This window comes from Chiloscyllium plagiosum, unplaced genomic scaffold, assembly GCF_037043375.1.
Source record: "Chiloscyllium plagiosum isolate Xiang-an unplaced genomic scaffold, Cpla_swu_hap1 HiC_scaffold_4, whole genome shotgun sequence".
In the NCBI taxonomy this organism is placed as follows: domain Eukaryota; kingdom Metazoa; phylum Chordata; class Chondrichthyes; order Orectolobiformes; family Hemiscylliidae; genus Chiloscyllium; species Chiloscyllium plagiosum.
Genome location: NW_028270142.1, coordinates 94,155,174 through 95,308,606, shown reverse-complemented (window position 1 = coordinate 95,308,606; position 1,153,433 = coordinate 94,155,174). Strand labels below are relative to the sequence as shown.

The following is a 1,153,433-nucleotide window of genomic DNA, read 5'->3' as shown; positions in this document are numbered from 1 at the left end:
CAGCTACAGATATCTGTAAGAGGCAGTCTGATAACAGAAGTCTGAGAACAGAAAGGCTAAAATTGTAATTTAGCAAGAATTAAAAGAAAAGTATGATCCCACAATAATAGAGACTCTTCAGGTAATTGAGTATTGAGAAATTTAGAAATGTAATCTACACCCAACTTTATGAGATTTTGTTGAATTCCTTTAAAGCAAGGGGCTAGAGATAGTGGAGACGAGACACCATCTCATTGGCAAGAGGGACTGAATGCCAGATGCGTTAACAGATGACCTCTAAAGGGGTTCAACTTAAATTCAAGAAGATAAACAGTGGCAGCTCCCCAACCTAAATAAGCAAATCAGATAATGAAGGAGACGGCTTGAATGAATTCTTAAGTCCATGGGTTGGGGGGGGGGGAGGAAAGAGACAAATAATCGGCCAAGCTTATCAAGCTGTGAAAGTGATGGAATTTCAGTCTAATTAACGGACTTTGAATAAATGTTTTCTTATTAATGGAAAATAGTTAATGTAGAAATATCAGAATGTGGACAGTAAATTGCATCCCAGAAGCAATCTCTTATTTAGAATACACTTACAGACAGTATGTGAATAGAAGGAGTCCTAATTGCAGCAACAAGATAGAGAGAGTTAATCTGATCTTCCAAGATGAGGTGGGACAGAGGTTGCTCAAAACCCGTTGGCTAAAGAATTCTAACATTAGGTGTAACCACATAACTTTATATATAACTAATTTAATATTAGAACTGGCATTATGATTTTTATAGCAATTAGTAGGAATTTGCATTAGAATTAGTGGGAATTGGCTGAATCTGGCTTTCATGTGGGGACCAAATGCCCTCTTAAATATGGTTCAGGTTGGAGGAGAGTTCAGTGATGCTCTGGCTTTTCCAGATGCATACAATATTCTAATATCCTTGGTGTTATAATAATTACATACAATATTGATTATATTGTTTTGCCACCCTAATCTATATATCCAAATCCTGTATCAATATTAGATTAATCAATCAATATTAGACGCCCTTATGGACAGCCCTAGGTTCTCCCATGATGTTTACCATATATCTTCATCACTAGCCCATAGGATCTTACAATGCATTCCTTTGATTTACATTCCAATCCTGGCATTTATATTCCTTATCGAATTCTGTTATTTGTTTTATATTCCCTACTGTCTTTATTACGGGAGATACAAAAAATATAGTGAAAGCACCCTCAAAAGTGTGAGCAACATTTCTTGCCTGTCACTTGTCCAGCTTTCTGAAATCCCATTGTCCTCTCACCTTGATTTCCATGCTAGATTTCATAAAGGCTGGGAAAGGCATCCATACAGTCAAAGTTCAACTCCTGAGTGAAACTAATTGTTAGTAGGCACTTTACATATTAAAATTGCTAATTCACCTCTCTGACGCAGGTTTCCTGCACACAACAGGTTACATTCAAATTGAAGGTGGAAGATAGCAGCGCAGTCTCAGCTCTTTAACCCCCTGCATGCTCACAAACCTCTTCACATTTTGTCACTAAAATTCCATCCACACAGCACTCCACCATTCCCCACCTCACTGCCTCTTCCCTCAGCTGAGGTGATGTCGCTGAATGGAACTTAAATCCACAATATTCTGGTAATGTTCCAAAAAGAAGTATTTCCTTTGAGGATCACAATGGTGCAGAAGTGGGTACAGACAGAAGAAATGCCACGGAGGGAGGAAGTAAAGCCTCAGGTAGTTATAACCTGTGTACCAGTGCTTGGCTAGGATAAAAAGTAATATGGTTCTACATAATACTGTGAGGTTGATAGTGACTGGAAGTGTAGTGCAAGAGCTTAAATACACTGGAACAACATTGCAATGATGTTATGGAGCTTGCACATGACTGAGTATAAATGGCTGAGTGGTTGGAATTAGACATCACTGGAAGAACAGCACCCAGCTACAATAATGTAGACTGGAAAAGTGATTGATCACATGAGCACAAACACACAAAGAAGATTGATTAGTTCTTATCTAATGTCGGAATATGATCTGTTTGCGACTACTGTGTGCAGCAGAAGTTAGCATTAATGTATACTAAATAGTATTACTTTGAAGTTTAAGTCTGAAAACTGTTCTTGGCTTTGCTTTTTCATTGACCAGGCTAATTCAAACCCAAGCTTATATCTTGGCATCCAACCACATGATAGAACAGGAAGGAAAAGATAGGGTTGATTTTTTTAATAGTCCTGTAGTCAGGGCTGGACAGAGCACAGGGTCAGAGAATCAGAGCTGATTAAAAAAAAACACTTCCCATTTGTGTCTGGAGAAAGTAAAATTAATTTTGAAAAGAGCTATATCAGCAACTGAGCAACTTTAGAGAGGAGCAAGGTTCCTAGCAAACAGGGAGAAGAAAATCAAAAAATGGTTGAATATTTTAAACAGCGAAAATTACTCAAAACAGATCTTGTGATGCAAAGCATGCTCTGATATTTTTAATGTAAGATCACAGATGTAATAACTTAACTCTATCCATCTCTCCACAGACACTGCCTGGCCTGAATATTTCCAGTATTCTTGTTTGTAAACAGTATTCTGCTTTGCTGACATTTGTGTATGTGCAGGAAGAGAATGGGGTTGGGAATGGGGTATGGAATGGGAATGGACGAATGTGGAATTGGAGAAATGAGAAATGTAGGTAATGCAAGGTTTGACTGAAATAAATATCAAGACCTCACTTTGTGGCAAAATAGTGGCTCAGTGATTAGCACTATTGCCTCACAGTTCTAGGGACTCTGGTTCGATTCCAGCCTCAGGCAGTTGTCTGTGTGGAGTTTGCATGTTCTCCCAGTGTCCCCTGGGTGCTCAGGTTTCCTCCCACAGTCCAAAGATGTGCAGGTTAGGTGGATTGGCAATATAAAATTGCCCATTGTGCCCAGGATGTGCAGGCTAAGTGGATCATTCATGGGGAATGCATGGTTCCAGGGATAAGGTGGAGGGGTGGGTGAAGGTAGGATGCTCTTTGGAAGGTTGGTGTGGGCTCAATGGACCAAATGGCTTGTTTCCACTGTAAGGTTTCTATGATTCAATGAAGAACAATCTCCATGTTCTGTTGAATAACCAGCAAGATTGAAAATCTGACTAACCTTCTGTCAAGAAGGCTAACGCTGATACACCGCAACCAAAGAGGAAAGTGAGGGAGAGATTATGAGTCTGAGGAGTTATTGGGTAAGGTCAGGGATGTTTGTGGGGGAAAACTCGGGGGTGACATTTTCTTTATTTATTCATGGGTTGTGGGTACTGCTAGCAAGCACAACATTCGTTGCCTGTCTCTAATTGCCCTTGAACTGAGTGACTTGTCAGACCATTTCAGAGGGCAGTTAAAAGATTATCATGCCACTGTTGGTTTGAAGTCACATGTAAAACAAACCAAATAAGGGTGACAAATTACCTTTATTCAAGGACATTAATAGACTAGATGGATTTTTACAACAATCATGATAGCTTCATGGTCCACATTAATGATATTAAATTAGAAATATAGGTTTTATTAATTGCATTTAAATCCACCAGATTCCAGGCTGGGATTTCAACCCATTTTCCCATATCATTAGCCTGGACCTCTGATTACTGGTACAGCAACATTTCTATTTCTACACTATATCCCTACAGGTAATTGAAGATGGAAGTCAGAAAAAAAATCATACTTGGAAGGCCATGGAGAATCATGGATAGATGTTTTATGTTTGTGGACACATGTTTTTGGGAGAAATCAATGATGGAAATTTGAAAATTATTATAATTGGATGGTTATGAGAATAATACTGTGGGTGGAAGATAGGGAGCGTCAGAGGTGAAAGGTTTTAAGGAGTTTGTGGATTTTGGGAGATGATTTGTGCAGGTATCATGGACCATGGTGGGCAGAAAGAGACCAATTATGGGACAGGAAACAGGTTTGCGTTAGGGACGCAGGGAGTCACCTTCTCTACCTGGCCAACAAACAAGACTGTACAGGCACTAACCCTGCTATATCTAGCCCATCTTCACTCATGTTGGGAGTGGAGGCAGAAAACGTTGGGGAGCCCAGTTCAGTAGCATCAGTTTATATGATTCTATGAGATATCCTTTTTAGCTTCCCAAGACCTTTTTTTTTGAGCTCCTTATTTCCAGATTTTTTAAAAAAACATCTTTACAGAAGGCACAGAGTACAGTATTTGTACAGTATTTTAGTTACTGATTAGGTGTTAACAGCTTACACCAACTGCCAAGAGAGGATGTCTAGCTGTCTTCCAGGCTTTGGTTACTTCACTACAGAGAGACAGAGAGAGACCTTTGCTTTTCTGCTCTCAGGAGACATCTCTCCTTGCGCCAAAAGAAAATATTGTTCACCTGCCTGAGAACCAGACGGCTGTCATCATGCTGCTAATTTCTGGGATCCACAACTGACCCCAGACCTCACAAACCAATCAGTAATCTGTCACTGGACGAAGATTGGTCTGAGCACACACCTCTGGTGTTTTGGTGTCTCATATACCTTTCCCCATTACATGAACAAAGCAACAATGTAACACAATTCAGAGTGGGTTCAGCAGTTTGTTCTTCAAATTGCCAAAACTCTTTCCTCAGCCCTTAACTTTAAGAAGTTCTTTTCCCATTTTGGTTCACTGTCCAAAATAAAGAAAAATACAAATATGTGGTCTGTACAATGTTCATATAATAACCATGACATGAAAATTGTGAGAGAAGAAAATAGTAAATGGAGACTGGGAGGGTGTATCATACAAAAAAAATGTTGATATATACAGACTTGACTGACTAACTCAATGTGGCTGCAATCTCTTGGTAGGTGACAAACCTGAGAATGAACCGCAGGAACAGGAGCTGTGGACTATCAGCAAGCAGCTGGTGGAAAAGGTCATTCTCCAAGCTGTGCAACAGTATTCCCAGGAGAGGAAACATAGAGAGAAGAAAACAGAAGCAAAAAGAGATTTGCGTCTGCAGGTATCAAACTGTTCTGAGCAACAGGAAAGGAAGAAATGAAAAGCAGAAAGCGCTCAAATATTCCCTGTGGCTAACAATGTGTTTCTGTATCAAGGTGTGAATAATAAACATCAGGATAACTACGCTCTTCAAGATAACAGATATATAGCTATTTTCAATATTGGACACCATTCTTTAATTTATATCAATGTTTTTTGAAGTAATTCAGAAAAAATGAATGATAATAGAAATGTTTTTATTTCCAAACTAATATGGAATTGTTACAGGCAAAACAATTATATGTAAATAGCCACAATATTTACAAATAAGGAAATCATTTGAATTGTGCTTTTCAACAATATAATTGTGTTGAATGCATACAAAACTATGTAAAATGGTTTAAGTAAAGCGGCTATTAGTGAATAAAGTTATTAAATTCTTGGTTAAAAGAACTAGATTACCTTACTGAGACCAATGTGAACTATCCCTTCAGTATTGGATTGCCTTTGCACTCTCTTTTAATGTCATTTTTATTTCTGTAAAAGTTCTTTTTCATTTATCTCCTGTAATTCACAATATGTAGTCATGCAAGAGTGGAGTTTCTAAGCTGAAATTTTATTCAAAAATTAAGAGGTCAACCACAATACAACAAATATTTTGGAGAGCTGGAAACTCACCATCTCCCATCTTCTCACTATCACAAAGTTATCAGGTTGCAATCTGTTCTCACCAACATTGCCCCCAAAAGGAGCCAGATTTGTGCTCAGACATAAGGAGTTGAACCGCCACTTTCAGTGATGAACTGCTCTCTGATTCAATCAAATCATTGTGAATTGAGTTCAGCAGCAAGTGGATGGTAAGTATTAAGTGCGTAAATATCACAACTGGGTTTCTTTCTTTAATTCGTCATGCAGACATCACCGGCTAGGCCAGCATTTATCGTCCTCCCCTAATTGCAGATGGTGGTGAGATATCCCCTTGAACTGCTGAAGTAGTTGGGGTGTAAGTAGACCAAATGCTGTCAGGAAGAAGCTCCAGGATTTTCATCCGATGAAAGTGAAAGTACAGCAATACATTTCAAAGTCAGGATGGTGTGCTGCTTGGTGGGTAACTAGAAGGTGGGCATTTTCCCATTCAGACATCTACCCTTGTCCATCTAGGTGTCAGTTATTATGAGTTTGGAAGAAGCTATTCTGGAACCATAGAATCCCTACTGTGCAGAAGCAGGCCATTCGACCCATTGAGTCCACACTGACCCTTCAAAGAATGTCTCAACCTTGCTACCTTATCCCTGTAACCCCTGTATTTTCTCTCAGCTATCCACCTAGTCTGCACATCTTGATCTCTATGGGCAATTTAGCATGACCAATCCACCTAACCTGCACATGGTTGTACTGAGGAAACGAAACTAGAGGACCCAGAGGAAACCCACACAGACATGGGGAGAATGTGTAAACTCCACACTGAAAGTCACCCGAGAGTTGAAGGAGCCTTTATAAGATACTACAGAGCATTTTGTAGTTGGTACACACTGCTACAACTGTGTAGATGTGGTAGAGGAAATAAATGCTGAAGGTGACAAATGGGGTGCCACTCAAGTGGGCTGCTTTGTCTTGGATGTCGGGCTTCTCGAATGTCTTTGGAGTCCCTTTGAAAATAAGTGGACAGGCTTTGTGCAGACAGAAAAAGAGTTATTTGCCACACTATTCCCTGTCTATGAACTGCTTTCATAGCCAGAGGATTTAATTCATGTGATGAGGGTATGCCTAGCTGGGCTGGTATTAATTGACCATTCCTAACTGAGGTTATGAGTCAACCACATTGCCGTGAGTCTGGAGTCACATGTCGGCCAGTTTTCTTTCACTAAAGGGCACTAGTGAAGTAGATGTGCTTTTCTGACAATCGACGATGGATTTGTGGTCATCATTAGATTCTTAATTGCAGATTTTTATTGAATTCCACCATATGCTGTGGTGGGATTCGAACCCAGGTCCCCAAAACATTAGCTCGGTTTCTGGATTAGCAATCCAGTGATAATACCACTGCTTTTACATTGCCCCACTTCTCCATTTCTCCCCAATTGTATGGTTGATGTAATCAGTTTCTGATTAATGATGATGCCACAATGTTGTAATTCAACAATGGTAATGCTGAAAAATATAAAGAAACAGTGGTTACATTCTTTCTTACTGGAGATGATCACTTGGGTGGCATGAACATTACTTGCTACTTATTAGGCTAAGCCTTGAAATTGTCCAGGTTCTGCCACAAATGGACATGGACTGCTTCAGAATCTGAGGAGTTGTGAATGGTGCTGAACATTACACATCAGTGAACACTCCCACTTTTGACCATATGACAGCGGGAATGTCATTGATAAAGAAGCAGAAGCTGGTTGTACCTAGGGCACCACCCTGAAGAACTCATATGGTGATATCCTGAGACTGAGAAATCTGACCTCCAATAATCATAAACGTTTTCTTTTGCACCATGTATGACTCCAACCAGGGGAGAGTGCTAGTACTAATTCACATTGATTCCAGTTTCGCTCGGGCCCCTGGATGTCATATTCACTTACATGATGCGCTTTGATGTCAAGGGCTCACCTCACCTCAGTTCTGCATTCTGCTGCTTTTGTCTAAATTTGGACCAAGGTTGCAATGAGGTCAGGAGCTGAGTGTTCCAGGTGAATTCCAAATTGAATGTCAATGAATAGGTTATTCGTATACAAGTGCTGTTCGATAACACTCTCAATGGCTTCTTCCATTGCTTTGTGATGATCAAGAGTAAACTGATACGGATGTGATGGTTGGATTTGTCAATCTTTTTGTGTATAGGACATACCTGAGAAATATTCCACATTGTGGGGAGATGTCAGTATTGTAACAACTAGACCAGACTTGCATGTTATGGAGCACAAGTCTTGTATAATATGTTGGAACATTGTCAGGCCCTAAAACCTTTCCAGCATTGTATTAAGGCAAGCGAACTGAGTTGGTTGAAAACTGGCTTCTGTGATGTTGGCTAATTCAGAAGGAGTTGAGATAGAGCAACTACCTTTAGCTAAAGATGGATGCAACTCCTTCACCCTTGTTTCTTTCACTGATGAACTGGGTTCACATGCAGGTGAAGATAAAGCTATAACATAGCTTTATTTTTAGCTATAACATAGCTATAACATTTGATTGCCAAACAGTGGAAGCAACTAGGAGAAAGTGAGGACTGCAGATGCTGGAGATCAGAGCTTAAAAATGTGTTGCTGGGACCTGCTGTGGTTTTCCAGCAACACATTTTTAAACAGTGGAAGCAGCATGCAATAACCATGGCTACGCAGTCCTGGAGCTAACAGATCAGATTTCAGCTCTGCAGTCCCACTACATCCAGATGCCAGAAAATAAATAACTAATAGGAGGAAGAAGCTTCATCAAATCAACACCTCAAATGGTGCCACTCCTTGCCAGCCATCTCTCACTCTATTTTGAAGTAGGTATTGCCCATTTTTGAGTTGGCAGATCAGGTTGAAGTCTGTTCTATTGAGCAGGGTGGAAATGCCATTGAACATAATGTAAGGCATCCTTCGTGGAAGATAAGACTAAGTCAACACAAGAACTATGCAATGATCACTTCTACCAATAATATCATGGAAGATCCTATTGTGACAGCTAAATTGGTTGAGTAAATTTTTCCTGTTTTTTGTTCTCTCACCGTGGGTCACAACCCAGTCTAGTTTCTGTGCTTGTTAAGATGTAACAAGCTCATTCAATTGTGGTACTACTGAACCGCTCTTGGTGGCAAACATTTCAATCTTTCACCCAGAGTATATTCTGTGCCCTTGCCAACCTCAGTACTTCCTCCAAGTAGTGTTCAGCATGGAGAAATACTGATTCATCAGCCTGGGGGGTGGGGTGGGGGGGCATGAAGAAAGGTTTCCTTCCCACATTTGACTTGAGACCTGAGATTTCATGTGGAATGAAAACAAATGTTGAGGACTCCCAGGACAATACCTTGCCAATTATAGACCACTGTACTGCTACATTTGGTGGATCTGCCTGTGAGTGGGACAGGACTTAACAATGGTTGATGTTGGTGGTATCTGGGCATTATCTCTAAGCAAGAATGACTATGTCAAGTTTCTAATGGCTGGTCTGTGGGGCAACCCTTCCAATTTTAGCAATTTACCAGGGTAACACTGTTGGGTTTGTTGATGTTATTTTGGTGCTTACATTGATGTCAAATGGTCTGCCTCGTTTAATTTTTTATTACTTTTCCTTAGCAGTTTGATACAATGGAGTGTCTTGCTTGACTATGTCAGAGGGCAGTTCAGAGTTTGTTATCTATATGACATCACAAATAGGCCTTACATGTTGACAGCAGATTTCCTTCCCTAAAGGAAGGATAGGCTTTTATGAGTATAATGGCTACCACATTTATTTCCAGTTTTATCTTCTCACCTGGTGGGATTTGAACACATACCCGCAGAACATTAAACCCATAGCCAAAACCATTACACCATTGCCTCTCCACAGAAGGAAACTTGAAACCATACTACTGCACTATTTGTGAGGCAATGATCACCATATCATTAGACTTAGGGTGGCTATGGAAAAGGATAAACCAGAGTAAGAATTATTATTTGGGGAAACTAACTTCAATGGGTTCAACATGGATTTGGGGAAAATAAATTTCAATCAAAGGTAGGAAAATCAGTCACTGGACAATGGGCTATCTGCAAGAAAAGTCAAGGTATAGGGCCTCTAAAGTTAATGGTGGGGTCAACATATCTAGAGCTCCATGGATGTCAAAGAAGGTACAAATTATAGCCAAGAAGAAAAGGAAGAAAGTGCAATTCAGAAATTCAGAAATTCAGGCTGAAAATAAACTTGGAGGGAAATTAAGAAAGCAAATAAAATAAACAAAGAGGGAATTTGAAAACAGACTGGCAGTCAACATAAAATTAGGCAGCCAAAGTTTTCGAACGACATTTAATAGTAGGAGGGTGATAAAAGGAGGAGTAGACCATCACTTCCACTTTGGGTCTTTTTGTTATTTCTCGGATGATTAACATTAAAATTTCACATGCCAGTGGGGAAAGTCTTTTCATTGGTGGGACTCACTGTCAGCTGACAATGCTGCATCTACCCATTGCCTGCTAATCAAGTTCTTGTTCAAATAGGGACACTGTGCATCACCACTAGGCCCCGTCACTGCTTCAAAGTTTGCACCTTTTCAACTATGTTGTATCTGATGTACATGAATAATAGTTAGGTATCTTCAAATATTCTAGGACCCTTATGACAAGGTGGTAGCACTGCTTTTTCTGACCAGAAGGTTTGGGTTCAAGTTCCATCTGATCTAGAGGTGCATCTTCACATAGCTGCACAGGTTGATTTAAAAAAAAACTTAAAACTTTAATTCTTGATTTAAACCTACCATTATAACTTCTTAACCATAAGGAGAACATTCCCAATTTTTTTAGTTTGTCTTTACTAATGGCATCCATCATCCTGGTACCATTTTGCAATGTGACATCCCAATCCAAATGAGGGAGTACAAGACAGGTGGACACTTCGAGGAGAGCAAAGTAGGCCCTTTATATGGGAAAATCCACAGTTCATCATCAGTGTTTGAAAATGAGAATATTGTTATTGGTTTCTTGTTGTACCAGTCAGGGGCAATTTTCGGAGTACTCTAATTGTCAAGTGAAACTCCACAAAATAGGAGTAGTATCTTATCCTAGCTTCAGTTCAGTGTGCTCTCTGAATCTACTCAACCCTTTAATGTTAAAACTATGAACACTTGTCACATCGATAAGCTCAATACTCAGTATGGTGTGAAATCAAATATTTCAGTTAGATTAATATGAACTGATTCTGAAAACCTAAAGAAAGTATATGAAGGGATCAAACTGATGAGACACACATTCATTCATAGTACAGTACTCAAAAGATTTGTTTTTGTTATTTATAATTTTCAAAGGAGGAATATTCAAATTTTCAACTTCCATATTTCAAATGTGAAATATTCCTTGAGTTGAGAGCCAGTAAATGTGAACCAAGACGGCTTTGGAAATGTAAACTGTAATGTGTAGTTACCATTTATTACCCTGTCTTTAGCATCAGAGAGCCAACAGCTTTTCAGGTAATTTCTCAGAACACCAGAGTGAGGATTGACATTAAGTTACAGCGAATTGCTGAATGTACTGAAAACAAAAATGCATGCAACAGCCAATTTATGTTATGCTCTAGAAACTCACAGAATTTCCACATGTTTGCGTATGTGTAGGCAAACCCCTATTTTAAATGGATATGAGCTCCTCTCAACAAAAACAATCACATGAATTTTCAAAATCAATAGACAGAAATGTCTGCTAAAGGTTACTCGGGAAGGTAATTTATATTCTCTGTGTTTTACTGACTGAAGTGACAGAAGAAATCAATGACGTGTGAACTGTATTTACATTTCCATGAATAGCTGGGATTGTTTGACTTTTCAGCGTGAATATCAGAGAAAATATAAAGAAAGCAACTTCGATTTAACTTGAGGAAACCTTTGATTCTGATAAGGAGTTCAGAGAGTCACTGAATTGTTAAAGCACAGATGGAGGCCATTCAACTTTCTGTCTGTGTGCTGGTTCACCACATAAGGAATTCACCTACTGCCATTCCCACTACTCATAGCAAGCTTCACTTTTACTGAGATTATTTGCAAAGACTGGTTGATCAACTATAAAGTTGAATGGAATTTCATTCTTACCAGATTACAAAGCAAGGTAGTGGTGTGTTACCTGTACGCCAGAGTGTGGTCCATTGAGAAGATGTGAGTACACCTTCTATCTTGACTTTGGCAGAATTTGAATTCAGTTTAAAAATACTTCAAATAAAAATGTAAACATATTTTTAAGAAGTCAGTGTTGTTTCCAAAAAGATATGCGAAGCATCCATCAGGTCAGCGAAACACAAATAAAAAAATAAAATTACAACAAAGGTGGCAGATTGCCCTAAAAAATCACTCACTAAGGTGCTTTTGACAGAACAGCCTGTGAAGTTAGTCTAATCCAGAACATTAAGAGGGCCCAATGGATACAAGCAGCCAATTTCTCACTGGACACCTTCTTTCCAGTGAAGTGTACAGACCAGTAGCTCAAACTCATTCCGGAATCTTTTTTCCTCATCACACTATTGGTTTCTCTTAGATTGAAATATTAAATCTTGTCAATATTTTCCAAGTCAATGGAAAAGGAATGTTGGTGCCAAGTTTTGCAATTTATCTAATCCACTGATGCACTTTCGTGCTGCTAATGTCTGGTATACAGGTGACTCAAGTTTCCCACCAACGTGGTTGACTCTTAACTTCCTTCTAGAGTGTCCCATTTGTTTGTACGAAAAGGAAACCCATCGGCACGTTTTCAGAAACGCCAAAGAGGACCAACAACTGCTCTTCTCACCGGCAATTCACAGAATGCATTTTTAAAAGTCAAAGTGCCAATTTTGATTGCTTTGTTCATCACCTCATTGACCTGTTGACAGCAACTAATGCTTCCAGTCATGAAACAATTTGTGTAAATGCAAAATATGGTGAATGCTGCAAAAGATGGCATTATAAAAGATGGCATTATAAAAGAAGAACTGTCCAAAAATCTGCTTGGCCACACAGACAATGGCACAAGGAACAGCCTGTCAATTTTCAATTCGATTTTTCACAACCTTCTGGACTGAACAATTTCAGATTGTTACCATCATTTCCCTGTTTTAAATAGCAGCTGTTTGGAATGGCCCTGTCTTGTCATTTATAACTCTTGTAGACCGATCCATTAATTCTTGCAATATCCTAGCACACTATCCTTTGCCTTACATTATCATTTTTCTGTTATTTAATTATTTCTGGCTTTTACTGTAACACAGACTCTCTTTTCTTTTTCTTCCAATTGCTCCCCTTTTTACAACAGCACTTGCTAAAACAAACTGTTTCGTCTCTGTTGTTTCCCAGTTGTGATGAACAATCCTTGAACTGAAATATCGGGCTCTGTTTTTCATCTGTTTCAGAGGCCCTGACGTTGGGTAAATTTCTAAGGCACAAACCCATGTCAAAACCACGAATCTGAAGCAATTTCTAATGAGCTGACCAATTGGTACCAAACTACCCTCTGCTGTCCTGTCCTTACCTTCAGCTCCCCTGTCCTCACCTTCAGCTCCCCTGTCCTTACCTTCGGCTCCTTTGTCCTCACCTTCGGCTCCTCTGTCCTTACCTTCAACTCCTCTGTCCTTACCTTCAGCTCCTCTGTCCTCACTTTCAGCTCCACTGTCCTTATTTTCGGCTCCTCTGTCCTCAACTTCAGCACCCCTGACCTTACGTTCGTATCCCCTGTCCTCACCTTTGGCTCCTCTGTCATTACCTTCGGCTCCCCTGTCCTCACCTTCAGCTCCTCTGTCCTCACCTTCAGCTCCTCTGTCCTTACCTTTGGCTCCTCTGTCATGACCTTCAGCTCCTCTGTCCTTACCTTCAGCTCCTCTGTCCTTACCTTCAACTCCTCTGTCCTCACCTTCAACTCCTCTGTCCTTACCTTCGGATCCACGGTCCTTACCTTCAGCTCCTCTGTCCTCACCTTCAGCTCGTCTGTCCTAACCTTCAGCACCCCTGTCCTTACCTTCGGATCCACGGTCCTTACCTTAGGCACCTCTGTCCTCACCTTCAGCTCCTCTGTCCTTACCTTCGGCTCCTCTGTCCTCACCTTCAGCTCCTCTGTCCTTACCTTCGGCTCCCCTGTCCTAACCTTCAACTCCCCTGTCCTTACCATTAGATCCTCTGTCCTCACCATCAGCTCCTCTGTCCTCACCTTCAGCTCCTCTGTCCTTACCTTCGGATCCTCTGTCCTCAACTTCAGCACCCCTGTCCTTACCTTCGTATCCCCTGTCCTCACCTTTGGCTCCTCTGTCATTACCTTCGGCTCCCCTGTCCTCACCTTCAGCTCCTCTGTCCTCACCTTCAGCTCCTCTGTCCTTACCTTTGGCTCCTCTGTCATGACCTTCAGCTCCTCTGTCCTTACCTTCAACTCCTCTGTCCTCACCTTCAACTCCTCTGTCCTTACCTTCGGATCCACGGTCCTTACCTTCAGCTCCTCTGTCCTCACCTTCAGCTCGTCTGTCCTAACCTTCAGCACCCCTGTCCTTACCTTCGGATCCACGGTCCTTACCTTAGGCACCTCTGTCCTCACCTTCAGCTCCTCTGTCCTTACCTTCGGCTCCTCTGTCCTCACCTTCAGCTCCTCTGTCCTTACCTTCGGCTCCCCTGTCCTAACCTTCAACTCCCCTGTCCTTACCTTTAGATCCTCTGTCCTCACCATCAGCTCCTCTGTCCTCACCTTCAGCTCCTCTGTCCTTACCTTCGGCTCCTCTGTCCTCACCTACAGCTCCTCCGTCCTCACCTTCAGCTCCTCAGTCCTTACCTTTGGATCCCCTGTCCTTACCTTCGGCTCCTCTGTCCTCACCTTCAGCTCCTCTGTCCTTACCTTTAGATCCTCTGTCCTCACCTTCAGCTCCTCTGTCCTCACCTACAGCTCCTCCGTCCTCACCTTCAGCACCCATGTCCTAACCTTCAACTCCTCTGTCCTCACCTTCGACTCCTCTGTCCTTACCTTCAGCTCCTCTGTCCTTACCTTCAGCTCCCCTGTGATTACCTTCAGCTCCTCTGTCCTCACCTTCGACTCCTCTGTCCTTACCTTCAGCTCCTCTGTCCTTACCTTCAGCTCCCCTGTCTTTACCTTCAGCTCCTCTGTCCTCACCTTTGGCTCCCCTGTCCTTACCTTCAGCTCCTCTGTCTTTACCTTCAGCTCCTCTGTCCTCACCATCAACTCGTCTGCACTCACCTTCGACTCCTCTGTCCTTACCTTCAGCTCCTCTGTCCTCACCTTCAGCTTCTCTGTCCTTACCTTCAACTCCTCTGTCCTTACCATCAGCTCCCCTGTGCTTACCTACAGCTCTTCTGTCCTCACCTTTGGCTCCTGTGTCCTCATCTTCATTTCCTCTGTCCTTACCTTCACTCCTCTGTCCTCAACTTCAGCTCCTCTGTCCTCACCTTCAACTCTTCTGTCCTCACCTTCAGCTCCTCTGTCCTTATCTTCAGCTCCTCTGTCCTTACCTTTATCTCTTCTGTCCTTACCTTCAGCTCCACTGTCCTTACCTTCGGCTCCTGTCCTCACCTTCAACTTCTCTGTCCTTACCTTCAGCTCCTCTGTCCTCCACGTCAGGTCCTCTGTCCTTACCTTCAGCTCCTGTGTCCTCAGCTCCAGCTCCTCTGTCCTTACCTTCGGCTCCTCTGTCCTCACATTCTACTCCCCTGTCCTTACCTTCGGCTCCTCTGTCCTCACCTTCATCTCCTCTGTCCTCACCTTCAGCTCCTTCGTCCTCACCTTCAGCTCCACCGTCCTTACCTTCAACTCCTCTGTCCTTACCTTCGGCTCCTCTGTCCTCACCTTCAGCTCCTCTGTCTTCACCTTCAGCTCCTCTGTCCTTACCTTCGGCTCTTCTGTCCTCACCTACAGCTCCTTCGTCCTCGCCTTCAGCTCCTCTGACCTTACCTTCAGCTCCTCTATTCTCAGCTTCAGCTCCTCTGTCCTTACCTTCACCTCCTCTGTCCTCACCTTTGGCTCCCCTGTTTTTATCTTCAGCTCCCCTGTCCTTACCTTCAGCTCCTCTGTGCTCACTTTCAGCTCCTCTGTCCTCACCTTCAACTCCTCTGTCCTCAATTCCAGCTCCTCTGTCCTTACAATCAACTCCTCTGTCCTCACCTTCAGCACCCCTGTTCTTACCTTCGGATTCTCTGTCCTTACCTTCGACTCCTCTGTCCTTACCTTAACTCCTCTGTCCTTACCTTTAGCTCCTCTGTGCTCACCTTCAGCTCCTCTGTCCTCACTTCCAGCTCCTCTGTCCTCACCTTCCGCTCCACTGTTCTCACTTTCAGCTCCTCTGTCCTCACCTTCGACTCCACTGTCCTTACCTTCAACTCCTCTGTCCTTACCTTTAGCTCCTCTGTCCTCACCTTCAGCGCCTCTGTCCTTACCTTCGGCTCCTCTGTCCTCAACTTCAGCTCCTCTGTCCTCACCTTCGGCTCCACTGTCCTTACCTTCAGCCTCTCTGTCCTCACATTCAGCTCCTCTGTCCTCACCTTCAGCTCCTCTGTCCTCACTTTCAGCTCCTCTGTTCTCACCTTCAGCTCGTCTGCCCTTACTTTCGGCTCCTCTGTCCTCAACTTCAGCTCCCATGTCCTCAACTTCGGCTCCTCTGTCCTTACCTTCAGCTCCTCTGTGCTCACCTTCAGCTCCTCTGTCCTCACCTTCGGCTCCTCTGTCGTCACTTTCAGCTCCTCTGTCCTCACCTTCGACTCCTCTGTCCTTACCTTCAACTCCTCTGTCCTTACATTTAGCTCCTCTGTCCTCACCTTCAGCTCCTCTGTCCTCACCTTCATCTCCCCTGTCCTCACTTTCAGCTCCTCTGTCCTCACCTTCGGCTCCTCTGTCCACACTATCAGCTCCTCTGACCTCACCTTCGGCACCTCTGTCCTTACCTTCAACTACTCTGTCCTCACCTTCAGCTCCCCTGTCCTCACTTTCAGCTCCTCTGTCCTCACCTTCGGCTCCTCTGTCCTCACCTTTGGCTCCCATGTCCTTACCTTCGGATCCTCTGTCCTTACCTTTAGCTCCTCTGTCCTTACCTTCGGATCCTCTGTCCTTAATTCGGCTCCTCTGTCCAAACCTTCAGCTCCTCTGTCCTTACCTTCGGCTCCTCTGTCGTTACCTTCAGCTCCTCTGTCCTTACCTTCGGCTCCTCTGTCGTTACCTTCAGCTCCTCTGTCCTTACCTTCGGCTCCTCTGTCCTTACCTTCAGCACCTCTGTCCTTACATTCAGCTCCTCTGTCCTCACCTTCAGCTCCCCTGTCCTTACCTTCAGCTCCTCCGTCCTTACCATCAGCTCCTCTGTCCTCACCTTCAGCTCCTCTGTCCTTACCTTAGGCTCCTCTGTCCTCACCTTCAGCTCCTCTGTCCTCACCTTCAGCTCCTCTGTCCTTACCTTCGGCTCCTCTGTCCTCAACTTCAGCTCCCATGTCCTCACCTTCGGCTCCTCTGTCCTTACCTTCAGCCTCTCTGTCCTTACCTTCAGCTCCTCTGTCCTCACTTTCAGCTCCTCTGTCCTCACCTTCAGCTCCTCTGTCCTCACTTTCAGCTCCTCTGTTCTCACCTTCAGCTCGTCTGTCCTTACTTTCGGCTCCTCTGTCCTCAACTTCAGCTCCCATTTCCTCACCTTCGGCTCCTCTGTCCTTACGTTCAGCTCCTCTGTGCTCACCTTCAGCTCCTCTGTCCTCACTTTCAGCTCCTCTGTCCTCACCTTCAGCTCCTCTGTCCTCACTTTCATCTCCTCTGTCCTCACCTTCAGCTCCTCTGTCCTTACTTTCGGCTCCTCTGTCCTCACCTTCAACTCCTCTGTGCTTACCTTCGGCTCCTCTGTCCTCATCTTCATCTCCTCTGTCCTTACCTTCACTCCTCTGTCCTCAACTTCAGCTCCTCTGTCCTCACCTTCAGCTCCTCTGTCCTTACCTTCAAATCTTCTGTCCTCACCTTCAGCTCCTCTGTCCTTTTCTTCAGCTCCTCTGTCCTTACCTTTATCTCTTCTGTCCTTACCTTCAGCTCCACTGTCCTTACCTTCGGCTCCTGTCCTCACCTTCAACTCCTCTGTTCTTACCTTCAGCTCCTCTGTCCTCCACTTCAGGTCCTCCGTCCTCACCTTCAGCTCCTCAGTCCTTACCTTTGTATCCCCTGTCCTTACCTTCGGCTCCTCTGTCCTCACCTTCAGCTCCTCTGTCCTTACCTTTAGATCCTCTGTCCTCACCTTCAGCTCCTCTGTCCTCACCTACAGCTCCTCCGTCCTCACCTTCAGCACCCATGTCCTAACCTTCAACTCCTCTGTCCTCACCTTCGACTCCTCTGTCCTTACCTTCAGCTCCTCTGTCCTTACCTTCAGCTCCCCTGTGATTACCTTCAGCTCCTCTGTCCTCACCTTCGACTCCTCTGTCCTTACCTTCAGCTCCTCTGTCCTTACCTTCAGCTCCCCTGTCTTTACCTTCAGCTCCTCTGTTCTCACCTTTGGCTCCCCTGTTCTTACCTTCAGCTCCTCTGTCTTTACCTTCAGCTCCTCTGTCCTCACCATCAACTCGTCTGCACTCACCTTCGGCTCCTCTGTCCTTACCTTCAGCCTCTCTGTCCTTACCTTCAGCTCCTCTGTCCTCACTTTCAGATCCTCTGTCCTCACCTTCAGCTCCTCTGTCCTCACTTTCAGCTCCTCTGTTCTCACCTTCAGCTCGTCTGTCCTTACTTTCGGCTCCTCTGTCCTCAACTTCAGCTCCCATTTCCTCACCTTCGGCTCCTCTGTCCTTACGTTCAGCTCCTCTGTGCTCACCTTCAGCTCCTCTGTCCTCACTTTCAGCTCCTCTGTCCTCACCTTCAGCTCCTCTGTCCTCACTTTCAGCTCCTCTGTCCTCACCTTCAGCTCCTCTGTCCTTACTTTCGGCTCCTCTGTCCTCACCTTCAACTCCTCTGTGCTTACCTTCGGCTCCTCTGTCCTCATCTTCATCTCCTCTGTCCTTACCTTCACTCCTCTGTCCTCAACTTCAGCTCCTCTGTCCTCACCTTCAGCTCCTCTGTCCTTACCTTCAAATCTTCTGTCCTCACCTTCAGCTCCTCTGTCCTTTTCTTCAGCTCCTCTGTCCTTACCTTTATCTCTTCTGTCCTTACCTTCAGCTCCACTGTCCTTACCTTCGGCTCCTGTCCTCACCTTCAACTCCTCTGTCCTTACCTTCAGCTCCTCTGTCCTCCACTTCAGGTCCTCCGTCCTCACCTTCAGCTCCTCAGTCCTTACCTTTGGATCCCCTGTCCTTACCTTCGGCTCCTCTGTCCTCACCTTCAGCTCCTCTGTCCTTACCTTTAGATCCTCTGTCCTCACCTTAAGCTCCTCTGTCCTCACCTACAGCTCCTCCGTCCTCACCTTCAGCTCCTCTGTCCTTACCTTCAGCTCCCCTGTGATTACCTTCAGCTCCTCTGTCCTCACCTTTGGCTCCCCTGTCCTTACCTTCAGCTCCTCTGTCTTTACCTTCAGCTCCTCTGTCTTTACCTTCAGCTCCTCTGTCCTCACCATCAACTCGTCTGCACTCACCTTCGACTCCTCTGTCATTACCTTCAGCTCCTCTGTCCTCACCTTCAGCTTCTCTGTCCTTACCTTCAACTCCTCTGTCCTTACCATCAGCTCCCCTGTGCTTACCTACAGCTCTTCTGTCCTCACCTTTGGCTCCTGTGTCCTCACCTTCAGCTCCCCTGTCCTTACCTTCAGCTCCGCTTTCCTCACCTTCGGCGCCCATGTCCTCACCTTCGGCACCTCTGTCCTGACCTTCAACTCCTCTGTCCTTACCTTCGACTCCTCTGTCCTGACCTTCAACTCCTCTGTCCTTACCTTTGGCTCCTCTGTCCTAACCTTCAGCTCCTCTGTCCTCACCTTCGACTCCTCTGTCCTTACCTTCAGCACCTCTGTCCTTACCTTCGACTCCTCTGTCCTGACCTTCAACTCCTCTGTCCTTACCTTTGGCTCCTCTGTCCTAACCTTCGACTCCTCTGTCCTGACCTTCAACTCCCCTGTCCTTACCTTCGGCTCCTCTGTCCTCACCTTCAACTCCTCTGTCCTTACCTTCACTCCTCTGTCCTCACCTTCAGGTCCTCTGTCCTAATCTTCAGCTCCTCTGTCCTCACCTTCAACTCCTCCGTCCTTACCTTCAGCTCCTCTGTCCTCACCTTCGGCTCCTCTGTCCTTACCTTCAGCTCCTCTGTCCTCACCTTCAGCTCCTCTGTTCTCACCTTCAGCTCCTCTGTCCTCACTTTCAGCTCCTCTGTCCTCACCTTTGACTCCTCTGTCCTTACCTTCAACTCCTCTGTCCTTACTTTCAGCTCCTCTGTCCTCACCTTCAGGTTCTCTGTCCTTACCTTCGGCTCCTCTGTCCTCAACTTCAGCTCCCATGTCCTCACCTTCAGCTCCACTGTCCTTACCTTCAGCCTCTCTGTCCTCACCTTCCGCTCCTCTGTCCTCACTTTCAGCTCCACTGTCCTCACCTTCAGCTCCTCTGTCCTCACTTTCAGCTCCTCTGTTCTCACCTTCAGCTCGTCTGCCCTTACTTTCGGCTCCTCTGTCCTCAACTTCAGCTCCCATGTCCTCACCTTCGGCTCCTCTGTCCTTACCTTCAAATCCTCTGTCCTTACGTTTAGCTCCTCTGTCCTCACCTTCAGCTCCTCTGTCCTCATCTTTAGCTCCCCTGTCCTCACAATCAACTCCTCTGTCTTCACCTTCCACTCCTCTGTCCTCACCTTCAGCTCCCCTGTCCTCGCCTTCGGCTCCCCTGTCCTCACTTTCAGCTCCTCTGTCCTTACCTTCAGCTCTTCTGTCTTCACCTTCAGCTCGCCTGTCCTTACCTTCAACTCCTCTGTCCGCACCTTCGGCTACTCTGTCCTCACCTTTGGCACCCCTGTCCTTACCTTCGGCTCCTCTGTTCTTACCTTTAGCTCCTCTGTCCTTACCTTCAGCTCCTCTGTCCTTAATTCGGCTCCTCTGTCCTTACCTTCAGCTCCTCTGTCCTCACCTTCAGCTTCCCTGTCCTTACCTTCAGCTCCTCCGTTCTTACCTTCAGTTCCTCTGACCTTACCTTCACCTCCTCTGTCCTCACCTTTGGATCCCCTGTTTTTATCTTCAGCTCCCCTGTCCTTACCTTCAACTCCTCTGTCCTCACTTTAGACTCCTCTGTCCTCACCTTTAACTCCTCTGTCCTCACTTTCAGCTCCTCTGTCCTCACCTTCGGCTCCTCCGTCCTCACTTTCAGCTCCTCTGTCCTCAACTTCAGCTCCTCCGTCCTCACTTTCAGCTCCTCTGTCCTCAACTTCAGCTCCTCTGTCCTCACCTTCAGCTCCTCTGTCCTTACCTTAGGCTCCTCTGTCCTCACCTTCAGCTCCTCTGTCCTTACCTTCGGCTCCTCTGTCCTCACTTTCAGCTCCTCTGTCCTCACCTTCGGCTCCTCTGTCCTCACTTTCAGCTCCTCTGTCCTTACCTTTGGCTCATCTGTCCTTACCTTTGGCTCCTCTGTCCTTACATTCAGCTCCTCTGTCCTTACCTTCAGCTCCTCCGTCCTTACCTTCAGCTCCTCTGTCCTCACCTTCAACTCCTCTGTCCTTACCTTAGGCTCCTCTGTCCTCACCTTCAGCTCCTCTGTCCTCACCTTCAGCTCCTCCGTCCTTACCTTTAGCTCCTCTGTCCTCACCTTCAGCTCCTCTGTCCTCACCTTCAGCTCCTCTGTTCTACACCTTTGGCTCCCCTTTCCTCACCTTCGGCTCCTCTGTCCTTACCTTTAGCTCTTCTGTCCTTACCTTGAGCTCCTCTGTCCTTAATTCGGCTCCTCTGTCCTTACCTTCAGCTCCTCTGTCCTCACCTTCAGCTCCCCTGTCCTTACCTTCGGCTCCTCTGTCCTTACCTTCTGCTCCTCTGTCCTTACCTTCGGCTCCTCTGTCCTTACCTTCAGCTCCTCTGTCCTTACCTTCGGCTCCTCTGTCCTTACCTTCAGCTCCTCTGTCCTTACCTTCGACTCCTCTGTCCTTACCCTCAGCTCCTCCGTCCTTACCTTCAGCTCCTCTGTCCTCACCTTCAGCTCCTCTGTCGTCATCTTCAGCTCCCCTGTCCTCACCTTGAGATCCTCTGTCCTCATCTTCAGCTCCCCTGTCCTTACCTTCAGCTCCTCTGTCCTTACCTTCTGCTCCTCTGTCCTTACCTTTGGCTCCTCTGACCTTACCTTCAGCTCCTCTGTCCTTACCTTCGGCTCCTCTGTCCTTACCTTCAGCTCCTCTGTCCTTACCTTCGACTCCTCTGTCCTTACCTTCAGCTCCTCCGTCCTTACCTTCAGCTCCTCTGTCCTCACCTTCAGCTCCACTGTCCTCACTTTCAGCTCCTCTGTCCTCACCTTCAGCTCCTCTGTCCTCACTTTCAGCTCCTCTGTCCTCACCTTCGGCTCCTCTGTCCTTACCTTCAGCTCCTCTGTCCTCACTTTCGACTCCTCTTCCTTACCTTCAACTTCTCTGTCCTTACCTTTAGCTCCTCTGTCCTCACCTTCAGCTCCTCTGTCCTCACTTTCAGCTCCTCTGTCCTCACCTTCAGCTCCTCTGTCCTTACTTTCGGCTCCTCTGTCTTCAACTTCTGCTCCCATGTCCTCACCTTCGGCTCCTTTGTCCTTACCTTCAGCTCCTCTGTCCTCACCTTCAACTCCTCTGTGCTTACCTTCGGCTCCTCTGTCCTCATCTTCATCTCCTCTGTCCTTACCTTCAATCCTCTGTCCTCACCTTCAGCTCCTCTGTCCTCACCTTCAACTCTTCTGTCCTCACCTTCAGCTCCTCTGTCCTTACCTTCAGCTCCTCTGTCCTTACCTTTATCTCTTCTGTCCTTACGTTCAGCTCCACTGTCCTTACCTTCGGCTCCTGTCCTCACCTTCAACTCCTCTGTCCTTACCTTCAGCTCCTCTGTCCTCCACTTCAGGTCCTCTGTCCTTACGTTTGGCTCCTGTTTCCTCACCTTCAGCTCCTCTGTCCTTACCTTCGGCTCCTCTGTCCTTACCTTAGGCTCCTCTGTCCTCACCTTCAGCTCCTCTGTCCTCACCTTCGGCTCCTCTGTCCTCACCTTCAGCTCCTCTGTCCTCACTTTCAGCTCCTCTGTCCTCGCCTTCAGCTCCTCTGTCCTCACCTTCGGCTCCTCTGTCCATACAGCCAGCTCCTCTGTCCTTACCTTCGACTCCTTTGTCCTCACCTTCAGCTTCTTCGTCCTCGCCTTCAGCTCCTCCGACCTTACCTTCAGCTCTTCTGTTCTCAGCTTTAGCTCCTCTGTCCTCACCTTCAACTCCTCTGTCCTCAATTCCAGCTCCTCTGTCCTCACCTTCAGCACCTCTGTCCTTACCTTCAGCTCCCCTGTCCTTACCTTCGGCTCCTCTGTCCTTACCTTCGGCTCCTCTGTCCTCACTTTCGGCTCCTCTGTCCTCACCTTTGGCTCCCCTGTCCTTACCTTCGGCTCCTCTGTCCTTACCTTCGGCTCCTCTGTCCTCACTTTCAGCTGCTCTGTCCTTACCTTCAGCTCCTCTGTCCTTACCTTCGGCTCCTCTGTCCTCACTTTCAGCTCCTCTGTCCTCACCTTTGGCTCCCCTGTCCTTACCTTCGGCTCCTCTGTCCTCACCTTCAGCAAATCTGTCCTCACCTTCAGCTCCTCTGTCCTCACTTTCAGCTCCTCTGTCCTCACCTTCGGCTCCTCTGTCCTTACCTTCAGCTCCTCTGTCCTCACTTTCGGCTCCTCTTCCTTACCTTCAACTTCTCTGTCCTTACCTTTAGCTCCTCTGTCCTCACCTTCAGCTCCTCTGTCCTCACTTTCAGCTCCTCTGTCCTCACCTTCAGCTCCTCTGTCCTTACTTTCGGCTCCTCTGTCTTCAACTTCTGCTCCCATGTCCTCACCTTCGGCTCCTTTGTCCTTACCTTCAGCTCCTCTGTCCTCACCTTCAACTCCTCTGTGCTTACCTTCGGCTCATCTGTCCTCATCTTCATCTCCTCTGTCCTTACCTTCAATCCTCTGTCCTCACCTTCAGCTCCTCTGTCCTCACCTTCAACTCTTCTGTCCTCACCTTCAGCTCCTCTGTCCTTACCTTCAGCTCCTCTGTCCTTACCTTTATCTCTTCTGTCCTTACGTTCAGCTCCACTGTCCTTACCTTCGGCTCCTGTCCTCACCTTCAACTCCTCTGTCCTTACCTTCAGCTCCTCTGTCCTCCACTTCAGGTCCTCTGTCCTTACCTTTGGCTCCTGTTTCCTCACCTTCAGCTCCTCTGTCCTTACCTTCGGCTCCTCTGTCCTTACCTTAGGCTCCTCTGTCCTCACCTTCAGCTCCTCTGTCCTCACCTTCGGCTCCTCTGTCCTCACCTTCAGCTCCTCTGTCCTCACTTTCAGCTCCTCTGTCCTCGCCTTCAGCTCCTCTGTCCTCACCTTCGGCTCCTCTGTCCATACCGCCAGCTCCTCTGTCCTTACCTTCGGCTCCTTTGTCCACACCTTCAGCTTCTTCGTCCTCGCCTTCAGCTCCTCCGACCTTACCTTCAGGTCTTCTGTTCTCAGCTTTAGCTCCTCTGTCCTCACCTTCAACTCCTCTGTCCTCAATTCCAGCTCCTCTGTCCTCACTTTCAGCACCTCTGTCCTTACCTTCGGCTCCCCTGTCCTTACCTTCGGCTCCTCTGTCGTTACCTTCGGCTCCTCTGTCCTCACTTTCGGCTCCTCTGTCCTCACCTTTGGGTCCCCTGTCCTTACCTTCGGCTCCTCTGTCCTTACCTTCGGCTCCTCTGTCCTCACTTTCAGCTGCTCTGTCCTTACCTTCAGCTCCTCTGTCCTTACCTTCGGCTCCTCTGTCCTCACTTTCAGCTCCTCTGTCCTCACCTTTGGCTCCCCTGTCCTTACCTTCGGCTCCTCTGTCCTCACCTTCAGCTCCTCTGTCCTCACTTTCAGCTCCTCTGTCCTTACCTTCAGCTCCTCTGTCCTTACCTTCGGCTCCTCTGTCCTTACCTTCGGCTCATCTGTCCTTACCTTTGGCTCCTCTGTCCTTACCTTCAGCTCCTCTGTCCTCACCTTCGGCTCCTCTGTCCATACCGCCAGCTCCTCTGTCCTTACCTTTGGCTCCTCTGTCCTCACCTTCAGCTTCTTCGTCCTCGCCTTCCGCTCCTCCGACTTACCTTCAGCTCTTCTGTTCTCAGCTTTAGCTCCTCTGTCCTTACCTTCACCTCCTCTGTCCTCACCGTTGGCTCCCCTGTTTTAATCTTCAGCTCCCCTGTCGTTACCTTCAGCTCCTCTGTCCTCACTTTCAGCTCCTCTGTCCTCACCTTCAACTCCTCTGTCCTCAATTCCAGCTCCTCTGTCCTTACAATCAACTCCTCTGTCCTCACCTTCAGCACCTCTGTCCTTACCTTCGGATCCTCTGTCCTTACCTTCAGCTCCTCTGTCCGTACTTTCGACTCCTCTGTCCTTACCTTTAGCTCCTCTGTCCTCACCTTCAGCTCCTCTGTCCTCACCTTCAGCTCCTCTGTCCTTACCTTCGGCTCCTCTGTCCTTACCTTCAGCTCCTCTGTCCTTACCTTCGGCTCCTCAGTCCTTACCTTCAGCTCCTCTGTCCTTACCTTCGGCTCATCTGTCCTTACCTTTGGCTCCTCTGTCCTTACATTCAGCTCCTCTGTCCTTACCTTCAGCTCCTCCGTCCTTACCTTCAGCTCCTCTGTCCTCACCTTCAACTCCTCTGTCCTTACCTTAGGCTCCTCTGTCCTCACCTTCAGCTCCTCTGTCCTCACCTTCAGCTCCTCCGTCCTTACCTTTAGCTCCTCTGTCCTCACCTTCAGCTCCTCTGTCCTCACATCCAGCTCCCCTGTCCTTACCTTCAGCTCCTCTGTCCTCACATTCGGCTCCCCTGTCCTTACCTTCAGCTCCTCTGTTCTCACCTTCAGATCCTCCGTCCTTACCTTCGGCTCCTCTGTCCTTAACTTCAGCTCCTCTGTCCGTACTTTCGACTCCTCTGTCCTTACCTTTGGCTCCCCTGTCCTTACCTTCGGCTCCACTGTCCTTACCTTCAGCTCCTCTGTCCTTACCTTCGGCTCCTCTGTCCTTAATTCGGCTCCTCTGTCCTTACCTTCAGCTCCTGTGTCCTTACCTTCGGCTCCTCTGTTCTTACCTTCAGCTCCTCTGTCCTTACCTTCGGCTCCTCTGTCCTTACCTTCGGCTCCTCTGTCCTCACCTTCATCTCCCCCGTCCTTACCTTCAGCTCCTCTGTCCTTACCTTCGACTCCTCTGTCCTTACCTTCGACTCCTCTGTCCTCACCTTCAGCACCCCTGTCCTCACCTTCAGCTCCCCTGTCGTCACCTTTAGCTCCTCTGTTCTCACCTTCAGATATTCCGTCCTTACTTTCGGCCCACCTGTCCTTACCTTCGGCTCCTCTGTCCTCACCTTTAGCTCCTCTGTCCTCACCTTTGGCTCCCCTGTCCTTACCTTCGGCTCCTCTGTCCTCACCTTCAGCTCCTCTGTCCTCACTTTCAGCTCCTCTGTCCTTACCTTCAGCTCCTCTGTCCTTACCTTCGGCTCCTCTGTCCTTACCTTCGGCTCCTCTGTCCTTACCTTCGGCTCATCTGTCCTTACGTTTGGCTCCTCTGTCCTTACCTTCAGCTCCTCTGTCCTCACCTTCGGCTCCTCTGTCCATACCGCCAGCTCCTCTGTCCTTACCTTCGGCTCCTCTGTCCTCACCTTCAGCTTCTTCGTCCTCGCCTTCCGCTCCTCCGACCTTACCTTCAGCTCTTCTGTTCTCAGCTTTAGCTCCTCTGTCCTTACCTTCACCTCTTCTGTCCTCCACTTTGGCTCCCCTGTTTTAATCTTCAGCTCCCCTGTCGTTACCTTCAGCTCCTCTGTCCTCACTTTCAGCTCCTCTGTCCTCACCTTCAACTCCTCTGTCCTCAATTCCAGCTCCTCTGTCCTTACAATCAACTCCTCTGTCCTCACCTTCAGCACCTCTGTCCTTACCTTCGGATCCTCTGTCCTTACCTTCAGCTCCTCTGTCCGTACTTTCGACTCCTCTGTCCTTACCTTTAGCTCCTCTGTCCTCACCTTCAGCTCCTCTGTCCTCACCTTCAGCTCCTCTGTCCTTACCTTCGGCTCCTCTGTCCTTACCTTCGGCTCCTCTGTCCTTACCTTCGGCTCATCTGTCCTTACCTTTGGCTCCTCTGTCCTTACATTCAGCTCCTCTGTCCTTACCTTCAGCTCCTCCGTCCCTACCTTCAGCTCCTCTGTCCTCACCTTCAACTCCTCTGTCCTTACCTTAGGCTCCTCTGTCCTCACCTTCAGCTCCTCTGTCCTCACCTTCAGCTCCTCCGTCCTTACCTTTAGCTCCTCTGTCCTCACCTTCAGCTCCTCTGTCCTCACATCCAGCTCCCCTGTCCTTACCTTCAGCTCCTCCGCCCTCACCTTCGGCTCCCCTGTCCTTACCTTTAGCTCCTCTGTTCTCACCTTCAGATCCTCCGTCCTTACCTTCGGCTCCTCTGTCCTTAACTTCAGCTCCTCTGTCCGTACTTTCGACTCCTCTGTCCTTACCTTTGGCTCCCCTGTCCTTACCTTCGGCTCCACTGTCCTTACCTTCAGCTCCTCTGTCCTTACCTTCGGCTCCTCTGTCCTTAATTCGGCTCCTCTGTCCTTACCTTCAGCTCCTCTGTCCTTACCTTCGGCTCCTCTGTTCTTACCTTCAGCTCCTCTGTCCTTACCTTCAGCTCCTCTGTCCTCACCTTCGGCTCCTCTGTCCATACCGCCAGCTGCTCTGTCCTTACCTTCGGCTCCTTTGTCCTCACCTTCAGCTTCTTCGTCCTCGCCTTCAGCTCCTCCGACCTTACCTTCAGCTCTTCTGTTCTCAGCTTTAGCTCCTCTGTCCTCACCTTCAACTCCTCTGTCCTCAATTCCAGCTCCTCTGTCCTCACCTTCAGCACCTCTGTCCTTACCTTCGGCTCCTCTGTCCTCACCTTTGGCTCCCCTGTCCTTACCTTCGGCTCCTCTGTCCTTACCTTCGGCTCCTCTGTCCTCACTTTCAGCTGCTCTGTCCTTACCTTCAGCTCCTCTGTCCTTACCTTCGGCTCCTCTGTCCTCACTTTCAGCTCCTCTGTCCTCACCTTTGGCTCCCCTGTCCTTACCTTCGGCTCCTCTGTCCTCACCTTCAGCTCCTCTGTCCTCACTTTCAGCTCCTCTGTCCTTACCTTCAGCTCCTCTGTCCTTACCTTCGGCTCCTCTGTCCTTACCTTCGGCTCCTCTGTCCTGACCTTCGGCTCATCTGTCCTTACCTTCAGCTCCTCTGTTCTTACCTTCGGCTCATCTGTCCTTACCTTTGGCTCCTCTGTCCTTACCTTCAGCTCCTCTGTCCTCACCTTCGGCTCCTCTGTCCATACCGCCAGCTCCTCTGTCCTTACCTTCGGCTCCTCTGTCCTCACCTTCAGCTTCTTCGTCCTCGCCTTCCGCTCCTCCGACCTTACCTTCAGCTCTTCTGTTCTCAGCTTTAGCTCCTCTGTCCTTACCTTCACCTCCTCTGTCCTCACCTTTGGCTCCCCTGTTTTAATCTTCAGCTCCCCTGTCGTTACCTTCAGCTCCTCTGTCCTCACTTTCAGCTCCTCTGTCCTCACCTTCAACTCCTCTGTCCTCAATTCCAGCTCCTCTGTCCTTACAATCAACTCCTCTGTCCTCACCTTCAGCACCTCTGTCCTTACCTTCGGATCCTCTGTCCTTACCTTCAGCTCCGCTGTCCGTACTTTCGACTCCTCTGTCCTTACCTTTAGCTCCTCTGTCCTCACCTTCAGCTCCTCTGTCCTCACCTTCAGCTCCTCTGTCCTTACCTTCGGCTCCTCTGTCCTTACCTTCAGCTCCTCTGTCCTTACCTTCGGCTCCTCAGTCCTTACCTTCAGCTACTCTGTCCTTACCTTTGGCTCATCTGTCCTTACCTTTGGCTCCTCTGTCCTTACATTCAGCTCCTCTGTCCTTACCTTCAGCTCCTCCGTCCTTACCTTCAGCTCCTCTGTCCTCACCTTCAACTCCTCTGTCCTTACCTTAGGCTCCTCTGTCCTCACCTTCAGCTCCTCTGTCCTCACCTTCAGCTCCTCCGTCCTTACCTTTAGCTCCTCTGTCCTCACCTTCAGCTCCTCTGTCCTCACATCCAGCTCCCCTGTCCTTACCTTCAGCTCCTCTGTCCTCACCTTCGGCTCCCCTGTCCTTACCTTTAGCTCCTCTGTTCTCACCTTCAGATCCTCCGTCCTTACCTTCGGCTCCTCTGTCCTTAACTTCAGCTCCTCTGTCCGTACTTTCGACTCCTCCGTCCTTACCTTCGGCTCCCCTGTCCTTACCTTCGGCTCCACTGTCCTTACCTTCAGCTCCTCTGTCCTTACCTTCGGCTCCTCTGTCCTTAATTCGGCTCCTCTGTCCTTACCTTCAGCTCCTCTGTCCTTACCTTCGGCTCCTCTGTTCTTACCTTCAGCTCCTCTGTCCTTACCTTCGGCTCCTCTGTCCTTACCTTCGGCTCCTCTGTCCTTACCTTCAGCTCCCCTGTCCTCACCTTCAGCTCCCCCGTCCTTACCTTCAGCTCCTCTGTCCTTACCTTCGACTCCTCTGTCCTTACCTTCGACTCCTCTGTCCTCACCTTCAGCACCCCTGTCCTCACCTTCAGCTCCCATGTCGTCACCTTTAGCTCCTCTGTTCTCACCTTCAGATATTCCGTCCTTACTTTCGGCCCACCTGTCCTTACCTTCGGTTCCTCTGTCCTCACCTTCAGCTCCTCTGTCCTCACTTTCAGCTCCTCTGTCCTTACCTTCGGCTCCTCTGTCCTTACCTTCGGCTCCTCTGTCCTTACCTTCGGCTCATCTGTCCTTACCTTTGGCTCCTCTGTCCTTACCTTCAGCTCCTCTGTCCTCACCTTCGGCTCCTCTGTCCATACCGCCAGCTCCTCTGTCCTTACCTTCGGCTCCTCTGTCCTCACCTTCAGCTTCTTCGTCCTCGCCTTCCGCTCCTCCGACCTTACCTTCAGCTCTTCTGTTCTCAGCTTTAGCTCCTCTGTCCTTACCTTCACCTCCTCTGTCCTCACCTTTGGCTCCCCTGTTTTAATCTTCAGCTCCCCTGTCGTTACCTTCAGCTCCTCTGTCCTCACTTTCAGCTCCTCTGTCCTCACCTTCAACTCCTCTGTCCTCAATTCCAGCTCCTCTGTCCTTACAATCAACTCCTCTGTCCTCACCTTCAGCACCTCTGTCCTTACCTTCGGATCCTCTGTCCTTACCTTCAGCTCCTCTGTCCGTACTTTCGACTCCTCTGTCCTTACCTTTAGCTCCTCTGTCCTCACCTTCAGCTCCTCTGTCCTCACCTTCAGCTCCTCTGTCCTTACCTTCGGCTCCTCTGTCCTTACCTTCAGCTCCTCTGTCCTTACCTTCGGCTCATCTGTCCTTACCTTTGGCTCCTCTGTCCTTACATTCAGCTCCTCTGTCCTTACCTTCAGCTCCTCCGTCCTTACCTTCAGCTCCTCTGTCCTCACCTTCAACTCCTCTGTCCTTACCTTAGGCTCCTCTGTCCTCACCTTCAGCTCCTCTGTCCTCACCTTCAGCTCCCCCGTCCTTACCTTCAGCTCCTCCGTCCTTACCTTTAGCTCCTCTGTCCTCACCTTCAGCTCCTCTGTCCTCACATCCAGCTCCCCTGTCCTTACCTTCAGCTCCTCTGTCCTCACCTTCGGCTCCCCTGTCCTTACCTTTAGCTCCTCTGTTCTCACCTTCAGATCCTCCGTCCTTACCTTCGGCTCCTCTGTCCTTAACTTCAGCTCCTCTGCCCGTACTTTCGACTCCTCTGTCCTTACCTTTGGCTCCCCTGTCCTTACCTTCGGCTCCACTGTCCTTACCTTCAGCTCCTCTGTCCTTACCTTCGGCTCCTCTGTCCTTACCTTCAGCTCCTCTGTCCTTACCTTCGGCTCCTCTGTCCTTACCTTCAGCTCCCCTGTCCTCACCTTCAGCTCCCCCGTCTTTACCTTCAGCTCCTCTGTCCTTACCTTCGACTCCTCTGTCCTTACCTTCGACTCCTCTGTCCTCACCTTCAGCACCCCTGTCCTCACCTTCAGCTCCCCTGTCGTCACCTTTAGCTCCTCTGTTCTCACCTTCAGATATTCCGTCCTTACTTTCGGCCCACCTGTCCTTACCTTCGGCTCCTCTGTCCTCACCTTTAGCTCCTCTGTCCTCACCTTTGGCTCCCCTGTCCTTACCTTCGGCTCCTCTGTCCTCACCTTCAGCTCCTCTGTCCTCACTTTCAGCTCCTCTGTCCTTACCTTCAGCACCTCTGTCCTTACCTTCGGATCCTCTGTCCTTACCTTCAGCTCCGCTGTCCGTACTTTCGACTCCTCTGTCCTTACCTTTAGCTCCTCTGTCCTCACCTTCAGCTCCTCTGTCCTCACCTTCAGCTCCTCTGTCCTTACCTTCGGCTCCTCTGTCCTTACCTTCAGCTCCTCTGTCCTTACCTTCGGCTCCTCAGTCCTTACCTTCAGCTACTCTGTCCTTACCTTCGGCTCATCTGTCCTTACCTTTGGCTCCTCTGTCCTTACATTCAGCTCCTCTGTCCTCACCTTCAGCTCCTCCGTCCTTACCTTCAGCTCCTCTGTCCTCACCTTCAACTCCTCTGTCCTTACCTTAGGCTCCTCTGTCCTCACCTTCAGCTCCTCTGTCCTCACCTTCAGCTCCTCCGTCCTTACCTTTAGCTCCTCTGTCCTCACCTTCAGCTCCTCTGTCCTCACATCCAGCTCCCCTGTCCTTACCTTCAGCTCCTCTGTCCTCACCTTCGGCTCCCCTGTCCTTACCTTTAGCTCCTCTGTTCTCACCTTCAGATCCTCCGTCCTTACCTTCGGCTCCTCTGTCCTTAACTTCAGCTCCTCTGTCCGTACTTTCGACTCCTCTGTCCTTACGTTTGGCTCCCCTGTCCTTACCTTCGGCTCCACTGTCCTTACCTTCAGCTCCTCTGTCCTTACCTTCGGCTCCTCTGTCCTTAATTCGGCTCCTCTGTCCTTACCTTCAGCTCCTCTGTCCTTACCTTCGGCTCCTCTGTTCTTACCTTCAGCTCCTCTGTCCTTACCTTCGGCTCCTCTGTCCTTACCTTCGGCTCCTCTGTCCTTACCTTCAGCTCCCCTGTCCTCACCTTCAGCTCCCCCGTCCTTACCTTCAGCTCCTCTGTCCTTACCTTCGACTCCTCTGTCCTTACCTTCGACTCCTCTGTCCTCACCTTCAGCACCCCTGTCCTCACCTTCAGCTCCCCTGTCGTCACCTTTAGCTCCTCTGTTCTCACCTTCAGATATTCCGTCCTTACTTTCGGCCCACCTGTCCTTACCTTTGGCTCCTCTGTCCTCACCTTTAGCTCCTCTGTCCTCACCTTTGGCTCCCCTGTCCTTACCTTCGGTTCCTCTGTCCTCACCTTCAGCTCCTCTGTCCTCACTTTCAGCTCCTCTGTCCTTACCTTCGGCTCCTCTGTCCTTACCTTCGGCTCCTCTGTCCTTACCTTCGGCTCTTCTGTCCTTACCTTTGGCTCCTCTGTCCTTACCTTCAGCTCCTCTGTCCTCACCTTCGGCTCCTCTGTCCATACCGCCAGCTCCTCTGTCCTTACCTTCGGCTCCTCTGTCCTCACCTTCAACTTCTTCGTCCTCGCCTTCCGCTCCTCCGACCTTACCTTCAGCTCTTCTGTTCTCAGCTTTAGCTCCTCTGTCCTTACCTTCACCTCCTCTGTCCTCACCTTTGGCTCCCCTGTTTTAATCTTCAGCTCCCCTGTCGTTACCTTCAGCTCCTCTGTCCTCACTTTCAGCTCCTCTGTCCTCACCTTCAACTCCTCTGTCCTCAATTCCAGCTCCTCTGTCCTTACAATCAACTCCTCTGTCCTCACCTTCAGCACCTCTGTCCTTACCTTCGGATCCTCTGTCCTTACCTTCAGCTCCTCTGTCCGTACTTTCGACTCCTCTGTCCTTACCTTTAGCTCCTCTGTCCTCACCTTCAGCTCCTCTGTCCTCACCTTCAGCTCCTCTGTCCTTACCTTCGGCTCCTCTGTCCTTACCTTCAGCTCCTCTGTCCTTACCTTCGGCTCCTCTGTCCTTACCTTTGGCTCCTCTGTCCTTACATTCAGCTCCTCTGTCCTTACCTTCAGCTCCTCCGTCCTTACCTTCAGCTCCTCTGTCCTCACCTTCAGCTCCCCCGTCCTTACCTTCAGCTCCTCCGTCCTTACCTTTAGCTCCTCTGTCCTCACCTTCAGCTCCTCTGTCCTCACATCCAGCTCCCCTGTCCTTACCTTCAGCTCCTCTGTCCTCACCTTCGGCTCCCCTGTCCTTACCTTTAGCTCCTCTGTTCTCACCTTCAGATCCTCCGTCCTTACCTTCGGCTCCTCTGTCCTTAACTTCAGCTCCTCTGTCCGTACTTTCGACTCCTCTGTCCTTACCTTTGGCTCCCCTGTCCTTACCTTCGGCTCCACTGTCCTTACCTTCAGCTCCTCTGTCCTTACCTTCGGCTCCTCTGTCCTTACCTTCAGCTCCTCTGTCCTTACCTTCGGCTCCTCTGTCCTTACCTTCAGCTCCCCTGTCCTCACCTTCAGCTCCCCCGTCTTTACCTTCAGCTCCTCTGTCCTTACCTTCGACTCCTCTGTCCTTACCTTCGACTCCTCTGTCCTCACCTTCAGCACCCCTGTCCTCACCTTCAGCTCCCCTGTCGTCACCTTTAGCTCCTCTGTTCTCACCTTCAGATATTCCGTCCTTACTTTCGGCCCACCTGTCCTTACCTTCGGCTCCTCTGTCCTCACATTTAGCTCCTCTGTCCTCACCTTTGGCTCCCCTGTCCTTACCTTCGGCTCCTCTGTCCTCACCTTCAGCTCCTCTGTCCTCACTTTCAGCTCCTCTGTCCTTACCTTCAGCACCTCTGTCCTTACCTTCGGCTCCTCTGTCCTTACCTTCGGCTCCTCTGTCCTTACCTTCGGCTCATCTGTCCTTACCTTCAGGTCCTCTGTCCTTACCTTCAGCTCCTCTGTCCTTACCTTCGGCTCATCTGTCCTTACCTTTGGCTCCTCTGTCCTTACCTTCAGCTCCTCTGTCCTCACCTTCGGCTCCTCTGTCCATACCGCCAGCTCCTCTGTCCTTACCTTCGGCTCCTCTGTCCTCACCTTCAGCTTCTTCGTCCTCGCCTTCCGCTCCTCCGACCTTACCTTCAGCTCTTCGGTTCTCAGCTTTAGCTCCTCTGTCCTTACCTTCACCTCCTCTGTCCTCACCTTTGGCTCCCCTGTTTTAATCTTCAGCTCCCCTGTCGTTACCTTCAGCTCCTCTGTCCTCACTTTCAGCTCCTCTGTCCTCACCTTCAACTCCTCTGTCCTCAATTCCAGCTCCTCTGTCCTTACAATCAACTCCTCTGTCCTCACCTTCAGCACCTCTGTCCTTACCTTCGGATCCTCTGTCCTTACCTTCAGCTCCTCTGTCCGTACTTTCGACTCCTCTGTCCTTACCTTTAGCTCCTCTGTCCTCACCTTCAGCTCCTCTGTCCTCACCTTCAGCTCCTCTGTCCTTACCTTCGGCTCCTCTGTCCTTACCTTCAGCTCCTCTGTCCTTACCTTCGGCTCCTCAGTCCTTACCTTCAGCTCCTCTGTCCTTACCTTCGGCTCATCTGTCCTTACCTTTGGCTCCTCTGTCCTTACATTCAGCTCCTCTGTCCTTACCTTCAGCTCCTCCGTCCTTACCTTCAGCTCCTCTGTCCTCACCTTCAACTCCTCTGTCCTTACCTTAGGCTCCTCTGTCCTCACCTTCAGCTCCTCTGTCCTCACATCCAGCTCCCCTGTCCTTACCTTCAGCTCCTTTGTCCTCACCTTCGGCTCCCCTGTCCTTACCTTTAGCTCCTCTGTTCTCACCTTCAGATCCTCCGTCCTTACCTTCAGCTCCTCCGTCCTTACCTTCAGCTCCTCTGTCCTCACCTTCAGCTCCTCCGTCCTTACCTTCAGCTCCTCTGTCCTCACCTTCAGCTCCTCTGTCCTCACATCCAGCTCCCCTGTCCTTACCTTCGGCTCCTCTGTCCTCACCTTCGGCTCCCCTGTCCTTACCTTTAGCTCCTCTGTTCTCACCTTCAGATCCTCCGTCCTTACCTTCAGCTCCTCGGTCCGTACTTTCGACTCCTCTGTCCTTACCTTTGGCTCCCCTGTCCTTACCTTCGGCTCCACTGTCCTTACCTTCAGCTCCTCTGTCCTTACCTTCGGCTCCTCTGTCCTTAATTCGGCTCCTCTGTCCTTACCTTCAGCTCCTCTGTCCTTACATTCAGCTCCTCTGTCCTTACCTTCGGCTCCTCTGTTCTTACCTTCAGCTCCTCTGTCCTTACCTTCAGCTCCTCTGTCCTCACCTTCGGCTCCTCTGTCCATACCGCCAGCTGCTCTGTCCTTACCTTCCGCTCCTTTGTCCTCACCTTCAGCTTCTTCGTCCTCGCCTTCAGCTCCTCCGAACTTACCTTCAGCTATTCTGTTCTCAGCTTTAGCTCCTCTGTCCTCACCTTCAACTCCTCTGTCCTCAATTCCAGCTCCTCTGTCCTCACCTTCAGCACCTCTGTCCTTACCTTCGGCTCCCCTGTCCTTACCTTCGGCTCCTCTGTCGTTACCTTCGGCTCCTCTGTCCTCACTTTCGGCTCCTCTGTCCTCACCTTTGGCTCCCCTGTCCTTACCTTCGGCTCCTCTGTCCTTACCTTCGGCTCCTCTGTCCTCACTTTCAGCTGCTCTGTCCTTACCTTCAGCTCCTCTGTCCTTACCTTCGGCTCCTCTGTCCTCACTTTCAGCTCCTCTGTCCTCACCTTTGGCTCCCCTGTCCTTACCTTCGGCTCCTCTGTCCTCACCTTCAGCTCCTCTGTCCTCACTTTCAGCTCCTCTGTCCTTACCTTCAGCTCCTCTGTCCTTACCTTCGGCTCCTCTGTCCTTACCTTCGGCTCCTCTGTCCTTACCTTCGGCTCATCTGTCCTTACCTTCAGCTCCCCTGTCGTCACCTTTAGCTCCTCTGTTCTCACCTTCAGATATTCCGTCCTTACTTTCGGCCCACCTGTCCTTACCTTTGCTCCTCTGTCCTCACCTTTAGCTCCTCTGTCCTCACCTTTGGCTCCCCTGTCCTTACCTTCAGCTCCTCTGTCCTTACCTTCGGCTCCTCTGTCCTTACCTTCGGCTCCTCTGTCCTTACCTTCAGCTCCCCTGTCCTCACCTTCAGCTCCCACGTCCTTACCTTCAGCTCCTCTGTCCTTACCTTCGACTCCTCTGTCCTTACCTTCGACTCCTCTGTCCTCACCTTCAGCACCCCTGTCCTCACCTTCAGCTCCCCTGTCGTCACCTTTAGCTCCTCTGTTCTCACCTTCAGATATTCCGTCCTTACTTTCGGCCCACCTGTCCTTACCTTCGGCTCCTCTGTCCTCACCTTTAGCTCCTCTGTCCTCACCTTCAGCTCCTCTGTCCTCACCTTCAGCTCCCCCGTCCTTACCTTCAGCTCCTCCGTCCTTACCTTTAGCTCCTCTGTCCTCACCTTCAGCTCCTCTGTCCTCACATCCAGCTCCCCTGTCCTTACCTTCAGCTCCTCTGTCCTCACCTTCGACTCCCCTGTCCTTACCTTTAGCTCCTCTGTTCTCACCTTCAGATCCTCCGTCCTTACCTTCGGCTCCTCTGTCCTTAACTTCAGCTCCTCTGTCCGTACTTTCGACTCCTCTGTCCTTTCCTTTGGCTCCCCTGTCCTTACCTTCGGCTCCACTGTCCTTACCTTCATCTCCTCTGTCCTTACCTTCGGCTCCTCTGTCCTTACCTTCAGCTCCTCTGTCCTTACCTTCGGCTCCTCTGTCCTTACCTTCGGCTCCTCTGTCGTTACCTTCGGCTCCTCTGTCCTTACCTTCGGCTCATCTGTCCTTACCTTCAGGTCCTCTGTCCTCACCTTCAGCTCCCCCGTCTTTACCTTCAGCTCCTCTGTCCTTACCTTCGACTCCTCTGTCCTTACCTTCGACTCCTCTGTCCTCACCTTCAGCACCCCTGTCCTCACCTTCAGCTCCCCTGTCGTCACATTTAGCTCCTCTGTTCTCACCTTCAGATATTCCGTCCTTACTTTCGGCCCACCTGTCCTTACCTTCGGCTCCTCTGTCCTCACCTTTAGCTCCTCTGTCCTCACCTTTGGCTCCCCTGTCCTTACCTTCGGCTCCTCTGTCCTCACCTTCAGCTCCTCTGTCCTCACTTTCAGCTCCTCTGTCCTTACCTTCAGCTCCTCTGTCCTTACCTTCGGCTCCTCTGTCGTTACCTTCGGCTCCTCTGTCCTTACCTTCGGCTCATCTGTCCTTACCTTCAGGTCCTCTGTCCTTACCTTCAGCTCCTCTGTCCTTACCTTCGGCTCATCTGTCCTTACCTCTGGCTCCTCTGTCCTTACCTTCAGCTCCTCTGTCCTCACCTTCGGCTCCTCTGTCCATACCGCCAGCTCCTCTGTCCTTACCTTCGGCTCCTCTGTCCTCACCTTCAGCTTCTTCGTCCTCGCCTTCCGCTCCTCCGACCTTACCTTCAGCTCTTCTGTTCTCAGCTTTAGCTCCTCTGTCCTTACCTTCACCTCCTCTGTCCTCACCTTTGGCTCCCCTGTTTTAATCTTCAGCTCCCCTGTCGTTACCTTCAGCTCCTCTGTCCTCACTTTCAGCTCCTCTGTCCTCACCTTCAACTCCTCTGTCCTCAATTCCAGCTCCTCTGTCCTTACAATCAACTCCTCTGTCCTCACCTTCAGCACCTCTGTCCTTACCTTCGGATCCTCTGTCCTTACCTTCAGCTCCTCTGTCCGTACTTTCGACTCCTCTGTCCTTACCTTTAGCTCCTCTGTCCTCACCTTCAGCTCCTCTGTCCTCACCTTCAGCTCCTTTGTCCTTACCTTCGGCTCCTCTGTCCTTACCTTCAGCTCCTCTGTCCTTACCTTCGGCTCCTCAGTCCTTACCTTCAGCTCCTCTGTCCTTACCTTCGGCTCATCTGTCCTTACCTTTGGCTCCTCTGTCCTTACATTCAGCTCCTCTGTCCTTACCTTCAGCTCCTCCGTCCTTACCTTCAGCTCCTCTGTCCTCACCTTCAACTCCTCTGTCCTTACCTTAGGCTCCTTTGTCCTCACCTTCAGCTCCTCTGTCCTCACATCCAGCTCCCCTGTCCTTACCTTCAGCTCCTCTGTCCTCACCTTCGGCTCCCCTGTCCTTACCTTTAGCTCCTCTGTTCTCACCTTCAGATCCTCCGTCCTTACCTTCAGCTCCTCCGTCCTTACCTTCAGCTCCTCTGTCCTCACCTTCAGCTCCTCCGTCCTTACCTTCAGCTCCTCTGTCCTCACCTTCAGCTCCTCTGTCCTCACATCCAGCTCCCCTGTCCTTACCTTCAGCTCCTCTGTCCTCACCTTCGGCTCCCCTGTCCTTACCTTTAGCTCCTCTGTTCTCACCTTCAGATCCTCTGTCCTTACCTTCGGCTCCTCTGTCCTTAATTCGGCTCCTCTGTCCTGACCTTCGGCTCCTCTGTCCTTACCTTCGGCTCCTCTGTTCTTACCTTCAGCTCCTCTGTCCTTACCTTCAGCTCCTCTGTCCTCACCTTCGGCTCCTCTGTCCATACCGCCAGCTGCTCTGTCCTTACCTTCGGCTCCTTTGTCCTCACCTTCAGCTTCTTCGTCCTCGCCTTCAGCTCCTCCGACCTTACCTTCAGCTCTTCTGTTCTCAGCTTTAGCTCCTCTGTCCTCACCTTCAACTCCTCTGTCCTCAATTCCAGCTCCTCTGTCCTCACCTTCAGCACCTCTGTCCTTACCTTCGGCTCCCCTGTCCTTACCTTCGGCTCCTCTGTCGTTACCTTCGGCTCCTCTGTCCTCACTTTCGGCTCCTCTGTCCTCACCTTTGGCTCCCCTGTCCTTACCTTCGGCTCCTCTGTCCTTACCTTCGGCTCCTCTGTCCTTACCTTCGGCTCATCTGTCCTCACTTTCAGCTGCTCTGTCCTTACCTTCAGCTCCTCTGTCCTTACCTTCGGCTCCTCTGTCCTCACTTTCAGCTCCTCTGTCCTCACCTTTGGCTCCCCTGTCCTTACCTTCGGCTCCTCTGTCCTCACCTTCAGCTCCTCTGTCCTCACTTTCAGCTCCTCTGTCCTTACCTTCAGCTCCTCTGTCCTTACCTTCGGCTCCTCTGTCCTTACCTTCGGCTCCTCTGTCCTTACCTTCGGCTCATCTGTCCTTACCTTCAGCTCCCCTGTCGTCACCTTTAGCTCCTCTGTTCTCACCTTCAGATATTCCGTCCTTACTTTCGGCCCACCTGTCCTTACCTTCGGCTCCTCTGTCCTTACCTTCGGCTCCTCTGTCCTTACCTTCGGCTCCTCTGTCCTCACTTTCAGCTGCTCTGTCCTTACCTTCAGCTCCTCTGTCCTTACCTTCGGCTCCTCTGTCCTCACTTTCAGCTCCTCTGTCCTCACCTTTGGCTCCCCTGTCCTTACCTTCGGCTCCTCTGTCCTCACCTTCAGCTCCTCTGTCCTCACTTTCAGCTCCTCTGTCCTTACCTTCAGCTCCTCTGTCCTTACCTTCGGCTCCTCTGTCCTTACCTTCGGCTCCTCTGTCCTTACCTTCGGCTCATCTGTCCTTACCTTCAGCTCCCCTGTCATCACCTTTAGCTCCTCTGTTCTCACCTTCAGATATTCCGTCCTTACGTTCGGCCCACCTGTCCTTACCTTCGGCTCCTCTGTCCTCACCTTTAGCTCCTCTGTCCTCACCTTTGGCTCCCCTGTCCTTACCTTCAGCTCCTCTGTCCTTACCTTCGGCTCCTCTGTCCTTACCTTCGGCTCCTCTGTCCTTACCTTCAGCTCCCCTGTCCTCACCTTCAGCTCCCCCGTCCTTACCTTCAGCTCCTCTGTCCTTACCTTCGACTCCTCTGTCCTTACCTTCGACTCCTCTGTCCTCACCTTCAGCACCCCTGTCCTCACCTTCAGCTCCCCTGTCGTCAACTTTAGCTCCTCTGTTCTCACCTTCAGATATTCCGTCCTTACTTTCGGCCCACCTGTCCTTACCTTCGGCTCCTCTGTCCTCACCTTTAGCTCCTCTGTCCTCACCTTTGGCTCCCCTGTCCTTACCTTCGGCTCCTCTGTCCTCACCTTCAGCTCCTCTGTCCTCACTTTCAGCTCCTCTGTCCTTACCTTCAGCTCCTCTGTCCTTACCTTCGGCTCCTCTGTCCTTACCTTCGGCTCCTCTGTCCTTACCTTCGGCTCATCTGTCCTTACCTTCAGCTCCTCTGTCCTTACCTTCGGCTCATCTGTCCTTACCTTTGGCTCCTCTGTCCTTACCTTCAGCTCCTCTGTCCTCACATTCGGCTCCTCTGTCCATACCGCCAGCTCCTCTGTCCTTACCTTCGGCTCCTCTGTCCTCACCTTCAGCTTCTTCGTCCTCGCCTTCCGCTCCTCCGACCTTACCTTCAGCTCTTCTGTTCTCAGCTTTAGCTCCTCTGTCCTTACCTTCACCTCCTCTGTCCTCACCTTTGGCTCCCCTGTTTTAATCTTCAGCTCCCCTGTCGTTACCTTCAGCTCCTCTGTCCTCACTTTCAGCTCCTCTGTCCTCACCTTCAACTCCTCTGTCCTCAATTCCAGCTCCTCTGTCCTTACAATCAACTCCTCTGTCCTCACCTTCAGCACCTCTGTCCTTACCTTCGGATCCTCTGTCCTTACCTTCAGCTCCTCTGTCCGTACTTTCGACTCCTCTGTCCTTACCTTTAGCTCCTCTGTCCTCACCTTCAGCTCCTCTGTCCTCACCTTCAGCTCCTCTGTCCTTACCTTCGGCTCCTCTGTCCTTACCTTCAGCTCCTCTGTCCTTACCTTCAGCTCCTCTGTCCTTACCTTCGGCTCATCTGTCCTTACCTTCGGCTCCTCTGTCCTTACATTCAGCTCCTCTGTCCTTACCTTCAGCTCCTCCGTCCTTACCTTCAGCTCCTCTGTCCTCACCTTCAACTCCTCTGTCCTTACCTTAGGCTCCTCTGTTCTCACCTTCAGCTCCTCTGTCCTCACCTTCAGCTCCCCCGTCCTTACCTTCAGCTCCTCCGTCCTTACCTTTAGCTCCTCTGTCCTCACCTTCAGCTCCTCTGTCCTCACATCCAGCTCCCCTGTCCTTACCTTCAGCTCCTCTGTCCTCACCTTCGGCTCCCCTGTCCTTACCTTTAGCTCCTCTGTTCTCACCTTCAGATCCTCCGTCCTTACCTTCGGCTCCTCTGTCCTTAACTTCAGCTCCTCTGTCCGTACTTTCGACTCCTCTGTCCTTACCTTTGGCTCCCCTGTCCTTACCTTCGGCTCCACTGTCCTTACCTTCAGCTCCTCTGTCCTTACCTTCAGCTCCTCTGTCCTTACCTTCGGCTCCTCTGTCCTTACCTTCAGCTCCCCTGTCCTCACCTTCAGCTCCCCCGTCTTTACCTTCAGCTCCTCTGTCCTTACCTGCGACTCCTCTGTCCTTACCTTCGACTCCTCTGTCCTCACCTTCAGCACCCCTGTCCTCACCTTCAGCTCCCCTGTCGTCACCTTTAGCTCCTCTGTTCTCACCTTCAGATATTCCGTCCTTACTTTCGGCATACCTGTCCTTACCTTCGGCTCCTCTGTCCTCACCTTTAGCTCCTCTGTCCTCACCTTTGGCTCCCCTGTCCTTACCTTCGGCTCCTCTGTCCTCACCTTCAGCTCCTCTGTCCTCACTTTCAGCTCCTCTGTCCTTACCTTCAGCTCCTCTGTCCTTACCTTCGGCTCCTCTGTCCTTACCTTCGGCTCATCTGTCCTTACCTTCAGCTCCTCTGTCCTTACCTTCAGCTCCTCTGTCCTTACCTTCGGCTCATCTGTCCTTACCTTTGGCTCCTCTGTCCTTACCTTCAGCTCCTCTGTCCTCACCTTCGGCTCCTCTGTCCATACCGCCAGCTCCTCTGTCCTTACCTTCGGCTCCTCTGTCCTCACCTTCAGCTTCTTCGTCCTCGCCTTCCGCTCCTCCGACCTTACCTTCAGCTCTTCTGTTCTCAGCTTTAGCTCCTCTGTCCTTACCTTCACCTCCTCTGTCCTCACCTTTGGCTCCCCTGTTTTAATCTTCAGCTCCCCTGTCGTTACCTTCAGCTCCTCTGTCCTCACTTTCAGCTCCTCTGTCCTCACCTTCAACTCCTCTGTCCTCAATTCCAGCTCCTCTGTCCTTACAATCAACTCCTCTGTCCTCACCTTCAGCACCTCTGTCCTTACCTTCGGATCCTCTGTCCTTACCTTCAGCTCCTCTGTCCATACTTTCGACTCCTCTGTCCTTACCTTTAGCTCCTCTGTCCTCACCTTCAGCTCCTCTGTCCTCACCTTCAGCTCCTCTGTCCTTACCTTCGGCTCCTCTGTCCTTACCTTCAGCTCCTCTGTCCTTACCTTCGGCTCCTCTGTCCTTACCTTCGGCTCATCTGTCCTTACCTTTGGCTCCCCTGTCCTTACCTTCGGCTCCTCTGTCCTCACTTTCAGCTCCTCTGTCCTTACCTTCAGCTCCTCTGTCCTTACCTTCGGCTCCTCTGTCCTTACCTTCGGCTCCTCTGTCCTTACCTTCGGCTCATCTGTCCTTACCTTCAGCTCCCCTGTCGTCACCTTTAGCTCCTCTGTTCTCACCTTCAGATATTCCGTCCTTACTTTCGGCCCACCTGTCCTTACCTTCGGCTCCTCTGTCCTCACCTTTAGCTCCTCTGTCCTCACCTTTGGCTCCCCTGTCCTTACCTTCAGCTCCTCTGTCCTTACCTTCGGCTCCTCTGTCCTTACCTTCGGCTCCTCTGTCCTTACCTTCAGCTCCCCTGTCCTCACCTTCAGCTCCCCCGTCCTTACCTTCAGCTCCTCTGTCCTTACCTTCGACTCCTCTGTCCTTACCTTCGACTCCTCTGTCCTCACCTTCAGCACCCCTGTCCTCACCTTCAGCTCACCTGTCGTCACCTTTAGCTCCTCTGTTCTCACCTTCAGATATTCCGTCCTTACTTTCGGCCCACCTGTCCTTACCTTCGGCTCCTCTGTCCTCACCTTTAGCTCCTCTGTCCTCACCTTTGGCTCCCCTGTCCTTACCTTCGGCTCCTCTGTCCTCACCTTCAGCTCCTCTGTCCTCACTTTCAGCTCCTCTGTCCTTACCTTCAGCTCCTCTGTCCTTACCTTCGGCTCCTCTGTCCTTACCTTCAGCTCCTCTGTCCTTACCTTCGGCTCATCTGTCCTTACCTTCAGCTCCTCTGTCCTTACCTTCGGCTCATCTGTCCTTACCTTTGGCTCCTCTGTCCTTACCTTCAGCTCCTCTGTCCTCACCTTCGGCTCCTCTGTCCATACCGCCAGCTCCTCTGTCCTTACCTTCGGCTCCTCTGTCCTCACCTTCAGCTTCTTCGTCCTCGCCTTCCGCTCCTCCGACCTTACCTTCAGCTCTTCTGTTCTCAGCTTTAGCTCCTCTGTCCTTACCTTCACCTCCTCTGTCCTCACCTTTGGCTCCCCTGTTTTAATCTTCAGCTCCCCTGTCGTTACCTTCAGCTCCTCTGTCCTCACTTTCAGCTCCTCTGTCCTCACCTTCAACTCCTCTGTCCTCAATTCCAGCTCCTCTGTCCTTACAATCAACTCCTCTGTCCTCACCTTCAGCACCTCTGTCCTTACCTTCGGATCCTCTGTCCTTACCTTCAGCTCCTCTGTCCGTACTTTCGACTCCTCTGTCCTTACCTTTAGCTCCTCTGTCCTCACCTTCAGCTCCTCTGTCCTCACCTTCAGCTCCTCTGTCCTTACCTTCGGCTCCTCTGTCCTTACCTTCAGCTCCTCTGTCCTTACCTTCAGCTCCTCTGTCCTTACCTTCGGCTCCTCTGTCCTTACCTTCGGCTCATCTGTCCTTACCTTTGGCTCCTCTGTCCTTACATTCAGCTCCTCTGTCCTTACCTTCAGCTCCTCCGTCCTTACCTTCAGCTCCTCTGTCCTCACCTTCAACTCCTCTGTCCTTACCTTAGGCTCCTCTGTCCTCACCTTCAGCTCCTCTGTCCTCACCTTCAGCTCCCCCGTCCTTACCTTCAGCTCCTCCGTCCTTACCTTTAGCTCCTCTGTCCTCACCTTCAGCTCCTCTGTCCTCACATCCAGCTCCCCTGTCCTTACCTTCAGCTCCTCTGTCCTCACCTTCGGCTCCCCTGTCCTTACCTTTAGCTCCTCTGTTCTCACCTTCAGATCCTCCGTCCTTACCTTCGGCTCCTCTGTCCTTAACTTCAGCTCCTCTGTCCGTACTTTCGACTCCTCTGTCCTTACCTTTGGCTCCCCTGTCCTTACCTTCGGCTCCACTGTCCTTACCTTCAGCTCCTCTGTCCTTACCTTCAGCTCCTCTGTCCTTACCTTCGGCTCCTCTGTCCTTACCTTCAGCTCCCCTGTCCTCACCTTCAGCTCCCCCGTCTTTACCTTCAGCTCCTCTGTCCTTACCTTCGACTCCTCTGTCCTTACCTTCGACTCCTCTGTCCTCACCTTCAGCACCCCTGTCCTCACCTTCAGCTCCCCTGTCGTCACCTTTAGCTCCTCTGTTCTCACCTTCAGATATTCCGTCCTTACTTTCGGCATTCCTGTCCTTACCTTCGGATCCTCTGTCCTCACCTTTAGCTCCTCTGTCCTCACCTTTGGCTCCCCTGTCCTTACCTTCGGCTCCTCTGTCCTCACCTTCAGCTCCTCTGTCCTCACTTTCAGCTCCTCTGTCCTTACCTTCAGCTCCTCTGTCCTTACCTTCGGCTCCTCTGTCCTTACCTTCGGCTCATCTGTCCTTACCTTCAGCTCCTCTGTCCTTACCTTCAGCTCCTCTGTCCTTACCTTCGGCTCATCTGTCCTTACCTTTGGCTCCTCTGTCCTTACCTTCAGCTCCTCTGTCCTCACCTTCGGCTCCTCTGTCCATACCGCCAGCTCCTCTGTCCTTACCTTCGGCTCCTCTGTCCTCACCTTCAGCTTCTTCGTCCTCGCCTTCCGCTCCTCCGACCTTACCTTCAGCTCTTCTGTTCTCAGCTTTAGCTCCTCTGTCCTTACCTTCACCTCCTCTGTCCTCACCTTTGGCTCCCCTGTTTTAATCTTCAGCTCCCCTGTCGTTACCTTCAGCTCCTCTGTCCTCACTTTCAGCTCCTCTGTCCTCACCTTCAACTCCTCTGTCCTCAATTCCAGCTCCTCTGTCCTTACAATCAACTCCTCTGTCCTCACCTTCAGCACCTCTGTCCTTACCTTCGGATCCTCTGTCCTTACCTTCAGCTCCTCTGTCCGTACTTTCGACTCCCCTGTCCTTACCTTCGGCTCCTCTGTCCTCACCTTCAGCTCCTCTGTCCTCACTTTCAGCTCCTCTGTCCTTACCTTCAGCTCCTCTGTCCTTACCTTCGGCTCCTCTGTCCTTACCTTCGGCTCATCTGTCCTTACCTTCAGCTCCTCTGTCCTTACCTTCAGCTCCTCTGTCCTTACCTTCGGCTCATCTGTCCTTACCTTTGGCTCCTCTGTCCTTACCTTCAGCTCCTCTGTCCTCACCTTCGGCTCCTCTGTCCATACCGCCAGCTCCTCTGTCCTTACCTTCGGCTCCTCTGTCCTCACCTTCAGCTTCTTCGTCCTCGCCTTCCGCTCCTCCGACCTTACCTTCAGCTCTTCTGTTCTCAGCTTTAGCTCCTCTGTCCTTACCTTCACCTCCTCTGTCCTCACCTTTGGCTCCCCTGTTTTAATCTTCAGCTCCCCTGTCGTTACCTTCAGCTCCTCTGTCCTCACTTTCAGCTCCTCTGTCCTCACCTTCAACTCCTCTGTCCTCAATTCCAGCTCCTCTGTCCTTACAATCAACTCCTCTGTCCTCACCTTCAGCACCTCTGTCCTTACCTTCGGATCCTCTGTCCTTACCTTCAGCTCCTCTGTCCGTACTTTCGACTCCTCTGTCCTTACCTTTAGCTCCTCTGTCCTCACCTTCAGCTCCTCTGTCCTCACCTTCAGCTCCTCTGTCCTTACCTTCGGCTCCTCTGTCCTTACCTTCAGCTCCTCTGTCCTTACCTTCAGCTCCTCTGTCCTTACCTTCGGCTCCTCTGTCCTTACCTTCGGCTCATCTGTCCTTACCTTTGGCTCCCCTGTCCTTACCTTCGGCTCCTCTGTCCTCACCTTCAGCTCCTCTGTCCTCACTTTCAGCTCCTCTGTCCTTACCTTCAGCTCCTCTGTCCTTACCTTCGGCTCCTCTGTCCTTACCTTCGGCTCATCTGTCCTTACCTTCAGCTCCCCTGTCGTCACCTTTAGCTCCTCTGTTCTCACCTTCAGATATTCCGTCCTTACTTTCGGCCCACCTGTCCTTACCTTCGGCTCCTCTGTCCTCACCTTTAGCTCCTCTGTCCTCACCTTTGGCTCCCCTGTCCTTACCTTCAGCTCCTCTGTCCTTACCTTCGGCTCCTCTGTCCTTACCTTCGGCTCCTCTGTCCTTACCTTCAGCTCCCCTGTCCTCACCTTCAGCTCCCCCGTCCTTACCTTCAGCTCCTCTGTCCTTACCTTCGACTCCTCTGTCCTTACCTTCGACTCCTCTGTCCTCACCTTCAGCACCCCTGTCCTCACCTTCAGCTCACCTGTCGTCACCTTTAGCTCCTCTGTTCTCACCTTCAGATATTCCGTCCTTACTTTCGGCCCACCTGTCCTTACCTTCGGCTCCTCTGTCCTCACCTTTAGCTCCTCTGTCCTCACCTTTGGCTCCCCTGTCCTTACCTTCGGCTCCTCTGTCCTCACCTTCAGCTCCTCTGTCCTCACTTTCAGCTCCTCTGTCCTTACCTTCAGCTCCTCTGTCCTTACCTTCGGCTCCTCTGTCCTTACCTTCAGCTCCTCTGTCCTTACCTTCGGCTCATCTGTCCTTACCTTCAGCTCCTCTGTCCTTACCTTCGGCTCATCTGTCCTTACCTTTGGCTCCTCTGTCCTTACCTTCAGCTCCTCTGTCCTCACCTTCGGCTCCTCTGTCCATACCGCCAGCTCCTCTGTCCTTACCTTCGGCTCCTCTGTCCTCACCTTCAGCTTCTTCGTCCTCGCCTTCCGCTCCTCCGACCTTACCTTCAGCTCTTCTGTTCTCAGCTTTAGCTCCTCTGTCCTTACCTTCACCTCCTCTGTCCTCACCTTTGGCTCCCCTGTTTTAATCTTCAGCTCCCCTGTCGTTACCTTCAGCTCCTCTGTCCTCACTTTCAGCTCCTCTGTCCTCACCTTCAACTCCTCTGTCCTCAATTCCAGCTCCTCTGTCCTTACAATCAACTCCTCTGTCCTCACCTTCAGCACCTCTGTCCTTACCTTCGGATCCTCTGTCCTTACCTTCAGCTCCTCTGTCCGTACTTTCGACTCCTCTGTCCTTACCTTTAGCTCCTCTGTCCTCACCTTCAGCTCCTCTGTCCTCACCTTCAGCTCCTCTGTCCTTACCTTCGGCTCCTCTGTCCTTACCTTCAGCTCCTCTGTCCTTACCTTCAGCTCCTCTGTCCTTACCTTCGGCTCCTCTGTCCTTACCTTCGGCTCCTCTGTCCTTACATTCAGCTCCTCTGTCCTTACCTTCAGCTCCTCCGTCCTTACCTTCAGCTCCTCTGTCCTCACCTTCAACTCCTCTGTCCTTACCTTAGGCTCCTCTGTCCTCACCTTCAGCTCCTCTGTCCTCACCTTCAGCTCCCCCGTCCTTACCTTCAGCTCCTCCGTCCTTACCTTCAGCTCCTCCGTCCTCACCTTCAGCTCCTCTGTCCTCACCTTCGGCTCCCCTGTCCTTACCTTTAGCTCCTCTGTTCTCACCTTCAGATCCTCCGTCCTTACCTTCGGCTCCTCTGTCCTTAACTTCAGCTCCTCTGTCCGTACTTTCGACTCCTCTGTCCTTACCTTTGGCTCCCCTGTCCTTACCTTCGGCTCCACTGTCCTTACCTTCAGCTCCTCTGTCCTTACCTTCAGCTCCTCTGTCCTTACCTTCGGCTCCTCTGTCCTTACCTTCAGCTCCCCTGTCCTCACCTTCAGCTCCCCCGTCTTTACCTTCAGCTCCTCTGTCCTTACCTTCGACTCCTCTGTCCTTACCTTCAGCTCCTCTGTCCTCACCTTCAGCACCCCTGTCCTCACCTTCAGCTCCCCTGTCGTCACCTTTAGCTCCTCTGTTCTCACCTTCAGATATTCCGTCCTTACTTTCGGCATACCTGTCCTTACCTTCGGCTCCTCTGTCCTCACCTTTAGCTCCTCTGTCCTCACCTTTGGCTCCCCTGTCCTTACCTTCGGCTCCTCTGTCCTCACCTTCAGCTCCTCTGTCCTCACTTTCAGCTCCTCTGTCCTTACCTTCAGCTCCTCTGTCCTTACCTTCGGCTCCTCTGTCCTTACCTTCGGCTCATCTGTCCTTACCTTCAGCTCCTCTGTCCTTACCTTCAGCTCCTCTGTCCTTACCTTCGGCTCATCTGTCCTTACCTTTGGCTCCTCTGTCCTTACCTTCAGCTCCTCTGTCCTCACCTTCGGCTCCTCTGTCCATACCGCCAGCTCCTCTGTCCTTACCTTCGGCTCCTCTGTCCTCACCTTCAGCTTCTTCGTCCTCGCCTTCCGCTCCTCCGACCTTACCTTCAGCTCTTCTGTTCTCAGCTTTAGCTCCTCTGTCCTTACCTTCACCTCCTCTGTCCTCACCTTTGGCTCCCCTGTTTTAATCTTCAGCTCCCCTGTCGTTACCTTCAGCTCCTCTGTCCTCACTTTCAGCTCCTCTGTCCTCACCTTCAACTCCTCTGTCCTCAATTCCAGCTCCTCTGTCCTTACAATCAACTCCTCTGTCCTCACCTTCAGCACCTCTGTCCTTACCTTCGGATCCTCTGTCCTTACCTTCAGCTCCTCTGTCCGTACTTTCGACTCCTCTGTCCTTACCTTTAGCTCCTCTGTCCTCACCTTCAGCTCCTCTGTCCTCACCTTCAGCTCCTCTGTCCTTACCTTCGGCTCCTCTGTCCTTACCTTCAGCTCCTCTGTCCTTACCTTCGGCTCCTCTGTCCTTACCTTCAGCTCCTCCGTCCTTACCTTCAGCTCCTCTGTCCTCACCTTCAACTCCTCTGTCCTTACCTTAGGCTCCTCTGTCCTCACCTTCAGCTCCTCTGTCCTCACATCCAGCTCCCCTGTCCTTACCTTCAGCTCCTCTGTCCTCACCTTCGGCTCCCCTGTCCTTACCTTTAGCTCCTCTGTTCTCACCTTCAGATCCTCCGTCCTTACCTTCAGCTCCTCCGTCCTTACCTTCAGCTCCTCTGTCCTCACCTTCAGCTCCTCCGTCCTTACCTTCAGCTCCTCTGTCCTCACCTTCAGCTCCTCTGTCCTCACATCCAGCTCCCCTGTCCTTACCTTCAGCTCCTCTGTCCTCACCTTCGGCTCCCCTGTCCTTACCTTTAGCTCCTCTGTTCTCACCTTCAGATCCTCCGTCCTTACCTTCAGCTCCTCTGTCCGTACTTTCGACTCCTCTGTCCTTACCTTTGGCTCCCCTGTCCTGACCTTCGGCTCCACTGTCCTTACCTTCAGCTCCTCTGTCCTTACCTTCGGCTCCTCTGTCCTTAATTCGGCTCCTCTGTCCTTACCTTCAGCTCCTCTGTCCTTACCTTCGGCTCCTCTGTTCTTACCTTCAGCTCCTCTGTCCTTACCTTCAGCTCCTCTGTCCTCACCTTCGGCTCCTCTGTCCATACCGCCAGCTGCTCTGTCCTTACCTTCGGCTCCTTTGTCCTCACCTTCAGCTTCTTCGTCCTCGCCTTCAGCTCCTCCGACCTTACCTTCAGCTCTTCTGTTCTCAGCTTTAGCTCCTCTGTCCTCACCTTCAACTCCTCTGTCCACAATTCCAGCTCCTCTGTCCTCACCTTCAGCACCTCTGTCCTTACCTTCAGCTCCCCTGTCCTTACCTTTGGCTCCTCTGTCCTTACCTTCGGCTCCTCTGTCCTCACTTTCGGCTCCTCTGTCCTCACCTTTGGCTCCCCTGTCCTTACCTTCGGCTCCTCTGTCCTTACCTTCGGCTCCTCTGTCCTCACTTTCAGCTGCACTGTCCTTACCTTCAGCTCCTCTGTCCTTACCTTCGGCTCCTCTGTCCTCACTTTCAGCTCCTCTGTCCTCACCTTTGGCTCCCCTGTCCTTACCTTCGGCTCCTCTGTCCTCACCTTCAGCTCCTCCGTCCTTACCTTTAGCTCCTCTGTCCTCACCTTCAGCTCCTCTGTCCTCACATCCTGCTCCCCTGTCCTTACCTTCAGCTCCTCTGTCCTCACCTTCGGCTCCCCTGTCCTTACCTTTAGCTCCTCTGTTCTCACCTTCAGATCCTCCCTCCTTACCTTCGGCTCCTCTGTCCTTAACTTCAGCTCCGCTGTCCGTACTTTCGACTCCTCTGTCCTTACCCTTGGCTCCTCTGTCCTTACCTTCGGCTCCTCTGTCCTTAATTCGGCTCCTCTGTCTTTACCTTCAGCTCCTCTGTCCTTACCTTCGGCTCCTCTGTCCTTACCTTCAGCTCCTCTGTCCTCACCTTCAGCACCCCTGTCCTCACCTTCAGCTCCCCTGTCATCACCTTTAGCTCCTCTGTTCTCACCTTCAGATATTCCGTCCTTACTTTCGGCCCACCTGTCCTTACCTTCGGCTCCTCTGTCCTCACCTTTAGCTCCTCTGTCCTCACCTTTGGCTCCCCTGTCCTTACCTTCGGCTCCTCTGTCCTCACCTTCAGCTCCTCTGTCCTCACTTTCAGCTCCTCTGTCCTTACCTTCAGCTCCTCTATCCTTACCTTCGGCTCCTCTGTCCTTACCTTCGGCTCCTCTGTCCTTACCTTCGGCTCATCTGTCCTTACCTTCAGCTCCTCTGTCCTTACCTTCGGCTCATCTGTCCTTACCTTTGGCTCCTCTGTCCTTACCTTCAGCTCCTCTGTCCTCACCTTCGGCTCCTCTGTCCATACCGCCAGCTCCTCTGTCCTTACCTTCGGCTCCTCTGTCCTCACCTTCAGCTTCTTCGTCCTCGCCTTCCGCTCCTCCGACCTTACCTTCAGCTCTTCTGTTCTCAGCTTTAGCTCCTCTGTCCTTACCTTCACCTCCTCTGTCCTCACCTTTGGCTCCCCTGTTTTAATCTTCAGCTCCCCTGTCGTTACCTTCAGCTCCTCTGTCCTCACTTTCAGCTCCTCTGTCCTCACCTTCAACTCCTCTGTCCTCAATTCCAGCTCCTCTGTCCTTACAATCAACTCCTCTGTCCTCACCTTCAGCACCTCTGTCCTTACCTTCGGATCCTCTGTCCTTACCTTCAGCTCCTCTGTCCGTACTTTCGACTCCTCTGTCCTTACCTTTAGCTCCTCTGTCCTCACCTTCAGCTCCTCTGTCCTCACCTTCAGCTCCTCTGTCCTTACCTTCGGCTCCTCTGTCCTTACCTTCAGCTCCTCTGTCCTTACCTTCAGCTCCTCTGTCCTTACCTTCGGCTCCTCAGTCCTTACCTTCAGCTCCTCTGTCCTTACCTTCGGCTCATCTGTCCTTACCTTTGGCTCCTCTGTCCTTACATTCAGCTCCTCTGTCCTTACCTTCAGCTCCTCCGTCCTTACCTTCAGCTCCTCTGTCCTCACCTTCAACTCCTCTGTCCTTACCTTAGGCTCCTCTGTCCTCACCTTCAGCTCCTCTGTCCTCACCTTCAGCTCCTCCGTCCTTACCTTTAGCTCCTCTGTCCTCACCTTCAGCTCCTCTGTCCTCACATCCAGCTCCCCTGTCCTTACCTTCAGCTCCTCTGTCCTCACCTTCGGCTCCCCTGTCCTTACCTTTAGCTCCTCTGTTCTCACCTTCAGATCCTCCGTCCTTACCTTCGGCTCCTCTGTCCTTAACTTCAGCTCCTCTGTCCGTACTTTCGACTCCTCTGTCCTTACCTTTGGCTCCCCTGTCCTTACCTTCGGCTCCACTGTCCTTACCTTCAGCTCCTCTGTCCTTACCTTCGGCTCCTCTGTCCTTAATTCGGCTCCTCTGTCCTTACCTTCAGCTCCTCTGTCCTTACCTTCGGCTCCTCTGTTCTTACCTTCAGCTCCTCTGTCCTTACCTTCAGCTCCTCTGTCCTCAGCTTCGGCTCCTCTGTCCATACCGCCAGCTGCTCTGTCCTTACCTTCGGCTCCTTTGTCCTCACCTTCAGCTTCTTCGTCCTCGCCTTCAGCTCCTCCGACCTTACCTTCAGCTCTTCTGTTCTCAGCTTTAGCTCCTCTGTCCTCACCTTCAACTCCTCTGTCCTCAATTCCAGCTCCTCTGTCCTCACCTTCAGCACCTCTGTCCTTACCTTCGGCTCCCCTGTCCTTACCTTCGGCTCCTCTGTCCTTACCTTCGGCTCCTCTGTCCTCACTTTCAGCTGCTCTGTCCTTACCTTCAGCTCCTCTGTCCTTACCTTCGGCTCCTCTGTCCTCACTTTCAGCTCCTCTGTCCTCACCTTTGGCTCCCCTGTCCTTACCTTCGGCTCCTCTGTCCTCACCTTCAGCTCCTCTGTCCTCACTTTCAGCTCCTCTGTCCTTACCTTCAGCTCCTCTGTCCTTACCATCGGCTCCTCTGTCCTTACCTTCGGCTCCTCTGTCCTTACCTTCGGCTCATCTGTCCTTACCTTCAGCTCCTCTGTCCTTACCTTCGGCTCATCTGTCCTTACCTTTGGCTCCTCTGTCCTTACCTTCAGCTCCTCTGTCCTCACCTTCGGCTCCTCTGTCCATACCGCCAGCTCCTCTGTCCTTACCTTCGGCTCCTCTGTCCTCAGCTTCAGCTTCTTCGTCCTCGCCTTCCGCTCCTCCGACCTTACCTTCAGCTCTTCTGTTCTCAGCTTTAGCTCCTCTGTCCTTACCTTCACCTCCTCTGTCCTCACCTTTGGCTCCCCTGTTTTAATCTTCAGCTCCCCTGTCGTTACCTTCAGCTCCTCTGTCCTCACTTTCAGCTCCTCTGTCCTCACCTTCAACTCCTCTGTCCTCAATTCCAGCTCCTCTGTCCTTACAATCAACTCCTCTGTCCTCACCTTCAGCACCTCTGTCCTTACCTTCGGATCCTCTGTCCTTACCTTCAGCTCCTCTGTCCGTACTTTCGACTCCTCTGTCCTTACCTTTCGCTCCTCTGTCCTCACCTTCAGCTCCTCTGTCCTCACCTTCGGCTCCTCTGTCCTTACCTTCGGCTCCTCTGTCCTTACCTTCAGCTCCTCTGTCCTTACCTTCGGCTCCTCAGTCCTTACCTTCAGCTCCTCTGTCCTTACCTTCGGCTCATCTGTCCTTACCTTTGGCTCCTCTGTCCTTACATTCAGCTCCTCTGTCCTTACCTTCAGCTCCTCCGTCCTTACCTTCAGCTCCTCTGTCCTCACCTTCAACTCCTCTGTCCTTACCTTAGGCTCCTCTGTCCTCACCTTCAGCTCCTCTGTCCTCACCTTCAGCTCCTCCGTCCTTACCTTTAGCTCCTCTGTCCTCACCTTCAGCTCCTCTGTCCTCACATCCAGCTCCCCTGTCCTTACCTTCAGCTCCTCTGTCCTCACCTTCGGCTCCCCTGTCCTTACCTTTAGCTCCTCTGTTCTCACCTTCAGATCCTCCGTCCTTACCTTCGGCTCCTCTGTCCTTAACTTCAGCTCCTCTGTCCGTACTTCCGACTCCTCTGTCCTTACCTTTGGCTCCCCTGTCCTTACCTTCGGCTCCACTGTCCTTACCTTCAGCTCCTCTGTCGTCACCTTTAGCTCCTCTGTTCTCACCTTCAGATATTCCGTCCTTACTTTCGGCATACCTGTCCTTACCTTCGGCTCCTCTGTCCTCAACTTTAGCTCCTCTGTCCTCACCTTTGGCTCCCCTGTCCTTACCTTCGGCTCCTCTGTCCTCACCTTCAGCTCCTCTGTCCTCACTTTCAGCTCCTCTGTCCTTACCTTCAGCTCCTCTGTCCTTACCTTCGGCTCCTCTGTCCTTACCTTCGGCTCATCTGTCCTTACCTTCAGCTCCTCTGTCCTTACCTTCAGCTCCTCTGTCCTTACCTTCGGCTCATCTGTCCTTACCTTTGGCTCCTCTGTCCTTACCTTCAGCTCCTCTGTCCTCACCTTCGGCTCCTCTGTCCATACCGCCAGCTCCTCTGTCCTTACCTTCGGCTCCTCTGTCCTCACCTTCAGCTTCTTCGTCCTCGCCTTCCGCTCCTCCGACCTTACCTTCAGCTCTTCTGTTCTCAGCTTTAGCTCCTCTGTCCTTACCTTCACCTCCTCTGTCCTCACCTTTGGCTCCCCTGTTTTAATCTTCAGCTCCCCTGTCGTTACCTTCAGCTCCTCTGTCCTCACTTTCAGCTCCTCTGTCCTCACCTTCAACTCCTCTGTCCTCAATTCCAGCTCCTCTGTCCTTACAATCAACTCCTCTGTCCTCACCTTCAGCACCTCTGTCCTTACCTTCGGATCCTCTGTCCTTACCTTCAGCTCCTCTGTCCGTACTTTCGACTCCTCTGTCCTTACCTTTAGCTCCTCTGTCCTCACCTTCAGCTCCTCTGTCCTCACCTTCAGCTCCTCTGTCCTTACCTTCGGCTCCTCTGTCCTTACCTTCAGCTCCTCTGTCCTTACCTTCGGCTCCTCTGTCCTTACCTTCAGCTCCTCCGTCCTTACCTTCAGCTCCTCTGTCCTCACCTTCAACTCCTCTGTCCTTACCTTTGGCTCCTCTGTCCTCACCTTCAGCTCCTCTGTCCTCACATCCAGCTCCCCTGTCCTTACCTTCAGGTCCTCTGTCCTCACCTTCGGCTCCCCTGTCCTTACCTTTAGCTCCTCTGTTCTCACCTTCAGATCCTCCGTCCTTACCTTCAGCTCCTCCGTCCTTACCTTCAGCTCCTCTGTCCTCACCTTCAGCTCCTCCGTCCTTACCTTCAGCTCCTCTGTCCTCACCTTCAGCTCCTCTGTCCTCACATCCAGCTCCCCTGTCCTTACCTTCAGCTCCTCTGTCCTCACCTTCGGCTCCCCTGTCCTTACCTTTAGCTCCTCTGTTCTCACCTTCAGATCCTCCGTCCTTACCTTCAGCTCCTCTGTCCGTACTTTCGACTCCTCTGTCCTTACCTTTGGCTCCCCTGTCCTTACCTTCAGCTCCACTGTCCTTCCCTTCAGCTCCTCTGTCCTTACCTTCGGCTCCTCTGTCCTTAATTCGGCTCCTCTGTCCTTACCTTCAGCTCCTCTGTCCTTACCTTCGGCTCCTCTGTTCTTACCTTCAGCTCCTCTGTCCTTACCTTCAGCTCCTCTGTCCTCACCTTCGGCTCCTCTGTCCATACCGCCAGCTGCTCTGTCCTTACCTTCGGCTCCTTTGTCCTCACCTTCAGCTTCTTCGTCCTCGCCTTCAGCTCCTCCGACCTTACCTTCAGCTCTTCTGTTCTCAGCTTTAGCTCCTCTGTCCTCACCTTCAACTCCTCTGTCCTCAATTCCAGCTCCTCTGTCCTCACCTTCAGCACCTCTGTCCTTACCTTCAGCTCCCCTGTCCTTACCTTTGGCTCCTCGGTCCTTACCTTCGGCTCCTCTGTCCTCACTTTCGGCTCCTCTGTCCTCACCTTTGGCTCCCCTGTCCTTACCTTCGGCTCCTCTGTCCTTACCTTCGGCTCCTCTGTCCTCACTTTCAGCTGCTCTGTCCTTACCTTCAGCTCCTCTGTCCTTACCTTCGGCTCCTCTGTCCTCACTTTCAGCTCCTCTGTCCTCACCTTTGGCTCCCCTGTCCTTACCTTCGGCTCCTCTGTCCTCACCTTCAGCTCCTCCGTCCTTACCTTTAGCTCCTCTGTCCTCACCTTCAGCTCCTCTGTCCTCACATCCTGCTCCCCTGTCCTTACCTTCAGCTCCTCTGTCCTCACCTTCGGCTCCCCTGTCCTTACCTTTAGCTCCTCTGTTCTCACCTTCAGATCCTCCGTCCTTACCTTCGGCTCCTCTGTCCTTAACTTCAGCTCCTCTGTCCGTACTTTCGACTCCTCTGTCCTTACCCTTGGCTCCTCTGTCCTTACCTTCGGCTCCTCTGTCCTTAATTCGGCTCCTCTGTCTTTACCTTCAGCTCCTCTGTCCTTACCTTCGGCTCCTCTGTTCTTACCTTCAGCTCCTCTGTCCTTACCTTCGGCTCCTCTGTCCTTACCTTCGGCTCCTCTGTCCTTACCTTCAGCTCCCCTGTCCTCACCTTCAGCTCCCCCGTCCTTACCTTCAGCTCCTCTGTCCTTACCTTCGACTCCTCTGTCCTTACCTTCAGCTCCTCTGTCCTCACCTTCAGCACCCCTATCCTCACCTTCAGCTCCCCTGTCGTCACCTTTAGCTCCTCTGTTCTCACCTTCAGATATTCCGTCCTTACTTTCGGCCCACCTGTCCTTACCTTCGGCTCCTCTGTCCTCACCTTTAGCTCCTCTGTCCTCACCTTTGGCTCCCCTGTCCTTACCTTCGGCTCCTCTGTCCTCACCTTCAGCTCCTCTGTCCTCACTTTCAGCTCCTCTGTCCTTACCTTCAGCTCCTCTATCCTTACCTTCGGCTCCTCTGTCCTTACCTTCGGCTCCTCTGTCCTTACCTTCGGCTCATCTGTCCTTACCTTCAGCTCCTCTGTCCTTACCTTCGGCTCATCTGTCCTTACCTTTGGCTCCTCTGTCCTTACCTTCAGCTCCTCTGTCCTCACCTTCGGCTCCTCTGTCCATACCGCCAGCTCCTCTGTCCTTACCTTCGGCTCCTCTGTCCTCACCTTCAGCTTCTTCGTCCTCGCCTTCCGCTCCTCCGACCTTACCTTCAGCTCTTCGGTTCTCAGCTTTAGCTCCTCTGTCCTTACCTTCACCTCCTCTGTCCTCACCTTTGGCTCCCCTGTTTTAATCTTCAGCTCCCCTGTCGTTACCTTCAGCTCCTCTGTCCTCACTTTCAGCTCCTCTGTCCTCACCTTCAACTCCTCTGTCCTCAATTCCAGCTCCTCTGTCCTTACAATCAACTCCTCTGTCCTCACCTTCAGCACCTCTGTCCTTACCTTCGGATCCTCTGTCCTTACCTTCAGCTCCTCTGTCCGTACTTTCGACTCCTCTGTCCTTACCTTTAGCTCCTCTGTCCTCACCTTCAGCTCCTCTGTCCTCACCTTCAGCTCCTCTGTCCTTACCTTCGGCTCCTCTGTCCTTACCTTCAGCTCCTCTGTCCTTACCTTCAGCTCCTCTGTCCTTACCTTCGGCTCCTCAGTCCTTACCTTCAGCTCCTCTGTCCTTACCTTCGGCTCATCTGTCCTTACCTTTGGCTCCTCTGTCCTTACATTCAGCTCCTCTGTCCTTACCTTCAGCTCCTCCGTCCTTACATTCAGCTCCTCTGTCCTCACCTTCAACTCCTCTGTCCTTACCTTAGGCTCCTCTGTCCTCACCTTCAGCTCCTCTGTCCTCACCTTCAGCTCCTCCGTCCTTACCTTTAGCTCCTCTGTCCTCACCTTCAGCTCCTCTGTCCTCACATCCAGCTCCCCTGTCCTTACCTTCAGCTCCTCTGTCCTCACCTTCGGCTCCCCTGTCCTTACCTTTAGCTCCTCTGTTCTCACCTTCAGATCCTCCGTCCTTACCTTCGGCTCCTCTGTCCTTAACTTCAGCTCCTCTGTCCGTACTTTCGACTCCTCTGTCCTTACCTTTGGCTCCCCTGTCCTTACCTTCGGCTCCACTGTCCTTACCTTCAGCTCCTCTGTCCTTACCTTCGGCTCCTCTGTCCTTAATTCGGCTCCTCTGTCCTTACCTTCAGCTCCTCTGTCCTTACCTTCGGCTCCTCTGTTCTTACCTTCAGCTCCTCTGTCCTTACCTTCAGCTCCTCTGTCCTCACCTTCGGCTCCTCTGTCCATACCGCCAGCTGCTCTGTCCTTACCTTCGGCTCCTTTGTCCTCACCTTCAGCTTCTTCGTCCTCGCCTTCAGCTCCTCCGACCTTACCTTCAGCTCTTCTGTTCTCAGCTTTAGCTCCTCTGTCCTCACCTTCAACTCCTCTGTCCTCAATTCCAGCTCCTCTGTCCTCACCTTCAGCACCTCTGTCCTTACCTTCGGCTCCCCTGTCCTTACCTTCGGCTCCTCTGTCCTTACCTTCGGCTCCTCTGTCCTCACTTTCAGCTGCTCTGTCCTTACCTTCAGCTCCTCTGTCCTTACCTTCGGCTCCTCTGTCCTCACTTTCAGCTCCTCTGTCCTCACCTTTGGCTCCCCTGTCCTTACCTTCGGCTCCTCTGTCCTCACCTTCAGCTCCTCTGTCCTCACTTTCAGCTCCTCTGTCCTTACCTTCAGCTCCTCTGTCCTTACCATCGGCTCCTCTGTCCTTACCTTCGGCTCCTCTGTCCTTACCTTCGGCTCATCTGTCCTTACCTTCAGCTCCTCTGTCCTTACCTTCGGCTCATCTGTCCTTACCTTTGGCTCCTCTGTCCTTACCTTCAGCTCCTCTGTCCTCACCTTCGGCTCCTCTGTCCATACCGCCAGCTCCTCTGTCCTTACCTTCGGCTCCTCTGTCCTCACCTTCAGCTCCTCTGTCCTCACATCCAGCTCCCCTGTCCTTACCTTCAGCTCCTCTGTCCTCACCTTCGGCTCCCCTGTCCTTACCTTTAGCTCCTCTGTTTTCACCTTCAGATCCTCCGTCCTTACCTTCGGCTCCTCTGTCCTTAACTTCAGCTCCTCTGTCCGTACTTTCGACTCTTCTGTCCTGACCTTTGGCTCCCCTGTCCTTACCTTCGGCTCCACTGTCCTTACCTTCAGCTCCTCTGTCCTTACCTTCAGCTCCTCTGTCCTTAATTCGGCTCCTCTGTCCTTACCTTCAGATCCTCTGTCCTTACCTTCGGCTCCTCTGTTCTTACCTTCAGCTCCTCTGTCCTTACCTTCAGCTCCTCCGTCCTTACCTTCAGCTCCTCTATCCTCACCTTCAACTCCTCTGTCCTTACCTCAGGCTCCTCTGTCCTCACCTTCAGCTCCTCTGTCCTCACATCCAGCTCCCCTGTCCTTACCTTCAGCTCCTCTGTCCTCACCTTCGGCTCCCCTGTCCTTACCTTTAGCTCCTCTGTTCTCACCTTCAGATCCTCCGTCCTTACCTTCAGCTCCTCCGTCCTTACCTTCAGCTCCTCTGTCCTCACCTTCAGCTCCTCCGTCCTTACCTTCAGCTCCTCTGTCCTCACCTTCAGCTCCTCTGTCCTCACATCCAGCTCCCCTGTCCTTACCTTCAGCTCCTCTGTCCTCACCTTCGGCTCCCCTGTCCTTACCTTTAGCTCCTCTGTTCTCACCTTCAGATCCTCCGTCCTTACCTTCAGCTCCTCTGTCCGTACGTTCGACTCCTCTGTCCTTACCTTTGGCTCCCCTGTCCTTACCTTCGGCTCCACTGTCCTTACCTTCAGCTCCTCTGTCCTTACCTTCGGCTCCTCTGTCCTTAATTCGGCTCCTCTGTCCTTACCTTCAGCGCCTCTGTCCTTACCTTCGGCTCCTCTGTTCTTACCTTCAGCTCCTCTGTCCTTACCTTCAGCTACTCTGTCATCACCTTCGGCTCCTCTGTCCATACCGCCAGCTGCTCTGTCCTTACCTTCGGCTCCTTTGTCCTCACCTTCAGCTTCTTCGTCCTCGCCTTCAGCTCCTCCGACCTTACCTTCAGCTCTTCTGTTCTCTGCTTTAGCTCCTCTGTCCTCACCTTCAACTCCTCTGTCCTCAATTCCAGCTCCTCTGTCCTCACCTTCAGCTCCTCTGTCCTTACCTTCAGCTCCCCTGTCCTTACCTTTGGCTCCTCTGTCCTTACCTTCGGCTCCTCTGTCCTCACTTTCGGCTCCTCTGTCCTCACCTTTGGCTCCCCTGTCCTTACCTTCGGCTCCTCTGTCCTTACCTTCGGCTCCTCTGTCCTCACTTTCAGCTGCTCTGTCCTTACCTTCAGCTCCTCTGTCCTTACCTTCGGCTCCTCTGTCCTCACTTTCAGCTCCTCTGTCCTCACCTTTGGCTCCCCTGTCCTTACCTTCGGCTCCTCTGTCCTCACCTTCAGCTCCTCCGTCCTTACCTTTAGCTCCTCTGTCCTCACCTTCAGCTCCTCTGTCCTCACATCCTGCTCCCCTGTCCTTACCTTCAGCTCCTCTGTCCTCACCTTCGGCTCCCCTGTCCTTACCTTTAGCTCCTCTGTTCTCACTTTCAGATCCTCCGTCCTTACCTTCGGCTCCTCTGTCCTTAACTTCAGCTCCTCTGTCCGTACTTTCGACTCCTCTGTCCTTACCCTTGGCTCCTCTGTCCTTACCTTCGGCTCCTCTGTCCTTAATTCGGCTCCTCTGTCTTTACCTTCAGCTCCTCTGTCCTTACCTTCGGCTCCTCTGTTCTTACCTTCAGCTCCTCTGTCCTTACCTTCGGCTCCTCTGTCCTTACCTTCGGCTCCTCTGTCCTTACCTTCAGCTCCCCTGTCCTCACCTTCAGCTCCCCTGTCCTTACCTTCAGCTCCTCTGTCCTTACCTTCGACTCCTCTGTCCTTACCTTCAGCTCCTCTGTCCTCACCTTCAGCACCCCTATCCTCACCTTCAGCTCCCCTGTCGTCACCTTTAGCTCCTCTGTTCTCACCTTCAGATATTCCGTCCTTACTTTCGGCCCACCTGTCCTTACCTTCGGCTCCTCTGTCCTCACCTTTAGCTCCTCTGTCCTCACCTTTGGCTCCCCTGTCCTTACCTTCGGCTCCTCTGTCCTCACTTTCGGCTCCTCTGTCCTCACCTTCAGCTTCTTCGTCCTCACTTTCAGCTCCTCTGTCCTTACCTTCAGCTCCTCTATCCTTACCTTCGGCTCCTCTGTCCTTACCTTCGGCTCCTCTGTCCTTACCTTCGGCTCATCTGTCCTTACCTTCAGCTCCTCTGTCCTTACCTTCGGCTCATCTGTCCTTACCTTTGGCTCCTCTGTCCTTACCTTCAGCTCCTCTGTCCTCACCTTCGGCTCCTCTGTCCATACCGCCAGCTCCTCTGTCCTTACCTTCGGCTCCTCTGTCCTCACCTTCAGCTTCTTCGTCCTCGCCTTCCGCTCCTCCGACCTTACCTTCAGCTCTTCTGTTCTCAGCTTTAGCTCCTCTGTCCTTACCTTCACCTCCTCTGTCCTCACCTTTGGCTCCCCTGTTTTAATCTTCAGCTCCCCTGTCGTTACCTTCAGCTCCTCTGTCCTCACTTTCAGCTCCTCTGTCCTCACCTTCAACTCCTCTGTCCTCAATTCCAGCTCCTCTGTCCTTACAATCAACTCCTCTGTCCTCACCTTCAGCACCTCTGTCCTTACCTTCGGATCCTCTGTCCTTACCTTCAGCTCCTCTGTCCGTACTTTCGACTCCTCTGTCCTTACCTTTAGCTCCTCTGTCCTCACCTTCAGCTCCTCTGTCCTCACCTTCAGCTCCTCTGTCCTTACCTTCGGCTCCTCTGTCCTTACCTTCAGCTCCTCTGTCCTTACCTTCGGCTCCTCAGTCCTTACCTTCAGCTCCTCTGTCCTTACCTTCGGCTCATCTGTCCTTACCTTTGGCTCCTCTGTCCTTACATTCAGCTCCTCTGTCCTTACCTTCAGCTCCTCCGTCCTTACCTTCAGCTCCTCTGTCCTCACCTTCAACTCCTCTGTCCTTACCTTAGGCTCCTCTGTCCTCACCTTCAGCTCCTCTGTCCTCACCTTCAGCTCCTCCGTCCTTACCTTTAGCTCCTCTGTCCTCACCTTCAGCTCCTCTGTCCTCACATCCAGCTCCCCTGTCCTTACCTTCAGCTCCTCTGTCCTCACCTTCGGCTCCCCTGTCCTTACCTTTAGCTCCTCTGTTCTCACCTCAGATCCTCCGTCCTTACCTTCGGCTCCTCTGTCCTTAACTTCAGCTCCTCTGTCCGTACTTTCGACTCCTCTGTCCTTACCTTTGGCTCCCCTGTCCTTACCTTCGGCTCCACTGTCCTTACCTTCAGCTCCTCTGTCCTTACCTTCGGCTCCTCTGTCCTTAATTCAGCTCCTCTGTCCTTACCTTCAGCTCCTCTGTCCTTACCTTCGGCTCCTCTGTTCTTACCTTCAGCTCCTCTGTCCTTACCTTCAGCTCCTCTGTCCTCACCTTCGGCTCCTCTGTCCATACCGCCAGCTGCTCTGTCCTTACGTTCGGCTCCTTTGTCCTCACCTTCAGCTTCTTCGTCCTCGCCTTCAGCTCCTCCGACCTTACCTTCAGCTCTTCTGTTCTCAGCTTTAGCTCCTCTGTCCTCACCTTCAACTCCTCTGTCCTCAATTCCAGCTCCTCTGTCCTCACCTTCAGCACCGCTGTCCTTACCTTCGGCTCCCCTGTCCTTACCTTCGGCTCCTCTGTCCTTACCTTTGGCTCCTCTGTCCTCACTTTCAGCTGCTCTGTCCTTACCTTCAGCTCCTCTGTCCTTACCTTCGGCTCCTCTGTCCTCACTTTCAGCTCCTCTGTCCTCACCTTTGGCTCCCCTGTCCTTACCTTCGGCTCCTCTGTCCTCACCTTCAGCTCCTCTGTCCTCACTTTCAGCTCCTCTGTCCTTACCTTCAGCTCCTCTGTCCTTACCATCGGCTCCTCTGTCCTTACCTTCGGCTCCTCTGTCCTTACCTTCGGCTCATCTGTCCTTACCTTCAACTCCTCTGTCCTTACCTTCGGCTCATCTGTCCTTACCTTTGGCTCCTCTGTCCTTACCTTCAGCTCCTCTGTCCTCACCTTCGGCTCCTCTGTCCATACCGCCAGCTCCTCTGTCCTTACCTTCGGCTCCTCTGTCCTCACCTTCAGCTTCTTCGTCCTCGCCTTCCGCTCCTCCGACCTTACCTTCAGCTCTTCTGTTCTCAGCTTTAGCTCCTCTGTCCTTACCTTCACCTCCTCTGTCCTCACCTTTGGCTCCCCTGTTTTAATCTTCAGCTCCCCTGTCGTTACCTTCAGCTCCTCTGTCCTCACTTTCAGCTCCTCTGTCCTCACCTTCAACTCCTCTGTCCTCAATTCCAGCTCCTCTGTCCTTACAATCAACTCCTCTGTCCTCACCTTCAGCTCCTCTGTCCTCACCTTCGGCTCCCCCGTCCTTACCTTTAGCTCCTCTGTTCTCACCTTCAGATCCTCCGTCCTTACCTTCGGCTCCTCTGTCCTTAACTTCAGCTCCTCTGTCCGTACTTTCGACTCCTCTGTTATTACCTTTGGCTCCTCTGTCCTTACCTTCGGCTCCACTGTCCTTACCTTCAGCTCCTCTGTCCTTACCTTCGGCTCCTCTGTCCTTAATTCGGCTCCTCTGTCCTTACCTTCAGCTCCTCTGTCCTTACCTTCAGCTCCTCTGTCCTTACCTTCGGCTCCTCTGTCCTTACCTTCAGCTCCCCTGTCCTCACCTTCAGCTCCCCCGTCCTTACCTTCAGCTCCTCTGTCCTTACCTTCGACTCCTCTGTCCTTACCTTCGACTCCTCTGTCCTCACCTTCAGCACCCCTGTCCTCACCTTCAGCTCCCCTGTCGTCACCTTTAGCTCCTCTGTTCTCACCTTCAGATATTCCGTCCTTACTTTCGGCCCACCTGTCCTTACCTTCGGCTCCTCTGTCCTCACCTTTAGCTCCTCTGTCCTCACCTTTGGCTCCCCTGTCCTTACCTTCGGCTCCTCTCTCCTCACCTTCAGCTCCTCTGTCCTCACTTTCAGCTCCTCTGTCCTTACCTTCAGCTCCTCTGTCCTTACCTTCGGCTCCTCTGTCCTTACCTTCGGCTCCTCTGTCCTTACCTTCGGCTCATCTGTCCTTACCTTCAGCTCCTCTGTCCTCACCTTCGGCACCTCTGTCCATACCGCCAGCTCCTCTGTCCTTACCTTCGGCTCCTCTGTCCTCACCTTCAGCTTCTTCGTCCTCGCCTTCCGCTCCTCCGACCTTACCTTCAGCTCTTCTGTTCTCAGCTTTAGCTCCTCTGTCCTTACCTTCACCTCCTCTGTCCTCACCTTTGGCTCCCCTGTCGTTACCTTCAGCTCCTCTGTCCTCACTTTCAGCTCCTCTGTCCTCACCTTCAACTCCTCTGTCCTCAATTCCAGCTCCTCTGTCCTTACAATCAACTCCTCTGTCCTCACCTTCAGCACCTCTGTCCTTACCTTCGGATCCTCTGTCCTTACCTTCAGCTCCTCTGTCCGTACTTTCGACTCCTCTGTCCTTACCTTTAGCTCCTCTGTCCTCACCTTCAGCTCCTCTGTCCTCACCTTCAGCTCCTCTGTCCTTACCTTCGGCTCCTCTGTCCTTCCCTTCAGCTCCTCTGTCCTTACCTTCGGCTCCTCAGTCCTTACCTTCAGCTCCTCTGTCCTTACCTTCGGCTCATCTGTCCTTACCTTTGGCTCCTCTGTCCTTACATTCAGCTCCTCTGTCCTTACCTTCAGCTCCTCCGTCCTTACCTTCTGCTCCTCTGTCCTCACCTTCAACTCCTCTGTCCTCACCTTCAGCTCCTCTGTCCTCACCTTCAGCTCCTCTGTCCTCACCTTCAGCTCCTCCGTCCTTACCTTTAGCTCCTCTGTCCTCACCTTCAGCTCCTCTGTCCTCACATCCAGCTCCCCTGTCCTTACCTTCAGCTCCTCTGTCCTCACCTTCGGCTCCCCTGTCCTTACCTTTAGCTCCTCTGTTCTCACCTTCAGATCCTCCGTCCTTACCTTCGGCTCCTCTGTCCTTAACTTCAGCTCCTCTGTCCGTACTTTCGACTCCTCTGTTAATACCTTTGGCTCCCCTGTCCTTACCTTCGGCTCCACTGTCCTTACCTTCAGCTCCTCTGTTCTTACCTTCAGCTCCTCTGTCCTTAATTCGGCTCCTCTGTCCTTACCTTCAGCTCCTCTGTCCTTACCTTCGGCTCCTCTGTTCTTACCTTCAGCTCCTCTGTCCTTACCTTCGGCTCCTCTGTCCTTACCTTCGGCTCCTCTGTCCTTACCTTCAGCTCCCCTGTCCTCACCTTCAGCTCCCCCGTCCTTACCTTCAGCTCCTCTGTCCTTACCTTCGACTCCTCTGTCCTTACCTTCGACTCCTCTGTCCTCACCTTCAGCACCCCTGTCCTCACCTTCAGCTCCCCTGTCGTCACCTTTAGCTCCTCTGTTCTCACCTTCAGATATTCCGTCCTTACTTTCGGCCCACCTGTCCTGACCTTCGGCTCCTCTGTCCTCACCTTTAGCTCCTCTGTCCTTTCCTTCGGCTCCTCTGTCCTCACTTTCAGCTCCCCTGTCCTCACAATCAACTCCTCTGTCCTCACCTTCGGCACCGCTGTCCTTACCTTCAGCTCCTCTGTCCTTACCTTCGGCTCATCTGTCCTCACCTTCAGCTCCTCTGTCCTCACCTTCAGCTCCTACGTCCTTACCTTCAGCTCCTCTGTCCTCACCTTCAGCTCCTCTGTCCTCACATCCAGCTCCCCTGTCCTTACCTTCAGCTCCTCTGTCCTCACCTTCGGCTCCCCTGTCCTTACCATCAGCTCCTCTGTCCTCACCTTCAGCTCCTCTGTCCTCACCTTTGGCACCCCTGTCCTTACCTTCAGCTCCTCTGTCCTTACCTTCGGCTCCTCTGTCCTTAATTCGGCTCCTCTGTCCTTACCTTCAGCTCCTCTGTCCTTACCTTCGGCTCCTCTGTCCTTACCTTCAGCTCCTCTGTCCTTACCTTAGGCTCCTCTGTCCTTACCTTCAGCTCCCCGGTCCTTACCTTCAGCTCCCCTGTCCTTACCTTCAGCTCCTCCGTCCTTACCTTCAGCTCCTCTGTCCTTACCTTCGAATCCTCTGTCCTTACCTTCAGGACCTCCGTCCTTACCTTCAGCTCCTCTGTCCTTACCTTTGAATCCTCTGTCCTTACCTTCAGGACCCCTGTCCTCACCTTCAGCTCCCCCGTCGTCACCTTTAGCTCCTCTGTTCTCACCTTCAGATCCTCTGTCCTCACATCCAGCTCCCCTGTCCTTACCTTCAGCTCCTCTGTCCTCACCTTCGGCTCCCCTGTCCTTACCTTTAGCTCCTCTGTTCTCACCTTCGACTCCTCTGTCCTCACATCCAGCTCCCCTGTCCTTACCTTCAGCTCCTCTGTCCTCACCTTCGGCTCCCCTGTCCTTACCTTTAGCTCCTCTGTCCTCACCTTCAGCTCCTCTGTCCTCACATCCAGCTCCCCTGTCCTTACCTTCAGCTCCTCTGTCCTCACCTTCGGGTCCCCGTCCTTACCTTTAGCTCCTCTGTTCTCACCTTCGGATCCTCCGTCCTTACCTTAGGCTCCTTGTCCTCACCTTCGGCTCCCCTGTCCTCACCTTCAGCTCCTCTGTCCTCATCTTCAGCTCCCCTGTCCTCACCTTGAGATCCTCTGTCCTCATCTTCAGCTCCCCTGTCCTTACCTTCAGCTCCTCTGTCCTTACCTTCTGCTCCTCTGTCCTTACCTTCGGCTCCTCTGACCTTACCTTCAGCTCCTCTGTCCTTACCTTCGGCTCCTCTGTCCTTACCTTCAGCTCCTCTGTCCTTACCTTCGACTCCTCTGTCCTTACCTTCAGCTCCTCCGTCCTTACCTTCAGCTCCTCTGTCCTCACCTTCAGCTCCACTGTCCTCACTTTCAGCTCCTCTGTCCTCACCTTCAGCTCCTCTGTCCTCACTTTCAGCTCCTCTGTCCTCACCTTCGGCTCCTCTGTCCTTACCTTCAGCTCCTCTGTCCTCACTTTCGACTCCTCTTCCTTACCTTCAACTTCTCTGTCCTTACCTTTAGCTCCTCTGTCCTCACCTTCAGCTCCTCTGTCCTCACTTTCAGCTCCTCTGTCCTCACCTTCAGCTCCTCTGTCCTTACTTTCGGCTCCTCTGTCTTCAACTTCTGCTCCCATGTCCTCACCTTCGGCTCCTTTGTCCTTACCTTCAGTTCCTCTGTCCTCACCTTCAACTCCTCTGTGCTTACATTCGGCTCCTCTGTCCTCTTCTTCATCTCCTCTGTCCTTACCTTCAATCCTCTCTCCTCACCTTCAGCTCCTCTGTCCTCACCTTCAACTCTTCTGTCCTCACCTTCAGCTCCTCTGTCCTTACCTTCAGCTCCTCTGTCCTTACCTTTATCTCTTCTGTCCTTACGTTCAGCTCCACTGTCCTAACCTTCGGCTCCTGTCCTCACCTTCAACTCCTCTGTCCTTACCTTCAGCTCCTCTGTCCTCCACTTCAGGTCCTCTGTCCTTACCTTTGGCTCCTGTTTCCTCACCTTCAGCTCCTCTGTCCTTACCTTCAGCTCCTCTGTCCTCACCTTCGGCTCCTCTGTCCATACCGCCAGCTCCTCTGTCCTTACCTTCGGCTCCTCTGTCCTCACCTTCAGCTTCTTCGTCCTCGCCTTCCGCTCCTCCGACCTTACCTTCAGCTCTTCTGTTCTCAGCTTTAGCTCCTCTGTCCTTACCTTCACCTCCTCTGTCCTCACCTTTGGCTCCCCTGTTTTAATCTTCAGCTCCCCTGTCGTTACCTTCAGCTCCTCTGTCCTCACTTTCAGCTCCTCTGTCCTCACCTTCAACTCCTCTGTCCTCAATTCCAGCTCCTCTGTCCTTACAATCAACTCCTCTGTCCTCACCTTCAGCACCTCTGTCCTTACCTTCGGATCCTCTGTCCTTACCTTCAGCTCCTCTGTCCGTACTTTCGACTCCTCTGTCCTTACCTTTAGCTCCTCTGTCCTCACCTTCAGCTCCTCTGTCCTCACCTTCAGCTCCTCTGTCCTTACCTTCGGCTCCTCTGTCCTTACCTTCAGCTCCTCTGTCCTTACCTTCGGCTCCTCAGTCCTTACCTTCAGCTCCTCTGTCCTTACCTTCGGCTCATCTGTCCTTACCTTTGGCTCCTCTGTCCTTACATTCAGCTCCTCTGTCCTTACCTTCAGCTCCTCCGTCCTTACCTTCAGCTCCTCTGTCCTCACCTTCAGCTCCTCTGTCCTCACCTTCAGCTCCTCTGTCCTTACCTTCGGCTCCTCTGTCCTTACCTTCAGCTCCTCTGTCCTTACCTTCAGCTCCTCTGTCCTTACCTTCGGCTCCTCAGTCCTTACCTTCAGCTCCTCTGTCCTTACCTTCGGCTCATCTGTCCTTACCTTTGGCTCCTCTGTCCTTACATTCAGCTCCTCTGTCCTTACCTTCAGCTCCTCCGTCCTTACCTTCAGCTCCTCTGTCCTCACCTTCAACTCCTCTGTCCTTACCTTAGGCTCCTCTGTCCTCACCTTAGGCTCCTCTGTCCTCACCTTCAGCTCCTCCGTCCTTACCTTCAGCTCCTCTGTCCTCACCTTCAGCTCCTCTGTCCTCACATCCAGCTCCCCTGTCCTTAACTTCAGCTCCTCTGTCCTCACCTTCGGCTCCCCTGTCCTTACCTTTAGCTCCTCTGTTCTCACCTTCGGATCCTCCGTCCTTACCTTCGGCTCCTCTGTCCTTAACTTCGGCTCCCCTGTCCTCACCTTCGGCTCCTCCGTCCTTACCTTCAGCTCCTCTGTCCTCACCTTCAGCTCCTCTGTCCTCATCTTCAGCTCCCCTGTCCTCACCTTGAGATCCTCTGTCCTCATCTTCAGCTCCCCTGTCCTTACCTTCATCTCCTCTGTCCTTACCTTCTGCTCCTCTGTCCTTACCTTCGGCTCCTCTGACCTTACCTTCAGCTCCTCTGTCCTTACCTTCGGCTCCTCTGTCCTTACCTTCAGCTCCTCTGTCCTTACCTTCGACTCCTCTGTCCTTACCTTCAGCTCCTCCGTCCTTACCTTCAGCTCCTCTGTCCTCACCTTCAGCTCCACTGTCCTCACTTTCAGCTCCTCTGTCCTCACCTTCAGCTCCTCTGTCCTCACTTTCAGCTCCTCTGTCCTCACCTTCGGCTCCTCTGTCCTTACCTTCAGCTCCTCTGTCCTCACTTTCGACTCCTCTTCCTTACCTTCAACTTCTCTGTCCTTACCTTTAGCTCCTCTGTCCTCACCTTCAGCTCCTCTGTCCTCACTTTCAGCTCCTCTGTCCTCACCTTCAGCTCCTCTGTCCTTACTTTCGGCTCCTCTGTCTTCAACTTCTGCTCCCATGTCCTCACCTTCGGCTCCTTTGTCCTTACCTTCAGCTCCTCTGTCCTCACCTTCAACTCCTCTGTGCTTACCTTCGGCTCCTCTGTCCTCTTCTTCATCTCCTCTGTCCTTACCTTCAATCCTCTCTCCTCACCTTCAGCTCCTATGTCCTCACCTTCAACTCTTCTGTCCTCACCTTCAGCTCCTCTGTCCTTACCTTCAGCTCCTCTGTCCTTACCTTTATCTCTTCTGTCCTTACGTTCAGCTCCACTGTCCTTACCTTCGGCTCCTGTCCTCACCTTCAACTCCTCTGTCCTTACCTTCAGCTCCTCTGTCCTCCACTTCAGGTCCTCTGTCCTTACCTTTGGCTCCTGTTTCCTCACCTTCAGCTCCTCTGTCCTTACCTTCGGCTCCTCTGTCCTTACCTAAGGCTCCTCAGTCCTCACCTTCAGCTCGTCTGTCCTCACCTTCGGCTCCTCTGTCCTCACCTTCAGCTCCTCTGTCCTCACTTTCAGCTCCTCTGTCCTCGCCTTCAGCTCCTCTGTCCTCACCTTCGGCTCCTCTGTCCATACCGCCAGCTCCTCTGTCCTTACCTTCGGCTCCTTTGTCCTCACCTTCAGCTTCTTCGTCCTCGCCTTCAGCTCCTCCGACCTTACCTTCAGCTCTTCTGTTCTCAGCTTTAGCTCCTCTGTCCTCACCTTCAACTCCTCTGTCCTCAATTCCAGCTCCTCTGTCCTCACCTTCAGCACCTCTGTCCTTACCTTCGGCTCCCCTGTCCTTACCTTCGGCTCCTCTGTCCTTACCTTCGGCTCCTCTGTCCTCACCTTCGGCTCCTCTGTCCTCACCTTTGGCTCCCCTGTCCTTACCTTCGGCTCCTCTGTCCTTACCTTCGGCTCCTCTGTCCTCACTTTCAGCTGCTCTGTCCTTACCTTCAGCTCCTTTGTCCTTACCTTCGGCTCCTCTGTCCTCACTTTCAGCTCCTCTGTCCTCACCTTTGGCTCCCCTGTCCTTACCTTCGGCTCCTCTGTCCTCACCTTCAGCTCCTCTGTCCTCACTTTCAGCTCCTCTGTCCTTACCTTCAGCTCCTCTGTCCTTACCTTCGGCTCCTCTGTCCTTACCTTCGGCTCCTCTGTCCTTACGTTCGGCTCATCTGTCCTTACCTTCAGCTCCTCTGTCCTTACCTTCGGCTCATCTGTCCTTACCTTTGGCTCCTCTGTCCTTAATTCAGCTCCTCTGTCCTCACCTTCGGCTCCTCTGTCCATACCGCCAGCTCCTCTGTCCTTACCTTCGGCTCCTCTGTCCTCACCTTCAGCTTCTTCGTCCTCGCCTTCCGCTCCTCCGACCTTACCTTCAGCTCTTCTGTTCTCAGCTTTAGCTCCTCTGTCCTTACCTTCATCTCCTCTGTCCTCACCTTTGGCTCCCCTGTTTTAATCTTCAGCTCCCCCCTGTCGTTACCTTCAGCTCCTCTGTCCTCACTTTCAGCTCCTCTGTCCTCACCTTCAACTCCTCTGTCCTCAATTCCAGCTCCTCTGTCCTTACAATCAACTCCTCTGTCCTCACCTTCAGCACCTCTGTCCTTACCTTCGGATCCTCTGTCCTTACCTTCAGCTCCTCTGTCCGTACTTTCGACTCCTCTGTCCTTACCTTTAGCTCCTCTGTCCTCACCTTCAGCTCCTCTGTCCTCACCTTCAGCTCCTCTGTCCTCACCTTCAGCTCCTCTGTCGTCACTTTCAGCTCCTCTGTCCTTACCTTCGGCTCCTCTGTCCTTACCTTCAGCTCCTCTGTCCTTTCCTTCAGCTCCTCTGTCCTTACCTTCGGCTCCTCAGTCCTTACCTTCAGCTCCTCTGTCCTTACCTTCGGCTCATCTGTCCTTACCTTTGGCTCCTCTGTCCTTACATTCAGCTCCTCTGTCCTTACCTTCAGCTCCTCCGTCCTTACCTTCAGCTCCTCTGTCCTCACCTTCAGCTCCTCTGTCCTTACCTTAGGCTCCTCTGTCCTCACCTTCAGCTCCTCTGTCCTCACCTTCAGCTCCTCCGTCCTTACCTTTAGCTCCTCTGTCCTCACCTTCAGCTCCTCTGTCCTCACATCCAGCTCCCCTGTCCTTACCTTCAGCTCCTCTGTCCTCACCTTCGGCTCCCCTGTCCTTACCTTTAGCTCCTCTGTTCTCACCTTCAGATCCTCCGTCCTTACCTTCGGCTCCTCTGTCCTTAACTTCAGCTCCTCTGTCCGTACTTTCGACTCCTCTGTCCTTACCTTCGGCTCCCCTGTCCTTACCTTCGGCTCCACTGTCCTTACCTTCAGCTCCTCTGTCCTTACCTTCGGCTCCTCTGTCCTTAATTCGGCTCCTCTGTCCTTACCTTCAGCTCCTCTGTCCTTACCTTCGGCTCCTCTGTTCTTACCTTCAGCTCCTCTGTCCTTACCTTCGGCTCCTCTGTCCTTACCTTCGGCTCCTCGGTCCTTACCTTCGGCTCCCCTGTCCTCACCTTCAGCTCCCCCGTCCTTACCTTCAGCTCCTCTGTCCTTACCTTCGACTCCTCTGTCCTTACCTTCGACTCCTCTGTCCTCACCTTCAGCACCCCTGTCCTCACCTTCAGCTCCCCTGTCGTCACCTTTAGCTCCTCTGTTCTCACCTTCAGATATTCCGTCCTTACTTTCGGCCCACCTGTCCTTACCTTCGGCTCCTCTGTCCTCACCTTTAGCTCCTCTGTCCTTTCCTTCGGCTCCTCTGTCGTCACTTTCAGCTCCCCTGTCCTCACAATCAACTCCTCTGTCCTCACCTTCGGCACCTCTGTCCTTACCTTCAGCTCCTCTGTCCTTACCTTCGGCTCATCTGTCCTCACCTTCAGCTCCTCTGACCTCACCTTCAGCTCCTACGTCCTTACCTTCAGCTCCTCTGTCCTCACCTTCAGCTCCTCTGTCCTCACATCCAGCTCCCCTGTCCTTACCTTCAGCTCCTCTGTCCTCACCTTCGGCTCCCCTGTCCTTACCATCAGCTCCTCTGTCCTCACCTTTGGCTCCCCTGTCCTTACCTTCAGCTCCTCTGTCCTTACCTTCGGCTCCTCTGTCCTTAATTCGGCTCCTCTGTCCTTACCTTCAGCTCCTCTGTCCTTACCTTCGGCTCCTCTGTCCTTACCTTCAGCTCCTCTGTCCTTACCTTAGGCTCCTCTGTCCTTACCTTCAGCTCCCCGGTCCTTACCTTCAGCTCCCCTGTCCTTACCTTCAGCTCCTCCGTCCTTACCTTCAGCTCCTCTGTCCTTACCTTCGAATCCTCTGTCCTTACCTTCAGGACCCCTGTCCTCACCTTCAGCTCCCCCGTCGTCACCTTTAGCTCCTCTGTTCTCACCTTCAGATCCTCTGTCCTCACATCCAGCTCCCCTGTCCTTACCTTCAGCTCCTCTGTCCTCTCCTTCGGCTCCCCTGTCCTTACCTTTAGCTCCTCTGTTCTCACCTTCGGCTCCTCTATCCTCACATCCAGCTCCCCTGTCCTTACCTTCAGCTCCTCTGTCCTCATCTTCGGCTCCCCTGTCCTTACCTTTAGCTCCTCTGTCCTCACCTTCAGCTCCTCTGTCCTCACATCCAGCTCCCCTATCCTTACCTTCAGCTCCTCTGTCCTCACCTTCGGCTCCCCGTCCTTACCTTTAGCTCCTCTGTTCTCACCTTCGGCTCCTCTGTCCTTACCTTAGGCTCCTTGTCCTCACCTTAGGCTCCTCTGTCCTCACCTTCAGCTCCTCCGTCCTTACCTTCAGCTCCTCTGTCCTCACCTTCAGCTCCTCTGTCCTCACCTTCGGCTCCCCTGTCCTTACCTTTAGCTCCTCTGTTCTCACCTTCGCATCCTCCGTCCTTACCTTCGGCTCCTCTGTCCTTACCTTCGGCTCCCCTGTCCTCACCTTCGGCTCCTCTGTCCTCACTATCAGCTCCTCTGACCTCACCTTCGGCACCTCTGTCCTTAGCTTCAACTACTCTGTCCTCACCTTCAGCTCCTCTGTCCTCACCTTCAGCTCCTCTGTTCTACACCTTTGGCTCCCCTTTCCTCACCTTCGGCTCCTCTGTCCTTACCTTTAGCTCCTCTGTCCTTACCTTGAGCTCCTCTGTCCTTAATTCGGCTCCTCTGTCCTTACCTTCAGCTCCTCTGTCCTCACCTTCAGCTCCCCTGTCCTTACCTTCGGCTCCTCTGTCCTTACCTTCTGCTCCTCTGTCCTTACCTTCAGCTCCTCTGTCCTTACCTTCAGCTCCTCTGTCCTTACCTTCAGCTCCTCTGTCCTTACCTTCGACTCCTCTGTCCTTACCCTCAGCTCTTCCGTCCTTACCTTCAGCTCCTCTGTCCTCACCTTCAGCTCCTCTGTCCTCATCTTCAGGTCCCCTGTCCTCACCTTGAGCTCCTCTGTCCTCATCTTCAGCTCCCCTGTCCTTACCTTCAGCTCCTCTGTCCTTACCTTCTGCTCCTCTGTCCTTACCTTCGGCTCCTCTGACCTTACCTTCAGCTCCTCTGTCCTTACCTTCGGCTCCTCTGTCCTTACCTTCAGCTCCTCTGTCCTTACCTTCGACTCCTCTGTCCTGACCTTCAGCTCCTCTGTCCTCACCTTCAGCACCCCTGTCCTCACCTTCAGCTCCCCTGTCGTCACCTTTAGCTCCTCTGTTCTCACCTTCAGATATTCCGTCCTTACTTTCGGCCCACCTGTCCTGACCTTCGGCTCCTCTGTCCTCACCTTTAGCTCCTCTGTCCTTTCCTTCGGCTCCTCTGTCCTCACTTTCAGCTCCCCTGTCCTCACAATCAACTCCTCTGTCCTCACCTTCGGCACCTCTGTCCTTACCTTCAGCTCCTCTGTCCTTACCTTCGGCTCATCTGTCCTCACCTTCAGCTCCTCTGTCCTCACCTTCAGCTCCTACGTCCTTACCTTCAGCTCCTCTGTCCTCAACTTCAGCTCGTCTGTCCTCACATCCAGCTCCCCTGTCCTTACCTTCAGCTCCTCTGTCCTCACCTTCGGCTCCCCTGTCCTTACCATCAGCTCCTCTGTCCTCACCTTCAGCTCCTCTGTCCTCACCTTTGGCTCCCCTGTCCTTACCTTCAGCTCCTCTGTCCTTACCTTCGGCTCCTCTGTCCTCACTTTCGGCTCCTCTGTCCTCACCTTTGGCTCCCCTGTCCTTACCTTCGGCTCCTCTGTCCTTACCTTCGGCTCCTCTGTCCTCACCTTCAGCTTCTTCGTCCTCGCCTTCCGCTCCTCCGACCTTACCTTCAGCTCTTCTGTTCTCAGCTTTAGCTCTTCTGTCCTTACCTTCACCTCCTCTGTCCTCACCTTTGGCTCCCCTGTTTTAATCTTCAGCTCCCCCCTGTCGTTACCTTCAGCTCCTCTGTCCTCACTTTCAGCTCCTCTGTCCTCACCTTCAACTCCTCTGTCCTCAATTCCAGCTCCTCTGTCCTTACAATCAACTCCTCTGTCCTCACCTTCAGCACCTCTGTCCTTACCTTCGGATCCTCTGTCCTTACCTTCAGCTCCTCTGTCCGTACTTTCGACTCCTCTGTCATAACCTTTAGCTCCTCTGTCCTCACCTTCAGCTCCTCTGTCCTCACCTTCAGCTCCTCTGTCCTCACCTTCAGCTCCTCTGTCGTCACTTTCAGCTCCTCTGTCCTTACCTTCGGCTCCTCTGTCCTTACCTTCAGCTCCTCTGTCCTTTCCTTCAGCTCCTCTGTCCTTACCTTCGGCTCCTCAGTCCTTACCTTCAGCTCCTCTGTCCTTACCTTCGGCTCATCTGTCCTTACCTTTGGCTCCTCTGTCCTTACATTCAGCTCCTCTGTCCTTACCTTCAGCTCCTCCGACCTTACCTTCAGCTCCTCTGTCCTCACCTTCAGCTCCTCTGTCCTTACCTTAGGCTCCTCTGTCCTCACCTTCAGCTCCTCTGTCCTCACCTTCAGCTCCTCCGTCCTTACCTTTAGCTCCTCTGTCCTCACCTTCAGCTCCTCTGTCCTCACATCCAGCTCCCCTGTCCTTACCTTCAGCTCCTCTGTCCTCACCTTCGGCTCCCCTGTCCTTACCTTTAGCTCCTCTGTTCTCACCTTCAGATCCTCCGTCCTTACCTTCGGCTCCTCTGTCCTTAACTTCAGCTCCTCTGTCCGTACTTTCGACTCCTCTGTCCTTACCTTCGGCTCCCCTGTCCTTACCTTCGGCTCCACTGTCCTTACCTTCAGCTCCTCTGTCCTTACCTTCGGCTCCTCTGTCCTTAATTCGGCTCCTCTGTCCTTACCTTCAGCTCCTCTGTCCTTACCTTCGGCTCCTCTGTTCTTACCTTCAGCTCCTCTGTCCTTACCTTCGGCTCCTCTGTCCTTACCTTCGGCTCCTCTGTCCTTACCTTCGGCTCCCCTGTCCTCACCTTCAGCTCCCCCGTCCTTACCTTCAGCTCCTCTGTCCTTACCTTCGACTCCTCTGTCCTTACCTTCGACTCCTCTGTCCTCACCTTCAGCACCCCTGTCCTCACCTTCAGCTCCCCTGTCGTCACCTTTAGCTCCTCTGTTCTCACCTTCAGATATTCCGTCCTTACTTTCGGCCCACCTGTCCTTACCTTCGGCTCCTCTGTCCTCACCTTTAGCTCCTCTGTCCTTTCCTTCGGCTCCTCTGTCGTCACTTTCAGCTCCCCTGTCCTCACAATCAACTCCTCTGTCCTCACCTTCGGCACCTCTGTCCTTACCTTCAGCTCCTCTGTCCTTACCTTCGGCTCATCTGTCCTCACCTTCAGCTCCTCTGTCCTCACCTTCAGCTCCTACGTCCTTACCTTCAGCTCCTCTGTCCTCACCTTCAGCTCCTCTGTCCTCACATCCAGCTCCCCTGTCCTTACCTTCAGCTCCTCTGTCCTCACCTTCGGCTCCCCTGTCCTTACCATCAGCTCCTCTGTCCTCACCTTCAGCTCCTCTGTCCTCACCTTTGGCTCCCCTGTCCTTACCTTCAGCTCCTCTGTCCTTACCTTCGGCTCCTCTGTCCTTAATTCGGCTCCTCTGTCCTTACCTTCAGCTCCTCTGTCCTTACCTTCGGCTCCTCTGTCCTTACCTTCAGCTCCTCTGTCCTTACCTTAGGCTCCGCTGTCCTTACCTTCAGCTCCCCGGTCCTTACCTTCAGCTCCCCTGTCCTTCCCTTCAGCTCCTCCGTCCTTACCTTCAGCTCCTCTGTCCTTACCTTCGAATCCTCTGTCCTTACCTTCAGGACCCCTGTCCTCACCTTCAGCTCCCCCGTCGTCACCTTTAGCTCCTCTGTTCTCACCTTCAGATCCTCTGTCCTCACATCCAGCTCCCCTGTCCTTACCTTCAGCTCCTCTGTCCTCACCTTCGGCTCCCCTGTCCTTACCTTTAGCTCCTCTGTTCTCACCTTCGGCTCCTCTATCCTCACATCCAGCTCCCCTGTCCTTACCTTCAGCTCCTCTGTCCTCACCTTCGGCTCCCCTGTCCTTACCTTTAGCTCCTCTGTCCTCACCTTCAGCTCCTCTGTCCTCACATCCAGCTCCCCTGTCCTTACCTTCAGCTCCTCTGTCCTCACCTTCGGCTCCCCGTCCTAACCTTTAGCTCCTCTGTTCTCACCTTCGGCTCCTCTGTCCTTACCTTAGGCTCCTTGTCCTCACCTTAGGCTCCTCTGTCCTCACCTTCAGCTCCTCCGTCCTTACCTTCAGCTCCTCTGTCCTCACCTTCAGCTCCTCTGTCCTCACATCCAGCTCCCCTGTCCTTACCTTCAGCTCCTCTGTCCTCACCTTCGGCTCCCCTGTCCTTACCTTTAGCTCCTCTGTTCTCACCTTCGCATCCTCCGTCCTTACCTTCGGCTCCTCTCTCCTTACCTTCGGCTCCCCTGTCCTCACCTTCGGCTCCTCTGTCCTCACTATCAGCTCCTCTGACCTCACCTTCGGCACCTCTGTCCTTAGCTTCAACTACTCTGTCCTCACCTTCAGCTCCTCTGTCCTCACCTTCAGCTCCTCTGTTCTACACCTTTGGCTCCCCTTTCCTCACCTTCGGCTCCTCTGTCCTTACCTTTAGCTCCTCTGTCCTTAATTCGGCTCCTCTGTCCTTACCTTCAGCTCCTCTGTCCTCACCTTCAGCTCCCCTGTCCTTACCTTCGGCTCCTCTGTCCTTACCTTCTGCTCCTCTGTCCTTACCTTCAGCTCCTCTGTCCTTACCTTCGGCTCCTCTGTCCTTACCTTCAGCTCCTCTGTCCTTACCTTCGACTCCTCTGTCCTTACCCTCAGCTCCTCCGTCCTTACCTTCAGCTCCTCTGTCCTCACCTTCAGCTCCTCTGTCCTCATCTTCAGGTCCCCTGTCCTCACCTTGAGCTCCTCTGTCCTCATCTTCAGCTCCCCTGTCCTTACCTTCAGCTCCTCTGTCCTTACCTTCTGCTCCTCTGTCCTTACCTTCGGCTCCTCTGACCTTACCTTCAGCTCCTCTGACCTTACCTTCGGCTCCTCTGTCCTTACCTTCAGCTCCTCTGTCCTTACCTTCGACTCCTCTGTCCTGACCTTCAGCTCCTCTGTCCTCACCTTCAGCACCCCTGTCGTCACCTTTAGCTCCTCTGTTCTCACCTTCAGATATTCCGTCCTTACTTTCGGCCCACCTGTCCTGACCTTCGGCTCCTCTGTCCTCACCTTTAGCTCCTCTGTCCTTTCCTTCGGCTCCTCTGTCCTCACTTTCAGCTCCCCTGTCCTCACAATCAACTCCTCTGTCCTCACCTTCGGCACCGCTGTCCTTACCTTCAGCTCCTCTGTCCTTACCTTCGGCTCATCTGTCCTCACCTTCAGCTCCTCTGTCCTCACCTTCAGCTCCTACGTCCTTACCTTCAGCTCCTCTGTCCTCACCTTCAGCTCCTCTGTCCTCACATCCAGCTCCCCTGTCCTTACCTTCAGCTCCTCTGTCCTCACCTTCGGCTCCCCTGTCCTTACCATCAGCTCCTCTGTCCTCACCTTCAGCTCCTCTGTCCTCACCTTTGGCACCCCTGTCCTTACCTTCAGCTCCTCTGTCCTTACCTTCGGCTCCTCTGTCCTTAATTCGGCTCCTCTGTCCTTACCTTCAGCTCCTCTGTCCTTACCTTCGGCTCCTCTGTCCTTACCTTCAGCTCCTCTGTCCTTACCTTAGGCTCCTCTGTCCTTACCTTCAGCTCCCCGGTCCTTACCTTCAGCTCCCCTGTCCTTACCTTCAGCTCCTCCGTCCTTACCTTCAGCTCCTCTGTCCTTACCTTCGAGTCCTCTGTCCTTACCTTCAGGACCTCCGTCCTTACCTTCAGCTCCTCTGTCCTTACCTTTGAATCCTCTGTCCTTACCTTCAGGACCCCTGTCCTCACCTTCAGCTCCCCCGTCGTCACCTTTAGCTCCTCTGTTCTCACCTTCAGATCCTCTGTCCTCACATCCAGCTCCCCTGTCCTTACCTTCAGCTCCTCTGTCCTCACCTTCGGCTCCCCTGTCCTTACCTTTAGCTCCTCTGTTCTCACCTTCGACTCCTCTGTCCTCACATCCAGCTCCCCTGTCCTTACCTTCAGCTCCTCTGTCCTCACCTTCGGCTCCCCTGTCCTTACCTTTAGCTCCTCTGTCCTCACCTTCAGCTCCTCTGTCCTCACATCCAGCTCCCCTGTCCTTACCTTCAGCTCCTCTGTCCTCACCTTCGGGTCCCCGTCCTTACCTTTAGCTCCTCTGTTCTCACCTTCGGCTCCTCTGTCCTTACCTTAGGCTCCTTGTCCTCACCTTAGGCTCCTCTGTCCTCACCTTCAGCTCCTCCGTCCTTACCTTCAGCTCCTCTGTCCTCACCTTCAGCTCCTCTGTCCTCACATCCAGCTCCCCTGTCCTTAACTTCAGCTCCTCTGTCCTCACCTTCGGCTCCCCTGTCCTTACCTTTAGCTCCTCTGTTCTCACCTTCGGATCCTCCGTCCTTACCTTCGGCTCCTCTGTCCTTACCTTCGGCTCCCCTGTCCTCACCTTCGGCTCCTCCGTCCTTACCTTCAGCTCCTCTGTCCTCACCTTCAGCTCCTCTGTCCTCATCTTCAGCTCCCCTGTCCTCACCTTGAGATCCTCTGTCCTCATCTTCAGCTCCCCTGTCCTTACCTTCAGCTCCTCTGTCCTTACCTTCTGCTCCTCTGTCCTTACCTTCGGCTCCTCTGACCTTACCTTCAGCTCCTCTGTCCTTACCTTCGGCTCCTCTGTCCTTACCTTCAGCTCCTCTGTCCTTACCTTCGACTCCTCTGTCCTTACCTTCAGCTCCTCCGTCCTTACCTTCAGCTCCTCTGTCCTCACCTTCAGCTCCACTGTCCTCACTTTCAGCTCCTCTGTCCTCACCTTCAGCTCCTCTGTCCTCACTTTCAGCTCCTCTGTCCTCACCTTCGGCTCCTCTGTCCTTACCTTCAGCTCCTCTGTCCTCACTTTCGACTCCTCTTCCTTACCTTCAACTTCTCTGTCCTTACCTTTAGCTCCTCTGTCCTCACCTTCAGCTCCTCTGTCCTCACTTTCAGCTCCTCTGTCCTCACCTTCAGCTCCTCTGTCCTTACTTTCGGCTCCTCTGTCTTCAACTTCTGCTCCTCTGTCCTCACCTTCAACTCCTCTGTGCTTACCTTCGGCTCCTCTGTCCTCTTCTTCATCTCCTCTGTCCTTACCTTCAATCCTCTCTCCTCACCTTCAGCTCCTCTGTCCTCACCTTCAACTCTTCTGTCCTCACCTTCAGCTCCTCTGTCCTTACCTTCAGCTCCTCTGTCCTTACCTTTATCTCTTCTGTCCTTACGTTCAGCTCCACTGTCCTTACCTTCGGCTCCTGTCCTCACCTTCAACTCTTCTGTCCTTACCTTCAGCTCCTCTGTCCTCCACTTCAGGTCCTCTGTCCTTACCTTTGGCTCCTGTTTCCTCACCTTCAGCTCCTCTGTCCTTACCTTCGGCTCCTCTGTCCTTACCTTAGGCTCCTCTGTCCTCACCTTCAGCTCCTCTGTCCTCACCTTCGGCTCCTCTGTCCTCACCTTCAGCTCCTCTGTCCTCACTTTCAGCTCCTCTGTCCTCGCCTTCAGCTCCTCTGTCCTCACCTTCGGCTCCTCTGTCCATACCGCCAGCTCCTCTGTCCTTACCTTCGGCTCCTTTGTCCTCACCTTCAGCTTCTTCGTCCTCGCCTTCAGCTCCTCCGACCTTACCTTCAGCTCTTCTGTTCTCAGCTTTAGCTCCTCTGTCCTCACCTTCAACTCCTCTGTCCTCAATTCCAGCTCCTCTGTCCTCACCTTCAGCACCTCTGTCCTTACCTTCGGCTCCCCTGTCCTTACCTTCGGCTCCTCTGTCCTTACCTTCGGCTCCTCTGTCCTCACTTTCGGCTCCTCTGTCCTCACCTTTGGCTCCCCTGTCCTTACCTTCGGCTCCTCTGTCCTTACCTTCGGCTCCTCTGTCCTCACTTTCAGCTGCTCTGTCCTTACCTTCAGCTCCTCTGTCCTTACCTTCGGCTCCTCTGTCCTCACTTTCAGCTCCTCTGTCCTCACCTTTGGCTCCCCTGTCCTTACCTTCGGCTCCTCTGTCCTCACCTTCAGCTCCTCTGTCCTCACTTTCAGCTCCTCTGTCCTTACCTTCAGCTCCTCTGTCCTTACCTTCGGCTCCTCTGTCCTTACCTTCGGCTCCTCTGTCCTTACCTTCGGCTCATCTGTCCTTACCTTCAGCTCCTCTGTCCTTACCTTCGGCTCATCTGTCCTTACCTTTGGCTCCTCTGTCCTTAATTCAGCTCCTCTGTCCTCACCTTCGGCTCCTCTGTCCATACCGCCAGCTCCTCTGTCCTTACCTTCGGCTCCTCTGTCCTCACCTTCAGCTTCTTCGTCCTCGCCTTCCGCTCCTCCGACCTTACCTTCAGCTCTTCTGTTCTCAGCTTTAGCTCCTCTGTCCTTACCTTCACCTCCTCTGTCCTCACCTTTGGCACCCCTGTTTTAATCTTCAGCTCCCCCCTGTCGTTACCTTCAGCTCCTCTGTCCTCACTTTCAGCTCCTCTGTCCTCACCTTCAACTCCTCTGTCCTCAATTCCAGCTCCTCTGTCCTTACAATCAACTCCTCTGTCCTCACCTTCAGCACCTCTGTCCTTACCTTCGGATCCTCTGTCCTTACCTTCAGCTCCTCTGTCCGTACTTTCGACTCCTCTGTCCTTACCTTTAGCTCCTCTGTCCTCACCTTCAGCTCCTCTGTCCTCACCTTCAGCTCCTCTGTCCTCACCTTCAGCTCCTCTGTCGTCACTTTCAGCTCCTCTGTCCTTACCTTCGGCTCCTCTGTCCTTACCTTCAGCTCCTCTGTCCTTTCCTTCAGCTCCTCTGTCCTTACCTTCGGCTCCTCAGTCCTTACCTTCAGCTCCTCTGTCCTTACCTTCGGCTCATCTGTCCTTACCTTTGGCTCCTCTGTCCTTACATTCAGCTCCTCTGTCCTTACCTTCAGCTCCTCCGTCCTTACCTTCAGCTCCTCTGTCCTCACCTTCAGCTCCTCTGTCCTTACCTTAGGCTCCTCTGTCCTCACCTTCAGCTCCTCTGTCCTCACCTTCAGCTCCTCCGTCCTTACCTTTAGCTCCTCTGTCCTCACCTTCAGCTCCTCTGTCCTCACATCCTGCTCCCCTGTCCTTACCTTCAGCTCCTCTGTCCTCACCTTCGGCTCCCCTGTCCTTACCTTTAGCTCCTCTGTTCTCACCTTCAGATCCTCCGTCCTTACCTTCGGCTCCTCTGTCCTTATCTTCAGCTCCTCTGTCCGTACTTTCGACTCCTCTGTCCTTACCTTCGGCTCCCCTGTCCTTACCTTCGGCTCCACTGTCCTTACCTTCAGCTCCTCTGTCCTTACCTTCGGCTCCTCTGTCCTTAATTCGGCTCCTCTGTCCTTACCTTCAGCTCCTCTGTCCTTACCTTCGGCTCCTCTGTTCTTACCTTCAGCTCCTCTGTCCTTACCTTCGGCTCCTCTGTCCTTACCTTCGGCTCCTCTGTCCTTACCTTCGGCTCCCCTGTCCTCACCTTCAGCTCCCCCGTCCTTACCTTCAGCTCCTCTGTCCTTACCTTCGACTCCTCTGTCCTTACCTTCGACTCCTCTGTCCTCACCTTCAGCACCCCTGTCCTCACCTTCAGCTCCCTGTCGTCACCTTTAGCTCCTCTGTTCTCACCTTCAGATATTCCGTCCTTACTTTCGGCCCACCTGTCCTTACCTTCGGCTCCTCTGTCCTCACCTTTAGCTCCTCTGTCCTTTCCTTCGGCTCCTCTGTCGTCACTTTCAGCTCCCCTGTCCTCACAATCAACTCCTCTGTCCTCACCTTCGGCACCTCTGTCCTTACCTTCAGCTCCTCTGTCCTTACCTTCGGCTCATCTGTCCTCACCTTCAGCTCCTCTGTCCTCACCTTCAGCTCCTACGTCCTTACCTTCAGCTCCTCTGTCCTCACCTTCAGCTCCTCTGTCCTCACATCCAGCTCCCCTGTCCTTACCTTCAGCTCCTCTGTCCTCACCTTCGGCTCCCCTGTCCTTACCATCAGCTCCTCTGTCCTCACCTTCAGCTCCTCTGTCCTCACCTTTGGCTCCCCTGTCCTTACCTTCAGCTCCTCTGTCCTTACCTTCGGCTCCTCTGTCCTGAATTCGGCTCCTCTGTCCTTACCTTCAGCTCCTCTGTCCTTACCTTCGGCTCCTCTGTCCTTACCTTCAGCTCCTCTGTCCTTACCTTAGGCTCCTCTGTCCTTACCTTCAGCTCCCCGGTCCTTACCTTCAGCTCCCCTGTCCTTACCTTCAGCTCCTCCGTCCTTACCTTCAGCTCCTCTGTCCTTACCTTCGAATCCTCTGTCCTTACCTTCAGGACCCCTGTCCTCACCTTCAGCTCCCCCGTCGTCACCTTTAGCTCCTCTGTTCTCACCTTCAGATCCTCTGTCCTCACATCCAGCTCCCCTGTCCTTACCTTCAGCTCCTCTGTCCTCACCTTCGGCTCCCCTGTCCTTACCTTTAGCTCCTCTGTTCTCACCTTCGGCTCCTCTATCCTCACATCCAGCTCCCCTGTCCTTACCTTCAGCTCCTCTGTCCTCACCTTCGGCTCCCCTGTCCTTACCTTTAGCTCCTCTGTCCTCACCTTCAGCTCCTCTGTCCTCACATCCAGCTCCCCTGTCCTTACCTTCAGCTCCTCTGTCCTCACCTTCGGCTCCCCGTCCTTACCTTTAGCTCCTCTGTTCTCACCTTCGGCTCCTCTGTCCTTACCTTAGGCTCCTTGTCCTCACCTTAGGCTCCTCTGTCCTCACCTTCAGCTCCTCCGTCCTTACCTTCAGCTCCTCTGTCCTCACCTTCAGCTCCTCTGTCCTCACATCCAGCTCCCCTGTCCTTACCTTCAGCTCCTCTGTCCTCACCTTCGGCTCCCCTGTCCTTACCTTTAGCTCCTCTGTTCTCACCTTCGCATCCTCCGTCCTTACCTTCGGCTCCTCTGTCCTTACCTTCGGCTCCCCTGTCCTCACCTTCGGCTCCTCTGTCCTCACTATCAGCTCCTCTGACCTCACCTTCGGCACCTCTGTCCTTAGCTTCAACTACTCTGTCCTCACCTTCAGCTCCTCTGTCCTCACCTTCAGCTCCTCTGTTCTACACCTTTGGCTCCCCTTTCCTCACCTTCGGCTCCTCTGTCCTTACCTTTAGCTCCTCTGTCCTTACCTTGAGCTCCTCTGTCCTTAATTCGGCTCCTCTGTCCTTACCTTCAGCTCCTCTGTCCTCACCTTCAGCTCCCCTGTCCTTACCTTCGGCTCCTCTGTCCTTACCTTCTGCTCCTCTGTCCTTACCTTCAGCTCCTCTGTCCTTACCTTCAGCTCCTCTGTCCTTACCTTCGGCTCCTCTGTCCTTACCTTCAGCTCCTCTGTCCTTACCTTCGACTCCTCTGTCCTTACCCTCAGCTCCTCCGTCCTTACCTTCAGCTCCTCTGTCCTCACCTTCAGCTCCTCTGTCCTCATCTTCAGGTCCCCTGTCCTCACCTTGAGCTCCTCTGTCCTCATCTTCAGCTCCCCTGTCCTTACCATCAGCTCCTCTGTCCTTACCTTCTGCTCCTCTGTCCTTACCTTCGGCTCCTCTGACCTTACCTTCAGCTCCTCTGTCCTTACCTTCGGCTCCTCTGTCCTTACCTTCAGCTCCTCTGTCCTTACCTTCGACTCCTCTGTCCTGACCTTCAGCTCCTCCGTCCTTACCTTCAGCTCCTCTGTCCTCACCTTCAGCTCCTCCGTCCTTACCTTCAGCTCCTCTGTCCTCACCTTCAGCTCCTCTGTCCTCATCTTCAGCTCCCCTGTCCTTACCTTCAGCTCCTCTGTCCTCACCTTCGGCTCCCCTCTCCTTACCTTTAGCTCCTCTGTTCTCACCTTCAGATCCTCCGGCCTTACCTTCGTCTCCTCTGTCCTTACCTGCGGCTCCTCCGTCCTTACCTTCAGCTCCTCTGTCCTTACCTTCGACTCCTCTGTCCTTACCTTCGGCTTCTCCGTCCTTCCCTTCAGCTCCTCTGTCCTTACCTTTGGCTCCTCTGTCCTCACCTTGAGCACCCCTGTCCTCACCTTGAGCTCTCCTGTCCTCACCTTTAGCTCCTCTGTTCTCACCTTCAGATATTCCGTCCTTACTTTCGGCTCCCCTGTCCTTACCTTCAGCTCCTCTGTCCTCACCTTCAGCTCCTCTGTCCTTTCCTTCGGCACCTCTGTCCTCACTTTCAGCTCCCCTGTCCTCACAATCAACTCCTCTGTCCTCACCTTCGGTTCCTCTGTCCTTACCTTCAGCTCCTCTGTCCTTACCTTCAGCTCCTCTGTCCTTAATTCTGCTCCTCTGTCTTTACCTTCGGCTCCTCTGTCCTTACCTTCAGCTCCCCTGTCCTTACCTTCAGCTCCTCTGTCCTTACCTTCAGCTCCTCTGTCCTCACCTTCAGCTCCTCTGTCCTTACCTTAGGCTCCTTGTCCTCACCTTAGGCTCCTCTGTCCTCACCTTCAGCTCCTCCGTCCTTACCTTCAGCTCCTCTGTCCTCACCTTCAGCTCCCCTGTCCTTACCTTCAGCTCCTCTGTCCTCACCTTCGGCTCCTCTGTCCTTACCTTCGGCTCCTCCGTCCTTACCTTCAGCTCCTCTGTCCTTACCTTCGACACTTCTGTCCTTACCTTCAGCTCCTCTGTCCTTACCTTCGGCTCCTCTGTCCTTACCTTTGGCTCCTCTGTCCTTAATTCGGCTCCTCTGTCCTTACCTTCGGCTCCTCTGTCCTTACCTTCAGCTCCTCTGTCCTTACCTTTGGCTCCTCTGTCCTTACCTATGGCTCCTCTGTCCTTACCTTCAGCTCCTCTGTCCTTACCTTCGGCTCCTCTGTCCTTACCTTCAGCTCCCCTGTCCTTACCTTCAGCTCCTCCGTCCTTACCTTCAGCTCCTCTGTCCTTACCTTCGAATCCTCTGTCCTTACCTTCAGGACCCCTGTCCTCACCCTCAGCTCCCCTGTCGTCACCTTTAGCTCCTCTGTTCTCACCTTCAGATCCTCCGTCCTTACTTTCGGCTCCCCTGTCCTTACCTTCGGCTCCTCTGTCCTCACCTTCAGCTCCTCTGTCCTTTCCTTCGGCTCCTCTGTCCTCACTTTCAGCTCCCCTGTCCTCACAATCAACTCCTCTGTCCTCACCTTCGGCACCTCTGTCCTTACCTTCAACTCCTCTGTCCTCACCTTCAGCTCCTCTGTCCTTACCTTCAGCTCCTCTGTCCTTACCTTCGGCTCCTCTGTCCTTACCTTCAGCTCCCCTGTCCTTACCATCAGCTCCTCCGTCCTTACCTTCAGCTCCTCTGTCCTTACCTTCAGCTCCTCTGTCCTTACCTTAGGCTCCTCTGTCCTCACCTTGAGCACCCCTGTCCTCACCTTGAGCTCCCCTGTCCTCACCTTTAGCTCCTCTGTTCTCACCTTCAGATATTCCGTCCTTACTTTCGGCTCCCCTGTCCTTACCTTCAGCTCCTCTGTCCTCACCTTCAGCTCCTCTGTCCTTTCCTTCGGCACCTCTGTCCTCACTTTCAGCTCCCCTGTCCTCACAGTCAACTCCTCTGTCCTCACCTTCGGCACCTCTGTCCTTACCTTCAACTCCTCTGTCCTCCCCTTCAACTCCTCTGTCCTCACTTTCAGCTCCTCTGTCCTCACCTTCGGCTCCCCTGTCCTTACCTTCGGTTCCTCTGTCCTTACGTTCAGCTCCTCTGTCCTTACCTTCAGCTCCTCTGTCCTTAATTCTGCTCCTCTGTCTTTACCTTCGGCTCCTCTGTCCTTACCTTCAGCTCCCCTGTCCTTACCTTCAGCTCCTCCGTCCTTACCTTCAGCTCCTCTGTCCTCACCTTCAGCTCCTCTGTCCTTACCTTGAGCACCCCTGTCCTCACCTTGAGCTCCCCTGTCCTCACCTTTAGCTCCTCTGTTCTCACCTTCAGATATTCCGTCCTTACTTTCGGCTCCCCTGTCCTTACCTTCAGCTCCTCTGTCCTCACCTTCAGCTCCTCTGTCCTTACCTTCAGCTCCTCCGTCCTTACCTTCAGCTCCTCTGTCCTTACCTTCGACTCTTCTGTCCTTACCTTTAGCTCCTCTGTCCTTACCTTCAGCTCCTCTGTCCTTACCTTCGGCTCCTCTGTCCTTAATTCGGCTCCTCTGTCCTTACCTTCGGCTCCTCTGTCCTTACCTTCAGCTCCTCTGTCCTTACCTTTGGCTCCTCTGTCCTTACCTTCGGCTCCTCCATCCTTACCTTCAGCTCCTCTGTCCTTACCTTCGACACTTCTGTCCTTACCTTCAGCTCCTCTGTCCTTACCTTCGGCTCCTCTGTCCTTACCTTTGGCTCCTCTGTCCTTAATTCGGCTCCTCTGTCCTTACCTTCGGCTCCTCTGTCCTTACCTTCAGCTCCTCTGTCCTTACCTTTGGCTCCTCTGTCCTTACCTATGGCTCCTCTGTCCTTACCTTCAGCTCCTCTGTCCTTACCTTCAGCTCCTCTGTCCTTACCTTCAGCTCCTCTGTCCTTACCTTAGGCTCCTCTGTCCTCACCTTGAGCACCCCTGTCCTCACCTTGAGCTCCCCTGTCCTCACCTTTAGCTCCTCTGTTCTCACCTTCAGATATTCCGTCCTTACTTTCGGCTCCCCTGTCCTTACCTTCAGTTCCTCTGACCTCACCTTCAGCTCCTCTGTCCTCACCTTCAGCTCCCCTGTCGTCACCTTTAGCTCCTCTGTTCTCACCTTCAGATCCTCCGTCCTTACTTTCGGCTCCCCTGTCGTTACCTTCAGCTCCTCTGTCCTCACTTTCTGCTCCCCTGTCCTCACAATCAACTCCTCTGTCCTCACCTTCGGCACCTCTGTTCTTACCTTCAACTCCTCTGTCCTCACCTTCGGCACCTCTGTCCTTACCTTCAACTCCTCTGTCCTCACTTTCAGCTCCCCTGTCCTCACCTTCGGCTCCCCTGTCCTCACTTTCAGCTCCTCTGTCCTTACCTTCAGCTCCTCTGTCCTTACCTTCGGCTCCTCTGTCCCCACAATCAACTCCTCTGTCCTCACCATCAGCTCCTCCGTCCTTACCTTCAGCTCCTCTGTCCTCACCTTCAGCTCCTCTGTCCTTACCTTAGGCTCCTCTGTCCTCACCTTCAGCTCCTCCGTCCTTACCTTCAGCTCCTCTGTCCTCACCTTCAGCTCCTCTGTCCTCACCTTCAGCTCCCCTGTCCTTACCTTCAGCTCCTCTGTTCTCACCTTCAGATCCTCCGTCCTTTCCTTCGGCTCCTCCGTCCTTACCTTCAGCTCCTCTGTCCTTACCTTCGACTCCTCTGTCCTTACCTTCGGCTCCTCCGTCCTTACCTTCAGCTCCTGTGTCCTTACCTTCAGCTCCTCTGTCCTCACCTTCAGCTCCCCTGTCCTCACCTTTAGCTCCTCTGTTCTCACCTTCAGATCCTCCATCCTTACTTTCGGCTCCCCTGTCCTTACCTTCGTTCCTCTGTCCTCACCTTCAGCTCCTCTGTCCTTTCCTTCGGCTCCTCTGTCCTCACCGTCAGCTCCCTTGTCCTCACCTTCAGCTCCCCTGTCCTCACCTTCAGCTCCTCGTCCTCACCTTCAGCTCCTCTGTCCTTTCCTTCGGCTCCTCTGTCCTCACCTTCAGCTCCCCTGTCCTCACCTTCAGCTCCCCTGTCCTCACCTTCAGCTCCTTTGTCCTCACCTTCAGCTCCTCTGTCCTCACCTTCAGCTCCCATGTCCTCACCTTCAGCTCCCCTGTCCTCACCTTCAGCTCCCCTGTCCTCACCTTCAGCTCCCCTGTCCTCACCTTCAGCACCCCTCTCCTCACCTTCAGCTCCCCTGTCGTCACCTTCGCTCCCCTGTCCTCACCTTCAGCACCCCTGTCCTCACCTTCAGCTCCCCTGTCCTCATCTTCAGCTCCCCTGTCGTCACTTTCTGCTCCCCTGTCCTCACAATCAACTCCTCTGTCCTCACCTTCGGCACCTCTGTTCTTACCTTCAACTCCTCTGTCCTCACCTTCGGCACCTCTGTCCTTACCTTCAACTCCTCTGTCCTCACTTTCAGCTCCCCTGTCCTCACCTTCGGCTCCCCTGTCCTCACTTTCAGCTCCTCTGTCCTTACCTTCAGCTCCTCTGTCCTTACCTTCGGCTCCTCTGTCCCCACAATCAACTCCTCTGTCCTCACCATCAGCTCCTCCGTCCTTACCTTCAGCTCCTCTGTCCTCACCTTCAGCTCCTCTGTCCTTACCTTAGGCTCCTCTGTCCTCACCTTCAGCTCCTCCGTCCTTACCTTCAGCTCCTCTGTCCTCACCTTCAGCTCCTCTGTCCTCACCTTCAGCTCCCCTGTCCTTACCTTCAGCTCCTCTGTTCTCACCTTCAGATCCTCCGTCCTTTCCTTCGGCTCCTCCGTCCTTACCTTCAGCTCCTCTGTCCTTACCTTCGACTCCTCTGTCCTTACCTTCGGCTCCTCCGTCCTTACCTTCAGCTCCTCTCTCCTTACCTTCGGCTCCTCCGTCCTTACCTTCAGCTCCTGTGTCCTTACCTTCAGCTCCTCTGTCCTCACCTTCAGCTCCCCTGTCCTCACCTTTAGCTCCTCTGTTCTCACCTTCAGATCCTCCATCCTTACTTTCGGCTCCCCTGTCCTTACCTTCGTTCCTCTGTCCTCACCTTCAGCTCCTCTGTCCTTTCCTTCGGCTCCTCTGTCCTCACCGTCAGCTCCCTTGTCCTCACCTTCAGCTCCCCTGTCCTCACCTTCAGCTCCTCGTCCTCACCTTCAGCTCCTCTGTCCTTTCCTTCGGCTCCTCTGTCCTTACCTTCAGCTCCCCTGTCCTCACCTTCAGCTCCCCTGTCCTTACCTTCAGCTCCTTTGTCCTCACCTTCAGCTCCTCTGTCCTCACCTTCAGCTCCCATGTCCTCACCTTCAGCTCCCCTGTCCTCACCTTCAGCTCCCCTGTTCTCACCTTCAGCACCCCTCTCCTCACCTTCAGCTCCCCTGTCGTCACCTTCGCTCCCCTGTCCTCACCTTCAGCACCCCTGTCCTCACCTTCAGCTCCCCTGTCCTCACCTTCAGCTCCCCTGTCGTCACCTTCGCTCCCCTGTCCTCACCTTCAGCTCCCCTGTCCTTACCTTTAGCTCTTCTGTTCTTCCCCTCAGGAGGTGAGGACTGCAGATGCTGTAGATCAGAGTCGAGAGTGTGGTGCTGGAATTGCACAGTAGTTCAGGCAGTATCCGAGGAGCAGGTGAATCGATGTTTTGGGCATAAGCCCTACATCAGAATTCCTGATGAAGGGCTTATGTCCGAAACGTCGATTCTCCTGCTCTTCGGATGCTGCCTGACTCGCTGTACTTTTCCAGCGCCACTCTCTTGACTCTGTTCTCCCCCTCAGTTTGGACTATTCTGATGGTCTCTCTCCCCCTTTCCACGCCAAAGGAAGGCAGCTGCGTAATGTCTAACTCCTCCTTCAAATGAGACCTTACCTGAATGCTACCATTTTTGAATGGTTGGGGATTCGACAGCCTGTGATTCCCCGTGTGCTGCATATTTAATTTGCAGGCTATGGTTATGTTCCTTTCAGGTGCCTGCAATAAAGTCACATGTATCACTTTAACAGCTGCATTGACTTCTTAGCACTTCCATGTAGCTTCCCTGCTCTCAGTATAGTGTAACCCAGAGTTCCCAGCATTGTGCTGATGACACAGCTCCCTTCACATGAACTTAATGCCTCTCTCCAATGACTGCTCATTCCATCTGCTTTTGCAAAGTTTCACCCATTCATTTACCTTTATCACAATGCTGTTTCTGGGAACTTGCTGTGCACATGTTGGTTGTTGTAGTTCCCAAATCGCAAATGATTATTCAAAATACTTCATTGGTTGTAAAGCACTTTGGGATGCCTTGGGGTCATGAAAGAAGCTTTATAAGTGTGAATTCTTCTTTTCAAATTCTTGTCATGTTTGCCCCTTTGGCACTGGGAGGCTGTGTGAGGGTAGACTTGCAAGTGTAGTTGTGATGTGTTTGGAATGATGGCCAATTGGATTTCGTTGACTATTGGGATTGGTAATTTGGGCCAATCTGAGAGCCCTGTCTGACAGATAAAAACAGGAATGTTCCACAGTTAAGGTAGTAGTGTGGTGGCAGAAGAAAGAAAAAAAAATATAAACAGGAGCGTCAGATGGTTTCCTTTGTCTAGGCACTGGCTCTGAGCTGGCTGGTCAGAGCCTATGGTCTGCGTACACGTAAATGAAGGGTGACTTGGTGACAGGATTTTTTTTTATTTCAAAAATATACTTTATTCATAAAATACTTTGATGATCTGTACAACTGGACATGCCATACATATGTAAACATTCCATTTGTTTGCATACCGAAAACAGAGTAATCATTCCTCTTTACAGGTCTGTACGATTACATTTTTAGCTGAGGCATCAGCAGAGCCCAAATGACTGCGTGGGCCCCCTGTTCTTCTTTAGGCAGGCAGACGTTACATGGTGGCCTTTCCCCACCGCGCCTTGGCGGCAGCTGCCCCAAGCTTCAGCGCGTCCCTCAACATGTAGTCCTGGACCTTGGAATGTGCCAGTCTGCAACACTCAGTCGGGGTCAACTCCTTCAGCTGGAAGATCAGCAGGTTTCGGACCGCCCAGAGAGCGTCCTTCACCGAGTTGATGATCCTCCAGGCACAGTTGATGTTCGTCTCGGTGTGCGTCCCAGGGAACAGACCGTAGAGCACGGAGTCCCACATCACGGCGCTGCTCGGGACGAACCTCGACAAACACCACTGCATTCCTCTCCAGACTTCCTCTGCATAGGCACATTCCAGAAGGAGGTGTGTGACAGTCTCGTCCCCCCCGCAGCCGCTTCGAGGGCAGCATGCGGTGCGGCTGAGAGTCCGGGCGTGCATAAAGGATCTCACAGGCAGAGCCATTCTCACCACCAGCCAAGCCATGTCTTGGTGCTTGTTGGAAAGTTCTGGCGATGAGGCATGACAGGATACCTGCCTCGTTGGAGTTACTTCAGTGGCGACGAGAGTGGGATAGTATGCTCTTGAAGGAAATTCACTCGCAACTATAGTCTTTGAGTTGAGGTAAGCATTTCTAGCATCATGCCATTATTTGGGAAGCTTGACTCGTCTGATCCTGCCATTGAAGACTGGCCCCAGGATATGGAAACAATGCACTATTTTTTCTGGGAAATTGACATTACAGCAGATCAAAAGCAATAAGTTATTCTTTGGATGCTAATCATTTTCGGTTATTAGGCCTAAATTTCCCTGTGTACCATCTACTAAAACAGTTCAAGAGTTGATGGATTTAGCTAAGGAATATTATAACCCCAAGATTCACTTAGTTCTGAGATGCTATCAGTTTTAGATTAGATTAGATTACAGTGTGGAAACAGGCCCTTCGGCCCAACAAGTCCACACCGACCCGCCAAAGCGCAACCCACCCATACCCCTACATTTACCCCTTAACTAACACTAGGGGCAATTTAGCATGGCCAATTCACCTGACCTGCACATCTTTGGAATGTGGGAGGAAACCGGAGCACCCGGAGGAAACCCACGCAGACACGGGGAGAATGTGCAAACTCCAGACAGTTAGTCGCCTGAGGCGGGAATTGAACCCGGGTCTCAGGCGCTGTGAGGCAGCAGTGCTAACCACTGTGCCACCGTGCCGCCCACAAAGCGGTTTTATTCAGTGTTCGAGAACCAGGGGAACCTGTGTCGGGATTTTTGACCAGGTTAAGAGGACAGGCAGAGGCATATGATTTTGGATTAATCTTCAATAAGTTGCGAGAGACTGTTTGTTTGGTATCTGAGATTAATGACTTAACCATGCAAAAGCGCCACATGACTAAAGGCCAACTGGACTTCGAACTGGCTTTGTCATTAGAAAATGGGACAAATGAAGCATGGGTGCTGCAAGGCATCCCCATGGAAGAGGCCACCCTCACCTGTCTGACCCAGCTTGGGGAGCACGACTTGAGTGCAGGCAATTGCGGAGCCTCGAGCAGGGCATATCCTGAGCAGTGCAACCCTAGGTCAGCCCTCAGCAAAACCCAAAACAAGGCCAAGCCTCAGTGAAGTGGCTAAAATGTTCTTCAGGATCTGGGCTGGCAAACCATTGTAGATGCTGCCAGTATGTGGACTCAAAACTGCAAAGGAGACTTATAAGGCCTGACTTGAATAAGAGAACTCTAGGCCAGTATCTAGGCGAATGCACACACTGGTTTGAAACAGTTACATTGCTTAGCAACATTCAAATCAGAACCAATCAAAATAAATGGTCACTCAGCTCTCAAGGAGGTCAATACCAGCACTAGCTGTGTTAGTGGTTGCAAACCAGTCTTTAACAAGAGTCGCTGTGGACTCCAAGTCTTAAGTTTGTGCAAGACCTCGGCTGGATTGAGAACCTATACTGGGAAGCCATTACAGAGTAAGGGTATGACCTTGTTTCCAGTGTCTTATGAGAAGTAGCAGGCTCCTTTCCCCCAATTGCACTAAAAGGCTTGGGCCCAAGCTTGGTCGGACAGAATTGGTTGAGAAAGAAATGTTGATTGGTTCAACATTTTTTGATTAGACGATGGCTGCCCGAGTTAAGTCCTAATTAAATACCTGGAAGTTTTTAGGGAAGATTTAGGGACTTATCAAAGGAGCGAAGGCCACCTTGCATGTTGACCAGGAAATACTTCCACGCTTCTGCAAGATCCGTCCAGTGGCATTTGCCTTACAGAAATTCGAAGGCTGGAAAGTGAAGGAACAATCAAACCAGTGTAGTTAATGGAATGGACAGCACTGGCAATCCCGATGGTGATGCCTGATGGCTCAGTTCACCTTTGTGGGAATTTTAAGCAAACATTAAACCGCTTCTTGCAGATGGGTAAATACCCAGTCCTTTACACAGAGGAATTTATATACAAAGCTGGTTTGGAGTTTGGGAGGCGAAGGGATGTTGACCTTCACTAAGTTGGATATGAGCCATGCATACCTGCTATTGCGACTGGATGAGAAGTCCCAGAAATACATCACAATTAACACCCGCAAAAGGTTCTACCAATATACAAGGCTGCCGCTTGGGACTACATCAACCTGGGCCTTTTCCAGCAGACCATGGAGAACATTTTACAAGGATTATTCCAGGTCACCATTTATCTGCATGATGTACTAATAACAGGGAAGACCAATAAACAGCACTTGGAGAACTTGGACATAGTGATTAAACATTTCTCCCAGATGGATATACACCTCAGAAGTGAACAATGTGAGTTCCTGACATCGCAAGTGACCTACTTGGGCTACGCAGTTGACAAGACCAGTTTACACCCTTTGGAAGATAAAGTGGGAGTGATCAAAGGTGCCCTGGCTCCCATGTCTGTACTGGAGCTTGAGATTTCCTTTGGTTAGTGAATTAGTACAGAAAAGTCATATGTAACTTGGCCTCCATCTTGATTTGGAGATGCCGATGTTGTACTGGGTTGGACAAAGTTAAAAATCACACGACGCCAGGTTATAGTCCAACAGGTTTATTTGGAAGCACTATCTTTTGGAGTGCTGCTCCTGATAACCACCTGATGAAGGAGCAGCGCTCCGAAAGCTAGTGCTTCCAAATAAACCTGTTGGACTCTAACCTGGTGTTGGGTGATTTTTGACTTTGGCCTCCATCTTGGCACCCTTACACCTGCTATTGAAAAAGGGTCAGCCTTGGAGATGGTCACGTAGCCAAGAAGTAGCCTTTAAGGAAGTGAAAAAGCAGCTACCGTCATCTAAGGAATTGGTCCACAACGATTCAAAGCAAGTGGTAGTGCTGACATGCGATGCCTCCCTGTACAGTATCAGGATAGCGTTGGCTCATCAGATGCCTAACATAGAGGGACGCACGATAGTATATGATCCCCAGACCTTGACTGATGAAGAATGAAAATACGTCCAGATAGAGAAGGAAGGTTTGGCGGTCATCTTTGGTCTGAGATAGATCCATCAATATCTTTACAGACATAAATTTATCATACTAACAGAACACAAATCCCTGCTAGGGCTACTTAAAGAAGGCCACGAAGAAGAGCTCATGCCCAAAACGTTGATTCTCCTGCTCCTTGGATGCTGCCTGACCTGCTGCGCTTTTCCAGCAACACGTTTTCAGCTCTGATCTCCAGCATCGGCAGTCCTCACTTCCACCGTCCAGGAGGCCAAGTGACAACTGTGGGTGCCTTGAGCCACCTCCCACTGGCAGATATAACACTTTTCTGGACAGCCATCTGGTGACCGCTGACCAGATCTGACTGTGGACACAAAAAGATCCCATCCCAGCAAAAGTAAAACAGCTGGTGGTGATGGGGGGATATTAAAGAGCCATCACCACCAGCACTGAAACTTTTCTGGATCCGGTGAGAGCAGATCACCATAGAGGACAGCATATTACTATGGGAAGCAAGAAATACTGGCAGCAGGAACCCCAACGCTGGGCATGTGCCTTCTCTTAATGAGAGAGACAGTTTGTTTCAGGGGACAAAGTTTGTTGTCAACACCATGGAAATGGCTCTGCATGGCCACGAGGTGAGGTCAACACGCGGTCAGGTCCTGACACTTACAAAGTTCGGGTAGGCGAGGAGGTCCTGAACAAACATGTGGATCGCCTGAAAGCTGTTGCCACACAAACGAGACAGGAGTAAAACATACCTGGACCCCAAAACAGCCAGAAAGCTGCCACAAACCGTGGGTTCTCCTCTCCATCTGACATCGAAGAAACCTTAGAGTCTGGGATGGATGCAGCCTCGGTACTGTTACTGCCTGAAGAAGAGGAGGAAACTCTCCCAAGCTGCTCCGAGTGCAAGAGACAGGCTACAGCCTGGTATGAGTCAGATTCAGAGGAACCAGACCAGGGGCAAAAACATCCCAGGAGAAACTATGAAAAAAAGAACAGGCCTACATCCCCAGCTGTGAGGCGAGGTGGGGGTGAGGGGGGTGGGGGGCAATGTATTGATTGTCACCAGGGCCACTTCAATCTCATTGACTATGCAATCCTTGATTGAGGTTGTTAACCTGGGCCAATCAGGGAGCCCTGGCTGACAGGTATAAAAAGGAGATTCACCTGCACACACACAACATGGGTGCTGCGGAAAAAATAAGCACTACCACAATTAGGCAGTATTGTGGGGGTAAGAAAAAAAAGAAAGAAAACAAAAAAAAATAAACAGGAGACCGGAACTTTGTGTCTCTCACTGTGTCTCCCACCTGCACACACACACACACCATGGGTGCTGGGGATAAAATAAGCACTACCGCATTTAGGTGGTAGTGTGGGGGTTAAAAAGAAAAAAGGGGAGTGTGGAGAAAAATAGAAAAAAAAAAAAAATAAAAAGGAGATTCACCTGCACACACACAACATGGGTGCTGCGGAAAAACTAAGCACTACCACAATTAGGCAGTATTGTGGGGGTAAGAAAAAAAAGAAAGAAAACAAAAAAAAATAAACAGGAGATTCAGAGAGTCTCCTTGTTTTAGGGACTGACTGTGGAGCTGGCTGGTCAGAGCCCATGTACTGTATATATGTAAATAAAGGGTGACTCGGTGACAGGATACCTGCCCCCTCGGAGTTATTTTAACGTGAATTGGAAGAAAGTATGAATCCTAAACTGCACATTTGTAAGGTCAAAATTAAACATATAACCTGCATATTTTCAAAAGTAGCTACATCGAATTAAGTAAGTTAATTCAACCAGGGCTTCAATGCGGAGGTTTTGTGGTGCAGTGCAGTGTCTCTGCTTCTAAGCCAAAAACTCTGGGCTCATGTCCCACGCTGTGATTTAATTGACAAGGAAGTTTTGTTCATAACATGGCCAAGCAGGTTGAGTATAAACTTGTAAATCCTTCCAACATATGCCAATAGAAAGTGCTATGAGTTGGAAAGGTTCCTGGTTAGCCTTGTGTTGGAAAGAAATTGGAACCTCTACTGTACTATTCATAGCTCCAGCTGCAACTTGCATCTAAAAGTGTTTGTTGTCTGAGCAGTTGAGACTTCTCAAAAGTCTGGTTGGAATAGTTGGCTCAACGTGCAAGAGATTGATATCAACAACATAGGGTTCAAGTCCTATTCTTGCTGGGGTGCACTCAGGACTGGCTCCTCTCCCTAATTATGTTAAGAGATTGTGGCACTGAGTCAGATGTGCGTTCAGGCAGGGGAAATCAAAGAAGAGCTTCAGGAAACCTTTTTCTTGATGAGAATTAAGCAAACCTTGTTTGTGAATCAGTCTATGAAAAAGTGGAATAACATAAAAATCATAAGCTGACTAGAAATAAAGTACTTTGACCTTCACGGTAAACCAAACGTAACAGCACAATGGGAGATTAAACTAAACCAAGGTCGTACAAAATATCTGATTCAGAGCATCAATAAAAACTCACTAATTAGTTTGCTTTTCTGTAAAATTGTATTGTACAAAAGAACATTAACCTGTGATTTACATGGATATGGTTCACCATCCTTGAGCTGTTCACATGTAAACCTGTCTGTTTAGGAAGTTGATGGAATACCGATTCATACCACAAGGTGCCAGCATTATGTTTCCAATAATTGAATTTCAGCCTTCTCAAGACTAAGGGAGGTTATTCTTTCACAACTCTTCTATTGATTTTTAATCAAAATTTATTATTTTTATTGTGATTTTTATATCATACATATTCCTCCCATGAGACACAAAGTGGTCATTAAACTTGTGCCTTTCCACCAACATTCACCTACCCCATCACCATAGCTATTACTCCACAATTAATCTGTCTGCACTGGGACAATGAAAATTGCTGATATCATAAGGAATCAATGAAAGGTTCCTACAGAATTACAAGACAAAATCTGATATCAGGAACATCTCAAATGAATCCTGCTGAGGTGGCCCATTGAGTAACTGCATTGATTTTAGTAAGCCAAAGTTTTCACATTTGATTCTATCATTACATTACATTACAGTGTGGAAACAGGCCCTTCGGCCCAACAAGTCCACACCGCCCCGCCGAAGCGTAACCCACCTATACCCTACATTTACCTCTTACCTAACACTATGGGCAATTTAGCATGGCCAATTCACCTGACCTGCACATCTTTGGACTGTGGGAGGAAACAGGAGCACCCGGAGGAAACCCACGCAGACACGGGGAGAACGTGCAAACTCCACACAGTCAGTCGCCTGAGGCAGGAATTGAACCCGGGTCTCTGGCGCTGCGAGGCAGCAGTGCTAACCACTGTGCCACCGTGCCGCCCTCCTTATCGAGTGAGTTGGTTTTAACTGGGAGAGTTGTGCCCTAAGTTTCTTCAGCCCAGCAAACAATCAGCTATGGTGCGTATTTCTCATTATTAGTTTGTGGCCAATGTTGTGAAGAACAGGTAAAAACAATGACTGCAGATGCAGGAAACCAGATTCAGGATTAGAGTGGTGCTGGAAAAGCACAGCAGTTCAGGCAGCATCCGAGGAGCAGGAAAATCGACATTTCAGGCAAAAGCCCTTCAACAGGAATAGAGGCCTCTAATCCTGATGAAGGGCTTTTACCCGAAACGTCAATTTTCCTGCTCCTTGGATGCTGCCTGAACTGCTGTGCTTTCCAGCATTGTGAAGAACAGGTGTAGACATTGGACATTGTATTAACTGTCAGTATTGACTGTTAAAGGGGTGGCATAACAAAAGACATGATTAGGAGTTAGGCCATCAACATGGGAGTAGACATATGGGAAAAATGGAATGAAATATGGCAATATCCTCAGCTTTTTAATGTTGAAGAACATTGTATCACTGGTATTATTTCTACATGAAGCATTCCTAATAAGAGACAAAGAAAAAAGAAAATTGTAGCACAGGAACAGGCCCTTTGGGTGTCCAAGCCTGCGCTGATCCAGATGCTCTATCTAAAAACCTGCCGCCTATTTTCTAAGGGTCTGTATCTACTCCCTGCCCATTCATGGATTTGTCTAGGTACATCTTAAATGACGCTATCGTGCCTGCCTCTACCACCTCCACTGGCAACGCATTCCAGGTACCCACCACCCTCTGCATAAAGAACTTTCCATGCATATCTCCCTTAAACCTTTCCACTCTCACTTTGAACTCATGACCCCTAGTAATTGAGTTCACCACTCTGGGGAAAAAGCTTCTTGTTATCCACCCTCTCTACCTCTCATGATTTTGTAGACCTCAATCAGGTTCCCCTCAACCTCCGTCTTTCTAATAGAGTCATAGAGTCATAGAGATGTACAGCATGGAAACAGACCCTTCGGTCCAACCCGTCCACGCTGACCAGATATCCCAACCCAATCTAGTCCCACCAGCCAACATCTGGCCCATATCCCTCCAAACCCTTCCTATTCATATATCCATCCAAATGCCTCTTAAATGTTACAATTGTACACCAGCCTCCACCACTTCCTCTGGCAGCTCATTCCATACACGTTTCACCCTCTGACCTCTCTTCATAGCTAGTGCCCTCCATACTTGGCAACATATCCTGGTGAACCTTCTGTGCAACCCCTCCAAAGCATCCACGTGACTCTCACAGGACAATGCAATGAGCTTGTGAGGAGCCCATTAGACTGATGCTGCTATCTCGAGATCAAAATGAAATATCCTCAGGATAGAAAAAAGTCAAGATGGCCACGAAGATGACTCAGAAATACTGCAGTAATAATGGCTGAAAATGGGACATCTGATCTGCCATCACCAATATCATCATATCTGGAATGCACAAGTCTTTGTTTTCTGCCTCATTATCCCATACAGTAAATAATAAAGGGAATCTTACATATTACATTCAAAATTAGGTTCCACAGCAAATTTTCTGACCTGCAGGTACAATAAATGTTCTATCTTCTGCTCACAACTTGTGTTTTATTTCATTACACCATGTTCCAATTTTGTGAAGAAATATTCTCAAGCTGAAATCTGTCAAACAAACAGAAAACAACTAAGAAGGAAACCAACAAAAGCTCTATTATTTTCATTTAGTGTCATCGAGCTTATTGTTAGGTACTTCAGATCCCTTGCTCCAAGTGTAGTTACACAGGTTTATTCCCTTTATAGATACTGCAAGTGCAATTATCCCTTTGAGCTACTATTGTGTCTGCAAGGTGCACTCTGTCATTATTAAACTTCAGGTCACCTCGAGGAGTTGAAGTTTTTTTTATTTCTTTGTACAGCAGGTTTTTATAATTTAGAATGTGCAGCCTGAAAGCACAGTTGAAAGTGAATTCAATAGCACCTCTTTTCTGTTCAGCTGTTAGTTAACTTGTTGTTAATTGGCATACTTTTATTTATTTTATTCATTCATGGGAGGTGGAACATTGCTGCTTATTCAGTTCAATTGCCCTTGAGCTGAAAGCTTGTTTGGCCATTTCAAAGGGCAGTTAAAAATCAACCACACTACTGTGGACCTGGAGACACATCTAGGTTAGACACTGTACGATTGGCAGCTCTTTACCTATCATAAACCAGATGGCCTTTTTATGACGATTGACAGTGATTAGGTGATCACCATCAGACCAGCTTTTCATTTGGCATCCTTTTGATTGAACTGAAATTTCACCATCTGTTGGAGTGGGATTCAAGCCCAGATTCCCAAAAAATTAACCTCGGGTTCTGGATTACTAGGCCAATGACATCACCACAACACTACCACCACCCTATTTCAGATTTACAGTGTTTGCAATGTTCAAATAAAGGCCATTCTTTGTGTGGGTGGTTTGGTTTGAAGTTAAATCAGAGGGATATATCCATCAAAATTTTGGACAACTCATATAGATCATTTCCCTGATGCTGTCACATCATGGAGCAGTTACTCTCTGCTTCAAAGAGGTTAGCATCCAAGACACAGTTACTGGCTATTTTACTGTGTCATGATCCTGGGCTGACCCTTCGCTGGTTGAGGGAGTCCATCAGCTAAGTGGAGGAAAGATTGGCCTCACTAACCCATTATGTTTCAAACTTATCTAGCCCAGTTCTTGAGGACTTCTGGATGCTTCAGCAGGGATGAATGTAGCACTAAGTGTATGGGTCTTCAGTGCCTTCAGTAATCCAATAGTGACAGCTGATGATTTCTAAGTAGATTCCCTGCCTCTCCATGAGATGCCATTTGTCATCTGTTGTGATTGACCTTGGAGAAAGAGAGTAGAGGAGCTGGATAGATGATGACGGGGCAATGACGTAGGTGCAGTGCTGAAAGCAATCCATGTCGTGACAGGACCTGGGGTGTGGAGATATGTAAAAGTCATGGAAGGAAGTGATCATGTTCTGAAATGATTAAACTCGATATTGCATCCTAAAGGCTAATGGAATGCAAAGTGCTGTTCGTCCAGTGTGAGTTGAGCCTTTGCTGGAGTACTGTTGCAGGCCTGAGATGGAAATGTTGACATGCCAATGCAATGGCATGTTAAAGTGGCAGATAACTGGAAATTTTAATGGTCAGACTGTAGGTGTTCTACAAAGCAGGTGCCCAGTCCTTGTTTTGGCTCCTTAATGAACAGGAGATCGCATTGTGAGCAGTGAATATAGTGAACTAGATTGAGTGAATTGCTGCTTCACCTGAAAAGTATGTCTGAGGTCTTGAATGCTAAGCAGGGAAGAGGTAAATGGGTAAGTCTTACACCTGTGTTTGCATAGAAAGGTACCAAGGGATGGGATGAGGGGAGGTGTTAGGAATGGAAGAGAAGTTCAAAGTTTGTGAGAAGATTTGTAGCTCGGGTACTCGTTGTTGTGGTTCTGTTCGCCGAGCTGGGAATTTGTGTTGCAGATGTTTCACCCCCTGTTTCAAAAGGGCCACAACACACTGCAGTACACCAGAAGTGCAAAAAGAGGAAGAAGGACACCTCTACAATGTATTCCCAAAAACGATACCCCCGCAATTTCATCAACAGTTGCCGAAGGGAAAGACAACAGAATGAGGACATGCCACAACCCAAAGGACTAGCTACGTTACCATACATCAAGAACATTTCTGAACTGACAGCCAGGCTACTACAACCACTAGGACTCACAACAGCACACAGACCAACAGCCACTCTCAGACAACAACTCACCAAAACAAAGGACCCGATACCCAACATGAGCAAAACCAACATAATATACAAAATCCCATGCAAGGACTGCACAAAACACTATATAGGGCAAACAGGAAGACAGCTAATGATCCGCATCCATGAACACCAACTAGCCATGAAACGACACGACCAGCTATCCTTAGTAGCCACACACGCAGATGATAAGCAACATGAATTCAAATGGGACAACACTACTATTATAGGACAAGCCAAACAGAGAACAGCCAGGGAATTCCTAGAGGCATGGCACTCATCCACAGATTCTATCAACAAACACATCGACCTGGACCCAATATACCGGCCACTGCAGCGGTCAGCTGGAACTGACAAACGGAAGCGGCAGAGACAAACCACTATAAATACTGGAGGAAACATCATAGAAGCGCTTCACAGGAGGCTCCCAAGCACTGAGGATGTCACCTAGACAGGGGACGAAATGTCTGCAACACAAATTCCCAACTCGGCGAACAGAACCACAACATTGAAGAGAAGTGGATAAAGATGCCACAGAGGGAACAGATCCTGATGAGAGAAGAAGGGAATACGTGTCTGGTCATGGTATCCTACTCGAAGTGATAGGAATGGTGATTTATGATCCTTTGGATGCAGAAGCTGGTGGATCATAAAATGTGGACCTGGAGGACCCTACTATTGTTGTGGGAGGAAGGAGAAGGTGTGAAGACAGACGTGTGGGAGATGAGGGTTAGATTCAGCTAAGGGCCCTGTCGATCATGGTAGTGGGGAATCCTCAGTTAAGGAAAGAAGTGGTCCTTTCTGAGCCTCCTCTGCAGAATGTGGAATCATCAGAATAGATGCAGCAGAGATGGAGAAGCTTGAACGATGGAATGGAATCCTTAAGGAAGTACAGGATGCAAGGATGTGTAGTCGAGTCTTAATGTTTTGAGTTCTGTGATCCTTCTTCAGATTAGAAGTCGTTCTGCAATTCTGAAGGAGAAACATAGGACTCAACACATTAGTGTGTTTTCCCCCACAGATGCTGTGCGATCTGCTGAATTTCCCCATCAATTTCTGTTTTTGCTTGTTTCAGATCTCCATCGTCTGTAGGTCTTTGTTTTATTTCAGTTATGCTGGAGTGGGGGACTATAAGTTTGCCTCTGGACCTCAGTATCTATCGCTGTTTTCCTGTCTTGGAGAATGAACACAGTTAAATGCTGAATTCACTATATTTTCTCTGTCAAGTTTTTTCCACTGTCTAGTTTTTTGATGGACACGAGGACATACAATGTTGAAATGTCAGGTGCGGATAATAATGAGGCACAAATGCATGAAAGTGAGCTTGTTGCTCCTCAAGGATGCGATTCCAAATTTGCCATTTAAGACTTGAGGGCTATTTCAGGTGTATTTCTCTTGATGTTAAGAATCTATTTATTTTTTCACTCTTGCCCATTTAATTACCTTACTCGCCATTATTATTGACACACTAGGGAGAGGAAAGATCCATAAATAGTTACTTTTCTTAGCTGCTTTCAGTCCGTGTAGCTGTTTCTTTTGAAACATCCTGCAAATGATGCTCAATCCAAGAATAATTAATTAGAGGGGCATGATTCTCATGAGAAATGTATGTAGCTAGAGTCTTTAATCATTGATAAATTCAAAGTGCAAATATATAAATAATGTAGAAATAAATCATTGCATTTCTTGTGCATTATTGCAAAAGAAAAAAAACAAACTTTTCTTCATCTAAACAAAATACTTTCTCACAAAGATTGCACTTTGAAACATCCCCATTCTGATGTGTAGAATAATACATTTGACCATCAATTTCAAAAACTACAGAAAGGTAATTTTTCTTCACTTTTTTACAGGAGTTGAGATCTTTGCAGGGAATGGCTTCCCTGGGCAGTGAGTGGTCATTAAAGAGTTGCATGCTGTATCGGTGGCTTATATTTGACCCAATGATCTCTTCTAACATGCAGCATTCGGCTAAGGATTTCTAGTTACATGTTGCAACCCTGAAAATACCCCCTTATACCAACTCTCTGTCTTCTATTAGTTAACCAATCTTTTACATGCTAATAAGCTAGCTCCAGTACCCTGGGCTCTTATTTGATGAAGTAGGCTGAGTATGATATATTGTCAAACACCTTGTTACAGACCGTGTCATTGAATCATACAGCGCAGGAGTCCTTCACCCAACCAAGTGGATGTCGATTTGTCTATCCTAAGTAAAAAAACCAAAAGAAACTGCAGAAACGAAAGCAGAAATTGCTGGAAAAACTTAGTAGGTCTGGCAGCATCTGTGGAGTGAAATCGAGTGAGAAAATTCTGGGGAAGGGTCACTCGACCCGAAATGCTCACTCTGATTCCTCTCCACAGGTACTGCCAGACTTGCTGAGCTTTCCCAGTAACCTCTGTCTTTGCATCTATATTAATCCCACCTTTCAACACTTGGTGCAAAGCCTTGAATAGTACGACATTCAAGTATCAAGAGTATTCAAGTATATACTCAATGAGATTTCCCACCTGCATTACTCTCCCAGGCAGTGCATTCCAGATTTCTTCCACCCTCTGGGTGAAAAGGAATTCCTCCAATCCCCTTTAAAATGCCTGTCCTTAAACCTAAAATTTCACCCTTCTTATTGACTGTTCAAAAAAGGGAAATAGCTGCTTCCTACACACCGGGTCCAGGCTCCTCTAGTACATACACCTCAATTAGTCCCTTTCCAGTTCTAAAAAGAACAACCCGTGCTTATGCAGCTGCTCTTCAAGGTAAAATGCTCCATCCCTGGCAACATAATGGTGAATCTCCTCTGAACCCACAGCAACCCTTCTTGTCATGACGTAACCAGAACTGCACGCATGTTCTGTTACTTCTTTCAAAGTGCATCATCTTACACTGTTCAGGGTTAAATTCCATCACCCATGGATCTGACCAACACATACATATTCTTCTAGAGTCATAGAATCCCTACAGTGTGGAAACAGATCCTTCAGCCCAACAAGTCCACTCCAACCCTCCAAAGAATATCCCACTCAAACCTATTCTCCATTACTCTACACTTACGCCTGACTAATGCATCTAACCTACACATCCCTGAACATTATAGGCAAGTTAGCATGGCCATTTCACCTAACTTGCACATCTTTGGATTGTGGGAAGAAAGCTGAAAATGTGTTGCTGGAAAAGCGCAGCAGGTCAGGCAGCATCCAAGGAACAGGAGAATTGAGGTTTCGGGCATAAGCCCGAAGAAGGGCTTATGCCCGAAACGTCAATTCTCCTGTTCCTTGGATGCTGCCTGACCTGCTGCGCTTTTCCAGCAACACATTTTCAGCTCTGATCTCCAGCATCTGCAGCCCTCACTTTCTCCATTGTGGGAAGAAACCAGAGCACCTGGAGGAAACCCATGCAAACACAGGGAGAATGTGCAAACTTCACAAGGACACTCACCCAAGGATGGAATTGAATCCGGGTCAATGGCGCTGTGAGGCAGCAGTGTTAACCACTGAGCCACTGTGCCAGCCCTTCTGGAACCTGCGACCTTCTTTCTCACTATTAACCACCCAGACAATCTTTGTGTCATCAGCAAATTTACTTGGCACCCTCTCCCACATTCTCATTTATATTGTTTATAGTCTGTGCAGAAAGCATTATTCCAGGAAGACCTATTTTCTATTTATTAGAAAAGAGCAAGAGACTAAAGCAAACAAAGTCCTCTATGGAAACGAAGCAACAAGTTTCTTTAAATGAGTCAAATGAACACATCTTTGGGAAGCTGTGCTATCAGTACTGGGGTGAATGGGGTACAGGAGTAAAGATGTCTCGCTACAATTATATATCACCTTGGTGAGACTATAGTTGAAGCACTTTATTCAATTTCTGTCTCATTGCTTGAGGAAAGATATAAATTCTGTTAGAAGAAGCTCAATTAAGGCCATCCAACTAATTTTTGGGATGGAGAGATTGTCCTCTGAGGAAAGATTAAATACACAGGACCTACATTCTTTGGAGTTTAAGAGAATAAGAAGTGAACTAATTCAAACACGCAAACTCCTAACAGGGATTGAGAGAGTAGATGCAAGAAGTGTGTTTCCTCTGATTGTTGAGGTGGTGATAGGTGGAAGGGGTGGTATTCGATAAGCAGTGGACATTGTCTCATAATAAGGGACAAGCTGTTAAGACAAAGATAAGAGAGAATTTCTTCACTCAGAGATAGTAAGTATTTGGAATTCATTGTTCCAGAGGGCTGTCGAGGCTCAGTCATTGACAATGTTCAAGAGTTATATCAATAGATTTTGACATGTTTAAAAACATATATGGAAGCGAGTATAATGCAGGAAAGTGGATGGTGAAGCAAAAGGTCAGCGATAGTTTCAATGAATTGCAGAACAGGTTTGAAGGGCTGATTGACCTACTTATGCTCCTATATCTTATGTGACCAGAGGGAGAAATGGTTCATCTAAGTATGCATTGCTGGGGATGATCTTATCTGGAAAAGTCAGATAGAATGGAATTGTTGGCAAAGACATTTGGAACATTTGACACAGTGTGGTCAGGGATAGTGGAACTGTACTGTGTATCACACTGGGCATTACCTACAAACCTGTCTGCAATGTGACTTATCTTGATGCCTTGCTTGTTCCAACAGTATTCACATATATGTTAAAGTGAAATGTAATTTTTCAGTTTGAAGTATCATTTGCCAGTGAATTAATGTTGGAATTATGCAGATTTTTCTTTGATTGTTTTCTTTTCCTTTCTTTCAAAAGGTTATCATTCTCTGCTGGATCATAACAAATGGTATAAAAGATATATATTATATTCACATGACTTGAATATCATTTCATAGCCTCTGTTCCATTTGATAAATAACTCTAACATTATGTAACAAATTATTCTTGGACTGAATTTATTTGCTCCCAAGAAATGACATAGTTAATTCATGCTTGCAGTACTTGTGAGTTTTGCATCTTGTAAAACTACTTCTATTTTCAGTGATATTGATTAGGCTTCACTCTACATGAGTATTAAAGTTATTTTCACTGCCCAATAGTTTGAAAGCCAGTGAAATGTTTTTGGATACAGTTCTGTAATATGCCATTTCTCCGAGGATTTTTACAGCTCTTCCGTCAAAATGAATGTTCCCAGGAAATATTCATGCTTTGGATTTTTTAATATCTTCAGTCTCAAATTTGAAAAAGAAAAATTGCGATACTGGAATCCCATGTGAAACCACTCAAACATAACTCTGTTGTCAAGTCAATTAAAAAGTCATTTTCTTTGATATCACAGGTTTTTTATGATGGCCATCTGTGATGATTGTAAGGAGGCTTTGAGAAGAAAAATGTTTGGAGAAAAGCGTACCTTTCAGATTATACTGGTGGAGGCTAAAGGTCCATTGCAGGCTGACTCTGGTAGGTACTGACACCCTGGGTCAGCATTTGTTCAGTAATGATAATCCTTTGAAGGGAGTATCTGAGCCCCAGGAATTGAAGTTGTGAGGGTGGGTCACAATGATGGCAGAGCACTGCGGGCAAAAGCAGCCATTGCTGCCACTGTAAGTGGCCTTTCATTGAGTCAATACCGCTGGCTTCTCATGGACTGAGAAAATTCAGCCCTGGATTTATTCTGATGTACCATTCCATGGAACAGGAACAATGCTACTACAGTAACCAGGCATTAGTCTGACAAGCTCTCATCTCAAGTAACAGTCCTGGGAACCCACTAGTGTTGGGAACAGGAATGAAAACAGCAATTGCTGGAGAAACTCAACAGGTCTGGCAGCATTTCTGGGGAGAAACATTTCAAGTCAGGTGACTCTTCATCTGATGCTGCCAGACCAGCAGAATTTCTCCAGCAATTTCTGTTTTTTGTTTCAGATCTCCAGCATCTGCAGTTCTTTTTTTGTTTTAATTCTTAAAATTGCTTATTCATGATGTGTAGACATTGCTGATAAGGCCAGAATTTATTGCCCATCCCTTACTGACCATGAGGAGGTGCTGAGTTACCTGCTGTTCACTTTGGGTAAGTACTCCGACAGTGCTGCTAGAACTTCCAGGATTTTGACTCAGCAACAATGAACAAGCAGTACTTGAGTTCCAAGTCAAGCTTGGATGGAAACTTTTAGCTGGAGATATTGAAACTTATCTGATGCCATTGTCTTTCTAGCTGTCAAGGATCTGCACAAAGTTGTTGAAGGGCCTTGGTAAATTGCTACCATGCAATTTGGAGATGGCACCCACTATCTGTCACCATGGTCTGTAATTGTGTTGTCAACTTTTACTTTCTGCAGGGTATTTGTACCTGATGAAGCAATATGTATGTTAGCTTTAATGTCATCATTGCTAGATGTGGGTAATATTGCACTGAAAGGTTTAACAGACGTTTATTACAACTCCCTGATTTAATCATACATTAAAATCACAGTCATTTTAGTATTAATAATAATCTATTCAATTACAAATAGTGGCATGTTTCCATCAGCATGTCACACTTCAAGTGGCCCCACTTAAGATAGAGAGTGAGACCTTTATACCCTTATGTTGCATGCCATGATATGGTGATGATGCCATGAGCATGTCTTGTAAAAATACACTGTGGACTAACTGTGAGATATACCGCAGCATCCCCATTTTCTTCAAAGGAAAGAGAAAACCCTTCCAGGTATGCATGGTTGTATATTGACAACAGGACCAAGTTGTCCATTTTACAGTTATGCAAACAGGTAACAAAGTGAACAATTCAAATTTCAATGGAATGTTTTGGAAGTCTGGCAACCCATCCTGACCGGATAACTGTTTACCCATCACCAACATGATAACTGTATATCCATCACCAACCAGGTAACTGTATACCCATCACCAACAAGATACCTACATACCCATCACCAACAAGGTAACTATATACCCATCACTAACAAGATAGCTGTTTCCCATCACCAGTCAGGTAATTTTACCCATCACCAACAAGGTAACTGTTTGCCCATCATCAAACAGGTAACTGTATACTTATCACCAACAAGTTAACTGCATTCCCATCACCAACAGGATAACTGTTTACCCATTACCAGCAAGATAACTGTTTACCCATCACCAACCAGGTAACTGTATACCTATCACCAACAAGATAACTGTTTACCCATTATCAACCAGGTAACTGTATACCTATCACCAACAAGATAACTGTTTACCCATCACAATAAGATAACTGCATACCCATCACCAACAAGATAACTGCATACTCATCACCAACAAGATAACTGTATACCTATCACCAACAAGATAACTACATACCCATCACCAACAAGATAACTGCATACCTATCACCAACAAGATAACTGTTTACCCATCACCAACAAGATAACTGCATACTCATCACCAACAAGATAACTACATACCCATCACCAACAAGATAACTGTATACCTATCACCAACAAGATAACTGTTTACCCATCACAATAAGATAACTGTTTACCCATCACCAACAAGATAACTGTGTACCCGTGTGCTCTTGTTGGGTGACAACTTGGCTGTATTGCTTGTCATCACTGTACAGTCATCATTAAAGTTTTCTTCCCCAATCTCTGTGTGCATGATTGGTATGCCATACATTGGCTGGAGCTGGATTTTGTTCATTTGCAAAGTAGCACCATGGTGAATAATGATTTTGTACGATCTGGGCTGCTTGCATATTTTAGAAATGTTGCTGGTACCCAGGTATTTGTATTCGGATTACTGACTCATACTTTCTGCTGGGTGCTTCATTATGGTAATCCTCTACCTGCTAGATGGTCATGTAAGTGTTTCTCTCTCCTTTGGCTGTGGAGGAGAATGTCCTGTGTCCCAGAAGGGTTACATAACCGATTATTAGCCAAAGCATTCACACTTGCCTTCCAAACATTAGTTGTGATGGCTATGAGAGTCTCTCCTCCATTGGTAAGGCACAAAATTCAGGAATGCAAGACAGAGATCTTGTTTCGTTGCTAGATAATTTACTGGCATAGATCAGATAGTGTGTACCATATATTCTGCTGGGCAGAATGAATGAGGATAGTCAGGTGACAATGTAAAATGGATTACTCCCTACCCTGTACAAACTCCTTAGAATAGTTGCTGGTGAATGTGATATGTTCTTAGATTGTATCAGTTTCAGCACACCAAATAAGCTGAAAATAATGGTCATCATGTACTTCATAGTTGTACTCATTGTGTTCTAAGTCACTGAACTATGGGAAATTTGGAAAAGTAATCTGTCAGATCTCATCTGATCTGTGTTGTGAATAAGACTGTTGTCATTTTCATCCAAGAATAGGTGACCCTTGCATGGATGTCAAGGCTCCCTCTGTTGTTGGAACTGTATGTTTGGCATTCTTCACATGTATTCATGAGTCATTGATTATCCTGACTCATCCCTAGCCAATGTATATGTTCATGTGCTAGCCTTACTATGCATTCGATACCCATGTGTTATCTGGAGTAATGAGGACATAATATCCTAATGCACTGCTGCCACTGTGTGTCGGTGCTATGATTAGGTGAGGAGGGATAAATCAGCTTACTCTTTTTAATAACTTCAGATACCCACAACAAGTACCTAGAACTCTGTTCCAATGTGAAACTATGCCTCTCTGAAGCAATGATAGTTGCAAAGTTCCCTTGAGTGAAAGAAAGAGCAATTTTATTTCTTGGTAATGCAGAAAGAAAAAAAAGCACAATGATCAAACACAACATGTACACACATTTAAGGGGAGATAGGAACCAGTACAAAAGAAATATTAAAAAACATATTTGAAAGTCTTTAGCATGTCCTTGAGGTAAAGTTTTAAGCTGAGATGATGGTTGGTTACTAGTTTCTCAGATCCACTACTCTGTGAATATTACAGAGATCTTTAATTTCTTAGTGTCAGGATGTTTTTCCCCAATTTGTGTTGTCACCAGTGCCTTGCCCTTTCAGAGGCAGAAAGAGTGTGCTTTCTGCAGTTGAACAATTATCAATCCATCTCCCTAGGATGCCAAAAACAGATCTTTGCATTACTTCAATAGTTTCTTGAAATGTAATCCATCTACAGTGGTTATAAGTGAGGCTTCATCTCCAATACATGAAAACGCATGCTAAAAACATAAATCAAAATGAGAGATAAGGGTCTGCTCAGGCCTGATTGGGCTGATTGGTTTCAATACCTTTCAATGAAATATTAATTATGGTTCAGTTTGTTTTTGTTCATTAATTTCATGACCTAGCAAACCTGTAGCCAGGTGACTTCTGTAGCCATTTTAAGTCAGTGCTTTTCTTTTTTAAAGAACTTCACTTCACAAAAGTCCTATGTATTAAAACAGCTGATGGAATTCAAAACCAATCATCTAAATGTTATCACAATTATACCGTTATGTCATAGACGGATTGTGTGTAATTAAGGTGGGGTTGTAGTTAAGAGATTTGCTTTGTCCTGTATGGTGACACATTCCTTGAATGTTGTTGGAGGAATATCCTTCAGGTGAATGGAAGGTACTCCATCGCACTTAACGTATCATCATCATTGGCGGTCCCTCGCAGATGAGGATAGCTCTCTTCCAGGTGGTCATTGGAAGGCCTGGGTGAGTGTTGGCATGGCAGTGTGCTCCTTGCGTTGTTTTCACCTGGCTTTCGCCTTTTCCCGACGGTAAGTCTCAAGGTGCTTGACACCATTCAGATGCACCTGCTCCACTTTGAACCATCTTGGGCCAGTGATTCCCAGGTGTCTATGGGAATGCCGCACTTTGCCAGTGAGGTTTTGAGGGTATCACCGAGGCTCTTCCTCTGTCCACCTGGGGCTTGCTTGCTGTTTCGGAGCTTGGAGTAGAACACGTGCTTGGGGAGTCTCATGTTGGTCATGTGGAGAATGTGCCCAGCCCATGACAGCTGGTCAAGAGTGATCAATGCCTCAATGTTGAGGATGTTGGCCTGGTCGAGGACTCTGCCCAGTGAATTCACATGATCTTACACAGGCATTGTTGGTGGTAATGCTCCAGCACCTTGATGTATACTTGTAGATGATGGACAGGCTTTGGGAAATCAGGAGGTGAGTTACTTGCAGCAGGGTTCCCAGCTTCTGGCTTGCTCTAGTAACCATAGTATTTATATGACTGGTCCAATTCAGTTTCTGGTCAATGACAACGCCCTGCTTGTTGATAGTGGGGGATCAGCATTGATATAGCCATTAAATGTCATGGAGAAATTCTTAGATTCATTTTTGTTGGAAACAACCATTGCCTGGAATTTGCATGATACTAATTATGAGACAACCCAAGATGTTATCCAAGTCTTGCTGCATTTCAACTCAGACTGCTACAATACCGGAATGGTACCTGAATGGTTTTGAATGTTGTGAAATTATCAGCAAATATCTGCACTTCTGACCTGGTGGATGGGAGGTCATTGATGAAGCAGCTAAATATAGTTAGGCCAAGGACATCACCCTGTGGAACTCTTCAAAGATGTCTCAAGCTGTGAAGTCTGATTATGACAAATGCTGCCATTAATAGATTCAAATAAGTCTTAAAGCCTTGCGTAATTGTGCTAGTAAGGGGAACTTTCATGCATTTATTGAAACTGATACTCCTGAAGATGCTCTGAAGAAGGATCATATTGGATTTGAAACATTAACTTTGCTTCTCTCTCCACAAGTGCTGCCAAGCCTACTGAGCTTATCCAGCACTTTATATTTTTATTCCTGATACCAGGATTGGTTTTTATTGCCTCCCTCCAGACTTTTGCTGCTGTACATTTTCCTGGGTTATCACACTTTAAAGGTTTTTCAGGGTGGACTGGTAACCCATTGGATTTCTTGCACAGTATTTGCAGCAGTGGGTGGCATAGTCCACCAACTTATCCATCATTTCCTCCATATATCTCTCCACAGAAATCATCTCCATGACCAGCGAAAAAAAAAAAGATGGATGCTCTATGGTTGAAAACAAAACAAATAAAATTTAAGGACAGTTGTTTGCACCTTCAGAAAAACACAGCTGACTTCTCCTACTTCCTTCTCAGCATGTCCTGCCCAATGCATCGCTTCATAAAACACTCTCCAATTTCATTTCATAGAATCTCTACAGTGCCATTTGGTCCATTGAGTCTACACCAAACCTCCAAAAAGCCTCCAACCCAGACCCACCCTATACCCGCAACCCTGCACTTACCCTGGCTAGCACATGCACATCTTAGGACTGAGGGAGGAAACTGAAGCTCCCAGCAGAAACCCACACAGACACAGGGAGAATGTGCAAACTCCACACAGGCAGTCACCCAAGGCTGACATTGAACCTGCGCTGTGAGGCAGGAGTACTAACCATAGAGCCACCTAATTCAATGCAGTTAATGGTGATAGAGTGGTAATGTCAATGGGCTAGTAATCCTGCAGTTAATACTCTGGGCTATGTTGACAAATTCCCTCCTGAGTGCTGGTGCAATTTAAGTTCAATTAATAAATGCTCAAATTAAAGCTGTGATTTGGAGGTGCCACTGTTGGACTATGGATGCACAAAGTTAAAACTCACACAACACCAGCTTATAGTCCAACAGGTTAATTTGGAAGCACTAGCTTTCAGAGCTGCTCCTTCATAAAGCTAGTCTACATAATGTTGAGCAGAAATCTGTTGTCAATTTTTAGTTAAAAAAACCTATCTGGTTCACTAATGTCCTTCAGGGTAGGAAATCTGCCATCCTTACCCGTTCTGGCCACATATGACTCTAGATCCACAGCAATGTGGTCAATTTTTAACTGCCCTCTGAAATGGTGCAGAATGCCATCTTGGTTGAGGGCAATTAGAGATGGGTGTAAAGGTTCATTTTATTTTTGATTGTGGAAAGGATTTTTTAAAAAGCAAGTTACCTGAGATCAAGTAATGAGGAAGAGGTTTAGTTGTAGTTAAGTAGGAGTGAAAGTGTATAAATGCAGATTCAGCCAGCAATAGGTAACTGATTAGTCTGAATATTGCTGGCTAGTTTTAATGACAATGCCTTTTGCTCTCTAACCATGATGTCATTGGCTCTCGGATATCTCAGCAGCTCATGGGTATGAATGTTTGGGTCAAAAGCCATTAGATATGGAAAGGAAGGAGCTTTCCTTCTCTCACCTCAAGCCTGAAGAAAGCTAGTTTATTTCTCCTCATTAGTTGCTGTGAGTTGTGTTCTGAGGATGTGGGTGTACTGTACCTTTAAAAGAGTTAAAAACTAGCAGAACCACCTGGCACAGCACCAAGTGCTCTGAAAAAGATATAATGTAACATTTGGTCGAACAACTTGATTAACTGGTTGCCTGGAGCCAACAAGACAATTTTGAATTAAGCCAATCAGTTTAAATTATACCCCAAAAAATACGAACTCCAATCAAGTATTAATTTAGTATATTGACAATCTTAAAAGCCAATGACATTCTGATGATTTGGGGATGTAAGACCAGGGAAAATTGAACAGTTAGGAAGAGAACTGCGAAGCCAGCAGCATCTGCAGACTGCCCAGAGAATAGCTCTCTTAAAGGTACCTTTATCGATCAGTAACTTGTGAAACAGAAATCCCTAAGTAGAAGAAAAGAAGACCAAGGAAGAAAGGATTTGACATCTGGCTGGTTTTTGAAAAGTTGAATTTTGGTAAATCTTAATAAGGGGGTTTTATCAGACTAATATTATAGAAAGGAAATTAAAAGATAGGTTAGAGAAATGAGTTATAAATAGTTGTTAGTTAATTATTCTCTGTTGTACTTTAAGAAATAAAGTTGTGAATTTTTACTTTACATAGTTCTTGACCTTTTGAATTTTCACAGATTACTGCATGGGATAAATCTTTTCTGTGTTGCTGGTGTAGATTACGCAGGAGGGTTTACCCTGTGTCATAACAGTTTGGGGGTTCATCATTGGGATTTGAACTGGGTTAGACACATTTGAACAGATTTGGGGTTACAAGAAATCCCAGCAGATTTAAACACTTGCAGGTTAGTGTCCTAGATCTTTAAGTGAAATGTAGGTGAGACAATTTGTTTATTCTGGTGACTTGTGGTTGATTAAATTAAAAGTGAGAGAAATGGCTTTTAAAATTGCTGAAGAGGTTCTGGGATTTGAAGATGATTCTCAAGTTTGCCAAGAAAGTTAGATGAAAAGAAAAAGACCATACTTTTAGTATTAGCAAAGAAATTAGATTTGGATTTAACCAAGGACAAAACTAAAGCTGTGTTGTGGGGAAAATCACCATCCTTGGAGTCAGTGTCAGAGTTCAACAAGACAGTTTATTGTACAAGAAAATGCTGGAGCTCCGGGGAGAGGAAAACACCAACAGCACAGTGGCCAGTTGTGATTCTTCTCTCAACCCGGAGCACATGTCAAGGTACTTTTATATATTTTGTGATACGATAGGTCAGTGATGAGGTTATTGTCTTTGGAACATGGTTTGTTTATTGTAAATATTGCAGAATTATTGATAGTTTCGGTGCAGCCATTGTCAGTTCCAGTGCAGCCTTTGTTAACTTCAGTGCTGTCATTGTCAGTTTCAGCACAGACATTGTCAATTTCAGTGTCTGCACGGAAGTCCATTACTGTAGTCATGGGTGCTAATCGCTCTTCCTGAGAAGGACAATTACTGCAGCTCTGGCTATTAGCACTTTGTATTGAGTCCGTATCAAACAGTTAGCATTTCTATCAAAGGTGTTGGCTGGACCCAGACACTTCGGTGGGCAGTAGACACTTCTCTACACATGTGTATTGTCTCCCCCATCTGCCTTAAATTAATCAACTAGGTTGCTGGCATTTTGGTGGTCCCGGGCAGTATCTGTGTTTGCTCTGCTGTCTCTTACCATATTGTGGTCTGGCGGCCATTGTGCGTGTCAAGTGGCCAACTTATGGCTCAGCGGCCATCTTGTGTGTCCATGTGTCTAGTGTCACCCTGCCCCGTGCCATCTCCCACTTCAGCTGAAATTGTAAGGGAATTACTCAAACACTTAAGTGTGTCAGAGAAACAAACAAATGCAGTAGAGGTAAGGAGAGCTTAAATTACAATTGAGGAAAATGGAGTTAGAAGATAAAGACAGAGAAAAAGGGGAAAGAGAAAGGGAGAAAGAAAGAGAAAGCAAGAGAAGAGAGGGAGAGAAAAAGAAGAAGAGAGAGAGGAAAAAGAGAGAGAGAGATGGTTTTTAGCTGAGCAAAGAGAGAGAGAAGAAAGAGGGGAAGAGAAAGAGAGAGAATTTGAACTTGAGAAATCTCGACTGAGTCAGCAAATTCAAGTTAACAGGATGGAGATTAAAAGAGAAGGTAACGATATATATATAAATGTGTCAAAACTCTGCCACATTTTGATGAGAAAGATGTTGAAGCCTTTTTTACTTCATTTGAAAAATTGGCTAGGCAGATGGAGTGGTCCGAGGGTTTATGGGTAATGCTAGTTCAGACTAAACTGGTAGGCAGAGTTAGTGAGGTATTTGCTGCGCTGTCAAAGGAGGGGTCAAGAAATTATGAGGTGGTTAAAAAGGCTATTTTAAATGTTTATGAATTGGTACCAGAAGCATATAGACAGCGGTTCAGAAACACAAAGAAGGAACCAGTCAGACTTATGTTGAGTTGGAAAGAATTAAACGTAGTCATTTTGATCAATGGGTGCATGCTTTGAAGACAGGCTCTAAGAGAAATTAATCTTCTGGAGGAATTTAAAAACTCAATTCCAGAGATGGTCAGAATTTACGTGGAGAAACAGTAACTTCAGGAAGTGAGAAGGGCAGCAGAATTCGCAGATGAGTACATGTTGGTGCATAAGACAAGCTTCTGGTCAGAATTTCATCCTGTGAGGAATAGAAATTGGGAGATCGTACATTACAAAACCAATAATAGAGAGCAGTGGTAAGAATTTGCCACATGATAAAAAAAAACCCAAGAGGGTGGAAAGCAGATGAAAGGCCTCAGGTGTTTACACTGTGGTAAAGTGGGACACATAAAGTCACAGTGCTGGTCGTTAAAGAAAGGCACTGAGGGAAAAGATGTGGTAGAAGACGCTAAGCCATGGCATTCGTGAACGTAGTAGAGGAGACCCCAAGAAGAGCTGAGGAGCTGCAGGAGAGTGCACAGCCTAGGCAGGGGCTGGGTATGGAATTAGTACCTGATGTCTATAAATAATTCACCTCTGTGGGTAAAGTTTACTCAGAAAGAACAGGGTGAGAAGGACAAGAAGTTATAATTTTGAGAGATACAGGATCTAACCAGTCACTGATAGTAAAGGATGAGCAAATATGCACTCTTTCTGATCTGTTACCTGTGAGTGTGGTTATTTGTGGGTTAGATAGGCAGAAAATTAGCATTCCCCTATGTAAGACCAGGTTGGAGTGTCAACTCAAGACTGGGAAAGTAACAATGGGAGTGATTGACAGAGAGTCAGTTCCAGGAATCCAGTTTGTTCTTGGGAATGATTTGGCAACATCAAAGGTAGGAGTGACACCCCTTGTTTTGGAGAAGCCCAAGGAAGACCAAGAAACTGAGGAGTTAAAACAGAAATATCCTGGTATTTTCGCAGACTGTATGGTAACCAGATCCCAGACTGTATGGGAACCAGATCCCACTATCATAAGTCACTGTACAAAGCAAAAAGTAATGAGAAAGATGAAAGAGTTGAGGTTCTGTTAGCAGACACCCTGTTTGACATAATGGTGCAGGAGAAACCTGAACAGGCAGAGGGTCAGACAGAAGTGTTTACTCCTGAACGACGAAGAGACTTGCAACAGTAAGACAAGACGATAAAAGATATATATGCGGATGCGTACTCCGAAAAAGAGGCAGAGAATATTCCAGAGGGTTATTATCTGAAAGACAGAATCCTTAGACGGAAATGGAGACCACAACAGGTTAGTGCACAGGAGAAATGGGACGAAGTGCACCAGATTGTTTTGCCAGTAACATACGGACGGGAAGTGTTATGGGTAGCACATGATCTACATGTAGGAGGTTACCTAGGGGTACGAAAGACTCAGGCTAAGGTACAAAAACATTTTTATTGGCCTGGAATGCACAAGGATGTGGTTAACTTTTGTCGTATATGTCATACATGCCAAATGATAGGTAAGCCACAGGCAGTAATAAAACCAGAACATTTGTTGCCAATTCCCACATTTGAAGAACCTTTCACGCGGGTTAAAATTGATTGTGCAGGTCACCTCCTGAGGACCAAAACTGGAACCAGTGCTTGTTAACTATAATGGATGTGTCTACCAGATCTCCAGAGGCAATTTCATTAAGGCGTATCAAGGTGAAAAAGGTAGTAGAGGAGTTAGTAGCTTTCTTCACACAGTATAGTCTACCCAGAGGGATTTAGTTGGACCACGAGTCACATTTTACTGCTAGACTGTTTAAGGAAGTTATGGATAGCTTAGGTATACAGCACCTTAAATCTAATGTGTATCATCCTGAATCCCAGGGAGCTATAGAAAAGTAGCATCAGACCTTGAAGACCATGTTGAGAGCATACTCTCAGGACTACCTGAATGATTGGGATAAAGGTATCCCATTCGTATTGTTTGCCATTAGAGATGCTGCAAATGAATCTACTCAGTTCACTCCCTTTGAGTTAATATTCAGTCATGAAATGAGAGGCCCTTTGAAATTAGTTAAAGAAACATTGATAGGACCAAAGTTGGAGATCTCACACATAAATTTTTTATCAGATATGAGGGAGAGACTAAATCGAGTAGGTGAGCTAGATAAACAGCATCTAAAGAGGGCACAGTATAGAATGAAACAGGTGGCAGATAAAAGCTCTGAGACTCCGATTTTTTCTTGAGGGGATGACGTGTTAGTACTATTACCAGTGATAGGAGATCCCTTCAAAGCCAGCTTTAGTGGTCCCTATCAAATTGAGGAAAAGTTAAGTCAGATGAACTATCTAGTATAGATGCTAGATAGATAAAAAAAGTATCGGGTATGTCATGTGAACATATTGAAACCGTATTATAGTAGAGAGAAAGAACTGGAGAAACAGGTGTTAGTTACTGCTCCGCAGAGTGAGGAATCAAATCCTGATGATGTGCCTCAAAATAGATTAAAAAATGAAAAGTCCTTGAGGAGTGGGATAGGTTAGTAAGCTATCTTTCTCAGGAGCATAAAACACAGTTGAAAGATTTGTTACTGCAGTGTAAGGACTAATGTAAGAATCAGGTGGGGAGACTAATGCTATTGTACATGAAGTAGACATAGGGAATACTGTTCCAATAAAACAACAGCTCATTGGCTTAATCAGTTCAAAGCCAGACGGATCCAGATGGAGGTGGAGCCATGCTCGATGAGGACATCATCGAACCAAGCCAGAGTGAGTGGAGTTCGCCGATCGTCTTAGTTCCCAAACCAGGCGTGACTCAACAATTTTGTATTGATTATCGGAACGTCAATGCCCATTACAAAATCGGACCCATATCCAATTCCTAGATTGCAGGACTGTATCGAGGCAGTCAGACAAGCCAGTTACATCACCAAGTCGGACTTAATGCGTGGTTACTGGCAGGTACCTTTATCAGAGATGGCGAAATAAATTTCTGTATTTGTAACCCCAAGTGGGCTATATCAGTTTAAAGTGATGCCCTTTAGAATGAAGAATGCACCCGGCATATTCCAAAGACTCATGACCAGGGTTGTGGCTGGGTTAACAAACTGTGTAGCCTATTTGGACGATATAGTGATCTTTTATAAGTCCTGGAAAGATAACATGGTACAGTTGGCAGAGTTCTTTGAACAACTACAAGAAGCAAAACTGGTGATAAACTTAAATAAAACATAATTCACAAAAGCAGAGGTGACTATCTTGGGACGTAACATCGGTCATGGAAGGTTCACCCCAAGGAATGCAAAGACGAAGGCCATCGAGGAATTTCCACAACCAACCTCGAAGAAAGAGATTGTGTACATGGATCACAATCCGCTTACATTCTTAGAATGCTTTAAAGACAAGAATATGAGACTGTTTAGTTGGAGTCTTATGTCACAGACTTTTAATTTAAAAATCATACATTTTGCGGGTCATAAGAATGTAATGGCAGATGCGTTCACAGATTTAACTGATAGAGTTTAGATGAGATTTGTATTTACTTAATGTTATATACATATATAGAGTTATATGGGAAGAAGTTAAGATTAGATTACCTACAGTGTGGAAACAGGCCCTTTGGCCCAACAAGTCTACACCGACCCTCCAAAGAGTAACCCACCCAGACCTGTTCCCTCTGACATATTGCACTATGGGCAATCTAGCTTGGCCAATTTATTTGACCTGCACATCTTTGGACTGTGAATGGAAACTGGAACACCTAGAGGAAACCCACGGGGAGAATGTGCAAACTCCACACAGACAGTCCCCCGAGGCTAGAATTGAACCTGGGACCCTGGTACTGTGAGGCAGCAGTGCTAACCATTGAGCCACTGTGCTGTCTCAGAAAGGTGAACTTAGATTAAAGTTATCTATATGTTAGGGTAATGTGCTTAAAAAATGGGAAAAAAAAAATGAAGTCATCTTTTCATTATGATAGTTCATTTTTTTCTTAAGGGGAAATCTGGACACCACCTCAGGAAGGATATATTGGCCTTGAAGGCAATATAAAGCAAGTTTACAAGAATGATACCTGGACTTCAGGGTTAAGTTATGAAGAGAAATTACACAAATTAGGCTCTATTTTCTCTATAATTTGGAAGGTTAAGGAGCAATCAGGTTAAAGTCTTCAAGGTATTAACAGCAAAACAAAGGTAGATAAAGATAAATTATTTTCGCTGATTAAAGATTCTCGAACTAGGTTTACAATTTAGGACCTGACTATTCAGAACAGATTTTAGGAAGCAGTTTGAAATGCAAAAGATAGTGAAGGTCTGTAATTCTCTTCAGAAACAGAATGGATGCTAGATCAAATGTTCATTTTGAACGTGAGATAGATTATTTTTGTTAAACAAAGGTAGTAATCGATAAGAGCCAAAGGTAGTTAGGCCACAGATCAGCAACAATCTCATTGATTGATGGAACAGGCTTGAGGGGCTTATTGGCCAACTGCTGGTCCTCTGTTTCTATAAAACCATTGCAGCAGACCTTGAGAACAGGGACCATTGAACTGCCTTCCCAATCTTTGTTCCACAATGCCCATGGTTTTGTTTGTATGTTTCTTGGTATCTGTATGTGTGCACAGAGTGAGTTTTAGATTGGATTACCTCCAGTGTGGAAACAGGATCTTCGGCCCAACAAGTCCACACAGACCTTCTGAAGAGTAACTCACCCAGACACATTTCACTCTGACTAACATTATGGGCAATTTAGCATGGCCAATTCACCTGACCTACACAGCTTTGGATTGTGGGAGGAAACCGGAACACCCGGAGGAAACCAATGCAGAAACAGGGAGAATGTGCAAACTCCACACAGACAGTTGCCCAAGGTTGAAATCGAACCAGGGTCCCTAGTGCTATGAGGCAGCAGTGCTAACCACTGAGCAACCATGTCACCCCATTTTTATATGGGGATTAGAGGCTTAATCAGCAGAGTTAAATGCTGACCGTTCATATCTGTTTATCTATAGCTAGACTCTAATTGCTTGTAATAAATAGTGATTTTTGTTAAGTAGAGAAACCTGGTCCATTCTTTTTGTCAACCTCGGTCCAAAAGGCAAGCAGATTGGATAATTTTGCAACCGTTTATAAAATATTAAACTTTTGTGATAATTCCAGGAATAGCTGGACTTGATTTCCAGAGTGACACCGCAGTGAAGTGGAGCATGAGTAACAAATGCTGACCTTGCCATTCATGCCCACATCCCAGGCAAGATTGGATCATCGAAAATCACTTCATTCAAAGTGGCAGTCTGTGGGCTGTGAAAATAAACTGTCATGATTGGATTGATGGACTGAACGCTAAGCTGCCAGAGTCATTTTGGGTTTGAGAAGCCACCTCCAGTGCCCAGATTTCTGCATTTCAAACCAGCGTGTCAGATTGTTTGCAAACTAAGTTAAGTTTTCAATAACCAGACGTCAACTGTTCAATTGGAGCTATACTTTCGACAGCTGTGGATTTCTTGAAAGTTGCTCATGAAACACAGCAGGAGGACAGCAGCAGGTGAAGGAACAAATCAATTTGAGGAAAAGAATCCCATTAAGTACTCAGTTCCCTCATTCAGTTTCTTACCTGCTTGGCTGGAAAGAGATTGCACACTGTACTTGTGAGGTCTACGTTTTGGAGGTTGTGGAATGACCAAATGAATCATTCAAACACCTGGGTGCATTTGGTTTTCAAGAGGGTTTCATTGTTTACACTAGTGCGATAAAACCCTCTGGAGGTCTAGAGGGTTATTCATTGAACAAAGGAAGTATATGAACTTTTCTCCATTTGTTTACAGCCCACCTTAGCATTTAGAAGACAGTTGTGGACCAATTGCAGTACTGATTGATTACGTACATAGCCAGTTTGATTAATCATGTGACTGCATGATCAGTTGATGGACAGTTCTAGATTTTCCCATAGTCTCGTGATGTTTATTACTTATCCCTTATCCTTGGGTTTTCCCAATACAACTTATTCAGCCAGATTCAGGGTTTCAGCTCATGTATCAGTATACTCCTGCTAATAGAACATGGATCTCTTCTTACTGTCTAAAACTGACTGTCTGCAAGAATTTAGTTAACCTCTTAAAGTCATTTACATTTTTATATATGTGTGCAGATGTATTTAATATGTAGCTACAATTTGAGCTAGTTTGCAAGAAAGTCCTAATTGTGTTTTCAAGGATGTTTCAAGACAGTCTCTGTTCTGCATTTTTGTTTCTCATTTGACAAGACCCCTTTGTACAATTCTTACAAAATCTTATCAATTTAATTAGGTTCTGTGGGAACACTAACTCTATGAAGGTTACAATTATTCTAGTTTCCAGTTTAACTTCACAAAATCAGATTGCATACACTGCTGGTATAGCCAAAAATCTCCCTCAGCCATTTTGCATTCACTAAAGATAATGGGCAGCCCTAACAGGGAAAATGTTTTACACTCTAGAAGTTTGTTCTATTTCATTCTGTCTTTGGGGTTTGACCAACTTTCATGTCCCAAGTACTGCTTCAAGGGACTTTCCTTATTTACAGGATGGTACATTTACAACATGCATTTTCTTAGGCTTCAGCCACCTTCCAGAGCTCTGCACAGTTATGTGGCACTGACATTGTTGTTGCACTGTTATACATCATCTTCATTATGAATACCTCAGTGCTGTAGACAGTGCTGAATCAAATCAGGATTTGTAGCACTTTTGCTAAATTAGGTTGGACCTCGTGTGAGGAACAAGATGATCAGCACCAGCAATAATAACAGCTCATTGCTGTTGACATACCTGTATTCACACAATGGGAAATGGAGCAACAGTAAGGGGAGCCGCAGAAAGAGAGAGGGAAGCAACAGAGAGAGGGAGAGAGAGAGAGAAGCAGCAAGAGAGTGGTGTAGCAGAGAAGGGTGCAGGAGAAATGAGATCAGCGGGGAGGAGACAGCAAAACAGAGAGGGCTGCAACAAAAATCAGGACAGCAGAGTACAGCAGCAGTGAGGAGCTCAGGAGAAACTAGATTACTAGAGAAGTACAGATCATCAGAGTTGCAATCAGAAAAATGGACTTGCAAGCACACTTTCATTTTTCCTTGACGTGTCTGAACACAGTATATCAGAAGACTCGAGATGTCAAGTCAATGGTGGCAAGCATTTGAAATATCTGAGGGGAATATTTACCATTTGCTGACCGGTGGGTCTGCATTATCAGTGGCTGTCAGTGCTCAACATTATTGTTCCTAGGTCTCTCCAGGCCTCTGTCACAGATATATCTAGATATGTCAGCCATCTTGCTTCAAAAATGTGACCTCGCTGATTGCTCAGGGTGGCAATTATTTAAACCTTGCCGTTTTGATGCTAGTCCAAATGAAAGGATGTATGACTCTCCAGCTATTACTACTCCCCCCCCCCCACCCCAGCGCAGTGCATCATCAACTGTGCGTACATGGGCATCTGGTCACCTCAAGAACAAACAGGAGTATTTGACTTCCACTCCATTAACATACAGATAATCTGCAATCGAAACAAAAGGATGTTGATACTGGCACATTGTAAGGTTCACAGGCAGCAGTCATACTGCTTTACACCTGTGGCATGCTTCATGCTTGATGTTCTCTTCAGACTTGGAAACAAACACAAGGGCTGGCAGGTGGGTGACAAAGAATACCTATTGCAAAGTCAGCTCGTGATGCTTGTCAGAAACCCTATACACTGAAAACTGACTGTGTTACATGGACTGTCACATTGCCAACAGGTACTTCAGGACTTGTCAGGCCTGTAAGAAGAATGTAAAAATGTTCTGATCTGTTTCTGATAATTAGGAGGATAAGGAAGAAGAGAAGGTTGATGAGTAGGGACGTGAGGCTGGTAATACCCCCAACTGTTAACCTTGCTGCCTGGTTTGCCATGGAGTCCTTTATAAAAGCACAGCTCAATCAGCTTGCAGTAGTGAACACATACCACCAGGAAATATAAAGGCCACTCTGCCTTTTCACTCCATTTTGCCAAAGCAACTCTCCAAGAAAACAACCTCCCGGTATACACCACTCTCTCTCCACTTGTGCCTCATTAATTTATGTGATTCCATTCATCATCAAAGGTTATTGCTCACTCAACACCCATGCATGGCAAGATCAAAGTGATCTAAACATTACATCTATGTGAACAAGATGGAGAGAAAAAATGACACAAGAGAACATTTTCTCAAACACCCAGGTGCATTCTGTTCTCCAAGTTCTCTGTGACTTCAGCAGATCTAATGATGCATTCCCTCGTCTGACAACTGAGATGCTCTTGGCCACTGACCTCTTGGTTTCGAAACTCATGAGGACCCTGGCAAACACTCTCCACCCGTACCCATGCAGCAACAAATTCAGCCATTGGGAGAGGAGGCAGCAACTAGGAGATATGCTTGGAAGATTCCTCTGAGTGAAAAAGGAAGCACTTTGAGTGCCACCTCCATTTCTTTATAGATAGATTCTCTACAGTATGGAAACAGGCCCTTTGGCCCAACGAATCCACACCAACCCTCCGAATAGTAAACCAAACAGACCCATTCCCCTACCCTATATTTACCCCTGACTAATGCACCTAATACTATGGGCAATTTAGCACGGCCAATTCACCTGAGCTGCACATCTTGGACTGTGGGAGGAAACTGGAGAACCGGGAGTAAACCCACGCAAACTCCACCATTTCATCTACATCTCTATTATATTTCATTTGAATTTTTCTACTATCACTCTTTTGAAGAACATTTTGGTTTACATTAGTGTCATTGTAAGGTCAAGGCTAGAATATCCGATGACTTATTTAACAGGGCAGACTGTTGGCAACCAGAGAATGCGCAGCAGTAGTTAAGTCCTGCATGAACTCATTTGATTGATCTGCATAATAGCTATGATTCTGGCCATTCTATACATGGAAGAAAGCTCCATCACAGTAGCCCTTTATGTAGAGATATACTTGTTAGAGCTCCCCGTGGTTCTTAGTTCACACAAACTAGCTGAAAGAAATACTCAGTTGGCTGTGGGAGATGTTGGCTAAAGCAGCTTGCAGTTAGCTCTTTCAAGTCAATGTATAAGCTTGTGTAATTAGATGCCTTTATAGAATGATTAAATCCAAGGTAACTAGATAAAAGTAACACACAAAGGGTGCTGTGAAATATATATATATTGGATGTGTTACACAGAAGCAGCTGCAGGTGCTGCTTGTAAAGAGACAATTTGATAAGGAACATCCTTGAGAAATGCCGATAGAAGCCTCCATATAAGCTAGTCCAATTTCTGGTATTGATTGTGGAATTGAAGGGGAAAAGCCTGACCCACATTAGGTGAGATCCTTTTGGTGACCACACATTAATCATCTTTATGGCATTTTAAAAATGTAACTGACATTAAGGGATTTAACTGAAATTCTGTAGAGAGTCAGCTTTGGACAGTAAGAAGAGGACTCCTTTTCCTACTACCGGGGGAGCATTGAACGAATGGTGCAGGAATAATGCATGGAATGAATATTGTGAAAGCCCAACGATAAGTGATAATGGTGTCTGGTAAACATCATGTGATCGTGAGAAAACTTAAAATTGACTGCCATGCCTTCTCCTGATTAATCTGATTGGATGTGTATGTAATAAATTAATAATACGATTGCTTTGCAATAACCAAAGGAAGGCGAAAAGAAAACGTATAAACTGCATATTTACCTTTGTTCAGTGAAGAAGCTTCTGGATATCAAGAGGTTTTCTTGCTACTGGTGTAAACAATAAAACCCCCTCGACAGCAAAGTGCAGTCAGGTGTTGATTCATTTCATCATTTTTCTCCAACATACTCCTATCACAATGAGTTTGTCAATGCACTTCATATTGTCCAACACTAAGAGGTCTTCCTGTTCATCAGTGGCCCCTGGGGTAGAGTATCTCTGGCCAGCGCTCAGCATCCTTAAGATCCTTTGAGAAGAGGAGAGGGTGAATTCTGTCAGGTTGTTCCCTGAGCAGACTGTCAAAGTCATTTGGCAGAATGCCTCATTGCCACAACTTTTCAAAAGCACCGAGACATTAGCGGTGAGAGGGGAAGTACCTATGAGATCCTTCATGTGTGCCCAGATTCTCTGCGCCACTGCACGCTGCCCTCAAAGTAGCTGCGGGTGGTATAGAGACTGTCACACATTCCTCTGGAATGTGCCTTTGCTAAGGAAATCTGGAGAAAGATGCAATGGCTTTTGTTGAAGTTCATCCCAAGCAGGACTCTGCACTCTCTGGCACTAAACCTGGGATGCACACCGGGATGCACACTGAGTAACTCACAAAGGGTCCTGGGAAATATATATATTGAGCTGTGGTACGCAGAAGCAGATGCAGGTGCTGCTTGTAAAGAGACAGCTTGACAAGGAACATCCCAGTGGCACAGTGGTTAGCACTGCTGCCTCACAGTGCCAGAGACCCGGGTTCATTTCCTGCCTCAGGCGACTGACTGTGTGGAATTTGCACATTCTCCCCGTGTCTGCGTGGGTTTCCTCCGGGTGCTCCGGTTTCCTCCCACAGTCCAAAAATGTGCAGGTTAGGTGAATTGGCCATGTTAAATTGCCCGTAGTGTTAGGGGTAGGGGTAAATGTAGGGGAATGGGTCTGGGTGGATTGCGCATTGGTGTGGACTTGTTGGGCTGAAGGGCCTGTTTCCACACTGTAAGTAATCTAAACTAATCTTTGAGAAATGCCGATAGAAGCCTCTATGTAAGCTCATCCAAATTCTGGTGCTGATCACAGGATTGAAGGGGAAAAGCCTGACTCATCTTCGGTAAGATCCTTTTGGTGACCACACATTAAACAACTTTATGTTTAAAGTTTTATTGACTGTGCCTTAGGATCATCAACTTGGTGAAAGATGTTCTTTGGTTTGCCCAAAACTTGTTGGTCTTCCAGAGCAAGGAGTTAACCTTGACTGAGTGTTGCAGACTGGCACATTCCAAGGTCCAGGACGATGTGCTGAGGGACACTCTAAAGCTTGAGGCAGCTGCCAGTATGACACAATGGGGAAAGACCACTGTCTGAGGTCTTTCTGTTAAAGTTAAATGCAGGTCCATTCAATTATCAGACCCTCCTGATGCCTCAAATACATGTAAATATAGTCTTAGACAAATAAGAAATACCTCCAATATTTGTTTCTTTCTTCATACGCTACTATACAGAACTGAACTGCTTCAGTGACGATGCATGGGTATAACGACTTTTTATGAATAAATAATATTGTTGGAATAAAATCAAATTGTGGAGCAGCTGAGTAGAAGTTGGAAAGTCCTGCAACCCAGCGATACACACTTAACCCCACTGCCCTTGCCCCCACTGCCTGCTTGTGCTCAATTCTGATGTGGGAGTCACCAGCTGACTGCTTTACGAGTGCGAGTATTGTCTAAATGCATTTTCTGTTCCTGCAAGACTGAAAGGACACAGCTTCACTGCTGACTTGTTTCCTGCTACAGCTGCCAACTCCTGCTGCCTGTGTGGAGGCTCTTGTGAGAGATGAATGAGCATTGTCAAGGTAAGAAGCTTGCAAGTTGTCATTATAGAAAAGGATCTTATTTCATCTGCTATTGAAGCAAAGTCAACATGACTCAAAGCTGCATGGTATGTGGCTGACTTTTATTTAATTAACTCTCCAAGTAGCTGTGAACTCCGCAGCTCTTCCAGCTCTTCTCCACTTTAGTTTTGGTATGTGAAGCATCATCTCTAGCTAGCTTCCACAGCCTAATGTTCTTTGCTTTCTGTAACAATAGAGAAAATAGATCAGTGTGCCACTACTTACAGCATGCTTTCATCCAGTCGGACTGCATTAGTAAGAATATCTACGAAGGAGATACATGACATTTCATAAGAATAGGGTGAATGGGATAAATAGATGGATAGAAAACAATATCAGGAAGTGCATGGAGAGAGAAGAGAAAAGAAGAGAAGAAAGTGTATCTGTAAGGTGGAATGGTAAGGAGGAGTCATATACTGGCATGTAGGCTTAACGAGGCAGAATGTTGGGGGTGAGCAGGGGTTAATGGTGGAGTCAGGAGCATAGCAGGATATAGGTAAAGGTACAACTATACTCACCTTTTCTGACCTGTTGGGATCATTAAACTGTTTTCTGCAGTGAGTTAAGGAGCATGCACCATACTCTAATTACAAATTAATGTACAAACTTTGCCCTCTCTGTTTTCCTGCCCATGGTCTCCTTCGACTCCCTTGCAAGCCAGGGAACCATCCACCTCAGCCTGAAAATTATTCAGCGATCCTGCCTTGAATTCTCTTTGGGAAGTCTCTTTGGAAGTCAATTCTGGTCTTCTTGCTGTAGGAATGATGTTGTGAAACTTGAAAGTGTTCAGAAAAGATTTACAAGGACGATGCCAGGGTAAGGGAGAGGCTGAATAGGGTGGGGCTGTTTTCCCTGGAGGGTTGGAGATGGAGGTGTGACTTCATAGAAGTTTGTAAAATAATGAGGGGCATGGATAGGCTGAATAACCAAGGCCTTTTCTCAGAGTAAGGGAGTTCAAAACAAGACAGCATAGGTTTAGGGTGAGAGGGGAAAGGTTTAAAAGGGATCTAAAGTGCAACATTTTCATGCAGAAAGTAGTGCATTTATGGAATGAGCTGCTAAAAGAGGTGATAGAGGCTGGTACAATTATAACATTTAAAAAGCATCAGGATAGGTATCTGAGTAGGAAGGGTTTAGAGTGATATGGGCCAAATGCTGGCAAATGGGACTAAATTAAAATTTCTCGTCATTATGGATGAGTTGGACTGAAGGATCTGTTTCCATGCTGGACAGCTCTATGACACCTCTGATTTGTGACTTGTAGATGATGGGCACGTTTTAGGGAGTTGAAAGGCGAGCTACTCGTCATACAGTCCCCAGCCTCTGACATCCCCTTGTAGCTATACCATTTATATGCTTGGTCCAGTTCAGTTTCTGCTCACTGATGTTGATAATGGATGATTCAGCAGTAGTAATGCCATTGAATTTCAAGGGGAGTTGCTTAGACTCTTCCCTTTTATAAATGATAGTTGCCTATGAGACACAAATGTTATTTAACATCAAATATGGATCTCATATTGATTGAGGGAAGGAGGTAACACTCACTATATCACAGGACTTGGTCATAGTAAAGAAGCAACTGGTTGAGTACAGACCTGAGAGTAGTGTCCTTGTTTTTAAAATATATTTTTATTGACAAAGCGATTTTTAAAATTACATTAGACCAGAAACAATACAAAAAGACCAGAAGTACACTCATACATATAAATAAATAAATAATACAGCTCAGTGTGACAAAACAATAACTCTCGATCATTGAGAGCGTTAAATTGCACATATGAATTTGTTTGTAATTAGATTAGATTCCCTACAGTGTGAAAACAGGCCCTTTAGCCAACAAGTCCACACCAATCCTCCGAAGAGTAACCCACCCAGACCCATTTCCCCTGACTAATGCACCTAACTCTATGGGCACTTTACCATGGCCAAGTCACCTGATCTGCACATCTTTGGACTGTGGGAGGAAACCGGAGCATCCGGAGGAAACTCAAGCAGACATGGGGAGAATGTGCAAACTCCACACAGACAGTTGCCCGTGGCTGGAATCAAACCCGGGTCCCTGGTGCTGTGAGGTAGCAATGCTAACCACTGAGCAAATGAGTCACCATGCCACCTCCACCTCCTCCCCCCACACCTCTCTTCCTCTCAGGGTGTTTGATTCTCTAACCACGATTATGGCTATATAAAAGCCATTATTATTGTGGTAGATGAGTCCATATCCAGGTAATCCAAAAAGTGCTGCCATGTCTTCTGAAAGTTCTCAGTTTTTTGGTGTACCATACTTGGAAGAAAATCCAGAGGAATATGCTCCATGGATAACTTATGCTAACCTGACAGACCTGGGGTGTTTTCAGACACCTAACATAGCAAAATGTTATTCTTTGTGCAGAAAGCAATGTTATCAAAATGTTTCTTTCCTGTGCGCGTCTAAAGGAAGTACACTGGGCAGGCCCAGAAGAGAGACCGAGTTCATCTCCAATTCTGTCACCAAGATCCAGTCTATTTCATCTAACACAGCACTCCAGTATGTCTAGAGTCTGTGGCAGGACCAAAAGCAATGAGTCAGAGTACCCGCAGTTGTTTTGCATTTGGGACATGTTGAGGATACTCCCACTTTGAATTTTGAAAGGTGATCTGGGGCCAGATGGATCCTGTGGAGAATCTTCAGCTGTAGGGCATTGGTCCTTTTGCAAATCAAGATCTTTTTTGTATTTTCCCAAATGTCTTCCCATGTCTCAGAAGAGATCTGGACTACCAGCTCTCGCTCCCAGACCTTACAAAGTTGCTTGGTCTGGTCCAAGGGGCCACCTCCCAACAGGTTATAAAGTATGCTGACAGAGAGTCTGTTCTTAGCGCTAAGCACCCTCTTCTCTGTATCAGATCTATAAGGGTTGATTAGAAGTGTAGTTCTTTTTTGGATGAAATTCCTGATTTGGAAAAAACGGAAGGGGTCACTGCTAGGTAGTTCGTACTTCTGAGTTAACTGATCAAAGGACATCATTATCTCCCCCTCAAATGAGTCACCCAGGGAAGACACACCTTAGCTGCCCAGAGTTTCAACCCGGAATCCATTATCCAAGGTTGGACGCCCAGTATGCCAGTTATAGAGGTAAGAAATGATGTATTGGTTATGATGCCCTCGCTCTGCTGCATTGCTCTCCACACTTTAACGGTGTTAATTATGGCAATATTGCTTAACTGCCCTCACTTTGTCCAGGAACAGCAGAGTGATGAGGAGACACTTTGCCTGAGAAGTTGCGATGCCCAACCATATTGAAGCAGAGTCCTCGTAAACCCAGTCACTCACATAAGAGAGGGCTTAACTGGTAGTTTTTAGTATCCGGGAAGTCCACTCCCCAAGTCTTGAGATGCTGAATTTGATGGATTTGACTGAGACATGTCAAATTCAGCACCGCCTCCCTAACCTGCAATCTTCTTCCCGACCTCTCCGCCCCCACCCCAATCTGTCCTATCACCCTCACCTTGACCTTTTTCCACCTATCACATTTCCGACGCCCCTCCCCCAAGTCCCTCCTCCCTATCTTTTATCTTAGCCTGCTGGACAAACTTTCCTCATTCCTGAAGAAGGGCTAATGCCCGAAACGTCGATTCTCCTGTTCCCTAGATGCTGCCTGACCTGCTGCGCTTCTCCAGCAACACATTTCCATCTCTGATCTCCAGCATCTGCAGACCTCATTTTCTCCCCAAGTCTTGAGGCAGTTGCAATTTGGTTAGTTTGATAAGGGGTCATTTACAGGGCCAGATGAAAGAGCTGGGGCAGCCATTCAGTCTCCTGAATGTTTGTCTAGTAAAGATTAAAGGAAGCATTGGCATTGGCACAATAGGCGAGGGGTAATATTCATCTTAATAAGGGCTATCCGGCCGAGCCGGGATATTGGAACCGCTTCCCATCTTCAGAGGTCTTGCTTGATTTTGTCAAATAAATGGATAAAGTTAGCTTTAAATAGGTGATCAAAGGTGAGAGTGATAATACACCTCGATAAAGGAAACCCCCCTGTGACTACTTAAAAGGAAATCGAGATCGTCCCTCGACGTCAGGTATTTTTCGGAGACCTCTCCATAGGAATAGCCTCTGATTTTGCAAAAATAATCTTGTAGCCTGAAAAGGCACCAAATGAATTGATACATTGTATCAGATAAGATACCGAAACTGCTGGGTTTGACAGAAAAGTAAGGACATCATCCGCATGCAATATAATCTTGTATGACTTTAATCCCACTTCTGGGGCAGATGTGTTGGGGTCCCTATGAATGGCCTCTGCCAGTGGCTCAAACACTAATGTAAAAAGCAATGGCGAGAGGGCACAGCTTTGTCAACTGCCCCCATGGATATTGAAATTACTTGGTCGAAAACCATTGGTGAGCACCGTGGCTAGAGGGTCACTTTCAACGACCTTTACCCACCTGATAAAGGTTTTGCCTAAGCCAAACCGGTCTAGAGTAGAGAAGAGGTACTCAAACCAATTGAATTTTTTCTCTGTATCTAGAGAGATTACTAATCCCTGTACAACTTGTTGTTGGCACGCTTGGATCATATTGAGCAATCTCCTAACATCGTTTGAAAATCTGTGGCCCTTTATAAAGGCCAGTTTGGTGCTCTTTGAGGGCAGCACAGCTTCCAGCCTTAGTGTGAGGGTCTTCGACGGTATTTTGAAATTGACATTTAAAAGTGAGATGGGCCTAGAGCAGACACAGTCCTCTGGGGTCTTCCCTTTCTCAAGAATAGGAGCGATGTTAGCCTATCTTAAGGATGATGGGAGGCGGTCACCACTGTACGAGTAATTGAACGTGTTGAGCATCGGCCCTGACAGTATGTTTATAAATTCTTTATAAAATTCAGTAGTATGTCCATCAGGATCAGGTGCCTTTCCACTCTGAAGCTGCTTCACAGCCTCCTGCACCTTCTGCACAGATAATGGGGTATTAAGGAGAAAGTCTTGCTCGGGAGTTACACCTGGAAGATCCAGATTCTTAAAAAAAGACTCCATTCTAATCCACCCATTCTCACCACATTCAGATTGTTAGAATTCAGTGTAAAATCTCCAAACTACTGTGTTAATCTTTTTAGAATTGCATGTAAGGGTTCGCGTCCCTTCCCTGATCTTGGGGGCACTTTTCTTTCCTGGCAAGATATGCTAAGTACTTGCTTGGCTTATTGACATGCTCAAACAATCTTTGTTTTGCAAAAGGGAGTTCCTTCTTGGCTGTCTGTGTGAGCACGGAGTTCAGTGTAGACCGAAGCATTGTGACCCTCTGTAGTTTAGCCACTGAGGGTCGATTAAAGTATGCCTTCTCGGCTGCCTTCAACCGCATTTCAAGCAAGCGTTGTTTCTTGTTCATCTGTAGCTTCTTATTGGCAGAGTAGGAAATAATTATTCCCAGCATAAGCTTTAGTTGTTTCCCAAAGCATGGAAGGGTGCTGGCCAAGTTGGAGTTAATGGCTAGGAAAGCTCTGAATTCATCGGAAGAATACCCAGTGAACTTATTATCCTTAAGTATGAAGGGACCCATTCGCCAGTGTCCCGAACCTGTTACATTACCCTTAATCTTAACCAATCAGTATACTGCTGCATGATCCTAGATGGTAATATTCCCAATTGTACAGGATGCCACCAAATCCAGGAGTGCTGCGGGGTTTAGAAAGAAATCAATCCTGGTGTGGCACCTGTGCATGTTGGAGAAGAATGTAAAGTCACTGCCTGTGGCATGGAGACACCTCCAAACATCCACCAGCCCTAGTTCTATACACAGATCCACTAATTGTTTAGATTGTAAAGAGGGTATTAGAGAGCCTTTGGGCATTCTGTCTACCATGGGATAAATAAGACAGTTAAACTCTCTGCTACCCCCACCCCCCACCTCCTATGGTAATGTAAGGTTAATGTAAGTTTAATGAGTTTGGAAAACACACTAACCAGGAATTTAAGGGGGTGGGCCAGGGTACAGTGAAATTTAAAAAAACATATTCTTCTCCATATATCGAGGCTTTGAGAAGTATGAACCTCCAGTACATGATTTTAATACAATCCAGTAACTTAAATGGGAGATTCTTCCGTGCAAGTATGGCCACTCCCCTACTCCTAGTGTCAAAATAAACCCAATCAAACCCACTCTGTTTAATTTCAAATGCTCCTTATCATCCAGGTGCATCTCCTGCAGTAAGGCAATATCCAACCTCTGCCTTTTAAGACTTGAAAAGTACTTTTTTCTTCTTGACTGGTGTGTGACTTCCCTTAATGTTCCAGGTACACTATTTAAGCATATCATCAGCCATAATACTCTGTAGTAACATTTGGACTCCAGAGAGGAAGAACTCAAATCGTAAATCACTGAGCCTCAAAGTAAATCCCCAGAACATAAAGATTACAAAGACTAAACCAATCACAATTACCAAACCTTCAAAGCTTACAAAAACCATATACAACAAAAAACAAAAAAAAACAAAGTGTGAATGGTGCTGAGATGGGGAGTTAACCCCCCCCCCCCACAAAGGGGGTACCTTTACATCCCAAAAACTTGTCTTCTGCCCCATTGCCGATATGGCAACCAGGGCAGTTGAATACAAAAACTGGGTGTGAACTACCCTTAGATTGGCATCTACCATTGTAAGCACCTTCCTAACTCCTTCTAGCTAGAGTCGCACCACAGACACAAGCAAAAAGAAACAAGATGGTAGAGTTAACAAAAGAGTTAAAAGTGAGTACTCTGCCCATCCCCAAGTATAATTTAATGCTGGTTATACACGGAGAATAGGAAAAAAAAAACAAACAAGACTTTCTTTAAAAAAGAACATTATTGTCAGTATCCATTAAATCGTCCAGTTTTTTTAACATGTCCACAAAACCTTTTGCTTTCTCTGGAGAGTTGAATGAATGTGTGAATCCATTCAAAGTAAACCGAAGCACCGCTGGGTACCTTGAAGAGTATCAGATCCCAAGTTCCCTTAATCTTCTCTTAATATCATCATAAGAGTTCCTTTTTCAGACCACCACCACTGAGAAGTCCTGAAAAACATTATCCTGGAGCTCTCATGAACTAAAGCCTTCAGATCTTTTCCCTGGGTTCGAGAGGCTTCCATGACTCTTTGTTTGTCCCTGTAGCTGAGAAATCGCACATAGACAGGACAAGGACGCTGGTCCGGACCTAACTTTTGCCATAACCTGGTGAGCTCTTTCAATTTCAATTTTCACCCATCCTGTTTCAGCTTCTAATTTGAGGAATTGCGGCAACCAGTCCTTGAAAAGTTTCGCTGGCTGACTGCTTTCCATCCCTTCCGGTAAAGTGTCAACACAAACATTTTTCCTCCTGCCCCTATTCTCGAGATTGTCACCTTGATCAGTTAAGTTACAGACCTGTTTGGATTCGATCCTTGGATTAGTTGATCGTGGTCTTTGCCATTGTTGTTCAGTGCTCAACACTATCCGCTCTGTTCTTGAGGTCTTCGAACTGCTGATTATGTTTTTGAATTATGGCAGAGAATGGGTCCAACTTACTGTTCAACCTTTCTTCAACCTGTTCATCCTGCCTTCAAGCTTTTCATGCATCTGTGTGAGCTCCATGGTAAGAGCCTGGTGAGTATTCAGGTCTATCGACCTGGTAGGGGGGTCCACGTCCGTGGGTGTGGATGAACTCAATACCTCCAGCGAATCCCCCATGTGTTAGGACTTACTTAATGTTTTTCCGTATTTTGTCATTTCCATTCAACAAAAAGGTGATTGATAAAGATTCTATGGCTATTTCCGCATTTACATTTAGTGAAATGGTTTGAGTGGGGTGAGTTAAAACACTGCTTTGCTTGTGCTGTGATGCAGAGTCCAGCAAAGCAGTCCATTCTGATCGTAATGAAGGTCATATTCAAGTAATCTACAGCTGCAGTAATCAAATAAATGTACACTCTTCTCACACACACACACACACACATAAATCTCAGACATATGCACAGACATAGACAGATACAGACAGACATATATGCACACACACACAACAACATAGACATATGAACACAGACAGACATAAATGCATAGATATACCTTGCCACTGATGTCAAGGTGTTACTGCAAAAAGCCTTGGGCTGCTTCAGTATCTGACGAGTCAGCAATGGTGCTAAACATTGAGCATTTATCAGTGAACCACCTCACCCCTTACCTTATGATGAAAGGAAGGTCATTGACAAAGCAGCTGAAGATAGTTGGTTCTAGGATGCAACTTGAGGAGCTCCCACAGAGATGTCATAGAACTGAAATAGCTCACCTCCAACAGCCACAACCATCCTCCTCTGTGTTATGTATGGCTTCAACCAACAGAAAGTTCTCCCACAATTTTAATTGAATCCAATCGCCTTGATTATTAAAGTGGTCATGTTCGTCTCCACCAATTGAGATCGGCTGCTTAGTCCATGTTTGGACCTAGACTGTGATGAGGGAGGCAGGCAGGATTTGAGTAGCTCTGGAAGTACTTAAACCTTGCATCAGTGAATAATGTATTACTGAGTAAATGCCACTTGATGACACTGTTTATGACCCCTGTTATTGAACAGCCAGATTGCTGTTAGGGCCAACAACCTTTCCAGTATCCACTGTCTTCAGCTATTTCCTAATGTCACTCAGGGTGATTTGGATTAGTTGAACACATTGTATCTGTAAAGATAGAGACCTCAGGAGGAGACTGAGATCCAACTTCTTCCAAAAGTTACATGTTCTTATATAACCAATGTCTGAACATCAAACATTTCCACTGTTGCTTCATATTACATAAAAAAGCTGGCTCTTACTGTGTAACACATTTTCTAGTTTAGGTTTCCAAATAAAATATGTACCATCGTAACATGGTTCATTACAACCCAAAATTGGATGTGACAGTACAAGAAAGCATAGATCTGATCTGTTGATTGTGAGATTTCTCCGGTCTGTCTATTGCATGCTGCTTCCACAGCTTGGCATTTGAGTAGTCCTGACTTAGTGATAATTATAGAGTGAGGAATATGTCAGGCCAGGAGATTACACATTGCAGTTGAATGTAATTCTGCTCTTACTGATGGCATATAGTATAGTGAAGAACCAGCTGGCTGGGTACAGACCTGAGGCTTGTGTGTTTTAAACAGATTTTGTGGTAATGTAGGTCATATTCATATAATCTATAGTTGCCATAATGCAATAAATTCCCTGTTAGGCACACACACACACACTTATCAATGTCCAGTTTTGAATTGCTAAATATGTTCCAACATTTCTCATTCAGTCAGAGCTTATATTATGTATGTTTGAGCTGATGTTGTAAGATTTCGTGTGATCTAGAATCAGTATTGACGACTCCCATGATAACTACCGCCCAACTGTATAGCACTGTGCAACCAAATCTGATGGGTCTGTCCTACCATTAGGATAGGATATACTCAGGGATGGTGATAGCAGTGTTTGGGACATTACCTGTAAGGAATGATTCCATATGTATGACTATGTCAGGCCGGTGCTTGAAGAATCTGTGGGACAAATCTCTCAATTTTTACTCAAGCCCCCAAATGTCAGTAAAGAGGATTGACAAGGTCAACAGAACTGTGCTTTTCATTCCCATTTCCAGTTGAGAGCTACAGATTTCCTTCCCATTATACATTAATGACCCAGAAATGTTTTACAAAGAATTATTGAAACTAGTTTTTAATTGCAGTTTTTTAAAAAAAAGTTAATTAAATGTAAATTCGACCAACTGCCATTATAGGATATGATTCCATAGATTTACAGCATTATCCTGGGTCTCTGCTACAATTCATTCACTATGCCACGACCATGGTATATGAGTGGGTAGTTACAACTACCCTGGTTTACTGCTGAAAAGACAAACATTTTGTTTCCAAATTTGAGTATTTGCAAGTGGCAACAATATCGGCTTTAAAACGTGGGTTCCTCATGTCCTTTTGGGGGGTTGATCTTGTATTCCTTGGTGCCTTCCCTAGAAATTGAAGATGAGACAGACTAGGAAAGGCTCCAGCGATTGAATTATTTTTGCTCTCTCTCCAGTAGTTTGCCAAGTCTGACAAAAACAGCTTAGGTCCCAGTGCCAAGAATTTCCCGGAACCCGCACTCTTCTCACAATGACATTTTCTCAATGCAGCCCTGGAAGCCAATCCAGTCACTTAAATCATATTGGAAACATTGAACTGTCAATTTTTCACCTCTTCACGCCAGTATGTCACCAATTCAAGCCATTTCAGTCTTCATCAAATAAAGTTTCATTGCTGGAACCTGTTCTCACCAGTTTGCAGCTGGTTAGCTTCAGAGAGCAATCAGCCAGTCACTCTCCTGAAATTCTCAGGAAACCAGAAGTTGAACTTCCTAAACTTCCTCATTACACCCAAATAATTACACACTTCCACTTTCACATTTGCCTGCCAGCCTCAGGGTAGTCATCATAACTGGGAATGGAGGCAGCAGTTCATCAGCGAGATACTTTTCTGCTGGCCAGCCTCCATCCCATCATGATTCAGGGTGGGAAAATCTGGCCCAAGGTTTTTATGATCCCACAAAGTTAAAAACAAATCACAGCATCAAAATATATTTGTATTCTCCATCAAGCTAAACAGATTTTGAATATGAAATGGATCATTAGAATTTCTTTCTGAATTTGTAGTTGCTTTTATTGTACAGATAATTACTGATTACAAATGAGCCACTATTGCTTCCATACATTTTCCACTGCATTTCCTAAATGCTGTGAAATTAAAAATGCACTGAGGAAGTCTTCATGTAAAGCTTATTAGACAAAGTAATTGATTATTGTCCATTAACTGGTAATTTAGTGTTAGTTTTGCATCAGCTGAATGATTTAACATCATATGAAGTAACATTTCGTGTAGTTTTAAGCATTTTTAAAAACTTGAATACTAATATATTGCATCTTTTTAAAGAATAGATTTCATTAATGTTCTCACATATATATATAACTTGAATTATTTACGTGAAAATTAACATTTTAATAGCAATTAGTTTCTGACTGAAGATATAGAATAAAAAACAAAATTTAGGAACATAATGGAATAATTTTATTTCTTGATTAAAATAACTCAATGTGGCTCACATCATCAGCTGACATAAACTAAAGTTAGTGCATCCTGTTTCTTATCATTTCTCAATTATTCTTATTAAAGATAAAACTGAGTTTTAAAAATCGATTAATCACTTTCTGATAATTTTCTCTCAAATATACAATTTACTCTGGAGTCCTGCAAGAATGACATTTAAAAATTGCTGCACACTTACAGCACCCTTGTTTTCTCCAAGGAGATGAAGAAATCATGACCCTTCTGCTAGAACAACCATTTGTAAAAAAAAATCTGGTTACTATGGTTACCACTGCACTGAGAAATATTTGTGGAAGTGACCATGTATACCAAAGGCAATTAAAACACAGGCCCTTATTTCCTTGTCTTAGATTTCAGAATTTAAAATGTGAGAATTATAATTATGGTTGAATGAGCAAGAAGGACCCACCCGTAATAATTAAATTCCACTCCTGTTCAATACATAATTTTGAAACAGAAATTTTTGGCTGTTGGCAGTGATGGTGAGCTACATTTGCCTTGAAAAGATCATGGGCTTCTTGAAGCACACATAGCGTCTTTATACAGGAAGTGCAAAGGAAGGAATTCTAGAGGACTGACCTAGCGATGATCAAAGAATGAAAACATTTTCCAGGGCATGAACTTGAAGAGGATGTGGGAATTGATGGCTTTCTTCTAACATTTCTGTTGTAATTTTTCCTGGTGTGTGGTCACAAAGTGTGGATTTTTAATCAATTAAAGCAATTCTAATGAGTAGCTGCAGTGTACTCAGGTGAGCAAATATACTGCAGCTATGGTGAGAGTGAATGGAGATTTGGTATTGTTCTCAAAGACAATGCACTCATAGATATTACAGACTAATTATGGCATAGCACCATAAAGGCTAGTTAAGTTTAAGAGAGGAGTGTCACCAGAATGTCCCAAATGTAAAATTAATATGGGTAGTCTCGCACATTATTATTGGTCATGTTGCAGGATCCAAAGATATTGGAGTACTGTAGTAAGGGAGTTAAAGGACATTCTGGGGACTGAAATTAACATGGATCCAGTAATTCTTCTTTTGGGCTGTCAAACTTGCCCTCTCTGGGGGAACATGGAAAGAAACTGTGTAATATCCTTGCCCATTGTGTGAGGAAGAACATTTTACTAAATTGGATGTCAGAAAAACCACCAGGTCTTATGGGATGGCGTAAGCTGGTGATGGAGCATCTCCCCCAAGATTACCTCACAAATACGGTGCACCACAAAATGAGACAGTTTTATGGGACTTGGCAGGCCTTTTTAAATTATATTGAAACTGACTTGTTGGCAATATTAATCAGGGCCGTATGAACCTTTATGGGTGTCAGTGGGGCCTGGGGAAGAGGAGACTGGAAGGAAAAGAATATGGGTACTGTAGGAGGGAGCCTCAGTGGAGGTGTGATGAGTAAGACAGAATAAAGTAGTCAGACACCATCTAATTTAAGTAACTTGAATGTAATTTAAGCTAGTATTTATTCAATATGTTTGTAGTTTAGTTTTAGTTAAGTAGATAAGTTTGTTTTGGTAGAATGGTGGGTTGCTTAGTAACAATGGTACTATGTTATGGCCTTGCTCTTTGTACTTTTTTCTGTTTTGATGGTTTTTGTTTCTTTATATGTACATGTTTTGTAAAATATTTTAAAAAGCTTTTCAATAAAAATATTTATATAAAAAAAAGAGGCTATTCAGGCCACTGAATCCATGCACTTGCTATTGGAATGAATTTTTTTTCTCTCAGGCTTATCAGATGGTCTGACCAACAATGCAGAACTGCACATAGCTTCATCATTTTAAAATGGACATTCCTGGTAAGGAAAGAAAACCTCGCTTAACTAAGTTAAGAATCACGCAACGCCAGGTCATAGTCCAACAGGTTTAATTGGAAGCATTAGCTTTCAGAGTACCACTCCATAACTCATAAGGTGGAGAGGGCAAAATGGACAAGTGAAGTTTTAAAAATCTTATCAGTACAACTAACCATCTGCTTGACATACAAAAGAGAATATCAGTGAGAGTAAGCTGTTTTTTTCAGCTTTGTATTCACAGAGCATCAACAAAACATAAAAACAAGTCTCAGACAAGGTCTGCATTGTGTTATTAATGCTAACAGTGTGTCTAAGGTATACATTTGTCTTGAGTGCCCCTTCACTTGTCTGTGACAAGCACCTTCAATGCAGATGACTGTAGACAAAATAAAGTACACAAAAGAGCATGATTTTAAAAATCAACAATCCCAGAGCCACTTCCTTGGTCTATTTAGGCCAATTATTAATACAAAATATCAGTAAGTTGTCATAGAATAGAATGCTTACAGTGTGGAAGCAGGTCATTCAGTCCCTCTGAAGAGCATCACATCCAGACCACCTTCCCATCCCTGCAATCCTGCATTTCCTGTGGCTAATTGACCTAGCCTGCACATCTTTTGAATGTGAGAGGAAACTATAATATCCAGATGAAACTCACACAGACACAGGGAGAATGTGTAAATTCCACACAGTTACCCAAGGCTGGAATTGAAGTTGGGTCCCTGGTGCTGTGAGGCAGCAGTGTTAACCACTGAGCCACCGTAGCACCGTTGTGCTACTTAGTCTTGCATTTAGTCAAAGCATGTCATTGTGAACAATAGAAAGAAGCAACTTTGTGAACAGTTGATCATTAACACTTTCTCTAATGGCTTTCAATCACCCTCCAAAGACACTACATCCTCAGAGTTGATCAGTGATTGGGTTGAAGAGAGAATGACTATGAGTGAAGCAGGTCAGGAACTCAGAGTGCAGGAGTGTCAGCCTTTGTAATTACCCAATACATTTGAGGTCACAGTCCATTTGAATAAGAGTGTGAGTTACAGGATGGACAAGTTAACAGACCATTGATAAAGAAGAGATTCAAGTGGGAAGAGCAACAAGGAATGTAGTGGTAGTAGGTGATAGTACAATGAGGGAGATTTGCACTGTTCTCTGCAGCAATGAGTGAGAGTTCATTTGGTTGTGTTGCCTGCCTGGTGGCAGGGGTTGGGCCATCTGCTCAAGGCTGGACAGGAATTTGGGAGAGGAGGGAGAGGATCCAGTGGTTGTGTACCATGTAGATAGCAACAACATAGGTAGAACTAGGAAATAGATTTCTACACAGAGGCTGTGAGGGACTAGACACTAAATTGAAAGACAGAACATTAAAGTCTATCTTCTCTGGATAATTATCTGAGACATGCAAATTGGCATAGCGTACTGAAAGTTAAAGAGATGAATACATGGATCAAAGATTGGTGTGGGAGAAGTGGGTTCTGATTCATGAGCCACTGACACCAGCAGTTGGGAAAGTGGAGCTGTACCATTGGGATAGACTATTGGCATACTGTACTTGCAAACTGCAAGTAGAGAGGAAAGCAGAGAGGGTTTTAAACAATCGGCTATGGGATTAAATGAACGATGTGGTGCTTCAAAGAATAGAGACAATGTAAGAGAGGTTGTAATATGAGGGTGCAGGGCCTGGAGTGTAGGGAGGTTAGGAACATGGCATCAATTTCCAAGGAGGGTGTCTGTAAACAGGAAAGTGGCTTGAAGTGTGTATACTTCAATGCAAGAAGTATACGAAATAAGGTAGGTGAACTTGCAGCGTGGGTTGGTACCTGGGACTTCGATGTTGTGGCTATTACGGAGACATGGCTAGAACAGGGACAGGATTGGCTGTTGCAGGTTCCAGGATTTAAATGTTTTAGTAGGGTCAGAGGTGGGGGTAAAAGAGGGGGAGGTGTGGCATTGCTTGTCAAAGATAGTATTACAGTGGTGGAAAGGACGATGGATGAGGACTTGCCATCTGAGGTAGTTTGGGCTGAGGTTCGGAATAGGAAAGGTGAGGTCACCCTGTTAGGAGTCTTTTACAGGCCTCCCAATAGTCCTAGAAATGTAGAAGAAAGGATAGGGAAGGTGATTCAGGAGATGAGTGATAGTAATAGGGTGGTGGTTATGGGGGACTTTAACTTTCCTGATATTGATTGGGAAAGCTATAGCTCAAGTTCGTTAGATGGGTCAGTGTTTGTTCAATGTGTGCAGGAGAGTTTCCTGACACAATATGTAGACAGGCCAACAAGAGGTGAGGCCATACTGGATTTGGTTCTGGGTAACGAACCAGGCCAGGTGTTAGAATTAGAGGTAGGTGAGCACTTTGGGGATAGTGACCACAATTCGGTGACTTTTACTCTAGTGATGGAGAGGGATAAGTGTGTACTATAAGGCAAGAGTTATAGCTGGAGTCAGGGAAATTATGATGCGGCGAGGCATGACTTAGGATGTGTGGCTTGGAAAAGTAGACTCCAAGGCAAGAGTGTAAATGATATGTGGAGCTTGTTCAAGGAGCAACTATTGAGTGTCCTTGATAATTATGTACCTGTCAGGCAGGGAGGAAAGGGTCGTGCGAGGGAGCCGTGGTTTAATAAGGAATTGGAATCCCTTGTAAAATGGAAGAGGGCGGCCTATCTCAAGATGAGACGTGAAGGTTCAATTGGGGCGATTGAGAGTTATAGGGTAGCCAGGAAGGACCTGAAGAGAGAGCTAAGAGCAGCAAGGAGGGGACATGAAAGGTCCTTAGTCGGTAGGATTAGGGAAAACCCTAAGGCTTTCTATAGGTATGTTAGGAATAAAAGAATGACTAGGGTAGGAATAGGTCCAGTCAAGGATAGTAGTGGGAAGTTGTGTGTGGAGGCGGAAGAGATTGGGGAGACACTGAATGAATACTTTTCTTCAGTATTTACTCAGGAACAGGGCATTGTCGTCGATGTGAATACTGAGTCACAAATAAGTAGAATGGATGGCTTTGAGGTATGTAGAGAAGAGGTGTTGGAAATCCTGGAAAAGGTGAAAATAGATAAGTCCCCTGGGCCTGATGGCATTTATCCTAGGATTCTCTGGGAAGCAAGGGAGGAGATTGCAGAGCCATTGGCCTTGATTTTTATGTCCTCTTTGTCTACAGGAGTAGTGCCAGAAGACTGGAGGATAGCAAATGTGGTTCCCTTGTTCAAAAAGGGGAGTAGGGATAACCCTAGTAACTATAGGCTGGTGAGTCTCACTTCTGTTGTGGGCAAAGTCTTAGAGAGAATTGTAAGGGATAGGATTTATGCACATCTGGATAGGAATAATGTGATCAAGGATAGTCAGCATGGTTTTGTGAAGGGCAGGTCGTGCCTCACAAACCTTATTGAATTCTTTGAAAAGGTGACGAAGGAGGTTGATGAGGGGAAAGCGGTAGATGTGGTATATATGGATTTTAGTAAGGCGTTTGATAAGGTTCCCCATGGTAGGCTACTGCAGAAAATACGGAGATATGGCATTGAGGGTGAGTTGGAGGTTTGGATTAGGAATTGGCTGGATGGAAGAAGACAGAGGGTAGTAGTTGATGGCAAAGTTTCTTCATGGAGTGCCGTCACTAGCGGTGTTCCGCAAGGATCTGTTTTGGGACCATTGCTGTTTGTCATTTTTATAAATGACCTGGAAGAGGGGTTAGAAGGTTGGGTGAGCAAGTTTGCGGATGATATGAAAGTCGGAGGAGTTGTTGACAGTGAGGAAGGATGTGGCAGGTTACAGCAGGATATAGAGAAGCTGCAGAGCTGGGCAGAAAGGTGGCAAATGGAATTCAATGTAGCTAAATGTGAGGTGATTCACTTTGGGAAGAATAACAAAAAGATGGGGTACTGGGCTAATGGTCGGATACTTGGTAGTGTGGATGAGCAGAGGGATCTTGGTGTCCATGTACACAGATCTCTGAAAGTTGCCACCCAGGTAAATAGTGCGGTGAGGAAGGCATATGGCGTACTGGCTTTTATTGGTAGAGGAATTGAGTTCCGGAGTCCTGAGGTCATGATGCAGTTGTATAAAACTCTGGTGCGGCCGCATCTGGAATATTGTGTGCAGTTTTGGTCGCCATACTATAGGAAGGATGTGGAGGCACTGGAACGGGTGCAGAGGAGGTTTACCAGGATGTTGCCTGGTATGGAAGGAAGATCGTATGAGGATAGACTGAGACACTTGGGGCTGTTTTCATTAGAGAAAAGAAGGTTTAGGGGTGACTTGATTGAGGTGTACAAGATGATTAGGGGGTTAGATAGGGTTGACAGTGTGAACCTTTTCCCGCGTATGGAGTCGGGTATTACAAGGGGGCATAGCTTTAAATTAAGGGGGGGTAGATATAGGACTGAAGTTAGGGGTAGGTTCTTCACTCAGCGAGTCGTAAGTTCATGGAATGCCCTGCCAGCAGCAGTGGTGGACTCTCCCTCTTTATGGGCATTTAAGCGGGCATTGGATAAGTATATGGAGGATAGTGGGTTAGTATAGGTTAGGTGGGCTTGGATCGGCGCAACATCGAGGGCCAAAGGGCCTGTACTGCGCTGTATTCTTCTATGTTCTATGTTCTATGAAAAATAAGGATAAGAAAATGGCAGGAAAGCACAGATACAGAAAACAGAGCTAAAACTGCATCAACATTTAACACTTACCAGAAATCAGTTGTGTTATTTTTGTTGTGATTCAGGGAAGATACATCTACATGAGAGCTATTAGCTATTCATCACCAGCATATTCGGGTCCAGCTTGTCCAATTTTAGCCCAATTCTCCACTTGTTGTATGTGGAAGTCCTCATCACTGTTGGTATATCCCAGAATTCCTGGCACCAGCACCATATTCGGTACCAGGTCTACTGCTGGCAGGCCAAAGCTGCCCTATATAGTTCATGGCATCCATCCTGGACATTGCAGAAATTAAGAAATTGATGACATGCTTTATGGACAGGGGGATAATGTAGTGCAGGATTGTGCCCTTCCCCAGGATTGGCAGAACAGGTCCTGCCAACCTGATTCAAAGTTGACACCTGGCTCAGGATGGTCCGCACAGTCAGGAGAAATGCCCAGTAATGCCACAAGGTCAATGACATTCTCGACTCTGCCTGAGTAACATTGACCATCTTCTGTTTGCAACTGCACCATCTTGCACTGAGACACGTGCTCTACCAGTCTGATTATTTCATTTAACATCATCCCTCACTTGCTCTCACTACACCAAGCCACCGTTCCTCTAACTTCACGTGGGCTCTGTGCTGCGTATTCACTCAATCAGGTCACTACAGCAGCTGTTTCCCAAACTGTAGCAGAAATAACAGTTGTGCCACCACTTTCACCTCTCTCAATCCCTTCCCTTTTTCTCATTCCAGGAGAAAATGACTCATATTCGGGCGAAAGAATCAGGACAGGTATTGGGATGCCAACATTTGCTTTCTCTATGAGGGAAGTATTCTTGGCTCTGGCCAGTAAGGACCAGAACTTTTTAAAAATTAATTTATGAGGTGAAGACATCACTGGGCAGTCCAGCATTCATTGCCCATCCATGATTGCTCAGGAACAGTTGAGAGTCAACCATTGCTGTGGGTCTGGAGCCACACGTATGCCAGACCAGATAATGATAACAGCTTCCTTTCCTAAAGGACATTTGTGAACCAGATGGGTTTTTTAAACAGCTGACAATGGATTCATGGCCATCATTAGTCATAGTCCACATTCTGGAGATGTTGAAACATCCACGTTTCAGCAGTCAAGCAGGAGCCATTGTCTATTGCAGTGCCACTATTCCATTACCCCTATTCTCAATGTATTAAGTACATGACATAACTTTGACCCGTTACTCATGACACAATCTGTTTTTTATCTCCGCTGCTACGTACAGCATTGCTCCAGTCTCCACGGTCAAGAGGGCAACACTGCTAGCTCTGTGGAAGGGAGCAAGGAATCCTCAAAGCTGGCCCTGAAACTGACACTGCATTGGTACGTTGCCTAGGTTAGAGTCAGGAGCACCCTGACAATGGGTACACCACACCCATGTCTCCACAGCCAGTCAAGGAAGAAATGCCTAGGTCTCTGGCACTTGGAGGAGTGCAAGAGAAGACGTAACGGCTCAGTCCGGGTTGTAGATGACCCCATGAGGTTAGAATTCATAACTGCATTGACATGTTTAAGCAGACACTGGGGAACTTTCAACAACATAGCACAAAGGTTTTAGGAGCAAAACCAGAAATGGCTTGACAAACTCAGCAGGTCTGGCAGCCTCTGTGGAGAGAGAAAAACACAGTTAACATTTCAACTCTGATATGACACTTCATGAACAGGAAACTGAGGCAAGATTAGGTAGTAACGAGGCTGTTAATGGAAGATAATCCATGCAAATTGGCCTCTCACTCCTCACTAGTGAACATCTTTTCTTGCTGTCCAACACTTCATTGGAAATAGGATGGTTTGTTGGTGATGTTTAGTACAATCTCACTGGACATCTCACCCAATTCTCTCAATATTTCCGTCATGTGGTTCTGGGGCTGAAAAGATTCCACCTGAGACACTAAAATGTGACAACAAAGGCTCTGTAGCTGAGTGCTTGTCGCATTCATAACAACGTAAACTAATTGACAGTGCACATTGAAAAAAATGAATATGATCTGGCAGTCATAGTGAAGACACAGCTGCAGAATGATAGGATTGGGTACTGACTGTTGAGTCATTCTAGAAGAATAGAAAGCTTGGTAAAAGTGAAGTGGTAAGACTGTTAACCAAGACTGTTATTTGTGCAATAGTTAGAGGTGACGATGATTCAGGAGAACTGAATGTAGCATCAGTTTTTGTGGAGATGAGGAATGGAAGAGGGCAGAAGATATTCATGGGAGAAATCACCAGGCTTCTGAAATGTATCCACAACATAGGACAAAGTATACAAGAAGAAATGTTGGATGTTTTTGATAAAGTAATAGACAGCACCTTCCAAAATCGGGGGCTAATTTGATCAAGAAGGATAGTTCATAGAATCCCTACAGTGTGGAAACATTAGACCCAACAAGTCTACACTGACCCTCCAAAGACCCTTACCCTACATTTCCCCTAACTAATGCACCTAACCTACACATCCCTGAACACTATGGGCAATTTAGCATGACCAATTCACCTAACCTGCAATTCTTTGGACTGTGGGAGGAAACCGGAGCACCCGGAGGAAACCCATGCAGACACAGGGAGAACATGCAAACTCCACGCAGACAGTTGCCTGAGGCTGGAATTAAACCTGGCTACCCTAGCGCTGTGAGACAGCAGTGCTAACCACTGAGCCACTGTGCCGCCCCAAGGGCAGCAGATACCTGGGAACATCATCGCTAAGTATTTCCCTTCCAAACCACTGACCGTGACTTGAAAATACATCACTGTCCCTTTTGTATCGCAAAGACAAAATCCTGGAACTTCCTCTCTAACAGCATAGTTAGCCAACCTACAGCATGTGAACTGCAGCAGTTTAAGAAGGCAGCTCACCACCACATTCACAATGGCAACTGGTAATAAATGCTGACCCGAAATGCAAAAGCCACATTCCATGAATTAATGAAAGAAAGTGACTTTAACCTACTTATAAAGTGAAAAGTCAGATTTACAATAATAGATTTTATAAGAAGCTTATTGAATGCTTTTAAGATAATTGCTTAGAGCAGCACAGTCTGGAACCAACTGGAGAGCAACCAAATTAGGCTTTGTATTGTGTAACCAAAAATGATTAATTAATAACCTCAGAGGTAAGGCAGCTCTAGATAGCAGCAACCATGACATGATTGAATTTTGCATCCAATTTGAAAGGGAGGATTGAGTCTAAGACTGGTATTTTAAACTTATATTAGGGCAGCCATGTGATCATGAATGCTGAACTGATCTGGTATACTGGGCTAGGGGATAGGGACACAGTGTCATACATTTAAGCGGATATTTCAGAATACTCAAAATAAGTATATTCCTACTATAAAGAAAAATCTAAAGGAAGGAATGGTTAACTAAAAATGCTAGGCAAAGCATCAAACTTATGCTAAAAGCATTTTAGTCAGCAAAAATGAGTGGCAGGTCCGATGTTGGTCAGAATATAAAGAATGGAAGAAATAGCAAAAACATTAATCAGGAGCAAGAAATTACACCTTGAGAGGATCAACTGTGTCAGGTATTTACAAAGGGAAAGGGTTAAGCTAAGTGAGTGAGAGTGAAAATAGAGAGTTAACAACAGATTAAAAAGATTCAGTGGATGAAATCAATATTTTACTTCTGTATTCATTACAGAGGATAAAAAAATTAAAACACAATAAAGATGCTGAAGCAAGTGATATGTTGTTGCTACAGTATGTGGAACTGATGGATGCCAGTGTTTTCTACAGCAAATAAGAGCAAATAAATTGTATGCAATAAGAGACTGCAGCTCAATGAACCTCTACTTGGATTTAATGAACAGGAGACTGAGCTACAGACACTGTGATACATCAGGGAGGAGTAAAACTGCTTGGGCACATTATTCCAGAGACAGTCATAATCACTAGCTGATGCTATCAGGTTTTGTCCATAGCCCAGGGTAAAATAAGGTGATTGTGCATGAAAGAGGTTTTCTTTTATTCATACAGTGAATGTGTGAGCAATTATTTATTACCCATCACAGCTGCCCTTAAAATGGAGATGGTGTGCTGCCTTGTTGGACCATGTGGTGTAGATAAACCCACAGTGCTGATATGAAGGGAGTTCAGTGACAGTGAAGAGGTGGTAACATGGTTCAAAGTCAGGGATTTGTTCTCATGAAGCAAAATTTCAGGCAGTGGTGTTTTCATGCATCTGCTACCCTTTCCTGACTAGTGGTAGACAGTGAGAGTTTCAAAGGAGCTGTCTTAGGACCATTGGTGAGCTACTGCAGTGCATCTTGTTGATGGCATATGTTGCTGCCACTGTGCACTCTTAGTGGGGAGAGTAAATGTCAAAGGTGTTAGATGGGTTGCCAATATAGGGCATGAGGGTCATGAAGGTGTTAGAATTTCAGCCTTTGATATTGTGATGGTGTTTGCCCTTGATATTTGACGAATGGAAGTAATTGACTGAAGCTGGCATCTAGGAGCCCTAGCAAAACTGAAGTCAATGGGAAGCAGAGAAAGCTCTCCAAAACTTGGAGTCATATTTGACACATGGGAAGATGTTTGTGGTTATTGGAAATCAGGAGAAAGTGAGGACTGCAGATGCTGGGGATCAGAGCTGAAAATGTGCTGCTGGAAAAGCGCAGCAGGTTGGGCAGCATCCAAGGAGCAGAAGAATCGACGTTTCGGGCATGAGCCCTTCTTCAGGTTGTTGGAAATCAGTCATCTCAGGTCTGGGATATCTCTGCAGGAGTTCCTCAGGGGAGTGTCCTAGGTCTAACCATCTTTAGCTGCTTCATCAATGACCTTCCCTTCATCATAAGATCAGAAATTGAAATGCTCACTGATGATGACATCATGTTCAACACCATACATGACACTTCATAAACTGAAGAAGTACATATCTGCCTCTCTGCTATAGGAAGGATGCTGTGAAACTTGAAAGGGTTCAGAAAAGATTTGCAAGGATGCTGCCAGGGTTGGAAGGTTTGAGCGAGAGGGAGTGGCTGAATCGGCTGGGGCTATTTTCCCTGGAGCATCAGACGCTGAGGGTGACCTTATAGAAGAGATTTATAAAATCATGAGGGGCATAGTTATGGTGAATGGCCAAGGTCTTTTCCTCAGGGTGGGGGAGTCCAAAACTAGAGGGCATAGGTTTAAGGTGAGAGGGAAATGATTTAAGAGACCTAAGGGTCAATATTTTCATGCAGAAGGTGGTGCGTATATGGAATGAGCTGCCAGAAGAAGTGGTGGAGTCTGGTACAATTGCAGCATTTCAAAGGCATTTGGATGGGCGAATGAATGGGAAGGTTTAAAGGAATATGTGCTAAGCGCTGGAAAATGGGGCTAGATTAATTTAAGATGTCTGTTTGGCAAGGATGAGTTGGGGGTCTGTTTCCATGCAGTACAGTTCTCTGACTCTATGGCTCTAAACACAACCAGACCTTAACAACATTCATGTAGAAAACTGAATTTGAGTCATACAACTGCCAGGCAATTATCATCTTCAACAAGACAGAATTGAATCATCAGCCCTTGATATTCAATGGTTTTATCATTATAGAATCCACCACGAATAATATCTTAGGGCTTAGAATTGATCTGGAACTGAATTAGACCATCTCATGAGGCTTCAAGAGCAGGGTCAAAGTCTTGAAATCCAGCAATGAATAACTCATCTTATGACTCTGCAAAGCTTGTCTATAAGGCAGAAGTCAGAAATGGGATAGGATACAGTTCTCAGTAACCAAGAATAAGTGTCCAGAATGTTGTGTGCCCTGTGTCAGGATTATCTCATAGAAACCAATGTATCAGTGTGATTCTGGTATGTATTACCATCTATATACTATTTAACATGGTGCTTTGTCTACAGTATATCAAGTGAATCAATTTAATCATAGTTCCTATTGCTCTTTTCCTTCACCAAACCACTCCGCATTCAATCTCCTATCCATATTCATGGTCAGCCCCGGAATTTGTAGCTTTCTATAGGTTCTTATATTCATTCTCAGAAAGGTGTTCACTGATTTCCATCCCCGTTGATCTACAAATATGGGCTCAATATTTGTTATTTTCAGCAAAAAAGATACAAGTGTGAAAGTGTGTTATGGTATTCAATTAGAAGAGCTAACCAATGCAGTATCTTGCTGCATCAAAACATAATTAGCCACTAGAGACCAAAGATAAACCAGCCTTACTTTCATCATTGTTATCTTGTTAAACGTATCTTCTTCGCACCTGGCATTCTCATTTCTAACCACAAGTGTTACAGCTTATCCAGGAGGAGTGCGCTAATAATTGAGCACCACTGTTCCACAAGCCATTACAACTATGTAAATGCCCAATTAAATCACCAAGATGATCTGCCAAGACTGACGGCTACTCAGTCAAAGCAATTTACACCATCTTTCATCAGTAACTCAATCTATTGCAGACATACTTATTCTTGAACAAATGACCAGTAAAGTGAAAAGATTACTAATCTACTTCTATGGAACTCAAATGATACCCCTTTAAAACCTCAAATACATGCCATATATGAGGAAGTCCTGGCGTAGTGGTACTGTATCTGGACTGGTAATCCAGAACCCATGCAAATGTTCTGGGGACATGAGGTGGATTCCTATGGCAGATGGTGAAATTTGAATGAATTAAAAATCTGGAATAGAGTAGAGTGCTAGTCTATGGGTGACCATGTAATCACTGTTAATTGTTGCAAAAACCCATTTGGTTCTCTAATGTCATTTAGGGAAGGAAATCTGCCATCCTTACCTGGTCTGGCCTACATGTGAAATGCAGTTAACATCTAACTACCTTCTGGGGCTTAGGGATTCACTTCCCGTTAACAAATAAAACAAAGGATAAACAGTTGGATGCAGATGTTATGAATGGAAACATATAGAAATGGGAAATAAACTTCTGAAGATCAAAATCCAGTTCACAATGTGGTCACTGAATTCTCACAGTTGTTTTTTTATTTCAGCAATGATGACACACCATCTGTTGAATGATGGTCATTCTTCCATTTGATTGTTGATCAGTTGGATCTAGGTCAGTTATTTTATGAAAATTATTTCTCTTAAACCTCTTGGTTATTTTGTATTTTTGTTCATAGAGAGTATGGAAAGAGATGCTTTCTGGTGGCGAGTTTCCAATGAATATCAACTCAAGGCATAAAAGGCAGAAAGAAAACTGACAACATTCTCAGGCAATGTCAAGCAGCTACTGTATGAAGTTGGTTCTGAAAGATGTAAAATGAAGTAACGTGCACAACCGAATAACTGTTTTCTCCTTTTGCCTTCTTCCAGCTTTCTTCTCTGTCCTGTTCCCTCTATGCTTAATCTAATCCCAGTCTTCCTTTCTTCAAATATCGACCCCTTAAAATGTGTCACTGGACCCAAAACACAAACTTTTTTCTCTCCATAGGTGTTGTCAGACCTGCTTAGGTTCTCCAGCAATTTCTGTTTTTGCTTTTTTCAGATCCACAAATCTATTAAAATCAACACATTGCAAGAAACAGTTTCAGGAACAGGGAATTTAATCAGTGTCTTCACTTTTGCTATCCTTAACTACACTTGCCCTTGCCCTAGGAGAAAGGCAGGACTGTAGATGCTGGAGATCAGAGTTGAAGAGTGTGGTGCTGGCAAAGCACAGTTGGTCAGGCAGCATCCGAGAGCAGGAGAATTGATCGTTTGGGCATAAGCCTTTCATCAGGAACATTTTACTGAGCTGGACCTCTTTTTTCAATTGCCTAGGCACAGACTTGTCAGCTGTATTGAGCAGGGCCTTTATACAGCCGTGAGAGCTGGGTTTGGCGGGCTAGGGGCCTTGGGGGGGAGGAAGCTTGAATTAATACGAGTATAATAACTGATGCTCTCATGGATGACATGGTAGCTGGGAATGCAATAGGTAGAGGAAGGTGGAGGGCTGATGGCGACAGGTTGGAGAGGAGGGTAGAGTGGAGAGGTGGGAAGGAAGATTGACAGATAGGACGGTTCAAGAGGGCAATGCCGAGTTGGAAGGTTGGATCTAGGATAAGGTGGGGGCAGGGGAAATGGAAACCGGTGAAATCCTCATTGATCCCATGTGGTTGGAGGGCCCCAAAGCAGAAGATGAGGCATTCTTCTTTCAGGCCCTTGCCCTACAATGCATGCTCACACATATTAAGCCGATTCACCAGAATTGCTTCAGGCAGTCATCCAATTGGTTTATATGTTATCCCAGGTGTTGCCACTCTGATTGTTAAGTCATAACAAGTCAAAAATCTTTTCAACTGGCACACTTGATAAACCAATCACTTTTGGAGTGCTGTGTACAGTTCTAGTCACCCTATATGGGAAGGATATTGTTAAATTGGTGAGAGTGCAGAAAAGATTTACAAGTGTGTTACCAGGAATGGAGGGTTTGAGTTAAAAGGAAAGCCTGCATAAATTGGGATGTTTTTCATCAGAACATAGGAGGTTGAGCAGTGACCTTATAGAGGTTTATAATTTCATGAGGGGCATCGATAAGGTGAATAGTAAAGGTATTTTCCCTCTGGTTGGGGAGTTTAAAACGAGAGGGCATAATTTTCAGGTGAGAGGAAAAAGATTTAAAAGGGACCCTGAAGGGCAACTTTTTCTCACAGAGTGTGGTTCATATCTGAAATGAACTGCCAGAGGAAGTGATAAACACAGGCACAGTTACAACATTGAAGAGACATTTAGATGGTTACATGAGTGGGAAAGGTTTGGAAGGATATGTGGGCCTAGTTCAGGCAAATGGGACTAATTTAGTTTGAGAAACTCAGTCAGCATGGTCAGATTGGACTGAAGGGTCTGTTTCCAAGCTTTATGACTCCATGACTTTATGACTCTATTGAACTGTGTAACCCCTGCCCTTATTCATTGCCCAAAATGCAATAGCTCGCATTTATCCAAATTAAACTCCAACTATCACTCCTTGGCCCATTGGCCCAATTGATCAAAATCCATTTGTAATCTTAGATAACCTTTCTCACTGTTTACCATCAATTTACCATCTGCAAACTTACTAACCATACTTCCTATATTCTCATCCAAATCATTTATATAAATTACAAACACCAGTGAAACCAGCACCAACTCCTGCTTTAGTTTTTTAATTAGGGTATTGAGCTTGAAGATTAGCCATGATCATAATAAATGGTAAAGCAATCTCGAGGTGTCAAATTGCCTACTCCTATCATTTAAGTTTCTATGTTTCAGTTTAAATGCAGAGAGGATGTTTCCTCATGTGAGCAATCTATAACACGCGATCATCGTTTTAGGATAAGAAGAAGCAGGCTTAAAACAGAGATGAGAAGAAATTACTTCCCTTAAAGGGTCATGACCCTGTTGAACCGACTACCCCAGGGTGTGGTAAACATCCGGAGGTTGAATAAATTTAAGGAGGATTTTTAGTAGTAATGGATTGAAGGATTGTGGACACTAGACAGAAAAGTGAAGTTGAGGCTGAGATAAGATCAGCAATGATCATATTGAATGGTGAAGCAAGTTTGTAGAATCATAGAATCCCTACGATGTGGAAACAGGCCATTTGGCCCAACAATTTCACACTGACCCTCCAAAGAGTATCCCACCAAGACCCATTCCCCGACCCTATTACCCTCCATTTCCCCTGACAAATGCATCTAACCTACACATCCCTGAACACTATGGGCAATTTAGCATGGCCAATTCACCTAACCTGCACATCTTTGGACTGTGGGAGGAACCGAAGGAAACCTGTGGAGACATGGGGAGAACGTGCAAACTGCACACAGACAGTCACCCGAGGCTGACTCGAACCCATACCTCTGGCACTGTGAGACAGCAGTGCTAACCAAGGGGCTAACCCAGTTCAAGAGGCTGAATAGTCTATTCTTGTTATTACGTTCTTATGCACATCCAGATCATAACAACTTCTGACATTAAGAAAATAAAAGCAAAGTTGAGTTGCTTCTCTCATCATCACCTTAGCTACAATTGTCCTTAGAAATGACTTCTGGAAATCAGGATGTCACATAACTAATTATAAGGATATGCTGATATCTAATAGTCCTAATCAAATCTTCTAAAACATGACTCAATGTTTCCTCAAAAACAGGTAGACGTATCAAATGTGCTGTTTCAATTATGTATTGAAGTTTTCCCACTACTGATGTATACTTCCTTGAATCCTTACGAAGCCTTAGCAAATAAACTGCCTATTTATTTATTTTTTGTGTTCTCACCTGTCCTTCCCTTGGAATTTCAACTGCTACTTCAATATCTCCATATGATATCTTGTCAGCACAACTATCTGATAAATAACTGTACATTCCTAGTCCACAGATATATAAGGATATCCCTACTTCCTCATCAAAACTCCTTTTCTAAAGCAATATAATCTGGAACTCCTTCAACCTCCGTTGTCTGTGTTTACTGGCTTAACTTCAGATTAATTTTCTGAGACTCAATTAATAAAGACATACTTAAAGCTTCTTTTGAATTGTCTACAACTTTAAAGAATATTTGTGCAACTGTAACAACCACTTATGACTTTGCGTTGACTTCTGGTGATGGATTTTGTTTAGCCATTGCTCTGGTTACCACACAATAGAAAAGTAACTGCATCTTGATCAATCTCTTTAATCTCACTTGGACTTTCCATTATAAGCAAAGCTCTCACTTTCACTGCAACTGAGTTAACTCCAGAGGACCAATTCACCTCCATTCATTGGTAATTTCCTAATAACTCCTACAACAACTATTCAAGAGAACAAGTTGCACTATTGAACTCTATACTTACCCAATTTACAAACATTTGATTTTCATTGCATTCTCTGGAGAAAACATTAAATCTTTGAATAACTTCTTGGTCTCTTTGTATATTTGTGGGTTTATGTGCATCATTCGAAGAAATAGGGTTTATCTTTCCCTTTTTATAAAAACCCTTCATATCTCTCATTGACCTGATTCATCTCTCTCATACTCACAACAACACTTACTTTCAAATTCCTGGCTGTAGTTAAAGCCTCAAAATGATCTGTGGCATTTTCCTCGTGAGTTCCTTTTTGAGGTTGTTCTTATGAATCACAATACGTCTCATGGGCTTCCCTCACAACTTTCACCACTCTGAAAGAAGCTATCACATTTTATTACAATGGAAACATTTAGGTTTTTGATCTTCAGCATTCTCCTTCCTGGACTGAGGAGGAGACCTTGTGCATTCCCAGCTCTCCTTGTTTTACCCTGGTTAGTTGCTTTCCTTTACACTTCCCTATTCTTCTCCAGTTTAGGGGTGAGTGATCTTAAGAAGGTTTATTTTTATGAATCAGCTCATAATCATCAATTATATTTGCTATCAGTCATACAGTTGTAATCCTCTGGTTTTCAGCTTAGGCTCTTTTTACTAAAGATAGCAAGCTTTCAAATTCTTATAAGATAATTTCATTGAGAGCTATATATGTTATATTTATTCCTGATGCCTGTATCTATCTGCCAAACTTATTTTAATCAATGTACAAGTCAGAGTCCACTTGTCAACCTAAAGTTAAATGTTGGGATTCTGATTGAATTGGTATTCTTGCAAAATGTCCTGATCAGTGCAAGAGGCAAAACCTCAACTAGATATGCCTTTTCCAGAAACACTCAAGCCCTCACAATACATTCGTGGAACCTGAAGAATTCTGATTAAAAAGTGAAATCATAAAAGAAATTGATTCGGTTCCAAAAGTCTGGAGGACTGGAAGAACTTTAAAAAACAGGTGATGACAAATAAACTGTTAATGATATCTTTCATTCAAACTAAGGAAGCAACAAAGCATTGAATGGTATCTTGCAACAGCTGGTAAGTCAAGTTAAAATTAATGAGGTAGTTTGGTTTTGTAACACCAGAAGTAAAGTATTTCATGGTTGAAGTGAGATGAAAGATGAAAGGAGTTATGCCAAAGAAACCTTCAGGCAGTAGAGACAGACTGTCTGCCCCCAATATATTACCAACAAACTTATCTATGCATTCTGAAGCAAGGAATCTGCCATTGATAAAAGAAAAGCTTCACAAATTGCAATCGTATAGACCTAATTTCAGATCATTTTCATATGTTGCAAGCTATTGGGAAAACACTGCTACTGCATCCAAAATAATTTCTCCTTCGATTAGGTTCTTTTGAAAAGATTTTGCCCCAATCTTATCTGTGGCATGGGGCAAGTAGACCAAGCAAAAAGCTTGCTTCTCTGTTTCACTGACATGAGACACAATCATTTTAGACCAAATAATGTTTTCTAGCCATTTTAAGTCGACTCAATAAAATGTTTTGGTTGCCTTTATATACTTTTCCAGCAGCACACTCTCGACTCTGATCTCCAGCATCAGCAGTCCTCACTTTCTCCTAGTTGATTCTAAACTTTTTGGTCAATTTTTATCAGCATCTTCCATATATGGTTCTATAACTGTGAGGGATAGTTGGCTGAAGTTTAACCTGTCAAAGTATGTGGGTTTTTGTGCAGGCAGCAGCTTAAGACATCAACAACAGGGCATGCCAGAGAAACAGCAGAATCTGACAATTTCCACACTAAAATGAGTCATGTGGAAAGCAGCTAAAACACATCAGGCACCCCACACATGACAGATTTCTATGACTTTAATTGCCATGTAGGGTTCTGATTTGACTACAGCAGAAACAATTCTGCCACATTACGAGCTCAACTGATCATCTTAAACTGGTTGTTAGCACAGGATTGTTCATCGAGTGTTGCCCAACTGTGGGATCATATCTAATAGTAGGTGTTTTGATTTCCAAGCACAAGCTGTTTGAGTATGGTCTCTACTTGATCATGATTAGTTGAAGGTGTGTGCTATTTGATTCAATCATCCAGTCACTGGTACATACACTGTATGCCTTCAACCAAACAATGGAAAATGTTATAAAAAGTGAAAGCTTGTTCACACTTTTTTCCACTGGATTTGTTCAGTAAATTTAACTCTTTAGCTCGTCAGCCTCCAGAGGATCATAACAGAATGGGAATGCTACACTCGCTCTACAAATCTCTGTATTATCATTACTATTCCCATAGACACCAGTATTTCCTAGCTTCCCATTTGCAGATTGCGACGCTTGCAGATGGCATTGGTCAAAGGAATTGTTTGGCTTATATGACCCCTTTAGAGTGTTGTTGCAAGGGTTGCAGATGGAGTTGGAGGCCACTAGCAGTATCCTGGAGGACAGATAGGTTGCAGTAGCAGGTCCTATGTCCTTGAGGAGCAGGCTGAATTTGTAGAAGGAGACTCAGGGAGAAATATGAATGAGCTAAAGATGTGGGGTGGAGATGGAGCCTCGGGGAGAAACTGAGAGACAACAACAATGTCGTTCTTCACAGCCTGGTGGTAAAGTGGGTAAATAGGGCAAAGACAAAAGCAAATTCCCACATGCAAGGTGTCAATTCTTGGTTTATGAGACCCTCTGGCACCTGAAATCAATAACCAATACCCACGGTTGATGCGTACTACAGTGGCCTTATTGCATCCTGATATCTCTGACTGAGAGGGGTGAGAGCACATAGCAAATGCTTCTAAGGACTTAAAAATATTGCACATTGCTCATTATCATATGCAACTTGAAGAGCTGGATTCTTTAATCAAAACCACCATTGCTGGTGATGGTGCTACTCTTCACATTCAGAAAATCTTGACTCAAACAAGATAAACAGCAGGTCAACTTGGGTCAGTTTGGATCAGCAGTAAGCTCCCTATAACTGCACTGCACTCTGAGTATCCAGCAATGGTCATCTATTGTAGAAAAACTAATTTTTTAAAAGATGAGTTTTCTCATGAATGTTCTCACAGGTTTGATGTCAATATAATAAAGGTTGACTTAGCTCTGTGTACTCTAATCCTGTATTCCAATAACAACAGCAAATATCTCTTAACATCAGATTTTGTATTTATAAGTGATCCAGCAAATCACTTTTGATTTGTTTGAGGAAGAAGGTTCCAAATTGCAGCACCCTTTGCACAAGGAGGTGTTTCCTAATTTCATTTCTGAAAGTTCTCGTGACAACATTCCACGTCACTACTGCATCCTTCCAAGACTTGTGCAAGAAGTGAGGTGTTCAACTTATTACCTAATCTCCTCAATATGCTCAATTCAATGGTCTTACAGTTCATACAGTAAAGTCCATGGTATAAAGTGACTAACCAAGATTTTAAGCTGGCTATGTTTAATCCTCAAGGCAATTGTTTACCTTCACTGATAACCCCGGTATTTAGACAGTTCTTCCCAACTAAACTCTCACCACCCAACATATTGTTGACAAGAATGGAGAGAACAACATGAGTGCATGGTCAATGAGCATGCAGACAGTTATCCCAACTTGAACCAGGACAAAGTTTGAGATCTCCATTCAAGGACCTGAATTTGTGGCAACATACGATATTGCTGTGCCCAGCACCTGTCATATCAGCAATGGTCAAATCCTACAAAGAAAAAGGCAACATATTCAAATTGCCCATAATTAACCACCTGTCACAAACCATACTGAAAATGTATGAAAGACAACAACCACATATTTACAACAAATCATACATATCCATCAGTGACCACAAGATAGCACACCGCAGAATGAAATACACAGCCGAGTTGTGAAATCCGTATGAGGACTAAATCTGGTCATACCATACAGCCACCAAAGCATTATCTAAAAGTGTAGAGGCAATGAATGAACATGCAACCTTATAAATTTATTGGAAAATATTTACTATTCTTTGAAGGGAAAATGTGAGGTGCTGTGGTATTGTGTAGATTATAAGCTATATTAGCAAGATACCTTGAAGACAGTGAATTGTGATGTTCTGGTATAAAGGTACCCAACTCGCATTCAGTCACCTTCTCAGTGTGATTTAGTCAGTGAAATATATTCAGTCAATTTAGCTATTTCTATGTAAAATAGAGTAACATCTGTAAGTGCAAAACTCAGACTCGTTATGAGCTTGTGAAATCACAGCAACATAAATAGTTAATGCTGAAAGTACATTCCAAGATATCTATCTCAAAAAGTATCTGATCTTTATGATATATGTTGCATGAGCTAGGACACTATGTCAGACACTTTTTGGACAAGATGATATTGCTGGTGGTCTTTGACTAAATAAAACACACCTCAGTGTGTTATGCAATTGTACTCTTAATGTACTGAAAGGATTTCCATACTTACGTGACCATTACCTCTGCTATAAATGCTGTTGTATGTCGTCCATTAAACACATCACTTGAAACAGACAGAATTGCCTGCTGTCGTTTACATTTTTGTCCACCTATGGGCTATCAATTCTCAGCTCTCTCAATAAAGGTTTATGAAGTTAATAAATGGGTTGGATCAGTCAAATAGTTTAATTCCAATGTTTTTCTCCTCCTTTGTATGCCTAGGAGAGTAATGATTGCTAGCTGGCCAGCATTTATTGCCCATCCCAGGTTGCCATTGAGAAGGTTATGGTGAGCTGCCTTCTTGAGCTGCTGCAGTCCACTTGATGTAGGTAGACCCACAATGCCATTAAGGATGCAATTCCAGCATTTTTCACCCAGCAATACTGAAGGAACAGTGATTTATCTCCAAGTCCGGATGATGAGTGATTTAGAACGAACTTGCAAGTGGTAGTGTTCCCATATATCTGCTGCCCTTGTCCCTCTGAGTGATAGCGTTGATGGGTTTGGAAGATGCTGTCCAAAGATTCTTGTTGAATTTCTACAATGCATCTTGCAGATGATATATGTACCTGCTACTGAGCATCAGTGGTACTAAAGGGAATGATTGTGGCCGTAGTACGAGTAAAATAGGCTGCTTTGACCTGAATGGTGTTACTGAATCTTTGTTCATTCATACAAATAGAGCATATTCCATTACACTCTTGGCTTGCACCTTGTAGATGGTGGATAGGCTTTGGGGAGTCAGGAAGTGAATTACTCACAGTAAAATTCTTAGAGTCTGACCTGTTCTTGTAGCTACAGTTAGTCCAGTTCAGTTTCGGTTTCTGATTATTGATAAAGAAAGATAACAACATTGGAATACAGTAAAAACTTGCACTCTGCATCTTAGAATATGTATCATATGTTGTTATAACATTGTTATTTACTATGTTCGACTTATCTGCTGCTGAAATCCTCAGCCATGCATCATTACCTGAAAACTTTGGTCTCTATGTAGACAAATAAACTAGATGAACCAAACTTCCCAGTAGGAATATCTGATGGACAGTGATTATTTTAACAATCAAACTAAATTCAATTCACCATTGATATAATAAGGACAGTGCTACCAATGCTGCTTTGCAAGAACCTGTGTGTTTGTTCATGATAGTATCAGTAGGAATGACAATTGCACAGTCCTTGTAGAGATGAAAGCTTGTTTTCATACTGAGGATACCTGAGGTGCTGTCAATGTGCAAAATGAGATGGATTTTGAAAAGACCTAACAACCTGAGACTAGGCATCCATGAGGGGCTGCAGACTATCAGCAGCAGCAAAATTATATTTTACCAAGGGATAAAAGATTATCAGGGATGTGCAAGAATATAGAGTTTAGGTTAAGATCAGATGAACCTTATTGAGTGGGGAGCAGATTCGAAGGGCAGAGTGGCTTGTTTTCATTCCTTGTTTGTATGTTATATCCAACCATACTCTGTAACCTCAGATTCAATGGAGAAGCTATTTCTGCAATGAGCTGTGCAGGAGGGCATGTCAGGAGTAGCACCAGGCATTCCTTAAAAGAGATGTCAACCTGGTGACGCTACAACACAGGATTACTGGGTGCTGAGCGACATAAATGGAAACTAACAAACAGACCTAAAAGGTAAGGCTGAACCAATAACAACAATCTTCAGACAGTGGATGATCCATCCTTACCTCCTCTGGGGATCCCCAGGTTCACAGATACTAGTCTTCAGCCGATTCGATTCACTCCACATGATATCCAGAAATGGTTGGGGGCATTGGATATTGCAAAGGTTATGGACCCTGACAATATTCAGTTAATAGCTCTGAACACCTCTGTTCCAGAACCTGGTGTGCCTTAGCCAAGCTGTTTCAGTACAACAGTGGCATTTATCTAACTATATGGACAATTTCCCAGTATGTTATGTAGACAATGAGCAGAAAAGAAACCAACCGGACTAAATACTGTCCCATTAATGTACTCTTAATCATCTGTAAAATGTTGCAAGGTGTCACCATCCATGCTATCAAGTATCACTTGTCTTGCAATAACCTTCACGCTGATGATCAGTTTGGCTTCCACAGGGCCACTCAGCTCCTGGACTTTATTATAGCCTTGATTCAAGCTATAGAACTGAGTATAGAGTGACTGTCCTTGACATTAAAGCCACATTTTACTGATTGTGATGTCAAAGAGCTCCAGTGAAACTAGAGTTAATGGGAATCAAGGAGAAAATTCTTCACTATTTGGAGTCATGCCTATTACAAGGTTGGTAATTGGGATTGTTGGAGGTCAGTCATCTCAGCTCCAGGACAGGATTCTGGATCAGTGGTGCTGGAAGAGCACAGCAATTCAGGCAGCATCCGAGGACAGGCAAAATCGACGTTTCGGGCAAAAGCCCTTCATCAGGAATAAAGGCAGAGAGCCTGAAGCGTGGAGAGATAAGCTAGAGGAGGGTGGGGGTGGGGAGAGAGTGGCATAGAGTACAATAGGTCAGTGGGGAAGGAGATGAAGGTGATAGGTCAGGGAGGAGAGGGTGGAGTGGATAGGTGGAAAAGGAGCTGGGCAGGTCGGACAAATCCGGACAGGTCAGGGGATCGAGTTGATGGAGGTTAGAAGCTAGGATGAGGTGGGGGAAGGGGAAATGAGGAAACTGTTGAAATCCACATTGATGCCCTGGGGTTGAAGTGTTCCGAGGCGGAAGATGAGGCGTTCTTCCTCCAGGCGTCTGGTGGTGAGGGAGCGGCGGTGGAGGAGGCCCAGCACCTCCATATCCTCGGCAGAGTGGGAGGGGGAGTTGAAATGTTGAGCCACTGGGCGATTTGGTTGATTGGTGCGGGTGTCTCGGAGATGTTCCCTAAAGCGCTCTGCTAGGAGGCGCCCAGTCTCCCCAATGTAGAGGAGACCGCATCGGGAGCAACGGATACAATAGATGATATTAGTGGATGTGCAGGTAAAACTTTGATGGATGTGGAAAGCTCCTTTGGGGCCTTGGATAGAGGTGAGGGAGGAGGTGTGGGCGCAGGTTTTACAGTTCCTGCGGTGGCAGGGGAAAGTGCCAGGATGGGAGGGTGGGTCGTAGGGGGGCGTGGACCTGACCAGGTAGTCACGGAAGGAACGGTCTTTGCAGAAGGCGGAGAGGGGTGGGGAGGGAAATATATCCCTGGTGGTGGGGTCTGTTTGGAGGTGGCAGAAATGTCGGCGGATGATTTGGTTTATGCGAAGGTTGGTAGGGTGGAAGGTGAGCACCAGGGGCGTTTTGTTCTTGTTGCGGTTGGAGGGGTTGGGTCTGAGGGCGGAGGTGCGGGATGTGGATGAGATGCGTTGGAGGGCATCTTTAACCACGTGGGAAGGGAAATTGCGGTCTCTAAAGAAGGAGGCCATCTGGTGTGTTCTATGGTGGAACCGCTCCTCCTGGGAGCAGATACGGCGGAGGCGGAGGAATTGGGAATACGGGATGGCATTTTTGCAAGAGGTAGGGTGGGAAGAGGTGTAATCCAGGTAGCTGTGGGAGTCGGTGGGTTTGTAGAAGATGTCAGTGTCAAGTCGGTCGTCACTGATGGAGATGGAGAGGTCCAGGAAGGGGAGGGAGGTGTCAGAGATGGTCCAGGTAAATTTAAGGTCAGGGTGGAATGTGTTGGTGAAGTTGATGAATTGCTCAACCTCCTCGCGGGAGCACGAGGTGGCGCCAATGCAGTCATCAATGTAGCGGAGGAAGAGGTGGGGAGTGGTGCCGGTGTAATTACGGAAGATCAACTGCTCTACGTAGCCAACAAAGAGACAGGCATAGCTGGGGCCCATACGTGTGCCCATGGCTACCCCTTTGGTCTGGAGGAAGTGGGAGGATTCAAAGGAGAAATTGTTAAGGGTGAGCTCCAGGACATCCCTGCAGGGGTTCTTTCAGGATAGTATCTTAGGTCCAAGCTCCTTCAACCAATTCATCAATGACCTTCCCTCCATTGTAAGGTCAAAGAGTCACTGGTGATTAGCAATGACTCCTCAGATACTGATTTAGCCCATGTACAAATGTGTCAGCTTAGGTTGACAAGTTATATGCTTCATTCATGCTACACAAGTGCCTGGCATTAACCATCTCCAAAAAGAGCGAATTTAGCCATCAACTCTTGACATTCAATTACATTACCATTAATGAATCTCCCACTATCAATATCCTTGAAGCTACCATTGACCAGAACTGAATTGGACAAGCAATATAAATACAAGACTAGGACAAAGGCTAGGAATCCTGCAGTGAGTAAGTCACTACCAGACACCCAAAATCTGTCCACCATCTACAAAGTATACATGTCGGACTGCTCTCCACTTGCCTAGATGAGTGTGTTTCCTACCACACTCAAGATGGTCATTTAGGACAAGTTAGCTTGCATTATTGGCTGAGATCTACAAGTGCTACTTAAATGTGTTGTGGCAACACTGTCTATCATCTATAAGATGTAGTGCAGAAATTCACCAAATCTCCTTAGCTGTACTTTTCAAACACATAACCAGTACCAGCTAAAACAGCAAGGGCAGCAAACACATGGAAATACAGCCACCTGCAAGTTCCATTCCAAACCACTCACCATCCTAAAATGGAAATATATCATCATTCCTTCAGTGTCACTGCGTCAAAATTCACAAAATCCATTGGCATTACGAGTGTACACCAAATACACTGCAGCAGTTCAAGAAGGCAGCTCACCATCTCCTTCTCAAGGAAATGGACTATAAGTGCTGGCAAAACCCAATATTGAATTCAAAGAACAATATTTATAGAATTACTAAAGTGTGGAAGCAGACCACTTGGGTCATCAAGTCCATATTGATACACTGAAAACCATCCCACCCAGACCCACACGAGCCCTGGAACTTTGCATTTCCCATAGTTAACCCACCTAGCCTGCACACTATACGTAATTTAGCATGACCAATTCACTTAACCTGCGCATAGAACATAGAACATTACAGGGCATTACAGGCCCTTCAGTCCTTAATGTTGCGCCGACCTGTGAAACCAATCTGAACCCATCCAACTTAAACTACTCCATTTTCATCCATATGGTTATCCAATGACCATTTAAATGTCCTTAAAGTTGGAGAGTCTCCTACCATTGCAGGCATTGGGTTACATGCCCCTACTACTCTCTGAGTTAAGGAACTTCCTATATCTATCATCCCTCAATTTAAAGCTATGTCCCCTCCTGCTAGCCATCTCAATCCAAGGAACAAAGCTCGCACTGTCCACCCTATGATTATCTTATATGTCTCAATTAAGTCACCGCTTGACTTTCTTCTCTCTAACGAAAACAACCTCAAGTCACTCAGTCTTTTCTCATAAGACCTTCCCTCCATAACAGGCAACAACCTAGTAAATCTCCTCTGGACCCTTTCCAAAGCTTCCATATCCTTCCTATAATGTGGTGACCAAAACTGCATGCAATACTCCAAATGTGGCCGCACCACAGTTTTGTACAGCTGTAACATGACCTCATGGCTCTGAAACTCAATCCCTCTACCAATAAAAGCCAATACACCATATACCTTCTTAACAACCTTATCAACCAGGGTGGCAAATTTTAGGGATCTATGTACATGGACACCAAGATCCCTCTGCTCATCTACAGTATCAAGAATCTTACCGTTAGCCCAGTTCTCTGTATTCATGTTGTTCCTTTCAAAGTGAATGACTTCGCATTTTTCTGCATTAAACTCATTTGCCACCTCTCAGCCCAGCTCTGCAGTTTATCCATGTCCCTCTGTAACCTGCTACATCCGTCAGCACTATCCACAACTCCACAGACTTTAGTGTCAGCCGCAAATTTACTAACCCATGCTTCTATGCCCACATCCTGGTCCCTTATAAAAATGACAAACAGCAGTGGCCCCAAAACAGATCCTTGTGGTACGCTAACTGACTCCAGGATGAACATTTCCCATCAACCACCACCATCTGTCTTCTTTTAGTTAGCCAATTTCTGATCCAAACCGTTAAATCACCCTCAATTCCATACCTCCGTATTTTGTGCATTAGCATACAATGCGGAACCTGATCAAACGCTTTACTGAAATCCATATGCATCATATCAACTGGTTTCCCCTCATCCACCTGTCTGATCATCTTCTCAAAGAAGTCAATAAGGTTTGTGAGGCAGGATCTACCCTTCACAAAACTGTGTTGACTATCCCTAATCAAATTATTCCTTTCTAGATCATTATAAATCCTATCTCTTATAATCCTTTCCAACACTTTACCCACAACCAAAGGAAGGCTCACTGGTCTATAATTACCAGGGTTGTCTCTACTCCACATCTTGAACTAGGGAACAATATTTGCTACCCTCCAGTCTTCTAGCACTATTCCTTTAGACATTGACAACACGAAGATCAAAGCCGAAGGCTCTGCAATCTCCTCCCTGGCTTCCCACAGAATCCTGGGATAAATCCCATCTGGCCAGGGGACTTACCTATTTTCACACTTTCCAGAATTGCTAACACCTCCTCTTTGTGAACCTCAGCACTGTCTAGTCGAAAAGCCTGTATCTCAGTATTCTTTTCAACAAAAATGTCTGTCTAGTGTGAATACTGACAAAAAAAATTCATTTAGTGTTTCTCCTATCTCCTCTGATTCCACACACAACTTCCTGCTACTGTCCTTGATTGGCCCTAATCTTTCTTTAGTCATTCTTTTATTCCTGACATACCTAGAGAAAGATTTTGGGTTTTCCTTGATCCTACCTGCCAACTACTTCTCATGTCCCCCACCTGACTCTTCTTAACTCTCTCTTTAGATCTCTCCTGGCTATCTTGTAACTCTCAAGTGCCCTGATTGAGCCTTCACATTTCATCCTTACATAAGCCTTCTTATTCCTCTTGACACGTGATTCAACTTCTTTAGTAAACCATGGCTTCTTTGCTCCAACACTTCCTCCCTGCCTGACAGGTGCATACTTATCAAGGACATGCAGTAGCTGTTCCTTGAATAAGCTCCACAGTTCAATTGTGCTCATCCCCTGCAGTTTCTTTCCCCATCTTAAAAATCTGAAATCTTGCCTAATTCATTGCTTTTCCTCCAGCTATAACTCTTGCCCTGTAGTATATACATATCCCTTTCCATTGTTAAAGTAAACAGAACCGAATCATGGTCATTATCACCAAAGTGCTCACCTATCTCCAAATCTAACTCCTGGCTGAGTTCATTACCCAGTACCGAATCCAATGTGGCCTCGTCTCTTGTTGGCCTGTCAACACACTGTGTCAGGAAACTCTCCTGCACATATTGGACCCATCTAAAGTACTCGAACAATAGCATTTCCAGTCAATATTTGGAAAGTTAAAGTCCTCCATAACAACTGCCCTGTTAATAACATGCCTGTCCAGAATTATCTTTGCTATCATTTCCTCTACTTCTCTGGAACTATTCGGTGGCCTACAAAAAACTCCCAACAGAGTGATCTCTCCTTTCCTGTTTCTACCCTCAGCCCATACTACCTCAGTAGATGTGTCCTCAAATGTTGGGTGGGAAACACTACTTTAGTAGTGTTTTGGGTAAAGCAACCACCCAAATATATTACTTTACATACCCAGTAGCTCTCTGATCCTCACTCCTGCTGTTAAAATGGAGGCCCCGACACAAGCTTTTAAGCAATTACTTTACTTATCCACATCTTTGGACTGTGGGAGTTAACCCATGCAGACACAGGGAGAATGTGCAAACTCCACAGTCACCCGAGGATAAAAAATTGAACCCAAGTTCCAGGTGCTTTGAGGCAGCAGTGCCAACCACTGAGCCACCTTGCTCTGGTTTTTTTTTATCTGGTAAAGTTCAACCCTTCTTTGTCTTGAGAACTCTCAACCATCAAGTCACACTAACAACAGCTTTACTTCAACAGTGTCCCATGAATACCATTATCATCAAAAGGGAGCACTTTTGCAGAACGTTCTTAGCTCAGCTCACAAGAAATAGATCGTTCAGCATAGATCCCCAGAGTTACATTCTTTCGAACACTCAGTCATACAAAGCATGGCTGACGCTTGTGAAAATAGAGTCAGCGATTGTAAGTGTATTTCTCTATCCTTGCTGTGAAATCCAGCCTTCAATTTTGACACTTGCATCATTGTCCCTCATGCACACACTCAGCCTGGTTGTACTGATTGACCTGAAAACTGAACGTTGGGAATATGGTTTATTTTTATTCCCAATCAGTTTCCTTTTTCCTAACAACTTAGGTCACAGATTGATTTTCCCTGTGTTCTAATATTACAGCCAGGAATCTTAGCTTACCACCTCTATGCTAGAAACCTGGCATTTTGATTTCTCATTCCAGTTAGAGACAGTTGCTAAAGGTATAAGCTTTGAACCAAGAACTCTTCCAGGCAATGACTCACACTGCAGATTTTATTGCATTATTCGAATGCACTCGTGGCTAGCCTCTTTAGTTCTACCCACTGCAATTGTTAGACCATTCAAAATCTGGTGCTGTATCCTCACTCACAAGCCCTGTTCACCTATATCTTCTGTGCTTGCTGACCTACTTTCTAACCTGGTTAGAAATATCTTGAGTTATCTTTTTTTTCAATCCTTATTTTCAAGCTTATCCCTTCCTTGGAGCAAATTACTGCAGATGCTGGAATCTGTACTGAAAACAAAAAATGCTGGCGAACACAGCGGGTCAGGCAGCATCCATGGAGAGAAAGAAAGCTAACGTTTCGAGTCAAGATGAAGAGTCATCAAAACATTTGAGCTTCCTTCCTAGCATCCCTTCCTAGCTCTCTGATCTCCTTTAGCTTTACAGTTTTCCATGATATTGTGCTCAGCAATTTCTGGCTTATTGAGAATTCCCCATTTTACTTGCTCCTCCATTGGCAACAGTGCTTTCATCTACCAGGGTCCTAATTTCTAGAAATGCCTCCCTAAATCTTTCTGCCTTTTTACCTCCTTTCTCCTTCAATACACCTCTTAAAATTTTCCTCTTGAACAACATTTCTGATCGCCTGTCCTGATATCATCCGATGTATCTTTATGTAAAATTCTGTTTGACACTGCTTATACAGTATCTTTAAACATTTTGTCTCATTAAAGAAACTTTTTAAAATGAAAATTGCTATAATTTTCCAGTTTGACTGTAAACTTTATCATTCCATAAATTACCTGCCATAAAACTAATTTCAAAATACCATTTTAAATAGTCTCAGTCTTTTCAATTATTTCCACTCATAAACCCTCAGGTTTACCACAAATTAACCTCAAATGGTAATTAATGCTTTTGATTCTCCATAGGAATATTTTAAAGTACTGTCATTAAAGATGTTGTATCATGGGTAATGAGCAACAATCCTTTTGAATGACTGCCTACAATTGGAGAGAAGGTGAAGAAAATTGATATTCAGAAAACTTTTGAGTCAAATTTCTCAGAGATCAGACTTTAATTTGACCTCCACATCTTGCCTGAAATCATTGCATAGCTTTACATAATAACCATTTATTTCTCATGCTATAATGTGACTTGCAAGGTGTCAGAAATTCTTGTGATAATTCATGCCTCTTAATTATATGGGAACACTTACTGCTGCACAAGTTACGAAATACTTATCACTTACTGATGTTAATTTATTGGCCCTGTTTAGAGTGTCAAGTTAAACTTGTACCCAACTTGATAATCATTATTGTGAATTGACCCTTTAAGATCCTTGAGAAAAGTTAACTTAATATAAAAGAAAAAGGAACTCTTAATTTAAAATTAATTTCTACTTCACCTTCATTTTTTTAAAGCATCCAAGAATTGTACCTATATTCCTCTTACTTTGATCACTAGATAACAAGGGAATTTGCAGCATCAGTTTTCAATTTTATTATCTTCCAGTTTTAATTACTGGCCCTTGTCTTATGCAATGGTTCAACTTGAAGTTTTGCAGGCACTGAATTTTTTAATTTGATCTTAAGTTTTCTTTGCGGTTGCAATGCTGTTTGAAGGAGGTACGTTTATTGATGAAGGGATAATGGATAACCAAGCAACTAAGCATGACAACAAATATTTTCTTTACAAAGCAGCTGTTGCAGCGCTATGTTGGAACTGAGTGGAACGATGAGGTAGAATATTTGATGCCTTCCCGGAGCATTTCAAAAGGCAGAAGGGAAGTTTAATTGGACAGAAGGCTAAAATTAACCTGATACCAGTTTAACGTTTTGCTCTTAAGTTCGCAGAAACGTTTAGGTTGGATAACCTTCCCAAAGATGATAGTTGGGAACCTCTTTTGCATTCATTAATGCACCAAACACACTCATTAATATCCCAGCATCTGTAATTACGTTCAAAGGCACCATCTTGTTGGCTAAAGTGAGAAAAATACGTTTGTACAATTGGTTGTGTACCTGGAGGGGTTAGACTTCTTCCTGCAAGTTTTGGTGAGAATACACTTCTTCATTTGCCTTGGTTCTTCAGAATGATATTGGAACCTAATGACTTAATGTTAGCCTCGACACAATGTGGCTGCAAATCTAATGTTTGTACCTATTAGTGAGCTTCTATAAACATTGCATTCTTCAAGTCCACATTATTCTTGTCCCAGATTCCATAAGTTATGAAGGACAACATTAAATATTACCACATCAGGTAAAATATCCAGGTGGAGGCAAAACGCACATCAAGAATAACTTTTTAAAAAATTTTGACGTTAATTCATCAAATATTTTTCCATGACTAGAAATTCTGTGTCCAGTTAAGGTTCTTTTACATAACAGCTCAGATTCAAGTGCAGTTGGCTGATGTTATAGAATTCCTTCAAAGTTAAAGGCACAGCAAGATGATTTTGGTGGATAGATTTGGTCTGCCTTTCAGGTGAATGTAATATTTCCTCCAGAACTCGGTTTCAAAGGAGGTTTAGACTCAAGAGAAGCTTGGCTTAAGCTGGTGCCTGGTTGTGGTGCCTTATCCAAATGTGATACTATCATAGACCATCGAATCATAGGTTCAATAAAATGGTTCACAAAATCTTGATTAACACATTTTTCAACAGGCTCTAGTCCTCAGCAGTTTCGACAGGCCCTGGTCCCCAGCAGTTTCAACAGGCTCTGGTCCCAGTAGTTTCTACAGGTCTTGGTCCCTGGCAGTTTTTGACAGGCTCCAGTTCCTGGCAGTTTCAATAGGCCATGGGCCCTGGCAGTTTCAACGGGCCATGGTCCCCGGCAGTTTCAACAGGCCATGGTCTCCGGCAGTTTCGACAGGACCCGGTCCCTGGCAGCTTTGATAGGCTCCAGTCCCTGGAATTTGGATAAGGCCTCAGTCTTCAGCAATCCATTAACTTTGCCTTTTTTAAAATGTGTAGTTTGTGGAATTAAATGGTGGGTTTTTTACAGCTGTTTGCACACATTTTACTGTATTTTCTTTCCTAAGAACTTTCTATCCTGTTTCATTTCATACTTAACAGTTAAATATAGATTTGAAGACTTTAAACCTATCCTCAAATTAGAGCAATTATTTCTCATTATCTCCCATGCTCTGGACTTCCTTCACTCTACATTGTTACTCTTATTGGATGTTCTTGCCTTATGTGAACCTGTATGAGAATCCTGAACTCGAACAAACTTGGTACAATTTCCATGGTCCTGCTCAGTTCGAATGCAGACATGATCCTGCAGGTAGAAGTTCATGTGACAAAGGCAAAGAAAAAGGTCAATGCTGAGTGCCGTAACATGTGTTCCTCTTGACTATTATCAGCAAGATTTCTTTACACAGGAGATTCACAGCTATGTTTAAACACAGCTATTGTTTGCATAGCACGTAGTTTGATTTCCTTAGCTTCTACATGATTATTTTTCTTCCTGTTGTTAGATTTGCCTGTACTTCCATCATTTTTGGGCGGTTGTGATATTTTCTTCCAGATCACTATCACTGTCACTCAGTGCAGTTACTGCACTTGAATAAAGTCATTCATTCATGTTATCAGGACAGCAAATCAGTCCAGATAACCTCAGAAAGACTGGGAGTTCATCTTGTACGAGAACTGTTAACCTCTCACGAGTCATGACCACGACAAGTTGTATTCAAAAAGCAATCTTAACATCATGGAAGGTTTTCAAGGCACTGTAAGATAAAATTTCATACCAGTGAGGGGCAATGCCAGATTGCCAATACTTGTCAGGGTGCACTGTATGGCAATTTATAGGTGACACAAGGGATGCTTGTCTTTGGGTGGATATCTGATAAGTGGTATCATGTTTGTGGTTCACTAGAACCAGAATTAGAACATGAAGTAGACGGAGGGTAAACCTGAACAGCAAATACTTTATTGTGCATCCTCTCAGCTCCACAGTCAGACTTAAACTGTCCCTCTAGATCTTGACTCCGGGTCACTTGACCCACTCTCTTCAAGGGAGAACACACACCTAACTCTGTGCAAAACAAGTGGCAGTTATGTGGGAACGTTAAAGTGGGAGAAGAAAACAGACTTGAGAAACACCAAAGGGTTAGGGTAGGTTATTAATGAGGCAAGTTTAATAAGATAAAATAATAACTAATGCTTGACCTCACTGCAACGTTAGCTCAGTGAGATAAACAAGTGTAGAAAAAAGAAAATAAATGAGGTCATTATATCTTAAGACACAAGGAGACAAAGGCGGAAAATTTCACTTTAGAATAAAGGTTTTGCAGTGTGCGGGCCTCTGTTATAGAGAAAACAGGTCAATGTCAGCAAAGGAGCTGTTGACATTCCAGATTCCATGGGAGTTTGGGCTTGTATGTCAGTAAGTACTCCAGAAACAGAAGACTGGGGAAGAGCCAAGTGTTTTAAAAAATTCTCAAGGTCAGGTTCGTAGGAGAGTAGTCTGACACAGAACAAACGACCAAGAGGCGAGTCTGCTAGAATATGAGCATTTTATTCCCCGCAGCGTCGCCACAACCAGGTCTCATACTTACAACGGGTCTGGCTTATACTCACTCTACATGTTACCGGAACTGGGAGCCGTCAGTTCTCGTAGAGCGGTTGCCAACAACCCACGCTCGGCGGTTAAACGTAACCCCGGAGCAGACTCCCCGGGTCTGGCTTATACTCACTCTACATGTTACCGGAACTGGGAGCCGTCAGTTCTCGTAGAGCGGTTGCCAACAACCCACGCTCGGCGGTTAAACGTAACCCCGGAGCAGACTCACCGAACTGGAGACTTTTCCAGCTGATATACTCTTTTCCAGATATAAACATTCATGTGAACAGCAGAGCAAGGCTAAAAAACACATTCCATTCTGGTTACATACAGATAAGAAGATTCACACGGGGAGGTGTGTAATAAGATTCACACGGGACTAAGCAACACCTCCATTCCGGTTAGATTCACACATGTATTGGGACATAATTTTTAACCGTTTCACCACATTCCACTGCTTGGCCCAATACATGTGTTACATTATGATTCACACATGTATTGGGACATAATTTTACACCACATTCCACTGCTTGGCCCAATACATGTGTTACATTATGCTTAATTCAGTTCAATTCGTTTCAGTTAATTTCAGTTCAGTCAATTCAGTGTAGTTCAATTCAGCTCAGTTCAGGTCTGTTCAGTTCAATTCAATTGTGTTCAATTCAGTTCCGTCCATTTCAATTCAATTTAGCTCAGTTCCATTTTGTTCCGTTCAATTTGATTCACTTCAGTTCCACTCAGTTCAGTTCAGTTCAATCCCATTCAATTCTGTTAACTCCGCTTCAGCTTTTTGGACATGCCCACATCCTCCGCTGTACCCCAGGCAAGGGGTTCTTCGGCAGGACTGGGATCCTCTCAAGGGTGGACAGCAGCGACCCTGGGGTTCCTCTGGTCGCCCCCCACCATTTCTCAAACAAACTGCCACGTACATGCCCACATCCATGCCATCCCGGGACGGTCGGGACCTCCACAGTTTGTTCTTCTGGTTTCTTAGTCTTTTTCCAAAACATTGTTCTGTATCAAAATCTCTCCTCAATTGCGATTGACCCTGCTCGCAGCGCCAAATGTTTTAAAAAATTCTCAAGGTCAGGTTCGTAGGAGAGTAGTCTGACACAGAACAAACGACCAAGAGGCGAGTCTGCTAGAATATGAGCATTTTATTCCCCGCAGCGTCGCCACAACCAGGTCTCATACTTACAATGGGTCTGGCTTATACTCACTCTACATGTTACCGGAACTGGGAGCCGTCAGTTCTCGTAGAGCGGTTGCCAACAACCCACGCTCGGCGGTTAAACGTAACCCCGGAGCAGACTCCCCGGGTCTGGCTTATACTCACTCTACATGTTACCGGAACTGGGAGCCGTCAGTTCTCGTAGAGCGGTTGCCAACAACCCACACTCGGCGGTTAAACGTAACCCCGGAGCAGACTCACCGAACTGGAGACTTTTCCAGCTGATATACTCTTTTCCAGATATAAACATTCATGTGAACAGCAGAGCAAGGCTAAAAAACACATTCCATTCTGGTTACATACAGATAAGAAGATTCACACGGGGAGGTGTGTAATAAGATTCACACGGGACTAAGCAACACCTCCATTCCGGTTAGATTCACACATGTATTGGGACATAATTTTTAACCGTTTCACCACATTCCACTGCTTGGCCCAATACATGTGTTACATTATGATTCACACATGTATTGGGACATAATTTTACACCACACCAAGTTGTAATAAGTACTGTATTGTGAAAGGCTCCAATAAGGGATTGAAATTTACATGGGGACAGTGAAGGATATCTGACAATAGCTCAAACATTTAGGACGAGTTTGTCTGCACATGGTTACCTCACCCCACAGCAATTTAAAGGCTGTTGGTCTTTGATTAATTGGAGAAAGGACTTCTAACAAAGTCAGTGAAAATCCAGCTCTGTTATGAAATAAGTGACCCATATTAGCAGTTTGTATAAGGGGCTTAAGAAGAGACATTACCTAAAGAAGCTAGCATCATTTGCATGCCAAAGTTAGCTGGAAAGTTTAAATGTTGATGGAGCTGACGAAGGAGACTTAAAGTGGAAACAGGGTGACAGTTTGCTGAGGTCTGAGTATCTGCTAGATTGCTGCTAAGGATAAAATATTTATCTTTTTATTTCTGATATTTGTAATAGGACTATTTGAATTTTCTTGTCTCGTGTTATAAGTGTTTTTATTTAACTTGTGTCAAATAAATTTTGATACTCTTTTTGGTAAAAGTACATTGATAGCCTCTTGTGAATACATACCACCATGTGTAACCAGATTGCAAAAATGAAACTTACAGTCCATCAAGCCAGGTTTCATTCCAGGATCTAATCTGTCCAATATTATCATCAGCTAGGATCATAACATTACTTAATCAGTTGCAAGGATCATTCTTGGAGTTTGGGGTCCTCTGATAGTAGGAGAAAGTGAGGTCTGCAGATGCTGGAGATCAAAGTTGAAACTTTATTGCTGGAACAGCACAGCAGGTCAGGCAGCATCCAGGGAACAGGAGATTCGACGTTTCGGGCACAGGCCATTCCTGAAGAAGGGCCTGTGCCCGAAACGTCGAATCTCCTGTTCCCTGGATGCTGCCTGACCTGCTGTGCTGTTCCAGCAATAAAGTGTCCTCTGATAGTAGCATTGCCCTTTAGACACTTGGTAGAATCTTCTGATCCCAGATGTGGCAAATTCAGAGGAAAGGGAAGGAAAAGCTTGTAATTTGGCCAGGTGGTGGTGTACCTATAATCTACCCACTTCCCACTTCCATCACAACTAAGTCCAGAACAGGACAGTTGACCATACTGCTCCACTGAATTTCTTAAGTAGCCATCCAATGACCAGTTAAGGATCTTAATCCATCATCACTAGAATTGATCCAGTTGTTTGTGGTTCATCACACGTGCTGTTCCTGATACCTGCTGCCCAGTGAGCAGCCTGTTACCTTGGAAATGGGGAAGTAATCCCTTGATCAAAGACAATGAGTTTGTGGACAAGGGACTAGGCATTGGTCAAGGGCAGGGGTGGGAGGATGGTTGGTGTCTGGTAGGTGCCAGCCATTGCCTTTGCTTCTGATCCCCGATGCTTCTATCTCCCATGTCTCCCAAGCTAAGAAAATATCCCTCCACATCACTTACTTGGTCCTGGCTCTCCAGTCATGGTGGGATACCACGGGATGATCAACCATCAACAGCCATATCCTTCAACGTGATGCTGCTCAGGATAAGAGCTTTTGGCTTCTGATTGGCAACATCTTTCTCTGGGCATACATCTGATCCAGGGTCTTGATTTCAGAAGATTAGCAGGTGGCCTCACCACTGCCTGATTAATAAATGATCCAATGAGCTTTTACTGAAAGAGGCAGCATGACTCTCTTGCTGGCCCCTTTCTGCCACTGACAGGACCCCAATACCTCAACAAGACTCACACCCATTGTGCATGGTATGAAAGGTTGGAGCTGAATCTGTTCTTGCAAATTAGTTTTCTGAGGGATGTTCTGGGGTTAAATGATGAAGATATTTTAATACATACATTTCTATTCCAAGGTATGTTAGTTCAACAAGTGCGTGCTTCCACTTTAAATTCTGCTGAGTCGCAACTTGTTTCCAAAAGTAGGAAAATTAGAACCTTTGTCTGTTTCTATTTTTGTTAGCATCAGTACATCATCAGTTAGAACATTTTATAAAGTGGAATTCTTAACTTGTGTGTGAATGTTAGTGCAAAATAACACATTTAATTTATCTACTATCTTACCTGAGGTATTACATAATTTAAAATGTGTATTGATCATTTTGTTAGAACAGAAGAAAAAGGAATTTAGTTGATAAATGCCAAAGACTTATACTGCTCAGAAGACAATGCAACACCAAATTGCATTCATTAGTGGAGAGAAACACCCCATGGTGATTTAGAGGTACTATGTGATATCAAAGACAAAATTTTCATATAAATTTTATATTTCAACCAATTTGTAGATAATAATCCATCAAGAACTCAACAACATATAGAATTAGAAATAGCCTGGTTTGCAATGAAGAAATTCCTTGAAACACATTTCCCTTTTTTTTTGTTGCTGAGAAAGCATAGGTTCGAATGGAATGAACATGTCTACTTCATCTCAGCTAAATCAAATACGAAATAAACCAGTCGTTCTTGCAGATTATTGAATGCAATGCCTCACAAGAGATTTAATATCTCAGTATAAGACATCAAAATATTCTCTCGTTTTGTAAAAGTGATATGATAAATGCTCAGAAGGATTGCATCAGTTAGATAGAGTCATAGAGTCATAGAAATATCCAGCACGAAAACAGACCCTTCGGTCCAACTAATCCATGCCACCCACGTATCCTAACCTAATCTACTGCAATTTGCCAGCATTTGGCCCATATCCCTCTAAACCCTTCCTATATGTATACCTATCCAGATGCCTTTTAACTGTTGTACCAGCCTCCACCACTTCCTCTGGCAGCTCATTCCATACACGTACCACCTTCTGCGTGAAAATGTTGTCCCTCAGGTTCTTTTTATACCTTTCCCCTCTCACCCTGAACCTATACCCTCTAGTTCTGTACTCCCCTCCACCCCCATCACCCCCACCACCAAAGAAAAGACCTTGTCTGTTTATCCTATCCATGTCTCCTTACTGAAGGAAGGATTGCCTTGCCATCAAGGAAGTACAAAGGTTCTGAGGAAGTGTTCCTGGACTGGTGAGACAAGCTTATAAAGAGACACTTGTCAAACTTGGCCTGTGCTCTGTAGTTTTGAAGAATGAGATGGAAACCTACATATTACTTAAAAGGGATAGATGTGGTAAAGCAGGTAAGACATTATCCTGTTGCAGAGTCTAGAACCACAAGGTACAAGTTAATATTAAGGACAATTCTATTTAAAATAAAGGTTGGGGTTTTTTTTACTCGGAGGAGTCTGATCTTTGGAATTCTCAAAGTTTGTAAGTTTGATTTATTGTTGTCACGTGTAGCGAGATGCATGAAAAGTGTTATTTTACAAGCTAATACAAGCAAATCGTACCATAAAAGGTGTTATGGTCCAGATTCTCTCAAAATAAAGTAAGGTAGCCTTGACCCTAACTTTTTCTTATTTCCAAGGTAATGTGTTCCAGGTGTAGTTTGATTGGTTGAACTACTCGACATTAAGCAAAACAAAATTTATTCAAATGCTATAGTTAAAATACAAAAAAAAGAGGAACTTGAAATAACTATCAGAAAACTTAACACAATAATAGATACAATAACTATTACCAATTAACTGCTCCAGTACAGTAACAACCTAGAAACACACCCTTGACAAAAGTGCCAATCCAAAAAACAGTTTGGACATCTGTATGATGAGACAATCCAGGAAGAAAGAACATCAAAAGACAAATTCCAAGAGAAAACTCAGAGGATAGCAGCCAGAAGAGATTTGCTGCTGAGACCCCAGGGACCACTGCTGAGAGCTAACTAAAACTCCTGGATCTGTGACAGCTTGACCACACCCACTCAGGCTGCTTCTATTAGAGCCATAGAGATACACAGCACAGAAACAGACCCTTAGATCCAACTTGTCCCAAATGAATCCAGCCCCACCTGCCAGCTTTTGAACCACATCCATCCAAACTCCTCCCATTCATATATCCATCCAGATGCCCTTCAAACACCACAATCGTAGCCTCTACCACCTCCTCCGGCAGCCCACTCCATACATGCACCACTCTCTACGTGAAAAAGTTGCCCCTCAAATCTCCCTTAAACATCTCCCCTTTCACCCCAAACATATGCCCTCCAGTCCCAGACTCTCCTACCCCAAGGAAAAGAGCTTGCCTAGTATTGTAGAACAGAGGGACCCAGGGATGCAGATATATACTTCTTTCAAGTTTGCGTCACATACAAACAGGGTGGTTAAAAAAAAGTGTTTGGCACAGTTGCCTTCATTGTTCAGTCCTTTGAATGTAGGAGGTGGGAAGTCATGTTGAGGGTGTACAGGACATTGGTGAGGCCTGTTCTGTTCTGGTCACCCAGTTATAGGAAGAATATTATTAAGCTGGTGAAGGTTCGGAAGAGATTTACCAGGATGAGTATGGGTATGCAAGTTTTGAGTTATAAAGAAAAGCTGGATCGACTGGGACTTGTTTTTCCACCGGAGCATAGGAACTAAGTTTGAGAGGCAACCTGACAGATGTTTATAAACTAATGAGGGATATATAAATAGTCATGGTTGTCTTTTCCTAGGGTGGGGGATTTCAAGACTAGGGGACACATTTTCAAGGTGAAGGAAGAGGGAGCCAATAAAGGCACGAGGAGCAATTCTTCCACACAGACTGGCTCATAGTGGAATGAACCTCCTGAGGAAATGGTGGACGTGGGCACAACTACAACTTTCAAAAGCCATCTGGATAAGTACATGAATCCAGAGGGACGTGGGCTAGTAACAATCAGGTGGAACTAATCTGGGATTATGTTTGGCATGGACTGATTGAACCAAAGGCTCTGCTTCTGTGCAGTATGGCTCCATGACTATGACTCTGACTCTGATTCTATCTATAGGAGTTGGTGAGGGTCCTTATGGACTTGCAGAGTTTCATAAGCCTCCAGAGGAAGAGCAGCATTGTTGTGCCTCTTTCAAGTTTACACCTGAGTAATTGGTCAACTTCATGATAGCAGTAATACAATTAAGGATGGATTATCTGTCGCCATTATATTTAGTCAGGTACAGATATTGGCATTCTTTTGCACATCAAAACAACAACTGCACATAAATTTTCTATATCTTATTAAACATATTAATCACAATAAAAAGCAAACTGAAGAGACATTCAATATAATTAGACTACTTAGCCAGACAACCCAATGTAAAGGTGATTCAAAGAGCTTGAAGTTGAAAAGACTGTTTATGCTGTCTCTTAGAAATTCACTTTTTAAACGCAGTTTGGGTAACTCCATCAGTTCAACTGTTCTCACATTTTTCTCCTAATCACAGCTAGATAGGATGAGAACAAAAATTTCCTTTGATGGTACCATGGCAGATTGATCACTTCCTCAGGGATGGTGCACAGTCTGTACAAACAAACATGTGACCACACATTATAAAGAAAACTGAGACCTTGTCCATACACACTTTACAAGTTTGTTCTTCCTGCAGTCTTCATGATTGTTCTTCCATATTGTTCCAACTTGAAAGAAAGCTCCAAGGTCTCACAAGTTGTTTATCTCAAAGACTGTTAATCACCTTTCCCCCAAGCTCTTGATAAGAAACCAGGGCAAAGCACACCTCTTGAAGCCACAATATCATGACAAGTGTATCAAGGTAGCAGAACAGACTACAGAATAGTGTTACATCCACAGAGAAGGTGCAGAAGGCATGATTGTACTGAATGGCGATGTACCTACTCTTATTTGTTTTCACCTTAGATAAGAATACCAAAACTGCTCAGTTTTCTAGGTGTGATTGCCCATTAAATAGCTGTGATTTTTCATATTCCTCTTTGTGAGTTTGGAGACGGACCTCTCCAATGCCAAATCAATGTCCCTCCTAAAGATTATATGGGATTGATATCGGGGAAACAGTCTGGTCTAAAAATGAATACCATTTTTTCATTTGTATTCATGTGATGTGGGCAACACTGCTAGACAAGTATTTATTATTTGTTCCTGGATGCCACAGGGAAGATGATGGTGAGATGCCTTCTTGTATTGCTGCAGTCTATTTGCTGTAGGTAGACCACAATGACGTTATTTAATGCAACAATATCAATCATCGATGGAAGAACACCTGTAAGGGAGCTCAGAATAAGTGGACTGGTTAATTCTGATGTACAATTTTAATATCTGAATCTGAATGTACAGAATGATATAAATAGACTTAAGGGACCCGCACCATTTGAGCGAATAATTGTGCAATTTGCAGGACTGATATCTTCATAGTATCTCAAAGTTGTGAGAAAATCTCTTAGACAGAACGGAGTCATTGTTTGATTTCTCACGTTATGGATTTGTGAATCATATGCTGTTCATATTCTACTGTGAAAACAAGTATGCTCACTCAGGACAATCAGATTTTGAGATTATAGATATGCAAAGAGGACTATTACTGTAATAATTAAAATAATATTTTCACCTCTTCTTATATTTAATCTGCACCATATAACTGTAAACTCTATTTCCAATATTCTATTCTTGGTTCACACTTTAGAAATTTCAATTTAACTGCTTAGGTCAATATGTGACTGCAGTGAATACCTTTCTGATTTGTTACTACTCTCTGAGCATTTAGAAAAGATCAATGAAATTTCTCACTTCCTCCAGGATTGATTGTCATTTCATTGTCACCCTGCCTCCATCTATAATGGGACAAGATCAGGATGAAAATAATGTTGGACGCAGAACTACTGATGCATTTTTAATCATCTGTCTGTTGAGATGGCTGAACTTGATTTCGCTGACCAAAGCTTCAGCAAGGAACAGGCAGAGATATTCATATATCTTTAAAAAGAACATACAAATAACTCTGCCCAATGTAAATGACTTTTAATGGAGCCTATTTCAAATTGATCATTGTTATGTTTACAATGAAATCCTGCCGGGCATGCAAGCCTTTATAATTTCACTGCAGTGTGAACTGCTGACTTAAGAAGAAATGAATGGTCTATAGCCTGTAGGGATTCACTGACTATGTCTTCATCAGCCACACATGCTTAACACCTAGGTCAAATATGTCTATATCTTATCCAACTTCATTATCACTCCTACAGAATCATCAAAATCCTAGCCTGTCATATAATCAAGTCATTCAATCTTACACTCTGGAGTCATTAATTTGCCACAAAAGTTCTTCTCTTACAGATCAATAATAAATGTAAGTCTAGGCTTGTAAAATGATTAAAGGATTTTCATTTTATTCCTGAATAAGGCATTTGAAGCCAGCCCAAATGGATAGAAAAGAATATAGATTCACCAATCCCATGCTCCTTGCAGAACAACGTGTTCAACAGACAAATTAATTGGAGACAGGATTCAATTCTCAGAACTGCATTTCCAGCCAGTATAGCTCTTTACAAAAGCAGTGGAATCTGTGAATGTACTCACACAAGTCTGCTTTCCAATGTACCTGTAAGTGAAATTAGTTTAGGCAGTACCTACAGTTTCTGGTGAGCAAAGATCCACAGTACAACACTACTCAGAACTCAGGATTATCAAGTTCCCTTCAAAACATTTCAATCAGTATTTATCACATCCCGTAATCCCAAAAGTCAACAATTTAAGAGTGAAGAAATGAATATCTTTACTTGTGGTTTCATTAACTGTTAATAATGATAAAACTGATCGGCTTTACATGAACGCATTTATATGTTCTTTCAAAATCCTATCGTTATGTCATATTTTAGCTAAGCAATGTCCTAAGGGTGATTTTTACCCAACATACCGAATGAGTAATTTAAGTTCCTGATCCACCTGGAGATTCTAGCTTGCCACAATTTCAGAACTTTTGCTGAGTATCCTCTTAACCTCCTCTGCTTTACAGAAGTTGTCACTAATTTTCAAACTTCCTGGGACAGCTAAAATATCCCTTCTCTGGCGTCACCCTGTAAAATAATCTCTCTTTGATTTTCGTATCCTTTCAAAAAGGGGACACTCATACTGCATACAATTCTCTAACTGTGGAATAACCAATACAACATACAAATTCATCATTATATCTTCACTGTATACTAGGGGACTATCCATAAACTCCAGAATGCTTCTAAGCCTTCTCATGGCACTATCTAAATAATCTTCAATTTACAGAAAATTGTTTGTTTAATTCCTTAGGTCTCTTTGCTGACCTACACTCATTGGGTAGAGATCCTGTATTGTTAGCTTGAAAGTACCTAACGTGCTTTTGAAAGTCTGATCAAAATGATTCCATTAATACAAGTGCGCTTTGATATAAGGCAAATTTATTAGCTTAATATAATTTAAATATATGCAAACAAATAAGTGAATCTATTAGCTTAGATGACTTTAGACATATTCAACAAGAGAGTCTCACTGCCTTTTGCTCAGCAGAGACTCCTGGGTGACTGTGGCACATGTAGCTCTATTCTAGTTTCTACTGTACCAGTCCACGAATCCCAGTCCAATAGTGAAGATCCATGTCCCTGGTCTGATGAGTAAAGTCCCAGTCTCATTAACCCCAGTCCAATGGAGAAAGTCCCACAAGTGGGACAAACTTCCTGATAATAATACTATTTTGGTTTTCTGCTGAATCACCATTTCATAGCCTTTTCAATACCTTTCTAGATATTCCCTCGTGCAGAAAATAAGCTGAAAACATCTCCAGATGGCTCCATGTTAACTATCTTAGAAAATGGTTCCCACAGTCGACCAATGTTATGCAGTTACCTCCCAGCCAAAACAAGCTTTTTTTAATACCTCGCCTACTTTCATGTATTTTTCCTCTTCACTTCAATTTGCTCATTACAATGTCCAATTAACCTTTTAACGATTAATCCTCAATGGTCTGGTTTGGAGATATCACATTACACCTATCGGAAAGATGTTGTGAAACTTGAAAAGGTTCAGAAAAGATTTACGAGGATGTTGCCAAGGTTGGAGGATTTGATCTATAGGGAGAGGCTGAACAGGCTGCGGTTGTTTTCCCTGGAGCGTCGGAAGTTGAGGGGTGACCTTATAGAGGTTTACAAAATCATGAGGGGCATGGATAGGATAAATAGGCAAAGTCTTTTCCCTGGGGTTGGGGAGTCCAGAACTAGAGGGCATAGGCTTAGGGTGAGAGGGGAAAGATATAAAAGAGACCTAAGGGGCAGAGGGTGGTACGGGTATGGAACGAGCTGCCAGAGGAAGTGGTGGAGGCTGGTACAATTGCAACATTTAAGAGGCATTTAGATGGGTGTATGAATAGGAAGGGTTTGGAGGGATATGGGCTGGGTACTGGCAGGTGGGACTAGATTGGGTTGGGATAACTAGTTGGCATGGACGGGTTGGACCGAAGGATCTGTTTCCATGCTGTACATTTCTATGACTCTATGTATTACCTCTAAATTATCCAATTTTATTTTCCTGCTGGCAGATATCCAGGTGATGAAGTTTCTAGGTAGCCATGGCAAATCTCCCTCAGGGATTATCCAAAAGAAAGATAGAGCACAGAGTCCAACCCTGTGTTGGAAGCAGAAGTTAGAAGCCTGAGATCAGAACAACTCTGTTGCAATACTCAGTTTGAACTTCCCAAGCCAAGGGACAGCATTACTCCAGCTGAAGGAAAACATAATGAAACCAACTCTACTGAAATACTCACCAGGAAGAATAACATGTGAAACAACGTGTTTAATTAAAAATGATACATTTCATGTCATAAAATGTGAAAATGGGCAAATTCTCCCCCTGTAACAGTCAGTGTGTCTGGACACCTGAGAGGTTCTCAAAAATAATCTTTTAACACCCGGTATCCAACTATCCTGAGATTAGAAGACCTGAATTAATATCCCTCACACCACCCTCATCCACAGTTATGTAACATTCTTAAATATTTCAATAAATTAGCTTGCCTGAAGTAAAACTTTTCTGAAGTAACACTAATCTTAACACAAATATTTTACAGAACTGAACAATTCAGAATTGGGTACAAATATTTGACTGCAATTTGCGGAGAGAAGTGCTGAATTTTACAGATTGTGTGGGTCGTAGAGTAAGCCTTTGACAAATACTCACTCTTGCCTTGCCCACATCTTTGCCATAGTTAATCGCCTTTTGGTAAATTTTGTCCAACCCCTAGGAGTACCAAAAAATTGCTGGTCTAAGGTGGAACATCCTGTGGACATTGGAACAGGTATTAGGGCTGAAAGGATCAAAGGGAATGTAGAGAAAGCAGGAATAGAGTGTTGAGTTCAATGATCAGCTATGATTCTATGTAACACAGAAGCAGGAGTAGGCTATTTAATCCTTTGAACTTCTATTGACATTCCAGATCATACCTCATGATGCTGTAGTGTGTGGTATGTCACTTATACATGTTTTACAACTTTTATATTGAAGTTTTGATTTTTGAATTTAAAGTTAGTAACATATGGATTCCTTTGTGTATCTGAGAAGTTAAGTGATAAACTTGTAAGTATTTTTATAGCCATGATTATTTCATTTAAAGCAGTTTGATACAGGAATAGGCTCCAGAACCAATTGTTTTTTATCTACATTACAAGAGTTCATGACCAAGCAAAGTAAATAATTATGCCTCATGATTTCAATTGGAAACTTCTGGACTTTGTTTTATTTTAAGCTTAAGTAAAACACCCATACATTGAAAGAAAAAAACGTTTTGTCTTTGTTTCAGTTTCGGGCAATTCTGCAAAAGGTATGGATGCAGATGGATGTGCAAAGCAATGTTCTTGAGAAATGGAAAAGATATAAAATTGATGACCTCAGAGAAAGGAATTTAGTAATTGTTCCAATCCAGGAATATTTTGATAAAACCCTGAAGAGTTAATTTGAAGCTGAGGACATTTAAGCTCAGATGCGTGAAAACTTCAGGAAGAGGCTATTAGATTTTCCAGACAAGGAGTTGACGCCTCTGTAAAATTAAACCTCTCACGATGCTAGAGAAAGAGATTTTTCTCGAATGTGAGTAATGTTTAGCTAGGGTATGGTAGGAAACCTGTGGAATTCTTTATTGTACAGGAGTATAAATGCTGGGTCATTAATTATATTCAAAATTGAGATAGACAGATAGTAAGAACACCAGCTAGAGACATTAAAAATTGGTGGAGTTTTTGAATTTGAGAGTGTGGTGCTGGAAAAGCACAGCAAGTCAGGCAGCATCCGAGGAGCAGGAGAATCGACATTTTGGGTTTATGTTGTGCTTTTCCAGCACCGCACTTTCAACTCTCATCTCCAGCATCTGCAGTCCTCACTTTCTATTAGGGATTTTTGAATTCACTGGATATAAGAGGAATTTGTACCTTTCTTATAAAAGTAAGGCAATGGCATGGTTCTGGGCATACAAGGACGTACTTTGTAAAGAACTTTGGGTGGGAATTTTAAGGTGGCTTTGACTGCTACTAAGATTTTCTGAAAGAGGTAGATATAACTTTGCATTACTTAACATCATCAACTAAAACCAAATGGATAGACTTAGCAGACAAACTGAAGATAGATGTAAAAGCAAGATCTCATAAAGATGAGATGTTCCAATTTTTTTTATTCACTCATAAGATGTAGGCAGCTCTGGCTAGGTCAGCATTCATTGTTTCCCCAGTTTCCCTTCTGAAGGTTGAACTGCCTTCTTGACAGTTGCAGTTCATGTGCCCTAGGTAGACCCATAATACCATTGGGGAGGGAGTTCGAGGATTTTGATTTAGTGATACCAAGGAACAGTTACATATTTCCAAGTTAGAATGTTGATTGGCTTGGAGGAGAACTTGCAGGTGGTGGCATTCCCATGTATTTGATGTCTTTGTCCTTCTAAATAATAATAATCGTGGGTTTGAAAGGTCCCATCTAAGGAGCCTTGATGAGTTGCTGCAGTGCATTTGTAGATGATACACATTGCTACTACTGGGTGTAAGTGGTACAGGGAGTAAATGTTTATCGATATTGTGCCAATCAAGTGGCTGTTTTGTCCTGGATGGTGTCGTTTCTTAAGTATTATTGAAGCTGCACTCATCCAGACAAGTTGGGAGTATTCTGTCACATTCCTGACTTACACCTTGCAGATGGTAGACAAACTTTCGGGAGTCAGGAGATAAGTAATTTGACGCAAGTTTCCAAATTTCCAATCAGATCTCTCTGTTCTTCAGAGTAATGTAAGTTTTTTACATTTAAATTGTTATGATTATTTCATTGCCAAGAGTCACTGATTCATTATGATTTTGGATGAGAGAGGGTTAGGGTTAGCCCAAATGGTCATGCTTCAGGGTAAGGATGGATGAACTGCCTCACCTTCTTAACTCTACTCCTCTCTTGGTTGGTTGCAACAAAGTCAACTTAATCAATGATCCTTTCCCTTATGGATACCTATCCTCAATTGAAATTGCCATTCTTTCAGTGCCACTGAGTTAAAATCCTGGCACTCCTTTCCAATCAGTCTTGTGGATCTCACTACAGCAAATGGACTGCAACAGATCAAGAGACCATCTCAGTACACTTTGTCAAGGGCAATAGGGATATGCAATAAAATAATGAGAGGTATAGATAGAGTTAATGGCAGTTGTCATTTCCTTAAGATGGGGAATTTCAAGACTAATAGGCACATTGTTAAGGTGAGAGGAGAGAGACTTAAAAAAGACGCAAGAGACAAATCTTTTACATACAGGGCGGTTTGCGTGTGGAATGAACTTCCTGAGAAAGTGGTGAATGCAGGTAAAATTACAATGTTTAAAAGACATTTGGACAGATGCATGAAAAGGAAATGTTTGGAGCTACACAGGCCAGGAGCAGGCAGGTGGGACTAGTTTAGTTTGGGGTTATGTTCAGCATGGACTGGTTGGACCGAAGGGTCTGTTTCCGTGCTGTATGACTCTATGACTCTATTTATCATAAATACAGGCCCAGCCAGCAATCTCCACATCCAATCAATGGCAAAGAGCATCTGAGTACCCTGGTACCTCAATCACAAAATAACAAAATGCAGGCACAGCAAATGAAGTGTTGTTGTTTATTGCAAGAGGAATGCAATATTGGTATGATCCCAGTTTTATTTTGCAATCTGGCTGCTGTGGTGCCCAGTCACTGAACCTATTCACAAGATGCTGCTAATGCCAATCTTTAAATAAAAAATAACAAAGATTATTACACAGGAGATAAACAAAGAAATTACAAAGAAGATAAACACAACCATTTGTACATTATACAAGAAATAATTGCAACAATCTTATTCCAAAAGCAAATTTCTTTTTAAATTTGTTTTGATTTATTCTTGTCATATGTACTGAGATACAGTGAAAAGTATTGTTTTGTGTGCTAACCAGACAAAGGATACCTTACATAATTCAATCCTTTGTTTCCCAAAGAAAAATGTAACACCTACTCAAATATCCATGAAGCTTCACCTGGTTTCCACCTTAATGTCACTTGTTCAGTGACATAGGAATGCATGCATTCACTCAATTTTAGCTTTCTTAGTTAATGTTTCTTCATAAACTGTTAACACAACTTACTTACTTATTAATATTAGCTCCTTAAATATTACTTCCATGGTTTTCTGTTTTTTTGGAGATTCTTTCTCCTTCACTCACTGTTCTGGAGTCTGCTAGACTACATTGTGTTTCCAAGCCTTCTCTGTCTGAAAATAAACCATAGAATCATAGAATATTTACAGATCGGCAGTCCACCCCAACCCTTCGAAGAGAATCCCATCCGGGCCCCACCACCCACCACCCAGCAATTCCTAAAGCTAATCCAACTAACCTGCACATCTCTGCTCATTATGGACAATTCAGCATGATCAATCCACCTAACCTTCACATTTTTGGAATATGGGAGGAAACCCAAGCAGACACAGGGAGAACATGCAGACTTCATACAGACAGTCACCCAGTCAGCATGCCACCCCACTTGACAATCACTTAACATCTAGATGTTAAGGGGTGTGAGGAGTGGTGGCTGGAATTGAATTGAATTGAATTTACTGCCACGTGTACCAAGGCACAATGAAAAGCTTTTGTCTTGCGAGTAATACAGACAGAAAGGCTGTTTAGTATTTTATTATTTCTAAAGAAGACTTCAGAACTGTGTAATCCAAGTATAATTTCTAAAGGAGTACAGCTGGAAATTAGTTTTGATTATAGTGTATATTGGGAATATTGGACATTGAGTATATTGAATTTGTATAAACTGGATATTAACCTTCCCTTTGAATTTGATGGAATCTTGTATGTAGTTGGACTTCAATGTTCACTGAAGAGGGTTAGCATCTTTGGGTTGGTTGAGAGGGGCCATGGAGGAATTGCAAGTGAGTGTTACAACACATACAGAACCAAGAGAGACTAATAGGCAGTGCTATATGACATGAGGTTTGGACTATCTATTCTTTAAAATGTGCTGACTTTTGTTGTGTTGTTATATACCTCTGCAACTTATGGCACATTGTTCACTCTGGTCATAACCTGCTGCAAACATAATGCATTGCTATGCTTTGGTAAGAGTGCCTTGAACTACCACTGAGTGAAACTCTCATAAATACTCAATTAATGTAGGAGCCAACAAAAAGAATGGAATGTTATAGTGTTTTTGTCTCCATATCAGATTTCCTTTCATTGCATTTTTCTGGCTGTTACTTCAACCCAGAAGTCTTCGAATTTTGATAATATAACGGCAACAGTGAAGTACCGTGAGTTAGAAGGGGGAAGTCTGAAGGTGAGTACGGTTGGGCCAGTCCATGGTAAGTAATTGATTTCTGTAGCCATGGTTCAGACCGCAGTGGACAAAGTTAAAAATCACACAACGCCAGGTTATAGTCCAACAGGTTAACTTAGAAACACTAGTTTTCAAGTCCCTTCCTCTTCATCAGGTGTTTGTACAACAGGATCATAAGACACAGAATTTATAGTAAAAGGGTTACAGCATCATGGAGCTGTAATGATATATTAAACAAATTTAGATTAAGTCTTCCATCTTTTAGAATGGGATATGCTAGTTTCAGTTCTTTAATATGTAAATCCCAGAACTCCTTTCAAGTTATATTCTCAAGGTAGCTTCAGCTTTTCTAACAATAGGTACCATCTCAGCTCAGACAATGCATTAAATGTGTGTGGTTAAAGTCTGTCTGTGTCCCAATGTTGAGAAAGACTGATTCTATTTCTAAAGTGGGACTTACAGAATCTTACATGGATTTATGCAGTTTTTGAGCAAAATAAAATGTAATTCTACAAATACAAATTCACTCCATAAACTTGTATGTGTGCGTATGCAGGAGAGACAGAGTGAGTGTGTGCATGTGAGTGCATGTGAAAGAGGATGTGTATGTGTGTGTGCAAACTTGGTCAAGTATGTGTATGAGGCTGATGGGATATAAGCCTGTGAGAGTGTGCGAGCATTGGTGTGAGTGCGGGGGAATGCATGTGTGTGCGTATGAGAGACAGCTTATGTATGAGAAAGGGTCTGCATGAGTGTGTAGTATGTCGGAGTGTGTGTCTGTGTGTGTGTGTGTGTAGTGCAGTGGGGTCATCTGTAGTGTGACATGAACCCAAGGTCCCGGTTGAGGTCATCACCATGGATATCAAACTTGGCTATCAGCCTCTACTCAGCCACTTTATGTTGTTGCTCTTTTCATTTGGAGAGCCTACCAATAAGGAATTGCAAACTGATTGATGAGGAACTGATGAGTTTTCATTTTGTCCTGAGATTAGGGAAAACTAACTTAAAATTTCCAGTAAGTTTAGCTAGTCATCTATGAAATGAAAACATAGCAGTGCACCTGAGACCCATCAAACAAACATGGTGTGTCATGCTGAAACTTCAATACATTTCTCATGATCCTGTCAATCACACTAACTGGAGACATTCAAACTCTAGTTTTCAGATCTGTGCAGTAAGTGGTGTCACTGATGTGTGTCTGCAAGGCTCAGAGCTATGATTCTGAAAGTGGTGACTCTGCAAATTAAGAATGTACCAACACAAAGAACAAGGCAAGTATTACAGTACGCCCCGATTGCATTTTGCCCATCAATCAGTTTTCTGATTTTGCTAGTGCTGTTCAGAGGGATTTAAACAATCTTGGCAGGGATGTGGGAACCAAGAGGAAAGGAGAATACCATGGTTCACAAAATACCCAGAGATAAAGCTAGAGAATAGCAAGTTAATAGTTAAAGTAAGGAAGAAGGAAATGAAATGCAAAACAAATAACACATGCACGTATATGAATACTTATAGTATGCTTAATTAAGGTTATGGGGTTACACAGACAGATCTGAAAATGTGTTGCTGGAAAAGCGCAGCAGGTCAGGCAGCATCCAGGGAACAGGAGAATCGATGTTTCGGGCATAAGCCCTTCTTCCTGAAGAACGGCTTATGCCTGAAACGTCGATTCTCCTGTTCCTTGGATGCTGCCTGACCTGCTGCGCTTTTCCAGCAACACATTTTCAGCTCTGATCTCCAGCATCTGCAGACCTCACTTTCTCCTACATAGACAGATTGCCATGTTGAAATATGAAATTGTGGTGATAACAGAGATCTGGCTCAAGGAAGGGCAAGACTGAGTGATAAGTGTTCCTTAGCATAAGCTGCTCAGGAAAGATAGAAAATAAAAGAAAGTTGAGGGGGGGAGGGGTGTCTGGGGGTGGGGAGATGGGATTCAGTATTGTTTAAGGAGGGCTTTGCAATGCTGGAGGAAGATGTCTCAGAGGGTTTAAGGACAGAGTCATATTGGCTACAGCTAAGGAATAAAAAGTGTGCACTTATATCACTTGGTGCAGTCTATAGACCAGCAATTAGTGGAAAGGCTGTATGGGAACAAATCTGCACTGAAGTTACAGAGAAATGTCAACATTGTAGTGTACATGTAATGGAAGGGACTTCAGTTACCCAAATATAGACTGGGATACTGGATGATTGGAGGGATAGCAATGGTTTACTAAAGAAGTTGAATCTCTTGTCAAGAGGAAGAAGGAGCCTTATATAAAGATGAGATGTGAAGGCTCAGTTAGAGCACTTGAGAGTTAACAGCTAGCTAGTAAGGACCTAAAGAGAGAGCTAAGAAGAGCCAGGAGGGGACATGAAAAGTCTTTGGCAGGTAGGATCAAGAAAAACCTTAAGTTTCCTATAGATATGTCAGGAATAAAACAATGACTAGATTAAGATTAGGGCCAGTCAAGGACAGTAGTGGGAAATTATGTGTGGAGCCTGAGGAGGTAGGGGAAGCACAAAATTAATATTTTTCATCAGTATTCACACTGGAAAAAGACAATGTTGTTGAGGAAAATACTAAGATACAGGCTATTGACTAGATGGGATTGAGGTTCATAAGGAGGGGGTGTTAGCAATTCTGGAAAGTGTGAAAATAGATTTCACTTGGGCCAGATGGGATTTATTTTAATATTCTCTGGGAAGCTAGGGAGGAGATTGCCAAGCCTTTGGCTTTAATCTTTATGTTGTCATTATCTATAGGAATAGTGTCAGAAGAATGGAGGATAGCAAATGCTCAAGAAGGAGAGTAGAGACAACCCTGGCAATTGTAGACCAGTGAATCTTATTTCAGTTGTGAGCAAAGTGTTGGAAAGGATTATAAAATATAGGATTGATAATCATCTAGAAAGAAATAATTTGATTAGGGATAGTCAACACGCTTTTGGGAAGGATAGGTCATGTCTTACAAACCTTATTGAGTTCTTTGAGAAGGTGACTAAACAGGTTGAGGGTAAACCAGTTGATGTGTTGTATATGGATTTCAGTAAAGCATTTAATAAGGTTCCCCACGATACGCTACTGCACAAAATACAGAGGTATGGGATTGAGGGTGATTTTGCAGTTTGGATCAGAAATTGGCTAGCTGAAAGAAGATAGAGGGTGGTGGTTGATGGGAAATGTTCATCCTGGAGTTCACTTACTAGTGGTGTACCACAAAGATTTGATTTGGGCCACTGCTGTTTGTCATTTTTATAAATGACCTGGATGAGGGCGGAGAAGGATGGGTTAGTAAATTTGTGAATGACACAAAGGTCGGTGGAGTTGTGAATAGTGCAGAAGGATGTTGCACGTTACAGAGGAACATGGATAAGCTGCAGAGCTGGGCTAAGAGATGACAAATGGAGTTTAATGCAGAAAAATGTGAAGTGATTCATTTTGAAAGGAGTAATAGGAATACAGAGTACTGGGCTAATGGGAAGATTCTTGGCAATGGATGAGCAGAAAGATCTCGGTGTTCATATGCATAGATCCCTAAAGTTTGCCACCCAGGTTGATAGGGTTGTTAGGACAGCATACAGTGTGTTAGCTTTTATTGGTAGAGGGATTGAGTTTCAGAGCCATGGGGTCATGTTGCAGCTGTGCAAAACTCTGGTGCGGCTACACTTAGAGTATTGCATACAGTTTTGGTTGCTGCATTATAGGAAGGATATAGAAGCATTGGAAAGGGTTCAGAAGAGATTTACTAGGATGTTGCCTGTTATGGAGCAATGGTTTTATGAGGAACAGTTGAGTGACTTGGGGCTCTTTTTGTTAGAGAGAAGGTTGAGAAGTGACTTAATAGAGACATGCAAGACGATTAGAGGATTAGATAGGGTGGACGGTGAGAGCCTTCTTCCTTGGAGGGTGAAAGCTAACATGAAGGGACATAGCTTTAAATTGAAGGGTGATAGATATAGGACAGATGTCAGAGGTAGGTTCTTTACTCAAAGAGTAGTAAGGGCATGGAATGTCCTGCTTGCAACAGTAGTAGGCTTGCAAACTTTACAGGCATTTAAGTGGTCATTGGATAGATATATGGATGATAATGGAATAGTGTAGATTAGATGAGCTTCAGATTGGTTTCACAGGTTGGTGCAACATTGAGGGCTTAAGGGCCTGTACTGCACTATAATAGTCTATGTTCTATGTTCTAAGTGCTCCTTGATTGTGGTCAGGAAAGTTTCCTACAGCAGTTTGCACCCAGGCAAAAGAGAAAGAATGCTCTATTGTACCTGAGGCTTGGAAATCAGGTTGGCCAAGTGGATTACAGGGAAAACAATTAGGACACAGTGATCATTGTATCGTAAGACTCAGGATGCTGGTGGAGAATGGAACAATCCAGAATGTGAAACTCAGTTGGCACAGAGTTAATTTCAAGGGAACAAGAATAGAACTGGGCAAGATTGACTAAAACAAGAATTTGGCTGGAAAATCAGGAACTGAACAATGGGCTAAATTCGAAAAGCAAGTGGTTTAGGTACTGTCCAGGTGATAGTATGAAATAGGAAATGTAGGACAAAAAGATCCAGAGCTTCCCAGATGGTAGAAGAGATACAAATTAGCATTAGAAAGAAAACATGTGCTCGTGATAGGCATAAAACAGAAAATACAACTGAGAGCCAAAAGGAATATTGAATGTTTAGAGGGGAGGGAGAAAGCAAATGAGACAGGCAATGTGGAGTTATGAGAAGAGACTAGCAACTAACATAAAGGGGAATCTCAAAGGCTTCCATGGGCATTTTAATAGTAAAAGAGTTATGAAAGAGAGAGCCATTTAGGGACAAATAAGGGATTAGCAAATGGAGGGAAAGGAGAGGGCTGAGACATTAAATAAATAGTTTGCTTCTGTCTTCCCAAAAGTGGAGGATACTGCCCAGGCCATGTGACAGTGGAGGAAACTATGGCACTAAAATGCTTCAAAGTTGATAAGAAAGAAGGGTGGGATAGACTGTTGGGACTAACATTTGAATGGACACCAAGACCAGGTGAGATACATCCAAAGAATTTGAAAGAAATGTGTGTAGAAATTGTACGGATACTGGCCATCATCTTTCAGTCTTCCCTGGACACAGGGAGGGGGTGGGGGGGGGGGGCGGGGGGGGTGGAGGTGAGTTGCCAGGCGACTGTAGAATTGCAAATATTGTGGTTTTGTACAAAAAAGGTTGTCCAGACAATCCCAGTAATAATTGACTGTCCAGTTTAACTTTGGTGATGGGGAAGCTTCTAGAAACAATTATTCAGGATAGGATTAGTTAGCACATGGAAAAATATGGATTGGTTATGAAGAGTTAGCATGAATTCCTCAAAGAACAAATTATGTTTAAGCATCTTGCTGGAATTTTTTGAAGAGGTACTGAAAATCTCCATGATGGTAAAATGGATTCCCAGAAAGCATATAGTACCAGTACGACACAACAGATGTTTGGGGAAAGTTATAGATCATGGCATAACAGGGACAGTAGTATCCTGGTTACAAAATTAGCTCAGCAATAGGAAACAGAAGTGATGGATGGTTCAATGGATATTTTTTCAGGCCTTTTGAAAACAGTGGAGATGTCCAGGCATCAGTATTGTGGCACGTATTTTTTTTTGATATATACTAATGATCTGAACCTTGATGTGCAGAGGACAGTTTCAAAATTTTCAGATGATACAAAATTTAGAAGAATTGTAAACTGCAAGGAGGACAGCCATTGACAAGTTGGTGAAGTGGGCAGATAAATGGCAGTTAAAGTTCAATGCAGAGAAATGTGAGGTTGTGCACTTTGGCAGAAAGAATATTAGAAAATAGCGGTATAGTTATAAAGGGGTGTTTTCTTAGCACTTCCTCACTTACTGGTTAATTGCATCATTGCTGTACTCCAGCCTCATCTGGTTTACTGTGTCGATTAGTACAATCACACACCTGATAACTTACCTTGTTGCTCAGCAGCCCTCAGTTAAAGGGGTATACATCTTGCTGTATGACAGCATGAAACATTAATCTCATACCTGCACCTTGTGACAGCAGCTTGCTTGGCAAACATACTCCATGAGAAGCAAACAGGTAATCACGTCTCAAAGTCTCTGAAGAGTTGTCCTCATTGAATACCAATCATCAGTCAGGGGACCCTGGCACAGTGATTCAAGGGTAGACACTGATACCAGTCCAATGGATTGGCCATGGTCAGGTGACCATTTGGAGTGATGTCAACCAAAGCTCTGTGCTTCTGTAGTGAGGGCAGTGGTTCCAAAACATTCAATGCACTTAGCACTTAGCCAAACACAGTGAGATTCAGTCAGTGTATTTTGTTAAAAAGTCCTATGTCTGTTTCCAGTCAATGAATTAAGATGCAATATCTGATGTGAGCCTATCTTTGAAACAGCAGAGTGAGTATAGAATTCTTAAAACAGTGTTTAAGGGTGACATTACAATTGACTAGAACACCATGTACACACACACAGAATTAGTGCATTGCAGGTTTACATCATTATAAAGCATCAGAATGGCATCTGCTTACAACAAGGATGATCCTGCCCATCAGTTTACAGGCAGAAGTCCAGAGCATGGCCAGCAATGATAAATATTCTGATCATGAAGGCTTAAATCATCTGGAATGTGAGATTAGAGCCTGGCAATCATCTCATAGCTGTTAGTATTATATCATTCGAAAACAAATGCCATTGTTTCAGAAATTACGTTTTGTAATCTGATTGCTGGAATTAGTCAATAACTCCACTATCACATCTTGCCACAACATACATGGTGGAGGGATGACTAAATTAAGCTCGTTTCTTTCTCAGCCAGCAATGTCTTTGTGCAATTCAGGTTGAACCAGAAATTAAAAGCCCTTCCTGTGAAGTAAGTTATTTCCAATTGAAAAGGGTATCAGTGGAAAACATTTGGTGGAAGTGATAATAATTCAATTAGATTTGGAATAGTTATAGAAATGGTCAAAGATTGACCAAGATTAATAGTTTTGCCAAATGTGCAAGGCTACATCTAGTTCCTTGAGTCAGTCTCAGTGGAAAGGGAGGTATTTAAGAATGAAGAAGAGTTCCATTATCAGAAAGTGTCAGATTCTGAAATCTAGATCTTCCTGAAGATTGCAGAATAAGCTGAATCAAGAAAGGAAATTTTATGCCAGATACTTAAAACTCAATCTGCAGAAAACCGAGAGGAGTATGAAAATTCCAGGACAAAATTAAAAATAAAATTAGGGAAACAAACAGAAGGTATGAAAAAAATATTGTTAACAGATATCAAGAAAAATTCTAATATGTTGTTAATGTTCCTAAAAAGGTGTAAGAGAATGACTAAGGAAACACTCAGACCCGTCAGATGTTGTATATGAGTCTAAAAGTGTTAGAGACATTGTTAATACTGAGAAGCGCCATAAGCAACATTTTCTATGATGATGTCGTATGAAATGTCAGCAGACCATCTTAGGATTACAGAGGAGTAAGACCTAACATTGACCTCCTTCTCATAGTCTCTGCAACGACATCTACCATATCAATGTAACCTGTAACTCGTGCTAACATGCAACACACTACTTTTTATTCACAGTAAGAATATCTTCAAGTTAGAACAGTCAATAGAGTAGTCCTGTATCAGATTAGAACAAGCAAGCCTTTGCGATCCTTACACATATGAGTGTACTTAATGAGGCAGCAAGGTACAGGGGCTTGGGGTGGAGTGTTGGGTGCAGGACGGCTGTTGGATTTGGTCAGGGAGCGGTAGTTGTCAGATCCTGCAGGTGGAGAGGGGTGCCAAGTTTGGTTTGTGAGGACTCGAGGGGATATAGTTGGAGGGAGAGTCACGTGTGAGTCGGAGGTTCAGCTTAATTGTTACCCAGGAGATAAGAGTTGAAAAATGTGGTGCTGGAAAAACACAGCAGGCCAGGCAGCATCTGAGGAGTATGTGAATCGATGTTTTGGACATAAGCCCTTCTTCAGCACCTACCCAGGAGATAAGCCAAGTTTTAATCCTTTAACTGTACGAAGTAACTATTAGTCCTTCAAACTCCTGATTTTAGGTGGCTTTCTAGGAATGCAATTGCCCATTGGAATCTTCAAATTCCCAGGCAATTCCCACAGAATATGCTGCTTTAGGATTTCTTCCAGGTCCTGATATGCAACATCAATCTACACTACTAAATAGCTATCTGACTATCACAATATCTGGACTGTTAAATAGTTATTTAAAAATGGAGCAAGGGGCAACTGAGTAATTACAGGGCGGTCAACCTAAGTGTAAGGAGAAAATTATAAGTAAAGTTCTGATGATTAGTTTATATCATAATTAGAAAGACACAAATGTATCAAAGACAATCAGAATGGAGTTGCTGAGGGATTGTCATGTCTGGCCAACTTATTTGATATTGTTTGAGGAAGTAACAAATCACGAGGTTATGCACTTAATGTAATCTATGTATCTTAGCGAAGCAAATGACAGGGTCTCCACATTATAAATTGATCAGAAAGGTAATTTACAAGTGAGCAAACTATTAACACAATTCCAAACAACACAGGAATCTTTGAAGATTTATTTAAAGAAGCTAATCTCACCAATTTCAATGCAGTTGAATCAATGACTTCACCCAAAGTTCAACGGTGAATCTGACATAAATAAATGGACTAACATTTGATTCTAGATTTTTAATTTACTTTCCAACAAGTTACAGCCTCACCAGTTATTATAAAATAGGTTGAAGTGGAAAGATAAAGAAAACAATAGATTCTGAAACTCTGACGAGAAAGTATGGTGACTGTGAAGATACTTACCCATCCTAATCAAAATGCTCATGGGAGATTTTCAAAATAAAATTCTTAACAAAGTTTGTTGAATGGTTCCTTGCTTATTGAGTATATCTTCTTAGGTATTTAACCAAAATTATCACCATTTCATATAAACTCATTTGTACACACTTTGGTACATGTACTTCACATAAACCGTACTGCTTTTAAGTGGAATGAGTGCGACTGAATGAGTAAAATTGCAGCCATTTTGTGCACAGCAAGCAGCGATAAATTGTGAGTGGTGTCATTCAAAGAATTGCAGCTCTGGCACTATTGTGCTGCAGTGTAGATTTATTTTAAGCTTAAATTCTTGATAAAGTCTCCAACCTGCAATCTCCTGTTGCTTGTAGGAGCTGAAGGGTGGTAACAGTCATGTCTCTGTGTCAGATCTTTATCTTGATATCTTGCAATGTCATGAACATACACACTTTTAGCAACCATACAGCTAATTATTTAAATAATGTATCTATTTTATATAAGTACACCTCATATTTTTATTGTTCCAATGTCAAACTAATATTAGTACATCATGCCATACTCCTAATCCTTGTCTGAACAAGATAGTATTGAAGTTGAGGTTAAATAATGCTCAATAACTTAATAAAGAAAATGAGCACAATTAATTAATATTATTCACTTAAACTAAACCAATATTATGCAATTAACCCGCTAATTGAATGGTGTAAAATAGCCACAAGCTATAGATAGAAGTGTCGTTCCAGTGCAATAATTCTTATTGATTCTCATTGTCAGTTATCAAGCCTCTCAAATAAATTCTGTTTTGTTATTCATCTTGTTTGCCTCTCTTAGCAGATTTGCAATTTTTAAAATTGCTATTTTATTGCGGGACCTCCGTGATCATAAACAAAATTATTCAAGTTAATGGACATAGTATTAATCTAAACTTGAACTGTTGGGAACTGAAGAGACCAAATACGCTCTCCTATTTTCTACATCACCCAATTTTACTTTCCACAATGCGATGCAAAGTATAACCAGATAGAGTACAAAACATGTCAGCAATCTGATTGTCAGTTTCCTCAAGTTGGCTGAAAGCATTCCCAATACTTTTTGTAGCATCAAAATAAATGTATTTACCTGAATGTTGAATTATGTATGTGATCATTGTTTCCTAATAAATTGAAAACGTATTACTCTTTAGGACTATGTTAGATATATGAAGGGAGTCACATTTTAGCAGTTGGTTTGTCGTTAAGAGGCAATCAACCTGAAATGACACAATGTGACCACAACTTTCCAACAAACTATTCAGAATGCTTCTTGAAAAATATTGCAGTGGGATATTTTTCCAAAATATCTGAAATTAATAACATCAAAAATAAGTTGTAAACAAAATAAAACAATCCAAAAAGTACTTATTTAAAAGAAAGCATGGTTAAATGTAACCACTAAAGTTACTTTAGAGTCCTTCAGTGCCTTTTTTGTTACTTCGAGACCTCAATCTCTCCAAAAACTTGAACATGACTTGAAGGGCATAGACATTTGTCTGGTCTCAACTTCATTCCCAGAATAGCTGCTGTGGAGGTGACGAGGTTCAGGATGAGAAGGCATTGGGTGTCATTAGTTTAATTTCAGTGCTGTTCCAAAGGTTTATCATTTTCCTGCAGGCAGTTCTTCTCATTTGCACTGAAATTTGTCCACTCCATTGTCACCAACAGTAACTGAGTGAAAAGGAAGCGATAGAGTTTTTAGAGCACTCCTATTCCTACCTTCCCATAACTTATGATTGATACAAAAATTGAATTTGTACCTCAATACTTATCATAGGGGCCCAAACACACAGAACAAGCTAGATACCAAGAATGCTGAAGCTGGAAGTCAGAGCTGGTACCTAGATAGCTGCTCACAGTTTCCAAGCTGCTCAGCAGTGAACAGCATTTCAGGACATGATCCATGGTCACCAGTCGCACCCACTTCTCATTCAAGAGAAGCACAGACTTGCATTTGTAAGGCGTTAACAGTGACTAGTATTGAAAATCTGCCTCAAGAACAGGACAGACGTCCAGTTCACACATTGGTGATGTTTAGCACTCAATTGCTTAAAACCCCATGGTATGTTTACCATGCCTTGCCTTGCCATACCATACCTGTCAGTACACTGGTGCTTCAGCCAGTGCCAAAAGCTTTCAGTACTGCTGTATTGATGTGCTCTTTAGTGCAGACACAGAGCCAGGCTGCTTGGAATTCTTATCATTAAGGATCAATTTGACTGGAGGGTGAACATCCTGCTTCATGGGGCATAAAGACATCAATAGCACATACACATTGCCTACACGGCAAGCACACTACATGCTGATTTACTCAAAAGGCCACATCAGAAAGTGGATAAGGGCTAGTTCTCATTAGGGTTGCTGTCAGTCAGAGTGTTCTGGTACTGTCAGTTCCGGGGCATGGCCACCGTCAGTCACCCATTCAAACACTCATGGTCAGAGTATGTGTCTGACTACAGTCCAGGGAATGGCCAATGTTTAGCTTTGTAGGACCAACTCTAGCATGAAGGGGGAGTCATCAGCCAAGGAGCTGCAAGTACAGGGGGTCTGCTCAATCATGTCTAGAGGCTGCTCATCAAAGATGGTCAGAAGTCTGGGCAAATATGGTCCTGGTTTCGCTCTGTTGATCATTCAGGTGGACGCAGGAGGGACCTGTCGGAGCAGTAGGTGGCTTCACAGCCAAAGGAGGGGTAGTCAAAGCTGGGTGAGAGAGGAATCTTCACAGTGGTGAGGGGAAGGACAGTAGGGGCAGGAGGGGATACAGAGGTATAAAGAGGGGTTCCCTTTTAATGAATTGTGTTGGTTACCCTGTTGGTGCACATGTTGGGTTTGAACTTAAATGAATGGTGGAGACTTGGCCCTCATTATCGGGGTACAGCATGTCTCACTGTGTGGAGGAGAGTGTGCAGCCTTCATCTGCAGGGTATGCCACCAGTGATGCATCTGAGACCTAACAACATCATTTGCTCATTGTGCTCCCAGTATAGGTAATTTAGCCTGTGGGTCTTGCACCTACTCCTATTGAGATTTTGTTCACTGTGGCTATCTTCCTAAGGACGTGTCGATAGATCAAAGAGGACTATGGCCATTAGCAAGCCCAAGATCATCAGTAGGCCAACATAATGGATGAGGAGCACCCAGGCCTGCAGAGGTCTTTGTCACAGGGTCCATAGGAGGCCCAAAGGTTTCTTGTGCTGACTCCACTTTCTGGGTTGGTGAGGTGCCGGCTCTATGAATCCGGAACACTATGACAGAATGGTACCTGCCGCTGGAGTGGGATTTGAGGCTTGCAGGAGTGGGAGGCTGTCTTTTCCTGGCGACTGTGAAGGTGACGTCTGCTTTTAAACTCCTATACGTCTGGCTCCTTCCAGGGAAAGACAAGTGATCTCAGACAGGCATCCATCAAGTCAGTGACCGATGCTGTCTGAGCAAGGTCACACCAGTACATTTCACTTTCTAATGACAAGGTCAGTGCTGCTGAGCATCATGGGCATCAGGTAGTCAGAATGTGCGATAGCCATTGATCGTGATGGTTTACATTGAGAGGGTGAACTGCAGCCTCCAATGGTTTTGCTTGTGTTTGTCCAATTGCTTGTCTAGAGGTGATGTTCCTCTACTGAATAATGACAATCTGCAGGTTTCTAGTGGGCACTGGGGACAGAGTAGCTGTGATGTACAGCAAGTATTTAGATGGAATGTAGCTAGGGATAGGTGGCTTGGTGATTATTTTAGAAACTGGATATTTTCATTTTTCTGTATTTTTGATCGTAGTCTGTATTTTCTGTTAGCTTGTTTCTAAAAGACAGACAAATTGGGAGTTTGTGTACTTCAACAAAATCTTTAACTTTGGTGATAACACTCCAGGAATGGTGGAGTTTGATTTCTAGCGTGGTATCCCAGTGAATTGTGACATTAAACTGCAATAAGGGTGAGAGAATTCAGTTTTATGTCTGAGGGAACACTGCCCATATTGATTATGTGCCATGTGCAGTGTAGCTTTGTGCCATTTTATTGCCAGTAAGAGGCAATGCCAGATTGCCAATACTTGGTCCAGATGCACATCAATCCTTTTGGCAGGAGTACAAGAGATGCTGGCATTTCAGCAGATGCCTGGTGAGAGGTAAGTTCTTTTGGGAATGGCCTATGGTAAGATGGGACTCGAATCGAATGAACGGAATGTCACTGGGGCAGAGCGGATAGCTAATGAGCCATATTTGATAAAATAAAAGGAGAAATCTCCCTAGACCTTGCAGCAAAAAGGATCAACAGAACTCACACTATACACAAAATAAAATAAGATTGCACTGATTGTGTGTAATGCAAATATAGTGTTATATGAACACAAAAGAACAGTTTTTCTTCATGAGTAATCATTTTATTATGGACTGTATGTGTGAAAGATATCATATTAATGTGTTTCTTTACATAAGGGGGAAATTTGGCTAAACACCTTTGTACACTGTTGCTTGTCTTGATAATGAGAATTCTCCTGTCATCATAGATTAATAAAAGTTTTAGGTTTGCAGCCATTTTACTTAACACATGGAGTTATTCCTCTCCAAAAATACTACTTTTGTCCGCATGGGTCACCCAGAAAATGGACGCAACAAGAATCAATATCCACCAAACTACTTTTGCTTAGATCTGTCAGTCTGAGTTCAATTTAGATTGGATAGTCTAAATATATCTATGCTGATGAGATTTATCTCCAAGTGGTTTCTTGATCAGTAGCTTTTATTTAAAGTAATTTTGGTGAAACATGAGGATAAAGTTCCAAGATGGCGGCAGAATCGGACGCTCTTGCTGGAGCTCCTCTGCTCCACCTGTATTTTTTTCTTTTATTTTTCCTTTTCTTCCTCTCTTCATTTCAACTTCCTTCCCTTTAGCATCGGAGGTGAATACTTGAGCAGTGTCAGGCTCCAACAGCAAATCCCCGGAGCAGTGAGCCCTGGAACAGCGCCGACTGCGAGTCCCAGAACAACGCTCATATAGCGCATCCCGGGCGGAGACCAGCATGGGGGAGGTGGTCCTGGCACTTACCTTGGAGCAGCTGAGTGGCACTTCAGAGTGGTCTGGGGCTTGGAGCAGAGTGGGGACAGCTGTTGAACTGGAGTCTGACACGGGCAGTCAGACCACGTACTGAGGGCCTGCACTGAGTTGCTACACTGTAATGTCTATTTGAAATTTGCAGTGTCAACCCTTTAACAATGTCCTATTATCAACTTATTTTCCAATTCTGTAAGTATTGCAATTACTTTTATTCCTCTGCTGTATCCCAAGAATGGTACCCGGTACTTGTACCTAGAATGTCACCATAAGAAGGCAGACATTGCAAAAGCTATTCATTGTACTCCGACAATGGAGTACACATGACAGTAAAAAAATATTCTATTCCCAAATTTCTAAAATTTTACTCTGGAAAAATCTGCATTGCATGGCTGTGTATGAGACTTCTAATTTTTCTATACATTTATATCTCTGCATTTCACCTTAACCAGAATTAGATTAGGTGTGCAAAATCTCAATGTAGAGATCATGGATATAGGGAAGGGGAGGCCATGAATTTGAAACAAGAATGAAAGTTTTAAACTGGAGGTTCTTTAACAGGGAGTCAATGCAAATCAATAAGTACAAAGATAAATGGCGAATGAGACTTTTTTCAAGTTAGGAGATGGTGAAGGGCAGTTTTGTGTGACCACTAGTTTATTGAGGCTGGGCTTTAGGACACTGGACAGGAGATTGTTGGAATGGTAAAGTCTGCAGGTATCAAAGAGATGACTGAGAGTTTCAGCATCAGATAAGCTGAAGCAGGATTGGAGTTCCAGATTTGGAAATTAGGAATTTTAGTGATGATGCTGGTATGTATGTTGACTGTGGGCTCTGATATAACATTCTAAAAAGTCAGATTAGGTGTCAGATGGTAGGCCTCAGATGGCTGCTAAAAAGAAGAATGGACTCGGTAGCTATAGAAATGATATTATGGAGCAAACTGAAGAAGGTAGGTTCGATCTTCTGAATATTCAGCAGGAAATGCAATCTATATCCCTTGTCTGGGTCTCCGGAATTCTGCTCTCCAAAGCTCAGACCAAACTACGCTTATGTTCTTTGCCTCAACCTCAGCAACACCCTTTCCCATTTCAGTTCCCAACTGATTCTGCAGTTCCCAATTGGCAGATATCTGGAAACCAACTCTTCTTCATCCTTGTTTCAATTCAAAATCTCACATCCTATCCATTCCCACCTCGACTCCCATTTAACTAAATTGTACTATTTCCTATTTCAACATCACATTCACCAACCTAAAACACTACTGCCTTGTCAGCATATCACTCCTAGTTTAATTACTTCATCACCTGATGTGTAATCGATAGTCAACAGCTTTGGAGGAGGCCTTCTAGTGTTTTGATATTATTCAGGCTCGATCTGCCAGGGCAGATTCAATGGTCAGAAGACCCTGCTTCTGTGCTGCACATTTCTCTGATTCAATTAAGTATGCATAAAATTATTCTGACAAATTGATTTTTAGAAAATGTGCATCATTTGTAAGCTACAGAGTGTTCAGAACATAGAGTGTGAAAGTACCTTACTGAGGAAAAAAATAAGTGAAATGATCCATACAGAACCAGTGTGAAATAAGGTGATTGATATACAACTATGTGCTTACTGTTGAATAGGCAACATTTGTCTTCAGCATAAATCTGATTATTTTATATGTATTTTGTTTATATGTATGTTTTTTACAGTAATTTTTTCACAATGCCCCTCATGGCAGATAAATAGCATCATAGATTTGTTTAAATAGTCTGGGCATAGTTCCAAATTTGAAGCAAACACTTGAATGAAATCAATATCCTTTAACAATTTATTGTGAAATTGTTAAACTTATTATGTTGAAACTGCTTTTCCACATTTGTATATTGTTTGACTCTTTATTCCAAGATTTGAAAATGCAGTTTTCCATTTGGATTTATCAGTGGGGAAGGGCATATTTTTCTCCAGATGCTGTTTCTGCTTATTTCTCAAATGCAAGCGTCTGCAGCAGTGTAAGATGTTTCTGCTAAGCCAAAATATTTTCAAGAAAAACTTGTGCAAAGCCCGTTCTTCAACGAGAAGAATGATGGCTGGAGGAAGAATGATGGAACTAAAGCAACACACAGCTCAGGGAAGGTTGTTTGCTCGATTGTGTCCAAGTGGATCTTTGTTTGTAGAATAGACGGCAAATTGCATATTATATTCCACCTTCCATTTTGTTGTCCACTCACTTAATCTGTCTTTATCTCTTTTCAGCCTCTGACAACTTACTTTCTGACCTATCTTTGTAACAACTATACACTTGGACATACAATTCTTGGTGTCTTTGTCTAAATCACTAATATTGTAAACAGCACTCGTCCTTGTGGATCTTCACTATTCAAAGTTTGCCAACCTTCCTTAACCTCTGCTAACCAACGCTCCATCATTGCTAATATATCATTCTTAATTCCATGAGTATATATATTTGCATATTAACCTTTTGTGTTGAAAGTTTCTGGAATTCTAACTATGCTAACCTATCAGTTTCATATTATTTACTATCAGCTGTACCCTCAAAAAAATGCTAATAAATTTGTCAAATAAGCTTGCACTTGCATCAAGTTATGTTAACTATTTTATCATACCATGATATTTCTTTAAAAGCACTCTGAAGCACTTAATTAAGTTCCTTCTGAAAATTAATGTATTCCCTACCTGCTGTATTCCCTGACCTAGCTAATGGAAGTTAGTTTTCAAAAATTATACTAATGTTGCCAAACACAGCTTTTCTTTAACAAAAAAGGTTGCCTCACACAGATGATGAGATAAATGTTCAGTGTCAGCACTCCACAAAATAAGCAATTTGGATTCTACTTTTCCAAGATTTTCCATTTATAAATTTCATTCCAGGCAGCATAACAATTGTGTGTTGCATATACAGCAGGGTGTTGTGTTCTAAACTGACCACACCTCAGTTGGCGAAGTCTGGCCATTAAAAGTAAAATACAATCCCAATGCACATGGTCCAAGTACTTAAGGACTACTGAGAAAATGTAAACATTTCTATCATTCCAAAGTTTATAGCCATATATGGGGAGCAAATTTTCTTCCAGCTTTTCCATCATTCAGTTAGATCATGGCTGATCTATATCTTAAACCCAAGCATTCCCTTGATTCCATATCCCTTAAATCCCTTTGCTAACAAAAATCTGACCATCTTTTTGACATTTAATTGACTAACCTCAGCAAGCTTTGTGTCCAAGCCAGCTCTCCAAGGATAGCCCAGCTAGTCTTACTCCTCTGTCCTTTCCCCATAGTCCAGATTTCTTTTTTCTTTTCAGATAACTATCCATTTCCTCATCGAAAGCTATGATTGAATCTACCTCCACCATGCTTTCAATGCATTCCAGATACTAACCACTTAAATACATTTTAAAAAAGAGGTTTTTCATCTTCTTTCTCTTGCCATTTATTTTAAATCACTAACCTTTTGTTCTCAATTGCGCTGTGAGCAGGAATGGTTTCTCCCATATTCTTTATTGGCAGCAAGGGAGCACATTGCCAGGACCACTGGGCGATGGTGATGGGCGGAGCAGAGACGGTGAAGTCTACAGAGAGGGAAAGTTGAACTTTTCAAGCTGTTTCAGTTTTAGTAATATCAACTTAATATTAATTTGCTCAGTATTTTGCCATTTATATACAAAATGAGAAATTATTAAATTCTGTCAAAATGGAGAATGCTATGAGTCCATAAAAATCCTTAAAAGCTCGAGAGTCAAAGATAGCCCAAGATTTGTGATGTTTTGAGCAAAGGTTTTAACTTTCTCGATCCCGGGGTCTTTCATTAGTTCATTGTTCTTTTCAAACCATTTTCCTCGGGATCCCATCACAAATCCATAAAAGGATATTCTTGTTCCTTTTGTGAGGACCATTATTTCCTTTTCTAGATGTTTATATTTTTCTTTCTTTTCTTCCCAAGCCTGTTCCAGTGAGTTAATTTGCATGTCCATTTTAATCGTTATGTCTACCATGATAACATGATTTTCCTTCTTAAAAATTAAATCCGGTATCCATAATTTCCCAGTATTATCTTTTATCTTTTATGTTCTACGTATGTTATCTATCCTTTTATCTTGAGAAACTTTATTAATTCTTCCATTATTCTATTGTGTCTCTTAATCCTCATTTTTTTTACGTAGGGACACCATCCTGAAATATGCGCAATCGTTTCTGAGTTATCATTGCATCGCCGACAATTCTTGATGTTAAATGGCCTTCCATAAGCTAGAAACGCCCTTGTAGGATATAAGTTCGTTCATAATAACATTGAATTTATTACTTTGGACGTCTTCATATATTGAATTTTTGTCAACCAATTGTTGGAGATATTATTGTTCTTGAAGTAATGGATGCCCGCCCTTTGACAGGGCAAGGCCATCCATTTCTGAAGTTCTATAGACCTCCAGTTGGTATAGTTCTTATTACTAAATTCCTCTAAACCATAATTCTCCTCATCAGTGATATCCATTTCTTCCAATTGTCAATTTATATTTGGATTCCAAATCTTCTCTAAAACTTTCAATTTACTAAGTTTTTTGCATTTTTGTAGCTATACTAACACCCTCAAATGAAAATAAGGCATGTAAAATTTCATCCTCAGATTTGTATAGCATTTCATATTTCCTTAAAATAGCTATTGGAATAAATGTAGACAGTTTATTCAACGCAAGGCCACCATCACAGGTCTTAGTATATAAAAACTCATCTGTGATGGATTGTGGGAGATTTCTTTTACTTTTATTTTAATTATATTATTTAGTTTATTAAGATAGTTTAATGATACTTCTGATAAAATCAAATAGTAATAAAGTCTAGGGATAAAATACACTTTTAAGAGTTCCAATTTCTGTACAGGTTTTAAAAGAGATCCTTTAAGATTACCTATCCAAATACCTAATTGGTCTTCCCAGTTCGATTGACTTACCCCAATCCATGGATCAATTTTTGCACCTAGGCATTTATCGGTGCTTTCTGGATCTATAAACTGTATATTTCCCTCATTAAATTTCCCATTAGCCCTATCATTATAAATAAAGGTTTTATTTTTATAAGCAAAGTAGAATCCTTTAGTTTTTCTTACATTAACCTCCATCCCAGTATTATTACAAAATGTTTCCATCAGTTTTAAATTATATGCCATTCCTTCATAGGATTGGCTGATCAAAGCTATATCATTGGCAAATGCTAAAGTTGCACAATGATAACTCGGTTTATCTTGACCCAAAAATATTCCTTTTTTCCTTTCTACAATAGTACTTATAAGGGGGTCCATAACTATATTAAAAAGAATCCAGTGATAAAGAATCACCTTGTTTAACTCCTCTTAAAATTTTGATCTTATTCGTTTTACAATTAAAACCTTCGATCCTAGTAAAATTATTATTGTATAAACACATAATTAATTTAATAAAAACTGGAGGGAGTTGAATTCTCTTAAGGGCATTTATTATCAATTTGTTCCCAACAGTATCAAAGGCTTTAGCCAGGTCCACGAATACCACAGCTAAGTCGATTTTCTTTTTCTTAGCTCCATTAATGATATTCTCCAACATTTTAATGTTCTCTTCACAACCTGCTATTCCTGCCATAAAATCTTTTTGCCGTTTATTTAAATTTATAACTTTACTTAACCTATTAGCTATAATTTTCATAAAAAGCCTAAGCAAAATTGGACCTATTGTGATGGGCCTCCAATTATTAATATCCTTTAACCCAACCTCCTCACTAACTTTGGGGATTAATACTGTTCTACTTATTTTTACTATATCAGGGATACTGCCTGTTTTCAACCAAATGGTGTAAATTCTGGGGATTATCATATTATCTTTACTAAATATTCTAATCACTTCTTTTAAGCATCATCTGATCCGGCCCCGCCGCTGTTTTAACGTCCATCGCCTTAACGGCCTGATTGACGTCCTCTACCGTTATAGGGCCGGTCAGCATGTCACACATTGATCCCTGAATTTGACCTTTATATTTAACAAAACCTCTCAAATTACTTTTATCATTAGGATTAGATAATCTATTTTTAAAATAATCCTCCAATTTCTCCTTGCTAAGCGGACATTTGCATTTAGCCGGAGCTCCCATCATAGTTCTAGCTAAATATTGTCTTTTATTCTTATATAAAACCTGTGTTTCTTTAAACTTTCCTTTTTTCCTACTATTTCTTCTTTTAGCATTATTTACTCTCGTCTTACCTTTTTGTCTACTATCCTTTTGCTTAGTAATTAATCCCTTTTTATATTTCAATTTCTTTGACCTATTGCTCTTATCATTGATCCCTAATTTACCAGTTATCATATCCATAATGCTGTCATTGTCATTTATAATACGTTTGCTTTTACTTATTTTGTCCTCCATTATCTCTACTAATTCTATTAATGATCCATCTTTTGTTGCTACATTCCCATTAATATTATTATTTCCTTGATGGTTACATTCATCTATTCCTCTCTCCTCTATAGAAGTATCTATAGGAGTATCTAAATCTACATCACTATTCTCTTCACTTCTATTATCATTAATGGGAACTACTTCCTGACTTGTGCCATGCAACTTTATCGCTAATCTTATTATGTTTAACTAACAATCTTCTTTTATCGGAAATTTGTTTTGACGTCTTAGTTTGCAATTTTTCAGCAATAAGTTTATTAATATTTTTACAACCTATAAATTCTTGTTCTAATTGTTGTAACATTTTTATATCAGAGTTGGACCACACTCCTCTTTTACCTTTCTCTGCTTTTTCCAAATTACCTTTTTTATCTTTATTTCTTTTAGCATTTCTCAAATTGGGATGCACGTGCCTCTCATGCTGTCCTAAACCTATAGCTGTTGGAAATCTAAGGGGGCAAATTTCGCATTGGAATGATTTACCTTCTTTCCTCTCTTTTATATTACTATTACATTTAGGGTAGTGACACCCGACTGAGTGGTAACTACCCTCCCAGCCGCATTTACTACATTTAACTCTCACAGCTTTAATCCCTTTACACAATTTTAAATGTTTTCTAAACATTCCCGTCGTATTATAAATGTTATTACAAAATTTACATATAGAATTATCTAATGGATATTCTATTATTATTTCTATTTTATTTTTCTCATTAACAACCGGATGAATAATCCTACTCTCACTTTTCTCTTTATTGCTCTCTGGTTCTCCAATTTGACGAAAATCAAAGGGCCCTTTAAAATTCGAATTAAAAATTGTCCAGCTATTAAAAGAACAAGATTCTAGAGGGGCCTTCTCTATGAATCCTTCAATTCGAACTTGATCCTGAGTCCTTTGGACTTTATTACCGGCTTCCTCATGCCTGTCAGAGGGCAGCCGTGCTGGAGTGACTATTATGGTCTCTTCCATTTGCGTAGAAACGGATAGTCTAATCCTTGTTTGGCTAACACATTTAGCACATGGTGTCGCCAATAACAACCGTGTGGGGCGGTTATTTTCCCAGTCTCCCACCCAACCGGAAATTTTGGAATTCGACATAAGCGCTGCTACCAAAAATAGGTTTCTAACATTGACCGATAGGTCACCAGCCATCTCGTATCTTTTCTCTGGTCATATTAGTCGACCTGAATAGAGTAATGCTCATGAAACAGAAAGAGAACATTAAAACTGTCAGTGGCTACACAGCACTGGATAAAACCAAAGGTAAAACCAATGATAAAATCAGTGATAAAACCAATGATAAATCCATGCCAATATAACCTCTTAAACAAGTTAAAATCACTCCTCTGTTATTGAGCTTCCTCTCACAGGTCGTTTCCAAGGGGAACCACGTGGACGTTCGACCAACTTTGCAACCGATAAAATACGTAGAAACGATTGCAAAGGTGACTACACAGGCACCGTTGGGAGACCAACCAACCAAATTAACTGTAGTCACATCCCCCCAAGAGTGTGCTACCAAGATACTATCAAGATGTCTCCATTCACACAGATACCCTGGGTCATTGCTACACAACCATCAAAGACACCTACTACTCCTCCCCACCCACCAGATTTTGGTAATCAGAACATAAGGCTATGCTTCTTCTCTCGGCTTCCAAGCAAAAACTGGAGCGTGAGGATCCAGTACAGAAAGTTGTACACTGCTGGTCTGAGTTAATGGAGATGGTGGACTGGTCCATGGTCAAGAACTCAACGACCAACCTAAATGGGTATCCCACTAACCTCACAGATTTCATCAGCAGTGTGGAGAGGACTGTGTGCCATAGAAGTGAATCAGAGTTTTCCCCAACCAGAAATTATTGATAAACTGGAAGATCCATTCCTTACTGAAGCCCAGGTCTGAGGTGTTCAGCTCAGGTGACCCTAACTCATGCAGGAAATCAAGGTATTATCAGGGATGCCAGGAGACAATACCAGATTTAACTAGAGTCCCAGACTAACCACACAAGTATTTGCCCGCTCAGCCAGCCTGTCAAAATCACCCTCTTAGCATCCTCCTCACAGCACTGCATCCTCCACACTCATATCCACTGTGGCAAGGCTTACATGATGTAATGGGCTACAAAAAAATGTTGAGTAAAATCACTGACAACAATGCATCCTCCCTGACGAGTTCAATGCATTTTGTGCTCATTTTGAGCAGAAGGTTAGTGAAATGATGTGACCTGCCCTGGCAGCCTCAGGTGCACCTGTACCCACGGTCACCGCTGCAGAAGTCCAATCGGGCCCTCTTGAGAGTGAACCTACAGAAAGCAACTGGCCCGGATAGAGTCCCCAGCTGGGCACTCAGATCCTACATGGACCAGCTGTCGGGGAGTATTCCTTGACATCTTGAACCTCTCCTTATTCTGATGTGAAGTTCCCACCTGCTTCAAGAAAACAAGTATCATTGTGGTGCCAAAGCATAATCAGGCATTGTGCCTTAGTCATAACCGCCTGGTGGTTCTGGCATCCTTCATTATAGAAACATAGTGCGGGTAGGCCATTTGGCCTTTCAAGTTTGCACCACCATTCAATACGATCATGGCTGATCTTGCAATCTCAGTATCCCATTCCCACCCTCTCCCCATACCTCTTGATCCCTTTAGCTGCAAGGGCCATGTCCAGCTCCCTCTTGAATATATCTAATGAACTGCCCCCAACAGCTTCCTCTGGGAGAGAATTCTACAGATTCATAACTCTCTGACTGAATAAATTCTTTCTCATCTCAGTCCTGAATGGCTTACCCCTTATTCTTAGACTGTGACCCTTTCTTCTGAACTTCCCTAACATTGGAACTTGCTTCCAACATCTAACCTATGCAGTCCCACCAAGATTTTGTATGTTACTATGAGATTCCCTCTCATTCATCTAAATTCGAGTGAATACAAGTCCAGTCGATCCAATTTTTCTTCGTACATCAGTCCTGCCATCCCGGGAATCAGTCTGGCGAACCTTCGCTGGACTCCCTCAATAGCAAGAATGTCCTTCCTCAGACCAAAACTGCACATAGTCTTCAAGGTGTGGCCTCACCATGGCCCTGTATAACTGCAAGGAGAAAGTGAGGACTGCAGATGCTGGAGATCAGAGCTGAAAATGTGTTGCTGGAAAAGCGCAGCAGGTCCTGAAGAAGGGCTCATGCCCGAAACGTCGATTCTCCTGCTCCTTGGATGCTGCCTGACCTGCTGCGCTTTTCCAGCAAAACATGTTCAGCCCTGTATAACTGCAGCAAGACATCATTACTCTGATACTCAAATCCTCTCACTATGAAGGCTAGCATGCCATTAGTTTCCTCATCACCTTCTGCACCAGAATGCCTGCTTTCAGTGAATGTTCCACCATGACACCGAGGTCTTGTTGTGCCTCATCTTTTCCCAAGCTGCCACCATTCTGATAATAATCTGCCTTCCTGTTTTTGTGACCAAAGTGGATAACCTCACATTTGTCCATATTATATTGCATTTCCCAAGTATTTGCCCAATCAGCCAGCCTGTCCAAATCACCCTGCAGCCTCTTAGCATCCTCCTCAAAGCACTACATCCTCCACACTGCCACCCAGCTTAGTGTCATTATCAAGTGGTTCAAGAGGTTAGTAATGGCACAAATCAACTCCAGCCTCCTAGATTGCCTTAATCCACCGCAATTTTCTCAGCGTTGCAATAGATCCACGGCAGACACCATCTCCCTGGCCCTATAACCATCCCTGGAATATCTGGATAACAGGACAGCTATGTCAGATTCCTATTTACTGACTTTAGCTCTGCCTCCAAAACCATAATTCCAACCAAACTGATCTCCAAACTCTGAGACATAGGACTCTGCTCCCCCATTTGCAACTGGATCCTTGACTTCCTGAGTGCAGTCCACAATCAGTAAAGATAGACAGCAACACCTCCTCCATAATAACCATCAACACCGATGTCCCACAAGGCTGCATACTCTGCCTCTTACTATATGTCTTATACACTCACAACCGTGTAGCCAACTTCAGCTCTAACTCCATTCCCAAATTTTCTGATGATACCACCATAGAGGGTCAGATCTCAAACAACGACAAGACCAAGTACAGGATAGAAATAGACAATTTAGTGGCATGATGTAAAAACAATAATCTCTCCCTCAAAATCAGCAAAACAAAGGGTTATTGACTTCAGAAACTGGAATCGAGGTCACACCCCTGTCAGTATCAGTGGTGCTGAGGTGGAAATGTTCTGGTTCATTCATATTGACGCTACGATCAGGAAAGCACACCAACGTCTTTACTTCCTCAGAATGTCCACAGTGGCTCTTATCAATTTTAATAGATCCACCATAGAAAGCATCCTATCCAAATGCATCTTAGCTTGGTATGGCAACTGCTCTGCCTAAGACCACAAGAAGTTATGAAGAGTTGTGTAAGCAGCCCAGTCCACCACAAAAACCAATCTTTCTACCATTAAATCCATCGACACTTCCCGCTGCCTCGGGAAAGCAATCAACACAATTTCGCCCCAGTTATACTGTCTTCCACGTTCTTCTATCAGGCAGAAGACACAAAAGTGACACAAACACTAACAGATTCAAGAGCAGTTTCTTCCCTGCTGTTATCAGTCTTATGAATGGTCCTCTCATATATTAGAGTTGATCTTCCTCTGCATCTTCTCTCATCAATTAGAGTTGATTTTTATCTGCATTCTGTTCTATTACCCAGACATAATTATGTAAGATATGATTTGTCTGGTTAGAATGCAAATTAAAACTTTTCACTGTATTTCGGTAGATATGATAATAATAAATACAATAAAATAAAATCATAGATGGCAGTTGGGGTGAAATCAAGTGGACTGATTTGTCTTGGATCATGTCAAGGTTCTTGAGCATTTTGGAGTTTACTCATCCAGGCAAGTGGGGAGTAGTCCATCACACTCCTAACTTGTACCTTGTAGATGGTGGACAGATTTTGGGAAGTCAGTGAGTTAATTGCTGCAGAATCCCAAGCCTCTGACCTGCTCTTATCATACTATTATATAGCTATTTCACGTAGTTTCTGGTCAATGGTAACCCAAAGGATGTTGATATTGGAGAATTCCAGTCATGCAAATGTCATTGAATGTCAAGGAGCGATGCTTAGGCTCTCTATTTTGTTTGAGATAGTCATTGACTGGCACTTGTGTGATGTGAATGTTACTTGCCACCTATTACCTGTAGAATGGATATTGTCCCGGTCTTGCTATATTCAGGTGCAAACGTCTTCAGTATATGAAGATTCCTTCATCATTGAAGCATGGAGAAGGTCAGGTTCAGGACAGTATCTTGAGGATCTAATGGGAAGTGCCATAAGTTGGCATTGCTAATATGAGAGGATCTTTGGGAGTGACTTGAGAACAACAATTACCATGGAAATTAGGTATAAATTAGAATGGGCAAGACATTTTGAATTTATCTTGAAAAAGCTTCCTTCATCCAGATTATGGTGCATGACATCTCTGAGGTACTGTGAACCACTACTTCTTGAAAAACTGCTCCATAAAAACTGTAAGATTTTGGGAAATGTCTGCCCCATTATGGACTCAGCCTGATCGAACGTTCAGGCAGTGAGCTCATGACTTGCACCAGCCCACAGCCTCATCCTATGCTGACAAAATTTGAGGGCTACAGGAATTGGCCAGAGCATCCCAGAAATATCTATTATCATTAAAGATCCGTGGAGGCTCCCAGCTTTCCAGCCAAGCCCTAAATTGAAGATCCTAATGCAAAATGTTGCAGAAGAACAAGAGAGTTGTCCGTGGTGTCCTGACCAATATTTATCCCTTAATAGACATCATAAAACCAGATATTTGTTTATTTTGTCCCATCACTGAAATTTTATTTTTCCTCTGGGGAATAATGGTGGCTTGTTGGAAGGAGAAAGAGGCTGATTACCAATCTGTTATACCAGGCATGAAAGTTCATTCAATAGTCAACAAATTCCAGAGCAGAGTTTCTATCCAGAGTTTCTGGCTTGGAGCTTTGAGCACAAAATGAGGATTGTTACCTATTGAGCCACAAGATATCCGAGCATAAAAATAGATTCCTAGTTATTATCACTTTGCAGTTTTTGAGAGCATGCTGAATTCAAATTAGCTGCTTTATTTCCTACATTAACAGAGGGTGTACAAGGGCTTCATTGCCAATAAAGAACTTTGGGTTGTCCAATGCTTTTGAGGGTGTTTATAAATACAAATCCTTTTTTTTTTCTGTTTTTACCAGATGTAATTGATCTTTCAATTCCAAATAACCATTAAGGTGAGACTGCAGCAGCCTGTTCCATAGATCAATGACTGGGATCAGCTCTTGGCCTTTATTAATGCGTAAAACAGAAAATGACCTGCAGTTTATCTTAAACCATCACTTACCTTCGCACAGTGAAAAAGAACTTCCCAAATTATTAAACAGGAAGTGTAATTCAGTATATACCTGGTATAAATACAGGTTTCTCTGGTCACTGTCAAAAAAGTCCCAGAAGTCCACAAGAAGCTTTCAAAGCTTGACTTTATCCCTATTTATTTCAGCTGTCAAGTTCTATGCTAAAGCATCGACTGAAACATTTTTCTGTTATTGCACGCAGTATGCAGCACACTACCACAAGTTTGAAAAGCTTCTCTGTGCCACACTATATGGGCCATTGAGCAGTAAAAACATTTGAAATATTGCCTTGAGCACCCTAAATGCCTGGACCATGATTCATATGGTGTGTCCATGGGTCTTCATGTAACTTTGTCCTACTTGAGATAGGGGTCACATCACACTGTGACAGAAATAATAACTGTCTCATTTCAACTATGAACAAATGACTATTATTTGTAACATTGTATGTATTAAATTGACTGATTGTCATGAAAATTCACTGACCCTAAAATCTGACTATCTCAGTGTGCAAAATCTGTGTCAAAGATTGAATTAAATCATTAAAATCTGTCCCTACAAATGCAAATTGTCTTCTGCTAATTGCTTTTCTTTTTTCTTTTTTCTGTCATTTCCTTCATTAGCAGGTGAAGAGTATGCTTCGATGTTAAAAATGAACATTGCTGGAAATATTTAGTTGTGTAGGAGCAAATTACTGCAGATGCTGAAATCTGTACTGAAAACAAAAAATTCTGGAAATCAGAGAGGATCAGGCAGCACTTATAGAGAAAGAGAGCAAGTTAACATTTTGAGTCTAGATGACTCCTCATCGGAGCAGTTGAGTGTATGTCACCGATAGTATGTAAGAGATACACTCATGATATCAGCACTACATATTTATATACCATAGTATGTGGCCTGAACTTGTAAAGGTCGTGGATTCAGTTCTAACTGGGGACAATTAAAGCATGACACATTGATGAAAATGGGGCTCTATTTGTAATTGAATAGCTTAGTATTAGCCCAGACAAAAAGTGTCTGTGACTGTAATATATACATGTATCAGGAGCTGTAATGTATATCTGTTGAATCTTACCTTACCTTTTTATCCTTGTCTGCTGCTTATGTTATGGGAGCTAACAGAAGAGTTGCCACATCAAGTACAAATGCCAAAAGGCAAAGCTAACACTCCAGGAAACATTGTCAGTCTTATAAGAATCAAGGTCATGTTGGAGAACATTTGGAATAACATTGAACATCATTGAGAGAACATATTGAGAAGAAGATACCAGAATGTGTGATTTGCATTGCCAAGTTAATGCTCATCAAATATTGAGGAACAAATCAAGATTTTCTCATAGGGTTTACACAAAATTGGAGCAATGCAATAGAGAAGGAATTACTTTTGCATACCTCTCCATACAAGTATACAATCATCAGATCAGAGCGAGTTGTCAAAATACCCAAGCATTATATTTACAGGGTGGCACGGTGGTTCAGTGGTTAGCACTGCTGCCTCACAGTGCCAGGGCAGCAGTTCGATTCCTGCCTCGGGCAACTGTCTGTGTGGAGTTTGCACATTCTTCCCGTGTCTGCGTGGGTTTTCTTCGGGTGCTCCGGTTTCCTCCCACAGTTCAAAAAATGTGCGGGTCAGGTGAGCTGACCATGCTAAATTGCCCATAGTGTTAGGTGGATTAGACAGGGGCAAATTTAGGGGAATGGGTCTGGGTGGGTTACTCTTCGGAGGGTCAGTGTAGACTTGTTGGGCCGAAGAGCCTGTTTCCACACTGTAGGTAATCTAATCTGATGTTTAAATTGATCTTTGTACAATGATTAAATTATGCTTAGGTACAACCATGTATATCTGTTGGGGTCTTTTTTTATCTTAGGAGAAAAGGAGGGGTGTTCTGATATGTCCCACAACAAGTATGCACTGTATCTTTACAAGACATGCTTGAGATATCATAAGGACATTAAATCAACTGAACTGAAAAATATAAAGGTCTCCATCTCCATCTAACTGGGTTCACTTGAAGCATGATGTGCTGTTGGGATCCACTGTCTGTAACTGAACAGCTTGATATTAGCCCAGAGAAGGAAGTCTGTGATTGCAACTCGTGGATATATCAGGGGCTGTCATAAACCTCTGTTGCACCTTCAGTAGCCTGCTATTCAGTAGCCTGCTCCACTGTGAATATAAATATTCACAGTGGAGCAGTAGACGTGATCGATATGGACTGCTGTAAGGCATTCGACAAGGTTCTTTGTGGGAGACTGGTTAGATCTCATGGAATACAGGGAGAACTAGCCATTTGGATACACAACTGGCTCGAAGGTAGAAGACAGTGTTTTTCAGACTGGAGGCCTGTGACCAGTGGTGTACCACAAGGATCAGTGCTGGGTGCATTGTTTTTTGTCATTTATATAAATAGAGTTACAGAGTCACAGAGATGCACAGCACAGAAACAGACCCTTTGGTCCAACTCACATTCTCCCTGTGTCTGCGTGGGTTTCCTCCGGGTGCTCCGGTTTCCTCCCACAATCCAAAGGTGTGCAGGTCAGGTGAATTGGCCATGCTAAATTTCCCATAGTGTTAGGTGCATTGGTCAGGGGGAAATGGTCTAGGCGGGTTGCTCTTCGGAGGGTCGGTGTGGACTGGTTGGGCCGAAGGGCCTGTTTCCACACTGTAGGTAACCTAATGTAGGTAATCTAATCATCCATGCCAACCAGATATCCCAACCCAATCTAGTCCGACCTGCCAGCACTCGGCACATACCTCTCCAAAACCTACCTATTCATATACCCATCCAGATGCCTTTTAAATGTTGCAATTATACCAGCCTCCACCAATTCCTCTGGCACCTCATTCCATACATGTACCACCCTCTGCATGAAAAAGTTGCCCCTTAAATCTCTTTTATATATTTCCCCTCTCACCCTAAACCTATGCCCTCTAGTTCTGGAATCTCCAGCCCCAGGGAAGTGACTTTGTCTATCCTATCCATGCCCCTCATAATTTTATAAACCTTGATAAGGTCACCCCTCAGCCTCGAAATTCCAGGGAAAACAGCTCCAGCTTATTCAACTTCTCCCTATAGCTCAAATCCTCCAACCCTGGCAACATCCTTGTCAATCTTTTCTGAACCCTTTCAAGTTTCACAACATCCTTTTGATAGAAAGGAGACCAGAATTGCAGGCAAAATTCCAACAGTAGCCTAATCATTGTCCTGTACAGCTGCAACATGACCACCCAACTCATGTACTCAATACACTAACCAATAAACAAAGGCATACCGAACGCCTTCTTCACTATCCTATCGACTTGCAACTTCACTTTCAAGGAACTGTGAACCTGCATTCTTTGTTCAGCAATACTTGCTAGGCCCTTATCATTAAGTGTATAAGTCCTGCTAAGATTTGCTTTCCCAAAATGCAGTGTCTCCCATTTATCTAAATTAAACTCCATCTGCCACTTCTCAGCCACTGGCTCATCTGATCAAGATCCCGTTGTAATCTGAGATAATCTCCTTTGCTGTCCACTATACCTCCAAATTTGTTGTCATCTGCAAACTTACTAACGATACCTCTTATGCTCGCATCCAAATCATTTATATAAATAACGAAATGTAGTGGACCCAGCAACGATCCTCGTGGCACTCCACTGGCCACAGGCCTCCAGTCTGAAAAACAACCCTCCACCACCACCTTTGAGCCAGTTCTGTATCCAAATGGCAAGTTCTCCCTGTATTCCATGAGATCTAACCTTGCTAACCAGTCTCCCATGGGGAACCTTGTCGATCGCCTTACTGAAGTCCATATAGATGACGTCCACTGCTCTGCCCTCATCAATCCTCTTTGTTACTTCTTCAAAAATCTCAATCAAGTTTGTGAGACATGATTTCCCACGCATAAAGCCATGTTAACTATCCCTGATCGGTCTTTCCCTTTCCAAATACATGTACATCCTGTCCCTCAGAATTCCCTCCAACAACTTGCCCACCACCGACATCAGGCTCACTAGTTTTTAGTTCCCTGGTTTGTCTTTACCACACTTCTTAAACAGTGGCAACATGTTAGCCAACCTCCAGTCTTCCCCCACCTCACCTGTGACTCAGCAAGGGGCACAGCAATCACTTCCCTAGCTTCCCACAGAGTTTTAGGGTACACCTGATCAGGTCCTGGGGATTTAACCACTTTTATGTGATTCAAGACATCCAGCACTTTCTCCTCTGTAATATGGACATTTTTCAAGGTGTCATCATCTATTTTTCTATATTCTATATCTTCCATGTTCTTCTCCACAGTAAACACTGATGCAAAATACTCGTTTAGTATCTTCCCCCATCTCCTGCAGCTCCACACAAAAGTCGCCTTGTTGATCTTTGAGGGGCCCTATTCTCTCCCTAGTTACCTTTTTGTCCTTAATGTAAAAACTCTTTGGATTCTCCTTAACTCTATTTGGCAAAGCTATCTCATGTCCCCTTTTTGCCCTCCTGATTTCTTCATAAGTATACTCCTACTGCCTTTATACTCTTCTAAGGATTCATTCGATCTATCTTGTCCATACCTGACATATGCTTCCTTCTTCTTCTTAACCAAACCCTCAATTTCTTTAGTCATCCAGCATTCCCTATACTTACAAGCCTTTGCTTTCACCCTAATATACTGTCTCTGGACTCTCATTATCTCATTTCTGAAGGCTTCCCATTTTCTAGCCGTCCCTTCACCTGCAAAAATCTGCCCCCAATCAGCTTTTGAAAGTTCTTGTCTCAAAAAGAAATACTGTCAAAATTAGCCTTCCTCCAAATTTAGAACTTCAACTTTTAGATCTGGTCTATCCTTTTCTATCACTGTTTTAAAACTAATAGAATTATTAGATTAGATTACATTACAGTGTGGAAACAGGCCCTTCGGCCCAACAAGTCCACACCGACCCGCCGAAGCGCAACCCACCCATACCCCTACATTTACCCCTTACCTAACACTATGGGCAATTTAGCATGGCCAATTCACCTGACCTGCACATCTTTGGACTGTGGGAGGAAACCGGAGCACCCGGAGGAGACCCACACAGACACGGGGAGAATGTGCAAACTCCACACAGTCAGTCGCCTGAGGCGGGAGTTGAGCCCGGGTCTCCGGCGCTGTGAGGCAGCAGTGCTAACCACTGTGCCACCGTGCCGCCCACATTATGGTTGCTGGTCCTAAAGTGCTCCCCCACTGGTACCTCAGTCATCTGCTCTGCATAATATCCCAAGAATAGGTCAAGTTTTGCATCTTCTTTAGTAGGTATATTCACAAATTGAATCAGAAAATTTTCTTGTCCACACTTAGCAAATTCCTCTCCATCTAAACCCTTAACACTGTGGCAGTCCCAGTCTATGTTTGGAAAATTAAAATCCCCTATCATAACCCACTCTCTTATTCTTACAGATAACTGAGATCTCTTTACAAATTTGTTTCTCAATTTCCCTCTGTCTATACGATTTGGATGTGAACATAAGAAATATAGTTAGTAAGTTTGCAGGTGACACCAAAATTGCAGGTGTAGCGGACAGCGAAGAAGGTTACCTGAGAGTACAATGGGATCTTGATCAGATGGGCCAATGGGCTGAGGAGTAGCAGATAGAGTTTAGTTTAGATAAATGTGAGGTGCTGCATTTTGGGAAAGCAAATCTTAGCAGGACTTATACACTTAATGATAAGGGCCTAGCAAGTATTGCTGAACAAAGAATGCAGGTTCACAGTTCCTTGAAAGTGAAGTTGCAAGTCGATAGGATAGTGAAGAAGGCGTTCGGTATGCCTTTGTTTATTGGTTAGTGTATTGAGTACATGAGTTGGGTGGTCATGTTGCAGCTGTACAGGACAATGATTAGGCTACTGTTGGAATGAGAAGGTCCTAAGGAATGTTGCTGAACAAAGAGACATTGGAGTGCAGGTTCATAGCTCCTTGAAAGTGGAGTCTCAGTTAGAAAGGATGGTGAAGAAGGCATTTGGTATGCTTTCGTTTACTGGTCAGATTATTGAGTATAGGGATTGGAAGGTCATGTTGCGGCTGTATAGGACATTAGTTAGGCTGCTTTTAGAATATTGTGATTAATTCTCGTCTTTCTCTTTCCTATTGGAAGGATGTTGTGAAACTTGAAAGAGTTCAGAAAAGATTGACAAGAATGTTGCCAGGTTTGGAGGATTTCAGCTATAGGGAGAGGCTGAATAGCTGAGGCTGCTTTCCCTGGAGCATTGGAGGTTTATAAAATCATTAGAGGCATGGATAGGATAAACAGACAAGGTCTTTTCCCTGGGGTGGGGTGTCCAGAACTAGAGGGCACAGGTTTAGGGTGAGAGGGGAAAGATTTAAAAGAGACTTAAGGGGCAACTTTTTTGTGCAGAGGGTGGTTCGTGTATGGAATGAGCTGTCAGAAGAAGTGGATGGAGGCTGGTATAATTGCAACATTTAATAGACATCTGGATGGGTATATGAATAGGGAGGGTTTAGAGGGATATGGGCTAAGTGCTGGCAAATGGGACTAGTTTGGGTAAGAGTATCTGGTTGGCATGGACAAGTTGGATCAAAGGGTTTGTTTCAGTGCTGTACATCTCTGTGACTATGACTCTGTGGTGAATCAGGCAGTATCTGTGGAGAAAAAAACTAGATTAACATTTCAGGTTATCAGAACTAGAAACAGTTAGAAATGTTAGAAAGGAAAGGGAGGGAGAGCAGAAAAGGAGAGAAAAATAAACATATTTTGTGATAGGTAAATGGTGGGATAGATTAGAACAAGAGGAAAGGGTGTAAGAATCAGACAAATAAAGAGTGGAAGACATTTCTCGAGGAGGTGCGAATGACAGAAAGATGAGCAGCTGCTGTCTGAAAACAGAAGCAAGGAAATAGCAAGATTAAGGATAAAAAGTGTGAAGAGAAAGGAAACAAAATGTGGGCAGATGTTACCATCTAAAACTGCTGAATTCAAGGCTGAGTCCGGAAGGCCGTAAAGTGTCTGATTGAAGAAAAAGCTGCTGATCCTGAAACTTATGCTGGACTTAATTGGAAAGTCAAGAACACAGAGATCAACTTGAGAGCAAGTTAGAGAATGAAAATATCAGATGGCTGGAAGCTAAGGGTCATACTTGTAACTGAATGAAGGTGTCCTGCAATGTAATCACTCAATCTGTATCTGGTCTCCCCATTGTACAGCAGATTGAGACCAATAAGAAAGCATTGAAAGAGTATATGTCAATCATTGCTTCATTCAGAAAGTGTGTTTGGCCATGACTGAAGGATTGAGCCTTCCTTTCCAAAGAGTGAAATCCTAACGCAGCCTGTCATTCCACTATTTTTTTTCTGCAACAATAGACCTTTGAATTTCTGACAGGAGATTCTGATCAAAGTTCCTTCAGAAATACAGAGTTGTATTTCCAATCTGATAGGCCCCTTATCCCTGAGAACAGTCGTAGGAAGGCAAACCACAAAGCATTTATTTGCAGCAGTCAGTTGCTATAATCTGTTTAAAGGTTCATAAATCACAGACAGACACTTTGACAACTGTTGTGAAATACTAAGTACAGAAGGTAAGTGTGAGACTGGGTTGCCAGGGATGTAGAGTATCAGGTAAGTATGCAGTTAAATGCCATAGGTAGGGTGTAGTTATGTAAGGTGTCAAGACATAACATAATAAATGCCCCAGATAATTGATGAAGTGTTTGGGCATGGTTTGGGAATGGTGGGTGATGGGAGGGGGTTAAGGTGGAGTGTTGGGAAGTGGTATTGGGTCCTGGGTAGGATAAAGGGGGAAAGGTGTAGGGGCTCAACAGGGAATTGGGTTCAGCAGCATGGCAGGAATGTATTCAGGTCTAACGGTATGACAGGGGTTTGGGTGGGGAATGGGAGATTACGTATAGCACTAAGGGAAGATTTGTTAGGTCCAAAGTAGGGAAGGGGTAGGTGCCGGGGCAGTGGGGGGAGGGGTATTAGAAATGAAGGAATGATTATATATTTCCAAGTCAGAATGGTGAGTTATTCTCTGCAATATTTCTAGCCTCCAACCTGCTCTTATAGTCATTGCAATTATATGGCTCATCCAATTCAGTTCCTAGTCAATAGCAAAGATTCAGATGTTAATTGTGGGTGATTCAGTGAAGGTATCACCATTGAATAGCAAGGGATAGTGGCTAGAATGTCTCTTATTAGAGGCATGGCCCGGAATTTGTGTAGCAGAAATATTACGACCACTTTTCAGCTTAAACCTGGATTGGTCCAAGTATTGTTCTCTTTGGACCATGGACTGCTTCATTTTTCTGATGAGTCATAAATGGTGCTGAATATCATGAAATCATCTGTGAACATCCCCATTTCTGACCTTATGATGGAGGGAAGGTCATTAATGAAGCAGCTGAAGGTGGTTGGCCTTGGACACTATCCGGAGGAGCGCTTACGGAGATGCCCTGGAGCTGAGATGACTGACTTCCAACAACCACAACCATCTTGCTATGTGCCAGGTATGACTCCAATCACCAGAGATTGATTCCCACATAGATTCTAGTTTTGCTAGGGCTCCTTGATGCCATACTTGGTCAAATGTAGCTTTGATGTCAATGGCTGTCACTCTCACCTCACCTTTGGAATTCAGCTCTTTTTTCTGTGTTTCAACCAAGGCTGTAATCAGGAGCTGAGCGGCCCCAGCAGAACCCAAACTGGGCATCAGTGAGCAGGTTATTGCTGAGCAGGTGCTGCTTGATAGCAATGTTGATGACATCTTCTAACACTTTACTGATGATTGAGAGGACACTGATAAGGCAGTAATTAGCCGTGTTGGATTTTTCCTGGTTTTTGAGTTGAGGACATACCTGGGCAAGTTTCCACATTTTCAGGTAGATGCCAATATTGTAGCTGTACTGGAACAGCTTGGCTACAAGAGCAGCAGCTTCTGGAGCACAAGTCTTCCAGTGTTGGGATGTTGTCAGGGCCTATAGCCTTTGCAGTATCCAGTACCTCCAACTGTTTCTTGATATCACGTGGAGTGAATCAGATTGGCTGGTATCTGTCATGCTGTGGACCACTGACACTTTTGGCTGAAGAGTTTTGTAAATGCTTCAGCCTTATCTTTTGCACTGATGCTCTGGCCTCCTCCATCATTGAAGATGCAGGTATTTTTGAGTTGTTTAATTGTCCACCACCATTCACAACAGGATGTGACAGAGCTTAGATCTGTTGGTTGTGGGATCACTTAGTTCTGTCCATCATTTACTGCTTATGCTGTGGCACACAAGTCCTGTTTGGTGGCCTCATCAGGTTGATTGCTCATTTTAAGGTCTGCCTGTTCTTGGTATGCCCTCCTGCACACTTGACTGAACTCTACTTGATCCCCAGGCTTAATGGTAATTGTTGAGTGATGGATATGCGGGGCCATGAGGTTGCAGATTGTGTTGGAGTATGACTCGGTTGCTGCTGATGGCCCACAGAATCTCACGCATGCCCAGTGTTCCATTACTAGTTCTGTTCAAAGTCTGTCTGGAAACTGAAAGTATAGGAGAAACTGAAATTTATATTTTGTGGTTGAACATAGTGGGCGGCACGGTGGTTAGCACTGCTGCCTCACAGCGCCAGAGACCCGGGTTCAATTCCCGCCTCAGGCGACTGACTGTGTGGAGTTTGCACGTTCTCCCCGTGTCTGCGTGGGTTTCCTCCGTGTGCTCCGGTTTCCTCCCACAGTCCAAAGATGTGCAGGTCAGGTGAATTGGCCATGCTAAATTGCCCGTAGTGTTAGGTAAGGGGTAAATGTAGGTGGGTTGCGCTTCAGCGGGGCAGTGTGGACTTGTTGGGCCGAAGGGCCTGTTTCCACACTGTAAAGTAATCTAATCTAAACATGGCATGGGGTTTATTGTTCATTGGAAAAGTTTTACGTGAAGTAACACAATGGCATTTTGAAACGTTTGGGTCAACCTCTTATAAACTGAGGCTTAAATCCTTTCCACTACCTACTTTTCTTCACTTGTCATCGACATTTGTACAGCGCATGTGATTTTATCTATTATTCATAAGTTTCTTAATTTAAGAAGATATTTCTGTATAGTGTGAGAGGAAATTAGCATTTGAATGATTTGGGTTATTAAATAGAACCACAATAAATGCTGCTTCTGTTTTCTTAAAGCATGGACCATATGAATATTGATGATCTATAGGAAATATGGAAGTTATGAATTAAAGACTTCATTCACATCCTGTGTCACAGCACTGATTCTACTTGGGCTGAAGGCATTGGTTTTCAAAGATTTAGCCTTAACCGTTGAGGGTAATTTATATCTACCAGGGCAAAGTGCTTGAGAGATGAGATATAGAGTCACAGAAATGTACAGTACGGAACAGACCCTTCAGTCCAACTTATCCATGCTGACCAGATATCCCAAGTTAATCTACTCCCATTTGCCAGTGCTTGGCCCATATCTCTCTAAACCTGTCCTATTCATATACCCATTTACATATGTTTTAAATGCTGTAATTGTACCAGCCTCCACCACTTCCTCTGGCAGCTCATTCCATACACGCACTACCCTCTGTGTGAAACATTTGCCCCTTAGGTCCCTTTTAAATTTTTCCTCCTCACCCTAAACCTATGCCTAGTTCTGGACTCCCCCACCCCAGGGAAAAGACCTTGTCTATTTACCCGATCCACCCCCCTCCTAACTTTATAAACCTCTATAAGGTCATGCCTCAGCCTCTGATGCTCTAGGGAAAAAAGCTCCAGCCTATTCAACCTCTCCGTATAGCTGAAATTCTCCAATGCTGGCAACATCCTTGTAAATCTTTTCTGAACCCTTTCCAGTTTCATAACATTCTTCCGATAGGAGGGAGACCAGAATTGCACGCAATATCCTAGAAGTTGTCAAAACAAATGTCCTGTATAGTTGCAACATGACTTCCCAACTCCTAAACTAATGCTGTCTTCACAATCCTATCTATCTGTGACTCCACTTCTAAGGAATTATGAACCTGCACTCTAAGGTCTCTTTGTTCAGCAACACTCCCCAGGACCTTACCATTAGATTCTCTGATACTCGGATGCTGCCTGACTGGTTGCATTTTTCCAACTCTTCGACTCTGATCTCCAGCAGTGCAGTCCTCACTTTCTCCTAATGTATAAGTACTGCCCTGATTTGCCTTTCCTAAATGCAGGATCTCACATTTATCTAAATTAAACTCCATCTGCCACTTCTTAGCCCATTGGCCCATCTGATCAAGACCCCATCATATTCTGAGGTAACCTTCATTGTCCACTACTCCTCCAATTTTGGTATCATCTGCAAGCTTACTAATTATACCTCCAAGGTTCACATCCAAATCATTTATATAAATGGCGAAAAGCAGTGGATCCAGCACTGATCCAGTGGCACGCCACTGATCACAGGCCTCCAGGCTGAAAGGCAATCCCCATCACCTTTACCTACTATCTTCGAACCAGTTCTGTATCCAAATGGCTAGTTCTCCCAAATAGCTAATCTCAGAATTGTTGTGGTTCTGAAGGTGGCTATTTAGCGCATTGTGCCTCAACGACTGTCTGAGTATTTTAACATATTGCCAACCTCTGCCCTTTGTCCTGTACCTTTGTATATTGTAACTATTTTGCCTATATTGCATATATTGGAACAGTTTGTGATTAGTGGTTAAATAATACATGATCTTACTAGGTATTTCAATAGAGTAAAGTTATGACAATTCTTTTTTTTCATATTATAACTGTATTGTAAGAATAAAGCCTACTGGTGAACCAACTGAATCATACCTTGAACATAGCAACATAGACTTACCTTTTAATAATTATATAAATTAGGGCCTAGGCTATCTCCTTACAATATTTGGGGGGAGGTGGGTCTGATGCCCAGGTCTGGTCCATAACACTAAAGAGAGCAGAGGGAGACCTGCCAGCCTCACCCAAGGAAGTGCGGCTGGAAGTTACAAAGGCTGTTAGCAGCAGAGGTATGCTGTCAAGGATCTGGATTTAGGGCTGGAAAAGACTTATGCTGTCATGAGGTTCAGGAAGATGAATGTCTGGCAACTCTCAGTTGACAGCCAAAGTCATCTGCCCTGCCTGGCAGCTTCCTGCAAATCATTTATCTGACTGAGATACCTTAAAATCCAATCTTCTCAGGGTTGCATGCCTTTCCTTTCAATTTGATTTCATCTTTAACTTTCTTAATTAGCCACAGATGGTTCATCCTTCTGGTAGAACCTTTCTCCTACCATGGAACAGATTTTGCTGAGAGTTATACAATGATAGAGTCATAGAGATATACAGCATGGACTGTATAGTATAAGCACCAATCGGGGAGAGAATGTAAAATTTCTAACTTTCTTTGAAAACATAGTGATAAAACAGATTTTCTCATTATGGTTAGTAAAATTAAAACTATGCACATGTAGAATTAATTGTCCTTAATAATGAGCTGAAAAGCTACAGGGTTTTTTTCTAGAGGGCAAAGTGGAGGAAAGCAGAAAGAAGACTTGGCATAGATCCAAAAACAGAGTCAGCAGGTCTGGCAGCATCTTTGGAGAGAAATCAGAGTTAACGTTTCGGGTCCAGTGACTCTTCTTCAGAACTGATGGTAGCTAGGAAATAGTTGGTTTTTGTGCAGAAGAGAGGGTCAGGATCGGCGGTAAGGAGTGAACAATAGTTGGAGATGGAGCCCGAAGGGATAGAAGAACAGTTGGACAGACAAAGGAGTAGGTAACGGTCAGCCTAGGAGAATGAATAGCTGCTAATGGGGACTATTAGTGGCTAACAATGGATTGTGTGTAATACCAGACCATGTGATAACAAAGCCTGGTGTGTGGGGTGGAGGGAAGTGTGGGGAAGGTGCTCAAGCCCTAAAATTGTTGATAATGAGTCCAAAAGGCTGTAAGATCCCCAAGCGGAAAATGAGGTGCTGCTCTTCCAGCTTGCACTGAGCTTCACTGGAGTAGAGCAGCAAGCCTGAGACAGAGATGCTGGCCAGGGAACAGGGTGATGTGTTGAAATGGCAGGCAACTGGATGCTCAGAGTCTTTTTTGCAGACAGATTGTAGATGTTCTGCAAAACAGTCATCCAGCCTGTGCTTCCTTTCCCGTGTGCAGAGGAGACTGCATTGTAAGTAGCGAATGCAGTAGACTAGATTGTGTGAAGTGCAGATAAAGCACTGCTTCACCTGGACTGTGTGTTTGGGCCTTTGGAGAGAATGTGCAAACAGGCGGTATTACACCTTCTGCAGTTCCAGAGGAAGGTGCTGTGGGGCAGTGGGGGGGTGTTGGGAGTGACAGAGGAATGGACAGGGTGTCCTGAAGTGAACAGTCCTTGACGAACACTGACAAGGGAGGGAGGGAGATATTTCTCTGGTATTGGCATCCCACTGGAGGTGGCAGAAATGGTGGCTAATGATCCTCTGGATGTGGATATTGATGTGATGTAGCTGAGGATAAGGGGGAGTCAACAGTGTAGTGCTGGAAAAGCACAGCAGGTCAGGCAGGAGTTCCTGATGAAGGGCTTTTGCCCGAAGCGTCGATTCGTCTGCTCCACGGATGCTTCCTGACCTGCTGTTCTTTTCCAGCACTACATTCTCGACTCTAATCTCCAGCGTCTGCAGTCCTCACTTTCGCCTAGAGGTTAAGGGGGAACCCTGTCGCTGTTGTGGGAGGGAGATGGGTTGGAAGCAGCTCAGGGCCCTGTTAACCATAATGGTGGAAATCCTTAGTTGAGGAAGAAGGTGGACATTTCGGAGGCCCTCTTGTAGATGCTGGCATAATCAGAAAGATGGAATTGGGGAGTAATAGAGTCATACAGCATGGAAACAGGCCCTTCAGCCTAACTCATGCGTGCCAACAAGGTTTCCTAAACAGAACCAGTCCTACTTGCCATATCTATTGTCAGTCCTATTTGGCCCATATCCCTCTAAACATTTCTTATCCTTTCCTATGTCTTTTAAGTGTTATAATTGTACCTGCCTCTACCACTTCCTCTGGCAGCTCATTCCATATACACACCACCCTCAGTGCCCCTCAGGGTCCCTTTTTCCAGCAGTTTCTGTTTTTGTTTCTGATTTCCAGCATCTGCACTTCTCTCAGCTTGACGTAGATGGAGCTTAAATGCGATTGTCACAGCATGGGTGTAATTAAGCTACACTAGATGATGTGAAGATGGCACAGGACAGCAGAGTGTGGTATACCATGACAGCAAACCCTCTCACAGCCACAAGCAACACTCACAGCAACAACCTGCTGATGATTGTCCTCTTGCAAACCATTTTTCTTTTGCTGAAGTAAAGAATAAAGACATTGGAGAATCACTGACTTTCTTTTATTACTCAAATGGACAATGCAAGTTTTATGCTAGTAATAAGGCATGAGTGCAGGGGAGAAGTGCTCCAGAAATAATCTATGTTGGGACTTCTGAACACAATTAAGGCTGACACTTGGGGCAGTGCATCCTTAGGTAGTCTGCAGGAATGCTTTTGCTCACTTTGACCAACAAATTAAAAAACCTGAAGTAATGTTTTTCATACGTAGTTGCTGGATATTGTCTCGCCCACAGTCTATATATAAGACTTTGTCATCAAGTTGTCTCTTCTGCCTGCTCAGGTTTCTGAATTAAATTGTGGAGCATGTGTTGACAACTGTATTGGAGCCAGTGTGTATGTGTAAGGATGAAGACTGCTCCTACAGTCAATGTCAGCTCCCTTCTTCAATAGGTCAAAGACAGCTGAATCAGAGAAAGTAAGTGACTGGCCTCATTTTAACTGATTTCTTCCCACTAATTTCTGCCTGATTGCAGCAGTTAAAACCAATTCTCGTAGAGCAATAACACATGGGCCCTTGTGGGACAGTGGTAATATCCTTATTTCTCAACCAGGATGCTTTGGTTCAAATTCTTCCTGCACTAAAGATCATAATAACTCTGAACAAGTTGATTAGAAAATGTTTGGAGCAATAACATGCAAAAAGAAGATTGGAGGCTCACCTTTTAATCATGAAAGGCATGGATCAATTCCAAAATAGCTCAGGTGAGCAGTGTATTTTGAAACTTTCAGTCAGAAGCTCATGTTACATTTGGTTGGAACTGCTGTTGCTAACTGGGCAAACATTGCTGTCTATTTATAACGTAGACTGTGCAACACCCCCTGACTCTTAGGGGGTATTAGGCAAGTCGTTAGATTGTGACAGCATCTGAACTCATATGGTAATTTGACAATTTGGCATTTTCACCATGTGCATCCAGTTAAAAGTAGCTCATAAACCTTCCCAACAAAACAAGAATCAAACTGCTTGAAGGCTACTGACCATCCAAACCTCTCATCCACCCCCCCCCCCCCAACAAATTCTATTTAAAGAAATAATTAATGTTTTTTTTGCAGTGCAGAGTTAGTCAAAATACTGGGCAGAGAAATATTAGAGATAGTTTACAAACAGTATGGATTTACATGCAAGTGGTACTGGACCCAAGGACAGAGATGTAGGATTTTTGGGTAGGACATACAGAGAATATGTGAGGAAGTGAGCAATTATATGCTGCAATGCAAAGGGATGAATTAATAATCTTGTTGTAAAAGAGATAATACTGAAGAATGACCATAAAACAATCGAATTTCACATTAAGTTTGAAAATGATGTCGTTCAATCCAAAACTAGGGTCTTAAATGTAAACAAAAGGAACTACAAAGACATGATGAACAAAATGGCTGTGCTAGATTGGGAAACTATAATAAAAGTTATGGCAATGGACAGACAAATGGATAGCTTTAAAGAATTAACATATGGTTCATAACAAACTTACATTCCTTTGAAACATAAAATTCCAGAAGGAAACATGATTCCACCATGGGAACAAGATAAAGTAAAAATTAATCTCCATAAAGGAGGGAGCTTAAGTAGTTGCAAAAAAATAATAAGCCTGAGTATTAAGAATGTTTTAGATTAAAAAAAAGGAATTATGGATGCTGGAGATGTAAAACACAGAAATTCTAAAGAAGGGTCACTGGACTTGAAACATTAACTCTGTTTCTCGCTCCACAGATTCTGCCAGACCTGCTGAGTTTCTCCAGTATTTTCTTAATTTGTTTGCTTTAGGTACATTTTAGGATTCAGCAAAGTAGAACCAACAGATAAAGAGAAAATAGAAAATCGAGGTAAACCAGTGAGAGATACAAAGCCTTCTGTAGGCAGACACAGAGAAACTTATAATGGGATGTAAGAAGGTGATAGAGAAACCTTCTCACTTTATTGGAGAGGATCTCTGACATAGCAAACATTTCAGAAGTCATTGGAAATTCTAACCCATCCCTTACTAGAGAATTTGCACTTATTTGGAAGTAGGAATGGAGCTGGTTTGGGCCTCACACATGTGTAGTTAACAGAAGCAGCTGACAATTTACATCATTAGCTGCCTCCACTCCTGAACGTAGTAAATGTTTTAATCTTGAAGCATTCAGAATAAACCAGGTAAGAGCAATTATAAATATTGTGTACTTATAGGATCATCAGGGCACCCTTGTTGACAGTCAATGTTACCCTTTGAATCTGGTCCCAGACTAACTTTGGGGTAAGCTGCCCTTTGGTGAAGGTTTGGCAGCATTTGGGAGAGAAAAGGCATTCTTTGGGAGAAGCTGAAAATGAGTTGCTGGAAAAGCGCGGCAGGTCAGGCAGCATCCAAGGAGCAGGAGAATCGACGTTTCGGGCATGAGCCCTTCTTCAGGAATGGGGAAAGCGTGCCAAGCAAGCTAAGATAAAAGGTAGGGAGGAGGGATTTGGGGGAGGGGTGTTGGAAATGCGATAGGTGGAAGGAGGTTAAGGTGAGGGTGATAAGATGAGGGTGATAGGCCAGAGTGGGGGTGGGGGAAGAGAGGTCAGGAAGAAGATTGCAAGTTAGGAAGGCGGTGCTGAGTTCGAGGGTTGGGACTGAAACAAGGTGAGGGGAGGGGAAATGAGGAAACTGGAGAAATCTGAGTTCATCCCTTGTGGTTGGAGGGTTCCTAGGCGGAAGATGAGACGCTCTTCCTCCAGCCATCGTGTTGCAATGGTCTGGCAATGGAGGAGTCCAAGGACCTGCATGTCCTTGGTGGAGTGGGAGGGGGAGTTGAAGTGTTGAGCCACAGGGTGGTTGGGTTGGTTGGTCCGGGTGTCCCAGAGGTGTTCTCTGAAACGTTCCGCAGGTAGGTGGCCTGTATCCCCAATATAGAGGAGGCCACATTGGGTGCAGCGGATGCAGTAAATGATGTGTGTGGAGGTGCAGGTGAATTTGTGGCGGATATGGAAGGATCCCTTGGGGCCTTGGAGGGAAGTAAGGGGGGAGGTGTGGGCGCAAATTTTGCATTTCTTGCGGTTGCAGAGGAAGGTGCCGGGGGTGGAGGTTGGGTTGGTGGGGCATGTGGACCTGATGAGGGAGTCACGGAGGGAGTGGTCTTTTCGGAACGCTGATAGGGGAGGGGAGGGAAATATATCCCTGGTGGTGGGGTCAGTTTGGAGGTGGCGGAAATGACGACGGATGATACGATGTATATGGAGGTTGGTGGGGTGGTAGGTGAGGACCAGTGGGGTTCTGACCTGGTGGTGGTTGGAGGGGCGGGGCTCAAGGGCAGGAGAAGTAAGGTAAAGTTTTGTTGTTGTTAAAAGTAAATTTATTTGCGTATAAAAAGCGCAGAAACTCTTTGGGACTGTCATGCCATCAAAGCTGCATTCAACACTTTGGCTGTTGACTCAAGCGCAAGGAGTTCCATGACTGGAATAATGCTGTATGATTGCTTTCACAAGGCTTCTTTATGGCAATGAGGAATCTTCCACTTTACGATTGGTTAAGAGCTACACGTGATTTTGGACTCTTTGATGTGGAACCATAGTTCCAATGCTTCTTGAATATGTATGAAATTTTGTGTTTATAAGGTTAAGTAAGGTAAAAGAATTTAAATGTCGTAATTGATTTTATGCGTGAGAATGTTTTTCTCCAATACGTGTCTTTATTTAATAAATTTTTGAATTCTCTATTGTGGTCTTAGTGGATATGGTACAGTAGAGAAAAGGGCAAAGAATAATAAGCGATGGACATTGGGTGGCATGAGTTGGAATGAAATTGACATGGCTTACATGGAGGATATGGTGATGACCACAGGGCAAGTACAGTGGCATAAAGTTACATGGTGTTACCAACAGCAGTTGCCATTCACCAGAGGGCATTCTAGGGTGTGGTTTGCTGTTTGAATTTAGTTACTGGTAAGGAAACCACTATACAGTTAGTTCTTTACTAAGACCAGAAGGTCTAAACATTCCTGTAGTTTAGGATTCGGGGACACTGTTCCCGAAAACCTAATTGTCTTTTTCAGTCTCTCAGCATCACTATGGATCATCCACCTGAAAGCCATTTTCCCATGCTAGCTGCATATTCCTTGATGTCCTGTGAGTTTGATAGATCTTTAGATATCATTTTGAACATACTTAATGACTGACCTTCCTACCTTTGAGGCAGAGAATTCCAAAGATTCATTAACTTTCAACTGAAGAAATTCCTCTTTGTCTCAGTCCTAAATGTCTTACCTTTTACGGTGAGTTAGAACCCAGAGCCAAGGGGAACATCCTTCCTGCATCTAAGCTGCCAAACCATTTAAGAATTTTATATGTCTCAGTGAGATCACATTTCTAAGCTTGAGAGAAAACCAAGCCATCTCCTCAATCTCTCCTCATCAAACAGTTGTACCATCCCAGGAAGTAGTCTACCGAACCTTTGCTGCTTTCCCTCAATGGAATATATGTTCTGCCTTAAATTACACACCATGTTCCAGTGAGGTCTCACCAAGGTTCTGTACAATTGAAGAAAAGCAGTTTTAAAATGCTAGGATCTCAGGTATTTACAATATTCATTAATCATTTAGATAAGGGAATTAAATACAGTATCACAACGTTTGATGATGATGATGATGATTTATTTATTGTCACTTGTAAATATGGTAAAAAGCCTCAACTGTCGCCATAATCTGGCATTGTTTGAATACTTCAACAATGAAAAGAATAAAAAGATAAAGCTGGGTCAATATTCGCTGTACTGGCTCCACCATGAGTCCCAAGCCCTGAGCCAGCCAATCAATGATACCCATGCTGCTGCCTGCATCAAACCATCCAACATCAAAGTTGCCACGCTTCAGGCACCATCACTTTGTCACTGGGTTTATCCCCCTGATGGGATGCTAATGCCATGTCCTGTTGTAGATCCACACTTACCCCAAAACCAGGAATCACCATTACCGCCTTCCAACAGCCAGGAGACTCCATCTCCAGTTCTGCCACAACCAGGAGCCACCATCTCGCTGATAACCAGGAGTCCCTGCTCCAGGCGTACCACAACCAGGAGCTGATGACCAAAATGACCAAAAGGGAAAGGACAATAAGGAAGGAGCAGTCACCTGGAGCGGACAGACCCAGAAGCCCAAATGCTGCAAGGTGGCGCCATCTTGGGTTTTTTCACATCAGCCCTGAACTAAATTTTTCATTATATGTTCCCTCGCTGGATTCACTTCATTGTATTCAATTGCTGTAAGTGAACATTTTTACCCTTCCATTCTCCAAGATGGGTAAAGACATTTGCAGGTGACACAAAGCTGTGTGGGAGGATGAACTGTATGGAGGAGTCAGAGATGCTTCTGTGTGATTTAGATAAGTTAAGTGGGCAGATGAAGTATACTGTAGATGAAGATAAGGTTGTCCCTTTCATAGCAAAAACAGGAGGGCAGATTGTTATTTGAATGGCATTGGATTGGGAACAGGAAAGATGCAATGAGATGTGGACATCCTTGTGCACCAATTGTTGTAAGTAAGCATGCAGGTTTAACAGGTGGTGAAGAAAGTAAATTGTATGTTGTCTTTCATAGTGAGAAGATTTGAGTACAGGTGTAGGGATGTCTTGCTGCAATTGTACAGGGCCTTAGTGAGACCATGCCTTGAGTATTTTGTGCACTTCTAGTCTCCTTATCTGAGGAAAGATGTTCTGGCTGTGGAGGGACTACAGCAAGGATTTACCAGACTGATACCTGGGATGGTAAAATTGACATATGAGGAAAAACCTGATCGGTTGATCATTGAATCCTTTAAAATTCTAACAGGACTAGGCAGGGTAAATGCAGGAAGAATGTTCCAAATAACCAGGGTATCCAGAACCAGGGTTCATGGATTAAGGATGTGGGGTAGACCATTTGGGATTGAGATGAGGAAAACTTTCTTCAGGCAAAGAGTCATAAGCCTGTGGTATTCTCTTCCCATAAAGCAGTTGAGGCTAAAACATTGAATGTTTTCCTGAAATAAATCAATATAGTTCTTAGGAATAAAGAGGTAAAGAATATGTGGTGAAAGTGGGAATAGAGGACTGAATGGCTGAGGAGCCTCGAAAATCCTATTTTCTATGTTTTCTAAAGTTGTTTACTTCTTATTCCAAACCTGCTGAAGAGATTCTGCTACAACAAAAGTAGTCACGGCAAGATGAAAGATTTCCTTGCAATGTAGGTGGCCAGATCACTACACAGATACAAGAACCTTCTGCTGGTTCCATTATCAATATTTCTACAGCCAGTAAATTGATTACAGTAACCGTATAACCAGAATTATGGAGTTTGGAAGAAATCATCAGAAAAAGGTCTCAGAGCTTCGATACAGACTTACAACCAGTAGCAAAGAATAGCAAGATACAAAAACAGAAATTGAGGAAAAGTGCAGCAGGTCTGGCAGCATCTGTTGAAGGAAATCAGAGTTAACATTTTGGGTTGAGTGACCCTTCCTCAGAACCCAGAAGATAAACTTGATGCAGTTTGAGAAATACTTCAGACTTTCAAAACAGCCCACCAAGAGATAGTTCAACAACTGCAAGCAGCTGTCTAGGAAATTGTCCAAATTGGATCAATCCAATAGCAACTGTTCAGTTAATGTTAATTTGTATGAGTCAGCTAAAGTCTACAAGTGAGTCTCATCAGCAAACCAAGGAGACACTCGAGAGGTCTTTCAGTACAGAAACAAAAGCCCAGCCTGTCGATTTTGTATTGCTATTGTTTAATACAGCAACAATGACCTTTGTTTAATTTTTCACAAAACTATCCTGGAACATCAAACCATCATTAATAAATGACATCAACAAGAGAAGATTTTGATTATTTGAAGAAGGAATTAGAAAATGACGTGGAGGAAGGTGTTGAATTTAAGCTCTCCACATCTGAATTGTCCAAACTCCTAATAAGATCAAGGATTGTGGGGAGGTGTGACTTTGTTATCCAATATTTCACCAATTGTGTAGATTGGGATATCATCTACAAATCCCACTCCTGATGGAATGCTCACTTTTGAGGTCTTCTCTTGAGTATGATGGTGAAAGCCCACTTTTCCCTGGATCCTAGGTACTAGATTTACTGAAAGGAACAGCCTCCAATTGCAGCATGTGTGACAGTCCCACTACTTAAAGAATTAACATCACAGAATCCTGTCATTCACTCTAGGCCAGCTTTCAATGTAAAATGCTGCATTTTGGAATGGCAAATCAGGGCATGACCTATATACTTAACATTAAGGTCCTGGGGAGTGTTGCTGAGCAAAGAGACCTTGGAGTGCAGATCCATTGTTCCTTGAAAGTGGAGTCACAGGTAGATAGGATAGTGAAGAAGGCATTTGGTATGCTTTCCTTTATTGGCCAGAGCATTGAGTACAGGAGTTGGGAGGTCGTGTTACAGCTGTACAGGGCATTGGTTAGGTCACTTTTGGAATGTTGCATGCAATTCTGGTCTTCCTCCTATGGAAGGATTTTGTGAAAGTTGAAAGGGTTCAGAAAAGATTTAAAAGAATGTTGCCAGGATTGGAGGATTTAGCTATAGGGAGAGGCTGAATAGACTGGAGCTATTTTTCCTGGAGAATTGGAGGCTGAGGTGTGACCTTATAGAAGTTTATAAAATCATGAGGAGCATTGCTAGGGTGAGTAGCTAAGATCTTTTCCCTGGGTGGGGGAATCCAGAAGAAGATAGCACAGGCTTAGGGTGAGAGGGGAAAGATTTAAAAGGGACCTAAAGGGCAAACTTTTCACACAGAGTGTGGTGCATTGTGGAATGAGCTGCCAGAGGAAGTCATTTAGAGGCATCTGGATGGGTGGGTAACTAGGTAGGGTTTAGAGGAATATGGGCCAAATGCTGGCAATGGGGCTAGATTACTTTAGGATATCTGGTCAGCATGGGTGAGTTGAACTGAAGGGTCTTGATTAGATTAGATTACTTACAGTGTGGAAACAGGCCCTTCGGCCCAACAAGTCCACCCCAACCCGCCGAAGTGCACCCGCCCAGACCCATTCCCCTACATTTACCCCTGCACCTAACACTACGGGCAATTTAGCATGGCCAATTCACCTAACCTACACATCTTTTGGACTGTGGGAGGAAACCGGAGCACCCGGAGGAAACCCAAGCAGACACAGGGAGAATGTGCAAACTCCACACAGTCAGTTGCCTGAGGCAGGAATTGAACCCGGGTCTCTGGCAGCAGTGCTAACCACTGTGCCACCATGCCGCCCACTCGTGCCGGGTCTGTTTCCATGTTGTATGACTCTAAATCCATGAGAATGGAGAAGCAGGACAAATTCCTTTTCCATTTAGTTTATTATCAGAGGCTGGAACTCGAAACTTCCATTTTTCCTTTTCAATAAAAACATCATAGAGTTAATCCAAAACACCCATCCTCAAAGGGGCTGCGAATATGGTCAGAAATTGAAAACAGGAAAAGACTCTGTTGTGTGGCAAATAGAAATAGAGGGTTAAGTAGTCATGTTAAATATTAATTGGGCTACTGTAAAATAACTTATGGAAAAGGCGGAGAAAATGGAATTATGCATGTCCATTTACATATCGAGTGTGCAAAAGAAGCTACATCACTTTGGTGCCAGACCATGTGTGACTAGATAGTACTAATCTGTACAGCTCCAGGTAAGATGTCCTCTCTTCTCATTCTCTTTACTACAGAGTTATGTTCAATAAAACCTGTTATTGTTCACTTACAAAAGATCTCACATGAGTACTCAGCACTGAGTAGGACTACCGGGACAGAGTAATGTACACAGACACAAGCACGAAGGCTGAATCATGTCCTCTTAGATGTATCACTTGAAGGGTTGCTGGATGCAGCTCTTGTGGAATGTTTTTATTATTGGGTCTTATTTCAGGATTTTAGTGAAGTTGACACTATGATGGACTGGAGGTTGGGTAATTGTAGACGTGGTGTAACGAGGAATCTGCATAGCTCTTATTGAAGTCTGACTGCCCTCACATGGTAGGAACGTGGAGGGGAATTAACAACTGTGTATAAAGTGGTACACAGTGTTTGCTGTGGTTTCCCCATCCCTTTCAGCAAGATGAATCACCTCCCTTATTAAATTCTATTTGTCACGCGTCTTCCATTCTGCTCAGCTGTCCATGTCCCTGCAGTTGATTGTTATCTTCCTCATTGCTTATTGCACCTTCATGCTTTGTATGGTCAGTAAATTGTGAAATTTTACACACTATTCCAATATCTGAATCATACATATTCTAAAGCCATGGTTCTAGCATCCTCCAAAGTGAACAAAGTTAACGCAACTTGCTGTTTTTCTGTCCTTATTTGTTTAAAAAATTGAAATTGATGTTAAACATGCTATTTGCTGAACCTTAATAGGGTCATAGAGCCATAGAAATATACAGCATAGAAACAGACCCTTCAGTCCAACTCGTCCATGCCGAACAAATATCATAATCTAATTTAGTCCCATTTACCAGCACTTGGTCCATATCCCTCCAAACCCTTCCTATTCATATATCAATCCAGATGCATTTTAAAAGTTGTAATTATACCAGCCTCCATCCACTTCTTCTGGCAGTTCATTCCATACACTTATCACCCTCAGCATGAAAATGTTGCTGCATATGTCCCTTTTTTCTCTTTTCCCTCTCACCCTAAACCTATGCCCTCTAGTTCTTGTCTCCCCCACCCCAGAGAAAAGATCTTGTCTATTTACCCTATCCATGCCCCTCATGCTTTTATAAACCTCTATAAGGTCACCCCTCAGCCTCCAACACTCAAGGGAAAACAGCCCCAGCCTATTCAGCCTCTCCCTATAGCTTAAATCCTCCAACCCTGGCAACATCCTTGTAAATCTTTTCTGAACACTCTCAAGTTTCGCAACATCCTTCTGATATGCCAGAGACCAGAAATGCACGTAATATTCCAACAGTGGCCTAACCAATGTCCTGTACAGCTGCAACATGTCCTCCCAACTCCTGTACTCAAAAGTCTGACGAATAAAGGAAAGCATACCAAACGCCTTCTTCACTATCCTATCTACTTGCGACTCCACTTTCAAGGAGCTATGAGTCTGCAATCCAAGGTCTCTTTGTTCAGCAACACTCCCTAGGACCTTACCATTACGTGTATAAGCCCTGCTAAGATTTGCTTTCCTAAAATGCAGCACCACGCATTTATCTGAATTAAACTCCATGTGCCACTTCTCAGCCCATTGGCCCAACTGGTCAAGGTCCTGTTGTAATTTGTGGTAACCGTCTTTGCTGTCCACTACACCTCCAATTTTGGTGTCATCTGTAAACTTACTAAGTGTACCTCTTATGCTCACATCCAATTTTGTATCAATCTTCTCTTCCTTAGGAAGCACAGGTAGAAAGTAATCTTCACATGCCTTGTACCTTTAATCATATATCACCCTCTTTGTTCCTAATAGGTAGAATTCTGCTTCTTATTCACTTAGTGATAGCTTAACTAATATGTAAATACAAAAATATTGCAATACCTTAATTTGAGAACAATTGTTTTAAAATTATATCCAGTCCACAAACCTGCATAAATCTTATGGTTTCTCACTTACTAAACTTTCCACATACAAGATTATACATGAATTGGTTGAATTCAATTTCATCCATAGAATTCAGGTCTTCTACCTTTACATAACAAAGAGAACAGTTCTGAGATTTATGTCTCAGGATGTTGTTTGGGTCGCAACCATTTCATCGATGTAAACAAACATGATGAGATTTTTAACAGGTTTCACGCCTTATGAGGTGAAGTGTTAAATGTTTAGACACTCATTGCTTTCTCCATAGAGTTCCGTCAATGGCTCAGCATGCAGGGAAATTAGAAATTAACACAATTGGCTGCTGCATTTGCCGACATAGCAACAGTGATTGCATCTTGAAAGTAGTTCATTGGATGTGAGAAGATTTACGTGTATTATAGAGTGCGGTATAAATTCCAGTCTTTATCTTCCAACTACAAATCACAGCCTTGGGAAATTATGATTATTGTTTAAAATAGTTGTTCTCCTTGTGCATTGCAATATTACATCATTAATATGATAACTGACTACATTTGCTGAGCAGTGGAATAATTGCTCGGTCAAGTTCTAACATCATAAAGTGATGAATATCTTAAGAACAAGAAGATGTTATGCAATGGTGGTAACATCATTGGCTCAATAATACAAACCCCAGGCTAATGTCCTGGGGACATGGGTTTGACTCCCACCATTCCAAGTGAATAAATATCTAGGATTCAAGCCTAATGTATTGATGGGCAGCAAGGTGGCTCAGTGGTTAGCACTGCTGCCTCATAGCATCAGGGTCCCAGGTTCAATTCCAGCCTCGGGTGACTGCCTGTGTGGAGTTTGCACACATTCTCCCTGGGTCTGTGTGGGTTTCCTCCCACAGTCCAAAGATGTGCCAGTCAGGTGCCATGCTAAATTGCCCATACTGTGAGGTGCATTAGTCAGAGGGAAATGGGTCTGGGTGGGTTACTCTTCAGAGGGTCAGTGTGGACTGGTTGGACTGAAGGGCCAGTTTCCATACTGTAAGGATTCTGATTGTGACAATGGGTTGAATTTTAAACAGATCTGAGTGATGTGGGCTATGAAGAGAGTTGTGGCAAAATAGGATGAGAAGCCCTGAGAGGCCTACCTCAACGCAGATACATCTCACTCAAACTTTGCTCTCTTAGTCAGAAATATCAGGCTTAAAGTAATTCTCCTTTGCCTTGCATTTAGCACAGATACAGGGCCAGTAAACTTGTCATTGCTGTCAGCAGGTCTCAGCCCTGTATGTCTCTCCATAGCCCACATTGACAATACAGTAAGAAAAAACCAATCTAACTAAGCTGTGGGAAGAAATTGGCACACCCAGAGGAAACCCACACAGACATAAAGAGACTATGTTTGTCCAGGTCCAGATAGCCTTTAAAAATGGTGTGATGTCAGGGATGCCAGTCTTTTGACAGAATAAACACTGAGGGATGAGTCATTTCTGGAATGGCGTGTGGTATGATGGGTTAAAACCAGACAGGGGGGATTATATAGAAGCAATTGGCTAAGACTGAAGCAGGGCATTCACAATGTTGGTGCTATATTTAACCTAGAGAGGAACTTCCAACCTCATATTCATGATGACCACCTATTACCACAACCTTGGTGTTTCTCCAGACACTTCTGATATGCTCATCTGTTGAAAAACTCTCAAACAAAATTAAGTAAGAAGAATTCAAAACAAGAACCCACTAATGCTGTTAAAACAAAGCATGGGTGCTCTTAAAACATGGATTACTTAGCCTCCTTGTAGATAGCTTTGCCAGCACATGTGTATGAGACTCCCTCTGCTGGCATATGTGCTTGTTAGCTTGAAATGAATACAAAATATAATTTTTGATATACTATAGCACTCCTCTAATTCTCATCTTAAGAATCCCCAATTTTATTCACATCATTCTCTGTATCTATGGTTTTAGCAGTCTGGGCCATTACTTCACAAGTCATTTTCCAGGTTTTCCTAGACTAAGAACTAAGCCAATAGCAGATTTCAGGATGAGGAGGGATCCAAACACTAATCCATGGGGAATTCCAATGTAAAGTCTCCTCCATTCTGAGAAGCAACAAGTACTCTATGTTTTCTGTCACTCCACCATTTTTTAAATCAAGGTTATCAATGAGCTTTAACCTTGTTCTTGTGTGGTATTTTATCAAATGCCTTTTGGGAATCCATTTCTAGAACATCAACCTGATCACCCTCATTGACTACCTCCATTAAATCATCAAAAACCTCCTTTTAGTTAATTAAACACGACTTGCCCTTAACCAATTTATGATGACTTCCCTTTTTAAATCATATTTGTTCAAGTAGCCATTAATTTTGTGCTGAGGTATTTTCTTTCAGATGCTTCCCTTCTATCAATGATTAGCTGACTGGCCTTTAACTTCTGCACTTATCTTTACATCTTGCTTTTGAAAGACAAGTGTAACATTTGTAATTATCCAATCCAGCGGCACTGCCTCTGAGACTAAGGAAGATTGAAAAATTACAGCCAGCGCTGTACATCCACAATTTCTTCTTTCGCTTCCCTTAGTATCCTGCATTGCATCTCATCCAGTCCTTGTCCCTTATCAAATTTAAATACAAACTGCCTATTCAATATATCCTGATCAATTACGAACTCTTTAAGTATCTGAGCTGTGATCTTTTTCACCATGAGTTGCACAGCATTTTCTTCCTCTGGAAACACAGATGCAAAGTATTTATAGAGTCATAGAGATGTACAGCATGGAAACAGACCCTTCGGTCCAACCAGTCCATGCCAACCAGATATCCCAACCCAATCTAGTCCCACCTGCCAGCACCCGGCCCATATCCCTCCAAACCCTTCCAATTCATATACCCATCTAAATGCCTCTTAAATGTTGCAATTGTACCAGCCTCCATCCACTTCCTCTAGCAGCTCATTCCATACACGTACCACCCTCTGCGTGATAAAGTTGCCCCATAGGTCATTTTATGTCTTTCCCCTCTCACCCTAAACCTATGACGTCTGATTCTGGACTCCCCAACCCCAGGGAAAATACTATGTCTATTTACCCTATCCATGCCCCTCATAATTTTATAAACCTCTAAAAGGTCACCTCTCAGCCTCCGATGCTCCAGGGAAAACAGCCCTGGCCTGTTCAGCCTCTCCCTATAGCTCAAATCCTCCAACCCTGGCAACATCCTTGTAAATCTTTTCTGAACCCTTTCAGGTTTCACAACATCTTTCTGATAGGAAGGAGACCAGAATTGCATGCAATATTCCAACAGTGGCCTAACCAATGTCCTATACAGCCACAACATGACCTCCCAACTCCTGTACTGAATACTCTAACCAATAAAGGAAAGCATACCAAACGCCTTCTTCACTATCCTATCTACCTCCTGCGACTCCACTTTCAAGGAGCTATGAACCTGCACTCCAAGGTCTCTTTGTTCAGCAACACTCCCTAGGACCTTACCATTTAGTGTATAAGTCCTGCTAAGACTTGCTCTCCAAAATTGTAGCACCTCACATTAAACTCCATCTGCCACTTCTCAGTCCATTGGCCCATTTGGTCAAAATCCTGTTTTAATCTGACGTAATCCTCTTCGCTGTCCACTACAACTCCAATTTTGGTGTCATCTGCAAACTTACTAACTGTACCTCTTATGCTCGCATCCAAATCATTTATGTAAATGATAAAAAGTAGAGGACCCAGCACCAATCCTTGTCACTCCACTGGTCACAGGCCTCCAGTCTGAAAAACAACCCTCCACCACCTTTGAGCCAGTTCTGTATCTAAATGGAGAAAGTGAGGACTGCAGATGCTGGAGATCAGAGCTGAAAATGTGTTGCTGGAAAAGCGCAGCAGGTCAGGCAGCATCCAAGGAACAGGAGAATCGACATTTCGGGCATAAGCCCTTCTTCAGGAATGAGGAAAGTGTGTCCAGCAGGCTAAGATAAAAGGTAGGGAGGAGGGACTTGGGGGAGGGGCGTTGGAAATGCGATAGGTGGGAGGAGGTCAAGGTGAGGGTGATCGGCCGGAGTGGGTTGGGGGCGGAGAGGTCGGGAAGAAGATTGCAGGTTAGGAAGGCGGTGCTGAGTTCAAGGGATTTGACTGAGACAAGGTAGGGGGAGGGGAAATGAGGAAACTGGAGAAATCTGAGTTCAACCCTTGTGGTTGGAGGGTTCCTAGGCGGAAGATGAGGCGCTCTTCCTCCAACCATCGTGTTGCTATGGTCTGGCGATGGAGGAGTCCAAGGACCTGCATGTCCTTGGTGGAGTGGGAGGGGGAGTTGAAGTGTTGAGCCACGGGGTGGTTGGGTTGGTTGGTCCGAGTGTCCCAGAAGTGTTCCCTGAAACGTTCTGCAAGTAGGCGGCCTGTCTCCCCAATATAGAGGAGGCTACATCGGGTGCAGCGGATGCAATAGATGCCTCAACCTCTCCACCCCTCTCACCCACTCCAACCTCTCACCCTCGGAACGTGCAGCCCTCCACTCCCTCCGTTCCAACCCCAACTTTACTATCAAACAGGCAGACAAGGGAGGCGCGGTAGTAGTTTGGCGCACCGACCTTTACACCGCTGAGGCTAAACGCCAGCTCGCGGACACCTCCTCCTACTGCCCCCGTGACTATGACCCCACCTCCCACCACCAAACCATCATCTCCCAGACCATCCAACGCCCCTCTGCCAAGTCTCTCCTCCCTATCGTTTATCTTAGCCTGCTGGAAACTCTTTCCTCATTCCTGAAGAAGGGCTTATGTCCGAAACATCGATTCTCCTGTTCTTTGGATGCTCCTGACCTGCTGCACTTTTCCAGCAACACATTTTCAGCTCTGTATCTAAATGGCTAGTTCTCCTGTATTCCATGAGACCAAACCTTGCTAATCAGTCTCCCATGGGGAACCTTGTCGAAACCTTACTGAAGTCTATATAGATCACGTCTACTGCTCTGCCCTCATCAATCTTCTTTGTAACTTCTTCAAAAAACTCAATCGTTTGTGAGACATGACTTCCCACGTGCAAAGCCATGTTGACTATCCCTAATCAGTCCTTGCCTTTCCAAATACATGTACATCCTATCCCTCAGGATTCCCTCCAACAACTTGCCCACCACTGAGGTCAGGCTCACTGGTCTATAGTTCCCTGGCTTGTCCTTACCACCCTTCTTAAACAGTGGCACCACGTTAGCCAACCTCCAGTCTTCCGGCACCTCACCTGTGATTATCGATGATACAAATACCTCAGCAAGAGGCCCAGTAATCACTTCTCTAGCTTCCCACGGAGTTCTAGGGTACACCTGATCAGTTCCATAAGACCATAAGACCATAAGACATAGGAGCGGAAGTAAGGCCATTCGGCCCATCGAGTCCACTCCGCCATTCAATCATGGCTGATGGGCATTTCAACTCCACTTACCCGCATTCTCCCCGTAGGTCCTGGGGATTTATCCACTTTTATGCATTTCAAGACATCCAGCACTTCCTCCTCTGTAATATGGACACTTTGCAAGATGTCACCATCTACTTCCCTACGTCTATATCTTCCATATCCTTCATCACAGTAAATACTCATGGAAAATACTCATTTAGTATCTCTCCCATTTTCTGCCTCTCCACACAAGGCCGCCTCTTTGATCTTTGAGGGGCCCTATTCTCTCCCTTGTTACCCTGTTGTCCTTAATGTGTTTGTAAAACTCTTTGGACTCTCCTTAATTCTATTTGCCAAGGCTATCTCATGTCCTCTTTTTGCCCTCCTGATTTCCCTCTTAAGTATGCTCCTATTTCCTTTATACTCTTCTAAGGATTCACTCGATCTATCCTGTCTATACCTGACATATGCTTCCTTCTTTTTCTTAATCAAACCCTCAATTACTTTAGTCATCCAGTATTCATTATACCTAATAGCCTTTCCTTTCACTCTGACAGGAATATACTTTCTCTGGATTCTTGTTATCTCATTTCTGAAGGCTTCCCATTTTCCAGACATCCCTTTACCTGCGAACATCTGCCCCCAATCAGCTTTTGAAAGTTCTTGCCTAATACCATCAAAATTGGTCTTTTTCCAATTTAGAACTTCAACTTTTAGATCTGGTCTATCCTTTTCCATCATTATTTTAAATCTAATAGAATTATGGTCGCTGGCCCCAAAGTGCTCCCCCTTCTGACACCTCAGTCACCTGCCCTGCCTTATTTCCCAAGAGTAGGTCAGGTTTTGCACCTTCTCTGGTAGGTACATCCACATACTGAATCAGAAAATTGTCTTGTACGCACTTAACAAATTCCTCTCCATCTAAACCCTTAACACTATGGCAGTCCCAGTCTCTGTTTGGAAAGTTAAAATCCCCTACCATAACCACCCTATTATTCTTACAGATAGCTGAGATCTCCTTACAAGTTTGTTTCTCAATTTCCCTCTGAATATTAGGGGGTCTATAATACAATCCCAATAAGGTTATCATCCCTTTCTTATTTCTCAGTTCCACCCAAATAACTTCCCTGGATGTATTTATTGAATTTCTCAGCAATGTCCTATACCTTAACACATAAATCTTTTTGTTCTCTTATCAACCCCACTCCCTTTACAATTAAATGCTCATAGAAGTCTTTGGGAATTTTTATTTAACTGACATTTTCTTCAAATTTTGCTTCTTTTACTTGCTATTTTAATTCCCCTTTCGACTTTCTACAGTCAGACTGCATCCTGGTTGTAATCTCCACCGAACATCTGTCATAAGTGTATTTTTTTTTCCTCTTCATCTTCTTCGAGGTAGTTCATTCTCTCATTGCGTTCTTGCTTGTCAAACTTTGATTTCAATCTCTCTGGGTCAGAAACGTTCTTATAGCATGGAATCTGGCTTTCTCCCAGTTAATTTTATTCTGAATTGTTCCTCATATTTTGCAATAGGCAGGCTAAACCTCGTGAGGCAATGAACACTCCCAAATGTTTCCCTACGGACATGGGATCTACTTGACCCACCTAATTCCCAAGAATCAGATTAGCTGTTTTTCTTTCATCATTGGACGAGAAACATATTGATGTAGAAAATTCTCCTAAACAGCCTCCAGGAACACTTGCCCCTGTCAACCTTTTACAAAACAGACTCTATTTAGATAATTAAGGTGTCCCATTGTAACAGTATAACTGATGCAGCTCTGCTTGTTTCCCTTTCAAATTTGTTCTTCTACATCTTTCCTGCTAGTTGGTAGCTTATGGACCACACCACACTATGTAGTTGGATTTAGATTCTTTTAAATTTAAATTGTTATTGTCATATATACTGAAATACAAAAGTACAGGAATATGGTGAAAAGTGCATAATATCACCACACAAGACGCCATCTTAGGTACAAGTACGGAATCATAAGAACAAGATGGAAAGAAAGAACAAACTTAAAAGTTAGACATGGCAATAAGTCTTAGTATTAAATAGAAAAATAAAGAAATAAAGCTAAAAGTCAAACATTACAGTCTTTTGTAAGTCCTAAAGAAGGGTTATACCCAAAACATTGACTTCTCTATCATCAGATGTTACCTGACTTGTTGTGTTCTTCCAGCCTCCTGTTTGTCTACTTTAGATTCCAGCATTTGCAGTATTTTTTGTCTCTTTTGATAATGCTGAGCCATGCTGGGACTGCAGTTCCTACAGGAGCTCAATCTCCTCCTCTTTGCCATGATTTCCCTAACCAGGAATCCCCACAATGGACTTACCAGGCTGCTGCCGAAGCAATGACTGCTCCTGTCGATCTATCCGGAGTATCAATTCAGGGCCTACCACAGCTGACTGACCGCAGAAGCCACCCTACTATTGAAAGCCGATGCCACTGCCATGCACAAAGTGCTGCACTGGGCCCACCAACATCGAAGATGCCTCACTTCAGTGCCAGCACTCACTGTGGGATCCACAATCCACTGTGCCATTGGCTGCTCCCTAAGGGCTTACCCTCTCGGTGCCAGGCTAGTTCGTTGTCCTCCTGCTGCCCACTGCCGCGTGTGCTCAATAGGCCGGGCCTACTCTTGCCCTGCTGAGGATGCTGAAAGGCCTCATCTTCAGCCACTGCCAAAGTAGCTATGAGGAATGGCCGGATCCAATCTGCTGTCTCCTGGAATCTCCTTCCTCACCCGAAGCTGGAAATAGGTGTTGTGCCAGCGCTTGGACCACCTCAACAGAAGCCATAAGGAACTGGAACCCAACACCACTGTCGCTGCAGCAAGTCCATGCTGCTGGGCCTACTCATCACCGCTGATGCCATCACCGTGACCATCATTATGACCATGCCGCCACCATGACTGTCACTGTGACCATGCCATTGCTATGACTGGCACTGTGGCCATGCCATCACTGTGACTGTCACTGTGTCTGTGCCATCACCATGACCATCACTGTGATCATGTCATCACCCTAACCATGCTGTCGTTGTGGCCATCACTGTAACCATGCCGTCACTGTGACCAACACCTTAACCATGCTGTCACCGTGACCATCACCATAACCATACCATTGCTGTGACCATCACTGTAACCATACCATCGCTGTGACCATCACTGTAACCAGACGGTCGCTGTGGCTATCACCGTAACCATACCGTCACTGTGACCATCACTGTAACCATACGGTCGCTGTGGCTATCACCGTAACCATACCGTCACTGTGACCATCACTGTAACCATACCATCACCGTGACCATCACCATAACCATGCCATCACTGTGACCATCACTGTAACCATACAGTCGCTGTGGCCATCACCGTAACCATACCATCACCGTGACCATCACTTTAACCATACCATCACTGTGACCATCACTGTAACCATTCCGTTACTGTGGCCATCACCGTAACCATACCATCACCGTGACCATCACCATAACCATGCCATTGCTGTGACCATCACTGTAACCATACCGTCGCTGTGGCCATGACTGTAACCATACTGTCAGTGTGGCTATCACTGTAACCATACCGTCACTGTGGCCATCACTGTAACCATACTGATGCTGTGGCCGTCACTGTGACCATCACAGTAACCATGAAATAGTCATGAATATCACTCCTAAAGATATTTCTCCTTGACCCTTCTGATACATCCTCATTCTCCAGCATTGCAATGCTCTCCTTAATAGGTTTGGCAACACTCTTGGCACTTGAGCAGCCAGAGGCAGAACAATTAATGGTTTGACTGCCTTTGATAGCCATCATAGTGTCACCGTGTTAAAGGTTGTCAGTTGATCAAATAACAATGAATTTCCCGATCTTCCTCTCCCTCTCTGGTGAAGTGAAGCTTCCAAGTGGAGTTCTGAAGAAGGGTCATTCGACTCAAAACGATAACTCTGCTTTCTCTTCACAGTTACTGACAGAACTGCTGAGTTTCTCCAGCCAATGTTTGCTTTAAATCTTCAACATTTGTAGTTCTTTGTTTTAACTTCAAGTGCAGTTTTTCTTTTGGATTTCCAAGTAACAATGGCCGTCTTTTTGATTAATGGTAAATATGGCTTCATTCGGTCAAGTGCAGGTGAATCTCAGTTGTAGCCAGATTGTTCACCATTTTCTTCAACCTCCCAAACACTCAAAGTGTGGAGAATTGAATTCAATGCCTAGCTTTTGGCAAGCGCCAAAAAGAAAACCCTCAAGAAGGCACATTTTGAAAGACCTTTTATTTTAGTTCCTACAGACAGCCAGAGCAGATTGCGTGATCCCTTTGTGAAAAAATAAGCTTTTGCGCAAAGATTGGTTGGAACGTCATTTACATGAAACTGATCATTTAAATTAAGCTCTTGCACAGAATATGTGGGAGGGCGTTGGCGGTATGGAAAATTATGTTCTGTACTCAATCAGTGATGAGTCAAAGCCTTTCACCAATGCACCATTTTCAAATACAAAAATGGGAGTAGCAGCTCTGGTTTGAAGTTAATGAATTCAGTATGAGCACAGAAAGGTAAATAATTCCCTTCAAAACGCAATGTAATAATTAAAATCTAATGCATTTGTAATGGATTAAAGTGATTGGATGTGCAAAGGGAGAAACATTTTTTGATACTTTATGTCAAGTTATAAAATGGGCCAATTAATAACTAATAGAACAGCATTTCTCTGTGTACATTAAAGCCACTGGAAAATTGGGCGGGGACCTTTTTATTTAAGCTTTTGCCTGAAGAAGGGCTTATGACCGAAACGTCGATTCTCCTGCTCCTTGGATGCTGCCTGGCCTGCTGTGTTTTTCCAGCACCACATTTTTCAACTCTGGTTTCCAGCATCTGCAGTCCTCACTTTCTCCTAGTTGATCTGAACCTACTGTGAATCCTCTTGCAAGGATGCCTACCTTGAAGAACTCTCCTCCTCCCTCTACAAGGATCTCAGTGAGTCCCTCGCTCACTGCAAAACAAAATTCCTGAAGAAGGGCTTATGCCCGAAACGTCGATTCTCCTGATCCTCGGGTGATGCCTGGCCTGCTGTGTTTTTCCAGCACCATATTTTTCAACTCTGGTCTCCAGCATCTGCAGTCCTCACTTTCACCTTTTTATTTAACCCAGCCCTGAAAATTGCCTAAATCAAGAATAGGCTTTACTTCAATATTAAAATGATTTGTTTTTATCTGTTTTCGGGTTTTATTTTTCCACATCTCCAATGCTATGACCAGCAATCTTTAAAGTGACTACAGGAAGATCTCAAAGAAATTGTAAGGTAAATTATTTACATTTCTTTAGGGACTCTGGCTATAGCCTCTTGGAACTGCTCGCACATTCTACCCAGTAATTAGGCTATTCATTCAGTCAGTTATTTATTGGAAAATGTAACAAATGAAAATTAAGTCTAGTTGTTAAGTTTGGCAAGAGCTGTGTGATTTAGCCTTGTGGAGTTCACCCATCATTAGCCATTTTCAGCTGGCCTCCCCATAAGTAGTGGACTGAAGTTCCAAAGACTCCTCCAAATAAAGCAGCAATTTAATTCTATTTCTTTTGACATACATTAGATTGTTGCTTACAGTGCCATCTGCCCTACAATGGGAAGAGCAAAGGAACATTGCTGATCACTTTACACGTGGCCTCCACAAGCATGACGCAGGCTTCTGTCATTTCCATTCTCCAAAATGCTTTCATGCAAATATCTATATCCTTTGCCTCCTGCAGTCTTCCACTGAAGTCCAATGCTAGCCTGAAGAACAGCATCTTACCTTCTGATTTGGTACTTCGGAATAACACGCTGAATTCAAATATTTTGGAACATAATAACTGAGCCCGTGCTTTTCTTTGCTGGTTCTGTTTGTACTGTCTTGTTCTTCTCTTTCTTTGTTATATGATTTGATTTGATTTATTTATTTGTTTTCACATGTATTTTGTTATAAAATGCAGTGAAAAGTGTAACTAAGTGTTGCCACTTTCGGGCACCATCATAAAAGACAGAAATGTAAACCAAAACGTTAATATAAAGGCACAAAGTAAAGAAAGAAGTGTTCGACTTTACAATCTTTCTTGTCAAGTGCTGCACCATGGGCCTAGTTGCTAGGCATGAACCCCTTCACTGTGCCGCAGCTGGAGTAAAAGTCGGCACTCTTGGGTGCCATCTTGCCTTCACTCACGCACTTGCTACTATGAGTCTGCCATGGGCCTCACTGATATAGCCAGGTACTGTACCAGCCTGAACGCGACTCCATGGTCACCATGAGCCTGCTTCTGGCCCTCTTCACTGATGCAGCCACTGCCGATGCTTCCAGGTCTCATACTGGACTCCAAGTTCCCTCTGTCACTGCCTTCATGAATCTGAGCTACACACAGACACCTCCTGGAACCCAAACTTGCCTCCACTGCAGTAGCCATATGTCAGTGTTAGGACCATCTTGTTGACGCAGAAGAAGCCAGGAACCCAAAACCGCCTCTGCCTTGACTCTGCACTGGACCCACTCGACTCCGCACTGAACTCACTCAATTCTGCGCTGGGACTTCTTGACTCCATTCTGGGCCAACTTGACTCCACACTAGGCCCACTTGAACCTGTGTTGGGCCCACTCAACTCCGCTCTGGGCCCACTCGACTCTGCACTGGGCCCACTCGACTCCGCACTGGGCCCATTCGACTCTTCGCTGGGCCCACTCGATTCCACGCTGGGCCCATTTGACTCTGCTCTGGGCCCACTTGACTCCGCACTGGGCCCATTCGACTTTGAGCTGGGCCCACTCGATTCTGCGCTGGGCCCATTCGACTCTGCACTGGGCCCACTCGACTCTGCACTGGGCCCAACTGACTCCGCACTGGGCCCACCTGATTCCGCACTGGGCCCACTCAACTCTGCACTGGGCCCACTCGATTCCGCTCTGGGCCCACCTGACTCCGCATTGGGCCCACTCGACTCCGCACTGGGCCCACTCGACTCCGCACTGGGCCCACTCGACTCCGCACTGGGCCCACCCACTCTGCGCTGAGCCCAATTGACTCTACTCTGGGCCCACTTGATTCCATTCTGGGCCCAACTGACTCCGCACTGGGCCCACTCGACTCCGTACTGGGCCCACTCAACTTCGCACTGGGCCCACTCGACTCTGCACTTGCCCACTCGACTCTGCACTGGGCCCACTCGATTCCGCTCTGGGCCCACTTGACTCCGCATTGGGCCCACTTGACTCTGCACTGGGCCCACTCGACTCTGCTCTGGGCCCACTTGACTCTGCACTGGGCCCACCCACTCCGCGCTGAGCCCAATTGACTCTACTCTGGGCCCACTCGATTTCATTCTGGGCCCACCTGACTCTGCACAGGGCCCACTCGACTCCGTACTGGGCCCACTCAACTTCGCACTGGGCCCACTCGACTCCGTACTGGGCCCACTCAACTTCGCACTGGGCCCACCCGACTCTGCACTGGGCCCACTCGACTCTGCACTGGGCCCACCCACTCCGCGCTGAGCCCAATTGACTCTACTCTGGGCCCACTCGATTCCATTCTGGGCCCACCTGACTCCGCACTGGGCCCACTCGACTCTGTTCTGGGCCCACTCAACTTTGCACTGGGCCCACTCGACTCTGCACTGGGCCCACGCAACTCCACACTGGACCCATTTGACTCTGAGCTGGGCTCACTCGATTCCACGCTGGGCCCATTTGACTCTGCTCTGGGCTCACTTGACTCCGCACTGGACCCACTCGACTTTGAGCTAGGCCCACTCGATTCTGCGCTGGGCCCATTCGACTCTGCACTGGGCCCACTCGATTCTGCACTGGGCCCAACTGACTCCGCACTGGGCCCACCTGATTCGCACTGAGCCCACTCGATTCCACTCTGGGCCCACTCAACTCTGCACTGGGCCCACTCGATTCCACTCTGGGCCCACTCGACTCCACACTGGGCCCACTCGATTCCACTCTGGGCCCACTCGACTCCACACTGGGCCCACTCGATTCCGCTCTGGGCCCACCTGACTCCGCACCGGGCCCACTTGACTCCGCACTGGGCCCACTCGATTCTGCTCTGGGCCTACCCACTCCGTGCTGAGCCCAATTGACTCTACTCTGGGCCCACTCGATTCCATTCTTGGCCCACCTGACTCCGCACTGGGCCCACTCGACTCCGTACTGGGCCCACTCAACTTCGCACTGGGCCCACTCGACTATGCACTGGGCCCACCCAACTTCGCACTGGGCCCAATTGACTCTGTTCTGGGCCTACATGACTTTGTGCTAGGCCCACTCAACTCTGCAATGGGCCCACTCGAGCCCGCACTGGGCTCATTTGCTGCCACCAATCTCATCTCTGTGACCCAAGAGTTCAGTAAACTAAGAGATAAAAGAGAAGGAAAAATGAAAAATGGGAGAAAAAACAAATAAAAGAAACAAGAAGAAACAGGGATGGAGCAGATGAGCCCCTGGCTCAAAAGCTCTATTCCACTGCCATTCAGCCATTAAAGCCTCCTCTAGTTACAATACATGGAATTTTCACCTCACTGGTGGAATGTCAGTCATGACAGGAGAGTTAGGAAAATGCAGTGAGAATAAAGAAAACAAGTCTTTTCCTGCTCTTCCCCTCAAGACTTAAATAACAACTTCAATCTTGCCTTTCATTGACCTTATTTTTAAGAACTTGCATCTTATTGAAGCTCCAACTCACCATGTTTCTATCGCACTTCCAGTTCTCTTCTCTTATTGCACAAACCCAGAAAGCACAAGCTTCTGACATCTAACTTTGAGGGGCCACAGGCAGCTGCAGCTCACCAAATGCTTGTATTTGCCCATCCTCCAGCTGTGTATGCAGCAAGGCATCTCTGGATGCTGCATGGCCACTATTCTGCTGGACCTTTGGCCTAATGTCAGCAAAGCTCCCGCCTCACCACACCATTGTGTATCTTCTCAGCCAAATCAGACACAATGTCAGTCCTTTAACACTTCACTTTGGAACTCGGTGACACTTATGACTTGAATGCTTCTGTGAAACAACAAACATGCGCCTTGTGCATCTACACAGGATGCATCTTATGCCTCATTATTAGTGCACTCTCACTTGGCACTCAGTTGGAGGCTTGCAGCTGCTGTATACTCCATATTGCTTTCTTAGTGCAGACTTATGGCCAGATTTTGAGGCTCTTTTTCTGATTCAAGGGAGGTGGACATTATTGCCCAGGCCATTATTTGTTGCCAATCCCTAGTTACCCGGGAGAAGGTGCCTTCTTGAACTGCTGCATCCTTGGACAGTAGGGATACCCACACTGAAGATTTTAGGGAAGGCACTCCAGGAATTTGAACCAGCAACAGTGAAGAATTGGAGAAATAGCTCCAAGCCAGGATGATGTGACTTGGAGGGTAACTTGATATTCCCCACGCATTTTTCCTTTTCTGTAGTCGACAGATCACAGGTTTGGAAGGTTCAGTCAAAGAGGCTCTGGTGTAGCTACTCACTGGACTGCTGCTTTCCACCCATTTCAGATCAGAGATCTCTCCATTCTCCAGGATCTGTTTTTAAACTGCAATATTCATCCTCAATTATTTTTCATTCACACACTTTGTTGAGTGTATGTTATCTCATAGTTACACACTAATCATGTAGCAATTAATGGGTATTTCTGCCAAATCCCAGAGGTTTACAAAATTATGAGGGGCATGGATAGGTTAAATAGACAAAGTCTTTTCCCTAGGATTGGGGAGTCCAAAACTAGAGGGCATTGGTATAGGGTGAGAGGGGAAAGATATAAAACAGACCTAAGGGACAACTTTTTCATGCAGAGGATGGTACGTGTATGGAATGAGCTGCCAGAGGAAGTGGTGGAGGCTGGTACAATTGCAGCATTTAAGAGGCATTTGGATGGGTATATGAATAGAAAGCATTTGGAGGGATATGGGCCGGGTGCTGGCAGGTGGGACTAGATTGGGTTGGGATATCTGGTCGGCATGGACAGGTTGGACCGAAGGGCCTGTTTCCATGCTGTACATCTTTATGACTCTATGACTCTATCTGCACTCAGAATATGCTTCATTTACTGGCTTACCAGACCTTAAGACAACACTTTCCCACAAGAAAATTTATAAAGTTTCCTATAATCAAGAACTCATCACAAGTTACATGTTCCCGGCATCTTCCTATACAAAAAATTCAAAATACCATCCTATGCTTTTAATGTTTTCGATATTTTTTGTTTGCCTGCATAATATCTTCCACCTTGGGGATTTTGATAATCATACTCAATACCTACCTGCCTTATTTAAGTGCCCAGCCAATTCAGCTGTTCATTCACAATTCCTCCATTTCCATTTTGGAATCCACTGTATCTTTTTATGAAATCCTACGCTGACTAATAGCCATTTAATCTTAATTTTGGCTAAAATCTTTGGTCACTAACCTGGTTTTATTCTTATAAATCCCATCATGGCCACTTTTTGGTACTTATCCATCTATTTAAAGGGGCTAGTTGTTCCTGATCTCCCACCTCTATGTACGTATCAAATCCTTTACAGCTTTGTCGTTTTCGTTGTTTAGCATCTTTTATTAAGAGTCTTCTACTTTCTTCATGGCCTGAGACTTCCTCATTGCATAGACATCTACCCCTGGTATTATTCTTGTTTTGACTTGCGGTTCTTGTCCTTGTTAATCTATGTCCACCATCTTGCCTTCTATCTCTTTATGAATTGCTACTGTTTGACCTCCTCCTCCTTTGAGTAGAATTTCTTCCAATGATTCGTGATCTCTTTCCAAGGAACGTTTTCTCCCAGAACCACAGTTTGAGCTTAATCCTGTACCTTTAGAATGTCTACCAAAAACTAACCGGTATGAACTGCATCCTTCTTCCATCCGCAGTAAATTCTTAGCATATGCTGTCCATGCTAATGCAGATGATAATTTGCAGTTTGAGCTGTGAAACTTTATGACATTTAATCAATTGCAGCATGGTTCCTTTCACACATTTCATTGCTAGATTTTGGATGACATAATGGATCAGTGGTTTACACTGCTCCCTCACCTCACCACGGACCTTTGATTTGATGCCAGCCTTAGGCAAGTGTCTGGGTGGATCTTGCATGGTTTCCCCATTGTTGTTCTTTTAGCTTCCCACACTCCAAAGATGTGGAGTTTAGGTGATTGGTTGTACTAAATTTTCCAGAAATGTTCAGGTTAGGTGAAATAGCCATAGGAAATGCAGGGGTAGGGAGATAGAGTGGTCAGTGTGAACTTGATGGGCCAAATTCCTATTCTTCTACACTGAAGAGATTCTATTATTCTAGAAGTGTTTTGTGCTATGGTATTTATAGTTATTATGATCATATTCCTGCACATAGTTCAGAATTCATCAATACAAACTCTCCCCCCACCCCAATTCTCAATGAGAAATTTTATTGGTGGTCCAAGTCCTGTCTCTATCTTCTTGTCCATTACTTTATTCATAATTATTTCCTTTACTATGTATTGTTGCTGACTGACAAAATCTGCTGGCTAAATCTATAAAGTCTAAAATAAAAATGCTTTTTTAAAAACTCATACTTTTAAACCAATGACCTCTTTGAAAGCCTCATTGAAACCTCTCATGAAAGCCAGATTTACTACAGGCCCCTGATAGTGTCCTTTTATATTGCTTATATAGTTCACATCAATCACTTATCTCTTCTATGAGATTATGCACTCTTCACTAAAAGTTTTAATCTTTTAGAAGAAAGACAAGCAAATTGCTTATGTAATGCTAACAAATTGACTTTTTTGTCTTCTAAAATTTTACACCCCTAATGTTAAGCAGTTCTTTAATTACTTTAGTTGAGATGTTGTTCCATTCAAAAACCACAGTAGTGTCCCAATTTTGCAAATTGCAAATTCACAGATTATCCAAATACAACAGCTTTGTCATTTTCTATATCCAGTTTCATTTGTGATTTCTTTATTGATGATCTACTTCATAACGTGGGCATTCTATGGACATTACATCCATATCAATAGGATTAAAGGTTGTGTAAAGATTTGTAGCTCGGGTGCCAGCTGCAGTCATAGTGGGTATGTTCGCTAAGCTGGGAAGTTGTTTTGCAGACATTTCATCCCCTTACTAGGTCCCATCCTCAGTGCTGTGGAGCCTCCTGTGAAACACTGCTGTACAGTGTCAGTTGGAGTTTATTTGGTTTCATTCCCGCTGCCTCCAGTTGCTGGGTCTGGTTGTTCGTTGCAGTGGTTGATATATTGGGTCGAGGGCAATGTATTTATTGATGGAGTCCGTAGATGAGTGCCATGCTTCCAGAAATTCTCTAGCTTTCCTCTGTTTGGCTTGTCCTATTATTGTTGTGGTGTCCCAGTCGAACCCGTGGTCCTTGTTGGTGTGTATGCCTACTAGGGACAACTGGAAGTGGCATTTAGTGGCTAGTTATGTTCATGGATCGCTAGGTGTCTGCCTGTTTGTCCTATATAGTGTTTCATGCAGTCTCTGCATGGAATCTTGTACACCATGCTATTCAGCCTGCACCAACCCTCTGAGATCCATCATCAACCATTTCACCCAGATCCAACATCCCTGAATCTATCCCTGTAACCCCACATTTCCCATGGCTAATCCACCTTGCCTGAACATCCCTGGCCACTAGAGGGAAATTTAGCATGGATTAGAATAGTGCTGGAAAAGCACAGCAGGTCAGGCAGTATCCGAGGAGCAGGAAAATCGACATTTCGGGCAAAAGCCCTTCATCAGGAACCTACTGTGCTTTTCCAACACCACTCTAATCTTGACTCTAATCTCCAGCATCCGCAGTACCCACTTTTGCCTAGGAAATTTAGCACGGACAATCCACCTAACTTGCACATCATTGGACTTGCATCAGAGGAAACCCATACAGACACGAGGGAAAATAAAAACTCTACACAGACATTACCCAAGGCTGGAATCAAACCCAGATCCTTGGTGCTGTGAGGCAGCAGTGTTAACCACTGTGCCATTCAATAATGACCAACATTCCCTTGGAAATACGTGGTTGCACACACACACACATAGCCACTCCAATGGTCTGCAAATGGTGATTAGCGTGTCGATACCATTTTTACATTGACATCCACTTCCAGAGATCACTGCTGTACTTGGACTTCAGAGGTCAGGGCAGAAGAAAAGAAGCAATATGCTGAATGTCTATCATGTCTATTAATGTGTGCATTAATTGTCTTCTTGTCATGTGAGGTAAGTAACTGTAATGAGAACAAGGCACTTAAAAGGTGGAATGTGAAGTTCACGACCACAATCCTTAGCTAGTGCTGGAAGTCAACATTTCCCAGCTGCCAGATTCACACTGTATGTATGCAAGGACATGATTTGTGATGGGTGAATATGCTCCCAAGTCTAATTGAGGTAGAAAAGCCACCAAGCTAATAGTCTCTGAGCTACTGGGTGTGGGGTGCAGTGGAAAGCCTTCCTAGTGCATTATCTGAAGCTTCATCAGCTTCCTCCTCTCAGGGGGAGATAGAGCTGAGCATCTCTGACACTGACCTCTTTATGGTAATTCACAAGGTGTCACTAAAAATTGCATGAGAGAAAAGAAGGAGTTGGTGTCTAAGAGGGATAACAGCATGTGCAATTTAAGAATAAATTAATGTTGATGGAAATGGGAACTCGGCACAACTTATCGAACTGGCTGTCCACTGAAACCTGTCTACTCTTTTCATCAGAAGATGCAAACAGAAAAGATCAAGCCCCTACTCCCACTATAGGACACTCCTGGGATGGGGATTGTACTGGATTAAGTAAAGAGTAAAGCTCCCTCTACTCTCTTAAAACAGAAAAATAAAACTTTCCCCAACTCTTGAACTGAAATAAAGTTATAATGACTGGAAAACATACAAATAAATAAATAAAAATGGCTTTCCTTGACTCTGTCCCCACTAACATGCTTGGGGTAGGTACGATAGGGGTTGAAATGTGAAATAAATGTTCATTTACTCTGTCAAACACAAAGGAAACTGAAAATCAAACCCCTTCAGCTCTAGCCCCATTAAACACTCCCGGGACAGGGACAACAATGGTCTAAAAGTCAGAGGGAACGTTTCCTCTACCCATTGCAAATGAAGATAAAGTTCCCCTTATCCCAGCTCATCGAGCACTCCTGAGGCAAAAAAAATCACAGGGTAAAAATAAAGGCCCCTTGGCTTTTCCAAAGTTGATAGGAAGGGAAAATAAAACAGCCCCCTTCCTCGTGTGTCAAAACTAAAACAAACCCGGAACCACATATTATGGAAGCAAATAAATTACTAAATCAGAATATTGTCATCTCGCCTGATAATGCACTCAAGCCCCCATGATGCCCATCGGTCTCAAAAGGCATCACCCATAATGGGAACAACTGAGACCCTCTCTATCTCCACATGAGCAGCTATTCTCTTCCCTGGCTAAATTGAAAATTCGCTCCTCAAAGGGAGTGAGGAAGTTGGTACCTCCCACCACCCCAGCCAGTCCTGGATCTCTTGGCATGTTCTGGGACAATTTTTCCATCAGTGAGACAAAGGGAAGGCTTGAGTGTGATGGAAGTGGATGGAACTTCTGTTAGTGTGCAGGAGAGAGCGTGATATGTCCATGAGGAGAAAGTGAGGTCTGCAGATGCTGGAGATCAGAGCTGAAAATGTGTTGCTGGAAAAGCGCAGCAGGTCAGGCAGCATCCAGGGAACAGGAGAATCGACGTTTCGGGCATAAGCCCTGCTGCGCTTTTCCAGCAACACATTTTCAGCCGTGATATGATTAGATTAGATTAGATTACTTTACAGTGTGGAAACAGGCCCTTCGGCCCAACAAGTCCACACCGACCCGCCGATGCGCAACCCACCCATACCCCTACATTTACCCCTTACCTAACACTACAGGCAATTTAGCATGGCCAATTCACCTGACCTGCACATCTTTGGACTGTGGGAGGAAACCGGAGCACCCGGAGGAAACCCACGCAGACACGGGGAGAACGTGCAAACTCCACACAGTCAGTTGCCTGAGGCGGGAATTGAACCCGGGTCTCCGGCATTGTGAGGCAGCAGTGCTAACCACTGTGCCACATGTGCCGCCCACATGTCCATGGTGAGTGAGCAGCAAGCGTAGAGGAGCGGAAGGGATGGTGGTTTGGAAGAATGCGGTGTTTGAGAGCTGTTGAGTGTAGATGATGCATACATTACTGAGAGTTGTAGTTCAAGAGCCATGGTGAGATGTGCATGCAGTAACAAAGGTAGGGTATTGGTGACTTTGTGCGTATGAGAGAACAGTAAAAATATATCTTTGCAGAATGTTTAACACCTTCTTCCTGCACTGCTGGGCAGCATGCTTCACTTAGGTCCCAGCACTGACCCAGGCTGCAATGTGTCGAGGCTGTCTGGGCCTCTAGAGTGGCCTCCTGTGAGGGACAATTGAAAAAAGGACTCACCCTCCTCTCCACTTGAGTATCCACCAAAACCACCAGACCCCAGACAGTGAGTGAGTTTTCGTTTAGGCAGAGCCAAGTCCTGAACTTTAAGGGTCAAACAGCAGTGAGGTGTTGTTATTAGCTTGCAGCATTTGAAGTAGTGTGCAGCTGGGTTTTTAAATATGGTGCCAGAAACATGAATGCCAGCATTAGAGAGCACAAACCAGCCACTGATTCCCTGAAAACGGAACTGAGAATCTGGGTTTTACAATTCATGACGTGAAGAGTGGAAGGTTGCTTGGGCAAAATTGCTCCAAATCATTCCGGACCAGTCACTATAGATCTCACTTGATTAAAAACTGTGAAAGGGAAAATTCAGCCCAATGTCTCCAGGACATAATGGTTTGCAATATACGATATGAAAGAAAGGTAGGTAAGGAAATTGTAGATATACTTGATCTTGCAAGAGCACTTTGGTTCAAAAATTGTTCCCTTCCATTGGGAAATAGCTAATGTCTCACCACTGATCTTGGTTGAAAGTTTTGAAAATTTTAATATTACTTTGTTGATATATTTGTTTCTGTGAAGGTATTCATTAATTTTCCACAAATGACCATTAAAAACAGGAAAAGGAGCAGGCTGCTCAGCCTCTCGGTCCATTCAATAGGATCACGGCTGGTCCATCACTCCTCATAGAGTCATAGAGTCCTTTGGCCCAAACTGGTCAATGCTGACCAAAATGTCCATCAATGCTAACCCCATTTCCCTGCATTTGGCCTGTATCCTTCTAAATCTTTCCTGTCTATGTTTTTGTCCAAATGCATTTTGAATGTTAATATATCCACCTCAACCACTTCCATATGTGTACCACTGTCTGTGTAAAAGAATTGCCCCTCAGGTTCCCTTTTATTCTTTCCCCTCTAACCTTAAACTGATGCCCTTCAGTCTGCAATTTCCCAACCCTGGGAAAATGATTGAGTACCTTCATCCTATTCATACCTCTCATGATCTTACACACTTCTATAAGATCCCCCCTCTGTCTCCTACATTCTAAAAGAAAGAGTCCCAGATTGTCCAATCTCTCCCTATAACTCAGTCCCTTGAGTACTGGCAACATCCTTGTAAATTTCTTCTGCAATCTTTCCAGTTTAATAACATCCTTCCTATAGCAAGATGGCCAAAACTGAACGCATACTCTAAGTACAGCCTCACCATCGTCCTATACAACTGAAACATAACTTCCCAACTTCTATACACAATACCCTGACTGATGAAGGCTAGTGTGCCTTAAGTCCTCTTCACTGCCCTGTCGACCTGTGACTCCACTTTCAGAGAACCATTCACCTGAACTCCAAGGTCCCTTTGTACCGCTGCACTCCAAAAGGCCCTCCCATTCACCATGAAACTCCTACCTTGATTTGACTTTCCAAAATGCAAGACCTCACACTTATCTATTTTAAATTCCCTTTGTCACTTCCCCAGCTGATCAAGGAGCTGCAGCAATTTCTGATAAACTTTCTTACTGTCCACAATACCTCCTATTTTAGTGTCATCTGCAAACTTACTAATCATGCCTAGTACATTCTCACCCAAATCATTGATATAGGGGCCCAGCACTGACCCCTGAGATACTTCACTATTCACAGGCCTCCAGTCTGACAAGCGTCCTTTCAGTATTACTCTCTGCTTCCTACCATAAAGCAAATTGCTTGTCCAATTTGCCAGATTCATCTCGATTCAATGCAATCTAAACTTCCAGAGTGGCTTCCCATGTCAAACCTCATCAAAGGCCTTACTGAAATCCATAATAGACTATGTCTACTGCCCTGCTCTCACCAACCTTCCTGGTCACATCATCAAAGAACTCTAACAAATTTGTGAGGCATGATCTTCTATGCACAAAGCAATGCTGACTATTCATAATCAAATCCTGTGTTTCCAAATGCATGCGTACTTTATCTCTCAGAATCTTCGCAAGTAATGTACCTATCACAGGTGTTAGGCTTACCGGTCTATAGTTGCCAGGTTTTTCTTGAATAAGGGCACAACATTCGCCACCCTCCAGTCTTCTGAGACCTCCTTGTCACTAACAGTGGTGCAAAAATATCAGCCTCATCTCCACTTTCCTGTCCTTTCCCTTGACTACCCTTTTGATCAAGAATCTATCTATCTCAGCCTTAAATATTCACAAGGATTGTGCCCCCACAGATTTCTGTGGCAAAGTGATTCAAAATTCACAACACACTGAGAGAAGAAATTCCTCCTTATCTCACATAAATTGGAGCCACTTTATGCTGTGATTAAGCCTACTAGTCCTAAACTCTCTCATGAGGGGAAATATCCTCTCAGCATTTACCCTGTCAAGCTCCATTAGAATACTACGTTCTAATGAGATCACTGCCCATTCTTCTACATTCCAGTGAGTAGAGTCCCAAACTGTTTAACGTTTTCTCATCAATCAATCTCACCATACCAGGAAACATCCTAGTCACCCTTCTGTGAATTGCCTCCAATGAAATAATATCTTCCCTCAAATAAAGAAACCAAAATTTCTCACAGTACTCCAGATGTAGTCTCACCAATGCCTTGTACAGTTGCAGTAACATTTCCCGACTCTTATAGAGTCATAGAGTCATAGAGATGTACAGCATGGAAACAGACCCTTCCGTCCAACCCGTCCATGCCGACCAGATATCCCAACCCAATCTAGTCCCACCTGCCAGCACCCGGCCCATATCTCTCCAAACCCTTCCTATTCATATACCCATCCAAATGCCTTTTAAATGTTGCAATTGTACCAGCCTCCACCACTTACTCTGGCAGCTCATTCCATACACGTACTACCCTCTGCGTGAAAATCAAATAAGAGTGAATATTTCATTCACCTTCCTGATTACCTGCTGTTAGCTTTCCGTGTTTTGTGCACAAATATCCCCAAGTCCCTTTTGTGTCGCTACTTTATGCAGTTTGCTTCAAAATTCCCAAATTATATATTAATTTGAACTGTGTCTCACTCGGATGTGATCACTCCTTCCTGACTGAATGAAGCTTATTGATGAGAGACTGTTAATAAAAAACAAAGATAGTTTAGGCCTTCCTACAAAAATAGATGGGGACCAGGTTAGGAGGTAAACGTTGGAGAGTCAAGATAAATGGGAATGTGCTCCAATTGCCTGGAGGTAACTTGAGGTGCTCCTAGACAATCTCAGATTTAAATTATACTTAAAAATTACTGAAGTAAATGTGAGAATTACATATTCAAGTTTGCTGATAATGCAAAGTTAGGTGGCATAATCAATTTGCAGATGCAAATGTAAAGTTGCAAAGAGAAATTGGTGGGCAAAGTGCAAATGAAATGTGGTGAAATATGAGGTCATCTATTTGGAAGCAAAATAAGTTAGATCAGACTATTTTCTAAATGGTGGAAAATTGGGAATTAATACAAGATTTAGGGATCCAAGTACAGCAATCATTAAGAAAGTCACTTTGAGTTTTAAAATGTCATGGTGGAGTTTCCCATATCGGCCATTGCTGTGTATTCCACTTCCTTATCTTTTTTTAACTATTAAATAAAGGCAAAATTGCCGTAGTCCAACCAGACTGTAGGCTAATCTCTCATTAGAGAGAAGGCTAGTGGTAGCCTTACCTGAGGATCACCATACCTGAATCATCGAATACAGCTCGGTGTAATGTCCTACCTTCCGGTGGTGGAGGTCCCCAGTCGAGAGCTCTCTGAAGTGTCTCGCTTTCCATCAAGGAGCCAAGGTGGAGAGTGTTACATGAAGCAAAATGTTAAATAGTTTCACTGAGTCCCAGGTCACATGTAGTTTCTGCAAACTGGAGTAAACAGTTTTTGATATTTAGATTAAATTCGATTAGATTGCCTACAGTGTGGAAACAGGCCCTTCGGCCCAACCAGTCCATACCGACTCTCCAAAGGGTAACCCACCCGTACCCATTTCCCTCTGACTAATGCACCTAACACTATGGGCAATTTAGCATGGCCAATTCACCTGACCTGCACATCTTTGGATTGTGGGAGAAAACCGGAGCACACAAGAAACCCACGGAAACACGGGGCGAATGTGCAAACTCCACACAGACAGTCACCCGAATACAGTACTTTCATTTGCAGCTCCATGTCAGTCACTTAAGGGGCCGATTTTAAATCATTGTTTGCACTTCACTCTCTCAGTCATAATCTATGGATGCCCTGTGAGGAGAGGGAAGGACAGATTGGAGGACTATCTTGTGGGTCTACACCTTGGTCTGACCAATGTATCCATAAATACGTGGGGCCGGCTCAAAGGGCCAGATGGCCTAATCCTGTTCCTAGTTCTTATATTCTATGCTCAACACGTCCAGGCAGCAAGCCTGGAGGCAATAAAAACAATCAACCATCTATTTTTCTTTATCTCAAGATGGGACATCACAATGGGGTTGAACATTGCATTATGGTTATAAGCCATTCGGGTCTGCCATCTCTTATTTGTTGGCAGGTCACCTCAAGGAGGATATATTGGCTTTAGGTGGGCTTGAGGTAAAAATAATTTGATTATGATTACTGATTTCAGAGCATAAGTTTGTATTCTCTTGAATAAAGAAATTGAAGATTGATTGAATTTAGGTGTTGAGGAAAGAATAGAGTAGATGGGAAAGAAAAATAATTTGCTCTGGATGGAGGGGGTTGGTGAGCACATAATCCTGAAGCTAGGCTGTTCTGTAGCCTTGTCAGGAAACAAAAATCATGAAAAAAAAAACTGAAGTTCTTACCTAAAGGCTAATGACACTGCGTAAGGTAAAGGTGTTAAAACTGCATCTGAGCGATCAATTCTTTTTAGGAAAGGTTATTAAGTGTATCGGAAATGGTAAGTGAAACCAAGATACAGATTTGCCATGATCTGTGTCCTCTTCTTCAGTTCTCTGTGAGAAGGTAGGTCTTACTTACCATGCCAAGATGCCCAACAGATAGTGTAAGCAGATATGTTCTGAATTAAACCTCATGCAGCTGGCACCAATCTGATGCACACTAGCCATTCTGCCAACTAAGCCAATCAACCCCCAAGGAGCCTGAGTAGCTGTGGCAACATACATAGCCTGGATAGTAAAGGTAGAGGCTCCAATTTCTTCTATCATGTGGCTGATCAGGAATCTCTCTTACTCTAACTGCCTTATTAGTGTATGTTGGAAGGATTTACAGGTTGAGCTCTCTGATTGAGAAGTATTGATTAGCAACAAACCTAGAAGAAGCCTACCTCACAGCCATAGCATGTGTATCTTCCACCTCTCAGTGGGAGAACATCCCACTGTTTGGAGCTGAGAGCCAAACTGGTTATCGAGCAGCTCCCATATGTCTATCACCACAAGGGCTCAGCAGCAGGTGTTGCAACGAACTGAGGATGGGGCCTGAGTGGCCGCAAATCTGTACAAGTGAAGGGTATCAAGGGATGAGAGGAAGTTCAAAAGTTTTGAAAAGAAGGTAGTTAGCGTGGTGTAAGGATTTAAAGTGCAGGCAAGTAGAAAAGAAGGAAGAGATATTACTTTCTGATGCATGAAGGGCACTCCACAAAGCTAGTGCCTTTCATTCCTGCCCTGCTAAAAAGTTTAAAATGAAGGCTGTCTATATTTTTGGGGTCAACTAAGCTTTCATGCATTTGAGTGGCATTCACTCACTCTGACTCCAAGGTAAAGATATTATCTATTGCAACACAAAACCATCTTGTGGAACGTAAGAATTGTCTCAATAAACTGAATGGTCACATTGTTACTATATCCATTCTTATGTTCCAGAGGCTAACAGATGACAATTCTTTCACTGCCTTCTTGTCGAACTGCAGCCTTCAAAAGCAGTTTTCTTCTGAAATGCAACGGAAATTGTGCCTCACTTTGTAGACACAGCTTCATTATGCAAGCAGTTTTGTCTAGCAGTCTATCATTCATACAGTTCTTCCTCATCTCTATCAACAACTTCCAAATAACAAAAATTTGAAGAAAGATGATTGTACTCTTTACTCTAAATTTAGTACTGAGCAAACTACATTTTGACAGACAAGACTTGCTGAAAAATCTCCAAGCATAGCAAGGCAAAATGAACGAAACATTACAAACTGTATAAATCTATAAATAAATTACCAAACAAGGAGCTGTTCAGGTATGTGGGGAATAATAGTGATGTGGATATAAAAGAGGTTCAGTGACAGGAAATAAAGGTGGTGGTGGATTGATGTTTCTTTGCTGGGAGGTGGTTTGAAATGGGAATCCCCAAGAGTCTATTTTAGGTCCATTAACCTTTGCACTTTTTACATGTGACCCAGACAGATTCAGGGAGCTATGTTATAAATATACAGTTGATATGAATGTTGGCAAATGGCAAAGTAGTTGGTAACGATGAGGATAGCTTCAGAATGATATAGACAGAGACATAGGCGGTGGAATGGAGATAACTGATGTGATACATTTTGGGAAGACTAATATGGAAAGAGTATAGGTGATAACTCATATAGTTCACAATAAAAACGGTAAACTGAGAGACTTGGGAGTGCATATGTATAAATCCTTAAATGTGGCTTTAAAAAAAAGCATCTGGGTAATTTCAACTTATAAGAGGAAGAATAGAATAGAAAAGCAAACAGATTGCACTGAACTTTATAAAGTACCATCTAAATTAGTTAGAGCATTGTGGAGAGTTAGAGAATCTACATTTCAGAAAAGATGCAAATTCCTTACAAACGTTATGGAGGAGGCTTACAAGGGAGTTATGAGGAGGGATTGTAAAAGTTGAAACTGTTTTCCTTGGAACAATGGTGTTAAGAAGAGACTTAGTAGAGATGCAGTGTTTCGATAGAGTAAATAATGAAATGTTATTCTCGCTGGTGCATGGGAAATTGATCAGCAGGCATATATTCGAAACGTTTAGGAGGATATCTGAAGGAGAGATAAGCAGGACGTGATGTTAGCCTTCGGTCAGAGGGTTGTCCAGTCCTAGAATGCTGTACTTGTCAAGGTGGTAGTAGGTAATTCCATAAATCATTATAAAAAGGAGTTGGACAGCTACCTGAAGATGAGGAAGTGAGAAGATTATGGACAAAATTTGGTTTTGCGATTCAGTCTGACTGCTCTTTCAAAATCAAAAAGTGTAATGCTGATAAAGCACAGCAAGTCAGGCAGCATCCGAGGAACAGGAAAGTTGATGTTTCAGGCATAAGCCGGGCTTATGCCCAAAATGTTGACTCTCCTGCTCCTTGGATGCTGCCTGACCTGCTGTGTTTTTTCAGCACCACTCTTTTTTGACTCTGATCTCCAGCATCTGCAGTCCTCACTTTGTCCTGCTCTTTCAAAAAGCAAGGAAGACAAAATAAGCTTAATGCATCCTTATAGAGTTATAGAATTCTGGACTGTAAATTTCTATGATGCTATAAATTCCATTTGAAGATTCTCCAGAGATTTCTGTAATGATGGGCCTAATTTTAACTGTTCAGACCAGCTGGAAAATGGCAGGAAGATTGATAGTTTTACACTTTGCCCCATTTTCCTCTCCGTTGACTTTGACTCCAGCTGTAAGATGGACAAGTGACTTGATGCCATTCATTATCAATCCTGCCGGAAGAATTAAAATGGCACTGCCAACTCTGTTTGCTCAGACACTTTTTTCCTGCCAACTTCCATCGTATATGGGCAAACTGGAGGCACAGTTGGAATCGCAGACAAATTGTGTTCAGACTCATAAGTTTCTGATTGAAATGCTTTCTAGAGTTACAATTTTACAAGAGCTTGCAAGGTCAAACAAAGCACATGATGAAAGCTTTATGCAATGTACAAGATGGGAAACGGCCTGTGAGACTGATCTCTACCCAAGTTGTTAATCCAACAGCATTAGTCCCACTTCAATAACACTAATTCTAATGGCAAGACAACATCCAAAGAGAAAATAAAAGCAAACGGACTTCATCGGGACACAAAGAACTGAGAGAAATAAGAACAGACATTACAAGGGGATCCAGCATTCACAGGAATTCTGGAATAAGAATGTATCTCAATGAAAACTGCAGAATTTCTTGCCAATCACAAGGCCTAGGAGGTTGCTTTCAATCACTATAACACTTTGAGATTGAACTGGTACAAAATTATTGAAGGGGGTATTTTTCCATACAAATGGTAAAAGTCCCTGTAAGGACCATGGATGGTGAGTTCATTGAAATATTCAAGGTTGGTTGGGAAGTATATCAAAGGATATGGAAGAAAGATGGGTAAGTGGAGGGAAGTACAGGTCAGCCATGGTCATATTAAATACAAAGTAGGCTAGTGGAATGAAATGGTGCCCTTTACATCAGATAGCAAGCAGCAAGTGAGAATCTGAATACAAGCTTAGTAATAGTTTATTGCATTAGATGAGGACTTCAACACCAACCTCATCACTGGACCGCAGACAGGGAAATCTTATACAACACTCCCAAAGTGTGGGAAAAGCCTGTAGCAGGGAATGTAGCAAGCTGAGAAAAATCAGTCCACCATAGTGAATAATAGACCACTGTAGATTAGAGGTCTCTACAGAGATGAAAACTGCAAGGGCACAGATAAAATCCAGCAGCAGAAAATACTGAGAGAAACAGGGTGCCGTTGGCATTATTAAAGGACCCCCTTTGTTGGAAGATTCTCCTTGACTAGTATTACAGAAGATCTTGATTTCCAGGAATGCAACCATTTCACAGCAGGATCAGTTGCCCAAATTAAAGACCGATAACAACATTCTGTAAGTGTTCAAGAACTGGAGGATGCTGAGGGACAGGATGAATTCTTGTGAAGATTCAACAGGCCGACTGCAAAATTTGAGCTTCCCTAATTAGACAGACCTATAAGACAAATTCTAGTGTGCAGATATTAAAGTTGATGGCAAAAAAAAACTACCACAGTTGAAACCAAGTTTTATCTGACAGCCTTCCATTCCTCTGCAGAATGCAGTAAAGATTAAAATCAAAGGCAAGAGATGATGCTAGGTATATTTTGTCATAATGTGAGACAGATGGATAGATCACTGATATTTGTATGCTATTCTTAACCACTGTTAAGTGGAGATGCTTGCATTGTGTTGAATCTTTCTTTGTTTAACAGTGCAGAAGACACCAGCTGACTCAATGCACCATGAATCAGCTTCTACTATAGAAACCCCATCCTTAGGATATTTCATTTCCCTTTAAAGGGATACTGCAAGAAGCTGGAAAAATAAAAGGATGAAGGTGACCAGCTGCAAGAGGACATTCTAGCTCTTAGCTTTCTCTTTCATGGAAGAGTGGCAGAGAATGAAGGTGCCCTGATGTTGTGAATTTAGAAACAGACATCCTGGACTTTCCTATACTCGAACTCAACTGAAAATTTTCATGAAGCCTCTGTTGTCTCTTTTGAACCGCATTACTCTTTTGCTGAAGAGCTGACAAAGCGGTATGCTCATCTGCTTATTTCACAAAAACACCAATGACATGTAACGACAGCAGCATCCACCGTTGATGCAGGTACAGTTACAACATTTAAAAGGCATTCGGATAGGTACATAAATAGGAAAGGTTTATGAGGGACGTGGGCCATATGTAGGTAGGTGGGACTAGTTTAGTTTGAGAAACTTGGTCAGCATGGACATGTTGGACTGAAAGGTCTATTTCCACGCTGTATGATTTGATGACTCTACTTGAACTATAGATTTTATCTTGCGATGAAAGTCGGAGCGATGAAGGAAGGGGGAAGACTCCAACATTTTAATGTTTCAGCTGCTGTCAGCCACACTTCAACACCCACTAGAAATGAACGGAACTGTGGTAAAGTTACCAAAAACTCCAATGAAGGCAAAGGACCTACCTTGCCATATTGCAGGCTAAGTTCAATGAACAAGAAAGACCATTAAGAGTCAGTTTATCAACTGTAAGCAGCTAGTGGAAAGCTATCTAGGGAAAAGATTCTCAATTCAAGCCAATATTGAATGCTCAGTGATTAGTATCCTGCATAAATATAAGTTAAATTCTAAATAGCAGTGCCAAGAGCAAGTCATTGTTATACTCAAGGTTGTTTGCAATGAGGAAGCAGATGCTCAACCAACAAAGCTTTTAGTGCTTTGACCATCAAAGGAATGGTGAATATATTACAATTGAGCAATAGCTGGCAAAGTGTAACAACGTTAAAGAGACTGTTCAATTAAAAATCTAGCAGTTATCATTTGCACAGTACCATCAAGCTTCAGAGAATGCAAATGATTACAGAAAATTTCCACAAGTCCTGCCCCGTTATTCCTGATAAATTGCTCTTGTGATGGAAAATGACTTGACTGAAATGAGCTTTAACACTGTCACTGCTGCTAGTGTTGTGGTGCTTTTAGTTAAAAATCACACAACACCAGGTTATAGTCCATCAGGTTTAATTGGAAGCACACTAGCTTTCGGAGCGCGCTCCTTCATAAGGTAGTTGTAGAGGACACAATTGTAAGGCACAGGATTTATAGCAAAAGTTTACAGTGTGATGTAACTGAAATTATATATTGAAAAATACCTTGATTGTCTGTTGAGTCTTTCATCTGTTCGAATACCATGATAATTTCACTTCTTTCATGTGTAAATCACAAAACCTTTTTTAAAAAGTTGCATTAACTGTAACAATTGGTGTTAGCTAGACAATATGTCGAAGGTGTTAGCTCCCATGTTCTCTGTCTGTGCCATGATGTTTAGATTGATTCTAATCTAAAAAGTGAGATAACAGAGTTTTCCATGAATTCACGCAGGTTTTGAGCAAAGTATAATGTAACTCTGCAAGTACAAATTCACCCCACGAACGTATATGTATATGTGTGCATGTGGGTCTTTGTGTGTGTGTGTGTGTGCGTGTGTGTGTCTGTCTGTCTGTCTGGGTTGAGGGATTGTGAGTGTGAGAGAGAGTGTATATGTTGTGTATGTGAATATAAAGTGTCTTAAGTCTGTGAGGGGGTGCATGTATGAGTGCAGGAGTGTGTGTGTGTCTGGGGTGGGGGGTTGTGAGTGTCTGTGAGAGAGAGTGTATATGTGTGTGCGTGAGTGCACAGTGGTCTAAGTCTCTGAGAGGATGCATGTGTGAGTGTGGGAGTGTGTGTGTCTGTAAGGCTGTGTGTGAGTGTCTGTGCGCGTGTCTGTGTATATGTGTGTCCGTGTGTATGTGTGTGTATAGGAGTGCCTCTGTGTGTGTGTGCATGTAGGAGTGTCTGTGTGTGTGTGTATAGTGCAATGGTGGTCACCTGTAGTGTGACATGAACCCAAGGTCCCAGATGAGGCCCTCCCTATGGGTATGGAGCTTAGCTATCAGCCTCTGCTCAGCCACTTTTCGCTGCTGCATGTACTGAAGTCTGCCTTTGGAGGATGATGCTTTTACCTGTGTTTTGTTCTGGGTCTGTCTTTGCCTTGGGATCTAGATTTCCTATGTCTGCATGCCCGTGGTGCCATAAACTTTATAGATATCCAAAAAAGCAAGTTTTTTTTTGTAATTACAGCAATTATGTCTGATTCAGATTTTGTTGTTTGAAGAACATTGCTTGTCAAAGCAAAAGTGTTGGCTGCATGTAAAATATGTAATTGTTGTTGGCCTGTCACTATGGGTTCCTACCTGTATCCATTCTCAAATAATCAGTCAGTGAGGGGGTAATTTTTTTTCCTTAAAAGATCTTTCCTGAAGCTATTAATTGGGATAAGATGTGATGACTAACTAATGATCCATCTTCAACAATTCATCTTCAAAAAAGTCTCGCATATACCCTTTACTGTAGCATCTTCTAACAAACTGCTAACATACTCCTGGGGTTATTGTCTGCATGACATGAGTTGGAGTGTATTGGTCTTCGAGAATGCTCCATATGTTTTCTAACTGTTTCTAATGGTCAATGCAAAGACTGGATATCTTCATTCATTTCTTGCTAATGGCTGGTGAGAATTTTAGAGCTCTTTTCTTGAGATAATCTATTATTTGACCTGTAAGATGGAACTTATGTTTTTTGAATTGCTCTAGCTGTGTAAGAGTGTCACTGAATCTTGTTCAATCCATAATGAAGTTTACAGTATTCATAATTTAGCCTTAAAAACTTCACATTTTAAACAGTGTGTCAGGCCAGTGGACAGCAATTTTGATTTATATTAAGTCCCTTTAAAGGTTGCTGACCTACTAGGCTTGATCCCTTTAAAACTGTTGTTTTAACATTGTTTTTACATGTTTCTATCTGCAGTTGGCATTTGTGCCAAAAAGGAGTGATTACTTTTTTTTTATTTTGACAATGAATTGGAGAAACCAAATGGTGGAACTGAATGAGAGCTGGACACAACTGAGCCTTCTTAATTTAGAAATCTGTTTTCTAAAACTGTGTTTCCTTTTAGGAACATTTTGATGACTGTACTGTCAGGAATACAACCGCCATATCTTACAACAAAATCAGAATTGCAGGGTCTGATATTTTTATAAAGAGAGGTAAGATACTCACGGTGGTTCTGTTCCTGTCCGCAGCTTTTGATTTTAGTTGTATTTGTAACTATAGACTTTTTATTTTTAAGTAAGGGAACTCTTAGTTAGTCTTCTGGCTGGTCAATTTCGATCTGTAGGTCCATGGGGCTATCTGTACACACAGAAACAGATGCTATTGATTGTCCAAGTTCTCTCATGTTTAAATTGGAGCTGAGTTCATAGTTTGACACATTTCAGTCCCTGAGATTTTTTTCTCATGAGCAATCATTGCTGCTAACATCAGCAGGATATTACACCTAGTGTGGCAGTTATGCCAACTGTGAGACATAAGGTAAGATGATGCATCATGACTGTTAGGTATGAGAACTGAGTAATAGAGATTGTTGGTGCGTGAGTGATGGGGGTGAGCAGTGTCTGACATTAGTGGGGCAGTTTTAAGTGTCTGTCACTCGAAGGATCATTCACTGACCTTTATAAGACAATAAGACCATAAGACATAGGAGTGGAAGTAAGGCCATTCGGCCCATCGAGTCCACTCCGCCATTTAATCATGGCTGATGGGCATTTCAACTCCACTTACCAGCATTCTCCCCGTAGCCCTTAATTCCTTGTGACATCAAGAATTTATCAATCTCTGCCTTGAAGACATTTAGCGTCCCGGCCTCCACTGCACTCTGCGGCAATGAATTCCACAGGCCCACCACTCTCTGGCTGAAGAAATATCTCCGCATTTCTGTTCTGAATTGACCCCCACTAATTTTAAGACTGTGCCCACGCGTCCTAGTCTCCCCGCCTAACGGAAACAATTTCTGGGCGTCCACCCTTTCCAAGCCATGTATTATCTTGTAAGTTTCTATTAGATCTCCCCTTAACCTTCTAAACTCCAATGAATACAATCCCAGGACCCTCAGCCGTTCCTCGTATGTTAGAGCTACCATTCCAGGGATCATCCGTGTGAATCTCCACTGGACACGCTCCAGTGCCAGTATGTCCTTCCTGAGGTGTGGGGACCAAAACTGGACACAGTACTCCAAATGGGGCCTAACCAGAGCTTGATAAAGTCTCAGTAGCACATCGCTGCTTTTATATTCCAACCCTCTTGAGATAAATGACAACATTGCATTCGCTTTCTTAATCACAGATTCAACCTTACCTTTAGAGAATTCTCGACTAGCATTCCCAGATCCCTTTGTACTTTGGCTTTATGAATTTTCTCACCGTTTAGAAAGTAGTCCATGCTTGTATTCTTTTTTCCAAAGTGTAAGACCTCGTAATTGCTCACGTTGAACTTCATCAGCCATTTCCTGGACAACTCTTCCAAACTGTCTAGATCCTTCTGCAGCCTCCCCACTTCCTCAGTACTACCTGCCTGTCCACCTATCTTCGTATCATCGGCAAACTTCGCTGAATGCCCCCAGTCCCTTCATCCAGATCATTAATATATAATGCGAACAGCTGCGGCCCCAACACTGAACCCTGTGGGACACCGCTTGTCACTGGCTGCCATTCCGAAAAAGAACCTCTTATCCCAACTCTCTGCCTTCTGTCAGACAGCCAATCCTCAATCCATGCCAGTAGCTCACCTCGAACACCATGGGCCCTCACCTTACTCAGCAGCCTCCCATGTAGCACATTATCAAAGGCCTTTTGGAAGTCTAGATAGACCACATCCACTGGGTTTCCCCGGTCTAATCTACTTGTCACCTCTTCAAAGAATTCTAACAGGTTTGTCAGGCACGACCTCCCCTTACTAAATCCATGTTGACTTGTTCTAATCCGACCCTGCTCTTCCAAGAATTTAGAAATCTCATCCTTAACGATGGATTCTAGAATTTTACCAACAACCGAGGTTAGGCTAATTGGCCTATAATTTTCCATCTTTTGTCTTGATCCTTTCTTGAATAATGGGATTACAACAGCGGTCTACCAATCATCCGGGACTTTCCCTGACTCCAGTGACTTTTGAAAGATCTCAACAAACGCCTCCGCTATTTCATCAGCCACCTCCCTCAGAACTCTAGGATGTAGCCCATCGGGGCCAGGAGATTTGTCAATTTTAAGACCTTTTAGCTTTTCTACACTATCTCTTTTGTAATGGCAACCATACTCAACCCCTGACTCCCTTTAGTTGTTGGGATATTACTCATGTCTTCCACTGTGAAGACTGATGCAAAGTACTTATTAAGTTCTCCAGCTATTTCCTTATCTCCTATCACTAGCCTTCCAGATCAGTTTGAAGTGGCCCAATGTCTACTTTTGCCTGTCGTTTGTTTCTTATGTATTGAAAGAAACTTTTACTATCATTTCTAATATTACTGGCTAGCCTACCTTCATATTTGACCCTCTCCTTGCTTATTTATCTCTTTGTTATCCTCTGTTTGTTTTTGTAGCCTTCCCAATCTTCTGATTTCCCAGTGCTCTTGGCCACTTTATAGGATCTCTCTTTTTCTTTGATACATTTCCTGACTTCCTTTGTCAGCCATGGCTGTCTAGTCCCTCCCTGGATAACCTTTCTTTTCTTGGGGATGAACCTCTGTACTGTGTCCTCAATTATACCCACAAACTCCTGCCATTTTTGCTCTACTGTGTTCCCTGCTAGTCTCTGCTTCCAGTCGATTTTCGTCAGTTTCTCATGCCCTCATAATTACCTTTGTTTAACTGTAACACCATTATATCCGATTTTGCCTTCTCTCTTTCAAACTGCAGACTGAACTCTACCATATTATGATCGCTGCTTCCTAAGTGTTCCCTTACTTTAAGATCTTTTATAAAGTCTGGTTCATTACATAGCACTAGGTCCAAAATAGCCTGCTCCCTTGTGGGCTCCATGACAAGCTGTTCCAAAAAGCCATCCTGTAAGCATTCCAAGAATTCCCTTTCTTTGGATCAACTGGCAACATTATTTACCCAGTCCACCTGCATATTGAAGTCCCCCATGATCACCGTGACCTTGCCTTTCTGACATGCCTTTTCTATTTCCCGGTACATGTTGCGCCTCTGGTCCTGACCACTGTTAGGAGGTCTGTACATAACTCCCATTATGGTTTTTTTGCCTTTGTGGTTCCTCAATTCCACCCACACAGACTCCACATCATCTGACCCTATGTCATTCAGTGCCATAGATTTAATTTTGTTCTTAACTAACAAGGCCACCCCGCCCCCTCTGCCCACCTCCCTGTCTTTTCGATAAGTTGTAAATCCTTGGATGTTTAACTGCCAGTCCTGAACCCCCTGCAACCATGTCTCTGTGATGCCTACCACATCATAATCATTCACGATGATCTGTGCCGTTAGTTCATCTACTTTGTTACGAATGCTACGAGCTTCAGGCAAAGTGCTTTAATGCGAACATTGTTATCATTAGAGATATTGGAAGTCATAAGATGTCCTAAGTTATCCTTCCTTTTTGTTGCATTCCTAATCTGCCTCAAGGTTAAATCCACCTGCACACATCCTATCCTCCTGCTTATCTTTCCATTTAACTCAATACTCCCTGTCACTTTCACTTTCCCTTCCCCCCAGCTCAGAAGTTTAAAGTCCTACTGACCACCCTATTATCCTCTTCGCTAGAACATTGGTACCAGATCGGTTCACGTGGAGACTGTCCCAGTGGTACAGATCCCCCCGGTTCCAAAACTGATGCCAACGCCCCATGAAATGGAATCCCTCTTTCCCACACCAATCCCTTAGCCACGTGTTTACTTCCCTAATTTTCTTATTCCTATGCCAATTGGCACGTGATCCGGTGATTATGACCCTTGAGGACCTGTACTTCAATTAGCTTCCTAGTGCTTGATAATCCCCAAACAAGCCCTCCACCCTAGCTTTGCCTATGTTGTTAGTCCCAACGTGGACCACAACAACTGGATCCTCCCCCTCCCGCTCCAATATCCTTTCAAGCCGGTTGGAGATGTCCCGCACCCTGGGGGATCACTCTGGTAAGATCAACATCAAACTCCAGAATTGTATCCAGGTCATTGGCTTTTGATTCCTGGCATTAACCTCCATACAATCTCACTGTCATTTGAGCATGTGTCTGAAGGGCTGCCTGACACCACTCCTAATTGTCACCTCTTCTGGTACAGCCTCCATTGCAGCATCCAGAAACCATGGAGTATACTCTATTCCATGTTGTGCCACAACATTTTTCCTCTCACCACAATGCTTTCAAAGACTACAAGTTAGCTGTAAGCATAACTTTAACTGCAACTTGCAAGCTATGGTACTGGACTCTGCTGCTGCATTTAATATAGAAACAGCTTGTTTTGTGCTGGTTTCATACAGCATTCAATCAAATGAATTAGCAGCAGGTATCTGCCTGTTTTTTTTATTGCTCAGTGCAGGTTAATTGTGCATCATGATCCTGCATCCGTGACTGTCAGAGACCATCAATTTAACCTTTCATCTTTCAAGTCAGAAAATGCAGATGTACGTAAATTACTTGTTGGCTGGTCTTGAACAAAATACTAACAGATTATGAGTCCACCATAATCTCTTCTCAGATTAAAAGGGTGAAGTCTGCCTATGAAAGCTATTATCAAAAGGTTAGGGCTGGAAGTAACAGAAGTGTGCAGCAAATACTATCACATGGTCAGTTAACTCATTACTGGAAGTAACAGAAAAGACTGCTCATCGCAACGTGTACCATTAACTCTTCACTTTCAACAAAAAATCTTTTGATCATTTTCAAGTACCAAAGATGCATTTCATTTCCTGATATTCCAAACAATAAAAGAATCATTTTAACATGCCATTGCCAGGTGAGAAGGGTGAATTAGATGCATGTGAGGTGCTGCATTTTGGTAAGGCAACTCAGGGTAAGACTTACACACTCATTGGTCAGGTCCTGGGGAGTGTTGCCGAACAAAGAGACTTTGGGGTGCAGGTTCATAGTTCATTGAAGGTGGAATTGCAGGTGGGCAGGATAGTGAAAAAGGCGTTTGATATGCTTGACCTTGATTTTACTGACCACGTGATAGTATTTGCTGCACAGGAGTTGGGAATTCATGTTGCAGCTGTGCAGGACAATGGTTAGGCTGCCTTTGGAATATTGTTTTCAAGTCTGGTTTCTGATATGGGAACACTGTTGTTAAACCTTGAAAGGGTTCAGAAAAGACTTACAAGATGGCTGCTAGAGTTGGAAGGCTTGAGCTACAGGGAGAGATTGAATAATCTGAGGTTATTTTGCCTGGAGCATCAGAGGCTGAGGGGTGACCTTTATAGAGGTTTATAAAATCATGAGAGGCATGAATGGGGTGAATAGCCAAGATATTTTTCACAGCGTAGGGGACATAAGTTTAAGTTGAGGAGGGAATGATTTGAAAAGGACCTAAAGAGCAACTTCTTCACGCAGAGGGTGGTGCGTGTATAAAATGAGGAAGTAATGGGGGCTGGTACAATTACAACATTTCAAAGGCATCTGGATGGATACATGAATAGAAAGTGTTTAGAGGTATATGGGCCAAATACTGGCAAATGGCACTATATCTGTTTAGGATATCTGGTTGGCATAACAAGTTGGACCAAAGTGTCTGTTTCTGTGCTGTACAGCTCTGTGACTCTATGACTCTACCTCCCCCCCCAAAAAAATGTTTGTCATTTTTAGCATAAGGATCCACAGTCACTAAGAAAAATACAGCTTTCTCATTCTGTTTTTTGAGCAAGGAGCCAATTATAAGGTTTTCTCAAGTGAAAGAAAGAGCAATGTAATTATCTGATAACCTGAGAAAATAATAAAGTCATGCAGCCATATGCAGAGGTACAAAGTTAAAAAAAGGATCACATCCAGTACAAAAAGAAGATGAAAGGAATATATAGTACAAAGTGCATAGGGTACCCTTGTGGTATTATGCTTTAACTTGAGTTAATAGCTGTTTAATTTGCGTCTTGAATAAACAGCAATAGCTGATTTATTTTCAATTTATTTTCAATTCACTTACAGGATATAGCTGATGCTTGCTGGCTAGCATATATTTCCCATTCCAAGCTGCCATTGAGAATGTGGAGGTGAGCTGCCTTCTTGAACAACTGCAGGTCATGTGCTATAGAAAAACCCACAATGCTGTTTGGGAGCAAATTCTAGGATTTTGACCTGTGACAGGGAAGGAATAGTGATATATTTCCAAGTCAGAATGGTGAGTGGCTTGGAGGGGTACCTGCTGTAGGTGATGTTTCCATATGCCTGCTGCCCTTGTCCTTCTAAATGGAAGTGCTTGTAGATTTGGAAGATGCAGTTTAAGGATCTTTGGTGAATTTCTGCAGTGCATTTTGTAGATAGTACACATTGCTGCTACTGAATGTTGGTGGTGAAGGGAGTGAAAACTTGTGGATGTAGTGCCAGTCAAGTGGGGTGCTTTGTCCTGGATAGTGTCAAACTTCTTGAGTGTTGTTCAAGCTGCGCCCATTTAGGCAAGTGGGGAATATTCCATCACATTCCTGACATTTGCCTTGTAGATGGTGGATAGGCTTTAGGAACTTAGAAGGTGAATTATCTGCTGTAAGATTCCAAGCTTGTGACCTGAGCTCATAGCCACTGCGTTTATGTGGTGAGTCCAGTGAAGTTTCTGGTCAATGGTAAGTCCCAGGATGTTGATAGTGAGTGATTCAGTGGTGGTAACCCATTGAATGTCAAGGATTGTTGGTCAGACTGTCTCTTACTGGGGATGGTCATTGTCTGGAATTTGTGTGGCACAAATGTTATTTGTGTAGTGTGAATACTTCAGTTCTCCTTTAAATGCTCAGTGTTTGATGTTTCTTTTTGATCAGTGCTATCACTGGACACTTCCCTTCTTGACATGTTGAGAGGCTCTTTTGCCAACTGTTTCCAACATATCATCAAACATCCATCCCCCTGGTTGGCAGAAAGCTGTATATTGAAGTACAAGGTGTTTTTTATTTATGTATTTATGTATATTCTCTGTCTGAATTCATTGTTACTAAGCTTAATAATTGCAGGTAATGTCTTTCATCTTAAACTTGCCATACAGTTCTAAATTTTAAAAAAGGAGTGGACATTCTTTTCATACCTGACTGGATAGATGAGATTTTGTGACTTTTTATAAAATGTTCGTTTCAGTTCAGACAATTTTATTTATTCCTTTAAACAAGAAAATCAATTTTAAAAAAAGTTCTGAAGAAGGGACGCTGGACTCAAGATGTTAAAACTCCTTCCCCTCCACTAATGCTGCCAGACCTGCTGGGTTTCTCCGGCAAATACTGGTCTTGTTTACTCCACATTGGTTTCAAGAATCTTGCCTTAACCTATGTGGTCAGGTGATTGCTGTGACAACTTTATGTCAGTGTTTTAATCCTCTTCTTAATAACATTTCGGTCCATGGATATTAAAAACAAATAACAAATTTCAAAAAGCAATGGTCAATATTTTATCTTCATCAAATATTACTTTCAACTTCATTCTTTCTATATATTTAGCAAGTCTTTTTTCTTGTTTGATATTGGCTGTGATGTAATTTTTTCCCAACTTAATAAATCATTAAAAAAAATCAGGAATGTGTGAATTTGAACTGCACAATTTCTGAGAATTATTTCATTCACAGTAACACAAAAATAGGAACCAATCACACTGTACCCATCATAATAATGCTGGTATAGCAGCCAACAAGCTGCTCCACCAGCAAACTTGTTAAAAAAATCTTAATCTAGCCTTAATTCATGTTGGAGGCAAATCACTGTCGGGCAAGTGAGTAAAAGCCAATTTAACAATAAGGTCTTACGATTTGTGATAAGTTCAGTAAGATGTAAGTCCCTTTATGATTGGGGAATAATAGACTCTAAACGTACCAAGTGGGTGAAAAGCATAACAGTGACGCCAAAGTAAACCTTTATTCAACAATTCAGTGGAAGTCTTTGAAGACTTGAAAGAAATTGCATGGCATAAAGAAAAGCACAAGGTTAAGCTGCTGATACTAATGCAAGATAAAAATATTAGGGAAAATAAAGAAGAGGGAACACCTTTCATAACGCTTATATACCCCAACAAAGTGCTAATGAAAAACCGAAAGAACTATGGATGCCGGAAATCAGAAATGAAAGCATAAATTGCTGGAAAAGCTCAGAAGGACTGGCAGCATCTGTGGAGAGAAATCAGCGTTAACATTTCAGATTCAGTGACCCTTCTTCAGAACTCTGAAGAAGGATCACTGGATCTGAAATGTTAACTCTAACTTCCCTCCACTGATGCTGCCAGACCTACTGAGGTTTTCCAGCAATTTCTCTTAAAGTACTTATGAAGTTTAATTACAGTTGTAGTATAAGAAGCTTGGCAACTAATTTGCACTTAGTCTACATCAGGAATGATACAAATGACCAGACATCTTGTTTTCTTGAGGTTTAACTCAATTCATTAAAGATTATATTTAGAGATGATGTGGTGTCATTGCAGGAAGAGGATGAATCTGAAGAAACATTGGATTGATTGGGTTGGATGAAGTAATTGCAGTTAAAATAGCAGAATGGTGAATGTACAAAGCAGAGTGAGGCCATAAAATTGAGGATAAAGATTCGGGTCAGGGAAGTTCTTGTAATGTTTCTCAGGACCGCACTACATTCATGCACTTGCCATTTTGCTGCTGTGATTAACCTAGCGTTTTCCTCATCCTTCACAAGTAGATTGTACCAGTAAGCTGATGTTCATTGTTCATCATGTTTGTTTTAAATACAATAGATCATTTATAAAGCAACCTGCACATTCAGAATGGTGAGGGAGAACTGTGGACGTGTTCTATGTTAGCTGTGGCTCTATTGCTGGCCTTTCAGTAAGACAATTGTGGGTTCATGCCCTGTTCCAGGGCCAATGTATAAAATAAACTGAAGGCTACCACTCCAGTATTGAAGTGTACTGCACTGCTGGAGGTGTCATCTTTCAGCTGCTTTGGTGGATGTCAAATATTCTGAAGCCCGACAGGGGAATTGTCCTCAGTTTCCTCCTGGCCAATATTTATCCCTGAATCAATATCACAAAAGTAGGTGATCTGGTTGTGGAAATTTCCAGTACTTCTCCATTTCCTACGTGATAAAAGTGACTACGCTTTAGAAGTACTTTACTAGGCTCTTTGAGACACTTAATGATCATGAAAGGTGCTACGTAAATGAAAGCCTTTCTTTCTACTGGAATCACCAGCATTCCCAGATCAGCACAATATTTTACACTTTCGTGCTAACTTCCCATCTGATTGACAGGCTGACTGGCTGCTTGTTATTTGAGAAAATGTTTGTGGCACCAAGATATAATTGTGGGCGGCACGGTGGCACAGTGGTTAGCACTGTTGCCTCACAGTGCCAGAGACCCAGGTTCAATTCCTGCCTCAGGCGACTGACTGTGTAGAGTTTGCACGTTCACCCCGTGTCTGCGTGGGTTTCCTCCAGTTGCTCCGGTTTCCTCCCACAGTCCAAAGGTGTGCAGGTCAGGTGAATTGGCCATGCTAAATTGCCTGTAGTGTTAGGTAAGGGGTAAATGTAGGGGTATGGGTGGGTTGCGCTTCGGCGGGGCGGTGTGGACTTGTTGGGCCGAAGGGCCTGTTTCCACACTGTAAGTAATCTAATCTAATCTAAAAAAGCAAATAGCGATAGAGAGGCAGCGCGAGATCCTAACTTTGGGCATCTTGCATAGTTAGAGAGGTCTACTGGTGTTTGGTGAAGCTGGCAAGATGGTGAACAGGGTTTTAGATAGGTTGGAATGATGGCCAGGGAGTGGGCTGATGATTGATTGTGGAACAAGGTCCTGTGAGCCAAGATAGTGATTGGAGTCCAGAGAGGCAGGACTGGTATTCTGAGGATGGAAATCACCAGGGGTGGAGTGATCAATCATGAAATTGGAAGTATTGTGTCACCATATTGTTACCAACCATAGAGCTGCTTTCTCATTAGAGAGAGGTGACTGGTGATGACTTAACCTGAGGTCCACCAGACCACAGGCAAGGGAAGAGGCATTGAGAAGGAGAGTCCTTCATATTAACCTCAAACTGGTGATGCAAATTGAACCCACACTGTTGGCATCACACTGCTCTGCAAACCAACAATCCAGCCAACTGAGTTGAACTGATTCCCGGAGTTGGAAGTAGACAAGCTACTTTAACTGGGAGAAAATGTTCTTATACTCTTGGCTCAGTGCTGTACTGTCTTGGCTCAGAGCTGTACTGTAAAGGTACAAACCTGGCAGATTTAGCCCATCTTGCACCAAGGACAAGAAAACCCAACCAAAACTGGTTAGAAATAAAAGCCCGTAAAATCAGAGCATACAATCCTCTAAAAATATATTAATGACAGACTAATCTACCTCTTGAGAGTCAATGGGTTACCAAATACCCCTCCCATATCTACTAAAACTGGGAATAGGTGGATTCAGGGTGGGTTAGGATCAGGCTTGAAAAATTGAAAACGTTAGGTTGCCACCCAATGTAAGCATAAATCACTCTGATTCACATTGTGCAGAATGAAATGCTAAATCACTAAGACCAAGCAACGATGACAGCTTTCCTTCTTTCCATGAAAGACATTAACTAATCAGTGAGAATTTTAGATCAGCATTCATGATCATATTTATTGATATTAGCTTACAGGTTTCTAGATTTAAAACAAAAATCCCAGTCGATAAGTTGCTGTATAAGATGTGGATTATGATTTGCTTTAATGCTTCTCAGTTCAGGGTGGCCCTGTCATAATGTTTCTTCCATTTGTCTATGTTAAAGCGTATTATGAAATGTAAAATTGAGATCTTTCTAGTTAAATTGATACAAATTAATGAGTTGATGTGTAGCTCAAGGCATTGTTGGAGCATGTATTGTCTTGAAAGTTAATCTGCTCAGCTGCCAAATTGATATGAATAATTTACTATACTTTCTGAAATAGCTTTGAAAAATTCAATAAATGTTACTTTAAAAAATATATTCACGTCAGTATACTCTTTGGATATATAAATGTTGTTATCATATTTGACCTGTTTAAAATTACTGTAGTTAAAAAGCACTTTGTTAGATCATATAACACTTTTATAGAAACTCAGTTTTAAAAGGGGCAATTTTAGTGTAACTTAGCTCAGTATCATTTAACTCCCAGATGTCAGTCAAAGACTGTCAACTGACTTTCAACTATTTTGAGGCTGGAAATTAAGAGGAGCACAAATTTACACAAAAAACACAGAATTCCATGGGATCAGTTGAAAGGGAGTACCACAGGGATCCTCAGGATAAAAGAAAGGTCTGAGATTTCCTTGTGAAACCTTCAGAAGCATCTATATTCCTTAAACTCCCTTGAGATAATGCTAATAATGTATGTTTTGTGGTCTCCTCTACTTTGATCTTGATCTGCATTGTGGTAGACCTAATGTTTCATTATTAGTAAACATTGCAGTTGGGTCTCTGGCATCCAAACAACATTGGGACCCAGCATTACATTTTTGGAATGTGGTTGTCTTGATCATGGTCACCATTTTTTTTGTCACCTCTAAGTAGCAATAGTAAGTATCAATAGACAATAGGTGCAGGAGTAGGCCATTCTGCCCTTCGAGCCAGCACCACCATTCATTATGATCATGGCTGATCACCCTCAATCAGTATCCTGTTCCTATCTTATCCCCATAACCCTTGATTCCACTATCCTTAAGAGCTCTATCCAACTCTTTCTTGAAAGTATCCAGAGACATGGCCTCCACAGCCTTCTGGGGCACAGCATTTCACACACCCACCACTCTCTGTTCTAAGTGGCCTACCCCTTATTTTTAAACTGTGTCCTCTGGTTCGGGACTCACCCATCAGCGGAAACGTGTCCAATCCTTTAATAATCTTATACGTCTCAATCAGATCCCCTCTCAGCCTTCTAAACTCAAGCGTATACAAGCCCAGTCACTCCAATCTTTCAGCTTAAGATAGTCCCGCCATTCCAGGAATTGACGTCATGAACCTACGCTGCACTCCCTCAATAGCCAGAATGTCTTTCCTCAAATTTGGAGACCAAAACTGCGCACAATGTTCCAGGTGCTATCTCACCAGAGCCCTGTGCAGCTGCGGAAGGACCTCTTTGCTTCTATACTCAGTTCCTCTTGTTATGAAGGGCCAGCATGCTATTAGCTTTCTTCACTGCCTGCTGTGCCTGCATGCTTGCTTTCATTGACTGATGTACAAGAACAGCTAGATCTTGTTGTACTGCCCCTTTACCTAACTTGATTCCATTTAGGTAGTAATCTGCCTGCCTGTTCTTACCACCAAAGTGGATAACCACACATTTTTCCACATTAAACATCTGCCATTCATCCGTCCACTCACCTAGCCTGTCCAGGTCACCCTGTATTCTCCTAACATCCTCCTCACATTTCACCCTGCCACCCAGCTTTGTGTCATCAGCAAATTTGCTAATATTACTTTTAATACCTTCATCTATATCATTAATGTACATTGTAAAAATCCGCGGTTCCAGCATTGATCCCTGCGGCACAATACTGGTCACTATCTACCATTCCAAAGGGAGCCGTTTATCACTACTCTTTGTTTCCTGACATCCAACCAATTTTCAATCCATGTCAGTATTTTGTCCCTAATACCATGTGCCCTAATTTTGCTCACTAACCTCCTTTATGGGACTTTATCAAAGGCTTTCTGAAAGTCCAGGTATACTACATCCACTGGATCTCCCTTGTCCATCTTCAGAGTTACATCCTCAAAACATTCCAGAAGATTAGTCAAGCATGATTTCCCCTTCATAAGTCCATGCTGACTCTGACCTATCCTGTTACTGCTATCCAGATGTGTCGTAATTTCATCCTTTATAATTGACTCCAGCATTTTTCCCACCACTGAGGTCAGACTAACTGGTCTATAGTTCTCTGTTTTCTCTCTCCTTCCTTTCTTAAAAAGTGAGACAACATTAGCCACTCTCCAAACTGCAGGAACTGATCCTGAATCTATAGAACATTGGAAAATGATCACCAATGCATCCACGATTTCTAGAGCCACCTCCTTCAGTACCCTGGGATGTAGACCATCAGGCCCCGGGACTTATCAGCCTTCAGACCTAACAGTCTCTCCAGCACCATTTCCTGCCTAATATAAATTCCCTTCAGTTCAGGTCCTTCAGCCACTATTACATCTGGGAGATTGCTCGTGTCTTCCCCAGTGAAGACAGATCGAAAGTACCAATTGAATTCTTCTGCCATTTCTTTGTTCCCCATAATAAATTCACCCGTTTCTGTCTTCAAGGGCCCAATTTTAGTCTTAACCATTTTTTTTCTTTTCACCTACCTAAAATAGCCTTTACTATCCTCCTTTATATTTTTGGCCAGTTTACCTTCGTATCTTATTTTTTCTTTGCTATTTCCTTTTTAGTTATCCTCTGTTATTCTTTAAAAGCTTCCCAGTCCTCCAATTTCCCACTCATCTTTGCTCTGTTATACTTTTTCCTATTTGTCTTTATATGGTCCTTAACTTTCCTCGTCAGCCACGGCCACCCTGCCTCCCCTTAGGATCTTTCTTCCTTTTTCGAATGGACTGATTCTGCATCTTCTGCATTATACCCAGAAATACCTGCCATTGTTTGTCCACTGCCTTCCCTGCTAGGGTATTGCACCATTGAACTTTGGCCAGCTCCTCCCTCATAGCTCCATAGTTCCCCTTATTCAACTGAAATATTGTCACTTCCGATTCTACTCTCTCACTTTCAAACTGCAGATTAAAGCTTATTGTATTGTGGTCACTACCTCCTAATGGCTCCTTTACTTCGAGGTCCCTGATCAAATCCGATTCGTCGCACAACACCAGATCCAGAGTTGCTTTCTCCCTGGTAGGCTCCAGCACAAGCTGTTCTAAGAATCTTGAACCATCAACAACAAAAACAAGTCTATAAATGCCAGAGCCATGATGGTGTGTGTTTGGGAAATTGGAGATGTTAGTCATTCCATTGAGGAAGTTAAAATGTCACAGAGGGGTCAGTTCCATGTTTTACTTCTCTTTCAGGGCACTTTGGATTAAAAATCCCACTACCAAAGGATTTACTGCAACAGCAACTGAAAGCCTGTACTCTTTCAATCCACGCATGTGGGTTCCCCCATTCCACGCAAGTAAGCCTAGACCTTTGTCTTTTCCAGATAGGACTAATAGCCCTGGCCCCAACCCAGTTAACTGCCTCCCTCTCCCATTGTCTTACTTCCCCTCCATATTAGCATAGTTTGTGAATCCCCATTCACTTCCCCTCCAATATTAACATAGGTATGTGAATCCCCCCCCATTTACCTCTCCTCCATATTAGCATAGGTATGTGAGTTCCCCATTTGTAGCAGGCAAAACCTTTCTGCCTTAATTTCTTTCCATTAACACATAATCACGGAGATATGATAATCGGTTTCCATAGTCCATTCAAACACTATTACAGGGCATCAACATTCATCGGAATTTTAAATTCATAATTACCTACTTTAAATTATGTGATGACAATCATCCATGTGACTGATAAGTCTTTGTTCAATTCCTATAAAATATACTGTCTCTGGGTGTAAGGCAGAGATTCATGAAGAAGAGTCACTACAAGTCAGCACTCCGCTACTTTAGAGAATCTCTTGCTGGCTGTCCGATAATAAAGTTACTGCTGTTGTATAGAAAACTTGTGCCATCCGGATTTGTGGAACAAAGCAAACAGCAACACCATGCTCATGCAGCCCTTTGTCTTTTCAGATGATGTAAGCCACAGGTTAGGTTGTGCTATTGAAGAACCCTTAGAAAGTTGCTGAATTGCATTTCATGGATGGCACACATTGCAGCCAGCAAGCTCCAGTGATTAAGGAAGTGATTGTTTAAAGTAATGGACATTCTGCCGGTCAAGCAGAATGCTTTATGTTGGATGATATCAGGCCTCTTGAATATAGACACAGCTGTATCTATCTGGGATTTTGCTTTGATCCTTAAGAGTGATGAGGCTTTATGAAGGAAGCTGACAGCCACTCATTATGGAATATCAAGGTTGTAAACTGATCTTAATGACAAGTTTATGCTAAAAGGAACCTACTTGTTTTGGGAAGCTGTTTATGGGTATAAATCCTAAAAGTCAATTATACCCAGTCCCAAGATGTCCCACTGTCCAGGAAGACTTGAATTTCCCACACATTCATCTTTGGATGAGCAGTTGGGGTTAACTTTGTTCCATATATACAGAGCACTTCTCTCAAATGAATGGTTATATTGTATTACTTCAGAATGAAAACCTACCATACTCTATGTTAACTTAGAATAATTGCTGTGCTTGGAGTTGCTTCCAATGATGAAGAACAATCCCTTTAGTTTGCTACAAATGGAAGATCAAGAATTCCAGAAAAATAAATTGTTAATTATAAAAGCTCAGCAGTATAGAACTGATTCAAACTAAATAATGTCATAAAAGCTTCTGTCATTTTGTGCTGTTCACACTGTGACAGAAACTTACTTTCTACAACCTGAGATGCTTTTGATTTAATGGCACTGTTCCAGAAATCAACTCAACAAATTCACAGCACAATGAGAGGACACTTGTTAGCAGACAAATACTGAAATGATGTTTGTATAATTTTTTATCCTGATAAAACACATCAAACTCAGGAACCATTTGAGATCTTTTCAAAGGCAGGGCACTTTAACACAATGCCAATCACAATGGGTTGCAGTCAGTATTGAGGTTTTCTTGTAATTTTTTTCTTTTAGTGTGGTGTGATTGCTAAAACATCAGTTAAAATGTATTTCATTCCCAGCTCCCTCTTATTTCTGTCCTGTTCTGAAGAAGTGTCATCATAGAATTATTCAGAAGAGTCTTTTTGGCCCATCAAGTCTCTAATGCCAAAGATATACTACTCCCTACAGTTTCTCATACTAGGCCCATCGCATTGAATATTATGCCACTTCACATGTTCATCCAATTTTTTTTTAATTTTCAGGTTTCCCACCTTAACTACCCACCCAGGCATGCATTCTGGGTATCCACTGCCCTTTGGTTGAAAATAATTTTTGTCAAAATCTCTCTAAACTGGTCTCAAATCAGACTCCATTCGGACTCAAATGCTTTCTCTGTTTCTCTGTTTACAGATGCTGCCAGACCTTCAGTACTTCTCCATCACTTTTTCCTTATTTACAGTTTCCAGCATTCCCAATAATTTGCTTTTATTCATTTTTTCATGCTTTGAATTCCCAATCCGAAACTGTGATTGAATAAGATGGTTGGAACTAGGATAAACATATTGTAAATAAAGAAATATGACACATTCTGAGCTCTTTATTTTCCTCAAAAGGCCTACAATAAATTCAAAGTGATACTAACTGTTCATTCATTCGATAGAAAATTGTTTTCAATATTCATACGGTAATGGATGTGGTATTTAATTTGTCTATGTTGAAATCATATTATATAATTTTTGTATTGTAGTTCATTTCTGATTCTAGAATTACAAAGGATTTACGCATATCAAGCAAGGATAACAAAAGTTAGAGTCAATATATTTATCTTTCAAACGTGTGACAATGACGTCCCTGTTTTACATACTTCCATGATTTGTTGCTGCACTTGATTGCATTGGATGATTCTGCATTCCTGACCTTGTCCTTCCGTTTGTCTTGCGTTTGTGAAATCACTTCAGGAAGCCATCTTAGCCAAAAAAAATATTTTCATTTAAATAACTGGAATGTGTCTACGATTTGAGAACTTCATGACCTACATTTGTTTCAGCAACATTCAGCTTGCAGTGGTGTGGTTGCATTCTTCATATTCGTTTCCAGTAAAGTACATTTATCCTATTATTCAGAACTGCAACATTCATGCTGAAATTTAGCAAGTGTTGTTCAAAAACAAATTGCTCAAAATGCTGTGGAAATTAAAATTGACATTGAGTATGTCCCAGTATTGGTTAAGCAGCTATGCTCAATTGATAGTTATCCTGCTTTTTAACTGGAAGTTAATTTCTAATACTTGCAAATGAAGAAATATACGATGCAAGTTTAATTCCCATCATACATCAAAAAGGAAAAACAAAACCTGCATTACCTGTGTCTCCATGCAATATGCCTTGTCCATGAGATCCAATCACCTCTTTTACATGGCTCAGTGGTTAGCACTGCTGCCTCACAGCACCAGGGTCCCAGGTTTGATTCCAGCCTCGGGTGACTGTCTGTGTGGAGTTTGCACATTCTCCCCGTGTCTGCGTGGGTTTCCTCCCACAGTCCAACGATGTGCAGGTCAGGTGAATTGGCCATGCTAAATTGCCCATTAGTCAGAGGGAAATGGGTCTGGGTGGGTTACTCTCCGGAGAGTCGGTGTGGACTGGTTGGGTTAAAGGGCCTCTTTTCACACTGTAGGGAATCGAATCTAATAACGGGTCAGGTTAAGAAAATCAGTCTCTCGAAACACTGTAATGTTCAAAGTTGGCATTTAGAATCTGTGAGTTGGCATTTAGGCATTTTGCACAATCCGAACGTAGATTCCATTCTTAGAACTAAAGTCCTAAAGGTTCCTTAAGTGATGCCTGGCATTGCTATGTTGATGATACATGGGAGAAGAAGGCATCTGTCATTTGATGAACTTGGCAAGAATTTCGTAGAAATTCCAATGGATGACTCTTAACTGCCTTTGAAAATGACCCAGCAAGTCATTCAGATACAACTATGCTAGAAAGTAAAAATTGAATGAAAGTGGACAGACCACCTTGCATCAGACTAGGCACAGGAACTAACAACAGCAAAAATAGCCCTGTCAACCCTGCAAAGCTCTGCTTACTTACATTTGGGGGCTAGTGTCAAAACCGGGAGAGCTGTCTCACAGACCAGTTAAGCAACAGCCTGACACTGTTATACTCATTGAATTATATCTTACAGATAATGTCCCAGATATCACTATCATCCTCCCTGGATATGTCCTGACCACCAAAAGGACAGATACAGCAGAGGTGACAGTACAATGTTACTGGGGAGGGAGGGAGTTGCCCTGAGAGCCCTAATCACAAAGTCTCATGGCATCAGGTCAAACACAGGCAAGTGAACTTCCAACTGATTACCATATATCATCCTCCCTTAGCTGTTGAATCAGTGTTCCTCAATGTTGAACAACCTTTGGAGGAAGCACCGAGCGTGATACGGATGCAAGATATATACTGGGTGAGAAATTTCAATCAAGAGTGGCTCAGAAACAGCACTATTGATTGAGCTGGACAGCTCCTAAAGGACAGAGTTGCTAGACTGGATCTATGCAGGTGATAAGGGAACCAAGAAGAGAGAAAAATAAACCTGGCCTCACACTCATCATTCTTCTTGCTGCAACTACATTTGTCCATGACAGTATCACTAAGAGTAACCACCCCACAGTTCTTGTGCAGGCAAAGTCCTGCTTTTACACTGATAACTCCTTCCATCATGTTGCGTGGCATTAACATTGTGCTAAATGGCATAGACTTTGAACACATCTCGCAGCTCAGGACTGGGCATCCATGAGGAGCTGTGGGCCATCAGCAGCAACAGAGTTATACTCCAACGCAACCTGCAACATTATGACCTGGCATCCTCCCCCACTCAACCACTCAACTATGACCATGAATCCAGAGGATCAACCCTGTAAAGTGCAGGAGGACATGCAAAATTAGCTATCAATTTGGTTACCAACTACCAACAAGACTACTTACATGCCAAAGTAACAAGAAAGTAGTGGATCCAATAGCTTCCACAACTATTGGATCAGATTTAAGCTCTGCAGTACTACCATATCCAGTTGTGAATAGTGGTGGACAATTAAACAACTCACTGGAGGAGAAGGCTTCACAAATATCTATCCTCAATGATGGGGGCAGCCCAGTAAATCAGTACAAAAGATAAGGCCAAAGCATTTACAAAAGTTGCCAGGTGGATGATCTGTCTCAACTTCCTCCAAAGGTCCACAGCATCACATGTAATAGCCTTCAGCAAATTCCATTTACTTTACATGAGACCAAGAAAAAGTGGAAGGCACTGAATAATACTAATGCTACACTCTGATGGTATTCTGACAATAGTATACTGAAGACTTGTGCTCCAGAACTTGCTCCCGTCAACCCCAGCACCAATCTGTTCCAATACAATTACAATACTGGCATTTACCTGACAATGTTGGAAAATAGCCAAGGTATAACCTGTACACAAAAAGCATAACAAATCCAACCCAGCCGATTACCATCCCATCAGTCCTCTCAATTAGCAGAAAAATGATGGAAGGTGTCATCAATATTGCTCTCAAGCAGCACCTGCTCAGCACCAATTCACTCTGTGATGACCAGTTTGTGTTCCACCAGGGCCACTCAGCTCCTGACCTCATTATAGTCTTGGTTTAAATCTTGACAAAAGAGCTGAATTCCAAAGGTGAGACAAGAGTTCTTCCGCTGACATCAAGGCTATATTTGACCAAAATGTGGCATCAAGGAGATCTTGCAAAACTAGAATCAAAGAGAATCAAGGGAAAACTGCATTCGTTGGAGTCAGAAATGGCACGTAGGAAGATGGTTGTGATTGTTGGAGGTCAGCTATCCCAGCTCCAGGACATTTCTGCAGGAGTTTCTCAGGATAGAGTCCTCAGTCCAACCATCAATGACTTTTCTTTATTATAACATCACAAATAGAGATGTTTGCAATGATTGCACAATATTCAATATCATTCATGCCTCCTGAGATACCGAAGCAGCCCATGTCCAGCAAGGCATGGACAATATCCACACCTGGCTGACAAATGGCAAGGAACCTTTGCACTACACAAGTGCTAGGCAATGACTATATCCAATAAGGTACAATCTAACCATTTCCCCTTAACCTTCAAAGGCAATACCCTGAATAATTCACTGCTATCAACATACGACAGATTACTATTGACCAGAAACTGAACTGGACTAGCCATATAAACACAATGTCTACAAGGGCAAGTGAAACACTAAGAATACTATAGCAAACTCTATTTTCCTCCTGGTGCTCTGGTTTCCTCCCACAGTCCAAAGATGTGCAGGTTAGGTGAATTGGTCATGCTAAATAGCCTATAGAGTTAGATGCATTAGTCGGGGGTCTGAGTGTTTCCACACTGTAGGGAATCTAATCTGAGATCTAATCTGAGTAACATATCTCCTGATATATCTAAGCCTGTCTAGTATTTATCCACCGGGTGGCACAGTGACTCAGTGGTTAGCACTGCTGCCTCACAGTGGCAGGGACTGTGCACAATTCCAGCTTCAGGCGACTGTCTATGTGGAGTTTGCACATTCTCCCCGTGTCTGCGTGGGTTTCCTCTGGACACTTCAGTTTTCTCCCACAGTCCAAAGATGTGCAGTATAGGTGCATTGACCATGCTGAATTGCACCATAATGTCCAGGGATGTGCAGCCTTGGTGAATTTGCCAGGGGAAATGCAGGGTTACAGGATTAGGGTAATGGGGGTGGGTCTGGATGGATTGCTCTTTTGAGTGTCAGTGTGACTCAATGGGCCAAATGGCTTGTTTCCACACTGTAGGGATTCTATGATTGTGTGATTCTGCGATGTACAAAAGAGCTTGACACCATCCAGGACAAAGCAGTCTGCTGTATTGGCAACACATCCTCAAACATCAACTCCCTCCATTGCCAATGCTCACTATCTGTAGTGTGTATCATCTACAAAATACTCGGCAGAAATTCAACAAAGATCGTTAGAAAAGGTACCTTCCACACCCATGAATGCTGCAATCTTGAAGGACAAGAACATCAGCACCTACAGGTTACCTTCTAAGCTGCTCATATTCCACCATTCTTTCAGTGTCAGTAGGTCAAAGGTCAAAATTTTGGAACATGAATAGTCAGGTTTGTTAAAAACACCATTAGCTTGAAATTACTCTGCAGCTTTACAGTGGTAGGTATTGGCATGCTCCAAATTGTACTGACATGTAAAACAGTACTGTAAAGGAATCAAGATGTGGCCTGATAGTACAATGAGGCTGATACCTGTCTGTTGCCAACTTCCATGGACAGGATGGGACAGGATGTGGTCACTGAAATGTTGGTAACTGCTGTCCAAGATGGAGGCTCACTAGTCTCACCATTCCAATCTAGGTTGGAGAATTGACTTCATTTTTCACAATTTCAGGAATCTCATTTCTGCTGAACTCATTATATTTTCCCAACTGGCTTACCAATGTCCACATCGCTCAGGAACTGGGAAGATTCCACCCATAGTGTTTTATATAGTGACCACTGGCATCTCAAGTGTTTTACGGGTAATGAAGTATTTGGGCTATGGAGATAGGGCTGGAGAGTGGAACTAATTCTTTTGGGGAGTTGGTACAGACATGAGGGGTCAAATGGCCTTGTTCTGTACTGTAAAATTCTATAAATCCTTGATTCTGAAGCATGGATACTGTTGGAATCCAAGAAACATACAGGAATCTCCACCAACCTGTAATGTAATATTGACCAAATAATCTATTTTTCCTTTTGGTGTGAATATGGGATAAATGTTAGCCAAGGTGCCTCAGATAATGCGGCTGTTCTTTCCAGGATAGTAATGGATTTTTATATCAACCCAAGCAACCAGCTGAGCCTGAATCTGATGGCATGATAGAAAGAGAGCATCTCCAATTGCATAGTGCTCCCACAGTACTGCATTGGAGTCTCTGCCTTAATTCAATAGTTCAAGTCAAGGAATGGTACTTGAACACAAATTCTTATGCTGAATTTGACAGTCTTGGAGAGGTTACTGCTTGCATTACCACTGGCCCATTATTAAAATCAGTTGAAAACTGAAGAACTTTAAGAGGTCTGCCTCACAGCATTGTTATGGTGCTGGTAACCTAGACAAACAGACAGTAGGATTTCCATGCTTCAATGGGAGAGAAGCCTCAACTTGGACAGCTGCTGGCCTATGTCATTGAGCAACATCTCTAACAGTTCAAACCAACATGCACTGCTGGGATTGCAAGGAGACCCTGGAACAAAGAGGCAATGGGAACCGGAGAGAAGCCATGGACCAGATATTTTGGATGAGGACGGAATCAGGAATCCTAGGGAGGGTTGTGGAAAAGGAAGGGGCGTGGGGGTGGGAAATGAGGTTGGAGGTCAGGTGGGGAGGCACAAAAAGGCAGATAGCATCTTGGAAAGTGGTGTCCCTAATGTGACCCCTTGCTTTGCACAGTTTCAACAAAGTTCTTTCAAAAAGCGGCCTGCCACACTCACCTACCTGCCCATATTGATTGGAATATGGCAGGGGCAGAGTAATTTCAAGCTAATGGTGTTTTTAACAAACCTGACTGTTATTCATGTTCTTTTTCAAAACAGTGAGTGGGCTGCCAATTTTACATCTGGGGCAAGAACATGTGGTGCTAATTCCCCAACATATTTTATGTACCTCTCCCACTACCTACCGCCCTACAGGAAACACACCCAGAAGGATCCATAAATCCAGCCCCTTGAGATTTGGAGATAACAGTCTTACTAACCGAGTGACAACTCTTACACAAACGTATTATTGCTGCAACAAGCCAATGGGCATGGAGAATTCTGCAGAACATCCAATTCATTTGAGAGCAGATTTGATTTTTTGAGGAAAGTTGGTTCACTTCAATTATGAACTCAAATTAAAACATTGGAGTATAACACATAGCACTGTAAAAGGGCTGGCTAATGTAGCTTGCTGCCCATCAGGGATGAGATGATGTGCAAATGAAAATTCTGGGCTGCTTGTGTCATGATGACATAAAAAGTAAAGTAGGATTAGGCTATTGAGTTGGACAATCAGCCATGATCATGATGAGCAGGCTCAAAGGAGCGTCCTCCTGCTCCTATCTTTTATATTTCTATTAATCTTTGCAATCTCATAAACTAATTTAAACATTGTGGACTGTGGAATTGAGAGAAAAAAACAGTTAAAAATGAGCTAGGACATTTTAAAACGGCTACCAAAACCACCTGACCTGACAGTAGCCAAACCTTCAGGAATCTACAAAGTAGTGTCCAAAGGTTGGGCCTGAGTACCACATCCAGAAAAGGCTAGTCAAGGGATTAAATATATTCAAATTCATCTTCTGGAATGTATAGCTCATAATGAGACATGCATCTGCCTTTGCATAGGGATAAGACTTCTTGACAACAGATACTACTGGAACAAAGACTTCTATCTAATACCTATTCAGCAAACGTTGGATTGAACATACCTTACATTCCCATCAATGCAAAGGAGAACTCTGAAAGTGGACCATTGAAATGTTATCTCCAGCTGGATTGTACTTTTTATGGACCAACGGCTAGGTTTTCATGCATCAAAACCATTGTTTTTACCTATGCATCAAAACCTGTCATGCTCAGGAAATCATTAACAAACATAATGTTCTGGACCTTGACACAATGGTTGTGTCATGACGAGAAGCTGCTGTCTCCATTTTCTCTCTTTCAAGAAGTTAACACTGGGTTCCCATAGAAACAGCAATGGAGAAAAATCATCAAGTAGCGAGACTTTTCGGTAATTGCAACATTTGCTTCAATCGACTGCATCTTAGAGCTGATCAACGTTAGCCACAGGTTAACCTTGCACCTCAAAGACAACCAAAGTAGCTTGATCTGTATATCCTTACATATTCCTTTGTATTGGTTACTATTCTCCTTTAACTTTGAACTTGGTGTAGGTATGTGCATGTGTTTCTAACGGGCCAGGTGACAGCACAAAGGCAGCATGCTTTGATGTCACCCTTTTTATGATTTGCCTCAGGTTTAACAGTTGACTCATGAAAACCTTGTTAATTGTCTCCTTGTTAGTCACAGCAAAAACAGTTAGCTATGCTTATGTCCAAAGATAACTTAAAGCTTTGTTGTGACTGACCGAGGAGTTTAACAGAGAGAAACCAGTTCATCCCATCTCATCTGGTCATAACAGTGGTGTGGATAATCAAGTCAGGCGAACCGGGATAAAGAAACCTTCTCTGGTGTCTAGAAAAATCACTGATCCCTCTCAATTACACAAAGGAATTTGTCATCTATCCTGTCAGTCTGAAACTTTACATGCTGCATGTTAGCACTGCCCTCTATAACTTTATAACAATGCTATAACTTATTCCTTCTGACAGAGTTGACCTGAAATAAAGAGGGAGCTTTTTTATTGTCTGCTTTGTCTTCTGAGGAATCTAAATTGAATAAATTACTGTCGTTTTATTTCCTTTCAAATTGTCTAGTGCATTGACTCTCCACGGTCTCCAGATTCTATAGCTGTCTCTGTCCCTGTCCAACTGCAACCTGTCTCTTCACCAATGATCTGCCCCATCCTGGATTTATTTCTTGCTACCCTCCTACCCATTCACCAAGTTCAAATTATTTTTAATATTTCTTACCTTGATGTTCTTTTCAGTTCTCTTAGCACCTAAACTAATTAGCAGCAATCTCTCCTCTCTGTCTCTTTTCGATCTAAAAGTGTTCCTAGTTATTTATAAAGCTAGCGCAGTTGCTTTCACATCACATTACCAATTACTTGTTAACAACTTCAACTACCAGTCAGGCACTTATTTCTATTTCCAAAACCAGATGCTTTGCAAAGTTTTGGATTTTTAGTTTCCTATATTATTGTATACCACTTTAAATCTCCAACCCATTTGCATTTCTTCTCTCCTTTCCTCAACATGAAATGCTCTGGCTCCAAGTTGACAGCTCATTATCTCTTAAGTACTGTTTTTACCACACGTATAATATTGATTTATCTTAACAAAGAATTCTCTATCAATATAAGATCATTATGATGAGTAAACTACTTTTTTAAGCCCTCAATTCTTCTAAACTCTTGGAATTGATTTCCTGCTTTGAAGTTTGAAATATTAAAAATAATTTGAACTTGGTGAAATTCAGATACCTTCAGCTGGCACTCATTTTGCTGTTGATGATATGCCTTCAGTTTTTTTTCCATCATGATTTTTGCAAATGTTTTACCCAGCCAAACTGAGCTGTTCATCCCAGCTTAGAATGCTTGCACCAAGCTGAAATATATTTAAGACAATAGCTCTTTTTCACCTAATGCACTTTTCAACAAGAATACAGTTATAGAATCATACTGCAAAGGAAATAGATCCTTCAATCCAGCAGTCTATGCCAACCATGTTGCCAAACAAAACTAATCCCACCTGCCTGCACTTGGCCCATATCCCTTCAAACTTTTCCTATTCATGAACTTACCCACATTTTTAAAATCATTGTAACTGTACCCACATCTACCACTTTCCCTGGAAGTTCATTCCACATGCAAAATACCCTCTGTGTAAAACAGTTCCCCTCATGTCCTTTTTAAACCTTTCTCCTCTTACTTTATAAATTTCCCCCTTAGTTTTGAATTACCCCACCTTGGGGAAAAGAGCCTTGTTGTTCCCCTTATCTATGACCCTCATGATTTTATGAACCTCAATACCTCATTAGAAAGTACTTTTCAAAGTCAGAATCTATATTTATCATCAATGTCTCACTGAACTTGAAGAATGCTGCTCACCTTCACAAAGTCTATGATCTTGTCCTTGCATAAAATGCACATTGATTGAACGCAGTAAATGTCACATAGACCTCCCATCTAACCCAGTAGCCACATCTCTTGGGCATGAAAACTGGCTCTCCGTTTTATTAGTGACAAGCATGATTTAGTGAAAAGGTGAAACTGAATGATTGATTTTGAGCATTATGAGTTTTGAAACCTGTTTGAACCTTATGTACAGCCTGTTTCATGACAGCCAAATATCTTGAAGCATTTTATAGTCAATGAAGTGATGTTAAAATCTAGTCATAATGTAATGCACAATTGCAGAAGCCAAGTTGGACACTCCCACAAACAGTAGCGTGATGATCACAAAATCATCTGTTTTTGAGCTGTTGATTGAGAGATAAACATTGTCTCGAACATCCAGGGTAATTACACTTTTTTTTAACAAGATAGGACTGTTGAAACTTTTAATTATATCTAAAGTCTTCAATTTAAGGTCTCTTAATTCTGAAAGGTAGCATTTACTCAATATTGCACTACTGAGTGTCTTTCTGTGCTCAAATCCTGAGCTAAGATTGGAATCCAGAACCTCACTATTCAAATGAGAGTGCCACCAAATGAACCATGTGGCCTGGTTCATGATATGAACTGATTAACTACATAATATTAGCAATGTTATCTTGGATATACATTATGCCTCATTTTTCAATTCATGCTCCTATTATTTTGTTTGTGCATACTTTATGAATGAAAGCATTTCCACAAACGTAACTTTGTGGAAATTTTTTTAAAATCAGATTCTCTTTTTAATTTTCTCTTATTACACATGCTTTTATCATGATCATGACTCCTGCTGAGTTGCAGCTTTACAGATACCCCGAGGTAATTTGACAACATGTCTTTTTTCCATTTATAAATCAAGATACGTGCTTTACGTTTAACAGCCATCATATTGAGAATGTGATTTTACAAGCTTTTGTTAACAGCAGAAGGCCTGTGGTTTTGCTCATGATGAGAGGGTTTACCACGAAGCAAAGTGCTGAAAGGGCATTTAAAACTGCAGATGAGTAAATAATAAACTGAAATAATGCATTGCAGATGCCAAAGGTGTGAAATACAAACCGAAATTGCTGGAGAAACTCAGCAGGTCTGGCAGCACCAGTGGAGAGAAAGCAGAGTTAATGTTCTGGGTCCATTGACCCTTCTTTAGAACTGATGGTAGTGAGGGCAAAGTGATATTTATGCTGATAACATGCAGTGGAGGGGAAGAAGAGTGAGCAGATATTTGGAGACGTAGCCAAGAGAAGTGAGAAATAAAGTTAGGCAGACAAAGGGATAGTTAATAGTAAGCCAGGGAAGAAGAAACGATGATAAAGGGGACTATGTGTAGATGAAAATGGATTGGCTGAGCTGAAAACAATCCATAACATGGCAGGCTTGGAGTGTGGGTGTGGGTGAAAGAGCTATGGAAGGAGGAGCGTTCAAGTTTTAAAATTATTGACCTCGATATTAAGTCCTGAAGGCTGTAAAGTTTCTAAGCAGAAAATGGAATGCTCTTCTTCCAGTTTGCACTGAGCTTCACCGGAGCATTGCAGCAAGCCTGGGCACAGAGATGTTGGCCAGGGAACAGGGTTCTGTGTCAAAGTGGCAGGCACCTGGAAGCTCAGGGTCTTTTTTACAGACAGGAGAAAATGTTTGATGGGTCAATTTGTACAGAAGAATACATTGGTACCAGAGGAAGTTAGCCGAAATGATAAAAACTGATAGATAGTTTAAAAAGATAAAAATTCACAAAGTAAGTGTTGGTCCTATAAAAAATGAATCTGGGTAATTACAATAGTCGTGGAAATAAAGAGATGGCAGACAAATTGAACAAATATTTTGCAACAGTCTTCACTAGGGAGGGTAAAAGTTTCATCCCAGAAATAGATGTAAATCAAGAATTGAAAGGGAGGGGAAATCTCAAAAAAATGCAATTACCGAAGAAGTAGTACTGAATAAGTTGTTGGAACTGTGAGTTGACAAGTCCTCGGAGCCTGATAGATTGCATCCTAGTGTCTTAAAAGTAGCAGCTAGTAGGCGAGCTGAAGCATTAGTTTTAATCTTCAAAACTCATTTGATTTGGGGAAGGTGAAGATTGTAAATCAGCTAATGTAACTCTATTCAAAAAGGGAGGCAGGCAGAAAGCAAGAAACTACGGATAGCTTAACATCTATCATAGGGAAAATGCTGGATACTATTGTTAAAGATGCTATGACAGACCACTTAGATAAGTTCAAGAAAATCAGGCGCAACAAACATGATTTTATCAAGAGGCAATACAGTACTGGTCACCCTACTTACAGAAACAAAAGGTTTGGCACTGGAAAAGCACAGCAGGTCGGGCAGCATCTGAAGAGCAGGAGAGTCAATGTTTCGGGTATAAGTCCTTCATCAGGAAGCATGCTAATATGTTGGAACCAGTTTCAGGAAGGTTTTCTACACCAATACCTGAAGTGAGTGGAAATCTTCATGAGGAAAGGCAAGATAGGCTAGGCCTGAGGCAGAGGTGAACTTAATTCAAACATGTAAGATCCTGGGGAGATTTGAAAGGGTGGATATATGAAGGATGCTTCCTGTTGTGGGGTAATCTAGAACCAGGGGTCAAAAATATATGGTTTAAAAATAAGGGAATTCCCATTTAAGGCAGAGATGAGGAAACTCGTTTTTCTCTCAGTGGGTTGTGAGTCTTTGGAATTCCTTTCCTTAAAATGGAGCAGATGCATAATCGTTAAATATTTTCATTGAAAAAAAATCAAAAGTATTGATTACTAAGGGGATGAAAGATCATTGGGGAAATGTAGGAATGTAGCATTAAGGTTAATATCAGATCAGCCATGATCTGATTGAATGGCAGAGCAGATCTTCATCCCTACCCCCATTCACCCATTGTATTCTTTGCTACTTTCCCCGACCTTTCTCTCTGACTTATCACCTCCATCCCCACCCCCACTCAGCTTTTGTACTCTATGCTACTTTCTCCCCGCCCCCACCCCTCTCATTTATCTCTCCACTCTGCTGGCACCTGCCTCTATTCCTGATGAAGGGCTTTTGCTCAAAACGTCAATTTTCCTGCTCCTTGGATGCTGCCTGACCTGCTGTGCTTTTCCAGCACCACTCTAATGCAGGGGCATGGGAACCCAGACTGTAGCTTTAGGGTGCAGGACCTGGAGTGTAGGGAGGTTAGGAGCATGGCATCAATTTCAAAGGATGGTGCCTGTAAACAGGAAAGTGGTTTGAAGTGTGTATACTTCAATGCAAGAAGTATATGAAATAAGGTAGGTGAACTTGCAGCGTGGGTTGGTACCTGGGACTTCGATGTTGTGGCTATTACGGAGACATGGGTAGAACAGGGACAGGATTGGCTGTTGCAGGTTCCAGGGTTTAAATGTTTTAGTAGGGTCAGAGGTGGGGGTAAAAGAGGGGGAGGTGTAGCATTGCTTGTCAAAGATAGTATTACAGCTGTGGAAAGGACGATGGATGAAGACTCGCCATCTGAGGTAGTTTGGGCTGAGGTTAGGAATAGGAAAGGTGAGCTCACCCTGTTAGGAGTTTTTTACAGGCCTCCTAATAGTCCTAGAAATGTAAAAGAAAGGATTGTGAGGATGATTCAAGAGAAGAGTGAAAGTAATAGGGTGGTTGTTATGGGGGACTTTAACTTTCCTGATATTGATTGGGAAAGCTATAGCTCAAGTTCGTTAGATGGGTCAGTGTTTGTCCAATGTGTGCAGGAGGGTTTCCTGACACAATATGTAGATAGGCCAACAAGAGGTGAGGCCATACTGGATTTGGTTCTGGGTAATGAACCAGGCCAGGTGTTAGAATTAGAGGTAGGTGAGCACTTTGGGGACAGTGACCACAATTTGGTGACTTTTACTCTAGTGATGGAGAGGGATAAGTGTGCACTACAGGGCAAGAGTTATAGCTGGGGGCAGGGAAATTATGATGCTGTGAGGCATGACTTAGGATGTGTGGCTTGGAAAAGTAAGCTTCAAGGCAAGGGTGTAATTGATATGTGGAGCTTGTTCAAGGAGCAACTATTGAGTGTCCTTGATAAGTATGTACCCGTCAGGCAGGGAGGAAAGGGTCGTGTGAGGGAGCTGTGGTTTAATAAGGAATTGGAATCCCTTGTTAAATGGAAGAGGGCGGCCTATGTAAAGATGAGGCGTGAAGGTTCAATTGGGGCGATTGAGAGTTATAAGGTAGCCAGGAAGGACCTGAAGAGAGAGCTAAGAGCAGCAAGGAGGGGACATGAAAGGTCCTTAGTTGGTAGGATTAGGGAAAACCCTAAGGCTTTCTATAGGTATGTCAGGAATAAAAGAATGACTAGGGTAGGAATAGGTCCAGTCAAGGATAGTAGTGGGAAATTGCGTGTGGAGGCTGAAGAGATTGGGGAGACACTGAATGAATACTTTTCGTCAGTATTCAATCAGGAACAGGACATTGTTGTCAATGTGAGTACTGAGTCGCAATTTAGTAGAATGGATGGCTTTGAGATATGTAGAGAAGAGGTGTTGGAAATTCTGGAAAGGGTGAAAATAGATAAGTCCCCTGGGCCTGATGGCATTTATCCTAGGATTTTCTGGGAAGCAAGGGAGGAGATTGCAGAGCCATTGGCCTTGATTTTTATGTCCTCGTTGTCTACAGGAGTAGTGCCAGAAAATTGGAGGCTAGCAAATGTGGTTCCCTTGTTCAAGAAGGGGAGTAGGGATAACCCTAGATAACTATAGGCCGGTGAGTCTCACTTCTGTTGTGGGCAAAATCTTAGAGAGAATTGTAAGGGATAGGATTTATGAACATCTGGATAGGAATAATGTGATCAAGGATAGTCAGCATGGTTTTGTGAAGGGCAGGTCGTGCCTCACAAACCTTATTGAATTCTTTGAGAAGGTGACTAAGGAGGTGGACATTGGGAATGCTGTAGATGTGGTGTATATGGATTTTAGTAAGGCGTTTGATAAGGTACCCCATGGTAGACTACTGCAAAAAATACAGAGGTATGGCATTGAGGGTGAGTTGGAGGTTTGGATTAGGAGTTGGCTGGCTGGAAGAAGATAGAGGGTAGTAGTTGATGGCAAAGGTTCATCTTGGAGTGCCGTCACTAGCGGTGTTCCGCAAGGATCTGTTTTGGGACCATTGCTGTTTGTCATTTTTATAAATGACCTGGAGGAGGGGTTAGAAGGTTGGGTGAGCAAGTTTGCGGATGATACGAAAGTCGGAGGAGTTGTAGACAGTGAGGAAGGATGTGGCAGGTTACAGTGGGATATCGATAAGCTGCAGAACTGGGCAGAAAGGTGGCAAATGGAGTTCAATGTAGCTAAGTGTGAGGTGATTCACTTTGGTAAGAGTAATAAAAAGATGGGGTAGTGGGCTAACGGTCGGATACTTGGTAGTGTGGATGAGCAGAGGGATCTTGGTGTCCATGTACACAAATCTTTGAAAGTTGCCACCCAGGTAAATAGTGCGGTGAAGAAGGCATATGGCGTACTGGCTTTTATTGGTAGAGGAATTGAGTTCCGGAGTACTGAGGTCATGTTGCAGTTGTATAAGACTCTGGTGCGGCCGCATCTGGAGTATTGTGTGGAGTTTTGGTCGCCATACTATACGAAGGATGTGGAGGCACTGGAACGGGTGCAGAGGAGGTTTACCAGGATGTTGCCTGGTATGGTAGAAAGATTGTATGAGGAAAAGCTGAGGCACTTGGGGTTGTTTTCATTGGAGAAAAGAAGGTTTAGGGGTGACTTGATAGAGGTGTACAAGATGATTAGGGGTTTAGATAGGGTCGACAGTGAGAATCTTTTTCCACGTATGGAGTCAGCTATTACAAGGGGGCATAGCTTTAAATTAAGGGGGGGTAGGTATAGGACAGATGTTAGGGGTAGGTTCTTTACTCAGCGAGTCGTGAGTTCATGGAATGCCCTGCCAGTAGCAGTGGTGGACTCTCCCTCATTATGGGCATTGGATAGGCATATGGAGGATAGTGGGCTAGTGTAGGTTAGGTGGGCTTGGATCGGCGCAACATCGAGGGCCGAAGGGCCTGTACAGCGCTGTATTCTTCTATGTTCTATGTTCTATGTTCTAATCTAGACTCTGGTTTCCAGCATCTGCTGTCTTTGTTTTTACCCAGGCTTGAAGGGCTGAATGTTGATATGTTGGTGTGTTTGTATAACATCATTCCTGCTCATTTCACTTTATCTGAGCACATCATTATTGGTTAACATTTTCCATGAAGCAATCAAGATATTCTCAGAGAGAGAAGCAAGTAGGAAGATAGTTTGTGGGGAATTTCAGTTCATTAAATGTTTTGTGAAGCAAACATCTCAGATGTGCAAAGGACACATCTCAAGTCATTTCCTGTTGTAAGTGATCATCAATGATGTTGCTGATGGATAGTCTGAGAATTGAAACATAGTCCTAATTAACCTAAATGTCCTTTTTAAAGTCAGTGTTCTGTTACTCCCTGTGGGCACAGATTCTAAGAATACACATGCTGAAGCCAAGTAGTCTAGGCAAACGATAATAAGGCAAACTATAGTAATGTAACAGCAATTTATAGACCTTTAAAGGGGTTTTACTAGTGCACCATTAGAATCCCTATCTCTGAGCTGGAAGGCCCAACTTCTCTAGAGGTGTGTCATAGCATATCTGATCAGGCTAGTTCAAAATTTCTATGCATCTCTGGCTCCAACTCTCAGAGATAGGTCAGATTTTATATTGCCCTGACAGCCTATCTTTTGGCCACTCATTATTCAGTTAAAATAATTCTTGCACACCTTTTGATTAATGCAGTGATTCTCTCATCTTCACTTTTTAATCCTTACCCACAGCAACTCATTATTAATTTTCATCTGCCCCCTAGGATGGTTCCCATCCTCCCTCTCCAAAGGGCTCATGGGTCTGTTATGGACCAGGCCAGATCCCCTCAAAACAATTCAAGAATGTAGCCCAGACCTTAACTTTTCTAGTTGTTTTGAGCATGTGTACAGTGAATATTCCATGTGTGATGTAGCTGGTCAAAACCCCTCGATTTTAAACAAAACAGGATTTATTTACAGAGTACCAAATGAAATGCAAACAAAAAAGCACAGAATGCAGAATAACGTAAGCAATCCGAAAACCCAACAGACTATCCCAACTTAATGATGCTGTTCCAAATGCCTGCAACAGTACCCATAATTAAAAAAACCCTTGGTAAAAAAGGTAAAATCAGGCACAGGTTCTTATAGAAGAGATGTCAAGGAGAGAAATGACAGAGAGATTTAGCATGGAAGCTCCTTTCACTGTAGCTGTTTCCTTGACCAGCAGCCTCTGAACAGCCAAACTGTTAAAACCAAACCAAACCAAACAAGACCAGAGAAAACTGAGCTGGGGGAGCTGGTCACTCACCTTTCATTGTACACATGTCTTTTTTTAAAACTTGAAAGCCTTTTGCCTGAGGCAATATCTGTTAGCTATAATCAAATTGTACCTAAAACCCATCCAAACCAGACACATTGGAACCTTTGTCTTCACAAACCCTCTGAAAAAAAACCAAGGACAACTTAACCTTGTTACAGCAGCATCTTCATCATTCCTTTCCCCTTAAAAAAAGATGAACCATCAATATCCAAACATGGCTTCATTTTAATCCCCTTAATCATGCACTGTTAGTACACTACAACACACATATATATTTCATTGACTATAAACATGTAAACATGCACACTAAATTCTATTACAGTCTGTTTTACTCCCATCATCGAACACCTCTTTTTCTCAGCTAAGTCTCGACAATGTATCACCAATCATATTTTCTTGTCCTGCCACATGCACAATTTTCAAATTTAATAGCTATAACAACAAGCTCCAAGTCTGGAAGTTTTGTCCTTAAATTTCTCTACAAACCTCAGTGGGTGATGATCAGTGTAGATGGTTGTCTCAGAGACATTACTGGTAACGCAAATGTTGAAATATTGTAATATCAGCACTAATCTCAAAGTCCCTTTCTCAACTGTCAAATATTTTTGCTGATGAATGTTCGATTTCCTGGAGAAATACCTGATAGGTCTTTCTCTTTTCTCATCATCCTCCTGTATAAGCACAGCACTGACACCCACATCACTTGCATCGATAGGCACCTTAAATGACTTTGCATAATTAGGTGTGGCTAACACTGGGATAGTGGTCAACACAGCTTTCAGACTGTCAAATGCCTTGTGACAGTCCACTGTCCACTGAAATTTCTTGCCGTTCTTTAGTTATTCAGTAAGTGGAGCATCTACACTGCTAAAATTTAGTACAAATTTTCGATAAAATCCACTCAATCCCAGGAATCGTATGTTGCTCTTTTTGTCGATGGTATGGAAAACCCCTCAATTATATTTGTTTTTGCATTCCATGGGGCCATTTTTCCAGTAACATGGCCGAGGATGTCTACTTGGGGTTTGGTAAATTCGCTTTTAGCCAGGTTTATCACCAAGCCTGCCTCTCGAAGTCTACCAAAACTTCTGATAAATGTTGCACATGTTCCTTCCATGTGTGACTAAAAAATCATGAGGTCATCTATATATATGACACGATTGGGTAATCCAGCAATTACCTATTGGTTAGCTTCTGAAATGTGGCTGGCACATTTTTCTAACCAAATACCATGACTTTAAATTGATATTGTCCATTTGGCACTGTGAAAACCTAAATTGTCTTCGCTCTTTCGGACAAAAGTACCTGCCAGTATCCTCTGAGCAAGACCAACTTAGAAATATAAGTTACTTGTCCCACCTTTTCAATACAATCTTCCAAGCATGGAATTGGATATGCATCAGTCTTTGTAACTGCACTGACTTTGCAATAGTCCACACATAATTGTTGGGTATCATTTGGTTTTGGCACTATTACTACAGGTGAGCTCCAGTCACTGTACCTCACTTCAATTATGTCGTCTTGGAGCATGCACTCAACCTCCTTTTGAACCTGTTCAAACTTTAGAGGCTTATGTCTATAAGGATGTTGCTAAATCAGAACAGCATCTCCTATAGCTACATTGTGCACAATTAGGTTAGTGCTTCTCAGCTTAGTTCCACATATCTCCCCATGTGACAGTAATGATCCTTTCAGGTCATCTCAATTTTCCTCTGGAAGATAACTCAATAACTTATCCCAATTTTTAACAACTTGCTCATTGTCCAATTTAATTTGAGGAATGTCCAATTTAGGATCCTCTGAACTTGGTTCTTCACTCTGTGTTTTAACCAATAACACATTTTTCTTTTGCTTTCCTTCCCTGTCAAAATATCTTTTGAGCATACTCACATGACACACTCTATGAGATTTCTTTCTGTCTGGAGCCCTTATCAAATAGTTCACCTCAGTCAATCTCCTTTTGATTTGATGAGGTTCACTAAACCTTGCTTTTAAATGTTCACCTACCACTGGAAGTAGCACTAACATCTTATCTCTGATAGCAAAATTGCAAGTTCTTGATTTCTCATCTGCTTCCTGTTTCAATGTATCCGTGATACTTTTAAATGCTGTCTAACCAACTTCTCCACTCTAATTAATCATTCCCCAAAACTTGATACATAACCTAAATATGTGCTCTCTGAATTCTGATTTACCAATTTCTCCTTGATCACTTTTAGCGGTCCTCTCACTTCATGCCCAAAAACTAATTCAAATAGACTGAATTTGGTTGATTCATTTGGTGCATCTCTGATCGCAAAAAGCACAAACAGAATTCCCTTATCCCAATCATCTGGATAGTTTTGACTATAAGCCCTCAACATGGTCTTTAATATCCGAGGCCACCTTTCTCATGTCCCTGTGATTCTAGATGGTACGCAGTAGATTTGAATTGTTTTATTCCTAAGGAGTCCATAACTTCCTTGAATAATTTCAATGTGATGTTTGAATCTTGATCTGATTGTATCTCTATGGTTAGTTTGTATCTTGCGAAAAATGTAAGTAACTTCTCTGCTATCATTATAGCTGTGATATTGCAAAATGGAATAGCCTCTGGAAATCCAATGGACGCGTCCATTATTGTTACCAAATATTGTTTCCCACTTTTTGTTTTAGGCAGAGGTCCTATGCAGTCAAGTAAGACTCTTGTAAAAGTTTCCTCAAATGCAGGAATAGGTTTAAAAGGTGCAGGTGTTATTACTGCCTGTGGTTTTCCAATTACCCAACATGCGTGACATGTCTGGCAAAATTCAGCTACATCCTTGTGCAGTCCAGGCCAGTAAAAATGTTTTTGTATTTAGCTTGAGTTTTTCTTAACGCTAGCTGAAAGTGTGTTGCTGGAAAAGCACAGCAGGTCAGGCAGCATCCAAGGAGCAGGAGAATTGACGTTTCGGGCATGAGCCCTTCTTCAGGAAAATTCTAGCGAAACGTCGGAAATGTCGATTCTCCTGCTACTTGGTTGCTGCCTGACCTGCTGCGCTTTTCCAGCAACACATTTTCAGCTCTGATCTCCAGCATCTGCAGTCCTCACTTTCTCCTAGAAGATTTTTCTTACCCCTAAATGATCCTCAAATGGTAGTTCATGTGCCACCCGGAACACCTCCTTTCTATAAGCCACTGGTGGTATGACTTGATGAATGTCTACCCATTTCTCATCTGCCTGAATATGTCAAGGTCTCCATTTCCTCATTAAAATTTCATTCTTAAGATAGTAGCATTCAGGGATACATCGAGATTCTTCTTCCATGTATACTTTTTGATATAATTAGTATAGTATCTACGGTAATTCAGTTACTCTCTGAGCTAACGATTTATACTTTGTCAGTCATTTGCTCCTGTTTTGTGTCAACCATTTGATCAAACAGAGTCTCTGATAATTCCATTCCAACCTTCTTATCTGTACTCTTTGATCTCTCCTGTTTCAACTGGTGACTTTGTGACCTCGTTACCACACAGTTGGGAAAAATCTGAGGATATGGGTCCTGCGATAGTTCAGTAGCCTGAACTGGCTTTTCAACCACAGTAGGCAGCACTCCTACCTGTGAAATAGCTATATTGTTAGCAAGGTAGACAGGCAGGAAGCTGGATGAACACAGCGAGCCAGACAGCATCAGGAGGTGGAGAAGTCAACATTTGAGTGTAACCCTTCTTCAGGACTAGGGGTGGGTGTGGGGGAGTTGCAGATAAAGGGGGTGGCGGGGACAAGGTGATGAAGTGGGGGTAAGTGAAGACAGGTAGAGGGTACAACCAGGTTGGTTAATGGGAGGAATGGATCCGGTAGGTGGCAGGGAGAAGTCGGAGGGGGGAGGGGCTGGGAAGGGAGTCAGGGGATGGGAAAGGAGGTTATTTAAAATTGGAGAACTTAATGTTGAATCCTCCAGGCTGTAGGCTGCCCAGGTGGAAAATGAGGTGTTGTTCCACCAATTTGTGGTTTGGTTCATTATGGCAATGGCGGAGGCCAAGGATGGTCATGTCAGAAAGGGAGTAAGAAGGGGAATTAAAATGGGCAGTGACTGGGAGGTCCAGCCAGTCCCTCTGGGCCTGGCTGGGATGCTTGGTGAACCGTTCCCTAAATTTACGTTTGGTCTCCCTGATGTACAGAAGACCACAGCGTGAGAACTTGATCCAACAAACTCGGTTGGAAGAGAGGGAGGTGAACCTCTGACTCACCTGGAAGGATTATTTGGGGCCCTGGATGGAGGTGAGGGGATGGTGTACTGGCAGGTTTTACATCTTGTCCAGTTGGAGGGGAAGGTACCTAGAGGTTCGGGGGGGAGTTGGTGGCGATAGTGGCACAAAATAAGGACTGTCACAGAGAAGGGTGAGAAGGGGAAGATGTTCTTGGTGGTAGGGTCTAGTAGGAGTTGGCAGAAGTGTTTAAGGATGATGCGTTGAATGCAGTGACTGGTGGGGTGGTAGGTGAGGACCAGGGGGACCCTGTCTTTATTGCGTGAGTGGCACTGGGTTTAGAGCAGTGGAGCAGGGAATGGTAGTGATACGCTGGAGGGCAGTCTGGATGACAGAGGGGGGAAGCACGTTGTTCGAAATAGGTGGACACCTGAGATGCTCGGGAGTGGAATGTCTCCTCGTCCGAGCAGATGTGGTGAGGCAGAGGAAATGGGTGAATGGGATGGAGTTCTTGCAGGATACTGGGTGGCGGTGGTAGTGCTGTCCCTCCCCTTTCTTGATCTCTCCATTTCTAGCCCCGGTGACAGTCTCCAGACAGGCATTTACTATAAACCCACAGACTCCCATAACTACCTGGACTACACCTCCTCCCACCCAGTATTCTGCAATGATTCGGAGAACTGCAAGAACTCAATCCCATTCTCCCAATTCCTCCACCTCGCTGCATCTGCTCAGACGATGAGCCATTCCACTTGCGAGCATCCCAGATCTCCACCTATTTAGAACAACGTGCTTCGCCCCCTTTGTCATCCATGCAAAACCTACCGGTACACCTCCATCCAGGGCCCCAAACAGTCCTTCCAGGTGAGACAGAGGTTCACCTGCCTCTCTTCCAACCTAGTTTACTGCATCAGGTACTCCTGCTGTCATTTTCTTTACATCAGGGAGACCAAACGTAAACTTGGGGGACAGTTCATTGAGCATCTCAGCCAGGCCCAGAGGGGCTGACTGGACCTCCCAGTCACAGCCCATTTTAATTCCCCTTCCCACTCCCTTTCTGACATGATCATCCTTGGCCCCCTCCATTGCCACAGGGAACCAAACCGCAACTTGGAGGAACAGCACCTCAGCCCGGAGGATTCAACATCTCCAATTTCAAATAACCTCTCTCCCCATCCCCTGACTCCCTTCCCAGCCCTTTCCCCACCCTCCCACTGCTCCCTGCCACCCACTGGATTCGATCCTCCCATTGACCAACCAGGTCATACCCTCTGCCTGTCTTCACCTATCTCCACTTCACCATTCTGCCCCCGCCACTCCCTTTATCTGCAGCTTCCCCCTACACCCACCTCCAGTCCTGAAGAAGGCTTACACCCGAAACATTGATTTCTCCACCTCCTGATGCTGCCTGCTTTGCTGTGTTCTTCCAGCCTCCTGTCTGTCTACTTTGGATTCCAGCACCTGCAACTTTTTTTGTCTCTAATATCATTAGCAGGACAAATTGTATTCCTGGAGCTGAAAATTTGTCCAGTACTCCTACCACAACTTCTCCACTCGTCACCGGACGCTCTAACCTCACTCTACATAATTTAGCGCTTCTTATCTCAGCGTGAATTCCCATTACTAGCACCTTTTCTGGTAATAGTCCTTCAGAAGTACGTATCTCCTCATCTTTCAACATCAAAGATTGACAGGATCATGTATGTCGTAATATTGTAACCTCTTTACCTGCTGCTTCTGGCCTATGCGAGTGAACTTTATCTTTGCAGGTATATGGTTTAAGAAGATCTGGCACTTCCTCCTTAACCAACCCCCAACCAGCTTGTACATTCTGGTGCAGCTTTCTAGCCTCCACTCTGCTTTCCATTACCACTCCAACAAAATTCACTGGCTTATCCTGTTTTCTGACATCTGGCTTCTCAGTGCTTTTCCTCAACCACCAACACTGTGATTTCATGTGGCCTATTTTATTGTAGTGAAAACACTGGAGAGTTTTAACTTTTCTTTCCCTTTCAAGGATTTCCTTTTTACCCTGTGGTAAATAATCCTTATGATCTTCACTGAGATCTACCTTTCCCTTTCCAAGTGAGGATTTATCTTTTCCCCAATTTCTATCCCTCACAGATTGAAATTGATTTTGGAAGCCAAACTTTGATTTAGGGGCCAACTGATAACCATCAGCCATTTCAGCTGCTGATCTTGCCATTTTAACTCTCTGTCCCTCCACCTGAGATCTCATTACTTTAGGAAGTGAATTTTTGAACTCCTCCAAAATAATCGTCTCTCTTACAGTATCATTGGCTTGCTTTATTTTTAATGCTTTATCCATCTGTCGAAATTACTTTGTTTGATCCTTTCAAACACAATGTAGATTTGATCACAGTCCCTCCTTAGATTCCTGAAACAATGTCTTCAGGCTTCTAGTACAAGGTCCTATGCTCTTAAGATGGCTTTCTTCATCTGCTCATACACCCCAGTTACCTCCTCTGATAGTGATGCAAATACCTCACTAGCTTTACCGCAAGTTTTGTTTGGATCAACAAAACCCACATGGTCACTGGCCACTGCATTTGTTTAGCCACCTTCTCAAATGAGATGAAAAATGCTTCCATATCTTTCTCATCAAATTGAGGAAATGTGTGAATATATTTAAAGAGATTCTCACCAGGCCGTTGGCTACCAGTGCTTTGCTCATTCTCACTCTCTTCCTCACTAGGCTTACCTTCAGCCTTCATCTCCATCCTTTTATGCTGATTTTTCTGTCTAAGTGCCAATTTCTGAATTTCAAACTCCCTCTCTTTCTTCTTTTCCCCTTTTTCTTCTTTTCTCCCTCTTCTCTCTCTCTCTGTCTTGCTTTCTTTTAGTTCTGCTAAACAATTTGTTCCTTTTCTCTTTCCTCTGCTTTTAATCGTAATTCAACAGTTTCATTTCTTTTGTCCTTTTCTTTTGCCTCTAACTTAAGCTGCTTCATTTTTTATTGAATTTTAGCCATCCCGAAAGATTCTGATGGTATTTCCACCAAATTTAAATGCTAAGCTACGACAGTAATTATCTCTCCATTCCTCACAGAATGAGGCAGCTCCAATTCCAGAATGTCTGCTAATTCCAGCGGCTTGGCCTTAATCACCTTTTATAAAAATCCCATGGTCACTTCTTCCACCTCCAGAAAACTCTTAGTGGCTGAAAGAGCCATTGCTAAACCAAGAACTGTCCAAACCAACCTAATTCAACTCTCAGAACAAAAACAACTAACACTTACCATTCGCTGCCTTCAAGTCCAGCAACCCTAATCCCAAATAGAAACTACAGAACAAATCCCACAAAGAGCCCCCAACCTGTTACGGACGAGGCCAGACCCCCTCAAAACATTTCAACACTAGGTAGCCCAGACCTTAACTTTTCTAGTTGTTTTGAGCAGTTGTACAGTGGATATTCTAAGAGTGATGCAGCTGGTCAAAACCCCTCGGTTTTAAACAAAACATAATTTGTTTACAGAGTACCAAATGAAACAGAAATAAAAAAGAACAGAATGCAGAATAACTTAACCTATCCAAAAGCCCAATAGACTATCCCAACATAATGATGCTGTTCCAAATGCCTGCAACAGTACCCATAAACACCCTCTTGGCTAAAAGGTAAAATCAGACACAGGTTCTTACAGGAGAGATGTCAAAGAGAGAGAGATGGCAGAGAGATTTAGTATGGAAGCTCCTTCCACTGTAGCTGTTTCCTTGACCAGCAGCCTCTGAACAGCCAGACTGCTAAAACCAAAACCAAACCAAACCAGACCAGAGAAAAACTGAACTGGGAGAACTGGTCACTCACCTTTTATTGTACACATGTTTTTTTTAAACTTGAAAGCCTTTTGCCTGAGGCAGTATCTGTCAGTTATAATCAAGTTAGTCCTAAAGCACATCCAAACAGGACACATTGGAACCTCTGTCTTTACGAACCCTCGGAAGAAAAACCAAGGACAACATAACCTTGTGAAAGGAGCAACATTTTTGGTTTGGGTTGTGGGCATGGAAGGTGCTGTTCAAAGAACATTGGTAAATTTCTGGTATCTTGTAGATGGTAGACAATGCTGTTACAATGCATTGGTGTAGGAGAGATTGAATGTCTGTGGATATGGTGCCACTCAAACGGGCAGTTTTATCCTGGGTGGTGTTGAACTACACTCATCTAGGTAAGTGGGAAAAAATTCATCACATTCCATATGTCTTGTAAATTGTGCTCAGAGTTTGGGTATTAGGAGTTGAGTTGTTGCAGAATTCCTAGCCCCTGACCTGCTCCTGTAGTCATAGTATTTATCTGGGTAGTTTAGTCCAGTTCTCAGTCAATAGTGAGGAATTCAGTGATGCCATTGAATGTAAATAGTTAGATCCTTCTTGTTAGAGACGAGATTGCTTGCACTTGTGTGTGTTTCTTGTCACTTGTGGATATTGTCCAGGTCTTGCTGCATTTTGACATATACTGCTTCAGTCTCTGAGGAATCATGAACAGTATTGAACATTGTGCTATCATCAGTGAACATCCCACTCTGACCTCATGATGATGGGAAGGCCATGGATAAAGCAGCTGAAGTCAGTTCAGTCTAGGACAATAACCTGAGAAACTAGAGCTCTTGTGCTGCAGTGATTGTGTCCTTACTTCTGAACCAGGAGGGCTATGTTCAAGTCCCACCTGTTCCAGAGATGTGTTGTTACATGTCTGAACAGGTTGATTAAAAATATCTTAGGTAAAGAACTACTGCAGAAATGTCCTGAACTTGAGATAACTGATAGAGTCATAGAGTCGTACAGCACAACCATCTTCCTTTGTGCTTGTCTGAGCTATGCCACCAGTGCTATGCCACCAGTGTCGGGATTTTCCCCAATTTCATTGATTCCAGATTTGCAAGTGTTCCCTGATGCCACAGTTGGTCAAATGCAGATTTGATGTCAAGCGTAATCACTCTCACCTCACTTCTGGAATTTAATATTTTGTTCATTTGTAAGCCATGACTATAATGAAGTTCGGAGCTGGGTGGCTCTAGTTGAACCCAAAGACAAGGTCTTTGAGCAGATTATTGTAAAGCAAGAGTTGCTTGGTAGCACTTTGTGTTGATGAGACTTTCCATAATGTTACTGATGATTGAGAGTAGACTTATTGGATGGGTTGGATTTGTCCTACGTTTTGTGTACAGGGCATACCTGGACAATTTTGCACATTGTTGTGTAGATGTTATTGCTGGAGCTGTACTGGAACAGCTTGGCTAAGGGCGCATCATGTTCTGGAGCACATGGCTTCAGTACTGTTGCTAGATTGTTGTCTGGGCCCATAGCTGTTGCAGTATCTAGTACTTCCACCCTTGATGTTACATAGAGTAAATTGTATGGACTGAAAACTGGTATCTGTGATCCTGCAAACTTCTGGAGTACGATGAGATGGATTCTCTGCTTGGCACTTCTGGCTGATAATGGTTACAAATGCATCAGTCTTATCTGAAGTATCTCTCCAAGGCTATTGTTAGTTGTGCCTTAATCCATTTTAAAGGAATTTCTTCTCAAACCTCTGTTTCCATCCTGTCTGTAAACATTTTCTTAAAATTCACCTCTTTTTCTAAGTTTATGTCATACATTTGAGATCTGTTAATTTTAAAAGCACCTCTGTTAACATCTCATGAACATTTTTTCTAGTTAATGTTGTTGCTTTAACAATGAAATTTAAAAAGAAATGAACACTTTGGTGGGATAGCTGAAAAGTGACTCGCTGTGTTTTTGAAACAAGTCTTAGTTAAGTGTACATGTTACTTTATTTATATTAAGGCACTGAATATACTTATTTCAGTCATTTCACGGTAGTGCACAAAAAGCAAAACAATTTTCAGTTACTTTTATTGAGAGCTGAGTAGAAATAATTGAATCTGAACGAGGGACTCTTCATTCTAGAGCCGTATAAATCTTTATTTACAATTCTCAGTGATACATCAGATCATGCAAATTTCTACAGTCGCGTTTAGGTCACAAGATGTCAGCAACTTCACAGCATAAACTAATATGAATGAAATCCTGTAACTGCCAACTCACAGGAAAGATTTACCATATATGGAACAAGTCTTACGTGACATCACTGAACTTGTCTCAAAAGAACAAATACTGAACATTAAACTTAGCAAGACAAATGTTGACTAAGCAAATCGACTGAATCCTTCATACTGAATGCACAATATTATTCTGATCGAGACATTATGTTTAAGTTTTAAAGAAACCTTTTTTTCAAGAGTTGAGGCAATGGACTGATCCAGAATCTCCCACGAGCTATTGTCCATTCCAGGTCTTTGTAGCAGCCTTTGTTCCTCCATCTATATATGTATAATTTTTTTTCTCTCTCTCGACATTTGGTGCTGCAGTGGCTATGAGCTGCAAGCTGTAGAGACTGCGAGAATGTGCTTCACCATTCCAGTTCACTAAGTGCTGTACAGTGAATGCATCAATCCGGCTGGACAACTGCTGTTTACTGGGCAGAACACCGTTCAGGATTAGGTGTATTCACTACACACGTGTTCTGAACAGAGAGTGATCCGTCAGAAGAGGTGAGTGCTTTTGTATATGTGTATATATAATAGCTGCTCAATTCAATTTTGACTGTCGCCATCCTCATCCTCAGTCTGGGTCAGGCTCAGTTCACCGTATTATATCTGCACAATATTTACAGATCCAAACCCGGCTGATTGGTAACAATGTAAACTCGCAGTAAGATTGTTTATGCTCTTAATGTTTTGCCCCACATACCAGCAATCATTGTAAGGTATAAAGAAACGACCCTAGTTGGTTGTGCCTCATACAGTAATACTGTATTTTGAAGGCATTTAGTGCATGACTTGGGTTGTTTAATATTATTTCCTTCACACAAAGTATTCATTCAAACCCATACTATTTACAACTGCTCCAGGGCTGGTTTTTTTTTTAGATCATTTAAAAGTGGTGTACATGCAGAATTGATTTGGAACAGCACTTATGTAAAGCGATGGATCTGATGATGCCATTTGAAATGAAACCAGTTTCAACAACGGAGGAACTGGTTCAGATCTGTGTTAATCCAGGTCCAGGATATTCACCATTCACGAGCATTTGTTTAAGGAAACCTTTTACAGCTTTGAAACAAATGCTTGATTTGTGAAGTGCGCCTGGAGTAGCCTTTGATCCTAACATCCAGCATGAGATCTGTAAAGTCATCTGCTGTAGCGAAGGCAAATCAAATTTGTATCCACAAGTGCAATAAAATAATTTGAAGAAACAAGCTTTTTCTTTATTGACATACGTGTTGGACGAATTGGGTACAGAATATGTGATGACAAATGGATTTCAATTTCTTTTGTGGCATGTACTTCTTGCACTCAGATATAAAATTTAAATCGTCATTGTCGTGCTTGCTGCACATCGGTGCCAATGCACTAATTAGTAGGATCTGTTAGTTTTTCATTCCATTGGCTTTCAATTAAAAATACTGACTACCTTAAGATTTATTGATTCAGTATGTTGGTCAGTCTTTACTTTATTGGATATGGCTGAGCATGTACAGGGTTGTTAAGCTATCCTTAAGACAATGAAGTCTGCGGAACGCTAACTGCTTTTGAAATGTTTCCAAATCATATCCCACATAGTTGATCAATGTAGCAAATGATCAGAGTAAACATGCTCCTCATTAGATTCTTGTGGATATATTGGGGAAGAACATTTTTAGGAGCTCAAAGTATTTCCCACAAAAAATTATAGTCATATGAGGAATTTCTAGGACACCCTTTATTTACTTATATTTTAAGGTTTGATGTAAGACAATACAAATGCAGAAACTTATAAGAGATTTAGCCAGGATATTAGATTGATTTAGATCCTGACAAACTGAAAACACTGTAGTAATTATATAAATGTTTTGACACCCCCACTTCCTTCCATCTCCTCAAAAAACTGGATTTTTTTTTCTTACTTGCCTTGCCCCAGTAATCTGATGAAAGCATTATCTGAAGGAAGTGTGCTGTGCAATGGTTACATTTTATGTTCATAATAGCATATACTGACAGGAGAATTAGGCTTTAACACTGACAAAAGATAATAGCCACAGTACTATCAGAACAGTTTTACCATAAAAGAGGTGAGAGCCCAGGGCAGTTGTACACGTGACTGGCGTTATCGTTTTCCTGAGCTGTGTTAATGCACTTTGCCAGCTCATGGTCTGCTATTTGTTGACTGTCAAACTATAGCATTTTATTGTTTGATGAGACTAGATGCAGAGCGATAGCTGGTTTGTGATGCACAGTCTTCAAGTCATCTGGCCTCATACATTCAAGACTAGTTCATACTGTTGAGTAATCCATGCTTCATCACTCAATACATTACACAATTTCATATATTGAGCTTGACTTCTCTTAATTTATCTTGTTTTCAAGAAAATGTGTCAACGTTTTGTCATTACACTTAGACTGCATGGAGAAACAGGTGGTTTGTGATAAGAATAGCAGATTCATAATGTCAGGAGTATATAATTGCAATGGAAATGTGATGTCAGAAGTGTTCAATTATAATGGCTGCACAGTTAGATTAATAGAATTACAAAATACATATAATAGAGATGTGAAATTAAAATGGTTGCCTGGTACAGTGAAACTGAAATCGATTGCAGTTTTTCACATTGGAAAACTAACATAATTTTATTCTCTTAAAATAGAATATGATCAAAAGGTACTAATTATCCACTAGCAATCTTTTTTAGAAGTATCAATGCAAAGATAATTTGTTTGAGGGAAAGTACTGAAGTTAAAGGAGCAGTATGAAAGTGGGAACAGTTGAAGTTGATGATCAGAAGCACGTTTGATTGGTTGGTCTTTCTGATTGTTCATGTTTCTATGTCCTATTGAATTGCATTCATTATCTATCTAGTATTACCATAGATCTTCTACTCATTAGGAGAACAGGGGCATGCTGGGGTATGGATACATCTGGAGTTATCACCAATTTCTTTTTGTGGTTGACTAGTAAAAGATGAGCTTGTATTTTCTCTAGTCTCTGCTCATTCTGACACCTATATTTATTCTACCATTTTTCTGTCTCCCTCCCTGCCCAACTGAGAACTGATTAAACTTACCTCAAATAGGAAAGCCACTTTGAATGGCAATTCATATTCAGGTTCGAACTTGTGATTTTCCAGTTGGAAGTTCAATTGCACAGCATAACACTGAATGAGTAAGCATGTGAAGGGTCATGACAATTGTATAGTGCAGTTGTTATTAGTGCTGCACTACCTCATATCAACATCAACTGTGCAAAAGTAATGGTGTTATAGGAGTGACCCATGTGTGTGACTTGAACCTGCATGAGTGTTGCATAGTATACTGTGCGACAATTTTCTGCTATTTGAAGTCTAAGTAGCCGTATTTATGTCTTGATTGTTGTAACATAAGGCAGTTTGTAGACGAGGTAGTTTATTTTACAGGTGCTGGACTTTGCTTGCATTATAATTGCTTCCCTTACAGCAGAATATTGCCTCAGTATATACTGCGTAGGACGTACTAATGAACATATATATGTGTCACTTTCTTAATCCATATTATTCCTCTCAAAAACAGGGAGATTCTAAGATTAAATATTACTCTCTCCCACAATTTAGTATAAATGGGTCGTACATGATGTGTGCTCACTTTGATGTGAAACCAAACAAAGACTTTACTCACATTTTGACTGATTAACTACTTTTGTTACATGATATGACCAATGATAGAATAAAACATTGACAAAAGAATGCAATAAATAGAAGCAGGAGTAGATTAAATTGATTAACTTATTGTTAAATACATCACTTATTTTGTTCCCATGCATTTCACAAAAAAGAACACGAAATATCAGCATTCCTCACAAAATAACTGCAATTGCTATTGTTAAGCGATACTGGGATGCTCCCATTCCATGGAGACTTTATGACCATTAAATGATACATTCATTTTCTATATCATGTTTCTCCTTCTGAGATTCTTACCTCTGATGTTTATAATAGGGTGAGTGCCAGATTGAGTATACTACAGTCGCAAGTTATGGTACAAACTGTGTTTCCATGAGAAGACAGTGTAACAATGTATAACTATTCTCAAGATTCTACATAGAAGTAGATATAAACAATTCCTTCCATGTCTATCATTGTTAGTATTAGAATAATTGATGCTATCAGACCATTGATCTATAAAGATTTATATCAATTTAAAATTAAAATACAAAATGCATAGTTTCATATACCTAAAAGGTTTAGCAGTTCTTAAGACCAAAGTCCTTGGTAAATCCAGAACACCACATAAACAATTACTTCAACCACTTTTGTCTAATTACTCTAAAACACAGCCAAATTACAGGATGAGAAATTAAGAACCAATGTCACTGTAAATTGCAGTATCCAGACCAAGGACCTGACATCAGTCTGAACTGAACAGAGAAATTGAGGATTCCATAACTTTCTTTAAAAAATATACATTTTTAAAGTACAAGTTTAGAATAGTGAATTGGCAAAATTACCTCACTAATTTTCCAGTATAATACAAATTTCTTGCTTTCTAAAAATATTTTCCATAAAATAAGAATAAGGAATGGGAATAGGCAATTTAAGCCCGCTCCACCATTTAACATGATCATGGCTGATCTTATCCCTTGTCTCAACGTCATTTGCGTGTCTGCTGCCCATAGCCCTCTATCCTGCTTTTCATCAGAAAAAATATCTATTTCTTTGTTGAATCTGTTGACTGATTCAGCCTCCACTGCTGTCTGGGCAGTGAGTTCCACAGATTCACAACCCTCTGAGAGAAGTAGTTTCTCCTCATCTTAGTTTTGAACCTACCTTCTCTCACTCTTTACCAATAACCTTTTGTTCGAGTCTGTCCCACAAGGGGGAGCATCTGTTCCACATCCACCTTATCAATCCCCTTTAACATCTTATGCACCTCAATCAGAACCCTCCTCATTCTTTTGAACTTCAGGGAGTACAAGCACAAGTTATTGAACATATGACAGCCCTTTCATCCCTGGAAAAATCTTGTGAACCCTCTCTGAACTGCATCCAGTGCCACCACATCCTTCTTCAATTAAGGAGACCAAAACTGGGCACAGTATTCCAGATGTGGTCTCACCAATGCCTTATATAGTTGTAACAACTCTTCTTTACTTTTATAGTTGAGTTCTTTTGAAATAAATGCCAGGATTTCATTTGCCTTTCTTATTATATGCTGCCCCTGCATACTCACTCCCTGATTCAGGCAAAAAATGCTTAGGTCCCTCTTCACTGACATACTTTGAATCTGCCTCCCATTTAAATAATAATTTGTCCTTTTATTTTTCTGGCCAAAATGGCCAACTTCACATTTATCCACATTAAACTCCATCTGCCAGCTTCTGGCCCATTCTCCTAAGCTGCCAATGTCCATCTGTAAACACTTTATCTCCTCATCACAGCTTGTTTTTCCACCTATTTTAGTATCATCCATAACTTTGCTCTGTTACACTCTGTCCCTATTTGCAGATCATTCACATAGGTTGTAAACAGTAGAAGACCAAGAACTGAACAATACGAAACTGCACCAGTTACAGTTTGCCATCCAGAGAAGGACCCATTTATCCTCACCCTCTGCTTTCCATCAGTCAGCCAATTCTCTATCCAAGCCAATATTCTACCCTTAACTCCTTGGGGTCTAACCTCTGGATCAGTCTTTTATGAGGCACCTTGTCGAATGCCTTCTGGAAGTCTAGATATACTACATCCTCCTGACCCCCATTATCTACCTTATTGGTTACATCCTTAAAGAACCACCAACAGGTTTTTCAAGCACGACTTGCCCTTCATGAAAATGTTGCTGACGCTGGTGAATTGAGATTTATCGTTCCAAGTGTTCAGTGATCTCTTCCTTTGTAATTGTCTCCAGCAACGTCCTCATTACAGAGGTCAGTAGTTTCTCCCTATTTGCCTATCATCTTTTCTGAATAAGGGTATCACATGAACGTGTTTCCAATCCACTGGCATCTTTCCAGAATTCAGGCAGTTTTGGAAAATCATTACTAATGCATCCACTATCTCTGCTGCCACCTCCTTTAACAATTTAGGGTGCAGGCCACTAGCCCCCGAGGACTTTAATCTCATCAGTTTACTTAATATATTCTCCCTAGCTGTTATAATTTCACCAAGTTACGCTATAGTAACTATAGTTTTAATGAAGAAATAATAACCTTCCACTGTGAAAACAGAGACAAAATATTGTTTAGTGCCTGTGCCATTTCTGGGTTTCCCATTATTATCTTGCCATTTTGTCCTCCAAAAGGCCAACATTTACTGTAGCTATTCTTTTCCTTTTTATATATTTATGGAAGCTATTAGCATCCTTGATTATGTTTTCTGCTGGTTTCTTTCATAATTCATCTTAGCTCTTTTGATTTTGCTTTTTGTAACCCTTTGCTGAGTTCTTCCAAGCCTCCAGAGTGCCACTAACTTTTGCAGGATGGTATGCACTAGTTTTTGCCTTTGCGTCATCCTTGACTTTCTTGTTAAGCCATGGATGATTTTTCTCCTTTTTAAAATTCCTCTTCCTCTCAGGAATATACTGTAATTAAGAGTAATTTTATTTAAATGCTCATTATCATTGTTGCTATGTGTTGCTATTAAGAAATAGATATTTTGCAGGCAGACTTTTCTGAGGGTCATCTCCTCCATCGGCCACATCTGCTCGTGCCTTGGTAGAGAGCCAACAGGTTATAAATGATATACAAATCTGGACTTGGATCCCTGAATTTGGCTCCAAAGCTGCATGACTTCTGCACTGGATAGCAGAATGAGTGATTGCAGCCATGATTGTCTACATGCTGAAGTCTTGACAGCTGTAGGCATTGAGGCCAGTTGTGGAATGAAGGACAGATGTGTTTCCACAAGGAGAAGTAAAGATAGTCCAAATGCTGCACACCACCTCGTGATAAAAGTAGCATGTTGTCATCCCAGTAGCAGAAATATGTAGAATGTATGGAGACATGTTAGAGATAATTTTATAAAAACTATTATCAATCTGACATTTCACTTATTTCTGTTTCCTGGTTGTCTCTATTTTCAGTTTCTGAGTGTACCATACAGATGCTTGAATATTCTCTGGTAGGGAAAACATTGAATAGCAAGAAATTCAGGGCTTTAGCTATATCCGCGGAGTTGGTTTCTGCGGTTTCAGTTACCCACGGTTTATCGTGGCCTGAACATATTACATAGAACATTCCAGAACCAGGGACCAGGGGCTTCCGGGGAGGTAACTTTCCAATTTAAATCAATGGGTTTGCTACTATCCGCAGTTTTGGGCTTCTGTGGTAGACCTTGGAATGTATCACCCACGGTTACTGGGGGCTACTGTATAGGGGTTCTTTTGTTTGTATGTTTGGATTGTACTTGTCCCAATTGATCAGATATAAATAAAAGACAGAAGACATGATTAAAGTGACAACAAAGGAAATTTACAGCCCAGGAACAGGACCCTTGGACCTCCAAGCCTGAGCTGATCCAAATCCACTGTCTAAACCTGTCGCCCAATTCCTAAGCATCTGTATCCCTCTGCTTCCCACCTACTTATGCATCTGCCCAGACTCATCTTAAATGAATCTACCGTGTCTGCGTCAACTACCTCTGCTGGCAACACATTCCAAACGGCCACCACCCTCTGTGTAAAGTACTTGCAGTGTGTATCCCCCTTAAACTTTTCACCTCTCACCTTGAAAGTGTGACTTCTTGTTATTGAATCCTTCACCCTGGGAAAAAGCTTATCTCTATCTGCCCTGACTATACCCTTCATGATTTTGTAAACCTCAATCAGGTCCCCCTCAATCTCCTTTTTTCTAATGAAAACAAACCTAACCTACTCAGCCTCTCTTCATAGCTAGCACCTTACATACCAGGCAACATCCCTGTGAACCTTCTCTGCACCCTCTCCAAACATCCACATCGTTTTGGTAATGTGGCTACCAGAACTGCACACAGTATTCTAAATGCAGCCGAACCCATGTCGTGTACAATTTTAACATTACCTGCCAGCTCTTATACTCAATACCCCGTCCAATGAAGGCAAGCATACCATATGCCTTCTTGACCACTCTATCCACCTATGCAGCAACCTTCAGGGTACAATGAACCTGCACTCCCAGATCTGTATGCTCATCAACTTTTCACAAGGCTCTTCCGTTTACTGTATAATCCACTCTAGAATTAGACTTCCCAAAATGCATCACCTCACATTTGCCTGGATTGAACTCCATCTGCCACTTCTCCACCCAACTCTCCAATCTATCTATATCCACCTTTATGAATAGATTCTATCCCTCAGTACCTTCTCCAGCAACTTTTCCACCACTGACATCAGGCTCACTGGTCTGTCGTTACCTGGAATAGCCCTACTGCCCTCCTTGTACAGGGGGACAACATGAGCAACCCTCCAGTCCTCCGGCACCTCACCTGTGTTTAAGGATGCCACAAAGATATCTGTCAGGGCCCCAGCTATTTCCTCTCTCGCCTCCCTCAGCAACCTGAGAGAGATTCCATCCCTGGGGATTTGTCCACCTTGATAACCTCTAGCCTACCCAACACATCTTCCCTACTTATGACAACATGATCCAGACTAATCAAACTTCTATCTCTAATCTCAACATTCGTCATGTCCCTTTCCTCAGTGAACACTGATGCAAAGTAATCATTCAGAATCTCACCCATTCTCTCAGGTTCAACACTCACCTTCCTTCCTTATCCTTTAGTGGACCAATCCTTTCTCTAGTTACCCACTTGCTTCTTTTATAAGAATAAAAGGCTTTGGGATTTTCCTTAATTCTGCTTGCTAGCACTATTTCATGATCCCTTTTAGCTCACTTGAGTCCTCATTTAAGACTGGTCCTACTCTTTATATTCTGGTCTTGGCTGCTTGGTCGTACGTTTTCTCCTGTCATCCACAATTCAAGAATTTTGCCTTTCCTATCCTTTGCCTTCAACGGGACATGCCTATCCTGCACTGCTGTTAACCTATCTTTGAAAGCCTCCCACATATCAAATGTGGACTTCCCTTCAAATAGCTGTGTCCAATCCACATTTCCCAGCTCTTGCCTATTTTTGATTTAATTGGCCTTGGCCCAGTTTAGTACTCTTCCCTTAGGACCACTCTCATCTTTGTCTATGAGTATTCTAAAACTTACAGAGTTGTGGTCACTGTTCCCAAAGAAAACCCCCACCATAACTTCTACCACTGGCCTAGCTCATTCCCTAACACCAGGTCCACTATGACCCCTTCCCTCGTCGGACTGTTGACATACTGCTCTAGAAAACTCTCCTGGACGCTTCTTACAAGTTCTGCCCTGGAAGAATGTAGGAAACTGTGGGGAGAGGAGGATGTATAAATTATAGAGCAAATGAAACTCTATGGGCCAGATTTTCAATAGTTTCTTCATTCGCAGGACTCACGTTGGTAAAAGGTACCCAGATATGCACAACGTCAAGCCCAGGGCAAGTATGGTAGCAAAGAGTCTGGCCTTGCTGATGCTGGGAGCAGAGCATGTGGCCATGGGATTAGAAAGCTTGCTGCAGTTTTCTCAGACTTTGTCCCAGTTGTTTTAGAAATTGTTAGGCTCTTCTTGGCCTCAGTCCTGCCACACCCTACCCCACCATAGCTCCATGCCAAGCTCCCCATCCAGTCTCCATTAGCCCTTATAGCCTCATGCTAAACTCGTAACAATCATCCATTATCCATGTGGAGGTAAAATGAATTAACAATTTAAAGCACACTTGATAATGAAGTCTCCTGATCATATGGTTCATTCAAGCTTTTAAATCTCCTCAGATGGTTAGTTTGAGATAAAAAAGATAAGCTTCTATTCATACCCCACCTAAGATACCTAATCTTTCCTTCGCACTTTAAGCTCTCAATCAGACTGTGAAACCATGACACTCAATCAAATAACTGTAGCTTTTGAAACTCGACCAGAATTTCATAATGATGCAATAATATCGCGTGGAAAATGTCACCAAACTAAATTTGTGACTATTGTGATTGCATGACCCCAATTTTAACTGCCGTCTGCACCAAATGACCTGCTAATCAAAGCAGTCCAACAGAGTTTATATTTTGAAACTCTCAGCAAAGAATTCAGCCTGTTTTATTTCAAATGCTTAAAGAGTGGAATATTTAATAAACTTATGATAATGGCACTTAAAGAACCCACATCCACATTTCAAGAATGTTTATATCTACTCCAGCAATTTGTGATTACTGCACTGTAGCTCTTGAAACAGCCAAAATGGTGGTCTGTCTCAATTCAGCACTAAGTTCAAATGCCTCTGCTGAATACGTGTTTCCCTCCTGAGTGAATCAAACCCTGCTCGCTTCTCCCTATCAGCAAAATCTGGACTTGTTGGAAAAGGGATGAGACTCTGTGAGTCTTCCTCAATGTGTAAAACTCTGACCTATTGATCTGATGAAGCAGTAAATGTTGGGAGACCACAAAGTACCAGAAAAGCGAAAGTTCTTTGTACAATGACACAAACAAAAATCTCAGTACAAATGCACACATAGATCATTAAAAGTAAGATTATAGGCATAACATACAATTTATAAGGCTAATGAAATTGTGACCTTAATCTGTAGTGGTACTGTCTGCAGAGGTTAGATGTTCAGAGTCTGCGAAAAGAGAACAAGTTAACTCTGTGATGTTCACGGAGAAGAAGTATTTGAAAATAAGAACCAGGAGCAGGAGTAGGCCATCTGGCCCTTCAAGCCTGCTCTACCATTCAATAAGATCATGGCTGATTTTTTCATGCACTCAGCTCCACTTACCCACACTCTCACCGTATCCCTTAATTCCTTTATTGTTCAAAAAATACCTATCTTAGCTTTAAAGATGTTTCAGAAATAGCGTTAACTACTTTCCTGAGTAAGGAATTCCATATATTTACAACACTCTGAGTGAAGAAATTCCGCCTCAATTCAGTCCTAAACCTGCTCCTTTTAACCTTGAAGCTATGCCCTCTTGTCCTATTTTCACTTGCCAGTGGAAACGTCCTCTCTACTCCTACCTTATCTATTCGCTTCATAATTTTGTATGTTTCTATCAGGCCCACCCCAATTAATATAATCCCAGTCTACTCATTCTCTCCTCATAAGCCAACCCTCTCAGCTGTGGAATCAACCTAGTGAACCTCCTCTGCACCCACTCCAGTGCACCTACATCCTTTCTTAAGTAAGGAGACCAAAACTGCATGCAGTACTCCAAGTGTGGCCTCATCAGCACCCTGAACAGTGGCAACATGATCTCCCTCCTTCTAAACTCAATCCCTTTAGCAATGAAGGACAAAGGACCAACGTTTACTTTAGCCACTCTTTTTCCTTATATATATTTATAGAAACTTGTGCTATCTGTCTTTATATTCTGTGCTAGTTTATTCTCATGTTCCACCTTACTTTTCTTTATAGCTCCATTTGTGGCTTTCTGTTGACCTTTAAAGTTTTTCCAATTTTCTAGTTTCCTGCTGTTCTTGGCCACTATGTATGGCTTCTCTTTTAATTTGATAGCCCCCCTTATTTTCTTAGACACTCATGGCAGATTACCTCTTTTCCTACAGTCCTTCCTTTTCACTGGAATATACTTTTGCTGAGCACTTTGAAAAATTGCCTTGTAAGTCCTCCACTCTTGTCAACTGTCCCACCATAAAAAATTTTTTTCCAGTCAACTTTGGGTAAGTGCTCCCTCATTCTACTGTCGTCTCCCTTGTTTAAACACAGGACTCTGCTATTGGATTTTATCTTCACACTCTCCATCTGAATTCTAAATTCAACCATATTTCGGAGCCATGGAACTTGTGCATGGAACATGTCGGAGTGAAATAAATCTCTTTGGCTGCGTGTATTTGAGAAAGTGTGGATCTAGTGGTCACATCATGAAAGTTGTGACAGGGCTTGAGTGGATAAATTGTGGAAGGTTGTTTAATTGGACAGTAACAATGGGGCGTAAAATTAACATTTGATATTAATTACTTAAATTAGGTCATTTACCTAATTGCAGAAAACTTGTACATAATAGCAAGTAGTTTGCAATCCTATAATGTGTAGGCATTACATTACTGTAAGTAACATGTGAAGCTGAGTCAGTCACAACTTTCAAGGGCTGATATGTAACCATTAAAGAAAGCTTTGAATTTTTGAAGTGCCTTTCACAACCTCAGAATCTGTGTAAGTGCATTACGCCTCATCTTTCGCCTTGGGACCTTCCAACCACACGTGATCAATGTGGATTTTACCAGTTTCCTCAATTCACCTCCCCCCACCTTATCCCAATGCAACCCCCAACTCGGCACTGCCCTCTTGACCTGTCCATTTTCCTTCTCACCTATCCGCTCCACCCTACTCTCCGACTTCTGACCTTTATCCCCACCTTCATCTACCTATCGCATTCCCAGCCAGCTTCCCCCAGCCCCACGCCACCCCCATTTATCTCTCAGCCTCCTTGGGCCACAATCCTCATTCCTGATGAAGGGCTTATGCCTGAAACGCCTATTCTCCTGCTCCTTGGATGCTGCATGACCTGCTGTGCTTTTCCAGCACCACTCTCTCAACTCTGAGCTCCAGCATCTGCAGTCCTCGCTTTCTCCTCGTAAGTGCATTACAGCCAATCAAGTACTCTTGAAAGTAATGGCGTTGTAGGAAATAAGGCAGTCAATTTATGGACTGCAAGTTCCCATGAATATTTGTAATGATTAGCTTTTTTCAAAAAAAAGTTGTTGATGATTGCAAGATAAGTATTAGGACACTGGACATAATTCCCCCACCTGATCATCTTTGAAACAGTATCATGGGGTCGTTTACGTCTGGCTGGGGAGTACATTGGAAACTTTTTGTTTCAATAAATCAAATCAAATCAACATTTAATATAAAATATGGTACCGACACCACTAAATCACTGCTATCGGTTTTGTACTGGAGTGTCATCCTAAACCGTGTACCAAAGTCTCTGGAATAGGGTTTAACTCCATAAACTTCTGATTCAGGAAAAGGAATACTGCCCATCAGGCCACTGCTAACACCACTTGCAACTCATCTCCAAGCCATGCACATTCCTAAGGTGAACTTTGCATGCAATTCTGGTCTCCTTCCTATTGGAAAGATTTTGTGAAACTTGAAAGGGTTCAGAAAAGATTTACAAGGCTGTTGCCAGGGTTGGAGGATTTCAGCTATGGGGAGAGGCTGAACAGGCTGGGGCTGTTTTCCCTGGAGCATTGGAGGCTGAGGGGTGACCTTACAGAGGTTTACAAAATTATGAGGGGCATTGATAGGATAAATAGACAAAGTCTTTTCCCTGGGGTCGGGGAGTCCAGAACTAGAGGGCATAGGTTTAGGGTGAGAGGGGAAAGATATAAAAAAGACCGAAGGGACAACTTTTTCACACAGAGGGTCGTATGAGAATGGAATGAGCTGCCAGAGGATGTGGTGGAGGCTGGTACAATTGCAACATTTGAGCGGCATTTGGATGGGCATATGTATTGCAAGGGTTCGGAAGGATATGGGTCGGGTGCTGGCAGGTGGGACTAGATTGGGTTGGGATACCTGGTCGGCGTGGACGGGTTGGACTGAAGGGTCTGTTTCCATCCTGTACATCTCTATGACTCTATAAAAGCCCTGGAGCTCCCTCTCTATTGACATTATAGGTGGCCCTGCAGCTCATGGACAGCAGCCATTTAAGAAGGCAGATCATCACCAACTTCTCGGCAATAATTAGAGATGAACAATAAATGCTGGCCTGGCTTGCATCTCCTGCATCCTGAATGAATGCATCAAAATACCTAAGTTCATGGAAATGGGATTTAGTAGTGCAGACTAAAGTGGGCCTGGCATCAACAAAGATTCTGCGGATCAATGGTCTTCTAATGGGCTAACGTTTCTGTGGAAAAGATGTTAAAGTTTTGTGCTTGTAACATCTGTTCATGAAATCAGAGGTGCTAAACCCATGGTTTTCTGTCTGTTGAATATAATTTCCTTTGGGAGTACTGAAGCAGAAAACCTCCCCAAATAATTCCAAGAATTTCTCGTTAAAATTTCTGGAACTTAAAAGACCAAATAGAAAATTGCAAACTTGGGGAAATCTCATAATTACGTAGAGTTCGCTTTCACAAATTGCAAAATCAAATCTTGAACTTGCACTTGTAAACAAATAATCAAGATATGCATATTCCAGATGGGTGTACGTACATAAAGCTCTATAGAAATGTGTGCGGACATTTTCTTTCATGAAAAAGCAGACCTTTATATATTAGAAAAATAAAAATATTTTCAACGTCAACAGGAGTGTAAGAAAAGCATAAACATATTTGGGAATTATTACTTTCCTAAGAATGAGAGGTATTTTTCCCTATTGAAAAAAGGATTTGTTAACCAACTCTCAACGCCAGTCGTTTGCGGTGACATTTAGATATGTATGTGCAAGAGCATGACGGTTGAAATTGCATCAGTTTCACACCCTAACGCGTAAGACTTGACAGGTCTGAAACATGCATCATCAATGGCTTTTGAATCTAGATGTTATCTCCCCATAAAGGAAAAAAGACATTTCAGCATATCTTTCAGTATGCAGTTTAACAATTTTGTGTTACGTGGTCCAGCATTCACTTTATTTTTCGCTGGTACATCTTTGCATTAATACAAACTGCAGGTATACCTGGAAGAACATGATTTGCTGCATGATTCAATGTTCATCTTTTGTTTCATTTAACCCTTTCTCCTCCTATCATCTGTTGCTGTTTGGCAACTTCTTTAATGTTTTTAACCTTTATTTAAGATTAAACTATGGGTTACAACTGATGGAATCAATGATGTAGTGATTGCCATATTTATCTAGCCTTTCATTCATGTAAATACTGCCTGCAGCACATCTGTTTTATCTTGCTTACTTTTAGATATTAAAATTGTATTAGTGTGCTTTTTTCCTGAGTCTCACATTTGCTGTGAATGCTGGAAATCTAAAAACAACACAGAGAATGATGGAGAAAATCAGCATCTGTGGAGAGAGAAGCAGAATTAAAATTTTGAGTCCAGTATGACTCTTCTTCCAGAAGTTCTGAAGAAGGGATCTATTGGACTTAGAGAGTTCCTCTCTTCAAAGACACTGGTGATCTACTGCGTAGATCCAGCATTCTCTGTGTTTATTTGAGAACATGTTACTTAGTTACTAGATTGCTTCCAGTGTGGAAACAGGCCCTTCGGCCCAACAAGTCCACACCAACCCGCCGAAGCGCACCCACCCAGATCCATTCCCCTACATTTACCCCTGCACCTAACACTATGGGCAATTTAGCATGGACCAATTCACCTAACCTGCGCATTTTTAGACTGTGGGAGGAAACCGGAGCACTTGGAGGAAACCCACGCAGACACGGGGAGAATGTGCAAACTCCACACAGTCAGTCGCCTGAGGTGGGAATTGAACCTGGGTCTCTGGCGCTGTGAGGCAGCAGTGCTAACCACTGTGCCACTGTGCCACCAGTTACTGTTCAAAACACCTTGGACAAAGTCCCACACACAAGAAAATGTTATTTGCCCTGAGAGTGATTATTATTCAAGAGAAATTTTAGAATTAAAAATGAAGTTAGCTGAAGAAACTTGCAGATGCTTCTTAGGGTGATGTTGGATGGAGCATAGTGATCACCAGTTGTCCCCCCCCACCCCGACAAGAATGGCCTCTACTCATGTTTGTAATTTTCTGCCATAGTGTATATTGAGCAGTCTGACCCACAGATGGTTGGGCACAGTGGACAGGCTGAATCATGCGGTAATGGGATTGGAATTGCACGATTTCCTTCCATCTCTGCTGCCACTCTGCCTTATTATTAAGATGTTGTGATTCACAGAATAATGTAGCATGATGGACAAGTTGGCGCTGTTTTGAATAATTAGCGGCAAACTCCTCCTAGTTGCTCAAATCAATGCTCTTGTACTTAAGGAGAGCTTCAGAGTATCTTTAAAGCACTTTCCTTTCCCTCCCTTGGAATATTTGAGAGATGGGAAAATAGGGACTTGCACAGGAGTTGCATTCTTACCATCTGGTGTTTAGAGCTGAAAATGTGTTGCTGGAAAAGCGCAGCAGGTCAGGCAGCATCCAAGGAGCAGGAGAATCGACGTTTCGGGCATGAGCCCTTCTTCAGATTTCCAGCAACACATTTTCAGCTTTGATCTCCAGCATCTGCAGTCCTCACTTTCTCCATCTGGTGTTTAGTCTACCATAGTCAATTTTGCAGAGATTTTGTCTGAATGTTTGTGGAGCAGGCTTCACGCTGGCACATGAACACTGGCAGTGGTTTAGTAGTCCTCCCACTGAATCCAGGTGATACAATGGAGGGATTACAGAAGGATGTTCTTTGGCACTCTTGTCTATTACTGATTTGTAGTACAGGACTTCATAAAAATACTCTTTTCATGGAATGTCCCTGGCTAAGCTAACATTGTTGCCCATGCAAAATGCCTTTGAGAAGGTGGAAGTTAGTAAAATTCTCTCTAAGTTGGAAAGCTCTGCCTATGTCAGTTGACTTATTAATGAATGACTTCCACTTCTGGAGGTCTGCACAGGAGCATGGAGTATTCCAACTGATGAATGGTCCGTGTGGTTAATGTACACCCACAGTGCTGATTGGAAGGGGTTCCAGCATTTTGACCTAACAACAGTGAAAGGGCAGTGAATTAGTTCCATGTCAGGGTGATGTGTGGCTTGGTGGAGATGGGCTTGGACCCTGTAGGTGATGGTGTCTCCATACATTTTGTGTCTTTGCTTTTCTGGTTAATACAGGACACTGGATTGAACGCAGCTGTCAAAGGGGCTCAGTTGAGATACTGCCGTTACATCTTAAGATAATACAGATTGCTCCAACTGTGCTTCAGTGGTGGCGAGAATAAATGTTTTAACTTCATGGATGATAGGAATGGTTTGGAGGGATATGGGTTGGGTGCTGGCGGATGGGACAAGATTGGGTTGGGATATCTGGTCGGCATGGACGGGTTGGACCGAAGGGTCTGTTTCCATACTGTACATCTCTATGACTCTATGACTCTGTGTTGCGAATCAAGAAGGCTGCTTTGTCCTGAATGGTGTTGAGGTCTTTGAGTGTTGTTGGAGCAGAACTCATCCAGACAAGTATATAATATTCCACCACACACCTGACTTGTGCCTTGAAGATGGCTTTGGGGTGACAGGGTGTGACTTACCCACATAGAATTCCTAACTTCCGAGCTGATCTTATCCCCACTGCATTTATATGGTTAGTCCAATTCAGTTTGTGGTTAGCAGTGATGTCTAGGATGATGTTAGTAGGGGATTCAGTGATGATAATGCTATTGAATGTCAAGGGGCAATGGTTAGATTCTCTTTGTTGGAGATGGTCATCGCCTAGCTTATCCAGTGTGTTTAATACTTGCCATTCATCAGCCTGAGCCTGGATATTGCCTGGGTCTTGCTGCGTTATGGTATGGCATACTTCACTATTCACCTTCTGCCCTGGAAGGAAGGTCATTGATGAAGTGGCCGAAGATGGTGGCCTAGGACACCACCCAGAGGAACTCCTGCAGAGATGTTGTGGGACCCAGATGATTGATCTTCAACAAAGCAATAATCTTCCTTTGTGCTATGTATGACTTCAAGATTCACATTCCTTAAGACCATAAGATGTAGGAGCAGAAGTAGGCCATTCAGCCCATCAAGTTTGCTCCGACATTCAACGAGATCATGGCTGATCTTGATATTGTCACCTCCATTTTCCTCCCTTTTCCCCATAACCTTTTGATTCTCTAATTGAATAGAAATGTGTCTGTCAACTCAACTCAACAACTCAACCCTGCAGTTAAGAATTCCATGGATTCATTATGAGGGAATTAATGTTTTCCTTATCTCTGTCTTAAATATGTGACTCCTGATTTGAGGCCATGCCCTTTGGACGTAGTCTTCCCACAGCTGGAAACAACCTTTCCTCACCTATCAACCCAAATTTCCTTCTCATTCTTCCAAAATCCAACCTGCTCAAACTCTCCTCATCAGAAAATCCCTCAATACCTGGGATCAACCCAATAACTTTCTCTGGATTGCCTCCAATGCCAGGATAGCTTCCCTTCGATCTAGTGGACCAGAACTGTTCAAAATATTCCAGCTGTGGTCTGACCAGCATCTTGTGTAGTTTTAGCAAGACTTCCTACTGTTCCTACTATTCTATTCCATGGCTTTTAATGCAACACTTGATCAAAATCTGCCTTATTGTCAAGGCCGATCATCCTCACTTCACTCAGCTCTATGGTTCATGTTTGGATCAAGGCACGTAATGAGGGTTGGAATTGAATGGCCCTGTTGAGACCACAATGAGCATTATTGAGCAGGTTATTGCTGTGCAAATGTGATTTGATAGCACCATTAGTGACATCCACCATAATCTTGCTGATGATCGAGATCAGATTGATGAAGCTTGTAATTGGATATGTTGGATCTTTGTTGATAGGCCAAATATCAATGATTTTACATTTTATACACTATTGGGTAAGTGACAGTATTATGGCTATGCTGAACCAGTCTAGCTAGCCATGTGGCTAGTTCTGTTGCTGCAACATTATCCAGGTATATATCCTTTGTTTCTTGCCATCATTTTCAGGGAATCAAATTGGCTGAAGACTGGTTACCTGTGATGCTGGGGACCTCAGACATTCCAAAGATGGATCACCAACGTGGCACATTGGACTAGAGATGGTTTGGGCGGCACGGTGGCTCAGTGGTTAGCACTGCTGCCTCACAGCACTAGGGTCCCAGGTTTGATTCCAGCCTTGGGCGACTGTCTGTGTGGAGTTTGCACATTCTCCCTGTGTCTGCATGGGTTTCCTCTAGGTACTCCGGTTTCCTCCCACACTCCAAAGATGTGCAGGTCAGGTGGATTGGCTATGCTAAATTGCCCATAGTGTTAGGTGCATTAATCTGAGGGAAATGGGTCTGAGTGGGTTACTCTTCGGAGGGTCGGTATGGACTGATTGGGCCAAAGGGCCTGTTTCCACACTGTAGAGAATCTAATCTAATCTAAACGCTTCATCCTTCTGCACTTCTTATTTACTGAACTTTTCTATTATTGAGCTGGGGATATTAGTGGAGTCCATGCTTCATGTTAGTTGTTCAATTAGCCACCGTCAAAAACATGGCTGGACAGGAGCACTTAGTTCTGATCCATTGGTTATGGGGTTAGTTAGCTCTAACTGTTGCATTCTGCTTCTGCTATTTGGCATGCAAACAGTGTTGCATTATAGCCAGGTTTATCCCTTAGTTTTAGGTATTTCTGGTGCTGTGCTTGGCATGTTTTCCTGTACTCTACATGGAATAGAACTGATTGCCCAATTTGATGGTACTGGCAGAGTAGGTGACATGCGTTGCCATGAGGTCACAGATTGTGGCTGAGTACAATTCTACCATTGTTGAGGCCCCACAGCATTGTCATGAATATTCAGTTTTGAATTGCATGGTGTGTTCTGAACTTATCTCCTTTATTGAACCTTCCGGTTGTTGTTCAACAAGAAGGTGTACTGATTCAGCAGCCTGGTGATAGTCAGTGTAATCAGCAGGGGGGCAGATTGCCTTGCTCATAATTGACCTGCTGCCATAAGATGTCATGGGGTCTAATTCAATATTAATGATTCTAAGGAAAATTCCCTACTAACTGTATCATGCTCTGATGTAAGACCAGTCATGCACATAACGTTGATGGAGCTGGCTATTCTGTTGTCATTCTTTGATAACTTGGTTGATGCAGGTCAACCATCAACTTTATTCCATTTTGACATTGTAGTGTGGAGCGATAACAACTGACCAGTATATTAATGTCTTGAATGATTTGAGCTAGCACAGTGATCTGGTGTTGGATTTCCTGTTTAATGATGACCTTTCGAATGCAGTACAAAGGTGTGAAGAGTTCTGAATACATTCCAGAACCGCCTCTTCAGGATATATGGGGTGTGAAAGTTTTGGCTGACCAGGTATGGGTTTATATGAGTTTTGTTTGGGCAATATTCACGTTCAATCGAAGTGTCCCATACGGAGTGTTGAGAACGTTGAGAGTGGCTTACAAATCTGGTGCATAGTGGTTAAGGACACTGCATTCACCTGCAAGCTAAAGATCATGCTGTCTGTGGTGGCTAATTTAGTTTGGCAGGGAGGTGATTGAAATTGAAATGGTTTTCCTCAAAACAGAACATCGTAGTGACACCGGTGGGCATTTGGCCTTTGAAGTTGAATAACTACTGTCAGGTTGACTGTAAACAGTGTGGGTTGTCATGCAGCACTGGTCAGGATTTTGAGGGCATACATTTCAATTCTCTCACTCAAGACATTTATAGCATGTCAAGTCATTTGGCAGAATGCCTCATCACCAGAACTTTCCAACAAGCACCAAGACATGGCTTGGCTGGTGGTAAGAAGGGCTCTGCCTGTGAGATCCTTTATGCACACCCGGACTCTCAGCCACACCGCACGCTGCCCTCGAAGTGGCTGCGGGGGGGACGAGATGTCACACACCTCCTTCCGGAATGTGCCTATGCAAAGGAAGTCTGGAGAGGAATGCAGTGGTGTTTGTCGAGGTTTGTCCTGAGCAGCGCCGTGAAGTGGGACTCCGTGCTCTACGGCCTGTTCCCCGGGACGCACACCGAGACGAACATCAACTGTGCCTGGAGGATCATCAACTCAGTGAAGGACGCTCTCTGGTCGGTCCAAAACCTGTTGATCTTCCAGCTGAAGGAGTTGACCCCGAATGAGTGTTGCAGACTGGCACATTCCAAGGTCCAGGACTACGTGTTGAGGGATGTGCTGAAGCTTGGGGCAGCTGCCGCCAAGATGCGGTGGGGAAAGACCACTGTGTAACATCTGCCTGTCTAAGAAGAACAGGGGGCCCACGCAGTCAGTTGGGCTCTGCTGACACCTCAGCTAAATATATGGATATGTGATTGATAAATGTACAGACTTGTATATACAAATGATAAATTCTGATCTCTATATGCAAAGAAATGGAATGTTTCTGTATTATGGCATGACCAACTGTACAGACCATCAAAATATTTTATGAATAAACTATATTTTTGAAATTAAAAAAATGTCAATATCCATATCTTATGATTTACAGTGATTTACAGTGCTTTGGTCAGATTGATTGAAGGAAACAAAGAGTTCCTGGTGTTGTTGTTTATATTTTCTTGAATTTATCTGGCAGCAAGAACCATGACAGAGGTTCCCCTGGAAACTATAGAGCTAATCTAGTGTTTCTGGGAAGATGTCCTCAGCCACAGGAAGCCTCAAGAAAATACATATCAGGATTTTACCTGATATGACGATGAGGAAAACACTTTGATGGTTTCCACAGTATGATTTATGTCCATTCTTGAAGATCGTTGTACTGGTGAAATCTTGAGTGTGGGGATAGAGAATTTTTTTTCTCTCAAAGAGTCTTGATGTGAATAAACATTGCCAGCTTTGAAAGCCTCAGCCCTAATTCCATCAAGGCCACAGGTTTTGTTGCTTTTCATTTACTTGATTGTGTGTTGCATCTCTCCTGTTGATGGTAGTTTACCCATGGACTCTACCACAGGCTGTTTGAGCATAGCCTGGAGAATATCAGCTGCCACTGTGATTACACAGTTAAGGAGTCATTGGCAGTGTTCTTCCCAGCATTGACAAATGGCATCGTCAATCTGACAAAGAGCGACACCATATAGTGAGCTGACAGGATTTTATCGATTTGATCTTGGTCTATGACCAAATCTTTGTGATTTTTGAAGTCACCCTTGTGATTTCACAAAGGACTTTGCATGATTATTTGCAACATGCTATTGGATCTCTCAGGCTTTCTCTTCTCACTTTTGCCATCTAGATTTATCTTTCATTGTCAACCTTGAGCTGTTGATGTGCTGCCTTTTTGACATACTACTTTGAGTTGTTCTGCCAGGCGATAAAGGCTTCATCGTTTTTGTTGAATCAGTCCTGGTGACAGTGATACTCTAACCCAAAGGTCTCGGCACTGGGATTGTGTACAGCTGACTTTATTCAATCTTGCTGTGCTGGAATTGAATTGGACGTGTGAAGATCTTCCAAACTGATCATGAGCTACAATTGGAATGATTCACTGCAGTGAAGCTGCTTGGGACTGAGACATTAGCCTTCTTCCTCCTCAACTTTTGGTTGTTGTGATGTCTTGGTGTTAGATGGATGTTCATCACCAGTCATATAGGTAGACAATTGTCCAATGTCTTCAGTATGGATTGAGCGATACAGACATCACTTTGATCTCTGGCTCAAACAGTGACATAATTATGGGAGCCGATGGGGTCCTGGTGTTATCACTAGACTGTTAATCCAGAGACCCAGATAATGTTCTGTTGACTCAGATTCAAATCCAACTATGGCAGATCGTGAAATTCGATTTCAATAGAAATCGTGAATCAAGAGTCTAACAGTGACCATGAAACCATTGTTGGAATGACCATTGGAAAAACCCATCTGGTTCACTAATGTTCTTGAGGGAAGGAAACTGCCATCCTTACCCGGTCTGGCCTACATGTGACTCCAGACCCACAGCAATGTAATGACTTTTAACTGCCCTCTGGGCAATTATGCATAGGCAATCCACTTAACCATCATCCTATGAACAAATAAAGAAAATCAGAGTGATACCGATGTATAGATCTAGGTTGACTCAATATTGTTTTGTGTTTGTTCTTCTGGTGGAAGCGAGTCATTTTCATAACAAAGCTGTACTGAGTGTACTTTGTTATCGAAAGACACTATCAGCATTGGCTGCTCCCATGTCACATTTCCCAATGCTTCCTTTCCAGACAGCTGAGTCCTGTCAACCCTAGCATTAAAATCCCTCGATCCTTTCCCATTTTTGAATGGCCGAACTTAATTAAAACTTTATCAAAGTCAGAATAAAACTTTTCCTTGAAATCTTTAATGGAATTAAGGTTTGGAGTGCAAATGCTGATGAAGATGGTATTATTAATTGTGGCTTAGCTGGAAGTTTTCTTATTCTTTCATGGTATGTCGGTGCTGCTTGTTCTTCCCTATTGTTGTACTTGAATAGGGTGGCATATCAGGCCATTGTAGGGGGCAGCTGAGAGCCCACCTCATTACTGTGTATCTGGAATTAGATATGGGCAAGACAAAATGAACCAAATGGGATTGAACGGCAATCAATGACAGTTTCACGATCATTCTTACCAAGACTAACTTTCACCTTCAGACTAAATGAGTTTAAATTACAACTGATGTCACGGTAGATTTGAATCATACCTCAGCAACTTGAGCTGTACCACCGGATTACTACTCCAGTAACACTGCCACTACTTACTATCTCCCATAAGAGGTGAAGTGCTGTGAGTCTTCCAGGTAATTAAATGAAGAGTTCTGGCAATGCATCCAAGATTATATTCCAGATGGCAAAACCAATTCTGTAGTCAGCCTTTCCTTCCCAGTAGAAGGGATATCCTGCTGCTTCAGCTGCTGCTTCCCATGAAAATGGATCTTAATAAAATGGATGGTAGTAAGGAGGTCCTGAATGATGCACAAATGAGATTGGTATTGGGAACTGTTCTATTACTCTTTTAATTGAATGATTTGGGTTCAGAAGCTCTGCAAAATTGCTAAAATTCATGCATGGTGCTTAACTGGAATAGGCACTTCCATTTGTAAAACAAGTTCATCAAATAAAATAGTAATCAATGCCAGTACGCCAGTACTCAGTGAAAGTGGGACAAAGAAAAGGGTAGAATGCAACACTTAGGAAGAAGCAATTAACAGTGAAGGTACTCTATAAAAGAGGTTTGACAGTGCTTTAGGTCCATCAGTAGACTGTCCATCAGCTGTGAAACTGTGTGAAGTTTGCAAAGTTTGTGGATGAGCAAATGTTGCCTCTCCCTATTCACCCAGAGAAGAAAGTGCTTGACTTTCTTGAAATGCTGCAGAACACGAGGTGATATTTTTTATGATTTGCAAGTCCACTTCAGGAGACAGCCAAGCGAAAACTAATTTGTGTCGCACTGGAGTCACGCACAATCAAGTGCTGGCAACAGGAGCAGTTTCGTTTCCCGAAAGGAGGTTAGTGGAACTGTTGGGTTATTTATGGGCAGTTTTCTTCATGTACGTTTTTTGTCATTTGCATATTCCTTTAAACTGAAATCAATTTTTAATCTGCCACGGTGGGCTAAAAATAGGTCTGTGCGATTTTTTGGAGGAGGCTGGGGGACAGAGGCCCACAGTTTGTGACCTGTGCATGTCTGTTGCCATGAAGTTAGGTAACAGGACAATTGACCTGACTGTAACAATGGTCCAAGTGAAGGCCCTGCTGCTTGCCACCTGAGCACACAGCAGGGGATGGAGCAGCATTCCTAGATGCTGAAGACTGCCTGCTCCTTTTACAAACATTGTCTCCTGCTGGTCAGAAAGCTGTCATGGGAGATTGTTGCTAATGCTGCTATTACAATGTTGAAAAGAACTACAGAATGATTCCTGTACAGAAGGAGGGAATTAAATCAATTGTGTATGTGCCTACACCCTTCAAAAACTGTATATTGCTGCCTGTTTAATGAATATATGTATAGGAGAGAGAGAGAGAGAGCAACAGTACAGTAGTTATGAAGAGGTCTTATTGCTTGATTTGACACTTGGAATCACCAGCTCAGGTACTTTTGAGATAAGTGCAGAGTTGGCTTCAGCATATGGTGGGTATGTAGGTGAAAGTGAGGACTGCAGAAGCTGGAGATTAGAGTCGAGAATGTGGTGCTGGAAAAGCTCAGCAGGTCAAGCAGCATCCAAGGAGTAGGCGAATCGATGTTTCAGGCAAAAGCCCTTCATTAGGAATGTAACAATATTTGTTTAGAAATATAGGTTTGATTGAGAAATAAGTGGATCACACATTTAAAAATATGTATGTGTGTAGAGCTTCTTCATATGGAAAGAGTTAACCATATAAAAACTCCATCTCAGCTAACAGGACAAGCCAGAAAGATTCACTTTGAAAACCCAGCGAAGTTCACTTTGAAATTAAGAAGGCCTGATACGAGAGTTGCACCATCACATTGAGGGTGAAAATAAGATACCAACCACAGGAGAAATACAGGAGCTATAAAACCTAAGGAAATCAATTGATAAGAGATAGCATTGAAAGTTTCTTATTGTATGATTATCTTGAGACATCAGAATCAAACAAAACTCATCTCAGAAATGGGTAGAAATGTGAGCTAAATAAAGGCAGAGAAATGAAATATCTTTTTTACTGATGTATCTTTTTAAGAAATAAAACTTTCAAGATTAAAATGGATGACAGCGATAAAAGAAATCTTCATATAATAGTTATAAATTATCACCAATGAATTGACTAGATAAATTTATAAAGGAATCTTTACTGAATAATTAAGGCATAATGAAGAGAAACATTCATGCACTGTGACAGAACACCAAAGTTTCACACAATTTTAAATAAATATTTAATCATGACAATACTTCTTGATTTCTTTGGTCTGGTATGGTGGGAGCAGCCTCTGTCCTGGTAAATCTAGGATAGCATAATATTGGAAGACGGCAGATTTTATTCCTTAAAAATAGTATTCGTGTAATGGTTGACCTCCTGTTTTTAGCTAAAAAAATTCATCTTTTAACATAAATATATACAGTGCCTCTATAATGAAGCTTTTATATGTCTCTATACTTCAAAGTCTGTACATGACTTAAGTGAGCTGACTAAGCAATTTAAGCCTAAACTCAGTTTATTTAAGTTGAATATCAATCTTTTTACTCTTCTCTGAAACTTTTTCAATAGTCTGAACGTAATCAGAGATGAACCAAATGTTTTAGTTATTGGAGTGCAGGGCATAATTTAAAATTTTGAAGGTGACATGAAACTTTGACGAATTGTGAACTTAAAAGAGGAGAGTGTGGAATTCCAAAAGGACATTGACAGGTTGGTAGAGTGAGCAGATAGGTGGAAGATGAGTTCAATGCAGAGAAGTGGGGTGAGAATAGTTGGTTATTTGATGACCAGTGTCGACACAATGGAATGAAGGATCTCTTTTCACACTGCAAAATCTCTATGGTTTTAAAGGTATTATTTAAAGAGCTGTTGTGTATTCTGTGTCCGCTGAGGTTATGTTTTCTGGCCTGATGACTGAAGGTAAGGTTCCAACTTCAACGTGGTGGCATTTTCAAAATGGTGTAAAAAAAATTGGAAATGAGGACCTTCTCATGCCTCTCATTTGAGCTGGTTTTCTTCTCTTGATATAATGTTAAGTTCAGCTCCAACTGCCTTTGGTTTAATTTAATTGGTTTCATGAAATTTGGAGGTGTGCAGATCAGGTGATGCCTTTGACTATTTTAAGTTCATGCTTTGCACCCTTTTTAAGACCATTTCAGTCCATGAACATCCCACTAAATTGGAAATCCCATTAAATTGGAAATGGGATTCAAACATCATTTCTTTTTTTGACATTTGTGATATTGCGCTGAATGCATACAGATATACAGAATTCAGGAAGAGACTATAATATTGTTAGATGTAGATTACAGATAACAGGGATAGTAATAGGGATTGGAGCTATCAATGATAAATTCCAAAAAGTTCAGTATGTATTTGATTTGACTTATTATTGTCACATGTACAGAGATACAGTGAAAAGTATTGCTTAGTGAGCTAAACAGGCAAATCGTACGTAGGTACATCAGGGTAATAGACTAGAATGTAGAATACAGTGTTACAGCTAAGAGAAGATGCAGCAAAAGATCAACTCTGCTATATGAGAGCTTCATTCATAAGTAGGATAACAGCAGGGAAGAAACTGTTCTTGAATCTGCTGATACGTGTTTTCAAACTTTTGTATCTTCTGCCCGACAGAAGAGGGTTAAAGAGAGTAACTGGGGTGGGAGGGGTCTTTGATTATGTTGGCTACTTTCCTGAGGCAGTGGGAAGTGTAGGCGGAGTCAATGGAAGAAAGGCTGGTTTTTGTCTGGACTGGACTGTGTTCACAACTCCCTGTAATTTCTTGCAGTGTTGGGCAGATCAGTGCCATACCAAGCTGTGATACGTTCGGATAGGATACTTTCTATGTTGCATCGATAAAAAAAGGTAAGAGTTGTTGTGGACATGCTAAATTTCCTTAGCCTTCCCAGGAAGTTGAAGCTGTTGACCACCTCCACCTCAGCACATTGTTACAGACAGGGGCATGTCCTCCACTCGGTTTCCTGAAGTCAATGACTAGCTCCTTTGTTTTGCTGACACTGAGGGAAAGATTGTTGTCTTTACACCATGCCACTAAATTCTTAATCTTTTTCCTGTACTCTGTCTCATTGTTGTTTATAATCTGACCCACTACAATGATGTCATAGCAAATTTGTAAACAGAAGTAGAACTGAATTTTGCCACACAGTCGTGAGTGAGTAAGGAGTATAGTAAGGGACTGAGTACACAACCTTGCATGGCATTGGTGTTGAGGATTATTGTGGAGGTGCTGTTGTCACCTATCTGTCCTGAGTACGGTCTTTGGATCAAGGATTTGAAGATCCAGTTGTAGAGAGGGGAGCAGAGACCTAGGTCTTGAAGTTTGATTAGATTAGATTAGATTAGATTACTTACAGTGTGGAAGCAGGCCCTTTGGCCCAACACCGACCCGCCGAAGCGCACCCACCCAGACCCATTCCCCTACATTTACCCCTGCACCTAACACTACGGGCAATTTAGCATGGCCAATTCACCTAACCTGTACATTTTTGGACTGGGAGGAAACTGGAGCACCCGGAGGAAACCCACGCAGACACGGGGAGAATGTGCAAGCTCCACACAGTCAGTCGCCTGAGGCTGAGATGAGTTTAGCTGGAATTATGGTGCGAAGGCTGAGCTAAAGTCTATAAATAGAAATCTGACATAGGTATTCTTATTATCCATATGTTGTAGAGATCAACCAGTATCTAGAGCATGCAGGTTTCTGGACTGTGATGCACGGACTGTTCAATATAGGAGAAGGATTAATAACAAGCTTCATTTTTTAGTGCTGTTCCTCAAGGAGAATTGCAACAATTCGAGGTTTTCTGGTCTAAGTACATTTAGTTTTGCTTTTGTACTGATCATATGGTTGATCATAGAGATGAAAACTGTGAACTGCAGGAAAATACTAATCATAGAATTATAGAAACCTACAGTGTGAAAGTATGCCATTTGGCCCATCAACCAACCACACCAACCCTCTGAAAGGCATTACACCCAGACCCACCCCCCTACCCCGTCCCTGTACCCCTGCATTTCCCATGACTAATCCACATAGCCAACACATCCCTGGACCCTCTGGGCAACTTGGCATGGTCAATCGACCTAGTTGGATGTTTGGACTATGGGAGAAAACTAGAGCATCCGGAGGAAACCAACACAAACAGGGGGAGAATGTAAAGACACACAGACAATCACTCAAGCATGAAATTGAACCCGGGTCCTTGCCGCTGTGAGGCAGCAGGCACCACTGAGCCACTGTGTCATTCTAATGGATGAGATGAGTGGACAGCAAAATGACAAATGGAGTTCAATCAACTGAAGTGTGAGGTAATGCATTTTGCGGAAGGCTCACCAGACAAGAAAATATACAGTCAATTGTAGGGCCCTGAGAATTGTAGAGGAACAGAGGGACTTTAGAGTCTGTATCCTTAGATCTGTGAAGTAGCTGGAAAGTTGGATAAGATGGTCAACCTGGCATATGAGATCATTTCCCTTTTTTAGCTGAAATTACAATATAAGTGCTGGGAGGGTAAACTGGAACTTTGTAAAGTATTAGTTAGTCCATTTCTGGAATATTGTGTGCAGCTCTGATCATTGTACTATAAAGAAGATGTGACCACATCAAAAAAAAGAACATAAGAGATTTGAAGAGGTAGCCTAATCTAGTAAATTATAGCTTTGAGAAAAAATTGGAAAAACTGGGATTGTTTCTTTGCAACAGAGGAGGCTAAAGACAAACTGAATGGATTCTGAGGGGTTGAAATAGAATGGATGGAAAGACCCCATCTGTAAGCAGGAGGCATAGATCTAGAATAAAAAGGTAGAACATTTAGAGGGCTATTGAAAATTTATTTCACCATAGGTGTCTACAACTTACCTCCTGAAATAGTGGGAGAGACAGAAATTCTCATTCCATGTGAAAAGTACTTTCCTGGAATTTCTGTAACCTGTAAAGTTATAGACCAAGAGATGAAAGTGGGATTCAGTTGGATGGTCACTTGTCAGCTGGTGCAGATCGCTTGGGTCAAAATTGCCTCCTTCTGTGCTGTAAATTATATGAATAATGAAATGAGAGGGTTTGTGGGTAGGCCAGCATTTATTATCCATCACTGATTGACCTTGGGAATGTGGTTCTGGACTGTCGTCTTGAATGATTGGAGTCCATTTGGGGTAAGTACACCCACTATAATGTTAGGAGGGAGTTCCAGGGTTTTGACCCAGGGACAGAGTGGGATGTTTTTAGTACTGATGATGTGTGACTTAGAGGAGAGCTTGGAGGTGGTTTTGTTCCCATGAGTCTGTTGCCCTGGTTTTTCCATATTGTAAGTTTGGAAGGTGCTGTTAAAGAAACCTTGTTAAGTTACTGTAACTTTATCTCATTTTTAGTTAAGACTGGTGCTATCACGTGCATGCTCTTTCTTTATTAAACCACGTTTAGTCTCATAACTTGACAGCTGAGTGAGGGCTATGACAGGCCATCAAGTGACAGATCTTAGTGAAATACAGTTCCTGATGTCTTACAGTGTCCAAGTTTGAGCTGCTTGATTTATCCTGAATCTATTCCATTTAATACGGTCATATGACATACTATATGACATGATGGAATGTGTCCTCAGTGTGAAGATGGGATGTGGTCGATTGGATTGATCCCTCTTGTTGGCTTTCTCAGCAGCACAGGTCCAATTGCTCAGACATATTCTTCAGGGTTTAGACAACCTGGTCAGCAGTGATCCTGGTAAGCCATCCTTGGTGATGGACAGTGGAGTCCTCTCTGCAGAATACATTAAATGTCCTTGCCACCCTCAATGCCATGAAACTAAAAAAAACAATTTAATGATGTGTGATTGGATTTGCTGGGGAGCTGTAGACTTGATTAAATCATTGGGCTATTATGAACTAAGGGCCACCATCTTAAATGAAGAATGAAGCGCATGAACTTGGATGTGTGGAAGTTTTTTTTTAACAGAGAGAAAAATAAAGATTTGGATGGCAATTACTGCTGGTATCTAACTGTTCTTCAAGAAAAAGTATCGGATCTATGTTAAGAAAATCTACAATCTCGTGACAGAGCAAAGGTAAGATTTTGTCTATTAATCAATCAATAGGAACTTGTCTCTTTGTTTTATTGCCTCTTACAAGTTGGGTTAATGTTGGGGAGGGTTTGTGGATCACTGGGTGGGAGCAGAAGGTAGTCTGAATGGGCCATATCGGAAAGTCTGAAAGGCCATTTGATATTTTCTTATTGCTTCTTTCTGACTTTTCAAATTTCATCATTAGAAATAGAAGGAAACTTCTGTTCTGGATACATTTTATTCTCGCATGATGATTGCAAAAGAAAGCACTACAGGCACATTTTGCATTTCAGTGACATTTCTGTTTATTGGAGAATGGTCATTTTTTTAAAAAATAGATATTTCAACCTCCAGTTACAAACTGAAAGAACACAAGACAGGATTTCACATTTTAAAATATTCACTGTAACAAGTTACTAAGAGAAAAACTACTTGATTAAATGCTACTTGCATTTTGTAGGCACCGAGACTTTAATTTACAGAAATGATGTTCCCCTCTGATGTTTGTCACCCATTTCACTCACCGAAGAATTACAGTCCTTTCAGCAAGTAGGCCATTTTTCTTTCCAATGAGTTCCTATATTTCCTGTTTTACTAATAGTGACCATCGCTGAAAAATGTGTTGCTGGAAAAGCGCAGTAGGTCAGGCAGCATCAAAGGAGCAGGAGAATCGACGTTTCGGGCATAAGCCCTTCTTCAGGAATGAGGAAGGTGTGCCAAGCAGGCTAAGATAAAAGATAGGGTGGAGGGACTTGGGGGAGGGGCGTTGGGAATGTGATAGGTGGAAGGGGGTTAAGGTGAGGGTGATAGGCCGGAGAGGCATTGGGGGCGGAGAGGTCGGGAAGAAGATTGCAGGTCAAGAAGGCGGTGCTGAGTCCGAGGGTTGGGACTGAGAAAAGGTGGGGGGAGGGGAAATGAGGAAGCTGGAGAAATCTGCCCCCAACCCCTCTCCGGTCCATCACCCTCACCTTAACCGCTTTCCACCTATCGCATTCCCAACCCCTCTCCCCCAAGTCCCTCCTCCCTACCTTTTATCTTAGCCTGTTTGGCACACCCTCCTCATTCCCGAAGAAGAGCTTATGCCCGAAACGTCGATTCTCCTGCTCCTTTGATGCTGCCTGACCTGCTGCGCTTTTCCAGCAACACATTTTTCAGCTCTGATCTCCAGCATCTGCAGTCCTAACTTTCTCCTAATAGTGACCATCTCCAGGCACTTTGCTCAGTCATCGGAAGTTTCTTCAATCTACCATCAGTAATAAAAACCTGTTCTGATCATTGTGCTTGCCCTTGGTGATGACAGAATATATCGTGCCGAATCTTTGCAAGAAGCACTTCACTGAGTAGAGACTGTCTCCTTCCTGCATCAAGCTGTATCACCTCTCAAGGTTAAACAGCCTCTTCTGTGTACTTCTATTTGTGATATTCATTGATTTGTTAGCCTGACCTCAAAAATATCATCCATTGCCCACTTTCCTCCTGGCAAAATAAGACTCATTGATGATGCATCCAAGTAATTGACTATCCTTGATACCCAACTCTCTTTTATTATCCAGTAAATGAGCAGTTCACGGATGGTTTTTTGGAGCTGTTTGTGGTAGAGCCGACGAGGGACAGGCAGGCCTGGATTTGCTGATATGTAATGAGGCAGGCTTAATTTGGGTGCTGAAGGTGAAAAAACTCATTGAGGGTACTGACCATAATATGATAGAATTTACTCTGCAGCTTGAGAGGGAGAAACTGAAATCAGATGTAACAATATTACATTTGGGTAAAGGCAACTACAAAGACATGAGGGAGGAGCTGGCTAGAGTTGATTGGAAGAGTAGCCTAGCAGGGAAGAGGGTGGAGCAGCAATGGGAATAATTTGGGAGGCACAACAGAAATTGATCCCAAGGAAGAAGGAACATACTAAGGGGAGGACGAGGCAGCCATGGCTGACAAGAGGAGTCAAAGACAGCATAAAAGCAAAGGAAAAAAACATACAACGTAGTGAAGCTTAGTGGGAAGCCATACAATTGAAAAGCCTTTAAAAACTAGCACAGGACAACTAAAAAAATCAATAAGTGAGGAGAAGAGAGTAAGGTAGCTGGTGATATGAAATAAGATTGCAAGATTTTATTTAGATATCTAAAACGTAAGAGAAAGGCAAGAGTGGACATTGGACTGCTAGTAAATGAAGCTGAAGAAGAAGTAACAGAGAGCAAAGAAATAGCCGAGGAACTGAATAAGTACTTTGCATCAGTTTTCACCAGCAGTATACCAGAATTTCAAAAAGATCATGGGACAGAGAGTGAGTGTAGTGGTCATCATAAAGGAAGAGGTGATGGGGAAGCTGCAAAATCTGAAGGTGGATAAATCACCTGGACCAGATGGATTACACCCCAGCGCTCTGAAGTAGATTGCTTTGGAGATTGTAAAGGCATACGTGGTGATCTTTCAGGAATCACTGGAGACAGGGAGGGTCCTAGAGGACTGGAAAATAGCTACTGGAACCCCCTTGTTTTAAGAAAGGAGGGAGGCAGAAAGCAGGAAACTGTAGGCCGGTTAGCCTGACCTCAGTTGTTGGTAAGATTTTAGAGTCCATTATTAAGAATGGAGTTGTGAAGTATTTGGAAGTACTTTGTAAAATAGGGCAGAATCAGCTTGGTTTCATCAAGGCAGGTCATGCCTGAAAAATCTGTTAGAATTCTTTGAGGAAGTAATGAGCAAGTTAGACAACGCAGAGCCAGTGGATGTGATCTGTTTGGATTTCCAGAAGGCCTTCGACAAGGTGCTGCACAAGGAGGCTGCTAAATAAGAAATGAGCCTATCATGTTAGGGCAAGGTACTGGCATAGGTTGAGGATGGACTGACTGTCAAAAGTTAGAGTGGGGATTAAGGGGTCTTTTTCAGGATGACGGCCAGTGGCTAGTAGAGTTCTGCAGGCGTCAGTGTTGGGACTACAACCATTCACATTATACATTAATGATCTGGACAAAGAAACTGAGGGCATTGTTGTTAAGTTTGCAAATAACAGAAAAAGTAGGTGGAGGGACAGGCTGTGTTGAGGAGGTGGGGTGGCTGCAGAAGGACTTGAACAGGCTTAGAGGGTGGAAAAAAGATATGGCAGACAGAATATACTATGGGAAAGTGTGAGGTTATGCACTTTAGTAGGGTGAATTGAAACATGGACTATTTTCTAGATGGGAAAAGCCTCAAAAATCTGAAGTACTAAGGGACTTAGGAGTCCTAATTCAGGATTCTCTTAAGGTTAACATGCAGGTTCAGTTGGCAGTTAGGAAGACAAATGTATGTTAGTATTCATTTCAAAAAGGCTCTAGTACAAAAGCAGAAATGTACTGCTGAGGATGTATAGTATAAGGCTCTGGTCAGACAGCATTTGGAATATTGTAAGCAGTTTTGGGCCCCGTACCATAGGAAGGGTGTGCTGGTGTGAGAGAGGGTCCACAGGGGGTTCACAACAATGATCCTGCGGATGGAGGCTTGTCATTAAGGAGAGGTTGAGGACTCTGGGCCTGTATTTGATGGAATTTAGAAGGATGATGGGTGGTCTGATTGAAAGTTACTGAATACTGAGAGGCCTGTTGAGAGTTGACGTGAGAAGATGTTTCCAGTTGTGGGAGAGGTTAGGACCCGAGTGCACAGCTCCAGAATGAAGGCATGACCCTTTAGAACTGAGATAAGGAGGAATTCCTTCAGCCAGTGGGTGGTTAATCTGTGGAACCCATTGCTTCAGAGCGCTGTGGAGGCTAAGCCATTGAGTATATTTAAGACAGAGATAGATTCTTCATTAGTAATAAGATCAAGGGTTATTTGGACAGCAAGGAAATGAAGTTGAGAAACATATCAGCCATGATCAAATGGTGGATCAGACCTGATGCACCAAATGGCCTAATTCTCTCTTATATCAAATGGTCTTATGGTCCCACAGCACAACTGTTTATGACATAATACTTCCAATAACTTTCTAGGAGTTTGGAAGACTCCAAGTGTACCCCTGGTGGGTTCAGAGACTGATCCTATTGTCTCCAAGGACAAATACCTTCCACCTTCTACCCTGTAAAACAATCTAAGTCTTTATTTATTCCCGAACAATCAAATCACCCAGCCTTATTGTCAAAGCATATTTTGGGACAGATCATATGGCTCCCCCTTTTTATTGTAAATTCAAAGATACAGTCCCAAAAGATGAACCTCATAATTATAACCATAGATTATTATTTCTCAAATTAAAAAGGTTTTCTGGGAGCTATGATAGTTTATATCAATGTTTAAAGCTTAAGGTTTATTTCCAAATGTCTGAACTATCCTGAGAATATGTAATTTCAGTAACAATGAGGACTTACATGTGAAGCAGGCAGTATCAAAATATAACTTTAAAAAGCATATTTAAAGATATGAATGGATTTGTTCTAAGCTTTATGTTTTGAGTTATTAACTGTGCAGTAACAGTTACAGCAGTATTTAGTCATTTTCTGATTAATTCAGGTTCCAGAGTGTACACTCACGTACACGGTTCTTGTGAATGGTGGCCTTTATTATAGTTTAAGTTAACTATTGTATCTCACCTTGAGCCGTCCTCTGCCTTTTAGTTTAAAAAAGGAGCAACCTCTTGATTGTGTTGTTTAATACTAGTGCAATCCCAAAGGATCGTGCCTCTTTGTATTTTTTTAAGCGCTGTCACAGAATTTTCTATGCCGAATTAGTCCGATTTCCTGGCTTTCAGTTAATTGAACTGCTGTATCTTCCAAAGCTCATTTGTTTCCTCTGGCAAACTAAACTCATTAGTTACTGACTTGTAGCTATTTGAACTTGCAATTATCTGAAATAATTTGTCGTCTATGGAGTAGTTCAAATAATAGGACTTTAAAGTGCAGTACTTATACTAGCCGAAAGATGCAATGTAAATGAAAAGCCTGATACATGCTGCCCCAGGATTGTGTCCTGGTTTGAGAGAATGTTGATGATCTATTTTTCTGGTTTTGTGCTACAACAGCTGTAGACTTGAGGTCAGAAGTATGGTCTGGAAAGGTTAAATGGTAATTGTGTCCAATATATGACGTTGTGGCTCTGTGTGAATGTCTGTTATCTGTAAAACTACGTAGGTCACAATAATTGAGCATCAAGTGTAAGAATGATCTAGCAGTATAACACTGAAGGGAAACACTTTCTGAATAGATCGAAAGGAGCCTTCCTGCATATTCTGGAGAGGTGGATGGCTGAGGGAATACAGGATTCAACTGAATATTACCAGCATTTTTCAAGGCTGGTCTTGAAAGTCCTCCATCTGTACATTGTTACCATAAGATTAGAATACTTCTCTACTGCAAACATTCCTGCAAAGCAGGGGGAAGCTGAGGCAAAATAATGAAGGAAATGTGAGAGTGTGTCAAGTCCTGTCTACTTAAACATGAAGGGATGAGCAAACTGAGGCAATGTGTTCTGCCTGCAACAGGAAGGAAGAATCATTTCTTGCAGCATGGATTTAATGGAAGGTTGCCTTGATATATTTTCCCTGAATCTATCTGAAAATAGCCTAAACATTTATGTTGACACCTTGCACCCTGGAATCCTATCCCCTATCCACCTGGCACCCTACTACCTGACTCCCTATAATTCTCACACCCAATTAACCTGCAACCCTAATCCCTATGTGACACCCTACCACTGGCATCCTACCTCACTCTAGTTGGCACTCCACTTACTTGACACTCTAACCAGCTAATATGCTGCTAACCTAGCACCATACCCATTATTCATTTTACAGCCTACTCCTGGCACCCTATTCCCTCCCTAACTGACACTATTCCCTGGCATCTGATGTACCTGACTCCCTGAAACTCTACCCACCTGGCATCTCGCTTACCTGGCACCTTAACTTCCCAGCAGCATAGCAACTCATTTACCTTATCTACACTGACTGTAGTGAAAAGGGGGTATGCTTTGTCTACATTTTTTTAGATTAGATTAGATTCCCTACAGTGTGGACACAGGCCCTTTGGCCCAACAAGTCCACACCGACCCTCCGAAGAGTATTCCACCCCCCACTCTGACTAATGCACCTAACAACTATGGACAATTTAGCATGACCTGACCTGCACGTCTTTGGAATGTGGGAGGAAACCGGAGCACTTGGAGGAAACCCACGCAGACACGGCTGGAATCGAACCTGGGACCCTGGCGCTGTGAGGCAGCGGTGCTAACCACTGAGCCACCGTGCCGCCCCAGAAAGTTACTGAAGGATTGAAGCGCCGGGCAGTGCCCATAGATAACTGGACGCGAACATGTTCTATGCTATGCAAGAACTGACAGAATGGAATTACAGCTGTGCATTTGAATGAATGAATGAATGAATGAATTATTTTTGAATGAATGAATGATTTTATTTTTGCATGTATTTTACAGTGAGAAGTACAATAAAATATAGAGAAAGGCTTTATTTTGTCACCATTTTGATAGTCTAACACTAAGGGATAAATGAAAAATGAATTTCTGAGGATGCCCTAAGCAGAGGCTCCTCTCGGATATACGGAGCTCTCTTCTTTCTCTAAAACAAAACAAGGCCTGGAGTGAAAAACTATGTGAGATCATCACTCCTTTGAAAGTAGGGACGAACTTCCCTAAATTTACCTCAGTTAACATGCACAGTTGAGCCTAAATATCTGAATTGATAACTGTCTCTCCACCAACATTAATTCTACTGTCATGCATTATTAAGCTTAACTATTCCAATAGAATTTTGACTTTTCTCCAAAGACCTACTTCACACCTCGAATGCACAGAGAAATTCTGTTTGTTTGCTCAATGTATATCATTTGATTACCCAACAATAAAAGAAAATCCAATAAATCAGCAGTTAATAAGATATGTAAAATGAAAGAATGTGTAAAACACAAAAGTGTTTATGTTGATGAGCAATTAAAATTCCCGGTGAAGTGAAACTGGTAAATGTTTCAGTTGGTAAAGCTATGTTTTAATTATAATTAATTAGATTCATGCAGGCAGCTGATCTAAAGAGCTTCTGTGCTGGTAATATAGCCAACAGTGAGGATAATTCATCAGTGAGGATTTAGACACTTCTCCTTTGAGTGGAACTTTCTCCAGACCATATAGAAGTCTACCACCTAAACTTCAGAATTTCACCAGTAGGAAATCCTTCTTCAAGGGATGAAGGTCTTATGAAGAAAGGTTTGGCGAATGGGTCATTTAGATGAATGAGAGGTGATCTTATTTAAGATCCTGAGGGAACTTGACTAGGTGGAATCTGAGAGGATATTTCCCCTTTGGGAGAGCTTAAGAATAAGAGGTCTCAAGACTGAGATGAGAGTTTTTTTGTTTTCTGAGGGCTATTAGTCTGGAGAATTCTATTCATCATCATAAAAATAAAGGGATGAAGTTTTTTTCAGCCCCCGCATGACAGGGGCATTGATGAGTCAATTACGAAAATATGCCAATATTGGAAAAATGAGTTAGAGATCCGTAGAGTTATACAGCATGGAAACAGACACTTTTGTCCAATTTGTCCATGGCGACCAGATATCCTAACCTAATCTAGTCCCCATTTACCAGCATTTGGCCCATATCCCTCTACACCCTTTCTATTCATGCCTTTTAACATGGAAAGATTCTGGGTAATCCAAGTTGGAGGACGGGAAAAGTTTCTGGCTGTAACAGCTGCTCCTTTTTTGTGGTATTTTAGGTGCTGGAGGTGATTTCCTCGAATTCTAGGAGCAGCAATTACTGTTTCATATGGTGTTGCATTGTTTTGGAACTTTGGAAAAAAACGTCAAAACAACAGCAGTTTTAAAAGGGAGAAAACAGACAAAGGAAGCACATGGTGAGGACAGTGCAGGAGAGAGAGAGAGAGAACCTGCACAGTTACTGCCTTTGCTGTTTGAATTCATGTATTGTTGGACATAATGAGCTGCCAGAGGAAGTGGTGGAGGCTGGTACAATTGCAACATTTAAGAGGCATTCGGATGGGTATACGAATAGGAAAGGTTTGGAGGGATATGGGCCAGGTGCTGGCAGGTGGGACTAGATTGGGTTGGGATATCTGGTCGGCATGGACGGATTGGACCAAAGGGTCTGTTTCCATGCTGTACATCGCTATGACTCTATAACTGTTGCAATTGTACCAGCTCTCATCCACCCTCTGGCATCTTGTTCCATACATGCACCACCCTCTGCATGAAAAAGTTGCCCCTTAGGTCCCTTTTAAATCTTTCCCCTCTCATTTTAAACCTATGGCCTCCAGTTTTAGACTCCCCTACCTTGGGAAAAAGACCTTGACTATTCATTCATGCCTCTCATGATTTTATATACATTCATTAAGGTCAATTCTCAGCTACCAATGCTCCAGGGAAAATAACCCCAGCCTATTTACTTTCTTCCTATAGCTCAAACCCTCCAACCCTGGCAACATCCTAGTAAATCTTCTCTGAACACTTTCAAGTTTAACAACATCCTTCCTATAGCAGGGAGAACAGAGTTCATCATAGAGGAATCATAGAATCTCTACAGTGCAGAAACAGACCATTCGGCCCAACAAGTCCATACTGACTCTCCGAAGAGTATCCCACCCAGACCCATTCCCCTACCCTATCAGTCTACATTTACCCCTGACTAATGCACCTAACTTATGAGCGATTTAGCATGGCCAGTTCACCTAACCTGCACATCTTTGGATTGTGGGAGGAAACCAGAGCACCTGGAGGAAACTCACAGGGAGAATGCGCAAGCTTCACACAGACAGTCGCCAGAGGCTGAAATCAAACCTGGATTCCTGGCACTGTGAGGCAGCAATGCTAACCATTGAGCCACCTTGCCACCCCTGGTGAATGCAGTTTTGTAGAAATGGCCTAACCAATGTCCTGTACAACCTCAACATGATGTCCCAACTTGTATACTCAGTGCACTGACCAATAAATGCAAGTATGCCAAACACCTTCTTCACCACCCTGTCTGCCTGCAACTCCACTTTCAAGGAACTATGCATCTGTACCCCTGGGTCTCTTTGTTCAGCAGCACTCCCCAGGCCCTACCATTAAGTGTATAAGTCCTTTCCTGGTTTGCCTTATGAAAATACAACACCTCACATTTGTCTAAACTCCATCTGCCACTCCTCAGCCCATTGACCCATCTGATTGAGGTCCCATTGTACTCTGAGATAACCTTCTTCACTGTCCACTACACCACCAATTTTGGTGTAATTTGCAAACTTATTAACTATACCTCCCATGTTCACATCCAAATCATTTATATAAATGACAACAACCAGTGAAACCAGCAGCGATCCTTGCGACACACTGTTAGTCACAAGCCTCCAGTCCGAAAAACAACTCTCTACCACCATCCTCTGTCTCCTACCTTCAAGCCAATTCTGTATCCAATTGGCTAGCTTCCCATGGATTCCATATGATCAAACCTTACTAACCAGCCTATCATGTGGAACATTGTCGAACCCCTTTCTGAAGTCCATATAGACAATGTCTACTATTTGCCTTCATCAATCTTCTTTGCCACCTCTTCAAAAAACTCAGTCAAGTTAGTGAGATATGATTTCCCACTCACAAAGCAATTCTGACTTGTCAATTCAGTCCTGCCTTTCCAAATGCATATAAATCCTGTCCCCCAGAATCCCTTCCAACAACATCTCGATGGGTATATGAATGGGAAGGGCTTAGAGAAATATGGACCAACTGTTGGCAAATGGGATTAGATTAATTTATCTGGTTGGCATGGACGAGTTGGACCGACGGGTCTGTCTCCATGCTGTACATTTCTATACCTCAACAACTCTATATTGTGTTGTACAGGGCGTTGCTGAGGAGAGGGCTCAGAAAAGATATGTCAGGATGTGGCCAGGAATGGAGGGTTTGAGATATAAAATTATACTGGAAATGTTGGTACGTTTTGTTTCATTGGAGCAAAGGAGGTTTAGGTGTAACCTTGTTGAGGTTTATAAAATCATGAGGGTCATAGATAAGGTGAATAGGTTCTTTTCCCTCAGGTGGGAGAGTTCATAACTAGGGGGTATATGTTTAAGGTATATTGGGTCCAGGTCAATGTGCTTATAGATTGAATCTGTGGATGAATGCCATGCCTCTAGGAATTCCCTGGCTGTTCTCTGTTTGGCTTGTCCTATAATAGTAGTGTTGTCCCAGTCGAACTCATGTTGCTTGTCATCTGCGTGTGTGGCTACTAAGGATAGCTGGTCGTGTCGTTTCATGGCTAGTTGGTGTTCATGGATGCGGATCATTAGCTGTCTTCCTGTTTGTCCTATGTAGTGTTTTTTGCAGTCCTTGCATGGGATTTTGTACACTACTCCTATGTAGTGTTTTGTGCAGTCCTTGCATGGGATTTTGTACACTACTCCTATGTAGTGTTTTGTCGGTGTTCAAGGAAATGAAATGAATTAGAACAAGAATTAGAACAAGCTCCACCAATCACTAAATTATACCTTGGTCTGCCCAGTTCTCTTCTCCTTTAAATAACTTGCCTCGCTTTATCCCACTTAGCTCTCATTTGAAATCCTTGTTTTTATAATGTATATCTTCACTGCTTTTCTTTCTCAGCTTCTGAGCTGAGCAATTTTTAATCCTCAGCAATATCAATTTCCTTTCAACTCTTCATGCTATCTTCACTCTCAATTCACTGCTTTTCCATCATTACGTTAATTCTCCCTCCATATCAAGTAAAGGCTCCTTCCATTACTTTGCCACTTAAAATGTTCTGATTCCTTTCCATGATATCAAGCACAGATAGATTTATCCAATCTCTCCTTTGTATCTCCAGTCTCCACTGACATTCCCCTTCACCCTCCCAATTCAACTAATCTCTGTGTTGGTTCTTAAAAAAATGTTCCAAATAGCTTGCGACTGTGTTCAAAATCCTAACTGTGATGACTTGGGCCTTCTATTTGCCAGGCTATGTTTTAGCTGCCAATCTGCTGTACAACATCCTCACTTCCAAGCTTTGCATTCCCTTTAAATCCCCCCTTGCCCCACCCTCTCTCACACTCACATTGCCAATATAAACAGTCCCTTCTTGACTTATCTGAAGTTTTCATTGTCGTTGACCACACTGTCCTCTTCAATGCTCCTCCTTGGCCATCCAGCTGAGTGTGACTGTATTCCTGTATCCAATTTTATCTGTCTTGTCATAGCAAAAAAAAAATCAATGGCTTTTGTTCCCTTACCATTATCATATACCATGTCCTTTAAGAATCAATTATTGCCGTCTCACCTAGTTAATATCTACGTGTTAACTTCATCCAACACTCTGCCTGCATTTTCCAAGCATCAAGTCCACTTCACACATCACTCTGTGCCCACAAATGTATATTGGTTGTTGATTGAACAACTTTAATATTCTGGTCTTTGTTTTCAGTATCCTATATGCCCTCACCTCTCCCTATCTCTGTAAGTGTCTCCAGCATTACACTCTCCAATGTACCTATGCTTTTCCAATTCTGTTTGCTTAGACATCCCTGACTTTAGTTGTCCCATGATTGCTGACAGTGGCTTCAGTTTGAGAGCCTTACTTGTAAAATTCCCTCCTTAAACCTTTCCATTTCTCAACCTCTCTACTTCTGTTTGCTCTTTTAAAGATTGTTCCTTAAGATAACTTTGTGGCTACGCTTTATGTCATCTGCCAGGATTATTACCCGTTCAAGTTTTGTGACAAACTTTATTTTATAATGAGCCTATGTAACACTTTTTTTACACTTCTACTTAACAAATGCAAGTTGTTGTTATGGCTTACTTCTCCATTTGCACATATATTTCTGTTGCCATATGTTTGCCTATGACAATCCTGACTGAGACATGAAGTGGGAAGCAGTTTTGCTTTAGATTATTTAAAGTTGAATCATGCAGATAAGGCTCAACCATGAAATTAGTTTGGGACTCCCACTGGTGCCACCATACAGGTGGGGCAGTCAACCTGTCCACCACCCACCTGATGTGCATCCAACCTCAAAATAGGCCTCAATATGTTTAAAATAGGCAGCTTACTGCCATATTAAGATATCCTGAAGAGGGATCTGATATCACAGTATTTCATGCGTATATGATAACATCATTGACAAATATTTTCAAACCATAGAAAGTAATTTTTAATGTTGTCTTACCAAACAAAGCTTCAGTGGGCTTTGAAGGCTAGAGATGCCTTCTGGTGGTTGAAGAGTGGAAGGAATGTTTTGCAATAAACCATAATAATCAAACATGCTGACGATGACTGTAATATACCAGCATGGCTTAGCCACATTTAATACCTTGCCTAATTAGGGTAATGGAGCAGACATTACAGTTGATAACAAATGATAGCTGCGGGGCTAGAGCTTGTTGGTATATCAGAGTGATTGACAAGCTCTCCCTGTAGTTACAAAACATTTTAAAAACTATTAGAGAAGTACAAGTAAATCTTAAGTAATTGACAATGATATATAAGAATGCCTACGAGCTACAGTGTTATAGCCCTAGGCTCTAATGTGGAAATAGTAGATTTAAATCTTGGCTCTGAGAAATAGACAAATCAGGTTTCCCCTGTGAATACCTTGGGGCAGTTCTCGCAGAACTGCTAGACAGATTTTACTGAAGCTTAAGTGTTCCATCAAAATGCCTTTGAGATGGAGATTAAATCAATGGACATCCGGCCTCTCATATCCAACATCATGTTTGCATCTTGTCTCTAGTCACAAGTAGGATATTGCTTGTTTGTGAGAAGGTAATAGCAACAAGGATAGAGAAAGGGAGAAAATGGGGGGGAGGCGAGGGCCCAGTGGTATTATCGCTGGACTGTTAATCCAGATAATGTTCTGGGGACATGGCTTCAAATCCTGCCAGTGCAGCTGGTGGAACTTGAATTCCATAAAACCTGGAATTAAGTGGTTACCTATGACCATGAATCAATCAGAAAAAAACAATCTGGTTCACTAATGCCGCGTGGGGAAGGAAACTGCTGTTCTTACTTGATTTGGCCTACATGTGACTCCAGACCAACAGCAATGTGGTTGCCCTCTAGGGATGGGCAATAAATGCTGCCTGGCCAGCGACGCATTTACCTTGTGAATGAATAAAGGGAAATAAATTGGGTACATGATCAGTAATAAGTGTAATAAATTTGAGTTTGAGGATTATTTAAGGGGAATAATATATCTCTTTTCATTTGTGAGAAATCTCAAGTATATTGAGGGTTAATCCAAGCCATTAAGATAAACTTTAGTGAGGTCAGACAGCAAAATATTAATTCCTACTCTGTGACTTCATCATATGTTTCAGCAAAAACAGAAGGACGGGTACAAAGAGAGTGGGACACAATGATGAATTACATGGCTCTCTCCACCATTTGCATTTTTCTTCCATATGCTTGTCATGACAATTCTGACTGAGGAGTGGAGCAAGCAGCAGCTTTCATTCTGAATATCAGCACAGTTATACTGATCTTCCAGATGGCATGGGATGTCAAGCATGATGTTCCATGTCTATTATCTGTACTGGGCTCATGCTGCATTTCTGATTTGCATTGAGGTTTCTCTGTTACCTCCTGAGTTTTTAGTTTATCAGTTGGAGTGAGTGTGGAGACAGGGTGTACATGGGCAGCCTTCAGACTGATAGTCAGACTGCATACAGACATGGCTATGTGTTAGGAGCTGGAATGACAATTTGACCCCTTGAGCAAACCCTGCCATTCAATAAGATCATGGTGGATCTGATTACTCCACATTCTCCCCAGTCACAATAAGCTTTAGAGCCCTTTTTTTTAAAATCAAGTATCTACCCAGGCCTGCCATGAAAATGTTCAAACTTTCTCCATCTACCATCTTTTGAGGAAGAGGGTTCTAAAGAAACTCACTCTCTGATGAAAAGAAAATTCTCCTTGTCCCCTCAATTGGGCAAATCTTTTCACATCTACCCTATCAAAACCCCTCAGGATCTTCTATGCTTCAATTAGTTTGCCTCTTACTCTTCCAAACTCTATTAGTGATAAGCACAGCCTGTTCAACCTTTCTAATAAGGCAACCACCAAACTAGTGAATGTTTTCATAAATACTTTCAAGTGATTCAATCTCTCCTTAAACAAGGAGACCAATACATGTACACAGTACTCTCGATGTTGTCTCACCAATGTTCTGCTTAACTGAAGCATAACTTCCTTGCCTTTGTATTCAGATCATACTCGGTAAACAATAATGTTCCTTTTACTTTCTTATTTACGTGACGTAACTGCACACTAACCTTATGTGATTCATACATTTGACTATCCAAATCTCTCTTCATCTTGCAGTTCTGCAATTTCTCAACCTTTCGATAATATACAACTTCTTGTTTTTCTTGCCAAAATGAACAATTTCATACTTTTGCATGTTATACTGCAGGCCCAATCTACTTAACCTATCTATATCCCTTTCTGCCCCCCTTGTATCTTCTTCACAATTTGATTCCCTACCTATCTTTGTTTCATAAGAAAATTTAGCAAATATACTTTTGGTCCTGTCATCAAAGTCATTCATATGAAGTGTAAAAAGTTGAGGCCCCAGCAATGACCAAAGTTGCACATCACTCATTACAACTTGCCAGCTAGAAAATAATCCATTTATGGCTACTTCCTTTTCCTGTTAGCAAGCCAACCTTCTATCCATTTCAATATGTTACCACCCACACCATATGCTTTTGTTTTCCACAATAACCTTTTTATGTGACACCTTATCAAAACCGTTGGTTCCCCTTTATCCATAGTACATGTTACTTCATCAAAAAACTCCAGTAAGTTGGTTAAACATAATTTGCCTTTCACAAAAGCATGTTGACTCTGCCTGATTACCTTGAATTTCTTTAAGTGTCCTGCTGTAACGTCGTTAATAATAGCTTCTAATATATTCCCAATCACAAGTATTAAGCTAACTGATATGTAGTTTCCTACTTCCAATCACCTTTACATTTGGAATAAAGAATTACTTTTGATATTTTTCACCTTCAAATTGAATCTTCCCTGAATATAGGGAATTTAATCAATCAAAACCAATGCATCAACTTCCCATCAGCCACCTTTTCTCAAGAGCCCAGGATGCAATCCATCAAGACCTGGGAACCTGTCAGCCTACAGGTCAAACAATTTCCTTGGTATTACTTCCCTAGTGATTGGAATATTCCTGAGTCCCTCTCTACCATTTCCTGATTTATAGCTAATTCTGGGATGTTATGTCTATCCTCTATCATAAACACTGATGCAAAATTATTAATTGTGTAACCTCACTTTCTCTAGTACCAATGCTCATTTTGTTAACTATTTTCCTTTTAAAATTATTTTTCACAAGCTTTTCTTTGAAACCTAGTTTTTCCCTCCTATTTAAGCTTTTTGTCATTCTTTGCTTTCATTATATTAGACCATAAGACATAGAAGCAGAAATTAGACCATTCAGCCCATCAAGTCTGCACCACCACTCAATCATGGCTAATAAGTTTCTCAACCCCATTCTCCCACTTTCTGTCTGTATGCTTTGATCCCTATATTCCTTGATCCCCTTGACAATCATGAACCTATCAATCTCCATCTTAAATATACTCAATGACCTGTCCTCCACAGCCTCCTGTGGTAGTGAATTCCATAGATTCACCACTCTCTGGCTTCAAAAGTTTCTTCTTATCTCTGTTCTAAAAAGTCATCGCCTTTCTCAAGGCTGTGCCCTCGAGTCCTAGTCTCGACCAATGGAAATATCTTCCCAACATCCACTCTGTCCAGGCCATTCAGTATCCTGTAAGTTTCAATTAGACCCCCCCCCCCCCCCCTCATCCTTCAAAACTCTGTCAAGTCAAGACCAAGAGTCCTGAAACATTCCTCATATGTTAAGCTTTTCATTCCTGGGATCATTTTCGTGAATCTCCTCAACACGCTGCAGGGCCAGTACATCCTTCCCCATAGATATGGGGTCCAAACCGATCACAATACTCCAAATATGGTCTAACTAGTGCCTTATAGAACTTCAGAAGTACATCCCTGCTTTTATATTCAAGCTCTCTCAAAATAAATGCCATCATTGCATTTGCCTTCCTAACTACTGACTCAACCTGTAAGTTAACTGTGAGAGGATCCTGGACTAGAACTCCCAAGTCTCTTTGCACTTCAGAGTTCTGAATTTTCTCCCCATACCTCTACCAAAGTGCATGACCTCACACTTTCCCACATTGTACTCCATCTGCCATTTCTTTGTTCGTATTCTGCCCAATTGGCTGACCTGCTGTGTAACCTTGCATAATTTATATGCTTTTTCTTTAAGTTTGATACTAACTTAAACTTTTCTGTTAACTACTTATCATGGATTCTCTTGTTGGAATGTATTTATTTTGTGTATTGTGAAATATCCCCTTATATGTCTGCCACCTGCAAGTTTGACTTATCCCTGAAATTAATTTGTTAATGTAATTTAACTAGCTTTGCCTTCATTACCTTATAATTGCCCTTATCTAAATTTGAAATATTAGCCTTGGATTCTTTTTATTCTCAAATGGAATGTAAAATGCAATCATAATATGGTCTCTGTTACCTTGTGGTGCCTTCACTATGAGGCCATTAATTAATCTCATCATGTTACATATTACCAGGTCAAAGAGAATCTGCTGTTTGGGTGACTCTAGAACATGGAAATGTGTTGCTGGAAAAGCGCAGCAGGTCAGGCAGCATCTAGGGAAGAGGAGAATCGACGTTTCGGGCATTAGCCCTTCTTCAGGAATAGAGCCCGAAACGTCGATTCTCCTCTTCCCTAGATGCTGCCTGACCTGCTGCGCTTTTCCAGCAACACATTTCCATCTCTGATCTCCAGCATCTGCAGACCTCACTTTCTCCTGACTCTAGAACATGCAGATCTAATAAATAATCTTGAAAACACTCTATGAATTTCTCATCTAGGTTACCTTCATCTATTTGTTTTTTTTTCAGTTTGGATGTAGATTAAATTCCCCCATGGTTCTTACTAAGCCTTCCTTAAAAGCTCCCTTTTATTTCTTTCTGCACACTCCATTCTGCTGTATGGTTACTGATGGTGAGCCAGTACACCTCTCTAATAAGTGGCTTCTTGCCTTTGTCGTTTTTGATCTCTACCCAAACTGCTTTTCGATAGTTGTTTTCTAAACTTGGGACATCCTGTTCTTGTGTGAAAATACTAACATTAATTAATAGAATCACTCATTCTCACCCTTTTCCCTAGCCTCCATTCCTTCCTAAATGTGATGTACTCTTAAATAATCAGGTCCCATCAATGTTGTCCTGCAACCTTGTCTATCAGATCATTATTTATTTTTATTTGCGCTATTTGTTTTGATTTGAAAGTTCTAAGTATTCTGATAGAACCTTTAGTTTTATTTTTCCTTTTCATTATTTTTATATCCTTTCATCTTATCTGTTGATTTACTTCGAGAGTGTACTCTCTATCCTTCCCTGTCATGGTCTGTTTATCATTTCTTATATTAGTACTTTTTTTAAGCCTTATCTGTCCTCTTTGATTTATCATATTTTCCCAAATTTGATTCCTCACCCCCAAACTTTAATTAGAAGCCCCTCCCTGCTTCCCTAGTTATTCAGCTTATTAGAACACAGACTCCTGCATGGTTCAGATGAAGTGAAGACTTCCCTTGATGAAGGAGCAGTGCTCTGTAGGCTTGTGATTTCAAATAAATCTGTTGTACTATAACCTGGTATCATGTGACTTCTGACTTTGTCCACCCAAATTCAATACCGGCACTTCCACACCATGTATATTTAAGGCTGAGATAGATAGATTGTTGATCAGCAAAGAAAGCAAGGGTTATGGGGAACATACAGGTCAAGTGGATGTGAACAATGTCAGACTAACCATGATCCTATTAAGTTACAAAGTAGGCTTGAGGGACCGAATGGCCTACTCCTATTCCTATCTCTTATGGACTTGCCAAATACTCACCAAACAACTTCTTCACCAACAAATCACTTCTGTGCTTTCTGATAACTTCACACTTGAATTTTCTCTCATGTTTGTGCCACTGGTTTGGATGGGATGGGAGGTAAGACAGGAGACAGGACTGGGGCCAGGAGTTTGGATAGGCCTGGTGATAAGGTAGGAGAGCCTCTCTAAATGGATGCATTTGCAATTTAACTTCAGAGAGACAGGAACATCATTGAGTAGGGAGAATGAAAGTTGATGGCTTCTCACCTCCCTATTCCTCCAGCTACCCTCAGCACTAGTAAAATTTGCAAAAAAAATTTAGCTAGGAAAGTGGAAGGTGCTGATTCATTTTTCAGCAGAGAATGTACGTGTTTTCAATTTCTAATCGTCCTACTAAATTCTATTTTTCATTGTTGTAGTGATTTTGTTTTGCTGTTGCCCATGTAATATTCATATGTTGTACAGAATATTTTTACATCTGTTTTCTTTTGTAGCATGTCTGGCTCCAGACTGTGAATATGTACACAATAGCTGATTGATGCCTGATAACTGTTACACAGTATCTACATTGATCTGACAACTGTACTTGGTCCATCAAGTTAGCCTATTCGCCAATGGTATAGATTTTGTGGTAAAACATGTGATTAAAGCCTTTCACTCATAATCTGACAAGAGTGCTCAGCTCTTCCTAATTAATTCACTATTGTACTTGAACTCAATCATTCCTTATCTGTGATGGCTACTGGTTGATAGAGCCAAAGCAATGGAACTTTAGATGCTCAATCCTCTGTAATAAGAAATGCCCAGTGTAATCCCTCAATTCTTGATGGATTACATTCCAAGTAGTTTTAGTGAATTATAGGGCCGCAAGCTCAATTGCACAAAGCCAGTGACAAAACGGACCCATAATATGGAATTAGACACTCTATCCTTGACACAAAGGAAAGATATTTCAGTACAGAGGAACAGAGGGCACAAATCTTGTCTCTGTGGAGATCTACACTGAATTATAATGCCCACTGCATGACTTCCTGAAAACATGCCAGCAGGAATTTTGACTTCCCATTATTCTGTTACATCTGTTTCTCCTGATGAAGCTACATGACAATAATTGCAGATTTGAAAACAGATAAAAAAGTGCAGAACTAAAAGAAAAAGTATCCAACAGAACTATACCAGTACTTTTAAAAGTCAGCTACAGTACAGCATTGCATTAAATAAAATAAAAAGAGTAATTAAATAAGTGAATATAATATAAAGTCGTATTGATACAGTGTGACAGCAAGACTGTATAAAGAGGCCCTTTTTTAAACTTTTATTTCAGAATGTCAGCAACATGCTACTGTATGCTAAAAAGGGGAATGGTTGAATACCAACATTTCTTTTTTGCATCAAAGAAAAGGCAAATTTAGCAACGAATCACATCTCATACGCAGTAGTAGAATTGTGTTATGCCTTGTGTTGATTACGTTAGTGTTCAGGCACCATTCCACCAGCTCAGTGAAGTGAAGTGATTTTTAAGCTTTTCATTTGTAAATAAAAACAGGAACTGACAGCATTTTGTTCATGCATGAATGGAATTTGTATGTACATATTTACATTTACTAGTATCAAATTGTCAATTCCTTTATATTTTATTTTACACACACAGGGTGGAAGAGGAAAACCATCCATCACAATTTATGGATATAGTTTGGTATGCTTACTATAATATGAATGATAACATACACATACACCATTTGACTTGTGTGTTTACCTCCATGAATAATACCACCTACTAATGTATTAAGGGAACATTGAATCAGAAGAAGTCACTTGAGCCCATCAAACTTGCTCTACAATTCATTTGATTTTTTATCTCAATGTCACTTTCCCACACCATTTCCATATTCTTTAACATCATCAATCTCCAGGGACCTATCAATTTGCGTTTTAGATGATTGAGCTTTCACAGTTCTCTGGGGTGGAAAATTCCAAGGATGCACCTCCTCGTGATATACAACCTGCAGCTTGACTTAGTGCCATTCTCCTGCCTTTTCCTAATACTCTTACATTTTGTTTCTAGTCAGTATAATCACCAAAATTGAACTTCCAGACAATGTGTTCCAGACCTGAATCACTTGTGTGGAAAGTATTTTCTTATATCACTTTTGCTGTGTTTACAACTGACTGCAAATCTGTTCTCTCTCAATTCTTTTATGAGTAGGAGCAATTTATCCTTATCTACTCTTTCAGATCTTTCATGATTTTGAAAACCCCTATTACATTTCCTTTTAGCCTTCTTCTGTCCAAGAGAACAGTCCCAACCTCTCCAAACTGTCCTCAAAAGTGTCTCATTCCAAAGCCATTTTTGTAAATTTCTTATGTAGTCTTTCTAATGCATTCACATCCTTTCTTTGGTGTGGTATCCAGAACTCAATACTCCGGCTGAGATCTGAAAAATATCTTGTATAAGTTCAGCATCACCTCCTTGATCTTGTATTTTGTGTCTCTGTTAATAAAGCTCAGGATACCATTTGCTTTATCATATCTACTTTATGGTATTCACTTTCTATGATCTGAATCACCCAGGTCTGTCTGTAAAATACTTAGTAAAGTATTGTGCCACCTATTTTATAACGTCCCTTCATGTTCTTTGTGTTAACGTGCGATACCTTATATGTCTCTGTGTTAAACTTCATCTGCCACCAGCCTGCCCACTGAACCAACATTCCTCTGTCCTTTTGGAGTTTTACACTATCCCCCTTTCAGTTTACAATGTTTCATATCATATGTGAACTTTTACATTATTTCCTTCAGGCCAAAATCTAAGTTATTGAGACATACGAGGAAAAGCAAACACCAAATCTGACTCATGGTGAACTCTGCTAACAAAACTTCCTACAATCCAAAAACTATCCGTTGACCTTTACTCTTATTTCCTGTCCCTCAGCTAATTTTGTATCCACCTTGTTACTCTCTCTTTTATTCCATCAGCTATAAGTTATCTCACAAACTCCTCAACTCAAGATGTTGTACGAAAAGCATGAAGAAAGGTGCCAGGTAAATATCAAGTATTGCCAATGTTGCAGAACTCTTTCGGAACCAAATTTAGCAAAAGTAGCAACTTGGGAAGGTGCCATACATGACTCTGTTGGAGATGTTATAGAAGCAGCAGGCAGTGCGAGAAAGGAGACTCACTGCAAGGGGGCACTAGATTAAAACTCATCCTACCTATCAGACCATTGATGGTAGAGATGTGTCAGTTTTCTGTGATCCACTCTGGAGGACCATGTGAAAGGCTGATGCAGCAAGAAGGAAAGGGCAAAAGAACTGTCTGGCTCAAGAATGGCAGCACCAATGAAACAATAAACAACATGCATCCCCACTGACAGTACAGTGATGACTGCCCTAAATGTCTAAGCAACTGACCTTTCCACCCACAGGAGAGGTCAACGAGGTCAGTGTGTAGTAATTAACAAAGAGTTTCTTTTGTTACACTGGGAAGTACACCCCTTTATGTTTAGACAGTAAGAATAACAACAAGAAGAAATTCCATGCTATGTGTAATTTATTCAGTAAAGGAGAACCACCAAGCATACTTTCAGAATGAGGCATCAGTGAAATTGCAACATAATTGCACAGTGCAAACAGAAACTGATAGGACATGGGCAGTGCTGAACACATTGAGAATGTCCTTCGATTTTTGGAAAAAGCTCAGCAGGTCTGGCAGCATCGTTGGAGAGACAGCATTAGCATTTCGAGCCCAATGCCTTCTTGGGAACTGAAGTGGGCTGGAGAATGAAGGTTCACATACAATTGATAATGGGAAAGGGGAAGTTTGATTTTTTCAAGATGCTTTAAGGTCATCCCCAAAGTCTTTCTTTTTTCCTGCCAGCAGTTTCCTGTCATGATTACATTCCAAGTAGAGCAGTTGCTTCTGGAATCTTGTGTCAAGATACGAATGAATATCCTTCTAGTGGAGTTGGTTTTGAGTGAATGGTGTTTTAATCATGACCAAGTTGATCTGGGAGGCGATACCAAGTTAATTAATTACGCTAAACCCCCTGAAGAATTAAGGTCCTCTTCGAATAGAACTCGTGCCACAATACCTTCCTCATTGACTAAAATTAATGGTGAGCTTCTGGAAAATTTACATCTTTTTCATGTATGGGGAGTCTTCACTTGATTAACCCTGACCTATACCATCAAATTCATCCTTACTTCCAATGTATCAGCTCAGTCTTGGACTGACTTAAGGGAAAACGTACTTGAGGACCAAGGTCTCAAGTTTACTGGTCAGCAGTGACCTCGGCACTTCTAAATGCTTTGGAGACCAAGACAACATACAGCAGGCACCTTGAAGCACTGTGAAGAATCACCAGTGCCTTTGAAATACCCTCCAAATCCAAGAGAGATGGTCCATCAGCTGCATCCTTTCCCATGTCAACTTTATGTGACTTAGGAAGTGGTTGAATTCATTTGACATAGCAGTGGCTTTGAACCCTGACAAAACTGAATCTCGACAATGCTAACTACCTTATAAAGTGAAAACAGCCATGTGCTTTCCACAGAACAAAAGGCAAATTTAACCCGGCAAGTTAGTTCTCACCTCACCAACATCTTAATGTCAATAAAATGATGCTAGGAGTCATCATTGATAGACGACATCATTGCAATGCTCGTTGGCTTCATCTTTACATGTTTGAAGTGTGGACTTTTCGATTCTCTGCAGTAATCAATGCACTTGTCAGAACATTGCACCTCTTTGCATTTCTTTTCCTTGTCTCTCAGGTACTAGTGTCTGTGTCCAGCTGAGGTTGGAAAAAGCAAATTAGTTTTGTCTGCAGCTAGAATTGCAACAACCATCTGATGTTGCTCAATTGTGAATTGTAAGTCACCACATGAAAACCCAAGCATCTGTCTACCTTATTGCACTCAAATGCAAGTTATAATATAAAACATAGAACAGTACAGTGCAGGAATGGGTCCTCCAGCCCACAATGTTGTGCCGAACATGATGCCAAATTAAACGAATCCCTTTACCCTGTCCTTGGTCCATATCCCTCCATTCTTTGCATATTCATGTGTTTATCTAAAAGTCCCTTAAAGAACCCTTTTGTATCTGCCTGCACCATTACCCTGGCAGCGTGTTCTAGACTCCTACCACTCTCTGTGTAAAAAAACCTGCCCCTCACATCTCTTTTGAACTTTCCCCCTTTTACCTAAAATGTATGTCCCCTAGTATTAGATTTTTCATCTCTTCAAAGTTTCAAAATAAATGCCTGGTAAGCATAACTGTTGTGATGCTGCACTCTGTTGTGATGTTGCCCTGAGAATTTGCCATCTCCAAGGTCTGTGGACTCTTGCTGCCTCTGTGCAGAAGGAAGGGTTGTGAATCAATACCCAGGAACTTGATCATATACTTGATCATATTTTACTTGTGCTTGAAGTCAATTTAATATAATTTTGAGTGTTGTGTGCCATAGAGGTTGATGGTGTTTCATTGTGTCAGCAGGTAGGTAGGAGGTCTTCATACCCGCTAACCAGGCACACTGAACAGCTACTTACCTCCAGCGCTCTCCCTTCTCCCATGCAACAGTGGAAAATAACAGAATTCTAAATGATTATAATGTGATGTGTTCACCCGATGGATGCAATTCATTGAAGAGTGGGATAATTAGGCAAGGTCTATGACATGCAACGATAATGATGAGTAACAGAAGTGCATAGATAGGTGAATCAGACCATCATAGAGAGACCTACAGCACAGAAAACAACCCCTTTGGCTGATCACATATGCACTGGTCAAAACAATTATTTAACTATTCTAATTCCATTTTCCAGCACTTGGCCCAAAGCCTTGAATGGCTTGACATTGCAAGCGCACATCTAAATATTTCTAAAATAATGTTCCACCCTTACAGGCAGTGAGTTCCAGATTCCCAGCACCCTCTGAATGTACAGTGTTTTCTCACACGTCCTCGAAACCCTCTGCCCCGGTCATTGATCCCTCCATTAAGAGGAAAAGTCTCTTCCTCTCTACCCTGGATATGCCATCCATAATTTCATACATCTCAATCATGTCCCCTCTTAATCTTCTCTCCTCTAAGGAGCACAGCCCCCATCTATCCAATCTCTCTTCATAATCGAAACTCTCCAGCCCAGGCAACATCCTGGTAAGTCTCCTCTGCACCCCCTCCAATGCAATCACATCATCACTCCTATAATGCAAATTTTAGAACTGCACACAGGACTATGGTCTAACCAACATTTTATACAGTTAAGATTGTAATAAGATCATAAGAAATAGGAACAGGACATTTGGCCCCTCCAGCCTGTTCTACCATTCAACAGTATCATGGCTGATCCAGCATTCCTCATGTCCGTTCCAGCAAAGCCTTCAGCTCTTAAACTCTAGGCTTTGGTGAATAAAGGCAAGTATATCATGTGTCTTCATAACCGCTGTATCCACCTATCCTGATAGCATGTGGCTTAGAAAGTGTGTAGAAAGAGAAAGATGTGTGCATTTTGCAAGCTCAGTGAGTATGATGGGTGCTGTGACAGACTAGGTTTAGGAAAGCTGGGTAAAGGGGTGTGGGGACTTGCATAGCAACCTGCAGACACATTTTCAACTCTGTTCATCTCTCTTGTCAGAGTTAGATTATTTAAATATTTCTTGAACTTAATTGTTATACAGCACCCTTACATCTGACCTCCTCATTCATTTCCAATCACTTCTTCTTTGTGACAACTGCAGATTGCTTCTTCCCATTGCTGGGACAACAGCATGAATAACATCTCTCTCTCTCTCTCTGGCTCATCAATAGAGCACTTACTAAAGCAGGAAACAGCTTTTGAATCCATCGCCCTATTTTGTTATTTCTTGCTTTTGACTCTCATCTTCTCCAAGTATGGTTTGGAGAAACCTCAGCTGGGGTTCAAACTGCATGATGGGCATTCTCATCACATCAATTGCAGTGTAAATAATGCCATACCCTTAAGTAAAATGCAAATAAGCTGGTAGTGATATAATGAGTCTAACCTGGCTGATTGACCCCAGTGAGGTACAATCCCATTACTTCCTCCATTATCACTGGTCCTGGATGTACTTCAGTACCAACACTACATCAACAGTGCACATCAACTCAGCCTCCCAGATTGCCCTTATCCACTAGAATTCACCTACTATCGCAATAAGTCCATGGCAAATACCATCTCCTTGGCCCAATATTCATCCTTGGAACATTTGGATAACACCTATATCAGATTCCTGTTTATTGACACCAAAACAGAAGTTGCTGGAAAAGCTCAGCAGATCTGGCAGCATCTGTGAAGATAAATCATGATTAATGTTTCTAGTCCAGTGATCCTCCCTCCGCACCCATTCAGAAAAGAGACAGTTTAGGGATATGGTGGAAAAACAATCTCTCCCTCAATGTCAGCAGAATGCAGGAACGTGTAGTTCCTCAGAAGGCTAAGGAAAATCTGTATGTTCACAATGACTCTAACCAATTTTTACAGATGCTCCATAGAAAGTATCCTACTTGGATGCATCACAGCTTGGTATGGCCACTGCTGTGCTCAAGACTGCAAGAAATGACAGAGAGTTGCGAATACAGCCCAGTTCATCACACAAACCAGCCTTCCTTCCATTGGCTCAGCGAACATAATCAAAGACCCCTCCTACCCCAGTAAATCTCATGTCCACCCTCTTCCATTGGGCAGAAGATATAAAAGTTTGAAAACTTGTACCAACAGATTGAAGAACAACTTCTTCCCTGCTGTCATCAGACTCATGAACGGACCTCTCATATATTGCAGCTGACCTTTCTCTGCACCTTCTCTGCAGAAGTAACACTGTATTCTGCATTCTGTTCTATTAGTCAGATGTACTTAAGTAAGTAAGGAATGATTTGTCTGGATAGCATGCGAGACAATATTTGTCGTTGTCTCTCGGTCCGTGTGACAACAATAAGTCGAATCTAATCAAATCAGTGCATTGCTAGGACTGAAGAGTTGCTGGCATCTAAGTTGCTGTCAAGTTCTTTGGATTGGGATATTCTGTTTCAGAGGGGCACAAACCACGTCTGCAAGCAACTAATTGCCTGAGCAATGTAAAATTAAGTAATGACCTCTAGGACCTGCAGAGGCGAGCATGGGTCTGCATAAGATTCTGGCCATGATCTTGACAGCAGAATAGCATTATATCAGACTGTGACATAAGCTTTGACTGCCAAACAAACTCATTAAACGCAACAAGCAAATAGTGGCAGAAGCACAGTACGTAGAGACACATTGTTTGTTGATTTTGTCTAGCTCTTTATGAAATCAAAAACATCAACTACACTTCGTGCATGGACGAAGACAAGGAAATGAATATAAGCAACGCAAAAGGAGATTATAAAGAGTAACCTGAAACTTTGGTGATAAAATGGATTTTGAGAAGTTTTCAGTTGTGGAACCAGAAGTGTTAGCGGTTACAGAGGTGCAGGGATTCATGGACAACCTTCTACAAAGCGGATTTTAGGTGGCTGAAGGTTCTGCTAATGATAAGGCAGCATATAAGGTTGTAGAAAAGCCATGAAGGAGTTTGAAGATGAGAATGAAGGTTTTAAATCAAGGAAGCAAGAAAATGCTGGCTGTCTCAAGAAGGGAAAATCAGGATATTCCAAGTAATGAGCTGTCAATTCTATATCATTCACTTTCCAACATTATGTAAAGATAAAGTTACCATGAGAGGTTTTTTTTTCTGTACCCCTCTTCTAGTGAGTGTAATCTGAAGCATGGATACTGTTTAAACACAGTATCCATGACTGATTCAGGATTGGTTTCACAGACTCTGAACGAAAGATGGATGATCCAAGAGGCTGCAAACAGTGTTAAGGTTGCTGACAGAGGTGACAAATGAGTGCTGGGAAAGGCAATGGAGAGGCCATGATAAACTGAGCTTACTCTGAGAGCTGGAAAACCTCACATGATGGCAAACATGCTGAGAGGTATATAAACTCCAAAACAGTCAGGGAAAGATTGGCCAACTGGGAATTATTTATGAACCAGCAAGAAAGTAGCGAGTCCTGAGGCATTAGGGTAAAGTAAAAGGTGATTGTTATGAAAGGTAGAGAAGAGAAGCTGAGGTCAGCAATGGATGTATGATTAAGTCTGCAGGAAGCTTTAAAAGAGTAAATATTTAAATTTGTTGAAAATGACTCAAAATAATATGAAGAAGCAATAGATTTCCTGGAATCAAAAAGCAAGTTGGTCACTGAAGTGGCAGAAAGTATTCTGAAATTGGATTCAAATTTGAAGGTGCAAATGTACAGAGTCATAGAATTTGTACAATAAGCAAAGAGGACCATTGGCCCATTGTGTCTAGGCTAGTCATCAGAAATCCATTTATTCTTATCCTATTTTCCAGAACTGGGCCTGCAGTCTTGTATGCTATGGCATTTTCAAGTGTTCATTTAAATTCTTCTTAAAAGATGAAGGTTCCTGCATCCACCACCCTTTTAGACAGTGCGCTGTAGACACCACAATCCTTTCATTGAGAAGATTTTCCCTCAAATCCCCAGCTCTTTACCTAAAATGTTGGTTACTGACCCTACTACTGTTTTTCCTGATCTACCCTATCTTTAACCTTCAGAACTAAGTACACCTCTATCAGATCCCCTTCAGCTTTCTCTGCTGTAAGGAAATCAACTTCAGCCAACCTTCTGCCTCTCCAAAGCTGAATTACTCCAGCCTGGGCAACATCCTGGTGAATCTCTTCTGCACCTTCTCTAGTGCAGTCATATTCTTCCTATAGTGTGGCAACCAGGATGGCACACAGTAGCTCAGTTGTGGTCTAATTAATATTGCACACAGCTCTCATTATAACCTCCTTGCTCTTGTATTCAATGCTTTGATTAATAAAGGTAGGAATCCCACCATTATCTACTTGTCTTAATGCCTTCAATTGACGAACTTGTAGAACATAATGCAGAAGCACCTCATGGTCAAATATGGAATTGTAATATTGACATGAAATTCATCTACTATTAGCTGAAATATTGATACAATGGGACAGATGTAACACAAATGCAGCATTGGTGCAGAAGTTTTCCATGACAGATTTTTAATCAACCTGTCACATTGCATCTCAGATGGGACTTAAACCCAGATGTTCTGGTGCAGATGTAGGGATACTATGGCCGTGCTACAAGAGCCCAGATCTGCTCTCCATTATCCACCGTGCCTGATGTTTAATTTCAATATGTGATGATATGATATTGCTTATTTGATCTACTATTCAAGATTAATTTTTATCGTAGTATTCCTAATATTGGAAGAATGGTAGAAAGAAATGCAACAGAAGTTAGCTTTTTGAAATTATTCTAGATAGTACAGCAGGTTAAGTCACCATGTGCCACACAATTAATACAGATTGGTTATAATTTTCCGAGAATGAACTTTACACTTTCTTGCTGTAACGTTGTACTAAAATTACAACTGTTAGTTCCTAAGCCATTATGCATTAGATATTTTGAGGAGTGGATTGTTATAACCCTTAGTTACAACATGGGGTGAGTCAAATCAAATAAGCTATCCCATTAAATTTTACTTGATTTCATAATTTTAGTTGATTTCATAAGTTATCTTTGCAATCATTTCTGAACTATAGTCTAATATCAGAGTTCAAATGGTAGTTATCGATCAGTTATGTTTGTTACTTGCAATTTACATTGTAATTTAAACCTCTTGATTTGATTACTGAATTGTACCCACATCTAGGTAACCATTAATCTTTCAGCAATTCAGTCAAATATAATAAACTGTCGATGTGAAGTTTAAGTGGATCTTGAGACTCAGAATAACCCCCCAATATTTAATTATATCTTTACCTCACTGTCAATTTATTCTTGTATGATACATATGCTAATATACTTTTCACTCTCCAAGATAAATGTTCCTTTATAGTTAATTAGTAGATTGCGGGAGCTCATTATCTTTCATGGTAGTATTGTGTATAAATTTGGATACCAAATTATTGTCAAATGTTACTAGTAGATGTAGCACTAGGATGGAACTCCCCAGGATACTACTACATAGGCTTAACCTCTGCCCTTAGCTCCTTTTCACTTTTCTCCTTTCCAACCATTTTGCAAGCCTTCTCCCGTTCTGCTGACCTCAATCTTGTTGAACTGTTTTGTCTATCTTGCCTAATCCAATGCTTTGTGAAAGTGTATGCACCTACAATCCATTGCATTTCCCCAACGATGCTATTTGGTGCCTCCTTGAAGAACTCTATGATGTATTTCACACATGACCCTTTCTGAAATCTGCTGATGCTTCTCAGCATTAGCACTTAATTTAGATAAGTAGATATTACATCAATTATTTATTTTAAAAATCAGAATTTTCCTTTTTTATGGAGTATTTATAAAGCAGACTAGCCATAATCAGTTGAGATAGCAGTTTCTCTTTTTTAAGAATTCCTATTACATTTTTCAAGCTGCAGTCCTCTACCCACATTCTAAACATTACCTCGACTTTTTGTCTTAACTCCCTCATCTTTCTCCAGATACTACAGAGTGAAGCTCAATCAGTCATGTTTGACTTCCTTTGGCTTAATTATTTTATCTAATGACTTGTATTTATTATATCTTTGTATTTCATGTTTAATAAATTTGCGAGTAGATATTTACCATTGATGGATCAGAAAATGGCCAGTTGCAGATTGGTCAGCCATTGTAGTTATGTTTATTTCTTTTTAAATCACCCTGTTCAGATATGTTATGACACACTCGATGTGAGTTCAGGACTCCTGGCCTAGAGATAGGGATGTTACTGCTGTGCCACAAGATCCCTAGCTAGCAGTGTATACTTAGCCCAAATTTTCTCACTTTTCTCAGGAAGGAAGACTGAGCTACATGTCTCATAGACCGTGTGAACTTCGGGCAGTAGGAGCCTATTTAGCTCCTTGAGCCTGTTCCCCCATTCAGTTAGATGATCTTCATCTGTGATCTAATGATACATATCCATCATGCCTCACATCCCTTAGATTTTTGTTAATAATTGATTGCCATTGTATAAGAGAGTTATCAACTTTAAATTCACCTCTTATAATCTCTCTTCACTTTCCCCATGCTACAAGATCCTAGATCTGCTCTCCATTATACACTGTGCCTGATGTTTATTTCCAATATATGGTTGATATGATGTCGCTTATTTGATCTACTATTCAAGATTAACTTTTAAAATAAAATTTCATGGGAAAGCTTGTTCGATTTGACTCACCTCATGCTGTAACTAAGGCTTATAATAAACCACCCCTCAAAATATCCAATGCAAATGGCTTAAGAACTAATAGTTGTAATCTTAATACAAGCTCACGGTGAAGAAACATTAAATTATTTTCAGGAAAGTGAAAACCAATCTGTATTAATTGTTTAGCTAATGGTGTCTAATCTACTGCACCATCTACAAAATTCTTCCCCATCTCACTCTTGATTTCTCTGTATTCTCTTTTTTTTCTAAAATCATTATTATTTGTATTTATAATCCCTGTCATCAGAGATAAATAGCCTATTGTGTGTGTGTGTGTGTGTGTGGGGGGGGGAATAAACCAAATCATCATATTTCTAGATTTACTTTTAGATAAGAGTTTTGCATTTATTGGAGACCATTTAATCTTAATGTTTTTGTTCTGTTAGTTTTAGTTTTAACAGCAGTTACCAGTGATTTGTCTTTGGTCAATAATAATTGAGCCAATTAAATGAAAATGTTGCACTTAGCATTGGTGATAATTTGAAGTATGATGTATTGAAGTGTGATATTTTAAGTGTCACATCTCCCACAGACTTTTAATTACAAAAATTAATTGAGAATAATTGCAGAATTGGTAAGAGCTTAATAAACTTCAGTGAAATCCTTCATTAGGGAATACAAACTCCCATGACAGACAGTGTAATGATACATATTTTTATTTTAAGTAGCGAATTCTGGGAAAACAAGCAACAACGAAAAGAAAACAACATTCAAAAATGATTAAAGCAGTCAGTTTTTAATTAATTATATATTTTCTTCATACAGGTTCAATTACAGCTTAATTTACAGGTACATAATCAGCAGATCCAAATAAAATACAAGTTTCCTGCCTTAACAATTTCACTTTTTAAATCACACAACATTCCAACAATATATCTATTCGTAAATCTATTGCTTTAACATGACATTTGTGTAAATAAATTAAAGATCTAAAGGAATCATTTAGAATAGGACTTCTTGTGCACATTGCCTTGACTCAAACTTTCTCTGTTCTCCCTCCTATGCTATTATTTTCAGCACTTTACTTTTGTTTAGCTAGAAAATATGAAAAAAAGTATTTAGAACAAAAACTCCTTTTATAATTATTGTTGTAAATTTTATTTCTTCTATCTCTAACCTTCCACTTGGAAAAAGGATGTAAATTCCACTGAGCTTTTGTCAACTAATCACTGGCCCTGATGGCTGTCTTGGATATGTCAGAGAACCTTTGATGTGTGAAACGTACCAACCCCAGAGAGGTGCTGCCAGATAAATACTCTGATCATTAACTCCCGAGGCCAGATTGTATTCAGTGTGACTTAGCTTATTTCTGGTGCAGCAGAGATTAAAACTGCATTTATTGTGTTGTGGTTAGGATATCAAAGTTTATTAAATGGCCAATGACTTCTTCGACAAGCCGTGCTTTCTCTAGAGATTGCACTTCTTTCAAGATATAAAAGCTTATTGTGGACACGTTTGTTGAATTGGCATGGTTTTAATGATTGTTTGAATTGTAGCTACAATACTAAACCTGACGTCAGTAATGTGTTTGACAGACTTATTAGCAATATGTAAATAGATGCTGGCCAAGGGGCATTATAATGTCTGTAATAGAATAACAATTATGTGAATGTAAATATACATTGGCAATAATGGGCTGATGCTATCTTTGAAATACTATCAGTACTTTCACCTAACATTTTATGTGACATCTCAATTTTATATGACATCTCAATTTTGCCTGAACTACAGTCTGCTTTAAATATCAATGATGTTAAATTTTAGTGTAAATTATTTTATTACTTCTTATGTTTGCAAATGTCTGCAAAAAGATTTCTTTGTGTCAACCAAATTATAATATACTAACTGACAAATTCATGGTCATTTAATGATATGGAGATGCCGGTGTTAGACTGGGGTGTATAAAAATCACACACCAGGTTACAGTCCAACAGGTTTAATTGGAAGCACTAGCTTTCGGAGTGCTGCTCCTTCATCGGGTGGTTGTGTCCTGCAATTTAAAAATTACAATATAATCAGTTAATGACCAAGACTAAATTACTGTAGAGATTCTGAGGTATGGTACTCAGTACACCTAGCAGACATAGGAGCTATTAAAATGCAAATAAAAGAAGAACTGGTACAATTTTTAGCAAGGTGGCATTTTTGGGGAGTTTCATGAAAGCTTTCCTACCTTGGCTAATGACCATGCTTCCCATTTCATCATCTGCTGCTTACCTAATTTTTTTCAAGATGGCGGCAGAGTAACAGTGCACCAGGTGGGCTCCTCAGCCCAGGAGCCCAGAGCTTGTCTACTCTGTCTCTACTTTTTTTTCTCTTTTCTATGCTATTTTTAAATGTTTCCATTTCTTATGGTATTTTACCATCTTTTCATAACTTCGACAGAAAGTGTCTTTATCTGGTGAAGGCCCAGCAATGTGGCCAAGGCTTGCAGAGGCCCAGGATTGTAGTATAGGCCTTGTGCCTGCTGGGAGGGGTGCAGTCATCCAGTGTGGCAGTATTGACCAGGAGAGGTGGTCTTGCCCTGGAGTAAGGCGTTGTCCCGGCATGGGAGTCATGTCCCATTGCGGAGGTCTTTGGCAGCTTTGGGGTATTCCAACAGCCCGATTGAATGTCTAATCCTGGCATGAAGGTCTCATCCTTGCTTTGGAAGAGGTTTCCAAGTCTTCCAATGGCAGTCTCATCTCGGCATGGCGTGGTGGTTTCAGCCCAGTTTTCTAGTGTACCCGAACCTAGGAGTCGTTATTTGAACTGTGATGGCCTTTAACTTTTTTTTCTTACCTGTTGTTGTTCTGTCATTAATTTAGGCACCATGGTATGGTGACTTACAAAACATTTCACTGTAATTGTTTTGTAAAAATACACATGGCAATAAACTGCTATTCTACAAATTGCTGTTCATTACTTTATGCATCTAGGTACTACAGTGCCCCTCATGTTCAATTGTGTGTTCACAGATGCAGAAGACAGGATCTTTTGATGTTCACCCCACAGGCCCCATATTTATATCCTATCTGCACAGTGCCTTGACTGCTATAAGCCAAGAAATGGCCTTTACACTGTGGTTCTAACCTGTTATTACTGAGACTGTGAAAGGGAACCCAGCTGAGAAAGGGACCTGGATGTCTTGATGGATGGTGTGGCACGAGGAGGGCCATCCTCGTTTCTTCTGACTGACAAAGAAGTCCATGGTACCAGATGCTATCTGTCTGGAAGCAGATAGCCACTTGAATCAGTGTTGTCTCCAGTATGAAAAGGAATGTCCAGCAATGTCAAATGGTCACTTATTTATTTCTTATGTCCTGTGCAAAACTAAATGCCAGCACTTTCTTTCTGCTACCTCGCACCCACTGTAACTCTGGCACTGCACACATCTCACACAAAGTTAATGGTCTGTCACTCTCACTGTTGCATGCAGTATCTCCACTCACTGGATTTCACCCACCTCATCCTCACAAACTACTAACCCTTCCTGACCATTGCATTTTAACCTACTCACTCACTGGGGACACCTCACTATCTTTCTTGCCCTGAACCACCACTAGTAGCTCTTCCATCCATTTGCATCTCACTCAATTCCTGGTTTTGTGTCATTGCAGGAGAAAATTCTTCAAAACAGGTTGGCCAACATTTATGTCCTTACCCATTATGTCTATCCTTGAACTGGCTGGAGATGGTCAAGACCATTCGTGGAGATGCCGAGACTTCCATACCGAGGCAACCGAGTAAGCTCCATTGTACCGTCATGTGCTGTTTTCCATTATCACTGCTGTGAATGCATTCTTAAGCTCCTCTAGCTTCCACCCTTACTGAGCACCTAATTGCTTTGCTTCTCTTTGTGGAAGCACTAGTGGCACCCAAACAGAAAGCGACCAACCTACCAACCTATCCGGTAAAGGTGGGTAAGTGGAGCTGAATCCCCGGAAAATCAGCCATGATTTTATTGGATGGCAGAGCAGGCTAGAAAGGCTGAATGGCCTAATCCTGCTCCTATTTTTTACATTATCAGCTTCCTCTCCACCACAGAGCAACAGGTGACAAGTCCCTCTAAGGATGCATCAACAAGGCTTTCTCCTGCACCTTCCGCCACACAGAGACTTTCACCTCAGTGTTTTCTTTTTCTGAATAAGATTTTGCAGCAGATTCTGGTGAGTACATTACTGCCACAGCTCAGCAGCTGGCCAAGGAAGAAATGTCCCAGGTTGCTGACACTCAGAGGACTCCTGGAGACCAGCTTCTGCTCCAATCCAGGCAGAGGATAGCCACCATGCTGTCGGGCATTAATGCCTTTGTACAAATCGACGAACAGAATTAAGAATTCCATCAGCAGCAGGATGTGCATTGTCTGCACTAAATGAGTTGAGTGTATAACTGGTTTTATCCTTCTATGATTAGAAATGGGAAACCACCAAGATTCCTCTGAATAAATGTGTCATTTGTAGCTCAGATGGTAACACTCCAGCAGGCTCTAGAACCTGAAATGTCTTGGCCTAAGACCCACTCCAGGTCTTGAGCAGAAAGCACAAAGACTGGCATTTCCAATGGTGCTGTACTGAAGGAGTGTTGTACCATTGGAAATGCTGGATTTCAGATGATATGTTAAACAGAGGGCTTTTTACGTTTCTTACAGGGGATGAATGGCATTATTCGGAAGATGAGTAGGCTATCTCTAGTATTGTGGCTGGAATTAGTTGTGGATCACTGGTGAGCATTTTTGCCTCTGAGTTACAAGGTTCCACTGTAGGCCTTGAGTACAAATATCAAGATGATACTTCAGTACAATACTGAGGAAGTTCTGCACTGTCCTAAAGTGTTGTCTTCCAGATGAGACGTTAGAACGTGACCCCATTTGTATCAAGAGACCACTGCATGATTTTGAAAATGAGCAAGGTATTTATCCCTGAAAATCTAGCTGACTTCAATCCCTCAATCAACATCACGAAAAGAGATTACATTGTTGCATGTGAAAGTACATGAATTGGCTGCTGTGCTTTCTAAGTAATTTGTTCGTTGTGGGGACGTGGGTGCTGCTGTCTGGGCCAGCATTTATTGCTCATCCCTAGGTGCCGTTGAGAAGGAGGGTGAACTGTGATTATGAACCATAGAACATAGAACAATACAGCACAGAACAGGCCCTTCGGCCCACGATGTTGTGCCGAACATTTGTCCTAGCTTAAGCACCTATCCATGTACCTATCCAATTGCCGCTTAAAGGTCACCAATGATTCTGACTCTGCCACTCCCACAGGCAGCGCATTCCATGCCCCCACCACTCTCTGGGTAAAGAACCTACCCCTGACATCCCCCCATACCTTCCACCCTTCACCTTAAATTTATGTCCCCTTGTAACACTCTGTTGTACCCGGGGAAAAAGTCCCTGACTGTCTATCTATTCCCCGATCATCTTATAAACCTCTATCAAGTCATCCCTCATCCTTCGCCGTTCCAATAAGAAAAGGCCTAGCACTCTCAACCTATCCTCGTATGACCTATTCTCCATGCCAGGCAACATCCTGGTGAATCTCCTCTGCACCCTCCCCAAAGCTTCCACATCTTTCCTAAAATGAGGTGACCAGAACTGCACACAGTACTCCAACTGTGGCCTTACCAAGGTCCTATACAGCTGCAACATCACCTCACAACTCTTGAATTCAGTCCCTCTGCTAATGAACGCTAATACACCATAGGCCTTCTTACAAGCTCTATCCATCTGAGTGGCAACTTTCAAAGACCTATGAACATAGACCCCAAGATCCCTCTGCTCCTCCACCTTACTAAGAACCCTACCGTTAACCCTGTATTCCACATTCTTATTTGTCCTCCTAAAATGGACAACCTCACACTTGGCAGGGTTGGACTCCATCTGCCACTCCTCAGCCCAGCTCTGCATCATATCTAAGTCCCTTTGCAGCCGACAACAGCCCTCCTCACTATCCACAACTCCACCAATCTTAGTATCGTCTGCAAATTTACTGACCCACCCTTCGACTCTCTCTTCCAAGTCATTAATAAAAATTACAAACAGCAGAGGACCCAGAACTGATCCCTGCGGAACTCCACTTGTGACTGGGCTCCAGGCTGAACCACTACATAACATTGCAGCAGGAATCAGCGCTTTGAAATATCCAGTGGTCTCGAAAAATACCATAGAAATGAAAGCCTTTTTATGTTCTTGAAGAATTAACAGAGCTGTGAACACCTGAGGCTATAAAGGGATTTGAAAACTTTTAAAGTAAAAATGTTGCTTGACTGAGAGCCACTTAGGTCAGTGAATATGGGTGACAGGGGAACAAAGTGTTGTTTTCAGGTTAGATCCCTCAAGCAACATCACAAAAACAGATTAACCCGTCATTATCACATTGCTGTCTTTGAAAGTTCTTTGGCTGTGAATTATAGAATCTCAGAATTGTACGGTACATAGTGAGTCCATTTGACCCATTGTGCCTGTACTGGCTCTAAAACCAGCTACCCAGCTAGCCCCATTCTCCAGCCCTATCTCTATAGCCCTCTAAATTCATCACCTTTAAATATATATCCAGCTCTCTTGAAACCTTGATTGGAATTTGCCTCTACTGGTTCCCAAGCAGCACTTTCCACATCCTAACAATGCTAAGTGATGAGGTTTATCCTCCCCTCATTTCGAGTCTCTTGCTGACAGTTTTGAAATTGTGACCCCTAGTTACTGACAGACCTACTTGTGGAAGCTAAATATCCTTCTTTACCCTGTTGAAATTGTTCAGAATTTTGAACACCTCTTCATCTGCTGCTAGGAGAATAAGCCCAATTTTGCAGTCTTTCCTTTTATCTAAAACCTCTTATTCCCAGTATCATTCTAATAAGTCTTCTTTCCAATTTCAGCAGGGCTTTAACATCCTTTCTTAAATAAGGTGCCCAGAACTGAACACAATAATCTAAATGTGGTCTGGCTCATGATTTGTAAAGGTGTTACTTCCTTGCATTTCCATGCTTTTATACTCTCTACTTCTATTTATAAACCCAAAAATCCTTATAAGCCTTTTTAATATCTGTTTAAACTTGCTGACCCAACCTCTGAGAATTATGCATGTGAACCCCGAGGTCCCTCTGCTCCCATATTATGAGCCTATATTATCTCTTCATGTTTCTTCTGCCAAAATGCATTACATCACATTTCTCTGTATTCTCTCCATGTTGACTGTCTAGTACTAACTTATATTTCTCTAAGTGTATAGTGACCTTATCCCATATTGTGGTGTCCATTTTGCTACTATTGATGTCAATCTGACAGGTTTGAAGTTTCCGGGATTATCCTTTTCCCTTCTCTTAAACAATGGCATCACATTTGCAATATTCCAGTCGCTAAATCCTGTGTTAAGAGACGCCTGGAAAATTGTTTGAGCATTTCTACACAGTGAGTTCTGTACCACAGTATAGTGGGAAGTGATGGCTAAATGGTAGTGTTAGCTGAACTAGTAATCCAGAAACCCTGATAATGCTGTAGGGATCATGACAGATGGTGAAAATAGAACTCAAATGCAAAGTCTGGAAAAGTAAAAGTCTAGTGGTATTCATGTAGCCAAAGTAGATTGTTGTAAAAACCTACCTGGTTCACAAATGTCTTTTAAGTCAGTTAGAATCCCTAATGGTGTGGAAACAGTCCCTTTGGCCCAACAAGTCCATACCGACCCTCCGAAGTATAACCCACCCAGACCCATTCCCCTTACCTTGTATTTACCCCTGACCTAACCCACAAATCTCTGAACACTGTGGGCAGTTTAGTTTACGCTATTCACCCAACCCTGCACATCGTTGGACTGTGGAAGGAAACCGGAGCACCTGGAGGAAACCCACGGAGACACGGGGAGAATGTACAAATGCCACACAGACAGCCGCCCTGGGCTGGAATCAAACCTGGGTCCCTGGCACTTTCAGGGAAGGAAACTTTACCTGACTCCAGACCCACAGCAATGTGGGTGTCTCTTAATTTCCCTCTAGCATAGAATAACAAGTCACTCAGTTGTACAAAACCACTAAAAGGTTTTTAAAAGCCAATGAAACTGGATGATCCATCTTGATTCAATGATGTGGACCATGATCCATGGCTGGCATGCCCTGACAATATTGTCTTGCAGCCATTCTGAAGGGAGACATCTCTGAAGGGAGCAATCATTCTGGAATCATGTTGATGGCCACAGAAAAACCTGTCTGTTTCCCTCATGAAAGAATCCCCTATCAGTGCTGCTCTTCTTTCTCCCATCCAATGTAGCTCAACCACTTATGATGCCATGGGCTCAGCTTTTGGTACACTCCTTCAAGGATCCATTGCCCTCACCAACATTCAGAACCAAAAGCCAGTTAGTGAGTGAGACCTTTCCAAAATATCTACCCATGAGGCAGAGGTCTATGTGGATGGCACATTCAGTGAGGTGGTCATGTTAGGGGCAGACAACAAATCGGTAATGGATGACTGTCAGGCAGTCCAAGAGAAACAAGCAAGTAATGTAGGAATCCCTAAAGATCCTGCTTTAGGGTTTGTGTATTAGGATGCGCAGAGAATTGATTAATAGAAGATAGGGTTGGAATCGGGAGCATTTTCAGGATGACAGCCTTTAACTAGTGGAGAGCTACATTGATCAGAGCAGGGGCCACAATTATTTACTGGAGATATTAATGACTTCGATGAGAAAATGAATGTACTACAGCAAGGTTTGTGGTTGACACAAAAATAGGTGGAAGCAAACTGGTGAGGATGATACAGACCGTTTGCAGCGGGATATAGACAGGTTAGCAAATTGACGAAAAATTTAACAGTTGGATTATAATGTGGGAAAATGTGACGTAACGCACTTTGGCAGGAAGAATTGTGGAGAGTGGAGAAAGACTGCAGGAAGCTATGGAATACTGAAACTTGAGAGTCATCATTCAGGAAGTTCGCATCTGAGTTCAACAGGTAATAGAGAAAACAAATGGAATGCTAGGCTTTATTTCAAAGGGGATGCATTATAAAAATTGGGAGGTTTTGCTAAACCTGTACAAGGCATTAGACAGACCACAGCTGGAATACTGTGAATAGTTTTAGTCTCTTATCTGAAGAAAGGTACAGTAGCATTGGAGACAGAGGAGGTTAACTTAGTTAATGCCAGGCATGGAAGGATTGTCTTAAGAGGAGAGGTTGAATAGGTTGAGCCTGTACTCATTGGAATTTAGACATGCAAGATTTGTAGGGGGCTCGAAGGGTTGTTGTGAAAAGATTGCTTTCCTTGGGGGAGAACCAAGTACCAGAGGACATAACCTCAGAATAAAGGATTGCACGTTTAAGACAGAGGAGGAATTTCTTTTCTCAAAGTGTAATGAATCTGTGAAATTCTTTACCGCAGAGAGGTGTTGAGGCTGGGTCATTAAGTATATTCAAGGTTGAGATAGACATAACTTTTATCAATAAGGGAATCAAAGGTTATGGGGAAAAGTTGAGGATTATAAGGTCAGTTGTTACCTCGTTGAACGGTGGAGCAGACATGATGGGCTGAATGGCCTATTTCTGCTCCTCAACCTTATGGTTGCCAGATGAAAGGATTGCACTGAGCCTGCAAATGGAGGCCTTACTACTCTTTTCTGAAGCAGCCCTATATTTCCTAGAGCATCTTGTAAAAGTGTGGAGGCATGTTTTAATGAGTTCCATTTCATCTTCCTGTTCAGAGAAAATAATCAAGGCTTTGGTGGGAAAAATTGATAACTGTTTAATACATTTTGAGGAATTTGGGAGATTTTGAGTACAACATTTGTCGACTACATCTTGATTACAGAAGCAACAAAGCTACTCTGGGTCGTGTTCCCTTCATCTAGAAATCTAATCCCAGATACATCACTTTAGCTTGATAATTCTGAGAACACAGGCCCACGGTTACAACCCATCTTGAGAAAGTGCACTGATTCACGATACTCCTGGATTGCCACAACTGTTAATGATTTAGTCAGAAAATGCAGTCTCCAGTTTAACTGTCTGATGGAATCAGACTAACAGGAACACTGACCAGATTCATATCCTTAACAAGGACGATTATGAAATCAGGATTGCTAAGTTTTAGCCATAAGTAAGCAGAACTTTGGAAAATCAAGATATATCTCTAAACCTCTTTCAAAACCCCTACACACACATGCGGACAGATACGCTCACATGCAGAGTGACAGAGTTAAACCCCAAGATATTGGTTTTGTGGTGTAAAAGAAAGTACTGGGGAAACATGGTTCAATAACGCTAGGTCACATGGTTTAATGAAACATTTCTTTTGTTATCCAAAACTTCTGTTCTCCAGTCTCTTTTCTGGATTCTTTCACTTTTTTGCAGGAGGTACAGGGTGACTGGTATCAAGAAAGAAAGACTCAACCATTGTACCTAGATCCTACAGTCTTAGAAGCCTAAGGAAGTAGTACCTAACATTACAGCATACACATTTAATCATGTAAAGTGAACAATTTCTACATTTAAATAATATCAGAGCAGATAAATCTGAGGCAATATTAAGGAATCTTGAGCTTCTGTTGTGATGGAAAATCGCATTATATTATTATCCTGCCTTTTCCGTAGTTTGATGTTGATCATCCTGTTGAGCATTTCAAATGCTTTTTGTTTTTAAAATCTGAAAAGATGAGGCTAACAATTGCTATTAACAGTAATAGCAATTAATGCACTAATTTTACATTCCTCTGCCCACTAACATAACAGAAACATTAATTCATCTTCAATAAGTGACATGACAGAGAAATGTTATAAGAATGTATGAGCTATTATAATGCTATTATCACCGATATTAATTTCTGTTTCATGTTCTTTTGCTACTGTCAAATATTTTTGCACCACAGTTGGAATCAATATACATTGCAATCGTTAAACAGACACAAAAATGTGTAAAAATGTTTGCAGAACAAGGAGCTGAATTTGGTACATCTAATGATCTCCAGTTGGGACTTCTGCAACTACTGTGACAATTAGTGTCATTCCTCATGTTTCCCTATCAATCTTAAATGCTCTGTTATAAATAGTGCGCAGTTTGCCTTGGGCTATCATAGTGTAGAAACACCAACTGCACCATAAGTGAATAAGCAAACTGAAGACGGCTTTCAAAGCCATGAAACACGATCATACTCAGGTACACAGCATAACAATTTGTTACACTAAACACATTAGGACAGTGTTGTGAAACTCTAAATGGAAGAGAAGCTTAGCATGAATATTGAAATAAATTAAAACATATTATTATTTTAGATCATTCTGTTTTATTTTGAAATCCACTTTGAGACTCCAGTCTTGCTTAAACTCTACAAGAAACTTGTTAGACCACATCTAAATATTGTGAACAGGTTTGGTCCCCTCAACTAAGGAATGATTTACTAGTGTTGGAGGTGGTCCAAAGAAGGTTCACTCGGTTCACTTGTTTACCCTGGGTTTTGAGTGCTTTTTATATAAGGGGATTTTGAATAGGTTGGCCGGTACTCATTGGAATTTTGAAGAATGAGAGGTGGCCTTATGGAAACTTAAAAGATTCTTAGAGGGCTTGACAGGGTAGATGTGAAGAGGTCTATTCTCCTTGTGGGAGAATCCAAGACCACAGAGCATAATCTCAGAACAAGAGGTTGCCCATTTAAGAGAGAGATGAGGAGGAATGTCTTCTCTCAGAAGGTTGTGAATCTGTGGACATTTCTTTTTAACCACATAGGGCTGTGGAGGCTAGGTCATCAAGTATAATCCAGCCTGAGAGAGTTTTCAATAGGTAAGAGAATAAAGGGTTATAGGGAAAAGGCAGGAAAGTGAAGTTGAAGATTATCAGATCAGCCCTGACTGGCAGACTTGATGGGATGAATGGCCTATATCTGCTCCACTGTCCTATGGTTTTATGTGCTTTCTTTAGCCAAGGATAAATAAATTTAGGGCAAATCTCGGGATTGGGGTGGAGTCCTGTATGGAAGACAACGTTGAAATATTCCTCTGAGGAAAACTGCAAGAAAAGGTAGGTCTTAATATCTTGTTTATATCTGTGTGCAACTCTTAGCAATCAGCCTGTGAAAAAAAAATCCAGAAAAAAATGAGCATAGCCAATGTTGAGAGAAGATGAAGTCAACTTTATCTTGAACAGAATTTAGTTTCTTTACACTCAAAATATCATTGGTTTGTACCACTAGTTCAAGAATGTGCTGATTTTTCTGTAGAAACACCGGTAGCTGAACTTAGATGCTGATTTAGTTTAAGATGTTAATGGTTGCTGTGTTTGGAAAGATACATTTCTTCATTTCTCCATCAACTGCAGCTAACACTAAAGTCTTGTCTTTCATCTGACTCATTCAATTTTAGAAATCTCTACGGATCAGATCTGTCTATTAGTTCAAAAATAGAAAGTGCATTGTTATGATCTGGCTAGGGACCATAAAAACCAAAAAAAAACCTGAAAACATGTTTTAACCAATAGAACTGTGCCACAAGATTGCACTTTTCCTTTTGGACAATGCACTAATTTTATTGTATAACCAACAAAGTAAATATGATGAAGAGAAAAGTGAAGTTTTTAGCACACATGCCAGGCCTTTAGGTTCACTTCATACATCCCACTGCCTCACAGCGCCAGAGACCCGGGTTCAATTCCCGCCTCAGGCGACTGACTGTGTGGAGTTTGCACGTTCTCACCGTGTCTGCGTGGGTTTCCTCCGGGTGCTCCGGTTTCCTCCCACAGTCCAAAGATGTGCAGGTCAGGTGAATTGGCCATGCTAAATTGCCCGTAGTGTTAGGTAAGGGGTAAATGTAGGGGTATGGGTGGGTTGCGCTTCGGCGAGGCGGTGTGGACTTGTTGGGCCAAAGGGCCTGTTTCCACACTGTAAGTAATCTAATGTAATCTAATCTAATCCCAAAATATGTATGAGATGAGATGAAGTTAGTTACTTCTTTAGCGAACAGCCATAAGTATTCCACAGTCTTCTGGAAGCTATAGTATTGTTTAATTCTCCACAGGACCAGCTATTCTCAGAAGTAAAACTTTAATTTGCTGTCTCTGACTGTTGATACCTCAGTCTTTTATTCTGGTTAGTTTAATAGATCCAAGCTAATCTTATGTGGGATTTATTTTTGCCACAAACCTGTATGTGAACCACTGTAGGTTCCTCCATCGTATCAAAATAGTCAATCTTTCAGTTTCTACTCCCTCACAATATTCAACCTGAGATTAAGCCTTGGTGCTGGAAAAGGAAGCCCTTCATCAGGAAGGACTTATGCCCGAAATGTCAATGCTCCTCCTCCTTGAATGCTGCCTGACCTGCTGTGTTTTCCCAGCGCCACACTTTGCAGCTCTGATCTCCAGCATCTGCAGTCCTCACTTTTCCTGAGATTAAACTTTGCCTACATTCAATACGATGAATGATGAAATTCATATTTTGTACAGCTTTTGGCACATGCCTAGCCAACTGTCATTTAAAAGACAATGACCAAAGAACAGTGCAGAACAAGAACAGATCCTCCAGCCAATCAGGATGCCTTTCTAAACTAAAAACCTGATGAAGGGCTTATGCCAAAAACATCAATTCTGTGCTCCTCGGATGCTGCCTGACCTGCTGTACTTTTCCAGCACCACACCCTTGACTCTGATCTCCAGCATCTGCAGTCCCCACTTTCTCCACATTCTCCATTGTGTCTGAGTGGGTTTCTGCCAGGGGCTGTGATTTCCTCCCAAGGTCCAAACATGTGCAAGTTAGATGGATTTGCCATGCTAAATTGCTCTGTACATTTGAGGGATGTGCAGGCTAGGTGGATTAGCCAGGGTAAATGCAGGGTTACAGGGATAGAATAGGGGGCCGAGACTGAGTGGGTAGATGCAGACTCGATGGACCAAAAGGCTTCTTTCTGCACTGGAGGGATTTTATGAAAAATCTTAATCCAAAATGTTAAATTGCCAGTCTTGTTCTTCTCTGAACCAAGTCTCTGTAATAACTCCAACATTGTTGTTATGTGTTCTAATCCAAGTGCCAGGTTCATCTACCTGACTTGTCATACTCCTCGCCTTCAGTTTGCCTGTCCGACTGTGATCAGTAACCTCTCCCTGTTTGCTCTTCCTCTTAGTCTCTAACTCCTCCTTGGTCATTTCACTTACTGACCTACTGCTCTGGTTCCAATCTCCATGCCACACTACTTTAAACCCTCATAAGTGACACAAGCAAACCTCCTTGCCAGGATGTTGGTGCCCCTGCAGTTTAGGTGCAATATATCCTTCTTATACAGGTCGCTGCTGCCCTGGGAGAGGTCCCAATGATCCACATATCTGAAGCCCTCCCTCCTACAGCATCTCTTTAGCCATACATTTAACTGCACCATCTTCTATTCTTAACTCTACTAGCATGTGACATGGAGTACTCCCAAGATTACAACCCTTCAGCTCCTGCTTTTCAACTTGCTACCTAACTCCTGAACTCCCTTCTCAGGACTTCATCACTTTACCTTCCTAATTCATTTGTACCAATGTGTACGACCTCTGGCTGCTTGCCCTCCCTTTAGAGAACGTCCCGTGCTTGCACAGAGATATTCTTGACCCTAGCACCGGTATGGCAACACATTCTCCTGGAGTTTCCTTTGTGGCCCTGTCTATGGAGACCCCTATTACTACTGCTCAACTGCACTTTGACCCTCCGTGCCTTACTACAGAGGTCCCACTGTGGTCCCATCACTCTGGCTGTTGCTGTCACCTGATAAGACATTCCCCAGCAGTATCCAAACAGTATACAGGTGAGACAGTGGGATAGCCACAGGGAACTCCCACCTTGTCTCCTTGCCTCTTCTAGCACTCACCCATCTATCTGCCTGAACCATGGGTGTGACCATGTCTCTAAAACTCCTGTCTATGATGCTTTCTGTTGCATGTTCCAGAGTATCTTTCGCCTTGGGACTCTTCAACCACACGGCATCAACATCGACTTCACTAGTTACCAAATCTCCCCTCCCGTCATCTCATCCCAGATCCAGCCCTTTAAATGGGTACTGCCCTCTTGAACTGTCTTATCTGTCGATCTTCCTTCCCACCTATCCGCTCCGTCCTTCCATCCTTCCCACTGACCTATCAGTATCAACCCCCACCTGCATCCACCTATCACATTCCCAGCTACTTCCCTCCCCATCCCCACCCCCCCACCCTCCTATTTATCTCTCAGACTCCCCCCCCACCCCCACCATTCCTGATGAAGGGCTTATGCCTGAAATGTTGACTCTCCTGCTCTTTGGATGATGCCTGACCTGTTGCGCTTCTCCAGCAGCACACTTTTCAACTCTGATCTCCAGCATCTGCAGTCCTCCCTTTCTCCTATTCCTAAGAATGGCAGCTGTCTTTCCAACTGATCTATGCAGTCTGACAGGAGCTGCAATTGGACACACTTGCTGCAGATGTAGTCGGCCGGGGCGTTCAAATTGTCTCTGATTTCGCACTTCCCATAGGAGAAGCATACTACCCTGCTGATTGCCATTTTTACTCTCCAGCAACTATTTAATTAAAAATAAACTTGTTTTAAATTAATTTACAGCTGACTAGATGGTCCCTAGTGTTAGATTCTCACTAAAAAGATTCTAAATATACTATTCTGTAAGCAACAGTCTAGGTACTGCACTAATTCCCAGCACTGTACTACTCTACCACTAGCCTATATCCCTTATGCGAACCCTTATGTGTGTGAAAAGGAGAATGGAAAATGAAAGTAAGAAAAATGAACAATCACTTGAGTTACCATGTCCAAAACGTCACTTGTGAACATGAGATGCGATGGAGTGCTGCTCCCATGACACTTACTGTTGAATGGATCAAGGTAAGGCTGCTAATCAAACTACTAGTCATGGCAACTGCACTGAGTTCTTCTCCCAGAATCCTCCTCGGTCAATTCTCCCCATGCCCTCAGTGATACCTTTGTACTTTACAGCCATACTCGATCCAAACTCCAACTAATGCATATGGATGGAATGCATTCCGTCAGATTTTTTTTTAATTTTCTCAGGACTTGATATTTCTTCTCCCTGTCAAGTGTATTTATTGGCAGGGTACCATCCAATGCCATTCGCAGCATTGAAGTCTGTTTTTGGAAGTCGATGTCACCATGTAGTCCTCGGAGGTCCATGGTATGTTAGCTGTCACAGCAGAGGGTGGTTCCTAAACCCAAGTGAGGGGTGGAAGTCCCACTATCCATGACTTTAGTGGGCTGGAAGCATGTTATGACTGCAGGATGAGTATCATCTGGGTCTGTCAGCTGGTTATCGACTTCTATTCCAAAGTTGGGATTAGCATCACATGTGACTTTCCACCTTGCTTGCAGATACTTGTGTAATGAAATCAATATAGCTTCTTCAATAAAACAGATGTATGGATGTACAGATTCTAAATTATGAGTGTAATTCTGTGATATTGCAGTCATCTAAATAATGTTGTGAATATACTTTCAGACATTCATCTCAACAACAACTCGAGTGTCTCTGGTAAGGCAGCGCAGTGGCTCAGTGGTCAGCATTGCTGCCTCACAGCACCAGGGTCCCAGGTTCAGGTGACTGTGTGGAGTTTGCACATTCTCCCCGTGTCTGCGCAGGTTTCCTCCCACGGTCCAAAGATGTGCAGGTCAGGTGAATTGGCCATGCTAAATTGTCCCGTAGTGTTAGGTGCATTAGTCAGAGGGAAATGGGTCTGGGTGGATTACTCTTCGGAGGGTTGGCGTGGACTTGTTGGGCCAAAGGGTCTGTTTCCACACTGTAGGGAATCTAATCTAATCTGTTCCTATGGAGTCACATCCAGAAAACTGCAAATCCTATCAGCATCTGTTTTCATTGAAGTCCTAAGTTTTTTTTTCACATCTGTTCTTTGATTGTTCCATGTCTTCTATTCTGACCTTTTAAGTAAAATAATTGCTCAGTTCATATTAATTGCATTCACTCTGTTTACATAGAATTCCCATAGTGTGGAAAGAGGCTGTTCTGCCCACTGAGTCTGCACCAACTCTCTGAAGAGCATCCTACCCTGACCAAACTCCCTATTTACTATGCTAATCCACCTAGTCCGCACATCCCTGGACAATCCAAAAAAGATTTAGCATGGCCAATCCACCTGATCTGTACATCCTTGGACTGTGGAAGGAAACCGGAGCACCTGAAGGGAACCAATGAGGAGAATATGTATACTCCACACAGACGGTCACCCAAGACTGGAACCAAACCCTGGTCCCCGTGTTTCTGCAAGTAAGACTTTAATTCTTAAAGCTGCAAGTTGTATTCTAAAACAAAAAGTATATATTCTAAATCACACGAACCATGAACTAGATTTTCACAACAATATCACAAATACTGAAATATTCTAGGCTCACCAAGGAAGATTTGTAATTTGGATAAGGCACTAGGGAACCTCTCTTGCCTGGGGAACTTGAGAAAGAAAAACTTCAAGCACTAAAATTGTAAGACAAAAGATATACTATAACCCAGTGAAACACCAAAGTTGGTACAAGGTGAGCATATTAGTTGAGGTTGATTGAGCAAGTTGAGTAAAATGAAAATTCCAAACTTTATAAGTGGCACAAAAAGTTCTTGTGAAGTAAACTGCAACGAAAATACCCCGGCGGTCAGCGAAGAAATACTGTTACGTGTGTCAGGTCGATTGTAGTGGATTTTTTTGTTGCAATCAAATTATCACAACTGGGACCAAAAGCACAAGGTCATCGCATTTTGGCCAACAGCAAATGTTGTGTTCTGTTACAGTCAGTATGTCAGTATCCCTTTAGCAGACGTTATCATCATTGTGCTATTGCACGTGACCAGACAGTATGAAGGTCTGAGTAATCATCTTGCCTCCAATCACTTGAATTGTGATACGTGACTTGAAGCATGTCTCACAATCCTGCTCTGTTGTAACCTAATATAATAACGTTTGCCTAGACAGTTTTGTGCCTGTGAATGTAATTTTACACATACTGCATAGCTGTAATAAATATCTCTTGGATTCTTCAGATATTCTTTCCTAGATTTTTATGTTATAGGCGAAAGGATTGCTCCTTCAGGTAAAACACCCTGCTGGAGGCAAACTCACAATAGCCAGACCCAGGAAGGTATATTCCTGATGATGTCCAATTAAGAGCCACTGCTGGGGCTGCCCTTGGTTTAAATCCATGCATTAAAATGAGAAGGATGTCAGTTCAGTGACCTCAGCAGAGCCATAGCCGGTAGTTGTGAGGAGAGGGTGGCTTAATGCCTTGGGCACTCTTGAAAAAGCCTTAGGGGGATGCCAGCCTCAGGAACACTGTGTGTACTGAGTGCGTGTATGGTGTTATGAACCTAAAAACCTCTTTGTAGTCTACGGTGTTTCCAAAAACAAGCTTACGTTCCCCCCTTCCCTCCCTAAGCGTGCTGAGAGACCACTAGGTTTCACAGGTTTGAATTGAATTGAATTGGGAAAATGTTCGCCATTTCCCTGATGCCTTCTCATGCCACGTTTTCACTTTTCACACCCACTCAATCTGTTGCCAAGGGGTTGCGAAAATTCCACCCATTAACTGTTTCTCTTTCTACACATGCTGCCTGACCTGCTAAGTATCTGTTTTTACATCATATTTGAGATTAGGTTAGGTTAGATTCCCTACAGTGTGGAAACAGGCCCTTCGGCCCAACAAGTCCACACCAACCCTCCGAAGAGTAACCCACCCAGACCCATTTCCCTCTGACTAATGCACCTAACGCTATGAGTAATTTAACATGGCCAATTCACCTGACCTGCACAGTTTGGATTGTGGGAGGAAACTGGTGGACCTGGAGGAAACCCACACAGACACGGGGAGAGTGTGCAAACTCCACACAGACAGTCACCTGAGGCTGGAATCAAACCCGGATCCCTGGTGTTGTGAGGCAGCACTGCTAACCACTGAGCCACCGTGCCACCCTTGACACTATCTACAACACCACCGACCTTTGTGTCATCAGCAAACTTACTAACCCACCCTTCCATTTCTTCATCCAAGTCATCTATAAAAACTACAAAAAGCAGAGGCCAGGAACAGATCCCTGTGGGACACCACTAGTTACCGACCTCCAGTTGGAATACTTTCCATCCACTATGACTTGCTGTCTTCTTTCAGCCAGCCAATTCTGTATCCACACACCAAATTTCCCTATATCCCTTACCTTCTAACTTTCTGAATGAGCCTACCATGGGGAACCTTATCAAATGCCTTACTGAAATCCATATACAGTACATCCACTGCTCGACCTGAGTCGACTTGTCTCCTCACTTCCTCAAATAACTCAATAAAGCTTATGAGACATGACCTGCCCCTCACAAAGCAATGCTGACTATCTTTAATAAAACTATGTTTCTCCAAATAGTCATAAATCCTATCACTCAGAATCCTTTCCAATACTTTGCTAACCACAGACGTAAGACTGACTGATCTATAATTCCCAGGGATTCCCCGATACCCTTTCTTGAACAGAGGAACGACATTCACCTCCCTCCAATCAGCTGGTACTACTCCAATGGAGAGTGAGGATGCAAAGATCATCGCTAGAGGTGCAGCAATCTCATTCCTCACTTTCTGTAGGAACCTTGGACATGTCTGGTCCTGCCCTGGAAACTTATCTATCTTGATGCTTCCCAGAATTTCCAGTACATGCACTTTCTTAATAACAATCTGCTCAAGCATATTAACCTGGTCCATGGTATTCTCACTATCAACAAGCTCCCTCTCTCGTGAATACCGAGACAAAAAACTCATTTAGGGCCTCCCCTACCTCTTCAGACTCCTGGCGCAAGTTCCCTCCACTACCTCTGATCGGCCGGACTCTCTCTCTGGTCATTCTCTTATTCCTCACATACATGTAGAATGCCTTTGGGTTTTCCCCAGTCCTTGCTGTCAAGGCTTTCTCGTGCCCCCTCCAAGCTCTCTTCAGAGGGCTTTTCCCCAGGGTGGGGGAGTCCAAAACCAGCAGGTTTAGTATTCACATTATTTTTGTCCAAGTGCAGGAAAGTATATATATTATAATATATATATATATATGCCTTTCTAAAACCTTGCTGTGTCAGTTTTAGTTTCTGTCTAGATACATGTTAGAAATTACAAAGACCGTTTGGCTTTATGGAAGATCCTATCACATAGATATTATTAGTGTACAGCAGTCACAACAGGATGCCAAGGAATTTTAAGAGTCTTCTGCTGAAGAAATCAATTGCAATTACTCTTTAAAGACTTGAGCATTTTCAGGTCCACACACATACTGGTGAAAGTGTAAGAAGAATGCTAAAAAAAGTTAAAGATTGGTCATTTTGCAGCTATTGGATGCTGGTGCGACAGTTATCTAAAATCTGTTCAGCTAGAGAATTAAGGGACAATGAAATACACTCAACTCTGCGTTAGAATTTAATGATTAGAAAAATAAAGTGAATTATTTGGAGATTGCTGTGTACTGTACACATTTCAATGGTGTAAATTGGCTGCTTAAGTGTTCAGTATAGTGAGTCTTGTTTGTACACGCACTGATGTCAGAAGTGTGGCATCTGCCACATTGAGCCTACATAGATGCTCATGATGTGTGCCTGAAACTGATGTTAGGCCCATTGGATATGGAAAATGTGGACTTAATGCCTGTTTTTGGCCCGTATGTCAAATTGGAATATAAATTACTGCAGTAGTTTCCAGGTCTGATGTGGTTTTCTTTCTGTCAGATGAAACGAGCACTGGAGATTGCCATTTGAAACATGTACTTTATGTTTATCATTCACCACATTCTCTTAGTTCTATGTAATGTTCAAAAGATCTTGCTGACCACAACGTTTCCTGTGCCCAATTGTTACCATTTCATAATCTCCCAAGATTTTCCAAAGTAATTTGAATATTCTAGATGTTGTTCCTTCTCCACCACCAATGTAATTGGACACTGCATGATGGCCACAGACCACCAGGAGGAACCTGGAATTAGGCTGCAATTCTGCAATATTGAAACCTCTATATCAATATATTGATACCAATCCAATGAAGTAGATGATTATTTTTAAAACTGCAGTATGAATACCTTACTAAAAGAAACTTTACTGAGTTATCTCATAAATCAGACAATACAGCATGGAAACAGACCCTTCAATCCAAGCAATCCATGCTGACCATAATCCCAAACTAAACCAGTCCCACTTGTCTGTCTTGTTTCATGTTCCTCCAAACACATCTTATTCATCTACTTATCTAAATGTCTTGTAAATGTTGTAACTGTACCTACATCTACCACTTCCTTTAGAAGTTCATTCCACACACGAACCACGCCTTGGAAGAAAAGTTCCCCCTCATGTCTTTATAAAATCTTTCTCCTCTCATCTTAAAAATATGCCCGCTGGCCTTGAAAGCCCCAACCATGGGGAAAAGACGTCTGCCATTCAACTTATATATATCCGTCAAGGTCTCTCCTCAACCTCCTACATTTCAGTGAAAGAAGTCTCAGCTTATCCAGCCTCTCCTTATAACAGCCCTTCCTCCAGCACAAGATATGCTGTGTTCCTGTGCTCTGCACCCAATCCCATTCTCCAACCCCAGCTTTTCTCTCAATCCAACTAATTAAATCTGAGCAACATATATAAAAAGATTTTGATCCCTTTCAGCCAACTTTGCATCAAATAATTCTCTCAACGTTAGCACACAAGAAGCCCTAACTGTTTTCTGTGGCTGAGCCCATTACTTATGCAGAGGTTATATAATGAATGAGTTTAATATGTAAGTGCCAGTTCTAAATAAACCTGGTTTGGTCTGAGTTAATTATTTCAGAAAGCTTCTAATGCAACTTTCCATTTGGGATTGGAGCCAAATTCTTGAAGCCTTTATTAACCTGTGAAATAAATCTACTTACATTTGTATTCTTATACAATAATGCACAACCAAAATTCCAGTTTACATTGTTTGTGTACTTTGGCAAGTCAGAGAGAATTTGTCTCAAGCAGCAATGTGTATTTAAAAAGTTAGATCTTAGTGGGCAAAAGAGGGAAATAGATTCAGGGTTATGTCAGTTATGTCACAACCTAATCAAATTTAGAACAGTTTGGATACTAAGGAAAATTACAGCCTGAATTAGGTACTTTTTTTAAGAAATAGGGAATATGCTATTGATTGTATTATTAATAGGGATTAGGAAGATGCATTAGTTGTGCAGCATCTTTGTCTGTTCAGGAGTATCCCTCAGTAACAGAAAGCAAATGTTGATAGGTGAATGGCAGGTGGCTTTTCCCTGGGGTTGGGGATTTCAAGACTAGGGGGCATATTTTTTAAGATGAGAGGAGAAAGATTTAAAAAGACATAAGGGGCAACTTTTTTACACAGTGTATAGTATTGATGGAATTTATTATCTGACTTGAGGAAAAATTAACTTTTAATTCTGTATTCACAATCCACATAAATGCAGCCTTAGAATTGAGAAGGTTTATTAAATTCCAAGGAGTTGACTAAGACTTGTATTCTTAATCCAATTTGACCAGCAGTGAATTGACAAATACATAACTAGCTTTCTTCTCTCCTTCCAAATACACAGAAATCACTTAAAACAAATAATAATGCTCGATTTCTTGGGAATTCAAATATATGTTTGCTAGAGAATTCAGACAGACATCAATTTTCAAGCTGTTATGAAAGTCAATCTATAGTTTAGTTTTAAACATATCCACCACTACAAAGAAATCATATGAAAGCATATCCAATACACTTGACCATGCGCTACGTAACTAGCTCCGGAAACTGATGTATAGTCAGTAGATGACATTGAATGAATCTCTTGTCATTTTTCTATTATAATCAACATAACTTAATGGATTTATTGGCAAAACAAAAGAAGAAAACCTATTTCATTCTGAAAGACAGTGGCTTGTAAGTTTTCACTTCTGTATAGACAAAATCTGACAGTGCTGCTAAACAAAGAAATGAAACACACAAAATGATATTGCCATTCAAATTGAGCATATTTTAAGCACATTTGTTAATCAAAGCACATGTCAATGCAACATTAAAGTTTGATTTTGCTTTACAATATATAAATGGCATTCATATTATTTCATATTTATCATAATAATTCAGGAATCCTGAACTAGGAACTTATTCCAAACATATGTGTTAGGATGATGAAATTCGAACAGGAAAATGTTGGAAATGTACAGCAGTTCAGTCAGCATCTGGAAGAGAAAGAAAAATGAACATTCATAATTTACCTGACTTAATGTTAGGCAACTTGCTGAGAAAATCCAAACGTCTCATATTGTCTTGGATTTCTAGAATTAAGATTTTTTTATTTTTTATTGTTATTAACACCTGCATGTGTTTTAAGGAGGTTTGTACAATTTGACATAAATGTTCAGACAAGATTTGGTAGAGGTGTTAAGAAACACATTCATCCAGATAATAGTCTAAACCCCTTTTGTGTGCCTCCATTGAACCTAACTCAGCCATAATCAAACAGTGCATTCCAGACCCTAATCACTTGCTGTGTAAATATGTTTTCCTTATGTCATTTCTGCTTTTTTAGTCAATTTCTCTAAATCTATGCCTTCTCATTCTTGGTATCTTCATGAGTTGGAACAGGTTGTCCCCACCTTTCTTATCAAGACCCCTCGTGATTTTTAATCGATATAGTCCATATTTAAAGTGCACTAACTATACAGTGGACAGTATACTGTTGTTTTGCTTAAACATTGGTTTATTATTAGGACTGCAAATCTCATTCAGCATCATAAGATTCATTGTAAAATGGTTTATGGCAGTCCATTACCTGACCTAATCAATGCCCTTTTGGTGTGATTACTTCCTCCCTCAGACTTAAAGGCTGCAACCAGTTTCCCTAAATTATTACCTCTCACCAACCCAACCCAAACCTTAAAGCTCCCTGACCATGAGCCCTACTCCACCCTAGGAGCCCCATAGATCTAGGCCACCATTGTTGGGAGTGAGTGGAAAGGATTGACCACTGTGTTCAGCCACAGCTGACTGCCCACCAGTCAGGAGGAGGGAGAAGAAGGCCCAGGCCCCATTGCCCAACTGGAGGAGTAGCTCCACTATAGATGGCAGCAGCCGATAGGAGGGGATGGTGAGGCCTACAAAAAGAGCCAGGATTCAATGAGGACCCTGGCAGGAAGCCAAATGGTAAAGGCTGTTAGCTGATCTGATAATCACCACCTCCATATTATGCCTTATGTGATCCTTACTGATTAAAGATCTGTTTTTCTCAAAGGACCAAGTCTCAACAGCCCTCAGTGTTAAAGAATTCCACAGATTAACTACCTTTTAAGAGCAGATTTCCCCCTCATCTCTGTATTAAATATGCAATTTCTTGTTCTGAGACCATGCTTCTGGTCCTCAACTCTCACACAAAGAAAACAATGCCTAAGGATCTTGTATTTATCAATAAGGTCGCCTATCAACCTTCCATATTCCAATGGGTACAGGACCATGTGACTTGACATCTCATGTAAGACAGTTCCACCATTCCTGATGTCAACCTGGTGAACGTGGACTGCCTCCAATGCTACAATGTCTTTCCTTAGATAAGAGACCCAAAACTGTTCATAGTATGCCAACTATGATCTGGCTAGTGCCCATGTATAGTTTTAGCAAAAGCTCCTTACTTCAATACTCCCTTTGAAATAAAGGTAACATTCCATTTGCCTTCATTATTATCTGCTGAACTTAGATGCTAGCTTTCTGTAATTCATGGACAAGCATTCCCACGTTTCTTTTTTTCCTTTCTGCAGTCTTCTCCATTTAATTAACATTGAACTCTGGCGATCTTCCTGTCAAAGTGTGCAACTCACATTATACTTCACCTGGCAAGTTTTTGTCCACCTACTTAACCATCACAGTCATTTTTTTCCCCCAAGGGAAACAGCGGCAACAACCTCTCTAATCCATCGATGTAAATGAAGATCTTCATCCCTGGAACCATTCTGATGAATCTTTTCTGCAATCTTTCAAATGCTTCCACAACTTTCCAAAAGTGTGGTGTTGAGATACTCCAGCTGAAACCTAGATAGTGTCTTATATGAGTTCCTGCAGCCCCTTTCAAGTTGTACCCTTTATTTCATATTGCCTTTCCACATTCTTTCCATCAAAATGAATCTTCATATTTCTCTGTATTGAACATCATTTGCCACTATAGAACATAGAACATAGAACATAGAAGAATACAGCGCAGTACAGGCCCTTGGGCCCTCGATGTTGCGCCGATCCAAGCCCACCTAAACTACACTAACCCACTATCCTCCATATACCTATCCAATGCCCTCTTAAATGCCCATAAAGAGGGAGAGTCCACCACTGTTACTGGCAGGGCATTCCATGAACTAACGACTCGCTGAGTGAAGAACCTACCCCTAACATCAGTCCTATATCTACCCCCCCTTAATTTAAAGCTATGCCCCCTTGTAATACCCGACTCAATACGCGGGAAAAGGTTCATACTGTCGACCCTATCTAACCCCCTAATCATCTTGTACACCTCAATCAAGTCACCCCTAAACCTTCTTTTCTCTAGTGAAAACAGCCCCAAGTGCCTCAGTCTTTCCTCATACGATTTTCCTTCCATACCAGGCAACATCCTGGTAAACCTCCTCTGCACCCGTTCCAATGCCTCCACATCCTTCCTATAGTATGGCGACCAAAACTGCACACAATATTCCAGATGCGGCCGTACCAGAGTCTTATACAACTGCATCATGACCTCAGGACTCCGGAACTCAATTCCTCTACCAATAAAAGCCAGTACGCCATATGCCTTCCTCACCGCACTATTTACCTGGGTGGCAACTTTCAGAGATCTGTGTACATGGACACCAAGATCCCTCTGCTCATCCACACTACCAAGTATCCGACCATTAGCCCAGTACCCCATCTTTTTGTTATTCTTCCCAAAGTGAATCACCTCGCACTTAGCTACATTGAATTCCATCTGCCACCTTTCTGCCCAGCTCTGCAGCTTCTCTATATCCTGCTGTAACCTGCCACATGCTTCCTCACTGTCAACAACTCCTCCGACTTTCGTGTCATCCGCAAACTTGCTCACCCAACCTTCTAACCCCTCTTCCAGGTCATTTATAAAAATGACAAACAGCAATGGTCCCAAAACAGATCCTTGCGGAACACCGCTAGTGACGGCACTCCATGAAGAAACTTTGCCATCAACTACTACCCTCTGTCTTCTTCCATCCAGCCAATTCCTAATCCAAACCTCCAACTCACCCTCAATGCCATATCTCCGTATTTTCTGCAGTAGCCTACCATGGGGAACCTTATCAAACGCCTTACTAAAATCCATATATACCACATCTACCGCTTTCCCCTCATCAACCTCCTTCGTCACCTTTTCAAAGAATTCAATAAGGTTTGTGAGGCACGACTTGCCCTTCACAAAACCATGCTGACTATCCTTGATCACATTATTCCTATCTAGATGTGCATAAATCCTATCCCTTACAATTCTCTCTAAGACTTTGCCCACAACAGAAGTGAGACTCACCGGCCTATAGTTACTAGGGCTATCCCTACTCCCCTTTTTGAACAAGGGAACCACATTTGCTATCCTCCAGTCTTCTGGGACTACTCCTGTAGACAAAGAGGACATAAAAATCAAGGCCAATGGCTCTGCAATCTCCTCCCTTGCTTCCCAGAGAATCCTAGGATAAATGCCATCAGGCCCAGGGGACTTATCTATTTTCACCTTTTCCAGGATTTCCAACACCTCTTCTCTACATACCTCAAAGCCATCCATTCTACTTATTTGTGCCTCAGTATTCTCATCGACAACAATGCCCTGTTCCTGAGTGAATACTGAAGAAAAGTATTCATTCAGTGTCTCCCCAATCTCTTCCGCCTCCACACGCAACTTCCCCCTACTATCCTTGACTGGACCTATTCCTACCCTAGTCATTCTTTTATTCCTAACATACCACTATCTATTCATTCTACCAAACTTGTCTAATTACTTTTGAAATTTTGCATTGTCCCTTTCACAGTAAACATAGGTTAGCAGCATTGTTACCCCTCTCTAATTGCCCTTGAACTGAGTGACTTGGAATTTCAGAGGGCAGGCAACAGTCAGCCACATTACTTTGGTCTGGAGTCACATGTTATAAGGATAGAGATTTCCCTTCCTCAAGTCAGATTTTTTTAATGCAAGTTGATGTAGTTTTATGGCACCATTACTGATCCCAGCTTTATATTCATTATCCAGATTCATTAATTGAATTTAAAGTCTAACAGCTCCTGTGGTGGGATTTAAACCCGTGTCCTCCTTCTAATCCAGAGACTGCTACAGTGTAACCCCCTCTCCTGTGTGATCCATTTTAAACTACTTTGTTCTGAAGGGTTGCCATGTGCCACACTTCCTTTATCCCAAACATTCTGACTTGAATCAGTCACTTTTCTCTTAGGATGGGGATTACATAGTCGATTGCTATCATGAATGACAGTTCATTGCCTGCCAGTTGGATGAACAAGGACTTAAACTAACCTTTCTCATGAAACACATTAATGCTTCGGATGGCAAAGAATCTCTCAAGCTGATTGTTTAGCAATCTAAGAACATTGAGAGTTTAACACAATGATTCAGAATCACAACCTCTTGGATTTAAAGTGCAGGTCAATGCTGATAGAGTAGCCTTCTAATTACAGGTTGATGCAATTTTTTTAGAGTTGGCATTGTAGAAGGTAGTGTTATCTGGCTCAAGGCTAATGCTACAGTGATTTTTACAGATTACCCACCATCATTTGGTCGAGGCACAACTGTGAAAAGAAGCATTGGAAAAGGAGTGAAATCCATATCACTTTTGACTTCCATTGTCACAATTGAAAAGGCAAGCACATGATATGTACAACACCAATTCAGTTTATCTTCATTGCATCTGGATCCTGAAACAGTGCCAGTCAGTTCTGAACATGGATTAAGGTTCAGATAAATCAGTTTAATAGAAATAACAAATTCCATTTAAAGAAACAAATTTATGATCTAATCTAGGTTGATTTTATTGTTTCAGATCCAGCTACAAGCTGAACAAATCTTTGAAATATCTTAAGAAAAAGACAATATTTATATTTAACATTACCACCCATCATCATTTCTTCAACAGTTTTGAATAACACGAATAGTAGTACAATCTTTAAGTGTTTAAGGATATTTTTGTCATTCATAAGCCAGAAGGTTGTTGTTATCTTGAGGATTAATGTCAGCAGTAGTTGTGTCATGAGGGATCAACTGTGTGGATTTACTTACTGTCCATTGCCTGGCACTAACAAAATTGCTGTTCATGAGAATGGGAAGTATAAGTGATAATGCTGGCATGTCAACTTACGACAGTTGATCATGCTGCAAAGATATAGGGCTTATCAATACAGGGCTTACCAAAGAACTAATTTGAGAGCTGAAATCTTTATCTGAAACTGAGCTAAGCCCTAAACAGCACACCAAGAACAGCCTCAAGGCTGAATCCATCTTTCTAGTGTATGTTGCTTTGAAGCCAAGCTAAATGTCTTTATTGCAGCAATATTAAATTGATTGCGATACCTTTCAAATTCTGCACTTGAATGGAGAAAATCATTTTGCAAGAGTGAGAATCACTTGTAATAGTTACTTTATTAAACTGAGGCCCTTAGATGATGAATAATCAAAGACCGGAGAGAATTATTTTGCAATGTATTCCTGTAATGTCTTCAGTCATACAGCATGGAAACAGACCCTTTGGTCCAATCAGTCCACGCTGACCATGTCCCCAAGCTAAACTAGTCCCAGTTGCCTGCGTTTCACCCTTATCTCTCCAAACCTTTGCTATTCTTGTACTTATCCAAATGTCTTTTTAAATGTTGTAACTGTACCTGCATCCACCACTTCCTCTGGCAGTTCTTTCCACATACCTTAAAAATATGCCCTCCAGTTTTGAACTACCTCACCTTAGGGAGAAGACCCTTTCTATTCACCTTACCTATGCCCCTCATGATTTTATAAAGCTCTATGAGATCACTCCTCAACCTCCTGTGCTCTCGTGAAAGGAGTCCTAGCCTATCACAACTACGTTTATAACTCAAACTCTCCATTCCTGGCAACATCCTGGTAAATGTTTCTGAACCCTTTCCAATTTAATAACATCCTTTCTGTTGCAGGACAACCAGAACTGTATAGAGTGCCCCTGAAGAGGCCTCACCAACATCCTGCGCAACCTCAACATGACATCCTAACTCCTATGCTCAAAGATCTGCGCAATGAAAGCAAGCGTGCTAAAAACCATCCTAACCACTCTATCTGTGATGCAAATTTCAAAGAATTATGTACCTGAACCCCTAGATCTCTCTGTTCTACAACACTACCCATCTTCCTTGATCCTAACTGTTGACTCTACGGTGCAGATTTAGCTACTGAGGTGAATAGCTTAAGTTGCCGATCCCACATTAGTAAAAGATGCTCAGATGGGTACTATTTTTGCGTGGTGAGATTTGAGTGCAAGGTTCTGGAATTTCACTCTCCAATTCCAGAAACAGACTTGGAAAGCTCCATGAGTCTCTTGGCTGAGAGTCTGGAACAACAGAAACAGTGGCTCAGCACAGTGTTCTATTTTGACAATTGAAGCCAATTGTTGACATTGCTTGATTGACAGATTTAGGTGGTTTATAATAAGATGATCTTACTGTGATCTCTTTTGTCATTGTTATTTGGATAACATTAGAATCATACAGTACAGAAGATTCCCTTTGGCTCATCAAGACTGCACTGTCAAAAAACTATTCTAAATCTACCCTAGTCCCACTTTTCAGAACTTGGTCCTTAGCCTTGAATGGTATGACATTTCAAGCGCTCATCCATGTACTTTTTAAAAATTGTGATGTTTTCCACCTCTATCACCCTCCAGGCAGTGTATTTGAGATTCCTACCACCTTTTGGGTGAAAAATGTTTCCTTAAATCATTTCTAAGCTCCCGAACCTTAACCTTAAGATCATGCCCCCTTGTTATTGACCCTCCAACCAAGATGTGAAATTTTTGAAACTTCCATCGACAGTTTATGGTTTGTCTGACTGATAGTTTTATAGGGTTGTAGGTAGCACAAACCTTTTTCAAAAACAGTTTTGTGAATAGATGAGATATTACTTTCTTCAGCAATTCCATAATGGCTACCTTTATTATAAATCTCCTTAATTATGGTGAATGGCATGGAAAGTGCATCAGTTTACACAGACAGGGTATGGAGGACCTTAAGCCTTTTGATCTTCCCATCAAATATTTCCTGACTCCAGACTATAGTCCATGAGAGATCGTGAACTGCAGGTTATTGATAAACTAGTCCAATTCCAAAAAAACAATTGTCAAGATGTCTTTGCCATAATGGAGCCAAACAGGTTCGGAGTGCAGGGTACAGGCTTATTACCCACCCTCTAATCCCTTAATTGCAAAAAATGGGGGCTCCAATTCTGATTCTGTGAAAATCCATGTCTATATGGAGACATGTCTTTTTTACACATGATAAATGTATATGTAATGGCAGGCAAATTAGGGGTGAACATTTGTACCTGGCTTGAGTTTAGATTTAGATTTCCAAGGTGAAAATTGGATTTCTGAAGTATGCCAGTGGCAGAACAATAGAGATAACACAAACCAATGGCTGAACTGATTTGTAGCCCAGGTGACACATTACTGAACTGCTACATTCAAATATGTTCCCTACTATCGTAAAAGTGAGGATTTGCTCAATTATTTTAAAGGTAAATGTAATTTCTGTATTAAACACTCATTTTTCGACAGTGCACCAGCTATATTCCAAATATTGTATGAGACACACATTACATATTACAATCCAGTGCTTTGTGCTAGGACTAATCAGAATTACCATCCTGTGAATTTCTGTTCTCAGCGCCTGTATTATTGTGCCAACAGCCTAATTAATCCATTTCATTTATTTTTTTTGTGTGGAATTTGGTAACACTTGTGAAGAAAGGGCAGATTTTCCAAATGATGTCAACATTGTAAAGGACAAACTAGAATTATCTTTCGAACAAAGGAATTCTCTGAGATACACAGCCAAAAACTTCCAGGTGTGAAGTATCCATTTCACAATCACAAGAAACAAGTCAATATATTTGACAACATTAATTGCATAAGTGTAGCAGTAACATAAAGGGAGTTAAATAAGTTTTTTGAATATTGGACAGTATCCAAAATAAACATGATATGTTCTCAGCTCATGCTATTTTGTAATAGCAAGTAGACAATGCACAACAACAAGTTGTAGAACCATCTTCTTTAAGAACAATACAATTCTTGAATTGTCAAGCAAACCCACTAAGTAAATTCCTGAGTGAGAGCTACTATCTTCCTATGCATAACACTCCAGGAACAAGAGGAAAAGAAATTGATGATCGAAACAAATTTGTGACTCCCCCACAATACACAAAATGAATGCTCATGGCCAGCATAAAAACACTGAAGCAACATAACATTAATGATCAAAAGCAGAAATTAGTGTAGTGAGGCATGTACTTCAATCCTAAGCCCTTTCTATTAGCTGAGAGCAGGGGTATAATTAGCAGTATGCCATCAACAAAAAGAGGTTGAGATGACAACTTTAAAAATGACCTTGGATGTAATTTATTTTTTGATTATTTATGATTTCTTAAAAGATTTTAAATAGCTAAGTCTGAGTACTTTACAATAACCATGACAACTACTTTTGACAGGCTTTAATTGATGCTCAGTAAAAATGATTAATTCAAAAAACTACAAGTGGAAGATTGTCCTAATAGGAACAAAGGGTACATTTACACTTAAACTGCAGCCTTGTACAAAGCAGCCTGTGTCTTGTTCATGACCAGACCTGACACCATAACACACCATAAGAACTCATAGAGGAGAAAATGTCTTTCTACTTCACGTAGGCCAGCTGGCCCACTGCACACCAATATGAAGCTTCTGATTTTGATTTGCCAATAATAGAAAAAACAATCCCAATGGGAAAGGCTTGGTGGTGTCTGCAGTGTAGAGTGGTTCCTGTCCTTAATTAGAATACAGTAAAATCTTCACTGTCACGTGTTATTAAGAATAAGAAAGTTCTCTGAAAGTCCAGATCAATATAAAAGTTTTACTGAGGACAGAAAAAAACCCAACTTTTCACAGTGGTACAGTAGACAGTTACAAATAGTTTTGAAGAGTTGCACACCTTTTCTGTGAGATGCACCAAATAATACTGACTCATTTTGATACAGGTTCAAACACACATAACATTGAGAGGTTGTGATGAATCCAGAGAATTTTCTAAATCCCTTGCACCTGACTTGCAATGAAAAATTATGGACAGAAGCAAGTTTAATGACTTAGATTTATATGATTCGTTTTATGACAAGATATCCCAATGAATTATTTTGTAAGTTTAGTCACATTTGTAACTCAGAAAGTGTATCAGCTATTTGCACACAGCAAGCTTCCATAAACAAAATAATATGATGATTGGATAGCCTCCCAGCTTTGAGGGATAAATATTGGCTGGGGCACTGAGGATAACTCTGTGGGATTGTTACAGGAGACACTTTATGTCTGTCTGAGAGCAGCAGGGCCACACTTTTATATCTTATTTGAAAGCTGCACCTTCAACAAAGTTCTACTTCCTCTGTGCTAAATTAGAATGTGATTTTTTGTCCTTAACTCCTAACAAGGAACTTGAACATTCATCCATCTCATTCAGAAGCAAGAGGGTACTAACTGAGCAACAGTTGACTGGTAAAAGGATATCATGAATCCAAAGTACTTGTTCACCATATGAGTAAGAGAATTGGAACCCTTGTGGACTGTCAATATCTTTTAACTAACATTCTTTTCAATTGTGAAGTGATATGGCAGACTTGGACATGTGGAGGTGGCAGATATGGAACACAAAACAAGTGCTTGGTTTGATAGCCCAGCGTCCTCCTCTGTTGTTAAGAGTCCCAATTTTTGCAATTGGTTCAGCAGTGTGGACACAGGACATTTACTGGCAGGTCCACGATACCAAACTGGTGAGGAAGGTCAGACTTTTGTTTCAGCGAAGCAGGGTTCACTGGGAGGCAAGAATGGTGCGCTTGGAATATTAACAGAATCTGATGACCACACCACTCCCAAATTTAACTCAGTGATAATTGTAAATGAAGTGTTCAGGGTCTGGATTTCTGATTGCAATAGAACCATGATTGTCCAAGCATCAATTATCCGAATTTCAGATTATTTAAAAAAGATCTCAAGGTCCCATAAAAACAGCATTAGGCAACTCAGCATTCAGTTATCAGTTAAACGGCATTATGACATAATTGCCAGATAACCAAGAAATGTTCAATAGCTGGCACTGAAATTACACAGGAACCTCGATTACCCGAAGGACACGGGTGGGGAGTATTTCATTCAGTTATTTGAATTCCAGAGAATTGAATGCCTGATAGCATAGTTTAGCCAAGCATCGGGACCTTGCGATCTTGCCAGATAATCTGATATTCTGATAATCAAATGCCAGATATTCAAGGTTCCTCTGTACCGCTTGTTTAAGATAGATCATTTATCGGTTAAACAGCATTATGGCATGCATTGCCGGATGACTGAGAAATGTTTGGATAGCCAGCATTCATAAATTACCGCTTGTTCATGATCAGATTGATTATCTGAATGATCACTTATCTGAACAATATATGGAGGAACCTCGAATTTCCGGCATTCGATTATCCAAATTTCGGATTATCAGAACAAGATCGCAACATCCCGATACTTGGCTAAACTGTGTTATCCGGCATTCAATTATCTGAACATTCAATTATCCAAACAAAATACTCCCCGCCCATGTAGTTTGCATAATCAAAGTTCCTCTGCACTCACCATCGTCTCGTTGGGATAATCAAGTTTCTACTGTATTGTCTTTTTGAAGAGGTATTTCTAAGTTGAGGAAGCAAAGTGGGTACAGCGTTTTGCTTTTGACCACTGTTCTGGTTTTCTACCTTCACTCCCACTGCTCACCACCCATCCAGCTATCCTCTATTGTTCTTTTTCCTTCCCAAACCCTGTTCATCACGGACTGCTGCTCACTGGAGGCATTCTTGGCTCATTCCTGAATTAACAGCATGAATGCACTGAATGACCTGTATGGCAGGTGATCATGAATTGAATGGACTTTCTTTGCATGTAAGCTAAAGCTCAAAAAGGTTGTTGCTTACCTGCTGTTGCAGGGTTAAATGAATTGGAATAAACATTTCCATACAAAATTATCTATTCATGCTGGCAACATAACATATAAATAAATTTCCCTGGAGGGAAATTGCAAACAAGACCATGAGCATAATTCTTTTCAATCCATGTCCACTGCTCCTGAGGTTCCCCACCCTTTACTTCAAATAATAGATATATTTTTTAAAGATGTCAAGATTTTTTAAAACATATCCATATGGAAAAATCAATGTTATGGAGTATGCTCTTTGAATAATTTAATAAAAAACTGAATTGATCATAGATACCTCTCAACATTTAGTCCGAGGTGCTCACCAAATAGTGGGCTGCAAATGGTCATCAATGTTTAATATTTTGGACCATTGTTTAAAATTGTCACAGAATTTTGCATCATTCATTTTCATATTTGTTAAGCATTCAGCAGTTACATTTTTAGTAAATATCATCTCTGGGGAAAACGTTCCATTGGTGTTTTTATTGAATACAGTTTAAGACGAATGGAGTTAAGACAGATATAATGTAATCCACATGAAAGTGCTGGCAGAGAAAGTAAAATACAGTAAATGGTGGGAAACCCTTTATTCTGTCAGCTTTAATTTCATGCTCTGTAAAAGAAGCCAGTTTTTTGATATTTGCTCAGATCCTGCTGCTTTTTGAATGAGAACCAATGGCAACTAGTTTAGATCAAGAAAGTTAGCAATTTGGGAACAAATGGAGCAGGTTTGGACGGCACGGTGGCTCAGTGGTTAGCACTGCTGCCTCATAGTGCCATGGACCTAGATTCGATTCCAGCCTCGGGCGACTGTCTATGTGGAGTTTGCACATTCTCCCCGTGTCTGCGTGGGTTTCCTCCGGGTGCTCCAGTTTCTTCCCACAGTCCAAAGATGTGCAGGTTAGGTGAATTGGCCATGCTAAATTGCCCGTAGTGTTAGGGATAAGTGTAGGGGAATCTGTCTGGGTGGGTTGCTTTTCGGAGGGTCAGTGTGTACTAATTGGGCTGAAGGGCCTGTTTCCATGCTGTATTGAAAATAATCAAAAGGTTACACTAGCTTACTGAACTTAAAAATCACACAACACCAGGTTATGGTCCAAAGGTTTATTTGGAAGCACTAGCTTTCGGATCCCTGCTCCTTCATCACATGTTCATCAACCTGTTGCACTATAACCTGGTGTTGTGTGATTTTTAACTTTGTCCACCCCAGTCCAACACCAGCACCTCCAAGTCATAGTCTACTGAAGTAACATTTTCTGGAATGTCTAATGCATTTGTATGAAGCTATCTTGTTCATAACTTTAACAGAGGTGCAGCCATTTTTTATAATCAGGTAAAGTAGTACGTGTATGTTTCTGACACCTAACCCCACCTCTTTTTACTGCTCAGCTGTTGCTAACTTGTACGACTGTTCAATTTACATCCACCAGTAAATGAACAGTTGTATTGTTTTTTCAGGAGTTTGTCACCATAAGGTCTAGTGAGTTCTCACACTCTATCTGACCAAACTCGCCTCGTTAATTACTTACCATGTTCCTGTGGCATCTCTGATGTCCAATTTCTGCTCCATCTTAATATGTGCAGTTCTAAGAATGATACCTGATTCAGGCAGATGTCCCAGAAATTATAGCATCTCTTGTTCCAGCAGCATTTTTAAAAGCAGGGCTACTAGGAGCATCTCGCCAGCCAAAAGCAAGTGGGCATTATGATAGCTAGCTCAGAGATGTAGCCAGATTCACACTCTGAGCTGAGTGCTTGTCCCTGAGCACACAGTGCCCTTGCTGATCATTGCTGGTGCAGCATTGAAATGGAGAAGTGTCTTGTAAGAGGATTGGAGATGGGCAATGAGTGTTCTTAGATGCTAGCACATGTTGGACCAAAGTCAATCGATGTGGGTTGCTTTGTGGCCAGTGCCCATAGAGTGTGCTCTGAGGCTTTGGCGACCTGTTTCTAACATGGAGGTCATTCGAGGAAATAGCTAGCTGAATCCACCATTTGTTCACTCTTGTTTCCTTATCAAGTTTTCTTGAAGTCTAGTTTGTTTGGTGAATTTGCTAAGGTGGGAGTCTGAATATTAGTGGAAGAAATTCTAGCATTAACAAGGCTTTTGATGATCAATAATGATCATCAGTTGGCATCTCGCCATTGCCCAACAAGGATCTTGCCACTCTGCTTGCAAAAAGTATAAAAGATGGAGTGAGATGATCTCAGTTCTGCCACATATCTCACCATAGCTCATGTCATTCAGAGCCCGATAAGATTCTGCCCATTGTCTTCAATTCCACTGAGAAATTCTGTTCCCCAGCTACTGACATCAGGTCTCTCCCTGTCTGAATTACTGTGAAGCTGAACTGTATGCTTGGTGACATGCTTGAACCTGGGATAAGCTTCTGTGCTGCACCATCGAGAAGGCCACCTCTTTCTACGTCTGTGAGTTTGCATGACTCTGTCCATGCCTCAGCTTATCTGATGCAGAAACCCCTCAATAATACTGTCCATATCATTGCTTTTTAAAAAACAAATGTTTGTGGGAGGTGACCAGAATTTATTGCCCATGCACAATTGTTTTTGAGACAGAGGGAAAAACTTGTATTCCTAGTCAAAGTGGGGGGGGGGGGGGGGGCAAGGTCCAAGCCATTTGACCCACAACATTATGAGATGTAAGAGTCTTTAACTCTTGGATCCTATCTTACATTGACTCCATCATCCTGCCAGTACTATTTAGTGGGAAGCAGGATTTTGAACAACAAATGGTTGCTTCTGGAGATCTGAAGTTTTAGCTGCAGCTCAGTGATCTGGAGGGATGTGGGAGGACATTATAATCTAGAGAATGGAAAGATGATCAAGATCAGGGAAGGCCCCAGCATTTCCTTCTGGCATTGGCAGGGGCAAACTTGTTCTATATAACCTCCAAGGTAATAGGACAAAATTAAAAACACAACTTCCTACACTTCCCTTTTGGCTTTGACTCCTGTTGCAGCCATTACGTTAAGGTTACTTCTGCACAATATCTGCAACCAACTCCTGAAAGGATAATGCTGACAGGTGCATGGGAACAACATCAAGTTATTCTCTGAGTAACAACCATCCCAAGTTGGACACATATTACCTTTATTTTGTGGTCACTCTCTCCCTTGCCACATGTGAGAGTGTTTTGGCTATATAGATGGACAGTTAGGAATGGAAAATAAATGCTGGTCTTCTCATCTGCACGTCAGTCCCAGGAATGAAAGTATATGTTGATTTGGCAGGCTAAGCCATAGTATCTTCCATGCGCAAGACTCCAATTAAAATTGTAATTGTGCCATGACCACCATCAAATTCCAATCTATATATTTAAAGATGACCCTGTCTGCCTTACATTAAATCTCTGAGGAGACTCTCTGCCTGATAAAAAGAACAGTTTAATATTGATCCTGGTGCCTTCTTACAGGTGGAGAAAGGAAGGATTAAAATTTACCTTTTTACTTTTAACTGGGTGCAGATGGAATCATTCTATATATTGAGTATTTTTGTTTCATGTTTCCACTGGTTCAACTTAAATCCTGGATACGGTTTTCGAGCGCAAATAATTATTAGTGTAGATATGTAAATTACTCTCTCTATTCAATTTGCTCTTTACACAATAAGACATAATTAACCAGATTATAAATGAACTTTGTCGTACTGCCATGTGACAAGCTCAGGACCTAAGGCATGGAGCCTGATACTTCTATGTTTGTTAATATCCTATACGATTGGCTGACAAAGCGAAAGTTAAAGGTTTGCCCTTTTAACTTGCCCATGTGCTGTCCTGCTGTTTGAAGGAAGTGGACTGCTATTTGCTCTACCAGTTACCACTTGTTAATCTGTACCTGCTTCCATCAGTAGGTGCTTTTTTTAAAACCATTTCCTTCGAAGAAAATTGACTCGTTGATGTCCAGATGCAGTCGTTTTCCAACAATGATATGGGTTATACACTCAGAAAAGTTACTATATAACAATCATACTGTTGCGTGAGTGGGAAATTCATTTCCCTAAATTGATAATAAATAGAACCATTGCAGACATGAGTGAGACATGGAACTGAATGGAGTACAATGGATAACTTGTGAATTAATTTCTAAAGTAATATGGAAGACCTGAATGGAAATGAAAGCTATTCATAGAGAAAAGAGATCTGATAAAATTACAATTCAATAAAAATAATCATTACAGTACATAAAACTTGAACTAGAATTAGTTTTTAATTAAAATTGTGATATCTCCGAGGTGAAATTTAATGTCAATGACCATGGTCCCAACTGTGGGTTAGAAAACTGATGGGATTCCAACTTTTGGGAGTCCTGATACAATTTGCAAGGTAAACAGGCATTTATCTGGTCACCGTCAGGCATCATGTTGGATTAAGTCCACAACAAATCAGGAAATCCTGTAGCTAAGAGTCCATTATTGGCTGTGCCATTGGGAACAGCATCCACTGACTGTGGCCTTCAATGAGGATGCTAACTGCAGACAGGTTTGCGGGATGGGATAGGGAGCATTAGGAGCAGTCATCAGCTCATTGTGGGGGAGAATGGTTAAGAGGTTGCTCTTGACTTCCCAATGCGAGGTTCTTACCTTGGACACTGTGTGCCTGCGAGTGGGGAATCGTCTGGTGGACCCTTGGTAAATCCACCAGTGTTTGCTGGCTGGCTTTCTCAAAGTGACCTCTTTTAGTGAGGTGTAATCTCCAGTCCTGCTATTACATCTCGATGGATTTGGGAAAAGTTGGTTTTAACTAGCTCATATTATCAAGCATAACATGTGGCCCAGTGGTTAGCACCCTGATTCCACTCTCAGGCGACTCTCTGTGTTGAGTTTAAACATTCTCCCCGTGTCAGTGTGGTTTTCCTCTGGGTGCTGTAGTTTCTGCCCACAGTCCAAAGATGGTTAGGTGGATTGGCCATGTTAAATTAACCCATTGTTGTCCAGGGATATGAAGGCTATGTGGATTAGCCATTGGAAATTAGTTATGGGGTGGGTCTGCGAGGGATATTCTTCAAAGGGTTGGCGTAGACTTGATGGATCTAATAGCCTGTAGGAATTTTATGATTAAATGCTTTCCTGCTAGTGGTGAGTTAGTTTCCCATCAGCAGCTAATTTCTCCCACTCCCTAAAAGTGAAACAACTTTTCTGTTGCTTGGAATGGACCATAGGCCTCCTAAATGATTATTCTGGTCTGACCACTATATTGCCGAATCTGCAAACTCCACTATACCTTGTCAATGACGTTAGAAAATTATTACAGTCCTTTCACATACCCTTTCCAGAACATTTTACAATCAGTATTATAATGTCTTAAGTTTATTTTGAGCATAAATGTTTTTGTTAGCCATCATTTCCTGTATAAGTGAAGGTATTGCGATAGGAGATGCACAAAAGACTGGAATATGAAGGAATGTAAGATTCGACTGCAGCAGTTCAAGAAGGATGTTCACCACTATCTTATCAAGGGCAATAAAGGATGGGCAAGAAATGCTGGCCTGGCCACTTGCCATTAATAAATGGGTAAAGATTGAATAACTGATGAAGGTAAACATTGTGAAGGGATTTTAGTATGAAGAGGATAATAATTGAGAGGGTGAAAATTCAACAGAAATTTTATATTTTGGCTGGACGCCGGGAGACCGAGAGAGCAATAAAACATTAATTATTTAATGGATGCCTGGTAGCTTTTAGAAAAGAAAACAAATTGGATTAAAGTAATTATTTCACTTTTCCAACATTTGCTGTATTATTGCTTTTAGGTTTACAATCTAATGCTGTACAATTTTCTTAAAATTTCTGGGCCAGATTGAAGGGAAACATTCTTACTAATAAACAGCAAGAGATTCAGCAAATGCCAGAGATGTTGAACTTCACAAAACATCTGTAAGGCTACTTGTATCATTTAATGTTTATTGGTCGCGTTACCTTGGCTTCACCCATTCTACAGATGTTACAGTCTGTGGGTGGAGTCAAAGTTCTACTGTAGCTTTTGGAGGGAGCAAATCTATCTGCACAGGCTCCACTCAGGCCCTTGTAATTGTGCATGACCAAATGTAGTTGCATTTATTGCTCGTGCAATAAGCCTTCTTGTTAGCTAAGAACAGTGCCTCTTCTGTTGATACTGTACAGTGATATATTGATGTAGTATCCCACTAATCACGAAATAGGTAGAAAGCAAAGCAAAGACAATGAAGGATTGATGACAGTGAACAACCTCAAATAACCCTTACCCAGCAGCACATACATGTGGAGGTAGTATATAGCGCAAGACACCAAGAGTCTGGGACCGTACCATATATTGGTCATAGGTAAACAGTGTGTTTTTTCACACTACACTTTCAGACATGTTGACTTCCATGTAGAATTGACTCTTGCAGCTGAGTTGTGATATATCGGCCCTACACTCAGCACATGGTATAATGTTTGTGATTCATGCAAATAGGGCAATGATCCAGATAATACATCTTTATATTGGTGAGTTGTTAAATGCAAGGTTGATTGCAAATATTGTAGCAGTTATTAGGGCTTTGGTGAGATCACATTTGTTTGCAGGATGTTCATAAATTGCAGATAGACAGTAAAGTTTCCTTAATTGCCTACTAGGATTGCCTGCATTGGGGGAAAGTTCTTTTAAATCACAAAATAGGGAAGGTAAATTTTATTCAAAGAATGAGGAAGACAGCAAGCAGGAAACTACAAGCCAGTTCAATTAACATCTATCATAATGATGATGTTTGAAGCTATTATTAAAGTTGTTACAGCAGGATGCTTAGCAGAATACAAGGTGATAAGGTAGTGTGACCACAGTTTTAAAAAGGGGAACTTATTGCATTTTATTGTAGTTCGCTGAAGAAATAGCACGTTCTGTGGATAAAGGGAACCAGTGGATGTGCTGTACTTAGATTGACAGAAAGTATTTGATAAGGGGGCGACATCAAGTATGTAGGAGAGAATGCATTCCGGTAAGGGAGTATGTGTGAGAGTGGGACTGCCGGTGGGGGAGTGCGTAGGAGTGTGAGTTCGACCGTGGGGGAGTGTGTAGAAGAGTGAGTGTAACATTTTGCTTGTTGTATTCTTTAGACCCATTTTTTTTTAAAAAAGGTTACTTTCAGAGGGATGGCAGTGAAGACAGTGCAATGTTCCTCTTGCAACATGTTTGAGGTGAGGGATGCCATTGACATCCCTGCTGATTACACTTGCAGGAAGTGCACCCATCTCCAGCTCCTCCAAGACCGTGTTAGGGAACTGGAGCTGGAGTTGGATGAACTAAGGATCATTCGGGAGGCAGAGGGGGTCATAGATCGGAGCTTTAGGGAAGTAGTAACTCCAAAGATTGCAGACAGATGGGTGACAGTGAGGGGGACTGGGAGGAAGCAGCCAGTGCAGGGACCCCCTGCGGCCGTTCCCCTCAAGAACAAGTATACCGTTTTGGATACTTGTGGGGGGGACGACTTACCAGGGGTCAGTAACGGGGCTCAGGCCTCTGGCACGGAGCCTGTCCCCGTTACTCAGAAGGGAAGGGTGGAGAAGAGCAGAGCAATAGTAATTGGGGACTCGATAGTTCGGAGCACAGATAGGCGGTTTTGTGGGAACGAAAGAGACTCACATTTGGTATGTTGCCTCCCAGGTGCAAAGGTACGTGATGTCTCTGATCGTGTTTTCCGGGTCCTTAAATGGGAGGGGGAGCAGCCCGAAGTCGTGGTCCACATTGGCACCAATGACATAGGTAGGAGGAGCGCTGAGGATGTTAGGCAGGCTTTCAGGGAGCTAGGTTGGAAGCTCAAAGTTATGTAAAGATGAGGCGTGAAGGTTCAATTGGGGCGATTGAGAGTTATAAGGTAGCCAGGAAGGACCTGAAGAGAGAGCTAAGAGCAGCAAGGAGGGGACATGAAAGGTCCTTAGTTGGTAGGATTAGGGAAAACCCTAAGGCTTTCTATAGGTATGTCAGGAATAAAAGAATGACTAGGGTAGGAATAGGTCCAGTCAAGGATAGTAGTGGGAAGTTGCGTGTGGAGGCTGAAGAGATTGGGGAGACACTGAATGAATACTTTTCGTCAGTATTCAAACAGGAAGAGGACATTGTTGTCAATGTGAATACTGAGTCACAATTAAGTAGAATGGATGGCTTTGAGGTATGTAGAGAAGAGGTGTTGGAAATTCTGGAAAGGGTGAAAATAGATAAGTCCCCTGGGCCTGATGGCATTTATCCTAGGATTCTCTGGGAAGCAAGGGAGGAGATTGCAGAGCCATTGGCCTTGATTTTTATGTCCTCGTTGTCTACAGGAGTAGTGCCAGAAGATTGGAGGCTAGCAAATGTGGTTCCCTTGTTCAAGAAGGGGAGTAGGGATAACCCTAGTAACTATAGGCCAGTGAGTCTCACTTCTGGGCAAAATCTTAGAGAGAATTATAAGGGATAGGATTTATGAACATCTGGATAGGAATAATGTGATCAAGGATAGTCAGCATGGTTTTGTGAAGGGCAGGTCGTGCCTCACAAACCTTATTGAATTCTTTGAGAAGGTGACTAAGGAGGTGGACGAGGGGAAAGCGGTAGGTGTGGTGTATATGGATTTTAGTAAGGCGTTTGATAAGGTACCCCATGGTAGACTACTGCAAAAAATACGGAGGTATGGCATTGAGGGTGAGTTGGAGGTTTGGATTAGGAGTTGGCTGGCTGGAAGAAGACAGAGGGTAGTAGTTGATGGCAAAGGTTCATCTTGGAGTGCCGTCACTAGCGGTGTTCCGCAAGGATCTGTTTTGGGACCATTGCTGTTTGTCATTTTTATAAATGACCTGGAGGAGGGGTTAGAAGGTTGGGTGAGCAAGTTTGCGGATGATATGAAAGTCGGAGGAGTTGTAGACAGTGAGGAAGGATGTGGCAGGTTACAGCGGGATATAGATAAGCTGCAGAACTGGGCAGAAAGGTGGCAAATGGAGTTCAATTTAGGTAAGTGTGAGGTGATTCACTTTGGTAAGAGTAACAAAAAAATGGGGTACTGGGCTAATGGTCGGATACTTGGTAGTGTGGATGAGCAGAGGGATCTTGGTGTCCATGTACACAGATCTTTGAAAGTTGCCACCCAGGTAAATAGTGCGGTGAAGAAGGCATATGGCGTACTGGCTTTTATTGGTAGAGGAATTGAGTTCCAGAGTACTGAGGTCATGTTGCAGTTGTATAAGACTCTGGTGCGGCCGCATCTGGAGTATTGTGTGCAGTTTTGGTCGCCATACTATAGGAAGGATGTGGAGGCACTGGAACGGGTGCAGAGGAGGTTTACCAGGATGTTGCCTGGTATGGTAGAAAGATCGTATGAGGAAAGGCTGAGGCACTTGGGGTTGTTTTCATTGGAGAAAAGAAGGTTTAGGGGTGACTTGATAGAGGTGTACAAGATGATTAGAGGTTTAGATAGGGTCGACAGTGAGAATCTTTTTCCACGTATGGAGTCAGCTATTACAAGGGGGCATAGCTTTAAATTAAGGGGGGGTAGGTATAGGAGAGATGTTAGGGGTAGGTTCTTTACTCAGCGAGTCGTGAGTTCATGGAATGCCCTGCCAGTAGCAGTGGTGGACTCTCCCTCATTATGGGCATTTAAGCGGGCATTGAATAGGCATATGGAGGATAGTGGGCTAGTGTAGGTTAGGTGGGCTTGGATCGGCGCAACATCGAGGGCCGAAGGGCCTGTACTGCGCTGTATTCTTCTATGTTCTATGTTACTGTGGAAAATAAAAACTCATGAAATGGGAGTAAAACGCTGGCATAGATTGACCATTGACTAACCAACAGGAAAGAGAGAGTAGTAAAAAGTGAGTAATTTCTGGTTGGCAAGGTATTAAAAAGTGGTGTGCTGCAAGGATCAATGCTGAGACCTCCATCTTTTACAATTTATGTAAAAGACTTAGATGAAGGATTTGAAAGTATAGTTGCTAAATTTGCTGACAATACAAGGATAAGTAAGAAAGTAAGTTGTGAACAGGATATAAGGAGGCTGAAAAGTGATATAGATAGGTTAAATGAGTGGTCAAATAGAATATTATATGGAAAAATGTGAACAGGTCACAGAAGAAGAATTTAAAAAAGCATATTATCAAAATGGTATGAGATTACACAGCTGTGAGATGCAAAAGTACCTGGGCATCCAAGTGAATGAGTCCCATCAGATTAATTGAATGAACAGCATATAATCAAGAAAACAAATAGAATGTTATTGTTTACTGTGTAGGGAATTGAATTCAAATGTGTGGAGGCTAATCTTCAATTATACAGGGTGCTGATGAGAGCACATCTGGAATACTGTACACAGTATTTGTCTCTTTTTTTAAGGAAGGATGTAAATAAGTTGGAATAAAGTCTGAGAAGGTTTACTAGATTAATGTCTGGAATGGGCAGGTTGTCTTGAAAGGCAAGACTGATCTTATATGTGTTGGAGTTTAGAAGCACAAGAGATAACTTAATTGAAAAATAGGTAATGCTGAGGGTTCTTGATAGGGAAGATGTGGAAATGATATTTCCTCTTTTGGGAGATTATATACATGGGAGCTTAAAACTACGGATCACTCATTTAAGACAAAAATGAGGAAGAATATTTTCTTGGAGAATTGTGAAAATATTTGGAATTCTTTTCCTCTAAAGGTGGTGGGAAGAGAATCTTTGAATACTTTTAAGACAGAGGTGGATTGTTGAATGGGTTGGACGCTAACTGTAGCTGGAGGGATTGTGAAGTACCTTGGATCAGGAATGGCTGAGCAGGCTTGAGATGTTGAGTAGCCTTCCTCTGCTCTTAATTTGTATGTTCATACTTCAATTTGTATGTATGTGTTAGGGCCCTTGTATGTGGATATATTCTGTAGAATGGTACTGCATTCTCTAGAGTGTAGAAAGATAAGTGGTGTTCTCATGCAATGTCTAAAATATTTAAAGGGTTTGTCAGATTAAATGTTAAGAGACAGATTGGAAAGTCTATAATTTGGGCCATAGTCTCTGAATAAGGCTCAGCCATTTAGGACTCAGATAAGTGTACATTCTTCATTAAGAGGATGTGAATCATTGGACTTCTCCATCCCAGAGAGTGCATTTATTCAGTACATTTGAGAATGAGGTTAACCCTGATTTTTGAATGCAAATGGAATCTGAAGATACGGGAATAGGGTCAGGAAAATAAGGTAAAAGATCAACCATGTTCTTCTGAATAGCAGGGCAGGTTTGATGCTTCTATTACATTCTTAAGTTCTTTGGGTCAGCTTGGTGGCTCAGTGGTTAGCACTGCTGCCTCAAAATGCAGGGACCTGGGTTCAATTCCCACCTTGGACAACTGTCTGTGTGGAGTTTGCGCGTTCTCCCAGTGTCTGTGTGTGTTTCCTCCGGTTTCCTCCCACAGTCCAAAGATGTGCAGGTCAGGTGAATTGGTCATGCTAAATTGCCCACAGTGTTAGGTGTATTATCCAGGGGTAAATATAGGGTAGGAGAATGAGTCTGTGTGAGTTATTCTTTGGAGGGCTGGTATGGACTTGTTGGGCCAAATGGCCTGTTTCCATGCTGTAGAGAATCCAATTTATCAGGAGGCGAAACATTAGTTTGAATAGAAGCCATGCACCTTAGCAAATATCAAGCTCATTGTTGAGTGGGGCTTGAATGGGGTTAGGCTGGGGGCAGTAGAGGTTTGGATAAGTTCAAGTTATAAGATATAGGAGATAGAAGGCTGGCCAGGAGAGTGTTGGAATAGTTTGAAGGTAAAATATGGATGAGTGTTTCAACAGCAGATAAACTGACTTCGGGTTTGTGAAAGGCAATATTACAGATCTGGTCTCAGTTGTTTATGATGGTTCGGTGGTCAATTTTATGACTGTCAGTTCTTTATGTTCATATGATTTGTTATTGGCTCTACAAGGTTGGCACTTACAAATAAAAAATAACTAGTAACCAGTAGTGTGCTTATGGTTGGACAGAATGCAGATGCAATAATGGACAATGATATTATGAACATGATACAATAATGGATAATGATTATACAATGATTATAGAGGAAGTTGCTACAGTCAGATCTCAAAAGGTTGTTTTTATTCACATTATTGCCTCACTGCAAAACATAATTCTATTAAAAAAAACTACTTATGAATATTTCAGAAACTTGCTAATGGGTCATTGGTTTGCACTTATGAGGAGAGTAAATGAAAGGGGGATATGGAAGAGACATGGGAAATATGAGGAGGCATGGAGGAGGCCTGGTAAATATTGAGGGAAAAGGAGGGAAGTTAGGGAAATGGGGCATGGGGGAGTAGAATAGAGTGTGATGGGAGTGGGATGCGAGTTTGATGGCCTGACTGCCATGGTTACTATTGAACTGATTTTCCAGTGAATAGTGATTTGCCTTCTAGTCTGTTAACCTCACCCTCTGCCTACACCTGTTGGTGTATTGGCCCTACCTCTGGAGGCAATGAGTCTGACTCCATTTTACCACCTGCTCTCCTGGGATGAAAGCATTGGGTTCAGGGGGAATATTCTTAATAACACTGCAGAGTTGAAAACTTTCCTAACTCATGTTTCTCATCTCCTTCACAAAAGCACAGCTCAAACTCTTCCAGGTTAGGTTATCTTAGTTGGTTATAGCTACATCGCCCTGTACTCTGCTCTAGAAATTTCAATGCTGATGAACATCAATATTGGTATCAGCACAATTGCTTTCTGTTTCACTTGCTGAGTGAACTTTGAGTGAGTCTGTCAACTCAGAACTCTTCTTAAATTGTGGGTGAATAAGTAATCTTAAAGGACCATAAACCTATTCTCTTGGGAGAGAGAGAGAGGACAGCAGTGAGCTTAACCTGAGATTCATCTGACCTGAGATGAAGGGTGAGGTCAATAAGGCAGGGCTTTCACAGTCACTGTTCGCATCGTGCAAAGAGATAGCTATCTCATGTTGAACCTTTCCTGAGAGAGATGAGACTGTCTTCCCATCAGTCTGATCTGGTCTCAAACCCAAACAGCAGAGGTAAAAATGCATTGTATATTCTTGTGTTTCATTTCAATCTCTCTGCAGGACAGAAGTGCTGAATGGAAGTAAGATATTATCTTGCACTCTTCAGACACAATTTCCTTGTGTTCAAGGCTTTCAGTGTTGCATTGGTTGCAGGGAAATAGTTGTAAGCCTACCTGTTATAATGTTGAGTTTAAATGAAATTTTCAATCATGGAAAGTGCCATTCCTAATTCAAATGTATGACGGAATGGATTGGATTCAGCTCATGGATTCAGCTCATTGTCAAATCTCTCCAGGGTATGGTAACACCTTTAGTTGCTTGCAGCCAAACCACTTGCTAGCAAAGCAGCACATCACCAAAAACTTATGTTGAAACAATTTTTTTGGCTTGAAATTGCATCTCAGACTAGAATAAATAATTTCTATTATATGCCTGTTGAGTGAGAAAGAGAGAACTTGAAATAGTATTTATACAATATACAATATAATAAAATACAGCACAGGAAGAGGCCTTTCTGCCCACCAAGCCTGTGCTGACTCCTCGTCCTTTATGAAGAACCTGCTACTTATTGCTCATATGCAGTTGCTCTCTCTCTCTGTTTACCTCTTGTTCATTTATCTATTAAGATACGCCTTAAGCATTGCTAATGTGCCTGCCTCCACCACCTCCACTTGCAGTGCATTCCAGGCAACCACCATCCTCTGTGTGAATCAAGATGTATGGTAACGTGGCCATACATTAAGAGCATTTCCGAACTGACAGCCAGACTACTGCGACCACTAGGACTCATAACAGCACACAAACCAACAGCCACTCTCAGACAACAACTCATCAGAACGAAGGATCCGATACCCAGCCTGAGCAAAACCAATGTAGTGTACAAAATCCCATGCAAGGACTGCACAAAACACAACATAGGACAAACAGGAAGACAGCTAGTGATCCGCATCCATGAACACCAACTAGCCATGAAACGACACGACCAGCTATCCTTAGTAGCCATACACGCAGATGATAAGCAACATGAATTCAAATGGGACAACGCTACTGAAGAAGGGCTTATGCCCGAAACGTCGATTCTCCTATTCCTTGGATGCTGCCTGACCTGCTGCGCTTTTCCAGCAACACATTTTCAGCTCTGATCTCCAGCATCTGCAGCCCTCACTTTCTCCTCCTATTATAGGACAAACCAAACAGAGAACAGCCAGGGAATTCCTAGAGGCATGACCCTCATCCACAGATTCAATCAATAAGCACATCGATCTGGACCCAATATACTGACCACTGCAACGGACAGCTCGAACTGACAACAGGAAGCGACAGATTCAAACCACTACAAATGCCGGAGGAAAGATCACAGAAGCGCTTCACAGGAGGCTGCCAAGCACTGAAGATGTCACCTAGACAGGGGATGAAACATCTGCAACACAAATTCCCAGCTCGGCGAACAGAACTACAACAACGAGCACCCGAGCTACAAATCTTCTCACAAACTTTGAACACCTTGGTTACTTTGTATGTTAAAGCTCATAAGGATTCTACCATTTACTGTATAATTTGCACCTGAATTTGATCTCCCAAAATGCATCAGCTGGCATTTGTCCGGATTAAACTCTATCTGCCATTTCGCTCCCAAATCTGCAAGCTCTCTGTATTCCCCCGTATCCTTTGACAATCCTGCTCACAACTCTGCCAATTTTGGTATCATCCACAAGCACACTAATAATACCACCTATATTTTCATCCATACCACTTATAAAAAACAAACAACAAAGGTTCCCAGCACTGATCCCTACAGAACACAACTAGTGGTATTCTGGATTTCCATTCTGAAAAGTACCCTTCCACCGCACTTTCTATCTTCTGTGAACAAGCCAGTTTTATGTCTATCTAGCTAGCTCACTCTAGATCTCATGCGACTCTACCTTTTGTACTAGCCTGCCATTAGATACTTTATCAAAAGACTTACTAAAGTCTAAGTAGACAACATCCACTGCTCTTTCGTCATCAATCATTCTTGTCGCCTCCTCAAAAAACTCAATTTAGTTGGTGAAACATGACTTTCTGTGCACAAACCCATGCTTTCTATCACTAACAAGTCCATTAGCTTCCAAATGTGAATACACCCCTTCTCTCAGTATCTTCTCCAACAGTTTTCCTATCACTGACATTAGCTGGGATTACCTTTATTTCCCTTCTAAAACAAAGGCATAACATTGGCTATTCTCCAATCCTCTGGAAAATTGCCTGAAGCCAAAGAAGATACAAAGGTATATGTTAAGGCCCCAGCTATTCCTCCCTTGCTTCCCACAGTATTTTGGCTAGATCCTATCTGGCCCTGGGGACTTGTCTACCTTCTTAAGACATTCAATAAATCATAGTTGGCCTTCTCCTCCATCTGAGTTCCATTCTTGCTTTTATCCATAAGTATCCAAAAACCTACGGACATATTGTCACTATTCCTAACATTCTCCCCCACTGAAACTATGATCACCTGCCCGGGCTTATTTCCCAAGACCAGGTCCAATGTGGCCCTGTCCCTCGTTGGAATGTCCACATGTTTCAAAAATCCCTTTTGGACACAACTAACAAATTGCTCCCCATCTAAAACCCCAGCACTAAGGGAATCCCAATCAATATGAGGGAAGTTAAAATTGCTCATCTCAACAACACTGCTATTTTCACATCTTTCCAGAATCTGACTACATATCTCTAGAGATTTTATTTTCATTGTATCTCAAACCTTGCCAGGATTTCCCATGCAAGTTATGTTTTTTGCCGTAGCTCATTAAGCAAGGGATTTAATGACTAGAACATTTTCATTCCTTTGCCAGCTCTGATTTAACATTAGTAGACCTACAGTTTTCTCTTTGGTTTTATGGCACCTTGAAAAGTCTGTTCATTTTGTCTTATCCTGTAATTATTTGGTTTCCTAAGTCCTTAGCCTTTGACCTTTATTGTGGATAAACTGGCAACCAACAATCATATTGTGTAAGTATCTTTTCAGTTCACTGAAAGCAATTTGAATTTTTTTGTAACTTTAAAACAATTTGCATTTATCTTGTTATCTCAGTCATTACCGCTTCCTGATGGTTTTGTTAATCAAAACTAAGTGAAGATCATTTTCTATGGCTAAATGAAAGAAATTATTGGACTGATTTCAACGTAAGATTAAAACTTTTCACTGGATTATTATCTGTTGCACACTTATGCTACTTCATTTCTATTTCAAATGGCAAACGCATTAAAGGGAATTTGTGAATTGTAAATAAAATGTTGCAGAAACACCTGATTACCTGAATTCTGCATGGGAGCGGTTAATTAAATAAAGCAAATATTGGTGATAACATATACAGAGCAACCTCGATTATCCGAATGACACGGGCGGGGAGCATTTTGTTCGGATAATCCGAAATTCAGATAATCGAATGCTGCATAATTGAGGTTCCTCTGTATGTCATCAGATTATTGGTTATATTTTTGTCTTAGGAGAAAGGTGTAAAAATTCAGATAAAAATAGGCCACATGATTCTAGCACCACAGAATGAAGTAAGCACCCTCTTCGCAAATATGATCAAAGTACCTTAAACAAAAGGAGAATGTTGCAAGCTTTAGGGAGATGTGCACAAAACTGCTGCACCATGGAATAACACTGCAATATAGAAGTTGCCGATGTTAATTAGTTATTTTTTACCTTTGATCACAATGCTGCTCACAGAAGTAGACCCGTCATGTCTGTCTTTCTGTGCATTTTCACTTCAGAAGCATCTGACAGAAACATTAGTCATTCTATACTGACTGTAATAAAACACATTCTCTGAACAGACAGCAAAGATACTCACCCATTTACATGCAGTGATTTATTTATTTAACTACCATTCTGCAGTGATAAGAAGCAAAAAAACACCTTGAGCACAAAATTCCAACCAGACAGGAATTGTACAACTCACAGTCAGGGACTTGAAAGCAATTGGGAACCTGGTGCCCTTGAAGGAGCAAGTGCCAACTTTCTGTCAAACCCGCCAGCTCATGACCACCATCCAGTACCCACCACCCACACTCTGCCACCCCACCATCCTTTGCCAGCACTAAACCCAAACACCCCCACTCCCTTCCGCTCCACTCACCATCCCAACCTTTCACCTTTTGTGTCATTGGTTCATTTGTGAATCTGTGAGAATTCACATGTCATGCTGGGTGTTCTGGACTTTTTGAAAATTCTTAACAATTTCTATATTTTACTGGGACCAATTATTGTATTCCAGAAAGTGAATGGTGATACTAGAGGTTTATACTCAATTTGACCTTTTTTTACAAAGTTAACAATTACACACTTATACTTCCTAATGCTGACATTGGATAGTTCCAAATACTCTATTTGCTATGTGTGCATGTGTAACCCCAATTAATGCGTATGAGATTGAAGATAAACATATTCAGAATACAGATCTCGGTGTACTTAAGGTTTGGTGTTTTTATGTGAGATTGATTTTCATAAATTAGTAATTCAGGCTAGGATTTAATTTTGCTTACAGTTAAAAAAAAAACTTCTGTGGAGGTGAGGTATCTTGTGTAGGGCCTTCCACACAGTGAAGCTGACCATGGGGAGGAAATCCCCTTTCTGGAAGTTGGTGAGGCTTCATTGCTAGTAATGTGTGACCCAGTCTCAGGAACTACATTGGATTTCTGGACACAAGTTAGGGGTGACAGGATGGAGGATGCAAAGGGAAGACTGCCAGATGTGGCGGGGGAGGGGAGGAGAAGTGAAGGGTTTGAAATTAAAGGGGGTGGCTTTCAGAATGCCTGTCAACAAGTGTTTCCCTTATGAGGTTGTTGTGAAACCCAACAGGTTTGCTAGCTGGCCATTAAGTGGTCTGAGGGAGCTATGCAATTCACTTCAAATCCCAGAGCTACTGCTGAATTCTTGTGGCTCAGGGATGACTGGTGTCAAGTAGCTCATTAATAAATCTGACTGATATCCTGCCATTCCTGTGTCAGGCCCTTCCCGATACCAACCTAATTGGGGAGAATTTCCCCAACTCCAGGAAGCTGATGGATACTGCTGACTAATTCTTCCAGCTCCCCTGCCTTGATAATGTCTGCAATGAGCTTAATTAAATTTCACCCATAGAGTCACTAATTTTCTGTCAATAATAATAACTAATACGTTCCAATATTTGGAAGCTTGACAGTAACTCTATTCTGTAACAATACATACCTTAACACTTAGTTCTCCCAACACTCTCACCCACATGCAACAGTTTTTAAAATCTTCACGATCAGTTATCTTTTAACATCTTTTTGATCTAATGACAATACAGTTGCTTGAAATTTATGTCCTATGACTGTGAACATGCCACCACTAAGCCTGAATTGAAGCTCCCCTTAGTTTTCTGTAAGACCTCTGCAGTTTAAAAAAATGGTATTTCATTGTCTTTGCTCTGTTCTTATTTATGTTCAACCATTGTAACTATTCCCACGGCTAGTGTGAAAATATCAGAATATTATTCTACCATGCAGAGAACTAGTTTAGTGAATGGCAAGTTTGCCATGTAACAGTTCATTATGTTTGTTTTCCTTTGGCTTTCGGGCCAGTTTCTCAGATTATTCTCCCTTTGCCTCTTTTGAAGATCAAATAATCTGTCTAAGGTAGGGCTTTATAGCAAGGCTGCCTACTGTTTAGAAGATGCATAGTTAAAGACTAGACCAGTTCCAATTGTTGTTTAGTATGACCAGTCTATTTTGATAGTAAATTATAAAGAAATTTTCTTGTTCACTTTTTGCTGATTACGGCACCTCTACTGGATGTGCCAAGACATTTATTTAGGGAAGATAAAACTAATATGATCTAACTAAGTTTTTAAAACATCTGCAGTTTGCAGAGATGAAATAATTCTCTTTGAGATCAGCCTATTCTTCAGAGACATGATATGTTGAAATGATACGCTAGAGAGTTTTGAAATGTTTTTCCTTTTTGATGTGCAAACATATGATGACATTCTGAGGTGTGTATTATCTTGGGAGTCATTAAGTAATAAGTAACCCGACCTCAGGAATTACATTATGACTATCATGTTTGATGCTATTTAAATGTTATTTTACAACAGTAAAATGTTTACAAGTTCTACCTTCTCATTGCAACACCAATGAACAATGATATTGTGGTGTAATTATGAACATAATTGGTTAGAAATAATTAGGAAATAAATTAAGATAATTATTTGCTTTATAGCAAAAGAAATGTGTTCTTCTAAATTAATCAGCTTTTCTTTATACAATGTATGAGGAACCAATTTTCAAACTAGTGCTCTTACTGCACTAGGACCAATCAATGGGTGGTAACTCTAGTGAGTTACTGCCAAATTTAAAATGGCATTTTCTAATGTCGATAGTGCAAATTATATCATCTGGTCATTCAAGTATACCTTGAAATGAGCCAGGTTGCAATGAAAGAATGCATGTGCTGTCTACACTGTTCCAAACGCATCTCCTACAGAAATTCAAAAGTGTTTGTTCAAGGGAAGAGTTATTCCTGTGTGCAGGAATGTTTTATTCTCCATGTATATTGTTTGATCCAATGTCTAGATGTACTGCAACAACTCAGCAAAGCTTCCAAACACATGTCCTCTAATGCTTAGGTGAACAAGAGTCATAGTTACATGTGTATACCACCATCTGAAAGTTTATCACAGCTCGTTCATCATCGCTAGGTAAAAATCCTGATATTTTTCCCATGATAGGAGTGTGAGTGTTTCCATCGCACAGAATGGAGTGGATCAAAATGCTGGCACACAGTCACTTTCTCAAGAGCCATTAGGAATGGGCAATAAAGTGAGCCTTACCAGTGATGGCTACATTCTATGAAGATATAATCCCCAACCCTAGTTTTTTTTTTTGTTGGGGGACCAAACCCAGCAGTTTCCAGCTGTAACCCACCACAAATTTTCTTATCTACAATTGGCCAGCCTCTTAATGTGGCTAGCTGCCAAAGGGGAAGCACATCATGAAGATCATAATTTGGTCCTCCCATTAAACTTGCAAGAAATTTTCTGGTGTTGACCAACATCACTGTTTTCCTCCTTGTCTCCCCATAAATACCAGAGACATCTTTCCAGACAATGGAAATATTGTCCAGAGAATAATGTTTCTCCCATGATTAAAGATCAAGATACTCTTAGGGAATAGCAGAACTCATGTTATTACGACATTCGTTTAAAAATATGGAGCTTCCATTTGAGACAGACTTAAGGCATTTATTTTCTCTCTCATAGAGTCTTTAATATAGATTACTTACAGTGTGGAAACAGGCCCTTCAGCCCAACAAGTCCACACCGACCCGCCAAGACCCATTCCCCTAGATATACTCCTTTACCTAACACTACGGGCAATTTAGCATGGCCAGTTCACATAACCTGCACATCTTTGGACTGTGGGAGGAAAACGGAGCACCTAGAGGAGCAGACACAGGGAGAATGTGCAAACTCCACACAGTCAGTTGCCTGAGGCGGGAATTGAACCCGGGTCTCTGGTGCTGTGAGACAGCAGTGCTAACCACTGTGCCACCGTGCCGCCCACTCTCTTTCTCAAAAGGTGATGGAAGCTGTTCCGTTAAATATTCTTAAGTCAGGCGTTGATAGTTCTTAATGACCAAGGGGGTGAGAAGTTATTAGTAGTAGGCAGGAATATGTAGTTACTATTATAATCAGTTCAACAATGAGCTTATTGAATGGCAGAGCAGGTTGGCCTTCTCCTGCTCCAAGTTTGTATGAATGTATGTGTACTTTGTAGATGGTAGAGATTGCAACCATGGAGGAGTGAGCGAAGGGTGGGGCAAGATGAGGTAACAATTAAGCTGCCTGCTTTATCTTGGATGGTAGTCCCTCTTAAGTGTTAAGGCATTCATTCAGGCAGGTGACTTATGCCTTTAAGATGAGAGTCCAGGCATTGGGAAGACAGGAAGTAAGTTAATTTTGACAGAATTCCTAGACACCAATTTATTCTTATAGCCAAGGTATTTTTGATGCTATCCCAGTCAAATTTCTGGTTAATGGTGGGGATTTGCCAATGGTAATATCATTGATTGTCAGGGGGAGATAGATAGATATATACAAATTTGAGGACAGACATGTCTAGGATTTGTGTGTCGCAAATGCTTCGGGTTTCCACATCCTGCTGCTTGGGTTTTAGCATACACAACTGAAAATACAGCAATAAGAGAACAGCCAAAGTAACCACTTTGAGCTAGGTTTTGAGCTGGTTGTAGCTTTCGGGGACTTAGAATAAATTTCTTAGATTAGATTAGATTACTTACAGTGTGGAAACAGGCCCTTCGGCCCAACAAGTCCACACCAACCTGCCACCCACCCAGACCCATTCCCCTACTTTTACTCCTTCCCCTAACACTACGGGCAATTTAGCTTGGCCAGTTCACCTAACCTGCACATTTTTGGACTGTGGGAGGAAATCGGAGCAACTAGAGGAAACCCACGCAGACACGGGGAGAATGTGCAAACTCCACACAGACAGTCGCCTGAGGCGGGAATTGAACCCAGGTCTCTGGCGCAGTAGGGCAGCAGTGCTAACCACAAAAACAATTTAAAATTTATATATTGTCTGTAACTATCTTGCTCCTTAATTACCATAACATTATGTAAAATTGAGCTCAAATGGTACAAAGGTTTTCCATGTAATGGGTTTTCACAATTTATGTTATTTCTAGATCATGATACAAAAATGCAGAAAAATTTGTTGCTATTTACTGTTACAATCAGGTTCCCCAACATGGAACAAGCTCGATGTGATCATCGTGAAGGCAATAGAACTCAATTAAATGTAATTGTGTCACTTTCTCCACAATGCATTTGATAATAAATGATTATGATTATCTTCTATATGCCATCATGATTAGCCGTTCTATTAATGGATAATGCAAAGACATTTTTTTGTGTGTTCAGTATCCTGATTGCACCTTTCTGTTCCAGTCTGTTCAAATATAAATGATGAATTAAACTTACAACATTTTATGGTTTACTTACTGTCGATACATATTTATTCCAATAATTGGATATAGTTCTAAAGACAGAAATTAATCTGCAAATTTTAGTGAGCATTAGGCCCCTAATTCAGATATTTAATAGTTCTCGTTTGTTTTACGTGACCTGCCAGGGTGCTTTCAAAAAAAGCACCCACAATTTGGCATTGGGAGTGATGCTTAGATAGATTCAACGATTAAATTGGACTCATTTTAGCCATATAAAATGGAAACAACGCATACCAGTTCACACTCTGCAATAATTCCTCTAATATTGATTGCTGTTGTGCGGAGGATTGGTTTAGTGTGCATAATTGAAATTCTACAGAAGTAAGCAATATCGAACACAAATAATTATCTTTGGAATACATTAGAACACATCTAGAGATATATTAAAACACCTTTTTTCTCCAGATACTGGATTTCTTGAGAGAGTTTGAGCAAATAATGTGGCTGTGTGAACTGGAGAGGTGGTGAGTTGGGAACAGAGTGGAAATTTTCTAATTAGAAATTCAGTAAGAGTGAGAATTAGATACTCAAGGAGAAACTGGCAGTAATTAACTGAAGGACAGAACCACTAAAGCAAGGGAGAAGGGGGAATTGAAAGTGTTAAAGTGCAAAATGTTTTATTTTATCCTATTTCTTCTTTTATGTTTCTTTTTAGTTCAAGGGTAACTAAACATTTAATTGCATAACCATGGCATACTTAGTGTTTTGCAGCAGTTGGGAAGTTGCCATTTGGGTCTGGGGTTCTAGAAAGTTTCACCTACAGCAATTGCATACACTTATATGATCAGTATTAAATAGGAACTGGATACATGTAGAAGGGTGTGGTGCGGTGCAGTTTGGTTCAGTTGTGTAGATGTGATAATCAAGAAGACCACAGTAGCTGCTGAATCAGAGAGAAGAACATGTTCTTTGATGAAGGAGTTAGAAAGGGGACCAGAAATTGTGGTCAGCTAGTACGATTGGATCTGTCATTCCTGATGGCTGCAACATTTTTTTCTTCTGGACAGAGATAATGTAGTGAATCATCCTGGAGATGATGTTGCTACGACAATCGAGATTACACTATTTGCGGAGACAATCCTGAAGACATTTTGGATAGATTCTGATATGGGATTTTTGAGTATCTAATTCACAGAGTTATGTCCACATATCTGAAGTGTCTCATTCCTGTCACCATTCTACTGATTCTCTTCTACACCCATTTTAAGGCCTTCATTTCTTTTCAGAATTGAACAGAGTATTCCAGCAGAGACCCAGTTAGTCTTTCACAAAGAATTCTAACAAATAAGCCATGAGACTGGAGGATCCTGCAGAGGCTGATGGATTTAACATCATTCACATGACAGGAATATGGTGGAATGAATCCAATCAATCATAGACCGTATTAGAAGAACACTGGTGGTGTGCCATTCATGTAAAGTTTGGTAGTGAAGCATGTGAGAGAGCATGTAAAAAAAGAAAAAGACAAACGCTGAATTTCTTCACATCAGATCAATAAAAGATAATATGAATAAATGATTAAAGAGGATATCCTGCACAGCCACAGGCTGGAGGGATCTGGAGAGAAGGGATGACATAAGGAAGATGACTAGCAAGGGTATAACACGAGTAATCGTGGATTTTAATTTGCCAGCAATTGATTAGTACAAAGATGTTAAATATTGAAGGGATTTGTGAAGTTTATGGAAGATTTTAAAGCTCATATTATAAAGAACCGAAAAGAAGAGGAAAGATCTTAAATTTAATTGGGAGTAATAAGAGTATTGAAATCTCCAACTCAAAGGTGTGTGAGGATTTCAATATCAATGATCATGAATACTGGTCAGCCAGCAATGCCCATGTCCCACTAGTGAGTAAAAAGATAATAAGACCACAGTTGATGCCAAAGATGACAAGATATTACTTCTGTCATAAAGTCTTGAATCTGGAATTCAGTACACCAGAGTGCAGTGGATGCCATGACATTGAATAAATTTGAGGAGGAGGTAGTCAAATTTTTAATTGGGAATGGATTGAAATACTATGGGGAGTAGGCAGGAAAATGGATTTGAGGCTGACATGGTCTTATCAAATGGCGGCGCAGTCTCAAAGTGTTGAATTGCCTGCTCCTGCTCCTAGTACTTACATTTTTATATTTATGCTCTTATAGCAATGTAAAAAAATGTGGTTATCATACAGGAAATAAGAAAATTGAGGACTGGATTAGATCATAAAGTAGGATTGGGTGAGAGCATGTCAATTACACCGTACTAAATAAAGGTTTTACTTCTGTGTTACAAAGGTGAAAACAGATGACCGATTTGATGTGGAAAGAAAGCTGGAGGGTGTTTCAGAAGTAAAATTGTGACACTTTACAGTTTTACTAACAGGGTTGTCAAGCAGTTGTATAAACTGAAGGTGAATCTGAAGGTCCTTGAAGGTGAACCATGAAACTGTAGGAACACTAGCAATAACCTTCCCAAAACCGTTGATTACTAGCAACGAACCTAGAGACGTAAGAAAGGTAGATGTAATACCTGATACCAGAAAAGCTAGAGAAAAAGTGACCTAGGAGACTCCAGAGAAATGAATTTATTGTGCATAGAGGGTAATGTTAAAGAAAACTTTAATAAAACTAAGGTGATGGAGGATCTGAATAAAAATGAAATGTTGAAAGGTAGCCGAGGTGCCTTCTTTAAGAGGAAGTCTTGCTGCCATAATTGACCATTTCCTTTGAGGATGTGACAAAGAAGTTTGACAGCAACTCATCAGTGAATTTGACCTGCTTGGATTTCATTATGGCCTTTAACATATTGTTGTGAAATGGCTGGGACTGAAGGTAAAGAAAGTGAGTGTCAATGGAAATGTTTTACAACAGTCAACGTTGGTTAATAAATGAAATAGAGATTAATGGCAAAGAATTGCCGTCCTGGAGGAATGTTAACAGCAAGGTTCCAATGATGTCTGCTTTGGGCTTCTTATTTATTGTGAGCTGGGAATCAAGAGCACTGTGGCTAAAGTTGCCAATGATGAAAGGTAATGGTAGTATATTGGAAAACTGAACAGAAAGCTGCAACATATATTGATTATACTTGAGAATCAGCAAACAGGAACAGTTTAAGTTCATTGTAGAGTCATAGAGCACAGAAACAGACCCTTTGGGCCAACTCATCCATGTTGATCAGGTATCCTAAACTGAACTAGTCCCATTTGCCTGCATTTGACCCATATCCCTCTAAACCTTTCCTAACCGTGCATCTGTCCAAATGTCTTTTAAATGTGGTCTTTTAAATGTGTACTTGCCTCTACCACTTCCGCTGACAGCTTGTTCCAGACACCATCAGCCTTAACGTGTAAAGGTTGCCCCTCAGGACACTTTTAAATATTTCCCCTCCCACCTTAAACCTATGCCTTTTAGTTTTGAACTCCTCTATCTTGGGAAAAAAACCTTGGCTATTCACCTTATCTATGCCCTCATGAGTTTATAAACCTCAATAAGGTCACCCCTTAGTCTCTTGCAACCCAGGGAATAACATTCCAGCCTATCCAGCTTCTCCTTATAATTCAAACCCTTCAGTCTCAGTAACATCCCTGTAAATCTGTTTTGCACCCTTTCCAGTTTAATAACATCTTTCTAAAAGCAGGGTAGCCAGAATTGAGAGCAGTACTCCAAATGAGGCCTGACCAATGTCTTGATGTCCCAACTCTTGTACTCAATGGTCTGATCAATAAAATCAAGTGTACCAAATGCCTTCTTCAGCAACCTGTCTTCCTGTGATAGCACTTTCAGGGAACTAAGTACCTGCAGGGATAGGTCTCTCTGTTCAATAACATTCTCCAGGGCTCTACCATTAACTGTGTAAGTTCTGCACAAGTTTGTCTTATCAAAATGCAACATCTTGCATTAATCTAAATTAAACTCCATCTACCACTCCTTAGCCAACTGGCTCAGTTGATCAAGATCTGTGTTATACTTGTCTTCACTGTCCACTCCACCACCAATTTTGGTGCCATCCGCAAACTTACTAACCATGCCTCCCATTTTTGCATTCAAATCCTTTATATAAATGATTTGGAGATGCCAGTGTTGGACTTTATAACCCTTCAAAAACTCAATCAAGTTGTGAGACGTGACTTCCCACACATAAAGCCATACTGACTATCTCTAGTCAATCCTCGTCTTTCCAAATGCATGTAAATCCTGTATCTCAGAGTCCCCTCCAACAACTTGACCACTACTGACACCTGGCTCACCGATCTGTAGTTCCCTAGCTTTTCCTTGCAGCCTTTCTGTAATAATTGCTCAATATTAGTTGTCTTCCAGTCCTCCAGCATCTCACTCCCGCAAATATCTCTGCTAGGGGCCCTGCAATTTCTTCCCTAGCTTCCCACAATGTCCTGGGATACATGTGATCAGGTCCTGGAGTTTTAACTACCTTTCTGCATTTTAAGATCTCCAGCACCTCCTCTTCTGTAATGTGGAATATTTTCAAGACTTCACTATTTGTTTCCCTGGGTTCCTTAGCTTCTATGTCTTTCTCCACAGTAAATATTGACGTGAAATATTAATTTAGGATTTCACTCATTTCCTGTAGTTTCACACACAGATGTTCTTGTTGATCTTTAAGGAACCCTAATCTCTCCCTAGTTACTCTTTTGCCCTAAATATACATGTAGAATCTCTTTGGATTCACCTTAACCTTATCTGCCAAAGCTATTTCATGTCCCATTTTTGCCCTCCTGATTTCCCTCTTAAGTGTACTCCATCACCCCCCTATACTCCTCAGGGGATTCACTTGATCTCACTGTCTATACCTGACATGCACCTCCTTCTTTTTCTTGACCAGAGCCTTAGTATCGCAACAGAAATTCAAAGACTTCACATCAGGACAAAAATCCAATAATGGACTATTATTGAAATAGAAAAGAAAATATGGAAAATGGAAGCAATTTGAGAATCCTGATTGAAAATAAATTGAAGCCATTACAAAAATGCTCAGTGGCAGTGAGTAAAGCAAATCAAATGCTGAGATAGATTAAAATATCAATATTGAGCTGAAATACTGAGCTAATTATTAGTTCAGCTACATTTAAAATACTTTATGCAGTTCTGATTCTGCAGTTATTGAGAGTAACCAGATGACCAAGAGCGTGAAAGGATTGGATAATGATGTAAATTGTTCACATTTCCCTGGAAGAGAAAGGATTGAGGAATGATATAATTGGTGTGACAGGAAATGATGTCCCTAGAGGGCAGACCATGTGGTAAATCTATGATTCAGGCTTCGTGGGGAGATAAGACCATAAGACAAAGCAGCAGAAGCCATTGAGCCCACAGAATCTGCTCTGCCATAATTCTGAACCCATTCTCCTGCCTTCACTCTGTAACCCTTGATCCCTTTACCAATCAAGAACCAATCCCTTTCTTTAATATACTCAATGGCTTGGCCTCCTCAGCTCTCTGCGGCAATGAGTTCCACAGCTTCATTTCCCTCTGGCTGAAGACAATTCCTCCTCATTTCAGTTGTAAAGGGTCATCTGTTCACTCTGAGGTTGTGTCCTCAGGTCCTAATCTCTCCTACTGGTGAAAACGTCTTCCCCATGTACACCATTTTCCGGCCCCTCAATATTCTGTCAATTCCAATCAGATTTCTCAGATCCTTCCAAACTCCATCGGTTTTCCAGTTCTGAGGAAGGGCCACTAGACCCGAAATGTTAACTCTGCTTTCTCCTCACAGATGCTGCCAGACCCTCTGAGCTTTTCCAGCAACTTCTGATTCACAGCATCCGCAGTTCTTTCGCTTTTTGTTTGGATAGAACCTAGTTCTATATAGCATACTTTATTAGTTCTTTGTATGGATGGTATGTCATAACCAGCAGTAGTTGTGGTAAATATCTCCATGCGTGATAAAACTGCAAGTTAGTTACCATAAACCTCATCTGGTTTATTTTAAAATCAAACGATTAGAGTTCTTTCATTTTTGTGTAAATCATTCAGAATTACAGAAACTATTTTCAGAAGTTTTATCCTCTCATTTTCTGATTATACTTTTCTGTGACAGCATGCGTAATGAATATTAAGTATAATTGTTTGAGAATGTTTCCTAGCCTAGGGATTGAGATTGGCACAAAAGACTTGAAAGGTTAGTAGATGTCATTAAAACATATATTAAATTACACTCGAGTCATTCATTCTTCACCATACCACTAAATGAATATTTCCCTTGGAGATTCTCTTGGTGAATTAACACTTACCTATTAGGGTTCATTCTGACACCATTTGGTGCCGATCTATTGGGAATGTCAGCACTTTAGTGGACTAAATTTTGTGAGGTGTTGTCATTGCCACTTTCCTGGCTAAAACATCAGGAGGGAGGAGACTATCAGCGATCTCAATGGCTGCTCCACAGCAGATCATCATTGCTTTAAAATGAGACTTTTGCTCCTTTCTTAGGAGGATATTATGCATCTGAAATCTATCCAGCTGTTGAATGGCTGGCACTCTATAGACTCAGCAGGACTGGCTATGAGATTCACTGGCCACTCCTGGGATGTCAGGCAGCCCGACCACACTGAGGAGCTCAGGTAAGTCCAGAGTTGGAAATTTCAGCTCGAGGAGTGGATATCTGAGTTAAGGCCAGGTCATAGGGTTCAGGGGGTGGTAGCTTTGTGGGAGCATGTCTCTAATGGCATATCAATACACTCATATGGTTGGAGAAAAGGTACTGTTTGGTTGTCTTGTTGATCGATTAAGATTGGCTGAGGCACTAACATGGAGGAAATAATGGGGATTATCAATTCTGCAAACTCGTGGGTAATTCATAAGAAACATAAAAGTCCACACAATGGTTTTTGGTCTATTACATCTCCTCTGCTGGTCTGGGACTGGAGACTCAAACTGCATTGATACTGTTGATCAGCGAGTTGGTGCTGGAAGTTAAAACTGTAGCCTGGATTTAACCTTTGGGGATTGGCATTAAACTGTGCCACGGAGCCTGGGGACCAGAATGTGAAACCTTTGAAATCTTCATGGAGACACTTCGAGGGCCAAAATCCAACATATGAGAACATACTATAATATGTTGTGTGCATGACTTGACATGAAACAAATGATCAAGAACACTTACCCACCGAGTAAGTGGAGGGACCTATCCTTTGTTTTGATAAAGTATCTCCTGTTCACACTAATTCTCTGTGACCATTCTGACAGGTTTTCCATTCCTGCTTTCTTTAACACATTCTATACTTTAACTGGATTGGCCAAATTTGATTTAGATCAGATCCTCAAGTTCAGACCAGAGTTCAAATTAAGAGTTTTCAATGACATTCTGCAAACCAGCAACTATCCTGATAATGAGTAAAATCAGCAAGCTGACTGAAAATTCAATTGATCAAAAGAAACCTTCAGGGTAGGTGTATTTCATACAGCAGTAAACAGACAATTAATGACACTTACAATAGGGCTGCATCAATATATCCAGCATTTCAACACCTAATTTTCACATTCGCTGAAACAGCAAAGAAAGAAAATAATGTTCCAGTATAGGAATGCAAAGAAGAATCCATTTCAAGATGTTTCTTTTCCCCCTTTAAACATTTTAAAAATATTCCAAAAGCAAAGAGTACATTGATGTGTTTTAATATACTAATTATGCTGCTGTCTCTGAGATGCTAATTTTAGTGAGATTTAATTCTCTTTATGACTAGGAGCATATTAGGGATTAAAGGCATTTGTTTCAATTATTGCTAAAAGATTGGAGTATACAAGTATAAAAATAGGAAAGTGTTGTTGCAATTGTAAAAGTCTGCGTTGGAATACTGTGGACAGTTTTAGTCCCCATACCTGAAGAAGAAAGAAATTGCATTGGAGGCAGTTAAGAGAAGATTCACTAGATATAGTTTCCATAGCTGAATGGTTTGATTTATGAGGACAGATTGAACAGATTAGGCATAATCTCACTGGAGTTTAAAAGGATGAGAGGAGATCTAATTGATGTACATAAAATGCCAAATGAAATGTTCAAAGTAGACATTGAGCAGATAACTCCCCTTGTGTGCCAATCTAGAATGAGAGGTCATAGTTTTAGGCTAAGGGATGGCAGATTCAAAGCAGAGATGAAGAGGAATTACTTCTCTCAAAGGGTCACAAATCTGTGGAATTCACTATCCCAGAGTTCAGAGGAGGCTGGGACATTGAATAAACTTGAGGCCGAGTTAGACAGATTTTTAATTAGTAATGGGGTTAAAGGGTCACAGAGAGCAGGCAGAAAAGTGGAATTGAGGCCGAGATGATATCAGCCATGCTCATATTCAATGGCAGACTAGGTTCGAGGGGCTGAATTGCATATTCCATAAGGCCATAAGATAGGAGCAGAAATTAGGCCATTCAGCCCATCAAGTCTGCTCCACCATTCAATCATGGCTGATAAGTTTCTCAACCCCATTCTCCCGCTTTCTCCCTGTAACTGTTGATCCCCTTGATACTCAAGAACATATCGATCTCCATCTTAAATGTATTCAATGAAGTGGCCTCCACAGCCTGCTGTGGCATAGATTCACCACAGTCTGGCTGAAGAGGTTTTCCTTATCTCCGTTTGAAAAGGTCTTTCCTTTACTCTAAGGTCAAGCTCTCGGGTCCTAGTCTCTCCTACAATGGAAACATTTCCCAACATTCACTCTGTCCAGGCTATTCCAGATTCTCTATGTTTCAATTAGATTCCCCCTCATCCTTTAAAACTCCATGGAGTGCAGACCCAGAATCCTCAAACATTTCTCATATCTTAAGCTTTTCATTCTGGGGACCATTCTTGTGAACCTTCTCTGAACACACTCCAGGGCCAGTCGATCCTTCCTGAGATTTGTGTTCCAAAACTGCACAATACTCCAAATATGCTCTGACTAGAGCCTTATAGAGCCTCAGAAGTACATCCCTGCTTTTATATTCAAGTCCTCTCAAAATAAATGTCATCATTGCATTTGCCTTCCCAACTACTGACTCAACCTGCAAGTTTACCTTGAGAGAATTCTGGACTAGAACTCCCGAATTTCTTTGGCCCTTCAGTCTTATGAATTTTCTCCCCAGATAGAAAATAGTCCACACCCCTAATCATCCGCCAAAATGCATGACCTCACACTTTCCGACATTGTACTCCATCTGCCACTTCTTCGCATACCCTCCTAACCTGTCCAAATCCTTCTCCAGCCTCCCCACCTCCTCAACGCTACCTGTCCATCTACCTATCTTCCTGCATCTAGTTCTCATGTTCTTAATATTTCTCCATGGTGGGATCCTAAATGAGAGAGCCCCAAACATTGGGGTATCTGAATAGGAAGAACTGAGAGGGATATGGGCCAAATGCTGGCTAATGGGACTAGGTCAGATTAGGATGTATAGAAGGCACAGATGAGTTGGACTGTAGGGTCTCTTTCCATGCTGTATAACTCTATGACTCTATATTAATGCTTGTTCAATGTGTGTCAATTCAGTCTGATGTGGGCAGCATGATAACTTAGTTCTGCCAGATGACTAACATGATTTCACCAGGCAACTGGTATTAAGTCCGCTTTTGAGTGGCTGCATGCCACAGTGGAAAGCATAAAATCATAAGAGGCTAGCACCACATAAAAGCCAGCCTGCATTTCTTGAAGCCATCTCATGCTCTTACCTAAGAAAGACACAACATGGCACAACATGGGAGAACAAGCCTCATGGCTTCCAGGAGATGCTCTAGATCCTCTGGTGGAGGAGCAGGAAAGAGAATCAATGTCCTGTCAACCACAAGATGTCAGGAGGTCCTCCAGCACATGCTTACAAGACAGTGAAAGCAAATAGCTATGGAGATCAGAGCCAGCACTTGGACCTTGAGGATCTGAGTGCAGTGTCACATGAAGTTCAGTGGCCAGAACACAGTAGTTGGCACTGACTGCATTTTCAAATGCCATAGCTTACTAATTGCATCAGGAAGCACATAGACTGTGAGAGTTCAAGAAGGCAATTCATCACGTGCCTTTAGGAATGAGCAATAAATGCTGACTTTGCCAGCTGTGATCACCTCAGAAGAATAAATTTAAGTTGCATAACATTTATTCAAATAAATATATTGGCATAAAGTAATATAAAATAATACATTTTCTATGCTTTCAACTCGCAAAGCACTGAACTGGAAGTGCAAGTTTTTAAATTTAGCCTTTTAATTAATAACATTTTCATTCAATTTTGGCGATCCTGCTCCATCAACTCCATATCCTCCTCCTGCTGCAGTGTAGGTGCAGTGTATTATTTTTGTTTTAACTAACTTGAGCTTCATGATTGCATATTTTTGGAATAATGGCTGAGCCTCCCAAGAGTCTCAATACAGCCGGGAAGTCAAACATCAGGCTGAGTGCTTGCTACCAATATGTGTTTAACCTCAAACAATTTAAGAAGATGTCATTAAAATTGAACAAAACAATGAAAGGAGCAATTTTCTTGTAACCTCCTTCCCTGGAGGGACATCAAAATAAAAAAAATTAGCTATTGTCTATCTTATTTGCCTTTTGTGATCTCCTCTCAAAATGTTTTCCCACCAAAATGCTCTGCATTGTCAGGAAATTTGGTTACAGTGCACAGTCCCTTCATCCAAGTCAACCATATAGATTGTGATAGTTGAGACCCAGCACTGATCACTCTGACACCTACTAATCACAGTTGGCCAATCTCAATTGACTTAGTTATCTATATGGTAAAAACAATGACTGCAGATGCTGGAAACCAGATTCTGGATCAGTGGTGCTGGAAGAGCACAGCAATTCAGGCAGCATCCGACGAGCAGCAAAATCGACGTTTCGGGCAAAAGCCCTTCATCAGGAATAATCTGGTACTATCAGAAAAAGTGATGTCCCTTTTTTGCAGACAGGCCAAGTACCTGAATGTCATCATACAACTAGGAGCCACAATCTTCTTGCATTTTAGCATCTAGACAAAGGATATGTCTAGTGATTGCTTTGTTACTGTTTTTAGCTGTAAATAAATCCGCTTGAGATCTTCAACAATCAAAATCCACATTTGTCATTTGTGTTACTTTTAGGAATGTTACTACAATCTAATCTCTGTATAATCTCATATGTCACCTCTAACATCAGGTGCTCTTATTTTTTGTGCATACTAACATTTAATGTGTTACCTCACTGAATACATTTTAGAAATCCAAATACATACCATCTACTAGTTCCCTTTCATCCACCTTGCCGGTTCGTATTCAAAGAACTCCAAAAAGGTTGATCATACACAATTTCCTTTTTAGAAAATTATTGTTGATTCTTTCTAATATATTGTGATTTTCATTATATCCTGCTACTTCCTTTAAAATAGATTTCAGCATTTTCCAAATAATAGATATTAGACTCACCCATCTATACTTTACTCCTTGCTGTCTTCCTCCTCTCCTGAATAGCAGTTTTCCAATGAACTGGGACCTTTCTAGTAGCGAGGGGCAATGTCACAGGATGGACAGCAACACTACCTGCAGTATGGAGCCAGTGGACATTGAGAAGGTCCTGGCAGTGTCAGCATCCTGTTTGCTGCAGCCATTCAGGAAGCTGTTGTTGAATTGAGCCTGCCTCTGGCATGATTGCTCAGAGGTGGAAACATATCTGAGCACTATCCTCGTGACTTCAGTAGGGCTAGAAAATTCCACCTATAACTTTGTTTCCCTCTCCACTGATGCCATTTACCCAGTCAGTATTTTTAACCTTTTCTGCTTTTACTTCAGAATTCCATCTTCAGTACTTTGCATTTGCCTCATAACTTAATAATTAAGTTCGTTATGTTAAGGAACTTAATTATTAAGCTGCATGGTGGCTCAGTGGTTAGCACTGTCTGTGTGGAGTTTGCATGTTCTCCTCATGTCTAGATGGGTTTCCTCTGGGTGCTCTGGTTTCCTCTCAGTCGAAAGATGTGCAAGTTAGATGGATTGGCCATCCTAATTTGCCCCATAGTGTCCAGTAGTGTGCAGACTAGGTGGATTAGCCATGGTAATTACCACATTATGGGGATAGGGTAGAGTGCTGGGTTTGGGTGGAATGCAGTTTGGAGGGCCAGTGCAATTTTGATTGGCTAAATGGCCTCTTTCCACACTTTACAGATTCTATGATTAAGCTATTCAATGGATCTTCAAGATTGCTATGTAATCTTGATAGTTCCTTTCATACAGAACTGGCTCAAAGGTAGAAGACAGAGGATGTTGGTGGAGGGTTGTTTTTCAGACTGGAAGTCTGTGACCGGTAGAGCGCCACAAGGATTGGTGCTGGGTCCTCGACTTTTTGTCATTTACATAAATGATTTGAATGTGAGCATAAGAGGTACAGTTAGTAAGTTTGCAGATGACACCAAAATTGGGGGTGTAGTGGACAGCAAAGAGGGTTACCTCAGATTACAACAGGATCTTGACCAGATGGGCCAATGGGCTGAGAAGTGGCAGATGGAGTTTAATTCAGAAAAATGCGAGGCGCTGAATTTGTGAAAGCAAATCTTAGCAGGACTTATATACTTAATGGTAAGGTCCTAGGGAATGTTGCTGAACAAAGAGACCTTGGAGTGCAGGTTCATAGCTCATTGAAAGTGGAGTCACAGGTCGATAGGATAGGGAAGGAGGCGTTTGGTATGCTTTCCTTTATTGGTCAGAGTATTGAGTACAGGAGTTGGGAGGTCATGTTGAGGCTGTACAGGACATTGATTAGGCCACTTTTGGAATATTGCGTGCAATTCTGGTCTCCTTCCTATTGGAGAGACGTTGTGAAACTTGAAAGGGTTCAGAAAAGATTTACAAGGATGTTGGCAGGGTTAGTGGATTTGAGCTATAGGGAGAGGCTGAACAGGATGTGGCAGTTTTCCCTGGAGTGTCGGAGGCTGAGGGGTGACCTTATAGAGGTTTACAAAATTATGAGGGGCAAGGATAGAATAAACAGACAACATCTTTTCCCTGGGGTCGGGGAGTCCAGAACAAGAGGGCATAGATTTAGGGTGAGAGGGGAAAGATATAAAAGAGACCTAAGGGACAACTTTTTCTCACAGAGGGTGGTACATGTATGGAATGAACTACCAGAGGAAGTGGTGGAGGCTGGTACAATTGCAACATTTAAAAGGCATTTGGATGGGTATATGAATAGGAAAGGTTTGGAGGGATATGGGCCGGGTGCTGGCAGGTGGGACTAGATTGGGTTGGGATATCTGGTCGGCATGGACGGGTTGGACTGGAAGGTCTGTTTCTATGCTGTACATCTCTATGACTCTTATTACTGTACTAACATTAAGATATTAATAATAAATTCATGATTTTATTGTTGTAGAAAAGATAATTGACCACTTGGAATACATCTTCTCTTGACTTGACACATGTTTTATCAAATATTTCAAATGCCACACAATCATTAATTAGCTCACTTGTATTTTTTAAATGGCTTTTGAGCTCTTTAGAGTCACTTTCATTTCAGTTTGCAGTTAAATATGTTCAGGAATTTCATTCCTTTTCATTCAGTGTAGTTTGCTTATGATAAATGTCAATGAGTTAAATTTAATTCATGAATGAATTCCAAATTAATAACAATGTAACTTTAGTAGCGGGAACATTTTACCTAATGTCTTCCTTCTGAACAACATGAGTCATTTCTGTGGTTTTTATATGGGACTGGTTTAGGCAAGACTGGGAGAATGGTCTTCACTTTTATGCCGTACTGTAAAATTAAACTTTCCCCAGTGGCAGAATCGCAGAATTCGGAAAAGTTTTGTCATCCTGTGGAATCACTTGAGTGAAGTGAAGCAGATATCGGGGAACTATTCACATCGATCCACAAAGTTCACTTCAAGTACATGTGTGCATACTGTGCAGCAATTGGGACTCTACCACACAATGAATGAACAGGCTGCATACAAGCAATGATCCCATAACATCCCATGTGCATGTTGTTACAACCAAGTGAGTTTGGGAGAATTAGGTCCCCTCTTTTGAACTCCCTCTGTTGGCCAGAATGGAGGTTTTTTTGCAATTAAATCTTAGCAAATAAAATTTAGAGTTAACGTTTTGGGTAAGGTGACCCTCCCTGAGAACTAATTCCTCAGAATCTCTGATTTCTTTCCACTGATGCTGTCAGACGTGCTGAACATTTCCACCAATTTCTGTTTCTGTTGCTGATTTACAGCCTCCACAGTTCTTTTGGTTTTTAAATAAAATTCAGAACTTGTCAGAACTCAGGAGCAAATTTGAAGGTTTCCTTGAGTGAAAGAAAGAGGAAATTTCTTACTTGATAACCCCAAGGGATAGAAACTAGATAGCAACATCAGGCATACACGTGAACAAGTAAATACAGTTTAAAAAGAGCATTTAGAATATAAGTAAGAGTGAGAATACAGTATGCTGCTGAAAAAGTCCTTCAAATCGTAATGTGTTAGGTTCAACCTGATACGTAATTGTTGACTTGTAATCTTCATCGTGGTGTAATTGTCAAGTATCTTTGGCTCCTTATTGTCTGGATATTTCTCCAATTTGCTTTATTACTGGGTGCTGTTTTTCAAGAGGCTAAGAGGGTCTGGAGGGATATGAGCCGGGTGCTGGCAGGTGGGACTAGATTGGGTTGGGATATCTGGTCGGCATGGACGGGTTGGACTGGAGGGTCTGTTTCTATGCTGTACATCTCTATGACTCTTATTACTGTACTAACATTAAGATATTAATAATAAATTCATGATTTTATTGTTGCAGAAAAGATAATTGACCACTTGGAATACATCTTCCCTTGACATGACTCATGTTTTATCAAATATTTCAAATGCCACACAATCATTAATTAGCTCACTTGTATTTTTTATACGGCTTTTGAGCTCTTTAGAGTCACTTTTATTTCAGTTTGCAGTTAAATACGTTCAGGAATTTGCAGTTAAATATGTTCTCTCTCCAGGTAAGGAGAGAGAAAACCTTCCTGTTCTGCTGTTACACATTTATCATTTTTTTTTAATGATACACGTATTTTCTGAGATACAGACCAAGTTACTCGTTTTAGTCATTTTGGTGGGATGTTAATTTGTGTCAGACTGGTGCTTCCTGGAATCATAGAATCCTTGCAATGTGGCAGCAGGCCATTTGGCCCATTGAGTCAGCACCGACCCTCCAAAGAGTATCCCACCCAGGCCCACCCATTTACCCTTACCCATCACCCCACTTTTGAAAAATTTTATTAGATTACCTACAGTGTGGAAACAGGCCCTTCGGCCCAACCAGTCCACACTGATCCTCCGAAGAGTAACCCACTCAGACCCATTTCCTTCTGACTAATGCACCTAACACTATGGGCAATTCGCCTGACTTGCACATCATTGGACTGCGGGAGGAAACCGGAGCAAATCCACACTGACACGGGGAGAATGTGCAAACTCCACACAAACAGTCGTCCTAGGCTGGAATTGAACCTGGGACCTTGGTGCTGTGAGGCAGCAGTGCTAACCACTGAGCCACCGTTTCCTACGGTCAATCGAGCCCAGGTCCCTGACACTGTGAGACAGCTGAGCCAACCACTGTGACACCATGCAGATAGTACAATCTGGTCAGGTGATCAATGCTGCCATCTTAAGTCAGTGGTTTTTGTTTTTGAACTATTTTAATCAAGAAAGGTTGTAATATTAAAATCACATAATGGAAGTCAAAAACTGATAGTCAATTTTTACCACTGTTATAATAAGGTGCAGCTGTACATTCATTGCAAATGAGCTACTAACTCCCTAGCAAGCGAGCTGCATTCAGAATTTGGAAAAATTAGAGAGTACATTGCTCATTCATTCATCCAACCCGGTAGTTTGCCATTTAATGATAATGGATGATACGTTATGTGGGTGTACATTCAGCTCTGTATCTAAATTCCTGAAATGTATTACTCCTCTATAAAACTTATGTGCTGAAAATGTCATTGGAAAGTCAGGAAGTGATATTGCAGCTTTATACAACTTTGGTTCGGCTGCATTTAGAGTATTGCATTCAATTGTGGTCACCACACTACAGGAAGGAGATGGAAGCGTTAGAGAGGGTGCATAAGAGGCTGCTGTCTGGATTAGAAGGTATAAACTATGAGGAGAGGCTGGATGATCTAGGGTTGTTTTCTCTGGAGCAGCAGAGGCTGAAGGGAGACCTGATAGAAGTTTATAAAATTATGAGAGGCATAGATAGGCTTAATAGTCAGAATCCTTTTCGAAAATTTGAAATGTATAACACGAGAGGGCATGCATTTAAGGTAAACGGTGGAAAGTTCAAAGAAGATGTCAAGGGCAAATGTTTTACTCAGAGAGTGATAGGTGTCTGAAATGCGCAGCCAGTTGTATTGGTGGAAGAAGATACGAAAGGGTTGTTTAAGAGGCTTCTGATTTTGTGCATGGAGATTATTCATCTGTGCCATACAATGATTGTGATTGGGTGTTAGTTGTCTAAGTTGCACATGGTACGGGAGATGATGAAGGGATGGAGGCTGGAGTGCCATAGATAGAGGGCTTGGAGGCTGGCTAAGGATGGCCAAGTTGTACAGGCCGTTCTCCTATAATGTGCTTTTATTAAACATGATTTGGCCATAACGCGATCAGTGAGTTGTGACCTTTTTTGTTATAAAACGAACCTCCATTCGCTGTTGTGCAGTTCCATCCCCAGCACTTACCTGAACAGCAAAATGCACCCACAGGATCCTCTGCCTGCAATATACGAATCCAGTGTGTTCAGCTAAAACAGGAATGCAGTCAGCTCTGCAAGCCTTGAAACTTAGCTTGAAACTGGGAATTGTAGTCTACATTTAGAAGGAACCAGGGTAGAATCCTGAGGAGGATTGAACTTCCGTGTCGGCTTCACATGGTCAGTCGGCTCGCAGTCTTTCTGGTGAAGAGCTTCGTGAATGGTATAGTGCTGGAGTCAGTGATTTTCGTGATAAAGTGTTAAATTTACTGTATTATTTCAATAAAATATATGATTAAAAGATTTACTTAGACTTTGCTGGCATTTCTGTTCTGTTCTATTTTTGTTTTGATTTTTACTGACATTTTTGGGGGTTAACCCTGTTTTTCCCTGTCGGCACCATTATTTATATTGTGCGAATTTCTATAACACAGTGTCGCACAGGAACACAACTGCCAGGTTAAAGGAGAACTCCTGTATTTGAATGTGAGTAGTGCAGCTACAGGTGGGAGGAGTTTCATTAGCAGGTATGCTGGTTTGTTTCTAAAGAGCGGGGTCAGTTAGTAACAATGCTAGGGTCCTGGGGATTAAATTGGGGGTATTGGGAAGTGGGGGGTCATGTCAGTGGCAGTGGGGGTGGAGTACGATAGGGTGGGATTTCCAGGGTCTAGAACGGTGAAGGAGTAGGTGGCTTCAGTAACAGAGAGTCAGGGTGGACATGAAGATGATAATGGATCTGGGCACAGGGGTGAGTGCAGGCACGTGGATGACTATTATAATGGGTGTCCAGTATAACAGGGTGAGGCTTAAGCATGACTGAGAGGGGCATGATCCTAACATGAGTCGAAGAGTGTGGTGCTGGAAAAGCACTGCCGGTCAGGCAGAATCCGAGAGGCAGGAGAGTCGACGTTTTGGGCATATGCTCATTGGCTGCTGCCTGACTGGCTGTGTTTTTCCAGCAACACACTCTTCAACTCTGTTCTCCAGCATCTGTGGTCCTCACTTTCTCCTAGTTGAACCTAACATGAGTATGGACAAGAATAATTGGAGAAAGTTGGTGGTTTGACGGGAAGGACAGAACGTGGCGGACTATCTTTTGAAAGTAGGGCCCGCCATTTTATCATGCCCTAACTCAGAACACCATGCTTCACTAATAGGGAACATACAGATTGAGGGGAGGGTCTTTGAGGGGGTAAGAGTTACTATATAATGCTCCATGAACTGACTAGTGACAAATCATGTGATAATGAGCTGACCGCATGAGACCAATCCTGAAGTGTGTTCTTCTCGCTATGGGGAAGATCACAAAACTCTATCGCTGGGAGGTGTCATGTCATTGAGATCCCGGCAGGGTTGAAAGTTGCAGTGACATTTGAGGTGCACTGTAGCCGTGGTAGTCTGAGACAGGGGTGGGGAGAGACCTGCAAAGAAAATGGTGAACTCTGTTATTTGTTTGCATCTGTCACCTTGTGTATATGGAACAGGAAAACCTCCACACTTTTCCTGGCACTGGTGCAGCTGGGCACCACTGCACTATGGGAGCACTTTCTATCATACTATGACATCTCCTGAGATTGGGTTAATATAGGCTGAACTGATACTCCTGCTCTGCCAGGAATATGCAGCTGTCTGGGTATCCTTCAAATATGGTACAAAGACTTTTGACCTTGAGAGATAATGGTGAGGGCATGGACTGGCAATCCTTTCTTGAGGGGGGATTAGGAAAGTCCCAGATTTGAGATTGCAAGTGATTACAAGTGTCTGAAGGGAGAATTATAACTCCAAATGTGAGAGCAGCACCCTTGCTCCCAAAGTTTTAATTTATTATTGCTAACTGCAGTCAATAGTTGGCAGCTGTAATTGCTTCTCCCAATTTTGTAAGGGAATGCTCCATCAAGCATTTCACTCCTTGGTATATTTGCAATTGTGAGGAAGCAAACAGTAACATTTTCGCTTTTACTTGGACATTACTGAGGTAGGAGGTGATTTAAATAATATCCAGGCCTGATCCATCATTCAACATGTAGTTGAAGAGGCCAGAACAGCACAGTGTGAGGAAGCACCTGAAAGTCACAGAGTAAACAAGTGACTGGGTTGGGTGACTGAGAATCAAGAAAGGATGACTGGGTAAGACAGAAGCAAAGACTTTGCACGCTCAGAACAATGTTCACTTTGATTTGCTTGTCTCACTGCCATTCTCATTGTAAGCAGCCTAGCAGAATCAGGAAGGTACACAATCAGTGTGAATGAAGACTTGATATGAGTAAGACAGAGCCCAAGTGATATACAGTGGAATCTCAATTATCCGGCATTCGATTATCTGAATTTCGAATTATCCAGCAAGATCACAAAGCCCCGATGCTTGGCTAAACTGTGTCATCTGGCATTCGGTTATCCGAACATTCGATTAACCGAATATTTGATTATCTGACAATATACTCCCTGCCCGTGTGGTCCGGATAATTGAGGTTCCTCTGTATCTGGAGATTTGGTTTAAAGTGTAATTTCAATGCAAAAGAGGTGCACTCAGTAAGGCTTATTGCAGAAAATAGAGTCTCCTGAGCAAGATGCAAGTGGGAGAGACTAGAAGGTATGGATCACGAGGCCACCTGCAGTGAGACTCGAGTGAGATCAAGAACCACAATGTGAGATAAAGGCAGGGAAAGCAGCTGATTGTTGAGTGGGATTTGTAAATTTTTAAAAAGTCTTTAAAGAAAAGTATGTGTTTAAACCTCTCATCTTAGTTTTCTTTTTCTTTTCTTGAAAAATATCTTAAGTATAAGATTGAAACTGGTAAAAACAATTACTCTGAAGTGTAAAGAGTTGGAATTTTAAAGTAATTATTTAATAAAATAGTGATGATGGGATGGGTGATGTATTCCTGCTGCAGTTTATGGGAACTGCTGGATACCAAGATGATCCAGGGCAAACACATCTATGTTAAGCTTTTGCTGCTTGAGAACCTTCAGATGTAACCTAGCATTTGTAAGAAATTTTTTTCCACACTACACCGAATTGAGGTAGTGCTTACTATTTTTTTTTCCCCCAGCACCCATGTGTGTGTGTGCAGGTGTGAGACACGAGGTGCACAAATCTTTATTCAAATTTCCACCACCAGGAAGAAAGGAAACACCCGAGTGGCCAGAGACAAGCAATGCCCTTCACATCAAAGGGCAATACTGTGTGATCAAACTGTGAGGGGGAGGGCAGAGATTAAATCAAAATAGAGTTGGAGGGGGAAATAATGCACTCCACTCCCTGCGGCGCCCACCTCTCCCTGAACAACTCCAGGGTGTTGATGGACACCCGGGCTCTAACGTAACCGCGGAAGAGGGGCAGGCAGTCGTCCCTAATGACCCCCTCTACGGCGCGCTGTTTATGGCCAGTTTGGCCAGGCCCAGGAGCAGACCCATGAGGAGGTCTTCAGACCTGCCCTCCCTCCTCTGTACTGGGTGCCCGAAGAGCAGGAGTGTGGGACTGAAGTGCAATCAAAAACAGAGAAGGAGGTTTTTGAGAAAATCAAAAAGGGAGAGCAAACACCCACACCCAATATATACATGGTCCACGGACTCCACAGCGCCACAGAACAAACAGTTGGGCTGGGAGGTCCGTGAACCACCGCAATCTGTGGTTGCAGGGGACCGCTGCGTGCAGCACCCTCCACCCCAGATCCCCGAAAGAAAGGGGGAGGACTCCCATGTAGAGAGCCCTCCACTGGGGATCCCCACCGCCCGGTGGCAAATGGGCACACCAAGGCGTGTCCGGACGGTGGATAAGGGAGAAGAGGTGGACAGTGTGCAGCAGCCCACCTTTTTGCGTCCTTATAAGGGACAAAAGTAAAATTCCGGACGCATCTCAGGTTGTGGGGCACAGGTTCCCGGGAGAAGTACCGGACCTTGGGGCCAATGTGATATTCCGTCCGGGCAGGGATCCCACCGCACACCTGAGCATCCTCCAATTGGTGCACTACGTCGGGTCCGAGCACCGCCGTTTTAAGTTGTCGGATGGCAGTGGCCACGTACCAGAGGTCTACCACTGCCCTGCTCGCTATGTCCTGTGGCAGCGTCCAGCCCAGGCCCCCACCACCCAGCACGTCCCCGACCCCTAGCATTTGTAAAAATAGATGGAATGAAGTAATCAAAGTTGACCAATCAATCTTGTTCTCCCCACAGAGGCTATAACTTGTCCAATCATCAACTCAGCTCAATCTATTCAGTGCTGAAGTCAGACAACTAATGAAATACACTTCCAATAACACTCCTGTGGAATTTTTGACTGGTTCTCAAGGATAGTTGAGCAAAATGTTAGAGTGTTAATTTAGTTTTAGTTTTGTACGCTGTCAGAGAAATTAGCCTAATAAAGCAGAGATCAGAAGACACAGATCGAAGTGAAATTAACAAACCGTTTATTAACACAGCGGTATCACGGAAGAGAAATTGACCCAGCTGAAACAGCACAGGCAGTCTGTCCAGGTATGCGAAACTCTCTTCCTGGAGCTGAGAATCAAACCAGTTTTTATAGGATTACAGTACAATGATGCAAATTCAAAATAGTGAAAATACAGTGGTCTTGATAGTCAAGTAATCAAGTTACGATGGTGATAATCGCAAAGCAGTTAACAGAGCAATGTCCTGAATGTAGATACAATGAAGCATCCTGGCAGCATTAATCAGTTCCTAATGGGACCAGGAGGTTCCAGCTCGCTTCGAGGGTAGGTGATAATGTCCCTTTTCTTGGCAGCAAGGTGTTTCTATTGTTGCTCTCCTGTGAGCATGGTATTCTGATGCCTCTCTATCTGACCTGTCCTTTGTGTGGCTTTGGTATCACTGGGATACGATACTGCCCTCAGGGCTTTGGGACAGCTGTGTTTATTGGGTCCAGGAAGGTTATTGTCAGTTTGTCTTGGGAAGTGTACTCCCTGGTCTGCGAGTGGCTGTGGTCATGTCTGGTTTCCCTTGTCAGCCTGCTTTGTGGGCTGCTAGAGCCAGTGTGTGTAGGCGGGCTCTTGGGCAAATGATGCAGCCATCAGGGTGTACAAGCAGCTGTAGGGAAGGTGACTGCGTGGCCTCAATGCAGGTCCTACTGTCCTTTTCTTGTGGTGGAGCAGCCTGTTGGGCAGCTTACACTTCCTCCATGGGAGAAAGTGAGGACTGCAAATGCTGGAGATGAGAGCTGAAAAATGTGTTGCTGGAAAAGCGCAGCAGGTCAGGCAGCATCAAGGGAACAGGAGAATCCTGAAGAAGGGCTTATGCATGAAACGTCGATTCTCCTGCTCCTTTGATGCTGCCTGACCTGCTGCGCTTTTCCAGCAACACATTTTTCAGCACTTCCTCCATGGGGTCAGGGAATACTGGAACCTTCGCCATTCTGGGGGTCTGCAGGACATAAGTAGTGGAGTGCAGTGCGACCTCCTGGGCTGCTGTGTCAGCTGAGGCATTCCCGACAGTGACAGGGTCAGTGGCAGGGGTATGGGCGGCACATTTGATAATCGCTAGGGTGGAGGGTAACAGGACTGCTTCCAAGAGGTTGGAGATTAGCACAGCGTGTTGCAGTGGCCTCCCTGCTGTATTGATGAACCCTCTCTGTTTCCAGAGTGAGCCAAAGTCGTGAACGACTCCAAAGGCATACCTGGAGTTAATGTAAATGTCGGCTGTGTGACCGTTTGCAATGATGCAAGCCCTACTGAGCGTGAACAGCTCTGCAGCCTGGGCGGATGTGCCATCTGATAGTGCAGCTGATTCTTGGATCAGCATACCCTGCCAGTGTGCAGTGGTCTGAGGGTCTGAAGGAGGACCCATCTGTGAAGAGTATGAGGTCAGGGTTGTCTATAGGTGTTTCAGAGAGGTCAGGGTGCGGGCTGATGACCTGCTCAACAAGGTCTAAACAGTCGTGGTTGTCCGTAATGGTGGTCTGAGTGAGTGGGAGCAGGGTGGCGGGGTTCAAGGCAGGGACACATTGTCGGGAAAGGTTGGCTTTGGACAGTAAAGCGACCTCATAGCCAGTTCTCTGGGTGGCAGTGAAAGGTTGGATTGCTGCTGAATTTAGCAACAGGGAGACCGAATGGGGAACCAAATGAGTGCATGGGTGATCCAGCAGGATGGGGGTGGCCTTCTTTGCTGCCACAGTTCTCAAACATGGCGGCATTCCCCTTACAACAGGCGGTAAGTGTACAGAGTGAAAAGCAACAGGGCGCCGGAGATCACTTTCTCATAGAGGTAGAGGGGCTGAGTGTTGACTGGGACCCCCAGGGCAGGGGCAGAGACTAGTCGCTGTTTTAATTCGGTGAATGCCTGTTCCATCTTTGGCGTTCACTGCACTTTGGCTGGCTGCTTTGGTGAGAATGCCTCCCGTAGGGGCTCGTCAGTGGCACAGTGGTCTGGGATCCAGTGCCTGCAATAATTCACCATTCCCAGGAAAGCCTGCAGCTGGGATCTTGTAGCTGCCGGGGGAAGCTGAGTGATGGCCGCAACTTATTCTTTGGATAGTGCCCTGAGGCTGTGTGAGAGTTTGTATCCCAAGTACTGTACTGTGTACTGGCAGAGTTGCATTTTTTCCATGGAGACCCTGTGTCCATCCTTTCGCCTGACAGCAGAACAATGCGACAGTGTCCTGCATACATGATTCAGCAGGGGTGTAGGCCAGTACCAAATCGTTCACATATTGGAGAAGGGTGCTATGGCACAGTAGGTGTAGGGTGGAGAGGCTGCGATGTACTGCAGTGGCATAGACATGTAGGGCTCTCCGTGTAACCCTGGGGAAGGCTGGCCCATGTGTACTGGCAGCCACCGTACGTAAAAGCGAAAAGGTACTGGCTCTCAGGGGACAATTTAATTGACAAAAAGGCTAAGCAGAGGTCGATCACAGAAAAAGGTGGTGGAAGCAGGGATGCTGGTGAGTATGACGTTATTGTCCGGGACCACTGGGGAGCCAGGAATCACAGTTGCATTGACAGTCCTCAAATCCTGGACAAAATGCCACTTGCCTGGCCTCCCGGGTTTTGAGATGGGTAGGATGGGTGTATTACAGGGACTGAACATAGGAACTAGGACACCCTGTTGTAAGAGGGAGTCAATCAGCGGCTTGATCTCTTCTAACGCTGCACGTGACAATGGGTATTGCTGTATAGATGGCAGGATGGCCCCCTGTTTGAGTGTCACTGTGTGTGGTGTGGCGGACATCACTTGGCCTGCATGGTTGGAGTGCTGTGCCCACAGTGATGCTGGAAGATCAGCGAGCAACAGGGGATTTTCGTAGGAGGGGGCCGCGCCTGGGGTTTGCATGGGAAAAGTGGCCTGGAGTGTTGCAGGAGCGCAGCGCACACAAAACTCATCCTGCCCAAGTTGGGCAACCTCTAACCAGGGGGCCTGACTGAGGGGTGTGAAGTGGAGGGATCACTATCATAACTGCATCATCATGAGGCCTAAATCCTTGCGGAGCCACGGGCTGTTGACAATGAAGGGAATATGTGGAACTGTTGCAGAACAGTGCAGCCCATTCTTTGTTGAGTTGCACTTTCTGCTCCAATCCCCTGTGGTCCCACAAAGTACAGGCCAACGAGTGCTAGTGGGGAGGGAGGTGCAGACGTGTGGGTGGCCCTAGAATCCACCAGAAGAGAAATGAGCTGCCTCCCCACCTCCACATCCTTCACTGGATTTTCGGACAGGGAGTTGGAGAGGCGTGTCAAGACCGCATGTAAAATCTCCCTCTCATAGCAGCCCTAGTTAATGCCTGGGACATGGGGGAAGGGATTGTTCATGGTGTAGGCAGTCTGCCCAGGCTGCCACTATGGGCTGGTGGGCTGCTGTCGTGCCTGTGGGGAGTAGGGGAGGGTTGAAGGGCCTGGGCGACCTTGCCTGGGCCCTAACCAGCACTGTCTAGCCCAATGTCCCAATTTCCCACAGTTCCTGCACTGTCCTTTTTGAATTCCCCTAGTTTGCTATACTGGTCTGGTGGTGTCCCTATACTGGTCTGGTTGCGTAATCCAGAGTAATGCCCCTGCCTGTTTTGGCTTGGTGAACAGCCCATTCCTGTCTAAAGTGTGGTTAAAGTGTTCCCCCCCCCCACCCCAGGTTGTCATTTGCCAAGTGAGATTGTGCAACTTGTAAATATGAGCATATGTAGGGAGCCTGCAGGTCACTAAGACCTGCACGGCAAGCTATTCATCCTGTGTAATGGAATACCTGCCAAGGTGTCCCAGACCTAAAGCGGGCAATGAAATGGGCAAGGGCTCGTCTGCTCTCTGCAGACACCAGGTAACAGCACCAAAATTGGCGTGCTGAATTGCACTGGTCTTTATTGCATCCTTTATGGTACCGTCCAGCCATTTTTCCCGGTCTGCAGCGGTGTCCCAGGGTTGGGTCAGGAAGTCAACAACAGGGCGAATGGTCGCCCAGTGGGTCCCATAAGTGAGTGTGCAATAGGGTCTGCACATCCTGAGGCAGACAGTTGTTGATAGAGGAAATTTGGAGTAGCCAATTGTAGAATAGGAGGAGTCGCTTCAATGGGTCCGGGGCATCTTGTAGCATGGCCTGGACCTCTACGAGGGTCCACGGCTTATCAAGGGGAAAGAGACCACTCATGATGTGGGGAAATTGGCAGTCGGGGCCCTGGTTTTTTAGAGCAGCAGTCGCGCTACGTGTGTGTCTGGAGTTATCATTTGTGGTGGGCAGCAGTGGTGATTTGGACTGCCAGGTGTATGCTGTCTCCTGCTGCGGGCTCCCTGTGGGCCGGGCGGTGACAACTGCAGCCACTTCATTCAGCAGTGGGTCCGGCTCTGGAGCCAGTAGGGGAAGTTTCAGGTATTGAGGGGAATAGGGCAGCGGGGCTCTCTGCCGTTGGGGGGTTATTGCGGCGGTCTTTCGCCTTAGGGGTCTGATGCTGCTTGGCAATGTCCCGAAACTTTGCAAGACACTGCAGCATGTAAGCAGTGTCCCAGGAGGGGTTCCCCTGCCCTCCTGTAATGGTTGTGGTCCAGTAATCAATCTTATCCAATTTAAAGGACTCCATATGGCCAATTTCCTTGGGACCAGGTGTAAAGGTCTCCAGTAAAGGGGATAACATAACGGCTGTCACCTGTCTCTTCTTAGCACTGTGTCTGCCGCTGACCCAGGTGTAACAAGAGCATCTCTTATCTTGGCCTTGAATGTCACGTATTTACCATGATTCTTCATGTGGTCTTATTCATCTTTGGCCCTAGGCGGTTCTCACCACGTGGTTGGGGTTGCCCAGCACCCACAGATGGCACTTCCTGGCAGAGGGTGGATTTTCATGCCTCCATGGCGTACTGGACGTCCTGGGTTGAGTGCTAAGTGCTGCACTTCAAGGAAAGACAGAGAGAGTGCTCACAGAAACACCCAGGCAGTAAGTTATTGACAGAACAAGCAATAAAAGGGCAATTGAACAAGTAATCGCTGACCGCAGTGTAAACAACCACTTATCCGCTGGATAAACACACTTAGAGAGATACCTGAAACTGATAAAATAAGCACTCAGTAACCGCAAGACAAACAGACACACCCAAAACAAGCACTCAAAAGCCAACTGACAGAAAACATTGGAGAGATGGGACCCCCGTCAATTACCTTTGAGCTGAAGATCTCTTAGGATTGAAGCGAAAAATTTAACTGGCAATCTCTCCTTCTTTCTTGCCAGGCTTCTGTTGCTCATCCGTCTTTCCCCTGGCTGGATCAGGATCGCGGCACAATCCCTGGCTCAAGATGGATCACATGTCACCCAAATTGGTTAAAATTTAGTTGATCAATTTAGGAGCTTAACCGTTTACCTTATCAGGCCGAGTGCGTGGTTGCTCGACACTGAATTGCCGTGGTAGTTAGATTAGAATTGTGGCTCCCCTCCTCAGCCATCCAGCTTTTTGCTCCAGGTCTGACCTGCTGGGGCAGGGCTAGCCACCAGGTCTGCATTGGGCTACATTTACATCCAATAAAGCAGAGATCACAAAACACAGATCGAAGTGAAATTAACAAACCGTTTATTAACACAGCGGTATCACGGAAGAGAAATTGACCCAGCTGAAACAGCACAGGCAGTCTGTCCAGGTAGGCAAAACTCTCTTCCCGGAGCTGAGAATCAAACCAGTTTTTAGAGGAATACAGTACAATGATGCTAATTAAAATAGTGAAAATACAGTGGTCTTGATAGTCAAGTAATCAAGTTACGATGGTGATAATCGCAAAGCAGTTAACAGAGCAATGTCCTGAATGTAGGTACAATGAAGCATTAATCAGTTCCCAATGGGACCAGGAGGTTCCAGCTCACTTTGAGGGTAGGTGATAATGTCCCTTTTCTTGGCAGCAAGGTGTTTCTATTGTTGCTCTCCTGTGAGCATGATATTCTGGTGCCTCTCTGTCTGACTTGTCCTTTGTGTGGCTTTGGTATCACTGGGATATGAGACTGCCCTCAGGGCTTTGGGACAGCTGTGTTTATTGGGTCCAGGAAGCTTATTGTCAGTTTGTCTTGGGAAGTGTATTCCCTGGTCTGCGAGTGGCTGTGGTCATGTCTGGTTTCCCTTGTCAGCCTGTCTGGTCAAGCTGAGGCATTCTGGGAGTTCCTTGTATGGTTTGGACAGGCTTAATTTTCTGTGTTCTGTGTGGCCATGCTGTGGTAGGCAGGGTGGCAGATCTTTTCCCACATACACACACTTACAATGTCTACCTGTTATTTGCTTTCGTATTGATCCATATTCTCAGTAGCAAAGGAACCACTGTACTGCTTTGCATGCTTCATCATGTAATATTCTTATTCTTATAATCTTCATTTTTTGTAGTTAATTATCCACCTTTTTTTTCAAATAAGGCAAGTTAATATTTCTGTAGGTGTTTTTACTGAGTGTCTCTGCCATGGGATATATTTTTAACTTGCTGCCTGGACCTGAAACAAAAGTTGCCGATCCCTTGTCCCTCACAGAGAATATCCAATTCCATTCTTCATACAACATACATCAGTGACCAGTGGGAAATCCATCCTCCTATCTTCACCATGTGGAAAAATGACCTTCTGATCTGCTCTGGTACTGCAATTACATTACAACATATATCGTTTTCTTACTTGAAATTATCCAGCCTGCACAAACAATTTAGATTAGATTCCCTACAGTGTGAAAACAGGCCCTTCGGCCCAACAAGTCCACACCGACCCTCTGAAGAGTAACCCACTAAGACCCATTTCCCTCTGACTAATGCACCTAACACTATGGGCAATTTACCATGGCCAATCCACCTGACCTGCACATCTTTGGACTGTGGGAGGAAGCCGGAACACTTGGAGGAAACCCACACAGACACAGGGAGAATGTGCAAACTCCACACAGACAGTCATCCAAGGCTGGAATCAAACCTGGGACCCTAGTGCTGTGAGGCAGCAGTGCTAACCACTGAGCCACTGTGCCACCCTTACAATGTGTGTTCAATCTTCTGCTTGACTTTCAGAACAATAGCCTGAAATTTTCCTTACTTTAAAACTAGAAGTGCACCTTCCATCTCATCTATGGTGAACACAAGTAGACTGTACTGACTTCATGGTACTCGTGGTTTTCAAATCTAGACATGCATTTTATTGGGGTAAGATATAAAGCCAATGTAATGTAGATTATTTTCCCCACCATCATAGATTATCTTCAAAAATGATTGGGGTGTTTTTCATGTAACCCCACAAATTGTGGTATTTTGTATAGACAGCAGTGAATTGCTAATTTACATAAAGAGGAGTATGCAGACCTGTGGAGTGCTTTGGAGTGGCAGTTTGTGAATTGCTCTCTGGGCAAGCTGACATGGACAATTCGGAGCCAAAGGTCTTCATCTAATTTGCAGTAATTCTAGTTGATTCATTGATACTTGCCTGAAGATTAATGCTTTCCTAAAGTCTCTACTCAAAGACAAACTTAGGTCACATAGTAAGCAAGCTTTGAGTCTAATATATGTGTTAAGGAAGACCACAATTATTCCTCCCTAAATAAGCCCTAACAATTTTCATGATCATGCTACCAAAGTGGTAGAGGAGTCGTTACAGCCTACAAGCTGTATGGTATTTTATAAAGAACTGAAGTGATAATTTAAACCATTTAAACTTAAATGCCTACAACAATCAGAATCCATTTGCCAACCAAGCAGGGCTCGCTTCTAATACATTATCAATGTTGTTTTCCCTTTACTTTAGTATTTCTTATGAACTGTGTTGATTATAACAATAAGATCAAGACAAGAAACTTTGTGAAAATGGCTTTTTTTCAGTAATAATCAAGTTTTATACTACGAAGTAAATAGTTATTCATTTTTTTTCTCATCTGTTAAAGTAGATAATCCAACAATTGTGTGTTGCTCAAGATCTGAAAAGAGTTCCACCATTTAAGAGCAGATAATTCTGTGGATCTTTGTTTGAAACTCTATTGACCTCAGCATTTTTGCTGAATGAATTTGCATGGTTTACTCATAATGATGCTTGGTAATTATTATTGATTGCATAGATATGTAGATGAGCAAATGATATTCTTAAAAAGTAGTTCTTTCTTAATGATGTACTAATGAGGTATCAGTAAATCCTTTAGTTGGTCATCTGTACTGATGAGAAGCCTTTTCTAAATGATAACTATGTAAATTCAGCATGGTATAAATAAATGAAAATGAAACTGTAATTATTAACCTTTATTAGATACCTTAAATATATACTTTCTGTAAACATTACACTGTAAGTGACAAGTAGGTTGCTCTTCAGCTGTTAATCATATGTAAATTACCTTCAAAATAAACTTGAAAATGATCCATGATTAGGAATGATACAGTAATTCTGGACAGGCAGGTAGTACTGAGGAAGTGGGGAGGCTGCAGAAGGATCTAGACAGTTTGGGAGAGTGGTCCAGGAAATGACTGATGAAGTTCAATGTGAGCAAATGCGAGGTCTTGCACTTTGGAAAAAAGAATACAAGCATGGACTACTTTCTAAATGGTGAGAAAATTCATAAAGCCAAAGTACAAAGGGATCTGGGAATGCTAGTCGAGGATTCTCTAAAGGTAAACATGCAGGTTGAATCCGTGATTAAGAAAGCAAATGCAATGTTGTCATTTATCTCAAGAAGGTTGGAATATAAAAGCAGCGATGTGCTACTGAGACTTTATAAAGCTCTGGTTAGGCCCCATTTGGAGTACTGTGTCCAGTTTTGGGCCCTACACCTCAGGAAGGACATACTGGCACTGGAGCGTGTCCAGCGGAGATTCATACGGATGATCCCCTGGAATGGTAGGTCTAACATACGAGGAACGGCTGAGGATCCTGGGATTGTACTCATTGGAGTTTAGAAGATTAAGGGGAGATCTAATAGAAACTTACAAGATAATACATGGCTTGGAAAGGGTGGACGCTAAGAAATTGTTTCCGTTAGGCGAGGAGACTAGGACCCGTGGGCACAGCCTTAGAATTAGAGGGGGTAAATTCAGAACAGAAATGCGGTGACATTTCTTCAGCCAGAGAGTGGTGGGCCTGTGGAATTCATTGCCACAGAGTGTCGTGGAGGCCGGGATGCTAAATGTCTTCAAGGCAGAGATTGATAAATTCTTGATGTCACAAGGAATTAAGGGCTACGGGGAGAATGCGGGTAAGTGGAGCTGAAATGCCCATTAGCCATGATTAGATAGTGGAGTGGACTCGATGGGCCGAATGGCCTTACTTCCACTCCTATATCTTATGGTCTTATGGTCTTATAATAATTCAGACTGTGTAACAGATATACATATAAAAATATCAATATATATTTTCTGACAGAATATTTTAAAATATTAATCAAGCAATAAAGGAGCTGAATACGTTTTTTATATTTTGGAACTGATTCTTGACACAATTTCACAGTATAGCTTTAAAATTCAGTACTGTGGAAATTATCCTACTTATATAGTGCAGCAGATTGCACAGTAGTTGCCAGAACACAGACTTTCATTGTGATGTTAACTTCCTCAGGGATGCAGAAGAACATTGAAGCTAAAAGCACTTTAATGTGCTATTCAGAAGATTGAGCTGTCAGAAGACTTGCCACCTTCAATTCTGGTGGCGGAAATGTTTATAAAGCTAACGGGAAGAGAAAGGCATATTGTTGGTGGAAGTGTCCACTGAAACGTAAAGGAAGACTTTGACTTGCCCTAGTCTGATTGGCAGCATCCACCCACATCGACAGCCTACAACTAGTCTCAGAGAATCCATTTCATGGGACACTGGTACCAATACTAAGACAGAAAGGAGCTGTACCACTGTACCATTTTGGGACTACAGTGTAGAGCAGCTAAATGGAGCTATCATTATCACTTTGAACTAGTAAAGAGGAGGCAAGGACTGCTGCAAAGAACATTAGTCTGAAGATAGAATACTAGAAGATTGGGAGAAATTAGGAAATTATAAATCAGTAAATTAAATGCCTAGGTAATAACTTAAGTAAAAATAAGCAGAGCAGTTCAGGGCAAATCGAGAATATACTAATGTTAGGACAGCATTAGTGACTAAAAAAGTGAAATTTAAATGCTCTCCATCTGAATATATGAAACATTCCAAAAGAGTAGATGAATTAATAGCATAAGTACAATTCTAGTGATTGAATAACCATTGCATACATGTGTTAGAATTGTTAACTGATTTAAATCACAGCACACAACATCAGCAGAGATTGAGAAAATATTTTTAAAAAACTTTTCTCAATGTGTTACGGCACTGTTTAAAGTTGGAAAAGTATTGAAATGCACCACACCAATTACATAATGCTGGTCAACATAAAGGCCAGCTTATCTTTGCAGAACAGACTCCTGTGATGAATCACTGCATTAAGGACACATCTGCATGACAATACAGAATTAAATTATGATATTTGAATGTATCAAAACATACCTTTCAGAATGTTCCTGTCTCCCCAGCAGGCTTTCCTTTGTGGCTATGAATTCTCCAAGGTTGTGTGGTTTTGTTGAGGTCTTCCAAAAAATGCACAAACAAATAAAAGTATGTAAGGAAGAAATTCAATTTTCCCTCATTCTTCACAACATGGACATGACCTCAGAAGGCTTTCCTGACTCAAAAGAAGGTCAAATCAAAATGACTTGGGGGTTGGGAGGGCAGACAAAAATCATTTATCCCAGCAAAGAGAAAAATGTAAATGATAATGTTTATAACAAAGGATCCCAGCTTGGCAACTCGATTAGTGGAAAATGATCAGATAGGAGGAATAGGCTGGGGCTACTTTCCATGGATTGTCAGAGCCTAAGGTCAACAAGCTAGCACCTGCAAGAGCCTACTGAGAATATTGTTCCCATGGGACTGAGAGAATCAAGCAAATATGGTTGGAAGTAGCTCAGGAGGTGCATGTGAAGTCCAAGAGAATAGAAACAATGCCAGAGGATGTTCAGTTGCCCCATCATGGCTAGTAAGGTGAGTGCCAGGCTATGTTCCATGTGTCAATACAGCACATTCATTTTGCACATCCCTACTGACAGAAGGTATCCCAGAATGTCCATTTTCAGCATCCCAAGGGTTTTTATCAATATCCACTCTGTTGTGCTCATGGCTTAAGCATTTTCTTGGTATCAGTGGTTAGACTCCTTACAGCTACCATCAGCCCATGCCCACAGAGGGTAGGCCTTGTCAACAAGGTACTATCTGATGACACAGCTTGGGGATATGAGTTTTCTGTGGAAAACCCATTTGGATTGAAGAAGTTTACTGGTTTATCTAGTTTTGTCTTTATTGCTGCATGTCTATAACTGTTAGTCACCATGGCAATCTAGCGAAAGCTGCAGATCTGAGGGCCCTCTCATTCTGCCAGACCTCATCACTTATAAACTGGTTGGTATTGAGTGACAGCCCTGACAAACATGACATCTGCTGCCTGGAAGGTACCCTTTTGTTAAAGCAGGATGTTAGGAGCTGGAGGCAAAGAAATTCAAAGATGTGTTAACCTTGACCACTATTGGCAGTGGATGCTAAACTAGTCTGCTCTCCAGCGAGTCTTCACCGGGATGCTGCAAATATCAACAGTGCCTCATCATGAAAATCTGAGATACTATTACTTGGTCATATCTGAAAAGTTAAACTACTGTGTACCCCTGCTGGAGGTATCATCTGCCTTAAGCTAATCTCAGTGTTCATCCCTTGTGGCCTGCAGAGTAACAAATGATTGCTTCTGATCTTCTTGCCTTACTGCTGATAGCATTGCTGGTCTGAGGCTGCAAGGAAAACTGAATTAGTGAATCCCCTGCTACTCTTTAACAGCTGGGAGCAGGAACTGCAAATCAAAGTTTTAAAAGATCTAAAGCAATAGACATTACCTCCAGAGTATTGGAAATCATCTCAGTACATAGAAAGCACTCTTTCAGAAGCAATTTTATGAACAAAGACCTTTGACCTTGGCAAAGAAGCAGTTGACATATCTCCTATTTTAAAATGTTCCGAGCCTATCAATTACTCAGCCTGCCAATCATTGATTTTCTTTCTTGCCTTTTACAACTGGGCAAGTTCCAGGAAGTTGGGGAACCCATCTTGCAATCAGTTACAGCCAAAATCCACTGTTAAAGATACACGCAATTTTACATCAGCAAATAGCAATCCTGTTGGTATGATAGTGATGTTGCACACACTTGTGAAGAGCTCCAGTTAAACATGGAAGTCAATCAGCTTCCCAACGCACTGACGTCTTTTAAAAAAAAATCAAAGAACTGTGGATGCTGGAAATCAGAAAGAGAAGCAGAATTTGCTGGGAAAACTCAGCAGATCTGGCAGCATCTTGGGAGGGGAAGAAGAGGTAACATTTTGGATCCAGTGACCCTTCTTCAGAAGCCCCAGAACACAAACATTTTTCCTGATTTTTAATGTCCCATATGTGACCAAGGAGTTTTTAATGCAGTGACTGTTAATGACTGGGAACTTGATACTCATGAAGATGGTGAAAGCAGAAGCAATCAGTGATTCCAAAAGGAAATTGGATGAGCTCCTTGAAGAAAATGAACTTGCAGTGTCGGGGGATCAAGCAAGGCAATGTCACTGACAGAATTGCATCATGGAGAGTCAGCATGGATTATATGGCCTCCTTTTGTGCTATAAAGGACTGTCTGGCATGTACCAATGCACCAATACCCATCTACTCTCAGAGATTAACGTTCCAAACATTGAGTTTGTCTTTGTGCTGGAAAACACACATGATCTGAAAAAAGTGGGGAACTGAGGATGTAATGAGAATGAGAAACCTAAAGAAACTAATGTGCATGCATCCAAAATACTTAATGAATCTAGTATAATGCAAATTAATAGTTACAGTGAAGGCATGCATGTGCCTATAAAACATTGAATTATGAATTGAAAATTAATATCTGCATTTATTACAATTTCATGCAAATAATGGTTTAATCTGACAAGATGATGAGAATAAATAGTGTACCCTTGATCTATATGACTTATCAAACAAGTAAATTTCCATACTGTGCCTGTAACATGTCAGCATTTATCAGGTAGCAGTGAAAAATCTTGCATAGTCAAACAGAAACCTCATGATTTGTTTAGAATGGCTTATGACCGTCACATTCAAACACTGTTTCATTTGCTTTGTTCAATAAAACCATAAAAATTCATTTATGCTGCTTGATGCCCATTAAAAAAAAAACTGTGCCATTTCATCCAGGCACGTCAAAAGAGGATACACAGCCAACTCTGACACTGGGAGTTCTGTCAAAGCAGTACAGTTAATCTTGGTACTTATGGCTGACTGAGAAATGTAAGACGTTGCAACTGAAAATGATTGTAGAATGGCTGTGAATCAAGTGCTAGTACTAGACTGGAGTGAATCATCCATTTGACGTCCAAGTTGCCAATATTGAGAGAAAGAAATTAGTCGCAAGGTAGAAATGTTTCATCTGGAAGAGAATTTAGACATTACAAACTTAGACATTATCCATCAAAATACTCAGACTTCAAGAACGTCTGACTCAAACATGCTTTGAAGGTAACCAAGATTGGATTTTGAAGGCAGATTAAGAGATAGAATTTCAACAAAATGAAAAAATATATATATTTAACTTCTGGGATGCAATGTAAATAAAAGTGTTAGAAGCCATCTAAAATTGTATAAGTATTACTGTTATCATCTAATACAGTCTGAAAGATTGCCTGAGGCCTAATGCAACAAGGGAACAGGATATATTAATTAAGGGATAATTTGTTTTATAAATGTGGAAGCCAGTGACCAGTGGGATGTGAGTTTTATGGAGTGCGGTTGATGAAATCAAACTGTAACTTAAAATGGGGACCTGAATTTTGTTAAAGAACAGTTACCTTCTAATGTATAACATTGGTAGCACATGATGTTTGAATCTAAATGTAAAGTTTCAGGATATGATTACCCACCCCTGATTTTTGAAAATGAGCCTTATCGCCAGTAGAAGAATGAAGGTACACTGTGAACCGGGGTGACCTCTTTACCAAAGACTTAGGATTTTCATTGCCATATTGAGGCAAGATAAGGAGCAAAGTTTTTGTCAGAATTGGAGCTTGATGATTGAAACATGGATGAAGATTTGGACAAATTGTTAACTTTTATAGATACAATTAATCAATAAGATGATTTATTGACTCCTTATGAGGCATGGTTAGATTTTGGCAAATTTGGCAAGGACATTACAATGGAAGAGTACATAGTAGAATTCAGTAGATTGTGTGCAAGACTGCAGACTTTTCCTGTAGAAACTCCCCAATCTGTGATGACATTTAAGTTATTCAACCCTATAAAAAATATAGTCGATTCGGCTATGACACAGTAGTTCAGTTCTCATACAATCCCGTGCTCTCAGAAAATCGTGTCATCCCAGCACCGTTTAAACTAATGGGGCTGGAATTGCATTTGCACCAATATGTGCTTTAAAAGTTCATGCTTTAGGGACAGTGTCCCCAGTTCTTTAATCGCGTTATCATGAATTCATATTAACAAAACATGCATTAAAGGAGAACGAACTGTATATCAAATGTGGACAGACTGCTAGTTTTGATGGAAGCCAAATTTGTGGACAAATGTGCACTGCTGGAGCAACTGTTAGAAATACTAAAATAATTCTTTGGAAAACATTATAATGAAATAATGAACTGTAGATGCTGGAGATTTGAAACAAAAGCCAAAACTGCTGGAGAAACTCAGCAGGTCTCGCAGCATCTGTGAGGAGAAAACAGAGTTAAGGTTTCAAGTTCACTGATGAAGGAACTGATGAAGAGTCATATTGGACTTGAAATGTTAGCTCTGTTTTCTCTCTATCGATGCTGCCAGATGTGCTGAGTTTCTCCAGCAATTTCTGTTTTTGACCTTTGAAACCATGCCTTTCCAGTAGCATTTGTAGTACAAAGTGGGCATTCAGGAATACAAGAGAAAATAAAGGAAATAATATTAACAAATTGGTGAGATGTCTCGATACAGATTGCAGGAGAACTATAATAGAAATGAGGACAGATATATCATCAATAATTTTGAGAAGCAAAGAGAATTTGGGATTTACAATAAGCAAATGAACCCTAGAAATGCTCAGGGTGTATTTGGTCAATGTTTCAATTCAAAGTACCACTACCCCATGAATTGTCCCAAATAATATAAAAAAGTACTCAAAACTAAATATGAAACAAGATTCAGAGGGTAGGAATATGGAGATGCAGATCAAAGACAGCTTTCAGCCAAATGATGAATGTCTTAGTGGCAGAACCTTTCAATTGTGCAGTCTATAACAGTGTGTATGTGTCTACAGTGCGTGGGATAGACTGGCTAAACTGCTAGCTAGACTCTGTGAGTAATATGACCTGGGACAAAGTTTCACCAGTTTTAGATTTGGGGATGACAACACACTAAAATCTTTTTTTAAATAGCGGGAATCAATGATTTTATTAGAATGGATGCAGTTTACAGTGAAAATACTCATTTTTCTTTTATTTGTTAATGGGATATTGACATTTGTGGTTTGGCCAGCATTTATTGTCCGGCCCTAATGACCCAAAGGGCAGTTGAGTCAGCTGCATTACTGAATTACCGTTGTGTCACATACAGGCCAAACCAGGTAAGGATGGCAGATTGTTTTCCGCTAAAGGACATCAGTGAATAAGCCAGGGTTTTGCAGCAATTGATACTGGTCACAAGATCACCATTTGGTTATCTTTTTAATTGAATTCAGGTTTCACCATAGTGGCATTTGAACCCCAGAACATTAACGTGGGCCTCTGGATTGCTAGCATTGCTAGGTTCCCTTAATTAAGTAGGCCATCAATGAAGGAAGCACAACTAAAACTGGATGTGGAAAATTACAAATCTATGTTATTTGGAAAATGTATGAATTTGCGATTCACACCATTGGGACACTATTGTATGGAACTTTAATGAAATACAACCTCTCCACCCAAGAAAGTAAAGAAATATTATTGCCATGAGAAGGTGGGAACTTAGAAGACACAAAGTCAATTGCGTTAAACTTACAAAGGCAATTTGCCCAACTGAGCTCTAAAAGGTTAAAAATTTTAACAAATGATGCAGGAATAAGGATTGAGGAATACAATAAGCTCATAGAAGAGCTAAGTGATAGATGTAAGATTTGTAAGGCCAAGGTTATGGACAAGGACAAGTTTATGGCCATGGATTTAAAGGTTTCGGATAAAGGAAAAAATACATTTTCAATTTACATCTTGTCCATTTGCCAACTAGATTATGTCAGTCAACAATGCGTTCTAAAGATAAGTTAAAAATTGTGGAGAACGTAATGGAAAAGTTTAAAGACCAGATTTGGCCTGCTGTCAGACTTTCTCACTGATAATGGGGGGAGGGGTTGAATTCAGAGATATATGAACGAATATGCACGTAATAGTTATGAATAGCCCTTTTAGCAATGGTGCATGTGAAAGGCTTGGGAACATGACTACAAAGATGGAAGGCAGATAAACAGTGTAAGTTCAAACAGTGGGTGAAGGAGTGAACATCCCTAAGAAAAGGATCAAACACCGCTATGACGATAATCAAAAATGGCCTTTAGTAACAGTCTTTACTGAGGAGAAGGATGTCTTAGTATTGAATCCTTAAGAAGTTGAGGACAAGTTAAGTACTTGTATTACAGAAGAAAAGGAAATTTTAATAAGTTCATTAGGTTAAAGGAATACAAAGCATTAAGATCGGACAAGATATCTCCAAGGATCCTAAGGGAGATAAGTAAACAAATTACCAAGGTCCCAGGTTTTCCCCTGTTTTGGAAAGATGGTCCTTCATTTTGATTTCCCAGTGCAAGCACGATTGGAAATTATTGCTGCTTATAAGTTCTGCTCTTTTAGTTTTAACAAGGACTACCAATTACTTTGACAATGATAAAAATGTTTCTTTCTTCACAATATCTCAATGTAATTAGTTGTGGATTACACTATTATGATCAGTTCTGAATTAATTTTGATTAATTTTCAATGTAAAAGTAACAGAATTTTGTACATTACTTATATAACACAATAGGATGTTGTGGAAAGATAATACAAATGTTAATCAGTGTCATTAGTGCCTCCAAGCATGTTCAAAAGGATATAGGATGAAAACTTCTGTCATGTAATTCTTCAGGCTTGAGGGATTTGCAACTTGCAACCTGCCCACATTGATTCCATTGGAAGCAGATAACATATACATTTTGTACTGCCTCCTTATTTGAATGATTATTGTGTGTATCCAAGCATGACCTGTGATGCTGGCTAGTTACACAGACAACAGATGGCCCAACAGCAAGCAAGGCTAACACATGTACCAACTAGTCTCCATCTTGTAAAGGCAGTTTTTTTTCACTGATAGATCACATTGTCGAACTGAAGTCTGCTAAAGTAAAACATGTTTGAAGTCTGAAAGTGAACAAAATTGTAGCATCATCTCAGGGAAAAGGATTCAAGATTTGTTGATACCGTACTGGAAACACAGAGGTTGACTCAAGGATAGAGATGATCTCAAGGATAGAGGTGATCTTTCCATGGGGTCCAGAATATCCTCATATCAGACATCTAACAAATGTTTTAAGCTCAGTGCCTGGCTTTGAGAACTGGCATCATACCTGTTGTCAAGGTCAATGCCACTTTCACATCAATTTTCATACCCAATGGACCACCAACCTTTCATGCTGCTCAATGCATCACCTTACGCTTCCCTTTCACTCACTCAACCTTACACCCTAACACCAAAGACTCATACCTAATATTCACATACTACTTCATACATAGGTAGACCTTGCATAGATGCGAGCCTTACACCTCCTTCTTTTTGCCTCTAAGCCAGCTATTCTGTTATGGCAGGAGCATTGGCCCAAATATAGTGCCATGCAATTATTGTCATTCTGCCCTGTCTCTTGAAAGCGAAGAACATACATATTAGGAGGGAGACCCACAGAGCTATGAGTATTTGTTACATCAGCATCTTCTCCGTTCATTAGAGATGATTGTGATGAGAATCACATGGCTGGCCATGACAGAGACTGTAGCATCCAGAATTTTTCAGACCATTGAGGATGACAGTAACTTATTGTTGCTTCTCAACTCCCTCCCCAGTCTCATCTTTAAATGTGACAGGAAGTGAAAGCTGCAGGTGATGTGATCACAGACCTCCTGTTTTCCTTCTAATTCCTTACTTAACTCTATTTGTCCCCCTACTCTCCTCTTCAGCTCTTGCACTTTCAGATGCCCAAGAGGTGTGCCTGACCACATGCAACACATACATAGAAGAGAAAGAGACGTGGCATCCTTTCACGAGATGTTACAGCAGAATTCTCTCTGCTGACCCATAGAAATGTAAAAGATTCACAGTAATACACTTAAACAGAGCTGGAGAGTTCTGCTTTGTAACTCATTTATTCAGAAAGAAGTGAGACAGAAAACAGGAGATTGTTAGCTGTGATGGGGAAGGTGTTAGAATTGATCAGTAAGGAGGTTATAATTGAGACTCTGAAAAACTCAAGACAATTGGGAAGAGTCAGCATGGTTTCAGGAAATAGAAATTGTGTTTAACCAAATTATAGGCATTATCAGGACATAGGAACAGGACTAGGCCATTGGCCTCTTGAGCCTGTTTTGTCATTCAATGAGTTAATGGCTAATCTGTAGCCGAATTCCATTTAATTACCTTTGGCTCATCACCCTTAATATCTTTGCTTAACAAAAAAAACTCACACTTAAAATGAAAAACTGATCTAGCATCAACTGCCATTTGTGGATGAGAGTTTGTGTGTAGAAGTGCTTCCACCTCTCTTTCATCGTCAGGCCTTAATTATTAGACTATGTCCTTAGTTCTAGAATCCCCAACCAATGGAAATAGGTTGTCTTTATCACCGTTGACCTTTCCTCTTCACAGTATATCTTAAAACTTTTGATCAGATCAACTCTTAGCCATCTAAATTCAAGATAGAACAAGCCAAATTTGTCTAATCTCTCCTCATACCTTAACCTTGACTTTTGGCTCTGATTCTCCAGCATCTACAGTCCTCATTTTCTCCTAGTTGCTTAACCTTGAAGTCCAGGTATCATTCTTGTAAACCTATGTTGTACTCCCTCCAACCCCAGTCTCTCCTTCCTAAGATGTAGTGCCCAGATCTGCTCACAGTACTCCACGTGGGGTCTAATAAACATTTTGTATAGCTACAGTATAACTTCTCCATCCTTATACTCCACCCTTCTAGATATTAAGGCCAGCATTCCATTAGCTTTCTTGATTATTTTCTGCACCTGTTTGTGGTATTTCAAAGATTTATGCACTTCAGCCGTCCCTTGGGCATCCACTTAATGCCATCTTGAAAGTACCCTGATCTATTTTTTGGAGGTCCAAAATGGATAACCTCACGCTTGCTTACATTGAAACTCATCTGCCACAGTTTTGCCTCCTAGTCTATCAATACCCTTTGTACTTTTATGCTATCTTCAATATTGTCTATAACGCCACCACAATCCTTTGGAAAAGTACTACGCACTGTGGAAAAGGGAGAGCCTGTTGATGCAGTACAGACAGATGTCACTCAGTGAATTGGATTTACTGTAAACACTGGAAAGTGATCAGAGCTGTAAAACATGTGAGGGCTGGTGATGTTGGAGTACCTGTTATCTTGCTGTTAACATGTCAGAAAGATGGGCGCCTCTCCCAGCCCAGGACCAATTGAATCACTGAAGTAGCTCTTGCCTTTTCTTGTTATTGCTGGCATTTTACTGCCAAAGGCAGCACCGTCCAGTATGTGGAGAGGTCACGACATAAACCTTCCTGTGGGTTTGGAGGGGGAGCAGGATCTAATATTTGGGTACTCAGTGGCTCAAAAGGAGTCACTCAATTCCCTATCACTTCACATTCAACAACACCAAACTGCCCTCCTTAGTAAACCTGCTTAGACTGGTCACAGTGTGCCAAGACTCGCTTGTCTGGTTAAAAGAGTTGCCCTGTTTGATGGATTGTTGTAGCTACACTCCCAGTGACACTGAACGACCGCTTAGATTCACAGATTCATACAGCACAGAAACAGACCCTTTGGCTCAACTCGTCTGTGCTGACCAGACATCCCAATCAGACCTAGTTCCATTTTGTCAGCATTTGGCCCAATTCCTCTAAACCCTTCCTATTCATATACCCATCCAGATGCCTTTTAAATATTGTGATTATACCAGCTTCCACCACTTCCTCTGGCAGTTCGTTCCATACACGCACCACCCTCCAGCCGTCTGATTGCTTGGTAGCTCTTGACGTCAAGACATCATTCTTTAAAGGGACGAGAACTTTGTCGGCAATCAATTAGTTGCCTGATTCCTGAAAAATGTGCCATGCCTTTCCTCCAAATGGCAGAAGCAGGATTGCGCCCAGCTTTCTGCCTCCTTGTCAGGACTCTGGCCATGCCAATAAGGTACAGTCCAGCTTCTTAGTGCTGCCCAGGAAGCTCAGACCAAAGTTCCATGATTCCTGCCTATTGCCAGGAAAGTCCAGCCTGCTGCTGTACAGGCACAGACTGCTGTCATCCTGACTGTGGTTCTCAATTCTCACAAGGGCATGAACGTAACAAGCTGTCTTCCATCAGATTGCCAGGAGAAATGGCAGATGCTCCCTAGAGCATAAACCTGCTATCCTTTCTCAGAATGGTAATAGTTAGCTCACCGGTGCCTGTGTTGTTTCCATATAGACAGGCAATACACACTGCTGCTACACTATCCAAGCTTGTGCAGTCTCACACTGGACTCTTAAGGTCAGAGCTACTCAAAGCAATCCTGCCAGCCATCTGTGGCATCCACCAGTGAAAGTCAGCGACTTTCACAGGAGGTGGCACTGGGTCAGAGCATGAAAATGTACGAAAGCATCCACAAAAGTGGCACCGTTGAAATGTACATGTATGAGTTGTTTCATCTTGTTTGTATGACTGGAACTGTTTGCAGTTCAAGCTGATCTACAGAGGTTTCTGTTAGTGAATTTTATTGTTGGAGGGTGGCTTAAGGGCACGGTGATGTGATGTAGAGGTGACAAATGCCGGATTGGTGTTGGAAGCTGCACCATTGAACTTTGGGCCTGATAGTCTGCTCTCTGACAACGTGCTCACCTGAATGCTGTCCATGATACCTCCTCCCTGCGTTCTCCTATCACTTCCACTGCAGACCTTTCCTCTCTACATTCTCTGCTCTAGTTTATGGTCATCTCAAAGACCAACGTGGTGAGAAAGATCTCCTTTCCAGCCTGGGGCCAATTTAGTAACTTAAGTGGCCAATAAAGATCCTTTTTCTGTCGTAGATGGTAATTTAGTGGCAACGGCTTGACCCTCCACTTTATTGAGGATGCCACCAGCTGAAACTTGGAGATCTTCTCCACCAGTCTGGGGGTAGCAAGAGTCTTCTGTTTGAGTACTCTGTGGCATGGGTGGAGCCCCCCAGTTCCTCCATCCTTCCTGATTGCCAGTACCAGATCTCAGAGGACAACTTTAAAAGCGTTCCAGAGCTCTTCCAGACTCACTACAATAGCAGGTCTTCTTCAAGTTCAGCTCAAATGGAAGTTGGATGTCCAATCTGTTTAAGAAATGTTAGTATTGGGCCTGTCTAACAGAAAATGTCTTAATTTTTGGTGACAGCGAATCGACTGAACGGATCTCTGAGATCCAAGTTAGGATGAAGCCACCTCAACAGTCAGCAAGGCTGGGGGATGTCAGCACAGTCCTGGTTTATGGTTTTCAACATTTGCAGGGAATGCCTGTGTGATCGGCCTTCTCAAGAGGCTGCAATACTTGGGTTGCATAACCTGGGAATAGCTGGAATATCGCGAAACCTCATGGAGAGTGATCTGCTCCAACAGCACCATTGATATGAAATATGTGTCGATATATCCTGGCTTTTTATTCATTTCATTTTGATTAGTATTGCCTTATATGTTGAACGTTCAATATAAACTGTTTTGGTGCATTAGCCAAGTCTCAGTTGGCAGTATCCTCAGCACTCAGTGTGGGTTCAAATCCTAGTCCAGTGATGTGACCAATGTACATTGGCAGTCCTGTGTAGCACTGTTGACTGTACTGTCCTTTCCTGAGATTTTAGAGCAAACTTCTACCTACTCGCTCAGGTAAGTTTCATCGTAACACAATGAAAATGAACAGGTGGGTTCTGCCTTGTGTTCTGACCATTATTTATCCACCAATCAACATTCTTCATACAGATTACTTAATAATTATCACATTGTTACTTGGGGAAGATTGCTGTACACAAATTAGCTGCTACATATCCTACATTGACTTACATTTACTGTGACAGTGACTGGGCATCAAAAAGTACACAGTTGGCCATAAAGCACTTTGGCCATCCTGACGTCATGAAAGGTGATATATAAACGTTTCATAGATAGTCAACCTTTCCAAAACAAATTCCAATCAACTCAGAACATTGTTTAGTAATCACAGCTATTATGTTAGCTTTGGGTAGATCCTGGTATTTTTAAAGTAAGTTTCAAAGTAATATTGAATGTCAGAATTAAATACTTTGTGGCAAATATGGAACTTTTGTAAATTTTTATTTGACATTCCTGGATATAAAACATGTGATTAAATCATGATGAAAACTTTATAGTGAGAATGTTTTAGATAACAAAATGAACCTATAAACTGGACATGTTGTGTCCATTTTCCAGGGCTATGCAACCTGCCAAGTCTCTGAAGGAGCAAACAGGAAGTGGAGACCTTCTTTTGGTCAAATGTGTGCCTTACTGGATCCGAATGTTACTTGATAATAGCTGCTGTTTATTCATACCTTATACATTCACAGAATGCTTAAGGTATGACCCATTGTGTCCAAGCCAGCTTCCTCTAAGAATAACTCAGATAATCCTATTCTCCTATTTCGCCTCATGCCCATTGAAATATTTTTCATGAAGACTTTGGCATTCAGTTCTCTTGAGAAAGCCTGAGTAGTATCAACCACCACCAAACTGACACGCACAATTTATTTTTAATATGATTGCATTTGAAATGCTACAAAATAAAATACTGGAAACCTTATAAACTGCATGTTAAGATTATGCCTAAATAAGGCTTTTGAAACTAAATTGGTTGTTGATGTTGAGCTTTTCCCCTTTTCTGCTGCCATTTTACTATCAGTAACATAGAAAAATACTGCTCGGAGGAACATTACTCCCTACTTCAGCTCAGTGGTAGAGTCTAACTGATTAGTCCCTCTTACCTAACCTTTTTCCATAGCTCTGCAGTTTGCATTCTTTCAAGCATTTATCCAATTATCTTTTGAAAGTTATGACTGAATTTGTTTGTAACACACTGATTCTAGATTTTAGTCGCCACATGAAAATAGGTTTTCTTAAGTCATCTCTGGTTCTTTGGCAAATCCGTGTCCACTGTTACTGACACTTCTGGCACTGAAAACAGATTCTCCTTATTTATCCCATTAAGCCCCTTCACGGTTTTTAACATCTCAGTCAAATCTCAGAGTCTCGCTATCAGAACTTCAGTGATGTGTGCCCTGTGCTGAGAAAGACAGGATGTGATGAACTGAAGGGATTCTAGTCTTAGCCACTGCAAGCCATAATTTCAGAGGATGGAGATGGCGATTCCATATTGAGTTTAAATCTTGTCTAGACTCTGCTGATGAAGAGCTCTATAACTGCAGAAATCGACTGTCACTTAGGGAAGGGATTTCAAATAGTTGGAAAACATCTCCTTCCTGTGGTCCTGCTGGTGTCACCCATCTTAGAGATAAAGGCTGCTGGCTATCGCACATTGCCCTGAAATGGTGTCTTCTCTCACATGCACGGCAGTCTGCATTTTTGGAAGGATGCACTTTGTGCAAGTGAGCTCTTTTAATACCTCATCTGGCAAAACAAGCTGACTGAGGTCATAGAGTCTTAGAGAAAGTGAGGACTGCAGATGCTGGAGATCAGAGTCGAAAATGTGGTGCTGGAAAAGCATAGCACATCAGGCAGTGTCCCAGGAGCAGGAAAATCGACGTTTCGAGCAGGGATGCCTGATGGAGGGTTTATGCCTGAAACATCAATTCTCCTACCTGGATGTTGCCTCACCTGCTGTGCTTTTCCAGCACCACACTCTCGGCATAGACTCTCAGCGTCATACAGCACAGAAACAGACCCTTTGGTCCAACTCGTACATGCCGACCAAGTTTCTTGGAACTAGTCCCACTTGCCTGCGTTTGACCCATATCCCTTGAAACCTTTCCTATTCATGTGTTTGTCTAAATGTCTTTTCAATGTTGTAACTGTAGCTACACTTCCTCTGGCAGTTCATTCTACGTAAAAACCACCCTCTGTGTGAAAAGGTTGCCCCTCACATCCCTTTTAAATCTTTCTCCTCTCACCTTAAAACTATGCCATCTAGTTTTGAATTGCCCTTATCTGTGCCCCTCATGATTTTATAAATCTCTATAAGGTCACCTCTCAACCTCCTATGCTGCAGTGAAAAATGTCCCAGCCTATCTAGCCTCTCCTTATAACTCAAACCTTCCAGTCTCGGCAACATCCTGGTAAATCCTTTCTGAGCCCTCTCCAATTTAGTTTTATTCTTCCTATAGCAGAGTAAATAGAAATGTACATAGTACTCCAAAAGTGGCCTCACTACCATTGTACAATCTCAACATAATGTCCCAACTCCTATGCTTAATGGTCTGAGCAATGAAGGCAAATGTGCTAAATGCCTTCTTAACCACCCAGTCTACCTGTGATGCAACTTTCAAAGAACCATGTACCTGAACCCCTAGGCTCTGCGTTCGACACACTACCCAGGGCCCTACCATTAACTGTAAATCCTGCCTTCAGCTTGCCACATCTTGCCTTCATAGCCCAGGCACACTCTTACCTCTTTTGTATTCAATTGGCAAGATCGCCCTGAATTCTATGGGATCTAACTTTAACTAATCAGAATACCATTAGGACCTTGTCAAAGGCTTTACGAACAGGACAATTTGGATGACATCTACAGCTCATCTTTTTGGTTATGTCATCAAAAAATTCAATCAAGTTTGTGAGCTACGATTTCCCAGGCACAAAGCCATGCAGACTATCCATAATCAGTCCTTGCCTCTCCAATTACATGTAAATCCTATCTTCCAGAATCCCTCCAACAACTTATTCGCCATTGATGTCAGACTCATTGGACTATAGTTCCCAGGCTTCTCCTTACAGACTTTCTCAGGTGCCAGAGAATTACTCACCTTTACGTTACCTTATGGAAATTGTCAAACTGGGAAGAGGTGACTGCCCCTTGGATACAGGAAGAGATGGCCTTTCAGGCATTGCCTACTAGGTCCATGACGGTAAAACCCTTGGAGGCCTCGGCCTGGTCAATGTGATCAGTCACTTCAAAGTGACTGCACATTCAAGCTCATGGGGTCAAGGTCAGAGCCATTACTAATCCCATCCCTGTGACACACACTTCCATGCCCACCGCTTCATTCACAATACAAGTCCAACACTGTCACCTTCCCTGTCCACCTCCATTACCATCTGCCTGCTGTGCCCCACCCCCCTCAGTGCCCCTTACCGGTTGCAGGCAGACATGGTCAGCGGTCTTGATGATGATAATGTCAGTACAGAAGTCACATCCTAAGAGTTTGAATCATGGAATTCCTACAGTGTGGAAGCAGGCCATTTCACCCTTCAAGTCCCCACCAACCCTCTGAAGATCATCTCACTATGACCCACCCACCTACTCTACTGTAACCCTGCATTTCCCATGATCGATCCACCTAGCCTGGACATCCCTGGCAGTTTAGCATGACCTATCCACTAACCTGCATACCTTTGGACTGTGGAGCACCTAGAAGAAACCCACACAGACACGGAGAGGATGTGAAAACTCCACACAGTCAGCTGGGGGTGGAATCAAACCTGGGTCCCTGGCACTGGGGAGGCAACAGTGCTAACCACTGAGCCACAGTGCCAGCCAAAGGAGCAGGTAGATGTTTTTCACCACAGTCAGATGTGTAGGCTTGCCCCCAGACAGATTGATCACCATGAAATCCTTCAGCTGTGACTGTGTTCATGAGCTTATTGAAGCGCCTTCAGCTGGTGAGCTACGCCATCTTCACAGACTGAAGCTTCATATGCCGAACTTGCTGCATTGATTTAGACTCCTTTCTGAACTATGGAAAGGTTGATAGGGTCTCATCACACGCTGTTTTGCAATTCTGCCTTCAACTCTGCCCTGAGGTTCGCTCTGACATCATTTCAATTGCAGCAGTATTTTCAGAGCAGTTTCCCTTTAAGAGATGCAGGTTGCCTTGAAGAAGAGTGGGTTGGCTTCACTACTTGTGGCCACCACAATGTGGCAATTTGCATGAAGGCCTCCAGCAATTTAAAGGAACAGCTAGCAATAGGGAAGAGGCTCAGCCCCCAGCTACAATTGGAATAATGAGTTAGGAGCATAAAATCTACATGAAAGCATGGCGGGTATGTTGCCCATTGAGTTCAACCTGATCAAAAAGTATGTGAATCAATTTTTAGCTCCTCTTACATACATAGAGTTAAACACCATTGAAGCAGACTCGTTGGTTAGTTCATCTATGCCAACCAGGTATCCTAAACTGATCTAGCCCCACTTGCCAGTATTTGGCCCATATCCCTCTAAACTTTGCTTATTCATGTTCCCATCCTGATGCCTTTTCAATATTATAATTGTACTCACCTTGACCACTTCTTCTGGCATGTTCCATAAACTAATAACAATGAATAAAATTATGATTAATGGGTGAAATTTCCTACATTAGCAAGCAGTTGTAGATTTTTGATTGCATTTTTCAGAGGAATTGATTTGAGGATTTTGCTTCAGCTCCATCCTTCAGCTGTAGCTCAAAAGTTTGACAGTATTGCTGCTGGGTCTGGTGACAGTGATTTTATTCATTTCGGGGATATGCTTGTGTCTGACTGTGCCAACAGTCTCTAATTACACTTCTCTAATTCCCCTTGAGAAGATGGTGGTGAGCTGCCTTCTCTGACGATACTATGGATTTAGTAGAAGTAGTTTGTTCTGGTTTTTTTGTGAAGGAAGGTTGAGATGGAGGGATCGAGCCGAGTGTGTTCCAGAGCCAGTGAAGTAAACAGCTTGTGGGGCCTTGGTGTTTTTTTTTGAAGGTGGGACAACAGAAGCAGCCTGAATGGGTGGGGTCAAGCTCTCACAAAACCAGGATTTTTTTTAGTTTTAGCCTTCAGTAGCAGTTGTTGGGGTCTTAAAGCAAGGATATGGAAGCTCTTCTTCTCTGTGTTACAGCAAAAAGCTTGAGTTCTCTTCTTGCTGGTAGAATTGCATGTGGGACAATTTAGTTACTGAATTTGCTTTAGTCAAGGGTGTGCTTATGTTACTAGATTGGATCAATTAATTAGTAGTAATTAATGTACATATATATAATTTTGTGAAGCATTTCAATAGATTTGCCGTGAAGTCAATCAATGCCTTACACTTATCTTTAAAATAAGAACAAGATAGGGTCTAGACTGTCTTCTTATTATATACAGTGGAACCTCGATTATCCGAACGTGATGGGCGGGCACTATTTCGTTTGGATAATCGATTATTTGGAAAATTGATTCAATGCGTTTCCTTTGGGGCTCAGAGTTTTAAAGTCTTCTCCCTATTCAGGAGACTGAAGCAGCAAACAGTGGGCGAGACCACACCCCCAACAACACCTCTCTCTCGTTTCCCCCCAGTCAACCCTGCCTCCCGATCCGGTCCATTACGGCTCCCTGCTCCCAACCCCGCCCCCAAACCTGGTCCAACCCCACCGACCCACCCCAACACAAAACGCGGGAGCCCCGCCCCCAAAACAGACCACCCTCCTCCGCTCCCCGGCATCCACCCCTGGCCCCTCTCTGGGGCAGCCAGACTACACATCAACAACAAGAGTGCTGCTGCTGCAGCTGCCTTTGTGGGGTAAGTCCCCAAATAGAGTGCGCGCGCATGCACGCACATACACACAAACTTTTTTACTGCAAATTTTTGACAGGTTCCATGTTTGCGCTGTACAGGACAATGTTGGAGAGATTATTCCTGGGAAGGAGGGGTTTAGGGTACACCCCTGTGTGGAACTCCAGGGAAAGTGTGGGGAGAGAGAGGGCGGGCAGTCAGGCATTTGGAGACAGTGCCTGTTTAATCACAATGATAAAAGACGTGATCACTGTTGGAAACATGTCTTTGATGTAATGTTTCTATTGGGACCTTGAGATCTCCTTTGGATAATCCGATTTTCGGATAATTGGTATTCGGATAATCGAGTTTCCTCTGTATTGGCATAGTTCACTTTACTGATATCCAAATTGGCTGCTGTTTTATAGCAGTGGTCAATTGCAAGGTAACAAAATTGATTTGGAATGTCCTGAAATCTTAAAAAGCACTCTAATGTAAATACTCCTCTTTCACTCAGTCACCTGGTTGCGTTTGCTCTAACAATTGCTTTGTAAATAAACATTTGACAAACATTCAGGATGACTAGAAATGAATGAAGATCTTTATGTAGACAGTTTACAGAAAACTTCTTTGTTTTCTTAGAAAAGTGAACTATTGTGGATGCTGGAAATGTGAAAGAAAGGTGGAAAATGCTGGAAATACTCAGCAGGTCTTGCGGTATCTGTGCAGAGAGAAGCAAAGTTAACATTCCAGGTTGGTGAGCCTTCAACAGAACTTTATTTTCTTATTGATGCTAATCATTTTTCCTTATAATGACAATTTACATAACAAATTGTATCCAATTCTAAACTGAGACATCAAAAATTGCTGTAAACATAGTTGGTAATTAACAAAACTTGTGAAGTAAATTAATGTGCTTAAAAATACAGTTTTGCTCAATATTGTTGTAAGGTAATGGTTCTGAAAATGTTAATGTTGAGCTTCATTGAGCTCAATCAAATCTGATGAAATCACAGAGTTTTTGGGTGGAGCTGAGGTCTCACAAAGTCTCGAGAGGCAGATTTGATATGCCTGGCATCTTAATGGTAATTAAACCTAATTAATTAATGTTAGTGGTACTATAGCTTGACAGAAGCCTCATATTTTTAAGACTGTAGGGTGGTCTATCCACTACCACTGACAGATAGGCCCTTAGACTCGGCATAGAAAGAAGAATTGGTAGCGGCATTTTGGATGCAGCTGATATTATTACTGGCCAAGTCAGATTCCAGACTTAACTTGATAGAGCATATTTTTATTTGCTTTGGTTTTAGCCAAGTGATCTCTCAATGAAACATGAGCTTGAATGCAGATTTTGTTTTAACAATGGAACAGAATTTTTTTAACAACATTAATTAAAATAAAATAGAATAAATCAAGCTACAATTATGGACCAGACCAACCCACCAATATAGTAACAAGAGCCTGGTCCCTATCTTTTATATTTATTTAACAGAAAGTGTGGGGCACTGTGTTCTAGATGTAATTTGATTAGTTCACCACTAGGCTTTAAGCAACACCACAGTTGAAATGCAAATGAAAAGAAGCACTGGCATAACTAACTCTATTGAAATTCTTAACAAGATAATGTATTCTTTAACCACTCATCATCAACTGCTCCAGTATAGGCAACATCCCATAAACACATGCTTGGCAAGGCAATTTAGCAAAACAGTTTTATTCTCACGTGCTGTCTTCTTCCAGTCCAGCTGCAAGAAAGACCGAAAAAAATGCCTGCTTTTTATTTTTAAGAAGATCTTTCTGTCTAAGTCTTCACACGCAGCAGAGAAAGAGAGTGATACGCCTATTAGGTCCAACACCCAGCTAACTCAAAATCAAACTGAAAGAAAAACCCAAAGTCCCTTGGTTCTGTATGAGCCTGACGCTGCCTGCAAATTGCTTCTTTTGTCTAATTTTTTAAAACCCAAAGCTTTTTAATCTGTTTGTCTGGAGCAGCCACCTTGGTACCAGGATGACAAGAGTTTCTGCAAGAGAAACAAGAGAGGACACATTTTTTTTAAAGGCACAGTATTATCATGCTATCTGGTGAGAATACAAATTCAAATATTGTTAAATACACAGGAAACGTATAATGCCTTTAATACCAAAACACTCCTTCATAAATTGAAAAGAAAAATAACAGTTTTTGTATGGTACCTAAAACACAACCTTGGAACAATACTCATAAGTTCACCTTGCATAGGACTCAAAAGCACCATTTGTACCATATTCACACCAGAGTCCCTGTCTCTAATACCTTGGTAGGTTTAAGTCACTTGTGACTTTAACAGGCAGACCAGAATTGCAGATAGCTTCTTTGTGGAACTATTTTGTACCTGACCTTAAGTATACACAGCTTTAAGTAACTGCTACACAGGGTTTTATCCCATTGTTTCTGGTCTAGGATTAACATTAACGCTTCACTCTAAGGTAACCTAGTTCATTATATCCTTCCCTTCTCAGGAACAGTGGTCTGTACAGCTGTCTTCATTCAAAGACTTCACAGGACTGCTCAAAATTCAATGCAAAACCAAAAATAAAATTGTTCTCTTAACGATGGGTCTTCCCCTGAACCTCTAAAAACCCTTGAGGCCCCATTATTTACCTCACTGGGTCAAAAATCAATCCCAAGATAAAATTAAAATCCATTCATAGTACAGAAAACCCATTAATTCTAAAGCTAGACCTCAAAAACTGTTTTAGAAGAAAACAAGAGGGCTACAGAAATAATTACAAATTAATTGACTTACACTGAAATGTTACAAACTCAAATCTGAAGATTTGGCACCAGATTTACAAAGTCGTGGAAGGAGGTGGACAGGGGTATGACGGGGAATGCAAAATTAAGAGGATTTTTATTGTAATGGTCATGAGAAAAATTACCTTAATGATTGCAGTATCAAGATTTTTATTTCATTGATGCTTACACTATCTGATCTTGGAAAGGCTGCTTATTCTCAATTATATCTGCTAACTGTTCATGTAATAAAATGCTATCCACCTTTCATTAAAGCTTTATGAAAATAAGACTTTTTTATTTGTTCTTTTCTTGAAGTTCCTATCCCTATCTCTATTTAAAGAACATTGCAAAATTTAAATTTGTCTCTGCCGGTGATGCACACCAGCCTATTTAGCACCTCATCATTTTTAATTTTTCTGCACCCATATTGCACTACTGTTCTGTGGCTTGTATGCTGTTCTACTTTTAAGGAGAAAGGTATATTTGAATCTTAGGTGATCTGAACAGGTCAAACTCAGACATTCTCTAAATAATAGAAGTAATGGAAGTTGCCTTGAATCAAAAATGACAATCCCATTAAGGAGGGGACGTGCAGCTATTTAGCTTCTTATCATGTCTCTTAGGCTACCCCAAAGTAGTTTTACATGCAATGCACTACTTTAACATGCAGACAGTGGATGACAGCAGAAAAGTTCAGGCTACTTCTATGCTTTTAAAGCTGTCTGCTCTAATGGAATTTAAAATGCTGTACAGCAGGCATTCCACGGCCTCCTAACATTCGCAAAAAGGTTTTGACGCTCTGCTTTTGACTCCCTGTCTCCTCCTTTCAGACAATTTGTAGTAAATCTAATGCCAATCCCCACAGGTTTAAACCAGCACAGTCTCACTGTAATCTCCAGATCTGTAATCTCCAGATCTAGCCCTATGCTGGACAAACAGAGACAGACATTATTGCTTGTTAAACAACTTGGGGTGGAACCTTATCGAGGTGTGACGGGTGTGGGCAAGATTTATGGAAGAATTGAATGAGAAGCTCAGCGATGCCCATCTCAACATCGGGAGCATCTCATGCCATCGTTTAAGCTTTTTGAAAGTGGTCTGTCAAGTTTCTTGCTAGGCAGCAGAGAGTTGCCAATTAACGGAGATTATTGCTTGTTCAATATCTTGTTGATGGAGCAATCCTCCTCATTATTATTAACCTTCCCATTTTCCCAAACTTGTCAAACAATTCAGTGATGCACCTGAGGCTTCACCAGCAACTATTATTGTAATGCTGCAGAAAGAACACTGTGTGCTGAGGGACACACACCCAGCTCATACACTGGTTAAGGCTGCATCTCCACGTTTTTTGCTCACGGTCAAAGTGCTCATTCATTTGCACCCTAGGGATGGATGTGTATAGTATCCCATACATCACCCCACTTTGACTTTTTGTGCCTTGCCCCTCAGCCAAATATACCAAGCACAGTGGCTCAGTGGCTAACACTGCTGCCTCACAGCACCAGGGACCTGGGTTCTAGTCCTAGCCCAGATGACTATCTGTCTGGACATTCTCCCCATGTCTGCGTGGATTTCCTCTGGGTGCTCCAGTTCCTCCCACAATCCAAAGATGTGCTGGTCAGGTGTATTGGCCATGCTAAATTGTCCACAGTGTTAGGTGCATTAGTCAGGGGTAAATATAGGGTGGGAGGATGGGTCTGGGTGGATTACTCTTCGGAGGGTCGGTGTGGACTTGTTGGACCAAAGGGCCTGTTTCCATACTGTAGGGAATCTGATCTGATATTACTTTCATCTTGCCTTGCCATTTAGCAGATACAAACAAAGGAAACTTGCCCTGGTTGTCAGCAGGCTTCAGTCAAGTCATTGGTCAGGGGTCCCAGCACAGTAAGTAAAGGACAGCCTCTGATATCAGTCCAGGGACTTGGAAAACTGAATCAGCTACTCAGGGCAGTCAGAAACAGGTGGCTCTTCCTGTAAGGGGTGGGGAACTGTATGCCAGGCAGCCATAATGATGATTTCTGCCCTGTTGAGAGCTGTTTTTCTCCCAAAATGCGAAAGAGGCGGGTATTAAGGAGGTGAAAGTGGGTGGCACGGCTGTCTCTTTTGGCATAGGTGGGGAGGTGTCCTGAGTTGGCAATGTAAAGGGCTTGCAGAATTCGTGTTATTGTGACCTAGGGTGGGTGACAGCACATAGGACAGATGTTACAGGCAATGGTGAGAGAGATAGCAAGAGTATTGGTGGACGGTGGGTAGATTAGTAGCAGAGATGGAGTGAGTGTGAGGTATCGGAGAGAAGTTGGTGGGCCTTCTGCTTGCATTGGCAGAATGAAGCTTCATTGACATTCTACCTACAATGTCAGGCATCCCTTAAGACTGCTTTAACCTGAATGGCAACTTTGGACCAGGCTGGCATGGTCTTGTGTTGTAGCCTCCTGTGCTGGGGCAGGAAGATGCCCTGTCTTTGCACCTTGTCACAGAGCACCAACATTTCCCCTGTCTGCCAACTCTGGGGTAAATAACAGGAAGCATGAAGGCGTGGCTCCAGATTGACAGAGCTTCTCTTGGTGAACAATAGGCTTTCAAAGATGACATGGGTGCAAGGGATGCTGGTAGATTCCAGGCTATCTATTGATGCTGGATGGTAAAATGGGGCCAGGATTGGATGTGAGCGTAAATGGTTAATGAGGTACGTTTGGTAAGCTATGGTGAGAAAACCCATGAGGCCTTGTGGCAAAAGTCCCTCCAAAATTCTCAATGCAACCTGGACTTAGCCAAAAAGGCATACGATTCAACCCAGGGGCCCAGAAGGTAATGGTTATCAGATTAGCAATATGTGGTCAAGGAAATAACGTGCCATTTCAGCAGTTCTGTTCAACTTGTTAATAATAGACAAGCAAAGAATTGAGGGTTGACATGGCCATCAACAACATTGGACTTATCAACATCCTAGCACCTTCAGCTACAGTCTAGCATAACATGGGAGCTGTGCACTGACCACATAGTGCTAATCTAACCTCAGAGTATCTGGCTCCAAATCATAGAGTGACAGTGTACTGACCACATTGTCACTATGTGGTCAGTACATTTTTGTTATGTACTGAGCACAGAATGGCAGTCTGCTAACCTTACAATGTTAGTCCATGTAAACCTTTCACTGCAGGGTGCTGTGAAACGTGAAAGGGTACAGAAAAGATTTACAAGGATGTTGCCAGGGTTGGAGGTTTTGAGCTATAGGGAAAGGCTGAACAGGCTGGGGCTGTTTTCCCTGGAGCATCGAAGGCTGAGGGGTGACCTTACAGAGGTTTATAAAATTATGAGGAGCATGGATAGGGTAAATAGACAAGGTCTTTTCCCTGGGGTGGGAGAATCAGAACTAGAGGGCAAGGTTTAAAAGGGATCTAAAGGGCAACCTTTTCACTCAGAGTGGAGTACATGTGTGGAATGAGCTGCCAGAAGAAGTGGTGGAGGCTGGTATGATTACAACAGTTAAAAGGCATCTGGATGGGTATATAAATAGAAAGGGTTTAGAGGGATATGGACCAAGTGCTGGCAAATGGATTAATTTAGGATTTCTGGTCAGCAGGGATGTGCTGGAGCGAAGGGTTTGTTTCGGTGCTGAACATCTCTATGACTCTGTGACTCATCTGAGTACATGTGACAATAAAGCTAATTTAGTTCAATACAGTGACAAACTACTGACCATTTAATGACAGAAATTTATACTCACCATTAAGAGTCCCCCAACCTCATGGTACAGTCTCCCAAACTTAGTTGATAACTTGCAACGCAGCAGTTCCACCTCAATCATACGTCCATATTTTTACAGAATTGTTGCTCAGAATCCATAACAAGTTCCACATTAAGAATAACAAAAACAAAAATACATGTTATTAGACTACATGGAATATTATATATATATATAACATGGGAAGACAGTTTCTCAGAAGCAAGATATTTGTAAACACGTGCTGTACAGAATGGAGACAGGTTGTTTTGGTTCATCTAGTACCTCAAAGTAAGGTCTAGCTTGATGACAGTGAAATACTCAGTTTATGTTAGGTAGAAAGTTTCAGTCAGTTGCTAAAACGAAGTTTGACCTAACTGCAATGATGCTTTCCCACTCCAGATTCTGAATCCACAAATGGAAAATGTTATTTGAGTTCTGTAACTTTGCATTGGGGAGAGGAATGACACATGCAGAACTGTCTTTAATGAGTAGCAAAGTACCATTTAATGTGTTAGCTATGTTTCTGAATCTCCTCTAACTTTTTCTGATATCATTGAAGTGAAAATGGTGGAGAGAGTGTAGTGTTAATGAGGGAGACTTGGTTTTCATGCCCCATCAGAAATTCAGTGGTAATGCTCTCAATGTCAACTTCTTACAGGTCATTTTGTTTTATACTTTCTGACATTCTTTGTTCAACAACACAAAAACATCACATCATTGTGCCACACGTTAATTGTTATCAACTGTCATATTTAGTTCAAAGTGTAGGTAAAATTCTAATTGATGATGACACCAGTTTTTTTTAGCACACTCTTACAGTTGATCTGACTCATTGATGTTGACATAAAAATAATCTATTTTACATGAACACTGACTGCCTGTCACCTTATACAATATCACATAGGAGATTCTAGGTTTACAAAATGTCAGAGTGCCCTCAAACCTTCAAAGTAGTGAATTGTTAAATTTTAAGAATATGTTTTTTTCTGGCATAATTGCTGCTGTAGAGAAGTATCGTTATAAAGTGTAATTGGCACAATATCTAGTCAAGAAAAATGATTTTAATAAAAGACGTAAAGTTAGCAAAAATCTCACATGGTTTGAGAGTTAGCTCTTTGTAAACCTCAAGAGGGTCCAGTATATGCGTCTCGAGTGGGCCCATTATACGAATCTCGAGTGGGCCCAGTGTAAGGGTCTCAAGTGGGCCCAGTGTACGGGTCTCGAGTGGGCCCAATGTGCAGATCTGGAGAGGGCCTACTGTGCGGTTCTCGAGAAGGTCCAGTGTGCAGATCTCGAGTGGGCCCAGTGTGTGGATCTCGAGTGGGCCCAGTGTGCGGATCTCAAGTGGGCCCAGTGTGCGGATCTCTAGAAGGTCCAGTATGCAGATCTCGAGTGGGCCCAGTGTGTGGATCTCGAGTGGGCCCAGTGTGCGGATCTTGAGTAGGCCCAGTGTGCGGATCTCTAGAAGGTCCAGTATGCAGATCTCGAGTGGGCCCAGTGTGTGGATCTCGAGTGGGCCCAGAGTGTGGATCTCGAGAGGGCCCAGTGTGCAGATCTCGAGTGGGCACAGTGTGCGGATCTCGAGAGGGCCCAGTGTGCGGATCTCGAGAGGGCCCAGTGTGTGGATCTCGAGTGGGCACAGTGTGTGGATCTCGAGTGGGCCCAGAGTGTGGATCTCGAGTGGGCCCAGAGTGCGGATCTCGAGTGGGCCCAGTGTGCGGATCTCGAGTGGGCCCAGTGTGCGGATCTCGAGAGGGCCCAGTGTGCGGATCTCGAGAGGGCCCAGTGTGCGGATCTCGAGAGGGCCCAGTGTGCGGATCTCGAGATGGCCCAGTGTGTGGATCTCAAGAGGGCTCAGTGTGCGGGTCTCGAGAGGGCACAGTGTGTGGATCTCGAGTGGGCCCAGAGTGTGGATCTCGAGTGGGCCCAGTGTGTGGATCTCGAGTGGGCACAGTGTGTGGATCTCGAGTGGGCCCAGAGTGTGGATCTCGAGTGGGCCCAGAGTGCGGATCTCGAGTGGGCCCAGTGTGCGGATCTCGAGTGGGCCCAGTGTGCGGATCTCGAGAGGGCCCAGTGTGCGGATCTCGAGAGGGCCCAGTGTGCGGATCTCGAGAGGGCCCAGTGTGCGGATCTCGAGATGGCCCAGTGTGTGGATCTCAAGAGGGCTCAGTGTGCGGGTCTCGAGAGGGCACAGTATGTGGGTCTTGAGTGGGCCGAGTATGTGGAACCTGAGTGGGCCCAGTGTGTGGGTCTTGAGTGGGCCCAGTGTATGGATCTCCAATGGGCCCAGTATGTAGAATCTGAGTGGGCCCAGTGTGTGGGTCTTGAGAAAACCCAGTGTTAAGGATCTCGAGTGGGCCCACTGCAGACCTCCAGCGGGCCCAGCATGCAGAACCTGAGGGGATACAGTGTGGACTGTGAGTGGGCCCAGCGTGTAGACCTCAAGTGGACTCAACATGCACTTTGACCTTCTGGCATGGACAATAAGAGCTGGTCTAGCCAGCAGCACTTCATCTCATCAACGAATTAAAAAAGAATGTTATGATCTGTCTAGGACCAGTAAACATATTTTCCAAAGTAGAAAAATATAGTAGAAAATATGTGAGCCCCAGGGAACATGCTAACAGAATAAAGCTACAAATTCCATGGTTTTGAACAAACAGCAATAAGATTTACTGTACAATATAACATATAATACATATACAATTTATTCCTAACATCTGAATTAACATGTAGTAAATGCGACCATTAGACTGTGGTCAGACACTGCACAGTGCATATCAAATTGAAAATGCAATCACGACAAATTCCTGACATTTTTCTTCAACTCCTTCAATATTAATTATGCAATGAGACATCCAATCTCAGTAAACTTCACATGGGATGCGAATGCTGATCTTGAACCTCCTCTCAAAACTGCTCAATCACATACTGACTCAACGACTGCTCTCTCTGGTTATTGACCTTCCTTCCCTGTGTTTGAGCTCTTCTGCACTCTGAAACAACACCTAAATGCTCATTCACAAATGCTAACTCCGGTCCTGACGGCTAGCTTCACTGACCCAGTCCTGCCCTTGAGTTTTGCCACCTAGCTCCAGTGTTACTAAGTTATATCAAGCAAATTCTATAGGTGACCTGCTTAACCTCCACTTTGTAGTTGAACTGAGACTTATGCTTGCAGGCTTCTTCCAAGACCCTCCTGGCTTCCTCAAACACTGAGCCAGTGACCTTCCCACACCCTCAGCTTTCTAGGACACTTAGCCCTTAGCTGCTGATTAATTGACAAAACTCTTCCTGATTTCTGACTTCACAAATAAACTTGACTCATCACTGAGTCCCCTACACACAACCTGTGAAGATAAGCTGCCTGCCCAGCAGTACAGCTAACAGCAATTTTCCTTTGTGCATTTGTTGCTCCTTTTCCAAATGACAATGTCTTTTGAACTGCCCTGAATGAGTGACTGAATATCTCACAATAAGCCCCTTCCCAGTTGCTGGACAGAATGTTGCTGACATTTTGTGATAGTCAAATGTCGCACCTTTGGGCTTGAGTGTACCCTGAAGAATGCTGGGAATTGTATTCATCCTGGGTGCGATATCTGCGATGAAAGATTATCATCCAAGCTGTGAAGGTGAAAATGGAATGCTCCAATCTTGATGTGTGCATGTTTTCTGAACAGTAGCTTCTGTACTTGCTATTGCGATCACTACGGGGGTCTGAGTTTCCAGTCGGGCATTGCTTTCTTGCCAGCATGTTCCTTACCCAGAATCCAGTCTGTTTGGTGGACTCCTTGTGGAATGAAGAAGATTTGAGCAGAGGATTAGAACAGGGATGGAGGGAAGCCTGATAATGGGGGTTGAAGCTTTAGGGTTGGGGTGTCCTTGGAGGGGAACTGAGGGGTGAGTTTCAATGATTTTGGAGACTGGCAATGGACGTCAGGAATCTGGGAGTGAGGTGCAAGGGATATTTATGACCATAGAGGGAAAGTAAATAGGATAGGCGTGTCCATGGTCATTTACTTCTATTCTTCCTGTCCACTTAACTATTGGATTTCTCGAGACCCAGGAAACCCAATTGGCTGGACCACCATTTTTGTCACAAAGGAGAACATTTCCATCATGGAGGAAATGTTGAGAGAAGCAGGGAATCCAAAGCCTTATCCCGGATTCTGGTAGTTCTCACACTGCAAGGACAGCTGACAAGTGAAATGACTAGCTTGCTTTCACTGAATTCGTACATTTGGCATCCCTAGGGTCTGGAAACCAGTATGGCGATTAGACAGTTAAGGATGGGTCTGTACTCTGTGCAGTTTCTTTGTATGGCCAGCATACCTACATGGAGACCTGAGATACCCCTGGAGACATGGTCGCAGGTTGGGGAGGGGTGGTTGAATCAGGATACTTGGGATGAAAGCATCTAATAGGATTTAGTAGGCAGCTAAATGCTGGAGTCGAGAGCCAAATTGGAACTGCTTACTGAGGAGAAGATTGTGCATAAAAGCTACATAAATTCCTTGGAACTATCCAAAACTATCCATTAACTGTGAAGTGTCAAAATGTCAAGATGTGTCATCAAGTGCTAACTTGCCAATAAGTGCGAAGACCTGACAACAACCTCCATTTATGAATGAGAGAGCTTTTCTCATCAAAGTGTGGTATATGATATACACATCTACTTAACAGACCTGTGGACTGAACTTTATTGAGGCCTGAACAATGTGGCCTCTGGTAAGAAATCTGGGAGAATTGCATCAGAAAGTTGAGCATGACCTTTCTCGACATTGGGAGCGATTCTGTGCATTTTCAACCAGAGTACTTGGTGTCAACTTGCAATTCTTGCCAGGGAGTGGGTGAGTTGGTGACGTGTGGGAAGATTGCTGGTTGTCAGTTTCATAAATTGCAAATATCCCCACATTAATATTTAGCTTCCTATCCTTATACTCTCTGTAAAGAAACTAAATGCCGAAAATTCCTGAAGTTGGTAACTTCAGTTTGCTGCTTGCTCCTTTGGTCTGCTATCTTGGACAATGGGCAGCAACATATCAAGGCATGCTCTATAGCACCTGGTGCGGCACCCATCCACTCCTCAGAGACTGGCATCTGATGCCTGCCAGCCTCTCAGAACTCCAATGGCTCCTCTTTGATACACTTATTTCTTTTTACGCACAAGATAACTTTTCACAATCCCAAAGGGTACCTTGCATCCATTGAATTATGCCTTACATCAACAAAAGGTGAGTCAGAACCAGATCCAAAGAGGCAATGTATATCGACAAAAGGGGAGAAACATCAACTATTCCACCACCTTGAAACGCGACACAGCCCTCACTTCCTTTCATTTGTGATAGTCAAATGTCGCACCTTTGGGCTTGAGTGTACCCTGAAGAATGCTGGGAATTGTATTCATCCTGGGTGCGATATCTGCGATGAAAGATTATCATCCAAGCTGTGAAGGTGAAAATGGAATGCTCCAATCTTGATGTGTGCATGTTTTCTGAACAGTAGCTTCTGTACTTGCTATTGCGATCACTACGGGGGTCTGAGTTTCCAGTCGGGCATTGCTTTCTTGCCAGCATGTTCCTTACCCAGAATCCAGTCTGTTTGGTGGACTCCTTGTGGAATGAAGAAGATTTGAGCAGAGGATTAGAACAGGGATGGAGGGAAGCCTGATAATGGGGGTTGAAGCTTTACACACTCACTATGTCCTAATCATGCAAACCCATGCAACCTAATGCCATCTACCCATCCCCATGGTATAGATATCCCTGTGTAAGGTTCATAAAATCATACATTACAGAAGAGGGCCTATGGTCTATCAAGTCTGTAACTCGAAAGTATAGTACTACCTACTCATGTTCCACTTTCTTGTCCATAGCCTTGAATGTTATGACACTTCGAGAGCTCATCCAAGTGCTATTTTAAAGGTTGTGAGTTTTGCTAGCTCAACTATCCTCAACAACCCTCCCTGGCAGTGCATTACAGTCCCTTGCCACCCTCTGGGTGAAAATACTTTTCCTAAAATCCCCTCTAAACCTCCTGCCTTTCACTTTAAAAGTGAAAAGATATGCCCACTTGTTATTGACCCTTTGACTAAGGGGAACAGCTGCTTTCAATTCACCGTGTCCATGCTCCTCATAATCTTGTACACCTCAAACAGATCTTCCCCTCACCCTTCTCTGCTCTGAAGAAAACAGTCTGAGTTTATCTAGGGTCTCTTCTCACTGAGTGACCACACTTCCTCCATTTTAAAGCTGCACCTGGGTACCACTGGTAACTGACATTGAAATGCTGCTGCTAGGACAGTTTGTTGATGATGAGTTGGCTTTGTAATTATGTTTCTCGCTGAGCTGACCTCCAAAGTTAGTGCATGGCAGTGGCTTCTGGAACATGCTGCTATGGAAAATTTTCCTGAACAAACTCAAAGAACACGTACCCTTCTCTGCCTGACAAATTTCTACGTTTGTATCCATTCAGATAATTAAAATCAGTTATTATAAGCACTCTATTATTTTTCCACCTTTGTGTACTGTTCATTTGCACCTGTTCCTCATGATTTCTCAATTTGGCCATTTCTGCAGGTTGAATGTCATGAGAATGAGAGACTTAGACTTTCAGTTCCATTTGATGTCAATTTTTCGCTTATAACATGTTTCATGGTCAACATTAAAGTGGGTGTGCTTAAAATACAATTGAAGAGGTCAGTTATGCAAGAGACATAGGTGACTAACACCACGAAACTAAGCTTTGCCAATAGACCTCCTGAATAACTGACAGATGTGTTACTGCCCTGTAAATTACGGATCATTTAACAAATTGATATCAGCAGGGAACTTCTTTTGTATATTTTAAGTATAGTACTTTGACGTCAGAAATTACACTTCTAAGCAAAATTGCCTTGTATTGAAGATAATAGTGCGAAAATATTGACCTGACCCAGGGTCTTGAGCGTAATTGATGATGTACTGAAGGCCTGCCAAGCACCATTTATTTGTAGTGCTATTGAAAGGCAAAGGAGCACATTTGGAGCGCAAAGGTGAGAATTGTTACCTCATTACCAGAATGTTTTAAAATAGTTTTTCCTTTTGCACATTGGCTGCAATCGTTTAAGAAGCAGTGTGTTAAAAACGATCTGAATACCTGTAGGATAGATACTATGGCCTGAGTTTTACCAGAAACCTGCTGCTTGTCTTTTTTTTGGTGAGCTCGTGATGGGTTTCTCTCCACAAGGCTTAGCAGATTTTCTCACACTATCTTCCCTAAATTGCCACGTTACCTAAGCATCCCACCCCTTATGGAGCCTGGACTCTCTCACTTGCCATAAGTGGAAGCATTGAGAGATCAGGGCTACCTTCTGGGCTCAGGGCCATTACGCAATCCTCTAAATAAGGTGGAGCATTGAAACAATGCATTCTCTGACCAGGGGTATGGTGGAGCAGGCCTGTTGGAGATGAGATGCCAATGCTCGGACTGGTCTGTGGTGAGGTGGAGAGTTGGCAATGGAGGGGGGTACCTTGCAGTACATTCCAGGCAGAAAGTTTAGCATCAGCCCATGCACAACCCGAGCAGATAAAGGGGGATGTAACGAAGACGGAAGAGCTGGGAGAGCAGCAGCAGTCTTCCAAGGAGGACAATGAGAACATTGAGCTGGAGGAACATCACCGTCTGCATGACAGAGCATAGCAGCCTCAAGCAGAACAAAATTTAATTGACACACGGTTCCAGATGAAAGCTGGCTGAAGTGATCACTCATTGACTGTAAAGTTGTTGATGCTTGAAAAGCAAGCAGGCTGTTTCTGTTTACAGAGATGAATACAGCTTCTGTCTTTGTTCTTTTTGTTTCTGCTGTTGCTGAATAAAAGTTAATGTTTTGAATCGAATGCGATGGTCCCTTATTGAACAATGATAAGGTGCATAAGGCTACAGTGATAAGGCTACAGTGTGCATTAAGAAAAGAATAACCCTCCTGTAGACAGGATTGTAAGCTGAAATGTGGCTGACTAGGCTGTTGAGTCTTTTCTGAAATAGCAATAAATACAAGAATAGGTACGTGTCTATGCAATGTTTTATACCGTCTATATGCCTTGGGAAACATTAGGTTGTGGTTGCTCTCCCATTATGGGCATGATGAAGGTTTGTTCCAAGCTGCCAGGTCTGGACAGGGTGTCTGGCTGGGCTTCAAAGATGGTGCCGGTGTGAGGCATCCCGGGATGTCCTGGCAATGGCAAGTACACCCATGGAGAAATGAAAGTGAAACAATGAGTCAGGACCAGAATCAACCTCCAATGGATGCTGAATAGCCTCAACATGAAAAGAAAATAGCTGAAGGCTACTCAGTATATGCACGAGATACAGGAGACTCAGGTCCTTGGTGCCATTTTCTGCAGCTGAGCATCATCCAGGCTGAAGTTGTTAACAGGATTCTTTTACAGATCTGTGCCAGGTGCTGGAACAGAATCTGTGACACGTCATCATAAAGCATCTGCCCCTTGTGACCCGGGAACATGAAAATGCTCAAGGATACAGGCATCATGGCAGCTGCCAGGGTACTGGGCACAGAGTTCTAGCAGTTGGTACCAATTGTTATGATGACTTGTACACTAATGGAATGAAATTCTTTTCGATTGATGAACTCAGCTGTATTTTGATATGGCCTTCCCAATGCAAGTTGCAGACAGGCTATCATGCTGTGTACCTGAGGGAAGCCAGCTGCATTGGCAAAGCCTACTATCTGGACTGTAGCACTGACGTTATAAGGGGGAAAGAAGATGAAGTGGTGTGATCTAGCACAAAATGCATTGATGACAGCCTTGATATTTTTGTGGGTTTAGGTTAGTGGGACCCCATGCAGATCCTCATTGAATCCTTGGAAGTGGCCAGTTGCATAAATGTTTAGTGCAGCTGTCATCCTGATATCCAGTATTGAGCTCCCTGACTTTGCTACCATATCAGTGATAACAATCCTTGGCTTACAAAGACTCCCAGCTGACCATACCCCACCGCCCCCTGACTGACTTCAATGTGACAGCCCAGACTGAAGAGTGACCATAGCACTGTCTATCTATGTGATGACCCATGTGCAGCTCCATGGCTGACTCAGCAGAAACCCTCTCTTTGTTTGCAATGTCCACGCAGAACTAACCATGACCGTGGTTGACCCTGGACTGCAGTGACACACGTGCCCTGTCTGTAACCAATCTCAACTGACCAGGCCCATGTCCCTGAATGGAGATCGGATGATGCATTTGATTTTCTGTACCTGGACCCCCGACTGAAGACAGTCCCACTTGTCTGAGAACTATTCCAATTAGACTGTGAGATATGAACAATTGTTTGATAAAATGCAGTGTGTTTGTTGCATATACTGCTGGCAAATTCTCCAGCATTATACTGTATAGAAACCTGGCTGGTCCCTTGACTGATGACTGCTGACAAACGTGACAAGCCATCTGGCTTGGTGTCCATGCTAAAAGGCGAAGCAAGACAGGGATGAAGTGAGTATCAAAGTGGGGACAAAATAAGTGCGTGCTAAGAGAACAAGCGAGGAGTCCTGATTCACTCTGTGGACTAATCTAATAAGATGCCTGACTGACCCTGTCTATGAACAGTCCTGGCAACAACAGAGCAGTTAAATGTGCCAGTGTGCTCCAAAGTGCAACATTGAAGTACAAAGTTGTATTGTAAATGGATCAGAGATAAGTCAGGATGATACATTGAAGTTAATAATTGGTGGATGCTCATATCCATGGAAGCGGGCGGGGGAGTGGAATGTATGAGGTCTCTGCCATTAGTGTGTAACCTTAGATGTTGGTTTTGGCTGTCCAAGATGGAGGTCCAAAGTAACTGGTTGCAAGATATAGTTGCCAACTATCCTCTCTGAATCTTTCTTCGGGAGTATTTGGTGTTTTGTGTCTATCCAGTGTAACAGTTCGGGAAACTGCATATCAACATGGTAACAATGCAATATTAATAAACACTGAAACATCTACATCGGCCTCTCATAGTTCACATGCAAGAATTGCATCCCACTGTTGGCCAGAAATTGGCACTTGTGCTCTTGGCATTCAGAAGTTCCTCATTGGCCCTCTCATCCAATTTTCCCAGCTTTCTCACCAATGCATATGTTATTCAGGAATTGGGAAGATTCTGCCTGTGGAGACATGGGGTACTGAATTTTCTCAAAGTTTAGTCAAGTGTTAATTTCGGAAAGTTTCCCTCTGTGAACTTTTATGATTTCTCTCAAGATGGGACTCCAAGCACTGATCCCCGTGCTATCTCATTTGTCACTTCCTTCCACTTGGAAATATTTCTATTTATTCCTACTCTTTGTTTCCTGTCAGCTAACCAATCTCAATCCATGCCAGTATATTACCACCAATCCCATGTGTTTTGATTTTGCATATTAACCTCTTACACAAAATTGCATCAAAACCCTTGTAAAAATCAAACTACAACACATCCACTGGTTCTACCTCATTTATATTACTAGTCATGTTTCCAAAAAGACAAAAGATATTTGTCAAACCTGATTTTCATTTCATGAATCTGTGTTGACTTTGTGTGATCCTGTTGGTATTTTCTAAAACTTCTGCCATTATATTCTTTATAATCAACTCCAGCATTTTTCCTAGGGCTGGTTTTTAAGCTGATATGTCTGTAATTCTCAGTTTGCTCCCTTTCTCCTGTATTAAATTTTGGGGTTATATTCTCTACCTCTCATCTGCTGGACTGTTCCAAAAGCTGCAGAATTTTGGAGGATGACAACCAATGCATCCATTATTTCCATGGCAGCCTTGTTTTGTACCCTGTGATGTAGACTTTCAGGGTCTGGGTATTTTTGAGCTGTTAATTTCATTAACTTTATTCATTCATTAACGCATGGGAGGTGGGTGTCATTGGCTTGGCCAAATTTATTGCACTACTCCAATTGCCCTTTATTAGTTGGTTGTGAACAGCCTTTTTGAACTACTTCATTTGGTGTACATACATCTGCAATTGTGTTCGGGGGGAGTTCCAGGCTTTTGACACACAGACCCTGAAGAAATGGAAATACATTTCCAAGTCAGGATAGTGAGTGTCTTGGAGAGAAACATGCAGGTGCTAGTATTCCATGTATCTGCTGCCCTGTCTTTCTAGATAATCATGGTTGTGGGTTTGAAAACTGTGGTCCAAGGATCTTTTGACGAATTTCTGCATTGCATCTTGTAGTTGGTTAACATTGCTGTTATTGAGCTTTGGCATTAGAGGGAGTGGATGATTGTGGCTGAGATGTCAATTAATTTGGATAATTTCACCTGGATGGTGTCAAGCTTCTTGACTGTTGTTGGAACTGGCCAGTGGAGAGAATTCCATCTTCCTCATGATTTTCACCTTGTAGATGGTGGGGACCCAGGAGGTGAGTTATTTGTTGCAAAATTTCTAGCCTCTTTCCTACTTTTGTAACCACAATACTTATATGGCTAGTCCAGTTAAGTTTCTGGTCAATGGTAACTCCCAGATTGTTGATAGTGGAGGATTCAGTGATCACAATGCCATTGAACAACAAGAGACAACGGTTAGATTGTCTCTTGCTGAAGATGGTCATCGTCTGGCACTTTCATTGCATGAATGTTACTTACCACTTTTAAGTCCAAGCCTGGATATTGTCCAGGTCTAGCTGCATTTCCACATAGACTGCTTCAGTATCTGAGGAGTCACAAATAGAGCTGTATGTTGTACAAACATTAGCAACATCCCCACTCCTGACATTAAAATGGAGGGAAGATCATTATTGATACTGTAGATTGTTGGGCCAAGGACACTGCCCTGATAAACTCCTGACGAGATGCCCTGGAGCTGAGATAATTGACTTTTATAAATTACAACCATCTTTCTTGCCAAATATGAATCCAATGAGTGGACAGTTTTCCCCCGATTCCCACTGACTCCATTTTTGCTAAGTTTTCTTGGTGCCACACTCAGTCAAATGCAACTTTGATGTCAAGGACAATGACTCTCACCTCACCTCTGGAATTCAGCTCTTTGACCATTGACCGAAGCTGTAATAAAGTCAGACACTGGTGAAACACAAACCATGATCAGTGAGCCTATTATTGCTAAGCAAATGTTGCTTAATAGCACTGTTGATGACACCTTCCATCTCTTTACTGATGATCGAGAGTAGGCTGTTGGGAGGGTAGTTGGGGATTTTATTTGTCTTGTGTTTTGTGTACAGGACATATCTGGCCAATTTTCTACATTGTTGGGTAAATGCCAATGCACTGAAACAGCTTGGCTAGGAGTGTGGTGTGCAAGTCTTCAATACTATTGCTGAAATGTTGTCAGGGCCCTTAGCCTTTGCAGTATAATGCCTTCAGCATTTTCTTGCTACCGTTTGAAGTGAATTGAATTGGGTGAAGACTGGCATTTGTGATACTGGGGACATCTCGAGGAGGCCAAGGTGGATCTTTCACTCAAGCAATTCTGGCTGAAGATTGTCATAAATTCTTCAGCTTTATCTTTTGCAGTGATATGTTTGACTTCCCTATCATTCAGGATTTCTATTTTCAAGAGTGCGGTGCTGGAAAAGCACAGCCGATCAGGCAGCATCTGAGGAGCAGGAGAATCGACATTTCGGGCATAAGCCCTTCATCACGAATTAGGTTTGTGGGCCGGGGCGGGGGGCGGGGGAGAGCTGAGAGATAAATGGGAAGGGGAGGTAGCTGAGAATGCAATAGGTAGATGAAGGTCAGGGAGTAGGTAATAGGTCGGAGAGGAGAGGATGGATGGGAAAGATGATAGACAGGTGAGGAGGACGGGGCCGAGTTGGAGGCTTGGGACTGGGATAATTTGGGGAAGGGGAAATTAGGAAACTGGTGAAATCCACATTGATCCCGTGTTGTTGCAGGGTCCCAAGGCAAAATAGGAGGCGTCCCTCCTCCAGGCGTTGAATGGTAATGGTTTGGCGATGGAGGAGGCCTAAGACGTACATGTCCTTGATGGAGTGGAGGGGGAGTTGAACTGTTCAGCCATGGGGTGGTTGGTGCCGGTGTCCCAGAGATGTTCTCTGAAATGATCTGCAAGTTGGCATCCTATCTCCCAGATGTAGAGGAAACCACATCGGCTGCAACGGTGTCGATGACATCGGTGGAGGTACAGGTAAATTTCTGTCATGTGTGGAAGGATCTTTTGGGGCCTTGGACGAAGATGAGGGGAGGGGTGTGGCGCAGAGTTTGCACTTCCTGTGGTGGCAGAGGAAGGTGCCGGGAGTGGGTTGTGGGCTGGTGTGGGGGCATGGAATCGTGGAGAGGATGGTCTCTCCAGAAAGCTGATAGGGGTGGGGAGAGAAATAGGTCTCTGGTGGTGGGGTCCATTTGTAGGTGGCAGAAGTGGTGGAGGATGATGTATACGAAGGTTAGTGGGGTGGAAGATGAGGACCAGGAGGGTTCTGTTCTTGTTGTGTTGGGAGGGGTGGGGTTCAAGGGTGGTGCTGCGGGAAGTAGAGGAGATACACTGGAGGACATCATTGACCATGTGGAAAGGAAATTACGATCTTGGAAGAAGGATGCCATCTGGGATTTTCTAAGGTGGAATTGGTCATCCTGGGAACAGATGTGACAAAAGGATTTTTATTTTTGTGGAGTCACCTCCTCTAACACCTCCACCACTGTTTTCACTAATACAAATCTTCTACGATATCTCTTCCTCAATAGTCCCTTGACTAGTTAGCTTTTGTGGAAAATTACTTGTGTCTTCTTCTGTGAAGCCAAAACTAAAGTTGTTGCTTAATAGCTCTGCTATTTTCCTGTTCTCCATTATCAATTCTCCTGTGTCAGACTGTGAGGGAGCTACATATATCTTCAACAACCTTTTTTTGCATACTTATTGAAGCCCTTACAGTCCATTTTGAAGATCCTTGCAAGTTTATGTTCATATATTGCTTTTCCCCTCTAATGAACCTCGAGGTCATCCATTTTTCTCCGGCCTTAGGCTTGTTTCTTTTTTAAAAGTCTTTATTTGCTTCCTCTTTAGATCTTAATTTCTCTTATTAAAAATGGTTAGCCCAATTTTCCTGTTATGTTCAAAATGGTCATCTTGATTAGGTTTGGGGATGGAATTTGCACAAATTGTCACTCATTGAAATTCAGGAGGATTTCATGACAAGCCATCAAATAACAGAACATAAAGGAAATTCAGAAAATAAATATTAAAATTCCTTAACTAGGATGTCATTCCTCACTGAAATAGAAATAGAACATGAACTTTTGAACCGCTTTTGTCACCTTTGCTGTGCTACCTAAATATTTAATCTCTATAGGAGCATAAATTGTGACTTGTAACAAATTAAGGAATTTGGATTCCGTCATCTAGCGATATCAAAAGTAGTTAAGCATGGAGACCAATATCGTACGGAGTATTTTCTTCTCATGTCCTGTCATTTTTAAGAACACTGCTTTTGCTTTTCTCATTTCCAGTTTTAGCTGCAGGATGTTTTATGTTAATGGGTGCTTCATGTAAGTTGCCAGTGTGGCACAATGGGTACTCATGTTTTTTCCACAGTCTGTTAATGAAACACTGGAAACTAATACTTTTGGTATTGAGATAGTTTGGCATTCTCAGAGCAACTTCTTCCACAATCACATTGATGATTCACATGTACACAGCCCCTGTTCTTTCAGCTTATTTGTAAAGACTTCAAAGGTCAGCCAATAAGTTATATAGTTCTCAGAAGAATATTAACTTTATGGGAATAAACGATCAAGTATTGCCACAGGAGACCCTTCTGTAGTTTAGATAATTGGAGAGTGACCATGGTGGACTCAAGGTTTGGTGGACTCAAGGTTTGATTTGGCCTACTGAAGTGCATAAGTACGTACTGCATTTATGGTGACGAGGTAATAGTTATGACAGGTTTTGAAAACCCATTCTGCTCCATATTTCTCAAAATCAGGGCAGTGGCTGGTATCTCTTCTCATGGAATGTTTGGTCCTCGGCATCTTCTTCAACATGAACTCAAACTTCTCATTCATGCACCAGTTTTGCCCTAACACCAAATTGCCTTGCTACAATATTGATCAGTGAGCAAATGGTATGAATTTCAGTTTTAAAGCAGCTTTGTCCTTCATTGTTCTTGCTCTGGAACCCTTTTTCATCATTTACCACATAATATGCTTTGCGTGGGTGTGTCTCTACAACACAAGCGATATCACCTGCTTAATTGCATACAAGTATAGGATAAGTACAATATATATTTCTGGGTGAAAAATTGAGGCCAACTACTAATGTGATTATAGACTTCTGTGGCTAAAATGAGGTGTTGGCTTATCCAACAAGCACATGTAAAATTCTCTCCCTCTCTCTATCCCTCTATCGCTGATAGAAAGAAATGACTATAATTCCTTTGATATATTCTTGATAGACAAGGAAGTCAAAGTGTGCAGAGGTAGACAGGAAGGTAGAGACTACAATCAGATCTGCCATGATCTTATCCATGATGGAGCAGGGTAAAGGGGCCCAATGACCTACTTCTGCTCTTCATATAGAGTCACGGATTCATAGAGATGCACAGTACGGAAACAGACCCTTCAGTCCACTTATCAGTACCAACTAGATATCATAAACTAATCTAGTCCCATTTGCCAGCACTTGGTCCATATCCCTCCAAGCTCTTCCTACTCTTATACACATCCAGATGCCTTTTAAATATTGTAATTGTACCAGCCTTCACCATTTCCTCTGGAAACTCATTCCATACATGCACCACCCTCTGTGTGAAAAAGTTGCCCCTTCGATCCATATTAATTTTTTTCCCTCTCACCCTAAACCTATGCCGTCTAGTTCTGGACCCAACTTCCCCAAGGAAAAGACCTTGTCTATTTACCCTATTCATGACCCCATGATTTTATAAACCTCTATAAGGTCACCCTCAACCTCCAATGCTCCAGGGAAAACAGCCCAGCCTATTCAGCCTCTCCCTACAACTCAACTCCTCCAACCTGGGCAACATCCTTGTAAATCTTTTCTGAACCCTTTCAATTTTCACAGCATCCTTCCAATAGGATGGAGACCAGAATTACACACAATATTCCAAAAGTGGCCTAACCAATGCCCTGTATAACCACAACATGACCTCCCAACTTCTATTTTCAATGCTCTGACCAATAAAGAAAAGCATACCAAATGCCTTCTTCACTATCCTATCTACCTGTGTCTCTACCTTCAAGGAGCTATGAACCTGCACTCTAAGGTCCCTTTTTTCAGCAACACTCTGTAGGACCATACCATTAAGTGCTTAAGTCCTGCCCTGATTTGCCTTTCCAAAATAAGGAACCTTACGTTTATCAAAATTAAACTCCATCTGTCACACCTCGGCCCGTTGGCCCATCTGATCAAGATCCTATTGTAATCTGAGGTAATCTTCTTCGCTGTTCACTACACCTCCAATTTTGGTGTCGTCTGCAAACTCATTAACTATACCGGCTATGTTTACATCCAAATCATTTATATAAATGACAAAAAGCTGTGGATCCAGCATAGATCCTTATGGCATACCTTTGGCACAGGCCTGCAGTCTGAAAAGCCGCCCTCCAACACCACCCTCTATTTTCTACCTTTGAGTCAGTTCTGTATCCAAATGGCTAGTTCTCCCTGTGTTCAATGAGATCTAACCTTGCTAACCAGTCTCCCATGGGGAACCTTGTTAAGCACCTTACTGAAGTCCATATAGATTATGTCGACTGCTCTGCACTCATCAATTGTCTTTGTTACTTCTTCAAAAAACTCAATCAAGTTCGTGAGACATGATTTCCCACGCACAAAGCCATGTTGACAATCCCTAATCAGTCCTTGCCTTTCCAAATACATTTAAATCCTGTTCCTGAGGATTGCCTCCAACAACTTGCCCACCACCGACGTCAGGCTCACTGGTCTATAGTCCCCTGGCTTTTCCTTGCAACCTTTCTTAAATAGTGGCACCATTTGGCCAACCTCCAGTCTTCCGGCACCTCATCTGTGACTATCAATGATACAAATATCTAAGCAAGGGGCCCAGCAATCACTCGCCTAGCTTCCCACAGAGGTCTCGCGTACACCTGATCAGATCCTGGGGACTTTTCCAGCTTTATGCATTTTAAGACAGCCCCTCCTCCTCTGTGATACAGATATTTTTCAAGATGTCACCATCTATTTTGCCACATTCTATATCTCCTATGTCCTTTTCCACTGACAACACTGATGGAAAATTACTTGTTCAGTATCTCCTCCATCTCCTGCGGCTCCACGTACAGGCTACCTTGCTGATCTTTGAGGGGCCCTATTCTCTCCCTAGTTACCCTTTTGTCCTCAATGTATTTATAAAACTCCTTTGGATACTTCTTAACTCTATTTGCCAAAGCTATCTTATGTCCTCCTGATTTCCCTCTTAAGTATACTCCCACTGCCTTTATACTCTTCTAGGGATTCACTCGATCTCTGCTGTCCAAAGATCTCTGCTTGACCAAAACCTCAATTTCTCTCGTCATCCAACATTCCCTACATCTACCAGCCTTCCCATTCACCCTAACAGAAACATACTGTTTCTGGACTCTCATTATCTCATTTTTGAAGGCTTCCCATTTTCCAGATGACCCTTTACCGGTGAAAACCCGCACACCCACACTCATCTTTTGAAAGTTCTTGTCTAATACTGTCACCATTGGCCTTACTTCAGTTTAGAACTTTAACTTTTAGATCCAGAGTTTCCATTTCCATCATTTATATGTTCACAAAAACATATTCATAAAAACATAGGGTCATCATATGTCTTGTGATACATGTTAGCAACATAAATCACAAGGTTATTTTAAAAATTGCTTTGTCTTAATTTGTTCCTGCAATCCCTGAATGCAAGTTAGAAGGTCGTTTAATAATTTGAAAACGTTTCCCCCTACTGTCATAAGAAAGATCTGACTAGTTTTGGATGAATTCTCGTAAGGTAGTTTGGAAATGCAGTCTGATGAAATGTTCCTGAAATGTGTACAATAGCAACAAAGGGCATTTATTTATCCCCTTTGGTACAGCACAATGTTGCTTCATAAGAGCACTGCAATCAAAATAGACTGGTTTAAATGGAAATTATTAAAAGCAGAAGGGCAATTGGAGGGCTTTGATTTTTAGATCATGGAGCCAAGGCTTCTGAAGGTGGTGTCACCAAGTGAAATTGGGGATGCTCAAGAGGGTCATGGAATGCAGAGATCTCAAGGGTTGTAAGACAAGAGGAGATTAAAGAGATAAGAAAAGGTGAGGCAATAGGGGGTTTGGAATGAGAATTCTAAAATTTGTGAGACTCACCAGTATGGGTCAGATGATTGGAGAATGGAACTTAATGCAGAGAAACTAAGCTTTGGCTGAGCATAGATTTATGATGTGGTTACCATTTTATTAAAATGCATAAAACCCTTCTCCAGTGTTTACTGCATCACCAACAGAGAAGCAAAGGAAATCATTCTCATTGTGGGTAATTTTAACATGGAAGTTATTTTAAACTAACTCACATTGTGCTCACACTTCCTGCTTAATGTCTAATTAAAATCATCCCAAATGTTTCCTTAGGGAAAGAAAAAGAGAAAGATAAGACAAATGGAAGCATGAGAGACTTGCATTCGAATTTTGCTGATTAGCTGGGGATTTAAAAAATGAAAGAAGTTAAAAGACTTTGTTTAATTAGAAGTATTGCTTAATCACATGGAGTCAGAAAATAGTAGGTCACATTTAAATATAGTACCTTTTTGTATGTTGAAAAGCACTGCTGTAGGTGTTGGAGTTAAGGCTTCTTGTGAAATGTAGCAGTTACTTTATATAAAGAAGAAGAAAAAAAGTTATATTTATATAGCACATTTCACAGCCAACATTTGAAGTGTAGTCACTGTTGTAAAGTTGAAAACATGACAAATTGCACATAGCAAGGTTCCAGAAAACAGGAATGAAATAAATAACCAAACCACCTGATTTAGGTGTTACTTGCGGGATAAATGCTGGGAGAATTTCCTTTTATTCTTCTTTGGAAAGTGTCACTGGACCTTTTACATCATCTGAGAGGGCTGTTAGTAACTAAACACTTTATCAAAACAGCATCACTGATAGTGTAGCTGCCCTTCAGGACTGCACTGCAGTGTCAACCGAGATTACATGGAGTGTGGCTTCAGCCATCAGAGGCAACAGTACTATCATCATGCCAAGTCTGATGCACATGCATTACTGGTATGTTGAGCATCCGGAGTCAGGCTGGACATTAATAAAAACAATTCATAGTGCCACAAAATGCCTTTGAAAAAATGTCAGTGCTTATATTTTATGAATTTAATGAAATAACAATGTGTACGGAGAAGTTATTTCACTGTTTGACCTTCAAGTCAAATTGTGCGATCATTAGTGTTTACAATTCTTTTATGATTTAATTGCTGCTGCAAAAGTAAAAGACTATTTTCTTTCCCGTTGGTGTGGCACAGTGGCTCAGTGGTTAGCACTGCTGCTTCACAGCACTAGGGACCCCGGTTTGATTCCGCCCTAGGGCGACTGTTTGTGTTGAGTTTGCATATTCTCCCTGTGTCTGCATGGATTTCTTCCTATAGTCCAAAGATTTGTAGGTTAGGTCATTTAGCCATGGGGAATGCAGGGTTACAGGAATAGGGTAGGGGGTGGGGTTGGGTGGGATGCTCTTTGGAAGGTCGGTGTGGACTCAATGGACTGAATGCCCTGCTTCCACCCTGTAGGGATTCTATGATCACAATTGTCCTTAAAAAATTGTAAAACAATGCATTAGTGTTTGTTTTCTAATCTTGGCACAATGTAAATTCAGAATCTTTTGCCAGGGTTGTATTGATGTGTACATTTTAAGTAGCTACCAACTCTTGATTATTTTAGTTGCCTCCAATTTAGAGATTCACTAATATGTAGAATTTTTCAAAGATATCATCACATCTGTTACTAGCTCCAGCTCACTGCCCAACCTGTCATAATACTGCATGATCACTGGTGTTCATACAAAAGCAAAGATGCTGGAAATCTGAAAGAAAAGCATAACATTCTAGAAATACTGAATCTCTGGAGGAAGAAACGGAATGAAGGGGCTGAATTTTCCAGCAGTTGTCTGAACCACATGCTAGTTAACAGGCTTCCGCTGGGATTGCTCTCCATTAGGGACAGTAAGCAGGTTGTGCATGCAGGAGATCTAATTCATGAGGCTATGGGTGGCCAGCAGTCACACAAGAGAGGTGAATGCTGCTGATGTAGGAAAATTCCCGTTGCATGGAGCTGGAAAATGTGACAAATATTACCTTAGATCTTGATTAAATGGGCTGAAGATTGGAAACGTAGTTTAATTTAGATAATGATGAGGTGTTGAATTTTGGAAAGACAAATCAGGGCAGGACTTATACATTTAATGGTAGGGGCCTGGGGAGTGTTGTCAAACAAAGAGTCCTATGGGTGCAGGTTCATAATTCCTCAGAAGTGGAGTTACAGGTAGATAGGATAGTGAAGAAAGTGTTTGGTTAGCCTGCCTTTATTCGTTAGGAGTTGGGATGTCATTTTGTCGCTGTGCAAAACATTGGTTAGGCCACCTTTGGATTAGTACATTCAATTCTGGTCTCCCAGATGTTGTTAAACTTGAAAGGGTTCAAAAAGATTTGTAAGGCTGTTGCTGGATTTAGAGGATTGAGCTATAGCAGGAGGTTGAATAGGCTTGGACTATTTTCCCTGGAGTGTTGCAGGCTGAGGAGTGACGTTATTGAGGTTAATACATCATTTGGGGCATGGATGGGGTGAACAGCCATGGTAGTTTCCCCAGCGTAGGGGAGTTCAAGACTAGAGGGCATAGGTTTAAGGTGAGAGGGGTAAGATTTAAAAGGGATTTAAATGGGCAATCTTTTCATGCAGGGGGTTGTGTGTGTATGGAATGAGCTGCCAGAAGAAGTGGTGGAAGCTGGTACAATTACAGCATATAAAAGGCATCTAGATGGATATATCAATAGGACGGGTTTAGAGAGATATGGGCCAAATGCTGGCAGGTGGAGCTCGATTATTTTGAGGACATCTGGTTAGCGTGGATGGGTTGGACCAAAGGGGCTGATTCTATGCTGTACAAGTCTAACTGCAAAAGGTTCGAGACAGAAGGTTTTAAACAGGTGCAGAAGTGATGGAATTATGTCAGGAAGAAAAATGAAAAAGGCCCGCTATCGGATGGAATGGAAAATAAATTAAATTACCAAAAAGATGATGGTGCAAGGCAAAAAAAGATGATAAAAAGACATATAAAGAAATAAAGCTCTGTCTAGAGAAAGTGTAAATGTGAATAACAGGCATGGTTCCCTTAGTTGCTGTCCAAACAAATGAAGTAAGGATTATGCTGAGAAATTGCTGTGAACACAATGGTGAGTCAAATAAGATGTAAGATAGATTAGAGTGGTGCTGGAAAAGCACAGCAGGTCAGGCAATATCCAAGGAGCAGGAGAATTGATGTTTCATGAAGGGCTTTTGCCTGAAACGTCGATTTTCCTGCTGCTCAGATGCTGCCTGATCTGCTGTGCTTTTCCAGCACCACTCTAATCTAGACTCTTATCTCCAGCATCTGCAGTCCTCACTTTGCTGCATCAAAAGATGAGATGCATTTGTAAAGCTTATGTTCATCTTTATTGAAACAGAGAAGCAGCATGGTGATAGATTTGGAGTGTGGTCGAAGTCTTGTCTTGCTGAAGCCCAGTGATCAATATTCTGACCAACATGCTTTATTATAAAGTCTTTCAAATACAGTCCCTGCATGTTTTATTTATCTGATTAAAGCCTATACATTTAACAGCAATATGTTAACTGTCCTATTACAACCTTTAGAAACATTTATGATTAATCACATAATTGAACAATTTAATAATGCCCATTTAGCAGTGACCTCTGGTTAAGTGGCTTCATTTGAAGCTTTACTGCCATATACTCTTAGTGATAGCCTTTGCATATTAAAGTGACTATTGCAGAAAAAAATGGAAAATCCATTATGAGATTGCGAGAAAGATAATTTCTGTCAAATTGTACATGACAGCAGAAATTAATGTTATTGTCATCCTATAAAACTACACACAATGTTGCATTTAAAATAATCAGTCTCTTGGTATGGCTGTATTATTTACAATGTAATTGATTATTTATCAATTTGATTTGATTCCCTGATGTCATATTTGGCAAATGCTCCCACCTTTGAGCATTTATTGCTAAGGAATCAGAAAGATGTGCATTTGAAGACCTAACACTGCGATAAAACGGATGATGTTCATTATCTGAAGCACTGACACTTCAGACAGCAAAAAATTTGTAAATGCATTTTCGTTGGACCTATAATTATTCCCCACTCTGTACTGTGGTACAGTTTATTTGCTAAATGTCATTGCAAAATAAATGCTGTGGAGCTCGCTTTCTATTCAAACCAGTACAGCAATATTTTAAATGAGTCTGTGAGATTTTTGAGATTTGCATTTTGAACTACTGATTTTGCTTTTATAAAACAAACTTTAGCCATTTGAGCCAGTACATTTATTTGGCAATGTGCTTTGCTCATTATCTTTATTTTGTTGTATCTTTCATGTATGCCTTCAAAAGCAATGTTCATTTGTGCTCATGATTCCTGGCACTTGAGGTATCCAAATCCCAAATTTAGCATTGTGATGCTGGGTGATGCAGTCCAAACTTTGTTAAAGGAGCATGTTACATGTTCCTACTGTCACTGTTTAGGATTTGGAAGAGGTGAACAGTGGATTACACCAAATATGGGAACACAAGTGCTACATCCAGCAGAGATTGACCTTCCAATTGTGATCTAAGTTGATATTTCCTCAAAACTTTATGCCACCAACTAATTTCAATTTACCCATGTTCAGTTTTTCCGGGTAAATTTGTGGCCTGTACAGCTTCAAATAGGTCATGGGAGGCAGGAATAACTCATTTGTCACTTTCCCAATAGAAAAGCAGAAATAACTGGAGCAGGTCCAACACTTCTACCTGCTTTCCTGGAATGCTTTCAAAGACTGACTGATAATCACATAAAGCCTTTGTCTTATTTCCTTTGCTAACAGACATTACTTTGGTTAAGCATATTTCACTGGTGTCAAGCAAGTACTTGTGAGGTGAGCGTATATTGTGTTTACATAAAATTGTTTTCATATAATTATCTCAGTTAAGAGAATGTACTGTCATGATAATGTGACTGACTTTGTATTCCAGAGACCTGATCAAATGCTCTGAAGGCAAGAGATCAAATCCCACTACTACAATTGGGAAAATTAAAATTTAACAAATTAATAAAAATTGATTATGAAGGCAGTCTCATTAATGATGATCATGAAGTTACAAAGGGAGCAATTCTGCCATCCCTATCTGGTTGAAGTTATATAACCGAGAAGGTGCCTCTGATGATAAACATGATGTGGGGAAGCCAGTGTTGTACTGGGGTGGACAAAGTTAAAAATCACACAACACCTGGTTATAGTCCAGCAGATCTATTTGGAAGCACTAGTTTTCAGAGCTCTCCTCCTTCATCAGGTGGTTGTAGAGTATAAGATCCACAAGACACAGAATTTGTAGCAAAAGATTAGTGTCATGCAACTGAAATGATATATTGGAAAACTTGAATTGTTGAGTCTTTCATCTTTTAGAATGGGTCGCAGGTTTTGCTTCATTAATATGTAAATCCCAGAACTTCTTTTAAGTCACCTTCTCGGGATAACTTAAGGTTTTCTAACAAAAGGTGACATCTCAGCTGAAGTAGTTTTGGGATTTACATATTAATGAACTGAAACCTGCAACCCATTCTAAAAGATGAAAGACTTGACAATCTAGGTTTGTTCAATATATCTTTTCAATTGCATGACACTGTAATCTTTTGCTATAAATTCTATGTCTTATGATCCTATACTCCACAACCACCTGATGGAGCAGTGCTCAGAAAGCTAGTGCTTCCAGATAAACCTGTTGGACTATAACCTGGTGTTGTGTGATTTTTAACTCTGATGGTATAATGATGCTTGATAAAGATGCAGTACTGATGCCTTGCCAAATCAGAGTGTTTTATCAGCCACTTCCAGGTTAGACACAGGAGATGCTAGACACTGCAAAACAATGTGAAATAACTACACAGAGGCTGGTATCCTGTCACTAAGTCACCCTTTATTTATGAGTGCACAATACCCTGGCTACGGCCAGCCAGTTTGGAGTCAGTCCTCAACTGAGGAGATTCTAATCCCCTGGTTATATTTTTTTTCTTTTTCCTGATTTAGAAAGGAAATGATTGCAATCAACGTAGTTTAAAGAAAATTCATTCAATTGATTCATGAGATGATGGGGTTTATCTTATGATGAAAGGTTGGGCTTGTACCCATTGGGTTTCAAAAGAATGAGATGTTGGAATAACTGCACTGATGCCAGTATCCCATCAGCAAGTCACCCTTTATTTACTACTGCACAGTACACTGATTGTGGCCAGCCAGCCAGATTCTAATCTCCTGGTTATAATATTTTATTAAACAAATTACAAAACACAGTTTATAAAAAAACAGTTAACATTTACAGCTGTATACAACAGCAATTTTACAAGGGAGAGGAGCAGCAAAGCTAGGCCCCAAACCCTACCGTTCAACCAGTTTACAGGGAGATGAGGACAAACCTCAAATCCCAGTTCCACATATAAAAGACAGCAACAATGACATTTGTACATTAGACAATACTGTTACATACAAAAGTGCAGCCAATACAGACTCAGCAAGCCCCTGTCCCTCCCACCTTCTGACCACTCTAAGGCAGCCCACCCCTACTCACCTTCCAGCTCTCGGTCCACCCCATGTCCCTTCCAGTTCTTGGTCTACCCCGACACACCTTTCGCCCACCTCTAGGATAGCCTGACCCGGTAAATCTCCTGGTTATAATATTTTATTAAACAAATTACAAAACAGTTTACAAAAAACAGTTAACATTTACAGCTGTATACAACAGCAATTTTACAAGGGAGAGGAGCAGCAAAGCTAGGCCCCAAACCCTACCGTTCAACCAGTTTACAGGGAAATGAGGACAAACCTCAAATCCCAGTTTCACATAAAAGACAGTGACAATAACATTTGTACATAAAAGGACAATCCAGTTACATAAACGGTGCATACAATACAGACCCGGCAAGCCCCCGTCCCTCCCACCTTCCGGCCACTCTAAGGCAGCCAGCCCCTATGCACCTTCTGGCTCTCTGTCCACCCCATGTCCCTTCCAGTTCTCGGTCCACCCTGACACACCTTTCGACCACCTCTAGGACAGCCCACCCTGGTAAATCTCCTGTTTTCTTTTCAGAGCCAGCTCTCAGAGTGGCCCGAACATCTGACACTCCTGTTTATATTTTTTTTCTTAAACCCCACACTACCGCCTAACTGCGGTAGTGCTTATTTTTTCCCCAGCACCCATGTTTGTGTGTGTGCAGGTGTGAGACACAAGGTGTACGAATCTTTATTCGATTTCCACCACCAGGAAGATAGGAAAACACCCAAGTGGCCAGTGACAAGCAGTGCCCTAAATCTCCTGGTTATTTTTTTTGTTTATTTTTTTCTTTTATTTTTTTTTGTTTTTTTATTTATTTTTTTTTTTTTTTTTTTATTTTTCTTTTTTTTTCTTATTTTCAAGGAGAGTCCTTGCACATACACTCACAATAGGCAAACACCAGGGTGGCCAGTGACAAACACTGCCCTTACACTCCTGTTTTTTTTTTGATTTTTTTTGGGTCCCTGTTTCTTTTTCCCAGCACCCATGGTGTGTGTGTGTGCAGGTGTGAGACACAGTGAAAGACACAAAGTGCACGAATCTTTATTCAAATTCCACCACCAGGAAGATAGGAAAACACCCAAGTGGCCAGTGACAAGCAGTGCCCTAAATCTCCTGGTTATTTTTTTTTATTTTATTAAACAAATTACAAAAACAGTTTACAACAAACAGTTACATTTACAGCTGCATACAAGAGACAGCAATTTTACAAGGGAGAGGAGCAGCAAAGCCAGGCCCCAAACCCTACCGTTCAAACAGTTTACAGGGACATGAGGACAAACCTCAAATCCCAGTTTCACATAAAGATATAAAGAGACAACAGCAATGACAGTTGTACATTACACAGTACTGTTACATACAAAAGTGCAGACAATACAGACTCAGCAAGCCCCCGCCCCTAATCTCCTGGTTATACTGGCCAGCTCAGATTCCTGATTGGCCCAGGTTAATAACCCCAATCAATGACCTCATAGTCAACAAGGTCAACCTGCTTCCAATCACTGCACAGTGTCTCTAAAATGAGATCCAGGCTTTGCAGATCCATGCGGAGACAATTCATCTGGTGTTCTCAGATCTTAAAGTCCAGCTTTATGTCATATTCAGAAACAGCATTAACCTTGAAGCTGATGATAATTGGACTGTTTATTTTCATGTTTCACTTGATTGAATGATTTAATGTCCATTTCAGATCGTGCTAGGAAACAGGTTTTCTTTTGCAAAAGAAATGAGTCATCATTTTGTTCATGATTTTTGGATGGAATTTTAAGGTTTTTGTCCTGCAGCTCCATTTATTTAAAGAAAATATTTAATGGTGACTTCAAAATCTTCCCCTTGAGTGGTGCGTATATTATTTTCATACATTTGCATCTCATTAAAACCCAACTTGCCTTATTTATATTCCGCATCCATTTTCCCTTTCTCCACCAGGAAACTGGATGACGCAAAATCTGAAAATGTCAATAAGCATGCGTACCTGGCGGCAGCAGCTTGCTAAATGCTTGTCCCAGACCTTGTGCAAACGTTTCTTCAGAACGATGTCCCTGTGCAGCCCATGACCAATATCCTGCTCCAGCTTTTGTCCTTATGAATAAAACATCGGCAAACCAACAGCCTCACTGTATTATTGTACCAGCTCTCAGACCAACTCAGAAACCACTTTGGCCCTTTAACAGGTTACTTTGGAGCTCAGGAGTACCTTTGACTTGCATATTTCTGCCAGGTCACTTTGCAAGCAAGGATACATGCTTTGCACAGGATGCACTTTCTGCCTCTTAGCTTGTCTTAGTAGTGTTCAATCGCTTTCCACTTACTGAAAGGCTATCAATTTAAAGTCATAGAGTCATACAGCACAGAAACAGACCCTTCAGTCCAACCTGTCTGCACTGATGAGATAACTCAGTTGCACTGCATCCCAGTTGCCAGCACTTGCTCCATGTCTCTCTAAATTCTTCCCATTCATATGATGAAGGGCTTTTGCCTGAAATGTCGATTTCGCTGCTCTTTGGATGCTGCCTGAACTGCTGTGTTCTTCCAGCACCACTAATCCAGAACCATTCATATATCTGTCCAGATGACTTGTAAATATTGTAATTGTACCTACCTCCACTACTTACTCTGGCAATCCATTCCATACATACACCACTCCTTCTATGAAAAGATTATCCCTCAGGTCTTTTATAAATCTTTTCCCTCTCACCTTAAACCTACACTCTCTAGTTTTGGACTTTGGCACACGAACAAAAAGATCTTGGCTAATCATCCTATCCATGCCCCTCATGATTTTATACATCGCCATAAAGCCCATTTAAGGAATATCTTCCATGATGAAAAGCCTCGACTAGTCAGCTGATCTTATGAAAGTTGTTCACATTGTTTTCTTAGTGCACACACTTACTGCAACACTGACTTACAGGCAACCAGTATCTATGTGGGCCATATTTCATTTTAATGCATTATGTCATCTGTTCTCAACTCCAGGCTGCTAGCCTCTGTGTGGATTGCATTGCTTTTGTAGGGTATGGGGGCTTCAGGGCTCAGTAATGGGCTTCTTGCCTCTGCAGTTGTATTGTTTTCTATTGCAGAAGGAGAAGCAGGCAGTTTGCTCTGATAGGGAGCAATGGGCAGTCAAAGGCATGGACATATCATTATGCAGCATCATGCATCATGTGCCAGCAGCTTTTTGCAGCAACTCCACTGCATGTGCATGTATTTGCAGCAAATAGCCATTTGTGAAAGTCAATGGGGACTTGTCCTTAGTGGGGTGAAAAGGGAGTACAGTCAATCATGGGATATGGCAATAGTAATTCAAGAGGCTTGGCTGTTTCCAGTCCAGGGGGTTGGCCTGTCAGGCACTTGATCCTACCTGAGTCTAGGGATCTGTACCCTGGCAGTCCAAAGATTAGGCCATAGTCAGTCCATAGGTCAAGTGCAACCAGTTCCAGGGATTACAGATTGTGTGAGTATTGTGGAGACTACAGTCCAGAAGATAGGCCAGTTAGTTCTGCAATGAGACAAAGGGAGGGATTGAGAATAATGGAAGTTGATGGAAGAAGACTTAGTGATACTGTAGTGGCAAAAGAGATGGTGGGGTCTCCCAGAGAGTAATTAACAATCAGCAAGGGCAGAAAGAGTTAGTAGTTTGGGAGGATGATGTGGATGAGAACAGAGCACTTAAGTGGACAAGCTGCATGCAATAGTGAGTAAGAGTTGAACTGTGATGAAATGTGTATGGTGGCTGAGTTTGAGAGAATGGTGGTCCTATGAATGGGAGGCAGCCCTAACTCTTGCAGTCTTCAGAAAGTCATTATCTACTTCTTGCACTGCCGAGTGACCCAATTCACTCAGGACACAGTACTGACTTGAGCTACTATCGAGGTCTGAACTGCCTAACTCTGACGGAGTGGAGTCCTATTCTAGTCAACTAGGATAATAACTATCCGCTTCTCCTTCACCTCATCCACTGTGCTTCCAGATCCCTGTTCACAAAACAGGGAGCAAGCTTTCCTTTCCTGTGGGTCATGTAGAGGCTTGGCAGCATGTTGTGAAGGGTCACTCCTGGCTTGCAGTGCCTGCAGTGGTGTGCAGCTGGGCTTTAAATATGGTGCCAGTGGCAAGAATGGGGGAAGGTCCAGGCAGTGGTGACCACTTCTGACTCTCCAGCTGAATGGTTCCCTGTGAAAAGTACCCAGGAGCCCAGATACCTAACTAACACAGAAGACTGTGTGAGAAAGTCACTTTGAGCCACCACAGACCAAACACCATGAATCTCAATCAGTAAGATATTTTAACTGAAAATAGGACAATTCTCTGTGATCTTAGATCCAATGTATGGCTGAATTTTAACATGCATCTGAAAAGATCTAGCTAGTCACTCAGTTGTATCAAGCTTTTACAAAAGCAGAGCACTATAAGTATGCCTGTGCAACATGACCCACAGTTCAAGACAGCGGCTGAACAATTCATAATCGCCATGAGGAATGAACCTGGTGCTGGCCTTACCAATAATGCCCATGATCTCATTAATGAATAAAAGCAATTTTTTTCTACATTATTGATCTATGTTATTTCTATTATTGCATTTACGCTATTACACCTAGCAAGTCTTGAATTTAAAATATGAATGCCAGCAGCATAATTAGATTATATTTTCACTGTTGTTTGCAGTGGTTTACATTTCTATTGCTTATTGCATAATCGTATAAATAGCAATCTAAAATTAATTTTCATGCAGTGAGTTGCATTTTAGTGACATATGGAAATATGTCACTTATGCGGAGGACTGGTGACCAAGACATCTGAATGTATGAATGTGTGAAACTGTTAGCTTGAAACAACTGTTCCACCAAGCCTACCCTGTCTATATTGCCTAATGTTACTCACAAGCTGATTAATCATCCCCTATCCAATAGCAGAGCACAATCATCTGTGGCAGGCATAAAAAAATATAAAAAGCAAATCAGTTATCTGTAAACAAATATGATAAAGTCCATGTCCATCCCTTAGGCTGTGAAATCTGATCAGGGGATTGCATTGATCATGTTTATATTACCTGGAATTTTGTACCGAGAGATGTCAACCGTTGATTGAAAGCAGGACAAAGGTCAGCACCAACTCTACAAAACAGCACATTATTCCAATGCTTTTGGGAAAATGGAACCGTCTAATATCTCATCTCACCCCACCTCTAGTTTTATATACATATATCATCTTGTCATTCCTAATCTATCCATCTGAAATAATCAGCATCAATAAGAACAGAATCTAGCCTTTGAGTTAATTTGTATACTATATATACTGAAGAAACGATAGGCCTTGCGTATCAATTGCCCCTGGAATTTTGGTAAAAAAATCAAAACTCTATTGCATTTCAAAGAGCCACAGAACTGTTACAGCACAGAAGAAGGATATTCTGGCAGTCATCTCTGCACTAACTACACAACAAACATTTTGATTTAATGCCATTCCCCTGTTCCATATGCTTGCACATCATTTACATTCAACTGATCACTGAAAGCTTTCTTAAATGCCTCAATTGACTGCACCTCCGCTGCACATCCAGGCAGTGTGTTTCAGACCCATTGTGTAAGAAAGATTTTTCTTCCATCACATTTGATAAAATTGTGAATTACTTTAAATCTGTGACTGTTCATTTTCATCCCTTTTATGAGCATGACCAGATTCATCCCATCAAGCCCTTTGATGGCTTTGAAAATTTCTTCCAAGTCTCTTTCTACTCTTCTTCGATTTAAGGAAAATAGTACCAATCTCTCCAATCTACGCTTGGGACTAAACCATTTTGCTCAATCTCTTCTGAAATCTCTCCAATGTTTGTTTTTCATCCTTCATGTGATGTGGCACCCAGAAATGTACACAGTACTCCAGCTTACCATTTGCCTGACACTAAAGGTAAACTCATCCTGATGTTAACCAACTCAGTCATATAACACATAACTGGCTTTTGTCTGTGCAAGTCAACATGTGCTGTCAAGGCTACTACCTCAATGGTATGCTGTATTCCTACCAATCCCACACTCTGAAATGACAACATGGAATCAAGAAGATACAGCAGATTCACAGCCTGTTTCAAGCTCTTGCAAATAAGTGAATACTATGAGACCAAGTGAGCAGCCTTGAAATGTTCTCTGGCCCAATCTGTGAGTTGGGTTCATTTCGCTGCACATAAAGTGTCCTCACGGCAGTTTTGCAATGAAAGGTGCAGTTGGGCTCCAAAGTGCAGCACTGAAGAGCAGAATTGTGCTGTCAGTCGATCAGAGATGTGACATGATGATGTGGTAAGGCTGACACGTACCTAATGTCATGAAATTGGGGTGTTCCCATGGAACGTACCCTGAGATGTTGGTGCCTGGTGTCCAAGGTGGAGGTCTAGAGAAGCCAGCAGCATGCTGGAATCACTGGGTAACTGCTTTGACTTTCATGTCGGCTATTTTCAGCATCTAGTTTCCATCCAGCAGGTGGGCGAATGGAACTCTACATAGAGATAAGCCAAGATTAGATAATAATTAGATGTTAATGTGTCAAAATCGACTTTTTATTGCTCACTAGTAATCTCATCTCACCATTCAACACCGGGTTGGAAAGTGGGACATTTTGCTCTTGATGTTGAGAAGCTCTTTGTTCGCCATCTCATGTGCTGACCTTATGTTTCTCACCATGGCTCACATCATTCAGGGCTTGGGAAGATTTCCCCTATTATGTCTGTATCATCAAGTGTTTGAGGGGGTCTAAAACTGGACAAAATATTATAAACATGCTCTAATCATGAACAGCATGGTGGGCAAAGTTTTGTATTTCATAGTTTTACTAGTACAGGTAGACAATCCTTTATCCAAAACCCTTAGGACCAGCTGTCTTTAGCATTTTGGAATGTTTTGGATAAAGGATTAAATGACATTTTCATAGTAAAATTTAAAAGAAGTTACCAAACACCAGACCCACTTATGATTACTATGAGCACTGAGACAGAATTGACACCTGCCAGTGCTGGACCACGTCGCTGTGTCACATCTGAGTGACATGGGTTGAGTGGGTGTAGAGTTGCATTAACTGCATTAACATGCCAAACAACCTTGTTAATGAGAAAAAAAATTCAGAGAAAGAATTTCGGATTTTGGAGCTTTTTGGATTTCAGAATTTCAGATAAAGGATTGCCTACCTGGATGACGTAACATTATATTGGTCTTCTCAAATTTAGCCGAGGAGTTTTAAAGACTTGTGAACTATAATGCAAAGATGCTTTTCACTCTTAGCCAAAATGCAAAAGAATACATTTATCCAAATTTTGAAGTCAGTTGTGGCTCAATTAGTAGCACTTTTGCTTTCAATCCGATTGTCTGTAAGCAAGGACTGTTGGTCTTTCGAAAGGGATGTGAGACTGTTTTCTGTATCTTCAGATGGAAATGAAAAGATCTCATAGCATTCTCTGAAGAACAGCAGGTAAATCTTCCCTAGTACCCAACATTTGTCCTTCAAAGGTACCACTAAAACAAGATCTGGTCAGCACTTATGTGATGGATGCAAATTAGCCACCCAGTTTCTACATTACAACAATACTTCAAAATGAAGTCTGCAAGGTGTTATGATATATTTTGAGAATGGGAAAGACACTACTTGAGAGTAAGTTTTTCTATTCTCTTTTTAAATATCATTTTCCAAAGTTTCATTCGTTCTCCACGTACCACAGAATGACCTTGCAAAAATCATTTCTCGTCCCTAGTCCTAATATTTGCACAGATTTATATCACGAAGAAAGTGAAAAGCTATAACTATCTGAAGCTTATTCATGAATTGATTCGATCAACATTCCACTGATTTTGCAAGCTTCTGACTTGGAGAGAAATATATTGTGAGGAGCTTTATCAAAGGCTTTCTGAAAATGCATATGGACCATGCCTATTGGGATATCTTCATCCACTAACCTAGTAAATCTTCAAAAAATTGTTAGTGCACTGCCTTCTTTTCCAGAGTGCCTCTGAGCATCCCTGGTGAATTCTATACATAGAAATCATAAACAGTCTATATTTCGATCTTTTTAAGTTTTTTTTAACCTATAACTGACATAGACTAATGGGCCTATGGTTCTTGAGTTTTGCTGAAAACACAAACCATCCCAGATTCTAATTAACTATTAAAGATACGAACAATGGTCTTCTCTTGATATCTCTATTTGGATCAGCTCCTCAATCTATCGGAATGGTAGAAAAATCGTGCATATCTTCATTTTCTACTTAAAACTAAGAAGGTCTGCAATATGTAACTTTTAACTTTATTTTGTATGTTTTACACTATACTATAATTACCGTGATGTTTAACTTTGTTCTTTCTTTCTTGTTGTTAAGATTCTGTACTGAGGTACCTAAGATGGTGTCTATGTGGCAACATTATACACTTTTCACTGTACTTCTTTACTTTTATACTTGAATATATTTGACTTTAAAATCAAAATCAAATACTACCTTAAATCTATGTCTCCTGTTAATTGACCTCTCTGCTAATGGCAATAGTCTTTCCTCTATCTGGGGCCCTCATTATCTTGTCCACCTCAAATAAGTCATTGTTCAGCCTCCCCTGTTTAAAGTAAAAAAAAACCCTCAGCCAGTCCAATCTTTCCACATAGCTGCAATTTTCAAACATTGGCATTATTTTTGTAAATCTCCTTTATATTTTTTCCAGAGCAATTATGCCCTTCCTGTAATGTGGTGATCAGAACTGCGCACAAAATTCCAACCATGGCCTAATGAACATTTTATATTGTGTGAGTGTAACATCCCTGTTTTTATATATAGATGTTGTTCATACCCCATTGTTTTATTCCATCTGAATTCATACGCTCAACTATTTTAATACGAACATAATAACTGGGAGTAGACTGTACTTGTCCTCAAGGCAGCTCTGCTACTTAGTGAGATAATGACTGATCCTCAACCTGAGCACCACTTTCCTATCTGTTTGTGACAGCTTTGAGTCAGTTAAAGTTCAAAAATGTATTGCTTTCATCACTGAATATACTCAGTGACTGAGCATTCACAATCCTCTTGAGCAGAGAAGTTAAAAGACTCATCAATTTTGAGTGGAGAAATTTCAGCTCATCTCAGTCTAAAATTGTCAACCCTTTATTCTAAGACTGTAACCATGATTTTTCAGACGGTGGAGTTTCCATCCTCACTTTCTTGAACATCAGCTAGGAATGCATTCCCCAACAATACTGTTCAATCTCTGGGGAGTTGGAACTTGTGGCGCTCAGGAGGAATTGCAACCTTGAAGGTATTCCAGAGTTGCTGTGTAGCCCAAGCAATGCCAGAAGTAGTAATGGGCCACTGCTGGCATAACAGCAGTCCTCTTTATCTCAGTTCTCAAGTTCTGCATCAGTTAAATTGGAGTTGGGGGAGGTGGAGGGATGGGGAGCTGAGGCACAAGAGGGGTTGCGGGTGATGAGGATGTTACAAGAGAGAGAAAGAGGAGAGGGAGTAGGAAGTAGGAGTGAGGGGAAGGTTGGGGATTTGGTGTGCACGGACTTGCAAAAGGATTCGATACAGTGCAACCCAACAGACTTGTGAGGAAAGTTATGAGTTACGGATAAAAGGGAAACTAGCAATGTGGATACAAATTTGCATGAGGGGTAGGAAATAAAGGATATTGATTAATTGGTATTATTGGGACTGGAGGAAGGTTTCTCATGGGGTCAGTTTTGGGACTGCTGCTTTTCCTTATATATAGACCTTGATGTGCGGGGGACAGTTTCAAACTTTGTGAATGACAGTAAACTTGGGAGAATTGTAAACTGTGAGAAGGATAGCATAGGACTTTAAAAAGCCATTAAATGTTGATGTGGTTGGTGCATAAGTGGCAGCAGCAGTTCAATATAGAGAAGTGTGTGGTAATGTAAGAACATTCAGGAGCTGAACAATCTGTGTTTATATGGATATAAATCATTAAAGGTGGCAAAACAGGTGGAGAGAGCAGTGAATAAAGCATATATTATTCCAAGGTCTATAAATTGGGGCATAGATACAAGAGCAAGAAGGTTATGATGAATTTTGTATGAGACACTGATTATATCTCAGCTGGGGTATTGTGCATCATTTTGGGGTTCACACTGTACAAAGGGTGTGAATGCATTGGAGAGGGAACAGAAGAGGTTTATGAGAATGGTTTCAGGGATGAGATACTTCAGTTATGACAGAAGATTGGAGAAGTTAGGACCATTCACTTGTAGAGAAAGAGGCTAAGAGGAGATCTGATAGAGGTTTTCAAAATTATGAAAGGTGCAGACAGAGTGGAAAGGGAGAAACTGATCCTACTCGAAAACAAATGGAGAATCAGAGGACTCTGATTTAAATCATTTTGTGAAAGAAATAAATGCAACTTGAGAAATAAAAACCTTGTTTACACAATGAGTGGTTTGGGTGTGGTAATATAGAGACAAATCTTGCTGAGGGATAGGAAACAGGAGAATGGTTACTGGGCATGTTACTTGGGTGTGTGGTGCAGGTAGTTTCATTTGAGTCATTGGAAAGATCGTTGGATGATTCTTTAAATAGAAGCTATGGGAAGGATTACAAGGAGAGGGCAGGAGATTGCCATTATGTGAATACTGAGAGCCAGGGCAGACATGATGGACTTAATAGCCTCCTTCTGAACTCTAACAATTTGACATGTTCAGCCAAGTACAAAGCCTGTTGACCTCTCTTTGTTTGCACCTGGGTAAATCAATATTATTATAGTGAAACATGCAGTAAGACATCATGCTCCAGGCTTGTTGATGGCTTCAGCTATTTCATTCTCTCTTAATCCGTCACATCAGTGCAGTTTTTCTGGTTCGGAGGTTTTGATGATTCAACCTTTACATATCACTGTGCATATCATCAGTACTTGATAACCATTTAAAATTAGCTGCGAATCTAATGATTCTAGTTCTGATGCTGTTGAGCAGACTGCTGTTATGTTTCTTTACAAGATAAATCGCAGAAATCATAATCCCAGATGAGATAGCAGTGTTTCATTATATTAAAAGTCTTGGCAAGCTGAAGGAACAACCAATGATTTGATAAATTGTTCTGATTCTAGCACTGCGCTATTTTACTTCATTCTCCACATTGCTATAAAGTGCCTATATCTCATTCTTTCCCAGCCAGTAAATTTAAGTTCACTTGCCTTGTCACTGTCAGCGTCAATCACATTGTCATTAATGTATGCCTAAAGAGCCATCTGGCCTCTCCAGAGTGAGTTCAGCAATTCAGTGAGCCTTTCTCTCCTGTATTGCTGATTCTAGAGTGTTTCAAGCTGCTCCTTTTTTGATTTGAATTGCCTGGTCCTCTGACTGTTTTAATTTATTCCTAACTCATGCTATGATCCTTTTTCCTTCACAGTAGCAGAGAACAGAAAGGTCCTGAGGTTGAATGAAATCATACCGCGCTTGGGTTTTAGAGCAGTCATCAACCTGTCAGTGCCTTCCTATAACCTAACCAAATACTGTAATTAAATCTTCATGCAGCAACTGTCCCAAAATACACTGTATTTGAACAATGTGATGAGACTAGGATTTCAGATATCTAAGAAATGTGTGATAAATTGAGTATCATTCTGGTAGTTGTTAAGCTAATAAAGAAAATTAAAGATCCTTCTCAGAAGACAGCAAACATATTTGTTAGCCTGAAATGACACGTTATTAAAGATAGAAAAAAAATCAATGATTAAGCATCTCTGATACAACTCTGTTTACCACAACATTTATTCTATAATTTGTCCCTGCTTGCAGATATTTTGGAGCTAAGTTATTTGATATTATTTCTGTAAAATTTACTTAATTTTTATGTTGTACATTAAGTACTGGAATTTCACCACCTCCATTGTTCTAAAGTCTTTACTACCTGAAATAGTCACCATGTTGCTAGTGAAATGCATTAGCCTGTGTATAATTACCATATAAGCACTTAATGCTCCCTGTTAAAAATAACCGAGAGGAATTTGATATAAGAATATTTATCTCTTGCACCATTCTTGTTTCCTGGTCCTCGGGTTTTTCAGAGGATAATCTGCAAAATATTCTGATGGCCTAGAAGGATCCTCAGAGTTCTCTTCAAGATGTTACAAAAACAATGTGCTTCGGAGATAATCAAGAAGTGCACATATTTTATTCACTAATCCATTGTCGTGAAGATACCATTTCCCTTTTTGATCTTCAGCAGGAGCTAAAGTGAAATATCCATTGCTACCCACACTGTTTGAATCTTCTTTTAAAACAAAATCTCTGTATTTATAGCTTCGCATGAGGATCAACAAAATAGTGTGTCCTTTTTATTGCATCTAAAGCTGAGTAAAAATAATCTCATCATCTTCCTGCAGTTAAAAAAAAAGTCTCGGAAATCAATAGACTGGGAAAATAATAAAATTCTAATCATTTTTATACAACAATCTGCAGCACAAAGTATTCAAACATATTTTCCGTGTGAGTGACCACTCTAGCATTGCATACATTAAAATTATGATATCACATTTTCTCCCTCTAAAATTGAATTTGATGTGAAAAAGTGGAGAAAACTTTACAAGTCTGTAAAATGAGTTGAAAGTAATTAGAAGTAGCTACAATAAACAAACTAAATCACATTCTTCTGCTATGTGTTCAGCCATGTGTTTAATCAGCAAAAACAAAATGCCTTGGGTGTTGCAGAGGGACAGAAACATGAGAGCCCAGAGACCAGGTGATTTGTTAATGTACCTTTTCTTGGATGAGCCTGTTGCAGTGTCAGGAGCATTGCGAATGAATGGTACAAACATACACTGTTGACTCATCTTTATCTTTTCAACCTACAAACATGGAATGCTGTATAGAAAGGGAGTAGTGGGAGAAAATGGAAAATGTTGATTGGTATCAGGCAGTGAAGGGCTACTTCCTGCCAATGGAGTGCTAACCCAGGACAAAGTTAAAAATCACAACACCACCAGGTTATAGTTCCAGAGGTTAATTTGGAAGTACTAGCCTTCAGAGCACTGCTCTGAAAGCCAATGCTTCCAAACAAGCCTGTTGGACTATAACTGGTGTTGTGTGATTTTTAACTTTGTCTACTCCGGTACAGCACTGGCTCCTCCACATTTGGGCAACCTAGGACCGGCAAAATGAATAAATAATGGTGGTGCCAGAACAGCTGAGGTTGAATTAGAAATGAGAGTGACCCTGCTAATAGATAAGGATCACCGAAGCTGATCATTTTAAAAAAATGAAGCCTCTGCATTGGCCTTGGTGGAAGTGGATGCTTAGTTCCCTCATCCCAGATGCATGTCGAAGAGGAGAGGATTTTATGTAAATATTTGAGTGAACCTATAAAGCCTCAAATACTGTTGTGAATAGACTCTCAGCAGCCTTCATATAGCTCGCCATGTTCAGGTTCACTGAGAACTGTGTGCATCAAACACTACAGGAGGCAGGCTTCTCGTGTTTCCAGGGCAAACTGGCACCACTTCAGTGCCTCTATGTTTACCATTGCATCATGAGCCTTATTTTCTATTCATTCATCGGATGTGAGAATTGCTAGTAAGGTCATCATTTATTGCTCATCCCTAATTTCACTTTCAGAATATGGTGGGCAGCTGCATTCTTGAAATGCAACCGTCTGTTAGGAATGGAATGTACCCATGGTGCTGATAGAGTGTTTGAAGAATGGGTCTCTGGGTATGGGTATGCCCACAGTATTGATAGAGAGTTTGACAAATTTACCCCAGTGACAATGAAGGTATTCCCCAATGTTGGAATAGCTCTATATCAGGATGACATAAGACTCTGAGGGGAACAAGGGGAAATGATGGTCTAGTGGTGTTATTGCCAGAATATTTATCCAAAGACCCAGGTAATATTTTGGGAAGTGAGGTTCAAATCCTGTCATGGCTGGTGATGGAATTTAAATTCAATAAAACCTGGAGTTAAGAACTCATTGTTGGGGAAGAAAACCTATCTAATTCACTAATGTCCTTTAGGGGATTAAACTGTATTCCTTACCTGGTCTGGCCTACACTTGACCCTAGACTCACAATAATGTGGTTGACTGTTAACTGCCTTCTAGGAAATTAGGGTTGGGAAATAAATGCTGGCTTTGTTAATGACACCCACACTCTATGAATGAATAAAGATAAACATTGTGGTGTTTCCAAGCAGTTGCTGCTTTTTTCCTTTTAGATTGTACTGGACCAAATGTTCAGAAACTATCTTGACAAGTGCTTACACTTCATCTTGTACATTGTACACACTGCACTACACAGTGGAGAGAGTAAATGCTGAAGGTAGTGGAAAGATGCTAATCAAGCAAAGTGCTTTGTCCTGGATGCTGTCAAGCTCCTTGAGTATCGGAACTACAATCATCTGGAGAAGTGGGGTATATTCAATCTTATTCCTGACTCATGTCTCGTCAATGGTTGACAGGCTTTGGGAATTAGGTGGTATTTTTTTTAATTCTCAGCCTCTAACCTGGTTCAATAGCAAAGCTATGTGTATGGTTTGGTCATGAGATGTTGATGGTGCAGAATTCAATGATGATAGCAATGCCATTGAATGTCAAGGAACGAATGGTTAGATTCTCCCTTGCTGGAGATGATCATTGTTTGGAACTGTGTAATTCAAATGTTACTTGCTACTTATTGTTCCAAGTCTGAATGTTGTCCAGATCTCACTGAATACAGACGTGGTCTTCCTCAGTATCTAAGGAGATACCAATGGAATTGAGCATTTTGCAATCATCATTGATTATCCCAATTTTCTTACCTTGTGATGGAGAGAAGGTAATTATCAAAGCAGCTAATCATGTTTGGTCCTGAGACACTACCTCAAAGAACTCCTGCAATGAAATCATGGATTGAGGTGATTACTCTTCAACAATCTTTAACAACCTCTTTAATCTTGATCTCTCTCTGCACCTCTTGGCAGCTGTAACATTTTATCGTGCACTCTGTTCTATTACTCTGATGTACTGATCTGCCTGGAAAGCATGTAAGACAATATTTTTCACTGCACCTCGGTACATGTGACAGTAAAAAAATCAAATAAAATCAAACCAAATCAAATCAAAATCACAGCCACATTCCTTCCTGTTAGCATTGACTTGAAACAATGGAGAGTTACCCTGATTCCCATGGAGATCAATTCTATCAGGACTCCTTAATGCTACAATTGGTCAATGCTGCCTTGGTGTCAAGATTGGTGACTCTAACCTCACTCGAGAGTTCAGCTCATTGAACATGTTGGAGCAAGGTTTTAGTGAGGACAGGAACAGAACTGTTCTGGTAGAACCCAAACTAAACATCAGTGAGCAAGTATTAGTGACTAAATGTTTCTTGATACTAATGTCAACTGCACCTCCTTTACGGGTAGAGAACAGGCTGATGGGGTTTGGCTGGGTTTGGTTTGTTCTGCTTTTGTGCGCAGGACATACCTGACTCATCTTCCATAATTCTGGAATAGTGGTGCTGGAAGAGCACAGCAGTTTGGCAGCATCCGAGGAGCAGTAAAATCAACGTTTCGGGCAAAAGCCCTTCATCTTCCATAATGCCAGGTATAGACCAGTGTTGTAGCTGCTTTGGCACAGCTTGGCTTGGGGTGGACCTAGTTCAAAAACATAATTTTTCAGTATTATTGTTTGGATATTGTCAGATACATAGCCTTTTTAATATCCAGTGCTTTCACCCCTTTCTTGGTATAACATGGAGTGACCAGAAGACTGGCGTCTGTGGTGCTGGGGACCCCAGGAAGAGGCTGAGATGGATCATCCACTAGGCACTTCCGTTTGAATTCTAAATGTTTTAGCCTTGTCATCTGTACTGATGTACTGGGCAATGATATGCTATCATTCCAAACAGAAATCTGTAAACGCACTTATTAACTTTCATACCTATGATAGATAACACTATCAGTTTGATGCATTACAATAATCTAATTAATTTAATAATATTGAATGCTGTTTGGATTTGAACTGGTACTTTTGTCTTCACTTTGTTTTCAACATTGATATAATTTTCTTTCTCGCGTCGGTTTTTTTTTTATTAGATTTAACTTCCATTAAAAAATGGAAGGATTCTAAAATAAAGTGTTGCGACAACATGACTCTTTGACAACTGATGAGTTTATGTTGAGAGGGACCCAATTCACTTTCAAAATGTGAATATGTTTGGATTTCATTCACTAAATTGTGGAATAAAAACATTCAACACAGTCCTGGTTCTAGACATTATTGTGCAACTGGCTTTAAGAAAAATCAAAATTCAAGTAACACTTTGCAAACAACTGCATTGCTTTAAAGAATATAATAGTGATTATTGGCATGCACATATTCTAATGCACAGAGCTTGATTTACTTATTTGACTGGGAATTACAAATCAGGACCTTTCCCAACATCACGTTTCTGATTTCTGAATGAACCCTACATACACTTCCTGTATTCTCCCTGGGGAATTGGGGTCTGGTTAGAGTATGGGGCTGCCATCTTCTAAAGCGGGCTCCTGTCAAGGAGACGGATGAATGTTGAGTTCAGTGAGTCAGAAGGGTCACCTTCATTTACTGATCTCTCCATGTCCTAGGATTAGGCTCCTAGTCCTCACACCTCATCCTACCTGTCCTACTGCCTACTCCCAACCTCTTTGCCATGCCCCATGCATCTCTATGTCCACCTAACCAGTATCCATGATGGGTATAATACATCAATCTGATAATAACCCCAGGAAGTCTATGAAATGCTCATGAAATAAATAAATGCACAGCTATGAAAACTCCATTAAAAAAAAATCTTATTTCTTTTAAGTGTTCCTAAATATTTCAAAATAATAAATAATTCAAACATTTCAAATATATTAACTGCTGTTGAAAATATCAATCGAATCAAATTAACAGACTGCTTCACAGCTGTCTTAAATGGCACCTGAGCTGATGGTAAAATTGGGATTTAGAACCCAACCAATTGTTCGTAATGATATTAAATTGCACAGCTGTATAAACATACCCTCCAGAGCTCAAATTAATGGATCCTTTGAAGTTGACCTCTCTTCTCAAAAGCATAACAGATGAACATTTAATCAAAGAAGTCAGACATCTGTTTACTTTTTTTTCCAGGTCTCAATAAATCTTTGGATTTTAAGTCAATCTTAAAATCAAAACACAGAATTCATACTACACACCATTATTTGATTCTTAATATTATAGATTGCATAAGAGCCATTTAACTACTGGAAAAAGTCTTCTAATGTATCTGAATACTTAGACAATGTGGATTAGTTTACTGATGACTAACCTTTTAGGAACAGAGATCTTATACCATTCATTGCTTGAAAACTGAATGAAACGTGTCATACATCATTTAATTGGAATTGGCATCATTTTCCAACTTAATTACTTGCCAAAGGTTTCCTGAATCTGCAGCATGATTCCCCTTCTGATTGACAGGAAAAGTTTCAGAAAAGTATCTGCCTTGTTGAATGTCTCAAACTCATGAAAGTTCAAAATTGAGGAAGACATTTAAAAGGCTGAACATAATGCTACTTTGAGTATGCAACAAATCACAACCTGCTACATTTCCCACCCCAGTCAAAATGGTGACCAGCAGGAATCAACTGGGATATTTACATTTATGGCCTCCCTACTTCCATTTTCCATTCTACAATGAGGATTTGACCATCATGGGGCAACTAAACCGAGCTCAATGAATACGTCTGTTACCGAGCCATCCAAAAAATAATCGAAAAAATAATGGATATTCAAGTAGTGTAGTTTACCAGTCATTGCCCATTACTAATTTCCATTATCTCCGTGCATTCAGTTCAATTCCCTCCTCCTTATTTTACTCTCTAAGGAGGTTAATGGCCAGCAAGTTGGTATTCCAGCCACACCTTTTAATTTCCTACCTAATTGTGCCCCCTGTAGTATTTCATGAATTGTTATCAAAACCATTGTAGCCACAGAGCTGAATTTATTGTAATTAATCATTTCAAACCTTAACCAATGAATTACATGTTAGATTACTACTTTCCATTGAACTTATGACATCAATAATGGAAAACAACATGACGTGGACAAATTAATACTGGTATTTGAAATCTACAATAAAAACAGAAAGTGCTGGAAAATCTCACCAAATCTGCCAGCATCTGTTGAGAGAGAAAGAGTTAACATTTCGAGTCCAATATAACTGATGGGGTTCTGAAGAGCAGTCATGTCATTTTCAAAACATTAAGGACCTGTTTGAAAATCCAATTTGCATAAAGCAAATCCTTTCGATTGTATTCAAAATAGGCAGAACATGGGAGGAAACAGTATGGTGCCACTTTTAAGTAACTGGTCCTCATCTCATCACGGTACAAGATGTTGTTAGCAATTAAAGAGGAGGGAATTGGACTGAATGCTCGGAGATAATGGAGATTAGTAATGGGCAATGACTGGTAAACTACACTACTTGAATATTCATAAAGCGCAATGAACAAATATGCTAGGCCCAAGAATACTTACACAAATTAACGTAGAAGGAGGGAGAGATCCGGGAAGTATTTCATCATAGTCAACTGGCACAGGAGTGACACTGGAAAATTGGAAAAAGATTAGCTATTCAGCAGTCTTTTGAAATAGTCAGAGCCTGATTTGCAGGAATTGCAGAGCTTATACTTTCACATCTGCTTTGATTGCAATAGATTCAATTATAAAGGAAACAATTCAAATCTACTTAACAAGAATAATTTCAGAAGGACAAATGCTGAATTTATTTTAAGGCACTTTCTCCATAATATATCAACAGTCTTGAATAGACTTCCTCTGTGTGTCACTGGACTGTTTGTTTTCACCTCTTTGTCATACTTTCTGAGTCAGATTTTCCATGCATCAATCCTCATTTAAGGCCTCACAAGGTTCCCATTGTTCTGTCAATTTTCTTACCAGGTAAAGTTCATCAAATATTAGTGCAGAAAATGACCAACAATCGTGCAGCAAGAACAGCTTGAGAGTCAAACTGTTGAAAAGAAGTCTAAAAGTTCTAATGTCATTTTAAAGCGATAGTATCTTATTTTAGTTAGCTGTAAATCACACAACACCAGGTTATATCCCAACAGGTTTAATTGGAAGCACTAGCTTTCAGAGCGCCGCTCCTTCATCAGGTGATTGACAACCACCTAATGGAGGAGTGGCGCTCCAAAAGCTAGTGCTTCCAATTAAACCTTGGATTATAACCTGGTGTTGTGTGATTTTTAATTTTGTACACCCCAGTCCAACATCGACATCTCCAAATCACTTTAGTTATGCAGTTAAGTAAATATTGTAGATGCCTACCTGTTCTGGTTCACAACTCAAACTTTGAGCTAACGATGCAAGGACACTTTGTGTATTACAAAGTGAGAGGCAGATTTTTTTAAAATTGCTGACAGACCGCATTTCTGTTTGTCCTGCTGAGACTGAGTAAAATTTATAAACAAGTGAAATAGCTTTGCTAAACATTTTTTATGAAGGCAGGAAGATAGTTTACCTGCAATACTTACATCATAAATTACAGATCTAGCATGCAGCTTAAAAGTTCACAACCAAATTTGTGGATATGACACAGGTCCATAACAGTTTACAGCAGAGTTATAATCAAGGAATAAACTGATGCCTCAAATTTAAGCAAGATTTTAGTGGGGACGGTGTGAGCACTATGCAACCATCAACCACAGTGTTGACCCCAGCAGTGTGAGGCCTGAGTTGCTCAGACCTATTGACTTTATCTGCCTTTTAGCCAGTTGTTTGCCAAAAGAAGCAGGAATCAGAGGAAACAAAAAAAAGCAAGAGCCTTCAAAGAGGGATTCAATGGCAAGAATGTAGGTTTCAAAGGAAAAGCTAGTATAGAACAGAAGAGGCCTCAAAGTACGTTGAGGAGTTGTGTTCCTCTTCCACCTAGACCTGTGAAGGAATTCAGGAAATGAGTTCCAATGGTCTCTTCTGGTCCTATGTCCTTCCCCAGTTAGCTGCAGCTGGTGGGAAAGCCAACATGGTTTACTTGCTCAGAACAACAACTACAATGGCAGTTAAGACCCATTGCACTCTGATCCACATATTTAAACAAAGGGAAAGATGTTACCATGCCCAACCCACCATTATTGGCTGGGAATCTAGTGAAATGAGGTACATGATCCATCTGAGGCCTACGTCCTCTCCCCCACCAACTCCCATTTTTCAAGCAATGGTGGAGATGTGTGGTGACCCCACTGAGACCATTAAGTCCCTATCTTGCTCCCACTTCAATATAACCCATACAAGGTGAGGCCAATACTAAATGGGCATGCCAGCAACCTTTCCTGCTTGTGTTGGGTAAGTTGAGGGTCCATTAGAGACATAATTCCACAAAGTTAGAAATGCCCTACAAACCTCCCAACCTTTCAAATCCAACCTCCTAACTCACTTGCTCAATTCTCTTTCGCCACTTTGCTTGGACCTGCCAGTCTAGCCTGATCAATACCCCAGAATTTTATAAGGTTCAGCATTCATCTTTTTCAGGACTGCCTGCAATCCTAGCTACTGTTGTCCTTGAGGAGAAAGTGAGGTCTGCAGATGCTGGAGATCAGAGATGGAAATGTGTTGCTGGAAAAGCGCAGCAGGTCAGGCTGTTGTCCTTGAACCTGGTGCTGCTGGGCCTACAGAGGTTCAGTCAATCAGTTTAACCGGCAGATCTCTGAGACTGGTCTTCCTCCCCAGATGGGATCAGGCACTGCGACCTTTGACACTTAAATGAAGTGCTCAGTGATTGCAGAGGGTATGTATTCCCTGTCAACAGTCTGAATGATGGGATGGAAAATCCCACCATCTGAAAAATCCTGTCCAAAGGGTTTGCCAGCTCTTGCTGCCTGTTCCAAAGTGTGGTTCAAAAATGGACAAGAATGGGATCCTTGCAAGATGCTAGTCTGTAAAACTTCCACCAGTTTATCTTCCTATTGGCTGTTGGGAGTTGTTTAAAACAAATGTTTAAATGTCAATGTTCTTCCAACAAAACTAAATTGCAGTCAGTCATGATTAATTGAATCTGTGGATGTATGAAAACTGGTTGAATTTTTAACTTGACTGACCTTTTTCAAGACACAAGTTATGACAGAGAATTGAAAATAATTTCATAGCATGCAGTCATCAGCACTTCTAAAATTATCTGCTCTTCAGACTGGCAATAAATGTAGTAGTGCAATTCATGCCAATGGCCATTGACCCTCCTGTAGTAATTACAGCATAGTTCAATGCCAAGGCTTATTATTGTATACAGTGCTGGACAAAAAGTAATGACTCTAATATACTGGAGGCTAAGCTTTGCATTCTAATATGCCAACAGTCTGCAGGCATCATCCAAGAAGATTGACAAATTGATGGTGTTGTGTTCACTGGCATCATCAAGTTGGTAAAATATTAATTTTGTGTAACATACTAACAAACTAAGAAAAGCCACTATACCTTTTTTATGCCAAAGAATCTGGGTGGGTATAAATTGTATCCTGTGAAATGGATTTTGCTCTCCTACACTGGACAAATCTCGATCAAGCAGCTGTAAATGGAAGTGGGGGACTGTATTTTTAAATTGTCCAGGCGATTTCGGCCAGTTGTCACATTGACTGGTGGGAAAAGACTGATGAATTGAGATATGCACCTAAAGTGATTATGGGTTTAGAATTTGAATGTGAATTTGAACCCAAGGCATGTCACTAATTGCAACACCAATCAGGTAGTCCACGTGAATGTCACACAAGTGATTGAGGCATTGGGTGTGAACATCTGCTGTGTCTAGTGGCAAGCTAGGAGGCCGGAAGCGCATGTAAACTCTGGGATGGTAGTGTACATGAACTTGGCCACACTTCTATCTCCAGCAAAAGGGAAGGGAGGGTCATGTTTGAACTTCCCCCCACTGCTGGACATCATTTGAGGCTCATAGTGATCATTACTAACCTCTTAAGGATCTTATCCTTACACCACTAGTACTTACACCATGAACAAAATAAATACTGCATGGTCAGCTTCTCATTTCTGGGGGATGGAGGGAAGTTAAAAGATGTGATAGGAAGGGAATTGAGGGGTGCTGACTATTCCATGCAGCCTACAGGTCATTTTGCTTTAACACAACAATTGTGTTCCTCTGCAACTTTGTGCTATAGAAAATCGTGCTATTGAAAACCGCTATAGAAGATTGCTAATAGAAAATCATTATGACCGTTCAGTAGAAAGTTCACGTTATCCAAACAATGTCCACAATTCGTCAACCGCATCACAACCAATTTATGCTGATGAAAGGCGCTTTATAGCAGAATGACCTGTCCTCCTGTTGTTTTAAGTACATACTTTGGGATCTCTTTGTGATCTAGTCCAGTCGAAATATATTACATCATTTTTTTTCAAACTATCTTGCTTTAAATATGGGTGTTGTCCATCTGTAATTGCCCTTCAACTAATTGATTTATTCAGCTATTTCAGAGGACAGTTAAGAGCCAGCCACATTGCTGTGGATCTGGAGTGACATGTAGGCCAGGCAACGTTTGGATGGCAGATTTCCTTCCCTGAAAGACATTAGCGAACCAGATGGGATTTTATGATAATCGACAATGGCTGCATGGTCACTATTACATTATCATTAAAATCTTCCTTCTAAACTTTATTGAAATCAAATTTCACCATCTGCCATGGTAGGGTTCAAATCCATGTTGTCAAGAACGTGAGCCTGGAGTTCTGGATTACGAGTCCTGTGACATTACCACTGTGCCATCACCTCCCCCATGTGTGCTGTAAATGTTACTCTTGACTCATCCTCCTGATTAATGCCAGGGAAGAGGAAGAGAATACTGAAGTTGCCTTTTATTGAACTGGCAGCCATCTTTGCAGAGCACTCCTTGCCTGATTTGAGCCTTTAGTGAGTAGAGTTTAGAAAAGACACCTTCACGCAACTGATAACTGTCATGACCATTCCAATGTATTGTAAAATTCTCATGTTGAAATATTAGAAACATTCTTTCTCCTGTGTATTTATGCATTCCTGCTCCTCAGATGAATTTTCTTCAATTGATTTTAGCGTTGTGAATCCCATTGGCAAAGACCAGCATTTATTGTCCATATCTATTTGCATTTGAGAATGTTTTGGTGAGTCAGTTACACCAAAGTGACTTACTAGTGCCATTTCAGAGGACAGTTCAGAGTCCCTCATATTGCCACGAGTCTGGATGTCAGATTTCCTCCAACAAACACAGGTGAACCAGATGGTGTTTTCCAACAATCTATTCATTTTCATAACCATTACTGATGAGACTAGCCATTTTTATTCCAAATCTATTGAATTTCAATATCCACAGCTGCCACTGTGGGATTTGAACTCATGATGCTGAGGCATGAGCCCAGATTATGTCTAATAACATTACCTCTTTGCATCTGCTGCATCACCCCTACCATTGAATCATGACCAAAATCTATATCACATATTTTTGCCAAGCTTATAAGTACTAATAATTATTTGATAAACAGAAATATTTGTGCTGTTTACTTGTCACCTTCCCTTCTCTCAGAATCTGAAACGATGAGCTCTTTCAAACCTAATTACCTGTTCCTTCTCGGCACTGGTTCACTGGTAGGGTTCTGAGGTTTGGCTGGTCTCTTCCAGCAGGAGCCATTGGAGCTTGAGGAATCTACTGCAAGGACAGTCTGACCCTGACTGCTTACAGTACTAACAGATGTGCAGGCACCAGAGGAGACTGCTGGAAGTGTGCACACATGGTGCTGTAGTGAGAGCCGTTTATGATTGTGCTCATCTGAAAGGTTGGTTCTGGCACTGCCTTATTCACAGTCTGGCGAATTGAATGGTACAAACCAAATGATTGAAGCCAGTCTCTCGTTGCCTGATGTCATGTCAGTTTGAGCTATCATGCTGACTGCCTTTAGATCCTCAGATTATTGACCTCATTTCAAATCGCAGAATCCCTACAGTGAATTCCATTTGGCCCATTGAAGCTTCACCAACTCTCCAAAGAGCATCCCACCCAGATCTACCCCATCCCTGTAACCCTCCATTTTCCATGGCAAATCCATTTAGAGTGCATATCCCTGAATGGCAATGTAGCATGACCAATGCACCCAACCTGTACATCTTTGGACTGTGGGAGGAAAGTAAAGCACTCAGAGCAAACCCATACAGACACAGGGAGAATGTGCAAACTCCACACAGTCACCCGAGGATGGGATCGAACCCCAAGTCCCTGTCACTGTGAGGCAGCAGTGCTAACCACTGAGCCACCATGCTGCCCCTGTAGATTATGCTACCCCTGTAGATCATTCTGCAGTTTACCATTTGTAATAAGTGACAGACCCCTGATATCTAATTCCAAGGCAATAGACAATAGACAATAGGTGCAGGAGTAGGCCATTCTGCCCTTCGAGCCTGCACCACCATTCAATATGATCATGGCTGATCATCCTTAATCAGTATCCTGTTCCTGCCTTACCTCCATAATCTTTGATTCCACCAACCTTGAGAGCTCTATCCAACTCTTTCTTAAATGAATCCAGAGACTGGGTCTCCACTGCCCTCTGGGGCACAGCATTCCACACAACCACCACTCTCTGGGTGAAGATGTTTCTCCTCATCTCTGTCCTAAATGGTCTACCCCGTACGTTTAAGCTGTGCCCTCTGGTTCGGCACTCACCCATCAGCGGAAACATGTTCCCTGCCTCCAGAGTGTCCAATCCTTTAATAATCTTATATGTCTCAATCAGATCCCCACTCAGTCTTCTAAACTCAAGGGTATACAAGCCCAGTTGCTCCATTCTTTCAGCGTAAGGTAGTCCCGCCATTCCAGGAATTGACCTCGTGAACCAACGCTGCACTCCCTCAATAGCCAGAATGTCTTTCCTCAAATTTGGAGACCAGAACTGCACACAATACTCCAGGTGTGGTCTCACCAGGGCCCTGTACAGCTGCAGAAGAACCTCTAAGCTTCTATACTCAATCCCTCTTGTTATGAAGGCCAGCATGCTATTAGCCTTCTTCACTATCTGCTGTACCTGCATGCTTACCTTCATTGACTGGTGTACAAGAACACCCAGATCTCTTTGTACTGCCCTTTTACCTAAATTGATTTCATTTAGGTAGTAATCTGCCTTCCTGTTCTTGCCACCAAAGTGGATAACCATACATTTATCCACATTAAACTGCATCTGCCATGCATCTGACTACTCACCTAACCTGTCCAGTTCACCCTGTAATCACCTAACATCCTCCTCACATTTCACCCTGCCACCCAGCTTCGTATCATCAGCAAATTTGCTAATGTTATGACTAATACCATCTTCTATATCATTAATATATATTGTAAAAAGCTGCGGTCCCAGCACTGATCCCTGCGGTACCCCACTGGTCACTGCCTGCCATTCCGAAATGGAGCCGTTTATCACTACTCTTTGTTTCCTGTCAGCCAACTAACTTTCAATCCAAGTTAGTACTTTGCCCCCAATACTATGCGCCCTAATTTTGCTCACTAACTGATATTTCTGATTCATTGGCAACAACAAATACAGCAACTTTTATTTGTGTAGCACTGTTTGGTGACACTGGAACTTGGAGGTGAATGTGTGTGTTCCTATGGTAATGCATGTGTACACAGTTCCAGGCCCTGTACGTTGTTGCATCGAATGTAAAAGTTTGCACTGCGTAAGTACATAGAAAAGACATGGTTTGAAATGCAAACCAAATAGGGTCAGAGCAGAGATAGAATGAATCTGCATCTCCCACCCCATCCATTCCCTCTACTCCAACCCATCCAATTCCTATTCCAAAACTACAAGACAGAAGATGGACAAGTCTGGGGAAACAGTGAACGTAAGGATTGCAGATGCTGGAGATTAGAGTCAAGATTAGAATGGTGCTGTAAAATAAACAGCAGGTTAGGCAGCATCCAAGGAGCAGGAACATCAACATCGATTTTCCTGCTCCTCGGATGCTGCCTGATTTGCTGTGCATTCTAAGCCTGGGGAACTGACTGATTCCGCGAGGGGTTGGGGAGAACAAGCCCCATTCAATATCAAGCTCCACTCCACTGATCTCTTCCTTGTCCAGCCAATCCTTAAAGATGAAAATCACTCAAACTATATACATAGGAGCTTGAGGGGTGACCTTATTAGTTTGTAAAATCATGAGAGGCATCAATAAGGTGAACGAATGAAAAAAGTATTTTCCTTAAGATGGGGGAGTTCAAAGCTAGGAGACAGCTCTTAAAGGTGAGAGGAGAAAGTTTTAAGAAGGACATAAAGGGAAACAATTTTTCCTCAGAGAATGGATTGTATGTGGAATGAAATTCCAGAGCAAATAGTGGATACAGGTACAGTTACAACATTTAAAAGACATTTGGATACGTACATGAATAGGAAAGGTTTGGAGAGATAAGGGTGAAACGCAGGCAAGCTTAGTTTGGGAATATTATTGATGTGGACTGGTTGGACCGAAGGATCTATTTCCTTGCTGTATGACTCCTTGACTCTATATACTCAGAAAAATATTCAAACAAAGAACTGAAGTCTGAATGTGGGTTCAAACCAAAAGCGGCAGTCATGCTTTTAAAGCTTACACTGCAATTGGTTCCAAATATATCAATATCCAAAGACAAGTAGCCAGCCAAAGTGCTAAAGGAGTTAAAGTGCTGAGCCACAGAAAGGATTTGTGGATTGAACCCTTTACATATTGACAGCCAGCCTTGATAAAGACACACAAGTGGATCTTGCAGTAAATCCCATTCACTAGTGCATACGCTAAGTGTCTCCCAAGAACATACTGTGCATACTCCCTCGTGTTCGCAAATGCAGCCATTTCTATATGCCTTTTATATAACAAAACATTGCAAAATATTTAATAGGTGCATTAAACACAATTGATACCAAATCAGGCCAGAGATAGTAAGGCAGATGACCAAAAATATAGTCGACATTTTAAGGAGTATTTTAAAGAAGAGGCAGAGAGATTTAAAAAGAGAATTCCAGCGCTTAGGGCCAAGGCAACTGAAGGTACAGTCACCAAGGATGGAGCGATTAAAATGAAGGCTGTTCAGAGAGTTAAAAACTCGAGGAGCTCAGGTATCTCAGAGAGTTATGGAGCTGGAGCAGATTACAGAGATAGCGAGGGCTTGACTCCATTAAAGGATGTGCAATCATGAATACGGGTGACTCTGAGCACGCCCACTTCCTCCTCATCATCATCTCCAGGTGTTGTCTCTTGGTATTTGTGTAGAAACGAGTTAATGTGAGCATAGCTGAAAAGACTGGCCCCGAATGAGACAGATAGATCCTAACACTCCTCATCCTCAGCTTATTGTGGCATAACACACAACGACAGACAAAGCGAAGAGGTAAGCAGAGGTAGGTAAGTTTTACAATAGCCATAAGTCTTTCAGCATGTTAATTATAGAATCCCTACAGTGTGGAAACAGGCCATTTGGCCCAACACGTCCACACCGATCCTCCGAAGAGTAACCCACTCAGGTTCATTCCCCTACCCTATTACTCTACATTCCCCCTGACTAATATACCTAACCCACATATCCCTGAATACTATGGGCAATTTAGCATGGCCAATTCACCTAACCTGCAATTCTTTGGATTGTGGGAGGAAACAGGAGCACCTGGAGGGGACCCACACAGACACAGGGAGAATGTGCAAACTCCACCTAGACAGTTGCCCAAGGCTGGAATCGAACCTGGGACCCTGGCACTGTGAGGCAGTAGTGCTAACCACTGAGCCACTATGCCGCCAGGCCACCCAAAGGGATTCACAATGCACCATGACGAAAGATGACTCCTGCCGTAAGAATGGAATCAACACAAGGTGATTAATCTCTGGGCTGTTTTGTGGCTGATATTTCTGCAGCTATTTCTCGTACAGATTTTCCTTTCTGCTTGGCAAAGGATTGCAGAGCTTCTTCCCACAATGGGCGGAAGATAGAAAACTGAATTTCCACCACTTATGAATGCTTTTGAGTTATTTGTTGCATGTGGAAGATAGCTAAAACGAAAGATCACTTGCTTGCCATTTTACAGATTGTAATGCAGGTATCAAAAAAGCATTCTTTAATGAGGCCATAGATAACAAGTGCTGGGAAAAAGTGACAACATTTCATTCAAATCTGTCACGTTCCCCCTTTGTGATGAGCTATGAGTGAATCCACTTAGAGGGAAAGAACATGTGAATTCCGCATGCAACATTTGTGGACATTTGCGATGAACATATCAGTTGGTGGCACAGTGGCTCAGTGGTTAGCACTACTCCCTCCAGTGCCAGGGACCTGGGTTCAATTCCAACCTCTGGCAACTATCTGTGTGGGATTTACACATTCTCCCCATGTCTGTGTGGGTGTGCTCTGGTTTCATCCCACAATCCAAAAATGTGCAGGTTAGGTGAATTGGCCATGCTAAATTGCCCATTGTGTTCAGGGATGTGCAGGTTGGGTGCCTTAGTCAGGGGTAAATGTAGGGTAAGGGTTCCTTTTTGGAGGGTCGATATGGACTTGTTGGACCAAATGGCCTGTTTTCAGACTGTAGGGTTTCTATGAAATTCCAGCTGTTGAATTTGAACAAAGCACAGGGTCAAAAACAAGTTTTTAATTTATTCTGTCACGGGATGTTGATGTTACTGGCAATGCCAGCATTTGTTGTCCATTTTTGCGGCAGGGATATGCAGATGTTTTAAAAGCCAGGGGCTGATAGGTTAACTTGGGTAGGCAGGAATGTGGAGTGATTAGTCATTCCTGAATGGTGGGTCAGGCTCAAGGGGCTAAATGACCTCTTCCCGTTCCTAATTCATATATTCATCTCAAATTGCCCTTGAACTCAGTGGCTATAGGCCGTTTCAGCTAAAAGTGAATCCCATGATTGCGGCTTTGGATTCAAATACAAACCGAGAAGGAGATTTCCTTCCCCATGTGTAATGTGCTGAACAGGTTGGTGTTTTTATGACAATCAGTGATAGTTTCACAGTCATTATTACTGAGACCAGCTTTCAATTCCATATTTTATCTGAGGTATGTTTATCGCAATAAGTTATTTTTTTCTCTTATTGGTAACCTGCTGATTCAAACTTCTTTCAGCAGCTTTATGGGGTTATTAGTTACAGCAGCCTTCTTGTATTAAGCCTGCAGCCTCTGATTAGATTACATTACAGTGTGGAAACAGGCCCTTCGGCCCAACAAGTCCACACCGACCCGAAACCCACCCATACCCCTACATTTACCCCTTACCTAACACTACGGGCAATTTAGTATGGCCAATTCACCTGACCCTGCACATCTTTGGATGGTGGGAGGAAACCGGAGCACCCGGAGGAAACCCACGCAGACACGGGGAGAATGTGCAAACTCCACACAGTCAGTCGCCTGAGGCGGGAATTGAACCCGGATCTCTGGCGCTGTGAAACAGCAGTGCTAACCACTGTGCCACCGTGCCGCCCACATTGTTTCTTTTCCTCCTTTATTCAAATACCTGCTTCATTCTGAGCAATAAAACATAGACAGGTAAATCAGAAAACATGGAGCCACTGAACCCTGCTGTAGTACTTCCATATGCATTGCCTTTGATCTCAATGATTTGAATTTTTGATACCAGGTAAATTGTTGCAGTCACTTGCGTGTTGTGCCAGCTGTGGATTTTCAAATGTCTCCTTCCAAACCCACTCCTTACCCCAGTAAAGATGATCATGCAAAAGAGAAGGACTTCCATTTATATAGCCCCTATCATGACCTCTGAATGTCTCAAAGCTTTCATGATGAATGAAATAATTTGGAAACATGGTCACTGCTGGAAAATAGGAATTGTGGAAGCCAGTTCACCCAGGCCAAGCTCCCACTTGCTACACATGTTAATGACTAGTTCTATTAAGGAATAAATAGACTGTTTGATCTTCTATGTTTACCTCAGAGGGCAGATGGGACATAGGTTTATTGTCTCACCCAAAGGATGACACTTCCAACTGCGTAATAATCCTTCAGGACTGCCTCGATTATGTGTTCAGTCCCTGGAGTGAGACTTGAACTTGTAACCTTCTGACTCAGAGCTGAGAGTGTGACCATTGAGTCATGTTGACAGGAGAGTGCACAAATAACATTGGTCAGGAAAATCAGCACTTAGAACTGATTCTCTCAGGCATACCAAAATACAATCCAAATGTACTTACAGATTATAAATGCAGCAGAAACAAAATCCAATCTCTTAATGTAAATGAAATACTCCAGGTTTTTAGAACAAATAATTCTCCTTCCCAGGTATATATGTCTTCATGTCTTTGGTAGTGCAAATCTTCAAATATCATTGTAATCATGGCATTGTAAATGTACCATAGTTCTTTTAAGAAAATAGCATTGATTGATGGTAATATGGTTGATGTAAATCTTCATGTCTTTAATGTATGTAAACTACTTATTAATAGCCAAATTTTATCTGAACAACTGTGACAAGTGAGTCCCAAGCTAACAGTGGGCTGGGTTTTACATCTCCCCAGCTGGAGGAGGGCTAGGTAAATTAGATAGCTCACCACTTTCCCATATAACTCTGAGCTCACTCCTATAATATGCAAAGTGGGTAGGTAGCAAATTTGGCAATCTACCCATAATACTTACATGAAAACTTAAAGGTAATTTATGCTTGTTAATAAGCTGCTTAACCCGGAAAATATGCTGCCATGTCCTAATACATGGAAATATAGAAGATAACGGCCATTCAACCCCTTGATTCTGCTCCTCCGTTCAATGTGATAATAGCTAATTATTGAGCTCAGTGCACACATCCCTCCCTCCCCCATATCCCTTTAGCCACAAGAACAATACCTACCTCCTTCTTGAAAACACATAATGTTTTGGCCTCAACCAATTTCTGTGGTACTGAATGCCACAGGCTCGACACTCTCTGGGTGAAGAAGATTGTCGTCTTCATTGTCCTAAAATGTCTGCCTCTTAACGTTAGACTATGATCCCTGGCTCTGGACACCCTCGCTATTGGGAACATCCTTCCTGCATCTAACCTGTCTGGAATTTTATAGGTTTCTATGATATTTCCCTCTCATTCTTCTAAACTCCAGTGAATTCTTTAGATTAGATGTCCTACAGTGTGGAAACAGGCCCTTTGGCCCAACAAGTCCACACCGACCCTCCGAAGAGTAACCCACCCAGACCCATTTCCCTCTGACTAATGCACCTAACAGTATGGGCAATTTAGCGTGACCAAATCACCTGACCTGCACATCTTTGGACTGTGCGAGGAAACTGGAGCACCCGGAAGAAACCCACGCAGACACAGGGAGAATGTGCAAACTCCACATACAGTCGCCCGAGGCTAGAATTGAACCTGGGAGCCTGGTGCTGTGAGGCAGAAGTGCTAACCACTGAGCCACTGTATGATTGGCATAGGCAATCTGGCTGGAGTGGGCGTGGCAGTTTTTAATGATCTACATGAAGAAAGGCAGGAATGAGGGGTCACTTTGTTTTGGGGCTGCTGTTCGTGTACTGGATAATCTCTTTCAAAGATGTCACTGTCTCCTCTTCTTGCCACGCAGTTGGATAAACCGCGATCCCTCCAATCATCTCTAACTGCTCCCTGGGTTTGAGAATCATTCTCCATTATAAAGGGCCAAGACCCTCTTCCAATGCAGCCTTCATCCTTCCTGGGTCATCTTTCTGCACTCCCAGAAGTGGAGCCTACAGACCTCTGGTGCTGCCAGGAATGATTTACCTGCCAGATAATCAGAGTAGACAGCACCTCCTGAAAGTGGGATACATGCCCACTGAGAGTGGAAGTCCACTGTTGAGCAATTTAACAACCCCACGAGATGTTCTGACCGCAGGGCAGGCTTTCCCAATTCAAGTCGGCCTCAGGGCCAAATTACCTTCTTGGAGCAAGGGTGATCTGTGAGCAGTCTCTGTCCAGAAAACGCAGCCCAGTATTTCTCATTTCCCTTTAGCAGGGAGGCATCAACCAGACATTGGTTGAGGGATAAATGTTGGCCATCCTATGCCTCTCTTCAAATACTGCTCTGAGATCTTTATGCCCATCTGAGGATGTTGGAAGTACTGTGTCTGCATTTGATGATATATATATAGGCAGTCCCCGCATTGCGAACAGGTTTCTTTCTCAAGTACGTCAGAATACAATGCAGGACAGTGTAAGGCAGCTGTTTCCTGGACAGGAAATATTTGCATATCAGGTCTTTAAAATTAAAAGTATGTTTAGGTTTGCATTTGTAAGTTGGATGTTTGTAAATTGGGCACACCCTGTAATAAGCTGCAGGGTAAAGCAGGAAACAATGGCAGCAATAAAGAAAATCAACTTTGAAGCTCCTTAAACTTTGACAGTTTGAGGGAATTGTCTGTCTCTATTTTTTTAGCATGCCAACTCTGACAATATGTGAGGGAATTTCCCTAATTTTATGTTATTCAATTGCCACGGAAGTAAGGGTACACAAAACAGTTAAGGCACAGTGAGTAATTCTACCAAAATCTGAATATGGAGACTGCATAGAAGTTTAAAGTGGCTGACAGAACCTGATTCTAAGATTTCCAGCCCCAATTCCTATTCCCCCAATTTTCGCCAACATGGAATAAGATGCAAATTGGTGGAGATCAGAACACTGCTCCGTATTCTCCAAAGTTGCCCACTCCCACTATGATTATTTTTCATGGACTCGGGCCAGGTTATTAAAGACTAGTTGTTTACTCCTTCAAGAGGTTTTCACAGATGCACTTTTATGATAGGGTTCATTGGTTCTATACAGAGTGCACACTAAATGCTATCAGTTGCCATGGAGGCTGTCACACCTATAAAGCTTGAATAGAGATTCCATTTAGAAAATTATACTTTCTTGTTCATTTTTTAAAAATGGACTGTTGCTGGATTAAAATGGCTGCCATCAACTACAGAAAAGGCCTATCGGTAGCTTTATGGAATTTTCATCCAGTCTAGCTATCTCATATCTTTGGAGTTTGCCACTCCCTATTGTTTAAACAATCTAATAAAACCTGCAAAGGAGCAGCAAACATTTCATCTCCATAGTTGGGTTTGGTTTTTAAAAAAAAGCTGAAACTCATTACACCTGAAGTGGTGCTAACAGTCTCACAGTTATCTCCTGCAACATACTGATATTGGACCAGAAATATCAAAACTATCTCAGTAGGTTGAATTGCTCTAACCAGGAACCCTGTCACAAAACTGAAACCTCTGGTTTTTGAACAGCTTTATTCTTACATCTCTGAATTTGTTTCTAAAATTTGCTTTTTAACATCAGAATTGATAACCATGAACAACTCTAGGCACAGGTAGACTCAGACTCTAATCTCAGAGTCTGTCTCAAAGCCTAATTTCTGGGAAGAATCTTTTATTTTGCACGAAAAGCAAACTAATCCCCAGTCTACAAGAATCATGTTCCTACACATTTGACTGCATCCTCATTATCCAAGCTGCTAAGAAAAGGGATTCCACCAGACCTGCTAACTTGCATTGGACACTGACTTACTGTACTCCGATTCACATGAATTAATGCTCATGTTCTTCAGTTCTTCATAATTGGCACTTTTTTCCTTCCTTTCTTTTCTTTTTGTCCTTATATCCTTGTGTATGTGCATCTGTGTCAAAAATTATCCTCCTAATTTTATTCCTTCAATAAATTATCTTTAATTTTAACCCTGAATGGAGTATGTTATGGATCATTTAAAAATTGAATTTTGTGAATAGAGTTTGAGGGGAACAGTCTACATCAAAAAGGAAAATTAAGTATTTCCTTTTAAATCTGTTTATGGACAGACAAGGAGAAAAAGAATTCAATTGATCTTCCCCTCTCATCTGTGACACAGGGTATGAAATTCCATTGGGATTGCGTGGAGGGGCATGAGCTGGCATGGAATGGGCATTAGAAGTGTGTAGGGGGACAGGAGCAAGTAAGAATTAGATGGTTCTTTTTTTCCATCTTCTGTGTGAACTTCTGAGGTCCATTTGTGACAGCAACATCTGTAACTTGAACTCAATGCTGAGAAAGGTGATGGTATGCTGATTGGTGTGTGTGGACCCTCAGAGCATCTAGCTTAGAGGAAAGTAGACAAACAGGAGGGTGGCAGACCACAGTCAGCCAGGCAGCATCAGGAGGTGGAGAAGTCAATGTTTAAGTATAATCCTTCTTTAGGGCTAGACAAATAACTCCTGCAGACTGCCTTGATGAGCCTGTCTTCTGTTAGTACCTGCTCCCCCAGAACACACATTCAACCTCTGCAAGCAATTCTTCAAGAGGTGGATACCCCGAATTGGGAAATTTCCTGACTTTCACTAACAGACTTTGAGTTGAATAATGAACCCTTTATGCTCAAACAACTTGTGACTTTACTACTAACGTCACATCTATCAATCTATTCATCAGACCACATTTCCAGAAATTGGTCAAACAGTCAAAGGCCAATTTGTTTTCAGTCAGTTGATCAGCAAAACAAAGAGGTTTAACCATCGCATTTTATATATTGACCCAGTTGAGCTTAGGTTCTTTTCTGGCCTGATATGATATTTAAATTGTGCTAAGTCTTTGACAATATTATTTAAGTGACCCACCAAGTTTATATTTATCCTGTCAGTGTCGTCCATACTGCTGCGTAGGTTAATATGAGATATGTTTAACAAGCACGCATTGCTCTAGCAATAACAAATATAGTTATAAAGTGAAGACAGTCCTAAATGTTTCAATGTTTGTGAATCAAAATTATACAGTAGATTCAGGTGGAAGGAAAATAAAAACAGTGCAGTGTTTTAATCAGTACTATTTAATGAAATAAAATCTGTTCTGATTGAGAAGGTAGGGGGCTAAGGAATGAGACATGATTTTATTATGAAGGAAATTAATATGGTTAACACAGAGAGCTGTGTAGTGCAGAATAAAGAAAGAAAACAAGTCGGAAGGAAGGAAAAGATCATGCAACAAGCCACCCCAGACAGTGTTTGAGTACTTTCCAGCAGCTGAGATCAAAAGAAACACAGGGATGATACTAAACTGAAGTGAAACCAGCATTTATGTGAGCAGCATGAAAGGATGTGATGTAAAAGGAGAGTTCAAATGGTAGGAATGCTTGAGTTCTAACCAGAGTCACAATATTGCCTATCACTCAAGCTCAGTCACATTGATTTATTAGGCTCCTGGCCAAGCCACTGGAGACAATACAATGTTAAGATGTAGTGATTCTATTTCAGTCAAAGAAAAACAAGAAGTTTCAAATTGATTGATCACAGAAAGCGAGTGAAATATTGAAAGAAGCTTGGAAGAATGTCACACTGAAAGGTCACTCCTAAAGAATGTACATTTAGCACTGTATCTCTTATCTGCACAGGTAGGCTTTTTTTCTGTCAGTGCCACTGCTCGTTCAAACATCAAGGAGGTATGGGAAGCCTGATGAGTGGCCCAGGCAGATATTTCAGACATAAACATGAACTCACACACAAGTGCTACTGAGTCAATGTGAAAAAGTCTGATTGTCAATATCAGTCAAGATTGAATCAAACATTTATGGATTTCAGTTGATGGCAAGGGGCTAATTTTCACATGGCTTTCTTGAGGAAACTGAACAGAGTAATGGTATGATCAAAGTGACTTTTTTCTTTCTAATCTCACTGGCTTCCTGGAATCATCTGCTCAATCAACTTGTCTGAGCAGGAAAATATGACCTTCACCTTTCATCAAACGAGAACCAGGTCCCTCACCAAGTATGGAGATGGGGTTCCAATTATTTCCTTGCAACCTAACTATAATTTTTCAAATAATGGCTGGAGAAGCCATCGCAGTTTCCCTGACAATAAGCAAAGCCAAAAAGAACAAGAAAGGTAAGATTTTTAAAAATCTCCTATAGACCAGTGGGACAAGGTCTCACACAGCAGACTAGTTAGCAAGCTAAGGGGCCATGGAATTCAGAGAAATTGGACAAACTGATCCAAAATTGATTTAGTGGCAGGAAACAGAGGATGATGAAGAGTGCTTTTGTGACTGGAAGCCTGTGTCCAGTGGCATACCACAGGGCTTGGTAATGAGTCCCTTGCTGCTTGCTGTGTACTTGATGATCCAGATGTGAATATAGGCATTAAGATCAGTCAGTTAGCAGATAGCATAAACATTAGTGGTATGGTAAATTAGCAAGGATTAAAACTTTAAGCTACAGGATGATTTAGACAGGTTGTTCAGATGGGCTGAACAGCGACCAATGGAATTTAATCCTGAAGCATGTGAGGTGATGTATATTGATAAGCAATGGAGTACAGAACGAATGGTAGGACCCTCAGATGAATATAGAAGAAAGAGGTATAAGAGATACGTGTTTTATTAGTCAACACATTGAATATAAGAGCAAGGAGTTTATGATTGAGCTGTATACAATGTTAGGCCACGGCTGGAGTACTATGTGCAGTTCTGGTTGTCTTGCTACATGAAGGAAAAGACTGAACTACATAGGGTGCAGGGGAGATTCACCAGGGTGTTGCCTTGGCTAGAGTGATTCAGCTATGGAGAGAGATTAAATAGGCTGGGTTGTTTTCCTTAGAGCAGATAAGGCTGAGAGGGAACAAGTAACTACAGGTACTGGAATCTGTACTGAAAACAGCAAATGCTGGCGATCACAGCGAGTCAGACAGCATCCATGGAGAGAGAGCAAGGTAATGTTTCGAGTCCAGATGACTGTTCATCAGAGCTGAAGTAAAGTGTGGAGGGAACAGCATATATGCTGGCGCCCTAAACCCACTACCCCCAGACAGCTCCCCCCCCCCCCCCCACCAAACTATAGCATAAATGCTATCTCCTCCACACTTTAGTACAGCTCTGATGAAGACTCATCTAGACCCGAAATGTTAGCTTGCTCTTGCTCATTGAATGCTGCCTGACCCACTGTGATCTCCAACATTTGCCGTTTTCAAGGCTGTGAGGGTCCTGATTGAGGTGTACCAAGTTCTGAGAGGCATTGAGAAAAACTCCCCATAGTCAATGGGCTAATAACCAGAGGAGAAAGTGAGGTCTGCAGATGCTGGAGATCAGAGCTGAAAATGTGTTGCTGGAAAAGCGCAGCAGGTCAGGCAGCATCCAGGGAACAGGAGAATCGACGTTTCGGGCATAAGAAGGGCTTATGCCCGAAACGTCGATTCTCCTGTTCCCTGGATGCTGCCTGACCTGCTGCGCTTTTCCAGTAACACATTTTCAGCTCTAATAACCAGAGGGCACAGTTTTAAAGTATAGAGCAGGAATTTTAGAGAGGATTTGGACAAAATGTTTTTCACCCAGAGGGCAGAACTCAGTGCCTAAAATAGTTGTGGAGACAAGAATCCTAAGAACATGTAAGAACTATTTAAATGGACATTTGAAATGCGATAGCATACAAGGCTAAGAGCTGCAAAATGAGATTAGAATAAGTAGATGCTTGGTGACTGGTGTCATCACAAAAGACCTTTCTCTGTGCTATAAGAACTCAATGACTCTAGAAGAGCTGCTTCAACAGTATGATTCCAAACAAACTAATCTCCAAATGCCACGACCTAGGTCTTGGCTCTGCCCTCTGAAACTGGATCCTCAACTTCCTGACCCACAGGTCGCAATCAGTGAAGATAGACAACAGCACCTCCTCCATGACAATCCTCAACACTGGCACCCCAAAAGGATGTGTACTCAGCCCCATACTGTACTCCCTGTACATTCATGATTGTGTGACCAAATTTCATCTGAGCTCTATCTACAAGTTCGCTGCTGACATCACCATTGTAGGCTGGATATCAAACAATGAGAGACAGAATAGAGGAAAGAGATAGAGTGCTTGGTGACGTGGGGTAAAGATGATCTCTCCTTCAATGTCAGCAAACTAAAGAGCTGATCATTGACTTCAGGAAGCAAAGAGGAGGGCACACCCTCTATCTACTTCAGTGGAGCTGAGGTGGAGATAGTTGAGAGCATCAAGTTCCTCTGAATGACAATCACCACAATCTGTCCTGGACCATTCACATTGATGCAATGGTGAGGAAGGCACAACAACACCTCTTCTTCATGAGGAACCTAAGGAAATTCAACATGTCCATAATAACCCACACCAACATTTACAGAAGCACCATAGAAAGCATTCTATCTGGATGGATCATGGCTTGGTATGGCAACTGTTCTGCCCAGGACTCATAGAAACTATAGAAAGTTGTGTACACAGCCCAGACCATCATACAAGCTAACCTTCCATCTATTGACTCCATCTACACTTCTCAATGTTGCAGAAAGGCAGAGACTCCTCCCACCCTGTTTATACCCTCTTCCTACCTCTTCTGTCTGGCAGATGATATAAAGGCTTAAGCACACATACCAACTCTTCTTCCACACTGTTATTAGACTTCTGAATGGATGCCTCAAATTTCAAATCTAATGTTGATCTTATTTTTGTACACCTTCTTTGCAGCCATAACTTTGTATTCCTCGCTGTTCGATCACCTTATCATTTTTGTATGTAATGAACTGCCTGTACTGCACGTAAAACAAAACTTTTCATTGTACTTAGGTACATCAATTTTTTAATATGGAGAAAGAAATGGAGAGAATGCAGAGAAATAAATTTTGATATTTTAAAAAACAGTTTACAATACAGAAGAGGGAGTTTGAGAGGTCTCAGAGAAAATAAAGGTGGATAAATCTCTGGGGCCTGATCTAATGTATCCTAGAGCATTGTGGGAAGTAAGGAAGGAAATTGCGAGATCCTTTGCAGAAATATTTTCATCATCTATAACTCTGGGTGGCGTGCCGGATGACTGGAGGGTGGCTAATGTTGGACCTTTGTTTAAGAAAGATTGTAAGGAGAAGCTGAGGTACTATAGGCCTGAGTCTGACTTTGATGGTGGTAAAATGCTGGAGGTGACTTTAAAAGAAAGGATTTATGGACATTAAGAGAGGCAAAAATTGAGGAGGGATAGTCAGCATGGTTTTGTGTGAGGTAAATTATGTCTCACAAACTTGGTGGAGTTTTTTGAGGAAGTTAACAAAAAGATTGATGGCAGAGCAGTGGCTGTTGTTTATTTGGATTTTAATAAAGCCTTTGACAAAGTTTTGCAGGTAGACTAATTAGTAAAGTTAGATCACATGGTATTCAGGGTGAGTTTGTCAAGGTTTTAATGATTAAAAAAAAGGCTGGATTGGCTGGGACATTTTTCATTGGAGTGTAGGACATTGAGAGGCGACCTGATATACGTTAATAAGATAATGAAAGGTACAGATAGAGTTAATGGTAGTTGTCTTTTCCCTAGAATGGTGGAATTTCAAGATTAGGGGGCATATTTTTAAGATGAGAGGAGAGAAATTTAAAAAAGGCATGAGGGGCAAATGTTTTAAATTGAGAATGGTTCATGTGTGGAATGAATTTCCTGAGGAAACAGTGGATGTGGGCACAATTACAACATTTAGAAGACATTTGGATAAGTACATGAAGAAGAAAGGCTTGGAGGAATATAAACCAGGAGCAGGCAGTTGGGAATAGTTTAGCTTGGGATTATATTGAGCATGGACTGGTTGGACCAAATGGTCTGTTCCCATGCTGTATGACTCTGTATGACAATTATAAGCCAATCAAGTCAAGTGAAAAAATCAAATCAAGCTCAGCGAGAAATCTGTAGAGCTCCGCATCTAAGGGTTCTCCAAACAAAAAGGCCTCCCTCCCCTCCCCAGTATAAACTGGATTGCTTGTATAATTTCTTCTGGTACTTGCTAATGGCCTAGCAACCATAGTTCCTGCCCAACTAGCTCATACTTCCTTCTAAATTTGGCATGCATGCAGATGAGGCCTGCAGTAGGCCAGATACCACAGATACTGTTCATAAGACTCTCATTAGGTACCAAACTTTGAATATTCTGCCTTCTTTAGTTAGTTTGTGGAGTTATTTTACAGTTGAGAAACTAAAATACTTGAATCTTGTCACCAGAATTCACCACTGTTACTTACTAACAAGTGAACAAGGAGAAGACGTAGGCCATTAAGCTCTGCAATCCTTTTCTTCCATTCTATAAGAGCACGATTTATCGGATTGTAACCTCAAAACCATATTCCTGCCTAACCCTGATGACGCTTCACTTCCTCACTTGCTAAAAATGACCTACTTTGCATTAATGACCAAGTCTCTGCTTCCACTGCCTTTTTTAGGAAAAGAGTCCCAAAGGTTCATTATCCTCGGTGATTAAAAAATTGACTTACCTCTGTTTTAAATGGGGGACACTTTATTATGAAATAGTGACCTGTAGTTCTATATTCTCCCATCAAAGGAAACATCCTGTTTACATTATAGTGGAACACAGGAAAATTTAGTTGGCCATTCAGTTAATGCATTGACTCTCAGGATGTCATATGTTTCAATCAAGTTAACTCTTACTCCGCAAAATGCCAGTGGATCCAAGCCTGGCCTAGCCTGTCCAACATTTCCTCATGAGACAACTCACTCATTCCAGGTATTAGTCTGAAATTGCATCCAATATAATGTATATCATTCTTTACCTAATGTGACCAGTCCTGTACACAGTACTCCACATATGGTTTCACCAATGCCCTGGATTAATAATGTATAAGATCCCGACTTTTATATTCAATTCCCCTCACAATAAATTATAACATTCTATTAACTTTCCTGACAATGTACTATACCTGCATCCTCGCCTTTAGCCAATTTATGGACCAGTACACCCAGATTCCTCAATATCTCAGGATGCTGCAATTTTTCATGGCTTCGATAATGTACATTTTTAAAATGCTACCGGCCAAAATAGACAATTTCAATTTCCACATCATACTGTATTTGTTAAATCTTTATCTACTTACATAAAATATTTATACCTTTTGTAGTATCCTTATGTCCTCTTCATAACTTTCTTTCCAACCTATCTTTGTGCCATCAGGATATTTGACAAACATACCTTCTGTTCATTCATTCAAATAATCTGTATAAATTGTTAACAGGTGAGGTCCCTGCACTGACCCCTGTGGCATACGATGTGTCACAATTTGCCAATCAGAAAATATCTCAGTTATGCCTTAGTGGGAGGTGGGCACAGTAGCAGAAATAAAATGAGTATGAGGTGGCAGAGTCAAGAGTATGGCACGTACTCTGGTGCCGTAAAGAAAGTTATTGACCTTCTTACAACATTGTTATCCATTCCTCTGCGTTGTTGAGATGGCACTCATCTGAGTGACAACCTCAGACCAGGCTGACAGGCTCTGATGGCAATGCTTCCATGTAACCATTATAGTGAAAGTCTATCTGCTTCATTAATGACTTGTCGGGAGGGAAAACCTCTGTCCTTACCTGGTCTGGCCTGCATGTGATTCTTAACTGCCATCAGCGATGCCCACATCCCAGTAAAGAATTAAGAAGAAAACAATGTCTCACTTAGAACATTTCTACGACTCTATGACTCATTAACACTCTAACCATTTAGATGCATAGACTCATAGAGGTGTACAGCACGGAAACAAACCCTTCAGTCCAACTCATTCATGCTGACCAGATATCCTAAATTAATCTAGTCTCATTTGCCAGCAGTTAGCCCATATCCCTCGAAACCCTTCCTATTCACATACCTATCCAGATGCCTTTTAAATGTTGTAATTGTACCAGCCTCCACCACTTCCTCTGACAGCTCATTCCATAAACGCACCATCTTCTGTATGAAAACCTTGCCCCTTAGGTCCCTTTTAAATCTTTTGCATCTCACCCTCAACCTATGCCCTCTAGTTCTGGACACCCTCATCCCTTACCCTATCAATACCCCTCATGATTTTATAAACCTCCATAAGGTCACCCCTCAGCCTCCAACATTCCAGGGAAAACAGCCCCAGCCTAATCAGTCTCTCCCTATAGTTCAAACCCTGCAACCCTGGCAACATCCTTGTAAATCTTTTCTTAACCTTTTCAAGTTTCACAACAGCCTTCTATTAGGTAGGAGACCAAAATTGCACCGGTACTCCAAAAGTGGCCCAATCAATGTCCTGTACAGCTGCAACATGACCTCCCAACTCCTGTACTCAATGCCTTGACCAATAAAGGAAAACATACCAAAGACCTTCTACACACTACCCTTTATGTATTTTGGAAGGTAAACAAATAATTTAGCATTTATTATTATGTTCTTTTATGGGACTACTGTGATCCCATAATTCAGCAATGCTAAGTCCATCTAATGAATTTGTAGGTTTCTCTTGGTACTAACAACAAACCTTCACTGAGACCCCTTTAGAAGAGAACTGCAATGACTTGACGAGACTAAATGAAAGTACCCTAGGTTGTATTTTATGGTCTTTTCATTCATTTTAATTGGAACTACTAATGATCTGTGGGTTCAACATAATTAAGCACCTCAGAAAAAAAGCACAAGCACCATGCTGAATGGCAACCTCTCAATAACAAAGAGCAAGTACACTTTACACATTTGTATCCAAAGCAATAGGACAGCCACTTAATTTTGCTTTTAAGTATTGTGAAATGCCTATTTTTAAACAATAACTTACAGTAAAGCTAAGATATGCACCGAAATAATTAACTTTTGATATTTAATTTAGAGAATTCAAAGTCTAACAATGCTACAGCTGCCGCCTTCACTGTTAAGAAATAAAGGGTTTTAATGAACAGGAAAATGATAGAGAGAAAGACTAGTATCTCAAAAGGGAATGGGTACTTTCACTCATTACGATTTCTGCAACAGTGGAAAATTAGATTAGGTTACTTACAGTGTGGAAACAGGCCCTTCGGCCCAACAAGTCCACACCGCCCCACCGAAGCGCAACCCACCCATACTCCTACATTTACCCCTTACTTAACACTATGGGCAATTTAGCATGGTCAATTCACCTGACCTGCACATCTTTGGACTGTGGGAGGAAACCGGAGCATCCGGAGGAAACCCACACAGACACAGGGAGAACGTGCAATCTCCACATAGTCAGTCGCCTGAGGCGGGAATTGAATCCGGGTCTCTGGCGCTGTGAGGCAGCAGTGCTAACCGCTATGCTACCATGCCGCCCACTAGTGAAGCTAAGATTTCAATGGGTGATAGCATCTATGCTTTAAATTCTAGAAATAATCTAACATGTGACCTTTGATCCTGACACCAATTCTACCCCAGTCAAAAAGTTCACACCCCCACCTCATGCTGTCTCAAGCAGAAATACATTGTTTTGCAACATGCTCACCTCCGAGCTCAGATTCAAAAGAGGGATACCTATTTCTCCTAAACAATCAGTGCTGTCATCCCTAACTCAGCTCAACTAAAGCTAAAACTTTCATTCATTTCTATGTTACCTCAAAATGTGATTGCTTCAGTTGGATCTCCTTTCCTCAATCTTTACAAACTTCAGTTGAGCTTGTTTGAGCCTCAAAACCAGACCGAGGTCACTATGGTTATTGCTGAATTGAATCTTCACATCTCTTGAGTCCCACTCTGAATTAATATCAGGAATTAACTATTCCCAGTCAATCTATATGATGTCTTTCAGATAATATTTGGCATACATTATCTGTATTCTGCTGCTTGATTTGAAATAATAATAAGGCTGGAGAACATTCATAGCGAGCAGCTGTGCGCCCCCTTGTTCCCATAATACACCTGAAGGCTGCTGCAAATTATGCTCAGCACCTATGGTGTTCTCATTCCCATTGAGCCCCCAGTCCACTCTTCCACTAGCACCGCTGTTGAGGCCTTCTCAGATGGAACTACCAATACAACAGTCTGCAGTGCAACATTAGCGGTGCAACATGTGCTAATAGCTCATTGTAATTATAAAAAGGAAGCAAATCTTTCTCTCCGGATCCCTCAGAGGATATTGCGGCCCCATGTGCCTAAAGATATTGCACATGTTGAAAATCAGCCTCTTCAATCAGATAGCAATCCACCACAGCAACGCATAATGCTGAGTAAATGGCATTCTTAAACCAAGGGACAGCCGTCATTGATGAATTATTGAAGTGATACCTCAGATCAAATTGCTAAGTTTACCTCAGCCTTGTGGCTGAGATATGTTTTGGAAGTCTGGCGTCAGTTACATGCTGAAAAATGGACCGGAACAAATTTGCGCCCTGCGTGTTGTACATTGGAAGGTGAATCACACATCACAGTGACACAGTGATTGCTCACAGCCAGTGCTTCAGAGCATGAAGTCCACAAATGGGTAGCAATCTTTACTAATATGTTTAAAGCCTTTCCAGTGAATGTACAATCTGTAATTCCAAGGAAAGCCCCAGAAAACACCAATGTCAAGCTGTGTGCTCTCACATCAAAGAGAATGTATTTGGACAAAATGTCCTGAAAAACAGTGATTGCTACAGCACAAACATGTTCATAATTCAGGAAATGGTGCAGGAGCAATCTCAGTAAACTGGTCTCAGTTGATTCAGGTGTTTACCCACCCAAAACTAACAGCACAAAGGAATAACAAAGCCCCATATGTTAAATTTCATGTATCTATTTGGATTTCTTTGTGAATAATTCAGTAACTTTGAGATTGGCACCTGACATGTCATCTGGTTGTGCCTATTGTTAGCAATGAAGATTAATTGATCTATTCCAGTCACTTTAATGGACAGGTTGACAGGGAAAATATGACAAATGCATTTGTTCCATTTTATTGCTATTGAAAAGTGACAGCTGCTCCATGCACAGGGAAAGGAGTATGTAGCGCTGCATATTGTAAGTTGAGGTGAGTTGCAGAATTTGTCCTATTTGGCAAAAGATGCTTATTTCCTCACTGGCAATCACATTTTAAAAACCGAACTGTCATGATGGTAGGAAAATGTTTAGCAAACCTGTCTACACATATGTGGAAACAAAAATAATAACTGATAGAAAGGCTCAGCAGGACTGGCAGCATCCGTAAGAGAAGTCAGAGTTAACATTTCGGAATCAGCGACCCCTCAGTGACAACTGATGGTAGCTAGGAAAAAAAGTTGTTTTATTATGCAGAGGTCTTCTGGGCTTAATATCGAGTTCAACAGTATTAGGACTTGAGGCATCTTCTCCCATGTCCTTAACCCAACCTTCATGCACCAGGCCTTGTTATCACATAGTCTGCTGTTACACACAACCCATTGTTAGCCACTAATTGTCCACTTGCAATCTCCCAAGCTGATTGCTCTCCACTTCATTGTCCATCCAACTGTTTTCTGTCTCTTTGGACTCTATCTTCACATCTTGTTTACTCCTTACCCCCTCCCCACCCTATTTTTTTTAGATTAGATTAGATTATATTACAGTGTGGAAACAGGCCCTTCAGCCCAACAAGTCCACACCGACCCGCCGAAGCGAAACCCACCCATACCCCTACATTTACCCCTTACCTAACACTACGGGCAATTTAGCATGGCCAATTCACCTGGCCCTGCACATCTTTGGACTGTGGGAGGAAACCGGAGAACCCGGAGGAAACCCACGCAGACACGGGGAGAACGTGCAAACTCCACACAGTTAGTCGCCTGAGGCGGGAAGTGAACCCGGGTCTCAGGCGCTGTAAGGCAGCAGTGCTAACCACTGTGCCACCGTGCCGCCCACTAAATTTCTGCATAAAAAAATTATTTCCTAGCTACCATCAGTTATGAGGGTCACTGAACTCACAATGTAAACTCTGATTTCTTTCCACAGATGCTGTCAGATCTACTGAGTCTTTTCAGCAATTTCTGTTTTTGTTTCTGATTTAAACATCTGCAGTTCTTTCAGTTTTTACAAGCATACTGGGTATTGATGAGAAGAATGCGGAGTTTGTAGTAAACTTCAAGTAAAGTAAAATCTTGTCTATTATTTTTATGCCACTTCCTATTTGCTCTTCATATTCCTCCTTAGAAAACCACAAGCACTATTTAATGCAGATGGTGAGACATAGCAACTCTGCTGAACCTTCGTATAGGAGCCCTGGCTTCATCAGGGTAATTTAAATATTGCAGTGACCTGTCTGGGGCACATATCCTGCTTCACGATATGTGGACAGTCAGACACCAGAAATCCCTAGTATTGACAATACTACCAAGAATGATCCCCTTTGCCATTTCTGTATGAGCCTACCTTGAGGACCATTGCTGATCTCGGATGTATACATCCCTGAATTTGACCTGAATGAAGGGGAGCATAGCCAAAAGCAGGGGCAGAAGAGTGGCATTCAGTGGGATACCTTCCCCTTTTAATCGTTTCAGATTTCTTTGATCAGGCACACCCAATAGAGTTGGGTTGAAGGTTTCCCCATGTGGCCAGTACCAACAGGATGAGATTGATGATGTATTTTGGTGTACAGTATGTGTGGTTCTGCTGCTTCATTTGAAATAATTCAGTAAGGCTGTAAAACATTCATAGGGAGCATGTGTACGCTAACAGGATGAGGTCCATGACTGGCCCTTAAATGACTAATTAAGGGTCTCTTTTGGTCACTAGGTATGGGCGCCATTCCCTACCTCTCATGCTCTGAGGTAGATCCAGGGGACTGAATGGAGGCCCAGGACACAGGGGAGAGCAAACGTGGATTGGGTTACTGTTTTGTAGAACAACACAGCTCTGTCCACAAGTATAGTCCTGAATTTCTGGTGACTTGTCATTTTACATTTCCACCTTGCCCCCCATGCTGATACCTCTGGGCTCATCTTACTGCAATGTTCCAGAGAAGCTCAATGTAAGCTTCAGGAACAGCCCCTTATCCTCCAACTTGAACATTTTACAGATTTCTGGACTCATCACAGAGTTCAGTAGTTTTAAACTATAAATATCTTCCCTCAGTTTGTTTCCTTTTCTTTCCTTGTTTAAGTTTTTCCCTTTCAGACAGCATAATGATTGGGGCTAATGCAACATGAACACAATGCAGTATACCTTCTCTAGATGCATCTTTTGCTTTTTTGTTACTTTACCTGCCCTATCACCATTCCACTTCAGCCCTAGACTAATGTTTCTGTTGTTCAATCTTTCCTGTTTTCTATGCTACCACAAGCCCTTCTTCTGTCCTTGACCCAAAAAAAACCGTTGCTCAAAGCCGATTACATCTCCAACTTCTTCTAGAAACAATAAAAGATCACAGATCTGAAAGGTTAACTCTGTTTCTTTCACTTCTCAGATGCAGAGCTTTTTTTCCACTGATTTTGTTTTCATTTCAGAGGTCCACTATATGCAGTATTCTGCTTTTCAATTACTAAATTCTGTGTCCTAGACCTGGAGAGTGGTTAGATACTGCCATTGTTGTATTAGGTGAAGGCTCTAAGAGGGTTAATGTTCATGTTGCATTAGCTCCACTCATTGTATGTTCTACACCAGTCTTGGAGGGAGCTGATATATCTGAAGTTGATCAAATGTAACTGCACTTAATGCTATCTATATTAAACATTGTTGTTATCTAAGAACAATACTTCTTCGGCAGATACTCTACAGTGGTATATCCTCTACTACTAATCAACATAGGCCCGATACAAAGGTGTCACTGAACTACCTCAAATAACCTTTACTGATTTTCATGCATTGGCAAACAGTACAAGACATCAGAAGTGGTCACCTGGGAAATACCATAACAATGTTCTTGACTGGAAAAAGAGCTTTACAGTGGAATAAACTGATGTTACTTTATGATTTGGAGATGCCGGTGTTGGACTGGGGTGTACAAAGTTAAAAATCACACAACACCAGGTTATAGTCCAACAGGTTTAATTGGAAGCACTAGCTTTTGGAGCTCTGCTCCTTCATCAGGTGGTTGTGGAGACACAATTGGAAGACACAGAATTTATAGCAAAAGTTTACAGTCTGATGTAACTGAAATTATACATTGAAAAATACCTTGATTGTTTGTTGTGTCTTTCATCTGTTCGAATACCATGATAGTTTTACTTTCTTCATGTGTAAATCACAAAACCTTTTTTTTAAAAGTTACATTTTCAGGTTAACTGTAACAATTGGTGTTAGCTAGACAATATGTTGAAGGTGTTAGCCCCCCGTGTTCTCTGTCTGTGCCATAATGTTTAGACTAATTCTAATCTAAAACACTCAACAAACAATCAAGGTATTTTTCAATGTATAATTTCAGTTACATCACACTGTAAATGTTGGCTATAAATTCTGTGTCTTACAATTGTGTCTCCACAACCACAATAGACAATAGACAATAGGTGCAGGAGTAGGCCATTCTGCCCTTCGAGCCTGCACCACCATTCAATATGATCATGGCTGATCATCCTTAATCAGTATCCTGTTCCTGCCTTATCTCCATAACCCTTGATTCCACTATCCTTGAGAGCTCTATCCAACTCTTTCTTAAATGAATCCAGAGACTGGGCCTCCACTGCCCTCTGGGGCAGAGCATTCCACACAGCCACCACTCTCTGGGTGAAGAAGTTTCTCCTCATCTCTGTCCTAAATGGTCTACCCCTTGTTTTTAAGCTGTGCCCTCTGGTTCGGCACTCACCCATCAGCGGAAACATGTTTCCTGCCTCCAGAGTGTCCAATCCTTTAATAATCTTATATGTCTCAATCAGATCCCCTCTCAGTCTTCTAAAATATGTAACTTTGTAAAGACTGTGATCTTTCTGGAAGAAGTCAAGTGAGGTGGATTAGACAGTGATTCTGATTAGGATAGGCAGAAGCAAATGAGCAATTCAGCAAACATGTTGAAAGAGGCAGATGGGGATGTTGGGTTTACCAATCTCAGGCAAGGCACTTGTTAACCACATCCAGCACCCATCTAACAATAAGCATGTTCAAATTTCTAGGCCCATATATTTAAGATCTCACATGACTTAGCAGAAGATAAGAAGCACCTTGGATCCAAAATTGACTCAGTGACAGAAAGGAATATGTGTAACAGGTACTTTTGTGACTGGAAGTTTGGGCTGAACTTAATGGCCAAAATGATGATCAAGCCTATGAGCCAGATACCCAGATGCAATGCTGACACAGCTATTTCCTGGCACAACGAAGGAATTAAATACAAATCAGGTACTGATCTACCTACCTCAGAGTTCCCAGACCTTTGGAGACGTGGATCCCCTCTTCAAGAGCTGCAAGCCATTCAGGCAACAACAACTCTTCAGTCTCAGCAGTGCCAACGGGAGTGGTGGCCATTTCTAAGACTGCCAGAAGGCTTTGGCACCAGGAGCAGCACTGGAGGTTTGAAGAAAAGCTTGTTGGGCTGGCCTTGCGAGGGGCAGTCAGGCAAGATCCAAAGAGGGGGATAAAGTTGGTGGGTCTTCCAGCGGGTTCTCGATCAGAAGGACAACCCCAAGCATGCAGTTCCTCTGTTGTCATTTGTCAAACCTCCCAGATATTGGCACAATACGAGTGCTGGTCAGATGAGACTCGGATGCCAGCATTAATTAACCATTTCACAGTCTCAACTGGCAGGACATGGTGAGCCTGGAAAGCAACAGACTTTCCACTTTCAGCCTTCCCTCGCAATAACATGACTTTTCCCCACCCCTAGCTATCTCTTCTGCAGCAGAAAATACTCCTTGCTATTTCCATTGGGCGTTTGAGGAGTTAATACAAGGTTCTTTATTGCCCACAGTACATACCAATAAAAGGCAAGTTTAAATAGTTTGCCACAGGGTTATGTTTGAATTGTATAAAACCCTACTTGGATCACTGCTAGGGTACTGCATACAGTTTGGGTGTTGGATTGCAGGAAGAATGTATCAACACTAACAGAGAAAGTACGAATAAAATTCCTGACAATGTATACCTGAAAGGGAGAATTTTAGCTGTGAGTAAAATATGGATAGGCTGTTATTTTTATCTTGGGAAACCAAAAGGCTAAGGAGAGACATTCTTAAGATCTATACATTTATGAACAGCCAAGATAGAAAACAATCTGCTTCCCATAGCATCACCTTGCAAACAAAGATTTAAATTAATTGTTAGAAAGATTAAAGGAGAGTTGACAAAGATGTTTCTTCACCAAAGGGTGTTTTGAAGCTGGAACTCATCCCTATAGATAGTTTATTTGTAATGCAATTTATTTATTTTTCATTTAAGCAAGAGCATCTGGATATTCATTTGAGAGCTGGATGGTAGCTAGTTATTTTTCATCGAGCACCAATATGAGGGCCAAATAGCCTCCTACTGTGTTAGAAACCATTTTATGGTTTTATGTTTGCCACTGAAACTGACATTCCAGAGAGAAAAGGCGAAAGATGATCAATAAATTGAAACTGACTCTCATGCAAATTTACTTATTCTTCTTCTGTGAATCTCCTTGTCACCGTCTCTTCCCATTTGACAATTTCAACTTTCATGCTTTCTTTTATTTCCTTTGTTTCTGGGAGCTGGATGCCAATGATAAATTTTGTTACACTTTTCTTCATTGTGTCCTTCTTATTATCATATTAAATATGTATTTACAGGAACGGTACTTATAATTTACCACTTGCCAGCCACTTTTTGTCATTATCAAAAGGATTCTGCCAAGCTAAGTGTTATCAGAAGGTAAGGCTCATTATTCAGTTTCCAAAATTTAAGCAAACTAAATGAATCCTTCAGTAGAAGAAAGAGAACCTCATTTGCATTTAGTTCCTGATAAGTGCCTTGGTTTTACATCTTCTTGGCAGGCAGCCCAATACAACTATTAGCAACTCAAAGTCTGTAAAAAACTAAACCAACATTGTTTAAAATCACACAACACGAGGTTATAGTCCAACAGTCATGAGCTGGTGTTGGACTGGGGTATGCAAAGTTAAAAAAACACAACACCAGGTTATAGTCCAACAGGTTTAATTGGAAGCACTAGCTTTCGGAGCGCTGCTCCTTCATCTAAACCCCAGGTCCTACAAAGTAGGGCCTCCCTCCCACCCTCCTCCTGTAACCTAAATTAAAAGTCCACAGACTTGCCCCAAAAAGAGGGTCCAAGGAAGTTCCTGTGGATTGAAGAGTGGGACTTTAGCTCAGGAGTCTTTGACAAGGAGGTTGAGTGAAGTGATTATGCCACAGTTGAAGAGGGTGAAGACATGACTGCCAAGCTGGTTCAGTGTGCTACGTGCTTGATGTGGGAGGTCAACGACTCTGGTGTGTCTGGCTCGTATAAGTGTGGAAAGTGTGTGCACGTTCAGCTACTGACAGAGCATATTGCAGCACTGATGAAAGAACTTGAGGACCTTAGGCTCATCCGAGAGAACGAGAGCTTTCTGGACAAGACTTTCAGCGAGGTTATTACACCGACCATACCAGAAGAGAGCAGAAGAGAGCAGACAATGAGGAAGGCAGAGAGGATTCAGGTGCAAGAGTCACCGGGGGAAGTACCTGTCAGGAACAAGTTGAATCTTTTGGGAACAGTAGAGACAGATGACACTGCCAGTCCGCGAGGGGGCCAGGTCTGTCAATCAAAAGTTGGCGTGGAGGCAAAGCAGAAGAGTCGGACATCGCACAGAGCCGTGGTAATAGGGGACTCCATAGTGAGAGGAACTGACCGGGGTTTTTGTGGCAGCAGGCGGGACTTAAGGGTGGTGTGTTGCCTTCCTGGTGCCAGGGTTAAAGACTTCACAGACAGAGTGCAGGACATCCTCAAGGACGAAGGTGAAGAGCCAGAGGTGGTGGTACATGTCGGCACAAATGATGTTCGGAAGAAGAGGAAGAACATACTACAGCGGGAGTTTGGAGAACTAGGAAGAAGGCTGAAAAGCAGGACGTCCAAGGTGGTTATCTCCGGTTTGCTTCCAGTTACTCGGGCTGGTGAGGCCAGAAACAGGGAGATAATGGACTTGAACGTGTGGCTGGGGAACTGGTGCAGGAAGCAAGGATTTAAATTCTTGGATCACTGGGGTATGTTTTGTGGGAAGCATAAATTATATAAGACAGACAGTTTGCACCTTAATAGGTTGGGGACCAACATTCTGGCAGGCAGGTTAGCTACTGCAACACAGCTACGTTTAAACTAAGTAGCGGGGGGGAGGGGACAAACTGGATGTTTAAGAAGGAAATTGAAGGGAAAGTTAGAACAAGAGAAGTCAAGAAAGACAACTGTATCAATGAGGCAGAAAACTCAAAAAGGGATCATGCTGGAAGGTTGAGTGAAATAGGAGTTGATGGAAAGGGTGAGGGCAGTGACAAATTAAAAATACTATACATGAATGCATGAAGCATTAGAAATAAGATGGATGAGCTTGAGGCTCTTTTGGAAATTGGCAGATACGATATTGTGGGGATAACTGAGACGTGGCTTCAAGTGGACAGGGTCTGGGAAATGAATATTCAAGGCTACTCGTGCTTTCGTAAGGACAGACCGACAGGCAGGGGGGGTGGGGTGGCCTTGTTGGTAAGGGATGATATTCAGTCCCTTGCGCGGGGGGACCTAGAATCAGGGGATGTAGAGTCAGTGTGGATTGAGCTGAGAAATTCTAAGGGTAAAAAGACCCTCTTGGGAGTTATCTATAGGCCCCCAAACAGTAGTCTGGATGTCGGATATAAGTTGAATCAGGAGCTAAAATTGGCCTGTCGCAAAGATGTTACTGCAGTTGTTATGGGGGATTTCAACATGCAGGTAGACTGGGGGAATCAGGATGGTATTTGACCTCAAGAAAGAGACTTTGTGGAGTGCCTCTGAGATGGATTCTTAGAACAGCTGGTGCTGGAGCCTACCAAGGAGAAGGCAATTTTGGATCTGGTATTGTGCAACGAACCAGAATTGATCAGGGACCTCGAAGTGAAGGAGCCATTGGGAAGTAGTGACCATAATACAATAAGCTTCAATCTGCAATTTGAGAGGGAGAGGGTACAATCGGAAGTGACAATATTTCTGTTGAATAAAGGGAACTATGGAGCTATGAGGGAGGAGATGGCCAAAGTTCAATGGTGCAATACCTTAGCAGGGATGACAGTGGAGGAACAATGGCGGATATTTCTGGGTATAATGCAGGAGATGCAGGATCAGTTCATTCCAAAAAGGAAGAAAGATCCTAGGAGGAGGCATGGGATGCCGTGGCTGATGAGGGAAGTTAAGAAAAATATAAAGTTAAAAGAGAAAAAGTATAACATAGCAAAAATAAGTGGGAAAACGGAGGACTGGGAAGCTTTTCGAGAACAACAGAGGATTACTAAGAAGGAAATACGCAGAGAAAAAATGAGGTACGAAGGTAAACTGGCCAAAAATATAAAGGAGGATAGTAAAAGCTTTTTTAGGTATGTGAAAGGCAAAAAAATAGTTAAGACTAAAATTGGGCCCCTGAAGACAGAAACAGGGGAATATATTATGGGGAACAAAGAAATGGCAGAAGAATTGAATTGGTACTTCAGATCTGTGTTCACTGGGGAAGACACAAGCAATCTCCCTGAAGTAACAGTGGCTGAAGGAGCTGAACTTAAGCGAATTTATATTTGCCAGGAATTGGTGTTGGAGAGACTGTTAGGTCTGAAGGTTGATAAGTCCCCGGGGCCTGATGGTCTACATTCCAGGGTACTGAAGGAGGTGGCTCGAGAAAACGTGGATGCGATGGTGATTATTTTCCAGAGTTCGATAGATTCGGGATCAGTTCCTGCGGATTGGAGGGTGGCTAATGTTGTACCACTTTTTAAGAAAGGTGGGAGAGAGAAAGCAGGAAATTATAGACCAGTTAGTCTGACCTCAGTGGTGGAAAAGATGCTGGAGTCTATTATAAAGGATGGAATTACGACACATCTGGATAGTAGCAACAGGACAGGTCAGAGTCAGCATGGATTTATGAAGGGGGAATCATGCTTGACTAATCTTCAGGAATTTTTTGAGGATGTAACTCTGAAGATGGACGAGGGAGATCCAGTAGATGTAGTGTACCTGGACTTTCAGAAAGCATTTGATAAAGTCCCACATAGGAGGTTAGTGAACAGAATTAGGGCGCATAGTATTGGGGGCAAAGTACTAACTTGGATTGAAAGTTGGTTGGCTGATAGGAAACAAAAAGTAGTGATAAACGGCTCCATTTCGGAATGGCAGGCAGTGACCAGTGGGGTACCGCAGGGATCAGTGCTGGGACCGCAGCTTTTTACAATATATATTAATGATATAGAAGATAGTATTAGTCATAACATTAGCAAATTTGCTGATGATACTAAGCTGTGTGGCAGGGTGAAATGTGAGGAGGATGTTAGGAGATTACAGGGTAGCCTGGACAGGTTAGGTGAGTGGTCACATGCATGGCAGATGCAGTTTAATGTGGATAAATGTATGGCTATCCACTTTGGTGGCAAGAACAGAAAGGCAGATTACTACCTAAATGAAATCAATTTAGGTAAAAGGGCAGTACAAAGAGATCTGGGTGTTCTTGTACACCAGTCAATGAAGGTAAGCATGCAGGTACAGCAGGTAGTGAAGAAGGCTAATAGCATGCTGGCCTTCATAACAAGAGGGATTGAGTATAGAAGCAAAGAGGTTCTTCTGCAGCTGTACAGGACCCTGGTGAGACCACACCTGGAGTATTGTGTGCAGTTCTGGTCTCCAAACTTGAGGAAAGACATTCTGGCTATTGAGGGAGTGCAGCGTAGGTTCACGAGGTCAATTCCTGGAATGGCGGGACTACCTTATGCTGAAAGAGTGGAGCGACTGGGCTTGTATACCCTTGAGTTTAGAATACTGAGAGGGGATCTGATTGAGACATATAAGATTATTAAAGGTTTGGACACTCTGGCGGCAGGAAACATGATTGGTGAGTGCCGAACCAGAGGACACAGCTTAAAAATACGGGGTAGACCATTTAGGACAGAGATGAGGAGAAACTTCTTCACCCAGAGAGTGGTGACTGTGTGGAATGCTCTGCCCCAGAGGGCAGTGGAGGCCCTGTCTCTGGATTCATTTAAGAAAGAGTTAGATAGAGCTCTCAAGGATAGTGGAATCAAGGGTTATGGAGATAAGGCAGGAACAGGATACTGATTAAGGATGATCAGCCATGATCATATTGAATGGTGGTGCAGGCTCGAAGGGCAGAATGGCCTACTCCTGCACCTATTGTCTATTTTCCTGCCAATTATTTGTGTGAGGACTTTGCCTTGATCTTTGTGGTTTGCATTGACAGCAATGTATTGATGTAATTAGTTTGCAGTGTTAATAATTTGACCCTAATCTAAGTCTCCCAAACTGGCTGTACATTCCAGCATTTGCCTTATTCTTGACAGTACAGTGGCCTCCATTGCTAAGCCACAGTTTGGCTTCACACTTGTCTCTCTTTCGAGCACTTCACCCTGTTCTACACCTCAAGCTACTCCTCAAACATGCTCCCGTTTAGGTGTTGCATGTTACCTTCCAGTATGAGTGATCCCCTCTCCCAAAGGACTGTCCACCTCCATTTCAAAGTCCTATCAACTTCCTCCAAAATGATAGCCCTAACTCCTTTGTTCAACTATATATCTACTGCTTTCATTATTTTTCTAAGATCCTTGGAAGTATTACCTTTCAGATTTCCATTCCTAGATCTCTTACAACCCTGTGAACTGGAGTAAAATCCAATTACATGTTTGAATCCATCCAGTCAAGTTTTTGCCATTCCTGTAGGGCCAGAAAGCCTGAGCCAAAGTGACAGAAATTCTCTGATGTCTTCTTTGTCGACCATTGCAATAAAACTAACCTTATCCTTCTCTCGCAGAATTTCTTTCTCAGTTATTTCACAGGAAATGCTTTTGCTAGGTTTCACTCTTAATTCATCAATTAGCACATCCCCAAGCAGTGGCGTCTTTGCCATTGCCACAATGTCAGCTCTAAAGATCAGCCACCATTTTTTCTTCACTGGCACACTCCTCCTCTTCACCTACCCATTCTTTCTTCATGATATTATCCACCAGAGTCCAGTATGCAGACACTGGCGAGCTCTGCTTCTCTACAATTCTTCAACACCTGTACTGCTTGTGTGCTTTCAAATGGCTTACTTCGGATGAGCCATAAATTTCTCCAATAAAATTGTAAGCAAGTTCAACGTTTGTGAGAAGATTTGTAGCTCAGCTGCTCGTTGTTGTGATTCTGTTCGCCGAGCTGGGAATTTGTGTTGCAGACTTTTCGTCCCCTGTCTAGGTGACATCCTCAGTGCTTGGGAGCCTCCTGTGAAGCGCTTCTGTGATGTTTCCTGCGGCATTTATAATGATTTGTCTCTGCCGCTTCCGGTAGTCAGTTCCAGCTGTCCATTGCAGTGGTCGGTATATTGGGTCCAGGTCGATGTGCTTAGTGATTGAATCTGTGGATGAGTGCCATGCCTCTAGGAATTCCCTGGCTGTTCTCTGTTTGGCTTGTCCTATAATAGTAGTGTTGTCCCAGTCGAACTCATGTTGCTTGTCATCTGCGTGTGTGGCTACTAAGGATAGCTGGTTGTCTCGTTTCATGGCTAGTTGGTGTTCATGGATGCGGATCGTTAGCTGTCTTCCTGTTTGTCCTAAGTAGTGTTTTGTGCAGTCCTTGCATGGGATTTTGTACACTACATTGGTTTTGCTCATGCTGGGTATCGGGTCCTTCGTCCTGGTGAGTTGTTGTCTGAGAGTGGCTGCTGGTTTGTGTGCTGTTATGAGTCCTCGTGGTCGCAGTAGTCAGGCTATCAGTTCGGAAATGCTCCTGATGTATGGTAGTGTGGCTAGTCCTTTGGATTGCGGCATGTCCTCGTTCCGATGTCTTTCCCTTCGGCATCTGTTGATGAAATTGCGCGGGTATCCGTTTTTGGCAAATACATTGTAGAGGTGTTCTTCTTCCTCTTTTTGCAGTTCTGGTGTACTGCAGTGTGTTGTGGCCCTTTTGAACAGTGCCTTGATGCAACTTCTTTTGTGTGTGTTGGGATGGTTGCTTTCGTAGTTCAGGACTTGGGCTGTGTGTGTGGCTTTCCTGTATACCTTTGTGGTGAATTCTCCGTTAGGTGTTCTCTGTACCATCACGTCTATGAGAATAAGTCCAAGAATAAGGACCTTTAGGAAAGGAAATAGTTCAGAGAAGCTAGGGCTGGTTTTCTTGGAGAAAGGAGGTTGAGAGAAGATGAGACAGATGTATTCAAAATCACAAGGCAGTAGTGCAGAGAAGGTAAATAAAATTGTGTCTTTTGTGAAAGGATTGAGAACCAGAGTACATAGATAGGAACAGGGAGGAGTACTGCTCAGTGACAGTCTGAAGTTGGCTGGGAATTGAAAGGTTACCTCTCAAAAGGTAGTAATGTCTAGATTATTGCCTGAGCCACGTGATAATTGGCATAAAAGCAGACAAATTGGGACTCGAAACATTAACTTTGTATCTCTCTCTTCAGGTGTGGCTAGATCTGCAGAGTTTCTCCAGCATTCTTCGTGTTTGTTTCCAGCATCTGCAGCATTTTACTTTTATTCAAATCAAGAGAACATGTGGCTTAAGTAATTGCATAGAAGAGAGGTGTTCCTTTGCTTGGCAATACTGTCATCAGTTCAGGCTTGGGAAAAATCCGTATTGGCATCAGCTAAAATGGGATGGGAACAAGGTACAAGTGGAAAAGGTAAAGAGGAGGAGGAAAGAGTTATAAACAAGCAGCAGAGGAGGGAATAGCTAAAAATGCCAGCAGCCTAAAAGGTAAGAACAATACAACACAAGAACAGGCCCGTTGGCCCTCCAATCCTGCACCGACACATTTTGCCCTTCCATACTAAAACTGTCTTCACTTACAGGGATCCATATCTCATAAGGCAAGGTGAAGTCTCCATAGTCTTACAAGAATTTGGAGTGCTATCTCATTGGAGAAAAACAGCTGGTAATGGTTTAACTTGAGGATCAGGCAAGGGGAGAGGTTGAGAGGGAGAATCCATCATGATAACCTCAGCTTTGTGTGAAATGAAAACTTTGGAATTAATAAATTAAGGAGTACATTTGTGAAAAAGTAACAAATGGGGTCAAAATGCTTTATTTTGGATAAAATGAGAGGAAATTCAATTAAAAAGGTGTTAAAATAACTGTACAGCAAAGCACATAGTGTACACAATACAACAGAGCAGCTGGAAACACTCATGCACTGGGGACAACCAGACATAGTAGGGATTAATGAGACGTAGCGGCAGAAATATCCGGACTGGGAATTAACACTGCAGCATTTCGAAAATGTAGGGAAATCTGGAAAGGGAGTAGTTATACTTCGATAGAGATAACATGTTAGTTGAAGCCAGGGATGCAATGATTGGCAAAACCAAAGAAGAATCCATATAGATAGAGATAGTAAAGGGTCAATCAAATACATGTCATTTACAGAGTGAAAACCCTTCTAGACTGGTCATGAGCTGCACTTTGATTTCTTCTGTTTATTCAGGCTGCTTGAAGGCTGAAACGTTGGCCTTCTTCCTCTTGAACCCACTTGCATTGTGATGTCTCAGTGCTAAGTAGCTGCTCATTGCCAATTGATCAAGTTGATACCTGTCCAGCAGGCAACAATCACCTCCACTAGATTGGTTGATACAAACATCACTTATATTTTTGACTTGAACAATGATTTAATGAGGAGGTGGCAATATTTTGCTCTCAGATGCCTTTATGTGGTTTTGTATTTGAATTAGTTATATTGAGGCAATGGAGAGCACCCTTAATTGTATGAGAAATGTTTTTGCAAATTGTCTAGTTTGATCTCAAACTGTTACCAGAGAGATGGACGGAGCTGGCACCTAGGGAACAGCGTTTGTGAAACATAGCAACAAAAACATTAGATGAGGAATAGGCCATTCAGCAATTCAAGCCTGCTCTTCCATTCCTTGTGAATGTGGCTGAAAGGGTAACAGAAACAAATTAAACAGTAACATTCAAAAGGGAATTGGATAAAGCTTGAAGATAAAAGTGTGGCAGTGCTGAGGGAATGAACAGGAGAGTGAGACTCATTGAATAATTCATTTCAAGAGGTGGTTTAGGCACAATAGATGAGACTGTTTCGTGCAATATCATTTGATGATTCTGTGAGACAGAACAAAGATAGGAAGTGAGTGTAAAGTTCACCAGGTTAGCTGAATTAATAACCTGATTAGAGAACAGCTAGGCTGATTCATGTGTTATTTAGGATAAGAAAGAACTTGGAATAAACTGATGGTCACCAGTTACAAAATAAAAGCAGGGCCATTTTGGATGGACAATTACAACAACCTCATTTTTATTTGACAAAATGATGGAACATTTTAAAAATGAAGTAAGTCAGGAAGTTAATAAAACTGTTTTTAATGAGGTTCTTGGGAAATAATGTACTGATAAAGTCAGTGAAGTTCGTGTTATTTGCATAAATTACCACTTACGTTTCACTTTTCAAATGGTGTGTGATAAATTTTCATATAAGAGGCTTGCAATAAAATTTGCACTCCTTAATAAGGTGAGCAGGGTGTGCTGACGATGAGGTGGGAGACCGGTGTTAACATGGATAGTCAATGAGATAAATTAGAGTTGTGGATACCAGTTTCTGTTTGACATATCTGTGACCTCCACGGGTCACTGTTTAGATCTTTAGTCATTTCTCTTACTCTGGATGGGGTCATCTGTTCTCACTAGTGGTGAATTAGAAAGTGGGAAGGACATTTCATAAAATAAAAGCAAGATATTGTGGATGCTGGAAATCTGAAGGAAACAGTAAGAACTCCAACGGTCTGGCAGCATCTGTTAAGAGAGGAACAGAGTTAATGTTTCAAATCTGGTATGACTCTACTTCAGTTCTGAAGGGAGAAAGATCCATGTTTTTGACTGTAACATTGAAGGAATGGTGATGCTATTTCACTGGGAGAACAACTTGAAGATGGTAGTGATCCCATTGCATCTGACTACCCAAGTAGGTATCCACTTAATCATAAAACAAATTCCTGTTTGCTAATGGAAGAAATTCCTAAAGTAACAGCATTAAATTCAAACTCCTAATGATCCCAGGCTGCTCTTCAAATCTGCACTTTCTTTGAAAAAAGAAATATGGCTACATGAAAACAATTAATGCACAACAAAGTGTAGATACCAAGAAGATAGGGAGTCAACCAGTGAAGTTGATCTAGATATGTTTTGAAAATCCTAAAACTTTAATGATCTAAAAAGTGCCAGAAATGAGGTTGAAAACTTAAGATTTATTCAAAGTGACGTGAAAACTAAAGCTTGTGTTTATATTAACATGTGTATCGTTAAAATATTTTTAATGCTTCCAGAACATTGTCCCTGCCTGAGAAATCTGAGGTTTTGCAGTCTGTCAGTTCAAAGGAAGTTATTATGTGCCAGAGTGGCTTCTTATACACAGCATATGAAGTACCTCCTCACCCACCAGAATTTTAAGATTCTTTACCATTTTGGTATGTCAAGGAAAAATGACTGAGGTTAAAGCTACTGTAGGCAACTCATTTTTTTTAAGTGCAGTGGAAATACTCATGACCTTTATTCAACCAAGTTAAAAATCACACAACACCAGGTTATAGTCCAACAGGTTTAATTGGAAGCACGCTAGCTTTCGGAGCGACGCTCCTTCATCAGGTGATTGTCTGATGAAGGAGCCTGATGAAGGAGCGTCACTCCGAAAGCTAGTCTGCTTCCAATTAAACCTGTTGGACTATAACCTGGTGTTGTGTGATTTTTAACTTTGTACACCCCAGTCCAACACCGGCATCTCCGAATCATTTATTCAACCATTTGTACAGAAAAATAGAACATGCTACGTGTGTAAAGAATGAATTGAATTGCCCATCTCTAGTTTCCCTTGCGGAGTTAGTGGTGAGCTGCCTTCTTGAATCATTGCAGTCCATATGCTGTAAGTTGACCTCCAGGGAGGAAATACTAAGATTTTGACCCAGTGACAGTGAAGGAATGGCAATATATTTCCAAATCAGAAGAATGAGTGATATGGAGTGGAGTTTGCAAGTGGTGTTGTTCCCATGAATCTGCTGCTCTTGTTCTTTGAGGTGGAAGTGATCATGGATTTGGAAGGTGCTGTCTGGAGACCTTTGGTGAATTTGTACAGTATATCTTGCAGATAGCACATACCAATGCTACTGAGCACCAGTGATGGAGAGAGTGGATGCTTGTGGATGTGGTGCCAATCAAGTGGGCTGCTTTGTCCTGCATGGTGTTAAACGTCTTGAGTGTTTTTGGAGCTTGACCCATCTGGCAAGAGGGGAGTATTCCATCATGGTCTTGTCTTCTGCCTTGAAGATGATGGAGAGACTTTGAGGAGTCAGGAAGTGAGTTTTTGAAAAAATTCAGTTGTGAAATGTGGACATCACTAGCTAGACGTCATAATTTATTGCTCATTCTTAATTGCCCAAAGGACAATTAAGAGTCCATCACATTGTTGTGGTCTGAAGTCATGTATGGGCCAGACGTGTTAAGGATGACAAATCTTCTTCCCTAAAAGACATTAGTGAACCAGATAGGTTTATACAACTATTGGCAATAGTTTGGTGGCGGTCATTCAGCTAGCTTTTAATTCCAGATTTCATTGAATACAAACTTCACCATCATCCATGTTCAAATTTGAGCTTCTGTCTCCAGAACATGAGCCTGACTTTATTAGTCCAGTCACAATAGCACCACACCCCCACCTCCCATAGATGAAAGAATAAAGTAATTTCTTAAAAAGGATACAAATTATTTACTACGTTGATGTTAAAAAATATAAAAACATAACAACAAAAGTCAAATAAAGTCATCATCAAATGGATAATAAAATTCTGAAATAAATAATCAGGAAAGAACATTGAATCAGAATATAGAAATGAGCTAAACATTTGTACAATGATGAGATTGAGGGATGGGTGAGCTTGATTTCTGAAAATTTGACCTGCATATTGGAATTAGGTTACTTACAGTGTGGAAACAGGCCCTTCGGCCCAACAAGTCCACACCGACCCTCCGAAGAGCAACCCACCCAGACCCATTCCCCTACATTTACCCCTTCACCTAACACTACCGGCAATTTAGCATGGCCAATTCACCTAACCGGCACATTTTTGGACTGTGGGAGGAAACCAGAGCAAACCCACGCAGACACGGGGAGAATGTGCAAACTCCACACAGACAGTTGCTAAGGTGGGAATTGAACCCAGGTCTTTGGTGCTGTGAGGCAGCAGTGCTAACCACTGTGCTGCCTGAATGCTCGTGGCCAAATCTGAGAAGAGTTTGGATTTTAAATTCCTAGTGTGTTCTCCTGTTGGAGTAGAAAAGAACATCTCCATGTGTATAAACTTTTGACCCCTTTGTAAATTCTGGTATCCAGTGAATTCATCTATTGGGTGGTGGGGGTGGGGGGGGGATTATTGCAGAGATGGGCAGGATGGGGTAGCAGGGGAGAGATAAACCCACTGATCCCATGAGGCAATTTTACTGTGCAAAATATGGTCTTGCAGTGATCTCCAAAAAAAATCAAATGCTAACTGACCCAAGTGATGCAGCAATGAAACAAGAATATTTGCACATCTGTGTCTTTCTGAGATGAACAAAATTTTCAGACCAGGTGTTTGCTTACAGTTGAATAAAAATGAGATGCTTTGGCTGAAATGATCTAGTTAATGTTTGTGTTGAATATAAAGTAAAGTGTGACTCAAATTGTTTTTGAGTTTCTCAATGTTTATTGATACTGGCATAAATTAAACGATTGATAACTCAACTTTTAAACTGAAGCTTCCCATTCAATAAACACCTGAGTAATATTCCAATGAATCAGTCGAACTGATTGCATTCAACAGCATTGTAGTATTTGTGCTGTCACTATAATATATCAAAAGTCTACAATGCTGAGACACAGAGAACAATAATTTATTTTCAAGGAAATATTGGGTTGTATTGAAACACAAACTACGTTTTCAATTAATTTTTGTTTCATCTGTAACCCTCCAGAGAAGGAAGTGCAAACATGTGATCAGGAAACATAAATTATCTGAAACAAATTTTATATGGTAGACATGTGACAGTATTGAAACTGATCCAGGGAGTTATGCAAATTAATAGACGTGAGTGCTTTTGGGTGGCGCAATAGGTCAGTGGTTAGCATGATGCCTCACAGCACCATGGACCAGGATTTGATTCCTGCCTTGGGTGACTCTCTGTGTGGGCTTCCTCCGGGTGCTCTGGTTTCCTTCCACAGTCCAAAGATGTGCTGGTTAGGTGAATTGGACAAACTAAATTGTCCCTTGTGTTAGGTGCATTAGTCAGGGTAAATGTAGGGAAATGAGTTTGTGTGGGTACTCTTCGGAGGTTCGGTGTGGACTTGTTGGGCTGAAGGGCCTGTTTCCACACTGTAGGGAATCTAGTCTAATCTAATATGAATTGTCTAGCTATGTGAATCTCTGTACAGTAATTCCACCAAGAGAAGAATACACAATATCCTTTAGGTAAAGACAGCACAGTAAAATGCCAGCATACATTTTAACTGAGAGAAAGTGAGGACTGCAGTTACTGGAGATCAGGGCTGAAAAATGTGTTGCTGGAAAAGTGCAGCAGGTCAGGCAGCATCCAAGGAGCAGGAGAATTGACATTTTGGGCATAAGCTCTTCTTCAGGAAGAAATGTCAATTCTCCTGCTCCTTGGATGCTGCCTGACCTGCTGCGCTTTTCCAGCTTCACATTTTTCATACATTTTAACTGTTCAACATTAAACAATTATAATCAAATAAGAAATCATAAAGATTACACATCCATCAAAAATCTGTAGCTAGGTGAAATTTCATGGTTAGATCTTCTTAAATTCATTTCTGATTGTGGGTAACACAAACAAAGTCACCCTTCATTACCTGTCCTAGATGTCTTAGAAAGTGATGATCTATCCTTTTGTTGAAGCTCTTCAGTTCATGTTGTACATTTCTGGGATTTAAACACTGAGGTAATGAAGGAACAGTCATGTATTTTTCTGATTGGGATAATTTATGACTTGGAAGAGGATTTGGAGCTGATAGTGTTTCCTTGCACAGGGAAATGTGCAAATAAATGGTGGAGGGTGCGGATTTGGTTGTGTTGCCATAGAATGTTTGATGAGTTCTCCCATCCTTCCTATACATGGCACACTCTGCTGTTCCAGTAGTGAAGGAAATGGATAGTTAAGCTAGTGGATGAGATGCTGACCAACTGGACTGCTTTGCACTGGATGAAGTTGACCCTCTTCAGCATTGCTTTTATCAAGGCATGCCATGAATACTTGATCACATGACTTGCCACAGAATGCCATTTTGTTCAGTATAAGATGTCGAATAGCTAAACTGTTGAATGACAATCAACTGCTTCTCATACAGAAACTAGTCTATTATAGCAAATAGTTCCTTAAAACAAGCTTTTAAATCATTTTTGGCAATCACCATGAGAGTTGTCTTCCTCAAAGTAACCCTTAGTTTAACTTCCCCTCAGCTGCTTCAACCAGGTATCCAACCCCCTTTCCCTCTGACTGGATATAAGTGTATTCGTAGTGGTGGCCATTGTTTTTGCCTGGCATTGCTGGGCCAACAGGCTGTTGTTCATCTGATTAGCCAGAGTCCCTCTAAGGTGGGACTTACTTCCAAGAAGGGGGCGAAAGGCTTGCCTTGAAGAAAATGTTACTTTGCTGCTAAGTAACTATTGGAATCGTTGAACTCTCCTTGACTTGTTAGCAGAGACAGCAATACTGTGACGCCCTGTAAAATCCAGCCTTTTGTTCCAGCAAATATTTGAAAACATAGAGGGGACCATTAATCTATATTGCTTCCCATCCCCATTCATAGTTGGCTGTTTGCCTTTCCTGGTTTAGAAGGATAAATTATTATTAACTGTGGAGAGATTGAAGCCTCATGTGTCAGTCCTACCTGACGACTCTGTTAAACAATATAGAACTGTAAAATTCTTCTAAGTGAATGGAAATATAATTTGGAAGTCACATGTGCTCCATTTTGAAATACACTGACTGACCTAAGAACAAATTGGTGTTTTTGTTTTTTTGAACAGTCTGGCAGAAACATTTAGTCATCGGACTACTGTAATGTGGTAAAGCAAGGACAGGTTTTTAAGGTTTTCAGGTAAACTATAACAGTAAGCCAGGCCTTTAGTTACATGGGCTATATATTTACATGACTGGACAGAAGCACACAATAATACCTCGTACAGATTTTGATCATTACGTTGTTCTTCTCTGTTTCTGACTCTTCCCCCATTCCTTGTCTTTGGCTTGTCTTTGTCTAGTTTTCCAGATTATTACCAAAAACAGATAAAATCAGAAACTCCTTTATCCAATCTCTTAGCCAATAAAGTCCTCTCTTAGCCCAATCCATTTCAGTAGTGTTTGATCATGCTTTCTGTGACCAAACAGGTATCTTTCATGTGACCATTCCATAATATTTTTCACAGCCATCTTTGTTTGACTATCTCCTATCTAAAATATCCAAGTTCTTATCTCATCGGGGAGCATAGATATTCCAATGTTGTGCTTTAAATGCATGCACAGTTTTTTTTTTATGTCTTGACATAGTTTTCCCATGATCCCTTAGCAAATTTCTAAACTTGTCCTGTTTTTATGTTTCCCACTTTACTACCAAGACAAGTTCTTTACCAAGTAAAATGTTAGTTTCTAACAGTATTGTTGAATGTATCAATTAGTATTCTGTTTAGCAATCAAATAATCTTAAATAATTTATTTTTGCTTCCACTTCTACTGACTATTTTTTGCTTTGCGCTGCCAGTCAATGTTTGAATACTATCTGGGTTTACTATTGTGTTTGTTGCCACTCTTTACAATTTTAACATTTTTTTAATGGAATTTCACTGATTATCAATATATTTGAAACAAACAAAGCCCTACATAACAACTAAGGCTGAAAATAATTCATAAAGGCCTGAAAAGTTTTCAGTTGACAGGTTGTCTACTGTTATTTTATCATTCCTAAATGCTTGACTTGCTTGTCAATTCAAAGAGTGTGTAGGTCTATCAAAAGTCTTACTGTCCATTCAGCAACTTGTTTCACTCATATTTTAAACAGCGAGGTAGGTTTGAACATAAATTATTATTCTTTCCTTTCCCCTAAACAGAACATAATTTTACCTTTTAACTTATTAGACGAGGATTCAGTTCCTTCATGATTAGTTTCCTCACATCAAAACTTTCATCCAAAAAGCTGAATGTATTTTCAAGCGTAAGTATGTTTTCTACATCCTACTACTTTCAATTTTGAGTTATAAATCATGACATCTGCGTAACATAATTTATTTCAACATATAATGTAATCTCCCTGAGTTCAGAAAAAATGAAATTATATTGATAGTTGCCATATGATTAGCAACATTATGTCTTACCCTGGTATTGGCAAACTGCTTCAAGTGTTGTAGAGTCATAGAGTCATATAGCATGGAAACAGGCCCTTTGGTTCAACCAGTCCATGTCGACCATAATCCCAGACTAAATTAATCCCGCCTGCCTGTGCTTGGCCCATATCCCTACAAACATTTCTTATGCATGTACTTATCCAAATGTCTTTTAAACATTGCATCTGTGCCTGGATTTATCACTTCCTTTGGAAGTTCATTCCACATATGAACCATGTTCTGTGTAAAAAAAAAAATTGCCCCCATGTCTTTTTAAAATCTTTCTCCTCTCACCTTAAAAATAAGATCCCTAGTCTTGAAATCCCCCTCCCTAGGGAAAAGACACCTGCCATTTAACTTACCTCTAGCCATCATTGTTTGTAAACCTGTGTACGGTCACCTCTCAACCTCATACATTCCAATGAAAAAAGCCGCAGCCTATCCAGTATCTCCTTATAACTCAAGCCCTCCAATCCCAGTAAAATCCTGATAAATCCCTTCTGAACCCACTCTAGCTTAATAATATTCTTCCTATAAAGTTAAATACTTTCTTGGAAAAATGAACTCTTCATTTGCCCATAGACTCAGGTTAAGTTCTATAATCAAAAAGTGAATGTGAGAGTTATTCATGTGAGAATGTGAGAAACTATACATTCTGGGTCATTCAACTCAATCAGTGAGCTCATAGCCCACTAATCTAATAAGCCTTTCATTGCAGGATCAGAATATCTTTAAAGTAAAAAAAAATAGTCACCATTTGTAGAAGCCATGATTTGTGCTTCGTGTAGCTGCTGTGCTGTGTCCCATTTTTTAGCTATTAATGCCATTCATTCCTAATATCAATGAGCAGATAATAGGAGCATTCTGGTGTTGAAATAGCTAAAGAGGAAGTTGAAAGAGATTTGGGAGTCTTAAGAGTTTCAACCCTGAATACATTCAGCCAATGCAAATTACCAGTCAATAAACTGACCTACATTGGCTGCTGGTCCTCAGAGTCTCCGTCTTAAAGTTCTCATCCTTGTTTTCAAACTTTTTGCTGGCCTCAACCTGCTATATTTGTACTGTCCTTCAACTCTCTGAGATCTCTGCACTACTTTGGCTTTCTGTGTGCTCCACCAACAACAGCCTTTCCTTCAGGTGCTTAGACTCTAATCTCTGGAAACCCCTGCTTAATCTCTCTGAGTGTCCCTGCTCCTATAAGGTATTTTTATTAAAAACATACCTATTTAACCAATTTTTGGGTCATCTTTTGTAATACTGCATTTAAGTCATATATCTAAATTTGCTGAAGACACAACATTAGGTGGCATCGTATATAGTTCAGATGGTAGAATAAAATTACAAGGGGATATTGATAGACTAGGCAAATGATTAAAACTGTGGCTAATGAAGTTCAATGTAAGCAAGTGTATGGTTATCCATTTTGGACCAAAAAAGGATATATCAGGTACTTTCTAAATGGTATGAAGTTAATTACAGTGATTGTCCAAAGAGACCTAGAGGTTCAGCTGCATATATCCTTAAAATGTCATGAACATACACAAAAAATAATCAAGAAGGCCTTAATATCTGGAGGACTGGAGTGCAAGGATGCAGAAGTTATGCTGCAGTTGGACAAAATCCTGGTTAGACCCTACTTGGAGGACTGTGAGCAAATCTGGGCACCACAGTTTAGGAGGGATATATTGGCCTTAAGGAAGTACAGTGAAGGTTTACAAGAAGGATACCTGGACTTTCTGGGCTTACATTATGAGGAGAGATTATGCAAATTTGGCCTGTTTTCTCTCGAATTTAGAAGTTTAGGGGTTGATCAGATCAAAGTCTTTCAGGTATTAACAGGAGAAGACAGGGGAAATAAAAATAAACTATTTCTACTGGTTGGGGATTCTAGAAATAGGTGGCATAGTCAGAGAATTAGGGCCAGACCATTCAGGGGAGATATTAGGAAGCACCTTCCCATATAAAGGGTGGGAGAGGTTTGAACTCTATTCCACAAATGGCAGATGATGCTAGATCAGTTGTTAGCTTTAAATCTGTGATGAAGAAATGTTTGCTAAGCACAAGTATTATTATGTATGTGCTAAAAATGGGTATATGGAGTTAGACCATAGATCAGCCATGATCTTAATGAATGGTGGAACAGGCTCGAGGTGCTGAACGGTGTCGTCTTGTTCCGATGTTCCCAAGTTCAGTTTAAAAAACTTAATTATACAATTACTTTTGTGAAGCATCTTGGGATATATTGCTATGTTAAAGATACTAAATAAAAGTGAATTGTTATTGAATTTTATGACCAAAACTGTAAAATACTAGTCAGAAGATGCTTGTGATCTAATTCTGTCCAGTTCCTGAAGCAAAGAACAAAGGTTAGTGACAGATTATTGAATTGCGAGGAAAGACTTGAAAAGAAGGATCAGAAAAGTATCCTTGCACAAGTATATTGTATATAAATGGTTATTCCAGAATATTGCACTAAATTAAACCATGTATGATAAAATGCAAACATAGAGAGGTGAAAACGCAGGATTTTTCTGTAGTTCGGCAACCATTTTTTTCTTAATTACTCTGTGTGAACCACCTTGACATATTACCCTACAGTAAAAGCACTATTTATAAGTGCAGGTGACATTTGGATGGCAGCATCTGGAGAGAGAAACAGAGATAACGTTTCAAGTAAGGCATGAATCTTCTTCAGAAGAATGTATATCAGGATAAGTCAACATTTCTTTGGAAGAGGAAGGTAAAACTGGGAATAATAGGGTAGTTAGTAATAGTATTCCATTAGAACTCTTGTACACAAAATGTGGTTATTTTCTGAATTCATTTTGGCATCAAAATACTAAAAATTGTGATAAGGAATATTACTTTCAAACCTGTGACATTACCTGATTGAATTGTTCAGATTATTACTCCAGGCAAAAAAAGAAAGCCTTTAATTCACTATTTATGTGCATGAATTGCGCACAGAACAGAAATTGTCCTCAGTGGCAGACAAATCAGAAAACTTATTTGTCTGCGAGTAAAAGTTATTTGTTTAAACCACCAACTGAGTTTCATTAATCAGTCAGATTATTTATCATTTCCTTATTTCCCTCTGTGTCTACTATCCAAATAGATTTGATGCATTATCACAGGATTTGCAGTAAAGTGAATATAAAAGATATGGTGGTTTAAATCCTTCCAGTTGAGAAAATATCTAAGTTGGCTGTAAAACTTCTGACCCATTCTTAATGCTAAAAGGATCAGCATCCAAAAATATCAAACTTTCAATTACTTTACTATTTATTGCAATCTCTGCAAATCTTGTAAAGTTGGTAGGATATGTGTCCTAATGAAATATTCCAACATATTTACCCTGAATTGTTCTGATGGCTGTAATGATGAGTGAAAGAAAACCAAATATGTAGCAAAGAAATATGTAATTGCTAAGATTTGGAGGTGTCAATGTTGGACTTGGGTGTACAAAGCTAAAAATCACACAACACCAGGTTATAGTCCAACATTTTTAATTGGAAGCACTAGCTTTCGGAGCGACGCTCCTTCATCAGGTGTTGTGATGAAACAGCAGCGCTCCAAAAGCTAGTGCTTCCAAATGAACCTGTTGGATTGTAACCTGGTGTTGTGTGAGTTTTAACTTTGTAATTGCTAATTAGGTATTGAGTCACCACATGTGCACATTGAAGATGAGATGTTAGCTACATCACTAATGCAGTCTTTGTTAGAAAGGTGAATTAGAATAAATTCTTAATGCCAAAAGTAAAAAGAGATTTTATCAAGGATTTAAATTTAGATAGATAGCATGCTATAACTGCTGCATGCTCGAGTCAGTACAGAGGAGTGTGTGCTCCCGGATAACTCTATCTGCAGAAAGAGTTCATGGTTTAAGCAACTTCAGCTCAGAATTGTTGAAGTGGAGGCTAACCTACAGGCATTGCAAGACATCAGGGATATGGAGAGTTACCTGATAATTTTGTTCCAGGAAGCAGGCACCCCCATGTAATTATGTGGGACATAGGTGGGGAAGGGAGAGTCAGGCATGTGGACTGATCTAGGATGCAGTGATGGAGTAGCCTTCGCCCTTGACCAACAAGTATTGTGTAGCTATCACCTGGACAATGGACAAGGACTGCAGGGTGAAAGGAAAACCTGAATATCACACCATGTAGAGGACAGGAAATGGGTATATGGTACGAGATAATGGACAAAATAGTGAAGAAATAATGTATTCTGTACCTGTGATCAGAAAAATCAAGAAGTAGAATCAATAAGAACAGATGTTGGGAATGGCAAGTTCCAGGAAATATTGGTGAAAGTTATTTTAAGGCTCCCTAACAATAGTTGTACTCTTGGACAGAACATTCAGCCAGAAATATTTGGAGCTTGTTACAAAGGTTAGTAACTATCACGGATGACTTTAATCATCATTTAGATTAGATAGTTAACCTCACAAAAGAATATCATCTGTAATATAGGTTTGTGGAAAGCCTTCAAACAGCATCTTAGATCAATACTAATTATAACTAATTGGAGGCAAAGCAATATCAGATCTAATGTGGTGTAACAATGTATGTGAGACATCAGAAATGGGTAGAGTTACCTGCTAATTTTGTTCCAGGTAGCAGACACTTTGATGAGATTATCCAGAACTTCAAAGTTAGCCAGTGGCCAGGAAAAGGAGGGTATGATTGTGAATCAGCCAAGTATAGCAATCTCGGATGCAGGGGTGGAGAAACCTTGGCCTTTGACATTGACCAGCAGATATTAGGTCTTTGTCATCTGTGTAGATGAGAAGAAGGACTGTAGGGTCAAAGGGTAAGGGTTAGGGATAAGGATAAGTAATAAGTGACGGGTAAAAGTATAAGTAGTCATAATAAAAGTTATCTAAGGAAAACTGATCATAATACAATTGAGTATCATATTAAGTTTGTTTCTACCACTTCTCAGTCAACGTATCAAGGTGGAACAGGTCAGGCTGTCTCCTGGAGCTATCTCCAGTACCAGCTGGCACATCAAACAAGAGACAACTTGGTCCTCAGGCTTTTGCGCACATTGCAATCAAGAAGCTGATTATAGCTGAATGGAAAACCTCAGCACAGATTGCAAAGGGTTGCTTATGACTTAGGCACATGGAAATCTGCAAGAGGTAAAGTGGGAGTGTTACTATATGAGCAGCATGGAGCTGTGAAAGCAGGAATCAGCTTGTGAAATTGCCTGAATTGCCTGGAACTGTGAAGAATCAATTACAGAACAGCAAAAGTTCAAATATATTATGCACTATTTATAAGTCCATTAATGTAACACTTGTGCCATCTTTGTGCCCTTGGTATGTTTACTTTTTCCTCCTCCTTTCACTATGTCTAAGTGCATTCCTGAATTCTGCATCTGATGTGGAAGGAGCCTGCTTTATCATTGGCCGTGGTTACTTGGAAGATTGGGCAGTGGCCCTCTGGTGCCTTTGGGCCCAGACAGCACAGGACTGCTGAGAGTCTCCTGCCCAGATCAACTCATCTTCCTCATCTCGTATTGCTGCAGGCCTTGGGATAGTAGGCAGGTTGGAGATGGAGTGGCCAGATATCCCTGCAATGTCCTGAGAAGAAGCTTCTGACATGCCCGTCCACCTCTCATCCTCCCAATATATGGAGGCTCCCCTTTAGAAGAATGGGCACCCAGACTGAGGTTAAGCTGACTCGGTTCCCTGTTGCCTTGCCATGGATCCTGAGGGGATGGAAGCCATAACCACTTTCTGCTGTGGAGCCTTGGGCCTGCAGTGAGTGCCAGGAATTCCCGGGCAGCCTTTAAATATGGCGCCAGTACCTTCAACTCTGGAAGATGCCAACAGAGGCAAGACTTCTGCCTCCCATCTATATGACCCATTATTTAAGTTGCAATGAAACTTGCTTCCACATGAACTGAGCAGAAAAGTGGATAATTGTATGAGAACCCTCACTTAGAACATCATTAATATGACGCCAAGCACGATACTTTAACTCCGAAATGAAATACCTGGCCAGAGTATGATCAAGGATGCTGCCTGACCTGCTGTGCTTTTCTAGCAACTCACTCTCAACTCTGATCTTGAGCATCTGCAGACCTCACTGTCTCCATGATGAAAGGGCAGTCAAGTTTTATAAATTTTTTTTTTGAGATGTAATGATAAAGTGAAGCCAGTCGTTGTAAGTGCCACCATCTTCTCACTTTCCAAAAGGGACTGCATGAACTTTAGTGCTCAAGATAGAGTCCATGGGTTTGCAACTAATATGTTAGCATGAATAGGGGACAATTAAACATTGACAGGGTTCAATGGACATTTTTGACTTGGCAGGCTGCAACAGGTGGCAGTCAGAGTCAAAAAGTGTGGTGCTGGAAAAGCACAGCAGGTCAGGCAGCATCTCAAGAGTAAGGCAATTGGTGTTTTGGGCATAAGCCCTTTATAAGGAATGGGAGTGGGGGGGGGGGAGAAAGGGAGGCGCGCGGTGCCCAAGGAGGCTGAAAGATAAATGGGAGGGAGGGTGGGGCTGAGGGAAGTTAGCTTGGAAGGCGATAGGTAGATGAAGATGGGGGGTGATGGTGATAGGTCGGAGCAGAGGGTGGAGCGGAGGGGTGGGAAGGAAGATGGACAGGTAGGACAGTTCAAGAGGGCTGTGCTGAGTTGGAGGGCTGGATCTGGGCAAGGAGAGATAAGGAAATTGGTGCAACTAGTGGCACATTACAATGACTAGTTTTGGGGCCCCAACTATTTACATTCTATATTAATGACCTTGACAAAAAGACCAATGGTAGAGGATCCAAGTTTGCTGACGATGGAGAAGTTGTGAGAATATTACCTGTAAAGAGGATACAAAGAGACATGCAAAGAGATATCAATACTTTGGACTGCACCAACATGGCAAATGGAGTACAATGTGCTTTATTGTGAGGTTATTCAATTTTGTACTAAGCGTACAGACACAGAATATGTTTAAAAGGCAGGAAGCCTTCATGTTGATAGGAACTTGAGTGTACATGTACAAGGTGCACAAAAAATTAACATGCTGGAATAACAAGTTATTAAGAGGACAAGAAGAATTTAGACTTTTGCCTCCACCTGAGAGAGCAGACATAGCTTTAATTTTTTTTTCAAAAGGAATCACCTCCAACAGCGCAGCCCTCTCTCAGTACTGCATTAGAGCATCAATGTCAAGATTCTGCATTGGGATTTGAATCCATATCTCATTACTCAGCAGTACTACCAAAAGGTGAACAATAGCTGACACTCTCTGTTGGCCAAGGGCACAAGTTAGTAAAGAGCTGATGCATATGCAAAAAAACACAATCAAAAAAGCTAATGGAATGCCTCAATATAAACAGAGGAACGTTGAAAATGTCCAGCAGATCAGGCAGAATCTGAAAATAGAAGACCTGACAGAGAGATTTCCCTGGACAGCAGTTGAGAGGGCAAGGCCCTGACTCAATTATCTTTTAACTGACCATTGTCAGGCCTTCACTGTGATTCAGGGCCTGGGAAATGGAATCCCATCCACTGAGAATTGGGGGAAAAGCAGAGGCTGGTATTTCTATAGGTCAGGCAATTTCACTGGTAGCTTATAATGGACCCAGGGAAAGGCCTAAGATCATGGAAGAATCCAGAGAAAGAGGGCAAATTGATTTTGTGTGGAGGAGTAATGGGAGAGCTGGGGTCAGAAGCAAGGACAGGGAGGTGGCTTTCAGCAGCAAACCCAGCAACCCCACTTCCTCCTTCCACTCAGTTGTATTAAATGTTCTGAAGCCTAAACAAATGAATGAAATTGTAGCAGGGGGCACAGTGGCCCTATGCCCCAGAAAGTGTAGCCATTCAAAATGGTCTCTTACCACCTCTTCAGGGAATTTGGGATGGGCAATAAATGACGTACACATCTCATAAACAAATCTTGCAAAATCAAAGATAGGGTAAATAGGAGTGAAATCAGACAGCACGTTTTAACAGGAAGTGTACTGAAAATCTGCTTCTCCACCAAAATTCTCTTAATGCTGAGGTCCAATTAGAGTTTTCAAAAGTGAGACCAAGAGACTTTTTAAGGGTACCAACAGATTTGAAGATAAGGCAGCCACATGGAATTTGTCATTAGAATGCTAAAATATCAAATATTGACTTTGATCGTCTGTTAATAATACCGAGGGCTATCACAGATGATATAAAGAAGAAAAAACTGACTTAAGGTAGCCACAGTGGTCAGTTGACCAAATTGAACCAAGCTCATGGAACCAATGTGTGATTAATAGATAAAACATGAAACTTAGTCAGGTGTGAAAGAATGCCATATGGTTGTAGAAATTTCACATAATGGGTTTAAATTCATCTGCAGATTATGCAACTTGGGGAAAAATACCAGTCATGGGAATACATAAATGAAGCATATTTCAAGAAAACAGCTTTCCAGCAGAGAAGAGACGTTAAATAGATTTGTAACATGGAACAGAAAGACTCTGTCTCGAGAAATAAACCTGATGATAAAGCAAATTGGAGAAACATTGATTCACTGAGAATTCAAAAATACTTACAAATGTTGCCACTCTGAGGATACAAAACACTTGTTATACACCCATTGTCTCAAGTTAAAATCTAACACCTCAAGTCACTTAAAGACTTGGATATTAGCATAGAAAATCATATGTCCAAATTTGCTGATGACACAAAATTAGGCAGCATTGCAGACAATGTAGATGATAGCATAAAATTACAAAGAGATATTGATAGACTATGTAAATGGACAAAACTGTGGCAGATGGAATTCAATGTAATTAACTGTGAGGTTATCAATTTTGGACTGAAAAAGAATAGATCAGGATACTTTCTAGACTGTATGAAATTAAATACAGTGATTATCTAAAGAGACTTGGGAATTCAGGTGCATAGATCATTCAAATGCCACAAACAGGTACAGATCATAATCAAGACAGCTAATGGAATGCCGGCCTTTGCATCTAGAGGGCTGGAGTATAAAGATGCAGAAGTCATGCTGCAAATCTACAAAACCCTGGTTAGATTCACTTAGAGTACTATCAGCAGATTTGGACACCTCACCTTCAGCAGGATATATTCACCTTGGAGGGAGTACAAAGTAGGTTTACGAGATGATAACTGGACTTCAGAGGTAAAGTTACGAGAGAGATTATACAAATTAGGCCTGCTTTATCCAGAATTTAGAAGATTAAAGGTTGATCTAATCAAAATATTTGAGATACTAAAAGGAAAAAAAAACAGGGTAAATAAAGGTAAACTATTCTCACTGGTTGGTAATTCTAGAATGAGAGGGCTTAGTCTCTAACCCTAACCCTAACCCTAACCTTAATCTTAACCCTAATCCTAACCCTACCCTAACCTTAATCTTAACCCTAATCCTGGAATTAGAGCCAGAGCATTCAGGAGAGATGTTAGGAAGCATATCTACACACAAAGTGTGGTAGAAGTTTGATGCTGGGTCAGTTGTTCATTTTAAATCTGACTTTTTAAAAAATTAGGTAAAGGTATTAAGGCATATGGGCTAAAGGCAGGTATAGGAAGTTAGACCACCCAGCAGCCATGATCTCATAGAGTCATAGAGATGTACAGCATGGAGGCAGACACTTTGGTCCAACTCTTGGGGTGAGATCAAAGTGGTGCTGGAAAAGCACAGTAGGTCAGGCAGCATCCGAGGAGCAGGAAAATCGACATTTCGGGCAAAAGCTCTTCAACAGGAATAGAGGCAGGAAGCATCCAGGGTGGAAAGATAAATGGGGGTAGGGAGGAGCGACTGGGGAGGAGATAGCAAAGAGTACAATAGGTGAATGGGGGTGGGGATGGAGGTGATAGGTCAGAGAGGAGGGTGGAGCGGATAGATGGGAAGGGAGATTCTTTGGTCCAACTCATCCATGCCTACCAGATATCCTAAACTAATATAGTCTCATTTGTCAACACTTGGCTCGTATTCCTTCAAATCCTTCTTATTAATTTAACCATCCAGATGCCTTTTAAATGTTATAATTGTACCAGCCTCTACCATTCCTCTGGCAGCTCATTCCATACATGCACCACCTTCTGCATGAAAACGTTGCCCCTTAGGTCCCTTTTAAATATTTCCTGTCTCGCCTTAAACCTATGCCCTCTAATTGTGCACTCTCCCACCACAGGTGGACCTTGGTTATTTACCCTATCCATACCCCTCATCATTTTATAAAACTCTATAAGGTCACCCCTCAGCCTCCGACACTTATTGAATGACAAAACAGACTCAAAAGGCTGAATGCCTACCTCTGTTCTTATGTCCCTAAATTGTGTATGACCTTTTTCTTAGTGCTAGTAATAAAATTCCTGTTTCTTTTGCTCAAGAAAACACAACTGGTGTCTTAGTGGTGACTTGTAGTACATTTTAATTGAAGAATGGTATGGCTTTGTGCTAAAACGAATTTTAAAATAATTAGTGTGACCGACCAAGAGTGTTAAAGAGAGAGGAGCCTATTCATCTCTCTTCATCTGAGTTGAATTTTAGGTCAGTCATGATCTAGCTGAATGGCAGAACAGGCTTGATGGGCTGAATGACCTGCTTCTGTTCCTGATAGTATGTTCCCAATAAATATATAATTTGACATTGGTACTGTGGAAACTGAAAACATCAGTAAGAGGCTGAAGAAATCAAACTTAAATGATAAGGCAGAATGGTTATTATCTAGCTAGGCTGTCTCTGCAATAGGGGAAGGAGAAGAGATGAATGCAGCTAAGCTTGTATCTTCAGTGATAAATATTGAAAAGCTTAAAAACCAGGAAGCGTGAAGTCTGAGGTAGGATTTTGTCATGGTTTATATATGTGGTTATTGTTTGAATGCATAGGTGAACATTACAAATATATTAGCAGCGGTTCCAAGATGTCACAAAAAGAATATTTCTTGGCACTGTATAGTAGTTGTGATGGCTGATAAATAATTTCATATTTATGTGGCTTCTCTGCTCCTTTCCTTCCCCATGCTCCTCTCCTGCACCTCTCTAATGTGATTCTTATGGATTGCACATATCTGAAAATGTTTGTTCTGAGTGGCACCTACTCAAACATCCCTTCCTGTTATTTGGTACCTGACATGAGTTGCCAAACACAAACATGCATAATATAGATATCTTTATAATTAGTGTTCTTTATACAAAGTCTTGAACTTCATGCAAATCAGACATTCAGCTGCAGAGCTTAAAGTGCTCACATTTCAACCTTCCTAGTTTCTTGTGATTAATTTCAATTCCTTTGAGCATGTCACTGGTCTGTCTAATTTTGTACTGTTTTAAAATTGCTGTATTTTTAGCCTCCATTTCTATCCTTGTAGCTGATAAAAAAATTACTACAGGATGTACTTGGTCTTCTACGTGGTGGTAGAATGGTTGTTGACAGTCTGTTACGAAGATTCCAGGAGTAATTTTTCATTTCACTAGCACCTCATTTATGCCCGAGGGATGGGAAATAGCAGAATGGAAATTGCAAAATCAGAGTTGGAAGGGATCCAACAATTCTGATTTTTGGCCAGACCTCCACCTAGGCTGCCAACAGGATGTTGAAACCTAATAAATATATAAAAAAGCATGCCAATTGCTATTATCAGGGCAGCTTGACCTTTATCGCTAATGCTAATCGATCCACGCACCTACAAACCCTGGATGGTTCAGGTAGTAACTTGCAACAATTTTAAAGGGATTCACAGCTGAGGGGAGGGAAAGTTGAAAGCTGACTTTTTAAAAATATATCTTGTGTGTTTTGACATTAACGATTTCCACTAAGGTCATCCCTTGCTGCTCTGGATGCTGAAACAATTTATTTGTTGAAACCTGTGATTCTGTTTCAATCCATAAAATTTTTGTTGTATTCCATTAAGGTGCTGATGCAGGCCCCTGAGTCAGCTGTCCTCTCCCAGATGGACAGCTGCCTAAGAGCAGTACGGATGAAGCTGACAAGTCATCTGTCATTCCCAAATGAGGCCTAGCCAAATAAATCAATTGGGTCTCCTGCTGACATTGTCAATTGGACAGAGTAAATACCACATCTGCTGCCTACCATGATGTGGCAGAGGGGAAATTGGGCTGTGTACACAATATACATCACCACAAGGAGAGATATGGTCCCACGGTGCACACATATTCCATTGCAAAAGTCTGCAAAGAGAAGTGAGTGTCACTGGATGGGACAGCATTTACTGCTCATCACTAATTGCCCTTGAGATTGTGATGGTAAACTGCCTTCCTGGACCACTGCATCCCATTTGGTGAAGGTTGATCTACAATGCTACTTAGTATGGGAATTCCAGCATTTGACCCAGTGACCGTGAAGGAATAGGGATATATTTCTACATCAGGATGTTGAGTGATATGGAAGGAGAACTTGCAATGGTGGTGTTCCCAATTTTGATGCCCTTGTCCTAGATGGAAGTGATCATGGCTTTGTTGTCTAAAGTGCCCTGGTGAGTTTCTGTTGTGTATCTTCTGGATGGTACACACTGCTGCTAGTGAGCATCGATGGTTGATGTTTATGGATGTGGTGCCAATTAAGCGAGCTGCTTTGGAAGATGTCAAGCTTCTTAAATGTTGTTAAAGCTGCACTCATCCAGACAAATGAGGAGGTTTCCATTACACACCTGGCATGTAGATGATTGACAGGCTTAGGGGAACAGGAGGCGAATTACTCACTGCAGGATTTATAGCCTCAGACCTGCTCTTGTAGCCACTGTATTTATGTGACTAGTTCTGTATAGTTTCTGGTCATTGGTGACACCCAGGATGTTGATAGCATTAATACCATTGAATGTCAACTTCTGGAAATAGTGTGCATGGTCCACATTCAGAGAATAATCGGTACTTTAACAGTAACTTAAATGATATGGATTCTCATTTGAATCTATTTCTATCAGTCCAAGGTAACTACTTCTTTTACAAACTTATCCTGCTTTGGTTGTCATGACATTAAAAATGGAGCTCAAGTTAGATGATGTCAATATGAATTATTATAACACATCATTCATGAAACTGGAAATGCATGGAAAAGGAAATGATTAGAAATATTTAACAAATATTTTGACTTTTAATTTCATTTGTATTAAAGAGTGTCACATTTTCAAATTCCTCTCTGATATGTTTTATGTCTGGTATTGTTGGCCATTCATCAACATTTATTTTTACTTGAAACCAGCATGAGTTATTAATTAATTCATAGTGAGTAAAAGAAGTTGTACAAAGCCTGCTTCCCTTATGACTGGACTGTCTTGAAGTATTAAATATATCAGCAACGTCTCTCTTAGCATTACGAAGAGCTGCTGGCTGAGAGACTATTACGCTAATTTTGTTGCTCTATTTTTTTCATAATTGCAGTAGCCATAAATTACAGTAGCTTCAGGGAAGATATGGTCATTGCTCAAACAATAATTCTTCAGTATCACTAATTAGGAATTATTGGTGTGCTGCACAAACAAAGATTTGACTCAGATTTGAAGCTCAGGGAGATCTTCCTCTGGAGCTCCTGAAGCATAAATTGCAGCTGCAGCCCAGTTAGTGAGCGACCCAAACACAAAGTGGAACTGACATTAGGTATCGGGTTCCATCTTCAACTTTACATTGTATGATCATCACCGGGTTTTTGTTTTAACAAGCTACTTGCATCTGTTTCATGGGCCCGAAAATGGGGCTGTTCAGCTTAATTTTGGAGCCCAATGTCCTGTGCCCAAAGATGCATCAATAATTTTAAACCCGACATTATTCAGATTTTAATTTTGGTGGCTGCCATTGCAGATTCTGAGGCCACAAAGTATAGAAATTGTTGGTCCATTGCGTCATTGGGATGATTGTTCCATTCAGCATTCTTCATTTACAACTATAGACTAAAACAGTGTTTGCTGTGGAATATAGGCTTCTCAGCGATATCTAAAAATAAAATTCTTATTGTAGACCAGGATCATGCCATGATGGTTGTGCCTTCCCTCTGAAATCCCTTCCTGGTTTGCCAGCTTTATTTCCCCTCCAGGGACTGATCTTTGAGTCTCTCTCAGCAGGACAAATGGCTCAAATCATCAACTGCTCATGGAGACAGGACAGGCAACCAACGGCCTGCTTTTCCTAAAATGCCATTGACTAAATTCCGGGCCAGCCTCTGTTCTCTTGTTTGGGACATGTTCTGCCAAGTCTGGGACACAAAAAACAGCAATTATACCAGAACATAATTATTAGTAATGCATAGGAGTTGCTTGATGTTATGAAAAGACTCTTGATTAAAGGTTGCATTTCAAATATCATGGTAACTTGACAAGATAATTGAATAAGGGTGATTTAATTTTTTTGTTTTAAATCCTGTTGATTGCATTAAAGCAGGTAAGTCCCCAGGGATTGATGGGATCAATCTCATGTTACTGAAGGAGGCAAGGGAGGGGATTGCTGGGGCCATGACAGTGATCTTTCTACACTCTTTAGCCACAGGCCAAGTCCCAGAAGACAGGAGAATAGCCAGTGTTATTCCGGTAAGACTTACATCATTGATAGGGAACTGATTGAAGAAGATTCTTAGGGATAGGATTTATTTTCATTTGGAGAAGAATAGTCTAATTGAGGATAGTCAGCATGGCTTTGCAGCGTAGGTCTTGTCTCACAAGCTTGTTTGAGACTTCTGAGGAAGTGACAAAGATGTTTGACATGGGTAAGGCATGTCTACATGAACTGGACTAAAACATTTGACAAGGTCCCTCATGGTAGGCTGATCTAGAAGACCAAATTGCTTGGACTCCATGGTGAGTTGGCAAGTTCAGTACAAAATTGGCTTAGCTGTAGAAGATAGAAGGTAGTTGTGGAGTGGTGTTTTTTCTGACAAATGTCTATGACCAGAGGGGGTGTTCTACCATGATTAGTGCTGGGACCTATGTTCTTTGTAACTTATATAAATAATTTGAATAAAATGTTGGTGGTCTGATTAGTACTTTTGCAGATGGCATGAAGATTGGTGGAATTGTGAATAGTAAAGAAGGATATCAAAAGGTGCAGCACAATACAGATCAGCTGGAAAATTGAGTGGAGAAATGATGAATGGTGCTTAATCCAGAAAAGTGTGAATTGATGCATGAACAGGCAGGGAATAAAGGGACATGGACTATGTGCATGCAGATGTGATTAGTTTGGAATAGCATCAGTGATTGTGGGCCGAAGAGCCTGTTCCTGGGCTGAATTGTTCTGTGTTCTAAGACAAAGCACAGCTATAGCTGGGATTTTATTTTTCTCCTCTTCATGCCTTCTTACTAAGGAGATTAGAATAGTCCAGCTCAAGAGATTTTCAAATGAAAGAAAGGAATAGCTGAAAACTATTGAGAACCATGAAGAATATGTATCAGAGGAGAAATGGAAAAGTAAGTAAGAGAAGCAGATAGACTCTGTGGAGAGAAACTGGCAGCCAGTATAAAATTGAATTAGAGTACCCTCGATTAGTATGTAAATTGTTGAAAGGTGGAAAAGGCTGTTGGACCAATTTGGGACACAAAAATGGGATTTAGTCCAGGAGAGAGGGGTTGTGACAGAGATGATAAATGAATACTTTGCATCTGTCTTTACCAAGGAAGAAGATAATGTCATGGTGAAACACGAACTAATTCAAATACGTGAACAGTTTAAAGTAACCAAGCACAGCATATCTGTACTTAAAATTGATAAGATCCATGAGAGTCTACAATGTATCTAAGGATACTGAGGCAAATGGGAATCAGAATTACAGAGGCACTACCCATAATTTTACAATCTTCCTTAGTCACAGTGATCTAGAAATCTTGAGAATTACGAATGTTACACCCTTGTTCAAAAGTGAGTATAACAATAACCCCAGCAAGTACAAGCCATTTGGACAACCTCAATGGTGGGGAAGTTGTTACAAATGATAATTTAGAACAAAACTATTAGCCAATTGGGTAAATGCAGGTCACTTCAAGAAAGTCATCATGAAGTTATTAAGAGCAAACCATAAGCACTGGCCCTGCAGAAACTGAATCAGGGGAGGTGGCAGATGAATTGAACAAGCATTTTGCCTCAGTGTTCATTATAAGGATATCAGTAGCAAAGAGCTGTAAGTCAGGAGATGGACGGGAGAAAGGAACTTAAGCAAATTATAATCAATTGAGAAGTGTTACTGAACACATTGGTGGAGCTATGGGCTGACAAACTTTAGTCCTAATGGACTTCAAACTCGGGCCTAAAAAGAAGTGGCCAATGAGATAGTTTAGGATTTAATTTCCCCACTTCCCTAGATTCTGTAAGGGGTTCCATTAGATTCGAACATAGTGAATCCCTTTATTTGAAAAGGGAGGAGACAGATGGCAGGAAAATACAGGCAAGTTAGCTTAACCATGAAAAAATAGTCAGATTTTCACTTAAGATTTCAACAGCTACATGTGAGTCTTGCTAGTAAGTGGTGAGGACCCTATTTGTATGCATTAGTATATTATTAGCTAATCTCACCTCGTGTATGTGTAGGTTGCCATTCTCCCAGGTAATGGTGAGAAAGTAGACAGCATTCATTTCCAATTTCAAAGTCACAACAAAATAAAAACAAAGTGCTGAAGAAACTCAGGCAGCATCTGTGTGGAGGGAAAGAAAGTTAACATTTTGAATCCAGTGTGATTTTTCTTTAGAACTCCACAAGTGCTGTCAGATCTGCTGAGTTCCTCCAGCACTTTCTGTTTTCAGTTCAGATTTTAAGCATCCACATTATTTTGTTTGAAAATTGGAATGGTTACCTCTTGGCTGCAGCTTGCCAGAAAGTCATTTCAAGGTATCCGTCTTTGCCAGCATCTCCCAACATTTCAAACAGCCATCGCCTGCACCCTCTGGCTACGAAAATTGGCATCAGCAAGTGACCAGCCTCACCATGCCATATCTCGGACTAACTTCTAATACAGTTCAGCACTTTATTGCACTTTGGAGCTCACAAGAATCTTTCTATTGCCATTCTGTTGCCAGGCCACTGCTCAGGGACAGGCACCCATCTGTGGGCGGCACGGTGGCACAGTGGTTAGCACTGCTGCCTCACAGCGTCAGAGACCCGGGTTCAATTCCCACCTCAGGTGACTAACTGTGTGGAGTTTGCACGTTCTCCCCGTGTCTGCGTGGGTTTCCTCCGGGTGCTCCGGTTTCCTCCCACAGTCCAAAGATGTGCAGGTCAGGTGAATTGGCCATGCTAAATTGCCCGTAGTGTTAGGTAAGGGGTAAATGTAGGGATATGTAAGGTTGCGCTTCGGCGGGGCGGTGTGGACTTGTTGGGCCAAAGGGCCTGTTTCCACACTGTAAGTAATCTAATCTAATCTAATCTCATGTAATGAAACAGGGTGCATGTCAGAAATCATAGCTTTCTTAGCACTCACTTCGCATTTACTTGGATACTCATAGTATGTAATCCTTGCCATGCCTTTTTATACCTTATTGCTTTACTTAGGCTCACAGAATATTTACTTGCCTTGCCTTTTCACACAGTCAGAGAGCTCGACAGCATGTCATGGTTAGCAGTGACCAGTCAGTGGGTCAGACATATGACTGTGCATATATACGATGCTTCAATTTAATGGTCACATGTGAATATCGAATGGGAGCAGTCTACAATTCAGTTAAGAGGAACTATGGACAGACAGAGTCAAGGGTATTGTCCAGTCTCAGTACAGGGTTTGGCCGTGGTCAGTCCCGAGGTCATGGGTAATAAACATGAAAGAGGTCTACTAAGGAACATTGTGTAAGGGGAAAGTAGGGAGAAGTGTGGAGAGGAGAGTCATTATACTGGGCTGCAGAGGGGACAAACACTTATATAGTCCCTTAGAACAGATTAGACGTATTAGAACAGATATAGCATGCAAGAACACCACCCCAGGCTTCGATGAGGGCAGCAGTGAATAATAGCGTTGGGCATGATAATGCAGTTGTCCTGGGGCTTGGGGAAAATTGCTCGCACATTGAACTGCAACTAAGTCAGACCATGCTTATGAATGTTCATTATTTTTCATGATTTGGGAATTGGAAGGAAGGTGGGAAAACATAGCTTCAGGAATCTTATTGCCTTTATAGTCTCTGAGTGTACTTATTCAGCATGGTTTGTGTTGCATATATCTGTCTGAAGTCTAATATGTCAGAGATCCATATACAGACAGTATGTCCGACTGTATGGAGACCTATGTTAATATCTCACTTGTGTCTGTTCCAACTGCGGAGGAACCACATTACTGAGAGCTTTGTTTTCGATATTTACCACACGGATCATTGTGTTAGAAACAAAATCAATAAAATTTAGACGAGACCACCAAAACTGGAAACAAGACAATTTAATACAAACTTGCAAGTAAGGGCTTCAATTGCATAAGCAAATGAAAGCAAATTAGAACTTAGGTTAGTGTACAGTTATACCCTTTGAGCTGAGTGAGGTCATCTCTCCAGACTCCTAATTACCCAATCTCTCTTATTATTTCGCCTCTACCCATCTATCCTCTACGCCCATTGCCCCTTTCTTTCCAAGTTGGCAATTTCCCCCTTGCACGTGCTGTCATAAACTCTTATCTCAATGTTCCCCTTTGTAACTTCTTTCATTATCCATAGGTACATTCCATTCTTGTACATACATCTTAACAATGTATCTTTTTTATGCTTCGCTTATATGTTTCAGTAATCTTAGCTTTTTGCTGAAACTGCTGTTTTAAACATTATGGTAAAAGGAATTATTTTCTTTAATAAATCTACATTAAAGTTAGCACTTAATTATCCATAATTATGCACTGAAAAGTAGAGATACTCTTCCCTAAATACCTGCAGAGTTAATAGTTCTCTTGCTGTACCCCTTTTCTGTATGCTTTTTCTATATCTGCAAAAACAACACTTTTCCCCATTTCTAACAATTCCCCCATTTCTTTTCTTAACCATTTGTTGTTTTTGCAATCTTATTTTCTGCCCTCTTTTCACCCTATGGTGTCGAGGTTCACAATCTAGTCATTTCTGTCCTTCTAAGTTTGTCTTTTTGTTAAACTCTAGGAGTAATCTGTTACTCTCTCTTTATTGCACTTGTGCTATTGTCATGACCATTATTGGTTGTTGTCCTCCCAAAGACATTACCAGCTTAGTCATTATCCATTTTAACACATTAAACCCTATCGGTAAACCTACAATTATTAGTAGCACATAAATGCCTCAATTCACTAACCATTTTCCCAAACCAGTCAGTCCCCAGTTGCCCCATCCCCATCCTTCATCTTTTCAGAGTTCATCCCCAATTTCTCTTATATTGCTTATCTTTTTCTTTACTATTTCTGCCTTATCTTCCACTATGGAAGAGGTATCTGGGATGAAGGTGCAGCATTCCTTACCAATCAGAGCACAGGTTCACCCTTTTTCGGCCAAAAGATAGTCTAAAGCCATTTGATTTTGTAAAGTTGTTAGTCTCGTGGCAATCACTTCAGTGGTTATGGCCGATATTTGGGATTGAGTTTCCCCCATTGCACCAGTGGTATCATTAATTAAATTTTCAAGGGCGGCCGCCAGTTTCTGTATTTCCACCCCTACCCTTGTAAGTGCCGTAGTTTGGGAGTAGTGTCCACAGTAGACGGTCTCCTTCAGAGACCTCTCGGGTCTTACGTCTTTCTCAGGTTGGGCTCATGCTTTTCTATTCGGAGGTGAGGGAATAAATAAGCGAGGTAACAGCAGCCACTGCAACCTTTCTGGTCACACGAACATATTTTTCCCTGGGAATAAATGGATAGGCCTTCATACCCAATATGTTCCATTTAATATTCGGGGAGTGGTCGTGGCAGTGGCTTGACTGGTGTGGACACAAGATGATTTTCCTAGTTGGAAAGGTGCAGCATCATTCTGATTACAGAAACAGGTGGTATTCACTGCTCCTTTCGGTGGGGAAATTCTAAGACTATCAATAGCGCCCTGATTTTTCGGGGCTGGCCTTGGGAACCATCCCACAAAATTATATTTGCTCCTTTCAGATCACCACTTTGTATTATTTGAACTCACATCAAATTATTGTACATCGTATACTTCCTTTTAGTGAGCGGTATTACTGAGGTGGGGATTCCAGATGCGCCATGGTGTGGGACCTCTGCACAGACCCAACAGTCGGCAAGTCCCTCTTGTTTAGCATAATTCTGGCACAGCGTAGTGAAGTGATTTTTCCCGCTTCCTTGAATAGTTAGTACTACTAACATTACAATACTATACCAGTATTTACCCATCTCTGAACCCTGCCTACCGTCTTGTCTTAACCTTTTAGGTGTCAGGGAGACGGGAGTCCACACAGCCCTTACAATCAATAACAATATATATGTATACATATATATATCTCAGCAAACGTTAAAGAGTCTTTTGTCTCAGTTCATTCTTTCTCAGCTTAACTTTCAGAGGGTTGTCTGTAGGATGAGCGTGCCACTCCGCCTTTGGGGCGTTCACAGGACCTTTAGCACGAGTGTGATGACTCCACCCTTTCTCAGCAGTCCGAACAGCTGTTTCACTAGTTAGGAGGGTTAGGAATGGTCCCTCCCAGCTCGGGTGCAGTTTGGTATCTTTCCAGGTCTTGATCAGGACCCAATCACCCGGTTATATTCGGTGTGCTGCGAATTCGAGTGGCGGTGTCTGTACCAACAAACCTCTACTCCTAAGAATAGATAATGAAAAGCCAAGTGCCATAATATATTTTTTTTAAAAACTTGTCATTAAACTCAGCTATAGGCACCTCTCCTTTCCCTCCTAGAAATGGTAGTCCAAACATCATTTCATAAGGTGAAAGGCCAATATCGTGCCTTGGGGCAGTCCAAATACATAATAATACAATAGGTAGACATTTGGTCCATTGTAATTGAGTCTCTAGGACTAATTTAGACAATTGCTTTTTTATAGTCTGATTCATTCGTTCCACCCGTCCAGAAGAGGGTGGGTGTTAAGGGGTGTGAAATTCCCAAGAGATCTCTAGTCTCGCCATTGCTTCTTGCAATATATTGGAAGTAAAATGGCTACCTTGGTCTGAGTCTATATTTTCCACTATTCCATATCGTGGGATGATATGTTCAAGGAGGGTTTTCACCACTCCTTTTGAAGTGGCTGATGACATCGGAAAGCTTCCACCCACCCAGTTAAGTGGTCTACTAGTACTAACAGGTACTTCTGTTTTCCGACTGGGGGTAATTCGGTGTAATCCACCTGTATACTTTGGAAGGGTCTCAACCCTGGGTCTCTTCCTCCTTTGAGCCCTTCTCTTAACATTTTCTTATTGATCTTTTGACAAATTATGCATCCTGTACATATCTGTTTTGCCAATGTATATATTCCTTTACATCCATATTTTCTTAATACTGTGTCACACATAGCTTGGGAGCCCCAGTGACTACCCTAGTGTAAGGTGGCTAAGATGTTTCTCATGACTGGTTTGCTCAATAGTTCCCTCCCGTCCGGGAGGATCCACTTTCCTTCAGTTGTCTTAGTAGCTCCTATTTCTTGGAACTCTTTTTCCTCTTCTTCTGTGTACACAGGGTTCACAGGAGAAGAGTCAACTAGGGGTGTAAAAATCTGTACCCTTGTTATTGTGTGATTCATAGCTGCCTCTTTAGCTATCTCATCTGCTAGCCGGTTTCCCTTTGCTTCTAGGGTGTTCCCTTTCTGATGTCAAGGTACATGGACTATAGCTTTTTCTCGGGGTAATTTTAAATTTTTTTAGTACTTGTCCTATTAACTCTTCATGTACTAATTCTTTTCCTCGACAATTGATTAGTCCCTGTTCTTGCCATATCTTTCCGAAGGTATGGACTACCCCATAAGCATATTTGGAGTCAGTGTAAATCGTCCCATCTCGCTTCTCTAAGTATTTTAAGGCTTGGTTCAATGCGTACAATTCACAGGTCTGGGCTGACCATGTGTTAGGCAGCCGTTCTGCCTCCACTGTTCGGTTTTTATTACCGTCCACTATTACATATCCATTATGTCTTTTTCCTTCCACTACTCTCGATGATCCATCTATAAACAATCTATCCCCATCATGTAAAGGTAGATCTCTCAGATCCTGTCTAATTTTGGTTTGATATTCTATAATATCTAAATAGTCGTGCTCTAATTCTCGTCTGTCTAGGTGTTCTCCCCTGCAAAGAAAGGTAGCTGGGTTTAGACAGGTGTCTGTTGCTAGTACGAGATCATCTTTCTCCATCAGGATGGCCTCATATTTTAGGATTCATGAGTCTGTCAACCATCTTCCTGCTTTTTGGTTTAGCACAGTTCTAACTTGATGGGGAGTGCTAACTACTAGCTCTCCTCCGAAAGTAAGTTTTCAGCTTTCTTCTACCAATATAGCAGTTTCTGCCACTGCCTGTACTCATTCAGGCCATCCCCTTGAAACAGGGTCCAGAATTTTAGACAGGAAGGCTATGGGTTGTTTATTTCCCCCTCATTTTTGGGTTAACACTCTTAAGGCTGCTCCATCGTTTACTGTCACAAAAAGGTGAAATGGTTTCTCTAGGGAAGGAAGGGTCAATACCGGGGCTTGCAGCAGACTATGCTTCAGCTCACGTAACCCTTCCTTTTCTTCTTCTGTCCAATACAATCTTTTGTGTTCTGATTCTGTCAGTTTGTAATATAACTTCTTCGTTTTCTGAGCATAGGCATCTATCCATAATCTGCAATAACCTATCAGTCCCAGGAACTTCCGTAATTCTCGTTTAGTATTTGGGAGAGGCAGTTCTACTATCCCTCGAATTCTCTCGGGGTTAATGCGTCTAGCTCCCTCACTGATAAGGTGTCCTAAGTATTTCACCTGCTTTTCAACATATTGCAATTTATTCCTAGATACTCTCAAGCCCTGTTGCTCTAGGAAATTCAACAATTCATTGGTGGCTGAGCTTACATCATTTCTCTTTTGTCCTGACACAAGTAGATCATCTATATTTTACAACAGTGACGTCTCCCAAGGCACTTTATATTGCTCTAGAACTTGTTCCAGTACTTGTCCGAATAAGTTAGGTGATTCTGTGAATCCCTGAGGAAGTACTGTCCATCGAAACTGTTGTTTTCTGCCAGTGTATGGGTTTTCCCATTCAAAAGCAAATATGTCGCGGCTCTCTGAGGCTAAAGGACAAGCCCAGAATGCGTCTTTTAAATCTATTACACTAAACCAGCAATGGTTACGCGGTACCCTACTAAAAAGGGTGTATGAATTGGGCACCACTGGGTGTCTTGTCCGGATCAGTTGATTTACTAGTCTGAGATCTTGTACCAGTTGGTAAATTCAATCTGGTTTCCGAACGGGTAGTATTGGGGTATTAAAGGGTGACATACATGGTTCTAATAGCCCTTCTTTTACTAGAGAGTCTATTACCGGTTGTAATCCCTTGCACCCCTCTAACGAAACTGGATATTGTTTTAACCTTACTGTTTTATTCTCTTGTGACAATGGGATTAACGTTTAAACGACCCCTATTCCCGGCTCTCGCCCACACATTAGGGTTTATCTGTTCTTCATCACTGGTTGTTAGTTTATTCATTGTTACAGTTATTGAACTACTCTCTACTCCAATCTTCAAGTTTAACAATACTATTAAATTCCTACCCAAGAGATTGCTTCCAGCATCAGGAATATATAATAATTGTCCCGTTACTTCTTCATTATTTCCCTTTATTAGGGTCGGTTCAAAAATGGGCACCAAGAATCCTTCGCCTTTTACTCCAGAAACTCTTAGACTCTTATTAGTTAATTTAACACCGTTCGGTCTAAAACTTAGGGATGACCGCGCCGCTCCCATATCTACCAGAAACACTGTTTCCTCCCCTTCAGGTCCCACCTTTAAATTTATCCCGGTGGGTCTCAGGAGGAGGGAACCCCTGACTCTCCTAATCTTCGTCAAAAGTCATCAGTGATACCGCTTCTCTTTGTCGTTCTAACCTTGGACATTGTCTTTTAAAATGTCCTGTTTTTCCGCAGTTCCTGCCAGTTGCTTCCTTCCCCTCCCATTTCCTCTCTGTCTCTCTTGTCCTCCTCTGTTCTGATTCTAGCTTTCTTGTTGTAATTTCTTCAACCGCTTGCAACCATTATTTTAGCTTTTTGTTTTTGTTTCTCCTCTTCCCTTTTCACATACACTTTCTGTGCCTCATATGACAGATCTTCTATCTGTTTTTCACTCCAGCTTTCTAATTTCTGTAACTTCTTTTGTATATCCGGCCATGATTTAGTCACAAATTGGACCTTTAAAAGTCCCTGTGCTACCAGATCATCAGGATTCATTCCCGAATATTTTCTAGTGGCTTCCTTTAATCTCTGTAAAAAGGCTGACGGGGTTTCCTCCTTTTCCTGTCTTACTTCAAAGGCTTTATAAAAATTCTGAGATTTAGGTGCTGCTTCTCTAATGCCCAAAATAACCATTTCTCGAAAGTCTCTCATCTCTCCCCTATCGTGTTCATCCATACCCTGCCAGCAGGGGTCCACATTGGGAAATTTGTTCTTTGCTGGTATTACTCCTTCACCCAACAGGTGTCTTTTTTCCCCATTCTCTCAGGGCAGCTCTTCTGATCATACCCCTTTCTTCTCTCGACAATATCGTCCCCAGGATGCTCATTAATTCACCCCATGTACATAAATTCGGCCCCAAGAATTGGTCCAATTGGTTTGCCAATCCCACGGGGTCTTCAATCAAGCTTTTCATTTCTTTTTTAAATGATCTAACTTCATTGCTAGTTAGTGGTGCATTGACATACCCGATTTCGCCGTTACCAACGGGTACTTCTCTAAGGGGATATATTTGTGCCGCTGCCCTGCCTATGTTCCCCTCCTCCATCCTTTTTACTGCTGATCTAGTCTTAATTGGACTGAGGGGAAGGTCTTCCCCTGGACTTTTTTCAAGTTCTTGTACTGGGGAGGGCACTGTGGGAGAGGATAAAGACGACAACAGACCATTATTGTCGTTATTGTAAGGAGGGGGTAAACTTAACAAAGGATCCCAACGGGAAACCTTTGTTTCCTCATCACCTTCTTCTGACTTTTTCAAAACAAGGATTTTCAGACTCCCTATCCAACAAGCAGCATAATCAGATTCTTTACGGGAGTATTTTTGTTTCTTATTTACACATATACTTAAGTCCTGACATAACCAATCTTCATCTGACCCATATTTAGGCCAAAATATACTTAGAGTTTTAATGCTTTCCTTTGTCCAGATAAAACAATAAAAGTTTATCATTTCTTTTTTATCCTTCCCTCTCATCTGAGGGTTGTACTCCCAATTACTTAACATTTTCCCTAAAGGACTGTCCGTTGGGATGTGGTCCTCAGACGTCCCTGTCATGTCCCCTTCTAAACTTAAAATCACTATTTTTATTCCCCATTTCTATGATCGACCGTTTCTTTATGTAATTTAATTAACCTTACTGAGGTTCGGTGTCACCTTCTTCAGCACCCACTTCAGGGTCCTGACCTTCGCATGGGGGATTTCCCCTCTTAACAACAGGTCTAAGGCTGGGTGGTTGAATCAGGTAGACACCTCACTCTTCAAATTAAGTACCTTAATTTATGTGTTGCCAATTTCCTGTACTTCTCGTACTAGCCTGACCACCTAAGTTCGTGTACCCTCAGCAGCCCTTCAGTAGCCTTCTGACACGGGCTGTTTTTCCATGGACATATGCTTAATTTAATATCGCCAATTCCCCGTACATTCCGTACGTCCCGACCACTTAAGGTCGTCCCGACCACCAAGATAATACTTAAAGGTGGCCTTGATACAGTGAAGGTGCAATGAAATTCAAGAGGTGTAAAGGGGTCCATAAGGCAGGACCAGCAGCAAACATGAGCAGCTGCTGAACAGCTTCCACGTGAAGAAGTCAGAGCAGAAGACCCCCCTCAGGTGATGGAGGTGGTTCCTGAGGCCAAAAGTGGACAGACTTTGCTGTCATTTCCTTCAGGTGAGAGTAAAACTCAATGCCATCACCAAATGAGGATGGTCAACTCACAGTAACTGACCATGTCATCTGCTGGAGCAAGACTTGTGATCTGGATCACCAACAATCTGATAACTGTGCTTAATTTTTAATACAACTGGCTGCTCACAAGCGGCTGTTGGGAACTGTGTCATATCTCTCAATCCTCAATCATAAAGGTATCAAGGCTATTACTGATGCAATTTACTGATGATTATACCACATCACCTCATTTCCCCATGACAAAGTCAATTACAGCCCAGGCTTTTTCATCATAGCAGTCATTCCCTAGGTGCAGGGTGCTAGAGAATGTCCACACAAATTACATTGGGATTGCCATATCATAACGTGACTGAATTCATTAATACCATTCAGTCAATTTCTCAGTCATCTGTGATCATCGCTATCACACAACCAAAGAGATCTATGTCAGCCACTGTAGATGCTATATCCTTGGTAACTGTCAGGTTCCTGCTTCATTCCAAAGGCTGGATGCCTGACAAGGATGGTTATAGGGAGACATGGGCTCCCCTCTGCAAACATGGCTGATGATTCCAGTATGCAGCATGCTGATTGATACAATGCAGGTCAATCTTCCATCAGGGCTATCATGAAGAAGATGATAGGCCTCATCAAGTTGGTGTACCAACACTAGGATTAATTGGAGGTGCCTTGCAGTATCTTCCAGATTAAGTGTGGTACATAATGCTAGAGTGCAGTTTCTCTGCACAACTGGAGCAGGCAAGGTGTGGATGTAATGGACGCTGAGGAGCTGGGAGAATGGCAGTTTCAAGGAAGAAGGTGAGGACATTGAGTGGGAGAAAGTGAGGACTGCAGATGCTGGAGAGTCAGAGTTGATAAAGCATGGTGCTGGAAAAGACACAGCAGGTCAAGGCAGCATCTGAGGAGCAAGAGAGTCAATGTTTCAGGCATAACCCTTCTTTAGGACTGAGGAGGGGGAAGGGGGCTGAGAGATAAATGGGGGGTGGGGTTAGGAGAAAGGTAGGTGAGACAGCAATAGGTGGGCAAAGGTAGGAGGTGATAGTGATATGTTGGTAGGAAGTGTGAAGAGGGCTAACCATCTTCATGACAATAGAGTAGGGTAGTGTTAGGCACAACAAGTCAGACAGGATTTAATGGATTACCACTTCCAGTAGATCTGAGTTGAGTGAAGACAAATTATTGACTATACAATTTCCACTGCTCCAAAGGCAAAAACAAATGCAGCCTTTTTGTTTATTCTTCCTGCACTTTTCCTGTTATTTAATAGAAATTAATTTTAATAACTGTTTGATGCTGCAACATTCCGCACTGACAACATGTTGTGTGCTCTGACCGGCATTTAGGAAACAGTAGATGCCTTTATGCAGGGTTCTAGCATCACATGGTACAAAGAAAGGGTAGTTTATTTTGTTTGATTCTTGTTCCAGTTGTTAAAATGACAGTCAACCAGACAGGTAATGATTTAAAGTGCCATGAAACATGTTCTTGGAGGGGCATTGTGTACAAGAGCAAGGAAATGATGTTGAACTCGTTGAAGATACTTGTTTGACCTCAGCTGAGTATTGTGCACAGTTGTGGGCTCTACGTTATAGGAGAAAGTGAGGGCTGCAGATGCTGGAGATCAGAGCTGAAAATGTGTTGCTGGAAAAGCGCAGCAGGTCAGGCAGCATCCAAGGAACAGGAGAACATTTTCGGCTCTACATTATAGGAAAGATGCGAATGAATTGGTGAGAGCACACAAGCAATTTTACAAGAATGATTCCAGGTCTGGGAAGTTATATTTAGGAAGATAGATTGAAGAAGTTGGGATTGTTTTCCCTGGACAGAAGAAGAGAAAAAGGAGATTTGATCGAGGTTTCCAAAGCCATGAGCAGGCAGGACAGAGCAAATATGGAGAAACAGTCCCTTTAATTTTCATAATAGGGAAAAGAGTGAGAGGTCATCAATTTAAAATAATATGCAAAGGAAACAAGGGCGATGTGAGATTTTAAAAAAACTTTTTCATACATCAAATAGTTAGGGCATGGAATGCATTGCCTGGAAGTGTGGTGAAGACAGGTTCAACTGAGATATTCAAGAGAACATGGGAAGGTTATTTAAATTATAATGGCGTGCAAGGAATGGGGAAAAGGCAGGAGACTGGCACAAGATAGTAGAATTATTGCAGGCACAATGGTCAAAATAGCCTCCTTCTGTGCCAGAATAATTTGGTGTCTTGAGGGAAAATATTTTTATATAGAAAGTAGTTAGGATTGGATTTACACTGAGTGCAGAGGATCAATGTTCAGTCAATGGATTCAAAGAGAATAGGGATATTATCTAAAAAGGAAAATTGTTGGCAAAGTTGGGAGAGTGAATTAGTGAATTGTTTCTTAGGGAGCTACTTGGAATATGGATGGATAGTCTCTCTGTTGTAACCATTCTATGATTCCATGTATTTCACATTCCATGTTAGACATTACTCCATCTTGGAAATGCTTCTTATTTGTTTTAACAGGGATAACAATGAACATGATAAAACTATGTTACGAGTCAGAATCCAAAACAACTCACTAAGTACATTGTACCTTTAAGAGAGATTTGTTCTGTGCTGTTTCTCTTGCAGAGAGATGTTGCCAAAGTGGTACCAGAATGTCTGCAATGAGAAGCAGCAGGTAAACAGCTTTAAGCTCCCTGGATGTTTTATTTTAAATTAGACAAAAGAAACACGAGTGAGTGGAATCAGACTCACATAGACCCAGGGTTTTAGTTTTGCTTTCAGTCGGGGTTTGGAGCTAGCTCTCGAAGCTGAAAGACACAGCTTGTTCTCTGCTGCAGCAAAATGCTGAGTTCTCGCTCTGCTGCTAGATAGTTTCTATAGGTGGTCCTTTCTCCTACACTGAAAGGGTGATAGCACATGAGGAAAATCTGTTTTGCTGAATTTGCCTTTGCCAAGGGAATGTTTATGCTGGTATATTGGAATAGTTGATGTTTAATAGTTAAATAACATTGTTTTATTTGGCATTTTGATAGAGTTAAAGTTGTGCCAATATTGCTTATATTTTAACTGTGTTGTAAGAATAAAATTTGTTTTGCTTAAAGCCTAATAGTTTGACCCAACTGAATCACATCTGCAACAATTAATAAAAATCAAAAGAATTGTGGATGCTGTAAATCAGAAGCAAAAGCAGACATTGTTGGAAAAGCGCAGCAGGTTTACCAGCATTTGTGAAGAGAAATCAGAGTTAAAGTTTCAAGTCCAGGTGACCCTTCCTCTGAGAACGGGTCACCAGACCCAAAATGCTAACTTTGATTTCTTTTCACAGATGCTGCCAGACCTGCTGAGCTTTTCCAGCAACTTCCAATTGCATCTGTAACACAGCACTTTACACTTGCCTTTAAATAGAACAAAAATTAGGGTCTGGGCTATTTCCCTGACACATTTTGAGGGGTATTGGTCAAGTCCATAACAAGATATTATGGTAATTCATGAAAAATATCTCTCATATCTTCCATACTTGCCTGACACACTCAGTGGGCAAGTTAGAGAAAGAGAAGAATGCCTGCAATGTGGAAGTGAATTATGGCTGAGATATAAGAAAATTTCCGTGTGGTTGCAAAGATAATACATTCATGTGTACAAGTCAAATTAAAGTAAAATACTGCAGATGCTAGAAGTTTGAAACAAACAGAGAATGTTGGAGAGAGAGAAACAGAGTTAACATTTCCAGTGTGACTGAAGTCCTTTCTGAATAAGGGTCATATTGGACTCAAAAGTGTTAACTGTGTTTCTTTCTCCACAAATGTTACCAGACCTGCTGAGTATCTTCAGCAATCTCCATATTTACATGTCAGTGAGAGAGACACAAACTATATTTTTCATGACTTGGAGGTGCTGGTGTTGTACTGGGGTGGGCAAAATTAAAAAACACACCAGGTTATAGTTCAACAAGTTTATTTGGAAGCACTAGCTTTTGGAGCGCTGCTCCTTCATCAGGTGATGAAAGAGCAGCACTCCAAACGTTAGTGCTTCCAAATAAACCTGTTAAACATATTTTCATGATTGTGAAGCACTCCAGATTGACTTTGCTGAAACAGCTGAGGTTGGCAAATTGGACGATATGGTATTTTATGATGGAATTTTTTGAGATCAGGAGTGCCATCAGTTGGAGAGCTGATGAGAGACGTGTACTGCCTCTTCTAGAGAACATCTGCCAAATCTAAAGACATCACTGTCAAGGTCTCCACCCTGTCTTAGCATTGAATTAAAATGACTATAGACCAGGTCCCATCCAGCAAGAGCTGTTGGCTAATCAGAAACCTCCAGCTCTTGCATTCAGCATCACACAGAGTCAACCATGGCTGCTGCTGGAAGTGCATCCAGGATCGTGGACAGTCAAGGCAAGGTGTGTCTTAGTTTGGGGGCTGCCAGCAGCAGGGAGCATTGGAGGTAATGGCACAGGAGTGGATTTCAGGGGATACCACCCCTGATCAGGTACTGATTACATTTGGTTCCTCCACAGAGTATGACAAGTCAAGTATGTCAGATGTAACAGGCCCGCTTTCAGCTGGGTTAATCCCAGCAGCAGTGGGCTGAGGCCCTAAGGCACTCCCCCAGTTGGCCACAAAGAAAGGTCAAGGATGGATCTTTCTGCCTCAAACTGAAGGAGCCCATCGAATTGAAGCTCACCAGCTCTGGGAATAGAAAATTCTACACTTGAAGTCCAATGAATAGCCAGTACAATTTAACCATCAGTAAATGTTTGATTTTAATTTAAGTATTTGAGTTATGGTTGTTTCCCGAAGCCTTATGTTTTATAAATTGATACCAGTAGGTGCATTGCTTCCAATAGAACGCTGTTGTTCCAGTGATTTCAAGAACCAGTTTGGCCCCAATAGAAGGTGTGGGAATTGAGGGTGGGAGTGGGGCCAGCAGTTCTGTGACGAGAGAATCTAGAGGAGCCAGCTTACCTCCAGTCCTGCTGAAATTAATGGCCAGACCTGAGTAACATTCTTAGTCCCTGCATCCCAGCCAGTTTGAGAGAATGGTTGGTGACCACATATGGGTTTGGGTGTGTGAGGATGGAGTATGTAGAAGAGGGAGGAGGAGAGGCTAGCAGGTTGCAAGGATGGAGATTAGTGGATTGGGTAAAAGGAATTGGAGGACTCAGTGGCCCCAGTGGATTGGGGCACTATCAGAGTGGGCCTCAGTGAAAGAGCAGAAAGAGCTTCACCGAAGAGAGTTTTACTGAGAATTTTGGAAGTGTCTTGAGATTGAGGTCAAAGCTCATGAGGGGTAGGGTGTGGGGGTAATGTGTAGCCTTGGCTGGCGGGATCAGCGGATTGGGAAGGAGATCAGAAGTGTCATGGAATGGATGAAGCAGTTTAATTGGGAGATTCCTCTTGGCTCGTCAGCCAGTTAGTGTTAAACTTAAATTGGATATTAATTCTGAGGTATGCAATCTCGACATAATATTAAAATGGCCTGGTCATATTCAAGTACTCCCACAGCTTGGGAGCAAGTTGGTTACTCATTCCCATTGCCTTGAGTTAAAACTGAAAGCAGACATGAGTGGGCGTGATGGAGGTAGGTATTCATTTAAATTCAGATAATTTTATGTAATTTTACGTTCTACCCAACCATAACTGGTTCAGACTTAAAATTGGCTGATATATTTCTAGTTATGCTTTGACGTCAATTTCAGTAGCTGGTTAATTTGAAACATTATGAAATTAATCAGAAATTAGCAGGATCACTTGCAAAGGACATATGGTTCAATGTGAATTTGACTGGATTTGAAATCTAGAAGATGTCCCATTTATGCAGTATTTTTAGTTTTGATTACAGACTTGTGCTGCATCTGAAGAGGAATCCCATTTTGATTTCCTGTTACATTCTCACTGATTTCACTTAGTTGTATTTATGTAAGAAACAAAGATAACTTTTTAAAAATGTTCGAGTGCAATAACATTTGAGGGGTGATAAATAAATGTGCAGTTCCATTGTATGTTTCATAACGTCTTGGTAAATCAGATTGCTTTACAGTCAATTTAACCCTTGAGTTATGAGAATGTGGGAAACAGAACCAATTTTCATCTAATTTGATCCCAAAAACTGCAATAAGATGAGGACTACATTTTTCTTATTGGCTTTGATGGTGGGACAGATATTGGCAAAGGAAACAGAGTAAGGCCATTGTTCTTCTATGCCATGGGTTTATTTTATCTTCACCTGAGAGAGCATGCAGGGCTTTAGTTAAATATTTCATCTGAAACATGCAACATCAATCAGTACAACACATATTCTTTGTTGAACTAACGTTTTCACCGAGGGTATTTGTACAAGTCTCTGGAACAGGACTTAAAACTCAAACTTTCTGACCCAGAGCTGAGAATGTTACTGAACCAGACAAAGCCACATGATTAAATACAGTTTAACATCAGTCGTAGCATCATTCTAACTATAGGGAAGAGGCTACTTCCTTATGGCAGGGGAACAAGTATGATCAAAATATTGCTAGAAGGAGACAAAGTTGGAGCTTTTTGCTTTGCATTCATCAAGCTAAAATAACCATAGACCACCCCCCCCCCCCCCCCCCCCAAAGACCATAGGGCTGCTCTCCCCTTACAGGGAAAGGGAGTCAACTGGTGGTAGTTTAATTTGAGTATCATCACACCTCAGGCGAGGAGAGAGGTTCACAAGGAGAGTCCTTCATTGTAACCTCAGCCAGTGCAAAAATTGAACCCATGCTGTTCACTCTGTATTGCATGCCAGTCATCCAAGCTAACCAATCCCCCTGCCATCAGGATAGGATGCAAGGAATAGACTTGTCCATTTGTGCCCATAGATATGCCCATTTATGTAGCTGTATAAAACCTTCAACTTCATGTCTCCTTTTAGCAATGTTGAAGTTTTGCAACACCAAGCAATTATTTATAAAAATGATTATAATTTGAGCAGGATTGCCTACTAATCATAATCTGGTTACTTTCCCTGTGATACAGGTCAGCAGCTGCTGTTATTATTAATTCAGATGCATTGTGCGAAGTCAGCAAAATGGGTACAAAGCTGAATGGATGGAGGAAATTTGATCTGAATTGGAGTGAGTGAGTGAGTAAGTGTTGCATTATATTTTTGATCAATTAGTTGTTAACTGAGATTTTTGGAAATATAAATGGGATGGATTTGCTTGAGAGGCCAACTATTTATTAAGTGTGACAATGGACAGGAATTAATTTTTCACTGATTTGCCTACTTTACAATTGGTACCCATGTTTGAATTAGCTGTTTCCTTGGATTGTTAGAGTGAATTGATGTGTATGTGCAAATAGGAGGCATTCAATTTGCAGGGAACCAGTGGAGTGAAAAGAAGTTGATTGAGTAAATATATTTTGGCATAAAACTTGTTTTCAGCTTTGAAATGCAGTGTTCTTTAATGTCTTTTAGTCACACACAACTCCAAACAGTGACAGCACAGAAAGAGGCCTCACGCTGGCTTTCTGTAAGAGCAATTTATTGCCTGTCTCACCACACCCCGCCCCAACCCCCTACCCCCAACAAAACCTCGTCCAGTACAGTTTTATTTTTTATATAATAATTCAATTACCTCTTGAATATATTTTCAAGCTGTGTTCAAAATGGGATGGGTGTAGCAGTCATACCTCGGGATCCAGGGTTTTAGGTCAACCCTGCGCTTGGGTTAAGGCAGGACTGTTATGTTCAGGATGGGAAGTCAGAATTGTGTGCCCTGGGCTGGGTTGGAAGATGGGTGGAAAGCAGGGCTGCCATGTTTCAGCTGGGGTCCTGTGATTTCTGTCCCTGGCCCTATCTCCACGGGGCTCTGAGTTAGTACATCTGAACATTCACTGTCGAACATGTTTTTTTCCTTGTAGATCCATTGCATTTTTTCATAATTACCTTATATTTGTCTTCTCTGGTTCCTGATATTTCCAATAATGGGAACAGTTTTTCCCGGTCTACTCTGTTCAGATTCCTCATGGTTTTGAATACGTCTATCAAATGTCTTTCTGGCTTTCTCTTCCCCAAGTCCCAGCTTTGCTAACCGATCTATGTCCCTCATTCCAGGAATTTTTGTGAATCTTATTGGTAACTTTGTTAATTTTTCTTCACATCTGTCCTGAAGTGTGACATCCAGGAATGTTCCAACTGAGACTAAAGCAGGATTTTATGCACATTTAACATGCATTTGCACTCCAAAATCCTATTAATAAAGTCTATGAAGGTTAAGATGTTGCATGCTTTATTAAACACATCTCATGTGATCACTTTCAATGATCTATATACATCTATAACCAGGTCCTCCACCCCCTTTAACATTATATCCTTCACTTTGTAGTGTCTCCCTGTGTTCCTTTTACCAAAATGAATCACTTTACTTGTCATTGCATTAAATTTCATCTTACAATTGTTTGGTCAATCCAGTAATCTTTGACCTTTTGAAGTCCTGCATTGCTCATTTAACATTACTTCCAAGTGTTTTGCCATTCTTAAATTCTGAAGATGGTACCTGTTAGACAAGGTCAAGACCTCTAATACCAGGAAGAGCAGGGGTCCCAACACTGAGCCTAGTGGGGAACTCTACAATAACCCTTCCTCCAGTCTGAAAGAAAAACCCCTTCACTATTTTGTCTCCTGTCACACAAACAATGCTGTATCCCTGTTACTACTGTCTATGAACTCTGTCTTTGTTCACAGATTTGCTTATTGGTTTAGTACCAAGTGCCTTTCAGAAGTTGATGGACACCACATCAAGCACATTATTGTTATCATCCCTCACTGTTTTCTCATCAAGAAACTCAAGAAAGTTAGTTAGGTTCAAATGTCTTTCACAAATCCATGCAGACTTTCTTTAATAAATCCACATTTATTTTCACTTTGTTCCTGCACCGTGGTATTACATTTACAATTCTCTAGTCTTCTGGAACTATCCTCAGGACTAAGGAAGATTGGAACATAATGAGCAGTGGTCTACAATTTCCATTCTCCCTTTCTTTAGTATCCTCAGGTGCCTTGCATCATTTCCAAAAGGCATTTGATTGGATGACACATAAAAGGTTTGTGCACAAGATAGGAGCTCAGGGTATCATGGGTAATATATTATGAATTGAGGATTGGTTAACACACAGAAGACAAGAGTTGGGATTAATGGGTCTTTTGCAGTTTGGGAAGACGTAACTAGTAGAGGATTACAAAGATAGTCCTGGGGAGGGAGAAAGTGTAATGTATCCAAGTGTGCCATTGATACAAAAATAAGTGGGAGGGCATGATGTGATAAGGACATAATGAATTTGCAAGGCAAGATAGGTCAGGAGTGGGTAAAGTATTGGCAGGTGGAATTTAATCGATGAAAGTATGAAGTCATGCATTTTGGTATGAAAAATCAAAACATAAAATTGTTTAGAGAGACTTCGAAAAAGTGTAGAGGAATCTGGATGTTCTTGTAACATGAAACCCCAGGTACATGCAGGTGTAGCAAGCCTTAGAAAGGCAATTGGAATCTTGGACTGTATAGATTGGAGTGAGGGGGTGCGGGGTTGGAGGTTAAAAATAAGGAAGTGTTATTACAATTGTACAAGGTGCTGGTGAGGCAGCAGCTGGAATACTGTATTCAGTTTTTGTCCCCATATTTAGATTAGATTAGATTAGATTAGATTAGATTACTTACAGTGTGGAAACAGGCCCTTCGGCCCAACAAGTCCACACCGACCCGCCGAAGCGTAACCCACCCATACCCCTAAATTTACCCCTTACCTAACACTACGGGCAATTTAGCACGGCCAATTCACCTGACCTGCACATCTTTTGTGACTGTGGGAGGAAACCGGAGCACCCGGAGGAAACCCATGCAGACACGGGGAGAACGTGCAAACTCTACACAGTCAGTCGCCCGAGGCAGGAATTGAACCCGGGTCTCTGGCGCTGTGAGGCAGCAGTGCTAACCACTGTGCCACCGTGCCGCCCACACGGTGGGCGGCACGGTGGCATTTAAGAAAGAAGCTGCAGACATTGGAGGTTATTCAAAAGAGATTGACTAGGCTGATTTCTGGGATGAAGGGATTGGTTTACCAAGTGCGACTAAAGATGATCAGCCTTTGTTCATACAAGAGACTTGACAGGGTAATTGTTAAGAAGGTATTTCCATTAGTGGGGATGTTTCAAACTGGGGAGCATAGTTACAGAATAAAGGACACTCATTTAAAACTAGTGTGCAAACCATTTTCTTTTCTCACCAGGGAATGAATGTCTGAAAGTTTCAATCCCAGAGAGTTGAAACTAGATTACTGAAAGTATTTACAGAGCAGGGGAATAGATTTTTGAAATATGAGGATCTGAGGGCTATGAGGAACTGCATAAAACTGGAGTTGAGGCCTGGGGCAGATCAATAATTATTTTACTGAATGATGGGACAGGCTGAGGGGCCTATCCCTACTCCTGTTTCTTATGATATTATGGTTATCCAGTCCTGGTGTCTGTCAACCTGAAGTACAGGCAGCCTATCCAATACAGCCTCCTTTCCAATTTTAAAAAATACAAATGTCTGATCTACCTGCACAGATTATTCGTCATTTGTAAAGACAGATGCAAAGTATTAATTCAGTATCTCAGTCATGTCTTTGACCACCTTTTTACTACTTGTATATCTATAGAAGATTTTATGTTAGCTGTCAAGCTTGTCTCATGTTCTCACTGATTCCTTGCTACTACTATTTGCTTTTGCAATTCCTCTTTGGTACTTCTGTATTCAGCCTAGTTCCCAGATGTATTATCCAACTGACATTTTTATAAACATACTTCTTTTTTCCTCTTGACCTCTGATTCTTTCATTAATCCATGGTCTGCTGAAGCAAGGGGATCATGCTGGTTGGGGATTACTGGGACCCTCTTAAGCCTGGTAGTAGCACTCCTGCTCTTCTAGGTTTACATGTTGTGTTATAAAGGCATTCACCTTCTGGATTGAGCTCTCTTGTTTCCATTCATGTGCTATACTTGCACATACATATTTAATAGTCAGGGCTATGCTCTTTGAAGCCCGAAAAAAATCATGTACACACACTTTCCACGTTTCAGTTCAACAAAATGGGTGACAGCCATTTTCTTGTTCAATTTTTTTTAGAAAATATTTGTCCAATGTATCTTATTTAACATTTAAACAATGCTTGGCAGTTAATGGATAGTCATAATCTAATCTAGTACAATCACCATGGCAACCCCTCTACCAATCAGAGTGTTCTTGTCAACCAGTCAGTACCTTCCTGCTTTACTGTGTAAATGTTCTTTTACACTTACATTGGCATTTCTTGTAACTTGTCCTGAGGTTTGCAAGACAAACAGCTTTGGCAAGATGTGGCTTTTTCTGGCACTATCCAAGTTCTGTACTATTAAAACGACTATTTCTATTCTTTCTACAAATGTAAACCTTAAGTCCTAGGTGGTAAAGTAAACAAAGTTAACCAATTGAGTGGTAAGTTTTTTTGGAAAGGGAGAATGATCAGCTCAAGATTGTGGTAACATCAAAATTAATAACTGACTGAAAGAAGAGAATGAGATCTTGCAAAGTAAGTTTGTCAGTTTAAAAAAAAACATTAGAATAGTAATCTCACAATTAATTCCATTTTCTCACATAGGCCAAATGGATTGAAATGGAAACAGATTTGAAAAATGAGAATGTGATTGGATAAATGGCATAAAAGAGAGGTTTTCAGTTTTGTAAACCATTGGGCTGAGTTGTGTGCTAAGGAGGAGTTTTGCAGATGGTATAGGCTTAACTTAACCTCTTTTAAGGAAAAGGCCAAATTTAATATTGAAGTAGACTAAATTATGAAATTACATGGGCATTGAAAGAATAAGTGTGTCTCTATCTCTAGTGATCCATTTCTCACTGGCTGTCATTTAGAGAATAGTTAATTATTCAGCAGTGGGTACATGTGAGAATATCTGGTTTTGATTGCTAGTGGTAGATTTGTAGGTCATTTTAAGCATCATCTCATCAACTTCTTCAGAGATGTTTTATTACACATCTCTGGAGCAGGTGAGACTTAAATCAGAGACACTTGGCTCGGAGGACAGGACCCTATTACTGTATCACAAGAGCCCTGCTATTAAGCAGAATTCAGAGATAATTAAGAACAGGTATCGTTAATTGGACATAACTTAATAAGAATGAGTTCTGTGGGGCTCGGTGTGGCATGGTAGCAATATCCCTATCTCTGAATGAGGATGCCTGGGTTCAAGACCCACCTGCTGCAGAGGTATGCAATAACATCTTGAAACATATTGATTGGAAAATACCTAAGATTGGCTTCTGTACTATAGTAATTGTGGGGAAAAAAACATTCAGTTATGTGCAAGAGCAATTCTAGACATGGAAAAAAAAAGACATGGTTCTGTCACTTCCAACTTCATGTTGATTTAGCCCCCCCCCCCCTATATTTCCCTGCAGGTTTTGCACGTAAATTATTCAATTGGAAAACATAGGTGATTGGTGATGGAGAAAAACCTGTTGTTATGTGTCAGAGCACTTCTGGATATAAAAGAAAAAGATAGGAGTGCCTTCTTAGGGCTGTATTGGCACAGTGGTAGTGTCCCTAACTTTGAACCAGGAGGTCTAGCTTAAAATCTCACCTTCTTGAGACGTGTAATAATATCTCGTAACAGATTTATTATAAAATAGATATGTATTAAAAACATTGGCTTTTGTAGTGCAATGATAGCGTCTCTACCTCTGGGCCAGGAGGATTGGTTCAAATCCCACCTGCTCCACAGATGCATAAAAACTCTCTGAACAGGTTAATTAGAAAATAGCTGGGATTCACCTCTGGGGTCTCTGAGACAAAATAATTCTCATCTGATTTTTTAAGTTTTGTCCAGTTCTTGTACATCCCACATCCCCTCAAGGTCTTATGTGTTTCAATAGGATCACCTTTTAGTTTCTAAATGGATCTAAAAATAATAGGATTGGCTTCTGGAAGTCAGAGGATATCCTCCTGGGTCTGCTCCTGGGCCTTGCCAAGTTGGCTATTAACAGGCCCAGGCAGCAGGCTGTGGAGGAGGTCATATCTGCCGACTCTCTGCCCCTCTTCTGCAGCTATGTGTTTTGCCGATGTGTTGTGGCTGTATCAAACGGATTCAGGCCCAACTTATCAACGTTTCTTCATAAAATGACCTTTTCATCCTAGAATCATCAGGTCAACGTGACTGCATGTCATATAATATGTGACTGTCTGATATTTCATTCTGTCACCAGGTAGCAGGAAGTCCCTATGTCCTGATCTCTGGTGTTCAAGCATGTCAGGACTATAGTTGATATCCAGCCCCTCATGCTCTGCACGTGTTAGTCATGAGGCAATTGAAGGGAACATATTCAGATCTCTGCCTCTTGATCGTGTTCTGTGTTTTCTTCTGAGAGAAGGAATAGGGCAGTGCTGTGACTGAAGGTAATGGCATGTGTCCATCTGGTGGAGAGAGCTTGTAGGGTGAGGATCTGGAAGAGGTCGGACTTTGCATCAGGCTTGGAACAAGAGTCAGTGGTGATTAAATAGATGGGACATGAGGAAATGCATAGGCAGAAAGTGAAAGGTAGGAAGAATTGTTCTGAAGTAACTGCAGAAGGCAGAGCGAGTAATCGGGGTGACATGCATATTAAAGATGTTGGTGAATGCACCACTGAGCACATCGTTCCTGACCTGGATCAGTCCTTAAAGGACTAAAGCATTTCCTATATTGCACCTCAGAGCATTTCCCTGTGTTCCTGAAGCTGAGCCCCTTTAGCAATCTCCAACAATGTTTCTTTGGTCTCGGCTAAATGTTTCTTCCTCAGACTGCTTGGGAATGATATCTTTATCCAGCAACTCCTGGCCCCTCCAACACCCCCAGCACAACAGCATTGAAACTGGGCATAGCTTCTGTTTATCTTACTTCCACCCTATTAGCTCTTGCCCTCTTCTCTTGAATTCCAAGATCTTCAAGATGCTTCGTTGTGTTGTCTTTTTAAACACTGAGAGCACATCAGGCAAGACTTTCATCATGCCTGCTGCTGTTCATTGGCCAAACCAGTCGTAAAATGTTAATGAACAGGTTACCTTGAAAATGCCACTGACAGACATGGCTATGATGCTCCTTGCTGTCCTGAATGATAACAGACACCATCAAACCACCTCCCCCACCACCACCACCACCACCACCACCACCCAATCTCACCTAACCCTAATCCTATGATGCCTCCCAGATAAACGAAAAGTGAGTGGCAAAATGCTCATGTCATCCATGCAAAGAGGTGCTAGCAGTTCTGCCACATCTGCATCTTGCACCATTTCATAGTCACTATAAAGAAAATTTTGCAATGTACGTTTGATTTCAAATCAAATAATGGCACCACTGCCATCTGCCAAAAAATGCTTTCCAAGCCATTTTCACTGTTGAAAGAGACTTTTTTATTAAAAGAAACAGCATTGCATTGCATGTGATACAATCAGGATAGAGGTCATTCAAACCTGACCCAGTTCTTCTGATGAAAGCAATGCCTCAGAGTGAAAATAAATCTGCTGAAGCAAAAACAGTGGACTCTGGTTTCTATATTGGCTTCAATTGAGCATGGAGAGTAAAACAAAATAGGCAACTAGAATATTGTGGTGACCTGACACACTGAAGCTTTTTCAAAGCACTGATCTGACTTCAGCAGCACTGATAGAAAGATATGTGTCATTGCACATCTTTATCACTATATTCAACATTAGCCCAAACTATCACAAAATAGTAGCACAAACAAAATATGTGTTACTATATCACATGCTGCATTTATCTACTGAGGGAGTACTGCAGTGGAGGAAGTGTTGTCTTTCAAGTGAGATGTTAAACCAACTCATGTGGATCTTTACAGGTCCCATTGCACTTTTCAAGAAGGAGGAAGCAGCCATCTGACTAGCTACCAGCAAGTCTGCAACTGATGAGTACAACCTTCCTAAAACCTTTATCCGTGAAGAAGTATCAAGAGAGACTCTTCAAACATGCTTCATGGGCTTTAAAATACCTCAGACTTTCCAGACATCATGAAAAGCAGAAGATAAATACAAGTCTTTATTTTTAATAGCAACTCTGATTTTGGTACCAATAAAGAGATCAGAGATGTGTCGGAATTGGAGAAAAATGAAAGAATATTGCAACTAACTGTATTTGCAGCATATTCATCACAGGTACAGATGCTGCAAGACCAGGAACTCCAACACAATACAACTCAACATTCAGGCGCTGTCTTTATTTAGGAACAGGAATTGCACAGTCAGACCATCGGGCCTATCATGCCATTCAATATGATCATGGCTGATTGAACACTTTACATACCGCATGCTTATACCCTGTATGCCACTGGTAATCAGAAATCAATAAATCCCTACCTTAATCATACTCAAAAACTGAGGCCCTCAGTCCTCTGTGGGGGAGAATGCCAAAGGTTCACAACCCTCTGAGTGAAAAAAAAAATATTCCTGATCTTGGACCTCAAAGGAATCCCCCTTTTTTCAAATTATGGCCCTGGCTCTAAACATCTTACTTGAATTCATCCTGTCTAACTCTTTAATTTATATATGAATTTTGATAAGATTGCATCTCATTCTTCAAACTTCTAGAGAATATACAAGCCTAGTCCACCTAATCTTTCATAGGACAGTTCTGCCATCACAGTAAACAGTCTGATGAGTCTTTGAGCCTATCTTGCGTTCCTCTATGGCAATAATATCGTTTTTGAGATAAGGAGACTAAAACTGCACACAGTACTCCAGATGAGGTTTAACGAAGATCCTGCACAATTCAACTAAGAATTCACTACTCCTGCAGTCAAATCTTCTTGCTATAAAGGCTAACATTCCATTAGCCTTCCGAACAACTTGTTTGCCTTCTGTCACTTATCAACAAGGACATCTAGGTCTCTTTGTACATCTGCACTTCCCAACCTCTTACCATTTATGAAATAAGTTGCACATTTGTTCCTGTTACCAAAGTGGATAACTTCACATTTTGCCACATTATATTCCACGAGTCATGTTCATGCCCATTTATTAAGCCTGCCCAAAATCACATTTATATCGTCCTCGCAATACACGCATTCTCATTTAGCTTTGTATCATCTGTAAATTTAAAATTATTACATTTGGTCTCCAACTCCAAATCATAGATATACATTGTAAACAGCTGCAGCCCAAGTACTGGTTCTTGTGGGACCCCACTAATGTGAAAATGACCCACCTATTCCTACTCTTTGCTTTCTGGCTATTAGCTAATCATTAATCCATGCCAATGCATTACCTCCTATCTCATTTGGTTTTTAACCAACTTTAAGCATAATACTTCTGCCAGCTTTCCTTTATCAATTTTGTTGGTAACATTTTCAAAAACTTTCATACCTTAATCAAACATAATTTTGAGCACAACTCCATGCTGAAAATGCTAAATCAGATCATTGTCAACCAGATGTCTATTTATCCAATCCTTTATAATAGGTACTAGAATTTTCTCTATTACTGATAGAAGGCTAACAGGTCTGTAGTTGTGTTTTCTCCCTCTCTCAGTCCCTTCTTAAATAGTATGGGGCCATTTACTACCTTCCAGTCCACAGGAATCATTTGTGAGTTGAAAGATTTTTGGAACATAATCACCAATGTATTGATTATCTCTGTAGCCACCTCCTTCAGTATTCTGGAAGATAGACTGAGAGCATCTGAGGATTTATTAACTTCCAGTACCACCAAGTTCTCCAGTACAATTTTTTCTTATTGATGTTAATTGTCTTCAACTCTTTATTCTCCCTGGATATGTGGATCTTTTGTTCTTGGAGATTTCTAGTGTCTTCCTCAGTAAAAACAGACATAAAATAATGATTTCGCTTCTCTGTCATTTCTCTATTCCCCATTATAAATTCTCCTGACTCTGCCTGCAATGGACCCACATTTGTTTTAGCAAAACATCTGTTTTTTAAATACATATTGAAGGTTTTATGATTCTTTTCTTTAATGCTAAATTTCATTTATATTCTTTTCTCTCTTTCCTTAACAGTTTTAGGTTTTCCTTTGATGTATTCTATAATCCTCCCAATTCTCTGAATTGCTGCTATTTCTGACAACTTTATAGACCTTTCCTTTTAAAAGACCTTATACAATCCTGAACTTCCTTTGTTAGTCACAGCTGATTAACCTTTTGAGTTTTTGCATGTTGAACAAATGTGTAGTTGCTGGAAGTCACAGATTTAAAGAGTATCCACTGTCTATCTACAGTTGTGGATTTTAATTTTTTTTTCTCACTCCTAACAGTCAATTTGTGTCTCATTCTTTCATAATATCGCTTGATACAGAATGAACTACCTCACTTTCAAACATAAGGTAACATTTTTTGTATTGTATCTGTTCACCTCTTAAGGGTTAATTTGCCATTTTTCATTACCGAATAATTGATCAAAAATAGCAACCCCCAAGTATACTGCTGTCGAACACCATTTCTAACACATTCCAGAAACTTGTCCTCCACAGTTTTAATACTCAGTTGATTTAGCCAGGTTATATGCAGATTAGAATCACTTACAATGATTACATTGCCATTGCTTCACACCTCTCTCATCTCCTGACTAGAATTAGCATTACTGTCACATGTACTCACATGAGTACAGTGAAAGATTTGCAAGTTGCTATTTATGGTGACATCTTAGGCACCAAGGTACCTAGGTATAGATTCTTAAGTACGAATTCTTAGGGAAAAAGATTAGAAAAATAAAGACATTAAAAAGCCCAGCAATAATTTAGAAAAATAGAGAAATAAGTTCAGAATAACCGTTCTTCAACCCAGACATGCACCAGGCTTCACCCTGAGGCTGAGAGTCCGTGTCCACACTAAGGCCAGGGGTTTGAGTCCATGCTGAGACCTGGAGTCGGTGACCACACTGAGGCCGGGAATCCGTGTCCACACTGAGGCCGGGAATCTGTTTCCACACTGAGGCCGGGAATCCGTGTCCACACTGAGGCCGGGAATCTGTTTCCACACTGAGGCCGGGAATCCGTGTCCACAGTGAGGCCGGGAGTCATCGAGTGCACGCTGTGGCCGGGAGTCATCGGGTCCACAGTGAGGCCGGGAGTCCTCGGGTCCACGGTGAGGCCGGGAGTCCTCGGGTCCACGGTGAGGCCGAGAGTCCTCGGGTCCACGGTGAGGCCGAGAGCCCTCGGGTCCACGGTGAGGCCAGGACCCCTCGGGTCCACGGTGAGGCCAGGAGCCCTCGGGTTCACACTGAAGCCGGGAGCCCTTGGATCCACACTGAGGCCGGGAGTTCTCAGGTCCACACTGAGGCCGGGAGCCCTCAGGTCCACAATGAGGCCGGGAGCCCTCGGGTCCACAGTGAGGCCGGGAGTCCTCGGGTCCACAGTGAGACCGGGAGCCCGCGGGTCCACACTGAGGCCGGGAGTCATCGGGTCCGCACTGAGGCCAGGAGTCCTCGGGTCCACAGTGAGGCCGGGAGCCCTCGGGTCCACAGTGAGGCCGGGAGCCCTCGGGTCCGCACTGAGGCCGGGAGTCATCGGGTCCGCACTGAGGCCGGGAGTCCTCGGGTCCACAGTGAGGCCGGGAGTCCTCGGGTCCGCACTGAGGCTGGGTGTGCTCAGGTCCACACTGAGGCTGGGAGCCCTCGGGTCCACAGTGAGGCCGGGAGTCCTCGGGTCCACAGTGAGGCCGGGAGTCCTCGGGTCCACAGTGAGGCCGGGAGCCCTTGGGTTCCCGTTGAGGTCGGGTGTCCTTGTTCGCTTTCACCCTGGACATTGCCGATGCCGCCCAAGAACGTGAGGTAAAAAGGAAAAGAAAAAAAGATGCAAAAAGAGAGCGAAAAGAGAAAAGAACCAGATGGAGTGGACCAGCTCCAGCTCAGGGAGTCTAGTCTACTGCCACACCCCATGTGTCTCCAAGATTAATACCATGCACTGCACTACCCCCACCACTATTTGATGTTTACTAAAGTAACTGTCACTTAATGGCTGCAATCTTTTGTCATTTGTTAGTCCCACTTAATATTGTTGATCAAATCGGAGATCCTCCCTTTACAATAGAGTGATTCCATCTCTTATAATCAGCAAAACTCCATCTCTTTCTTCCTCTTTGTGTAACTTTCCTAAACATTGAATTTTCTTGAATATTCAGTTTCCAGTCTTTGAAACCATGCAGCCATGCTTCTGTCATGGCAATTCAGTCTCTACATTATACTAACAAATCACTTAGTTGTGCCTTTCAATCGTTGACCTTGTTGTGAGTGCTGCATGCAATCAGACAGACTGTACTTATAGTTATTTGAAGGGATGTGAGCATCACTGGCAAGGCCAGCATTTGGTGTCCATCCCTAATGGATATTTAGAAGGTGTTGGTGAGAATTTTCTTCAGTTTCTGCAGTCCATCGAATGTAGGACACTGGTGTTAGAGAGGGACAATTCCTCTCTAAGACTCAATCACATGCTCATATGCTGAATTGAATCTCTTGGAAAGGATCCAGGATGTCTGAAAACAGTCAAAAAGCAATCAGTGTTTCATGCCTCTACATCTCAAATGCCTCTATAAGGTTGACATAAAACAAGTTGTTTTAAAATGCTAATAATAGTGTTATGGAAATTGATATGATAATCCCACATTGTGTCAGTGACCAGTTGATCTGATTTGAATTAAGTTAGTAGAGAGTTAAATGATCACCAAGGTACCCAAAGAACTCACTACTCCCGTCAGAATATTAGATAGAATCTTCTGATGAGCCATTGGTTTGACATCTCATTTAAAGAATGCCATCTTTCACAGTAAATCAGTGCCTTCATGTTTCACGGGAATGCCATTCTAATTGTCATGCTTTCATTATTTGATGTTATTAGCAAGGTGTCTAAATGTTTTACCAAAAATTTTTTTTAAAGGAATGTCAAAGATGACATAGTATCGAATAGTTTTATTGCATTTTTCTTCAATCTTGCAAATTCTTTGAGAGCTGCATTTCCACATGCAAGCTTCCACTGTAAATCCCAGCTGCTGGGACCGCTCATCAGGAAATCACAAGCAAGGGCTAAAGATATTAGAAGGGTGGGTGAGAGGACTTAACTGGACAAGAGGCAAAATTTGTTTCCCAAAGGCAGGTCAAAGATTCACTGTTAAGTTCTCAGAACACTTCAGGCCGGTCAAATTTGCTGAAGATAGTCAGTGGGAACCTGTTTTTCATTAATTAGCACAATGTGCACACTCATTAATACCCAAAGCCACTGTAATTGCTTTCACAGTTTCAATCTTGCAAGCTATAAATGGGAAACAGGTCTGTGCATAAACCCAACTATATAAGGCACAAACTGAGTGGATGGACATCTTCCTCCAAGTTCCACTGAGTATAAACATTTCACTAATTTGGACTCTGATATAAAAAAATGATTACTTTGGAGTAAATGCTTACTGTGTTCACAGTGAAGCCTCTCCATCTTGATCTGCTGAAGAAATTTCCCTCACAATGCAGTCTGGCTTGTTGTTAAAGGCTTACAACATTAAGGGGGAAGCCTATACAGGTCACACATCCACATTGGTTTTTACTAGAAAAAGGGCAGGCGTGTGGGGCAGAACTCAAAAGAGGGTTCAGCTCAAAAGGCCATCTTTTATGATTGTGTCCTTGTCCCAAGCAAGCATTTGGTGAAAACTTCTCAAGTGTGTGCTGTAGTGATTATAACCACAAGTCATAGAATGGGAGTTCTCATGACTGGGGCTGTTAATCCAGTCCAGTCAGGAAGCCCTGGCTGACAGATATAGACAGGAGGGTTAGAGGTTCAGTTCACTCTGAGAGCTGGCTCTGAGGGCCCTGAATAAGTGTCAAGGACTCTCCACATTGGAAATAAAGGGTGACTTGGTGATGGGATGCTGGCCTCCATGGAGTTATTCCGGTAGAGATGGGGAGAGAAACACCTTCGTGAAGAAATCTGCTCGCAACAGTTGTCTTTGACTCATTCGATCCTGCTGTCGAAAACTGGACTCAGTATGTGGAAAGAATGTACTATTTTTTCCAGGTAAGTGACATTGGGGCAGATGAAAAACAGTGAGTAATTCTCCTGACTGCTTGTGAGTCTGCAGCTTTTTCGGTTATTAGTAGCCTACCATTACCTGCAGCTTTTTCAGTTGTTAGGAGCACCACATACTAAAACCTTTCAAGAGTTGACAGATTCAGTTAAGGAATATTATAACCCCTAGTCTCCTCTAATTCTGAGATGCTATCAGTTTTACTCGACAATTTGATAGTCAGAGGGTTAGATAGGGTGGACAGGGAGAGCCTTTTTCCAAGTATGGTGACGGCGAGCACAAGGGGGCATAGCTTTGAATTGAGGGATGATAGATATAGGACAGATGTCAGAGGTAGTTTCTTTACTCAGAGAGTAGTAAGGGTATGGAATGCTTTGCCTGCAACGGTAATAGATTCGCCAACTTTAAGTGCATTTAAGGCGTCATTGGACAAACATGTGGACGTACATGGAATAGTGGAGGTTAGATGGGCTTCAGATTGGTATGACAGGTCGGCGCAACATCGAGCGCCGAAGGGCCTGTACTGTAATGTTCTATGTTCTAATTCGAGAACCAGGCGAATCTGTATCGGAAGTTTTGACTAGATTAAGACAACTGGCAGAGGCATGTCTCTTTGGTTTAACTCTTAATGAGATGCTGGGAGACCATTTGTTTTGGGGGGTTAATGATGTAACCATACAAAAGCTCCTACTAGCTGAAGCCCAACTGGAGTTTAAACAGACACTACAGCTAGCTTTATCCTTAGAAAATGCAGCCGATAGAGAATATGAGTTGCAGGGTATTCCAATGGAAGTAGATTGAAGGCCATTGCATAGTCTCACTCAGGACATATCCTGAACAGAAGGACTCTAGGTCAGCCCACATCAAAACTCTCAAACAAAGTCAGGCCTTGTCCAAATGATTAAAATATTCTTCAGGATCCAGGCTGGCAAGCCATTGTAGTTGCTGCAATTATGCAGAGTCGAGACAGCAAAAGAATTAAACTGAGTAGGAGAGCTCGTAAGCTAATGGCCAGCAGAATGCACACACTAAAAAGTCCACATAGATCCGGTTTGGAACAGTTAAATTGCTTAGCAACATTCAAATCAGAAATAATTAAATGGTCACCCAGTTCTAATGGAGGGAAATACCAGAGTGGCCATTTCAGTGATCACAGAACCAGTCTTTAACAAATTTTGCTCTGGAATCCAGCCCTTACATTTGCACAAAACCTTGGGTAGACTGAGAACCTATAACCAGGGAACCTTTACAGTTTAAGAGTACAACTTCGGTTCCAGTCTCTTATAAGAAGCAGCTGGTTCAGTTACCACCAATATTAATAAAAGGCTCAGGACCAAGCTTGATAGGACAGAAATTGTTGAGCAAGATTCACCCAATTAGCTCAACACTTTCCAATTAGAAAGTGGCTATCTGAATGAAGTCCTAATTAAATACCTGGAGGTTTATCAGGAAGATCTAGGGACCATCAAAGGAGCCAAGGCCACCTTGAATAATGAGCAGGAAGCAATCCCTTCATATTGCAAGGTCCACCCAGTGCCATTTGCCTTATGGGGAAAAGTTGAGGCCAAACTCAGAAGGCTGGAAAGTGAAGAAATCATTAAACCAGTCCAATTTGTGGAATGGACGGCACTGGTCATACTGATTGTGAAGCCTGGTGGGTTGGTTCACCTTTGTGGAAATTTTAAATAGAATTAAACCACATTTCACTGGATAAATACCCAATCCTTTGCTTAGAGAATTTATACACAAAGCTGCTGGGGGGGGGGTGCTGTCCTTCACAAAGATGGACATGAGCAATGCGTACTTACAATTGCGGTTAGATGAGGTTTCCCAGAAATATGCTACAATTAATATTCATAATGCTTTGTATTAATATATGAGACTGTCTTTTAGGGTATCGTCAGCCTGTACCATTTTTCAGCAGATGATGGAGAACATTTTACAAGGTCTACCCCAAGTCGCCATTTATCTGGATGACGTGCTAATAACAAAGAAGCACAATAAGGAGGACTTAGAGAGCATGGACCTCGACCTTAGACATTTCCCCCAGGTTGGGTGTATACCCTAAAAGGGAAAAATATGTGTTCCAGGCACACCAAGTGACCTACAGAGCTACAGAGTCAATAAGACCCATTGGAAGAATAAGTGAAAGTGATCAAAGATGTTCTGACTCCCAAGTCTGTACAAGAGCTTAGCTCTTTCCTTGGGCTGTCCATCCTTGCATCAATTCAAGAAGTGTTAGCTTTCGAAATGACCGCATAGCCAAGCTATAGCTTTCTGGGAATGCAGGACCAGCTATCATCCTCGAAGGTGTTGGCACACTATGATCCCAAGCAAAATCTGGTATTGACATGTGATGCCTCCCATATATCAAGGTAGTATTAGCTCATAGGTGGCCCTTTGGAGAAGAATGCCCAATAGCATATGCATCTGGGACTTTGACTAATGCAGAGCTCAGATATGCCCAGATAGAGAAGAAAGGTTTGGTGGTCATATTTAGAGGAGAAAGAGAGAGGTCTGCAGATGCTGGAGATCAGAGCTGAAAATGTGTTGCTGGAAAAGCGCAGCAGGTCAGGCAGCATCCAGGGAACAGGAGAATCGACGTTTCGGGCATAAGCCCTTCTTCAGGAAGAAGGGCTTATGCCCGAAACGTCGATTCTCCTGTTCCCTGGATGCTGCCTGACCTGCTGCGCTTTTCCAGCAACACATTTTTAGCTCTGGTCATATTTAGAGTCAGGAAGTTCTGACAATGCCTTTACAGACGTAAATGTATATTAACAATGGACCACAATTCCTGCTATGTCTACTTAAAGGTGACAAGGGAGTGCCACCCATAGCTTCAGGTTGAATTTAGCTGTGCTCTCTAATAGTAAGTGCATGTAATTACAAGTTGGAACACTTTGCAGGAGGCCAAGTGGCAAATGCGGGTGTGAGCATTGTTCACAATACGTGGACTCCAGGGAGTATTGTTCACAGACAATGGGACGTCATTTAACCAATGGATAATGTGAGTATTTCCAAAGTCAAATGGCATTCAGCACATAAGGACAGCTGCATACCATTCATCGTCCAATTGTCTAGCAGAAAGAGCGGTCCAAACATTGAAGGCAGGCTTAAAGAAGCAGCCGACAGTGTCACTTGATACCAAACTGTCCCGGTTCCTGTTTGATTGTAGGACCAACCCCCCACATGATAACAGAGATATCTCCAGCAAAGTTGGTGATGGGGAGAGGACTCCGTACCAGGTAAAACTTGATATTTCCAGACATGAGGAGGTGGGTGAAATGGCAGCAGGAACACCAATGCTGGCCACATGCCTCTTCGAAATGAGGGAGACCATTTATTTCAGGGGACAAAGTTTGATGCAGGAACCTGGAATGGCCCTGCATGCGTAAGAGGCATGTTCAATCCAAGATCAGGTCCAGTGACGTGTAAAGTTTGGGTGGGTACCCCTGCACAAGCACATGGACCATATGAAAGCTGCAAACCTGCTGAATGGCCTCTTTCTGCACTGTAGGGGTTCAATAATTCTATACAGCAACCCACCCACCTCCACCCTTAGACTTTAAAAGCCCAAGGTTCCTATAGTTCTTCATTCATATAGTCTGTACCTACAGTTTCCTGATACATTCCTCCATGGGGCGAACATGCACCCCAGAAGCTTTGATGTATAAAATGTTTCTGAATTCAGAAAGCAATCGGATGAGCAATTTAAATAAGTGTTGCAGGAATCTGAAAGAAACTCATTAACCAAAGTACTAAAAATAGTGCATTGAAGAGTGTGAACTCCCACATCTAATTGTGTTGTGTTGTTAAAGAAGCTCTCATTAAATTAGAAACAAACTTTCTGGTTAAGTTCTTTTTCTATTTTAACAAACTAATCCAGTTGTAAGAAATTTGTCATTCTTTAGGGTTAGTCACTGGGTTTCAAAATTTAAGAAATGGTCACAAAATAGAATTGTACTTGAAAGACTTGTACCAAAAAGTATCAATATATTGAAATAATAATAATAATGTGATATACTTTAATCAGCTATCTATATTTATTCAGTTGCTGGTGTAGATTCCATTCTCTTCTCACACTCTTCAGAAATTGGCAATAAGTTTACCCATTGAAGTATGAATTGTAAGTAAGCTTGTAAATCTTTGCAATGCAATTTCTTTTCAAGCCTTCAGGCAACAGTGGCCTGTACATTTTTTACAATTTACTTCAAAATTCTCATTTGCTCACCTACTTAATGCCATTCCCCAGTAGATTTGTAGCATCATTAGATTATCAACTTTTATAAATGAGACTCGCAGTGGATTTTTCTGTTTGCCAAAGCAAAATATCCCTGAACAGTCACTTTTGCACTCAGCATTGTGTTATAATGTAATGTGTTTAATGTCATACATCATATCTGAAAGCAACGCCATTTACAGAACCATGAAAGAAATCAGATAATTCTTTCAGTGGTGGCCTATTAAAGTGTGGGGCAGAGTTCTATACATTTTCACACTTCAAAGTATTTTCTTTCAAAAGCTTTTGGGATTTTATATTGCCTTGAATTTGCATTAATGTTTATTTCTAAGTGAACGAAAACCCAAAAGGAAGCAATATCCTCAGGTACAAGATGTAACTGCTTTTGATAATTAATTATAGGTACACATCAATAGAAATGTTAAAGCTTAGTTCAAAAGTGAAACTTCAATCTCTTGTTTATTAACGTAGTCACTTCATTAAGTGCCAAATGATTCTGCCTTTAGTCTTCTGTTATGTTTTAATTGCTAATATTATATCCCTATGGTTAATCTACTAAAATGAAACATTTTTTGTGCCACTATTTCAGTCATCCTAGTAAAATGCCATCCAGTGAAAATTAGAATGATTAAAATTCAGTTGTGTAACTTTCAATTTTTGGCGGCTATAAATGACCTATGGTGTCCCAATTGGCATCTTCAAATCAAATGCATACTTCAAGTCAAAATAGTCCCTTTTGACAAACCTGTGACCCAGTTGGTAGCACACTTGCCTCTGACTCAAAAGGCTCTAGGTTCAAGCCTATTCCAGTGCTCGAGTGCTCTAAAGCCAAATCTTATACATTATTGCCTTATCTCATTGCATTATTAAGAGAGCACAACAATGTTAGCAATACTGATTTTCAAATGAGATATTAAACGGAGGTCCCATCTACCTGTCAGGTGGATGTAAAGAGCAGGAAGTACTGTCTTGAAGATGAACAGAGGAGTTACCTCTGGTGTCCTGTTCATTTTGTAAATCAACCTGTTCAGAGATATTGTTACACACCTCAAGAGCTGTTGGGACTTAAACCCAGGTCTTCAGACTCAGATGTGGGGACACTATCACTGCGCCACATGAACCCTCATCTGGTGTCCTGTTCAATATCTATCACTCAATCAACATCACATATTAACCCAGATTACCTCATCTTTATTGCAGTATTAAGCATGCTGTTAATAAGAAAATTTTCATGGAATACATATATCATTCAGTGATGCTGCCATAACTGAAACAGACGATGTACACTTTGACAGAATAGGTGGCTCGTGTCTCCAATCAGGTATAGAATGTTAACTTATTACCATATCCTCTTATGGAAGAATCTGGAATTACTTTCAATTGACTCTATTCACTTAATTGAGCCTAACATTATCAGTACTGATGTCAAACACCCCCAAAAAGAATTCATATCCATCAATGTCCACCTGAAGTGCTTTGCTATATTGCATAGGACAAAAAAAAAAAGTGTCCCTTGTGCATTACATTAATGTCAGCCATCTGTGTGGTTTTGCCTGCTCTTGTGCCCTGTAGCAGCTGCAGCATGGCTAACAGGAGGCTGCTGACTCCTATTGGAGAACACTTGGACAGAAATAAAATACTGCAGATGCTGGAAAGCTGAAACAAACACAGACAATGCTGGAGAAACTTGGCACATCTTGCAGCATGTGTGGAGAGAAACAGAGTTAACACTTTGAGTTCCATATGACTCTTGTTAAAATTTAATTTCAGAGTTACGACCTGAGGTTCATGCCTCCTCTGTTAATCATAAGCATACAGTTTCTCTTCCATGATGCTCATTTCAACTCACCACTTCATGTCTTGCTCAGAATCCAGTTTTCTCACTTCACCAACTGTATTCTTTAATTCTAGCTTTACATTTTGGAATGCTGTACGTTTTCGGCAGTTTTATTCTTCTTTTCTGCCTGAGTCACCTCTCTCTCCTCAGCTACCCTTCACGTCTTCCACTTAAGAATTGTCATAACTTGCTGCAACCCATCTGTTTAGCATTACATGCTGTCTCTCAGTGATTGAATTTACCCAACCTATAAGCTCTGTGACTCTGACAATCATTTATTTTCTTCTGATCACTTTTCAAAAGGTATACTGTCTTCAGCTCTCAGTAATGTCACCTCTCATCTCATGGTTTGTTGAAATCAGCTGCAGCTCTTCTCAACTGCTCAACCCCAGAGCCATCTGTTTCAGTGACATGGAACATGCAGTTTATTTATTCCCTTTTGAGTGTCCCTCTGTTTTGGGTTATCACTAACTGCTGAATCTTAGTTTAACCATATGCTTTTGGTGTGACGCTGCTCAGATTTAGAGCATCTTTCTTTGCATACCTGCTCTCTTATAAATTTTCAGGTAAGATATTCTGTTACAGTCTAAGTGTTCCAATATCTTTCTTCAGATTGATGATAGTAGGTTTTTTGAGTCACCCTCCTCCTGATCTGGATGGTTGGGTGAATTTCTTTTCTCTGGCAATTGCCACATCCAGATGTTTCATGGAATTTCATGTCTCTTATGTCTTGTGACCACAAACACATCATCACTTTCCAATGTTTGATTGGAAATGGGTTTATTTTCTTTCCCATTTATCCTGTTATTCTGGTCTATGTCAGCTTTACTACCATCTTCTTTCTTTGTGCTCAATATCTTCTAATCAGAACACTGACCTCTACCTTACCATCTGCCTGGTGGGCGGCACGGTGGCACAGTGGTTAGCACTGCTGCCTCACAGCGCCAGAGACCCGGGTTCAATTCCCGACTCAGGCGACTGACTGTGTGGAGTTTGCACGTTCTCCCCGTATCTGCGTGGGTTTCCTCCGGGTGCTCCGGTTTCCTCCCTGAGTCCAAAGATGTGCAGGTTAGGTGAATTGGCCATGCTAAATTGCCCTTAGTGTTAGGTAATAAGGGGTAAATGCAGGGGTATGGGTGGGTTGCGCTTCGGCGGGTCGGTGTGGACTTGTTGGGCCGAAGGGCCTGTTTCCACACTGTAAGTAATCTAATCTAATCAAATGGTATGCTTTGTTGCTGTTTCCCTGTCTCAATCTTGCTGCCTTTTCAATTAATAAAGAGCCATGGGATGGTTAGTATCCTCATCTGTTAATTCATGGACCTAGGTGTCTTAACAATCTTAAAATTGACGTTGAGTGGATCTGGAGCTGGATTGGATCTAGAGTGAGTCTTAAGTGGGTCTGGAGCTGGAGATAAGCAGGACCAGGTCTGAGCAGGAATAAAGCTGGACTGGGTCCGGAGTGGGGCTGGAGCAGGACGGAGTCTGGAACTGGGGTAGGTCTGGCTACAGGGCTTGGGCTGGTTTGCTCCAAGCAAGGCTGCTCATCCCCACTTAAATGAGGTGAGACCGGTCCAGTATACCTCAGTCAGGACAGGATTGGTCTAGATTGTGTCTGAGCTGAACTGGGCTGGGCTGGATTTGGTGATTTCATTGGAGGGGTTGCAAAGGAGATTCAACAGGATATTGCTTGGGATGGAGCATCTTAGCAATGAAGAGAGGCTGGATAAACTTGGATTTTTCTTTGGAGCACTGAAGGTTGAGGAGGGACCTCATAGAGGTGTACATTATTATAAGGATATTTCTTCCCCCATCACCAAATTGCGATTTTTTTTTTCATCTATTAACCATCACCAGGAGGGCATGGATAGAGTGAATAGAAGCAGCGATTCCCCAGGATGGAAGGGTCAATAACAAGGAGGCATAATTTTAAAGTGAAAGACAAGACGTTTAGTGGGGATTTGGGAAAAATTCTCCCAGTGGGTGGTGGAGTTTGCAGTGTCCTGCCAGGGAGGGTAAATGAGGCAGTAAACCTCTCAGTCCTTAAAAAAATACTTGGATGTACATATTGGGCCTAGTGCAGGAAAATGGGATTAATGTAGCTAGCATTACATTTTTGGCCATACAAACTCAATGATTCAAAGGGCCTCAGCTGTATTGTATGATTCTCTGAGTAAAGAACCTATGTCTGATATCTTTCACCCCTCAATTTAAAGCTATGTCCCCCCATGCTAGCCATCACCCTCCAAGAAGAAAGGCTCTCACTGTCCACCTTATCCAATCCTCTGATCACCTTGTAAGCCTCTATTAAGTTACCTCTTAACCTTCTTCTCGCCAACAAAAACAGCCTCGTGTCCCTCAGTCTTTCCTCATAAGACCTTCCCTCCATACCAGGTAACATCCTGGTAAATCTCCTCTGCACCTTTTCCAATGCTTCCACATCCTTCCTATAATGCAGTGACTAGGACTGTATCAATGAACTGCATTTCTTATTCTTGTGAAGACATTGTCGACAGACTCACCAGTTTCCTCCCTAAGGCTCTGAAATTCACATCAGTGAATGAGCCATGATTTGACTTTGGTTGGAGACAACTGCAGAAATGATGATATTTGTATATATCCTAATTTTCCTGCTATCTCCACAATTACACCCTCTTTTCTCAACTTTCCCACCTCTGCTAATTATCCCCACTTCCCATTATTGGTTAGAAATAATTCCTTTCCAATATTTTCTTTTTTCAAATGTTTAGTCTTGATTAGAGGACAGATCCACAGCTGTTAGTTGTTTCTGGACCTTAAAAGAATGAAAACTGTATAGTTTGAAAAATAACAATGACTGCTAGCATCTTGGAAGCTTCACTATGCTGCCATCGTTCAACATCATTGACACATAAAATTAAAGAAGAATTTAGGGAAGGAATTTACAAATACCTTGGCATGTATTTTTTTTTTTACGTTGCTTTGGATTTTCTAAACATTTTGGAGATTCAGCATCTCAGATAAATCCAGTTGGTGAGTAACATAGAACATAACAGCGCAATACAGGCCCTTTGGCCCTCGATGTTGCAACGACCTGTGAAACCAATCTAAAGCCCATCTAACTGACACAATTCCATTATCATCCATATGATTATCCAATGTCCATTTAAATGCCCTTAATGTTGGCAAGTCCACTACTGCGCCCCTTCCAATGCTTCCACATTCTTCCTGTAATGCGGTGACCAGAACTGTATGCAATGCTCCAAGTGTGGCTGCAACATGACCTCATAGCTCCGAAACTCAATCTCTCTATCAATAAAAGCTAACACACTATATGCCTTCTTAACAACCCTAACAACCTGGGTGGCAACTTTGAGAGATCTATGTACATAGACACCAAGATCTCTCTGCTTATCAACACTACCAGGAACCTTACTATTAGCCTAGTACTCTTTATTCCTGTTACTCTTTCCAAAGTGAATCACCTCACACTTTTCCACATTAAACTCCATTTGCCACTTCTCAACCCATCTCTGTAGGCTATGTCCCTCTTTAATCTGTAACCCTCTTCCACACTGTCCACAACTCCACTGACTTTAGTGTCATCCGCCAATTTACTAACCCGTCCCTCCACGCCCTCATCCATGTCATTTATAAAAATGACAAACAGTAGTGGCCCCAGAACAGATCCTTGCAGCACAACACTAGTAATTGAACTCCAGGATGAATATTTCCCATCAAAGATCATCCCGTCTTCTTACAGCTAGCCAATTTCTGATTCAAACCACAAAATCATGCTCAATCCCATGCCTCCATATTTTCTGCAATAGCCTACCATGGGAACCTTATCAAATGCTTTACTAAAATCCATATACACCACATCAACCACTTTACTCTCATCTACCTGTTTGGTCACCTTCTCAAAGTACCCAAAGTTTTTGAGGCAAGGTTTACCCTTCACAAAACTGTGCTGACTATCTCTAATCAAGTTATTCCTTTCTAGATTATTATAAATCCTATCTCTTATAATCCTTTCCAAAATTTTGCCCAAAACAGAAGTAAGGCTCACTGGTCTATAATCACTAGGGTTGTCTCTACTCCCCTTCTTGAACTAGGGAACAGTGTTTGCTATCCTCCAGTGTTCTGGCACAATTCCTGTTGACAATGACAACACAAAGATCAAAGCCAAAGGCTCTGCAATCTCCACCCAACCACCCTGCACGTTTCCCAGAGAATCCAAGGATAAATCCCATCCAGCCCAAGGGACTTATCTATTTTCACACTTTCCAGAATTGCTAACACCTCCTCCTTATGAATCCCAATCCCATCTAATCTAGTAGTCTGTATCTCAGTATTCTCCTGGACAACTTTATTTTTTTCCAGTGTGAATACTGATGAAAAATATTCACTTACCAACTCACCTATCTCTTTGAGACTCAACACACAACTTCCCACTACTGTCCTTGATTGGCTCTAATCTTACCCTAGCCATTCTTTTATTCCTGACATACCTATAGAAAGGTTTAGGATTTTCTTTGATCCTACCTGCCAAAGACTTCTCATGTCCCCTCCTGGCTATTCTTAGCTCTCTCTTTAGGTCCTTCCTGGCTAACCTGTAATTCTCAAGCACCCTAACTGAGCCGTCATGCGTCATCTTTACATAAGCCTCCATCTTCCTCTTGACAAGAGATTCAACTTTAGTAAACCACGGTTCCTTTGCTCAACCACTTCCTTCACAATGAACCAAACCACAAATTGGAGAACAACACCTCATCTTCCGCCTAGACAGCCTACAGCCCAGAGGACTCAACATGGTGATCTCCAATTTCAAATTACCTCCCTTCCCATCCCAGATTCTTTCCAGCCCCTCCCCCTCCTTTCTACCCCTCCCTGCCACCAAATGGTTTCATTCCTCCCATTTACCAACCAGGTTGTACCCTCTACCTGTCTTCTGGATAGGAGCATTAGTAACACCCTGCCCCCGCCATGCCCTTCATCTGCAGCTCCCCAATCCGAGTCCTGAAGAAGGGTTACACCCGAAATGTCAACTTCTCCACCTCCTGACACTGCCTGGCTTACTGTGTTCTTCCATCCTCCTGCCTGGCTATTATCTACATACTGTTTTAGGAAACCCTCCTGCACACATTATACAAAAGCTGGCTCATTTAAAGTACTCGGACTATAGCATTTCCAGGCAATATTTGAAAGTTAAAGTCCCCCATAACAACTACCTTGTTACTAATGCTCCTATCCAGAATCATCTTTGCTATCCTTTCCTCTACATCTCTGGAACTATTCGGAGACCTATAGAAAACTCCCAACAGGGTGACCTCTCCTTTCCTGTTTCCAACCTCAGCCCATACTGTAATTTGCCTAAATATTCACTATCACCTCAGTAGACAAGTTCTCAAACGTCCTTTCTGCCACCGTAATACTGTCCTTGATTAACAATGCCACTCCTCCCCCCTCTTTTACCACCTTCCCTGATCTTACTGAAACATCTAAACCCCGGGAGCTGCAACAACTATTCCTGTCCCTTCTCTATCCATGTCTCTAAAATGGTCACAACATCGAAGTTCCAGATACCAGCCCATGCTGTAAGTTCACGAACCTTTTTCCAGATACTTCTGGCGTTGAAGTAGACACACTTCAAACCACCTTCCTGTCTGCTGGTACACTCCTGCAACCTTAAAACCTTATTCATGACCTCACTACTCTCAAGCTCCTGTACACTGGTGCTACAATTCCAGTTCCCATCCCCCTGCTGAATTATGTTAAACCCTCCCGAAGAGCATTAGCAAATTCCACCCCCCCCCCCACCCCACCCCCCGGATATTGGTACCCCTCTGGTTCAGGTGTAGACCATCCTGTTTGTTGAGGTCGCACCTACCCCAGAAAGAGACCCAATTATCCAGGTCTCTGAATCCCTCTCTTCTGCACCATCCCTATAGCCACATGTTCAGGGATGCTCTCTCTCCCTATTCCTCAACTCGCTAGCACATGGCACGGGCAACACCACCAAAGACAACAACTCTGTTTGTTCTACTCTAAGCTTCCACCCAAGCTGTCTGGATTTCTGCCTTGCATCCCCATCACTTTTTCGACTTAAGTCATTGGTGCTTATGTGGACCACGACATGGGGCTGCCTCCTCCCCCTTAAGGATCCCGAAAACACGATCCAAGACACAATCCGAGACACAGAACCCGATTGATTTTCTCTTTTGTAACCTTGGGCACTGCAGTTAATCCAAGAAATGCTTTGGGGAGGAGACTATAATGCTGTGTTGTATAATCATGTACAGTTAAACCTTCTGTAAAACGTAACACATACTGAAATGCGTAATTAATCACATTTTGAAATAGCAGGATAGATTTTCAACTTTCTCCCAGGCATAAAATTAACTTGCAAACAGACTGCCAATTATAGAAACTGTCCAATTGGGATCAATGGGAATGAAAACCACGCAGTGTTTGTAACAGACAGTTGATTCGCAAGGACAATTTTATGTTCAAGCAATCAGCAGCCTGTCTTATTCACAAGAGCTCTAAATTAAAATACAACAAATGACAAAAATAGGAGAAGTTGGAGAGATAAGCAGACCAAACATTGAACGAATATCCTAAATAGAACTTCAGTTTAAAATGTAGTTGTTTGACAGCAACCATGTAAAATGATACAGGGCAGCTTTACCAAAAAAAGGATAGTTTGCAGGAATTCAATTTATAAAAACAGTGACTTTGAATCAAAACTGTTATAAAAAATTCATGCAGCTTCAGGAAGTTGCTTTGCTTGAATGTACTATAATGCTGTGTTGTATAATCATGTACAGTCTGTTTTATTGCAGCATTATGTGCAATGACCTGAAACTTTTTGCAAATTACACTGTGTTCCTTAAAAGTGAGGAACTTGGTGAAAGCTTTCAAACTGAAGGAAATGATTAAAGTGCATGTCAAGTACAAGGTTTCTATGAAAGTGTTCAGCATCCACTCAGAAATCATGCAGGACACCTTAGGGTTTGTGGATGATTTATCTTCAGTTCTCTGACAGAAGGCAGCTCTGACCCACAGTGCTGTGACCTCGCCCATGGGTAGGGCCAAGAAGCCTGAATTCACCTCAGCTGGAGCGAGGATCATATACCATGCTGCTGGCATCAATCTGATCCACACCAGCCGCTCAACCAACTGTCCCATCTTGCCTACAGGATCTGAGCTATGCCAACATGCGTGCTGTAGTCCAGAGTTATAAATAGCAATGGCAGAAACTCCAATTTTTCTTTCATGATGTGGCTGAGGAATCTCTCCTGTTCATACTGCCTGCCATTAGCATATGTTGGGTGGACTTGATATTCAATTATTTTGGCTATGTTCTAAACACGATTTCCTTCACCAGTAAGACCTAGAGTGGGAGTTGATGCCAGAGTTTCTGGCCTAGAGGCAGGGACCATAGTGCACTATCAAACCTCCTGGAGGATTTATATGTTGTTATAAAATTTTGGAAGTTGTCAGTTATCAGAGACAAATGGTTCAAAGTGTTAATCAGTATTCTACCAGGTTGTTATATTATTGGCTGATCTCTTGTGTTATAAAGCAGGTAGAGTACAAAGCATTGATGTTGCATTTAGCCACTTATCTGTCTTAAATGTCTTTAAATCTACACTTCTGTAACAGCAAATCCTCTGTCTTACTGCTCCTTAAAGTTTTTTTTACAAATGCTGCGATCAAAGAGTATCTGCAACTATTGGTAAGTTTCAGGCTTCATGTCAGTAATGAATTTTCCTTTTTAGTTCGAATTTGTGATAAAGTCCAATGTAAGCATTTGATTCAGGATTTCTTCCCCCCACTTGTAAAGTAGGTCTGTTGTTCATTAAGGAGAAAGTGAGGACTGCAGATGCTGGAGATCAGAGCTGAAAATGTGTTGCTGGAAAAGCGCAGCAGGTCAGGCAGCATCCAAGGAACAGGCGAATCGACGTTTCGGGCATAAGCCCTTCTTCGATTCTCCTGTTCCTTGGATGCTGCCTGACCTGCTGCGCTTTTCCAGCAACACATTTTCAGCTCTGTTGTTCATTAAGACAAACACTGTGCTTCTTTGCCAAATAGAAATGTGACATTGTGACTGTGCCCTTTGTGCAGTGGTTTCCAAGCTATTCAGTAATGCAGCACACTTCAATTCCATGGCACACCCACTTTTTTCAGCTGAACTGATTGTTCATGAATGTCACATTTTCTTGCACTTTGTACACACTGCACACAACAAGCTAAAGAAGTATCAAATGCATTAAATGTTTCAAATTTGTCTTACATTGTTTTTCATTACCTTTGTACAAAAACTCATAGCACACTTGGACGGTTCTCACTGCACAGCACACTGGTTGGAAACCATTATTGCCAAGCCTCACCCTCCTAAGGAAGTGTCATAACATGTCCAAACAGGTTAAATAAAGGAACTATAATGCACAATGCAAGAATGTGGTGAGAGTGAATTGAGTGTCTTTAAGAGCATTTAGTTTATTGTTCTGTGTAAGTTGAAGATTAGCTTGAGCCATAGAACAGAAAGAAGCCATTTGCCCCATCATTGTCTGCACCAACCAAAAAGAACTGATTCTAATCCTATTTTCCAGCATTTTAGCTGTAGCTTTACATTTTATGGCATTTGAAGTACATATCCTGAGTTGGGGAGTTTCTACCACTTCTACCTTTTCAGGCAGTGTTGCAGATTTCAATTTATCTTGTGGATGAAAAATAAATTTCCTTCTCTCTAATTTAACTTCAAATTACTTTATATCTATGCCCCCCCCCCCTCCAAATCACTGACCTGTCTGTTCAGATCTTTCCCATTTACTCTATCCAGCCCCCTCACTATTTTGTATATCTCAACCGAATCAAAACTATATTCGTGTTTAATTGTAACAAGATCTCCTATGCAATAGTCCACAAAGAGTTGGTGCAATGTTCAACATTAATAAGGATATTGATGCCACTGGGGACAATAAGTTACTTCTGTTTTACAGTTGTTAATCATATATTAATTGTATAAAAGTGGAGGACATCAATTTAAGCTTACTGATGATAAGGCATCTTCAGTAAAGGCATTTGTAATTCAATGTAATGTGGTAGGAGAACTTTGTGCAATTATCATTGAACACATCCATTTCTGAACTTATAATAGATGTAAGGTAATAAATGAAGCAGTTGAAGCTGTTGGGTAGAGGACACTACCGAACGAACCCCTGCCATCCCATTGACTTAAATTTTGTTAGGGCTCCTTGATATCATATTTCATTGAATGCTAATTATTTGTATGAGAAGATGCACCACACTGCATGCAGCCTTTAGGGAACATGTAGTTATACGCACAATATGGAGCAACACTAACCATAGCAACCAGCCAGAGCAAGAGACTCTGATCGTCAGGCTGCTGATTTTGGAGATAGTGGAGGAAGTGGTAGTGATGGTGAGGACATAGGAAGGTAGCAGTAACTGACACCAGGAGTGATGGTGACCAGTTACAGAAGGAAACTCTGGCTCTCCTCCTCTCTTTAACAAGTTGTGACCATCAAGACTTCATACAAGGAGCACAACCTTGCAGACAGCCAAGGAATACTGAGATTAAGCCCTTTCATAGTGAGCCTAACTAGAAAGAGATGGAGTCTCAGTCACTGAGGAAGCAGTAGCATGTATTCACATACAGGCGGCATGGTTGCGCAGTGGTTAGCAGTGCTGCTTCACAGTAGGAGCCCAAGTTCAATTCCATCCTCGGCTGAGTGTTTTTGTGTAGTTTGCACATTTTCCTTGTGCCTGCATGAGTTTCGTCTTGGTGCACTGGTTTCCTCCAACTATCCAAAGGAAAGTAGGTTAGGTCGATTGGACATGCTAAATTGCCCATAGTATCCAGGGATGTGCAGGCTAGGTGAATTAGTCATGGAAAATGCAAGGTTACAGAGATAAGGTGGAGGAGGTTCATTTAAGTGGGATGTTCTTCAGAGCGTCAGTGAGACTTGATGGGTTGAATGGCCTAATTCCATATGGTAAGGACTCTGTGATCCTATGTACAGAGGTCCTGGGGGTGCCAAAGTCAAGGAAAGCATGGAACCCAAACTGGGACAAGACCACTGTTTAAACCCATTGCACAAATGCAGGAGGAACCACTTTCAGACAGCAGAACAAATATGACTAAAACCTTGGAAGATCTGGCAAATGTGATATCGAGTCTAGAACCGCATGGTGCAACTGGATGTCTGAGCGATACGTCACAATCAGAAGATAACTCTGACACAAGCTTAAAGTATACCAGAAAGGAGCCTCAAAGATTTCCAAGAATTTCTGCAGATAGCAACCAAAGGAAAACCAAGAATAAGAATCCCTATAACACACTGGGCAAACCAGGTGACCGAGCTTAAGGCTAGCACATACCATGAACCTTCTAGGTTGAGGCATAAGCATGCTCATGGAGTAGCAACACCGCACAGTTCACGATTGGACTCACTGGCAAAAGCATGCCAATGCAGAGATTGAGGAGCAGTTCCAGGGACATTGGGAGACCCCACAGCAAAGGCATGGCAAAGAGAATTCTGCTTAGGAAAGGACAACACAACACACCAATAGGGATGCTGGAATTCAGCCCTCAGCCAGCTCTTACCAGTTCTGACATTGTGTCTACTTCATTGTCAAGCCAGATAAGAAGATACTCAGCCAAATTGAGCCACACAAAACAACCAAGGGAACATGACAAACAGTTGATCCCAGCTGCAAAAGAAGCACACAACATTACTCAAAGAGCATTCCCCTGAAGTAACATGAATGACCAGCATTCATTTCCCATCCTAAGAAGGAAGCATATGCCAGGATCTGTCTTCCTAACCTCCTAGAGCCAAGAACATGGTTAGTGTGGAAAAATCACTGAAAGAGACTTGGTGGATAGAGGAGGGGACACAGGTTAATCAGGCAAATTAATAATATAATGATGGAAAAGCCTTAACAGTAAGGGGAAGGATGAATACTTATTGGCTGTGAGGAATCGTATAAAGAAGCAGCTGCCAGTAGGGTAACTGATAACATCACTAACAGTGACAACAGGTCATATGACATTCAGCATGTAGAAGGACTTACTCCAACATGAACATGCAGACATCTCTGTGCTGTGTATATAATGAATATAGTTCAATAACTAACTATATAACTAACCAAACAAACGTATCTCTGATTACTAAGACCCCACTCCATGTCCATCTCTGGGCACAGTTAAAATGATGTGATCAATGAAAGGATTATTCTTGGTCAAGGATCTTTTAACTTAACTGTTCTAGATAAATAAATGAAAAAAGTGGACTCAGCAAGACATTGAAAATATTGAAATGTTCTATAATAAATCCGCATGTTAAAAGGTTCCATGAATGTGCCTGCCTAAATGCCCCACAAAGTCCATTCCCTTTCAGAACTCCATTATGGTCAGGGTCCTTCTTAATCTCATTGAGAACCAAAATTGGAGGTGTAGTGGACAGGGAAGAGGGTTACCTCAGATTACAACAGGATCTGGACCAGATGAGCCAATGGGTTGAAAAGTGGCAGATGGAGTTTAATTCAGATAAATGCAAGGTGCTGCATTTTGGGAAAGCAAATCTTAGCAGGACTTATACACTTAATGGTAAGATCCTAGGGAGTGTTGCTGAACAAAGAGACCTTGGAGTGCAGATTCATAGCTCCTTGGAAAGTGGAGTTGCAGGTAGATAGGATAGTGAAGAAGGCGTTTGGTATGCTTTCCTTTATTGGTCAGAATATTGAGTACAGGAGTTGGGAGGTCATGTTGTGGCTGTACAGGACATTGGTTAGGCCACTCTTGGATTATTGTGTGCAATTCCAGTCTCCTTCCTAACGGAGAGATGTTGTGAAACTTGAAAGGGTTCAGAAAAGATTTACAAAGATGTTGCCAGGGTTAGGATTTGAGCTACAGGGAGAGGCTGAACAGGCTGGGGCTGTTTTCCATGGAACGTCGGAGGCTGAGGGGTGACCTTATAGAGGTTTACAAAATTAAGAGGGGAATGGATAGGATAAATCGACAAAGTCTTTTCCCTGGGGTCGGGGAGTCCAGAACTAGAGGGTTTAGGGTGAGAGGGGAAAGATATAAAAAAGAGACCTAAGAGGCAACTTTTTCACGCAGAGGGTGGTACATGTATGAAATGAGCTGCCAGAGGAAGTGGTGGAGGCTGGTACAATTACAACATTTAAAAGGCATCTGGATAGGTATGTGAATTAGAAGGGTTTGGAGGGATATGGGCCAGGTGCTAGCAGGTGGTACTAGATTGGGTTGGGATATCTGGTTGGCATGGACAGGTTGGACCGAAGGGTCTGTTTCCATGGTGTACATCTCTATGACTCTATGAGAATGTGATTTGGAGTTAAACAGAACAGGTGGGAGCTGGAAAGTTTTACAAAATGCATTTTGACATTTTCAATACTGAGATCAATAGATTTTAATCAGTGAAGATATTTTAAAAGTTGGAGGCAAGTTGGGCAAATATGGTTGAAGTACAAACAAGCTGTTTTAGATTAGATTTGCTACAGATTGGAAACAGGCTGTTTCGCCCAACAAGTCCACACCAACCCAGACCCATTTCCCTCTGCCTCATGCACCTAACACTATGGGCAATTTAGCATGGCCAATTCATCTGACCTGTATATCTTTGGATTGCGGGAGAAAACCCACACAAACACTGGGAGAATGTGCAAATACCACACAGTCACCCAAGGCTGGAATCGAACCTGGGTCCCGAGCGCTGTGGTGCAGCAATGCTAGCCACTGCCGTTTTGTGATTGATCGATAAAAGAGACTTGAGGAGCAGATTAACCTACTCCTAATTCTACGTGCATAACATATGATTCTGAAGCAGTTTTTTTTCATAGTTTTTTTAAATAGTTTTTTTCAACTTTAATCTTCTGTCTTTTTTAATTCATTTAGAGATACATATAAATAAGCTGCTAATATCTAGCTGGAAAGGCCTTCACAACTTTAGTAAGTCTTTTTTGGTCGACATAAACTAAACTTTTTAAGATTCGGAGATGCCGGTGTTGGACTGGGGTGTACAAAGTTAAAAATCACACAACACCAGGTTATAGTCCAACAAGTTTAATTGGAAGCACACTAGCTTTCGGAGCGACGCTCCTTCACTATCACCTGATGAAGGAGTGTCGCTCCGAAAGCTAGTGTGCTTCCAATTAAACTTGTTGGACTATAACCTGGTGTTGTGTGATTTTTAACTTTAAACTTTTTAAATCAGCAACAGCATGGTTATCCAACAAATTGCATTTACTTAGCCCCAGCTTGTTGTCATCAACAAATTATTGCAACTAAATTCAGCAGAGATCGCGATGGCCTATGGCCAATGTAAGAAGAGAAAGTTGTTCCATAGAATTTTCCTCTTTTGCCACAACAAAGGCAGCATATTTGAGAGACATACATTTCTCTTTACAATAGCTTCGAATGGGTTTCAATCTCCCTGTTTCATGAGTTCTAACATGAAGTATCAAGAGTTAAGAGTTAAAAGGTACTTCCCTCAGTTTTCATAGAATTTTCAAATTGACTCCTGGCAGTAAGACTCACTCAGTGATTTCTCTTCCAGGTTTCATTGGCACATCTGTTAGGGATGTTAGATTGTCATGTTATGCATCTTTTTGAGAGACTTTCCTCCCTGTGTTCCTCCTGAAAGCTCACTGAGCTGTGATAGCCTTTTCTTCTGCTGCCCACACCACTGCGGTTTTCTAGCTCTGAGAGAGCTCCCAACCTCTCTCTGTCTCTTTTTTGTGTCTCTCTCTCCAAAATCCTGGAACCCAAAGTTTATCCACAGTTAACACCGTTGCTTCTGCCTCTGTTTTCAGGTATGAACATTTTACACCTTGCTGTCAGCAAGGCACAATGAGTCCCCCTGTCCCTGTGGTAACCACACCCCTGAAGTTTGTTGAGCAGAATTCACAGCAGAATGCATGACCCTCTTCATTCATCCATTTCACCTTGAAGTGTAGTACAAAATATAATCATTTTATAAAACCTCACATTGATAATATTGTAACATGAATTTAAACTTCAGTGTTTTTATAGATTTCTCCAAATCTGGCTCTAATTTTGTAGCTCCAACTTAAAACTTTTAAATGATATATTTCATGTAGAACACAACTATGTATTTCAAAAATTGTTGCACATGTTTATGGTGGGGGAATATCTATGGTGTATCGTATTGAGGTGGTTATCATGCAGCTACTATTGATCCCTGTCGAGAGTATGGTGCTAGAAAAGCACAGGAGGTCAGGCAGCATCTGAGTAGCAGGAGGGTCGATGTTTTGGGCACAAGCCCTTCATCAGGATGAAGCCCTTTCTGATGAATGGCTTTTACCCGAAACGTCAACTGTCCTGCTCCTTGTCTGACCTGCTGTGCTTTTCCAGCACCATACTCTCGACTCTAATCTCCAGCATCTGCAGTCCTAATTTTCACCTACTGTTGATCTCTACAGGCTGGAGATAATTGCATTGTAAATTCAGACTGATTATTTAAAGCTCATTGTATTTTGTAATATGGTATAATTTTATACCTTGTACATATTGTAATGGTCAATTAAGTCTGTACATTCTTGTTGAAATTAACTCAACACAGTGAACCAGAAAATGACCACAATGATGCATTTCAATAAGTTGTACGCCTTTCTCTTGGAAACAAAAAGAAACCTTTTTTCTATTTACTGCCATACCACTATGGTGAGGTTGATTTTAAATAAAAATAGAATCTCTATTTTTCTCCTTAATTGTCAGCTTGCTAATGAGATCACATTCTAAGAAAAGTCTAATTTCAAAGATGTGTGTCTATGCAATATCATTAACTAGCCATTAGTTTTAGAGAAAGGGTTGGAAAGAAAAGGAATAATTTTAATCTAATCTGCCTGACTGCTCATTCTAAATAGGATGTTGAGGTGCAGTGATCCTATCCCTAGTTTTGAGCTTCGAGGTCTGTGTTCAAGTCTTACTTGCTCCAGATGTGTGTAATAATATGTCGGAACAGGTTGGTTAGGAAAAATATCCATGGTTATTCATTGTGCCTATCACCCGCTTCTAATTTGCAGTGATCAGGTACCCAGCCAGTAGTTTACATTATATTTGCTACCAGATACTCTCCAAATTCTTATTTTAAAGAGTCTTACCCTTTAAGTGCTCCTCTAAACTGAAGTAAACTTCAGACATCTAATGTAGCCCATAAGCATTGGACAGAGTTCCAATTGGAGATATATATATATATATATATATATATATATGTGTAAAAACAGAAATTATTCACACCCTGTGCTCGAAATCAAGCTGCAAAAACCTTATAATGTCAATATGAGTAACACAATGACATTCTGTGCAGTGCTATTATGGGTTGCATTTCTAACTCCCTCTCCAGGTTTGTAAACAAAGGTGGGTTAACATAAATACTTAGATGTTGCTGGCTGCGTGATGATTCCCAGTTCAATCTGGCCATAAACCATTTTTCAGTTAAAGGGCAATTAAGGCCATCATGGCTGCGGACAACAGCATTCAGAGGGGCTTTTCAGGGTGTCACAACAATACACTAATGTGTCCTCCAACAGATTACTAGGATTGCTGAGGCATTATCACTTGTCCGAAAGATAGCATTTGTCCTCCCATCTCTGCCACTCCACTTGCTATTGACTGTCAGTCAGCTAGCACAGCCCAGCCTGCTGTAACATTAACAACCAGAGCGCCAAGTCTCAAAGCTGTTCAAATCATCTCACAAGCTATCTGCAGTTTCCCCCATTGAAAGCCAGCAGTCTACTATGAGCCATGCATAAGAGCGATAGAACAAGCAAAGGCATATGGAATACAGGCATCAAGATAATTCTCAGAGTGACTAATTGACATTATATGTGATATGGCATGGTGTTCATATATATCTTCGGTGTGGAATGTTTATTGTACTCACTGGCAATGCAAACTGTGAGGAAGGCACAAAAAGTCTGCAAAAAGAGGTTGAGTGAGTTGGCAGGCTGTGTATGTATGTGTTTATTCAATTAGCATGAAGAATAGAATAATTGAATATTTTTAAAAGGTGTGAACCATTTAAATGTTGATTTTCAAAGAGATTTGGTACAGCTAAACATGGAACATCATGCAGGTACAAGAAGCAATTTGGAAAACAAATGGCCGGTTGACCCTGATTGCAAATAAATGAAGTACAAGAACAGTGAGTCTCATTACAATTGCATAGAACTTTGCAGAGACCAATCCTGAAAACTGTGCACATCTTTGACTTGGAGACAATAAGGTGAAGGTCAATTAGATTATTTAGTGATAGGAGAAGGCTGTTTTATTATAAGAAGCTGAGTAAATTGTGTCTCAAATTTTTATAAGAATGAGAGATCATCTCCTTCTGAATGGTCTTGACAAGCGGGACAGTGAGATGTTGCCCTGGCTTAGGAATCTAGGAGATTGGGACACAGTCTCAGGATAACAGGGGATTAATTTTGGGTTGAGATAAGGAGAAATTTCATGACTCGGAGGGTTGTAAATATTTGCAGCTGCCAATTACAGAGCATTGCGGTTGCCCTATCTCTGAAAGTATTTAAGGCTGAGATCAACAGATTTTTGATCTCGGAAATAGCTTTGGCAAATAGAATTAAAGGAGAATCCAAAGGGTTTTTACAAATATATTAAGGACAAAAGGGTAACTAGAGAGAATAGGGCCCCTCAAAGATCAGCAAAGCAGCCTTTGTGTGGAACCGCACAAAATGGGGGACATATTAGACGAGTATTTTGCATCAGTTTTTACTGTGGAAAAGGTTATGGAAGATATAGAAAGTAGTGAAATAGATGGTGACACCTTGCAAAATGTCCATATTACAGAGGAGGAAGTGCTGGATGTCTTGAAATGCATAAAGGTGGAGAAATCCCCAGGATCTGATCAGGTGTACCCTAGATCTCTGTGGGAAGCTAGGGAAATGATTGCTGGGACTCTTGCTGAGATATTTGTATCATTGATAGTCACAGGTTAGGTACCGGAAGACTGGAGGTTGGCTAATGTGGTGCCACTGATTAAGAAAGGTAGTAAGGACATGCCAATGAACTATAGACCAGTGAGCCTGACCTCAATGGTGGGCAAGTAGTTGGAGGGAATTCTGAGGGACAAGATGTACATGTATTTGGAAAGGCAAGGACTGATTAGGGAATCCTGAGGGACAGGATGTACATGTATTTGGAAAAGCAAGGACTGATTAGGGATAGTCAACATGGCTTTGTGCGTGGGAAATCATGTCTCACAAACTTGATTGAGTTTTTTGAAGAAGTAATAAAGAGGATTGATGAGGGCAGAGTGGTAGATGTGATCTATATGGACTTCAGAAAGGCGTTCGACAAAGTTCCCCACGGGAGACTGGTTAGCAAGGTTAGATCTCACGGAATACAGGGAGAACTCTCCATTTGGATACAGAACTGGCTCAAAGGTGGATGGTGGTGGAGGGTTGTTTTTCAGACTGGAGGCCTGTGACCAGTGGAGTGCCACAAGGATTGGTGCTGGGTCCTCTACTTTTTGTCATTTATATAAATGATTTGGATGCGGGCATAAGAGGTATAGTTAGTAAGTTTGCAGATGACACCAAAATTGGAGGTGTAGTGGACAGTGAAGGAGGTTACCTTAGATTACAACAGGATCTGGACCAGATGGGCCAAAGGACTGAGAAGTGGCAGACTGAGTTTAATTCAGATAAATGCGAGGAGCTGCATTTTGGGAAAGCAAATCTTAGCAGGACTTATACACCTAATGGTAAGGTCCTAGGGAGTGCAAGTTCATAGCTCCTTGAAAGTGGAGTCACACATAGATAGGATAGAGAAGGTGGTGCTTGGTATGCTTTCTTTTATTGGTCAGAGTATGGAGTACAGGAGTTGGGAGGTCATGTTGCGGCTGCACAGGACATCGGTTAGGCCACTGTTGGCATATCGCATACAATTCTGGTCTCCTTCCTAACAGAAAGATGTTGTGAAACTTGAAAGGGTTCAGAAAAGTTTGACAAGGATGTTGCCAGGGTTGGAGGATTTGAGGTATGGGGAGAGGCTGAACAGGCTGGGGCTGTTTTCCCTGGAGTGTCAGAGACTGAGGGGTGTCCTTATAGTGGTTTACAAAATTATGAGGGGCATGGATATAATAAATAGACAAAGTGTTTTCCCTGGGGTGGGGGAATCCAGAACTAGAGGGCATAGGTTTAGGTTGAGGGGGGAATGATATAAAAGGCACCTAAGGGGCAACTTTATCACGCACCTTCTTCACTATCCTATCTACCTGCGACTCCACTTTCAAGGAGCTATGAACTTGCACTCTCTAGGACCTTACCATTAAGTGCATAAGATTTGTTTTCCACGTGTATGGAAAAAGCTGCCAGAGGATGTGGTGGAGGCTGGTACAATTGCAACATTTAAGAGGCATTTGGGTGGGTATATGAATAGGAAGGGTTTGGAAGGATATGGGCTGGGTGCTGGCAGGTGGGACTAGATTGGGTTGGGATATCTGGTCGGCATGGATGGGTTGGACCAAAGGATCTGTTTCTGTGCTGTACATCTCTATGACTCTATGACTCTCAGGGAAATAAGGAAAATGGGGAATGTTTGGGAAAGTTAGGTTGAGGGAGAATATCAATGGTGATCATGTTAATTAGCGTAGTGCATTAGAGGGACTGCATGGTCTATATCTGATCCTATTTCTTCTGTTTTATGATGTTTTGGACACTGGATGGTCACTGACAGTGGGATTGTAATTATGGTTGCTGGTATTATATTTCAATGAGTTCTCCCTTGTCAGAAAGGAGCTTTCTAGTTGCCTTCTCTTTTTCATCCCTTCCTTTATCCCCTCTTCATCTCCCTCTTCAACTCGTTTTCCTGCTTCTAATCTTCTGCTGTTCACCATAAAGCAAGTGGCAATGATTGTTCCTCATGTTGATGAAGGTTTGCAACATACAACAAATCTCCACAAACCTCTACCAAGTAATACAGAGTTTCTCTTGGGTAAGTTCAGTCTACAGAAGCATTGTTCCAGCATGTTAAAGATCCAATTATGTCATATAACAGCAGGGCTCTCACACTACACTTGCTGTGCTCAGTGCGAGGGTTATTTACTTGGGTGTCATCAACAGAAAGCCCTGTTCACTCAGGAGCAACACTTTGATTTGTCCTGGTGGTTCAAATGGTGCTGGTATGGTGGACTGTTACAAAAGTAAGGTATCATGACTGCTGGGCATTGACCTGCATAATTCTCTGTCTGCTGGAGACTGTTGTAATGCCTTCTAGTTCTCATTTTGTAAGTGCTCAGTCAATGCCATGGGGATGTCTGCAGTCCTAGTGAAATCACTCTGTTTTATAGAGTGCTCACTCCTCTTGCCTGTCTTTGGCAAGAGAGAATTAAACATAGTTAGCTCTATTTGAATAGCGAGCTTCAGTCTTCTGCAACATCGAGCATCAAATTGCAAGATAATACAATATTTTCAGTGCAGCCTGAAATGAGCTAGACAGATAAACATTCATCACCACAGTCAACTTCACAGTCACTGGCTTTATGGTCCATGCCCTATTTTGAAGTTGCTCTTGTAACAGCACAGGCTGACAGGTTCTGTCAGATGACCCAGCTAAAGATCTTAGTGTTCTGTCTCAGTGTTCTACACTGAGGTTCAGTGGAAGAATCATTCCTCTTTCCAACATCCTCCTGTGCTCTGTGTTCATTCTTTAAAGCCATAATAATGTTCCACTGTAATGCCTACCAGCGCACTCATGGGAGGGAACATGTGGTTAAAGCAAAAGCCTCAAAATCATACAAAAAAAAAATCAGCATCTATACACCACTTTTGAAACTTGCAAGTATAGAAAGAGTCAAAATAGTCATAGGAATACTTTATCAGTGGTAAAAATACTAGAAATAGTTGCAGTTCAAAGAACCAGATATAGAGATGATTAAACTGTCTTGACCTAGCACAGAAATGACTCAAGTAAAGCTAATAGAATGTTTGTTTTTATATCTAGCAGAATAAAATTTAAGAGGGTGGAAGCCATTGTTCAGCTATAGAGGCTGGTTAGAACACACCCGGAGTACTGTGAGCTTTTCTAGGTACCATACCAGGTGATTTACTGGTCTTAGAAGTATTAAAGGTGTAGATTTACTAGACTATAACCTGGATTTCAAGGATTAATTGTGAGAAGTGATTAAACAAATTAGCATTATATTCCCTGAAATTCATAAAGATATCAAGTGACTTGCCTGTTCAAGATAGTAAAGGAAACAGAGGCACTCAATAGTCTGTCTTTTTTGTGTTACTCTTTTGATAGGATGGGAGCATCAGTGACAAGGCCAACATTTATCCCATTCCATGAGTGGAGTGGTGTGCTAGGCTTTAAAATTCAATAATATTACTGAGTCTGGAGTCATATTAGGCCAGACTAGGTAAAGATAGTTGAAGTAACATTAGTGAATCAGTTGGGGATTTTTTGCTGGCATTACATAACAGACAGAGACAAGTGGTCAATTCCAGTTCTCAATAATTGAATTTAAATCCCACCTGCTACCATAGTGGGATTTGAATCCAAGGCAGTAGCAAGCCCTACTATTTTGCTAATCCAGTGATATTTACCACCGCACTACCTGTGTAGTGATCTATCGCTATTTGATCTGATCTCTAATCTCTTTGAGATTACTATCTCTGTGCTTTTCGAACATTGTGGAGATTCCTTCAACCAATATGGTGTCAAACATGATTTACCCATAACTGTATTAAGCATGAATGTCACTTTGGACCTACAAAGTCACTCATGGGTCCCAAACATATTCATAAACAAGCCGAATCTCTCACCTACTTTCTTCGAAAATAACGATTATGCCTAACTTATCTAAAACCCGTAATTACATTTTACTCAGTCAGCATCACAAGGAAGTCCTTTAAGCTTCAAATGAACCTATATTGCTTTACTGCATCATATGCTATAATCTTTCACTGCTTTGCATATAACAACGTCAATAAAGCTTTGAGAGAAGTGAAATTTCATTTTTCAAAAGTAAAGCTATTGTTATTTTGTTTTTGTGGTAAGGTACAAGTCTTATTAATGAACTTCTAATGTAGTCTTTAATTTATTAAGATCAAAACCTTATGTATATTGGAATAGGGTAATGCAGATAAAATTTCTTCAGTGAGTTTGTGTTATCTGTTTCAGCCAAGTGTGAAATTAAAAATAATTTGCCTACAGCGTCTCCATCAGTCTCAGAGCTTTTATTCTATCAAGTAGCTATATTCAGATCATAGACCATATTAGGAAGCATTTGTTTCTGATTAGAACATATTAGACATAAAACCTTAAAGACCCCTTCAAAAATGGTAAAGAACAGTACAATCTTGTTCAGTAAGTCTGGAAGTATCTAAGGGAGAAAGAGTTAACATTTTGAGTCAAGTATGACCAGAGTATGACTTCAGTTCTGAAGATGAGTAATGCCAGACTCGAAATGTTAACACTATTTCTCCTTCCACAGATGCTGCCAGACCTGAGTTTTCCCAGCATTCTGTGTTTGTTTCAGACTTCCAGCATCTGCAGTATTTTATTTTTATTACAATCTTGCTGTCAAGTTGCTAAAAATCCTTCACTGTATCTACTAAAAGATAGATCTTAATAAACCAGAATTTCTTGGCATAGATGCATATTTAAGAGTAAGTACTGAAAAAAGTGTGATCAAACTGAATGAGGACTGTTGTTTTGTCTTACTGGATACATGCACCAAGTGATGCTGTCCTGATCTATAAAAATCATGACGACCCTATGTTTGATGCTGTTTAGATGATCTCTATCAGGTTGATATTGGTAGTCCTACTGGATTAGGAAGGAAGTGATCTAACAAGGGTTAAGACCTGATAATTGTCACTCCGTGACTTCTGCTGTAAACTCCAAGTAAAAAGACCAAAGAACAATACAACAAGAACAGGCCATTTTTCCCTTCCAAACTGAAACTGACTTCACTTACAGGATCCATATCCTTCTATTCCCTTCCTTTCCATGTATCCGTCTAGGTGTTTCTTGAATGTTGCTATTGTGTCTGCTTCCACCACCTCCTCTGGCAACATATTCCAAGCACTCACCACTGAAAAACATGCCTCGCACATCTCTCAAAATCCATTCCTGCCACACTTTGAACCTGTGTCCCCTAGTAACTGACTCCTCCAACCTGGGAAAAAGCCTCCTACTTTCCACTCTATCCAGACCATTCAAAAACTTCTATCAGGTCGCCCCCTCAGCCTCCTGTGTTCCAGTGAAAGCAAACCCAGTCTATCCAACCTTTCATAGCTAAAATCTCCCAAAACAAGTGAATCCTGGTAAACGTTTTCTGTACCCTCTCCAAAGCATCCACATCCTTCTGGTATTGTGGTGACCAGAACTGTATGCAAGATTTCAAGTGTGGCCTAACTAAAGTTCTGTAAACAGCATAACTTGCCTATCCTTATACTCATGCCCCTTCTATGCTTGCTTGCCTTTGTTACTACCTAACCTACTTGCACTGCCACCTTCAGTGATCTGTGGACTTGGACACCCAGACCTCTCTGTATATCAATACCCCTAAGGGATCTGTATAGTTTCCACATGGACTTGAACTTCCAAAATTCATCACATTTACAGTTCTCCAACATATGTGTTTTTCTCTTCCTTTCACACAGGAGGGGAAAGGTGAGATAGGTCTGGAGAGGCTGCAAAGCAGATTTACCAGGATAAAATCAGAGGTACTCACTGCAGGAAATTTAACTTGTTCTTTCCTTTTGGCCCATTGTCTGAAGGAACAGCCAGGATTTTGCCTTGCTGGATGTGGAAGGCAGGTGGTGCGATGGGTAAAGGCAGGTTGGCACTGCAGAAACACTCATTCCCTTCCAGCCATCTCAGCAAATAGGTCCTGGGTGGGCTGGTTCATTGGGGGTTAGGAGGTGGTGGTGACCTTACCCACTCGTCAGAAACTACATTCCAATAGTGATCAACTAATGACCCTTTTGAACCCCACCTTGCCACTGCCCTAATTACCTGCCTTCCATGCAGGTGAGAAAAGTGACTACCTTTCTGACCGGCCTGACCAGCCTGCCTTCCCCCACCACACTTCATCTAGATGGTACTCAATTTCTGTATTATATAATGTAGTTAAGACCTGAAAGGATTCACTGACAGAATCCCTACTATGCAGCAAGAGGCCATTCAGCCCATTGAATCATATCAACCTCCCCCCACAAAACAGCATCCCACCCAACCCTATTCCCATCACACCACATTTACTATGCCTAAACCACCCAGTCTGCTCATACCTGGACACTACAGGGAAATTTAGGATGGCCAATCCACCTAACCCACCCATCTTTAGACAGAGGAAACTGAAGCACACAGGAAACCTGCATAAACACATGGGGAACATGCAAACTCCACATGGACAACCACCCGAGGCTGGAACCAAACCAGGGTCCCTGGTGCTGTGAGCCAGCAGTGCTAATCACTGAGACACTTGTGTTGCCCATCATGAGATAGACTTGGCCCATCAAAATATAGAATCATTGAAAGAAGTCAGTCAGCCACACGACCCGCTGAAGAGCATCCCACCCAGACCCAGTCCCTTACCTTATCCTAACAGCCTCATATGGCTAATCCATTTAACTTGATCTTTAGGCTGTAGGAGGAAACCAGAGCACCTGGAGGAATGGCAAACTCCACATACAGACAATTACCTGAGGCTGGAATTTAACCCAGTCCTTGGCACACAATACTATAGCTGTGACCTAACTAACATATTACACAGTTCCAGCATCACCTCTTTTGTCTTACACTGTGGAGACATAGAGTGTACCACATGCAATCTTAATGCTAGAGTCATAGAGATATAGAGCATGGAAACAGACACTTTGGTCTAACTCGTCCATGCCAACTATATATGCTAATTAAATCTAGTCCTATTTGCCAACGCTTGGCCGATATCCCTCTAAAGCCTTCTTATTCATATACTCATCCAGATGGGTTTTAAGTGTTGTAATTGTCCTGATACCTTAAGGGACCAGTGGACATACACACCAAGGCTGCTCTGATCCTTGGTGCTTCCCATTCATTATACATTCCCTTGTGTTATGTCTTGCTCAAATGCATTACCTCACACTAATTGTGAACTTTCTTTTAGATTCAGCTTGATGTCTCAAGAGATAAACATGTATCCAAGATTTTATATAAATAGCTATTAAGCAATATGTAATAAACCTATTTACTTTTGATCAAGATTGCAGCTAACATCTGCCAAAGGTGTCACATGGGTGTCCTTTGTCACATGGTATCAGTAACCTAAGCCAATACCAGTATGTTAATAGGTAGCAGTGAATGTTTCTAAGGTGCTTCAGTTCCACAAAAATCACAGCCATTGAGGAGAAGAAAGAAGAAAACTGAGTGTATCTTTAAATATTCGGCAGAGTAAAAGTAGACAGAGCCTGACCCTGCTGGCTATGGCTTTCATACAAGCGGACAGGAGTCATTGCAGCACTAAGCCTGCCCAAAAAAGCTCAAACTAGCCAGAATCAGGAGAAACATGTAGAAAAAGCCAATGAAGATCAAGTAGAGTTTCAGCAAAGTTGCGAGGGAAAAGAAATCCAAACAATAATTCCAGATACAGCTGATGGTATTGGATATCTGATGTGAATTAATTTTCTGAGAAGGGTGTTAAAAAACCTTGCATTTGAAAAGAAAATTGAAGCTGAGAAGCTAAAATAAGTCATAAAATGCTATTTTCAGTAAATGAGCATTATTATAATTGTTTAGAAATAGATAAAATGCCATAATTTTTACAACAAAATGGGAGCTTAATTTTGAAATGTTCTCTGGTTACAAAACCATAGATGGAGGAACTGAAGTAGGCCATCTAGCCATTGAGTCTGCTATGTCATTCAATAAGATCATGGCTGGTCTGATAATCATCATTTCCACTTTATCTTCTCTTATAACCCTCAATTCCCTTACTGATTAAAAACCTATGTCTCAGCCTTGGATATTCTTCATGACCCAACCTCGGCAGCCCTCTGTGGGAAAGAATTCCACTGATTGACTACCCTCCAAGAGAAAAAAAATCCTGCAACTCTTAAATGAGCAATGCTTTCCTTTGAGATTTTGCCCTCTGGTCCTAGAGTCTCTTACAAGGTAAAACAATCTCTTGGCAACTACCCTATAAAGACCTGTCCAGAATCTTATTTACTTCAATAAGATCTCCTTTCATCTTTGGAACTCCAGTGAGTACAAACCCAAGTTACTCAAACATTTCTCATAAGACAATCCCTCCATATCCACAATCAACATAGTGAACCTTTTCTGGACTACCTCCAATATCAGTATATCTTTCCTTCACTAAGGAGACCATAACTATTCACAGTCCAGTAGATCCTTACCAAATTTAATTTGAGAAATTAATGAACATTTATGAAAAAAGTGATTTTCAATTTAAATTTTAAGATAAGCTTTATTAGTAATTCAGCTTAATTGTCAATTAACTAAGTAATTACAATCTTTGATAATCTTGCTAAAAGGATTCAACAGTTCCTGCATCTGAAATAATCGAACAACTGAAAAATAAATAGTAAAGTCTGTTATATCTACAAAAGAAAATTAGAACATTTCTACAACAGCTTTCAAGTAAATTGTTTAAATAAGGGTTTTTTTTCAAATCAGCAGTTTGAAAGAATGATAATGGAGAAGGATATCACACCTCTAAGTGAATCTAAAATCAAATCACAAACACTTTAAACTGTTAATTAAACTGGATCAAATGAAAATGTTGTGCAATAGAATTGCTTCAACATTACAAAAGAAACAAGTCAAACATTTATTTACTCTATTCATCTGTTGCACATTGAGTTTTAAATGGCAAAATGTAAGAAGATAGACAGATAACTGATAATATTGTAAGAACATTTGACCATCACTTTACATTAAGTTGGAGTTGTGTAATGGAGAATATAATATTTCACAGGAAAATGTAGCTTTTTGAAGAACCTGTTGACAACTGTATCAATGATTTACAACCAGAACTAATTCAAGACAGAATTGTTAGAATTTTTGATACATCTCTTTCAGATATGTTACAATGTAAACAGGATCTTACATTGAAAACTATCCAGACTGCAGTGGAAGGCAAAATACAAAAAACATACAATTATGAACTAGAAAGGCAACCCAAATCATGAACTTTCTCAGACTTCATCCACCTTCTAAAGTACCAAAATGACACATGATAAACTCAAAATGTGTTCAGATCCTTTGTTGCTGGGAGTTACTGTTTAAAATATGGCATTAAAAAGCCATGTAAAAAGAAGCAATGTCCACCTTTATCAAATCAATGTAACTTTAGTAGAAAAAAGTGTGCAAGAAGCAGAAACAACCACCGAACAATAGAAATAATAGTGCTAATGTGCACAAAGAGATTACTATCTTGCAGCAAGCATCTTTGGAAAAAAACATAACTTACCATGATTAGAACACATATCATTTAGAGGATACAAATCAACTTTTCATTGGGGTGACTGGTATCTCACCTGAACCAGATATGACAGAGCTTATATATGTACGTGGCCATCCAATGAATTTCAAGCTTGACTTTAGAGTGAATGTTACTGACTTATCTGAAAAACAATCCTTTGAAGACAATGAAACTGGTAAATAACTGCATGCTGCAGGTGGAAGACTGCTCAAATTGGAAGAATGTTGCAAATACTTTTCAAATAAAAAGAGAGCAAAACTATGTGAAATAGACATACAGCATCAATTTTTCTAAACAGAAAATCAAACTTTCCTCTTAAAATCCTATGTGGAAGCTCAAAAGTCAAATACCAATGATGAATGTAACTTTACTTAACACAAGACAGACTTTATAAGACTTCAAATAATTGTTTGCAGAACCCAAGAAAAATAATAAACCTCTCAAGATTAATTAGTGTAGTATGTGAAACCTTTTCACAACTGCGAGATCAGACATTTCTACTTATTTCAAAGGTTTGTAGGAATTGTTCGATTTTATTCCAACCACAGATAATTTTGTTTAAGAAAATCTAACCTTTGAACATCCTTGACACTACAAGGACCAGGAATTAGTAATTGGCTCAGTGCAACAATTCTGCTGTTTAGAAGAAACAATACCAAAACAATACAATCAGCTTCAGAATTCATGATATGATAGTTCCTGATATGATGACAAAGCTATCCAAAAAGAATGTAATGAAGAATAGAAGAAAAAAACCATCAAAAGGTGAAATTAATTCTTACCTGTGTTTCTATATCTTCTTTGAGATGATTTGAGGAAACAAAATATTCTCTAAAGGAAACAAAAACTGTCTAACAGCAGCATCATTGCCAGAATGCATCCTTAGCAAAGATTGGCTATGTTTTCAGCATGGTAATGCACTGTGCTTCAATATTTCATCTTCAACCTGCAGACTTTCAACCTAACCAAGTCATCAGTACTTGTGGAGAGATGGGGGTAGTGATAAATCTACTTTACAGCAGGTTGTAAATAGATGCTGTTCTTGAGTCTGTTTGCTAGTCAATGTATCCGCAATCAGAACACAATGCAGGACAATATAAAATGGCCATTTGTAAGTGCTAGGAAATGTTCAAGTCGGATCCTTAAAATTAAAGTTAATATACCCCTGAATGAGATTGCGTGAGTATGAATGTTCGTAAATCAGGAATGGCCTGTATTTATTTGGAATGATTGTATCAAGTTTAATTACTGGATAAATGCTTCGGGGATGATGGGTAGATATATGAAGCAGTAAGGATCTAAAAGTGTTAATTGACATTGAGAGATAGGTTCTTGGGAGGAGCTAACTAGAATTTTTAGAGAGTTGTCAGCGTTCTGCGCATGTTAATGTTGCAGAGGAATATTTTAGGAGCTGTAATGTGAATTTACTTTTAAGTTCAGCCTGATGTCTCAAGTGGCAAACACTTATCCAAGTCATAAAGCATTAGTTATTACATAATATGTAATAACCCTATCTACTATTCATCAAGGTTGAGGAGAAAGTGAGGTCTGCAGATGCTGGAGATCAAAGTTGAAGTTGAATCTACCTTCTGCCTATGACATCGCAAGGGTATCTTCCCCACAGTTATCAGTAGCCAGGATTAACACCAGCAAGCAGAATAGGTGGTAATGAATGCATTCATCGGTGGTTCTGGCAAAATACTGACTTATATAAGAATACTTGCACAGGTTTGCTGAAGTGTTTCAGTTTATCTTGTGGACTATGGGAAAGGATGTTGAGGTTAGAAATGTGCCCCATTTGCTTGTGTGTGTGGAGTATAAAGCATATTGATTGGCTAAACTTTGCTGCAGTTGTGCTAATTGGCTGTTCTCACATTTACTAAAGAGCACATATTCAAAAACTTATTCCAAAACTTCCCATGCACACACAAAAAAACGGTATCCCTAAAAACTCGTTTCAACCTGCCTTTGTATCAACCACCAAAAACACAGGCTCCTGTGCATCCACAAGACCTGATCATGGCATGTGATAGGACTGTTCTCCATTGAGTGAGTCATTAATTCAGCACAATTGGTAAGATAGTGAGAAAACACACTGGGCCTTGCAAGAAAAAGCTTTCTCATAAATCCTATGCAATTCAGACTTGGCCAAAAAGAAAGATTCAGCCCAGCATATGCCACCTTGTCACCCTGGGAGCACTTGTCCCATTAACGTACACATTGGAATAGAACTAGGCAACTACAGTTATTCTCTTGCCTGTTCTACTATTCAATTAAATAGGGTTTTATTTTTCTAGACTGTAACTCTATTTAGCTTCCTTTATTTCTTATACCTTTTACACTGACTTGCAAAAGTTAATTGATCTTAGTTTTAATTCTTTTAATTGAACTAGCCTTAGCGAAGTTTTTAAAAGAGTAGGAGTTGCTGATCTCCATCACGCTTTCTCCGATAAAAATACTTTGACATTAAGCCCTGAATAGTCCTGCTGTAATTGTCACTGTGTTCTGTACTCCCCCATCAGAGGGGATTCGGGCTCTATGTATACCTTATCAAATGATTTTGAACATTTCCAATCCACTTCTGAATCTTATGTTTTGAAGTCATATATCTTCTGTCCCAAACGAATCCCTACATGGCCTGGTAATGAAAATTATGAGAGCAACTGGACAAATTTCAGTCCCTGCCACTGGATGGATGAATGTACCAGAAGAGCTGAATATTTGGCCCTACAGCTCATATCACCAATAATTCTGGAAATGTAATACAAATTTTAATAAAGTCTCACCCATCCCGTCTTCCAGTCTCAATACCGATTCAAGTTGGTCTTCCCTCAGGAAATAAGCTTATTTTCTGCTTCACTTTTGGATGATATGGATAACTCTTGGGTCTTTTTTTTTCTGTTTTTGTACACATGCAGAGCAGTCATTTGCTACAGTGAAAACATTAGCTATATCCTGCCACTTCAATGACTTTTTTTTAGTGTCTTTGATATTTAATGTTGTTCTCTGGCTAGGTTCTTGTCCTTCTTAACGCATTTCAACCTGTAGCAGCCTGCGACTGCTCAAGTGAAATAGAAATCATTAAGAAGGGAGGCCAGAAATACAGACACAACAACTGAAATAAACAGGCATCAAAATTAGCCAACAAGCAAAGTATGCTGGGAAGGCCTGAGCCAAAACAGACACAAGAGACCATTCTGCCTCAGGACAAGTCCTTACAAGATCTAAGCTCAGACAGCAAATTGAAAAACAAGAGACACCAGAAGACATCAGGAAGTGTGAACAGGGAATTCAATCTTTCCTGACAAACAAACAACACTGGATGCATGAAGCAGACATGCCTCAGTAAGACAAAAGACCCGGTATATATTCTGGGATAAAACCGGACTTCCAGGCCTCAAGAGCAGACATCAAAAATATGACTGCTAAGCAAGCCATCAAGAGTCATTAGCAGCATTTCAAGGTGATAATGCCACTTAATTCAATACCTCTGATTGGCCAAGTCCTTGGAGAGTTCCAGAAGGTAACCAGGAGGGTATAAGAACCCAGCCCAGCAGGACTCAGGGTATCCTCACTCTACAGCCTACCTAGAGACATATCAGAATACAGCAGTGACCAGAGCAGCTCACCCTCTGACCAGAGGCAGAATCAACCCATGAAAAGAGGAAAAGACCGAACAATTAAACAGAGCAGCAAAAGCTACAAGTATCTGGGAAGTATTTCATGTTTCTAAAGAATTGGATAGTTACCAATAGAGTTGTCAAAAGTGTAAATTTAATACTTAACCTTGTCTTCAAATGAAGTTGTGACTTGGTTCACTGGCTACAGACTCATGCGGTGTAGTCTTTTCCTGATGCACGCTAAGGCACCTGGGTAAATTCATACATAAAATCCTGGTGAGAGTTGTCTACTAAATGCCTGCTGGCTTCCCTGTTCCAGACAACAACTCTCCCTACTTATGGCTGCCAAGCTCTTTGCATTTGATAACCGCCTCTTTACTCTGGCTGGCCACACTTTTGATTCTATTTGCCACAGCTAGTCTCTGATGGAGATGAAGCTACACTTTCTAACCTAACCAAAATCTTCAAAGTAGAGCAATCCCAACGGTTTAAACCTGGCTCTAACAAAGTTCTTCCCCTCAAACACCAGCTATCCCAAGTAAGCCAACTCTCAGGGTGGTTCCAGACGTTAACCAAGATTCTGAAACAAATTCACACTTTTAGATCCCCATCCTTTCCAGTTCTCCCTGTGTGATCCAGCTCCCCCTAAATGAGATTAGAATCCCTATATTGGGGAAACAAGCCCATCGGCCTAACAAGTCCACACCAACCCTCTGAAGAGTAACCCACCCATACCTACTCTGTATTTACCACTGACTAATGCACCAAACTTGCACATCCCCGAACACCATGGGGAATTTAGCATGATGAGTTCACCTAACCTGCACCTCTTGATTGTTGGAGGAAACCTGAGCTCTCGGAGGAAACCCATGCAGACATGGGGAGAATGTGCAAACTCCACAGACACTTGCCAAAGGTTGGAATCGAATCCGGGTCCCTAGCGCAGTGAGGCAGCAGTGCTAACCACTGAGCTACCATGCTGCACCAAGTGCTGTCAAGCTCAAATCCTGAATTCGAACATCCACAGATCCCAGCACCAACAATTTGATCCTATTTCCAGCATTCAGAGTGCTTCGACGTAGTCAGGCAATCCTGTATACTACCATTTCTCAGATCTTTCAGAGCTTCCATTTATCTTAGTCTTTCCATTCCCCAAGATCCCAAACCACACATGCCCCAAATTCCCAGACCTAGACTCAAACTCCACATTCTGAGGCATCCTCCTTTCAGCTTTATTTCACATAGTTCAATAGATTCCTCCACTATTATCTCTTTTTTGACACAGCAGTTACTTAGCTTTGACGTAGTAGATCTCTCTTTTTAAAAAGTATATAAAATGTAACCTGGTGTTGTGATTTTTAACTTTGTACACCCCAGTCCAACACCGGCATCTCCAAATCATGACTACTAGAGATCAAGTGGTATCTTATAAAAATTGAAAGCTACTAAGCATAACTCCCATTCAGAGAAATGAGACATACTATCCATTTTATTTGGCTCAACATTGATTTATTGTTTGAGCCAAAGTACTAACGTTACTCAAATTTCAAGAGTAGCTTCTGTAATATAACAGATGACAAATGTACGTTTTTTTGAAGAGGAAGTTTTTGTCTAGACTTCTGCTATGGAGCCTTGCTGACCTAGAAGTATATGCAAGGATTTTGCAGGCATGCATTTCCTGGTTTTCATTGGCAGATATTTATAGGAATCTGTTCAGGAGTTTCCCTAAAAGCTCTCCCATTGGCTGAGATCCCACATCTTGCTACAGCCAATTATTTACTTTCATAATTACACTCCAAATTCAAAATATTGCTATGAGCATCCATTAGTCCTGGTCATACCTACCTTTTTGTGGGAAGGTTGACTATTTCAGTTTCACGTGGACACTTCATCTTTAATTCCACTACTTAAAATGACCTGATCAGTGCCACTTCTCCTTCTAGGTTGAATCTGTTCTGATGATGCAACCGTCTACACCAACACTTCCAACATTTTTTTTTCTTCCTTGGGCAGATTAGCCCTTCTAGCATTGTTGACCGCTCCCTTCAATTGTCTGATCCATTTGCCACACTTCTGCTCTCATCCCTTTGCTCAACATGTCTGTTCAGACCACACACATGACCCAGAGCTTCCTGCTGTTCATCATTGTAACAGGCCATCTTGCTCTCATCCATCCTTTCTATCCATGGCCTGTTGCAGCATTTGTAAAGAAGCACCCAATTCCTCCGCCTCTGCCAGATCTGCTCCCAGGAGGACCAGTTCCACCACAGAACACACCAGATGGCCTCCTTCTTTAGAGACCGCAATTTCCCTTCCCACGTGGTTAAAGATGCCCTCCAACGCATCTCGTCTACATCCCGCACCTCCGCCCTCAGACCCCACCCCTCCAACCGTAACAAGGACAGAACACCCCTAGTGCTCACCTTCCACCCTACCAACCTTCGCATAAACCAAATCATCCGCGACATTTCCGCCATCTCCAAACAGACCCCACTACCAGGAATATCTTTAGAAATTTCATTTCTGCCTCTATCTTATCCTTTGCCTGTTTTAGTAGTTTTCTATTCTGTTTCTTTCTTTATCCTTTCATGTTGACTTTAGATGGCTGCTTCACAGCTTTCATACCTCAAACCTTGTCTCTTTATTGATCCTTTTAATCTGTCTTTGGGCTTTGCATCAAAAATATTTATCGTTAGTTAATCTCTCCAGGCATCTGTCCTATCAGACCTACCCATTTATTCTTCTGGTTCCTTCCCCACACTAATGGCTTAAAAACTCTTCATTTCAATTTCCCTTCTATCCTGATAAAAGGTCTTTGATTTGAAATGTTAGGAGTGAAAAAGGTCCTGATTTCTCAGGAGGATCACGATCAGAAGGGTGACAGATTCATTGGGCAGAGAGTTACTAATTAACACTTTGGGAGTAGAGGAAGCACTCTTCCTGATCCACAAGCAATGCCTTAATATAGTCAACTCATCGAATCAGCACAGTGTCCCATTTAAACATTGTGAGGCATCAATGATCTTGCCTGCAGGTGGGCTTGCGTGGAAAGCATAATGCATCACAAGCCAACTGGGGAGTGGAAAGGTCATTAGTGGCTCTTCCTCTGGAATCAAATCCATAGGAAGGTTGTCAATGAGTGAGAGCTGCCAGCTAATCAGGGGATGACAACTCGTGCTCAGCAGCGCCATCAGGAGGCAGCTATGGCTGCTTCAGGATGTAGACTTCCAAAGTCTGAGGATTATAAAGGACCCAGGTCCAAGGGAAAATGATGTTGGAGGTGAGAGGGTATGCCCAGTTGACAGTTGTGAGGAGGAGATTTAGCTCTGTCCATACAGCTGGATAACTTTCTGGATATTTTCAGCAATTCTGGTTTATATTTTAGATTTCTAGCATCTGCACTCTTTCCCTTTTGTAATTACTTTCATAGCGAGATCACTCTTGTTGTTCAATCAAGCCAATCTGTGCACTGATTTCACAGATAACAAGTGATTAAACAGTATTTAAAATATTTTGGGTAATGCTGGCTAAATGAATAATTTTTACTGACATCTGTCTCATCATTCCTTTCATCCATTCTAATTATTTTCAGTTTTCCCCACATATAAATAACTCTAACCCTATTACTGAACAAATCTATGTCCTCTGAATTTCATAATATTGGGCTGAATCTTAACTCCCACAAATGTCAAGGTTGGGGTCATGCTAGCGATTATAATGCATAACATCTGTAATGGGCATGCAACAGCCTCTAATCCATTTATGATTTAAACAGAGGCATTTATCGATTGGTCATTTAATTATATGAGTGTTGCAAATCTTCATTTTAATTGTCATTCTATTTTAACCACACTAAGTGGATTTTCAAAGCTTCAGGAAATTGGCAGTTTAAAGGAGACATTAAGCACAGAGTCTGAGTTGACTGTCATTATGGCATTGTTTGTGGATCAGAAAGAATGCTTCCTCTACCTCCAAAAGGTTACTCAGTAACTCTCTGCCCAATGAAAATCAATCCCCCTTCTGATTGTGATCCTCCTGAGAAATCAGTTGTCCCAGTCAGGAGCTTTCTCACTCCCAGAATGCACCTACCTACTCTCATTAGCATTAGACCTGCTTCCTAATGGAAGGACCTTCACCTGTCAATACAAAGCATGCTTAAAAAGTAAATTCTGAAAGACACTGGGGACACTAATTATTCCAAGTTTTCTGATCACATGACAACAGGGTCCTCTTCAGATTAAAATCCATAAGAATGTGAGAAATAGGAAGAGGAGTAGGCCACTTAGCCCTTTAACTCTGCTCCCCCATTCAATAAGAGCAGTTTGATCCAATGACAGCATTACCTCCACTTCCCAACCTTTTCTCCAATAATTTGTCAAACAATAATTTGTCTAGCTCAGCCTTCAATGAATCAATCTCCACTGCTCTTTGAGGAGGAGATTTCCAAACATTAAGAACACTCAAGCAATTCCTCCACATCGGTCTTAAATGGGCAATCTCTTATTTTAAACTGTGCCCTTAGTTTGATTCCCCATGAAGTGAAACTTATCTGCATTTTGTCTTGTCAAGTTCCCTTAGAATCTTGTTTTTCAGTAAGATGACCTCTCATTCTTTTAACTCAAATGGGCATATGTCCAACCTGCTCAGCCTTCAGGTCATAAGCCTCACGCAGGAATCAGTGCGAACCCACCAATGCAAGCATGTTCTTCCTGAAGTTAGTTGACAAGCTACATACGGAACTCTAGCTGTGGTCTCACCAAGGCTATAAAGCTTCAGCAAAAAAAAAAATAATAATTCTCTACTCCATCCCTCAATAAAAACATGTTAATACCCTGGTGTACTTGCATGCTAACCTTTTGCAATTCATCTACAAGGGCATCCAGATCTCTCTCCATGCAACATTCTAAATATTTTGGTTTCTGTTCTTCCTATTAAAGTGGACAGCTTCATATTTCCCCACATTATAGTCCAGTTGCCAAATCTTTATCCATGCCCTTAACCTATCTAAATCTCTTTGCTAATTCCTTCCATTCTTCTACAATTTGCTTTCCCTTCTTCAGACAGATTTGACAATAGTTAGTTATTTCATGTAAGCCATGGATGTAGTCCTTAAATAGTGTAGATCCCTGTGGCACTCCAGTATTTACAGTATACCATCCTGAAAATGACATTTAGTCTTGAGCTCCTGTTTCCTATTGGTTAGCCAGTCCTCTGTCCATGATAATTATACTGATGTACTATTTTTGATGTTTGCATATTTTGTCCAATGAAGAAAAGCATCCCATATCCCTTCTTTATCACCTAACCTACATGAACTCTTGGTTGGATCAGCTGGTAGTACTCCCCCATTCAATAAGATCAGTTTGATCCGATGACAGCCTCATCAGATTCAGCCTCAGTAGTCAACACAAACAACTGCCAATCTCCAAACACCATCCTACAACTCATCTGCTTTATCCTTGATCACAACATCTTCACCTTTGACAACCAGTTCTTCATCCAGACACACGGAACAGCTGTGGGGACCAAATTTGCACCCCAATATGCAAACATTTTTTATGCACAGGTTCGAACAAGATTTCTTCTCTATGCAGGATGTCCAACCAACATTGTACACCAGGTACATTGACGACATTTTCTTCCTCTGGACCCATGGCAAGGAGTCACTGATAAAACTACACAGTGACATCAACAAGTTTCATTCCACCAAACTCACCATGGACTACTCTCAACTATCTGTCTCATTCTTGGACACATGTGTCTCCAAGGATGGACACCTCAGCACCACACTATCGCAAACCCACAGACAACCTCACAGTGCTACACTTCTCCAGCTTCCACCCAAAACATTAAAACAGCCATCCCCTATGGACAAGCCGTACGCATACACCAGATCTGCTCAGATGAGGAGGAACGTGACAGACACCTAGAAGTACTCAAGGATGCCCTCACAAGAACAGGATACGATGCTCAACTCATCGACAGCCAGTTCAGACGTGCCACAGCAAGGAACCTTAATGACCTCCTGAGGAGACAGACACGTGCTGCAACCGACAAGGTACCCTTCGTTGTTCAGTATTTCCCAGGAGCTGAAAAATTACGCCATGTTCTTCGTGACTTGCAACACATTATCAATGAGGATGAGCACCTCACCAAGACCTTCCCCACACCTACACTACTTGCCTTTAAACAACCAAACTTCAAACAGATAGTTGTTCATAGCAAACTACCTGGCTCTCAGGACAACTCCATACAACCCTGTCACGGTAGACGCTGCAAGACGTGTCAGAGTGTGGATACAGATACCACCATTACGTGTGGGGACACCTCCCACCTTGTACATGGCAGGTACTCATGTAACTCAGCCAACGTTGTCTATTTTATAGATTGCAGGCAAGGATGCCCAGAGGCATGATTCATTGGGGAAACCGGGCAAAGGCTACGAGAACGGATGAATGGGCACCACACAACAAACAGGAGGGTTCCCTCCCAGTTGGGGAACACTTCAGTGGTCCAGGACATTCAGCCTTGGACCTTCGGGTGACCATCTTCCAAGGTGGACATCGGGACAGGCAGCAGAGAAAAGTGGCTGGATAGCTACGTTCGGGGACTGACGCACGCACACACACTGCATGCTTTCATGTAAAACTCCATTATCTCACATTTTAGATTAGAATCAAACTAAACATCGTGGCATAGACAGAACACGGGGGGCTAACACCTTCAACATATTGTCTAGCTATCACCATTGTTAACAGCTAACCCGAGAATGCAACTTTGTGATTTACACATGAAAGAAGTGAAACTATCATGTATTCTAACAGATGAAAGGCTTAACAGACAATTTTTCAGTGTATAATTTCAGTTACATCACTAAATTTTTGCTATAAATTCGGTGTTAGGATTGAGCCCTCCACTATCACCCGATGAAGGAGCGTCGCTCCGAAAGCTAGTGTGCTTCCAATTAAACCTGTTGGACTATAACCTGGTGTTGTGCGATTTTTAATTTTGTACACCCCAGTCCAACACCGGCATCTCCAAATCATCAAAAATAGGAACAGAGATAGCCAGTTTGGTCCTTGGAGTCCATTCCACCGTTCAATATGATTGTGGCTGATTCACTTTTCAAATGGGTTACTCCAGCTCTTCCCCAGGTCCCTTGACCTCTTTAGCCCCTTGAAGTATACCATCTGCATCCATCACCAACCCCCTCCTCCTGGCTGAGCTTGAAAAATACCTCCTTTAACATGTCTCACTGTCATGAGATCAAAGGAGTGGCCATGGGTACATGCATGTAATGCCTGTCTCTTTGTGGGGTTCATTGGAACAAGTAGTGTTCAATCCTAACAGTTTCTTCCCTGCAACACACACTGGTACATCAATAGCATCAATGTTGCTTTCCCCCCCCCCCCCCATTCAGAATTGGAAAATTTATCAATTTTACTTTGAAGTTCTACCTTGCTTTCATCTTCAGCCAGTCTAACTCCTCTCTTCCCTTCACATCACTGTTCCTGGGGATAGGCTGGTCAACAATATCCACTACAAACGCACTGACTTTCTTCAATTACTCATCTTGACAGTTTTGTTTAAAGATCCCATTCCATTCTCTCATTTTCTCCATCGCACCTGTTTTGATGATACCTCCCGATGGGGGGGGGGGCTCTGAAATGTCCACCTTTTTCCTCCACCAGGAGGTCCTAACCACCATAGTTTAAAACGTACCCTCAGTCATGTCCAATCCACTTCCCACACTTCTGCCCTCACCATCTCTTCCCTCCCCTCCAACTCCAATAGGATCCCTCTGGTTCTCACTTTCCACCCATCAGCGTCCACATATAAAGGATCATTAGCCACCATTTCTGCTACCTCCAGTGCGATGCCACCACCAGACATATTCTCCTGTGCTCAGCATTCCATAGGGACTGTTCCTTTGGGACACTCTGGCCCACTCCTCCTCCATTCCAAATTCCTCCCTATACCCCATGGCATCTTCCCATGTAATCGCAGAAGGTGTAACCCCTGCCCATTTACTTCATCCCTCAGTATCCAAGACCCCACACATGCCTTCCAGGTGAAGTAGTGATTTACTTACACTTCACTCAATCTAATCTAGTGCATTCGTTGCTTAGAATATGGTCTCCTCTACACTGGGGAAATGAACTGCAGACTGGGCAGTCGCTTTGCAGAAGACCTACATCCTATCTGCAAAAATGACCAAGCACCCAGTTGCCTGCAGGCTTGCTGCAGCATTTCAATTTTTTGCTTGGAGACTTCTGGGCTCAATATTGAATTCAATAATTTTAAGGCCTGAACATCATTTTCAGTATCTTTTACCTATCACTGTAGCCCAAGCCCTGTCATCACCTGATTTATTTTCATCACATCCAATGCATTTTTACCCACTGATGGACCCTATGAACAGCCTTACTTTCTCCCCAGTTGACCATTGTCCACTCCCTTATCTGCACAAGTGCTGTTCTCAATCTCTGGGCTCTGTCTCCACCTATTGTTTACTCCCTTGCCTCCCACACCAGTGTCTTCAGCAATAAATGCAATCTTTTCCTATCTGCAAATCCGTTCTGAAGGGTCACTGGACCCGAAACATTAACTTTGATTTCTCTTCACAGCTGCTCAGTTTCTCCAACAATGTTTTTGTTTCAGATTTCCAGAATCCACAATGTGTGTATTTTGGTTTCTTCGTGTGCCAATCTCAAAAAATGAAATAATCTAATAATTCATCCAAACTATTGTTTCTAGTGTGGTTTGCATTAAAATCAATTATTATTGTTGCAACCCCATTGCATGCATCTTTAATTTCACGTTTAATGCCGTCCACTTAATACCACTCCTTTGAAGGCCTAAGGATAACTTGCACTCATTTCCACCCTCCTAAAACCTCTTAGCCCCACCCAAACTCCACATAGGGTATTGGTGCAGAAAGTCTCACTCTCAATGACCGGCCACCTCCTTTTCTGTTTTTCCTTCACTTTGGAAAGATTGAATACCCTTCGATGTTCAGTTGCTTTCCTTAAATTATCCTGCAGCCATATCTCAGTAACTGCTGCTATATCCTGCCCACATAACTATTTGTGCTGGTAACTGATTTAGCTTATTCCCTATGCATCCAAATATAGCACAGTTAGCCTCATTTTTAAATATCTTTAGTTTTTTTTCCTTTTGATTCCAACCCCTACTTGCTGCTATCCTTTGTTTCCTGGGCCATGTAATTTTGGTTTCTACATTTCTATCTTTTATGTCCATCTTTGTTTCCCTCACACTTGTCTCTGCCTTCATGTTCCCACCCTCTGCTACTCTAGTTTAAAGTCTTGGCTATAGTAATGGTTAGGATCTGTTGAATATTTGTCCTAATACCTATGGTTTAACCAGTCCAGGTTATACAGATTCCTCAGAATGTGCCCTAATGCCTCCAAAATCTAAATCGTTCTCTCCTACACCATCTGTACATCAACCATTCTATTCTACTGTTTGATCTATCCAGCGCATAGCACTGAGAATAATTCAGAGATTGTTACCTTTTAAGTTTATTCCTTATACCTCCCTACATTCTATTTCCTTTATCACTTCTCTCTTCTTACCTATGTCAATGGTACCAACAGGGACCAAGAACTCAGGCTGTCCTCTCCCGCCATCCTTAAAGTCCTCCAGCTGCTCAGAGACATCTTTGACTCTAGCAGCAGTGAGGTCAGGTATCATCTTGGAGTCACATCTGTTCCCCTTTCAATAGAAACTCCTATTGTTATTACTTTCTTCTCCACCCTCCCCATGCAGCTGAGCCAGTCCTGGTGCTACATACTTGGTTTCTCTAAGAAACCTAGTGAGAACCATCTGCCCAGTTGTATCCAAACCAGAAAATCTGTTCATGAGGGAGATGACCCTAGGGGACATTTGCATTACAATCTTGGTATTTTGACTGCATCTGACAGTCAACATGACCTTACCTCTTATACCTACCCAGCTGTGGTGTGTGACCACCTTGCTTGAAGTAATAAAGGGCTCCTGATGAAGGGCTTTTGCCCGAAACATTGATTTTCATGCTCCTCGGATGCTGCCTGACCTGTTGTGCTTTTCCAGCACCACTCATCTTAAATCTAAGCTCCAGCATCTGCAGTACTCACTTTCATCACCTTGCTTGAAGATTTCAGCCTTGCAGATATTTCGTAGTGACTCTAGCACTGCTCAAAATACAGAGACACTTCCTGCACATCAGCTCAACCTTGATGCTAGAAGAGTCCTAGACTGCCCACATTCCCCCAAGAGGAACAATCCACTGAGCCACATTGCCATCCATGATTTACCAGGAAATTGCTCTCTTACTGTTTACTTGTTCCAGTTTAAAGAATTATAAATATGTACTGGGGATCTTACCTTTTTGTTGACACTTTAAAACCTTTAAATCTGAAATAAAGTCCAACTTTTACTTGACAGTAGAAATACTTAATGGTCTTATGTACCAAGCCCACTACATATTCTCCCTATCCCATTTCATGACCTTTGTTTCCCCTAAGATTTTACTCTTGAATATCATCTGATCTCACCCTTCTTCTACAGCTTTGCAAACTCTGGTCTCCTTGAGGCTGAAGATAAAGAAAGAAAAGGAAAATTAAAAAAAACAAGTATTACCTTCCTCTCACCAAATTCACTGTTATCACTCTGGACCAGAGGACTCCATGACAGCTTATTTATGAAGTATTGAATACAAAAGTAAGGATGTAATAGGAAATATATGCAAACTGGTTGGGCAGGTCTGTGAAGTGATTGCAACAAGGTCAGTCAGGTGGACCTCATGGAATTAGAGTTCCTGATTGGACCAGATGAACAGCCCAAATCATGGAACTCTGGCTGACAGATAACAGGAATGTTCACCCCAAGAGCTGGCTCTGAGGGAGCTGGATCAGTGTCAAGGATTCTCCATGTGTAAATAAAGGGTGACTTGGTGATGGGATACCTGGCCTCAATTTTTTTAGGTCTGGACCTCTAATTCTGGTCAGCTAGGGAGAGAGTACAGAGGAGACGGACAAGAATGTTGCCATAGCTTGGAAGTTGGAGCTATAAGAAAAGATTGCATAGGCTAGGGTTATAGAATAAGAGGAGGCTGAAGAGGAGGCTAAGTGCAGAAAATAATAAGGGGTGTGAACAGGAAAGGCCTGTTTTTCTGGTGAGCATACCAGGACCACAGATTTAAAATGCTCACTAAAAGGATGAAGGAGGATAGGAGGGTGAGGAGTGTCTGGAATTTGCTGCCAGTATAGTGATTGGAACAGGAATGCTCAGCATCTTTAGAAGGAACCTTGATCTCTACCCGAAGTGCAGTAACCTGCAAGGCTATAGATCAGGTGCTGGAAACATGATTAAAACGGGTGACTAGAATAAACATGGGCTGAATGTCCTCTTTGTATGCTGGAACATTTTAATGGTTCTACCTCTGTGACCAATGTGGAATTAGGACCAAGATCTCCAAGTTTAGAGGTATGGACACTACCATGCACAATGAAGCTCTCAGTATGACTTTACATGTGCTCAAGTAACCATCCAATTAATAATCTGTGTTTTTTAAAAATTTTCATTCAGGGGATGTGGGCTTGGCAATTACTCAACACCTGGTTGCACTTGACAAACTGGTGTTGAGCTGCCTTCTTGAACCACTGCAGCCCACATACATAGCCTCAATTAATAGGGTATGGAGAAATATCACAGGTTTTGTCTATATTAAGAGGCCGTACATGCTCAGTCATTGAGCATATTCAAGATCATGATTGATAGGTTTGAGCACTAGAGGGATTTGATGTGGATGATTTGTCATTATCTGATTAAATAGCAGTTCAGGCTTGAGGGGCTATATAGGGGCTGATCATATTTCTTACATAATTGTTACAAGTTCATTGCAATTATTTTGATTAGATCATCCATGTCAAGATCAGTGTTGTACGAAAAGACATTTACAAGAATTTGTCGAAGCTTTTCATTTTGTACTAGTCAGGCCATTTTGCAAGAATACAAATTCAAGGGGAAAACCAACATTTCTACTGCATGAGCAGATTATGATTAATTGGCAAGTGACTCTGGTAGAGGCATTGTCATGGAGAATAGGCTCCAACTGACTATGTTCAACAATATTGATATAGACAAATTGTTGGAGAAAGTGAGGGCTGCAGATGCTGGAGATCAGAGCTGAAAATGTGTTGCTGGAAAAGCGCAGGTCAGGCAGCATCCAAGGAACAGGAAAATCGACGTTTCAGGCATGAGCCCTTCTTCAGGAATGAGGAAAGTGTGCCAAGCAGGCTAAGATAAAAGGTAGGGGGAGGGACTTGGGGGACAGGCATTGGGAATGTGATAGGTGGAAGGAGGTTAAGGTGAGGGTAATAGGCCGGAGGTGGAGAGGTTGGGAAGAAGATTGCAGGTCAAGAAGGCGGTGCTGAGTCGAGGGTTGGGACTGAGATAAGGTGGGGGGGAAATGAGGAAGCTGCAGAAATCTGCATTCATCCCTTGTGGTTGGAGGGTTCCTAGGTGGAAGATGAGGCGCTCTTCCTCCAGGCGTCATGTTGCCATGGTCTGGCGATGGAGGAGGCCAATGACCTGCATGTCCCTGGCGGAGTGGGAGGGGGAGTTAAAGTGTTCAGCCACAGGGCGGTTGAGTTGGTTGGTGCGGGTGTCCCAGAGGTGTCCTCTGAAAACGTTCCGCAAGTAGGCGGCCTGTCTCCCCAATGTAGAGGAGGCCACATCGGGTGCAGCGGATGCAGTAAATGATGTGTGTGGAGGTGCAGATGAATTTGTGACGGATATGGAAGGATCCCTTGGGGTAAGACGGTTCAGTCCCAACCCTCGGACTCAGCACCACGTTCTTGACCTGCAATCTTCGTCCCGACCTCTCTGCCCCCACCGCCTCTCCGGCCTATCACCCTCACCTTAACCTCCTTCCACCTATCGCATTCCCAATGCCCCTCCCCCAAGTCCCTCCCCCTACCTTTTATCTTAGCCTGCTTGGCACACCTTCCTCATTCCTGAAGAAAGGCTTATGCCCAAAACGTCGATTCTCCTGCTCTTTGATTGCTGCCTGACCTGCTGCGTTTTTCCAGCAACACATTTTTCAGCTAGACAAATTGTTGTAAAAATTCAGTAGGTCTGGCATTATCTGTGGAGAGAAAGCAGAGTTAACATTTCAATCCAGTGACCCTTTTCCAGAACTTAGTGTAATTAGGAAAAGTTTGTATATATACACACATACTAACGTTTCCTTTAGCATGCTAAAGCTGGGATAGAGAAAGGGGGAAGTGTAAATAAGTGAAGATGGCACAGTTGAGTAGACAAAAGAGTAGGAAAATGTCTTCACTGTCATGACCTTGATTAATACTCTGTTTGATTCCCTGGCCAACATCCGTCTCAGGCTTGCTGCAGTGCTCCAGCAAAGCTCAGTGCCAAGCTGGAAGAACAGCATCTCATTTCCCACTTAGGGACCCTGAAGCCTCCAAGACTCAATATAGAGTTCAATAATTTTAGAGTTTGAGCACCTTCTCCCATGTCCTTACCCCCAACTGCCATACACCAGGCCTTATCACATGGGCTGCTACCACAAAATCCATTATCAGGCACTAATAGTTACCATCAGCAGTCATTCATTCTCCCAACTTGACCAGTACCCATTCTTTTGTCTGCCCAACTGCTTTTCTCTCCCTCTCCACCTATCATTTACTCCTATCCCCTTCTCTGGCATATATATCTACACCAAGCTACAATCAGTTCTGGATACGAATCACTGGACTCTAAACATTACCTCTGCTTTCTCTCCACAGATGCTGCCAGACCTGTGGAGTTTTGCTAGTAATTTCTGTTTTTGCTTCATTTTTCTAGCATCTGCAGTTTTTTGGGTTTTTTAAAAACATTGAATTAGTCACACTTTAGAAAATGCAACTTCCACCTTCAGGGGTTAACAGAATTGCTTAAGAAATGTGGGACAGACAGTTTTCATGCACACCTTCAGCCAATAATGAAAGGTAGTCGTGATAGATGCGGCTGACTCTACTCACAGGGGACTTCAGGCTACTAATAACAGACTGCACACAAACCTAAAAAAGATATTGATAGCAAAAAAAGTAAGTAACAATGTCATTTTTATGTCAGAAGAGAGGAGTTTACAAAGCAATATGAATAATTTGTGATTATACTAAAAGCGCGTGGATGAAAAGGTGCTGTAGGAATTGGAAGAGGAGCATATGATTTAATAGAGGTCTACATTATATTCAAAGATTTAATAAAATCAGACATTTAACAAGCTTGAAGCACAATGTGAGAAAAATATTCCAGGGTAAGGCAAGAAAGAATTAGGTTGTAAAGCCAATTGCTATTTGTCACAGAAAAAAATGGAAAGCATAACAAATTAATCTCTACTTGTGAAGTAGAGTGAATCATGCATTGGGTACAAGTGAAGCAAATGTTGAGCAAAACAGACCACAGCAGACAACAAGCTGTACATCATTAGTTGGTATTACAGCAGAGTGGAGAATAATTTTTGGTAAATTTATAAAATTTTAAAATAATGCTTTAAAACAATGCAAACATTCCTAGGCACACTATCTGGTTATGGTTAGTTGTGCCTCACTTGTTAACTCTCTTGCCTTGGAGTCAGAAGGTTGTTGGTTTAAGACCTTCCAAAAAAACTTAAAAATTTAGATGTGTAGTATTAAAGGAAGTGTTGCATTGTCTGGGGTGCTGTCTTTAGCTGACATATAACATGGAAATAGACCCTTCAGCCAATGATATCCACACTAGTCATCAGGCACTTTATTAATTCATAGCATGTGGGTGTCACTGGCAAGGCCAGCATTAGTTGGCCATCCCTACTCGCATTGACTTGAGGCATAGAAATTTTACAGCACAGAAAAAGGCTCATTGTGTCCAAGTCAGTCACCAAGCATCCATCTGCTCCAGTTGCATCTTCCAGCTCTTGGTCCTTCGTGTTGTATCCCATGGCATTTCAAATGCTCACCACAATATTTCTTAAAAGGTTGAGCGAGAGTTCCTGCCTTTGTTACCTTTTCAGGCAGCAATTTATAAACACCCCCCCCCCCCCCCCCCCCTTTCTGGCTGAACCCATTTTTCAGCAAAACACCACAAAATCTCCAGTCAGTTTCCTTACATCTATGTCCCCTAGTTATCAACACCTCTAAGGGGCAAATTTTCTTCCCATCAACTTGTTGATAATTTTGTATGCTACAATTAACTCTACTCTCCACTTAAAGGAATACAACCCCAGATTATTTAGTCTCCCTTCATAGCTGAAACACTTCAGTCCTGGCAACATCCTGATGAATCTTCTCTGCACAATCTCTAGTGTAATCACATCCTTCTTCCAGTATGGCAACCAGAACTGCACAGGGTACTTAGCTAACATCTTATACAGCTTCATTAAAAACTTAATTGCTCTTGTATTCAATGCCTCGACTAATAAAGGCAGATGTCCCATATCTGTATTTTTAGCTGCTCTCGGGTGGAGGTAAACAATCCTGTAGCACTATTTTGATGAAAAACAAGGATGTATCTTAATTTCTGGGACAATATTTATTCTTCAAAACATTGCTACAAATAGATTACCCAATCATTATCATGTTGCTATTTGTTAGAGCTTGCTGGTTACAAATTGACTGCAGCATTTCCCATGATACAGTGGGGACTACATTACAACAGTGCACCTTTGAGATATTCTGAGGCATTTAGATGGTGTCTTTCATAAGAAGTTTTCTACTTCCTGACAATCTTACTGAAAACACAGGCCTATTTATTTTCAAACTTTCAATATCAACATGCCCCTCCACCATACCATTATTGCATAAATAATCATCTGCAGAATGCACAATGGCAACACACCAAGTTGCTGGAACAGGACTTGCCATCTCTACTTCCAAGAAGGACTAGTAAAGTTCCATATCATCCTGCTGGATAAATATTGGTATTGGGGTCAACTCCAATATGAGAGCATCTACAGAAGTGACTGAGCAGGCGAACATCCTAATTTTCTCTCAAAATTTGATGAGCTTTCACATTGTTATCCACATCCTCGAAACGAGTACAACAAACTTATGCCCTGAGGTATCTCTTCTTAAACAGGAGGCTAAATAGTTGTGTGAATGTGGACACAGGTGAAGTCCTGCACAGGCACATGAGCTCCCAGCAACTTTACTCAATGCACTAGATCTAAGCTCTGCAGTGCTGCCACATCCAGTTGTGAACAGTGGAAGACAACTAAACAACTCACTGAAAGAGGATGTTCTACAAATAGCCCCAGCCTCAAATGTTGGGGGAACCTAGCACTTTACTGCAAAGGATAAATCTGAAGCATTTGAAATGAAACTGAAACTTTCTACCTAGCAACACTGTGGGTGTTACCACAACAAATGGATTGCAATGACTCACGAAGGCAGTTCACAACAACCTTCAAGTCCATTAGAATTAAAGAACAGTGCAGAGGCAGATCATTTGGCCCATTGTGTCCACACCGGCCCTCTGAAGAGCATCCCACCCAGACCCACCACCCCTACCCAATCCCTGCAATTCTGCAGTTCCACCCTAGTCTGCACATCCCTGAACATTATGGACAATTTAGCATGGCTGACACACCTAACCTGCACATTTTTGGACTGTGGGAGGAAACCAGAGCTCCTGGAGGAAACCAATGCAGACATGGGGAGAATGTGCAAACTCCACACATGTCTGAGGGTCGAATTGAACTTGACACTGAGGCAGTAGTGCTAATCACCGAGCCACTGTTTAGAGTGGGTAATAAATGCTGGCCCAGTCAATGATGCCTGCATTTCCAGAATGAATAAAGAGATTCCATGGTCTAAGAGCTTGACCGATTGATGAGGCTTAGATCCTCGTCAAGCAAGTAACTCTCCAGAATAGACCACTTCCCAAAAGCAGGTAGTTTGTGTGCTATTCAGAGTAGAGACCATGTGCAGTAACTCTACGATTTGGAGAGTTGTGTATGATCGGAGGATGTTTAGGAGAGTGTTTTGGCAGAACTTGAAAGGTCTGGGAAAGATCAGAGAAAGTGCAATAGGATGGAGAATTCAATCACTGGCTGGGGTTGTAGGTAAGGCTGTAGGAGCAATTAGAGGATCAAATGGATGGTCAAGGAAGAGTCAAGGAATACTTTAAAAGATTGGTTCCTGAGTTGGGTGATGCCTTGGTGTTGTTTGGGAGGTTTGTACTCCTGCTGCTCCTGACCCACACCAATGCTGTGAATGCACCAAATTAATCCAACCTTTCTTACTTTTACTTTACAGCTTTCATGAGCCCTTGAAAACCTACCCAACTGTTACAGTGGGTGCATGCAATCTTCATAAAGGGTCTAATTGACTAACGCATGTTCTAGGAGCAGATCAATCACGTATTCGTCACCCTTCATTCTACTTCCATTAAAATTTAGCAGTATAGAAATGAAACGAAATTTGGTTTCCCGATTTGGACATTTAACATGCCAACCTCCCACTTGATCCAAACCAACCCATTCTTGGCAGATTCAAATTACTTCCTATCCCCATAACTCTTCAGTTGCTTCCTTTGCTAAGTGTCTATTAAGATGCACTTGAATTTTGTTAGCAATCTCAGCCTCCATCCTCCTTGTACAGGATGTTCCATTTATCTATTATCCTATGTGCAAAGTAGTTAAATTGCCTCATGTTTTGCCCACTTTAATAGTCATTCACAGTCTCCAATTGTATCTAATGCAGAGATTGTTTTTGCCAGCTTTAGGACATTGTATTATTGCCTATTATTAATGATAGTGAACAGCAGCTTCACTTGATTGAATAATGAAATTTGTGTTGAAATGATATTGTACCTTATGATTCAAACTCTCAAAATACTGGTGTAATAGTGAAACAGCACATAGCATATAACATGGAAATTGTAATATAATCAGTTATGAAGAAAGTGACATTGATAAAACAGCATCAAGTGTTAAGTTGGAATATCAGTGGTGAATGATGCGGATACCAGTTTCAAGTAATGTTTGGGTATTTGTGTATTAACAATCTCAGAGCTGATAATTATTAAAGAATGACTAACAATTTGTTACATTTAATTACAGCATTACTGCATATTCCTTACCTGCTTTCACAAAGACAGCATAGAGTTGCTCAAGCCATCCTGTAAAGAAATGATATGGAAAGGAAAATTAGGTAAGCACTCAATTATAACTAATTACACTTGTACATTGAACAAGAGAAAGATAAAAAATATTTTACCATTATTGCTATCAGCAACTGCAGTATTATCTTGCTTGAGAGGTGTCCTTTTCTATTGAAAATAGTGGTACACTGATTGAAGAAGATAGTCATTTTCAAACAAAAGCTCATTAACAGCACCTAAGCCATTTGCTTTGTAATTGGTCTAATTGCTGGACTTACCTTTACACTCTTTGAAAGAAAAAAAACAAACATTAAAAATAAGAGCAGGATTAGGTGATTCTGCCTATTAAGCCTGCTCTACCATTCAACATTTTCATGGCTGATCCTGCTAGCTCAATGCCATACTCCCACACTCATCCAAATGCTCAACATCCTTAGCTTCTAGAAATATCTCTAATATATTCAGCAACTTGGCCACCACAGCCTCCTGTGGTGGAGAATTCCACAGATGCATCACATCTCAGTGAAGGAATTTCTCTTCTTCTCAATCTAAAGTGGGCTATCCCACATCCTGAAGCTGAAAACCCTGTTCTGGAATTCCAGCCAGAGGAACAAAGTCATCCATTCATCCAGTCAGCCCAATCCTATCAGATTTTATACATATCAAATGAAACCCTCTTCATTCTTGTAACTCCAGTGAATACCAGCACAGTTGGTTCAATCTCTGCTTGTTTGACAACTTGCCATCTTGTAAATCAATCTGATAAATCTTCTCTGCATTCTCAATATGGCACTTCGATATTCTTAGATAAGAACTCAAACTACTCCATATCCAGGTATAGTCCTACCAAAGACCCTATACAATTGCAGCAAGACTTTCTTGTGTTTACAGTCAATTCCTGTTGCAGTGAAAGCCAACATTTCATTTGCCTTCCTAACTGCTTACTACACCTGCATGCTTGCTTTCAGTAAATATTTACAAGGACACCCAAGTGCACACATTTTGTACACCACCCTTTCCTAACCAAACACTATTTAAATTATACTTTTCTATTCTGTTTCTCATACCAAAGTGGACAATTTTACACTTAACATTATACTGCATCTGCTATGAACTTGTCTGTTCATTCAACTTGTCTAAACCACCCTGAAGCCTTTGCACATTCTCATCACTAACATTGTCAGCTAGTTTTGAATCATAAATAGACCTGAAACCATTACACATGGCTCTAGCATCCAAATTATTGATAAAATATTGTGAATAGCTAGAGACCCAAGCAATGATCCTTTGGTACCCCTTGCTGAGCATTGGAGTAAACTTACAAAGAACATAAAAGCTGAATGAGAGCATGACCTCTTGTCATGGTGACCTCAGCCAGGTGAAACATCATTCCTGTACCTAGTCAGTCCACTCCAACCACTTACTCCTAAAACAAACCCATTTATTACCTCTCAGTTTCTTGACTGCTAACCAATTCTCAATCCAATACCAATGCCTTGTACTTTGATTTTATAAAGTGATCTCTTGAGGGACTATAACAAAAGCTTTCTGAAAATTCAAAAACACCACATCCATTGGTTTTCCCTCACTCATTCTGCTAGTTGTGTTCTCAAGGCACTCAAACTTGTCAAGCGTGATTTCCCTTTCACAAATCTATATTGACTTTGTGTAATACAGGTGATATTTTAAGTGTCCTAATATCACATCTTTACCCTAGATTGGTATCAGTGGGAGGGAAATTGCTGCAATCTGTACATCCTAATTTCCTCCCTCTCTCCTTTTTCTAAATCCTCAGGTTACATTTGCCACCGTTTAATTTGCTGGGACTGTTCCAGAATCTGCAGAACATTGGAAGGTTGATAACCAATGCATCCATCATTTCATGGTCAGTTCCTTTAGTTCCCTGGGATGTAGATTGAGCCCTGAGGATTTATCAACTTTTAGTCCCATTAGTTTCTCCTGCACTTTTATTTGTACTTACATTAATCTCCTTCAATTCCACCTCATGAAAAGACATTCGCTTCCCCAGCACTTCAGATCTTTTGTATCCTCTTCTGTATAGTATACAAAAATAGTTGTTTAGTTGCTGTACAGTTGCCTATTTCTCTATTATCAGTCTGCCATTTCAGCGTTTAAGGACATTGCATTTTCCTTCAACAATATTTCAAATCATTACAGAATCTCTTGCAGTCAGCTTTTATGTTGCTTGTAAGTTTACTCTAATGCTCCATTTTAGCCTTGCCCAATGATTCAGTCCTCCTGTGCTGAATTAGAAACTATTCCCAAGTTTGCTATATTTGAGTCTTTGGATCTAATACTATTATTAATTTCTCTTGTCAACCAGGGTTGAGCTTTTTTTCTTTTGTGTTCCTCCCCATCTTCCACTATACTAGCGAATGCTTTTGAACAAATGTGTTACATTTCCAACTGTGGCGTCACTCCGGAGTTGAAAGAGACTGAACAATTATGGCCAGTGTCTGTAGAATTTCCAATCTCACTATATCCTTGGATGCATCTCTTCTGATCCCAGTGTCTTATCAACTGGAAAGTATAGCTAGCTATAAAATATCTATTGGAGGAAAAGTGAGGTCTGCAGATGCTGGAGATCAGAATCGAGAGTGTGTTGCTGGAAAAGCACAGCAGGTCAGGCAGCATCCTAGGAACAGGAGTATCGATGTTTCGGGCTGGAGCCCTTCATCAGGAATGAGGAATTCTTGAAGGAGAGCTCTGGCCTGAAACTTCGATTTTCCTGCTCCTTTGATGCTGCCTGACCTGCTGTGCTTTTCCAGCAACACACTCTCGAATAAAATATTTATTGCAAATTATATTGTGATTGACATATTTCTTTACCATGACCTGGGAGACATCTTTTCCCTTGGTAAAGATAGAGCGGAAGTACTCATTTAATACCATCGGCCCCTAACTTGTGTTCATCTTTTTTGGTCTCTAATTGGCCCCACTCCCCCTCTTGCCACCTCTTAAAATCTTCTGCAAGCGTATAAATAGTAAGAATTCCCTTGTATGTTAGCTGCATTTAGTACACTTTTCTGCCTAAATACAGCTGTTACAGTGGGGTCTTAAAATACTTATTGTGGTAATTGATTACCCCAGCTATGGACATCAAGCTCTCTCAACTTCTGTGGTGTCCTTTTGGAATTTCATGATTTTTTGGAGGTACAGGTAGATATGGTATTTTTAAAAACATGTTTTTTGACAACATATTCATATCAATTTATTAAAAAAGATATTTTTGCTCTTTGCTGAATAGTTTCAGCCTAATTTGGTGGCGAGTAGTCAGAAGAAAATCTTGTTTCATTGATAAAATGGTTTACTGTTACTACAGTAAAGATAGATAAAGGAAAAAGGTACTCCATACTTGCATTAATTAGACTTTGACACTTTACATATGTGCTGAAATCAATCTATATCTGCATCAACTTAGAGGGAGTTTAAATATGTCAGCCCAAGGCAGGTTATTACTTGATAACTACAGCCATTAAGTACTTCCAAAAAGACTAAACCTTTTGTCCCTTCTATTGGAATGCAGACCAGATTTGACAACCAAATTAATATATGCTTAATTGATATAAATGAACCATGGGGAGGTAAAAATGTTAGCTTTTGGAAGAATGAGTCACAGCAAACAAAGTTGACCAGAAATGATTTGGGGAAATTTGCAAATTTGAGGGTGGTAAGAATACCTGCTCACCTAGATTCTGAAGTAGAGGTGGGATGGCTAATAAATTCACATATACGTTTATAAACTTGAATTTAAAATAAGTAACATTCTGAAATAGGTTTTGATCTGAAACAAACATGAATTATTTTAAAACAACTATTTATTACTCATTTAACATGGAAGATATATCATGAAATGACCCATTGTGAAAAGAAAACTCCTTATTAGTAATTTTTTTTTAAATGCAGTTAGTCAACCTGTTTAATGCATTGTGTTTTGAATCACATCGCTTTTAGAATATGTTGTTTCTTGAAGAGCAATTTGAGTTTGTATTTTCCAGGTTCCACAAAATTCATTTAAATAAATTGCGTCAATTCTTACCTTTCCATTTTTTGAGTGACTAGGCACAAACTCTAGTCTTACTTTAGTTAAAAGGAGATGACACAGTTAAAATTCAGCAGTGGCTTCATTTCTTTACAACCTGTTTGATAATCTTTAGATCATCCTCTATTTTTGGGCTATTAAAAAGCTCAAATGCTTTTTCAAATTGAGGGTTTGAGAACAGGGAACCTAATACATTGAATTGAAGGGACGGCAATATGCAAAAGAATACCTCACAGATCTACTTTAACTTCTGTGGTTTGTAATCCAGAAGTTTTTATTCAGGATTTTCAAACAAAAATCTTAAAATGGATTTAGTGCTGAATTTCCAAGAATGACACTGAAAATATTATTGAACAGATTTATCTCTGACATTGGTTCATGTAGTTACTGATGCCTTGCTGTATTTGAGGTCTGCTTTGCACAACTTAATACTATTTAACTGATATTTAATGCCTGTTACTTTATAACGATGATCTGCAAGAAAGTGACCTTCATAAGAATCTTCCAGAAACCAATAGGAAATTAAAAGCTGATTTTTCACAGTTGAATTACACATCTTGGTGGAATATTTCATACAGTATGTTGGGCAATATAGCCATTACCTTAACAAAGAAAATTAAGTTGTAAAGAAAAACAAAAATACTGTCATGCACCAAACAAAAGAGATCAGTCATAAAAGCTGTGGTTGAAAGCAACTCAGAGGTTGGGGAATCTGTTTTAAGTTACAAACAGAGCCAATCCAGTTCACTGCACATGACATCAGGGATTAGTTAGAAGCACTGGATTCTGTAAAAGCATTGGACCCTGACAACATTCAACACGTACTAATTCTCCAGAATTTATACGCCAACTTGCCAAGCTCTCCCAATGTAACACAAGACTGGTACCTACCCTACAATGTGGAAAATTGCCCAGTTATGACCTATATGCAAGAAGTACGACAATCCAACCCGACCAATTATTGCCCCATCTTGATCATAAACAAGGTGATGGAAATGATCACTGACAGTTGCTCAGCAATAAGCTGATACTTAGTTTGGCTTCCGCCTGAGCCACTCAGCTCCTCCGTTACACCATTACAGTCTTGATTCAAGATGCACAAAACAACTGAACTCCAGAGGAGAAATGAATGACTAACCGAGTGGAATTTGACCAAGTATGGAATCAAAAATCAAGAACTCCTAGCAAAATTGGAGTCAATAAGAATCAGAAGGAAACTTCTGCAGCCTTAACTAGCAAAAAAAAAAAGAGAATGTTTGTGAAGATTAATCATCTCAGCCCCAGGTCGTGAGGACAAGAATTGTTCAGGACAGTTTCCTAGGTCCAAGTATTTTCAGCTCCTTCATAAATTACATTCTTTCCATCCTAAGGTCAGGCTGGGAGCATTTGCTGATGATTGCACTATGTTCAGCAACATTCACAACTCCTCAGATACTGAAGCAGCCAGTGTCCATATGCAACAACATCCTGAAAATCAGTCTTGCACTGTTAAGTGGCAAATAACGTTAAATGTCAAGTAAGTGCCAGACAATGATGATGATGATGATGATCTTCAATAGCAGAAAATCAAATCATTCCTTCTGGTCATTCAGTGGTATTACTATCATTGAATCCCTCACTGTCAATATTCTGGGATTACAATTGACCAGAAGCTGAACTGCACCAGCTTATAAGCACTTTAGCTACAAGAACTGATCAGAGAACACAGAATGTTGAGATAAGTAACTCACCTCCTGTCTCCCATCTAAGAGGCATAAACCAGGAATGTGATGAAATACATTCCACTTTTCTGGATAGGTGCAGCTCCAACAACATTCAAGAAGCTCAATAATATCCAGTAAACACAGTGTAATCAGCACTCTGCACACTAACTTTAAAATAGATTCCCTTCACCACTGATGTACAGTGTCAGTGTGTGCCTTCAACAAGGTATCATCCAGCAACTCACCCAGGATTTTCAAACAATGTCTTCCAAATCTCCACAATAGCAGAAAATGAATGGGAACAACAAGTTTGCTAATTCCCCTCCCCTCCACACCACCCTGAACTTGGAACTACATCCACATTCCTTCTCTGTCACTGGGTTAAAATCCTGGAACTTCCTTCCCAACTTGTAGGAATGGACAACAATTGCTAGCCTAGGAAACGAAACCCACATCTCAAATGAATATAACACACAAAGTTTCAGTTGATAGGTTTCTAATTTTTCACATCACAAGATATATATAGACCTGAAAAAGACCAAAGTTATCTATTGTCAACCAAATGAATGATTTAAAATGGTTTAATTTTGTATCAAATGCAACATAAAAGAATCAAGTTTTAAAATCCATCGATCATAGCCAATGAATGATGCAGTAGTATGGAAAGTTTTATCTGATGCAGAAGCTGCCTTTTAATTAATATTTCTATATGATTTAAGAACGACATCCAATTTAGATGGGGGTATTTCTGAACTATGCTGAAAATTTAACATGATTTTGATATTAATGTATTTCTCCTTTTATTTCATTCATTAACCATTAATGCAACAGCATGATAAAATCTTGATTTTTTGAGAAACAAAAAAATACAAATTTCAATTTTTATGTGATAACTTTACAAATTGTGGTTATTCTGTTATATTCATTTTGTTTGCGTAATTCATCAGGAACTTGCGTGGGTGGTGTTGGTGTAGGGGTATAGTCACTGGACTAGCAATCCAGAACCCAAGGCTAATGTTCTGATGACTTGGATTTAAATTTCACCATTGCATACGGTGAAATTTAAACCCATAAAAATCTGGAAATAAAATGCTGGTCGAATGTGACCACAAAACCAATGTGTTTTGTTGTAAAATCCTATCTGATTCACTAACTATGATTGTCACTTGTTCTAACCTATATGTGACACCACACCCACAGCCATGTGGTTGATTCTTAACTGCTCTCTGGGTAATTAGGCATGGGAAGCAAATATAGCTAGTGACACCAGCATCTCATTAACAAATAAAAATCCATAACTTTGGGGTCTGTTCCTTTTGTCCACCAGATTTTACTGAGTACAAATCCAATAAACCTCAAAACTGCTTTGGGGCCCTAAGATTCCCAATTTCATGGATATTAATGTGCCTTCTTTACAATTCAGACAGACATTTTAACATCCCAATGGATGACTGAGTTTCCGATAGCAGTGGAGTAGAAAAAGGTTGCTAAGCTGTTTGCTTCCATTATATTGCAGCTATTACCTCAATACTGCTGGGTGCAAAGAGTTAAAATTCACTATTATTTTTCAAATTACACAGACAGATTACTATTTCAGAAATTAATGGCAGCTTCTTTCAATAAGTTAAGTCAGTCAAAATCTGTGGTAGACAAGCTCTTAAATTGTCAGTTGACATAGGATAAAAAATAAACACACAATCTTCATGAAAACTGCATAATGAACTTTCCATTATTCATTATTCTTATTAAGGTGACCTTGAATTAAAAGAATGCTTGACTATTCCCTAAGATCTCATCAGCTCAACATCTCCTACTCCACCATCATACCGGCTGGACCATTCATTAATACTAAAATAGCAGCAACTGTGAAGCAAAAAAAAAGTAAAGGTTGAATCTCTGAACTAGGAAGCAATTAGGTAGCCAGTAGGCAAAGTCATCGTTTTACTGAGAGTTTCAAAACATCTTAAGGGTCAAGAGTCATTTATGCTCACCGATGAGGGGAGTGAGAGTAAACGTTGTGTCAGATCGAAATATCACCTTCGGGAAGTTGTAGGAAACAATTAGTGACTGGCAGTGAGTGAGGTGACCTCTAGGGCCTAGAGAAATATTTTAGTTCTTTAAACCACATAATCAATTTTCCTGAACAATGTTTAGTGCTCATCATGATTTTGACGAGACAGCTGTACATCAGGTACCAATGGGAGAACAATGTATGTTGCTTTGCACCCCCACTAAATAATTTGATAAGTACAGGACTCGTCACTAAATATTGTTGGATATGAGGTGTACAGGAAAGTTCAGGAAGAATTAAGAGAATGAGGGGTATCAGCAATGATTAGGAGATAAAGCAGAACTTGTACAGGGTGGTAGTGACCCTATGGTCAGCTGGAGATTAGGGGCTGCTTCAGTGTAAAGGGCAATTGTATTTCATGTTGACTGCAGTCATGCCTTCTGCCCCTCAAGAAAGGACTTTGTCCCAAAGAACTGCTAGCCTGTCGGATATGTTGATATGGATCAGACCAAACCCCCTCAAGATAAGAAAATAGCCTGGACCCTAACATTTTATTTTAAAGACAAGTGGCAGTGTTGAATCCCAGGTGAAATTCGATTGGTCAAACTTAACAGATTTGAAGTAAAACACTTTATTCATACATTTCAGTCAAAATACAACAAAAAGAAGGAAGAAGAAATTAGAATAACTTAGCTCTATTGGAAAACTTAACAGAACAATAGGTTATTTTACTACTAAACAATAACTGTTCCAATTTAGTAACATCCCATAAATACACCCTTGGCAAAAAGGCAAATTCAGAAAGATAGATGGTCTCACATGCAATTCTACAGTTCAGCAGGAAAGGCATCAGGAGAAAATTCAGAGGGAGAGGAAGAGGGACATAACGGAGCTGGGAGGGAGGTAACTGAGCTGGGTTTGAAAGCTGCAAGACTCTAGCAGCAACTGCTACTGAAAATCAAAATAAAAACTAAAAATCCTGGTTTTGACAGCTTCTATTATTCAGATTTTTTTTAAAAAACCCAATGCCTCAAGCTGTTTACTTTTAAGGGATTTCAATAGACAACTCTCTACGTCTGCCTTAAAACCTCTCTTCAAAACAAAACTAGGTCAAAATGCACCTCTTAAAGCACAGTATCATCACAGATGGTGACAGCTCTTCAGTATTCTTGGGAGGGGTGACTACTGCTAGGACTGCAGGAGGCCCAGAAACACAAGTTATCGAGGAGTTCCAGAGAGCAAGTAAACATTGCCCAAGCATTGCCAGGGACCAGTCAAGCTGACCACAATGATGTGGTTGACCTTCAGCACATATAGTCTGTATTACCTGCATGATTCTTTGTGGCCAGTTAGAAAGTAAGTAAAACATCCACTAAAACAGAAATTGTTACAGACCTATCCCATTATTAATCCCTATAAATGGAGTTTAAAATCAGGCAAATTCTATCAAAGGGGTAGAAGTATAACAAGTAAAAACAGGTCACCATGTGGAAGTAAAAATTGGACCACAAACACATCCCAGCTTCAACGTGGCCATTTCTGCACTTAACAGAAATATTTGTGAATACTCAGCTTGCCAAAGTCAATATGAACATTAGCACAAGCTGGTAATTAATTTGTATAGTTGTTCACATCATTAGCACGTAGCTATGAGACAGTTTTCAATAGAAATAAGACCATAAGACATGGGGGCAGAAATTAGGGCATTCAGCTCATCAAATCTGTTCTGGCATTCAATCATGGCTGATAAGTTTCTCAACCTCATTCACCCACTTTCTTCCTGTAACCATTGATCCCCTTGACAATAAATAACCTCTTTCTGTCCTAAATACACTCAATAACCTGGCCTCCACAGTCTTCTGTGGCAGTGAATTCCATAGATTAACCACTCTCTGGCTGAAGTAGTTTCTCCTTATCTCCATTCTAAAGGCCGTGCCTCCAGTCCTAGTCTCTCCTATCAATGGAGGCATCTTCCCAACATCTACTCTGTACAGGCCATTCAGTATTCTGTAAGTTTCAAATAGATTCTTTAACCCCCCCCCCACCCAATCCTTCTAAACTCCAAGTATAGACCCAGAGTCCTCAAACATTCCTCATAAGCTTTTCATTCCTGGGACCATTCTCGTGAACCTCCTCTGAACACTCCAGAGCCAGTATATCCTTCCTGAGATATCGGGCCCAAAACTGTGCATAATACTCCAAATGTGGTCTGACCAGAGCCTTATAAAACCTCAGAAGTACATCCCGGCTTTTATATTCAAATCCTCTCAAAATAAATGCCATCATTGCATTTGCCTTCCTAACTACTGATTCAACCTGCAAGTTTACCTTGAGAATCCTGGACTAGAAGTCCCAAGTCTCTTTGCACTTCAGACTTATGAATTTTCTCCCCATTTAGAAAATAGTCCCATGCCTCTACTCTTCCTACTGAGGTGCATGACCTCACACTTCCCCACATTGCACTCCATCTGCCACTTCTTTGCCCACTCTCCTAACCTGTCCAAATTCTTCTACAGCTTCCCCACCTCCTCAATGCTACCTGTTCCTCCACCAATCTTTGTATCATCTGCAAACTTGGCCAGAATGCCCTCAGTTCCTTCACGTAGATCTTTAAATGTATAAAGTGAAAAGTTGTGGTCCTAGCAACGACCCACATGGAACACCACTTGTCATCGGCTGCCATCCTGAGAAGGACCCATTTATCCCCATTTACTGCTTTCTGCCAGGCAACCAAGCTTCTATCCATGCTAGCACCTCATCCCTAACACTATGGGCCCTTATCTTATTCAGCAGCCTCCTGTGCGGCACCTTGTAAAAGGCCTTCCTTAAGTCCAGGTAGGTAACATCTTTTGGCTCTCCTTGGTCTGAACTGCTTGTTACTTCCTCAAACAAGTCATGCAGATTTGTCAGGAATGACCTCCTCTTGATGAAACCACACTGACTTTGCGCTATTTACCATACACCTCCAAATATGGAGAAATATTGCCCTTCACAATGGACTCCAGGATCTTACCCAAGCCTGAGGTTAGGCTAATCCATCTGCAAGTTTTCCATCTTTTACCTTACTCATTTTAAACAGGGGTGTTATGTTAGTGATTTTCCAGTCCTCTGGTGCCCTCCCTGATTCTAGCAATTCCTGGAAGATTACCACTAACATCTCGGCTATCCCTTCAGCTTTCTCCCTTAGAACTCTGGGGGTGTAGTCCATCTGCTCCAGGTGATTTATCCACCTTCAGGCCATTCAGTTTTTATAGCACCTCCTTGGTGATGGCCACCATACTCTGCTCGGTCCCCTCGCGCTCAAATTTAGAGGATATTACTCGTATCTTCAGTTCCTCAGCCATTTCCTTGTTCCCACTATGTCTCCAGTGAGATTTTCCAATGGTCCAATGTCCACTTCTGCCCTTCATATATCTAAAGAAACTCTTAGTCTTCCTTTATATTACTGCCAGCTTACCCTCTTAACTTTCTCCCTCATTTCTTATTTTGTTGCTCTCTGTTGGGCTTTGTAGCTTCCCAATCTGACTTCCCACTGCTCTTCACCACATTACATATGCTTTCTGTTTTGCTTCTATGCTGTCCCTGTCTTCCCTAGTCAGCTATGGTTGTTTCATCCTCCCTGTACCATGCTTCGTTTAATTATGAATCTCTGCTATCTCTCCTGAATTAGTCCCAGAACCTCCTGTCATTGCTGTCCCACTGTCTTTCCTGCTAGGCTTCTCTCCCAGTCACTTCTATTCAGCTCCTTCTTCATGTCTCTGTAGTTGCTTTTATTCAGCTGATTTTAGATTACATTACAGCGTGGAAACAGGCCCTTCAGCCCAACAAGTCCACACCGACCCGCCGAAGCGCAACCCACCCATACCCCTACATTTACCCCTTACCTAACACTATGGGCAATTTAGCATGGCCAATTCACCTAACCTGCACATCTTTGGACTGTGAGAGGAAACCAGAGCACCCGGAGGAAACCCACGCAGACACGGGGAGAACGTACAAACTCCACACAGTCAGTCACCTGAGGCGGGAATTGAACCCGGGTCTCAGGCGCTGAGGCGCAGCAGTGCTAACCACTGTGCCACCGTGCCGCCCATACCATTGTAATACCATTACCTCTGATTCTACCTTCTCACTCTCAAATTGCAGAATAAATTCTAACATATTATGATCATTGCCTCCTGAAGGTTCCTTCATCTTAAGCTCCCTGATCAAGTCTGCTTCATTGCACAACAAATCCAGTATTGCCTATTCCCTAGTGGGCTCCACCACAAGCTTCTCCAAAAAGCCATCTCAGACATTCCACAAATTATTTTTCTTGCAATCCACCACAAACCGGATTTTCTCAGTCCACCTGCATATTGAAATCCCCCATGATCATTGGAACTTTGCCTTTCCTCTACCTCCTGATGTATCTTGTGCCCCAGCTCCTGACTACTGTTTGGAGGCCTATACATAACTCCAACTGTGGTTTATTTACCTTAGTGGTTCCTCAATTCTACCCACACAGACTCTACACCATTTGACCCTACTTCATTTCTTACTGTTGATTTAATTTCATTTCTTACAAAGAAGGTATCTCCAATCCCAATGCCCACCTGCCTAATTTTTCAATCAGATGTATATCCTTGAATATTCAGCTCCCAATCCTGATCCCCTTCCAACCACTAATTTCAATCGGTGCCACAAGCTCATTTACTTTATTCCTTATACTGTGTGCATTCAGATATAACACCTTAAGTCCTATGTTAAACAAGCATTGGAGTTTGAGGTGGCTCCAATTGGGTTGCACAGGCCTCAAATTTACCAGTTAAAAAAAAAGTTAATTTTCAAAGTTCAGACTCCATCAGAAGTTCCAGTAGCTGTAACAGTTCTATATGATAAATATTTCACAGAAAAGTTCTGTCACCACAGGCATTTTTCAGGTGTTTGAAGGCTTCCAGCAGATCAGGGATGTTTTGGTCTGTTCATCAGACAAGTTAGATAACAAACATCAGCACTGCTTTGAATTTGGGATATCCACCCTGATTGGGGAGAGCATGTTGTGAGTGAGGGAAGTTAAAACAAAGTTGTTTGGACATAATTTGTATGACACTAGCTCTGGGACAAGTGGGATTTGAACCTTGACCTTCTGGCTCAGAGTTGGAGCAGTACTGTTGCACCAGAAGAGCCCTTAGCATCTTGGTTAGGAAATTATTTTTAATCAGCCTGTTTGGTCGTGTTGTGACACACCTCAGGCACAGGAGACTTGAACCTAGACCTTCTGATGCAGGGAAAGGTAGACTAAAGAGGACCCCTGCTAACGGTGACAGATTTCCTCTGTTGTTGGGGAAATGTATGTTAATGGTTTGTGGGTTTCGCTGTTAAGGATACTGTTCGATTAAGAACTCGCTCATGAATACAAAGAGTCAGCTCAGACACCAAGTTAGTTGAAGTCGGAAAGCTGGGAGTGCCGGTCGTGTCTGGCAGTGGTGAGCAAAACAACAGCAGACTCCCCTTCCTGGACGTAGTAGTGGAAGCACACATACCGGGGAGCTCCAGACCAGTGTGTATAGGAAGAATGCCCATATTGATCAAATATTGAATTATAACAGCAACCACCCCAGCACCTACAAACAGAGCTGCCTTAGGACATTATTCATATGGGCAAGGACAAACTGCAGCAACCCAATACCCCCATAGGCAGAAGAGGAACACCAATTCAAAGGATTCAAACGAAATGGGTACCCAAGAGTACTATCCTCCAGTACTTATGGACAAACCAAAGAAGAAAACACTACATGACCAGTCACGATTGTGACCATACCATAAAAAGACTTATCAGAGATAACTACCCGAGTAGTCAGACCCTTGGGAATCTTAGTGGCCCACAAACCAGTAAACACCTTCCACCAGCTCCTCACCATAGGTTAAAGACCTGACACCCACATCCAACATGACAAACGTTATCTACAAGATATCCTGCAAAGACTGAAAAACACTACATGAGACAAACAGGAAGAAAACTGACTCTACAAGTGCACAAACATCAGCTCATTACTGTCATACATGACCAGCACATTTCCAACCACACAGACAACAAAGGACACAAATTCAACTGGGGCAATGTAACCATCCTAGCACAGGCTAAATGGAGACAGGCCAGAGAATTCCTTGAAGCCTGGCACTTCAACCGGAACTCAGACAATAGACATGTTGAACTGGACCCAGTATACAAACCACTCAGATATGGAACCGCAAATACCAACAAACAGACATAAATACCAAGCAGGACAGAGCACCAACACCTTATCAAAGGCATACTGATGTCACCTCGTGAGGCTTAGAAACATTTGCAGAAAATCACATTGGCTTGGCGAACAAATCCACAACCTTATCCATAACATGAGCTACAAATTTTCAAGACACGGAGTTAGATGTTTGGAAGCAGAGATTTGTAAGACTGTACCGTGAATACACCAACTATCAAGGAAGAGAATTGGGTCTTAGTTTGTATTTCACGATTGAGCTTGCATCCAGTTATGTCACCCCCTGCTCTGACAGCATCCAGGAGGAATTCCAGGAAGCATCATTCAATCTAGTTGCTCACCTGGCTCTGTCCTTCCATTGTACCATATCAACAGGTTACTTCAAATTCCCTGTCAGCTTTCATTGTTTAAATAGGCAATTTTAAATCACTTATTCTGAATGTGTCTTGTTGACCATGCAACTTGGAACGGTGAAGCTCAGGAGGAAGGTTTGACCTGCTTGATTTGCTTCAAACCTTGCCATCCCTATCCATCCCCCACTGTGTCCATCCACATCCTTCCCACCCCACCCTAGCATGAAACCTTCCTTTGTACTAGTATCAGGAAAACTCTTTACAGATTTGAAGACCACAACCTTCCCTGGAGCTTATACAAGCACTTAATTTTCATTGAAGATTGTAACGTTAGTCTGTTTATTCCAGCTCTGGTGAAGTCTGTTGAATTTGAGGTAATTCCCTACTGGCATAATTAAATCTAAAACTGAAGCTCTCAGAGCACTTTAAAGGATGCTGACATCATGAAAATCCATGCAAAACTGCGAGTAGTATTTGTCAGAAACTTCAAAGTAACTGCTTGTAAAACCTTGTACTTTTGCAATTGTTTTAGTCAGTGTTTTGTTCATACAATAGCTGAACTTTATCAGGGGTGTGAAACAAATGATTGTTCAATTTTCATTTGCATTGAAGTTAATGAGATTTGTCCTCTGGATTCAATTCCTACCGCTATTCTGTAAATCCTTATTGCAAATTGCATACAAAAAATACCATGTGATTAGGGAACAGTCTAGGATTGTTCTTCACAACAATTTATAAAGGAAAATTTGCTCCAATCAGATATTCCTAAAATTGCCAGTTTGCATTTCTACAAATTATGCCATTTTACTGTTTTTCATCATTCACCAGGTCATGATAGCTGCTGTAATAGTGGAATATATTGTACTGGCAAAAGAACTGCTATTACAGTTTAAAGTAAATCTGTGACAGCAGAGAAAAGAACAATGTCTGTTCCATTCTTGATATTATATTTTCATTGTCGTCCTGTTGGGTCTTCCCAGCTAAAATGACAGCTGTTTCAGTAGAGTATTTTCTCAATTTAAGAGTAGTTAATGTGAATGCATTTTAGAGCTTTAATACAGTATTGGTAACTGAGGGATCAAAATAATTTTCTCTGTAAAGGAGGAACATGTCCACTGAATGCTTTATTGCAGTCAGTCAAAATCACATTTAGTTTCTATTTGTAAAATATTTGTAAAAGTTGAGAAAAGTTAGAAGTTGCAGTAGAAATCTGTGTAAACCAAGACATGAGGGGCTTGAATGGTGGTAGCAAACAAAGGAATCGCTGTTATAAAAAGCAGGAACAATAAAATCAAGTTGGTTCAATGCATTCAAAATTCAAGGTAAGACAGTGAATGTGTTCCTTCAAAATGATTTCATTTCTCATGTCGTTGATTTACAATTATTTTAAATTCAATGAAAGCTAAAAACCAGTCTTATCATGCTTACTAATTCCATTTTGAAACATTATGGATATTTATTATTTGTAACCAAACCATTAAATTGCAATGATTATCTATTTAATTTAGACTTAAGGTTTAGAGAATATTTTTTCAGAAGTCTGTAAATTACATTACTCTCATTAAATGATTGCATCACTGTCGAAGGAAGTACTTTCAGTTTAAAATAGTCACCACATAATGTAAAAGAACTTTAATTTTTTGTAACCTTTACAGAGCTGATCTCATTTATTCAAGAAAAGGTGCAGCTTTAATGCTTAGTACTAACTTACTAAATTATCTGTAGTTTTCATTTTATGCTTTTACAAGTAAGCATACTTAACATATAAACATCACTAAATTTAAGCAAAAATTCTCAAATGCCCAAAGTCAAATTACTATAGTTATATTGAATTTGGTGTGCTATAAAAAGGGTTTTTCTGACAGTTTCTAAATGCAAGTGGAATGTTTGCCCACAAGAGAAAACTATAGGGGCCAAGGACTGGATTTTCAAATGCCCATGGGGCCGGGGTGGTGTGTGAGCATAGTTTGAAAACCATAACCTTAGAATCTTCCAGGATGTGCTCCAGTTTTCAACGTGAGGGTTGAAGGCCTGAAGCTGGGAACGTGTGGAACTCCAACGAAAAGCCTGTTGTGCTGCCCGAGGAGCTTACCAGTACATCAGGCAGACCGAGAATGAAACTTTCAAACTGGAAATTGGTAACCCCTAAATAAACTGGTATTTGTTATTGAACTGAATTCCATTTGCCACTGCTTCATCCTTCAGATTGGTCGGTTGATTTCCTGCTGCAATTCATTGTGTACTAACCGACAATTTTCTGGTGACGTCAGCAAGCTTCTGATCATTTTGGACTCATTCAGGTAGGGCCCAGCACGGAATGCTGTGGAACATGACTGGGATCACACAAACATCCCGATACCATTACCATCTTCCTCAGCTAATTTTGGCTCCAAAACACTCATTTAACTGGAATCCCATGGGGACTTACTTTCCTGATCGTATCACTAGATTTTATTTCAAGTTTGTATATGTTTAATTTCCATGCAAAGCAACTCAGTTGTGGATTAAAGTAGCCCTCTTGTCTGCAAAATAAATCTGAGTTAACAATAGAATTGCACATGATAATGAGGGATTTACCCCAGGTATCTCCTTTCTAACTCCTATAAAACCAGCAGATGCATTTTACTTTGGCTGCTAATAAAGTTGGAAAGGTAAACAGAAATAATACTTTTGAATCAGAAAATTCCAGTATCAGTTGAAGTGTACATAAAGAATCTAATGGAGAGAAAACAGCACATTACAGGCATGTAACAAAAGGTGTATATTATGAAACACATTATAAATGGAGCCAGGGAATAAACACATGAGGTTTCCTCAACCCACAAAATAAGAGTTACTTCTATTTTAAAAAAACAGGCTGATTCCCAAAGAGCAGCTCTCATGAACAGTGCATGAACTACCTCATTTGTCTGTCAATTTCTTTCAATTGACGGAAGGTGAAGACCAATAGAGCTACAATTTCTCAGCCAGAGTTCACTAAGTACTAAAATAAAGCAAACTGGGGACATTGGTGATCTGAACCAAGTATAAACAAATTGCTAAAGAAACTCAGCATCTGGGAAAGGAAACAGTTAACATTTCAGTGACCCTTTTTCAGTGCATAGTATGGTTAGTATAGTAAATTGATAAATTAAGGGAGGTGAAGTACTTAAAGAAAATCTAAAACAAAAACCTAAAAGATTGCATATAGCACCATTGTTAATACAAATGGACATAGTGACATCTCTGGAGATTGAAAGTTACAGGGTAAAAACTAGTATATGGCCCACACTTAATAAACATTTTGAATCAACCTATATTATAAATCACCTCTGAAACATGTGGGACTTGAACCTTAGCCTTCAGCCTCACTGGTAGGGATACTACCACTGCACCACAAGAGACCTAATTATTAATTTTTATTTGGTTGGTTTAAGGTGTTCAGATCAGCAAATACAGAATTTGTGAACAATCAAACTAAAATCACTGTGGTCTCAGATGAGGCAAAAACAAATTGGTGGAAATCTTGGACATGAACAAAGAAATCAGCTCATAATGAATGACAGACAATAACATTAAAAAAAATTGAGAAGGAAATGTTAGACTAAATTATATCATGCTTGAGTGTCTTATAGGCTTTCTATTTATGATTCGGAGATGCCAATCACCTGATAAAGGACCGTCGCTCCGAAAGCTAGTGTGCTTCCAATTAGACCTGTTGGACTATAACCTGGTGTTGTGTGATTTTTAGCTTTCTATTTATGCTTTAATTAATTAATAAATAAATAAATAAATAAATAAATAAATAAATAAATAAATAAATAATAGAAAGCAGGAGACAACAGCTTCACTTCACTTGGAGGCCACCACTGATGATGTTACATAGTCAGGTAATGAAACATCTGGATATCAAACCTACAGCTCAGCGAGCAAACCTACACCCTCAGAATACTGTACATTAAGATTCTAATTTTTGCATATACCTTCTAAACATTTTGAATTGAATAAATAAATCTAGTTGTGAATTGAATATATAAATTTAGTTGTGAATGGAAGCATGTATGATTTGAGAGAGAAGGTCAATCAAGGAAGTGATAGAATGGATTTCACTTTGCTTGTAAATCTGTCTAAATATTACAACTTTACTATAGAAGCAGTCAATGTTACCAAACTTTTCCCATCCTTGTTAATAGACCTCATTATAGCAACAAAGTGAAAAATGAAGGTAAGCAATTGTCAAAATGCAGAGATTGAACAGTATTTGTTGTAACTGCAAATAGTGCTAGCAAGAAAATAAGACCTTTACTTTGCCTTCTTTATTGAAACCAACAAAGCTGTGGATACAGGTGTGACTTGTTAGAATTTAATGATTTGCAGTATGTATTTCTTACAAAGGAAAGTCTTTATCTGGGGAAAGCAATAAATATTCATAGAAAGCAGCAGACAGTTGTCCCCCTTCAGCTGCAAATGTAAACCTAAAATGTGATATTCAGCAGAGAATGTACTACAGTAATCAATGCATTTACCCTACAAAGCAACTGGAGAGTTCAATTAAATCTATGTGACTATTGCATTTCTTTTGAAGATGGTAGATGTGTGATAACTGAATTCTCTCAATCCACCCAATATTGATCTCTCAGCTAACATCATGTGTAAATTTTATTGTTTTGTTTGCTCACAAAGTAGCATTACCTAAACTGCATACATTCATGTAGAACTCGGAGCTCAAAAACTGCATGAATTTATGTAAAACTGTTATCTCACTTTTTAAGATTCGAATCAGTCTAAACATCAGGTCATAGACAGAGAACACAGGGGGCTAACACCTTCAACATATTGTCTAGCTATCACCATTGTTAACAGCTAACCCAAGAATGCAACTTTTTAAAAAAAGGGTTTTGTGATTTACACATGAAAGAAGTGAAACTATCATTGTATTCTAACAGATGAAAGGCTTCAGAGAATTAATTTTTCAATGTATAATTTCAGTTACATCACTGTAAAATTTTGCTATAAATTCTGTGTTACAATCAAGCCCTCCACTATCACCTGATGAAGGAGCGTCGCTCCGAAAGCTAGTGTGCTTCCAATTAAACCTGTTGGACTATAACTTGGTGTTGTGTGATTTTTAACTTTGTACACCCCAGTCCAACACCAGCATCTCCAAATCATTACCTAAACTGTAGTAGTCTAGTGACTATGCATTCAGATGAACTGAAGACAAGTAGGTGTTAAATAAAATGCAGTTGAAAAATGTGGTGCTGGAAAAAACACAGCAGGCCAGGCAGCACCCAAGGAGCAGGAGAATCAACATTTCAGGCATATGCCCAAAACATCGATTCTCCTGCACCTCGGATGCTGCCTGGCCTGCTGTGTTTTTCCAGCACCACATTTTTCGACTCTGGTCTCCAGCATCTGCTGTCCTCACTTTCTCCTAGTTAAATAAAATGCAAAATCTTCCTTGAGAGAATTGAAATTAGGGGAATAAAGGTGGATATTTTTAATCCAATTTTTAAAAAGTGGCACAAATTTTTAAATCCTAAAAGGTAAGCAAAGATTGAAATTAAATATTTACACTTTGGGCATGGAAGAGCTGTAACATGGAAAATCCTATTCTCACCATTTCCCTTGAAGTAACTGCAGAGGCCAGCTCCGATCACCAAATCAAGTGACAATTCTCCTCAACTGAGAACATTCTAATCTCCTAGTTATATTGGTCAGCAAATGCTTTCCTGTTTGACCCAGGTTAATCGCTTCCAATCAAGCACTTCATAGTTGACGAGGTCAACCTGATTCCAATCACTACATTCCCCTGCCAACCCCAGTCCAGGCATGTCGGCCTGAACTGCCACTGAAGCTTTTCTAGTGACGCTTTCACCACAGGTCCAGTTCCTTCAACATAGGCGACGTGTTCCGGATGGTGGCCTGACTCACGTCCAGAACATCTCAGAAGAGTCTCCTCCTCCTCTTCTTCCTCTCCAGCAATGGTATCAAAGCTGGACCCATTTCGGACTCTGAGGCTTCCTCGACACTAGACGGAGGGGGAGCACCTGTGGGCTGATCTGAGGGGCTAGGTATGTTTTGCTCCTGCCCCATTTGTGAGGTAACAGCTTTCAGGTGGTCCACATGTTTGATCAGGATTGCCCCACCTACCCAAACTTTGTAAGTCACGAGGCCTGACTTCATGTCAACCTCACCTCATACCCATACAGGGCCATTTCCATGGTTCCGGCACCAAATTTTGTCCCCAGAATTAAATTGTTTCTCTCACTTTGAGGCGGCATTTAGCCAGCCTTGGCGTTCCTGCAGCTATTTCACACCAAACCCCGCCTCCCGCAGTCTGGAAATATCAGGTTTAACTTGCTGCGGAGTCTTCTCCCCATCAGCAACTCTGCTGGAGCTAACCCTGTTGCTGTCCTTTAATTATTTGGGAACAGGAACAGTTTGACACTGTAGGCTGCTTCTTTAAGCCCGCCTTCAATGTTTGCCATTAGACTTCAGGAAATAATCAAATTCCCTGCTGGTAAATGACATTACATTGTCCATGTCCAATAATTCCAGGAGTCCGTGTATTCTGAGCTATGCTCACAGCCTCTCAATCGTCATCCTTGAGTTTGCTGAACAAACTTTATGCACGTCTAGCCACTTTGAATGGGGGTCCACAAAGACCAGGAATGTTGAGCCCATGAAAGGGCTGGCATAGTTGACATGCAACTGAGTCCAGGGTTTACCCAGCCATTCCCATGAATGTGGGGCTGCTGCTGGCAATTTTTGTCTTGTTGGCACTTGGCGCATTGCCCCACCAACTATTTTGGCATCCAATCATGGTCACTAGACTTGGCTTCTTGCCAGCATCTTCATCTTGGAAACCCCTAGCTGCCTCTGGTGGGGTTTGGCCAGTTGCTGGCAGTGACCTTTACTCAGAACAAGCACCCTAGCTCCCCACAGTATTATGGCATTCTCTACAGTGACCTGGTCTGGCTGGGTCCAGAAAGGTTTCAGTCCTGGTTGCGATGGCCCTTCTGTTTTCCCCGTCTTCACTAGCTGTTTCAGTTTTGCGAGGACAGGTTCTTTTTGTGTCCACAGTCAGATATTATTCACAGTGACTGGAAGGGTGTCCAGAAAGTTTAAAACCAAAATAGACTTTCCAAGGAGACACCACCAGAGGAGTATCTGCCAATGGGAGGCAGCTCAAGTCATCCCCATTGGCCACTTGGCTTCCTGGATGGGGTTCTAACTTGTACAGGCTGAGAATAAGGGCCCAATGCTGAATTCTACTGGAAGCTATGAACAGGGCCACATTTTCTTCCTTCATTAGCCCTGGAAGGGGTTTGTGATCTGTTACTCTGAAAAATTCCCATCCGCAAAGATACTTTCTCACACCAAAGTTGACTGCCGAACCTTCGTTCTCTATCTTGGCGTATTTGCACTTGGCATCAGCCAAAGTGTGGGAGCATACGCTATCAGGCATTCCTCACTGTGGGGCCACTGATGAGCCAACACTACCCCGATACCGCACGGGGATGCATCGCATGTCAGCACTAGTTCTGGGGCTTCTCATCCAGTCGCAATTGCAAGTAGGTGTGGCTCATGTCCAGTTTACTAAGGCACAGCCTCCCCATCAATTTTGTGTATAAGTCCTCCGTGCAAGGGATCTGGTAGTTATCCAGCTGTGAGTAGCCGTTTACTATCTGTTTAAGACCCCCACAAAGGTGAACTGAGCCGTCAGGCTTCACAATCAGTCTGACTGGTACTGCTCATGCTACAAACTGCACTGGTTTATGATTCTTTCACTCTCCAGCCTCCTGATATCCACCTTTACTTTTGGCCGCAAGGGAAATGGTACTGGGCGGGTCTTGCAAAATCTCAGAATCGCTTCCTGGTCAACATGTAAAGTGACTTTAGCCCCTTTGATAGTCCTAAGCCCTTCTTGAAAAACTTCTGGGTATTTCACTCGGACCTCACCGAGGCAGCCATTTTCCAATTGAAAAATGTTGAGCCAATCAAGGTGAATCTTTCTCAAGCAATTCTGTCCCAGTAGTCTTGGGCCCGAGCCTTCTACTAGCATGACTGGTAATTGTACCAACTGCCTCTCATAGGAGACTGGAGATCAAGTCGTACCCTTCATTTGCAACAGTTCCCCAGTGCACGTCCCCTTGGCCTGACTGAGGTCTTGTGCAAGCTTCAAGGTTGGAGTCCTCCGTCAATCTTGTTAAAGACAGATTCTGCAACCACAGATACAGCTGCACCAGTATCCACCTCTATGAGACTTGGGTGACCATTTAACCAAATATTAATTTTAATTGGTTGATTTGTCTGTCACTAAGCAATTCAGTTTTTCCAACCCACATGTAGGGGAATTTTCCAAGGTGTGCACTCTCCTGGTAACTGGCCTATCAGTTTTCCTACTCCGTTCAGGCTCTGTAGCACTCCTTTGCTGCCTCAAGTCCACATACTGGCAGCAACTACAATGGCTTCCCAGCCCAGAACCTGAAGAACTGTTTAGCCACTTGGCCGAGGCTCGGCTTTGTCTAGGGGTTCTGCTGTGAGTTGGCCAAGGGACTCTCGGCTCAGGACATGTCCACCATGAGGCTCTGCGATTACCTACACCCAACTGGTGTTCCCCAAACTCAGTCAGATTGGAGAGAGTGTCCAATTCCATTGGGATGCCCTGTAGTTCCTATGCTTCACGTGCCATAATAACCATGCCAGCTGCAATGCTGTTTCAAGTCCAGTTGGGCTTCGGATAGTAGGCAATTCTGCATGGTAACATCATGAATCCCGCATACCAAATGGTCTCTTAGCTTCTCATTCAGGTTAATCCAAAATCACATGCCTCTGCCAGTCATCGTAACCTCGTCAAAAGTCCCAATGCAGATTCCCACGTTCTCTAACAGCCAAATAAAATCAATAGCCTCTCAGGATTAGAGGAGGTTTGGGATCATAATGTTTCTTAACCAACTCTGTCAATTCTTGGAAGATTTTAGTGTCTGGAAAAATTAAGTCTGTTATAACCAAAAATGCTATGTGTCCACACACAATCAGAAGGAATACTCATTGCTTTTCATCTGCTCCAGTGCCATTTACCCAGAAATCATATCATATTCTTTCAACAAACTAGGCCCAGTCTTCAACAGCGGGGTCAAATAAGTCAAGCTTCCCAAATAGAGGCATGATGCCGGAATGCTTATCCCATTTCCATGTTGACAGTTGCAAGTAAATGTTCTTCAGGCACATTTCTCTCATCACCATTGAAATGACTATGCAGAGGCCCAGGTCCCATCACTAAGTCTTCCTTTCTTTTCATGAGTGCACAGTACACTTGGCTGTGGCCAGCCAGCTCAGAGCCCATTCTCAGCTCAGCAGATTCTATTCTCCCAGTTATACTTTTTTTTTATTTCAATAGGACCGGTTACACTAGTACAATAACCCAGGTGTGGGAAACTGTACTGGATTCTTATATCAATTTGTTATCTTGCAGTCCATACTGGACATGAGATGCAAAGGCTGGGTCAAGATGACTTGTGTCTCAGGTTTACACATGCAGCAGGTGTAGGGGGTGCTCAGTTGTTAGTCCTAAGGGGCATCATCCTCAGAAAATGAAGGAGAAAAATATAGATTTTTTTTAATATTGATGATATAAAATGAAGAAGTTGTAATTGAGTATCCTGAGAGTGCTGTAGAGTAGAAAAACTGAAATAACTGCGCAGAGGGCAGTATCCCACTGCCAAGTCACACTTTATTTACTAGGACTTGGAGGTGCCAGTGTTGGACTGGACTAGACAAAGTTAAAAATCACACAACACCAGGTTATAGTCCAACAGGTTTATTTGGAAGCACTAGTTTTTGCAGCACTGCTCCTTCATCAGGTAGTTGTGGAGGTTATGATCATGCTCACAGAACATATAGCCAAAGGAGTCCAGTGTCATGGAGATGTGATACAGTAAACAATCTTAGATTAAAGCTTTCAACTTTTATAATGGGTTATGCTGGTCTCTGTTCTTTGATATGTAAATCCCAAATTTTTTTCTAAATTACATTCTCAAGATAGCTCAGCTTTTTAAACAGTAGGTGTGAAGTCTGTCTGTGTCCCAATGCTATGTTAGTCTGACAAACGCTCTGTATAGTTTTATAGAGTTTTACATGGATTTGAGCAAAATAAAATGTAATTCTGCAAAAGCAATGTCACCCTATAAGCTTTATGTGCGCGTGTGGGAGCGACAGATTGAGTGTGCATGTGAGTGTGTGCTTATGGATGGGAGTGCACATGTGTATGTGGTGTTTCGACTCTTGTACAGAATTGGACCAGTTTATCAGCAAAGAAAGGGGATGTTTTAACCTGATTCCAGTCCATGTCTACCTTGCAAGAAAGTAACATCAGTCAGTCCCGCTTGGTAGGAAAAAGGATTGCTGTATCAAAACATTTCATGTCTTTCAATTCCTGCTTAAACAGCAACATTCTTACCCACATTCCCAGAAATCATGGTCGAGGAAATATTCATTCAACGTGCAGAATGAGAAACTATGACAGCATCTATAGCTGCTTCACTAGAAAAACTGTACGCAATGATTGTCTTTCTGTTGGGACGTACAGCAAGGTGCTCATTGTTTCTTAGCAGCTTTGAATGGTATCCCAGAAGGAGGTAGACAGACTGAGCTTAGTGAAGAATTAGGTAGACATCAACTGGTAATATTCGCAATATCCCAAGAGTGTATTTTATTTTCATAATTTTAGATATGTCAATTTTATTAGAAATACAATCTACCCTGCTCTACAGAGTAACGTATCAGTTGATTAAACAAGCTGTGATGAGGCAAGAAACAACCCTGAAAGAAGAGCTTTTAGTAATGTCACCTCAGTTTGATTTCAGAGAGAAATGCAAAGGTGTAGCATTTTTTGTCTTTTCCTTGTAGCCTCAACCATCTTCCTGATCTATAACAACTCTTCACCAATTCCCAATTCAGTTGCAGTTATTGGAAGCCAAGCATCCTTCAATAGCAATTAAACACCTAATCCTAAGGGAAGAAGCATTTCCATGGCATTTAGAGCCACCAATTTTGTTTTTATTCCTTCACGGATTTGGGCATCGCTAGCAGGACAAGATTTTATTGCCCATTCCGAATGGCCCTTGAGAAGATGGTAGTCCATGTGATAAAGGTACACCCACAGTGCTGTTAGAGAGTGAGTCCCAAAACCAATCAAATGGATTACTTTGTCCTGCAAGTTGTTGAGGCCATTTGTTGGAATTGCATAACTCCATGGATGGTGAAGAATTTTCCATCATCTCCCTTACTTGTGTCTTGAATGTTTTGGGAAATCTGAAGGTATCCAAGTTCTTGCTGCATGGGGTCACAAACTGTTCTAATTTTACCTGATAAGGTAAAAGCTTGCTATTTTCATCCTGAGTCATATTGTAGATTGTTCTTTGAAAGGAAATTATCTTTCCTGTGTCCAGTTTGAAACAATGTTGAGGAAGAATTTGTTCATTTATTGATAGAGATTAATATTGATTGTTTGGGACAGGCAGCCTACCACTGAGAATATAATTGAGGAATTCTGTGTGGACTGTGAAAGTAACAGCCAGCTACCCTGTTTGACCCCACGGACCTGATGGTTTTTCAATAGATAAAGCATTGTGTGATATTCAATGCAGCGAGGTATTGTCGATTAAATTTTCTCAGATAATATGGGCTCAATTTAATGGTTCTATAGACCCTAACCTTGGTTGAAAAGTCAATAGGAGTCAGCCCATGATCCCATTGGCTGTCGCTAATCTATTTAAATGATTGAAGCAGTACTTAAAGGTTGAAGGCAGTATTTCTGTTTCTCACTCAGGAGGAGGTATGCCTTATTGAGCTGCTGATCAATCATATGGCTAGCAGATCTGCAGTTTTAGCAGCACATTGGGAGTGGTGACCTCTACTAAGACCAAAGGCACTCACTCCTTCTACACAAGAGTCACTTGAGCCACTGTAGACTCACCAGTGCCAAATTGGCAGGCAGAGGTGAAGGGTGGCAGTGGTGACTGGTTGGTGGGAGACTGGATTTGAGATGGTGGGTGTGGGAGCATGAGAGAATCTTAAAGAGGAGCATGAGCCCAGGGGATATTCGGCAAAGCAAAGAGTTTTGTCTTTTTATTCTTTTTATTCCTGAAATATTCGAATGGCACTGAATTATGGTGACAGTTGAAGTTTTTTACTGTGTGTTACCACGTTGCTTATTGCAGAGTACAAGTGACAATAAATCATCATCCATCATTCCATGGTGGGTCCAGGTGACTCTCAGAGGAGTTTCCCTCCACCTTACAAAACCTCATCCTGTGCAGCTACAGCTGCCAGAGTACCCTAAGACCACAGACCTACCCTTGCTGCGTGGAAGAAACTCTGACAGTGGGATAAGGTGTTTAAGGGCCTCAGTAAGAGGGCGAGCAACTTGAATGGATTTTACATTCATCAGGCTTTCAAAGCGATTAGTATGGAGGGTTTAATCCATCCCTCTGCCTTTTACAAGTTCAATTCGTTCACAGGGTGCAAAATTCAAATAAATAATGCAGAATCGTTGTTTTCTTTCCTCCTTATTGTTCAATCCCAGATTAATACTTGCTTTCTCAATCTTGTGCTTGATAATATAGGTGATGGAGGGAAAACTGCACTTAGGCTATTAGCAGCACTCAAATTGTATTAGTGCTTTATACATTTTACATTAATGGTATTAAAAAATTTGCTATTATTATCATTAAAAATTATGAGATACACAAAAGTGACCTAACCTGATTTTGACCTTTTCTCATATGCTGCTTTCCCTCCTACAGATAGCCTCCTATTGACCTGTAGTGCATAATATTGGTGCACCAGCGTAATACACTTCTGATTATGCCCAAGCTGAAAGATAAGATAATCACTGTAATAATGATTTTAAAGAAATGTGAGCAATGTATTAAAATACAATCCTGGTTCTCAGTTGCGTCCTAAAAAATAGCATAACTGTGACAATAAGTTAGATGATATGCAACAACTCAAGATCAAATACATCAGAGCATATTTCCATCCAATTAAACCACCATGGTGCATTAAAGAAATGCTATTTTGATTGAAGCATTGCCATGTGACAGGTTATGTGAACCAGCCCAGGTCATGGATATTTTCATTCCAGTAACTCTCATTAGGAAATGGTCATAGTTTTTAAGCAACATAATTATTTGAAATATTTTCTTTGTTAAAAGCAAAGACTGTTATTAGCAAAGAACATGACTAATGGTTGTATATAAAAACACCGTGTGTGTAATGATGTGCATAAATTAATGACTGCAAAGTTCAAGTATCTGTAAGCAAAGTCTGTTACAATCAATAGGCTGAAATTGAGCTACCAATTGTTACATTATATAGCGCCCAAACTACAATAATCTTACTTTGATTAGATTAGATTCCCTACAGTGCGGAAACAGGCCCTTCGGCCCAACGAGTCCACAGCGACCTCCGAAGAACAACCCACCCAGACCCATTTCCCTCTGTCTAATGCATCTAGCACTATGAGCAATTTAGCGTGGCTAATTCACCTAACCTGCACATCTTTGGACTGTGGGAGGAAACCGGAGCACCCTGAGGAAACCCACGCAGACACGAGGAGAATGTGCAAACTCCACACAATCGCCTGATGCTGGAATTGAACCTGGATCCTGGTGCTGTGTGGCAGCAGTGCTAACCACTGAGCCACTGTGCCGCCACTTAAGTTGTTTGAAGGCCCACTGATTTGTTGGAAATATTTTTAGAATGGAGTATTTTGACATATACATTATATATAAAGTAGATTTTCTGTTTCAAAATTTTAAGTAATGATTTCCGAATAGTTCAATGAAGAGTCCAAGAGGGCATGGTAGAAACAGTACCAAAAATGAGGTGTTAAATTGATGAATCTACAACACAGTTCTACTTGAATGCTAAACAGAAGAAGCAGCATGCAATAGATAGGTCTAAGTGATCTTGCAATCAATTGATCAAATCTAAGCTCTGAAGTCCTTCCACATCAAGTTATGAATGGTGGTGGATAGCTAACTAAGTAAGAAGAAATGAATTTACATAGAAGAAACGATATTATCCAGGACAAAACAAACTGCTTGATAACTACCCTATCCTCCATCTTAAACATTCACACTTTTAACCACTGATGTACTTTGGGAGCAATGTGCACTATCTACAAGATACAATGCAGCAACTTGCCAAGTGTTCTTCAATAACACTTTGCAAAACAACAAACTCAATCACATAGAAAAACGAGCGTAAGCGGACACAATGAAACACCATCTCCTATCCAAGTTCCTATCCAAGCCACACATCAACCTGACTTGGAACTATATTTCAATTCTGCCACCGTCACCAGGTTTAAATCCTCAAATCCCTTCCTCACGGCACAAAAGGTATACACATAGGCAGAGTACACATCAACACAGAAACAAATCTAAATAGTCTCACATCGGGTAGCCTCATGTTGGCCGTTTAAGTTGCAACAATGCAAAAAAAATTAAAAGGGTCAAATTTAAATGATTTAAGTCATGCCAAATGAAAGAAAATTAGATTGAACGTTGGTTGGTATTAATAGTGCAAAAATAATTATATCATGCTTGGAGATCAAATTAACATATGACTTTGCAGACTGATTGAAGTTGAAAATGAAACTAATAAGAAAATAAATGAGGAACTTGCAAAAGCATGAAATTAAGGTATTGATGGTTTGTAAAGAGATTGTGGCTGGATCATCCCAGCCCCTGAGCAACATGGACAATTGTGACTCAGTTGGGGAAATTTGGCAAGTTCAGTAGAAACGAGATTCTTAATGTTGACAGAAAAGTCTAATTCTCTAAACAAGTTTTGAATAGCGTGACATGAATCTTCCTAGTGAACGGCAAGAGACCTATTTGCATTCATTTGCATTTTATTAGCACCTAATCTTACCTCATTGATATGCATTTTATCATTCTCCCAAGTGCCAGATAGAAGCTAAATGGTGACAATTCCCATGAAAGCCAGGCTGCATGTATGATGACTCCAGCTCTCTGCTTCCTTTCCCAGGCCTCCCTCCTTAGCAACAGTCCCCAACATCTCAGACCACACACCATGGGCTTCGACCACACATAGCTCCTATCAAGAGTTTCACATCTGACACATACCAGCATCACCACATCACCATTGTACATCTCTGACCCACTTACAATGGAATTCTCACCTTTAATGCTGCTCTTGTGTGCAGGAGGTGGTAATGGTGAGAAGGTATCAGCAATCATACATCACTTACAATCTCCAACTATATTTGCACAACACACTGTGTGTTGCATTAATCAGAATTAGGTCCCTATGTCAAAGGTTCATGTAGAAACATTCCAAGTCTTTTTCTCGGAATTCTTCATGTCCTGCCGTATGGAAGACTGTACTTAGCTATCAGGAGAGGAGAAAGTGAGGTCTGCAGATGCTGGAGATCAAAGTTGAAACTTTATTGCTGGAACAGCACAGCAGGTCAGGCAGCATCCAGGGAACAGGAGATTCGACGTTTCGGGCATAAGCCCTTCTTCAGGAATGAGGAAAGTTTGTCCAGCAGGCTAAGATAAAAGGTAGGGAGGAGGGACTTGGGGGAGGGGATACCTATCACATTTCCGACGCCCCTCCCCCAAGTCCCTCCTCCCTACCTTTTATCTTAGCCTGCTGGACAAACTTTCCTCATTCCTGAAGAAGGGCTTATGCCCGAAACGTCGAATCTCCTGTTCCCTGGATGCTGCCTGACCTGCTGTGCTGTTCCAGCAATAAAGTTTCAACTGTACTTAGCTATCACTTGTGTCTGATACAACTGCTGGCTGCAAATCACCCTGCCTCATCTCACTTCCCATCCTGACAGTAGAATTTGCTAATGGCTTCTCCCAGGTGTAGGACACTACAGACTGTGGGCACGTCAGATTGAGATCATTATACTATATTGCAGCTGTCTTCATCAACAAAGAAAGGATTTCATTCATTAAAGTGATTGTCATTGGCACACATTTTAGAGATTATTGCCAAGTACCCTGTGAACTGCCATGATGCCTGTATAATTGGGATCTCCCATGTCTCTGCTTTATTTAATGGGCAGGGTGCCTTACAAGGATAGTTTTTGGGAGAAAAGGGATATCTTCTGCAACCATGGTGATGACTCAATTATGTAACCCCCTCCCTTGAGGGCAGGTGTTACTTGAGGACAAGTGTAAATACAGTGCTGCCCATTATTTCAGTCGAACCACCATGAAGCAGATGGTGGGCCTGCTGAATATAAAATGCTGATACTTGGATCAGTCTTATGTCTTGCTGTATATGCCAGACACCGCATACTGCATAATCCTTATATGCTGTACTGTGCACAGTTAGACCAAGCACAAAAGGGACATGATGAATGCTGAAGAGTTGCGAGAGTGGCAGACATTTTCTGAGGAGGAAAATGTGGACATTGAGCAGGTGGAACACCACATGACAGAGCACAGCAGCATTAGGCACAACAAGCCAGGCCGGACAAAACTAACACCTTGTTCTCATAAATGTGAACTGGGTGCAGTGATCATTCATTGATGGAAGTTGGTTGTTGTTCCAAATGCAAGCAGTCCCTATCTGTTCCCAGAGGCAAATGTGGCTTTCTTTTGTGGATGTTATCTTTTGCTGTTGCTGAATAAAAGTGAATGTTTTCAACCATTTGAAGGCTTTCCAGTATGGCATGCTCCCGTATTGAACAGTCAGATGTTTATTGCTATACTGGGCATCAGAGAAAGAGTCACACTGCCTTAGAATGGAAACTAAGATGGAATGTTACTCAGGACAGGTAACCTGGGAAGCTTGGTTCTCAGACTTGTAGTGACGCTGTCTGCCGATCAGACAGGTGATGGTGTAACACAGTGATACATTAATGAACATCAGCCTATGTCTCTTCAAAAGCCTTTCTTTTTCGATCCCCTCCCACTACATGCAATGTGAAGGGTGCCTCCTGGCTGCCAGCACTTGATGTGGTGCATGACTGGGCTTGTAAAATGGCCCTATCATCAGAAATCCTCAGTTGTCTGGAGAATTTTCTCATTAGTACATAGCTAATTGGATGAACTGCAGAGAAAAGAATGAAAAATGTACTAGAGCTCTCAGAGAGAATAACGCCATGAAGTTCCATCAAACTGACATTTAGCCAATTTCTGATACTGACTTAGCCCCTCATTTTTATTTCTTAAAACAATTGCAGAATTTTCCCTAAAAATTTCCCTTAATTTGTTTCAGCGTATGAAACTGGGGTCGCAGATAGTCAGGGTGGTGAAGAAGGTCTTTGGCATGCTTGTCTTCATTGGTCAATGTATTAAGTAAAGGAATTGGGATGTCATGTTGCAGTTGTATAGAACTTTGGTAAGGCTACTTTTAGAATACGCTGTTCAATTCTGGTATCCCTGCTCCAGGAAACGTTGTTAAATTTGAAAGGGTGCAGTAAAGATTTTCAAGGATGTTGCTGGACTGGAAGGTTTGAGTTATGGGGGAAGCTGAATAGTCTGGGGCTGTTTCCTCTGGAGCATCAGAGTCTGAAGGGTGACCTTATAGAGGTTTATAAAATTATGTGGGGCAGATAGGTTGAATAGCCAAGGTCTTTTTCTTGGGGTGGGGTAGTCCAAGACTAATGGGCATAGGTTTAAGGTGAGAAGGAAAAGATTTACAAAGGACCTGAGGGACAACATTTTCAAGCAGAGGGTGGTGTGTGTATGGAATGACCTGCCAGAGGAAGTGATGGAGGTGGGTACAATTACAACATTTAAAAGGCATCTGGATGGGTACGTGAGTAGGAAGGGTTTAGAGGGATATGGACCAAGTGCTGGCAAATGGTACGGGATTGATTTCAGATGAGTAGGACCAAAAGGTCTGTTTCCATGCTGTATAACTCTATAACTGCTTTTTGATTGACTCCGATTTACAATATCTATTCTTGCACTTTCACCTCCAGATATTAATTGTATTGAGCTAATGTCCAGACTTTAATTTCAAACCTCCAGAGATAGAACATGTCTATTTTGTAGCTGAGACAGGTGCTTGTAGGTTAACACTAGAATGCTACTTTGTAAATTCATAAGTGATCAATATCCCACTAAAAAGCTGAAGGGTTTGAGCTGATCTGACACAGATTGGTCCAACAAAATCTAATACAATTTCTCACTAGAAATGAACAGAAACATAGGTCATACAGATAATACTGATTTTAGAAAGGTCAGATTTTGTGAATCACAGCAACAACATTTATAATCTTGAACGAAATCTATGTTACAACAGTATGTGACCAGTTCACAGGTTTGTGAACTTTACAAAATTTCAGACTTAGTATCGGAGTTTACTTTTTCAGTCCTGAATCATTTTATTTCCAGCTTTCTCAGTTAGATGTAGAAATATATCACTGTTTAAGAATATTTTACTCTTAACCTCTTAAAATAATTATGCAGTAAGTATCTAAAAGAGTCTGTTAAAAATATTATTACAGATTATTCCAATAGTCTAGCATTTAAAGTTACAGTTTAATGAGTTACATGTAGTTTAATGAAGACCAAAAGCTCATAATTTCACAGTTTCAAAAATACATATTGAGAGTTTTTGTCCAACTCCTTTTATGACCATGATTGCTTGTTTGTATCAAAAGTAACAGATCTACCATTTATTTAGATTATATTAAAGTGTAGGTTTTCTTTGAAGGAGTATAAATTAAATTATGTAAATATGTCAGATGCTGTTGGATAATTCAACATATATAGAAATGCAAATATTATAATTGATATCTTATAACCTGATGAAAGAAAGAAAGTAATACAATTTTAGATGTACATTTGCAGTAAAAAGGAGATTCATGTTTCAGCTCCTCTTTTAGATTACAATGCTCAATTTTTCAAATATCAATGGAAATTTCAGTTGTCAAGTAACACCGATTTCTAGATTATTAGTTTTATTTCATTCTTCATATTTTATGCCATATTTTCCAGGATATCTTAATGACAATGGACGTTTTTCTAAAAAAAAGCAGTTGTTACTGTACCTAATAGTAGAAAGTTGAGTCAGATATTCCACTATTGTGCTTGATAAATTTTATAATCATGGATTATTAACAGTCTACAATAGGATTAATTCAACATGATATGAGGATGGAATACATTGATAGAATTGATTGTCTTTTGAATCTAGACTTTCTAGTGTTAAGTAATCTTAAATAGAGGAAATGCAAAGGGTGATTTTACCAACAGTGCATGACTGATCCTTGTACAGAAAAGAGCAATGAAGATATTAGATGTTTACAATCTATGTTCATTTGCTCCACAAACTCACCACATGGCTCCCAAAAGGCTAAAGAGATAAAAAAAAATTAGCACTAAACATAATACTTTTATTTTTGCTCTCAAGAGCAAATTAAAGTAGCAGACAGAGTTGGACGATTGTCAGTGCAGATTTGTCACAATATGTTGCCTTTTTTTGCATTTAAAATCAGTTATATTTTCAGCTTTGATAGAAGCAGTTTGAAAAGAAGTCCTGTGGGTGCAGAGTTAAGTCTATTACGTGATCAAATTCCACAATTTAACCAATTTGCACCCTGTTCCCCATTCATAGGAAAACAGGGTGATTGTACAATGGCAACACAGTGCTTAACACCTTATACCTCAGGGGAGATATGACATAGTTAGATTGTCACTGGATTAATAATCCAGGCTAATACTCTAGGGCTATAGGTTTAAATCTTACAATGCTTACTGGGGAGATTTAAAATGTCATAAATGCGAAAATTTGGAATTGAAACCTAGTCTCAGTAATGGTGACCATGAAATCATCATTGTTTGTAAAAACCCATTTGGTTCACTCATGTTCTTTATGGAAGAAATTCTGTCATTATTTCCTGACCTGGCCTATATATGACTCCAGGAATGTGGCTGACTCTTAACTGCCCTCTGAAGTGAGGGCAACTATAAACAGGCAACAAATACTGAACTTTTGAATGACATCCATAAACCATGCGAAAACAAAAACAAAATCTGTTGAAATCTCAAAGATTTTTTGTTTTGTAGGGGGACTTTGAAATGAGTGGAAAGGATGTACAAAGTAGGTCCTATGAAACCAATTGGAGCTGAATTTCATTCAGAAGTGCAGATGAACCGAGTGTGCATTATGAATGTTCTGCCCATTGGACCTGATACAGAGCAGCCTGACTAAGACTCCTTATTTGGCTGTTCTATTTGGCTGTTCAAAAAAAAACATTTACATAGTTTTAATGGAGCCAGAAGAAGCTTTAATGCTCTGGCTTAATCTACAATTTAACTGAAAGCCTCTTCCTAAGATCTGTGAGTTTCTAAGCATCTGTGCCGCATTATAAGAGGTATTGCAACATCTCACCAAGGTTCCTTCAGTTGAACCTTGCAAGCATATGACCACTGCCATCTAGAACAACAAGACAGCAGATATAACGGAACACTACCACCTGAAAATTCCCACCAAGCTACACACTATCCTGACCTGAAACTAAACCATAGCAAAATCTTGGAATGTCCCTTCACAGCCTTATTGGTATACCTCCATCATATGTACTACAACTGTTCAAGAAGGCAAGTCACAACTAGCTTCTCAAGACCACTTAGTGATGGGCAATAAATGCCGAGCTCTTGACACCCACATACTACGAATGAATAAAAAAAAACAACTTTCTCGTTCTGCCTGAGCTCCATGATGAAAGTCAGCAAATTTTGCAATACTGACAATTATTAAGCTGCTCCAAAATTAGAAGCAGCTCACCAACTTGTTGTTGATATTGATAATGAGGAGAACGTGAGGACTGCGATGCTGGAGATCAGAGCTGAAAATGTGTTGCTGGAAAAGTGCAGCAGGTCAGGCAGCATCCAAGGAGCAGGAGAATCGATGTTTCGGGCATGAGCCCTTCTTCAGGAATGAGGAGAGTGTGCCAAGCAGGCTAAGATAAAAGGTAGGGAGGAGGCATTCGGGGAAGGAGCATTGGAAATATGATAGGTGGAAGGAGGTTAAGGTGGAAGGAGGTAAGGCCTATCACCGTCACTGCTTGGCACACTCTCCTCATTCCTAAAGAAGGGCTCATGCCCGAAATGTCGATTCTCCGGCTTCTTGGATGCTGCCTGACCTGCTGTGCTTTTCCAGCAACACATTTTCAGATATTGACAATGAACCATGTAAAAGTATCAGGCCTCTAACCGCTATCATTGAAATTGCAGCACGTTCACCCTAGCTACATCCAATCAATGTAAGGAGTCATTTGTAAATCAGATGGAATTTTAAGATTCATACATGTACCTGCTTTATTTTACCCATTCATATAAGTTGTATTTGCATTTATCTTCCATCCATATTTGTGGTCAATACCATTTCATTTTGTTGCCTACTGTTCCACTCAAAAAGCTGAAGGCAGAGATGGATGAAAGATCTGTCTGGTATATAGCAACATTCAGGTGGCAATCTCGTCTTCACTTCCCTGCATTTATTAAGTTTGACATTCGTATTAGGTAGGCAAGAGTCCATAGATCAGTCAATCTGACAAGGTGCAATGTTGCATTTTTCTCTGCATTGTCTTTTCGGTTACTACACTGACATCTGAAATCCCAAGACAGGATACATCAAGGTAGATTCAATATGGTTATATTTTCAATTAATCATTACGAATGTAATTCCATTTGTATTAACTTGCTGCTCTTTTCAATTGTCACTGCTCGGAATTTTCACGATTATTCTGTTGATATGTATGGTGTTCATGAGTGGAATTGAAAAGATCCATAACTCATTATGATCACGTTGAATCCTGTCAGTGAGATATTCTTTTTATTAAAATTTGGATTTTTATTATAATATACTTTGCATGCTGTTGGCAGTACTTTTACAGTGAAAGGTTTGCTGGGGTGAATGTGGCTATTGAGAGAATAGACACAAAATTTCCATTAAGTGAGAGGCCCCAGGATTTCCCAAAATTGGTCTTTAAAGCTAATTTCAGTATTACAGTGAATTACTGGGACATTTGGTGTTTCTGGAGCAGCTGCTTGGTTTGTTTTAGAATTTCCGATTGGAATAGGTAACTTTGCCAGCAATGATGACCTTCAGGTAGATTATTCAGAGAAATAGAATGGGCAACTGACTGACACAGAGCAGCAATGACTCTCCAGTGTTACATAATGATAGAAAGAGCACTCCAGCTGCTGCAAATCTGCATGTAATTATAAAACTGATACTTCATCTTGAGTTTTTTTTTAACTGAGCTTCTGAAGTTTAACATCGTAGATGATTCCTGATTGAAATTGTTTAGCACTATGATGGTGTCTCAGCTTGCTGTCTCTAATCATTCTGATACTCCAGATAAAACATTTAACTGTTCATTGTCATTATGCCATATTATACTTCATTTTAAAATATTTTAGATTTAGGGTTAGTGAAATTAACTCCCTTTTTACAAGGTTTACAGAAAATTACAGCATTTCATATGTACTCTGTTTGTTGTTAATAACCCTTTTCTGGTTAACACAACAAATGCATAATTTTATGAATATTATTTCAACAATCCAATGTGTATAAATATTACCATGTGAAGTTACCACACAGGCTTGTGTGACAAGTACTGGTTGTAATTGGTAATAATACATGCTAAGTAAGTAACATGCTGTAGATCGAGCCAAACAATCTCGCAACTGTTAGATCAAATCAAAGTTCTGCAGTGCTATCGCATTTGTCCTGAATAATGCAGGACAACTGAACCACAAGCTGGCGGTAGAAACTCTAAAAACATCTCCATCCTTAATAATGGTGAAGACCAATGAATTGCTGAAAAAAGGCAATGCTGAGTTCTTTTAAATCTCTTCTGTATTGAGCAGATATTCATCTCAGCCCCCTCCTGAGCGCACACTGCTACCAATGCTGGTCATAGAGTCGTAGAGTTATATAGCACAGAAACAGACACTTCAGTCCAACTCATCCACACCAGCCATACATCCTCAATTAATTTAGTCCCATTTGCCAGCATTTGGCCCCATCCCTCTAAACCCTTCCCATTTATGTATCCATCCAGATGCCTTTTAAACGTAATTGTACAGTCCCCACTTCCACCTCCTGCAGCTCATTCCATAACACACACACCGCCTGCATGAAAACATTTAAATCTTCCCCTCTCATCTTAAACCTATGCCCTCCAGTTTTGGACTCCCTCACTCAAGGTTATTCATGCTATCCATGTCCCTCATGATTTTATAAACTGGGCATCACAGTGGCTCAGTGGTTAGCATTGCTGCCTCAAGGTGCCAGGGACCCAGGTTCAATTCCAGCATCGGGTGACTGTCTGTATGGAGTTTACACATTCTCCCTGTGTCTGCGTGGGTGTCCTCCAAGTGCTCTGGTTTCCTCTCACAATCTAAAGATGTGCAGGTTAGGTGGATAAACCTTGCTAAATTGCCCATTGTGTTCAGGAATGTGTAGATTATGTGCATAAGTTAGGGGAAACGTAGAGTAAAAGGGTAGGGGAATGGGTCTGGGTGGGTTACTCTTTGGAGGGTCAGTGTGGACTTGTTGGGTCAAAATGGCCTGTTTCCACACTGTAGAGATTCTTTAAGGTCACCCCTCAGCCTCCAGTGCTTCAGGGAAAATAGCCTGAGCTTATTCAGTCTCTTCCTATAGCTCAAACCCTCCAATATGACAATATTTTTGTCTTCAGAGAATTTCATTCATTCTATGTGATATCAAGAATCAGCTGAAGTCACTGAGCACATCAAAAGATATGGACCCTGACAAAATCCTGCATAACAACCTGCACCTTTAGTCAGTTCAGCAGAGCTGCAATGTTGACATTGTCTGCTGGTGTGCCACTCCAGCAAAAAGCAGGACAAAACCAATTTTGTCAAGAGCCTATTTTCAATCATTACGGGTACAAATAATTTTCATGTGAAGCTTTGAACTTTAACCTCAGGAATAAGGCAATAAACAGACAATCTTTTAAGGCTGAATCCTGTTTTAGGTTCACATCTTAACACCACAGCATGACACCATGTTGAAGACTTGTTTTCTTGCACAAACACCTAAGTGATGCTGAGTGATGAATAGCTAGAACTAGAAATAACTAGCTTAATGTTATTGTAAGTCGCACAGTAGGTGTGGAAAATTAATTCCTGATTTTCAAAAAGAATTGAACAGTAACTACCACAATGTCTTTAATGTCTTATGAATCAAGCTCAACATAAATATAATTGGATTCCAAGCTTAAATGTGGCATACCGAAAATGGTCCTGCAAGAAAAAATGTCATCATTATTTTCTCCCTTAGTAGGACAATTTTAGAGAAATGCCAAATATCAGCTTTTCATTTTTCTGTACATGGGCTCATTCTTCAACTTCAAACATTCCTTCAGGGCAAAGATGTTTTTGTGTATGCCACTGACTTCTCTAGCATAATGAGTCATGCAGCATTAATAGATTACTGTTAAATAAAAAGTATTAACCACAGTATATTACTTGAGCTTTGCATTTGCAATATGTCTGTTTTATACAAAAAGCTGTGGCTGACTTAAACATTTGCTGAAACTTCTGTTGGAAAATTTTCTTTAGTTCCATTGAAAGACAGAACTAAAATAACTTATTAATTGAGTATTGTAATCCTTTGAGTTATTGTGAATAAATAACATGTAAAAACATAACAATGAACAAATCTGCTGTACTCTTTAGATCTCTTGATCAGATAAAAATAGAAAAAGTAGCCTAAACCATCCTGAGAGATTCTATGCAATGTCAATTAATGTTTGATTTTAGTCAAACCTAAAGCATCCAGAGTACTTTTCTGAGAAAACATCAGAATCACAGGATGAAGTATTTGAGTCAAATAAAAGCCTAACATTATAATTTGAATGACTTGGCTATCAAATATTTATTTGTTTAGAAAAATGTACTCCTATGATTGTGTCAGGAGTAAATAAGAAGTTATGACAATGCCATGCATCATTGAACATTTATAACAATTCTAAATGTCAACAAGTCAAAGGCAAGGGGAGGGGAAGTTAAATGTCAGATTTGATACCAAGTTAGTGGATTTGAAATCTCAATTAATTTCTTCATAAAGCCCTCATTCTAAGCTCCATGACTCAAATTTAAACATGTGTGAGCAGGCAGGGTTAAAGTATTAAAATTTTAAACACAGATAACATAGTCAGCTCATTGACTGCGTGGCTGTTGCCATTTTATAATAATGGGTTTCATGTCACACAAATGTCTCACAGTGCAACCTGGAGTCTGATCGAAAGGTATTGGATGATTGTTAAGCACCTTCCCCAGAGTTCAAGATATCTAGCTCTAAAAGGGAGATCAGAGGTCTCAATTAAAGATGAAATGTCCTCCCCTCCCCTCCACGAACATAGACCTCAATGACACCAATACCTCATCTCTGGTAATAGCAGCGTTTTGCTTTGTCACCACCCACTCACCCTCCCAACAGCCTGAATATCAAGTTCCCTCCCTTTCATGACCCCCATCACCATCTTCATAACATCTCTACACTCTACCCTGACTTAGCTGCTGCTTAGATTCTCATCCGTATCTTTGTTACCAGTGAACTTGACCATTCCAACCCACTCCTGGCTGCCCTCACTAGTTCAACCTTTTGCTGAGTCCTAATTTGCATCAAGTCCTGTTTACCCAGCTGCCTGCAGAGGAAGTGGTGGATGTGGTGACAGTTACAACAACTAAAAGACATTAAATAAGTACATGAATAAGAAATGTCTGGAAGGATTTGGCCAAGCGCAGGAAGGTGGAAATAGTTTTGTTTTGGATTACGATCAATATGGACCAGTTAGACAGAAGGGTCTGTTTCCATGCTGTATGAATCTATGACTCACATTGGCTCCACTTAAGTATCACCTCAATTTTAAAATTGTCATCTGTCTTTGCCTTGCTCGTCCCTATCTCTGTAATTTTTTCCAGCATGCTATTTCCTTTAGACTGGCACTCTGCCAATTCTTGCCTCTTAAATATTCCTGATTTTAATCACTTCTCCATTCATAATTGTGCCTTCAGCTATCAATGTTCTTTGCTTTGAAATTTCTTCCCTTAATCTCTCTTGTCTATTTATCCCACTTTCCTCATCTAAGCTGTTTCTTAATTTTAGCAGCATGAAGATGATTTTGATTCTCTGCCCTATTAGATCATTATATAAATCTGTGTCTGTTTGTTGATAATTCCCAAAATGCTTTAGGATATTGTATTAATTCAAAGCACTATGTCAATGCACATTGTTGTTGTCATTGTTATTGTGGAACTATCACTCTGCACTGAATACAGTGAATTCAAAATAAAAGATTATGAAGCTTCTGTCCTTAAGTATTTTGTCCTGTTCTTTGGTTTAAATCCATGACAATAATATAGGTAGAATAGCCAGTGGACAAGCACAGAAGCTTGCCTAAATGTACTAGATATGAACTGAGTCAGAGTTTTTTTTAAATTACATGCATCAGAGTGAACATTTACTTTCTGTAGATTACTAGCAACTTTATTCATGCATAGACTCTGGCTTCACAGATACGGAATTTCAAGCTGCTGTCACCATAGGGTCTTTTAAAGGAAAACATTTGTAAGCTTGACGTGAAAATGAGTAATTGTATTTCACACACTGCGGAGGCTTTTGGACATGTTATATTTCCCAGGGAGTTTGGTCCTTTCCCAAGACTATGTACTGGCAGTTGCCTTTGCCAGTACAAATTATGCTGTTTCCTAGTTACAGGAAATAACTTGATCTTCTGAAAAGGGGCCTGTCATAGTATATGTTTCTTCAACCCTCCAAATTCAATTGCACTTCCTCCTCCTCCTATTGGTTGCTAATTGTCCAACACTGTTTGTGACTGAATGTGCCAGGGCTACAGAGTTTAGATCTAAATGCTTAGTTGTGAACTTGCTGAGCTCACCGTCCTGTGCTTGTTAAGTGGGTGTACAATGTGCAGAAATAATATAACAACGCAGTAAGTTTGAGTTATTTCATCTTTGTCTATTCAGGTTTGGTTTGATTTAAGCTGCATATGGCCGCAAAGGTTAGTATCATAAAGTTATGATTTCCGCCTATCACTGCACAGACAAATGTATTTGACCTTGTGCAACATTTCTAATCATAATTGGAAGATAGTAACTGTCATACAATGAAACACTGTTTGGCAACATCAATTATAGAATAACAAATGTTTTAAAATATATTAAAGAAGATAATTTAACCAATGCATTTATTATTGCATTTTTATGAGACTAATGCAAAGCTGCTATTATTAGCTACTGGAGGAGTTATGAAAATGTCAGTAGTATGTCCCAAAATGCTCTGACATTTTGCATTATCAGAGAAAAGAAGGCCTTGAACTGTTGAGTTCAACTGCTATATAAATTTTTGGTGTGTCCTTAATGTGGGGAGAGTTGGAAGATATAGCAGAATTGCATTCACCACAGCCTGTAAACTCAAGGCCAAGCAAATTGCTCAATCCAGCTTTCCCTCAAGCCGGAGAGAGAACTCTGGTTCAAAGATGAGTAGCAACAGGAATACCAAACAATTATTGCTACACCTTGGTAAATCTACAACAAAGGAAGTTTTTTTTAGACAGAATTAAGCAAACTTACAATCAATCAGTATTCAGATTGAACAGCTACAATCCTGGCACATTTCAGTTATGAATAATTGTGAACCAACCGATGAGAGAAGGCAGTTCCATGATCATCCCCATTCTCAAAGACGGTAGAGTCCAGCACATGAGTGCAAACGTTAAGGTAAACCACCTTCAGCCAGAAGTGCCAAGAAGGTGAACCATCTTGCTTCTCTCCTGAGGTTCCCAACATCAAGAATGCCAGTTGCCACACAATATCAGAAAATGGCTGAGTACATTGGATACAGAAAAGGCTATGGTCCCCAACAATATCTTAGCTGTATTGCTGAAGACTTGTGCACCAGAATGAGCCATGTTCCTAACAAAATTGTTCCAGCTACAAACCAGACACAGCAACGTAGAAAATTTACTAGGTACATTCTGTCCACAAAAAAGACAACAAATCCAAACCATCCAATTATTGTCCCATCAATCTATTTTTGAACATCAATGAAGTGTTGAAAGGTGCCATTGGTACTGCTAGTCATCAATGACCTACACAGCAAAGCTCAGTTTGGATTCTAGCAGGACCAGTCTACCCCAGATCTTATAATAACCTTGCTATAAACATGGATAAATAAGAAGCTGAATTTTAGACGTAAAGTGAGAATGAATTGTCTTTTACTGAAGGACCTTGAGTGAAATTGAAGTCAGTGCGAATCAGGGGTTGTTTAGCCTGCATAGAGTCTGAGCAACAGCAGTAGTGAATGGGGACCTATCAGCTCAATCCTGAGAAGCTGATGGGTATCTGGAGCTCATTCTTCATTTCTTCTTTTCTCCATTGTTTTGCTTTCTTCATCTCTTCCTCACATAGGTTTTTTGGTTGTCTCGGAGGTCTTCACTTGCCATTCATGGAATCCCAGTCTGCATGTTATGTGTTAGGTTTTAGCTGTTTGCAACATCAGGAGATGAAATCAAAGGTTCAAGACTAATAGAATAAGGAAAGATTCCTGTGCAAACCAATCAAAGTTTCACAAACCGATTTGGAGGAGTGCTGCTCTAGAATAAAGAGCAGAACTTTCAGGATAGCAAATGCTGAATATTCTAATTGCCACTCTCTGGACCATGCAGGAAGAAAATGAAGAGGGTTGTAGACGCATATCTGGAAGAATGGTGTAGAGGGCGGGCTCCAGTTTTCTCTAACCAAATTTGGGGCAAGAAAGGTTGTACAACCAGGTTCACCTTCACCTAAACGGGAGGGCACTTATTGCCTGCTGATATTGCACCTACCTCCAATACTGCTTTTAGTGCTCTCAGCCCATCCCTTTTCCATTTTCATGTCCTTTAATCAGGTTCTGAATACCTTTGAACAAGGCACCTCGGAGACACCCACACTTTTACCTCACATCAACAGGTTTGCCCACCACTGCATTAACACCAACAGTGGTATGTAGCCCCTAATTGGTGTTGAAATGTCTCAATTGGCATTGGACCATGAAAGTGACTATGGGTCTTTCCACCATTAACTTCATTTGAAGGCTGGCAGGGAAGTGCTGTATTCAGGTATGCCACCAACCCATCTAATGAAGTGCTCCTTTAGCCTCCAAACATGCCAAACGAGATGCCAAAAATATTCCATTGTACTTGTTCTAGAGTTCCTTAGAGAAATACAAGTCCACGTTATTACATGCAGTGACAGTTTTCTTTGCTGAACTGACTTTAATGCAGGAAAAGTATTTTCCAAATGTTTCACAGGGCTGGACTTTTTGGCCTCTGCCAATGTGTTTGAAGGTAGAGGAGTTCACAACCACAGTCTTTGGCTCTCTTGATGCCTTCTCAAGCCAGTCTCCCATTTTACACTTCATGGGGTTTGGGGCAGGAGGGGACGCTCAATGCAGTCAGATCACTGATGCGCCTGCCCTTCAGCCAAATACTGACCACATAAGGAGCCTTCACACCATGCCACTGTCTTACTTGTGACAGGGTTGTCATGGGGAAGCCAGGCAACTTATACAGTGGAGGGTGGTGTTGGGAAACCACCGTTGTAGGTAAACCCCTCCTCTAGATCAAACCTTTCCCTTTGCTCCATTTCCCACCTCTTTATCTCTCAAACCTGGTCCTTGTAGCTTTCCCATCCACCTCGCTTGAACATCCCAGCCTGATTCCAGTAAAGATCACCCTTTTAACTTGGAGTCTGTATACCCAGCAGTGGCGACTTCTCCAGCCTGGCACTGTTGACACCATAGGGCTACCAGGCATCTGATTGGCCAGCATCTCTCTGAGTTGGACCTTCCTGTCCCTGAGGAGCAGAATTTCCACCTCAAACCATATTAATGGTCAATTATCTATTAAATAACAGTGGGACAGCCATCCATTGACATTTTAGCCACACCAGGGAGAACAAGCTTCATAAAATCCAGCTCAATGACTTATAGAAATTTTGTATTATATTATAATATTGTCTTTAAAAGGTAGGTAAGAACAAGATTTATTTTAGCTTTCTGTTAAATTAAATTGTATATAAATAATGATTTGACATTAAGAACCTGTAAAAACAGAAACCCATTAATTATATTTTTCTTGGCAGATGCAATCCCAGATTTTGCTCCTAATATAGTAAAGTTTTCAAAAGTGACAAAATCTTTAGTATTTGGCTTTGTTTAAAATGACGCTGTCTCAAATACTTACAGCATCTGCTCACCTGTTTAAAAAAAACAAATCAATACATGTAAAACTCTGTCAGAAGCTAAAATTTGACAGTTCTATTACTGAATGGTTGTGAACAATTAATTCATGGGTCAAATCCCATTACTGTTGTCAACACAGTCAAGTAGGTGGGAGGAAGGTTTGCTAGGTGACAGCTGTAACTACAGAAGCATCAATCTCATGTTGATTCAATCTGTGAATAAGCTGCAAGAGGCTAAAAGAAACAATTATAGCATCTCCAGCCACTGAGACTCCCCACCCCAGAAGAAAAATCCTCTTGAATCCTGCCACAGTTTGGAATGCTATAAGGCTATTATCCCATTATACGCCTTCATGGAGGCTCTGATGTATTGCTGAACACTTAAATTGATTGTGCCTGCTGTTGATGAGAAACATGAAGAATATGCCAGAGATGTGAAACATTTTTTTCTTTCTAATCTGTCTTTTGTGTTTGGCAAATGCAGTCAATACTGACAAAAGATAAAAGCTTTTGCAGGCTGATATCCCTGATTCTATTATGCAGTGGATCTTGCAGCCTGACAAAAAAATTATTAGTGGGGCAAATGATTCTCACCAAATGAGCTATTAATAGTTCATTGGGCACACAGTGATAATGTCAGCTCTGTAGCAGAACTGACTTTGCATCTCATGCTCTGAAAAGCCTCTTTAATGTTGTGAAGAAATGTGATATAAATTGAACATGAACGCTAGTCTAGCTCATCTGAAAACAAAAGCTAGAAATATCATAAGTTCTACCATAAGAATTAAGAGTCAAAAAGATGAAAAGTAAGATTGGAGTTTTGAGATAAAAATGTAAATTGCTAAAAAAATTCTTCAGTGATTGAAAAGAGAATGTAAGATAATATCTCATTTGAATCCCTTTCATCAACTGTAATGTCGCTAATTCATATTTCTATGGTCCGTTTATTGTGGGGTAACATCAAAGGGCAATTCAGAGAGGATAGTCAAATAAAAATTGACATTAATTCAAGGAAGGAATGATGAGAAAGGGTGTTTAAATGCTTGGCCTAAAAGATAGAGTTGAAGGAAGCTCTTAAAAAAAGAGAGAGCTGAATTAGTGAAAATGTTTAGGAAGGGAAATCTAGAAAGTGAAGTTTATACCCTGAAGGTGTAATGCCAGTGGGGGATATAGAAGATGCCAGTGTTGAAGATATATTAAGATCTTGGAGCAAGAGAAGATTACAGAGAAAGGGCAGGGTGATGTACTGAAGGAACTTAAACACAAGGATAAAAATTTAAATCAAGATGTTGATGCATTGAGTGTCAATGTAGGTTAGCAAGCACTGAGGTTGAGCAGGGCTTAGTGCAGGATTGTATATAGACAGCAATATTGATTGAATATAGGCACAAGGTTTCAATGAGCTGAAGTTTAAGAATGGAGCCCTCTGAGTTGTTTATGTATAGATTACTCAAGACGTATCTATGTCCAATTTTGCACAAATGAATTGGCTACATGGTTAACCAACTTGCTGCTGGTTTTGAACAAGTTTTCCACTCATATAGTGAATGATCTCTTCATATTTGCCAAGTTTCATGCAGGACCTGTGTAACAATAGCAGTGCTATATCCAGGTGCTCATTCAACATTTCAAACCTATTCACCAATCTTTGTAACAAGCTACCAATCAAGTCAGTAGACATGTTGCTGTTCAGCACTATGCTATAATCAATCGCACATCTACAGCATGCATCTGTGTGTAGTAAACACATTTCATGTGCTTCAATCAAACACCCATGTCTCAAAGTCTAAGGGGAATACTGTCCAGTCAGGATCGTAGGGAGCATCGCTCCACCTGTCTTGGTTCTTCCTGGTCTACTTGTGGGCTGTTTTCTCCTGGAATGAGACAAAAGAAGGGATTGAGTGAAATGAAAATAGCAGGTAGGGGGAAAGTTGATGAGGTACCTGAGTGAGTGTGGAGGACTGTACAAGACATTGGCAAGGCCACATGTGGAGTATTGTGTACAATTCTGGTTGCCCCGCTATAGGGAAGGTGTTATTAAACTGGAAAGGGTACAAAAAAGTTTTACTGAAATTGAAGCATTTGAGGTAAAAGGAAAGGCTGGATAGGCTGGGACTTTTCTCCCTGCAGCTTAGCAGACTGAGGGATGGCCTTATAGAGGTCAGAATTGGGAAGTGTATTCTCTGTTCTTCCTTAGAATGTAGGCATCGTTGACAAGGCCAGTATTGTTGCCTGAACTTCTCTTGAACTAATGGCTCACTCAGCCATTTCAGAGGGCAGTTAACAGTCAGCATCATTACTGTGGGTCTGGAGTCACATGTAAGTCAGACCAGGTAAAAACAGATTTCTTTCACTAATGAACTGGATGTGTTGGGATGAAATTATCATGATCATTATTACTGAGGTTAGCTTTCAATCCTCAAATTTATTAATTGAATGTATATTCCACTAGCTGCTATGATGGGATTTGAATCCCTGTCCCCAAAATATCAGCCCTGACATTACCATTGTACCATCTTCCCTTAAGATTGTAGTACAGGAGTCATGACAGTATTGAAATAATCCCATGAATAATTTGGTAGCTTTACTATTATACTCCAGATTTGAATTGTTTTTTGCCAAATGTAATATTTGCCAGGTAAAGCAGGTTTTGGCAATTTCAACCAAATTGCTCAATGAGAATTTTAGCCTGATATGCCCAGAAAGAATTGGGTGTCTATTCTATTCCCCATTCTGTTTTTCGCTCCATTGAAATCACTGGGAACGGTGTAAATCACTGGGAATGGTTCTTAAGTATCTTCTCCTCTTGCTCACGTTGCAGTGAAATGGGACTGTGCACCAAAATCATTGTGTCTATTTTCTTGTGCCAAAGGTAATGTTTTATGAAGAGGAGGTTCATCACAAGCCTCCCACCAGCAAGAGGATCTACAACTGCAAATTTTCAAAAATGCTGTGCTGAATTTATTTCATGTGCAAATTAGGAAACTTCCACACTCAGTGCGGTGGAACCGTATTTGATGCTAGATTAATGATATCATTCAATGGACAAAGGAGTTAAGTCACAGTTCCACTATATTCTAATTGAACAAGGCCACTACAAAGGACTAAATGACTTAGTCCTGTTCCTACATTCTTATAACTCTGACTATTGTTTGAAACAGTTAATTGCAGTAATGAGAAAAATTCCCTTCTGAAAGATGAACGTTATAACCTTCTTCATCCATATTTGTTGGGAATTTGTAAAATGAAGAGAGAAGTTAGGAGTAGGAGAGATTAAGACCTGAATCTTTGCTTCCAGATCAGAGTTGGGACAATTCCCTGCTCAGCAAACTCAGCCCAGGAGAAAATATGCTGCAACGTTGGATTTTCATTCTGACGACCAGATTTTGTGTGAGTCACGCCAGGCAACCCTGGAAACAGTGTAGAATCTCTCGAGTGCTGAGGCAGACTGGGTGGAAGGCCTGTCACAATGCTTCACACCATATCAACAGAATAACATTCCTCTGACACTATCAATAACATAACATAAAACAGAACTCCAGTCCTCCAGTCACTCCTATCACCTCACTACCTTTCTCCTCTGGCTCACCTTCCTTATAAAAACAAGCACTGAAATTCATCTTGCCACTTCAAAGATGTTATAAGCACTTGAAGCATCAATCAAACCATGAACAAACAGGGTCTCGCACTCTGGTAATAAACAACAAATTAGTCACGCATCCCCAATCCAGTAAGGAATCGGTTATTAGACAATGAAATCACAAGTACACATTTTTAAAAGAAATTCTGACAATTCTTTTAAAATATTTAAAGGTCAGGAGTTTTAAATTCTTGGAAGGTCTGTTGTTAGTTCCTTTTGGCAGCCATATTAAGGACACCTTATCACCTCTAGTGATGTCCTGGGACCATATCCAAAAGACTACCTTATCGTTCCCAAAAGCTACCCTACTTTTCCACATTACTCCAACCCTTTGGACCTTCTCCAACCATGTCTAAATTCTATATCTCACTAGAGAAAATCAGACCAGCCAGAAGAAATCCCGGAGGGAAAATCCAGTAGAAAAACCAGTGACACTTGGCAACAAATGTACTGGTCCATCATTTTGAAGTATATTAGATGGGTTTGACCAATATATCTCATTCACCAGTTTTACTGGATTTTCCTTCGGGGTCTGCACTTTAGTATGCATAGCTGCTTCCATGAACCATTAATGTGAAACTTAGAACCTACGCCCTTTTCTCCCCAGCCTGCAATAATGCCAGATGCTGTGTGCAGTGGTGCGACCTCTGGATTCAGGCCTCCTAGGCTATTCCATTGTTATAAAAATTTAGGCATAAGTATTTCATTTGGAATATGAGAAAGCATGTGTTTGAATGATAGTCTGACCAGGTTCAAAAATATCTGAAATATTTGGAACTCTAAATTATTATTGTAATTTGGTTTTGAGATAATTTTGGAATTCTGCGCATTAATGCACAGAAAATCTCATCCTATACATTCAATACAGCATACTCTCTTCTGTGCCAAATTATAATCTACTTAAAATATAAAATGGCCTGGAATTGGATTTCCAACCTTGGTGAGATTTATATATCCAAACTACTTTGCACGTGAGTTAATTATCTATTCAGGAAAACTAGTTGCACCAGAAAACTGGTGCACACATTTCTTCCATCTTCCTAAACTTGAATGCCTACCATATATTATCATATATTATGGGCTGAATTTTTCCACATTTTGGCTAAATGTCAAATTCAGGGAGGCTTTCTCTCCATGAACCCTGATGACCATTTCATGATATACTCCACTTTTCACCTTAAGTGTGCACCTTGCTTCCACAGTATCACTCTCACCCAATCTTGCATGCATTCATGGAGGATGTGTTCATTGATGTTTTGAATTTACTCTTCCTTGCCATAGGTGTCATATCTAAATGCCAGCTACACAGCCCTTGATGCTCTGTAAGCCAGGCACTCCACTTAGTGTGCTGTTTAGGGAGTGGGTCAGGTAGCCTTGAGAGACTAATGGAAACTCGTATTATTCCGGGCACACAAATATCTTTTAAAGGCTAGATTTGTAACCTATTTAACTGTTCTCTGACAGTCATTATACTTGCCTTCGCCAGCTTCAGCAGGCCTGAGGTTAAAATGGCATACGTTTCCCAATTTGGAAACTGCGATATGTGTGTCATTGAAATTAGGCCCAGGCTCCATGCTGAGGAACCTGTTGAGAAATTATTTGGTGGAGCTGTTACAAGAGAAGAGTGCACCTGGTGTGCATGGAGAATCATCCTTGTCAAAAGGAATCAGCACATAGCACAGGTCTCAGAAAGCAGAAAAAAAGAGAGGTGGAGAGAATGTGCAAAGGGAAGGTTGAGAGGAATCGGTTGATTCTGCCAAAGGAGATATGAGATTGTGTCCTGTGGAATGTTAGAGTCCCAACAACTGTTCACAAAGCATCTCCTTTGATAATTTTTTATTTTATCTTTTTAATTATATTGTTATTGATTGCAGCCCATTAAAATGTAATGCCAGAGTTCATTTGATTTATGATAAAACATTTTATTTAAATGGCATCCAACATACTTATTAGGAAGTATGACATGTATCTAGTAAAGGAGTTTTTTGCTCTTTAGACAGTGAACATAATTAGGAATCAAAACTCAATAAAATATCATCTAACTGATCTTCAATAGGTGGAATATAGAAAGGGCATAAGGCAGATGGGAGAGGTTGGGGCAGTGTCCCCATTGGTGGGCCTGTAAGTCATAGAATTCATTCTGTTGGGAAGGTAACAAGTACTCCATCTCTGACCTTCCTCCGAGTCCTGATCATGCACATGTTTTTTAAAAATTCATTCACAGGATGAGGGCATCACTGGCCAGGCCAACATTTATTGCTCATCACTAATTGCCCAGAGGGTAGTCAAGAGTCAACCTCATTGCTGTGGTTCTGGAGTCACATGTAGGACAGACCAAGCAAGAATGGCAGTTTCCTTCTCTGAAGGACATTAGCGAACCAGATGGGTTTTTCCTGACAATTGACAATGGATTCATGGTCAGCACTAGACTCTTAATTCCAGAATTTTTAAAATTGAATTCAAATTCTACCATCTGCCATGGTGGGGTTTGAATCCAGATTCCCAGAACATCACCTGGGTCTCTGGATTAACAGTCCACTGATAATACCAGTAGACCATCATCTCCCCACTGCTTTCTATATAATCATTCATAATTTATATCAATGACTTAGCCTTTCGAATCAAATTGACTGTATTTCACTGCCTTGCTGTGGGTCTCAATACTGGGATGAAATGAATATTGTGGACCATGGTCCAAACATGGAGGAAAGACCTGAACTGCAGAGGTGTAGTGAGATTGTCTGTTGCCATGTGGCACACACATGAGTCAAAACCATTCAGACAGTGAGTCACTCCAGGGAGGGGTTGGGGATAAGGAGACATGGGTCATTTGACCAAAAACATTACTACTCAATATCTTTCCAAGTCGATGTAATCAAAGCATAAATGAAACTCACAGAAGAGATGTTGACTTGAGAGTCTGGATTTTCATGGATTCGAGGAAACTTAATGGAGGGCTGCAAATGGGTGGCCAGAATCTGATTCTGAGAATTCCGACCCCGTTCTTATTGTTTCCAATTTTCAGAATTGCAAGTGAAGGGAACTGGTGTAGGGTCTGAGCCGACACCCTGTGCTTCTGACCTGGCTAGCTTCATGACATCTCCTACTTCTCCACAACCTTCATGGAGTCAGGCCAGAAGTGCCATGAACAAGATTCTGGATAGGAGGATCTTTTTGAAAGTTAAATTCAAAAGGCCTTCCATATGCTCAATGCCAAATACGCTCTCCATTCATCTCCATTGCCCTTATTGGATATGGATCTGACAGGGGTTTACATCTGGAAGTGTGATAAGCATCACCCACTGTGATAACGTCACATGGACAACCATATGGATGTTCTCACACTGAGAGATCGAGACAGTCAGTGAAGAGACATGGAAGATCTTGTACAATATGTACTATATATACTGCAATAAACATTTTGTTATCTTGACCTGACTCTCGAGATCTCTACTTTCTTGAATATGAACACCTTTCACTCCACAACCTAAGTCCTGTTTTTCTGGACACTATTTCCCCAAGATAGGTGGCTGATCTGGAAATTTTCCCAACTTCTGCTACCTGCCTTGAAGATGAAAATCCAGTCTAAACATGAAGATAAATGAATGGGTCTCCTCGCCACTTTTTATGTTCTTCTGATATAATTCTTCAGAATATTTTATTTCAGTGTCTAAATTTCTACTTCTGTAAAATCTATATGGAGAAAATGAGAATTTAGAGGAACATTAAAAAGTTCATGACAAACTGTCACTGGTAGAAATAATGAACATTACTTTAGTCAGTGCCAGCTATATTCATCATCACTTGTGTCAAAAATCATTTGTTACTCTGTAGGTACAGATGATACTTTCTCACAATTTGGATGTTGAAACAGGCGATCACCAATTAATGAAGAGATGAAGAGGAAGGTATTACAATCTGCTCTGACTGGGACCAGCTGTTCATTCTGAGTTCATAATGAATGAAGCCCACAAAAAAAGATCATTAATTTCTGAGAACAGAATGTGTACGTAATGAATTATTTAACAGGCAGCACCCCTTTTCATTTTTTGCCAGTATGAGGTCTTGTACTTAGCTGGGACATGTGGGTTTGATATAGATCTATGATCATGTGGAAGATGGAGGAAATGTGTCTTTTTGAAAGAGCTAGTTCAGATATATTCAGTTAATCTCAATAATGTCACTTTACTCAGCCATCTGAAATTTTAGGTTTCTATCTAATCTTACATACATTTGAGTTTGGAATTTAAATGCATCCTTATTCTGACATATAATTTTAAGTCATAACCAAGAATGAAAAACCAAATAATTAAAAAGAATTATTTGCACCGTGATGACAAAATGTTCATCAATGTTATAAATGTATTCATTCATTTATACGGTTGAGACTGACAGGATGGCTCAGTGGTTAGCATTACTGCCTCATAGCACTAGAGACCTGGGTTCAATTCCAACCTTTGGTAACTGTCTGTGTGGATTTTGCACATTCTCCCTGTGTCTGTGTGGGTTTCCTCCCACAGTCCAAAGATATGCAGGTTAGGTGGATTGGCCATGGAAGACGTAGGGTTTTCAGGGATGGTGTCGAGGGGTGGGTCTGTATGAGTTGCTCTTCAGAGGGTTGCTGTGGACTTATTGGGGCAAATGGCCTGCTTCCACACTGTAAGGATTCCAAAAAGAGATTCTCAAATTATTTGCGTAAATTTAAACTGTAATCATCTTGCAATTATTTACCAGCTTTTGTGTGAGGTGTCATTACTGAATGAATTAATGCTGTTTTTACATCTAACTTATCAACATTGTGAATAATATAACTAGAGTCAGGTTGGTCAGCTTGTATTGCAGAGACACAACTTTTGTTCAAAATTCATATGAAAAGAACATAGAACATTACAGCGCAGGACAGGCTCTTCGGCCCTTGATGTTGTGCCGACCTGTGAAACCAATCTGAAGCCCATCTAACCTACACTATTCTGCTTTCATCCATGTGTTTATCCAATGACCATTTAAATTCCCTTAAAGTTGGCAAGTCTACTACTGTTGCAGGCAGGGCGTTCCACGCCCCTACTACTCTCTGAGTAAAGAAACTACCTCTGACATCTGTCCTATAAGTATCACCCCTCAATTTAAAGCTATGTCCCACCATGCTAGCCATCACAATCTGAGGAAAAAGGCTCTCACTGTCCACCCTACCTAACCCTCTGATTATCTTAATCTTCTCAACCTTCTCTCTAATGCAAACAGCCTCAAGTCCCTCAGCCTTTCCTCATAAGACCTTCCCTCCATACCAGACAACATCCTAGTAAATCTCCTCTGAGCTCTTTCCAAAACTTCCACATCCTTCCTATAATGATTAGATTAGATTCCCTAAAGTATAGAAACTGACCCGTAGCCCAACAAGTCCATACCAACCCTCCGAAGAGTAACCCACCCAGACTCATTTCCTTCTGACTAATGCACCTAAGACTATGCGGAATTTAGAATTGCCAATTCACCTGACCTGTACATCTTTGCACTGTGGGAGGAAACCGGCGCACCTGGAGGAAATCCACGCAGACACAGGGAGAACATGCAAACTCCACACAGACAGTCATCCAAGGCTGGAATCAAACCTGGGTCGCTGGCACTGTGAAGTTGCAGTGCTAACCATGTTGCACCATTTCCTTGATCCTCCTGCCAATAACCTGTCATATCCCCTCCAAGTACTTCTAACTTCTCTCTTTAGGTCTTTCCTGGCTAATTTGTAACCCTCAAGTGCCCTCAGTGAGCCTTCACGTCTCATCCTTCTTCTTCCTCTTGACAAGAGATTCAATTTCTTTAGTAAACCATGGTCCCTCGCTCAACCACTTCATCCCTGCCTGACAGGTACATACTTATCAGAGACACACAGTAGCTGTTCCTTGAATAAGCTCCACATTTCAATTGTGCCCATTCTCTACAGTTTCCTTCCCCATCCTGTGCATCCTAAATCCTACATAATCACATCATAATTGCCTTTCCCCCATCAATAAGCCTTGCCCTACATTATATACCTATCCCTTTCCGTGGCTAAAGTAAACATAACCAAATTGTGGTCATGATCATCAAAGTGCTTCCCATCTCCAAATCTAATACTTGGCCAGGTTCATTACCCAGTACTAAATCCAATGTGGCCTTTCCCCTTGTTGGCTTGTCTACATACTGTGTCAGGAAACACTCCTGCACACATTGGACAAAAAACTGACCCATCTAAATTTCTCAAAGCAAAGTATTTCCAGTCAATATTTGGAAAGTTAAAGTCCCCTATTACAACTGCCCTGTTACTCTTGCTCCTATCCAGAATGATCTTTGCTATCCTTTCCTCTATATCTCTGGAACTGTTCAGATGCCTACAGAAAACTCCCAAGAAGTTGACCTCTCCTTCCCTCTTTCTAACCTCAGCCCATACTACGTCAGTAGACGAGTCCTCAAATGTCCTTTCTGCTACCGTAATACTATCCTTGACTAACAATGTCACACCTCCCCCTCTTTTACCATCTTCTCTGTTCTTACTGAAAAATCTAAATCCTGGGACCTGCAACAACCATTCCTGTCCCCGCTGTATCCATGTCTCCAAAATGGCCACAACATCAAAGTCCCAGGTACCAACCCATGCTGCAAGTTTGCCCACCTTGTTCCGGATGCTTCTGATATTGAAGTAGACACACATCAAACCACCTTCCTGCTTGCCAGTGAACTTTTACGACCTTGAAAACCATATTTCTAACCTCACTACTCTCAACCTCCTGGAGATTGGAACTACAATTTAGGTTACCATCCGCTTGCTGAATTACATTAAATCGTCCCGAAGAACATTAGCAAATTCCCACCACACCCCTCCAGGATATTGGTACCCCTCTGGTTCAGGTGTAGACCATCCTGTTTGTAGAGGTCTCACCTACTCCAGAATGTGCCCCACTATCCAGGTATCTGAATCCCTCCCTCCTACACCCCCTCCCTGTTGCCACATTTTCAACTCCACACTCTCCCTATTCCTCGCCTTGCTAACACGTGGCATGGGCAACAAACCAGAGACAACAACTCTGTTTGTTCTAGCACCAAGCTTCCACCCTAGCTCCCTGAATTTCTACCTTAGATCCCCATCCCTTTTCCTACCTAAGTTGTTAGTACCTATGTGGACTACGACTTGGGGCTGCTCCCCCTCCCCCTCAAGGATCCCGAAAATGTAACAAACCCTGTCACCTGCGAGGCAACATGACAACTGTGAGTCTCTCTCACTCCCACAGAACCTCCTATCTGTTCTCCCTAACTATGGAGTCCCCAATGACTAATGCTCTGCTCCTCTCCCCCCTTCCCCTTTGAGCAACAGGGACAGACTCTGTGCCAGAGACCTGTACCCAATGGCTTATCCCTGGTAAGTCATCCCCTTCAATAGTATCCAAAACGGTATACTTGTTATTGACAGGAACGGCCACAGGGGTTCCCTGCACTGCCTGCAGGTTCCCTTTCCATCCCCTGACTGTAACCCATCTGCAATATGTGCTTCATTTGCAACAATGGTATAGTGATCTGAATTTCAGAATAATTTCTGGACGGTTCAGTGTATGTGGATTCGTGACTACCAATGTATATGACCATTCACAGACATGGCATTCACCAATGCATGTGCAATGACTAAATGAATTTGTGATCAGACCAGTAGTTGGGTTGACACAGAAATAATTAATAGATTTTGAGAGTTTCCCACCTAGCAAAATTGAAAAGCAGAGGTCTCCAAAAACGATTGGGAAGTATGTTGCTGCCCCATTATTCAATACAATATCGCCATCATCCCTCAGGCTATGACTGAATCAGATCACCCAACTGATTTAGATTATACATCATTTGGGTTTGCAAAACAAGATCTTTAGATGCACGCCCTTTTGCCGTTTTACGTCATTGTTAGGGCAAAGTATGGGTTGTATACACTGAGCACAATTTCAGCCAGCAGCCAAGAAAACATAGAGCTGTTCTATATTTGTATTTTATGAAGCCAACAGGAGAAGATTTCTCAAGTATTCTAATAGAACATGAACTGCTGCAGCTGCTGCTCTGGACTGTCCTTCTGAGAATGGATATCCCGTGATTCACCTTCTTTTGGGGAGATGTTGGATGATGTTTTGATGGTCTGAAAGTGCTGAACCATCCTTGTTTTGTGCCCACAGTTTGTCAGTGCCACATTCATGTGGCCTGGGCATCAAGATGGACAGGGGCTCTCAGAACTGTCTTGCACCTGGCTTTACGCTATTCAAATCTGAAAGGATTATTCCATTTGGAAGAGCAGTTAAGAATCAACCACGTCATCATGGATCTGGAGTCACATGTAGGCCAGACAAAGGAAATAAGACAGATTCCCTTTTCTAAAGGATTTTAGTTAACTGGATGGATAATAACAATTAATTACAGATTCATGGTCACCATCACTTAGACTAGCTCTCAGTGACAGATTTATGAATTAAGTGAAGTTAAATTTCACCAACTGCTGAAGTATTCCCAGAGCATTAGCCAGGGCTCCTCAATTCCCAATCCAGTGATATTATCACTACACTACTACATTCTTCCAAATACTCATAGCATGGCTCATGCGATACACTGTTTCTGACTTTATCCTTTCCATAGCTTCTGTAATATTGAGAAGTATATATTAGGTATCTGTTCTGTTATTGTCGATCTTATGTAGCTGCTGAAGTTGGTGGTTTCACTTGATGTACCTTCTGTAACATTTTACAAGTTCAGCACTTTGGGAAGGCTTTTGTAGAATCAGGTGAAACAATGTTGGATTTGGAACCACTCTATTGGAACTGCATCATATTAAGATGGTCTCAGAGACTGCATCTCTCGGAAACCAGTTGTTTTATTCACACATTAATGATGTAGCTGAAGTACTTTATATGAATGAGAAAATGTTTTGTAACTCAAGTAATTTCTTTATTATTATTTCTGTGGTATAATGTAGTTGTTTAAAAATAATCTTCTCATTCCCAAGGCCTTGAAAACCCAAGGTCCCATGGCTGTATTATGGGGGTTGGCTTGTGTCATTTCTTTATGTAGATTCCTAACCCAGAAGACACTCTGATTATGTTAAGGTGAGAACAGATTCCAGTTAAGCAGCTGGCAGAGCCTTCTGGGAGTCTGGGTAAAAGGTGTGCATTCCTGAATTTGGCAATTAGGGATTTGATAATCAACTGAGGGGGAAGGGAGGGATTCAGCTTTGTCTTTGCACTGACATACAGAGTTCCTCCATCATTGAAGATGGGGACATTTGTGAAGCATCCACCTCCTGTTGCTTGGTTAATTGTCTTTCACCATTCACAATTGGATGTGGCAGGAGTACAGAGCTTAGATCTGATCCATTGGTTGTGGAATTGTTGAGCTCTGTCTAACACTTGCTGCACCTGCTGTTTTATCCACAGGTAATCCTAAATTGTATCTTTGCTAGGTGACATCTAATTTTTAGATATGCACGATGCTATCCTATTAAGTCTAAGTGCTGTCTTCGTAGAATCTGTATTGATGTCCTGACTTGATGGTAATACTAGACTGAAGGACATGTCAGGCCATGTTGGTGGTGGGATTGTGGGGAAATACAGTTCTGCTGATGTTGAGTTCCATGGTAATTCATGGATGCCCAGTCTTGAATTGTTATGTCTGTGAAAATGTGTACCATTTTGCATAATGGTAGCACCGCACAGCACAATTTCTTTCTCCACAATGGCTGTGTGGTGGTAACTGTTATCAATCCTGAGATGGACGGTTGCAACTATGTAGATCGATGAAGACAAGGACAACTAGGTATTTCCCTTTTATTGGTTGCCTCACTGCTTTCCATAGTTTCAATCTAGGCCTCACTATGCTTTAGGACTCAGCGAGCTCAGGCAGTAGTGGTGCTAACAAGTGACTTAGCAATGGATATTTACATCCCCAAAGCAGAGTTCCCACCTTGTGCTTCCTTCAAGGGTATTTAACATGATAATGTTGGTGTCTGGGAAATTGTCAATGAAGCAAGATTCTGTGAATAAGACTGTGTGACGAGTCAAATCTTAACTTTAGTACAAGCCTGCAGATGTTTGAAAGGAGGCCGTTGCATGGTCAATCAGGCTGTGTATCTTTCCTTCCCTACAGGGCAGAAGTGAACCTGATGTGTGTTTTTTTATTCACTCAAGGGATGAAGGCATCACTGGCTAAGCCAGCATTTACTACCCAGCCCTCATTGCCCGGAGGGCAGTTAATAGTCAACCACATTGCTGTGGGTCTGGAGTCACATGTAGACCAGACTAGGTAAGAAAGGTAGTTTCCTTCCCAAAGGCCACAAGTGAACCAGATGGGTTTTCCTGACAATTGACAATGCATTCATGGTCATCATTAGAATCTAAATTCCAGGTTTCGTTTGCAACAATAACTATCATTGGACTAGTTTTAATTCCGGATTTTCTTTTTTTACTTAATTCACGTTTTCACCATCTGCCATTGGGATTTGAACTGAGCCTGCATTATTTATTCAGTCTTATTAGTACCACTCCATTGCCTCCCCCTTTCAAATGCAGTCAAAAGTTGCTGTGCTTGCTGATTACCTCCTGAGTGAATGAGCTAATGTCCAGATAGCCTGCTCAGATACACGCATGTGACTCTTCCCAAGTCTGTTTGCTCTGCATGGGTGAGTGTTAGGATTTTAAGATCTTTTCATCGATCTACTTCCTCATATGATGAGCTGTCTTGATGTATAGAAAGAGAGGTTGAGAGCTAGTGAATGGTTGTTGAAATGTGATTAGAGAGGCACAGCGCTTGTACATATAACACTAATACTGCAAGCTGGAGAACTAAAATCTATGACCTTGGGAAAGTAACTAATGTGGAACAAGTTGTGCAGAATGTGAAGTGAGGAAGGGGTACATGGTTGTGTAAGTTCTGAGATGTAAGAAGAGAATTATGTTAGCCTATGGTGCAAGAAGGGAAAGGAGAGATTTGAGGGTTTTCGGATGAGAGAGAGGTGTTATTGTTATGTTATAGGATTGTATGGAGAGAAAGGAATTGTTAAGAGTCGCGGTGGGGGTTGGGTGAATAAAAGGAGTATTGACTGATTTTGTAGAGAGAAATGAAGAGGTGAGGCTTGTATTTAGAAATAAACTTCAATATACGTGACATTTTGGAAGGAGGAATAAGGATATAATACATGCCTTGCAAAATAAGAATCTAAATGGGGCAGTGAAATAGAGGGACCTGGGAGTATAAACACACAAGTCACTCAGAGTGGTAAAACAGGTTAATTGACCAGGATATGAAAAAAATAAAAGAAAGTAGTGGGATCAGTTTCTAGATGGATAAAATTATAAAGTAGAGAAGTCATATATCATTTATATAATATCGGGATCATTTATATTTCCTTTTCAGGCTATAAACTGAAATGGAAGCCATACATTATTATACAGCTGAAATACCGAGAGTTTTGCAAATTGAAAAATCAAATGGTGCACATTTTTCATAGTAGAAGACTTATGTCTGTAGTTGGGTGTGTATTGCCCCTTTAAGAGAGTGGGTCAGGTGACCTAGAGGCAGGAATTACAGGAACAGTCAAGGACTGACTGTGAAACTGAGCATGTACAACAAAGTATTCTTTGTTCCAGTTTACATTCTGTCTAAATTATATTCTAGTGGGAAATAAATCACAAATACAATAAAGACTTTGTTGTTTTCACAGCAGTCGAACTTTTACATTTTCATGACAGGTTTGTTTTGAGTTCAAGAAACCCTGCATAATGTCAGCCCTTGGATTTTTTGAGCTGTAGGATGCAACAGAACTGTGGGAGGAATGCAATAAGAAGCATACAGAGCCAGCAAACAGAAAACATCCCTCTCCTTCTCTCTCTGAAAGTGAAAAGACAGAAAAGTAACAAGCTTCTAAAAATGAATGCTAACACAAAAAAAAGGTCTTGGGTCCACCCAATTAACTACGTAATCAAAGAATAATCATTATTCTGCAGACAATAGTGTGTCAGCATTACTAAATCTAAACAAAATGATAAATAACTCTCCACCTTGTGGTCTGAAACTTTGATATTTTTAGCATGTTGTGTTCTCTGTAGCTATATTTTTCCACCTGTAATGTTTATGTCAAAATGTGTGCTTTACGTCTCTTATTTGTGAATAAGTATGTGTATATTTGGAGTTTTAAGTTGCACTGTGGTACATTTTTATATTTCTTCAGTTTTTTTTTTATTCACAGCCATTTGTTAAAGAAGTGTGTTTACAACAAAAACAGTTATTCTCCTATTAATGGCAAAACCCAGTGTGAATTGCTTTTGTCCTGAATAGCGGTCGATCAGGCAAATTGGCTATCTTGATGGTTTAATTGAGTACTTACACATTGTGAAATAATGGGGTAAAAAATCTGTGCATTTTTCCCAATAAAGTATTAATAGGGTGCAGTGGTACTGTCCCTTCCTCTGAGCCAGGAGGACTGGGTTCAAACCCTATCTGCTCTAGAGGTGTGGACCAACATCACTGAATACATTGATTTTTTAAAAATCTAGAACGCTGGGTTGACTAAACCTGGAGTACTGTGAACATTCTAAACCTGGAGTACTGTGAACATTCTTTATCTCTATTATATGGAGAAACTGGAAAAGAAACCAAAAAATTATGAGATTGAGATAAAATTGAGAAGTCAAACCATTCAGGAGAGATTGAGCTGGTTGGGGCTTATTTCTTTGGTAGTTGTCTTTTCCCCAAAATGGGAAATTTCAAGAGCAGAGGGGAACATTTTTAAGGTCAGAGGAGAGAGAGATTTAAAAAAGACATGAGGCAAATTTTTTTAACACAGAGGATGGTTTGCTTGTGGAATGAACTTCCTGAGGAAGTGGTGGATGTGGGTACAACTAAATGTTTAAAGACATTTGGATGGAAACATTAATAGAAAAAGGTTGGAAGGGTATGAACAGGCAGGTGGGACTAGTTTAGTTTGGATTAAATTTGGCATGGACTGGTTGGACCAAAGGCTCTGTTTCCGTGCTGTATGACTCTACATGCAGATAATGTTTCCACTTGCGTGCAAGAACAGACCTCAGAGCCACAAATATAAGATAATAAATCCAGTAGAGAATTACAGAGAAACTATGTTACTAAGTGAGTAGTTAGAACTTGTAACTCATGAAAATACACTTGCTGTTGTTGGGCTGTGTTGAAGCTAGGTCATCGGGGTAAAGCAGCTGGCACTGCCTTTTTCATTCCACTGTCTATCATTAATCTGGGTTAAAGCCATCATTAAAATGTCTTGGGTACTGTTTTTCGTTGTTAGTAACTAAGCTTTATGTATTAATCATCTTAATTTGACGTGTAGCAGTGTGAAATTTAATCCTTATCTTTCAGAGCAAAATTGTTAAAAAAATTAATTAAAATTCTGTTAGAATGGAAGTGCAGAATAAAATATATTAAACCTGAAATTCCTCCAAGGAGTTTTGAGTAAGTGCATTTATCTGGAACTGTTATCTGTCCATTTTACTGGAAAATTTATTACGTTGTAAATAAACTGATAAATTTCTCTACAAAAACAGTAGAGTGACAAATTTGTGAGGAATGGTATTAGTATTCATACACCAGCAGCTCACAACATAATTTCAGGGCCACTGTCTAAAGGATTCAATTCATATCACATACTGTAAGACATTTGGGACAGATGAATGTTTCACCTTTTGGTGAAATACAGAGTGAAACTAGATAACCTGAAAACTATTCTGTTTATTCTTCCTTCATTGAAGAATGTTAGTGTATCTTATTCGCCTACAGCTGTTTTATGTTCTAATACATTTAGAACTGCATAAATGTGCAAATAAATTTATTTTCCCAGTATAAAAATTATGATTTCGCTGGCAACTATAGGAAACAATATAATTGCAAAGCGATTACAGACATAATGGAACACTTTGTGTCACAGAACATTTCTGAGGCAAAATTCCTAGAGGGAAGATTAGAAATTCAAATAAAAATATAATAACATGCAGAAGAAGAAATGATCTTCCATCCATCAAGCAGAGGCCTTTGTTTATCCAGTTGTTGAAGATTCGAGTGATATGATTTTAGAGTCCATCAAGATTGTTCCACTGATGAAGAGCTGAGATGAGAAAAAGGAATCAAGCCTAAGTGGTTGCCCCAACAATGAGTCTTCTAAAGCAGCTAAATAACCACTGCAAAACTGCTAATATAGCCTTGAAGTTCCTCCTTTGTGTGCTTATTCTTAGTAATCTTTGAATTGCTTCCAACTCAACAGATCGAATGAGGATGGAACAACGCATGAACTGAGGCAAAGGAGCAGGATGGAGGCTTCAGATTCCTTGGACATTTGGATCTGTTTTGGGACAAGAGGCACTAACAGTTGCACATAACAGGACTTTGACCAGTGTTCTCATGGGGGCAATTCACATATATAGTTAGGGAGGATTTAAAGCAAATTTGTCAGAGCTGGACACCAGTAGAAAGAAGTAGAAAAGAAGAAGGTGTGTTAATTGAGTGTCAGACAGTACTAGAGAAGGAAGTAATTAGAGATTAGATAGGAGAAGATGAAGAAGGACAATGAGGAAGACAAGCACAGGTTTGGAATGCATGTGTGTAAACACATAAAGTGTACCAGTAGGAATGGTGAGCTACAGGTACAAATTGTCTTGTGAGAATATGATGTAGTGTCAATAATGTAAATGTGGCTTAAAAATGGTGAGGAGTCAGCTCTTAACATTGTGTTCAGGAATGATAAGGAAGGAATGAAATGAGGAGGGTTGACAGTACACATTACAAAAGGTGTTGCAGTGTTGGAGAGAGGAGTTACGGTCATACAGCACGGAAACAAACCCAACTTGTTGGCGCTGATCAGACATTCCGATCTGATCAAGTCCCAATTACCAGCAGTTGACCCATATCCCTCTAAACTCTTCCTAATCATATATCCATCCAGATGCCTTTTGATTGTTATAATTGTACCTGCCTCCACCACTTCCTCTTGCAGCTCATTCCATACACACACCACCTTCTGTATGAAAAAGTTACCCCTTAGGTCCTTTTTTAAATCTTCCCCTCTCACCTTAAACCAATGTCCTCTAGGTTTAGACTCCTCCTCCCTAGGACAAAGATCTTAGCTATTCACCATATCCATGCTCCTTATGATTTTAGAAAAACCTCTGTAAGTTCACCCCTCAGGCTCCAAACTTCCAGGGAAAAAATTCCAGCTTAACCAGCCTCTCCTTATAACTCAAGTCCTCCAGTCCTGGCAACAGCCTTGTAAATCTTTTCTGCATCCTCTCAAGGTTAACAACATCCTTCCTATAGAAGGGTGACCAGAATTATATGCAGTATTCTAAAAGTAACCTCACCAATGTCCTGTACTGCCACAACATGACATCCCAACTCATATACTCAATGTTCTGACTAGTGAGGGCAAACATGCCAAATGCCACATTCACAACCCTGTCTACCTGCGACTGCACTTTCAAGGAAGTATGCACGTGCATCCCTAGGTCTCTTTGTTCAGCAACACTCCCCAGGGCTCTACCATTAAATGGATAAGTCCTGCCCTTGTTTGCCTTACCAAAATGCCACACCTCACATTTATCTAAATTGAACTCTGTCTGCCATTCCAAGGCCCATTGGCCCATTGATCAAGGTCCCATTGTACGCTGAGATAAACTTCTTCAATGTCCACCATGCCATCAATTTGGTGTCATCTGCAAACTTACTAACCATACACATTCACATCCAAGTCATTAATATAAATAATGAAAAGCAGTGGACCCAGCACCAATCCTTACAGCACAGCACTGGTTGCAGGCCTCTACATGGACAGAAGTCTTTTGATCAGAGTTCAGAAGCAAGAGGCACCGCCAGGGGTGGGACTTCTTTATTTTCAGTTCTTTGCTCACAAGCAAATCGAACTCACCGTCCTACAATCCCCATCAGGGGTAACACAAGGAGCCAAGCCCAAAATCCATCCCAGCAGAAACTGGGAATGATCCACACCATCTACCCAGGTAACTGACAGTGCTCAAGGAGTCTAACTTGCAATTTCAATCGCACTTTTGCATAGACATTGTAGCCTGGAGTTCTGAGTAGTGATGTGAGAAGCTTCAAATTTTTTTTCTGTCTCATGACAGACTGAGAATCTTACCTCTTTTTCAAAGCCGTTTTTGCAATGTATGCAGAGGACATTAGACAAACCAAAAACCACTTTCTGCCCCATATCTTACTGTCTTATGGCAAATAACTCTGCGAGGCTATGGATATAAAATGGGAAAATAGTACTGATCGAATTGTTCTATCGAGATCCAGCATGGATTTGGTGAGGCAGTTGGCATTCTGTGTTGTCATGACCGTATGATGAATGGGAGCTGCAAAGCAATATTGATTTGAGCATGAAATAGATTAAATAATGCAGGTGGAATTCAATGTCAGTAAGTGTGAGGTGATACATGTTGACATAGAAATTATCAGCGATAATTATGCTATAAATCAGATTGCTACTGTAGAAAAACAAAGAAGTTTGGGATACACATTCACAAAAGGTGTATTACAGGTTGATAAGACCAGAAATAAGCAACAAGGAATTCAAGGTTTCATCACAAGAAATATAAAGTATAACAGCAAAAAGGTAATGATGAGCCACTAAAACCTCAGTTCGTGCATTCTGTGCAATATAAGAATCCCTGAGAAAGGAAGATTTGGAAGCTTTATGGAAGATGTTTTTCTAATACACCAAAATTCTGCTGAATATGAAGGAGCATAAATATTAAGGAAGACTCAAAAAATTGGAGCTTCCTTCATTAGAGAGATGCAGACCATGAGACAAAATGACAGAAATGTATTGGACAGGCAGGGGTATTGTGGTAATGTCATTGAGGAGAAAGTGAGGTCTGCAGACGCTGGAGATCAAAGCTGAAACTTTATTGCTGGAACAGCACAGCAGGTCAGGCAGCATCTAGGGAACAGAAGATTCGACGTTTCGGGCACATGCCCTTCTTCAGGAATGAGCAGAGAGTGTTCAGCAGGAGAAGATAAAAGGTAGGGAGGAGGGACTTGGAGGAGGGGCGTTGGAAATGTGATAGGTGGAAAGAGGTCAAGGTGAGGGTGATAGGTCGGAGTAGGGTGGAGGCGGAGAGGTCAAGAAGAAGACTGCAGGTCAGGAAGGCGGTGCCGGGCTGGAGGGATTCGGCTGAGACAAGGTGGGGGGAGGGGGGATGAAGAAACTGGTGAAGTCCAAGTTCATCCCCTGTGGTTGGAGGGTTCCCAGTCGGAAGATAAGACGCTCCTCCTCCGACCGTCGCGTTGTTGTGGTTTGGCGGTGGATGAGTCCAATGACCTGCATATCCTCGGTGGAGTGGGAGGGGGAGTTGAAATGCTGTGCTACAGGGTGATTGGGTTGGTTCGTCCGGGTGGCCCAGAGGTGCTCTCTGAATCGCTCCGCAAGTAGGCGGCCTGTCTCCCCAATATAGAGGAGGCCACACCGGCTGCAGCGGATGCAGTAGATAATGTGGGTGGAGGTGCAGGTGAATCTGTGGCGGATATGGAAGTTTCCTTTGGGGCCTTGGAGAGAAGTGAGGGGGGAGGTGTGGGCGCAAGTGTTGCACCTCCTGCGGTTGCAAGGGAAGGTGCCGGGAGTGGAGGTTGGGTTGGTGGGGGGTATGGATCTGACAAGGGAGTCGCGGAGGGAGTGGTCTCTGCAGGTCATTGGACTCATCCACCGCCAAACCACAACAACGCGACGGTCGGAGGAGGAGCGTCTTATCTTCCGACTGGGAACCCTCCAACCACAGGGGATGAACTTGGACTTCACCAGTTTCTTCATCCCCCCTCCCCCCACCTTGTCTCAGCCGAATCCCTCCAGCCCGGCACCGCCTTCCTGACCTGCAGTCTTCTTCTTGACCTCTCCGCCTCCACCCTACTCCGACCTATCACCCTCACCTTGACCTCTTTCCACCTATCACATTTCCAACGCCCCTCCTCCAAGTCCCTCCTCCCTACCTTTTATCTTCTCCTGCTGAACACTCTCTGCTCATTCCTGAAGAAGGGCATGTGCCCGAAACGTCGAATCTTCTGTTCCCTAGATGCTGCCTGACCTGCTGTGCTGTTCCAGCAATAAAGTTTCAGCTGGTAATGTCATTGGACCAGTAATCCATGCATTCAGGTGATTGTTTCAGGGAAAATGGAGCAAGGGTGAATTGAGGAAAACCTTTCTCACCCAATGAGTAGAATGCACTCCCTGGAAGTGTGGTGAAGGCCGGTTCAATTGAAGCACTGGATGATTATTTGTATAAATGTAATGTGCAAGAGCATGGCGAGAAAACTGGGTAATGTTCATTTAATGAGTTGGTGCAGGCAAGTTGGGCTGAATGGCCTTCTGCTGTACCATAACATTTCTGTGATGTTGACATTGGTTCAAGTCCAACCATGGTAGATGCTAACATTTGGATTCAATAAAATTGGCTTAATGATGAGCATATAACTACTGTCAATTGTTGTAAAATGCCATCTGCTTTACTAATGTCTTTTATAGAAAGAAAATCTGCCATCCTTACCTGTTATGGCCTAATGGTCTCTCCAGACCAACAACAATGTGGCTGACTCTTAAATACCATCTGAAATGGCTTAGCAAGCCTTTCAGCTGTATCCAACTGAATAAAAGTTCAAAGAAAGACTTTAAACTGGATGAGCCTCCTGGCACTGACCTAGGTTTCAGCATTGATGATCTCTGACCCGATCCCAAAAGTCCTTCTGATTAACACTTGGAGTTTGTGGTAAAATTGAGAGAGCTCACAGACTAGTCAAAGCGCCAACCTGATGTGGTTACATTCAAGGAATCATGCCTCACAGATTAAATCTCAGACAACATCTAGGTATATCCTGTGGTTGCCAAGTCTGAGTAGTTTATTTACTTCAAGAATTTGGTGTCAGATATACAAAGGTCATATCCTGTCCAGCAGAGCTAGTTTCTATATGATTTAAATGATCGGCAGATTAGCCTCGAAGAGGCTACTGGTATTTGACCACCTTTCTTCTCACTGGATTTGGAGGATCTTGCAAAGGTGTGCGTGGTGATACTTCAGTGCTTTAAGATGTCTGCTGTAGATTGTCCTAGGTCTTTGAAGCATATAGGAACATAGCCATCCTTACTGCCTGGTAATAATCCTAGTCTTGTTTTGAAGTATTGATCATCACATACTCCTTTCTGCAGCAATGTAGATAAGACACTTAGAGTTGAAAGATAGAGAAGCTTCTTGACATAGTGAGTTGAGGTGTGGAATTCATTTTCATACCTTTGAGACACAAAGTTAGTCAACATTTAACTATACTCCTTTATGTTCTGCTTAAACAATTATTGTACCTTATATTTGTGCTCTTATAATAAAACTGAGATTTTTTGAGTATGTTAATATTGTTTACTGCAAGTTTGGGTTCTTCGAATTCTAAGTTACACATGTGGGTTTTCTGGTTATTTGAAATTAGCAATTAGTTTTTTTTAAAAACTCACAATATCCATCATTCCAAGCAAGAGTAAGTTACCCAGAATTCCTAAGGAATTGCCCAAATGACTTAAGGGAGAGCCTTTGAGTCTGTGCTGTGAAGTGTTTGAGAGAGAGGCCTCTCAAAGGAGTAATATGTTCAAATTCCTAAGAAAAGGGATTTAAACTACTAAAATTGTCTTAGAATAAGAAATTATTATTAGTCCCTGACCGGTGGGTTGGGGTACAGTCAGTGGAAAAGAAGTGAATTAAATTTTTCAAAAATTTATAGCACTTGAAGGAAACTAAGACAGGAGCATAATTACAATAATCAAGACAGAGTTATCTACTGTTCTAGTTGATGAGTTGAAATTTTAATCTCTTTCTTTCCTTGGAAGTGAGCTGGGCTGGGACTTCCTAGATGTATAACACGAGATGTTCTTAGAATGGCAACAAAAACAGAAATTGCTGGAAAAGCTCAGCAGGTCTGCCAGAATCTGTGGAGAGAAATATGAGTGAACATTTCGGTTCCGGTGACCCATCCCTCAACTGATCGTAGCTAGGAATAGCAACAAGTGGATAGATGTGATGGGCAAGAAAAGCAGATAGTGGAGCCCCTCCCAAAATCTTCAGAACCTAACTTTTTCAAAACCTGTTCACACCAGCAGGCCAAGCATAAGATCTCATAGCAGTACCCATGGTCCAAGCATTGGGCAGCAGAGTGTCTCAGTGATTAACACTACTGCCTCGTGGTGCCACGGACCTGGGCTTGATTCCACCCTTGGATGATTGTTTGTGTGGAGTTTGCATATTCTCCCCGTGCCTATGTGAGTTTCCTCTCACAGTCCAAAGATGTGCAGATTAGGTGAATTGGCCGTGCTGAATTGCCCATAGATGTGTAGGTTAAGTGCATTAGTCAGGGGAAATGTAGAGTAATAGGGTAGAGGAATGGGTCTGAGTGGGATACTCTTCAGAAAGTGGGTGTGGACTTGTTGGATCAAATGCCTGTTTTCATGTTGTAGGGATTTTATGATCTATGCAGGCTAGGTGCATTAGCTATGGGAAATGCAGGGTTACAGGAATAGGGTAGGGGACTGGGTCTAGGTGGGTACTGTTCAGAAGGCTGGTGTGGACTCAATGGACTGAATGGCCTGCCTCCACAGTGCAAGGATTATATGAATCCTTAGCATGGCAACAATGCTAATAAGCCTATCCATACTCATTCAGACACGTGGCTGTTGTTTTAGTTCACTTTACAAAGACTGGGTGGATCATTACTGTGTTGAAAAATCTTGGAATCTGTATTAAGGGGGAATAGACTGTTTATTTCCCTTGTTTATCTTCATTTCTATTGTTAATAAACTTTTGTTTAATTGCTGAAATGGATACTGTAACATTGCACGCTTGTGTGTTAGTAAAAGATTACATTGATTAAAAAAAATAAATGTTTATGGGCTATCTAAACAGATTCCTTGTCCAGTACCAACCTCCATAACAATTGAGGTCATAATATTATGCAAACTTTAAAAAAGTGCATTAAATTAATGGGGGTGGGGGGGTGGGATTGCGAGATAGCTGTCAGCGAATGAGGAAATTGGGAGAAACTAACAAAAAGAAACAGACATAAAATACAGACAGTGTTTCTTCATTTAATAATATTCACAACAAAACTGTTAAATTTTGGTGCCAAATGATTATTTATAGTGATTGTTCTTTTTCAGAGATCAAGTCACGTGTTCATTGGAGCTTAACAAAATTCAATGATAAAATTTATCTGTGACCTAACCCTAACGTCTACCTTTGTTTCACACCTCTTTTTTTAGAAATTCTGGTTAACAAAAATATGTCAGTTTCACTTTTAACATTGTCGAGTGACCTCACATCAATTATTACTCAGAGTTTTCCGTACTTCAAATGACCCTCTGAAAAAAAAATGTTTCCTACTTTCACTAAAGGTCTAGCTCTATTTCTTTCAACCATGCCCTTAATTTTCCATTCCCCAAATTTGTTTCTTCTAATTAAAATATCTCTGTTCCCTTTAATAATTTGAACATGTCAATCAAATCTCCCCCCACTTACTCTTCTAAAGGCCAGAAAATATGACCCTAGGCGTTTTCATTATTTATTGTACTTGTACATTACAAATTAATAATGTGTGTACTTGGAGCACAAGTCAGATAGAGTCGTTGAGATGTACAGCACAGAAACAGACCCTTTGGTCCAACTCATCCAGGCCGACCAGATAACCTAACCTAATCCAGTCCCATTTAGAGTCATAGAGATGTACAACATGGAAACAGACCTTTCGGTCCAACCTGTCCATGCCAACCAAATATCCCAACCCAATCTAGTTCCACTTGTCAGCACCTGGTCCATACCCCTCTTAATCCTTCCTATTCAAATACCCATTCAGGTGCCTTTTCAATGCTGGAATTCTACTAGCCTCCTCCACTTCCTCTGGTGGCTCATTCCATACACATACCACCCTCTGCATGAAAAAGGTGCCCCTTCAGTCCCTTTTATATCTCTCGCCCTAAACCTATGCCCTCTAGTTCTGGACTCCGTCACCCCAGGGAAAAGACTTTGTCAATTTACCCTATCCATGCCCCTCATGATTTTATAAACCTCTATAAGGTCATCCCTCAGCCTCCGAAGCTCCAGGGAAAACAACTGCAGCCTATTCAGCCTCTCCCTGTAGCTCAAATCCTCCAATCCTGGTAACATCCTTGTAGATCTTTTCTGAACCCTTTCAAGTTTCACAACATCCTGCCGATAGGAAGGAGACCAGAATTGCACGCAAAATTCCAAAAGTGGCCTAACCAATGTCATGTACAGCCGCAACATGTCTTCCCAACTCCTGTACTCAATTCTCTGACCACTAAAGGCAAGCATCCCAAACACTGTCTTCATTTTACACCTCCATTGTTTCTAGCCTGTCACCAATTTACAGTGCCCAGTTATATCTTTTAAAAGTCCAATGTGGATGTCCTCAAAATTGTCTGTATTGAAATCACCATGCCAAAGGTTTATCTATTCACTTAATCTATCAATATTTCCTTTTAAATTCGGCCCAAATGTTCCAATAAGGATGAAAACTTTGACTTATTTATCCCAGATTGGATGAAATGTTACCTGCTTACCTTCGGATGACTTGTGTGCTAGAGATTCCTGGAGAGGAATTCTTGTTCAAAGCCTTCCGTGAATCCTGAAATCCAACTGCGCAGAAGACCTTTGAGGAAACCATGTCCCATTTTGAGTATTAAAGTACTATGTTCTGTGACTTAATTGTCCAGCAACACGGCCAGCCACCCTGAAAGCTCTGGTGAAAGACGACACATGTAAAGTAAGCATGTGGTTGGCATGCCCACTAGGTTGGATACCAGCTGGCAGATACATGAGTTTGGTAGGGTATCAAATTAGTTGTGTACCACTTGCATGGGATGCCAGGTGGGTAAGATGGTAGGTAAGTGCAGTGTTAGGGCACTGAGTGAGCAACATTCTAGGGGGTGTGATTGGTAGACTGGCAGCTGGGCAGGGTCAGTGGCATGTCTTGCAGGCAGCATGCCGGGTAAGTCCTTTACATGTGTCAGGGGGTCATTGGATCTGGTGCAGTTGTGGGAATCGAGTCTCGGGGATTGTCATGTCTGAATGGAAATCGTGGTCCAGAGATGGGAGTAGGTTCCAGCAGGATAAGGAAGGTGGGGTGATTGGCCAGGATTGACTCAGCGCAGCCATACATTGTTCCATTTTCTCCATGTGAAAATTTCCACTTTGTTCGTCAGTTCATAAAGACAGCATTAGCATACTGCTGCACTTCACTTCATCTCACCATCACAATAGTGAATAAATCACCAAAATATGATTCAGGGTCTTTCAGTAACTCTTTAAATTGGCAATTGCTTAAAGCTCTACTTTTAATCAAGTTAATGCTTGATACTACTCCTGACATTACATTGTTCAGCAATAGGGATTACATGCTTAGGTTCCCTTAGTGAGTGAAGCTGTGGTGGGCAATCATCTTGCTGGGATCAAGATTGAAGCAAGCTAGCTCTTTCCTAACTAGACGGACTAATCACTTCTGGAATCCAAGCATCACTGGAGCACCATCAGTGGTAAGGCCAGTGAATTTTTGAAATAATGACTGAAGCCCATGCATTGCCAATCTAACCTTCCCAAAAATATCTTCCCCTTTGGCAGGGCTCTGCATTACCACTAAAGAAAGCAAAACCTTTCTAATTCAAAATCTGTTGGTTGCTGGTTCGCCTGCACTTGTTATGATCTGTTGTCCCATTAATGGCCAGAGAGTAGAATTCAAAATCAGCTGCAGAATCCCTCTGAGACATTTCAATGTGCTGAACTCAGTGCAGAGGGCTGTATTATTAATGCAATCCAATATGGTCGTACGAGGCAGGCTCACACTGTGAAGTAATGAAAGTTTCTCTAGAGCTAGTAAAGCTGTGTTTGCATTGATACATTCCTTTACAAACTCTCCCTCCAAACTGAGGCCTAATGTTTTGTGTGTGTAATAGGTTCACCCACTCCATAACTGGTGTGAGTAACACTGTCCATCTTCTTTCTTTGCCTTCTCAAGTTTGCTTTCTGCACATTCAATTTCTTTATCAGTGCTCAGATTTTATCTGCATTTACCTACCCTTGAAATTGGTCATATTTAAATTGTGCTGTAATGTTGTTTCATGTGGCTCACATTTCAATTGCACGAAAAAGTTGCTTGTCAAGTTTTCATTAGAAGCATGATACTCCACATCTACTTTCTCCTTTTGTTTGCAAACCAAAACGTTGGTGGTCATTCTGTGGTGGCCTTCCAGTACTGACCTCTGCTGATGTTTCTTTGCTGGTGCATCTGGAGACCTCAGGGCTGCTTGCCTCTGAAGAATGCCGTCACTATCCTTCTGGTGGTGGGTCCACAACTCTAATTGCCCACCCCCCTCCACTGTGCACTTTGAGGTTACGTGTATCTCCACAGCAGCCCTGTGCCCAAGATCTTGGTGAGGAACTTAGAGTCATAGAGATGTACAGCACGGAAACAGACCCTTCGGTCCAACCCATCCATGCCGACCAGATATCCCAACCCAATCTAGTCTCACCTGCCAGCACCCGGCCCATATCCCTCCAAATCCTTCCTATTCATATACCCACCCAAATGCCACTTAAATGTTGCAATTGTACCAGCCTCCACCACATCCTCTGGCAGCTCATTCCATACACGTACCACCCTCTGCATGAAAAAGTTGCCCCTTAGGTCTCTTTTATATCTTTCCCCTCTCACCCTAAACCTATGCCCTCTAGTTCTGGACTCCCCGACCCCAGGGAAACGACTTTGTCTATTTATCCTATCTATGCCCCTCATCATTTCGTAAACCTCTATAAGGTCACCCCTCAGCCTCCAACGCTCCAGGGAAAACAGCCCCAACCTGTTCAGCCTCTCCCTGTAGCTCAGATCCTCCAATCCTGGCAACATCCTTGTAAATCTTTTCTGAACCCTTTCAAGTTTCACAACATCTTTCCGATAGGAAGGAGACCAGAATTGTACGCAATATTCCAACAATGGCCTAACCAATGTCCTGTACAGCCGCAACATGACCTTCCAACTCCTGTACTCAATACTCTGACCAATAAAAGAAAGCATACCAAACGCCTTCTTCACTATCCTATCTACCTGCCACTCCACTTTCAAGGAGCTATGAACCTGCACTCCAAGGTCTCTTTGTTCAGCAACACTCCCTAGGACATTACCATTAAGTGTATAAGTCCTGCTAAGATTTGCTTTCCCAATATGCAGCACCTCGCATTTATCTGAATTTAATTCAGATGTACAGCATGGAATACAGACCCTTCGGTCCAACCCATCTATGCCGACTAGATATCCCAACCCAATCTAGTCTCACCTGCCAGCACCCGGCCCATATCCCTCCAAACCCTTCCTATTCAATCTGCCACTTCTCAGCCCATTGGCCCATCTGGTCCAGATCCTGTTGTAATCTGAGGTAACCCTCTTTGCTGTCCACTACACCTCCAATTTTGGTGTCATCTGCAAACTTACTAACTGTACCTCTTATGCTCGCATCCAAATCATTTATGTATATGACAAAAAGTAGAGGGCCCAGCACCGAGCCTTGTGGTACTCCACTGGTCACAGGCCTCCAGTCTGAAAAACTCTCCACCACCACCCTCTGTCTTCTATCTTTGAGCCAGTTCTGTATCCAAATGGCTAGTTCTCCCTGTATTCCATGAGATCTAACCTTGTTAATCAGTCTCCCACGGGGAACCTTGTTGAACGCCTTACCGAAGTCCATATAGATCACATCTACTCCTCTGCCCTCATCAATCTTCTTTGTTACATCTTCAAAAAACTCAATCAAGTTTGTGAGACATGATTTCCCGTGCACAAAGCCATGTTGACTATCCCGAATCAGTCCTTGCCTTTCCAAATACATGTACATCCTGTCCCTCGGGATTCCCTCCAACAACTTGCCCACCACCGAGGTCAGGCTCACCGGTCTATAGTTCCCTGGCTTGTCTTTACCACCCTTCTTAAACAGTGGCACCACGTTTGCCAACCTCCAGTCTTCTGGCACCTCACCTGTGACTATCGATGATACAAATATCTCAGCAAGAGGCCCAGCAATCACTTCTCTAGCTTCCCACAGAGTTCTCGGGTACACCTGATTAGGTCCTGCGGATTTATCCACCTTTAACCGTTTCAAGGCATCCAGCACTTTCTCCTCTGTAATCTGGACATTTTGCAACTTGATTGAGTTTTTTGAAGAAGTAACAAAGAGGCGGGCAGAGCGGTGGACACGATCTATATGGACTTCAGTAAAGAGTTTGACAGGGTTCCCCGTGGGACACTGGTTAGCAAGGTTAGATCTCATTGGAATACAGGAAATCCTAGCCATTTGGAGACAGAGCTGGCTCAAAGGTAGAAGACAGAGGGTGCTGGTGGAGGGTTGTTTTCTCAGACTGGAGCCACAAGGATCGGTGCTGGGTCCACTACTTTTCGTCATTTATATAAATGATATGGATGCGAGCATAAGAGGTATAGTTAGTAAGTTTGCAGATTATACCAAAATTGGAGGTATAGTGGACAGCAAAGAAGGTTATCTCAGATTACAACAGAATCTTGATCAAATGGGCCAATGGGTTGAGAAGTGTCAGATGAAGTTTAGTTTAGATAAATGTGAGGTGCTGCATTTTAGGAAAATAAATCTTAGCAGAACCTATACACTTAATGGTAAGTTCCTAGGGCGTGTTGCTGAACAAAGAGACCTTGGAGTACAGATTCATAGCTCCTTGAAAGTGGAGTTGCAGGTAGATAGGATAGTGAAGAAGGCGTTTGGTATGCTTTCCTTTATTGGTCAGAGTATTGAGTACAAGAGTTGGGAGGTCATGTTCGGGGTGTACATGACATTGGTTAGGCCTCTTTTGGAATATTGCGTGCAATTCTGGTCTCCTTTCTATCGGAAGAATGTTGTGAAATTTGAAAGTGTTCAGAAAAGATATACAAGGACGTTGCCATGGTTGGAGGATTTGAGCTATCGGGAGAAGTTGGATAAGCTAGGGCTGTTTTCCCTGGATCGTCGGAGGTTTATAAAATCATGAGGGGCATAAATAGGATAAATAGACAGTGTCTTCACTGGGGTGGGGCAGTCCAGAACTAGAGGGCATAGGTTTAGGGTGAGAGGGGAAAGATACAAAAGAGACCTAAGGGGCAACTTTTTCACACTGAGGGTGGTACATGTATAGAATGAGCTGCCATTCTGGGCGGGTATATGTATAAGAAGGGTTTGGAGGGATAAGGGCCAAGTGCTGGCAGATGGGACTAGATTGGATTGGAATATCTGGACGAGTTGGACAAAAGGGTCTGTTTCCATGCTGTACATCTCTGTGACTCTATGACTGAAAATAAATCTGCCTCCATCATAAGTTCAGACAATGTTTTCCAAATCATAACCACTCACTAAATTCTCTTGCTGATCATCTTAAATTGTTGTCCTGTGGTTTTTGGGCTTCCCATAAACAGGAACAATTTCACTCTATCTACTCTCCCTAGACCCCTCATAATTTTGTATAGTCCTAGCAAATGTCCTCTCAATCTTCTCCATGGAGAGCAACCACCAATTAACTTGGATGCAGGTAAAGCGGGTAATAAGGAAGACAAATGGAACTTTAGTATTATTGCTAAAGGAATAAAGATTAAAAGGAGAGAGGTGTTGGTGAAACTGTAAAGCGAGACCAAACCCAATGTATTGCGTATAGTTTTGGTTTCCCTGCTTGAGGGAGATATAGTTGCATTGGATGCATTTCAGAGGGCACTCACTAGATTGCTTCCAGAGTTGAGGATTTTTTATGATGAAGAGAGATTGAATAGTTTAAACCTATACTGTCTGGAATTTAGAACAATGAGAGGAGATCTAATTGAGATATGTAGGATGTTCAAGGAATTGACATTGTAGATGTAGAGAGGATGTTTCCTCTTCTGGGACAATCAAGAAAGAGAGCTCATAGTTTTAGGATAAAAGGGGGCAGATTGAAAAAGAGGAATGAGGAGAAATTAGTTCTCTCAGTGTTTCACATCTGCAGAATTCACTAACACAGCATGCAACGGATGCCCATACATTGAGAAAATTTAAGGAGAAGCTAGATTTAACTTTAATAACTTTAATGAAAGGGTTTTGGAGAGCAGGCAGGAAAGTGGAGTTGAGGCAGAAATGAGATTGGCTATGATTGTATTGAATGGCAGAGCAGGCTTGAGGGGCTGAATTACATATTCCTGCCCCTAGTTTTTAGCTTCATAACCCCATGTTCTTTGATCTGTTGTTTAAACTGAAGTCCCTCATCCACAGAACCAGTTTTGTTTATATCTGCTGCACCTTCTCGATAGAGTTCATATGCTTCCTAATTTGGCCAGAATAGGGAAACTTTTCTCATTCAGGCCAAACTGGTCTTATGTAAAAATTAACCATAGCTTCCTTGCTTTTGCACGCTATTCCTCAATTTATAAATACCAGAATCTAGTGTGCCTTTTGAACCACTTTGACAATCTTCTCTGCCAATGTCAGTGATTTCTGCACTTCCTTTAGAAATGCTTCCTCTTATATTGCCTCGCCTCATTTTTTTCAATGGAAGTGTATCACTTCTCACTTGTCTGCATTAACTATCATCTGCTTCCTCTCCATTCCTACTAACAACCTGTCTATGATCTCTTTAGGTCTATCATTGTCCTCTTCTTCCTCACAGTTCACCATACTTTGAAGTTTTTGTGTCAGGAGGCAGAATGATGGCTTCCTAGACAGTTTGGAAATTCATCTGCATCCATCCATTAGAGTTAGCTAATGGAGCAAAATACTCCAACATTAGTTGTATCGGTTGTACCTCCCTAATACAGCACCCTCAAGACTGGATCTTTGCCAGACCACAGGAGATGGGTATATTCAGTAACAAACATTTTAAAAGTGAAAACCTCACCTGGACTTGTATCAATCGCATGCCTTGTAGAGTCAGAGTTGTACAGCACGGAAACAAACCCTTTGGTCCAACTTCTCCATGCCGACCAGATATCCAAAATCAATCTCGTCCCATTTGCCAGCATCTGGGCCATATCCTTCTAAACTCTTCCTATTCAAACCAGACAAAGTGTAACAAATGAACAAAGCTGCAAAGCCGCTATAAGGAAAACCATGAATACTATGGGTGCTGGACTACAGTGGTTGCCAGTGCAACGAGTGGCCAGATTGGAGAGGTTACAACTTGTTCCACGTTCCTCCTTCCCTGTCAAGTAATTTAAGGAATAGTAATTTTACTTAAATAGCTGTGGGTAGTCCAAGGCATCGCACATACTTAGGGCAACAGATCAGTAGTTTGAGCTTTCCTTGGAGCATCGCTCAGTCTGCGGATAATAGTTATTTCTGAGATTTATGATTGAATTATTTTGAAGATAACCTCAAGATGGAAATATTCTCTCATCAGTTTTGTTTTTAAAAAGTGACTTGGTATTGAAATCAGTTTCTCACAGGAATATGTATTTCATTCCAGTTAGTTCTAATCTGAATATTACAGAGTAGAGGTTTTCAAATCTCACCGCTCCAATCTGCATGTAATCAGAAAAAATAGCAATTTCAGGAGGCCAGTAGAGACATTAAATAATGTAATTGTGTATTTTATTGAAATAAGGAGGAAATGGGAATGAGGGGAGATTGTCTCTGCTCACTGTTGATAATTACAAAGACATTATTAAAAAATTACTGAGGATTTAATTACAAAAACGAAAAGACCAGGTCCTTCTGACTGATGAAGTCTGTTGGAGAAAGAGGCGGTGCAGCCCATTTGCTGTGGTTATTCAAGAACTTTGTTTATTTTCTACTTTGAGCTGATGTTCTACCTTTCCATTTTGATATACATGTGATCCCAGATGGTTCACTTTTTTAAGTGGGGCTCGACTGTACAGATTCAGTTTGCACTTTATACCAGATTAGTTGATCCAAAGTGCAATGCCATTTTGGCAATTCAGTTTATGACAGCACCACTATGGTAGAAATAAACAGCTTGGCTTGGATTTCAAATCCTGATGCATAGCTAGTGACTTCAGGTGGAAAATGCATGTGTGAACATTAGCGGAATTAAAGTTCAAGCTTGGCTCTATTCACTGCTGTTCTAAGATTATTTTGGAGCAACCAGGAATAATGGCCAATCAACTGAGTAGCTACTGACACCTATGGAATTGCATCTGAAAATAAATTGATGCCTTTTTTGAAAGCTGGAAATAAAGTTATTTTATTATGCAATGAAATTTTAGATCCCAGTCTTTGGTTGCCTTTTTCCTTTTATAGAGGTAAGCACTCTGAATTAGTGCCTTTACCACCTTAATAACAATGCTGCCAGCCATTACAAGTAAAAGTGAGAATGTTGAATTTTTAAACTGTGTCAGATTCAGAGTGTAAACTTGAATGTACTGCTGCCATAAGAGTTAGGTGGGGGGTAGTAGAGAGTACTTGTTGCTATGGTTACAATTCATATTGATGATGCAGAGCACACTGTTTGAATGTTTGTTTGCAAAGTAATTTATCAAATTATCAATTAACTATCAAAGTGCGTTGAATTCACAAGACTAAGCTAATTTTGCATGTGATACTGACATGAGAGATAGATAATGGCAATAGGAGGCATAGGATGCAATGCTTACGTGGATTCCGATACTTAAAGCACAACTATTTGTATGTTCTCTTTCAGCTGCTGATGGCTCAAGGCAGAGCAATCCACTTGAGCTGTAACTCATGTAAGACAGTATCATTTAATTTCTGATTTGGAGATGCTGGTGTTGGACTGGGGTGTACAAAGTTAAAAATCTCACAACATCAGGTTATAGTCCAACAGCTTTAATTGGAAGCACTAGCTTTCGGAGCGCCGCTCCTTCATCAGGTGGTTGTGGAGACACAATTGTAAGGCACAGAATTTATAGCAAAAGTTTACAGTGTGATGTAACTGAAATCATACATTGAAAAATACCTTGATTGTTTGTTAAATCTCTCATCTGCTAGAGTGACCATGATAGTTTCACTTCTTTCATGTATAAATCACAAAACATTTTTAAAAGTTACATTCTCAGGTTAACTGTAACAATTGGTGTCAGCCCAGGTAATGTATTGAAGATGTTCGCCCCCTGTATGCTGTTGTCAGTGTCATAATGTTTAGACTGATTCTAATCTAAAAAATGCGTTAACAGAGTCTTACATGCAGTTTTTGAGCAAAGTACAATGTAGCTCTGTAAGTACAAATTCACCCCATGAACATATATGTGTGTATGTGAGAGAGAGAGAGTGTAAAGGGGTTTAAGTCTGTGAGTGTGTGTGTGTATATTTTGTTGATTATGGGCTAAAAATGGGGAAAAAGTGACTGTTTTAAAATCAAAAGATTGTAGAAGACAATGCTGGACTTGTACAATTCAATGGAACTGGTTGTGTGTTTTGTTTACATTGTTGCTTTGTTCAAGCAGAGGGGGAAGTAATCAATAGACAGCATGATGCAACATCAGGGTGTGTGTACAGAATGAGATTTGGTTAGCTGGTTGCTTAGTGCAGTGGTGACCAGTTGGGATACTAAAAATCTTTAGCCTGGCAGCAAATTTCTGATTGGTTCCTGGGCAGCAGAATAAGTGCTGAGTGTGAACAGTTCAGTGAGAATTCTTCAAGCAGCTGGAAGGATAGGGAGTATTAATCTTTCTCTCTGTATGTATCTCTCTCTCTCTCTCTGTCTCTCTCTACAATAAAAATACCTGAAGTTTGTTTTTTAAAACGGTAATGTTTGTTTTAAGTGTACTAATCATCCTGTGCCTACTGCAACAAAGTGAAAAGAATCTGGAGAAAGGAGATTGAAGGACATAAACTCCTGAGAAGCAAACAAATCATCTCAGTGAACCATTTACACCAATGATATTGAACCATGGTTCCCAGTACTTTTTTCCCTTAAGTAATAAATCTGTTGGACTGAGTTGTACTTTTCTTTTGGGAGGTCTAACTTACACCAAGATTGTTGGAGTGTTTTCACTATGAGCACCCTATCTTACCAACTTTACCAAGTTACTTACCTACCACAGCACCACAGTATCTCTCACATCCAATTTCCACCCCCACCTTACCACACTCAGTGTCCGGAACAGCTCCCCAATCAACAGATAGGAGGTGATACAAAATAGGGCTTACTGACAGGAAACAGAGAGTGGTGTTAGAAGGCTGTTTGTGTGACTGGACCCTGTTTTCAATGGCATACAACAGGGATCCCTGCTGGGTACTTTATTGTTTTTAATATTCATAAATAATGTAGATAAGAATGTGACGGGGAATGATAAGTAAGTTTGCAGATGACACAAATATTGGTCGGCTGGTTAACAGTGAGGAGGAAAGGTTACTGGTTTGCTCACTGAGCTGGTGGGTTTGTTTTCTGACGTTATGTCACCATGTGGGGTAACATCATCAGTGAGCCTCCACTGAAGCATTCATGTACTGTCTCGCTTGCTATTTAAGTATCTTGGTTTGTTGTGGATGGTATCATTTCTGGTTCTGTTTCTGAGCGATTAGTAAATAGGGTCCAAATCTACATGTTTGTTCAGGGAGTTCCAGTTTGAAAGTGAGGAGAAAAGTGAGGTGACAGGAGGATATAAATGGATTGGTCAGGTGGACAGATCAGTGGCAGGTAGAATTTAACTCTGACAATCTAAACTGATGCACTTAGAAGATAAGAGGGCAGTTAATGAAAGGCAGGGCACTAAGATGCTCAAAGGGATCTTGGAGTTCTTGTCTACAGATTGCTGAAGGTGGCAGGACAGCTTAATAGGGTAGTTAAGAAGCCATGTGGGATGCTTGCCTTCATCTGTTGAGGCATGGATTATAAGAACAGGGAGATCATGTTAGAGGTGTATCAAACTTTGTGAGGTGACAAATGGATTAACGAGTGCCATTCTGCTCTACACTATAGGAAAGATGTGATTGCAGTAGAGGGTGTGCAGAGGAAATTCACCAGGATGTCAGAGATAGAGCAGTTCAGCTATGAAAAGAGGCTTCATAAGCTCAGGTGGTTTTCCTTGGAGAAAAGAAGGGTGGTGGAGGGTGGGTCTGCTTCCTGATAGAGGTGCTTAAGAATATGAGGGGCATGGACAAGGTAGAAAGTAAGTAGCTTAAGGTCAGGAACAAAGAGCACACTTTAAAGTGAAAGGCAGGAGGTTTAAAGGGGATTTAAGGAAAATATTTTTCACCCAGAGGATGGTGGTGTGTAGAATACACTGTCTGAGAGGGTAGTTGAGGTGGGAAACCTCTCAACCTTTAAAAAGTACTTGGATGAAAACTTGTAAGTACAATACCATTCAAGGCTATGAGCCTAGTGCAGTGGGTATGTTTGTAGCAGTACAGACTTGATGGGCTGAAGGACCTCCTCTGTACTGTATGATTCTATGGTACACAATGCAATGATTTCAAATCCAATGTAGCCACACTTTGTAAAGGACTGTAATACCGACACATTCAGCAAAAGTGGGTCCCAAACTGTTGCCCACCAAACTGAGTCTCTACCCACCCTGCGCATTGTTCTAGCCTTTTCCAGGAGGACTTCATCTCCAGAGAAGTGTAAGTGATGGTTGGTAATGTCGATACAGCCAACACTGGGCCCCATCAGATACTGCCCCAGAACCTGCGTATGCTTAAATACCTTACATCAATCTGACAGCCCATTTCAATCCATCCCTCCCAATATAGAGACCTACCACATTGAACTTGTTAACAACAGTCCTACTTGCCCTCCATACCACCTTGCTGATGGCTTCCCTGCTCTTTTTTCTTTCACTGTGGAGGCCACTGTCATAGTAGCGGTCATAACCTATAAATTCCCTCCCCTCCAACCCACTGCCATCTCCTACAGCATGCCAAGCCCTCCAATGATGTTCGAAATTCCACCAACTAAATTTGAATTAAATTAAATTTTGCATGGTTCCTATTACGGTCCTTGCCCTGACTTTTGTAAGTGTTGTTATTTCCATTCCAGCCTTGGCTCATTCCCAGCTTCCGTCATTGATTTGCCAATTCTCCAACAAATAACACCCCCACCCCTTGAAATCTCCTACAAGATTAAAATGCTGGCATTTGCCCCTTGCCTTGACTGACCAGACTCCTGACCACAGTGTTTGTATCTCCCTGAATAACAACATGCAATTCACTGACTGCTTCTGCTGGATTTACAGAACTAATTATTGGATGATCCCCACACTGTACTGGAGACTAGACATGATCCTCTAACCATGAGCATGCAATACAGATGACTGACCATGTGTAAACACAGGGATGATAATGGTGTTGTCTGAGACCTTGTGTATAAGGTATGATTTCATGAGTGTGACTATGCCAGAATCTAGTCTGTGGGACAGCTCTCTTGATCTTAGCACAAGTTCCCAGAAGTTAGTAAGGAGGACTATGCAGGGTCATCAGGGCTGTGTTTGCATTATCGTTTCTGGTAACTAGTTTGTTACCAGCTGGTTTAGACCATAAGACCATAAGACATAGGAGCGGAAGTAAGGCCATTCGGCCCATCGAGTCCACTCCGCCATTCAATCATGGCTGATGGGCATTTCAACTCCACTTACCCGCATTCTCCCCGTAGCCCTTAATTCCTTGTGACATCAAGAATTTATCAATTTCTGTCTTGAAGACATTTAGCGTCCCAGCCTCCACTGCACTCTGTGGCAATGAATTCCACAGGCCCACCACTCTCTGGCTGAAGAAATGTCTCCGCATTTCTGTTCTGAATTTACCCCCTCTAATTCTAAGGCTTTGTCCAGTTTTGATCTTTATTTTTAGGCTTCATGGAGGTTTGATAAACTGAGTAGCTTGCTGGGCCATTTCTGATGACAGTTAAGAGTCAACCACATTGCTGTGGGTCTGGAGTCACACTTAGGCCAGACCAGGTATGGGTGGTAGATATTCTTCCCTGCCTGCCAATCATGAACTAGAAGAGTTTTGACGACAATTGACAGTGGTTACATGGTCACCATTTGATTCCTTTTAGTTCCAGATTTTTCCTGAATTCAAATTGCACCAGCTGCATTGTGGAGTTACATTAACATTACATCGCCATCTACCCCCAACTTCCGGCTAAATTCAATGAAATAATATCCACAAAAGTTAAAATTTAATGTAAACAAATCAAAATCTGATTCAGGTTTCTATTTGCATTTCCAAGATAAACAATATTAATTCAATTAATCAATTAGTCACAATCTATCTGAATCATAACTTGATTGTGATGTGGGAAATGCATGTACAGCAAAGTGTGTGACAGACCTTGAATGTTTGGTCTGATGGTCTGAAGCCTAGCTATTTCATCAGTACAAATTTTATCAATTTGCTGATTTAAATTTACAACTTAGTTTCCAAAATTTGAAAAGTACTAACTTTTTTAACAACATTTGTGATGTCACTGCTTTCTATCAAGAAATTACATTGTTTCAAATACAAGAGAAAATCACTGAGTGTTTTCAGCAATGATATCCTGAAGTAATATCTGCAACATTATCAGTTTACTACTTATAGGTATTGCTCCATCCAATCTCATGGTTTCCAGTAGTACTTAGTATTTATAATAAGCATGCTTTCCAGTTGACTTCAGGGGATGTGAATTGTGCTTGATAGTGGTGGAGAATTGCTGTCTTGAGTTGCTTCAGTTCATGGGGTGACATTAAGGAAGGAATTCTTGCTTTTGACCCAGTAACAAAGAAGGAATACAAAAAGCAATACGGTGCCCAGTCAATACTGAATGTAATTTGAAAGGGGCCAGTGAGTTTTGAGAAGATTTGTAGCTCAGGTTGAGATTCTGGATGTGGGTTTGCTCACTGAGCTAAAAGTTCATTTCCAGACGTTTCATTACCCTACTAGGTAACATCTTCAGTGGGCCTCAGGCGAAGCACTATACATGATTCCTTTCTATTTATATGTTTGGGTGTCTTTGGGTTGGTGTTGTCATTTCCTGTGGTGATGTGATTTCCTGTAGTGATGTCATTTCCTGATCTTTTTCTCAGGGGGTGGTAGATGGGATATAAATAGAAAGCAGGAATCGTGTACAGTGGCCTGAGACCCACTGAAGATGTTACCTAGTAGGGTGATGAAACGTCTGGAAATGAACCTTCCAGCTCAGTGAGCAAACCTCCATCTTGAACGGGACCTTCTGTACCTTGCTGTTTATTTCCAGGTATCTGCTCCCTTTCAAAATGTTGGAAATCTGAAATAAAACCAAAAAACATTGGAAATGCTCAGCAAGTCAGGTAGCATCTATGGAGGAAAAAAAACTGCATTCCTTTCATCAGAACTGGGAAAAGCTAGAAATGTAGTAGATTTGGTCAAAGAATGAGAGAAACAAGGAGCGAAGGAAGATCTGTGATTGGGTGGACAACAGGAGAATGTTAAGAGTTATTCTTAGAGGCCAAAGGGAAGACTGCTTCTTTTGTCATGTTCTGAGTGCCAGAACACTGTCCAAAGTCAATATGAATGGTTCCCTGGCTACTCTTTCACAGTTGTATGCCACTATGCTAGTATCTCCATTTAGTTTGTTCTGTTGATGAGTCAGAATACAGGAAAGAGGTAGAGTGTTTGATGTTGTGGTACAAAAACTCTCTCTCGATGTCAGCAGAACAAAAGAACTGATCATTGACTTCAGGAATAAAGTCATTGACAGAGATGGGGAGGATCAGCAGTCTCAAGTTCTGAGGAGTGATGATAATGGACAATCTGTCCTGAACCTCCCGCACAGATGCAATGGCCAAGAAGGCACAACAATACCTCTTCATCCTCAGGCAACTTAGGAAATTCGGTATATCCATAAGAACCCTCACCAATTTCTACAAATGCTCCATAGAAAGCATACTACCTGGGTGCATAACAGTCTGCTCTGTCCCAGGACTGTAAGAAACTACAGAAAATTGTGCGCACAGCCCAGACCATCACAGAAGCTAACCTTCCATCCGTGGACTCCATTTACACTTCTCCCATCCTGATAATGCTCTCTTCCAATCTCTTCTGTCAGGCAGAACATACAGAAGCTAGAACACGTGCACCAACAGGTTCAAGAACAGCTTCTTGCCTGCTGTTATTAAAATGCTGACTTCAAATAATGTTGATCTTGCTAATGGTGATTTTGCTTGTGCACCTCTTGTGCTGCTGTAACATTGTAATCCTTGCACTGTCTAAGCACCCTATGATCTGTATATCCATGTTTGGTATGATCTGCATGTACTATTCGCAAAACAAAAGCATTTCACTGTACTTAGACACATGTGACCACAATAAATCCAATCAAACATACCAAACTGGTGATAGAGGATATTGGGGCATTGACTGGAACATTTACATCAGTCTATCGTAAAAATTGCTTGTGGGACAGCTTTCCCAATTGTGGTACAAATTCCCATATGTTATGGGAGCGTTACAATATCAACTGCATAGAGTGTGCTTTTGTCATGTCCAGCATGTAAGTCAATGTTTTATTCTTAATCTAGTTTTGCATTGCAGTTTTTTTTTAAACTTTGTGGCTAGCTGGGCTGTTTTGAGAGTACAGGTAATCATGCTACTGTCAGACTATAGTCACAAATAGCTCAAATTGAGTGGAGATGCCATATCACTTACTGTAAAGAACCAGACATGTTTCTATGACAATTTATTCAAAATACACATACTGTTTATTCCAGATTTTTTTTAATGAACTGCATTTAAATTCCCCATCTGTTGTGGAGCTCGTTTTTAAGTCATGTCTCTGGATTTTTGTCCAGTAATAAAATTGCGATACTACCATACCCATAATGGGATAAACTTTGAATAAGCTATTAGACCTTTTCATTAATAATACCTATCATTAAGATTGTAGGCTTTTATTACTGAGAAGTTGGGTTTTCTTATTTGGCCTCAATTCTCTATTTACTCGTAATGAATTGAAGTTCCACACACTTTCTTCAAAACAACCTGATAAATTAATAGATGAATTATAGACAACTACTTTGTTTTATGTTAACAAATGATCAGTCTAGAAAACAAGTTGATAAAGTCTTTGAATTAAATTCACTCTGTCACCACATTTCATTTTAATATGCTAAATACATGCTGCAGTGGATGCGTCACTTCCAGTATCTGACAGAGATTAATTATGTTCGTTCTGCATAATCGACCTCTTGACGTGTTTGTTATGATATTGTTTTAAACTTTTGAGCCCTACTTGCATTTATGGGTTATTTTGGAATTTGTAATTTAAATTATTAATTTTAAGTATTAGAAAATGACACTTCGACTGAGTTTCCGAACTGACGACATTCTCCAGAGCCAGATCTCAAAATAGAAAATATTCATTTGAATGAAGACTAATTAACGCAATTGATCTTGCGTCAACAGTCGGAAAACATAAACGAGAAAAATTATTAGGATCATTGTCCTTCTTCAAAATTCTCTGTCACATTTGACATTCACCCAATCAGATCGTGTTCAATTAATAATGAGGTGCATGATATTTACACTAACACTCTTCTGTACTGAAGAATGAATTTCTTACTCCTTGAGATGAAGGATAATGGATAAACAGAATTCAAGATTCAAAGTAGCTTCTTATTTACACATTATGTTGCTCACCTCAATAGGCTTTTCATATAAAAGCATTCCTGTGATTTACTTCAAGAGAACAGGTTCAAGAATAAAAATATAACATGTTTATTATTTTGTATTTATTTGTTTCCCTTTACATTTCCTCTAGAAAGGATTCATAGTATCCCTACCATGTGGAAACAAGCTATTTAGCCCCTTGAGTCTGCACTAACTCTCTGAAGACTATCCCACTCAGACCCATCTCCTATCCTACCTCTGCATTTTCCAGGGATAATTCACCTAGCCTGCACATCCCTGGACACAATGGCCAGCCCACCTAACTTGCACATCTATGGACTGTGGGAGGAAATAGGAGAACCCAGACAGACACAGGCAGGATGTGCAAACTCCACACAGGCAGCCTTTGGAGGATGGAATGGATCCCTGGCACTGTGAGGCAGCTATGCTAACTACTAATGTATAATACTTCCCCACCAGCTTCTGTCCTCCATTAGCCAGATCAAAATTGGTAGACTGTTTTGTGAATGGCATTGAGGCTAATGAGAAATGTGAAAAGCTGTGATCACACACACTAATGCATAAATAGACTACGTCATCAGGTTAGCAAATATCACATATATATGATAAAACCATAACTCCATAATGTTATTGGAAGTTGGTACTATTAAATTCACCATTTACGTTGGCTGATAGATTTCCCTGGTGTTGGTAAAAAGTGCCTACTAACCTAAGAGATATAACTGTATCATTACTTTTGCTACTAAAAGTTCCACAATAGAATAATATTACTTGCAGGTAGCAAAAAGGCTAGTTACTTTTGCCACCATGCCTGCCCATTCACTCTGACTCTAGTTTACTCTAATGTCTAATAAATCTAATCCCTTGTCTCGTTACTCTACTGTGAGCCCCTTAGTTTAATGCTCAGCCTCTAAAAAAGAACTGCCTCATTTATTGTATACCATTGCCACCAAACTAAGGGTTGCTTTGAGAAGTAATTGCAAATAAACTGAAAATTCATTTATCTGCCCTGAAAAAAGAGAGCCAACTATCTTAGAGGCAGGAATGCCAAAATATCTATTACACTTCAAATAAATAATTTTAATTTTTATGAAGTTTCATGAGAAATAGAAATAAGTTAGTCAAAACTTTAGAACTACATTCTTATGACATTCCTTTGGTAAGAAACAAGATTAGAAAAGGCTGGAAGGTCAGAAAGTCAGCTTTATCTAGAGAGAGAGAGAAGTACATTAAAGTTTCAGATTAGGAAACTGAAATGTAATCGATTTAGAGCATGTTATGCTGGGACAAGGGCAAAAGGAAGATTCACCATAGGGTGAAAGAAAGGAAAGAATAAATGTGATAGAAGTATTCAGCCTGAAACCTTGTCCAGAGGACAGAGTTGAGACATTTTCTATTTCCATAAACCCAACATATATCATCACAGTGGCCTGGACGTCCGATTTCTTATTCAGGATGGTGTGTGTAGTCGCAGGTGATGATTCTGAAAGGGTTAATATTGGTGACTACATTAATCTTTACCCAGTCAGATGATGTCACACAATCTTGGGTGGAGAATTGAGGAGTCCATCTCTAGATCTAGATGCATAAAATGTGTAACAGAAATTGCTGGAAAAGCTCAGCAGGTCTGGCAGCATCTGTGGAGAGAGGTTCGAGTAAATGTTTTGAGTGGAGTGAAGTGGCAAGAAGATTTATTAGGCCCATAGCTAGAGAATCATTTGAACAATTGCAGACAGGTCCATACATTGTGTATTAGCCCATGAAAGGTGGAAAACATTTATTTTGCCCATGAAGAACTGAGAAAATGCATCTAGACGGCAAACGTTGGATAACCTCCATTTTGTCTGTACAAGGTGACAAACAATTGTATTGATTTTTTAAAAAGTCAGGATAAATCCAGCAAGCAGCACAAAGATATACTATTAAAAATTACTACAGAATTAAAACTTTATTTGAAGAAAATAATATAGCATGGCTGTAAAGCAAAGTTTAAATGCTCGAAGAGACTTCCAAACAAAGGGAATTTACACAACATTGAAATACTGGAAAATTAACAGCCTGAATAACTAGGTTACAAAGAAGATTGAAATGTTGCAAATTTAAAACAGTTTCATATCATGAAGAATAAATAATTACACCAAGAAGAAATGACAGGAGAAATTAGACTACTTTAACAATTTAATATCTGGGATGAACCAAACAAAGTTTGGACATCTTGAAAAAAATAATTGTTTTAAATTAGATACTGAATCTCCAGCTGAACCGTAAACATCACTATTTAATTTAAAATGATCTACAGCTGATGAGATTGTGATTTGCCAAAATCTAAAAAAAGGCACAGGCACTTTTGAAGTCTTTCTAACAGTTTTTGATGATTCCTTAATCTGAGACAGGCAGAAAGAGTAAAATTTAACAGAAAAGTTCAGCATCTGAGGAATCCATAACATCGTTAAGGGTGTCTATAGATTAGTTTTGAAATCAAAATTTGTAAAATACAGAATTTTGTTGAAATATTGATGTGACAGATATAATGCACTTAAAGGAAACTTGATTTTGTACAATGCCATTCAAGTCGCACTTGTAGCAGAAATCCTAACTGGAGAAAATCATCCTTAACAGAGGAAAGCATTTGTCATATTGGATGTGAATATGAGTATGGTTAATAAATTTGCAGATGCCACCAAAATTGGCAGTGTAGTAGACAGTGAAGAAGGTTACCTCAGAGTACAACAGGACATTGAACAAATAGGCCAAGGAGTGGCAGATGGAGTTTAATCTAGGTAAATGTGAGGGGCTGCATTTGGTCACGGCAGGACTTTTACACTTAATGAGAAGGTCCTGGGGAGTGTTGCTGATAAAGGGATTTTGGAGTGCGGGTGCATACTTCCTTGAAAGTACAGTCACAGGTACACTGGATAGTAAAGAAGGCATTTGATGCACTTGCCTTTTTTGGTCAGTACATTGAGTATAGAAGTTGGGAAGTTATGTTGCAGTTGTACAAGTTGATTAGGCCACTTTTGGAATACTGCATGCAATTCTAGCCTCCCTGATATAGGAAGGATGTTGTGAATCTTGAAAGCGTTCAGAAAAGATTAACAAAGATGTTGCCAGGGTTGGAGGGTTTGAGCTATAGGGAAAGGCTGAATAGGTTGGGGGTATTTTCCCTGGAGCTTCAGAGGCTGAGGGGTGACCTGATAGAAGTTTATAAAATCATAAAGAGTATAGATAGGGTGACTGGCCAAGGTCTTTTCTCCCATGGTAGGTGAGACCAAGACTCGTGGGCGTAGGCTTAAAGTGAGAGGTAAAAGATTTAAAAGAGACTTAAGGGATAACTTAAGATGGTACGTGTACGGAATAAGCTGCTCTAGTGGAGATGTTTGCATTTACAAGATTTAAAAGGCATCTGCATGTGCATATAGGAAAGGTTTAGAGGGATATGGGCCAAATGCTGGCAAATGGCACTAGATTAATTTAGGGTATCTGGTCAGCATGAATGAGTTGGACTGAGAGGTATGTTTCCTTGCTGTATATCTCCATGACTCTAAAAGTTCTATCCACATTGTATTAGATTAGATTACTTACTGTGTGGAAACAGACCCTTCAGCCCAACAAGTCCACACCGACCCTCCGATGAGCAACCCACCCAGACCCATTCCCTTATATTTACCCCTTCACATAACACTACGGGCAATTTAGCTTGGCCAATTTACCTAACCTGCACATTTTTGGACTGTGGGAGGAAACCGGAGCAGTGACACGGAGCAGACACGGGGAGAATGTGCAACCTCCACACAGTTGCCTGAAGCGGGAATTGAACCCGGGTCTCTGGCGCTGTGAGGCAGCAGTGCTAACCACTGTGCCACCGTGCCGCCCGTATGGTCAGACCACCACAAAGAGTAGACCAAACAGCGGATGAAAAGAGTTTGTGTCAATGCAACAAAAAAGCCTCACAGGCACAAGCAATGCCCAGCGATAACTAATAAGAAGTATCCTACATTTGTAAAACAACAGACCACTTCCAGAAGCTGCACAGAAGGAGAAAGCAACTTCAGCTCAGTAACAAGCCAGTAACAAGCCAAAGATGTGACAGAACCTCCACAACCGGAAAATATATCTGAGATTGGGGTGACTCGGCTGACTGAGGTTTGTTAGAAGCTTTTTGTCAGTGGACCTCTTACTGATTTTCAGCTTGATAGAGGGGTGATTGTCACTGTTGTATTAGATCACATACCATGTAGGATGAAATAGGAATTCAAGTTGAAATGTAAAGCTTCTATACTTTCATACAGATGTATCAACAAATTGAGAATAAATATTTCTTGTGTAAAATTGAGATAAGGTGTTTGCTGTGATAGAAATAGATTCATACAGCACGGAAACAGACTTTTCAGTCCAACCAGTCCATGCCGAACATATTCCCAAACTAAAAATAGTCCCACCTGCATACTCCTGGCCTATATCGCTCCAAACCTTTTCTATTCATGTACATATCTAGATTCTTTTAAACGTAATTGTACCCACATCCACCACTTTTTCAGGAAGTTCATTCCACATGCGAATCACTCTGTGTCAATAATTTGCCCCTCGTCTTTAAATTTTTCTCACTTTAAAAATTTGCCTCCAGTCTTGAAATCTTCTTTCTAGGAAAGAAATAACTCTTAACACTGTCTTTACCCTTCATTATTTTATAAACTTCTATAAGGTCATTTCTCAATCTCCTATGATACAGTGAAAAGTGTCCCAGCCTATACAGCTTCTCTTTATAACTGAAACCTTTCTTGTCTGGCAGCATCCTGGTAAACCTCTTCTGAACTCTCTCCAGCTTAATAATATCTTTGCTCTAACTGGGCAACCAGAACTGGACACATTTTCAGAAGAGGCCTCATCAATGTCCTGTACAACCGCAACATGACTTCACAACTCCTGTCCAAGCCCACCAACACACTAAAACAGCAGCTAATGAACTTGAAAGACAATAAGCAAAACTAATGTCATTTACAAAATACCATGCAAGGACTGCAACAAACACTACATTGGACGAACAGGCAGAAAACTAGCCACCAGGATACATGAACACCAACTAGCCACAAAACGACATTGGTCTCTCTCACTAGTATCCTTACATACAGATAAGGAAGGACACCACTTTGACTGGGACAACACATCCATCTTAGGACAAGCCAAACAGAGACATGCACGAGAATTCCTAGAAGCATGACATTCCAACCCGAACTCTATCAACAAACACATCAAGTTAGACCCCATCTATCACCCCTGAGAAAAAGAACAGGAAATTACATCACCAACCCAAAGAAACCCAAACACATAAATGGAAAGCAGGAATCAACAGCAGTGCTTTGCCTGGAGGCCCACTGAAGATGTTACTTAGTAGGGTGATGAAACGTCTGGAAATGAACCTTCCAGCTCAGCGAGCAAACCCACATCCAGAACCTTTGTTCCTATGACTTCCCAAACTTCCTCTTCTGTAATGTAAACTATTTTTAAAACATCAAACTTTATTTCTCTGCATTCTCCATAATAAAAAATTAATGCAAATACTCATTTAATATCTCTCTCATCTCCTGGGGTTCAACACAAAGAACAACCTCTTTGATCTTTAAGGGGCTGTACCCTCTCTCTAGTTACCCTCTTGCTTTCAATGTATTTGTAGAATTTCTTAGGATTATCCTTAACCTTATCTGCCAATGCTATCTCATATCCCCTCTTTGCCTTCCTGATTTTTTTCTTAAGAATGCCCCTAACACTCTTTGTATTGATTAAGAAATTCAATTGAACCAAGGTGTCTATATCTAAAGTAAGATTCTCTTTTATTCTTGACTACAACCTCAATATCTTTATTCATCCATTGATCCTTAACCTTACTAGCTTAACCCTTCACATTCAAAAGGAACCTAATGCATCTGAGCTCTTGTCATCACACTCTTGAATGCCTCCCAGTTGTCAGTCATCCCTTTACCTGCAAGCAGTCTTTTGAAAGTTCATGTCTCATACCATTAAATTTTGCCTTACTCCAATTAAAAGCTTTAACTTTTATGCAAGGCTTATCATTCTCCATAATCATTTTGATACTAATAGAATTATGATCACTAGGCGTAATATGTTCTCCCACTTTTACTTCAGTCACCAGCCCTGCCTTATTGCCCAAAAGAAGGTCCAATTTTGCTCCCTCTCCAGTAACAGCATCCACACATTGATAAAGAAAGTTTTCTTTAACACATTTAACAAATTCTTCACAATCCAAACCTGTGGTAGCTCCAGTCAATGTTTGGAAAATTAAAACTCCCATTATTACATTATTACTCCCATTATTGTGGGCGGCACGGTGGCACATTGGTTAGCACTGTTGCCTCACAGCGCCAGAGACCCGGGTTCAATTCCTGCCTCAGGCGACTGACTGTGTGGAGTTTGCACGTTCTCCCTGTGTCTGCGTGGGTTTCCTCTGGGTGCTCCGGTTTCCTCCCACAGTCCAAAGATGTGCAGGTCAGGTGAATTGGCCATGCTAAATTGCCCGTAGTGTTAGGTATAGGGGTAAATGTAGGGGTATGGGTGGGTTGTGCTTCGGCGGGTCGGTGTGGACTTGTTGGGCTGAATGGCCTGTTTCAACACTGTAATGTAATCTAATCTACAACGTTATTATACTTACGTATATCTGAAATCTCCCTACATATTTATTTCTCAATTTCTATCTTACTTTTGGGGTCCTATGGTACAATCCCACCAAGGTGATCTTCCTTTTTTATTTCTAATTTCTACATACACATTTTCACTGGATGAATTTTCAAAAATAAAATATCTTCTCTAGATATAGCAGTAATGTGTTTGTTAATCAAAAATACCAAACTCCCACCTCTTTCTTGCCTCCTTTCCTATCCTTCCTATAGCTTCTGAAACCCAGAACATTGGGCTACCAGTCTTGTCTATCTCTCAGCCAAGTTTCTGTAACATGTTCATGATAATAGTGTAATAATCAATTACTGGCTAGGAATTAATTAACTTTGTGGGCTAGTTTACTTAAAGCAGTAAAACTCATTTCAAGATGTTAAGCAGACAGCACACTAACTGATGTATGTTTGTACGGCTTGCAAACCCACAATGGAGTAACTGCCAGGCAATATTGATGCACACAGCTCATAATGCCCTTAAATATCAACTCTTAGGGCAAGATACATGTACAATTGAACCCCTCCTTTTATAAAAGAAAGTTTAACTTTTAGAACATTAAGTGAACCTATCCGTTTCGACAGGTAATTTCCCATGGCATCCAAATCTCGTGATGGTGATTTTCTCTGGAAATACTGTTGACTTTCACAGCCATCGGTAACATTGACCATTTGTGTTGTCAAATGTTTCCTTCATGGACTACAGTTGTTAGCCCAGAATTTTCATATCCTGACACATAACAGCCAAGCTTTGATTTACATTACCACAGAGCAATCTTTTTTTCCCAAGCTGTTTTGAGTGGTTCAAACCTTCTTGACATTTGTTTTTCTATGTCAGTGCTTTCAGCTCATTTTGAAGCTTTTGGTTTTACACCCTGGCTTTATCTGTTTTCATCAATTCAGGGCAGCACAGTTGCTCCATGGTTAGCACTGTTGCCTCACAATGCCAGGCAGTCTAGTTTAATGCCAGCCTCAGACAACTGTGTGGAGTTTGTACATTCTCCCTGTGTCTGCGTGGGTTTCCTTCGGGTGCTCCGGTTTCCTCCCACAGTACAGGTTAGGTGAATTGGCCATGCTAAATTGCCTATAGTATTCAGTAACGTGTAGGTTAGGTGCATTAGTCGGGGAAATGTAAGGGAATGGATCTGGGTGGGATGCCCTTCAGAGGGCCGATGTGGACTTGTTGGGCTGAATGGCCTGTTTCCACATTGTAGGGATTCTATGAGAATTTAAGCTTTCTTTCAGTCCAGTTTATTTATATTTGCTTCTTTATAATCTGCTCAAAAACCTGACCAGCACCTCAAAGTTGCTTTGATTTTGGTTTTTTTGAAAGCTTGTTCTCTTCCATTTGCTGCTTCAGTATTTCTCTCTGTTTGCCTATGTCCTACCTGATTTGTTTCCTTGTTGGCAAGGACTGTCTCATGAGGGATTTGCAGCTCCTTTTGTGCAGGGCTACAGCAGCACATGAGCACTTTATGATTTTAGATTTGCTTTTATTGTCACGTGTACACAAGTATATAAGTATAGGAGTACAGTGAAAAGTGTACAATATTGTGACCTACAGTGTCATCTTAGGTACAAAGGTACCTAGGTACAAAAACCTTGAGTACAAATTAGTAAAAGAAATAAGGTTTAAAAAGTTAAGTGTTACCTTCATAGAATAAGTAGAAAAATCAAGAAATAGGTAGTAGTTAACATTAAAATCCTTCTTAATATAAACTAGAAAAATAAAGGAATAAAGTTGAAAGTTCAACAAGTGAATTTCTTGAAGGCAAGGTGCATAGGCAACATGTGATTCCAATGAAACCAGACCAGGACATGATCAAAACGAAATTGCCTGGTCTGAAGACCCAGAATGCTATCAGAAACTAAGTACATTCATGAGAATAAAGGTGCTCCAAGTGATAATAAGGGGCAGCTCCCTGAATTGTCGGGGAAGAATTCCTCTACGAAGTGAATTCAGTAGATTAAAGGTCTTCCTGAGAACTGACCAACTATCAGTTTAACAGAAACAGCATCCTCCACAGACATTTGAAAGATAAAAAAACACCTTCCAGCAAATAAATTATTTACTGATGGTCAGAATCAAGGGCAACAGCTGTCAAGCTAAAAATGAATCAGTCTTTCAAAGCTGAAGGGAATGGGTTGTCGAAGAATTGTGAAACCTCCAGATAGTTAGATTCTGTAAAATCCGGAGCTATAGCAGGGGGTGTTTCTGGTTGGTAGCAAAAAATAAGAGAAATACCATCGTATGTAAGGAAAGGGAAACAAAATAGGGGCTCCGAGTTTATGGTCTGAAATTGCAGAAATGAGTGTTGAGTACAGAAGACTATAAAGTGTCCAATTGAAAATTGAGATAATGTCCCTTAAGTTTATGTTGAGTTTCACTGGAGCTCTGCAGTAGCCCAAAGATGGAGAAATCAGTGTGAGAGCAAACTAGAAATTCAAAATGGTAGGCTAGAGTGAGCTCAAAGTTGGGCTTGCAAATTGAACTTGGGTGTCCTGCAAAGTGGCCTTCCAGTTGGCTTTTGTCTCCCCACTGCGAAAGAGACTGCATAGTGACCAGTGAATATTGTAAACTAACTTGAAGTACAGTAAAATCACTGCATTCCCTCAAAAGGGTTTTTCAGGCATTGGACAGTGAGAAAAGCAGTGGTAACAGGACAATTGTTACACCTCCTGGACTTTCATAGAAAGGTGCCAAGGCAATGAATGGTGGAAAATGAGCAATCTGAGAGAAATTCAACAAATCTGACAGCATCTTTAAAGAGAGAAGCACAACTAAAAATTTTTTAAGAAGTAATTTTCTAACAGTTTTCAGTTCTGAAGAAGAGTCATATCAGACTTGAGACATTAACTTTGCTTCTCTTTTCACCAATGCTCCCAGATCTGCTTAGTTTCTCCAGCATCTTGTGTTTGTTTCAGATTGCCAGCACTCTCAGAATTTTGCTTCCATGACACATGGAAGCTTGTGGAGTGGAAGGTGAACACAAAGGGAACCCTTACTCTGTTTCTAGGAGGGAAGGGAAGAGATGAGAGCGGAAGTGCAGAAAATTAGGCAGATATGGTTGAATGCCTGTCGAACGTGGTGGGGGCTGGGGAAATCCTTGGCTGTAGAAAAATTGAGACATTTTAGAAATGCTGGTCTAGAAGATCGCATCATTGCAACAGATCATAATAAAGTCTGGTGTTATTCAAAGATGATCAGTCATAGAACATAGAACATTACAGTGCAGTACAGGCCCTTAGGCCCTTAATGTTGCACCACCCTGTGAAAACAATCTGAAGCCTATCTAACCTACACAATTCCATTTTTGTCCATGTGCCTATCCAGTGACCACTTAAATGCCCATAAAGTTGGCGAGTCTACAACTGTTGCAGGCAGTGGATTCTATGCCCCTACTATTCTCTGAGTAAAGAAATTACCTCTGACATCTGTCCTGTATCTGTCACCCCTCAATGTAAAGCAATGTCCCCTCATGCTAGTCATCACCATCCGAGGAAAAAGGCTCTCATTGTCCACCAGATCTAACCCTCTGATTATCTTGTATGTCTCAATTAAGTCACCTCTCAACCTCCTTCTCTCTAACAAGAACAGCCTCAAGTCCCTCAAACTTTCCTTGTAAGACTTTCCCTCTATAACAGGCAACATCCTAGTAAGTCTCCTCTGAGCCTTTTCCAAAGCTTCCACATCCTTCCTATATTGCAGAACTACAAACAATACTCCGGGTGCAGCCACACCAGAGTTTTGTACAGATGCAGCATGACCTCATAGTTCTGAAACTCGATCCCTCTACTAATAAAAGCTAGCACATCATATGCCTTCTTAACAACCCTATCAACCTGGGTGGAAACTTTGAGGGATCTATGTATGTAGACTCTGAGATCTACACTACCAAGAATCTTACCATTTGCCCAGTACTCTGCATTCCTGTTACACCTTCCAAAGTGAATCACCTCAAACCTTTCTGCATTAAACTCCATTTGCCATGTCTCAGCCCAGTTCTGCAGCTTATTTGTGACCCACTGTAACCTACAACATCCTTCAGCACTATCCACAACTGTAGTGACCTTGGTGTCATCTGCAAATTTACAAATCCATCTTTCTACGCTTTCATCCAGGTCGTTTATAAAAATGACAAACAGCAGTGGACCTAAAACAGATCCTTGTGGCACACTGCTAGTAACTGAAGTCCAGGATGAACATTTTCCATCAATCACCACCCTCTGTCTTCTTTCAGCTAGCCAATTTCTGATCCAAATCACTAAATCGCCCTCAATCCCATGCCTCTGTATTTTGTGCAGTAGCCTATCATGGGGAGCCAAATCAAACGCTTTACTGAAATCCATATACACCTCATCAATGGCTTTACCCTCATCCACCTATTTGGTCATCTTCTCAAAGAACTCAATAAAGTTTGTGAGTCATGACCTACCCTTCTCAAAACTGTGCTGACTATCCCTAATCAACTTATTCTTATCGAGATGATTATAAATCCTATCTGTTATAACCTTTTCCAACACATTACCCACAACTGGAGTAAGGCTCACTGGTCTATAATTACCAGGGTTGCCTCTACTCCCCTTCTTGAGCGAGGGGGGCGACATTTGCTATCCTCCAGTCTTCTGGTACTATTCCTGTAGACAATGACGACATAAAGATCAAAGCCAAAGGCTCGACAATCTCCTCCACAGCTTCCCAGAGAATCCTAGGATGAATCCTATCCAGCCGAGGAAATTTATCTATTTTCACATTTCCCAGAATTTCTAACACCACCTCCTTGTGAACCTCGATCCCATCTAGTCTCGTAGCCTGTTTCTCAGTATTCTCCTCGACAACATTGTCTTTTTTCATTGTGAATACTGATGAAAAATATTCATTTAGCGCTTCCCCTATCTCCTCTGATTCCACACATAACTTCCACTATTGTCCTTGGCCCTAATCTTACTCGAGTCATTCTTTTATCCCTTTCATACCTATAAAAAGCCTTAGGGTTTTCCCTGATCCTAACCACCAACAACTTCTCATGTCCCCTCCTCAGTCATCTTAGCTCTCTCTTTAGCTCTTTCCTGGCTACCTGTAACTCTCAATCACTATAATTGAGCCTTTACATCTCAATCTAACATATGCCTTCTATTTCCTCTTGACAAGAGATTCAACTTTCTCAGTAAACCACAGATCCTGCACTCAACAACTTCCTCTCAGTTTGACAGGTGCATACTTATCAAGAACACACAGCAGCTGTTCCTTGAATAAGCTCCACATTTCTGTTGTGCCCATCCCCTGCAGTTTCCTTCCCCATCCTATGCATCCTAAATCTTGCCTAATTACAACATAATTGCCTTTCCCCTAGCTGTAGCTCTTGCCCTCTGGTGTATACTGATCCCTTTCCATTGTTAAAGTAAACATAACTGAATTGTGATCACTATCACCAAAGTGCTCACCTATGTCCAAATCTAACACCTGGCCGGGTTCATTACCCAGTACCATATCTAATGTGGCCTCGCCCCTTGTTGGCCTGTCTACATACTATGTCATCTTTTCAAGGGTAGGATACAATGTTATTTCTGCTCTTTCTGTCAGCGCCCAATGAACTATCCCATGGAATGAGCATGACTTGATCATTGTTAATTTGTCCTCTGAATACTTTTAATCTCTCATCTGAGAGAATTCATAGTTAAAAATCACACAACACCAGGTTATAGTCCAACAGGTTTAATTGGAAGCACACTAGCTTTCGGAGCGACGCTCCTTCATCAGATGAAGGAGCGACACCTGATTATCACCTGATGAAGGAGCGTCGCTCCGAAAGCTAGTGTGCCTCCAATTAAATCTGTTGGACTATAACCTGTTGTTATGTGATTTTTAACTTTGTACACCCCAGTCCAACACTGGCATCTCCAAATTGAGAAAATTCATATTCACTATTTTCCTCCCAATCATAAATTGATTACAAGATGCTAGGTTTCAGTATCATTGTCAAAGAAAATTAATAATATCTATAACATCTATAATAGAAATCCTGCAAAAGTAAGTTATAACATTAAGTATTGTGCAATATGTATTTAAGACTCATTTTACATTGCAAGATATCAGCACATTTTTCATTTCCTGATAACCTGAGACCAAACAGAGGGAACAGAATGGTACATATTTGACTATACTTCATTTAATGTTTCTGGCTACTTTCCAAGGGATATTAAACTGAGAAAAGAGTTAATGTATGAATTCACAGCAGGCAACCATTTTTGAACAACTTCATTTTCACCTCCCACCCCCATCTGCCCAACAGAGAGATCAGGAAAAAGGGAAATAAAACAAATGCTCAAATCATGCAATATGCTACACTTTTGACAATGAGACATGGAAGCAGAAGGCGAACACCTGGCCTGAATATACTCAAAAACATAGCTTCTCCAACCCTCTGCAGTAAAGAATTCAACACATTTACAAAGCTCCCAGGGGAAAAAGAAAATCCTCCTCATCTCTGTCTTAAATGGATGACCCCTTATTTTGTGGAAAGAGTCCTGAAGAATGGTCACTGGACTCAAAATATGATGTCTGCTTTCTCCCCACAGATTCTGCCTGACCTGTTGAATTTTTACAGCAATTTATAATTTTGCTTCTGATTTCCACCATCTGCTTTTCTTTGCTTTTTTGTTGAGATACTGAGAGTTTATGTGATAGTCTAGGATAATGGGCATAATCAGAATAATGGGTCATCCATTTAAGATAGATGAATTCATGATTTTGTTTCTCCAATTCTACCATGTCAAATTCCCGAAGAATTGTATTATACTTCACATAGGTAGCTTATCATTCTTCTCAACTCCAGTGAATGCTAGTCTAATTTACTCCACCTCTTCTCGTAAAAAAGTCCTTCCATATGAAGAATTAACCAAATAAACCTTCTCTGGACTGCCTCCAGCGCCAGCATATCTTTCCCTAAACAATGAGTCCAAAACTGTTCACAGTCTGATTGGTGTCTTGTAACATTACAGCCAGACTTCCCTATTTGCAAGTGATGCATTTCACTGCAGTTCTCCTGATCAACTCATTGCCCTCCATTTTAACTTTTCTTTTAGCTGAAACTTTCATCAGAGGAGCACATGGGAAGTAAACAACCACAAAGAAGCAGAAAAGAAAAAGGAGCTGGGAAACCTGGGCAAAGGTAATTAATTAACTTTTCATTTCTAGAGGAGACCATCAAAAAATGTGAAATGTGTTTGAAAATTGAAACTACTGTCCTATTGTTAAATTTCAATCTCTTATGAAAATCAAATGCCAACTTAAAAAAAAGCTTTCATAGAATTGATTATTTAACACTAGAGCACAGTACTGGACATTAATTTAATCATAGCATCAAGTTAGTAACATCTGAGCAGCTGAATAACATACAACAAATGCACTTCATAGCTTTTCAACATTTATTAAATTACTACATAATACGTGTCAGATCATGGAGATCATACACCTGGGTACAGCTTCGAAGAGAAACCATTTGATGTGAAAATAATTGGTGATTTTTGCTGCTGGAAAATGGGACAGTACTCACTTCTCCTTTTACATCTACCACCCACTGCACCTCCTCGCCATCCAACCCCCTCACCTCCCCTAGCTGCAATGGGGACCTCTCAACTAGATTTTTGAAATGAACAGTGATCAGGTGAATAAATGATTCTTAAAGGGACAATAATGCTCAATGTGTAAAGAAGGCAGTGGTGATCAACATGAATGCACGTAGTCCTTGTAAAGAGGTCCTGGCTCATTGCCAGTTCGCTTTACCCCTCAATCTCCACTGTGATGACTTCTGTTGGTCTCCAGACCAGCTTTTCATTTACTAACAATACTGCTGGATTTCCCATTCCCAACTGTCTGATCAGTGAGTTGCTTGTTGAGTACTGAAAGTCTCCAAATAAGCTCCACATATCATTCTGATACAGACCATCTGCTGGCATCATTGGGTAGGCCTGGTAGAGTCCTGTTCACCAATTACCTGATTTGTCTCTCAGGTTTGAGTTACCCCTACTGATGTGATATCCAATTGATTGAATAGAAAATCAGCTTTTTTTAAAAAAACTATTCTTTGTAAATATATTTGAATACCTTGAATGAAATTAATAGCAGTCCTCATGTAGTAAGTTAAGTACTCAGATTTCTTTCTGATGGGTGCTAATTATTGTTTTCATAAACAGAAACCTATCAAGTAAAATTGAGCACATCTTGAGATAATGCTAATAGTGACAGCATGATGTATAGCTATCCATTTGCCATCTTCTAATGTGTGGCCTATCCTTTATGCCATGTTGCTAGCACGACCAAAATAAATTTATCTTATTGTGTCGAACGTCTGTCGAGTTTTGGCAGCTGGAATACAAATGCCAAATGTAAACTTAGTCAGATTTTTTTTTCAAATTGAGAAATGTAGTGAAAGGATATTGTCTGTAGGATGCAATATGGTCAACTCACTGTTTCTAAGCTGCCAGAAAGGAGCAACTGAAAGGAACATGAATCAATGTTCAATATACAACATTCAATTTTGTGACCCATACTGTTCACTGCAAGCATAAGAACAGTGAACATATCCTGAGTGGACAACCTATAAAATATTTGGAGAATTTCAGAAAGAATGACAAGCAAGATTCCAAGCTTCTGTAGGAAACAAAAACAAATTCAGCCAAGAAAAGACCAAAAAAAAGATGCTGCTGTTTAACAGGATAAAGAAGATGGACAATGCAGGCTATGTATTCAACTTAGACTGTGGTCTCACTGATAAAGAAGAGCAGCATAAAATGAACAAATCTGCAGCAGGATTTGTGATTTGAAACAGTCAAAAGGAAATTCTTCCTCTGTTTAATGTGGTTTAAGATAAGGTCAACATTTCTCTTACGGTTTGTCTTGTTCACATATTTACTTCTAAATCAGCACAAAACCCAGAGTCAATCATGTTTTTAAAAGCTCCTATGCTCTCTCCAGGGAAATAGCTTGGTTTGTAATATGGTTGAGCTGCCACATCATGTTGTTCCCATCTTCAGTAGAGCTGGAGGGATCGTGGTGAAGTGGGGTATAATGAAGAGTTCCAAATCAAAAGAGCTTGATAAAATTTTAATAATGTAAACTTGTCTGATATATATTTTAAAACCCTCAGAGAACATAATGATAATTAAGTGAATCAAGAATTTACTGTTCAGATGTTGCTAAGAAAGGACAGCATCACTGAGACCAAATGAAGGGCCAGGAGTGATTGCTGCCTTTCCTCAGCAGGAGCATTGACACATAATGAGATTTAATGGCAATGGGGTATTATGAAAAATGTAATTCCTTGAAGTATCAGTATATAATTACATATTACAGCTCTTGTTGTTATATCAGTTACAGTATGACATTTTGTATTACTAATTACACATGTTCTGCAATAAGAACGTTTTGAGAATAATGTTAGAAATTTACTGATTTCTTGCATTGAGTGAAGATGCAAAAAATGCTAAATATGTCCTGCTTGTTGCAATGCATTTTTCTTAAGGCTGTAATTCACAGGAAAAACATTTAAAGCTTAAAAACTTGGAAATTGCATTGCAGTAGATTTTTCCACAATGCGGGTAACAATTTGAAAAGATGGCAAATGGGCTGTCAATTCTTTATCACTATTTTACAGTATTGCACAAAATTTGTGCCATGTTATTGTCATATAAATGTTTCACAAATTTGTGTCATTTTTTTCAGAAGATGTTTGTAACCTAGACGTTAAGAGCTACCTCTGGTAAAAGCAAACAAATATGATATCAATATATCAACAAGTTGTATAATGCATCATAGTGAAATATCTGGGTTAAGGGTTTTATGAATAAGAATTAATCTCAGGTGATGTTGCAATAATAGGCAATAGTTGATTGAATGCCTAATACGAATCAACCAATATCTTGTTCCATTGCAGGCAGTGGAATTACACCCAGGTGCTGTGCATAGTGGGTGGTTGATCTCATATCATCCGTTTGGTGCCGTCTCTTGAATTAAATTTCTATCCTTTAGTCTCAAGTTGACCCTATCCACTGTTCAACTAACAAACAACACAATAGTTTTGGATATAAAGTATATACATTGCAGCAAGAAAAATTGCAATAGCTAAATTATAACAATGCAGGAAACAGGATTTGACAAAGAATAGATCAATATTGTTCATTATGTTAGTCATTCATGACATATGGCGATTTGTGAATCTAGATTTGTCTAATTGCATTTTAATTTGTCAAGTATGAATGAGTTCTAAGCACTATTATGCATTGTACTCAATTCTCATATTCATTATGATATTCTGCATATGCTTTAAAATCTTTGTGTTTATTGATAAAGCAATTACAAGAAAAGCAGACAGCAAATTTTTCCAACGTTGAGTGTTACACTTTATTGGTATAGATGTTTGTCATATGCATACCAAGTACCTAAGGCTTTTCTCACTAAACATTATTACGTGACTAAAGTAGTATTGCATAGATAAGCTTATTGTAGATAGTCAGCAGTCTGTGTAGAGCCATACAAATTTGGTAATATTGCACATTTTGCATAAAAGCAACCAGTTTTGTTTCATCACAGTAAAACTAACCAAGTGGAATGTAATTTCAAAACATCAATAAAGAATTTTGAACCCCGTATAACCAAAAAAAGCATGTGATTTATCCTGGCATTATAAAGGAACAGTTCTCATTATTTTTGAGAACGCCCACCCCCACCCCAATCATATATCACAGAAAGGACCATGATGTTACGTTTGTATGGTTAAGTATACAGATAAAGTGGGCTCAATGTTACACTTGTTTTGGCTAAGTGCAAGTTGCACTGAGATTTCCGGGTGAGGCTTAGCTTTCTCACCGTATTTTACCAATTCTCACCTCATTAACTATTTACTTTGGCCTTACGCTGCCCCTTATGTGCAATTCTAGCCCAACTTGCCACATGATGTTCCTGGAACACCTCAACTCTCAAAGGATATCCACTGAAAGACCAACATCCCTGGTGGTCGTGACATCTGCAAAAAGCCACTGTGCTCCGGTATTCTGAAGCTGCCCTGCCTGGTCAAAGACATTCAATCAGAAGATGTCAGAGAAGGGAAAGATGGTGCCACAATTCACCGACAAGGACCTGAACCCCCTGTCTTCTGTCATTGGGACATTTATCAAGGATTAATACCTTAGCATTTTGAAATATCCATTACAAAATCAAGCAGAGTCAGCATGGCTTCATTAAGTGGCAGTCATGCCTGACAAATTTATTACAGTACTTTGAGGAGGTAACAAGCAGTGTAAATAAATGAGAGCCAGTAGATGTAATATGTTTGGATTTCCAAAAGTCATTCAGTAAAGCATCACACATAAGGCGACTTAATGAGATAAGAGCCCATGGTGTTGGACAGAGTATGTTAGCATGGTTAGAGGATTGGTTAAGTAAAAGAAGACAGATTTGGAATAAGGGGAGATTTTCAGGTTGGCAATTTGTAACTAGTCAACTGCCACAGACATAAGTGCTGGGGCCGCAATTATTTACCATATATATTAATAACTTGGATGAAGAAAGTGAATGGACTATAGCCAAGTTTGTGGATAACTGAAAAGTAAGTTGGAGGCCATGATCTCATTGGATGATAGAACAGACTCGATGGAACAAATGGCCTACTTCTACTACTTATGATCCTGTGGCTCAGGAGGAGGGGGCTGGTGCAGAAGAAGGGTGTTCTCCTCCCAGAGGACCAGCCAAGGAGACCATGACTCCAGACTGTGACAGCTTGGTCTGAGGTCACTGCCCAACTCAATGTCGTCTCCATCTTGCATGGTGATGGCAACCAGCCCCACAAAAAGGTCCGTGACCACCTCCTGTCCACTCCAGGGTAATTGCCACACTCCCTCTCTTGTACTGCACCCACATCCCACAAGGCTCATACTCTGCCATTCTGATTATAGCATGGATCTTACCTTATTCGATTTCATTTCTGTACAGCCTCCCACAACACTTACCCTGCATTCACTGCCCACTCCGTCATCAAGGACACCTCACCACTTTTGACTTCAACATAATGCCACTGACTTTCATCTTTCTTAATCCCTCCCTTTCTCTCATTGCAGGAGAAGGCATCCAGTAGTAGAGCTCTGTGCTGTGTGGAAGGGCTGTCCAATATCAGGCACCTGGCCCTAAAAGGAAAAATCCTGTCCCTTGCAAAATACTGGGACTGCCCCTAGGGAAAGCTGAAACATCCATGTTCCTATCGATAGAGTAAGTGCTACTCTTCATACCACTGCAACCCATGGTTAATCTCATTGTCAGTGTCATTCATTGCACATCACTTCGAACCATTGGCTTGTGACACCTTCTTTCATCTTGCAGTTACCGGTGGGATGCCCACGGATCCGCTAGAGAAACGGCCTACTCCATCGTAAACCAACTTCTGAGGACTCGAGAACTGTGGGAACATCAGACATAGATAGTTTGGGAGCACAATCTGGTGAGCATAGTGACCGCTTTACAGCTGGCTGATGAAGAAATGCCCCAGTTCTGCTGGCACTCGGAGGATTGCCAGAGACCAGGCACCCACTCAGCCCCAGGTAGGAGGAGGCCCCTGTGGTGCCAGCAATCGAGGTCTTCATCCACATACACTGGGAGTGACAGGAGCAGCAGACAGGGATATGGGGAAGCAATGGCCCTCAAAGATTTAAAGCCACAGGAGGGTAGCTACTCTCTGGTAACCTATCCATCTCAGCCAGGTCCAGCGCCTTTAGGGTATGCTGGAAAGACATACGCATCTACACTCCATTGCCCCTCAAGACCAAAGGCATGGCACCAAGGGGACTAGGAACTGAATGCGCATACCATGTGAAAGTGAGGACTACAGATGCTGGAGGTCAGAGTCGAGAGTGTGGTGCTGGGGAAGCACAGTAGGTCAGGCAGCATCCAAGGAGCAGGAGAATCAACATTTTGGGCATAAGCCCTTCATCAGGAATGATTATCCTGATGAAAGGCATATGCCTGAAACGTTGTCTCTCCTGCTCCTCAGTTGCTGCCTGACTTGTGCTTTTCAAGCACCATGCTCTCGACTGTGACCTCCAGCATCTGCAGTCCTCACTCTCTCCCTGTGCATTACCGGGCAGCCAGCACTAGGACACAAGGTGGTGCCAGGTGGCACCCAACCTGAGGAGGAAGCAGGCATAGAGCCCTCGAGTCTCCGTGAAGGACACTCCAGAGGTGGCCAGGCCTTCCACCTCCATCCTCTTGACCCTCTATGCTACTGGGAAGTTCAAGCCAAAAGAAGTCCACTTGCCTCTGACGTGAAGACCTTCAGTGTGTTTGAGTCATTCAGGATCTCACAGCCAAACCTACAGGGCAAACACATTGCACTGTTGGGCAGACTCCCTCCAGCCCTCGTGGAACCTGTGACAACACGAAGGGAAAAGAAAGAAAGAAACCTTTAGAAGGCAGTTTGGTGGCAGCAATCTGTATTGAAAGTTTCGCATCTTATAAGTTTGATTGGGTTTTGTGTAGTCTCTGTGTATTCCCAGATATTACCGAGACTGCATGATGCCTAACCGTCTCCATACATGATGTACCATAGATCAGTGTCTGTGTTGAAACCCGCTGCAGCTTGTGGAAGACTACCGCCATAAAACATGGGAGCAAAAATAGGCCATTCAGCCCAGTCAGTCTTCTCCAACATTCAGCAAGATCATGGCTGGTCTGATCATCTTCGACTCGACTTAAGGCTTATCAGCAACATGGGCAAGGTATATATATGGCACCATATATATGACATCATAGCTCTTCGTGGTCAAACATTCCTATTCTTTCCCTCACCTCTGTACCCAAACATTGGCTACATGCCATTGGTGCTTGTAAATTTAGCTGGGCATCTCAGTAATGTTGGCGTGAGCAGCAGTGACAGTACAACATGCCAATGCCTGTGGAAACTCATTGTCACAGAACACAGTGAAGGCCGGGACATTAAATGTCTTCAGGGCAGAGATTGGTAAATTCTTGATCTTGCAAGAAATTAAGGGCTACGAGGAGGTTGCGGGAAAGTGGAGTTGAAATGCCCATCAGCCATCATTGAATGGCCGAATGGCCTTACTTTCACTCCTATGTCTTATGGTCTTTTTATTATTTTGACTTCCAAGGGTCCTGTTTGAGCCATACAATTTTGAGTCTTTATCTGTTGAGTAAGTCTAACTCTTGCCTGTGTGAAATGCAGTGTGAGAGTCAATGTTTGATGTGGGTGTAGGGTTTGGAGGGTGACGCTGTGCTGCAGGCAGTCCCTTTACACTGACACCTGGTGGTCACTCAGCCAGCACGGCACCTTCAGCAACTGACTGCATAGGCTGAGGCTGAACGTGGATGGCCAATGCTGATTAGATTATATTAGATTAGATACAGTGTGGAAATAGGCCCTTCAGCCCAACAAGTCCACACCGACTCGCCGAAGCGCAACCCACCCAGACCTCATTTTCCTACATTTACCCCTTCACCTAACACTACGGGCAATTTAGCATGGTCCTTTCACCTAACCTGCACATTTTTGGACTGTGGGAGAAAACCGGATCACCCGGAGGAAACCCACGCAAACACGGGGAGAATGTGCAAACGCCACACAGTCAGTCGCCTGTGGCGGGAATTGAACCCGGCTCTCTGGCGTTATGAGGCAGCAGTGCTAACCACTGATCTGTCCCCTATTATTCACATCCAGCATGTCTCACCGTGAGATGAATTGTGATCAGCCCTCATCTGCAGGGTTAGCTACCGATTATGGTTCTGTAATCCCAGAAACACATGTGCTTCCATTTAGGTCCTTTCCACCAAGAGTGATGGTCTCTGCTGCTGCTGCTGGGATGCCGCTCACTGTGGCTGCCTACCTACAAGGATGAATATCGATGAAGGAGTTACTAGAGCAGCTCAGGGAGAGGCACGCCTAGAGCAGCTCAGGGAGAGGTCACAGCTGCAGTGCCCTTCAGTATATGTGGGATATGCATAAAGCCTCTCGTTTTCTGGCCCTGACTCCATTTCCTGTGGAAGAGAAAGGTGCAGTGCCAATGCAGACTCTGCATGTCCTGGAATATTGTGACTGAACTGTGCCAGAGATTAGAGCGGGACCTGCGGGCTGTAGGAGTGGGATGCCATCCTCTCCCAGTAGAAGGTGATTTTTCCGCTCTTTGCTACTGGCTCTTTCCAGAGAGCCTCAGGTGACCTGTGTGAAATCTCTCAATTGTGCACCTACAAATGCATCAGGACAGTGATCAATGCCATCTGACCCAAGATCACACTGGGTCATTTTGATCCCCCATTATAATGTCAATGCTGCAGTCCTGGCAGGAAGATTCAGAGTTCCTGAGTCTCCTTCCCTTGGTCCTGACACCCCTTGTCACACAGCAACTACTTTCCACCTTAATTTTACTGCATGGACTCAACAGACTAACCATGGCCCACCCACTTACCTGGCCAAAGCAGACAGCCCTGAATGAGAAGGGCCCAGATCCCTGACTGATGCATGTACATCTCCCCAACTGCATTAATCCTACTGTATGGATAGCTCCTCTGGAGCCACAGCACTGAACATGATCTACTTCCTGGATCATCAAATGCTCAACTGAGAACACTCCAAATGGATATCTGACCATGACCAATGGACTGGCATTGAGAGGCTGCGCTTAAGTTGCTGGGCCAGGACCTCCTGACTAACGGGCACCTCCAAAGACTTGGGTGCGGATTAATCCCTTAAGACTTTGAAACATGGCTGCCTCCTTGCTGCACATGCGGTGTGTTTACTGCACACTCTGCTGGCAATGGTGCAGACATTGCACAATGCCATACCATCTGCTTCCTTGACTGAGGACTACTGAGCAGGAAAGCAAGTTGCCTGGCTGTGTTACTGTGTTAATAGGCACAGCAAGGCAAGGCATGGATTGTGTAAGCATCCAGGTAGGCACGAAATCAGTGAGCACCAAGAGAGCAAGTGAGCAGCTGTGAGACGTAGTCTGGTCCCATCCTTGAGCCTGTCCCTGAGCACAATGTGTCCTTGCAGCAGCATTTAATGCAAGTTGCCGGTGCACCCTGCAATGCAATTCTGTGCTTCCTAAGCATCTTGCCTGTAGAGAGGAGCAATGAGGATCCTGAGGAGTTTGAAAATCTCAGATGTCAATGTCAGTGGACAAGTGGTGTGTGAGGCTGGTGCCTTTGATTTTTACCTCAGAACCAAAGAGCGACGTGGAGGTTAACAACAGCCAATAATGAGCTGAAGTGGCTGGGTACCTGCTTTAACTTGTATCATGAGAATTCCTGATAGTTTGTTCAACATGCATGGTAAGGTACAGAGCTTCATATGAATGAGGCCAGCTCTGGAGTTATGAAGACATTAATCAAACAATGTCCCTCTTTAATATGCATCTCACTGCTCCCTAGTCAGAAGCTCACCTTGACTCCTGGCTGATGCTAAAAAGGTGCAGCAAGTTGCTCCCAATTTTAAGATAGGTCTCTGGGGACATCTTATGCAATTCTGCCTCAAATTTCGTTATAAACCAACAACATTTAGGTCCCTATAAGATTCTGCCATAAAATATTCTCAGAAATGTCAAGTAAAAATGACAGAATTCACAGAATTGTTACACAAAGAAAGAGGCCATTTGATCCATCTGGCTCTTCAAGGCAAGCATCATTTCCCAATGCCAATCTCCTGCCTTGTCCCCATATCTTTGCATATTGTTTTTATCCAAATAATCATCTAATGTCCTCACTTGAACCTGCCTCCAGTACATTTCCAGGCAGTCCATTCGTGCCTTAATACTTGCTATGTGGAAAATGTTTTTGTTCTTGTTTCATTTACAAATGGAAATTATACAAAAAAAAGGTATTCATACAACATCAGCCACCATGAACCAGAGCCACTGATTATCATTTTATTGATATTTATTCAGTCAGTGTGAATACACAGGGCACTTATAATGATTCTTTTATCTCATTTAGTGAGCATTTTGTTGTCTGCACTCAACTGGTTTACCATTTAATAATTTATAATTCTGAAATCGCTAAATTTATTATTCATAAAAATCTCTCATCGACCACTACTGTTTTTTTTCATTTATTTGTTCACAGGAATATGTCATCACTAACTACATCTGCATTTTTATGTATTCCTAATTGCCCTTGAGAATGTAGTGAACTTCCACCTTAAACTGCAGCAGTCCATCTGAAATGCTGTGTTAAATATAGAGAGAATGTTTAACATGGAGTAAACTCCAAACTCTGGAAAATATGACAAACGTGGCATCAAAATCAAACTAGACCTCCTTCAAAAATAAATCTTGTGCTTTGAGTTTTCAAAATCCCTTCAGAAAGATCAAAGTTAGCTGTCATTGTCAATGCTACTTTCACATACTCCTGCTTGAATAATGATAGAATGATGGCTATAACAGTAGCTAAAGTTATGAAAAATGTATGTCACGTTGCTATTTCAATAGTAGCGACATGTTTTCACAAGTTAAGTGGCTTGGTTCAGAGCTGTTTCCAAGTTGTATTTTTTTCTAAAAAAACTGTGTTATTGTTTTGAAAGTGTCAATCCATTGTTGCTCGCTTTTTAGTTTGGCATGTATCTATAAATGGAAGGAGAACGTTCTTTTGAAATGAAATGACAGTGAAATAATCTAAAATTGTGTTCTAGTGTCAGTGTCAGACTCAAAAGCAGTTGCTTGTGAAGAGAAAACAATGGGGAGAGAGAGAAATAAAAATACGGGTAGCTCTCCTATAACGCCGGAGTTGAGTTCCAGCCAAACCTTGCATGATAGAAATAATGGGGCTTATGGGAAAAGTGGGATTAGGGGCAGCTCAGCAAAACATATCACTCACAATCACCCAAAAATCACCCAAAAGTCTAAGGCAACATATAACACAGCCTGAATGAAGGTTGAAATCATATTTATTAATGAAACAAAGCAAATTTAATGCAGTACGTTTTAAAAAAATGTAAGCAAGCTTCTCTCTGTACAGTACCTCTCACAGAAAGCTGCTCTCACGGCAGCTGAGATTGCGCTTGTGCAGAACTGCCCGAAGATCAGCACAGACACTAGCACATGTGCAAAATGAAGTGTGCGAGCCAATCCCTGTTGGAATTGCACTATTGCCAATGGAGGTAAGTGTTCTTGAAAATACCATTCCCCAATTCTTCAGCAGTGTTAGAGCCAAAATGTGCGTTTTCCCAGAGGGAGAAATGAGAAATGGCTGTGGAGGGAAACAGAAGAGGAACAAAAGTGAAAGCAAGAAAGAATGAAAGAGAAACAAGAAGTTGATTTACTTCTGACCTGTTGCCACATGATCCATATTGCCTACCGTCCATCTATTTGAAGCTGATGGGAAGACAGCAAAAGAGGAAACAGTTGGCTGTTGGAGTCTACTGATTGAGGAAGGAAGAATATGGTTGGTCCCTTATATAGAATGACTCCCCCAGAGCTGGTTGTGCCAAAACAGTTTCTAAAACTAAAAAGGACAACTTTGGAGCACCAGGCAGGAAAGATGGATTGAACAGAAATGAAATAAAAATTGATATTGGAGATTGTTGTTTGAATAAGAAACATAAAAAGACACAGTGAACTAATAGTAAGCCAGAGACAGAAACACACAGAAGGAATAAAATAAAATGTAATGCATACAAGAATGTCTGTACCTAACAGGCATAATGTAAATTAGATTGATTGGGAAAAAAAATTAAAATATGAGACTTTGCAACTGATCAAAAGCAGAGATCTAATATATTATTTTTCAGCTACTAGATTATAACCAAAAGCTATATTTCAAGAATATAAAAGAAAAGATTGGAAATTGTACCAAATGATATGTCAAAAGTACATCTTGGGCTTGCACCCTGAATCTCTCAGAGTAGACAATAAGCATAACTAAGTGCAAGAGGTTTTAGGACGTAATCTGCAGATGCACCTACCATTTCCTCCTGGGTTGACTCCAGGGAGGGAAAAGTTGACCTCAACTAAATACTGCAGACTGGCTTATAGAAAGGTCCAGGACCATGTGCTGAGAGATACATTAAAGCCTGGGGCAGCTGCACCAAGGCACAGTGGCAAAAGACACAGACTAGTTGTCAGAACCTCCAAATGAACATAAAACAGTTTTCTGTGTAAGTGGAAATGTCCTCGCTGTTTACAACTGCAGAGAAGCATTGAGAAATGTCAAACTTCCAATGTTTTGTATTTTTCCCTCTCTGCAAAGACCATAAAGAACTAATTTAGAACAACTTTATATACTTTAGAGGATGTTGTGAACAAATTATGCATTTGAAATAGAGAAACGTTCAGTGAGGATAATGTAGTTGAAGTGGTTGGAGTCAATCCGAGATGACAGTGTCCACACTGTCCGTTGATTTTACTTTTTTTCTCTTGAGTGTTTTTTTCTTCTCTCTTCTTTCTTCTCAGCCTTGGATTCCTGCCTTCAGCGTACACCTAGCATGACACCCTCTGAGCCTGGTGTGACAGCTGCTCAGCCTGGTGTGGAGGTCTTCTAGCCTGGTGTGGCAGTCCCTCAGCCTGGCATGGTGTTCTCCTGTCCTGGTGGTCTCTCAGTGGCCCAGCATGGTGATCTCTCGGCTGGGTGTCATTCAGCAGCCCATGGTGGTCTTGTGGCCCAATGTGGCCACAGCATACACTTCTGGCCTTGAGGTATATTCAGAGCAATAACCTGGTCTCGAGAGCTTTGAGGCAAAACCAGCATGGTCTGGAGTCAAACCTTGGCATGGACTGGAAGCTAGGACTGGGTTGGATGGGCTGTTGTTCTGAACTTTCAATTTCTCTGCTTTTGGTGCTCAGTGGTTAGCACTGCTCACTCCTCACACCTCTAGCGACCCAGGTTCGATTCCAGACTCAGGCCGCTGTCTGTGTGGAATTTGCACATTCTCCCCATGTCTGCATGGATTTCCTCTGGGTGCTCCGGTTTCCTCCCGCAGTCCAAAGATGTGCAGATTAGGTGAATTGGCCATGCTGAATTGCCCATAGTGTTAGGTGCATTAATCAAAGGGAATTGGGTCTGGGTGGGTTATTCTTCAGTGTGAACTTGTTAGGCTAAATGGCCTTTTTCCACACTGTAGGGAATCTATTCTAATCTAATGTAATCTAACCTAATGTATTCCAGCAATCTGTAATGCTGGACTTTTTAAATCTTTATTTTTCTAACTTTTTTTCTTAAGAACTTGTACTGAAGAATCTGTACCTAGGAAAGATGGTGCCGTAAGTGGCAATTTATAAATGTTTCACTGTGACATGTACTCAAATGAGTACAATAAAGCTAATTCAGACTGGTGTACATGTACTTCCAGGAAACATTTGAAACAGTGCCATGTTGAGAATGTTATAGGCCATAGAAGAAAAGGGACAGTCACAACATGGACACAAAATTGGCTCATTGATAGGAAGTGGAAACTAATGGTTCATGGATACTTGTGAGGATACATGTGAGATGGTACATTTTGGTAGGAAGAACATTGAAATTCAATTTAAAATAGGAGGTACAATTCTAAAGAGTGTACAGCAATCGAGGAACCGGAGTGTTTATTTACACAGATCATTGAAGGCGACAAGGTTGAAAGAGCAGTTAATAAAGCATGCACTATCTTTGTCTTTACTAATAGGGTCATAGACTACAAGAGCAAGCAGGAAGGTTTGTAGTGAAGTTCCCCAAGTATCTATATTTATTTTTCTTGTATGTGATTGTGAGATCACTGGCCTGTGCCAGCATTTATTACCCATCCCTAATTGCCCAAAGGGTAACTATGAGTCGACCACCATTATTGTGGGTCTAGAGTCACATGTAGACCAAACTAGGTAGGACAGCAGCATTTTCTTCCGTAAAAGATATCAGTGTACCAGATGGTTTTCTACCGTAATCACTGATGGTCAACATTAAGCCAGCTTCTTATTCTAGAATTTTTATTAAATTCAAATGTTATGGTCTGCCATGGGGCATTCAATCATTTGACCCCAAGTTATCAGCCTGCTTCCCTCTTGAGACCCTTGCTTTTCAAGATATATATTAATGGTCTAGATCTTGGTATGGAGGGTACAATTTTAAAATTTGAAAATGACACTAAATTTAGAAGAATTATAAACTGTGAGGGCAGTGAAGATCTTCAAATGGACATAGACAAGTTGGTGAAGTGGAGTTGGTCAGGTGTAGCAGATGAGGTTCAATGCAGAGAAGTGTGAGGTGGTGCATTTTGGGAGGAATAACATTGAAAGACAATATGAAATAGAGAGTGCAATTCTAAAAGTGTTCACGAATAGAGAAACCTGAGTACATATGTGCACAGATCACTGAGGGTGCCAAGGTTGAAAGAGCAGCTAAAAAACAAGCAGTATCTTCGTCTTTATTGGGAGGAGCGTGGAGTAGAAGAGCAAGAAGGTGATGTTGAACTTGTAGAAGATGTTTGTTAGATCTCAGGTGGAATATTATAGACCCCATATAAAAGGAACAATGTGAACACATCCGAGATAGTGTAGAAGTGATTTACAAGAATGGTTCCTGAGGTGAGAGATTTCAGTTATGAGGATATATTAAAGAGGTTAGGACTGTTCTCCTTGGAGAGAAGAAGATGAAGAGGAAATCTGCTTGAGAGTTTCAAAATCATGACCAAGTTTGATAGAGTAAATAGAGAAATACAGTTCCTGTATGTAAAAGGATCAGTAGGTAAAAATTTAAAGTGATTGGCAAAAGGAGCAAATGGAATGGAAGAAAATACATTTTCACACAGTGAATACTTTGGGTATGGAGTGCATTAGCCAGTCTGTCAGCCATTCAGCTGTGTAATAATAATAATAATAATAAAGCAGATCTATAACCCAGACTGTATATGTAAGTCTGAGGAATCATATTGGGTATACGTTGCTAATAAACTTCCAGATATCTGTCTCAATAAGAAGCCAAATCTGTGATATATGTCACTTGAGCTAACATTTAGAAAACTGTACTACATCAGAGTAGTTATGGCACAGATTTACCAAATTATTACCAGAGTCAAAAAAGTTAAATTGTGGTGACCACTTTCTTAAATTTGATTTGTGTTTGCTTGTGCTTAGAAAGTTATGAGGTGAGTGAGATATTTAAAATGACTCTAACAGCTCAGATATAAAGAAACTATTCCCTCTGGTGGAAGAATTCAGATCAAGAGAGCATTGCCTTAAATTAGGAACTATTTTGGGAGATAAATTAGTAACCATTTTTTCATACAAAAGGTAGTAGTAATCTGGAATTGTCCCCCTAAACAGCTGAGGATGGTATGTCACTTAACATTTTCAAAGCACAGCAATAGATCTATGTCACCGAGGATTCACATGGAATCACAGAAGGATGTCATTCAGCAGACTGTGTCTGCACCAGTTCACTGAGCAGTTTGACTTAGTACCAAACTTCTTCCTTGCCACTGTGCCCATGCATATTGATTTTGTTTAAATAAATAACTCATGGACACCTGAATGTTTCAGTAGAGCCTGCTTCCACCCAGTTCTAGGCCAGGCATTCCACTGCGCAAAAGGATTTTTCTCACCTGATGTTTGTTTTCTTTTTGCAAAAACATTTAAAATCTGTGCCCTCTAGTTCACAATTCATTTACAAGTGGGAATATTTTCCTTCCTATCCCCTCTTTAAAGACCTCTCATAATTTTGAATACTTCTGTAACCTCTCTTAACCTTCTCTCCGAGGAAAAAATTCCCAACTTCTCCAATCCACCCTCTGAACTGAAGTTTCTCATCCCTGGAACCAGGACTCGTCTTATGTGCACTCTCTAATGCATTCACATCATTCCTAAAATGTGGTGCCTAAAACCTTTTGCAGTATTCCAGCTGAGGGCATAACCTCTCTGCTCTTGTTCTGTACGTCCCTATTAATGAAACCTAAAATACTCATAGAATCATACAGTACAGTACATACCCTCTGACCCATAGAATCTCTACCACCAGAAATACTGTCTGCTTTATTAACTGCTCTTTCACCTTCTGCCACCGTTAATAACTTATGGATAAACGCACTCAGGCCTTTCTGTCCTTGCATGCCCTTTAATCTCTTCTGTCTGTCAATGTTCTCTGTATCACTTCACACATTGAGCTGCATCCAGCAATTATGTGCCCATTCCAGCAACATTTCACTGCCCTTTTGAGAATCTCAGTATTTTCTAATCAACCAGTTCAGAGATGTTATGACACACCTCTCATGCGTGGGACTTGACCCTCGGTCTCCAGGCTCAGAATAGGGACACTGTCATTGCAGTGCAATAGCCCCCGTTGTTTAACACTGTCCTCTTCACTTTACAATGCTTCCAATTTTTGTCATGATTTGGAGATGCCTGTGTTGGACTGGGGTGGACAAAGTTAAAACTCACACAACATCAGGTTATAGTCCAACAGGTTTATTTGGAAGCACTAGCTTTCGGAGCTCTGCTGCCAACCACCTGATGAAGGAGCAGAGTTCTGAAAGCTAGTGCTTCCAAATAAACCTGTTGGACTATAATCTGGTGTTGTGAGATTTTTAACTTTGTCCAATTTTTGTATCACCCCCAAACTTTGAAATTATACACAGCATAGCAAGATCTAAATTATTTATATACATCAGAAAAGGTGACCTCTGGGGAGCTCCATCTTCCTCCAGGCTGAAAAATGCCCATTAACTACTACTTTCCATTTCTTATCCCCTAACCAGTTTGATTATAAGATTGCTACTGTCCTTTCTATTCTTTTAGCTATAATTTTTCTCTATTATGGGCCAATGGCTAAATGCAATTGAGCTCCAGATATCCCATGAGCTGAATAGGATCAGCAATCAGGAAACTCTTGTTCCCAGCTTCATATTATCTCACCATCTCAGGAGGAAACAAAGAACATGCTTCTCAATCATTACTTGCTTACAATCATTTATAGACAAACATTGTTACAGTCCAATATAATCAAATGTATTTGTCAGTTGGTTTAAATTTTACAAACGATGGAACCTGGAGTGCAGGGAATTTTTTTCAGCATGTCATTGGAAATATTTTATTAATTATTAGTAAACGTAGATTCCTCATCGACCTGTTACTGGCATGTATTATTGTCAAGGGCAATAGGGATCAGCAAGATGGTAATGAATTATAAAATCGACCTATCTTAACACTAAATGCAAATTTATTTTTTAAAGAACTGACAAAACAATACATTGGACCACACAGCAAAAATTTGCAGCTCATTGTGAAAGTTTTTGCAGGTGTAAAACAAGGAGGCAAGGCACAATTTTCAGCGACGCACAAAAATTGGACAAAGTTAAAAATCACACAACACCAGATTATAGTCCAACAGGTTTATTTGGAAACACGCTTCATAAAAAGCTGAAGAAAATCAGAAATTAGGTCAGAGCATTTTTCAGATGTTTACATTAGCTATATAAGACAATCATTTGGTCCCTTAAATAATGCCTGGGTGGGTAGCTCTTCTTAAACACTTGGTCAGAAACTAAAAGTATTTTTTAAAAATAAAACCTAAAAATGGAGCCCAGAAGCACATGAAGCCTCCTGTAAATCCTCAGTAGTCGTAATTCTCCCCTCCTCCTTGTTTATACCAAAGCGTGTCTTGGAACTTGGTTCCAGGCTGCTCCAATGAGGCAACTAACCCAATGTTCATTCACCTCTGATGTGAGAGCTGGGAGATGCAATAGGCATTGACATTTTGTGCATACAACATTAATAAGCTCATTTTAATAATACAGATCTTTTAGTTGATCGAGGTACCCACAAGAGTCTGATGAATATTTGCAAATTGTGATCCTATGGTGCAATTAGGAACACAATGTCATTTTGATGTAAAATCACAGCAGTCCAGCCCAACACCTAACTTGCCAAAACAACATATTCCAATTAGTCTAAAGCACTGAAGCAATATTTAAAATGACAACTTGGAGTGCAAAGAGAATTTCCAAATCCAGATTGCCTCTTTCTTACAGTTTGAATTTACCCCCAGTAATGTTTATCATTGTGCATCTTGCCAACACAATGGAATAGGAAGTCGATGCTGCTGGCTATATCGGTGTACATCCTCACTGCAGTGGGACAGGAAGTCGATGCTGCTGACACCATCAGTGGACATTCTCACTGCAGTGGGACAGGAAGTAGATGCCGCTGACACCATCGGTGTACATCCTCATTGCAGTGGGACAGGAAGTCGATGCTGTTGACACCATCGGTGTATATTCTCACTGCAGTGGGACATGAAGTTGATGCTGTTGACACCATCGGTGTACATCCTCACTGCAGTGGGACAGGAAGTCGTTGACGCTGACACCATCGGTGTACATTCTCACTGCAGTAGGACAGGAAATCGATGCTGTTGACACCCATCGGTGTACATTCTCACTGCAGTGGAACATGAAGTCGATGCTGTTGACACCATCGGTGTACATCCTCACTGCAGTGGGACAGGAAGTCGATGCTGTTGACACCATCGGTGTAAATCCTCACTGCAGTGGGACAGGAAGTCGATGCTGCTGGCTATATCGGTGTACATCCTCACTGCAGTGGGACAGGAAGTCGTGGGACAGGAAGTCGATGCTGCTGACACCATCAGTGTACATTCTCACTGCAGTGGGACAGGAAGTCGATGCTGCTGGCTATATCGGTGTACATCCTCACTGCAGTGGGACAGGAAGTCGTGGGACAGGAAGTCGATGCTGCTGACACCATCAGTGTACATTCTCACTGCAGTGGGACAGGAAGTTGATGCTGTTGACACCCATCGGTGTACATCCTCATTGCAGTGGGACAGGAAGTCGATGCTGCTGACACCATTGGTGTACATTCTCACTGCAGTGGGACAGGAAGTCGATGCTGTGACACCCATCAGTTACATCCTCATTGCAGTGGGACAGGGAGTTGATGCTGCTGACACCAATCGATGGACATCCTCACTGCAGTGAGACAGGAAGTCAGTCTGACAAATGTCATCGGTGTGCTTTGTTGTTCGTTTCTTTCGCTTACTATCCACTTACCCTCCCATTCTGTGCATTACTTGAGCCCTCCTACCCCATTCTCCTCTCTCCTTGCCACGCTGCCTGCAGTTTCAGTCTCTACTCTTTGATCTGGCAGCAAGGCAGTATATGAGGTTCAGGGGTTCACAGTGGGACAGTGAGAGGGTCAACAAAAGGAGCAGCAAAGAGTTGGAAATGGGACAATCAGTAGATAATCCAGAATAGGTCAATAATGAGGGCATCAATGATCACAGTTTGTATTAACAACATGAGACATTGATAGAACTGTGGGAGAAATTGCTGGTCGTAATGTGAGTAATTAAAATAATTTTTAAACAGAGGGATGCAACAGGTCTCATGCAGCAACTGTAGTCTGCTGGACCCATGATTATAGTCCCTTGCTGTCAGGGACTGTCCCTAGCTGTAGTTGGATAGAGTGAATGAACTGTTCAAGTGCAAATGGGGAGTGAAGCTTGGGCTTTTTTTTTCAGATTCCCTAGTGTGGAAACAGGCCCTTCGGCCCAACAAGTCCACACTGACCCTCTGAAGACCAACCCACCCAGACCCATTCCCCTACATTCACCCCTGACTAATGCACCGAACACTACATGCAATTTAGCATGGCCAATTCACCTAACCTGCACATCTTTGGACTTGGCTTGTGGAATGCCTTGTGGAAATGTAGGAGTAGAAGTCTTGCTTCTTACAAATGCCAAAGGATTTTAACAGAACAACTGTCTCAAGCCAGCCTTAGTCTCCAGTTGACTACTCTTGTCATGGTTCTGCTGTAGAGCAGCACATAGCACAAAACTCCCCCAGCTTGACATTCGTTTGATACCCTGTTACATGATCAGACTGTGGCCTTTACGTGTTATTCACTATTGACAAGAGCAATAACCATGAGTCACAGCCCTTAATCTTGCAGCAGGTTAGAGATGATTTTCAAGATTTCAGTCTCTCCTGAGATCTACTTCTGTCCATCTGGAGAGGGAGTTAAATTCGGAGTATCTGACTACTTTGAGGTCAGCTTTTGGATGCTGCTGCTACTGACCCTATCCAGGCTTTACCAAAAAGCAGTGCTAAGGACACTCCAACAGCCAGGAGCGACTAATACTTACTCTTATTGCCCTAACTTTCTCCATGCAAACCGCCAAGAAAGCCTGAGAGTGAATTTGTAAGTCATTACTGCAAAGATAACTCTCTTTGCAATGTTCAGATGAAATCTGGGATCAGGAATTACAACTTGGCTTTAAAAGGTCATTTAAGAGGCCTCACTCAGGAAGTCTGCTCAATATTGTCCCACAAAAGCAGCTGGAATGCCCATTTCTTGACATAAACAAGAGATAACCTGTTCTACCCCATTAAAATGATCCCCTGCCCATCTATGTTAATTTCTCCAGTCCTTACACTGCTGATGTTGTGGGTGGTCCTGTTTCCATTGCATTGGTGACTCTGAAGTGGGTCAGTTTCAGAGCTTTTCACACAATCCTCAAATGCCTGATTCAGACCACTTAAGGTCCCGTTTATCTTAACATTGTTCCATCATGAAGCAGCACGCTACTGAAAACCAAGAGCAGCCTTTAGCCTTCTCGATATTTTTCAATGAAACATTTAAGTTAACGGATTGGTAAGCTCACAATAGATGTTTTCGACAAAGAGCTTGAACTTAAGTGAAATATGAACTCTTAATCACAAAAATGCAAAGAACATGCAATCACCTTTAACAAAATAGTTGGAAGAAGGTTTGCATTGAATATCTCCTACTGAAAGGACTTACAAACATTCTTGGCAGATTATAAGGTCCCTGGGAACAGTTTTCAGTCAGTTTAATTAGTTTCACAACTGTCAGTTATTTATTCTTCTGCAAACTAACTGCTTTCAGCAAGACTTTTTTCTTGAAACCACGCCTGAGGAAGGACCTGAGCTCTGAAAGCTTGCAATTTCGAATAAACCTGTTGGACTGTAACCTGGTGTAGTTTGATTTTTGACCTTGTCCACCCCAGTCTAACTGCGGCAACTCCACATCAAGATTTTTTCTGTGTTCTTGTTTCTTAGTGTTGCAAAGTACACTAAGAAAATTGGGAGTGTGTCCCACACAATTCCTGCACTGTGCTGCAGGGCACTTCTTAAATCAGTAATCTGGTAAATTGTGTACTTCAGGCCCCCAGTCCTATCGTCATTATCCAAGCTAACTGAGATTTTTAATTCAGCCTGATCCATGCTTTTCTGTCAATATTCTGAGCTGAATATGCCTATGTGAGTCCCATCAATGGGTTCCAGACCAGACCAGCAGTAAAATCTCAATTTAAAAATAATTAAATTATGGCTGAAGTTCAAGCCAGGGAGCCTCCTCCCCCACCCTATCTTCCTATAGATAATCAATTACTAGCAAGCATGAGGAGAGTGTGACTTGAAAGTGTGCCTGAATTGATCAATGCAGTTGCTATGTGTCATCTGCAAAGTCCCTCAGTGGGGTGATTAGATGCATTATCGAGATTAGAGTGGTGCTGGAAAAGCACAGCAGGTCAGGCTGCATCCAAGGAGCAGGAAAATCGATTTTCCTGCTCCTCGGATGCTGCCTGGCCCGCTGTGCTTTTCCAGCAATACTCTAATCTAGACTTATTTCCAGCATCTGCAGTCCTCACTTTTGCCTGATTAGATGCATTCTCAGGATAACCTCTAGGTTCAGAATGCAAGGAATTTGGAAACCGTTATGCAGACATTGGCTAAACTTGATTTAGTAAATGTGATTTTTAATCGAGAATATTGTTCCATAGAAAGTTAAATGAGAAGAGAAACAAATGCAGGCATATGGTTTGATACTGGTTAATGTTTGGCAGTATGGAAGTATCATTGTTATAGTCCTAGCTGATGATACTACCTGATAGGTTAGATTCCAGAATGGAACCTAGTTTGATAGATTTTTTTTTTATTTTGTTCGTTAACATGGTGGCTGGTCACTGAGACAGTCCCAAGAAGCTGCAATTTTTGTTTTTAGCAACAGAGTACATGTTTATCACGCAAAAGAACAGAAGCAAGCAAACCAAGCTTGCACGCTCTCTCTCTAGGAATGTCTTCTCTCTAACACACACTGTGTGTGTGCGTTTGTCTCTCTCTCTCTCTCTCTCTCTCTCACACACACACACACACACACTCTCTCTCTCTCTCTCTCTCTCTCTTTCTTTCTCTCTCTCTCTCTCAATTAAAGCAAAGTTTCAACTTGTTTCCCAGCACTATTCATTGCAGAGTCTGAAGTTCAGAGAAATCATACTTCTTTCTTGAATTGTAGAGCTTTTCTTCACTTTTCCTCTGCAATTCTGATGACTTTTTTTCTAATTCTAACAACCTGAAGATTTCTAGCCTAGCCTCTTTTGACTTGGAAAACTTCACAAACTCAAAAAAATGCTGGTTTAATATGTTTCAAGTGGAAGCTGGAGAAGTGTAGCATAATGAGGTTATCTGTGGGTTTGAGGGAGAGTGAGGTGCTAACGTGCCCATCTTTGATGGAGATGCATGTGTCCAAGAATGAAACAGATACTAGAGAGTAGTCCATGGTGAGTTTGATGGTGGGATGAAACTCATTGATATCACTGTGTAGTTGTTTCAGTCCATGAGTCCACAGAACGAAAATGTCGTCCGTGAACCTGGTGTATAATGTTGGTCGGAAGTCCTGCATAGAGAACCTGTGTATGAAGATGTTGGCATATTGGGGTGCAAATTTGGTCCCCATGGCTGTTCCGTCTGTCTGGATGAAGAACTGGTTGCCAAAGGTGAAAATGTTGTAGTTGAGGATAAAGCAGATGAGCTGTAGGATGGTGCTCGGATATTGGCAGTTGTTGGTGTTGAGTGCTGAGGCTGTTGTCACGATGCCATCATTGTGGGGGCACTGGTGTAATGTGCTGAAAAGTCTATTGTGACAAGGACTGGCATTTCGACTGGCCCATGGGTGCTGAGTTTCTGTAAGAAATCTGTAGTGTCGCAATAGAAGCCGGGGATCCCCTGTACAGTGGGTTTCAAGATGCCTTTGACATAGCCAGAGAAGTTCTCACACTGGATCCCAGTGCCTGATATGATGGAATGTCCTGGTGTGTTGGCTTTGTGTATCCTTGGAAGGCAGTAGAAGTCCCCTACGTGAGAAGTATGTAGGATGAGGGCGTGTAGGGAACTCTGAAGGACTGGATCAAAAGTTCTGATCAATGTGTTTAGTATACACCTGTGCTCTTTGGTCGGATCGGCCGGTAGTTGCCTGTAGTGTTCCTAGTTGTTCAGTTGTCAGTACACTCCCTTGCAGTAATCTGTTCTATTCTGAATGATGATGGCTACTCCTTTATGTGCTTGTTTGATGACAATGTTGTGATTGGTTTTGAGAGCATTGTTGGCATTGCGTTGTGATTGGGTGATGTTCTGCTCTACCTCGTAGGTGCGGCTGATGAATCTATTATTTATCTATTTCCTGATGGTTTGAACAAACATGTCAAGCCCAGGGCAGCGGCCCTCCGGTGGGGTCCAAGTTGGCTCTTTTTTTGGTCCCTGTTCCGGTTCTTCGGTGGGCTCATTGAGATCACTGTAGGCATTTTAAAAGAGTTACCTGGAGTCTCATTCGTCTGAAGAATTCCTCCGTGTCTGCTGCAAGACCCTTGGGGTCCATTTTGGTGGTGGGGCAGAAATTGAGACCCCTGCTAAGAACTTCAGTCTCTTCCGGTTGAAGGGTGTGGTCTGATAAGTTGACGGTCGACTTCCCTGCGGTGATAATGTTTTCCACTCTGGTGCCAGGGCGGGCTTGGCTATTGCTAGTGTTGATGCCAAGTTTCTCAATTTCTTGTATGTGGTGTAGTTTTGTTGCCTTGCTTGTTTGGCAATGTCCCGTAACTGTACTGCTGTATCCTGAGTGCAGGCTGAGCGTGTGGACTCCATCTTAATTTCAAAGGTTGTGGTGCCTGCTGTAGAGTTGGTGCACGAGATGATTGAGGGGTTTGCGAGAGGTGCGCTGGCAAAGTCTCTCCACGTATCTGTGTTGTAGGTCAACTTGAGTGGGTTTGTGATCTGTAATCCTTTTGGGATCTTTCCTGCTTTCCTGCCTTTCTGCAAAAACTTGGTGTCTGTGTCGATATGTGCGATCTTCTTGGAGATCCTCTCCACTTTGAGTCAGCAGTTAATGGTGTTGATGGTAGTCATGATGTGGAGGAGCCGGTTTTGGACTGGAGTGGACAAAGTTAAAAATCACACAACACCAGGTTATAGTCCAACAGGTTTATTTGGAAGCACTAGCTTCATCTAGTGTTGTGGAGTGTAAGATCGTGAGACACAGATTTTATTGCAAATGTTTACTGTGTGATGTAACTGAAATTATATGTTGAAAATCACCTGGATTATTTGTTAAGTCTCATCTTTTAGAATGACCATGTTGGTTTCAGTTCTTGAATATGTAAATCCCAGAACTGTTTTAAAGTTCACTTGAAAATGTAACTTTAACAGTAGATGCCATGTCAGCTCAGATAATGCATTGAATGTGTGAGGTGCCCTATGAGAGGCTGTCTGTGCCCCAATGTTCAGATTAATATTATGAAGTTGCATGGCTTCTGGAGTCAATATTGAGTACTCCAAGGACTATTTGCTCCTGACTCTATACCACTGTGCCAACACCCCTCTGTTGTGGCGGATGTGCTGGTAAGATAGGTCACACCCAAGTATTGTCTAGGACGTTGTCAGGTATGATATGCTGAGCATAATTGTGTCAGGATATTGCTTGACTAGTCTCTAGGATAGCTTTCCCAATTTTGCGCAAGACTACAGCTGATAGTTAGGAGGAATTTTCAGGGCAAACAAGTCTGTTTTTATTTCTGGTACATTTGCCAATGATTAGTGACCCTTCTATTTTCACTTGTTATTTCTACATATTTCAGTGATTTTCTACAACTGTATGGATTAATAGGCAATTTCAGAGGGCATTTAGGAGTTAACAAAAAACTACTAAAAATCACAGTGGGTCAGGCAGAATCCATGGAGAGACAGCAAGTTAACATTTTGAGTCTGCTGAGAGCCATCTTGACTTGAAACATTACCTTGCTGTGTCTCCATGGTTGCTGCTTGACCTGTGGTGATTTCCACCATGTTTTTGTTTTCAGTACAGATTCCAGCGTCTGCGGTAATTTGCTGTGCTTTTTAGGAATCACCCCATTTGTCTGCATTTAGAGTTCCATGTCGTCTAGACCATTTAAGGAAGGCAGAGTTCTTTCCCTCAATGCACATTAATAACCTGGATGGACTTATACCACAATTAGCAAGGTTATGTCAGCACCATTAGACCAGACTTTGATTTCAGATTTATTTAATTTCCACCAGTCACTGTGCTGGGATTTGAACCCCTCCTCCCAAAACCTGGGTCTCTGGATTGCCAGTTCTGTAATATTACCAACATGCCCCATCTCCCCCATTCCATTGTATTGTGTTATAGTTTAATTGCTGGAGCTTGTTTCTCTTCCATAATTAATTCAGAAAAAGTGTGCAATATGAAATTACTCCCAGAATTCACTTAGGCATTCAAGGGTTGACAAGACAGGGGAACTAGGAAATGAATGCACCGGAGGTTTACTCTGGAAATGTTGTCATGACGGCTACAAGCTTGAAAGATATTGGGAGAAATGAAGGCGAGTATTTTTGCTAAATTTCTCTATCGTAATGACAGCTAACACATTTTTCCATGTGAGATCTATCTGGCAGCAATATGACTGATTTTAAATAATCAGGAAGAGTTTGAGTGAAAGAAGTCACATGATGTGCAGTTGGTCATGTTGGCACAAAGCTTCATGGTTTTCCCCAAGTGAAATGAAAACAGTGCATCTAATTGGTCGGAATCCAGAGCAGTCTATTTTTGAACTCTTTTTGTATCCTTAAATAACATCTAGAACATTAAGCTCTAATTTTCATCGTGACAAAATCCAGCACAGTTTTTAGAACTGAGTGCAAAATTCAAGTGAACTAGTTTACACAACTATTATTAAGACAATTGTTTTTAGATATGGCTTCTATTTATAAAAGTCAGCATCTTGTTTAATCGATCCAATTGCACTCATTACATATGCAAATTCTCAAATTGAGATTATTAATTTATCTCTGTCTAAAGCTATAAAGAGTGAACAGGCAGCTTATTCTTATAGTGAGTCGTTAAACTACAATCTCTGCTCACTTTTAATCCAAGTGACTACCATGAGCTCTGTACTTCCTTCAAATATCCAAATCAACATTCAGGATTTACTACTTGCTACCTGGAATTTTGTCCTACCACATACATGATAGCGCAACTATAGGTGCTAGGCAAGAGTTGGGAGGGGATTGTGAAGTCATGAAATTAGACAATATAATAGCTAAACACAACCCTAAAGTTCAGAGTTAGGACCTAGCTGTGCGCGCACACTATCATGGGGGTCATGCAAGGTCCCACTTTAGAAGGAAGTTTGTTTGTGTGCACCTAGGAATCCCCAGCAGAATGTAGATTATGGCATTGTCAAAGTCTATTATCCAGCCTTCTCCCTATTTTAACTTTGTATAGTTAATTGGTAGTAAAACATTGTTACATCTCCACCCAGGTCTACTTTAAAAGGATCATCAAACACTTTCAGATAATTGCTGAATTGTTTATGCTGGCTGATGGTGTAATTGTATTTATTTTTGGAGCTTTCTTACAGATGGCTTAGGTTTGAATAGTTTACTGTCTACTGCTAAAGTACTTCCTTGCTCCCTTGAAATCTTCTGTGTGTTGCATATGGTCTTGGTTCTTCAAGGGTTAGTGTTGGAGATTGTGGGGTAGAGATCGCAGGGGAAGAGGCAGCAAGGGCAAAAATAGCTTTCAGTATTCAAAATGGCCGAAACATATTAACAGCGCTTAGAGTCATAGAGATGTACTGCACGGAAACAGACCCTTTGGTCCAACTCGTCCATGCCAACCAGATATTCCAACCTAATCTAGTTCCACTTGCCAGCACTTGCCCATTTTCTTTTAAACCCTTCCTATTCATATACCCATCCAGATGCCTTTTAAATGTTGCAATTGTACCAGCCTCCACCACTTCCTCTGGCAGCTCATTCCATACACACACCACCCTCTGCATGAAAACGTTGCCCCTTACGTCTCTTTTATATCTTTCCCCTCTCACCCTAAATCTATGTCCTCTAGTTCTTGACTCCCCCACCCCAGGGAAAATACTTTGTCTATTTATCCTATCCAGGCCCCTCATGATTTTATAAACCTCTATAAGGTCACCCCTCAGCCTCCAACACTCCAGGGAAAACAGCCCCAGCCTATTCAGCCTCCTCCAGTAGCTCAAATCCTCCAACCCCGGCAACATCCTTGTAAATCTTTTCTGAACCCTTTCAAGTTTCACAACATTCTTCCAATAGAAAGGAGACCAAAATTGCATGCAATATTCCAAAAGTGGCCTAACCAATGTCCTGTACAGCTGCAACATGACCTCCCAACTCCTATACTCAATACTCTGACCAATAAAGGAAAGCATACCAAACGCCTTCTACACTATCCTGTGATTCCACTTTCAAGGAGCTATGAACCTGCACTCCAAGGTCTCTTTGTTCAGCAACACTCCCTAGTACTTTATCATTAAGTGTATAAGTCCTGCTAAGATTTGCTTTCCCAAATTTCAGTACCATACATTTATCTAATTTAAACTCCACCTGTCACTCCTGAACCCATTGGCCCATCTGATTAAGATCTGCACTTACTACACAATGGATTGTTACACATGAAGTTAAGACATAAGCGATTAGTGTGTAAAATTAAAGCACGTGGAATTGGGAGTATTGATGTGAATAGAGAATTTGGTGGGCTTACAAGAGACAAAGAGTACAAATAAAAGGTCCTTTTTATTTTCCAAATGGCAGGGATGAATTTAGGGAGCACAAAGATCAGTGCTAGGACCCCGGCTGCTTGCAATATATGTTAATTGCCACAAGATGTGGGAATTAAATGTTATATCTGCAGATTTGCAGATAACACAAAGCTGGGTGGGAGGGTGAACAGTGAGGAGAATGCAGAGATGCTTCAGTGTGATTTGAACAAGATGAGTGAGTGGGCAAATGGATGGCAGATGAAGTAGAATGTGGATCAATGTGAGGATATCCACTTTGGTAGCATAAACAGGAAGGCAGATTATTATCTGAATGGCTATAAATTGAGAGAGGAGAATGGGCAATGGGACTTGGATCTCATCATGCGCCAAACTCTGAAGACAAACATGCAGGTGCAGCAAGTTGGGCTTCATAGGAAGAGAATTCAAATACAGGAACTGGGATTTCTTACTGCAATTATACAGGGCCTTGGTGAGACTGTACCTGGGATATTGTATGCAGTTCTGATCTCCTTCCTTATCCGAGTAAGGACTTTCTTGCTTTTGAGGGAGAGCACCTAAGTGTTACCAGACTGATTCCTAGGATGGTATGCAGAGAGATTGAATTGATTAGGATTATGTTCATTGGAGTTCAAAAGAATGAGGGGATCTCACAGAAACCTGTGATATTCTTAAAGGACTGATGCAGAAAGGGTGTTCGCAAAAGTGGGGAGTCCACAACCAAGGGACACAATCTAAATGTACATTTAGGACTAAGATGAGGAGAAATTTCTTCACCCAGAGAATGGTAAGCCTTTGGCATTTGTTACCACAGAAAGCAGTTGAGGTTAAGACATTGTATCATTTCAGGTAGGATTTGGATATAGTATTTTGGGGCTAAAGGGATTAAAAGTTCTGGGGAAACACAAAGACAAGCTATGGATTTGGATGATCAGCTGTGACCAGAATGAATGGTGGAGTAAGCGTGAAGGGCTGAATGGCCTACTCCCACTCCTATATTTCTGTGAGTGCACCTCTGATTGCCTATCCAGTATCCACTGAGTATTTTGATGGGCCTCATCCTCCCTGATAGTCTCCAGCCCCTCCATGCACTGGCACCAGATCTATGACTTAAATGCCCTACTCCACCTAATGCTTAAGACTGCACATGGCTTTTGCATTTTGTCAGATTTTCCCGTTACTGTCTCCACATCATTTCCTGAGGCATGTCATTAGTATGGATCTGGGCTTGAACACCCCTGTGAATGTTCAAGACTTCAGCTGTCATCAGGGCTATAGGGATATGTCTCTGATGCACTCAGAGTGTGATCCTGAGTCAAATTGAGGAAGGTGCTGGCAGAGGGCACAGAGAATGATGTGTTGGTGCATCCTCTGGTCTCTTTAATCAGGGATGAGGGTGTGGTTCGGTGCTAGTTGCTTTTGGCATCTATCTGCCTGAGTACCTGCATTAATTTGCAGATGGGCATGCACATTCTCTTTCCTCACCAATGGATTACCTTTGATTTCTGCATGCCCAGCCCTGAAAACCAGACTGGTGACACCTCACTCCAAACTCATATCTGTCTCCTTCTTGAAAACTTTCAAAGTTTTGCCATGAATACTTTCTAAGGCAGAGAAACCCATAGGCTCACCACTCTGGTGAAGAAATTCTGTATCATTGTAAGATCTCCCAACATCCTCTACTCTTTTCTGAATAGATCAATTTGATTTATTGAACACTCTCCCTCTTTGATCACATCCCTGAGTTATGTACTCTTTTATATGTAGAAAGAAGGATTTAATGTAATTTCAGTAGGCCCCAATATTTTATAAGCACCCATGCCTCCTACGTTGTATGTAGTTTTGGTTTCTTTATCTATTGCAGGATGTTCAGGCTATGAAGGGTGTGCAACAAAGATTTACCAGACTGAATCCTCCAATGACAGGACTGGTGTATGAAGAGAAATTGGTTCAGTTAAGACATTTTCACTGAAGTTTAGAAGAGAGGTAAGAACGATCTCATTGAACTTATAAAATTCAAACAAGAGCATACATAATAAACACAAAAATGGTATTCCTAATGGCAGAGGAATCCAGAATTAGTGGTCACAGTCTGAGTGGCCACAGAATACAGGATAAACCATTTAGGACTGCGATGAGGAGAAATGTCTTCACCCAGAGAGTGGTGAACCTGTTGAACACTCTGCCAGAGTAAGCAGTTGGTTTACTTTGATTTATTGTTGTCACATGTACAGAGATACAGTGAAAAGTGTTGTTTTGTGTGTTCTACAGGCAGATTGTACCATACAAAGAGCATCGGGTAGCTGAACAGAATGCAGAATACAGTGTTTTTATTTATATATATATATAGACACACAAAGATAATACAAAGAAGATGCAGAGAGAGAGATCAAAATTGACATTTGAGAAGTCCATTCAGAAGTCTGACATCAGCAGGGAAGAAGCTGTTCTTGAATCTGTTTGTATGTGTATTCAAATTTTTATATCTTCTGCCTGATGGAAGAGGTTCGGAGAGAGTATAACTATGTTGGGAGGGGTCTTTGATTATGGCAGCAGGAATTATAGCTGCTGGAGTCAACAGATGGAAGGCTGGTTTCCTAATGCACTGGGCTGTTTTCATAACTCTTTGTAGTTTCTTGTACTTTTGGGAAGAGGACTTGCCATACTATGCTGATATGCATCCAGATAGAATGCGTTCTGTGGTGCATCTATAAAAATTGGTAACAATCATTTTGGACATACATTGAATATTTTCAAGAAGGTAACAGATATTGTTATTTTGGCTAAAGGGATCAAATGCTATGGGAAGAAAGTGAAAACAGGGTACTGAGTTGGATGAACCAACCATGATTACATTGAATGATGGACCAGTCTCTGTGTTTCTATGTTTCCACACCTTTTGTGTCCCTCATTAGTGAACTACACAAGCAATCTCTTACAACAGGTACAATTTTCCTGGAATGAACTGGATCCCACTCATTAATCCATGTGATCCATCTTGTATTGTGGCCCAGCACCACTCTCCACTCATACATTTACATTGCTTGGTGCCTTGTGAGTGCCATTTTCTGGTGACTATGTGTCACTTACCCTTGCAGAACACAGATGGTCATTGACCCTTCCTCTTCACTGAACCCAGATTAACTTGTGGACTCCATGACTACCAGTATCTGCTCTGCCCTACATCCAGGCTGTCTTAGTAGGGCTTCCAACTGCTGTTGTTGGGATCAGGATTTCCCACCATTCCTGCAGCCAGGAATTACTAAACTGTGGTGATACTTGTCTGCTCTGAAACATCCCCATCAATTTCCTCCCACCCAAAATAGCACATGCTATTGGCAGTTGTAATTCTCCATTGGATCAAGATAAGCTAATGGCAGCAACAGTTGAGCTCATCAAGAGATCAGAAGGTCCTAGCAATTGTTGTAGTCTCAAGGTGCTGTTGGTGTAAGGTAATGGTTCTCAAAAGGATTATTGTTGGAACTGGATTCAGCTCCACACAATCTCGCGGTGTCATACATTCTTAACTACGGGAAAGAGGAATGTGGCCCCAGATAGAAAAAGATGTGCCATCAGTATCTCCTGGTTGGCTAGTCAGAAATAATATCTAATGTTATTGTTACCTATACAATTGCACTGAATGACATGAAGGTAAAAACAATGACTGCAGATGCTGGAAACCAGATTCTGGATTAGTGATGCTAGAAGAGCACAGCGGTTCAGGCAGCATCCGAGGAGCAGTAAAATTGGCCTTTTCGGGCAAAAGCCCTTCATCAGGAATAAAGGCAGAGAGCCTGAAGGGTGGAGAGATAAGCTAGAGGAGGGTGGGGGTGGGGAGAAAGTAACATAGAGTACAATAGGTGAGTGGGTGAGGGGATGAAGGTGATAGGTCGGGGAGGAGGGTGGAGTGGATAGGTGGAAAAGAAGATAGGCAGGTAGGACAATCATGAGAATGATATGAAGGCAAGCATATCTTCACATTAAGACTTATAAGTGATTCATCCTCTACCACTGTAATAAAGATAAACTCTTAGGCCCAGTACAGATGGGAGGACTAGGCTCTGCGGGAGCTGGGGTGCATCATCAGCCCTGGTAATGTTATTTTAATTTAAATTTAATAATTTTCTGTTGGAGTTCTGCAAGTTTCCTGTAACACTTTGATTTCTGTGATTGTTACAGTTCCTGGCCAGGGGCTGTCTACTCCGGTTAGTGTTAATTTTAAAAAGAATAGACAGGAGAATTGGAGGCAGTGTTCTCCTACTGTTTGCTGGTTCACTTTGCAGCACACACACCAGTGCCCACACAGCAGGAATAATGCTACAGGATTACAGGAAGTGAATACGTGTCTGGGTGCCTTTTAAATATGATGGGCTAAACTTTGACCCTATGAGGTTACAGCAGGGGAATCGACTTCCTGTCCCCCAACAATGCATGAATGACAGGGCACTATCAGACACTACACCCACAAACTAACTCCCTGCACATTTCCAATCCTGCCATCAAGTCACTTGAGGCCATGAGATTCTGATTACTGAACTTTTGCTGAAATGTGCGCAATAGGAAAAGGACAAAATCGAGATCAGCTGTGATGCCCCTCAATATCAATGTACAATTTGCCCGACCATTCTAACTTGCTAGAGGCAGTCATTGCCTAACGATCCTCAAAGTGATTCACTGCCTTCAGGAGGTAGAGAGAGAACAGAAAATCTCCTTTTTTCTGAATGGCTCTCAGCTACAGCATTGATCCTGCTGTTTACTGCCTGGCAAAGTCCCTGTGGTCAGATATGGTGCCACAAATCAGCTTTAATTTGAAATAAGCCAATTCCAGAAGTTTTCACCTGCAACAAAATGTAATTTACATTGATCTATGAATTGGAAACTGTGATCAAATGCTACACTGATATTCTTCCCTGGAGCATTGAGTGCTTCAAAACAGAATAAATAATATTCCTAAACTGTAACTATCCTAGTCAGTAAAAAAAGATTAAAAACCGTTGAGAGTCCACTGAGGAATCTGAATTATTGAGTCTGTTCGACTTTAGTCCATCACATCTTAATCTAATGTCAAAATTCACTAGGCTTTTATAAATCAACAATCAACAACGCAGCAGTGCACCGTTCATTTTGCCAACAATTTTTCTGAATTATTCTTTGCAGTAAAATGTGGAATGCACCATATTGTTGTAATTAATTAGATAAGGAAGGGAGAAAAGGAAGAAATCAAAAAGAAATGTCAGTCACATTATTTAGGTTATTTATCATTAACAGCATGTGATATTATTCATTTGCTGAAATACACAGTATATAAATGCCAAGTAACAATGTATATTATCAGTCTTCCGCTTGAAATTTCCACAGGGATTCTCCTGATCTCTTGGATTTGTTCTCAATGAAAGTGGATGAAAACACTGTTCCGAAGAGGAAACATCCATTCATGTCAGCTCCAAGGGGATGTTTGAAGATGGCATGCCAAAATTACTGCAGGAGATCAAAGTACCTTATAGAAATTATTTTCTATTGGGTTAAAAGCTCTTGGCTTTAACTCTTATGTTGGAATTTTCCAAGGGGGTCTTACAAGGAAGCATGAGATTGTAAGGCTTTTAGCTTTCAACTCACTGCAAACCTAGGCGCATTGTTTTCTTCTGGTAACTTATAGTCACAGCCCTGCCACAAAGAGATAAAGATCAACAGCCTTGAGTAGCGCAAGTGATTTGCATTAATTGGTGATGCAAACTCATCTGGAATTAAAGATATTGCCTTTTATTCCAAAGCATTTAAATTCAGAAGAGCATTATCAGTAGCTAATGGTTTCCCATTGGCATTCCATTGTTTCTGTAACTGGAGAAAGAGAATGTTGTGGAAGTGGCAAGAAACCAAAAGAATCCTCCATTATGCACAGCACCAAACCCTAAGTGCAAGTACCCAAGCCAACAGATGCATCATGCAATGAGCATCTGAAATAGATTAGATTACTTAGTGTGGAAACAGGCCCTTAGGCCCAACAAGTCCACACCGACCCTCCGAAGAGCAACCCACTCAAACCCATTCCTCTACATTTACCCCCTTTACCTAACACTATGGGCAATTTAGCATGGCTAATTTACCTAACCTGCACATTTTTGGACTGTGAGAGGAAACCGGAGCACCCGGAGGAAACCCACGCAGACATGGGGTGAATGTGCAAACTCCACACAGACAGTCTGAGGCGGGAATTGAACCCGGGTCTCTGGCGCTATGAGGCAGCAGTGCTAACCACCGAGCCACCCACAATAAAAATCGAAAGTTCAGGCAATGTTTAGCACATCGGGTAGCATCCATGGAGACACAATCGGTTAACTTTTCAGGTTGATAACTGATCCCAGGTCTGAGTAAAACATTAAAGATGTAACAGATTTTAGGCTATGGGGAATGGGGAGAAGGGAAAGAACAAAAGAAAAATCTTTATAAGGTGGAAGGCAGAAGAAATAAAATGATTATGGTGCAAGGCCAAAAGAGCGTGTAAGGGAAAAGCTGAGCATCACCTTCACCCACAGCGACCATTTACGAAAATTGAGGGCAAAGATTATGATCTGATACTGTAAAACTCTGTGTTGACATTGAAAGACTGTGTAGTGTCTAATCAAAAGATAAAATAAAAGTGGAAAGTGCTGTAACAGATCAGCAGGTCTGGCAATATCTGTAGAGAGAGAAGCAGAGTTAATGATTGGATTGTCATCTTCGGGGCAGATAGTGGGAGAATTCTCAGCTTTACACATCTACCTTGTAAAGTATAAGCTCCGAAGGTGTGATCATACCAAGGGATGGGAGCCTGCAGAGTTGAGTCAGCAGTTATGTGAACCTCATTATGAATTCTTGGTTGAGAGCCCAGGCACCTGCTGGACTGTTGCAACAGCTGCACCCCAACTTCATTGACAGCTCTGGCTGTTTGATTGTTATCGATTTTTTTCACAAACATTAATGGTTTCAAGTGGAACTCCTTGTATTGAAACTTCTAAGGCTCTGAATCATTGTCCTGTAGTAGAAAGGAGGTAACTTTAACATTTAAAAGTGGTTCATTCATAACTTTTCAGGATGTATTTTTAATACATTCACCTGCTTTTATAGGATTCATTGATAGAATGTATAGTGAATGATTGGACAGGGAAGTGCCATATCTTGATGTTGGGGACACGAGGGGCACGGAATATACTTAGGGCTGGCCTTAGTGTGAGCCACCCCTTCTGAATTCACCTTGCAAAATGTTCTCTCATGCACACTGCCCTGTTCATGATATCGCTGAGGCTCCGTGAACCATGACCCTTTAACATCTTGCCTGACTCAATAGAAATTGCAGTAGAGTAGACCATGGAGGCATAGAGACAAGGAGCAGGAGTAGGCAATTCTGTCCCTCAAGCCTGCTCTGCCATTCATTATATTCATATCTGACATGCAGGTGCAGCAAATTATGAGGAAGGCTTTATTGCAAGAGGATTTGAGTCCAGGAGTAGTGAAGTGTTGCTTCAATTGTATAAGAGCTTAATTAGACTGTGTTTGGGGTACTTTGTATAGTTTTGATTTCCTTATCTCAGGAAAGAGATCATTGCCATGGAGAGAGTGCAACAAAGGTTTGCCAAACTTGTTTTCAGGATGGTGAGACTATCTATGAAGAGGGATTGGGGAAAATGGGCCTGTATTGTCTAGAAGTTTGAAATATGAAAAACGACCTCATCAAAACATGCAAAATGCTTAAAGGGATATTCAAGTTAGATGCAAGAAGATGTTTCTCCTGTTTGGGGAGTTTAGAACTAGGTGACGTAATTCAGAAATAAAGGATTGCCACTTTGTTCTGAGATAATGAACATTTTAATCTATTTGGCGGGCTGTGAAGCTTTGGAATTTATCACAGAGAACTATTGAAGCTCAGTCATTGAATATGTTTAAGACAAAAATTGATAGAATTCTGATGACAGTGGCATATGGGTTTATGGGGATGGAGTGGATAAAATGCATTGGTATTGATTGTATTGAATGGCAGGGCAGGCTCGATGGGCTCCTACTCCAATGTTCCTATATTCATAAATCCATGTTGGCTCTTTTTGGAAATTAGTTTCTAAATATCAAATAATTGTATCTTTTATAATAGAGTCTAGTATTTTCCCTAATATCAGTAGCAGATGAATAGGTCTGTAATTCCTGATTTTCTCCCTCTCTCTCCTTTCTTAAACAACGGAGTTACGTTTGCACCCTTCCAAACTGCTGGTCTAGTTGCAGAATTAATAGTATTTTGAAAGTTGTTCACCAATGTGTCCCCTATCTCTCTAACCATTTCTTTCAACAGGATATAGTGAAGATCATCCTGAGGTTTGTTAGCTTTCAATCTTAATCATTCCTTCAATGCTTTTTTTAACTAATACTAATTTCTTTCAGCCCATGGTCTCACTAAACTTGTAGATTTTAATTATTTCAGCGAAACTTCTTATATCTTCCTCTGTGCAGCTGGATAGCAATACACATTTAGCTTCTGTGCCATTACTGTATTTCCTATTATAAATTCTCCTGTCTCTGTCCTAACTGAAAATTCTATCATGCTATGGTCACTATTCCCTGAAGGTACTTTTACAACAAGATTATTAATTGCATAATTTTAGATCTAACGTAGCCCATGTCCTATTTAGTCCTTCAACCGATTGTTCCAACAATGAGCTTTCTTCCTGGAATAGTTCTGGCTGGATGGATTCTCATTTTCTGGGAAGAGTGGTGTAGATTCTGACATTTACTTTGAGAACCCTCCTTTTCCAGTGTTGTGACCTTCCAATGTGTTTTCAACCCTCAAATTTATGAAGGCTTTCAAAGAGAGAGAAAGTGGGTGAAGGCATATGCCCTTGTGGCAAGCTCTCTCTGCATGTCTTCATTGAAACAAACATCATTTCTTACATCCACAAACACAGTCCTCTGACCTCTATTTACAAATGTGATATAGACTTGGTGACTGCGTAAAAGAAGCCTGTGTTCTATGCATATGCAAAATATTTGCTGTTGTAACTAGCATACTTCACTTTGAGAAGTGTGCCTTTCAAAAGTTCATGATTTTATTTGGATATCTAGGCAATTATATTATAAGTTAATTTTTCAAGAAGCACATCTTAATTAGAACCTACACCACGTGGACAGCAGCAGTACAAGAAGCCAGTTCACTGGTACTTTTATAACCGAGATAGATAAGCTCTTGATTGCCAAGGAGATCGAAAGTTATAGGGAGAAAGAGTGAAAATGGGGTTGAAAAACCTATCAGCCATGATTGATTGGTGGAGCAGACTCATGGGCCAAATGGCTTAATTTCTACTCCTATGTCTTATGGTCTTATTTTCTTCAGGGCAATTGGGAGTTGCCCATCATAGTCATGAAAGACCCAAAAAAGTTACAATTGAGAATGAGTATTTAATACAGTACAATCTTGATTATCGAACATGAATTATTCGAATAGCAGATTATCTGAACAAGATCTCAAGGTCCCATGAAAATGGCATTAGGCAATTCAGCATTCAGTTATCAGTTAAATGGCATTATGACGTGCATTGCCGGATAACCGAGGCATGTTCGGATAACCAGCACTCATAAATTACCGCTTGTTTGTGATCAGATCAGTTATCTGAACAATGTAGTCCCTCCTGTCTCATTTGGATAATTGAGCTTGTACTGTATTTGTTTATGAATAAAGATTCTTTTTTTTATATAATTTGAAAGTTTTGGTTTAAAATTTGTTAGTTTATTTTGTATTTCTAATTCAGTTTTGATGAGCTTTATCTTCTGGGGATAAACCTTTTCTAATTAGAACGAGGATATTAGTTCATGGCAACAAATACATGATCTGTTTCTTTTACTTTTAAGACAATTTTTGAAAAGAAATTAAATGGTGGAAGCAAGGCATATTAAAATTCAGCAAGTATGACTTTAACTTCTAATTAAAGGGATGCTGCCGATATGTTACAAAGCAATTTCATTAGTTTGGAGGCAGGATATGTATACTGATATTCTCTCATGCACACTGTCATTGCATATCAGTGGTTAAAGCAGAATTAATTACCAAAACGCAATCCGTACATCCCAGAAAAGTCTTGGTAATTTTTTTCCCAATTCCTTGTCATGGTGATATTCTAACAACAACTTGCTTTTGTATGGCATCTTTAACACATTAAAATATCCCAAGGTTTTCACAGAAGAATTAATTAAAATGCATTGACAGCAGGCCAGATAAACAGACATTAGAATGCAGATGATAAAAGTTTAATCAAAGAGTTAGGTTGCATAAAATGTATTAAATGAAGAAAGATTATGAGAGTTAGAGAGAAATGGCCTTTGGCAGTCAGTAGCATGGCTTCCAAAGATGGAGGAATTAAAATTAGGGATGGACGTAAGGCCAGAATTTGAAAAGCGTAGATAGCTCAAAAAACTATAAGATTGAAAGAAGTTACAGAAATATGGGGGCAGGTGAAGTGTTGTCGTAAAGCTGAATATTTAGAACTAATTTATGTCAGATTTTTTCTGAAGACTACATTGGAATAAAAACAAGAATATTAATAGCTTCCAAGAATCATTGTTAATGATATTAGAATTTACTGTTAAAATAATTTTGAGGCCAATATTTGGATTGAAATGAAATTTCTGTCCTGGGTCTGTTGTAGTCATGTAACATCTTCCATGAGGTACACACCATGTGGGCTGAAGCTGCACTTCAGTAATCAACATCTTAAACTTCACTTCAATAAAGTCCTCATGTTGTAAACAGTGCTTTGATGTACACTCAAAATATGGCATCAGAAGTGTGTCCAGAGCTACCGAACAGACCAGATCTTGCGTCATGCTATCAAATTCGTGGGCGGCATGGTGGCACAGTGGTTAGCACTGCTGCCTCACAGCGCCAGAGACCCGGGTTCAATTCCCGCCTCAGGCGACTGTGTGGAGTTTGCACATTCTCCCCGTGTCTGCGTGGGTTTCCTCCGGGTGCTCCGGTTTCCTCCCACAGTCCAAAGATGTGCAGGGTCAGGTGAATTGGCCATGCTAAATTGCCCATAGTGTTAGGTAAGGGGTAAATGTAGGGATATGGGTGGGTTTCGCTTCGGCGGGTCGGTGTGGACTTGTTGGGCCGAAGGGCCTGTTTCCACACTGTAATCTAATCTAATCTAATCTAATCTAAAAAAAATCTATTCAAATATTCCAGCTATGCAAGGCAGAACAATCATAAACAAAGGGCAGGATGTTCATCATGAGGAGTAAGAAGCTGAATAGTTTTTCACACAAGCGGAAAGTATAGATTCTGAAGAAATATTTTACACCATGCTACAAGTTGGTCCAGTCAAGTCAATAAATAAAACCTGGTTTCTGACTGTTGGAATGAGGACTGCAGAAGAACAATATCAAGTCAACGTAAAGTGTCAGATAAACACTAGTGTGTCATGCAACATCATGACCTTCACACATCTGTGCAAAGTGGCTCAACATAGCAATCCAAAAATGATGCCCTTGAAGTAAGTTTAAGGCGATATGATGGGACCATACACATGCTGAAAGGATAGAATACTCTGTGAGCCCATCACAATAACATGAGCAAGAATCTAGAGTTTCTGAATGTGGATGGCAAGCATATGCCATTCATCTCAGCTGGATCAAGTCTAAAGCTTGGACTGATAACCCTCAGAATGGCAAAGGAGATTTGCAACATTCAGCAGCACAATAAACCATTAATAATGCTTCATATCCAACCTGAGTATAAAGATGAGTTCACGATATCAGGATGTGTTCTAGGGGAAGATGTAAGAAAATAAAAGATCAGTTGAGAATCTGCTGAGAAAATTGCCAACTTTCCTCAAGTCCAGTCTGAAAGGCAAGATAAAAAGCTGGAAAAGAAGAGAAATTTAAGAAACTAACAACTCCTGTAGAATGGATTAATAGCATCATAGCAGTGAAACAACCTGGAAAGCTAAGATTATGCATTGACCCAAACGATTTAAATAAGGCTCTGAAGAGATCCCATTGCCCCATTGAAAGAATTTTGCCTTAACTTACAAAGGCAAATTTCTACACTACTGTGAAGAGTAGTTATTGGCAAGTGAAGCTAGAAGAAAGAAGCAGCTTTTTAATTTTTTTTGGTATGTGTTCATGGACTTTGTTGACTGGCCATCCCTGGTTTTCTTGAGAAGGTGTTGGTGAGCTGTGCTCTTGAACCACTGCAGTCCACTTGCTGTAGGTTGACCCACAATGCTGTTCAGGAGTGAATTCCAGGATTTTGACCCAGCGATACTGAAGGTTCAATGATATATTTCAAAGTCAAGATGGTGAGTGGCTTGCAGGGGAACTTACAGGTGGTGGTTCCCATGTATCTCTGCCCTTGTCCTTCTATATGGAAGTGGATGTGTATTTGGAAGGTGCTTGTTAAGATTCTTTGGTGAATTTCTGCACTGCATCTTGTAGATATTGCACATAGCTGTTACTGAGCATCAGTGGAGGGAATAGAGGCTTGTGGCAATCAAATGAGCTGCTGTGCCCCAGATGGTGTCAAGCCTCTTAAGTATTGTTGGAACTGCACTCATCCAGGCAAGTGGGGAATATTCCAACAGACGTCTGATTTGTGCTTTTGTAGATAGTCGACAGCCTTTAGGGAGTCAGGAGGTGACTCACTGCCATATTCGCTGCAGTATTCCTAGCCTTGACCTGCTCTTGTAGCCACTGCATTTATGTTGTGAGTCCATTTGAGTTTTTGGTCAATGGTAACCCTAAGGGTATTGATAGTGGGGGATCCAGTGATGATAATACCATTGAATTTCAAGGAGCCGTGGTTAAATGGTCACTTATTGGAGATGGTCCTTGCCTGGCATTTGTGTGGCGCAAATGTTAGTTGCCTATTGTTAGCGCAAGCCTGGATTTTATGCAGATCTTGTTGCATTAAACATGGACTACGTTTGTATCTGAGGAGTTGCGAATAGTACCAAACATTGTGCAATCGTTGTCACTTCTAACCTTATGCTGGAAGGAAGGTCGCTGATGGAGCACCTGAAGATAGTTGACCATCTGTTGGGAAATACAGATGGTTGTGCATGCTGTTTAGGATTTCTAGCTCCAGAAGGATATGAACACAGGCAGCACGAGATGGTTAGTGATCTTCCTGGAGCGGAGACTGTCTGTCGATGGTCTGTTACTTATGGATCCAGAGACACAGCCAATGAAATCATTGCAAAGGACGATCAAAATCCAATGTGACTGCTGACTCGAGCTCACCAGGTAAACTGGAAGTTGAACAAAAAAAGAATCCAATTAATGATGTCCAAAATGGAGTACATGGACTATGCGCTGACAGTGAAAGGTCTTCACCCAGATCCTGAAGAGGGTGAGAGCTGTGGTAGCGATGCAGCAACTGACAGTGATTTGTTGGATTTGGTAGCATTTGGCAGAAGATTTACCCAATTTGTCGTTAGGTTAGGTTCCTGGAAACAGCATTTCTCTCATTGTTGAATGCATTACATGGTGTGAAGTTGCTATATCTGTGCAGTAGATATGAACTAAATTTTGCTACAGAAATTAAGCCAAGTCATTTAGGTCGATGTGCTTTTTAACAACATATGTGTTAATTACTATCAATTAACTTCTTTAGTACTGGAAATTAAGAATTCTAAATGTAAATTTGTTTTTAAGCATTGTTGGAGATTTTATTGATTTGAACTTTTTTCCTTCCTGTATCCTTTGTCCATCTCTTCTTATCTGCCTTTCTTTCCCTCTCTTCTTATTTTTGCACATGATTTGGCACTGAATGTGCTGTTCTGATTAATGTGTGCTTATTCACAAGTTGAACTGTTTAATCCTCAGTTCAGTACAAATTATGAACTGGTTTCTTCAAGAGGTAGATAGATGCTATATTTGCCCTATTCACTGACAAGTGTCTCACAGAAGGTGCCATTTGTAGCTGCTTGCTGTGCAAGGTTTCATAGAAATTAAACTTATCCACCTTGAGATTTACAGCAGATCTTAGGTTTCAAAATGACGATAAATGGTAATAAACCCTAATCTGGTGTAGTTCAGTACTAATTCAATGGGAGCTAATATTGGGAGATACCAATAAACTTTTTCTGATTTTTTTTAAGCCCAGAATTTTAAATTTCATTAAATATATATCAGCATGAGTGCCTTGAAGCATTTAGTTTTGTTATTATATTGCACTTCCTGAAACATAGTGACATGAGAGCGTACTCTTGAGAAGAGTGCTAACCTGAGAATTAACAAAATTGCAATGCCTCAGACATTGGAAGGACTGGTGCAGCTAATACAGTTTAATTGTCTAGTGTCTTTGTGTCCAGCACATTGAATATAAAAACAGTTTCATTAACTTAAATGACTTGACGTTTAAACTAAATTATTTTCTCAAGTATTTCTGTGAAAGTATAGTTACAAATCCCAAAATATGACAGATGACTAGTGTATTGAATGGAAGAATTTACACTGCAAAGTAGATAGTGCTTTTATCACATTTCTTGACCAATGAAAGAGAATTTTAGTGTATATCTAGCTGTTATATCTAACTTCACTGTTTACCTCACTCTTTTTGTTTTGTCAGCTGAGATCCAATTGTCCTCTACCCAATTCCTAAAATTAATGTAAAGCTGAAAGAAAATAGTCATTAATCCTTTGCTTTCATTTTGCTTCTGAACAACATTGCCTTAAAATTCTTCCATAGTCTTTTTTCCAGAGAGGGCAGTAATGTACATTTCATTCAAATTAATGTCAGGCAAATTTCCTCTATGAATGCCAGTGCAATTGAATGGAAAGCTAGTCCCTTAACAATCTGGCACTACTGAGTCCTGAGCAGCTGTTTAGTTGCTATTTGTTTTAAAGGACAGCTGTCAGGATATACTTTCTCTACATTTAAATTTTTTAAAAACTTTGCTTTCAGGCTTATTAGAGTATGTTGACAACATTTTTTTTAAAGATGGGGGCTATGCTCGATATATTTGTACAACTCTCGCTTATTTATTATTTGGTTTATGCAGAGACAGATAAAAAGAAACAACTACATGCTCCTTAGTGCTGCAAAGTGAAGAAAGAAATAGCTTGCATTTAAGCAGAGCTTTTTATAATCTAAAGATTTCCCAGAATGCTTCACAGCCAATTACACTACACAGTTGTGTTGTTGTCGATACTGTAATGTAGTGAAAAACAGGAGTCAATTTGCAGGAGCAGGAGTGAGGTAAAATGATCAAATAATCTTTTTTTGATTGAAAGACAAATATTGACCAGAATAGCTAAAGTATACAAGGAGAAATTATCTGCTCTTTTTCAAATAGTGCAACGGATTCTGTTCTGTCTATCTAAGAGGGCAAATGAGCATTGGTTAAATACCTGATTGAAAAGAACCTGACAATCAAGTATTCTCCTCAATACAGGCACTGGAGGGTCAACTTTGATTGTGCACTCATGCCTTTGGAATTGGACTTCAACTCATGACCTCGTAATATAGTCCCATCATGAACTCAAAATAATTTGCAGTTATCTCTTAAAATTGCTCTTTTCTTTTGTTCTAATTTGCCCTTGGAAAGGTTTTTAAAATCACTTACTTAAACTTTGTTAAGAACTATTGCATTCCATCTTTTCTTTCATCAAAGCAGTCCCAAGAATCTCCCTTTACACATATTGGTACTGAATCTAAGTTTGCAAAGAAAAGGAATTTGCTAAGAATCCCCTGTTTTAATACTGAAAGAAGGACATACATATGGAGACCTTGGGACCAGGAAGAGATTGTAAAGCTCCTTGAAGTTGTTCTACTTTTCAGTTTGATTGTGCCTGATCTTCTATTTTGGCTCCACTTCCCACCCACTCCTCATATCCTTCGATTCCTGGAGAGACCAAAAGTCTGTCGATCGTAAATGCATTCAATGATTAAATATCCACAACCCTCTGAGGCAGACATTCCCAACAATTCAAAATCTTCTGAGAATTTTTCCTCATCCCAGTCCTAAATGAAAGGTCACTTATGCTGAGTCTCCCTCCATATTTTCTGTTACACAGCCAGAGAAAATAAGCTCTCATAAAAACAAAAGGAATAGAAACAAGAAAATATTGCCTCTCATGCCTAGTCTGTCTTCAATACAATCATAGCTGATCTTGATCTTCAACTTTGTTTTCACATGCATTGTTTCTTTCCCTGTGAAACTAAAAACCTCAATCTTAACATCCATGTTATGGAACATCCACAGCTCTCTTGGGTAACGGACTCCAATATTTATAAATATTTGACTGAATAAATCTCTCACCTTAGGCCTTTCATCCTGAAACTGTGTCCCCTTATTCTGGATCCCACAGCCACGGGAAACAATTTTTCAATACCTATCTTGTCAAGCTCTTTTAGAATCTTGCATGTTTCAATAAGATCGCCTTTCATTCTTCTAAGCTTTAGAAAATAAAGATCCAGTTTTCTCTGTCTCTCATCACAGGATAACACCCTCATCCCAAGGATCAATCTAGTGCACCTTCACTGCACTGCCGACAAAGCAAGTGTATCCTTCCTTTAACATACAGATGAAAATTGTGCCCAGTACTTTAAATATGCTTTCATCAAATTATGTACAATTGGAGCAAAACATCTTTCTTCTTGCACTCTGATCCCCTGCATTAAAGGCCAGTGTGCTATTTGTTTTCTAATTGTTTGCTGTACCTATAAGCTAACTTATTGTATTTCTTATATGAATTTAGCTAGATGTCTCTGAACATCAACATTTACAAATTTCACATCAGAGGGTAGTGGTGGAGGGTTGATTTTCTGACTGGAGGCCTGTGACCAGCTGTGTTCCACAGGGATCGTTACTGGATTATATAAATGATTGGGATGAGAATATAGGAGGCATGGTTAGTAAGTTTGCACAGATGACACCAAAATTAGTGGTTTTGTAGACAGTGAAGAAGGTTACCTAGGAATACAAAGAGATCTTGATCAGTTCGGTCAATGGGCTGAGGAGTGGCATATGGAGTTTAATTTGGATAAATGCGAGGTGTTGCATTTTGGTAAAATAAACAAGGGTAGTATGTATGCAATTAATGGTAAGGCCTTGGGTAGTGTTGTAGAACAGAAAGACCTAGGAATTCAGGTACATAATTCTTTTGAAATTTGCTTCACAGAGAGACAGGATGGTTAAGAAGGCATTTAGCATGCTTGCCTTCATTGCCCATAATTTTGAGTACGGGAGTTGGGATGTAATGTTGAGGCTGTACAGGATGTTGGTGAGACCTCTTCTGGAGTATTGTGTGCAGTTCTGGTTGCCCAGCTATCAGAAAGGTGTTATTAAATTGGGGAGTGTTCAGTTAAGATTTAACAGGATGTTGCTGGGATTTGTAAAGAGAGGCTGAGTAGGGAGCTGAGACTTCTTACATTGGACCGTAGGAGGTTGACGGGTGACTTTATAGAGGATAATAAAATCATGAGGGGCATAGATAAGGAAAATAGCAAGAGTATTTTCCCTAGGGTGAGGAGTTCAAAACTAGGAAGCATATTTATAAGGTAAATGGAAAAGATTTAGAAAGGACAACTGAGGGGCAACTTTTTTTGCACAGAGAGTGGTTCGTGTGTGGAATGAACTACTAGAGGAAGTGGTGGATGCAGGTACAGTTACAACATTAAAAGACATTTGGATAAGTACATGAACAGGGAATAGGTTTGGAGGGATATGGACCAAGCGTAGGCAAGTGGGACTAGTTTACCTTGAGAACCTGGTTGGCATGGAATAGTTGGACCGAAGAATCTGTTTCTGTCCTGCATGACTCAATGAGGGTTGAAGGGTCTGAGCTATAGGGAGAGGCTGAATAAGCTGGGCTGTTTTCCCTCGAATCAGAGGCTGAGGGGTGACCTTGCAGAGGTTTATAAAATCATGAGAGGCATGGATAGGGTAAATAGACAAGGTCTTTTCCATGGGATGGGGCAGTCTAGAACTAGAGGGCATAGGTTCAGAGTGAGAGGGGAAAGATTTAAAAGGGACCTAATGGGCAAAACTTTCACACAGTGGATAGTGCCTGTATGAAATGAGCTGCCAGAGAAAATGGTGGAGGCTGGTACAATTGCAACATTTAAAAGGCATATGGATGAGTATATGAATGGGAAGGGTTTAGAGGGATATGAGCCAAGTGCTAGCAAATGGGACTAGATGAGGATAGGATATCTGGTCAGCATGGACAAATTGAACCAAAGTGTCTGTTTCCATGCTGTACATCTCTGACTCATATTTCCTACCATATTCCATTAGTCACCTCATTGTTCATTCCCTAAATCTATCTATATCACTTTGCAGCCTCTGCTCACATTTTATATTTCCACTTAACTTTATTTCATCAGCCAACTGTATTGCCTTATTCTCAGACTCTTTGTCTAGGTCTATCATTTGCTGCCTTCCAACTTGAAAATTCCTTGATTGTCCTACTCTTTGCTTTGAGCACATTCACCAATCTTCCATCCAGGTTGATGTGTGGCATCTTATCAAATGCTTTTTGGAAATCCAATTATACAGCATATGATGGCTCCCATTCAGCTACAAAACAAATCACATCCTCAAAAAGCTCTTGTAAAATTACCAAACACAATTTTTCTTTCATAAGACGAGATTAACTCTGCGTGATAATACTCTGGATTTGTAAATACTTTCTTAAGACTCCATTAATTATAGATTTCAACAGTTTCCTTACAGTTGACGTAAGGTTAATTGGCTGATTTTTTTTTTTCTCTCTCCTTCCTTTCTTGAATTGTAGTGTTACAAATGTTGAAATCCAAACCATTGGGACCATTCTAGGATCTGGGGAATTCTAAAACAGAATCACAATCAGTTAATCCATAAACTCTTCAAATTTCTTTTTCAAACCCTTAGAATATAGATCAGGGGATTTGTCGGCTTTAGTACCTTAAGTTTCTAAAATACTTTTTTTCTCAACTAACATTTATTAAGTATCTTGAGTTCCTAATCCTTATCATTCCATCCTGAAATCTTTGGTATGTAATTTCTGTCTTCCACTGTGAAGATGGAGACAAAGGGCTGGATTTTATGTTCTAATCGGCGATGCAATGGGAGAATAGGTAGAAGCTGAAAATAGCCTCACAGACAGACATGTTGTTTCCCCAACTGCCATCTGTTGATGGGAGGTGGGATAAATGGGGAACTTGGAAGATCTAAGGTTCACTAAAGGCTCCTTTAGTCCAGTTAATGATAGCCAATTGAAAATTTTCAGTTGGCCTTCAGGTTTCCATAGCCAACATGGACCAAGGTGACCCAGTGGCTAACAACTGAATTAGCACTCTGGAGAAGCCATGAGAGAACTTTCTTCTTTGCCTGGGTACAGCAACAAATACAGCACTCCCAAATAATATTTGAAAGTTAAGATATTAATTGCACTGGAGCTCTAGTTTGAAGGACAGAAGAGTCAAATCTATTATTTGGGGCATTTTCAAACTTTAATGGGTTTTTTTGTCCTTCTGGGTGCTACTTCCTACTGGGCTGTCCAACCAGCTGCTGTTTTGTCAACTCTCCCACCGTGTTTCATTAGACAGCGAGCTGGCCCTCTTTCAATAAATTGGCCACCTTCAAGAAAATCCCACTGAGTGACAGTTTCAGAATTTTACCAGAGGTGGATTGCTTGCTCGCTGCTGGACTGCTAAGTTGGTGATGAGTGATTTGTGTTTCTCATGGCAGGAAGTCCTGCCCTCTGGAGCTGCCAGCCAATCCGACTAGCCACTAGCTCGAGCAACCAGTCCTATGAAGAAGTGAAGTAAGATTGAGGTACGCTGGGGTTTATTGAGAGGCAAGGGTTTGACCAATTTAGACTGTGATAAAGGATTGAGTTTTTGGAGAACCAGCAGGTCAGTAGCAAAAAAAGGTGGGCACTTTGTTTGTGAGGAGGATGTCTTTCGCACATCAAAGCATGACCCCCAAAGATAATACTCTACTTTCCTTCTCATATTATTAAGAGGTTTTTTGTTTCAAAGTAGACTGTCCATTTCCACCACAATGCTCATGCTAACTGTATTATGATGTGGGCAATGTATTACTCAGGCCAGTAAAATTGTCAACAAGTCTAATTGACCATTAATTCTTCAGTTAAATATGGTAGGTAGGCTGTCAATTTCAACACCACCCCTCCCAATGTATTATGGAGCTGAGCTTGAGCATAAGTGGGGAGATGGTTTGCCAAACTCTACCCATTTTATCTCCTCCATTACTACTAACATGCCTGATGGGCTGATGCAAAATCCTCCCCATAATGTGGGCTTCTGACCCATAGCTTAGCCTGACACCTGGGTTCAGAAGCTCAGAAGAAAAATCCTTTCCAAAATATTTGTTCACTCCCACCTCATCAACTCTTCCAGTTCCCAATTTGCTGATGTTCCTGGATAGTTTACAACTTTTGCTAGTTACTAAATTTCTCCTAATCCTGAGGCTTTCCATTATTCTTTGCTACATGTATAAACCTCTTATTTTAATCTAATATTATCCTTAACTTTCCTAGTAAGCTAGAGATGGATCATTCTTGCTGAGTTTTTGTTTTAGCAAAATATAATTTTGTCGAACATTTTGGTTTATTGTTTAACTGTTTCTCATTCTGTTTGTTCTATCATACTTTCTGGTCTATTTACCGAATCTACATTTTGGTTTAAATTGCTTAGGATTGGAGTCTATCTCTCTCAAATTTAACATGGAATTCCATTAAATTATGATAATTATTTTCTCAGAGGACCTCTGAGATTACTCATTAAACCTGCCTTGTTTCAAAATACTTCATCCAAAATGGCTTTATCCATGGTTGATTCTACAACAGGAGAATGACGTGAAAGCATTCAACCATTGGAAAGGCTGGAGTTACCATGAAAGACTCTCCTTATCAAATTCTCACCTTGCTGAGGTGTGGTGACCTTCAGGTTAAACCACAAACACTCATATCTCTCTAATGAGAGAGCAGCCATATGGTCCAGTATAGTCCAGACTTTATCTCTTACCATTGGGCATTGATCCTGGGTGGAAGAGGCTATTCTGTATATTAAACTCATCCCCTCATATTTTATCTTAGCTAACCAATTATATTTGTGAATTCTAAATTAAACACGTCCTCAACTCCATTATCTTAATAAAATATTTAACTAGAATGTGCAAATGGTGCATAATATTGGCATGTCTACCTTGGAAGAGAAAAATTGCTGTTTGTCCATGTTGTATTTGGCAATTAGGATAATTTCTCACTTTGGTCTCATGGTATTTTTGGCAAACAGTAGTGTCCCTAACTCTGAGCCAGGAGGCCCAGGTTCAAATCCCACCTGCTCTAGAGGAATATCTGTTTGAACAGCATGATAAAAACTATCTAACTTTGGCAAACATGGCTTAACAATTAGCAGTTACTTCACCAGGATGGAGTGAAAGAATTGTGTTGATATGCCTTTGTAAGTAGTTAAATCTGTATGGCTCATTTCCCATGTGATATTGTGAGATGGGAAATACAATGTGGGACAAATAAGATGAAAAAATCTACTTCTCTAATGTACATGTTCCAGTCGCTGTAATGAAACACCAATTAACTGAGTAAAACATTAATCAGTTATTATTTTTAATCGAAATTATATAATGCAGGAGGCAATAAGCCTTTGACTGTTTGGCAGATTGTGCCTGTAAATAACAACTGCAATGCTATTTGTGGTCTATTGATGCAACTGTAAATAACAATACTGGTTGTAGCAATCCACGGTTGATATCAATGCCTACTCAATAATAGGATTTGCATTCTTGGATCAGGGACTTCAAGATAGACAAACATTTATTAGCTCCCAGGAATGGTGCACTGTTTTGTTTTAAATTAGAGATTTGTATTTAGGTAGCACCCTTTATAAGCTCTTGATGACCCGAAATACTTCACAGCAAATCAAATACTTTTGAAATGTATTCACTTTTGTGATATAGAATCACAGTAGTCAATTTAAGCATAGCACACAAACAGCAATGTGCTGATAACCAGAATTGCTCTTTTAACAAATTCAGTTGAGGGGTAGTCATCTACCAGAACACACATCTTTGAAACATTGTCTTAGGATTCTATATCCAGCTGAGAAGGTGGACTCCGTTGAGCATTATCTCTACAGGATGGCATTTCTAACATCAAAACGAGATGTTGTGATCAAGTTACTGAACTGTGACATGACCACACAATCTTAGACTCCAAATCAAGAGGGCTAAGGGTGACAACTCAGCTCCTATTACTGAGAAAGCATAGTCACCACTTCTTTATTCATTTAAATACCCTTTTCACCTCCCTCGTCCCAAAAGTTGCTGCTTCATCTCTTAACAGGTATTTGGAGAAAATTAAGTCAAGGGGGGGAAAAAAAATCAGCCGATTAGCAAATCCTTCTTGTCTGTTTTGTGTCTGCTGAAGCTCAGTTTCACCCACTGACCTTTCCTGTTGTGCATCGGCGTTAGCTCCAGCATTTCTCCCAATGGGCATTTTTTAAGTATAAACTTTAACAGTGAGGGTTGATAGGTTACTTCATGAAGGAAAAAGAAGCTGCATTTATTATTTTGGCTTTCCCAACCTCAGGATATCCCAAAGCACTTCACAGCCAATAAAATACTTTTGAATTACAGTCATGCTTTTAATGCAAGGAGCCAACCTGCATATCAAGCAAAGTTCCACAAACATCAAGGGACGTCACAAATGAACTTGTTCCTTTTTCCATACTCATATGCACAGACTTTCCAGCAAGGGAAACTCGGTCTGTGTCTGATTTATTTTTAACCTGCTGTCATCCCAAATCACTGAGGTCAACTATAGTGACACAGCTGCCTCTCCAGCTGAGATCAACCAGCTGATCACAGTACAAAAATTAAACCCGGCACCTTCCTGCTCTCTATTTTGCGTTTTCCTGCTGATTCATGCATTTACCAGTTATGCCGCTTGTAATCTAGCCAGCCTTATACCAGAGCGTTGACACATTGCGCTGAATTCTCATCAATCCACCAGATGGAGCGTTCATGTGACCCTCAAATCTCACCACTGTGCCTTAATCCTTTTCCTGGGTTAGAAGTCAATTATGATAAACAGCAGGTTACTCAGTGCCATAAAGGACTGGAAGAGGTGATAGGGAATGCAGACAGACAGAAGCATCCTGGACTGTTGAGTATGTTGAATACTTTTAAACTAGTTCTTGATTTTCCAAGATTCGGAGATGCCGGTGTTGGACTGGGGTGTACAAAGTTGATGAAGGAGCGTCGCTCCGAAAGCTAGTGAGAATCCAATTAAACCTGTTGGACTATAACCCGGTGTTGTGTGATTTTTAACTTTGATTTTCCAAGATAGGGTAATATCCTGTCACACTGTCAAAGCTCCTCAGAATCTTCAATGTTTCGATAAGATCATCTTCTATTCTTCTCAACTTCAATGCAAAAAAGCCCAGATTTTCCTGATAAGACCACCTTTTCATCCCAAGTGTCAACAAAATGAACATTTTCTGAACTGATTCTATAGCTAGTATCCCCTTTGTAGTAAAGGCCAGCATTCTCTTTGCCTTCACAGTTACTTGCAGTACCTGCATGCTAATTTTTTTTGTGCTTCATGTGCATCGAGACCACTCTATACCAAGGCCACTCATTTTCTTAATTTTTTTTTCTGTTTTATTATTCTCCCTGCCTAAGTGGGTAACCTCAACATTACAGCACAGGAACAGGCCATTCAGCCCACCAGGTGCGTGCTGACTATAATGCCATTCTCAGCTAATCCCATCTCCCAGTATATGGTCTGCTTCCCTCTATTCCCTTCCAGTTCATGTATCTGTCTAAATGCCTTTTAAAATGTGCTACCTTACTTGCTTCTAACACTCCCCTGGAAGCATGTTCCAGGTACTTAGCATGCTCTGCGTTAAAAAAGTTGTTTCACGCAAAAGCTAATGTAGTCCAATCCAGGAGACATTCTGTATCACACCCTCTGCAAAACAGCTTTCCTATAGTCTCCATGACCTGCAGAACTCCATCAACTTAGCCAGAAACACACACAATATTCCAAATATTGCCTAACTAAAGTTTTATAGAGCTGCAACATGACTTGGCAACTTTTATACTCAATGCATGGACCAACTATGTGCTCGCATATCATGTGCTTTACCACTTTATCCATTTGTGTTGTGCACATCCTCCTGTGCAGCTGCAGATCAAGTTGGGAGGTGGTGGTACAATTCAACAATCACATTCTTGGTGTAATGTAGCCACCTCAGGAACTGTTTGAGACTGAAATAGAATTAAGAATTGCTTGCTGGTTATGATGATCTGTTCTTCTCTTCCTTACTCTATGCACCACTTCCTGTCTCTGCAATGTGTAATCACTCTGTTATGCTGCAAGCCAGCAGGAACTGCATATAGCACACATCAGCAATGGGAACTATTCACTGACAGACCTTCAAACTCCCCCTAACTCTTTGAATAAGTGCAGTACAACCTTGTTTCTGATCACAACAACTTTTCAGACCACCTCCAGCAGCACATTGTTATAGATGCGAAGAGGCTTATGTTTTGGGACGATATTTTCAATTTTTAAGTAAAATCAGATGAAGGAAGAGGTACTATGTCACCTGTTCTGAATTCTGCCAGACAAAATGCTTGCGTGGTTTGGTTATTCAATGCTTATGAGGCCCAGGTTTTCCTACTGGAAAAGTAGTGTGAGATAGGCAAAAAAACAGGTAACTATAGTCTGATTAGCCGAACAGCTATTGTCAAAGTATTGAAATCAATCATTAAGGAAGTAATAGCAGAACAGTTAGAAAAGCATAATCTAATATAATGGCTTCACGAAAGGGAAATCATGTCTGACTAATTTATTAGAGTTACATGAGGAAGTCTCAACCAGAGTGGATAGAGAGTAACCAAACGATATGTTATATTTGGACTTCCAAAATGCATTCAACAAGGTAACTCACAAAGACTACGTCATAAGAACCCATGCTGGTAGTATATTCACATGGATAGGGAATTGACGCATACCCACAAAACAGCAAGTAGGCGTAATGGGTTCTTTTTCAGGTTAGTTACTTGTGACCAGTGGAGTTCCACAGGAATCAGTGCTGGAACCGTAACTGTTTACAATATATATTAATTACTTGGAGGAAAAAGTTAAAAATCACCAAACATCAGGTTATAGTGCTGTGTGATTTTTAATTTTGTCTACTCCAGTCCAACACTAGCACCTATATATCTTGGAGGAATAAGTGAATACACTGTAGCCAAATTTGTAGATGACAGAAAAATAATTGAAAGATAGATTGCGAGAGGGATACAAACAGTTTACAGAGCAGTACTGATAGGTTATTTAAGTGGACAAAAAGTTTGCAATGATTATAATGTGGGCAAATGTGAGGTAGTCCATTTTGGAAGGGAGATCAAAAGAATTGATTAAATGGAGAGAAACTGCAGAATGTTGTAACGCAAAGAGACTTGGGAGTATTTGTTCATGAAACATAGCCAGCTAATACACAGGTACAGCAGGTAATCAGGAAGGTTAACAGAATGTTGGCCCTTATTTCAAGGGGGTTGGTGTATAAGAATAGGGAAGTCTTACTGTTACTATATAAGGTGCTGGTGAGACCACATCAGGAGTACTGTGAACCATTTAGAATCATAGAGTCATACAGTAAGGAAACAGACCCTCCAGTTCAATTTGTCCATGCTGACCAGATATCCTAAATTAATCTAGTCCCATTTGCCAGCATTTGACCCATATTTCTTTAAACCCTTTCTATTCATGTACCCATCCAGATGCCTTTTAAATGTTGTTATTGTACCAGAGACAGATCTCAGTTAAAACATATAATCAAAAAAGGAGTCACTCCACTCACTGTTGTAGATTTTCAAAAAACAAAGTAAGGTTATACTTAAAACTAGCCATTTATTGCTCCCCTGTGGTGAGCTGCCCCCATGCAGGTTTGAATTTTGCTGTTTGTTTATTTTTCTCAGATGAACACTGATGTCCAGAGATACTTGAAACCAAACAGCAGAGGCCTTTAGCTGTGCAGGTTGCTGCTGGTTAGACAGGTTTACTGCTCTATTTGATTCACTTCCCATTTGGTGACTGCCTTTGTTTCTCTTCCTCCTTTCTAAAGTGCCGTTGTTTTGATTTTTTTTCTCCAAAGTTCCAAAACAATGCAACAGCTTATAAAACAGCAAATACTGTTCCTACATATCAAGGAAATCAACTACAACACTAAAAATATCTCAAAAAGGAGCAACTCTTACAGCCACAATATTTTCCTGTGCTCCATCTTGGATTACCCAGAATCCTCATGGTCCCCTTATTTAAGAAAATGTATTCTTACAATGAAGGCGATACAGAGAATTGTCTGTGTGGAATTTGCATGTTCTCCCCGTGTCTGTGTGGGTTACCTCCAGGTGCTCTGGTTTCCTCCCACAATTCAAACGTGCAGGTTAGGTGAATTGGCCATGCTAAATTGCCCATACTGTTCAGGGATGTATGGATTAGGTGCATTATTCAGGGGTAAATAAATAGTAATAGGGTAGGGGAATAGGTCTGGGTCGGTTACTCTTTGGAGGGTGGTGTGGGTTTGTTGGGCCAAATGGACTGTTTCCACACTGTAAGGATTCTGTGATTCTGATTTACTAGGATGATCCCACTGGTATGGAGGGATTGTCCAATGAGCAAAGGTTAAACAGGTTGAGACTCCATTTATTGGAATTTTGAAGAATGAGAGGTGATCTCTTTGAAACATGTAGGATTATTAAGGAGCTTGAAAAAGTAAATGCTGAGAGGATGTTTCCCCTCATTGGAAAGTCTAGGATCAGAAAGCATACTCTCAGATTAAAGGGGCACCAATTTAAGACTGAGATAATGAGGAGTTTCTTCTCATAGTGTCATAGAGATGTACAGCACGGAAACCCTTCCTATTTATATACCCATCCAGATGCCTTTGAAATGTTGTAATTGTACCAGCCACCACTTCCTCTGGTAGCTCACTCCATACATGCACCACCCTCTGTGTAAAAACTTGCCCCTTAGGTCCCTTTTAAATCTTTCCCCTCTCATGCGAAACCTATGCCGTCTAGTTCTGGACTCCCCACCCCAGGGAAAAGACCTTGTCTATTTATCCTATCTGTGCCCCTCATGATTTTATAAACTTCTATAAGGTCACCCCTCAGTCTCTGACAGCGCAGGGCAAACAGCCTCAGCCCACGCAGCCTCTCTCTATAGCTCAAACCCTCCAACCCTGGACAAAGTCCTTGTCAATTTTCTCTGAACCCTTTCAAGTTTCTCAACATCCTTCCAATAGGAGGGAGACTAGAATTGCACACAATATTCCAAAAGTGACCTCACCAATGTCTTGTACAGCTGCAATTGTGAATCTTTGCTACAGAGAGCTGTGGGGCTACAGAATCCTTGTATATATTTAAGGCTGAGGTAGATCTTGATCACTCGGGGAATCAAACATTATGTGAAAAGACAGGGAAAGTGGGGGTGAAGAATATCTGATCAGCCATGGGAGACATTCTGCACCTAAAAAATAAATACGTGAAGCTGGGAGTATATGAGAAAAAGTATTAATCAAGACCTATGAGGTCTAAAATGGCAGGTTTAGCATCAAATCATCTGAGTGACATCACAATCTTCCCACTTGCATGTAGTGGGCCACCCATATTAAGCCTGTACTACAAGCAAAGTACACCATACATTCCAAAACAGAAGTTGCCATTTTCAAATTTCTGGGCTTCCATATCACTGATGTAAGTGGGAAAGCAGTACTGTGGTTTGCTCCAGATATGCTAGGTTGATGTTGAAATATCTCCACAGAGGCCAATATCCCATCGCCAAGTCACCCGTTATTTACACATGAACAATCCTCTTAACTGATTCAGCTCTCTCAGAGTGAACAGGACATCTGACACTCCAGTTTAATTTTGTTTTCCTGTGGAGAGATAGCAGAGTTAACATTTTGTGTCCAGTGACCTTTATTCAGAACTTTAGACCTTAGAATCACAGAATCCTTACAGTGTGGATACAGGCCCTTTGGCCCAATCAGTCCACACCAACCCTTTGAAGAGCATCCCACCCAGACCCATTCCCCCTACCCTATATTTACCCCTGACTAATGCACCTAACTTACACATCCCTGAACACTATGGGCAATTTAGCACGGCCAATTCACCTAACCGGCACATCTTTGGATGGTGGGAGGAAACCAGAGCACCTGGAGGAAACCTACACAGACACTGGGAGAATGTGCAAACTCCACACAGACAGGCACCCAAGGCTGGAATCGAACCCGGGCCCCTGGCGCTGTAAGGCAGCAGTGCTAACCACTGAGCCACAATACCGCCCATACTTCAGTTTATATTGGTCAGCTGAGGCTCCCTGTTTGGATCAGATTAACAGCCCCAACTAGAGAATTCATATTCTTTGTAGTCCACCTGGCTGACCATGTTACAGATGTTATACATTTCAAAGCAGAAGCTTTCAAGCTAAGGATCTGGCAAGTAAAATAAAAGACTTGAAATTAGCATGTGGTTGAAATACTGGAAAATTACCTCCTGTTGACTTAACTGACAGTTTGAAGACTACTGCACAGTGGCCATTTTATTTCTTCCTAAATTCTGAATCAGGATTGGAAGACTTCCAGAATTGTTCAGATTACTGACTACGACATATAAATAGGGAGTTGGAAAGCATCTCACCTTACGACAGATGGTGTCTCAGACTGCAGCTGTCAGAGACTTAACAAATTAGTACTCGTCTATTTTTATACTGTAACTGTGCAACAGACATTTTTATAGTTTCCATATTGCCTCTGAAATATCAGTACACTTTGGAGATTTGCAAAAGATTGATATTTGATGTATTTGAGAAATTCAATTGTGAAATATAGGAATTTATTTTGGTTCGAATGTTACTTTTGGTGGTAGTGTATTAAGATATTTGTTAAACATTCCTTTGACTGTGGAATAAATATTGGAGGGTTAATTCCTGCATTAAATTCATAAACAAAAGAATGTCATACAAAACACATAAATATTCCCTTGCTGTTATTGCCAGCAGTAATATTTGACCTGTGACCAATCTTGCCGTTTAAAAATAACCATAACTGCAAATGTTTAAATAAGTTTGCAATCTGTTTTCATTTACTGATCATAAATCATACTCACACCATTTTGCCACAGCTTACAGTTTTAAATATTCCTCTAATCAAAACTCTAATGGTTCTATGAGTTTATTTATCAATCAGTGGTTGAGACCAGGAGTACACCAAGTTCAATTCTCATATGTGATTAATTGGCTGATCTCAGATTTATCATGAGCAGGATTGTGTCAATGAGTTCCGTTATAATCTCATGGAAGGGAAAAATAGACTGTGTTGTTGCTCCCAATTGCTATTCAATGACACTGCTACAATGCAAATATAAGGATAACTATCAGATGAGTTTAGGACTGACTGCAGCAGCTTATGCAGTTGAATAATCTATGTTCATTCTCATGAACAATGACAACAAATTAGAGGAGGGTTTGTGTCCTTTGAAACAAGTGTCAGCAAAGTATTCAACACCATGGTATGTATAGGAAAGGTGTGGAGAAGGACAGAAATAGCCAAAAAGACACAACAAGCTTGCAGATGTGGAGGTCTTCATGATCATTTCTCACCCTGGTTGGGAGCAAAGCCAGCAGCAGTAGACCATACCCAGGGATGGTCTTACAGATAAGAAAAAAAGATGAGTGTTATGTTGGGGATATTATCAGATGTGAATGGAAAAGTTAATCATTGTGGTGGGGCAGTTGGTCTTCAGAGAGACAGAGGATATTAGAGGAGGGTGTTAGATATCAAGGTGATGGGATATTGGGCATCAATGAGGTAAGATATCCTCCAGGCCATGGGAGAAAGATATTAGGACAGGAAATATCAAGGAGGGGTTATCAAACATCAAGGAAAGGGGATAACTGACTGAGCAGTGGGTTTTGGGTGTCAGGAATGGGTCATATCAGGGATGGGCAATATAGATCATTGAGGTGGTAAAACTTTGGAGATTGGGATAGGAGATACATGAATTCAAGAAGAGGTTAGACTGAACATTGAGGCAACAGCAAATCAGAGCATGATAAACTTTGATCATGCAGATTAGGAGAAAGTGAGGACTGCAGATGCTGGAGATCAGAGTTGAAAATGTGTTGCTGGAAAAGCACAGCAGGTCAGGCAGCATCCAAGGAGCAGGAGAATCGATGTTTTGGGCATGAGCCCTTCTTCAGGAATCATGCAGATGAGGCAAGTCCCATTTCCCATCCCCCAACTGCCATGTTTTCCAATCTCTATAAGTCATACAAGCAGGATTTCCCAAATGAAGTTCCCATTTGCCAGCAGAGATGACACACAGACACCCTGATACTTGACTCTGTAAAGCCACAGTACCCATGTACATGATGGGTTTATGTAATGTTTTCCTCATTTGATGGTTTAAGCCTTTATCACTGCACTTGTTGCTCATTTTCTGGGTGTCAGGATGGTATGGTATCAAGACCATTGCACTCAGAGTTGAGGAGGTGAGTGAGATAGCAGCTCCTTACATTGATTTATCCCCTTTGGTGCATTGTCGAGTTCTCTGAAGACTGACACTTCGTCCAAGAGTGGTATTTTCACATCGTAACTGAACTCTCAGCCTTGTCCCCACTTCAAATAACAAGCTCTTCATTTTTTTTTCAAAAAGGTACACACTGATGTAATAATTTTCCCATTGTATGTTCATCTATCAAGTTATGTTTTGCTTTAATTCTTTGTGATTAAATATAGTGGGCCCTGAAACTCCACAAAGCTCTTCAGTCACCCATCATAACTTCCCTCTGACAACCACAATTTAAGAGGATTTATAAACAGCCATTTTTGGACATAAATAGTACCTCTCCAGCATCCACAACCTTGCTGCTGAAATGAAGGTGGAAGAGCTAGGGAACCCAAAAGTAATATTATTTTCTACTTTCCTGCAGCTTACTCACAATTCAGTGTGTTCATAAATTATCTCAATGTGATTATATAATCAAACAAAAACTTACTTCATCGCTCTAGAGTAAATAATTAAAGTTCTTGCACTTCGGGTGAATTATTTCTCCTTTCCTCTTAAGCTGCATTTACCTTTTCAGTGCTAACCTGTGGAACCACTCACCATTGGACTCGGGGGGAGTTCATTGATCCTCAATGACCAATCTGCATCAGGAGGTCTTTTTGGGACCTGTAGCTTCCTTTCTATTCACATTCAGTGCCAAATTTGGCCACAACTTAAATTTCTCCCCCGTAGTGTTTGGAAGAAATCAGCAGAAGCTTGCTGTCTTGGCTCACACTGCTGTATGAGCAACAATATTCCACATCTGCTCTGGTCTGTATAACACTAATGCATGTTGTTTTCCCATCCTCTGACTGCTCTAATGACTAATCCATTCTGAACTGCTTCAGTGCAATGGTAATATTTTTAATATAAATCCTCCACATAGGAAAATGGTCACAAATTTTGAATTGTAACTTTGACTCCACAGCAATAAGTGTCTGGTCATAGCAGTAATTCAGATTTTATCATTTCTTATCATAAACAACTGTACCTGCAAATTTGGTTTACTGAATAGTACATTTCTATTACGCTTATTTTCTAGTATATATTTTTTAAATAATGGAGAGAAGAAATTAAATTATATTTGCTTTTCACTCACTGTGCTCAGATATGTGCTTCACTCTTAAATTCTATCAAAATCGAGTTTTTCTTCCTTCCTCTTCATACTTTGTGTTTATTTAACATGAACTGTCACCTAGTAGTTTAGATTCACTGTACTGGATAATCTAAGATGACAAATCAAACTGATTCAACAACTGTCCTAAGGGTATTGATGACGTTAACAGTAACAGTTTCTAACAGACTATTTAATGTGTGTGTCCCAGTGTGGTGCACCAGCGTTAGTATCATTAAACTCCACGACATCAAATAAAATGCTTTGATATCCTTTTCCTTTTCCTCACTAGTCTATATAATATCTGGAAAGAGTGATGACCTTAATCACATGACTAATTATTATCATTTTTGCAAGTAACAGGAATTCAGATATGTATCTATTTAAGAAATCCAAAGCATTAGAAAATAATTACAAATCCTGAGATTCACAGCAAAAAGTCGCCAATTATTATCAATATTCAAATTATATTAGCTGGAACTGGCATTATGCTGGATGGGATAGATTTTGAACAGATCTATCAACTCAAAGATCAGCCATCAATTGCAGCAAAATTGTATTCAAACAGAATCTGTAACCACAAGGCCCTCCATATCCCTCCCTCTCTACCACCTGCATTGTTGAATCCTCTACTGTTAGCATCTTGGGGCTCCTACTAACCAGAAACTGAACTGGACCAGCTATGTAAATGCAATGGCTACAGAAGCTGGGAAATCTGTGGTGAATAACTCAGCTCCTTTCCCCTAAAAGCCTGTCAAAGGCACAAGTCAGAAGTATAATGGAATTCACTTACCGAGGTAAGCGCTGCTCCAACCACACTGAAGACACTCGATACCTTCATGAACAAACCCATTGATTGGCACCCTATTGTTATGACCAGATCCCAGGGGAGGTTCCCTAAGTCATTACAATTTCAAGAGGGGTACCCCAATGTTAAGCTCCTGAGTGGGATGAACTGGCCCCCCTTCTTTATTCACCTACCCTCTCAATGGGTTTCAATAAAGATTAAAAAGCATTCCTTTCTTTGTGGGTAACTTTCTCCCAGACCCAAACAACTTTAGGCTTATTAAGGGGCCACTTTAATCAGGCTTTTTTTTTTAATTAACAGAGTGAGTTTTGGAATTTCTAAACATGGTAAGAATTAGTAATTCAACACCAATTTGAAATAAGAGGTGAGTGCAAAAAGGTAATTTAAAACTAAATACAGACCAATCTTTGAACTGTTCATGAAGACTGGGCATTTGCAGTGGTGGTTACTGGTAGTGTTCATGTTGGCATTAAACCAAGATTAATGGTTTGATAGGTTGTGCTTTGTAGTTCTTCACTCAGCTGGTTTGAAGCTTTCAGAATGGCATAAAGGGACTTCGCTTCCTACAAAACAAGGGTAACTAGGGGATAGTTCTTCAACTGTGACCTTCATAGCTTGGTAACATTTGAAACGAAGTCTAATACACATGAGAGTGTTCAGTCCCATTAGTCCTCTTCAGTAGAGTTGAAACTGGCTTTTTAACCTCTATTCTTGTGCATTCCTAGAGGTCGAACACAGATGTTCTACAAGAGATGGCTTTCTGCACAGAATGTGAAAGATAATCACCCTCTTCATTATTTCTTTTTGTTAAGTATCTCCCTATTTGAAGTTTCTCTGCGTATTTACATTTGCAACATACTATTACATTCTATCGGCTTTGCCAATCACTGAATTTAAATGCACAGTTTTCTGCAGAAGCTTCTTTTTAAAAGCAACACATTTTACACAAAAGTATGAAATGTGCCTGAATACTTTGATCCATCGTCATAGCACTAGTCATCATCTTACGCTTACTGCCTCTACTGCTGATGCACTGTGGCAGCAGTATGTACCATGTGCATTATACACTGTAGCAAAAACTCATCAAATCTCTTTTAACAGCTATTTCTAAACCTGCGCTGTCTACCACTTAGAAAGATAAGATCAGCAGATGTATGGGGGTGCCACTGGATGCAAGTTCCCCTCCAAGTCATATGCCTAGAACCATATCTCATTCTTCCACTATTTCTGTGTTAAAATCCTGGACCTTTCTTAACAGCACTGTAAACATAAGTATGGTACATAGATGCAATGTTTTAAGAACACCGTTCTAAACCACATTCTAAATAGCAATTAGGAAGCCCAACAAACATTGGTCTATCTAGTAATGCTCTGTTACCATTAAAGATTTATTTTTTAAAAAACAATTTTGCATCATCCATTATCATTTACAGCTGTATCTGAAGAAAACTGGCTATTATCTCTCAGAAAGGCATCATATGTGAGGTTTGTGAGGAAACAATGGATGGGCAGAATCAAAACTCAAGGTCTCCACTGATCAGGAAAATAATAGACCATTTATTTACGCCCATTATATAATATAATACAGGCTCATAATATTATATAATATTATACAGGCTCATATAATATTAGTCCTGCAAAAAGAAGTATCCACTGAGGTAACAGAGTATGATATAACAATGGACGGGATTTACTGTTGGAGTAAAGGTTAAATGGGGATCTTTTCTGTAATTTAAAGTACAAATTGCCGACTGAGTAGTGTTTGGTCAGTATTTCTCTGAGTTCATTTATATCAATAGAAGTCTTAGAACTTGAAATCTTTTAGTGCGATACTTGCAGTCAATTATGGTCCGCTTGAGGATTTGTAACATCCTTCTGTGATTGGGTATGATTCTGAAAAATTGCTTCCCTATTATAGAATAATTTTCATTTCATTGTCTCTTCTTAAATGGCTGCTGTCTGGCTGACGAAATAACTGTTAGTTTGATACAACTGAATGGGTTGATTTGGCCACATCTAAGGGAAGTTAAGATTCAAGTTCTAGCGATGTGGAAAATTTCAAATACCGTTTTAAAGAACAGTAAAAGTATAATTAAAAAGAAGCAACTTGCACATTGATTGAAATGCTATGAAGCTACAAAACACAGGCACTTACCTGACATTGAAATGCAAGGTGTATGTCAGCTGAATAGACATCCACGTGTAAGCAGAGTTGTAAGAAAATGTGACAAACCAACATTTTTCATGTTCACATGAATGGATAGATTTAAAAATTAACCAAGGCATTGATGTTATCATGTCTGACAATCTTCTCCCAACCCTGATTTGAAACTGTTCACTAGTTCAGGACAAGGCTTTCACCCCAACTGGGAGAAAGCCTCCCCCCTTCCGGAATTGCTGGTTGATCAGATGACTGAGAACTCTTCAAACCCAACAGCGCCACCAGGAGCAGTGCCCACTGCTGAGATCTCTGCAGATATCATACCAAAGGGAGAGGGGCAGTTTCTCTTGGCTCAATTAGACAACCCCACGAAAGTGGAGTGATTGAGTGGTCAGAGCAGAGCATCTCCATTGGAGAATGGATTTTTCTCTAGAGCTCACTGTTCTCAAACAGGGGAGACTCCTCCAACCCAGCCAACATCGAGGCTGCTAGTGTTCAGCTGGCAGCCTTTACCACCATGGCATGGGCACACATGCCATGAGCAAAATAGGCAGAAGGTAGCAGAAGGAGGCGGGCTTTAAATAGCCTCAACTGGCCCACGGCAAGCAGTCCAACCAAAATTATCCATCGAATAGTAAAGTAGGTAAGTGGTAGGCACAGTGGCACTCCACCATGCCACCTGGTCTACATCTCTCTACACTGCCCATGCCCATCAACCCACTTCCACAGGGTTGGGGAGAAGGAACCTAGAAAACCTTACACTTATTTTGGGTTTATGATATGTTTGGGATGTCATAGATTTTAAGCAAGTTGGGTCAGCAGGAACACTATGAAAAGTCTGTGATAGGATGCAAAGCAGGAGTCGTTAACTGACAAAAAGGATGATGGTGAAAGGCAAAAGAAGGAAATGGGACAAGAAACCGGAATAAAAATTACGAATCTGGAGGTTGTATAAAAAGAAAAAGCAGAATTACTATCTACAGCTGTCGTTCACAAAAGGAAATCTCAGCAGCCATTATGATCTATATTGTTGAACTCAATGTTGAATTCAGAAGCCTGCAAAAGTATCTGATCAAATTTATTCTGAGTGGCTTTGGGCTGAAGAATTAAAATGATAGACAAGCAATGAAGCAGCACATACTCAGCAATAACCTGCTCACTGACACTTAGTTTGTGATTTGTCAGGGTCACTCAGCTCCTGACGTCATTCCAGCCTTGGTTCAAGAATGGGTAAAAGAGCTGAATTCTGACATCAAGGCTGCATTTGACTGAGTTTGGCATCAAAGAGACCTTGCAAAACTAGAGTCAATGAGAATCAGGTAATGATTGGAGTCATACCTGGCACATAGGAAGATGGATGTGGTTGTTGGAATTTAGTCATCACAGCTCCTGGATGTCTCTGCAGGAGTTCCTCAGGGTAGTGTCCTAAATCAGGAATGTGATGGAATATTCCCCACTTGCCTGGATGACAGCAGCTCTAACACAACAAACTAGACACTATTCAGGACAAAGCAGCTCCCTTAATTGGCATCACATCCACAGACATCTCATCCCTCCACCACTGACAGTAGCAGACTACAAGATGCACTGCAGAAATTCATAAAACTCCTTAGCCTTCACCTTAAAACTCATGAACTGTTTCATCTCAAGGGCTGGAGACATATAAATACCAGCACCTGCAAGTTCCCCTTCAAACCAATCACCATCCTGATTCGGAAATATAATGCTATTATCTGAATGGCTGTAAATGGGGAAAAGGGGATGTGCAATGAGACCTGAGTGTCCTTAAACACCAGTCACTGAAAGTAAACATGGAGGTGCAGCAGGTGGTAAAGAAGATAAACAGTATGCTGGCCTTCATAACAAGAGGATTTGAGTACAGGAACAGGGATGTCATGCCATAGTTGTACCGAGCTTTGGTGAGACTACACCTAGAGTATTGTGTGCAGTTTTGCTGTCCTTCTGAGCAAAGATGTTCTGGCTATGGAGGAAGTGCAACAAAAATCTATCGGATTGATTCCTGGGATGGCAGGACTGATGTAGTAAGAGAAACTGGATTGGTTAGGACTATATCCACTGGTGCTTAGAAGAATGAAGAGGCCTCTCATAGAAGTACATAAAGTTCTAATGGGACTAGACAGAATAAACACAGGAAGGTTGTTCCTGATCACTTTGGAATCCAGACCACGAAAGCTTTTAAGCTTTAAGCTGAGAAAATGTGTGAATAAAATATGAATAGATTTATTCACTGCAAACAAATCAAGAATAAGCGGATGTAGAGGGGATATACACAAATTAAATCATAAAATACATTGTAGCTGACAGTTATCAGCATTGCAATGTTTTTGATTAAATACAACTAGAGAAGGAAATATGAAATTTCAGTAAAGACATGCAAACAATGGGAAACGATTTTGAATTAAAGTAAGCAACAAACTTGTTTGAGGAGAAAGTGAGGACTGCAGATGCGGGAGATCAGCATTGAGAGTATGGTGCTGGAAAAGCACAACCAGTCAGGCAACATTCGAGAAACAGGAGAATCGATGTTTTGGGCAAAGGCCCTTCAGCAGGAATGAGGCTTGTGGACTGGGGGCTGAGAGATAAATGGGAGAGGGGTGGGATTGGGGGGAGGTAGCTGGGAAAACGATAGGCGGATGAAGGTGAGGGAGAAGGTGATAGGTCAGAGAGGGCAGTGATGGACGGGTCTGGAGGGCAGTGCCGAGTTGGAGGCTTGGGACTGGAATAATGTGGGGGGAGGGGAAATGAGGAAGCTGTTGAAATCTACATTTATCCCGTGTGGTTGCAGGGTTCCAAGGTGGAATATGAAGCGTTCCTCCTCCAGGCGTTTGGTGGTAACGGTTTGCCGGTGGAGGAAGCCCAGAACCTGCATGTCCTTAACGGATCGGGAGGAAAAGTTGAAGTGTTCAGCCAGGGGGCGGTGGGGTTGGTGGGTGCGGATGTCCCAGAGAACATCTCTGGAGGAGGAATGCCTCATATTGTGCCTTGGGACCCTGCAACCACACGGGATAAATGTAGATTTCAACAGCTTCCTCATTTCCCCTCCCCCCCACATTATTCCAGTCCCAAACCTCCAACTCGGCACTGCCCTCCGGACACATCCATCACTGTCCCCTCTGACCTATCGCCTTCTCCCTCACCTTCATCCACCTATCATTTTCCCAGCTACCTCCCCCCAATCCCACCCCTCTCCCATTTATTTCTCAGCCATCTTGAGACACAAGCCTCATTCCTGATGAAGGGCTTATGCCCGAAATATCAATTCTCCTGCTCCCAGGATGTTGCCTGACCAGCTGTGCTTTTCCAGCACCACACTCTCAACAACAAACTTGTTTGAGTTTAAATAATTCGCAACATGCATATGATTATTTCTCTTTAGGAAAAACTAGAGAGATAGCATAAGTGAAAGATTTATTGTATTTGACCTTCATTTCCCAATATTATTAGGCTATAAGCTTGAAATGATTTTGCTTGTGTTTTCTTACCCCAAGATATATTGAACGAATAACAGCTAAGCACTGGGAGTCCCAGTATGTGATACTGCTTTTAGATTCTATCACTTCAAGGGAAACATTGCTCAGAACTGTTTATACAATCGGATTATTGTAGTTTAGATCAACTTGTTTTTTCAACTCAATTTGACTGAATAGTTCAAACTCGGAAGTTGACACAACCCACATGACTCCCACCTTCTAAAATTGGTTAGCTTAATCATTTGCCTGCTCAGTGAAAATGAACCAAAGTAAATAAATACTAAACTATTTGACCTCATTTGAGTTACCATCTCCCTACCTCTCCAGGAGAAACTGGACATGTGGGAAGTTAAAATACTCTAATCCCATAGCGTGAAGGTCTAAGAAAAGAAGTGAGAGAATTTCCACTACCAGCTTCCTGATCCTGGTCATCAGGAACATCCTTTCTATGTTTACTCTGACTAGTCCCTTTACAGGAAACTTTACAAATTTCTACGCGATCCCCCTCATTCTTCTAAGATCCAGTGAATGTAGTCCTAACCAATCCAGTTTCTCTTACTATGTCAGTCCTGCCATTCCAGGAATCAATCTGATAATTTTTTGCTGCACTTCCTCCATAGCCAGAATATTCATCCTGAGAGGAGAGCAAAACAGCGCACAAACTCCAGAGTGTGGTCTCACCAAGGCCTGGTACGATTGCAGCAAGACATCCCTGCTGCTGTATGTGAATTGTCTTATTATGAAGGTCAGCGTACCATTTATCATCTTTATCGCCTGCTGCACCTCCATGCTTACTTTCAGTAACTGATGTTCAAGGACATCCATATCTCATGGCACCTCCTCCTTCCTCGATGTATAATCACTCAGATAATAGTCTACATTTTTGTTATTGCTACCAAAGTGGATATCCGCACATTTATCCACATTATACTTCAATCTGTCATGCAATTGACCTCTCACTCAACTTGCCCAAATTAGACTGAAGCATCTCAGTATCCTCCCTATAGCTCCTCTCCCACACAGCTTTGTACCATCTGTAAACATAGAGTTATTGCATTTGATTCCCTCATTTAAATTGGTAATATATATTAAGAAGAGCTGGGGTTCAAATGCTGATTCCTGTAGTATTCCACTAATCACTGGCTGCCACTCAGAAAAAGACTGTTCTTTTTATTCATTTACAGGATATTAATGTCACTGGCTGAGCCGTAATTTATTGCTCCTCTCTAGTTTCCCCAAGGGCAGTTAAGAATCAAACACATTGCTGTATGTCTGGAGTCACATGTAGGCCAGACTGGGGAAGGATAGCAGCCTCCTTCCCTAAAGTTCCCGAGAGAACTAGATGGGTTTCCTAGCAATCTACAATGGTTTCATGCTCATCATTAGATTTTTAATTCCAAATTTTTATTGAATTCAAGTTCCACCGTTGTCCATGCCAAGATTCAAACCTGGTTCCCCAGAACATTAACTGGGTCTCTGGGTTAATAGTCTCGTGATCATACCATTAGGCCTGTTTCCTGTCTGCCAACCAGTTTTGTTGTCAGTATATTTGCCCCATTCCCTTGCATTTCAACTTTGTCTGGGACCTTATCGAAAACACTTCTGAAAGTCTAAGTAAACCACATCCTCTAATTCCCCCTTATCAACTCTACATCCTTGAATCATTTGAGCAGATCTGTCCAGCATGGTTTCATTTTTGATTCCATCTTGTCGCTGTGCACTGCTATGAAATATTTAAAATGGACTGTACCTTTTACAACATCTGAAATCACAACTGAGATTAATTACACAAAGTTGTAAGTGTAAATAGCAAATTTCACTTTATTGAAAAGTATCACTGTGATTCATAAAAATACATTGACTACAATTGCATTGCTTCAATTATATAAAGGCTTGTAACAGCAAGTATTTCATCCTCATGTATGTTCACAGATAACAACAATCATTGGAATTCATTGTCTATGTAAAAAGGGTCTATAACCATTTGTTCATCAAACTGTGGGTTTTCAGGCACCCTATTGTGATAATGCATAGAAATGAAATCATACATCCAACACTAATTTAGTAAATGAAAGCCCTCAAATTGATGCCAACAGACAGAGTGGAGTAGCAAATAATGATTCTTTTTAACACTCAGACATTTTTTCAAACATTTAAAGAACAGGACTTCTAAGTGCCTTGACCTCTTTATAATTCCCTTTAACAGCAGTATTTGACAATTCTTGTTGTCACTTCTGGAGGTCCTTTTGGGAGGTCCGTTAGACATTTTAGATAGTCACCTCTGACAGGTCCTTTTGACAGTTACTTTTGATAATTTATTGATTTTGAAGGGTTAGTGATCATAGTTACCTAATTCGGGCAGTTGACAATTATAGCAATTTTTTGATAGTTTATTGAGTTTCAGAAGCAGCAGTTTAGATATGACACATCAGTTAATTAGACACAGAAAGTACACAACTGTGACAGATGGGAACACTTCACTGATGCAGAAGCTATTCTCTGGAACAGAGAAGCCGAGATTGTGATTTTGGGATGGTGGAGTGTTCTTCTCTGATTACTTTGGCAGTAGTCTTTGGTAGTAACAATGCTGTTTGTCAATCAGGGTGAAGTAGCGTAACTCATAGTCTTCTCCCAAGAAGCTAATTTCCCTAGAACTTCTCTGTCCCACTCTCTCCCACCTGCCATGTTGAATACTTTATTTTGAGGCCTGGCAATCTATGCTGTGTTGATAGCATGTCTAAATTATTTCAGTTCATGACCACAGGCAGTTACTCATGATGCAAGGTTGACCATTGCCTCCCCTCCTTTTGAACATTAGTTTTCATTCTTCTGAAGAGCTAAAACTTAATATTTTGTCCAAACACTGCATTCATAATCAGGTAATGTGCCCCCAAAGAAGCAAATTATTTACACCTGTAGAAGGCTTGTTACACAGTTATAGAGGTGTCATGCTACCCAGGAAATACTAAGCATGGAACACTAAAATAACTCACTTTTAAAAGGGGGTCCCAATTTCCAATAAATGTTGACAGTTGATAGTTTCAGTGAGATTGACAGTCATGTATTTATGCAATTTTAATGCACATTCGTTGCTGCTTTTAACAACTCTAAAGTGCATCTTACCTCCCCCAAAGGACACTTTTCCTCTCTCAGATGGCATTAGGCCTTCTACAAATGTATCACAGGATCATAACTAACAGTATCTGACTTCTTCAAAAAGGTACCTTGGCTATCTAAGAGACGCCGCAAAGCTCTGCGCAGCTCCTACCAAGTCTCATCCATGTTCTTCAATTTTCAGACACCCAACTTACCAAATCATATGGAGTGGAGGAACCTGATGATCTCTGTGGGCAGTTGCCTCCATAATATGCACATGTGTGAATCACAAAGTGCCCCCACTCTGGCCCCTGCAAAAGAGGCAGGTGCCTAGTTCAGGCATGGGACTTCTGATTTTCAGACTTGATTAACACTTTTGACATGACAAAAAGGCTCTTTTGTTGCAAACATTCAGGCTTAGGTTGACTGTTTCCCCTTATTCATCTTCCCAAGAACATTCTCAAAGAAAAGCTCTACTGATTTGTATTTTTCATAATTCCCATAGTGAGTCGACTTAATCATACACTTAATTGTATTTAATCTACTGTTAACTTTTCTGATATGTTTCTTGGTCTTCCTGTACAAAATTCTAAAACCCTCCCAAGCTTCAGGCTTACTACATTTTTCAAAACTTTTAAGTCTTTTCCTTTGATTTAATGCTATTTTTATGCCTGTTGAGAGTTACAAGATCATAAGAATCAGGAGTAGGAGTAGGGCAATTCAACCCCTCAAGCCTGCTCCACCATTTGATGCAATCAAAGCCGATCTCATCATGGCATCAACTCCACTTTCCTGCTCACTTTCCAAAGCAAGTTCATTGTAGTTATAACAAGCTGGGGAGATTAACAGGAAACCAGTAGATGTAGTGTACTTGAATCTTCAGAAGTATGATAAAAAGCATATAAAAGTTCATGGGGTTTTTGAAGATGGACTTTTAGCATAAATAAAGAATTGTTAAACTAACAGTAAAGGGGAAATCACAATAAATAGGTCATTTTCAAGCAAGTTGTAACGAATGGCGTGCCAAGTGCTGGGGCATTAACTATTTCTGATCTGTATTAATGAAGGAACCAAATATATGTAGTGAGATTTGATGATTTGTGAGGAGGAAACAAAGGCTCAACTTACATGCATTCATCTATATTGGTTCAGGAATGAGGGATTTTAAGATGGCAGAAAGGACCTGCTTCTAAGATTCCTGAACCTCTTTTCTATCTGATGGAATTTCTGTGAACCAGGATAAGATGCAAATTGGTACCCTTCATTGTGCAGAACTACTCCATTGCAAGTGGGCTTCTTAGAAGTCTGGCTATTTTCATGGAATTAGACCTGATTTTTTAGGGAAAACTAGTTCACAAGATGAGACATTGTGAACCATAGGAATTATCCAATTTCAAGTGGGGAACCAAAGGAAAAGTTGCAACCTACCATTGAAATTCTTTCATTGATAAGCTTTGTGATACTAAATAAATAAGTCCTTAAAGTTTTGACGTCAGATGCACTATTGTCACCTAGATTTTCTTTTACTAAAATGAATAATTAGAAAGCGGCACGGTGGCACAGTGGTTAATACCGCTGCCTCACAGCACCAGAGGCCCGGGTTCAATCCTGCCTCAGGCTACTGACTGTGTGGAGATTGCACATTCTCCCCGTGTCTGCGTGGGTTTCCTCCAGGTGCTCCGGTTTCCTCCCACAGTCAAACAATGTGCAGGTTAAGTGAATTGACCATGCTAAATTGCCTGTCGTGTTAGGGGCAGGGGTAAATGTAAAGGAATGGGTCTGGATGGGTTGTGCTTCAGCGGGTCGGTGTGGACTTGTTGGGCTGAAGGGCCTGTTTCCACACTGTAAGTAATCTAATCTAACCTAATCTAAAGCTGAACCTTGCAAAAATAAGTTGATGATTACATTGATCAACATTGTGTAAGTGTTGAGATTCATTAGAATGATTTTCCCATTAGAAAAAGTGCTCATATGTATCACAAGCTGAAGAAAACCTCGACTATAATAATCTGAAGTGATTTGCACACCCTGAGTCTTTATAAAAGGACAGAAAAAACAGAGACGTTTTTGGCTTTGTTATTCTTTGATTATTAGGAAATCTCAGCTCAGAAGAAAAGACCATTCGGTTTTTCCATTTCAACAGACTCATTCCTGGATTGGTTATCATAGCTGAGCCTATTTTGAGTGTTTGGTAGAGTCTTAAAAGTTCCAGTGCAGGAAGCTGTGTTCATATTTTGACCGGGTTATGAGGTTAAGAAAGGATTATCTGTCATTGGTGTGGTTAATGAAATTGATGTTTGCATGTTTTATAACAGATTGACAAAATTTAAATCTTTAAATGGATTTTATAAATGAGTAATTTTTCAGTATGAAATGCATTTTAGAGAAATGTGGAAACATAAAAAACATTAGAGTAGGAATAGGCCATTCAGCTCCTTGAACTTGCACCAACATTCCAGATTATGGCTTATTTTCTTCATAAAATCAGTCCAGATAGAGGCCTTTTGGCCTGCCAAGTCTGCACAAACCCTCCAAAGAACATTATAGCCACACCCCCCTAATCCTGCATTTATCATGGCTAAACCACCTAACCTATACATCTTTGGTCTGTGGAAGGAAACTGGAGCACCCAGAGGAAATCAACAGAGACATGGCAAGAACATACAGTCACCCACTCAAAGTTAGAATCGAACCTGGGTCCCTGGTGCTGTGAGGCATCAGTGCTAACCACTATGCTGCTCCATGTATATCTATCATCAATTCCATTTTCTCAAACAATTCTACTATTCATTGATATCATTATGATCTAGGAATGTATCTATCTTTGTCATGGATGTACATAAGGAAAGTGCTTTCATAGCATTTTGGGTAGAGAATTCCACAGATTCAATATGATCCGAGTGAAGAACTTCCTCCTCATCTGAGTTCTAAATGGCTTGCTACTTTTTCTGCTAAGGTTAAGTTCCCTTTCAGAATTTTGTATGTTTCAATGAGATTACCTTTCATTCTTCTAATTTGTGGATGATATGGCCCAGACTCCTCCGTCTCTGCTCATTGGACATTTCCACCAACCCGAATTACTCTGGTGAACCTCTGTAGTATCCCCTCTATAGCAAGCATGTCCTTCCTTCGGATAAGGTGACCAAAACAGCACAATACTCCAGATATGAGCTCACCAACGTTCTATACAACTCGAGCAAGATACCTTTTTATTGTGCACTGACAACTCTTTGTTTGTTAAGTGTTTTAAAAATTGTCATCTCAAAGGCATGGCTCCTACTGGATACTGGATCAGTACCTATGGAAGATTTATGGTGAGCCATGGGAATATAAGGATGTATAGAGGGGTTATGGGTTGTATGTTGAGATATAAGAATGTGGAGGATATGAGAATTGGAAATATGAGCACACATTGGGTGAGTGAGGGAATTAGGGTGCAGGTTTGAAGGACTGACATACTTCATTAAAGCTGGACTCACGTCTCAGTAAAGTGAAGTAGGTACTCTGAAGCAAAGTACTGATTACTGTGCTGTGTAAAAGGGGGTTATTTCGATTCTCTAGTTCATTGTGCTGAGGATGCCGATCTGGGCCTGTGCAACATCCACTTATTCCTACTTCTGGAAGACAGATTCCCAAGTGTGCCACAAAAATGGTCCAAGTTAGGCATTATATTTTTCCCTTGGGCATATGTTAACATTATGCTTCTTGAAGAAAGAGCTTGAAATTGTAAAATACATATTTCTTCCTCCCATTTTCTTACAGGCAGCGAATACTTCTGTGCTGTTCTAAAATAACTAGCATTTACACACAAATAAATAAACATACCTTATTTGCTTTTCAAAAACAGTCTCATTTGATTCCACAGTTAATTTCATGTGAAAAATGTTATTGTATTTGTATTCAGTTTGTCTATTTACTTGGAATTGACTTGATAGTAGCATCAGCAAGTATTAGTTTGCACAGTAAACCTTTTGTTTCCTGCCTCTCCTAATCTGATCTTCCAGTTCAGTAAGCTATATAAAGCTACTTGATGACTTTTCCCAATATTGCGATCACTACAAAATAATGAATGATAAAGAAAATAAATCTACTTGAATGGATGGTTTTGCCTGAGATATAACAGAATGCATTTTGAGATTAAAACAATTTTACAAATGAACAAATATAAACATATAATCACCAGTTTGATTTCCCAAATGTTCTGAACCTGATATTCCCGCCAAGGCGTCAGGATCTAAGCTACTGGGAGATCCAGAAAGCAGCCTTGCTGATGCTTCCTTGAAACACTCTTCCTCGGAGATCAGGAAGGTGCTTTCTGAAAGAGAACGTCTTTTGTCTGCAGGGGCCATGGACATCCCACTGGAAGGCATAAGGAAGGGATGGTGTTGTGGCCAATGGTTAGAAGTGGTGTGCAATGAATGACATTACCACAAGTTATTTTAAGAGTTGCAGTTGAATGAAGAAGTGCACTTTCTCAGTTGGCAGGATATGGATATCTAGCATCCCTACAGTCTTCTGAGAATGACAGGATTCTCCCCTCGTGATGGGCGATGAAACTGATGTCAGGCACCCCTCTGCCCGTCCTGACTCTTTCTGCCCTGTTTTGTGCTGTTTTCTGTTGGAATGAGAGAAAGGAAGGGTCTCTTTGAGGTGACAGTGGTTGGCACAACTATTAGTGCTGGTTATGATAGTTCTGAAGGTTATGGTGTCCTGAGTAGGAGACTGGACAAAGCAGAGGCCATGTAGTGCGTGGTATGAGGAGGGGGGCAGGTTTGAGAAATGAATCTCGACACAACTGATAGCTAAGAAAAACAAGAATCAGCCCATAATTGTTACAATAGCCTTTCTTTTAAAAAAATGATGAAAGGTACATGCAGAGAGTAAATTGACATAATATAATGATAAAGAAAATAAATCTTTTTTCCCCAGATGCTGCCTTACCTGATGAATTTTCTGTTTGTGTTTCATTTTCCAACATCCACAGTATTTACATAGAACATAGAACATAGAAGAATACAGCGCAGTACAGGCCCTTCGGCCCTCGATGTTGCGCCGATCCAAGCCCACCTAACCTACACTAGCCCACTATCCTCCATATGCCTATCCAATGCCTGCTTAAATGCCCATAATGAGGGAGAGTCCACCACTGCCACTGGCAGGGCATTCCATGAACTCACGACTCGCTGAGTAAAGAACCTACCCCTAACATCTGTCCTATACCTACCCCCCCTTAATTTAAAGCTATGCCCCCTTGTAATAGCTGACTCCATACGTGGAAAAAGACGACCCTATCTAAACCCCTAATCATCTTGTACACCTCTTTCAAGTCACCCCTAAACCTTCTTTTCTCCAATGAAAACAACCCCAAGTGCTTCAGCCTTTCCTCATACGATCTTTCTACCATACCAGGCAACATCCTGGTAAACCTCCTCTGCACCCGTTCCAGTGCCTCCACATCCTTCCTATAGTATGGCGACCAAAACTGCACACAATACTCCAGATGCGGCCGCACCAGAGTCTTATACAACTGCAACATGACCTCGGTACTCTGGAACTCAATTCCTCTACCAATAAAAGCCAGTACGCCATATGCCTTCTTCACCGCACTATTTACCTGGGTGGCAACTTTCAAAGATCTGTGTACATGGACACCAAGATCCCTCTGCTCACCCACACTACCAAGTATCCGACCATTAGCCCAGTACCCCATCTTTTTATTACTCTTACCAAAGTGAATCACCTCACACTTAGCTACATTGAACTCCATTTGCCACCTTTCTGCCCAGTTCTGCAGCTTATCTATATCCCGCTGTAACCTGCCACATCCTTCCTCACTGTCTACAACTCCTCCGACTTTCGTATCATCCGCAAACTTGCTCACCCAACCTTCTAACCCCTCCTCCAGGTCATTTATAAAAATGACAAACAGCAATGGTCCCAAAACAGATCCTTGCGGAACACCGCTAGTGACGGCACTCCAAGATGAACCTTTGCCATCAACTACTATCCTCTATCTTCTTCCAGCCAGCCAACTCCTAATCCAAACCTCCAACTCACCCTCAATGCCATACCTCCGTATTTTTTGCAGTAGTCTACCATGGGGAACCTTATCAAACGCCTTACTAAAATCCATATACACCACATCTACTGCTTTCCCCTCGTCCACCTCCTTAGTCACCTTCTCAAAGAATTCAATAAGGTTTGTGAGGCACGACCTGCCCTTCACAAAACCATGCTGACTATCCTTGATCACATTATTCCTATCCAGATGTTCATAAATCCTATCCCTTACAATTCTCTCTAAGATTTTGCCCACAACAGAAGTGAGACTCACCGGCCTATAGTTACTAGGGTTATCCCTACTCCCCTTCTTGAACAAGGGAACCACATTTGCTAGTCTCCAATCTTCCTACCGATTCCTACCCTAGTCATTCTTTTATTCCTGACATACCTATAGAAAGCCTTAGGGTTTTCCCTAATCCTACCAACTAAGGACCTTTCATGTCCCCTCCTTGCTGCTCTTAGCTCTCTCTTCAGGTCCTTCCTGGCTACCTTATAACTCTCAATCGCCCCAATTGAACCTTCACGCCTCATCTTTACATAGGCCGCCCTCTTCCATTTAACAAGGGATTCCAATTCCTTATTAAACCACGGCTCCCTCACACGACCCTTTCCTCCCTGCCTGACGGGTACATACTTATCAAGGACACTCAATAGTTGCTCCTTGAACAATCTCCACATATCAATTACGCCCTTGCCTTGAAGCTTACTTTTCCAAGCCACACATCCTAAGTCATGCCTCACCGCATCATAATTTCCCTGCCCCCAGCTATAACTCTTGCCCTGTAATGCACACTTATCCCTCTCCATCACTAGAGTAAAAGTCACCGAATTGTGGTCACTGTCCCCAAAGTGCTCACCTACCTCTAATTCTAACACCTGGCCTGGTTCATTACCCAGAACCAAATCCAGTATGGCCTCACCTCTTAGTTTTTGAGAAACATTGATCTTTTTCATAATTAACTGTGATTTTTTGAAAAATACAGGTAAAGGTTTTTTTGCGGAGCACGTTCAAATTGCTTTTTCTTTCACACAAAACAAAGAGAAAAATTAACTGGAAGATTAAAAAAATGCAAAGATTAGCTGATGCTAAAAGGCTTAAATTTTGTAAGACATCTTATATGGAGATAAGATAGTTGTATGTTACTTTGTTCTCAAAATTAAATATTTACACATCAATTTGCAGAGCACTGGAGCCCAGTCAAAACCTCAGTTTTCTTATATCCTAAATACAATTGGTATGCATTGCCTTAGCGAGGGTTACAAAAGTTGACAAATCCAACTACAATAAATGTTACTTACTTGGGGAATTTGTTATGTGTAATTTAACAGCAAGAAGAGCTTTGAGGGTCATGGTTCCTTACAGAAATGTCCATGAATAAACTTACATTCTGTGATGAACTTGCCCAGTTTCAACAACCTTTCTATGCTCTGATGGAGTCAAGGCAGCCAATTGACTGAGGTGGCAGGGGCACAGGGAGAGGGAGTGAGTGGGTGTAACATGGAGTAGCAGTCACCTCTGCCAGTCCCTGCCCAGGGCTTGATGGCAACAGTCGAAGGTGATTTCTCAAGGGCTTGGAGCATTCAGTAATCCAGGCTATGGGATGAAAAACACACCCGTATTACCCTAGAAGGTGTGAAAACTGGTCCTGTTATCCCAAAGTTGAAGGAAGTGTGGCAAAGCTGAAATAAAACAAAGAAACAAAGTTTGGATTCAAGAGATACACTTTGTGGCTTTCTATTTGTTAGACAACAAAAAGAACAGAGATTTGGGTTCTTGTTGAGATATACCTTGAAGTGTATTTGCAACACAATTGTTTATACAATACAATATTGCAGACTTATTTACATAGAGGCATAGTGGCATAGAATCATACAGTGCAGCAAAGCACATTGGCCCATCAAATCTGTACTGACATAACTACCATTAAAGGCGCTTATCCCAATTTCCTGAACTTATCCAGTATCCTTGAATGTTATGGTATTTCAGTTGCTCATCCAAACATTTTTTAAAAGTCGTAAGAATTCTGGCCTCCACTACCTTTCCAGGCAGTGCGTTATGAACCCAGTTTCTGATCCATCTCACCATGCTTCCTACAATTCCATGTGCTTTAACCTTTTCAATCAGTCTGGGAACTTTGTCAAAAGCTTTGCTTTAATCCATATGAACTACATCAATTGAACTTCCCTCATCCACACATTTTATCACATTTTTGAAAAATTCTAACAGATTTGTTAGGCATGATTTCCCTTTGACAAAACCATTCTGACTATCCCTAATTAACCCATGCCTTTCAAGTGGATATTAATTTTCTCCTTCAGAATTTTCTCCCAATAGTTTGACACAAAGAGCTATAATTTCCTAGTTTATCTCTACCATCCTTCTTGAAAAGTGGAACCATATTAGCCATCCTTAAGTCCTCTGGCACTTGCCGCTTGGCCAGAGAGGATTTAAGAATTTGTGTCAGAGCCCCTGCAATTTCCTGCCTCACCTCCCACAGCTGTTGGGATGCAATTCATCTGGGCCTGGAGATTTATCTGTTTTTAAGGCCAACAGAGCCTTCAATATTTCCCCTTTTCCTGTGTCTAACTGTGCAAGTTCCTCACAGTTGCGTTTTCCTGAATTCTGTACTTATATTCTCCTTTTCCAGAATGAAGATGAAAGTGAAGTATTCATTTAACATACTTCCAATCTCCTGCAGCTTCACACACAAGTTGCCATCTTTGTCCCTAATGGGCCCTACTCTTTCCCTGGTTAACCTCTTCCTTTTAATATATTATAAAGTACCGTAGGATTCTCCTTAATCCTATTTGCAAGTCCTTTCTCATGACTCCTACGACTCCCTTAAGTTCCCCCTTGCACTGCCTAAATTCCTCTAGGTCCGTAGCTGAATTGCCCCCTTTGGACTTTCTAAAAGCCTTTTTCATCTTCCTCATCTAGTCCTGAATTGTCCTGCATATCCCTGAACTTATTGCTGCTACATTTCCCCAAAAGGTACATATTGGACCTGTACTCTTCCCAGCTCCTTTTTGAATGCCACCCACTGCTCTGCCATAGACTTACCTGCAAGGAAAGGTTCGCAGTCTACTTTGGACAGATCCTGCTTTATTTTACTAGAATCTGCCTTCTCCCCAGGCCAGAGCCATCTTTTGCAGGCTATTATTTTCCTTGTCCAGAACAATTTTGAACCGGACGGTGTTGTGGTCACTATTGCTAAAATGGACCGCTACTACTTCATCGAACACTTCTCCAGCTTCGTTCCCCAGAACCAGATGCAGCACCATGCCAATGCTTGTTGGGCCTTCTACATATTGATACAAAAAAAACTCTGCTGGATACATGTCAAGAAATCCACCCCCTCTAAACCCTTAACACTATCTCAGTGAAAGGTGAAATCCCTTAGTATAATTACCCAATTATTACTCATACATGCCCCTGTGAACTGTCTACATATTTATTCCTCTATTTCCCACTGACTCTTTGGGGGCCTATAGTACACTCCCCGTAAAGTTGCTGCCCTTTTAACATTCCTAAGTAATTCCACAAAAGCATCTTTTGAGGACCCTCCCAAAATATTATCTCTCCTTATTGCAGTAATTGACTCATTAATTAATAGTGCTACACCATCATCCGTTTTGCACCCTCTTTTATCTCACCTAAAGATCCTATAGCCTGGAATGTTAAGTTGCCAGTTCAACCTTCCCTCAACTATGTTTCTGTGATGCCAACAATGTCAAACTTCCATGTATCAACCCACGCCTTTAACTCATCAGTCTTACCCATTAGACTCCTAGCATTAAAGTAAAGACCATTCAGCCTTGCCTTACTCGCTTGACACTCAATGTATTTGAGCTCACTCTGACTTGTTTCCTTTGCTGAAGCTCTATTTCATCAATTTTCTGTGTCCCCTCCTCATACCAGACTAAATTCCTCCCAACAGCACCAGCAAAGCTACCTGCAAGGATGTTGGTCCCAATATGGTTCAGGTGCAAACCGTCTTGATTAGATATGTCCTACCTTCTCCAAAAATGGTCCCAGTGATCCAGGAATCCCCTCGCACTAACTCCTGAGCAACTCATTCATCTGTCCTATTCTCCTATTTCTAAACCCACGAGCACATGGCTGTAGGAGTAATCCAGAGATTACGACCATTGAGGTTGCCTTGGAAACCCAGAGCTTTAACTTCTGCAGCTGGGATCACTTTTTGCACATCTGGTCATCTGGTACGCTGGCAGCGTCCAGGCCTTCCCCCCACATATCCTTTATGATGTTACTGTACTTTACATAGACATAACTGACTAACTGAAGACATTACATTGACACCATTACACAGAAAGATTGGCTGTTGGCGAGTTGGGTGACTTTATACCAGAGCATCACATGTTGTCATGTGAAAGTTACAGAGTTGAAAAGTGTGGTGCTGGAAAAACAGAGCAGGCCAGGCAGCATCCGAGGAGCAGGAGAATCGATGTTTCGGGCATAAGCCCTTCTTCAGGAAGCCCTTCTTTCCTGAAGAAGGACTTATGCCCGAAACGTCGATTCTCCTGCTCCTCGGATGCTGCCTGGCCTGCTGTATTTTTCCAGCACCACACTTTTCAACTCTGGTCTCCAGCATCTGCAGTCCTCACTTTCTCCATGTGAAAGTTACAGGCCTGTCTGGTCTGGAATGTATGCAACATCTCCCAATTTCTCTTTAAAGAATATGAAATGTTTTTCCAAAAAAGAAAGAACAAGAAGGAAAGATTCATGTTGCAACCACATAATGATGATAATACAAAAGCAAGTAAGGTAATAGTGGGTAATATCCAGTGATCATGTAAATGATTCGCAGCGTATGCAGAATTTTGAAATTGTCTTAGACAATTAGGGCAGAGTATTCTGAATTTTTCTGTCCAATTTTCACAATTTTCTCTGATGCTTCATTTTCAAGAAACTGTGAGACAACTCAGGTGGGCAGCATTGTGATACTTTATACTTCTGTTTTGCTTTGACCAGACTTTAAAATCATAGGGTGGCAGTAAGCATAGGATGTAATGTGACTCTGGCACTTGCACATTCTAACCATCTAAACCATACAATGGATAGATCGGTTTCTGTAGCACAGTGCACTCTTGGTACTGAAACTGCTATTATTAATTGATTACTGTAGGTGGCCAATGACAAGGGAATGTATTGCGAGTTGAGGCAAGAGGTCATGAAATGAAACAGTCTAGAAAATGGCCCAGATTTAGCACTCCAATTGCCAGGAGAACAGCTGGAAGAATTTCTTTTGCCTTTGTAGGAGGATGTAAGAATGTACTCCTGAACTACCACTTGTAGTAGCATACTATGTACAGCTCCATTCATTTGAAACACATAACCCAGAATGGATTAGGACTAAAAGGCAACAATTGAAACTATTGTAACTGTAAATGTTTGGAGGGGAGAAGAAGGAACTACCACATGTCATTTGTATCCTTTTATTTGAGAAATGCATGCAGTTGAAAACAAACATCTGAAACATCTATGAAAGCTACCTGGAATGATATAGCATGGAAGGCTTCTCTTTCAGTTTTTCTTGTTGAAGCAACTAGAGAATAAATTTCCATGGGAGTTCTGCCAATTGTCTGCATAATTTCAGCAGAATAGCTGCAGTAAGTCCAGGTGATTCTTTCATGCTGCTTTCCTGAGATATTCATCATTCTTCTGCTGAGGGTGTGATGGATGAATGGGAAATTCACCACCCCACCTCCCCTAACCTCACCCAAAGAAAATTTACATCCTCTCCACCCAACTAACACCCTCGAAACCCTTGCACTCACTACTTCTCCAATAACAGAGCTAAGATCATGAACTTGCATGATTTAATTGATCAATGGATGTAGGTTTGCTCACTGACTGGAAGGTTCATTTTCAGATGTTTCGTCACCATACTAGGTAACATCTTCAGTGAGCCTCCGGACGAAGCATTGCTGGTGTTTCTTGCGTTCTATTTATAGGTTTGGGTGAAAGCAGGAAACACCAGCAGTGCTCCGTCTGGAGGCTCACTGAAGATGTTACCTAGTATGGTGACGAAATGTCGGAAGGTGAACCTTCCAGCTCAACAAGCAAATCTACATCCAGAACCTCAACCCAAACTACAAATCTTCTGCTTCTCAGAAAAATATATGCTGTCAATCAAATCAAATCCTTATCTCTTGCTGCATTTTGAACAAGCTATTCAAACTTATAACATCCACTTTATTTTTGCTTTTGAGATAATTGATCACTAGGACAATTGAAACTCATGTTTTACTTTTTGAGACGTTATATTTGTGGAGCATCATAAATGACTTTGCATTTTTGCACAGATCAGAGAGGAATAGACTGAACAATTCTCCAATGCTAAAAGCCTATTTTCTTCAGTCACGGTGAAGGTCATGCATGGAAACAGCATAAGAGCATTCATATGTTTCTTTGTTATAGACATAAAATATTTATGAATTAATTTGCAGCACACTAGTACTCGGTCAAATCTTCGATGCCCTAATATCCGAAGTACAATTAGCTTACATTGTCTGTGGAAGCACGACAATCACCTGGCAAATCTAAAAAAAAAATTGCTTCCAAGGAGAATCTGGTTCATGCTGGGCACTGAAGTCAATACAGATTTGAGACAAGGTCATTGGCCTAATCCATTAATGCAATATTTCTCTCACCATTGATGCTGACTGACCAGTTGAATGTTCTCAACATTTCCTACATTTTAGTCAAATGAAAAAGCATTGTCTTTATATGATATTGCATATGCAAACTTTTTTTTATTTTTTAAACAATAAAAGTTTAACTTGTAACCACCAAGGCAACAATTTTGAGCTCACACCTCTACTTTCCAAGTGTGGTAATAGAGACTATGGGACTACAATTATTAATCACTTCATTTATTACCCCAGGTCAAACAAAACTGTGACCTACCAAGATCTAAATGTTCATTCCTGGAAGTGCAAACACAGGAACTTTCCCAATCCTGAAAGCCTGACAATGGAGAAACTTCTCCCAAGTTTTTGGAGTTTCAGTCTATGGAAGAGCAAGTGTTAACAGAAGGCAGGTCTGCCAACTCCAAAATAGTGCAGCGGCAGCAACAGTAAGGGCCAGGTTTGGAGTTGAGCTGTTTAAAAGGCCCAGCTCAGAATTCCAGGACTTTATCCTAGTTATTAAAAAAAACAGTAAAACCTCACACCCCCAACACTTCCCATGCCTCATCCTTCCAAGTCACACCACCTCATGCTTGTCATCTACTTCTCATGATCCTTCATTTAGTTCACACCATTCAATGTCCTTTAGTATGTTTGGTGCAGACAGAAACATTACTAAGTGCCTCTAGAGTGATATTGCAATCAATATCTTCATAAGTATAAAATCATTAAGTGACTTAATCTTGCGCTTACATATTTTAATTTGTAATAGTAGTGTTTCATTCTCTGCTAATGCTGAGCGTAGATGCACACTTAATTGTTTCAAAGCCGTTCTTAAACGTTTACTGCCCTTTTTCATTGAAAGGCCATGCATGGTTATTTCACTGGAATCTGTCTTGGAGTGTGTCCTGAGATTAGCTGTAATCCAACATACAATCAGCCCTCCATTTACACACTGCTTCAGGTCCAGAATAAGATCACGTCACCACTTCCTCGAGGTTTAAGAGTACGTTACCAGAAGGATCTTAGTTTGGGGAAGGCAATGGACGAGTGGTCTTATTGGTGGGCTAGTAATCAGAGACTCAGGTTTGAATTCCACCATGGCAGATGGTGGAATTTGAATTCAGGAAAAACATAAAATTAAAAGTAAAATGATAATCGTGAAACCATTGTTAATTATCGTTAAAACTGATCTGGTTCACAACTGTCCTTTAGTGAAGGGAACTACTGTCCTTATCTAGTCTGAATGTGACTCCAGACCCACAGCGTTGTGGTTAACATTTGCCTGCCCTTTCAAATGGCTGAACAAGCCATTCAGTTGTACCAACTTCTAGAAGTGGAAAAAAAGGAATGAAAATGGAAGACAACCTGGTATCAAATAAGACACCAGAAAAAACAAAAGCAAACAGAGCCCCGTCAACCTTGCAAAGTTCTACTTACTAACACTTGGGGGCTAATGCCAAATTGGGAGAGATGTCTTACTCATCAGGTAACAGCCTGAATGTAGTCACACTTTACTGTATTATACCTTACACATTTGGTTCCAGCCAACACAATCACAATTCTGGGGTATGTCCTGCCCCCCTCCCTTAGCTCATAAATCAAAGCTCCTCCAATGTTGATAATACTATAAATGAATAAAAGAATAACATTGGACTTAAGATAACGTAAATGTAGGCTTTTCGCTAAAGCACAAAAGTCACCACAACATCGCTTCAAGTACCCATTTTTCATGTGGGTTTATCGGCATCGGGTGCTAGTACATTAAGCAATTATGAAGGATACTACTGAAACTGTGCTCCTGTCTTCATGTGATATCTGCAAACATACTTTTTAGCAACAATCACTGAATATGATCAGGAGTGGGTTACTTTTCCTTTCTCTAATCCAAACTGTTACATTACCACCATTGCCAGAGATTAACTAACTCAAAACAGTCCAGGAATGGAACATTTACTGTCCACATGAATCAATGTTACCTGAACTTACCAAGTGAGTTTTGGAAAATGCCCTGAACCCATTTTAATCATTCAGTTATTTTACGCAGTTGTTTAATTTGTAAAGCAAATACTTTAGTTGATGGTGCATTATTTTAATTAAAAATAATCTAGCAAACCTTTGTTTCTTGGCTGAGAGAAAAGACTATCCTGCTTTTGTCAAACTGTAATTTAAACAGTGAGTCAATTATTATTTCAGGGGCTTGTTTTCCTAGCTCTATAATAAGAAATAAACAGTTGCATGTGAATATGATGCTTTAATGTATGTTACTCAGATTGACATAATGAAACATCATGTGCAAAAAACATTTAGAATTCGTAATCTGGTATTGTTCAGAAGTAACAGATGAACTCTCATTGGTTACCATGGCAAAACCAACATTAGAAGTAAATCTTCGGTTGTACTATTTACTCATTCCATTTTGCGCTCATTGGTTTGATGCAAGTTCCAAGTGAAAGTGCCAAATTCTCCATACAGTGCTTTCAAATTCAGTGCATATCTATTGAAACATATGTCTGTCATCTGATTCTTTCTGGACTAGAACCTTGCAGCTTGATTACACCCAAAATGAACACAAAATGGCTAGGGCATCTGCATTACTCGCTGCTTGTACTGGGCTGAGACCCAAGCAAAATTGGATCACATTAATCAGCAAGCTCATCAGAAGGAGAGGGCAAATTATTCCAGGGTTTGCAAGGGAATGATTAAAGATGCCGATAGGTTGTCCAAAGGAATTGGATGGAACAGCACTACTATTTCCATTGCACTAACTTAAATCACGACTGAAAATCTATTGGCACCTTACAGACCAGCACACAGCAGTCCTTAAGTAGATCCTTAGACACTCAAACTGTGATAGAATGGAGAATGGGAAGCTCAGATTCCTCCATTTACATCAGAACATCACTTTGTAATCCCAGTGTTGGTTTACAACCATAATTTACTATTTTATAAGATGTCATGACTGTTTTGGGTTGGCGGGCTAGACAACTCGAAGTCACCCAAGCCTTTAACACACACCTCAGTTCTGTTTTGGCATGACATGTAATGAGAAGGCCAAAAGCCTACCTTCCAACAGTGAAATGGAGCGTTACAAATTGAATTTCTCACATTTGTTCCTAGTTTTAATTAATAACCCATGAGAATTGTCAGAATGCTAGCCATCAAGACGAGTGGATTTTAATGTTTGGGGGAAAACAGTTGAATTCATGGAGTGCAAGTTTTAAAACACTGATTAAAAACCCTGTCTTCACCAAATTTCATGTGTGTTAAGCTTGAGAAATGCAAGTCAAATCATTTCCCAATTTCAAAACCAAAGCCTGCCACCTTTCTTCATACCTGCCACAATTAAGACTGTTGGAGAAATGGACAGACCATGTTCAGGTTTTCTGAGTCCCGAGGCAGCTTCAGAGAAGTGCAAATTGATTAGAATGCCCACCTCAGTTCACTAAGACAGCAGTCCTGCTCCCCAACATAATCTTCCACACATATCTTGTGTCCTCCATGCTCACCCACGTACCCATGCTGTCTCATAGCTGCATTTCCCTTATATTCCCCATGCAGCCAGCAGGGTCCCTCATAACCTGATGCCCCATTACACTCTGAATGCACTCCATAGACATGCCATCTCTCAACATATACACACATGCACACACAATCTCCATTACAGTTCACCATGCGTACAGTCTTTAGATGTGGAGGAAAAAGTACATTTTCTACAATCTAACAGCAAGCTTGTCACACAGCTTAACATGTTAAAACTGTCAATAAAACTGTGAACACAATCTCTGGTAAGTTGTTCTTTAATTTTGAAACATAGTAAGGCATATATAAAAGTCCCCAGCTATCAAATAGAACATTGAACAGTACAGCACAGTACAGGCCCTTCAGCCCTCGGTGTTGTGCCGACCTTCTATTCTATTGTAGGATCAGACTAACCTACATTCCTTTCATTGTACTAACTTCCATGTGCATATCCAAGAGTCAGTTAAACGTCCCTAATGCATCTACTCTACTACCACGACTGACAGTGCATTCCACATACCCACCACTCTCTGAGTAAAAACCTATCTCTGACATCCCCCTAAACCTTCCTCCAATTACCTTAAAATTATACCCCCTTGTGATAGACATTTTTGCCATGGGAAAAAGTCTCTGGTCATCCACTCTATCTATGTCTCTCAATATCTTGTACACCTTTATCAAGCCACCTCTCATCCTTCTTCACTCCAATGAGAAAAGCCCTAGCTCCCTCAACCTTTCTTCATAAGACAGCGCCCTCCAGTCCAGGCGACATCCTGGTAAATCTCCTCTGCACCCTCTCTAAAGTTCCCACTCTTTCCTATAATGAGGTGACCAGAACTGAACATAGTTAAAAATCACACAACACCAGGTTATAGTCCAACAGGTTTAAATGGAAGCACACTCGCTTTCGGAGCACCACACCTTCATCAGGTGGTTGCTCCTGAGCGGCACTCCAAAAGCTAGGGTGCTTCCAATTAAATCTGTTGGACTATAACCTGGTGTTGTGTGATTTTTAACTTTGTACACCCCAGTTCCAACACCGGCATCTCCAAATCAGAACTGAACATAATATTCCAAGTGTGGTCTAACCAGGACTCTTTAGAGCTGCAGCATAATCTAGCAGCTCTTAACCTCAATCCCCTTGCTAATGCAAGCCAACACACCGTCAATGCTCAACATCGTGACAAATTTACATCTGCTGGACAGAACCCTATAATCAATCATTTACTTTGTCATGCAACATCTAGTAATGACATTTGTGACATTTGAAACCGTCAATCCATTAAACACTTATCTTTAACCAATTTCACAGCAGGCTCCAAGGCTCCTGAACTGTCAAACAAGGCTGTCAGAAAGCTTCCAAACCCAGCCAGCCTGATGCAGATACTGGTAAACAGGAAATACACATTTCCCCTTTGACTCTAAGTGGTAACCTAAGTGATTGGATGTGTCTTTGGGGTCACAATCCAACCCAAGGCTGTCTCAACCCACACAATAGTCATATGAAGTTGGTGTTGGACTGGGAAGGCACAGAAATTCAAAATTACAATGAGAAAATTAAAGTTTTTGCCATTCCTAACCGCTCCCACCTCCACAAGGAATGGAATGTATGGCTCTAGAAACAAGTTTAGAAGTGAATAGATGCAGAGTGATCAAGCGAAAGGTTGTGGATGGAGAATCTGCTGGTTTACTTTTGCCCCACATTAAACCTGAGCGGAAGGCTTGCACCAAGAGCCAAGCTGAAGACCTTAATTAGACACTGAAGCATCTCATTCCGCTGCCACAGGCACTTAGCAGGGGATTTGCCAACAGGGATTCAATCAAGAAAGCCTTGATGGATTTTCTAAGACATTCTTGGGTGTCTGGTGTTCAAAGGCTCAGTGTACCTGAGTAGGGGAGCTGGCATCAGGAGGAAGGAGCCTGCAGAAGCCCCCTGCTGCTCTATCAGCCACCTGCTGTTCAATTTGGTTCAGTGCCATCCCTCCTTGGGACTCCCATTCCACCCATACTTACCCATCTCTAAAGGATCCATTGCTAAAGGCCCAGATCTGATAGGCAGGTAATGCTAAGGGATGGACTATCCAAAGTAGAACATGCAGAGTTCAGCAGATTTCCCAGTGCATATTAGGACCGTTATTCTGTTGGCACTCTGATTAGGTTTATAGGAATGGCACCAGGTCTCACTGGTGATAATATGCCCTGTCCCCCCACATCCACATTAAATTCCACTTTATAAGCCAATGACCTTGTTCATAGAAGACCTTTTTTTTTTTCAATTTTCAAAATGAAATCATATAATCCAAAACAAGAGTGGAAACTGTACAGATTGAAATTACTAAGTGTGAAATTTATCTTCATTGGCTGGAGAAATAGACTGGGATTGGATTAACCACACTTGATGTATTATTGTTTCTGAATCTATTTTCTCAATCCAGAAAACTTACATCACAGAAACAGGCCATTTGATTCAAGTAGTCCATACTGGTTATTGAACTGCATCCCACAACTCCTCTCCATCAAATCCAAACAGTACAAACCTATTTTTTCTCATGTTTATCAAACTTCCCTTGAATACATCTATATGTTTCACCACAACTCCTGATTCTGTGAGCAAATTCCACATTCTTATCACTCTCTGGATAAGGAAGTTTATCCTGGGTCCTATCTCAGATTTCTTAGACTCATATTATGATCCTTAACTTTGGTCACCCCCTTTACATCCACCTTATTAAATCCTTTTGCAATTTAATAAACCTGTATCAGATCCCTCATCGTTAAGAAAATAGTACATCTATTATGGGCCAAGTCTATTACTGCCTGATTTGTGTCACTACTAGTTGAACTCTCCCCCCCAATACTCACTGAACTAATTCCAGACACCAGTATCCTGTCACCAAGTCACCCTTTATTTACATGTACATAATATTTGACACTGGTCCGGCTTCCTCAGAGCCAACTTTTAGAGTGAACAGAACCTCTGACATTCCTATTTTTATCTGTCAGCCAGGACTCCCTGATTGGGGCAGTTAACTTGGTCCAGTCAGGGAAATCATATTTTATGAGGTCCACCCGGCTGACCTTGTTACAATTACTACACCCACAACAACTCTGAACCAGTGGCCGCTCAATAATGGGTAAATTTGTTTAACCTATGACTGTTAGGCATGGAAATAATCAAAAAAATGTCGACTAGCTGCTGGCAATTAACATGCTTCAGAACTAGTTTAGACAGTCAACGGGTTTTATACTAACACTGATTCTGGCATCAGTAGGAAGACACATTCTTTTTTTTATTATGGCTTTAATGATTTTGGCATTTAATGAGCACAAAATCAAAATTTCAGTTTTCATTTTGGATAACTACAATGGCCCCAATTTGCATACCCACATTCAGATTTCTTAGACGTATCTAAGGTTGCATTTATTGTAGTTTGAGAAACATTAATGCTTCCTGAAAATGTCCTAATGAAAGGTCACAATCTGAAACATCAACTCTGTTTCTATCCTTACAGAAGCTGAGTTTTCTTTGTTTTTATTTCAAATTTCCAGTGTTCAGGTTTGATTTTGGATTAGTCTACGAACTAAACCAATCCATTCTAATTAATTGGAAACAATGCATTGGGCCAGACTTCGCTGGAGGCATAAAACATTTTATTAGTGCATTTATGTCAAACAGCAAATTACATGAAAAAAATTCCAGAAAGTTACAGTAAATGTAATTTATGTAATGCGTGTTTTCTGGAGTTGTACTGCATAATCAATGCACTGATGAAAATTAGACTCAAATAGTCCTATAATAATTAAATCAATAGAGTGCTGCTTTTCAACTGAACATTAGCTGCCTATGATCTCTGCATATATGGGATCTTATTTTATAAGAATCGGTTATTTAATTAGAAAACTAAAATTCATAGAAAAATGTCATAGAAAAATGTTTGGATAAGAATCAGATGGTTAAGGATTTTTCATTTTTTAATTTGTATCAAATTTTAACTTGTTCTTTGATAACCAGAAACTATGGACTCTGTACTGAAAGATTCAATGACATTTTTTATTACAGTGCTTCCTTTTTAACCCAAGTGATGGGAAATTATGTTACTGATTAGTTATTTCCCTTTTGTCACTTTACAGGGCTTTCTCAAGACACCTCCTGATAATAACTACAGTTATTAAATGACTTGGGAAAAATATCAGCCACAAGAATGAAAGGGTTATCAAGCAACCGAGGCCAACATCATGCAACTAACTGTGACCCTTTGTGTGATACGTTGACCCACCACCAGGAAAGGAAGCCATACATTCTCAATCCAGTTGACTCCCACCATGACGATCATTCCTATTGCCCCCAGAGGAACTCCTTTCACTCAGAGTGCACGGTTCCATTCAGTGATCAAATATCTAGTAGTACTTTTCCCAGAAGACATTACAGTTCACAACATGACCTTAAGGAAGAATGCGCCCTGGTGCCTGCACCTTCATCCAATAAAACCAATCGCATCCCTGCCAACCTTCTGGACCAATTTGAGAGGCAACTTCCAATCCGCCGGGATGGGTTCCACACATTACAATATAAGCGGTCAGCCCTGGAACACCGAAGTGAAAGCCCAGGAAGAATCCGCCACCTGGTTCACTCAGTGCAAAAGCTGTTTACCAAGTCACATTCTCTCGAAGGACCTTCCAAAGGAAATATAAATGGTAATAAAGCAAGTCCTGATGAAATGCATGCGACGAAACGTGGCAAGCGCAGCAAAAGCAAAGATAGGAAGTCGGAACTGAAAAACAAATCTAATATTTCAGGGTGGTGGAGTTCAGAAGATAACTTGGATGGTGATGTATGTATTTATCATGGCCCAACAAATGTGATGACTATGGGTCGTTGTCCTGACCGTTCAACATCTCAGTACTTCATGGAAGCTTATAATACTATCAGTGAACAGACGTTAAAAACTTCCAGAAGCAATAATGACATGAAATGCACAACTTGTGTAAACATCCCACTGAACGTTGATGCACAAATCATGAAGAAGAGTTCGTGGTCTTCAACATTAACAGTGAGCCGAGCCCATGAGGTTTATCAGAAATCCTCAATGAATCTTGATAATAAAACGGTCATGAAATCGGAGTCGTGCCAGAAAGAACGTTCATGCCAGTATCTCCAGGTATGCATCCAGTGTATAGCAATATCGAAGCACATTGCTGCTACAAATATTGTGTACACATTATTAATATGTTTATACATATGTACAATAGCTATGATTTGTGGACTGTGTTGGAAACAGCAAAATATTACTAGCACATCAAAATAAGAAAGATTTCAGATTCCAATTTATTACACTGGAAAGAAAAGCTTCATTGGGCATTGGAGTTATAAAAAGTCTTTAACAAATTAACCTTCATGAAGATTGAGAAGTTCAAATTAGCAGAGTTAGCCACAAAGAATTGATACCATGTATTTGGGACTGTTTCCAAGATGACAGTTTTTTTTAACTAGGGATGAGCTATTTTGGATCTATTGATGTGTAATGATGCAGATTTAATAAATGATCTCAGAATAAAAGGTCCCCATTAATGCAGTGACTGTAATGTTGTAAAATTTGGTATCCAGTTTAAGAGGGACAAACATGAGCCAAGAATACTAAACCTAAGTAAGGGTAGTTACAAAGTTAACGAAGGCAGAGTTGACTGGAGTGGACTGGGAAGTTTCCGCGGCAAAGGTGGTTGAAGAACAGAGAAATAGTTCATGGTTCACAGCAAAGATATATCCCAATCAGGAAGAAGGATTCAAGAAAGGGGTTAAGACAACTATGGTTAACCAGGAAAGTTAAGGATAGCATCAGATTAAAAGCAAGTATGCCCAATATGGCAAAAATTAGTGGTAAGCCACTGAATTGGAAAAGTTTAAAAACCAACAAAAGATTACCAAAAATAAAGGAGAAAATAAACTTTGAGGGTAAACTTGCAAGTAATGTCAAGGAAGAGAGTAAGAGCTTCTTTAGACATATAAAAAGACGTGAGGCCAAAGTGAAACAGTCCAAGTAGAGAATAAGGTAATAATCATGGGGAACCAGGAAGTGGTTGAATAAATAGGTAAAATAAATATGTTAAATAAATACTTTGCATCAATATTCACAGTAGAAGACATGAACAGCATTCCAAATATACTAAATAATCAAGGGGCAAAACGTGGTGGGACAGGGCAGAAGAAATAAACGGTTGAGAGTGTGGGGTGCTGGAGAAGCACAGCAGGTCAGGCAGCATCTGAGGAGCAGAAAAATAACATTCAGGCAAAAGCCCTTCATCAAGAACGTCATTTTCCTTCAATGTCGATTTTCCTGCTCCTCAGATGCTGTCTGACCTGCTGTGCTTTTCCAGCACTACACTCTCAACTCTAATCTCCAGTCCTCACTTTTGCCTAGAAGAAATAAACATAATAGCTATCACTGGAGAAAATAAATTAGGGAAAGCAACAGTACTAAAAGCTGTTATGCACCCTGCAGCTGGTGAGATGTTGGTGAGATAGAAAGGAAATTATGACAGAAATAACGGATGCACTCATTGTAATCTTCCATGCATCCTTAGATTCTGGAATAGTACTAGAGGATTGGAAAACCACCTTTATTCAAAAAGGGTAAGAGACCAAGAATAGCTAACTATAGGCCAGTTAGCTTAACATCTGTTGTTGGGAAAATGTTAGAGTTAATTATAAAGCTATAATAGCAAAGCATTTAGAAATACATCAAAAAGTAAGCAGTAAACGTGGCTTCATAAACCATGCTTGACAAGTTTATTAGAATTATTTGAAGAAGTAACAAGCAATACAGATAAAAGTGGAGCAGGAGAGATAATATATTTGGATTTATAGAAGGCATTTAATATAAACCCACACATTAGGCTGCTCAATAAGATAAGAGTCAATGGTATTGGAGATAGCATTTAAACATGGATAGAGGATTGGCTAACTAGTAGAAAGTAGAATGTTGGGATAAGGCGAATATTTTCAGGATTGCAATCTGTAACAAGTGGGAGTGCCACAGTGATATAATATAAAAGCAAAGCATTCATAAATGCATAAAAAAATCAAGCAGAGTCAATGTGGCTTCATGAAGGGGAAATGATATCTGACAATGTTATTGCAATTCTTTGAGGAGGTAACAAACAGAATATGTAAAGTGGAACCAGCAGATATAAACATTCAAAAATAAATACTGCAGATACTAGAAATCTGAAAGAAGCACAGAAAATACTGGAGAGACACAACACATCTGGCAGCACCTGTGGAGAGAGAAACAGCGTTCACATTTTGAGTTTGGTATGATCCTTCTTCAAAACTGACCATTCTAAATATGTTGTCCTTTTTCAATGACATTGGAACCAGTCAAGAGAAGGTTCACTAGATTGATTCCAGATATGGAGGATGTTGTTTGATTGAGGAGAAGTTAAATAGGCTGTGGTTGTACTCATAGAGTCATAGAGATGTACAGCATGGAAACAGACCCTTCGGTCTAACCTGTCCATGCCAACCAGATATCCGAACCCAATATAGTCCCACCTGCCAGCACCCGGCCGATATCCCTTCAAACCCTTCCTATTGATATACACATCCAAATGCCTCTTAAATGTTGCAATTGTACCAGCCTCCACCACATCCTCTGGCAGCTCATTCCATACACGTACCACCCTCTGTGTGAAAAAGTTGCCCCTTCGGTCTCTTTTATATCTTTCCCCTCTCACCCTAAACCTATGCCCTCTTGTTCTGGACTCCCTGACTCCATTGTCTATTTTACCATATCCATGCCCCTCATAATTTTTAAATCTCTATAAGGTCACCCCTCAGCCTCTGAAGCTCCAGGGAAAACAGCCCCAGCCTGTTCAACCTCTCCCTATAGCTCAAATCCTCCAACCCTGGCAACGTACTTGTAAATCTTTTCTGAACCCTTTCAAGTTTCACAACATCTTTACGATAGGAAGGAGACCAGAATTGCATGCAATATTCCAACAGTGGCCTAACCAATGTCCTGTACAGCTGTAACATGTACTCAATACTCTGACCAATAAAGGAAAGCATACCAAACGCCTTCTTCACTATCCTATCTACCTGCGACTATGCTTTCAAGGAGCTATGAACCTGCACTCCAAGGTCTCTTTGTTCAGCAACATTCCATAGGACCTTACCATTAAGTGTAGAAGTCCTGATAAGATTTGCTTTCCCAAAATGCAGCACTTGGCATTTATCTGAATTAAACTCCATCTGCCACTTCTCAGCCCATTGGCGCATCTGGTCAAGATCCTGTTGTAATCTGAGGTAACCCTCTTTGCTGTCCACTACACCTCCAATTTTGGTGTCATCTGCAAACTTACTAACTGTACCTCTTATGCTCGCATCCAAATCATTTATGTAAATGACAAAAAGTAGAGGACCCAGCACTGATCCTTGTGGCACTCCACTGGTCACAGGCCTCCAGTCTGAAAAACAACTCTCCACCACCACCCTCTGTCTTCTACCTTTGAGCCAGTTCTGTATCCAAATGGCTAGTTCTCCCTGTATTCCATGAGATCTAACCTTGCTGATCAGTCTCCCATGGGGAATCTTATCGAACAGCTTACTGAAGTCCATATAGATCACATCTACTACTCTGCCCTCATCAATCTTCTTTGTTACTTCTTCAAAAAACTCAATCAAGTTTGTGAGACATGATTTCCCACTCACAAAGCCATGTTGACTATCCCTAATCAGTCCTTGCCTTTCCAAATACATGTACATCTTGTTTCTCAGGATTCCCTCCAACAACTTACCCACCACTGAGGTCAGGCTCACTGGTCTATAGTTCCCTGGCTTGTCTTTACCGCCTTCTTAAACAGTTGCACCACATTTGCCAACCTCCAGTCTTCTGGCACCTCACCTGTGACTGTCGATGATTCAAATATCTCAACAAGAGGCCCAGCAATCACTTCTCTAGCTTCCCATAGAGGTCTAGGTTACACCTGATCAGGTCCTGGGGATGTATCCACCTTTAACCGTTTCAAGACATCCAGCACTTCCTCCTCTGTAATATGGACAGTTTGCAAGATGTCACCATCTATTTCCCTACAGTCTATATCTTCTATATCCTTTTCCCCAGTAAATACTGATGCAAAATATTAATTTGGTATCTCCTCCATTTTCTGTGGCTCCACACAAAGGCCGCCTTGTTGATCTTTGAGGAGCTGAAACTTTATTGCTGGAACAGCACAGCAGGTCAGGCAGCATCTAGGGAACAGAAGATTCGACGTTTCGGGCACATGCCCTTCTTCAGGAATGAGCAGAGAGTGTTCAGCAGGAGAAGATAAAAGGTAGGGAGGAGGGACTTGGAGGAGGGGCGTTGGAAATGTGATAGGTGGAAAGAGGTCAAGGTGAGGGTGATAGGTCGGAGTAGGGTGGAGGCGGAGAGGTCAAGAAGAAGACTGCAGGTCAGGAAGGCGGTGCCGGGCTGGAGGGATTCGGCTGAGACAAGGTGGGGGGAGGGGGGATGAAGAAACTGGTGAAGTCCAAGTTCATCCCCTGTGGTTGGAGGGTTCCCAGTCGGAAGATAAGACGCTCCTCCTCCGACCGTCGCGTTGTTGTGGTTTGGCGGTGGATGAGTCCAATGACCTGCATATCCTCGGTGGAGTGGGAGGGGGAGTTGAAATGCTGTGCTACAGGGTGATCTTTGAGGAGCCCTATTCTCTCCCTAGTTACCCTTTTGTCCTTAATATATTTGTAAACCCTTTGGATTCTTCTTAATTCTATTTGCCAAAGCTATCTCATGTCCCATTTTTGCCGTCCTGATTTCCCTCTTATGTATACTCCTATTTCCTTTATATTCTTCTAAGGATTCTCTCGATCTATCCTGTCTATACCTGACATATGCTTCCTTCTTTTTCTTAACTAAACCCTCAATTTCTTTAGTCATCCAGCATTCCCTATACCTACCAGTCTTCCCTTTCACCTGAACAGGAATATACTTTCTCTGGATTCTTGTTATCTCATTTCTGAAGGCTTCCCATTTTCCAGCCGTCCCTTTACCTGTGAACATCTGCCTCCAATCAGCTTTCGAAAGTTCTTGCCTAATACCGTCAAAATTGGCCTTTCTCCAATTTAGAACTTCAACTCTTAGATCTGGTCTATCCTTTTCCATCATTATTTTAAAATGAATAGAATTATGGTCGCTGGCCCCAAAGTGGTCTCCCACTGACACCTCAGTCATCTGCCCTGCCTTATTTTCCAAGAGTCGGTCAAGTTTTGCACCTTCTCTATTAGGTATATCCACATACTGAATCAGAAAATTGTCTTGTATGCACTTAAGAAATTCCTCTCGATCTAAACCTTTAACATTATGACAGTCCCAGTCTATGTTTGGAAAGTTAGAGTCCCCTATCATAACTACCCTATTATTCTTACAGATAGCTCAGATCTCCTTACAAGTTTGTTTCTCAATTTCCCTCTGACTATTAGGAAGTCTATAATACAATCCCAGTAAGGTGATCATCCCTTTCTTATTTCTCAGTTCCACCCAAATAACTTCCCTGAATATATTTCTGGGAATATTCTCCCTCAGCACAGCTGTAATGCTATCCCTTATCAAAAATGCCACTCCCCCTCCTCTCTTGCCTCTCTTTCTATCCTTCCTGTAGCATTTGTATCCTAGAACATTAAGCTGCCAGTCCTGCCCATTCCTGAGCCATGTTCCCGTAATTGCTATGATATCCCAGTCCCATGTTACGAACCATGCCCTGAGTTCATCTGCCTTCCCTGTTAGGCCCCTTGCATTGAAATAAATGCAGTTTAATTTATTAGCCCTACCTTGTCCCTGCCTGCTCTGACTGTTTGACTCACTTCTGTTCTCAACTGTATCAGTCTCAGATTGATCTCTTTCCTCACTCTCTCCCTGGGTCCCACCACCCCCCCCACCTTACCAGTTTAAATCCTCCCAAGCAGTTCTAGCAAATTTCCCTGCCAGTATATTAGTCCCCTTCCAATTTCGGTGCAACCCATCCTTCTTGTACAGGTCACTTCTACCCCAAAAGAGATTCCAATGATCCAAAAATGTGAATCCTTCCTTCTCCCATAGACCAGCTCCTCAGCCATGCATTCATCTGTTCTATCCTCCTATTCCTGCCCTCACTAGTTCATAGCACTGGGAATAATCCAGATATTACTACCCTTGAGGACCTCCTGTTTAAATTTCTGTCTAACTCTCTGTAATCTCCCTTCAGAATCTCAACCTTTTCCCGTCCAATGCCGTTGGTTCCAATGTGGACAATGACCTCTTGCTGGCCCCTCTCCCCTGTGAGAACATTCTGCACCCTCTCTGAGACATCCTTGATCCTGGCACCAGGGAAACAACACACCATTCTGCTTTATTTCTGCTGGCCACAGAAATGTCTGTCTGTACCTCGGACTACAGAATCCCCTAACACAATTGATCTCTTGGAACCCGACGTACCCCTCATGGCATTAGAGCCAGTCTCAATACCAGAAACTTGGCTGTTCATGCTACGTTCCCCTGAGAATCCATCACCGCCTACATTTTCCAAAACAGCATACCTATTTGAAATAGGTATATCCACAAAAGACTCCTGCACTAGCTGCCTACCTCTCTTACCTTTCCTGGAGTTAACCCATCTATGTGACTGTATCTGAGACTTCCTATAACTGCCATCCATCACATACTGTTGCTGTTGCAAATTCCTCATCGCTTCTATCTGTCCCTCCAATCGATCCACTAGATCTGATAAGATTCGCATCCAACAGTATTTATGGCAGATGTAATCCGCAGTAACCCTTAAACTCTCTTTAAACTCCCACATCTGACAAGAAGTACATATCACTGCAAAGGCCATTTTTGCTCCTTCACAATCTACATACTCAGAAAATAACACTGTCTTATTCCTCTACAAAACACTGCATCAGGTTAAATTAATAGCTATGGCTTATATTTTAAATTTAATCAAGAGACTTATCTCCAAAAACATATAATCAAGAAAGAACCCACTGTACTCACTAATGCAGCCTTTCTGTTGGACAGACTTAAAACAACGATTAACTGATCTGATTCTGTGATGTGAACTTCACCCAAACCTGTCCCTCCAAGATGAGTTGTGAAATTCAGTGTTTGTTAATTTTCCCAGATGCACTCCGATATCCAACGACACATGAATTCAAAAACAGCAAAGGCAGTAATTGTGCAGGTTTTTTTTCTCTCTCTCTCTCCTGCACTGTCCTCACCATGTGCTTCCTTTGTCTGTTCTTCTCCCTTTTAAAACTGCTGTTGTTTTGACTTTATTTTTCCAAAGTTCCAAAACAGTGCAACAGCATATAAAACAATAATTGCTGCTCCTGGAATTCGAGGAAATCACCTCCAGCACCTAAAATACCTCAAAAAAAGAGGAGCAGCTTTTACAGCCAGAAATTTTTCCCGTCCTCCATCTTGGATTACCCAGAATCCTCTCATTGGAGATTTGAAGAATGAGATGAGGCCTTATTGCAACATACATTCTTACGGGGTTTGATAGAGTAGGTGAAATTATATACTCGAGTGAGAGAGTCCAGGATGAGTACCTATAATCTGACTAGGGCCCATCCATTTAAAACAGAGGTTAAGAGGATTTTTTTCATGCAGAGAGTAGTGAATCTGTGGAATTCTTTACCACAGAGTGCAGTCGAGGCTAAATTTATTCAAGGCTGAGATGAACATATTTTTAATCAGTAAGAAAATCAAGGGTTATGGGGAAAGAAGGCAGGAAAGTGCAGTTGATGTTTTATGGCAGAGTAGATTTGATGATTCGATAGATACTTCTGCACCTAAACCTTATCTTATGGTCTTACCCACACTAGTCAACTTTAGAGAAAGGTCTTTCTTACTCACAGTCATTTTATTATACCTCCCGGATACACCTTATTTTATATGCCGCTTGGAAATCCCTCAGTCTTTGCTTTTAATACATGTCTTTTAACTGTTTTCCTTATACTAGACTTTGCTAGTTTTATTTTCAACCAGAGATGGGATTAGAGTGGTGCTGGAAAAGTACAGCAGTTCAGGCAGTATCCGAGGAGCAGGAAAATCAATGTTTCAGGCAAAAGCCCTTCATCAGGAATAGAGGCAGTGTGGAGAGATTTATCTCTCTCTCTCCATACTACACGTCGATTTTCCTGCTCCTCGGATGCTGCATGAACTGCTGTGCTTTTCCAGCACCACTCTCATCCAGAATCTGGTTTCCAACATCTGCAGTCATTGTCTTTACCTAGTTGATTTCAACCAGAGATGCCAGCCAAGTCTGTGGTTTGAGTGATTATGATTCTCCTCTTTTCAAAAGACCATAGTTACCAATCATGTGCTCTATGGCCTTTGCAAAATTCCCAAAATGGATTCCTCACATATATCCTCATTCTTGAGAATACAACTTCATTTAACATGGCGCCATACAGCATGGAAACAGGCTCTTGGTCCAACCAATCCATGCCAACCTCAATCCTAAACTAAACCAGTTTCACCTGCCTGCGCTTGGTCCTCCAAATATTTCTTATTCATGTACTTATTCAAATGTCTTTTAGAAGACTTTTCACACATGAAGCACTGTCTGCATAAAAAAAAATTGTCCCTCATGTCTTTTTTAAATCTTTCTCCTCTCACCTTAAAAATATGCTCCCAGATGTGAAATCTTGCACCCTGGGGTAAAAAAACACTTGCTATTTACCTTACCTATAGCTCTCACGATTTTATAAAACTCTATAAGGTTACCTTTCAACCCTTTACTCTTCAGTGAAACAAGTCCCAGTCTATCCAGTCCCTCCTTATAACTCAAACCCTTCATTCCCAGCAACATCCTGGTAAATCTTTTTTGAACCGTCTCCAACTTAATAATATCCTTTGGGCAACAAGAACTGGACACAGTCCTCCTGAATAAGCCTATTTGCCTACCCATTTTTATTTCTCCTGAATATTACTCACCTTCTTTGTTTATTCATCATGAAGCTCTTTGACACAGTGGGTGGTGAGAGTATGGGATGAATTGTCTAGAAGTGTGATAGAGGAAGGTAGAATTGAAGCCATCAAGAGGGAATTGGATGATTTTTCAAGTAGAAACATTGTTTAGAATGAGAGGGAAAAGGGAGTGATTGGCACAGAGTTAAAATGCTCAGAGAGCCAACATACACATGATGGGCTGAGCAGTCTCTTTCTTTCCGTAACAATTCTGTGATTATGGTGCTGCACTTTGCTAATGATAACTTCACTGTTTTGCACCACTTTATTTAGCTGCTTAGAACCACTATCAAGGTAGTGCTATGACACGGGGTAAAGCCTTGTGTTTAATTTAAATCAGCAACACAGAAAAGATTTATCCTGAACAGTCATCTGTGAAAATTCAAGAGGTCAAGAACTATTTAAAATAAAAATTAACAACTTTTTTCTTAAATATAACAGAGAATAATTAACTAACAGCTATTTACAACTCCTTCCTCTAACCTATCTTTTACTTTCCTCTCTACAACGCTAATCCGATAAAAATCTCTATTAAGATTTACAAACCCAAACTTCTTATCTCAAAACCAGGCAGCTTTCAGTTCTTTCCCGTATTCCTGTTTTCTTTTCTTCTTCTTGGGAATTCTGCTTCACAGGTTTCTGATCGATAAAGGTTCCTTAAAGAGAACTATTTTTCAGGCAGTCTTTGCATGCTGGTGGCTTGGCAGGTCTCTTCCCAACTGTTACATTTTCCCTGGTGTTATACCCCCAGAGCATTGGATTGTGTCATTGGTTTTTAAGATTGTCAGTATACTAAATTCAAACTTGATTGGAATTTGGTATTTTTCGGTATAATTTAAACTGACTGGCCTAATTCAAACCTATTTTGTTTTTTCCAGGCAAACCAGCTAATGTAGCTTTCAATAAGTGTTACACTGTTACCTTATTGAGAACACTTGGTGCTGTCACATAGTTCTGCTAGATTCTAATTCACTTTAAGAGTATTTACTGTGGAAATGTATAGGGAAGATATAGACTGAAGGGAAATAGATAGTGACATCTTGCAAAATGTCCATATTACAGAGGAGAAAGTGCTGGATGTCTTGAAAGGGGTAAAAGTGGATAAATCCCCAGGACCTAATCAGGTGTACCTAGAATTCTGTGGGAAGCTAGAGAAGTGATTGCTAGGCCTCTTGCTGAGATATTTGTATCATCAATAGTCTCAGGTGAGGTGCCAGAAGACTGGAGGTTGGCTAACATGGTGCCACTGTTTAAGAAGGGTGGTAAGGACAAGCCAGGAAACTATAGACCAGTGAGCCTGACGTCGGTGGTGAGCAAGTTGTTGGAGGCAATCCTGAGGGACAGGATGTACATGTATTTGGAAAGGCAAGGACTGATTAGGGATAGTCAACATGGCTTTGCACATGGGAAATCATGTTTCACAAACTTGAATGAGTTTTTTGAGGAAGTAACAAAGAGGATTTATGAGGGCAGAGCAGTAGATGTGATCAATATGGACTTCAGTAAGCTGTTCGACAAGGTTCCCCATGGGAGACTGATTAGCAAGGTTAGATCTCATGGAATAGAGTGAGAACTAGCCATTTGGATACAGAACTGGCTCAAAAATAGAAGACAGAGGGTGGTGGTGGAGAGTTGTTTTTCAGACTGGAGGCCTGTGACCAGTGGAGTGCCACAAGGATCAGTGCTGGGTCCTCTACTTTTTGTCATTTACATAAATGATTTGGATGCGAACATAAGAGGTACAGTTAGTAAGTTTGCAGATGACACCAAAATTGGAGGTGTCATGGACAGCGAAGAGGGTTGCCTCAGATTACAACAGGATCTGGATCAGATGGGCCAATGGGCTGAGAAGTGGCAGATGGAGTTTAATTCAGATAATTGCGAGGTGCTGCATTTTGGGAAAGCAAATCTTATCAGGACTTCTACACTTAATGGTAAGGTCCTGGGGAGTGTTGCTGAACAAAGAGACCTTGGAGTGCAGTTTCATAGCTCCTTGAAAGTGGAGTTACAGGTGGATAGGATTGTGAAGAAGGCATTTGGTATGCTTTCCTTTCTTGGTCAGAGTATTGAGTACAGGAATTGGGAGGTCATGTTGTGGCTGTACAGACATTGGTTAGGCCACTGTTGGAATATTGCGTGCAATTCTGCTCTCCTTTCTATCGGAAAAATGTTGTGAAACTTGAAAGGGTTCAGAAAAGATTTAAGAGGATGTTGCCAGGGTTGGAGGATCTGAGCTACAGGGAGAGGCTGAACAGGCTAGGGCTGTTTTCCCTGGAGCGTCGGAGGCTGTGAGGTCACCTTAGAGAGGTTTACAAAATTATGAGGGTCATGGATAGGTAAACAGGCAAAGTCTTTTCCCTGGGGTCAGCAAGTCCAGAACTGGAGGGCATAGGTTTAGGGTGAGAGGGGAAAAATATAAAAGAGACCTATGTGGCATCTTTTTCACACAGAGGATGGTACATGTATGGAATGAGTTGCCAGAGGAAGTGGAGGAGGCTGGTACAATTGCAACATTTAAGGGGCATTGGATGGGTATATGAATAGGATGGGTTTGGAGGGATATGGGCCGGGTGCTGGCAGGTGGGACGAGGTTGGGTTGGGATATCTGGTCGGCATGGACAGGTTAGACCAAAGTGTCTGTTTCCATGCTGTACATCTCTATGACTCTAAGATACAGTACACCCACATATTTATAACTGTTGTTTCTGAAAATGGTTATGAAATAAGATATTTTTGATCATAAATGTGTTTTATTATTCTGCATCATCTTACCCGTTTCAATCATTTGTTCTTTTACACACGTCTTCCTCTAATGTACTGTAATAACGTCACATCAATGGAAACCATTGGTGTCTGAAAAAGAATTACATTCAAAACCTTTTGCTTCTTCCCATTAACTAATTCCTTTCAGCATTGGTTGTACTTTTGTAGAGTTGCATTTAGCCTAATCCCACAATATGCCAGATTACCTTGAATAGTTTCCTACACTTATCCAGATTAAGGCCTATGTGCCATTTCTGAGTCCATCTTATGAGTTGATCTAATTCTTGATTTTTCAGCACTCCTTATTAATTGCATTAACATATCCTGTCTCATCATCAAATTTTGCTCTACTCTAAGTAGTCACCTCAAATTAAATTATGAATAGCAAGGGATTTATAACTGGATGCCCCTCACAGTGATCTGCAATGGTTGACTAGTCACTACCTTTAGATAGTTTTCTTCCCAATTCCCTTTGCTTTCTGTTCCAATTGTTAAAACAATTCTCAAACTAGTTTCAATTTGACATTAATTCCATTAATCTGAACTTTGTACACAAATCTTGTGAAAATATATTAGATCTCATATGAAAATTCAAGTAAATTATATTGTCTCTATTTCCCAATTGTCATTGAAAAGAAATAAAAAGCAAATTATACCCCATAGCCTAATGTCAATGTTCTCCATAATGGTACGTCAGTGTGCAAAACACCTCCAGAAGTCAAAATGCAACTCACTGCTTTTATTCTGCAAAAGTGATTACTTTCTGTATTTCCTGTAGTTCACAAGTGAAAGTATTAGAAAATCTAAGTGTTCACCACCAGCCTAGAATATAAACGAAACATTTCTTGGCTGATGAAATGTGCTAATTCAATAAACAGAGCATTACACGAGAGAAGCTCCGACATAATGAAGTAGGAAGTTTTGCTTCTTTTCCTACAAATTCCCTGAACACATTCCACATTCACATTAAAATTTCAGTGCTTGCAAATCAGATTTCATGACTGAGTTTGGGTTGGTGTAGAATGAAAAATAAATGCAAGCAAAACGGCAAAAAGAAATGGAACCAGCCTTTGCAGCTTTTCATGGAAGACTGGTGTTCCTAACTGGATTATTATACATTTGACTGCTCTTTATTGCTGATGTTCATCGCTTGGTGTTGTGGGATCTCATGGACTGCTTTTCAATGACCCACTGAATCTCATCATGAGTCCCTTTTGTATTTTTCTCCCTTAATTCTGTATTTCTGAATTGGATATAATTTCACGTAATTTGCATGACAGCTCTGCTTAAGTAGCAACAATGGCATTCCACTCAACAACATCTTTAAAGTATGTATACAATAAAATTTATGTTCCACCAATAAATAGTGTGCATTTGTGTTAGAAGTACCAGAAGATGTGTAAAACTGTTCCAGTGCAGAAGTTATTAACATCCTTCTCTTAGTTACTCCTACTCCTGTCAAGACCTATATGCAGAATCTTATTGGCATTTGAGCACAGAGTCATACAGCATGGAAACAGACTTTTTGGTCCATACTGACCATAATCCCATAGTAAACTAGTCTCTCCTGCCTGCGCTTGGTCCATATCCCTCAAAACATTTCTCATTAATGTACTTATTTAAACGTCTTTTAAACCTTGTTACTGTAACTGTATTCACCACTTTCTCAACCTCCTATGCTCTAGTGAAAAGTGCCCCAGCCTATCTGGCCTCAGCTTATAATTTAAACCTTCCATTCCTGATAACATTCTGGTAAATCTCTTCTGAACTCTGACTAGCTTAATAATATCCTTCCTGTAACAGGGTGACCAGAACTGCACATAGTACTCCAGAACTCCAATGTCTTGTACACTTTCAACATAACGTCCCAACTCTTAGACTCAATGGTCTGAGCAATAAGGGCAAGCGTACCAAATGCTTTCTTAACCACACTGTCTATATGTGACACAAGCTTCAAAGAATTATGAAGTTGGACCCCTAAGTCTCTCTGTTCTACAGCACCACCCAAGGCCCTACTTCTAATTGTATAAGTCCTGCCCTTGTTTGTTTTACCAAAATGCAAGACCTTGCATTTATCCAAATTAAACTTCATCCGTCCTTGTACAGCTTAGTGTCCCCTTAACCATGACCTCATTCCCATCACCAAACTATCATCTCCTAGACCATCCACAACCTCATCATCTCAGGGGATCTCCCATCCGCAGCCTCCAACCTCATAGTCCTGGAACCCTGCATCACCCGTCCAAGCTCCAAAGGATCTTTTCACATCTGGCAGAGATTTTGCTGCGCATCCAAACACCTCATCTACTGTGTCCGTTGCTGTCGATATGGTCTCCTCTACAGGATGCCAAATCACAAATCGCTGGGACACATGCATCAAACATCCCAACAACCCTGTGGCTGACAACTTCAACTCCCACTCCCACTCTGTCAAGAACATGTAGGTCCTGGCCCTTCTCCACCGCCAAATCCTAGCCACCTGACAACTGAAGGAAGAACGCCTCATCTTCCGTCTTGGGACCTTTGAACCACATGGCATCAACATTGACTTCACCAGTTTCTTTATATCCCCTCCCCCCACCTCATAATCCAGCCCTGAAACTCAGCACTGGAGAAAGTGAGGTCTGCAGATGCTGGAGATCAGAGATGGAAATGTGTTGCTGGAAAAGCGCAGCAGGTCAGGCAGCATCTAGGGAACAGGAGAATCGACGTTTCGGGCATTAGGCCCGAAACGTCGATTCTCCTGTTCCCTAGATGCTGCCTGACCTGCTGCGCTTTTCCAGCAACACATTTCCATCTCTGAAACTCAGCACTGCCCTCTTGAACTGTCCTACCTGTCCATCTTCCTTCCTACCTATCCAATCCACTCTCCCCACCGACGTATCATCATCACTTCAACCTTCATCTACCTATTTCCTTTCCAGCTAACTTCCCCCCACTCTCCTATTTATTTCTCAGCCCCCTCCCCACCCCACCCCATTCCTGATGAAGGTTTTATGCCTGAAATGTCGATTCTCCTACTCCTGGAATGCTGCCTGATTGGCTGTGCTTTTCCAGCACCACACTTTTTGACTCTGATCTCCAGCATCTACAATCCTCACTTTCTCCTAGCCTATTGACCCAATTGATCAAGATCTCATTGTAACCTTAGATGACCTTCTTCACTGTCCACTATATTACCAATTTTTCAGGAATGTGGATTATGGCAAAATGTGTGGCAGAATCTGCAATGAGTACGTTGAGGTCCATCTCAAAGTGGAGATCATCTCACTCCATCTTGATGCTTTTCACAAACAGCAGGCGAGATTCTCACTAGGCATCCTTGAGGTGCCAATGGATGATGATTATTGTTTGTTAATTGCTTTGTTAATGCCACAACTCATCTCACTAATATTTAGCCTTCAATCTAACCAAAGTCATCAAACAAACTAGACAACAAGGTAACTCGATATAGAACCAGTGTGTGTACCTGGCAGATTCAGCTTTCCACTTGCTCTGAATCACCTCCAAGCTGGACATGGCCCAACAGCATCTCAGAATATGGCACTTGGCTAACTGCCCGCATTCCTCCTTCACGGACATTTGTATCCACCATCTTCAATCTACTGTAACCATTCTGGCACTTCTTCTATTGCCTGTTCTGGAAGGCAGGCTTTTATTGCAGGCTGCATTGGAATTGCCCTAAAAAAGCTGCAACAAAAGCACAATGTGCACAGGGTGAGACATCCAGCCCATGGATTGGACCAGGCAGCCATTTTAGCACTGCTCCCCTGGTCCCTTAGAGTTTGCTCACTTAGCTCCTACCTAAATGATCACAGCACTTGCCTTGCATTGCCAATTAGCACAGTCGCATAAAGAGGCAGTTGACCTTGTTGTTAAGCATTCCTCAACCAAGGGGATTGACATCTTACTGTGCAGCATTTTGCTACATCAATCTCACATGTCTGCCATGTGCAAGCAGCTTGTGTAGCAAACAAACATAGCATGTATCAGGCAGCCATATTTCAAAGTCTTCGTGGAGCGATATTCACCAAGATCCATGGTCAGGAAGTCTCAGCATAGTAAATCAAGAGCAATCACCCATACTGGTCAGGTGTCAGGTCAGGATGGGTCTCAGTTCTGGGAGAGGGGGCCAGACCTCTGCACTCCAGGGAATGGGACACCAATTATCCATTGATTCCATAGCAACAAATCTATTGGGTAGAGTTAATGCAGTCGATGAGATGTTATATGCATCAATCATGGATCTGGGCGTAACTTGCCCAGTGCCATCCATCATTTTGTTGGAGAGGGTGTGTCACCATCAACATCGGGTCCATTCACAGAAGCTAAGGGAGTATGGGAGGGTAGTAAGAGCTGCCATAGCTGCTGCACTGATCCTGAGCAGATCAGAGTTTGGAAATGGTGGCTGCGTGTTCTGGGCTGGGACACGGTGAGATTGTGAAGCTAAAGTACAATACACCATGGCTGGGAAGAGTGTATTGTGGGACTGGGGCTCGTCCACAGTCAGGAGCACCCTGCTGTAAGGAAGGGACATAGTGTGACCACAATAGGCATGGTTACCTTACATGCCACGCTCTAGCTGGGAAGGGGAGACAAGGGTAGGCGAATGTACCCAGTTTTTCGGGACTTGGGAAATGTGAAGTGTGCGGTAGGAGGACATGTGGATATTTGGGAGCTCACTGAAAATGTCAGGCTGACTTTGGAAGCTGCTGAAAGAGGAGTGCTCATTAGCACCTTCCATCGTGTTGGCAATCAGATATGTGCACTGGGAAGAGAATGGCCGCAGTCAGACTCAGAGTGAGCAGGGCAAGTGACTCAGCTGGTGAAAGTGGGAGCTGCAGCAAACACAGACCATTGGGCTTTTAAAGGGGAACAACATAGGTCACAAGCACGCAGGGTGCCTAACTCTTGTGGTCTTATAGCACTGACCCTGTCTGTACATGTCACCTCACCAGTACAACCAGTACGGGACAACCTTTTGGCAGTTACACGTCTGTGCACAGAGGGAGAGAAGCATCAGAAATATTGAATCAGGAGGACTGACTGTGTCACCAGCACCACTGCCATCTCTGTGCATTTCTCCCCCTGAATGCATGTGATGGAATCGGCTGTCATAACTGACCTCCACTCCGAAAGCCTTGTGTGTGGCCATGAACTGCTGTTGGCTGATGGGAAAATTAATTGAGTGTTTGCGTAGAGAGAGAGTCAAGAGCAGATACATGAAGGTTAAATCCTCAATATTTACGTATACAGTTCCCATTTACAAATCAAAACCTTCTACACCCGTGCTACTGAAATGCCCTGAATAAGCTGTGTTTACTTTCTCGCTCCCATTACATCTCAGTGCACTCCTTGGTCCCGCAGCTGGGGCTGGAGGGAGCCCATTCTTACGTGGAGCCAGTTGACCCGAGAGATTTGGCAAAGGGACTATGAGGCTACTTTTGTCTAACCAGGCCTCACATGCTGAGGGTCTTCCTGTATTACATTTCACTGGAAATAAAGCCCTGCTATTCCCGATTCATCACAAAAGTTAAAGATTTTATAAAAGTGCAGACTGTCTTTTGGATCCATGTTGGCCGAAACCATAGACCATGTTTCTGTACTTAACACAAATTACTATTCGTTTTAAATAACAAAATTGCAGCTACAACAAATAATTATGAACTGTTGATACATAATTCTATTTGTTAAGACTCTGTGACACTCTTTCTGAAACTCCCCCTACACAGAGGGAACTCGATTATCTGGCATTCGATTATCCGAATATTGGATTATCCAGCAAGGTTACAAGGTCCCTATACTTGGCTAAACTATGTTATCTGGCATTCGATTATCTAGAATTCAATTAACTGAGCGAAATACTCCCCACCCGTGTCCTTCGGAGAATTGAGGTTCTTCTGTATACATATGCAGACACAGCCAATTCACTCAGAATTCACTGACTTAATCCTTCTGTGCTTGTCAAAACCTGCCACTCCTTGATCTTCCCTCTCCAGGGGTACTTTTGCTTGCAAGAGAGATGGAGCAACTGGTTCACACCTACAAAATCTCCCAATTTATTTGTTAAGAGCCACACCTTACAGCAACTGATGAATGGAGATAAACTTGCTTTTGTCCGGCTTGAGATTTATTTTTTAGTAACTGCAGAGAAAAGGACAGTTCACACAATAAATTATTCAGCCACCCCGAAACTAATCATACAGTTCTTATTAGGCAAAAGGCATTTATCATCGACAATGGCTCCCCATTCCACAGACCAATCAGCTACGTGCTGCTGACTGAATTTCCCTTTGTACATAACCCATTTTTCTAGCTCACCTGCAACTGGATTCCCCGCCCTCTTTCCCATCATGTCTTGAACAGACAGCAGTGTAAATAGCACTTACAAAGTGAGTCTGGTATCTTATTTAAAAAAGCAACAATGCCTTCCAAAGTTTTTTTTAAAACTGTCCTTTTTCCTGTCTACCATGAAAAGTACAGGAAAATAAAAAGATGCAGTCTTTACACTTGAAGGGGGCAAGATGACCCTTCACTTGGCTTGAATTTACAAGTTTTGAAGGGATCAGGTAGAGTGGAGAAGGAGGGTCCAGCCGCCCATGTGTAGAAACTGCCGAGGATCTTTGTATGGTTCCACTTGTGGGTAGGTGCTGGTACTGCCCTGTCTCCTTGCAAGGAGTGGCAGCTGGACTGGGGTCAAGGCTTCCGTCCCCTTACCTTCACTACTTTGATCATGAGGACCATTGGCTGGGGAAATGGATTGCAGATGTGTGCATCTCTCCAACTGCATCGGATCTGTCTGGCAGCTGGCAACCCTGGCATGGAAGCAGGCAGAGCAGCTGCTGCTATTTCTTGCTTGGCCTGTGATGGTGCTGTCATAGTGAGGTGCTCACCTGATCTGTATCCACACTCTACATGGACAGTTATCCATGAGGTCGAGAGTATGGTGCTGGAAATGCACAGCAGGTCAGACGGCATCTGAGGAGCAGGAATGTTGATGTTTTGTGCATAAGCCCTTCATCAGGAATGGGGATATTCATCGATTCTTCTGCTCCTCAGATGCTGCCTGACCTGCTGTGCTTTTCCAGCACCACACTCCTGACTCTGATCTCCAGCATCTGCAGTTCTCACTTTCTCCTCGTTATCCATGGTGTGTCAGTATCTGAGCATGTGGACATGCAGAAGGCAACCCTGTCAAAGCTTCCTCTGAGGCCTCTGCATTCTCATCCTTAGATGTCCACACACTCAGTTCCCTTGCTGCCTCCTATTTCTCTATATTCAGTGTGGGAATGCTTGTGAGACATGCAAGGCCAAAGAGAAAGAAGGCTATGTGGCCTGTGGTTAGAAGTGGTGTGCAATGATTGAGAGCAATAGCGAAATTAACTGGAGAATGGCAGCGGCATGACTACTTACTTGTTTCTCAGGACATGGATGCCTCTGCATTCCCATGGGTCTCTGCACTGACCAGGATTCTCTCAACATCAGGATAAGGATATGGTTTTCAGGCAACTAATGCTGGTCTCTTTGCCCTGTTATGTGCTATATGCTCCTCGATGAGAAAAATAGGGTGAATGAGTTAGATGAAAGTAGATGGCACATATCTGTAATTGCTGGTACATGTGGTGAAATGGTGGTGAGATATAGTGAAGGTGAAGGCAGCAAAAAGAGCATGCAGGGTTTGTGGTGTGGGAATCTAGGGGGAGAGTGAATGAGGGAAGATATTGCATACAATAGTGAGAAGGTAGAGCATGGATCTTGGTGTGAGGTATATGCAGTAGTTGAGATAGAACAAGGCAGCAAAGACCTTTCAAGTCATTGATTTTTCCACAGCAAGTCATTGACCTTTCCACATTATTGGCCGTTCCTTGATACCCTGAAGATGGCACTGTCCTGGGTGATGACCGAAGACCAGAGCTGACAGAGTCTCATGGTGTGACCTCTTCTGCTGGTCCTTTTCTTCTTCACACCGCACCACTGACCAGGTGCCAGTCTTCTCCTTCTTTCCCATAGTCCACTTCATGAACAGGGCAGCATTGGAATGCCAGTGGTCATCTGGGGGCACGGCTGCATTTTATAAATCACACGGACATGAAGGTTGCCCATGTTTTGGTGGATAGCCGGTGAGTTGTTGTGGGAATTACACATTATGAGATCGGATGGAAATCAGTTGTGACAAATGCTATATAGGTGAGGGGGTAAATTTTGAAGATTGGGTGAGAAAACCTGCTCGGCCTCTTGGTAAAGAAAATCATCCAAGAAACTTATACAACTCAGACTTAACTAAAAAGAAATAAGACTCAGCCCAGTTGTCACTTTCAGTTAGTGGCAACAGGCATTCTTCATAATGACTGATAAATTTGCAAATTTCTCTTTCAGATTACAAGTGAGTTGTCTAGTATTAACTAGTGGGCTTACCCAATTTATAAAATGCAAAGTGTAAACACTAGACCAAGCAAACTCAATTTCAGATCAAGAATGATGCTTTTATTTGTGGATGAATTAGTCATAGAGATGTACAGCAGGGAAACAGACCCTTCGGTCCATGCCGACCAGATATCCCAACCCAATCTAGTCCCACCTGCCAGCACCCGACCCATATCCCTCCAAACCCTTCCTATTCATATACCCATCCAGATGCCTTTTAAATGTTGCAATTGTACTGGCCTCCACCACTTCCTCTGGCAGCTCATTCCCTACACATACCATCCTCTGTGTGAAAAACGTTACCCCTTCGGTCTCTTTTATATCTTTATCCTATTCATGCCCCTCATAATGTTATAAACGTTGATAAGGTCACCCCTCAGCCTCCGACGCTCCGGGGAAAACAGCTCTAGCCGATTCAGCCTCTCCCTATAGCTCAAATCCTCCAACTCTGGCAACATCCTTGTAAATCTTTCCTGAACCCTTTCAAGTTTCACAACATCTTTCCAATAGGAAGGAGACCAGAATTGCATGCAATATTCCAACAGTGGCCTAACCAATGTCCTGTACAGCCGCAACATGACCTCCCAACTCCTATACTCAATACTCTGACCAATAAAGGAAAGCATACCAAACGCCTTCTTCACTATCCTATCTACTTGTGACCCTATTTCAACGTGCTATGATCCTGCACTTCAAAGTCTCTTTGTTCATCAACACTCCCGAGGATCTCACCATTAAGTGTACAAGTCCTGTTAAGATTTGATTTCCCAAAATGCAGCACCTCGCATTTATCTGAATTAAACTCCATCTGCCACTTCTTAGCCCATAGGTTTATCTGATCAAGATCCCATTGTAACCTGAGGTAACCTTTCTCACTGTCCACTGCACCTCCAATTTTGGTGTCATCTCTTATGCTCCCATTCAAATCATTTATGTAAATGACAAAAAGTAGAGGACCCAGCACCGATCCTTGTGGCACTCCACTGGCCACAGGCCTCCAGTCTGAAAACTAACCCTCCACCACCATCCTCTGTCTTCTGCCTTTGAGTCAGTTCTGTATCCAAATGGCTGTATTCCGTGAGATCTAACCTTGCTCCCATGGGAAACCTTGTTGAATGTCTTACTGAAGTCCATTTCGATCACGTCTACCGCTCTGCCCTCATCAGTCCTTTTTGTTACTTCTTCAAAAAACTCAATCAAGTTTGTGAGAAATGATTTCCCACGCACAAAGCCATGTTGACTATCCTTAATCAGTCCTTGCCCTCCAAAAACATGTACATCCTGTCCCTCAGGATTCCCTCCAACAACTTGCCCACCACCGATGTCAGGCTCACTGTCTACAGTTCCCTGGCTTGTCTTTACCACCCTTCTTAAATAGTAGCACCACGTTAGCCAACCTCCAGTCTTCCAGCACCTCACCTGTGACTGTCAATGATATAAATATCTCAGCAAAGGGCCAAGCAATCATTTTCCTAACTTCCCACAGAGTTTTCAGGTACACCTGATCAGCTCCTGGGGATTTATCCACTTTTATGTGTTTCAAGACATCCAGCATTTCCTCCTCTGTAATATGGACATCTTGCAAGGTGTCACCATCTATTTCCCTACATTCTATAGGGTGGCACAGTGGTTAGCACTGCTGCTTCACAGCGCCAAAGACCTGGGTTCAATTCCCGCCTCAGGCGACTCTGTGTGGAGTTTGCACATTCTCCCTGTATCTGCGTGGGTTTCCTCCGGGTGATCCGGTTTCCTCCCACAATCCAAAAATGTGCAGGTTAGGTGAATTGGCCTGGCTAAATTGCCCGTAGTGTTAGGTGAAGGGGTGAATGTAGGAGAATGGATCTGGGTGGGTTGCGCTTTGGTGGGTCGGTGTGGGCTTGTTGGGCCGAAGGGCCCGTTTCCACACTGTAAGTAATCTAATCTAATCTAATATCTTCCATGTCCTTTTCCACAGTAAACACTGATGCAAGATACTTGTTTAGTATCTCCCCCAGCTCCTGCAGCTCCATTCAAAGGCTGCCTTGCTGATCTTTGAGGTGCCCTATTCTCTCCCTAGTTACCCTTTTGTCCTTAACGTACTTGTAAAAACCCTTTGGTTTCTCCTTAAGTCTATTTGTCGAATCTATCTCATGTCCCCTTTTTGCCCTCTTGCTTTCCCTCTTAAGTATACTCATACTGCCTTTATACTCTTATAAGGATTCACTCAATCAATCCTGTCTGTACCTGACATATGCTTCCTTCTTTTTTCTTAACCAAGTCTACATGCTAAGTTGATCCATTTAAAAAATATAAACTGCGTTCTTAATTTCATAGTTCTGGCATATTCTCTTCACATGCTAATATAAAGAGAAATTTCAGGAGTAATCTTTCCGAGAGTATATTTTTTCCAAGGAAAACCCCAACAATTGGTTCATTATTCACTCTGGTTGCATTTGAATTTCCCTACTGTACTCAGTCAACAAATATACATTGAAATAACAGAATTTTTGAAGAAAAGAGCATTTTATGAAACTGGCTTGCACTATGCGTAAATGTCAAGGTTTGAAAAATGAGTTGAGATCTCAAGTTCTGATTCTCCTCTTTTACATTGTATTTTGCTTTTTCATCTCTTTTTGGTCTGTTGCCATGCAGACTGTGCACGAACTACTAAAGCCACCTGGAAAGTTTATGCTAAGGATCCATGTTTATCTTGTCCATTGACACTATCACTGACTAGAGGCGGGTGACTGCATAAGTACTGAGATACACATAGTGTTTTGAGTTTTGATTATAAATGAAACTTTCAACAATGAATAATGAGTTATTTACAGTCTCAGTAATGAAAGAAACAGTTTAGGAACTGATTGTGGGATTTGTGTTATAAATGGTAACATTTCATGACCACTATTACGCAGGAGTACATCTGCCAAGAGACTTATTGCCTTATTGATTGGTACTAAACTGAAACCCAACTCCCAGTTGAAACACAGACAAAGCTGCTTCATTCCAACAAAATGGGCAAAGATTTTCCAGTGCTTCATTTATTCCTTTCTCTTTCATTCATCAGCACACACACCCAGTGTTTACCTGACAGTCTCTGCCAGAAATTTAGCAGCTCAAAATCCCATCGTAATTCACCATCAAACTGCTTGGAAACCCAAGCAGACACTGCATTTAAATGAGGTCAACGGTTCAATAATGGTTTTGATTCAGTCTACCCATTCTGGCTCAGGGCTGCTTCCCTGCACCCACCTTATGTAGCTGTCTGCTTTTATGTCCCAAATAGCTGGCAATCAGTTGTAAAGAGTAGATTTTAAAGTCTGATCTTTAATCTAATCTATTTTATCTCATCTGGTTTGCACAGTTGGTAACTGCCACAACTCTGACAATGTGATAGATCATGTCCAATGTGAAAGTTGCACAAAACAAAGCCAGGGTTGGAGGAGGATGTTTTACGAGTTTAATTTCACAAACTAAAACTGGATGTCAAAACATTTAGCTTAGGAAACAAAGATAAATTCCCCAATCCATGCAGATTGCTTAGTGCATGAGTTCTTCTGCCTCAGGACACGCTGAATATAGCTCAAATAACTGTTTGTGGCAGAAAATACATTTAAACCCAATTAACAACCTATGGTATTGATCACAGTTCATTTTGTGTCTTCAGAGAAGTGTCCGCCTTAGCTTAGTGATAGCAATCTCACTTCAGAGATAGAAAGCTGTGGGTGGTATAGCCTTGAAGGTATGAACACTTGAGTATGGTATTGAAGGAGTGCTGTAGTGTCAGTGATGCTACCATTTGGATGAGAATTTTAAGCAGTTTGCCCTCAGCTGGATTTGAGAGACCCTGTAATAATATTTAATAACAACCAGGACAGGTGTCTTGGCTGAACAGCAACACCAAGAAAAAAATGGTAGGCTAGCCATTATTTCATTGATAACAAAAATAGAAGTCGTTAGAAAAGCCCAGCAGGTCTGGTAGCATCCGTGAAGAGAAATCAGAGTTAATGTTTCAGTGACCCTTCCTCAGAATTCTACCAAGCTTTTCCAGCAACTTATGGTTTTGTGTCTGATTTACAGCATGCGCAGTTCTTTTAGTTGTTATTATATCATTAATGTTTTGGGACCTCACCTTGTTTCTCTGATATGTCACATTGACCACAGAAGTGGGTAGACAACTGCAAAATGTCCAGAAATTGTGTATGGTAGTATATAAATCCATTTTCTTTGCTTTAAAATGGAACCTATTATAGTCCCATCTGCATCAGTGAAATTTATTGTGTAATACAACATGAAAATTGAATGGTACAGTAGGTAGATCTACTTTATAGATCTGGGATGTAAACCAACCTAGCCAAATAGATATAAATGACCTTTCAGCTTCAAAATGTGGAGTGAAATGAGTTTGTGCAATATCCTTCCATGATATGGACCATCAGCTTAAATATGTTCATAGTTTGGCATGAATTGTGCTGAATATCAATTGTGTAAGTCTAATGCCTCAGAATAGTTAGAATCAGGATCTTAAATTTCCATTAACTTTGCAGCGATGTGCGGAAAGAACTTAGTAAATAGATTTTCCATAGTGCTCCCAACAAAGTTAGAGCAACCAACAAAGTTAGAGCAATGTGTGGCAAACAGCCAAAGAAAAATCAAAGGCTGACTTGAAACCAACTAAAATTGTTAATACTTTGAAAATTGTTCATGAGCAAGATGACAAGCTTAGTCAATATCTGAAATAGTGATAAATTCCTTTCAATGATTAGCAACATGGTCACAAAATAAACCTAATCACAGAAACAAGTGCATGGGAGATTAGACTCTGAATTTCCCAATCACAGAATATGATTGAAGCAAAGCCTATAAAGGCATTCAACAGGAATTAAATATTTGCTTATAAAAGGCATGTTAAAGGATATAAAGAGTAACAAAGAAAGAATTGGTGACTCATGTAGAAACCAAAACACTAGCACGTACTTAATATACATCTCTTTCTACACAATAAAATTCTAAAGTTCAGAATTTCTTATTGTCCTTAATTTATTGGCAGCATTAACCCTCATATCACCATCCTTTCCTGCTTATTGGATTCAAGAAAGTAGGAACTTTGTCGTAGCAAGGCAGTATGGAATAACAACAGCAGTAGTGTTTTCTTTATGAGAGGCAGGAAATTAGTTTATCTCCAGTTCCATCCATCATTTACTGGAGGTTTCTGCTTCACTGAATTTTGCAATCTGTTGGGTGGCAGATTTGAAGTCTTCATCATTGTCTCTCTATTCAGGCAAGTTCATTGGAGGAGAAGGTTACAACACGGCCTGATGTTTTTATTGTATCAATCTGAGCATTCCAAAGTGAAGTAAAGCATGGCAAAATGCAGTTGCCCCATGCTTCCAGCTTCACTACATACTCTGGAATTCATGCAACAGCTCTCCAAACGTGCAGCAGTCTTCAGTTTTAATCATGGGATGTGGGCATCGCTTGCTAGATCAACCTTTATTTCCCTGAAGCCAGTCATGAGTTGCCTTCTTGAATTGCTGTAGTCCCTGGGTAGATATTGATTTAGCAACTGTGAAGGAGCATTGATATAGTTCCAAATCCAGATGGTGTATAACTTGGAGGGAAGCTTGCAGATGATGGTGCTCCAGTACTACTGCTGCCCTGGTCCTTCTAGCTGGTAGAGGTGAATGGTTTGGAAGATGCTGTTGAAAACACTTTGCTGAGTCACTGCATCTTGTAGATGGCGCATGGTGTTACCATCAGGCATTAGTGGTGTTGAAGAAAATGGATAGAGTGCCACTTATGTGGGCTGCTTTGTCCTGAATAGTGACAAGCTTCTTGAATCTTGAAATAGAGACCCAGAGAGGACTACAGCACAGAATAAGGCCCTTCAGCCCATCGAGTTTGCACTGGTCAAAGCAAACATCAAACCATTCTAATTTCATTTTCCAGAAATTGGCCCATAGCCTTGTATATTTTGACATGGCAAGTGTATATTAAATAATCTGAGGGGTTTTTTTGCCTCTATTGCTCTAAGGCAGTAAGGTTCCAGATTCCTATCATCCTCTGGAGTTGTACATCTCTGTGACTATATGACTCCTCTAATCCTCTGTCCCTTGCCTTAAAACCACACCTTCTGATCATTGATCCCTTCACCAAGGGGAAACATTTCTTCCTGTCTACCCTACCTTGTTCCTCATATTTTTATACATCTCAGTCATGTCCCCCACTCAGGCTCCTTTGCTGTAAGAAAAACAACCCCAGTCAACCCTAAACAAAAAGAGAAATTGCTGGAAAGGCTTTGCATGTCTGGCAACATCTGTGGAGAGAAATCAGAGTTAATATTTTGGGTTGAGTGACCCTTCCTCAGAACAGATAGTAGCTCGGAAAATGTCAGTTTATATGCAGAAAATAGGGTGGAGGGAGGAGGTAAGGAGTAAAAGATAGGTGGAGAAAGAGCCCAAAGAGAGAGAAGAACAGTTGGACAGACAAAGGAATGGATAATGACCTGGCTAGGAGGGTGAGTAGCTATTATTGGGGACTGTTAGTGGCCGTCAATGGGTTGTTGTAATAGAAGACTATGTAATAACAAGGCCTGGTATTTGGAGATTGGGGAAAGGACAGGGGAGAAGCTCAAGCCCAAAAGTTGTTGAACTCGATATTGAGTCCTGAAGGCTGTAGAGTTCCCAAGCAGAAAATTAGGTGCTGTTGTTACAGCTTGTGCTGACCATTGCTGGAGTACTGCAGCAAGCCTAACACAGAGATGCTGACCAGGGAACACAGTGGTGTGCTGAATTGGCAGGCACCTGGAAGCTCAGGGTGTTTTCTGCAGACATAACCTAGGTATTTTGCGAAGTGGTCACCCAGTCCCAACATAAGCTTCCTGTTCTTAAATGTTACGTCTCAAATAAGAAAAGCAAATATTCCATATGCCATCTTAATCTGCCTGTCCCACAATCCAAGTGGAGATGCACACTGAAGTCCCTCTGATGCTCAGTGTTGGAGCTACACTCATCCAGGCAAATGGAGAGTGTTCCATTACATTCCTGACGCCTTGTAGATGATGGTCAGGCTTTGGGGGGGCCAGGGAATGAATTGCTTGCTGACCTGCTGCTGTAGCCACTCTATTTATATAGCTGGTTCAGTTTCTGGTCAGTGGCAATCTCCTGCATGATGCTAGTTGCAAAATCAGTAATAGTGCAGCCATTGAACATCAAAGGACGATGGATCAATTCCCGCTTGTTGGATATGGCCTGGCACAAATATTCCACGTACTTGTGAGCCTAAACCTACATGTTGTCTAGGTTTTACTCCATATAAACACAAACTGCTTCTGCATCTGAGGAGTCTAAACATAGTTCATCAAACAGCACCACCTCTCAGCTCATGATGGAGGGAAGATTATTAATGAAGCAGCTGAAGATGTTTGAGCCTAGCAAGTTGTTCTGAGGAACTGCAGTGTTATCCTGGAGCTGCGATGATTGATCTCCAACAACCACAACTATATTCCTTTGTGCCAGGTCAGACTCCAACCTACAGAGAGCTTTCCTTCAGATTTCAATTGAAGTGGGCCTTTTGAGGTCACACTCGGTTAAATACTGCCTGGAACTCAAAGCAAGTCACTTTGTCTCTGGAGTGTAGTTCTTTTATCCATGTTTAGACCAAGCTATAATGATATAAGGAGCTGAGTGGAGTTAGCGGAGCCCAATCAGTGAGCAGATTATTGCTGAGCTGGTGCCATTTGATGCACAGTCAATGACTGTTTCCAGCACTTGGCTAAAGATTGAGAGTAAACTGATTGTAAAGTAATTGGAAAGGTTGGATTTCTCCTGCTTTCAGTGGATAGAATATACCTGGGCAATTTTCCACATTGTCAGGTAGATTCCAGTGTTCTAGCTGTACTGGCACAAGTTGGTAAGGGGTGCAGCTAGTTCTGAAGCACGAGTCTTTAGTACTATTATTGAAATGTTGTCGGAGATCATAACCTTTGTCGTATACAGTTCCATGGAATCATAAAAAAGTTACGACATGGAAAGCAGACATTCAGCACATCATGTCTACACTAGCTGAATAAACCAGCCTAATAAACTAATTCTAATCTGACTTTCCAACATCTGGTCCATAGCCTTACAGATTACAGCGCCTCAGGAATAAGTCCAGTATCCTTTTAAGTGAGTTGGGAATTTCCACCTCAATCTCCAAACTGGGTAATGAATTCCTTACTATCTATCATCCTACAGCTCAAAAAGCTTTTCTTCATTTTCCTCCTACCAGCCCTGTAGTATTTGTCCTACCTGCTGCATTTTCCACTCCAACTAAGCCACTACTTTGTGCACCACAATTAATTAACCTCACAGATTCCTCTGTTCAATGGAAAATAAACATAGCATACTAAATCTTTTCTCATAGCTGCAATTCTTAAGGCGTGGCTTGTAAATCTCCTGTGAACTCTCACCAGAGCAATTATGTCCTCCCTATAATTTGTGGCCTTCAGGCATTTCTTGGTATTCTATGGCGTGAATCAAGTTGGCTCTAGCTTGGTGGCTATGACAGCTCAGGAGGAAGCAGAGATGGATCATCCACTTGGCACTTCTGCCTGAAGATAGTTGCAGATGCTTCAGCATTATCTTCTGCACTGATATTGGGTTAGCCCGTCTTTGAAGATGGAGATACTTGATTAGATGTTTAATTGTCCATCACCATTCACAACTGAATTTAATAGAACAACAGACCTTGATCTGATCTGTCAAGTGGGATATCACTTCTACCAATACAATCATGGGCAGATGAATCTGCGACAGATAGCTTGTGTCGACAATGTGAAAGGGGAGGTGTTATCATAACGATAATGTCACTGGAGTAGTAATCCAGAACCCAGGTAATGTTACGGGAATATGACTTCGAATCTCACTGCAGCAGATCGTGAAATTTGAATTCAGTAAAATTTTGTAATTAAAGGAAAAGCAAGCGTTATCATGTAACTATTATTGATTGTCATTAAAAACCCACCTAGTTCACTAATGCTCTCCTCTCCTTACCTAGTCTGGCCCATATGTGACTCCAGACTTATAACAATACAGTTGACCCTTACCTGCATTCTGGACACTTAGTGACATCCACATCCTGCAACTGAATATAAAAAAGGAGCTTGACCTTCTTGATAGTTGTACACTATCTGCTGCAGACCCAGTTTAACACCGATGTCATAAATATAAACAGAAAAAGCTGGAGAACCTCTGCAAATCTTAGAGCATCTATAGGCAGAGAAGCAGACTTAGTGTTTGAGTATAGTAGAATTCTTCTTCAGAGCTGTTATGTCTTTTACAGTTACTCCATTAGGTTTTGACCAGCTTGACAGTATGGTGTTATTGAGTACTCTAGGACTTTAAAATCCCCCAGCCACAGTACATTCTGTAGTTCTACTCCTTCTGCCACCCTCACAAGTTCTTCTTCCAAGTTGTATTCAACTTGGTGAAGTACAAGGGCAGCAGAAGGGTAGGACAGTACATGCTGATCAGCAGGTTTCCTTGCCCATGTTTGACCTGATTTCATGAGACTTCATGGTGTCTGGAGTCAATGTCAAGGACTCCCAGGACAAGTTCCTCCTGAGTTTATTCCAGTATTCCACCACCTGGAGCAGGGAAGTAGGGAGGTAAAACATACCCCGGAATGGAGATGGGAGTGTCTGGGATATTGTAAGGTTTGATTCCAAGGGTATGTCTGTCAGGCTGTGAAATGCTTGACTAGTCTGTGGGACAGTCCTTCCTGTTTTGGCACAAGCTCCCAGATATTAGTAAGAAGGGCATTGTAGGGTAATCAGGCTGGTTGTGCCATTATCATTTCTGATGCCTCTGTCAATGCCAAGTCGCCCATCTGGTTTCATTCTTTTCTTTATCATTTATAGCAGTTGGATGCAATTGAGTGGTTTTCTGCATCATTTCAGAGGACAGTTAATTGCTGCTTGTCTAGTGTCAGAGCAGATCAGGATGACAAAATTTCTTCCCTAAAAGACATTAGTGAATTTCCTCACTGGGGACTCTCATTCTATCCGGCAAGTACTGGAGGTTGATAACTATTTGAAAGTCGCATTAAACTTCAATATCCAATAAGCAATCCTCTTTGAAAGGCTGGACTGTAGATGTAAGTTTGCATGGTCTCACCTCCTTGGGATGAAGGACATCTTGTTTCTCAAGTGAGGGGCCACCTGGTATTTTTCTTTCACTTCCATCTTCTTTGCACCCATGTTTCAATCACTTTGTGACCTGCTGTCAAATTGATTGTCGAGCTGCTTCTGAGGTATTGGTTCTGTGCAGGCAAAACGCAATGCCAGGTATAATGATCCCAGCTTTTGGTATTATTGGAAAAGGCAGACCTCAGAATGAAATTCAGTTTGATAGATCATTTTAAAACATTTTAGTTAACATGATGGTCAGTCATGTTAACTAAACATGATCACAAACATCATCACACGAGGCTGCAGAGTTTCTTTGACATCAGAATGGAAGTTTATTGCAGCAAACACAGAAACAAAAAAAAACAAAGCTGTTTAGTTTTTTTAGACTGTTTAGAAAAATCTTAAGATACACCACAAAACAAATTTTCAGCCTATTTTCTAGCACCATCAATTTACAAAGATCCAGGTCCAGAGAAATGACTCCTCTGTGTGGAGTTTGCACATTCTCCCCGTGCTTCCGTTGGTTTTCTCTGGGTGCTCTGGTTTCCTCCCCCAGTCTGATGATCTGCAGGTTATGTGGATTGGACGTGCTAAATTGCCCAGGGATGTGAGTCTAGGTGGATTAGCCATGGGAGATGCAGAGTTACAGGGATAGGGTCAGGGGGTTGGGTCTGGGTGGGATGCTCTTTGGAGTGTCGGTGTAGATTCGATGATCCAAATGGTATGCTTCCACACTGTAGAGATTCTATGATTCTATATCAAATAGAACATAGAACATAGAAGAATACAGCGCAGTACAGGCCCTTCGGCCCTCGATGTTGCACCGATCCAAGCCCACCTAACCTACACTAGCCCACTATCCTCCATATGCCTATCCAATGCCCGCTTAAATGCCCATAATGAGGGAGAGTCCACCACTGCTACTGGCAGGGCATTCCATGAACTCACGACTCGCTGAGTAAAGAACCTACCCCTAACATCTGTCCTATACCTACCCCCCCTTAATTTAAAGCTATAAATCTTTACATTCTAGTTAACTGAATTTTCTCAGCCTCCTTCCTATAGCTATGTAGAATTGAACACTCCTGCTGCGACCTGACCTGTGTTTTACATATGTATAGCATAGCTCTATTACTTTTGATTCTATTGCTCCATTAATAAAACAAAGCATCCCGTAACCTCTCATAGTAATGATCTGGTCGCTTTCAAATAAATAAATATTATCAGCTCATGCATCTGCGTTAAAATTGTAACCTTTAATTCATCATTTTCTCCCTATTGAAATGCACTACTTCATATTTTTCTGTATTGAATTTAACCTGTTGGGTGTTCATCCCATTCACCAGTTGATGTCTTTCTACAACTTGTCGATAACCTCCTCATTGCTTGATACAATTGTGAGTTTTGTATCATCTGAACAGAAATGACATTATACCTTGTTTAACCATGTCCCTGTCACTAAATAAATTCAAATGTAAAGGCAATACAGACCTGAACATTGGTCTGTTTATCAATCACTGTTCTAATCTGAGCTAAGTTAACAATTGGCACATTATCTGATGCTCCTGGATAGAAACATTAGCTAGGAGTCCTGGAGTTGGTCACCATCCAGTACCAACTTCTAGAAAATGCAAGTGGGCAGGCACTGTGAAACTGGGTTCAAGCTTAATTGCTCTGAGATCCGCCATGCCAAATCAAGAATAACATGCCAATATTCACATTCCGAGTTCATTCCTTAAGAAGGCATGACCGAAAGGTGGAATGGGGGAAAGAAAATTGACCTCTTTTCTGGCAGAAAATTATGGCCAAAAAAATAATTTTACAGGACTATGCTCTCATCCCCTAAGGATAACTGAAAGACATCAGACTTCATTATCGGTTAGGCTACCACTTTTTCATGATTCTTCATTAAACTATGGACTGCTGATCCCCAAACTGGCAGTCCACTCCACTCCCCCCCTCATTTCCACCTCCAGTTACCAAAACCAAAAAGATGACATGAAGATTCCTTTTGTGAGCTGTTTTAGAATTATAACAGTCAGAAAGTTTACAATTGTACTATAATGATTGCTGCACAAAGAAATCAGAGGCAGTTCACCCCAACATTTAAATTCCATTTGGCCTACATTTATAGTGGGAAGATTGTGATATGAAAGCTGCTTGTCTAATTTCCACTAGGAGAAAGTGAGGACTGCAGATGCTGGAGATCGGAGTCAAGAGAGTGATGCTGGAAAAGCACAACCGATCAGGCAGCATCCGAGGAGCAGGAAAATCGACGTTTCAAGCCCTGACTGGCTGTGCTTTTCCAGCACCGCACTCTCAACTAATTTCCACTAGATCCAACTTTCGCAATACTTGAATATAATCATTAAATAAGAATAAATGCTATTTTATAAATTACACTTGATTTATTTCTGCTTACTAAGTGTCATTTTCTTGATGTGACTCAAACGTCTTTGTCCTTTTCAACAGTTTATTAAAGTGACCTGGCTATCAATAACAATGTATTGGTTCATATTTTAATTAATTTAAATGTTAAATTATCATACAATCATAGAGTTTGCAAGAGACTTTTTGGGTTCAAGTCTGTACTGTCAAAATTAATTCATATTCTCTTCAAAAGCTTTGAAAATATTATCTTACAAAAATTGCTGATGCCATTAAAGAAAAATCTTTTTAAGACAAATTCAACTTTCCAAATGTAGTTGATTAGAGAAATGTTGATTAAAAATGCCTAGCTATTTATAATTATTTCAGTAAACAGATGATAAGTAGCTGTATCCTATTTGTGAATACTTAATTTTGTACCCTCCCCTCCATAACCCCCTTCAGTATCACAATCTTTCTGAATCATCCAGTATATTTTAAAAGCAAGGTTGATGCTGTTATGTCACCTTATAATCTCTTTATACTTTAAAAGGCAATATTTAGTCATCTTTCAATGCCAGGTAATATGCTAGCTATTGTCTCTCAGTCACCCTTTTGTAACCAGGTTGAACTGCTAATGAGAGGTTTATCTGAGCAGAAATTGCAACATTCCACTTCAGTGACACCATGAATGCAGGTACTTACTTCAGTCCATTGCTCTTGCTATAAACCATCTGCTTGCAGGCTCATTCAGCTAATATTGTAAAACATTGAAACAGGGGAAATATTAGAATCACATGTCCTGTTAAAAAAAACCCTGCTTTTATAGGATTTTGTAACAATTTAGTAAAATCGGCTTCTATTTCAAACAATAAGAGCAGTTTAACAGCTTTATTTTGTCATGAAAGTAACGTCTGTATCCTCACACTGTTGCCGTTTATGTCCCCAAGGGTCTATCCATTCCTCCCAACCATTGCTCATCAACATGCTGCCTCTCTTAAACTAAGGTAATTAGCTGAGTCCATAATATGCCTTATTTACATTCGCTAGAAGTGACACACATTTCTTTGCAAACAAAAGGAATTTTTTTCAAGCCCTGCACAGGAGTTTGAGAGCCAATTGTTTCCTATTGCTTTCTTGATGCAATGCCTCATTGAATCAGAGTCAACTTGCCAATCAATCAAAATTCCACCTTACTGTAGCATAACTTGCTGCAAGTATTTAAAGTTTGGCATTCTTGCTTTTATCCTGATGAGTGAAGGGCGTGAAGCTTTGGGGACATGTCTGTCATTTTCAATGATTGATAAATATTTTCCACTCCATAGACTGGATTTTTGGACCCCTTTCAGGACAGGAGCAAGTTGGGGGTTTGGAATACCATAACATGGCAAGGAAAAGTAGTGGCAGTGAATTGGGTCAGAGGGGCACAGGGTGTTGGCGTGTTCATTGTCTTCCAGCTGCCCATGCTAATTTACCAGATGGTACTCCCAACCAGAGGTCAATTAAGCCAAATAGGTAGCCCATTTAGGACCTTTTTCAGTGTGATGGACATTTAGTAGTGGCAGGTAGGCTCTCAGGTGAACCATGACAGTGACCCTTGCTTAGGATGAGATAGTGTTACTCCTAATTGGACATGCTTTTGTCCACAGAGATAACTGCTAGCTGAAATGATCATCCCTGTAGCAACAATGCCACATGCTTTCACCAACCACCCCTAAGCCTGCTCTAACTAGTTCCAACAGCCTTGACCTTATTTACCTGAGAGGGCAGTATCCCTCTACCATGTACTTTTCTTCTAAGGTGTAGCCACAGTTGTGGGTACTACTCCCCATATTGGCCAACAGTTCTTGAGGCAAGTGGCCATCCTGTAAGAGGACTACTCCCCGGAAGGCAGTTAATTCAGCTCATACCATGTGATACAAAGAAAGCGATGAAGGCACTCATCACTGCAAAGGCTATGGGTCCTGACAACATTCCAGCACAGGTATTGAAGATTTATGTTCCAGAACATGCCGTGCCCACATTCAAGCTGCGATAGCACAGCTCCAACTAGCATCTACTCGACAATATAAAAGATTGGCCAGATGTGTCCTTTCCACAGAAAGCAGGACAAATCCAACCTGGACAATTACCACCCTATCAGTCTACACTTAATCATTAGCAAAGTGATGCAAGGAGTTCTCAACAGTGCTATCAAGCAGCAGTTGTTCAGCAATAATCTGTTTGCTAATACTCAATTTGAGTTCCATAAGGCAATTTAGTTCCTGACCCCATTACAGCTTTCATCCAAATATGGAGAAAAGGGTTGAATTGAAGAGGTAAGGTGGGAGTGACAGTCATAGAGATATACAGCATGGAAACAGACCTTTCAGTCCAACTCATCCATACTGACCAGATATCCTAATCTAGTCCCATTTGCCAGTATTTGGCCCAAATCCTACAAAACCTTTCCTATTCATATACCCATCCAGATACCTTCTAAATGCTGTAATTGTACCAGCCTCCACCACTTCTTCTGGCAGTTCATTCCATAGATGCAACACCCTCCGTGTGAAAAGGTTGCTCCTTAGATCCCTTTTAAATCTTTCCCATCTCACCTTAAACCTATGCCCTCTGCTTTTGAACTCCCCCGCCCCAGGAAAAAGACCTTGTCTCTTTACCTGATTATGCCCCTCGTGATCTTATTAACCTCTATAAGGTCACCCCTCAGCCTCCAGCATTCCTAAGAAAATAGCCCCAGTCTATTCAACCTTTCCCTATAACTCAAGCCCTCCAACCCTGGCAACCTCCTTACAAATTTTTTCTGAAATCTTTCAAGTTTCATAACATCATTTCTCTAGCAGGATGACCAGAATTGTACGCAGCATTCTCATAGTGGCCTAACCGATCCCTTGACAACAAGGCAACATTTGACCAAATGTAGCATCAGAGATCCCTAGCAACACTGGTCAATAGAAATCATGGGGAAAACTCTCGTCTGGTTTGGATCATTCCATTAAAGGAAGACTGGTGTGTTTGTTGGAGGTCAATCATCTCAGTCCTGCAATAACACGCAGGTGTTCCTCAGGGCATTGTCCTCAGCCCAACCATCTTGGTCTGATTCATCAATGATCTTCTCTAGCGTAGGATCAGAAGTGGGAATGTTCACTGAGGGACAACTTGCAGCACCATTCGTAATTCCTTAGATATTAAACAGTCTATGTCCATATCCAGCAAAACCTGGAAACCATCCAGGTTCGAACTGATAAATGACAATTCATACCACACAAGTGCCAAGCAATACCATTTCCAACAAGAGAATTTAATCACAGCCCCTTGATGTTCAACTGCATTACAATCATTGAATCCCCTGTTATAAACATCCCAGAGGTTACCATTGGTCAGGAACTGAACCAGAGCAGTCATATAAAACTGAGCAGATCAGAAGCTAAGAATTCTGGGGTGAGAACTCACATCCTGACTCTCCAAAGCCTGTTCACCCTTCAAAACGCACAAATTAGGAGTGTAATTCAATAGTCCCCATTTGCCTGACTTGGTAACAACATTCGAGGAGCTCAGCATTACTCAGGGCAAAACACCCTGCTTCATTGGTACCCCATCCACCAAATTCAACATTCACTCCCTCCCCTATTGATGAACAACATGCACTCAGTAATCCACCAACATTCTGTCAACAGCACCTTCTGAATCATGATGTCTGCCACCTTGAAGAACGTGCAGCAAAGACGTGAAGATATTGGACTGGGATGGACAAAGTTAAAATTTACACAACACCAGGTTACAGACCACAAGGATTATTTGGAAATATGAGCTTTCATAGCTTGTAGGTACCTGACGAAGGAGTCACGCTCCGAAAGCTTGTACTTCTGGGTAAACCTGCTGGTTTATAGTGAAGGGCAGCAAATACATGGGAACACCACCCACTGCAAATATCCTTCACCGTCATGACTAAGATTCATTAATTGTCACTTGGGCAAATTCTGGAACTCCTTTCCTAACAGTGCTGTGAATATATGTACACAACTCCCAACCCTGAAGTGGTTCCAGAAGACAGCTTACCACCAACTTCTCCAGGGCAATTACTGATGTGCAATAAATGTTGACCCAGAGCAACTCCCATATCTGTGAACAAATAATAAAACTTCGATACCTACTTGCTTTGAAATGTGACTAATAATCCTGCAAAGACTGAAGCGGGGTTGCCTCCAGCTTGTCCCCAATATAATGATAAAATTCAGCCCACAGCATTGAGAAGTTTCTGTTGCCTGGTGCCAGTCAAAATTAACGTGGGCCTGCTATTGGGCAGGAAGATAGAAATAGGAACAAAGTGTTATGACCCAGTTAAAGGCTGTTAACATTGAAATAGAAACCAAACCAATAAAGCTATGCCACAAGATTTAACCTTTATTTTGTATCAAGACATTAACCTTGCTATATATAGAACAAAATTAAATGCAGCCAATACAATTAAGCTAACACTATAGCTTAGAACTACTTAAGGTTATACATTCAGGTTACTTCTTATTTCCCCTACAAATTCTCTTATAAAACGCATCAATCTTCAAATCAATTACTTTAGTATGATGCACCCATAAACATTCCACTGTCCTTAGGAGAATTCTCCTCCACCTAATCTGAGGTAAAACTTTAATTTACTCTTTTGATTTTGGAGATCTTAGTTTCTTGTTCCAACTGCCTTTCCAAGACGTAAATGGTAATCTACTGGCTACTTTATTTTGCATTAAGACCCCGGCTTCTTTACTTTGCACTGTCAGGCCCTCTCCAGTTTCTTCCACTTGCTTCAAACTGGGGAATCAGTCAGCTTCTGTTCGCTTGTGAAATGGAAACTGAGATTAAGCCTCCACTACCATTCACACAATTAATGATCTGGTTGAATGACAGAGTAGGCTTGATGGGCCAATTTTGAAAAGTGTGGTGCTGGAAAAGTACAGCAGGTGAGACAGCATCCGAGGAGCAGGAGAGTCATCATTTCAGATGTAAGCCCTTCACCAGGAATAGGCCATCTTGATGGGCCAAATTGCCTATTCATATTTTCTAAATGTTTATGTTTATTAATTACCTTTGCTGCTTGGCACCTTTTGATGGTTTTTTAAATTAATTATTCAATTTCTTATATTAGCGTATTGCTTTGACTTTTTTTTGCTAAATTCATGTTTATTATTTCGCGAAACCAGATCTCAGACAATTGCTGTCAAGTTTCTTGCTGAAGGGGAAAGAGAAGCTAAAAAAAAATCTGAAAGCTTCTTTGAGAGCTGGCAAAAGTGGCTTTTTAATATAGGAATAAGAAGTGTTAAAAATGTTCAGCAATTCTGGTGGCATCTATGTAAAGAGAGTGCCAATAGTTAGTTACCCTTTTTCAGAACTAGTGCAGTTTGTGGACATGAAGTATTGATGCATTTTCTCTCTCTCTCTCTCTTACATATACTGCCTGGTCTGCTCAGTATTTCTAGCATTTTTTATTTACTTGTCAGTTTTCCATTAGCTGCAATACTTTGTTCTCCTATCATTTGCTCAATGCTGGGCCTCTGTGAATGTGGCTAATTACAAGTTAAATTGAGGAATCATTTATCACTAAATGCAAAGCCCAAGTCTCTTTGATGTTGCTGCCCAGATATTGCATAGGGTGAGGTTCAATGAAGTGGAGCTGATAGTGAAATACGAATAACCAAGTTGTGTGTAATTGCCTGACAAAGAAGAAGCTGTAAAGCATATCTACTGAAACCTGAGCTTTTAATAGACATCATAAATAAAGACATAAAAGGACAAAACCCAAGACATCTTGCTTCAACTGTATTAAATAATATTACTCCATTATGACAGAGATAGGATAAATAGACAAACTTTTCCCTGGGGTGGGGGAGTTCAGAACTAGAGTTACAGAGGAAAGATAGGCCTAGTGCTGGTAAATGGGATTGGATTAATTTAGGATATCTAGTCAACATTGACAAATTGGAATGATAGGAATGTTTGTGTGCTGTACATCTGTATGACTCTATAGATTAGATTCCCTACAGTGTGGCCCAACCAGTCCACACCGACCTTCCAAAGAGTAACCCACCCAGACCTATTTCCCTCTGACTAATGCACCTAACACTGTGGGCAATTTAGCATGGCCAATTCACTTGACCTGCACATCTTTGGATTGTGGGAGGAAACCAGAGCACCCGGAGGAAACCCACGCAGACACAGGGAGAATGTGCAAACTCCACACAGACAGTCACCCGAGGCTGGAATCGAACCTGGGATCCTGGTGATGTGAGGCAGCAGTGCTCATCACTGAGCCACCATGCCACCCAGCTTCCAAATCTGAACATTCTAAGTGTGTGAAGGGTGGGTGGGAATAAGGCTCCTGGAAACAAGAAAAGCACCAGGGCCCATGATTTTTCTTCCAGGCCATAACTTCATTCTCTGCCCGCCTCTGAGTTTCTAATCTGGGGTAGAGTGTGGGACCATGGTACTTTGTAAAATCCAGCCCATAGTGTCTTTAACCATGATACCATATTGGAGCAGTGAAAGTCAGAGGTTTGCAAGATCCCAGAATGGGAAGAAGGCAGAGTTCATGGATGATTGTAGACCTGAAGGACATTCCAGTGATAGGGAGGAATTAGACGATGGATTGTGGAGAAAAATTCTTTTTTTTTAAAGTCAGAAAATTTCTTAACCAGAAGCCAATGTTGATTTGATTTGATTTATTTATTGTCATGTGTGTTTTGTTATGAAATATGGAGAGAAGTGTCGTACAGTGTTACCAACCTTCGGTGCCATCTTAAAACAGAAAAGTAAATCAAAACATAGAATACAAAGGCAGAGAATAAAGAAATAAAGGAAACGTGTTCAACATTTCAGTTCTTGGTGTTAAGTGCCCTGCCACTGGCCATCAGTCTGGGGGGGTGGGGGGTGGGGGTAGGTCAGGCATAAGTCCATTGGCCGTCCTGTCACTGCTGAAGTGACAGTCACCACTCTTCAGTGCCATTGTGCCTCCACTGATGCCCTCTGCACTTTGAGTCCTCGCCAATGCAGACACCATCGATGCAGACTACCACACTGGCCCAAACTCAACTCTACCATGCCGTGAGTCAGCTTCAGGCCTACTTGCCCATGCTGTCACAGCCAATGCTGCTGGGTCTTGTACTAGGCGCAAACTCATCTCCTCTGTCTGTATGAATCTGTGCTGGGTGCAGACGCTGCTGAGAACCTAAACTTGCCTCGGCCTCAGTAGCCATAAATTGGCACTAGGACCACCTCATTGAAGCACCAAAACTCACTCTGACACTGCCACCACTGTACGTCACCGCTGATGTTGTCACCGTGAGCTCCCAAGCTCTTCAAGAGATAAGTAAAACAAAAGAGGAAAAACAAGAAAAAAAAGAGTAAATGAAGAAAAGAAAATGAAAAGAAAAGCAGACAGAGCAGATGAGCCCTGGGCTCAGAAGCCCTACTCCAACACCATCTTACCAGAAGAAAAATCGTGGAGTTGTGATGAGCAAATGTGACTTAGTAAAAGGTTGGACACAGTAGATAGACTGTTGGATAAGCTCAGGTTTATGAAGGGTGCAAGTATGGAACCTTCAGAACCAGACGCAACAAAGGATGCCGCAGACCTTCTGACCTTCTCCAGCACTTCCTGTTTTTAATTCTTCCGAATATATTTTATAAAATGTAAGACAATATTGTTTAATAATCTTTGTTGGGTGGTAGGTATGTTTATATTGTAACAAATTGCATTGTCACATAGATGAAGCCATGTATTCTTTCTTCAATAGCTGACTCCACCAGATATGAATATTAGCTTGGTCAAAATGATTTATCTGTTCAATTACTGTTCCATTTGTTCAATATTTCAAAATAATTGAGAAAAGGAGTATTCCAAATTATGATGTTATATTTAATTAGGTTCCACAAGATGAATGGAGCGGTTATTCTCCACAAAACAAAGACGATGAAATTCCCTGTCGACGAATGCGCAGTGGGAGCTACATTAAAGCGATGGGAGATGATGACAGTGGCGACTCAGACACTAGCCCTAAACCTTCTCCAAAGATTTCTGCACGGCGTGAGAGCTATCTCAGGGCCACCCATCCTTCCCTAACAGAGCTCAGCACACTCAAGTAAGTAGAAATGCGTGTTTGAAAAAACCTCCAGCTAATGTCTTTACCTGTATTTTTATTCATTTTGGAAGATCAGGACCAATGTCATTTATTGACAATCCCTATTGTACTGCAAAGTTGGTTACAGGCCTTTTACTTTACACTGCCGTTTTTTAATATAACTAAGTGGCATGCTGGTGCACTTCAGAGTCAGTCATGCTGATGTACAGCGAAGTCATGTCTGGACCAGAGCAGGTTCTCTCACCTCGGTGACATTAATGAATCAGTTAGGGTTTTATTATAGTCTGAAAACCTCAAGATTACTTTTCCTGACATATGCTTCTTGTTCCAGTTTTTGAAACTATGTGTCTACATTTCTGGCAATCCACTGGGGGCTAAAATAAAATTTCACCAGATTTGTGCGGAGACGTTATGTATCCAATACTTGAAACTTCACAACTTAACAATTTTTCATGGATTAAAGGGAAATATTTTCCTTATTACCTTAAATAACCTTCTTCAGAATAAACTTCAAGCAATGTCATTAAAAGTGCAGCTTGTGATAGATGAATAATAATGCTTGACAAAATAATTATAACTGTTTTATTGCTAAACTTCTCTTTTTAACTGATTAAATGTTTTGAACTGTGAACTTTCAGTGCTGGAAATAAAAATGCCTTTTCATAACCACAGAATCTCAGGATTATAACAGCACAGAAAAATACCATTCAGCCCATTGTGTCAACACTGACTCTTCAAATAAGCATCATTAATAATGTCAATCTTCTTCTTTTTCCCATACCCTTGTACACTATTTTTATCCAAATCACCATCCAATGCCCTCTTACATTCTTCAGTTGAATCTCCCTCCACCACATTTCCAGGCAGTGTATTTCATACCCTAACTACACTGTGAAAATTTATTTTTTATCACATCACTATTACTTCTTATGCACATCACTTTAAATCTGTGCCTTCTCGTTCTTTTGCTTTTACAAGCAGGAATAGCTTCTCCCAATCTACTGTATCCAGCCCTCTTATGATTTTGAAAACCTCTATCAAATCTCATCTCAGCCTTCTTCTCTCCAAGTAGAACTGTCCAACTTCTTCAATCTAAAATAACTAAAGTTTCTCGTTGCTGGAACCATTCTTGTAAATCACTTTTGCATTCTCTCCAATGCATTCACATATTTCTTGTAATGTGGCAGTCACAACTGTATTCAATACTCCACTAAGGTGTAACAAACACTCAACATCAGCTTTTTGCTCTTTGCTCTTATACTCTAGGGCTCTATGAATAAAGCTGAGGGCACTTTTTGCTGTACTAACCGCTCCCTCCACCTGTCCCCACCTTTATTGATCTCTGCACGTAAATACCCAAGTCCCTTAGCTTGGGTATTTACGTGCAGAATTGCACTGGTCTCTTTATGATTGTCCAATGTTATTCCAACCAAAGTGCATCACCTTTCATTCTCTGCATTGAACCTCATCTGCCAAGCATCTGCTCGCTCCAGCGATTTGTCAACTACTTTTGATCTCTACTTTAAGTGAATCAAAGCAATTTAAAAATTCTTCTTTATTTGGTTTCGAATCGCTTTAGTGACCACTGTGGAAACTCTCATCCCCCTTTCTCATTGCCCTTTGCATCCAGAGACAATAATAGGTCAAGTGCAATTTTGTTAAAAAGCAGTAGCCTTCAAAACAAAATCAATTTTCAGTCTGTTGAATTTGCCACAAGTTTGTAAAGCATGAGTGATATGGGATTCTGAAAAGCTGCTTATTCATGTGGCTACAGCACAATACATAAACTAGGAGTAGGATTTAATAGACCTGTCAAAACTGACAATTGTACACTACCCTCAAAAGACTATCAGGAGTTGAATGTAAATGTAGTCACAATATCCTTGACTGCACCAGATAGATACTCAACACCTAATATGATTCCCAACAACTCATGCATTAGCAGAGATTTTGGGATTCAAAAACCTACTGGTTTTATTTTTCTTGGTTGCATTTGCATGTGGGAAAATTCTGTATGGACAGAGGAAATCTATGGAAAAGTGTATCACCTCAGAAGAACTTGTATAGAAATGATATTACTGATTTTTGTTTTACAGTGTGTGGGCCTTATACATCTTAAAGTTTGCACTGCACTGGCTGCCCTGGGTGTAAACAGTTAGCTGATTATTGGCCAGGAATCAAACTTGAAACCTTTATGATCAATCTAAACCATCAAGTCTCACCTTTAATAGACAGGCCATTCTGTTATAATGCATGTTTCATTACTGTGAATGCACTGTAACGCGATTGACGAGTTGGGGATGCTGTTTCGACAGTGACAACTTTTAAACATATGTTGATTGTAATGCAGTTACAGCCCCAACACTTGAAGTGCTGTTTTAAACATGTGATTTTTCTATAACATGGGATTGCACAGAACATAACCATCGCATTATGGACGAACTGACTGTACACAGGATACAAAGCTCCATAACCTGGAGGCACCCAACCTATGAGGAAGTAAAAACTTTTACCCAAGAGAGAGATAAAATTAAAAGCTGATCAAATTTCATTGAAGTTACCAGCTTGTTCAGAGTTGTCCAACATTTGAATTTCCCCTAGACTTTTATTGACTTGGGAGTGCATGGATGAATGGAATCACACTGGTGGCTGTTCATCAACATTATACCACAAGGCCTCATATATAAACAAAATACTATGGGTACTGGAGATCTAAAATAAAACAAAGTGCTTGGAGATGCTCAGCAGGTCTGGCAGCATCTGAAGAGATAAAAATTGAGTTACTATCTTGAGTTCAAAATGACTCTTCTTGAGAACTGACCTCTCTTACCTCAAGACCTCTTTGTTAGGTTGCAATTTAAAATAGTTCTAGTAATTAGAATAATTAACAAAGCCATTAAATAACTATTGTCAGTGTCTCATAAAAATCTACAGTATTACCATGCACTAGTACACTGTTACCATGCATAACATTTAATAATACAACACTCTAATTGTTGTGCATAATACTCTAGTTGCCCATCTCTGGTTGAATTAATGCTGTGGCAGTGACTCCCACATCCCTTGAAAGAATAAAGCATCTGCATGTGTTCAGTTTTTGAAATTTAACCTTAGGAGAGAGATATTGGTGTTGGAAGAGATATAGTGCAGGTTCAGCAGTATTACACTAGACTTTGTGAGCTTAAATGATGGCTGATATGAAAAATGACTTGCATTTCCTTGAGCTTAGGAGGTAGAGGAGTGATCTATTGAAGATTTTTAAATGACAAAGAGATTTGATTTTGATTTCCTCAACTAAGGGAAATTTGAACAAAATAGTACAACCTTAGAAGTAGTAGGTCTGTAATTTATTATCTAATAATTTGACCAGTCTACAAATGCTTCTCGTATGAAAAATCTACACCATCCAGACCCAAAAGCAAAGAGAATCAACGTTGTAAGATAACTTATGTGAATAAATCCACATATACTGAATAAAAAGTAATATGTTTTATTAAAATTAATGTATATTAGCCAACTAAAGAATTTTAAAAACAAGATTTTCCCTTACATGATGGAGATGAGAGGAATTTATTTTCCTCTTGGAGGGTAGTTAGTATATGGAATTCTCTTCTACAGGAAACAGTGGAGGCTCAGACATTGAATTTATACAGTGCATTAGTTGACAGATTTTTGTTGAATTTGAGGGTTATGGGTGACAGACAATAATGTGGAGATGAGACCATAACCAAATCAGACTTAAAGACACAAATGGTTTACTTGTAAGTCTTATGTTCTTAATTGCTACTCATTCATTTAAAAACAAATATTCCAGTTGCTGGAAATCTCATATAATGAAAAAAAGCACCAGTATTTTCTGATGCTTTTATATTGGTGTTTCATTCTAATTGAGCTCATATGATACTTTTATATACAATAGTTGCTGACAATCAGATCGTTCAACAACTTGTGTGTATATATTCCATATGTCTTTATATATATGTAAACATATAGGATATATAAAAAATATATAAATGATTTTAATATAGGAAAATGTCCCAGGAGAGTTATCAGACAAAATTTGACAATAAGCCACATAAGATGTTCGGATAAATGTAATTCAAAGAAGTAATATTCAAGGAGCAATTTAAAGGAGAAGCCACATGCTGAGAGTTGGAGGGGTTTTGGGAGCAATTTCCCGAACTGAGGGCCTGACTACAGAAATAAAGCACATCAAAAACATGAGAGAGGCTGGAGTTACCAACGGTAACAGTTAGCCATATCCATTCAGTTGTGACTAACAGTGAAAACAAGAAATAGGAACTGTAAATTCATAAATCGCTGTAAACATGAGAATTGTTTCTGTTTCTTAGCATCATTGCTAATGACAGTATAGTTCTTTTGGTGCCTCCTACATCTTTTGGATACTTGCCAATCTTCTTCTTCCCACTACCAATGAGTCATCTAACCACCCCCAGCTTTCCTATTGTGATTTGAATGAACAAGGCAGTTTTTGTCACATATCTTACTATTAACAGGAATGGTAGCTTTCTATTTTTGTAATCTGCAGATATCAAGCCGAACTGTTTGCAATTAAAACTTATTACTTCATCGGTATTATCCACAAGGATTATATTGGAAAATTACCTTAAGTGAGCTTGTTTTAATTTGTCCACAAGTTTTGCTAGCTTCATGCAGCTCACTACCACTTTCTCAAGGGCAAGTAATACTGGCCCAACCAGTGTTGCCTACACCTTATCGCCTACGCCTCATGAATGAATGAAGATGTGATAAAATCAGAGCAGTTACTCTTTTTTTCCATTCAAGAGAGAATCTATGGAGAGGAACAAAGACAGTTGGTGGAATCTTGGAGAGTTCTGGCTAATGTGGGTTAGATGTGGCAGAATCAGGCAAGAACTCTGACAAGGCCATCTCAACATCAAGGTCATCTCGCTCCATTTTCCATAAGTGGTATGGAAAGATTCTCGTTATGTGACAACAGCAATTGTTAGGGTAGGGACTAACACATGTTAAGTACCTTCTTAATGCCACAACTTGTCTAATCAGTACTTAGTTTCCTGTCTTACCAATCCACCAAACAAACTAGACATGGGGAAAACTCAACAAAGGAACCACATTTATGTATGGCAAATTCAATTCACCATTTGCTCCAAACAATGTTCATATTTTCTATGACCAATCTGGTACCCAGAGTATGATCAATGGATACCAGACTCAAGTGCATCTACCCCACAGACACTGGCAGCTGGCATCTCCCAATCCTTCCTGGTACGAGTACAGATTTGGAAGCAGATTTGCACTGCAGGACAGTCTAGCAACTAGCATTGAAAGACTGCAGCAGGGATGCCATGCACACAGGCACAGGCACCTAGCTTACAGTCTGGACTAGGCTACATCTCACTACCTCTCTGAGCACTCACTTACTTGTCGCCTACCCCTGCATCGTCCCTGCCCTACCTCACGTGGACTTGCATTGCTTTGTCAACGAGCATAGTCACACATTAGGAAGCTCAATTCAGAGAACCACATCTTGCTGTATGGTAGTGTTCCAGGTCTATCTCCCACGTGCAGAATTGTAGCAACAGCTCAGAAAACAAACAGACTGCAAATGCAGCAAGCAGGTAGCCTTGTCTTAAGGAGTAGTTCTTACCAAAGTCCATAGAGGCACCCATTAGTCAGGAGATCATGATGTATTAAGTCAAGAGCAGCCTCATAAGCCCATTAAGGGAATTGGCCATGGTCAGGTGTCCAGTTGATGTGTTCTGTGTCAGGAGGTCCTTCCCTCTGCACTCAAGTGGGTCATGATCAATCCATTGGCTCTGTAGCTAAGGCAACCAGGGAGATGTATAGGCACCAGTCAGAGATCTGGGCACATCTTACCAGGGTTGTCCAGTCATTCAGGTAAGGGAGCTCGGATGCTGCCTGAACTGCTGTGCTCTTCCTGCACCATTGATCCAGAATCTGGTTTCCTGCATCTGCAGTCATTGTTTTTACCTTATTCCGGTAAGGGGACAGGCCAGGGTCGATCTGTCAGGTCCACCCACAGAAACCAAAAGGGTCATGGGATGGGGACCAAATGTAGTGATTACCATGAGACTCGGTGTCTGCAGACTCTTGGCAAAGATACAGTTGCGAAGAAGAGGGCAGTAGGTAAAGCATGGCTGCAGTGAGTGTAATGTGGGAGGGGGTCATCCATGATCAGGCTTGGCTTCAAGTGGGAAAACAGTGAATGACCACATCTGCATGGGCACATCATATACTAAGGGCTGGATGGGAAGGGAGGCAGGTGTAGGCCTGTGTAGATGGGTTGGGTACAGGAAGTGAGGTTATGGATCAGGCCAGACCCCATCAAAATATTTTAAGAAAATCCTAAAATTTTCTTATTTGAAAGGCAGATGTGAAGTGGATATTTCAGGTGTGATGTAGCTGGTCAAATCATTCAACCTTAAGCAAAAGAGAATTTATTTAAACACACAGTTGAAAAACAAACAAAAGAAAATGGAATTTAGAGAAACTTAGCTCCTGGAAAACTTAACCAACCTGATACAACAACTTAACCAAGGAACTGTTCCAATCTATTAACCTCTCATAAACACACCCCTTGGCAAAAAGATAAATTTAAACACAGATTCTCACAGGCAGGAGGGGACAACATCCAAAGAGATTTCAGAGAGGAAGTCAGTCAGGAAACATTTGCTGAAGCTTGCAACCTCTCTGGTCTCCAGCATCTTGTGAGTACCACAGTTAAGCCAAAAAAAGAAAAAATCTGAACTGGAAGAAGTGGCCACTCCCCTGACATTATTAAAATAGGCTCCTCCCGGACCCCTCTGCACCTCTGCCTTTACGATCTCTCTTTCAAAAAACTCAAGGACAAAATAGCCTTGTTAAAGTGACAACATCGCCACGTGAGGAAATGTGAAACTTGTGTGGTCAATGGGATGGGCTACTCAAAATGGGATGTGAATGTTTGGGGGCTCCCTGGTACATGCAGGTGAGGGTGGAGGCCAGTGGCAGTGGAACACTCACTGTGGACCTTACACCACAGTGGAAATTGAAAGCGCGCAATGAAGAAGAAAATTGCTGTGAGCACACTTGAAATGGGTGGGGTGAGTAACGTGACCTGTGAGGGAGAGGGGCTGCCCTAAACAACACTCAGTAGGGCTTTTATAAAGGGAAAGAACATCTTTGGAATGCCAGTGCTCGTCCAGGTACATAACCAGCTTTTTAAAGATGGCAATGATGCAAGGGATGCCAGTTTTTCAGCAGATATCTACAGAATGGTGAGTTGTTCCGAGACCATGGTATGCTGGGCAGAAATCAAACATGAGAGACATCGTGGAATAAAGGAGAAATAATTAATGCGGTGAGTTGGATAACGTAGGGCAAGAAATCTGCTAGACCTTGTGATCAATAGACCTCCAGAAAACCCGTTGCAATTTGGACATTTCATCTACTGCTTCAGTTCCATTCCATCACAAAGAATGATTTTCTTAACAAGTAGCTTTCAAATACCCTTGTTCCTCCTAAAATAAATTGAATTCATTGATTTATGGAAGGTTATATTTATTTGCAACATGTTATTGTAAACAGAAATAATCTCATCCAATGCATTTCATATAAAATGTGATAAACTGAGCTGTGAATCCATATTTATCCTGCACCATAGATTCCTGGTCTTTGTGTCTTGTGCCATCAGAGTCATTCCTGTTCATGGGAAGCTTTGAGACATTTCTAACAAAATACAATCAAATAACAAGTAACATAATTGGAATATAGGTCACGAGAAAACACTGATGGTAAAATTAGGGTATCCCAAGATATTGTATAATTATATTAAGGGGAAGAGGATAACCACGTAAAGAGTAGAACCTATTAGGGAACTAAGGAGACAATTTGTGCACGGAGCTGGAGAAAATTGGTAGGGTATGAAATGAGTATGTCACTTGCGAGAAAGGGGACATAGGTACAGAATTCGAGAAGAAGGACTGTGAGGTTCTTGAGCAGATTGACATGGAGAGTGAGGAGGTATTGGAGGTTTTGGCAGGTTTAAAAATGGACAAATGCCTAGATCTGGATGTGTTTTATCCCTGGATGTTCTGACAGATAAGGGAGGAAGTTACAGTGGCTCTGACCTACATTTTTAATTCCTCTCTGGCCACAGGGAAGATGCCAGTGGACCAGATGACAGCTAGTATGGTTCCACTTTTCAAGAAGGGTGGCAGAGATAAACCAGGGAATTACAGACCAGTAAATTTCAAATCAGTGGTAGAGAAACTGATGAAAAAAATTCTGAAGGAGAGAATTAACCTCCAGTTGGAGAGGTACGTTTTGATGGGGGTAGTCAGCATGGTTTTGCCAGAGGGAGGTCATGGAAATAAATTTGATAGAAATCTTTGAGGAGGTGATCAGGTGTGTAGCTGAGGGGAATGCAGTTGATGTACTTTACAAAGATTTCACCAAAGCCTTTGGCAAGGTAGCATATTGGAGGTAAATACTTATGGGATCCAAAGTAACTTTGCAAGTTGGATCAAAGATTGTCTGAGACCGAAGTTGATGGTAGAAAGCTGTTTGTGTGACTGGAGGACAGTGCCCATTGGTGTACCACAGAGATCAGTTCTGGGTCTCTTATTGGTGGTAATATATATAAATGAAAAAGATAGGACTGTTGGGAGGATGACAAATAACTTTGCAGATGACGCAAAGGGTGGTCAATAATGAGGAAGGAAGTCTATAGGAACATGAGAAGGCCCTCAAGCATGCTCAAACATTCAATAGGATTATGGATGATGTGCCATTCCTCATATACATTTTCCTGCCATTTCCTCATGACTCTTGATTATAAGACACAAGAGAATACTCAGTGAATGGCAGAACTATAGGAAGCTCCAAGGAACTGAGGAACCTTGGGGTGCTCGTTAACAGATCCCTGAAAGTGGCAGGACAGGTTAATATAAAACACAGAACATTTGCCTTTATCAGTCGTGGCATAGATTATAAGAGCAGGGAGGTTATGTTGGAACTGTCCAAAACTTTGTTAGGCCACAACCTGAGTACTGTATGCAGTTCTGGTTGTCACACTATAGGAAGGATGTGATGGCACTGAAGGAGTTTGCAGAGGAGATCATGAATCATAGAATCAAACAATACAGAAGAGACCCTTCAGCCCATCCAGTCTGTATCACCAAAAATAAACTACTAACTACACTGATCCCAATTTCTTACACTTGGCCTTGAATGTTAGACATGTCAAGTGCTCATCCAAATACTTTGAAAGATGGTGAGGTTTCCCATGACAACTACCCTCCCAAGCAGGGCAGTCCAGATTCGTACCAACCTCTGGATAAAAGCATTTTTCCTCAAATCCTCTCTAAATCTCCTGCCTTTCACTTTAAAATTATGCTCCCTTGTTACTTACACTTCAGCTGAGTTAAAAATCACACAACACCAGGTTATAGTCCAACTGGTTTAATTGGAAGCACACTAGCTTTCATAGCATCGCTCCTTCATCAGGTGATAGTGGAGGGCTCAATCCTAACACACAGAATTTATAGCAAAAATTTACAGTGTGATGTAACTGAAATTATACATTGAAGAATTGATTGTCTGTTAAGCCTTTCATCTGTTAGAATACAGTGATAGTTTCACTTCTTTCATGTGTAAATCACAAAACCTTTTTTTTAAAGTTGCATTCTCGGGTTAGCTGTTAACAGTGGGTGATAGCTAGACAATATGTTGAAGGTGTTAGTCCCCTGTGTTCTCTGTCTATGCCATGATGTTTAGATTGATTCTAATCTAAAAAGTGAGATAACGGAGTTTTACATGAATGCATGCAGTTTTTGAGCAAAGTACAATGTAACCCTGCAAGTACAAATTCACCCCACAAAATATATGTGTGCATGTGGGTCTTTGTCTGTCTGTGTGTGTATGTCTGTCTGTCTGGGTTGGGGGTTGTGAGTGTGAGAAAGTGTATGTGTAGTGAGTGTAGAGTGTCTTAAGTCTGTGAGAGGGTGCATGTGCGAGTGTGGGAGTGTGTGTGTCTGTAAGGGTGTGTGTGGGTGTCTGTGTGCGCGTCTGTGTATATGTGTGTCCATGTGTATATGTGTATAGGAGTGCCTGTGTGTGTGTGTGTGTATGTAGGAGTATCTGTCTGTGTGTGTGTGTGTGCTGCAATGGTGGTCACCTGTAATGTGACATGAACCCAAGATCCCAGTTGAGGCCCTCCCTATGGGTACCGAGCTTAACTATCAGCCTCTGCTCGGTCACTTCGCTACTGTCTGTCCCGAAGTCCGCCCTGGAGGATGGTCACCCGAAGGTCCGAGGTCGAATGTCCCAGACCACTGAAAAGTGTTCCCCAACTGGGAGGGAACCCTCCTGTCTGTTGATTGTTGCGCGGTGCCCATTCATCCATTGTCGTAGCCTTTGCTCGGTTTCCCCAATGTACCAGACCTCAGGGCACCCTTGCCTGCAATGTGTAAGATAGACAACATTGGCTGAGTCACATGAGTACCTGCCATGTACAAGGTGGGAGGTGTCCCCACGCATAATTGTGTTAACCCATTGTTAACAGCTAGCCTGAGAATGCAACTTTAAAAAAAGGTTTTGTGATTTACACATGAAAGAAGTGAAACTATCATGATATTCAAACAGATGAAGGAATTAACAGACAATCAATTTTTCAATGTATAATTTCAGTTACATCACACTGTCAATTTTTGCTATAAATTCTGTGTGTTAGGATTGAGCCCTCCACAATCACCTGATGAAGGAGCGTCGCTCTGAAAGCTAGTGTGCTTCCAATTAAACCTGTTGGACCATAACCTGGTGTTGTGTGATTTAAAACTTTGTAGACCCCAGTCCAACATCGGCATCTCCAAACCATGACTTCAGCTGAGGAGAGCAGCTACTTTCTATTCACCCTTTCTGTGCCCTTCATAATCTTAAACAAGTCTATCGGGTCCTTCTTCAACCCTCTCTACTCCAAAGAAAAAAATCTAAGCTTATCAGGCCTTTGTAGCTAAGATGCTCCATCCCAGGCAACATCCTGGTGAATCTCCTCTGTACCCCTCCAGGGCAATCACATCCTTCCTATAGTGAGGTGACCAGAACTGCACACAGTATACCAGCTATGGCCTAACCAAAGTCCTGTACAGCTCCCTGCTCTTATAATCTATGCCTCAACTGATAAAAACATTTACATTCTCATGACCCATTTTAATGACGGTGGCACAGTGGTTAGCACTGCTGCCTCACAGTGCCAGAGACCCGGGTTCAATTCCCGTCTCAGGCAACTGTCTGTGTGGAGTTTGCACATTCTCCCCATCTCTGCGTAGGTTTCCTCCGGGTGCTCCGGTTTCCTCCCACAGTCCAAAAAAATGTGTAGGTTAGGTGAATTGGCAATGCTAAATTGCCTGTAGTGTTAGGTGATGGAGTAAACGTAGGGGAATGGGTCTGGGTGGGTCGCTCTTCGGAGGGTCGGTGTGGACTTGTTGGGCCGAAGGGCCTGTTTCCACACTGTAAGTAATCTAATCTAATCTAATCTATTGACCTGTCCTGCCACCTGCAGGAACCTGTGGACAAGCACTCCAAGATCCCTGTATTTCTCTGAGCTTCATAGTACCTTTCTATTAATTGAGTAACCACTATCTCGTTACTTCTTCCAAAGTACATCACCCACATTTATCATGGCTAAATTCCATCTACCACTGCTCTGCTTATCTGACCAAGTTGTTTATATCCCGTTGTAATCTAACACCTTCCTCCTCATTGTCAACCACCCAGCTCATGTTTGCGTTATCCACAAACTTAATTACCATCACCACGCCCTACTCCCCTTCTCAGGTACAAATCTCACAAACAATAAGGAACCCAGCATGGGTCCTTGTGGTACACTGCTGCACACTGAGCTCCAGTAACACAAACAGCCTTCTACCACCATCCTCTGTCTCCTATCCCCGTTTTATGAGTTTTCCATGCAAGTCTTTGTCAAAGGCATTGATGAAATCCATATGAACTACATAACTCGCCTCATCTGCACTACCCTCCTTGAAAAATTCTATTAGATTGTTTGGCATGACCTCAGTCTGACAAAATCATGTTGACTATCCCTGACCAAATCTTACTTCTCTAAATGGAAATTAATTTTCTCCTTCATCATTTACTCCAATATTTTCCCTACCATTGATGAAAGATTCACTGATCTATAGTTCCTTGATTCATCTCTTGAAAAGTGGAACCACATTAATTGTCATCCAGTCCTCTCCTGAAGCCAGAGAAGATTTGAAAATATGGATCAGATCTCCTGTCATTTCCTCCCCATCTCTCACAGCAACCTAAGACACAACTTATCCAGACTTGTCCACTTTTAAATCTGCCAAAACCTCTAATGCCTCCTCAATCCTTCTATCCATCTCCTCCAATAATCCATCTTCTTGAATTCTGTACCTGCATCCTCCTTTACCTGAGTAAAGGATTCACCAGGATATTGCCTGAGATAGAGCATTTTAGCTATGAAGAGAGGCTGAATAGGCTTTGGTTGTTTGGAATGAAAACATCTGAGGGGGGAACCAAATAAGGTGTATAAGATTATGAGAGGTATGGACAGGGTGAATAAAAAGCAGCTTCTCTCTTTAATTGAAGAATCAATAAAAAAGGAGCATAATTTCTGGTGTAAGGGAGGAGGTATAATGGGATATGAGGAAATGTTTTTCACCCAGAGAGTGATGGAATCTGGTAAGCACTGCCTGGAAGGGCAGTAGAGACAGGAAACCTCGCAACCTTTAAAAAAGTGGAAAATGACCACATGAAATGTCATCAATTTCAAGGCTCTGGGCCAACTATTGAAAAATAGTATTAGTGTAGATCAGTTGGTGCAGACTCAATGCCAAATTGCTGTTCTGTCCTATATGTCTCTATGTATCTTGTGGCTGAATAATGATCACTCATGACATACTGTACCTTCAACCAATTTGCTCTGACAGTCACTGCTCTGAATGCAGGATCCATTTTGAACCATTACCTTCATTTAAGATACTTGGAAGCCAGAAATAAACAATGTTGTGGATAACGTATTCAGAAATTCTTAACAAACTCTGTGTTGTATCATTTATCTAACCTAGCGCAGAAAATGTGGCTGGTGTTTATATCAAATTCCTAAAGGCTGCTCTTGGTTGTAATGATCTAGGAGGTGTTTCACATCTTCGTAGAGATGCCTCCGTTGAAGTTGAAAAACTATGCTTCTATTCAAGGCACAGTTGTGTTTTTTTTCTCAAAAGAAAAGATCCCTAATGAGACTGAGGACTACAAAAAAAAAATCATCTTGATCCGGAAGAGGTTTTTCTGGGACCATGCCTACAGGCTTTAGCTCTGGGAATGTTGTGTCTAGTTCCTGAGCTGGTCTGGATCTGGACTAGGACTCAGAAAATGAATATAAATGTACCCTTGGCCAAAGGGTTGAGCATTAGATGTGCCATTCTCCACACAGTATTGTTGAAATACTCAACCATTTGTCATCATCTATTGCTATCTTGTAATATTACTATAGCCTCAATAGTTACGTTTCAAAACCATGTGTTCCTGAAAATGCCCTACTGTATCATAACTTATAAAGAAAAGTGGGTGTTTCTGTCCTTTCCAGAGAAAATTACCACACATCATTTTCTCAGCTGAATTTTTACATTTCCTGCTCACAATTAACAAACTGTCCTCTTACTGAAAAGTACTTCATTTTCCCTCAGGATATCAAGCGAACATTCTCCCAAACTTCAAATACGAAGCCACAGTTACTTGCGCGCCGTCAGTGAAGTCTCGATTAATCGAAGTTTAGATAGCTTGGATCCTGCAGTGCTTCTTGCCTCGCCCAAGTTCCGTTCTCGCAACGAGAGTTACATGAGGGCCATGAGCACCATCAGTCAGGTAGGCAATTTGTGATTATTTAGGTTGAAACTTTAAGTAATCTTACGTGCTCTGATCTAAATAGCACTTGATGAAATTTCTGTCTGTAGGTGAGTGAGGTGGAAGTTAATGGACAATTCGAATCTGTTTGCCAGTCAGTATTTAGTGAGCTGGAGTCCCAGGCAGTCGAAGCGCTGGATTTGCCTATGCCAGGATGTTTCCGTATGCGAAGTCACAGCTACGTGAGGGCCATTGAACGTGGCTGCTCACAGGATGATGAAAGTTTGTCACTTAGGTCAGCATCACCGCCTCGAACAACCACTACGGTGAGGACCATCCAAAGCAGTACTGGTAGGTTCTTGGATGATATTGAATCCCCTTCTCTCTAAAGTGTGTGGGCGAGTGTGGCTCGGAATTGGGAAAATAATGAGCAAAAAGGACAGCATTTATTTTTTTGTCTGCATTGGTCCTTCACTTCTTTGTAATTGCCAATAATCATGAATTAAATTTGAATTCTCCAAAATTGCTCAGGTCAAACATGCCTGGATTACCAAGTTGTTAAATTTTGGAGAAAGACCACTATTCTCCCATTTATCATTTGAAGACTTCTGGGAGCCAGAATCTTGTCAGAAAATGAAACTCAGAAAATTAAGTCAATTTTAGATAATTTACTCAAACTTCATACACCAGATCCCATGGAATCAGGAAGTGTTCCAAGCTTTTGCTATCAGGCATTAATGGGTGGAAAATCCTGGGCTACTGCACCTTGTTGGATAAGGGTACCTGTCTGTAACACAAACTCAAAACTAACCCTCTCACTTACCCCTCCTGTTCCTCAAATGCATTTATTCTTGCCTACACTGTTAGTAATATTTGATAATGATGAATGTTGTGACTAACAATTATACATTCAATAGCAAAATTAGTACTGTCTCAATGAAATATGTATTTTATCTTCATTTAAAGACTGAATTGCAGCATATCAATTCTAGAGATGACAGATGGTTTTGAGAGGGTGTCAATGCTTTTACTTGTTGTAAAGTTGACCATAATGTCTTTTGTCCATTAACAGCTGCTAATTATTTCTTGAAATGTCTAAATTGCTTATTTGGTTCAAACAGATTTCACACTGTGTGACTCTCGGTAAAGGAAAATCACACTAATTAGACAATAGAGAGCAATGCAAAGAAAAAGGAACCATAATAGCAACTGAACGAGTTTATTTAACTCGACAGATTGTTTAGGGCTTTGCTGGTGTAAGGTTAAAAGGTAACAGCATGTTTTAAAAAGAGTAAATATAAAAGGCTGCATTCTTAAGATGGAGTTTCACTCATTGGGAGCGTAGTATGTAGAATTGGCCTATTATTGGCCTAAAGTGTCCATCATAACCTGCATTCCTATTATGCAACATCCATGTAAGAGTCCAGCATCACTCAGTCCAGGGTCTGATATGACTTAACACATGTTTCATTCTTAAGTACATAATTTCCTGCGATGACATTTAGACATATGTAGATAGTGCTAACTTGCAGAATTTAATAAGGACATAGAAAGACTGCATTTCCCTTCAATATTCACACTAGTTTTCAGTAAACTGACAGTACTAAATTATTTTGGCCTTCCGGGATGCACAGCAATATGTTTTTTGTGCCAGTTGTTATGGAGTAGGCCAGACCACTCAAAACATCTCTCGCCTCTAACTCAAGCTGCTTCATTTGCAATTGAATTCTTGCCATCTCTATAGATTCTGATGGTTTCTCCAGCAAGTTTAAATGCTAATCTACTGCTGTAATTATCTCTCCTTTCCTCACAGAAGCAGGCAGTTCCAATTCCAGCTTGTCTGCTAATTCCTGCAGCTTGATCTTATTCACTTTTTGCAGAATTTCCAAAGTCACCGCATCCACATCCAGAAAACCTTTGGCGACTGAAAGAGCCATTACTAACCCAGGCTTTGTCTACCCAACCAAACCAACACCTGAAATAAAGACACTAGCCCCTACCACACGCTGTTTAAAATCCCGCAAAGAGCCCACAATTTGTTATGGACTAGGCCAGACTACTCAAAACATTCTTGAGCAGGCAACCCAGAAATAACTTTGCAATTTGTTTCTGTAAGTGTACAGTGAAAATTACCTGGAGTTAAGTTGCTAGGTTGACTACTAGGCTTTAAAACAGACAGAAATTTATTCACAAAATTACACAATGAAATACAAAGAACAGAATAAAGAACCCCTACAGAACACAGACTATCCAAACTAGACTTAATTATGCTGTTCCAAATATACATAACAGTCCCAATAATCAAACCCCTTAAAAAGCAGTTTTTATAAAAAGGTACAGATGCTTACAGTTTGAAGTTAGAAGGACAGAGAGAGAGAGAGAGAGAGCCTATCCACACAGTCTACTGCTGACCACTCCCCTTCCATTATACAGGTCACTTCTAAAACATGACCACTTTGGCCTGAAGTCTCATCTGTTTACAAATAAACAACAGGTCTCTCAAAATCCTTTTCATCTCTGTACCAAACTAGTCTAATGAGAGCCCAGCGCATTTATGATCACTTTGAAAAAATCAAGGACACAATATCCTTGAGAAAAGGAACAGCTTTTAGAAAAAAGGAACCAGCTTTGTGACACAGTAGCTGGTTTGTGACATCATCAGACTTGGAAAATTAATGATTGTTGGATTGGTCTTAAAGGTTACCAATGTTATGTGGGAGTAGAACATTTCCCATAATTCATTGATGCAGCGGTCTCATGTCAAGACCAACGTGACCTTGATTTGAGATGGTTCTTTGTCTGCACCTGCACTTTTATCAGTTTAACAAGAAAATTGACCACTTGCAAATTGTGACGTTTAATGTTCCAGAACTTGCATTCCTACAGAGCACAGAATTGTAACTGCAGTTGGGGCCATGGGCAGTTTTGGTTGCAGTTTGGGAGTTAAGGTCCCAAGAAATGTTGTCCATTGAGAAATCTGACATCGTTTTCCCATTTCTGAGTTTTACTGAAGTGCATTTGGAACTGAGTGGAAAGCTTTCACAGAGTTGTCAGGTAAGTAATTTAAACATTTAAGATAGTCACTGGTTTAACTCAGAGTTAGTTACAGAGTTTCCTGAGCTGAAACCCATGTTTCTGTGTGAAACTGGGCATGGCCAACAAGGTGAGGACAGAGCAAAGAGCAGTTGTTCAAAGAGAAGAACATTTACATAATGAAACTTAATAGGTGGCTATGCAAAAGACTTGTGATCACAGCACTTGTCCAGAGAGCCAGATTTCACTGCTTCACCCGTGATTAACCAATGGTTTGGAAATAATTCTTTCTGCTTACGACTTCCCTTATTTTGTTCCTGATTAAGGGTTTATGCCTGAAATGTCGACTCTCCTGCTCCTTGGATGCTGCCTGACCTGCTGTGCTTTTCCAGTGCCACATTGCAGTCCTCACTTTCTCCTTCCTCAATGACAGTTTTCACTGTAGTTTGGAAGCAGCTAGCGTAAATCTGCCTGTAGATCTCTGAGGAAAAGCTAGAGTAGCAACAATGCCATGAGCAGCAGTCCTCTCCTCTTCTTCTCTTCAGCAGTCGCATGCTGCACCACAGAGCAGAAGAGATGGACCCAGAGATCCAGCTTGGAGTGGGAGATATGCCAATACAGGTTCCACACAGGCAGAGGATCACTTTGCTCAATTAGTCAGGCTGTCATTGCAGGTCAAGCATCTGATGCTTCTTAGAGCAAGATGTCCTACATTGTAGAACTAGTGGAACTGGAAAGCATGCATTGCCAGTGGCTCTCACCCCACTATTGTGTCACAGAAGTGTGTGAAAAATGGATTGTATGGTGGGGACACACTAACAACATTTGTCATGGGCCACTATGAGGCATGGATGCAAGATGTTAGTATGATGCAGATTTGTATTAGTAATGGTTGTTCTAATAGAGATGTGCAGGGGTTCCTGGTGAGAGGGGAGCTGCAAGGTATGTCGGTTTGAGGTGTGTTGTGTAGGAGAAGACTAAAGACTACACAGTGCAGGAATTGGCAACTGTAAGTGAGAAGTATTCAGTGTTTCTGCCGTTCTAAGTCAATTGTGTTTCTCAGGGCACTATGTCCTGTTTGAGGAACCAGAGTCCTATTGTTCATCTTCTCAGTCACTTTTGTTGCTTTATATGAGAAGCAGATGTCTTCCCCTTGGAAAGCAACAATTCGCTGCTGCACTGTCTCTGAGGATTAGGGATAAGTGAGAGCTCTGGAGCCAGGAACAGGAGAATAGATTGCAAGCTTCCCTTACCTCCTTTCCATTCCTTCAATTACTGTAGCCTGAAAAGGTAGTATAGAATTTGGCATCATGCCCCCACATTGTAATTGGGCAGGAAACCCAGAAGTGAGATGAAAGAGCAAAAATCAGCAAATGTTTCTTGACATTCTTTCTCTGAGGTGCATGTGAAAAAGCCATGCAGCATTATTTTGAAGAGTATCCTCATCAACCTCTCTGTCTCAGGCAGCAAAACTAAGAACAGATTATCCAAACTTTATCATATTGCTGCTTGGCATAAGTGAGGACTGCAGATGCTGGAGATCAGAGTCCAGATTAGAGTAGTGCTGGAAAAGCACAGCAGGTCAGGCAGCATCCGAGGAGCAGGTAAATCGACATTTCGGGCAAAAGCCCTTCATCAGCCCTTCATCGATTTTCCTGCTTCTCGGATGCTGCCTGACCTGCTTTGCTTTTCCAGCGCCACTCTAATCTAGACTCATATTGCTGTTTGTCATGCACAAATTGACTGCCACAGTTTCTATCCTACATCCCAAAATCTGAATTAGGGACAGAAATAAGCCACCTCACCTCTGAAGCCAGCCCTGTATGGCTAAGCTGCTTATTCCACATTGTCACCTCTTCGTGATAGCATTTCACCTCCTTGTTTCCCAAAAAACTATTTCCCTCTGCCTTAAAAAGATTGCAACTCGACTTCCACTACCTTTTAAAGAAGAAAACCTCAAAGACTCATGACTTCCTGAGAGGAAAGAAATTCTTCTCGTAGCTGTCTGAAACGGGTAATCCTTACTTTAAATAGTAATCCCCAGCTCTGGAATCTCCCACAATAGGAAACATCGTTTCCACATGGATCTTGCCAAGACTCCTCAGGATAGAGTTGAACAGTCATAGAGACCCACAGCATGGAGACAGGCCCTTCACCCCAAATTGGTCTATGCCAACTAAAAGTTACCATCCACGCTAACCCCATTTCCCTGCACTTGGCCCATATCCTTCTAAACCTTTCCTATCCATGGATCTTTCCAAATGCCTTTTAAATGTTGTTAATGTACCTGCCTCAACCACTTCCGCTCATAGCTCATTCCATATGCGTACCATCCTCTGTGTAAAGAAGTCACCCCTCAATTCCCTTTTTTTCTTCCCCTCTAATCTTAAACTGATGCCCTCTGGTCTTAAATTCCCCAACCCTGGGAAAACGACTGAGTGCATTCACTCTGTCCATGCCTCTTATGATCTTAAACATTTTGATAAGATTCCTCCCTCAGTGTCCTACACTTTAAAGAGTCCCAACTTGTCCAACCTTTCCCTATAACTTAGCCCCTTGAGTCCTAGCAACATCCTGGTAACTTTCTTCTGCACTCTTTCCAATTTAATAACATTGTTCCTTGAGCAAGGTGACCAAAACTGAACACAATGCTCCAAGTGCGGCCCCACCAGCGTACTGTACAATTGCAACATTGAATGGCATAATAGGTCAATGGTTAGCACTGCTGCCTCACAGTTCAATTCCAGTCTCAGGCGACTGTGTGGAGTTTGTACATTCTCCCCATGACTGCATGGGTTTCCTCCAGGTGCTCTGGTTTCCTTCCCACAATCCAACGATGTGCAAGTCAGGTGAATTGGCCTTGCTGAATTGCCCATAATGTTCAGAGGTGTGTAGGTTAGGTGCATTAGTCATGAGTAAATATAGAGTAACAGGGTAGGGGAATGGGTCTGGGTGGGTTACTCTTCGAAGGGTTGACGTGGACTTGTTGGACCAAATGGCCTGTTTCCACACTGTAGGGATTCTATGGTTCTATGATTGAACTTCCCAAGTTCTATACTCAGTGCTCTGACTGATGAAAGCCAGTGTGCCAAAAACCTTCTTCACTGCCCTGTCTACCTGTGACTCTACTTTCAGAGAATCATGCACCTGAACTCCATGGTTCCTCTGTTTCACTGCACTCATCAAGGGCCTACCATGATTTGACTTTCCAAGAAGAAAACCTCACACTTATCTACATTAAACTCCATTTGTTACTTCTTGGCCATTTCCCCTGCTGCTGTTTCTGATAACCTTCCTCAATGTCTATGATACTACCTATTTCACTGTCATCTGCAAAGTTACTAATCATGCCTTGTCCATTCTCATCCAAATCATTGATATAGATAATAAATAACAATGGGCCCAGCATCGACCCATGAGGTACACCACTAGTCACAGGCCTCCAGTCTGGCAAGAATCCTTCTACTATTACCCTCTGCTTCCTACCATCAGGCCAATTGTATATCCAATTTGCCAGTTCACCCTGGATTCCATGCGATCTAACCTTCCAGAGCAGCCTACCATGTGGAACTTGAAGATCTTATATATTTCAAACAAATTGCCTCTTACCCTTCAAATACCTATGTGATATAAGGTTAATCAGTCTAACTTCGCCTCATTATACAACCTGCTGATTCCAGGTATTGGTTTAGTAAGATTTCTCTGAACTGTTTCAGATAAATTTACATCCTTCCTTAAATAAGGAGGTCAATAATGTGCACAATCAAATGTGGTCTTACCAGTGCCCGTGAATAGCTGAAGCATAATCTCCCTAATTGACCACGACTTGGAGGTGCTGGAGTTGGTCTGGGCTTAAAATCACACAACACCAAAGTTAAAAATCCCACACAGCACTAGCTTTCGAAGTGCGCTCCTTAATCAGGTGGTTACGCAAGTCCCCTCATGGCAAACAGTAACATTCTATTAACTTTTCTAAAGACTGTCTACATAGAAAGCTTTTACAAATCAGGTACTCGGATCTGTGTGCCTCTCAAAACTCTGCAATCTCTAACCATTTAGATAATGTGCTTCTTCTTTGTTCTTCCTGCCAAAACAGACAATTTCACATTTTCTCGTATTGTACTCCATCTGCTATTTTTTTGCCCGTTCAATTAACCTGTCTATCTCCCTTTCTAGCCCCTTTATGTTCTCTTTGCAACATATTTTCCCACCTATCTTTGTGTCATCAGCAAATTTAGCAACCATACCTTCAGTCCCTTAATCCAAGTCAATTATATAAATTGTAAACACTTAAAGTCTCAGCACCAATCCATGTGACACACCCACATATTACATCTTACCAGAAAATCGCCTACGTATGCCTCCAATGCTTCCTGTTAGCTAGCTAACCTTCTATTCATGCACTTTGCTGCCCACTAGACCATGTGCTCTTTTTTCTAAGCACAGTAACTTTTAAAGTAACTATCAAATACTTTCTAAATCTAGGCACAGTGTATCCATTGGTTCCTCCTTATCCACAGCACGTTACTTCTTCTGAGATCCTCACGTACCACTGTGGTAGGTTGCTTTGAAAGGTTAGATCGCATGGAATCCAGGGTGAGCTGGCAAATTGGATACACACTTAACCAATAAGGTGGCTAAGCATGACTTACCTTTCACAAAACCATGTTGATTCATCCTGATAACCTCGAACTTGTCTAAGAGCAATGCTATAACATATTTTATAATAACCTTCAATATGTTCTCCATGTCACATGTTAAGATAGCTGCCCTTTAGTTTCAAACTTTCTACCTCCCTTCCCATTTTGCATAAAAGAGCTATGTTTGCTTTATTTTCTAATCTAATAGAACCTTCTCCGAATCTAGAGAAATTTGGAAAATTTAAAGCAACAGGTCAACCATTTCACTAACCATTTCTTTTAAAGCCCTTGGATAAAGTCCATGAATACCTGAAAATTGGTGACTTACAGCTCCAAAGACTTGATCAGTTTGACTTTTCTGCTGGTTGTAATTTTCTTGAGTTCCTCCCTCCGTTCGATTTCCTGATTTACAGATATTTATGAGAGAATACTTATTTCCTTTATATGAAAAGTAATTCAAAATGTTTGGTCAGTTCACTTACTTCCTATGGGACCAGTGCACAGTTTGTTAACTCTTTTCTATTTGAAATATCTATAGAAACTCTTATTATCCATTTTTATATTTCTAGCCAGCTTTCTGTCAAGCTCTATATTTTTCCTTCTTATTAGTATTTTATTCACCTTTGCTGCTTTTATATTCTGTCTGATCTTCTGACCTGGCACCCATGTCTGCATAATTGTATGTTTTTCCTTAAGTTTAATTCTAACCTTAACAATTTCATTGATTTGCAGATGATGGGTCCTGCTCTTGGATTTTTGAATTTTTCTTTCTTGTTGGAATGTATGTATTCTGTGTATTCCGAAACATCCTCTTATGTGTCGGCCACTGCACCTCTATTGGACTAACCCTCAATTTAATTTACCGTTGATCTTAGCTAGCTGTGCCCTCATAATTCCCCTTATTCAAATCTCAGGTATTCATTTTTGACCCAGCTTTCTCTCCATGAAACTGAGCGTAAAATTTAATCATTCAAATGCAACAGTGGCTACACTTATAAAGCGCTTAATTAGCTTGTAAATTGCATTGGAATGTTGCAAGGTCAGGAAGGGCACTGTGTAATTTGAGTCTATTTTATTTCTTGTAAACGTTTCAAAAAGATTAGTTTTGGATTGGAAGCTATATGTTTTAGAGAGGGCTATTGTTGCTGGGAATGTAAATATTTCATTAAACAATTTGATTTTTAACACAACAAAATTCAGTACAGCTTAACGCTCACTGTTTATAATCTCAATGACAATTTTTTTAAAAGTTGCGGTCACAACTTTGTTTCAGCGCACACTGCTGTATCATTATGATCCCTTGGAATGCAGAATTCAACTAGTTCTGAACAATTGTCAAAGTCAGGCTTTGTCTGAATTTGACTTATGTTCTGTGTCAGTGAATTCATTTTAAATTATCAACAATGTTCAGATTCTTCCTCGCACAGCTGGTTTCTGATAAATGCAATACCTGTTGCCAAGAAACCTTCTGTTTTAATCAGGATTCTTTGTAACATGACTACTTGAATCATTCAACCAGTCAGAGAATGAGAACACTATTTTGAGTGTTCAAAAAGATAATTGAGGAAGATTTCGATGTATGGATCAAGATTAATTGTAGTGCTTGAATTAACTCCATGCAATTGAGGGAATAAAATGGTTTGATTCCACAATGTCACTGATAGGAAACAATTTGGCCTTTGGGATGCATTAGTATTAAAATAAATGGAAAAGATTTGAGTTTGTTTGGATTATTTACTTAAAGAGTGAACAAATATAACTTAGTTCATCTGAATTTAATAGATGTAGTTTATTCCTTGAAGATTCAGTGTTCTTCATTTCACAAAACCAATTTGCATTTATGTGCTCCCTTTCATGTAGAAACACAAGCATTTCACAGAGTTGCAATGAAAATAAGACAAAGAAAGGGAAATTAGGATGAAATTTAAGGACAAAGAAGGAAATTAGCCCATTAAACATGTTCTACCATTTAACAAGATTGTTCCTGATCTGAAGCTCAACTCCATTTGCCTGCTTTTTCTCAATGTTGTTAAGTAAATTTAGTTCACAAAATCCTACAATCAGATTTCAAATGGACAATTGATCTCAAAGAAAAGATTTCCAAGCTTGATTCACTTTAGATGAATTTCCTAATTCTATTCCTGAAGAGATGGGCTTTAATTTTTAATTTATGTCCCACGTTTAGACAATCCAAAGAACGTAAATAATATCTATCTACAGCATCTTTCCTGTAAATAGTTTGAGAACTTTGATCAATTTGCCTCACAACCTTCTGAATTACTTGGAATAACACTCCAGCTTGTATAGTTTCCCTATACAATATATCCCTTGAAGTCCAGATATAATTCTATTACATTTACTCTGTCAAGGCCAAACTATTTGTCCTAAGGATTGTTGACCAGAGTTATTTACAGTATAGGCAGTCTCTAGGTTGTAAAAGGGTTCTGTTCTGGAGTCTGTTCACAAATCGATTCACTGCAAGCCAGAACACAATAATACAATGTGAAGGAGCCAATCGTAAATGCAGGACATGTTTTGATGTCAGATCTTTAAACTTACAGCGCATATGAGATTGCATTCGTAAGTACAAGCATTCATGAATTGGGCAAGTTGTTGGAGGGAATTCTGAAGGATAGGATGTACGTGTATTTGGAAAGGCAAGGACTGATTAGCAATAGTCAACCTGGCTTTATGCATGGGAAATCATGTCTCTCAAACTTGATTGAGTTTTTTGAAGAATTAACAAAGAGGATTGATGAGGGCAGAGCGGTAGATGTGATCTATATGGACTTAGGTAAAGCGTTCGACAAGGTTCCCCATGGGAGACTGGTTAGCAAGGTTAGATCTCACGGAATACAGGGAAAACTAGCCATCTGGATACAGAACGGGCTCAAGGGTAGAAGGTGGTGGTGGAAGGTTGTTTTTCAGACTGGAGGCCTGTGATCAGTGGAGTGCCACAAGGATCGGTGCTGGGTCCATTACTTTTCATCATTTATACAAATGATTTGGATGTAAGCATAAAAGGTATAGTTAGTAAGTTTGCAAATGACACCAAAATTGGAGGTGTAGTGGACAGTGAAGAAGGTTACCTCAGATTACAAGGAGATCTTGATCAGATGGGCCAATGGGCTGAGAAATGGCAGATGGAGTTTAATTCCGATAAATGCGAGGTGCTTCATTTTGGGAAAACAAATCTTAGCAGGACTTAGACACTTAATGGTAAGGTCCTAGGGAGTGTTGCTGAACAAAGAGACAGACCTTGGAGTGCAGGTTCATAGCTCCTTGAAAGTAGGTAGATAGGATAGTGAAGAAGGCATTTGGTATGCTTTCTTTTATTGGTCAGAGTATTTGAGTACAGGAGTTGGGAGGTCATGTTGTGGCTGTACAGGACATTGGTTAGGCTCCTGTTGGAATATTGCATGCAATTCTGGTCTCCTTTCTGTCAGAAAGATGTTGTGAAACTTGAGACGGTTCAGAATAGATTTACAAGGATGTTGCCAGGCTTGGAGGATTTGAGCTATAAGAAGAGGCTGAACAGGCTGGGGCTGTTTTCTCTAGAGCGTCGGAGGCTGAGGGGTGACCTTATAGAGGTTTATAAAATCATGAGGGGGATGGGTAGGGTAAGTAGGCAATATCTGGGCGGCACGGTGGCACAGTGGTTAGCACTGTTGCCTCGCAGCGCCAGAGACCCGGGTTCAATTCCCGCCTCAGGCGACTGACTGTGTGGAGTTTGCACGTTCTCCCCGTGTCTGCGTGGGTTTCCTCCGGGTGCTCCGGTTTCCTCCCACAGTCCAAAGATGTGCAGGGCCAGGTGAATTGGCCATGCTAAATTGCCCGTAGTGTTAGGTAAGGGGTAAATGTAGGGGTAGGGGTATGGGTGGGTTCGCTTCGGCGGGTCGGTGTGGACTTGTTGGGCCGAAGGGCCTGTTTCCACACTGTAATGTAATCTAATCTAATCTAATCTAATCTTTTCCCTTGGGTGGGGGAGTCCAGAATTAGAGGGCATAGGTTTAGGATGAGAGGGGAAAGATATAATAGAGACCTAATGGGCAACTTTTTCAAGCAGAGGGTGGCACGTGTATGGAATGAGCTGCTAGAGGAAGTGATGGAGGCTGGTACAATTTCAACATTTAAGAGGCATTTAGATGGATATATGAATAGGAAGGGTTTGGAGGGATATGGGCCGGGTGCTAGCAGGTGGGACAAGGTTGGTTTGGGATATCTGGTCAGCATGGACAGGTTGGACCGAAGGGTCTGTTTCCATGCTGTACATCTCTTTTGCTCTCTGACATTCACAAATTGGAGTCCCCAATATCCCACATGTGGTCTGGCCAGCTGTTATACAGCTTGTGCAGGACACTTTGCCTTTCTCACTCCTGTCCTCTCGATATAAAATCTCGCATTTCATTAAGCTTTTGAATTATTTTAATACCTGCTCATGATTGTTTAATCATGTATGTATTCTCAAGTCTCTTTGGCTCTCCTCTGTTCAATAGACTTTGGGGTTCTCCTTAAGTTTAGTTTGTATCTAAATCAAATACAACTATAGAGTATGAAAGAGTCAATCTAAACATTTAGAAGAACCATTTCAAGTACAAAAATATTTTCCCACATTTTACAGACTGTATTACATTTATCACAGTAGTAAAAAAGAAATAATACTTAATAAGTCTTTTTCACTCAATCTGTTTCAGAATGACAATTCATGGCACAGGTTGAGTTGGCACCAGTCTCCCATTCAGTTGGCTGAAGTTCTCCCTCTGTGTTTGATTGTCCTTTTTGAGCACTGAACCACTAAAACTCAAGCAATGTTAATCCTTGCTAGTCCTTCTGAGGTGGTGAGAATAATGGCAGGTGAGGTGACTTAAGAGAGAGTCCAAAAAATCAGACCTTCAATATCGAGAAAAGCTGTCTATTGCTGAGGAGTCAGGCCATGTCCTCTTGCATGCTGAGGTTCCTTGAGTGTCATAAATTACATGCCAAGAGAAGAGACTGTAGTTGAAGAAAGATAAAGCCTCATGCAGAACAACAATAAGGAAGCACCAGTGGTAATTGGAGAAGAGAATAACACAATGGAACTTATCAAGTTTTTTGCCCATTGTTGTCTCCACATAGCACATGAGGGGTCTTGGTCTTGTCTGACCAGCTCAACTATCTTCTCTACATAGGAAGTCAGGAACCTGATATCTAAACATCTCTGTCACATGTATAATGAGGTGAGAAAGTGTAGTTACAGGAGATAGCTCACCACAGTCATGGTGAAAATGATGCTATGAAACACATTCACCAACTTCAACATGGAAAACTCTATCCTTCGAATGCTTATCTGTTATCCCTGTCCTCTGTGTCCTGCCAGTAAGCCCATTTTCTAACTAAATAAATGATTTGCCTTCAATTCTATGAGCTTTACCTTTAGCAAACACTCCCTTAATAGGACTTTCATAAGAAGCCGTATGAGTGTCCCAGACCAGATGTAAAGTCAGGAGCAAGGCCCGTTCAGATATAGAAGAATGTTAAGATAGTCCATTGAGTGGAGAAGACAAGGGCCGGATAACGTACATGGCTGGTCTAGAAAGGTAAATTGTTCTTATTTGAATACAAGGAGAAGAATGAACTTAGAGCATTGATCGACATTTGGAATATGATCTTATTGCAGACACTGAGACATGGTTGAAGGAAGAACAGGGCTGGCAGCTCAACATTCCAGGAGATAGAAGTTTCAGGCATGATTGGGCGGGGGGACGTAAGAGAGGTGAGGGCATTGCATTCTTGATAAAGGAAACCATCTTTGTCGTCATGAGGAAGGCCAAAATTTTGCGAATAGTGACAATAACTCTGTATATTTCAAAATCATAATGGGAATGGATGGTATAGTGCAGAAGTGCCCAAAAGCCACTTTCAATATCCTGAGACAGAATCTGGCAAAGGGAGACTGGGAGCAGCTACTTGCAGGTAAGTCTCTATTTGGAAAGTGTGAGTCTTTTAATGGTAGCATAGTGAGAATTCAGGACAGTGTGTTCCTCTTAAGGGCTTGGGCAGCAAGTCCAGGAAACCCTGGATGTCAAGGGATATCAAGGGTTTGATGAAGAAAAAGAGGAAATATATGTCAGGTACAGTGCATTATAAATTCTGAAGGCCTTTCAAAAGTATAGAGAAGTTGGGAGGTTGCTTAAAAAGGAAATTAGGAGGGGCCATGAAGTACCTTTGGTAGTTGTGGTCAAGGGAACCCAAAATCTTTTTTTATATTAAGAGTAAGAGGATTACCAGGGAAAGAGTGGGACCTATTAGAGACCAAAGGGGCAATCTGTGCTAGTGGAAATGGTGGACTCTTAAATAAATACTTCTCATCTGTGGTCGCAAAGGACATTGAAGCTGGCAGTGTCAGTTGGGGTGGTGAGGTTCTAAAACCTGTTATGATTAATAAGGAGATATTAGATATTTAACAGCATAAAGGCCCATGGCCTGATGAGATGTAAGCCAAGCTGCTATGGGAAGCAAGGGTGCAGATAATTAATATCTCATTGGCGAAAGGTGAAGACTCTGGTGACTGGAGGATAGCTATTGTCATTCCTTTATTGAAGAAGTTAGTCTGACATCAGTGATAGGGAAATTATTGAAAAATATTCTGAAGGACAGGATTAATCAACACTTGGAAAGGCAGGGATTGATTAGGGCATGGATTTATTAGAGGGAGATTATGTCTGTTAAATTTAACTGAGTTTTTTGAAAAGATGACTGAATAGATTGATGGAATGATTTAATTTATGTGGTTTATATGGACTTTACAAGGTCCATCATGGTTCAAAAGATAAGAGCCCATGGGATATATGGCAAGTGGGCAAACTGGTTCCAAATGTGGCTTACAATTATGAGGCAATGGGTGATGGTGGAGGCTTGTTTTGTAATTGGAAGTCTGTGACTACCACAGGGATCAGTGCTGGGATCCTTGTTGCTTGTTATGTACATTAACGACTTGCTGTGAATGTCAGGGATATGATTAGTGAGTTTGCAGATGACATGAAAATGGATTGTGTTGTTGATAGGATGACGATCTCAAGGCTACTGTCTGATATTGATCAGCTGGTGAATCGGACAGGGCAGACTGAATTTAATCCAGGTATGTGTGATTTGGGAGGTCTAATAAAGGAAGAATAGACACAATGTACACAATGCACACAATGGCCCCTACAGAGTATTGAGGAACAAAGGGATCTTGGCGTACAAGTCCATAAATCCCTGAAGGTACAGATAGTCAGAGTGGTGAAGAGGGCATATGGGATATTTGCCTTCAGTTAGCCCAGGTATAGAATATCAGAATATTGGAGCAAGGAAGTCTTGTTACAAATTTATAAAACATTGGTTAGGCCACAGATGGAATGCTGTGTGCAGTTTTGGCCACCACACTGTTGGAAGGATTTTGTTGCATTGTTGCAGGGTGCAACAAAGATTTCCTGGGATGGGAAATTGAGTTATGAGGAGAGACTGGATAGGTTGATTTGTTTTCTTTGGATCAGGGGAAGCTGAGGTTCATAAATTGATCTCATTGAGGTATACAGAATTATGAGAGGCAGGAACAGAGTAGATCATGATAATTTCTTCCCTAGACATGTCTAAGACCAGAGGGCATAAATTTAAGGTGAGGTGTAAGTGGTTTAGAGGAGATCTAAGTAAAGATATTTTTTCATCCAGTGGCTGGTGTGTGTATATATATATATATATATATAATATATGTGGATTGTGGTACCTGAGAAAGCAGTAGAGACAAGTACTCTTGCAACTTTTAAAAAGCATCTGGATGAGCACTTAAAATGCCAAATAAGCTGCAGATAAATGGGATTAAGTGTAGTTTGGTATTGGTGGTCAGCATAGACATGGGTCGAAGGGCCTCTTTCTATATTGGATGACTCTAAAAATAACATCCATAGAGATTTCACTGTAGAAGTCATGTAATGCAGTATGTCATGTCCTCCTCTGTGCAAGAAACTTCCATTCCAGGATTTGATGATTTTGGAAGGTAGTTTCGAAATGTGGCCAAGCAGATCGACTGCCAACTTGTAAATATATGAATGACAGGCAGTAAGTGTTACAGAGATTCCTGGTAAGCCATGTGGTGGAAAGTAAATGAAACCTCTACCATCACCGTCCACAGCTCCAGGTATTGCATGCATGCAAAAGTATACATTGTCACAATAACTTGGACTCCTTGTTGGCGGGACGGGGAGGGGTGTTTGGGGCAGATGATTCAGATGGTAGCGCACCCAGTGCAGTTTGATTGATGTTAGCAGCACAGTGATTGGTACCCATTTCTGGCTGGGCTGTCTCCATGCCGTACACGTGTGGAAAATGTGGTACTTTGAATCAAGCCTGCATTTTGGCAAGTAACCAGAGAATGAAGAGACAATCCCCTGTCCACTACTTTATTTCTTTTTTTCAAAAACATTAATGAGATTCATTAAGCATGATTTACTCTTTACAAATCCATGCTGTGTCTCTCTAATCAGCTGGAAATGTTCAAAATGCTCAATCACCCTATCCTTAATTGCAAATCTCTCATAATTTGCTGACAACAGATAATTGGTCTGTAATTTCCTGGTTTCCTTATCTCTCATTTTCTACGTAAGAAATAACATGCATAACTTTCCGATCATAAAGAACTGGTTCTGAATCAAGAGAGTTTAATGACCCAAAGTTTGTTGTGATGTGTGTTGTACAGGAGAGGGAGGTGGAGAAGCAGAAGTGTTTATAGAGTGTTCTGAAGCTTGACCTTTTTAAAACTGTTAATATTTAAAAGTGTCCCCTTTAATTTAAGATGATACTGAATGTGTGATGACGCTTTGGCTTTAAGAAGTGTGTTTTACCCTGGTTTCTTTTAGAGAGAGAGACTGGCGACAGGTGTCGAGCAGTCTATGAGAAAATAAGCAATTTGTGAGTCCTTGTCTTTCTATAAATTTGAACAATATAAGCAACCTGAATGAGTGTGATCAGACTGTCACAGATCCAAGATTTTCAGTTAGCTTTTGGCAGTTGTTGCTGAGTCTCAGCAGGCTGGAAGGCAATGAATCCCTCCAGACTGTTACATTCTCTCTCAGAATTGTCTTTTGATGTTTTTTTTTCTGGATTGGGCAACTGAAAAGATGTTGTGAAACTTGAAAGGGTTCAGAAAAGATTTACAAGGATGTTGCCAGGGTTGGAGGATTTGAGCTATAGGGAGAGGCTGAACAGGCTGGGGCTGTTTTCCCTGGAGCGTCAGAGGCTGAGGGGTGATCTTATGGAGGTTTACAAAATTATGAGGGGTATGGATAGGGTAAATAGACAAAGTCTTTTCCCTGGGGTCGGGGAGTCCAGAACTAGAGGGCATAGGTTTAGGGTGAGAGGGGAAAGATATAAAAGAGATCTAAGGGGCAACTTTTTCACACAGAGGGTGGTACGTTTATGGAATGAGCTGCCAGAGGAAGTGATGGAGGCTGGTACAATTGCAACATTTAAGATGGGTATATGAATAGGAAGGATTTGGGGGGATATGGGCCGGGTGCTAGCAGGTGGGACTAGATTGGGTTGGGTTATCTGGTTGGCATGGACGGTTGGATCGAAGGGTCTCTTTCTGTGCTGTGCATCTCTATGACTCTATAACTGCATGTGAAACAGTCTATTTTCTGAATTTGTCTTTTGCCAAGGGTGTGTTTATGGGATATTACTAGATTGGAACAGTCACTTAGTAATAGCTGCTGTATTTATTACTCTGTTAAGTTTTCCCCAACAGAGTTAAGTTATTCTAAGTTCCACTTTCTTTTGATGTATTTTACTGTAATGTTTGAATAAATAGTGTTTTTCTTAAGGTCGAGCATTTTGACCAATTGAATTGCATCAGGAACACAGTACCTCCCTTTTAGTTTTAAAATAAGAAAAAGATAGACACAGTCTAAGCTACCTTCTTTATATATCTTGAGGGGGTCTGGTCTTTTCGATAACAAATGTCCCAGATCAAGGGGTCTTGGTCATACTAAACCTTTGCCCAGGGACAGACCCATGTGATTTACTTCTCAAGTGGGAAGAAACACAGCCAAGATCAATTGAAAACCAAATGGCTTGACACAGAAAAAAGTGATGACCAGCTTTTGGATTTGGAGACACAGGGTCGAAGCATAGAACAAAGTAGGGTAACCTGTTTGTATGTTAACAACTTGTTGGTCAAAGTTTCAGTTGGTAAAGAAGAGGAGACAATGGCTGAGTATTATCATCATTAGATTATTAATCCAGAAACTCAACTAATGTTCCGGGGGACCTGGGTTCAAATCCTACCATGGTAGATGGTGATGTTTGAATTGAGAATCTACTGCAATTAAGAATCTACTGATGACTATGAAACCATTGTCGATTGTCGCAAAAGCCCATCTGATTCACTAATGACCTTCAGGGAAGGAAATCTACCATCCTTACCTGGTCTGACCAAAATGTGACTCTCAATAATGTAGTTGACTCTCAATTACCCTCTGAGATTGGCCCAGCAAGCCATCCAATTGTATCAATCTCTATCAAATCTCAAAAAAATTGAACTGGATCAATCATCTGGCATCAACCTAAGTATCGGAAACAACAACGGCAGAAACAGCCCTGTCAACACTGCAAAATCCTCCTTATTAATACCTGGGGGCCTGTGCCAAAATTGGGAGAGCGCTCTCGCGGACTAGTCAAGCAACAGCCTGACATAGTCATGCTCATGGAATCATACCTTACAGGCAATGTCCCAGACAACACCATCACCATCTCTGGATATTTCCTGTCCCGCCAGGATGGCAGATACAGCAAAGAGGTGGCAGCACAATGGTATACAGTCAGGAAGGAGTTGCTCTGGGAGTCCTCAACATTGACTCCGGGTTTCATGAAGTCTCACGGCAGCAGATTAAACATGGGCAAGGAAACATCCTGCTGGTTACCACATACTGTTCTCCCTCAGTTGATGAATCAGTTCTCCTCCATGTTGAACAACGCTTGGAAGAAGCACTGAGAGTGGCAAGGGTGTAAAATATACTCTGGGTGGGAGATTTCAATGTCCACCACCAAAAGTGGCTAGCAGCAGCATTATTGATCGAGCTGGTCAGGTCCTCAAGGAAATAACTACTAGACTGGATCTGTGGTAGGTGGTGAGGGAACCAACAAGAGGGAAAAACATACTTGACCTCATCCTTATCCATCTGCCAGCTGCAGATGCATCTGTCCATGCCAGTATCTGTAAGAGTGACCACTGAACAATCCTGGTGTAGACAAAGTCCCACCTTCACATTGAGAACAACCTTTGTCATGTTGTGTGGCACTGTCAGTGTACTGAATGGAATAGATTTTGAACAAATCTAGCAATTCAATACTGAGCATCCAGGAGGTGCTGTGGGCCATCAACAGCAGCAGAACTGAACTTCAATATGATATGCAACCTTATGTCCCGGCATATCCCCTACTCAACCATTACCATTAAGTCAGGGCTCAACATTGGTTCAATGGAGAGTGCAGGAGGGCATACCAGGAGCAGCACCAGGTATCAACCTGTGAAGCTACCAAACGGGTCTACTTGCATGCCACACAGCATAAGGACCAAGTGATAGACAGAGCTAAGTGATCCCTCAACAAACGGATCAGATTTAAACTTTGCAGTTCTGCCATATCTAGTCTTGAATGATAATGCACAATTAAACAACTCACTGGAGGAGGAAGCTCCACAAATATCCCTGTCCTCAATGATGGAAGAGCCCAGCACATCAATGAAAAAGTAACGGCTGAAGCATTCACAGCAATCTGTAGCCAGAAGTGCCAAGTGGATGACCAAATCTCTCCTCCTCCAGTGATGCTGAGCATTTCAGATACCAATTCACTCTGTGTGATATCAAGAAACAGTTGGACACACTGGATACTGCAAAGGCTATGGGCACTGACAACATTCTAGCAATAGTACTGAAGACTTGTGCTCCAGAACTTCCAAATAGTCGTATGATACAATAATAATGGAGTTCTTGATTAATGGAAAATCATAATCTATCAATTTGCCTGAGCCATAAATGAGGCAAAGATATTCCCCAAAATGGAAAGCGATGATCACCCAATACTTAAGAGTGTGGAGGGAGAAAGGGAATTGGTGACTACCAAGCAAACAAAAAAGAACAGGCAGGTAGTGCAAAAATCCCTTGCATGCACCCCATTCTTAACCTAGCATTTTGTTCTGAATACTGGTCAAAATGATAGCTCATCTGCGGACTATAGCCTAGAGCCACGTTTGAAGCATCACAGGTGGCTCAGCTGTCCAGGGGGTACAACAAAGGCAGAAGAGCAATAGGAATAGGTGATTCAATAATTTGAGGAATAGAAAGATATTTCTGCAGATGCAGGCATGCATTGAAAGTGATGTGTTGCCTCCCAGATGCCAGGATCAGATATTTCACTGCATCCTGATTGGGGAGATTAAACAGCCATCATTTGTGGTCCACATTGGTACAAACAATATGGGCAGAAAAAGTATGCAATTATGGAGTCAGAATTTAGGGAGCTAGATAGCAAGCAGGACCTCAAAAATAGAAATAGAGATAGAGGAAGCTGAATAGAGATAGAGGAAGCTGATGTGCTGAAACTTTTGTCAAACATTAAGATTGACAAGTCGCCAGGCCTGGACCAGATTTGTCCTCGGCTGCTTTGGGAAACGAGAAATACAATTACTTCGCCACTTGCAAAGATCTTTTCATCCTCGCTCTCCACTGGAGTCGTACCTAAGGACTGGAGAGAGGCAAATGTAATTCCTCTCTTCAAGAAAGGAAATAGGGAAATCCCTGGCAATTACAGACCAGTTAGTCTCACGTCTGTCGTCTGGAAGGTGTTAGAAAGGATTCTGAGGGATAGGATGTATGACCATCTGGAAGAGCATGGTTTGATTAAATGCAGTCAACACGGATTTGTGAGGGGCAGGTCATGCCTCACAAACCTTATCGAGTTCTTTGAGGATGTGACTAGAAACGTTGATGAGGGTCGAGCTGTGGATGTGGTGTATTTGGACTTCAGCAAGGCATTTGATAAGGTTCCCCATGGTAGGCTCATTCAGAAGGTCAGGAGGAATGGGATACAGGGGAACTTAGCTGTCTGGATACAGAATTGGCTGGCCAACAGAAGACAGCGAGTGGTAGTAGAAGGAAAATATTCTGCCTGGAAGTCTGTGGTGAGTGGTGTTCCACAGGGCTCTGTCCTTCAGCCTCTATTGTTTGTAATTTTTATTAATGACTTGGATGAGGGGATTGAAGGATGGGTCAGCAAGTTTGCAGACGACACAAAGGTTGGAGGTGTCGTTGACAGTATAGAGGGCTGTTGTAGGCTGCAACGGGACATTGACAGGATGCAAAGATGGGCTGAGAGGTGGCAGATGGAATTCAACCAGGATAAATGCGAGGTGATGCATTTTGGAAGGTCGAATTTGAAAGCTGAGTACAGGATTAAGGATAGGATTCTTGGCAGTGTGGAGGAACAGAGGGATCTTGGGGTGCAGGTACATAGATCCCTTAAAATGGCCACCCAAGTGGGCAGGGTTGTTAAGAAAGCATATGGTGTTTTGGCTTTCATTAACAGGGGGATTGAGTTTAAGAGTCGTGAGGTCTTGTTGCAGCTCTATAAAACTTTGGTTAGACCACACTTGGAACACTTGTCCAGTTCTGGTCGCCCTATTATAAGAAAGATGTGGATGCTTTGGTGCGGGTTCAGAGGAGGTTTACCAGGATGCTGCATGGACTGGAGGGCTTATCTTATGAAGAGAGGTTGACTGACCTCGGACGTTTTTCATTGGAGAAAAGGAGGAGAAGAGGGGACCTAATTGAGGTATACAAGATAATGAGAGGCATAGATAGAGTAGATAGCCAGAGACTATTTCCCAGGGCAAAAATGACTAACACGAGGGGTCATAGTTTTAAGCTGGTTGGAGGAAAGTATAGAGGGGATGTAAGAGGCGGGTTCTTTGCACAGAGAGTTGTGAGAGCATGGAATGCGTTGCCAGCAGCAGTTGTGGAAGTAGGGTCATTGGGGACATTTAAGAGACTCCTGGTCACAGAAATTTGAGGGTGCATACATAAGGATCAGTGGTCGGCACAACATTGTGGGCTGAAGGGCCTGTTCTGTGCTGTACTGTTCTATGTTCTAAATCTCCAGATTACTTCCAATACCACTTCTCAGTATAGAAAGAGGAAGAAAAAGCAGATGCGTGTGTAACATTAAGAGTGATTGGAGAATGGTTTTTGGTTCTTGGGACATTGGGACAGGCTATATAAGAAATGGGAACTGCGCAGACTGGATTGGCTGGGACTGAGTTCCCTGCAAGTGTTTTACTAGTGCTCTTGCGAAGGGTTAAAACCAACTTGGCAGGGAGGAGAAAGTGAGGACTGCAGATGCTGGAGAATCAGAGTCGAAAAGTCGAATCACTGGAAAAGCACAGCAGATCAGGCAGCAACCAATGAGCAGGAGAGTTGACGTCTCAGGCAGAAGTCCCTCATCAGGAATGTAGAGGGGGAAGGGTGAGGAGAGATGAATAGGGTGTGGGGCTGAGAGGAAGGTAAGTAGAAAGTCCGGGGCTGCCTCAATTGCCAAATCAAAGCCACCACCAACTGGAGGAAAAACGCCTCATCTTCTGCCTCAGGACCCTCCAACCACATGGCATCCACATTGACTTCACCAGTTTCAAAATTTTCCCTCCCCCAATTTCATCCCAGATCCAACCCTCCAACTCAGCACCACCCTCTTGAATTCTCATACCTAGCCACCTTCCTTCCCACCTATCTACTTCACCCTCCTCACCAACCTATTACAATTACCTCCTACTTATCGCCTTCCCAGATACCTTCCCCACCAGTCCCACCCCCATCCCCATCCCCCTATTTATCTCTCAGCCCCCCCCTTTTCTCCCTCCACATTCCTGATGAAGGGCTCCTGCCCGAAACATTGACTCTCCTGCTCCTCGGATGCTGCCTGATCTGCTGTGCTTTTCAAGCACCACACTTTTCGTCTCTAACTTGACAGAGCCAAGAGATCATATCAGAGGTGTGCACAGAAGATGTGGAGAGATAGATGGCACATGAATAAGGAACAATAATTTAATAGTTGGGGTTATAAGGAGAAAAAAAGCAACTTTTAAAACAGGGATGCTATGCATATTTGTGGTAACTAAGTTATTAGCACTGGTTATCGTGTAGAAGTACAATGTGTGGCTATACTAGAGACTTGCCTTGAGACAAGAGAAAAGTTTAAATTTGAGAAGGAAGAGGTATTAAATAGAGTGTATTTAAAATGAAGAAGGCACTAGGAATAGATAAGGTACTTTCAAGGATACTTAAGGAAATGGGAGTGGGAGTTGCAGAGGCACTGTCGATAATTTTTCAATCTTCCTTATACCCAGCTTGTGGAGACAGTCATTAGGAAAATTGTAAATGTCACACTCTTGATCAAATCAGTGTGCAAAGATAAGCCCTGCAGCAATGGGCCAGTTAATTTACCTCCATGCTGAAGAAAGCTCCCATAAATAATGTTTCAGGACAAAATAATGTTTACTTGGGCAAATGTGGATTTTTAAGTTTGTCAGCATGGATCGCTTAAGAGGAAATCATGTTTAATTAGCTTGCTGGAGTTTTTTGAAGAGTTAACAAAAGAAATTGTGGACAGACTTATGAATAAATTCATAGCTCATCAATTAAAAGGCGCAGCACCAATAGTAGATATGTAATTTACTGACAAGAAATAAAGAGTTAGTGGATGTATTTGGAGCAGGAGGAATGAGTTTCCTGGAGATCCCCAGGGCCAGTGTTGGGACCCTTGCTGTTCTTGATTTATATCAATGACATGGACATTAATGTACAGGGTGCAATTTCAAAGTTTGCAGATAATAAAAACACGGAGGCTGCATTGTGAATTTTGAGCAGGATCATGTACAAGATAAGAAGCATAACGAAAAGATGATGGAATGGGTGGATAGGTGGCACAAAATGTGAAGAAATGTGCATTCATTAATTTTGGTAGGTAGGAAGAACACAGAGAGACAATAAAACATAAAGAATAAAGCAGGTGCCGGTGCAGAGGGACTTGGATGTGCCATGGGCATAAGTCACTGGAGGCGACAAGACAGATTAAGAGATGAGTTATTGAAGTATGCAGTCTCCTAGGCTGTATTGTTTGGCTCATAACATACAAGAATAAAGAAGTTACGTCAAATTTGTATGAAACGTTGGTTCATTCACAATTATCAGGAGTCTGAACAGAATGAATAGGGAACAATGGTTCCCACTTGTGGAGGGATTGAGAACAGAAAGCATTTGATAAAAGAAATAAAACTGACATGAGGAAATCTTTTTTTCATGCAGTGAGTGGTTAATGTCTGGAATGCAATCCCTAAGAGTATGATAGAGGCAGATTTGATTGAAATATTCAGAAGAAAATTAGATTGCTGTCTGAAATGAATAATGTGAAGGGTTATAGAGAGAAGGCAGGGGAATGGAACAAAGTGAAACGCTCATTTGGAGAGCTGTGCATACACGATGAGCCAAATGATCGCCTTCTATGTTGCAGTAGTTCTGTGGTTACCTGTAATGTGCTTCATAAAGTGTACCACAGTAAACGTATTAAATATCCCGAAATGCACAGACACTGGATTCCATCATATTATTTTATGAAAGAAATCTATTTTTCATTTAAATCTGCTTCCACAGTTGCTCCAAGCGACCTGCTTCATTCATTGTTCACTTGTTGAACCACTTGTTCACTGAAATAATAACCCATAGTTTGCTGTGAAAGTAACTGTGAAGTGATCAGCACTGGCTGCTATCAGGTGTAAATGTTAAAGTAACTTCAAGTAACAGTGGATGTGTCATTAAAGGCAGAAATAAAAATGTTGGAAGTGCTATACTGCGTCAACTTGTGAGAACAATTTTGTCTGTTTTCTCTCTCTCTCTCTCAATAGATAATATTTCTTTCCTTGGCTTTATTTCACTTTCTGTACCAGATTGGGCATTAAATGTACTTCCTCTAAGTTATTGTCTCTTCTGTGCCCTTTAACTTATAAGTCTTTAAGCTAATTGGCCAAGCAGGTACATCAACACACCTAGATATCTAGTTTCCCTATGTTATTGACAGTTCACATCATCTTCAACAACTTGCAGTGCAAAAAATTATAAAACCTGGAAAACATGGGAAAGTTGAACTAATCACAAATACTTGAAGCATAAGTTGTGGATCTCTTTTTATTGTTACAAACAAATTACGGTGTACATGGTCCCATGGTGTACATTATCCTTCAAACTTCCTCTTTAAAATCCAAAAGTATCTCCTCTCAACTTCCTCTTTTTCAATGACAATAGTTTATTTAATTTTCCATTGTTCAATTAATTTATTTCCTTAGACACTTTGCTTGACGTCTTCCCTCACCTTTCAATATCTGCACAGTATATTTCTTGTCTTGATGAAATCAAAGTTGTTCATGGTGTCTCACATCCAGTTGAACCAATGAATTATAAATTTTGAAGATTTTCATGAAATGTGAGCATTGCCGTATATTGCCTGTCCCTAACTGTCCTGGATATGATGGAAGTGAGCTGCCTTCTTGAAACGTGGCAATCCACATGCAAGTACACCCACAATGTTGTACAGGGAGGTTTTCCAGAACTTAGACACAATGATAGTGGTATTGTTACAAGTCAGGATGGAGTGCAACTTCAGGGATCCTCCAGATGAATTGAATTCCAATGCATTTCCTGCCCTTGTCCTTCTAGGTGATAGATATCACAACTTAGAAGAATGCTGTTGAAGGAGCCTTGGTGAGTTGTTGCAGTGCGCTTTTCAAATGGTACACATTGCTGGCACTGTTTGTCATTAGTGAAGGGAGTGAATGTTGAAGTTGGTGGATGGGGAACCAATCAAGCAGGGTGCCGTGTCCTGGACTGTGATAAAGCTCTTGAGTATTGTTGGAGCTGTGCTCATCAAACAAGTGGTGCGCATTTCATCACAGTCCTGAATCACCCTGTAGATATGATCAAGCTTCAGGAAGTCAGGAGGCGAGATAGCTTTGTTTTACCCAATGCCACAGAACATTATTGTGACATCTTCAACAAAGTGTTAATCAGGTCCTTGAAATTTCTTTCTTTTTCCATGCACTTAATTTTCTATTTGAGTAATAATACCTTCATAAATATTGTGCCTCCATGTGAAACATTGTAATTCTCTGCATCGAATCTCATTTACCACCTGACCGCCATATAAATATATTCCGTTTTTTGCTAACATGAGAAGCATTCCGTAACTACAGAAATGTAATGATCGTGAGTCATTATGTTCCACCATGTCACCATGCTCCCTCATTTATGAAGCATTATCTCTACAGGAAATAAAATGAAACCTCCAAATCTATCTCATCAGGTCTCTATGGACTCCAATGATGTCAATAAGACCATGAGCCTTGATTTTTAACATTACCCAGCTGTGAAAATGGGTAGCCTTTGATTGAAATAGCAATGCAGTACTAATAGAGTCATACAGCATGGAAACAGATCTTTGGTCCAACTAATCCAAACCGATCACATTCCCAAACTAAACTAGTCCTACTTGCTTGCATTTGGCCCGTATCCATTTAAACCTTTCCTATCCATGTAATTATCCAAATGTCTTTCAAATGTTGTAACTGTACTCGCATCCACCAATTCCTCTGGCAGTTCATTCCACATATGAACCACCCTGTATGTAAAGAAAAGTTGCCCCATATATCATTTTTAAATCTTTCTCTTCTCACCTTAAATCTATGTCCTCTGGTTTTGAATTCCCCCACCCTAAGGAAAAAATCTTTACTCTTCACTTTACCTATGTCCCTCAAAATCTTATAAACCTGTATAAGGTCACCCTTCAACCTCCTATCCTTCAGTAAAAAAAGGTCCCAGTTTTTTATCACTGAAGCCTTCCATTACTGGCAACATCATGGTAAATCTTTTCAGAACCTTCTCCAGTTTAATAATATCTTTCTTATCGGGGCAGCACAGTGGCTCAGTGGTTAGCACTGCTGCCTCACAGCACCAGGGACTCATATTCGATTCCAGCCTCGGGAAACTGTCTGTGTGGAGTTTACACATTCTCCCTGTGTCTGTATGGGTTTCCTCCGGATGCTCCGGTTTCCTCCTACAATCCAAAAATGTGCAGGTTAGGTGAATTAGCCATGCTAAGTTGCCCATAGTGTGAGGTGCATTGATCAGGAGTAAATATGGGGGGGATGGGTCACTCATCAGGGGGGGTTGGTGTGGACTTGTTGGGCCAAAGGGCCTATTTCCATACTTTAGGGAATCTAATCTAATTGCTGTGGTTCTGTTCGCCGAGCTGGAAGTTTTTGTTGCAAACGTTTCGTCCCCTGTCTAGGTGACATCCTCAGTGCTTGGGACCTTCCTGTGAAGCGCTTCTGTGGTGTTTCCTCCGGCATTTATAGTGGCCTGTCCCTGCCGCTTCCGGTTGTCAGTTTCAGCTGTCCGCTGTAGTGGTCGGTATATTGGGTCCAGGTCGATGTGTTTGTTGATGGAGTTTGTGGATGAATGCCAAGCTTCTAGGAATTCCCTGGCTGTTCTTTGTTTCGCTTGCCCTATAATGGTAGTGTTGTCCCAGTCAAATTCATGTTGCTTGTTGTCTGCGTGTGTGGCTACTAGGGATAGCTGGTCATGTTCTTTCGTGGCTAGTTGATATTCGTGGATGCGGATCGTTAGCTGTCTTCCTGTTTGTCCTATATAGTGTTTTGTGCAGTCCTTGCATGGGATTTTGTACACTACATTAGTTTTGCTCATGCTGGGTATCGGGTCCTTCGTTTTGGTGAGTTGTTGTCTGAGAGTGGCTGTTGGTGTGTGTGCTGTTATAAGTCCTAGTGGTCGCAGTAGTAGACAGGGGACGAAACGTTTGCAACAAAAACTTCCAGCTCGGCGAACAGAACCACAGCAACGAGCACCCGAGCTACAAATCTTCTCACAAACTTTGAGAATCTAATCTAAACTAAACAGGGTGACCAGAACTGTTCACAATATGCAAGAAGAGATCTCACCAACGTCCGGTGCAACCTCAGCATGACAAAGGCAGTAAAGGGAAGCATACCAAACACTTTCTTAAGCACCCTGTCTACTTACTATCTTTTCTGATGCATTTTGAACAATGCAATTTACAGAGATGGGAGAGGCATCCTTGGCAGTCACAGGAGGTCTCATGAAAGTAATAAAATTTCATCCTTTACACAATAAAGCCCTCAATGCTGAGAAAAACATCCTGCTGTCCCACCTGGTTTACTCTGTGACATGCAGATTCAGTGTCAAAGAAGGCCTGGAAAATGAAATAATTTAACTTTTCTTCAGCACTGTTATTGACCTGTACTCTTGTCCTTCGACCTTCTAGAACAAAGGGAGACCAGTTCTTCTTAGGCAAGGGAATCAAGAGGCCAGACAGGAATGTGGAACTTAAAACCCAAAGAGAACAGACATGATCATATTGAAGGGCAATGCAGGATTGAGGGGCCAGATGATCTACTTCTGTTCCTAGCACATGTTTGTATGCCCTTCCAGATGTCAAAATCCAGGTTTATCTTCAGAAGAGTCAGAGCAATATTTTTGTTGTGTTATTGTTTTTAGATATTTTCATTATGTGTCACAGTATGCACATTAAGTCAAATGACTTGAGTTTTTTCGTGCTGCACTCAAATAGTTTCACTAAAATTTAGACCAAAAGTCTTGAAAATTAAGGTTTAACCAGATGTTTATCAGTCTGACTCCTTACAGTCACTGAGAGCATTGGCTGAAGAACAATTCAGACATGTCATTTATAGTCATATTGCTGGAGGGGGAGGAGAAGGTGGCATCATGGCAAGGTCATTGGTCATTGGACATTATCCCAGAACCCCAGGTAAATGTTCTGGCAACATGGGTTGAAATTACAGATCCCAAAATCTGAATTATTAACAGCTTAATGGTGATTCTGTAGCTGTTGTCAATTGTCATTAAAACTCACCTGGTTCAATAATGTTTTTTAATCATAGAATCACTACAGTGCGAAAGGAAGCCATTTGGCCCATCAGGTCCACACCAACTCCCTGAAGAACATCCCACGCAGACCTGCACCTCTACCCTTTCCCTGTAACCCTGCATTTCCCATGGCCAATCCATTGAATTTGCACATCTTTGGATTGTGGGAGGAAACCCATGCAGCCATGGGCAGAATGTGCAAACTCCACACAGACAATTGCCCGAGGGTACAATTGAACCCTGGTCCTCGTGCTGTGAAGCAGCAGTGCTAACTGCTGAGCCACTGTGCTACCTGAAGGACAGGAAATCTGCTGTCATTACCTGGACTGGTGCATATGTGACTCCAGACTCATAGTAATGTGGTTGATTCTTAAGTATCCTCCCAGCAAGTAGGGAAGGGCAATAAATAAAGGCCAAACCAATTACACTAACATCCAATAAACACATTTTTAAAAACCCCAGAATAATTACCCAAGACAGATGCCTCAATTTGTACAGTCATGGAGACTTTGTGCAGTTTTCAAACTGGTGGGTAGGGCTCAATTCCAGGATTCCTGTCCCCATTCATAGATTCCAGAAATTTCACATGTGAGATATGAGACCACAGCCTGCAATCTTGCCCAATGGAGCTGGGCATTTCCCAGCCTGCCACAATTTTTGTAGAGCAGAGTCTGCTTCTCCATTGCTTATGTTTGATGGATCTCAGGGGATTCATGAACTATAGTCTAGATTTGAAAATATTTTAAAAGAAATGTTCAAAAAATGTTACTTAGGCACCTCATGTCCCCTCCATTTCCTCTCAGGATGGCAAATCAAGTCGCAAACCCATTCCAAATGGCACATTATAAACTCTAGTCTAGATTAGAGTGGTGCTAGAAAAGCACAGCAGGTCAGGCAGCATCCGAGGAGCAGGAAAATTCAACATTTCGGGCAAAAGCCCTTCAACAGGAATGCTGACCTGCTGCTGTGCTTTTCCAGCACTATTCTAATCTAGACTCTGGTTTCCAGCATCTGCAGTCCTTGTTTTTACCACATTATAAACTCTTTGCCAGCTCATGGCTATTGTGTTTCCATATACCCAGTATACACTCAGTATATGATCAATGGACTGTCTCAAAACAATGACATGTATGAATTTGCTTTTAAAACAAAGCCATTTATAAATCCTGCAAAGCAATGCATTCTTAAAGGCCTGTAAAAATATCAATTAAATAGACCATTAAAATATTAATAACAGGCACTTTCGCCACTTTTGTAAACAGTAAGATGTTCTCTGTCTAGCAACCAAACAACAACATATTTAAAGGTGGACTCTGATTGTCGCGAATTTAATCAACCCAGGAGGCTATGAGGAATGATTGGTGAGACACAATTCTGTGATTTCCACTTTATTTCTATTTCTGGCAGTTTCTACCACTCCAGAGTAAGGGTGTGGCAAGCTCTTTTGCATGTAGCATTCCTTTCTTTGCTGGCTCCATTATGAGCTTGGGCACTCCAATTACCTGCACCATCCTCCCTTCCCCCCCCACCAAAACTTTCTATGGAATTGGGCCCCTTTAACAAGGATGTGTGGTTCATAGTGCTTCAAATTCGTCATGAATTACTATGGATCCATAATCTGAAAATAAACTGCTCTTCGAATTCTTTCCTTGATAACATTAAAATTAAAAAATAATCTTTGTTTTTAGTTTCACTGCTTACATGCTAAAGTGTAGGTTAAGTGTGTTTCTGTCTGCCGTGAAAAGAAAATGTAAAAACATTCTTCCAGTATTGAGATTTATTGGAATAACTGGGGTTACGTATTCAAAACTGAAGAAAATGGTTGTGAACTCAACTGTCACAATCTGAATTATTTAAATGTTCACAGCCCTTTCAAATTGGATTGCAGAGAAAATAAGACAGGCCATCTGGTGTAACCTAGAAAAATAATCTGGTCTTGATGTTTCAGTGGACTTCATTATCTGAAACAAGAAAGGTGTGTTATAACAATTGATCTCATTATGTTTGACTGAGTTTGATAGATAGTTTTAAGGAGTTATTTAAGGATTATCTGTTTTTGATCCAGACTCTCATTATATGTTCTTAGAACATATAGACTACTTCAAATGATTTATATGTTTTTGAGTAGATGTTTTGAATGAGGATTTTTTTCAGTATGAAATGTGTTAAATGTGACTCTGTTAGATTGTGGTAACTTTAATCTTGTCTAATGTTAATTTCAGAGACATGGCTCCTGAGATCTGCTGGAGTGCATGCTAAGTGTTTAGTTATGGAGTTTTTATGGGAGGCACAGAGGCAGCATGCGGAGAATTTAGAGTATATAAATGAGAATGCGACTTGGCATGAAATCCTTGAAATCCTTGCATTCATTGCAACATAATCCTAGTAAAAAATATAAAAAGCGAGATTCATTGGAGTACTTTTCTTCTTGGAGAAATTGAGTTGATGTATTTAGTACCATAGGAAGCATTTTAGCCTATGAGCCTGGCCATCTGTTCAGTTCTGTGGCAACATCAAGCCTTTGGGAAAGAGTGTGTCTAAGGAGGCAGATCTGGCAAATCAGGAAGTTTCCTAACTCGACTTTGCCATTCCCTTCAGAATAACCAGGCCGGGCTTATTTATGAAGGCAAAGAGCCTGTTTACCTGAAGGTATCTATTCTGTAAAGATTAAATGTGGAAAGTTATATGTTCTATTTTTCCAAATTGAAAATAAATTACAGCCGTAATATATCTTTTTTATACATAATCTGATTATTTCAGTTTATAGAAATTACTCATCTCTGAAGATTTTTCAAAGGCACCTTACACCATCTGCTTAAATGGTGATGGTATCAGTCTATGATTAGAGACTTATGCTGAGCTAACATGAAAAACGATGAAGAAAATCACTGCTTAGCAGTATCATGATGTGTTTTCCAATATATCATGCTTCGCTGTCCAGGTTTCATGAGGATTAAAGCACTTCTCTGCTGTAATCGTTTGCAGAGTTGTGTTCTTAGTATTCAAGATGTAGATATAACTGGCAACTGTTAGAATGTTGCAGTTTTTGTCATTTTTAATTTCCTTTTGTTCTTGTGATTATATTTTAGATTAGCCATATATGTTGTGAATTGTTGGTAAAATATTATGTAAGATAATGTTCCATTTCTTATATGTGTGACTCCAGATGGATCTCATTTATTGGGCTAAATTTGCTGTTCATCTTACAGATAAAAAGTCTCATGTAGGGGCATATTATAAAAGGGGAGGTGATGGCCTAGTGGTATTATCACTACACTATTACCTAGAACCGCAACTAAAATTCTGGGGACCTGAGTTTGAATCCTGGCATGGCAGATGGTAGAATTTGAATTCAATAAAAATCTGGAATTACGAGTCTAATTATGACCATGAAACTGTTGCTGATTGTCAGGGAGAAAAGCCCATCTAATTCTCTAATGCCGTTTGGGGAAGGAAACTGCCAGCCTTACTTGGTCTGGTGTTATATGTGAGTCCATATCCAGAACAATGTATTTGACTTTGCTCTCTGGATAATAAATGCCAGTCCATATCCCATGAATGAATTAAAATATAATTATATCGAATGCTGAATATCAGAACTGCCTCAAAGATTTACTGCTGTTCACTGACTCAAAGTTTGTTTACAAGGTAAAGAAATACCTTGTACTAATAGTTTATGTTATTGACATCTTAAAGATCTTGGTAGAAGAGGATTTCAGTTCAGAAATAGTGATGTCTTACTGCAGTCTTACAGAACTTTTTTGAGACTGCATCTGGTGTATTGCACACAGTTATGGTCATCTTACCTAAGCAAACTGTACTTGCTATAGAGGGAATGTAGTGGAAGTTCATAGACTGATATTGGGGATGGGTTGAGAGGGTGGTGCAGGAAAAGCACAGCAGGTCAGGCAACATCCAAGGAGCAAGAGAATCGATGTTTTGGGCAAAAGCCCTTCAGCAGGAATATTGGGGATGGCAGGGCTGTCCTATCCAGACAGATTGGTTGACAGGTGTTTCCCAGAAGCTTATGGGAAGCTAGGAAAGAGATTACTGGGCCCCTTGCTGAGCTATTTATATCACTGGGTAAGGTGCCAGGAGACAGGAGGTTAGTTAATATGATACCATTATTTAAGAAAAGCTGTAAGGAAAAGAACGGGAACTGTAGACCAGTGAGCCTTACATCAGTGGTGGGTACGTTGTTGGAGGAAATTCTGAGGGACAGGATTTACATGCATTTGGAAAGTCCCATGCAGGGACTGATAAGGGATAGTGAACATGGCTTTATGCATGGGAAATCATGTCTCAATAACATGATTGAGTTTTTTGACAGAGAAGCTTGATAAACACAGGGCAGTAGACTGTTGCCTACATGGGCTTCAGCAAAGGTTCTACATGGTAGACTTGTTAGTAAGGTTAGATATGGAAATGTGTTGCTGGAGAAGCGCAGCAGGTCAGGCAGCATCTAGGGAACAGGAGAATCGACGTTTCGGGCATTAGCCCTTCTTCAGGAAGGGCTAATGCCTGAAACGTCGATTCTCCTGTTCCCTAGATGCTGCCTGACCTGCTGCGCTTCTCCAGCAACACATTTCCATCTCTGATCTCCAGCATCTGCAGACCTCATTTTCTCAGTAAGGTTAGATCACATGGGATCCGGGGGAGCTAGTCAATTGGATACAAAGTTCGCTTGAAGGTAGGAAACGGAGGGTGGTGGTAGAGGGTTGTTTTTCAGACTGGTGGCCTGTGACCAGCGGTATGCTGCAAGAATTGGTGCTAGGTCCACTGCTTTTCATCATTTCTTTTTATAAATGATTTGGATGTGAATATGAGGCATGATTAATAAATTTGCAGATGATACCAAAATAAGTGGTGCAGTAGACAATGGAGAAGTTTATCTCAGAGTATAGTGGGGCCTGATGGGTCAGTTGGCCGAGGAGTGGCAGATGTAATTTAATTTAAATAAATGTGAGGTGTTGCATTTTTCTGAGGCAAATCAGGGCAAGACTCATACATTTAATGGTAGGACCCTGGGCGGGGCGGGGGGGGGGGATTTTACCAAACAAAGAGTCCTAGGTGTACAAATGCATAGAGCCTTGAGAGTGGAGTCAGAGGTAGACAGAATCATAGAAGCCCTACAGTGTGGAAGCAGGCCATTTGATCAATCGAGTCCAACCTGCATTTCCCATGTCTAATCCATCTAGCCTGCACATCCCTCCCTGAACACTATAGGTAATTTAACATGGCCAATCCACTTAACCTGCATTTGTAGACTGTGGGAGGAAATCGGATCACCCTGTGCAGACACAGGGAAAATGTGCAAACTCCATCGACAGTCGCCCGAGACTAGAATCAAACCCAGTTCACTAGTGCCGTGAGGCAGCAGTGCTAACCACTGAGCCACTGTGCCGCCCAAGCAGAGTTATCATTGAGCCAAGTGAATATATTCAGATTGCATATCTATCCCATTTTTACAGCATCAATATTTCAACTACAAAATATGGTAACAAGTCAAGAACTTTTGAAGAGAGGGCTAGTTTAAATAAACACCATTTGACTAGCTGCATTTATAATCACGCAATTCTAATTTCTTAGGAAGCTGAAGCATTTACTTCCGTTATCCTCATTACCTGTTTAAAAGGTCAAGTAATAAGTTTTTAAAAAGTAGCTTTGCCCACATTTAGTATGAGATGTAGTGCTATATTGACATGTCTCAGTAGTAGCGCAAGACAATAATTTTCTCACACTGGTGGACTCTAAATAGATGCACAATCGATATAGACCACTTTCTGTTACCTGAAGAACTGTAGTTATATTTTTGGTATAAATGTTACTTTTTAATCAGTTGACCTGATGCAGAAGTTGAAATACAACTGTATGCTCATTTCATCTTGACCTAACACATTAATGTCACCATATCTCCTTTTCATATCAAATATATCATGGCTGCAGCAGTTATACTACCCACAGAATGACAGACACAGGCCTATCAACAACACCTTGTCACACCAGTGACAGTGGATTTTAAAATAATTGCATTTCTTCACTATCTGATGACAAAAATCTGAAGCTGACAAGAAATTATTTAAGACAGAAATAAAGTTGTGACAGAAATAAAGGTGTTAATATGCTTGCCTTCATTAGTCAGAACATGGAGTAAAGAAGTCGGGACATCATGTTGTGGTTGTATAGGACATTGGTGAGGCCACCTTTAAGATACTGCATACAGCTCTGGGTGTCCTTCTATGGGAAGATGTTAGATTAGAAAACCAAAGATTTGGGTTATAGCGTAATACAGCATAGTTTGGAGTTCAAATCTTCCATAAATGTAATGTAAAACTGAATTCTAACTGTATGTGGTTATCTACAAAGGAATTTGTCATAACATCATTGCACTAGAAATTATTTTAAGATTATTAATCAGGTTTACAGTGTGATTCCTTTGCACTTAGAGGGAATACTGAAGTTATTGTGTTCAGCCTCCATTCCAAACTGCCTTCCCTGCATATTGACTCCATCCTTCTCTAGGGCAACAGTTTGAGACTAAACCAATCTACTTGCAGCTTTGGTGTCATTATAGGACCCCAAGAGGGTGTTTCTGGTTACATTATCATGCCATCACAAAGACAGCTATTTTCTACATAAGACCATAAGACATAGGAGCGGAAGTAAGGCCATTCGGCCCATCGAGACCACTCCGCCATTCAATCATGGCTGATGGGCATTTCAACTCCACTTACCCACATTCTCCCCGTAGCCCTTAATTCCTTGCCCCTCTACATCTCTACCTTGTCCCCCATGTGCTGAGACGGTGAGCCCTGGTTCGAGACTCCCAACCAGGGAAAATATCCTCCTGCATCAGACTGTCCAACACTATTAGAAATTTATATATTTTAGATTCCCACTCATCCTTCTAAACTCTAGTGAATACAAGCCCAGTCATAGAGTTATGAAGTCATACAACACAGAAATAAATTTTTCAGTCCAACTTGTCTGTGCCAAACAGATATTTCAATCTGACCTAGTCTCATTTGCTTGCATTTTGTCTATATCCCTTGAAGCCTCTTCAGAGTATTCATATCATGTTATTGAGAAAGCGGGGCTACAACTGGCAGCTAGCATGCCTGACTCTGATGTTTTGCCACATTGAGATATTGACTGTTGTGAGTTTACCACCAACAGGGTGTTTTGCCAGATGTAACAATGTTTATGTCATCTCCAGTAAAATAACAAACTGAGTGTGAATATTATGGTATTGAAGAATCCGACAGACCTTGGGCCAATTTACCCACCCATTTGTTTTCTGCTGTGAGGACAAGACTAAAATACCTTTTATACCTTACATACCCACGGATATTGCAGGGCAGATTGCACATTTTGAATACCAACAAACTCTAACTGCTGAATCCATTTAAATTATTGAATGAGACTATCCAATCGCTGGAGGTCACTAGCACAGGTAAACTGACTTTGAACAGTTGACTGCCCGAATTAAAACAAGCATCCTCATTTAATTAGATAAGTACCATTAAACAACGTGTTCCTTTGTTTTGCTTACTTGCTACGTACTCTGTAGAACAATTAATGTTTCATTTGTAGAAAATAAGCACAGGAGTTTAATGCAAGAAACCATAGCGCAGCTCATTTGCTTGATATTACAGTGTTTGAAAGTGGTTTAGATCTGGTGACAACATGAGTACAAAATAAGACCTTAAAGACCTCTTCAATAGTTATATTATGCCCATGTATATGTAACTTCTGAAATCAAAATAAAAGGAAATTTGATAACAAAAAAAATACCTAATTGTACGTATGTTGCTTTTTGACATTCTAGCACCACAACAAGCAAAGTATAATTGTAAGTATAGTTATTTACAGATTCTATTAGAATTGTTGGGATAGATAGCTGATAAAATGTGTTAAGATAATGTTACCCCATTTTTATTTGATAATCATGATGTATATTGTACTCGATATAACATTTATTTAATTACATAAAAATATTCCTCAACTTATTTTCCTTAACAGTCACTGGTGAGGCTTAACTGAAAAATGCAGCTACAAGACCATTATAGAATTACAACCATTTGAAAGTGAAACCTCTTGCTTAAGTTGTAATATAAAAGGCAATTTAGTTCATTCAGAAATTACTGCCAGACATGTTCATTCAGACACTGATCATTAGTTAAAAGATTTGAAAATGAAAAACCATAAAAATGAATGCTTGTTTCCCCAAGTGTCTCATCAAATCATGCTAACCAAGAAAGTTTCAAGCTTGATCCTTGATCTGTGACATGAACTGCCCTCAGTTGGAGCAGCAGTGTAATCATAGCCTTTAGCTATCCTAAATTAGCCAGCTCGCTGTGATTGCTATTCACTGATTCATGCTGGAAGGTCTGTCTGTTGATGTGCAGATGTAAAGCGAGAACAAGATGGTATACAGCTGTGACGCTTTACAAAGCTTACCAGTACTAAGTCTCCAAGTTGATATATCAAGAATGGCTACTTCAACTAATGTATCAATGGAACACTGACATACATGAAATTATTTGCAAGTTAGATGAGAAAAGCAGAAAGGGATGTGAAAAGCAGCTCAATAAACAAAAGTAGGAATTATCAGTATCAGACTTCTTGTTTTATACTTTAAAATCTATTTTCCTTGCCCAATTGTAATTTTCCTCTGCCATCAAGTCGTAGACTAACTCCTAACTCCATGTTAATTCATTATGTCAATCTTACTGATGTTAGAAGAAAGCAAAGCATTGTGAGGTTGTAGAATTTACTTTTTTAATTCATCCATCTGTGGGTTTGTAAGTTTGTAAAGTGGGATTTAAGTTTGTAAAATCATGATGGAGTGAATAGCCAATGTCTTTTCCCCAGGGTAGAGGACATAAGTTTAGAGTGAGAGGGGAAAGAGACATAAGGGACAACTGTTTTCATGCGAAGGGTGGTGCATATATGGAATGAGCTACCAGAGAAAGTGGTAGAGGCTAATACAATTGCATCAATTAAAAGACATCTGGATTTGTAAATGAACAGGAGGGTTTAGAGGGATATGGGCCAAATGCTGGCAAATAGGACTAGATTAATTTAGGATATTTGGTCAGCATGAACAAATCGGAGAAAAGGGTTTGTCTCCATGTTGTAGAACTCTAGGACTGTATGACTCTTCATGGCTAGGTCAGCATTTATGACCTATCCCTAATTGCCTTTGAGAAGGTTGTAGTAAACTGTCTTCTTGAACTGCTGCAGTATATCTGCTATAGATGTCTGCACAGTGCAGTTAGAGAAGGAATGGTGGTATGGTTCAAGTCAGGAATTTATGTGAATTAGAAGAGAAGTTTTCAATTGGCAATTTTCCCATGCATCTGATATCCTCGTTCATTTACTAGCTCATGCTGTGTAGGTGGTTTGCAGACTTTGAAGAGACAAAAGGTGATTTAAGATTAGATTCCCCACAGTATGGAAACAGGCCCTTCAGCCCAACAAGTCCACACCGACCCTCTGAAAAGTAACCCACCCAGACGCATTCCCCTACCCAATATTTACCCCTGACGTGGCAATTTAGCATGGCCAATTCATCTGACAGGCGCACCTTTTGGATTGTGGGAGGAAACCAGAGCACCCGGAGGAAACCCACGCAGACACGAGGAGAATGTGCAAACTCCACACAGACAGTCACCCAAGATGGGAATCGAACCCGGGTCCCTGGCGCTGTGAGGCAACAGTGCTAACCACTGAGCCATCATGCCACCGTTACTCACCACAGAATCCCCAGCCTGGGATGGCCCTTTCTGCCACAGAATTTATATGCCTTGTCCAGCTCATTTTCTCGTCAGTATATTGATAATGAGGAATTCAGCGAAAGTAACACAATAGAATGTCAAAGGGAGATTAATGAAGTCTGTCATCTTGGAGATTGGTATTACCTAGCACTTGTGTGGTACAAATGTTACTAGCCACTTATCAGCCCAAAGCTGGATGTTGTGAGGTCTGGTTGCCCATGGATGACTTTAGTATCTAAATAGTTGAAAATGGTGCTGAACATTGTGCAATCATTAGTGAACATCCTCACTTCTGACCTTTATGATGGAGAGAAGGTCATTGATGAAGCAGCTGAAGATGGTGGGACCTAGGACACTCCCCTGAGAAACTCCTGCAGAGATATCCTGGAGCTGAGATGACCATCTTATTTTTTGTGATAGGTTGATACCAACCAGTATAGTATATTTCCACTTCTATGCTCCCTCCTCTCTGATTCCCTTTGGTTCCTGTTTTGCTATGGCTCTTTAATGCTATACTTGGTCTAATGTTGCCTTGGTATCATGCACTTTTGTCTTGCCTTACCTCTTGTGTTCAACGCATGTGTTTAGATTGAGGCTGTATTGAGATCAGGAATTGGGTCTAGTGGAACCCAAACTGAGTGTCTGTGAGCAAGTTATTGGAAGTGGTAAGTGCCACTTGGTAATGATCCCTTTCATCACTTGGCAGGAGTAGACTGATTGGTCATTAATTGGCCAGTTTGGATTTGCCCTTCTTTAAGTGTACAATCAATACATGTTCAAAATTCCATATTGCTGAGTTAATAACTTCACTGGAGTGGTTTGGTTAGAGGCACAGTTATTTCTAGAGCACAAGTCATCAGTCCTACTGTCAGAATGCTGTCTGGGCCCATAGCCTTTGCAGTATCCAGTGCCTTCAATTCTTTTTTGATATGACATGGATTGTATCAAATTGGCTGAAGGCTGGCATCTGTGATGTTCAAGTGGAGGTCTAATTGGATCATCTACTCAGCACTTTTGGCTGAAAGCATATGCAAATGCTTCAACCCAACCTTTTACACAAATGTGTTGGGCTCCCTCATCTTTGATAATGGTTGTATTTGGAAGCATTCTGCTCGATAAGACATCTATAAGACAAAGTTCCGAAGGAATTAAATGCATAATTATGACTTGCAAACAACTTTGGGTTCCTAGTTATTTTTGTATTATCATTATACATAACTATACAGAATCATCATACAATGCAACTTTTTTTAAATCTCATCAAACTGGGCAAACAAGAAAATAATTTCACCTAGAAGCAGTTGTCCAATGTTGACATTAGTTGATTTAGCTGGGAAACTACAATTCACATCAATGCCATGGGCGAAAGAGAGGGGGACAAATAAACACCAAGAAATTGGTTGTGTACTTCACTTCTGTCTGTGTAACAATTTATGATAGCTTGTAATTATAACTCCTTCAAAAAGTAGAGGCATTTTAAGTAGGAGGAGGTGTAGGAATTTAAGTCTGAGAGTTAGGACCAGGCCTTTCAGGTAGCACTTCTACACACAAAGGGTGCGAGATGTTTGGAACTCACTTCCACAAATAGCAGTTAATGTAGGATCAGGTGTTAATGTTTGCCAAGCTGAGAAGTTGATTTGCAGACGTTACATCCCCTGCCTAGGTGACCTCTTCAGTGTTTTGGAGCTGCCTGTGAAGTGCTGCTGTACTGTGTCTTCTGGAATTTATTCAGTTCTGTTCCTGAAACAGGAGGTTCCAAAACACTGAGGATGTCACCTAGGCAGAAAACGAAACATCAGCAAATCAACTTCCCAGCTCGGTGAACATACTCACAACCTGTGCTACAAATCTTTATGCACACCTTGATCAGTTTTTAATTTTAAATCTTAAAAAAACACATTTTTTGTAAAATAATGGAATTAAGGGATATGGGCTAAAGGCAGTTCAGCCACAGATCAGCCATGATCTTATTGAATGATGGAGCAGATTCAAGGGGCTGATTGGCCAATCCTGATCTTAACTCCTATGTTCTACTCCTAACTTTGGATCAAAGTCTTCCGTGAATGTTATTTTCTATCACCTACTGCACTGAGTTTTCATGCTTTTTCAGGTTGGATCTGGAAGGTTTATTTATTGGATTGAGTAGCCCATCTTTAATGTTATTCATTAGTCTTGGTCAATCACTGGCAGGTAAAATAAAGGAAAATAAAAAGAAACCCGAAGTTGTTTTACAAGTATGTTAAAGGTAAAAGGATAATGAGGGAAAGAATAGGGTCTATTAAGTGGTAATTTGTGGAAGGAGCCAGAGGTTTTAAACGAGTACTTTAAGCTGGTGTTCACCAGTGACAGGGATGCTCTAGGTATGGAAATCACGGAGAAGGTCTGTGATACAATTAAAGAAATTAGCACAAATAGGAGGGTCTGAGTGGTGTGGTAGGTTTGAAAGTCGATAAATCTCCAAGCTGGATGAAATGTATTCCAGGCTATTGATTGAGGCAAAGGAGAAAAGCCAATGTGGTACCATTATTCAAGAAGGGAGCAAGGGATACACCAGGAAATGACAGGTCAGTCTGTCTTACCTTGGGGAAGCTATAGAACTGATCATGAAGGACAGAATTAATCTGCCTTTGGAGAAGCAAGGGGTTAATCAAAAACGGTCAGCAAGGTTTTGGTAAGAGGATCTCATGTCTGACCAATTTGATAGAATATTTGGAAGAGACAGGTTTGTAAATGAGGGCAATGTTTTGATATATTCTACATGGAGTTCAAAAAGACTTATGATAAGGTTCCACTTGGGAGACTGATAGTAAAGGTAAAAAGCCATGGGAACTAAGGAAATTTGCCAAATTGGATCCACAATTGATAAGGTAGTGTTTTTTCGTCTCCATCAAGTGGGTCCTACAGACGTCAGTGTTGGGGCCCTTACGATTTGTGGTTTATATAAATGATTTAGACTTGATCACTAAGATTGCAGATAGTACTAAAATTGGCAGGGTGGTAAATAGAAATGAGAATAGCCTTAGTTTGGAGGAGAATACAGATGGACTGGTCAGATGGGCTGCACAGTGGCAAATGGACTTCAATCCAGACAAGTGTGAGGTGATGCTTTTGGGTAGGACAAATAAGGCAAGAGAATACACGAAGTTGAAACTTTATTGCTGGAACAGCACAGCAGGTCAGGCAGCATCCAGTGAACAGGAGATTCGACGTTTCGGGCACAGGCCCTTCTTCAGGAATGAGCAGAGAGTGTTCAGCAGGAGAAGATAAAAGGTAGGGAGGAGGGACTTGGAGGAGGGGCGTTGGAAATGTGATAGGTGGAAAGAGGTCAAGGTGAGGGTGATAGGTCGGAGTAGGATGGAGGCGGAGAGGTCAAGAAGAAGAACTGCAGGTCAGGAAGGTGGTGCCGGGCTGGAGGGATTCGGCTGAGACAAGGTGGGGGGAGGGGGGATGAAGAAACTGGTGAAGTCCAAGTTCATCCCCTGTGGTTGGAGGGTTCCCAGTCGGAAGATAAGACGCTCCTCCTCCGACCGTCGCGTTGTTGTGGTTTGGCGGTGGATGAGTCCAATGACCTGCATATCCTCGGTGGAGTGGGAGGGGGAGTTGAAATGCTGTGCTACAGGGTGGTTGGGTTGGTTCGTCCGGGTGGCCCAGAGGTGCTCTCTGAATCGCTCCGCAAGTAGGCGGCCTGTCTCCCCAATATAGAGGAGGCCACACCGGCTGCAGCGGATGCAGTAGATGATGTGGGTGGAGGTGCAGGTGAATCTGTGGTGGATATGGAAGTTTCCTTTGGGGCCTTGGAGAGAAGTGAGGGGGGAGGTGTGGGCGCAAGTGTTGCACCTCCTGCGGTTGCAAGGGAAGGTGCCGGGAGTGGAGGTTGGGTCGGTGGGGGTTGTGGATCTGACAAGGGAGTCGCGGAGGGAGTGGTCTCTACGGAAAGCTGATAGGGGAGGGGAGGGAAATATATCCTTGGTGCTGGGGTCTGTTTAGAGGTGGCGGAAGTGACGGCGGATGATGCGCTGTACATGGAGATTGGTGGGGTGGTAGGTGAGGACCAGTGGGGTTCTGTCCTGGTGGCGGTTGGAGGGGCGGGGCTCAAGGGCGGAGGAGCGGGAAGTGAAGGAGATGCGGTGGAGGGCACCGTCGACCACGTCGGGGGGGAAATTGCGGTCCTTGAAGAAGGAGGCCATCTGTGTTGTACGTATTTTGAACTGGTCCTCCTGGGAGCAGATGCGGCGGAGACGAAGGAATTGGGAGAATGGGATGGCGTTTTTACAGGGGGCAGGATGGGAGGAGGTGTAGTCCAGGTAGCTGTGGGAGTCAGTTGGTTTGTAGTAGATGTCCGTGTTGATTCGGTCGCCTGAGATAGAAACAGAAAGGTCTAGGAAGGGGAGGGAGGAGTATCATCCGCCGTCACTTCCGCCACCTCCAAACAGACCCCAGCACCAAGGATATATTTCCCTCCCCTCCCCTATCAGCTTTCTGTAGAGACCACTCCCTCCGCGACTCCCTTGTCAGATCCACACCCCCCACCGACCCAACCTCCACTCCCGGCACCTTCCCTTGCAACCGCAGGAGGTGCAACACTTGTGCCCACACCTCCCCCCTCACTTCTCTCCAAGGCCCCAAAGGAAGCTTCCATATTCACCACAGATTCACCTGCACCTCCACCCACATCATCTACTGCATCCGCTGCAGCCGGTGTGGCCTCCTCTATATTGGGGAGACAGGCCGCCTACTTGCGGAGCGATTCAGAGAGCACCTCTGGGCCACCCGGACGAACCAACCCAACCACCCTGTAGCACAGCATTTCAACTCCCCCTCCCACTCCACCGAGGATATGCAGGTCATTGGACTCATCCACCGCCAAACCACAACAACGCGACGGTCGGAGGAGGAGCGTCTTATCTTCCGACTGGGAACCCTCCAACCACAGGGGATGAACTTGGACTTCACCAGTTTCTTCATCCCCCCTCCCCCCACCTTGTCTCAGCCGAATCCCTCCAGCCCGGCACCGCCTTCCTGACCTGCAGTCTTCTTCTTGACCTCTCCGCCTCCATCCTACTCCGACCTATCACCCTCACCTTGACCTCTTTCCACCTATCACATTTCCAACGCCCCTCCTCCAAGTCCCTCCTCCCTACCTTTTATCTTCTCCTGCTGAACACTCTCTGCTCATTCCTGAAGAAGGGCCTGTGCCCGAAACGTCGAATCTCCTGTTCCCTGGATGCTGCCTGACCTGCTGTGCTGTTCCAGCAATAAAGTTTCAACTTTGATCTCCAGTATCTGCAGACCTCACTTTCTCCAAGAGAATACACGAAGAACAGTAGGACTCTGGGAAGCACAAAGGGTCCTTGGTTTGCATGTCTATTGGTCCCTTAGTGTATCAGGACAGGTGGATAAAGTGATTAAGAAGACATAGGGTATACTTGCCTTTATTAGCAAAGCATAATGCTTAAGAGCAGGGAGGTATGCTGCAACGCTATGAAATGTCAGTTAGATTACTTACAGTGTGGAAACAGGCCCTTCGGCCCAACAAGTCCACACCGACCCTCTGAAGAGCAACCCACCCAGACCCATTCCCCTACATTTACCCCTTCACCTAACACTACGGGCAATTTAGCATGGCTAATTCACCTAATCTGCACATCTTTGGACTGTGGGAGGAAACCGGAGCACCTGGAGGAAACCCACGCAGACACAGGGAGAATGTGCAAACTCCACACAGACAGTTGCCCGAGGTGGGAATTGAACCCGGGTTCCTGGTGCTGTGAGGCAGCAGTGCTAACCACTGTGCCACCGTGGTTAGGCCACAACTAAAATATTGTGTGCAGTTCTGGAATCCACATTATAGAAGGGATGTGATCGCATTGGAGAGAGTGCAGAGGAGATTTATCAGGGTAGTGTCTGACCTGAGTTTTAGTTCTGAAGTGAGATTGGAAAGACTGAGGTTGTAGTTCTTAAAGCAGAGGGGTTGATTGGCAGGGGGGAGTGGGAAGCCTGATACAGATGTCTAAAATTCTGCAAGGCATATATAAGGTAAACAGGAAAGCACATTTTCACTTGCTGGAGAGATCAGTAACCAGGGTCATAGATTCAAGGTAAAGGACAGGAAGTTTAGAGGGCTGTAAGGAAAATCCTTTTTCACTCAGAGGGTAGTGGGAATCTGGAACACCATGCCTGTAGGACTGATAAAGGCAGAAACCCTCATAATAAACATTAAAGAAGTATTTAGATATGCATTTGTGATGCCAAGGCATACAAGGCTATCGGCCAAGTTTTGGAAAATGGGATTAGAATAGAATAGTTGTTCTTGTCTGGCATGGACATGATGGGCCAAAGGGTCTTTTTTCTGCACTGTAGACCTCAATGAATTTGACTTTTACCTCATATTTTTTCATTATTACATCTCAAACTGCTCTTCCTGACCAGTTTCATCCTTCCAGATATCCCATCACCAGTGTCAAACTAATTCTCCAAATTTTCATTATTTGTATCCGTTCCTTTATCAGTTAATTATATCTAAGACAATTCGTCAAGCCTGTTAGCAAGCTGTTAGTAATGGCCATTCAGTTCAATTGCTCTTATTTCTTACCAGGTCATTGAACTATACTGCTGTTCACTAAAGTAATTTCTAATATTATTCCACACACGAGTGAATTCACATATTTCAGCAAACAGCTTAATTAGGCAAGGTCAAATGAAAAGCCTAGCACAGTTTTGTAAAAGTGTCTGACGGTTGTGATCACATGGGGCATTGTCAGAATTTGGGTCACTTTTCGACCTAAACACTATTGTCAGCATCTAATAATAATTATTCCATTAACTTTGTTCCAAGGGAATGACATCCTGAGCAGTTGCCAATAAAATAAAACTTACAGCATTAACCTTTTGTTTTAACCTATGTCAGGTTAATTTTATGTTACACGTGTAAAGACCCAAATTTCCTGAGCAGCAATAGCAGCAATCTCATTGCCTTGTAAATTCCCCAGACTCAATGGTGTTAAGTATTTCTGCTGTGGTTGGCTGATCTGGGTTTCAGAGAAATGGGCAAAGGAGCATCCCTCAGGGCCGACTTCAAGAATGGAGTAGAATAAGGATAAGAGTCGCGAGTGTGGCACTGAAAAAGCACAGCAGGTCAGGGAGCATCCGAGGAGCAGGAGAATCAATGTTTCGGGCAAAAGCCCACAAGATCCCTGCCTTTCTATAGCATTAGCTGCCATTTGGTAATTTTAAAGACCCAATCTTTGAATCCTGATGAATCAATGAGAGAGTAAATGAGTGAATACATAGGTTTGTTCAATATACCATATAAGTTGCATGACACTGTGATCTTTTTCTACAAATTCTGTGTCTTATGACCCTGCTGCACAGCTCCATGACAAAGGATCAGCGGTCCGAAAGCTAGTACTTCCAAATAAACCAATTGGACTATAACCTGGTGTTGTGGGATTTTTACCTTTGTCCACCCCAGTCCAACTCCGGCACCTCAACATCAGAGACAAATGTGGCAGAGTGAGTTCCAACTCATGTACTATTCATACAATTGTATTAATACAATTGTCTTACTATTCCAAACATAGTATAGTGGTGGGGTGGGAGAGGGTGTCGAGGGGGATTGGTTAGTTTGGATGGCTGGTTCACCATAAAGGACCGTCTTTCTCAACCTCTCCCCTTACCTAAGGCATGGGGACCCTCAGGTTAAACCAACAACAGTCATCTGTCCTTCTAACGAGAGAGCAGTCTTATGGTCTGGTAAGACAATGGCAACTTTACTTTTTATAGTGGAATAGATGAATGAGGCACTTAAGTGACCATTAATTGACTACTTGATGGCCTCAACGGACCCAAGCATTAGTTGGCTGCTTAACCCCTTACCTGCCCACTGTAATATGGAAAACAGAACAGTAGTGGAGGGGAGGATGACAGGCAGTCTATCTGTTTTATTTTTAAAAGTTCCTGTCTTCAAATATGATGGGTAAGGAGGCCATGAAATTAACCCAATGTATTTTCGTAACAGAGAGATGCACAATTGCTTTGAAAACATTCAAAGCATTTCATATCTGCATTGCTCAATGTATTAACTGTAGTTAATGTTAATTTATTAAAGTATATACTGCCTGTGTAACTTTGCTTTCACAGTTTTGCTGATGTTTATCTTGTAATGAACATTGACAAGTGTCGCTTACCTAAAGGTACAATCCATTAATGCAAGTCCTATGTGGGAGTGGGGCTTAGAATGCCTCTTGTTTTATTTCCACCTACTGCACTTTGTTTATCTTACCTTCAGTGGGGAAGGATTGGAGATGTTTCAATTACTTTTGGAGCCATGAACTAGCAATTAACAAAATCGCCCAAACTCCCGCAAGAATGGATTTCAATGGACATCGTACGAATGTGTCTTATAAGTAATACATTTCCTTTCCAATCTGATAATACTGACAGAGCATCTCTGTCTTGTGACCATGATCATTCCCACATTCTGTAGCAACCAAGGTCTTTTTCACCACTTTGTCATCGGCCCCTCTGAGCACATCAATACTAATAATATATAACAGTAAAGCATGCCACTGGAACACAATCAGACAGAAAAAAACAATGAGTCAGAGAAGAGATTAAGACATGAGGAGGTAGGTTTTAAAGAACAGAAAGAGAGAGAGAGACAGAGAAATTTAAGGATGGAATCCAGAGTTTTCAGCCTAACTGAAGTGCGTAATGAAGAAAAGGATAAAGCTGCATGGACAGTAGGTTCTTAGAAATTTTTAGGGCTGAGGAGATTATTGATTCTTGGGAGGAGACTAGGCATCTGCAATTGGAAGTTTGAGGAGCTAAGCCTCAGTGAGTATCAAGGCTATCCATGTAATTTTGTCTAACATAATACTGACTGACCACGCTATACTCTGCATTATCTTCAGAGTAGATCTGTTTAGTCACTGAACTCAAAACATTAACTCTGTTTTCTCCTGATTGATGCAAGCAGACCTGCTGAGTTTCACCAGCAATTCATGTTGGTGAGAATTTTATGTGGTGGGAGGGAGATGTTGTGTCTTATTCTTTTTGTTTGACCGCAATAGCTAATGAGTTTTTTTTTTCCTTTATTTCTGTAGGGACTGTAATTTGTGATCATCTATTAAATGGAAACTTAGAGATGGGCAAGTAGGTAGTGTGCCATAACTGCAACATATGGGACTTTATGAAGATCTGGCATAGCCATATATATGGAAAATGTTGGCAGATGTAACACCTTGAGTCAAATGTGTTGAGCCAGAGAACAAGCTGTACACATTGCAGAGAACCAGGAAGGAGAGAAATTCCAGGAGATAGTCACACCATTAGATTAAATAGAATTTTAGAGTTGGTCAATAGACAAGGACTAGTAGGTAGAGAGATCAAGGATATAGAGATTGTGAAGCCTCTACCCCTGACTGATCAATAAATATCAGGAACATGTGATTGAAAATGATGGGCAGTACGAACAAAGTGATCATGGTACTTTGACACAGGAGGCCTTTCAGGATAAGTGAAAAAGAACACCATGTGTTTCTCTTTATTTCATTCACTGATTAAAATCAACCACCTCTGTCAAAATTTCAATTGTTTTTAGTCATTCATAGGATGTGGGCATCACTGGCTAAGCTAGGTTATTGCCAATCCCTAAACGCCCAGGTGGCAGTTTAGAATCAGCTACATTGCTGTGGGTCTGGAGACAGACTGGGTAAGGATGCCATATTTCCTTCCTCACTAGACAACAAAACTTTGCTTTCAGTCCACTATACATGGTATTCACATTGCAGCTTGTATCAAGCTCCAATACTTGGGAAAATAAGTGATCAGAAGCAGTCGTGAAAACGAATTATGAATTTATGCTTATGTACCACTGTGCAGCTTCAATTTTCAACTGTTATCACTGAGTTCCAAATATGTCCAGGTCAAAATCAGAATTTTCCAATAATATGAGTAAAGTATCAGTGAATAAATGAGTAAAATTTTTTTTTCTCCTGTTCTTATATTAGAAACAAAATGGCTTTCAACATCAATATTGTCCCTGCACAAAGTTAAAAATCACACAACACCAGGTTATAGTCCAACAGGTTTATTTGGAAACACTAGCTTTCGGAGTGCTGCTCCTTCATCAGGTGGTTGCAGAGAATAAGATTGTAAGACCCAGAATTTAATACAAAACTTTACAGTGTGATGCAACTGAAACTTAATTTGAAAAAGACCTGGATTGTTTGTTAAGTCTCATCTTTTAGAATGACCATGTTGGTTTCAGTTCTTTCATATGTAAATCGTAAAACTTTGTTTTAAAAGTTACATTCTCTACTGAACTTTAACAATTGGTGTCATGTCGGTCCAGATAATGTATTGAAGGTGTTAGTTCCCTGTGTGAGGCTGTCTGTGCCATAATGGCCAGACTGATTCTAATCTGAAAAACAGATATACAGAATCTAATATGGATTCATGCAGTTTTGAGCAAAGTAAAATGTAATTCTGCAAGTACAAATTCACCCCACAAACATAAGTGTGTGTGTGTGGGGGGGGGAGGAGGAGGTGGGGGTGGGGTTTGAGGTCTGTGACAGGGTGTGTGTGAGTGAGAGTGTAAAGGAGTTTAAGTCTGTGAGAGGGTGTGTGTGGGAGTGTATGTGTGAGTGTATGAGAGGAGGTCGGCTTGAATGTATGTCTCTTTAGATGTGTGTGTGTGTGTCTGCCGTCTGTCTATCTGTATAGCACAATGGGGTCACTTCTAGTGTGACATGAACCCAAGGTCCTTGTTGAGGTCATTCCCATGGGTACCGAACTTGGCTATCAGCCTGTGCTCGGCCACTTTTTGTTCTTGCCTGTTCCAAATTCTGCCTTGGAGGACAGTCACCCGAAGGTCCAAGGTCAAATGTCCCGGACCGCTGAAGTGTTCTCCAACTGGGAGGAAACACTCCTGTCTGTTGATTGTTCTGTGGTGTCCATTCATCCATTGCCATAGCCTCTGTTTGGTCTCACCAATGTACCATGCCCAATGTTGTCCCTGTTAATGTAAGATACTTTTTGCATTACTTCCTACAAGTAAGAGATGTGATTAAAATTTGACTTTTACTGTATATAATTTTAAATTGTTACTAAAGTACAGATACTAGCAAACATATCGCTTGCACTAGTGATCTGAGTTTTCAAAATCCGCATGTCTTCTAAAAACCATCACCATCTCTCGCTGCCCAACTTCTTCATGATTACTCAAAGAGAGCTTTTGCACTTGGTTTGTTGTTCATAGCTTCTTTTTAAACTGTATGAATTGTTAGAGAACACATCCCTTCTTCTTAGACAGTCCCTCAGGATCAAGGATGACATGCAAATGACTGGAGAACAGATATCTAATCTGTGTGAAGGAAATTATAACAAACAGCTGTTAATTTTCTGCTCCATTGTCTGTTACAGTCTGGTTTGTAGGGAGGTTACTGCATGCATTTTGTTCAGGAATTACGTAATTGAAGGTTGACTGGGTTCAGCGATGTTATGCCGGAGTTGTCGTTACTCATTTCAATGATATGATGCCCCAATACATGATCATGCTTATTCATATATTCACTAAAGGATGATGACAGAGAATCCTGGAGTGGAATAAAACTGTCCCAGTTTAATTTGAGGTATGACTTGTGTTTTATTTTGTTTAGCCAACACTCAACTTGGGGTGTTGCATCAAAATTATAAGATTAGATTAGATTAGATTACAGTGTGGAAACAGGCCCTTCGGCCCAACAAGTCCACACCGACCCGCCGAAGCGAAACCCACCCATACCCCTACATTTACCCCTTACCTAACACTACGGGCAATTTAGTATGGCCAATTCACCTAACCTGCACATCTTTGTGACTGTGGGAGGAAACCGGAGCACCCGGAGGAAACCCACGCAGACACGGGGAGAACGTGCAAACTCCACACAGTCAGTCGCCTGAGTCGGGAATTGAACCCGGGTCTCTGGCGCTGCGAGGCAGCAGTGCTAATCACTGTGCCACCGTGCCGCCCACAAAAGTAAGAAAGTAAGACAGAAAATAAAGTATGCAGAAGTGGGTACTGCAGATGCTGGAGGTAAGAGTCAAGATTGGAGTGGTGCTGGAAAAGCACAGCAGGCCAGGTAGCATCCGAGGAGCAGGAAAAATCAATGTTTCGGGCAAAAGCCCTTCGTCAGGCTTTCGCCCAAACCATCGATTTTTCCTGCTTCTCGATGCTGCCTGACGTGCTGTGCTTTTCCAGCATCACTCTAATCTTCAGAAAATAAAGTATATCGATAGTAAAAATTAGGTAATGCAAAGGTTGATTTTTAGAAGTTTCTAGGTTGTGGCACCAAAGGAAGGTTGATGGCTAAGTGCAGTCCTGTAGCTTCGAAGTTCTAAAAGCATATTGCTTAGAATAGCTCAGGGTGTGTTTTCCCAAAAAGAGCTGGGAACAGAATCTGGGAATTTTTCTGACTGGCAGATCCATCCCTGGGATAAGCAGCCATGGAGATTTTCATGAGTGTGCCCCTTAATTGCCATGGAGACAGATTGTCTTGTCCATTTAGGGGCAGTGGGTTGGGGTCTCAAAGGTTGAGGGCCAGTCAGAACCTTTTCAGCTTGAGAGCAGCTCTCATAGAAACTGCATAACTTTGAAGCACGCTCTCCCCAACTTTTACAAATCTTTACTTAAAAATAAATCCATCCAAAAGCAACCACTGTGGAGGCTGAAAGGTGGTGGTACAGAGCAATTTCTCTATGGGGGAATGTGCGGCTGTTCTGCCAGTCAGGCAGGTGTGAAGCATTTCTATCCCTACCTGGAGTACAGCACGCCTAGCAGGTGTCTAAACAGCAGCACAATCCTCAGTTCCCTTACTGATTCAAATCTGTCTGTCTCAGCCCGGAATATATTTAACAAAACAGCCTCGACGGCCCTCTGTCGTCAAGAATTCCACAGCTTCACTTGCTTCTGAGAGAAGAAATTCCCCACATCTCCATCTTAATTGGGTGATTTCTTTTTAATGCTGAGTTAATGCCGTCTGGTCCTAGACTCTCAGATGAAAGGAAATCAGATGAGTTTTCATGCCTTTCAGCCAGGGGAGACAAGAGAGCAGCCCTCAAGCGGTAAATCCACCATAATGTACTCAGTTGCTGTGGCCGTGGCAGTAATCTCCAAGGCCTGCCACGGAGTCACTTTGAGCCAGGCAACAGGACCATTTAAAATACAAATAGAGTCATAGAGATGTACAGCACGGAAACAACGCCTTCAGTCCAACTCGTCCATGCCGACCAGATATCCTAACCTGATCTAGTCCCATCTGCCAGTACCTGGCCCATGTCCCTCTAAACCCTTCCTATTCATATACCCATCCAGATGCCTTTTCAATGCTAGACCAGGCAAAAAAAATCTTAAAGTTGAGTTCTTCTTTGTTATTTAACAGAACACACAATCCATTCTTACAAAAGCAAAATTACAATATTCGAGCTGCTAACTTAAATGATCCATGAATACTTTCCTGCAGTCAGAAACTTTCTCCAACATTCTCAACATTCTGCCCCCAACAGGCAAAAGGCAACATTTTGGGCGGCACGGTGGCACAGTGGTTAGCACTGCTGCCTCACAGCGTCAGAACCCGGGTTCAATTCCCGCCTCAGGCGACTGACTGTGTGGAGTTTGCACGTTCTCCCCGTGTCTGCGTGGGTTCCCTCCGGGTGCTCCGGTTTCCTCCCACAGTCCAAAGATGTGCAGGGTCAGGTGAATTGGCCATACTAAATTGCCCGTAGTGTTAGATAAGGGGTAAATGTAGGGGTATGGGTGGGTTTCGCTTCGGCGGGTCGGTGTGGACTTGTTGGGCCGAAGGGCCTGTTTCCACACTGTAATCTAATCTAATCTAATCTAATTCCTCATTAACACCCATCCTGGATCTGATAAAGTAAGGCTATGATCTGAAAGCATGCCTAACTATATTAATTTACATTGAATTCTGAAAGAGATATTTACATAAATTAATTTTAGCAACATTCATCAACTTGGGCTCAATTAGCACTCCTAGGAGTTATATATTTGATGCAAAGCAATAGGGAGAATTGCTGTGCACATTGGAGATGGTTCTGTTTTTGGTGGAACTTGACCAGATGTTGAATTGTGGAAAGAAAGAAATAATGCTGTGAGCAGCTTAAATATATGAGTGCAGCAGTGCTGCTTGCTTCTTGTCCTTCCATTTCCTCAAAGTCACTGCTTTGTGTATTCTTATGAACTGTGCTATGACGTGTGTTGTCCGTTTCCACAGGGCTTCTGCTCCATTGCTGTAAAATGGGTGTCTAGTAAATCTCCAAGTATTGTCACCCCATTGACTCTCCTGCATGGCTGTAAATAGAGTGAAGAAAACAGTAATTGTTTCAAGCAACACACACAGTAGATACAAGAGAAAATACATGCTGTCAAGTTGGCCCTGGAATTTCTGATAGTTTGCCAACACGTCTTCAATGACATATGGCAGTTGAACAGAAGGCCCTTCCACTCACATGTGGGCTTTTGTCACATTTTTTACAATTATAACAGCAGAAAGTTCATGAGAATTTCAAAGTGTGTTTTAAAGGGATGCACACATTTGTAACTTCAAAAACATAAGGCAAGAGAATCACAGATATGTAGATCAACCACTAATTGCTTAATGGCAACAGGCATGTAAGCAAGAGTACATTGAATTATTGTATGAATGTTAAGTCAATACTCACACATAATGGTGAAAACGCTAGGGAATCTTTCAGAATATCAGCCATAGAAAACATACTCTGGCCCTGGTCACTAGTGCGAAATGGAAGTCAAATCCATTGTTGTTGATTTGGTCTCTGTTAGGCATGAATGTGATTAACTGTAAAGGATAATTTTGCAATAAGAAGCAAATTGCTTTTGATGGCAGGCAGGCACAGATGACCTTTTCATTGGAGTCACTCCATAGATAAGAATGACAGTGACAGCTGGACGTAAATGCAGAAGCGATAGTTTCAGTCTCGGCAAAACACAGTGGAATACTATGCTAGACTTGGTGTCTCCCAAATTAATACTGTAATATAACACAAACTACCAGAAGGCCAAGACTTTTCAATGCCTGCTATTTGCAAGTATCGCCAATTTAAAGAAAGTCAATGTACGTTTCATGAAATAGTTGCATGATGGTTCTTTTAAAGCAGAGTACAAACTTCAAATTTGCACATAAAAAACAAGCTTTATGCACTGGTTTTCAAAGAACAACTTTTTCACTCTAATTTACTTCGTGTTATGGTGTTCATTCAATGGTACATTCCCAAAAGTACAGTTGTTTTCTGTATTTTACCTAGGTAATTGCCATATTTCCAAAATGAGCTTAGGCAGAATAGCCCTACTAGGTAAAAACAATGACTGCAGATGCTGGAAACCAGATTCTGGATTAGTGGTGCTGGAAGAGCACAGCAGTTCAGGCAGCATCCAAGGAGTTTCGAAATCGACGTTTCGTGCAAAAGCCCTTCATCAGGAATCCCTACCAGGAATAGCCCTACTGTCAGCCATTATCGTCATAAGCATTGCAGCCAAGCCCAGTCCTGTTTGCATCCAATGGTCATCTAAATGGACTTGCCAATGAAAGTTAATGAATAACAATTTGAAATGGAAGCCGAAGCAACCTAATTTTATTTGAATATTGTTACAACCAGATCCTGGGCAAGGTTCTTCAACTTGTTGAATCCCATTTCGAATCATTGATGAACCCCATCAATGATTCTAAACAAGTTAAATTTATAAACAATCCCTTTCCTTTTAGCTACCTTTCTCCCAGACATCAATTATGTTTTCATAAGTGCAGATTTAATCAGGGTTTCTTGAATGAGCAAAAAGAGTGAGTTTAGTAATTAGTTAATTAAAATCTGAGAAGAAATAGTAACACATGTACACACACTGTAGGAATAAAAGGTAAGTCCATAAAGAATTTTTTTTAAATATACAGATCGGTCTCTAACTTGCTCCTGAGAAAAAAAAAAGACAATGTGGTCTATATTGGATGGCACTGGTAATGTTGACGTTGACTGTTGAGCAGTTTTGAGATTTTTGATTTTACATTTTTATGGAAATACTGTTGTTCTGACTCCTTTCAGCAGATCCTGAATTTCAGCATTCAGAATGTGGAACAGGTTTGTCTCTGTTCTATCTGCAATGTTGAGGTGTTTCAAATGACTGCCCTCAAAACTGTGACCTTCACGGCACTCTAGAATGTCCAGCCAATAACACACATGGGTTAGTGTTGCTGTCAGTTTTTAACCCTTCATTTTAATATTGATGGAGAATAATACAGACATGGCTATAAGAGGTAGCTTTCTGCTGTGAGTAGTGTTGTCAGCCTCTTTGTTATCTTTTCTTGTTAAGGCTCTCCCTATTTGAAGTTTTCCTCACACTTTACAGGTGCAACATTCCATGGGCTTCACGTGGGACTTTGCCAAACGGTCACAGAACTTAAATCCGCAGTTGTGGTTTCTCGGTAGCAGTCCCCTTTTCTGAAAACAAAACCCAATTTTAATATTAGAAGTAAAAAAAAATCAATAAATACATGGTGTTTGGATCCATCATCATAAAAATATTGATGTACACCTTGGTTGAGATGAACTAAATTAAGATTAAAAATGTAATTGGAGCTGGGAATTTGTTTGGCTAAGTAATAGACCATGTGGAATGTTTACTCAATTCTATAAAATTTAAATCCAGTTTTGGTCAGACCACATTTGGAAGGATATATTGATTTTATATCATATCACTGGGATTAAGGTTGTGATGAAAGGGCTGGATTATGATGAGAAACAAGGCAAAACTCTCCTTGGACTGACTTTGCCTAAATGAGAGCTAAAACATTCCCTGCTGTAATAACTCTGGTTGTGCTCTTATTGCTTCTAACCTTTCTCCTCAGTCTTTCGGTATTTACTCTAAAATAATTAACCCTTGCACTGATTCCCAAACCAAAGAATATAGTATTTCTCTATTCACTTCTAAAAAAAAACATAATGTTAAAAACAAAAATTTAATCATTTTAAATTTAGAACAACTCTTATTTGGAAAATAAGGATAATATAAAATATGGGAAGAGCACAGAAAATTTGGTTCTTAAAAAAAGTTGTAAAGTGCTTTGGACATTCATGTCCATGAAAAATGCTAGATCAATGTATGGCTTTTTAATAACTGAAGGACTGAATGAACATGAATGTATTAAAGAAACAAATTGGGGGAAGTAACGTCAATCTAAAGTACCCGCCTCCTGATGCCAAATCCAGATTAAAAATGTAGTACCTCTTCGTATTTCTGTTTTGTTTTGGTAAATTTAACTTTTTCAGTCATTTACCACCTCATTCGTATGAGACTTCTACTGTCAAGTCTCATTTGCTGTTAACAAGCAAGGTGAAAAATGTGTGGCTTTTTTATTCACTGGCTAGTCCAAGGTTTATTGCCCATCACTAGTTTCTCTGAAGAAAGTGGCGGTGAAGCTCCTGTTGCCACCTTGAACCATTGCCTTCCTAGCCTCTGAGCTGCTCGTGTCACCACAGTCCTTATATTGCTGTCTGGTATAGTTTCTGGTGTATGACAACTGCCAGATTTTTGATAACTGAGGATTCAGTGATGATAATGCCATCAGTGTGAAGGATCTCTTGATTCAGATGGTCATTGTCTGGCACTTGTGTGGTGCAAATGTTACTTTGAGTTGAAAAACTATGTCACATCTCCAGTTTTCTGCAGCCAATGTAACTTGAACCCATTCACTTAGTGGTATTACTTGACCTTAATAATGACGCTAGTCAGAAACATCATAATTACAAAAGAAAATTCTTGCAAATTCCATTCTATTAAAATCGTGGCTATCACCCAGAATGGAATCGGTTTCAAGACTAGGAGCACAGTTTTGAGATGAGAGGAGAGAGATTTTAAAAAGTCATGAGGGGCAACTTTCCTACACAAAAGGTGGTTCATATGTGGAATGAACTTTCTGAGGAAGTGGTGGGTGTGTGCACAATCCAACATCTAAAAGATATTTGGATAAGTACATGAATAGGAAAGTTTGGAGGGTATAGGACAAGAGCAAGCAAGGACTGGTTAGACAAAGGATCTGCTTCCATACTGTATGACTCTATGACAGTAATTGAATGAATTACCCAGGTGACACAATAGCCTGCATACCTATTGATCCCTGCAAAACAAAACTAGCATAATCATGGTCATGTTTAAATTCAGATTATAATTCCATCAGTAGAAGTAATACTTGTGTCATAAATGGGAAGAATCCAGTCAGTATTTTAATTTTGAATATTTTAACTGCTGTAACAGATTGTTCAGAATTTTCTATGTGGATATGGAAGATTAGCAAATTTGGAAAAGTTGTGAAGACTTGCAATCCTTCAAGTTTGGCTTTCAACAGCAGGGGGAGCAGTTGTAGCATTTGAACTATCTCAGTCAAAGCAGAAAATGTACAGAAAAGAAAATAGAATGCGAGATAATCTTTCTCTATTCATTCGTCAGAACTCAAAAAAAATTAGATTTGTATTTTTTTGAGCAAATACAGTGATAGCAAAAAGAGGCGAGGAAAGCAAAAGGGAGAGGTTAAATGACTAAAGAAATAATGGTACAGGGCAAAAGACTGATAATCGAGAAGTAAGGAAAGACAAAAGGTTGATCTAAAAGAAGTATGTATATATGTGTGCGTGTTAAAACAGAATTATCACCAACAGATATCATTTAAAAGTAATAACGATGCATATAATTAGTGGTGTCAGAGGTTATGCTCTGAAATTGTTGAACTCAGTGTTGAGACTGGAGGGGAGTAAACTGCCTAATTGAAAAAGACAATACAGAGGAATAAGATGGGCGGGCACTATTTCATTCTGATAATTGATTATTCGGTTAATTGATTCAATGCCTCTCCTCTGGGGCCCTCTTCTGTTAAGTCCACTCCCCATTCAGGAGACGAGGCAGCAGCACATAGCGCACAAGTTCCTGCCTGCCCCCAACCCCATCCAACACTGACCCCACCCGCCCCTTAACCCCGTCCAACACTGCCCCCCCTTAATCCCAAACCTGGCCGCCCCCCCCAATCCCATCCAACATCACCTCCCTTCTCCCCCGCTGGCCCCCCAATCCCGTCCAACACCACACCTCACCCCCGCCCATGCCCCCCAACTCTCTTCTGGTTGGAATCATACCTGGCACAAAGGAAGATAGTTCTGGATGTTGAAGGCCAATCATTTCAGCTCCAGGGCATCACTGTAGTTGTTCCTCACGGCAGTGTCCTTAGCCCATCTATCTTCAGCTGCTATATCAGTGACCTTCATTCAATCATAAGGTCAGAAGTGGGGATTTTCACTGATGATTCCACAATGTTCAGGACATAGAATCCCAACAGAACAGATAGAGGCCATTCGTCCCATCAAGTCCACATTGACACTCCAAAGAGCATCCCATCCAGACCCACTATCCCACTCTATCCCTGTAATCCTGTATGTACCGTGGCTAATCCACCTGACCTGCACATGTTTGGTCTGTGGGAGGAAACTGGAGCATCCGAAGGAAACCCATGCAGACTCGGAGAATGTGCAAACTCCACGCAGACAGTTACCCAATACTGGAATCGAATCCAGGCACTGTGAGGTAGCAATGTTAACCATCGTGCCACTTCGCTGCCCAAAATCCCACTTTGTGACTCCTCCTGTACTAACTGTTTGCTGGCCCTGCCTGCGTACTTTCATTTAGTGGTATACAAGGACACCCAGATCCATTTGGATAGCCACACTTTCCAATTTGTCATCATTCAAATATACTTTGCCTTTCTATTTTAAACACCAAAGTGTATAACTAAACATTAGCCATATTGTACTGCATCTGCCACGCGTTTGCCCAATCACTGAAATTTTAAAACAGCCTTCAAATCTCCTTGTGTCCCTCCTCACAATCCGACCCAGTTTTGGTGTCAGCGAACTCGAAAATGTTAAAATTCGTTACCTCATCCAGGTTATCTACATATATCATGAATCTCCCTTACTAATTCTACCAGTTATAGACAATAGACAATACACAATAGGTGCAGGAGTAGGCCATTCAGCCCTTCGAGCCTGCACCGCCATTCAACATGATCATGGCTGATCATTCCTAATCAGTATCCTCTTCCTGCCTTATCTCCATAACCCTTGATTCCACTATCTTTGAGAGCTCTATCCAACTCTTTCTTAAATGAATCCAGAGACTGGGCCTCCACTGCCCTCTGGGGCAGAGCATTCCACACAGCCACCACTCTCTGGGTGAAGAAGTTTCTCCTCATCTCTGTCCTAAATCTACTCCGGTAGATTTGTTAGCAAAAACATTCCTCCTTTGGCAACCAGTGAGATATTATGAATGGTTTCTAAGAGCTAAAGGCTGCATATCTGAAGAGATAGCTAATGACACCCGCGAATGCCTATGCAACAGAATCATCGACATTTTTCAGCTGAAATTGTCAGTTCACAAGAAGCACCAACAAGCAGGTCACCAGGAATTTGGTGGCTATAATTTCAGATATATCTAGCTTTATTATGGTTGCCTTCATCACAGTTTAAGGAGGCCGCTTAAAGCGGTGTGCATCTTGAAGAGGTAGAGGTTTCAAGCAGTTCATCAGAGCAGAAGGAGGAAGACGATGTAGAACAGAATGGTGCCATGACTCTGCAGGGAGGTAGCCAAGCCTATCTCATTAATCAAAGCTCCGATTAGGATGGATTGATGTTTGGGCCAATCTGATCCAAGCATGCTTCATGTGAGCACTACTCATCTAACAGGACTACATGCTCTATTACTCTCTTGGCTCTGAGTGTTAACACATTCCCACTGCCCACAGTTCTGAATAGTTCCATTCTTATCAAAAATGTGTGGCATGCAGCTGTCTAAAGGTTGCAGTGTCGGCATTCACAGACCATTGTATCACTGTTCACTTCACTCTTGTATTGCCATCAGAAAATGGAAACACAAATATTTGGGTTTGTGCTGCAACATGCTCATTGTAATGAAATATAATAATTTCATATAACCACAAACAAAAAACACCTCTTGGTGCAATCGTTGGTGTGGTGACCATCTATCACAGACATTGTTGTGGAGTCCTCCCCTTGAGGCCTCTCATAAGATGGAGACAATTTACTTGCATGTCTCTCCATTCTTAGCCCCTGACTCTGCATTGTCTTAGGGAACATTGAATGTGGGTACAATTCTGTTATAGCTGATCAAAATATATTATGTTTGAAATAAAGTCTCTTTACTTATGACTCCCTCAGCCTTCCAGCTGCATCTTGCTGTGCATTACTGTGCCTGTCCTCAATCCAAATACAGAGTTCCTGCCCATGATGCAAATATGTATAGGTTCTGCCACTGACCCAAATATAGAGGGCCTGGCTATACCCAAGAGTAGAGGCCCACCTACATCGCCCCAGAGCCCTCCACACTGACGTACCCCACTTTCCCAGGTCCTGATCTCCCTTTCACCTATGGCTCTGGGGAGATAAATGAAGGTGATCAAGGTTTGCTTCTGCCAGCAGATGTCTCTGCAGAGCTGCAGTATAACAGTGCAGCTGTAGTTTTAGCCTGCCATCGTGCGGGGAGAATTGGAGATTTCTGTATCTTCCTACTATATCCTACATGGATTCACACCTCTCCATCGCTCACTTCCTCATGCACCTCCACAGTCTTCAGGTCTGTCACTTCTGCTCTTGTCAGAAAAGAAAGTTTGGACTCCTCATCACCTTTCCTTCCTTGTGAATCATCTCATGTAGGGGTGAAATTAGACCTCCTAACTTGCTCTTCCACCCCCCCACCCCCCACCCCCACTTCCTCTAATTAGGCAGACAGTATGATCTCTAGTCAGCTAATGCCAAAATCAATGAAAGTTGATTCTCATGACTCTTTCTAACAAGGGCCTCAATATGAAACCAATGTCAGAATTACCATCCCAAACCAAAGATAAATCTACTGGGTCTCCATGTTGCACAATTGATAACGAGATACTGGAGATTGAGCAAAACTAATTTGCATAGATGAGACTAGACTAGGAGTTAATAATGATCAGAAAAGACTAAATAGTCTGGGACTCTTCTTCACAAGAAGAGCAGATGAAGTGGTAATATTTAAGATTTTTAAGATTGTGAAGGATTTAGATAGAAGTCCAAATCATAACAGAAGCAGCATGACATAGAAAGTAAGAGATCCCAACAACTCACATCTTAACTCTGTGGTCCTGCCACATCGGGTTGTGGCTGGTTGTAGACAATTGTGGTCCCATTCCACAAGTCAAAGACTGAAGTGTTTGCAGCAATCTTCAATCAAAAATGCTGAGTAGATTTATTTCAGGCTCCTCCTCCCGAATGACCCATCAGATAGAATTTGTTCCTGAGACGTGAGCCTCACTAGCTCGGTCAGCAGTTGTTGCCATTCCCTAATTACCCTGGAGATGGTGGTAATGAGCTATCTTCTTGAACTGCTGCAGTCCTTGATCTGTAGCAACATCCACACAACTGTGAAGAAGAAAGTTTCAGGATTTTGACCCAGTCACAGTGAAGGAACCGTGATAACATTCCAAGTCAGTATGGTGTGTGGCTGGGAGCGGAAATTTGAGATGGTGGTTTTTCCAATCATCTGCCATGCATTTCCTTTTAAAGTGGTCAAGGTCATTGGATGTACAGTGAAGTTTAAAATGAAGGGTATCTACAATTGCCTGCAGTAGGAATTGAGGAAAAACTGCAATGAAAATGGTGATCCATGTTATTTGATCACAACTATCAACTCATTCATATGTAAGGCTGAGGCAAATGAAGCCCATATTCCACTGGCACTGTTACAGCCACACAGCTGAACTTTGGACCTACTTTCCATTATACTGTGACATATCTCGAGACTGCTGAGGTATCTGAGGGGAATCACAGTCTGAACCTATGCTTGCAGGGGGAGAATACTCATCCAGGTTCTCTTTGAACATGATGCCGGAAGTTTAGTCCCCAAAAGACAATGACAAGGAGGAGAATCTGCTGCCTGCGTGCCTGCTTGCCCCATAAGATTCACCAGCCTCTTCACACACGCACATATAATAAGCTGAGAGCTGTGCAGTTGTGTGAGAAAAGCTAACGCAGTCCCCAACAAAAGAAGTCACTCCCATTTTCACACCTTGATCATGACCTTTATCAGATGGGCCAAGGAGTAGCAAATGGACTTTACTTTCGATAAATGTGAGGTGCTGCGTTTTGGAAAGGCAAATCAGGGCAGGATTTATATACTTAATGGTAGGTTTCTAGGGAGTGTTGCCGAACACTTTGGGGTGCAGATACATAGTTCCTTGAAGGTGGAATCCACGGTAGACAGGGTAGTGAAGAAGATATTTATTGTCTTTCTTGGTCAGTTAGGATATCATGTTGTGGCTTTGCAGGATGTTGGTTAGGCCACTTTTGGAATATTGTATTCATTTCTCATCTCCCTGCTATAGGAAAGATATTGTTGAACTTGAATGGGTGCACAAAAGATTGATGAGGATGTTTCAAGATTGGAGGGCTTGGGCTATAGGGAGAGGCTGAATTGGCTGGGACTATTTTCCCTAGAGGGTCGGACATTGAAGGGTGACCTTATAGAGGTTTATAAAGTCATGAGTGGCACAGATAGTGTGAATAGTCAAGGTCTTTATTCCCATGGTAGGGAAGCCAGAACTAAAGAGAATAGGTTTAGGGTGAGAGGGGAAAGATTTAAAAGGGACAAAAGGAGCAACGGTTTTGTACAGAGGGTGGTACGTATATGGAATGAGCTGACAGAGAAAGTGGTGGAGGCTGGTAGATTTAAAATGCATCTGGACTGGTACTTGAGCAGGAAGGGTTGAGAGGATATGGGCCAAATGCTGGCAAATGGGTCTAAGATTAATTTAGGATCTCTGGTCAACATGGACAAGTTGGACCAAAGGGTCGGCTTCCATGCTGTACAACTCTATTACTCTATGAACTCATGCCAGACTTAGGTTGCAGAATCAAAGGTTGCATCCACCATCACAGAAGACATTATCCCATTCAGTTGACTCCACAATATATGTACCAGGAAATAAATGCCCACACTACATACAACATAGGTTATGTGCATCAAGAACATCTTGGCTGTAGAGATGAAGATTTGTGCTTCAGAACCAGCCGTGTCAGGTTGTTCTAATACTACTAAAACTGCCTAAGGTTTCGGTATGTCCTACTCACAAAGCAGGAGAAATCTAATCTTGTGTAGTTAGTGCTACTTTGATCATGAAGGATGTGTATGAATATAGAAATAATATGAATCAAAGTCGGTTTTTATCTTTAATAGTCAACTTTCAATACCATAATGCGAGGAGTCATTGACAATACTTCTAGCAGTCCTCACCATAACCCGCTCACTGATCCTTGGTTTTAGTTCCATCATGAACGCTCAGTTTCAGACCCATTGTGACTTCGAGCAAATCTCAGAAATGAGATGAGAGAGGGCCATTTGATAAAGTGTGGTGTCAAGAATCCCCAATAAAATTGAAATCAAAGGTAATCAGTGTGTTGGAGGAGCTCTTCACTGGCCAGAGTCAAATTCAGCACAATGGAGGATGATTGGGGGGCACTCTTGTGGCACAGTGTTGGTATCCCTCCTTATGAGCCAGGAGACCTGGCTTCAAGTCCTGCGAGAAGTTTTCCGTTCATCCCCCAAAACTGAAAGGTGCTGCCTTTCAAACAGATGGCATTGGATGGCATTGTGTCAGAGATCAATCAAGCTAATACAAATTGATTTAAGGATCCTGGGACTTTGGAATATGACCTTAATATGAATATGTTAGATTTGAGTCTCTGGACTGGTTCATAATTAAAACTGTTAATGTTGATAATGCCAGTGTTACTGTATGACTGGTTTGAAAGCTTGAGAATACTGTACAAGCCCGTGCTGATCCAGGCAGGTGCCCAGGTACAAACCTAGTGCAGCTGCCTGCATAAGTCTAATCCATGCTTGGTGAAACCTGTCAGGATAAAATGTGCCATGTAAATATTTTTAAATACCATTGTTTTAGCTACTAAGCAAACATCCATTCTCAGACTTCTTGCAAGTGAAGAGGAAATAATATTTAAAAGGCAGGCCACATACAATATACACAAGCAACAGACATGCTTGGGCAGGGGCCTAGATTTGTGCATGGTTTAATAAAAGAACTGTTAAAAGCATTTGCCAGTCAGTGATGTGGTTTGAACAAAAGCGAAATACTTGAATAACAGACTCCAAAACACATTTAATTAGACTTTCAGGCAGACTACTTGAGATTCTTGATTCTTTTTGAAATGGCGTGTTTACAGTTTTTCTCTCCATACAGAATTGTAATATACTGCTCTCATTAAATCGACTATTAAAGATAAAAATCAACTTTGATTCATATTATTTCTATGCTCATACTCATTCTTCATGATCAAAAATGGCCAACTAGAATTCATTAAGTTTGCGATTCAGTGTTTTTGAAGATGGCTAATCAGGCTAATTTAATTTGAAATCTTTGCTGCGTGTTTTGTTGACATGAAAAGAGTGCCTGTGCCTCTGAACGTACTCATGATTACTGCTGGCCAGTGCAATGTTGTCCTATTCATAGGAGATGCCCGCTTTGCTACCTCAGTTTTTATGTTTGCGCCATCAGAGCTCACTTTAACAAACCATGGATGCTGTTGCTGCAGTATGTTGGTGAGGATAGGATCTCAGACTTAGGTTCCTTGTCTCACCAGTTGATCTCAACTAATCTCTGCCAGAAGACCGTGGGTGCAGGTCGAACAACACTCAAGAAGCTTAACACCATCAAGGGCAAAGCAACTGCTTGCTTGGCACAAAACGTTCCTTCAATATTCACTCTCTCTATCACCAATTACAGTGTTGCCAGTTCAAACCATCTCCAAGATACACTGAAGCAACTCACTGAGCCTCCTTTGACAGCCAGCACCACTCTAATCTAAACTCTGGTTTCCAGCATCTGGAGTCATTGTTTTTACCTAGCATCCTCCAGACTTCTGACTTCTACCACCTTAAAAGACAAAGGCAGCAGATGCAAGGGAACACCATCATATGCAAGTTTCCTTCCAAGCCACACCATTATGGACCAGGCCAGACCCCCTCAGAATATTTTAAGCAGGTGGCCTAGACCCTAATGTTTTCTTAGTTTGAAGGTAGATGTGAAGTGACGTGTTCCAGATGAAGTGCAACTGGTCAAACTACTTGACGTTAAGCAAAACAATTTATTTAAACACTATCGTTAAAGTACAAACAAAAATGGAGGAATTCAGAATAACTGAACAATTGGAAAACCTAACTGAATAGTAGATACAATACCTATTACTAATTAATTGTTCCATTATAGTAACATCCCATGAACATAGCCCTTTGCAAAAAGGCAAATTCAGATACAAATTCTTGCATGCAGTTCTCCAATCCAGGAGGGAAAAAACATTGAGAGATTTCAGAGAAAGTAGCTGGTAGGAATCATTCACTGAAGCTTCCAGCTCTTTTGAGACCCCAATGGGTTCTGATTCTACTGAAAAAAACAAAACCCAGAGATCTGGATCTGTGAGAGCAGGCCACACCCATTCAGGCTGCTTCCACTGTTCCAACTTTTAAAAAACCCTAAGGCCTCATAAGTTATTGACTTAAGTTGTCTTCAGTAGCTAGTTCAGTGCCTCTGCCTTGTAACCTCTCCTCAATAAAAAACAAGATAAAATAATCTTTTAAAGTGACAGTATCATCATAACACACCATTCTGACTTGGAACTATGTCTCCATTCCTTCATTGCCACTGGCTGAAAATTCTCTAAGTCCCTTCCTAACAGCACTGTGAATGTACCCATTTCTCAAGGACTGCAGCAATTTCAAAAAGTCAGCTTGTAACCAACACACAATATTGTAACGGGAACTACATGTTGGCCTAGGCACCGATGTCCACATCACATGAACGACTACATTAGAAAATTAGTTTTGGTTTCAGCTTGTACTCTCCTCAAATATAAGTCATGAACAGCCTGTTGTATGATATCTACTATAGATACCTCTTTTGCTAATGCGGTCTTCTGTCATTGGGATGTAGGTGAGCCTCTGCGCTTGGGTAATAGACAGATCCTCTATATTTGAGTCATTGGCAGAACCTATACGTATTTGCATCATGGACAGGGACCTCTGCTTTTGGGTCATGGGCAAGGAGTTATAGCCGGGGGAAAGGCAATTATGATGTGATTTGGCAAGATTTGGGATACATAGGATGGGGAAGGAAACTGTAGGGGATGGGCACAATTGAAAGGTGGAGCTTATTCAAGGAACAGCTACTGCGTGTCCTTGATAAGTATGTACCTGTCAAGCAGGGAGGAAGTGGTCGAACGAGGGAGCCATTACTAAAGAAGTTGAAGCTCTCGTCAAGAGGGAAAAGAAGGCTTACATTAGGATGAGACGTGAAGGGTGCTTGCAAGTTACAAGTTGGTCAGGAAAGACCTAAAGAGAGAGTTAATAAATACCAGGAGGGGACATGAGAAGTAATTGGCAGACAGGATCAAGGAAAAGAATAGGGCCAAGGTTGAAACTTTATTGCTGGAACAGCACAGCAGGTCAGGCAGCATCCAGGGAACAGGAGATTCGATGTTTCGGGCACAGGCCCTTCTTCAGGAATGAGCAGAGAGTGTCCAAAGAATAGGGCCAATCAAGTGGGATGTTGTGCATGGAGTCAAAGGAGATAGGGGAATCGCTAAATGAATATTTTTCTTCAGTATTCACACTGGAAAATGATAATGTTGACAAGGAGAATACTGAGATACAGGCTACTAGAATACATGCTTAGAGGTGCATAAGGAGGAGATATTAGCAATTCTGCAAAGTGTAAAAATAGATAAGGTCCCTGGGCCAGATCGGATTTATCCGAGGATTCTTTGGGAAGCCAGGGAGGAGGTTGCAGAGCCTTTGGCTTTGATTTTTATGTCGTTATTGTCTACAGGAATAGTGCCAGAAGACTGGAGGATAGCAAATGTTGTTCTCTTGTTCAAGAAGGGGAGTAAAGACAACCCTCTGAGCCTTACTTCGGTTGTGGGTAAAGTGTTGGAAAAGATTATAAGAGATAGGATTTATGATCATTTAGAAAGAAATAAGCTGATTAGGGATAGTCAACACAGTTTTATGATGGATAGTTCGTGCCTTACAAACATTATTGAGTTTTTTGAGATGGTGGATGAGGGTAAAGCAGTTGATGTGGTGTATATGGATTTCAGTAAAGTGTTTGATGAGGTTCCCCACGGTAGGCCATTGCACAAAGTACAGAGGCACAGGATTGAGGGTGATTTAGTAGTTTGGATCAGAAATTGGCTAACTGAAAGATGACAAAGGGTGGTGGTTGATGGGAAATGTTCATCCTGGAGTTCAGTTCCTAGTGGGGTACCGCAAGAATCTGTTTTGGGGTCACTGCTGTTTGTCAATTTTATGAGTGACCTGGATGAGGGCATAGAAGAATGGGTTAGTAAATTTGCGGATGACATGAAGGTCGGTAGAGTTATGGATAGTGCTGAAGGATGTTGTGGGTTACAGAGGGACATAGATAAGCTGCAGAGCTGGGCTGAAAGTTGGCAAATGGAGTTTAATGCGGAAAAGTGTGAGGTGATTCACTTTGGAAGGAGCAACAGGAATAAAGAGTGCTGGGTTAATGGTAAGATTTTTGGTAGTGTAGATGAGCAGAGAGATCTTGGTGTCCATGTACATAGATGCCTGAACTTTGCCATCCAGGTTGATAGGGTTGTTAAGAAGGCATACGGTTTGTTAGCTTTTATGAGTAGAGGGATTGAGTTTCGGAATCACAAGGTCATGCTGCAGCTGTACAAAAGTCTGGTGTGGCCGCACTTCGAGTTAAGACATATAAGATAACCAGAGAGTTAAATAGGGTGGACAGTGAGAGCCTTTTTCCTTGGATTATGATGGCTAGCACGAGGGGACATAGCTTTAAATTGAGGGGTGATAGATATAGGACAGATGTCAGAGGCAGTTTCTTTACTCAGAGAGTAGTAGGGGCGTGGAACACACTGCCTGCAACAGTAGTAGACTCACCATCTTTAAAGGCATTTAAATGATCATTGAATAGACATATGGATGAAAATGGAATAGTGTAGGTTAGATGGGCTTCAGATTGGTTTCACAGGTCAGTGCAACATCGAGGGCCGAAGGGCCTTTACTATGCTGTAATATTCTACGTTCAAAGTCTTAAGCTGCAGTGGGTAGCATCCCTACCTCTGCTCCCTGTTTGAGTCTGACTCCAGGACTTAATGACCAAAGAAGGTGTGTTAAAAAGGTGGCCAAAGCAAATTGATTATCAACTTATCAATCCTTTCAGTTTACCTCGGATTACTGCATAAGAACATAAGAACTAGAAGCAGGAGTAAGCAATTCAACCTCTCAAGCCTGCTCCTCCATTTGATATGATAATGGTTGATCTTGTTTCAATCTCATCTCCACTTTGCTGCCCGTTCTCCATAACCTTTCAAACCATTACTAATTAAAAATCTGTCTGTCTCCTCCTTAAATCTACTCAATGTCCCAGCTTGCACTGCACTCTGTGATAATAAATTCCACAGATTCACAACTCCATGAGAGAAGTAATTTTGGCTCATCTCTGTTTTAAAACTGTTACTCCTTATTCAAAAAGTATAACCTCTCGTCCTAGAATGCCCAGTGAGGAAACATCCTCTCTACATCTACTTCATCAATCCCCTTTAGTGTCTTGCATATCTCAGGTAGATCTCCCCTCATTCTACTAAATTTCAGAGTGTAAGCTCCAGGAATTTCACACACAACGTAAAAATGGATGATTTTGCAAGGAGTTGATCTTCCACTCAGAGGCCCTTCCTCTCCTGTGTGTGCTGCCACATGTTTATTGGTAAGCATGGTCAGCAGGAAACGTAGGAGAGAACCACTGTGTTTTTGGAGCTACCATAAGCAGCCTCATACTTGGAGCTGTGACGGTGAGACTGTGGGCCTGGTCTTTCAGGGAGACTCTGGCTTGAGTAGGCAGGGAAGGAGCTGGCAATGAGATGGTAATGAGAGTCTGATGGTGGAGATGGACTGCGAATTGTGCTGTGATGGTGACTAGGACAGGGTAGTCATAGTCAGGTCACTGGGTCATTCACACTAATATTTATTTTAAAAAGAAATTGCCTTTTACCAAATTGCATTTAAGTCTGGGAAAAAAAACTTGGTAATTTTCATTTTAACGCAGAATATTTGCTGATAGGGTAATAGCAATAGTGGAGACCTTTGGAGAGCAAAGCCCTGTAGATTATTTTATTGAAATTAAAGAGGACAAAGTAAAACAGACAGAGTGAGAGGCATAAGAAAGAAAGGGGTATAGAGAGGGTGAAGGGGGCGGGAAAGACAAAGGGGGGAGGAATAAAACAAAAACAGAAAGTGCTGAAGAAGCTCAGCAGACGAGGTGAGAGATAAACAAGTTAACACAAATTGCATCAAGTGTGATCTGCCTGAAATCAGGGCCTTGGATCAAAATTTGCTGGTGCTTCTAGCTGAGACATTTCCAACCAGTTTTTGTCAGTGCTGGTTTGCCTTTCCCACTACTGTCAGGGGCAGGACCAAGATGGAAGGTCAAAGTCTACTTCAATCAGAACAGGAATTGAACTTATACATGCTAGCCTTCTAAGCTAATCCACCATAAAGCACATATTTAATTTTGCTAAAATAGATGAACAGGGGACCTTGCTGAGTGCAAGAATAAAAGTAGACTATTTGATAACAATGGACATCACATTTGAGCCCAATCCTGTCCTCACTTGACATCCATATCTCTGTCAGCTCTGGTTCTGTGTTGGCACTTTCCTTCCCAGTCTGAGGATTTGCAGGTTCAATTTATATTGCAGGATCTGTTTCTAATTCTCTGCTGGGAGTCCTGCCCTGTGGAGGGTGCCTACTTTGGTTGAAATGTTAAATTGAAACTCTCCCTACCCACTCAAGTGGATTGGAAAGATTTCTTGGCACCATTCTGAAGAGCAGAGCAGTTATCCCTTGTGCCCAGGCCAATATTTATTCATCAGTCAACATCACAAAACAGATTATCTGGTTATTATCACAATTGCTATTGTGTAAGCTTGCTGTCTGGAAACTGGCTGCTGTGTTTCCTATATTGTTACAGTGGATTATACTTCGTGGATTGTAATACGCCTTGGGCCATTCTGAGTCATGAAATTTATTGTATAAATGCAAGTTTTTTTTTAGCATGAGTTCATTGGATAGCAATCTAAGGCAGCATCTTCTGATCTCTTAGAGTTGAGTTTAGAGTTGGGAAGGTCATTTAATAAGGTGGAATAATAATGCACATGAATGCTCCTGCCTTCCCATCGCTGAAATTCCAGGCAGGAATGCCCATGGTCAATCTTCCCACCCTGCTGCCAATGGCCAGTTAGTGACCATTCTAGGACCTCAGTCTGCCACCCCCTGGCTTGATCCAGCTCTCCAGCCAGTCAGCAAGACCCCCTGTATCTTATAAAGATTCCATCAACAAGATTGGAAATGCATTAAGCAATATTGTCTTGCCTGATTTAGCGACTGCATTCATTGAATTAAATATAACAGAATATCTGCTGAGATCAAGACTATTTTTTCATTCAGTTGCTGCGGTAGCAGAATACAATAAAAATAAAACTACATTTTTAAGCCTCAGGCAATTTGAATAATTAATTCACAGTAGGCTTTGAACAAGTTCAATCAGCAAGTAAACTGTTGGAAAATTTTCTTTAATAAATTTTTTGGCAACATCTAATTCATCATTATTTGGATCATGAAAACATGTTTTTAAATGGTCTATTTCAGCTGTCATTGCTGCTGGTGCACAGTGATTTCATTTCCCCCCTCTCTACTGCAGATCTGTCATATCCCATAAACTGTGTGTGCTACATACCTGACATGCTGAAACTCATTCCCCTATTTACCAGCCTCTCAGCCAAAGTAATGGGGGAAAAACAAATCACACAGGTCTGCTTGATGTGAATGCATGCTTTTTCCTTGCATAGATCCGCCATATTAGAGGGTTTAGGTATAGGTTTTACAAAGTCAACTTTTAGGGACCACAAAATAACTGCTGGATTATTGATGGAGTTTAGTCAACCATGCATCGGTTAGGTGAAAGTGAGGACTGCAGATGCTGGTGATTAGAGTCAAGATTAGAGTGGTGCTGGAAAAGCACAGCAGGTCAGGCAGCATCCGAAGAACAGGAAAATCCACTGGTGAAGTCCACATCTCTCCACTCCCGAGGTTTCCAGCCTCATTCCTGATGAAGGGCTCCTGCCCGAAACGTCGATTTTCCTGTTTCTCGGATGCTGCCTGACCTGCTGTGCTTTTCCAGCACCATTCTAATCTTGACATGCATTGGTTACTTTGTTGTGACTTAGACCACCCAATGCACTGCTGCCTCACAGCACCAGGGTCCCAGGTTTGATTCCAACCTCAGGCAACTGTCTGTGTGGAGTTTGCACATTCTTCCTGTGTCTGCATGGGTTTCCTCCAGGTGCTCCGGTTTCCTCCCACAGTCCAAAGATGTGCAGGTCAGGTGAATTGGCCACGGTACATTGCCCAAAGTGTTAGGTGCATTAGACAGAGGAAAAAGGGGTTTGGGTGGGTAACTCTTCGGAGGGTCAGTGTGGACTTGTTGGGCTGAAGGGCCTGTTTCCACATTGTAGGGAATCTAATCTAATCTAATCTAGTGTCAAATCTGCTTCTCTTCAATAATTGAGACAGGTTGACTAGCCAATCATGAGCAATACCCTGGATTACTCTCATGTCAGAAACCAATGACTAAAAAAATGGTTAACTTGGGACTGCATTTCCATTATTAGGTCCATCTCCTTGGTGCCGTATTCACTTATACACCACTAATTCCTACTGCAGATAGTTGTTGTTTTGCATTTAGACTTGCATTTCTAAGTCTCAGAATGTGCTCATCACTGGGTGCTGTGAAGTAGCAGTGCTAACCACTAAGCCACTGTGCTGCCCAAATGGTAGGGCCATGGGGAGTGTCACAAAGAGACCGTAGGGTGCAGGTGCATAGCTCCTTGAAAGTGGAGTTGCAGGTAGATAGGGTGGTGAAGAAGACATTTGGCAAGCTTACCTTTAGCAAGCAGAACATTGAGTATAGGGAGATCATGTTGCAGTTGTACTAGATATTGCTGAGGCCACTTTTAGGATACTACGTACAATTCTGGTCACACTTCTATAGGAAAGATACTGTTAAACTTGAGAAAGGATTTACGAGATTGTTGCTGGGACTGGGGTATTTGAGGGAGATGATAAATAGGTTGGGGCCTTTTTCCGGGAGCATCAGAGGCAAAAGGGTTTATAAAATCACGATGGACATGGATGGGGTGAATAGCCAAGGCCTTTTCCGGAGGGTGGGGGTATCCAAAACTAGAGATTTAAGGTGAGTAGTGAAAGATATAAAAGAGAACTAAGCAGTCATTTTTACACACAGAGGGTGGTGTGTGTATGGATTGAGCTGCCAGAGGAAGTGATGGAGGCTGGCACAATTACAACATTTAAAAGGCATCTGCATGGGAAGGGTTTAGAAGGATATGGGCCAAATGTTGGCAAAAGGGACTAGGTCAGATTGGGATGTCTGGTCGCCGCAGATGAGTTGGATCGAAGGGTCTGTTTCCACACTGCATGACTCTACGACTCAATAACTGCAGACTTCAATGCATTCTGATATATGAGTCACAAAACATTATTGTGAAGGTGGAGCAAGTATCAAAAAGATAATGGGATGCTATCCTTTATTTGGTTTGATGGAGATTGATTACATTGATAGCTGGAATGAATGAATGAATGAAATATTCTTTTAGGGAAAAGTTGGCCAGACAGGGACTGTTTTCACTTGCATTTAGAAGAACAAGATGTGCTTTGATTGAAGTCCGTAACATCTTGAATGTTTTTGACAAGATGGATGTATAAAGGATGTTAGTTCTATGCCTGACTCCGAAACTAGGCAATACTGTTTAAAAGTTAGAGGTTGCACTTTCAAGAGAGATGGGGGCAAGTATTTTCTGTCAGAGAGTTGTGCAACTTTAAAACACTCTGCCTCAAAAGACAGTGTTAAAAATCACACGATGCCAGGTTATAGTCCAACTGGTTTATTTGGAAGCACGAGCTTTCGAGGCACTGCCTCTTCATCAGGTGGTTGTGGAGCAGGACCAGAAGACACAGAATTAATAGCAGAGGGGTTAGTGTCACGGAGTTGTAATGATATATTAAACAAATTTAGATTAAGTCTTACATCTTTTAGGATGGGATATGCGGGTTTAGGCTCTTTAATATGTAAATTCGAAAAATCCTTTTAAGTTATATTCTCAAGGTAGCTTCAGTTTATCTAACAATAGGTGTTATCTTAGCTCAGACAACGTATTAAAGGTGTGAACTTAACGTCTGTCCTAAAGTTGAGTCTGTTTTACATCCAAAGTGGGACTTTCAGAATCCTACATGGATTTAAGCAGTTTTTGAGCAAAATAAAATGTAATTCTGCAATGACAGATCCAGCCCATAAATTTATATGTGTGTTTGTGCAGGAGAGACAGAGTAAGTGTGTGCATGTAAAGAGTGTGTATATGTATGTCTAAGCTTGGTCAAGTATGTGTGATGGGGTCTCAGCCTGTGAGTGAGTGCATGTGTGTGAGCATGAGAGAGGGTTTGCGCACGCTTGTGTGTGTGTGTGTGTGAGAGAGACCACTGAAGTCTTCCCTAAATTCAGCATGCCAGGACATTCGGCCTTGGACTTTCGGGTGACCATCCTCCAGGGTGGACTTTGGGACAAGCAACAATGCAAAGTGGCTGAGCAGAGGCTGATAGCCAAGTTTGATACCTATGGGGATGGCCACAATCAGGACCTTGGATTCATGTCACACTACAGGTGACTCCACTGCATTATACACTCACTCACACACATACAATCACACACACTCCTACATACTGTCACACTCACGCAGACCCTCTGTCATGCACACACACATGCACCCTCTGCACGCACTCTCTCACAGGCTTATACACCATCACACACATACTTGACCAAGCTTACACACACATACACACACTCTTTCACATGCACTCACACCTACATGCACACACTCACATATGCACACACTCACATATACATAGAACATAGAACAATACAGCGCAGTACAGGCCCTTCGGCCCGCGATGTTGCGCCGATCCAAGCCCACCTAACCTACACTAGCCCACTATCCTCCATATGCCTATCCAATGCCCGCTTAAATGCCCATAATGAGGGAGAGTCCACCACTGCTACTGGCAGGGCATTCCATGAACTCACGACCCGCTGAGTAAAGAACCTACCCCTAACATCTGTCCTATACCTACCCCCCCTTAATTTAAAGCTATGCCCCCTTGTAATACACACCCACTCTGTCTGTTCTGCACATACACATATACACATTTATGGGGTGGATCTGTCATTGCAGAATTACATTTTATTTTGCTCAAAAAATGCATAAATCCATCTCGGATTCTGAAAATCCCACTTTAGAAATAAAATTGACTCAACATTGGGACAGACTTTCACACCTTTAATACAGTGTCTGAGCTAAGATAACACCTATTGTTAAATAAACTGAAACTACCTTGAAAATTTAACTTAAAAGGAGTTTTCAAATTTACATATTAAAGAGCCTAAACCAGCATATCCCACCCTAAAAGATGCAAGACTTAATCTAAGTTTGTTTAATATATCCTTCCTAGACCTTTCTGTTTCTATCTCAGGCGACCGAATCAACACGGACATCTACTACAAACCTACCGACTCCCACAGCTACCTGGACTACACCTCCTCCCATCCTGCCCCCTGTAAAAACGCCATCCCATTCTCCCAATTCCTTCGTCTCCGCCGCATCTGCTCCCAGGAGGACCAGTTCAAAATACGTACAACACAGATGGCCTCCTTCTTCAAGGACCGCAATTTCCCCCCCGACGTGGTCGACGGTGCCCTCCACCGCATCTCCTCCACTTCCCGCTCCTCCGCCCTTGAGCCCCGCCCCTCCAACCGCCACCAGGACAGAACCCCACTGGTCCTCACCTACCACCCCACCAATCTCCATGTACAGCGCATCATCCGCCGTCACTTCCGCCACCTCCAAACAGACCCCAGCACCAAGGATATATTTCCCTCCCCTCCCCTATCAGCTTTCCGTAGAGACCACTCCCTCCGCGACTCCCTTGTCAGATCCACACCCCCCACCGACCCAACCACCACTCCCGGCACCTTCCCTTGCAACCGCAGGAGGTGCAACACTTGCGCCCACACCTCCCCCCTCACTTCTCTCCAAGGCCCCAAGGGAAACTTCCATATCCGCCACAGATTCACCTGCACCTCCACCCACATCATCTACTGCATCCGCTGCAGCCGGTGTGGCCTCCTCTATATTGGGGAGACAGGCCGCCTACTTGCGGAGCGATTCAGGGAGCACCTCTGGGCCACCCGGACGAACCAACCCAACCAACCTGTGGCACAGCATTTCAACTCCCCCTCCCACTCCACCGAGGATATGCAGGTCATTGGACTCATCCACCGCCAAACCACAACAACCCGACGGTCGGAGGAGGAGCGTCTTATCTTCCGACTGGGAACCCTCCAACCACAGGGGATGAACTTGGACTTCACCAGTTTCTTCATCCCCCCTCCCCCCACCTTGTCTCAGCCGGATCCTTCCAGCCCGGCACCGCCTTCCTGACCTGCAGTCTTCTTCTTGACCTCTCCGCCTCCACCCTACTCCGACCTATCACCCTCACCTTGACCTCTTTCCACCTATCACATTTCCAACTCCCCTCCTCCAAGTCCCTCCTCCCTACCTTTTATCTTCTCCTGCTGAACACTCTCTGCTCATTCCTGAAGAAGGGCCTGTGCCCGAAACGTCGAATCTCCTGTTCCCTGGATGCTGCCTGACCTGCTGTGCTGTTCCAGCAATAAAGTTTCAACCTTAATATATCATTACAACTCTGTGACTCGCTAACCCTTTTGCTATTAATTCTTCTGGTCCTGCTCCACAATCACCTGATGAAGAGGCAATGCCTTGAAAGCTAGTGCTTCCAAATAAACCAGTTGGACTATAACCTGGCGTCGTGTGATTTTTAACTTTGTCCATGCCAGTCCAACACCGCCATCTCCAAATCATCAAAAGACAGTGGAAGAGAGGCAATTGAATATTTTCAAGGCAGAGGTTTGGCAAAACAATTATTAGGAATAGATTGGTCTGTGGAATTCAGAATACAAACAGACCATCCATGTCCTCACTGAATGGTAGAATGGACTCAAAGGGCTGAGTGGCCTATTTCTGCTTCTAATTTGTATGTTCATTTCCTTAAGAGCTTGATCCATTCTGCTGATGAGGCACAAGTGGAAGCTCTGAACTGCAAAGGTTGAAAGAAGCTGGCAGTGGTACATCAAATACATAGCAAGATAACAGAGATTAGGAGGGAAATCAGAAAAACAACCAGCAAAGAACTATGAAATTATGTTTATCAAAGAACATGAAGTGAGATAGTAAAATGTTTTACAGGCCATCTCAAAAAGCTGTCTAGGGAGCAGAGCCATTAAGGACAGAGAAGTAACAATACAATAATAGAAACATTAATTCATTATTTCATTTCACTATTAGCCAGAGAGATAGAACGGTAGACATGGCACTGCGTGATGATAAGACAAATGAGATAAGTGCATTTGAATTAAAATAAAGTATATATTAAATAAATGAATCAAACTGAAAGAGGGGTTTGGATGAATTGCATCCACATATTTTGAAAAAGGAAGAGATAACAGAAGCATTACTCCATATATTTTAAAACGATGTAGAGGATTGACAGATAGTTCATGTAATTCCTACATTTAACAAGAGAGATAAAACATTCCCTGGGAATTATAGAACAGTCAGCTTGACATTAAAGGCAGAAGAAATAACAGCATCCTAATTACAGGACAGCATAGAAGAATACCTAGAGACAAAAAAAATTACAATGAATAGTCAGAATAGTTTTTAAAAAGGAAAATCTAACTTGACAACAATTTTGAGGAACTCTGTGTGTGTGTGTGTGTGTGAGTGTGAGAGAAGACAATGATAATGCAATCAATGTAATTTACCTGGATCTTTAAAAGGTTTGGATAATTGGTACACCACAAAATACCAGTAAGGTTAGAGAATGCGGAGTCAGGTGACCAATGGCAGAAAGAGAGGATATTGCTGATGATGGAGAGTTAGGTCGTTGTGTCCCACAACAATCACTACTGGAACCACAACTGCCCCAATATGAAGTAATAATTAGGAATTTGGAACCAAAAACACAATTTCTAAATTTGTAGATGACAGCAATTTGGTGGAAGAGTCAGCATTGAAGAGGACTGCACCAAATTACAGAATGGTCAAACTAGCTGCAATATGGGTATCGAACCTTTAATGTTCTGCAATATGGGTATCGAACCTTTAATGTATATGCTCACACTTATTTATGGAACGTTACAAAAACAAGGGCCAATTCAATCCAGCAATAAAACGTGAGGTCCCACATTTTGGAAAGGCAATCAATACACTTAATGGTAAGGTCCTGGGGAGTGCTGCTGAACAGAGACCATGAACTGCAGATTCACAGTTCCTTGAAAGTGGAGTCCCAGGGAGAAAGGGTAGTGAAAAAGGCATTTGGAATATTTGCCTTTATTGATCAGTGCATTGAGTATAGAATTTGGGAGGTCATGTTGCAGCTGTATAGGACATTGGTTAGGCCACTTTTAAAATACTGTGTTCAATTCTGGTCTCCCTGCTAGAGGAAAGATGTTGTGAAACTTCAAAGGGTACAGAAAAGATTTACAAGGATGTTTCCAGGCGTGGAGGGTTTGAGCTATAGGGAGAGGCTGAATAGATTGGGGCTATTTTCCCTGGACCTCCAGAGGCTGAGGGGTGACCTTGTAGAGACGTATAAAATGATGAGGGGCATGGATAAGGTGAATGCCAAGGTCTTTTCCCCAGGGTGGCAGAGCCCAAACATAGAGGGCATAGTTTAAGGTGAGGGGGGAAATATTTAAAAGGCACCTAAGAGGCAACATTTTCATGCAGAGAGTGGTGCGTGCATTGAATGGACTGCCAGAGGAAGTGATGAAGGCTGGTCCAATTACAACATTGAAAAATCACCTGGATGGGTATATGAATAGGATGGGTTGATAGGGATATGGTTGAAACTTTATTGCTGGAAGTTTCAACTTTGATCTCCAGCATCTGCAGACCTCACTTTCTCCTGATAGGGATATGGGCCAAATGCTGGCAAATGAGACTAGATTAATTTGGAATATCTGATCGGCATGGACAAGTTGGACCAAAGGGTCTGTTTCTATGTTGTACAGCTCTATGACTATGACCAGAAATTGTGTGCAGTACTCCGAATGTACCCTCAGCAATCTCTTGTACAGCGATAACATTAATTCGCTGGCACATGCTGAAAGCCCATACATGTACAATGATGGATGGCTGTTAAATTAAAACATGCTTTTTGAAAATTTTAAGATTTCTTCAGCCAGTGGCTTGGATAATCAATGTTTGTCAGAAGATACTATTGCACAGTGAATGAAAGTGACCACTAAAGGGAGAATGAACAGATAAGGTAATTTTGTACCCATATTTCTGCTCATGAGTACGCTGTTGTTGGTTTCAACATTCAGTCTGACAGCTCAAGAATATTAGCTTTAGATTTGTAAGCTCAGAAGAATTCATGAAACATAAAATACTAATGGATGTATATCACCAACACAATAAAAAAAAACAACTTGACAAACATTACATGCTATTCTACAATCCAGGAGCAAATCACCAAAGCTCTGGGTGGCCTCACTTAAAGGAAATTAAAGTAAATTTAAGCCCTAGGGGCTGGGAACGGTGAAGCAACCAGTGTCATATTAATTTATAGTATGAACTGTGGGAGTACTTTCAGTTCAATTTGCTCTTTTGTCAAGCGTGTTTCAGAGTCTGGTGCACAGCAATTATGCAGAAATCACAACAGACTGAAAGTGCTCCAGTCAGTAAAATATCATCACCTTTGATGAAAAGAATGAGAAAACCAACAACAGCCTGTTTATTTTACCATGCTGCCACTGGCAAGGACCCCATTATCAGCAACAACTTGGTAAACATAGTCAAGTATGTTTGCATGGACTGTTTTAAGTGATTTTAGATGGACATGTGGCAGGGTTTGGTAATTAATGAGTGATATGCATTGTATAAAGAGCAGGAAGAGATCTCTGCATGACTCATAGACTATGTCCTTCTATACACAATGTCATGTGACCTGATATCAATGCCTTAGCTATCCTATTGGTAGCTGCTATCTTATATCCCCACCAAGCAATCATTTTATCCTGGAACGTTTACCCTCTTGTGTCACTAACATGCTTACATTTCTATTCATTGAGCAGTCCCACCCCACTCCCCATCTTAGGGGAACAGTAACATCCTGGTAATGTCAGTTGATGAACAATCCAGAGGCTTCAGCTGATGTTTTGGTGTCACTAATGTCACTGGACTAATAGTCTAGGTAATGTTTTATGGATCAGAGTTTGAATCACACCATGGTAGAGAGTGGAATTTGAATTAAATATCTAACTATTGACTTTGTAAAAACCCGTATGGTTCATGAGTGTCTTTTAGGGAGGGAAAACTGCTGGCTTTAACAGGTCTGGCTTACTTACGTCTCCAGACCTACAGCAATGTGGCTGACTGTTAACTGTCCTCTCAATTGCCCTAACAAGTTAGTTAGTTGTACCAGACTGCTAAAATGTCACAAGAGAGGAATGAAAGCTGATGGACATATGGTAATAGCAAAACTGGCCCTGTTGACCAAATACTCATAGAATCCCTACGGCATTGAAGCAGGCCATTCAGCCCATGGAATCCACACCTATACTCTGAATGTATCCCATACAGATCCACCCACCACTACCCTAACCCTGTAACCCTGCATTTCCCATAGCTAACCCACCTAGCTTGCACATCTCTGGACACTATGGGATAATTTAGCACAGGCAAACTACCTAATCTGCATATCTTTGGACTGTGGGTGGAAATTGAAGAACCTGGAGGAAACCCACACAGACACAGGGAGAATGTGCAAACTCCAAACAGACAGTCGCCCGAGGATGGAATTGAATCCAGATCTCTGGTGCTGTGAGGCAGCAGTATAAACTACTGAGCCAACATGCCGATCCTTCAAATTGGGAGAGCTGTCTCACTGACTAGTCAAGCAACAATCTGACAGAGCCATACTCACAGAGTCACAGCTCACAGACCATGTAGCAAACAACACTATCACTATTCCTCAGTAAGTTCTATCACACTGGTGGGCTAGTCACAGCAGAGGTGGTGGTATACAGGTGGGAGGATGTTGTGCTGGGAATCCTCAATGTGTTTTGGAATGGAGGAAGGTATGCTGTTGATTTCCTCAGGGATCAGTACTTTGTAATACATGTAAATTATCTAGATGTTGGTGTACAGAGGGCAATTTCAAAATTATAAAAATTTTCAAAGTTACCACCACTCCTTTTCTCCCAACCACCCCTCAAACCTCCAAAAATCGAACCTGGGTTCGATTCCAGCCCCAGGCAACTGCCTGTGAGGAGTTTGCACATTCTCCCCCTGTCTGTGCGGGTTTCCTCTGGGTGCTCCAGTTTCCTCCCACAGCCCAAAGATGTGCAGTTTAGGTGGATTGAACATACTAAATTGCCCACTGTCCAGGAATGTGCAGGTGAGTAGGATGCAACCATTTATCATTTTAATAGTGCATTTTCCCACAACATAGTCCTTGTGCCAGATTTATGCACACTTAACTTATCCACATCTATCTGCATTCTTGTTATGTCATCTTCCCAACATTCTTTCCTATCTATCTTTGTGTAATCTGAAAAGTCAGCCACCATACCTCTGAATCATTGATGTCAACTATTCAAAGTTGAAATGCTAGCACAGACCCCTGGGACTCCACTTGGCGCATACTGCCAAAATGACCTATTTGGGAGTTTGTTGTTTTCTACTTGCTAGACAATCTTTAGTCCATGCAAATGTGTCCATGAGTTCCTATAATGTGCAGTATATAGAGGCAAAAAAACTGCAGATGCTGGCATCCCAGGCAGACAAGCAGGAGGCTGGAAGAACACAGCAAGCCAGGCAGCATCAGAAGGTGGAGAAGTGAATGTTTCAGGTATAACCCTTCTTCAGGACTGGTTCAGGACATTTCAGGATCCTGAAGAAGGGTTACACCTGAATTGTTGACTTCTCCTCCTCCTGATGCTGCCTGGATTGCTGCGTTCTTCCAGCCTCCTGCTTGTAACCTTTTATGAGGCACAATGTCAAATGTCTAACAAGGCTAGACAGGATGGATGTTTCTATTGACCAGGAAGTCCAGAACCAGGGGTCACAGTCTAAGGATATGGGGTAGGCCATTTCGAACTGAGATGAGGAGAAATTTCGTTACCCAGAGAGTGATAAACTTGTGGAATTCTCTGTCACAGAAAGCAACTGAGGCCAAAACTTTGAATGTTTTCAAGACGATTTAGATATACACTGTAGTTCTTAGGGCTAAAGGGATCGAAGAGAAAGAAGACAAAGCAGGAACAGGGTACTGAGTCAGTTGATCAACCTTGATCATCTTGAATGGCAGAGCAGGCTCAAAGAGCCAATTAGCCTACTCTTGTTCTTATATTCTATATTTCAATCTCTTCTGGAAATCTAAGCTCAGTATACCGATGGGCTCTCCTTTATCCACAATGCATGATACCCATTCAAAGAATTTTAATAAATTGTTTTTAACAGATTTCCATTTCACAAAGCAATGCTGACTCTTCCCAATTGTCTTTACTTTTTTCTAAATGCCCAATTATAATCACAAGCACCTAAAATTACTTCATAGATCATTTTTATATATCATCAGCTCTGAGGGCAGAATCTTCCAGGCTGGTCCTGTGTCTTTAGATGGGTGGCCAAAGGAACTTAATCAGAATCATAGAATCCCTACAGTGTTGAGCAGGCCAATCAGCTCAGCGAGTCTACACTGATCCTCCGAAGAGCATCCCAATCTCCCCACCCCCCCCTACCCGATCCCTGGAACCCTTCATTTTCCATGGCCAATCCACCATGGTGATTCCATTGTTGAAGGACTGTATAACAAGGATAATGAAACCACCAGGAGTCTGCTTGTATTAATTGCCACATGCATGGAGAGCAATATCAAGATCAAGGATATAAAAATCAGAAATGAAGAAGAGGAAATCCAGTTATTAGCCATGGAATGTGCCTGCGTTTAGATCAGAGTGGTGCTGGAAAAGCACAGCAGGTCAGACAGCATTCGAGGAGCAGGAAAATCGATGTTTCAGGCAAAAACCCTTCAAACGTCGATTTTCCTGCTCCTCGGATGCTGCCTGACCTGCTGTGCTTTTCTAGCACCACTCTGATCTAAACTCTGGTTTCCAGCATCTGCAGTCCTCACTTTTACCTGTGGAAGATGCCTGCCCCTGACCATGTCGAGACGGCTGAAGACAGGTTTTTGTCCAACATATGAGCAGTCAGGTGAGGGCCTGAAGATTAATTTGTCTATGTCAAAATCTCAAATGGAAAACAAATATTTCATTCCTATTATTTATTGATCAGTAGTTCCATGCCAGATGCTTGACCACATTAATCCAGCAGCTGGATTTACACTGCTGAGGTTAAGGACACACAGACCTGTTCAATGGTGAAGCAGGCAAGGGAACTATGGTCTGCCCATGCTCCTATTTCTTAATGCAGTAATGTGGCAAAGTGGAAATGCTTTTTCAGGTGAGAAAAACTGTGTCTTGTATGCTATTTTCAGCGAATATGAAGTCTCTAAGGCACTATTTTCAAGAAGCTCAGGGAGATTGTGCAAGTTGATCTGGCCAATACGTAATCTTTACCAAAATCTAAAATGAGATTATCTGGTTAATGTTTTGTAACTATTTGTGTGACTTTGCTGTGTAAAAATTGCTGTGTCTTCTAATTACGTGAGTGACCACAATTCACAAGAACATAAACGGCTATGAAGTGCTTTGGTTTTGCCTGGTATCATGAAGAGGCCTATATTGATACTTCTTTTATACACACTACTAGCAGGCAGTGGATAGTAATCAGCATCCTCTTATTGTACTTTTTCTCCTCCAAATCCTTGTGAATTAACAGCACATGCAGACCACATCTCAGTAGATGAAATCAGTTGACAGCACAGAGCATGGATTAATTGATCTGTGTTACTCCTGGTTGGATAGAACTCAGGCAGAACTTTTAGAAAAAAGACTACCTGATCTATTTCATAAGATAGATACATGAAAGGATGATGATTTGATCCACATTTGTTAATCCATTCAAAAATATCTTATTTCCTGTTTATACATCTAAATGTTTGACATCCACTGTTTTTCTTGCATGACCTTTCTGAGTGTTGCTCACACAGAATTAAAATGTGATCTTACTTGAAAAATGGAGCTGCAGGTTTGCAAGTTAAGAGTTTATTTCTCTACTACGCTGTCACACAGAATCCTGTTTATTAACATTATTTGCTTTTATAAATAAAACCAAGAGAAAAGTTACTGAGTGTTGCCAAAACTAATCCAATATCAGAAGTTTCTGATCTGCATCGAAACCAATAAGGCAGTGCATAACAGTTCAGAAGACCTCATGCAAGGAAGTAGGTTGTGGCCATTGAAAGAAGCAGCTCATATTACATTGTAGTCTAATTGCCCGCATAGCTGTGTGATCTGTTTCTAAAAGGAGTCCAATTCAGCTCTTGTTTCTTGTTTATTGTAATTAAAACAAGCAACTTCTGGAGGGGAAACGCGCAAATTGAACTATAGAAATGGAAAACAGCTTGTGCTGTCAATAAATTGGTAATCTGCATTCCTCCATCCAAATTGAAAAAGGGACTGTAAGGCTTCAATGCTGTTTTAGCCAAAGGTGTGAAGATGCTGAAAAGCATCAGAATGAGAAAAAAAACGGATTTAGCAGGAAATGAGGAAATGCATTGTTTCTGCACTGTTTGGGCTAGACCAAAATTGTTGAGAAAAATAGCACAGTAATTAAATACATCAGTTAGATTTTCAAACCATTCACTATTCATATTAAGTCAAGCTTGAATTTCTTATTTTCTCCCTTTCTTTAATCTGACATAAATGGATTTCTATGTGGTCAAGTCATTGCTAAGACTGCTACCATTGTGTTTTTTACATTGCATAGATCCATCTCAGTCTTAGTGTATCAGCTGCTGAAACCCTCATTTCATGCCTTTGTTCTCTTTTAGACTTGACTATTTCATTACATTCCTCACCAGCCTGCCATAAATTTAAATTCATCCAGATGTCTGCTGCACCTGTTCTAATTTTTCTAACTCATAGCAAATCCAATTCACCCATCATTGCTGTACTCACTCACCTATATTAGCACCCAGCTGAGTAACACTTCGGTTTTAAAATTTCCATCCTTGTTTTGAAATACAAAAGCAGAAATTGCTGGAGGCACTTCGAAAATCTGGCAGCATTTGTGGAGAGAAAGCAGAGTTGATATTTTGTGTCCAGTGATCCTTCTTTCAAATGTTTCCATGGTCTCATCCCTCCTCACTTCTGTAACCTGAGGGCATATTGTGTGGGCTGATTTTTAACATGAGAAATTTAAATTTACTGTGAACAGAATATTGATTATTCCTGTTAAGACTGAAATCCAGCCTCATGTGTCTGGTTTATATCTGAAATAAGGTACCTGAGTTTAGTGACATTTAGCTGGCAATTGGTTCATCATCTCAACAATCCAAATTAAACAAGTAACTGTTTCAGAAAACACAGTGACACTATGCCACCTTCCAATGTAAGTTAGTGTTTGTTACAGTGTATTGAACTTTCCTCTTGAACTTTTTAACAATATCTGAAATCAACTCCTGCCCTACGTATTACCTGCTATCCTCCATAAAATTAGAAGTTATGCTAATCTCTGGTGTCTGTGTCCTAATTTGCACCAACTCCAGTTCACAGTTTACCAATATACTTATTGATTTATATTGGCTCTCAGCTATAAGCAACAACATACTTAAAATTTTCCTTGTTGATTTAAGTTCCATCATAACCTTGCCCCATTTTCCATCACCTCCACACCACAGCGCTTAGAAATATTTGTGTTTGTCTACTTCTGGTCTGCAGCCATTTCAAATTTTAATCTGTCTGCTATTTAAAGATCTCCTGCTGAGGCATATCCTGAAGCAAAAATCCCTACTCCCTCCAATCACTGCATGAGATGCCAGTTTACTTCAACTGTTAACAGTTCGACATGAAAAGCTTTAAATTAATAAGAATTCCTCCATTTCCCTCATTCCCATTGTTTCAAAGAATGTTGTATGTGTTGTACTTGTTTCATGATTTTAAAAAACGATCAGTCTTGCTTTTTATTATAACTTGTTACTTTAGACTTTGTCAACACTATTGTCACCAGTGACACCTCACCCAAAGCTTAATCTTCTGGTTTGAACTCAGACAGTAACATAGAGTCATAGGGTCATAGAGATGTACAGCATGGAAACAGACCCTTCGGTCCAACCCGTCCATGCCGACCAGATATCCCAACCCAATCTAGTCCCACCTGCCAGCACCCAGCCCATATCCCTCCAAACCCTTCCTATTCATATACCCATCCAAATGCCTCTTAAATGTTGCAATTGTACCAGCCTCCACCACATCCTCTGGCAGCTCATTCCATACACGTACCACCCTCTACGTGACAAAGTTGCCCCTTAGGTCTCTTTTATATCTTTTCCCTCTCACCCTAAACCTATGCCCTCTAGTTCTGGACTCCCCAACCCCAGGGAAAAGACTTTGTCTATTTATCCTATCCATGCCCTTCATAATTTTGTAAACCTCTATAAGGTCACCCCTCAGCCTCCAATGCTCCAGGGAAAACAGCCCCAGCCTGTTCAGCCTCTCCCTGTAGCTCAGATCCTCCAACCCTAGCAACATCTTTGTAAATCTTTTCTGAACCCTTTCAAGTTTCACAACATCTTTCCGATTATATTATCTCTTCGTCTTTTGAAGAACTGAATTACACCCTTGAAAGGAAGTTACCTTCGCTTCCACAAAGATGCACTCCTAGCCCCAGCTATTTTCTAACTTCAGGATCATTTGCTCAAGGTCCTTAGTCAAAGAAGCCCTCCACATTGAGGATGAAGATTTGCTACTGTGGCAAATGGTCTACCAGTAAAGGTTTTGAATGTCACATTTTTTTCAAAGTTGATCTGCAGTGTGCTGTGTGTGTGAGATAAGCTACCTGGGAATTCTACAGAGTAGTTCACTCTGACATCACTGCAATTCTAGATGTCAGAAAAAAAACTGCACCCCTCTCATTTAGCATTGTAAATACTTGAGAAGGCATATTGCTGGTATTTGTAAGTGGTAACAACAACTTATATATTGCCTTTATAAGGAACCATCGCAATTAGTATTGTCATAGAGTCATAGAATCGTACAACACTAAAACAGACCCTTCAGTCCAACTCATCTGCACCCACTAGACATCCTAATCTGACCCACTTCCATTTCCAGCATTTGGCCCATATCTCTCTAAACCCTTCCTACTAAGGTACGTAACAGAGCATAATAAAACTAAATATGATATACAAAGCCACGTAACAAGCAAGGGAAGAGGCAAAGAGGTGTAGAAAGGAAATTCGCGAGTTTAGGTGCTAGGCAACTGAAAGTTCAGCCACCAAACATAAGAAGGAAGGGATGTGCAAGACGTCAGAATTACATGTGTACATTTATCTCCAGGTTGAGTTTACAGAGGTGAAAAGGGGTGGGACAACAGAGGGATTTGGAAACAAAAATGGGAATTTTAAAATTGTGCCATGGCTTGACTCAGTGCCAGTGTCCTTCAGCAAGCATAAGCATGACAAGCGAATGTAATCCCAAGGTGAGTTATGACACAGCAGATTTTTTATGAATTCACATTTATGGAGAGTAAATCATTAAAGACCAGCCAAGAGGACTTATCTACAGGTAACAAAATCAACAACAAAAGTTTCCGCAGCAGGTGAGCTTGAGATAGTGGTGAAGTTAGGCAGAATGACAGAGTGACAATAGCGTGGGGTGTCAATATGTCATCTATTGCTTACTTATGGGTCAAGTGTGACACTAAGATTGTGCATGAACTGGTTTTGCTTCAATTTGTTGCTTATGAAAGGAGTTTGGAGTTGGAACAAAAAAAATTACATTAGCCCTTGCAGTATTTAATTGGAAGAAATTTCTGCTCATCCAATACTGATAATGTAGCAAGTGCAGAGGGAATGAAAAATATAATGGTTAGATGGAGCTGCCTGTCCTCAGTTTTAATGTGAAAACTATTGCAGTGCTTTTACAGGATGTTAGCGAGGGGCCGGAGGTAGATGGGAAATAAGGCAGGCCAAGGATAGATCCTCAGGGGACACTAGAGTTAAGAAAATGGGAGCAGTCAGAGAAGGCACTGACTACAATTAGATTGACATCAAAACAAGGTGATTTCAGTCCAACCCTGCTGTGCGACAGTGGAGAGGTATTGAAAGAGATTATCTGGTCTGTCATGTCAAAGGCTACACAGTCAAGATGTATGAGGAGGGATAGTTTAACTTTGTGACAGTTGCAAATTATTATTTGAGATTTTGTTAAGAGCTGTTTTGGTAATGTTGCAGGATGCTATACAGATTAAGGAAAACCAATATGAGGTTCATAGAAAGTTGGGCTTGCATTTGGTAGGAGACGTCACATTCACGAACTTTGGAGAAGAAAGGGAAACAGGGTGCACCTTGCAGGGGACAAAGAGTGATGATATCAGATTTGAAGGAAAGGGTGTCAACAACTGAATTGAGAGGACATAAAACTACATTGAGTTACATGGAGGCCAGGAGGAGAAGACAGGTGGCAACAGTTCAGAGGAAAAATGATGAACGAATCTGAAAATTGTTCTTGTAGACACATTGAATCTAATGAGGCCATGAGATGAGACAGGAGAAAATATAGAGGAAGATGCAAGTTCAGTGATAGGGGAGCAGATAACCTTGAAGCAAGTCATTTTATTTGGGCTAATAGAGGGATTGTAGGGCAGCATGGTGGCTCAGTGGTTAGCACTGCTGCCTCACAGCACCAGGGTCCCAGGTTCAATTCCAGCCTTGGGTGACTGTTTGTGTGGAGTTTGCACATTCTCCCCGTGTCTGCATGGGTTTCCTTCGGGTGCTCCGGTTTCCTCCCACAGTCCAAAAATGTGCAGGTCAGGTGAATTGGCCATGCTAAATTGTCCATAGTATTAGATACATTGGTCAGAGGGAAATGGGTCTGGGTGGGTTACTCTTCAGAGGGTCAGTGTGGACTGGTTGGGCTGAAGGGCCTGTTTCCACATTGTAGGGAATTTAATCTAAAATAAGTAAAGAGAACTGATGGATGAAAGCAAAGAAAATTTACAACAACAAAGGAAGCTGTTTGGCCCATTATTGTCTGCTCTGATCAACAAAGAGCTAGCCTCCCTACTCCCACCTTTCTGCATTAGGTTCACAGCCCAACAAGCCACATCGACATCAGTCTCAGTGACAAAGAAATCCACAAGTTCCTCGCACTTGTTGGCGGTCAGGTCAGGCAAGACAAGGGAGAGGGTTGAAGTAGTTTGCAGTTGTAAAAAGCTGGAGGTTATTTTTGCATTCTTAGATGATCTTTTCGAATCTCTGTCCTTTGGAGTGAAGGGAGCTGAAATACAGGCAATAACCAGGGGGGAATGGCCAGGGTAATATAAAAACAAATAGACAGGTGAATTGAAAGACTTGCAACAATTTTAAAGGAAATCTTAAAGGTATGTTAATGAGCGAATTCATGACAGATCATGTCTCCTGTCAGGTTTTCCATCCTAATTCCAACCTGAAATGAAGGACAGAGAATCCTAGCCTGAGGGTCAGCTGACTGTTTAAATGAGGGGAATGTCACCACAACCACATGCAGATTTCCAGGAGGAGCCATTCAGTGATGATCAAAAGATGACACTCCTATCCTTAATCCAAGATTGCTGAAGCCAATTATACTGTTGCCACAGGCTAAAGATCAAACCTAGAGCCTACCTCGCCTGAACTTGCTGCATTGCTGTACATGTTTTGTAAAATCCATTCAAAATCGCAGCAAAAGATTATGAGAGTGCATTTGGTAATTACCCAAGTAGCTGCTGTTGAAAGACTGCAGTTCTCACCCTGCTTAGTTTTCTTTTCCAAAGATGTCAATATGTTGTGCTACTGGTCAAGACCAATTTAACAGCATTCCTCTACTCCCCATCCTCCCTGCCCTCAACACTACATAGGCCCATAAGGAAAAAGGAGACGAGTTTCAGTAGAATTTCAAGATAAACTTTAATATTTGACTCTGCCAAAGACTGATAAGAGTTCTCATGGTCATTACAGCTGCATTGTTTTGAGTGGGAGCTATCTGTCTGACGGCCAATGAACAACCTGTGAAACTGTGAGACAATCTTCCTTATTTGTCTTCCTACTGTTTCAGGCTTCATTAACCTTCATACATTTCACCTCCTGCATTAATGGCATTTCTTTGAGACAAGAGTAATGGCTGAAATGTTTTGAAGTTAAAGTAGACAATGGGTTACTGTATTAGCAGGGTGAATTAGCAGATCAATATTTTGATAATTCTCAGTGTAACATTAATATTTGCTTTGGTTCCATAGTATTTAAATGGTGTTGATGTGGTTCATTTATTTGCATTGATAGTGTAAAGAATAGGTCACAACGCGGCTTTCAATTTTTTTCCCAAATCATGTTCCACACATGGAAATCAAAGTCTGCACAAGACAACGTAGTGAATACTGGAGTGGGGGCTGATGAAAGAAAACTAAGCATTCTATCCAGCTGCAGCTACAATCAAATAACAGCATGTGGCATTCAGGAGCACCACCACTAGCACCCCTTTTTATTTTAAACTAAAAGAGTCAAGGAAGTATCAGAGTGGGTGTAAAATATTTTGAAAGGGCAGAGTGACCAGCAGAAAGTCATTGTACATGTTGGTACCAGTGACGTAGGTGGAGAAAGGGATGAGGTTCTGCAGAGAGATTATCGAAAATTAGGCAGGTAAAAAGCAGCTCCTTGTGGGTAATAATATACTCCTGAAGCCGAGTGCTCATGAGAGCATGATGTGGAGGTGCTGGTGTTGGCCTGCAGTGGATAAGTTCAGAAGTCACGTGAAATCAGGTTATAGTACAACAGGTTTATTTGAAATCACAAGCTTTCAATCAAATAAACCTGCTGGACTATAACCTGTTGGGTTATAACTTGGTGTTGTGTGACTTCTGATCTCGTGAGATTAGAAATAGAAGGATAGGGCAGATAAATGCATGACTAAGTAGATGGTGTAAGCAGCAAAGATTCGCATTTTTGGACCATTGGGATCTCTTCTTGAGTAGAAGTGACCTGTATAGGAAGGATGGGTTGGGCCTTAATTGGAAGGAGACCAGTATCCTCGTGGGGAGATGTGCGAGTGCTACTCAGGAGGCGTTACACTGGTAAGTTGGGGGTGGGGGTTGTGGTGACATGGCAGAGTCATAGGGAGCAAAAATGTATATCTGAGGCTGGTAGAGTAGATAAAGGAAGCAAGTTAAATTTAAGATTTAAGGAAGATAGTAAGGAAAAGCCAGGGAATTATAGAGCCTGACCTCAGCGGTGGGCAAGCTGTTGGAGGGAATCCTGAGGGATAGGATTTACATGTATTTAGAAAGGCAATGACTGATTAAAGATAGTTAACATGGCTTTCGGCGTAGGAAATCATGTCTTACTAACTTGATTGAGTTTTTTGAAGAAGTAACAAAGAGGATTGATCAGGGCAGAGCGGTGGATGTGATCGATCTGGACTTTAGTAAGGAGTTCAACAAGGTTCCTCATGGGAGACTGGTTAACAAGGTTAGATCACATGGAATATAGGGAGAACGAGCCATTTGGATACAGAGCTGGCTCAAAGGTAGAAGACAGAGGGTGGTGGTGGACGGTTGATATTCAGACTGGAGGTCTGTGATCAGCAATGTGCCACAAGAATCAGTGCTGGGTCCAGGGTTTTCCATCATTTATATAAATGACTTGGATGTGAACATAGGATGTATGATTAGTAAGCTTGCAGGTGACACCAAAATTGGAGGTGTAGTGGACAGTGAAAAAGGTTACCTGAGAGTACAACAGGATCTTGATCAGATGGTCCAATGTGCTGAAGAGTGGCAGATGGAGTTTCTTTTAGATAAATGTGAGGTGCTGCACTTTGAAAGGACAAGTCAGGGCAGGACTTAATGGTAAGAACCTAGAGATTCTTGCTGAACAAAGAGACCTTGAAGTGCAGGTTCATAGTTTCTTGAATGCAGAGCTGCAGGTAGATAGGATAGTGAAGAAGGTATTGGTATGCTTTCCTTTATTGGTCAATGCATTGAGTATGGGAGTTGAGAGGTCATGTTGTGGCTGTATAGGACATTGGTTAGGCCACTTTTGGAATATTGTGTGTAATTCTGGTTTCCCTCCTATCAAAAAAGATGTTGTGAAACTTGAAAAGGTTCAGGAAAGATTTACAAGGATGTTGCCAGGGTGGGAGGGTTTGAGCTATAGAGAGAGGTTGAATAGGCTGGGGCTGCTTTCCCTGGAGCATCGGAGGCATCATGAGGGGCTGATCAGGATAAATAGACAAGGTCTTTTCCCTGGGTTGGGCAAGTCCAGGCCTAGAGGGCATAGGTTTAGGGTGAGAAGGGAAGATTTAAAAGGGACCTAAGGGGCAACATTTTCATGCAGAGGGTGGTGCGTGTATGGAATGAGCTGTCAGAGGAAGTATGGAGGCTGGGACAATTACAGCATTTAAAAGACATCTGGATGGGTATATAAATAGAAAGGGTTTAGGGGGTATGGGCCAAGTGCAGGCAAATGGGACTGGATTAGTTTAGTTTAATTATTCTGTTTACAGCGGCAGGAAGAGCGGGAGTTTGGACCAGGAGTCTGCCAGGAAAGGTGAGTCACTAATTTATTCTTTATATCTGACATTGGAGAGCAGAGGTTTCTGAGAAAGGAGGGACTTTTTTTTCCCCCTCAGCTATATAAATGAGTATTTTCTAAACCACCCATCCACCTCCTCTAACCTTAAACACCAAGGAGACATCAGGTAAACTTCTCTTTTTTTTTACTTCTTGATCTGGGGACTAGCAGGGATGGCAGTGCAGGGAGAGAAATATTCTTCCTGCATGATGTTTGAGGTGAAGTTCGCCTGTGCCATGTGATAGCGAGGCGAGGAATAGGGAGAGATATCAACTGAACACGTGGCTGCAGGGATGGTGCAGGAGGGAGGGTTTCAGGTATATGGATAACTGGGGCTCATTCTGGGGAAGGTGGGACCTCTACAAACAGGACAGTCTTCACTTGAACCAGCAGGGTACTAATATCTTGGGTCAGAAACTTGCTGGTGCTATTCGGATGGGTTTAAACTAGCTCAGCAGGGGGACAGGAACCTGAGGTGTAGTTCCAGTGCACAGGAAGACGTGAGTAGGGAGGACATGGACAGGATTTCACAGTCACAGGAATGTGCTGGCAGACAGCAAGCTGGTTTGAAGTGTGTCTACTTCAACACTGGATCTGGTGCTTGGTAATGAACCACGTCAGGTGTTTGATTTCGTGGTAGGTAAGCACTTTGGAGAGAGTGACCATAATTCAGTTACATTTAGTTTAGCGATGGAAAGGGATAGGTACATGCCACAGGCATGAGCTATAAATGGGGAAGGGCAATTATAATGCAATTAGGCAAGACTTAGGAGGCATAGAATGGGGTAGCAAAATGCAGGCTATTGGGACAATCGAAATGTGGAGCTGGTTTAAGGAACAGATATTGTGCGTCCTTGATAGGTATGTCCCTGTCAGGCAGGGAGGAAGTAATAAGGTTAAGGAACCATGGTTTATTAAAGAAATTGCATCTCTTGTTAAGCAGAAAAACTAGATTACATTAGATTCCCTACAAGGTGGAAACAGGCCCTTCGCGACCCTCCGAGTCCACACCGAAGTGGGAGGCTTATGTGACGTTGAGACAAGATGGTTCAGATGAGGCAATGGAGAGTTATAGATTAGCTAGGAAGGATTTAAAGAGAGAGTTAAGCAGAGCAAGGAAGGGACATGAGCAGACATTAGCAAGTAGAATAAAGGAGAACCCTAAAGCTTTCTATAGGTATGTGAGGAATAAAAGGATGACTAGGGTAGGAATAGGGCCAGTCAAAGACAGAAGTGGGAAATTGTGGGGACCCAGTGAAGATTGGAGAGCTGCTAAATGAATATTTCTCATTGGATGTGTCTGACTAGTGGCTTGTATGGTTTTTGCAAGACTGCACTATGTTTGTACTCCATTCCCTTTGAAAAAAAGACCAACAGTCCACTTGTTTTCCTTATTACCTGCTGAACTTGTATGCTAAATTTTTTTGTGGTTCATGCACTGGAATCCTAAATCCCATTGCAGTTCTTTTCTGCAGTTTTTGCCATTATAATAATAATTAATAATTCTTCTATTTCTCCAGCCAAAGTGCATAACCTCAAATTTTCTCATATTCCAACTGCCAAGTTTTTGTCTAATCACCCAACTTGTTTATACCCACCTGTAAAGGCAAACTAAAGTCTCAGGGGGCCACACTGTCATTGGAGAAATATTGGTGATGAGTTTTACCTGAGTGTCACCAGATCTGAGACAAGGTACAAATTTGAGAAGGCAGGACCTTCATGGTAACCTCAGCCAGTAGGGGAATTGAACCCACTGTTTTGGCAAGACTGCATTGCAAACCAGCATCCAGTCAACTGAGCTAACCAACACCTCATCTCGATTCTTTATGTCATCGTCACTACTTGCTACTCCACCTATTTTTCTGTCAGCTGCAAACGTGACGATAGTACACTGACTTCCATCATCCAAATATATATTCTAAATAATATGTACTGATGGCTACAGCATTCCCCTAGTTATAGATTATCATCCTGAAAATCCTTTCTTTATCCCAACATTCTGTCTTCTATTGGGTAAGCATCCCTCAAACCATGCTAATTACAATCCAGCACCCCCAGGAGCTGTTATCTCATTAAAGTAGCCTCATGTGCAGTACGTGATCACCTCATGTAAATTCCAATATAGCACAGCCACTAGCTCCCCTTTGTCGAAATTTGTAAAGTTCTCAACAAACTCTAATACATTTTCAGATATGACTTTCGCTTTATGAAGGTATGTCAACTCTGCTTGATCATAGATGTATTTCTAAAAGCTCTACAATTACACCTTTTTTTAATGGAATCTAACATTTTATCAATGACAGATGTTACACTAGTAGCAGTAAGCTGATTTTTGCCCCCTTCCATTTTTAAGTAAGGTGTTAGATTGACAACTTACAATCCTCCAGTACTTTTGTGGAATATTGGAAGATTACTACCAGTGCATCTACTATCTCTGTAGACCCTTCTTTTAATATCCAAAAATGCAGTCCATTCAGTCTAGGTAGTGTATCAGCCTTTAGTCCCATTAGTTTCCCTTGTACCTTTTCTCTAGTAATACATTTGTGTCTGTTTCCTTTCCCCCACCCCAACCTTAGCCCCTTGATTACTTCCGAATGCTGTTAGTCTCCACTACCATGAAAACTGAAGCTGAGTATTTATTCAGCTCACCTGCCACTTCCTAGTTCCTCATTATTATTTTCCTAGCCTCCTTCTCTGGCCCATGCTGAATAATGGACAGTATAACTCCATTGTGAAAATAGTACTCCTAATGAGTGACACAGAAATATCTACTCACTGAGTGCCAGAGTAATCAAGAATCTGCAGTACAAAACAAGCAGTGCATAATTCTGGTCAATATTTGTAAGACAGTGGCCTCTCTATTCCTTTTTATATATTTAAATAAGCTCTTACATCTTTATATCACTTGCTAATTTTCCCTTATGGTCTATATTCTCCCTTTCTATTACTATTTTGGTTTTTTGGGGGGTTTTAAAACTTTCCCAATCCTCTGGTTTACAACTAAGCTTTGTGACATTGTGTCCTTCTTCTTTTCATTTAATACTATGCTTCACTTCCCTGGTTAACCATTTATCATTTTATCGCCTTTCTAAAATCCTTTAGTGTGCAGTAACTTGCAACACTCACCAGTAGATGGAACGTCAGCAATACCTAGTTCCAATAAAGCAGTGTCATGGAGAACTCAAACTAAGGTTGCCAACTGTAACTGAAGCCATTCCCGAAAATTTCTTTTCCCCGAAAATGATGTCTTTAACCAGTCAGTTCAATCCTTGCACAATCACAAACTTCAGAGTTAAGCTTCCCTTAATGCTTCCCTCCTGTAATTATTAGTCTGTCACCTTTTATCTTTGTAGCTGCTACAGGAAGTAGTCCAAAATGCATAACACCTCTGCAGACAAAGAGCTCGAGACCTGTATAAGGAGGCCACATTTATTTTAACTATCTTATAAATATTGACAAGTATTATGCTCTGCTTGTTTTGCACTATAAATTCTTGATACCTCTGGCACTCAGTGAGTAGATTCTTCTGTGTCATACTTAATATAATGGAAGTAATGTTTCACAATGTCCATTGTTCAGCATGGACCACTGTCAAAGTTGTGTAACTGCAGTTTTAAGTTTGAAATAGATCAGTTCTAAATATTTCTGGACCGTGTCAAACCCTTGCACGCTCTGTTTTTTGACATTTGCCTGGAGTGCAAGTTTTCTCAGCAGCTAAAGCTTTTTATGCATTTATGTAATTTCTTTGAGCTCAGCAGTGCATCTTTTATCTCAAGTCTCAAGAGTCTCAGCAGGAAGAAATTTATTTGAGCTGACGTTGCTATGAATTTTTCTAGCAGGTGAGGTAGTTGCAGGCGCAACCTCCCCACAGCTCAGTGGAAAATCAGGCAAGAGCGCAATGCACATGCAATACCAGCGCCGGTTTTCAGTGGTTACTTTTTTATGACATCACAGTTTAATGTACACAATTAGATAATTATTTTTGATGAACTTTAATATCTGACAGAATTTCCATAAAAACTGTGGCCAATCTGTTTAAATCTTATTTTAATATCTCCTGGTTTGTGGCCTTTGTGTGCCAGCAAATTGAAGCTGCAAGTTGAGAGGGTGAGTTGTCAGACCTAAGCTCAATGTAAATTCAGGCTGGAATCTTATAAGGACCTGAATGACATGGGCTATTGTCATTAAGAGATGTAGCAGAATTGCATGAGAAGTACAAGCGAGGCCTAGTTCAATATCAGGACCAATTTGCTACATCTTTTAACAATGTTCTGGGTGTCGAGATGTGATTCTTGCTAGGCAGCAGTGAGTTGCAATTAAGGGGATTGTTGCTGGTTAACAACCATATTAACTGCAAATTTTGCTTCATGAATATGCTGCTTTATATTGTACCAGCTGACACGAGCAAACTAGACACCAAAAATTCTCGACATGGAAGTCACAGCGGATACCTAATGACTTCAGGCTTGTTCCACAAGAGTTTCATGTTGAGTACCAGGCACAAACATCTCAAGGCATGCTCCATGAGCACCAACCACATGCACCTCACACCCATGGACACTGGTAACCAACATGTGACAAGCCTCTAAGAAAGATCGCGGCACACCTCTGGTCCATTGAAACTTCTACATTTCCATGCCGCACCTCAGGGCACAAAAGCCACTCATTATAATATTGCAGCAAGGACACTTTGTGCTGGGGCACCAGAAATGTCTGTCCATTCAGGGAAATCTTTGCAGTGTTGAGTTGCGCTGCACACAGTGAGTAGTAGAATGGGACGAGATTCACATGGGAGGAGTGCATTAGGACTGGGAAAGGTAGTTAATGAGATGGATTTGGGAAGATGCAGTGGGAAAACATGTTAGGTCTCACGGAGAGAAACCCTCTATGAAATTGATACTTAACCCCCAAAAAAATACATGAAATTTAGCCCTTGGTTTCTGAAGTTTTGAGTTTTTGAGAGATTGGTGACTGGTAGTCGAACCATTCCTGCCCTTTTGGTAAACTAACACCAGTTGGTACCCCAGATAACTGCTAAATATGACCTCCTTAAATGAAGAAATATGCAGAACACTTTCCAACAAGCCCACTTTGCTACCTCCAGAATATAAAGAGTTTAAGAAGAGTTCCAGGCAGTGCCAGGGTCCACCTCATTTTCTGGTCCCTGTCCAGGAATTCCACTGAGTTTCTGCCTTTGATCTGATCAGAATTGCAGCACTCAGATGTGTAGTCAGAATGCTTCATTCTCTGGTGTTGAAAACAATGTTTCGAAAGAATTTAAATTTACTTTCGATCTTTGTTCTTTAATTGCCTCTGCTACAGTGTAACTGTTGTTGATGATTATGACCAATAAGTTATGATGACCTTGTTCAGATAAATAATGCCATTTCCTCTTTCAAACCTGTTTGACTCATGTGTAAGTGAGCACTTATTTATATTCATTGCATTTGACTATCAGCTGTGATTTGTTCATACACTCCCACAGATGAGGCAGTCTTGTTGCAAACTTGGTTGAGAGACAGATAATTAAACTGACAAGTTCTTCATCAATTAACAAACAGTTTATTTTAACTTAAAAATGCTATTTAGTTACCCCGCAGGTTCCTTCATCTCGTTTGCTGAGGTGTTTCATGTCTAGATTCTGTCAGACACATTGTACTGTGATTCTACACGGCTACACTGACTCAACAAAACTCAAAGCAAGGTTTTGAATTTCTCATTATTGAATGACATTTAATTTAATTTAATTTTCACTTTATCCCTTGAGTTGTTTGACTGCTGCGTTGATTAGAGTCATAGAGATATATAGCACGGAAACAGACCCTTCAATCCAACTCGTCCAAGCCAACCAGATATCCTAACCTAATCTAGTCTCATCTACCAATCATTGGCCGATATCCCTCCAAATCCAGATGCCTTTTAAATATTGTAATTGTACCAGCCTCCAGCACTTCCTCTGGCAGCTCATTCCATACATGCTTCACCTTCTGTGTGAATAGGTTGCCCCTTAGGTCCCTTTTATATCTTTCCCCTCTCACCCTAAACCTGCCCTCTAATTCGGGACTCCCCCACCCCAGGGAAAAATCCTTATCTGTTTATCTTATCCATGCCCCTCATGATTTTATAAACCTCTATAAGGTCACCCATCAACCTCCAGGGAAAACAACTCCAGCCTATTCAGCCTCTCCCTATAGCTCAAATCCTCCAACCCTGGCAACATCCTTACAAATCTTTTCTGAACCCTTTCAAGTTTCACAATATCCTTCCGATAGGAAGGAGTTCAGAATTGCATGCAATATTCCAAAAGTGGCCTAACCAATGTCCTGTACAGCCGCAACAGGACCTCCCAACTCCTATACTCAGTGCTCTGACCAATAAAGGAAAGCATACCAAATGCCTTATTCACTATCCTATCTACCTGCGACTCTACTTTGAAGGAACTATGAACCTGAGCTCCAAGGTCTCTTTGTTCAGCAACACTCCCTAGGATCTCACCATTAAGTGTATATGTCCTGCTCTGATTTGCTTTTCCAAAATACAGCACCTCACATTTATCTAACTTAAACTCTATCTGCCACTCCTTAGCCCATTGGCCCATCTGATCAGGATCCCATTGTACTATCAGGTAACCTTCTTTGCTGTCCACTACATCTCCAATTTTGGTGTCATCTGCAAACTTACTAACTATACCCCCTATGTTTTATTAAGTTTTAATTCTCTTTACTCCCTTCTGATTGTTTGCATTATCTTCAAACATTTAAAAGGGCCCAGGCATGCTAGGAAAACAATCTGCATCGATTATGGCATAATGTCTCACCCCTCAGCCAATAAATAAATACTCCTTAATCAAAAAAAATGTCAAGGACCCGGAGATCTGAAACAAAAACAGAATCTTCTAGAGAAACTCAACAGGTCTGGCTGCATCTGTGAGGAGAAAACAGAGTTAATATTTTGAGTCTGGTGACTCTTAATCAATCAGAACTGATAGCAGCTTGGCAAAAATGCTATTTATGCTAATGCTGTGGTTGGGGGTGAGGGTGAAGCATGCTGGGAGAAGTGAGTGGATTGGTGGAGACAGAGTCCAGAGAGAAACAAGTATGAAAGGGGTAGGCAAATAAAGGGACTGTTGATATTAAGCCAGGACAAAAACGAAACTGAATAACTGATAATGAAAGCTGGGCTTAGGAGAGAATGGGTAGGCTGCACTGAAAGCAATCCATGTCATGTGATAACAGAGATTAAGAATGAGTGGTTGTGGACTTGAAGAGTGTTGTTTAAGGCACTCGGTGAATTTCTCATCGACAGTACACACTGCTTCTGCTGAATGTCGATGATAGAATGAATGAATATTTGTGGACATGGTGTCAGTCACATGGGCTGTGTTGACCTGAATGTTGTCAAGCTTCTTGAGCATTGTTGGAGCTGCACCCATCCAGACAAGTTGAGGAGTGTTCCATCATAGTGTTGATTTGTGTCTTGTAAGTGCTGGACAGGGTTTGGGTATCAGGACTAGGTTTCTTGCTGCAGGATTCAAAACCTCGAATCTGTTTTTTTGTCGAGAATATTATACAGCTCATTCAGTTCAGCCCTTGGTCAATGTTGTATTACTGGCACTTGTGGGTTCCTTCTTGGAAACTGCTTTGGGGAACTTTTCTTGCATTAGTAATAATCCTTCCCATAGGGAAACAGGTTAGGGATGGGGCAGTGTTATCGCAGTGGGAGAATATTGCTGATGGGTGGAAAATTCTCTTCATGGAGGAAGCAAGAGAGTTGATGAGACAAGGAAATAATTGAGCAGGAGAGACAATTTGCCTCTTCTTTCCACTTCAACAATTAAAAGCTTGATGAAAAGGTCCACTGGGGACTTAATCAACTCACCAGCTCTGAAACCTCTTACAATTAATGACCACTTAAGGGCTTCAACTCATGAATGACCCAATAATCTGACTTCTCAATAGGTAAGAAATACAGTTGGTTTGCCTACTATTTGATGGGGCCCTCCATTTGCCCTGACCTGGGATAATCGAAGACACAGATTGGGGGTGTCTTCTTAAAGCAATCCTCTGCCCTCATTTCAAACTCCCTTCTCCTTGCAGTCCCCATCCAGTGAGAAACAAAAGTAAACTGCTTAGTATGTCACCATCAAATGTTTTAGAAACTGAGGCTTGACAAATAGTCTTTCTAGATCCAGAAGCCACCAGTCTCTGATTGGTCAGCAGCTTCCCCTGAAGCAAGACTCTAGTACAATAGCCGTCTTCAAGGGCAGCGTGCAGTACTGCACACTGACTGGGCACACACGACGGATTTCAGGTAGTACCGTTCTCACCAGCAGCCAAGCAATGTCGTGGTGCTTGTTGGAAAGTTCTTGTGATGAGGCATTCTGCCAAACGACTGGAGAAAGATACAGTGATTTTCATTGGTGTTCATCCCAAGCAGCTTCCTGACTCAGGAGTCTGTTCTCTCCGGTCTATTCCCTAAAATGCAAACTAAGACAAACATCAAGTGCACCTGGAGGACCATCAACTCGGTGAAAGATGCTGTTTGGTCTGCATGAAATTTGTTGGTCTTCCAAAGCAACTTCACCGAGTGTTGCAGACTGGCACATTCCAAGGTCCAGGACTACGTGCTGAGGGACACTCTAAAGCTTATGGCAGCTGCTGCTAAGGTGCAGTGGTGAAACATCTTACTGAAGATAAATGTGGGTCCATTCAGTTATCGGATCCTCCTAGTGCCTCAAATGTATGTAAATATAGTATTGTATGTAAAAGAGAGGTCTTTGGTTTTTACGATAGAGTCAAACTCCAGTGTTTGTTTCCTTGATAAGCTACTGTGAACTTGAACTGTGGTTCTGATTATGTATATAAAAAAGTTATTTTATCAATAAAGCATATTTTTGAAATAAAAAAGAAAAAAAACTAGAGGATTGTACTTAATGTATCAAAGTCCAGGTTAAATAGCAGCATTATCCAATCATGCTGCTTTGTCATTAAATCATCAAAGACCTGGAGGAGCACATGTGCCCCTATAATTGAGCAGTCTTAAGAAAAGTAAATTTTTGGCACGTTTCCTAAAGTTAAAAGTACCAGGTACTGATTAGTATTTAAATTCTCCAGTCTTTCTATGCAACAACAATGATATGCACGATCTATCTCACAGACCGAAAACTCCTTTTGTTCTTCTCCATCACTGTAGATTAATGGTTTTAACAATTTGTAATAGTATTAATACATATTAGTATTTTGTGGCTTGTGTAACTTTTAAAGGAAAAGAAAATTCATAGAAGTTTGTATAGAGACATCTCTGAACTCACAAATACTTTGTGAAGTTAGATACAGAAGACAACAATTCATTAATTTGTTCATTGCATACTCATAATGAAGTATTTTTTCACAAGAACATTTCAAAAATCCAGTTATTTGAACAACCTAATGTAATTACAAAGGCAAGGCTGAGAAAATGAATTTGAATTTTCTGGTAACACATACTTTCATACAGAACAGAATTTTCTATTCATTCATATAGCAAGAGATAAATAATCAAACTTTCAGTTGTGAATTCTGTCCAGTTATGTAAAATCGTGCTGACAGGCATGTGTATGTGACGTAAATGTTTGTAAATAAACTTCATTGATCAGAATTTCTATTTTTATTAATGAGTGAAATAACCTTAATTGCTTGCCTCAGGATATCTTTTTCCCCTGAGAAAATGCAACAGCAAGACTTAAGTGCAGACTCTGTCAGTAACTCTGTTCCTGGCATACCTGATACTAACTGTAAAAATTCAGAAATGTGATAAGTATTTGTACATTTGCCTTTGCTGCGAGGCTCATGATCATTGCCACATTTCCAGAATGTATCATCTTTTCAATTTTGTGTACGAAGTTGATATATTTTACATTAATAAATTCCTACATGGAATATCTTTTACGATAAAACAAGTTTAAAATGAAAGAGAAATGTTGTTATTTACAGAACTTCAAGCTCACTAACAATTTTGCTTCTGAACCTTTGCTGTCTGATCTTCCTGCTCACTTCAGATCCTCCCTGCTCCTCACTCTGCAGCTTTTGAAATGTGGTCCCTCACTCTCTCTGAACCACCCTGTCATAACTTTCCTCTCCTGAACCCTTCCTGTGAGCGAGGACTTGGGAGCAGAACAGTGGGGCACATTTTGAAAATTATTTTAGAAAGATTGGATTGTAAAAACCCCTGCATTCCTTAGCCATCATAGAACATAGAACATAGAAAAATACAGCACAGTACAGGCCCTTTGGCCCTCGATGTTGCGCCGATCCAAGCCCACCTAACCTACACTAGCCCACTATCCTCCATATGCCTATCCAATGCCCGTTTAAATGCCCATAAAGAGGGAGAGTCCACCACTGCTACTGGCAGGGCATTCCATGAACTCACGACTTGCTGAGTAAAGAATCTACCCCTAACATCTGTCCTATACCTAGCACCCCTTAATTTAAAGCTATGCCCCCTCGTAATAGCTGACTCCATACGTGGAAAAAGGTTCTCATGGTCAACCCTATCTAAACCTCTAATCATCTTGTACACCTCTATCAAGTCACCCCTAAACCTTCTTTTCTCCAATGAAAACAGCCCCAAGTGCCTCAGCCTTTCCTCATACGATCTTCCTACCATACCAGGCAACATCCTGGTAAACCTCCTCTGCACCCGTTCCAGTGCCTCCACATCCTTCCTATAGTATGGCGACCAAAACTGCACACAATACTCCAGATGCGGCCGCACCAGTGTCTTATACAACTGCAACATGACCTCAGGGCTCCGGAACTCAATTCCTCTACCAATAAAAGCCAATATGCCATATGCCTTCTTCACCGCACTATTTACCTGGGTGGTAACTTTCAGAGATCTGTGTACATGGACACCAAGATCCCTCTGCTCATCCACACTACCAAGTATCTGACCATTAGCCCAGTACCCCAGAACTCTTACATCCATGACACTGGAGCATTACGTTGGAGAATGGACATAAAGGACCATACTAAAACAAGATATAACATCGAGCCATGAGGAGAGAGTAGGTCAGATGATTAAAAGCTTGGTATTGAGGTAGATTTTATGAGTGTCTTAAAGTAGGAAAATGAGGTACAGTGGTGAAGGGAGATATTCTAGTGCAGCCATAAATGCTGCAAAGTGGGGGCGGCACAGTGGTTCAGTGGTTAGCACTGTTGCCTCACAGCTTAGGGACGCAGGTTCGATTCCATCTTTGGGCGACTGTCTGTGTGAAGTTTGCCCATTTTCCCTGCTCCTGCATGCGTTTCCTCTGGGTGCTCCAGTACCCCCCCACAGTCCAGAGATGTGCACATTAAGTGGATTGGCCATGCTAAATTGCCCATAGTGTACAGGATTGTGCAAGCTGGGTGGGTTAGACATAGGAAATATGGAGTTAAAGGGATATGCTCTTTGGAGGGTTGGTACAGGCACGACGGCACTGTAAAGATTCTATGATTAAAATCACGGATAATAAAAAGGTCAGAACTATGAGAGTACAGATATCTCAGAGAGTTTGGGCCCAGGAGAAGGTAACAGAGTTAAGGAGAGGTGAAGCCATAAAGTGATTTGAAAACAACAGTGAGAATTTTAAAATTATTATGTTGGTAACTCAGGAACCAATGTAGACAGTGAGCACAGGGATGTGACAGGTCTTGGTGTAAAGTTTAGACACAAATAGCAGAGGCTTGGATGGCAGATTTCGGGATAGGCAGCTTCGAAAAGTGGCCAAGCAGAGGCTGATAGCTAAGTTCGGTACCCATAGGGAGGATCTCAACCGGGACCTTGGGTTCATGTCACATTACAGGTGACCACCATTACACTATACAGACACACAGACACTCCTACACACACACACACACTCTCTCTCACACACACACAGGCATTCCCATACACACAGACGCACACAGAGACACCAACATACCCCTTGCAGACACACACACTGCCACATCACACATGCACCCCCTCACAAATTTAAGACACTCTACACTCATTACACACACACATACACTTTCTCACGCTCACAACCCCCAACCCAGACAGATACACACACACAGACAGACAAGATTCACATGCACACATATATTTTGTGGGGTGAATTTGTACTTTCAGGGTTACATTGTACTTTGCTCAATAACTGCATGCATTCATGTAGAACTCTGAGCTCCAAAACTGCACGAATTCATGTAAAATTCTGTTATCTCACTTTTTAGATTAAAATCAATCTAAGCATCATGACATAGAGAACACAGGGGGCTAACACCTTCAACATATTGTCTAGCTATCACCATTGTTAACAGCTAACCTGAGAATGCAACTTTTTAAAAAAAAGTTTTGTGATTTACACATGAAAGAAGTGAAACTACCATGGTATTCAAACAGATGAAAGACTTAACAGACAATCAATTTTTCAATGTATAATTTCAGTTACATCACACTGTAAAGTTTTGCTATAAATTCTGTGTGTTAGGATTGTGCCCTCCACTACCACCTGATGAAGGAGCGACTCTCCGAAAGCTAGTGTGCTTCCAATTAAACCTGTTGGACTATAACCTGGTGTTGTGTGATTTTTAACTTTGTGCACCCCAGTCCAACACCAGCATCTCCAAATCAAGGATAAGGAAAGGTATCGAATTAACACATTGAGGAAACGAAAGCTCTTTATATTTGATTATTCTGGCGGCATGCTCACTATCTGTAAAATCAAACTTCCCCATCTCCTCTCACAAACTCCCATTGGCATCCCACTTCCTCCATTTTACCGCTCCTCGGTGCTATTCCTGACACAAGTCAAATTGAAGAGTTGTGAGATGGGGGGACAGGTGGATACTGAGTGTAAGGGGTGTTGCAATTGCTGTAATTAAAACTTGTTTTGCTACCGTTAAATAAGAAAATCAGGAAACACTTGCCTGTGATTGAGTTGGACGACATCTTCAGCTTGTAGCCTCAATAAGTTGTTATTTCATCAGTCACACCAAACCTCGAAACTGACTTCTTCATTAGGCCCTTGATGCAGTCAGGAGAGCCGATTCCTTAAAGGAAAGGTCACACTTCTTCACACGGTCAGTGGTGAACATCTCTACCATTGACTGGAAGATCCAGCTCTGTATCCTGCAATTCTTCATCATGGACTGAAACTGAAAATGTCTGCATTTTGGTCAATCAAAGCTGCAGGAAAGAACATTTTTGATGGAGACAGTTGAAGAATTTCTTCTTTTGCAGATGTGCAATGGAAATACTTTTCCAAAAATTGCCTGACTGGAAAGTTTGGCCGTACACTTGAGAAGTGTATTCAACTTGGGAGTAAATGGTATGAGTCTGGTACACTTCATGTGTAAGACAATAATGGGGGAAAGAGGTTTAAACCCTTGGGATATTTTTCAAAATTGGGCAGGCTAATCTTTTATCATATCAAGTAGTTGGCAAAGTATGCAAACCCACTTTGCACTCTTAATAGATTGCGCCATGTCTAAGGCAATATGGTCCATACTAAATAAACATATGTATTTTTCAAAATTTCACATGCATATATTGCGGCAGGGCACACCCGTCATCTAAAATTGAATTTCTTCTGCATTTTCTTTCAGAAAAGTGAGTCTACAAAGCACGCTTGCAACATAACCAAGGGGCGTAACACGTAGTCTCTGTCTGTCTGATTGAAGCTCCTTACACTTCAGCACTATTTGTCTACTTTAAAGACAAGACGATATTGGAACAAAACTGGTCTGAAAAACATGTAATTTTATATCCTTAAGTTCCTTCCAGGCCTTGCAGGGCTAGTTCTGGTGCTAAAAAAGCTTGAGGGAGTGCACAAAGGTAAAATCCATGAACCATCTGAAGCTGATGGGTAATATTAATTATTGGTTTATGTAGAATAGAATATGATTTCCTTAATCGAGGCTGTTAACCAGGTCTAATCAGGGAGCCCTGGCTGACAGCTATCGACAGGAGTCAGGGGTTCTATTCCCTCTGCGAGCTGGCTTGTAGGAAGCTGGATTAGTGTCAAAAGCTCTCCACATATAAATAAAGGGTGACTTGGTGATGGGATACCAGCCTCCGTGGAGTTATTTCAATTCAGTTATTCATTTCCCATTTGTTCTCACATGTACTCACTTCATCTTACAGAAACACTCAAATATAAACAAAAACAGACATTTCTGGCAAAATTGAGCAGGTATGACAGCATCTGTGGGGAAAAAAAAGTTAATGTTTTGAGTCTGGTGACTCTTCGAAAGAGATAGCAACCCGAGGAAACAGTGATATTTGTGCTAAAGATGAGGTTGGGGGGGCATGTTCAGTACTGGAGAGGTGAATGGTGTTACAACATGGGGTAAACCCCTCTGCTAATTTTAAACCTGACGCACAGAGAAGCTCACCTCATGCTGTAATCTGTTAAATTTCAAGAGGCAAAGAACTATCCCAGAGGTCATAATTTAAAGTAAAAATTAACAATTTTATTCTTTAAGTCTAACAGAGAATACTAAAAAACTAACACACACTCCTTTCTCTTAAATCTATCTTTTACCTCCCACTCTACAATACTGGTTCAATAAATTCCCTCTTAAATTTACAGCAAAATCAATTTCAAACCCAGGTATAGTCTTCAGATGTCGAACTTTGTAGATTCTTCTATGTCGACTTTGGTGTTCTGCTGCACAATTTTCTTATAGACAGGTACCTTTCAGAGAGCTGTTCTGCTGGCAGTCTGTTTGTTGGTGGCTTGGCAGTTCTCCCCCTAACTGTTCAAAATGTCTGGTTTTATACCCCCAAAAATCAGATCATTTCATTTGTTTTTCATGTCATCAAATTACATTTCAAATTCGATTAGATTTTGGTATCTTGAGCATAATTTAAACTAATTGGCTAAATTTGCATTTATTTTTATTCCATAGCAACACAACTCCAGCTATGTGTTTCAACCAAGTGTTACATTTTTACTTTGTTAAGGACTCTCTGTGCTTTCAGCCAGTCCTTGCTGACTTTTCAACTTGCTTAAAGGTACAGTACACACCAACACCTTCATAACAGTGGATAGGTGGAGACAGAGCTCAGAGAGGTATGGAAACTAAGTCCTTTGCTAAGTACAGAACGTTCAGCAACAGAGAGCAGTAGATCAGAAGGATCATAAATATATCCTCCCCACAAATGCTGCCAGACCTGTAGAGTTTCACCAGCAATTTCTGTTTTTGTGCCACATCTCCAACATTCATTGGTCATTGTTCTATTTTAACACTCACCATGTAAACACTGCCTGATGGGTATAGTGCAGCCAATGTTCTCATTTATGCCCCTCTTTTGTTATTGTAGCTAACTTCCAAGAACTAGTCTGAACTGTTCCAGGTGATCAGCATCTCTCAACACTCTGGATCAAACATCCCAGCCAGAGCAAGCACAGGCTCAGTTCAATCTTCCCACAGGTTATCTTTGCAGTCAATTCAGGAAAGTGCAGTGGTGAATAAAAAAGTGTGAATGAGCAGCATGGTAGCAGAGAAACAGAAGCATGTTTGTCCTCAGCTGCTAAAACACTGAATGTGGATGTTGCAGGGCCTACATTTAAAATAAGGATATTAACAGTGTATTAATTGTTCACTGCTAACACTAGTGATGTGGAGGAGCTTAAATCCTACTGTCATCCACTGACCAGACAGTGATTTCCATGGGTTGGACCAGGAATTATTTCCACTTGATAATGAGGCCCAGGAGTTAGAATCACTCTGGGAATTGGATGACACCATTCACTCTGCCAAAGAGAAGCAATGTTCAGACCCCGCAGTAAAAGTAAGTTTAAGATTAAAGGTTTAGTCCTGCTATGATTAAATCTGTAAAGCCAAGCTTCTGTTAGTGTCAGTCATGACACCTTGTGGCAAAAAGGAAAATTTTTAATAAAGCTGTAGTCCCATTTTTAAAAATCTTATAATATTACTACTAAATTAGTCAGAATGGCAACTGACTGAAGTGATTCTATAACAGAGTAGAGTGAATGTGTTCATAAACCTTTTGGTTTATGATTTCATCTCAAACAATTGGTACCTTACATGGCATTTAAGTTTATATTTTAAAGTAAAATGGATCAGTGCACTCCATAAGAATAATTTAAGGAGTATTTATACTGGTTTCTGTAATAATTAAAACAAGACAGAGCGTTTTGTTAAGCATTTACCTTGCCCTTAGTAAGGACACTTTTAATTGTAGAACAGCTGTTTTTTGTTACTTGCCTCATGGCTGAGTAATTGATGTAGGCAGCTGTAAAGCTTGTCCTGCAGCAACAGCGGCTCCCTTGATTTTTGTTCGACAAACACCATTTGTGGATTAGTGAACTGAGTTGATAAAATGCCTGTAAAATGGGAGGGGGAAATTCTATGACAAGGTTGCTAAACAACACCGTAATGGTTGATCCACTTGGTATCTGTTACAAACTACTGTACAATGCAGGAATAAGATCTTTTATTCCCACCAGCTGCAATGCTGAGATCATGTGGTTAGAATCCATTGACGGTTTGAAAAACAAATCCTGACTCTCTGCCCCTGAGTTATTTCCTGCTCTATGACTCAACAGTAGGAGTGGTAGTTCTAATGCTTTCTTGTGTAATTTGTCAACTTTGGTGTTTGCCGCCAAGGCTGTCTGGAAGTTGAGGGTCACTGGTGTTTCAAAGTTGCTCTGTGCGTCTGGCAGAAAACAAACAGGAACTGATGAAAAGCTTTACTGTTTCTATTCCTAACTGCTGGAGCATACCATGGGAAATCAGTGATGCTAATTCGGCACATCTTTCTGTGTTCTGAAAAGCAACTTGAGCCAAGTTCTTGAACCGTCTGTCCTTGTTACAGGTGTATTGCTCTGTCATTTAATAGGACCTGGCACTGCAAAATCTCTGTGGTAATTTTCTATCTGATTTTAGATGGCAATTAAAAGAGACTTTGAATTTGAAAATAAATAAAACTTTATGCCTGTGCGTATATTATCCTATCCTGTTGAGTTCAAAGCAGTTTGACATTCGCACAGAATTGGAAACAAAGTTCAGATGAGTCGATGCTTGACTGAAATTAAAGCAAAGGATGTTGACATCTTCTGCAGTATCACCTTAGGGCTTTATTTCAAGTATGAAAGCAGAATCCACATGGGTTTGACCTCCTTGTTTCATTTCTCTGGAACACAGCCAAGCCCATCTGTCTACACTGTATTGCAGCCTTTGTCTGGTAAAGAAACAAGTCAACTTTGCAAAGTTCATGTTGTCCTCAGGGAAACCCTTGCTTTGGTGGTTCAAGTAGTTACCACAAGCTGGAGTTATGAAACTATCAACGTACGAAAAATAACTTGATTTTGTTTTCACGGAAGTGCTTTTTAAAAATTCCTTGGCAAATGTTGTCCCTTAAATATAGTGGCAGGCCTAGGCATTCTCAGCCCATTATACCTTATGAACAAAGCAAAGTTTGATTCAACAGCTACATTTATATGATAAAAGGCATAGAAACTAATGCTCAATATTACTGAATTGAGACTGAATTAGAAAATACATCCTTGAGCTTCACTCGTGGATCTTGTTTCCATGAAACAAAGGGGCTAATAATTAAGATTTGTTGCTAGTGTCACCTTACTAACTAGGTACTTACCTATATCATTGGCTGTAGCAAACACCACTTGTTATAACGAATAATTTTCTGTCCTGAAAATGAGTAGAGAATAAGCTACGCCAATATTCCTGTCATTTAAGGGAAATGCTTTTCCAAACCAGTTGACATGAAATATTATGGAGCACTTTGTAAACCTACCTAAGAGCAACATCAAACCATTAAGAAACAGTGAGATATTGCATTAGAAACAAAATGTACTGAAAATTCTCATCAGGTCAGGCAGCATCTGAGGAAGGAAACAGAATTCTGTTTGAGGTCGGTTGCCATTCCAATCATACGCCAGAATTAGCTGGCACGGGGAACAAGGGGAATTTGACAGCTTTATAAATTTAAAGGTTTGGTTTGTGCAGGATGAGTCAGTCCACGTGGTTTCTAATTATTTTATTAAAATCCAGGGTGGTTTACTGACTTGTTGTTTGTATGTCTGAGCTTATCTGAAGGCAGTAACATCTCACATAATACAAAAGCCAGTTATAACTTGCTTCAGACTGCAGCTGTTCAGTCTAGCTCAGGGACCAAGAAACTGATTGTGGCTTTGTGTATTTTATTCAACGAATCATAGCCATGTCTGTGTGTGTGTGTGTGGCCTGTATCATCAGGTATGCTTCAAATTTTCAAAACATGCTGGAGTCCCTTAAGGTGGTACCTATGGGTATCACGTTTGGCCCTATCCATATGGTAGGACTGTTGACATTTTGAGGATGAAGGGGGATTTATTATACCACATTCTCACTCAAATCATCATGATTGACCTTACACTAGTCAGGGGAGGACCACACCCAGGCATCAGAGAGCCCATTTTACCTGCTAATAATGACATTAGCATTGCAGCCCTATTTTAATCTCAGCTTCACAGCACCTCTGGCTCAGTTTTCCATTCCAGCCTGCTGGCATTCCTCCTTCTTGTTCTGTGAGGAAGTGGTGCTGTAGCATTTAAATGATGCCCTGAAGTGAAAATGGCCTGGACATTCTGCTGAACTCTCAGTTTGTGGGTGATGGTGGTGGTTGATTTTTCATCTTCTACCACACAGACCACCCACACAATATGCCAAATTCACAACCAGCACACTCACCAAATCACCCACTCACCAAATAAAATGTTGTCATTTTATAGTGAATGGATTATAAAAGGAGGAAATTTTACTCCAGCTGCATAAGGTTCAGATTTGATCTATGTTCAGATTTGTTCTCCTTATTTGAAAAAAAGGGAGGTAATTATGGTAGAAGTAGTTCATAGCAGATTCACTCAACTCATGAAGAATGCACCAACTCTTAAATAACTGACCGTTAACTACCAAGCTTTATATAAATAAAAAAATAAGCAGTTTGACTCTAATTGGTTATGACATTGTTTTCAGAAATGATTTAGAGGATAGCTGGAATCTATTTTGTGATTCTCAATGCTCAAGTTCTGCACTGCAAAATGACTAATGGCTAGCTTATTGAAACTTGTAAGATCCTGGGAAGATGTTTCCTCCTGTGGAGAAGATTAGAACAATTGACACAGAGTAAAATAAAATGTCTCCCTTTTAAGATGAAAAAGTGAGAATAATCTTTTTCTCTCAGAATGTTATCAGTCTGTAGAATTCTCATCCCCTAAAAAACAGTGAAGGCTGCTTCACTGATTTTATTCAAGATTAAGTTAGATTTTTGAGTTGAATCTTGTGGGTGTAGGCAGGAAAATTGACTTAAGACATTTTGTGGCATGGTGGAGCAAGTTCAAAGGAGCAATTAGCCTGCTTCTAATATCTTATATTCCAACAACCACATTCCTATGCCAGTCTGAATATGCCATAGTCATTTAGTTGTACATAACCTGAATATTGCTGAAAAAAGACACATTTTGTTGAAGCTTTTGATCTTGCACTCATTAGGACAACTCACAAGAATACCAATTCAAGGGAAAAATAGGTCTACTACATGAGAGGAGAGTGCCAATTGTTTAAAAAGTGGACTGTCATTGATAGAGGCATTATTATGCAGAATATACCAATAAGCACTGATTGGCAATTAACTTCCAAGTTTAACTTTGTGTAAACTTTACATCAGGCAGGTTGATTGGTTTGGTACTTGTCCTGAGAAATTAACTTGTGAATGGTTGTCATCTATTTTATTGACTCTGAACTTCTGTCTGTCTGAAACTAGGTTCTTTATTTGGGACATGAAAAGCTAGTAAGGCTATGATGTAAAAGAGGGAAAATGGCACTTTGTGCTGTGTTGATCTTGTGGAAAATAGACCTAGACAAAATAAGCCACATAATCTTCTTCTATACATCAGGATTCTATGAGTCTATGATTCGTTTTTGTTAACCTGTGCTTGCTAACCATTTCCTAACTGATTAGAGTTATTTTTGTAATCACTGGAATAAATTACTTTGCTATTTTATACTGACTATAATTTGCACTATTTGCAATGAGTTTCTTTAAATTAACTCATAAACTGCAGCTGAAAGCAAATATGCAATTCTACTGCAGTTGGTGCTGTACTTTGAGATCTAAGATGGCTGTCTTGTGAACAGCTGCTGAATTTACCATCTGCATTTGTGAAAAAATAAGTGGAATACAGCACTAGGTTCCCAAAATTTCCATAGTAGTGCAACAGTGTCCTATATCTCTACTAAGGAATACTGTATTGAAGATGGGTATAAAAAAAATTTCTGCATGATCATTTAGCCCAATTCATACAGTGAGTATCAAAACAGAGCAATGCAAACCAGCTCACAGACATTAAAAGGCCAGTAACTCACTTCACCCAGCAGGAACCTCAACTAAGTCAGTTCCTTATAACATACATTGGGACCCAAAGGATCCTTCAGCAGTACCTTCCAAAATTTAATCTCTACCATTTAAGAACAAGGACAGCTGTTGCATAGAACACCACCAACTGCATTCTCCCTTCCAGGAGATGCACCATCTGAACTTGGAACTAAATCACCATATTTTCACTGTTATTGGATTACTGTGATCAAGGGTGGTGGTATAGTAATATATTTCTAGTCTAGAACCCCAGGCTAATGTTCTGGGAACAAGGAGTCATATCTCACCATGGTAGATGGGGAAATTTGAAATCAACAAAATCTGGAATGAAAAGCTGGCCTAATGGTAGCCATATTACCACTGCTGGTTGTCATGAAAACTTATCTGGTTCACTCATGTCTTTAAAGATGGAAATTTGCCATCCTTACCTGGTCTGATCTGTACTTAACTCCAGACACAGGAATGTGGATTGACTCTTAACTTCTGTCTAGGCAATAGATGTTGGCTGAGCCAGTGATGCGACATCCCATGAACATTCTTTTTTTTAAAAAAGCATTGTTGGTGTACCTACACATCATGAACTACAGCACTTCAAGAATGCAACTCACCATCACTATTCAATGACAATTCAGACTGAATAACAAATGCTGGCCTTGCAGAAATGTTCATATCCCACACCACATAAACAAAATAAGGAGAGTTTGCAAAATATATTGCACTCAGGCTCTTCTCCAAGTTGTTAATATATGTCATAGATAATTGAAGCTCTCAGACTGATCCCTGTGTCACTCTATTAGTCATGGCATTCCAACCTGAGCTCCTATCTTGTACAATGACCTTTTATGTGACACCTTATCAAATGCATTTTGGAATCCAAATATACAGCATCTATCAGTCGGCCTTTACTAGCTCAGATGAAACTGGGTACTGCAGATGCTGGAGATTATAGTCAAGATTAGGATAGTGCTGGAAAAGCACAGCAGGTCAGTCGGCATCCAAGGAGCAGGAAAATCGACATTTCAGGCCAAAGACTTTCATCTACTAGTTCAGCTTGTTATATTCTCAAAGGAGAATGTGTTGCTGGAAAAGCGCAGCAGGTCAACCAGCATCCAAGGAGCAGGAAAATCGACATTTCGGGCATAAGCCCTTCTTCAGGAATCAGGATTATGCCCGAAACATCGATTCTCCTGCTCCTTGGATGCTGTCTGACCTGCTGCGCTTTTCCAGCAACACATTTTTCAGCTCTGATCTCCAGCATCTGCAGTCTTCACTTTCTCCTATATTCTCAAAGGATGCTACCAAATTTATCAAACATGATTTCCCTTTCACAAAATTATATTGACCCTGTTTTATTGCATTAAGCATTTCTTAATGGCCTTTCTTTTTTTTTGCTTAATAATGGACTCCAGCATTTTCCCAATGATAGATGTTAGGCTAACTGGCCTACAGTTTCCTGCTTTCTGTATCACATGCCAGAATGACTCCGTGGTTAGCACTGTTGCCTCACAGCACCAGGGACCCGCATTCAATTCCAACCTCGGGTGACTGTCTGTGTGGAGTTTGCACATTCTCCCTGTGTCTGCGTGAGCTTCCTCCCAATCCAGAGATGTACAGGTTAGGTGAATTGGCCATTCTAAATTGCCTAAAGTGTTGGGATGTGTAGGTTAGGTGCATTAGTCAGGGGTAAATATAGGGTAGGGGAGTGGGTCTAGGTGGGTTACTCTTCGGGTGGGATCGGTGAGGAATTATTGGACCAAAGGGCCTGTTTCCCCAATATAGGGATTCTAATCCTAATGATAAAAAGCAAAAAGCCAGTAAGTAGTGCCCAGACTTGAATGAAGAATGAGCAGCCTAACAAAGTTTTGAAATATCCTCTGCAAGTTTGGGTTGATCTATTAAATGTGATCTAAATGCAACCTAAAACCCATAAGCTAAAGTGGGGTGTTCACCTGACGCCTCACTCTCAGGATTTAAAATTTAATGCAATGTGTCATTTTGTATCTGTCTTCGATTGATTATCTGTGGAACTGTACTGGAATTGCACGTCACGGTTATATGTGGAGTCCTATACATTTCTGACAGTTTTTGAGTTAAGGAGTTTGTTGAGAGCATATGGACCATTTTCAATTTGATCCAAATAATTATTTTGCAAGCTTATGGATTTTGTTTGCACCACATGTAAAAGGTAGCTTCCGTACGTATTCTTATTATTGTTGCGTGAAGTGTTTTGGCACTCCATTTTTAATCAGGAGAGTGAAGAGCTGTTCAAAATTTTTGTCACTATTGTGAGAGACTGTACATTATGGGATAGTTTGTCAAAACTTTTTCATTCAATTGCAGTTTTGGAATTTTATCACAGTTACCTTAAAATTTGAAAGCAAAGCTCTAAAATTGGTCATGAGTATAATTGTGCATCCAATATCCAGAATTTTGGAGAAATATTTGACATTTTGTTTTTGTCTGTCTAACCAGTGTCATCATGTATTACTACATATAAGAAGAATCCTCCTCCAGTTCCACCACGGACCACAATTAAACCATTCATCTCGATCACTGCCCAGAGCAGCACAGAATCTGCTCAAGATGCATATTTGGATGGTCATACCCAGAGGGGTGATCTAAACAGTCAGTCAGGACTAAGTAACTCTACAGAAAGTTTGGACAGTGTCAAAGCCTTAAATGCTGCTATCGAAGCTGCAAATGCACAGGTTCATGGACCATCTAACAGTCAACAGCACATTGACAACACACCAGCAAGTGACAAGGGAATCCTGCCAGCAGGGGAATCAAAGGCGGATGTTTTGAGAAAAAACAAATGTTCTTCTGTTGGAATTCAGGTGGAGTATCCCTTGTTGCTTATATTAGTTGTGAATACAAAGTGCTTGTAGACAATTTTAGTTTTCATTGAATTTATAGCTTAAAGTGTTGAGAAAGGAATTCAGTATGTTTTAAGGTTTGCACTATAACATCAGTGACAGTTACTTCCAAGATAAAATTATAGCACCTCTTAATTTGCAAACTATGTTTATAGTTTCAAATGACTTTTGTGAAAGAATTTTGTTCTACAGGTAGGATCTTCAGACCTCAGACCATTGACATTCATTGATGGGCACCCAGGAGGAATAGTTTTTCTTGGCATCATTACATTTCATTGATATCTTCTGTTGCGTCAAGACATAGAATATGAATTTCTGGTAACTTACAGTAAACTTCTTCAGCAGCAATGTTCTAAAGTCCTTTTATGTTTCAGTTGAACTCTCTGAACTTATCACCTTCTTTCCCTGCTGTCTGCAATTCAAGAACAGTGCATTTTAAAATGTGGCAAATGTACTAGTCTCAATTTGATGGGAACAGAGATTTGGATAGGTCTGCAAGTAGCCCAGTTTCCAATTGTGAATTTGCCTTATGTTTAAATACAAATCAGGAAGGACAGAAGGAAATAATTTACAAGTTTTCTTTAATGTTCTCCAGAGCTTGGGATTCCTACTAGCTATTGAAAAAGTAGTTTTGGGTCTTAAGGAACCACTGCAATTGTTTAATGAAGGTGTTTCCATAATGCTGTCAGTGGGTAGTTTCAGGATTTTAGCCTAATGCTAGCTGTTTAATCCCAATCTGTTGATATTTCTCCATATAAGCTAACAATGATCAATATTTTTATATAATTCTATTTATGTTATGGAATCAATAACATGGCTTAGTAATAATGACTGAGCATCAAATAGTATTTTGTTACTTAATTGAATCTAAAACTGATACCTGCTCAACTACTCTTGCATGTGACATTTTATTATCCAGTGTAGAAGTGCCAATGACACTAACCATCTTTACATCATCATCACCTACTGAGCTCATTCAGAGAAATATATTTTAATCTAAGTGTAGGCTTATTATGATAACCCTTGTTGAATCTTTATTCCTAAGGTGACCTGATTTCTTTGGTTTACTGCAATAACTAATGGGGTCAGGTTAGTTCAGTTGGCTGGACAGTTAGCTGTGGAGTAGAAAGTGAGGACTGCAGATGCTGGAAATCAGAGTCAAGAGTGTGGTGCTGGAATAGCTCAGCAGATCAAGCAGCATCCGAGGAGCAGGAAAATCAATGTTTCGGGCATAAGCCCTTCATCAGGAATGAGGGCATTCCTGATGATGGGCTTGTGCCCAAAACATCGATTATCCTGCTCCTCGGACACTGGCTGATCAGGTTAGAGTCTGTAGCACAGGACTCAATCCCCATTCCGATCGAGATAGATTCATAAATTGTTTCTTCAGAGTACCAGTAGTATAAACATTGGCACTTTTGTGCAGTTCAGCAATTAATCACCAAAGACCTGCCTTCAGGCAGAGAACTTAAGAACTGTCAGATGTAAATTTTAGCATCTGTTCTAGTGCTTCTTTGCTGTTCAGTAAGCTTGAGTATTGTTTATTTTTGTTTCAATATGAAAGATATAAACTAGGTCAAACTGTATTGTGTAGAATCATGATGTTAATGTCTCTCGGAGACCTGGAGTTGCTGTAATATATCACTTAGTCATCAACACATGAATCACTGGCTCTGCAGCTACACACAATAACTGTGTGAGAATGCACGCTGCTTTTTCTACCAACTCAGTTTATTTGTTTGAGATGCAGATTTGTTCACATACATAACGTGAACGCAGACGCGATTTTTCATGATCAATGACCAAAGGCTGCTTAAAGGTGCTATTTGTGCTCTTTAATACATTCAAGATTTTGTCATGTGTTCAACCAAATACGGCTGGAACAATTGGAACTATCACGTCACCACAGTTAGCTTTTCTGCTGCCTGGATACTGTAGACTGATTTCAGGTCTCCATGTACACAGTTCTGGACTCATTCCAAGGCAAGCTGCTTTTGTATAAGAGTCAAGTCATAATCATCGCTTACACTGGAATGTTTTCTTTGTAGTTTAGATTACTTACAACAAAGTCTTGTTTTACTGATTTGATAAATGTTGACCTTAAGCTAACTTGTTTGTTTCAGCTAGACTTGTGTTTCTGATCAGTTGTATGCATGTTGCACACCTATGTAGTTTGATTGTTACACTATTTGCTAAAATGTAGCTTTACCAAAAATCTCAAGCATAAATTAAACATGCAGTTTAATCATTTTCTTCCTGAATGGCTGAAATATGTCTGACACTTCTTTGCAGTATTTAACAAGCTAAAACCAGGGTGATTTAATCATTTCAGAGTGTTCGTTTACGAATTCATGATGGATGATAATGCAGTTAACATAGTATTTAATGTACTAACTTATCATGGTTGCATTTCAATGCATTGTTGTGTAATGATGTTTTTAGTACCCATTCCTTTGCTTACAATACGACAAGTATTAATGTACGTAGTGATGAACTGACACCTGTTTATGAATGTCTGCAGTATTTAAAATAACAAAGCTCGGGCATAATTGAATTAAAATTGTAGGCTAAATTATTATTTATCTATTTTATCATATTCGTTTTGTCTTATAAATTATTCTTTACCTATTCCTTTCCCTCTTAGGTTGATGGACCTGACCAGCCCACTTTAGCAGATTTCAACACAAACAAATTTCAGTCAGTAGGAATTCAAGTGGAGTCAGAGAAATGGTAAGTTGAATCATTTCTGTCTTGTTTCACACAAGATATTATCACATTCTGGAAATCACCCTTCATTATTGCAGTGCAACAATATACACAACAGATTTCTTAACTCTGTGGTAAACTATTAGGCAGTACCCAATTACAAGATAAGTATGGACACAAAAAGTAATTTGGCCCAACACAGCTCATCCATTTACTTTGCATTTTTTGTTGGTGAATTGTTCCAGAACTTTTGTACCTACCAGTCTTTTAGGAGAAAGTGAGGATTGCAGACTCTGGAGATCAGAGCTGAAAATGTGTTGCTGGAAAAGCACAGCAGGTCAGGCAGCATCCAAGGAGCAGGAGAATCCTGAAGAAGGGCTCATGCCCGAAACGTCGATTCTCCTGCTCCTTGGATGCTGCCTGACCTGCTGCGCTTTTCCAGCAACACATTTTCAGCTACCTATCAGTCTTTGCCTTGTGAAATGAGTCAGTCATTCTGTGTGAGTATCCTTTAACATAGGAAAGTATTATCACATGAGACTGAAAGCAGTAAAGAAACTTTGGAACTGCAAAAGCTTCTCAATACTCTAAACATGTCACCATATTTACTCATTATCTAATGGCCTGTACTAAATTGACAGCAATGTACTACAAATTGATGTATATTTATTCCATAAATAAAAAGGCTGAAGTGAATTTTAATTGCATGATTGCTGTCTCTTTTATTTCTTATGCTTCTTTTATTTGGCTACTCACCTTATTAATCTAATCTTAATGTTATTGCAGTATCTAACTCAGTTTTTGCAATAACAATTGATTTGAAAGAAGAGGTGAAAAAAGTACTTAAAACCTGGAAGTTCTAACTCCCTGCTAGAAGAGTGAATTCTAACAGCTCAAAACATTTTCACTGACAGAGTGAAAGATTATGGCTTTTGTGACCTTCTACTGCTAAGCTACACAATTGCTTATTAACAAAATTTGTTTACAAAGTAACATTTCCAGATGGGCAAGGTTTTGTTTTAAGTTACCACTTAATTGCGTTTTCCTTAAAACTGTTTGAGAATACTTTATGTGCCAAAACTCAAATAGAAACTGGACTTCTTGCATAATTTTTAGTAGCTCTGTTTACACTAAAAAATCTTGTTCATTCACTTTACATGGAATACTTATGAAAATCTAAAGTTGTGTATGCCTGTGAGCATGCTGCTGACTATTGTTTCACAAGAATTCAAGATCGGAATAGTTTGCTCTACTTTTATTACTCTTAAAGTAGTAATTATGGCCCGAAACAAGCAAACCTCTGCTGGGTAAAGTGAACTGGGCACCACTTTCTGCAAAGGGATCTAAACTTGCTTTCATTGGGAAAAAAGAAGCTTGAATGCAAATATATTGTAGGTTGATAACGGCTAGGAGGACTAGGTACATTTATATCATCTAACTTGATGGCAAGTACAGTTAGAGGCCACAAGTAGCAAAATAATAGCAGGACCTAAGATACTAAAGAAAATATTTCCTTTCACACATAAGGTATGTGAAACAGACTGCCATCTGTATTGTACTGCTGTAGCGATTAGCTGCTTTAATAAATTTAAGGAGAGATTAGATTAAATTGATTAGCCTTCTTGCAAGATCTTCAAATCTGCGTGACTCACCCACCACAAAGTAAGTGGATCTTCCGGGCCCACCTTTTACAAGGGCGTGGAGGGGAACGTAATTGGATGCAATGTGCTGTAGGCCAAATGCTGTAAAGTAGGATTAGAACAGTTAGATAATTGTTTTTGACTGGTGCAGACTTGATGGGCTGAAAGGCCTTTTTGTATGCTGCACCTCTATAACTCAATGATGTGTTAATAAGGTGTAATGAAGTGGGGTTGGTGATAGCCTGTGTACCACATCGATGAGTTGGATTGATGGCCTGGCAATATTACACATGTTGTGCATATGCTTCATGATGGCAGACACAAGGCTTAGCGACCAGTCTTCACACATTGCCCTCTAAGACAGGGGCAGCATGTTATTCAAGAATGGTAGGTATCATGGCAGTGGTTAACTCTCCCCTTAGTGATCACCCACACTCTTACCATTTCCTATGGTTCAAATTGGGCAGTGAGCAGGGATGAAGAAATCACATAGTGAGTGGAATCTTATGCAAGCAACTTTTAGATGGCAGGCAGGGGAACATAATTGGACAAGAGGTAAATAATCAGATTCCTGGTTAAAGTTTAGGGAATAACTTCTCACAACATTTCAGGCAAGTCACTTTCCTGACCTTGATGATCAGGAATATCTCTTGCACTTATTAGCATTTCATGAATACTTATTAGCACCCCAGCTGTCTAGAATTACATTCACAAGTGCAATCTTGTTATGGGAAAGAGTGTCCACATGTCCACAAACTCATATATATCACACACACATCCTGGCTGGGTAGACATCATCATCTCTGGTGAGTAGAAACTTCTTCATTAACTTGGCTGATTCTGAACCAAGCTGTTTCTTGCAAGATGCTTACAGTGTTAGGAGAGGAACCGCATCACATGAAACCAGTTCATGAGAAGTCACAGTCATATGTAGTCCTGCTTGTAGTTCTCACATACTTACGGTGTAAGAAGTGAAGCCTCAGTGAGTCAACAAGCCTGCCTAAAGTGAGGCATCCGTCCTGGCTGACACAAAAGTCTTTGCCAAGGTAAACATGCAGGGCTCAACTTTGGACAAAGGTGGGTTCATTAGAAATGAACAATAAGGGACAAATCCATAAGGACCTGGTTTTTGGGACCACTGAAAGAAAATGGTGGGAGGAAACTGGGATGAGTCACAGTGATAGGGGCTTAGTCGACAAGGAAGAGTGGGAACTGCATGTTCAGATAGGGGAAAACAATGGGACAGTTAGCTTGCTGAGAGGGGAGAACAAGCAGGTGAGTTGAATAAGTGGAGCTGTAAGACTAATTCTGGACATGGACCTCAGTCCAACACTAGCACCTTCACATCTGGACATGAGAACATGGATGGCAATGGAATTGGAAGGAAAGGCAGGAAGATCAAGAGAGATAGTGAAAGGGCTGACAGTCACAGGAGGAGATTGTAGAAGAATAGAGTCTGATGGGGCTACCAGAGAAAATAGAAGGCCATCTGCAGTGAAGAGGGGAAATTGAAGTGTAGAAGGGCATGGTAGAGGGTGAAAGGATGGTATACAAATGTATCACAGAGATTGAGCAGTATAAATGGCCCAAAATCAGTTTGTTTATATTCCAGCACAGCACAAATACACCAAAACAGAATCAAAACAGAAAGCAAAAAGTGCTATTACTTGAGCACACAGTTCAAGGCTATGCATCAAAGGGAAGTACTCACTGCAGAATAAAGGTGAATAATCTCCATCAACCCACGACACTGTCCCAACCATGTCCCATGATACTTTTAACTCTGAGAAGAAGGGCATCTAATGTTTCACCAAGAGTCATGATGATGTTGTGAGGGTCAAGGAGTTACTGCATATGGAGGTACATAGATTCTGTGTATCTCCAAGCGATGACACCATTATGCAGGCTATATATTCCAAGGTCCATGAAGCTGTATTGCAGGGAATAATAAAGGCCACCAAGATACAGATTGAGCTATTTGCCATATGTACGGAAAGCAATGTATAAAGATCAAAACTATAAATATCTTGCTTATGGCAGAATGAGGAAGTGGAAAATTGGTCAGACATTGTGAAAACTGCACTGCACAATGTCGAGGTGGCTTAAGGGCAGGCTTTTACTCAACCCCTGAACAGCCTGATGATTCCAAAAGGTAGCTGGACTATGGCAAGATCTCAAATAGAATACTGATACGTCATTCTGATATTTCTTCACAGATCAGTATTTCTATGCCATAGGTTTGACCAATTTAACCCAGTATTAGCATTTCTGAGGTTAAGAAAGAAGAGGACAAGAAGAAGAAGGAATGGTCAGTGCCAACAAGACCAAGGACAGGAAGTTCAGGAGGTTGCAGTGGTGGGCAAACACACAGCATCTCAAAAGGGGATCAGGGTCTTCAAAGCTAGTGAATAGTGTCTTGGGAGTGAGATCAGGAGTGCCTAGAAAAATACATAGATTTGTTGGTGCTCTACTACCCTTACCCAAGTTTTCATTAAGACGTTGCAGCTGGCAGGAGCAGGTTAGACATTCTCTCTCTAGATGTCTATTATTATTCAATCCCCCATACAGGATAGGCACAAATGCCTTTGCTGTCCAGTCCTGTAGCTCAAAGGTGTCAGATGGAAAGTCAAAAATGTTACATTACTCATTTTCCAAAACCCCTCATTTATACTTACTGTGTATGCACTTCTATCGAGCAACAGAATCATTAAGAAACATTAGCATAAATATATGAACACTGTGTCTGCATTCATAGATACAGACTACAATGTTAGTCTCAGAACTGTGATTCTCCATGTATGTAACTAGTGAGAAGAATGGGAAAACTTGGGTGTTAATATTTTCTGATTGAAAGATGGCGCAAGTGTTGCCAAAGAGCTATAGCAGATGAAAGATAATGAAGGGTTATATGATGTGTGTGCCTTAAGTACCTCTGAGTATTCATCCTGCAGCCATCCTTTGTGGTTGTTTCCCTCTCACATGCAAGCCGTTGGTAAAAAGCTATTAGATGTGTACTTTCTACTAACTGTGGAGAAAGGTCAGTTAGCTGATGGCACATAACTACTCTTATATTTTAATTTTGAATTTTGCCAGATGTGTAAGAGGCAGTATCACTGGAGCACAACATTTGTAGATGTAAGTTTTTCTTCCAAATCAACCTGGTGGCTCAGTGGTTAGCATTGCTGCCTCATAGCAACAGGGACCCAGGTTAAATTCCCACCTCAGGCGACTGTCTGTCTGGAGTTTGCACATCTCCCTTTGTCTGCGTGGGTTTCTTCCAGGTGCTCCAGTTTCTTCCCACAATTCAAAGATATGCAGGTCAGGTGAATTGGTCATGCTAAATTGCCCATAGTATTAGGTACATTAGTCAGGGGTAAATGTAGGGGAATGGGTCTGGGTGGGTTGCTCTTCGGAGGGTAGGTATGGATTTGTTGGGCCGAAGGACCTGTTTCCATACAGTAGGAAATTAATCTAAACCTGCCCAGCGTCATTGTACTCTGGAACAGGTCAGACCTGAACCCAGCCCTCCTAGCTCAGAGGTAGGAATGCTACCACTACACCACAAGAGCCCTTGCCTTTCATAGTTTTAATGGAGTGACTGATATTGACTGGACAGGAAGTATTTGATGCAAGTGTCTAGATCTTAATCTTCTGTGTTATAGTTCTGTGCAGTCAGAATTTCACACATGGAGCGTGAAGCATTGAGTAAAGACTGGTACATACTCTATACCTTGAGCACAGCAGATTGAATGATTTTGGGGATGGGTGAGAAGGTGGTTGGCTGGGCCATATAAAATATGCCTATCTGTTGAAAACACACCCAGAAGGTGCTCATGATGTCCAGCTTTTTAGTTCCATCCCACCACATACTGCATATTCTCACTGAGACAAGCCAGTAGCTATTGAGCCAAAGTTCAAAGTCCAGTCAATTCTACAATCCTATCAAAAGAATTCTTGGTAGCAAGTGGCTTGCTGGTATATAATGTAAAAGTGCAATGTAAAAGTAGGGTGGAGGACATGTCTAACTCTTTGAGATGCTGTTTCCCATCAAAATAACATACAAATGCGAAGGAGAATATTTATGGCTCTTCGGGTTTGCAGTTAAACATCCACCATTGCTCTTTTTGGGACCTTGTTGCCATATGCCAATTGCCACATGTGTATACATAAACTAAATTAATTCTGTGTCTTAAAAGTTCTTTGTATCATTTCTGAGAAACATGATAAATTGCTATAAGAATGTAAGATTTTCATTTTCTTTATTTTGTGTGTGGGAATGAAATATTCCATTTGGATAAATGTAATATTTTTTATTATGAATGAGGGAATCCATTGATTACAAATTAATTCCGACAATGATTGTTCCAAGTGATATGGAAATTGTAGTAACTCATGACAATTTGCAACTGATATGTTTATAATCTATAACGTTTATTAAATCTCCTTGATGTACTTGTAATAGTGGATATTAATTGTGAGGAGAAAGTGAGGTCTGCAGATGCTGGAGATCAGAGCTGGAAATGTGTTGCTGGAAAAGCGCAGCAGGTCAGGCAGCATCCAGGGAACAGGAAAATCGACGTTTCGGGCATAAGAGGGCTTATGCCCGAAACGTCGATATTAATTGTGATCCAAGTATCTGAAATTTGTATGAAACATAACCTCAAAGGTAAGCGAGGACTTTTCTAATGCACATATTATCTTCCTTTCTCCCTCTCAGGGATGCTCACCCTATAACATTCCTGACATACTCCCTGCCCCTAACACTACCCTACAACACCTACACCTCCCAGCATATGTTTTTGTTTATTTAATCAACCAACAGTGAGGCAGGCTCATAACATCATAGCTTTAATCTGTGCAAAAAGTGAACGCTTTGGGATCTATAGTTTGTTCACCGGACAATGCATGACATTCATACTATAGGCCAGAATAGCCTTATAATTATACATGTTGAGCATTAGATGGTCAAATCAAGGTTTCCAATCATTCATCCTTATTCTTTTTATTTTGGTCATTATATTTCTAAAATACAGTTTAATTGATTCCTCTTCCAGGTGGGTATTCACAGCCACAGAAATAACTCCCTTTAAAATCATTCGGTTGCAAATTAGTCACAAGACTCTATTAATATTATGTTTTAATAATCATCATATCACCACTTCCAAAGAAGTCAAATTTTATAGGGTCTAATAACTGTTTTATCATAACACTTCTGTCAGTGTATGTGTTTTTCAATTTGTGCATTTGGTTTGTTTGTGAAAACATGTGTTGGTGCATTTTGAAGATGTTTGAATTTAGAAGTTCTCCAGTTCAATATATCTTAAATTTCTGTTGTCTTTTGTCATTAAATTGTATCTTATCCACAAGGCTGCACTAATTTGAATTGGTTTTTTTTTAACTAAATCTTTGTTAAGTTTGTGTATAACATATAAGATATACCTACAGCATGGAACATTCCAACTCAACATTCGTTGACAATTCCAATGTCCTGATTCTTCAGTAGATAAAGCCATTTTAAAGTGTTTTCTGTTTGTACTAGATACATGCATTGCTAATGCTGTAAATGACACTGTCATGTAGCATTAGTTGAATGTTACAATCCAGTTTTGTTAAGAGCCCATAACATGGTATCTCTGGGTAAAAATAAGATCTGCCCTAATTGGAACAGTTTAATAAAAGGCAAATCATTCAAATTAATATTTATTATGCTTCCAAATCAACTTCCTGGAACAGACTGGGCATCTATATTAAGATTCGGGATTAGTGGTGCTGGAGGAGCACAGCAGTTCAGGCAGCATCCGAGGAGCAGTAAAATCGACGTTTCGGGCAAAAGCCCTTCATCAGGAATAAAGGCAGAGAGCCTGAAGCTTATCTCTCCACGCTTCAGGCTCTCTGCCTTTATTCCTGCTGTAGGGCTTTTGCCCGAAATGTCGACTTTACTGCTCCTCGGATGCTGCCTGAACTGCTGTGCTCTTCCAGCACCACTAATCCAGAATCTGGTTTCCAGCATCTGCAGTCATTGTTTTTACCTATCTATATTAAGATGCTCACTACAAAGAGAACAGCTCCTTTAATTATGACTCAAATCTACTAATGCTGTGGGAACACATAAATGTCAACAAATCCCCTTTAATTCTTGTGGAGAACCACGTAACCTAGCCCGAGTAGTAGTTATTCCTCAGAGCTTATGAAGCAGCCCCATGTCTGTTTGACTAACTTCCAAAGCTATTGTGATCCCTACCCCAACCATGATCAGCTGCAGCCTAGATTCAGATAAGCAATATCTAAAACCTGCTGACCTCTCCCTTTGACTGAACAATTTCAGAGGCTCTTCCCTCCTATTACCCTACACCTGACATGAGAGTTCCTGCAACATAATGGGCATCCAAAATGTACCAAAATCTTTACCACTCCTCATTACTGTCTTCTGCTGCAAAGCCACTTAGCAGGACACCAATCTAAATTTGTAGCTTCCCCCATTGTGCCTGGTGTTCACAGTTTCACAGCATTGAAATTTTCCACCCCGCTTCAGGAACATATTCTGGTCATGTGAAAGCAGCAGTATTTCACACACCTCTTTGTCCTGAAGAGGTTATGTAAGACTGGTGCAGATAAGGCTGGTTTCTAACTCTCACTCTTAGAGTGGAAGTTTATCTTAGGTTGTCTTAGGTTTGATCAAAGTGGGGTTAGCTTTCCTTTGCTAACAACTCCCACTCTTAGACTAAGAGTTAGTAGGAAAGGGGAGCTAACTCCTCTTTCATCAAACCTAAGATAATATTGGTACCTTAGAAGGGATGATAAGACCTTACACACAGAATCCACACGCCATCGCTGGATGACGATCAAGAATTAATTTATTTTGTTGTCCCTCAATAGCATCCAGAGCCCTTGTGGTCAATGCTTTCTCCCATGGTGGCAGCTGAGAATTAGTTAACTAGGATGTTCGTATGTTATGTAGCTCAAACTTGGCAGTACGCTGACCTTGGCAATACATCACATCCAACTTACAGTTTAGTGCTATCAGCTACAGTACTTTCCTTCATAATTTATGTACACAAAGATCAGCTTAATTGTTTTGTTACAGCTTTATTTCTATTCTATTGAAGCTTTCGAAGATTTACACGGTCGAACAGTGTGACAGCAGCAGTACAGGCGGATCTGGATGATCAGGAACACCCAGAAGACTCAATAGGACCCGAGCAAGTGGCTTCAGGCCCATTGATAAGGCAATTTTCCAAAGATGCAAGTACATCCACAGCTAGCTTTCTTGGAGTGGAGGGAAATCACGTGCAGGCCTACGCACAGGAACATGAATTTGACTCCGATTTTGATCCTTCTTTTCTGCCTCCTCCCGAACCCTGGATCGACTCTGCATCAGAGGCCAGTGTAGAAGCAAGTCAGAGGGCAGTGTGTCAAAGGGATGGCCGATGGTTTATGAAGTTGCTTCAAGCTGAGAAAGAACGAATGGACGCCTGGTGTAAACAAATGGAAAAAGAAGAACAAGATAATGATCTTCCTGAGGAAAGTAAGTGCTGCTCTGCATTTGAAACAAATGCATATCCCAGCTAGTTTATAAAATGTATCTGATCTTATCTCTTGTTTATCTACAGAGATGAATATTCTAAGTTAATGTTGTCCGTCAAGATTACTGTGCAGACAACTAACCTTTTCAGAGGCCAGAGGCAGCCTCCCAGTATCAGAGTAGTTGTCGGGACAAGTGCTCCATTTTACTAGGAGACCCTCCTCCCTCGCACCCCGCCCCCCCTCCCCCCACCCTCCCCAGCCCACCTGTTATCGCTGGCTATCCAGTGGAACAGTTGCCCCTCCAAGGTGACAGCATAGAGACAAAAAACTGCAAATGCTTGAATTCCACAGTAGGCAGGCAGGAGGCTGGAAGAACACAGCAAGCCAGGCAGCATCAGGAGGTGGAGAAATCGACGTTTCAGGTGTAACCCTTCTTCAGGACTGGGGGTGGGTGTAGGGGGAGCTGCAGTAAAGGGGATGGCGGAGGCAGAGTGGTGAAGTGGGGATAGATGAAGACGGGTAGAGGTACAACCTTGTTGGTCAATGGGAGGAATGAATCTAGTTGGTGGCAGGGAGGAGTGGAAGGGAGGGGAAGGGGATGGGGAGGGAGGTTATTTGAAATTGGAGAACTCAATGTTGAGTCCTCCAGGTTATAGGTTGCTCAGGTGGAAGTTGAGGTGTTGCTCCTCCAATTTGTGGTTTGGTTCGTTGTGGCAATAGAGGAGGCCAAGGATGGTCATGTCGGAATGGGAGTGGAAAGAGGAATTAAAATGGGCAGTGACTGGGAGGTCCGGTCAGCCCCTGTGGGCCCGGCTCAGATGCTTGGTGAACCATTCCCTAACTTTACCTTTGGTGTAGCGACGTAGAGAAGACCACAGTGGGAACACCTGATGCAGTAAACTAAGTTGGAAGAGAGGCAGGTGAACCTCTGTCTCACTGAAGGATGGTTTGGGCCTTGGACAGAGGTGAGGATGGTAGTGTACTGGAAGGTGTTGCATCTTTTCCAGTTGCAGGTGAAGGTACCTGGGAGTTTGGGGTGGTCAATGGTGAGAGTGGTGGAAACCAGGGACTCTCAAAGGGAATGGTTCTTGCAGAAGGCAGAGAGGGGTGGGGAGGGGAAGATATTCTTGATGGTGGTGTCTGGTTGGAATTGGCGGAAGTGTTTAAGGATGATGTTTTGGATGTGGACACTGGTGGGGCGGTGTTGAGGACAACGGGAACTCTGTCTCTATTGCATTCGGAGGGGGGACTGGGTTTAGAGCAATGGAATAGGGAGTGGAGGTGGTGCGGTGGAGGGTTGTCTTGATGACAGAGGAAGGAAAAGCACGTTGTTTGAAATAGGTGGACATCTGGGAAGCTTGGGAGTGGAATGTCTCGTCATCCGAACAGATGCAGCGGAGGTAGAGGAATTGGGAGAACGGGATGGAGTTCTTGCAGGATACTGGGTGGGAGGAGGTGAAATCCAGGAAGTTACGGGAGTCTGGTTTTCTTCAGTTAATTGTTTTTAAAAGCTCTTCAGAAGATACATCTACCTCTCTCTCTGTCTCTGGAGCTTCGCACCTTTGGGACTGCAGATGATTCATTTCTGCACAGACTTTTATTAGTGCTTTAGCCTCATGATACCAGCTGCTGTGCTCCGTCATGCTGTAAGTATGCGGTTTAGCTGTGTACTGGAGTTATGACAAGAGGTTGGGACCTGGAAATGCAACCCCCTTGAGACTAAAATGAACATTTGAAAGATCTGAAAAATTAGCTGTTTCTTTCTCCTAAGAGATAACCCTTACCAGCTACCCACAAATAAGAGGCCTATTGCCTTATTTCAAGTACCTACTGCAGAATAGGGATGTTTTGAAGAAGAGGTTCTTTCAGAGGTTTATGCCTCACATAGAGTTCACAGAGGTTCCTTTGGCCAAGCTGGGAGATAGCAAGGAAAACCATGTAATGATAAGATATCGAAGCATAAGTAGGATATTTGGCCTATCAGTCTGCTCTGCCATTCAATAGAATCATGGCTGATTTGATAACCCTCAACTCCACTTTCTTCCTTATCTGCTTCAGCCTTGATTCCTTTACTGATTAAAAATCTGTCTGTCTCAGTCTTGACTATACTTAATGGCAGCTATTATCTCTGTAGCTGCTTCCGTCAGAATCTTGGCATGCCACTCATCAGGTCCATGGGACTTACTGGCCTTTGCCCATTAGCTTCCTTTGTGTCTTTTTTCTTGTAGTAATTATTGAACTTATTTCCTTCCCCATCCCCACCTTTAGCTCCTTTGTAATTTTGTATCAATGGAATCCTATCAATATCCTGTATCCTGACGTCTGACGTAAAGTATTTATTCAACTCCTCTGCTATAGAGTCACAGAGTCATACAGTACACAGAAGGTCCTTTGGCCCATGAAATCTACCCTGACAATGACTGCCATTAAAAAATGCATGAATACCAAATTCCTGCCCTTTCCCATATCCTTGAATGTTGTAATATTTCAAGAGGCGAAAGTGAGGACTGCAGTTTCTGGAGTTATCAGAGTCAGGAGTGTGATGCTGGAAAAGCACAGCAAGTCAAGCAGCACCAGAGAAGCAGGAAAATCGACATTTTGGGCAAAAGCCCTTCATCAGGAATGAGGCAGGGAACCTCAGCGGTGGAAAGATAAATGGGAGGGTGTGGGGCTGAGAGGGTTAGGTAGTTGAGAGTGAAATAGATAGATGGAGGTGGGGGTAAAGGTGATATGTCAGAGGGGAGGGTGGAGAGGATAGGTGGGAAGGAAGATGGACAAATGGGACAGGTCATGAGGGCAGTGCTTAGCTGGAAGGTTAGAACTGGGGTAAGGTGGGGAAGGGGAAATGAGGAAACTGGTGAAATCCACATTGATGCTATGGGGTTGGAGGGTCCTAAGGTGGAAATTCAGGTGTTCTTCCTCCAGGTGTCGAGTGGTAAGGGAGTGACGATGGAGGAGCCACCTACAAAAGGACCCAACTACCAGAGATATATTTCCCTCCCCAATTCATCCACTTTCTGTAAAGACCGTTCTCTCCGTGACTACCTGGTCAGGTCCACACCTCCCCCACCCCCACCCCCACCCCCCCCAACAACCCACCATTCTCTTCCGGCACCTTCCCCTGCCACCCCTAGAATTGCAAAACCTGTGCCCACACCTTCCCCCTCACCTCCGTCCAAGGCCCCAAAGGAGTCTTCCACATCTATGGAGTTTCACCTGCACTTCCACCAATGTCATTTACTGTATTCGTTGCTCCAGATGCGGTCTCCTCTACATTGGGTAGACAGGACGCCTCCTCGCAGAGCGCTTTAGGGAACATTTCCAGACCACCTGCACCAACCAACCCCATCGCCCTGTGGCCGAACATTTCAACTCCCCCTCCCACTCTGCCAAGGACATGCAGGTGCTGGGCCTCCTCCATCGCCACTCCCTCACCACCTGACGCCTGGAGGAATAATACCTCACCTTCCACCTCAGGACCCTCCAACCCCATGGCATCAATGGGGATTTCACCCATTTCCACATTTCCCCTCCCCCCCCACCTTACCCCAGTTCCGACCTTCCAGCTCAGCACCATCCTCATGACCTGTCCCATCTGTCCATCTTCCTTCCCACCTGTCCTCTTCACCCTCCCCTCTGACCTATCACCTTTACCCCCACCTCTATCCGCCTATTGCACTCTCAACTACCTAACCCCCCAGCCCCACCCCCTCCCGTTTATCTCTCCATACCCGTGGCTCACAACCTCATTCCTGATGAAGGGCTTTTGCCCGAAAGGTCGATTTTCCTGCTTCCCTGATGCTGCCTGACCTTATGTGCTTTTCCAGCACTACACTCTTGACTCACTATAATATTTCAATTGCTCATCCAATTACTTTATAGAGGTTGTAAGAGTTCCAGGCATCCACTACCCTCTCACATAGTGCATTCCAGATTCCCACCTGAGTGACAAAGCTTTTTCTCAAATCTCCTCTGAATTTCCTGTCTGTTACCCTCAAAACTATACCCCTCGTGATTGACCACTCAACCAAGGGCAACAACTACTCCCTACTCACCCTATCCATCTGCTTCATAATCTTGTACACCAAATCATGTAGCCCATCAGCCTCACTGCTCTAAAGAAAACAAACCAAGCCTATCTAGTTTCTCCTTATAGCTCAATTGCTCCATCCCAGACAACATCTTGGTGAACCTCCTCTGTACCCCTCATTTTTTCTGTGGTGAAGTGACCAGAACTGCTATATTTTTGTTCCCCATTATTATTTCTCCAGCCTCATTCTTTAAGGGAACCACGTTCACTTTGACTTCTCTCTTCCATTTTATATATTTAAAGAAGCTCTATTTTTTAATATTTAATTTGCTAAATTATCAATTACATTCTCTTTTTCTTTTTGGGTAAGCTTTTGCTGGCATTTAAAATTTTTCCAGTCCTCTGGTATACCACTGATATTTTGTCACATTAAAACAGGGACAGAAACAATGACCAAAACATAGTAGAATTTATGATTTGGAGATGCCGGTGTTGGACTGGGGTGTACAAAGTAAAAAATCATACAGCAAACACCAGGTTATAGTCTAACAGGTTTAACTGGAAGCATTAGTTTTCGGAGCGCTGCTCCTTCATCAGGTGATTGTGGCTAATGAAGGGGCGTCGCTCCGAAAGCTAGTGTGCTTCCAATTAAACCTATTGGACTCTAACCTGGTGTTGTGTGATTTTTAACATAGTACAATTTAGCCTTTGGTTTTAGAGGGCAACATCTAGGTCCGAAACAAATGTGTTAAACTTAAATAACAGTAATGCAAAGGTATAAGGACAGAGTTAGTTGGAGTGGGCTGAGAAAGCAATTTAGCGACGAAGATGGTTAAGAAACAATGGGAGACATTTAAGAAAATAGTACATGCCTCACAAGAAAGATATCACTTTGAAAGACAAAGCATTCATCATGGAAGTGATCAATGCTAGGCCATAGAATTGGGGAAGTTTTGAAAACTGACAAAAGATGACAAAAGAAAGCAAGGCTAAGCTTGCAACTAATACCCAGATGACCAACTTCTTTGAATGTATAAGATGGAAGAGAGAAGCCAAGGTTATCGTAGACTCCCCAGAGAATGAGGAAATAACAACAGAGTCAGAAAGTGTTGGTGAAACTCAGCAGGTCTGGCAACGTCTGTAAAGAGAGATGCATTTTGAGTTCAGTGACAATTTTTTACAAATAGCAGCAGCTAAAAAATGGGGCGATTTATGATGGTGACTGGGTGTGGGGTTGGGGAATGGGAAAGGAGTGAGTGCAAGAGATGGAGACAGTGCCCACAGAGAGAGAGAGAGAGAGAGAAAGAGAACGAGAGAGTAAGAGGGGAAGCAGGCAAACAGCTTGCTGATAGTTAGAGACAAGTAAAGCTGAATGGATGCCAAAGAGAAGTGTGACTCGTTGAAAATGGGTTGGATGAGCTGGCAGCAAACTGTACCTGTGATTAGATTAGATTAGATTAGATTACTTACAGTGTGGAAACAGGCCCTTCGGCCCAACAAGTCCACCCCGACCCGCCGAAGCACAACCCACCCAGACCCATACCCCTACATTTACCCCTTCACCTAACACTACAGGCAATTTAGCATGGCCAATTCACCTAACCTGCACATCTTTGGACTGTGGGAGGAAACCGGAGCACCGGGAGGAAACCCATGCAGACACGGGGAGAATGTGCAAACTCCAAACAGTGAGTTGCCTGAGGCGGGAATTGAACCCAGGTCTCTGGTGCTGTGAGGCTCTTGGGTAGTTTGAAACAAAAAGGTTGGAATCCATCTGAGATAAGTCTGAGCAGGAGGCAGTTGCTGAGGAGGAATATGTGACTATGAAAGCACGCTTCACCAAATACCTTGTCAAACACTAGCAGGAAAAACAAAAGTAAAGGTGCTGAACAAGAAGAGATATTCAAAAAGAAATCTTGTCAGAGAGAAGAGCAGAACTTCTACAAGATGTAAATATTCACTCTTCCCATTAGTCCCCATTCAACATTTAATGCTTCCCCCAGCTTATTATCAGAAATCCTTTTTGCTGCCTTCCATTTTTTTCTCTCACTGTGGACACCATCTCCATCGATTTTACTCACTGCACTCCCCATTCCCTCACCCCATCCCCGCCGTCACCACCATTCCCCAGCTGCTTTCAGCTCTGACAAAGAGTCACTGGATTTAAAATGTTACCCCTGTGTTTCTCTCCACAGGCGCTGCCAGACATGCTGAGTTAGTCCAGCACTTCCTGTCTTAGTTGTTGGCAATCTGGCTGTTTAAAGATATTGCGGAAGAAGATATTGGTGAGGTACATCTGGGTGTAGTTAGCATGCACTTGGAAGTTAGTGCTGTGTTTTCAGATTATGTCACAGTGGGGCAGTATTAGAAATAAAGATTGGAAATAAAAATAAACAGAATAAAGAAGAAACACAGCAGACTTTATTAACTTATAGTACCTCGAACCTCTTTCGAAATAGAGTCATAGAGATATACAGCATAGAAACAGACTCTTCAGTCCAAGTTGTTCATGATGATTAGATATCCTAAACAAATCTAGTGCCATTTACCAGCATTTGGTCCATATCCCTCTAAACTCGTCCTATTCAAATACCCATCCAGATGCCTTTTAAATATTGTAAATGTACCAGCCTCCACCACTTCATCTGGCAGCTAATTCCATACACACCCCCCACCCTCTGATTGAAAATGCTAGCCCTTTAGGCCCCTTTTAAATCCTTCTCCTCTCACCCTAAACCTATGTCCTCTAGTTCTGGACTCGCCCACCCCAGGGAAAATACTTTGTCTATTTATCCTATCCATGCTCCTCATGATTTTATAAACCTCTATAAGGTCACCCCTCAGCCTCCGACACTCCAGGGAAAACAGCCCCAGCCTATTCAGCCTCTCCCTATAGCTCAAACCCTCCAGCCCTGGCAATATTCTTGCAAATCTTTTCTGAACCCTTTCAAATTTCACAACATCCTTCGCATAGGGGGAGACCAGAATAGTAGCCTAACCAATATCCTGTACAGCTGCAGCATGACCTCCCAACACCTATACTCAATGCACTGACCAATAAAGGAAAGCACAGCAAACGCCTTCTTCATTATCCTATCCACCTACGACTCCACTTTGAAGGAGCTATGAACCTGCACTCCAAGGTCTCTTTGTTCAGCAACACTTCCTAGGACCTTATCATTAAGTGTATAAGTCCTGCCTTGATTTACCTTTCCAAAATGCAGCACCTCACGTTTATCTAAATTAAGTTATATGCTTGTACTTTTTTCAGTTTTGTATACAGTATTTGCTATTTGTAGTATGGTCTCCTATATACTGGACCAAACACATTGGATTATCATTTATCACTTTGTAGAACACATCCAATCAGCCTACAAGCTTGACCCTAGCTTCCAGTTAACTGTCTGCTTAATTCACGACATCTCCCTGTCCTCTGTCTCCTACACATCTCCACTGAGGCTCAAAAGAAGCTCAAAGACCAGACCACACCTTCACATGAGGCACAATACAGCCTTCCAGTCTCAACTTCAGATTTAAGAATTTAAGCTGATAAACCCTGCTCCCTTTTGTTTTTTTTAGATTAGATTACTTACAGTGTGAAAACAGGCCCTTCGGCCCAACAAGTCCACACCGACCCTCCAAAGAGCAACCCACCCAGACCCATTCCCCTACATTTACCCCTTCACCTAACACCAGGGGCAATTTAGCATGGCCAATTCACCTAACCTGCACATTTTTGGACTGTGAGAGGAAACCGGAGCACCCAGAGGAAACCCATGCAGACATGGGGAGAATGTGCAAACTCCACACAGAGAGTCGCCTGAGGCAGGAATTGAACCCAGGTCTCTGACGTTGTGAGGCAGCAGTGCCAACCTGGCAATTGGGTGATAATGCATTTGTTTTCCCATTTTCACTTGCTACAGACACATTTTTTGCTTCTTTACCTGCCCCATTACAATCTCCATTTGCCTTGCAACATGATTTGTTTTGTAAACTCTCCCATCTTGAGAAAACTGGGAGAGAGTGAGGACTGCAGATGCTGGAGATCAGAGTCAAAACGTGTGGTGCTGGAACAGCACAGGATCCTTGGATGCTGTGCTTTTCCAATACCACACTTTTTGAACCCATCTTCAGAAAACCCCAATCTTTCCCATTTGCTCTTTCTAGCCCTTCCCACTTTCCCTTCTCTGCACTTAAAATCTGTTACATCTCTAGCTTTCTTCCAATTCTGATGAAAACTGTTTCCTCCTATGTGATTGGCAGGCTTGCTGTGTGCTTCTAGCATCCACAGTATCATGCTTCTGTATTGAAAGAGGAGACGATTTGAAAAAAAAGAGACAGACTTGCCCTTATTAAGTTCTTTTCTTGACCATCAGAAGTCTCAAAACACTTTACAACCAATGACAAACCTCTGAACAAGTGTGATTGCTGCTGTAACAAGGAAGCATTGTTGTTTTGTAATACCTATGGAAGGAATGCTGGAACAAAAGGTCTAGATAGTTGAAGGCATGGTTGTGAATGCTGGAACAAAAGGAGGACAAAGTTTATGGGGAAGTGGGATATAATGCAGGATAAAAGAACAGGAAAGAGCTGCAACTTATGATGAGTATAGGAAGGGAGATCAGGCAGGAAAGCAGTGCAAGTTACAAATTTATGGAGCACGTGAGTTGAATTAAGGGATGGAAATGATGGTAGGATAAGGAAGCAGCCAATCTTAATGGTAGAGAAAATATGGAAACAGAGATTAGCTCCAGAGTCTCAGATTACAAGTAGTTTGAGTCAGCCTTGGTCAGTGGCCAAGAGATAGAGGAACACATTCAATACTGAAAAGAGTTTGAGGTCTGTGGCAAAGACAATTGGCTGAATTTTCCCATTTTTGGCAAATTAATTTTTTCAATTAGATTTACAGCACCACATTTGCCATGGCCCATACTGATTTTCCTCATGCTATCATCCACTTCTCAGCTGGATGCAAATATTTCAAAGTCCAGAAGCTTCAACAATTCTTTGCACAATGTTTAATTGCTTTAAATGAATTCTCCAGTAATTTCCAATTCAGTTCCCATGACTTCAGTAGATGATTGGAACCCCAGAGAAATGGCAATTTTACAGCTCGATCAGGCAACTCCTAAAGAAGTTCTACTTCTCTGTGTCCTTGATGAAAGTGCTTTTGCCTAAGAAGGACAGTTTCCTGCTCACCTCCACCCACATGGCAGTCAGCTGAAAAGGATATTGCCAAACTGAGAGAAGATCCCCAATTAATTATTTCTTTAGCTGTAAGCACAGAGCTGTCACCCAACACAAGCAACCTGATTGAGATATCTGTCATAATAGGCACACACTAACTGATTGGACAGTCATCCCAAAGCATTAGTCCTGTCATAGAGTCATACAGCATGGAAATCGACTCTTCAGTCCAACCAGTTCATACCAAACTGAATGAGTTTCCAAACAATTGTACTTTTGTTGATAGACAGAGCATTAATGACTAAATGTTAATTCTCTATGCTTTACCTGATTATTTGCCAGATTCAGTCACCTTGTTTATTCATTGCACCTTAATGTACCACCACAATTCTGTTATAAACTATAAGTCAAGGAAGCATTTACTTGCACCCTGTCCAGCCTGGCCCCCACCATAGTTTGCAATCAGCTTGATTTTGTTCACAATTAAATTACAAATTTAATTAAATGTAACAGTGAAACATCAGAACTCAAAGCTACACTGTTTATACAACTAACTTGAAATAAAACTAAATAGCGCTTGGAAGCCGAGAGTCCACAGTGTTGAACACACTTATTGACTCTTAGGGGATTTGACATGGTAGATGCGGAATGGTAGTTTCCCCATGTCGGAGAGTGTAGGACTAGAGAGCATAATCTCAGAAGAAGGGGTTACATATTGAAGACAGATTTAAGAAGAAATTTCTTTTCTCAGACGATGGTGTGTGTTGAAGCTAAGTCATTAGGTATATTCAAGACTGAGATAGGCAGATTTTTAATCAGTCAGGATTCACAAGAATAGGTAGTGGAGTCTAAGCTGTTAGAATGTATATTAGTGACTTGGACATATATCTGGTGATATAAAACTTGAGAAAATGTAAGCTGTGAGGAGGACATAACTAGCCTGCAAAAATTTATGGTCAAGTTATGAAGTTATGATGAAGTTTAATGTGCAGAGGTGTGAAGTTATTCACTTGTGGTAAGAATGGAAAAGCAGATTCTTTAAGGGCATGAAACTTGTAAATATTGGTATTCGAAAGGACCTGAATGTTGTCATAAAGAACACAGAGAACCAGCACAACGACAAATTAGGAAGGCACGTGGCATGGTGGTCTTTATTGCAGGGAATTTGGAATATAGTTTGAACATATTGAAGAAGTTCTGCTCCCAGTAAACTGAAATAACACATCGGTAATTCACTTTACAGACTTGACAGATAAAGCTGTCAAGTTTATTGAACATTCTAACACTTGGTTAAATATTTCGCACATCAGGTTCTGTATAACTTGCTATCTAATTGAAGTCTTGCTGTAGGTATATAGGGCTTCAATCAGTGCACATCTGTAGCACTGTGCATAGTTTGAATTTCTAAGGATGTATGTGCATACCGTGGAGGTAGTAGAGTAAAGCTTTGCTAAAGTAATCCTGGGGATGAGGCATATGAGAAGCTGAAACAATTGGACATATCTAATTTAGAGTTTAAAAGAAAGAGACATTATCTCATTGAAGCATACAAGATTCTGAAGGGGTTTGACAAAATAAACCTCAAGGGATTGTTTCCCGTAGCTAGGAAGAATAGAACATGCGGATATAGTCTCAGGGTAAGAAGTCAATGATTTAATACAGACGAGGTGAAATTTCTTCGAAGTTGTGAATCCTTGAAATTCTTCATCCTAAAATATTCTGACGCTAATTTGTTGAGTATATCTAAGATATGCAGAATTTTGTTCACTGAAAGAATCAAGGGAAAGTGGACTGAAATCCAAAGATGAGCTATGATCAAATTAAATGGTGGAACAGCCATCAATGAACCATGAGGTGTAATCCTCCTATTTCTTATGTTCTTCCTGCCCAGTTGCAAGGCTATGATGGTATAATTTGCTTTTCCCAATCTGTTCACTGATTTCTTCACCTGCATATTCCTGCCATGTAGTCCCACCACAAGGTATGGCCCTGACAGGATCCTTACCCACCTCCCACCCCACCTCAGCTCTAGCCACTGCCTGATGTGCTATACAATTAACAAAAGAGGTTGGAAACATTTTTTGTTTTTGGGGGGGAAAGCATTGTTTTAGCGTATAATGATCTGTGCTCATGGGGCTCCAGAGCTTAGATGTTGGAGATCCTGGTAAGGACAATGCAACCAGATTTTGTATGTGGAAAAGCATTACAGTAAGTGAGACAGATTTCACATTATTATAGATGTATGAAAAAAAAATCAAGGCATTCACTTTTATTTCTTTTGTAATAATGATGAAAGATAAATATATACATTGTATAAAATAATGTTATATTCAGATGCAATGTTAACACAATGTTAAGAATATCAGTGGTTATAGTGAAACTGTCAACTTTTATGTTTTTTGTTGTCTTTTCTGAAACATTGAAACATTTTCTTCACAAGACTATATTATTGCTTTAACAACCCAATTTTTACTTCATTGGTTTTATGTGAATTTGAATTTCATAATCAAATTATGATTTACTAATGCTTTAAAGAAATAGCTTGCATTTTCTCTACCTTTTTCGACAAAGTTATTCATATCTTTATGGGAAATATTGACTGTATGGCAATATAATGTAGCATGTATGTTGTTTATACAAAAAGGATGATTTGAAGCTGAGATGGGTGGTCAAACCTGGGAGAAGAATAAAACATTGATTTGTAATTATCATGTCTCCCTCCCCCATTTTTCTTATTTCAAGGATTTGGCTGGCTCCTAAATGTTGAATCGATTTAAAAAGTAATAACAGTACATCCTGGAAATCAGAAATAAAAACATGGAGTATTAGAAATACAGAAGGAATCAGCCAGTATCAGAAAAGAAGAAAGACAGGTTGTGCTGTTGTGAATGTAAAATGGTTCATTAGAAATATCACAGTCCCTCTTTTTTTAACAAATGCTGACTATCTCTATATTTCCTGTTTGTTCCGTCTTTGTCATAGTATAACAATACCACCCTTCAAAGCTTTTAATGAACAGGAAAATCAAGAGTGTTGCTATCTCCCGGAGTGCACACAAGGTCTACTGCAAAACATTTTACAAAAGTAGCATAATGTGCAGTTGGTTTGACAAGTTTAACTAGACACATTATGATGGGTTGCTCATATCTTTTAGCTAAACAATATTGGAATTGGGAATTTCCCATTTCAAAAGTGTGTCTCCTTCAACTTAGATAAAAATCACACAACACCAGGTTATAGTCCAAAAGGTTTATTTGGAAGCACTAGCTTTCAGAGCACTGCTCCTTCATCAGGTGGCTGTGGAGTATAAGATCATAAGACACAGAATTTATAGCAAAAGTTTCTAGTGTGATGTAACTGTAATTATATATTGAAAAAGACCAAGATTGTTTGTTAAATCTCTCATCTTTTAGAATGACCATGTTGGTTTCAGTATAGGAGAAAGTGAGGTCTGCAGAGCTGGAGATCAGAGCTGGAAATGTGTTGCTGGAAAAGCGCAGCAGGTCAGGCAGCATCCAGGGAACAGGAGCCCTTCTTCAGGAATGAGGAAAGTTTGTCCAGCAGGCTAAGATAAAAGGTAGGGAGGAGGGACTTGGGGGAGGGGCGTCGGAAATGTGATAGGTGGAAAGAGGTCAAGGTGAGGGTGAAAGGTCAGACTGGGGTGGGGGCGGAGAGGTCGGGAAGAAGATTGCAGGTTAGGAAGGCAGTGCTGAATTCGATGGATTTGACTGAGACAGGGTGGGGGGAGGGGAAATGAGGAAACTGGTGAAATCCGAGTTCATCCCTTGTGGTTGGAGGGTTCCTAGCCGGAAGATGAGGCGTTCTTCCTCCAACCGTCATTTTGTTGTGGTCTGACCATGGAGGAGTCCAAAGACCTGCATATCCTTGGTGGAGTGGGAGGGGGAATCGAAATGTTGAGCTACAGGGTGGTTGGGTTGGTTGGTCCGGGTGTCCCAGAGGTGTTCTCTGAAACGCTCCGCAAGTAGCCGGCCTGTCTCCCCAATATAGAGGAGGCCACATCGGGTGCAGAGGATGCAATAGATGATGTGTGTGGAGGTGCAGGTGAATCTGTGGCGGATATGGAAGTTTCCTTTGGGGCCTTGGAGAGAGGTGAGGGGGGAGGTGTGGGCGCAAGTCTTGCACGTCCTGCGGTTGCAGGGGAAGGTGCCGGAAGTGGAGGTTGGGTTGGTGGGGGGTGTGGATCTGACGACGGAGTCACAGAGGGAGTGGTCTTTACGGAATGCTGATAGGGGAGGGGAGGGAAATATATCCTTGGTTGTGGGGTCCGTTTGGAGGTAGCGGTACTACAAACCGACCGACTCCCACAGCTACCTGGACTACACCTCCTCCCATCCTGCCCCCTGTAAAAACGCCATCCCATTCTCCCAATTCCTTCGACTCCGCCGCATCTGCTCCCAGGAGGACCAGTTCCAAAAACGCACAACCCAGATGGCCTCCTTCTTCAAGGACCGCAATGTTCCCCCCGACGTGGTCGACGATGCCCTCCACCGCATCTCTTCCACTTCCCGCTCCTCCGCCCCTCCGCCCTTGAGCCCTGCCCCTCCAACCGCCACCAGGACAGAACCCCACTGGTCCTCACCTACCACCCCACCAATCTCTATGTACAGCGCATCATCCGCCGTCATTTCCGCTACCTCCAAACGGACCCCACCACCAGGGATATATTTCCCTCCCCTCCCCTATCAGCATTCCGTAAAGACCACTCCCTCTGTGACTCCGTCGTCAGATCCACACCCCGCACCAACCCAACCTCCACTCCCGGCACCTTCCCCTGCAACCGCAGGAGGTGCAAGACTTGCGCCCACACCTCCCCCCTCACCTCCCTCCAAGGCCCCAAAGGAAACTTCCATATCCGCCACAGATTCACCTGCACCTCCACACGCATCATCATTTGCATCCTCTGCACCCGATGTGGCCTCCTCTATATTGGGGAGACAGGCCGGCTACTTGCGGAGCGTTTCAGAGAACACCTCTGGAACACCCGGACCAACCAACCCAACCACCCTGTAGCTCAACATTTCAATTCCCCCTCCCACTCCACCAAGGATATGCAGGTCTTTGGACTCCTCCGTCGCCAGACCACAACAAAACGACGGTTGGAGGAAGAACGCCTCATCTTCCGCCTAGGAACCCTCCAACCACAAGGGATGAACTCGGATTTCACCAGTTTCCTCATTTCCCCTCCCCCCACCCTGCCTCAGTCAAATCCATCGAATTCAGCACCGCCTTCCTAACCTGCAATCTTCTTCCCGACCTCTCCGCCCCCACCCCAGTCTGACCTTTCACCCTCACCTTGACCTCTTTCCACCTATCACATTTCCGACGCCCCTCCCCCAAGTCCCTCCTCCCTACCTTTTATCTTAGCCTGCTGGACAAACTTTCCTCATTCCTGAAGAAGGGCTTATGCCCGAAACGTCGATTCTCCTGTTCCCTGGATGCTGCCTGACCTGCTGCGCTTTTCCAGCAACACATTTCCAGCTTTGGTTTCAGTATAGACAAGAGTGGTGCTGGAAAAGCACAGCAGGTCAGGCAGCATCTGAGGAGCAGGAAAATTGATGTTTCAGGCAAAAGCCCTTCATCAGGACTGAAGGCAGGGAGCCTCTAGGATGGAGAGATAAATGGGAGGAGGGTGGGGCTGGGGAGAAGGTAGCAAAGAGTACAATAGGTGGATGGGGGTGGGGATGAAGGTGATAGGTCAGAGAAGAGTGGAGCGGATAGGTGGGGAGGGAGATTGGCAGGTAGGACAGGTCATGGGGACAGTGCTGAGCTGGAAGGTTGGAACTGGGGTGAGGTGGGGGGAGGGGAAATGAGGAAACTGGTGAAGTCCACATTGATGCCCTGGGGTTGAAGTGTTCCAAGATGGAAGATGAGGCGTTCTTCTTCCAGCCGTCAGGTGGTGAGGGAGCGGCGGTGGAGGAGGCCCAGGACCTCCATGTCCTCGGCAGAGTGGGAGGGGGAGTTGAAATGTTTGGCCATGAGGAGGTGGGGTTGATTGGTGCCAGTGTCCCAGAGAAGTTCCCTAAAGCGCTTTGCAAGAAGGTGTCCGGTCTCCCCAATGTAGAGGAGACCGCATCGGGAGCAACGGATACAATAAATGACATTGGTGGATGTGCTGGTGAAACTTTGATGTATGTGGAAGGCTCCATTGGGGCCTTGGATGGTGGTGAGGGGGGAGATGTGGGTGCAGGTTTTGTAATTCCGGCGGTGGCAGGGGAAGGTGCCAGGAGGGGACGGTGGTTTGTTGGGGGGTTGTGGACCTGACCAGGTAGTCACTAAGGGAACAGTCTTTGCAGAAAGAGGTGGGGAGGGAAATATGTCCCTGGTGGTGGGGTCCGTTTGGAGGTGGCGGAAATGTCGGCAGATGATGCGGTTTATACAAAGGTTGGTGGGGTGGAAGTTGAGGACCGGGTGTTCTGTCCTTGTTACGGTTGGAGGGGTGGGGTCTGAGGGCAGAGGTGCGGGATGTGGATGTGATGCATTGGAGGGCATCTTCAACCACATGAGAAGGGAAATTGCATCTGGTGTGATCTGTGGTGGAACTGGTCTTCCTGGGAGCAGATATGGCGGAGGCCGAGGAATTGGGAATACGGGATAGCATTTTTGCAGGAGGTAGGGTGGGAAGAGATGTAATCCAGGTAGCTGTTGGAGACGGTGGGTTTGTAAAAATTGTCAGTGTCAAGTTGGTCGTCATTGATGGAGATGGAGTGGTCCAGGAAGGGGAGGGAGGTGTCAGAGACAGTCCAGGTGAATTTAAGGTCAGGGTGGAATGTGTTGGTAAACTTGATGAACTGCTCAACCTCCTCACGGGAGCATGAGGTGGTGCCGATGCAGTCATCAATATAGCGGAGGAAGAGGTGGGGAGTGGTGTAACTATAGAAGATGGACTGTTCTAAGTAGCCGCCAAAGAGATTGGCATAGCTGGGGCCCATACGGGTGCCCATGACTACCCCTTTGGTCTGGAGGATGTGGGAGGATTCGAAGGAGACATTGTTACGGTGAGGACCAGTTCAGCCAAACGAATGCGAGTGTCAGTGGAAGGTACTGTTGGGGACATTGGGAGAGGAAGAAACAGAGGGCTTGGAGGCCTTGGTCATGGCGGATGGAGGTGTAGAGGGATTGGATGTCCATGGTGAAGATGAGACGTTGGGGGCCAAGGAAACAGAAGTCTTGGGGGAGGTGGAGGGCGTGGGTGGTGTCTCAAACATATGTGGGGCGTTCCTGGGCTGGGGGGGGACAGGACAGTGTCAAGGTAGGTAGAGATGAGTTCAGTGGGGCAGGGGTACCCCAGTCCTACACTAGCACCTCCAAATCCTTCAACATTGTTGGCAGTTGATAAAAATGGAGAAAAGAAACCTTGGAATTGTTAGTGGAGTAGATCAAAAGGGACCATAGTATTGTTGTCAAACTCTGGATCTACATCAAGAAATCATCATAACTATGGCTCTCTGACATTCGCCTGGGCATAAATTGTTGAATTGCATTTAGCAACAGAATGCCTAGAATGATTGTTTGTCCTAGCCTTCCAATTGCAGAAATTACTCCACTTTAAAAAAAGCACTGAACTTTGTCAGTGTAGCTTAATGCATTTTGAATTGAGGTCGTAGATTTGTTCGCTGAGCTGGTGTGTTTTTCTGCAGACGTTTCACTGCCTCATGAGGTGACATCATTAGTGCGTCTTCGATAAGGTATTGGTGCTCTGTCCCGTCTGGTTTTCCCATTTTTAGTATTTCCGGTTCTGCACCTGAGTGGTTTGTATACAGGGTCCAGTTCAATGTGTCTATTGATTGAGTTCTGGTTGGAGAGCCAGGTTTCAAGGAATTGTCTCACATGTCTCTGTTTAGTCTGTGCTAGGATGATTACATTGTCCCAGTTGAATTTGTGTCTTTCCTTGTCTGCATGGTCGGAAATGACAGAGTAAGGGTCATGTCTGGCAGTGGTGAGTTGATGTTCGTGCACTCAGAATTGACTAACCGACTACTCAGACCCCTATGAATCTTAGTGGCCCACAAACCAGTAAACACCTTCCACCAGCTCCTGATAAAGATCCGACACCCACATCCAACAGGATGAATGTTATCAACAAGAAATCCTACAGGAAGAAAACTGACCATCCAAGTGTACAAGCGTCAGCACTCTCTCATTTCCAGCCACACAGACAACGAAGGACACAAATCAAACTAGGACAATGTAACCATCCTAGCACAGGCTAAACAGAGACACGCCAGAGAATTTCTTGAAGCCTGGCACTCCATCCGGAATGCAAATCAATAGACACATTGAACTGGACCCCGTGTACAAACCATTCAGGTACAGAATCAGAAGTACCAACAAACGGAGACATATGAGCACCAGGCAGGACAGAGCACCAACACCTTATTAAAGATACACTGACGATGTCATCTAGTGAGGCGACAAAGTGTCTGTAGAAAAACACTTCAGCTCAGCGAACAAATCTCCGACCTCATCCATAACCCTCACTACAGATCTTTTCAAAAGCTCTAAGCATTTTGAATTGTTAGTTAATCTATATATCGCTGACTACATTAATATAATTTTATTCACAAACAGTATCTGCTGGCCTGGCTGTTCCACAACTCTGGCTGAAATAGTAAGTGATGTTGTGTTAGTTCTGAGGAAGTGTGGCAGAAAGCTATTGGAAAAGGTTGCTTAGAGATTACTGATTTATCTGCTTCATTTGAAAAGTTTTCATATTAAAGTTGATAATGTATGCATAAGAGGTACTGATTTTCAATTGCGAGATATTCAGACGGCCATGCAGTTGATCAGGGCTCAAAGTAGCCCTTCCTTTACCACATAGTAATCAGTTTAGTTTTCATATGAATTCATTGCGCACTATACATTGAGCAACCTTCTATTGATGGAACACCTTCTGCTGCTGCGATAACATGGATTAGCCATTTTATGAGTTGAGTGACTCAGCATGTTTTGTGAGTTCCTAATACTTGTTATCTACCTGACAAAACAATTATCTCCTCACCAACTGATGACTGTCTTTTTTGATCAGGAGAAGTGACATTTGTTGAATGGGACTCAACGTACAATAATATAAATTTTACCCAAGTTCTATGATTTCTTTTGTAGATGCAAATGAAACATAAAGTATTTTGCAACAAGTTGCCAATGTATCTTGTTAGATAGGAGCAGTAAAATTCAAACATTGCGCTGTTGTATGAATTCAAAGCTAAATCTGGGGAAATGCAAAAACGTTCATGTCAGTTCTGTGATCTTCCAAATCGTAGACATAATACAATGTATCAGCGTTTATTAATTGGAATTACTGCTCTTATCACCTTCGTTAACACTGAATTTTACCTCATTGACATGTAGGTTCTATTCCATCATGTGCTGGATTAAAAAATAGATGCCAAGAATTCCCAATTTGATAAAAGTGCCCACTGAAGTGTCACTATCTGTGCAGTTGGCAATGCAGCAGGTAGCCTTGCTGCTGCTTCCTGTAAGGCGTCTGTGCAGTCCTCCTCAGAGATGCAGAAGGCAATCTCTTGACCACAGTCACCATGGACACCCGATTGGGACCAGCAAGACACAAAAGAGAGAAATGTGTGACCATGGCACAGGTCACATGTTGTGGCATGTTAAAATGAAATGCAGTTTAGGGGTAATGGGGGACCAATACAACAGTGGATAGTACTTCCTATTTGATTGCTCGAGACACGGATGTTTCTGCACTGTTGAGGGTTGTTTTCTGCAGACTGAGAGAATGATGGATGGAGTGAGATGTATGTATGTGTGTGCGTGTGCGCGCGACTGTCTGTCCATCTGCCAGACAGGCCTGGCAGGGGTTTAGTCCTCTGGCAGTCCTTGAGAAAGGAAATGTCTTTCACTACTAGAAAGCATCTTTAAAGACCAGTCATGCACCGATCAAGTGGTAACAGTCTACAGCTGCTTTGCACATTTCAGTTTAATTTGCCCTGAACATGGCAGACAGAGAGTAATTGGCATCCAGCTTTTCTATCAGAACCTGAGAGGACCTGTTGGATTGGGGTCCTCTGCTCCACTCTCAGTCAGTCTCCATTGACTGTGAAGCATGGCTTGAGATGTTAATGACTGATGGAAGTCCAAGGCTGGAGTCGCCAAGTTACAGCTCAGATTTTAATGTCAGGAATTGTCGCTGTCATGTTTCTGTCCACTTGGTGGGGAATGGGAAACTGCATATCATTGCAATGAGATATCACCATAATGACAATACTAGCAAACACTAATATATGCAATAATTAATGAGAATCTTGTCTTGCCATTCAACACTTGGTTGGAGAATGGGATGGTTTATTGTTGACAATGAGAAGCTCTTCACTGCTAATCTCACATTATCTTCCCAACTTTCTGACCAATTCCAGTTCAAGGACTGGGAAGATTTGCCCTAAATTTTGTTAAGTAACTGAGAGCTGAGTTCTTGAGCATTAAGGTGATCCTTTTGGTAATTAAAGGTTTTTTCTCTCCAAATGGGAGTACAAGAATTAGATTATAATGAGGGAGAGAGGTACAACATCAGCCTTAATATCTCATCCTAACCTATCTTAGCCCATTGGCAAAACATATCTAAATGACGAGAGGTGAATCCGGGTGCTGTCGGTGACCAGGGTATCTTCTGTATCTTGTCAAGGTCTGCATTTCCATAACTTGGTATTGACGCACTATCAAGACCATTTCATCTTGGATTGTTCCTATCCACCCATTTGGCTCAAACATCAAGTTCTTTTTCCATTCCTTCATGGGATGAGAGCATCATTGGCAGCCAGAATTTATTCCCCATTTGCAGTGAGGCTTGAGAAGGTGATGGTATTCTGCTTTCTTGAAATGTTGGTGTCTAGATGAGGTAGATTGGCCTGTAGTGCTGTTACAAAATAATTCCACTGACAGCGAAGGAACAGTGATACAGTAGCTTGGATGGAAACCATAGTGGGGTGTTCCCATGCCTCTGCTGCCCTTGACCTTCTGTTTAATTGGTGGAAGTCATAGGTTTAAGTGCCATCAAAGGAAGCTTGGCAAGTTGTTACAATGCATTTTGCATGTGGGTACACATTGTTACTACTCTGTGTTGGTGTTGGAGTTGATGGTTAAGATAAATAATAGGATGCCAATCAAGCATTAACCTTGACCTGAATGGTGTCAAGCTTCTTGAGTGTTGTTGGAGCTGCACCCATCCAGGCAACTGGAGAGTATTCCATCACACTCCTCACTTGTGCTTTGTAGATGGTGGACAGGCTTTAGGGAGAGGAGTTGCTCACAACATAATTCCTAATCTCTGTGTGTCAGCATTATTTTCAATTTCATCATCAGGTACCTGTAAATTATTGAATGCCCCACTTTTCCTTACATTTCACAAAACCACTTCATAAAGTCCACTAACTTCTCAGCAGACGTTTCCTGCTTCTCACCTCTTCAACCACTACCAACTGTACCTCTTTGAAACAGCAGTCAGCAAAAATTCAAAGGAAACTCCCCTGAAGGGACTTAACACAATGGTCAGTGTGTGGTAATTTCTTCTAGCTGTAGAAGAGTCTCAGGATTAGGGGGTTGACTATATAGTTGGTTCAAACACCATTCAGCTCAGAATGTATTGTACAGTTACTACCTCTGTTTGGTTTAGGAATTATTTACACATACTATCCTCCTCCAAGAGCTGAAATACTAAACTGATACATTCATTCTTCATCTCAGTCCTGCTATTGATTTTCATTGTCAATAGTAAAGTGACTATTACTTGGCAATGAAAGTGATGCCTATGTGATAACCCAGCCAAGAGAAGCAATATTTTTTGTTGATTTTGATATCTGCATTCTACACTTTTTTGGAGGAGGATGGGAAAGGCATTTGATACAACTTGTGGATTGTCCAAATGCCGAGCATGCAAATTTCAGAAATGCCTAATGACATATTTCGCTACATCCCAGTGCTTGTGGATGCCCCTTTTATAGAAACCTGCCCTTCAGTAAATTATCTGAGTCTGAGGTAGAAGGGGTAATTGCCAGAATGCATCCCCGCAGATGTCCTTGATGAGTATTTTGAAGAAAGTGACTGTCCATTGGCTCAGAAGCTTTGTCCATTGAGTAGCTGCAGCAACCAGGAAGAACTCCAGCTGTCAGCTGATCTGAGGCTGTAGTACAGGACCATCGTTTGACTGCCTTATCTTTGGGTTAGGGGAGGAAAGGAAGTGTTCCTGATAACAGTACAGCAGCTCTTGCCTGTTTATGGATATTGAGCAAAGATGGAGGCAGATGGAAAGCGGTATCTGGATATTTGCTTATACAAATTTAATTATCAAAAATTGAGCATAAACAAGGTTTTAATTTATTTATTTCACAGAAAGTAAAATTGATTACAGGTATTCTGAAAATTTATTCTGTAACAGTTTCTCTAATTTTTATTAACTTTTTAAAAAATATCCAAAACATTTAAGCGCTTAGCTGAGTACAGACTTATTTTCAAGTAACACTGACTTAGGTATTGAACTGAAATATTACTGTGCAGTGTACAGATTATTTGAAGTTCACTGAATATCACTTCTTCCTCGTGTTGTTTATCTTTAGTTTTGGGGAAAATACGAAGTGCTATTGGAAGTGCTCAACTGTTAATGTCCCAGAAGTTCCAACAATTCAGTGGACTATGTGAAGAAAACATGGTATGTGAATATTGTATTAATCTGCATTCCATCAAGCTTGTTCCCGCCAAATTACTGTAACCATGACAACATTGATTCATCACAGCAGTGACTGACCTGAATTGTTTATCTTCCAACAGTTTTAATTTTACTGGCAGAGCAAAACCATCAAAATAAGGATCTAATACAAGCAAAAAAAAAGCCTATATGTCTATGTCTGCATGTATTCTTAGAAAATAAAATAAGTGCCAAGCTTACACATTCTTTTCCTGCTGTGCATAGAATCCAAATGCTTGTCCTCGATTAACCTCCCAAGACTTGGCAGGATTTTGGGACATGCTGCAGTTGTCTATTGAAAATGTCAGTATGAAATTTGATGAGCTGCATCAACTGAAGGCAAGCAATTGGAAGCAGATGGAACTTCCTGAAAAGAAGGTAATTTTAATATTCCCAATAAATCGGTTTTTAAAAAACAAAATGCATTTCTCTAATTTGCATCGTTTTCAGATTTCTATCTGTAATGTCTTGGTGGTTTCACAGATCTATTTTGGGTGACATTTACAATAGATGTCAGATAATCTGAAAAAATTCCGTGCCTAGCGATTCTATGAAATGCGTTGTAACTCTCTGATCAAAGAAGTGTTGCAAGGTTGATTTAGAAGGAAGGTTTTGGATGTTGAGTAGACTGAAATCAATTAGTTCAGTACAAACCACAGATCAAACTGGGGCAGGGTTAATATTCATTTTCATCACCAAGAGAAATTAATAGATTGAAATTCAGACATATTCTACAATAACTGCCAATTAAAAGTAAATCTTTAATCACAAAATATTTTTGTTACTACTGTTTCCCTGAGTTCACAACACTCATGATGGCCTCTTGCCCCAACTACCCAGTTGCATTGCTCCCCAACCCTAATGGTAAATTTGAGTAAATAGAATGTTGCAGTACCAGCTCTTTCTCGAAGTGAGAGTTCATATACTATCCAGCAGATCAGGTTTTGAAGACATACCTTGAACAGATGCAATACTAAACAGTTGTGGAAGACCTATAGCTGTACAACAATGGACTGGTCACACTGAAGTCTGTGAGGCAAGAATTCTTAAAATGACTTCACAGCAGATACTTGGGAATCACACAGCGCAGTTATAGATCTCTGCAATCTATATGGTGGCCTGACATTCCAAAAGAAATTGAAGATTTTATCAGATTATGTCTCATATGTGCTATCCACAGTCAGGTGCCAACTAGGCCTTAAAAATTTAGTTGCAAACGTTTCGTCCCCTGTCTAGGTGACATCCTCAGTGCTTGGGAGCTTCCTGTGAAGCGCTTCTGTGGTGTTTCCTCCGGCATTTATAGTGGCCTGTCCCTGCCGCATCCGGTTGTCAGCGGCAGGGACAGGCCACTATAAATGCTGGAGGAAACACCACAGAAGCGCTTCACAGGAAGCTCCCAAGCACTGAGGATGTCACCTAGACAGGGGACGAAACGTTTGCAACAAAAATTTCCAACTCGGCGAACAGAACCACAACAACGAGCACCCGAGCTACAAATCTTCACCCAAACTTTGAGGGCCTTAAGAACTTATAACATGACTGTGGGAGAAGACAGCACAGATTTATCTAATGACAAAGGGAAGACACATCCTTTACTCATTGACTGCTACATTGAAGCTACATCAGAAGCAGTTATTGGAGCACAGATTTTGCAACACATTGTTTTCCAGAGGAAACAGTTCTGGATAACAGATGTCAATTTGTGAATGTGGAATTCCATAAGTTCACTGCAGAACCAGGTATCTACCACTTCTCCAATTTATCCCTTCGGGAAATGGGGAAGCAGTGAAGGTGATCAAAACCATCAAGTCCCTAATGTCCCAAGATAGCAGACTTGTACTTAACAATGCTCAATGTAGATCAACATAATTAAAATGTATATCCACTGGCAAAACAATTCATGGAAGGAAGATTAAAAACAGAGATACCATTGTTGTGATGCAATGTCAGGCTGAATATAATGTCTCAGGACAACAGGAAGACTGTGAAGAGAGAGAAAAGACCATAGAAGGAAACAACAGAAGTGGTATAGCAGAAGGCATGGAACAAAAATACTGTCAACTTTGTGCAAAAGTCTGGAGGAAGGACAGATAAGCAGAGCCAACAGTCCTTCAAGCAACAGATCACCTAAGATCCAACAAAACCTTGACATCTGATGGAATGTTCAGGAGAACTGGAAAGGTGTTGATCTGACTCAAGCCAAAAGTGGGAATGAATTTGGTTACCACTGGATGTGAACAAAGACATAGGCAAAAGTGAGGACTGCAGATGCTGGAGATGAGTGTCGCAAATGTAGTGCTGGAAAAGCACAACAGGTCAGGCAACATCCGAGGAGCAGGAGAATCGACATTTCTGGCAAACGTCCTTCATCAGGAATAAGACAGAGACAACCAGCCTCTGTCAAATGCATACAGGATTGAACAAAAGTTAAAGGAATGGGAGAGAACCATTAGCCCTGTGTGTGAAAATCAAACAAAGCAAATCAGGGCAACCAGTCAGATGTCTAAACTCTTTTGTCCTGTTGGGTTTGGATTTTGGAGGTGTGGAAGATAATGTTAATGATATCAGTTATAGTGCAAGTAAGTTCAAAAAGCAAATTGTTAGAATCATGTAAACTGAGCCACAGACAGTGGTTAAGGTCAAAACATTGAACGTTTTCAGGAAGGAGAGAGGTAGAATTCTTAGGAATAAAGAGATCTAAAGGGCATGGGGAGAAAGTCGGAACAGGATACTGCTTTGGATGATCAGCCATGATCATATTGAATGGTTGAGCGAGTGCCAAGTGGCCTAAACATGTACCTATTTTCTATGTTTCTATGATTAAGAAAGAAGCTCAGGTGGACAATGGATGATGATGTGACTTATTGTGTTACTCTGACATCAGCAGAGTAGAGCAAGGCAACAAGTAGAAAAGAACAGATCAGAGAGAGAGATGTAATATGGGGGTAGGGAGAGTGGAGACACTACACCAGAGAACTATATTCAGTAACCTGTAAAGTAAACTGTAACCTGTGGTACAGTACTGAAAAGTGTGAGAGCCTTGTGGATAAGGATAGCTTAGGGAAACTAGAGACTAAAAGGGGTAGCAGTGTAGTGAAAAGAGAGCAGCACTCAGAGTGCAACCCAATACCCAGAGAAACAAGAGACGGATCCAGTCTGTTCACAATGAATGTGAACGGTAATATTAACATAAGGCACACTGAAACAAGGATTATATCGGCATGATCGTAACAGCAAAGTATAAAATCACTATAAAGTAGACCTTTCAAAAATTAATTTATAGGATCTATGTTGTTGGCAAGACCAGCATCTGTTAGCCATCCCTACTTGTCCTCAACAAGGTGCTGCTGAGCTGCCTTCTCGGACAGTCCCTGCAGTTTGTGTAAGGAAAGTATATTACTGTTAAGTTGAGAGTTCTAGCATTTTGACCCAGCGACAATAAAGGAACTGCCATATTTGTTCAGTCAAGATGATGCACGATGGTCCATGTTCTCATTTGTGTAGACATGTGTAAATGGGAGTCATGGGATACAGAAAATAGCTTGGAAACAGCTGGGTAGAAGGCCTGACTTGATACACTGGCAAAGAATAGCTATCACATCTCTTCACCCCCCACCCCGCACAATCATTTACCCAATTCATGCCACCTCATTTCCATAACCCTCTCACCATGGCTCCTTATATACTTCATGCCAACCTTTGCTCCTCTAATACCTTAAATGACCCTCTCATACTCTGATTCCATGCCATGACCCTCTCAATCCATGCCATCCTACCTACTCCACATAGCCTCTTAATGCCTCAATGCCACCTTAGTACCAATCCATATTCCCTTATCACCCCATCTTTTTTCTTGTATGTACCCATGCCAACTCCCCTCACCTTATCTCAGTCCCAACCCCGGATTAAGCACTGCCCTCACCTGCAATCTTCTTCTCAATCTCTCCACCCCCACCCCCTCTCCGACCTATCACCCTCACCCTCACCTCCTTCCACCGATCGTATTCACAGTGCCCTCCCCCCCCCCCCCCCCCCCCCGACCTTTTATCTCAACCCACTTGGCACACCAGCCTCATTCCTAAAGAAGGGCTTATGCCCAAAACATCGATTCTCCTGCTCCACGGATGCGGCCTGGCCTGCTGCGCTTTTCCAGCACCACACTTTTCAACTCAACTCACACAATATCCAACATGTGCAGTGGTCCAGACCTATGTTTAGATTCAATAAAGCTTTTGCGTGGCTCTTGATGAATTCGCTATTGTGTAATCAGTCACATAGCACTGATCCTTTAATGATGGCCCTCAGGCCTATGTCAATATAGTGGATTAGTAGGTACTGATTCTTTTTAAACTGTGGAGGTAATCTTTGCAAATATTGAAAGGAAATTTAAATTCATGACATCTTTACAGTTCTCTTGACCATTGCTTTCACATTTCCAATCAGCTTGTTAGTTTCAATGAGTTTATAGAACATCTTAAGCATACTAATGTCTATTTTTAAAAGCTCAGAGAGCACAAAATCTCACTCAAGGAGCCCCTTACCTCTTTCACAGTGCACCTGACCTCCAGGAAAGAACACTTGACCATTTGCAAAGGTGTCCCAGGGCCATGTCCAAAACCTTATATGTGCAAAGCTCTGAACGTTTTAGGCATCATCTTGTTGTCTCTAAAGCACATTCATCATGCTATGGACATACCCAGTGAAAACAAGATCAATCCGCGACAGTTTCACTTTAACACATACAGTTGCTTCCATGAACGGTGATGGATGTGCAAATTAGTCAGGCCTCCACCACCACTCTCATAACAATGGAGAGGCTTTCCATATGCATAGAAGTTCATACCTAAATACTCAGCCTTCGTTTCCTCTGCACAGCAATTACAGATTTGATATTTAACATTTAAAATAATGCTTAAGACATTTAATAGCTCATAGGCTTCTTTAAAGGCTTAGTTCATTACTATTTTAGTTTTATGGTTGTCTGACATATCAAGATCATTGCAACTTTCCTGTGTCAATATTTAAATTGTTGTGTTGCCCTATAAATGATGGAAAAAGGATATTTCCTCCAGCAAATTCAGTGCAAGGTACATAATTAAAATAAATTGTTATTATGTTTGTGTACAGACCTCCCAAATGATAACAGAGATGTGATAAAATATAATGCACTTAACAATGTTGCTTATAATTAATACATTTTTATTGACTCATGTAAATTCATGCAAGCATCGATTGCCTGCTAACCACAAGCATAAAAACATAATTTTAATACTTATATGAGGAAACATAATTTTAATATTTATACGAGGCTAACGTAAACTGTGCTGCAATTATTGTGGTATGATAGCAAACAGACAAAGACAGTCCGCACCTCATCTAGACTGAGTTAACAATGAGGTGAGACAATTTCCCATAATATCTTCAAGGAGAAAGTGAGGTCTGCAGATGCTGGAGATCAGAGCTGGAAATGTGTTGCTGGAAAAGCACAGCTAATAATATCTTCAGGCTGGGTAGCAGAGAAATTAGCCAGCTCTCTGTTTCTGATTGCTATCAAATGATCCTGGTTGAATCAGGGTACTGACTAAAGATGGAATTGCACTCAGTTTTAATTCTGTCCACAGTTGAATTATTATCCACAATTTAGAAACATTTACAAGATATTGAAATAAAATAAGGTGGCAGATTGTTGCATGTTTGTGAAGCATTATCCAGGCATGAGCTACTGATATTGGCAAGAATGAGTACTGCAGAAGAAAATGGGCAGAAAATAAATTGCCTTTAACATTTAATAATCATTTATTTTAATGTAATTTTTTTCAGCCAGGAACACAAAAGATTTGATATCAGTCAAACAAGAATAGCCAGTGAATACTGATGTTACATTGAGCTAATTAGATGTCAGTAATCTGCAAATTAGATGAAGTTAAAAATTACATAACACCAGGTTATAGTTCAGTAGGTTTATTCAATGAACTTCACATTTGCATCTCAAAAAAAAGACACTTGCCTACATCTTAAAAAGGTAATGTCATACCTAAATGATTCAACTATACTTTTAGATGGAAAACACATACCCCAAGAGAGTACATGTACTGAAAAATAGAAACTTCCCTTTCTTGCCCTTAATCCAACCATTATGTATGTTGTTCACTAAGTCAACAACATATGAATATATAAATGAGTGAGGAGCAGAAGTAGAATACTTGAACCTGTTTCACCATTCAATAGGATTATGTCTGACTTGATTATTCCGCATTCCTGTTTATCTTTCACCCTCATGCTCATCAAGATTCTATTTATCTCTTTCTTAAAGACTCTACTTCAACTGTCTTTTGAAAGAAATCCAAAGACTTACTATTCTCTGTTAGACAAAGGTTCTCCTTAGTTCTGTCATAGAGTCATAAAGTCATAGAGATGTACAACATGGAAACAGACCCTTCGGTCCAACCCGTCCATGCCGACCAGATATCCCCACCCAAACTAGTCCTACTTGCCAGCACCCGGCCCATATCCCTCCAAATCCTTCCTATTCATATACCCATCCAAATGCCACTTAAATGTTGCAATTGTACCAGCCTCCACCACATCCTCTGGCAGCTCAATCCATACACGTACCACCCTCTGCATGAAAAAGTTGCCTCTTAGGTCTCTTTTATATCTTTCCCCTCTCACCCTAAACCTATGCCCTCTAGTTCTGGACTCCCTGACCCCAGGGAAAAGACTTTGTCTATTTATCCTATCCATGCCCCTCATAATTTTGTAAACCTCTATAAGGTCACCCCTCAACCTCCGATGCTCCAGGGAAAACAGCCCCAGCCTGTTCAGCCTCTCCCTGTAGCTCAGATCCTCCAACCCTGGCAACATCCTTGTAAATCTTTTATGAATCCTTTCAAGTTTAACAACATCTTTCCAAGAGGAAGGAGACCAGAATTACACGCAATATTCCAACAGTGGCCTAACCAATGTCCTATACAGCCGCAACATGACCTCCCAACTCCTGTACTTAATACTCTGACCAATAAAGGAAAGCATACCAAACACCTTTTTCACTATCCTATCTACCTGCGACTCCACTTTCAAGGAGCTATGAACCTGCACTCCAAGGTAACTTTGTTCAACAACACTCCCTAGGACCTTACCATTAAGTGTATAAGTCCTGCTAAGGTTTGCTTTCCCAAAATGCAGCACTTCACATTGATCTGAATTAAACTCCATCTGCCACTTCTCAGCCCATTGACCCATCTGTTCCAGATCCTGTTGTAATCTGAGGTAACCCTCTTCGCTGTCCACTACACCTCCAATTTTGGTGTCATCTGCAAACGTACTAACTGTACCTCTTATGCTGGCATCCAAATCATTTATGTAAATGACAAAAAGTAGAGGGCCCAGCATAAATGAGTGATTTTTTATTATGGAATTATGACTGCTACTTCCAGATTCTCCCATCTGAAAAAAAGCATCTTTTCCCCAGACAGCCTGCCTCAGGAACATATATGTTTCAATCCCTTTCCAGCTCCAGTGGATACAACCTTAGCTTGTCTTTTTCATAAGAACACGTGCCCATTTTCAGTCCAGTAAACCTACTCTGAACTGCCTCCAACGAATTTGTATCCTTCCTTAAAGAAGCAGACCAAGATTGTACATGGTATTCTGGAGGTTGTCTCACAAGTGCCCTGAACAACTGAAGCTTATGCTCCCTACTTCTGTATTCAATGTTCCTCGCAATAAACAAAAGCATTCTGTTAGCTTTCCAATTACGTATGTCCTTGCATGTTAACATATTGTGATGCATTTACTAGGACACTCAGATTCCTCTCCATTTCTCTGCCATCTCTCACTATTTAGATAGTAGGCTTCTTTTATTATACTTCCTGGCAAAATGATGTTTTCCCAAGTAATACTCAACCCCTGGAGTGATAAAATAGCTTGCCAATATTAATGGTGTTAGCCATTTGGTTAAAAATATCGCAAGAATAGAACCAATTTAATCAGGAGAGAAGAGAAAATGAGGCTTACAGAAAAATGCAGGTGCCACAAATCTGCAACTTTAAAGCAATATTTCTGAGAAGGAAAGGAGCAGGCTTCTATTTATGCAGTTCATTTCAGAATCTCTGGATGTCCCAGAATACATTGCATTTTAAAAATATTAATAGGCTGTAACATACTTTGTTTTGCATGGCAAAATTCCACAAAATAAACAAGATACTTGAGTGGTTACTCTGTTTTAGTCATGTTAATTTAAATATTGGTCAGTGTCATTATTCTTGTTGGGCAGCACAGTGGCTCAGTAATTAATACCGCTACCCCACAGCGCTAGGAATCCAGGGTTGATTCCAGCCTGGAGTATCTGGAGTATCTGTCTGTTTGGCTCTCCACCGGGTGCTCCAGTTTCCACCCACAGTCCAAAGATGTGCAGGTTAGGTGGATTGGCCAAGCTAAATTGCCCTGCAGTGTCCAGGAATGTGCAGGTTCGCTGTGGTTAATGCAGAGTAACAGAGATAGGGTGAGGGTTTCACCTGAGTGGGATACTCTTCGGGGGGGTTGGTACAGACTCAATAGGCTGAATGGTCTCTTTCCATGCTGGATTTCTGTGATTCTTCAAATTGTGCTATATAGACTCTTATACACCCATCTGAGACACCAACAGATGTCGACATGTTGGCTCAGTAGTTAACACTGCTGCCTTACAGCACCAGGGACCCAGGTTCATTTCCAGCCTTGGGCAACTGTTGGGAGTTTGCACATTGTCCACAACGTGGACTCGATGGGCTGAATGACCTGCTTCCACACTGGAGGGATGCTATGTTAACTGATAGTTTTCACCCTCAACCACCAAACTCTCCTTTAATGCCATACTGAAGTATCAACCTGGATTATGTGCTCAAACCTCTGGAATCTCTTGATCCACATTCTTCTGACTGAGAGAGTGGTCCCACAAAGCTAAGTTTGAGTTTAACCACATAAGAAATGAGACAATTCGTCTAATGGAGCAAGTTTGTTTGCTGACCTATAAAATGCTGTTTCTGACTGAGCTATTGCTTCCCGAAAATCTAAACTTAAGTACAAGGCTGCAGAGCTACAAGAACATTCTGTCCTTTCTTGCCTTTCTTGAGATATTATATTGATACTGTGTAGTTGGGCACCAGAAGGAAAGATAATTGCTGTGTGAAATGGTGACATGGTGGTGTCAATAACGTTGAGTAATTTTGATAATGACTTGATACGTTTTCAGCGACAGCAACAATGTTTCCAGGTACTGTATGCATCTATGGATTGTGTGAAATACCGCAGTTGTGTTTTGCCACACCTACCTGAAGAATACTAGTCACTCACATGCCGTTATATTTCTTACTGCAGGAGAAAAGAATTCCTCCTCCTGTGCCAAAGAAACCACCAAAGGGTCAAGTGCCCCTCAAACGTGAAAAATCACTGGAAGCCACAGAGAAACAAAGGCAGGAGGCACGGAAACGCCTGATGGCTGCCAAGCGAGCTGCATCTGTGAGACAGAACTCCGCCACAGAAAGTGCAGACAGCATTGAAATTTATATCCCAGAGGCCCAGACCAGACTATAAGCCACACTGGGTAGGAACTGTGATAACTTCGCAATTGCAGGGTGGGTTATTTGTAGCATATTCATGTTACAAGTTCAATAGGGACACAGCCAAGTGTTCATATCCCTTTAAGCCCCTTTGGAATTTGAAATATCAGAACAGTTTTGCGCAGGGGTGGCATTCTTGGTAAACCATGGCGAAGGATTGTAAGCTGTTCAACTTTCTATCGTTAATGTAGCTGCATTAAATATTTGCTAACTGCCATGTCATTTGCATGGCTTCACATTAATTGTTGTTGCTGTTGCATTTTTGTAACCTCTGTACGTGGCTCCATTGAATCATCCATATCTATAGTTTCAACTGCTGACAAATAGTTAAATAAAATTAAGGAAAAAAACTAGAATTTATGTGTGCACAGCAATAGAAACACCAGAATTTAATACTGCTGAAAGGTCTTTTGGGAAATTGATGTCTTCCTAAGTGTAGATGTTAGAATTTAGGACCAAGATTAATTACTTCAAAATGGATGAGTGCATAACTCTTAACACCTCACACTTTTGTAACTGGATTTTGACAGCAGTGAACCCTAAATGTGCTCACAGCACTACGAGCAAAGGGCGAGGTGCTTTGTCTTGTTCTTTGAAGTGCATAATCTTCGGAAGCTACATGCATTCATAAACACAAAGGTTAACACTGATACATTAAATAAAAACTAAAATCTTGAGTGGCAGATTTTAAAGATGTTTTATGGATTGTCCATCTGCTCAAGCAGTTAGTTATTAAAAGTCAGTAATGGCAGGGAAAGAGAATCTTTTTTATATAATGAGCAAAATGGGATAGTTGCAGGCAACTCTTCAGAAAAATTGAGTATGTGAAAGTCATGCATTAAATGGGCTTCCTAATCTTTGTGTTCCCTGTAAACCCTCTACACTTCCATGTACACTCAAGAATAGCATTAGAGTACTCCGTTCTGCGCCTTTTAATTGACAGTAGTCTGGTAAGAAGGTATGAAATAGAAACATTTTATGAGATTAACATGTCATTGTAAATGAGCCATTTGGATGATGCGGTGATGATACAGTGCATACGTTTAAAGGTATGATAGTTATAATGTTTATTTTCTGAGAAGAGTGCCTGCTTCTGAAATTCACCAGATAAGGGCTAGTGATTCTTTGCCATACCTTGAGAACAAACTAATCTGATCCTGTCAGGTGTCTGACAATTTTTTTAACTGTCTTTTATCAATTTCCCTTTGAGCTACAATACCCAATATTCTTGTTCACTGTTACAATTTGTACGTGCTTTTGATTCAAATGTGTCCAATTATCTACCTGCTACAGTAATATTACCAGTTAATAAGTAATGTACTTTGTCAGTGTGCTAAGCTCTTTCATTTTCAATTATTACACTTTCAATAACTTAGAGATCTGGGCTGGTAATGCATTTGCCTAAATGCATTAACCTGTTCCTAATAGATGCATATATGGTGTGTGATATGAAAATAAACCCTTTTTTTTAAAGAAAGCAAATATGTGTTTTTGTCAAACAGAAATGTCCTCTGTCTCCTCCAAACCCCTGAAAACACATGTTTTGCTCTCAGTTATTGGGTAAGAGAATTATACATAAATTAAATATACATTGTACTGCATCACTTTCCATCACCTGGAAACAGTCATTTGAAATTTCAAACACTATATGTGCACATGTGGTCAATCTTCACTGTGAATTTGGAGGACAATGAAAACCTGAAAAAAATTTTTGGAAAATGGTACTTCCTGTATATCAGTTCCATTGGGAGCATTTCCTTATTCTTTGCACTTTTAGCCTGAATAATTGGCTTTAGCCTCCCTCACAACTCGGATTTGACCAGGGCAGAATAGGACAATATGTGGATGACATCCTACATTCCTTTTTATTAAAAATATAAAACTGTTGAACTGTTCTACCTTATATATATAGACTGCTAGTGAAAGTAAGTAACTTCATAATGGTTTTTTCCACAGTGTATGAAAAGAAAAAGTTATTTATTTGTGCAAATGAGATTAAAACCTTGCATAAAACTGGTAGTTGATTAAAAATGCTAAAGAGGTTGTTCTAATAATGTCCCCTCGCCAATTATCCCATCACCGGTCAGATTTGAAGATGAATGTTATATTTAAAATTTGTTAACTTTTTTGTTACCTCATTTGTATTTATTGTTTAAATGTAAATGAATCCTTAATTTATTGATAAAGAAACAGACTACTCTTTGAACAGCAATTGATGTTAATAGCAGTATGAAATACTGAATGGAAAATAAATCACCAGAGAAGCCTGAAATGATACCCCTCTAATTTCAAAATAGTTTGTGTGTTGGTGGAGTTTAATTATTCAAATAAAGGTTTTTTTTGTAAATAGTTGAATGTTTACCATGATGTAAAATATTAAATGACTTAATTAAAATGATGTATACTTACAGTTCTGAGCTGTGTTATCTGAATTTCTTTGTCATTCTGATCTTCTGTCTTATTCTGAAGGCAAAGGAAAGGCTGGTAGGTATAGAAAATGCTGGATGACTAAAGAAAGTGAGGAGAAAGTGAGGACTGCAGATGCTGGAGATCCCGAAACGTCGATATTCCTGTTCCTTGGATGCTGCCTGACCTGCTGCGCTTTTCCAGCAACACATTTTCAGCTCATTAAAGAAATTGAGGGTTTGATAAGAGAAAGAAGGAAGGATATGTCAGGTATAGACAAGACAGATTGAATGAATCCTTAGAAAAATACAAAGGCAGTAGGGGTATTCTTAAGGGGGAACTCAGGAGGACAAAAAGGGGGCATGAAATAGATTTGGCAAATAGAGTTAAGGCGAATCCAAATTGTTTTTACAAATCCATTAAGGACAAATGGGTAACTAAGGAGAGAATAAAGCCCCTCAAAGATCAGCAAGGCGGCCTTTGTGTGGAGCTGCAGGAGATGGGGGGAGATATTAAATGAGTATTTTGCATCAGTGTTTACTGTGGAAAAGGACATGGAAGATATAGAAATAGGGAAATAGATGATGACATCTTGAAAAATGTCCATATTACAGAAGAGGAAGTGCTGAATGTCTTGAAATGCATAAAATTGGATAAATCCCCAGGACCTGATCAGGTGTACCCAAAACTCCATGGGAAGCTAGGGAAGTGATTGCTGGGCCCCTTGCTGAGATAGTTGTATCGTCGATAGTCACAGGTGAGGTGCTGGGAGAGTGGAGGTTGGCTAATGTGGTGCCACTGTTTAAGAAGAGTGGTAAGGACAAGCCAGAGAACTATAGACAGTGAACCTGACCTCGGTGGTGGGCAAGTTGTTGGAGGGAATCTTGAGGGACAGGATGTCCATGTATTTGGAAAGGTAAGGACTGATCAGGGATAGTCAACATGGCTTTGTGCGTGGGAAATCATGTCTCACAAACTTGATTGAGTTTTTTGAAGAAGTAACAAAGAGGATTGATGAGGGCAGAGTGATGGACGTGATCTACCTGAATTTGAGGAAGATTTTTGGCAAGGTTCTCCATGGGATGACACCAAAATTAGAGGTATAGTGGACAGCAAAGAAGGTTACCTCAGATTACAACGGGATCTTAATGGGCCAATGGGCTGAGAAGTGGCAAATTGAGTTTCATTTAGATAAATGCGAGGTGCTGCATTTTGGGAAAGCAAATCTTAGCAGGGCATATACACTTAATGGTAAGGTCCTCGGGAGTGTTGCTGAACAAAGAGATCTTGAAGTGCACGTTCATAGCTCCTTGAAAGTAGAGTCACAAATAGACAGGATAGTGAAGAAGGCGTTTGATATGCTTTCTCTTATTGGTCAGAGTATTGAGTATAGGAGTTGGGAGGTCATGTTGTGGCTGTACAGGACATTGCTTAGGCCACTTTTGGAATATTGTGTGTAATTCTGCTCTCCTTCCTATTGTAAGGATGTTGTGAAACTTAAAAGGGTTCAGAAAAGATTTCCAAAGATGTTGCAAGGAGTGGAGGATTTGAGTTATAGGGACAGTTTAAATAGGCTGGGGCTGTTTTCCCTGGAGCATGAGAGGCCGAGGGATGACCTTGTGGAGATTTATCAAATCGAGAGGGGCATGGATAGGATAAATAGACAAAATCTTTTCCCTGGAATGGGGGCGTCCAGAATTAGAGGGCATAGGTTTAGGGCGAGAGGGGAAACATATAAAAGAGACCTCAGGGGCAACTTTTTCACGCAGAGTGTGGTATGTGTATGGAATGAGCTGCTAGAGGAGGCTAGTACAATTGCAACATTTAAATGGCATCTGGATGGGTATATGAATAGGAAGGGTTTGGAGGGATATGTGCCGGGTGCTCACAGGTGGGACTAAATTGGGTTGGGATATCTGGTCGGCATGGATGAGTTGTACCGAAAGATCTGTTTCTGTGCTGTACATCTCTATGACTCTAAATATTGCTGTTGAGGTTCTACTATAGGCATTGGCAGCAAGATCCTTCATTAGGTAACCATTTGAATGAATGTCTGAGGTAATAATTATCAGTGAGCACCCACGTGGCATCAAAACATGTATTTGCTGGTTGGCATAAGAGGAAAATAATTAGAAAGGAATACGCACACTACTTTTCTTCTCCCTGTTCCTGAAGGAACTATTGATCATGATCCATGTGAGTCAATATGAGAAAATGCATTTTGATTCTTTGACTAAGTCTGGTCTCTCTGTGTCTCGGAATTACACCCAGGAAAGTATGAGGAGAAAAGGTTGCTTATTTTTAGATTGTACACTTTACCCCCATTCTGACTTCTGAGGAGATGATGCCATTCCTTTAAAAGATTTCGTGATTGGCATCCACCTTTTGTATTTGGTCAATTGACAATTGATATATAATCAATGTCAGCATATCCCCAGTGTGCACTCATGGCCCAGCATATCCCCCATTCAACCATTACCATCTAGCCAGGGGATCAACCCCTCGTTCAATAGAGAGTGAGGGAGGGCATGCCAGAAGCAGAGCCAGACATGCCTAAAAATTAGATGTCAACCTGGTGCTGCTACCAAACAGGACTACTTGCATTCCAAACAGTATCAACAGCATGAAACAGAGCTAAATGATCCCACAAACATCAAATCAGGCCCTGCCACATCCAGTCGTGAATGGTGATGGACTATTGAACAACTCACTGGAGGAGGAGGCTCCACAAATATCCCCATCCCCATTGATGGAAGAGCCCAACACATCAGTACAAAAGAAGTACATTCACAACAATCTTCAGCCATAAGTGCCGAGTGAATGATCCATCTTAGCTTCCTCCAGGTGGTCTCCGGCATCAAAGATACCAATTTCAGATAATTCAATTCACTCCACATAATGTCAAGAAATGGTCGGAGGCACTGGATAATGCTCTCAGGACCCTGAGAACATTCCTGAAATAGTACTGAAGACTTGAGCTCCATAACTTGCCGCTCTCATAGCCAAGCTGTTCCAGTACAACTACAGCAGTGGCATCTAACTGACAATGTAGAAAATAGCCCATGTATGCCCTATACACAAAAAGCAGGACAAATCCAGACTACCAATTACCGCCCCTCAGTCTACTCTTGATCATCAGTAAAGTAATGGAAGGTGTCATCAACAGTGCTATGAAGCAGCATTTACTCAGCAAGAACTTGCTGACTGACACTCAGTTTGGGTTCCACTAAGGCCACTAGGCTCCCAAAGTCAAACATGGAGAAAGTGTTAAATTTCAGAGGTGAGGTAAGAGTGACAACCCCTGAGATCAAGGCCACATTCGATCAAGTCAGGCATCATGAAGCTTAGCAAAATGGGAATCAATGCTGCTTGGGGTCATGCTTGGCACACAAGATGATGTTGAGTTTGTTGGAGATCAGTCATCTCAGCTCTAGGGTATCACTATAGGAGTTCCTCATGGTACTGACCGAGGCCCAACCATCTTCTACTGCTTCATCAATGACCTTCCCACCATCATAAGGTCAGAAGTGGTTATGTACACGGATGATTGCACAATGTTCAGCATCATTTGCAACTCCTCAGATGCTGAAGCAATCCATGTTCAAAGGCAACATGATCTGAACAATATTCAGGCTTGGGCTGACAAGTGGCACATAACATTCATGTTATAGAAATGCCATGAATTACCATTTCCAATAAGCAGCAATATAACTACCGCCCCTTTACAGTTAATGGTGTAACCATTAATGAATCCCCCACCATCAATATCTTGCGGCTTACCATTGATCAGAAATCCAACTGAACACACCACATGACCAGAATGGCTAGAAGAGCAGGTCAGAGGCTAGGAATACTGCGGTGAGTAACTCACCTCCTGATTCCTATCCACAAAGGCACAACTCAGAAATGTGATGGAATACTCTCCACTTGCCTGGATGGATGCAGCCCCAACAAGATTCAAGAAGCTTGACAGGACAAAGCCTAATCCAGGACAAAACAGCCCACATGATTGGCAGCACATCCACAAATATTCAGTCACTCCACCTGCAACGCTCAGTAGCAGCAATGTGAACTATGTGCAAGATGCACCTGAAGAAATTCACCAATGATCCTTTGATAGCACCTCCCAAACCCATGACCTCTTCCATCTGGAAGGACAAGGGTGACAGATACATGGGAATACCATCTCCTCTAAGTTACCCTCCAATCCACTCAACATCGTAACTTGGAAATACATTGCTGTTCCATCACTGTCGCTGGGTCAAAATCCTCGAACTCTCACCTCAAGGACATTGTGGGTCTACCTACACTACATTGACTGCTGTGGTTCCAGAAGGCAGCTTACCAACACCTTCTCAAGAGCAACTAGATATGGGCAATAAATACTATCCCAACCATTGACCCACATCCCATGAATGAATAAAGAAAATCTCAGACACATTGTGGACATTTTTTGCATCTTTGTTGAGATCAGCACAGAGGAGGAGACCAGCAAAATGCAGAGTTTGTGGGTGGGTTAAAATTCATAATTATACACTGTTGTCCAAAGAACTAACCTCTTCCTGTGAGCACGTTAAAACATGATATTTTAGCTGATATAAATGTTTCTTTGTATACTTTATAAATTATCAGTTTCTAATTTGTTGCACTGCTTGGCTGTCATCCAATGGTGGATGAACAGAAATTTCTTCCGAATGCATATTTGAAATCTAGCCATTGCCCTTAGTTGCCTCACCACGATCTCCATTCCCTCATGACCAAATCTATCTCATTGCCTTACAGTTCTGTTGGTCGGAACTGAATTATTGTGAACAAAGGTGTTCTATTCTGTGAAGTTTTGGAGGTGCTGGTGTCGGACTGGGGTGTACAAAGTTAAAAATCATACAACACGAGGTTATAAGTCCAACAGGTTTATTTGGAAGCACTTGTGCTTGGAACACTGCTCCTTCATCAGGTGGTTGTCCCCAATCACCTGATGAAGGAGCAGCGCTCCGAAAGCTAGTGCTTCCAAATAAACCTGTTGGACTGTAACCTGGTGTTCTGTGATTATTCTCTCAAAGGATTTAGAATCAGTGGCATTCACTACCTTAGTAAATTTAAGGAAGTGATTGACAGATTTTAGGTTCAGGTTCTAGAATTACAGGGCATGGGCGGAAAGTGGAGTTGAGATTGAGATGAGATTAGCCATGATCCTATTAAAAAGCAGAGCAGGCACGAGAGGCTGAATTGCCTACTCCTACTCCTAATTCTTACATTCTTAAGTTATTTAGCACCAGGATGAGCTTCTTTTAAATATTATTTCATGACGTGAGCATTGCGGATGAGGCTCATCCTTATGGCCAAGGAGAATTGCCAAGGAGAATGGTAAATAAGCTGCCTTCTCGAACTGCTACACCCCAACTGGAGTAGGTAGATGCATAGTGGTGTTGGCAAGGAAGCATTATGACTTTTCTTCCCAATAACAGTGAAAGAAAGGGGATGTTGCTCCAAGTCAACAGGTATGTGACTAGGAAGGAAATTCCATCTTGGTATTCTAGGTGGAGAGATTATTGATTTTGAAAGTGTTGTCAATGGAGCTTTGTGATTTTCTGGAGTACACATGGTACACATAGCTGTCTCTGTGTATCAGTGATGAGGGCAAGTGAATGTTTAATTTGGTGGGAGGGGCATCAGATCAAACAAGTTGTTTTGTCTTGGATGGTATTGTGCTTATTGGATGTTGCTGGAGCTACATTCATCCAGACAAGTGTAGAATATTCTAGTTGGCTCCTAACTTGCATTTTGAGAAGAATGAACAGGTTTTGGGGATTCAGGAGGTGAGTAATTTGTTGCAGAATCTGCATCATCAAAGTTATCCACTTCAGCCTCCATCATGTGACTCAATCACTTTTGCAAGAGTTCGACCAATGCTGAAAGCCTAATCCAGGCCTTTGTCAGCTCTAGTTGTGACTACTTCAGTGGTCTCCTGACCAACCTATTATCTTACACACTCCTTAAACTTGACTTCCTTCAAAACGCTGCTGCTTGTACCCGAATTTACACCATAGCCAATTCTGCCATCACCTCGATGTTCACTGATTTATATTTGCTACTGGTATAGCAATGCTTCAATTTTAACATTCTCATCTTGTTTTCAAATCCCTTCATTGCCTGGACCCTCTCTATTCATAACCCCTCAAATTGTACAAGCCTTTGAGAGCTAGGAGAAAGTGAGGACTGCGGATGCTGGAGATCAGAGTCGAAATGTTGTGGCGCTGGAAAAGCACAGCAGATTAGGCAGCATCCATGGAGCAGGAGGGTCGATGTTTTAGGCATAAGCCCTTCATCAGGAACCCTTTGAGAGCTCTCTGCTTCTCCAATTCTGATTCTTGCTTATCCCCAATTTTAACTGGCTTCCATTCTTTTGGCTGCCTGGACCTTAATTTGGGGAATTCCCTCCCAACCTTGCTAACCTTAAAAGGACCCTTAATACATAGCTTCTTGTTGTCTCACAAAATGTATTTCAAAATGTGACATAAAGTCAGTTTTTAGTTGATAACAGCCCTGAGAAGTATTATGTGACCTTTTGAGCCTGCATTGCAAAGTGGTTGAAACATGCTTTATTATGTGTCAATGATTTTAATCCAAAGAAACATGAGGAGTTATTTTATATGAAGTTGGTCATTAGTTGCCTGGAATAAATAATCAACATTATAAAAAATATAAATGTCTGAAGAAAGGGCACAGACTTGAAGGGTCAATTCTGTTTTCTCTCCAAGGGTGCTGCCAGATCTGCTGTGTGTTTACAGCAAGTTTCTGTTTTTATTTCAAATTTCCATCATCCACAGTATTTTGCTCTTATCTGTTCTGAAAAGGAAAGGTCAGTTTTAGAAAAAATAAGTTGTAGGAGTAAAGTCATCAAGGTCTAACTAGACCATAAAGCTGCTGTCTTATTAGAGAGAGAGAGAGAAAGAGAGAGAGAGAGAGACACACACACAACAAATAGGGATTTAACCTGAGAGTCACCATGCTGAGGGAAGCGGTTGAGAAAAAAAGTCCTTCATGGTAACCTCAGCCAGTGCTGTTGGAAATCAGCTATCAAGCCAACCGAGCACATAACTGCCTTTTCTGCAATTAGTCGAGGAAGCAATAGCCAAACTCCCCAGTAGTCAGAGGGACTGCTGAAGTCCAGGCACCTGCTCAACCCAAGGAAGGAGGGGACACCTTGATGTCATCCATTAAGAACTTTATCCAACTGTACAAACAGATGCAGGAGCAGTGGGCATGTTTGCTGGAGGCAAATGGAAAACAGGATCAAATGTTGAAGATGCCCACTAATGCTAGGTACAGTGATACCTGCAGTGTGTATGATTCTGACTGGACAAGTTGGCAGCACACAGAGTTCCACTCCAACCATTGATCTGCAGCACCAACAGCAAGGCCGTAGGGTGGAAAGGGACCTTGACCTCACTCCAGATTCCACTTCCTCACAAGGAAACAGGATGGTGCCAGTGGGCAGCCAACCAGAACTGGGAACTACACACAGGCCGTGTAGAGGTCTCCTCATAGCACACTCCAGAGTGGCCAGACCCTTCATCTCTATTCTGCCTGTGGTCATTCAAGACAAAGACAGTGAACCTACATCTGGGTGTGGCATTCTCTGCATGTCCAGCTGCTCCATTCACAAATCTCCCTTGGGGTCACCTACCCAAACTTCAAAGGGCAATAAGCTCTACTGTACAGCAGGCTCCCTCCACCTCAGCTGTGGACCCCAGATGCAATTCTGGTCTCCCTCCTATTGGAAAGATATTGTGAAACTTGACAGGGTTCAAAAAAGATTTACAAGGATGTTGCCAGGTTTGGAGGGTTTGAACTATAGGGAAAGGCTGGGGCTGTTTTCCCTGGAGCATCGGAGGCTGAGGGGTGACCTTACAGACGTTTATAAAATCATGAGGGGCATAGATAGGATAAATAGACAAAGTCTTTTCCCTAGTGTGAGAGAGTCCAAAACTAGAGGGCATAGGTTTAGGGTGAGAGGGGAAACATTTAAAAGGGACCTAAGGGGCAATTTTTTCACAGAGAGGGTGGTATGGAATGAGCTGCCAGAGGAAGTGGTGGATGCTGGTACAATTGCAACATTTAAAAGGCATCTGGATGGGTACATAAATAGGAAGGATTTAGAGAGATAGTGCAAGTGCTGGCAAATGGGACGAGATTAGATTAGGATAACTGGTCAGCATGGACGAGTTGGACCAAAGGGTCTGTTTCTGTGCTGAATATCTCTATGACGCTGTTACTACACCAAGATATGAGGGAAGCAAAACAGAAAACTTGATGATGTTGTATAAATAGCAAGTGTGAAACCTCACTATGTTGCTGAACAAAGAGACCTTGGAGTGCAGGTTCATAGCTCCTTGAAAGTGGAGTCGCAGGTAGATAGGATAATGAAGAAGGCGTTTAGTATGCTTTCCTTTATTGGTTAGGTACAGGAGTTGGGAGGTCATGTTGCGGCTGTACAGGACATTGGTTAGGCCACTGTTGGAATATTACGTGCAATTCTGGTCTCCTTCTTATTGGAAAGATGTTGTGAAACTTGAAAGGGTTCAGAAAAGATTTACAAGGATGTTGCCACGGTTGGAGGATCTGAGTTACAGGGAGATGCTCAACAGGCTGGGGCTGTTTTCCCTGGAGCATGAGAGGCTGAGGGGTGACCTTATAGAGGTTTACAAAATTATGAGGGGCATGGATAGGATAAATAGGCAAAGTCTTTGCCCTGGGGTCGGGGAGTTTAGGGTGAGAGGGGAAAGATATAAAAGAGACCTAAGGGGCAACTTTTTCATGCAGAGGGTGGTACGTGTATGGAATGTGGTGGAGGATGTGGTGGAGGCTGGTACAATTGCAACATTTAAGAGGCATTTGGATGGGTGTATGAATAGGAAGGGTTTGGAGGGATATGGGCCAGGTGCTGGCTGGTGGGATTAGATTGGGTGGGGATATCTGGTCGGCGTGGATGGGTTGGATCGCAGGGTCTGTTTCCATGCTGTACATCTCTATGACTCTATGACTGTATAACCACATTTGTAACTATGTGTTCATTGTTCATCATCACTTGTGTGATCCAGTCATTGTCGCTGCGGTAAAAATGAAGGTGCAGACGTGAGACAACCTTAGCACTACACAATAACTCATCCCTGTCTGAATGATAACAACATTCTTTGCATTGTGTCCACACTAGCATGAATTGAATGAGGGTGTATCAGATAGACTCACGCAACTCAGAAACAAACCCTTTGGTCCAACCATCCCATTCTGACCAAGTTTTTCAAACTAAGTTAGTCTTTGCCTGCATTTGGTCCATATCCCTCTAAACCTTTCCTCCTCATATTCCTGTCCAAATTTCTTGTAACTACTTGCATCTACCTCTTCCTCTGACAGTTCCTTGCACATATGAATCATGCTCTATGTGGAAAACGTTGCCCTTAGGACCATATTAAATCTTTCGCCTCTGACCTTAAAAATATGCCATCTAGTTTTGAACTCCCCTACTCTTTGCTGTTCACCTTATCTATGCCCCTCATCATTTTATAAACCTCTATGAAGATTACCCCTCAACCTCTTATGTTCCAGGAAAACCAGGCCCAGCCTATCCAGCCTCTCCTTCTAACTTCAACCCTCCAGTCCCAGTAAACATCCTTGTAAATCTTTTCTGCACCCTCTCCAATTTATTAATATCCTTGACCAAGTTAATGACCAGAACTGTACACATTATGAAGGTTTCCATCAATTTGTATCCTTAACTTTTATTAAACAGAAAAAGCATTGAAAAGATCGTGGCATTAAGCTGCACTTTCAGTTGGGATTTTACAGGGGATGCTGGCCTCAGCAGCATTAAGATGTTTACATTCAGTGAATGATGATTTCACACAACCCATTTTAAGAGGTTCATAAAGAGTTCTGCTGGCCTTGTTTTGGTTGATGCTGCTACTCTGTAGGAGGTTGAAGGTTCTTACCACATATAATGCTGCAGTTCTCACTGATCCCTGTCATCTATCCCACAGCCTCTGTGTACCCTCCAGTTGCCTAGAGCACTGAATCCACAGATTACGTAACATCCTGTGTCTGCGTGTTACTGCAACAGTCATGACTACAACAACCCTGTTATGACCAGGTAGAAACTCATCTGAAGGAAATGCCTTAGTTCATTCCAATGGAAGAAGCGAGAGGTGCAGGTTAATGTTGAGTCATTCAGACTTTAGGCTGCCCAAAAACAGAACAGCAATTTCTGTTTTTGTTGTTTCAGATTTCCAGAATCCACAGTTCCTTGTTTGATTGTAGGGGTTTGTGATCTTCCACAACGAAACAACGAACAGGGAGCTGGCTATTGGCATCGTCGGTATTCAGAATGGGTATTACTGTAGTCTATTCAAACAAGCTGGTGTTAAACCTGCAAAACCACAACTCCCTTTGTTAATATTTAGTTGCCTGTGTGATGTTAAAACCTGAGACGACTCTCAGTGGCCTTGTACTTTCACCCATTCCACTGTGGAATTCAGAGAATGTGTCACTGAACACCTCACATACACACACACACATACACACCACATGCACACACACAGATACATCACACACACAGACACATCACACACACGCAGACACAGACACACACACACATGCACATACAGACACACACAGAGACACATCACACACATGCACGCACACAGACAGACACATCATACACACAGACACATCATGCACACACTCAGACACATCACACACAGAGACATATCACACACACAGACACATCACACACATACGCGCACACACACAGACACATCACACACACAGACACATCACGCACACACAGACACATCACACACACATGCACAGACACACGCACACACTGACAAATCACACACGCACACACAGACACACGCACAAACACATCACATGCACACAACACACACGCAGAGACACATTACACACACGCACGCACACACATACACAGACACATCACACGCGCACACACACACACCGCACACACAGACACATTACAGACACACACGCCCACAGACACATCACACATGCACACACACAGAGACACATCACACACACACACATCATACACGCACAAAAATGCACACACAGAGACACATCGCACACGCACACACACTCAGACACATCGCACACACAGATACATCACACACACACACACACAGACACATCGCACACGCACACACAGACACATCACACACACACAGAGATATCACACACACAGACACATCACACACACAGACACACATGCACACACAGACACATCACATACACATGCACACACACATCACACACACGCACACACACAGACACATCACACACACAGACACATCACACACACACAGACACCACACACTCTTACACACACACAGACATGCACGCACACACAGACATGCACACACCACACACACAGACACATCACACATGCACACGCACACACACACTCACAGACACATCACAAATGCATACACATGCACACAGACACATCACTCACACACGCACACACACACAGACACATCACACACGCACACACACACACACACACACACACATTATTACATCACACACACATTCTTTTGCATTTCAAGATATTCTTGGCTCACGGTTGCTGGAGGCATTTTCACAATTGCAGCCAAGTTAGCAATTGCATGTCTTGGAACAAAGAATACTTCAAAACCAATCCAATATACAGATGTCCAATACTTCAAATGCAGTCAAATGCTTGTGGCTGATATGAATGCAAAGTAATCTGAACTATGTCTGCAGGGGCGTATTAACACTGTTAAAAATTCTAATCTGTTCCAGCCCTCCTCCCCAACACAAAGAAACATACAGATATCCCAATCACACAAAGCTCAGATATGTTCGCATTCACATACCACACACATACATATAGTAATCCCCCCAATCACTGAAACCCAGAACTACTAAAGTGGCTAAAGAATCACTGTTATGACTGGGCATATAGTCTGGAACATATTGGCAGTGGGGGTAAGATATATTGGACTGAATCTTCTGTTTCTTTGACTAGCTGTGAGTTGAATCAAGTAGATTTGGAGGGTTTTTCAGTGCAAGGCTTTGTAAGTTTTCTCACCATAGCTGACCAAACTCATCTCATTAACTACCCTGCCTGTCCCTCGTGGGTCACTCCTGTTTAATTCTAGTCCCATCTTGTCATGTGCTGTTCTTGGAACAGCTCAACAATCTCCAGATATTCCTCAAAAGACCAACATCCCTTGTGCCATCTTTAAAAGGCTGCTGTGCACCCTGACAAACATTTGCAATCTGGCATTGCCCTTCACTGGCACCATCGTGGCACAGCAGCAGCAAGGGCATGATGTTCACAGCATATCCTTGACACTTAGAACCCCATTCTCCCACCCTGGTTGCTACTTAACCACCAGACTACACATTTTGCCCATCCTTAGCTACATCCTGTCTCAGCACTTTCTTTAAGTCATTGCTATTATGTCTCCACAGCAGCTTGTCATTGTCCAGGGAGGAACATCACATACAAACATTCAACTAGACAATTCTAAGCGGGAATGTTTACTTACAGACAGCAAAAGAAACCACAAACAAAACCAATAAAGCTGCAGTTGGTCAACAAAAACCTAGCACCATGAACAATATGTTTTATAGTCCATGATTGTCTTTTACACCCAGCAAGCTGTCAATCTACCATATGTCAGTCAGGCCTTGTCTGGCTTGTAATACCAATTGTAGCTGATTTCTGACATGCACAAGGCAATCTTCCTGCTCCTCAATCTCCTCATCCTGAGAAGGCTGCTCCCATTCCCCCAGCTCCTCAGCATCTAACACATCACCTCACTGACTGCTTCAATTGTGCAGAGCACATTACACCAGGAAGATGCAGCAAACTCTATATAAACTAGCCCCTCCACCTTCCAATCACCTGAACAAAGACAGTTGCATGCTGTGAAATCACATCTGAAGCAGCCCCTTTCATATGCCTGCCAATCTGTGCAAAGTTTCCTTACAGCAATTCTTCAAAACTAGTTACCAGTGCACCCTGCTATGCTGGTCTGTAAGCTTCCGGTAAGTGGATTGGAGAGATATCATGAGGTTGGCAATTATTGGATGTCAATGTCTGTGGATGAGGAGTGCCTGCAGCTGGTGCCCAGGTATTGCGCCCTGAGATGATGTTTGGTTCTGTGCAACATGGAGACTTCTCACAGCAAATGGTGAGTCACCAGGTACCTGCTCTGGTTTCCATGTCGAGATTTCTTGACATCTAGCTTGTTTGGCATATTTAGCAAGATACAAAGTCAAATATGTTCAAAATCTCACCATAGCTCACATCATTCAGATGCCCAAAAAAATCAACTCTCCTGCTTGTCGGATGCTGCCTGACCTGCTGTGTTTTTCTAGCACTATACCTTTCGATTCTGATCTCTAGCATCTGCAATCTTCACTTTCTCCTATGAAATCCACCCATTTGAGTTTTGGTTTCTGCTGTCTTGCTCCTAGATTGAACTCTACTGTTTTTGTTAGAATATGCTGGAGAACATCAGTATTCCCACCTGTGAATGCTTGTGAGATAAAACAGGCTATTGACTGTGGAGAAGCAGGGCACAGCACTGTTACAACTTAAGTAGGACAAGAGCAGCAGTGATCATGCCCACTGTTCCAAAAGCCGTCCCAAAATGTATAAATGTGTAACATCCCAATGAGATCACCAAAATAACCAATTCACCTGGCTGACTGCTACTCAGAATGAAAGAAATTCACACCAGATTTTGTTATTAACAGAAAACTATCTATTTATTGTAATACATTTAACTTTAAGAAGAGGAAAAACAAGAAAGGATTTCTAATCTCCTAGTATGCAACTAAACTATATCCCTTCAAAAATTCCCAAATACCTGTGTACTCAAAGACAAGTAAGACAGACAAAATTAAATGGTTTACAACATATATTTTGTGGATGGAAAATAGTATATACAAGCTAAACATTCTGAAGGTCAGAGGTCCAGGCTTTTAGGGGGAAAAGTATTTTTTTCATAATATTTTTGATTTTAGCAACGATTACATGATATAGTCTCCATGGGGTTATTGTAATTCTTCAATTCAATAGTTGATCAGATGAACCTAAGTATTTTCTTGTTTTAAATTTCTTTCTTTTAAAGTTTTCTTGGTTATTTTTGTCTTATTTTCCCAAATGAAGAGAGAGAGCGAGAGAGACAGAGAGAATTAGATGCTTCCTATTTACAGGTTCTAGACGTTTCCTTATTGCTATCCCTGATACTAACAGGTTATTAACACTTTCTTTTAACTATAGCTTGACCAATCAAAAGACTGTCACCAGGCTGAATTTTCTTAATTCAAAATAATTCTTGGTCCTTCTCAGTCTTAAATTATCCTGCTCACTGCTTCAAAAAACAACATAGTAATCCACTGTTAAATAATATGCAGTATTTGACTTTTAATTTGTAAAACTCTCCTGGGGATTTACTTATATCAGTCCAACTTCCATTCAGTCATAGTCCCAAAAAAGAAATTATGTGGCCTCTTACAGTGTCAAAAATTACCCAGTCTGAAGTTAGTACCCTGATCCTTCAATAATATTGCAAAAAGCATTAGAAAAGATCAATTTAACTTCTTAACCAAAGTCGTTAATTCAGATCAGAATTCTGTGACATGAGAACTACATTAAAATTGCACTTTTTTCAGCGAATTTGAAGGAATGAATACTATTGAAGTAGTCTTTTATCCCCCACAAAGTTTCTCTCATAAATTGAAATGTTAACTTAATAATCCACAGCTGGATTTTTGTTGAAATGCATGGAGACTTAAATGGGCCATTTATTGATTTGGCAAAACCTGCAGGTCCATCAGGATTGACTGACATTTAGGAATGTTGCATTTCTGCAATGTTATCGGAATTTCACTAAATGGTTGAAAAACAAGCCTTTCGCCTGGTTACATCTAAAAGAATGTTGACCTACTGGCATAACACAGAAATGCTTTACCTTATTTTGCAAAGTCAATCTGCTATAATTTTAGGTGAGTTTAAGTGTTTTAAATAAGATTTGTACCTCACATGACTTCATCCTCCAACTCAAGGGCAGGATTCTGATTTTCGTACTTGAGACAAACTCTCTGAAGTGAACACCAGTCTAGAGAGGAGCAACAATAATGAAAGCAGAAAAATTTCAGAAACGCACAGAATGTCATGCAGCATAATTGAAGAAAGAAACAGAATTAAAATTTCAGTTTCTGTGACCAATCAGAGAGCAAAATAACTCCACTTTGCTTTTTAACAGGTACACTCTTAGATTTAGCAACCTCAGGACCGTGAGGACATGCCAGATCTTGGAACTTAACAGGTTTCAGAACAAAAAATTGGAATTGTGTCAATTGTGCCAATTTTTGGGTGGCCAGATTTGAGAGTGTGCAGTTGTAGTAGAATGATGATAAACTTGGTGTACTCAGCATGTTGTCATAGTTTAAACAACACCTTACTGTACACAGTGCCTTTGGTGTATAAAGAACTAAACAAGTCATTCAAGTGTATGCTTGTGTTTAAGCACCACATAGCCGTCCCATTGTGTTACATTTATCATTATCAGCATAGCTTTCTGATTCTCTCTCCCTGTGTACTTTGCATTACATTAATGTTAATTGCCCCCACAAGAGTGACCAAATTTTAAAGGTTCTTCATTCGTTGTAAAGTAATTTGGGACAAACAAAGATCATGAAAGCACTAAATAAATGCACACTTTTCTTTCTTACTATCTAGCACCTCCTTAAACACGCAGACCAAAACATCCTAAGATACACAAAACAACTGTAATTTGACATGTTTCTCAAACTTCTAACTTATGATTTCCATTAACTTGAGCTGGAATCTATTATTCAAGACATCTTAACAGTTCACTTCGAAAAAGATTAGAAAAAGACAACATAGTCTTACAAGACATAACTCGTATGGTTAATTTATTGAAACTTCTTGAGAATATCACTTGTAGAGTAGGCAAAGGTTGTTACAGTCCTGTTGGGGACCGTTGGTGTTTGAAAAAACACAGCAATTAAATGACAGAACTATGCCTCAAGACTTCAAGTTTTTTTACAGAAACAGACTTTGTTGTATATATAAAGAAACATTAAATACAACACCAACAACTTAACATGATAACTTTCATAGCATTTTATAGTGAATTTATAGTATAAACTCAGTTCTTCCTTTTACTTCTTCAAAAGGTTTCCTCATCTTACAAGATTGTGGAGGCTAATTTATTTTGCCTCAGACCAGTATGGAGTCATAGACTCATATAGCATGGAAACAGACCCTTCGGTCCAACTCGTCTATGCCGATTAGGTTTCCCCAAACTAAACTAGTCACATTTGTCTGTGTTTGGTCCATCATCAATGTTAAGGAATCTCAGAACAAATTCCTCTCAATTATTTACTACTTTGTTACCTCCACTAGGTCTGTCCTGCCAGCAAGGCAGAACATACTCAGGGAAAGTGATGGTGGTGTCTGGGATATTTTCTGTGAGGTATGATTCAGTGAGTATGGCTCACTTCAGGCTATTGTTTGACTAGTCTGTGAGACAGCTCTCTCAACATTGGCAGGACTCCAGATTGTAATAAGTCATGTCAACAGTTTGCAGCATTATCCAGGCTGGGTTTGAATTGAATTAAATTTATTGCCACGTGTACCGAGGCACAGTGAAAAGCTTTGTCTTGCGAGCAACACAGGCACATCACAGAGTTAAGTAGCATCGATAAGTAAATAATAGGTAAACAGGGGCAAAAACAAAAACACAGGTACAGGCGAATGCTAAGCGTTTGTGAGTCCATTCAGTATTCTAACAACAGTAGGGCAGAAACTGTTTTGAAATCGGCTGGTGCGAGAGTTCAGGCTTCTGTACCTTCTCCCTGATGGTAGAGGTTGTAGAAAAACATTGCCAGGGTGGGATGGATCTTTGAGAATGCTGGCGGCCTTTCCTTGACAGCAGGCCTGGTAAATGGATTCTATAGATGGGAGATTCGCCCTTGTGATTGTCCAGGCCGAGTTCACCACTCTCTGTAACTTCCTCCGATCTTGAGTGGTGCTATTGTCATTTCTGGTGCCTAGGTCAATGCCAAGTGGCTTGTCTGGTTTCATTCCTTCTTTGAGATTGTGTAGCAGTTATATACAACTGAGTGGCCTGCTAGGCCACTTCACCAGGCAGATAAGAGTCAACCACATTGCTGTGGGTCTGAAGTGATATGTAGGCTATACCAGGTAAGGATGCCTTCTCTGAAGGATATTAATGAACCAGAGAACTTTTAAGAACAATTGACAATGGTTACATAGTCATCATCATTGAACTTTTAATTCCTGACTTCTTTTTCATTTAAATTCCACCATTTGCCTTGGTGGGTTCTTTGGTTCCTATTATCTGGGTCTCATTTGGGTTAAGACAGCATCAGAATCCTTTAGGCTCCACAGTGGGATCAAAGAGGGTTGGGTTCTGGAACCAACACATGATTCCTTTGGTATATTCTCCCCTTCACTGCTGTTGCATACCTTCAAGTTATTCAGAGACTGTCTACTTATATATCAATACTGATGGAAAGCTGTTAACCTTGTTTGTTGGTACTTCCGGTTTCATATCTGAGTGGTTTGTATACGGGGTCCAGTCAGCGTATCTATTGATTGAGTTCCAGTTCAGCCTGTGCTAGGATGGTTACATTGGCCTAGTTGAGCTTGTGTCCTTCATTGTCTGTGTGGCTGGAAATGAGAGAATGCTGGTTGTGTCTGGCAGTGGCAAGCTGTTGTTCGTGCATTTGTATGGTTAGTTTTTGTTCTGTTTCTCCCATGTGGTGTTTTTTACAGTCCTTGTGTGGTATCTTGTAGATAACGTTCATCCTGTTGGATGTGGGTGTCGGATCTTTAACTTTGCGAGGAGCTGGTGGAAGTCATTTATTGGTTCGTGTGTCACTAAGATTTCGGGGAGTCTGAGCAGTTGGGTAGTTATCTCTGATACGTCTTTGATGTATGGTATGGTCGCTATCATGTCTAATCATGTAGTGTTTTCTTCTTTGGGCTTGTCCCGTAAGTATGGAGGATAGTGCTCTTGAGTACCCATTTTGTTTGAACCCTTTGAATAAGTGCTCTTGTTCTGCCTTCTGGAGTTCTGGTTGCGGCAGTGTGTCCTTGTCTGTTTGAATAGTGTCCTAAGGCAGCTCTGTTTGTGGGTTACTGTTATAATTCAGTAACTGGTCAGTATGAGTGTTCTTGCTGTGCACACTGGGCTGGAGTTCCCTGGTAGGTATGTGTTCTACTAATACATCCAAGAAAGGGAGTCTACTGTTGTTTTCCTCTTTTTTTTTAGTGAACTTTATTCTGGTAATGATGTTACTGATGTGGTGGTGGGTTTCTTCCAGTTGTGTACGTTTGATGATGACAAAGGTGTCATCTACATACTGGACCCAGAGTTTGGGTTGGATGGTAAGTTATATGTTCACTGGTCCAGACAGAAGCTGCAGCTGCGGTTTGTTTGTATCCAGTAGCCCTAAGGACAAGAACTTGCTCCTTAGGGAGCAGCAGCAGAAGTGACGCGGACCAGAGGGACTGCCAGGAAGGAAAGTAAGTGACCATATATATTAGCAAGGCGGCTAAACCCCAGGCACTACAACTGTAGTGTCTCTCACCCGCCCTCCTCCTCTAACCAAGTTAATATGATACGGTTCATTTCTAAGCTTCCTTTATTTGAATATAAGTTTATTGCTTGATTTTATAGCAATTGAATTAAGCTTTCTTGTTTAATATTGTGTGGGCGTTCTGGTAAGTGGGGTATGGATGCTAGGGCAGTTGCTTGCTCCTCCTGCAGAACCTGGCAGGTGAGAGACATGACACATGTCTCTGCTGGCTACATCTGCGGGAACTGCACCCTACTCCAGCTCCTTGAAAACCGTGTTAGGGAATTGGAGCTGGAGCTGGATGAACTGCGGATCATTCGGGAGGCTGAGGGGGTAATTGAGAGGAGTTACCGGCAGTTGGTCACTCCTGAGGCTCAGGATAAGGATAGATGGGTTACAGTCAGGAGAAGGAAAGGGGACGGACAGACAGTGCAGAGATCCCCTGTGGGCATTCCCCTCAGCAATAAGTACATCATTTTGGATACTGCTGGGGGGGGGGGATGACCGACCAGAGGAAAGCCATAATGGTCAGTTCTCTGGCACTGAGCCTGACACTGTGGCCCAGAAGGGAAGGGGGCAGAATAGAAAAGCGCTAGTGGTAGGAGACTCGATTGTTAGGAGAATTGACAGGAGATTTTGTGGTCAGGACCGGGATTCCTGGAAGGTATGTTGCCTCCCTGGTGCCAGGGTCCGGGACGTCCCCGATCGGGTGTATAAGATTCTGAAAGGGGAGGGCGAACAGCCAGAAATCGTGTTACACATTGGCACTAATGATATAGCCAGGAAACCGATCGAGGATATAAGAAGTGATTTCAGGGAGTTAGGGTGGAAGCTGCAGAGCAGGACAAACAGAGTAGTGTTCTCGGGTTTACTACTGGTGCCACGAGATAGTGAGGCAAGGAACAGGGAGCAGGCGCAGCTTAACACATGGCTGTGCAGCTGGTGTAGGAGGGAGGGCTTCAGATATGTAGATAATTGGGATGCGTTCTGGGGAAGGTGGGACCTGTACATGAAGGACGGGTTGCATCTGAACTGGAAGGGGACCAATGTCCTGGGTGGAAGGTTTGCTCGAGTGGTTCAGGAGGGTGTAAATTAGTATGGCATGGGGGTGGGAACCTGAGCTGTATACCAGAGGTGAGAGGTGATGCAGATGAGGCAATAGCAAGAGGTCGACCAGCTAGTGGGAAGGATTTTCCTGGGATAGAACCAAGGGATCAGTTAAAGTGTGTTTGCTTTAATGCAAGGAGTATCAGAATAAAAGTGATGAGCTTAGAGCATGGATCAGTACCTGGTGTTATGATGTTGTAGCCATAACAGAGATGTGGGTTTCTCAGGGGCAGGAATAGTTGCTGGATATTCCAGGGTTTAGAACATTTAAAAAGAACAGGGAGGGGGGAAAAAGAGGAGGGGGTGTAGCACTGCTAATCAGAGAGGGTATCACAGCTACAGAAGCTTCCATTGTCGAGGAGGGTCTGCCTACTAAGTTAGTATGGGTGGAAATTAGGAACAGTAAGGGAGCAGTCACCTCATTAGGGTTTACTACAGGCCCCCCCAATAGCAGCAGGGAGATTGAAGAAAGCATAGCTCAGCAGATTTTGGAAAAGTGTGAATGTAGTAGGGTTGTTGTAATGGGTGACTTTAACTTTCCCAATATTGATTGGAACCTCCTTCGAGCAGATGGTTTGGAAGGAGCTGTTTTTATAAGGTGTGTTCAGGAGGGTTTCCTAACTCAGTACGTTGACAGGCCAATGAGGGGAGAGGCCATTTTGGAATTGGTACTTGGCAATGAGCCAGGGCAGGTGTCCGATCTTGTGGTGGGAGAGCATTTTGGTGATAGTGACCACAACTGCCTCACATTCTACATAGCCATGGGGAAGGAGAGAAGCAGGCACAATGGGAGGATATTTAATTGGGGAAAAGGAAACTATGATGCTATCAGACATGAGTTGGGAAGCATGGACTGGAAGCAATTGTTCCATGGAAAGGGCACTATAGACATGTGGAGACTGTTTAAGGAACAGTTGTTGCGAGTGATGCATAAATGTGTTCCTCTGAGATAGGCAAGAAGGGGTAAGGTAAAGGAACCTTGGATGACGAGAGTGGAGGAGCTTCTCATCAAAAGAAAGAAGGCAGTTTACGTAAGGTGGAGGAAGCTAGGGTCTTGCTCAACTCTAGAGAATTACAGGGAGGCGAGGAAGGAGCTGCAAAATGGTCTGAGGAGAGCCAGGAGGGGGCACGAAAAAGGCTTGGCAGGAAGGATTAGGGAGAATCCAAAGGCATTTTACACATATGTGAGGAATAAGAGAATGATCAAAGAAAGAGTAGGGCCGATCAGGGATAACATAGGGAACTTGTTAAAAACAATGACTGCAGATGCTGGAAACCAGATTCTGGATTAGTGGTGCTGGAAGAGCACAGCAGTTCAGGCAGCATCCAAGGAGCAGCGAAATCGACATTTCGGGCAAAAGCCCTTCATCAGGAATAAAGGCAGTGAGCCTGAAGCGTGGAGAGATAAGCTAAAGGAGGGTGGGAGTAGGGAGAAAGTAGCATAGAGTACAATAGGTGAGTGGGGGAGGGGATGAAGGTGATAGGTCAGAGAGGAGAGGGTGGAGTGGATAGGTGGAAAAGGAGATAGGCAGGTAGGACAAGTCCGGACAAGTCATGGGGACAGTGCTGAGCTGGAAGTTTGGAACTAGGGTGAGGTGGGGGAAGGGGAAATGAGGAAACTGTTGAAGTCCACATTGATGCCCTGGGGTTGAAGTGTTCCAAGGCGGAAGATGAGGCGTTGTTCCTTCAGGCGTCTGGCGGTGAGGGAGCGGCGGTGAAGGAGGCCCAGGACCTCCATGTCCTCGGCAGAGTGGGAGAGGGAGTTGAAATGTTGGGCCACGGGGCAGTGTGGTTGATTGGTGCGGGTGTCCTGGAGATGTTCCCTAAAGCACCCTGCTAGGAGGCGCCCAGTCTCACCAATGTAGAGGAGACCGCATCAGGAGCAACGGATACAATAAATGATATTGGTGGATGTGCAGGTAAAACTTTGATGGATGTGGAAGGGTCCTTTAGGGCCTTGGGATAGAGGTGAGGGAGGAGGTGTGGGCGCAGGTTTTACAGTTCCTGCGGTGGCAGGGGAAGATGCCAGGATGGGAGGGTGAGTTGTAGGGGGGTGTGGACCTGACCAGGTAGTCACGGAGGGAACGGTCTTTGCGGAAGGCGGAAAGGGGTGGGGAGGGAAATATATCCCTGGTGGTGGGGTCTTTTTGGAGGTGGCGGAAATGTCGGCGGATGATTTGGTTTATGCGAAGGTTGGTAGGGTGGAAGGTGAGCACCAGGGGCATTCTGTCCTTGTTATGGTTGGAGGGGTGGGGTATGAGGGCAGAGGTGCAGGATGTGGATGAGATCTGTTGGAGGTCATCTTTAACCACGTGGGAAGGGAAATCGTGGTCTCTAAAGAAGGAGGCCATCTGGTGTGTCCTGTGGTGGAACTGGTCCTCCTGGGAGCAGATACGGCGGAGGCAGAGGAATTGGGAATATGGCATGGCATTTTTGCAAGAGGTAGGGTGGGAAGAGGTGTAATCCAGGTAGCTGTGGGAGTCGGTGGGAGTCACTTGGAATACTGTGTCCAGTTCTGGTCGCCCTGTCACAGGAAAGATGTGGATGCTTTGGAGAGGATTCAGAGGAGGTTTACCAGGATGCTGCCTGGAATGGAGGGCTTATCTTACGAAGAGAGGTTGACTGAGCTCGGACTTTTTTCATTGGAGAAAAGGAGTAAGAGAGGGGACCTAATTGAGGTGTACAAGATAATGAGAGGCATAGATAGAGTTGATAGACAGAGACTTTTTCCCAGGGCAGAAATTGTTAACACGAGGGGCCATAGTTTTAAGCTGTTTGGGGGATGTCAGAGGCGGGTTCTTTACGCAGAGAGTTGTGAGAGCATGAAATGCGTTGCCAGCAGCAGTTGTGGAAGCGAGGTCATTGGGGATATTTAAGAGACTGCAGGACATGCATATGGTCACGGAAATTTGAGGGTTCGCACATTAGGTTTACCTTACATGGATCAATGGTCGGCACAACATCGTGGGCTGAAGGGCCTGTTCTGTGCTGTACTGTTCTATGTTCTAACTTGGGCTAGACAGTTGAAAACAATGAACAGTTTATGCTTTGCTGTCTCTGAGTTATACTCAGCATCTCTCGCCAGGATAAGGTCACCAACACAGAGGTCCTGGCGCACACAGGTTCCATCAGCATACACTCATTGCTAAGCCAATAACATCTGCGCTCCCTTGGTCAAGTCCATCAGATAATTAATGGCTGAATATGCTAAGACATGCTGCATGGTGAGTTGACCACTAGGTCGTGACCTCCCACAACAATGATGATACCTGCAAGTGAGATATGACGTTGGTGGACATTGACGCTGATTGCCATGACCTCTGGAGACCAACTGTTTGAAAGTGTATTGGGGAAAGTGAAAAAAAAAATAGAGGATACAGAGAAAATAAAGTTGGTAACCAGGGACTCCTGGTTGTGGTAGGTGCAGAGTGGGGAGTCCTGGCGTTTGCAAGGCAGTGGCTGAAGCGACAGTGGTGTGGTATGCCCTGAGCCGGGGTTCCAGGCGTCGGCAGGGCACTGGGGACAGCAGAGCCGTGGCACGTGGTTGTGGTAAGCCCAGTGCTGGAGTCTCCTGGTTATCAGTGAGGCGGCAGCAGAGCCAGGGGCTCCTAGTTGTGGTAGGCCCGGAGCTGGAGTGTCCTGGTTATCAGTGAGGCAGCAGCAGAGCCAGGGGCTCCTGGTTGCAGGCGAGTGTGGGTCCAGCACTGGACCCAGCATCTGTTGCCCATCAGTGATGAAGAGATTGTGCCAAAAGAGAGGTTACTTCAACACTGGTGGGTGCGACACAGGTGTCATTGGTGAGGCGGCTCAGGACTCATGGCAGAGGAGTAAAGATGGACTCTCTTTGAGTTATATGTTTTTATTCTTCAACTGTTCAAAATGGTGTTGGATTGTGGTGACAGTAGAAGCTTTTCACGGTATTTTATTGTGCCGTTCATTGTGGAATACAAGTGACAATAAATCATTCATTCAGAGTCTACCATACCAGAGGAGTCTTGAAAGCCATATTAGTTCATGTTTAAAACAGATTTAATTCCATGATGATCATCATAAACTGCCATTTAATCTTGGAGTGTACTTCAGGCCATGATAGAAAGATTTTTGGTCTCACAGAGAATCAAGGGAAATGTAGAGCAGGAAAGTTAACTTGAAGCCCAAGGTCAGCTTTGATTGTACTGAATGACATGACATAGCAGGTTTGATGGGTGGTCCATACACTCTGCTCCTGCTTCTAAACCTCGTGATTTTGTATTCATGAGACTAAGTAGCTGTCCCAAAGCATCTCTGCGCTATACATCATTTGTCCTGTTCTTCATTCAAGTAAACCTCATTTAAATTTGGAAATGCTTGCATGCTAGTGCACTTCAGTTTTTTAATAGCTAATTTAAATCACATTAAATTCTTCTGCGTACTTGTAAAATGGTTATATTGTTGCTTCCTTAAATATATTCTTTTAAATACATTAGCCAATGAGTGGTCCTCACACCAATGTTAATCCCTTTTTTCACAACTTCAATACCTTTTATATTTATTTTTCCGCCCTCTTTTTTCTCTCTGTAATCAGCCAGTTTGGAGATGTTATTACACACCCTGTGGAGTAGATAGGACAAGTAGGAATGTTTAAGTCAGCTAAATAGCAGAGGATAGTGTCCAAAATCAGTCTGGACGGAGTCGAGGGAAAGAACTGTTCCTATCGGTGGAAAGATCGAGACCGAGAGAATGCAGAGCTGGTAATCACTACAACATGAAATGGTAGCAGGAGGAAAAATATTTTTTAACACAATGAGTGGTTAAGATCTGTAATATGTTGCCTGAGGACCTGGTGGAGGCATTTTCAATCATGACTTTCAAGTTGGACTTGGATAATCATCTGAAAAGGAATAACATGCATAACTGCTGGGAGCAGGCAAGGCAGAGCTGCTGCATAGATTGCTGCTTCAGAGAAACAGCCCAAACACACAGGCCGACAGGCCTACTGGACTGTAATCATCCAAGAGCTCTCCCAGCAGTGCGTTTGGAAATGATGACCACTATAGAGATTCATGTTGATTCATGACCACTTTCCAGGGTTTGACAGTACCAGGCTAAAAGGCCCTGTCATTTGGGTCTGAGTCCAACAGGGAAAGAGGGTAGGTAGGAGCATGTGGAGTTAGAGACTTTATTGGGCACACCTCTGCTGGATAGAGAGTACTTGAACAAGAAGGATTCCCCTAAATCCAGAAAAAGGTCATTGGGTTTTACTGTGTGGCATGGTTAACCCCCACCCCCCCCCCACTCCTCTACCCTCCCCCTCCCCCCACTACCACGCAAGTCAAAATATCAACAATAGCAAAAAAGGTCATGGGCTTATGCAACTGCTCCCCCTTCCCCATTTGCCAGCTCATTCCTGCTGTGAGGGAGAGGTGCTTATTGGTGTTTATTGGTGAGGGGTGCACTGAGGGCAGATTGAATCATTTATATTTGTTGAATTTCAAAGTAGCTAACGTCACAGTTTAAATTTGTACCAAATGCTATTTGAAGCCTATGGAAAGAAGTTTTTTTTAAAAAATCTTCCACAATTGTGCAATTTTATCGTAGCAAATGGCACATTAAATGTGAGCAGGTGGTGCTTTTGAATTTCTGGGTGGATTTCAGAGCTGCAATAACACTGCATCAGCTGCACATTTTCAAGACTGCTTTTATGTGACAGCAAAAGTTACAATTATGACCTTAAAGTCCTGGATAATGACCTTCCACAGTGTCAGAACAAACTGATCCTTCTTTAGTATTCATTCATCACGGAGTGTGGGCATCGCTGGTTAAGCCAGTATTTCTTCCCATCTCTAATTGCCTTGAGAAGATAATGCTGAGCTGCCTTCTTGTTGCAGACCTAGGGCTATAGGAGCACCACAGTGCTGTAAAGGAGCTTCAGAAATTTGATCCTGTGGCAGAAGTGTTAGAGCTATAGAACTGTGCTGTATGTACAGGTTCAGAACTAAGTCAAAATGGCAAAGAAATCAAAGAACTTGCATTTAGATAGCGCTTGATGTGTACGTGAGCGAAGCAGATTGAAGGCTTTCTCATGAGATGGCTGTACATAACCAATTGCCTCTTCAACATTGACATATTCCTGCTCCTCTCCGGCCAGCTCTGTGCCTTCACATTAGATCAAGAGGATTATATCAGGCATTCCCTTCCTCTCTGTGCGCATTCACATTAAGGAGGTGCTGGTGTTGGACTGGGGTGAACAAAGTTAAAAATCACGCAACACTAGATTATAGTCCACCAGGTTTATTTGGAAGTACTAGCTTTCAGAGTGCTGCTTCTTCATCAGGTAACTAGTAAAGGTAACTATTCACTGATGTGGGAGCAGCTCTCCGAAAGCTAGCACCTCCAAATAAACTTATTGGACTATAACCTGGTGTTGTGTGATTTTTTAACCACATTGACATTAATTGTGCATATTCTTTCCTTGCAGAAGGAGAGAAGTATTAAGAGAAATTAGAGTATGTACAGCAGCACATTGCCTACACAGATACTGATTGTGATGCCAATCCCCAGAGCTGTAACTGTGTGTGTGCTATTAATGGGAAGGAGAATGTGGTATGGGGGACAATAGATGGTAGAGGGTTCAAATGGCAAGATGGTACAGGACTGGAATTGATGATGCATTGTATGATGTGTGTGCCAGAAAGATCTGTGAAGCATTGATCCAGAAACCATGTTTCACAAGTCTTTGGAGAAAATCTATTGGATGTGCATGCTCTCCTAGTTGTGATGAAAGGCCAGTGGTGGTATTGACTTCAGTAGCTACCTTTTTGTTTTAAATATGACCTGGCAGAAGGCACAGAGTCAACAGCACTGTGGTCGAAGAGTGCACTATTGGTATAATGAAGTGACAGACATTGATTGCATACAGGACATGAGTTGAAAATGCCTAGTACCCAACCAGTCGTCAGTAATGGCAACCTTACAATGCTAACTCACACGCAGAGGAGCATGAGATGTTGAATGGAGATCCTTCATCCTCTTGCAGCACTGCCACCAGGTTCTCTTCAGCTGTCCACAGATACCACTATCTCTGTCCAGGCTTAATTCATCAGTTGGATGGTCTTTTGCTGGCTTCCTTAGGGGAAGTAAAACTTCCCTATTCTCCTGGACAGTTTTACGAAAATCTCTGAGGTGGTGTTGCTAAGGTAGGGTCAGCTTTTTGTCATCTCTCTGGGATAAGGCGATGTGAGGTGCATAGTTTGATTGATGGCAGTCAGTGAAATGGTGTCCAGGTACCTTTAAAATATGGCACCTGGAAGCTGGCATCTGGAATGTTCCAGCAGAGAGCAGAATCTGCTGCTAATCTGCACATCATGTTCACATTTTACCCATTCTTGAACATTAATAGGTGATGAAGAATATAATCATACGGAGAAACTCGACACACTTGTGAAAGCCTGTTCCTCCTGCTTTTAGGCTCGACGCCACACATTAAGCTGAATAAAAAAATGCCTTCTGTTGTGTAAAATAGACCACATGGAAGCTTTCTCTCACTGTAAAGGAACATACAGAATAGATTAGATTCCCTTACAGTGTGGAAACAGGCCATTTGGCCCAACAAGTCCACAGCGACCCTCCGAAGAGCAACACACCCAGTCCCATTTCCCCTCTGACTAATGCACCTAGCACTATGGGTAATTTAGCATGGCCAATTCACCTGACCTGCACATCTTTGGACTGAGTCTAACCTCTGCACAGTCTCTACTCTATCTCCTATTGCAGAGCCGGAGGCACTCTGACCACTGCCCCTGTATTTGTTGCATCTTTCTTTGTTGACCAGGTTACCGAGTTCTCAGCCATCATTGTGAGGATGCCTCAATGTTGTACATCAAATCCAGAAACTCAACCCAATTAAGCAGTGCCCAGAAACACTCCAGAGTGCTTCCAGGCAGAGAAATAAATAGTTTAATTTATCAGTCCTATCTTGTTCTCTGCTTTGTCCCTGCCCTGACTGTTTGACTCATTTCTTTTCTCAACTGTACCAATCTCAGATTGATCTCTTTCCTTGCTATTTCCCCGGGTTCCCCCCCCCTCTCCCCAACCATACTAGTTTAGGTCCACCTGAGCAGCTCGAGCAAATCTCCCTGCCAGTATATTAGTCCCCTTCCAATTTAGGTGCAATCCATCCTTCTTGTACAGGTCACTTCTACCCCAGAAGAGATTGCAATGATCCAAAAAATGTGAATCCCGTGGCCCTTTAAGGAACATGAATACAGGGCTCAAGTTGCACCCTCATTCTAGATCTTTCACAGAACCAACATGGTTCAGATTTTGAATCCTGCCATTACGATAGCTGGTTAGCTAGTGTGACATAGGACAGAGTTGAGAGTGTGGTCCTGGAAAAGCACAGCAAGTCAGGCAGCATCAGAGGAGCAGAAGAATCGACGTTTCAGGCATAAGCCCTTCATCAGGGACGCTGAGAAATAAATGGGTGGGGGTAGGGTTGGGAGGACATTAGCTGAGAAAGCGATAGGTAGATGAATGTGAGGGAGAAGGTGATAGGTTATAAAGGGGGGGGGAACCATCTGCAATCCTCACTTTCTCCTAGTTAATTTTAACCTTACTGCGAAGCCTCTTCCAAGGATGCCTTCCTTGAAGAAGTTCTCTTCCTTCCACAAGGATCTCAGTGAATCGCTCTCTCACTGTACCCCCCAGGTCCTCTCCTCTGCCATCACGTTCCCCCCCCCTTATCACCTCTCCTCCACCTTCATCTACCTATTGCATTCCCAGCTACCTTCCCCCTAACCCCACCACCCCTCCCTCCCATTAATCTCTCAGCCCCCCAGCCCACAAGCATTATTCCTGATGAAGGGCTTATGCCCGAAAAGTTGATTCTCCTGCTCCTCAGACGCTGCCTGACCTGCTGTGCTTTTCCAGCACCACATTCTTGACTCTGCTCTCCAGCATCTGCAGTCCTCACTTTCTCTGGTTGACGTAGGACAGAGCTGAGTCAAAGCTTGCATCTCATAAAAGGAGACCCCCTACCTACCAGCAATAATATGCTGCAGTGCTATGTGGTCATGAAGGACATTTTGTCTCTGAGATTTGGTGGTGGACCTCCGTAGCTCAAGGGGGCACTATGCAGTCATACTTCAATCGTCTAAAGTTACATCACAAGCATTCAAATGAGGCCTAAAGCGAAAAAAATTTCAATTCATGCTCTCCAGTTTACTACCAGATTCTATTCTTAGTCTAGCTGTATTGAATTAGCATGTATTTATATGTTGCCACAGGAGAGTGATCTCATTCTATCATTTTCTTTTTTATTAGTCTCATATCAGTCTACCTCCAGAAACACATGCTGGATCCCACAGTAAAAGTGCAAACTCGCATGAATCATTCACTGTATTTACTTTGTGGAACCATGAGATTCTCTGCAGATCCACCCTTTCACATAGGTGTTCAGGCCCAGGCATCAGAATTTCAAGGATAGCTACATCCTGTCACCGAAAAGAAACTTTATCTATTCTTCTCAGTCAGCCAGCGAGAGGAGCTGCAAAATACTGTGACACCCTTAGGCTAGGAATGAGGCCATAAACCAGAATTTTGGGATGCACTGATATGGAAGCTTACAGAGCAGTATGGTTCCCATGTCATTCAACAAAGCACCATTTACCTCCTGAGTCAAAGCAGCAGTAATATATTTGAAATACTCTACAAACCTATGGCATGGTGGCTCAATGGTTAGCACTGCTACCTCACAGCACCAGGGTCCCAGGTTCGGTCCCAGCCTCGGGTGACTGTGTGGAGTTTGAACATTCTCCCTGTGTCTGCATGGGTTTCCTCCCACAGTCCAAACATGTGCAGGCCAGGTGAATTGGTCATACTAAATTGCCCATAGTGTTAGGTGCATTTGTCGGAGGGAAATGGGTCTGGGTGGGTTACTCTTCGTAGGGTCAGTGTGGACTTGTTGGGGGAAGGGCCTGTTTCCATACCGTAGGGAATCTAATATAATCTTGTCTGCTATGGGTGGGCAGGGAAGGTCAAATAATTGTGTGTGTTGACACCAGCGAGAAATCTGCCCCCTTCCTTCCATCTCAGCAATTACATTTCAGACAGCAAGGTCTATGGTTCCTGGGACCCACCACCAGTTCAGGTCAATTACTGACCACTTTAAGGCCATCAACTTTCCAAAAGTGCAATTACCTTCCTTCCCAGTGAGTGAGGAAAGTAACATGCAAATGTATCTGGCCCACTGGGAAGTTAGTCTTTTCTAGGAAGCTGCAGGAAAATAGGAGAATGCTAAAAGAGTCAATTCTAAATGAGGCATGAACAAACAGCTGATCAGCAGACATTTTCTGTCTTTGCAGCCCATGCTTCTAATTATAAAGTCATAGACATCATGGCTGGATAATCCCTGCAGCTTCCTAAAAAAAGACCAACTTCCCACTGGACCAGACACATTTGCATTGACAATGGGCATCCAGGTGCCTCTCAGTAGAAGGCCACCATCCCCAAGGCTCAGTCTCTTCCTAAAATTTTAAGCTCATCTTCTCCAGGAAGAGAAGGCAGACAGAGAGTTATGAGTGTCGATAATGGCTCATGTTAACAGCAGGGAAGTCCAGCCAGTAACCATGAGGCATGGCTGCAAGATGACAATTGCACGAGAAGAGAGAGAAAAGGAAAGATTTGCAAGTTTTGAAGAGAAGTCACTGTTATAGTATAGACAACATGGCAACCAATTTGCACACAACAAACTCCCACAATGCAATATGATATTGGCCAGATAACATTTATCAGTATCATACAAAAAAAAGTATCAATTTTAGGTGCCACTGGGTGAACAGAAAATTCCTCTAATTAAATATTTTGAAAACTGAAACCATTGTCTTCAGTCCAAACCCTATTCCTCGCCAACCTATCCTTCTGCCTGGCAACATCTTGAGACTAAACCAGATTGCTTATAAACTTAGTAATTTGTTTGAACACAGATGAGCTTCTAACCACATACATACATACATCATCATTAATACCACCTATTTTCATCTCATTAATATCATCCAACTTCACCTCTGTTTCAGCTAAACCTTTGCGAACTCTTCATTCATGTCTTTGTTACATTTAATGTAGATTATTCCATTGCACTCATGACTGTCGGGAACTCTATCACTAAATCTCTCTGCTGCTCTGTCTTTCTTCTTTTGAAATGGTATTTAAAACCTCTGTCATTGGCTCAGCTTTGGTTAGTTGTCCTTGTATTCACAAGTATAAGAAATTAAAAAGAATCTAACCGTCCAGTGAAATACCTTGGGACTTTTTATTACATTAAGGGTGCTATATAGAAGTTGACATTCCTGAGTTTCTTCGAACTTGGGTGTGTCCATTTCACCAAAATATTTATATCCTTATAAAGTGTGCTACTAGCTATGCCTCACTGTTTACTATTGTACTGTGCAAATAGAAGCCTTTATTATTGGTCATAATGGCTCGGCCATCTCATCCAGCAAGTATGTCAATCAAATAGGGCAGAGGTGTCTCAATGTGATTTTCAGGCTACAACAACCTTCAATGTGCAAAAATGTTCCAAGGTGCTTTGTCGAGTAAAGAAAACTTTACAAAAGTAGATAATGAGTAAGTTCATACATTCTTATTTGATTGAAAGTTAAAGAAAGAACATGCATTTGTAGAGTGTCTTCTTTGACCTCTGGAACATCAAGTCACATCACAGAGTGATCTGGAATGCACTGCTTGAGAGTGGCATAGAGGCAGATTCAATTAGAGTCATGGAGAGTCATAGAATCGTACAGCACGGAAACAGATCCTTCGGTCCAACTCATCCATGACCAGATATCCTAATTTAATCTAGTCCCAGTTGCCAGCATTTAACCCACATTCCTCTAAACCTTCCTGTTCATATAGCCATTCGGGTGTCTTTTATTTATAATTGTGCCAGCCTCCATCACTTCCTCTGGCAGCTCATTTCATACATGCACCACCTTCTGCATGAAAAAGTTGCCCCAGATCCAATTATAGATTATAAGAGAAAATTAGATAAACATTTGAAGAGAAAAGATTTGCATTACTACAGGAAGAGGACTTGGAGTGAGAGTAGCTAAATTACTCCCAAGTCTGACGAAGGGTCACTGGATTTGAAGCTATTTTTCTCTCCACTGATGCTGCTGAGTAGCTCCGGCACATTCTGTTTTTGTTTCCGATTTCTAACATCTGCGGTTTTTTTGTTGCGACTCTTGTTGAGAGCCGACGTGGGCAGGGTGGGATGACGCGCCTCCTATGGGGTAATCATTCTATGATTCTACATTCAACATTACACTTTTGAAATATATTCACAGTTAGAATTTTATAAAACACTGTTGCATCTTGTGTGGAAACTGACTACAAAACCAATGAGATAAATGACATTATTGATTGATGGTGCTCGAGGGTTAAATTTCGCAGGGATATTGGGAGAATTCTTCTGCTTTTTTTCTCAAAATAGTACCCATGGGTTCCATGTCTGGTGGCTATATGTCTCGTGTTTCAGAGTCACAGCGTAATACAGCATGGAAACAGACCCTTCGGTCCAACAAGTCCATGCCGACCAGAACACCAAAATAAACTAGTCCCACCTGCCTGCGCTTGGCCCATATCCCTCCAAATATTTCTTATTCATGTATTTGTCCAAACATGCTTTAAACATTGTAACTGTACCTGAATCTACCACTGCACCTGAAATCTACCACTTCCTCTGGAAATTCATTCCACACACAAACCACTCTGTAAAAAAAAAAAGTTGCCTCTCGTGTCTTTTCAAAATCCTCTCACCTAAATAAAAACCTGATGAAGGAGCAGTGCTCCAAAAGCTAGAGCTTCCAAATAAACCTGTTGGACTATAACCTGGTGTTGTGATTTTTAACTTTGCCTACCTAAAAAACAAGTTTTGAAATCCTCCACTTAAGGAAAAGACACCTGCTATTCACTTTATCTATACCCCTCATTATTTTATAAACCTCTATAAGATCTCTCAACCTCCTACACTCCAGTGAAAACAGCCCCAAACTACACAGCCTTTCCTTATAACTCAAACCCTCCATTCCCGTCAACATCCTGCTAAACCTCTTCTGAACTACCTCTGGCTTAATATCTTTCCCATAACAGGATGACTAGAACTGCGCACAGTACTCCAGAAGAGGCCTCACTAATCTTCTGTACAACCTCAACATGATGTCCTAATCCTATCTTCAATCTCAACAATGCATCAAAGACATCAGAAAAAGGGAAAACACATATCTTTGTGAATACTTCATAGAAATTTAAAAAACAGACTGCTCGTGGTTATGTTCCAGAAACATTCAAACAAGTTCACAACTGCATTATGAATCACTGAATATAATCTCCTATACTCTGGTAAAATCCTCACAACCCCAAGAAATAAAAGGTGGAACTTAAGTTATTTGGCCGTGATAAAACAGTGCTCCTGATCATTGGTCAAATGGGATAATACCTCATTGTATTGATCATGCCATTCTTATCATAGTGAGGATTGGTTTATAATGAAGAACGGTGTTGTCCATTTTAATTACTTGTTATCAAAGTTTTGTTAGACTTGTGATAAACATAAGTGAATGATTAGATCTTTACAGGTGAAAGAAAGTGCTTCATATACCTGTATTATGCCCTGTTGTCAAGCTGCCTGCGTCCCACACCTTGTATTGTGCATTGTCCTCAAGTGCAATGCAGAGTAAAGTTAAAACCTGAATCAAATGACTGAGTAGAAAGGGCTGCCAATGCATGAGGAAGCTCAATGTACACCAATCAATTGAATCATTAACTGAAGTGCAGTGAACAGTGGTTGTTGGATTGCATTCAGATAAGATCAAGATCAACTGGGTATAACAATAGCTCACATTTACATACCACTTTTAATCAACCTTATAACATCGATGGAGTTCAGTTCAAAGAGGTTTCTCCAGAAGTTACACTACTTCAACATACAGGGCAGCAGGCAAGTTACCCCAAAAGTCAAAATAGCCTCTGAAATTTTCAAACACAGGAGCAACCAGGGAAAGATCATCTTCAGAGCATGTATTACATATGCATTTATTTATATATCAGTGGGCACAGCTATTCCAAAGCTTTCACGTTCTAAATTTGAGGACAACTACCTCATAATAATTAGGGGCAGCACCCTGGCCCAGTGGTTAGCACTGATGCCTCACAGCACCAGGGACCTAGCTTTGAATTCCACCTCAGGTGACTGTCTATGTGGAGTTTGCATATTCTGCTTGGGTCTGCGCGGTTGCTCCAGTTTGCTCCCACAGTCCAAAGATGTGCAGGTCAGGTGAATTGGCTATGCTTAATTGTCCATAGTGTTGGGTGCATTAGTTGAAGGGAAATGGGTATGAGTGGCTTGCTCTTCGGAGGGTCGGTGTGGACTTGTTGAGCCGAATGGCCTGTTTCTACACTGTAGATAATTTAATCTAACAGTCAAATCATAAAATCACCTCATACATTTTTGTTTGCAAAGTTGACTCAAACCAAAATCAAAAATTCTCAACACTGAACCAAGAGAACGGGCTGAACAAACTCTCTGTAACATCGTACAGTCCAAGAAAAATATTGCTGATCCCCAAAACTAAGGGATCTTCGAACTATTGTTGGGGTTTCTGCAAATTTTTAACTTGCTGTGCTGGTGGGAGGAGAGAGGCGTTTTGCAATGTGTCTCAGATAAATCTCATTTTGGAAACAGTAAAGTCAATTTGTTAATCTTAAAATGACCAAAAGCCTCTGATTTATACATTCTAAGTTAAAACATTTACAAAAAGTGCATGTATACTATACTCAATGTGTGTGTTAAAAAATAGAAACTAAAAAATATTCAACGTAAATGAAAGAACCATATTACTACATGTCTGCATCATTTAGTAAAGGAGGTGACAAGAATTTCACAGGAATCTCTGAAAAAGTGCCCCTCAAGAACATCTCAAAGAGTCCTTGAAAGATTATTTTGGCAGGTGCTGCACTTCTGTTTTTAAAATAAGTTTTACTTGCATGCGTTGGGGAATGAAAAAGATAGAAACTTCCTGAGCTTTTAGATTTTATCACAATGGCAGGCTGCATTTCATCAGATTTGCAATTTTAATCATAGAATTCTTACAGTGGAAACAGATCATTCGGCCCAACAAATCCACACTGACCCTCCAAAGAGTAACCCACTCAGACCCATTCCCAAAGGCTATCACTCTACATTTACCCCTGACAAATGCACCTGAACTACACATCCCTGAAAACCTTGGGAAACTTTGCAGTCATCTCAGCTCCAGGACATCTCTGCAGGAGTTTCTCAGGAAAACATCCAAGCCTAACCATCTTCAGCTGTTTCAATGATCTTCCCTCCATATGGTCAGAAGTAGGGGCATTAGATGATTGCATAGTGTTAAGCACCATTCACAACTCCTCAGCTATTGAAGTAGTCCATGTCCAAATGCAAACAGACCATAATATCCTGGCTTGAGCTGAAAAGTAACAAGTAACATTTGTGCCACACAAATGCCAGGTAATGACCAACTGCCCTTCTATAGTCAGTAGTGTTACCATCACTGAATCCCCCACTATCAGCATCCTAGGGGTTATCATTGACCAGGAACTCAACTGGACTCACCACATAAACAGTGGCTACAAGAGCAGATCAGAAGCAGACTAACCCACCTCCTGACTCCCCAAACCCAATCTGTCTATCATCTAGAAGGCACAAGTCAGCAGGGTGAGGGAAAACTCTCCACTTACTGGGAGTTGAAGTCCAATATTACACGGTGCTTGACACTATCCAGAACAATGCAGCATGTTTGACTGTTTTGTGCATGTGGTGCCATTCAGTCATTCCATCACTGATACTCAGTCTTAAAAATGCATTGCTAAAACTCAAAAAGGTCCTTAGCACCTTCCAAACCCACGACTAATTCCATCTAGAAGAACAAGGATAGCAAATACATGGAACACCACTACCTGCAAGTTTATCGGCAAGCTGGTTACCATCCAGACTCAAATATATCACTGTTCCTTCACTGTTGCTGGGTTAAAAATCCTTGAAATTGCTCCCTAACAGCTTTGCGGGTCTACCTACAGACCATGTACTGCAGCACATCAAGGCACCACTATCTTCAGGGGATGGGTAATAGACAGTGGCAGTTTTTCCTCAGCCAGTTTTTACATCCCCTCAGTGCAGAGTCCATTTGGATTATTAAGTCCACACCAACCCTCTAAAAAGAAAGTGTCCCACTCAGATGCAGGCTCTAACCCTATCCCCGTAATCCAATACTGACCATATCGAAGACACCTAAACTATACATCTTTTGACGGTGGGAGGAAACTGGAGCATCTACCAGAAACCAACACAGACGGTTGCCCAAGGCTGCAATCGATCCTGGTACCGAGAGGCAGCAGTGCTAACTACTGAGCCACTGTAGCACCCAATCATTTTAGATCTTTCCTGCACCATGTATGGGGCAATTATATTCTTTCTGTAAAGTGATCAGAACTACACGCAGAACACGTTGTGGTCTATTTAGTTCCAGCATAACCACCATTGTCTTATAATCTACACTTCTGCTGAGAAAGTGGTTAAGGTAGCATATGAGATACTGTAATCAACCTGACCTGCTACATTAAAAGGATCAGTAAATATTAATTTCCTTACTTTCACAGCATCTCAATATACTCCCACTTTGTGTAATACTTTTGCTCTGTTTGAATTCTTCAAAAATGCAACACCTCCTACTGCTCTAGGTTCATTTGCCTGACAAATCCATTGATACATTCCTAAGAGAAGATTGTGCCTGACTAATTTGATTAGAGTCTTTTATTTTGAAAAAGATAATATGGAGGATTGATCAGAATAGTGCAGTTGATGTGGTTTACATGGATTTAGCAAAAGGTTTGAAAATGTACCACATGATTGAAAAAATATAAAATCCATGTAGACCACATCAACTGCCCTATCCTGATCAATACCATTACTTTTAAAAATAATGAGAAACATTATCTTCCCTTAACAAATCCCTGTTGACTGTCCATAAATAATCTGTGCTTTCGGGACTTTATTTTTACCCCAGTCTCTCAAATGGTTTGAATAACTTGCCCACCGAGTTTAGACTGATTTATAAACTTCCCTGGCTCCCCTGATGAAAAAGGTATAATATTAGCAATCTTCTAGCACCACGCTGTTATCTGGTGGGGAACTGGGAAGATGATGCACAGACCTAGTTATTTCTACATTGTCTTTTTTTCCCAAGAACCTGAAATCCACCTGAAGCAATTTCATCTTGCTCTGGTGATTTATTTACTTAGTAGCTCCAAGTACTCTCAGCCTTCATCTATCATGGTAGGAGAACAATCATGCTGTGCTCAGCGCAGTACTCATGACAGTGTGGGCCACCAAGACAGTTACTGAAGCTACGAAGCAGTGAGTGTTGGAGATGGTAGTAACTGTGATTTACGGACTCTCTAACAACTTACCCACAAAATAGGCAGCATTTATTTACTGTTGCTGAGCAGGGCTGCCAACTGCCAATAAAATATCATTAAGTTCACAGAGAGAAATCACGGAACCAGAATTACGAAGGAAATAAAGTAATTTATTTTTTCTTTAAATCAAAACTGGATACATTGTGAAACTGCATTCTGTTGCCCCCACCTTATAATTAAGAAGTGAGAAGAACCCTGCCTGCAGAATCCAGTGGCAAGGCAAAGAGGAATACTGCAACTTTAGTCAATCTTTACAGGTCATTGCAACCTGACTAAATCAACAAGGCAAACATCAATGCAAAAAACGACCAGGTTCATTCAGTACAGTTTGACTTCACTTAGCTTTACAATGTAAGATGACCACAATGATGCAAACTGTACAAATACCTTCCAGAGCCGAAGGCTTAAAAAAGGTTCTAGGTTAAAAAGTAGGAAACTTCACTATTTCATTTCTTCTTTAAAAAAGGTTGAATTATGATTGAGTCAGGAAAAAAAAAATCACATTTCATTACAGTACTATTGACCCAATTGCAAAAAGGAATGCCAACTGAATTAATCAACAATAGACGAAAGTTTGGAATGCTTTAGTGATTGTGTCACTTTCACGGTGTTAAATCAGCTGCCATTCAAGTTTCAGTCAGAAACAGCAAGTCAGTGCCTGTCAGGTCATCAGCATTCATAATATATAATAAGTTATACAAAAAAAAAGCCACAGAACAGGAACTCATCCAAAAAATGTTGATCAGTACAAAAGGTACAGATAATGGAGACCAGACTTCCTTTTGAAGGTCTGATTTATAATTAGTTTTTGCTGGATCTTTGGTTTAATCATAGGACAAGATCCAGCCCTTTATGTTTGTAGACATGAGGACTTAGAGAACTGCAGGACCCTTGTTCAAGAGGTAGGATATAATTCCAGCATTTGTGGGAGTCGTCCCCAACAACCAACTACAACTTAGTGACAGTCCTAACACAGATGGATGAAGATAGTAATTATTCCTGGGGGATATCACTGGTCTCAAAGAGTTATAATGAGAACCTGCAAGGGATTTCAGGGTCTTGTTCCCATAACCTGCTTTGTGACAATGCCAAAAATGGCACTGCAGACATTCTTACAGTGGAAAAAGTTTCATAAGTTATAAGTCACCCAACTATGCAAGAGTCATATCAATCATTTTGCCAACAGAAATACACTTGGAAAGGTTTAAACTGGTTCAACCATCAGCGTGATGTTACACGGCAGTATGACATAGTGTAAATTTGCTATCGTTTAAGTGTGTACCTGCTCACAATGCAGACAGGTTAACAGGAAAAGCCATTTATTGCAAAGAAGTTTAAAAATAGGGGGTGGGAGGGAGGTAGGAATGAAATTTGTATAGCCATGTGCAGTTTAAATAACCTTTTCCCCCCAGCTAAAAAGATCTTAAAAAATCACTAGCTGCTAAAGAAATCACACTACAAATTTCCAAATCTCAAGTTGCACAGTATTTAAAGACATTGATTTTTTTAAAAAAAACAAACATTCTTTCATCTCCCTGACCATCCCTCAAGTTAATAAATTGTAGAGTAAATTCTACAACTTCTGACAAATATCCCAGGAAAAACAGCACTTCAACAATCGAAGGGTCAGCAGCCAAATAGTACATTTTTTCTTAAAAATGTGAACATTGCCAGCAGGACTTCATGTTAGAAATCCTGTCCTCTGGCACTATTGAGAAACTGAAGAATGCAACAGGGCCTGGTCTTTGAGATAAGGTGCATTATCAGGGTGACAGAAACCAAAACCGACACTGTCATGGCAACACAAGATGTCCATTAATCTCTATACCTTGTAGTAAATTAAGTTATGCATTGGAACTCATATCCTGAAATTCTGTAGTGATCTTCCAACTGCTGCCCGAGTAATGGCATGCATGACTGTCAGTCAGTAAACGAGTTACAGCAGATCAGGAGAAGCCCCATGGACTCTCAGCCCCTAACTATTCATGTAACAGCAGTTAAAGAAACAAAGTCCTTCACTTAAGTCGGTCCCAACTTCATTTTGAATTACAGCCTAGAAAACAGAGTGAATAATGGCACAGCCATCAGATTTTTGTTTTAAGCATGAATATCTCAAGACACCGACAGTCGTAGGAGACAAACTGACATGTTCCGCCAGTAGTGTGTCCAGACTTCACAACACCAGCTACAAAAGGCAAAGTTCTAGGAAGCCATGGAGTCTTCACCAGCAATGGAAGAGGATGACCTGGGCAAAACAGACACGTGATCCAGTGCCTCCATGAAATATGCACAAGAGAAAACAAAACCATAAGCATCAAAATAAAGATGTACATTCAAGGTTTGTGTGCTACACTCAAGATGTTGGCCACACCAGCCACCAAATCTGAAATCACTCAGGTTTTCAATTAAGTAACTAAAAAAAAACTTGCAGTGAGTGGGTGGTTTAAAATCTTATTCTGTACTTTGGAGATCACGATTGATACAAATACAGCAGCTAACTTTAAACGATTAGGTAACATTGGCTACTGTAACAATAGCAGCGAACCAGTGATGGCAGCCACAAGTAAAGCAATCTTGTAGGTGTGGTACTGCCTATGCACAGGTCCTGCTGTAGCAGCTGGAAAAGTAAAGCAGAGGAAAGGTCTGTACAATAAAACAGTCACTGCAGGTGAAGTACATTAAAAGTTCTGTTCCCCAGGTCCATGGTTGGTTGCCTCATACTGAAATAAAGACTGAAGGAATAAATCAAAACTCAGTTTAGATACAAGCCCCAGTGATAATACATAATTATATATAAAAACTGTTGTTCTAAACAATGCATGGGCCACACTTTTTCCATGCAGGAATGATAAAGACTGATAAGGCGGCTCTGTTTATCTAAATATTGCACAGAAAGTAAAGAATCACATAATCATGGGAAAATTCTCACATTATCAGCAACTACAAAACATAAAGAACTTCTATCTATAGTAGTCATGAGTTCATTGGTCTCCTTGCGAATAGTTTGTTAAGACAATTCCATGATAGGAAGCCGTGTTTTTGGATTCCCTTGTGCAAATAAGAAGGCATCATGCTGCATAAAGCAACTGTTTTCCACATGAAACAAAGGATTTAGTTAGTGTTTTTATTCCTCCCTCAAGTCAGTTTGGCAGCCAGTGAGAACAGAATTTAAGCCACAAGCTTCGACTGGGATTCCATTTCGGCAGCTCGCTTGAGCGCAACATCTACCAGCAACTGAAACCCACTGAAATCTTGGTTGAGGTCTGGTGGAGTGGGTGGAGGGGTGTTAAACAGTCCACTCTGGGGCGGTTGGTTTGACCCCACTTGAACAGCATCTTTGGAGCATCCAGGATTGGTATCCACTAAACTAGCACTTGACAAGAGATCCATTCCCTCTATGCTGGTGGGTGGGCAGTAGTGTAAAGGCACGTCATTTGATGTGGAGACAGTAGTGTGACATATCACCGAAGGTCTTGGCAGTAATCCCCCTGCAGAAGAGATGCTACATGGAGAAGTCTCCCCGTTTTCTGGGCTGGAACTTGCAGATCTGAAAGATCCTTCATCAAGATCTGCAACATAGTTATTAAAAGTCATCGATGTGTGCTCTACACTCTTGCTGCCTCGGCGAGAGATGGTGAAGTTGTTGGGGTCCATGCCATCCTTTCTCAACATGTCTGGCAGGAGTCTGCGGCGTGCGTTAATAAACCAATTACAGACCTGCAATTTAGCAGAAAAGAGAGATAATCAGCAAGAGGCTATCTTTGACTTCAACGTAACTGTCAAAAGTATTACCTATAAAAGCATGAACTCCAACCAAACAAGTATCTTGAATATAATGCAAAGCAAAAGAATAACCACATTGACGAGAATCCATAACTTAAACATGAGGTCAGCCACTTCCTTGCAAACCATTTAAAACAAGGCTAAAAAACAATTTGACAATTTCCCATTTTCACAGAGTGCGCGCAAGACAGAGAACTGGCTGTAATTCTATCAGCGATCATTCCTTTAAGCATGGCTTCCCTCGTTCACCTCGGAACTGTGCAATTAATCATTAACCCATATAGTTAAAATACAATTTGTAGAAAATTCAGCATAGCATTCACCATCTCAGGCATTAGCAGGAAAAGACAAACAAAATTGCAGAGATACTGGCTCCAACTTCCACCACTGTCCATTAGTCAGAGAAAGTGAACTTTCAACCTCATGGAGATGGATCAGGATTAAAAACTCCAGTTTATTTGCCTGTACAAAACTCCAACATTAGGGAAGTTTCACAAGTCAAGAACTGTATGACAATGTTGTCTTTCATGACAGATGGGCAGATCAATGTTTTCCTTTCCTGTATTTCTCCTCTCTCACCTCTTAACAATAACTGCCCTACATGACTTAACTGGCAGGTACAGTTTAAATGAAAACTTGGAAGACACATTGATACTCCACATACTCTGTACTTGTATTGAGTCAGTGTTCAGATATGCTATCAAAGACCCAAAAGTGTTGTTGACATGGCACCTGAAAAGGAAAATTTCCATTTCCCTATATTTAGTACTAAATCCCTCTGAAGAAAAAAAACCAAAGCTTTTACATTTCAATAGTAACATTTTCAGAATGATACTCTTTATGGCACAAGAGATGGCTATTTGGCCCTATATGCCTATGCCAGTTCTCCAAGTAAGTGTCTTAGAGCTGGATATATCTGAAAAAGGAAATGATTGCAATGCTGTAATGGAAAAGCAGGTGAGTGGAACAAATTAGGTTGCCTGCAGCAGCTCTTTGAAAGAAAATAACGGACTAAACAGTCTTGCTGTCAAATTTTACACAGCCACAGATTGCATAACTTTGTTTATGCAAATTAAGTATCAATAAACCAGCCGTAGCAAGTTATTTGACAGACTTATCTTGCATTTTCACTCAAAGATCATGCCTGATACAATTAATAGCCTATGACTGTTCAAAATAATGTGTTATTCTAAAGACAATTGACTAAGATTTTAAGACTATAATAAGACCTTTGTAAAGCCAAGACATTGTTATCAAAAGACCTTGGCTGACTAATAGAGTTGCAGCACATCTTCACATAAAGAGCCTGTCATGAGACATTATTTTGGAATATAATGTCTATTTGTGAAAAGTACAATTCAAGAGCGCACTTCCACAATTCACTTTCCTGCCTTGTCCTCATTACACTTGACTTCCTTACAGATTATAAATTTGTCTATTGCAACCTTGTTGATTAAAAATCTGAATATATTCAAAGTTGAATTACACAATGCAAAGTGATAGATATTGAGCAATGCATTCTATACTTAAGCTCTCAATTAAAAATAACTTTTTAAAGCATTTTCAAAGAAAAGAAATATTTTTGTTGTCTCCTGCTGAAAAAGTTGTTTGCTCTCATCTATTATTCAAGTGCATTACAAAGAGTTGTAACACAGGCAGTACGCCTTATGAGGGTGCTTGGAATCTGATTATCCCATTTTCATTACTCAACCAGCCTTACATAAGCAATATATGAAGCCGGTATTCAACAGGAGTGTACACTCTTAATACTCTCCTGTACACTGGAGGGTCAAAATTGCTTAGAATGTGACCTCTATGTGCAACATAATCCATTTGAATTACAGACCCTACATCACTACTGTCAACCAGATCCACCTTAGGGAAATGGTATCATAGGCATTATTTCAACCGGCCATTAAAAGCACTCAGTTCACTAGGAGTTTCAATAATCTATATTCAGCAATTAAAAGACACCAAGTACAACGCAAAACCATTTTTTCAATCTTTATTTCACCTATTAAAGTCACAGTCCTCTTTCCTTGAGCTCATCTCATTAAGCTATGCAGAATAAAGTTGTGGGGGCAGGGAGGGGGCTCAGTAACAGCAGTACTCAAGCTGAAACATGAGAACTTCAAGGGTCAAACTCCCCTCTTTACTGAATTAGCATTGGAAGACTAAAAGAAGGAAGCTTTTGTTTTCCAAACCCTATCTGAAGGTCCTAGAAAAGTAGGAGGCATGAATTTATTTACAATACGGTCTGCAGTTAGTTACCACTGCCATATCAAGAGTACAGTATTTTTAAAAAAGTATGTTGATGATACTGCAAACTGTCCTATGTAATTTGGCTAGCAGCATCTTTTCAATTGCTTTCATACATGAGCAAACTTATTAAACTATTGCTCGCTGCTTATTTCAAAATGCCTCAAAAAAGGATGGATACAAATTTCTTCATAAATCAATTCAAACAGCAGCAAGTAGTTCAAATGCCTTTCTGTACGTGCCTTCAGGGACATTATAACAATGTGAAACAAGGATGGCCTAATTCTTCCTCTGGACGTGTAGGTGAAGGTAGCATTTCATGTAGTATATTCATGAATCTCTACTTTTAATTTAAGAACAATGCTCAGACGATTTCAAAACTTTTTTCATCCAAAAATTCTCACTTTGTACACATAATAGCTATTCTAGAATGGATTTCTAAGATGTATACACTTGGGAGAAGCTTCCCCATTATGTGGTTAAATGTATTATCCAATGTAGAATGTATCATGGAAACCTTCAACTTTCCTAATTTGCAGATACTATTCACAAACAAATACTAAAAGCCATTTTTTTTCATTTAAGTGCTTAGGGGTAATTTACCAAGTGTAACCTCTAAATTTTTCATGTTGAGATCAATCTATTTTCAGCTGCATTAATAAAAGCAACTCATCTATCAGAATTTCCTGATGAAGGGCTTTTGTCCAAAACATTGACTCTCCTGCTCCTCGGATGCTGCCTGACCTCTTGTGTTTTTCCACGACCCCTCAGATCTAGTATCAGAATCCCCCCCCCACCCCCACCACAAAACAAAATAGATTCTGTATCGTGACCTGAGCATGCTAATGTGGACAAAATTTGTGTTTAATAACATGGAAATGTTTCGAATTGAGAATTTGAGCAGAAATTTCAAAAAGCTAAAATGTAAGTTACACCAAAAGGAAAAACTTTACCTTATGTTTAAGACTGATCTTGGTTTGTGATGCATTGCAGAACCTAAATAGTCTAGGGCAAAATGTTTACTGTAGTTCTGACAGAAATGCTAAGCAGAGTCTCCACCTGCCCATTTGGGTGAATGTAAAAATGTCATGACATTAAGCAAAATTAAGCAAAGTTGGTCTCCTAACCAACAGACTAAGTCGATATTTACAGTTGGATCTTGGTGCATGATAATTTTATGTGCAAACAATGGATTGTACATGGCCAACATGACAAAATGGTAGAAATAATATCACTTAGTCTAAGTAGGAGAAATCAAGGTTCTTGGTGCTCCCGCTGTTTCTTTCTTTTGAATTCAGGTTTTTAAAAAGTAATCGTTGGAATGTGGTGACTTTGATCTAGACCATAGTCTTCCCATCTGTGTCTTTGAGACAGATTCATGGCACAAAGCAGAGGAGGGGGAAGGGACATAGCAAAGACTTTCCTACTGAATGAATACTTGTAAGGGGCAACATTTGACTGCCTTACAACTTCTGTCACATTTGTTTTTCTGCTTTAAAAAAGGTGTAAAAATAAACTCAAATATTACACCTTCAGTTTAACAGTGGGCTTTCCCAGATAATTCTGAATTTCAATAGTTCATGACAGGTGCTTATTCTGCAATTCTATTGAAGTCAACCAAGGTCATTTGATTTCAAATTTTCTCGGCTTTACAAAAGGTCTTACTAGAGAACAGAAAGACACCGTATCACAGCTTGAAATAAACTAAATTGACAAAAAACTTATACAGTGTCCAACTGGTTGATAAAACAGCACCATAATAATAGAGAAAACCTTCCTTTAAAAAAGGATTAAAACTAAGTGCTCAGTCTCACTGCATAATTTGTTGGTCATTATTTTATTGTGATACTCTCAGCATAAACAGGACATATGGTCTTATGCTGCAGTATTACATCATTCTACCTCTGCTGAAATTCTTCCCAGAAACTACCTTGATTCAACCATCTACCAGCAGTGAATCCTACTAGCACAGTGGATTGTTTACCGAGACCTGTTCAGTTCAATTTACAACTCTTCTGATAATTCAATAATCCACAATTGACAGTGGGACCAGAACATTTGGACTTTGCCTGACTGTTGTCAATCAATGCACATACTCCATATGGACAAAGAGAACAAATCACCGCCAGCAAGCTTCTCCACAGTCTTCATCAGTGCCACCACTACGGATTTATTTCAGCAACATCAATGCAGAGTAAATAAAAAGCTGTCACTATTGACCACAATATTAACTGAACAAGTCAGATTGTTACTGTGGAAGACAAGAGACTGAACACTTGTTGAATCATTTTCTGAGCACTCAATACTTAACAGCTAAAGGGTGTCCTCATTTTACATCTCTGCTGTTAAATTGTTTTTGAAAAGTGATTTCTTTCTTAAATAAAAACACCCTGTCCCCTAATTTAAGAGGGTCATTCTCTGTTTAATGTTCCTTCCCTCCTCATCAGGTTATACATCACACTTCTTGCATTATCACATCAGCCCCGATGGTGCTGCTAGAGTTGCCAGTATTGTGTCTGCACTCTGACTCAGAATTTACTAAAAAGGTTCTCTACCCAGGTAAACTCCAGTTTTAAATATCTCTTAAGTACCTGCTGTATGTTCTTGTAAAATTCTAGCAATTGTTGTGGACTTAATCTCTTGGAACTAATTCTGCTATACTGTACCTGTACATGGTAAAATAGTTCAGGAACTTGTAAGTTTCTTTAAAAGCTGCATTCTTTACTGTAGTTTTCATTATTTTGCTTTACAAGTTATTTTAGCTGGCAATGCACAACACTTCACACATATGGCATAGTATTTCAACTTTTACATGGGCTCTTCCAGGCCAAATTGGCTCTCAGGAACCTAACTCTGGATTTAGCATTTATTCCCATGAGAAGTTATGTTTCATTCAAATTCACGATTTTCAGGAATGGAAACCCAACTAAAAATAGCCTCCTTTGTTGACAGTGGAGGCAAGTGTAACATGTTCTCAGGCATATGTATACAATAGCCAAAGTTATAATCCTTACTTATCTTGCAATCTCTACCACCAAGAAGCATAAAAGCAGCAACACAGAACAAAGAGCAAAGAATCAGGCCCTTCAAGCTTGTGCCAACACATTTTGCCCATCTATATTAAAATTGTCCTCACTTACAGGTTCCACACCCTTCTATTCCCTTCCAATTTACGTTTTTGTCCAGGTGCTTCTTAAAAAGCTGCTGTTGTGTCTGCTTCAACCACCTCTTCTGGAAGTTCATTTCAGGTACCCACCATCCTTTGTCTGAAAAAGGTGCTTTGCACATCTTTAAACTCTACCCCCCCCCCCCCACCTTGAATCTGTGTTCCCTAGCAATTGACCCTTCCATCTGGGGAGGAAGCTTCATACTTTCCTATCTATGCCACTCAATCTCAAACTTCAATCAGGTTGCCCCATCGACTCCTGGGTTCCAGTGAAAACAAACCCAGTCTATCCAACCTTTCTCTATAGCTAAAATACCCCATATCAGGCTACATCCTGATAAGCCATCCACATCCTCCTGGTAGTGTGGTGACCAGAACTGCACACAATATTCCAAGCGTGGCCTAACTAAAGTTCCATAACGCTTCAGCATAACTCATCTATCCTTATATTCAATGCCCCTCCCAATGAAGGCAACCATGTCATAGGCTTTTTACTATCCATCTGCACACCCAGATCTGCCATTCACTGTATAATTTCCACCTGTACCTGAACTTCCAAAGTGCATCACCTCTCAGAACAAGGACATACACCATGACTAGCATAATTCTAACGCTACTGTTCTAATACAATCCTCATTAACAGCACCAAGGGGAAGACTCAACAGCACCTTTTCAGGTCAACTAACCATTTGGTGGAGGGTTGCTTTTCTGACTGGAGACCTGTGGCTAGCAGTGTGCCACTAGGATCAGTGCTGGGTCTACTGCTTTTTGTCATTTATACAAATTATTTGGATACTAACCTGACCTCGCATGTTCGTAAGTTTGTAGGTGACATCAAAATTGGAAGTGTAATGGATAGCAAGGAAAGTTACCTCAAATTACAATGGGACCATGATCAGATAGGCTGGTGGCCAAAGAATGGTAGATGCAACTTACTTTAGATAAAAGGTGAATTGTTGCATTTTGGAAAGGCAAATCAGGGCAGGACTTATACACTTAATGTAAAGGTCCTGGGAAGTGTTGCTGAACAAAGAGACCTTAGAGTGCAACTTCATAGTTCCTTGAAAGCAGGCTTACAGGTAGATAGGATAGTGAAGGAGATGTTTAGTAAGCTTGCTTTTATTGGTCAGTGCATGGAGTAAAGGAGTGGAGGGTAATGTGGCTGTACAGGACGTTGTTAGGCCACTGTTGGAATATTGTGTGCAATTCTGGTCTCCCTGCTATCAGAAAGACGTTGTGAAACTTAAAAAGGTTCTGAAAACATTTACAATCATGTTGCCATGATTGGAGGGTTTGAGCTATAGGGAAAGGCTGAATAGATTGGGGCTACTTTCCCTGGAGTGGAGACTGAGGAGTGACCTTATAGAAGTTTATAAAATCATGACAGGAATAGATAGGGTGAACAACTAAAGTCTTTTTCTTGGGCTGGGGAGTCCAATACTAGAGGGCATAGATTTAAGTCAGAAAAAGAAGATTTAAAAGGGACCCAAAGGGCAAGATTTTTTTAAAAAACGCAGAACTGCCCAGTGTTAGGTGAAGGGGTAAATGTAGGGGAATGGGTCTGGGTGGGTTGCGCTTTGGCGGGTCGGTGTGGACTTGTTGGGCCAAAGGGCCTGTTTCCATACTGTAAGTAATCTAATCTAACATGGTGCATGTATGGAATGAGGTACCAGAGGAAGTGGTGGAGGCTGGTACAACTTCAACATGTGGAAAGCATCTGGATGGATATATGAATAGGAATGGGATGAGATTAATCTAGGATATCTGATCAGCATGGATGAATTGGATGAAAGGGTCTCTTTCAATGCTGTACATCTCAGACTGTAAGTAGATGGTTGGTAGAAAACATGTTCATCCCCATAATGGTGTCAAACTGATACATCTGCAAAGGCATAATCAGAAATATAGCAACCAAATCATTCACCAGGAACCATATCTAACACAAAGGAAAGATAATTGCAGTCTTCCCAGCTTCAGGATATTCCTGCAAGGGTTCCTCAGGGTACTATCATAAAAGTCTGACGTGGACTATTCATTGATCATTTAACAATGGACATCTTCACCACTCCTCAGATATTGAGGTAATCCATGTCCATGTGTAGAAAGCCCTAGATGACACATCCAGGATTGCATGGCATTAACATTTTCACTGCACGAGAGTCAGGCAATGACCATCTCCAATAGGAGAGAATCTAACCATCACTCAACAATATTTAAACAGCATTACCATTGCTGAATCCCTCGATCAACATCCTGGGGATCACCATTTACTTGGCTGACATAAGGCAGCCATTAAAAAAAAACTATGGTTACAAAAGCAGATCAAACTCTGGAAATTCAGCTGCAAGTAAAACCTCCTGACTCCCCAAAGCCTGCTCACCATCTGAAAGCCAAAATCAGGAGCAGGATGGAATATCCCCAATTTGCCTGGATGTGTGGAACACCGAACACAAGTAGTGTGACACCATAGCAAAGCAGTCCAATTGATTGGCACCAAATTCATTCCTCCTCCACTAATGCTCAGCAGCATCTACCATCACAAAATGGGCTGCAGAAACCCAAGGCTCTTTACAAAGCATTTGCCAAAACCACTGCCATCTATAATAAGGGCAGCAGATATGTGAAAACCAACTGCAAGTTCCCCTCCAATCTAGTGAACACAATTCCTTCACTTTTAATCATGGAGCTACACCGTAAAAGCAATTTGGGGTGGGCAATAAATGATGGCCTAGTTAAGGTCTGTACCCCAGAAAAGGGCTCTTTTGGTGCAATGGTAGCAACCTGGGTTGAAGTCCCACCAGCTTCAGAGGTGTTAGCACATCTCAAAACAGATTCATGAGGAATCATCTCCACACCCCAGGAATAAAACATTATAGACATCATTCTCCTACATATTCTGACAATTTAGAAATGGCCACACATTCCTGGATACTGGTTTGAGATTAGTTGTGACTCAAGTATGAAGCAACAGTTAAACAATTCTCATTTAGCAATGAGCTGGCATTACACAAGATCATACAGAATGGTCAATACACTTCACATTGCAAGTTCTGGAAACGTAAATCCGTGAGCCAACCTCGAACTCCAAGCTGTAGTGATTTCTCAGCCTCTTGTCTGCTTTATGCAGCACACAGGGCCCTGCTGCATTTGCAGTCACTACTTATGGGCTGACATCAACATGTTAGAGAATAGCAACTCCAGCACTATGGAGATGCGTTTTGCAGTCCAGCTGTACACTACCAACAGCTGCCTTGGGTATAAAACATCAGGTTTACATATAACAAACATAACCGGTAACGAGCAGTGACAGATCTCTGCTGAAAGCTCTTATGATAGTCATTGGTAGAATGTCAGCCGCCTTGGGACTCACTCACCTGCAGTACGGATAACTGTGCCTGCCTGGACAGTTGAGTTTTCTCCTGTTCCGATGGATATGCCTTATAGCGATGCTCGTACAGCCAGTCCCGGAGGATCCGCACCGATTCCTTGGGCAGGTTTCCCCGCCTGCGACGTTTTCCTGAATGAGAGAGGTCGAGAGGCACCTCCAAACTGTCGTCCTCGTCCGTTTCACTGCCGCAGACCGGCCCCATCGCTGCCAAGGAACGAGATGTTGAAATGACACACTGGTCTGACTGGTGAAATACGATCAACAGGGACCCAGCTCGCTACACTGCTCGGCACGTACACTCTTTAACACGTTCAGTGCCTCGCTGCCAGCACCGCCTATCTTCAGCCTTTTAATGTGTGTTATTATGATCCATTTTGAATGATTAAACATATTATTTTTAGAAATTTTATCATTTGAACGAATTTCCTCTCTGAACCTTCTCTACAAAAAAAGTTATTTTTGATCCTATACTAGACCCCCCCCCCCCCCCCCCTCCTTGTGGTATCTAACAGAGCGAAGGGTCGAAACACAATTAATTTGCATACTTTAGGAAATCAGATTATATAAATCCAACATAAACTTGCAACAAGCCCGATTTGTTCGTGACCTACAGGCATTCCATGGTTAAAACAAAAGCCGCCTCTCGCTGTCCTCGAACTACCCCTTTCCGTATACCCCACCCCCAAACCAACCTCAGATTGTTTGTAACCATCCAGCCCACTCTCAGCCAACTCCGGGAAAAGCGTAGGCCCTCCTCAGGGCAAACCGCTGGTTGGCTGAGTTTGAATTTCTGAAGCTGGTCGGGCTGTCAGTTGTAAAGTGATACCTGCTCTTTGCCAGCGTTTTAGAGCAGCCATTGTCCGCTTGAGACAGAACAAAAGAACAGAAACCAGCCCTCAATAACTGCAAAGTTTTCCTCTCTGCCTCCACGGTCTCCCTCACCCCTTCCAACCCCCCCAAAAAGGGGACCAATAAAGAAATTTAGTTCGGTAGTTTCTGTCACATCTTTCAGTCTGCTGCCCTGACTTAAAAAAAATCAAACATTGTGTCCTCGCCAAACACGTGTTACTAACTTCGTGTCTTTCATTAAATGGAAACACGCATTCAAAATATTTAAACAATACCCAGTCTGACTTGGGACGCTGACCTCACCAAGTTGATGACCGTGGTCAACGATTAAAAACTTTTAAAAAAAAATGTCCTTTTTTATAAAAAAAGTGTTTGATTTCTTCTACAGTTCAAAAGAAAATAGATAAAAGACTGCATTCCAGGTGGACAGGATTTGAAAACAACTCAATTCGAGTGAATCGATAATCCCACCTATATAAAGATGAAAAATAACTATGGAAAGACAACAAAATATTGTGCACACTGGAACCTGTCACAAAAAAAATCACCCACTTCGCTATAGTTCTAAGGGGAGGGGGGAGGGGGAGCAACTTCACTCCAACATTCTTAAGCACAGCAAACATCCTCAAAACTAAACACCATGTACCTGATCCTGCTCCAACACCCCCACACAGACAAAATGGTAAACTCTCTAATACTTGGCGGTGCTATGTCCTTTGAAATTCCTGAGGCTTTAATCGAGCAAATGGACGGGAAAATTATATTTTAAAAGTACGTTCTGCACGGCTGGATGTTTAATAAGTGGAAGTTTTGCTACAGCCAGAAAATAACCGTCCTTGTGAATCATTCCACACATCCCGCCCACCTACAGCGGGGAGTTTTTTTTTGTTTAGCATTTTTTCCAAGTTCCGAGCTATTCGAAAAAAAATCAAATGAGCACCGAGTAATGAGTTGTGTTTCTTGGAATAACAAATCGATAGGAAATCCCCCAGAACCTCGAAGCGCTTGTGACCCACTCACTTTTCATAAACTTTTAAAACAAGCTAGAGTAAGGAAGGAAATAACAATGAAATTCGTCAAGTTAAACCTATGAATCGATGTGGAACGTTTGAGCAAAGAAATGCGAGTTTGGGGGGGGGGGGGGGGGTAGGGGAGGTAGAAAACGTTTCCACGAGGGTGAGAGCTAAACAAAGCCTTCATCAACCCTCACCACTCACCTCTTTCTAAAAGCAGTTAATCGGTCACTTCCCCTCCACACACACAAACAGCCCCTTTCCAACGGTAAACACAAAATAAAAAAGTGTTAAATTAAATGAACAACATTTCCAGACAAGACAGTGTCAAGAACGCCACATTGAACCTGATCTGACAACGTGCCAACAGCATGGAGGAAGCAGTTACTTGCTTTTACTTACCTTTCTTAGCTTTCATCCTGTTCCAGAAATGTGTCTCCAGGCACTCCAACTAGGTTCGCCGTGGAAAAAAAAGGGGGAGGGAGGAGGAAACAATAAAACAAACCTTCCCCGGCTACGTTTCTCCCAGATTAATACAAAAAAAAAGCAGCAGCAAAAAAGTTTTGAGTATATGTACACGACTAACTAGTGGCAGCTGCAGTGTTGGGAGTGCACGTTGGGTGGGTGCTGTTCGCTCTGCCCCAACGTGTTGCTCGCTGGAGGATTCAAACAAAAGGTAAACACATCACTGCTACCTGCGCTCGGAACTAGTCGGCTCGGGTCGGATCGGATCAGATCGTCTCTCTGCCTCCTCAGGAGCTGACAGCTCTCTTTGACAGCTGCTGCCTCAGAGCTGGATCCGCCCCTAACCCACGGAAGGGAGTGGAGATAGAGAGAAAAAAAATTCCTTCTGACATCACCACAAACCCATTCAAAAAAAGTTTAGTATTTGCATACAGTTAGGGAATCCAACCCGACTTTTGATTACGCTTGAAGTATTTATATATATTTTTAAAGATGATGCATAGTAAAGAAGACCCTCTGTGCATTGTTCGATTCTGGAGTTCGTTAAAAGTAAACCAGATGAAACTGTTTGCAATTGAAGTGGTTGTTGTTTCTTTGTGCTTTTGCTGGTTAATATCCGGTGAATGTGGCGAGCTGCTTTGATGACGGTTGGCAGACCTCCCCCATGGAGAGCTGGAAAGAGATCAGTTTTTTTTAAAACGGTTCTGCTTTTTAAGCGGCTCGGTTAAACATTAAACTTTGTAGCACATGCCAGCGCGCAGTGATTAAGCAGATTTCATTATTCTGATTACATAAAATACATAAGCGTGTTCAACTTTGAAGCATATATACATGTTTGCTTCACTTCCGCACTGGGCTGTTCTTTTGTTTCCACGTTTGCTTGGCTCCTGCGTATATGTTGTGGTTCGCTGATTCACCAGTTAATAGTTTCCAAACTTTTTTTTAAACTTAATACTTCCACACAGGATTGACTTTTATCTCTCTATGTGTATATAGTGAAGGGCTTTGTCCAAACGTTCCTTTAATTCCCAACGCATGTTTTGAAAAGAAATGCTAATTAATGGTTGTGTTTATCACTACATCGTGGGGAGGGTGAATCCATCTGTTTGTCAATACAAATGCTCTCGACTACAATACACTCAACAATGGATTCTAATGTAATTATTTATTGTCTTGCCTTTCCTCAGGAAGTTATCGATCGTCTGAAAAAAGAACTTTAAAGTAATGTTACCCAAGACAGGGCAACATTTTAACCTTCTAAATCAAGTCATTGTATGTTACTTTCGAGGATGATTAGTTTTTAAATTTAAAACAAGTTAGCCTTTTTTTCTGGCCTACTGATTGCTTTGAAATGATTTCAATCATGGATGATGCGAACAAGTGGTTGGTTTGTGAAGGGCAAGATATAATTTTAAACCATAATTGTCCTTGTAAAAACGGCTCGATGTGAACGAAAACCGGTTTGCATTGATCAATGAGGTAATTTGTGACTGAATGACTTTTGGATGGTTCCTTGTTATCTTGCTCCCATCTCAGCTGTTGTTAGGGTTGGAAATGCCCAGGGAGAAGGATCCAACAAGTGTTTGATTCTTTTGTTCTGAGAAAATTAGATTGTTTTCTACAATTGTCACACCTTCTTCAGCAGCTCTCGAGCAGAACGAGAGCAGTTAACACATTACTGTTAGACCAATTGTATCGACAAAGTCTCGCTTATTTACACATTCTCTGACCGACAGTTCGAAGCTACATTTTTTTTTAACACAAACGCATGACTCATTTTGACGCTAAGTTAAACAGGCTAGAAAATCCCAGGTTTTATTTAGATGACTTAGACTAGCAGATTTACAATTACTTCCAGGGTTGAAACGACTAAAAATATCTGCTCTCGTTCCTGCTGGTCAATCCAGCTCTGACAAAAAAAAGATTGCTATTTGGCTGGAAAGCTGCTGGTAATTCTGGAGCAAGAACAAGAATGTTTTCAGGAGAAATGAGAGATAAAATGATAAGAAAACGGAGAGTACGATAACACCAGATTGATCATTACATACAATCCTGACATTTCCGTCTTAAAATGCAATTTTGCTACTGCCATTTTGGGATAGTAAATTTAGGTTTACAATAACAAAGTGTTTCATAAATCATTAATTTTCCTCATTTATTGGAAGATTTACAAGAATACTGAATGGATGGACAAACTCTTAACATTTGCCTGTACCTGTGTTTTTGTTTTTGCTGCTGTTTACCTATTATTTACTTATCTATGCTATTTAACTACGTGATCTGCCTGTATTACTAGCAAGACAAAGCTTTTCACTCTGCGTCTACATGTAATAATAATTATCACTTGTTTTGAATGGTGTTCAGTATCTTAAAGGCTTTATTAAGACATTTTAGATTCAGTGGGGGATAACTAAAAATATTGGCACTTTGTGTATATATTAAAGAAAAAAATAATTCTCAAAAGATTCTTTGATAGCTTAGTGAATTTCTCTAGTGACAAAATCATGAACATCTCAGGCTCCAAATATACTTGCACTGAGTTAGCTGATCACAGCTAAAGCATCACTACAATTAATCTCAGCAATAGGATAGCCAATTCAAGTTGGATGTACTCCAGCAGGTTTCATTACAACCACTAACCTCCCAGGGTTTCTTCAGGACTTTTTGTGGACTGCTGCTTATAGTTTAGATTTGCTGGTGAAGCCTTATTCAGAACAATGAAGTCCTCCTTTCATGGGAGGGCAGATCTGAAGATAAAGGATGAAAAACAACCACAAAACACATTGATTATTGCTAACAAAAATTGTCTGGAGCTCTTGAATTATGGTTAATTTTGTTGTTTCATAGAAAGTAGTTGCAGGAGTAGGTGATTTAAGTATTCCTTAATCCCTTTAGCTGCAAGGGCCACATCCAGCTCCCTCTTGAATGTATCTAATGAACTGGTCCAAATAGCTTTCTGTGGGAGAGAATTCCACAGGTTCACAACCCTGAGTGAAGAAATTCTTCTTCACCTCAGTCCTGAATGGCTTACCCCTTATTCTGAGATTGTGACTCCTAGTTCTGGACTACCCCAACAATCAGGAATGTTCTTCCATGTCAGAGTAGTGACATCCTTCTCATTGTCCACTTGCTGCAGCTAACCTGGGGAAAAAAAAACAATGTTTCCATGGCCATCCTCCAATTTTAATACCATAATTCTTCACACCCAGTCTAATTTCCCTGGTCCTCCACCTTGCGCTGAATAGAATCATGTCAACTTCTTACTGAGTCCTTCTGAGATCGAATGAAATGGGGCCCAGATTCCCATCTCCAGTATAGCAGCACTGAATTGTTCATTCGGGATAAATCTTTAAAGCAAATGCAAAGACTTTCAAATGCATGACACTGCTTCAAGCAGGAAAAAAATACTGCAAACTTAACACAAATGATCAGAAGCTGCAATTAAAGGTTGTATCATTATTGTAAAACTTTAAAACCTTGTATTCAAAGGCACAGTTACTTTTCACATGTATACCAACTTTATCTCACTTTTGATTACTCCACTGTCACTGACTTGTCAAATTGCTTCTCTGACATCTGGAATAGATGAACAGAAATTTCCTACAATTAAAATTGGGAAGATTGAAACTTGATTTCAATTCCTCTTCCAAATTCTGAACCCTAGTTGTGTACTCCTTTTCTCTCATGAAGAGAGTGAATTAAGTTAGTCTGGTCATAATTTTAATGTAGACAGGCAGCATCAAGGGGTGCAAGTTAATGTTTTGGGTGTAACTATACTTCAGGACTGTGAGTGGGTGTGGGGGGACTGCAGATAAAGGGGATGATGGGGCAGTATGGTGAAGTGGGGGTAGGTGAAGACAGGAGAAAGTGAGGTCTGCAGATGCTGGAGATCAAAGTTGAAACTTTATTGCTGGAACAGCACAGCAGGTCAGGCAGCATCCAGGGAACAGGAGATTCGACGTTTCGGGCACAGGCCCTTCTTCAGGAATGAGCAGAGAGTGTTCAGCAGGAGAAGATAAAAGGTAGGGAGGAGGGACTTGGAGGAGGGGCGTTGGAAATGTGATAGGTGGAAAGAGGTCAAGGTGAGGGTGATAGGTCGGAGTAGGATGGAGGCGGAGAGGTCAAGAAGAAGACTGCAGGTCAGGAAGGCGGTGCCGGGCTGGAGGGATTCGGCTGAGACAAGGTGGGGGGAGGGGGGATGAAGAAACTGGTGAAGTCCAAGTTCATCCCAAGTCCAAGTTCATCCCCTGTGGTTGGAGGGTTCCCAGTCGGAAGATAAGACGCTCCTCCTCCGACCGTCGCGTTGTTGTGGTTTGGCGGTGGATGAGTCCAATGACCTGCATATCCTCGGTGGAGTGGGAGGGGGAGTTGAAATGCTGTGCTACAGGGTGGTTGGGTTGGTTCGTCCGGGTGGCCCAGAGGTGCTCTCTGAATCGCTCCGCAAGTAGGCGGCCTGTCTCCCCAATATAGAGGAGGCCACACCGGCTGCAGCGGATGCAGTAGATGATGTGGGTGGAAATCCAGGTGAATCTGTGGCGGATATGGAAGTTTCCTTTGGGGCCTTGGAGAGAAGTGAGGGGGGAGGTGTGGGCGCAAGTGTTGCACCTCCTGCGGTTGCAAGGGAAGGTGCCGGGAATGGAGGTTGGGTCGGTGGGGGGTGTGGATCTGACAAGGGAGTCGCGGAGGGAGTGGTCTCTATGGAAAGCTGATAGGGGAGGGGAGGGAAATATATCCTTGGTGCTGGGGTCTGTTTGGAGGTGGCGGAAGTGACGGCGGATGATGCGCTGTACATGGAGATTGGTGGGGTGGTAGGTGAGGACCAGTGGGGTTCTGTCCTGGTGGCGGTTGGAGGGGCGGGGCTCAAGGGCGGAGGAGCGGGAAGTGGAGGAGATGCGGTGGAGGGCACCATCGACCACGTCGGGGGGGAAATTGCGGTCCTTGAAGAAGGAGGCCATCTGTGTTGTATTTTGAACTGGTCCTCCTGGGAGCAGATGCGGCGGAGACGAAGGAATTGGGAGAATGGGATGGCGTTTTTACAGGGGGCAGGATGGGAGGAGGTGTAGTCCAGGTAGCTGTGGGAGTCGGTTGGTTTGTAGTAGATGTCCGTGTTGATTCGGTCGCCTGAGATAGAAACAGAAAGGTCTAGGAAGGGGAGGGAGGAGTCCGAGACTGTCCAGGTGAATTTGAGGTCGGGGTGGAAGGTGTTAGTGTAGTGGATGAACTGTTCAACCTCCTCGTGGGAGCACGAGGTAGCGCCGATACAGTCATCAATGTAGCGAAGGAAAAGATGGGGGGTGGGGCCAGTGTAGTTGCGGAAGATGGATTGTTCCACATACCCTACGAAGAGGCAGGCATAGCTGGGGCCCATGCGGGTGCCCATGGCTACTCCTTTTGTTTGGAGAAAGTGGGAGGATTGGAAAGAAAAGTTGTTCAGGGTGAGGACCAGTTCGGTCAGTCGAAGGAGGGTGTCGGTGGAAGGGTACTGGGTGGTACGGCGGGAAAGGAAGAAGCGGAGTGCTTTGAGTCCTTCGTGATGGGGGATGGAGGTGTACAGGGACTGGATGTCCATGGTGAAGATGAGGCGTTGGGGACCGGGGAAGCGGAAATCCTGGAGGAGGTGGAGGGCGTGGGTGGTGTCACGAACGTGGGTGGGGAATTCTTGTACTAATGGGGACAGGACCGTGTCGAGGTATGCCGAGATGAGTTCGGTTGGGCAGGAGCAGGCTGAGACGATGGGTCGTCCGGGGCAGTCAGGTTTGTGGATTTTGGGCAGGAGGTAGAAACGGGCGGTGCGGGGTTGTGGGACTATGAGGTTGGAGGCGGTGGATGCCTCCCTTGTCAGCTGGTTTGATTGGTTGGGGTTGGAACGGAGGGAGTGGAGGGCTGCGCGTTCCGAGGGTGAGAGGTTGGAGTGGGTGGGAGGGGTGTGGGAGTTCAGGTAGCGGTTAATATCGCGGCGGCAGTTTGCTATGAAGAGGTCGAGGGCAGGTAGGAGGGCAACCCCGCCCCCACATCCAGCTCCAGCCCCACACCAGGTCCTAGCTCCCCGCCCTGCCGTGTGTTCACCATCCCTCCAGACTTGCCCCTCTCTGAGGATGAAAGATCAGTCCTCAGCAGAGGTCTCACCTTCGTTCCCACACGTTCTCGGGTCAATGAATTCAATACACGGAGTGACATCGAACAATTCTTCCGCCACCTTCGCCTCCGTGCCTTCTTCTTCAATCAATACTCTCGCCCACCCTCTGACGACCCCTTCTCCCACCTCCAACACACCCCGTCCACCTGGACACCCCGTGCTGGCCTCCTACCTGCCCTCGACCTCTTCGTAGCAAACTGCCGCCGCGATATTAACCGCTACCTGAACTCCCACACCCCTCCCACCCACTCCAACCTCTCACCCTCGGAACGCGCAGCCCTCCACTCCCTCCGTTCCAACCCCAACCTCACCATCAAACCAGCTGACAAGGGAGGCGCAGTAGTAGTTTGGCGCACTGACCTTTACACCGCTGAGGCCAAACGCCAGCTCGCAGATACCTCCTCCTACCGTCCCCTTGACCATGACCCCACCCCCCACCACCAAACCATCATCTCCCAGACCATCCATAACCTCATCACCTCAGGGGACCTCCCATCCACCGCCTCCAACCTCATAGTCCCACAACCCCGCACCGCCCGTTTCTACCTCCTGCCCAAAATCCACAAACCTGACTGCCCCGCACGACCCATCGTCTCAGCCTGCTCCTGCCCAACCGAACTCATCTCGGCATACCTTGACACGGTCCTGTCCCCATTAGTCCAAGAACTCCCCACCTACGTTCGTGACACCACCCACGCCCTCCACCTCCTCCAGGATTTCCGCTTCCCCGGTCCCCAACGTCTCATCTTCACCATGGACATCCAGTCCCTGTACACCTCAATTCCCCCATCACGAAGGACTCAAAGCACTCAGCTTCTTCCTTTCCCGCCGAACCACCCAGTACCCTTCCACCGACACCCTCCTTCGACTGACCGAACTGGTCCTCACCCTGAACAACTTTTCTTTCCAATCCTCCCACTTTCTCCAAACAAAAGGAGTAGCCATGGGCACCCGCATGGGCCCCAGCTATGCCTGCCTCTTCGTAGGGTATGTGGAACAATCCATCTTCCGCAACTACACTGGCCCCACCCCCCATCTTTTCCTTCGCTACATTGATGACTGTATCGGCGCTACCTCGTGCTCCCACGAGGAGGTTGAACAGTTCATCCACTACACTAACACCTTCCACCCCGACCTCAAATTCACCTGGATAGTCTCGGACTCCTCCCTCCCCTTCCTAGACCTTTCTGTTTCTATCTCAGGCGACCGAATCAACACGGACATCTACTACAAACCAACCGACTCCCACAGCTACCTGGACTACACCTCCTCCCATCCTGCCCCCTGTAAAAACGCCATCCCATTCTCCCAATTCCTTCATCTCCGCCGCATCTGCTCCCAGGAGGACCAGTTCAAAATACGTACAACACAGATGGCCTCCTTCTTCAAGGACCGCAATTTCCCCCCCGACGTGGTCGACGGTGCCCTCCACCTCATCTCCTCCACTTCCCGCTCCTCCGCCCTTGAGCCCCGCACCTCCAACCGCCACCAGGACAGAACCCCACTGGTCCTCACCTACCACCCCACCAATCTCCATGTACAGCGCATCATCCGCCGTCACTTCCGCCACCTCCAAACAGACCCCAGCACCAAGGATATATTTCCCTCCCCTCCCCTATCAGCTTTCCGTAGAGACCAATCCCTCCACGACTCCCTTGTCAGATCCACACCCCCCACCGACCCAACCTCCACTCCCGGCACCTTCCCTTGCAACCGCAGGAGGTGCAACACTTGCGCCCACACCTCCCCCCTCACTTCTCTCCAAGGCCCCAAAGGAAACTTCCATATCCGCCACAGATTCACCTGGATTTCCACCCACATCATCTACTGCATCCGCTGCAGCCGGTGTGGCCTCCTCTATATTGGGGAGACAGGCCGCCTACTTGCGGAGCGATTCAGAGAGCACCTCTGGGCCACCCGGACGAACCAACCCAACCACCCTGTAGCACAGCATTTCAACTCCCCCTCCCACTCCACCGAGGATATGCAGGTCATTGGACTCATCCACCGCCAAACCACAACAACGCGACGGTCGGAGGAGGAGCGTCTTATCTTCCGACTGGGAACCCTCCAACCACAGGGGATGAACTTGGACTTCACCAGTTTCTTCATCCCCCCTCCCCCCACCTTGTCTCAGCCGAATCCCTCCAGCCCGGCACCGCCTTCCTGACCTGCAGTCTTCTTCTTGACCTCTCCGCCTCCATCCTACTCCGACCCCTATCACCCTCACCTTGACTTCTTTCCACCTATCACATTTCCAACGCCCCTCCTCCAAGTCCCTCCTCCCTACCTTTTATCTTCTCCTGCTGAACACTCTCTGCTCATTCCTGAAGAAGGGCCTGTGCCCGAAACGTCGAATCTCCTGTTCCCTGGATGCTGCCTGACCTGCTGTGCTGTTCCAGCAATAAAGTTTCAACATAGGTGAAGACAGGCAGAGTGTATGACCTGGTTGGTCAATGGGAAGATTGAATCTGGTGGCAGGGAGCGGTGGAAAGGAGGGGAAGGGGCTGGGAAAGGAGGGGGAGGGGCTGGGAAGGGAGTTGGTGGATGGGGAGGGAGGTCATTTGAAATGAGAGAAGTCAATGTTGAGTCCTCTGGGCTGTAGGGTGCCCAGCCAGAGGATAAAGTGTTGTCCCTCCAGTAGGAGCCCGAAATGTTGACTTCTCCTCTGATGCTGTCTGGCTTGCAGTGTTCTACCAGCTTCCTGCCTGTCCGCTTTGGATTCCAACAGTTGCAGTTTTCTTGTCTCTAACACAATTTTAGTGTGACATTTGATCCAAGGATGAATTTTTGACATCATATTCATGGCATTATTAAGGTTGCCTAATTCCATCTGTAATGTTGCATAAGGATTTTTTTTCTCATTATGATGCTGCATCCCTCAAGTGAACCTTTATTATTTTTCTATATTCTAATGTCATTGGTCTCCCACATTTTACTGTCTATGAACTTAAGGTCATCCAAACCTCTGCTGCCTGTGATCGCTGACCTCATTGACAATTGGTCAAACAGTGCCTTGTTTTCAAAACCCTTCTGGTTCTCACTTTTCTACAAAACCTTCTTCCAGCCCTACAACCCTCTGAAAATGCACTCCTCAGTTTCTGGCTTCTGTGCATTCTCAGTTTCAGCTGCAGAACATTTCATGTAAGGACAATGCTGTTAGGAAGGGAGTTCCAGAATTTTGAAGGAGCAATGATATATTTCAGGGTCTTCACCACGTGCACAGCAGTAATTTACAAATATAGTTTGTCACTATCTTTTCAAGGGTAATTAGGTATGGAAAATAAAAATGCTGGCCTTCTCAATAAGTCCCACATCACGGGGGAATTGAAAACATGGGAGTTCAACCAGAAAATCAAACCTTGACTCAGCCTCAAGATTTAGTTTTCTCTACATTGTTACTCCTGAACAGCACTGCTATGAAGTTTGACCGTATTATTTTATTATTCAACCAGTTTGTGGAGATTAAATTAAGATTAGTATTCTGTGGTATGAACAAAATCATACATGAGCTGCCTTGCTATTTCTGTATTTTGGAGATTTGCCAAAAAAAAAGCCCTGAACGCCCCTTACAACTTTCATAGTAAGTATTATCTTATGAATGATCCCTGGCTATATTGCTTATCTCAGGAAAGTGGTGACTAGCATAGTAGGGATGGTTTCACTGCTGCCTCATTGAACAACCTAACCTATTCAACTTGCTGGAGGTAGTTTTGCATGAGTGCAGAATGATGATGAATTTGGGTGCAATTCTGCAGGTCCTGCGGTTACATGACTACCCTAGTCAATTGAGGAGAAAGTGAGGTCTGCAGATGCTGGAGATCAAAGTTGAAACTTTATTGCTGGAACAGCACAGCAGGTCAGGCAGCATCCAGGGAACAGGAGATTCGACGTTTCGGGCACAGGCCCTTCTTCAGGAATGAGCAGAGAGTGTTCAGCAGGAGAAGATAAAAGGTAGGGAGGAGGGACTTGGAGGAGGGGAGTTGGAAATGTGATAGGTGGAAAGAGGTCAAGGTGAGGGTGATAGGTCGGAGTAGGATGGAGGCGGAGAGGTCAAGAAGAAGACTGCAGGTCAGGAAGGCGGTGCCGGGCTGGAAGGATCCGGCTGAGACAAGGTGGGGGGAGGGGGGATGAAGAAACTGGTGAAGTCCAAGTTCATCCCCTGCGGTTGGAGGGTTCCCAGTCGGAAGATAAGACGCTCCTCCTCCGACCGTCGGGTTGTTGTGGTTTGGCGGTGGATGAGTCCAATGACCTGCATATCCTCGGTGGAGTGGGAGGGGGAGTTGAAATGCTGTGCCACAGGTTGGTTGGGTTGGTTCGTCCGGGTGGCCCAGAGGTGCTCTCTGAATCGCTCCGCAAGTAGGCGGCCTGTCTCCCCAATATAGAGGAGGCCTGTCTCCCTCCTCTATATTGGGGAGACAGGCCGCCTACTTGCGGAGCGATTCAGAGAGCACCTCTGGGCCACCCGGACGAACCAACCCAACCAACCTGTGGCACAGCATTTCAACTCCCCCTCCCACTCCACCGAGGATATGCAGGTCATTGGACTCATCCACCGCCAAACCACAACAACCCGACGGTCGGAGGAGGAGCGTCTTATCTTCCGACTGGGAACCCTCCAACCGCAGGGGATGAACTTGGACTTCACCAGTTTCTTCATCCCCCCTCCCCCCACCTTGTCTCAGCCGGATCCCTCCAGCCCGGCACCGCCTTCCTGACCTGCAGTCTTCTTCTTGACCTCTCCGCCTCCATCCTACTCCGACCTATCACCCTCACCTTGACCTCTTTCCACCTATCACATTTCCAACTCCCCTCCTCCAAGTCCCTCCTCCCTACCTTTTATCTTCTCCTGCTGAACACTCTCTGCTCATTCCTGAAGAAGGGCCTGTGCCCGAAACGTCGAATCTCCTGTTCCCTGGATGCTGCCTGACCTGCTGTGCTGTTCCAGCAATAAAGTTTCAACTACCCTAGTCAATTCTCATGTTCTTGGTCCACTTAGATGAGATGTCCTAGGATAAGTGTCTTATGTGGGAGAATAACTCAGCTTGTGTCCCCACCTTCAGGAAGTACATTGAAGTTACAATATGGTTGTAAAGGCCATTTGGCTTAACTAATCTATGTCGACATCCATCATCGATGCAAAAAAATTAATTGCATTACAAAAAACACAAAAAAAAAGACACTGAATTGAATTTTGTGTCATTATATTAACAAATTCATTAAACCCCCTAGTTGATCTTAGTGCATATGTATATTGTAGCTTGACACGTATTGTTCCTAATTGAGCAAATTACCTTGCCTGGGGTCACTATTAAAGTGAAAAACTAAGATTCTTTTGTATTACGTTAAAACATATTGTACTGAAGCCAGTTTCTGACAGGCAGGCAGAAGTAAAGCTGGTTCAATGCAACCCAAACTAAACTTGTCAGGTCTTGTTCAGGCTGCAAACTGGGAGATCATTTTAGCTGGATGCCTAGCCACTAATGGTAAATCCCAGCAAGTTTACTTTCAATTTGCAGCCATTGTATGTGACCCAAGAATCAGAAACCACCAGTGCTCATTAAATGGCTCAAGTTATTTTCCTTTTCGTAAACTGTGTCACTTTGTAAATTAACAAATGGTCTGAGAATGTGGCATTGGATTGAGTGAACAAATGAATATAATTTTAAAAAAATGATTTAATAAAGATCAGGAAAAGGATGCTTCCCAGCAACAAAGATTAATACTGTGATTTAAGATAATGATTTACAGGTATCTGTTAATCCAGTTATACCTGATTACAGTATAAATATCCTGTATTCAATCTGATAGAGATTTAATAGTGAAAACAATACACATTGATCCCAAAATAAGATTTGCCTCACTCAGGTATGAATTTCGCAATGTGGGGCAGAAGAAACTGAATTTGAATTTAGACATTATTGAGAGTAATATATTACATTATTTATCCTCTTCCTGTAACACTGTTAAGGACAATCATGAAACATCTCATTTATGATCTTCATGATGTCCTGACACTATGGGGGCATTTTTTTCTGAAACCATCTCTCTTGCGGCATCACTTATCACTTTCAAAAGCTTCCTTCCCCAACAACGTCTTCAGTCATCTCCCCAAACTCTTCTCCTAAAGGGAACACCTCACATGCCCTCAAGTGCTTTATGCAGCCAATTCATCATTTTTGAATATGATAAAAGCCAATCTCGTAATGCTGCCAATGTGGCACCACTTTGTACATAGCAAGATCCCACAAACAACTCAAGGATAAATAGCTAAATATTCTAATTAAGTGATGTTGATTGAGGGGGATATATCCTTGTAATAGACAGCCAAAGGATGGTGTATGTGGTATGCTGAAAGGTGAGGCAGCTGTACATTACAAGAGTAATATAGTCATAATATGTCATGGATATTCATGCTTATGGAATCATATATTTCAGTTTGTATTTCAGATACCTCTGAGAGTGGCCCTGTACATTGTCAGCACTGACTCCGTCTCATAGCATCAGGTCAAATATGGGCAGGAAGCCTCCAGCTAATTATCACATTATACCCTATGTCAGCCACCATACCATTGTTACTTCATGTTGAATATATCTTGAAAGAAGTACTGAGCTTATTAAGGGCACAGAGTAAATTCTGGGTGGGGAACTTCAGTGACCATCACCTAGACTGGATCAATAGTACCACCACTGACCAAGTTGGTCAGGTCCATAAGGACCCAGCTTCTAGACTGGGCCTGACACCAGTGACAAGATGGAAAAACATACCTGACCTCACCTTCACTAATTTCAGAAGCATCACCTAATGACAGTATTCATAGCAATGACCATGACAGGCCTCATGCAAATGAAATACTGTCTTCAGATGGAAAGACGTTCTCTTTCACATTGTGTGGCCTTGCTACTGTGCTAAATCAGATAGATTCAGAATTCATCTAGCAGCTCAAAACATGGCATCCGTAAGATACAGTGAGCCCTTACCAGCTGCAGAATTACATTTTCACCATAATCTGTCATCTCATGTTGCAAAATTTCCCCATAATTAATGGAGGGAAACAATTCTATATTGTTCCATAAGGGGTCAGAAAAGCACCAGGCATCCCTAAAAATGATGTGCTAATCCGCTGAAGGTCCAACACAGGAATACAAGAATGTTAAACAGCAGAAGTAGCAAGTGATAAACTGAGACATTACCAAAACCCTTTAATCCTGCTAACTTTTGGGCCGAAGTAATCTAATCTAATCTAATCTAAACTACAAGAGAAGGATGAGAGTCCATGAACATCTTGGCTTTCAATGATGACAGAGATCAACAGGTCAGTGAGA

General features: G+C 42.1%; 3 protein-coding genes across 13 annotated transcripts in view; 2 read left to right on the top strand and 1 right to left on the bottom strand.

Annotated features, from left to right (window-relative positions):
* Positions 1 to 5,396, top strand: part of LOC122549554 (A-kinase anchor protein inhibitor 1-like) — a 15,812-nt gene extending 10,416 nt beyond the window's left edge. The window contains exon 2 of the mRNA XM_043689399.2: positions 4,820 to 5,396. Coding sequence (XP_043545334.1) covers positions 4,820 to 5,013 — 194 coding nt within the window. The 3' untranslated portion in view covers positions 5,014 to 5,396. The remainder of the gene's footprint in view (positions 1 to 4,819) is intronic.
* Positions 5,397 to 317,095: 311,699 nt separating this feature from the next.
* dlgap1a (discs, large (Drosophila) homolog-associated protein 1a) lies at positions 317,096 to 1,087,614 on the top strand. Of its 11 annotated transcripts, XM_087986486.1 has the most exons (16): positions 317,097 to 317,339; positions 483,219 to 483,329; positions 612,945 to 613,054; positions 681,317 to 681,407; positions 782,049 to 782,134; positions 811,691 to 811,812; positions 871,472 to 872,499; positions 912,959 to 913,173; positions 926,907 to 927,084; positions 927,174 to 927,414; positions 1,041,554 to 1,041,918; positions 1,044,602 to 1,044,687; positions 1,053,410 to 1,053,828; positions 1,075,635 to 1,075,726; positions 1,075,988 to 1,076,140; positions 1,085,120 to 1,087,614. In XM_087986486.1, the coding sequence occupies exons 7-16, from the start codon at positions 871,543 to 871,545 to the stop codon at positions 1,085,333 to 1,085,335; spliced, it is 2,922 nt and encodes a 973-aa protein (XP_087842612.1). In that variant the 5' UTR covers positions 317,097 to 317,339; positions 483,219 to 483,329; positions 612,945 to 613,054; positions 681,317 to 681,407; positions 782,049 to 782,134; positions 811,691 to 811,812; positions 871,472 to 871,542; the 3' UTR covers positions 1,085,336 to 1,087,614. The 11 variants fall into 11 exon arrangements, with proteins under 11 accessions (XP_087842620.1, XP_087842612.1, XP_087842614.1 ...); XM_087986494.1 differs by lacking the exon at positions 811,691 to 811,812 and having other exon boundaries at positions 317,096 to 317,339; positions 927,219 to 927,414; XM_087986488.1 differs by lacking the exon at positions 782,049 to 782,134.
* Positions 1,087,615 to 1,127,817: 40,203 nt separating this feature from the next.
* On the bottom strand, positions 1,127,818 to 1,140,599 carry LOC122549038 (homeobox protein AKR). The gene is made up of 3 exons (XM_043688202.2): positions 1,139,909 to 1,140,599; positions 1,137,631 to 1,137,848; positions 1,127,818 to 1,128,765 (listed from the first exon to the last, which is right to left on the bottom strand). The coding sequence occupies exons 1-3, from the start codon at positions 1,139,922 to 1,139,924 to the stop codon at positions 1,128,217 to 1,128,219; spliced, it is 783 nt and encodes a 260-aa protein (XP_043544137.1). The 5' UTR covers positions 1,139,925 to 1,140,599; the 3' UTR covers positions 1,127,818 to 1,128,216.
* Between the last annotated feature and the right edge of the window lie 12,834 nt (positions 1,140,600 to 1,153,433).

Excerpts from the sequence above, each read along its gene's own strand:
- dlgap1a (XM_043688198.2), top strand. The coding sequence starts at position 871,543 with ATGAAAGGGTTATCAAGCAACCGAGGCCAACATCATGCAACTAACTGT. Across the intron at positions 913,174-926,906 it reads ACAGAGCTCAGCACACTCAA|GATATCAAGCGAACATTCTC; the intron begins GTAAGTAGAAAT and ends ATTTTCCCTCAG. Across the intron at positions 927,415-1,041,553 it reads GACCATCCAAAGCAGTACTG|TGTCATCATGTATTACTACA; the intron begins GTAGGTTCTTGG and ends CTGTCTAACCAG.
- LOC122549038 (XM_043688202.2), bottom strand. Across the intron at positions 1,128,766-1,137,630 it reads CACAGTTATCCGTACTGCAG|GTCTGTAATTGGTTTATTAA; the intron begins GTGAGTGAGTCC and ends GCTAAATTGCAG.